Below are 1,031,448 nucleotides of genomic sequence, written 5' to 3'. Positions count from 1 at the left end.
CACTGTCGTACACAGTGTTATGATGGCTGGCATCGAGCTAGAATGCTATCGCGCACGGATGCGCTTATACCTTTCCATTCTGCTGTGATGTTTATTTTTTTGTTTACCTTTTTTGTTTGCGTTTTTGCGATTTTTTTCCGATCTTTTTTATCATTTCCGCAAAAAGCGCTACTCTTATGTGATCGAGATGTGATTGCCGAAAGTGAGTCTTGAGTCTCGCAGCCACGCAGTACATACGGGCTATGACATAATTATGGCAGGCTTTTTCGCTGGCAGCACACTCTCGCTGGAGCAATAGTGTAGGCACTGGGCACCTTCATGTTGTGTTTCCAGTGTGGTCATGGTCAGTCTGGGCTCTGGAGCATTCCCATATGCTCTCTTCTTACTTTGCGTTTTAGTGCTTTGCAAATTGCTCTGACTTTCATCTTAGTCTTTTAGCGAAATAATACGCTTAGGTCGGGCGAATTTATTGTTAAATTTGAGCACCTATTGTTCCATACGAATGATACGACCAATCTGCGCAGGGTACAACCCGTATTACACCACTCCGTTTTGGGTAGCCAGAGGCTAGATAGTATTTTAACACTAAACTGGTTAAAAGTTGTAAATCCTACCTTTGACAATGCTGAATGTCTCAGACAAGCGTTGGTCCAAAAAACTCTGGGGCAATCTAACAATAAGTGTAAGTCGAGTTTTTGTGCGCACGGGCACGCATTTTGATTGTGCCTAGGCACAATTCAACAACAGCCCTTTTGCTTGTTTTTTTTTGTGCATTCGGGGTATCACAAAATATCCATGAACTGATTATTCCAGTAGCGCCCGTTTGGAGATCACGATTCACTGGGTACTGAATTTTTCAGTTCATAACCACCTGTTGCTCCTTATCACTTACAGCATCGAATGGCATCGGATTCGGACGTCCAGGTGACGTACGCAGTGGGAGATTACAATGTAGAAGGATCACAGAACACTCCTGCTCGGCTGCGCGTATCGCGAGCCGTATATGATCAGCCCAAGTAAGTCAGCAGTGCAGACCAGCACAACGCACTGGCAACATGGTGACCACTGGTCGCCCTTTGCAGTTTCGACACTACATATGGACTTTGTGCACCGGGTCCACCTCTGACGCCCTGGGATGATATCAAGCGTATCGCCCGCAAGAAATGGCGACGGAAGAAAGCTACTTCGGGACGGTGCGATAGAGTGTGCATGTACAATGTAATGGTGAAGTGGTTCCCGATAATCGACTGGCTTGGCAAATATAAGTGGCGGGAATACTTGGTTACCGATGTTATCGCTGGTGAGGGTGCATTCATTTGCCGATACTAAAAAGTTAATTATGAATCGTGATTTCCAAATCTCATAAAAATATTAATTAGTGTGTCAGTTGTTTGTTAAAATGTATTAGAGAATTGTATTAGAATTTTAAAATCAAAACTGGCTGTTTCAGACTTTCAGAAATCACGGTATTAGCAGTAGTATATCAATCTGAAATTTGTTAGCCGTAGAGATTAACAATTTAATGTATGCGGGAGGAAAATTTGCGTAGCACAAATACACTAATGATTATGTGCTTCTCAAGTTTAAATTTCTGTCATTTTAATAGTGTCGGTTTGCGTAGGCTTATTAATTACAACGCGAAATGGCTGTTGCCAAACTCACAGTTCTTGCCATAGAAGTATTACGATAACAATCAATAACACCCTAGAACAACCTAGTCATCATTAACATACCCACTCCAGGATGTTAATTCATTTATTATTCGCATTCGCTTCCAAACGCTTCGTTTTTCGTCATTTGTATTTATTTTTCTTGCGATTTTTGTTATTTGTAATATTTCGTGTTTTCTAGGTTTGACCGTTGGAGTGCTAAATGTTCCACAAGGTAAGTTATGAGGACGTTAATGGTCCCAACCGCGGTGTTGATTTTAACGAATTCGCAGAAAATAAGAAACTTTCTCGTGTTGGTATCATAATTGAACATCGTGAATTTAATTTCGTCTTTTTTCCAGGAATGGCGTACGCTCTCCTTGCACACTGGTAAGATACATAATATATTTATTATGCTTGCTTAATTCGATCATTTTGACCAACATATTGACCATTGGGCAGTAGATAAAACAGACAGTGACACAACAAAACATAATCCGTATTTTTTTCAGCCCTCCGGTGACGGGATTGTATACGTCGTTTTTCCCGATTATAGTTTATCTTCTGATGGGGACCTCTCGGCAGTGTTCTATGGGTCAGTAAATTTAGCATTAACTCCACTGTTTTCATACGCTTTGACTATAACAGTTAACTGATATCTTGTTTTTGCAGGCACTTTTTCCATTATCAGCATGATGACCAGTAAAAGTGTGAATGAGTTTGCTCCAGAGTTGATGAAAGTGTATAATGAAACTGGATTCAATGACACATCCAGCTTGAAATTCCACAATGACCAGTTTAGCCAAATTCAAGTTGCCTCGACCCTTGCCTTGATTGCTGGTGTCTGGCAGGTAAACCGTAAAAGTGATATGACACTTCCTGCTTTAAATTGTCTTTTGCAGATTTGCATCGTACTGTAATTTTATCTTTAATATTGAACGTTTTGACGGTTCCACAGTATTACATTCTTTATCTTCGGTAGATTTCGGTAAACAAATCTACGGCAACGACAATATTTTTTCCGTTTCAGTTATTATTTGGATTACTGGGATTTGGCGGATTATGTGTGTATCTATCTGACCAGCTTGTTCAAGGGTAAACATAAAACTTTTACCGAAATTCGATTTCAGGTTCAGTTTTTAACTGATACACTCGTTCTCTAACAGTCTTTCTTGAGAAAGATGCTCATGAATTGCTGTAGCAGTTATGCTCCTCAAAATTTAGTAAGCAGTCTAAGCGTTTAGCGCGACCTGCAACCCCTAATTTTCTTGAATGTCCATGAATGGTGGTAACGTTAACTGCTTACCTTTTTTTCTTTAAACAGATTTACATGTGGTGCAGCATTCCATGTGTTTACCTCGCAGCTAAAGAATGTATTTGCAATACCGGGACTGGAAGAACAGTATGGAATCTTCAAAATTGGCAAAGTATGGGATGACAGAGTTCCGACCATGTGCACATGATATTAAGTGTGACAGTGGATTAAAAAAGAGACAACTTGATTGTGACTGTTCTGGTGACCTTTTTTCAGACTTACAAGGAATTTTTCCAAAGGATCGGTGGTACGCACCCTGCAACGGTTATAGTTGCACTGCTGTGTATGGTAGTGCTTGTTGTTATCAAAATTGGTATCAACGACAATCGGAGACTCATGAAAAAACTCCGTGGAATACCTATCCCGGCCGAACTGCTTATCGTCATCGGTTCCACTGTGGCTTCTTACTTAATGAATTTGGGCGGCACTTACAACGTTGAGACAGTTAAAGTGATCCCCCAAGGCCTGCCCCCCTTTACGTCGCCCGATTTCAGTTTGGTGTGGAAACTACTCCCGGACTCGATATCGAATGCTATTGTGGGGTTAGCGATAACTGTTACGCTGGGAATGTTGTTCGCCTCCAAACATGGTACTAGTAATTATTTCATTACAATAAAAATGGTCTACGTACACCTTTTTATTACGGCATTGGCTCCAGTGGAATGATACAATAGGGTTTTGGTTTGCAAGTTTTTAGTAGCGACAGCCGACATATATTCCTAGTTACTGTTCGTTAGACATGCGAGTACAATATGTACATGTGTACAATACTAGCGGTTTGTACAAAATGTTTACAGGGTACACCATTGATCCCAACCAAGAATTTAAGGCGCAGGGCATCGGTAATATATTTAGCTGCTGGTTCCGGTGCTTTCCGCAAGGCGCTTCCGTTGCGCGCAGTGCCGTGCAAAATGATGTCGGCGGGAAGACTCAAATCGTCAGTGTTGTCCAGTGCATCATTGTTTTGATCGTGATGCTCTTTTTGGGGAGATATTTGCAGCCGTTGCCTAAACCGGCACTTGGAGCGATTGTCATGGTGTCTGTATTTCATTTGTTGGCTCAAGTTGTGCAGTTGCGCAGATTATGGAAGCTTTCACTTGTTGACTGGGTGAGGACATCCTAAATTTCTATACTACGGTACTTACAATCGTTAGCTGAAAAATTGCCCGTTTCTTTCGTACTGGGAATAGCACAGACTGACCGGTTACAACTTGACCAGTAAAATTATACCGGTAATGAATTCCGACGACCGAGTGCTACACGTAATAAAAAGCTCTGCCATGAGCCATAGTTAAAACTTAAAAGCTCGTGTTATATCTTACAAACCTGGAAATTTGCGTAGTTAATTAGTAAAGTATCAGTTAGTTTGGAAATTACTTGATTGTTGTGATTATGTTGCTGCTGTAGTAAAACGCTTTTTTTTGCAGTCCATCTTCCTTGTGGTGTTTTTGGGTGTTCTGATTTTGGATGTGGATGTGGGCCTGGGGATCGGTGTGGGCTGGGCGATTATGACTATTATGTTACGACTACAGAAACCAAAAGTCGGTCCTCTTGGACGTCTTCCTGGTACCGATATATACCGCCGTACTGACGTTTACAGAACCGTAAGCATCCAAATCAATTGTACAGTGTGCTTTCTCGTGCAACTCCATTAATCTGCAGCGCTCGCTTTTATAGTGCAAAATTACGTCTTGGACAGTTTATTGTTGCTTGCAGGCTACAGAAGTTCCAGGTGTAAAAATCGTTCGAGTCGATGCACCAATATATTTCGCCAATGTGGCGTACATTAAGCAGCGTTTGTATGCTTTGGCCGACATTCAGAACCTTATTCAGAAGCACCAGGAAGACCATCCAAAAGCGCCGGATGGAGTTCCTGGAATTCCGGACGACGCTACGAATTATGCCTATTCATTGCATTTACAACTTGGCGAAGATAGAAATGCTAGGGAAGAAGCACTGGAATTCGGTAGCAGATTTGGCGGATCAACCATCAGTATGGAAGAATTGTTTACAAGTTCCAAAGGACTGGTGGTCCGGACTCAGTCGAATGATCGCGAAGACGACGAGGAGAATCTTCCAGTGAGACACCTGATAATTGATTGTTCGGAGATCTGCTTTATCGATGTGACAGGGGTCGGTTTCTTAAAAGTCTGCAAAGCCGAATGTGAGAGTGTGGGAGTGGAGCTACTACTAGCCTGTACAAACAGTAAGCAAATTATAAAAAAAATTATAAACTTGGAACGGTATAAAAACCTTTTGCTGGGAAGTTGAAAGGTCAGTTTTAATGAGAATATATGGCAAGATTTTTTCCAACAGAACCTGTACGGGACATACTGGCCCTTTGCGGCGCAATGGAGCATATCAAAGATTACCAACTGTTCGTCACTGTGCACGATGCCGTCCTCTACGCTGTGAACGCGCAAAAGTTTAAGAATGCCCTGGCCGATCGCGATCGGAAGGTGTGTATTAATAATGTGTATTTATATTATTACATAGGTCAAGCTTACTGCACAAGAATCAGCGTACAGCAAAATGATGATAGCGATTTCAAATTTTGGACGAAGTTATGCATGGAGTAAACAGAATTTGTTCAAGGACGCAATCGGAATGTGTTCGAGACCGAAATGACTGAGCGTCCAGAAGGGACAAATGTTACAAAATATTAGATTGATGTGGTTTGGACTCTTAATACATTACGATCGTGTCCGACCATTTCGACAGAAGGGCATTTGTACAACACGTATTATCAGATAGCTGTAGCGCTTAATCCTGTAAATTGTGATAATTCGTATGTTATTCCTTGTGTCCTTACCGTAGCATTATTGTTTTCGCACAGACAAATCCGACAGTTGATGAAGAAAACGGAATAATGAACCAGGGTTTTGGTGGGCGCCGCCTGGACAATCTGGTCGAGGAAGACGAGGAGACCGCTTCTGTAAAGTTTGGCAAATCAGATAGCAGCGATGACATTCTTCGCAGTCCATAATGACGTACGAAGTACTGGCTTCTACGACTCCACTAAAATTAATGAAGCTGAAAAAAAGAATGTAAACTACTGCATTGTTGTTAATGGCGTGGGTAACTGTTCACCCATACGGACATAACCATGACGGCAGCGTCATTGTGCTTTAAAATATTGAACAGTCTGTGTGGTCCAGTTGTCAGTGTACTTATGGCTTTCGTTGATTTGAATTTTAACTGATCTGAAAAGATTATTTGGTATTAGTGTACTGTATAAGTTTACCGATGCTGAAGCCAGCAGATAGAATAATGGTGTGGCTCTTGCAATGGTATCAGGTACATACCGGTATGCACCAAAAATGAAGTACGGCACTATAAATTCACACTACAAAGCGTTATGTTAAGCGAATCTGTGAATAAAATCCGTACTGCACTGCTTGTAAAGCGAAGTTTGAAATGATCTTGTTCTACGTTCCAGTTCAAACTGTACATTGTTTTGCCGCGACCGTCGGAGACCGGCTCCTGTCGGTGGATTGGTAGTATAGAAATGATTAAAAACCTGCCGTCCATCCAGGAAACGTCATCTCGCTGTAAACGAAAACAATTTCAATTGTACAGATGAAAACGTTGCTACCCGTAAAGTCATAATATACCTATGGCTGAGCGTTTAAGTAACACAGTACCAGATTGAGTGGATTTGAGGCGCTCAATCTCAATAATTTGAGGCGCTCAATCTCAATTTCATTTCACTCAATAATTATTAATATGTAATGTGAACAAAGTACTTACTTGTAGCCATTCGACGATAAACATCACAGCCACATCAAACTTCGTATCGTTTAGTTACGTATTTAGGAAAGCTAATAATTTTAGTGAAGAAAGCACAATCTTCAACAACGGCATGTTCTTTCTCGATCGTTGGTTGCAGTTATTAATAATAACGATTGTATTTGTGGGAGCAGACGTCATTCTACACTTTGCTTTAATTATTGCGTTGTTACTGACGTTTAGTGCGTAAGTACTTAACTGGAATTCACTCACCAGTCAGTGCAGGCTTATGCAGCTAACGACCACGAGCGGCTCATTACTCCAACGGTTAATTAACGGTGAACCCATGCATGTAAATTGTACCATGTACACCTTTAAAATACTGAAATGCATGAGTGTTGCCGCACTGGGAGAATACGTATACACTATATCTATACATATATCCTAATTCAGATCTATATTGCCACGAATGGGATACACTAGAGCAGGCAAACCAGAAAAGACTGACCAAAACCAATACTATATTCTAAAAGCCCGTAGTCGAAAACCCGGCCAGATAGTAATCATTTTTTTGAAAACCTCTCCCGCTTCGAACGTCGAAGCCGAAGAGTTTTGACTACCTTCGCCAAATGCAACTAAATTATTGTAATAATAATAATAATTATCATCGTGGTATTGTTAACCAGGGAATGTTGTCACGTAAACCAACCAAAAATAGCTAAAAAATGAAAGTCATTTCTACTGTTTAAACTATCAGAATGAATTTAATTAGCAGACCGTCATTACGACAAGAACAACTACATATATAACGTTGTCATCGAAGACAAATTTCTGCACGAGTGCCGGCCGACCAAGTGATCAGGCAACCGCTATTGTCCAGCGTACGGGACCCGTTAGGTGAGCAAGTTTAAGTGACCAAGCTACCGGTACTGTCCAGTGCACAGAACCCGTTAGGCGAACGAGTGACCAAGCTACCGGTACTGCTGTCCAGCGCAAATAGCCCGGGAGGGAAACGGCCTATCAGGTGGCTGACCTACCGGTAGTGCCCAGTGCACAGAATCCACAGATCCCGTAGGTGAAGGAGTGACCAAGCTACCGGTACTGTCCAGTGTGTGGAGACCGTTAGGTGAACGGGAGACCCAGCTGGTACTACTGTCCAATGCACAGATCCCGTAAAATGAATAAGTGACCGAGCTTCCACTAGCCAGATTCACCAAGTTGAGGTCCACAGAATCATGAATTCAGTTGTAAGAATTTATGGTGATTTGAGAGAATCATGATCTGATTAAAAAAATCATGTAAAATTAAAATCCGTGTTTTTATATATTAAATCCGTTTTTTTGCGTCAATACGATGTCATATTCGTTTACTCATATTATGTACACAACAATATAATGGTGCAGTTTACTCAATAAAGCGTTTCATACGATGTACCGATTATGTTTCGACGAAATGTTATTCTAATAAATACTTATTGAAAACTAAATAAAGTGGCCGTTGACCACAAGAAACGCGGAGGCGAAGCCGAGGCTGTTTCTTGTGTAATCCTATCTGTGCCGGCCGATGATCAGTTAGGGTTCCCCTTCCCCAAGTACGCTTCTTCAGAAAAGTCATCGCTTTGGAAAAACAAATAGAACCCCCTTGGACGGTTTTCAAAAACAAACTATTGTCCCACGGACACCATTTGGTAAAATACGGTAATTAATGTTATCATTCAGTCAGATGTGGATCTCTTATGAACCATACACCGTCTATGTGTATTGTAATAGCCTATTGATAGGTATTTGTATAATATTAATAGACCAAAAGGACTGACAAATGGCAAAATTTTTGATCAGAATTTTGGATTTCAGAAGCGAAACGCTCACAATAATATTAAGAACCGCTAACAAGTTAGCCAACGCCGGCAAGCCGATTCCAATAGAGTACGTACTCTAGAATAGGTACGAGTACGATTACGAGTACGAGCATTAAACGCGAGCACCACAAGCCTGTAACACAAAACGACACTGCACGCGCGCAGCGCTCGGTAGTGCAATGCAAACTTTCCTCCACCCGTTTTTCTCTCTTTGTCGACCGATACCCTTGTTTTCTGCATCGTTATTAAATTTATGTAACAGCAGTCATCGCACGTCGCCATGGATACTGCCGTACAGCACATGGGCGGTCACACACGTAGCCGACCTTTCCTTTGACATTCAGTTACGTGATCCGGCTTGTTTTGCAGGTTTTTTGCTTTATCTTTTATTTTTCTCCAGTGCGGCACGCCATCAGCTGAATCTGATCGTGATGTCACTTTTTGGCAGACTACTTGCCACTGCGTTGTACGTGCCGGTCTCTTGACCGCTTAAAGGTTGCTATAGGAACCGTTTTCCAACAACAAAATGTAATAATGTTAATGTAATAATGTCATGTAATGTAAATGTAATAATGTAATGTAAATTTTCCATAACCATCGAACTGTAAAACCTACATAATTATGCAATATTATACATTTAACCAAAATACTCTAATTTTGAGTTTCTAGACGTACATTTTTGCCCCAACAGTGGTTTAGCCAACTATGTCACTACTGTAAGGGCAGTTATTGATTTGAATTTTGAAACGTCGCGTGGATTAAGCTGGACACCAACCAGTACCGCCACTATAAGCTATTTATCGTTTCAGTAAGTTTTTACCACTAGCATGTGCTGAATATATATTGTCTTCTTCATGCTTTGTGTCGCTGAATATCTTTGTATACATTCAGAAACAAGTTAAAAAGATGCAAATGTTAAATGTTAAAGAGTATAAGTTTGCTTTACCGTAATAAATGTAACAAAACTAAAAAAGTAAATGCTTGCTAATTAAGGTGCAGAAACTGGAATATACAGAAATATTATACACGTATATCTGCATATCTTATTGCCGGAGGTATGGATTATGCAAGTGCGCTTCGGCTTAAATCAATACATCCACACTGCCATAACACCTCCATGCATTCATCAACGTTAAAACGCGGTATTTGCAAAGGCATACTGGAGTGTTTTGGTTATCATTTGACCTGACCTAAAAATCGACCAAACCCTTGTCGGTCATAAATAGGAACGCGCGTTCCATTAACTATTGAACGGCTGCTTCAGCTGATAAAGTTGGTAACTAGGACGATTACGAAACATATTGCCAAATCCGATAACTACGAGCACCCTAGAAGTAAGTGTACGGACTACGGATACGTAGATAATCAGTAAAGTAGTAAACTTCAGTTTTCAATATTAAATTTAACATTTAAGTGAAGTACGAGTACTTCTATGCGTATCGTATATGGATTTTACCAAAAACTAAGTTCCGGTCCAAATTTATTTTATGGCTATCATGTATTTTACTACCGTACTCAGTAGTTTACTAGCTAAAAATTCTGGCTAATATTCTACACAAGTCCAGACAATTCCAGACAGCAACTAAACTCAAAAGAAAAAATCTTCAATATTTAGATTTAATTCTTGGACTTAGAATCAGTAGTTGGATCGACTTTGAAATGTCTGAGACAGATTTAAACCGCAAAAACATATAAAAATTGTTCAAAGGGCTTAATATTATCAAAGTTTTAAGTACAGCGAGAGTGCGACTACGAACGGAAGATCCAAACACTATAGTAATGGAATTTGATACGTACTGTTAGCTGGGGAAAAGCTCTCGGCGACTGGGGTTGTTCACCTTTGATTAAGAATCATCCTTGAAAAGGATTAGCACGAGCAGCATTTGGACTTGCCGGCATATTTGCGCGGGCGGTGCCTTGTGCAGGAAGCTGCTGCTATGTGAGTACGATCATGAACCGCTACCGTGTTCAACTGTATCGGCTGCGGATGGCGCTTTCGCAAGGGTCTTCCGTGGTGGGTACTGTATTATGTATTATTTTTATCCATTGCATTCTGGTTACGCACTCCCGGGATAGGATATTAAGCGCGCTCTGCCATTGAGTGTGTCCTTGATTTATGCAACTGCAGCCGCTGCTGGTGAATGTCCGCCGCATCAGCAGTCACCCAACAATGCACGTTTCCATGGTTTCGTGGTATCATTGATTACGGTCGGTTACGCGTCTGTACCCAATTTGCCGGCTGATCGCAAAGCTGCAACTGCGCTGCGCTATGTAAATTTTGTTTCATGTCAGTACCTACTTGCTTTAATATTATTGTGCTAGCAGACTTATTACTAGCGAGTACTAGTGCACGTACTCAGCAAAGAATCGTAAAAATTAATATACGAGGTACATAGCGCTGCAATAGAATCCGCGCCCTTCTTACGTTAAAACTGTTGCATTTGGAATAAGTAACTAACGTAAGTAAGCTTTATTCAGGTTTGTACTTCATTGTTCACAGGAAAAGGGTGCGCTGATACGCCTTCGTTGCATTTTTATACATAAATTCACAGGCCGGTTAGCTGTCCACAAATTGTTATCCACTGTTTCCTGCTTGCTTGTTAATGCAATAGAAGAAATAATCACTAATTGAAATTAATAAAGTATAGTACGGAGTACTACAGACAACAGCTTTTTTTCAGCTCAGTCAGAACATGAGATCTGAAGACAGTTAATTTGCGTATCGTACGCAGTGTTTTCAGGAGGAAACACTGACCAGGTACAGTAGACAAATAATGAATAAAACAATGACATAACTTGCATAACAGCACCAAAATTTATGAAAAACTAGTACAGTACAGTACAAAAAATTTATGAAATTCGTTACGGTTATGAAATTGCTGTATAAAACCACTGGCTGTAGTTATTTCTATGCAAATCATGAGGTAAAGCAGTGCAGTTGCACCCCTATCCTACTCGTAGTATTCCAGGCTTCCAGCCTTGCCGCAATATGTACCCACGGGCCCGTACAATACAGTACTTATTGTTCGCCCACCGTCACACCACGGTCCCTCTAATATATACTTTCTATGGTACCACTATACAGGACTGAAAATCCTGCAAGGCAAAGGACCTAGTGACCTTAGTGGCCTTTGATTGCTAACTGCATGCTACCGGTAGTAACTCCGTGATTGCGTCCTAATCTGCTGCAGTCGTATTTAATCTTATTAATTTTACAAATTAAGTCAGTATAAAGGTATCATATGCGCCACGCAATTTCGCCACCTTAAGTATGTTAGTACTTATTTTTTTATCAATATCCGCACATGCAAATTCAGGGATCATAATAATACTATACTTCGAGCGCGGTAGTACTGGCTGATTACGTAAGCGTGCACGCAAAATGATATTTATATGATGATGCCGGTTGTCTATCATGAGTCTAGTTCTTCGGTGGTCTTGAATATGTACACGTTTTAGACAACGAAAGACCCATCGGCCAATAACCCCGGCGTTGCTCGTACAAGGTCTGTGTTCGTAGCATGTGGGAACTAGTGACGAACTACCTAATAATATTACATCGTTCAGTACTACTGCAGCACCAAATGTACGTACGTCATTTCGTACAGAGAAATATCGATTTAGCAACTTGTCGCAGCAGTTGTTCAAATTACATATGAAAGCCGCTGCCTGTCATATGTTCTGATCCAGTCGTAAATTAAAGATTTCCAGAACTTTGTAAAGTTAAAACTTACCATTAGGACAAAATTTTGAATTAGGAGTGCATATTACGTTGCAACGACCGGAAATCGTGTCAACATCCAGACGCTCCGCTTGCAGGAATGCGATAAGGTATGCTTTTACTTATTTATGTTCGCGACATTTAACCGTAAAGCACTAGTACACAAGATGTTTATGAATAACTAGACGCGTCTTCTTATTGCATCTACTATGAATTTTGCTTTTAATTTTAATGTTGCCATAACGTTGAATACGAAATCATCAGTATTTAAATACAGGCATTCGATCAGACATCACATGCTTTTTTAATTACTATTTTGTCGGATCTCGTTTACTATTTTGTAATACTTATTTACAGTTAGTGTTATTAATGTGACTTTTGTATACAGTAACTGTAGTAATGTTACAGTCTTACTGCTTACAGATACTGTACAAAGTATTATAGTTCATGTAAGTTGAATTGCTACTGCAATTTGAGTATTAAAGGACCGACTGCGCTGTTGTTTGTTTGCTGTAACGGTCTAACCTGAACTCACAATTACCGCAAAACCCTTTATGCCAACTAACATCGTGTTGTAAATATGGATAAGAAACACTGAAAAGATGTATTTATATCGATAAATTCTCGAGCTCTAATTTTATTTTAACCAGCTACGAGTTGAATATAAAATTTCTTACTGAATATTTGTGCCGCAACATCCATATATACTGTGTACAGTATGCGGCAGTCTATTCAAGGCCTACGTAGTCACTGTTGGTACTGTTCAATAAGAAGTTCTTAAAAATTTTTAAAAATTACTGTAGTAAAGTATTACGATGCGAGGCATCGACGGATTGTAGTTTTATGATTTAAAAAAGCAGATAGTATTATAAAAATATTTATCCACACGACTGCAATTACAAGCTATTTCTCCGTGAAACAAGCTGCAGTGATGATGATTTGTAACTGTAATTACGTAACCTTTGCAAATCATCTTCCTGCCTCTTTTTAATTTTTCCTCTTTAGTACGTGATTGCTTAGATACATGCGCAGGTGGACTTCTACAGCAGGCACACCATGAATCAGTGATCCAGATCTAGGTAGCTCACATTACACAAGAGAGATGGGACAAATTATCCCCAACGATATTTTCGATTTGATCTGAAAGGACATTTTTTATGTAGTCTACGTGCGTCAGTTGCTAATCTGCCAGACGACTGCTGTCCCGATGTGTCCTCATTCGATTACAACGCATCAATAGCGGCATATCTTCTCGTACCTTAAAAACAAAGAATTACGGAGATTATGCAATGCAGCGAATGCATTTTAATGCGGCTGCAGAGGCCATATGTAGCTGATTATAAATGAATTCTGATACTTGCTTACTTTAACGGTCACAGCAATTAGTAATTAGTGTACTTGTATCTTGAGAAAATTCGGTAACACGTTAGGAACTACAGATCCGTAACAGACCGCATATTGCACTGCAGTTATTTATTACGTGTTATTATGGTCTTTGGTCTTGTACGGAGACCAAGAGCACCTAATTTAAAAAAAACTCCTTATTATACGAAAAACTTGGAAGGTCACCCAATATGAAAGGGTTTGGAAACGCTGCATTGCAGCATGGCGATATCTAAAGAAATATTAGTACAGTACAGTGCTTGTCCTACTGGGTACAAACTATCCGAAACAATACAGAAATCAGTTACTCAAATGTGCAGTGTTTATGTATTCGTAAATCGGCAGACACAGATGTCACATATTGCCTATGGGAAAGGCATTACATAATGGGTAATTAAATGCACAAAACACCAACTACAATACATTCACATCAGCAGGCATTATCCGCGCCTCTACTGCACATTTAATTTTTTTAAATTTATAATGATGTCGAACCCAACTAATTTTGCCTATTGCTACTTATAAGCGATTCTACAGGTTTTTGGAAACGTCGAAAACTGTCCTCCCTCTACCTATGATAAACCCTCAACAAAACAATTAAAATATAAGCGAATTACCGCATGGAGTTTTATAGTAAACCATTTAAAACGGCGCTATGCATATTTTTTGTACAACAGTTACGTTTATGATAATATTAATGCGATAAGGTTTAACACTTTAACTGGTTTAACTTTTGACAGTAGTGAGATTCAGGTTTGCGGCATCACTTAACAATTGCATGTGCAAACTGCAAACGAAGCAGTGCTTGTGCTGTTTGCTGACAGTTATGCTGTCGAAGTCATCGCCGTAACCATGGCAACGTTTGAACTCGTTTGAACTTTCACATTGAACTGTATTGCAAAGGAGATTGAAGTTAGCGCATTTGGCCGCTTGGAATTGTTATGTCGGCTGTTTTGTAACAGGAAAGATAAGCGAGCGATCAGTTTAAACTGATACGTATGTATAATCATACAGGTAATATTGCATCTTTCAAATCCTAATATATAGCCTACATGTTCGTGTAACTTCGCACAAAGACAAAGATCAAGAAATTCCCTCAAAATGTGGTTAGGTATCTGGAAATTCATTATTTTCGGTTTACCGTACCGATACTATTGTAAATTTGAATGTATAACAATACAACTATTTTGCCGGTCAATGAAGTTGATACACTGATGCTTGGCGATCGTGATGCTATAATATAGCGTTTAGAATGTTGATATACAGCATTATTTTTAATGACGCAATACTTCATACACCTTTACCGTCATCATCATCATGACAGAATAAACGTTAAATTGCAAAGATCGGTAAAGGTTTTCCTGCGTGAATATACTATGCAATAAGCATATGCAAGTTGTTAAATTTTGGATGCACGTAACAATTCTAAGCTACCTTTACATAAATTGGTAACATATATTATGTTCGACATTGTCTTTTGCTGGTATAACCCCAGGAGTTCATGATTGGTTTTCTGATACCATAACGTTTCTTTTTGTAACGTTGCATCCTTTGTGAATTTTTATTTCTGATAATATTTAATTATTTGCTATACTTAACATACTTAAATATTGCTATACTTAAGTATAGAATTAATTTTGTTTTTAGAGTATGTGTTCGTTATCAGCAGACGTCTTCGCGCTTGGGCCTTTCTTTTTTGTCCAAAGGGCTGCATCTGTAGAAACAGCAAAGTACTGCACTTAAAAAAATTAATGATAAAACATCCGTTAGCTACAGTATGAGCCAAGCATTCCACGAAATACTGTTTTGTCATTTGTGTACTATCTTTAAACTGGGACACGGTCGAGTTCTGCGCATAACATGGTACGAGGAAATGTAGCTATAGACCGACGAGAGTTTAGTTACTCACATACTGTAGAGCACGGGCATGTGCATCAATTGGAACTGTTATGGTACAGTCCACGCCTTATTTCGCAATCCACACCAAGTGGCCTTCTTGCTGCGTCAGATTACTTAACATATTATTCGTGGCGGCATTCCACTACGGTTAGTGTTCCTACACAATACACATACAGTGGTACAAAAATCCGTTTTGTATGTAGTACAGCAGTAACGGACCACGGCCGAAGCACGGCTCACGTGTTGCGCTGGTGACAGAAGTGTGAAAGATTTCGAGAGAGTAACGTATGTCCAGTTGATTATTTAAAACCGGTTTTCCTCTGGATAGATTTAAGCAGCTGGCGGTTGCGCAGAATCCTTATATGCCTCTTTCTCAGAAAACTGAGTTGTTGTGAGATTCTCTTGACTAAACTGGGCAATGAACTGTGTTGACCTACATTTACTCATACCCTTAAAACGCTTTTTAAAACTGCATAGAACGAAAACGGTGGTATAACTTACCGTTTCACTACTTACTGTCAGCATGCGCTGTGTGAAAGTATTGCGTTAGTATTCGGTAATCGATAGAAAAAGCGAAGCGATTTCCCTTTCGGTATGATGGTTGGTACCACCTTCCGATGGTCTGATTGGTCGATAGTGACCTACTGGTGGTCAGTGACCGAGTGGCCGTCAGTGCGGTTGTTATTCATTGATGTGACATGGATTGCTCACTGGACTGAATGAACATGTAGAGCGGTATCCAGCAGTCAGTTCATTTGAGGACACACACGTACAGACATTACGATTCTTTGGTACGATTACGTGTATCGGAGGAGAAGGAAGCCTTTATCCGCATGCAGAGTTATACTTCTGCTCTAATCACGTTTTGTTGTACTTAATTATGTATTTAAAACTATAAAGTTTCTTGTATTATGGTTAGCTATACTGACGGCATTTAAGTTTTGCAGTCAGCGCTTAGTTTTCCCCCTCCGCTTACGGGATGCTATTCGTAAGTGCTGAACGTAGTCGTACATAATTCTTACTTATTGGCAAGTGGTATACCTATTGCCTATTCATAACTTTTATATTTATATTTATAAGTTTTTATTATTCGAATGAACCATAAAATCCTAGAATATGCCACAATTGTCAGAGCTTGCATTAAGTTGCACTACTGTACACAATCTATTCGAATGAGTCTAACTCGCACGTCAAATGGCACCTCGAAAGTTTAAGTTTTTTCTTTGCGATTTATAACTGCAGCGAAACTAAGTGGTAACTAGTTACTAAGTTTTAGTTATATAGAAAATATATTGAATTTGGTTTATTCTCAACCCGGTACTTGCATCCCGGTACGCGTCTCGCGTTGCTTGCCCCTGTGCGAGAGGGTCGTCGACCGGTTCTAGTGTCTAGATGTATTTGGACACGATTCTCGTCGACCCTTTCATTTTACTACGTACTGCTTCCGGTTCTACCAGCTATGAATTTCTGTTAAGGATTAGATCGATTTGCTATAATGAAGGCTACCTCAGTTGTCATAAGCAGAAATGTGAATACCTGAATTAGTATTATGTATCTGGGCGCAAGTATAGCATGACAGTATAGCATGAAAATAGAAACTGGCATTCGGTATCGCGGTAACTTTTTTTGATAGTTTTTTTATTTTTAAGTAAGAAGTAGTTATGCCGTAGTGGTTCTAAAGCAGCTTGCTGAGTTGCAATGTGCAATGCTACTGCCTGACCAACAGAACGTGATTTTTGTCGCTTGTACAACACCTTGAATAGTGGTTTCTGCTATAAACCGGCATCAGCTCGAAATACAGGTAGATATATACAACCACAATTAGTGTAAATAGGCACTGTGCTCATTTTCAGTTCAGATTGCTGTAATATAGATATGCTATCCAGTATCCACTATGTACTCGTACAGGAAGATGGGCAACAAGGGCAGTGACCGATCTGAGAACGATGAGAAACATCTTTACCTACTACGTAGCATTCCTATTGTACAGATACGTGATCGATAAATATGTAACATCGCGTCGGGATTGAAAAATTGCATAAGCGTGCAAGAAACGTGCGCTCCCAATCAGTGCCGCTGCTACAGCCTTTTGCTGCAAGTGTCTCGAGAAACGAAAAGATTATTAACTACTTACTCTAGGAAAACTGAGCGTTGTATGGCTGTATTGCAAAACGGCATTAAAACTGGAATTGTGAAACGCTACTACCAAAACATATGAATATCGCAAAATAACCGTACGATACACTAGTTACTTGAGATATCGTGTTCATTAAATCTAGTTACGGTCTAAAAAATAATTTAGTCAAGTGATGGTATGTGCGATATGAGATAACTTCGATTGTCCAATACATCCAAAACATGATCTTCATTTTTCAGGTATTACCTAGTTGGATGCCATCCCGTCTACTGTGAACCTTTCCGAAGTTGCACTAGAGTTCCTTTCACACAATAATGGCATCGTCGACATGTGTCTCACCCGAGCCCGCTGCTTTCGCTATCCCACCCGATTGCATGTCAACATCGTCGCAGTCCGGCAGTCGGAAACGCGAAATCATTCCTCAGCGTAAACAACGAGAATTCACGCCCGACACACGCAAAGACGACACATATTGGGACCGTCGTCGTCGCAATAACGAAGCGGCAAAACGCTCCCGCGAGAAGCGCCGCCTCAATGACATGGTCCTTGAGGCTCGCGTCATGGAATTGACCGCCGAGAACAACTGGTTAAAAGCCGAGCTGGGTGCTATCCGCGATAAATTCGGCATCGCTAAAGATGCCCCGCCTATGATTCCACCCACAGCCGGCGGCAGCGCAGCGCCGGCAATGCCGGCATTCAGCCAGAAGGACTACAACATGCCGATCGCCCCCAATTCCCTGCTGCCGCACGTACGCACATCGCCGGTACAGGTGATTCCCCACTTTCTCAGTCAACCGCCCAATCTCAACCGCGGCCTGCCGATGATTCGCGCACTGCCCTCGGTGCACGCCTCCATGCTGAACGGCGCCCATCCAGCCGCCATGGGGCACATGTTCAGTGGAATTCCCAATCAGCACATGTACGCCGTCCATCCCAATATGGGTCCGTATGGGCGGATGGCCTGTCAGTCCGTGTCACCCCTCCCACGCTCGTCCTCCAGCGGGAGTCGCAGTCCGTGCGGCTCAGAGAGCGATCTGCGCGATAACGGTCCGCCCAGTCCTTCGATCGCTGCGGTTAGTTCTCTGTTGAAACTGGCCAACAGTCACTTCAATGGATTCCCGCATATGCCGCGCGAAGAAGACTCCGACGCCTCGGGACCCCACTGCAAGTATCCCAAGCAGGATGAGGAGGTGTTCCATGGCGACAACGAAGCGGTCAATCATCTGCCGCTGAAACTCCGTCACAAAGCGCGCATTGAGTCCAGTTGCAGTCCGCCGTTGCCGCAGAGTGCGCCAATAAGCTCCAATAACTCGACGCACGAAGAGGACCACGACGGATCCGGATTCAGTGGGGAGGACTCGGCCGTAGATGTGACCGAGGGTGATGAAGAAATGGTCACCCGCAAGCGGAAAGCATCGGATATTGAAAACATACCTAACCGAAAGAGCAACGGCAGTCTGCAGACGGAAAACGTCCAGTTGCGCGGTGAACTGCAGCGCCTGGCATCGGAAGTAGCCAACCTAAAGGTCATGATGAAGAAAACAGAACCGCCCGCCAAAAAACAACGTAAATCCCGCAAATCACGCGCGTAATCACGCGTTTAGAAGGGGGACGCGACGGCGCGCGGCTGTTGCATGTATATAGTTGCGCACATTTCATTATGTATTTCAAATTAAGTGAAATGTTACATGGTTTGTGAATTGTTTTCTCGGTGCCCATAATCCGGTTATCGAATCTTTTCTAGATTTGGGAAATGCTTTGAAAACTCTAAAATTAACTTTGGTTGACGTATTCCGGTGTGTACGCTGATTTCCACTTTTATCCATTTTTAATTTTTATTGGTTTGTTCTTTGCTTTGAATTGTGCTAGCACTGAGCACTTCAAATCAAGGTTTGATATCGGTTTTATTTTTATTCGTTGGTTAAACGTTGCTTCTTGAGATTTTGTTGCACAAGCTTTTTGGACCTGTTTGGTTGTTGACTAATAGTCGTAACGTTAATGGTTATTGTTAAATGTTTCCCAGCTGGTGAGAAATACGTAATAAAAAGTTTACACTGCCTACTTTGTACATTCTTAAGTGAGCATCGACATGGTAACTTGCGTTTAATTAATTTGGGATCAACCAAATAAAAAATTCATGCACTTTCACCCCAAAAATTTTTGACTGCCTAACCAAAAAGTAAAGAGTTATTTTATTTACATTTCGATTTCGAGTTTTACACCACACCTTTGTTGCGTAGTGCCTTGCAGAACCTTAATATTTAATAATATGCCGCGCCGCTCATTGTACACGCACCGGTTACAACCCATTTCCAGCTTCTATTTCCATTTTTCTTTTATTACTGAGTAGTCCCCAATCCCATTTGTACGATATTGGATATACGTACTGTACTCGTATAACCTTACCGGTTAGTGTCATGGTGCATACTTCGGTACCTAACGATCTTTATTGTTTTTACCACCGTAACCGTTTGTAGTTACGCGTCGACAAAGTCGATACCAGAAAAACCAAAAACTAGGTATGTACTTGTAGCTGTCTTCAAGTCGTGTTTACGTTAAATTTGTTGCATAATCATTAATAAATCCGAATCGCTAGCGCTCATGACTGGCCAAATAACAGCTATCGTTGTCACCATAAAACCATTTTCCACGTAATACCTTGTCCAACGAGTAGTTTTACAGTCAGGCGAAGGTTTATTGTTAACAAAGCCCTTGTAAGTGATCGACAATTAAATGCTCTAAAACCGCTCATCCTAGACGCCGTATGCGTAACGGAAAGAACGGACAGAATGTTGTTAGTCCGGGCGCAAAAAAATATACATCAAATCACTTTCTTGAGACCTTCAACTATTTTGCCGGCACTCGTACTGCAAGCCGCGCCGCAACGAGTATGTTGGATAGTAATTTTGCGTAAAATTATTCGCTCCACCAGTCACCTATAAAGCTCTTAAACACTATCCATAAAAACCTTGCACAGCAGGATCATCTATCCTAAAGGTGCTATCTAACACTAACTTTTAAGCATTTTTAATTGGCGATCGCTTGCTCAGGTGTTTATTGTAAAACCATGCAAGGCTCACACCGCTACCCAGTTGTATGTCACTGCAAACAAGAATTTAGTTTTTCTAAATATATACCGTTTTCGTAATAAACGAGTTGTTTTGTAGCAGCTACCATCATAATATTGTGAAGTTCCAGAATTGTCGGTAGATCAGTAATTTATTTTCTTAAATTGTACGAACGCTTTGATTTCGTGCCCTTTGAAATTTACCTGTTGTAGTTTATTTTGTCAAAGACAACGTAGAGGTCAATTTAGCACAGGAGTGACAATAACAAACTACATATAGCGAGAATCATGAAGACCGACACTGCAGAAGAATCCGGCAGGAAATCCAAGAGAAGATCAAGTCAAAATTCAACTGTGCGGCACATTCTACGGAAGTCAGGATTCGGTGCCGGTAAAACTGCAGAAGATACAGTCGCTCCCTCTACATACCCACCTGTGGTTCACTGCAAACTGCTTGATGAACTGGATGGGAATTCTTCTGACACTGGCAGCTCCGAAAACCAGGATGGCAGCTTGGGGTACAAAAATGAAGGTACGAGTGTCGTGCTGCATACATATTAGATTTTGCAGTGCTTACTTAACTAAAGCCACCGAAGAATCTTTACAACACCGAGTTTGTGGGAACTCGACATTTCAGATTTGTCGATTTTTGTCGAAAATCACTATGCAGGCTGCTAAACTTGGTAAAACGTCCGTGTTGTTCCTGAAAATTCATATTTGCATACTTGGAATGGTATAAACTGCGGTTTCTTAAATGGTGGCGGGCGACAGCCGCAAAATCTACATACGGTACAGACCCTCTCTGTATGAAAACACTACTAATTAGTAGTGTTAACATCAAATATTATATATGTTTCGTCATACGTGAGCATCTGTAACGTTCAGGATGGAATCGGTCTCGTAAATATAAATATATAACGTTTTCGTGGTGTCATAGTTTCGAAAAAAGTAAGGGAAACGATGCCGCTTTTCAGATGAGGGGAATCCTTAATCTTCGCAGACCAGAACTCTGCAAGCAGTTAAATTTTATCTAACTCTGTTCTCGAAGCCTTTGGTGACAAGGACAATATATGGAAACTTTTGTTGCGGTAATACTTGTAGTCAACTCTTATTTTAATAATACCGTTGTACGTAATCCTATCAACACTACCCAAATGCTACCAAAATCGATCCGTTTACTAGCAATTTGCGCTTTATGCGGAGTACGAGTAATCTAAATACAAACGAGTAAGTACGAGTAATCTAATGTTTATGGTATTGTTGGGATCTGGGCTTTTTCAAAATAATTTTCAAAACAATGTGCTCCAGATATTTATTGTATGAACAGTTGAACACACAATGTTAATGCAGTACGAGTAGTGATTCTGGTTCTGCACAAAATGGAAAGCTAACTTCATGTAGTTCATTATCAGTCACCTAAAGGTGTTTTGAAAGATAATTTTGTATTCTTATTGTAGTAGCAGTTTTGCAAAGTTCGACACATCTACTGAGTATCGGACAATACAGTAAGTACTCTGTAGATGCGCAGTAATACAGTAGCATGTGGTGTTGTCTAACAGTAAGGTGAAGACGTGCGTAAAGAAACGCTATTTAACGGTGCCTGTTTTCTGCGACATTGATTATGCATCACTTTCACTTTTTATGGTTTCTTGATACTTCGCGCATTACGGTTTGGCAGACGACTTGCGCAAGCAGAACCTGACGCTGAGTATTGTTTGTTATGCTGTCCTATTCTGTGATGCGTAGAAATTTGGAAGGTCGTCCAGTTTTTTTGTAGCAGATCGTGTGGAACATCGCGTCACGTTAGCTTTCTTTCCGGACAGTTTTATCTTGAGATTAGTAAACACATTTTCAGTAGAAGTAAATTTGGCAGTAAATATTCAGGATCCCGCAATATCTATAATATTTGACGCGATATGTGACATTAGCGTATTACCTGTAGAAGTATTAATTGGTGCAAAAGTCAGCCATATTTATAATTAATTACTTAATATAAGATATATTGTACTCTGCCTATACTTTTAGGCTTTAGCTATTAAATGCAGCAGGACCCTTGTTTACCTTAAAGCATTATGAAATAAAAATGCTGAACATATAATTTTAGCATTTTCGTGTTATACAGTAGAATTACATATATGTATAATGAAATTCATATATAAGCGACATGAAATTGTCGCTGTTAAATTTACCCGTGTGCATGTTGCAGAAGTCTTAACACCGGTGACCTTTTATCGACCCTGGGATAACGAGCCCACATTGGGAGATCACATCAACCAGATAATCGAGAAACAACTCAAACAGGCGCTGCTACGCAAAGTTCCTGCAGACCAGCCAAATTACAAGCTGTGTTCCCCAAAAACTATTGTCAAAGGGGGGCATTCGTCAAAAGGATTTCGGAAAGGGTCTGTACGCACAAACAATCAAAGACAACACGGCAAGACGAAAAAATAAACGAAACCATAGCTCTTCCATGTGCATTCGGTGCCAATTACGCCATACCGCAAGTGCCAGAATATCAGTTTTCGGTAAATGCGCAGAATGTTCCGTATGCGCCTTGCGCAGATAATTCCTTCACTAGTTCGGTATGGAGAAGTTACTATCCCCTTTCGTGGAGTGCGTTGTATCCCATGCAGTCATCATGGCTAGCATCCATGTCGACCGCGTTACCGCTGCAAATTCAACGCACCTATAACATTTTCGCGCCACCGGCATCGGCGCATCCACACAATCCCTTGAGTCAGTTGAGTGCGTATCCGGTGGCGGGTGCAGTTAATTATGTCTGCGGCCACGAAAGCGATACTTCTAATTCAAAGGACTTGCGATTAGAAAAAAGTGCCGGTTGTGTTGAATTTATAAACAATGGGTACGGTATAAAAAATCCTCTGGCCGAGCGATTGGCGGAATCCGAAAACAATCTGCTATCCTATCCTGAATGGACGTCTGGCAAACTGGCGCGAGATAGTGCTAAAGTTAGTTAAAACTAATACTGACTTAGAAATAGATAAAAATGAATCTCCAATTACGTAAACATTCTTGTTAAGTCCAATACAGGTCTTATCATATGGTTGAATGAGCAGTGAGCTACGTATCATTTATTAATTTTGTCATTTGCTTTTTCTTTTACAGAACGCTAACTTAAGCAAGAAAAAGCACAGTGGAGGAGCACTAAAACGCTTTTTATGTTCCTTTTGTGGGAAAGGATTCAACGATACTTTCGACTTAAAGCGCCATACGAGAACTCATACAGGTAGCAACGTTATAGCTATACGTATCTCACAAGATGTTAAAGGTCATCCATGGCAAGAGCTTCGTTACAACTGCACGAAGAGCTTTCGATCGTTACTGTAATTTTGTCATTTCAACCGAAACGAAAATACTATACAGTATTTTAATTTAAAAGTAAAAACTGTACATAAAACTTTCGCAGCTACCGTAAACCTGCATCGGATCAATGAGGATTTCACGCTTTACGGCCTGCGTTATAATGTTTTGACCAAAAATTATTAAAGTAAAATTTGTATTCTATATAGGTAAACACCATACACTCTAGATCTGTAAAATAAATTACTGTTATAAGCTTACAATGTTCGACCACAATCTGTGTAAACATTCTTTTGGCTATACTGGTATGCATGCTGCACAGATTCTTTTTTCATAACTCTTACCTTTACCGGACGCTGCCATTTAAATGTCACTGTAATTGAAGGTGTGCGACCATACAAATGTGATAACTGCGAGAAAAGTTTCACGCAAAGATGTTCGCTGGAGACACATGCTAAGAAGATACATGGAGTCAAATTCCATTTTGGCTACAAGGAGCGTCGTGACAAGCTATACATTTGCGAAGCGTGCGGAGATGCCACACCTGTTGTAAGAACGACTGCATAAACCAGCCTTCCAGATGTACTCGTATTTCTGTACAGTATTCAAGAACCTGATAATAAATTAGTTATCCGAACGTATAATATTATGAGGTGCCGATTACGAAATACTGGTTACTAACTGTAAATTCTCTGCGACGAATACGTGCACGTTGACGCAAGCAGTCTTTTCCTTTTCACTAACTTTTTCCTTAGCTGATTGTGTTGTTATTATACTCATAGTAACGGTTTTTCACTAATACGTTTACCTTTTTGCTAGATGGAGCAACATTTTCTCCATATGCAACGCGACCACTCCCGATCGGATAAGACTGTGGGATCCGGTAATTTATTAGGAAGTGATAATTTGCAGTGACCGTTTTCCACACCAGTCCCAAGGAAAGTGTGGTTAGATTCAACCTAAATCTACTCTAGAAATCGTAGCGCAATGTTGCTGATCGCCAAGTCGAACTAACTAGTTGACTAATCGGCAATCTGTTCTGGTGGCATGACACCTTACAATTACTGAATCTGCTTTAAAAAAGACTATTAACATTGGTCACCATACATTAATCTATTCATTTTCCGTATTATTGTGTTAGGGCATGGAAATGGTATGGGAAGCATTACTTATATAGATACGAGGTACATTAACATAGGTGATTCATACACGACCAAGACTCCGACAGAAGTAAGCATCGCAAAATTTTCATCGCTTAAAAATTTCTAAGATTGGCGTCTTCTATGTACCACAGTTACGTGCCTGCAAATTTAAAACTATTTCTGCGTTTTGTATCGGCAGTGATTCGGCATACTTAGCACTCAAATTCGGAATTTCTGTTTATAAAACTTGCAGTTTACTCTACTCATATTGGTAGCAAAGTGTGAACGATAATGCACACTGTTTAATATCGCTCAGGCTTTGCTACTTTGCTTTGCTATTAAATACTACGGTGCAAAACTTAAAACAAATAACGCACGTTCGCTTGATTAATCATTAAACTAAAAACTTTTTTACTGCTTCTATCGATCAGACGATTACTAATGTACTGTTTTCAAAATTATTGTGTGCTTTCCATTTTTTCAAACTGTAATTTATCATTTAAGAACTCGGCAGTTTTAAAACTGTTGCAGACGGGCACAATAAAACCAAAATTCGCTAACAGAAACACCAAAAAAATTATAGAACGAAATGATGCCTCGCCTTCTTCCAATCAAACGCAGGCGGATTCACAAGCAACACCCTTTTGTACAACACAGTAATACAAAACGAATTTTGCAATCTGGAAGACCATTCTTTAGAACACAACCAAATAATAAGGTCAATCCACGAGATTCTCTTTACGAACATGCATTTCTCTGGCATGGCTTTGTAAATACGTACACGTTGCGTTTGAAACCTAAAAATAATTCGACATAAGACCTCCGTAGACATGCGAACCATACAAATAGCTTCCAACACTAACCGTCTAACACTAATGATAAGTAATTCACCTCTAACAAGACCGGCATCGCCCGGGGTATCAATTTTTACACAAGATTCATATCCCACTTCCGAGGATAAAAGATATTCCTGAAAGTTTTCTGGTTTGAGACGAATGTCCCGAAGTATGGCACGCATATCCACCTGCGCGATATTACAAAAATTAGCACAAAAGGTAAGGTAATAAATCGTCACCACGTGAAATACAACACTATGCATGAACTACCGTCAGTTTGCCTTTGGATTTCCCCGAGCAATACGAGAACCACTCTTGTGGTTCCACAATGAACAGTCCACCTGGGCGCAGGTGGTGGAAGGTGCGCTGGAAGAACCTCTTCAACCCTTCATCTCCCCAGTTAAGGTGAATCCATTTTGTAACACTTAAAGCTAAAATGGTGTCAAATTCTCCCGCTTCGGAGGCAGGGTCAACTCCGGACGCCACATAGTCGCACTACATGAAAAACTATTAATAACCTTGCTTATTTGTAATAAAACTTTCTTCCTTACATGAAGAAACGCAATGTTATACGGAAATTCTTGTGCTTCGTCAGAAAGCCCACTATTAACAGCGGGCGCGGCTATCGGTCCGAAAAGAATGGGAAGTGACTTGGGGAAGCCTTCTCTTTCGCACAAATCATCCGTGATATAATGGCGTATGTTGCGTTTGGCTATTTTTATCAGTTCTTTATCGATATCAATCCCAACCATCATTCGCGGTGTGAAAGATTTTGTGAGCGCCAATGTGAACTGTCCAGTATTGCAGCCAATATCTAAACAGTCTTTCCCTCTGAACCATTCGCCCTGCATTAAGCGATAACGGGGATCTTGGTCAACAATACGGTAACCATAATACCGGTTGTAATTTCCGTAGCGAAATCTATTGGCTAGCATTTCACGTTTGGATGCGTAGATAGTACCATCCGGACCGGTAAAGGAATGGGAATTGCGATTGTAAGCCTGAATTTGCTCGTTTAACTGCAGAGGATCATGGCGATCAACGTTTTTCGGCAGCCCAATGAAACGATCTTTACGCGTTCTGTGGGGGAAGGCTGGTCGACGGCTGAATGGGGACACTTCTTCGTTGACGCCGGGTGATATCGCAACGTTAGGAAATGCCGGATCCAGGCTCAGTGGATCGCGTGGGCAGACCAGTGCGTGGCGGCGCTCCGACATACGGCGCTTCCAGCGCTCTTTTTCCATTTCTTCCTGTTCTGTTTTGATTTCGGAGTCCACTAAACAATACACATCGCACTTACAATTAGTCGTTAGAACAGCACGCACAGCAATGCAAAATGCTTCCTACAACCACAATTGTAATTACCTATTTATGCTGCGAAAACCACAGCAAAATTCGAAGTTAAAAACCTTCGAAAGCTTGACAAATTATAATTATGACGTCGTATAATAACAAAACTAGCGTTATATAACGCCCATTGGTGACCATTGTGACTGCCTGTTATGTATACGGGTATCACAGCCAAGCTTACTCATGAATTTACAAAACGGATATTAATAAACCTAGAAAAGTAAAATGATGTCTAATTGACTAAATGGCTAGTGGCTACCAAACTATTGCAGGATTTCCGGTATACATGTGTGCCCATACAATTAATTTCTGTATAAGTAAATAGTAATAAGTCGGCAAAATATACTTCCACAACGCTCGGTTAAACTCAACTGACCGCAAGCATGCCGCCACGCAAGTAAACGGATATAAGTAATGTTATGTCAAAATAAAAAGCTGGTATCAAAACTGTCTAGGTAAAGTCGAAATTACTTCTAGTACTTAATAACAGCCTCGACTAAACTGTCAAAGAACATATGCCGCACATTCGGACATCGTAAGTATTAGGTAAATTCAAATCGTTTTGCAGATACCGGGAAGTCAGCCCCTCGCATAATCTGGACATGCTACTCAACTATTACCCTCGAACAAACAAAACCTTAAAAACGTTTCCTTCATTATACTGAGCAATTGGACAGTAAAATAAAACACAAATTAAAACACGTAGAATGGCCAAAGTAACTGAAAAAGTTAGTGCAATAATAACGAAACTGACATGATCTTACTTATTACACCGGCAGCAGTCGACGAAGTTGAGGCGTGTCGAAGTCGGGCTCGCTTCCGTCGGCCCACTGGAACTTTATCAAGCTCATGGTCGCTGGAGCCCTCTTCTTTCTTACGTTTGGCTGCTCCCATACGGGAAGATTCGTCAACAGAAAGTGTGGAGGCTTCTGGTTTTGCAGGGGAGTAACGTAGAGGGGACTCTACGGAGCAGGACATGCTGGAACAACGCGGGATCCCAACAAACTTTGAAAATATTTTCATATCAGCATTTACGCTTCTTCGACTAACACTGCGTTGAAATATGTTTGGCGTACTCCGTAAACGAAAATGAAAGCAAATCGATCAGTTCGACTCAGTTTTCGGTTCGGTTTTGGTAACCGTTTGCAGGCTGACCTGTTCGCTCAAGTCGATAGTTGTTATTATTTTGTTAATTTGTTATTGTTTCACTCTGCCTTGCGTGCCAATAGAGACTAAGAGAATCTATGACAAATTCACACGTTGATGCATTATGTCGATTAATCGTTTATATTAAGAAAACAAGTTACGTTTTGTTTGGATCGTTGATGTTTTCCCACGTTAGTACATCGTACTTTAAAACTTTTATTAAGTATGTACTACTCAGTACTAGTATTCCGTGTTGCCAACTTGCCGCAACTATAAAGCGGGCGGTTCGGAACCATAGGCTCCATTGATAGCATCGCTCTTGTCATACACGGCCTAACTTGGCCACTGTTGTCACTTGTCAGTATGCTGTGTAGTGATCCAGATTTTACGTTTTGTATCTTGCGGTAATGCATAAAACCGATAAAAGTGAGAAATCCTACGTATTTACTTTGGCGACTTAATTTAAACCAAAAGGGTTGCATGGACTTGTGAATGAAAACGCACGTTTGCGGCATCTTAAAGTTTGACATGGCACATCTGCTGCTGGACGGCCGGCAACCTGTATAGAAGATGGACCGTTTTTCGACACCTGGAACATTGGATCCAAGTCACTCGTCTACAATGCAGCAGCCTTCTCAGGTATTTCGGTGGCTAGGGCGTTTCGCTCCAGCTTTTTGTTTAAATGGAAACCAGGTCTCCATTATAACGGAGCCTGCGGCCTATTATGAATTTCTGGAATCTTCTATGAAAACCTTCACACGACGAGCCGTATTGTCAGCGCTTTATTTGGGAACGGGACGACTGGAACAAAACCTGGTCTCTGCACTTCAGAATCGTTGCTCAGAATTGAAAAAGAGCGCAACTCCGTTTAATGTCCATTTTCTCCTGGATTATCAGCGTGGATCTCGGGGCTCGAAGAATTCGCGGACGATATTGCTGCCGTTACTGCAAGAGAATGCTGAGCGCGTCAAACTCTCCCTTTTTCACACTCCAAATCTGCGTGGAATTTGGAAAACACATGTTCCGGAGAGATGGAACGAAATAGTCGGACTCTTGCATATGAAAGTGTGCGTTTTCGATGATAATGTTCTCATTACGGGAGCGAATTTAAGCGATCAGTATTTTACGAACCGACAAGATCGTTATGTGCTCATTAAAAATGTTCCCGAATTAGCCAATTTTTTCGAAGAACTCGTCCAAGGGGTGGCAGGCGCATCATTCACTGTCAATGCTCAAGATGAAGTGGGGTTGTCATCCGATACTGCTGCTCATCCATATTTAGGCAGGTTTGGCGTTTTTGTCTTATGTCGCGTTTACTATTTAATTTCGGCATTATTTGTAAATTTTAATTGCTTTTACGCGTTTTCTTACGATTAATACCGTATGGTTTGCGTAGTTTGTTCGTATTGCATTAATTTTGTTTTTCTCACCTAAGGCATATTATATAATTTCAACAACTGGTGTAGATGGAGCTGCTTGGTTTATGAAAGGCCGAAGGAACGGAAACATATTTAATTTTAAATTTTGAAATAATGGTTTTAAAAGTTTTCATCATGGTGCAGGTAGCCTATAATCTCTTATCAAATACAAATGTTCGATTTTTTCTTCTCGTATCAGTAACTCTAACACAGTTCTTAAATTTCTTACACTTCGGTATTTGTTCCGGTGATGCTTGCGTTACGTTTTCTCTTTCTATCGTTAGGATCGAAGGAAGATTTTATCGAGCATGCCAAAGACAGCGTGCGCCGTGCATATTCCATGTACCCTCCCACGCAACGATTCGCTGCGGGACCGGATGTTAGTATAGACAATGCCGACACGTGGATTTATCCGCTAGTGCAAATGAAACACTTTGACGTGCTGAAAGATGAGAAGGCGACGGAAGAAATCCTGTCTTCAGTACCGGAAGACACGCATATTCACCTGGCGTCGGGTTATTTCAATTTAACCAGATCCTACAGGAGATTAATTCTGACGCAGCCACAGGCACATTACAGCATTCTTATGGCATCGCCGCAAGTATGAATGCAAATACCAAACATGAACATTCAACTTCTAACGATTTTCGCTAGGATGTGGATGATGAATTCACGGGCAGCAGGGTGCTTTTCTGCTACATCGTTTTGCATTTTTTTCGTAGACTAACGGGTTTTTCGGTGCCGAAGGCGCATCGAGCGCAGTTCCGGCTATGTATGTCCAGATTGCAAAAACCTTCTTCAAACATATTCAGCGGCATGCCCAGCAACATAGAGTGAAGCTGTACGAATACTACAGAGATGGCTGGACATACCACGTTAAAGGCCTTTGGGCAACTCTCCCAGGTCAACAGAATCCGGCTCTTACTCTCGTGGGATCGCCAAACTTTGGTAAGGCGATCAGCTGGTTTGATCGGCTGCTGTAGGTGTTAGTCGCATACCCGGTTGATGATTAATGCCGGGATTCGTATCGGTACATTTCAAATATGTTGGATTGATTTTCACAGTTTACTGCATTTTATTTTGAATAAATTTTTGTGCAGGGTATCGGTCAGTCAATCGCGATATTGAGGCTCAGATAGCTGTTGTGACGGAGAATGCGGACCTTCAGAAGCGGCTGGCTGAAGAAAGAGATCGGTTATTTCATGATGGACGGTATATAACAGATGAAACTTTTGAAAGCGAGCATCATCAGGTACCATGGAGTGTACGATTAAGTTGGAGATGGATTAAAAATTTTTTTTGACTGCGGTCGTGTGGCAAATGTTTTTTTAGAAATGCGTTGTGATCACTTCTCGGTGGTTTTTTACGTTGAACGATTAAAGTTCCGTTTTACCATTGTTACCATGAGGTTTTATAGTTTAAACCTTTTACCTGCGTGCTTTAAAAACTAAATTCAAGAATTGAATGAACTGTTTGCTGGAATGGCATTTGTTTCGATGATTTGTGTAAATTTGCGTATTGACCCTGTAGGTTTTATTGGAGCTTTCTTTTACTATGGCATCATTTGACGTTTAATTTTCTTCAACTAAACCACAACATTTGATAGGCTAATCGACTCTGGTTAGACTGCTCTTTGTCGCTGACAGAGCATTACTACATTAAATGGTGTTTCTGACACATCCTCGCTTGATAATCTTGTTTAAAGGGTTGTATTTGGACAGTTTGTTTAAACTGCGTCCTTACCGCCAATCGCCAATGATTTGGCGTGCATTTCTAGCCATAATGCAGAAAATGGGATGGGTGTCCGACCCATATTTGTGTTATGCCGACGGCATGGCTAAGTCTGCATGTCGAGCGCAGTGCCGCGCGAGACGGAGTCTGTCGTAAATTTGCCTCTCGTGTGCGAGGATTCGAACGTGAAGTGCTGATGTGGAAACATTGTACATATTGCTTGCGGATTAATCCAAAATGATCTAGATTCCAGTAAAAACCGCACAGGTTTAGCTCTAAGAATTAAATTCAATTGTTTTGAAAGAGACCAGTCGGGCAGTATCGATTGAATATGTGCCCTGCACAAATGAACGAGAAATTGACCATTGGCTAATTGGATTTCTCGCATTGTTTTTATGGATTTGCCTGTTGAATATCCCCTCCTCTTCTGCCTTGGTTTTGTGGGTTTTCGGGCCAGATAATTATTTGACTTCTCATAACCTCTTTCGCCCATATTCAGTTCAATCTGGAAAGAAACGCAGCCGAGCGATATACCGTCGTATATATATACGGAGACGTCTCTTACTACGGCGTGATATACCAGCGAAAAGTTTTTGGGCTACATAGCTGTATATCCTAATTTGGCTAGTGGATTGTCGTTTTGGCCTCTTAATGGTCGGTCTTTAGATAAAAATGCCACCCAGATGATTTTGTACTGTAGAAACTGATCTGCATAGCTGATTGTTATACGTTTTGGTGGGAAGCCATTTCTTAATTAGAAAATACGAAATCCACTATGGCAGCATTCATTGATTCCGTTACGAATCGAAAGTTGATTTACTTTGGACTGTTTATTTTACTTATCCAAATCGGATTCTTCGTTATTGGCGGAATTATAGGTAATTAAACGTCTGGAACGTTTCTGTAGTTCAGTAAACCCGTCAAATTGATATGTTGGCAATGTTGCAGCGCAGCATCATGCATGACGATAAAGGATAGCTTTACTTTATTGCTGTATGTATTTACCGTTACAGTACTAATCGTAAAAGACTGTATTTGTTATTATATGTGTTAGAAAAGCGCATAGAATATAAATATTATGGAATAAGACTGTGGAGACAACAAATTGTAAGTACAAGGAAAACGGTTGAGCTGGTATGGCGCCGGTTTTAGAATCCGTGAAAATAGTTAATAGAAAAATTATTATGTACAGACTGTATAACTCCAGTTACTAACCATAAATATAATACCTTTCAATGGCTGGTACCTTTTTAGTCCTTTACCACAGCTTACACTGCGCCTACGGACTACGTACATATGTGAAAAATAGTATATTATAAAAATATGTATGTGTTGTAAGTACACTATGTGTAGTTTGAACACGGGCTATTGGTGGTCAAACTTGGTAACTGCATAATATTCCTCTTGTTGATTAGTAAATCAGAATCACTACTTGTATTGTTGATTTGCAATTTATATAATTTCGCTTATTGATAATTTCATAGAATTATTTTTCGCAGCGCCGTCACCGTCAAACGTTTCGCCGATGCTCAGCGTAAAATGCTTGGATGACCAGAAGGGACCGAGAGACCGTTGGTTTTATCCACGCGGCAAAGATCGGTCCAAAACATGCCAGCAGATCCACGATTTCGGAGAAGAAACTGTTCAGAAAATGAAACTGAATGCGTCGAATATAGTTTTTGCCGTTCAGTTTCCTATCCCTCGCGATGGCCAAGAACTGACCATGTCCCGTTGGTTTCAAGGTTTGCTCGGCGTTCTGCATCCGGAAATCGTTTATCAAGGCGACGATAAGACAAGTGCGTTTGTAATATTATGGTGTACAATATTTATTGAAGTGCAATTTAGGATTATCAATACGGGCTTAAAAAAGCAGCATTTATGTGCAATATCTGTAGGTGCTGTACGTTCGTGTTCTTACTACGGTACACTTAATACACGAGTCCGTACTAGGCTTCAAACTGGATATCGAAATCCACGCACGTATTGGTTACCGCAACAAGGAAGATCCGGAAGATGCTTGGAAGGAAATTGATCGGTCGGTGGAAACACGACAGCTTGAATGCAGCATCGAAGAAGTATGTTAGACCGAAGCGGCAACTATAGATATCATTAATTTCAACCTTTAATGCGTTTTTGTGTACCGTATAGATACATACGGATGTTCGGCCATCGTTGCGCTGTTAAAAAATAATATATATAAGCTGAAGCGATGGACTCGGATGTTATTTTGCAGTATAAAATGATAAGACCTACGTACTCTCGTAATGAGGATTTATTTATGTAGAAAGGGAACATTCAGTAGGGAGAAAATTTACTAAAGGCGCGCTAAATACGTTGTTAAGTAAATCACTGTTTACTGTTTAGCCAAAATGGTGATTTTTATGTTTACATTTGCTTGAGCATAGTTTTTGTGGTGTAGCGTCACAAGGATTATTTGTACAACTGTACTCCCGTTGCCCTTTTTGAACTGGGAAGTTCCTATCACGACTTTTATCTGTTAAATCTTCGCCTGCCCGTGCATAACTCCAATGGGACGTTATCGGGGAAAAATACAGGGCTGGGACAACTGCAAGATTTATGGGTGGTGGAAATCCATCAAAACGGCGGTTTCACGCGAGTTTGGTTTTCGGTGAAGACCGTCCTGTTTCCGTTCGTCTTTGTAGCTGTTTGCTGGTTTTGGACGAAAATACGAAACTTACCCAAGGCTCCGCGGTTACTGGAGAAAATGCTGTTTACCTTGGGACTGGCTATGTTGTTACTGGATCTGCCTTTGGAGTTTCTGTCATTGCTATTCGACATACCGGCAATTCTCTTGATTTCCGACATCCGGCAGGGCATCTTTTATTCCATCTTGCTGGCGTTCTGGATAATTTTTGCCGGGAGAATATCAAATGGTATGATCAATCACAAACAAACTGGTATAAATTTAATAAAGCATTTCTATGACCAAATTTTAACAGTCTTATGCTTGCTTTCCATTAGCATAACGAGGTTGACAGGTTGTCTAACGTTTTCCCCGTTAACCACCGAGTGTGATAAGTATTTAATTAGTCTGCTGTGTGGAGTATCCATTGACTTCATTCTGGGATTGCTCATTGCCGAATCCCAATCTAAAACACTCCGTTGATTTTGCAGGACGACGTGTTGAGAGACAGCATTTTTTTCTACTGGAAACACTTGGGCGCCGTTGGTTTTGGATGCATCTGCTTGTTTGTATTTGATATGTGTGAGAGGTGAGTCGGGATTTCACAGCGCAAATACTTGCCTGTTCAACACATCTGATTGTCAAATGCACTTTCCGCTGTGTTGTTCATGTGCTTGCTCACCAGTCACCACGCATTTCCTATTTATTGCAGAGGAGTGCAGCTGACGAATGCCTTCTACTCAATATGGGCTACTCCCACTGGAACGAATCTTGCCGTAAGCACTGTGGGCCCGATGGGTCACATATATCTGACAGACATAAAATTCTGAGCAATAAATTTTAATGATTCCAGATGGCGTTTATCATAGTGGCCGGCATTTGTGCTTGCATCTACTTTGTTTATTTGACGGTCATGATCAGTTTTGCGCTGAGGAATATGTGGGACAAACGCAAGAAACTGCTTCAACTCGACGAGAAACGGAGAAAACATTATCAGGCATGGATAAAAAGATAGTTGACTTTGAAGACGTTGAACTAATAAATTATCTATAGGTATTTGGCGTATTGTTGTTTCCTTATTACAAGAAGTTATTCGTAGTTATGATGTCGCTAATCGTTGGCCCATTGGCATCTGTAGCCTAATTAGTGATCTCGCACATAATTTGTCTGTGCTTATTATTATAGTAAATTAAATATCATATCACTAAAGTAAAGTAAAAGTGTGACTTACTATACCTGTAGGCAAGCCGAAACAATTCAAAACACATGTCGTTTTATTATTGATTTTGGCGTGATATTTTGGCGTTAGTTTTGGCGTTTTACAGTGTTAGTTCAAGGTTGCGCAAGCGACGGAACGTTTTCTTAATTAGGTATTTCTGCAGATGATGATATTCCGCTTCCAGTTCCTGTTGCTTATTTCGCTGCTGTGTGCCGCATTAACTGTGATATCGTTCATTATTGGGCAGGTGAGCATTAACACTGCACGGAACTTTTTTTCAGCGCTACTGAAGTTAATGATGATTTAATATTTTTAGGTAAGCGAAAGCAGTTGGAAATGGGGCGATGAGGAAAGAGCTGGTCTGGAATATACCAGCGCGTTTTTTGTGGGCATATTTGCCATGTGGAATTTGTACGTAATTACGTTGTTGATCCTGTACTCGCCAGTGTCCACTCATGAAGCACGTAAGTCATGGCTCTTGTGTTTCCGTTTAATAGCAGACTTGATTCGTTTTCGTTAGCTGCGGCTCCCGTGTGTTGAATGTGTTTTTATCCCTTTGCTTCGGCTTAATTACATGATATTTTACAGTGGAGAATCCGACAGAGAATTCCGAAGTCATAGCACTGAACGCTGTTTCTGGAACATCAAACGACTCAATATTGATGACGGATTTTGCTACTTCCGCAACCAGTTTCTTGCGTAAAGTAGCGGAAGATTAGGAACCAACGTTGACGCTGATTATCAGTTTCTCTTCGTGGAAAATCGGGCGGTATACTGTACTGCTAACGGTTTCATAGTATGAAACTAGCATATGTATGAAATTCATACAGTCTTACTTGCCGCATGTATTTAAGCCATGTAATGTTTAAGTTCACCTCAAATTTCTGCTAGCTTCTTATTTCTAACTTTGAAGGCCTTTTAAGAAACCGGAATGATTTGCAGCTCATACTGTTGTGCTTTCTTAAAAATAATCTCATTGTTTTGTTAAAACTGTTGTTAAACTTATCGTCAACTGTTGCGTTTTGACCGTTTCGAATGATAAAAGCTGTTGACCGTAGGTACTTTATATTGCTATACGCTTGTGACGGCTTGTCTATAAATGTGTAAGTGTTCAGTACTTAACTCCGGACAACATCCGAATAATTTTTATCTTGACTGGCTGGATTACATAACACTGTTGGATAAATACTGTACAGATCTGTTAATAAAACTCATTATACGTTGTGTAAATCCATCACATGTGATGCTCACAAAAGGCCTGTGAAAGGAAAGTTTTCAAATTCGAAGACTAATTTCACATGGCGAGACTGTTTTGTGCATTTTAAGTTGCTTTGAACTTGTGAATTCAACCGTGCACTGCGCGTATATGTGTGCGGAAAATTCATTCTCATTAACATTGTTTGTTCACAAGTGTTGAGCAACGGGCATACACAATTATTTATTAATCTCAGCTATTAATAACATACGATTCAAAAAATCGCGGAAGCGGTTTCATAAGTTTTAGTCCGTAAGTTATAACACAGTGTACTTGATGGAAGCAAATAGCGCAAAATAATATGTATTGTATGCATGGAGTACCAGCACAATAACTCTTTGATGGTGTCTTGCAGAATTATAATTATGGGCATGGAAAGTGACAATTTAATAGAAAGTTTTTGTTTTTAGAACTTTTTTACTACTTAATAATCATGGCTTTGAAATTTTACAATGTGTGCAGCATGCCCTTGGTACTACAGCTTGTGGTATTAAACATTTTAGTAAGGGGTCAGAATTTAGGTTTGGAAAAACCAGGCCGATGTGCTTCCGTTAGCGGAAAATGCAGTGCCGGTCCAAGTCCTAGTAGCCGCTGTTTCTTTCATTTTGAATGCCCAGGGAAACAATTGTGTTGTTCTATCGATGGATGCATTAATGCTTGTGTCGATCCTGTTCTGAATTTTAATGATTCTCGTATAAGTGACCTTTTGTCTAGATCTGATATGCTGCTGTCTGCTGCTGATAATGCGTATGTTCTGAACCCAAATGTGGTCCAAAAGGGTAAGTTTAGTTTGCAATTAAAGCGCGTGAAACTACAATTTCCGTTGGGGTTTCAGCTGGCATTAAGAGTTTGATCTACTCGTAAGATGTCCTTAAAATGTATCGGTGCAGTTAAGTTAGCCCAATTAACTAATGGCGACGATTTATGGCTTAAAGCAACACAGTATCCACTATGCCGCAACTGAAATAAAACTTTTATGAAAAGTGTTTGAGTAATTTCTGCAGGTCCATATTTAAAATGCAAAGCCGGGTTGCTGATCAAAACTTCTTACCGGTGTAACGGGAAGAACGATTGTCCGGACGGTGACAATTCAGATGAAATGGATTGTCCATGTTCTGCGGATGAGGTTTTGTGTACCAACGGATTATGCGTCAATTTGGCAGCAGTCTGTTTACCAACCGGAACACGAAATGGTCTATGTTCCGTGCCGAGCTTAAACTGCTCTAGTATAAACTGTTCCAGCTCTGACCATTTCCGGTGCAACAATGGACAATGTGTTCCGCTGAACAATCGCTGCGGTAAAATGAATACGAACCCAGAGTTTTTAAACATTATCATTGCTTTCCCGTAGTTGCCTCACAGTTTCTGATCCTCTCGTTTATATTATTTATACAGATGGGATCTTTTCCTGTCTGGATGGAAGCGACGAACAGGACTGCGGTTTGTGGTTACACAGATGTTTACCTTTTAAATATAATCATTCGGAATTTGATCACAGCATAAGGATCAGCTTTTCTTTTTTGTCAAACAAATTTCTTGAATCTGTTTCAAAAAGCTGTGCGACATCGACACTTTGTGTAACTATATTCTACGTAATCAAATTCAACTGTTCGCAACTGTGCTTTTGTTATGGTTCGTAGCTTGCAGCAGTGGAAATTTTAACTGCGATGATGGTTTATGTAAATCGCTACTGAATGTTTGGTAAGGAACCTGTTTTGAGTTGCTTATACAGTGCGACAAATATGGTTTTAGCATCATACCGTGACCAGCCTGACGACATCATAATATGCAATAATTAATTTGTAAATTTTCTTGCAGGTGCAATGGCGCAGCTGATTGCTCCGACCGTTCCGATGAATCTGCAAACTGCTCCTGTATACCGGGGCAGTTTACATGCACGAACGGTCGATGTATACCGCAATACAAAAAATGCGATTTTATAGACGACTGCTTGTAGGTAGCATTCAAATTTTATGGATTAGCCTCACTTCATAAGCTGTGACCGTGCAGTTTCACAAAAATTCGAAAGATTCTGCTGAATTAGAGACGGATCGGACGAAACCGACTGCACAGTGAAATGCACGGCGTCCAATAAACTGTTTCAGTGTGGCAGCGGTCAGTGCATCCCCGTTTATTCCCAGTGCGATGGGTTTCCTGATTGTCAAGATGCATCGGATGAGAGCAACTGCGTGGACAATAAACCAAACAACTGCCATCGTGCCGGGTATTTTTCCTGTGGAAATTCGTCTTCCACTGTCGAAAAGTGTGTGCCGTTGTCGGCTTGGTGTGACGGTGTCACGGATTGTCCTGATCACGTAATTTTAACATGTGCTTCGTGCAAGGTTTTTGCAGTGTTATTTTCAAACGTTAATGTGCACCTGTAGACCGATGAGCCGCTGTTTTGTTCGACAACATGTCCAAACGCTTCGATGTCCTGTGATGGAGGCCGATGCATATCACTGGCTAGCAAATGCGATGGCAAAGTGGACTGCACAGATAAAACTGACGAGAGCGGATGTCAGTGTCAGGAAAACGAGCTGCCGCTTCCAAACAGCGCTTGCCTGGCTAGGGACAAATTCTGCAACGGCGTGCGGGATGCCGCTAATGGTTTGGATGAAGAACAGTGCAGAGGTGAGGAGAATATTAAGAAAAAGTTGTTTTTTTTATTGTGAACAATCTATTTACAATCTATTCGTGCTTCGAATGAAAATATTTCAAATTCTGGAACACACGCTGGTATTAATTTTTTGGACCACACGGTCAGAAATTTTTACGTTTTGTTATTTATACTGATGCACGGATGGTTTATAATTTTTTATGTAAAAACTTTTAGCGTGTAAAGAGCGATTAGCACAAAATTTCCCGGGGAAATTATGTGACGGGATAATCGACTGTCCGGACGCATCGGACGAACTGTTCTGCGGACACTGCACGACAGCGCAGTTCTTTTGTCAGAAATCCCACCAATGTATTTTTCGTAATCAGACCTGCGACGGCTATCCCGACTGCAATCCCTACGGCGAAGATGAAGAGACATGTCTGGGCGTTACTCCAGCGCCGTGTCACATTGATGCCGATATGACCAGCATTCAGTCGGAACGTGCCGGCTGTTTGACTGTGCGCAATCGCGGCGAATGGATGCCGGTGTGTGCGGAGCGCTGGCTAAGCTCCTTATCCGATGCCATCTGCGAAATTATGGGCTACGATAAATCTCTATCGACCAACCTTGTTCCTATGGAGCCGGGTGAAATCCCGGAAAGACCGCTGAAGATGCCCCGGCAATTTGACGGAGCGCAGCTGGTCATTAGCGCTGCCTTTAGTTGTCCATCGCGGAAGAAGGTCTACTTGGAATGCGGTTCACTGCTGTGTGGGCAGAGTTTACCTGATAATGGCTTACCCAAATATATAACCGGTTACAACAAAGTTGCCGCTGGAGAACATCCCTGGAGTGCGCTCTTATATCAGGATGGGAAATATATCTGTTCGGCGGTGATAGTGGACGCCGAATGGGTGTTGACCTCGGCCAAATGTGTCGCGACCATCGATTTGGCTTCCAGTTTTGTTGTAGTCCGCGTCGGCATGATACGTCGCTTTTCGCGCAATGCTAATGAGCAATTTCTTCCGGTGGATTTTATCGCTATGCATCCAAATTTTACTGTCAGTATTAATCCGGAAATCGCAACGGCTGATGCGGATTTAGCGCTCCTGCACCTCGCGGTTCCGGTCCACTGGAATGCCTTCGCGAAGCCGGTGTGTTTACCACGCAGTTCGGATCCCCAGAAAGTATTACTCTTACCGGATGGGGAGTAGTTATGGGGCAAAGCGTTTTTTCCAACGGTAAACTGAAACCACATTCAAATAACATTATTAAAAACTTTTGTCTGCTTAGCTGTCTTCTTCATAAATAGCCATCATAACGCGAAAACATACATACATATATTTTATAGGAAAGCTACTCGTACGACTAGCGAATTCTATTACTTTTATACGTAATACGTATGTCCGATAAGCAGCGTCCACGTTCAGTCGCCGTGTGTGGGTTCATAATTGTACCAACGTGTTTGTTGATTGCCCGAAAGAATTCAAGTATGGATTGTTGTTGTAGAAGATGCCATGCAACAGGTGACTGTCAATGCCATAAACTCGACATTCTGCCAAAAAAATCCGTTTCTTGGAAAAAAGCTTGACTGTTAATTCATTTTGTGCAAATTTTTCCGGAATCAGTCCAGGGAACTGCACAACAGACCACGGCGGGCCGGCATTGAACAAGGACTATTATGGACGGTGGAGCGTGGTGGGTGTGGCGAGCTTCATGTTAGGCTGCAACCAAACGGGAGCTGTTGTTGGTCTGGTCAATGTTGCAAAGCACCGAACATGGATAACCGATGTTATGACTAAAAGTAAGTCAGACCGGCCTTCACTTCAGCGCTGCTTGTATGCATCAGTATGTTTTGTTCGGAAAAAGGTCACCTAATTTGTAATGTCATTGTAGGTGCTCCAACGAAGACATTAAGCGACAAATTATGCATGAACGGATACAGATGCGAAGTCGGAAGCTGTATAAATCCCAGTCAACGGTAATAATTTCAACCACAAAATATGGGCACCTTTAATCTTTCTGATAATTATAAAATTACAGGTGCGACGGCACGACTGATTGTCCACTGGGCTCAGATGAATACAACTGTCTGCACACCGCTTTTCAGCAAAATCAAACAGGCAGCTGCAATTTTTCGGATGCGTCTCTTTGCGGATACCGGCAGGACATAAGCGATACGCTCGACTTCTATCGTGGAAACGTTGGGGATTCCAGTTTTCCCATTAACCGCGAGAAATGGCTGTTGAGTTTCAGCGGAAGTTTTCTATACATCAGCAGCTTAATGAATAACGGCGGGAAAGGAGCCACGGCCAGGCTGATATCGCCACGAATCAATCCTATCGCGTCGGCTCGATGTCTGAAAGTAAATTTTCTAGCTGGGAACGGGAGTTTGACTGTCTACGATTACGCCGATCCCACTCGGATGTACACGATACCTAAGATAGGTGACGATGCTACACCGTCATCGACACAGTGGGTACTGCCACAAAATACTTCCTTGTTTGTGTTGGAGGCGAAACTCACCGCGGATAAAGACGCTTTCGTAGCGATGGGAGATATCGTACTGGACGCCGGTAGTTGTCCAAGTTAACTATTCAGCAGCCAATAGTCACGGAAATTATAGCCTTAGAAACATTCTTAAATTTTTATTCACTGTTGTATGATAAGTCCACAACAGACGTTGGTGAAGGTGCTGACACGTAGTTTCCCAATGGTTTTTTATAGTTTGCATTATTTACATGACGATGATGAAATGATACCAGATCTGTCTTGTACCATGCCATGCGTGTACTACTGTATCTTGTTTTAAACTCTGTGCCATCGTAATGGCAAGAGCAGAATCGCAGCTGAGATATGCCATACTCGGGCTCTTAACTCTTAAGTGACAAATCAATGATAACAATGAATTCAATGTCTTCGTGCGACGGGCAGCGCCCGTTTTACAGCAGTAGACAATAGAATCAGTGATGGAAAAAACTAGTTAGTGGTGCACAATATGAAAATGAAGTCGCTTAATTCAAACAGTACGTACCACGGTACCAGTAACAAAACTGTTAAATTTCGCAGGACAGGTAGAAACAAAATTAAAACAAACCGACACATCAGGTGAATATCAGTTTCTTAGTAAACCCATTCTCGTACGAACACATTTGACGGCCAGATCTTAGGGTCCAAAATCTTTTCAGATGCCTTCTTGAATGTGCCCACACGGGCAAACGTTGATGTTCTCTTGTCCCCAGAAGCGGGGACAAACACGCTAACAAATCTTGTAGCAACCCCGGCTGCATTCACCTGGCTAGCTATGAAAGCGTTTATACCTTTGATGTTCGGAAACTTCAGAATTTCCAGGAACACCTCTTGCACAGAAATCAGCGTGCGGCGTACGATCGCATTACCGGCTATACCGTACATTCTGCTGACTTCCGGAACGGCGAAGCGCGAACGCCAACAAGTGGTTGAACTGCAAATCCCTGTACACAATTCACCACGCATCCCTGTACGCGATGAGTCACATTGTGTATTTTACTTACTTACTACTCTAGTAAAACCGGTGGTGCCTCATGGCAATTTGACAAACACAAACTGAAAAAGTTCCGTAGCGATTTCGGTTCGCATTTTGTAATGTGACTTATAACTTGTTACATATTTTTGGTGATTCATTATGATTTTCATAAAATTCTTATCATGAGACACTGCGAGATGGCGTAGTATTAAACCAATAACTCATCTACGATTAGCGCAGGTCTGTGAATATGATTGTTGGGTCCCTTGCGCAGAACAGCATGACCCATGTCGATTATCAGTGCGTCGTATCAGAATGTTGATAAGCTACGAGGGCAGCTGAAATTCAGTTGCTCATTCGTAGTTTTGCTGGATTTCAGTCTAACTCTAGCCTGCAGTAAAGGCTCTGCTAATTGCATTCAGTATGGAGCCTTTCATGCTAAATATCGCTGCTTCTCCGGAAGTGAAACCCAAGAAAAGGAATGGGTTTTACCCTAGCTGTGGACGAATCGGATTTTGGATGAGTGCGAAAAAGCAGAAGAAAATGGATATGTCCAAGTTCGCCTTAATTTGCCGGTAAATGGAAATTTCCGCTGTTTTATTTCAGCCGTTTGGTGTACCACGCTGTAGTTTGCTCTTCTTCCGTCTTGTAGGAAGACTGGATATGAGTTGGTTGAGGTAAGTTTATGATCTTCCTGCATTTGTGTTTCATTTCGCTGCCGTGCACTATGAGAGGCTCTTAGTACTCGAATTGATATGCCTTGATAAGATAGATTTTTGCGTAATCTCCGATCGAATTGTTACATCAGATTTATGTTAATTGCATGGTGTTTGCCGTTTACTAAAACACAGACATAAGAATTGCGGGTGAACCGTGAATACAATTACTGTATATGCCGTGGTGCGCGACTGCGCGTGCGAGCGATCTGCATGCTAAGACAAACAAATTGCTGTGTTGTAGCCTGTTGTTGTAATGTAACGAGTGTATTTTCGTGAAATCTGGCTTTCATCGTAAAAAATGAATGAAAATTTTTAATTAATTTGTATTTAAGCAAATTGTTTCCGTTTGAAGTGGGGGCTCGGCTCAGGTTGCGGTATCGTGGTGTTTAATGAAACTGTTTTGCAAAACTTTGAATTAGTCAATAATTTCCGTAAACAGGGAACCGTTTCATTCGTAATTCCCTCATCGCTAAGGCTATCCATCTAACATAACACTTTTTCAAAATTTCTCTGCGAGGCGTACTCATCTTGAAAGTTGTGTATTGCACAATGTACTTCCGCACAACACGGTGTTAGGGTTTGCGGAAATTCATAATACATATTACATAGTAAGCAACTAACGTGGAAGTGCGTGTGCGCACTCAATCAGCTTTTTATGTTTACGCTAAAATTTCCAATTTTTGCTGATTGCAGCTTATCGGCAGTGCGTGTACACAATTGGAATTGTTTGCGGTTGTTGAATATTTTTATCGACTTTTAGGTTGATTTTGGACGCCCTTTGGAACAGCAAGGACCATTTGATATCTTTCTTCATAAATTGACGGATATGATTGTTAGAGCTGAGCAAACCAATAGCACCGATCATGCTGTTAGAGCGGAAGCGGAGAAAGCAGCTGAGTTTTTCCATGATTTGCAGGTAAAAAAATAACGTTCAGACTACGTGCAAATGGCAGTTTTCAATGTATGACAATACCATACTTGATTAGTGATTGGTTTTTTTCTGGACAGGAATACCAGCAAAGTCATCCAGAACTGATTGTCATTGATCCAGTTGACAATTTGAAGAAGCTATTACTGCGCCAGCGTCAGTATCACCTGACCGCTTCCAGCCCGGCTTGTAGACACGGTAAACAGTACTAATTGTGAATATTATGATAATGTTAATTGTAAAGCGTTAATAGGAAATTACCTTTTCGTCTTCTTGAAAACGTGCTGAGTACGCCAAAAACTTGGGAAAAATGCGTTTAATTTTGATGGACATGAGTGGTAAAATTCGATCGAATTCCAGTAGTGTCTTGTTAAGATTTACGAATACGTCAGGGAGTAATCACGGAATAATACTTATTTATGACAAATATATCGCACGGAAAGTCTCCGCGGTATGCTTGTTCTCTGGGTGGAGTTATTTCGTTTTCGATTTGATCTTACGGTTTAATAAGCTAAGGATAACAAGAACTGATTTCGTTTTGGTTGGAGGCTTTGAATGTTCAGTTTGCACGTTTCTTCAATATACTCGTACGAGTACACAAAAAAAACTGGAATGTCAGCGAATTTTTCATGTACCCATATACATTTCATACCCGGGGCAGGGCATGTTTGATGTTTGATTCATATTCATCCGACTGTTGATTATGAATCAACCATGCACACTTCCGTATATTTTATTGCCTGGTCCATACAGGCCTGTTAACTCTGTTTGTATTGTTGTAGAAATGGTATTTTCGCCTGCCTTCATCGAACTGAGTGCCACCGCACCCGAGGAAATGCTTCAACAGCTGCAGCGCGGACATGTGCAATTTCCGATTGTATGCAAACCGCAAGAAGCCCACGGCTCGTCAGATGCGCACCATATGATGATTATTTTCAATGCTACGGGCCTGGAAAGCATCAAGGTCCCCTGTGTTGCCCAGTCTTTCGTTAATCATGATGCTATTCTGTATAAAGTATTTGTTATTGGAGACAAGCACCATGTTGTGCGCCGACCTTCTTTTGAGAACTTTTATTTGAACGGTAAGTGCCACCGAAAATTAACTGTTAGACACTTGATATTTTTGTTCGTTGGAAGTACGTTTCGGTTGTTCAGACAGTCCAGTTAACAGCTACTCACGTCGGCTTAGATTTGGAGTTGGGGACCGTACGTTTGCTTGTGGCTGAAAGTGTTTTTTACTCTTTCTAGACCTTCCGCCGATCGTTTTTGATAGCCAGGATATATCCAAAGCCCAATGGCTTTGTAGTGATCCGTCGAAGCTTCCCCTGTTTCGTATTGCGGCCAACAGTATTAACGCAGCAACCGCTGAGGTTGAACTTGATCCGGCAGTAGTATCGTTCATTGTCCAAGGAATAAGGCAGCAATTCGGGCTGTCCTTAATTGGAATTGATTTAATTCGCGAAGTTGACACCGGAAGGCTGGCGATAATTGATGTGAATGCCTTTCCCAGTACGTTAACCTGCATACCCGTGTGAAATTTAAATTCGAATGTCGGCAAATTACTTTTTCGGTTGACGTCTGAATTGCATTGCAATATTAGTTTTGATTTGCGCTTCGTCCTGTTAAGTCGTACAGACTCATACTTTGATTTTATTTACAGGCTATGATGGAGTGCCGGATTTTTTTGGTACGTTGTCCGATTTTCTGCATTCCACTGTCAAGCACCGCAGTGCTATTCTTTCGCGGGAAAAGAATGGATTAAACACAAAAACGAAGAATATCCCACGCTCATTCCAGTCTGTCACGAGCGCTACTGTAATCAGACAGTAGTCCGGAAAACCGACTTTCCGCCATTGCGCGTGGAATAGCATTCCTTTACCACAGTTTTTCTACCTTATCGCCATGTTGCCTTGTTGGTTTCATTATGTTGTTTGTTATAAGGATTTTACGTTCCCCGGTTTATACAGAGAGTTGTCAAAGATTTTAGCATTTGTGATATAGAACTTTTTAATGCCATTTTACGGACATACGAATGTTGAGTATAATTTTTACAACCATGTTGCTAAAATAAAACAGTTTAAACATCCTAAACAGTGACAATTTAATCAAGAAAATATCAGTGGAAGAGGAACTAAAAAAACATTAAGTTTAGTGTAATCCTTAACTCAGCTTTTCATGAAAGTTTTTAACGGACTTAAAGCAGACCAAATCTGCATGGGATCCATAGGCGAAACCGATTTCTGAAATGAAAATTAGCCGTTACGAATTACGAAGGGATGAATTCTGGAAGATAGTCCAAGATTCGTACCGGAAGGTCAGGTATTTTACTTTCTCGTACGGCATATTCTCGGAGCATGAAATTCTCGCCTTTCTGCCAAAATGTATATTTTTAAAATTTTTTACAACAGAGCATGTAGAACCTTCCAAGTAAAAAAAATTAACTGTAGTATACAGATAGACTATTCGAATAAGCCAAATAAGGACCTATTACAATGTTTTGTAATTGTAGTAGGAATAATAATATAATACTCGTACGGTACATGAATTAAATCAGTCTGACCTAACTGAAGTCGCTTCAGATTTGTAAATTACAAAGACAGATATAAAGCACTGCGATTTACCCTTTTAGTTCTTACCTTTAGCAGTAACCGCGTGTCGTAAAGACGTACGAACACGTGGTCAACCCGTAAATAAAATCGCATCAGGACAAACACATACGAGTCAACAATCCGCTAAAACAACCCCGAAAAGCCATCAGTAAGTGACAGAAATAACCGTAGTGGGCACATTTGAAGAGGATAAGCACTGCAAGCCGCAGCCTGGTTATACGCACGATTTTCAAATCCATTTCTGAACATCCATTATCATCTAATTCATCCCCATAAAGTTGAATTTCATCAAACAGCAAAACAGCATCTCTGCGTTTTAGTAGCTCCAGATCCAACTCCTCCACAGTTGGCTAAGTCATGAAAAACAACTGCAGTAATATGTGATCTATGACAGCGAGGATTCAACGAGTACTGTAAACATTACTATCTATCAGTATTTACAAACCTGGGAATGCATGGTGCCAAATACGCTTCCTCGGTAATCGGGCGTGTATGTCCAATCGTACTGCACCGTCTTCGACCCGTACGTTTTGAGAGCTTCGGTCCTAAAAAGGCAGATAAAAGCGATATGTTATCATATGTACTAGTAACTCGCGCAAAGCCTATTCAAGTACAACAACTGCTGGCTACTGTAGTGAATAAAATTTAAAATATATAAGACTGGTGTATGCTCACTTTGTAATGCTGCATATCAAAATACTAACAAGAAACTATGCTGCCCACTTTAAATATTCGGACCCATACGAACTATTAAACAATTAAAAGTCAGACGGAGTCCATCACGGTGAATTCGGTGGAAAATTGCAGGACATACGAGTAGTTCAACAAGACTTTTTGTTACAAAAGTTATACGAAAAACAGTTTAAGAAATCGCTGACAAGCAGATTAAAGGTGATCATTTTACGAAATTGCGCAAAATTCTCTGTTTTCTTACGCTCACCTGGATTCCTGCCATACACTAGCGGACGCCACCTGAATATCACCCGAAGGCTGCTCTCCGATTGAATTCACAGCATCCACAGCGTTAAATTCAATTCCTGACTGCGTTTTGGCATTCTCGATACGCAAAGAGTTCTCCACAAAGACCATATCGGGAAGATATTTCAGCGTAAAGCGCGCTTCATTCCTAATATTATTGCAAAGGGAAAATTATCCAGGGTCCGTTGCACGATTACTAAATTGTAACTCACAATCAGTATGCTGTTCACATTTACCTACAAAAGACGCATCTGCCACCGCTACCGGGAACGCAGTTCCCACTTTGATGGCTCGCAATGCTGGCAATGGAGCTTTCCTTTGCGCACAGACACTGGGAGCTCATAATTGGAGCTTTCGTGATTGTTATGATCCAATCTCCGAAATGGAAGACTTGGGTGTTTGGGACAGCAGCCGACGTGGTTTGTGTCACCAGTGGCTTACCGGAAGCAGACAGGCCATTCCTTGACTCTGGCTTGCTATCCATACTATAAGGAGTAATAATGATAATGAAACTTTCAGAATGCAACGAAACTCGATTCGCTATGAGCATAAATAAGTAATCACAAAATAGTTCGCGGAATCTGACGAGTGCAAATGTTACTTACTTTATAGTTTATTACGATTATATCATTATTAGTGCACAACACAGTTTACAAAATCAAAATTAAAGTTGTGTTTTCTCGAAGCTGATCATGGTCGAATGACTCACCTGGCTTTGGAGCCGTAGACGAATCAGAAGTGCGTGTTTTGATTCATTGTTCGCCGACTTCAATACGGTGTGCCATATTTGCCTGAATGAACCACCTGAGTTACTGACGTCATAATAGGCTTCCGGACGCGCATCCTGTACGGGAAAGCACGAATTTTGTTCGGCCTCCAGTTGGTTCTGGTCAAGTATTTTGGGCTTTTCTGAGTGATAAAATGATTAGTTAAATTTAAATCTTCCCCGATAATTTTTAAGTATTTGATTCTACAGAGTGTATTTCGATTTACTATTGCTGACAGATGATCAGCATACAACAAGTATCGGATTTGAGCCATTTGATCAACCGATGAGATTTGCAAAACATGTCAAATTTGTCCATGCAGTACTATGCAGCGGTTTCTGATGTCGGTGCTCCAACTTCCAGCAAAACAGAAGCAACATCATTCATTAGTCCCCAGCTGCAGTATCAACAATGGTATGTATAAACTATAGTTAGTTCCGTTGCTGCGAATGGTAGAAACCCTGCAAGTCTGGAACCATGCTGTTAACAGTTAACTGGCCGTTTAAGATGTCGCGAATCCACTGCGAATCTTGTTCGTTACCAAGTGGCTGTTTCAGTTTGAGTAGTTTCACTAAAGAAATTTTATGCGATTCTGTGCTAAGTAATTTTTGCAGCTTCTGTTGATAAGCAGAGACACTAATTATTCGTCTAATGGAATTGCGCTTTGGCGTTGCAGGTTTCAGCAGCAAATCCAGCAGCAGGCTGCACAACAAAGCCAGCAACAGCAGAATGGTATATCCTTCCCAGCCTTGACTGGAGACGGGAGTCAGGCGATTTTCACAGCTGGTTACCTCGATCCGCACAGTTTGGACTTCCATGCCCTGAACGCCGGCGGCCTTAACGCCAACATCAACGGCCAGATTGTACCAACGGATGCTGGTTTGTCCCTGTCAGCGTTACAATCGATTGCTGGTTTCCAGCTGCATACCAGCCAAGGCAAGTTCACAACTTTGAATTAGAGTTTGACGTACATAGCTTCTCGGAAGTTTGAATGCAGTATTCTGGGAATGTAGGTCAGACTTTCATGGTGCCTTCGGGTGCCAATCTGACGGTCAGTAGTGGACCGTTTGCCAACAACGAGCAGCATATGCAAGGTCTGCACCACCAGCACCAGCAGGCAGCTCAACAACAAACCCCTGTTGCCGCTCCAAAGAAGAAGGGCCCGAAAACCAAGGCAGCCCCAGCACCGAGCACACCCACGAATGTCACCAAAGCTGCAAAACCACCAAAGCCCAAAGGGACTCCCAACGCGTATGCCATCTTCTACAAGGAAACCTATGCCAAGTTGCGTCAGGAAAATCCAGAATGGAAAGCCAGTCAGATTATGGCAGAGGCTGGCAAGATCTGGAAAGACTTGAATGGCGCCGTTCAGGATCACTATCGATCTCAGGTACATCATGAAAAATTCTGTTATGTTTCAATTTCATTTCACTATTATGAATCAGTTATGTTTCATTATTTGCATACTTTTTTTGGTGTTATCATCACTAGCTTCAGAATGCTTTCGATCTACTTTCTGTTGAAGTTAACGCACACTTACCAACATTATTGCAGGCTTGCAGCTAACTTTTATTAAAACAGTGATCTTTGTTAGGCTGAATCGTTGGTACAGGCTCACAATCTTGCATATCCGAAAACTTCCGGAAAGAAGCAAAAAAACGGGCAGAAACGCCCCATGACAGCTTATCAGTTGTTTATTCGCGAGCAGTTCAGTCAGCGGCCTTCCGAAAGCAGTACCATGCACGCCAAAGATATTCTTATGCAGCTGTCCGGTCAGTGGAAAAATTTACCGGATGAGGTAAAAAAAGTCTATCAGGACCGAGCTCAGCTAGAGAAGGCTCGCTCCCAGGCAGAGCAGCATGCGAGCAACGGGGAACGCCGGAATGGTGATGATCAGATGCAGATGAATGATGTCCAGGCTCAGGAGTTGCATTCCCTGCAGCAGCAAGCGAACATGATGATCGATGTGCCTTATGACCAGAAGCCAAGATTGGACGATACCCGATAGTAAGATTGGTATGTTCAATATATGGTACACGCTACTGTGACGCAAGCAATAATGTTTTTCTTAACTTCTCCACCTTCCGAAAAGCGTGGTCAGTGATGCTTTTTCGGCTGTTTGCAGATTATTTTTCCTTCCTCATGGTGGTAATAGCAGTGAGTTATTGGCCTCCAGTAATTTGATTGTGACATGAATGACACGGAATATTTAGGATAGGACCGCGAATTGTTCCTGTTTTCTTCTGCCCGATTGGAATCTGTTTGGCCCTTTGTTTACAATCTCCCTACTGGATAAGAGAGACCAGTACTAGTGCGATGATTAAGTCGCTATCTCTTTGTTCCGCAGTATTACCTTCCTTTGTTTTATTCTTTTAAATACCGAAACGAAAATCTGTATTTTGAAGTCGGAGTGGCTTTTGGTCTTTATTGCTCGTTTAGTTTGTGGATTGGGAAAAGGGCTTGAATTTTATTGCTTTATTGACTGTTAGACTTTACTGGATTGCCTGTAGAAAGCGTATCGGCGTTTAGCGGATCTCAGGTCTGGAAACGCTGAAAACACCGTACGTTGAAAGGCGACTGTTTGTTCCTGCTTAATCAACTTGTTTGTTAACGTTATTTTGTACGATCTCGAACCTGATTTTTTTTGGTTTTTTGAGTTCGATATAGCGTATCCAGCTAATGTTTTGTTTTCATCGTTTTAGTCTTTTATGAAAATCAAACTCAACCGGGTCCACCTGTTATTCTTCTCGAAGTACTGAACTATTTTGTCATCGTTCATTATTGTTTGTTATTAGGGGTTTCACTGGCAGCTCGCAGTATTGGTCTACATTTACGCTTACATTTACATTATTTTAGGAAATTATTTTCACTGTTCAGAATGGTTGTTAACGTATTACTCATAGACTATTTACACCAGCTGTGCGAATGTGTTTCCTAATATCACGCGCTATTAAAGAAACATTACGTACGACTGATGATTAGTAATGAGTAATTATTCTTTAGTAAGTCAAAATTTTCCACGACCAATTAAGTGAGAAAATGCCACATGGTTTGAAAATTTGGACTGCTTCTGCTCGTACTGTACCTTCTGAGCCTTTCCCGTAATATACAGTGTCAGTACCTACTTTTATCGAGAACGTCTTGCAACCAGAGTACTAAGAACAGTAATAATAAAATAATTGCCTTATGTGCAATTGTCGTGTCTAATAGTACTGTAATTACAACTTTTACAAGTACATAATAACATACAAAAGTATGTGTATCTAGATAGTAAGATACCCGTAAGTACTGTACTGTACTTGTATAAAAAAATAATACGGACCTTTCGCATACTGTACAAACACTAGCGGTGCAGTCGCGTAGTGAAGTGCTGGAACTGCTAATGTCGATGCACTGCACAGCAAAACCACCTTTCGCAAACCTTCGTTCTGCTACGGTGCAGTACACAAAACTGAAATTATTGACTTTTTATTTTTTCGATTCTGAAATCAATGTATTCGTCAAATGCCTTCAAATTTTTGAGTGAAAATGAATGCAGAATTACGTAAACTTTTAATCTTGCGAGTTCGCGGTCATATATCTCAGAGACGACTGGTTTTGCTTCATTTGTGCGCGAAACGTCGTCCAACGACTGGCCCGCGAAGAAACCGAGGATAATTGGGATATCGTGGAAACGTTTTCTTTGGATCGATTTACGAAGCGGGAGTTTTATTGCTTTTTTCGAATTCGAAAAATTGATTTTCCTCGCCTCTTAGCTGCACTTCGCATACCTGAAATCATCCGGACGGCAGCGAGAGATGCAGTTAGAGGCGATGAAGGACTGTGTATTTTGTTACGCCGTTTGGCGTTCCGAACCGATGGATAGAGCTACGAAGACTATTTGGCCGCTCAGAAGCTTGTCTGTCCCGCAATTTTCATACCGTTCTGAACCACATCGATTCCTCTTTTAAATGATTGTTGCGATCTTGGAATCAAAACTGGCTCAACGAAGAAGGCTTCATCGATTTCGTGGACGCTATCTCTCGTAAAGGAGGAACCAAGCAGGGATGTTTTGGGTTCATCGACGGGACAGCTAGAGCCATTTGTCGCCCCAAATTCCACCAAAGAGCTTGTTTTAGCGGACTCAAGCGCTTTCACTGTTTGAAGTGGCAGTCTATCGTTACTCCAAATGGTAAGCCGCTTCTTAAATTAGGCAGATGAAAAATTAGTAGAAATAAGAATAATAATTCCATTTTTCGATTTCGATCTTTCAGGGTTAATTTGTAATTTGTTTGGTGGAGTCAGAGGAAGTATGCACAATGCCAGACTGCTTCGCGAAAGCAAGGTGTTGGATGAATTACGCCAGAAATTCCTTCAGTTTGATACAGATCAATACTGTATGTACGGAGACAGCGGATACAGAAAGAATCGTTTTCTAGAAACGCCACGTTCAAACGCTCGCTGTCTGGCAGATCCTGCAAAGGAATTGGAAAACTATGCGAATTCGAGCGTCCGCCAAGCAGTAGAATGGAATTTCAAGGACATTGTTAACTGGTGGGCCTATGTGGATTTTAAAAAACGAATGCCCTTGTTTTTGATTCCTGTTAGCAAAATCTATCGCGTTGCGGTTATTTTATCGAATTGTAAAACATGTCTAAAGCCGAATCAAACTAGTTTATACGTTTCCTGGAAGAGTGCATCCTCTGGGCGGTTAGCTACTGTTTTAGGAGGAGCTATAGGCGACATCGTCTATTTACCCCTTTCATTAAAAAATTCACTGCCAATTCATTTTCCAATATTTTCAAAAATTTTTTTGTTTTCGGTAGAAAAATGATTTTTCTGCATTCTAGTACCAGAAAGACACTCCATATCATCCAGGAAAACATAGCGCAAGCTCCGGAAAAGTACGCAACTAGAAGGGGCCTTCTACTGCGCGCAGTAGCGATTCAGTACACTAGCGGTAGCAGTAGTGACGTCAGGACCTAGTAGTGACTGTTTTTTTGACACTGCAGACGTTTGCGAAAGGTCCGTAATGATACTACCACGGTACCACCACAGCTAGCACGGTACCCGTAATAATGTCGGGTTATTGTGCCAGCCGCCCAGGGTGGCATATACGGTTGAGGCAATTGCGGCTGTGGCATGCGCCATGCTGCTACAGTGCTACCCCAACTACTTACCTAACTTACAATATTATACTGCTCATCTAAATCCTAATACCATTCTTGTCAGTCCAAAGTTCCTAACACTACAGTAACTAGTAAACTAACAGTAACTAACACTACAGTAACTAGTTCCTAACACTACAGTAACTAGAAGCTTTCGGCAAACGCTCCGCTTAACCATACCCATACACTAACCATACGGTATGGTTAAGTGCGAGCGTATGGCAAATTGCCATTGGCAAGTGCGGATACCATACAAACGCGTCGTATGGTGGTCGACTTCCAACGACTCCCCTTAACATTTGTACAATCAAATTGCACTAGATGTGCTTTTTTATAATACAGAAAACATTATTGAATATAAATATAATTTTTTCGGTTGATGTCGTGCCATGTAGTGCGAGAGAAAAAATAAAATCTGAAGGCACCTAGAAGTCAGCTGCGCGATTTTGCTAGTATCTCATACCTCCATGGCGGCCACCTCCATGGCGGTCTACCACGACTCGATAAGAGATGGTTAAGGGATGGATACGGTGTCTTTTGCCGAAAGCCTCTATTAAATATTAGCGTGAACAAACTTCTATAATTTTCCTGAAGCAAGGAAAAAGAAGGGAATGCTTGAAAAGAGTTTTCTTCATGCTTCTTCTGCCAGAGAAGAAGCGTTGTCTTATTGTTAGAAATTAGAATATGTAGCGTTAAGTACGAGTACGTAATCTTAATTACTGTACATATTAGTATAAGAACGAGGATCCAGCTTATTTTTCGCTGCGTTTCCTTGCCCGCGCTTGGGTTTTTTTGGCAAAGAGGGGGCGACCACCTACTGGGTGACTGATTAAATTGTAGTGGAAAGAAATTAAAACACGCTGTTAAAAAGCGTACAGAATGCAAAAAATTTCATTTAAAGTTTTAAACAGACGGGAAATCGAAAAAAAGCATAAATTTTTTTATAAAATTCAAGAAAAACCATAATAAAAATTGTAAAAGAAAATAAAACGGTGGTCAAAAAAGAGAAACGGGGGCAACCGCCCTCTCCCCTTCGGCCACTTCGTAATATTTTTAATTTTTGACGCTCTTTTAAATAACTCGACTCACGATGTCTCAGTTTTGTATGGTCTTTCCATGCAACACTATACTGACGTCACGGAATTCATTAGGTTCGGTCTTTTAGGCGTAATGAACCGTCTGAACAGCTCGAACCATTCTTTGGGCACTCCAGTAAGCGAAATCAGACGGTTCTTTGGAAAGCCAAACTTATTCTTTCACTGAAAATCCCAAATTTGACTTTTGTTTTGATTTAAATTTTAAATTATTTCTCGGAACCCTTTTCGACATTGCGAAAATAAAATTCATTATTGTCGCCCTGGAAAGAAGTTTAAGGAACTGAAAGTTTAAGCTGCGAAATCTGACGGAAAAAACTGAACCGTTAAGCATGTGGTATACTCCGTCGGGAGACGACTCCCGATCCAGATAAATCTGAAACCGATACAGAGACTCGCAAACGCAGTTGGCGGCAGCTAGTGATGGAAAAACTAAACCAGACTAAATTCGGTTAAACCAAAAACTTGGTTAAAAGCTTTAGCCGCCTAAATCGGCTTAGTTAAAACTTATAGTCAACCAAATTCTCTTGGCTAAAACCTTTAGCGACTAAAAGTGGCTTGGTTAAAATTCTTAATCAGTTAACCAAAGTTAACTGAAACTAATCACTAAAATCCTTATAATTAAAAGTTTTTTTCATATATGATTTTATTTTCATGCGGTTTTAGGTACCCAGATCACGATACTAATGTTGTTCCTACTCAAGTATCGGCGTTTACCAACCTTCCGTAAAACACAAGCTAGAGCTTAAAGTCTGAAGTCAAGTCACTAAAGTTACAATTACAAATTTTACAGCATTACCCGTAAAATTACCCGTTAATGTTATGGAAATAAATTGCGACAGTAAAATAAAAACAGGCCGTAACGACGGTGGTTAATGGTAGCTTGCGAAGGCCGGTTAGGCAAAATGCCGCACTGTCAACCGCCCCGGCCCGTATACGCATACAGCCGCTTGCTACATGCGCTCTGCAACTGCGAAAGACCCGACCGGCCGGGTGGAGGTTAAATACAGTTCCGTACTTGAGCTAAATACGGTAATTTTGCCATAGTTTCACTGGAAAAAAAAAGACCAATAAATAAAATTGGTTAACCTCGGTTTAACCTTCAAGTTTTGGTAGCTAAAATCGACTCGGTTAAAACTTTTAGTCAGCTAAAAGTTCTTCACTAATTTTTTTACCTACCTAAAATTGTTAAATTAATTGTTTTAGTTTTAGCCAGGTTAACCGTAGTTAACCGACTAATTAGTCGGCTAATTTTAGTTTTTCCATCACTAGCGGCAGCCAGCGACGTATGGCAGATTCAGAAATCGAAACAGACTGCCTGAAGCGCAAACTGACAAAGCAGTATAAACACATATGCCAGTACGCGCACATTTCTCAATTATGATAAAAAATGAATAGCGATTCCCGTTTTCAAAAATTATACTGCGCTGTGCTCTGTTATTAGTGTTATACTTTGTGTTTATTACACGATTGAAATTGTTAGTTTGTTTCCTTTGTTAGTCTGTGTTACCAACTGTGTTACACGAAACCTGAATTGATTTTAAAACTATGCGTTTATACTGTGATCATTTCGTTTTGTAACGACTAACGTCACTTCAAACATGCGCAAAGCGAAGCTCGCTTTGCTTCTGCATCTGGTTCGCGTGCGTCACAGTCTTCTTCGTACTTCTCGTCTGCGCCAAAAAATTCATTTGCTAATTGCGAGCAAAAGAATCCGTCAACGTCGCTGGTATGTCCGTGAACATAATCGTGATCGCGATCGATGGGGTGAATTTTCGAATATTGTGAAACGGATGCGCGAGTTAGACGATGAGCTACATTTTCAGTACTTTCGGATGGCCAAGGAAACCTTCGACGAAATTCTTGCATTGATTACTCCACGCATCAGCCACGCCATCACCCATGAGTATCCGGTGTCTCCCATGGAGCGACTTGCCGTAACTTTAAGGTTAGTAAAATAAAACGTCGTGTACTACTCTAGCAGTTAAATGGTATAAAATTAGAATTTACATATTCAAACAAATTCATTTTAAATTTACCTGCACTTGTTACCTTAATTTTCTTTGATTTTTAAACTACTCACAGCTGCTGTTTCTGCTCATTATAGCTGTTATAATATGTGTTTACAGAATCTTGGCTTCGGGCATGAGTCAAACTACAGCAGCCCATAGTTTCTGTCTTGGTCGAGCCACGGTAAATCGCATTTACCGCGAAACAACAAGGGCAATTTGGGATGTTATGGGGCCTGTTTACGTTGGTCCACCGAGCGAATCACGCTGGAAATCTAATGCGGAAAGGTTCAACGCGTCCTGGCAATTTCCTAACTGCATTGGTGCGGCCGACGGGAAGCACGTGGTTATCAAGGTAAGGGAGCGGTGACTGTTGATAAGTAGAAAGTTTTGAAAATTAAATTATTATCTGCTTTACTGCTCACAGTATAATTATTCTTGATTAATGTATTGCAGAAACCAAAGAATGGCGGTAGTCAGTATATCAACTACAAAGGGACACATTCAATCGTACTCATGGCTGTAGCGGGTCCCGATTATGAATTTTCATACGTGGATATAGGCGGCTATGGTCGGCAGAGTGACGGTGGGACATGGAGCAAGTGCGCTTTGGGAAAAGCGGTGGAAGATGGGACGCTAATAATGCCCAAGCCCGAGCGCCCATTATTATGCGAGCACCTGTTGCCACATGTATTTGTCGCGGACGCTGCGTTCCCCATATCGGTCCACCTGATGCGTCCCTACCCCGATCGAAATCTATCCAGAGCCGCACGAATTTTTAATTATAGACTGTCCCGGGCGCGGCGCGTCGTAGAAAACGCGTTCGGCATTCTCGCTTCCAGATGGCGTATTTTCCAACGGCCAATGGATTTCCAGCCAGCACAAATCGTTCTTACCGTCAAGGCATGCGTGGTGTTACATAATTTTCTACTTCGCAAAAATATCGCAAACAGCAAGTCTGCCTATGTAATGCCTACTCTTATTGATCGGGAAAACGAAGACGGCCCAGGAATAATTGAAGGGGAATGGCGGCGAATAACTGCGCGCGATACGGGGTTGTGCAGAATGGGAAAAAGCAGAGGCACTGCCGAAGCTATGCTTATTAGAGACAGGTTTCGTGACTATTTTAACTCCACCGGCAGCGTTTCCTGGCAGGAAGCTCGCACATTTGGTGTTTTTCAGGAGCAAGAAAATTTTTCTTCCGACGATAGCAGTTTGTAATTAATTGTGTTCGAGTGCTAGGAATTTTGTACTCTATTTTTGTGGCAACATTAAATTGTAATACGGCATATTTCGATTTCGATTGTATAGCAATAATTCCGGCAATAAGCACAATGGCGGAGAACAAACAAGTGAAAAGGATGCAACATAACAACGAACAATTTCCTTAGTCTTTCCAATCCGCTTTACAAATGCTTTATTTTACTAAAAAAATATGCAAAATATTGTAAATACACATAGATCGCATCACATGTTATCGCGGTTCAGTTACGTTCCAACACAATTTCTTTCTGTTTCTCAAGATTCTTGTGCAGATTCTTCGTCGTAGCATTTACTCGATTTCTGTGAAATGCATGTGCAGGTATTCAATAAAAAACTAATAACAAGAATATGTTACTGTACACCACTTATAAAATATTTTTACCTGTGCGTTCAATACTGCTCTCGTTGTTGAGTAGCTCTCTCGCAATAACGTTCTGAATGCCTTTTTTGATGCGCTCCTTCTGCTCGGCAGTAGTAGAATTCAAAGTACTTAAGACGAAGTCACCTGTCAAAAATCAAATAAAGTAAATCCTGCCTTTTGCATATTATCTTCAGTGGTGGGCTAGAATTTTTAATGCCTTTGTGGGCATTCAGCAGTTTATGTGCACCAGCATCTGTTCAACCGTAAGCGTATTTAATTTTATTGTACGAGATTATACTGTACTTAACAACTAGAGTTGTTTGCAATATAACCATATAATACGTACAAAACAGTTCCTCCGTAGTAAGAAACTTTTTCCCGTGCGTGCCTTGTTCTGCGAAGAAACTTTTCAGGACGTTCGACGTTTCGGCCGCTAGTTCGTCGTCTCTGCGCTGCGATTCGCTGAGCTGTTTGATGAGCTGATCGTAACCTTCGCGCTTTCTCTTTTTCCCAGGAGTACAATGATCTGAAACGAAAATCATTTATAGTCAATACAAATTCAAAGTGCCTGGCGCTCGATTAATATATGCGTCAACTGCGCTTTTTAATTTTGTTTCAAGGAAAATACCTATAATGATCTAATCACCACACACTTAATTTAAATTAACAATATTAATTAGTTAGAAATGCTTTTAATTTGTCTCACACGCTGTCTTTGTTGCGGATCCTGAGCTCGAAGTACTCGGTGTATTTGGTGATTCGCTGATATCTCCGGGGTCACAAGGAACGGTTGCGTCTGCACTTTCCAGCATCAGTCCAGCGTCTTCTTCTTCCTCTTCGGCGATCCGTTGATCCCCCTCGATATCCGGCACATCTTGAGGACATGGCTCAATTCCCGCACTGTCTGATGTTCTAAAATTCAGAATATTGCACATGTAGACATATGACTAAATACAAATATCTAATTGTAATAAAGCGGCTACGAGTGCTTAGTTAATTTAAATATTTTGTTGTTCCAATCATTTTATTTGCCAAAATTCATTATATCACAAAGTCACAAACTGATTATTTTTAAAAAACTGAACTGGCATAAAGCTTTTTTATTTGTGATTCTTTATTTGTGATTTTATAATCAAATAATTGTGCTTACTCAGCCATCGTGAAAACGTCGCCTAAAAACTGCATCTGGTCCCAAAAGTGCCATTTCTTTGCTTTATCGGCCTCGCTTCCGCTGGGTTTTGTCTTCACAATTTTCCATTTTTTTTGGAAGGTACTGCGCAGGTTGTTGTACTGGTTTTTACAGTCGTCTCCTAAACAAGCATTTACGAATAAACAACCATCATGATTTAACAGCCATCTTTTAACATAAAATATTTGCATTAATTTTATTAGGCACAATTACGCACCAGTATTTTATTAGCATGTCTCCCTTTTTTAAAACAATATTTAGTGCTGCTAAGGTTAAACGAAACATCCATCGAAAGCGTCCGAAAAAAAGGTGTGGCAAGTGGTTCACGAGAAACAAACGAAAAACGAAAACTACCATTATGTTCACCGCCGGGAAAAAAACAATAAAAGTACCTGTTTTGGATTCTCCGATCAACTGAGCGATTGCATTCCATATATCCACCTTGCTCTTCGTATCAATGTACTCTTTCGACTTTGTATCCCAGAGCGATCGATTCACTTTCACAAAAGCAAGAAGGTTTTCCGATTCGGCATCAGTGAATTTGTTCAAAACGGCGCGTTTGGAGTAGGCCTGCGCAGGCATTCGAGGCATTTCGTACACGTACTAATGAAAACGACAAAAAGAAAACGTACGCAGCGCAAACTACAAGATGCTGATAGCGTGGAAAAAGCCAAATCCACAAAACGGAATAAATTGAAAAAAGTATGATTCCAGAGATCAGGAATAATCAGAAACGTTTTCACAAAAGAAATTTGATATAGAACTACGCGCAATCAAAATTATTATCAAGTGCTACAAAAAGAAATTCAGCGCGGGCTCCAGTACACAATAAAAATTGAACACGTTCATTTCATCAGTATTGATGTCAGTTTCGAACCGGAGCACGTGCAGTCGCCCTCGGTTGCAGACAAGCTGAGGGTTGTTTATACTGCAACCGAAGCTGGAAGACAACTGAAGCTCGAAAGTATAAACAACCTTCAGCTAACTGGTGCCAGTTAGCAAACTGGAAGCGCTCCAGATGGAGTATACCACATGCTTTATTACTGTTCAACGGGCCAGGGTCAAAAAGAGGGAGGGGAAATTAAAGGGAGGAATTTTCTTTGGTCAAAAAGAGGGAGGGAAAACTAAAGGTAGGGATTTTGAGCGGTCGAAAAGAGGGAGGGAATTTGTTTGGTCAAAACGAAAAGTCGAGTTCACTTGTTTCAAAAAAAGTGTAACAGGAATTCTAACACCAGCGCCCCCCCCCCCGCTCCCCGGAAAAAAGTGTCAAAATTCCCATATAAAATTTACAAAATTCGGGGCTGGCGCATTTGGCGCCATACTTTGCCCTCGAGGAGAACAATAGCCCAGTTCTACCAAAACATACTACCATTCTCCAGCTATTAGATAATAATGATAATTATTACCATAAAAAGGACGAAGTACGCCGCTCCGCTATGTTTCGATATCGATTATAGAGGTAAGTACTATTCCCACTCCTCGATCAGGATAGCGTAAAGGAAGTGCTTTTGTTATGAGTGGCATTTTGTTATGATACTTGTTAAAGGTATTGTACTCGTTCATACTTGATTATTTTGGGACATATCTGATGCTGTAAGTCTTAAACAATTAATAGCAATGTGGCTACTGGCATGAGTTACAGTACATAAAAACATTTTTGATTTTTGTACATCGCTGTATACAAATGTGTACAGTACATACTCATGCGCTGCCTTCTTTAAGACTTTGACCCAGACTATTTCACTGCCTTAACTGGTGTCCGTTCATTTCGGGAACCGCACATTTCGGCAATATTTTTTTCGGTTTTCTTATGCTTTATTATGTTATCATTCAAATAACCCTTAGGATTCTTAGGCTTTCTTCAGTTCTTAATTAGGGCACTTAATTAGAGTTCTTAATAAGGTGGTTTTTTTAATGAGGTGGTATTATTCAAATGTTTTCTTAAGTTTCTTAGGTTTCCTTAAGTTCTTAATCAGGTTTCTTAATTAGGTTTCTTAATTAAGTTTCTTAATTGAACGGCTTTCTTAGGTTCCTTATGTTATTCTTGTTTTTTATCAGGTTTCTTAGCTTTTCTTATTTTTGTTATTCGTTCCAAGTTTTCTTATGTTTTTATGATTATGTTTTTATGACGTTACTCTTTTTTGTGTTCTTATGTACTGTCATCTTTTTTTTGGTTTTATTAATGGTTTCCGAAATGAACGGTTTCCGAAATGAATGGTTTCCGGAATAAACGGTTTCCAAAATGAATGATTTCCGAAATGATAGGGTGTCATTTCACTGACATTTCCTGTTATTAAGATTCAGTAAAAAAACAGGCGCCTCGCTCTAGCTGATAAGTCACGTCCTGCCGTACCGGCACGGTACATAGGTCAGAGCTCTCACTAGAACGGTGTCGAACTCCTTTTTGTAATTTTGATGAGAATTGTCTGATTAGCAAGATTTGAAAACTGCGTAGTATAGATGCCGGCGGAGGCCGGCCTAGTATAGATCTTTTTCTTGGTAATTAAGTTCTGTTTTTATTTGTGGGGTTTTGCTGGTGACCCCGTCGGGACTCAGACAGCAGCCGATCTTTTATTCAGAAACTTGGACTTCCCTACAAATGTTGATTTTTGATTACATTCTAGTCAATCTTTGCGAGTTAAACAAATAACTATGAATAAAAAAACTTTAAATTAAAAATTTAGAAATTAAATTACTGAATAAATTACTAAATTTGATGTAGGGTCTCCACAACCAGTACGCACATGTACTGTACTTCTTTTGGATTATTGCATGTTTTCATAAGACCTGACGTTTATAATAACAAATCGTAACACTACCATTCAAAGTGGGCCGTGAGAGACGATGCTGAAAAAAATTGTTGCCCTGACCTGCGCATAACGCTTGGTTCCATACTGGCATACTCTAAGCGTTGGCTGTTTTCTTTTAACAACAATACTTGTATGAACCGTCGTGTGTAGTTGCCAAATTCCTGTTACAGCTTTTTTTAACATCTCGCGCCGCAAAGACGTGCTTTTCGTTTTGACCGAAAAAATTTCCTTTTTCTTTTGAAAATTTTGCCAAAAGGAAAATTTTCTTCTTTTTTTTGACAAAACAAATTCCCTCCCTCTTTTCGACCACCCAAAATCCCTGCCTTTAGTCTTCCCTCCCTCTTTTTGACCAAAGAAAATCCCTCCCTTTAATTTTCCCTCCCTCTTTTTGACCCTGGCCGTTCAACGCGCTCGAAAACCGATCGTTAGCCGTTATTTTGACGGGCATTACAGCCAATCACGTTCATTGGTGGATTTCTGTTCATCTGATCCAGCGAGTGTTTTGAACCGCGTACAGTGCATGACTGGCTATACTTTACAAAACCGGGACATATTGAGCCGAGAGTAAATATTAAAAATATTAAATATTAACGTAACTCGTACAGTGTTGTACTTCCGTACTTTATTAGTGCGCACGGCTGTAATAGTGCTTATACTATTTTGCTATCGAAATAGTAAATACATAGTCTGAACTCTGAAGTGCTGCTCTACTAGACTACTACTTCGCAGTACGTACTAACACGAGCGCACGAGGTATGATAAATGATTAGGCGGCATCCATAAATTACGTAACGCAGAAATTCGACATTTTGATACCCCCCTCCCCCTATGTCACGACTCACCAGTGCTGACAAACTCAGATCCCCTCCCCTGAGCGCTGCGTAACAAATTTAGAACCCCTCCATAGATTAGCATGGTGACGTCAGAATCGTAACAAAGTTTTTAATACCCTCCTCCCCCTTTGTAACAACAGTAACGCTTTCAGGACCCTCCCCTCCCCCAACTTGCGTGACGTAATTTATGGATTCCGCCTTACAGTACTTACGTACTGTACTTTTTTGCACTAACGCTCGATCGGCGAATTGGATACGGCGCTTTGATCGCCTTATTTGTTTGTGGCGCAGGTAACGCAGGTCCTGGATGACCGAGTCAGTTTTGTGTGAGACTCCTTTAAATGTCCTTTTCCGGTTCTGTAATTTTCCTTGCCACACTGATTGTATGTACAGTAATACGCCATCCCAGGTGGAACTGTAGTATGCACTCTGCAGTTTGATCCTATGTACTGGCTGCTGGCGGTTTCTTTTTCCAGTTAGCTGTTAGCTGGTACTGTAGTAAGTAAGTAGCAGTCTGTCGGATACGTACAGTACCATATTACACTATTTCTGATCCCGATTCTAGCGATACCGTTTTTGTATTAAACGAATTTGGGGTTTTGTAACTTTTGTTTGAATGATACTCTGACCTGTAAATCTGGAGACCCTTCCAGAGCACCACTGGTCATTATTAGAGCACAATTTTGCAGTTGCTCAACTTCCAGTTCGAGTACAGAACTTGTACTGTTGCAGCAATTTGATGATGGCAGCTTTATTCCAGTGGATAATGGTTCCGCTTTGCTTCGGTATCCCCTAATTTCCTTGCTCATTTGCAGCTCAGTGGCATTCAGCTACTTTTCATTTCTTGAATCAGTTCGCCGTCGCTGTTCTGTGGATCTGTTTAATCGTCTGTTTCCTGTGGTTTTAATTTTTAAAGTCAAGTTTGCGTGCTGTAAGTGATACTTGAGTGACTGCAGTATTCGGAAATCTAGAGTAGTAATTTACTAATACTCATTACATTTACAGTAGTCTAATGGTTGTTAGTTTGTGACAAAATTATAAACGGTTGCAAACCAAACTAGTAATAACAATGTTCGTACATGTTTGTGAAGGAGGTATTTGATTTAACGATTGTAAGTTTATTTTTTTCTGTTTTCAGAGCGAGTTGAGCTTTCGAATTCCGAAATCATTAAGTATCTATGGAGGATAATTTCAGTGAATCCGTATCGGGTGATTATCATTTAGCCACAATAGGTGAGTGCGTTTAATGCTACTGTGCGATGGTAAATTTCGCGCACAGAAATAATGACCTGGTAACTGGAGTTGGATTTAATGCGGTCGAGGGTTCTCCTAAACACATAAAGTAACCAAAACGACTTTCGGCAGCCCCTGGCAGATCTATCTGTCAGTCAAGGCTAGTCGCAATGTATAAAATACTCATGACAAACCTGGATGCATATTCTATTGTGTTCCTGGCTGTTCGATAATTATACTGCAGTACTTGCTCACTTTGGTGCTGCTGTACAGCGTGTGCAGTTGCCTAAGTGTTGCAGTATGCGACTGCATCGATCTCGTGACAAGGAACAGGAATTCTGATGCACATGGCTGGCAGCCAGACGGCGCGCTGCCATAATTAGTCAATGCGATACATGTCCTGGCTGATTTACTGAGCTGAATATGGCTTGAGTTCGCTGGCGCGGAAAAGTGGTTAATGACTGAATGTTCTCGTTTTTCATTTTTAATTATCGGCAAGTCAGAGTGGTCCAGGAAAGGCTAGGGGCATTCGGGGATTCTGTGAAGCTGGCAGCGCGAGAATTAAGCTCGATTACGCTGCTGTTTCATCTGCATGGTCTTTCGGCGAAATCATTGATGAGCTTTTACCGGAAACCGGTTATGTCTTGTTGGTGAATGGTGCTTGATGCACCAGCCGTGCATGGTCAGTAAAAATCTTGCAATCAATGTAGATTTAACTGCGTTTGAAGCGGGAGCGTATTTTTCTGCTTGTTTTATTTTTTTAAATTCGAAGTTTATACGGTTACCTATACGAAGTACCGCTTTAGTAAAATCCTATTTCAGGCAAATTATTTGTCCTTATTACTTTATTGAACTGAAGCATTATTTTTTGCAAACTAGGTTTAAGATAAATTTATTGGATCGCTACTGCATTGCTTCGTGTTTCCTGGTTGGCTTATTGTTAGTAAGAACACTCCTTTTAGTTTTTGTCTCTGTTTGAAGGACAAATGCCTGGCGGCAATAAAGTGCGTAGATAGCAATTCGGTGCGTGCAGTACTGTACGTATTTCGCGAATGATTAATGGATATCTATAATCGCTGCTAATTAATCCTTGGAGGTGACTTTGCTGAAAGTGCAATAATCGCGTTTGAGTATAATTATTACTTCCAACTATAGTCTGTAGAATGGTGGAAAGCGTGTAGTATAGCATTTTGCAGTTTACAGAACATAGCGGCAGGCTTGTACTAATTTTACGAACTTATGGTCATTTTTCAAGATACTAGAAATTGTTAAATATCCAAAATTGTATGGCGGGCAGCAAAATTAAAGATGGCTGGAAGTTTGCCGTGGGTTTGCAGTGCATCAGAAGAGGTTTCACTGTTGCTTTTCTTTTCTTTCAGTTGCCATTACAAATTTTCCGTGTGGTTTGTGCGCTTTAGTTTTCATTATTTTGAAGAAGGAAAAGTGCACTTGCAATATGAAACAATAATCCAAGCTAGAAACAATCAAAATTTTGCGTAGGAGTAAGACGAATTTGCCACAGAGATTAAAGTTATCTTTTGGTCAGAGTAAAGCGGCGGCTAAATGTTTAGATATCAAATTGGGGTCATGGCACTGATTTTGATAGCGAGTGTGATTTCCGACACCACTTACGGCGAGATCGAGATTAATATCAATTAGCAGAAACCGTACTATCGGTAAATGGCTGAGAATTAGCAAAGGCAAAGTCTGAAAAGCCCGGGAAGCATAGGTACTCGTATACGTGATAAGATAGTAAAGGCAAATTTCTTAATTTTTTGTTGTCCGTCTATCGGGAGCTTGTTAGTGCTTATGTGTATGTATCCCTTAAAAAAATGGTAAACCCAGAGATCGCACCATTTGTTTTGCTTCCAGACCGTCTCAAGACGGAGAATTATTTGGGCACTTTAGCCAGTGGCAGCCTGTGTGACAGTTGCAAGCATTTAATGCATGGCTCCCTTATCTGCGGCAGCTGCCCGTGTCAACGTAAGTCCAGGACGCTTTTTGATTTTTTTTGGAGTTTATTCCATTTTCCCAGTGGCACATTGTTGGTTAATTGTGATCGTCGAACAATCTTGATTGTAGTCGGTGTTGGTCATTCCTGTCAGCGGAGCTGTTCGACTCGGCTGGAAAAGCGATGTACAGCGTGCGCACTGGCGGAGAGCTGCTTGGCACGAAGAGGTAAGGAAACATCAAAATTTAATAGGCAGATAATCGCTTAAATTATGATATGGCAATGACATGATTTTTCTTCTCATAGTTTTTGGTGTAGAACTTAGTCAGCAGCTGCTATCAGATGAACCGGTGCCGGCACTGGTTGCTCGATGTGTGGAAGAAATCGAAAAGCGCGCGTCGGCTGCAACTCACGATCTCAATAGGATATTTTCCCTTACCGTTCCGGCGGATGTGGTTCGGATAGTCTGTGAACAGATCTCATTATCAGGAGGTGCGAAATTTTGCGATCGTGTAGTGGCAAACTTTGCCTGTGCCGTATTGTTGTTATAATATTCTTTTGTAGATTTGAACTTATTGTCGGCCTGTGAAATCGCCTGTATTGTTGAAGTATTAAAGCGGTATTTATTGGAACTGCCTACTCCTGTGATACCTACCTCCATGTACGACATGTTCATAGAGGCCACAAGTGAGTTCAGATACGACGGAAAACAGTATTTGGCGCAATCCCTTTGATTAAATTTTTAATTTAAAATGATCAAGTCTTTTGGTTATTTTTTTAGTAAAAAATAATTAAAATCGTTTATGTTCGTGGCGCGTGAAGTAATCCGCCACTTGCTTTGATTTCCGATTAAATATTGTTCGTGGATAGGTTTACCTTGATCTCAACATTTTTCATGATATTTTTCTCGTTAGGTTTATGTGAAACCGAGGATCAGCGCGCTAGTATTATTCTGGATTTGGCAAAAAAATTGCCTGACGCCCATGCGAAAACCCTGCGATATTTGATGGGCCATTTTTGTCGCTTGTGCTCAATGATAAAACAGTCAGAGAAGAAGTGTAATCCCACATTATTGCTGCAACCATTAGCGGTGGGGCTTATCCGGCCATCTTGGCTCAAAACAGAGTAAATGATAATTGAGGAAGAGAATAATCTGGGACATTCAGAAATGGGATAATGGGATATGTACGTGCATTTGTGCTCGTAGACTGATTTCGCGGCATATAAACTGGTACAATGTCATCTTGGAAACTCTTCTACTGAAGGGAACCTGGGGTATCGATCTATGTATTGCGGATTTAGATTTCGGTGAGAGAGTTAGGGGAATTATTACTGGTTGTTCGTACCGTTATGGCTTTATCGTGTGTGCAGTACATGTAATGTGAAACGGCCGCATTATCATGCTTTAAATTGTAAAAGTACCTCGACCGCATTAAACAACGCAGAATGTTCTAGTTGGCACCTTGTAAGGTTACAAATATGTATAGGTTTTGTGAAATGCCTGGAAACATTTCCGTTTTTGTTGACGCTTGCAGTTTATGCACTCACATGTTTCTCAGAGTATTCTGGAATAGACTCATACAGTATGTAGTTATTCATAGTCGTTTTTGCTAAATCGACTGTTAGCATTTTCGAGTACAGGCATAACTGTTTGGATTGCTGTTAGGTGTGCCCTCGGGACTGCCGGAAATAGCCTCATTAACATCGGAATTTGCACGTCGGAATTCCATCGGTGCACGAGGTTTAGCGTCGTCACCGAAAAATTTGGAAGATTGCGATTGGTATTGGGGTAGTGTGTCGCGTGATGATGCTGCTGCCGCCATGAAGGATCAGCCCGATGGAAGTTTCCTGGTGCGCGCTTCATCCACTAAAGTGCAAGGAGAATATACGCTGACGTTGCGGTAAGCAAGTTTTATAAGCAGAACGTCGACTGCATTTCCGAAATTTATATATCAGTTCAACTAAGTGAATGATTTAAACGACCTAACAGTGAATGGCACAGTCGGCGAAAACAGCTTTAAGTTAAGTACAACCGGTACAATTGTACAGAACATGTCTCTGAAGACCACAGAGCATGTAAATTGTGTGAAATTCTGTGATTTTTTTCATCAAATCTGTTTTTGATTAAGTTGGTAACATCCTAAAAAACTAGGATAGACTTCCAGAAAGTAAAGTTTCACGTTGAGTCTGATATGCCATCTGTATTGCTGTTGAAACCTTAACTACTTACTTGTGATTCCGATGATTCTTATTTTATCGTTCCTGAAAATTTGCAGTTTTGTCTTTATTTAGATGGGTCCATGCTGTGTACGCATTAACGAACACGTTTGAAAATCGGAAATGGGAAATCTGAAATTTGTTTTATTGTTACAGAAAAGAAGGAGCGAATAAGCTCATCCGCATTATTGGACGGGATGGCAAATATGGATTTGCCGAGCCCTTGGAATTCGATAGCGTCCAGGCTGTCATTGATTATCACCGCACTAATTCCCTGGCGCCCTATAATCGCATGCTTGACATCTGTCTCATCAGTCCCTTGTCCAAGAATCAGGTAGGAATAGCGTGACGTCAACCGGAACCTCTTTATTTCGCTTTGATTAAGTTAAACATTATCCAGTCACCGAAATGTGAAGATCGTGATTCAATTTTTCTAATACCACTGATAGTCGACATCAGAAGGTCTTGGACGTAGGTGGTGGCACACGTGGGCTATGCGTGGGGGCAGTAATTACACGGGCACAGTTGATTATAGTTATGAAATACTGAAGCTAATTACGAAATGAAGAGTTGCTGCTACTGAGTGCCGACGGAGCGACGCTCCCTGGGTAATTATTAGGAAACTGGTTGCGTGATTTATTGTGCATGCCTTGTTGGGAAAGCGTTATGCTCAAGAGAAAACTCTTCCTTATCCATTATGTAACATTTTCTGTGACGTCTCTTGGAATACCATTCCTTGTTATTATGTAATTCATAGCACAAAGGATTCTATTTTGACGCGTGAACTACGATTAAAAATCCCTTCTGGTCGCATCTACCTGGACTTAATTAGTTGTTGTCTGGAAGAAAGGTTGTGTTACCTTCTATTATGAACTTCCACCTTTAGGAATAGGTTCAGTATTCTCCGACTGATTAATGCACCAAAATCAAGTTCGACATTTAATTAGTTTACTGTTATGGTAAAACTGTAGTTGCCTGATTAAACATTTTTTGGATTTTCTTAAATATAAGGGTATTTTCTTCAGGGTGTTATTGATTCTTCCGATCGGGATAAGATTTTGCAGCAATTGAAGGAAAACAACATGGAATATAACATGTGGAGTGAGATTTATGACCGCCTGACGGAGGAGACTACACGTACGGCCCAGGAAGTCAACATGAAAACCCAGGCCATGGCGGCATTCGACGCGGCAGTATTAATGTTCGAAGAGCAGATCAAAATCCACGAACGCTACCAGCGTGATGCAAAGCCCAATGAGATTGACGCCGTTAAAGCCAACTATGCCCTATTGAAAGCCCGTCTGGACGGGATATTGAGTAATCGAGCCAAACTGCAAGTTGACCTCAATCTCCAGACACAGTGGCTGAAGACGAAGGAGAACGATCTGGCTAACATCAAACCACGCATCACCCATTTGAACATTGTTCGTGGCGATATGATCAAGTACGTTAACGAGTAGCGTCTATCTATAACCTAGATTTCCGGTCGGCACAACTATTTAATTTGCGTAAATGGGATCGGTGATGTTGTTGCGGTATTCGCTGATGGGATCGTTTTTGTGTTCAGGTTGTTGACCAGGAGTGGGGTTAATCAAGGTGAGCTGGATGAGATCCTGCAGGAATCAGCGAAGTTGGGAGAAAAGAAAGGCTCGGAGAGGTATTTTTCATGACCTGGCTGTTAATTTCTGTAACGTAATAAACGCTGTCAGGAAAGGATCTATAAATTTGTAATCGTAATAAATCGACATTTTTTTATTGTCTATATACTGACAGTAGAACTGGTAACGCATTTGATAGTTCCGCTGTTCGGACAATTCACATAACCATTCACATAGCCATTTTTCACACTTTCTTGTGTATTGTAGATTGAAATCGTCTCCGGTCAGTGAAACGATTCTTGAAGTACCCGCAACGTCCGAGATGGTGCAGAATGATGAGAAGATGTGGTACATACCAGATGCTACCCGGGAACAAGCAGAGAAACTACTTATTAACAAACCATCCGGGACATTTCTTATTCGCCGGCGAATGGAGGGCTCGTCTGGTCAGACGCATGCGCTTTCTGTTATGGTGTAAGTAAAATTATATGGTCACTGGTAGAATTTGAAATATGTTAACTGCAGACTTCCAAACTCTAAAGTTTGGAAGACTGCAGTTAACTTGAATGATAGTGGGTTTTACGTGTGTAGCTTTGTAAGGCTCGAGAGTTGAGGCGAGATCGTACAAGCGACTTGCCCAGACATTAAATTTTTCTTTTCACGGTCATTGGGTCCATGTATTGATTTCGCCTTTTGGCATTGTTGTAGGAATGGCAAAGTAGGTCATTGCCTGATCAATCAGAATGAGAACGCATTCGGTTTCGCGGCACCCACAGGAGAATTTGTCACATTAAGGGATCTGGTGTCGCATTACGCCAAGAAATCCCTCAAAGAGCATAACCCCCAATTGAATGTGACATTGGCTTATCCAGTGAATGCGCCCGGTACCAGTTCGTAATTATGGTGTTCGTAATGGCGAACAACATGTTCGTTGGCACCGTTAGCGGTCGTTTCCTACCCTACCAGTGTTCACTGTACGGAAAGACGTCATTTTCGGAATGAAACTGCCAAAAGCGCCCTGTTGTTGCTGTTTCATCTTGCCATGCATTCCAGTGGTACTGTTTGGAGTTGTATCCTACTTCCGGCAGTATGCTTCGTTGTATTGGATTTTTGTAGGAATTTCATTTTTTACTTTTATGTATGCTGACAGAATGTTGTTTTGTTTCTGTATAAAGATTGTAATTTTTTTGCTGTACATTTAAGAGGTTTAATTTTTCTTTGATAACTTGATCCGTCATTTCCGATTGAATCGTTGACTGTTGTTACGGAATACAGTGAGGACAGAAAATGTGATAAGGAGGAAATTGTGCACAGAAAAACTTCTGTTTATTGTTCAAAGTTTTAAAGGCATATAAAAAAAGTATACGAATACACTTTGATTCACTGAATATTTTTCGTCGTACTCAGCCGGCCGTAGCCATGTGCATCCCATAAATAACCACTCTATACCACCGTGATATTAAGTGGTACCATTTTGCTCTCAGGTGCTCCTTCCAGGAAATCTCGTATGAAAGACACCCGATCACAACGTTTTCGGTCAGCCGGGTGAGAAAATAATAACTGATGATGGACTCGAAAACAGCAAAAGCAATAAAGTAAAGGCATTTTCGGTCTTTAAGATTGATATCCAACAAAAAGTGGCAAAAACGAAGTAGTTTATTAACTGGATACGAGGTTATTTGCTTCTCCCAGGCGCAGGTATATCGCATCCAAATCGGCCATGAGATCCCTTTTGGAGTCCGCATCCAGTTTGGATGAAAAAACATAAAATCTTATTACGTTGACACTTTTGTGGACGTCTGCTATGGACGGAGGAGTACCGGATGGAGAGGCTGATACGTAATCCGCAAACGACGCTTTACGTGCCACACTTGATGAACCTAAATGTACATGTTACTTACGATTACTGTCTACTGATGTTGCATTGTTTCTCTGTACATAAGCTTCTTACATGTCAACTGCACAAAATACTATAGTACGAGTATGTTCGTAAAACTGCGCAGCACTTGGCATGGCGCAGCATGGCCTTGCACAAAGATTGCACGTTTACCAGCTTGTTTACTTGAATTTCCTGCACTGGAAAGGCGACTCCAAAAGCCTTTTTTCCATTCCGTTGTTAACAAACACCGGTCCGTTTCCGTTCCGTTCGCGGCTAATACTTCGATGGCTTTCTTCCACAGTTTCCATTCCGGTACATGTTTCTGTAAAATGAAACTGGTCAGTAAAGCTGACCACCTGTCTGCCGGTGAACTATTAAAATGTCTGAAGCCCATCATGGATTCATGATTCAGAACTCCAAAACTTCAACACGATCATTCCAATAAGCGAGACTAGTAGTCTACGTTAGCAAAAGGCACCAGGAAACCCAACCTTGGAATTTGGGTTAAACGAACCCAGAAGGGTAAATTCGTAAGCTTGAACAACGTTTATTTTGCAGGTTTAAGATCATATTAAAATACCTTACAGAACAATGCTAAAATATCTCATACCCCGTTAGATTTTTCTGAGGTGTAGTATTCGGTCAGCGCATCCTCTACATATTGCACTCTGTTGGTACCGTCAGCGTCTTGCCAGATTTTCGGTCGCTTTTTAGCAGGTGCCTCCTCGTCCTCGCAGTCGGAAACAGGCAACATGTCTTCCTCATCGCTTCTTACCACTCCATTTACAGCCAGCTTTTTAATATTGCGACCTATCGTGGCGCGATGAACATTGACATGAAAATTGTCTTTTAGCCAATCTGCTAACTGCGTCTGGCTCCAGTCCGGGCATTCTTCGTGCTTTTCCAGCAAAGCTTTGCGCGTAACATCCGTTAAATAATTGTTTCCCCGGCCGCGACCGAATTTTTTTGAATATCGACAAGTCTGAGGCACGGCAACTATCTAGAACAGATAAAAGCACAAAATATCAAAACCGCACCGAAAGAGCCCAAAGCTAAAACGCCAAGAGAAGAGAAAAAGCAATTCCCCTGCAGTGCTGTAAGTAATCTCTCTCACAGACGTCGCTCCAAGTTGTCGCACTCTTGCAGGCTGTTTATAATTGTTTAGAAAGTTTACCGTTTTCTGGCCTTATCGAGAAAAATGCGCACCTTGGTTGCAGCCGGCACGACAAATCCCTGTTCTTCATGGACTTCATGCACCTGCCCGGCATCCTCGACGTCGATTTCCTCCATTCGCTTGACCGGTGCCAAGTACGGCAGCAGATCGTTGGGCCAATCAGTCTTGTCGCTAACATCCGGCGCAATTTCGCTGGTAACGCTGTCCTGTGAAATGGCTGTCACTTCCAAACCATACTTCTTCAAAAATTCTTGCAGCCATTTATCAGACAGACTGAAATTTGTCGGCACATCGAATTCTCCCGTCAGTAATAGTTCCGCAGCTTTCTCCTTAAAGGAGCTGAGGCTCATGGCCATAATTGTGATATTCTGCAAGAAAAAAACAAAAGAAATTACTGCACTAAATTATTAGCAAGCCGACGACTCAACCGCTTGCGTAACTCTGAAGAAATTCCCAAAAAAATCAGTTTGGTTTTTATTAGTGAATAATGTGGCATAACTGTTCCGTGTTGCATGGTCACTTTGCGCCGGAAACAGACGTTACCTGATCTCCATCGGCAGACGGCTCCACACTAACTTCCGCTGATTTAGTCCGGGCTGAATACCATTCGAACAGTGTCGCTTCCAGTACATCGGCGCCTGTTGGGTCTCTCTCTTCTTTGACTGCATACTTCTGAATGGTCCGACCGACGGTGGTACGGTCCACCAGAATGCCGTGCACTCTGTCCAGCCATTCCACAATCTGCTGCTGACTGAGTAAGGGCTCGCTCATATGCTTGTCGATGATCGCTTTCCGGGCTTCGTCCGTCAGATGGTGGCGCTTGACTGTCGAGGGGCGTTTTAAGGATTTTTTTGGCACCAAGGCTACAGGTTCTGCTAGAATGATGTCTGATTTAACCGAGATTTCGGTTGGCTCGGGAATGACTTCCACGGGAAGCTGTGACGACGCGGGCACGGTCTCCAGAACAGGCGCAGCCGCGTTTTGAGCATGCAACGTTGAGGATGCTCTGGTGCGCCGTTCCATATTGCACCTATGCTCGGTCTGGATCCTACTGCTGCTGCAATATGGTCTTTCCAGTCGACTTTCTGGCCAAATCGACGCCAGTTACACTCCCATAAAAAAAAGAATATTTCTTATTTCCCGATATTTATTTTATACATTTATTTATATAGAAATTAATCAATGTACTGTTTAACAAAAGGTGAGAAAAAATGCTTTCGAGTGTTGCGAACAATTACAGTAATATGATCCCGTCTATGATGCGTGCGACAGCGAACGGCGTGCCCAGAGCGAGCACGCACACGCTGCACGCAGCAGCCATGCACCTTCACCGAAGGCGTGTCCCGGCACTCAGCATTGGCCATTCCAATAAGTCTGAAATGGAATCCTTTAGATTCCTGCTGGAAGCCTGGAATTAAAGGCTTTAATTTTCGAGTAACTGGCGACTTCCACTGAATGCTTTTTCCATTTTTTAACTGGAAGTGTGAATAAATTCAGGCTGTCTCCTGCATCGCATCCGACTGCATTCGGCGAACTTCTGGTACTCCGTCACCGTGGATTTTTAGCGAGAGTTCGCGATCATCTTTACGGATTTTTGTTATTAATTACTGAGATTCCTGATTTCAAGATTATAAAATGGGTGTAAGTGAAGCAGGGGTGGTTTTGTTAGATTGACTTTAAGATTTGTTGTTGCAGACCCTTATCATTCCGGAAAAGTTCCAGCATATCCTCCGTATAATGAACACCAACATTGACGGACAGCGGAAAATCATGTACGCTCTGACGGCTGTAAAGGTACGTGAGAGTTCATCATCTGATTTCCTGCGAAGCATACATTGAAACTGATGTTTCAGGGTGTGGGGCGAAGGTTTTCGAACGTAGTGTGCAAAAAAGCCGATATTGACTTACGCAAACGTGCTGGAGAACTGACAGAAGAAGAGGTGAGGTTCTCAAGTTCCATTCGTTAATTTCACAACCTCAAAGCATCGTTTTCTGGCAGAAAGAATTAAACATACACACAATTAAACCGTAGTTTTGTTTTCTGGACTCATTGTATATGGCATGTTGAAATACTAGTAGTTGTTTATACCTGTTGGCACAGAAAGCTTGCTGTTAAAGACGCTTATATACGGTATATCGTAATTATTTTCTCTGATAGAGTCATGTTTTTATTTGTTTTTGTTGATTGCAGGTTGAAAAGGTTATCACGGTTCTGAACAACCCCAGACAGTACAAGATCCCCGACTGGTTTCTGAACAGGCAGCGTGATATTAAGGACGGTAAATACACGCACGCCATGGCCAACAATCTGGAATCGAAGTTACGTGATGATCTGGAACGTCTGAAGAAGATCCGCAATCATCGTGGTCTGCGCCACTACTGGGGCCTGCGTGTGCGTGGCCAGCATACAAAAACCACTGGCCGTCGTGGACGAACTGTCGGTGTGTCCAAAAAAAAGGGAGGTTAAAGTTATTTCGATTTTTGTTACTTTTGGAGACCTAAACTAATCAGGCTGTCTATCGTAAAATTCCATCATGTCATCTCAGAAGGAAGAGCAAATAAATACTTACCGACAAGCCTTGGAATAAATACGAAGTTTTGCATCAGTTAAATAGTAATTCGTAGGAACACTTAAGGTACTGATACTAACCAGTAACCACTGGTTAGTATCGGTACACTGACCACGATTGTACTGTGCACTTTTCTATAGTATTTTCTGAAAAATTGCCCAAATTCCGAGTTTCGACTTGAGTTTAAATCGTTAATTTCATGGTTTCACACGCTACTGTTGAGTTTTGTTTTGAATTTGCGAAAATTCCATTCATGAAAATTTTGCGTTTCTTTCTTTCGTAATGCATTTACTCGACGGACTACGGATATTATTATGTATTTAGATTTAATCACCACTTGGGAGATGCACAAAAACTCAAAACTGAATTCGGTGTGTTTTTTATCACAATGCCAATTGCAGGCTGCGCTCATTCTACCAACTTGGGCAAAATTTGCAAAGAGGAAACCCAATCTCTCTTGTAGCAGAAACGTATACAAAAATATATTACAAGAACATTTTGCCCGATAACATCCGAACAGATACACTAAAACCTTTCAAAAATCTGAACATTATAAAAGTTCAAAGCAAAACCACTAAGAAGAAGGCTCCAAATTATCACAACAATAACATCCCAAAAATCTGGCAGGATTCATTAGCCAGCCGTTCCCGTTTGTGCATGGCGTCATTTCTTCTTGGCGTGGCCATTCATTTTGATTTTGCTCACCTCATGTCTGTTAATGGTCTGTCCCTGCAAAAAAAGGCAGTTTCGAACCATTTCAATGTAATATTTTTATTTACCATTCATAACTACTAAAACTGAGTAAATTCTAATATGCAATAAACACTGCATACCGGGGCCAATGCGAATGGTGTGACCACAGTCAAAATCAGTTCTTCTGGATGTTGGCGCATCTTCTCCACCAATTTTTCGTGGATCTCCCAGGTAACGTTTTCATCATGAAGTTTCGTTATTATATCGCCTTTCTTCAAACCATTTTCCTTAAAACAAACGATGTAGGAAACAATTTTCTCATTCAATCTCACAGTCGCATTACTAACGTAATATGCCAGTGAAAAACAACACTCGTGTAACCTTGAAATAATCGATTGTTCTGCCGATGATATCCTTACCTCAGCAATGCTTCCCGATTCAACTTCCGTTACCGAGACGGGTGAACTACCCCGCACGCTGAATCCGTAGGAATCCACCGCACCAGATTTAATCATGTGGATCAGTTTTGGCTTAGACCATTCGTTGGAAGCGTTAAATACGTGAAGAGGACCCTAAATAATGCACTTCAAGCACACCTTTCATTGTCATCGACAGAGGCACAACAGTGTCGTTTGGAGATTGTTACCAGATCACGGAAGGGATCCTTCACCCTGACTTGAGTGAAATTTGGAGCGATCGGTTCAGAAATCTTCTGTGCTTTAGCTAGAAAAGCACAAGGAGTTAACCGAGAACAGTCAATATTCACATATGCTCAAAGTATACCTAAAATTCCTGGTGGAGTGCTAGCTGGTGCGAAGTTCTCTTCATCTTCCAGCCTTTGGTACAGTTCCAGACTTCTAAAGGATGCACAGGATCAACTTTTGCCCGGCATTAGCAGCCACATTATTTCATACTGATAAGTTAGTAACTAATCACAAGCAATTAGGTATAACACGCTAATAATTATTGTCAACAGAGGCAAAGAAGCATCACAGTAACAATTGGCGGAATACCGGCACGAATGTGCCAAAGATGACCGGTAACATATTCAAAAAGATTGCCAAAATTCACAATTTTCACAAACGACAAAACTGCGTAAAGTACTAACCTATCATGTGCATTTCTCAACACGGAGAGCAGCATGTCCACCTTTCTCAACAGCCGGCACATCCTGTGAATTCGTATACACTCCTCAAACAACAGGGTGGCTTGTCGAACGTGATTACGTGCTACAATTAAAAATGTCGTCAAAATTACGAGCATGCACTAGAAGTATGCATTATAAACTGATATTAAATTAAGCCACATTTTGGGCAGTGCAACATCGCATCGCATACGTGCTGTGTATAGATACACTTACATCGACAGTCAACTAAGCAGGCTTTTATCACTTATCAGTCAACAAAATCTATATAGGCAAAACGTCTGTTCACTGCTTACCCAGATTTTTCCGATTTTCTTTCCCAAACGATTCAGCCAAAACCCCAACTTCCAGAATATCCGCAATTTTGGCTAGAGATACTAGAAACAACAAGCAAAAACTATGTCAGTCTCTCATCGATTCGTACTATTTTCCCCAATGACCCACGCACTATTGTAATCGGCCAGTGCCAGACCCGTATGAAAATGGGATTTGGCTTTGTAGAATTCCACTTTAACCAGCACCATAGAAATCCAGGAATATGGTACATACTGTTTAACAGGGGCGGCAGAGATGGCATCGTGCACGACTGTGAAACCTTTCGAAACCTATACCAATTCAATAACATATCGTTAAAGTGCGAAAGGCGACCGTTCTACATGAGACAAATGCACTTATTTTAATATGTAATAAGGCTATCACATTACCTGTGCGGCTTCTTGAGCGTGGATTAAGTGTCCATTTCGGTCCGACAACAACGACAAATCATACAGACACTCTTGACTCTGAACCTGTAAGGGAAAAAATAACTTTCATTGCAGATCCTCACATGGTTACTTCTTCGAACACATCCCACATCTGTAACTTCTACACCCAACCATCATTTGTATAACTTGTATAACTGTTCAGTCAATCTTTTACACCCTCAACTCCGAGCCATTACAAATGAAAAATTCTGAACGAAAAAAGTGCTAGTACCACTGTTTAACTGGATTATTAATTTAATAATCCTTGAGAAAGTAACCTTACAGACATTTTACGAATGTGGTCGCTGTGAAATAAGCGCGTATTAGCTTCCAACCATTCTCTTACCAGCATTAAGCTGACCAGCATGCGCAGTGTTTCCGGTTTGAGATCCATGCTGGGAGCATTATTAAAACTGTTGGCAATAAACTGGAAGATCCCAGCCGCTTTCTGAAAGGCTGCCGATGCGGAAGAGAGACCTTCCATTGATTTCGCGCGCTGAAAATATGCCACAACGCCAACGCGGTTAATGAAAGTCAACACAGCGGATATGTCATCAACGCAAGAGCGACACCACAAAAAATTAATCACCATAATGAAATTTTGACACTTACTTGTCGAGCACCGATTTGTGTATACAACGAGCCCATGTTGAAAAGTGTGCTGGCTTTTTCAAAAGCCACCGACTTTTGTATGCAGGGAATTCCAATTAGCGAATCATACCTGTAACAAGGCTGATATAAAGTACACACCACTTTCACCCAGCAGTATCTTCCAATCGGCAGCCTTGCACGGTATCTATATGCAATTCTCTACATAACTCGCAAGTCTGAATGGTCAAAATTTCTAAACAACATAATACCGCACTTTGTAAGGATACTCTTTTCGGATTTCCCCATGACCTTTTGACAGAAAGAAGTGCTACATCACCTCGCAGCAGCCAGAAGAGCTACCAGATCAAATTCCTTACTAGTTATTAGTCAGTGCGGGGTAACACAACATCCTCTTCTCATATAAACATTAAATGAAATTATTAGCGGAAACCGTGCACCCACACCCACAAATACAATCAGCAATAGCCTGAGCAAAGCCATAAAATCCCCAGATGACTTCACACATCACAGAAAAACACATCCACCGAGAATAAACTACCGGTCGATGGAAAATCATTTGGAGGCACTTTAATATTCCCAAACATTCTAATATCCCTGCTGCTGCGTAGTCAAACCCATCGATCTTGCTAACAACTATACCAAACAGGAAGTAGCATTTACGGTAGTGTCTGCAGCTTGTAATTCCCACGATGGTACGATACATGTGACTTATAAGTCCGTGCTCAACACTGTACTTACCACTGGAATTTAATGCCCGTGACAGGTGTGAAGAAACGCCGCTCAATTAAACTTAAGGTATGTACATATTCCAGAAGAAGGGAGATTCCATTCTCATCTCGGGATGGACTGCGACAAGCCTGACAAAACAGCAAAAATTATATCACTCCAGAATGTCACATGTAAGTAGTATTATCCCACTTAATGGTGTTGAATACGTGCATTAAGCGAGTGTTATTGCCAAAAGGGAGAATAAAATACTAGCTGTCAACTTTATTCTCACATTGCGAAGGGACATAAATATTCCAATGGCTCGGTCATATTCCTCCAAATCGGTCACATGATAATGACTAACCAAAAATTCCTGTAAAACAATTCACTTGAGTCAAACTGCCTTCAGTTTATTGCTAAAGCCCAGAATTCTGAAGAGATTTAAAAATTCAGAATTTCGGTACAGTACTACTTTACCTCCTGTACCTACGGCACAAACAGTATTATTCAGTCCGGCTGAATAGCATAATTAACTGGAAAAACCGCATAAAAGTTTTCTAAAATTTTATTCGTTATACGTTAATTTGACAAAATTCTATTGCGGAATCTAGATGGATTTTCCGTGCTCGAAAACATTACCCATAAGCCTATGGATTACGACTTCCGGGAAACAGTGGCGTTCGCTAATCCGACACAAAGCAGCTGTTTACTTTCTCATTCGCCTTATCGACAGCCGACGTTCAAACAGAAAAATTTGACAAAAATGCTGTGAAAACAATAACCTCAATATCTGTCGCAAAATACTACGAAAATATTCAGAAAATGATGCCGGTACGTGACAAAATCTATCGTGCATCGTGAGTCAAATTTCCATATTATATTATCGATCCGAGCAAGGTAGTCAGCGAAGATGCCATTTAGCCAGAAATCACCCTACCATAGAGTAATCAATAAAGCATGACAGCATTAACTTACAGTCAGAGAATCGGAAAAGTCAAGATCAACTGTTTCTTTCAAGCCCAGTGGAATCAATGGCACCAAGTCGCCTCTGCAAGAAGCCGAAACAAGCCATGAAAAATCATCAGTTGATGTTTTTTGCATACAGCAGGTAAACAATACACTCACGTCTCTTCTTGATAGACATGCACTGAAGTGTTGAGTTCGGCCATCTCCTCGCTGAGCAGCTGCAAATTGGCATTGACCACCGATAGTTCAGCGGCGATCTTTTCATGTTGTTTACGGTTGTTCGTCGCACTACAAATACGGCTCGTATATAAATTAGAACAACTGACCAATATCAACATGTCAATGGTACACATTGTAAGCATTTTTCCCTTTTTCTATTGATTGGCTAACGAACCGGAATAAACGCTCGGCGCCGGCGCGAATTTGAATTTCTTTGTTAATTTGATGGTTTATTCGCTGGCGCTCCTTTTGCAGTTTTGTACGACCAGTTTCCGCCCAGTTGCGATTGCTCTGCAATGATAGAACCGTAGCACGTTGAGAAAGCATCAAAGAACTCACATAATCAAGGCCAATTTTCCAGAAGTGCATTTAAACAATCTGCACGTAAAATTAATGGCAACACGACGGAACGATAGTTTATGACCTTACTGATCTAGAGCTTGCTAGGTTGATCTTCTTTACAGAAACGATGCTCCAAATCTGGAGTCGATACTCCGAAATCAGTGAAAATGCAAACGCTGCTGCTTTCATTCCACAAAATTGAACAGTTACAAATTCCATATAATGTCTAGGATCGGTGCACCAACTTCGTGAGCACTGCGCACCATTCCACAACAGATGCTTCCCATTTCATTCATCAGCAGAAGCGGAAGGAGTTTTGTGTTGAAATAAATTACTATATCCAGTACCTACAGCGCTTCATTTACATCAAGATAGATTTTCACGCTATTGCTGTTTTTCTTATCGTATACGAAGCCGAATCAGATAATTGAGGAGTACTGTGACACAAAGCAATAATCAGCAAGTAAGCACATGAGTATACAGATATACAAATTTTATACAGCATGCTTCCGAAACTCGGTTAGAGATTCACTGCGGTAATCAGGAAAGTGTATGTAGAGTTATAGGAGCAAGTTCAACATGTCAATTGTTGTAATTTCCATGAAGCAAATTTTCACAACGCTCAAAGACGCAAACAAAAATTAATGCATGGTAAATCTATTCATTAAGACTGGCTTTACTAGTCAACACCGCAACAAACAACAAAAGGCTATGGTGCGTGCCAACACTGCTAAAAAAAACACAAGAGTACTGCACTTTGCACAAAATTTAAAATAATGCAATCTCACTTCAAATTTTCCGTAACAATTTTCACTGTACATATTCCTATTAAAAATCAAAATCAATTCAGGTGACTTGTAAAAGTATTTTTCAGTATTCTTATAAGAAGAAAGTAACCTCCAGTCTTATAACACTCTGCAGATGATTATTTTCACATCAATTTTCACTGCCAAAAGGTGTTTAAACTGCTATAAATCAGTCTAATCGGCAAACCAGCAGATTTATTAGTTCACACACATTTCCCAGCCTGCAGATAAATTCAAATTGCTAGTCAGCCTTCCCAGTGTGCGCTCGAAATAAGTATAAACAAATCTCAATGAAAAATCTGCGTATGTCGTGAACTTTTGCTCCAAACTGCAAATCTTCAGCCGGTTGATTTTAAGAGGAAAAATAATACAAGTATTTACATTCAGCTATTAATATAATTTTCGATTATTTTGCCACTTACTCCTCTTCGGGAAAACGAGTCACGGCTGCCGGGACTGTGGAATCCCGTACTGCTGCCTTCTTCGTCGGAATGGGAATGCTGCTCTCCATTATGGCTAATTCCATTGACAGCCATGATTAGCGATGATAAGCACAGTCAGTGCAGGCCAGACCACTTAATCCCGCAATTGCAACATACAGCGCGCGGCTAATGTAATTACGGATCAGCCTCTCTGATTCAAGACACCCAACTCACACAACAGTAGCCCGCGGGGCTTGCGGATCACAATCCCGGCTATTCAGGCAGCGGATGTTGATACGGTCATGATCGGATCGGGAGCATATCTGCAGGGGCAGTGATAAATCATAATAATTGTCGCTTGGCGGATATACGCAGCCTAGTACAGTACAGTCTGTGGATGCATACGGTACTATCAGCAGCAATCACTTTCCACTCAAGCATAAACAAATCTCGGCCGTCTTGTGTGTTGTGTTGCAACCGAATGAGCGATAATTAGACAACGTCTGCAGTTCAGTCTCTCTCTTCGTGATCAGCAACCACTTGTTTGCTGTTGTGTGTTAATTCGCAGTTTGGTTGGATTGTTGCTCGTACTCGCTACTGCCACAGGCTAGACGAGCACGCGTTCACGGAGAGAAAAACGAAGACAACTCGATTTCGTCATGTGCAATCTATCACGCTCATGAAATTGTCCGACACATCTGCCACTCGATGTCTATGATGATTATCGAAAGCTGATCGCTCGAAAAACCAATTCAGCAGAATTCTGAAGAAGGATTTAATCGGAAAGTCTTTCCATGTGTAAAAAAACTTACGACACCCGTGCAAACCTTTTCCAATCTAAACCACCACCGCTACCCCTTTTCCAGAAAACTAATTAAGCGCTTCTAAGGTTTCTTTTAAGAAAGGTAACACCACAGTTAACAGTAACTAGCGACTAGTCATTTTTTCTGAAGTTTCACAGGCCGTGCGGATGGCTATAAAATAAATTACGGGACACGTGCACCATCATTACTGTGTTAATCAGACTCAGCTAGAACTTACTCTAGTAGGTAAACTGTCACAAAATACAAACTTACTACTGTCGCTCGAATGACTAGCTGTTATTTTTATCATATTCTTATCGTAAAATTATCTGATTATCACTTCGGAAGTAGAACGTCCTTACAAGTTAGTTCTTACATCTTACCCATCTCACGCTCACATCCGAATGGGTAACAGTCACGTTCTAGGAATTAATTAATCCTTGTGACTTGTCACTTGTGAAAAATGTTGAAATCTTTCCAGAACCTTAACAACCGGCGCTGTGTTTGGCAGGAATCCTCAGTTTTGATAATAATTCATGACTATTACTGATAAAATGATAGGTAATTACTACAAAAATAACAAAACAAGTAAAGCTATATTATGACAGCGGCGTAATGCTATCTGGTTCCTGGTTCCAGATGCAATTATTATTACTGGCGTTTTGGCAAAACATGCACGCACGCAGGTGGTGCAGTTGGTGTTGGCTTGGATGGCTTCGTGCAACATTACGGCATTAATATACCAGTACGATGGTACGACCCTACCGTCAAGGTGCCGTGTGGCGTGCACATCTGCAGCCACAATACACAGGTGCGCAACCACCTATTCCTCAAATAAATAACAGCCGCACTTACAATTACTGCCGTACTGTTTTAGTTAATTATTCCAAAATAACACCATAAACGTATTTTTTTTCAGCAAATGATTTTCGGCACATACGAACACCAAAAGTACCGACATTCAAATAAACAAGAAAAAGTCAAAAATTGAAGGAGTGAACTATGAAAAGCTAATTTCTTGGCAAGATAAGCACAATGCAGCAGCGAAAAATGGAACAAAATGGCGTTAAATGCGTATCGCAACAGGTATTAGTACCAGCAGTAAAAAACGTGCCGACAACTGAATCAAAGAATTTAAACTAATGCACCATAAATGTAACGGAAATAATAACAAAAAAAGAAACGCAAGTAACTAACGCTATAGGTATAACTACAATATAAATCACCAAGATATATCCTGATATCACTATAAACAACGCAAATCGACGCTGATCGTCAAAATTCAAATCATTTCCGCAACTCCGCTTGCACAGCGCTTGGACTATCATCTGCTAATTTTGGATACCTAAAAAGTACAAAATTTGCACTCTACAGAAAACAAGAAAACAAACAACACATTAAGTTTTAACAACTACTGTAGCTCAAATTACTCGGAAGGTCCAAGAATTTCTTTAGCCCTTTCCGCTGCCAGGTGGGCATAATACACAGGTGTCGGCAATGACACACTTCGTGTAGTGCGTTGAAAAGCATGAGCCAAAGCGTATGACAGCTCTTGCAGCTGGTCAGCAGTTGAGCAGTTTTGATCAATCATTACGATATAATGCGCAGGACGTGTTGTTCCCTAAAACCAAAATCACCGGTAGGGCCTTTGGTGACGTATCATATATATACAAGTAATCCCCGCATTAGCATACACATACAGTAGTACTTACTTTACTGTATTTTCAGTACTCGTATTGCTTTTTATCTAATTTAACTAAAACGCAGATCGGTAAAACACAATTTAAATACCTGAATTCCGTGCTGAGAAGCCATGTACCAATCAAAAGTCAAATTGGAACATAAATCCTTATCCGCAACCGTACCTACGAGTAAAAGCCCTCGAAGTCGGCGTAATCATAACTGAAAGCGCTCCGGAAAATTCATACCGGCTGGGACATTAACACCTTTTCCTTTAGGAGCATCTCTATCATTTTGACAAGCCAGACGAGTCTGGTGACGCTTGGTTACAACGATGAATGTAATCTTGGCTTCTTTTCCGTACTTTTTCTTATAAGCATCCACCAAAGCCGCATACTCGTAAGCCAACACCTAATGGCCACAATAAGTGGTATGTAATCAGAATTTTTTATGCAAACATAAAAAAATGCAATTCGTACACAAAACAGCGAAAACACTATTTTCATTGCGAACGCTTTGAACCATAAATCTAAGTATGTACCTTCTTGTACTGTCCTTCGCTGACCCCATCTCTATAATAATAAATTCGCTCTGGAGGAACTTCACCATACGCCGCAAACAGTGTCAACATGATGTCCCCAAAATTTTCAATTAGCTCCTAAATCAGTGCAGGAACCAATGTTAAAAATTCTTACAGCGAACAGCTAACTGTAACTCTGCAAGTGAAAGTTCAGTTATTCAAAACTTCATAAGTGGACAATTGCACCTTTAATTTTCCATGGTCGCCCACTTGAGGATCCAGCACAGCTTTGTACTGCAGGAATGCATCATCGGTGTTCGCTACCACGGCAGCCACCGAAGGTCGCTTACGCAGTCCTGCACCTGTATTTGAGCCGAATTTGATAAGCTACCATATCCCGGAAGCACAATAACTATGCTTGTATAACAACGCTAATGATTGACCTTTAGGATGGGTTACATCCGCTCCGATTACCATTGTCTGCAATGAGTAAACTAATTAAATGCACATTCAGAGAAGGATCAAAAACAGTGCTGTAATGGTCACTAATTCTCAGCTGCTTAGAACTCACAAGTCCGACGTAACATCTTATTAACAATATTACTTTAATATTAGCTAAAAATCGGGGACGCTCAAATCTGAAGTTGATGCCGCCCAGTTTCACGTTGATCTTTCGCAAAATGTTGGCTATATTCCCCGGCCGACTGGCAGTACTGCGGCTGATGAACTGGGTCCTCAGTTTTTGAACTGCAGATCCGCTTTCACATACGCGTTTGATTTCATCATGCAAATCCGATTTTCTTCCCTGACGATCTTCAATAAATACAGCCAAATCCAAGCTTTTGGCGTCTAGTTTCGATACAGCCGTTTTCAGTTCATTTCGTCGAATTTTCGTTCCGTCACCATTCTGCGGATCGCTAACACCGATACCCATTTGCTGACCCGTCTTCTTGAAAGTAACAACCAGATCGCGAATGGGATAACAATCCAGGTAGAACAAAACCCATTTATTCAGTGATTTAGCGTTTTCCACTTTTTCGAAGTCGCACTTCCAGGAGCCATCATTCACTGGGATTCTTAATCCTTTCTGCGAAAGCACCGGTGGCGGAAGGACGCGCCCATTAAAGGTCATCATGTTCGGACTCAGTTCCAACGAAAAACTTTGCATGACGGGATTGTTTGTTGTAATGGATGCTTCCCGATTTTGCTGGATATGTCGCATACGCTCCGGAGCTGCCATCAGCAAACTTGTTATTCTCTGTTACCACTTTCTCACTATGTACACGATTACAAAGCAAATGTTTCACGATTACGAAGCAAATGTTTCAACGGAAGTGAACGCCGTGCAGCTTGGTCAAGCTTATTACTATCTTTTTTTAAATCTAGCTACAGCTTTTATGGTACGAGTACGTTGAGTATTAACCCACAAACAAACTATAATTATATCTCCTTTACAAACCTGGCCGCGAATACAGCGTAACCATTTCCTCCGCTACCATCGGTGCCACGCGATCCAGCAGCTGTTGGTGTTTTTTAATCTTGCATAGTTCCATGGGAATAAAGGATCCGTTCATCATCTGCGAATACAGTACGTACTTCCGTAAGTAAAGGTCTTACACAGGTGGCACAGGATGGTTATACCTCAACAACTTGCAATCGTGGAAATAAAATCGCTCTACCCAAATTACGGTGATAATCCAGGACAGAAATCTTCTTATTGTCCAAGTCAAACTTTTTGGCAGCCACACTCTCCCGACAGATCTGCTTTATTGCATATGTTTTCTGATATTCTTTCCGAGTCTGAGCATCAACAGTCGGCACTTCCACTTTCAATCCTCTAACTTCATTAGCATTCAACCACTCCACGAAACCTTCTTCCAAAACGAAATTAGGATCCGCTCTTTGAGGGACTACCAAACTGGGATTGTTGTCTTTTAAAAACCATAGTAGGGGCTGTTCTTTGTAGAATGCGCTTCCCGATGTGAGAAACAAAGTGATCAGGCCATTCATCGCCGTTGATGGGCGAACGCTCTGTAATAATGCAAGCGTAATAGGGCACCATGCAACTCGAAAGCAACAGGTTGAATCTACCGTCACATACCACAAATAGTTTGGATATAGCCAATCTCCCGTGTTGTAAAATTTCTGTCTCCTTAGGGATATACAGGCTTCGTCCAATTTCCACTGCTCTCTGTGTAACCAGCATAGCCTGCCGTAGAATAGTATCCACGGGGCGGATATAATCCTCTGCTTTTCGACCATTCAGATTGCCTGTTTTGAAAACTTGCAGGTAATTATCCATGCGCTCTTGCCGGATCAACTTCAGCGAAACTTTGCAATCATACGTGCGCGGATCCCCTAGTTGTTCCATCGTGGAAGCAAACTCAAAAGCCACCTCTTCCTGGTCAGTAATGTCGGCAAGCAGGAATCCTGCAAAAATCTCATCGGCTTTGTTAAAAGCGATCTCTCCACCCTGTCCTTTGCCTAGCACTTGACGCGGATTTTGCCGACGGAATTCGTTCATGATGTGTCGTTTCATGGCTGGCTTCAGCGGCTCCGGCATCACGTGTGCCACACCGCGCTGCAATGGCCAAACTGTAACAGTAGATCATCTGATCCTTCTTGGAGACGCGCAGGACATAGTGATTGGCCTTCAGAGCAATAGGAAATCCGCGGGTTCCGAAACCGATTTTAGCATCGCCAGGACGTGTCACAGGATCCCGTTCTTCCAGCGCACTCGCATCGCCCGCTGGTTTCTTTTCCGCTGATTTTGCACTGGCTGATGTAGATTTACTCGACGAAGGTTTGGATGAGCCAGCATCCCCTTGGCCACGCGCGGAGACAGGTTTCGCGCCATCGCCGACAGTCAGTGCAGACACACTCTTCTCCAGAGAAACTGTATGGCTGGCCGAAGCACGGCTGGTCGACGGTTCCTATCATGCCAATATAAATAAATACCGCAACTGGATACTGCCTATTGAACTCACTTGTACACCAGTAAAATGGTGTAAATGGTGAACACTCAATAGTTTAAACACCACGAAACGAAGTCGTTACAGGTCTGCAAATTTGTAGCGCAGAGCGCCACTACACTAACAGTTGTCAGTTATCATTTTCATTACGTGTTTAAACGTCACACTACGTCTTTCGATAAAATAAGTAATAAAATAATCATATGATACAGTTATGCACCGAAACCTAAGGATGCTGTGCAACGTGGAAGTGTCTACTGTCTACGGCATATTTTCGGAACCACAGTCTAGAAACGTACCGAGCTTTTTGGCACACCGCTTGTCACAGGCAACTGAGCGCTGGTTGCAGCGGCTGCCACAACCGTCTCAGTGCGCCCCCATGCAGCCCCTCGTGGTGCGCTGGGTGTAGGCCGCGGGGCAGCCTGTGGGGCCCCAAGAGCGGGAAAATCGGATTGCTCGATGCGCCTGGCCGGTGGTTCGGGGTCGGGAGGTAAACCTAAAGGAACAGCGCCGCGAGCGCCGCCAGTCCCACCTCGTCCGCGTCCGCCACGGTTCTGCGTACTACCACGGCCTCGTTGTTTATCTGCCATGAATCCGATTATCCGCTGGTGCTGCAATGAATTCTGAACTGAGAACGTTGCAGTTCCTGACTGTAACGATTACACGAGAGGTCAAGATAATAAAAAAAATAATTATTTCATAGCCCATTTGAAAATCTGAAGACAATTTAAACTAACGAGAATCACGGGGCTTCAAATAGTCTTGATCCCTCACTTTTCCACGTACCGAAGTGAGAAACTTGGGTTAGTTTTGCCACAGGGATGAAAAATTCCGAAAACGTAGTGGCAGATGCTCTAACCATAAATAGAATTATGCAAGATGTGGAAATTAGAAAGACTCCAGCAGCTCGATCACTCCGCCTCGATGCAACAGCTTTCAGGTCAAATCGTCGAGGCTTTAAATGTTTGTTGTAATGTTGTTATTCAACTTTGTAGTTGGCTACATGATATGTATCACTGGTATGCGATGATGTCATGATGACGTAATAGTACAGTATAGTAATAAGATTTTATTAAAAATAAAAACACAAACCACTCCAAAGGGAAATCCAGATAACGATCTATATAAATCGTTTTATTGTCTAGACTTTGGAGTGGATAACAATAAAAACGTTCCGCGGCTTCCGCGTTGCTCTCGCCCAACGGTATGTACAACCACCTACAATTATCTTACAGAGACAATGAAAATTCTGCCGTTCTCGTTCGTGAGAGCAACCGGCTTATTGATTCTTTGTTGAACCAAGAAACCCAAAACTGGCAGAACATGCAGACGAAACAGTGCCTTCGGGCTTCGTGCTTCGGGCCCTAAAAACATCGTTCAAATATTACATATTTGGGTCGTTCGGTTAACCGCAGCCGGAAGATGATTCATTTTATCAGTGACGTGCAGTATGAATCATGTCAAGCTCAGACAAAGCCGTGTCGCCAAAATCGATCGAAATTGTTAACATTCTGGAACTGCTTGAGAATTATTTTGCCATCGCAGATTCGAAATGTTGTTTGGAATTTTGGATGCTTTACTTCTGGTGAAGTACTCTCTAGATTTAAATTTTTTGATTGTCCCGTTTAATCACTTTCTACAAAAATTTTGATACTTTGTGGAGAAGTTGCGGTAGACGATTTGAATTAAGATCATCGGGGTGCTTCGTATACACAAACGGATCGAAACTTTTTGGAATTTTTGACTCATCATGAACATTTGACGTCCTTCGCTTCTTTTGATCTGTTTCCCGGGATCAGAGATCAGTTCCGGGACACTTACTTGAGGTGGTCATCAATCTGCATTGTTCGGCTTCCTGTATTGTTGTGCCATGAGTACCAAACGAGATCGCCCTTATCTCCTCGTGGTTACTGTTCGCACTGGTATGTGGTTTGCTCCTTACTGGCAGAGACTGTATTTCGTTATCCGAGAAATGTCCAGGAGGGTTGTCCTAATTTTTTAGGGCGAAAGTTTCCACACCGCCCGACAGAATCGGTGCGTATCGACGTCCGCTTTGATGGCCAGCTGCTGAGCTCGTTGCCCGTTCCGCTCAGTGAAGAGCCGGTCTTCGATACAGACATGGCATTTCGATTGACGGGCAAGGAGCTGAAAGATCACAAGTACAGCTCCTCGTTATTATTTTTTAGTTGAAAAAAAGCTTTTCCCATTAAGCGTTATCGGGCTGAATTTTTCGCAGAGTGCAGAGAACACCCATTAAGATCGAAGTGAACCGCGTGAGCAGACGCGGCGATAGTGTGGAGCGAATTGGTTATCAAACTCTGGATTTACGCTCATATGCCGTGGAAGTGGGAAGTCCGCGGTTCGCGTGGTTTCCATTGTTAGGAGCGCAGGCTATGCGCGGCAAACCCGAGATCAATATTGGTGTGCAGGTCGACGAGGACGAAGAACTGCAGAACCTGCAAAATGAAGAGCGTGCTCAGGCCAGAATTTACTCGAAGTGCCAGTAGGTTCTCAGTATGCAGTTGCTTTTTCTGAGCGTGTTTGTTGACTCGGCTCCGGTGTGTCAAGAAATCCTCAATTTGATAGGTTTTCTATGTATTTAGTATTACGATTTGTATTGCGTTGTTAGACCATGCCATACTGTTATGCGTAATTTATTTAAGTACCTATAAATTGTAAATTTAAAACATAATTTAACACTTTATGAAAACTGAATGTGGTAATGCATTTTTTTATATTTTTTTGCATTTAATGATTTTGAATTTTTGCCTAGGGAACAAAAACTACTGGATCACTAATCATCCTATATTGGTGGAGAATCCTGACGGTTTAAGCCATTATCAAATTGGCCCTTCTAAAGATAGCACACATTTGTTTTCGCTGCGCATCACGATAGCATATGTTTCCCATCTGGATCAGTTTTTTGAGCCGTCGATTTCATCGGAAGGTTCGCAATTTTTTCTCCATTATCAGCTCTTTGATAACCACCTTACAACACAGCCGTTCGATGATTTTAATTCGGCTGATTTGGTGACCGAGCACGTGGCTTTCCGGTTACGCGCGAATTTCGATTTGTTACGGGAATATTTTCTGCATCAAAAGCACACTAAAGTAAGCATTGTGAAATATTTGGAACTTTCTAATTTAGTTAGCCGTTAGCAAAAATTGATGTTTTCCAGATAAGATTATGTCAAGGGGATGGCAATATTATTGCTCAATCGGAGCTGTCTTTCACCGACTTATTCCCGCCAGATCTCCAAGTTTCATCGTTGCCTTTTACTTTTGAAAAGGAGATCGGACTGCATCCTGTTCCTGATAATAAATTTGGAATCCCTGAAAGTTTGACTTTTCCAGAAGGTCAGACACCGATCGTGGGAGTTCACGTCGAAATCGGCATTTTGCAAAAAATCGGTTAGTCTGCCCTTTTGCGACCTGCTCTCACAAACGAGGGTGCATTACGCTACTCTAGCTGTAATTTGCAAAAATCTCGGATAGCTCCACTAGCAAAAAATAAGAGCACTCGTGCGCGAAGATGTTTGCACAGGAATAAACGTAACTTTAACCAATGTTTATCGTTCAAAATTGTATACGTAGAATCTTCGGGATTTTCTCGAACGCTGACACTCGGCGAAGCAAAACCATTCATGGAAGAAATCAACAAGATGTCGCAATCACTGCGGCCAAAATCAGCGAAAACAGTATCCAGTGCCAACAGCAAAGCACCGCCTCGATCGAAGAGCACGCACGGTTTTAGTCAACTCACGGAAGACGAAATGCGAAGCTTTTCTTCGCTTTCGTATCCCGCTGCTGAATTACCGGAAGACAGCACGAAACACCGGCACGAACCTAATCGTGAAACGCCTAAATATGTCGAACAACAAGATCAAAATAACGAAGCCACCCGGAAAACGGCGGAAATAACCCGAAATGATGATCAGCGTCACACCTCGCATAAATCGTCTTCAACTCAGATATCTCCGCCGCCAGTGATAATTACTCGGAAAACAGTCGATGAGCAAGTCGAAACTCGTAAGCATGCATAAAAGGCAACTTCGATACTGGAAAATATTTCCGGCACGTTCGATGTTGAATTTTGCAGATCCTGAGGTGAAGATTGTCGGAACACAAACAGCATTCACGGATCAAGATAGTTCTGATAATTCAGCCTATCCTAGCCGGAGATATGTCTGCACAATTTTTCTGTATAAAATCCGAGTGATTTCCCCCAGTTTCCGGTATTCGTCTCCCGTTTATTTACGCTATCAGTATCCTTTTTTTGGAAGTGCAATCCCTATTGTCACTCGACCTCCAGTTGAGATACACCCTAATCAGGATGCCATCCTAAATAATGCGCTAACGCAGTTCACGTTTGCCTGTTCGGAAGCACAGCTGCTCAAAGCGTTTCGAACGTTAGTAATTACTTAGTCACAGAATGTTTGACTGCATTAAACAGAGCGTCTTCGCGGCTGTAGAAAATTAAGAAAACACTTTTCGCGATTTTATTTTTTAAATAAACTTCTGTAATTTTGTATTTGTATTTGGTCAAAACATCTGTGATTTCTTTCATCCGTAAGATATTTTTAGGGCTCCTGTGTGCATTGAGGTCTGGAGAAGTGGCGTTGGAGTGCTACAGGATGAAATCATTGGCCAAGCCAAACTGCGGCTGGATTGGCTGTACAGAGCAGAAACAACAACGTTATATGAGAATGAAAAACCTTATCTACGGCGCTCATACGAGACTACGCTGGAAGTGATAGATTTGCAATCGTATGTTATTGTGCACTTGTAAATTCGGGTTTTCCTTCATATTATTGAGTATGATACCACCCAAAAATCTTCGGTTTGTGCAGCATTTATCTTAGTCTGCATTGATTTTTAGGGAGCGTTACCCAAAACTCGCAGATATTACGGTATGCGCGACACTAGACGACTATGGCGATCTGCAGCGACAGCTTGTCAATGCCATGCCGACACCTGTTGAATCGCGTAACGATGGTTATCGACCGGAAGTGAATATTCGGTCTCAGCCTGGTTACGGCAATCGCGCAAATGTAGTCGATCTTGAAAAACAGGCGGCAGTGGAATTGGAAATTTGGAAAGACAGAGAAGAGAGAAAGTTTAAAGCTCAGGTAATAATTGTTTTTTTTTTAGTTTTTTAGGACCTAATTTTGTAGCAGTAGTGTCTGGTTAATACTGTCATACCTATGAATCGAAATAAAGAAAAAATTGTTTTTCGCATATGTGATATCGTATATTGAATTATCGCAGTTTGATAATTTGGTAGTTAAAAAAACGCGAAGACGAAACACTGCAAAACCTTACTCAAGAGTGGGAGCGTAAAACAAAACAACAAAAAGTTTTTGTCGAGGATAACCTTCAGATGAACAAAGCGCTGGAAGACGACTTGAAACGAATGATCATGGAAAACCGAAAAAAGGAAGACGATTTGAAAGAACGTGAACGCCGGGTTCGTTTTAATCGTCGTTAGCGTTGTAAAATATGTTGATGAACTTGTTTTGCAGATTGCCGAAGCCGAGCAGTACCTGAAATCGGAAAAGACAAGATTGACTAGAGATATCGAAGAAATGCAGCGGACTGTCCTACAGGAATATTCTAAACGACTGGAATTAGAACGGTCAGCACAGACATTGCTAAAGGCGGAAATTAAACAGCAGTCTTCACAAATTGATGAGTTGAAGAAGCGTCTGGCCGAGCGTGAGGAAGAGGTTGTTAAACTGAGGGATGCAGATCGACAAAAACCATTGCAGCAACAGGAACTGCAGCAGGAAGTGAACCGGTTAACTCTCGAAAAGGTGTGCACTTTACCTGGTTTGTTACGATGGTCTGTTGTATTTCAGTCGTTTTGCTTACCGTTTTTATTCAATTGTTCAGAATGACCTTGAGCGGCGTGTTCAGAGCGAGATGGAAGCCAAAACTCATTACAAGCAAGAATGGGGTAAAGCTTCGAAAGAAGTTGCAAAAATGCGCGTGCGGTTGGAGTCCGAACACGAAAAACGTCTGGCAGAGAAGGACCGCGAACTCGAACTACTTCGGGCTGAGCTGGCAAAGAAAAAGCAAGCCGGAGGTCGAGAACGAACCACAGATTTTTCTAGAGATTATCAAGTGGACAACGGCAGTGTTGATTCGGGCCGGAGAAAGGATAGGTGGGATGCGCTCGACTCGTAATTTTTTCCTGTTATTGTCGGTATATCCACAGTTTGTTTATATTATTATGCGTAGATATTTTTAGAGTTAATTTCAGCTGCGGTTTGAATTTACTACGATCGGTTTAAGTATGCATGCCGTGTGTTATTGTTTTGTTTTTGTTTCTTTAGATTGGCAATTCAGTTTGGCGGTGGAGAGCGCAAGCCACGTTATGATTATGCGGATGATGTTTCCGATGCCGAAAACGATGAGAACACTCAGTTCGACATGAAACGTTTGGGTCTTTCGGAGAGCGATTCGGAAAGCGATGACGAGACCACTTCGAATCCCGAGAAACGGCTTTTGGAAGCCATGAACCAAAGAAATATGCTTCTCAGCATGCGCATTTACAAGTTGACCGACGATATCATTGTGGATATCGACAAAAAGATTGAACGGTTGAGGCGTTTGTGCGACAAAAATGCGTAAAGGACAAGGATAACTACTGTAGTTGTGGCGGTAAGGTTGTTATTTGCTGTTGCTGCATTTAATTTATTCTTGCAAACTTGTGAAGGACTGTTATGATAGGTTTGTTTCTCTGATTGATCTCAATTGTTTATAAATATGTTAAAACAATCGATCAACGCTCGATAAACAAAATTCTCCAGATTAACAGTATTGTTTGTTGCAACGGTATAAAGTCAGAAAAAATCATCTGGGAAAAGCAGGGATTTAGGTAGAATTATAGAAGCACTAAACCTTTATATGCGATTGTAACGACCTATGAAACGCTGGCAGTTTGGGCACGTGTGGATCACATCCTGGCACGAAGGAGTACTGTGAACAAAAAACAGCTTCGTGTAACTTACATCAGTTAAATACACTTAGGCTGCTAGGAAATGAGAAAGTTTCTTTGCTTGTTGGTCGGCGGTTTTCATTTGAATCTATATACCATATTTTTTTGTTTAAGCCTTACCAACAGGGAATCAAACAACAACCCAACCAGCAACCTGTAAAGAAATCAAATTTTCGGCTAAGTTACGGCACCTCTGTACATGAAATACAGAAGAAATGAGTTTCGTGCTTTTATTGATACTTCAAGAAGTGTAGAAGTTCTTACCAAAGACTAAACATCCTCCAACAAGAATATAGGTTAGCAGACCATTTTCATAATGCACCGTAGTAACGATATTCTGATGGCAATTTGGGCATCTGAAAAACCACAATACCAAAACCACAATACCAGACGTGCATTACATTGATCTGTCGGAATAATAACAATAATAATTTCGTGATTTACTTTTAGTTATAGGTGGGCGAATAAAAAGAAACTTTATCAATTGATATTTTAATGCACTTTTAAGAAGTAAGCGGTATGCAAAGTAAATATGCTTACACCATTGGCATTGGGTTGGGAGATACGATAGTCACAGCGGTCACCTAAGCGAAAATAACAGCATGCAGGGTCACGAGTAAATCCATTTTACGTGTTCACCTAATACATTTCCAGGATAATCGGTTTAGGATTCAATGTTAAACAATGTTACAGCTCGGAAAGATGCGATTCCGTGGATGTTAGTGACGTTATAGAACCCCAATTCTACTCGTAATTCTCACCACAACTGCCGACGGCTGCTGGACCACAACTCCGCTGCCGGGTGGAGAGGCCATCACGACGGTATGGGGATACGCGGCTCCGGATGGAGGAGCGGTGGCAGTTACCTTGCTGGTGGTGGGAAGAGGCGCGGCAGCGCTGGCCACAGGACCCGGAGGAGGAGGAGCGCTGGCGGAAGCAGGTGACTGGGACGCTAAGATATTCCGCTTAATTAAGATGTGCTTTGGATAGACGTCATAAAATTAAGTTTTGATTAGTTGTTTACCACCGGATTTAGCAGGAGTGGCGGAGGCACTAGGTTTCAAATCGACCATTATCAGCGTACACCACCGTTACATGCTAATGACCGTACATTTTTCCCCGTCCAGATCGTGAATTATATTACGTCTAGAACGAACACGTGGAACAAAAATGAAAGTCAAATTTAATTGTTAAAATAGTTGTATTATGTATTATGACGACATGAACTGTTAAAAAAACTTTTCGTTGCCATGCAACTCCTCGAATGCTTTGTTCAACTAATCAGCAGTAGCCATCCGCCCATAAACAAAACCATTCCCGCCAGTCAACAAACAAAAGAATTTGTTGTCCGTTTTTCGAAAATTAATCTCTTTGGTTGCATTGTGGTATTACAACCAGCCAAAGCAGTTTTTAACTGCGGATTTTCCAGTGCCCAGAAAATTTTCACAATCTCATTTTAGAATTTTCCCCGTTGCAGCAACTGTCAGGCTCAAAAATTCTTTTTGTAATTATCTGCATGGCCTATAGTGGCATTACGTATGCGGACCGTATGTGCTATATTTTTGTGTCACATCTAGAATTTTAAATACTTACGAGTTTATGCACTCAAATTAAATATAACTGCCGTATTATTCTGGGCCGGGCCTGTTCTGTTTCCTGATAATCATAATACTTGCTGCCAATCACATTGGCTGCTTAAGGCACAATATACTAAAGCTAATTGTAAAGCTACAATATAAATTACTGTACTAGTAATTAAACTCGTTAATTAAGAGAAGCTATGCAGAATTTGTATTCCAGAAGTCCATGACTGGTATCGCAACGTCCTGGTCAAGTGCTGCCATTACAGTTGCGCTGCAGCGCGATACACAGTACAGGAAATTACGTATGTAAGGTCACCAAGTACGTGCTAACCATAAGTAGATCTTGCGCTGAAGTTAAAGTTAAACCGACTTCGACACATCTCGAAGGTATCACGTCATCTGAATTTACTGCTGGATACAGCAGCAACAACAAAAATTATGAACAATAAAAAGTAAATCAGCAGTGTGACGCTGCGGACAGCACAAAGGCTTTTAAGTCCAGTTTTGGCATTGCTGTAAATCAGGCCCGCCATCAATGGCGCACCAAAGTTTAGGACATTAAGTACAACTAAAACAAAGCACACTATAGCACTAATACTGCTAAGAACTAAAAAGGCAGTGTAATAATTGCTGGACACTTCCGCTGATTCCTCCAGATACGCAAATATCCCAATCGTGCCGGTTACGATGAATAAGGCTCCCGCAAACACTCCCGTAACCACGTGTCCCATAAAGTCATAGTCATTGGTGCCGGCACAACTGTCTAAGGAATAGTACATTACTTAGAAATGCAGTTAATCGGTAACCGAAGCTCTTGGAAGGCAATGGAAGCATCCATATTCCGTATGTTGGTGTGTTGTACAAACCCAAAAAAGGGCACAACGTACGGTACATGTACAACTACAGTTGATTAATAAATATAGTTCACCCCTCACCAGGTGTAAAATAGCAATTTTCATTTGCGCAGTTACATAAAAACGTAATAGCAATACGAGTATCTAGTTTCTTCTACTTTAGTCTTAGGTATTTCCCGATATGACAACCATTAATGAAATTTTTTAATCCACTGCGCTGTTATGATAGGAACGTTTATTACTTACTGACACCATCGATAACAGCAAGCAGTGCTCCCAGAAAAACAATGGAGATGGCAACACCATACAAAGGGCTTCCATTCCTTACAGGAACAGCGCTTGTTGATGCAAACTCGTATATCATGACATTGTGCCATGCAACACATTCACTGCGGTACAACAGTTATTTATGTGAGATGACGTATACGTATTAGTAATCGTAGCAGCGGATTTTTTTGTTAGTTGAACTGCAGAGTCATATGAACAGAAAAGGTTACCGTAACGTAAATGCTAAGTATTTAAATACTTATCTTATTTATACAAATAGATTTTTTGCGCTGATAGTGAAGCAAGAACCAAATGCATCTGGAAAGTTGGAAATGATGCCCTGGTCAGTAAAAAGTTAAGTAAAATATGCCAAACCGATAACAAGTGCTGGCTTTTTGTTCCTTCCTTGACGTGTGTGTTGTAGTATTTTACTTAGGTTGCCAAGTAAAAGAAGCCTTGTTAAAACAGCAGCTGTATTACGGCCACAAGAAGAAGCAGTATAACAAATTCACAAGCATTTTTCTGCATTTGTTAGTTTATCAATATTCTGTTACGGCAACTGTCTAAGAGCGGAAAGCGTTTCAACAGTCTGCGTTACACAGTACAACACAAAAATATGTAAAACTAATAGGGTACGTTTGCTATGCCATAATCGTAATTTTACTTATTATCTGAGGCCCACGCCAGCGCTATACCTGCCGAAAATAAGTACGATGTGATCTACTTTATTTTAATCATTACCGGCATGCACCGACAATCTTACCAGTTCAGTGTTCTCCACAATTTCTTCATTGAACACGTTGAGAAAAACACGCGGGAAGAGTCAGTCCAATAATTACGGGGCAGGAATTTGGAATTTACCCAAAACAACAACTTGCATCGGTATCTGCAAAATATCTGATTTCTTATCTTGTGTCCGATAAAAATACTTTTGGCTATAGGTTTCAGTACTTCTAGAACTACGCGGACCGCACATACCAGAACGCAAATAATACTTATTTTCTAGCGGAAACGGCCATTACAAATTATCTCCGCTGATAAGATAAATTAAATTGTGCTGCGCATCTCAAGCAGCTTTTGTAAACAAACAAAATTTTTGGCTATTTAATGGTCCCAGAGCACTTAACAATTTTAGTTATTCCAGGCTAAACATAAAATAAAGGTCATATACAAGTATCTCTAGAGTAAGACTTCCTTCTAGTTACCGTATTACAGCCTTTCTGTTTTGAAGTATTTATTTGCTTACCGCTGTTTCTTTGTTTTCCAGTTTAAGATGGCCGATCAGAAACCAAGCACCCAACCCGGACAGTGCAGCGAAAAGTGCGATCCCAACTGCAAAGACGCTAATAAACAAGGATGCTGCGCAACCGGCACCTGCACCAAGGATCAGCATCAGTGCACCGACAAGTGCGCATCATCGGGAAACTGCACCCGCAACCCGCATCAGTGCAGCGATAAATGTGCCACGGATAAGGCAGCCTGCGAGCAGAAAAAGAATCTTCCTGGACGTACTCGCATGAGTCCGGAGGAGTTGGAAGAGGCCCGCAAGCGCGAAGAAGCACGCAAAGCCGGCAATCAACAATAAATCAGCAACCATCCGGCGCTGTTTAAAATTAAGTGATTAGGTACACCGATATGGCATTTGCGCTAACTACAATTAATTTTTGCTGGCACAGCCAGCTTATTACTCGTTAGGCAACTTTCCAAACTATAATTGCACATTTGGTTTTTTGCGGAATTGTTATAGTATGAAAGACGATGGTCAATATCGACTGACTTCTGCAGTCAATATGTCGGGTATTCCTTTGTTGGAATTTGGAAAAATATGCATACTGCATATAGCGTTCTGATGAATGAGTAAAATTTACTTGGAATAATAGTTATACGGTGTATACTACGTACTTGTATCTGACGATGAATATGTAATGTAGTGTTTACTTAACTACCAAGCAGAACACCACGTTTAAACGCGGTCGGCCAGGCATTCCACAAAAGCCAAAATAATAAGATTTCCTAGACAATTTTCCCATTTTATCTATTTTTCCCTAAAAGTAAAGGCTTCTTGTCTGTCCGTCGTCATGCGCCCATGCAACCTGCACTACCATTTTCAGGGCTTCCACACATGGTTCAGGAAGTATATCAATATTTTGACCGAATCAAAAGTTTAAAAATAAAAACCAGCGAGGTTTGGTTTGCTTCAGGACATCGTCTTGCTTCGTTTACCACGCATTGCATAGCACTCGAATAAATATGGAACTGGAAACCAACCGAAAGTGCCACCCGGTGCGAGCTCTTTTTATTTTTCGAACCGTTTGGAACCATATGCACCAGAGAAGTTTCAAACTACATACGTATTTTAGGTTTTTGTATAATTTTGTGAAAGCAAGCTCTTGAATCACTCTGGATAAGATAATATTGTTATTCGCAAGACACAGGCTCACATAATGCGGAAGCATAAAATACAGTATCCAAGTGTGAAGTGAATAAAAGTGCAATTCTAACAGTGAGCCACGGCTGTTTACAGTGCGACATGACACTTAATATGAACTCGAAACTCCAAACCGATCGATCGATCAAAATACTGTGAGCTCAGAAAATCATCAGAAAACAAAAACTTATTATGATTCTACACCTGCATCTGGTCGTCCAAGAATCGCAAGTACACCGCCATAAATTTTGCTACGAATGCTTCCAAATGGTACACTGCTTTTTGGCCCAGTTGCATCCTGTGCTCGTACTCAGCAGCCAGGTGGATGACTTCGCATTTTAATACGTTATCGCAATTTTTGATGAGTTCTTTGGCCAACCCCTGGTAAAAAAAGAAGTTCAAGGATAAACGCGGTTTTTGCGGGCATGCACTCGTATGTGCCCGCTGCTCACCGATAGGATCGTCGTAGGAGGAATACAGTGGACAAGCAGCTCGTACAATCTGCCACGAATTTCCATTAGCTGAGCAGTATCCTGTTTCTTAACGATCAAATCGGCAGTTTTCGTTAGATAAACTTCCCAGTCTGGCAAAACGGGAGCAGCTCCCGACTGGAACGGATACCTGAATAGTTTCGTCATAATTAATCAAATGATTCCACACGCAGCGAGATCCGTTATAATAAAACTGTTTCGACTATATAAAGGTATGTCTGTTGTCGACTACAGAAGTATGCATCTTTCTATCGAAATTCGTTTTAGGCTATAATATCAAACTCACACAAAATCAAAGCAACTAAAATTTGCCAGTGTTTTCATTATAATCTTCCATTTTTTATAATTTTGTCTGTGGTTACTAATGAGCACGAAAAAGAGAAAATGCACCGCTATCCGAATGACAGGATTACTCAAGACAAGTAAACTTACTGTTTTATTTTGGTCGCTTCAGTTGTCAGAAGAGCCCTCCGGAGATTTCGATTACTCTGCTGCACAATTCTTTTGACCAACTCGTTCGGTATGTTGACCTTTTCTTCCTTGCACACTTTCTGGATTATGCGCAGAATCTGCAATATACTTATCTATTCGCTAATGAACTCTTAATGCAGCAGAGATCTTATCGAATGATCGGTGCTTGTCATCAAGTCATGAAATACAGTTGTTATAAATTGTGCTTGTACAGTACCTCATCTTCAGTTGGAGCAGCAACACGAATGTTAAGACAGCGGCTGCGGATAGCAGGAATCACTTTGCTGATGGAATTGCAACACAAGATCAACCGACATGTGGCCGAATACTTTTCCATAGTTCTGCGCAACGCCTGCTGAGCATCCTTCGTTAATCGATCCACTTCCATTAGCACGACAACTATAAACAACAGGACTCCGTTTTTAGCAAAAAACTAAATTCGTTTTAGACCATTTTTGGCGGAAACAAACTAAATTCTAACATACACATGCTTTTTAAAAAATTAGGTCAAACTGTCATATTCCCGCACATACTATCACCGTTTCTTGTCGTGGCAGTAAGTTTAAATTCAGAACCAGTTTAATGAAAAGGCCCTATCGCTGTTTGCACCACATTTCACTCTACCTTTAAAAGGCCTTCTTGTCTGTCCGTCGTCAGGCGGCCCAAACTGCGCTATCGTCTTCAGGGCTTCCATAACAATTAGACGATCATATATACCCGCATCACTACAGCCAAACACTTTTATTAGTAGGTTAAAAGTACAAGCACGCTCAACAATTGTAACTGATTCCAAGTGCCCACAGGCGCAATCTTCAGAACACGAGATTTAAATCGCCAAATCTAATTTCAACTGCGACACGAAAACCAGACCTTGGATTAACTTCGATGTGATACGCGCTAGCCACCGTGGTCACATCGATTTTCTTGTTGGATGGAGTTGTGACGGAAATGGTATGGAAGCGCATTCGGTGCACTCCGGGACCAAAAATGTCCGCCAACAAACAAGTAATACGAGTCTGCTTTCCAGCACCCGGAGGACCGAACACCAGCAAATGAGGAAAATCATCCGAAGCTGCCTGCAACCGGAGTCATTAAGACTCAAAAATGTCATTTCGGTGGAAATACCCGCCAACACGTCCAACAATGTTCACTAACAAAAAAAGTTAGCAAAGACGAAAACCTTTAGCTCCTTACAAGGTTTCGCAAGCTGGCAGCCTCGTTGGTGTGATAATCCAGCTTCGATGACTCCGTAGGACGGTACTTGTCAACCCACAGAGACATCTTTGGAGAGTTTCGGAGTTTCCCAATAATTTGACAGACGCACTAAGAATTTCTTTTTGCTAAAAAAACAAATTATGATGTTAATTATCTTCTTATAGCTTTTGGTTAGCCACTATAACCCGAAGCATTTCGACTGCAACTCACAAGATACGATATTTTGCTGCGAAGAACACAGCCCGCGAAAACGATGAAAAATGAATGCTGGTTCACTGGTGATGCAGAAAATTCCAAAACATCACCGAACTGCAAAATGCGAGCAAGATGGCAGAACGGGCGGTGCCCTTGATTATCGAGGATATTAGGTCAGCCTCCATTAGGAACGTATTTCACGAAACAAAAAACTTCCTGCGATCAAAATGCGGCTATGACTATGAGTCGAAAGCGAAATGGAAGTGGTAGACCACTACCAGTGGTAGTAGCGCGAAAATTAATACAAAAAATTCGAAAAGGCAGCGCCAAAAAAATACTGTAGCAGGTACAACGACTGCACTCGTACAACCGTGTTCCCGGAAGGGCCAGAACCATTAACCATATGATCATATTATTCTCGTTTGAACTGCGAACAGTATTTTTTGATTTCCTTAATCCCTCTTCACTTCTCCTTCACTACACTGCGGTATCGTGACACTAAATAATGCAGAGCCAAGCACTCGTTGATCACGGTCAGTTTATTTACAGTATTTTTAGAACAACCGGGTGGTAAACCGTAAGTGGCCACATTTCAAATTTTCGAGGATGAATAAGTGAATGAATACCTTCATACAAGTTTGGAGCAGAACCCAACAGTAAATCAGCAAGTACTGTACTGTAAAATAGTTATTACTGTTCATCGACCAACCGAAAGAGTAAGGCAACCATTCACCAACAATAAAAGTGTGGAAACCTGCATGTGTTGGAGATTGCGAAGTAGAAAACGAAAAATGTAACACATTTTTCAATACATCATTATGCACCAGTCAAACCGAAAGAGTACTTATAAAATTTCCAAAGTCACAGATAAGCCTAACCGTACCAATCACAGCAATTAACCACAGCTGGCAAAGCCACAACCCCAGCGAAGTCACGGTCGACATCCAAGATCGTCTGTCAGACATGACCGGCGTTTGCCACTTCAGCATTGCTACATCCCTTAATACTGTTTCCATCCTTCGCCTTCCCTTTTCCCCTTCTTTAACCTCACCCTGCTCGCTAATCACATGCAGCAAATTCCATGCTGCGTCCTTTATGGCTAATTCGGCATTTGGTCCAGATCCACATCCAATACTGCTGACAGGCTCTCCCACGGTTAAAACCGTAGAGTACACGGAATGGGGCCCTTGTCGGGAAAACGTCTCATGACTCAGAGTCATGTTAACCACCCGACATAAATACTCCAGCAAGGATAACGGTTCAGAGCAGAGCTCGTCCGGCACATCCATATCACGACTACATTTCGAAATCAGTTCTTGTGCAATTGACGACTGACTGTGCGCCAGTAATTCTTTGGCAATAGCCGATATGGTATTAACCGGAATACCAGTGCTGACCGGTGTTCGGCTGCGAGGTAAGCTGATCAGACCAGGCGCTAGAGAACGACCTAAAATCGCAAAATGATTAGCTCAAGGTTAAATTTGTACCTCACAACGCAAGTATCCAGAAAAAAAGAACCAGTATATCCAGCAACTGTTCGCAACATCTACGCATAAGGACAGCGTATAACAAAAAGTTTGTTTTGATATTTAACGTATTAGCTTCGCATTAAACAAATACATATATATGCAAGTTCCTAACCTTGCTGCAAGTTGGATGTTGCTTCATACAACACTTCGGATACGCTCTCTTTGGGATACAAATACTCTGGCTGCGGGTATTTCGAGAAACGTTTCCTGTACATTTCCCCATTGTGCTTGTCTTCTGATTCGGGATTTTGTAAATCAAACGTCACCTTTCTGTCACCCTCAACTTGCTCCGGCAGTGAAAGTTTAGCCGTCTTCAACAACGATTTCTGTGGAAGGGGACAATGTAAATGGTGTCCCAAAGCCTTCAGCATATTTTCAGCAGCAAAACGCTTGGCTAGCTTCTTACTGGAACCTGATCCCAGCACGGTAATACCACCAGGAATTTTCACACTGACCGTAAATTCTTTTGTTTTATTGTCCGGACTGATAGTCTCGTCCATATCTTCAAAGATCGGATTCGGTTGATCATGGGCCTGCTGCACTTGATACAAACGACAGACAGGATTGATATGCTTGCCATATTCAGGCTTAGCCTTGGCACTCTTCACTAAGTTCGTCTTGCGCTTTCTCTCCACGGTACCTGAATTGGTGGTACACCCATCCGCACTAATCTCCAGATTTTCCAGCATTTTCTGTGCAGCCTCATGTTTCGCAACACGCTTACTTGTCCCTTTCCCAATTGTTTCCACTAAACCCACGATACATTTGAAAGCATGTGTTTGGTTATGTCCAGCTCCATCACAGCCAGTGTAAGTAAACTCAACGTCTTTCTGTCGTCGTGCTGCCTCTTCATACAAACGGGTGACGGCGGATTTCTCATTGTCAGCTACCTGTGGCGGAGTATCGGTCGTGCCACTTGGCGGCTCGCGATTATCTTTCTGGCGGTCAAAATACTCCAGAGCAGCCTGAGCTGCCAAGTTCCGGGACACTATTCTATTCATTCCCCAACCAACAAAACTTTTTCCGCACACAGCGACAGTGGTACTCCATAACAGTTCTCCAGTCTGCCAGTAGGAAGGCGACGGGATCTGGGCATCTCGGTAATTAGCCCAGGATCGCAATTTAACGGCCAGTGCATTCAGTCGGGCTACTGGTGGTGCATCAACCGATTTTAACTGATCCGCCCGATGCTGACTTTTTCTCCGGAACCGCTCGCAATCGTGGACACTGGGTAGCACGGAGAGCGGCAGCATGCTGGGCCTTTTTAATGCTTTTCCCTTCTCCGAAAAACTCCAATGTGCCGTCAGGAAAAGTTAATGCAACTTTTGCTATGAAAAGCTTGTCATGGGCAGGTCCCTTTTCATCAACTAAACTGTATAACAATGTCACCTACGAAAAAAGCTACCTTGCAATTCATTTTTAATCGAGGTACAGTCCTTGTTTATTACAGTACTGCACCTACAATAAAGTACTTCACCTGCAATAACATATTGGTAGTATAGCCGACAAAATAATTATAAATACTTAATCGAAAAATCCACCTGAAATTCTATAAAATCTTTTGATTTTTACAGCAGAAGTAAAAAAAGTCCTCTTACTTTGTTAAATCGAGCAATCCGCGATAATTTATTAATGGGAGTGTCGTTATCTGGATTGTCATGCTCTGGTGTGAGTGGCAGTGTTGGTTGAGTCAGAAGAGCCTACAAGATTGACACGATATCCGCGCAGTTAAGTTATTGGGATTAAATCAACATTAGCGTCTTCGACATTATACGTTTTGTATGTCTTCATAACGCACCGTAGCAGACAAACCGCTGGTTTTTGCGCGCACCATTGGAAAATGAGCTCTATTCTGTGGCGGTAAATTAGCACCAAGCGGGAAAATGGGAATCCGCTCTGGCATGAATGAAACTACCGGCGGATATTGCGCTGAATTCGTTGTCAGAAAACCACATGGACCGATATTCAGTGGTCGCGCAACACAGAACGTGCCATTCCGGTGACCTAAAAATAATATCTCAATCAGTCCAGTGGTGTCTGTTAAAACGTAATCGAAAAAAATTAGTAACAATGTAAAACTGAGGACGCACATTGTAAACATAAAACAGAAATTCTTTTTCATTTATATAGCGTACGCAGAAAGTACCTGAAATAAAGACAGACACTTTCAGGTGTTGCCGGAAAGGGGATACACTTCGATATGAGCATTCGCAATAATCACCGTAGCAGACGTACCTGAATCACAGGGAGGCTTCGGGGGCAACTGGAATCTATCCATTACACTGATCACAGGCATCCGCAGAATCGGAATTTGGGTTCTAACGGGCAGATGTGCGGACGGAATACCATTGGCGGTATAACAATCACTGAACCCGTAAGGCTTACTTAAGCCCATGGGTAATCGTGGTATCTGGGTTCCATGAGTTGTTGGCACAGAAACAGGAGACGAAACTGCGGGATTGCCAAGCCCTTGCTCACCAGGGAACCTGCACATTCCGCGAACAGTTTGATACTGATATGGTTTCGTATCCGGATAGGCTGGCACGAACTGCAAGGGTCCTTTCTCACACTCCATTGGACAGGTTTAGTTCGAGAAGAGACAAATGATAATCGGCCACCTGGTTAAACGGAAAAATCATAATCAATGTGACAATGGTAGCACAGATACAACACTAACAACAGGAAGTGGTTTCTTATAGTCATTTACTTCAAACTAGTTACTAGCAACGTGAAGTCAAATTTTACCGAAGTTCGGATCCGAAATCGAACCAGCAGGCCAGTAAATTATTAACCACAAAATTATTTAAGCATTGTTAAATATAAGTTTTATTCTTATTTGGCTTTACACCTATTCGACTTTCGTGAAATTAAGGAAGAAGGAAAGAAGGAAGACATGGAAGAACAGAACTGGAAGAAAGCAAAATAAAACTGTCGTTCTTCGTAGTTCGTACTTCGTAGCGCAAGATTTTCAAAATTCATTCATAAATAATTGGGCAATACAGAGAAGAAATAAATAACGACTGTGTTTACAGGATTTGCCTTCAAGTTAAAATGATTGCCGAATAGGAAGGATTAAGCGCGATGAGATAGATCCCTGTATCTCTTAATAATCAGGCGCGCACAATTTCACTTTCAAAATTTTGTGATGACTGTGGGAATCTCACTCGTCAGCGCGTCACCATAGTAAAATATCACAAATCTGAGTGGAATTTGGAGTTTCAAAATTAATACATTTATTACTACGTTAGTTTTAGCCGCTCTTTCGAAGCCAGATTCGGTACATGTTGTCGTAAACCTGAATCGTTTTGTCCATGGAAAAACTGGAAGTGAGATGATTTCTTACACCGTTATCGGTTGTGTCGGAGATTTATATCACGAGCGAGGAGCTAACGAATTCTAACTCCCAACATCTGCGACTGCTGGGATTCTCTGCAGTAGAATTATTCAAAGCCAGAATGGGTATTTTCACTGGTTTGGGATTTTTTTTCGCCTCCGGAACACCAGAAAAGGTACAACTACCGAAAGAGAACATGATTTCTTTCGAATTCCACTGCACTCACAAATTATTTAGCATTATTAGTGATTAGTGCATTATTAACCATGCAGTGTGCTTTGTGTTTACAATAACTTTACATAGCGTTACAGATACATATGTACAAGTAACAAATCGCATAAGATTTTATTTAAAACTGACGGACAATGAGTAATTAATTTTCTGTCTGTGGTGAAGTGTTTTGAAGCGAGATGTATTTTACAGTACATACAGATACTTAAGTTAATTTTATGATTTTAGTATGCTTTTGTAAGAGTTAAGATGTGCCGTGATTGCCTCTGCCAATTTAATATTAATGTGTTTGCTAACCGCTTAAAGGCTGATGTTAATGGTATTGCACAGTGAAGTCCGAGACGTTACCTGAGCTTGTGAAATACTTCGCCGCGAGGCTGGCTCTGAAACCAAACAGCGCACTTCCTCGCGCCTTCAGGGTTTTCGTAGCACGCCCTGGTTCTCGGTGCAGTGTAGACAATGCTGTTTGTCTCCACAGGCGAAGTTAGTGGCTATGGCCGAGGGTGCACGCGTCGTTTCCTCCGTTCTCGACGATCCGACGCACGTTGTCGCGGATTCTTGCGAAGCCCCGGAAGTCACTGAAGCTAAAGACTGCCTTTGCAATGTTATCATCGTCAAGGTAAGCGGTGGCTAAATTGACGTTACGAAACCATATCTCTGCGCTTATCGGCTTAACCAGATCGAGAAAAGCCGATACACTGAGTGAGGAACTTTAACTGATTTTTTACTCTGATTTCTGTCCGCACCAAGCTGGAAAGCAAGGTGCTGCTTTCAAGCTGGAGCAGACAGAGAATATTTTACGTTATTTTATCGTTTAATATCGACACTGTTGTTAATGTAATTTTGATCAATATTTTTCTTACGATTTTTCCAACATGGCTTTTTGCAGAGTACGTGGATCGAATTGTCCGCAAAGACATCCCGTGTACTCCCGTGAGTACGGATTGCCTGCCCGCATAACAGCGCAGACTAATTCTTTTTACGGGATTTTTTAGTACAAAAGCATTTTCGCCTGAACCCAAGCAACTATTCAACGCACTGCGGATTTGCGTTTCACAGGTATGGTGCTTATTTTGAAGGAGGTTTCCTAAATTAACTCTTTTGTAAAACCTTCTTCTACAGATCGCGCCAAATGATTCGGTGGTTTTATGGGCAGCTATCGAATGTTACGGTGGAATTTGTGTATCTCAGTTGGATAGCAGTGTTACACATCTGGTAACTGGTCGGGCCGCTGGGGTAAGATGCTGTTACTGCATTCCAGATACTTCTGAAATGAAATCCGTTTATTTGTTTGTCTGCTGTTTTTTTGCCTGGTTTTTATCTGTTTCTGTAGTTACATTCCGAATTTCTTGACTTTCTTGCAGAAAAAATACACAAAAGCAATGGAGGAAAAGAGAATCGGCATTGTTACTCCGGACTGGATTACTGATTGTATTCGGGATCAGATTCTCCATCCACTTGAGAGTTATCATCCTCAGTGGTTGATCGAACCCGATCCTCCGCAGTTGTCCCTTCATCCTGGCGACGAAATGATTGCGTCTCTTTTACCTCCCGATTTGGCTGATTTGCTGGATTCGGATTTTGTTACTCCGATGACTACAACTACACAAGCTCAAATGATCGATCCGCAGTCCGTTCCTATGAACCATATTTCTGCTCCTTCCATGGATATGGATCCCAGTAAATTGATGGGGCAGAATATGGGGAACATGACCGGTAGCAGACCTCAGTTTATCCCCAGTGATATGATGAACCAAAATCGCATGATGGCACAGCAAGTCCAAGGAAATGCTTCGTTAGTGCGTCCACAGACTAAGACCGCTTTGGCAAGATTTCTAAACACTCGTCATAGTTCCCAGAGCCAGGATCAAGTGAGCCATTTTATCCAGTCTCAGCGGTGTTATTTCTTTGACTAGATTCTTCCTTGTTTCATGATTGCGTTTCGTTTGTTTATTAAACTGTTCGAAACAGATTCCGCATTGGTATTGTTATTCCGCATTGTTGTTATTCAGCATTTATCATTCACAGGTAACAAATAATAACAATCCAGGAATGGCTATGAACCATGCCTTGGTGCCTATGCCTCCGCAAATGCCCGAGCCGGGGCAAATTCAGGCTGCACAACAACAGCAGCAACAACAACAACAGCAGCAACAGCAACACTGGCAATGGAAACAGGCTCAGTCTCCGACACACCAGCAGCTGCAGTATGCTCCTCCGACTATGACACCGATGCCGAATCAGATGGTCGGCGTCACCGTCTCGCAACATCAGCAGCCTATGCAACATCAAGCAAGTTATCAGCAAATGCAAATGGGGCAACTTCAACCAAATCCACAACAGCAAATGCATCAGCAGGTCTATCAGGTTAGACACACAGAAGCAGCTGCGCCTCGTTTTTTTTACTGATTTTTGAGACGGAGATTTTGATTTGTACCCACGCTTTTTCGTTCTGTATCTTTTACGTCGTGTTGATAACTTTATCTAAATAAACTGCCAAAGCGAAATTTGTTTACCGTTCTGTTTTTCTAATGGATAGATGCAGCAGACGCATCAAATGCAGTACGCACCCAACATGGCGGTGCGTCCAGTACTACAGACCCAGATGTCAGTGGAAAGGCCTCAAGTGCCTAGCCGGCCGGTGCCACTTGCAGATCCGGTTTATGTGGGATTTGATTTTCCTCACGGTAGGAATCAGCGGACATTTGCGGAATGTTTTGCGTATGTTCGTACGACATGTGAACAATGATCTGATTTAGTTCCTCCAATGAAATTTCTTATCGGATGCAAGATTGTGCTGCCAGCTCTCAAAGATATCCATAATCCAGATGGACGGGTGTTAAGGAATATGGAAACAGTGTGTACTTCACTTTGTTAACCATAAATGGACTATGGAACATGATGGGTTCACTGTCGCAGGTCATAAAGAAGTATGGGGGACAGATTGTTCCGCTGGATGCAATGCAGACGGCTACTCATGTGATATGTGACACGCAATTAAGCCCAATAGCGCAAACGGTAGGAATGAATGGTTGTTTGGTACACAGTATTTGCTTTTGAGAGATACTAATTTTTTAAACTTATGTTACAGGCACTGAAAGCGCAGAAACGTGTTGTGACGATGTACTGGTTGAATGACTGCTATCGTAAGGGTGAAATGCGGCCTCCATGGCGGTTTTCTCATCTTCCCTGTCCGTTTACTGATGACAATAAGCCGCTCCATGATAAGGTATACATCTCAGGTTTTAAGATTTGGTTGTTTGCTTTGGATAAAATCTGAGACGGTTTCACGAGCCTATTTTTTTCAGATTATCACGGTAACTGGCTTCCACGATGAGGAACGTGAGGATGTCATTGCTCTGCTTCTCACTCTTGGAGCCCGATATCAGCCGTTTTTGGATAGGAACGCTTTTGCTATGATTTGCAGAGTGTATGTGTGTGTCTTTTCCTTTGTGTATGTGTGTGGATAAACAGCTCATCCTTTTAATAACTAGAGCTAGTGGGAAAAAGTATTCGAAAGCCGCGGAGTGGAGCATCCCTGTGGTCAATGTTGATTGGCTGCACGATTTGTGGAATAGAGACCCCAAACCCCTGACGATGATGAGCAAGGATCCGCGATATGTGCTTTCTAATGAAAAGGACCCCCCTTCCCTGGACCTGACGGGAGCCAACGTGAAACGTCTGCCGCAACTTTTGATGGCGGCTTGGATCCATCCAGTCCCGGTTCCACCAGACGCACAGGCGGTAAACCATTGAATTCAAATCTTGTAACTTGTGTACAGAGTACACCGTTAAAATGTGGTTTTGAATTACTTTTCGAAATTTACAGAAATTCAGTAGTACGGCAAAGGGGCGTCCAATCAATCCCCAAAATCCTAAGAAAAGGATCAAGAAGCAAATGATGGACAATGAATGCAAAAAGAAACGGAAACTTGGCCCGGTTGTTATATTGTTTGATGGAGTTGAGAAATCGGAAGAAAACAAGTTGATAAAGGTAACAATATACAGAGTACGACTTACGAGCTATAATTATGAGCTACACACTTGTACTCTTGTATAAATGCGAGATGTGATAGAAAATTTCAGGTAATGGTTTAGCAGTAGTGAAGCAGCAAAAACTGAATAAGAGCACGTTGTCAGCGTTAGTAAAAATGTGTTTATTTATGTTCACAAAATTGCTTGGTTGTGAGGTTAGACTGAGCGCACGTTTATCAACTCATACCAAAAAATGCTTAAGTTAGGTTATGCTTCATGTGGAGTTTTCTTTAGAGTCTAAAAGGACTGGGACCAGCAACAGCCTCGATTACGGAAAAGTTCCATGTTTGCACTCATTTGGTTGCGCCAAGGATTTCCCGAACACCAAGGTTTTTGATCGCATTCAGTGTCTGTCGATGCGTGGTCACGCCGAAATGGATAAACGATTCGGTGGAAGGTGGAAAATTACTGGAAACCGATGAGTATATTTTACAAGATCAGGAAATGGAGAATAGAGAATCGTTTACATTACGCGAAGCCCTTGAAAGGAAAAGCATTTTGAGCCAGAATGGGATCCAGGTGTTCACCAACGTGAATTTTTATATTACTCCTCGAGTGTATCCTCAAGTGGATACGCTGTCGGAGATCATCGAGGCTTTTGGGGGAAAGGCTGTAAAGCATCGCATGCCGAAGTTGGAAGATTTGAAAATGGTAAAGCATGAAAGCAGTTGCTTTGCTGGAGCTCTTAATTTTTGCTGATGGTCTTTAGCAGACGTCTAGCTAATTATGTCTTATTATTATTCAGCATGGGAAGAACGGCGTCTATTACGTGGTGATAGCAACTGTGGCTGATTTTAAGGACTTGGCTGGGTTGATCAACACAGGACATCGTAAGTGTACACAGCTGTGGTGCGATCGCTCAGTACGTTATGTGTCACGAAGTTTGACACTCATATTACTGCATATTATACATTATACAGTATGTCTCCTTATGAGCCTTAGGTAGAGCTATGAAAATATTTATATATGCAATAATGGAACAACATAGTTAGAAGTTGACAATCCTTGATGAGCTGCATGCGAGTATTTCGACTCATCATGAACCTTTTTCATTGTATTTACGTGACTGACTTAATTATTTATATAGTAACGTAAATGAGAAATCTGGGACCCGTGGTGAAGCGCAGCATTGCAAGCATTTGTTTTTGTTATAACATACGGCATCTTGCAGCTATTTATTCTGCGGAACTGATCATATCATCTGTTATAAAGCAGCGGATTGACTGGAATGCTCATAGACTGGATTTCTCTAAAGCACCCGTATGACCTTATGAAACAGGAATTGAGTGTCCATAACCAAAGAAGTGTTTTCTCCCGAATCTCTTAACTGTGATAGAAACTTTTTTGTTTTGTGCAGGTATGCAATCTTTTTGGTCTTGATGGCATGTACGTAGAATAGTTTTTTGGTGCAGTTTCCAAAACGCATATCCGTATTGGAGTGCTAATTTATTAGTTTTGCTGAGACTTTTGTCGGAGGTTTAAGTCACTATATACGAGTAAAAATTGACAATTCGTACGTATACATTGCACACACACAATCTGGATATTCGTGGTTCTACTGTCTACAGACGTGAGATAGTTAAAAAATATGTCCTTAGCAAATTTGTATCAGGAAAGTGCCCGGAGTGCGCTGGCCATTGATCAGCTCCATAAAATTTTTTAGTAAATATGTTTCTTACAATTATAATAGATATCTTGCTATTTATTCAAGTATTTACTTATGTTTCTGTGTCATAAGTATTCGTATAAACTGCATATAAAGCAGTAATTGTTCGTTAACTGGTACCGTTCGTATTACCAGTTAATACAAAATTACTGCTGTACTTATGCAGTTTATGTAGATATTGTGAACTTATGAAATGCCTGTCATTAAGGGCTAGGTAAATGACCCGGTACAACATTACCATACATACATAATAGTGATAATATCAAATTTGGGCATATGCAGGAGAACTTTCACATTCGCGCACCCCGAACACTGTTTACATTGTTTTAGGACATTCTGTAGCCAGAATACCAGATGATATTTACAGTATATGAGCGTGAAAAGTGAAAATCATTTGTGCGCGCAAAATTCCAGTAGTTTAAACGCATTCAGGTGTGCCAAAAATCTCATTATTCACTAGTACTTAACAATAAAAAATTACTGTAAACAATTAAAACAGGACATAAAATTCAATATTCATTTTTAAAATATGTGAAGAAATGGTGATGCAACACTGGTACGGTGTGAAAGCGGTCTTCATACTTTTACTAATTCTGTATACAATCGTGAAAGAATTACTGTACTTACCATTAATGTGCTTTGCTGCACGGTTGCAGGTCAGCAGGTGTCAGAAAAGTCACTCGCTGAGTACGTCTGGAGTACTTATACGAGACTGTACTTGTGTACGAGACTACCGCCACGAAGAGTTTGTGCGGTAGTTTCATTCTCACTAGAAAGGAAACTGCATAAACTATAAAGGATTCACAAACCATAAACTGCATAAACTACGGTATAAACTAATTATCTATTGTTTACGAAGAACTGTCGCAAATAATTCCTGTTGCTTACTTTCCTGTTTCTTACTATGTTTATCAGTAAAATAACTTAAATTATACCTCATTATTGCTTGCTACTTCTGTGATAGATTGTGTTCAGTATGCTGTTATCGGCATGAATTCAAGGAAGATCCTGCAGTACTGGAATCTTGGTCGCTGTGATTACAAGACTGCACTGGCACTACAAGAAACATTGGTTTCTAGACATTTAAAGGCTACTGCGGAGCATGCCCCGCAATCTGCAACCCAGGATATCCTTCTCCTTGTTGAGCACGATCCCGTGTATACGGTCGGGATTCGTCGCAACGAGTACACTCAAGTGGATGAAGAGCTCCTACGCCAGAAAGGCGCTCAGCTGTTCCATACCAATCGCGGGGGATTGATCACTTTCCATGGACCTGGCCAGCTCGTAGCCTACCCGATCCTGAACCTGCAGCACCTCCGTCCCAGCGTGCGCTGGTATGTTTGCCAGCTGGAGGAAGTGCTGATTCGGACTTGTAAAGACTTCGGAGTTGTGGCGGGACGCACTGAGCATACGGGTATTTGGGTGAAACGGGCGAAAATTGCAGCCATCGGGATAAATTGCCGAAGGTATATTGTTTCCCACGGAATCGGATTAAACTGCAGTACGGATCTGAAATGGTTTGATCACATTGTGCCGTGTGGTTTGGAAGGGTACTCAGTCACGTCGCTGTCACAAGAAACGGGAAAATTGTTGACTATTCCCGATGTCGTACCTGTGTTTGTGAAAAACTTTGCCGAAACATTTGGTGTAACAACCGAAGAAATTACCAAAACCGATTCTGCTAATCTGATGCGTATTAGCAACATGAATTTCGATAAAAATAAGACAAATTTAACAAACAAATATTGACAAATGATAGTGATTTTAGTTCGATGTTTTTTATTTGAAGATTAAAACGAGCGAGCATGAAGTGTTTGAGCCCTGCATCACGAATTTATTAAGTAACAGTTGCCCGAATTCAGTAAGTAACAGAAGGGCAACTACCACACGATCTTCTTTCACACGATCAGAAGGCCAAAGCAGCTTTGTACCTCAAAATTTGTATAACACATGTATTTTATTTAGTGCCTAAGGACAAAGCTATAATCAAATAAACAAAAAATGAATCGATACATTTTAGCAGGTGATCAACTGCATTTACGGTTACGTACGGCGGCATTTCTTTATAAAATCAGCTAAATGGCGGGGATTAATACCGCACTCCAGCAGCTCAACGCAAATTTGTATTTGCTCTTGGTTCAGTCCGGTTTGAAGTAGGTCTGACAGCTCCTTCACCACTAAAAACAGTTCTGGTAGTAATTTCGGGCAAACTTACTGCTATATGACTAATAATTTTATCGATAAAGTATTTTCATGATGTTAGTAGTATTTCAAAATCCGCTAGTTTTCGTGATTATGACAAAATCCTCTAAATGCATCGGATGCAAATTCATGCAATGCTAAAGTGCTTATGAGTACCGAATGCTAAAAGAAGTATGTAAAGCATAAAATAAATACAGATATAAAGATACTTATTTATATAATAGAGAAGTACTCGTACTGAAAGTACACAAAAATGTGCTGTACTAAAACAAAATTATTATCCAAAATATTTTCTTACCGCTGATACTCGTCCGTTGTGGAACCGGAGCACTGCCAGATGGATTTGTCAATGAGTGCTGATTGTGAATACTTGTACTGGTGCCATTTGCATGACCTGTACCCAGCTGAGCGGAAGCAGTTGCTCCATTAGCTGTTTTCGAGATTCCACTCACTGGATTAGGAACAACCATTTTCTGTAAATCACAAAAGCGAAGTTAGTGTCATCTGAGATTCGGAAACGGATTCTGGAATCTGGATTAAGAAAGATACATACACAAAGTTTATTAGCGACCCAACGGTAAACACAAATGCGGCCTGTATAATATGTAATTTTAATAGTTTATGAAGAAGAGGATAATAATAACATCATCAAAGGCTTTGATTCAAAGAGGAACGAACAATACCGCATCGCGTTGCTCCGCTTTGTTATCGGCGAAGCGGTATTGTTCGTCCCTCTAAGATATCATACTGTAATAACTTAAAAGTGCATGTATTATATTCTTCCGCATGACCATTCTTTTAAATGACCAGCAGATATGAGATTCGTCTTCTTACTTTTAATTTCAATCCTATTTATTTCGGACCTGGCCAAACGTATTCGGGAGCAAACTGGAGAAATACGTGCGAAACAGTTTTTGTTGCAGCGTTGCAGTTTAGAAATTCAGCGGGGCAATGCTGCTTGTGTTCTTGGTACAGTTGAGTTCAGTCGCTCCCTTGATGAACTGTTTTTGGTTTTCTAAATGATGTGCTTTCGTTTCTGTATCCAACGCAGACAAGAGAAATAATGCAAAATAGTAAGTAGTTTTACGGTTTTACCTATTTTATACAACGTGAACCCAGCTGCAGTCTGCAGTCTTCTTGCACCCGTAGTCGTACTAATGCGAGCAATTCTTTAACTGGACTAAACACGAAAATGATTTCAATCCTACTACGATGAAGATGAGCCCTGCAATTTATTATTTATGACGTATCTTACGGTCTTACCACGACAGTCCTATAGGCTATAGGGGAACTTTATTCGCAGTCCTCCCCGGGGATTGTTCGACGGTTCAAGCTCCACGCTGGTTAGAAATCGACAGCTGTAGACCAAATGGCAGGAAAAGGACAGAGCTCAGACTTGAATTCTACTCTAAATTTATCAATTTTCGAATGGAAAACAAATTCTGGAATGACTGTACCAACTTCTGCCTAATACTCTTTTGTTGTGGTTTTACATTACATTATTACAAGGAATGCTGGACAACAAACTTTCATTTAAAGTGAAAACTCGCTGTAGCAAGAAGTTTTGGATCGCTAAAATTGTGTTCCCTGTTACAGTTCAAATCACAATAACCGCGCCAATTTTGTTCCGTGCTTCGCAAATTTGCAGCGCTATTGCGGATATTCGTGCATCTTTATTGGCTTCTTCAATGTTTTTGTGTTTTGAACCTGACGTTTCTGTGCTTTGTAAAGAAATTTATTGTCAGATTCTGACTGTGAAGGTATAATGGACTCTCTGCAGGAGGTAATTCGACTGATAGAAAGAGACAATGCGGTAGTAACGTACAAATCCCTGTCCCGCAAACTGCAAATACCCATCGATGATGCTAAGGAGGTCCTCGCGAAGTATGTTCAAGCTCGTAGTTCGAAACTGGGGAAGGAGATCCATATAATTTACATGGTGACGTACAGTCTTGAACTGCCGGAGGGTAACGTCGAAACCCGGATGGTGTTTCTCCAAGAAGAAGCTGCAAGCGACATGGAACGTAAAATGCATGGATGCAGTAAGCACGTGTTTTCCGTGCATGGCATCGCGGTGGATGATCCCGTTTCTATGTACACCGTCCATAATTCTCTCAGCTCCATGGGATTTCCTATTGAGAACCCCAAAATTGTAGACAGAACTGCCATGCAGTCATCTGGAGATGGATTCCCAGCCACCTTTACAATGGATACGAAGGTTTTAAAGAAGATGGAAAACACAGAAAAGAAAATTTTTGCAGGTACTGGTAAACTGTAAACAAACAGTAAACACCGTAAACTGTACATAAAAAAACGCGCTACCGCCCCTGCTTATGCCCGTTATTGGTTATGGAGAACGAAATAGCGCATCTATATTATAGTATTTTATTCAGACGAGTCTGGTAAAGTCTTCCGCCTTCTTAAAATAATAAAGCTGTTAATTTTTTTATTGTAGATATGAGCAAGTCCATAGAAGCGTTGCGGGTAAAGTCAGTTGCAACAGAGCCCGCGGTGACAGCCTCGCCACCATCAGCAAAACCTGCAATTTGGGTGAAGGCTGGCGGTCTGGACACCAGAAAGCCGGCATCGGATAATATGAAGGACATTTTGCATGTCAAACGGAAAGACGCCGCCCCGTCTCCCTCGAAGAATTCTGGGCAGAACAGCGATTCCGACGATGATGTTATTATTCCGCGTAAAAAAGTCAAAGCCACAGCTGTTTTTCGAGAAAGTGATTCGGAAGCAGAAATGATAGTGGATTCTTCTGAACTGAATGTTTTTGAAGACGATCTCAAAATTACGGCTCAGCCTGGAAACGGAGGCCCGACAAAGGACCAGCGCATTAGTCGTACCCCTTCTCCAGACGCACCAACAGTGATACGTCGAAAGCGCGGAGAAAAGGCTTCTGAAAATCGGAAAGAAATCCCTTCCATAAAAACCGAAGACAAACGTATTAGTTTTGGGGCATTAACCAATGTTTCAGATGAGGAGAACAGTGAATGTGAAAAAGAGTCAGAAATTCCGGAAGCGAAATCCAAGACTGAAGTGAAAAATACCAGCAGCACAAAAAAACGCGGACCTAAAAACACTCCTAGTTCGCAAGCGGATTCCAGAACTGATAATAACGAAATTGATAGTGGGGAGGAGTTTGTTGCGAAGTCAAAATCGTCGTCCAGCAGAGGTAGCGGAGCCCGAAGAAAACGTGTGCGTAGTAAGAAGGACGAAAACGAACCAGTTTCCGATACGGAAGGAAAACAACAGAAATCACCCAGTGTCGAACGGGCAGAGCCTTTGCGGGCTTTTATGTCGGCTGCAAGTGAAGGCGCCAGTCAGCAACGAAAAAAGCGCCAGATACAAGTCGTTGAGAAAGACGACGAAGGGTACACCGTACATAAAACGGTATGGAAGGACATGTCGGATGAGGAAACGCCGGCAACTACATCGCAACCGGAAGTCGTCAAACCTGCTCCAAAAGAGAACAGTGCCGCTATCACCAAAACTAAATCCAGGCCTGCTGCAAAAGCTTTGGCAAAGAGTAATGATGATTCGAAGGATAAGCGAGTTCAGCAATCGATTATGAGCTTTTTCAAAAAGAACTGAGAGTACGCTCTCGTTTTGCTGTACTTCTTGAATATCGCTTTTTCTGATAATTTTTTCCGATTTTGTACTTGTACGCATATTATTACTAATTTGTTAGCGTTCAAGTACTTATAGATGATGGAATATGTTGAAATAACGTATCCATAGCACAATAATAATACAGTAGATGCTGTGAATAGTTGAAAAGCGTAATTTTCTTTGGCCAAATTGCAAATATTGCTGGCAGGTACAGGGATTTTTATTAAATAAATTATAACGATCCTATGGAAATTCGAAAATAGTAGAGACAAATCTTGCTCTACCGATGTAGGATTAGGACCGTTCGGATTCTGAACTTTCCAGTTTCCGGATCTTCATAATTACTGTAAAAAGACCGCCAAGGCGCCAGCTTCGTTCAGGCTGACAAACTGCAAGTCTCGCAGTCGAACTCGAACTCCACTGTTCCATTCGGTTCGGAGTGTTTCGGTCTTTTTGAGCTTGACCCGACTCCGACTGCAGAGTGGGGCACCCTTAGGCAATCTCACAGGGGGTTTTTACTCTTTATTGGTGTCCGACAATCGAGAGACGTGCTCTTTTCAAGCCTCGCCTCGCTACTGTACAACCCTTCCGAGTATCACGTTGTGCCTTGAGGCTTGAGCTGCATGCGCTTACCACATAGCATGCCGATGAGTCGGTCGCCATTTTGCAGCCCAGTTGCAGCTTGGGTTTTCGTCAGTTTTGTAGTTTTTAGGTTTAGGATACCGCTGGCTGCCCGAACTATCGTTTAATGATTTCGCCCGCGTCCGGGCCATTTGATCTCTTCAAAACAGTTTTGTTCGCAACGGACCGTCAAACCGTCATCAAAGTAAGGATTTTAAATTTTGTAGCGGTGATTGTTAAAATTAGAAACAAAACCGTAGGTTATAGCCGTTACTAACCTAATTTTGGTAAAAGTTAATATCGCAGTTTTAATTACAATGTAATTTGATCACATTTGAAGGATGAGGTTGTGTTCGAGCATACTATACTGCATTTGTTTAAAGGACCACAGTGTGACCATAGCTAACCAGAAGCAATGCCGCATTTCATACATCGTCTTTTTGAGCCAACATTTACTACACCCTATTAGTTTTTATGCAAACTTCGAGGATCGGTGCGCTAATATATGCCGATAAATCTCGAGGAAAATAGTGATAATTTGCATTCATGCAGATGCTTTAGCTAGTTAGGATGCTAATTGTTAATAAATAATATCAGATCGTACAGGTTTAATCTTGAAATTTCACTTTCAAGTTGTTGCCGTGTAAATATTATTGATAACAATACTTCTAGTGATAGTTTAAATTGCCGTAAAAGTTAAAACCTTACACACATTACAATTAATTTTAAGCCTTCCCCGCCGAATACCGTAAGCACGCCTGCAACTGCAGCCCCTCTCTGAGATCTGATGATTCTCCTGTAGGCTGTCGCACGATGAGTATAAACATCTTTAAAAATGAAAAAGTCTATGGTGGTTCAGTTTAATAATGATTTAATGCTTTTGTAAAATTTTTATGGAACATTCTAGGAGTTCTTGAACACCGCAAAACAGAAAGACTTACGTATAATATTGTTCATTTTTAAGATTTTAGTCTACCTAGGCAATGGGCATGTATGATTATGCCGGAAGATTTTATGCGGTATCCGTCGTGATATGATGCATGAAATTTTACTACGTACAGCATTACAGTTGGACTGGGCAGAACCCTGCTAAAAGTAATTTTTTTATATTTGACTTTTATATTTATTTTATTTAGATGGCTCGACATAATCTGGATTTAGAAGAATACAGCGAAGAAGTGAGCGAAGGCGCAAGCGAAGGCAATGGCGACGCCACTGATGCCCTCCTCCCGCCAACTGAGGCGGTCGCCAGTCGGAACCGGCGAGGCCCCAAGGCCGCCGCAGGTGATATTTCCGGGAGTTCCCAGCCGCGCATGCATCGACGTCAGAGTGAAGTCTGGCGCTTCTACGAGCGCCATTCCGATCATTCAAAAACTTGCAAAGTCTGTCAGAAGATCTTTTCCACGAATACGGCCACCGGCGCACTGCGTAAACACCTGGAGAAACACTTTGGCGAACAGACGGATCAGGTGCTGAGCACAGCACAGTCGGCCATGGAAGTGACCATCAATCCCCTCAGCAACACGGTCACCGTCACCGGATTGGCACCGGCTATTAGCACAGCTATTGCCGCGCAACAGGCCCAACAAAGCCAAGTTAGTCCGACTCCGAAGCGCGTCAAGCGTTCGACGGTTGGACTGGAGTCGCCGCCGGTGGCTACCCTCCAGGTGGGCACCACCACTGCCACCGTAACCGGAACGGCGGTGCCCAGTAGAACGCGGTATAAGAGTGCGGTATGGGGACAGTTTCATCGGTTGGATGACGGGCGGCCGCAGTGCCGGGTCTGTGGCAAGGTAAGCAATAGCATTTCTCTCGTATGATACGAGTACTTCCACTCTTCCAGTATGCGTAGGACAAAAAGACCTTTACTCACGTGACCGTAATTGCACGCTGACCATTTTTCAGTGCCCGAAATTTGGTACGGTATTTCGATTTTTCCACTTTTTCGAAGCTGCTTGATGTCATCGAAAGTGAAAATTGTTTTTTACTTAAGTAGAAAAGGTAATTACTAGCTCGAATTTTTGCTGGCCTTGTATTTTTCTTAGTTCGTATAACTATAAAACTAGCATTTTCCTTAATCGTATAACTATAAAGCTGCTACAGTCAAATTGATGCATCAACAGACTAACCATTCATCCGCAGGCGGACTGAGTGTTTGTTGGGCTGCCACATGGAAATCATTTTTTAAGGTTTCTTTTTTCACTTCACGTAATATGGCTCGAAACACCGGTTAGTTATGAATTGGAGCCTTATTATGCTTAGGTATATACCACTAGCTCACTAACGTAACCACTAATTTGTAACTTGTAAATCAATGGCAGTAATTCTAAAAGATAATTTTTGGTGAGGACAGGTGTACGCGACAACGGCTTCGACCAGCGGTCTACAGCGCCATTTGGACACCCATGATGCCGTCGATGCTTCCCCTCCGCTGCCTCCAGCTGCGCAGAACGGCATCAAATTGGAGCAAATGCAGTTAGCGAATTCTCTGCCGCCCAACCTTCTTGCCTCTGCGTCTCCGGCGGTGGGATTACCTATGTTACCACCGGCAACGCCCAGACTAAAATCTGCTGGAAAATCCTATATACCGCCCGCTAATGCTGATGAGATCTTCCTGAAAACAGTTGTCCGGGAGCATATTCCAGTGGCCGAGGTCATAGATGCGTTTAGTGGCATTTACCGGACTTATACAGGGAAACCGGCTGACACCACGGTTCTGACTGGTCGTATTCGAGCCTTGTTTGCGAAAAAGCGGGAGGAAGTTAAGAGATATCTGGCGGAAACACTGAACCGGGTGTCGATCAGCCTGGAATTGTGGACATCCGCCATTGATCAGGTGTACCTAATTGTTACGGCGCACGTTATGTCAGAAAAATGGGAACCACTACGCTTTATTCTGGATTGTTTGTTGATGACGCCGGATAACAGCGCGGACAGTATCCGGGATTCACTGGTGGCGGTGTTAGATGACTACGGTATTGCACATAGGGTGTTGGCCGTAACGACGGCAAATGAGCGAGCTATGGAAGCTTTTAATTTGTGCAACAAAACGGCAGTCATAACCAAGCCGGGCTTGCCCGCATCGCACGTCCGATGTATTGGTTGGGGCTTGACCGCATGCGTGCAGCCGGCACTGGATCACGTGCAGGACCATCTGAACAATGTTCGACGATTCCTGAAAACCCTGATTAACCAGCGGAGAATGGGAGATTTGGCGCACACCGCAGCACTGCTCATTCATGATTATACGGAAATAAAACTAGACATTCCAGGTACGTCGATACTGTAACATTGGAATTTGTTGTGACTAGGAACACAAATATTAGGGGCATAAGCAACGGAATTAGTTTTTAGCATTTTATGATGTTTCTACCAGGTTCTTGGACTTCGACGGTAGCCATGCTGGATGCGACTGTGAAAATGCGACCTGTAATTGACGAATTCATAGCGCACTCACAGGCTGCTTATACGGAGTTTTCGGAAGATGACTGGCGAGTACTGGAACTATCACTGGATTTGGTCAGTAATTTCCATCTGGCTGCAACGGATATCGGAAAGACAGACTATCCCGCTCTGTCCAACGTGCTGCCATTAATGGAATACTTAACGAATTGCCTTGTCCAGCAAAAGGACAGTGCTGACCATCCTACGTGGTGGAAGAAATTAGCGACAGAGATGTTAGAACGTACAAGGAAGGTTATGCAAAATCTGTTTTCGGATGTGTATTTCTTTGGTACGGTGCTGGATCCGCGGCATAAACTACACACCATTCCTCACCAGGTCAACCGACAGGGCGTGGAAGACAGTCTGCGTAATGTTTTCTCTCGCTATCTCCAACCAGCTGGACCGACCGATGCTGCGGCCATAACTTCCGGTTCGAACACTGTAGTGATGATGTTTTTATATCTTTTTGCACCGGATTTGGTCATCTTTATAGTTTATTCTTTGCTGCTCAGAATCATCAATACATTCTCATTATTAATGATTTATTTCACTCACCTTCGTATAGTACGAATTTCGTAATTTGTGAATTTTTTTGCAGTTGGCTCGTCGAATTACAAAGCCGGATCGTTGATGTCAGCAATTCTCAAAAAGAATCGAGAAAGTTTGGCTCAGCCACAGATTGATGAATTGAATCAGTATTTAAATACAGCTGTCGAGCAGGCCGAAGTGGATCCTCTGGAATGGTGGGAAAGTCACAAAAAGGTTTATCCTCATTTGGCTCAAATGGCCATGGATTACGTTTGCATTCCAGCCACTTCTGCAACAAGTGATCAGCTTTTCGTTAAGGAGCTGCGCTCAGGACGGTTGCGCAATCGTTTGGACGAAGAAGAGCTGATACTCTACGTATGTCTTAACTCATGGATTGCTGCTGACCTTGGAAATCGCGCAGCCAGTAATATTGCAGCAAAACGGGAGCCATTGTAGCAAACTGATATTTATGTTTTAAAGTTATTTAGTGATTGATTGCGCTTGTTTTGTTGTTCATATTGATCTGATTTTTTATTTCGATGTTGAAAACAACTTTCATGAAGTTTTTTTTTGTGTTAAAAAAATTGCACAGGAACGATTTACCGCATATCACACTTCACATGACGAAATACAAGTATATATGAAAAAAGTCTTTATTATCCCAGATTTAACGGACAATTCGGCACAAACCAGTAGGTACTTAATATTATTATAGCAAATTGAACGCACTGGAAACATAATCACTTGATGCACATAGTACGGCATACACAAAAAGTGAGAAACCAAATACTCAAGATCCGTTCTCAAACCTGCAAGATCTAAAAAAACGGTCCATCAGACACCAGATGAAAACTTAGAAAATGTATAGATAAAAGTACGCAATACCCACACGAAATAAACAGGCATCACATAGAAATTTCCGAAAATAAATAACGACTAGCTCGCTCAGACTTCTGGATTAAGGACAAACAGATGCCAAAAGCAGGGAATGCAAAAAATTTACGGAAACTTGTCAAACGCAGGGAATCTTAAGGAAACATCACAGAAACTCTCAACAAGCGACGCGCGAGTATAAAAGAATTTAATCCACATCTTCGATGCATTTACAAATTCGCTTATTTATGGGTCAATGATTTGCTGAATTCTTCTTCCTTGGCCAGTTCTTCTCGAAGACGCTTAAACTTACGACGAAATTCGGCCATTAGTGGGGCAAAAATCTCATCGTAGTCTGCCAATGTCTGCTCCATATGATCAGCATATTCATCAACATTGTAATCCACTTCACTCGTGATGTTATTGAAATCCTTAAATTTTTTCGTAAATTCATCCAGCGTATCCAGTACAATCTTCTGACCTTCCAACACGTCATCTTCCGCTTCCCGCAAGGCATTGATGGTCTGTAGTTGTTCGTTGTTCTCTTCCAGTTCGGGCTCTTCATAGTGCAGGCTACCAACATCACTGGCCATAGAGGACATCGTGTCTAACAAGCCGGGTTCTTCTCCACTGCCGGATCCAGTCAACGGACGTCCAGAATCCTCCTTTCCATTGCCGCTATCTAATTCCTTGACACGATAGGCATAGCGCAGCGTATTCAAAGTATGTTCTGCAAGATCACTCACATTTCAAAACAATTTTTGTCAGATCTAAACATTTACACTTTCAGTACAGTGATCACGCCTACTTTACAACTGCTTAATTTTAAATTCTAAACAGCGGCTACGGAATACATTCACGCAATTCTGGCTACACACATACCAATCTAAAATCTCACTTGCAGAAACAGATGCACATAAGATATGCATTTCAGTCACTAGACTCACTACTGTCAGCGCATAAAAGTCTCGAACACAAAAATTGGCGCCTAACAGCAACAACGAATCGGCGAATCGGCGCCTAACAGCAAGAATACGAATACTACTGCATCCGTAATAAAGTTGCCATAATACCATTCTCAGCGAACACTCAAGAGTCAGTGCAATTTTCAAGCCACTCGAGACTTTTGAAATAATTCATCATTATCTGACTGACGCAACTGAAAAATCATCTATGATAATATTTCTTAAATCGGAAATCGATTCGTAAGAACGATAAAGGAAACAGTGTTTCAATACTAAACAATTAACATTTCTGGATTGGCTAATGTTTTCGTATTAATATAATCCACAATTTCGTAAAACATACAAAATGCCGGCGCTCTTGCGCAACGAACGTCATTTGCGCACTTGGTTATGAAATCTGCAAATACGATCTTCGCCTACCTGAACAAGAAATTCCAGGCGAAATCATAGCAATCATGCATGTTCGTGAGTTCTGCCCAATGAACGAATCACGAAGCACCTTGGTTAACTGGCTGCCACGGAAAGGCAAATGGGCGCCCTTGCGGGCCAACGCACGGATGCACTCCTTCAAGGCCAACAGACTCTTATTAATCTCCGCGCCCTCCAATCGTGTCTGGCGATCAGTGCTCATCGTGTCAACACCCCGCTCGTTGCCGGCAAGATCAATAAAAGAGAATTTCCCGTGCAGAACTCCTGTTTTCTGGCGTAAAATAATCTGAAACACCGCATGCGAACGGGATGAATGCTGATTTGCTGCCGTTTGGCCCGAGGTGCGTACACCATTTCCCAGTTGGATCAGATGCAGCACATCTTCCACCGCTTTCACTTCCCGTTCCTGTAGATCGCAAACCTGCACTTGATTCTGGTTGTCCTCCAAAATGCGAAGCTTTTTCTTTTTGTTCAGCAGATCAAACACCTTCCCACTGTATATTTCAAAGAAGCTAGCCCGAACGGAAAAATTGTCCTTCTTATATTTCGGCTTTTGCAAATGCTTGAAAATATCGCGCGCTGCAAATGCATAGATCCCAGTTGAACAGTCCTGATTTTTGCCGGAAAAATTGCCTCCCATTGTATGAGTCTTTCCACTTCCTGTCTGTCCGTAGGCGAAACAAGTGGCCATTCCTCCCTCGAAAATGGTCTGAATCAATGGTTGAGCTGTAAACTTATAGACCATCTCGTTAGTTGCATCGTCATCGAAGGCGTAATCAAATCGGAAAGACTGGTTGTCGAGATATTTGGTCAGATCCACTTTCTGTTTGCAGTCATGCATAATCATCGTGTCCTTAGACGGCACTGTGATAACATCCACCTCCTTTCTCTGCTCCTCTGCAAGTAACAAACCACTGGTTTCATAAACATTTCATAAAACATTATAACTGTCTTGTTTGACTGTCAACTCATTCCATATTCTTTGCGAGTTCAGCTGCAAAAGACAGCGTTATAACATCACATACAGACTACAGAACAACACTTTATTTAAATACTGAAAAGCCTTAATTTAGCTCAGAAATGTAAGAAATGGTCTCCAGCCAGCCTACAGAACAACACATATTTTTATGTACTGAAAAGCTCAGAAATGTAAGAAACCGACAAAAATTCCCCTACAACAATTACCAACACCCAGCACGCAAACAAGTACTTCAAAGAGCGTAAACTGCCGTAAAAACCGCGGCATATCGATTTCACATCGACCAGTTTGCATTCTTATTTTTAACTATGCACTGTCGATCCGCATGACCCTTTGATGCCAAGTCAGTTAATCCAGGCCGACGGGGAAAAGTGCGTTGTGCCAGAATTACCACATGTAACAACAAACACTAACCGCCTGCTACATACCTTTCTTGCTCAACGGGCGCTTACGAACGCAGACATTGATTAGTTTATCGTGGGCCACGTCACTTATCACCAGCGGATTGATATCCAGCGTTGCGCGGAAGTCACGAATCATGGCCAGAAACTGCCAGTTAGGGTTGCCCGGATCCGCATTCATCTGCTTCTGTTTTTCTTGCTTGGCCTCCTCAAGACGCAAACGTCGTTCGTTACGGTTCTGCTCTAGTTTCTTGATTTGCCTTGCACAATTAGACATGCGAGCTGTAACCAACAAAAACACTGTATTAAACTGCACGGCTACGGACATCTTCAAACACACACCACATACTACACAGCCCACACCCTCCTCGTTATGGGATTTATGCGACCGTAACCGCGATAACAGCATGTCTAACATGTTAAATATATCAACTTTTTCAAGCGCCGTAGATAACACGTAAACCGAACGAATGAGGTTTGAAAGCATACTGAAGCGTTTAAATACTCATAAAGTTTCGAGTGTATGATTTCGTATACTGTAATATTTCCTACTGTTTCGAACAGACTGCACAAAGACTGAAGAAAAAAATTAACAAGGAAATTTCCGGATACAGATTAACATCAATCATTTCGTATCATAACTTTATTAATTTTCGATTACCATTGCAAGCACAACTTTTTACTACAACTTTTTTCTAAATATCTAATTTTAAGAAAATTTAAATTCGTCATTAGTAAAAGACGATGACCTGAACCTGAGACTGCATTTAGCTCACCTTGATTCCCTGGCAGACTGGGTCGTGGACTGACTTCCGTCTTGCGATCGCGCGCCGACTGCTGCGCTGTGCTACCTCCAGCCAAACTCTTGGAGGCTGCCCCCACACCAGCACGTGTTGACCTTTTCATCTCCGTCACCGGAGCCCCCGTCTGCCGTGCATCGCCGCCGTTCTCACTGACCGAATTCAACTGTCGACGCGGCGCCGCGGCCGTATTAGTCACACGGGGATTCTTGGCGCTGGTGGGGCGACGCAGCCCGGTGCTGGGCGCCCCGGGCAAATGCATCATCATCCCTTTGCTGCTCTCCCGGTCCTCACGCTGCACGGGAGCAGTAACAGGCTCTTCCGACTCTTCGTACAGCACATCGTTGGATGCGGGCACATTGACCATCAGCACATCGTCATCATCGGAGATCTCATCGTCTAGGTCTTCCTCGTCATCTCCGTCAGGCGAAACTTCATTCCCGTTGGTCGTCTCGCGATCCACATAATGACTCTTCCGACTGGGCAGCAGGTTAGCGTTCAGCTCGAAGACGGCGGGGAATTCCACGCTCTTTCCTTTGGTCTCGCCGTTCTCGATCCATTCCACGATGACGCATTCCTTCTCATAGTCGATATCGCTGACCGAGGCTTGATGGACACGACCGTCGCTGCGCTGGATATAAATGTTGATGCGTTTGCGCAGACGCGGACCCGGATCACTGACTGCTTCGCGAGTGTTTACAGACATTATCAGGGATTCAGGTACTGTGGTGCTGTTTCCACTTTAACGCCAGCCACGATATGCGCGATCCCAGCTGTACAAAAATATCGCTTAATAAATACTTGTAATAACTTCCATTCACTGAAAAGACAGCAAACAGCCACCAGGTGATGGGTCTATGGAAATCAGAAAAATGAAGTGCTGAATCAGCTACTCCAGGAAACTTGCCATGTTGGCGCGAAGTTCAGCATTTGGCACAGTGTGACTGTGAAGCAGAACAGCTCTAATCGACGCGTCAAAATGCTATAAACCAGGCGGTTACATACCACTTCAACCTTCTGGCTGGTGAAGTAAGTAAACGATCACGAACTGTCGTTGCCTCTGATTAGTCACACATAAACCAGACAGGCTAATAATTAGTACAGCGCAGTTGCTATCGAAATATCAGTTATTTACTCTTATGACCGTGCAATACGCATCCACATGCGTTCGGCACATTTAAAGTAAACAAGAAACTAATTTAATTACGTATTTATTCAGGACAAGAGTAAATTCAGTACCTACTTGCATTAAAAAGCTGCTAAAATATAAAAGTATCTCATAATCATAGTGTAAAAAAACAGAACTTACGTTTTAAATACCTTCGTTATCGCGTGGTTGAAAACGGCAAATTTGTACTTACGTACATGTTAAGAGCAGAAAAACACAGACGTGATGCCACAAAATCTTCGAGAAAAAAACCTTAAAACATTTAAATTCTGACACTGTATAATTTTACTGTACCACGATCCCCATCACACTACTGACTCACCAAAACCCAAAGCGCACTAGATCATCGATCCCGTTTGGATCACTGCTAGCTCATCCAACCCAAATCTTCCCATGCAGATTAGTACAGTTTCGGTATTCTTTGGCCACGCCCGGTTTTCATGCGATGTCCTACGGGAATAAATAATATTATCCCGTTTGCAATATACCGGACTGTTTGTAATGAGTCAACGCCATTTACCAAGTAAGTGTGGAAATACAATCAAAATCCTGTAAGATTACCGGAAGTTTTCACAATTGCGTGCAACAAAGTATAATAATTGGTACAAATATTATTAATATAAGATCCTTCTGTGTTATTTATATTTATACTTGAAATCTTGAACCGGTAGCAAAATCAACAAATAAAAATAGTTAATAACTTAGAACAAAGACAAACGCATTTTATTTTAGAACCATACGCTAAAATTTCAGGATAAAAACATTATCGACTTAGTAGACATTCCCAAATCACCTATTCGTATAGCCGTATTCGATCTGCCGCGCTTTTTGAATGCTATTTTATCGATTTCTGCCACATTCAGCCGAATTACAGTCACAGATACGAGTACTTACTTGTGTTCTCGCTATTTACCTAAACCATGACCGTCTAGTAGCAAAAGCGTATCTTGGGAAGAGCAAAGCTGGGACATTTCCAGGCAGCTGAGCCTGAGTTCATGAATCATGTCTTTCGATATCCCACCTCACTTAATACCGGCTCTCCGGGATAACATGCAAAGGCGTGTACAGCACCACTGCCGGCAAAAACTGGAGTAAGTACGTACTGTAATAACGCACCTACGTATACCGCGTGTTCATCGTGCACAAGTTTCGATTGATGAGAATAGGTTGGCATTAGCAGTACTGCGTATTATACGTACTGTAGTGCATGCACAGTGTACACTATACGAGGATGAATTATCCGCGAGACTCGGGATTACTACGAGTACGTCGAGTAGTACACTTTTACCTCTTCAAAATTGTGCCAGAATTTACTACAGAGATGGTAATTGTTCGTATTACTATGTCGACGTTTGCTTGAGTTCAGTGCGACGTAGAGAAATTTCAAAACCGATCTCACCGTTGCGGATTATTATAGCAATTATCCAGCGATGCAGCAAGGAAGACCCGAATCCGCTGGTAAACTGATGTTTAATGCTGCTACAATATGCTGCTACTTTGCAAATGTTTGTTGCAAATAGCTTTAGATCTTAAGATCTGAATCTATGGCTTATGCATGACAACAATTGGGCACTGTGTAGTGTTCTAGTACCAATGAAGAAAACGATGGAAAACTTTCTTTGCAGCAGTTGGTCGGCCGGGAACTGCGTCTCGTTTGGCAGCTCAAGCCGGGGTAAAATTTTTTTGTTGTTTAAAATAACGATCATCGTCAGTAACCCCATGGCCAGTGGATCATTCAATGATGGCTAAACAGTATATGCATTGGGGAAACGAAATAAAGGATTGAAAATCTCATTGTAGAATGCGGTGAGACCTGGAACAGCAGCAAGGCCGGGCACAGCGCGATCAAGTGCCGGGAATGGTAATACTGTAACAATATATTTTGTAATACTGTTCATACTAATTTTGTACACCTGATTTCACTAATATAATAATATTTAAGCTGGAAACATTCTTCAAGGCCATGGAATCACTGATTATGTTAATGCTACGAGTAGTGCTTGTGCTTGCAGAAGTTCGAGTCCAGACTGGTCGGCTCCAATCAGCGAAAGGTCAAGCAAAGTTATCTATATAAATAAAAGGATAAGCCTTAACGAAATTCGGTGTGTGTCATCGATGCGTTAGCGCTGCTCTCAACCAAACTCCGACGTCGATAGGTCGTTTGATAGCCCTTAACGTACAGATTTGCCAGCAAAAGCCAGTTTTTAAAGAAAATCAAACATTTGAAAAAAAACTTCAGAAAACATTAACATAGAAAGCTAATGGGAAAAGTCAAGAATCCACCACTGCCAAACCGACCACCACTGTTTCGATAGCCCTCACGCGTTGGCCAATTTTGCTAGGACTGCGGAAAACGTTGAAGTTTTTGAATCATGACTATGTATTATTCCATAGTCTTGAATAAATTTATAAATTTTTCATGGATAGTTAGCTTCAAGAAAAAAGAAGAACTGAGAAAAAAGACCTATAAAGTCTTCGAGTATGAAGCCGCCGTGCAACTGCTCAAAACTTTTTTCAAGGAACTGTCGTTTGCGGTGGTTTAACCCGTTTATAGTAGCCACGCTTCCACGGGTGGTTGCCATTGGTACTGATTTGCTGTTGAAGTTAAAAATTTACAGACACATTTAAAAAAAAACTTTTAATTTTTTTTCTGTGGACAATTATGTTCCAGAAGGGCGGAATTGCGTGTCTGGGGCTGATTTAAAGGGCAGCAAGCTGGCAGCTGCACATTTTAGCGACTGCTTGGCAGTCATCAGACGAGAATTGCAGTTAAAGTATTTGGCCCGGTACATAGTACTAAATTCGTGAATTTTAAGTTCATTTTAAAATGTGAAAACAGTGCCAGAACTGTGCCTCCGTGTAAAAACCATATTCATGCATATGTGCGTTTACATGCAGAATTTGAAGAAGATCGGTTGCTAACGAGACTTTTGAAAGACCTGGATGCATTTAAACTTTTGGAATTTTCATACAGCCATAACTCCCGAACCAGGTGCTGCGCGCTCAAACGGTTTTCACGCCAATGTATACAAATCCTCTGGCTGCAGTATGTCATAAAACAAAGCAAAATGGGTTTGGGAGTGCGCCAAAGTGGAAGTTTTCGCACAGATACACGAATTTGGTGCTATGTACCGGGCCAAATCCCTTGAGCAAGGTAGCTGCATGCTTCACTACTGACCAGCGACTATTGAGAACAAGAGAATGTTTGGGAAATTTAAAAACTTCCGTTAGTTTGTCACAGAAGGCGAGCTCCGCTCGCGATGCAGCAAATATGCAAGAAATTTTGCACAAGTCCTCGATTTTAGAAAGAGCTATCAGCGGAGAAGGGAATACAGCGAAATGCTTCTGTCCTCATTTAATTAAAGTGGTTTAACTTTGTTTTGTGGTCAAAGTAATAGTGAAAAAGGTGACTATTACTGTTTTAATTTATCACCTGTTAGTGTACTGATTGTTGAAGGGCAGGTGCAGTGGTGCATTAGGGGTCAATCTGGGATGTAAAGTGCTTAAGTAAATTGTTATCGGATACGTTGAAAAAGCTCAGAATGGTAAGAAAAAGAGGGGAGAATAAGTTTTAATACTGTAAATTACAGGGTCCCTATGTAGCAGCCGCACGAAATTTAACTGATGGCGACTGATCTGGAAATAAACAGATCGGAAACAAAAAAAGTCACCCGTTTTTGGGAGAAAAATAACTTTAAAAATTTTGCATTTCAGGTTTTAGACCATTCTGCAGTCAATTAAACAGTCAGACAAATTTTCCAGTAGTTATTATCATCACGTGACATCAACTGTGCACTGCACAGTGTGCAGTGTGCAGGGACATAATTGTGTATTTTGTGCATATAGAATGCTACGCTTCGTTCATGAAACCTGCAGTTATGAGTTTACATATATTTACATACCTGCAGTTATGAGATTTAATTTTGCGCTGAGTTGTGATTTATCCAATGCATTATTTACTCCGCGCAATTTGCGCGGGGTCTACTAGTACGAACAATAATAGAACAGCATTATGGTCGCTAATCAGCTTTTAAGCAGAAGCGTATAGGCATAGGTTTGCTGATATTTTACAGGCCGCAACAAACCACGAAATAATCGAGACAGGCCGTACTTCCTTGCCGTTCTCCGGTAGGCGTCCGACATGTCATCCTCTTTGTGCTTGGCAGTAAATCGGTTTAAATTAATACTTGTATGTTTACTCAGTAAACATACAAGTATTAATTTAAACCGAGATAACCGCTTTGTGTTTTTGCTGAACATAGATCCAAAATAACGGAAATCACTAACGAAATTAATAAACTTAACAACGCATGCAAAGAGTTTTCCACACTGGAAGATTTCTACGCGACTTACCGAAGTGAACATGCAGCCTTATCAAAATCTGTTGGGGAACTGAGGACTACGCAATATAATTACGAATCGGTATCTACAAATGTTACGTAATCATGAATGCTAAAAGCTGCGCTTGTAAAGCACTTGCAAATTGTTGCATTCATCCTAAAGACTAAACCCTCCGAAACTTCATTATTAAACTGAAAGCGCACGTTTGACGTTTGTCCGTATACTTATATTTTTAAAACTGTATTATTGCAAACGTTTTGTTCTAATACAACAATAATTACGTATGTAAATAGTACAGAAATCGTCAAATGCTACTTGTTAATTTCTTGCTTCTTGCAATTCTTTTTCAATGCTTCTTGTTAATTTACCTTTCTGTTGTTTACCATAGATGTTAGAAGCCGTTGCAAAAGGAATATCGGACGAAGAAATTAGAGCAGAAATAGATAGCCACAAACAACAAAACGCGGCTTTAACGGGCGATGTTGAGGATCTCCTTAATCAACGCCAAAGGTCAGTTCCAGTCAAATCAGGCTTTGTTTCGATTCCACCACTGGAAACTTTATTTGGAATTTTCAGAAGGGAATCTGAACTTAAAAAACTGCAGGACAAAGCGCACAAATATGAATCTGCTGGAGAAACATTACTGAAAGAAATGGTAACTGGAATTCAATACCTGGCGATTTTACCATGCGAATTCAGTCGATTACATTTTGCGAATTCTGCAGAATTTCGGAGATCAGGCCAAGTATCGCGAAATGCAAGAGGAACTGGCAACCCTGGATGAAATGGAAGAGAAACTGGTCAACCAGTTTGAGCAGCTTAAAAATGGCGACCGCGCAAAAATCGAAGAGGTACGATTTGCGAAAGAGCTTATTTACCTGTATATTATGAGTTAACCACTGTCCTGTGTTATTCCGGTACCAAATGGGCTGGGCTATTTGTTGATTATGTACAATTACTTACCTAATACCGAACCGTACCCGTGCTGCAGACAGCAGATGTTTTTTCGAGTACAGTATTGTAGGATTATTTTTTACGCTTATAATTTTGCTCAGCGCGCATAATTTTTAGGAACTGGTATTTTCCCCACTGAAAAAAGACGCCAGCCAAGCACTGTCACGTATCCGGGAGCTTCAGAAAACTCTGGATGACGTGAAGATCCAGATCAGCCGCACTCCGGAAGAAGAACAGAGCCAGTTGACGGAAAAATTAAAAGTTGATAATTCGGAGATAGCCTCACTGCAGCATCAGTATGTACTACGTAGCACCGTACCGCCCCGTTGCCGACTGCCACTATTTGTTTTCCTTTTACATGGAACGTTAACTACATATATAGGCATTTGACTTTCGAGTACATAACTACGTACCCTCGATTTTTTTCGTAAAGCGTACGGCACCTTTGAGAGCCTAAAGCAAGCTTGCCTAAAGCATCAAAATGTTTTCTGTGTATGTTGGCAGAGCAGAAACACTGCAAACACTACTCGCATCTCTAAAACAACAACTAGGGCATGAGATCCCTTCGATAACATCTCAAAAGGTCACCGATAACGAACTGAAAGGAACAGACCGCCAACGTAAGTACAACCGTTGTTGTTTTGCGTGTTGACGTCTGTGCCCGTGCATCAGGGTTCATACATGATGATTGCCTATTGAAATTACTATTTCATATTTCGCATGTAAGCGTGAATTTTGCAACTTTTCCCGGCAGGTTTCCTAACTTCATTTAACGAACAATTCCAAGCAGAGGAGGTAATTTTCAAGCCTAATTAAGTTTTAAGGACAAAAACCTACTCTAGGCTTAGAAATTGGGTTACCTACCCTAGATGTTTTGCTTTAGTTACCCTTAGCGTAACTACATATGTAAGTAGAGTATTTCTAAAAGTTGTAAAAGCATTCTAATCATACAGGATTAGCCATTTGATTCATAATTTTGTGCCGGTTTGCACAGAATGCGCTAAAGGAAAACGAGGCGGATGTGCAGTCCTTACTTGGTCGGCTAAGCAGAGTACGTAAGTCCGTTTATTTCCCGGCCGGCGGTGCTTATGGCTAGCCATGCTTGCTTAAAAACTAAGTATATTTTACCTGTACCGTAATATGCGCAATCATGTACGGTATTGTTTTCCGCGAAGTCACGATCCCTATTGGAGAGCTTCCGGTATTCGCATATGTATAACTGCAAGAACACCTACCCGTACTACCCACAGTATAGATTTCGTGGCTTATACTCGTACTCGTAGTGATCGAAGCATTGTTATCTTCCAAATTACTTAAACTTCCCGATTTACAGAATGTTGCCGCCTTAAACGATTTGCCTATAGCAAGGGAGACAGATATTTTGAAATCTGACAAGCAATTTCGTTCTATGGTCGGTCAAAGGCGGCGCGAGCAACAACTGCGAGAAGATCTTTTGCAAATGACCTTTGACGAAAATTTCCGGGAACTAAAAAAGCTGCAAATGGTACGATCTTTACGATATTTCAAGCAGAAGTTAACATCTTTTAGGAAATGGGGCAATATGTTTTCATAACCGTTCACTTTACATCTGTAGCTATTCGAATCGTTGGCTACCGAAAAAGAGCAGTCCAGGAACTTGGCCAAAAAAAATAAGGAAAGTGAGTTTTCAACCAACGTGAGCGACATGAAAGAAATGATTTCTAAACGTGAATCTGTAAGTGCAGCTTGGCAGTATTGTAAGTAATATGGCTTTCGTCAGCGCAGTGCGCATAGTATGATGCACCTTCCGCTTTAAAAGATGCGTTAGTTGTTACAGTACTTGCGCGTTTCTTCAGGAATTAGCCGACGAAATTCGAACGCTGACCCAGCGCAAAAATTTACTGTCAACAGAATTATCTGTTACCGAAAAGGACCTCTCTAACAAATCGGCGGAGTTGCAAAAAAGCTCGGAGCACAGTAAAGTAAGGAATAACTGTTTGGGTGTGCGCTGCTTCAGGAGGCACACTGTAATATTTACAAACTTCGATAGATTTCCGGTTTGGAAACTCAACTTCAGAAGATCGAAGCAAAATCTTTTGATTTACAAGAAGGTACAAGCAGTAATGCGTTCTATGCTCCAAATTTAGTCATCAGTTTAGTGATTCAGTTATAAACTGCTGTATTAAAAACGATACCTCTCGGTTGCACGAATCCTATTTGTTTTAATTAAGTAAATTACTCTGTCAAAACTGTACTCAAGGAGTTTTGACTCTGCACAACATGACATTGAACTGATTGTGTGCTGTAGCATATTTACACATTTTGTTTCGTACTGCTAACAGGGCCCCGTCACCGGCTATAATTTCAGAAAAATTTGATCTTTTGCAGAAAGATAAAGGAACACTGGAATAAACAAAAAAAATTATTTTCAGCTGCTGTGATGAATGGGCGTGGCCATAACAAAATTTGAAACTAAATTTTTCACTGTGCTGTAGTCCATGGAAACTATCAGCTATGCTGACAATGAATGCAGTGTTATACCGCTAATACCGACAATCTGTAGGAGGTCAGTTTAACTTTTAAATACTCGTTTACTTTTCTGGAAATGATACAGTTTACACTTACGTTTTCCAGCAGAAATGGATGTGATTTGTTTAGCAATTTTTTAACCATTACGAGATCGAAGTTGCACGCGCGCACCGATCTGCAAATCCGTTTCACAAGCGGCTGGATTGTGAAATTTATGTATGTGCAAGTCTTTAACAAAATGCATAAAAATTTTGAGAGAATAACATTTAAAGAGTTAAACTGGCTTCGCACAGGTTCTTCAGTTAAAACGTATGATGCGGTACATACATTGCCCATAGGCTACAGCACAGTGTAGAATTTACTTTCAATTTTTGTCCTGGCGACGCCCATTCATCACAGCAGCTGAAAATAATTTTTTTTGCTTATTCCAATGTTCTTCTATCTTTCTACAAAAGATCAAATTCTGAATTTATAGCCGGTGACGGGGAACTGTAAGTGCTAACTCTCACTGTACAGATACGTTGAGGTAGCAAAGCACAGCGCTTGTAGTAAAAGAATGTTCGAATGTAAAAGAACTGAAGAATGTTGTTGTAATATTTGATGAAAATTTGTCAGTATAATTTGTTGAAATGTTATTTGTAGTCATCGCGGACTTGGCGACGACAGCTTCATATGGAGACCTCAAAAAGCTTGTGCTTTCTAAGGTCAAAGATTTGAACAGCGTGCTAATTCGGCTTGCCACGATGGAAAATTCTTTGCGTGGAGAGGAAGAGTAAAAGCCAGAAAATTTAGACGTAATAATGTAATATCGGTATGATAATTTTACTAAATGTATGTATTGTGCTATGGACTGGAGAAATTACTGTACTCGGAATTAAAATGCTCTTGTATGCAGATGGTTTGTCATATTAAACTGTATATGTTGGGTTGTATCGTCTAGAATTGGTTACTTACCAAAAAATAATTTACTCAGTTTAAGTACTTACCTTCTTACTACAAGTACACAACGTTGTTATCTATATATAATCGTAGAGTTTATGATGTTGCAGCTGTAGTTCTCCGATTCGGCTAATTTTTGCACCTGCAAAACCATGACTCATCACGCATCCTGATTTTTTTAGCACGGTTTACATTTTTTCCAGTTTTAGAAAGTGTTTGATTATCTATTTTTTAACAGGGAATTACAAGCTAGTACGTGTTACATGATAATTATTATTTCACATGAAATGAGTAACTGCAATGCAAATGCGAGCGAATCGCGCACCACCATCCGATCCCAGATATCAGCGGAACACCACGCCCACACACATGATGGCAGGGTAGTCACTGTCCAGTTTCGATCCTAACGTACTGTAGGCTCATTCGTGCTTGTTCGACTTCAAAAAATTTCAAAGTGAAATAATTGCAGAAGACCGGTGAAATCAGCTTTTGAAGTGCATCGTTTTAATTTGAGGACTTTTGGTACCTATGAAAAACTGATTTTGTACTAGTATGTATTTCTTATTGGAATAGTGCAATTTAGATCCGTTTCCTGTGTTTTTTCTTCGGAAATGCTGCAGTTTTTGGACATCTTCGCCGGATCACGTTCATTTTAATTCCGGCATTATTCGTGCGTTTTCAACTAATAAGTTACCTGAACAATCGACTTTCAACTCCATGGATCGTATTACGCACAGATATTCTGGCACACAACAAATTCTGCATAAACATGATGATTGCATGACTGCTCCGTTTTAAGACGAACGATAATCAGCGATGTTTAGCTTACGGCGAGTTGATACATTAGCAGCATTCTTTTGGATATTTCTTGTTACCCTTCTGGGATCGCTGCAGAATGGCAGTTGCTTCCGTTGGCTGTGAGTATTAGCGCATGATCAGAAGTGATATCATGGTTACAGTATTAGGTTGGTTTAATGATCAGAGGGCATTCTGCGGTGTCAATTTTAGAAACAAATTTTATGTTTTCTGGATATATATATGTAGCAAAATTACGCGAAGCTTCTGTAAATCAGTGTGCCCGTGCACCACAAACATGTAAAGTAATGTAGATATGCGATACAAGTAAGTGAAGTAACATGAATACAACACAAAAATTAATGTTCCCTGAATCCTCAATAGAATTATGTTGATAAATAATAATAGTCAGTCACAATAATCGTCAGTCTTACCGCTCCGTAGTGGTCTGCTTTTCGAATCATTTTTATAAATATTTTTTTCAAAAACGGGACCGTTTCGAATTTTGCGTTTTTTTTTGTTTAAGTACAATACATTTCTGATCCTTGTGTAAAATTGCAATCAAACGTTATTTGCTTATATTTTATACGCGGCAGAAATTATTCTTTATCTATCTGGCAGCATTTTGTAAGTAAGCTTAAGTACTGCAACAGAAAAAACATGGAGAAACGATTAAGGAAATAACGAAGCGGAATGCCAGAGAGCAAATGGTGCATATTTGACAAACTGTCATGTTTACCAGTTGTCCTCTCTGTGACACTTGCTCTGTGCTTGGTCAGTGCTTGGACAATGGTCAGTGGCTAATTGGCAAGGGAAAATAGCGATTAAGTGTCATATAACACAGCGGCGTGACTGAGCCCTCATTGTCCTGCCAAGTAGCTACAAGACAACTGCACAGTTATCCATTGTTCCAGTTCCCTGATTCGAGCTGTATCGATGTCGATCGATCCCCTCTGCTGCACCGTTTGACTACCCAGTGGCAACTGTGCGTAATGACCATGTTTGCGTAATAAATCACAACACAGCCGACATCAAAATAGCCGCAGCAGCGCATGCGGCAACCAGCTCAATTTAATTATTTAAGCTAAATAGTTTCACTTTTACGGCGTTTACGTCACCTATAAACGTCGTAGAGGGTCCATAAATTACTCTGCTGCAGAAATTTCATCCACATAATGGTTTGACTTCTGATTTCAGTTCACTGGGACGTATAGCGTCACTGGCCAGTGCTCCCGTGCCGGACAAGAAGCAGTTCTACTGCAACAACGTTACGGGTTTAGCCCGCGCACAAGTCCACGTTTGCCAACATAATGTGGACGTCATGGACAATGTCAGGAAAGCGGCTATTTTGGCCATGGAGGAATGTCAGTTCCAGTTCCGTAGTCGACTCTGGAACTGCTCGGCTGTGGATACAATTAAACTATACGGTTAGCTTAAGTAATATATATGAAAACGCCGGTTTACACCGACTTCATACTATTTAGTAAGTGTAATGTAAACGAAACACTCCACTTAGCTGTTTGGTTCACAAATTGTAACTTGTCATAACATTCTTTACTTCCGAGATGATTAGGAAGCGTGAGGCGAGTGCCCATGTTTTATATGGCATTAACAGCCGGGAAACATATCATGTAGCTCTATTTCCGCACGACGGTTGACTGATAGGTGTCGACCACCGGTCAATCACCTAATAACTTGCACCTAATTTCTTGGCACCATCCTACGAAAGTTACAAGCGAGGAACGCTTTCTGTCTTTTCATCATATTTTTCGAAGATTACAATTAACAACCAAGTGCCGCGTCCTTAATTACATGGAGGCGGTACAATATACATTCATAAACTATATATGTTAGGGTCCATTTTACGATGACCTTTCGCATGCTACGTATCCCGTGGTATTTTTGTTGCAGTCTTAAAATTAAATTTTCTGAAAAGCGTCGTCTAGAAAAGGAAAGCTGTTGTCTAACCAAATGTTTTTCGCAGTATCACCTGATCCTTGGCAAAACAGTAAATCTTTTTAACATTTTGTAAGAGGACGATTACGCTTTGCAAGTCGGCCCACAAAATGCTACCAAACAAAAAAAGTAAACAATTGCAAATCCCATTGACTATGCATACGTCTATATCTTTGAAACAGGCACACGGGAAGCAGCATTCGTTCACGCCATTTCTTCGGCATCTGTAGCCTACGCAGTGACCCGTGCCTGCAGCACCGGTGAGCTGAGCAAGTGCAGCTGCGACAACAGCATTCGCGGTCGCAGTCCGGACGGTCACCAGTGGTCTGGCTGCTCAGACAACATTGCTTTTGGATCTCAGTTTTCCAAGAGTTTTGTCGATTCCCGCGAGCGGGTCAAACGATCCGGACTGAAAGCCAGTCGGGCCCTTATGAATCTCCACAATAACCAAGCCGGCAGAAAGGTCAGTTTTCGTGTACAGTAATTACGGCAATTACCACTAGACTCATGGCCAGTAAAGATTTCTTGGGAAAACTAACTAAAGTCGCTAAATTTGGCAAACGGGTAAACAAGCGTCGAGTTAATGAGCGCTAGAGCGCGGAATTCACAGATTTTGATTTATGTGCAGACTGCAGACGGACAGATAGTGTTGGGCGTTAATGAGCTCCTATTAATTGCTAGCTTGGTCAGTAGTGCACCCGTACGAATTGTGAACGCGCTGGCGTTTTCCTGTGGCATTCGTGTATTGGACATGTGTGGGCCATTTACCGTACAATGGCAGACTGTGTTGCTCTAGATATCCCCTTTCCGTACGCAGTAATTGAGGCTCAGTATCTTCAAGGGAAGTCTGGAACGCACAGCCCATTCTGCTACAACTTAAGCGGCGACAGGAGTTAAACGATTCTGACATGAAGTCATAGATACCGTTAATGATTCGGCATCAATGAGATGGATGGCACTCGATTAGTCTACAATTTGCAATTGCGCTGATTTCTGTAAACCCGTTAGACCTATTTCGCACAAGCACTCATCTTATGAAATATAAGCACTTACGTACGCATTAATTAATGCAGGCGATTGAATTCAACATGCGAGTGGACTGCAAATGCCACGGTGTTTCCGGATCCTGCCAGGTCAAATCCTGCTGGCGCAGTATGCCCACCTTCCGGCACATTGGCAATATTCTCAAGGAGAAATTCGACGGTGCCACCCTCATGCGGATGAGCTCCAAATCCAAACGTGGCCGAACGAAGAAGACACGACGACTACTGGAACCGGTGAATCGGCAGTTTCTGTTCCATGGCGAGACCGACCTGATCTACCTGGATTCATCGCCGGATTTCTGTGTGGCCAATTATGCAATCGGCTCGATGGGGACGCGGGGTCGGCAGTGTAACAAGACATCTCCGTATCCCGACGGATGCGACATTATGTGCTGCGGACGGGGATATGCCACGCAGACGTTCAGTAAACGGGAACGCTGCAATTGTCGATTCCATTGGTGTTGCGAAGTGCGCTGCAAAGAATGTATAGCCCATGAAGAGATCCACACGTGCTTGTGAAATCACCACGCGAAAATTTCGCTTCTGAAGCTTCCTCGAACCTGTAAACTTTGTACGCAGTTTCGACAACAACTTCACGAACGTGTGTGTCGATAATTTGCCTAGTTAAATGCGTGTTAACCATATAAGCTGCACAGGTTGCTCTGCCGATTTTGTGTGTTGTTGTTTGTAAAACAATATCATATTAATCGTGATGCAAATTTATGAGTTGCTGTCTTACCACACTCTCAGTCGTCAATGTCGAATTGTTTTTATGCGAAATGTCTACTTTAGGCAAAAAATTTGATTGTATCTTGTGCATTAACGATACCATTTATTTTGTAAATGTAGTAAATTTAAACGTTTCTTTTGCATTTATCTAGTGTGTCGCGCCAATATCAGTGCGTTTCTTTTGCATTTATCTAGTGTGTCGCGCCAATATCAGTGCGTAGCAGATGGCATATTAAAAAAGGGCACACACCTCATATATTATGTTGGACATTTTCTCCGAAAAATTCTACTGTACAATACATACATCGCAGCCCTAAATGAGTTTACCATTATTTTCGTTTTGGTTTTACGCATACATAGTTTGTAGTATCTTGTTTGTCATCTTTGCTGTTGTAGTTTCCGGCGACATGTATACGAGTATAAGCTTGTATGGTAAGAAGTATTTCCTTTGTTACAAGTGCTAACTTTTGTCGCGCACCCATCCCCAGTATTATGGCTTTTACGTTGGTTTTCAATTTTTATAACAACTTTTGGGACTATGTAGGGTAATGACTGTACCCTACGGTCACCCTAGTAGAGTAGCTGATCAGGACAAAGTCACAAAAACGTTTTGATGATACCGTATTTCTCAAGTAAATTCTGGTTACTGGTACGAGTACTCTAGTTTTCGAAATTTTGTCATTCTACGTTATTTTAATGTTCCTTGAATCTTCCGGTGTAGATGTGTAGTGGTCATGGTATTGTGATATCACAATGGCTCACTACGACTATGTTATTGTGGGTGGTGGGATAGCTGGAGTGTCCTGCGCAGAAACAGTGAGTTTGCAAGAGTGTCCAGATACTCAAGTATCTGTCGACGTGTGTCGCTGTCTTCATGACATAATATGCCCATGCCGTTCAAGGAAGATCTTCTCTGTAAGCCCTGTTTATTCTGTTTTTCGCAGTTGTCGTACTGTGCTCATGATTCAAGATCGGTTTTGGTCTCTGCATCGCCAGTTGTTAAAGTTGCGACAAGATTCAAACAGGTAACACTAAGAAGTTCTGGGTTCTTTTGTGATAATACTATTCGGTATTCACATGGACCAAGATTTCACCACATATTTCGCTGCAGGTAACAAAAGTGCTTGAGGAATTCGACGTCGAGGAGCAGTCGCTGGACGATATTGCGAAGCGCATAGGCAGCGTCGGGGTTCTTCTGGATCAAGCAGTTTCGATTTCTCACACTGAGCGTGTAAGTGCGTTGGCGACTGAAAGTAATCAGATTTTGTCCCGTGTTTTTCATCCGCTGCTATGTTAGTACCTTTGCCGACCAGAAAATTAGACGTAAATCTTTTAATGTTGCAGATTGTTCGGCTGGCTTCGGGTGTTGCTTTAAATTATGGGAAACTTTGCCTTTGCACTGGAGGAAAACCAAAGGTGATTTTTTCACGCAAGGATTTACATAAAATTGATTTTTTTGATTTTTGTTTGTAAATTAGTCAGTGCAATTGTTTTTTCCAAAAATTTTGCATTGGTTTGTTTAGACTGTAAAGGTTTGTCATTAAAATTGGTTCAAGCATGACTGATCGAACAGTTTTGCAATATCAAAGTACGTACCACAGAATTATATAAGTAATTTCGAAGTTATTCGTACGCACTCTGTACCTTGCGGCACGGTGCATGTGCCCTGATAACCAGAGATACTGCTGATAGCAAGAAAAATGCTAGAGCTTAGGTTTTTAGCCGTGCACGTTGTAGTATAAACAGTTTTGAAATCCAGAACCCAGTTAAATTGTCTGTTATTTTTTTAGTTAATCGCCAGAAATAATCCTTACGTGATTGGGATTCGTGATACCGAAACAGTACAGGCACGTAAGTCGATAAAAAAGCTGTTTCTCTCCATCTGCTGTGCTGCTGTTTCATGAATTTTTGTTTCCAGGAATTCCAGAAACGCTTACAGGATGCCACGCGCGTTATTATTGTGGGCAATGGTGGCATCGCCACAGAAATGGTGTCGGAGCTGGAAAATGTGGATGTGGTATGGGTTGTTAAACACAAATCCATCAGCGCAACGTTTGTTGATGCCGGAGCAGCAGAATTCTTCTTGAAGTCATGGAGTGAAAAGCGTCAACAAAGAAACGATGAGATCCAGCTTAATAAACCGTCGGCGCGATTGAAATATACCGAATCCTCTAACTCTTCCTTACCTTCTACCACGGCAGGCAGTGCACTGGGGCCTGATTGGGCTGGCAATATTTTGATGAGTGGAAAATTTTATACTGCAGGATCATTGCAGATTGAATATGAATGCGAAATCGCCGGCATTCTTACTCCGGATGAGTGTCTAGTAAAAAACCTGCCGGCATGGGAGAACGGAAAGTATCCAGTGTATGCCGAACTAACGAACGGCAAAATCATAGGATGCGACTTTATTGTGAGCGCAACAGGCGTAATTCCCAATGTTGACTTGGTGATTGGATGTATGCCTGCTGACGGAATTGCCGTTGATGGAGGGATAAAAGTGAACGAGAATATGGAGTCCATACTGGAAGATGTGTTTGTTGCGGGTGATGCATGCACGTGTGCATGGGAAACAGCTCCACATTGGATACAGGTTAGAAAGTTGTCTACAGTGTGTTGAATCTTAGTAAGTAGCTGTAGCGCGAATATCTTTTGCAGATGCGCTTGTGGACGCAAGCAAGACAAATGGGTGCCTATGCAGCTAGAAGTATGATTGCCAAAACCACCCACCAGTCCGTGCATTTGGATTTTGCCTTTGAATTATTTGCTCATATTACAAAGTTTTTTGGTTTTAAGGTATGTGATTTATTTCTAACGGTAACAACATGAGTGCGGAATTGCTGGCGTCTCTGCCGCAGTTTGTCCTGTGTTATGCTATCTTTTTTTCTGTGTTAATTAATCGTTGTGAAATCTGATTATGCTGTTACAGGTCGTTCTGTTAGGATTATTTAATGGTCAGGGGTTAGAAAAAGAATACGAAATACTACTGCGAATGACAGTCGGGGTGGAATACATCAAAATAATTGTCAAAAATGGAAAAGTGCAAGGAGCGATTCTCATAGGGGACAGTGATCTGGAGGAGACTTTTGAAAATCTAATTCTTAATGGTACGGATGTGGCGCGTTATGGAGAAGATTTGCTAAACCCTGATATTGACATCGAAGATTATTTCGATTAAACGGAATGCTTTCCGTTCGATATGCTGTGATAATGTGTGATTCATTGGCATTTTTATTTTGATAAAATTTTGCAGCGGATGTTGTGACTGTGCCATGGTTTAGTTGCTGATATGAGATTTCTCTCCCGATGAAATGATGTGCGATATATTGAAAACATCCATGTGCCTGCAAAAGTTTTTGATCGTAGTGTTACTAATATTTAAAGACATTATTATTAAACGCTATTTAAAGGCACTATTTTGATCGTAGTAGTTTTAAGCACTAGGGTAGTTTTTAAAGGCGTTACTCTCTTAAGCCTTACTAGTAATGCGTTAGTAACAACAAGTCATTACTTACCTTTTTTTACAAACTATCATATAATTCGCAATTGTCGATCGTTTTCAAAAGATCATGATAATACGAAAATAATGTGAACCTAGACTTTTATGAATACAGTTACGTCATTGATACACGACCAGACATCAGGTCACAACCACAGATGTCGGAGGGTGTGTACTGTGTGGGTATTATTGGGCTGTGGTCTGGGCGTGACTACGTCAGTCTGGCATTAATGGCGTTTCCCAACAATGTCAGGTGACTACATGCCATTGTCCCAGAAAATAATAAGTACTCATGGTAGCGTAACGTGTGAACCACTTCGGAGTTTCACTTGCTTGACCTACGCACAAATTTATTTGTACCTGCTTTTAAGTTTTACCGTTTACGGTTTTACCTTTTGGTTCATTTGCAGCGACTTCCTACTAAAAATAAATCTACTGTAATTGTAAAATTAATAAGTTGTGCTGTTTGCGGCACCATTGTTAAAATAATTTTGTAAGTTGGAAGTTGCTAAGGGGCTTAGCGGAATCCTGGCCTTCGCTGCTCCGGCGTGTCGATGACGATCTTCCTAAACTCCACCTCGAATTAACAGTGCTTTTAAGTCTTTTTCGTGGAAGTTTTTATTGTATCATTTACTCGTATTGTAGCTGATCAAAACATTGACGGTATTGTAGACCTTGCACAAATTTCCGCCTGCAGTAAACCCGGATGGCAACAGGCGAAGTTGCGGATGTCGAACCCGAACTGAAGTCCCGCACGGGCGGTACAGCAAGCTGACGGACGTCTTGCGGAACATTAGATATTAGTAATATGACCTTCGAATTTTGCAGATTATCCTAATCTGCCGTCCGGTGACGAACCGCGCAGCGCATCGTTTCTCATTCGAACTTATGAGGAGCGCTACGGGCCTAAAAAGGCGGAACTGTCTCCAGGTACCGGTACTCATGTATGGTTGTTGTGAATGTTATCGACCTTCCCATAAACTACCCTTTTGTTTTACGATTTTCCTATTAATCAGCAGACTGTAAAAATTATGACAATATCACTTTTGCAAGTCGTTAATTTTTAGATTTTTTGTCATGTGCATAGCAAGCGCCATGTGCTTTTCTTAAGATAAGCAGTTCTTATTTTCGTTCGAAAACGTTTCCCTAGATTGCATCACAACCGGAGCATGCCTTTAAGCCGAAGCTGCTGCTGTGTATTTAACTGATACGTTTTCCGGTATCGGTAAAACTCCCGACATCTGGATTTTTCAAGATAGCAAAAGTAATAAAATTTCCGTGTGAAATGATCTCCAGTTGGGAATTTTTGTGACAGAACGGGCATGGAATCGAAAACCAGGTGGAACCCAGTCGGTTCCCAGTTATGGACTGCATCAGTTCGCGGTCACGGCGGAAGAGCCGCTCAAACTGGACCAATTAGCCGCTCAGGATCTGCAGTCCATCATTGACTCGGTCAGCAACTTACCTGAAGCTCCTGCAAGTACTCCGGAACCGGAATACATGGTCACCACGCACACTGTTACCGATTACGGGGAAGAGACGATTTATTCGGAGTGTTGTGTGTATTCGCCGGATGGCCACAATACATGCACGGTGGTCACTCGTCATGTGACATCGGGTGACCATGAGAGTGACCAGGCAGTCCATAATCAGACGGTGGAAAAGGTTTGTTTTGTCCGAGTCTTGATTACGGGGGTTTTTCTATGGTGAAGTGCGACATTTTTTTGTGCTGTAGCATCTGATCAGTTACGAAGAGAAAGAAGCAGTGGTGGATGATGTAATCGGTCATATCGTGCGAGAATCCGCTGGTGATGCTCAGGAAGTATTGCCATGCGTGACCGGTAAAACCTCCAACAGCTCAAATATCATGGGAAAGAGCTGTGGTGATGCCGCTGGACAGGAAAAGGCGATCGAAGTCACTGCAGTTGGCGGAATTCCGAACACTGGGAGCAAGCCATTTTCAGGATCCGGCAATTTCAAACCACAGGTACAGCTAGCACTGCATTCCGTGGTTGTTAATCGCCACATCATGAAGATTGGTTTGCCGGTCTATGTAATTGTAAATTCGGCCCACAAACTTTTTTAAGTCTTCATTGAAACTTAAACACGGTATTATTATCGGTATATTATTAACTGTCACGGACACAGGAAGTACATGCAACTCCAATACAGTACTGTATGTGAAACATGCATTTGCAGCTGCAGGAGGTACAGTCCAAAGAATCCGCCACATTGAACGCAGGTATAGCGAGTTGCACTGACCAGTTTGCTGGGCTGGGAATTGGGTATTATTATATACACCTGTTTTCCAGCTATTCCCAGTTTAGTGCTTCTTCCGGTCGATCCCGAAGCCGAAGTGCTTGATTGGTGGTACGTGAATGACGCTGATTTGATTAGTGTGATCATGCTGTAGATGGATTTAAGTTTGATTGAGATTCGTGCAACTGGATTTCCACTACAGGTGGTTGGTTTCGTCCACGGAACCGCATACACGAAACCGTGTTATTCTGCATTTCGAGCCTGGATTTCTGAAGATTTCTTATAAATTTCTGAATATGGTATGCGTGACCTTTCCTCTTTTCATGACTGAGGAAGGAACTTAAAAGCTATCAGTATAGTTATTGTATTCGTAGCCACCAATCAGAATTCCGATTAATGAAGTTGTGGTGGAAATTCCGAAGTCGCGTCGACTATGGCGAAGATTATCGCAGCGACGGATGTATCTGCGCCAAGGATTGGCGAAGCTGGAATTGATTGCTGCTTTAAAATGCGATCGGGACCGATTTGTGTCGCGACTGGCTAATGTTGCGCCGGATGTCTCTCCCTTCCTGAAACAGTAGCAGCTTTGTGAATAGTAATGAATGCGATTGACGCAAAAGGGTTTGCTGCAAATGTAAAGTGATCTGCGACATTTGCAATGGTTTAACTGAACGGTTTATTGGTGTTGGTACGTACACTCAACAATTTATGCGACTAGATTTTCCCTAATTCGGCGACCGATTTACGGTTCGGCAGTTCGATCGAGGAGGATGGAATGGTCACCGGTTCCCTGTGACCCTTCTGTCCTTATACTTCGTTACCTGTTGGTGTTGTTAACATTTCCTTGTCCATATAATTCGTTACCTGTTGATGTTGTTTGTTTGCATGTTTTTGTAAATGCTTGTAAAACGAGTCGAATTGTACGACAAAAACTGTCAAGAAGCTTCATGTTAGAAAGGATTCGTTTCGGAACAAAACAGTTGCTGGATTAAAACGAGCGAATTATTCGTTTTACCAGTGATGTCATCCACCCCGTCCCATTCTTGGTGCAGTGTATTTTTAAATACAAAAATATTAGTTCAAAGAGTGTAGCTTCCGGAGCCCGGCCGATGATTTACATATAATCACATATAAAAACAAAGATGTTTCCGTATTCAGTAAAGCAGCTGGGCAAAAAATACACACAGAATTAACAGGTCATGAAATGTATTGCGCATTGCGAGTACTTCTATACGTTTCAACAACATCTTGCGAGCACAGTTTTATTTGCCAAGGTGCAACCACTGTCCACGAGGCCCTGCAATAGTAACCATAAAACACACAAAATACAAGACGAATAGTTCTTGCTGTCTGCATACGTACTCGTATTCATTTTTCAATGCCTCACAATTTTTCAGATTTTGTAATTGCCAGCGGTTTTGTTTTATTAAACTGAGACTGTGGAGTGAAATTTTACTCGCACCAGGTCATCGAGAAATTTTCGATGAGACGAGATATCGATTACGGACTATCTAAACAACGTGCAATCAACAAAAGAACTAAGTGAATAATTAAAATAAAAAATGCAGCATAATATTGTAGTTTTGTCAAAACATAAGCAGTTAAACCGCTAGTGCTAGTATGAAATATGAATACACTTCTGGTATTAAACAACAATAAAATAATGCGGCCCGATTGCCGTGACTGCGTATACAGAGTACATAGTAGACTCGGTAGTTCACACCTACGGACGTAGTATATTGCCACATATCCACCCATTCAAACAGATGAGTAATCCATTTTGTTAGGTTGAATCAGCATTCACAAGGTTGCGGTGCCTACGCCGACTGTGTGCCATTGAGACTCATTGAGCACTTGTCAGTTATTTGCTTTGGATTTTATTGCGAACGTATGGTTTGCTTGTCGGATACTCCATCTTGTTTCAGACTTTCCTACCGTAAAGGAGCAAGAATCACTTTTCTGTTTACTTTTTCAGTTTTATGCCGTATAGCGACACAGATTTCCCTAGGTTGTGATTGCATAGACTATATTTGTGGTGGCAAATACGCGACTCTTTTGCGGACACGAAGAAAGTCAAGAAACATGGTTGCACAGCAGACTTTTACGGAACAACAGATCGGAGATTTCCAGGAGGCGTTTTCTCTGTTCGACAACAAAGGAGATGGCAAGATCTTTGCGGGACAGTTGGGAGAGGTCCTGAGAGCTCTCGGTCAGAATCCAACCGAGGCTGAAGTACGGAAATATCAGCAGCAATATAAATCTGACCAGAGGATTAGCTTCGATGTGTTTCTCCCGATTTTACATGAGTTCTCCCGTTCGAAGGAGCCCTACAGCTACGACTCGTTCATTGAAGGTATGTCATACTCATGACAGCGTGCGCAAGTTTCGAGAGTTTGAAATTAATTGAACGACCATTTACGACCTTCATAGATTTAATCAACACATACTATATAGTGTGTGTGCCATGCACAAGTTAGCGTATCGCCAGTCTTTATTAATCTCCAAGTAAGCAGGATGATGTGGCTTATCGTAATCGTAGTTATCGTAATGCACTGCGCAGTATGATGGTGAATTCTGTTTTCTCAACAAATGCTATTTTGCGATGAGGTAAAACACTTTGGTTGTGTCAAATCTCTAAAGCATTTGATTTACGGTGAATAAAATAAAACAAAATAGTCATGTTATACCAACTAATTGCAGATACAAGATTCAAGATGCAGACATTATTCACGATTAGTTTTATTATTTATTGTGATTATAGGTCTGCGTCATTTTGATACGGAAGGGAATGGTCTGATCAAGACATCGGAATTGCGCCACTTGCTGACTACGCTTGGAGATAAGCTGAGTGAAGATGAGTTTAAAGATCTTATTACTGGTCACGAAGACAGCAATGGGAACATCAATTATGAGGACTTCATCAAAAACTTGATGAGCGCCTAAAGGCTGTGTTGCGGCCGACCTTTGTTCTGTATATTTATCCCCTGTTATTCTTTCTTCCAGTTTTTTTGTTTCTGTTTCCTTCTAACCATACACCTAAAGCTTTAAACATTTCGAAGTAATTTGCGTTTTTTGGATCGTTCATGTTTGCGTTGTTCTAATTGTGGTTGGCAGTATCACATGGCTGGTATTTGAACATTCCTCACGTCGGCATGCAAAAGCTTTAATACAATAAGATCTGTCTGCTTTTTTATGCAAACAAGTTTTTTTGCGTGACATTTCGGTAGTTGGGCGTTGTGGCTCGTTAATATCCGTCTTCGCTCTTCAGTAATATTGCTGTGCCATAAAATCAAAGAGCATTTAGAGGGCGAACGTGAGGACATTTGTATTAAATTGGTGGGTGCAATTTTTTTACATGTAAAGTTGTAGACTTAAAAGTCTAACATAGGCAGCACACAGTTTCATCCTTCAAATTGTTTCGTTGTTTTGAAGTGTTCAGTTAAAACGGAAAAGTCAGTTAAAACGGAAAATGAAAAATTATCGGGTCAAGGTTTTAGTGTTCTACATCGTTCATGAAATTCCAAAAATCACAGCTAATTGTGCGACCAAATTGCGTTCCAAAACCTGCAATTTAAATTATTAAATTTTTTCGAAGGACGGGTACAGAGTAAGGTCATCTCGCTAACTAATGAATCGATTGATGGATATAATAATGTATGCATATTATTGTTAGTCGGGACTGTTATGTTCTCCAGTACTCGTAATGTTATTTCTTGTTCCAGATTTCGACGTCAGCCGTTCGGATAAAGCAGTTCCTGATTCTAGCGGACATAATCCAAAATCAGATGGTGTTGTATTGCGAGTGCATAACTGCAGTAGAAACTGACCTTTGAAATGTTAATTCACCAAACAACGCTCCCAAACAGGAACCGACAAACGATGCACATTTTTCTTCTGCAGTTATCCCACAGGCTGAAAATTTACTATGTACCTATTAATATCTATAAATCTTAGTTCCTGTCAATGGAAGACTACGACAAAATTGAAAAATTTCTTTTCTACACAGAATGGTCCATTGCTCACTCCTGTCAATGGAGGCAATACCCAGGCAGCAGGCAACAGACGATCAGCTGTTTGGCAGCAGCAAGTTAGTAACCAGCATAAAGATTTACTTATCGTTACTGTAATGCTATTCGTAAATGCGCCAGTTTATCTCTGCGTATATTACGATTTTCAGAATTTTTAAGCTGGAACCACTGGTTCTGTTTTCTTCCCACAGTCCTTTTTTATTGACTACACTCAATATTGTCGCTTTGCTCTTAGCGGTAGAATGAGATCGCTTATGAATGGGATTATGGGATGGTACTTCATGACGTTCCTGAGTATTTGTTGTGTTCGCACCGGTGATATTTCTAAAACGGGAAACTGGTACACCAAAACCTTCTTTTCAGCTGTGACTCCAATCGCGGACAGCTTCAGGTATAACTTCGAAACATAAGATAATTATGTTGCAGGAAAACATTTTCTTAACATTTTTGCAACGCTTGTGTTTTGCGCGATCTGTGATGGAACTGCAAGCTTATTGAACGTTCTACAACTTCTACTTCATAGGTGCAATGCCCGAAAGAAGTCCTTTGACGAATGGAGTTTTAATTCGTTCATGTTGTTAAATCTTCCAATTGATTCCATAATAAAAAGCCAGGCATTTATTCCGCGGACTGTGTTCTCCAAAGTGTCTCCAACTTCGCTGAAAACTCGCTCCAAACTTGCTGCCGTATCGACCGATGCCTTATCCAGAATTCTGGACTTGGATGCGGAATCAGTGGCGGACTCGGAACTTTTCGTCGATTTTGTCAGCGGGAATGCTGTCCTGTCGGGCAGTGTGCCGTTGGCGCATCGCTACGGCGGCCATCAGTTTGGTTCATGGGCGAATCAGTTGGGCGACGGCCGCGCTGTTCTGTTGGGCGAGTATATTAACAGTCACGGTGAATATTGGGAATTGCAGCTGAAAGGCAGTGGAAAGACGCCGTACAGTCGCGCAGGCGATGGCCGTGCCGTGATCCGCAGTTCGGTGCGGGAGTTTCTGGCCAGTGAAGCCATGTTCCATCTCGGCATACCGACATCCCGGGCGGCTGCCCTCGTGGTCAGCGATGATCCTGTGTACCGCGACCAGTTTTACGACGGACACATGAAGACCGAACGAGCGGCGGTGGTGCTCCGCTTGGCGCCGTCCTGGTTCCGCATTGGCTCGCTGGAGATTTTAGCCCGCAATGGTGAACACGACGAGCTGAAGCAGTTGGTGGAATTTGTGCTGCAGCATTATTTCCACGCGTATATTACCCCCAAAGAATACGGGCAAGATGATTACATTCAGCTGTATGGAATCATCGTGAATCAAACTGCGGATTTGATGGCCAAGTGGCAGTCCGTGGGATTCGCGCATGGTGTGTGCAACACCGATAATTTTAGCCTCTTGTCGATTACCATCGACTATGGACCGTTTGGATTTCTGGATGCGTACGATCCGAATTTTATTCCGAATTCTTCCGATGATGAAGGACGGTATGCTTACAAAAAACAGCCAGAAGTGGGCTTTTTCAATTTAAACAAGCTGCGTGAGGCGATGCTGCCTCTGATTCAGTCGCCCGCACAACTGGACGCTGCCCTGGAGAAATACTGGAACAGATTTTACAGAGCATACAACCGGGAGTTTATGAAAAAATTTGGTGTTATTCGTGAGCACCAGGACAGTCAAAAGCTGATTGCGGTCTTCCTGGATATTTTGACTGCGACTGGAGCCGATTTTACCGCTTCTTTTCGTCAGCTGAATTTACTGTTATTAGCAGAAGACGTTGTTCAAATTCCCACAGACGCCTGGGCACTGCACAAAGCATCGCGGCATAAGAAGTGGAATTATTTTACGTCCTTATACCGGAATATTGCACTAGACATACGTTTGTCTGATTCGGAAAGGATTAATGTAATTAATTCTACAAATCCAGTGTATATATTACGGAATTGGATGGCTCAGCAAGCAATTATGACTGCCGAACAAGATGACTTTAGCGAAGTAAACGATCTCTGGCAAATCTTACGCACACCGTACACCGAGCAAGCTTATGCGGAAAAACGCGGATTCTCTCGTGAATCACCAAAGTGGGCGAAATATTTGAAAGTGAGCTGCTCGTCGTGAAAGTGTTTCTCGCTTTTCGAGAAGGGTGGCGCTTTGTCCATTAGATCGTCTGATGATTCTTATAATCAAATGGCCGTTCGGGTGTATTAAAAGATTGTGTAACTGGTTGCTCATGACCTGTATCGGTGGCACCGGAATTGTCTAAGCATTTACGCTGCTGACCCACTTACTGCCAACAGGTACAACAGGTGTTCTCTTCTATGTGTACAACGGTCTTTTGTCTTTAAGAATTTACTAATTGCAATTGGAGCTTGCTTTAATCGACTTTACTTTCTGCTGTTTCAGTGTGACGGCGTCATACGTTGCCGGCTTGTATATCGTATTGGATTTTCTTGTTATGCAAGGTACCTGACGCATTTTCCATAAAGTAATTATTAACCGGCAGACAATGCACTTGTTGTTACGGTTTATTGGGGAACACGAATTCACTTCATGCCGCAGTTCCGAGTTTTGGCTCCAGTATGTCCCGCGGCTATTTCGTTCAGTTGTCTGAGAACGATCGCATAGCGCAAGCTTGAACAGAGAGAAAGTGTGCCATTTATCGTGCAGGTGCATTACGCGGCATTTCATTTTTTCTCCTCGTGCATATGTTCACAGATGGCTTGACATCGCACACCACCGCTTTCGATTTCAACAACCGTTTCCGCTCAGATTCTATCGGAAGTGTTTGTGGAATCGTGTGAAATGTTGAAAGGAGCCTCGTTCTTTAAGACGGGCTCATTGCCCCGGCCCGCTGCCAATCCTTCGCATATCCGAGAAGGTCCGAATACCGTGGAGGGCATCGCTGTGCCGGAAGAGCAAGTGGAATCATTGCCACCTGTTCACGGGCACGAAGGAGAAGATCACCGTGACGCCAACCAGCTGGAGACTGAGCATGCCGGTGAGGACGATGAAGATCCGTACAATGTTATTCCCTCGATGGGAGACGGCATGATGGAAGTGCCGCTGGATGGACCACCGGAGAGTGCCGCGCTACTGGACCCCGACCGAAAATCGGTTAATAGAAGCAGGTTAGCGTGGCGTAGTTGATTGTTAGCGTTTGTTTTTTCTTGAGCTGCTTTTCGCTTGTAATTAGTTTCGAATGACTAGCCGTCCGCTGCACTGTGAACTGAGAGGAGAGAACTTGTGCATTCTGATCGTGATGTGGGCTGATCAGTGGCTGGTCAACAGAAGTGCGGAACTTTGATCTGGGTTATTAGAAAATATGAAAGCGCTTCCGAAAGTTTTCCCTTGCTTGTAACCTTTTATTACTCGTTGAGAGAGATGATAGGATTCTCTTTTCTGCGTTGCACATTTTTGATATGTTTGTGAAACATAAAGCTTGCAGAGGATGTGTCAAATGAAAAAATTTGGATTTCTCATTTCTGGCTAATACCTTAAGATCATAATTGTTTTTGGCATCACTACGGCATAATTTATTACTAACTTTCGCCCGTGGAAAGTGTTACAGTGATAACACGCTACTTTAGATGTGCCCTCGTTTAGCGGAAGCATTCACAGCTGGTATTTTACCCTTGAGCAGTTTGGTTGTGACTACGGTTACATAATCACTACCGGTGAAAACTAGCATGGCGAGAAATGTTATTCAGTTAAAAATAGAAGACTATTTTATACGAAACACCGACATACGAGACATCGATGGTAGCATATAAAAAGAACGGTTTTGCGGGCAAAATCAACAAATAACAAAATGAAAATAATAAAATAGAAATCGTGAATGGATAACAACGCTTTGTAGCTGAATATTGTTGCATATTTATGAATGTGGAGGCAACAACTGAACCTGCTGCTGAACCTGGTTTTATTATAGCAAAGAAGGAATATATTCCGAAACCCAAGGATGGGATGTTTTTCAAGTTCTCGAGCCGGAAGAAGACAACCACGGCAACGAGAAGCTGATAAAAATTGTCGTCCAAGTTATCAAACTTTTCGTCTACATTCTGATCTTTCTGCTTGTATTAACATGTGCAGTCGTTGCCAAAGGATGTCTCTTGTTCATTGCCGGAAACATGATTCCTGGGAAAAACGTGCAGCTCTGTGGCGACGTCGATGGTATGCACTTTTGGTAGACTGATTTAATTCCTGCTCCAAATTGACGTAGTTTTTTCTTTATAGTGAAGGGTGGTTTCACCATAACACGGTCCACCGTCATCACAGAAAATGTGACCGTCACATGGGTTTGGGCCATGTACTTGGCATACTGTGTTCCCGAATTGTTTTCCTTTCTGTACAGTTTGCGGAAAACTACATTTCGCAGCTTAAAACCACCGCCCATTTCCATGATCCTGTTGGTCATTTTCCTGGAAATCGTACACACTGTTGGACTGGGAATTTTATTGTTTGTTGTACTGCCATATTTGGACGCCGTTCGAGGCGCCATGATCACCAACTGCTTGTGCTTTGTTCCGGCAATACTGCAATGGTTGTCGCGTAACAGCTCAGAAAAGCTTCGCTGGGTTAAGATGGGAGTGGACACGTTTGCTATTATATGTCAGATTTCCGGTACTTATTTTCAAGATAACTTTCAAAAAGACACTTATGTTGTGAATATTTTTTTTTATCTTTTTCTAGGATTCGTCATTTGGCCACTGCTCCATCCAACCGATAATTTATGGAGCATTCCCGTCGCGTTAATTATGACCAGTGTTGTTTGGTGGGAAAACTTCTTGGACAAAAAATCCCCTTTTGCGGTTATCTCTAAACTGGCCGCCAAAAGCGAATACTTGTACAAAACTCGCTATCGTATCTATGTCTTTCTTTCTCCTATCAAATGCTTGGTAATGTTGGGAACGATGATCGGCTTCATGTCGATGAGCATCCATGTGGATGCGCTAATGGACTCACGAAACATTTTCCGAGCTCGCAATTTGTCGGTTCTGGTTACTCGCACACCGATGCGGACCACGGATGAAATTAGCGATGCTAACTCCGGGCTGAACATCTTTGATTTCAAGCATACTCCCGTTTCCGACAATGAATTGTGGGAAATAGCTGGAACAACATCCTTGGTAGTGTGGCTCATTCAGATTGCGGCGGCAGTTCTGTGCTATTTAACCGGAAAATTCGCGTGCCGCATCGTAATTCAACAGTTCAGTTTTGCTTTCCCGATCAGTATTTCTATGCCTGTCCTGGTGTCGGGTTTAGTGGCCGTTTGTGGATTACGACTACAGGATAATTGTTTCGGAACTAATATCTTGCCAAAGTATGATCTGAACACAGTTTTATGACTGCCAGTGTAATCTGGAATACGTCTAGCATACTTGTATAGTAACTGTGCTAAGCTTGTGGTACGATAAAACCATATCCAAAACGAACATTTTACAGCCTACATTTATACTTTGAGTTTATTTAAGCTTACAATTAGTTTATTGGCGTTATTTATATTTAGCGTGTTTATAGGCATTTATTCTTCAATATGTTTCCGGGAAATGGCATCGAAGATCTGATCTTAAATGAACATGTGTGGATTTGGCTATTATGGCTGTTTTCGCAAGTATGGGTGACCTTCCATATTTGGAATCCTAAATGCGAACGTTTAGCGAAAGCAGAAAAGTGAGTTATCAATTAATCAATCATTGCTCTTGGTAATGTTTTCTTTTCGTTGCAGGTTGTTCGTTTTGCCGATGTACCATGGCCTAATTATTGATCAAGATTTGGCACTCAACCGTCGTCGCGATGATCAGGCGGAAGTGCTCAGCGAAGACCTGAAAAACGGCTCCCAAACAGCGGAAGATCCCTCACCACATTACGAAACGCTGTCCATCAAATCTGTCGATTCCTCTAAAGAAAAGCCTTCCCACCGCACCGCTGATACGGTGACCAAAATTATAGCATGCGCTACAATGTGGCACGAGACACGCGACGAAATGAAACAGATCCTCAAATCGATCACACGGTAAGGTGTTAAGAAGTACCTGCTTACGAAATCAATCAGCATACACACTGACATTCACGACACGTCTGATAACATAATTGTCATGTTAGGATGGATGAAGATCAGGCCGCACGCCGCAATGCACAAGAGTTCCTACAAGTGGTCGACCCGGATTATTACGAATATCAAAGTAAGTCTACGGACGCATTTGTTAGATGTCAGTATAAGACAATCGTAATGTAAATGCGGAAGAATCAAACACACGCAAAACTCATTACCATAGATCACAATTGTTTTTATGAAATTTTTGCAGCACACATCTTCTTTGATGATGCATTCGAAATCAGCGATGAAAATGAAAACGAGAACGTTGTCAATCATTTCGTCCGACTGCTGTGCGGCGTCATTGACGAAGCGGCCAGTGCTGTCCACCAGACGAATATCAAACTGCGTCCGCCGGTGTTGATCAGCACACCCTATGGCGGCCGGCTGGTATGGACGTTTCCCGGTGGGACGAAAATGTATGTCCACCTGAAGGACAAATCCAAAATCCGACATCGAAAACGCTGGAGCCAAGTGATGTACATGTATTATTTACTGGGCTACAATCTCATGGATTTACCGATCGATGTCACTCGCAAGGAGACTATCGCGGAGAATACGTATCTGCTGACACTCGATGGGGACATTGATTTCAAACCACACGCTGTGCAGCTGCTAGTGGATTTGATGAAAAAGAACAAAGGTCTGGGAGCTACTTGCGGGCGCATTCATCCGGTCGGAAGTGGTCAGTACCGGGTTTTCTCCCTCCATACTGCTTTCTGTATCAGCTCAAATTATTCTCTGTTTTGTTGTTTTTTAGGTATGATGGTGTGGTATCAGCGTTTCGAATACGCTATCGGCCATTGGCTGCAAAAGGCCACGGAACATATGATCGGGTGTGTCATGTGTTGTCCAGGATGTTTCAGTCTATTCCGCGCCAAAACTCTGATGGACGATAACGTCATGCGGCGTTACGCAGTGAAAGCCGAAGAAGCTCTGCATTATGTTCAGTTCGATCAAGGAGAGGATCGTTGGCTGTGCACGCTGATCCTGCAACGAGGTTATCGTGTGGAGTATTGTGCTGCTTCCGACGCCTGGACACATGCGCCTGAAGGTAGTGCACTTGGAAAGAGATTGGTGGTACCACACGTTTCATTACTAACTATTCGCTTTTAGGCTTTAACGAGTTCTTCAATCAACGACGTCGCTGGGTGCCCTCGACCATAGCCAACATTTTGGATTTGTTGCTGGACGCTAAGAATGTCGTGAATTCGAATGATAACATCTCCTGGGGATACATTCTGTACCAGTTGGCTTTGATGATCGGTACGATTCTGGGTCCGGCTACCATTTTCATGATGATTATCGGTGCTTGCGTGGCGGCATTCCGTGTGGACAACTGGACTGCTTTCTGGTTCAATATCGTTCCCATTATGCTTTACATTGTTGTCTGTTTGACAATGAAAGCAAACTGGCAGGTAATTAAAACTTATAAATGCTTATCGTCTTAGACAAATAGTCTAATTATTTTGATTTTTTTTCAGCTGTTGCTGGCGCAGATTATGAGCACACTTTACGCATTGCTGATGATGGCCGTGATCGTTGGTACTGCTATCCAGATCAATGACGACGGGTATGGCGAGTCAAATTGCATCGCCTACTTTTCATGGCTGTAGATTAAAAATGTCGTCATTTCTGAAGTTCGAACGCGAAGTTAACCTTCCGCCTCTTAGTCAGAATTATGTATATTTTGTCCTTTGATCTGCCGTATTATTGTGCTAATTTATGTAAACTGCACCTAAAAACGCACTATTCAAATGTTCGCGTTGCAGATGGGGATCGCCGTCGGCCATTTTCTTGATCGCACTAGTCGGTTCGTTCTTCAGTGCCGCCATACTTCACCCCCAAGAATTTTTCTGTATCGGTCACGGGTTTTTGTATTTCCTATCAATTCCGGCCATGTATCTCCTGCTGATGATCTATTCACTGTGCAATTTGAACGTCGTCTCGTGGGGCACACGCGAAACCGCAACGAAGAAGACCCAAGCGGAGGTGGCGCGCGAGAAAGCGGAAGCCGAAAAGGCGGCCAAAGCCAAACAACAGGAAGGCTTCATGGGTTTCATGCGGAAAATACGCGGTGATACCGCCAACGATAATGGCATGTTGCTCAACTGTTGTACCGTCAACTCTCGGGATGATTCGGAAAAAGAGGAGTTGATCAAGATCGGCAAGACGCTGGACATGCTGACGCAGAAGGTTGACCTTTTGAGTAAGAGCCAGTATCCGGAAGGCTTACCGCCGCCTCCGGAATGGCCATTGCTGCCACCAGATCATCCTCAGTTTTACAACAATTTGCATCAACCCGTGCACGCACCGGTCAATCTGCACATGCCGGTACCGTTCCCGCCCACACTGGTCGCCATGAACGAAGATTTCGAGAACGGTTCACTGGGAACACATGTCTATGGCGAAGTAGAGGAAGAAGAAGAGATTATCAAGTATTGGATGAAGGACAAATGTTTCGGAGAAGTCAATGAGGACCGCGTGGTGGTGTTGGAGGAGAAGGAAGTGCAGTTCTGGAAAGATTTAATTAAAAAATATCTGTATCCGTTGGACGAAGATAAAGCTGCGCAACAGAGAATTGCCAACGACTTGAAAGAATTACGCAACAAATCGGTGTTCATGTATTTTATGTTTAACGCACTGTTTATCCTGATTGTATTTTTGCTGCAACTGAACAAATACCATCTTCATGTTGACTGGCCGTTAGGCGTGAAAACCAATGTGACGATCATCAATAATCAGCCCGTGGTGACTAAAGAATATCTGCAACTGGAGCCCATTGGTATCGTTTTTGTGGTGTTTTTCTTCTCCATCCTGGTGATTCAGTTTGTGGCCATGGTATTTCATCGCTTCGGCACGTTATCCCACATTTTAGCCGCCACGGACATTGATTGGTTCAAGCGACGAGCAAAGAAGGATCAACAGGAGCTCATTAAAGAAAACGCTATAGAAATAGCTAGAAACTTACAGGTAAGTTGTGTATTGTCAGTGCAAAGTGCGAACGGTCACCAATTAACCCAACTTAAAAATGCAGGCACTGCGCGGCATTAACGACCCTACGGATAATTACCGCGACGACGATGACCCACGCGGACCTGGCTTCCGCAAAACCATTCAGCATCTCGAGAAACAGCGTCGGCGGAAGCAGAAAGTGGGAACACTGGATGTGGCTTTTAAGAAGCGTTTCCAGGAACTGAAATCGCAGGCTGTACGGAAGCGGTATCCCATGCGGACCATCGATCCGGAGACCGAGAAGGCCATGCATCAGCTTGTCGAAGAGCAGAAGCGCGTGGATAATCCCGATGTCGTGCGATCGCCCACATTAGTAGGCTTTGCTGTGGATCCTAATGGGAAGGATGTGGAGAAGGGTGATATGTTCGACACGGCCGAAAACAGACAGGGCCCGCGCATGGGTATGCGCAGCCGGCGCCGCTTGGAAGATATCTTCCACAATCTCACCGGCCACGAAGATCCCCACGATGGCTTCGCCAACGATGGATTCGACCCCTATGACCTCGGAGACGACACGGTCGGCGGGGATTTCGATCGGGACCGGCGCAGTTCATCGCACATCGTACAAGAGAATTCCGACAGTCCTTGGTTCGGAAAAGTGAGACACACACCGCGAGGAACCCCGAAAATGCCGAGAAGGTCACCTAGTTTGCATACCCTCGATCGCGCTTGATAGTCAGTTCCGGGTTGCTTTTTTTGTAAATGTGAGCGCTTTCCATAACGCATTGCATGTGTTAATCGTCCTAAGCCAGTGATATTTCATGAACTATGAAAAAACAATTCCCATTATGCTTTAATTCAGAGTCGCAAATAAAAACAAATCAATACTAGAAACCGAGGATAAAATTATTAACGATAAGTGATATGAAGAACGAAAACCCGAGGGAAATGTTTGTCGGTGAGATATTCCGCCGGCGAGCGAGATCGGACGATGGGATGAAATTTAATATCCTCCTACAAAGAATCAGCGACTCAAGAGGGAGTATGTAGGCAAATTGCCCAAAACACGTAGAAAATCAGGGATATCGCAAATAATACTACCGGTCATACTCAGTAAAATCGAATAAAACTTGTAAAAACTGAATTCTAAAGCAATTTCATTGTATTATAATATAAAGCATCTGACAACACAAAGTTAGTCTACCGATACACGAATACAGTAATACGTACGGTCGTATGTACCTTCCATGCGCGGTACAGCGATTCGCTCCAAGGCTTCGATGAGAACGATCGAGTTGCCTCTAACGACAACCATTCCCAAAGCATGCTTCTCGCCCTTTGTTCCCTCTTCCACAACCTGATCCACTACGAGATTCATGAAAGGGTCATATCCGCGCAAAATACCCTGCACGGCGCGTCCTCCATTCAGTCGAACTAAAAATATAGCAAAATTGCCGTCATCATACTGTAATGAGTGTAATCTTACGCCGGCATACACAACTCGCTATTACACAGCCATGCGCAAATGCAGCACAAACTGACTGAAGGCAAAATCTTGAACGTTTTAAAAAATTTCAATATCAATTAGATAACCCACTCGCAATTCGAGCCACTACTGACTGATCAGTGACTGGATGCTTACAGCGCAAAACTAATGCATATCACACCTCATTTATGAAATTTTATACCTTTGATTAATTTTAATTTTTAAGCAATAATTATCTGGCCTGAAATTTTATTCGATCTGTATAGTCAGTATAGTTCTCCTTTTCTGAAGAGTACTCAGCACTCAGCAGCAACGCTGACCACACTTACGGAGAACTTTCTTGTCCATGTACCTGAAAAATGAAAGGATCATCATTAAACAGTTGAACAAGTGACACTGGTCATTGTGTGAGTGTGCTGAAAACAAAGGCATGCAGAAAATGGGGGCGCAACAACAATTGTAATTCGATAAATACAACTAGGACTAGAGGAAGATACTGCTACACTATTTCTGTTTGGTGGTTTCTCTGCCTGTGTATACATTACTAACTTTTTTAGTTCCGGACGGCGAGCGCGATTCATTTTGTAGGTGATCCGGACTGCGATTCCACAACGCTTTATTCCACAACCAGGCTTTGCAATTGATGAAGATCCTTACAAACGGAAGCACCGCAGCACCCACACTTCAGAATTCAAATCCAGAATCCGCTGCAGGAAAATTCGAGATCCCACTTTAACCGAAAACCTTAGAAAAAAATGAAGCCAAAAACAGTTCCTGATTAAGATTTGACTATCAAGCAATTAAAGCAACCATAAACCATAAAAAACAAAGTTTTTGCTAAAAACGGAAAATGCGAGAAAACTCCGAAAACTCGCAAGCAGTAGCAAGGGGTTACGAGGACAGAACCGACGAAACACTCGATTACCCAAAGCTGCCTAAGCAGCACCCGCAGGAGAGTGGCAGCTGAAATTTTTTGATTCGTAATAAGATGCCTTTTCAAAAAAGTTTTCTGTATTTGAATTTTTAATTTTTCGATATTCATAGTTCATACATATGTATACCATTAACTGTGAGCGTTTGTAGTTATATGGCATGAAAGCTTTGTTCCCGGACGTGCGGAGCAGAAAATCGAAACTCTGTTTCAATAATCTCGATCATCCTGGAATTTGAAAATTGAGGGTGACTGATCTGGTTTCAGTTTCTTCCGGTGCGTCTCGCAATTATTGCTTTAAACATGTTAACTATCCTTGAGCCATCGAATGTTTATTCATCATCGTTATGATTGACTGAATCTCGTAATCGGATATAACACTGTACGGAGTGTATTCATCGTTTTATCCGACAAATTCGCGCCAACTTCGCGGTCGGTGATCTGATGCGACCCAGCTAGCGGTCGAAAAGGAGCCGTTTGCCTTTGCGGTGAAATAAAGTCTACGTCCCGTATCTATCATGATGTCGGAAAGTGCCCGAGAAGCAACACGGAATTTTAAAGATTTTATGCGGATGTACAATGAACTGACCGAAACCTGTTTCAGTGTCTGTGTCGCTGAACTTGGACAGCGCAACTTGTCCGCCGTAGAAGAGGACTGTGTTTCCAAGTGTGCAGATAAGACAGTTAAGCTTAACCATAAAACGATGGAGATATTTATGGAAATGCAGCCATTGATGCTGGAAAAACGCCGTCAAGAAGCCGAAGCAGCTCTAGCAGAAGCGGAGAAAAGCAGTAATAATGCATCAAACGACAGCACGCTTCCAGAACTAGCAGCCACGCAGCCACAACCGGAAGAAGCCATCATTGCAGCTGCTGCAACTTCGTAGCCGCAAAAGCGTACCTGTTTTCTTCTCTTGTTCTGAGCATTTCTGGAAGTGCCTGAAATGGCTGCGGAATGCTTTTGTTAAAATAAGTGTCTGTGAGGGGTGTTTTTTTATCATTTTTACTTGTGTTTTTAATGCAGTTTGGCCTCAAAGCGTACCAAAAAGAAATGAAAGTGACAGGATTTGAAAATTGTGCGTCATATATATTTTGATAACATACTAGCATGCAAACTATACTTATCATACGGTCGCGTCGGTGTACAGGAAATAAAAAATGTTGTATGATAAACAAATGAAGCTATTCCTAACGCTTACAGAAATAGTTTTCATTATGTTCTTGATTTAAACAAATTTTATTTTGAAAATATGAATGAAAGGAACACCGGAAGACTTCGAAATGCAGTTCTTTCAGCCTGTTTAGCTCAAATTTTATCCGAGTTTAGGATTTAGCCTCTGTAGCATAGTGGTTAATGCGCCGTACTTATAAGCAGTATTGGCCCATGAAACTGCTAAGTCATGCGGATATCGCGAGTTCAAACCTCGCCAGAGGCAACTTTTTAGTCCAGCTTCGCAGTCCCGATAATAGTTTTTGATGGATTTTGAATTTAATGACTTGTTCTGAGTCTGGTATAAGCAACAGAATGCAAAGAAAGCTAGTGAATTAATTTTTCTCAGCACAGGTGGGAATTACGCCATACATCACGCACATACATTTACCGAAGCGGCATAGGAGATCTAGATGCAGAGGGTGCATCTGGAAGCCGAAGCTAACAATTTGAACGGTCAACGCTGACCACAATGCATGAAGTTATACATATAGTAATAATTAATGTTTGATAATCATAAATTTTCCGATTTGCGAAAGCTATCGTGTACTGTAACATACTGTACTACTGCCTCCCTCTGATATGGGATGTGACAGTTTGTGACACGTTCGCTACTTCGTATATAGCTGGTTGTTCAGAAGCAGCGGGATCGGCTGCTGAAGACGCGGAACTGCGGAAGCGAACCCTTTATTCCGAACTCACTGATCGGTATTTTTTTCAGCCAGTGGCTCTCGAAACTATGGGAAGTTGTGAAGAAAGTACCCACCAGTTCATCAAAGAAGTCCGCCGGCGTATCAAAGAACAAACCCGAGAAGCGCGCGCTACTCAGTATTTGTGGCAACGTATAAGTGTGGAAATTCAGCGCTGAAACGCGGCTTCTGTCCTAGGGACGGTCGGGTGTTCTCGAGAGTTAGAAGAGTTATTGTACTTGTTCTAATTATTGGATTTTTAAAGTTTGAATGTAAATGGCACTGGCTTGTACAAGTTGATAATAAAGATACGGACTGCGGAAGCAGCGTATATTACACAATACACGTTCCAGTATAACAGCTAAGAAACAAGTAGGACCGCAAACAGATAAAAATCGTTATGATGGATTTATATTTTATAACAACATTAAATCACTCACATGCAAAAGTAAATGTAAAAGTACACTAGGAAATATTGTGTATCGATAAAAGACTAGATGAAGTTTGCTAGATATATGTCGAGATGATAATTATTATAATTAGACACCACTAGTGCAATGTGCATTATGAATAAATCATTCTATAAGTTCGAAATTTGTGAATGTACTTAAAGATGTTGTAAATATCGCTGTACAGGTTGGTCATTAAAACTTTAAAAGGATGCCCCACTATAACGATCGATGGTATTAAGTTCTGAAATGAACGCAAGTAGAATATCCGTATTTTATAAATGAGTTTAACGATATTTGCGTAGCTTCTATCTTATTTTGAATATAGGGCACCAGATAAGTCCTGGGTGCATGCAGTAATCCAGTCGTTTAACGTTTGTTTTACAACTGTTTTATCGGTGTATATGTTTATGGCTAGCCAGGTAAGTCACGGCAAAAACATATCCACCATCAATGGACGCAATACAAATGGTATTACGATGTGGAAAATGCATATACAGTAAATATTATCAGAGTGGTCAATGGATCGGTATTTTTTGCTGTTGCAGTCTTACTGTTGTACGTTCGTGTTCGCAACATATATTTTGCCGCTGTTAGGAATATGGCAAGCTAACATCATTTTTCTTTTCGTATTGTTGCACTGCATTATAGAGAAATTTCGTCTCCATCTAACGATCAGTGTTAACATATATTTTAACTTTCTTGCTTCTGTCTCAGTTAAAACTGCAACTTTATATCATGGTTTCCACACAGTGGTAAAACAGAAATGTGCAGCAAATTTTACCAACAATTTCTGCGGTGGAATGGCAGTGAAAGTTCTCTTGCAAAATGCTTTCGTGCAACTGCGTGCATGCAGATCGTATCTGGACTGGCATTGATGATTTTTGGTATTGCAGGTACGTAATGGCCACACAAAAGTCACAATTAGGTAGACGATGACGCAGCTCTTGTTTGAACGCGACTGCGTATGTAATATTCTTACAATAACTTCACAAAAATATTGAACATAATGTTCTTTGTCCCATGCAGACTGCTTTAAAAATTAACACCCACTTTGCTGAATCGTTATCCAGACGCTGCAGTCCAGCCGGAAGAAAATCACATCGAACGGATTGTGGCAACATCCGTGTTCAGCGTGCTGACGTCGACCGGCGCCGGATGTGGTCTAGTGTCGTTGTGCATCGCTCAAGTTTCTAGTTACCGACTCCTTCAGCTATTCCACTTGTCGCTGAACCTGTTACTCCTTCCGGGATGTGGTTTTTATATGCTGCTCTTGCGTCGTATAATAGAGGACACCAATGCTAAGCTGCTGCAGCCTTCCTGGACGTATGAGGAAAAACAGGAAGAAATTGGCGTACAGCGCATTCGTTATGTGCTGCTAGCGTTGCACGGGCTAATTATTTCTCTTCAAATGGCTGCCGGCTTTCTCAACTGCATAATTTTATGGAGATTTCCCGAATCAATGCGGCATGTGAGGCTGAGCAAAATAACTGGAAAGGGAAGCATGGAAGCCGAGATTGATCCAGATATCAAGCAACTTTACGCAACTATCTAACAGAGCAAAATTCGACCATGATTAAAGCACTGCTGTGGTTAAACGTTGGTGTCACTACATATTTGTGTAAATTGTACTACGATAATAATGAGCAGTCAGCTGCACGGACTTTTTTGACGTGTCTTCCTCTTTTTGATGCTAAATAAAAGCACAATTTATATCGCTGTTATGTTAAATTAAGTAATGCAATTCTGTAATACACCCGGTTTTTCTGCTTGAATGTGCATAATACGTCCTAAGAGGAGAAGCAATTTCCTTTCCGTGTCGTCGAAGATACACATCAGTTTTTCAAAACAGTTACCAAAATATTATACGATTCTTATACAGACTCTGTACATGCTGCCAACAATAATAAATTTATGATTGGTCGAAAAATCAGCTGTAAATGTGTAGTATACATACAAAATTTTGTCAAGACTGCGCATGCAAAAAATGCATGCACGTTTTTTTAAAAAAATGAAGAATTTTATTTTTTTCGACTGTCATGCATGTTTGTATGTAGGAATCTTGTACAATAGCAAAGGTGAACATTCACAACCATTAACAGGGGAAAGTGTGTAATGGTATCGAATTCTATCGATGCCGTCGCCAAATGTAATCAATCTCGAAATCGAAAAACAGTCAGGAAACTCGATCAGAACAGATTGTAACAGTAGGAATGCTATATAGAATGCAGGTGATGTTGAAGCCTGACATTTTGCAGTAATAAATCCCGCGCACGCTACAAAAACTCAATTCAATAATATGAGTCCAATATGCGCTGCTTCGAATTCTATCGACTATCGATCTCTTCGAGAAAAAACTACCGTTGACGTCGAAGTGGCATTCATGGGGCTGATAACTACAAAGTTTTGTTTAAAAATAGAAACGGTCGGTTTCTTAAATTGTTTTTGTGTGGTCCAGCCTGTTGCCATTCTGCCATTTTGCGCTGCTGTTTCCGTATTACGTCGTTGGCAAGTACAAAATGAAATCCTACAAGGCACATGCAAAGCTGCGAGCGCACGTCTGGCCGAAGTCAACAATATGCCATAATTACCGGCACAATTCAATTTACTCAACCATCAACTGCGCTGAATGTAGACCGGCATCTAATCGATAAAACCAGCCAGGAAATCTTGACCCGACAAAATGGGATATTGTGATAGGTAAGGATTTCACGAGCAGGAACGTTACACGCGCCGGCGCAGCTGCATTTCCATACTTGTACGTATGTATACAGATCGTATGGGAAAGCGATAGGACTACTTTGTCCCGGTTGACTTGTAAGGCACACCCTATAGCTTTTAAGAGCGGCGGCTTTGTAAACTACAAGGAACATTTACGTAGTTTTGAAAATCAATGGCTAGTGCAGCCGACACGATGGATTTATTACTCAATATGCATATCTAAAGCATTAAAGTGCACGACAACGACAACATGCAATCATGCATCCTCTCTTCCTGTGAGCAGGTTGTTTTATGAGCTCGTAACTGTTTTATTCGCGCAAACTGCAGATTTTGGACGGAAACAATATTGGAGATTTTTGCATAAAACAAGAGAAGTATTGGAAACGCCGTTTTCATGGGTTTACCGTCATCCAGTAATCAGGCACACATAACCGGCAATATTGACGAGCGGCAATTGTCCCACAGTGCTTTCCAAAGAATGACTATTGTGTGAATGCGTTACTCCTGTGATCACACAAATTACTAGCTTACCCAACAGTTTTTGTGTAAAGCGGTTTGGCAAAGCGATGGGAAATCGAGAAGGAAAACTATCCAGCCGCGTTGGAGATTCCGATATACCAGGAGCATGCAAACTGAAAAAGTCGGATATGGACTTTCTGAAGGCAAACACCACATTTGATGAAGCAACAATATCGGAGTGGTATATAGAATTTATGGTAAGTACAGCAAACTGCCTTGCAATCTGACGTTGTTTGCCTAAAAATTTGTGTGCATGTACTGTGTGAGTACGAACACATCAACAAGTGGGCACAAAATCCTGAGTTTTCTTTTAACAGCTGACACAGGTATATTGTGATTAATGCTGCAGCAGGCCGGTAACATGGGCGATTCACAGTTTCACACAACTGCTAAGTGCAAACTATTACCACAGGAAGAATGTATATTTGTATACATTCTTATATTTTGTATACATTTTTTGTATACATAACCTAGGGATAACTTTTTATACAGGTGTCCGTAAAATAAAATACGTAGATATAAGCTTTCGATTTCATATTGTTGTACTTATTAGAATACACTCTGGCTTGGAGCATGATTATATTTATTTATCATACTCTTATGATTTTATTAACAAATATTATAACAATAATATTTTCTACAATTTCTAAAAGTTTTAGTGCTATGGTTCATTCGGTCATGAAAGTGGCTGCGATTAAATTATCAGGAGAAAGCACAGCTATTTGCAAACCATGCTGCCATTTGCATTCAAAAGTTCTGAATATTCTAAAATTCTATTAAAGTAAATACTGATCGCTGATTCGTCTGTAAATGTAAGCGTTGACATCGTAGAGTGCTTTCGTTGTCGCTTATATATCGGTTTTAACTTATATTAGGCATGCAAAGCAATTTTAGTGCAACAAATATCGGTTTCTTGCACAAGTGCATTGAATATTTATACTAATAAGCAATTAAGGAGGAAATATAGCTTTCATGCTATAAGTGCAACATCTTTACCAAGAGGACGATATATTTTGCCTCCTATATACTTATAATTGCTAGTGTTTGTTTGTGAAAGATAATTATATCATAATCATGCCATACTATATTCCTTATAATATATGCATATGCCATAAAGAGGCTTGCTTGCTGTATGTTTATGTTTCATGATCAGCACAATAATTACATCACGAATCAGCAACGCACAGGTCGTTAGCGGTGGTTATTTACGATCATGAGCAACAACTGATTACCTTCCATTGGTATTTTTTTGTTGGAAAATCTTTGCAGCGCACAAATGTGACAAGTGACAAGCGCTTTAAATTTGTTTGTGCTATCCCTCGCAAATCATCATAACGATTATAACCGTGATCGTAGCGTAGCGATCATTTATAGTAAAGGAAACAAGGAACTAAACTGATTACAACGGTTGCATGTCGGCTGGTGCTTTTTAAGATGGTTAAGTTTTTGCATTTACAAGTGTAACCACAATTGTTTACAGAGAGACTGCAAAAACGGAAAATTATCCCCTCAGAAATTTATGGAAGTCTACGAAGTTCTGTGTCCGGGTGGAGAAGCGAAAGCCTTTGCGAAGCATGCCTTCCGCACGTTTGACAAAGACCGCAACGGTTTTATTGATTTCAAAGTAAATTTAAATAAGAGCTTGTATTAGCAAAATTATTTCGTATATATCAGAATTTGCTAGTTAGTTTCTGTTTCAAGTTAGAAGGGTTTGTCGGAACTCAGGCAGTTATGGTGTAAGGTACAAAGACCGCACCGGATACTGCGAAATCGCAGTCAGATCCTACATGTAACATGAATTATTAATACAACTTTCACTATGAAACCAAAAAACCTGTACCAGTGTCACCGGTCCCATCAAAAGCGAAAATTAATCAGGTTTATTTTACAGGAGTTCTTGATGGCCGTAAACGTAACATCATCGGGAACAGTCGAACAGAAGCTGAAGTGGGCCTTCAATATGGTAATAGCTCTTTAAAAATCCCAAATTTATTCATCAACTGTCAGCAAAATACCATAATTTCATTGATACGCTGGCATATAGCTCTTTGAAGTGCTAGTGCCGCGGGCAAAATTTCATTAGGAATGACCTTTCTGTTGCAGGTCGACATTGATGGAAATGGAACCATTGAACTGAATGAGATGGTCAAAGTCATAGCGGTAATGACTGCAATTTATCTATTTCAGGCACCTATAAGTAATGCGTTATTACATGTTCATATCACTGTGCCGTCCTGTTTAATATCGCTATGACGTGCTATATCTTCAAATCAAAGTTATAAGTCTCATAAGCTTTTTTTCACATTTTAATATCTCAGAACTCTATATATAGTACCTCAATCTGAAAAAGTTACATAGTTAAGTACTATACTTCGCATATTTTTAATCACACCGATTCACACGGTATAAACCAAAGGGCTGATGGTTTGCATACTTACAGTAAATAAAATTGAAAAAACTGACAGTTGATAATTTCGATACAACTATACTTTTTTAGTTTTTCCATATAAGTACAGTAATTCCGATAAAAAAACAAGGGTTTTCTTATAATTTTATTAAATCGGAACATTTCCTTTTGAAACTCGAGATCTTCAATGTACACCTGCGTTCATATTTTCAGTTGTGCACTAATACTACTTCTGTTCTACTATCTACAGCATAGTTGTGTACAGCAGGTAATTTTACTGTAGAACACATTGCTTTTTACTGTATGCTTTTTTCCGTAGAATGTATATTTTAGCATAATCAAAATTAGTTCAATGGACCTGATGGTTTAGCATGCGCAGTACTGCATAACGAAAGCTACGGAAAGAATTCATGTTGATATGCGTGCCGGATGGTGCTAATCGTTTTAAACGTCTTTATTTACAGGCGATACAAGAAATGTCAGTAGCTTTAGCAGCTTCTCGTACCCATTCCTCCTCCACAACCAATCCTGTCATCCAAGCAGCCTCGACGCTTAATCCTACCGAACGTGCCAAGCAGATTTTCTCCCAAATGGATGCCAATCACGACGGCATCCTGGATGAAAAAGAGTTCATGAGCGGATGTATGAACGACCAATCTCTTGTGCAAATGCTGCTCATGAGCGGCAGTTTCACCTGAAAGTGATTTTTCTCTTTCCGACAAATTTATTTAAGCATAATATGAAAACTTAATGCACAAAATAAATGCCAGTAGCCATATACACGTATGTAGTAAATGTCGAGCTGCATGCCGATATACCGCAGATGCTGCATAAAGATATAAAATATATTATCGACACGTACCGTCACGTATATATAAAAGTTATACAAAGCTCTGATGTTCAAAACAAAGGTCATCAGAATGAAATTTTATCACAGGTGAGCAAAGCTTTCATACGTATTGTTTATTTGCACATAGTTTGCGCATCGGTTGTCTTAATAAAATACTTGAATAAACGAAAAAAGCAAGCACTGTACAAAATTACATTACGGCTGAAAAACGTCGTGAACTAGCGTAAATAATTTGGCAAATTGGATAATAAATTGTTTGCTTATAAAAAAATGTGATCACTTAACCAAAATTTTAAACTTGCCATAAACCTTAAATTACTCAATATGTTTTCAAACCGACTGCAATTATTGTTTTCTGATTCTGTATACACACTACGATGTGATGTTAATTGTTTTCTGTAATATATATTTGGGGAAGGCTCCGCACACCACGTTTCACCACCAAAGTCTTCGCACACCACGAAACACCACCGCCAGGCTCCGCACACCACTTTTTATCATTTTTTAATTTTTTTACAAAAACCACCGAAATCTTCGGACACCACCAAGGGCAGAGTGCACACCACCACAGTCTCTGCACACGACTATTTAAAACAAAATCAATTAATTGTTGTTACGGGGGGAGAAAAAGACAGCTCTTTCGTCTCACGGTCTGGCTTCTCTTTTTTGATACCACTCGTTTGCCTCCGCTTCCGTTATAGTAGCAAATTTTTCGGTTTACAAACTTGCCGAACGCAAGTTGTTTTTGTTTGCGGATGGTTGCTTGCCGCAACCACATGTTTTCTGCTGTGCTTACCTACTTAAGAAGCGCTTATGTACTTACTTTTTGCTGTGCTTACTTAAGAACTTTCTGTGCTTACTTACTTGCATTACGCATGCTGTACTGTATAGTAAAGATTTGCGTTGCGCTATATTGAAACCCAAAACATTGTAATTTAGATACAACGTATTTTAAGCAAAGTACTACCTGCTGTACACACACGAAAAATACAACATTGCTCATATTAGTCATATATACGACCGAGCGCTGTATGTTTCCGAAACTACGAGTATAAGGTGGTGTCCCGAGACTGGCGATATTTTTAAATATATATGGTGGTGCTCAAAAATGGTGGCCCGAGACAAAACGTGGTGCGAACAGTGGTGTGCGCAGCCTGGTGGTGGTGAAAGGTGGTGCGCGGAGACTTTGGTAGTACTAAAACGTGGTGTGCGCAGCTTTCTCCTGTATATTTTGTCTTGCAGTAGCTAGTGAACGAAGAAATACCAGTATGACATATCCGAGTATGAAAAACTTACTCACAATAAGAAAAATATAAAATGTAAATAAAAAATACTAAGCATCTATATACTTATATATATATATATATATATATATATATATATATATATGCTATATATATATATATATATATATATATATATATATATATATATATATATATATATATATATATATATATATATATATATATATATATATATATATATATATATATATATATATATATATATATATATATAAATAAATATATATATACTAATGAACTATACTCGTATATAACGACATGATGAGACCACTCGACAGAAAACTGCAATTGCAATTACATTATATACTCATAATAACTTATTATATCATGAAAGTCATTATATCATTCTTTATAACGTTCGTTTTCTTCAGAAGAATCCTAGAGAATGGAAGCAGCACTGCAGAATAAAATAACTTTATACAAATCTTGTCTTTTACGAAAATAAATTGCTGTGACGCTAGCGGAGTGGTCCATTTTTCACCAGCATAAGCCTTGTTTTTGAATTTGTTACTGATTTCTCAAACGCGTATTGAAAGCTATGAGTAGGATAAAAAGTACTGGGTACTTTTTTTCGGGTAAACTCGGACGCTACTTCAGGCTCTTGCGTTTTGTCCAACTTTAAATTTGTCAAGCAAGGATAAAGAAGTAGTTTGATTTTCATAGGAAACCCAACCAAGATCTCGCCAGTTTGCCGTGTATTATAAAGTAACAGTAACTTACTACTGTAGTAACTACAGTAGTAAGTAATTGACGTATGATTGTGCAACTTATAGTGTTTCTCAACACAGCGCCACAGACATCGATGGTATTCCATGCTATGTGAACAAGTACGGAAATTGATAACTGATCAAGTTGTAACACTGTTTAATGAAGACCGTAGCAAATTTTCAGGTATCTTGTCACACATTTCTCGGTGAGCAAAATCCCTTAAATTTTAGCAGCTGTTGGGTCGAACAAATACGTCGAGAAAAGATACTTGTAGTGTCTATACGAGTAGGCATGGTTGCCACTTGCCGGTTTGGAAACGCATTTATGCTTTGCGGATAATTGCAATATAATGCCTTATAATAAAAATTCATTAATCTTTTCAACAAAGGCGATAAATGGAAGCAGTGACTGTATGTCAGTGTTTAATATTGTATAATATTGTAGCCTATAGTCGTAGTACAAAACTTGAAATCTTGGGCAAAGGTCACTTATAAAATCCTGGGCATCCGATAGACTAAAAAAACTGCAAAAATCTGAAAACAATAACAGCCAAAAGTTAGCACTAATCGAATAAAAGCAATTTCATAGGTACAAATGTGTATAGAAATCGCTCATATAATATTATCTTTAAGTCTTTAACTATAGAAGTACATCAATCTTGTTTCGAATTGCCACCTGTTTTAGGTTATGGCCTGCATCTATTGATGTAAATACCTACTTTGTCTAGAACTAACACTTTTTCTGGACCTGAAAACTGTGCCGGCCGAAGAAATTATTTAGTTAAGCATAAAATTTAGTTTAATTAGCCTCATGTTTTCATAACGTTAACCCCTCTGCAAAGTAGGGGATGTCTTTATAATTTCGAGTTGCGGAACCACAGGAGTAATTTAATTTGAAGCAGCTGGCTGTGTTGCAGTTTTTGTCGCATTTGAAATTTGTAGTCTATAACAAAACCTGCGAATTTCCTGCTAACAAATAAGTGCCGTTAAGTCCTGTATGGTGGAGTCTGGGTGCGCTGAAAACACACACAAGTTTCAAAGTCCATTTATACAAGTTAACGAAGCTGTTAAGAAATGCAAGATCGGCTAGAGTAGTTATAATATTATCATTACGCCAGCTTTGTTTTATGCAGATACTTGCAGGTCTTTAATACATATTTTGCTTGCAGGTACTTACGGAAAATCATTGACCACCATATTTGTGGACCACGGTTTATTGCTACTCTAATGATCTTTACCGTATTTGCCCTTGTCAAGTGCATTTGTATTGACATCAGTAGTAGTTAATAATGTGTTAAAATTTTAACACATTACTGAAGTGCATGTTTGTGCTGACCCTGATTTTTTCTGTTCGCCGGTCTCCTTAATTACGTCACAACAAGAGTACGATGGGCCTACAAATGCCCAGGCAGCAAATTATAATACTACTGTACAAGCCGCTCGTACTAAGCAGTCAGTCATGCTTGAATGTGTACCGTGAAATGTTTTTGCAGCGGATATTGCCGTTGGTTAAACTTCATGGAAAATCTGCTAATTAAACTTCATGTGCGCGGCGCGGTCATTTCAGTTTATGTACGCACCAGTAACCGGCAAACTTGCACTCGTTTCATTACAGAACGCTACACGGAAGCTGTGCAGTCTGTGGTGTAACATGATATTTATACAATACACACAGAATCTTCACAGTATGCGACTCATGATTCATGAAGGATGAGAGCCAGCCGCGTTATCGACTGTTTTTTTTGCTGTTGAAATCAATTGAAAAACATCATGAAAAGAGCTGATGTCTATTGCCTACCACCCACTTTGACCAGGACTATAATATATATGTATACTCAGTTCTATTGCAAAATGCGCGCGCGGCACATTTTCCAGTAACGAGCGGAAATGCGCTTGATGAACTGAACAAAGGGTTGCCAACACTTCGTCGTATTGCCCGTAACCCTGGTTCTTGTTTGATCGAGCAACATAATCAAATGTTTCACAGTTATTCAACAGCGGAAAAAAGTCTGTTTTCCATAGGTTGCTTATGGTGCAAATTCGGGGAAGTCTTCATGGTCAGATATTGCATCCGAACCATAAGAATAACCTATATAGATTTGCGATTGACCCCGGATTAGATTGCATTGGTTCGGCGGGCACATGACATATGTATGCATATTAACATGTCGTAAATCTGTCTAGTGATTACTATTTAATTATTTACACACGCAGAGTGTTTAAAACAAACTCAAACATTTTTGACTACTTAAACTGCATCTTTCCATGCTGTCTGGATTTTCTTTTTATATTTGGAAAAAATTTCTAATTAGATATCAGCGTGTCTCTGTCTCACGAACTTTCAGCTCACAGTCAATAGAATGGCTCAATTGTCATAAGCTCGATAAGTTGATAACCCGATCTTTGTTACCAGTTTAGAACAGTTGACACGTGCACAATTCCGAAATAAACGTTAATGTAAAATACAAAACTAATTCTACTCATAATGACTATTGTTCGGAATGGTCGCTACTAAGAAGGTGACAGCAAAACGTTACACAAATTAATGTGCTCCACGCAAAGCAAGTGTCGGTGCGTGAAGAACGTTAACGAGGGAAAAGACTGCGCACCGGAAATGGAATCATTAAATTACCAGTTCAGTTACCTATTGCACAATAATATTTCGAAAACGCATGCGGACTTGTAAAGCTGTCGCGTCATAGTGCGGCCCACAAGGGCGTGCCCAAGAGAAAATGTTGGCAAGCATGATGCGCGCGCCGCAATCTGTCACTCGTTGAGATCCTAAACGAATGTTGAAAAGAGCAACAACAGACCATGTGAGCTGAGTTTTTGCAGGATATATAAAGCCTGGATGCTGCAGCTGTAAGTGTAGTTGCCAGTTTTGCTCATGTCGATCGAAATTTGATCAACGCTTAAAAGATTTGTTCGTATGTTCCTAATGAGTTATCAGCGAGATACAGCGGTGTATTATGCGCTTATCCTTACAGTTACGTGTACCGATATGCCTTATTAGCGTTTGATGCAACAGTGCAATAGTCGGCAAACGAGGTTTCTAGTGCACAAACCCGGTGCCATACAGGCTACAGTAATTGCTACTTGCTGCTACTGCGTACTTTTATTGCGATCAGATTCATTGCCATCTGAATCCAGATTGCGTGCGGTTTTGCGAGGAATGGTACTTGAAGAAAATTGTTTTCTGTCGCCAGTGTTTATACATCGGTGTACCAGTGCTTGTCATCTAACGCACGCACGGACCGCATTTACAAGCGGCAGCTTGGGAAAAGTTTAACAGTTCAACCAACCCGTCAATACAATCTTTACTATTTCCATTGGTTTACTTCACTATAGAATACATTCTGTACTCTTTATATACAGAATCGATTTTTATATGATCTGAGCTTCGGCGGTGGCGGCGGCTAAACTATGGTTTTGTTTGAGATGTGTGATTACGCGGATCTGAGGGGAAGTGATGTAGTAGTGGAAAAGTATGCCGTGATGGATACCGTGCTTCCCTCGCTGGAAACGAAACCCGCGACACTACCGCGTGCTAATGAGGAATTTGGCGCTCTGGAATTAGACCACATTGTCAGTCCTATTGAAATCACCGTGCTGCAGCTACTCCCGGATTTCGATGGGACATTCGCGGATATTACGTCCGAGAATGGAATGCAGGATGATATCGTTTCCTATACGTCAGAGGAGTTGTTTGATCTGCAGAAGGATATTATTATGGATGAGGAGAATGCCGAGCTGACAGAGGAATTTCTACAGGAGCCCTGTTTATTACCGGCGCTGGGCATTTCGCCGGCGGTCGTGCAGCGGATCCGTTCCGATTCCCTTGGCAAGTCGGATTTTTTAAAGAAGAAAAAAGAGGATGACGACACAGACACGGATAGCTTATGGGAATCCTGTGTCCCCACCCTACTCGGTCGGCGCTCCCCGCGGTAAGCACAGTTGTGGGCTCATGTTCGTGTTTGTATTTATGACCGCGTTTGCCGTAGAAGTAAATATACTCGCGATTAATTGCACTACACCAGCCGCTGTGTTACGTCATGCTTTAAACATACAAATACGCCTGCGCTTGCTCATATCCAGCATACGACATGAATCTATTTTTGGTGATCCCGCCATCTGGGAGCAGACGTTAAACGATAAAATCGTACGCAGAAACCGCAAGCCGCAATAAATAGCTTTGTAAATTAAATATCTACAAAAATTGATATTTCTTGATATTTCTTCTCATTGATATTTCTTCTCATACTTCGCATTGACATTAACAACCTTAATAAGCAAGTAAGCACAAGGAGCCAAAGAGGTAGACCTTGTAAATCAAATAGATATTGCCAATAAAATATATTGTACACGTATTATTAAAACAGGAACACCTAAACAGTGATGCAAACAATAACTACAATTCTTTGCATTTTTCTGGGTGCACGCTCGCTATAAATTACTTTAATTGTCATCTGCAAATTAATAAATTGCTGACGCCAATGTCGTATATATAATTAATGGCTTAAGCCGTTTAGTTAACAAGATGTTTTTTCACAGTACACATTTCCGATTTCATAAAGCTATGAGAATGGCTCTCACTAATGCGGTTATTCAGATTTTGTCATGCACAGTGTATTGTGCACCCGGCAATGGAAAATGTAATTTTCTCCATAATTCAATTGCTTTGTAGGGTGTTGTCGAGTATGTGTGTGTTAATTTGAGTTTCGCTGACCTCTGAGTGCCATTGAAAACTAATGTTATTTTCTCCGTCGGCAACAGACTCTCCCTTTCGCTGGATGGATTCATCGTGCTCCGGGACTATAAAATCTCTCCCGATACATTAGGTAATTCAGATTTTAGAAGTTTTTGCAATCTTTTACCTACAAAATTAAACCAGGATTCGATGCAGAAATTCTGTTAATTCCTGTGCAGTATGTACTCACGAAAAACAGTTTAGTCAGGTTTGCTAATTGCTAATAAAGATCCAAAAATACCCTTTACACCAAAATACCAACACTGCCGTATCAATTAAACAGTGCGATCTCTCCCTTAGGCGGCGGAAAGCTTAGCGAAGTGCGTCTCGCCTACTGTGAGAAGGACCGCACCCAGTATGCCGTTAAGATCCATTCCAAAATGAAACTGCAGAATTACAATTTGCTATTACGGTATGCGCACATATTCATGTTGACCTTCTGCTGTGAAAAATCCTTCCGCTCGCGTCGTTACGCCGCATTTCATGCGCATTGTCTCTGCAGGACTTCGCGAAACCCCTTGGAGGAAGTCTATAGAGAAATTGACATCCTGAAAAAGCTGGATCATCCAAATATCATTCGGCTTATTGAAGTTGTTGACGAGGCTGACGATGATAATATTTACATGGTCTTCGAACGGTTGGACCACGAGCTTATGAACATTCCCTCAGGTAAAGGGCGCAGCCCACTTTGCCTTTGCTAATATTTACATTTGGTGACATTTTGCTACTTTACTCATTTGTGGCATAAGTATTGAATTAGAAAAAACAAAGTTTGATATGACCGGAGTAATTTTTCTCTGCATTACAATAGCTGTCCTGAAGAAAGCAGTATTAAAAATGTGCAAGCAGTTACTTGATAATTAAAAGCGTAAAGGGTCGGTTAATAATTCGTGGTGTTACTAGCGTATTAATAGTGCCGGATTCTTAGTGTTGATCATACAGATTATTGAGATTGTTTTGTACGGTTGAAAACTTCCTATAAAAATGGCAAGTTACGGGTATTTTTATCTGAAAGGTCACCGTCGCTTCCCTGTGGTATACGGCACTATACAGTATACACAGTGTACGGCTTGTACTAATGAAGAAGTTTTGGCAGCCATATTAAATAGACAAACTCAAGCAGTTTATGAGAATTGGAGTTAATTTGCAGAGCTCCATCAGTGCTACTTAAGAAGCGTAAACAGTAACTTAATGGGCGTTAAATTTGGCTGCCGACAATGAAACCTCGTTGCCTGAAGTATGTCAGTGAGTAATGCATTTTCACCACACGCTGTAATCAGCATGGTCCTGTTATGGTTTTTCGATATGTGCCGGTTGAGACCCTCGACTGACTGAACAAATACAGAATTTACCATTTACGAGGTACTTGTTTGTACAAGTTCAGGCGGTTTCCGATGTATATTTCCGCGAATGCAAACCCCAGAAAGTATGCCACGGTGATGCTCACGCTCGTTTTTCATTTCTGCGCTGCGCTATCAGAATGCCAAATCAACGTTGTGGAATATAACTTCCGGCGATTGCGGCTTTACATAAATTCCATTGTGCACATACATTATCATGGAAATTAAATTGGTGCGCTTACAACAGCATTTATCACTTTTGCTAATCAGAGAACGGAAAATTTCTGGGCGCAGAAAAAGGTTAATACAAGGACAATTCCCTACTCATTTCTATAATTGATATCACCCATGTGGCAAAGACGATTGTGCGCACATGACAGATGATAATAATAGTTTGATATAATTTTCAGCGGTGATTTTTAGCTCGTTTTATTATAACCAGGATGCTTAAGCGTTAGCGTATCGTTGTTGCGCAGTATGACTATCTACAACGGTAATTCACAATACGGTAGATGCTGCTCGAGTTGTCACCAGTAACATTAACTAAAGCTGAAAGTATATTTACATATATATTGTGACAATATGTATTTAAATTTCCAAATGGTGGCTGTGTTTTGTGGTGAATTTATTCACAGCCGTCTTTGTTTTTTAGATACCCCGTTTGGTGAATCTGAAGCACGAAAATATTTTAAAGATATTTTATTTGGTGTGGAATGTATGCACCAGCAAAACATTGTTCACCGGGATCTAAAACCAGAAAACATGCTGGTTTCCCGTGACGGTCAAATAAAGATTGCTGATTTTGGCTTTTGCGAATATCTTTGTCCCGATCCGAATGGAAGCGATGAGATGATGGCGTTATGCATTTCGGGTACACCGGCATTCACCCCACCGGAATGTTTAAATAACCAAAAAACCCTTGTGCCTGGACGTGGACTAGATATGTGGTCACTAGGAGTGACCTTATATGCACTGTTAACTGGGAGTGTCCCATTCAAAGGCGAGACCATGGTGCTACTGCACGATACTATTAAAACCTCTGCAGTGGAATTTCCACCGGGTTTGCATCTTTCGGAATCCGTGAAGGATTTAATTTGCAATCTACTCAACAAGAGTCCATTAAAAAGATACCGAATGGACGACGTTAAGCGCCACCCATGGCTGGATGAAAATACTAGTCGACCCGTAAAGCTGTTACTGTCTGTGGGATCATTTAATGAATCGGTGGATGAGGTTTAAGGCAGATATGTTTTTGGATGAAGATTCGTATGTTTTCTCCTTTGCAATTTGCACACAGTAATAATTTCTCAATTTCCTAGTCACATCTATTTTTAAATGTTTTTGCTTACTGTTTTACGCTGTAAAAAGCTGCAGTTTTTGCGCAGAATATTTTTACATGTTAGGCGTGTGCTCAGTGAAGAACGTTGATGCTGTATTAATCCCTTTGCGCTTTCGCATTTATCTGAATGTGAACCGGTGTAGATGGTTGTGTTAAATATCTTTAATTCTGCTGCACAGTGCACAGTCTGAATAAGTGACTTCACAGTTTGTGATAATATGGAATAAAAAAGCGCTACTGTTGAACCTTTTTTGGTGACAATTGCGATGCTTAAGCGAATAGAATCAAAAGCGCGCGACGCTTCATCTCCACCATAAGAAATTTTCTCCTTTCCCTTGAAATTTTGCCACGAAATTTTTCAAGCATATTAATTATTAATAAATTTCGGGCAGTAGTTATACGCTCTTGCAATATAGCAGACTAAATGTAAACTTACTGTTAATATATGAAAATGGTGCTTGTCACGTCTACTGGGCTCAGCCGGAAGAGTGGCATGAAAAATGGCCCTGATTTCCATATGAAGTGAATTATACATACTAATTATTAACGAATACTCGGAAGCGTGGCCGCAATAGCATTTTTGGCACTAACGTCCAGCGCAAAAGCGCTACCCGTATAAATAATGGGTCGATGATAAGCTAGTTCAAGCGTTTTATTTACAAAGACCTGTCTGGCGCGTTACTACGTACGCACAATTCTACGTCGTACCATGTGCCGCTCGACAATAGACTTGGCGAACAGGGCCAGGGCCGCACAGATTTTTCCTACGAGTATGTTGAGAAACTTTACGAGACACAACGGACCGTGTGTGTGTGATGTCATAATATCGATCAAAACATTACTATGAAACGTTGACACAGGCGGGTACGTTTGCCGGTTACATGCAGCCGGCGTTACCGTTCTTTTAACCACAGCGTAGTAAACCGTCGTCCGTTGTTGCGACATCGTCAGATTCAGACGGGTTTATGAACCCATTTCATTATGTAAAGATGTGACTTACATCATCACAAAGCAGACGTACCATCGTGGAAAATCGAAAAACAATTACAGGAAAAGATTACTAACACTTCAGAGATGTGTATTGTTTGGTTGACGATGTCATAGCTGTAAGCTAGCGCGCGCTTATCTACGAATATCATGCGCCACATACTTCTGTTAATTATTAACAGTACAGTACTGCTGATAAACTATCAGATTATCGTAATTTTGACCGAATCTTCAACATCGAACTATTCGCCCGGCCAGTGCAGAACTACAACAGATAACCTGTGATAAATAAACATATTGCAGAAGAGAACTGAAATCCCAAGTCCCAAGACAACTAAAAAAAATCGAGACATGCTCAGAAAACTTTTCCTTCATCTTCACCAGAAAGGAGTTTTAATTTAACGCTCATCTGGGATTTCTTAAATCAAATTAAATACAAACAAAATTCCCAACGTTTTCCAGCAAGTGGTATGCCTTTGGGAAATTTATTTCTTTGTGTAAGTAAAGGAGAGAAACATACGAAGTTATTAATTACGACATCTGATTTATTAAAAAAACGTAACCGTCTCATGCTTGCGTTTGTTGGTACATCACTGGAAATGATTTTATGATTAAATCTGCACAACAGTTCGTTACACATCAATTCTGGAATCTTCTCTAACCTGATATAAAACTCTTAATCAGTTTTCTCTAAGGAGCGGCAGAACTCAAAGCCCAGATTTTTGTTTGGCCGACTTTAGACGATTACGTAGTGCAGATTATTTCCAGATTTTAATTTGCGTTGCTTAATGAGTTAGTAGGGCTGCAATACGACATCGCTGACCTTTATGCATCCAGACGCGACTACTTACTAATCCCTAAAGGGTCTAGGGAGCGTCAATATTTTCTAAACCATGTTGCATCCATTTTCTCGCACATACATTGTAGTAGCAGCTGGAGAGAAGCTGTGGGCGCCGGAAATCAGCTTCCGGTCCTGTTCTGGACCATGACCACGTAAAACCGCTTACCGCCATATTAAAAATTTCGGTTATATTAGTCTGCTGAAACTAATAAAAGCATTTAACTTTTTACCGACTGTGATAAAAGCACTGTACTTACGCGCCTGCGCCTTCGTGAGTGCGCAGTCGTGCACCGTCAACCACTTCCGGTGCTGCGGTGTACCTTACACGTCATCAAAAGATCTGTTGGTGCACTGGACTTATTGTACACGTTTTTTCCCCCTCATACAGTATTCTGGAGTTTCATAAGTCCATGCTTCTGTGGAATTATTTTGTTTAGTAGCAATCGGCCTTAATTTTATTTTCAAAAGTATCTGAATGATAAAATCTGGAGAATTTCCGTAGCAGTTTTTGTATAGCCTAGCCAGCTGTGAAATCGACCACGCAGCTTTTGCTGTCAACAAGCGCACATTGTTGTGCGAGATTATTTCTTGGATCCGTAATCTGTATCATTGTTTCATTATGACAGAATGGAATGATTGGAATACCGAGTGGGAAGAGCCTGTCACAGTGGTCCCTGGGAAATCCCAGCAGCCCTCGCGCTCGTCGAGTCGCGTGGAAGTCGTCGCGTCTCCTGGCGCAGAGGAACCCAGCTGGGGCGACGAATGGAGTAGCAACTGGGATACTTCCAACAGTTCTCGACCCAGTCCGAAGACCAAGCCATCCGGAAGCTCAAAGAGCGCGCCGCGACTAGCCAAAAAAGGCCCTGCCAATGTTCGTTCTGCGCGAACTGCCACAGGCAGTGCCACTCCACAGGTGCGGTCTCCACTGCAGTACTACAGTGGATAGAGTAAATCTCTCCGTGTTTGCTGCAGTTTGCAGTTTTATGTTGTTGCAGAACGGTGTAAATGTGACTCCTTCCATATCCAGGGAAAGTGTTGCTCCGTCCGCATCCGACACAGAAGTAAGCATGTTTTTCTCCGATTTTCTTGTTTTGTATCAGTAATTGAGTGTTTGGTGTTAGACTGTTAGTGTCAGTCACTGTAAATGTAGCCACGTTTAAAGTTTTAGCTCATACTGCAACTGTGTGTGAGAAATTTAATATTTGGTGGAAAATCTTAAATAGCCGTGCAGAATAATTTTACACCTTGTTTCGTACGAATATTTATTGGTTTTCAGCTTCCCGGTTTTTCGTCTGTTTCTGTTTATGCACTGCCTTCCATTTATTTTTGATTGATGTTTTAGTGGATTCATATCCGTCACAGTGATGCTCCCACTGTTGTGCATTCCGCGCCGGAAATACTCAAAGACGAAACAAATAACGACCACCACAGCCGTTCGCAACAGTTCGAATTTGATACTCCCGATGTTTGGAGTGATCTTGGATTGGCTGAGCATGCGCCAGTTCGGGAAATCCAAAATCAAAATGCCCATGAAACCACCACTGCTGTTGTGGTGGATTCTGAACCGGACGATCACGAAATGTTGCAACAGCAGCATGCAGCACTGGAATTACAACGCCGGCAGGACGAAGAAAAATTACAGCGCCAGCTAGCTTCCGAAGAACAAAGGCGACAGATGGAGCTAGAACGTGCAGCTGCCGAAGAAGCCGAACGGCTCGCTGTGGAAGCTGCCGAGAACGAACGTCGGCGAAAAAAGGAAGAAGAAAAATTGCGTCAACAAGCACTGCACAAACAGCAGGAAAGGTTGCGACAAGAGCATGAGGAAAGAATGGCGGTGGAACAACAACGAATTGAGCAAGAGCACCTTGCTGAACAGGAAAGATTGCGCCAGGAGGAACAGGAAAGGTTACGGCAAGAGCAGCTCCGTATGGAATGGGAACGGGCTGAACAGGAACGACTCCGTCAAGAACGGCTCCTCGCTGAGCAGGATCGCTTGCGGAAGGAAGCGGAAAGAGAACGGTTGCATCAGGAGCAGTTGCGGGTCGAGCTGGAGCAGCGCCGTCAAGCAGAAGAACGGGAGCGGTTGCATATCGAAGAGGAACGACGTATTGCGGAGCGGATGCGCGAGGAGCAGCGGCGGCAGGCTGAAGAAGAAGAGAAGCGTCATGTGGAAGAGCTGGCCCAGCTGGAGCGAGAAAGAAAAGCAGCCGAAGAAGTGTACCGGGAAGAGCAGAAACGGAAACAGGAGGAGGAAGAGCGAAAGCGGTTGGAAGAAGAACAAGAGCGTACCCAACGCGAAGAGCAAGAAGAACGAGAGCGGGCCGAACAGCGCGCGCTTATCAAACTGGAAGAGGAGCGGCAGCGGAGACTGCAGCAGGCGGAAGCGGATCGCCTGGAACAGGAGCGGCAGGCAGAATTGTTTCGTCGGGCAGAGCGAAGACGCCAGTCAGAAGAAGCACGGATAGAACGGGATCGACTGGAATTAATGGCGGAAAATACTTTCCAAGAATCGAAAAAACACATATCCGGTTTTTTAATGACAGAATCGACCAGTCAAGATTTGATGAATTCTTTGGAGAGAGACTTGGGAGAAGAACAGGAAAGTAATTTAAGGTATAAAGAGAATGTGGCACATGTTGATGATAATGTGTTGGCGCCGCCCGTTTCTGTTCTGAGTGCTCCGGCGTGGGATGCCATTCCAACTGCTGATGATTTCGATGGAAACTGGGATAGTGAACTGATGAATGTGGGCAGCCCTGAAGGTAGCCAACAGCAGGGTCTTGATATGGATGGCTGGGATGAAAACTATGGCAGTGAGGGAACGATTTTGAATGCCGAACCTGTTGATGTGGACAAAACACCAAACACGCTGGCAGCAGTTGAAAATAGGGTACCTAATTTTGATGGTGTTTTATGATTTCGTTTGTCTTAAGGGTAGCCACTTTGGTAACAATGAGAGTGCATTTTCGTATCAGAAAATGATTGTAGTTTTTGCTTAAAAGTTCATGCATCAGACTACATTATCTTGCACTTGTTTAACTTTTGCAGGAAGACAACGTTCTGCTGAACACTGAAGAAGAAGTTTTACTGTCGGAGTCTGTTGCTCAGATGGTTGATGGAATAGTTGACGGAACTCAGTCTGAGCCGCAATCTTCGCAAGAGGTGAGTGACACCCATAGTGCTAAATAAGTTCTGCATCGATCGCTAAAGAAAACCGCTAGAAAGATTATCGGGTACTATGTGCATGGAGCGTAGTACAATTCCAGGCCTATATGATTAAAAACCAGTCTGACTCTCCTCTTGCTGTTTTTTTGCAGCCTTCAATGACATCCTCCCGTCAGAGTGGCCGGTTGTCGATTGGTTCTCTGAGCGCCGAGCCGGCTCTGTCGACTGATCCGCGATCGTCCACATTCATTCATTCCCACATTATACCTTCGACTAGTTCTCCGAAATCTAAACGCAGCCACGATTTGTCGTTATCCTTATCCCCGCTGTATTCAGACAGGGCTTCGGACGATGAACACCCAAACGGCCGCTTAGCTGCGGATCACCGAGACGCAGATGTTAGTGGAAGTTCTCTGTACGACGGATCGGACAGTTTTTCGAAGGATCCAGTGTATGTGGGCTTACGCGTAGGATAGTGCTTGTTCTAAAAAGTTTTTTTGATTGTTACAGAGACAACCGAAAGAGATATTTGTCTGGGGATTATTCAGACTATTCCGAAAACGACCATCACAATGATCGATACTCCAGTCGTACCTCCGAGTCGGAATACGACGACCCTGATCACGGTGGACGTCGTTATTCCCCATCTGACAACCGCTCCTCCTCATATCGCGATGAAATTCGCAGTGACGTATCGGGAGAGACTGTTAACAGTGCGGGTACCAGTTGGACAGTCACTGATCCTTCGGAACGCATCCTGCGCGCGTTCGGTGTCGTGCCGCCGCCGCAGTCATCGTTTTCCACGTCGATGTATTCCACAATGATGTATCCATACAATTATGGTGCTCAGGCCAATATGTTCCATTCCATTCCACCATCACAGCCAACTTTTTATCCTGCTGTCACTCCGACTGCCCACATGACTGTCGCTGGTGCATTTGATGTGCGCAAACACCTTTATCCACACAGTGTCGGGACAACCAGCTATTCCGATGTCGTGCAAGTAAATAATCTGGATAATACGAAATACTTGGAAACAGTTGGCGCCAGGAGAGATCGAATGCGACCTGATGTAATTAAATTCCCTCACAACCTGTCCGTTAACGCAGTAACCGATGATAGACTGGTTATTTTCTGCCGTTACATGGGCGACACTGTGAACGAAGCAGGATATTTGGACGTGAATAAACGCGAAGAAGGTTTACTATGGAGTTTGTTGTCCCTCCTCATTCGACACGGAAACAGCGTGCGAAACTTTGCGATATCAGAAATCTTAATGACGTCTTCGAGAGATCCGAGTTTAACGCTGAGCTCTGCGTCATTAATGAATGGATCCCTAATTGAAAATTACCCAGGCGAGAAGCGATTGATAACAGTAAGAAAGAGTCTGGCAGCAGGGCTTATCCCACGAGCATGTAAGGCGGCGGAGGAATTGGGACGGACACCTTTAGCGTTTATGCTTTTGTCTTTGCCGTCCGTGATCAAAACGAATAATAAAGTGGCCTTGGCTGGATTTTTGCGGTATATTGAGCACACTTTATCTCCGATGGATCCGATCTATTCTGCGTGCGCGCTTATGTGCGGGGGAGGTCCAAAATTGGCAGAATGTGTTAAGAATTGGACTTCCCACGTGGCTTTGGTTATTGGTTGTGGCGCATTCATAGCTAGTACCGTGAAGACGAAGTTTCTGTTAAATCTAGCAGAAACGATGGGCGCGGGTGGTCGTCCGGTTGCACGGGATGTGTTGTATTTGCTTTCTCGTCCGGGTAGCAGAATTCGAACGGGCAAGGAACTGAAACTGATCGGAACGGACATTGACGGCACACAGTTTGACGGTAGAATTGATGCTTTTATCGATAAGCTTCACATGACGGAAGCATTCATATACGTGGCCAATAAGTTGCAGTCTGGTGGAGTTCATGCGCTGGCTACCGGGTTTCAGCTAAGTTATCTGCAGTTTTTGTTGGACCGACAACTTGACACTGTAGCGGCAGAGTACATGGTGTACATCGGAAAAAATTATTTGAACACGACTAATCCGGAGTGTGAACTCACCCTAACTTTATTTGCCACTGTTCTTTCCAATCGGCACCTGCTCGGATCCGACCCACAGGGGATTGTCGCCAGCATTCGTGCCATGGCAGACCAAACCATAACCACGATGCAGGAGCAGCTTCGGCTTCAGCGCGAAGAGGAAGAAAAACGTTTGCGGGCTGAGCGGCTAAAAACAGAGGAAGCTGCTAGACTGCAAAACGACCGGATTATGCGCGAAATTGATCAGCGTGCAAGGGATGAGGAAGACGCCAGAATTGCGGCTTACGAAGAAGCCCAGCGTATTCAGGTACACCTACTCTTATAGATATTTTTTGATACATATGCGTGGTTTTAATCTGTCGTGTTTAGTTTTTACCGAAAAATTCAAGAATTTCTGTGAACTTCGAACGCATATCAGTGCATATAATGTACTCGTATTTTTAAAGCTTACTCATCTACGCTGGGTTCAACTTAAAAAGCTTTGTTTAACAATAGGACGTACTGTTAACACGTAGGTGGATGTAAGTAATCATTTGGTGCCACCTAAGAAATGGAAGGTTACCAAAATCTTCTTTAGATCGAAGAACAGCGGTTAGCAGAACAGCAGGAATTTTTGATGGCGGAAGCTGAACGTCTGGAAGAGTTGCGGCTGGAGGAAGAATTTTGTGCAGAGATCAGTGAGCGGGAGCGAGCAAAGTCATCCAGAAGGGACGAAGCTGAACGAATTATGTTCACAACTGATTCGCCTGTTGCAGAGTTGCATGTACTAGAACCGGCCTCCGAAGTCCAGCCGCAAACCGCTCCACCTCTGTTTTTCTCTACTGAATCTACACCTCATGTTGCCCCTGGATTACCGTTTTTTGGTTTTACGGATAGGGTTGTGCGAGATTCAGCTCATGACAGCGAGACGTCCGCTCGCACAGATCAAAAGCAGGTTATAGAGGATGATGAAGAGCACCTTAGTTTTTTCCACCTACCCCAGAAGAAGCTTGTCGATGAGGAAGAAACTGCTCGTAATCTAGAAGCCTCTTCACATCAGCCGGCTTTCATACCCACAGTAGTGGAATCTCCTGGGACGCCTGTTAAGTTTGATAGTTCTTATTCTGAGAGCGATGCAACTGGCGGCGCCCCTTTTATTCCCTTATATTCCATGGAACAAAATGGCGGTACCGGAACGACACAATTTGACAACTACCTGATCATGAATGACACATCGGTACCCCGTACGGAAAATGCAAAACTTTCTGAAGTTGAGGAGAAAATTGTGGACGACCAGCAGCCAACTCTGCCCACTGGTGATCCATCACAGTATTACCACTTAAACTTTGCGGTAAAAATTAACTGATTCTTTAAACTATTTTCTGCAGTTTTGTTTATGTTAACCATTGTAATTCGTGATTATGAACTATAGGGCGATGTTGAAGGCGCTTCGGTAGAAAGCGATTTCGCCAGAGGGGAGAATGCCGAGCAGGAGTCAGCAGCCCATGCGGACCAGAACATCCTCTACGATCAAACAACGTCACAGTATTATAACTATGCAACAGGATATCCTCCCGGTGAACTGTCCGCTTCCGACTATCAGGCGTACTGGAATCCGGAGTATTATGCCTCACAAGAAGGAGCTGTAGTGTCAACGGATGCGTACCAGCCGGTCAGTTACAATGTCGATCAAACCAATTATCGTCATAGCCCCGTTCAGTCAGCTGACATAAATTCCGGTTGGACAACTGAGCAAGGAATCGCACAAGCGACTGAAACTTTAACCACAAATAAAATCGCTCAGGCTGAACACGATAAATCTGTCGTGGAGAACTCTTCGAACTACTGGGGAGCGAATGTTTCCCACAGTGCACAGTCTTATTCTAACCAGCCATGGGCAGCACCGCCGTCTTCGATACCGCCACCATTCTTTGGCAGCGCACCGGAAGTGCCTTCTGAAAGCGATGAAGAAGCAACAACGCAGCAACAGACGGCGCCGTACGGTTATCCGCCTTATTCCGCACCGTTTCCTTCATCTCTGCCGTCCCAGCCACCGTCAGCTTTGCAAAGACCGCCGCAACCAGTAGTACAAGGACCTCCGCCAGCTACTGCTCCGCCTGCGCCACCTGAAAGCAAGAAAACTGGGATGTTGGGGCGGTTTACGGGGTTGTTCAGGAAGTCGCAAGATGCCGGGACACCGCCAGCTGCGACGCCCGCTGTGGGTGGGGCAGTTTCGGGACCTGGGTCTGTGCCGATGTTTTCACCGACCGCATCGTTCGGGACGCCTTTTAATGCACCGACTGGACCGGGAAACGCCCCAGCCGGATACCCCGGTTTACACCGACGTCGGCTGGCGGATCGGGGCTAACAGGACAAAATGGATGGTCTGATATATCGCTGAATAATTCCCACACATCGACACCGCCCATGTACAGTGTGGCACCGAATTCCCAAGCTCCTGCTCCCTATTGGCATGCAAGCTATCCTACAACTATGAATTCACAAGGTCTGACGCAGAGCTTTTGAGAGACTACAGTTTTTATTGCTAGGGTTAACATTCTTTTGAAAACAGCTTGTCGTGGCGAATATCGTACGTAGTGAGCAGTACAATTAAGTGAATTCTTTTCGGTACTTAACAGCAGTATTTCCTGTCGGTACTTACGGAGTTACGGACTGAAAGTGACCTTCATGTTTTTTTTTCAGCATCGCAATTTGCTCACCTTACTGGCCCTGCATCCTCAACCGGCATACCGAATTCGCATCCGGTTATGTCGACTGGAATGCCCGTTTATGGAATCTCTAATCAGCAGGCGGGAAAAGAAATGTATCCGGCCCAAATGGCCCAACTATCAGCTGATATTGCGCCTGGACATCAGCTACCACCGTTATACTGAAGATTTGTAGTGTTTACTTTGTGATTTAAGATTCCGTTCCTGTCTTTCCTTAAAATATTTTGCCCTTTTGGATTCTGTAGTGCAGTAGCTTCGCGTGGGGAGATAGAGGTTTTATAGAACAAAGTTGCGCCGTTATTGAAGATCACTTAGTACTTACGCGATTTGATTAAAAAAAACTCTGTTATTCTGCAGACGCCCGTGGCTGCAATACAAGCTGTTCAGTAATTTTAAAATGGGTAAACGGTTGAAATGATATTTATTAGCATAGCCATGGAACAACATAAAAATATAAGTAATTTTTTTAAATGACATACTGTTTGATGTTGATATTTTGATATTACGTAATTAATCCTTTCCACACAGTAATTAACCACGTACTTGTTTCCTGTCAAAGTAAGTATTGTACAGTACGTACTTTATATAATTATTATGTAATCGTATGTAGGGGCTAGAAGTTTAGTATGTATTAATATTAAAGCTGAATTTATGGCAGTACGAATACAGAGTACGTACTACTGTAGAATGATAGGCATTTTTACAGGCACTTTCCAGTTCGCTTTACACTGGATGAACGAACGGCTTTGTGTGCTTAAGCGGCAGAGCAAAAAATTCGCATGCCGCAGCAGTGTTGTCAGCCTGTCACTTACCATCTACGGAATGGAATTTCGAATTTTTGCAATTAATGTGTTTGTCAGGCTCAGCTGAGAGTAGGATTTTTAGTTTTACCATACTTTATCTTTCATTTCTAAAATATTGAATGTTCCTTTATGCACAGTAGTTGAATTTTTTACAAAGAAGGACTTGTAATAATTCATTATGATTGACTATGGCGTGATAGACTTGCCAGCTGATTGTTTGCGTGTGGTTGTGCATTCGAAACATTCCGTCCTTATGCCAGTCTGCTGAAAGCTTATTTTGTTACATTTGATATCGCCGCCATGGAATCGGAAGACGATCCTAGGGACGCCCAGCCGAAACGCCGCCGAAGAAATGTTGACGAGGATGATGTAGACGAAGGTGCGGGCATGATACCGAAATTCAGTCGTTTGTGACAAATTGGAATTGCAAATTCACACCCAGGCTCCGCTGTGCTGAGCTTGATGTTATTTCTAAATTGTAGCTGATTTTTGCTGGTTCTGCAGGCTGGGCATGGGTCGTTCTGGTGGCATCCTTCATCGTCAATATCATTTCCCTTGGCACGAATTTCTCCTTAGGCGTGTATTTTGCTGAATTCGTTGATTATTTCAAAGAAAGCAAAACACAGACCGCTTTCCTCATATCTCTTAGCTGCGCACTTGTCCTTGCAGCGGGTGAGTTTATTTATATTAACACTGAGGTGTTAATTACGAATTCTCCATGAGTAACGCCTGCAACGGGATATCTTAATGCTACAAGTGCGATATTAAGAATTAACTTAAAAATGCAGAAATTTGGTTTCTAAAATTTTGATAGCTGTGTATTTACTAACTTTATCCCCTTTTTATGACTCTGGAATATTGTTATGAGAATTTTTCGGTGCTAAATTCATTAGTTTTGTCTATCTGTAATTTGGGTGTTGAAATCAGTCTTTGCTAAATAGGTTTTGCGCTGCAGTTTAGAAATTTTTGCTTACACACTGCTGCTGTTGCAGCTTCGAGTGCACTTTATAATTGTTTGCATTAATGTGTGAGGTGGATCAGGTGGGAAAACTACGAGTACTTATTGCTTATGCTAATAACACTGTACTGTATGTCGAATGTGTTTGCATCGTCATTCCGGCATGCTATATGTTCGCAGGTCCTTTTGCCAGCGTTCTGGCCAACCGGTTTGGAACGAGAATTCTGATTATCTGTGGCGGTCTTGTGACAGCGACAGGATTCATCCTCAGTGCCTTTGTCCAGCAGTTCTGGGTTATGTTTATTACTTTTGGATTTATGACAGGTGAGAAGAGGATTCTTCCGGAAAATGCGTGTTATGTGGCTGCGCTTAAGTACTTCTTGAATATTATGGCTTGTTGGAAGATTTCGGCTTGCCACTTTTTGCTTTGAATTAACGCTGTATGTTGTTTGACACGACAGATGGTAATCGCTTCGATCGGTTTTATCATGAAAGCCTTGCCAAAAACTATAAAAGTGTTTAACACGTGAATAGAGCGTGAAAATAATTTGCAGAAGATCATTTATGTCGTTTCATCTCTCAAAACATCTGAGATTTCTTGGACTGTCTATTGTGAATTTCGTTTTGAACGTTTTTATGTTCAGCGTATTTTTTGCGTAACTTGTTTCAGCCATGGAAATTTTGATGGCAGCTTTTTATTTCAGGATTCGGAGGCGGTTTGAGTTATTCACCGTCCTTTGGAGTTTTGCCGTTGTATTTTCGACGCCGGCGGAATTTCGCCACAGCTATCGTAACGGCGGGGAACGGTGTGGGAATTTTTATATTTCCTTTTCTTTTCCGGTATTTAATTGCCACATACTCGTGGCGCGGCGCGATGTTTATTAATGCTGGCATCGCTCTCAATGTCATTCCCTGCGGTGCTGTGATTTTCAAAAGACAAAAGCGCATTCCCGGTGGCGGATTAGCCCAGTTTTTGGATTTATCGTTATTCCGTGAAGCCTCTTTCTATTATCATTTGCTGCATTTTTATTTAATGGGATCGAATTTTATATTTACGGTGCTATGTATCCGGTACGCTTTGGATGTGACGGATGCAACAAAAGATCAGGCCCCCTTATTGCTCACGATCAACGGTATTTGGACAGTTTTTATAATGATAGAGCCTGAACGCTTAAAAAAACTTAATCGAAACGGTTTTTCAGTCACTGATATATAATGAATGTCAATGGGCTTTTTCGAAAATACTTCCATCTAATCTGTTTATAGTTCACGGGTTCTTGCACATTGTAATTTGTTGATATCGTTTATTTCCGTTGAAATATGGACGTATTTTTGTAATGCTGATATAGGACCTTATTTTTGTAGGTGCAATGAATATCGTTGGACGAACACTGAGCGCTGTTGTCAGCACTAACCCGAAGATCGCTACCTCTCGCAATCGTTTCATCTTGCTGCATATCTTTTCGATCTCGGTTGCCGTTTCCATTGCTTCATATGGGTGGTGCACGAGTTTTCCAGCTGTGTGCGTTGTCGCAGGCTGGGTGGGATTGTCCTGGGGCACAAAGTTCGCCTTGGTGCCGGGTGTTACCATTGATATTGTGGGTGCTGACAGATTTAATGCCGCGTGGGGATATTCTGTTTTTATTCTGGGATTAGCATTTCTCAGCTTCCCACCTCTTGGAAGTAAGCTCAATTCACCAAAAATTGCTTGACGTAAATTGTTATTATTTTGTTTATTAAATTATCACGGTTTTATTGAGAGGAAACTAAATTTTATTTGTTTTGTGGGATGTTTTTCAAATTTGAAACGTTACAGTGATTAATTTTAGATGTGGTGTTTGCCGGCAAAGCGAACTTACCCTGCGATAACCACTAACCACAAAGTTGTTTGCGATTTCCTGTAGTGCTTTCATAATATACAACAGCCCCACTTCCAGGCTTTTTGATTCGGTTGTTTTTTGTAGTGCTTTACACTTCTTTAAATTGATTAGCACATTTGCTGGTGCTGAGTGATTTAAGCTTGAATGTGCAGTGGTTATAATGGGAAAGAAAATCTAGGTAGCTTACGTCTTGCGGCCTGGAATTGTAGCGATTTATTACTGCTTTGCAGAATTTGCTGGTTTATCGGGTGGCCGCTAGGCTTACGAGTTACGACTAACGCTTTGTTGCAAATCGTTTGTGGTAAAACATGTTTTGTCATATTGTGATAACTTTTTCGAAGTCCGACGTTTTGTGTTTATGCTCATCACAGTACTACTTCGAGTATTCTAGTTCAGTGTGGGGCAAATGTTGACTAATGTTCACAAGTATTGTAAAGTGATAAATACAAATTTAGATAAGTGCGCATACTACTTAGTACCAAGTTTGCTGGAACAGTACTGCGTGCCGTATCTCTAGAAAATTCGATGTAACGGCAATTTTAATTGAGCAATTTTTGTTTCGTTTCAGGTTATATTGCGGACAGCACACTCAGTTTTAGTAACGCCTTTTATTTTTCTGGAATTGTGTCCGGTGTGGCGGCGCTCTTTTGCTTCTTGCTGCACTTCATTATGTGGCGAAAAATGCAGAAGGTGCGTCGGGAGACCGCTGAGGTGGATCATACAGTGAGAATTGTCCGGTACAAAGCCAACAACAATGGCGAAGCGTAAAATCAGCCAAAGAAATCTCTTCCAGCCTGGTTTTTCTCTACCTGTGTTTTGAAAAAGTATTTATTTTCGTGATTCCTATTCGAGTTACCAGTTTGTTGCGTTCCGTTTAAGCAATTCCGTTTTTATTTGTTTTTTGAATATTTATGAATGGGAAATCTCGTGGGTTTATTGCAGAAGTAGTTCTGCCTTCCAGCTCAGTTTGGGGTTGTTGCTGTCCTCTCAGAATCTTTCGGGTTTTCATTTGTTTTTCTGTATGATTTCGAAAACAAATAAGCTCTAATAAAATATGGAAACGAAACAGCAACAATCAACAAATTGAAACAAAAAATACAAAATGTGCATTCCAGATCTCGCGTTAAGATTGCCAGTTTATTTTACGGTGGCGTATACGGAATTGCGTTAATTGGCTGTTTGAGAATCTCGGTGCCGCGTTGCAGTAGCAAGTAGCGCTGGACCGGAATGTCGGGAATATTTGGCACCGATACGGTGAAACCAAAGGTGTCTTCCGCGATGCATCGGCAGATTGCGTAAATACCGTAGGCAAATTTGATTTTTGGCAGTGCTTCCCGTTTCAAAAAGAGCAGGCAGGCTTCCAGCGGCAGTGTATCGCCGGGAATACAGCGGAATCGCTGCGATTTGTAGGGAGGAAATGGCACTGGACGGTCCAGTTGGATTGTGCCGAACGGTGCGTTGATATTGGGTACTGCTCACAGTTTTACACACTTAGTAGTACTGAAATCTTAGATACATATTATTTTGACGCCAGCTTTCTCTATTACTTAATCCATTTACAAATTTATGCGCATCAGTGATTGCCATGCTATCTATTTTTCCGTTTGTAGAATTTTCTTGCGCTCTAAGTAAGTTCTCGAAAGGTCACATATATGTATCTGATATCATCGAAAATTGGAACATACTGCAACTGGAATAACTCGGACAGCATCCATCCGATGACGTTCCGTTAACGAAACACTTCTGTCCAACTGGTGGCATTCGGCAGGTATTATAGCAGTCGCCAATTTGATAGCGTCCTGTGATGGTTCGCGTGCAATAGCATTGTAAGGAACACGGCTTCTTCAGTGTTAAGCTTCCGCCGGGAAATTTACAGTTTCCCGACCGAATTTCATCACCTACACGATCACAAACATTTGAAAACTGATCAATACTGCTTTTTCCTTTTCAAATTAAAGAGCTACGCACACTTGCCGACTTGTGCCTTTGAATATGAGCAAAAAGTGAAAGGTACACAACTTTGTATAAACTTAATGCTTACACCCATAAACGTAAGTGAACTGTCCAGTCTCTTCTTGTAGAACCGGGATCTTTATAAGCTCTTGTCTGAGACCAGCGCAACTTATTGGAACAACGGAAAACTCGCTTCCCGGAGCAACGGTAGTGGTCTGCAGATGTACGACACGTACCAACGGAACAAACAGGATGCAGTATATCCACAGCCGGCAGCGCACAGTTGAAGTTGTCATTGTTAAAGGTCGCAGTTGCAAAATGCAGTGCAGTTTAAAAATGCTTACAGTACGTAACGTCGAGGGGCTTATAACGTGACGCAACAAGTTAGATGTGGTATCGTAAGTAATAGAGTTTCACATTTTATTATCACTCACGTTTATTTTCTAATTTCTACCACTTAATACGGTAACGGAAAAGAGAATGCGCCGGGCGGAAAGTTTCACAAACCAAATGAAAGATGTCAAGCGAAGATGTTTCAAGGCACAGTTTTATTCATAATGCATTACATAAAATTCGTAAAGTGTGATGCAACGGAACACATTAATTCAAGGTCGATAACCGGTAACATTTAATATTTGTTCATACCGCGTGTTGTGTGATGTGCAGCTGTCAGGCAAACGATTGCAAAGTCATTAATTTTATTTGTCACACATTCTCGCGAATCTGTATACAAAACATGACATCAAACATCAACACCTTCTAGTTACGATCAACACTGGCGATCATTCTACTTAGGACCATTATTGCAGGCTCACATTATTTTTAGGTAGAAAGTACGCGTGGACTGTCGTAATTTCCTGATGGTTCGCTTTCGGTTGCTGTTCTATTTTTTGGACTTGTTTTTATGCAAAATTGCATCTGTGAGCAACAAGCCTCGAAAAGATAGTAAATAATTAACACAAGGGCAGCTTGATTTGTGAATGCGTAGTCAAAAAATCAAGTAGTAAGTCCAGTGTACAGCGGAGCCGAGTATAACCTCACATTACAAAAATTAATAAAATTATCCGCACACCTGTTGAATGTCTAAAGTGTTATGCACCTTATGCTCTACAAAACACGGGTAAATTCACAACATTCAACGTTGTGGCAAGTACTGACAACAATCAAATTCAAGGAAAATCGACGCGTATTACCAGAAAACAAAGCAGGCACAAATTAATGCAACTACAAAACTGTAAACCTTTACAACAAGGCTGAAAAAGCTATCCGTTGTACAGTTCTATACCTCTGCCGAAAATGTAAATATACCCGATTAGTAGAAAACATATCACTGAGACGGCACATCAGCCAGAGAACATTCGAATTCAAAACTAGAAAACAGCACTGGACGGTAGTGTTCATGTTCATTCAGCAGACACTTATTGTAACCACAAAGATGCCATTAAAAACTTCCAACACAAGTGTTTATTGATCCCAGGCATCAAAACAATCGTCCTCGATACTCTGCCGCAAGTCATTGAAGAATTTCAGATATTCATTCAAATTATGGCTACAAAGAGAGGCATCTGATTCAAAAGCAGAATCAGGTGAACGTAAGAAGAGATATGCCAAGAACAGCTAAAAGTATGAGAAACGCCACAAAGAATATCGTTCTACACTTGCAGTATTTTTCCTTTACACTTACATCATTAATAGGACACCTGCGTTGATTTCCCTACATCTGACCAGATGATGGACGTAAGCTTTGGTATACTTGCTACAAGTGTAGCATCCACACAGTGTGCTCAGAGGAGTCAAATCATCGAAATATCTAGACGGCCAGAAATGCTCCATAATGCAAATCACAAAGTAACTCCACATCAAACGAAAAACGCACTTTTTATCTGTCATATTCCAGACATCGAATGTTCTATCCGATATCCTCACGAGTGCTTCTGATCGATCGGCTAACACAGATGGATACGAAGTATCGAAGACGTCAACGCCCATGCGGATTAACTGGATGACTGCCTTTGGTGAAACCGGCGCATGGAAAAACCGAGGTTTGTTTGACGGCAACAAATTCTGCAACGAGCATATCAAATTACAGAATATATTATTCATGTTTCGAGAACTTTGTTATACCAGTGATACACATACAGGTACAAAATTCTCCAGAACGTGAAAACAAATACACCAACAGTTACGCGGACTGCGGAGACCGAAAGTCCTCACACATGCTTTCACGTTAAGCTACCCAGTAGGTTATATACCAATGATTTGTGTATGACTTCCACATTTTCATCGAAGATATTATCTGCATACTCCCATTTCTTCCAGCTGTTCATCCAGGTGCTCCCAAAACCATCAATAACGAAACCATCAACAGCCCGCTGTCCGATTTCGGAGGCAAATTGTGGCCGCTTGAAAGTATTCCCTCCACCGCCGACGGTGGCAACTACAGGCATCGTACTGCCGGTGGATTTTTTTAAACCCTCTAAACAGGTATCCAGCCATCGTACTGAATTGTCAAAGGATTTTGCCAGACGCTGATTCGTAGCTGTTCCCAAATCCGTATCCATGTCGCACATGATTTGAAACATATCAGGATTTAAATTTTTCTGCATTTCCAGGAAAGCATCGCAAGTGATCTGTAAACCAATTACAATAAATGACCAAACAAAATTATCTAGTTATCGTTATCGAAATAAGCTACCAAACGTAAAAATTTCAAAAAACCAATCAATATATCTGTAGAACAAAAAATGATCGAAACAATTTTGCGCAAAGACCAAAACAAACCAAATGGAGTACGTACTGAAAAACACAGTTGAACTCCATAATATTATAAAAATAAAAAATGCACCGTAAAATTAGTTCACACATTATGAGACACAGTAAAACTGCAAATCTGCAACCGTACCTTTATGCGCCCTTTTTTTCTCCATAGTCCCATAGCATTTTTTTCGTTCGAATTAGGTTTAGCAGGGAATAGAACGTCCTGAATGCTAACATAAACAAACGCATCCCGGTAACCGATGTATTCGCTGAGCGATCGTCCGGACGCTTTCACGCACTCGCCATATCAGCAACAGAAGCAAGGCTGACATTCAATGGCAGCGGTCGCGAGAGGTTGCGAATGTACTGAAGATCGTCAGGTGTCAAATGCGGAATACTGCCTCGCTGCGTGTATATGAAACAACCCGGCGTTTCAAATTCAAATTTACTTTCGTCGCGTTTATAAATATTTAAAGTCCCTCGTCGCAGGCCGTTCGCGTCCGCACCGTCTCGTTTGGCCAGGAAGATATTCATACTTTTTACATACGTTCGGAAGAATCTACAAACGCTAACTTCAGAATAGTAGCGGCATATTCTGTAGAGAAGTTAGCGATAAATTCATTAAATTGGTAATTGTAAAATAAGTAAAATTAGTAGGTAACTAAAACTGCATACGCACCTGAGACTCCCAAAACAGACGGGCACAATAGTTCCCAAGGCAAAGTGCATTAAAATTTTTCCAATATAGGTTAAGAAATTACGATACAAACAGCCACAAGCTATAGTCCTGCAAGTTGCAACACGCGTCAAATGCTAACATGTACGTAAAAAAATTCGTATTTTTAGAAATTCTATATTTGAAAAAATTAAAGTGCTACACTACTACTGTTTTACGTGATTTTTTTGCATTCAGATGTTTGAAAGGCTCAGAGGTGCCGTACGATAGAGCGTGGCGCTACTGCAAGTGGTGAACGTTGTAGTCGCCCCAGCTGGCAGTTAACATCTGGCGTGATGATGGACGAATATTACTGTACCTATAATAGTGTGTGTTTTTTTTCTTACTGTGTTTTGTTATACTGTATTTTGTAACTTTTGTTATTAAATTTTGCTCGTGATTTTTATTAGACTTTTCACTTTTGATTTTCCAGTGGATCTTTTTGTCCGAAACATGTTCACGATAGCAGAGATCAAACCGTGGTCTTTTAGTTAATCAGTATACTAGTGTCTCCGAACGTGAAACAGTTCTGATAGGCTTGAGACTTTGAACGATCTCGCAACCGGGAATCTCGACAAGCTTCGATGGCGAAAGCTGTTGATACAGTACCACTTTAGCGAACCATGAATAAGATGCTGTTTGGGAGTACAGCAGAGCTAGCTTGGAGTTCGCTCAAAATATGGGACTGTCATCGTCGCCAGAGATTTCTGCATGGTTCAGCATGCATGTTAGTCAGTGTGTTGAGCAACAAGTCGCGAAAGAAGATGGACGAGAAGCACAGGGTATTGATGGCCAAATTGGAAAGAAAGATTCTTCAGCGGTAATAAGAATTTATGTTCGGATTGATTTACATTTTACAGTTGCGTGTTCGTTTTCAGAAGGTGAACTCAATACCAGAAATGTGTTTCCCAATTGATATGAGATCTCTTAATCCAACCTCTTTTTATGTCGCTTGCGGCTTGTATCCAAATCAGTGGCACATGTTACAATACTGTCATCCATGACTTGTCGCCCGTTGTCGGATCTTAAAATTTAATATGGACATGCACATATCTGTTGTTAAAATTCTTGGGCCATATTTGATAGTTATTATGAAATATTGGGTGGTAAATGCTGTTTCGTTTTACAGGGACGCTGCTCGAAAGCCGCACACGCATACTGTTGGGTATTTAAGCAAGGTAAGGCATAATTTATTTTTCCGCACTACTGTACCGGTCGACATTCAACAAATTCTGATTTTGTTCGGTGTAGGGCAAAACAGATTCTACACCGTGGAGCGCTGCATATCTTCGCGAACACGAGCCACGCCATGTGAAAATGGTGGAGAGTGTTCTTTTGGATAGGATAACCGAACTGTTGGCGGATGCTCGCTTTTCGGAATTACTTATGGAAATCAGCATTGAGATTACAGGAGTACGTTGGCGCAATTTTATGCAGTTGATTTTGAATGCTGCTAACATTAAAAAAACATGGCTGTGCACTTTTCGGAGCAACATGATTTAATGCTTTGTAAATTACGATAGGTTCAAATAAACCGCAACCGTGGACAGCTCAACATTTTATGGGCTCCTACCGGCGATCCCTTAGCAGACAAAAAAATCCACCAGATCTTGCAAAGTATGACGCCGGATTTACGGTAGGCACACGGATGGAAGAACTGTTTATTTTGCGCAAAAAATTCGTAGCTTGATATGGTTGTATTTATTTCGGCGCCGTTGCAGAGAGCACTTATGCAGTCAGCATATCCTTGGTTTCGTTCCAAGAATTGAATTTGTGCGTGATAAAACTATCAGATGCCTGAAAGAACTGCAGGATCGAATGGCTCTTCTTGATACGGGACCACCGGATGAACCGTTGGATACGGTTGACCGTGAGGTGTTGGAGGTGACAGTTCAAGGTGGTCCTTCCTCTGGCCTGGAGACAACGTTGTCGGGACCGATGATGGACCCGCTGGGCCTGGATCGAGTACCACCGATGAGAACAGATATCGGCGGTATTGATAGAACTAAACTTCTGGAGCAAATGCAGCAGGGATTTTATAGAGCGGGGCCAAGAATCAATAGGAAAGATAAAGCCGAAAATTTGTCGGACGACAGAGCGGAAACTGCAGCTTCTTGATACTTTTTTCATTGCTGGTAGAACTGGTGGATGTTGCGTAATGTTTTGTGATAACTGCTTGGATAATGGATAAGTCAGTACATACTTATATTTACGTTAACTTGAATCTTACTACAGCACTGTATCGCACTTAAACCGTCGCAGCGTTTAAAGTACTTTTATTCACCTTATTAAACTTTTATCGCAGCGGTACGAAAGTTAACGGCGCCTGATTTAAAACCGACTGTATGAAGTTTGCGTTTGTGTACCAACAACGAATATTGCAAGTGTTACAGTGTTACAGTTTTACCGAACTACATGTATAAGTAAGTACATGTATCTTGCAAGTTTTAAGAAATCCAGCAATAGTTTTGCGCTTTTGCATAGTTGTGAGCTCTTTATTGTTAAGGGCACTAACCCGGCAAAGTTTCGCGTGTCATCTTGGATCACGTATAAAACCTTTGATGTTAATAACCTTAATAGTTCAATAAATTATTAAAAAATGTGAGTACGTGCACCTTATGTTTCTGGCACATTCTGTCGTATTGAGCTGTCTGTTTTATTTATTTGAGCATCATATTCATTCCAAACGAAAATCTGTTACACTGTACATCACCGAAGGGAGAATGGGACGATGACTGGTACTTGATAGTAATTATGTAAATGCAAGTTGTTCAAAAGCAAAGCATGATATAACTAGAATGGACTTGGTAGTATGGTTATCGTGGTACTCAGTAACGTGTAATATTTATTACCTAACCCAATAAGAACAACACACGCAAATTAAAACAATTAAACAAAACCGGCGTAAAGGTTTAGACCGGGTACGGATGAAATGGTGAGACAGGATCAAATCAACAAAAATGCGTTAAGACCAAACATCCAAAGCATTATGAAAACCATTACAGCTTCACAATAATAACAAAGAAAACATCAAGTATTTTTGGAAGATTAAATCGATTGGGAAGTCTTGCAGTTCCATCACAGCTGTAATCCAACACAACCGGCACAGATCAGCGGAACACACGCTCGATCAAATTCCTTATTACGGTACCACTTTCTTGTATTTGCGCACACTAGTAACGTCTCCGGCGCGCAAAGTCTGCAAATAATAATCAGGAAGTCAGCAAAATTTCGAGAAAGTTCGCAAACAGACCCTCTAGCAACTTATCGTCAGATTTATTACCGTAATCAGTTCATCTCCAGTGAATTCACGTTCAGCAGTAGTTTCCAAGTTAGTTTTCGGGTCACGTTGCACCTGGTGCAGCTTATTGCCATCCAAACTAAATGTGCACTACAAAAGTTCAAAATCCCATTATTTGAGCAATTCATCTCACAAAGTCAGAACTGAAGCAACGAAGCAAGCAAATAAGCACAGGTGACTACTCCGGCACTCGATGCTTCGACAATTTTTCCCACAGTGACTTGCAAAGTAAAACTAAAATTCCTGCAAAAATTCAGTAATCCACTAATGATTAAATTGACTACTCCGTATGAGCAAATCGCAAAGTAACAGTTAAATTGCCTTGTCAAAAATATAAATCCAATGCTGAATTAACGAATAAAAGCAACGGATTCAAATATATTTTAGCATTATGCATTTCAAAGATTGGATTTGCCTTTTTATTCCAGATTTAATCCGAATAGTTCTGCGTCCGCTTTATGTGAGGTACCAAAATTCACGCTATAATATATCTTCATCACCCTCTAACTGTTTAATCTACATAATTCCTGCTTACCGCAACATCACGCCCATCCATTGTATGTTCCGTGAACTGCTCGCCCAGCTTGAACTTGACCTCGTGGTTCTTGACCGTAGTTGTCGTTTTCATCGTGTAGACATCGTTATCTTTGGTGATATCGATGGTCGCTGACTCCACCAGGGTAGCAAGTTTTCGCAGGGCAAAGCCAACACCTTACAGAGCAAGAAAGGCTTAACAAGGCATTTAAGACTGCAAATGCGCCAATTTTAAAAATAACTGAAAAATGTTTCAAATCCATTTTTTCTGCAATGCGGTAAACTGCTTTCATGGAATACATGTAAAGCAGCTCAGCAGCAGTGGAGGAATCGTCAGGGATTTAGTTGGAACTTAGCCTTCAGTTTTACAGCTAGCCGAATTCTGCATGCGGCATCGGCACTAACGATTTAAGAAGTAACTTTGAATTCAGAAACAGCTGTTTCTTATAAAAATTAATACCAGAGCACAAAAAATATACATCGGTATCAACGTCCCAAGCAAACAAAAAGCACTGGGAGAATGGAAGTTCAAGCAACTGTAAGCGTTTTCGGTTCTCTGATGTCTGAAGTCAACATATGCATGGCATACTGGCGATGATACTGCCAGGCGCGCACTTACCGACAGCTTTCAGGTAATCATCAAACTTTTCACTGGAGGTTAGCTGATATTTTCCCGTAATATCCGTCATTTTAGTGGAGTCAGTTAAAAGTAAATTTGACAATTTCAGACCAAAACTCCTGTAAGGACAGTCCAAGCGGCAAACTGTTCAATCCTTTGAATGTTTCGTTTATTTGATGTTTGCCGTTTGCGACCACTCTGCCGGCCGAACTAATAACGAAAGAGTTGCAGTAGCATAGAAAAGTCTTCATGATTACAGCCCCACAAAATTACCTAATAAGTACTCGTCCAGGCATTAGTGCCCGTGCAGTTGAACTTGTGAAGCGTTTAACTCAATAAATGCAAAATATCAAAATGAAAAAAACATATTTATTTTAAATTGTACAGAGTGCAAAAAAGAAAAGTAAATGCTAAAATCAGTAAAATGTCATATTCGTTGGATGTCGTGATCCTTCTAATTATTAGTGCAGTGTGTTAAACTTGTCGCACTTCGGCTCGCCAATCGCCACTAGTGTGATGATTTAAAGATTTTCTTCGGGAAACTTAATAGGTACGACGTACGAGTAAGGCCTCGTCCCAAATTCAAAGCGAATCTCGTTATAGTACGGTTGCTCAACCACACGAGGTGGCTGTTTGCAGTGGCCACGCCTACAGATACGGTACGCGAAGCCACCTCGCGAGGTGGAGTTGCTGTATCGCAACGAGATTCGCTTCGAATTCGGGACGAGGCCTAAGTATGTATAGTTAGAAGTGGAGTCTTCAACAAAAAAAATCTTATTGGAGTCCATAATCCATATGTTCTCTCTCCTCAAAGTTTATCGCCGTCGAATGCATCGAGTGATTGGCTGTTGCTGCTTTAATTTCTCTCATTTATCGGCTGATATTTGCAAGCACAATCTTGCTGTACCCAGTCACTGCCAGTTTTAAAACATTTTTGTCATTTGTGATTAAATCATTAACTACGCTCTGCGTGCGATTTTAGGGATACTTCCAGTTTCCCATAGTGGTTCAGTGGTTTCATTAGCCTTTACAGCTTACGAAAAGAAACAGAATTTCTTTGCGAAAATCATCTAGTGATTCCTGTTGCGATGGGTTTGCCAAAGTTTGTATTTCTTCTAACTGTAATCGTGTATGCATACTTTGTACCTACAATGTACAAGTACGATTAACGATTTTGTTTTCGTAGGGTTGCTCGTGGACTCAAAGCTGTCTACACCATACCGTTTGTGAGTGTAGTATTCGTTGTTTGTGGTGTTCGTTTGGAGGCTTGCAAAACAATGCAAATTTGTAACAAAATTGCGTCTGTTGTACAGGCATCCGGCACGCAAAAAAACTACTCAAGATCTTTTGCGACCGGTACGGTAGACGCATCGGAAGTGGAGTTCTCAAAAGTGGATGACTGCGGAGTCATTCAGCTCAATAAGCCGAAATCCCTGAATTCTCTATCCCTAAATATGGTGCGATTGATGCATGAAAAATTAAAGGTGAGTGCTAAAAGTGCTTTACGTCTTATATGATTCGGCAGAGCCGCAGAGGTCAAACTTTGAGACCAACGGGGCGCTTTGTAATACTGATGCAAAGCATACGAGTACAATTTGCCAGATATAAAATTAGCGTAGCTTTATTATGTACGAGTATTATAGAGTACCGAACGCGCTTATCCGTATTTTTTTCGATAGTGTGATAAAGTTTCGTCTTTTCTTGCAGCAATGGAAAGATGAGCATGTGAAACTGGTCATTTGTAAGGGAGGGGAGAAAGCTTTTTGTGCTGGCGGCGATATCGTAGGTGCGATTTTGACATTTCTTTGAAAGTCGAATTTCATCACAAATCACAGTTAGCAGCGTATTTTAATTCTTATTCTTAGCAATATATAAGAATGCCAAAAATCCTGAAAGTACGTTTGAAGATGATTTTTTTCGCGGTGAATATACCCTTGATTATCAAATTGGGACGCTTGGAATTCCTTATATTGCTCTTATTCATGGAATAACAATGGGTGGAGTAAGTAGTCCGAAAAAATAAAGCTGGAAGAAATGAATACTGACAATTTTTAATGTTACTACATAGTTGCAAAATTACGATCACCGTGTCCGAAATTTATCTTTTACAGTGTAACACGTAAAGGAATATTCGTGCGTTACAGTGTGTTTATAGAAAAGAGAATCTGTTTGCTTATATAAATTTTGTTTGTATGTTGCTGACTTGTAGGGCGTTGGGATATCGGTTCATGGAAAATATCGTGTGGCAACCGAGAAGACCATGTTTGCCATGCCGGAAACAGCAATCGGTTTCTTTGTTGATGTTGGCGGCTCGTACTTCCTCCCCAGACTACCTGGGCAAATTGGGACGTATCTCGCTCTGACGGGTACTAGATTAACTGGGAAGGATGTAAAGTTGGGTGGAGTGGCTACTCACTTTGTCGACTCAGAACTGGTAATACGATTACATTCCTAACGTTAAATTTCTTGGTTAAGTCTGCGCTGTTACGGTTGTTGTAGCTCCCTGCTTTGGAGAAAGACCTCTTAGCAATCAAAAATCCAACGTCAGAGAATGTTAACGATATGCTGTGTAATTACGAAAAGAAGGTGAGGATATTTTTTCAGTTTCCCTTACGATTATCTGCTGGCTAGAGTTGATGAGTGAATTCTGATGATGCAATAAGAGATTGTACCGCCTGTTCATTCGTTAAACGTGACGTTCTCGATGAGATTTTTTATTATGAACTTTAACTGCTGAAAATTTGTAGATTTGAAAACGTGCGTATCATATTCATATTGTAACGATAGAAAATCTTAGTACCGCCAGTTTGGATTGTTAATTGCTTTTCTACATCAGTTATTGGTTCATTCGTTCCTTGTCTTCCTCATTAAGATCATGTGAATCAGCATCTCATTGTCTTACCGCTTTACCGCTACAATCTCGATGCTCTTAACTTTTACTTTGGCGCACTGGAATCATTCTTGGATTTGCTTCTTGCCAGCTAGCTAACCTTGCTTTTTGCCTTCTTGCCCTGTGTACTTGCTAATAAGAATCTTGCCGTGACTGCCATGTCTTGCGTTGTTGTTTGTAAACACTTCGAGATGAATCGTCTCATCTCCCACACAGTAGTTGTGTAATTGCCACCTTACTTCCGGTCAGCATCGCTGCTGACCGTGCCAGCCTTTTGATTGTCAGTTAGCCTTAACAGCCGCTACATCGTGGTACGGTGGATTAACCATCCCACTAGAACAGCAGTTTAACCGCCTGCTGTTGCAATATGCTGTTTCTGTATTCATTCAGGGTGTGGCGCAAAAAGGACATGAATTCTCGCTAAGCAGGGAACTGGATTCTATCAATAATATTTTTAAAGCGAATACGATGGAAGAAATTATCCGGCGACTGGAAAAGAGAATTCGGAATGGTCGAGAAAAACACTAAGCACGATAAGGACTATGGTAATATAATTTTTTTGTCTAAATTCTTGAATTATTTTGTTTTTATAATTTTGTTCATCGAATTTTCTTTTAATTTTTTAAGAAATGAAGCTGCAAAACTTTTGAAAAGGTAGTATGTAGAACCAATATTTATATAATTGTTACTAGTATCTGTCTGTTTCTGATGTCACATTTTGTTCGTGACATGCAATCTAGCCGGTCGATTCGTACGCATGCTTGCTTATGGTTCAGAATTTCAGAGTACCGGTACCAACTTTCATCCTTTCCGGTGTTTTTCTTTTGACATATAATTTAATTTTATAAAGGGTAAACCGATTTATTGCATATGAATTTGCCAAAATATATTTTACACTAACCGTTTATCTTGGTGGATCTAGCCACCTACTCAGTACATAATATTCATAATGTTTATAACTTGTTGTTAGCTTCTCTTCGTTATTTTTTAGTTTTTTCTGCCTATTGGCTGTTTTGATAATATTTTACTTTATTTAGAGTCCGACGTCATTGAAAATCGCATTGCGTCAGATGCAGGAGGGACGGAGCAAAAGCCTTTCTGACTGTTTTAAAATGGAATTTCGGGTTTCGCAGAGGATTCTGCAAGGAAATGACTTTTACGAAGGAGTGAGAGCGAGTGAGTTACTGTTACCCAAACTTTTGAATAGAATCGAGCAGAATTTGCGTTAACATTTGCGTATTATGTAATAAGTGATTAAAAATTTATCTGTTTACTCACAATCAGTAACGGACTTACATTTTTGATTTTTGTGTACAGAACTGTTAGACAAGGACAATCAACCGCGATGGAAGCCACCGACAGTAGAAGAGGTGAATGATGCAGACGTGGATGCTCACTTCGTTCCCTTTACCAATCCCTCAAAGGAGCTTGCAATTTGAACTGGTGATAGAGAATCTTTTACAGATCTGATTTTGTTTGATAGCTTTGTGGTTGTTAAATGCGTGTTGTTTTGAGCGTTTTAAACAGTAGAATATGGCGAAAGCAGACCGGTCGTACATTAAAGTTTAACCGAACTAACGAGACAGGAATCGTACTGAGTGTTATTTCAATAAATAATTATTAAATACTTTAATAGTGTGTATTTATATTTAACGCTTGACTTCTAAAAAATATTATCCATGCATACTTTACAGCTCATCAATCAGAACTAACATAAAAGGCGGTCATCTTTGCCACGCGGTTTTTGAAAATACTGCCGATCACCCAGAGTTATCGTTCTTATTGAACCGAAAAATCATTTCCAAAATCCAAATACTCATCAAAAGTCTAGTGTACATGATCACTGAATTCTAGCAAAAACGACCATCTTGGAGCTCGGCAATCAGTATTACAAAAAAAGTAATTATGGTTTCGCATCAGTGGGCGAGAACAGTATGCCGCTCGATTACAGCACGCTCAAGAAATGGCAGATCACAAATTCAGTGAAGAACAATCAGAATATCAAATCATTTCACCCGAAAATTAGAGAAAGTGGCATAAAACAAATCCTGCTATCTCTTTTGCGCATCGAGAAGATCCTTTGCTTCGTTTATTTTAGCAGCTAGATAAGGCGAACCACCTGAAAAACACAGATGTTCAAGTATTTAAACTTCATTATAATTATAATTTAAACGAAACGATATGCGTACATTTACTACCCGTAATAACTGTTAAACGTTTGCACTTTATCTTAAACCATCAAAGACAATAAATAGTTCAAAATAACGTAGGGTAAGACTTTTGTAAAATAATCATAATATACCCGTGCATAATACATCTGTACTTCTATCCAGACTCTGCAGTCTGTAGACTATAAATACTTGCATTTTAAATTTTTGGTTACCTTTGTCAGGATGGTTTAACACCATTATCCGCTTATGCGCATCTTTGATTTTCACTTTGCTCGCAGATGGACTGCATAACAAACAGAACGATTTCAGCAGCAGCTTCAACAACTTTATTAGTAATTAATTTTATACTTTCTAAAGTTGCTGATCATAATTTTTCCGAACACCAATCCCCAACTTGAAACCTCGTCCTTCTCGAAGTTGTCGATAATATAATATCGAAAAACGCTTGCCGTTTTGGGCTTTACATAATTACTGCGCAAATACCTGACGCCAAGGATTAGTGATGCTTCTCTCTTATCCATTTTCGGTTCAAATCCTCCTTTGTAGTATCTGGAAGTAGCTCCAAATGCAGATACCGAAGATGGGAGTTCCAGTTTCTGCATGATAGGCTTTCCATAACGCATCAGGTAACGACCTAAAGAATATCACTCCAATGATACAAATTCAGGGGACCAGGATCACGGCAAAACCATCAAAAGGCCCCAAAACAACAGCAAACCGGCAGAAATCACAACTCAAGCGATCAAAGGCGCATCTCATACCTGCAAGTCCTACGCCCGCCATGGCCAATCCTGCCAGAATAAATCCAGATGACATCTTGGAACTGCAAAATATAATCACTCCAAAAAACCGTTCAGGCGTCAACGCGTTTTGAAAGAAAGTGATAATGAGCGTAGTGTTTATCCCACAGACGGGACACTACTGTACGATAAAATCATAAGGGCTTTCTGATGGACAACCAAGAAAAATATTTTCGAATTTATCAAAATGTAATGACAGCAGCTCTCATATCTCACGGGAGTATAACACTAGCACAGTCGCATTAGGAGTACAAAAACAAAAACGCTCATAAAACTACAAAAGTGAAAACTGGGAATTTTACCTAATATTTTAATTCAAAGGTAACACCGTAACCCTCAAAAGTCAACAAGCATGTCATTTTCAGAACTGGAAGTAACCAGCTGTGTGGATTGCACCATCGCTGTTGGCCTAACGAGCTGAGGCTTGTGGTAGTGCCCTGCAACGGAGTAGAAAACTTCGTCCAGTCCGACCCAAACTTAAAAAATTTTATCCGGACCCAGTCCGACTCCGAATTCTAGAAACCTGACTCCGACAAATCCGATCCGTAAATATTTTTGGCCAATCCGAACCCACTCCGGTCCGCTCCGAAAATATTTTCAAAATACTGTTCATTAAGTATTTTTACTATTGTGTTTCTTTTAAGGCCGTTTTTTTCGGTAGCAAAAGCTTCAGTAATCAGAGGTCACAGTCACAGTCTTTTCCAGGGCGTAAAAAATGTTACATTGGAATATATTCATAAAAAAAGCTTCTTGTGGTACAGTTAAAGTCTTCCTTTACCGCTACAGTGTAGCATAGAGGAGCTATTCTCACTGCCAGAAATCTGCATCAGATTTAGTCGGTGTGAAAGGTTCGGGTCACGGGTCACTGAAGTATTTATATTTCTAAACTTCCAGAACATCAAAAAATATAGTTTCACGCATATTTTCTTTAGCTATAGTTAAACATATAGTACCCATATTAATATTATTACTATTTGATTTTCTCGAAGTTTAAACTGTTTTCAGATACCTACTGTGTGCGTCTAGTATTAACGAGAAAATGATATTGTATCATCCTATCACCAATACCAGAATGATTACTCGTGCTACAAATATAAAAAATGGGAAACCGGTGCCCTATTGTCTGAGCCGTACAATACTAGCAATCCGTCAGATACTGTAACGTATTAATCAAAGTAGTAACTCGTAGTTAGGTATACGATATATTTCGTAGTTAGGTATACGATATATTTCGGTAGAACAATGACAACTGACAGCATCACAACAATCGTTTTAAGAAACGCTTTAATACTGAAAAGTGTCAAGAGAGTTGCTGTCATAAAAGAAAGTAAGAGAGCTAACAACAGTGAACTAATGAAAACCAAATACTACCTTAGTGGTAAATAATTTAAGGCAGATGGAAGCCTCGCGCGAAGCTGACGAAGCTTTTTGTTTCGAAAATGCGTGATATTCAACAAAAATTGAACAATATTATTTATTTATTTACGGTTAATTTGGAGCCTTGATTGCATCCGAATCCGATCCGGTCAGATGCACGTAAACTCCGAAACCACTCCGAATCCGAATTTTCTACACCGGAATCCGTCCAATCCGATCCGAAATTCGGAGTGGGTTCGGAGCAGTCCATTGCAGGGCTCTAGCTTGTGGAGCTACAGACTACAGCGTAGTAACGGGTATGCTTACGAATCTTAATCGTAACTTACGATTAATAAAAGTCAAAAGCGCGTTTTGGGGTATTCGTGATTCTCGCCGAGACTGCAGACTGGCAGTGTGTCATTTTGACGTCCCTAACAAACAGGGATATTACAGTGCGCCAACAGGAGAATTATGCATTCACTCTGTTTCTGTTCGTGTGCTGCCATATGGGCGGTGGTGTAATACCGTGGCCATAGCACTAGCGCTTGATTTAAGAATACTGTAAACATTTTTATCACACGTTTTTTGCTCGTTCCAAAGGATGGTTTTTTGTGAATTTTCAAGTATCTGCCCAATTACCAAACAGCATAGTTTGCAAACGCGCGGTATTTAAAAGTGCCGGGCTCAGCACTTGTTGTTATGGGCCTACGATGACTTCCCGGCGCACCTTAGGCGCACGGCTGCCAACCGCCACAGGGTACCATCCCGGCGAGAATCATCAATTGGCTGTGTCGGTAGTAGGTATCATGTGCTACTTACGCGCCAAAGAAACTGGCCAGCGATGTGAAATGCTGCAACAGTGAACGATAATTTATGGAAATTTCGATTTTGTTTTGAGTTCAAAGTTGTTATAATTTTTAAAACTTGTTGAATATCTGGCACAAAGACAGACATTTGCACGGTACACGGCAAGCGCCAAGCATCACTGCTTTGCATTCGAAATGAAAACGGCTAATTTGTAGTTTACAACTTTAAACTCCGTGTGGGCACTGGGCATATAAATTAAATTTGTATAATAATATAAATTTTTATAATTATAATAAGTAGTTAAGTATGTACTGTGAAAACTTGTGAGAACTACTTGTATTACTAGTAACAATAGAAGCAGAATTAGATGTTGAGATTACGTATTTATAATTATAAGAATCATACGCCAGGATTACCGCGAGAAATACATACTTACTGTAGTTGTGTTGTTTGCATAAGCGCTGACAAATTATGATGGCGTAGCACTTCCTTGTAAAGCATTATACTCATATTTATTTGTTTATGCATATCTATAGTCTATAGGTATGGGTATTGTACATTCTTGCAGCGCGTTATGGCTTTCGCTTTTGAACCGTCCGGACCGTGACGCCGACGCCGGTTACCGTGCCGCAGGGTTTCGGGCCGACCTATGGGCGTTGACTTCATTTCAGAGCTGGTTGTCGGCAGGAAGTTTTGCGACACTACATGTACAGGTGCGACTTCGTTAAAAGCACACGCAACGCAGTGGCTTATGTTCTGCAACCTTGAACAAACAACCACCTACTTCTCGAAATCCTTGCTAAATTTACCAGTTGTGTTTGTGTTGATTTTCTCTCTACGAAATTTGTATCCGTAATGTCCATTTTTCTTTGGGTTGTGGAAGTAAGAAGTTTCTGCAGTTGATGTTGCTGGCTGTTAGTGTTCTGCGTCGTTGTGTGGAGGGCATTTGATTACACCTATTACTTTTATTACAATAAATTATTTCATTATTTGGCAAAGAAGTTCGACAGAAAATAACTACTCCAGATTTTGACCCGCAATCAGTGGACTACAAAAGCCACCGGACGATACACCTCACAGAAAGGACGGTAAGTGGTTCACCGTTATAGTCTGTTAGTCAACAGTTGCTGTTTTAATGTACCATAGAGAATCTATATTCTGTTTCTGTTTGATTTTATTTATTCAGTTTTTTATTGTTAATTATAAAAGGAAAAAACACTCTATGGATGTCTGATACTGCCATAATTCTTGTGGGAAAAGTAAACGTAGTGAAGTATAATTATGTTACTGGCCTACATTTTGTGACCTGATTTAAACCGTGATATCAACGGCGTTGGTCTTGAGAACTCTGAACCGGTGCATCGTAGAACTTGATAATTGTGTTATTAACTTATTGTAAATACGTACACACGTACCCACATGCCGTAAGTACTGTGTTTGAATACTTTTGAAGTTTTAATCAGTTTGTAATTCCCTAGTTCCATGTAGGTATGTTGTAATAGAAGAAAATATGACTATGTAATATGCTGGACAATTAATTTTGTTGACATGCTAATTTTGTTTTTTGGGTAACAGTCAATGTCAGTTGTGGCACAAAATTAAAACTGTTTTTGTGAAGCATAAAATAAAATAAGTTCTTTTGAATACATTTTTCATGTCGTAATCTCATTAATTTTCGGAAATTAGCTTGTTACTTCTGTGCAGAGAAAATCTCATTCACTGTCGGTGTTCCCACGTAAGGAAGTTATACTATGAGTATTGTTGGAATTATGACCAGGAAGCACTTATTGTACGCAGTACATACCTTGTACAGTAGAAGTATATCACTTCCACTTACCATTAACTAGATGGGTATGTATTTTAAACCGAAACAAAAATCGATGCACCCTAGATGGATCATGGAGTTAAACGTGACATTATAGCGGAAGTTGTTCCGGCTCGTGCCTCCTCAGGTACAGAGAAATGAGAGAATAGACCGCAGTTTTCTTAATAGACGGCAGGTCCTCAAAAGTGATGTGATGATATAACACTGCTTAATTTACTGATAAGTATTAATTACCAAATTTGTAACAAGCTAGTTTAACAGCCTTCACAATCTTGAAGTTATTCAGGAATTAAAATATTGTCAATGATTTTATGAAGTCGCACACAGTGTTGAATCTTGATTCGTCATCTTTGTACATAGTATACGAAAAACGCAAATTTTTTCTCACTACACTGTGATTACAGTATGTTGTGTGATCGTGTAGCTAATTATGATTTTTGCATTTTGACGTAAAATTTGGTCTCTCAGCGTAGTAATTCTTCTGTTATGTACGTTATTGTGAATATCTGGCGGATGCTTCCGGAAATGCTTGATGATTCACTCTTATCATGAGTTCGTCGTCGTCCGATCACTTCAGAGTTCCGTCGCATAAGCTTTCAGAAATTGTTGAGTGTGGATGCCCTAATTAATTCAAATTTTTTTAAACGTTTTTAGGCCTTCAACACTACCGGTGACTACGAGTACAAAAAGTAAAGATTATTCCAACAATACAGACAATTTTTACATGCTAATTACGTGTTACGCTGTTCACCGCATGTGCCTGTACAACTGCATTTCACCTGGTAATGAAAAGGGGTACGAGTACAATTGTACTGTACACAGCACCAATACTGCACCATGATAAGTAACTACATTTGTACTGGAATTCGAAGTTTTCCTTTATTTCGATTTTTTGGCTTCCGGAGATTTTTTTGTTCCTTAAATGAGCTGGGTGTTTATTCTCACAGAATATTATGTAATAACAAAATCGGAACTGCAATGCCAGATACTACTTACATAGAAGAGAAGTACCGTAGACACAGTAAAATTACTAGTAATATGTTACAGTACTCACCGCCAGAGCCGTACTGCGGTACAGGTTACTCAGTTTGAAAATAAAAAATAACTAATGCGATAATTATGTACAGTAATTTTTTCGAAGTTCTGTTTTCGAATTCACCTTCCAGTGAGAGTGCGTGAGTGTCCACTGTCACCTTTAAAAGGCTGCGGCTGAAAGGTCCGAATATGGTGTTTCATGACTAAAATTAAGACTTTTCAGTGTGTATCGCTTATCGGCCTTGCTTACATCAGTACTTAACAGTAATAGCGGATATTATGTTTTATCAGTGATTTATTAACAAAGCCATATAAGCGTTAACTCAATCATACCATGAGATTGTTCGTGGGAAGGCTTTCTGACGAAAAACTAATCACATATTGGGCCCTGCTTTTCAATGATAACGACCTGTACTGTGTTGTCGGCTGAACAGTGAACAGTACGTACTGTAGCAGCGTAAAACCGGTCCTCGTAAAATCTGTGCAACTGATAAGGGAGTAGTATGCGGAACTCCTTTTTCCTTCCTCGTTGCAAAGCGTGTGATCCATACTGAATCACTGATAAAAATTCGAGTATTTTGATAAGTTTTTAGGCGGTCACCTGCAGACGCAAAGTTCAATAAATTTCGTCCGGACCAATAAAAAGTCATAAAACCTGCATGAATCGAGCTTGTTCTGTATGTTTACTCGTGAAACGACTTTCATTGCTGCGTTTATCGCGGGACGCTTTTGAACGCGTGCGCTGTGCAGATACTGTAGAGGTATTTCTATTGCACACACAATAGATTATTATATTTGCTTCACGCATACTGTAATGTTTGATTTCGCCATCGGAGACAGTCATAGTTTATCCTGATTTAGTATAATATACAACGGTCCTGAAGGTAGTACTTAAATAGTGACTAAATACCCTAAATTATCTGCAGCAGATATTTGCACTGTTATAGTGCAGTACTTAAAATTTAACGCGGTTCCCCTGTTTAAACGTTAAACGAGTGTTACTGTGATATCAGGTACACTGCATTAGCAGCTACGGGAAACGGACCTTGTTGTTTTTCCCTGCTAAAATCAGCAGCGTCAATAGCCTTTTTGTCGTTTTCGTGCATTTGTATCTCCTTATTAATGCACTTCAAAGAAAGAATATTTTATGTACCTGGTGTCTGATTACTGAGCAGGATACGGAATACGAGGACGACGGAAGAAACTGTGTAGAGTGTCTGAGATCCACTGACCACCTTTGAATTTAGAAGACGGCAAAATGGGACTGAACTGCGGGGCCTCTTGTGCAAAGTACGTTCATCATCACACCGGCTATTTTCGGATTGCTCAGATACTAAAACGGATTCTTGTAGATACATACTGTTCGCCTTCAACCTTATATTCTTTTTGGGAGGAGGTGCCGTTCTTGGTATTGGGATATGGATTTTGGTAAGTTTTACCAGCGGGTCACTGTCTCAATTAGTTTTTGTATCATGGCCAGAAATTTGCTTGGTTTTGGTGGAATAATGATTCTGTGCGATGTTCTCGGCACTCGAATTAATCCATATCTGCACTTTAAAGACTGCAACTAAACGGTATAAATTGTGGTAGCGTAAAATCTTAATTAGATAAATTGACAGTGATAAATTGTTTATGGTCATTGGTCAGTGAAACACTGGTTGCATCCATACCAGATACCGAGACATTTACTCTAATAATTGACAATGTTTCAGTGGTTCTGTTAATTCACTGCTTATTTTTATGCGTATTTACAGGTGAATGCTGCCAGTTTTCAGAGTGTGGTTGACCAGATTTCTCCTGACAGCGCAACTGTGATGCAAAACAGCATTCTGGCAACGAGTTCAACGACGGTGCACACTGTGGGGGGAATTTTGGTTGGCGTTGGTGCGTTTGTCTTCCTGGTTGGTTTCATGGGTTGTTGCGGAGCTTGTAAGGAATGGCGACCACTTCTCGTCGGTGTAAGTCAGCTTGAATCGACATATTTATTGCGTTTTTATGCATCATGTGGCCTTGACGTATGCATATTTGTGAATTGTAGTATGCCATTTGTTTAATAATCATTATGCTGGTGGAAGTGGGAGTCGGCATCGCAGTTGGCGTGTACAAGGACAAAGTGAAGGATGCCGTTACGACGGAACTGGTAAAAATTGCGGATCTTTACGATTATGTCCCTACGCATTTGGTGAGCGGATCGAACAGCCAGTTCGCCGTCAACAAGACAACCGGTGGAAACCCCGATATTGTTCAGGCAACCGCAGCATTTAACGCCTTGCAATCTTGGGTAAGGAAATACTTTTCCGAAACTAGGAGCACACAATACATTTCTCCAAAAATAACTATTGTGTGGCAACACGTCTGAGCAAAGCTGCTGATTTAGACATTCCAATCAGAAATAGATGTTTGTGCATAATGCTCAGTGTGCTGTTTCGATTTATGACAGATTGGCTGCTGTGGCGTTACGAAAGGATATTTGGATTTTAGCAATTCTCCTTACAGCAGGAATCCTTTTGGTAATATTCCGCCGGTTTTCTGTTGTAAATTTTATGACGCGGCCTCTTTGCGATTGGCGTCTGATGGAAAATGTTATGCCATTCATGAGCGTACCAATCTCGAAGTCTCAAATTTTAATACGGTAAGTCTGGAATGATCACTGAGCATAACAAATTGTGATTTCTTAAGGTTAGTTTATTACTTCATCAAATTCGTCTTGCATGGTGTTTCAACTCACTTTCAATAGAGTTTCAGTGAATTGTTATTCGTCGTAACGGTTAGCTCTGTACAGTAAGCAACTGTCTGAAATGTTTAGGGATGCGTGAATCGGATTGAGAATTTCGTTAATGACAATGCGCCGATTATTATTGGGGTGGCTGTCGGTATCGGCCTGATTGAGGTACGGTGACCGATGCCCGCATTTGCGAGGCTGTAACCTGTGATTTGCAGTAATGATATAATGGTAAATTTCAGTGATCCCTTTTTTTGCAGTTGGTTGGAGTGTTCTTCGCCTTCTGTTTGTGTTGCGCTATTGGCGACAAACACCGATACGACTAACCTTTGATCTTTTTACGTAGTGCTATCTGGATGTTATTTTTTTACCGCAAGTTTATGCAAGACGTTTTTCTGGTCTCGAGAAGGTTTTTCTTTCAAAGTGCGGGCTAGTTCCCATGGCACGACCAAATTTTGTGAAGTTTTTAGTGATCCTTTCGGTTTGTTAGGCTTTCTGTTTGGATGATGTCAGTTCGGAGTTTATTTGTGATTTTTACCATGATGTAAAATATACGGTGTCTGTAGTACTAGTATTTCTGCAGTTCTACTCGTTACGTCTGGTCGTTACGAACGTTTCCCCGTCAATCCTGGTGGTTTTATGGTCTGCACCGATAAATAAAACCCAGTTGAAAATCGGCTGAATTATGTTCGTGTAGTTGCTATTAGTAGCGTAGGATAATTGGTACACGGGTATGTGCAAATTTAAAAAATTGGCTTGCAACGAATGAAATCTAAATGCTTGAGAGCTTGGAGCTGTGAGAAATTTACAGTATAACATTGACATCGCACATTTCTGATACTTCGTATACCATCTATGCCATACACACAATAGGAAATTAGGAATACATAGAAACGAACTGTAAGGTCTACAATTTAAAGACGGTTTCCATTGACCTTTTCTGATGGTGTTGGGCTGGTGTTGTTCAACGATTGCTACTAAATAGTCGCCAGTGGATTTTTGAACCCCCGGATCACCGGCACCGTAAAAAAACTGAAATCATAATTTGTGCACTTTCCTTCTCAGTTTCCGAAAACTTGCAACAACCGGCCATATAAAATACGGTTTCATTAAAGTCATTTCCTTTATGTTCACTTCCCCTTCTAACTTTAGCGCACACTTCCGTTTGTCGACACTGTAACAACATAATTTTGATAACTTTATCAGCGTGTATTAGTTCGTGAACTGCAGGTCTGATTACTAATCCGCGAGGTCTTCGGTTCTCACAATCAGCTGACATCTTTTGTACATTTTTAACCCGGAAGCAGCACGGCCGTAGTTAGCGTATGTCGTTAGCGCATTGGATAGTACAGGACGACGGTATGAGTAAATAATACAATAGACATGTACAGGATACGTAAGTGTACAATATACAACCGCATTGTGGATTCGGTTTCCCGTCACGGTTTTGCGATAACTGCGCGCATAGGAAAGCATCAGCGACTACAGTTCCTGATACTGGTGAAAACAGGTAATCATTGTTCGGGAAAACGTTAAGAAAGAACTAAACATCATTTGCATGCATATGTTCGGTTTCGTTAATGAAGTAGGACACATAATCAGGTAGCCGCTTATGCTCTCCAGAACGAATCTCTCTCACTCCACACCTTATATGTAAATGGCTTTATACATCGTGATCCACGCTCAAAAATTCAGATCTCGATTCTCGAAGTACTGAGGTACCTGTACTTACTAGTTATCATCAAAATGGGATTCAAGCGCATCGAAGCCGGTTCGCTGTAAGCATACGAGTATCAGTAATTTTATTCCAGCGCGGATAGACTGGTCATTGGGCTGCATAACAAATTCGCACATTGCTTGTAGATGCTTTCTTTCCTTCCTGATAATATTGGTTTTGGGGGTATTGCTTTAACTGGAATGGGAATATGGATTCTGGTTAGTGGACGAATAAAAATAACGATTAATACAAAATTTCTAGCGTGTGCTATAGAAGTAATATACACATTCTGTAATAATACATATCTACGCATGGAAGTACAATTAGTACACTGTAAGAATATTATTTCGTTTGCAAGTCTTAAATGAAAATACACACCCGTAATTGTGTAAAATTACAGAGCAGTGAGCACATAGTTGCAGATAAACATCATCAATTTCCAAAGTGTGGTAAACATTGTTGTTTTCGGCTATGCGGAGAGTATCTCTGCCTCGAACAGTGTCCTGCCTTCTGTTCTCGCTACTCTAAAGGTCATAAGCGGTATTATGATCTGCCTTGGCCCTTGTGCCATTCTGGCGTTATGCTTACTAGCGCGTTCCGTGACGTACGAGGAAGATCGCACTTTTTGGGCCGTAAGTCGGAATGTCGGCAGGAACCATTCTCTGCAAACTGGACTCCAGCGTTTTCGATGTTTTTGCAGATTTTTTTCAGTACAGATATTTCTTAATCGTTTAATTTTTAGTATGTTGGTTGCGCTGTTCTGATTATGTTACTGGAGGCTTCTATAGGCGTTGCGATGGGAGCCGGTAAAGGTTATGTAAAGGAAACTATCGTGCAGGAGCTAAATGCAACCGTGGGTTATTATGATTACGTCTCCACTTATTTGCTGCCGAAATCAGACGACCTGCTGATCGTGGACGCAATGAATAACTCGGATGGAAAGTTCGTCCATGCCACGCTGGTATTCAATGCTTTGCAAACCTGGGTACACTCTAATAAAATTGTGAAATCTTTTTTCCATAATTGCGCAATTCTTTTATTTTTGCTGGCAATTGGTAGTTCGGTTGCTGTGGTGTCACAAATGGATACTGTGACTTCATGTCCGCTCCGTACAGCAGAAATTCTCCGTACGGTTTGATTGCGCCTGTATTTTGCTGTAAAATGTATGATCCCAAATTGCTCCAGCTGGCATCCGGTGGCAAATGCTCCGATATAGCGTTTCGACATTCGGAATACGTTTCGAATTATCGTGTGGTACGTGCATTGTGCAACAAGGGTTCCTGAATTTTCTGGGATAATCGGGCAATCTTTATACTTCTATCCATATTCTACTGTGACACGTACCGGTAGTTATAAATTTAGATATTTGGGTACCTTTACCGGACCACCTCCCAAATATTATAATTATGTAATGTAACAAAAAATATACAAAGGTATTTACACGTCCTAAATTTGTCGCAAATTAGCACCAGTCAGATATTTGTGGTATCCATATGAAAGGGCCAATTCGATGGAGCATATTAGGTTTCCTTGTTTTAACATTTAATATGAGAAATGCTAATCTTCTGTCAAAAATATTTACATACTGTATAAACTGTTTTACTAGGGTTGCAAATCGGAAATCGACAACTTCGTTGACTATAACGCGTCTGCAATTATGGGCGTAACAATGGGAACTGCCATAGTAGAGGTGACGGGAATATTTGCGTTTTCTGCTGCGATTAGATAATATATCCTTCAATAGTAAAGCTAATTACGAATGTTTTTGTTTATGCTTGCAGCTTCTCACGGCATTATTTGCAGTCATTTTATGTCGCCAAGGAAAAACTGATTATGATTAAGTGAGGACGACATCTGCAGCTGTGGAAACTGCAAACGATTTGCACATTGCAGATACGTTTACACAGTTTGACTTGTTAAGTTGGCCATATGGATCATTCACTGCCTTGATTGTGATTTTCCGTGAACGTTGCCGTTAGGATTGGAAAAGCGGATTTTGATGCAGCCCTTGCTTATGCGATTTATTTTCTACATGCAAAGAAGTATCTCGATTTATTTGTTTTAATACTCACGGATTTCCGAATCTTTATGAAACGGCGTTCACTGAAATGCAACATATACGGAGTACTACATCTCTGATACGTGAAACGAACTATTAAGTACTGTACTTCAATGTAGCATATTTAATTATATTATACTGTATAATACAGTGAATGTACTTGGTTGATCATCGAATCCAAATCTTAACTTATAACTACAGCCAAAATTTGCTCGAAGCACTCTGAGAACACCCCGGGGTTACTTAAAAACGGTAAACCTTTATTGCAAAAACATGTTTAATTAATGTGCTGGAAGCGTAACAGTGTCTAACAACAAGAAGAATGCGAAATGGTTTGCTCTTGGGGCAGATGCTTTATGTTGCAGAGACTTCGAACCGGCGACATCGGCGCTAGTGTAGTCTAAAACAGTAGCTGCATATAATTCTCTGTTAGGTGTAGCATATATTTGTGGAGGGCGACTATGTCCTCGCAGCTCTAGATTCTTTGAAATATAACTGCATTTTTTAAAAAAACTGCGCAAAGATGGCGATGGATCTCGGTGGACCACGATGCGCCAAGTCAGTGGGATGATTGTACAGTTAATAAGTTTCATAAAAACTCTCATTTTTGTTTGTAGGTACACGTTGTACGTGGTCAACGTGGTAATTATCATCTTGGCCTGTGTGACACTGGGTGTCGGAATATGGCTCAGCGTAAGTAAGGGATTTCCCTCGATTAAAAGCAGCGACAGCTAGCCGCATTTACTGAGCTTCGATTTCTGGATCATTGCAACTTTCAAATCGACACATTTACGTTCCAGCCGCTAGGATTATTGCAAAAAAATAACCATTCGTACCAATGAAATAGTTATTTGTGTAGCCAGACTGTATAACTGTGGCACAGACTTGTTTAAGATACTTTCTTAAGTACCTATACTTCGTATCTCGCGCGAGGTATAACTAAGCCACTGTATGCGACATTCTGAAATCAACAATCGTTTATACAAAAATTGTTTGCAGACTAACGTTTCCAGCTTTGTTACCGCCTTGAATCCTCAGCTGGATCCTACGCATGGTTTGGCGACAGAGTCATTCCGCAACCATGTCGGCGGCGGTGTCAGCGTAAGTTTGTACACGTATACAATACATACCCTACACACAACAAATAAATAAACTAACAATAAGAAAAAAGTCGTCATCAACCTGCAGTAAAAAGGAAATTATAGAGTATTTTCAATTCCGAAAATGGAGAGAGACCTTACAAGCAGGCTTTGCTATGTAGAGACTTCAGACTGTCGCCAATGTTCTCATCACAGCCGGTGTATTTGCCCTTTTGATCGGAATCCTGGGATTCTGGGCGGCTTACAAAGAATCGAAGTCGCTTTTGATTACGGTAAGAGAATCTCGATGCGCGGAGTTTTGCAGCCGGAACTCCCATGTCAAATTCTGAAATTTGTTGTCAGATTAAGTACGATATTTTCTTGTAGTATGGAGTCATATTGATTCTGGTAGTTCTGCTGGAACTCGGTGCCGGTATTGCGTTTGCTGTGGATAAGCCGACAATTATCCACAATGTGGCTCGCGATTTTGCTATGTCTGTCGATAATTACGATTACGTTAAAACCGGTCTGGATTCCAATGATCGCATAGTCATCCTCCAGGATCGCACCAACAACAACATTACGGAGCAGGCAACACTCATGCTTAATGTGCTGCAGACCTGGGTAAGCGAAAATGGCTTATGATCAGTAGAATGTGTATGATTGACTACGCTCAGTTATTCTGACCCGGTTACACTTTTTGGCGTCGTGACATGTTATAATAAAACTATGGCACAACTATGATCTACCGAAGTTCGAAATACCGTAATTAATTTTAAAACTTTAAAATCATTATTTGCATATTTAAATATTCAACACCGGTTTCAGCTCGAGCAAAAAAGAACTACACAGTATTATAATTGTAATATCAGTACATACAGCTTTTCTGATGCACGTATCTAGGTGGGATGTTGCGGTGGTCTGCATGGATACAGGGACTTCGGGAACGCGCCATCGCCGTACTGGAAGAAATCGGGAGGTGTCCCTCCTGTATTCTGTTGTAAACTGGTCAGCACCAAAACCTTGCAACTGGAAGATCCGGGATGCATCAAAGTCCGAACGGAAGAGAATTCATGGATGAACACGGTGCGTAGTATATGTATATTTGGTACTACTTAGTGCTTACTTAATTTGTGGTCAGGTCGAAGAGCGTTGTAAATTCAAGCTTTCTTGTCATCCATCTAAATAGGGTTGTGCTGACAAAACCGCCGACATAATGCGGAAAAATATGCCTTCCGTCATTGGAGTTTCCGTCGGCGTTGGAATCGTTGATGTACGTTATGTAGCGTCATTTAATTTCAATCCCTGCTCGATATGTAGTATGTACCAATACTCCTGTACTAGTAATAATTACAGCTTGCATCGGCTTAAGACATGCACTTCCATTTTATGGTCATATTGAAGTATCGTTTGCTTGCAGATTATTGGTGTCGTCGCGGCGTTTTACTTTTACTACACGTTATCTCACGGATATCGGGAATTTTGATCAAACCACGCTAAGAACCAGGCGGAAGATATTTTATGGACGATCTTGTGGATTTCTATTCCATGTGTTGGCGTCTGTAGTTGCCATTCTGAAATCAAAGTTTTTTCGCATTTATAAAACGTTCATCTCAGAAATGTTCTTTTCCAATGCTGTATGTTCGTTTTTCTCTACCAGAACGTACAGTGCTGCGAATTTCCACGATTTCTGTTAAAAATTCGTTATACACTCACGAACAATAATTCTGCTACTGAGTTCAGAGTGACCTTTTGATGGCTCTGGGCTCTCTACATTATTATTTCGACATCGGCTTGGGTTTTTCTTATTAAATGTAGTTCTAGGCTGGGGAAGTACAATTTAGGTTTTAAGACTGTTTATGAATTCGCAGGTGCTCACCGTACAAAACCGGCCGTCCTTTGCAGTTACAATTCATTACACTTTTAGTGACCCCAGGGCATTTTCGCTGACAACAGCCTGCAGACACGAAAGCATTCAATAACCAACCGCAAGAACTTTTGCGACAAATTTATTATTTCTATGTTTTGCCAGTATGATCGTTTGGATGATGGAAACACTAGCTAGTGTACGGCTAATATTAGCACAAAAAATGAGCAAAGTTTTTGCCGATGATCTACAGCAGCTTTAATACTGTTGGCTTGACAGCAGTATCCCAATCGTGTGACTTTATCAAGCTTTCTGGTTTGCTTTAAGACCTTAGACCCTAAATTTGAATTCAAGTAGAATCGGCTACGATTCGATGCTTGCAAAACATCGTATACTTATTATAATCTATCCTTACAATTACGAAAACTTAGTTAGAATAAATTTCGGGTATCTGTAAAATTAATTACAGCAAACGTTTGCCGGTTACTCGAACCTTAACGTGAGCATTTGTGTTTCAAGCACTTGCCGTTCTTGCAGTTGTTGTGTCACAAATGGCTCTTGCATTCTGTGATAGCTGACAAGCTACCACTTCTTTTTTTCCTTTGCAGGTTGCTAATGCCTTGCTAATGCTGTTCCAATATTCTCCATTAACATTCAATCTTCCGGCTAGCCACATGGAGTTGTCCGGGTACACATTCAGAACTGCGCCATCATTTTCCTAAGATTGAAACGTTAATTATAATAATGATACTTTGTGGAGCTACCGATATCAAGTGCGTAAGTAATAAGTATTAATTAAGAGTCTGTTTGGAGAAGTATTGATGCTGCTTGAAACTACTGCTTTAGGAATGCTGCTTTTCGAACCTTCCTGCTAATTCTGAACGAAAATAACCTTTTGCAGATATAAATTTTGTAGCGAGATACATATGCGTGCGTTCCGCATTTTCTTTAAGTTATGTTTCGCCAAAATTGTCGCTATCCTACTTCGAGTACCTGGGGTAGTTTTCGCACCATCTGATTGCACTGATTATATATATGTTAGCTTTTGCACGAAAAAGAGCGATTCGCTAACTGCCGTTCTGCTAACATTTTGCTAACACGCCGTTCTGTTGCCGTTTTGCTGCCGTTCTGCTAACACGCCGACGTCCTGTACCATGAGGACAGTTATTATAAGTGTATGTATCCAAATTTTCAGGCATTTGCAAGCGTACAACATAGTAATTGTCCTTTGCGGATTAGCTGTGCTCGGTGTTGGAGTATGGATGGCGGTGAGTGTAAAGACTCGATGGACAATTAGACATGCATAATCGGTCTTGCCAATCCATTAGTTGTAATTAAATTACTATGCGTAATACAACGAGCATGAACTTTGAGCAAATGATTTTCAGCGCGATTAAAAATTATTTCAGTTACAGGTGGACTCTATGAGCTTTCGCACTGCTTTAGAAAATTTGGATTTATGGGGTCCAGCAGCACAGGCAGTCGAAACTCTGTTCAAAAATGCGTTACGCCGGGTGAAGGATTCTGCTGTAGTCCTCATAGCTGCAGGAGGCCTTGCCGTTGTAATAGGAGCGGCGGGAATTCTCACAACCTACACTAAATTTCTATTAATCCTGGTAAATTTACTTCCTGCGGTTAATATACACAATTATGTATTCTTCTAGTTTTTATGCCACTTTTATATCATTTTTTATACTGGTGCAATAACCGGCCTGACCATGTGATTGACCTTTATTTACAGTATGCCGTCATGCTTCTTATAGTGGTCATCATGGAGGTGGGAGCGGCAACCACTTTCGCCCAAAGTGCTCCCCAGGTCGTGGAAGCGGTGGAGGTGGAAATGAAAAAGTTAATCCCGGCGTACGATTTCACTCCAACTGTCATGGGAAGGCGTAATCGGATCATTCCCATTCACCACAAAAGAGTCGACAATGCCACTGCAGTGTCCACGCTGATGGTCAACGTTATTCAAGCCTGGGTATGATGATACCGTATTAAAAAGATTTATCCCCTGGCATAAACGAATTATCCATTGCAACTCATTCAGTTTTGCTAATTACTAATACCTTGCTAACTTGATGCATGTTTGTATTGTCGTACGTGTAAGCAGATCTGCAGATGCGATTTACTGTTATAAAGCGTACAGAATATGTGTTTAAAGTATCATGTAGTTGTTTTGATTTTAATCATGCCAATTATGTTAAACGTACGTATTGTTGCAGGTTGGCTGTTGTGGAGCAGAGTCGGGATTTTTGGATTACAATCAGACAAGGTTTTGGAAGAAGAGTTGGAATATTAGCTCGCAAGTTGTGCCGATTTATTGCTGCAAGTTTTCCAACTGGCAAAAATTGGAACTTGTTGATCCTAACTGCTTTTTTGTCCGTACTCCGCTCAACTCATGGATGAACACGGTAGGATTAAGTGCTTTAAAAGAAAGTCAGTCATGAACGATGCTTCACTCTATCAGACTCTGTATTTGCATTTTGCTTTCTATTCTATACGTGAGTATTAATTAACATTACAGTCAACTTATTTTTGTATTTGCACATAAAGTGCAGATTTGCTTTCGCCGGATTATAACATCTTACAGATTTAAGTACAAAATTCTGATCGGAAAAAATTTTGTATTATTCGTAAAAGCCAGAAAAATTCCCATTCTAACGTAAGAATTAACAGCGTGCAACCGTTTCTAGGGTTGCATTAATAAAACGGAAGCCCTGGTTCGTAATAAATTTCCCATTGTGACAGCCGTTTCCGTAATCGCAGGACTTGTTGAGGTAAGCGTAGACGTTCTGCGGATTGTTTTACGTAGCTGGAAGCTAGAATGGTTGTCCGTTCTTTGCAGACTGGAGCGGTCATTTTTGCGTTCGGCTTGAGTTACTCCATTGGAAAGCCGGGATATTATGAACTTTGATCCTTTTGAATTTTGTTGTACTCCTCTCGCACGAGTGCTTTTGTATCAAGTAAATGCAGAATTTCAACCGGTACCAATTTAACCAGAATCTGGTAAAGAATCAGAATCACACGATATCAAGTTTGACCTTTCCGATGTTCGAATTTCCAAATTAAATGATGCATTCCAGATGTTGACTTCCTGACTGTTATTACCCCATTAGAGCCCATTTCAAACTCCGAAATGAATAAAAACATCTGACCTCAAAAACCATACAATAATAGGTAAACTACAATAAATAATTTGTGGCTACGTACGCATACAACAAAAATCTTAACATGCAGCAACCCATTACACCGAAAATGTACCGGTAGGTAATTTACCTGCCGAAAATAATGCATGTATATCAAAACTATAGAAGTATATGTAATTGGATCTGTGAGCTAGTTTACACTGACCAGATAAAAGCCAACAAACACGCACAAAAAGATGAACAACAAAAAAAGCGACATATTGCGCTGCACAAAATTAAAGGCATTTTTTTATTCCTCATCGAGCTCTTCATTCAATATCACTTCGCCGCCCTCATCATCGGATTCCGATGAAGAGTATTCCGCTTCGATCAGCACCGGCTCCGCCATTGCTTCTCCGGCCAAGTGCAGACTGGACTCCGATGGATCCAGGCTGGCATCGGATGCCAGATGCAGGGCGGCGCTGCCGGATAAATCCATGATTTCCGAGAAGCCCGGACGATCGAACTGCCCTTGCTTTCCATGGGTTATTAGATGAGTCTTCAGATTAGTCGACTGGGTGAATGCCTTTGTGCAGCCGTCGTAAGGGCACACGAAGGGACGGATTCCATTGTGAATGCGCATGCTACAACGTAAACAAATATCGAAATAAAAATTTGTGATAGTACTGGTATTAAAACAAACTGGAAAAGACATACTTGCTTTATACAAAAAACAAGCCGGTACCGATCAAACAAGAAATCTGAACGATGTTCAAATATACATAAACTCAACTATGCAATGGTTTGCTACGGCATTATAAAACACGAAAACAATACTGAAATAAATTAAAGTAATTTGGAAACGAAAGGAGAACAGACAGTATAATTAACGCCAACTATACAAAACTACACAAACCAACGAAAAGACAGGCACACAGCACACCCCGGAATGCATAAATGAAAATTTATTTACGTAACACAACCAAACAGACGGCTTTAACATCGGGTAAAATAACAATTCCGTAAAACAAAAGACACCAACAAAAACAGGTTGAAGGAGATCAACACTCACTGCGTTCGGAGATTATGATCCAGAGAAAACCGTTTCCCACACCCTTCAAACGAGCACTAGAAAGGAAAAACACTATTAAAATTTTAAAAAAAAGTGTACAAAAGAGTCTCTCGGGAAACCACATTCGGAGATTATCAAAAACAATCCATCATCGTGCTTCAGTCAGTCTGGGCCACCTGATAGGGTTTTTCTCCCGTGTGCACGACGTAATGCCGGCGCAGTTTGCTGTTCTCAGTGAAACTCCGCCCACACACTTCACAGGTATGGCACTTGGGCGCATGCGATTTGCGATGCTTCCGGAAGGAAGAAATGTTGGCGAATTTCTTGTTGCACCCGGGATACACGCACACCGCGGAGCCGTCGTCCAGGATCTGTCCGTAGCGCTGCAGATCCGTCATGGCCGCCATCATCTCCGGTGGATCGGGCGTGGACTTTTTCTTCTTTTTTTTCTTCTTGGCGGCATTGTCGTCGTGCTCGGCGATGCGCTTCCGCGGCATACTATGCTCCTCGTCGTAGACGTAGCGCGGAGCTGCCGCCGCCTGGCGGAAGACATCCTCTGTCCAGACGAATCCCCGCAGCCGCTCCTGCTTCTTCTCCTCCGACCACTCATCACAGATCCACACTTTCTTCTTGAAAGTGGTCCCGAAGAGCGTCTCCTGATCGGTCTCCACCAGAGTCCACTTTTTCGCGGGCTGTGTCGTGATTTGGAAATTTCGACGGACGAAAGTTTTCAGTGCAGCGGATTCCTTGGTGGAAGCGCTTTTCTTCTTCTTAGATTTCCCCGCTGACTCTCCCGCCGCATGGGCACGGGGAAGGGAGTCGCAGAGCTTCTTCACCGAGTTCAGCAACTGCTGGTTAGAAGTGTGCTGCGCCGCTGCGTCGGCCGGATTTTCAGTGGATGCGGGGATTTTCACGTCATCCGCATCCAGCAGCGACGAAGACTGACTGGTGTCCATGCTCAGCGGATAAAGCAGTGCTGAATTATCTCGGTTATGATCCGATAGTAAAGCATCTGCAAATCAGTTATGGATGGCTGATGTCAAATTGAATCGTTAAACCATGAAACCTCCTAAAGTGAACTAGTCAGCTTCAGCATCCAATGCGTGCCAGCCATAATACTGTTCTCGCTTAGTTGCAAAACTCTTACCATTATTGTCCGGTATCCACGAAACATCAAGAACAGCCGTCATTCCACAAGAGTTAACAAAGCTACAGGGTTAAACCGTACAACAGAGCTGAAAACGGCTTTAACTTTAAATCATAGATCTTGCAACTTGGTGACAACATTCAAACAACGTATCCTGCTCATTCAAGTGACCGATAGTAGCAATATGGTATACAGTATGTTATATTTTGTATCAACTGATATGGTAAGTTGCTAACACGCACGGGAAACCATGAGAAAACAAAATCTATTCTATTTTGAACATTTCTTAACCGCATCTACCAAAACAAAAAACTACTGTTATCAAAGCGCTCCGTTTTCGCCTTTTCGAAATTTGCGAAAGTGAAAATTTTTTGCAGTTTGCTGTTCAAGTCTCGACAATGAAAAGTCTCAGTCTCATCAGGGGCGTAGCCGTTAAGCTATTCCTTCTCTACTGCCGGAAATTTACAAAATGAAATTGTTGACCAAGTATCCTGACGAAAAATGACACGTTGGCCCAAACTTGTGAGTATGACAACACAATAATTTTAACGACACTGCTGGCGAGCCACTTTATCTGGAATTTTGATTAGAAGCGCGAGAAATAGTCGGGATCTGTTGATTCTTAATTTATTCCAATTCAAGCAGCTTTGATAATGTATCCAGTTGGGGCTGGCGGTCAGCAACAACAGCAGCAGCGCGCTTCCTTTGGCCACGACTCATCCAGTTGGGATGACGGACATTCCGATCGTCATTCGCACAGTGCCCATTCAGCAACTGCTTCGGTCCCGTTAACCAACATGCAGCACAACAACCTGGGAGTGGAAAGCGGTCGGGTCGTTTTTAAAGTGCGATTGGGCAATGACATCCGCAGGATTCCTCTCAACAATGAGGACCTTACTTATGTACGTAAACAATTGGCTCAGTCAACTTTCCTTGCCTGGAAACTGGCGAATAACGGTATTACACTTCCAGTTTGTAATTTGATCCCTCTTTCTTTCTCTTTCCAGAACGAGTTTATCCTGATGATGCAGCGAATTTTTCGGGGGAAATTGAGTAATTCGGACGAGATTGTGGTGAAGTACAAAGATGAAGGTGAGTGAAATAGACTGAAATGTGACTTTTTCGGCATAGCGTACTGCTGATGTTCATTTTGTGATTAATACGACTACCTTCACGTTACTGTATAGTGTTAAGTGTATTAGGAGAATTTTATAATCTGTAATTTGTTGCAGATGGGGATCTGATCACGATTGTGGACGATCCTGATTTGGCTTTTGCTATGCAGACTCATAAAACATTGAAGTTGGTTCTGCTAGGTAAATACAAGTTTTTTGACAAACGAGAAATGGACAGAACTGGCCGAAAAAAATATTGGCCTAAGAAATTTTCACAAAATAATTGTAAACGGCGGCGATAGTTTTTGAGACTTTTTAATTTTGTGAATTCATATAATTTCGTTCAGTTTAACTGAGCTAAGAATATTTCTAATTATGATATTTGTATTTAGAATTTAATATATTTATTGTATTGTCTTTCATTTTCCAGTGCTAGCTTTTGCCTTTCTGTTATCATCGAAAAGTTGTTAATGCTCGTTAACGATGTCGTAGTGAATGGTGATACTGGCGTGTCGAGCCAACCCAAGGGAAGCGACGCCAGTCATAACACGATAGATCTTATGGAGACAGTGCGAGAGCTTCAAGGCAAGCTGGCGGAGATTCCGGCTAGCTTGGAGAGCGGCTTCCAGCGTGTTATGGAGAAGATTTTGGGTGCTGAAAAGAGTGATAAGGCAGAGAAGCAGACCCTGGAATCCCATCGTACGGAAACGATTCCGGTGGGTAAAGCTGAAAAATTTCCTGCAGCTGTCGATGGCCTGTCGAATGGTTTCGATGAACTGAGTCTGCGTGACAGTGGGCGACAGAACCAAGGTATGTTTGACAATCGGTGATCTGGAGAATTTGAGGAATAAAATAATTGCGTATGACTATGAACATCTGTGAAATATCGTGAAAGTGATGTTGAATCACTGTTATTATAGAAATTCCATAGCAGCTTTCGTGGTAAGAATGAAGTCTAGTTTACTTTTGTATTTTGTAGAGCACATGCGCGCGGAAGGCGAACTGGAAGGCGGTGCCCCCCGCACTGGGGAACAAAAAGAAATTCCTCTAACAGGACAGATGCCGCATCAGCATTCCGCGCCACCCGGATCGAATGCCCCGCCGCAGGCGTTTCATCCTCAGTCGCATGGGCATCCTCAAGCTTTTGGACAGCCGCAGGCCCAGCAACAGCCACAACTCATTCAGCAGCCATCCCAGCAGCAGCTGCAACAGTCGCATATGATGCAGCAGGCTGCGCACCAACAGCAACAACATCAGCTTATGCAGCAGCAGCTTCAGCAACAGCAGCAGCAACAATTACAGCAACAACAACTGCAACAACAGCAGTCGCCTCACCAACAGCAAGTTATGGGTGCGCATTTGAAAGCCCAGGTATGAGACACAGAAATAAAAAAATTTGCTTTTTTATTATCGCAGTTTCTTTTTCCGCTTAGTACTCATTCCCACCCCCGACTGGCGCTCCGCCTCAGTCGATGGGTCAGGGAGTTCCTCCTCCACCAACCGGGATGCCGGGGATGGCACGACCACCGGGACCCAACATGCAGCAGCAAAATCCGGCACAGGGAGTCCCGCCGCCGCCGAACGTCGGAATGGCCGGCGGTCCGTTTCCCCCGGGGGCTAATTTCTATGCTCGTCCGCAGGGCCCGCCCATGGGACCGCCCCAGGGATACCAGCCCGGGATGTATCAGGGACCGCCGCAACAATTCGGTGGTCAGTACCCACCGCCGCCAAAGTAACCTTTATGCAGATATTTTTTATTCGTTATCGCTAAGGAAGCATGATTTGTTTTATATAATTTATGAAAATAATTTTGATTGTGTTTTACATACAACATTTTTTATTTAGCTGTCTACTTTGTGTTTTTGATTGCTGGTTCGATAGAAAGTTGAGTTGCCCTTTGTGGTGTTATGTTAACTTTCCTGGGCTGTGTAATTGGTGGTTTCTGTAGAAGCCACTAGACAGAAACGTTTTGGCTTCCTTTAAATATCCTAATCACAACCTGCCCGGACAGCTTCTAATATTCTAGTACATTCGCGGTCGGCACTTTGTGTGGATTATGCAAAGTTATTTACTTCGATATCAATAAAATAAGGAGGCTGCTGATGGATTGATTAGGACTTAGGAGCAAGTCAGCTGTCGGTGTTTCATTATGTTGGGGAGTTATTTGGGTAATTCAAGTAATATTAAAGCAGTATTAATACTTACATCAACCTTGCTTACATAAACACTGTAACACTGCGAGCGCTCGGCACTGAACAACTTTCCCACTCTAGAACTCTAGGAAGTGCAGCCTAGTGCTTACGGAACCGTTGCAAAATATTACTGAGCGTTGATTTTACTTGGTTTGGCGGAGCTGCCCTGGAAATCATTTAAATTATTCGCACACGTTTTTTAAAATACAAAAAAATGGGGACAGCCGGGAATTGAACCCGGGACCACCCGCAACTTAGAGAAAACCCTAAGCGGATATCATACCCCTAGACTACTGTCCCTTTTCTCGATAGCAGAAAATTTTAAATTCGTAGAATATTATACGAGAATGTGTTGCACTCGTGAATTTTATCTTCATCAGCATTTTGGTCACTTTTTTTCGAAAGTCTAAAGAACACTTCAAAGATCAGTGAACCACTTGAAGTTCACGCAAATTTTTCGTCGAAAATGAAACATTCAGTAATTATTAGCTGATAGCTGTTGCGAAATATCGCCGTCATTCACCGGCAACATGTGCTATACGTACTCAAGTTGGATGAGTGATAGTAATTAACTACTAAAATCAATTTCCTTCCTAGATTCCTGGGAAACGCTTTTCATTAAGGTTACTGTCCTACTAACTGGCCCGCGTCATCTGTTTTTGTTATCAATTAAAACTGAATGGTGACAGTGGTGAGTGGTTTAAATAAGTAACGAAGCACTCTGGTAATTCATCAAAGCATTTAATCCCACCTATCGACCTACAAGATAGTTTACACTTAGTTATATTTATAGAATAATTAAGCAATACCGCTAATCAATCGTAAACGAACGCATGCGGTATCGACATGGCTAATTTTAGCGCCGTCGTGCTATCAACACATCACAAGCTATTATTTTCGACTCTTTAATTTCAGTTGCAGGTAGGCAAAACCAATTGACCCCTTTGTAAAAAGCACACAACACTAAAATTAACACAGCGCTATCAAAGCCTTTACACATTATGTAGACATCGCGTCTATTTTATCTCCATATGCGTTCGAACTTATGGTCATTTCTCCAGGGATGCTTATGCATATGCCGATACACTTTGTAGGTGTCCATATATTTTGGCCAATCCGCTTGAAACTGAAAGCCTTTGTACATTTTCTTAGCCTTTAATCCAACAATAACCGAGGATCGGCCGGGAAACGCCGTAACACCTCCGTAATAGGGGTCGTTATCCGGATCAAAGCGTATCGGATTGTAGCTAACGTGCATATTCGGAGGAAGATCGGTGCGGCGTTGGAATTGCGTCAGGCCGTTCAATCCCGTGACTGGTGTGCGATAGAATTCCGCCGCTTTATCCACTGATGTGATGTCGTGAAGTTGTGGACTGGGAATGGCATGCGAAAACATTTCTTCGCACGCCGTTAAAAACTGCAAACAAGTTGAAACAACCGCGATTACTATGTGTACATATGTGTTCTGCTGCGTACAGAGGCTACACATCACATTCAAAATTTCATGCACATCGCACAAGAAATATTTTCTTATCTAGAATCAAATCGCTGGCCTTTGTAAACCTGAAAGGAATGCCGGGGTACCTTAATAACACACAAACGTGAGCTAAAACAGCCAACAAAGAAGTCTGCACAAAGCGCACAGGCTACGGAAATATCTTGCAAAAATGAAAAATGGTAAACCTTATGTCAGAAATAACCAATCGGTATCGCTGTTCACTAGCGCATAAGCGGACGCGTAACGAAAATGAACAGCTACAGTAAACAGTTTCTTTAAATTTCTTACCTTAAATTTAGACAATCTATTCGGAAAAGAAGCACTGGCAATTTCGGCTGTTAATGGCTGCCCAAATGTTTCCGAAAATATTCCACTGATTCGCCGTTCGACATCCTCCGGAGGCTCGTATGGAAGAATCGTTTTCCCAAGTCTAGAATTATAAGAAAAGAAATTCGAATCAACTTCTCTTATGCATAACGAACACCGAATCTTCTAATTTTAAGAAGAACGTCTTTAGTAGGCGTAACGGCGGTAACGCTGGTCTGTCGTATGACCAGAAGTCAAAGCTATCTTAACAGTCAAACTCTGCTGCACTATTCTTAGTTTTCTATATCTAATATCAGACTTCCAAATTGAAACATTACACCGAATCACCGAAACAGACGCATCCTTACCCTTTATCAATTACGCTATTCAAAGCAGCTTTTTCGTATTGGCCCAAAAAACCGCTTTTCAGCACGTCTGCTTGCAGTTCCGGCCTGAAAGTCCCAGTGGCAGCTGATTCTTCGGGTTCCTCTTGCACTTTTTTCCGTCGAAAGAACGCGAAGGCAGGAGAAGAAGCATGCAAATACCGCGCAGCACCGCCGTTGGACGGCAAGGAATTCGACAAAAGCGTCGTTACGTTGATCCGTGCCATTGCCAACATCCCAGACTTGAGATTAACGGAGCTGATCAAGCCGAAGACAAAGCGAGCAGCAAGATTGCTGCAAGAACTCAGAAGTGCGCTATATAGTTTGCAGATCCAGGAGTACCAAATGCCAAATGGTGTCTCTTATTAATATTATTATTCCATGGTAGTGTACAGTTCCCTACTTCGCAGTGGTGCAGTAGTGGGGAATCGGAATCTCAAATTTATCGGATACGAATCATACGACTACGACTACGAGTATCGAGAAAGCTTTTTATTATTAAAAAAGCTTTAAAGCTTTTTATTATTATTTTTATTATTATTTCGTAAGTAATTAATTACAGTATTTTAAGTACATACTGTAGGACCGTAGGTAACTTGTCAAACCGCAGTGCCGCCGCCGCGTGCGTCTGTTTTTATTTTAACGCATGTTCTAAGAGCAACCGCCCAGAGGAGTTGAATTAATTGATAATTTTTCGCAGAGGTTACCACTTACCACAGTTGTAGACTTTTTGCTTCCATGCTTTATCAGAAGCATTGTATATTTTTGATGATTTTTTCGCGCGATATATTCATTTGTAGTTTATGAAGGAGCTTTTCGATTATGATGCAATGCGGTGCTAAGGAAAACTGAATGCTTGAAGTTCCATATGTAGTGGAGCGCTTCATTTCACCCTTGAACTGAATTTTTAATGTGATCATTTTGTACAGGCATGGCGGCCCAGGTCTGACCTGTTCCTTAAACTTTGCTTGCTTGTGTTAACACTTGACGCTTACTAACCGCAATGCCTCGGTTAAATCTTGTAACTGCTGTGTGCCGCCTTTGTAAGCAAATCATCCCCGTCACGACATCTGTTTTACAGCGAAGAACGCTGAGCACCGGTTCTTCACGCTACGTATTGGGAATAGAAACTTCCTGTGATGACACAGGAGCTGCTATTGTTGATGAGAATGGCAGAGTGCTTTCGGAGTCACTGTTCTCGCAATTGCCCATTCATATCCGCAATGGTGGTATCATCCCGCCGGTTGCACGTGATCTGCACCGTGCTAAAATCCAAGGAGTCGTAAACGAATGTGTACAGGCTTCGGGCTTGGATCCTGAACAACTGGATGCTGTAGCCGTCAGTGTTAAACCCGGAATGGCCATGGCACTTTTAGTTGGCATGAACCATGCCAAGGAGATCGCTAGGAAATGGAACAAGCCACTGATACCCATCCACCACATGGAAGCCCACTGCTTGACAATTCGCATGGTGGAGCCCGTAGATTTTCCTTTTTTGTATCTGTTGGTCTCAGGTACGTTTTTCAAAAAGGTGCACGGATTTATTGATGAGAAATGTTTAATTAACGGAACCGTGAAGTGATCGCACTCGCATTCTTTCGGATCCAATCACCCGGTGCTCACCGAATTTTTGTATTCTTTACTGGCAAGCCGGCAGCGTGAAAAATTATGGCTCAATTTAAAGTTTCCTATAATTTTCAATTGATATTTTATAATAACGTTAAAAATCTCTCATTTGTAAGTGGCTTGTGTATAAACAGCAAAATCAATTTTAAATCCTTGTAGATTTGTTTGCACTTTGCAGTGGTTCTTTGTTCTTAGAAAGCACAAGTCCAGCTGAGTAATTTATTGGCATTGTACATACTAAATTTAATACGCAGATAAAATTACCGCACTTAGCCATTAGTGTGGTACATACATAAATTTGTTTTTTTGTCGAAGCGAATTGTATTGACCAGCACGGTGATTTGGGCAAGCTGTAGATATTGTATTCTGTATTCCAGGTGGCCACGCACTGATCGGAGTGGCTGACGACATTAACAAGTACCAGTTATTTGGATCCACCACTGATGATGCCCCAGGCGAAGCGCTGGATAAAACCTGTCGGGAAATGCGGTTACCACTACTCCCGCAGTATGAAAAAATGAGTGGCGGCGCTGTGATGGATGATCTGGCACGGTTTGGGGATCGGGACTTTTTTGACTTTCCGGTAGCCATGTCGCGTCGGCGTGATTGCGAGTTTTCGTTTGGTGGCCTGAAGTGGGCAGCGAAAAAAATTATCATGGTATATACCTAATAACAGTTACTGTGTACAGAAATCCTATTAATTTTAACCATTCAGTTAATTTGTTCCGACTGTTGTATTGTATTCATACTTCGTAGGTTTTTTGTATATGGATATAGTACTGTGACAGTGTATCTAGGCACTGTCGGTGTATTAAAATTTGATGGTATTCAGCGGCGTATTAAAGTTTGTTTTATATGCAGCAGTTAGGTTTTCACGTCTTTCTACGCAGGATGGCTTGTGTTAGTCTGACGTTCATGATATTCTTTTCTTCGTTCAGGCGGAAGAAAAAAAACATGACTTTGGTCCACACGGAGTTATACCAACTGCTCACCATCTTTGCGCGTCGTTCTTGCATGCCGTTATCAGGACTATTGCAAAACGAGTGGAACGGGCCATGCGGTACATAGAAATGTACGACCTTCTCCCTCCGGAAAGGCGAAAACTCGTCTTGTCGGGTGGTGTAGCCTGCAGCAGCTACCTTAGAGAGATGCTGGCGTTCCTTTGCGAGAAGAACGGCTATACATTGCATGTTCCGCCTCCCAGACTGTGCACGGATAATGGAATCATGATCGCCTGGAATGGCATGGAAAAACTAAAGAGAAATATGGATTTAGTACCAATAGAGAATCTGCATACTGTTGATATCGATGCCAAAGCACCGTTTGGAGAGGATATTTCTAGTAAAGTGACCACAGCCGGAATACGAATCGGCACCGTGAAGTTTCCCGAATGGTCCAAGAAAATCAAAATGGATCCGAATGACGGCCGAAGTGCTCTGGATATAATTAATGATCGTGATTGTGATCTAAAAGTGTCTGTTGCGAATTGATTTTTTGGATGTTTTGAACTGTGATCCGGAAATTAATAAGGCTCGCGCAGTCGTACCGACAATGCAATCGGTTTTACAAAGTAAATGTACGTTACAGAACGTGTGTGCGTGAAATATTGAAGCCTATTAAAGTCAGCCGGTTATACCGTTATGGTACTTGTTCGTTAGCTTGATTTCGCTTTACGGAAGCATAAGCTAGCGAAGCGAAGCGTTACGCATATTTTTTCAGGTGCAATCGTAGACCTGCTGTTGGCGAGACCGCTTATTAAAATATTGCTTTTCCTTTTTTGTCATTACAGAAGGAGGTTGAGAGACATCTTTTGCTTATCGAAGCTTGTCCGTACGAACAATGGGAAAAACTAGTTGCCGTAAAACGTTGACGGTATGATGGTCTTATTATCAGTGGTCATCCTACCAATGCACTACCAAATTTTGCGCTGGTCATAACTACACAATCAGGAATGTCTCAAGTTTATTGTAATTTATGACTATCATATCTCTTTCGTTATATTAGCCGGTGTGTGAAGATTTGTAATATCGTTTTAGTTGATGAACCAGTTGTTTTTAGAAAATATTCGAAATGAAACCCGTGGATCATGTATTATCCAATAATACAAACCGTTGTCATCCTTTTCTGTTTTATTGTTAAAATTACTGAATGTTTCAAGATTCCTGCCACAGGTGGATTACTGTCGCAGCTGACCGGCGCGTCACAACTCTCAGGATTGATCGATACCCTGCTCAAGATACCGAATAGATTCTACGATGACCGCACAGTGTACGCGGCTACAACGGCTGCATCGTATCCGGATGTCAGCGCCTATACCATTGGACCGGGAGTGTCGTATCCCGTGGTAGTCGGCATCCCGAATCCCAACTATACCAAAGGTACGTCAACCACAGACACGGTTGTAGAAAAGTACATTCCACAAACCGATAAAGCCTACGCGGCACTTCCGCCGCTGACCGTCATTGTCCACACGGACAACCGTCCATTGAATGTGATCTCTGCTCCGCCAAATATCAACCACATCTCCATCCGCCCACCGCTCGGATCAGCGTATCCGGCAGGGAATTACGGCCCAGTGTACACCAATTCGGCGCCGGTGGCAGTTGATGCTTCATATGTTCCAAATCCTGGATATGTCTCATCGTCCACCGCCGTGTCGGCAGTGGATGCATTTAACCCAGGTGTGACGGTTATTAATTCAGCACCGCCTTGCAAGGCCGATGGTTTCATCCCGGGACCGGGTGTGACTGTTAACTGCGGAGATCAGCCGATTGTCTACCCGGATATCGATACGGACAATTACATTTACAACGGGATTTCGTATCCGAATTCTGCAGGTTGCGCATATAATTCTTGATCGTATTCGGGCATGCGCAATACCGGTTGCTGTTGCTCGGTGTGGTGACCCGTTCTCTCGAATGTGCATGCTGCATGCTGAGTGCATGGTTGGACCAATTAACCTTTTTTTCGTATCTTACCATGCAAGAACAACTTGGTTCTTGATGTTTTTTTATTCTCGCATGAAATATTCTGGCCGTGCTTCCCAGCATCCAGTCAGTTTACTTACGTACACTTACGTAACCTAAACGCAATCAAATTTTTGCAGTCTAACATCGCGCAGTGTTGCTGTGGGACAAAGATCAACGGTGTAATTTTGTAAAGATGCAACTAAAGATTTAATTAATGTTTCAGGGTCCGATTATCTGAACCCACCTGTTGCTTATCCAGCTGTCAACCATGTCAATACTTATTCATCGCCCAGCATCCCGGTTGTGCAGGCTAACGTGATACCAGTGCTACCATCTTCTGGCTACGGGAATAATAATGGAAATTTGGGATCATATGGATCTAACGCTCCGGCCTACAACGCTCCTAGCGTTTCTAGTTACGGGGCTTCCGGTCAGCCAACTGCAGTTGCTGTGGGTGAACCTTTGACTCCAATTTTCGCCAGTGGCGTATATGCTTCAGCTGGTAGTGATCCGCCGGATGGTTACAACAGCAAACCCGCCACTTACCCAACTTCCCAGACGTATGTGCCGCCGGTCGTGGACTCAGTCGTGGATGTTATTGGTAATGTAGCGGGACAGATTTATTCTGCTACGGATAAATTAGCTAGCGCGTACAATTCCCAAGGAAAGCCGTCGTATGGAAAAGGTCAAACTTATGCGGGCTCCTACGGCGATTCCGGGAATTCGTACGGTAATCCATCAAAATCGCGACCACCATATTACAGTGGGGAAGGTGAATATCCGCCGTATCCTAATCAGAACCATATAAACGACTATGAGAATCAGTACAAAGAGAACACCGATGATTACGGAAACCAGTACGGTGGTAGACCAAATAAGCGGCCCAGTGATTACGATTTTGAAATTGACCACAATGTGGACAACGTAGCGAATTCCTTGTTTTTCAACCCGAATAACCAGTATCCAGGCGGAAGTCCTCAGTTTCCCAGTGGACCGTATGGTTATGGTGCTTATGGAATTTCCGGAATTCCCCGGTGCCGGTACCGCCGATGCCATTCTATGGAGGATATTCCGGGTCATTCCTTACCGGCGCGCCGCCCCTGGGTGCATTTGGCTACCAAAATGGTTATTTTAGTACTCCTTTTGTGCCTGGTGGAAGTTTCGGATATGGTGGAAGTTCTTACGGTGAGTAAAAAAAATTTGCCAAGGACTCACTGGTTGGTACAAAACGAGATGCACGTTTTAACCACATTACCATCGATATTATGACTTATTCCTTGGTGTTGTTGTTACGTTCTGTTTCTTCCCGCTGTCTGAAGCCTAGAGGGGGCAACCGCTCCGTTGCAAGGACAATAAACTTCCATTATTATATTATTATAGCAGAAAGCGTAATACTGTGGTGCCAAGTCGAGTAGACAGCTTTTCATACAGTGAATTGTATGCTAGCCGGATACGCTTTGTGAAGATTCGGCATTTCAAAAATTGTTACGATGACTGACTAATAATTTTATAAAATCATACCTGATCTTATCTTGGTTAGTGACAGACTAGCAGTCTGCTTTAATCATTTCCATCGTAATCATTTCCATCGCCAACTTAGCGTTCGCTGTTCTTAGTATTTTGATATTTATTTTGGATAACTAATTTGTTAGATACGTATGGAGGAAACGTTGGCGCATACCCGCCTACCAACCGCCGCCGTAGTCCCAGCGATATTGGGATATTTGCCAAACTCTTAAATCCTTACCAGTCTCTAGGATATTTCCGAGGAAATCCCTTCCGACAAGGTTATTCGCCGTTTTACGCCAGTGATCAGCCGTTGCCGGCACGGATCGGTGGGTCTCGACCACCGGTCGCAGGTAATGCTCAGGGGATACTGCCGGATTCTCTGCATGCTGGTTTCCAAGAGCCTCTGTCCGAATCGGACGTGGTAACTTGTCCCTTTTCTGTGCATGTCTGATTTGCGGAATGCTAGTGCTACTTGTCAGAAAATCATACACAGTCGTCGAATCCTGTTTGGTGTGCTTGCAGCTCATGGGTTTGGTCATAGCCGATTTGTTGGATGATGACGACGATGATCGTCAGCAAGTATGTCGCAGTTTGTCAATTATTTGAAGCAATACCGAAAAGACATCCATATTTACCAAAGTCGGTGTAATTATTGTGTTATGATTCGCTCTTCCGTATCCGATGTGTAAGCCGGTTCCCTTTGAATGCGCAGAGGCAATGGTATCATTCGTGTGCCACTAATATCTGGTGTTTCACAATTTTTATTTGTATTTCAGGAAAGCAACGATGCTGAAGGAGTAATAAACCACAGAAGTGCAGGTTGGTCGGTGTTCGCTATTAACAATCCGGTAGTTTATTAGTTACTGGTCGAACATTTTTAAATATCCGAATGTTTCATCTGAACATTTAAAAAACATGCACATCATTCCGGACACGTAAAAAAGCTGTGTGAATCCATGAAGAATGAGTTGAATAACAGTGCATTGTCTTTTTCAGTGACTACAGGCTCCAGTATGTGGGAACAATTTATTGCGGTAAGGAGTGTGTATTGTAGACTGTAGAGCACTTAATAAAACCACTCTAGCCTGTAAAGTGCTGCAGCAAAACATTATGTTGCAGGCAACTGCCAGCTACATTTCTCAGCGATTGCGAGCCTCCGGATGAACGAGTTGCACGAAACTCTTTTTGTTTTTCAGTTGTTTTTTGATATGTGCCTTTGCATGAACAGTGTAATTTGTAAAGACTGTAACAATTTTATGAAGACCGGACAGTACTTACTTATATCCTGCATAGTGCATACGATGGCGGACGTTTACTTGTCCGAGCCCTAAATTCGGGGCTGAATCAGTATGAGCAAAGGACCAGCGAATCAGCAAAAATTCACATTACTTTTTATGTTCACATTACTTTTTTTTTCACATTACTTTTTTTTCACATTGTTCACATTACTTTTTACGTTCACAAAAATTCACATTACTTTTTTTAAAATGTTATTGAAAAGCCGCACAGAAATGGACAATTTCAGTGAAACGTTGGGAATACGGGATTTTGGAAGGAATAATTAAAATTTCTACAATAACTCTGAAAAGAATCCGAGATACGAAAAAGGCGCAACACTGGAAGAATGCGGCAAACTTTAATAACTGAACTATTACGCAACGTGAACCATAGCACAGACTTCATTTGGAAAACGTGGAGAATATCATCCGGCAACGAGATATGGCTGAGTGGCTTTATTTGGCATACGGTGGCGGAGGTACCGCAGTGTCTTCGCTGTACCGTCGCGTAGGGTCGTATGCCGGTCCGTGCAGTGTCCAGGTGTATTCCAGCACGTTGTTGGCATCGTGTCGCATGCTTACACAGGCGGACGCCATGCATACTACCCGATAACCAATAGCTTCCAGTTTATCCATGACTTCGCGTGGTCCACTATTGACAAAGTAAAAGGCGTAACGCTGGTAATTCTCCGTTTTGTAATCTATCCGCGCGTCCAGATAGGTCATCAAGGAGCGACTGGAGGTGGCGTTGCCCACGATGGTACACGAAGCGCTCGACCAGTCAACGAGCGACTGACAGCTGATGACGATATGCGGCATAGTTTTGTTTGCGAATGCTTGATTAGTTGGTTCTGGAGCTGCCGATGGAAAAATTGATAGATCTGTGCAGTGCTGTTATAACACAAGCATACAGAGCGGATGTAAATTAATGGCGAGCCGCGGATTCTTTCGCGATTTGTGGGCACGTTTTAGGGTTTTAGTTTCTTTAAGGTTAACAGAGTGCCTGTTGTGAAAATCAGAACTTAGCTGAATTCATAATCTGCGCACAGAAAATGACAACCGTAAAATCAAGATATTTTCTTGTACACATGCAATGATCACGTAGCACCGGCATTAGGGAAACAGATCCAGTGGCATTCAACTAGCGTGCGTGCGACTACTGCGCTCGCTTTGAGTCTCTGACAGAGCGCTCAGAATATGCGGATACGAATTCGTGTACACGAACCGATCGATAAGTTGCGCGGTTGTGATCTACCGTTCACGACCCGCCTAAATAGATTGGAAGTGTATATTTACGGCAGTCTCATAGTCTTATGCATAATTCCATAAAGATTTGACTTATCCCAACTTCCCGGTAACCGATTGCAGGGACGGCAGTAATCTCGGAGAAAAAGGCGTCGCCGCTGTGCCGTAGCTGCCGCCTTAGGGTGTGCACCTGCTGTTCGCATTGAACGCTGTAATGCAACTAGGACCATGGTTACTTTCGTAACAACACTGCATTTCTTATTTTAAAATTTCTCTGAAAACTTGGCCCTTGGGAAAACTCGAAAACTTTTAGTTTTATAATAAAAGTTCGATGTTTAACTTTTTTGGTTTCGCGTTGTCTTTCGAAACGGGTTCTAGTTTACTCTTGCTCCCGATGCTTAAGGATTTAATCAGCGTGCTGCTTATTTTGTGCATAGGATGAGTGCCTGAGATTTGCGAAATGCGTTCATGATTTCGGCAAGCAACATTAGTAAGGAACCAAACCGGATCCAGTGCGCGAGTCTTCGTAGTGCGCGTTTATATTCGCGTCGGCATACCACGTAGTACTTACGATGGTGCTTACGCTATTCCGCAAAATATTGTTTAATGGTCGGCTTCTGGATCAAGTTCGCCATGTGAGGAACAACAAGGGGTCTTGGAACTTTTTACGAATGTTTCCAACAAATCACAGGAGACTGTACGGGCTTGTGGCTTCACATGGACGCTTCTACGCTAGCTCATCTGCAGTATTGGCGACATCCCCGAAAACTGCTGGACAGAATGAGTACGGTGATATATTCAGCTTCGACATAGTACAAGTTCAGTATGCGGCTTTCGTTGTGATCATATAATGTCTACGTGCATTTCTTTTTTGACTTGACGTATTGACGCAGAATAAAAGTGGTGTTCAAGAAAGACGGGAAGATTTACGAGGTTTATGGAAAAGAAGGCGACACATTATTGGATGTTATCATCAATAACGAGCTAGATTTTGACGGATTCGGTGAGAGATGCTGTGAATTTGGAATTTCAGTATCATTAATGATTAATATTAAAATCTGTGCTATGAAATTTAAAGCATAAACCGTAAATCGGATAAACGGTAAATCTGCATAGTTTAAAATAAGTTGCTTTCTGGTGGAATTTGGTCATTTCATTTGATTTTAATGCGCTTCAATACACTGGGAATGTTTGGTGTGTGATTTCGATTGTCTTAATTTCAGGTGCATGCGAAGGAACGCTAGCATGCTCCACATGTCATGTTGTCCTGAAGAAGGAAGATTACGACAGGATACCGAATAAACCATGTGACGAAGAACTGGATATGTTGGACCTCGCCTACGATCTCACTGATACGTACGTGACATTATTACCAGCTGTCGAGACTTTGCATAACTGATTTACGTTTGCGAATAATGGTTTTGGCGAATGATGATTGCGAATACTGGTTTTGGCGTCAGAATCTCTGTTTAGTTGCTTATTTTTTTGTTTTTATAGTTCACAAATATTTACACAGGTTTGCCAGATTTTGTTTTTATAATTCATGAATATTTACGCATCTTTACATGTCCAAATCTAAATTTTTGCGCTACCATTATGTTACCAATTTCGTGTTTTTGTTTAATGCTCATCGCATACTCTTTTTCTTACCCGTAGCGTTTACAATTGACAAGCGCGAGATAGTGCGTATTAAATAATTACACTACTGTAGTAACAATACAGTCTATACAGAATATTTTACTGACAAGGAAACACAAACTCTTGTGCCTCTAGTCGACAATTAATTTACCGGCGCCACATTCTGCAGTGATAAATATGATTATTTGCAATTGCCTGTTCACATAGCAAAACTTGCGCTGGGCAACACTAGCACTGAAATGGTGTAAGCTTAAACAATGAAAGAATGCCGGAAGAATTCTTGAACTCAATACGAAGATTTTTTTAATATGGAAGCGCGTTGTAACTGATCCGTACATTTACTTTAATGTTAATTGCCGACTCGTGCGCTAATACGACACTACAATCAAAATTGTTTGTAGATCCCGTCTTGGCTGCCAGATACAAATTTCCAAGAGTCTTGAAGGTCTGGAAGTGCTGATACCAGATACACGGCACGATGCAAGAAGTTAGATGCTATATATTTTTGTTTTGTCGTTGAGCGCTTCATTCTGTTGCAGTTAGTATCCTGACTCCTGATTGTTCAGAGTTCGGGTTGATTGATTTTCCGGTTATTGTTAACAGATCTGTGAAAGTATACTATGATGCGAACTAACGGAACGTGCCTTAAAAAATCAAGCTGTTTTTAAAACTTTGAGGCTTTTGATGTCGGTATTTGTTGTAGATATACAACACTTAATAAAATGTGAGGAGGAGATCGCTGTAAATTGTCAGAGATCTGTCGTTCGAAGGAAGAATTGATTAGTTTTAATTTCCGCCTAAGTGACCAACATCATGAACTTCTAGACAACAGAGATATCGTTTGATGACCTGATAAATGTCAAACTAGAAAAGAAATTGGGGCATAATAAATTTCTTCTTGTTCGATATGTGCGATGCATACTCGTTCATTACTGCATCAGACTCAGCGAAAATTTATATGATGTGGTCAGTATTTTTTTTTCTGTTTACGACGGACGAGTAGAGCTAAACAAAAACTGGCTGTTGGATTATTTTCACATTTATTTTGAGACAAACGCTTTTACATTTTTGACTTTTTAATAAGGATGATCACCTTCGGCTGCATGTATCTTTTTCTTTGCTCCCTGGCTGTGGTAATTTGTATATTGCTTCCTGGTGCTCAACCGCAAAAAATTCCCAGACCTCCGAAAAAAATTAAGCCGGCAAAATTTATTTCCCGTTTGGCACTGCGAAAGTTGACTTTAAACAAGGATGCTGATAACTCAGCGGTTTTAATGCCACCTTGGAAAGTTTGCCCTTCCGGTCAAGAAGGGGCACAAGTTCCCATCCAATCGGTTGATGTCAAAGATACGATTTCCATGCCGTCGGATTTGACCAAAGACAATTACATGGCGATTTGTGAGTAACACAATCAAGAACAAGAATCAGCTTTAGTACTTTTTTAATTATTTTTCTATGCAACATATTAATTATCTCCTCATAGCGGCAAGCAGTAACCATAAAACTGTAGCTGGTAAAGAATGCAACACTTCTGCAATTGTGTTAATTATTTAAAATACTTGATAGTGGATACCTACCTGCTGTTCAAAATAAGTAAAGATACATATAAAATACTCGTACAGCATAAGTAACGTTTTGAAATTTGTTTCGAAAGGCTGATGGTGAATATCGTACTGTAGTTTTTACATTGCGCATTTCACCGGCATTTACAAAGTATTTTACAGAGTGAAGTAGTACGTACTCGTACTTACTTATTAAAAGCCAAATTAATTAGGCAAACACGGTACTACTGTACTTAAAATTTCCATTAGAAAATAATGCTTTATATCTGTAGTTCGCACTTTGAGCAGTTGTGAACTTGTGATGCAAATTCATGCAGTGCAGTGTATAAGTTACAATATACCCTTGAAATTAGATCCCAGATACTGATTATTATATAAGTACTTATTATGTTATAATTATGAAAGTCCTTCCGTTTCTGCTTCTAGCTAGAAAAGTTATAGGTCTACTTTTGGTAGTCGTCTAGCTTTAAGTTGTAATCATTGGATGTCCAGAGTTCGACTTCCATCTCATAAAATCAAACCAAAAAAAAAGTATAAAATTTTCTAAATTAACAAAGAAAATTTTCCATTAGCCTCGTATGATACCTTAATGGAGTTTATCTGCTGTAGTGCGATGATAATAATAGTAATATTAAGTACGGTGTTTTAACTGCTTACCGGTTAGCTTGTCTAACAGTAAAATGTTTCATTGAAACTGATCCTCGAAGGTGTTGAACCATATGGACCATCGTGCACATATCCCGGATCATTTGTGGCCTTCAGTGACTTATGTTCTCTGCAATGCCAATGTATGAACGAGCAGAAATCACTCAACCTTATCTCAAGTGATTTCCATTATGCTAACTGCCGCTCAATATGCTCCACGCCTCCAAACGGCCTTCGTTGTTTTTCCAAAAAAGAAAACGGAAGCTGCTGCCCTACCTACGAAGACTGCGGTAATGATGGCTTAAATGCACGAACGCTTATTCTGTGCCTATGCCAAGAAGTATCATGTAACACAACCCGCGAAACATTTTGTGACTCGAAAAGTCTGGCCTTTATAATTTATCAAGTTTCCAAAAACGGGAGCAACATCGCTCCGGGATACAGAAGTATTTGTACTATAAAACTCAAAAGACAGCTTTGCAGTGAATTCCCCTTTCGATGGTCAGTGGACTAAAGACCGATCAGCCTTCATTTCCAGTCGATTTCGATGCTCTCCCGGTGACCAACTGGATTCGGCAACCTGTTTAATGGTCGTCAAAGAAGCCATTCCAGAACAATCCTTCAGTCCAAAATTTCGAGCCAAATGCCAATGCGTAGCCGAAGATATGTATAAAATCTCCATTACATCTTTCATTTCGCAAGCCCAACCAAACGCTGGCAAAACCAAATTCGCGCTGATCCGTGACCGTGGACAAATTCGCAACCAACGACTCTGACACGTGATCAAAATAATTCCTATAAAAAACTGTCATCAATTCACCGATCTCCAATACAACTAGTTCTGATGCTAAACACCATTAAAATTCAGACTGACTTATCAGTCGTCAATATAATTCCGCTAGCGATTCTGATTGTCATCCTTTAAATTCCCAAGATGGTAATATCTGATTGTAAAATCTTACCTAACCCCATGAAAGAAGGCGCTCCGAATAGTACGGTATCGCAATACCACCTACACACGCATCATTCGATTGAGAGATCTCAAAAAATTGGCATTAACGAGAAAGTTCGCGGATTTTTGTTTTATCAGATTAGGTAAGGAAAAATTCTTCAGCATCATCGCGTAAGTGATAGCTATATGTCATCATCTACAGTACATCGAAACCTCTAAAGAATAAGAAAGCCAAAACTCACCCTCCAATATGAATCCAACAGGGAAGTGCAATTATGTAGTCTTTCTGAAACAAAAACGATAACGCTAAAACGGGAAACATTTCCGGTTTGTCATCTATGCAAACTAATGCTCATCAGACATCCAAGGAAGTTCTGCCAACAACATAAGGATTCACGCTCCTTCTGTACGAAACCGCGAAGTTCAGGCAAGATTTTCATCACAGAATAGGTTTTTACACTCATTAACACAATCGTATTGCTTAATATTCTTACCGGTTTTTTTGGTTGATATGATGAAATGGGTGGTCTTGAATCAAAACTACAAGAAAACAACCGATGGTTTAATAAGGAAACATATCAAACTGACATATACTATTAAGACCAAACTTCAGAATTTTAGAACTCAATCACATATCTCATAACGAGTAGGAGTTAAATTGTCATCATAAGGTGAGCAAAATCCGCAAGGCTATCTATTTAGGGCAGAACACTCACCAAACCGAAGTCAAAAGCCGTGGCGCGAATTATTCAGGAGCTATTTGTTTTGTCCAAAAACGAGACAGGTCTTACTAAAAACAAAATACTTCGTCAGTGATTAATTAAAAAAATATAAAGAGATAATTTTCCGACTGGAATCAGCGAGAGAGCGAAACAGAACTTCTTCATTTATTCAGAGAAGTTTCAATCATCATTTGTGTTTGGAAAGCATTATTGATAACGCATACTGTACCTCCAGTGTCGGCGTCTCATCGGACCGGAATCGGGTAGCTTGCAAAATTAAGGCCGGCACCGAATGGAAAAGGTCTGCAAACAATCAAGTATGTATCAAACTGGATTGAGGTATTACCGCACGTTTCATGCAAGCCACCTCACCCGTTCAGTCAGATCTACTTCGCTCTACTTCTCTCGACGACCCTCCTTTAATATGTAACAAAAAAGCAGTCAACGGAAAACTCACTTTTTCGTTCTTATGCCAAGTTCCAACGCGGTAACACCTTAAGTATCTCCTCGTTTACGAATCTGCAACATTGTAATATGTAATGTAGTACGATGAAATACAAGTATATTTTGATAACCAGGTTATTTAGAATATAAGCGATTCAAGTTTCAGACATCCAAGGAAGATCTGCCACCATCATTAGAATTCGCTAGCTCCTTCTGTACGAAACCGCGAAGTTTAGGCATTTTTATCATCAGTTTACGCTAACAGATCAGCTACGTGCGTGGGGGTATCGCCGTATCAGGAGAAAACTTAACATGCAAGCCTACCTGATGCTTTTGTTAGGCCTTGTCATTCGAAGAATCCGCTAAGTACAACCACGGCTGAAGACGCTAAGATACGGTACGCGAAGCCACCTTGCGAGGTGGAGTTGCTGTATCGCAACGAGATTCGCTTTGAATTCGGGACGAGGCCTTACTCCAAAACCGAAAGACCTAAAAAGGAAGGTTTCTGTGAAAAGATGGATATGTAAGTTTTAACAAAACAAGTCGATTGCCAACAAGCGGCTGTTCAAGTACAACAGAATCAGACATTTTCGTAGAGTTCTTCTATCCTCACAACAATCAGACTGGGGCGGAACGTTCTGTCATCATTTAAACGGGCTACAAAGTCTTTACTAAAAGTTAAAACTCACCACTGAGGTCCCGTAGAAATTATTCACCTCCATAAAAGAAAGTTGTATATCTGTAAAACGTTCAAATGCATCAACCCTATAGTGCAAACTGCAAATCAGTTCGTACTGTGTAACCGAAACACATTCAAAAATCAGCTAAAAAACGACAAACATCAGTATGGTCAGACCGCCCGTCGTTTTTTTATCATCACTGAATGGTGCAAAAAGTCTATTAAAGCCGATCAAGCTTACTATTAAAATGGTTAAATCGAGTAACATGGGGCAGGACGAATGACTTCTTGGTTACAGCATGAAATCTACAAAAAAACTATAATTATTATTTGCTCGTTGCTGCTTCTGATCAACAAGAACATTAGCCATAATGTAACTGAATTTAACAGTCAGAAACACGAACCAAGTGACAAATCGACACACCCAATTCAGAGAAATGTACGTTCATCATGAAAAAGGCAACAGAAACGATTTGAGTAAGATTTCCTTAGGAACTTCACATACCTGACTGCAGGTTTTCATCTAGCGTAAGCCCTAAAACAAAAAAAAAACCGTTTGAATTTCTACCCGTAACGTCTGAATAAATGGGCCTGCAGAAATAAGCAAAACTATCAGATTAAGCCAGTCGTCACGATGCTTCCGCTTGAAAAGCACTTTACCCTACTGAATCATCCTCCGTTCTCAGGTTGCAATATTCAATACAAAACGCAACGTTATTTCGCTTACCGCGTTCTAGATCAAGTGCTTTTCCTGCGCTGCGGCAATCATCGTTGTGTGTTGATTCCGTGCCACTATGGATACACAAAATGTGGATATTCTGACCCAAAAACTATTAAAATAAGTATTTATATAATTTTTAGTACGTGCAAAGCTTCAGTAGTTGGAACAGAATGTTTGACACAGCACAAAATATCAGATGGGGACATTCTTTATCATCACATGCTAAGGATGTTATACCGGGCATTGGCGGCTACTTCTCGTTCATATCTCACTTACATTATCGGGTTCTCGACGAGCAATCCACTGAGAATCTACACAATTAAACAAATGTAAAAACGAATCCTATTAGCATTAGAGCTTCCGGCTGTTTTCAAAAATAAAAATCAGCGTTGGTGGAGTGACATCAATAGTATTCAGTCCATCTAGTAGCTTTTAACATCATGAAGTACTTGTTGAATTAGTAGCATCGCAAAAACCTTACAAGCTTAGCTTACCCGGCAAAATCCGGTGGCAGGTCGCCGGATTTCGATATTCCATACCGGTCTGCGGTTTCTACGACAGCCTGATTGCCGAACATTTTTCCCAGGTGTGCTTCCTACAAAACTACGCGGTTATATAATGGTGTCCGTACTGCGGCGAAATTAATTTGTCTGCATGAAGACGTTGCACGAATCTCTGATTTTTCAGACATAAAGAATCATCAAACACTCAGACGAACGAGACAATATTCATCAATGTTGCGCAATGCGGTGCGGTACGTACAGCCGGGAACCTTCAAACTGGTGAGTAACCGGTACGGTTCTTACTTTTTCCAAATTACTAAGAGCCAAAACTACTTCCTGGAGATTCATTGGAATGTTTCTCCTGAAACAACAAATAAATACTCTTGTTACATCAGGTACGTCAGGATTACCGTAAAGCAGACACGAAGACTTTTCGGCTAATAAGACGAACAATCGCGAACCTAAAACGCCGCGAAGTTCGCTTGCCAGTTTCATGCTGTCTTCCAGCATAAACCATTAATACTCACGCAATCAAGTTCTCGCAATGCTTCGTCTTCAATGGCATCTGATCTGGACATTAGCTAATAAAAAATAACACATCTGGCTTGTGAACAAAACTAAAAAGTACAGCAACCACTCCGCCAACAGCAACCAGTAGCTATGCCTTCTGATTTCGGAGGATAAAATCGTAAAATTTCGCTCTTTTATACCTGAAAGCAATAACGAGTCAACGACTATCTCAAGCTACCTGGAAGTAGCCAAGGGTTGGGCGCGTCTTCACTAGCTGGCGACGGCACCAGGTAGGTTGCACTAGCGACGGGTAGGCGATAGCTGCGGCTGCTACGCTCAGTACCCTGCTAGCGCTTTCATCCGTAAGCGCTACCGTAGCGCTTTCATCAGCCAAACACCGCCCGTTAGGGATGCCCATACTTGTGTTAAAAACCGCAACATTTGTTAGGGGTGTGGCACTAGTACCGTACTTACTACTAACGCTCGGGAAGTGGGAATTTAGGTGGAAAGCAGCAGTGCAGCACATCCCATATGAAGGCCTGCAAAGGTAGCAAAACTCCAAAAACAAAAACATTAAATGATTATTTTCAGTTTTCTGCAGCTCACAAGTCAACTCGAAGCTTTACAATCTAAATGCAGTCGAGATTCTGTTGAACCTTCCATTGGTGTTTTATTTTGGCATTGATTTAATTCTGATAATGGCAAACAGATACACTTATTTAACCACACGTGCAGTTTCTCATCGCGAGAGAGTCTGCTCGCTTTACAAAAAGGCTCTTCGCACCATTGAAAGTTTCATTGTCGAGAGGTACGAGTACTGCAGTAAAGGCGTTTGTCCATCGTCTGCCATAATTTATCGATTCTTGTTCAATAATAAATTAGCATGTACAATTGCGCATTTAATGGGGAATGGGGAAAGCTGATGTTCTAGTTTATGTTTATAAGTAAGCTCTTACTATACGATATAGTATATGCAATTTATTTTCAATATGCACAAAGCGAGCTTCGCTCAACAATTATATAGTATTCAAATGAAGAATAGTATATTGTGAATAGGTTAATTTTAAATCGTTACAGTAATGGTAATTGGTAGACCCTAGACGATAATTCATAATAAATGACAATTTGTAGGAATTTCCTTTTGTCGTGACAGTTAATATCGCTTTGCTTTTAAGGACTGGATATAGATACCGAGCAGTTCTGCTGCGACAGCGATTTGATCAAAGAAAAGATGAAAAAGACATGAGGAAAGCGCAGAAATGGGTCGAAGACGGAGAAGAAGAGCTGTTCCGTAACCAGCATCCGATACCGTTTCAGTGTGCGTGATCATATCGATATTGAGAGAGATCTCTGAAATTTTCAAATGATTGGTTTTTGCAGTTCAATATTCTCCAGGAGGTAATGCATACCAACGGTACAGCCCGAAAATGGACAGTGTAAGTCATTAATTACCTACTCAGTACTGCCAGTACATTACTACGTATTTTACGTACTGTTGTTATTAACTTAACTGTAGAGTACGAACTTGCAGTGATGTCCCGTTTGCAGTTTTTCATGTCCCGACCGCACTTTCACGATCAAAAACTTTCCCGCACCCGCTCCCGCACCCGAGCGCTCGGACCGTCCCGCAACCCGCTCCGATTCCCGATTTTCAATGAATCAATAATTTTAATAATTGTTACAAATCTATTACAAAATTTTTGTGACAAAGTTTCGTCGAAAAGTTTAATGGATACGCATTTTCTAGAAGACTAGACCTGCATGATAAATCTTACTTTTACTTTTCAAAAACTGAACTTGTCCGTAATTATAACTTATACAATTGCCGTAAATATATTTTCTTTCGAAACCGACGTTTGCGTCACAGGGCAGACTATGCCGCTTATCAAATCGCTGTATCGCAACTGGTTCGCTTTGAATCAGAGACCCACCCTAGACACCAACTTTCGCGCGAAGCACAAGCTGACACACTTTGGCTGCGAAAATTGCTAGAAATTCTATAAAAATTTTTTAATTCAAAGAAATCCGTGTTTTCCCGAGTAGCGGGCGGGCGTATAATCAGGCTATATTGACCGCGATCCGAGCAGCCTCCGCATTTCCGAGCAAAGCGGGTGCGGGATGCGAAATTCCGTGATTACCAGGCCCGTGAAAAAAACGGGACATCACTGAGTCTACGAAGTTTCAAATAGTATGATCGATTTTTGACCTAAACCGGTTTAGAATCTTTTATCTGAAACATGTCCATGTGACCATGTCTTAATGTTTTTTTATTTGTAGTGTGGACAATTCATTAAACCAGAATCGCTGCTGTCATAAATAGGCCTAGTTATAACACAATACCTACGTTGTAATAAAGCTTGTAACTGAATTTTTAATGCGATAAGCTCTTAAATGAAATTTTTAATATAGACGTCAGTAAGTAATTCATAATTTTCATTTTTGGTACCAAGTACAGTGGTTTTTCTATTGTAGTTGATTGATATGTGGCATCCGATGGAGAAAGCGCAATTTCCGCACTACTTCAAACGCCGCGAGCAGAGCAAAGATGAATTTATTAAATTCTGGGAGAAGCACCACAACCGTGGCAAACCATACGATTCACACGAAGAAGAGTGGAAAGGAAACTGGGATGAAAAACCACCGGCTGAGTATCCGAATCCGGATCATAAAAAAGCCAAAATTGATGAGGTCTATAATCCGACTGTCGCGCCAGGGAGCAGATACACCTAGCTTCCTGTAGATGGGATTGAGCATGCGTGATGCTTTGCTTAACTGCAGAAGTGTTGATTATAGTTCGTAGTTGTAAAAATTTTATTGCGTAGCGGATAACTTCTTTTGAATTTGGCATTTTCTACGAGTTGAGTCGTCACTATCATTTAGAGTAGACCCGTACAGATTGTATAAAATTTATTCTGCTTGAGTCTGGTACTTGTACAATACTGTACTGCATTTGCTTTGCAGATAGGTAAAAACGACAATGGTTCAGTTCATTAGTCCATATGTTATTCAGCTTAGCGCATGGAAATAGATGAATTTGTACGGTAAGCAGCTCTTTCCCTCGAGTCTAGCACAAGAAGATTAACAAGCAAAACCGCAGACAGAAGCACCATAGATTTCACTAACTGAAAAACAAAGGAGCTATCACAGTCACAATTATCCAAGAGAAGAAGCCTCATGATTCATTCACTGTCAGAATCACTGCCGTAAGCAACCAAGAGTGCGATGCTGGAGCTGTTTCTGGAAGAAACAGGGTCTGAGGTGGATGCGGGTGATTGTTCCGGCAGCTCTTCTGCCACCTGTGCTGGGGATTTCAAGGGTTCATCAGAGCTTCCGCTATTTAACCTGAACGTAAAAAATTACAGGTCATAATCCAGACAGTCCCGACCCACGCCCATTCTCAGTTACCGTCTGATTTTTACGACTCCAGCTAAGAGGTCGTTTTGCCGCTTCTTAGGGGGCTCAGTACTAGACTGTCTTGCCAAAGTACGATCCTCTTTGCGCTTGTTAATCACTAAGCTAGGAGCGATTCCAGCGATCGGGGCAGCTTCTGTTTGGACAGCCGCTAGTTTATCCCGAAATTCCATTATTGCTTTTTTCTCTTCCTGCTGTTTTTCGCGCTCCATTCTTACGTAAATATCATCTAGCTATGGAATTATTTTATAAAAATTATACTGTAACTAACATCATCAAATATCGGTCTTGCCAGAATTTCAATGTGAATCTTGCCAGAAGCCGTGAAAGCTAGATCTTATGATGATGATCAATCTTATCCCTACACTATACCTGATCCAAGAACTCGACTTCATCATGTTCCAAACCACGCACGAAGTTTTCTGAAATAAACGAAACAATAAATCAAGCTGCTATCGGTTAATAAAGGAAAAAGCATTCGGATGACACAAGTCAGAGGAAGTCGGTACTACGGTAGTGATGCAGGTGTCTCACTGAGTTTTCGAGCCTCTTCTTTCTCTTCTTGCTCTTTCAGTTTCTGCTCTTTCAAACGATCGTAAAGCGTCCGATTATCGACAGGTTCATCTGGAGCTTCTGCAGAAAAATACTATGCGTATTACCGTCAAAGCAGCTATCAATAATTTCGTCAGTCATACAAACAGTACCAGGCTACCAGCCAACAGTAAATCAGTACGTAATTAGTAATTACTTACTGATGTTTGAGAATCGCGATACGTAAAACATCCCTATTTCGAAGTATATACTAGTAGTATATAGATAATATCTATATATATGTAATTTATCAGTACTGTACAAGCACTTAACTCCACTTACAATATTACTTTTAATTTGTGGTACTGCTTTATCCCGTACGAGTACTTATTGTAGTAGGTAATTATCGTACTTCTACTGTCTTCTAGATTTTTAAATACAAATTACTATAAATTTAATATGTACTCATTTTAAAACGACAAATTTGTGCATTCTTTAGGTTTCATTTCCAAATGATAAAAAAATCTAATATTTGTATACTTACATAAATTATAACCAAAATTATTGTACGTAATACGTATTAGAGTTACATACAGTATTGTAAAACACAAAATTAAAAATGTTCATGCGGACAACAACATAAGCGATAATCATAAACTTACGCAGCGGCTGATCAGGCTTCCGAACTTTTTCCCATTCAGCCTGTCGGACTTTTTTCTTTTCCTCAATTTCTTTTTCAGTCACAAACGATTTGAATGTTTCTTTTGGTGCGGCGAAACTCATGATTATTGGATGCAATGAATGTGATCAATATGATTAATGAGCCTCCGGAGTCCAGAATGCCGCACTTGCCTTTATAACTGCCTATATTCATTTATAATTTATTTATGTCACTAGTCAGTGATGCAGACAGCAGACCTACAATAACAGCAAATCCAGATCCAATGGCGCGAAAATCAATGAATATATACTCCACCACTTCACCACCACTACTTCACAGTCTGAAGTTTAGAAAATACTATAATACAAAGTACCTTCTGCAAGCTCGATGCAACGATCATACAAAACGTCCTCAGTTCTTCTCTTACGGTCTTAACTCTTACGGTGTCTTACCGCAAAAATTCTCGAGCCAGCGAACCACGGAACTCGTCAGCCAAGGTAATCCTACATGATGGTCAGTGGCCACTTTTGTGCCCTTATGATGGCCTTATCCGAATAAAAATAAAGAAACAATCATTCGAGTATTTTTCCAAAACAAATATATAAAAACAGTCGAAGCAAGCAGATTCGCATTCACTGCATTGCACTCTCCAATTTTCATTTTCAAAAGTTGTTAGCGTGCTTCGCATTTTTTTGAAAACAGTACCCGTAGCGTAACGAGCCTTCTAGTTGAAATGCGTGGCGTACTGGGCAACCCCTGCAGGTTCGGTGTTGCACGAAAGTTTTGCAGCATTCATTTATTGTAAAAGTAATTTAAAAGTTAAAAGTTCACAAAAAGATTTTACTTTACTAGTAAGTAACACAAGTGACAAGTACAATATGTTACTATCATACTTCTGTTGTTTTCATATCCGGTATAATTGTTGTAGTACAGATTTTAATTGTCTTTTCGAAATTGCGACAGGCTTATTGGTTTCGCATTTTTTGGCCCTCGCTTCTTAGACCCTTAATCCCGTGGCATTATTTTCGGTAATATCGGATATCCTTACTTTGCTTGGAATCGCTCTGTCTGCTTACCGGTTAGCTTTGTTCTGTATCTTAAGTCTTGACAGCGGCTCGGACTAGATTATTTTGACTGTAAAAGCAGCATACCAGAATGGCGGAAAGTCGTCTGAAAACTTTAGGAACCGTGTATACAAGGTAAGGGCCTTACCGTAAGACATCAATCAGCGACTTCAGTTGTTTATCATCGGTTTATGTTGTTTATTATTTTGGGATGTAAGTATGGTAGAATTCAAAGCCGAATGGTGAACGACTGAACGCTATTACAAACTTCACTAGAAGTCTTTATTTTGGTCGTATATGCAGAATAAAAGGGTTAATGCGCGGCGGTGCGCTCAAATGGGAAGATCGGCCGCTGTGGTATGACGTTTACGAAGCATTTCCCCCGAAACTGGAGCCTGTGATGGATCGACCGCCAGTGATGAAAGAGATTCCTGATATAATGTATCCGGAAGATATCATAAGAGCGTGAGTTGCTACAGACTCAAAAACTGCAATGGCATTTGATCCAAGAAAATCTTCTGCAGACAATTTTACAAGCGTTACACTAGCCCCGGATTAATCAATTTAGCGAGTCCGGTTGGACAAACAATCGCACAGAAGTAAGTTATAAGATAATAAGTACTGTAATGTATGGCGTGATTGATTAAGCATCCGTTTTTACTTTTTTCGTTTCCGACAAATTTATTTTCAGATATTTTCTTTGAACCAGGTTCACCGACACGTTTTTGAACTTGAGCAAAGATGCATCGATTCGCAAGGAAGATTTATTCCAAGCGTCTGTATCTGCATTGGCTTCTCAAGGGACGGTATTTCAAGATAAAGCCGTACGGAGTCCACCCTTGGCGTTTCGGCGCCGAGAGATGCCGCCAGGCTCCCCTCCCTCCGAAGATGCCCCTTTCGCACCTAAACCGCATGTTCCTTCAGAGGGCCCTGATCGACAGCGGTCGTGAAAATCATTTTATGGTATCCGTCGCTATCCGAATCTGTGTTTACTGTAACCAGGTCACGCGTCTGAGTGGTTTGTGTTTGCACCAAGCCTGGAAACAGTACTTGAATGTACCTGTGCACTATTCCCATGCAAGTCTGTGTGCTACTGCTAATGTGTAATTACTTATTGAACTGGAGTATGGCCTGGTGCGTGCCGCTGGTATTACAGTAATGAAAACATTCATGCGATGTGGTTCACGAAGTACATACATGAAAGATATTGAGTGAACACTGAAGTTTCGAAATAAGTTGGCGGTAGAATGAAAGCGTGGGATGAGAATCCGAAAATCGTTCATCAAATTTTACCAACCAGAGAAGTTTCATTTTTTACTAAGCCGAAGTGGATGGCGACAAACGTTAACGAATGAGAGCAAGACAAATCCAAAACTTTATTTTCCCAAATTGAATATAGGGTAGAAATTTAGATTATTCCGATCTTGTTAGCCACATCCAATGCGTCGAAGTCAGGTAAAAGGCGGACATAAGCCTTCTTGAACCCATCCGGCCTGAAAACATCAAATCACTTAAGACTTCCATGCTAAGCACATATCATCTGCAGCAAACAACAATTAAGTCGAACATTCACCGATTTACCAATTAGTCATAAACACAAGAAAACTGTCAAGTAACTTTCAAGCCACCGAAAATTCGTTCCTACTTCCTAATATTCCCGAAGTACGATACCGGTACATGTATTGCTTTACAATCTCGCTAGGCAGAAATAAAATTACCGGATCAGGGTGTTAACTTTCGCAACATCCACATCATACATGGCCTTCACCGCCTGCTTAATCTGGGGTTTCGAGGCTTTCAAATGTACCAGAAAAACAAGCGTATTATTCTCTTCAATCTTCTTCATTGCGGATTCTGTTGTGATTGGATGGTCGATCACTGCGAATTTGTCCATCCTAAATACATAACAATTTTACAGTATTTCGTGCAATCCTAGTTCTTCCCATTCCAACACCAGTACCCTTATTCGTGTGGAAATTTGAGTCGATGGAAATTTATATCAAGCAATATATTTCCAAAATCCACAACTTATTTAAAAAAATTCAAAAAATAACAGCTAAACAATCTAAAGAGCAATAAGTCTTGGAAATTACTGTAACCTCAATTTTGTAAAGTTCGCGTGTGCGTCCAGCGCTAAGATTTAAAATTCACCTTAATTTTGTTTGTATTCACACTGTGCATGCGAGAGCAATAACTTTAACCATTACAATTTGAAATATACACGTCATAATGTCACAGCGTAGTTCTACATACCTTGGACGATGCGGAACGCTCTTTCGCGGGAACTTTGGCTTCCTCGCTGTCTTGAGGGTGCGGGGCAATTTGAAGGTAATGTTAGTTCGAATCTTACGCTTCCGTGTAGTGATTGTTCCCTTCTTGATAGCCTGCTTGGTCTTCAGTGCCTTCGTTACCGCGGCCGAGGCTGGCTTCTTGGCAGGAGCCTGCGAGGTCTTTCCTCCTGCGGCTTTGACTGGAGCTGCCTTGGCAGCGCCTTTCGGGGCTGTTTCATTTGAAACCTTTGTAGCTGTGGCGGCCTTGGGTTTCTTGACTCCTTCGAGTTTTTTTCCCTGGGTTTTACCTGCAAAATTAGATATCATGCACGTAGTCTTCCCAAGAACCATACAGCTTAATTCTACCGCACAGTCGACTTACCTCCCGGGCCCTTAGCTTTTTTGTAAGTCCGTTTAGGCATCTTTGCGTAAATTTACTCCAATCTCAAAAACTCGAGTTCTCCAGATTGATAAAATGAGGAACCGTCAAAAACACCGGAATTCCAAAGTGTCAGATTCCTAATTTTTGGCCAGCATCAGTCTACCGCAAAGCGAAAAGTACTGTACGACGAAAACCAGTGACAGTCAGAGGCTAACCATGTGCGACTCCGTGGGACCCAGCCGATGGTTAACTGAGTAACTGCCTCACGGGGCGGGGTTTGACTTAGAATTTACGCCTTCATTTGCGCGCACTTTTGGCTTTCCACTTTGCTTCTAATTTATATAAGTAGTACCTTTAATTTGCTTCCTCGTACATATCATATCGTATTTCTTCAACTGTAATCATAACTCTTATAATTAAAAAATGTTAATGTATAGCAGCACAGAGCCATAGGATTAATAGCATCTACACGCGTAAGTACTAATTGTAAATCACAAGCCTGATGTTATTAAATTTTTTTATTTATTAAAACTGCATGTACACTGTACAGAGGATATTTATGTTTACGGGGTGCGCGAGTGGTTGTTCGCCCCCAAGGATGTTCAGTAGTACGTGCTGTGTACTGTAATTTGATTCTTCCATGATATTAAATATTATCATGGAAGAATCAAATTGTGGGATGGAAGAATGGAGATGTTGAGTACAGTATATATACGTACGTCCTTACTAACAATAAAGTAGTTTTTACTGCAGTAAGTAGACATACAATGATTGTGAATGATATACATTCAAATATTCAATTATTATTATCATTATTGTTATATTTATCAGGCGACACGGCCCGAACGTATGCGTCAAGCAGCACCCTGATTAAAATCATGCAAAGGTCACTCTTACTTTCATGTGATCTGCTTTCTACGATAAGGGCAGTATGAACGAAAAAGGAACCCAGAAAAACATGATTAGTTTAGCAGTGAAGTAGTTAACCAATAAGGGGAATTTCGAAGCCGATGCGTTAAAGTGGCACAATTTGTCATCCACTCTCATGCGATATAATAATAACACAACTTTACGGTACCGCACCAACAAGCAGCACAACCCAACAACTGTCGCTTGTGCACTAACGTGCGCACGCGTATGAAGAAACCTAATCTTTCTCTGATCTAAATTCATGAGTGCAGAACATAATAAAACAATTTTATAAATTTTTGCAGATTCTGAGTACAGTTCGTTGTAAAATACGTGAAGAATTCTTTGTGTGTCACCTTTTGAGCACAATTTCCAGAGACAGGATTATTCCGCGGAACAGACCGATTCATTGATCGGATTTGTATACGCCAAAAATAATTATGCCGTATTGAAAAACCTATATTTTTTTGGGAAAACCAGAGGGCTTGAACGTTTCCTGTGAAGTTTATCTATTGGACAAATTTATTTAGTCATGGAATATCTTTGGAGATGCTTCCAGATACGTTTCTTTCTGTATTGCGCACTAGTGTGCGGATATCAGTCACCTACGACCTTCGCCGGTGATGTAGGTGCAGTATAAACATTATTCCAAAGCTAAAACTGTTGTGCAGTACAACTGAAGAACAAAATTAGCGACGTGAAGAAACAAAGATGGATTTACAGTACTTTTTCCGGCAACTAGAAATTGTGGCGTAGCTTGCCCAAGTACTTATTCCAACTGAGTCTTGGTTGATGTGCAGATATCTCTACTATAATTTACTATCCTTACGGCAGTTTGTACTATACAGTACAATACGGTACTTTTTTGCTTGATTTAAGTAACGCTCTATTCAGTTTATTGAATTATAAATTTAAGTCTATTAATTTTAAGTAGGTATGTGCACGTATGTGTAGTGGACAACGAGCAAATTATAACACTACTGGATCATTATTTACAACTCGTTGTTGTTAACAACGGGAGAATTTTCAAATTTTATAACAATATTAAGCAGGGTTTTTGAAATTGTAGGTTCCGGTGAATCCGATAGACGCTTTGAAAGAACTCGCGCTGATGTCGTTTGACGAAGTTGTGCAGAAGTATGGAACAAACGCAGCAATCGCACCAAACGAGCCGCAGCCGCTGGCCGTATCGCTTCAGATTGGTTCAGGGCGGCATTACAGTAAGATTGTGTTGGTACATAAGTGAAACCGGGCCGGTATAAGTGTGCGTGCTTTATACAAAAACATTGTGTATACTGTATACGGTAACTTTATAAATTATACGATATGATATCGATTGTACTCGAGTCATCGACGTTGAATCATGGTTTTTAGGATAATTATGTTTGTATATATACAATACTGTAAATCAAATTGATCGGTGTACTTGCAGCGCGACGTCCAAATGATCCTGGTTCAGGATTGTTCCGGATGGCAGGTACTCCATCCCTAACTGAGTAAACTATATCTGCTTTCTATCATTCGAAAAATTTAATCTTGTTTACGGCCAACGAAGTGCAGGCGCAACGTACTTACGTACATATATAGATATTTAAGAAATGTTGCCATTGCCGTGTTTTTCTTGAATACGTTTACAGAGGCGATTTCATATTATCCCGGTTCGCAGCCAGTTGAGGAGGTGCCGGTAGCAGAAAATCCAGGTTGCATGCCACGAGAAAGTAAGCGGCGCTTGGTGTACGGTACTCTCTGACCTTAATAATGCGTAATTAATCGTCCAAGTATTTCAGCAATTAACTAGATTATCAATGCTAGCAAAATTGCAGGTTTATTAGAAGCAATCAGTGTAATACTTAAGATATTATCCATGTATCCATGTAGATGCTGGCTGGCTGATGAATTGACAGAATGCGGGTAATCCGTGTTGAAAATACTTACAGAACTCATTTTAAGCTGCAATTTTCTATGCATAATGCATTAGGAATTTAGCCAGTTTTAACTGAACTGTAGAAACGAAACAGATTGGTGAACTTAAATTATGAATCTTCTATAACAATAGCATTTTTACGAATATTCTAAATCTAGTACAATATTAGTAGCACACAGAAACACTCACCGTTTGTTAGCTTTGTTGCTTTTATCACCGGATATTTAAACACACTTTTATTGTAGCTGTCATTGAAATGCCGAATCAAAATTCGGCGCAAGTAGTTTATCCTGCTGGGACTAAAGTGAAGCGTTGCACAGGAGTTTGTGGACATTCCAATTTGTTGTGCCAGTCCACATCTTCCCGTACGGTACAAAGAAAGGTAAGACATACAATTACAGTGTATATGTCGGCCCATGCTCAGATGCGCTTCGCATTAACAGCTTAATGCGCTAGGGATTGATTCTGGTCTACAAGAGCGGAAAACTATCTCCATCTGGATATCAAACCTTTAATTTGACGGAAGATCTGAGCTGTGGTTGCCGGTGTTCGCAAAGTCCAGATGAATGCAAACCGAATCAAAAATACGAGCCGTCAAACTGCAAATGCATGTGCAGAAATCATGATGACAGCGTCATGTGCGGTCCACACAGGTAAAAAAGATTTATAATTCACTCTTTTATCAGAGGTTAATCTTAAGGCTTAGTATTTTTTTATAGCCCTACTGTTAAGTACCTTACCGTTATATTTGTATGTGACTTCCCGCTTATGCTGCCAAGACATACTGCATAATGCATATCGTGTTGTTGCAATAAGTAACTGCCATAATTAAATCGCAAACTACATGGTTGTAATTGTTAGCTCTTTCGATGTATAGATGGTACTTTTGTATGGCACTTACAGTTAGTACACAGTGCCAATCCGTGACCTTTACTATATTCCGTTGTGGGTAAATGTTACCGCAGTTACCTTAAGGTTCCTTCGAAATTTATATGTTCAAAGAAAAACAAAGGAATTATTTTCGTTAATGCCCGATAAATTTTAAACCTGCCTATTTGCAGAGTGTGGGATCACGTGGAGTGCAAATGCAAATGTCCGAAAACGTGCAGAGCATGTGTTTCAGGGACGCAGTTCGACGATTATCTTTGTTCGTAAGTATATGTATTGCTAGTGAAGGCTAGTGAAGGCACCACTGTAAAAATATGGCACCACTATAAATTTTTAAATCATAATTCTACAAATTTGCAATTCAGTTCAACCCTTAATCGACTCATAACCAGTGAGATATAGCACAGGCTATAATTTCTATATAATGTATTGCCTACGATATTAACTAGGGTATTTCTACCCCCGTATATTATACAGGCACCACTTTTTATTAATTTAAGATTATGGTAAAGTTTTATCGGAATCGTTTATTCGCAAAATGATCTACGAGTCCATCCGGCATCCTGCGTGGTGTATTTACATATGGCGATGTCGCCTGGACCTACAGAACCGGTAAATTTTCTTGGGCGTGTTTTTGACACTCGCAAGAAACTATACCGGTACGAAAACTACACTACTACAGATAGTCAGTTAGTTTTAACAGGCTAACAATTGTAAAATTAATGGTTATTTTTGTTAGTTTTACCTGTGCCGTTACTGTCAACAGTGTCGGTTGGTGAGACCGACCGAAAACAAATGCTGGATGATTTTACTTGCCTTTAAGCGTGACTTTAGCCAGTACATAACAAATTTGCCTTTCTGTAAGTTTTGAGCAGTGTTGGAGATGTTGTTAGAAAGCTTTTTTGGCACCGGTGCTTGCCCGAGATCACCCTATGGTGTGTTTCTTTTAGTTGACTGGTGGGAAGGAAGTATACACTTCTCGCTTCCACTTTAACAATTATTACCTTTCTTTCGTTTACCTTTCCTTCCATGTTTCCAAGCTTTGACCTTATCGCCGCTTTCAGAAGCTTTGTCATCGTTTGTGATAGATATCATCGGCTTTTAGGTTTTGTGATTAGAAGTTCACAATAGTTGAAGAATTCGATAAAACTGGCATGAAAATCCATAATTATAGCTCGTAAGTAATACGCTCACATACAGATATTAATATATCAGAGTATTATTAAAACGGGTTTCTGTCTATAATAAACAGGGTGCGAAAAGGGGTGTCTATAATAACGTGGGTGGGAGGGGGGTGCCTGTAACGGTTTCTTAATATCTATATATTCGTTTCACTCTTACATGGCACAGGCGCATCCAAGTACAAGATCATGTAAAAATTGTAACATCTATGCTTCTATTATCCGCATCATAAAACAATTTTAATAATGCCATTGTCAAGTGTAACCGGCTGCTTTGTTTCTTTATTAGATGCGTTCCCACCGGATCGCGAGCGGTGAGACCAGGAAGGAGAAACTGATCCTTTCTTGCACAGCACGTGTAAAAGTATTTCTTCGCCACTGCATTAGCAGATGCAGATAGGAACTGTAATTACATTGTGGGTCCAGTACCTGGGGCCTACAGCTAGTACAGCAGCAATGAACGTACTGTACAATACACTAGTCGGTAGTTGTACTGTACGCATTAGTGCAATAATAAATTGCAGACGAACAACCTTTTATTGGTTTGCCGCAATCGCGATTTCGTGAAATATCAGCTGGTTTTTTGTTTTTTATGCTCGTGCCTACATAAATGAAATTTTTAATTTGTGGTATACTTGCGAATTCTCTAACCTGTACAAGTAGAATATGGCATCGTAAAATGGTCACGATTTCGAAGTCCAGACTTCACAGGAAGAGCGAAACTGACGCAGACACTTTTTATTTCTTAATCATATAAATATTTTGTGCTGCTGCAGATTTGTGGTTTAGCTGATGTCCTCAGTTGTAATAAATTTTTCATTCACCCGAACCTATAGAAACGATGTTTTCGTGAGAATTCCATAATAGTTTGCCAAAAAATTTTGATGTCCCATTGCGATATAATTTCGTTTTATCATTTGTTCGCTGGTAATAAAATTCGTTGAAACCCCCGCCGTCCCCGTGTGTGGGAACACCTGCATGGGCCAAGCAGGCCATGGACATTGATTGTTGTTAAAAATCGCGCATACCATGCGTGCAAGAGAAATTGCCTGATTTTGCAATAAGTATTCCGAATATCGCTTTTGGTTTCTAAACACAATGCCGCACAGAACCATAAACCGGTTTGTAATAAGCAATCTGCAAAAAATGGAAGCCTGGAGTTACTTGCGGGCACCATAGTAAGTAAGGAGTTACTTACGCAATTCTTCTGTTCCTTTGAATTTCGCGCTTCGTTACCGGTTGTGAATTTTCGCTTATTACCGGAAGTTGATAAGCAGCGAACATGAGCATATATTACGAATATGTAAATAATGACAAAATCTTAGTGCAAGTATACTGATGATGGAAAACTTCTAAGGACTTTTCCGTTCCCAGCATTTCCATCAATCATTTCCGGTGTGCGGGCACTACATTCATTATTGCGCATTCCTTCTTTATGGACAATGAGCCTTTGATATATAATACGCATGTCACATAGTACACCAGTCAATAGTCAGCTGATTTCCGTCCGCACGGTTCTGATTGGCTTGCATGTTTGTTATCGCAGTCGGTCGATCGTTTTGCCTGTCAGATCGGTTTCTCCGACCACCAAACATCCAACTTGTAGATGTAATAAATCGTTTTCGAGCTAGTTGTGTGACGTTTGCTCGCTCCAGCTTGGGAACGCGATATCCCGCCATCTAGAATATCACAGAAACCGAGAAAATGGCTCAACCCGATGTGGTATGCAATGGTCATGGGTCCGCATTGCCCAATGTTGTTATCATCTCCGCCTGTCGGACTCCCATCGGAAAATTGAACGGAGCCCTTTCCTCTTTACCTGGCCATAAGCTGGGGTCGCTCGTTATCACGGAATCATTAAAACGCGCCAGTATTCGTCCCGAAGAAGTCAGTGAAGTGATACTGGGCCAGGTGCTGACAGGCGGCCAGGGCCAGAATCCCGCGCGGCAGGCAGCGGTCGCGGCGGGCATTCCGATATCCGTCCCCGCATGGAGCGTGCAGATGGTGTGTGGCTCGGGCATGAAGGCCCTCGTGTCAGCCTACCAGTCTATCCGTAATGGGGACGCCAAGATTGTTGTGGCCGGTGGCCAGGAGAGTATGAGCCAAGCACCCCATGTCATCAGTCTGAGGAAAGCCGTCGTTATGGGCGACACGGTGATGCGCGACACCTGCACGACCGACGGCTTGACGGATGCGTTTAATCGCCTACCCGATGGGCATCCATTTCTAATGGGGAATACTGCGGAGAAGGTGGCGGAGCGGTGGAAAGTGACAAGGCAGGAGCAGGACGAATACGCTGCGCAGTCGCAGCAGCGTGCGGGAGCCGCTCAGAAAGCGGGGTATTTCCGAAAAGAAATTATCCCGGTATGCGTGCAGAGTGGGAAAGGTAAGGATTCCATGTCTCAAGCAAGATCTCAAGACTTCTTTATGCGCAAGCAGTGTTTTGTTTTAAAGAAACCGTAGAAGTGAGTGCCGATGAGTTTGTCAAACCAGATACCACCGTTGAAGCTTTGGCCAGATTAAGGACAGTTTTTCAAGCTAACGGCACGGTAACTCCAGGAAATTCTTCAGGTAAATCAATTTTTACTGTATGTTATAAAGGAGGAGGAGCACATGTGTTTCTCAGATTGTTTTACTGGCTTTTTATATACTACAGTATCAAGTATCAGCATAAATTGCAGAACCTTCCTAAGTTTTTAAGGAATAAGGACTCGCTGTTGAAACACGATTTTTATATAGGTACTATGTATTTGTTGTTATTACTCTTCCGCTTTCATGTCCACCTTGGAACCACATGAAGTCTTCGTGACATCTAACTGTTTTAGCATCAGTGAATGGCATGGGGAACCTGAGAAAAACTTTGGGCGATTTTTATATAGACAAGTGCATACTAACCATAAATACGGCAGATGGGTATGACATTTGTTAATAATATAACTACTTTTGATTTTTCTTGGTCTCCTCAGATGCATGGTTAATCTTTTGTGTTCCGTTGATATGCTCTCGGGCATGATTTAAGCTTATAACTGAAACTTCGAAAAATTTGTTTCCTTAAAAACTTTTGTGAGCTATCCGGTGAAGCTCCAGGCACGAAGAATGTCAGGCACTTATTTCCGGTTGAAAGTTAGGCTTTTGTTGAATTGATAGATCAGGATCCGGTTTCGGCTTTGTGCAACTGTAAAATGTTGTTAGTTACTTTTGCTTAATAGGTGTACGTAAAAAGCACTGTACAGTTTAAAATGGTAATGCACGGGAACTCTACGGTTCTCTTTACTTTTTTAAAGTATTCCTGCGTAGAATATACAGCCCTGGGCAGCCAAGTTGGGGCAGTTTTGTAAAATAAATTACAAATATTCCCATATACGGTTTTGCTTTTATTTTTACACTTTTTTAGTAAAACTTTTTATCGCGCATTCAGCAGTATTAAAACTGAAATCTTTCGGCATGCCTGTAAGGAGCCAAGGGGCAATTAAGGAGTTGGGGTAGTGGCAATTTTTAGGGGGCTTATAAATGCACCTCCCATAAAATCACCAGCCGCTATTTTTCTCTGGACCCTTTTGGGAACTGTTGAGTGGTCCAGAAGGTCTCTGTTACGGGTAAACAGAGCATCCTTGCGCGATCAGTGGGAGAGTGGCACTTGAAACTAATCTTTCTCCCATAGGCTTGTATGTTAAACAGCCGGGATAGGAGAACAGGGTTGCTTAGCGCACTGGACGCTTTAGGCACGATTTGAGTGATAAAACGGAAGCAAGAAGGAGACCATTAGTAAACCGCCATACTGCTTTTGCCGGTCTCAACCTTAAACTATTTTAAAAGTATTATCGAATGGACGTGATTATTTTTTAATAAGCAACGCGGATTTTGTGAAAAAATGAAATTAAAAGTTTAGCTCTCACTTCTTGACCTTTAATTTTTTGCATAGAAACATGGTTACAAAAGATACTTTAGACCAAGAGGTATCACGCAAAAGTAGAACAAATATATTCGATTGCAATGGTGAAAGCTGGGGAAGTTTTATTACTGCCCCAACTTGGCTGCCCAGGGCTGTAGTATAACATTTTTACCACATAGGTACCACATAGGTACCTCGTTTGCTTTTTATATAGTACTTATTTCAATTTTCAGACTACTCTGCTCTTATAGATACAAGTTGTACACATATATAGCAGCGCTCTTCGACAACATCGGTAGCACGCAAAATAGCTTACTGCTATAGAGTAGATAACTGATTTATTTTGTACGTAGGAGACAATAATAATATTTTGTTTTATAAGCGTATGCGTATGGCATCCATAATAGGTCAAGGTATGTACGTAAGCGTGTATGACATCCATTACACTGATAGATCACGGAAACCCTACGTATTTTGTTCAAATTTGAATGTATGTAGGTGTGAACGATGGTGCAGCCGCTGTCGTGATGATGTCTGAAGCGGAAGCAGTATCCCGCAAATTGACTCCGATGGCACGAATAGTTTCGTGGGCGCAAGCTGGAATCGATCCCATAATTATGGGTGTTGGTCCAGTCGAGGCCGTTAAAAAAGCAGTAAGCTGAAAAACCGATTTTTCTTTTTCTTTAAAGTGTTTTAAATTGTCGCTTGCATTTCGAATTCGTGACATAACAAATCGCACCGTAGAATCATAAATTTTTCATCCCTGGGGCAGCGGCACATCTATGGCTTATTGCATCGGTAGCGGTACAGCTCTGGCATGGCATCTATCCTCACTATGCTGAAAGATTTATTACGCGTATTACTAGTCACGCAAGCAAGCTTACATTTTTAAAGAAAATCTTAATTGTTGTACTCAGCGAGTTGTACTGTATTTTCCCACTTATGAAGTTGTCAAGATCCTTGTTTTTCAGCTTTCTAAAGCTTCTTGGAACATTTCCGATGTGGATGTTTTTGAATTAAACGAGGCTTTTGCTGTATCATCCATTGTATGCGCACGGGAATTAGGTGTGGATGCAGCGAAGGTGAACATTTCCGGAGGATCCATCGCTCTGGGGCATCCCATTGGAGCATCAGGTGCACGGGTGGTGGTGTCGCTGCTGCATGGTTTAGAAAGGACCGGTGGTCATAAAGGTGTCGCGGCTCTGTGCATCGGTGGAGGAATGGGGATCGCACTGTGCGTGGAAAGAACGTGAACGTTCTAGTGAAAAATGGTTTGGAAATACGTCCAGTGATATCTGTACCGTCAAAAGAATGAATTGTTACATCTCCCTCAAGTTACTATTTCCTGGTGATTACTCTTTTAATCCGTGTCAGTTTATATGGTTTTAGAATTTAATTAGTTTAATAGTTCATGGGTTCGCACTCGCAGTTCATGGTATGCAAGTGAGTTATGAGACATACCGTTTTGACCATGTTCAAACATTCGGTTTTCTTTTTAATGTTTATTGTATTGAAAAAATTAAAGATGACATACTACGGACATTCTTTTACGAAAATCGAAAATTGTATATTGTGCCATATAAACTTGCTTAACGCAGAATATTAATTATGCTATTCGTATATCTATTAGGTATTTAGGTATAGAAATATCGATTTCGTTGTTGCATTATATGCGTTTCTGTTAAAATTTGGTTTTATCTGCAGTAAATGTGAGAACAAGAATGGCCAAATCATTATTTTGATACTTGCTCCTATTCTTATTCATGATTTTATTTCTGGCTTAACACTTCTAATCGGATTTATCCGTTTTTTCGGCACAGACTCTTCCTTGATCAAGAATGACCCGCTTTGAACTTCCTGCTGGGCGCATACGTTTGACATCTGTTGAATAACTTCAGAATTCACATCGAACTCTCTCTCTCTGGTTCACATTCTGAAATAGGTCTTATCTTGAAGAAGTTATTGGATATATGTTTACATATGCCCTCAGCTGTCATCTTTTTGATTTCTTCTACAGCAGTGCAAACAGATAAGAATGAAACTATTTCACTTTACAAGCCTAATAAGAACCCGTAAATCCGTAAATTAATTTCAGCTTGAATGCTTTCTGTCTGCGCTCCTTATCAACGGAATTAAGGCAGGGCATTCATATTCGTGCATAGACGGGTGATACAGTTACTGACCAGCAGCTTATGCTTGGTAATATAGCCACTCCTTCTGGCTACCGCTACTTGTGTGGACGGCTGCCGAGAGTCTATTAACTCTCACCATTAGTTGTTGTAATGTCGCTGCCACATACACATCAAATCGAAGAATTAATCTAGAAATATATTTCATTTTTTGATTGATCTGCTGGCAAAGTCATCAAAAACTCATCGCTTAATTTGGAAGTGTATGTAATCAATGGATGAACTGTTTTATATGTCATAACTATTCTTTTGAGAATGTTGCCGTCTTTAACGTTGCATTGTTAAGAGGTTGGTAGTTTTGATGAGAATCTATCATCGACACGATATCCCACCGGGCAATTCGTCACTTATTAGGCACACGGCGACATACGCGAATCCATCAGTATCGACCACTGGCTATTAACGGAAAGACGCGGATGTAGCTTTTTTACTCACCATCAGTTCTACATCAAATTCCATTAGCCGATCGAAATCATTGGCATTTTAATGTGATTCTCGCGCGATAGCTACTCTAGTTTGGCTGATTTTTTTAGCCATTAACTTACTGCTCCATAGCAGAATGCAGTCACCATCTGACCCGCACCATCAAGAATCAACGGTGGCGCACGCCGCTCGTCCCGCTGAGCCACCGCCATATCCCGGACGGAGTGTTATTATTAATTATGATTTAGATGATCCCGAACACTGGAAAAATAAACTCGATAAGCTGCACATACCGGCTGCCGCAGCCAGGAGAAGCGTTGCCAATGGCCATTGTCCACCTGCCACACCTGTGACGGACAATCAGCGTGTCCGCTCATCATCACCTTCACCTGTAGCGACCGGTGCTGTCTTAACCTTAGCCGAACTTAAACGGAAACAGATGCATAAACGCCGTGCCAGATTGCAACTGCAGACCGGCACAGCTACAGCAGCTTCCGGGAATGGTCAGCGTAATGAGGATGATAATTCGTCATGGTGCAGTGAAGAAGATGTGGATAGCGCTGAAGCATCACTGGAGTTGCGTTTGCGTCGGATTTTAGCCAAGGTGTGTTCTATAAAGCAACCATTCTGGTTACATCAATGGTAATCCGTGTAATTGTACTGATATGTAATGAAATACACAATGGCAATTAATGACTGCCACAATCAATAATTTATCTATATGTATAGATGTTGTGTTAACTGATAGATTTTTGATAATTTGATATTATTTTTTACCGGGGATGCAGCAACTGCATGTGAAAAACCAAAACGTAATATCACATTTTAACTGCATATATATACAGTTTTGCAGTAAATGTGGTATCGTATAATATACTATTCGTACAGGTTTAGCACTTCATGAGTATTTTTTTACACAATCCATAAGGAAAAATTATTGATAGAAGAGGATATATTTCCCGAATACATACAGTATCCGTACAGACTGTAGATCATATAAATATCTGAACGAATATGCGAGTTACGTATCGCCCCGGCAAACTTTTGAAGTTTACAGTTAAAAACATTTAAATTAGCTTGTAGCTGATAATACAGACCACATTAATTAGTGTTTCTTTATCGACATGATAAGTAACTGAATAAAGTCGCAACCTATGACAATCCGCGTTGTAGGTGAGAGTGTACAATGCAGTGAATCAGTGTCGTGTGAGTGCTCCTTTTTTGTACTGTCATTATCGGCCTACAAGTTTTAAAGTGCTACGTACTCACCATTCAGAGCAATTTTCATCCAGTACAGTACCATCTTGCTTTACTACTTTTTACTAGGCTTAAGTTGACATATATAATGGTTATATGCGGATTACTGATTATATTAAGTCAATTAAGATAGTATGGTAACTGTAAACTGCGTAGCCGAATACCGGTCAAGACAAAATTTCAATGTTACTGGTATGATTTACCACCCACTGTTTGCATCTGTGACAAGAAGATCATAACTACCCTCACATTCATATGAAATAAAATCCGAACCAACATAATTGCATATATAATGCCCTTAGCAATTCGTCAGTTGTTTTGACTTATGCTTTATAAATTATTTTCTGTTAAAAGTTTAACAGGCGATAATCGTAGCTTGAGGTTAGAAGATAATGGTTTAATGTTATATGAAACCATTTTCGCTTCCCATGTGACTTATATTTTTTTAGAAGCTTCAGACTTTTTTATACAGGAAAATATTTCGATGGAGGATTACTATAACATGAATACCGGTCTACTAAACGTGCGTGCCGTACCGGCATCGCCGTCGCCGGATATGCAACAGCTGGAGCCGAATGTTTTGTACCACCGCCTTAGTGATTTATGCTCATATGATGGACCTTATTTACCGAAACGTCATGCTACGCTTGATACCGGTCAGCGGGACGGAAAGCCACCTCTACGGTTGAGGAGTCCTAACCGTAACAAATGTCAGTTTTACGATCTGAAAACATCTCCAGCGGTGCCCACCCGTAGTGGACATAACAGAAGAATACTGACCGACGTCGAGTTTAGGGAGACCTTTGACAACTCTAGCAGAGCGCCAATGTCCAAAGAAAGCAAACAAAGTGAAGTTCACCGGTAAATCTTTTGATAGACCATGTTTGCGTACGTAAATTAAAGAGCCTGAGAGTCACAAAAAAGTGTTAGTCACGAAATAATGTTAGAAACATGCTTGTTTAGGTTTTTAGGTTCAAATTAATTATACGATAAACAAATTTGTTATAACGCGGTGTGATTACGTAGTAAGAAACGCGTTGTGGTTTTTGCACGTACTCTGGAATGTTAGCGATGACATTGTTTATCCATGACCATTTGATCAAGTCGCCGAAAAGCATAATTGGTATTATAGCATTGTGCATATTAACTGAAGACCTTTATGAATAATTGATTTGTCAGAACCTTGTTTATTTAATCTATGCATATAAAGTACTAGAAGTAGTTTATTGTTACATGCTGACTACTCTGTATGTTACTGATCGTGAATAGTCCTCTGTGCGATACCTTTATCTATACACATACAATTTACAAAGCTGCATGGGTATCTTTAGGAATTTTGCCGGAAGCCGTAAACCTACGGTGCCATCATCGACACCTCCCTCTACACCCTTTTCCCCTGTGAACTGCCCTAGTGAATCACATTCTCCGGCTGATGAAGCCGGTTTCTGGGATCAGCCGGCATTATCAAGCCATGAGAAGCATTCTAGCCATAATGATTATGCCGGCAGCAACAGTACCGACGGTGATCTGGATTCTACCGGCGGTGATCACAGGGCGTCTTCCGATGAAGGATTTTCTGGGAATCTGCAAGAAGATGACGCAAATCTTTACGAATATCTTGCCAAAAAGCAAGTTCTCGCATTATGCGATATGCAGATGAAATTGTTACAAGCCATGAGTTCCCATAAGCCGACTCCTCTTATACGCTCATCACCCTCGACAGAGAATATTGCAATTTCACCACAGCATGCTCATGTGCATACACAAGCCCAAACATCACTGGAGGCTGTTGCTCGATCAAGAAACGAAAGGTATTAAATTGTACTATTAAATTCACTACGGCATTGCGGATGGTCTAGTCAAATTAATGTAATTTAAAAGTTGCCATCCAAAACAATATAATTATCAATTTTTATTATACCGAGTATCAGGTCCTGGTAGTATGTAAATAATGTAATAGTAGTAGTAGAGTCAGAGCATGCGTGACAGAGGTGCTGTCATGCTTACTGTAGTCGTCTCGCTAGTACACAGATAGTTATGTACTCGTATACCATCTGTACATTGCGTCTCTTTGTAAAATGTAGCCCTCATGACGTGGACATGCAACGACGTTGTGAAATGCTGGAAGGACATATTAGTAAACTGACACAAAACATCGAATATCTAACAAACGAAATAGAAGCGCAACAGGCATCTCTTCGCCATCTGGAGCTTAACCAACGGCCAAGAGTGCGATTCGCCGATGAAAAGCCGCCGACTCATTCCCTGCAGCCAAGCGTACAGCCGTTGCCGGTTGTGTACAGGTCAACTACGGATCTCAGCCAGAACGGAAATTCGGATTCACTGCCCACACCTGTTGCATTGTCATCCCGGCCAGCAAACATTGGTGCGGTTATCACCGTTCCACAATCCAAGGGCGCATCTGATAATACACACATGCTATCCAATCCTGAACGAGTTAATAAATTAACAAAGTAAGCGCACTGTGTTGTAATGTTATTTAGCCAAGAAATGTTCGCAGCAAACCAAAATAGAATGGGATTATGGAACTAACCAGGCCGGAAATCTGCACTTATTAATCCAAGAACTTTTTTCACTTGAATACAAACTAGTTACCTACTCGCATCTGGACTATTTAAGAGAATTCTTTCGTTCGTAATGATAAAGTAGGCCCGGTCAACTACCAAATCAGTGAGAAAGATCTTAGTGCTTACCACAAGAGACTGTTCAGGAAATTATGAATAATATCTATTCCAAGAAATCTGGGAACATAACGTAACCGCTTCTTATATATTTCATATTTTCCCTGTTAAAACAGTATGGTAATACAGTACAGTGTTTACAGTGATGTCGGAAGAGAACATTTTGCGAATTATCCTTACTGTTATTGCTATCCTTGCAGTAGGATCTATTTCCTTACTTTTATTTTTTAATAAACGGCTTCAGTAAAGTGTACCCGAAATCCTGCTAGTATAGACTGACATGCAGCCCGGTTATTGACTTATTGCTAAACGTTTCCTGGCGCATTGCTTTAATCATTAATGCATCACTGAATTATTTTGTTTTCGAGTTTACTGTTTATTACTACTGTACCTGTAAGTCGGTGATTCGATGTAACTTACCATTAGTTATTTTTATTTCGTTAATCAGATACTCGTACACTGAAAGTCGATATATCGATGTAACCAAACTTGGAACCTCAAAGGCTTCGAACCGCAAACGGATGAACAGAATTTCAGTAAACGTTGGTTGTAAATGCACGTATTGTACCGTAGCACCCTAATGTAATCAGCTATCGTGAGAGGAATGAAAACGGTACTTTAATAATTGTTGACTGCTAACAGAAAAATGTTTATTTAGGTTTTTTGGCTCTGAACCGCCGTTGGTGCGTATATTCCTGAAAAAGCTGGGCTATGAGGTAGGGATATCGGGTCACATGTTTTTATCCTACCTAATTCAGGATTGAACATAGGTCCGACAATAAATTTTTTTTATAGAAATACGCCCGCCTCTTTGAAATTGAGAGAATCGGTCTGAATGAATTGCCTTACATGACTGAAGACAAACTACGACGCCTGGGAGTTCCCATGGGACCGCGTACACGCATTCTCCATGAGGCCCAGTTGATTATGAAATCGGAGCGCAATCCACATACCGGCTTCGTGTAATCGAAGCGGTAAATTGTAGGCAGGAAATGAAGAGGTGGATTTCGTGTGAGCTATTGTCAAGGTGCTAATTTCATGCACTGATGACATCTTCAACTTCTGCCGAAGGAAATCAATGTGAAACAAGGTTTCAACGGTGGCGAATGATTACAGCTGAAGCGCATCCGGCATAATATTACCGCGATACCGTACAGCGCGTTATGCGCGCAGCTGAGGAAGATCATAGCACACATAAATCACAAGTGAACTATCTAATCGTTATGCTTGTGTTGTCATGCATACCACTAGATGTTCGCTATTGTTGCACGCTATTGTTCGTTGAATAGACACGTGTACAATGTATTGTTCGTGGACGTTCACATTATTAATTTATGGCTCTTTCTTGATTGTAACTTGTAAACGAAAGCAATGTTGAAGCTTATAATTACTATATAAACTATTGGCTGTACAATATATGTGTATTAGATATTGAAGATATTAAAGTTTATGGAGTACAACTCGTACCAGCATCCGATGAAGTAAAACTATCAAAAATTATATAATCTGGTTATTCTTACAGAACAGTAAGTACGGTAATTTTGCCAGAATAAACAAAAAAGAAAACTGGAAAATGTTAACGACGTAATAATTTATTAAGTCTCCTTTATTCATATCTAAGGCACCAGAACAATATATTCTGCGATAGAACTGCAACACATCTTCCAGCTCTGAGAGCTCGTACGCTTTCCAATTGAAGTCCAACTACAATAAAAGGAGTTGTACGCAGTTATTACTACAACAATAATTATTGTACATAAGGAGTACAGTACTTACGAATAGTTCAAAACCGTACGCTGAGCGGCACCGTTATTTTCCGCCTCTTCTGATCACATACATAGACAGTGCGCGTATATAATTATAATTTTTTGCTTAAACATTATCTAAATTCTGTAAATTGTTACCTAATATAGTAACATTGCTGATTGTTTTTGATTTTCGTTATATGAATACTGATTACCTGTGCCAGGACTTCGGCCCTGTCCTTTGAGGCAAAGGATCTCGGCTTCTACTTCACCAATTTTGTTGCTTTAAAGTACATCAAAATTCTCTAGGTGTAGCGGTGGATCCAAGATTGTTGACGTTTTGCCCAAATCATTTGTCTAGGTCCAGTGGTCAATCATAAGCTTGTTACCATGGACGCGATAAGAAATGCACACTGTTCTAACACAACTTGACCCAGAACAGTAGCAATATCTGAGCTGCTACTTAACAATAAGTACGAGTACAATACAAAGTAAAAAATTTATGTAAGTAACTTAACACGTCAGTCATCATTGCGTTAGTCATCATTGGAAGTTATGTACTGTATGTACAAGAAGGCAGTCCGTGTTTCGATTAACTTATGTAAAGTGTATCATAATATAGACATACGTACATACATACGTACATACGTACATACATACGTACATACGTACGTACATACATACGTACATACATACGTACATACGTACATACGTACATACGTACATACGTACGACATACGTACATACGTACGTTTATATTACTAAACATACGTACGGGTTCATTAATATTATGACAGTCTGTAAGCGACCGCAAAGCAACACATCCTTAGAATTACTTATTTTTCCGTCAGGCCTGCACACTGTTGCAGGACCTATACACTATAATAAAAACAGAAAGTGAGACTTTCTGTATAAGAGTGTATACGGCTTGTTTCTTGCACGGTCTATGGGGAAATCTGTAACCAAAATGTTACACCCCTGTGATTGGCACAAGTTAGGGGTGTGGTTTACGGTATGCCAGTTAATACGGGCATACTGCATAGTCAGCATAGCTGTCGCTAGAATGTGGTTGGGCTAATAGCCTAATAATTATAGAAGTATTCCATGTGGTTTGTATCCAGTTCCCGTTTATCCCGATTATTTCCCTTTCCCATCCAGGCCTGACGGAGCTATTTCCGTAGGAAATGTCACTTTAGTGTTTTTAATAGTCATCGGCCAATATTCATCCGTGCTGGGCTTGTTTCTTTAATATTTATGTCTCATGTCAGAACGCCTGCTGTAGTATATATACATTTTCATTTAACTAATAAATTATCACTTACCAAAAAATAATGTGTTAAGTACAGCATAGTGCCATAGCATCGATCCACTAATGCTGTGTCGTAAGACGTAAAGTGCGGTACAGTACATCTATGATTCGCCATCGAACAGCTGATTGCATCCCGCATCGAAATCTGTACTGTAATAACTTCAGCTCGTACGCAAATCCAAATTTGTACGCAGAACTGAGTGCTTTGCGGTTTCTTCTCTTGTTGTTCTCTAATTGTCTGCCATTTTCTGTGTGTGAAATGAGTCTCAGATTATTCTCTTCGTCCTTTTCCTTGCTCCGTCATCGCGCTGTCCTCTGTGCCGCTCCAACACGCAACGTGTCTGCGCGTTTCACGTATGCACCAGAAGTTGCCAATCCCGAATATGGAGAAACAACCAAACTCAACCTCTTCCAGTCTATTAACAGCGCTATGGATGTCGCCCTCGCCACAGATAAGACTGCCGTGATATTTGGAGAAGATGTGGCATTTGGCGGAGTATTTCGAGCTACCATTAACTTGCAGGAACGCCACGGCAAAGACCGTGTTTTCAACACTCCGCTGTGCGAACAGGGTATCGTGGGTTTTGGTATCGGTGTGGCCGTGGCAGGAGCCACTTCCATCGCCGAGGTGCAGTTCGCTGACTATATCTTTCCGGCCTTTGATCAGCTGGTCAACGAAGCCGCAAAATTCCGTTATCGCTCGGGGAACCAGTTCAACTGTGGGAAGCTGACGGTGCGTGCTCCATACGGCGCCGTCGGACACGGCGCACTGTACCATTCACAAAGTCCTGAAGCGTATTTTGCCCACACTCCTGGTCTGAAAGTGGTTATCCCTCGTGGTCCTATTCAGGCCAAGGGATTGCTCTTATCCTGCATTCGTGATGATAATCCGTGTGTTTTCTTTGAGCCGAAAATTATGTACAGGTACGGTTTGACGCGCTACGCTGAGGCTAAAAACAATTGTAAGCAACATCGTAGGTGAATAACGAACTTTAACTCTATCACTTGTTAATTTTTCCTTGAAAGCATTATCGGAGATCTTTGTAACATCTGGCATGTGTCGTATGCATTGTTACGGCAGTTTCTGTAGGTTTTTGACATCGTTTCACAGTTGTGAGAGAGAGCATTGAGCAGGCAGATAGGAATTTGGGTAAAATAAAGGCTTTACTTCTCTGTTTTACTTTCCTCATTTCCCTTCTCGTTTTACGGAATTTTATTTTAATAGCAAGATGTTTCTTGCCTTTCGAGATTCTACAGGTTTAAACGACGTATTAAGTATTTAGATCAAAGTGAATTGCTACGTCTGCTCGAATCTGTGTTTCTGTGCAGAGTTGCAGTTCCGGCGGCATTGAATTATTTTTCTTGTTTTGCAGGTCAGCGGTAGAAAATGTTCCAACCGGTGATTATACGATCCCCTTGGGGAAGGCCGAAATATTGGAAGGAGGTAACGATGTTACGTTGGTGGGATACGGTACGCAGATCCATGTGCTCAAAGAGGTGGCGGCTATCGCCAAAGACACTTTGGGAGTCAGCTGTGAAGTTATCGATCTGTAAGTGTACCGGCAGTTACGCTCAACAACCTTGAAATTTCGTCCCCGACGCGTAGTCAGCTGTTCAATGGTTATGTTATGCTTGTGTCATGTCTGATTGTGTACGTATTCTTTTTAGGAGAACAATTCTGCCGTGGGATGCTGAAACTGTCTGCCAGTCAGTGGCGAAAACTGGTCGATTGTTGATATCTCATGAAGCACCGGTCACGAACGGGTTCGCTTCGGAAATTGCTTCCTATGTGCAGAAAGAGTGCTTTCTTAATTTGGAAGCACCCATTGAGCGGGTTTGTGGTTGGGATACTCCGTTCCCGCATACACTGGAACCGTATTACATTCCTGACAAGTGGCGGTGTGTTGAAACGATCAAGAAAATGGTTAAATTCTAAAGTTTAATTGTGAAATATTGTTTTGCCGTAGGCACCGATTTTAAGTTTTTAGCCGCTTCGTGATAGAAAGCAAATTCATAGAGTTTAAAGAAATTATGTTATGGCTGGTCCTTGTTTCGGCCCTTGTTTCGGTTGACAAACTCGGAATTCACGTATTGCTCAGATGAAGGTTAAGCATTTGAATTTCATATAATTACTGCAACTGCTGCAAAGAAGTAGTTAAACAAGAAAATGATGCGAAATTGATGTTGCCGGTATTCATGCATTTTGGAGAAACGTCGTTTATAAGTCCGAGTGTGCGCTTCGCTTCCGACCGGTGAAATTGTCCATGCACCTTTGTAGCCCAAAAATATCGTCTTTGCTCTCCACGATCTTTGTAGGAAGTATTCTATAGATAATACAAAAACGCGCTGGGTAGCAAAGTGGTTCTACTAAGCAACGTTATGCATAAATTTATGGAAAAACATAGTTTTAATGGCAAGTTCATGGCTAATCCATGAGTTAGCTTTTCCTGCGGGGGTGGATGAGATGGCGTGTTCATTTGGTCGCAGATACGAGTAATATGTAATCTTGTAGGAGTGGATCAGTGATTAAAAGATATGTTCACACCTGTAAATTGGAATTAAAAATCTCATGATGGCTGGAAGAGTGACCTTTGCTTCCTTATACAAGATGGCTTGGATGACTTTCTCAGCTACGACGGCTGGTCCCAGAATGGGCGTAATCCAAGGGAATCTAAAAATGCAACAAAGAATATTGTACGCGAAATATTAGCCACGCTAAATGGCTGTAAAACGTGGCGTAGTGCGGTGAAGTCGCCACATGGCCCACATCCACTGTAGTGTGATGTGGCGGCTTCTGTGTTGTTGAAAAAGCCATTACGGCATTTTTTGATTTTTACTCAATAGACTAATTCAAGCGGCGTACCTGCTTGTGGCACCGGCAAACATTCCCGTGTCCACTAGGTAAGGTGCTACAAGGGTCGCATGTATCCCTTTATATCCCGCTACCCGAACTTCCGTAGCGACAGTTTCATGCAGTATGGTAGCTGCTGCTTTTGATGCACAATAGTCACCAAGCTTGCGAATACCGGCGACGGCTGCTACGCTCGAGATGGTCACTATGTGGCCGCGGTTCTGCGACATCATGTCGGGAAGAAACGCCCTGACCATCTGCAAATTTATTAGCGGCAATTTTCAATAATTCTTATTTTTAATGCTGCGGTTCTGCCCTTTTCTTCATTAGTTTAATAAGAATTGGCATGCACAATTAATATTTTGCTGCCAATATGCCCGACCTGCTTGACCAGACAATAGACATTGAAGTCCCGTTAACCGAGTTGTCTGCTCTTGATGAATGAATGAATGTGTCGAATGTGTTGACCACTTACCCAAAAATGTGCCATTACATTCACCGCAAAACTGTTCTCGATTTCCTCATCGCATAAATCGAGAATTGTTTTGCCATTCACCACTCCGGCATTGTTAATTAAAATAGTTACTTCCCCAATAGTGGATCGAATCGACGCTGCCGTCTCGTAAATCTGTTTGCGCGAAGAAAGGTCACAAATAAAAATATGCGCCTGGCCACCTCGACTGCGTATCTCTTGGTGAACCGATGTGACCGCTTGAACATCCCGATCCAACAGCGCCACACGGACGCCCTTGGCTGCCAGCTACAATTAACGTAGTCAGAGGCAACCGTAATTAAATTTATTAGGGAGTAAATTTTGGTTGCTCTGAATTTAAAAAGATATTTGTACATGCGCACTAACTCAAACCCTTTTAATAAAAAACTACTCGTACAAACTGACCAATTCACTTACGCCAAGTGCAACATGCCGACCGATACCGTTTCCCGCACCGGTAACCAAAGCCGTATCCCCTTCAATACATTGCTTCCGTCGTAATGACAATGGAACCATCCACAGAATAGCAGACTCACACATATAATACAGTATTTTAAATGGTAAACTCAGTAAAATTGCAATATCTGAACAGCGCGCCATTTTGATAACCTGACAATGCCGAAATGAAAGTTGCGGTGAGGAACACCGGTTTTACTTTTAAGCAGCTGTAAATCAGTACGCTCAGTATTTGAAAAACACACGTGCAAAAGATTATTAGCATCGAAAATTTTTGGTTTCTTCGTTTCGAGGTTTATTTCATTTGTCACGAATGTGAGATAAAAAGGATTGGAAAATCCCTTGCCGCTCCTTTCCTGCGAGTTTAATATCCAACGTAGTTGTGCAAGGGAATTAATACGCTCGGTTTCTCCTGTGTACAACGTACGTGACCGATTGAAACGGATCAACAGATTGATCATCATCTAATGGTTTTATAGCTTCCGATCCGGAAGGATTCTAATAGGAACAACAACGACCTCTGCGTATTAAATTTCATTCCGGGATGGACATGTCGCCCGGTGTATCTCCATACATTTCGCAACATGCTGAATGTGTTCGTCTTTCGAAGCAAAACGTTAATGTTTAAATCTTAATCGTAACCTTGGAAAAGGTGTTCTGGAATCCATCAAGAGTTTTAATAAAATGTTCATTATACAACGAAAAACCGAAACCGGATTAACACAGCAGATCACAATTTGGTCCATGAGTAAGACATAACACATAATAACCTGTCTGCTAATAAAACATAAACTGAACAAGTTCTTGGCAAGGCAACGTTGTGATCCAGGAACAACCGCAGTCACTGTACAGGCACAAAACGCTACGCCAATGAGAAACATGGCTATAACTGATTCACGATGGCGTTCCAGCAGATGCCCGATCCCGCGACCAGTCTTGAGTAACTTTCCTTCTTTCGCGCCCAACAAAAGATGCCATGAAATCCTGAACTCCCAAAAAGTCTTCGATAGCTATGATCGCTTTACGTGGGAGCAGCCTGCAGAACATAAAAAAATTAGATGCCTATCTGTGTTAGGACTACAATTCTCTACGATAGTTTTAAAGTAAAATATCATAATGTGGAAAACTGGGATCAAGTGAACGGATCAAGTGTTGATCACTTACGCTCGTAAGGGCATGAGGAAATATAAGCTTCGGGGAATGTACACCTGGTGTTGGTTAAGCAGAATAGCTCTAACCACTCGCTCAGCGACATAATCGGGCTCCGTTAACGGTAACAAAAATGGCAGCCTAAAAAAAATGGAGAATAGAAGAGAAAACGAAGAACTTGAAAACAGGAAACCGGTCCATCTTGGTCCGTGGACAGTAAGAATTATCTAATCAGTAATACCATTTTTTACAAGCCGCTATTAAAACAAATTTCCCATTATACAAATACCACGTTCTTTCCACATACCTGGCTTTAGCCCCTTCGAACATTCCAGTATTAATAAAGAACGGACAAATATTGGTCATCTGAATGCCATCCTTGCCCAAAGCGCGCAGTTCCAAAGCCACTGACTGCAAACAAAAAGGAAAAATTTCAATCACGAACGCAATCATGAAACCGAGTGAGGATCAAAACGGAGAGTGCGTAAATTATAATTCCTATCTTTTGTACGGCGTAACGGAGGCTACAACATATGACATTTTAGGCAGTACAACGTAATTACCTCATGTAAACCCAATGCCCCATGTTTACTGGCACAATAATCAACAAGGCGGGCAGTGGGATTTCGACCGGCAATGCTGGAAATTGTTACTACATGTCCATGATTCAATGTCATCATATGAGGCAGGAATGCCTTCAAAGTCTGTAAATCAAATTATAAAGTTCAGGAGTTTATACCGGAAACATCACAAACGTACACAGCACAGCGGTCACTAATCAACATTCATCCTTCCAAAGTACAAATTCCAAAACTGGGCATTTATTAAAGAAAAGTAGCACATTTCTATCATCATTTCAAAAATATGGTAACAATAGCGTAGTTGTTTGAATAATATGAAAATTCGCCAACACGCGCCGATCTTTGTTGGAAATCAAAAGTGAAAGATTACAAAACGAAGCGACTAGAAAATGATCATATCAATGAGAAATCGAGCATAACCACGTGAATCGCTGGCACCACTGCAGAGGCTGTTTCCACTAACTCAACGATAAAATGCTTAAACATAGTCAAAAGCGAAATTTTTCCATTGCCTTGCTGCCAATTTTTCAGAAAAGACTCTTTCCGCGTACAGCTTTTAAATCTTAAAGAAAACTTATTTTAATCAGCAAGACCGGCAAATTTAATAACGACGGGGCAGCAACAGCGAAGAAGCAATATTAATTTCTGCAGTATTTCCAGAGTTTTGGATTACGTGTAACTGCGCATTGTGTAGTTTTTAATTTCATACAACCCGACGCGCTTACCTTGTACAAGCGAATTCTGAACAGAAAAAGCATCTGTATTTAAAAAGCGCTGCTACACACAAACTTCTTAGATCTTATCGAGAGTATCACAACACAAACTCAAAAAATAAATTATGTAAACTCAACTAGAACCGACTTGTACTGTTTTAACAACGCTCGATCAAAGTCCAAAAAGTGAAACAGCTGACGAACTACAAAAAGTGGATCATGCACTAAATATCGCTGATTTTAAAAAAAATCGTCATAGACCCAAACTACAAGCTGTAAAATGCACGTACAAGAGTTAAAAAAATTTCGAACAAGACAGTAGTTATGCAGATAAAACTACAAAGCAGCCTGTAATCACATTATTTCCCAAAGTCTTTGCATATTTGCAGCTTTGCTGCTCTGCAAAGCATTTCTTTGTACTGATGAAAAACAGCAGTTTTTAAAAAAAATGAATGAAATAACTAAGCAAATTTGAGAATTATCATAATTATTTCAAGAATGTGTTTTAAGAATTATTCGCACTCCGTATCAGCTGTACACTTCCCTTGGCAGATAATAATGGAAAATTCCGAAATTATAGTTCTCAAGACTTCAAGTATTAGCTACACATACCCAAAAATGAGCAATCACATTAACTTCCATGACTTTCTCGATTTTCTCATCGGGAATATCCATGAACCATCGTCCGTTAACAATTCCCGCATTGTTGACCAACAAGGAAACATCCCCGACTTCCTGACGAACCCGTTCAGCCGTTTCGTACACCTGAAACGATCTGTGACGTCGCAGAAGTACATTGTCGCTTCTCCGCCGTCCTTTTCGATCATGGCTTTCGTTTGTTCCAGGCCAGCGGTATTAACATCCCACAGGACAATTTTCGCACCCAGTTTCGCTAAGCGAACGGCAATCAGGCGCCCGATGCCGCTTCCCGCTCCCGTAATCAGAGCAATTTCGCCATAGATGCTTTTCGTTGTCCGAAAAGATTTCGGTATGAACAGTGTAATGAAACCTTCTGCGCAGTAATACAACACGCTCATAATACAGTACGCGAACTGAAAAACACTATTCATGGCAGATTTCGAAAGGGAAAAAAATTTCAAGCGCGACTGAAAAAACATAGTCATGGATTTAAATCGTGAATTATGAAAATCATAATCAGAGTATGCGATATGGACGGGCATTTCAGAATAATAATTAGTCATCTCTCAAACTGCCGTACGGCAAATGAATGGTAAAGCGAAAATTTCGCGAAATTGGGAAGCATTCGCTTGTTCATTGCTCGTGCAGCGTTCCATTAGTACTAGTATACATGAGTAATTGAGCACTAACCATAAGTACACTCTGGGACTGAGTGAGTGTTACAGGGAACGAACGGATCACGTTGAGGTTGATATTTAGGTAACCAATACCAGTAAGAAAGCAAAAATAAAAGAATGGCTACTAATAAATTCCGATGAGAAAACAAGTCAGAAATGTAAAAGAAAGTATAAGTAAAAAATAAATATCCATTCAGATTTCTCAAAATAGTCTTGCTTGACTAGCGTGCAACACCACAGGACGCCGCATTGCCGGAAAACTATGTAGAAAGCAAGAGTGTTAAGCCTAGCTACTGTACACTGCCTGCTGCATGTACAATAGTAGCACTGTACAGGCTATGTGCTGTTTTCTTCAGAATTTTATTTCGTTTGAAACTGCGAGCAGTATTAGCATTATAATCTCGTGGGATCATTTTTTTTCAAGATGCTTAATAGCTGTTACCTGCAGCCGCACGGAGCATGCTAAGATTGTTAAATTCTGGTTTTTCAATTCTACAGACAGTTGGTAAACGAGGGCGGACACAGCCGTTTCCAGGCATATTTATTACGGTGACCCGTATTGATCACAACAAGACAGGCCTATGCTGCGTGCGCTCCAGCGGAGCAGCCGCACTTGCATTCCGCGTTCGCGTATTTCTTACAACTTTACTCCTATCGATTTTTTCAGAATCTTTTTATATTCCACTCAACACTTGCATAACTTCAAACTTTAGCCACGAAAGAGCGATCTGCACCTCATTTCAGTCACTTTGTGGGCTTGTGCTGTGTTCGCTAGTCGAAAAAGAGGAAAGCTGCTCCCACCAAAAATCGACGCAACACTATATTAATGCTTATACCTAAAGCGGTACCTAAAGCGACATTTGTTCTGTTTACGCTTGAATATTGCGATTCTTAATTTTTCCTGTATTTCTGTTGCTGGATATCTTCTTATTTATTTGAGAAGATTGCCATTTGATAACTCGCTAGTGTCGTTTTCCGGTACGTCCCATGTGGTTCTGTAATATTGTACATACTGAGACGGCGACTGCAGAGGCTGTACGGTTCGATTAATGTTTTTCGTGTTGTTGACAACATTTGTAGAAATGAATCCTCTTTCTGAGTCAAACAGCTGGGATAGTGGTAATGGAAGTATGGACAGTCCAAGTTGGCCCCCGCATGGCAGAGCGGATAGTCTGAGGTCCGGTGTTCTCACGCCCTTTGGCACCGTGGAAAAGAGTCATGGCAAGTTTGTTTGGGGACAGAAAAAGCAAGATCTCACACATCGGTTTCCACAGCTGGGCAAAAGCGAAGATTTTGCATTTTCCAGAGGAACCTCGAATAAGGTATGGTATACGGCATTTGAGTGTGTAACGGGGGATTTCCTCCTCTGGTATTGGTGCTGTACGAGTATGATCTGGGTTGTACCGCCTTTCGTGTTTCCTGTTCCTGTACGAGTGGTTTAGTATATATAGTTCTGCTGGTGCTGTATTTCTTCGGTCGATTGGGTGAACAATATTTCCGTATGAGCCAGTTTCCGTTGCCCGTTATACTTGGAGTCGCATACCGAGAATCGAAATTTTTCAACTTCTCAAATCGACGCGTTCGGAGTGACCTTTGTCCACCGCTACCCCACCACCGCCCTGCCTGTCCAACAGGTAAGTCACTAATTGACCCATCCAATTTCCTTTCAATTGACAATTACTAAGTCGTAATTTAAAATCTACCGAATTCTTTTTCAACCTGGAAACTCGTAACGCAGCTAAAGTACAGCACGCTAATTCCCAGTTGCGAAAACAGCTTTCTGTTAGACCGCTTATGGTTGATAATCAACAGCAAGTCGATGTCATGGCTTTAACTCCCCAGGATTTGCAAAACATTCTTAATACCGCTACCGCAGCCGCTAATCAGCAGAATGCCGCATTACAGCAGAGCCTTCAGAATAACGCGACAGCTCATCAGAATTTGCTTAATTTTTTGAACAATCAAAACGGCGCTGTGGTTGTGAATAATCAGAATGGTGCTGCAGTTGCTGGTGTAACATCTCTTCAGCTGCGTGATCTGCCGAAGTTTGGCGGGTTGTCGTATGAAGATGCGCATGACTTTTTGACGCAGTTTGAGACAATGGCAGTTGCTAACAATTTCACACCGGCAGACAGAACCAAGCACTTCGCGCTCTGTTTGAGAAATAACGCACTCCGATGGTTTACTACCGAACCTGCAGGAGTTGACTGGACAGATTTACGAACTCATTTTTTAGCCGCTTTTGGGAAAACTCGTTTCGAGCTTGACCTTATGAACGAAGGCTGTCGTACGTTGGCCTTTACCGATCCGCGCACCTATGTCCACCGTATTTTGGATTACGTCGAAACCGTGAATCCGGCCGCTACCGAACGAGAAAAAACGATTCGTCTCTTTGAGTCACTTCCCATTGAATTCAAACCGGCATTCGTGACCAACACCCCCCTGCAACCGTCGCTGATTTCGTTGAACGCCTACGTGATGTCGCTGTCAAACAACAGTATAAGCTGACTATGCAAAACAGTGCACGGTTTGGACAGCCCACTTCCTCTCAGTTTCTCAGTCTCGCAGCTCAATTGAACCCTTTGTCGCTCAATACAGAATTGGCTTCACCTGTTTTCACTCAAGTCACTCAGCAGCTGACCGAAACAACTACGAAGGTTCAGGCAATAGAAGATCAGATTAAGCAACTTAAGGATCAGAACAGATCGCGGAACAATATCAACTTTCGGGCACGGAATGACTATCAGCAGAACAACAATCGAAGTAACTGGCGCTCATCCTTTCGACCCAATTATAATTCCGGTCAGGACACGAATCGCATCTGTTTCACCTGTGGACGTCGAGGGCATATGGCTCGATTCTGTAGGTCAGGAGGTGGCCACTCCCACCCTTCAGCTTCGAGTTACTACCGCATGCCTAGTCAGCATTACAATCGCTCTGAGCCACCGCCCAACACTGCACAGCATTTTCAGCCGGTCGTTCAGGCAGTGCAGCCATTGGCTTTAACCGGTCCTGGCAAAACAACAACGCGGGCACAGTTTTTTCTTCCGATCGAGATGGTCGACCCCCAAGCGGCTGGCAGCGCGCAAACGGCTGTTTTGGGAAATTCGGTAAACTAAAACCTGTCGCGTTTTGTTGGGCAAACGTGGCAGAAGTCGACCCGCCCAGCATGCAATCTTTTGTTTCTGGTGCTCTTGTATGTAATGTGTACGTTAATTCTGTACCTGCTATAGCCATATTAGATACTGGAAGTGCACTGTCGTTGATTTCTCGAGAGTTTGTTGAAAAGAATGATTTGCCAGTTTGTGAGTGGGATCCCCCCCGTTTACGTGTGGTAACGGGTGACACATTTTGTGTTGAGAATGCTGCAGCTGTTGTTATTGGACTGGCTAAGTTGAATATGAAAGCAATATGTGGAATTGTGCCTAACTTTGCATATGACTTGCTAATTGGTATGGATGTCTTGTCGCATGCGCCGCTCGTGATAGATTTTGCTCGCCTGTTGCTCATTAATGTAGCTCAGCCATCACGCATATATCCTGCTGTCAAATTTAATAAGTATTTCTCGAGTACGCCGCCATTACTAATGTCCGCACGGGTGACCTCGCCGCCAGTTATAACCGAAATTTCCGACGAAGATCAAAACAAGTTTGACCTAATTCGGTCTCCAGCGCATGAAAATTTAGTCGTTTCTCATAATTTAAGCGTCCCAGATGTTTCTAATTTCTCTAAACCAGATGTTTTGCATCAGTCTGAAGGTCAATTAAATTTTAACGACGATCTTGATGATGAACATGTCTGGCTGCCGTCTGTTTCAAAACTTGATCAACACAGCTTTCCAGTGGCTGTTGATGATAATTTTCTGGATAAGCTGAATATTAATCCGCAGCTGTCGGAGGATGAAAGGCAACAACTTCGCCAATTGCTAGCAGAATTCCGTAATATTTTTCCATTACCCGGTCAGGAACTCGGGTATTGTCCCCTTCTGACACACAAAATAGACACAGGGAACGCCTCTCCAGTTAAAATGCCAATGCGACGTTTTTCAAAATGGCAGGCGGAGGAAATCCATCGACAAGTTGAAAATTTATTAAAACTGGGAGTTATCTCACCATGTGAAAGTGACTGGGCAACGAATGTCCATTTAATATTAAAGAAATGTGGTGATAGCCGTATGGTCGTTGACAGCAGACCATTAAACGCTGTTACGGTAAAAGACAATTACCCAATGGGCAGTATCGACAACATGCTTGACTCCCTTAATGGAGCTTCCATCTTTTCCTCGCTTGACTGTTTTTCGGGGTATTATAACATACCAATCGCCGTCGAGGATAGGCACAAGACTGCCTTCATTGTACCCCCTGCGCCAGGTTTTCCGGGCGGGCTTTTCCAATTTGACCGCATGGCTTTCGGCCTTTGCAACGCCCCGGCGACGTTCTGCCGTCTCGTTGATAAACTTCTCGGACATCTAAAGTTACAGTTTTTGCTGATATGGGTAGACGATTTTTTTGTGTACTCCAAAGATTTTTTGCAACATTTAAGACACCTTCGCATCGTTTTTGAAATTCTTTTAAACGCTGGCCTTAAGCTTAAGCCTGAAAAATGTTTTTTTGGCCAATTTTCGGTAACCTTTCTCGGCCACCAGGTATCAGCAGCCGGCATATCGGTAGATCCCAGTAAAATTGCTGCCGTCCAAAATTTCCCGATTCCTACTTCAATAAAAAAATTACGCGCCTGGCTAGGCTTTACGAACTATTTTCGACGCTTTATTCCTAATTATTCCGATATCGCCGCTCCACTCACGCTGCTCACAAAGAAAGACACACCGTTCATTTGGACAGTCAAACAACAAACTGCTTTTGAGATCCTTAAAGACCGCCTCTTACACGCTCCGATATTGGTCCACTTCGATCCTGAGCAGCCAGTACAACTGCACACAGATGCTTCGCACGCTGGCGTTGGCGCTGTCCTCATTCAAGAGAAAGACGGTACGGAACACGCAGTAGCATACGCATCTAAGACACTGAATGCCGCACAACGAAAATACCCTGCTACAGAATTGGAACTTTACGCCGTCGTTTTTGCTGTCAACAAATTTAAATTCTATTTGTCGCACGAAAAGCCGTTCAAGATCTTTACTGACCATTCCGCCATAAAATCGCTTCTTAAAGTGAAGAATCCGCCTGATCGACTTTTTCGGTGGATGCTACAACTTGCGCCTTACAAATACGAGATCATCTATCGGCCAGGGAAACTTAATGTGCTCGCAGATGCACTTTCTAGGTATCCTATTGCCGACCAATGTGAGCCAGTTTTCAATGTATTTGCACAGCCTCTGCTAATCAAACCGACGCTTAATATCGCAGAAATGCAACGAAATGACGCCTTTTGTATCAACGTGCGTAAAATCATCTCCGACCCACAACACAAGCAGCATAAGTCTCGCATCCTTTACTATGTCGTAATTAACGACATCCTTCATCGTAAGGTTATTCGTGATGGTAATCGTCATCTACTCCTTGTCCTTCCGAAACAGCTGATAAACGACGTCCTATTCGAAGCTCACGATTCAGTGACATCAGGCCATGTGGGAATAGCACGAACGTATGCACGCCTGCAAGAGCGATACTATTTTCCCGGCGCTATCGAAGCAGTAACTAAATACGTGCGTAGCTGTCCGTCTTGTCAACACCGTAATCACCCAAATTGCAAGCCACCTGGATTTCTTCAACCACTACAAATTGTAGGACCATTTCACCGCTTGCACATAGACTTTTGTGGTCCTTTTACGCTGTCCAAACGTCGAAATAAATACATTCTGCTAGCCATATGTCCTTTCACTAAATACGTAATAACAAAGGCGACCCGTCATGCTGACGCAATCACAGCTGCCGAATTTGTCGTTGAAAATGTTATATTGGTACACGGTATGGTGAAAGAGATTTTAACTGACCGCGGCACTCACTTCACCAGCGCTGTTTTAAATGAAGTCCTGAAACACCTGAAAATCAAACACTTGCTAACCTCAGCCTACCATCCGCAATGCGATGGTCAGGCCGAGCGTTCGTTTCGCACCTTGGTCAACATAATGTCCCATTTTGTCAATTCGCAACAATCGAACTGGGACAGAATTTTACCGTTCGCTGTGTTCGTAATGAATACGGCTCAGTCAGAAACCACCGGGTTTTCCGCGTTTCAATTGGTTTATGGCCGCCAGCCACAGCTACCGCTCGACTTGATAACAGCACAGCCACAAAATGATGCAGCAATAGATCAGGCCGAATACGCTGCTGCCGTACAGAACTGGATGAATGAAGCGCGTGAAATTGCGTTAGTAAAGGTCAATCAGCTATACGATCAGCAAGCACCGCGCTTCAATGAGAACCGTAGCCCAGCTCATGAATTTCAGAAAGGAGATCTTGTTTTAGAATGGCGTCCTGTTAGCGCTGAAAGTCTCACCACGAAGTTGCTCTCACAATGGTTAGGCCCTTTTAAAATTCTCGAAAAAACTAGTGCAGTGAATTATAAAATCGCGTTACCTGACGATTCGGATGATCCTCGCATTGTGCACGTAGAACGGCTAAAGCCATTTTACTTACGGGAAAATGATGCAGCAGATCAGCGCTTCAGCCGCAGTGATTCGCCAGAACAGAGTAGCAGCAGCTCATCAACATCCGATTCAGATTTAGACTACGAGCCCGTTAAACCGGTAGCCGCAGCCGCTGACGTCAGACAATCTAAGCGCTTAAGACGCGTCCCAGACCGATACCTTGCCTCACTGCCTGCATTACTTAAATAATAATCTTTTTGTGAAAGCCATATTTTCAGCATAATGAATCTCCTACTCCTCGTCTACGTTTTCGTCGTGCACTACGTGCTCCCGTCGCTTCCGCTCACTGCTACCCTGTGTGATTGCCGTTCTCCTGTTGTCCACGGCACCGTCTCCCTTACCCGTTTCTCAACTTGTAATTTACCACCGCTGAAAGCCACCGGCACCACTGTCGCCTATCAGCTATATCAGGACGCAACAAAACGCATCGTCGAAGGTTACAGCTGCCGTGCGTGGGATGAAGGAGTCCAAGTTGACACCTTTTGGACCGGGTCCACCGATACCACGCCGTACCGGGAAACCATCATTTTACAGCCGTCCACCTGCTGGCAAATGACAAAAACTATGTCCTGCTTTGGTTCCACTATGGTCAAGGAAGGTAACGCATGGCAGTTCAGTGCAAAACCTGAGCCGAAGTGGGCTTACTTAAGAACAGTAAAAACAAAAATTACAAATTGCTTTCTCGAGTCTGTCAAACTGCATGTGTATAATTCTACTGTGCTCGGTCCTCTTGGTAAACTATCGGATAACGTAAACGCGGGTGAAGCAATTTTTCATGATTCAACGTTTGTCTGGGAAAAGCCGTCAGATAAGTCAGCTTGCGAATTTACGAACGTTTATAACGGTACAGCTCGGCTATCACATTTCTTTGATGAGAAGAATAACTCAAATTACCGGCTCGCTGATGCCGAACGTCAGATCGATTTTGTTATCTCGAAGCAGAAAGTAGATCAGTGTTCTCTCAGTTTACATCCAGTTCAGTCAGAACCGCACCTCTTTGCAAATTTTACGATTGCAAAATCTAACAAAGTTGTAAGTGCAGTCAGGGAGACAGAAGAGAGTATTGCCGTATTTTTATCGGCTCACTTCCAACATTACGAGGATAGAAATACCGCTCGTTTAAATCGCCTTTCGCAAGACTTACAGCAAACGGACTGTCTTGCCGACCAACAGAAAATCCTCTTACTGAATTTACTTTCATCGTACAGTCCAGTCTTAGCAGCTAAAGCCATTAATTTTACGAAATGCATGCACCTTGTAATGTATGGAAAGAACGCGTTGTTATCCCGCTGTAAGGTAATCACAGCATCAGTGTCAGCTAAGCATACAGAATGCGGTGTTCATCCCACCGTCGAGTTGAACGGACAGTCGTTTTACATCGGTCACGACGGAATCTCTCTGTCATCTGTCGCAGCCTGCCGATACCCTCCTGCTGCAGCTAATATTAATGAACAGTTTCACTACTTTAATGGCACCGATTGGGCGCCTTGGTCCAGTGTGATTAATGCTAGGGAGCATCATGATAACGCGATTTTTCGAGCTGAAACGGATAATTCCGAAAGTTTATTTGAACAAATCTTGGACACATCCTCCCAGCAAATTTTAAATAATATGCAATTTTTTAATGATGTTAACGGCGGTACATTAATGCAAAGTGTGGGTCAATATGCGCAGGAAACAGTTTCGACAAATTCTTTCTTTGGATATTTGCGGCAAATCTTTCTGTGGATACTTGCTACTTTATCGGTTTGTGTAATGGTATTTATCGCAGTTCGCTTCAAAATTTTGGAAAAAATAATCCTGTACATGCGTCAGTATAATGTACGGCACCTTGCAACGCAGCCTGAGCACGAGCACCCAACGGCACCAACTGAGACAACGATCCAGTTATATCCACTTCTCAACGCCGATAAAGCTACCGAAACTCAGATGTCAGAAAAAAATCAATTACAGTAATTATACTCTATGCATGAGCATTGCTATCATATTTCGCGCAATAGACGGGATGGCTATAGACGCCTGCCCTTGTTTCGTCCTCTATTCTGTTGTGGTGAATACAGGTATGTCCTACGGGTGCCTGTATGTAATGTGAAAGTAAAACTGAAATCTGACTTAAAATAACAAAAAAAAGGGGTAGCACTACGGAAGTATCTGGATTACCAAGATGGAGATCATCAGTAAAGCTATGCTCTGCTCGCTGCACCGTGGGCCTTTTGGTAAGTATTTTGAATAATCTAACATAAATTAAACAAAAATAAACTGCTGCTCGCGCAAATTTGTCCATACTAGAAACGTGAACTATCCTTCCTCTAACTGTGTCTCCTCTTAATTATCAGAATTATCGATCAGCAGTTCGGTAGTCGAAGCGGTTATCAGTTGCTCTTGTACATCAATATTCTTTTCTCAAATTATTACGGAATGTCTTAACCAGTTCATATGTAAAATACAAACTTTCCGCAAAAATTACAGAAATAAACTACTTATACCTTACTAAATTTTTTCCAAAATCCCAAAAACAGAATACTTATGTTTGTTGTTTTGTAAATAATAATTTGACTTTTGTATAGGAAATCAGTACTAGTTCAGCGCTCTGTTAGCCAACTCGCCAGTTAGGTAGTATAAGTTAGTCAGGACCGGCCGCTCACGGCACTGCTTGCGAAACTTTTGAACACGTACAGTATGGCGCAGATAGTGAAAATATTCACTTTTTTCCTACGATAATATTAAACAATCATCATAGATAATTATCATTGTTTCTTTTGGTCTGTAATGTAATTGTTTTTTGTTTATAAAACTTATGTTTCCCTTTTGCTATGTATTACTGACTATATTATCTACCGTATACCGTACATCATAGCGTTAACGGACAGACAAAGGCTGTTGAAAGCTTCCGTCGCGTACAGAAATTCGCACAGGGAGATCAACCAACTTCGCCATAATTCGCCTGACCATTTGGCCCGATGAAGCACCTCTTGATTTTATTAGGCCAGCAACTTTGGCCCGATCCTCTCCCCTTCCTATCGTTCTTTCTAAGCCCTGCCTCCTGGCTTGGCCGATCTTAAAATAGCCACCGGCCAGTCATCACTGTCTCAGTTAAGCTGCATGCTCACCGCAACTTCATCTTCTAAATCCACCAGAATCATCTGCATTTGCATTCTTTTACATTGTTCAGTTACATTGTCAGTAAATCTTTTTTTCGAATAACTGCATACAAATGCCTCGTGCACAGCATGCCCGCGTACAGAACCAGCTTGTGGCGTGGCTCCGCGCCAATTGCCAAACGATTACCTTTGAACGCTCTAACAGGCATCGTTACATCAACGCTAAAATTCTTGTTGAGTATTTGTACAGAATCTCTCCCATCGTAACGGAACGAAGAATCGGATTTGCCATACGTCGGGCCTTCCCAGCCACCCATGGCAAACTGGACAAACTGACACGACCAAGCAGCAACGGAAGTCGCCATTACCTGGGCCTCCAAATGATTCCTACGTCGGAACGCACACCATCACCGGAAATCCCAGCACCGGAACCGGAAGTCCCGATGATTCCTACTCCACCAACCCCACCGGACGTCACCGCACAAGAACACAAAGCGACCCCAACGTTCACCTTGATGCGTTATACAATGGACTCCATTGCAATCGGACGGGAAGATCTCGTGGATCCCACTCTTCCACGCCGCTTTCCCGAGCTAGCCACGGAAGTATTTAAAGCCAAAGCTCGCGAACTCGCCGCTCTCCGTAATCCGCCACCATGCCCCATCCCAACATCTAAGTACGACAAATGGGGACGACCTATTCAGCATAATCGCGTTACCACAACCACCCGCCGCGCCCGCCGTGACACTGCTGAGGAACCCGTAATCTACGGATTCCCGCTCCACGAAATACTGGGGGACCCATGGCCTATGGAGGAGGAAGATGTCGACGACCTGACAGATGAATCCGACGACTCCGACTACCATCCCAACGCCTAACGGTCGTATATGTACTAATCTTATACTTATTACTATACATACTTTTCGCTTGTTTGGTCTGTTTATGTCTAGCTTTTAGTGTATTTTCTTGTATACGAGTCTGCTTTTCTTGTTAACCAATCAATTGTTTGTTTTTGTTTTGTTTTCCTGAAAACATGCTGTTTTCAGTCTGGTAAGAGGGGAGTGTAACGGGGGATTTCCTCCTCTGGTATTGGTGCTGTACGAGTATGATCTGGGTTGTACCGCCTTTCGTGTTTCCTGTTCCTGTACGAGTGGTTTAGTATATATAGTTCTGCTGGTGCTGTATTTCTTCGGTCGATTGGGTGAACAATATTTCCGTATGAGCCAGTTTCCGTTGCCCGTTATAAGTGTTAGCCAGTTAGATGGCTTGATTATATAAATGGAAGACGGTTGTTTGGCGAATGGCTCAGAACTATAAGAAATCCGCATGGTAAGGTCAAGCCAACAAGTTATGTACTACTCCACCAGTAAACAAATGATTGCGTACTTTCTATTTGCCATCAGCGAATCAGTTTAATGTGGTGCAGTGGCTGCATCGCATAAAGCGCAATTTTTATTTCAGACTATGAGATCCTGCTTGTCTGTTTCGTTAGCGATTTATCCATTAATATGAATTAATTATAATTACTACGCTGCCTTGTGGGGTTATACTTTAAAGTTTGCTTTTGTGAATGTTGAAAAAGCGTTGTTGGCTAATTCGGTATGTTGGTATAAATCGTAACTGAACGTTGAATTCTGCAGAATGGTTCGGTTTCGAGTGGAGATCACAGTATTAGCTCGCCTGCAAAATCCAGCGAAGGAGCACATTCCAGTCGATCATCTGGATCGCCAAAAATCATTTCCTTCAGCAGTTTTGACCGTGATACGCCACCACCTCCAAAGAGCTGGGCTTCCATTGTCAGTGGACCAAAAAGTGGCCGCAACAGCACGGTGATCCGGCCGAAAGCGGCACCGGTCCTGGTTATTCCGAAGGCCACCGCCCCGCCTCCGCATTCTCGCAGCACAGTGCTCGGACCGCAGCCGCTGAGCGCAGGCTACGCAGACACTGCTCCATCTTACCCCGGTCGCATCCGTATCTTGCAGCGGAGTGAGTCGGACACTTTTGGACATTCTCAGCCGGAAATTGACCGCAAGAGCTTTATACCGGCTTATATACAAATGCAGCAAAGCCATAATCAGGAGCGGTTTTTCCACAGTAAGATAGCGCCCACTAATTTTCTGGATTATTTTGACCTTTGTAGGTTATTTTCGCTGCTTTCACAGGTGAACGACAGGGTGATTTTTCGGAAGATCGTTTCCAGTACCAGTGTAAGCCGGTGCAACGGGGAAAGACATCCATGGCTAAACTGCTGGGATTTTCCTTGCCGGACCGCTACGAACAGTTGCCACCACAAGAGTTCGTCGAACAGTTGCGAATCGATAACAAATACAATCCCGGTGTACTGGTTCTGAACTTCAAAAATGCCCGGTTTTTCTTGGCGCGCGGTCATACCGAAGACGATCTGCTGTATTCGGTGGCACACAATGCATGGTCCACTACGGATGCCGGAAATCAACGCTTAGACGCGGTCTTCAGCGAGCAGGCGAATCTTGGCCCGGTGTACTTGTTTTTTGCTTTCAGCGGTAGCGACCAAATATGTGGAATGGCGGAACTGTTGTCCGGATTGGAATGTCCCGACAGAACAGACTTATCGTCGTGGGATCGATGGAAGGCTCAGTTTAGGGTCAAATGGATATTTCTGAAAGGTGCGATTATATTTTGCATACTTCTTGGAGTATTCCTTTTTCAGTTATAATAAAATGAAGCCAGTAAAATGCTTAAGTACTGTTAATATGGCCAGTGTGCTATATATTTGCTTTAATTATATCGTATAAGCACTGTATTTGTGTCACCCATCAACTCGCAACGCAGAAACCACAAATTTTGGATAATACTTGTATATAAATTTTGTTGGTATATCATTTTCCATTTCCGAACATTCGACACATTTCGCAATTTTTCGTGCAGCTAATGGTCTTGGTTAAGCAGATCCTTTTTGTTATAGATGTTCCAGTGCATTTATTCGAACAGATCTCCGTCGGTCTGGGAAACAATAAACGGTCCGTTGTCAGTGCGCGGGATTGTTCTGAAGTGCCAAGCCAGGACGCTAAACAAATGGCCAAAATAATTCAAACATACGCGCATCGAACTAGTCTGTTGGATAGCTTTGTGGAGCGCTGTAATTCAACAACAAAGCAAAGCAATCCGTCATACCAAAGAAAAAACTGACCCGGCTACAAAAAGCAGATTAATCCGCTGCTAAGAATTTGTATGACAGTACCTTACTTTCGTGGTTGTATGTTGAATTATTCATTTATATTACACATTTCAAAAGTTTTTGTAGTTTGATCTAATTCGAAAGCTGATTTGTTATATTTCGCGATTTCTTTTGTTTGTTCCGTTTCGTTTTCGTAACGGTCTCGAGTTTTCCAGACTTACGCACTCCCATTATGTAGTACTGCATGCGTGATGTGGCCAACGCCGGTCATCCATTTTCCTACATTCGTTTGATGCAAGTAGTACGAGATACAATACATTAGATATCAATACAAAGAGATTTTAATTAATAGGAGCAGCATAAAATTTTACCGTTACCTCCTGGCAAAATGCATTATAGGCTATACTTACTGTACTTCACTTCACTGTATAGGCTATTCTTACTGTACAATCAGTACTACTTCTATAGGTAAATTTACAATGCATGTCGCCACCGGTATTCGTATGTATTGTCGCCCATTCGAAAATACGAGTAAGTAATAATTATTACATAGGTATTTGCAAGTACTAATTTCAAAAAATACAATTACCCAATTTTGAAGTTTAATATTGGAATATATTTGACTAGTCCCGAAAAACTAAAACAGCACGGAAGCCGCGTCGTGAGGTTTAGAATTTGGCAAAAATCATCGAACTCGAGAGAATTGTATGTGTGTTGAATATCGTGGACTTATACCGGTAATTCAGATCCGGCGGTATAAAACAGTCCGGCGGCGGCGGTATAAGTTTTCTGTAAAAGTAAAGTACCTCTGTAAATGCTTTTTACTGGTAATACACAGCCTCGGTGGACCGCGGGAATAAGGGCATAATTGTACACAACATTTCGACTTAATTAGCTGACAAAGAAGATGGTGCTGTTCCCATGTCAGAAGAAGCCTTCCTGCGTTGGATCCGCTGACGCAGCTACTCCGTCTTACGTATCTGGCATGCTTCCCTTCGTATCTTCTTCGCGAGTTTGGTGACCAAGCGGGACATGTCGAGTTGTCGACTATGGAGTAAACGACTTCTGTTAAGTAATAATATATTATAGGATGGAATATACATATAGATGTGTGCACTATGATGCATGTAGAGCAGATACGTATTTTATAATACAGTAACACGAAATAATTCATTGCGAGCGAGTTAGCACTACCCAGTAGATAAGAAAGAACAGTACGAGTACTTACTGAAACTGAAAACAAAACAGAAAATTAAAGCACCATTTATTAATTACTAGAAACTGCGTACGGTACTAACTTTTACTCGATCAGTTCATTAATGTGATAAAATTATTATGATAATATCTATATATCTATATTTTATACTTTGTAGTTCGTACAGTATTAATGTCAAATTCCCATACGTACTGTACGTAATATGAAACCAATTATTGATATTTTTGCTTTCCGTTGATAATTTTTCCCCGCTTGTACTCTTTTTAACTACTGACTGAGTAAGTACTTAATTGTACTGTACCTACTCCTTCTTAAAAGTACTTATTAATTATCCACAATCTTCACAAAAAGTTCTTAAAATTAATAAAATGTTTGGATGCAATCGTGAAGTGCAAAATCATGCAAAACGTTTACGGCTCCCAGTCAGTCGGACAGTCTTAATCGGTATCGGGCGGCTCGCTTGCCGCTACAAGGCTACAAGCGGTACCGTTGCCGGTGGTAGGAGGATGTGGTTAACTCAAACTGGTTAAGCAAGTATTTCAAAATGAAAGTTGCAGCATTTTGAGTGCCGTAGTTTTGAATGCGATATGACATGGTATTATATATGCCTATGGAACGGATCTCAAACGTCTGAATGTCCTTTTATCACCGTAATATTTTTATGGTTCTTATTTGGTGTGGTGTTTTCAGTGGAATTCTACGGGCTCGTTATCAGACTCTACAACTATTACGCATGGTACAATGTGCGAGAATGTGGATATGTGTGAGGGTCAATACTGTGGCAAGAGGATGGATAAGTTAGCGATATACAGTACGTCGATTTGATTGGGCCAATACCAGAGATTGTGCGTTAGTTTTCCGGTTTCCCTATCTTCCTATCCCCATCCACTTAAGCGCTGTATTGACCTGTGAAGCAATAAATCCCTGATTATTTGATGACATCAGGTTTCCCGTCCACTGACACTCTTCATGATCCGATTTTGTAGATTTTACGCTCTGGATCGTTGACTTAGTGCCCAAAGCGTGCTGGTGCATTTCATTTGAATTCATAATATTCTCAGTCAGGAGAACTGCATGTCATCGGGATGAACAATTAACATTATTTTGTCGCCTATTACTTTCTGGATACCATCAAGACCGTCGAAATGTTTAAGTGTTTGCCAATCATTGGATGTTCCACAAATCGGCAGGTGGAAAAACTGGATAAACGCCATTGCAGCTTGGGCGAAATCCCCGACGAAGTGCTGCGGCATGGAAAAACTCTTGAAGAGTGTTTCCTCGACGCTAATCATTTGCAGACTCTGCCAAAGGTAAAGTGGAGCTATTTTTAGCGCATTAGTTCCGCCTCGTACATTGCATCTATCCCGTTTGTAGTTCTACTTTGCAGTTTTTTTGAAAATTAGCGATTACGCGGTGTGACTAATATTTAAGATCCATTTTGCCTTAATTTTTTTTTTGTTTCATTTATTTTGTATGTTGATAGGAATACCTAATTATTTTGCAAGGTACTAGTAACTTTAATGTCCAGACAGAGTTTATAGTAGGCTGGTCCATGCGTGCCGAGTGATTGATTATTAATGTTTCATCAAATATCCAGATATGTGTTGTTTGAGATGCGTGGTTACACCTTCCATCTTTCTGAATAGATTCATGAATGAACAGTGTCCTTGATAAATGTTTGTTAACAGAATTATGTTACCAAACATTCGATCAAAGCCGTGATTCAACTACCTGTAAATTCCGTTGTAAAACCTGCATCTGATTTTAATTTTTCGTGGTGTCGTACTATCGTGCACCGAATAATTTAACTTTATTAATTTTTTAAAGAGGGGAAAGCTTTTAAAATTGATGCTTACCTGAAATAATTACCGGGATGGTATGAATGATTTTCTGGATTGATGCGTGTGCTGTTGAAAATTATTGGCACTGCTGGTTTAATTAAACAAGAAAAGACAAATTAGATATCATTGTGAAAAATTTACTGCTTGGCATTCGTTTCAAATTGTTGTAATTTAATACTAAGTTGGATTTGCTTTGGAATTGAGTTACACGTTTTGTGAAGTTTTTGCGCTCATATAGGCATGCTGGTAACATTCGATTCCTGTAAAGCAGTGTGCAGTTTTCCAGAATGACTCTTTATTTTCCTGCAGTGTAGCATAATTTTTTTGCTTCGATTTTTTAATGATGAGACGGCTTTGTGCAGTTATTACTGTGATGGGCGGTGAGATTGAATTTGTTTATTAGATTATGGCGAACAATAACTGTATATGACCTTCACATTCCGTCGTTTAATTAGATTGGCAGGCATTACATCATCAGAGCCACTTGGTTTTTTATAAGATCTATGTAGTATGACTTGACATATGCACGGTTATGTCCCGCTGTGATTTGTACGTCATCATGTCTGTTGTATGTTTAGGCCTTCTTCCGATTGAGTCGATTACGTAAATTGGGACTGAGCGATAACGAAATCGAACATCTTCCTTCGGACATTTCCAATTTTCTCAGCCTTCAGGAACTGGACCTGAGCAAAAATGGTAAGAAATTTGGCATTTGAGTTATAATTTCTGGATTCGGCTGATTTGAAATAGTTTTACTTGCTGACATGTTAACTTTGAAGTAAGTGATATGCGTATTGTTAGAGGATTCGTAATTGACTTGGGGATACACTACAAACAGCTTGCTGTGCAGATGTTGTTTTGGGCTTATGTGGTTTCTGTTGCGTTTTTCGCGGCCAAGAAGTGTCTCAGACGTGAAGCACTTTGTTAAATTTATACCACATTAGAGACCTAAGTTGCACTTATCAAGTCAGCAAAGCATAGGGAATTTGATTTGGAATCCTGTGTGTTAACGAAGACACGATAGGGAAAGCGGGGAATCGATTTGTATACTGCCCGGCACGTATAACAGCGGCTGCCCTTGGGCTGCTACGTGTCTGCCGGGAATAATGAAGGGAATGCGTTAACTGCAGACGAATATTTTCCATCTAGTTTCCTGCTCGTATTCTTGTGTTCGTTCAGGATGAATGCTTCGCTGAACAATAATGCGGCTTCCGTCCAAATATGTTAGCCTAGCTCCCCAGGATAAGTACGTTAGGACGTATTGCCTCGTAGGCATCTGTTCTGAATTTGATATGAAAGGATTTGAGACTTCAGTGGGTTTAATCAGTATAATTAAATAACAAAAGATGAGAAGCGTACCAGCTCGGCGGTTAGTGTTTTGACGGAGTTTTTAAGTCAAACTTAATTCTATGGGCATTTTTATGATTTTTTTTTCATAGTATTAGTTAGGTTATTATACATGTGTGCTGTTCGTTGTTGTTCCGCTTCGGTTGCTATTTTAGTACTTGTTTGTATCTGTTTTGTCGTTTTTTTATAATCGGTTATGTAGATTTGTATTTTCTGAAAAGTAAAATGCCTTAACTTTTTAAACTTAAGTCTATCTTCTCCAGATTGCAATTTTACCCGGCTGTTCTTCTGCGGCAGCTGCAGAAAGAAAGAAACTCTGCATTTTCTCTAACTGCTTTTCAAGGACAACCCTGTCCTAAGTTTGTTTGGCCGCCACAGCCAATTTTTCGAGATGTTGAGAAAGTTCGAATGATGTGTAATTAAAAATTGGTCAGAAAGAGAGCGCTTTGATGAATGAATTCTGATTTATTACTTGTCAAACTGAGACGACAAGCAATTTCGGGACATTTGTACGAAGTGCTAAGTAGATCACATCACGTGAACTGAAATCTATGCATAAACCATAGCGTCTGCCGTCTACCATGATCCACCCGAGCGACTTCTTTACGGTAGCTGTTGTAAACCATTGTTGACAAATTGGAAACTGTCATTGCACGCTTGTCTGGACTTTCATTCGCGAAAACTGTTATGAATGTGGTTAGTGGTATGAATATTGCTGCTGTTAATAATGAAGCAGTGGATGCATGTTTTAATTTACAAGTATTTCTGTGCGAAGTGTTTAAAATTTGATAGTTCTATGTCCTGACAATCCTCCCAGGGCATTATCATCTTTATTATCTATCATATGCGTAGTGCATGCTCAGGTGGTTTAATATTTTATCGGTTTCACCTTGTTTTTTAGATATACAAGAGATTCCCGACGAAATTCGTCACTGCCGTGCGTTGCAGTTCTTGGATTGCAGTAGTAATCCTTTGCAGAGGTAGCGTTAGCTCACCATTACCGATGTGCGATATTCCGGGTAAAAGGTATTGTTTGTAGTATTCCTGATGGATTATCGCAGTTATCCAACCTGACAACGTTGCTCTTGAACGATGTTTCCCTAACGAGTTTGCCGTCAGATTTTGGAAAGTACGTAAATGCACACTTGTTGGGCGCTGTCTTGTTTGACCATTGCAGATGGACTGATATGTTATACAAGTATGTGTATCATTACAGTTTGTCCAGTCTGCAAACCCTCGAATTGCGTGATAATGTCATTAAAATTCTTCCGTCCTCTTTTGGTCGTCTGCATAATCTGCAGTCCTTGGATCTTGGAAACAACGAAATGGAAGACTTTGTAAGGCTTCTATCGATGAGATTTGATGGTGATTCAGTGCAGTAATCGTTTTCTGAAGAAATAATCTTGACTATTTTAGCCGAACGTGATATGTGAATTGCCGAATCTGAAGGAACTGCTAATGGACTGTAATGGCATATCCCGAGTACCAACGGTAAATGTGTTTTTTCTTCATTTTCAAACCAAATGATCAGTGTGTCATTTGTAACCTAACATTTGACTTTTGGCCGCAGCAACTCGGTCGGTTACGCGCCCTGGTATGTATTGATTTTTCTGAAAACAACATCGAAGTGCTTCCTGATGAGATCGGAAGTTTGGTCAGTTTGACGGATTTGCTGGTCTCGCAAAACTGCCTGGAACATCTTCCCGAGAACATCGGTTATATGAGTAATTTGTCAATATTAAAAGCCGATCGGAATCGACTGTTGGACGTACCAGAAACAATTGGCGGGTGTGTATGATGTTTTTCTTTTGTCGTGCTTTGGTACGGTACGCCACATTGATGTAAAGGGGGTATGGTAATGTAGCCGTAGTATGTAGACTAACGTCGTCCAGAGAAATTGTATAACTACTTGATGGCTCTGTAATTAATGACGTTCGGTACTTTAGCCGACCGGATGTTGAGGGTTTCATTTAACTGATTTGGCCTTGTGTATATGTATAGATGCGAAAAGCTAACGGAGTTGATCTTAGTGGATAATTTGCTGGCTGAGCTACCCGACACCATTGGCAATCTATCGAATTTAATCATCTTGAATGTCGATAAGAACAGCTTAACGGAACTTCCGCAGACGGTAAGGGATCAAGAGGATACTTAGTCTGGGGACCATGTAGTGACGTAATGAATCATATGGATGCTTCCCGGAATTGTTTGAGCAGCGCTAACATAGGTTGCATGATAATTTCATTAGGTGTCCAGTTAGAATCATTTGCGCTGTTCCCACCCATGTGAGAAAATGTTGCAGTACTCTGTTTTCTCTCGCTTCTGATTCAGTGAACTAATTAATGCGCACCATGGAGACAATATTTAATAATTAAAGCAGTTAAACTAGCTTTTTTTAAATATTGTGATGTGCTTATGGTGTGTCTGCCGGCTGCCACTTGACTGCTTCAGCGTTTTTCTTTCTTTACGCTTTTTTCTTTGTATTTTGGTTTTTTCATTATCTTAACTTCAACAGATTTTTAAGTTTTTATTGAAATTGTTTGTTGGATAGATAATAGCTAATAAAAATACGTGTGTGGTAATTCTTACAAGTTAATAATTTTAAGGAATTTGTTGTTTGGTGTAGGCCTGCAACTGTACAAAATTATCCATTTTGTCGTTACGGAAAAACCGTATCCAGCATTTGCCCAATGAAATCGGTCAGCTGGAACGGTTGACGGTCCTTGATGTTTCCGGCAACCTGATCCCCCATCTCCCCATTTCCGTTAGTCAGCTGGAGCACCTGAAAGCCATTTGGATTTCCGAAAATCAAGTAAGTATATGTTGACCATCCGTATCCGGATATGATGTAGTATTACTACACTCTTTGAAACATAATGGTGGCATTATATTAACGGTGTAGCGTAGTTTACATTTTAAACTTTATGTCTTCAGTCCCAAGCGATGCCGAAATTCCAAACAGATTTTGATGAGGACACAAAGGCAGAAGTTCTGACGTGCTTTTTACTACCGCAACAAGACACGGATGCTAGTTTTCAGCCAACGCTAGGTATGAATTTACTTCTTATTTTGGCCTTTATAAATGGAGTGGTGTGAAATAAAAGCATAATTATTTTTCTGTGCTTTTGCATGTTGTTGACGAATGTGTATTGGATTTCAATATCTTTGTTGCAGAGCATTTGCGTAGTGAAAATTCAGAAAGATTAGCTAGCCTGCAGGATGTGTCGTTCAATACCCGTCCGACAAGTCGTGTGGTATTTGCTGGAGTGGAAACTGAATCGGAAGGCGAAGAAGTCGACAGTAATCCGGTAAGTCCCTATGGCAAAGGCTGTGCACATTGATACAGTCGTCTGTTCGCTACGATGAATGTTACTCGGAGGGATTGAATTACCTTATCTGTGACACTTGGCACGCGGTGCGCCTTGGCTGCTGAGCTTATCCGGGATTGCTTGTTAAAGCTTGGATGACGTAGGGACGTTGGTTCAACTTTCCATTATGATGAGCTAATGATTTTCCCACCCGGTCAAAGTGAACAGCATTTGTATGGAACAAAGCTGTTGGCATTTCCGCTGGAAGAGAGACTTGGATCGAGTAGAATAGCTTAATTTACCACGAAAAATACTAGCTGGAGACAATGATGTACCCGTAATCGATTTGGGATTTGAGATGCACTCTTAACACGGGAATTACCTTAACTATAGAATCACGTTTTACCGGTCCCTCGAGGGCATAGAAAGCTCAGTGTCCCTGATTTGTTCGTCTTTGACCTTTTGGTGCTGACGACCAAAACCCTTCTTCTTATTGAACTTACCTACCCGGTGTAACGGGTTTGCACTGTTGCAATCTGTAAAAACATGGCTTATGACGTTAAATATAGACATTGACGTCTGTCTTATCTTTTTTTTGCTATGTAAGATGACTGCGGACCTGTACACCTACTATATAAATGTTACATATGCATGTGTAAGTTAGATTTTGATGTTGCTGCTGTTTTAGGGTCAGTTTACAAGACACGATACACCGCATCCAAAAGAATTTAAATCTCGGCATGCCCAGCTATTCAAGAACAAAAAACCCCATGGTGATGGCACGAGACCGCTGGATGATATTGCCATACATCAGGAGGTGTGTTTAGTTGTTGATGTTATCAGAACTGGTTTTAACCTGATGTGACTAACTGTTGACATAAGATAGTTCTCGTGCTGATTTCATACATTAGGTGCATAAAGCATATTTACATTCGGTAGTACATTTTCGTATGACACTGTCGTTGCAGAAGGAGCACTCCTCTAAACCAGGCACACCTGAACCACCGGCACTTAATACTTATTCCGATTTGGCCCAGCTGCGTGTCGTTGATGAAAGCGATCGTTCTTATCGCAGTAGTTCTCCCAGTAACATGCGCCGTGTCTCGGAATTGGTTATTCATAATTTAATGGAGGAACCTGTGAGACAGTACAGTGGATTTTCTCATGCATCGCCACAACAAGAGGATGTCAAGCTGAAACCCTTGCAGCCCCGGTCGCCCACAATTGAGTGGCCTGTGAAGAAGCCTGATCTGCCACCTCCTTTGCCACCTAGAAGTGAGTTTATGTCTAAATTTTTTATTCTTCGATTTAATCGACACTTTGATACTTGCCGAACGCACACGGTAGATAGAAATGTTATTGTTGTTTTTACTAACAATAAGAGCTGCTGTTGAGGCGTATGTTGTTTAGTTCTGATTGATGGTAAGACCGACCGACTAGGTAGATCCATAATATGTATGTTAATGTGACGTATTTACGATTATTAAAAGTTACCTATAAGGGTGCTCCACTGTATGTAGAGGTACATATTTACTTAACACAGTTACTGCAAAGGTTGATTTTGTCATTGGGAGGCAATCACAGCTTATCGTGGGTTAAAATATACCAGAGATGTTTTCTCTGTTACTGGAAGCAGTAAAGATTTCGTATTATCTGCAACCAAGTAAGAATGTAACAGGATTTTGAAAATGTTCGCACGTCCGGAATTAAGCAGTGCTTTATTGTAGACTTTTGTAGTATTGACTTGTTTTCACGTGAGCAGCGCGTGATCTTCCATAAGAAAAATTTTGATTGTAATGGAATCATTCAGGTGAGTTATGTAATTTCCTCGAACTGACTACCATGTATTTTTACAGCCGTGAATCTGGACCAGACTCGCGGTGGCCAGGAAGCAAGATTAGCACATAATGCGCCGGTTATCGATTACAAACTACCTCGAATATCCAAGAGGCGCAACTCGAGTAGTTCGTCGGCTAGTATTGACAGCACCTCATCGGATGAATACGCCGTGGGATCGGATGGAGAAGAGCAGGTACAACGAATAGTATTACTATGTGGGGAGGCATAGGTTAGACGTCGTATTCATACGATACTCGTACACTGCTTGGAATGCCTGACGTTCTAACAGATTATGTATTTCAGACGCGGAAGCGAGTGGAATTCGCTGAAGATAGCGAAGAAAAACTTGAATGCCGCCTTAGAAGACGAGATACACCGCATTACAATAAAGGACGTCGAGTTGTAAATGAGGGTAAGGCGTGACATTTGTATGGATGGTCGTTTCAGTGTATAGATCATTATTGGGAGTGTCAGTAATCAAACTTTTTGTGGTTCTAGCGTCTCCTTTTGCTTGTTTTTATTTTATTAGATGGCAAAATGATTTTATTTGCAATTTTACCTACAGTATTGTATGTGTTGTAATGTGCTGTTGTACACATTTCTGCATTAAAATTAAATCAATGTAATTATTAGGTGAAACGGCGGAGGAGGCAAAGAAGCGGGTTTCAGATATATTAGCTAAGAGACGTGATCCGGGAACTGATGGCTCTGATGTTGAAGGTGGTCACTCTCGTCCTGGTAGTGCGTCTGCCTTGAATACCATTGAACGTTTTTCTTACACCAATGCCCCTACAATAACTCCCGATCGATCACCTTCTATGGGAGATGGACCGGTGATTGTGCGCCAGACAAATTTCATTGTGCAGGACTCCGATCGATCTGAGGTGAACTCCGACACTGGCAGTGGACCTGTGGAAAAGATCGTCGAAAAAGTCAAGACAGTCGAAAGAACAGTGGAAAAGATGGTCCCTAAGCCGGTCAAGGATAAGGGCAGTAGCGAACAGCTGAGCGAAATGGTGACAGAAGCGTACAGAACTAACAATCGACCAATTGGGTTGCTCCCCGCTTTCATGGGCGAGCGCTCAATTTCTATGGTGGCAGATCCTATGCTGCTATCTTCGCAGGTAATGATGAGTTTACTGTAATAATCGAGGTCAAGTCAATAGTTTTATAACTGATACAAAATGTAGCTTACTTTATTTCAATGCTTTTTGGGATATTTTAAGCGTGTGATGTCGTAATATGCGAATATTTTGATTTTATATTGTAAGTTAGCAATCGGCATGTATGTAGTCTTCGTTTTTACTAGCGCCTGCAGTAAGTTATACCTTGTGGTACACAGTTTAACTTTTCAGGTATTTAATTGCTTTAGTTTCCTGCTTGATGATAATACGCCTTATAAGTCGTTATGTGCTAATGATGAAAAAATGGTACGGTTCTCGGTAGCTATGAAGCAGAGATAAGTAATGAGGTTGGCGATTTCTTTACGTTCTCAGTTCGGGAGATCGCTTGTGAGTATGTTTTTCATGAATGGTTTTCCAGGGTCTGGTCCCAGCTAGCTCCGAAGTAGTACGAGCAACATTGACGATTCATCGGCATAATGGATTAGGCTTATCCATAGCTGGAGGAAGAGGTTCGCCACCATATCGTGGTGATGATGAGGTTAGCCAGTAGATTTTCTGAATAAGCTAGAATGTTCCCCGATTGGTTTCTGGGAAGATGAAACTGTTCTTATCATAATGCGCGTTAATCTGCTTTCATTTTACACGGATTTGTTTTAAAGGCAATTTTCGTGTCTAAAGTGACACCCAATGGGCCAGCCTACTTGGCTGGGGTTCGAGTAGGCGACAAAGTGTTGGCCGTGAACGGTGTGAGTGTTATTGACACGGATCATTATGAAGCTGTGAATTTATTGAAAAATGCCGGAACCACACTCAGCCTGTATGTCGAACGCGATAATCGCGAGGTATGTTTGCTTTAAGAGCAGTTGTATGCGTGCGGTGTTTATGCTCTCTCGAAAGTAAGTTGGTAATGGGGTGAAATTATAGTTGCTCCGCCAAGGCGGAGATCAGCGGTTCACTGCGGAGCCGCGTCGGGAGTTATCTGTACCGGAAATATCGACCATGATGAAAAAACAGGTATGTACGATGGATTAGGTGGTCTTGTTTTTATTTTGATGTCCACGAGTGTTTATGGAACTGTTAGTATTTAATTGACAGATGTTTGATGTGACTTTGCCAAAAGGATCAACGGGACTGGGTTTTAGTATCGCAGGAGGACGCGGCACTGCTCCTTATAAAGAAAATGACAAGGTTTGTCGGTAACTGTCTTGCATTCTCATTGCAGGGCTTTGAGAGCAAAAATTTCAGAAAGCAGTATAAGATAAGGTCCGTTTGTGTTTACTTTGTATTTGAGTTTAGCGAAAGTGATATTCTGTGGTTTTATAGGTTTTTCGTATTACTGGCTTGTTTGTTACTCTAGGTAAAATCTAAAAATTTGAATCTAAATTCTTGATTAGAATGTATTGTTTCTGAATAATATTTTACGAATTTGGCTAATCAGTTTGCATTGCAGTCAGCATGTAACTAACAAGAACTTGTTAATTGATTTTGTGGCTCTTATCACTTTAACTATTTCCGACCTCCATAGTTATTCGCTGGTGTATAGCAAATTGGACGTAATGGTAGCCTTTCATATCGAGACTGCTAACTACTTTCACATATAACGCTGCTAATTGACTAGTTGAAAAACAATGGCGAGCCCACTGTGTTTGTGAGTAGGAAGCAGAAACGTGAGAATTTGTTCAGCGGTCACTCATTACTGCATATCTTTGCCCGGTTACGTTAAGTACTCGTTGTGAATTTCGAGCTGAAATGTTGCCCTGCGGAAAGTATTTTTGTAGTACAATGTTTATGAAGCGGAATGATAGTGCATCTCACTGACAAGACGAAAGTTACATGTACAGTACTATAGTGTTAGTACTTTTAGATGAACAGTTACATGCAATGCAGTTACTTTTAGTCGTGATGTGTTTAACTGCTCGTGCTGATTATTTTCCCAAGTTCTTACATTTAATGTCTATGCTCTCTGCATACTTTAAAAGGAGAAGGAAATAAAATTTCTGATTTGTTTTAGTCGATCTTTATTTCCCGTATCGCTCCCGGTGGGATTGCCGAAAGATCCGGAAATCTCGAAGTGGGAGATCGAATTGTTGCGGTATGTAACTGATGATTTCATCCCCAGTTCTCGTTGACATTTTTACTTGGCTAACGTAGTATAACGGAAATGGTTTCGTGGTTCGCGGTAATTTTGCTTGTCGTAACATAATTGATTTTTTTGCCTTTTACCTCGATTGTCGTTAGTTAAGCCCGATTGGTTTTGCAGATCGACGGACAGAATATTGAGAACGCTCGTCACAGCGAGGCCGTCAAACTCCTGACCGGCCCCGAAAGGGAAGTGACGTTGACCATCGAACGTGAGATCCCAACCAGTGCTATTGCACCATCAGTAGATCCCCGTACGGGAAAACGCTTTTCCTATTTCGTGGAGCCAAGCGACACGAAAATCAGTGCCACATTACGACCTTCCCAGTCAGCTGATTTTCTGTCCCAAGTGGGACGACCTACCACTACCCTGCCGTCCACTTGGCGTCTACGGAATGGAACTGGAGAGAAGGGAGGAAATGTGACTGAAAAAGTGGTGGAGAGCGAAAAGATTGACCGCGGTTCAAATCACGAATTATATTCTGTTACCACCAGCACTTCTGAATCTCTGACCCCCAAACATCGGGCAAGAAGTGTCGATGCCTCGGCCATGGCTAATCTGAAGCCAAAGTCGCTGATTTCAACGGGAATGTTAACAGAAAGGGAGATTTCGCCGACGAAAGTCAGTAAAAAACTGCAGGTATGGAATACATATATCAGTTGTTTTTGTTTTAATAAGTACAAGAAACAGCCTCGGCTTCGCCTCCGCGTTTCTTGTGGTCCACGGACCACGGCCACTTTATTTAATTTTGAATGAATATTTATTGGTATACATCTATATTTCGTCGAAAAATGATCGATAGGAACATCACAATAGGGCAAGCACGGATTTGAAAACTCGAAAAATCCAAAATCTCACTGTCTATCAGGTACTAAATCTGAAATAGTGGAAGTGCACTGGACACTATCACTAGCTCGGTAACTCGGTCACTTCGCAGGCTCTTGTCACTGGCGAATGGCTTGTACCCGCTGGTATATGTCCGATCAGTAGTGATACCTTGCTTATCTAACAGGATCTGTGCACTGGACAGTAGTGGTAGCTCGGTCACCCGCTCAACTAACGGGCTCTGTGAACGGGACATTAATGGTAGCTCGGTCACCCGCTCAACTAACGGGCTCTGTAAACTGGACATTAGTGGTAGCTCGGTCACCCGCTCAACTAATGGGCTCTATGAACTGGACATTAGTTGTAGCGCGGTCATCCGCTCAACTAACGGGCTCCGTGAACGGGATATTAGTAGTAGCGTAGCGCGGTCACCCGCTTAACTAACTGGCTCTGTGAACTGGACATTAGTGGTAGCTCGGTCACCCGTTCACCTAACGGACTCTGTGAACGGGATATTAGTAGTAGCGTAGCGCGGTCACCCGCTTAACTAACTGGCTCTGTGAACGGGACTGTAGTTGTAGCTCGGTCACCCGTTCACCTAACCGGCACCGTGCAATGTATAGTACCTAACGGCATTGTTGACCTAACGGGCTCTGTGCACGGGACAGTACCGGTAGGCGGTAGCTCGGTCATTCGTAGACCTAACGGGCTCTGTGAACTGGACGGTAGTGTCGGCTCGGTCATTCGTTCAGTTGACGGGTTCTGTGCTCTGGGCAGTACCGGTAGCTTCAAGAAACAGCTTCTGCTTTGCCTCTGCGTTTCTTGTGGTCCACGGCCGGTCTATTCCAATAATTTCATAGGTTTATTTTTAAAATCTTATGCCGCCAAACAGCAGGAAAACGCAGATTTGGTTGAAAATTCGGTTTATCGTTTTTGAGTACTGGAAGACATTCATTCTGGCTTTTAGATCTACGAATAATTTATTCTGAATCCGCGAAACGAACTTACCCCTGTCTGCCACGTACTAATCTACAAACTCCCAGAACGTTTGCACTGGATATAGTTCAGTCACTCACTGGCCTAGTCTTGTTACTGGAGGGTTAAGACAATTCGGTTACTTCCTAACCTAGCGGGCTCTGGTAACCGGATATCCGTGGTAGTTCGGTCGCTCGTTCACCAAAGGGTCTTGTTGACCGTGGTTCGGTCTTGTTAACCGTGTTAACCGGGTCTTGTTAACCGCCCTTTGCAGCGGACAGTAGTGGTAGCTCGGTCTCTTGTTCCCTAATGGGCTTTGTGCACTGTACGGTAGCGACAGCTCGTTTACTCGTTCCCTAACGGGCTTTGCACACTGGACAGTAGTGACCGCTCTGTCACCCGTTCACCTAACGATTTCTTTGCACCGGACAGTAGTGGTGGCTCGGTCACCGGTTCTCTAACGGGCTCTGTGCACTGGACAGTAGTGACAGCTCAGTTAAGCGCTCGCCTAACGGGTTCTTTGCACGGGACAGCAGTGACCGCTCGGTCACCCGCACACTTACCGAACTATAGTGGTAGTTTGGTCACTTACTGGCCTAGCGGGCTTTGTCAATTAGACTATAGTGGTACTTCGGTCACTCGCTGAACTAACGGGTGTGTGCACCGAAACTGTAACGGGTGTGTGCACCGAACAGTGGCGGTGCACACAACCGTTATGCATACACAATGGTCTTGACTAGTGATAGTGTAGCGATAGCTGCTCGGCCGGCACTCGTGCAGAATTGTCCTTGATGACAACGTTGCATACGTAGATATTCTTGCCGTAATAATGGTCTGCTAATTAAATTCATTTGATAATTTAATCAGTAGAGCAGACTTTCATTTTTTTAACTATATTTTAGTTGGTTTACGTGGCAACATTGCCTGGTTAAAAATACCACGATGACAATTATAAAAAAATAATTAAGTTGCAATGGGTGAAGGTAGTCAAAACTCTTCCGCTTTGGCGTTCGAAGCGGGAGAGGTTTAGAAAGAAATGAATACTATCTGGCCGGGTTTTCGACTACGGGCTTTCAGAATATAATATTGGTTTGGGTCGGTCTTTTCTGGTTTACCGGCTCTGGTGTATCCCATTCGTGGCAATATAGATCTGAATCTGGATACTCGTTTGTTACTTTAACTTTCTCATAATGGGTGAGATTTTTACTTCATGGGGTATTTATCCCAGTGGTGTCGCAACCTAGTCTGCAGTTTTTTCCTTGTCAGAATGCGGCTAGACATTTGGTTAGCTTTTGGGGTCGCTGTTTTAAGCGGCATATGAACGGAAAGCGGAATTACCATAAATTGCGGAATGTTCGCTTGTCAGTTATTGCATGGGTAGGTAATAAAACAATGATGGCTAGTTTGAGGGCATTTACGCCACATGTTTTCGCTGGCGGTGCGAAATGGTTAAGCTGCCTTTGCATGACCATTGTTGCGGCGAAAGACTACTGCAGCATCTGCGGAGTGCTGACAATGAGATGAGCATCACTTACTTCATTATTACTGGTTTGGAAAGTATTTGCTTTGCACGGAATCTTCATTGACTTTATCATATCACCTTATTTGTTGTCTTCGTTTTATCATTGGTTTCGTTTATACAGAATGACGCAAGTCGGAGTAATTTGAAATAACTGGATTGCGAAAATTATACATTTGTTCTGCTTGGTTAGGTTAATACAATGGAACCGAAGCGACCTGTTCCGACTCCTCCACAGCCCCGTTTAGTTACGCGATCGTCGCAGTCAGATCTGGTGGAATTAGTTATGAAAGAGCAGGAACCAGCCAGTTTCCCTGAATCGATTTCCTTCACGACGAAAACCGTCACCCACACCCTGGATTCTGCAGGCATGAACGGTCGACCCGAGCGCAGTCCTCAAGTGGAAAGGATTTATCAAACAACGACGTATTCAGCCGGCAGCGATGTGCAAAACAAAGGCCAGCGGCCTGTTTACGAGCCGGAAGTGATTGACAGTAAGAGTCCTCCGACATTACGTTCCTCCCTTAGCAAACCCAAAACGACCGAGGAAAGGACATACTCAGAGGAAATGGTCACCATCTATAAGACGTATGGCCCTCTTGGTTTATCGATTGTTGGTGGGAAAGACCATTCGTGTCGACCGTTTGGGGATAATCCCGACGATACCGGAATTTTTATATCAAAAGTAAGCTTGTGGATTGCGGAGTTGTGTCCGAGTGCCCCTGATGATCGCCAGTTTTTTATGATCAGTAATGCTTTACACATTGTTAGATTTTCACTAAATTCGAGATCGTTCTCGTTTGTTGTTGAGAAGCTAAGCCTGTTGCTCAACATGAGTTGGCTCTATCTATTTTATTTTGTAGATCGTTCCGAATGGCGCGGCCGCCAGCACTGGACGTTTATTCGTCGGCGATCGCATCGTTAGCGTGAACGGTCAAGATATGGCGCGCGTGGCTCATGCGGAGGCAGTGCGCGCTTTAACGTATCCTTCAGAGCGCATTGATCTCCTTATTCGACATGATCCACCACCGGAAGGCCTTCAGGAACTCATTATTCGCAAAAATCCTGGTGAAACTTTAGGGATGAATATCCGTGGTGGCGATAAAGCTGAAGTTCCAGGCAATCCATTGGATCCCACCGATGACGGAATTTTCATATCGAGAGTATGCAAATATTTGAGACTTACAATAATTTGGCGGTACAGTGCGCCTTGTTTTGCTGTTGCCGTTGGTATTGGTTTATTCCGATAGACAAACTTTATGCGTTACACCAGATTCTTCCGGACGGAGCGGTTGCTCGTGATGGTCGTTTAAAGGCAGGAATGAGAATCCTCGAAGTCAACGGAGAAAGCCTGTTGGGCTGTTCGCATGAAGATGCGGTCAAGGTCTTAAGGCACACTACGGAGCGGGCCAGTGATAAACTGTATATCATGGTGTGCCGCGGTTACGATCCGGCTCAGAGCGAAGCTCTACTGGCCACGAAATTGGCTATTCAGCATTTGTCGGAAGTGTCCCCGGCTAATGCTGAAATTCTCAAGAAAAAGGCTCAAGTAAGTCACTTTTAATGGGCATTTATTCCATAAAAAGACCAGCTAACATAAGGTGATGCCGCATTGTGCGTACCAAGTATTAACTCGTATAATTATTTTGTTTTATAACGCAACTAACCCCATTGACTGTGGCTTTATTTGTTTATAGACGGTGACGGTTAACGTTAATTCTAAGCGCAGCGTGAGTGTTTGCTTTCACTGTTAGCGTCGTTATGAATGTTGGGTTTTGGGGATGTGCTGTATGTTATGGTGGCTGTCTGTTTAATCCGTAGGCGCCCACGGTCGTTACGTCGGCCACGGAAAAAACAACAGAACAGCTTCATGAAGAAATGGTACGACGGCATCTGGCTAAGGCGCTCGAAGCCACACAATCTACCGCGGAAAGCCAGATCTTGCGCCTGCAGAGTGACCAAAAGGCACGCGACGAAGAACGAGCCGCTCAAGCTCGGCGTCGGCAAGATGAACTGCGAAGTTGGTCGAAAACCTCTGAATTACCCCGGCAGGATTCCATGCAAGAATATATACTGCGCGAAGAGAAGCGTTTAGCCGATGAACAGCGTCGCCGCGAAGAGGAATGGCAAAAACGGGAAAAGACGGCCTGGGAAGCGGAAATGACGCGTCGACGCCAGGAACGACAGCGGGAAGAGGAGCGAATAGCTCAACGACGAGCGGAAGAAGAGCGAAAGATCAAGGCCGAAATACAAGAAAAACTAGAGGCCGACCGCCGGAAACGGGAAGAAATCTTGAGCCGCAAACGTACACCGTCCGCCCACTCAACGGAAAATCGCACCAGTGTGCCACCCAGTCCCCCACCGCCGCTTGGCGGAGTGTGGACTGCGTCGACTACTCAGAGGGTCCGTAGTCGAACACAGCGGATACAATGGAATAAAGATAGCAAATAAAGAGAATATTTGTAGTGTATATGTATGTGTTATTCTCTGGTGTGTGAACGCGTATTGTTTGGTGTAGAGCGTCTCGTACAGCAATGTCCTACAGTCGCGAGAGCCCGTCTCGCCGGACTTGCGTCCTCCGTCTCCGTTGCTGAACGGTAGTCGTCCACAGCCTTATTCGTCCAGTATTCTCAACAAAGCAGTCAGCTTAAGCACGGTAACTACCGACAAGCCCCCCGTTAAACCCCGGCTCAGTGTGGTGCGTGGTGTGTCCTTTCTTTGTTGGCGCTGGTGCTTTTCTTGTTGGCGTGAGATTGTTCTGTGCCGATGTACGATACGTGTTGTTTGGTTTTGGGCAGACGCGTCCGGGTGCACGTGGTCCTCTTGCTGCCGCCAGTGGCAGTGATGCCAGTCCCGTAACCAAATCCCCCAGTGCCTTCACGTTCAAGGAGAAGCAGCTGTACTTTGCTAAAGATGGTGATAGTCAGCCGGAGGAGCGCTTATCCCGACGCGATCCCTCGCCGGCTCAACGAGAATCTGTGCCTTATACGCAGTCGCGGGACGATCCCCGTATTCCTAACGGATGGACCACGGTGAGGGACGATGTGGAGTCGCGGCCTCTGGAATCATATTATCAGCAACGAACTTTCACGCTGCACGAATATGAACCGGACAATTTGGAAGAACGGTATCGGTACGTTGGACTGCGATGCTACATGAAACAAATTCTATTGAATTCCGGATGTTTGTAGGTCGGCAACATCGGAAACGACTCCTCCGAGTTCCAGCGGATCCCGTCCGGTCCGAACAGCCACGGCTGAACGACGTTCCCTTGAGCGGCAGATGCGGGAATCCACGGGCGAGTCGGATAGTCCCAAATCGGGCGGCTCAGCAAAAAACTGGGCTCAGGAAGCCGAGAAGCGGGCTGCATGGAGAGCAGATCGGTATGATAAATTTAAAGTCAGTGGTTTGTTGAGGGCGGTAAATATCACAGTAATTAGGTATACGTTTATGTCGGGTGCAGCGTTACTTTGGTGGAGAGGTTTTGTTTACATGATCAAAAATATTTGCACCATTGGTAGAGTACGGTCGTTTTCAAATTTGTATCGGAATTAGAAATATCGGTAAAGTTTTCACTTTCAACGAATCAGTTTAATGTTCGCCCCAATTTCAGTCTGAAATCCATGGAGGCCCATACGATAACGGCTGCACAAATGGTGAACAAGATACGAGAACTGGAGCGACGTGCTGAGCACCGCGGTAAGGGTTGCCCTGGTGCTGATCAACAGCATTTGTAGGTAATTTCATTGGGTGTAGATTCCGGTTTCTCAGCTCCGTCATCAGAACAAACACCGACCTCCGAGCATAGCGGATTTTCTAAAGTGTCGGTTAGTGAAGAAGTCGGAGAACCGCGCACCAAAGAGCGCTCGCGTGTGGTTGATGAGAAAGTTCACCGCAAACTGGAGGAACATGTTGATCCCAACTCGGGAAAGAAGTTCCTCACAACAACCGAAACTGTCGAGCAGACAGTGGAGCATGAAGTATTAAACCTTATCTGTGGAACTAAATGCATGGTTGTGCCGAAACTGAAAAAAATTGAACATGGAACAACATGAAATTTTGATAACAGACGATAATGCAATTTGTACAGTACTTGAAGTAGATAGGCACGCTATAATCTTGATTTAAACACGTACAAATTGGACGTCTCACTTATCGACCGTTAATTTGTCTCAATTTGCAGACTGAAACCAGCAGAAAGAAGTTAATCCGATTGTCGGTGGACGATAACTTATCATCAAAGAAACCTGGAGGAAGTGATTTCTAGTTTAACATACCCTAAAACTGGCGGCGAAAGAATGTTGGTGTGGAATGAATTATTATTGAGTCGTTGGGACAAGCATTCCGGATTGTGATTGAGAAAGTTTCCATCCATAAAGAACTGTTGTTCTACGAAGAGGATTTAGCTCGTCGGAGTGAATTACGCGGGCGCATGTGCACGTTTTATTGTTTTTATTTTGTGTATATTAAATCGGCAACAGTGGCGGGGTGGTTCATTAAGATTGTTGAATCTGGATTTCTGGATATAAGTGCAGTTGAATACGATTTGACTTCCGTATTTGTTGAGCTAATATATAGGTTGTGTTCGTTTTACGCTTTGTTAGTTATCCTTCTAGTGCAGCTATTGATGTGTTTAATTGGTCTTTTTTATTACTGCTCAGAATGTTCTCTATTATTGCAGCTTTTGACCATTTTTCTGGGAATTTGATTTTGGATGTTTTAAAGGTTTTAGCGATTTGTTTCATGTTGGTTGTTCATATTTGTTACCCGTGTTAAGGAATTACTACGCTTACTTCCGAATAAACCACGATGCTTAGGCGATGCGGTGTGTGAAAAAATCTTTGAAGATAGCGTTACATGACTGATGTGACTCTGTATGCTACTCGTATTGAAGGTAGCGCAATTCTTGCGTGCATGAGCCCGTCGTTTATTTGAATGCTATTGTAGGACGTCGTTAAAATGGCGCGCCAAAGCAATTCCAGATTACGAACGGAAACATCATGCAGCATAGGTTCATTTTTATCGGGGTGCATGCGCGTAGAACAACTTCACGAAAATGCTATGAGCCTTGCGATGTCAAATATAATTGTTCCAATATTTTTAGCTTTTTCTTTAAAACGTGTGTGTGTTTCGAGTTTTTTATAATATCATTCCATTCTTGAGACATTGCTGTAACGCGTAATCTATGCTCTAAAAACACTACATGCAGTGTGTTGGTTGGGCAATCCATGCCAGTTTTGACTGTTCATACATAGTATATTGCGAGATAAGGCCGAAATACTGCGATTTTGCAAATTCTGTGCAGTTCTGTCTGTTGTGTAGTTGGAATAATGGCAGAGGACCAGTCTACAGCACCCGTAACCGGCAATGGTCAGCATGTTGACCGTTTCCACCGACCGGCAACAGTGAGATTATCCCGTCCGTCCCGCACCGTGCAAGACGAACCGATCCAGCTAATCAGCATCGAATACCAGTACCATAATTCACTGAAAGCGCGACGTGCGGTGGACATGGAGAAGTTCTTGTACCAGTTGGGTCGTCCGGGCCGTTGGCAAGTCGGCCTCTGCCTCCTGCTCTCCATGTCCTACTTTATAATGGCCACCAGCACACTGGCGGCCATGTTTTTCACCATGTCGCCGGCGCAGTATATCTGTGACAAGGAAGTGTTTATTCATGCCACCACTCTCATGGAGACCGATTTCAGTATGACCAATGTAACCACCATGGCGCCGCGCTCTACTACTCGCTGGACGCGAAAACCAGTGGCGCGGACAGGTGAACGTCAGTCCAGTTACAGTTATACGATGTACCCCGACGACAGGCAGCAGTGTGTCTTGTACGCCAACAGCACAGCTGGAGGGAAAGGTCAAGTGCAGAAATATGAATGTGATAGCTGGGCGATTCCCGATGATCCCTTCGAAACACGGAGCATTGTCAATCAGGTAAGTGCTACTTGGTATTTCTCTCAAATAACGAGACTCAAAGTGCTTGTACATTATAAAATACAAAATATGCGTGTACGCTTTACCGGTCGAGACAAAGTGTTGGTGATCGGTGTTATTCGATGTTGAACTGCAGTTTCAGCTTCTCTGTGGAAAACACTGGATGGGACCATTATCGACATTTTTTTATTTTATCGGTACTGTATACAGTGTACCTTTTAAATTTTTTCATACAAATTGCAGTACCCGGTTATTAGACATTTGTTTTGAATAATGCTTTAACATGTAGCCATGCGTTGGCTTTGCAGGATGTGCTGTCGGTGGTCCGCTTAGTGGCTGGCTGAGCGACCGCTACGGGCGGCGTATCGTCTTTTTGCTGTCGGTAGCCATCGCCATCATTCTTGGCGTGGGAGCGTCGTTCTCTCCCAATTACGTCGCTTTCTGTTTGCTCCGTTTCTTTCTCGGTACTGCCATCCAGGCAAGTAAAAACTGTATCAGCATCAAAATGTTTTTACAAAATATATTTCCTCTGATGCACATTATTGAAATCAAGAGAAAAGGCCATTAATATTTTTTAAACGCCCTTTTCATTTGCAGGGTATCCAAGTGTTTTTCTGTCTCCTGACTGAATGGCTATCGTGCGAACACCGCGCAATCTTTTCCACTGCTGCTCAATGCTTTTGGAGTACTGGAATGATGTTTCTGTCGTTGTTGGCTCATCTGCTATCAGAATGGAAAATTCTACAGCTGGTTATAGCACTGGGTGGCTTGCTGCTAATTTTTCCTTACTTTTTGTAAGCCTACGACAAAAAACACATATAATTATGTATACGCATGAACGTAGCGTTCACGCTTATATTCTGAAAGAGTACTTTTGTAAGCCAAAACAATACACAAAATGTCAATATTGTTATTTTTAGTATAGTAGAAGAATCACTGCGTTGGTTGCTAGTAAAAAACCGCACGCGTGAAAGCGCGGAAGCAGCCGCGCGTGTTCTGCGATGGAACAGAATTGCCCATGACCTTTCCTGGGAGATGGAACATGAACTGCTGCTGATCGGCGCGAGTTTCCTGAATAAAGAGGGAAATGCCAAAATGTTTGGCCGTCCATACAGTTTATTCAATTGCTTTTGTATGGGATTGTTGCGCAAAACCTTTGCTTGCCTTCTTTGTGTGTGGTTTGCTCTGGGATTTGTTTATTACGGACTATCTCTGCCTATCAATGGAGCCTTTCCGCAGATGCCGCTAAATCTCATAATATGCGCTGCAGCGGAATTGGTGTTAAACAGTATCAGTATTTTCTTGTGTTTTAGGTAAGTCATACTGCGCAGTGTAGCGAAATACATACATAATTATGATGTTGACGTGTTCAGCTTTTATAAATCCTCAAGTGCAGTGTCCCCAGTTAAATGCATGTGCCGCTGTTAATAGTTTCTGTATAGCCGTTAATTAATCTTTCTGTACCGTTTTCTGAAGTGTCAGTTTTGCACATTTTTAAAGGATTGTTTGATTTACGCACTTAAGTTCACAGGTTAGGCCGCAAAAAGCCGTTGATGGTGATGATGTTTTTCGGGGGACTGATCTGTATTTTGAGTCTGATCATCCGCGGAAATGACCAGCAGTCGCACGTTGGCAAAGTCGTGATGACCTTAGTGGGGCGTGCCTGCATTTCCGGCAGTATCGGCATCGCCATGGTCTGGACTTGCGAACTCTTTCCCACGGTTATTCGCTGTTGTGCTCTCGGTGTGTCCATGGCCGCCTTCCGTTTAGCCGGTGCACTGGCAGCCTTGCTGATAATTTTTGTAAGTTACGGCTCGTGACATTCTCGTGTTATAACTGCCATCCTGTGTAAGTACGTATGCACAACCTGGGCGGATATAAATCATGACGGCATACTACGAAGAAATAAATATAAACCAGCAATCTTATATATAATTAGGCACATCATAGGAGATGGTTTGTTAGAACTTAGAAGCATTAAATTTATTCTGCTATAGGTATACAAATGGTTTCATGCTCGCTGTAACTTTTAGGAAGAAAATGGTTTCGAAGATCTGCCGATAATACTTATCAGTCTATCCGTTATGGCCGGCACATTTGCAGCTTATCCGTTGCCGGATTTACTGCACCACCGGTTACCCGACACGTTGCAGGACATGGAGAATTTAGCGGGATCCAGCGAGCTCAGCAACAGCAGCACGCAAACGAAGGACGAATCGTACATGCCTTCGCGTCGACAGTCGTCTGCTGTTGTTTTACCGTCCAATTAGTAATACCTGTAAAATGTAAACCAATGTTAGACATGTAATTTGCGCACGCGACTGGACTCATACAGTAACTAAACGTTTGTTCCTGGTATATCTTACAAGGTGGCAATGATTTTCTAAATGTGGAAAAATTGGGACTTCTTTGGCAGTGAAGGAATGAATCAAATTGTAACTAATAGCTATGCAGCCAACAATCTCTTCAAAATCATTATTATTCAAAATTTTCTAGTTGTTGATAAACAGGTAAAACCTTCCTAGCCCCTGGAAGGACTGATCTGTTGAGCAGGCAATAAATGGTTCTGTGAGAGAAAAATTGCAACAGTAAATTATTGTGAATTTCTGCAGCGCTCGTCATTTGGGCATGTGTAAATACAGATATGTCGAAAACTGTGCAATTACATGTGTAGGTATATTGTATCGGTTTTAAGCAGGTTGAGCTATGTTTTTCTTCAACATAAAAAGTGCTATTCACTCAGATCGGTGAACGCTATTTATCTGCAATAAAAGCGACAACTGCAAAAAAATGATGGATTATATAAACTGAAATCTGCAATACTAATAATATCTATGACTGTTTCCGGGAAATTTATTGAATACAGTACTTCATATCTTAGGAGCGAAGGAAAGCATAATAGCACACTATTACACTATTTGTACAGTTTTTAAATTTCTGGGAGTACGCTTACGGCTTATCTGCGCAAATGAAATAAATTCAGTTTAACGGTGTACCTGATCGAAAGTAACGTTTGAGATTGTCCTAAACGTCCTGAACACAATACAACTTAAAAAAATTTATGTACGTATGGGGTTGTAATTATAGGGCGGTCGGATGAGGGATACGACATACAGAATGATACAAGTAGATGATAGTTTAATACCCATGGCCAAATTTCGCTCTGTCAGTCTGATGTAGAAGTATCGCATTCATATAATACAACACTTATAAAACTAATTCCTTCGCTAGTTTGATTTTGGAAGAATAAAAGCTTTCTGTGATGTTGTTTTTTACTAAATTTCCTACTGCATCTGCAAAAAATCAACATTAATACTTCTACGGCAAACACCATGCGCCCAAGTGTGAACAACCGTACATGGCGCATCTATGCTGTGTGAGTACATAATATAGGTAATATTTATATTAATTTTTGCCAGCGTTTGCTTGCACCTCGATGCTTAGCGTCACATTCTTACCTATAAGCATAATGCGCCTTTAGGTACGGTTAAATAGTTTGTTTAACAGATTTTACGAGGCAGTCGCGACTTTGGTACGCATTTTTTTATTGTTTGCAAGGTGGCACATTTTATTGACTGTGTGCACTTTTCCACTCGTTTTGTGATAGGGCTGTCACCTGTGTATAGTCCGTGCGTAGTGACCGGCGTTCCTATGGCTCAAGCATGTTATTGGGTAAAATTATTACCACATTTATCAAAAAAATTCTCTGTACTCCGTAATGCATGAAGCGCCAGTATTAATTAGACAACTGACTCGTAATGAATTCAACGGAGCGCCGAAGTTCTGTACTGCCGGCTAACATAAGTGATGGTCGTGACCTTTCGCCATCTTACCTGGCTAACGATGCGCCGGCTAAGGATATTAACAGCAGAAGGCGATCACGTGCCGATTCCAGAGCCTTTTCTCCTACATCGCCACCGGTTCCCCGGAACACAAAGAGGAGACTAATTGTAAAAACCATACTGCAGTGACCGAAGACAAGGATCGCATGCGGCGACGATCACGTGCCGATTCCAAAATACTGGCGTCATCCCCCGTTGTGGCACCGGAACAAGTTCCACACAATCCCGTCATAGACGAAGAGACTGACCAACCGCGAAGACGGTCCCGTGTGGAATCGAAGATATCAGTACCGCCACCGGTCACCGAGTCCGAGACAGTAAAAAATCCCGCTGATGAAATGCACTTTGCGCACGGTCTAGATTCCTTACTTATTCATCTCGGCACACCCGGACGCTATCAGATTATTCTGTATATCATATCCTGCGCATTGTATTTTGTGATTTCACCCAACAATTTGGGGATGGTATTTTTTGCAAGTGTTCCAACGGAATATCTCTGTTCTGACAGCAGTTTTCAAAATATTTTGTCCGTCACCGGCAAAGATGTGATAGACAGCAAAGTTTTTGTGGAGCCGGATGTAAGGCACCAGTGTACCGTGTCGGCAACGTGGAAGGATCGTAAAGGGCAAAAGCATACGGAATATTCAGCATGTTCCAACTGGATTTTTCCCACGGTAGACAACGGAACCGAAGCGTCGACCATTGTTAGCCAGGTACTGAATCAGTGTACGTAGAGTACAATAAGTACAATATTAAGTGCATTTACACTACCCTAGAACTATTTCTACAAAAACATTTAATTTAACTGAATTAAGGTCGTACAAGTGGTGTGTTTGCATTTTGCGAAACGAATTTTTATTTTCGCAATAATTAACTTTATATACATGAAAACAAATACAGTCTGAAATTTTGGCGTTATTTATGTAGTACGGTCTGGTGTGCAGCGAGATATATAAAGGAAATCTTGCGACCACTCTCTATTTCATTGGTAAGTTTTGCTTCTACAATTTTATAAATGCAGGCAGTATTGGTTTACTGTAATTAATCACCTTGAAGGTACCATTATCGGTGCACCCTTGTTCGGATATTTGGGAGATCGATTTGGACGACGGTTAGTTGTCCTGGGATCCGGAATCTGCTGTGTAGTTGTTGGCCTGTCGGTAACTGCGTCGCCCAATTATATCGCATTTGCAATACTGAGATTTCTTTTGGGAATAGTTGTCCAGGTAATATACTATATTTTTCATGTATGCATGATATAAATATAAACTGGTTACGCGCGCTATTATTTTTCTCTGTGATTTTTATTAATTAGGGAATTCAAGTGTTTTATGTGCTGATTATGGAATGGTTGGCCAAGCAGTATCGTGCTCTGTATGGAACGCTGTCCGAATGTTTCTGGGGAGGAGGGGTTATAATTTTAGCGCTGTGGGGATATGTGTTCCCCAGCTGGAAAGCCATTCAAATTGCTATCGCTCTGACCGGTGCTGTAATACTTGTACCACAATTTTTGTGAGTGATGCTTTTCCAAATATAATATACCGCTGAAAATAAGAACCACAATTTTTAAATTCTCATTTCAGCTTGATGAAAGAATCTCTGCGATGGCTCTTGGTGGCGGGAAAAAACGATGACGCATCGAAAGCATGCGTCCAAGTCCTGGCTTTTAACGGGAAAAAACTGGACATACAGGGCCAACTGCATCTGGAAAATCAGCTGCAGCTTATTGGCAATAATTTACTGAAACAGGAAGAAAAACTGCATTATACTTTTGTCGACTGCTTTCGAACAGCAAAAATCCGAAAGGTCACCATTATCTTAATGTATATTTGGTTTTCCTTGGCGCTGGGATACTATGGATTGTCGTTTTCATTGGATCAGATGGCTGGACACACCGCTCTGAATCTGCTTATTGGTGGGCTGCTTGAGATGATACCGTATGCGTTCTGTGCTTTTGCAGTTACAAGGTGAAGCCTTTATACACGCACATAATTTTAAAAACATAAAATACGGATAAAAGATTATGCGCTGGTATACAATTGTGGAGCATATAGAGTCCTTGCATGTTCGTCTAATGGATGGCAAAATGCAACAGTTAAAGCAAATGATAATGCGAACCATATTTGGTATTAAACTGAAATATATGTATTTTAGATACGGCCGCAAGTATCCATTGATGGCTTTGAGCATCGTTTCCGGTATCTGTTGCATTGTAAGCGGGGTCATCCCGGAAGCCGGTGCGGGCGGTATTGCTCGAACTGTGCTGGCCCAGTTGGGCCGCATGGCCGTGGCCGGCAGCTTTTGTTCGGTTATCGTATGGACCAATGAGCTGTTTCCCACAGTGATACGCAGTAACGGGCTGGGAACGGCCATGTTTGGATTGCGGTTGGGTGGTGTTCTGAGTCCTCAGATAGTGTTGTTGGTATGTACATGTAATAAAATCTCCCACATTTATTATATATGACAGCGATTGCGCAGATTGTTGTTAACTTGGAATTAACCTCCAAATAATTGTTAATTATATGGCAATTACACAATATTATAGAAGTGTGAAGTATTCATATCGACAACTGGACTAGACCTTTTAATAGTTCATGGATTCATTCGGGAAAGTTTAACTCAGTTTCGCTAGAATGTGATACTTATTGTTTTAGGGTCATTATACATTTCGGGAATTTCCTGTCGTATGTTTCGGTGTCAGTCTTTTGATTGGAGCTGTATTGGCCTTCTTCTTGGAGGAGACATTGCATAAGAACAACTTACCGGATACGATACAAGACGTGGAACATGCACCCTCGCGGAAATGCTCGTCAGCGTCAGTGTCCAGCATTGAGTTTAAAAAAGACGTCTTCCCGACTCAGACAGTTTCTACTGCAGCCTCAATTAACGACACCTGCATCGGCTAATTATACGCGCAACATCTGTGGCACAATTACACCACCGGAAACCGGAAGGTGTTTGACGACATATTACTACACCTCACAGTCAGCTTATTATCTTGCATCGAGCTGCATCGGACTAATAAGATCGACCTGAAACAACTACTTATTGTATTTTTGGATACTTGCACAGCGTAATCATTGTTGTTATCGCTTTCGACAAGGTGTTTATGAAATTATACATCATCAAATTCGGACTAATCTTGCGCGCAGTCGCATACTAGCGCATATTTTATGCGGATTAATTACCGATATAATAACGCATTCAGTGTGATCACATTCAATTTATAATTCGTGAAATTAAAGTTGAACAATTACAAGACAAGCTGCTGTATTGATACTACAACTGCAATACCACCACTAACCACTATAATATACCACTAGTATCCAATACTACTATAATCCAATACCACTATGTATAATAAATACTGCGCACATACAGGCAATTTAATTAAATTTAATAAAACACTCATACATTATTTTCTCGTGTTCCTGCTGTTTAATTTCGTTATAGTTCAAGAATTCTTGGCTTACAACGAAACGGGAATCGGGTTACTTCCATAAAAGTTGATTTCCTTAGTTAAATTCAAGAATTCTTATTGTTAGTTATAGGACAGCTTCTGGTAATAAAGTTTAGGTTTAGCGTGATTCTCATATGCAGATACTGCACCTGCATGCATTTCGGAAATGAATTTACAGTATGCATACCAACACTGCTGGGGATCACGATGTTATTAACTTAATATACGATCTATCAATGATTTCTTCATTTCAAGCGAATTATGTAAATTCGAACTGACAGGAACGTTGCATATCCAGCGGCAAGCGAATGGCTGAGTCAACGCAGTGAACTGGCAGCCGGCATCAGTTTTCCCGTTGTGCATCCGGTCCAGAATGCAGATTCTGGGGCACACGTATACACGCACATCTGCAGCTGACGCTCATTGCAGCACTAGGCTCTGTAGGTAAGGGCATAAAAGCTCACTAGGATCACTAGGACATAATAATATTTATGTGTTCTCAGCCGCCGCACTTGATACTTCTTCCGCAGGTGTAATATATCGCTGACAGGTATACATGCGAGTAGGCGTACATGCGATTCGGTACATGTAGTAATGTATATATCGTTCATATGTCGGAGTACTTTGTAACTCGATCCATGCTTTTAAGTAATGGTTGCCGTAAGTCAACGGCGATTCGTGGGAAACTCGTTACACTGCCACGCCACGTTTACAGGTGGGTGAACTTTAAACTCGTTTTCCGAAGCCGTCGGTTCAAGTGTTATGCTGCTGCACCATGCTGCAGAACTGCTGCCAACAAGGTTGCTGCAATGTTTTGACAATTTTTTCCCAACAGTGCACACACTCCCAATGTGTGCGAATCGTTTTTAGAAAGCTTTTTACATCCAGCTGAATTGAATACGGTACCGGAAGACAAGATTCTGCAGTATGTTTGGACGAGGCGATCCCAATTATGGGCCAACAGGCGAATCAATGGAGCCGTATGGCAATAATAGCAATCAGCTGCCACCAACAGGATACTACAATCCAGCTGGCGTAGCGCAACCGCCCGGGCAACGCAATGCGCATCCGCAAGTGAGTATGCAGTAAACAGACTGATCATGTCATGCGAATTATCAATAATCCATATGCGTATTATTGATTTCAACACTGCATTATGGATATTTAATTTATCGACGTTCGTCGTCCTGACATTGATTTCCCACCTCCCGTGGTGATTTTTAATTATACAGACCGTAATAAACATATCTGGTTTTTCCTCAAAGGCTGTGGCCAACATCTATCAGCAACACCAACAGCAATTGCAGCACCAACACCAACAGCAGCTGCAACAGCAAGCCCAATTTCGCCAATATCAGCACATCCATCACCAGCAGCAACAGCAACACCAACAGCAGCTGCAACAGCAGCACATCAACCAAATCAGTCCACCGATTCCTGGCACACCATTGGGCCGCGGTCTGCCTCCTTCTGGGTATAATTCGGCTGCCAGTCCTTTTTCTTTCTCGTCCATGCAAAGTCCCCATCCGCTGTTGGTTCACCGGTGCAGCCGTATCAGACTACAGCGCACTATCCCAATCCAGGTGAGCCTAGTCGATCACAGTAGTTTTCTTGGATGAATTTGTGTCGATGAAAATGAAACCACGTTTTCCACTTTCCAGCTGCGTAGATTGTGAATTCTCATTTAATTTCAGCTCTTTCGCCCGGTGGCAACCTGGGCTCACCGTCGGGGTACCCACTGGGATCCCCGTTGATGCGCCAGCACTCTGGCATGTCCCAGCCGTCGTCCGCAATGCACAGCATGGCCCACTCGATCCCCAGTGTCGCCTCGCCCATCCCACCGGTAGCTGCCTCGCCTTCCAGTTATCAGCAGCCTTCCCGTCGCGGCCACCCTCCACCATGACGACGGCGGCCTTATCCCCACCACCTCCGCCGCATCATTTTGATCGGCCGACGCATCCCGTTCGCAGCGCTGTGCTGAATGGGCCCGCGGTCAGCAGTGCGCCCCCGTGCCACCGCCCGTGGCCAAAACCCCGGTGGAGATCCCCGAGGCCCCGATCGTCGAGGAGCCACTCCCGCAGTATCCCACTCCCGAAGAGATGGAGGAGATGGCCGCCACAGTGAAACCTCTGATCCCGGAAGGCCTGCTGAATCGGGTGTTTGCCAAGGCGGGCGTCGCGTTTATGGACCCGAAGATCGGGTCGTTGATTGCACTGGCCGGGCAGAGCATCGTTGCGGATATTATTAAGGATGCGGTGGCGATTAATAAAGACATGCCCAAAGCGAATGATCGTGTGTTAACGCGAGCAGCCTTAGAGAAGGCGCTGCAAGACAGAGGCCTGAAGCATTTACCTCCGGATGTTTCCACGCTTAGATAGACGGAAAGCATTTTGTGATGTGGATTGATCTCAGTTTCCCTTGGTTATGGAATCTTTATCTTTATTGTAGTCTTCTAGTCCTGACTTTACTAAAAGTGGCGTGTGTTAATGCAGGATTTGGCTTGCCGTGTCGGTTTGGAGCAGTGTGTTGTTCTTGAATATTTTACAGAATGCTATTGAATTATTACAAAAACTACTGCAGCGTAGTTTAGTTCGCAGTTGTTACGAGCAAAGGAATACTTTTAGACCACATCGTCCGTTAACAAAACCGTCCGCAAAAAGACAACACAATTTCCGAGCTTGCCTATGCTAAATATGATTTACGAAAATGTTTGCCATCCATGCAAAAACCGCAAAGCACACCAGTCATAAAACAGGGTAATTTCACGAACTTCTGTAGTTGTAACACTAACGAACTTCTCCGATGACGTGTCTGCGAATGTCAGTTCGCTCCATGCGATGACGAAACCGGAGTATTCGTTCCTCAATTCTCTCTAATGCCGCCCTGGTTAGCACTAAGGTCTCATGTTTCAGCATGCTGTACACATTCAATCCTAAAGAAAAGAAATTAAGTTATCAGATCATGATTGCCGAAATAACATAAAGAGATTCGTATCCGGAACAAGTAGTCTTCATACACGGACAAAAAAAGGAAACAAAATTTAAGAACTACTGATCCAGCCGAACTAAGTATTCATCCATCCATCCGAACTAACTGAATCTTTAATCCTGACGCAGTAACAACTTACCATAGACGGGCATCAAAGTGAAGCTAGGAATCTCAGCGCAAGCTAAGGCGATATTCGTAGGCATAATGTCGGTGCTAGAAAAATAACCGCATTAAAACAAACATGTTAAGCATAATCTAAGAATCAACACTTATAGGAAGCTCTTTCTCACCTTTAATACGGCTAAATTATCTCAACGATTCCAGATTTCAAATCAGTTAATTTACAACAGTCAATCACTTAAAAAAAAACTAAACTGCATCGATAGTTTAGTATGACAAACCAGTACTAGTAATCGAAGTACGTAAACGACAACAGCACATAAAAACCAGAAATCTTTTAACCGGTACTTACTCATCAACAAACAAAATAGACAGCCCCCAATTCCGTTTCGTGGCCAACGCTTGAATGTACTGTAAGCAAGAAACGTAACTTTAGCCCAAAGATATTTACATAATATGTGTACATAAAATGTTATGATCGTGTGATTATTGACGTTTCTTTATCAAAACACAAAAGTTCGTTCTCAAATAAGGTTCCCATAAACAGAAACAATTTCCACCGAAATTGTCCGAAAAAAATACGAAACAGAACTGCCACTCCTTTATTTAAGCTATCTTTACCAGTCCAGTGTTACTGTTAGCAGTAGCTTCCACCAAGGGTTAGAATATTCCGCATATTTTAAAGAAAGACGTTTCTCTAATACAACGCTTTTATAGTTCATACTCTTTTCAGCAAAACTTAATAATTTTTTTCACCAAGACCTTAGATACTCACCGTCGGATCCTCCGAAGGAATATCAAAAGATTCGACAACATGAAGATCATTCTGTGGAGAATAATGACACGAAATTAATCCAGTCACTTACTACGATTAAAAGATGCTTTCTAAACCGTCTATTCTAAATCACGCTGCTTACCTGCGCTAATTTTACAGAGAGGGTACACTTCAGTCCTTTTAACTTGGCGTCCTGAGGCAATAAATAGAAAAAACTTTTGGGACCGCGAGGCCCTTTGGATCTACCACCTGAAACATAAACAGATAGCATGGTTTGTGATTTAAAATATTCGAATTCTGAACCTGGCAAAACTGCTCCCTAACTCTTTTGTCCACTATATGTTCAAATTTGAACTATCAAGCGGTGTGCCGGCGCTTGCAATCATTGTTATCTTGGTGGCTTTGCCAATTAAAAAAAAACTTTTTTGTCCACTTAGGTAGTGAAATGAGTTCAAATCAGCAGTAGTACAAAACCCACCATTATGCCAAAGCGGAGACCGAATACTTCCATGACGTGCTCGACCGGTCCCCTTCTGCGGCCATGGCTTCCTTCCTCCGCCGGGCATTTCAGCTCGATTACGAGCGAAAGTGTAGTCCTGTTTACAATCATTAATAATCAGTTAAAAACACAACCCGTACGACACTGCCGTGTTGTACTACAAAACCCCGCAGCTACCTATGTGCACAACATCAAAATCAAACTACAACGACTACAGCCATCATGGTCATCGATAAAAATCATGAAAAAACGATATTGGGCAAACTTACGATTGTGTTGTACAGCGACTGCCATTTCACGTTTTGGTGGATAATATCAATCCTAAAATGAGAACACCATTAGAGAAAAGCCTGTAAAAAAGCGCCGAAAATACACGATAGCTGCGACGAGAGTCAAGTATGCACCTAGGAAATTGCGCAAATATTTCGGGATGCAGCGGGACCAGCCCCGTTTTGTGGTTTTCGATTCTATCCAAACTCTCCAGCCAAATTTCGCGTGGTGTTACATATGGCGGTGGGTAGGCCAGATTTCTTTCGGTTACCGGAATGCCAGGAACCGAAGATCCCGATAGCGAGTCAGACGCATTCGGGGACGCCTCTGTAGCAACTGGTGCAGAGAAGTGAAGCATTCGTGCCGATGTCAGTGATAGAGAACGCGGCACAGTGGAAAATGGCTGGGTACTTCGCACTGCAGCAGGACAAAAAACAGATAATCCTGAATCCATTCCCGCAGTCGCAATCCACTGATACAACCGCGGTATGCATCTGTGGAGTGCCATTCTACATCACCGTTGACGATTCATATACAAAAATATGCTGACTGGACAACCGGACAAAACTATTCCTCAGATAATCCGGCACAACCGAATGGAGCTCGACTCAGCTCGGCGTTCGGGATTAATGTATGTATCCAGGGCTAGAAGTCAAGGTACAAGATTGCAGCATTGATCCAAAACGAATGTTTTCAGTTTTCAAAAATTACCCAATAAGTCGCACACTGAAACTTAGACAGCGGCTGCATACAGCTGGCTGGCTGGTCCTGTGGCCTGTCGCACACCTAACCTCCCATTGGGTGGACAGCTGTGGTAATACAGAACTGTCATTTTTCTTTTCTAATATTTATTTACTTAAATTTAATTTTTGAATTTTCATGTCTTCTTATGGGCACCACATTTTATTAGTAGACCGCGTGCGATGACAAAGTGCCGCTCGTGGCAAAATTCAAAAGGATACGAAAATTCAAATTCCGCCCCGTGCTCGATTGGCATTTTCAATTCATTTTGGTCTGCCGTGTCAGTTTCTTTACACAGCCGTGCGATTTGCAACGCCATAAATGAGCATGATTTGACTGTAAAAAAATTATCCGCTGTCTGAATTGTACTAGTACTCGTACTAGTACAACAGTATTATTCGTGGTTTTTTGAAAACATACCGACAGATACCGTTTGTCGTTGTTGTAACTTTTGTTTAGCCTTTTCTGGCTTTAGTTTTATCTACTTGATTATTATAAAAAAAACTGTATTATTGTACTGAAACAGGCAAGAGCCATAAAATTCGGTCTGCAGGAAATCATGATTTAGAGGCTTAGCAGGAGCTGGTGTAACTTGGTAGCTTGTTAAAGTAATGAAAGATCAAACCAGGCAGTGTCTCCACTGCATTTCAACAACGTCTTTTTATACTAGGCGCTGTTTTGATGTTTGATATTCAAATCTTTTCATCGCATTCGCGGATAACCGCTTCGGGGAGTCCCCTTTTATTCATAACACGAAAATATGAAATTCATCAATTGACCCGGAGAGTGGAGACACCAGACTTACGCATACGTAGTCTAAAATCAACATCTAATTGCCTCCAGAATTTCCCTGCTGATTATAAAAGTCTACAGCACTATGTACTTATAACCTGGGATAACACAAACTTTCTTAAAAGAAATTCAATAGCAACACGCATGGCTTCTCTAGCACGGCTGAACGGTAAACTTTCTTTCGGGATAGGATTCGTGTTCTACACTTCTAGTACACAAGCAAGAACGAAAATAAATGCGGATAAATACGTATATAGTACGTAGCTGGACGTTAAAAGGAGATGGCAATTGCGACTGCATTTTGGTCATGCCAGTCATTCCGCCCTACACTGCCCCAAGCCCCCCAAACGAAAATGCCAAAAATCGAAGTTTTTGGAATCTTCAGAATCGGTCTGCCAGAGCGGAAATTCCGAACGCGACGAAATTCCGAGCGCGACGATAATTACCAGCCAATGGCAGCATTCTCGGGGTGGGCATGAATTTTAATTTCGGCCGTCATTTTCATTTTCGACTGGCATGTTCATCCCGCCCAAGAAGATCGCACTGGGCACAGTGAGCAGCTGTGAGCTGATTTGAGCAAATTGGCAACTATTGGTTGACGTTTTTGAATTTTGATATTGGTTTCGAATAATTTATTAGAAATCGGATATTATTATTAATGTCTTTCACCATTGGTTCAGTGAATTGTGAACTGTTAAACGTCGTGGTTCGTTATGAAATCCTCAAACGATTACGACAAAAACCAGCGATTCAGTGACGATCGTGCGATGGGCGACCGATCATTTGGGAATAACGTGTATGGCGACAATGATCGTTCTGGACTCGCGTACTCGAATCCGATTGATTTGAGCGAAACAAGTCCCCGAAGAGGATTTCCGGGTGCATCTGGAGGACAGTACCAGCAGTACGATAAACAGCAACCCAATGCGCCAAACTGGTCGTATGGCGGCGGTTCTCCGCCTGATCAGGAGCGAACCCAATTTTCCAACTATGGCGCGGAGCCAGATTCCAATTATAAAATGACAGCGGAAGAAAATGCCATTTTGAAAGAATGTGCCCGGGAATCCACCATAAAGCGATCGCTGCCATTTGCTGCGGTATTTTCCGCACTTACCCATCTCGCAGTGAAAAAGGGCTATTTGTCAGCGCATCCGAAATATGGATCAATGTTCAAGGTAGGTTTTGAACGCATTTTTTGTGTGTTTGAGATAGGAAAAAATCTCGGTTGTTCAGTGCCTGCCGTAATTTTGTGTACTATGTGGTTTTTCGGTATTTTACGGAGGCGATGATTTTGTCGTCAGGTGGATTTATGTTTTATTTTAATGGTTTATTTAATATTTCATGCTAAAATCAGTAAAATGAAAAATGTTTATGCATGCTTCTGATTGCGTTTTCTAGGTATTTGCTTCCGGCTTTACTGGGTACCTGCTCGGGAAACTGAGCTATTACAAAGAATGCGAAGATAAATTTTTGAGCCTGCCCAACAGCCGCGTTGCCGATGCCATCCGTCGTCGGCGCCAGGGCAAAACCGGACTTCCACCGCCTCCGCAGCAGCCGTATCCTGGTGGGAGCGGCGGATACCGGCCAGTCCAGCCCACAACACCGCTGTATGGCTACGACAATCAGGGGCCGGCGCGATCGGAACGGAGCAGCATTTACAACGCTGATGACCACGTGAGTAGCCTGGATATTGACTCCGAAAAGAACACCTACCAGGAAGGCAGGGACCCGGAAATGTTATCGGAGCGCTCATTTGATCATGGCCGAGAGGAGGCTTCGCGTCCCAGCGCAAATTACGATGATTTACGACGCCAGCATCGAGATGCCTACTTCCGCCCGCCCCAGCCCCAGCCTCGACCGGATGACCGCAGCCGGCCTAGCGACGCTTAGTGCTTTTGGAAATAATGAAGAACAGAGATGTGTTTCAAATTCAAACTGCATTTGTGCTTTATTCGTAATTTGGTTTTTGTGGTTGCTTTTATACGAGTAACGAAGTAGGTATGCACTCACTATGCAGTATGCTGTGGCTCTAATTCTGTTTAGGTTTTATGTGTTGGTGTATGTCTCGGACGCCTTTACTTATGTTAAAACAGTGCCATTCAAAGTTTCCTTTGACAGTTCAATTATTCCATAGGTTTAGCTGAGCTTTAAATGGCGTAAATGCGCATTTTAAGCAGGCAAGTTAAGAAGGTGAAACCATCCCATTACTACCGAAACGATGCACAGCTTCTGGAATCCAGATGCTGTTTTCCATAATGCATACTAATGTTCCAGACTTCCAGGTTCAGACTGTTCAGCCATGATAGTTCAACATACCAGACAATAGGCAAAACGAAATAACCGTACGCGCTGAGAACAACCACATGCGACGTTCGGGTATCGGCCGAGCGCATCGTTTCCGCTTGGTCCCTTGGAGCTTAACAAAATGCTGCAAACGCCTGAGCATGCGTCGACGTGGTACACTGGTAAACTGATAACACTTAACAGGAAAAGTAAAGATTCAGGAAAAACAAATTTTATCACAAGACAGAATTCCCAAATGCACCTAACCGAAGAGCTATCTCGGTCCAGAGGTACTCTTCTTACTTAGCACACTAATTAAATCATCAGGCGCTTTTCCGGCAGCTTCTTCGTCACTTGAATCGGAGTCTGAGCTATCCAACACATCCAGCTCTTCTTCTGATTCACTGGAAGAATACTCGAACAGCCCCAGGTTCTGCAACACGAACGCACATAAACAAATTCTATTTACAGTATTTTTGACTTCAATAACAAAAATGTATTCAAGGTAACTACGTCAAACCTGAATCATTTAATCAGCAAAGGATTTCTGCAGCATTTTTATTACTGCACTCACGAATTCAACGACGGACTCCTTCCTTCACACTCTCAATGTTAAAGCGATCGGCATTATCGGTGCTTTTCAGGCTTTCTTCCAGCGCTTCAGCAGAGTTCTTCATTTCGGGTAGAAATTTTTTTAACCGATCCATCATAATTTGCCCTGCCGAAATGAGGTGCGATTAGAAAGCAAAGAAAAGTGAAACAAGTCATCTACACTACAGGCGTCCTGTCTATCCTCGTGGGAAAGCGTACAACTGCAAATCGTAAACTAACTCGATACCCTAGCATTCTCATAAGCAGAGTCCAAAAATTCACAATTACTGTACACACCAGTCTAATAATTTTATTAGCCAGAGCACGTCGACATACGCATATCAAGTCGCAAAGAACACAAACCTCGCTTTTGTAGCACAACACTTTCCGCCGCAAGTGCTCTGGGATGTGTTTCGCATGGACGTTTGTTGATCAACAGCATGGATGGAAACGTACTTCTTCCACCAATGTCAAGCTTCTCGGGTTTATTTTCTGGATTACTGGCCATGTCGAAGGAGATCAAGCGAGAATAATGGTTAGGAATAGGAACGAACAGTCCTAACTAAACCCACAGACTCAAAATAGTCACAACTCATACAAAACCAAAAGACCGCAACGAGATATCAGACTTACTGACATACACTTAGTATGGATTCTCGCGAATTTGAGAGACGATCGCTTCGCGAATATATGCCGACGGCTTTTTTAAACAAACCCTTGGACCTTGATGAAGAAGTTTCAGTTTTAACGTTTAACCACAGAAATTAAAAAAAGTTTTGTTAACATTAACTTCTCTACGAGTACTGCAATAATTCATTGTAAAAGTTCAAAATTGTCAAGAAGCAAGCCTGCCAGCAGCCAGCAGTTTTATTAGTTTATTTTGGGGAACCCAGGACTGCACTGGGCCCCCGCGCCCGCTAGCGGTTGACGTACTAGTAGTCGCCACCCGGCAAAGAGTGGCTTGATTTTAACATTACAGTAAGCTTGCGCCTACGGTTGACTACGAAATTACTTGTACAGTATTGGACTCGTTGGGTAAAAAAAAGACCGAAACTTACGGCATACGGTCCCCTTTAAATTTAACATTAATACCGGGCGTTACGGGGCATTTCGGGATCGAGTGAAGAAAGGTAGGTCTCGGGTCTTGTCATCCAGAGAGCCTGCCCATCTCCAGTGCGTTTGTTCCGAGATTCTGGGCGTAGTACTTCTCGAAAAGCTGCGTGCAGTTGCACCTGGTTATCCTACTTCGTAGTGAAATTCTTTACACTAAACTGACTCACGGACTTAAACGAAATAGGTTTGCATGTGTAAACAGTAAAAGAAAGTAGATCGTTAGCTGGTTAGCAGTCGAGTAGTTGTCATAACGTACGTGGTACAGCAGTATTGCACTGCGGCTTCCTGCTCTCCGAAGCTGTTCTAAGATCGGTTGTATGGTGTTCTGCCAATCTGCGAGTCTGCGACATCACATGTTGAATTCTTTTGTAGGAGCTCTCAGTCTACCGTCCGAAGATGGATTTCCCTGTGTTTGAAATTCGTTTCCCTAGCAGACCCAACAGCGTGGTGCGTTTCCTACTTACGCCGAGCTGCGAATACGAACGGCAGTCTTTCCGCGTGTTGCGAATTTTGGTGCAGCGACACATTCCTCGACATGAATTTTCTCTGATTTGGTCAAGTACGGCAAGATAAACTTCGGAGAATCAGATCCCTAGAGACTAGAGATACATGAATGATACTTGGAAGTTAATGTTATCGTGTTGCAGATAATGGCACACTGTCGCTTTGTGATTCTCAGCTGGATCTCAATCGGGCTGTTGATACTGTGCTGGCAACTCGGCGCAAATCCGACGAGGATCCCACTGTGGTGCTGGTGGTCATGGAAATCGCTCGGGCAGAATTATTTCCTATGGCACCTAAATACAGCAAAGCCGTGGTGCATTTCAAGAAAAAAATGGAGAAGCGAAAGGCAACTCCTTTGTCGCCGCCTGCCGTTAGTAGCAGCGCGGATCTCTCTGCGGAAGGTTTGTTAAAAATAGTGCACAGTTCAAAAGTTTTGTATAAAATAATATAAAAAATTATGAAGATTTAAAAATTATAGAAAAATTTCAAATTTGATGATAGGTAATATCTAATTTACGCATTTACATATTTTGTCTTTCACGGGGTCTAATTAATAAGCGATGTCAATAAGTCAGTATTTATCGTTAGTACGAGTACCACGATTGTTAAAGGTTGCTACTGATGCGATTTGTTACGGAAAAGTCATGGCGGTATCACTGAGTATTAACCAGAAATACTTATTGGGGGATATCCAAGATGAGGGCTAACTAATAATCTTTGGCTACCGAACAGTTAATTGTTGGAACATTACCGTTTATCTTATTGATTTTGTCATTCACAGATGTCGTTGTGATTTCTGACTGCGATGCGAACCAGACACAGTCGCCCGGTCGTAGGGCCAAAAACATTATCAGATAATTCTCCCCGCTGTGCTTCCAGTAAAAGATGGTGGCATCGGTATCTGGAAAAGCGGCAAAGAACGGATGCGGTCGTCCTACTGCGGATTCTTCGATGATTTCTGAAGGTTTGTGGCACAGAAATGCGAAGAATTCGAGCTCAGTTAATAGTACGGAATACCAGTTTATGGTAACTGCCAACAGGTTAACAGCTAACAGAAAACAGTGCTAAAGGATGAATTCCACTAGTTGTTTTCTCATGAGAACAGACGTGTTGACTGCTTTCCATCCAGAAAATTTGGGAAAAGCAAATTAGAAAAAAATGATATAAAAGATCTATGTTCAAATTTTACTATTTATAAATCGATGGTTGCTGTTAAGCTGCATTTTATAGTAAACTGAAGAGTGGTTTAACTAACTGTGCAGTATAATAGTATTCTAAGCTTGTGTTGCTTCACCCTAAAGTGCTTTTACCGGCTTCGTAGGTGCACTCAGGTTTTTTGGAAACCGGTAAAAAAAATCTGGCTAAACGAAAGAACAAGGAGACGGAAGATTCGAAAGTTTGTCAGTATTGCGGTCTTGAACTGCACAGCAAGCAGAGCAGAATTCGTCATGAAAGAATCCATACTGGTTGTTTCGATTATAATTATCGTTTCCTTATTTGAGCACCAATGTAACCAAAGGCGTTTCAGGCGAGTGCCCATTCACGTGTGAATTGTGTGGAAAAATTTTCGGTATCCTGAGCAACTTCGTTCACACAAAAAGAAAATCCACGGTTAGTCAACGCGTAGGAAATTATAGGTTTGGAGATTAAGAATTGTATTTTTAGATATCGGTACCAGCATTGCCAGGCGGACTCTGGATCAACCAAAAAACAAAAATCTGAAGGGATTAAATTCTTTTAAGAAACCGCAGGCGGTGTTTTCGTCCAAATTTTCAAGAGTTCCTGGTGTAAAAAAGATCATCAAAAAGAAAAATGGAGGCGGTAAGTGGAAATTGATACATAGTTGATACCGTGTTATTTTATGTGAAATTATGTGTTATGAAATCGGAAAGTGAGAACTAGCACATAACTACGTACAGGCCCGTCTTGAGCTTTTCGGAAGGGGGGGGGCGCACGGCCTCGGGCCAGCTGCGCCAGTTGAAAATGGCCTGAAATTTCCCGAAAATCATAGAAAAGTGGCTCAAAAAAGCCACTTTTCTACAATTTTCTCTTGTAATTTTCGAATTTTTTCGCGCCAGCGCCAGCTGCGCCCGCTCCCGGCACGCCATTTTCCCGTTTCTTCCCTCCGAAAGGGGGCCTGACTACATAGGACTGTATGTACTGAGTTGTTATTTGGAAGCTTGAAGGAAATGCGATTGCGGTTTGTTTGATTTGCAAATTCGTTAAGTTCTGAACCGTAACTTCTGATGCCTTGACTTGATTACAGTGCAGTTTTTGGTGCGGTATTTTGCAGCTCCAGTATGTCCTTTGTGTGGAAAAGGTTTCTATAGTTTCGGAAATATGAAGAAACATCTCAGAGATATTCACGGCAAGGATGTTTTTAAACGTAAGTGATTCTAGTGTGGCTTTGAATTTGGTGAATTAAGTGTTGAACTGGTATGCATTCATACATTGGGCTTTGGTGCTTCATCGCAAAGGTTTTTGGAAAGCTTTGTTTGTTTGCAAAGTTGTTTTCTAAAGTTCAAAGTATTTCGATAAATAAATTTTGATAAATAATCAATTTAAGCAGCAGTTTTCATAGGGTTGTTGCGACCCACGGTTGTGATAATAATGCTTAATTTTATCTTGTTTCAGGCACCTATAATAAGAAAACGAAAGCTTATGATACTGGAGCGACCCATGCGCTTGATAGTTGTTCCAACGATGACAACGTTTCTTACGATCTTCGAAAAACGGTGGGCAGGGTGTCCATGGCGGCTGCTCTGCAGTTTTCCCATGATTCGAATGCCCATGGTAGGTGTGTGTCACTTTGGGAAATACGGTTGTTGACGATTTGTTTTTAGGCAATCAGAACTTTTCGTGGAAGCAGCATGGTAAAGATTTCAGTGCCAGAAACAAAATGCTCCTGCAGATGGACGAGAAACATGGTAAAACCGTAAAAGATAGCACTTATGCTAAAATATTGTCCAGGTTGTAATTGTTCGACTAACATTTAGCAGTCACTGAAGATGATTGGCAGTCGAGTTCTGACTCCGAAGCTGAAGTTCCTCAACCGGCGCAGACGAAGAAGGCGAAGCGTACGAAGAAGGAGAAGCATGAAAAGCCTTCCAGCTGTAATTTTTAGTTTTAATAGGTTATGGATATTTTTGTAAAAGTTGACACCTTGATTGCGTTGACTTTGAGATATCTTGTATTATTTCCATAATAATACAGATTTAGATTCACATTGGTATTATTTTCAGCCAACCGTGCTTCGTATCTGTGGAGACTGATTTGGCGCCTGCTGGATAGTCCGATGTTTTGTCCACGTGCGGTCCGATGGGTTAATAAGAAGAACAAAGAGTTTCAAATCGTAGATAAGGAGATGTTGGCCAGGGTGTGGGCGGTGGAGCGGGGTCATAGTTCGGATACCGTGTCCTTAGGCGTTCTTAATCGGTGTTTTAAGTAAGTTTTTGATAAACTGTCAGCTTTTGTGCCTTTAACTTCATCACCATTGCATAAACCATGTTTTCTGAAGGAACGCTTGCCGCAATAAGCATATGGTGTGCATCAGCGGAACCCGTTATGTTTTTCGTTTTGGACCAAACGCCACAAAACCGGTATGATTTCAGAAAGGGTTCTTAAGATGGTCTCACATAACCCACCTTTGTTGTTTCATAATTTTGCAGCATTATTGCGATTAGCCATTTTTTCAGGCAGTTTTGTTGATAAATTGATCTTTTTTGTACAGTACTGAAAATGACAGTTCGCGGTTTACGATTTTTGCGACGATGTGTTCAATGCTCAAGCTTAAACTGCCTTGTAATTTTGTAGGGAATTGTTTCTTTGCTCACCATGAGAACTTTTTTGTTGTAAATTTAGGTTGTTTAAGCTCAAATTGAATAAAATTTCGTTGTTACCGTATTTCAGTACTTATGGTACTGCTACAGTAGTTTGGTTATCGCCTTTAGATTTAGCTTTTGTGGGATAACTTCGGCGAAATCTCTTCTCGACCGTATTGCATTGGCAGAAGTCGGTTTCGTGTTACTTAACCACTCACATCTTTCTAAATCAAAAATTTTGGTCTTTGTGATTGGATTGTCGACATCATTTCAAATCAGTCTGGAATGATCACGTTAGAAGGTTTTGTCGTTCGCTGTCTGGAAGAGTCAGACAATGCGGATTCGTGCAATCACGAAGGATAACGTACCGATACACCAGAAAAAAGGCACCAAAAAACCCTTCCACTTATTGATAATTTAAACTTGTTTTTTTGCGAACTGATTGTTTATTGGCCGTAGTAAATACGCACACGTAATGCCCTAACTCTGTGCCAATGGCTAATTAAGCAAATATTACCGATGAAATGTTCGTACAAAATTGTACGAACTAGCGTTTATGCAATATAGATTGTGCAAGGTGGCCCAGCTTGTGAAAAAACTAACGGACAAAGTCATAATAATAACGGCCGTGAAAGCGATGTTGAGGTTGCATAAATAACACCCAGACAACAAAAACCGCTCTAGCACAATGCTCAGATCGACTTGACGGCAGATCTATTTCTATCGTTTGTGTTTGCATTCGTGCATCGTCGAGTTTGGAAGTTGGAAATGGCATTCGTTAAGTGGTTATTCGTTCTGCTTTTTGCCGGAAGCCAGGCATTTCCCAATGGAGCACCGTTGCAAGCATGTAGAGGTCAGTTGCTTAATGCTATACCGACATTCATAACTGTAAATTTTGTAAAGGGTTGGCATTGGATCAATCATGCATAAATTGTATAGTTAACTGGTGACCATTAGCTAATGTTATTATACTACTTTTTACTCTAGAAAAACGGACTAGGCCGTAAATTTAAAGTAATCCAGGGTAAAAAAAAAGTAATTTAAAGTAATCAGGTTAAAAGATTCGACCAACTGATGTTGCAGATTTAATTCCACGACATCCGTTTCCGGCGCAGCGTACTGTATCGCCTTTTGCATTGACAGTCACACCTATCACAAATCAAGGAAAAAACACTGGTTGTAAGTTTTTACACCATATCAAACGACCAATGTCCGTTTTTGCACAACATAACCTATATACTCGCATAATTTTTTATACTAATTGTTATTTGCATAACTGCACGGTGTACATAAGTATTAGGTAAGTAAGTGTTCATAAACGCATCGCCTATTTGTAAAGACTTTGTAAAAATGATAAACCTTAACATGCATGCAATTGTTTGCCGCTAGTAAAAATATCTGTTAACGACACGGCGAGTAGTCCGGGATCGATCGCGGGATTCTTAATTCAAGTACGCGATGAGAATTCCGGTCGGTTCATTGGCAAGCTGTCCAACGTGGCTAATGTATCGAAATACGCGTGCAATGCGCGCGCGGCAGTGACCCATATGGACAATCGGAAGAAGGTGGTGTCCTCGCTGCAGTTCACATGGGATCCCGCGGGAGAGGTGGACGGTGTCGTCCAAGTTCGTGTTTAGTAAGTTTTCCGTTAAGCAAACCATACACAGAATTGTACCATCTGTTTCAACTTTTACGGCAAACGATCAACGTCGGGTGCAAACACGTGCACATGATAGATCAATGTGTTACGGCAATCGCATTTACAGCACTCTACGAATTTAGCATGTTCTTTAATTGCAGTGCAACAATCGTGAAAGCCGCTAATCAGGTATGAGCTGACCAAGAACAATACGTCCCCGTAATTTTACTGCGATGTGTGCAAGAAATAATTATTATGTGATAACTTCTTTATCACAAGTCAAATCTGGATGCTAGGAATATGGCATATGCACAGCCTCGCATTTAAAATTAATATCTCCTACCTTTTCTGTTAATTAATCCAATCGTTTCCTTTTTGCAGTACTGGACACCTGTTGCTTCCCAGCTTTCGTCATAAGTGCGTAAGCCGATTTCTTAGCTACGCTGTACTGCGAACAATTATACTGTTTTCTAAAGCTGTGTCAGATTGGTCCTGGTTTTAAATTTGAATAAAACTACATCACCGAGGAAAAATCGTTTTGAGCAACGCAGGCACTACCTCATTCCTCACTGAGAAACAACAAGTTTACAAATCTCTTACATTAGCGCAGCTGAATTTTTACCATGCTAGGTAGGAGCGAGATTGTGGTATTATTTTATGATTTTCATACACAATTCAGATTAGAAATGTCAACACGTAAAGTACTACCTTGATCCTAGTAGAAATCCTTACGGACACTGGACACCGCAGAAACTGTCGGCTGTCGCATGCTTTAGTCTCCATGAAGAAAAACCCCGAAACCAAAACACCTCTACTGGTTTTGCATTTGTTATGCTCACTTTCTGGGATTTTGCACATCAAGATCACACACCTGCATATTATTCTGATGGTCAGACAATGTCGATTTGTCGACTATATCGCAATACATCTGCAGCGTCTTCCTTGAAAACATAGGTCACAAATACATTCATGCTGCACAGTTATCAGCTGAAAAATAAATCCAACAGTCGAAAATATGCATTCGCAATCATATGGAGACACAAAATGTCCATTTTAATTACGCATGAGGGAATGCACGAGATCCGAAAACGCCAATATAAAATTGAAGATTACCTACACTCTTAAATTGGAAAGATAACAACAATGCAAACAGTTAGCGGGCGTCGAACACAATCAATCGTTTGGTCCGTTTCTTGTACATAATGCGATAACCACAGTCCTGACAACGAATCGGATCGCGTCCCTGAATGGGGCTCTCGTGGTGGCACTCCCCGCAAATGTACAAAACAGGCCGTCGTTCATCGTTGACGGCGGCGTCGTCCCTCTTCATAGACGAGGCATCACTTCGCCGCGACGTCCCCGATGTCGCTCCACTGCCAGCCGCCGTCGAGCCGGTATCCATTTCCGACATGCTTCTCGATTCCTGGCTCAAACAAACGATGGATACAATGGGAAATACCTAACCTCTCAAAAAACTTGGTATCATTTGGAAAGCAATGGGCGATGTAGTACGTTACAAACATGATTAGACGGTCGCTGTGATATTATGATACGACGCGTATATTTTATTATACTAGACATAAACCTTAAAGCTCCCAGGAGCTGTTACAGTCTTCCCTTATGAAAGCATCAGCGCAACAAGCTGACAAAAGGCCGAAAAAAGCCTGTTTTTTAACATTTCAAATTCAACATTACAGCAGAAATAAGCGTACTTATTAAAAATTGTAAGCATATTATATGCTTACAATTTTTAATAAGTACGCTGCATATAGAAACAGCTGATAGTAAATAACACCACACCTGGCACACCATAATTTAAGCAGCGTAACTCTTAGCACTAACTGGCAATCACTACGGCAAGTACCAACGTTCTGTCGCAATCGTCAAGAAAAATTTTTCAAATCGAATTTTTCTCTATGTAAGGATTCTGTTTCCAATGGGATTTAACAAAATTGTCTACTTCAGTACTCAGAGTTTCCATCTACGGTTAGGTCAGGAGCCTGCGCAATATTTGCCCACCGATAAAGAGCACAGCGAGGTCTCTTGGCCAATACAGCTTCCGCTTCTGCCAAAGGAATTCTTTGAACGAATGAGTTCCTTTGGATTTTATATAAAACCAATAATCTACAGGCTTAACCCTTTTAGCTTTCCGTTTGCGTACCTTTTCACGGTTCCCTGACAGTAGACAAACCCAGAATACTCTGAAGCAGGAACGATTGTGACTAAGACAAACAGAAGAGCGCCGTACCCGGATTTCGAAACAACGGCTTAAAGGAATTTGTACTTTTGCACAGCTGATGGCATAAGTTCAAAGAAAACAGGCATAAAATGATAAAAAACTTACGATTCAGTGTATTTTGTCAGCAGGGAACTGAAAATCAATCTAGAATGCAGCGAAGCAAACTGCAAAAACTGCAAAACACTGAAAACAGCAAAAGGCCTGGCAAAAGTTGCTGCTACAGAGCTACACGTCGCTGCTAGTGGTTGCTCTTCATTGAACCGCCCAGAGGCAAGGATTAAAAAACATTCCCGTACACGATACAAGTGCTTTTCCCGTAGTACGGCTCCAGATTTTTCCAAGCAGCGAAAACGTTGAAGGCGTAATGTTACTACTGTTTATTACGTACGGATTAGAACGGTTTTTACGTTTTTGTTTCCAGCATTTGTTCGTCTCCTATTCTGCATTCATTTCACTTGTTATGATGTTATCATCTCTTTGATATTTGGAAAATTTTCAAGGAAGCTGGATACTTAAGATTAGTGTGTGAACTGATCGTTTCCTGCTCCAGTTTCCAATTGTCGAGATAATAGTTATTTGCCTGTTCTTTTTTGGGCTTATTGGCGCTCCAGCATTAAATGGCACAAACTTCCTGCAAATTGTGAATCGTGTTCGTGCGCTATTTTATGATTCCAGTGTCTGAAATTCTGAGTAAGGTACAGTGCTTCACAACTTTGGAGAACTGTAATTTGAAAAGATAGTACGTAGTTAGAAGCTTGCGGATACCTACGTCATAATTGTTGCCTTTTTGCGCGCGTTCGTGCGGATAAAACGTTGGTGTTATTTTAAAAAGTAATTATGATCGTTATTAATTTTCTTCCGGTTTTGCTTTGGAACCGGAAATTATTGTATCTCAGTTATTTGTAGTTTTAAACTATGTCCCGTCTGGCAACAAGCCTGGCTGAAAAATTTGGTGTAATGCCGTAATGGAACTCAAAAGAAATGTGTTTTGTAATTTTGTTTAGATTAATTTATATCATTGGAAGAAATGGCAAAAAAGGATTATGACCACTTATTCAAACTTCTGATTATTGGAGACAGCGGTAAGTATAACACTGAAAAAATTACTTGCGTAAGTACTACGTTACGCATTATGACTTGTTTAATTTGGGTAATAATAGCATCTCTCTCTGTTAGTTTTTGCTCGGCAGCTGAACTTAAATTTGCGGCTAACAGATGAAAAACGGGAAAATTTAAGAAACCGCAGCGTAATCAGTGGTTTGAATTTTAAAGTTTGCGGTTTATTACTCCTTAATTTTCGATACTTCTATTTAATTAAGTGGGGTAGGTATTTTAATGAACATAAGCTACACTGAACAATAAAATGGATTCATGGTCAGCAATTTTTGTAGTACCGATATGTAGATGGACCGAAAAGCGTTTTGATTTATTTGCAGTTACTAATCTGGGTGTGTCCCACGCTGATACATGCGCTACCTTGACATTACGACGCAACCGGTGAATGTTAATCATATTGTTAGCGTATTTTTGTAGGTGTTGGCAAAAGTAGTCTGCTGTTGCGGTTTTCCGACAATACATTCACAGGTATGTGTGTGATGACGTTTGTTAATTGTGCGCGAAACCAGATGTTTCTCATTACTTCAGTTTTCGATAAAGGCTGCATGTGTCTTACGAGAATAGCGGTAGTTAATCCCTTCGAAAATTTAATAACGGTGATACGAAAAATAGATTTCTGAATTACATGATGACTAAACTTGAAGATGTAAACGAGACCATAGTAATTTATTCATTAATTAGCTATCTTAGTTACTAATAGCTTGATCACTGTGTTTTTAGTAAGGTTATTATTTACTTTCCGTACTTGTTACTTGTTCATAACCAACCCGTTTTATTAGGATCGTATATAACAACTATTGGGGTGGATTTCAAGATACGAACTCTTGGTAAGTCTTGTAGTAGTATCAGAATGAAATGTGGCTTTATAATTGTGCAAGTACATACTAGTGTTTTATATCCAAATAATATTTTTGCTGTTATGGGTTCTCCGATGACTTACGACTTTATTTGCAGAAATCAATGGAGAGCGAGGTAAAGCAGCCGATGTTGCGAGTTATTGTTACTCGTGAAACTGGTGCTCGTCAAGCTGATTGCTAACATTTTTGAATTTGTGCAGTGAAGCTGCAAATATGGGATACCGCGGGACAGGAACGATTTCGCACTATCACATCCACCTACTACAGGGGAACGCATGGTGTAATTGTGGTCTACGATGTGACGAATGGCGAATCGTTCGGCAATATTAAACGCTGGTTGGAGGAAATCGAGAATAATTGTGAAAACGTCAGTAGTATTCTTGGTATGTGGGAATGCAGAGAATAGTTGATTGTGACTCACCGTAGTATTTGCTAATGCTATTATAATTTATCGCTGACTATTTTTTTACAAAATTAGTGGGAAATAAAGACGATGATCCAGAAAGGAAAGTGGTGACTACTAGTGATGCTCAACGCGTTGCGGTGGCTTCCGGAATACCGTTATTTGAAACTAGTGCCAAAGAAAACCGAAATGTTGAAGAGGTAAAAATTTAATAAAAAATAGTTTACTGTAGTAAAAGAAATCGATAACTATGGGCGAAATATTAGCGCTGTTTACCCAACGGTGGGAAATCTAGAGTACGCTGGCGCTTTTAATCTTGGAATGAATTTTTCTTGTACGGCAAATTTTCCTGGTCTTTCTTTTCCGTAAAAAAGCCCTGATTCCCTTTTTTCCTTTAAATACTTTGCTGCTCCTATATCCTCCCAGACCGTTTTAAATTTCTGGCATATGGACCGTCAAGTTTTTGCATGTGAACTGTTGCATAACCAGAGATACGCATTTATCTATTAATGCCGGTTTCCCGCACACTTTCTTGCAACTGTACCGTCTTTCCAGATGTTCCGTGGAATAACCAAGCTGGTGCTGGACAATAAGAAGCGGAGTCTCATGCAGAATCCTTCTGATGCTGGTGCACTGACGTTAACAGGAAATAATAAATCCGGCCATGATAAAAAGACGAAGTGCTGTAAATAAGGACGACGTGGAAAACGAAATGCACAGCAGTGACTGCACCTACGATTTCGCTGGCATGTGTGCAGAATTTCCGGATAGCTCAGTCAGTCGTTTTTGTTTGTTCAATTAGAAAAATTAAAAATGTGTTTCTGAGTATTTGTTGTCTGATTACTTATTAATACTATATATTCTATCTTGAATGAGCAGCGATATCGGTGATTCCAAATGAGATGCTCGATTTTATTTTGTTAAACTTTTTATTGATTTATTTGGATGTGGACAGTGGTTTGTTATTGCGTAAGAACTTAATACATCGTTACGGAATATAAAAACGCAGTAATATGGGATCAAAATAGGCCTCGTGTTTCCGGGTAGTTCTGTTTTTGACCCTTAAAGGTTTTAATGGAAGGGAATCCTCTAGTTCCGCAGATAATTCACGTCCCGCGCTCAAACTCGGACTTTGACCGTTAAAACCTTGACCACAAAGACTCGAGACTACTAAACTGCGGCCACTAAAACAGATAGGAGGCTAGTGGCTGGTTCTGGATGCTCGGTCCCAAAGAAGCTAAACACTTCGAAATATACGGAGCTTTCCCATTTTCCGTTGGCCGTTTCTCCATAATAACATTCGTATACTAAAATTTTCTTGTTTCTGTGCTGTCACCGTTGCTGCTTATGCTGTAGTGCAGTATTTTAAAATTTGGCTTTAAACTTTTCTATTTGTGCTAAGCTTTTTTTTGGAAGATAAGCAGTAAATCTGACTAAATCATACATATTTGAATTTAATACAGTTAAAAAAAGGCCAATAATAAAAGTAATGAAGTGTACACCAATCAGAATGAGCAATTCATAAAAGGGGCGTAGACTATACTTTTAATATTATTATGTGAAGTAGTGGATGGACGCTCCTATAAAACAGCGTCAGTAGTCTCAGCACCAGTAGTTTTGTTGGCGAACGATCTTGCGAAGAATCAGAAAATACAGCCTCATTTGGGTTCCGAATTTTCACGAAAGTGGAGCGGAGTTTTCCATTTTTTCTCTTTTGGGGAAAGTGTTCTGCGGCATTATTTGTTGGGAGACAAGGTAAGTCGCTGTTTGTACTTAATGAGTATTAAGTAATATCCTTTTAGTATAGTAATTATAGCAATATCCTTTCTTAAGTCTTATTAAAATTTTAATAGTATCGGCGATACTTATCAACAATCAGAATCGTTGATGTTCTAATTGTACTGTAAATCACCAAATTATAATCTTCTTTCTTTGCTTTTGCTGTGCGGCATAACTCCTAAGTTGCGACTACACTAATATATATGTAAAATATTCGTTTTTATGCTTGTGTACCCAGTATAATTCTGCAGTCATAAGTTCGTTACTGTTCGTAACAGATGCAAAATTATCTAGTTTGTGGAAGCAAGCCTGTTAAAATTTCGCAGTGGCTGAATTAATGTGAAATTTTCAAATCGTTGGTGTGACGTGATGGGTCTTCGTCTCTTCGATATATGGAAATAACTTGTGCGCAGCATCGTTGAGGTGCAAGAATACCTTTTCTGTTTTGTTAAAGAGTTAAGGACAGCCCCAACTTGAGATTTCCATAATAGTCGCCTCCAGAGTAGGAACGAAAATTCGTTTGATTTAGGTTTGCAGCTCTTCAGTTGAAACGTTCTTGAATTTGAATTTGAATTAAATTTATTTCGCCTGAAAAACTCGTCAGTAACCTGCAGTTCATATGTAATTTTAGTTAGCATAACTTTGCGAGGACTTCAGTTGGCTCTTGCAAGCTTGTAATTGTAGTTAACGGACTTCGGTGGTTAGTTAATTCACCATTTTCTGTTTGCAGCCAGCATGACAGATAACGTAGAAGTAAGCGAAACGGCTACGGATGCGAAAGAAACTACTCACGAAACGCCGGACAGAACCAGCAAAAGCGAAGAAAAGAACATTGTGGACGAAAGCCGCAAGAGCGACGAAAAGAACGGCGCCGACGAGACCAGCGGAAGCGAGAAAAAGAATAGTGTTGAACGTACCAACGGAGACCGAAATTCACCACATGAGGTAAAAGAAAAGTTTATGCGGTATTTTATGTCTGTGCTTTTGGAAATTGTGGTAACGGTGTGCGGATGTAGCCAAGCGAGGACAATCAGGAAAAGAAGCCCAGCGAGGAACGTGATAACGGTGGAAGCCGATGATGATAAACCGGCGAAGGAAGAGCGAGCACCCGAAGAGAATGTTCCGACAACGGTGTGCCGGCCAAACGCCGTCCTGGACGCCCACCTAAGAATGGCTCTGTGAAAACACATACCGAGCCGAAAGAAGCGCCTAAAGCGACTACGGGCCGTCGTGGCCGGCCACCGAAGAAAACCGCCGCACCCGAACCGGAAATGGATGAGGAAAAGGACGAAAAGGATGCGGAGATGAAGGAGGGTTCCGAAGTAACGGAGCCGTCGGTAGCTAGCGAGGATTTTTCTGATGTCAGCGTTGACAGCACGGAAAAGAAGACAACGAAAACAAAAAGTCCGGCTGCGGGCAAAAGGGGACGTGGGCGTCCACCGGGATCTGGAAACAAGGCTGGAGCAGGTTAGTTGACCATTGCAACGGTGTAGTGAGATGAGATATCATGTGGATGCGTTTGTAGCGAAAAAAAGTCCAGCTCGCGGTAAACGTAAGAATCAAAGCGAGAGCGAAGAGGAGGAAGATTTCGATGAGGATGACGAAGAAGACACTGGCAGACGGCCGCAGCGACGGACGCCTTCCAAGCGCCCAACGCGGGCTGCCACCAGTAAAAAGACCAGTTATGCGGAGAAGGAGGGATCTGACGAGGCGGAAGATGAGGAAGCTGTGGCGGCCAAACCCAAAGCGGCTGCAGCTACTAAAGCTGTTTCTGGCACCGGTCGTGGGCGCGGGCGGCCTCCAAAGAAAGCAAAGGCTGGATCGGCTGACGACGAGTGAGACTGTTGTAACAACTCGATGTGTTGTTTTAATTCCGCAGTACAAGCTACGCTTGGGTTCTTGTAATTTTTCAGAAGCACTTTTAGCGCTACTGTAGCCGAGCGGCTGCAGACATTTTCTCAGGATTTTCCTTGGAATGCATCTCGTTTAATAGTATTTTATCACAACCCGTTAAAAGATGTTTGTTCAACAATTTGTTGGTGTTTGTTTGTGCCTGGAGATTGCGTGCTTTTGAATTTAGCATCTGCTGGGAACCGATTCATGTCATTTGTTTACTTCTTCCATATGCAGTACTGAACTTAATGTCGGTTATGTCATGAAGAAAAGAATGAAAAAACAAACCAAAGACCGCACTACAAACGAGGAGAGTACTCATACAACACAAATATGTATTGGAAAAGATCAAAAACAGAGAAGACAATCTTTCACCAAATCAGAGAAAAGACATGAAAGATTCCAACAAGCCGTTCACAACTCTTCAATTCCGAATTTTAAATCGCGCCACATAGGCTCTATAAAATTAAAATTCTATTTCTAGATAATTATTAAACCGTTTTAACTTCGCACCGGTAGCACCCTGAATGAGGAGTTAGGCGACAGTCACCATGCACTCAGCAGAAGCAACCAAAAATTCCAAACCGGAAGTTTCGGCCTAAGCAAGTAAGCAGCCAAATGGAGTCATGATGCCAAACCGCACTAGGAGGTATCGCCACGTAGGACACTGGAGACCTTTCGGAAATCGTATAGTGAACCGGAGAATTAGCTTACACTGACTGTCAGTTCAACCGCATTAACCGGTTCATTCTGAGGTCCTAAAGCACCTTCTGCCATTTGAACGTGGTTTACTTTCATATGCGACTGCGGTTCCGCAGTGTCTTGCCGGTACAGCAAACTGCACTGCACTTCCACCGGTCCATCGTAACCGTTATCTGGCAGAGCTTTCATATTTTCGATGTATTCAGCAGGAAGACTGCTTTCCCGCGCTCCATGCAACATAACCTTTTTATACACGCACGATGGCAGAGGATTGTCTTCATACGGCAAAGTCATCTGGTACGTCAGGACTGGAAGTGTCATCCCTTCCGGTGTCGTAACATCCACACTGAGTGGTCGGTACAGTCCTTGATGTACTCCCTCTTGTCTAATACCGATAAAATCCAAATTAGACTTTACTTCATATTCCGAATCTACTCGTACTGATGATTATGAATCTGATACATTATACATAATAATAAAAATATTATTATTATTGCATCGTAAAATTTATATTTCGATGTAAAATAAAATTAACAGTATTTGTGAATAGTGATTTTAACACCAGCGTCACGCTTGCGCGCATTACGTACACTTTACGATTGAAGTTAAGTAACTTATGGCTGCAGTAGTTAAGCGATCAGCTGTGCCGCCATTGCACTACATTAACGCGCAGGTTACATTTACAGCCACGATCGTACGTCGGCTAACTTTTCCATCTCTCGCGCATATAGGAATTAATACTTAATTAAGTAATCAAAGGTTTCAAATACCTGTGAAGTGCTTCTAGTTCTTCGTTATCAATGATCCAGATACAACCCCACAGCGAATCATGATCGCCTTCGCGAATAGTGGCGACATGTCCTCGCCATCGGAGACTGTTGTAGTTAAACGTCAAACGATAACCAAACAGTCGGCCAGGACTAAGTCTTGTGGCGCTAGGGCAACTCAAATGCAGACGCTCCCGCAACAGATTACTTCCAAAAGCGAAGTAGAGGAACTTCTTCTCTGGATCGTGTGATGATAACACGGGCATTTTGAACAGGCTCCGTTTAATCAAGTGATTTCCGCAATGACTCCAACGCTCTGGCGGGGGCAGTGCACTGGCTAGTGCACGCAGAATTTTGCGATAAGGCGGAGACGTTATAGCGGAATCACAGGAAACTACGGATCCAGGTTCGACAAATGCTCCACACGCTCCGACATGTGCGGACGGGAGTACCTGGTACCTGATAACGTCTTTCCTACGTAGGAAAGACGTCGACGCTGCCGTATGCAATCGATTTCCGAAGCACCGCAGTGCCACCAGCTGATCGAAGCGCTCTTTCGGTTTTCATTGGTTGTTGACGGCACCGCCTTTGTTTACATAAACCCTACCACATCAGGAGCGCGATTACATAAATCTTGTCACATTTTGTTGCCCACAGTTGAAGATTTTTTTAAACAATAATTTTGACAATGTTTTTAATTTACAGTTTTCGATTGTGTTTTTAATTTGAGACTAACACAGCGGTATTTGATTCTTTTGTGTTTTGGGGATGTCATGCAAGCTTTACCGTGGCGCGAGTCTGCGTCCTTGATTTTGGCGTCCGGAACCAGCGCGTTAAAGCTGTTATGGCTACAGCGCTCCGGTGGACTGTGGGCCAAGAGTCGCGTATTCGCTGGAGGTGTTGTTGATGCGTGCGACTTCTCTCCCCGATGGGAAGATTGTTTCGCAAAGAATGCAGCATCATTTGACAGCCTTATCCTTCCTTCTAATGCAAATCGACCACCAATTCTCCAGAGTCGCCCCGGGGAACTGCCACGCGAAATTGCTCTGCGCATCACAGCCCTCCGAGAAACTTTCGAAGAAAGCGGAATATTAATTGCCGAACCCAAAAGCAAAATCCAACAGTTGACCAGCGAACTGGCCGAGTGGCGGAAGAGTGTGACAAATGACTCGACAAAATTCCTGGACATGTGTGAGCAGCTGCACATTTATCCTGATGTGGAAGCGCTGAAATTGTGGTCCGATTGGCTAACACCCACCGATCTGCCGATCAAACGCTTTGATACAGTTTTCTTCGTAGCAGAAGGCGATGAAGGGGTGGATATCGATGTTAACGAAAAGGAAATGCTCAATTCGCGCTGGATGTCTCCTGGCGAGGCGCTGGTGGCCATGGCCAGCGGGGAAATCACTCTGCCTCCGCCACAAATGTACGAATGTACGCGGCTGATGCGGTTCAAGTCGGCCAAAGAGCTGGTGGAATTCGCAGAGAGACGGCAACACTTTGGAGCGATTCTGTATCTGCCGGTGAGAATTCGTTGTGCGGACGGTATTGTGACCCTTTTCCCAGGTAGGAACAGTGGTACGAGATTTCGCTAAACGTAGATGTGAACAAAAACAGCAAACCAATCACCTTGTTGTCGGTAATTTTAGCCAGTACATTTAGAAGTAAAAAATTAATCTTGAATGATTTAAATGGAACGTTTGAAGTTCTGTAATTGTAAACGTGTGAAGCACGTTATGAGCAGAAAACCATACGAGAACAGTTATTCCATCAGAACTTTAACTTATTCGATAAGAATTCTGAGGGATTTCAATTTAAGTCTACTGTAAGTGACAGTAAATCCGTTGTTTATTTATTTTCCATTTTCCGCTGTTTATGCTTATGAATTCACATTGCTTTCGGTAGGTGACGATGCATATCCATCTAATCCAGATTTGTACAAACCTTTACCGCCTGATGATCGCACAGTGACCGAACTAAGGAAAGATGTGAAGAATCTGCATCGACTAGAAAGTGACCATAAAGACACCGTTGTCGATTTCCACATGAATATATCTTTAGATCCGGAACATTGCGCCCCGGTGAATTTGTTCAGAAAATTGGAAAGCTTGGGTGTCCATGGTTTTTCCGGAACCCCAAGGCTTAAGCCCCAAACGTCTTAACGAAGCCAGTTTTAATTGACCGACAATACTTATTGTTGCGCTCAAACCAGTTTAATCGAATGGCATACTTCTATGCTAATAATTGTAGTACACTAATTTATTTTAAATGTCGCAGTATTAAAAGATTTCCTGGAAAGTGCGAATCTATGTGGCACTTTGAAGCCATTTCTGCCATTGGCTTACCAGCAAGAAAACTTTGAAAAGTTACAAAATTCTGCTGCTGTGTGAGGGATTTCCCGAAAAAAGTGTTCGTAGCCAAAAATACGGGTTTTTTGGATGTTTTGCAATGCTCATAAGATGACTGGGTACGATACTCAAATACTTGCGGTACGTACAGTACCCGTATTGTATTAAATCGACAGAGTCTGGAGACATAACATAAATAATTACAAGTGCAAGTAATTTCAAGTAATTAACAAAGGTTCGCGGAACTATATTCGATGAAACTTTTGTAATGGTTGACCATACAGTAATGTTATTTTCATAATAAAAATTAAATTGCGATTGTGACCACTACGCGACAGTACAAGGAAAGATGGATTGACAGCCATAATCAATCATTCACCACAGGCAACAATGGAATTTCTGTTGACGTGTGATGGCGCCTACCAACTTCCAAGTAGACTAGAAGCCGCTTGGTAGGTGGTGTTTTTTGGTGGTACGATATTTATGATTTTATCACTAACTTCTAAATTATTAGTAATTCTTAACATTAATGCTGATGCGCCAAAACAATTGGAAGTACAGAAATATTATCTGTATCATGTTATTCATGTATGTATTTGTCTTATAAGCCGTACTGATTGTGAGGTTCTGAGTGTTTCGAACTGGACACATTTGTGAGAACGAGTAAGTATTGTGTTTTAGTAGAAGTAGTATTCGTGCACTCTTCCACCATGATTATGGACAGTATGGTAGCAGTCTCCAAACCGTAGCAGTTCCGTCTGCAGTTTATTGTTATCTCTGATATTTGCCTTCGCGCACAGCTGCCGAACGATAAGATCTGTGGCTGATTTTGTTTGAGAATCAGACTTTCCTGATGCTACTACCATGGAGAGAATCGGCTTCTCTGATTTTGGCAACGGGAAATCGTCGTTAAAGATTCTGCTGTTACGTCGTTCTGGATCAGTTGGCAACTGGGCCAAACGCGCGGTATTTCCAGGTGGAGTGGTTGAGGATGGTGATTTTTCTTTAGACTGGAATGACCATTTCAAGCGGTATTCTGTGAATCTGGATGGCCAACTGTTGCCGTCGACTGCCCAGCGGCCAGCAATCTTTCAAACCAAATCCCACGAGCTCGCTCGGGAAATATCGCTCAGAATCACCGCGATTCGCGAAACATTTGAAGAAACTGGTTTCCTTTTATCTTTGAACAAATCCCAGCCTGTGGATCTGCTGGCCACTTGGAGACAGCGTTTGATTGATAGCACAGGAAATTTTTTACAAATGTGCAACGAACTGGATGTATGTCCGGATGTGCCCGCATTAAAACTGTGGTCCAACTGGCGCACGCCGGCCAACGACAGGACGTCCAGCAAACGTTATGACACTGCATTCTTTGTTGCGGAATGTGACGAAGGACTGGAGATCGTCGTGGACAAAACCGAAACAAGCAGCGCACTTTGGTTATCTCCAGCGGAAGGCATTTCGCGAATGTCTTCAGATGATTTATTTATTCCGTCGCCTCAGATTTATGAGTGCGTCAGAATTTTGCCCTTTGCGAATGCCAAAGATCTGATTGATTTTGCTGAAAAGCACCAAAAAGAGGGAACTGAATTGCTGGCGCCTGCACTTGTTTACTGCACTGATGGCATTGTTGTCATTTTTGCCGGTATGTACTGTATGTGTTAAATTGTTTTTAAATAAATTTAATTGCTGATTTAGGCACCTTTGTCGGTACCGAACGACTGTCATAATTATCAGATCTGTGTAGAGTGCAGACTTACCGTTAGCGGATTTTAGAAACGAAATTTTTGAATAGATAAGAAATGTCAAATTTTGGTTAAAGAGCGTAAATGGCAAGCTCCAGAATGATCACAAAGCACTCTGTACAAACCTACGTTATGTTTCGTATTTCCTCTATAATAGAAATTTTTTCAGGGGACGATGCTTATCCGGAAAATTCCGAGCTTGTTGACGGGCGAAATAATCGAAACTGTACAATGGCGGAGTTTCGTACCGAAGCTGCAAGTTTACGGCGGTACGAAACCACTATGAACGATACAATGACAGGATTGTTCCACACAAAGTGTTCAAACTTGGTGAATCCTGATTCCGAATCTGTAAACCCGATTTTGCTGAAGTGTGCTGGTCGCAAATAATTCAGCTCCACTCCATTAATAACGTAATCTCCGGAAGTTCTGAAAAGCCTGCACATAACTGTGACATATTGATACAATACTGTGCAAAATTGTATGTACAGTGTAAATCTCATGAAAGTAATATTGTATAAATAAATATACAGCGATAAAACTAAACTAAACTCGCACTCTCAATCTTTCTGGACGATTTTATTAAAGCCACTGGTAATTTTTTATATTGCCTGTTTGTAAAGAAAGCCAGCATGAGATTCCTTAAATAAAAAGTCTTCCGAATTCACAAAATTTAACAAATAAAATTAAAAAAATCAAAGCGACCCTGTTGTTGACATGCTCGCATGCGACCGCTCAAAATTGTATACATGCCAACCCAGTTTCAACAAACACTGTGCGCACAAAATCCACAAGGGTGTAAAGAGAATGTGCGGCTTAACGTTCCACGTGTTGTCCAACTTCAAGCACAGGAACATTTCAAACGTGAACAAGCAGACAATCCCGAACATATCCCATAGAAAGATGGCACAGTGGCGATCGCCAAAAATCCGTGAACCGCTTCCCACGGCTTTTTTGCAGGCTTTGATTGAGATCGACACAATCATGATTAGTTCGTAGAGCCATAACGGGATGAACACCACGAACCAGCTGACTAACATGCTGTGGTTTAGCCGGAGAGTGATCATTATGACGAAGATCAGCACGGTAAACCAGGTGTACAGAGCGCGCGCTCCCATTCCGGCCATTCCGAGTGATCGGGAAATGTTCCTCTACGCGATGCGATGCCGGATCTATGCCATGCGCTACGTTGCTTCACTTCAGAGGAAGGCTTTCAAACACAATAATCCTGTGTCAGAAGAAGGAAATGAGACAAGGTAAAACTGAAAGACAGCTGGCAGTTCCTTCGGAGCTCCTTCAAACCTGTCGATCATCAAAATGAGTACGAAGTACCCGCATATCGTAGTGAATCTTCGTTTCGCATTTGTACAATATCCCGAGTCAACAAGTCCAAAACAATCAAGATATGAGAATGGAATCACTTAGTCCAACCATATCTAAGATAAATTTCAATCGACAATTGGAAATGTGTTGACTTACAGTAACAAAGCATAAATGATAATCAGCTGCTGCACTAAAAAGCTGTCTCGATGATAAATGATAATGAAATTAATAAATGAACGATGATTGGCGAGCGATGTTTGTTTTGATTTTTACAGCTGAGTCTGTCTCCGAAACGGATACCGCCCCTGTGTCTGATGCAACGAGATGATGCAGCGTCTACTCCGCCTAACGTCATTTTCGTAAAATTCTAACTGTTGCAAATCGTTCTTCTGATAAGTATAAATTAAATCTGTGAACAGAGTTCTGATTACTTTACCGAATTCAGCATTTTCGCATTTTTCTGAGCATTTTCTATTTTTCAATGGCGTCCCTAAAGGAACCTGCCCCGCCGTTGGGGCGCAGTGATTCGCAGCAGCAACAGTACGGGCAAAATCCATACGCGTACGCTAACAATCAACGTCCGTGTGATCATTTTCGATATCACGACCACGGCCCCGGACTGTACGGACTGACTGTGGAGGAGATCAAGACCATCCAGGAGTGCCGCACTGATGCCAACTGGAAGTACGCTATGCCGTCGGCTGCTGTAGCTGGTCTGGCAACCCATTTGGCCGTCAAGGGTGGTTACTTGCGCTCCAACCCGCGCTTTGGATCCTTCTTCAAGGTGACCGCGGCCGCCTTGTTGGGCAATGTTTTGGGTCGGTATCTGTATACGCGTTTCGGTGGCTGCCAGGAAAAATTGGCCAAGTTGAACACTCCGATCGGTGAGACCGCTCGGAAGCTGAACGAGGCCGGTGTTCGTCTGCCGCCGTATATGATCGTGGCCGGGGCCGAAACGCATCCATGGGCTCGCAACCCGTGGGAGTCCTGGCGTGGCGACACTCGGGGATACGGCGCTGGATATCGCTATTTCCCGGGTCAGGCAGATCAGTTTGGGCCGCAGCCGACCGGAGAAACGGCAGCGGAAGATGCCGCCAAAGGACCGAAAAACAAATTCTAAATGCAACTTCGGTGCCGTTCCAGAAATGTGTGCAGCTAAAGGGGCGAATTCAGATTTCAGCCATCGGTGTAGGGATTATTAGAAGTATTCTTCGCTTTTTATGATTTTTGTGCCTCTTATGCTGAGTGTTTTATTGACATTTTTATCGCAGTTTTCGTTTCGGGATGTTCATGATACAACTTCAGTACATGTACATGATTCTGCGTAAGCCAGGATTTGCAGTATCCGATTTCTTTCAATTTGACGGATAATGGTTATTGGTTTCCTAACTTTTAATTTTCTTGCAATTTTACTTCGAAAACAGGGGTCAATGGGTGAAAAACACAAAAAGTTACTCTGAAGTGTTGGTTACCGAAAGTACAACTCCTGCGCAGCATCACTGAACTTTCAAAAAGCACAAAAATTTATAAAATTTCTAATCACTCAAAACCCCACAATTAAAAGGTCTCATCCAACTCTTCCAGTTTGGTTGCACTCTGCATAACGGATTTACTAAGACTTTTTCTAGCATTCTGAAGTGAATCGCGAGCGCCAACATCCATTGCAGCCTTGACATTCTACAAAAATACAACTTCGCATAATGAAGGTCCTCGTACTCGAAATGAAAGAAAACTTATTATTAGAATACAAATATGTATTACCAACTTCAAAAATGTTTAAAATTAACTTCTTTACCAACCTCAAACAAGGTTTCATCTTTGCGCAGCGCCAGAACATCCGCCAAAGCCATCTCACTATCGTAACGTACAGCAGTATTTTTCTCCTTGGTTCCATTAACCAACTGAGGAACGAGAATTTTCAGTTCTGAGATGTCCAGAGGTTGTTCGCAAACCAGCGCTAAATGGCTGCAGATGTGAGCGACGAGCTGCTTAACTTCAATAGCCGGATGATTCAAACTTTTGGCCAAAGTAATCAGTAACTTTTTATTCAGCGGTTGATTATTTTTTCGCTGGTGCAGCAAATAAAGACCCATGCATCGCATACTGGTAATTGCTATTGGGACCTGCGACAGCAGAGCAATCACCATAATAAATTAATAACATCAATACACGCAAAAACATCTTCACATACTCTATCGCTGGTTTGGTGTTTTAGAATGATATCCATAGTTGTGTCAGCATACTGCGGAGACAGCAGTTTTTCTCCCGCTTCTCTCAAGGCGGCACCCAAAGCCAGGCAGTGACCGTGCTGAAGGGTCCATTCACTGCTCGAAACATCTGCAGCAGGAAGAGAATTGCATTATCTAATCAGCGCTTACAGAACTTCTTCACAGGAACCGACGGTGCGAAAAATATCAGACGCCGCTACATCCTTTTCTTACGAAGCATACCCTCACCAACCAACTCACCAAAAATATTATTCTTCAGCAGCGAAGCAAGTTCGTCATCCACGGCAAACCGGCACAATGCACCCAAAACACCAGACGCAGCATTTTTTAAATCGTTGTCGTCGGCATCCAAATAACGCGTCACAACTGCCACAACGTCTGACCGGTACTGTGGAGAAAGTTTGCTACCGGCATTCGCTAAGATCATGCGAAGTGACCGAAGAGTGGTTTCTCTGCAATTACGAGATTACAAGCGCAATTAGAACATGCTATGCACACAAAATCCTCAAACAAAAAGATGATCAATTACGTAGATTTGAAACAAACCCAAAATAATCAGATACTAACCAAGCAACTTTCGACGAAACGATTTATTAAAAAGGAAAACCTTTCGTTATGCATTGGAACGATAGGATAACGTACTTTGTTCCAAGATCAGCATTATTTCTGGCCACTTCCAGGAGATCGTTCGCTAGTGTATCCAGCCGCGGGTGCATCGGAGCAATATTAGACGCCACAATGCCGGCTTTTACTCTCACCGAACGTATCGGATCGGACAGGGCTCTGGACACTGTGGTTTGGATTTGAGGTACAAAAGGTTTGATCAAGAGGGAACACTGTTTAATCAACAGCACAATGATTCAAAATAATTCAAAAACAGCTTCTCCGGAAATTATTGTACCTTTTCAATCAACGCGTTCAAGCTATCCAGCAAAACTGTTCTCACACTAGACGAATAACGGTCACCGAGAATACGGATAATGGGCCCAGTGATTGTCACGACGGATGATTTCAGACCATTCTGACTAGAAAGTCGCACCAAATCACCAATAGTCTGGCCAACCACTTCCTTCTCGTCAGCGCTGGCGCTCAGCAAAGCATCCCGCAATAAGGGTATAAAAACGGCGGCTCCCTATATGAAATACACAGCAGTTCAGTTTTGTTCGCGACAATAAATAAACTTGGAGGTTATCCGCATGATAAAGCTTATCAAAATGGGACGATTAACAAAATCTTACCTCCGGGAGGCATAAACCTGGAATAGATGGCACTCTCAACTCCATGTGCACCGCTCGTATGGCAGTGCGAAGCGACGAAACGTTTTCGTAGATGACATCGGTAGGAGTTTTCTATAACGCAATATGAAATAGAAGTAATGTTTATTAACATCACACAGTTTCCACAGTCCAACTAGAACATGGGCAATTAAAGACTGATTCATCACAATGCTTGCCTTTATCAACGTTCCAATAACGGACGCGACCTTCTTTACCAAAATCGGGTCATCGAACATATACAGGCGCATCAAGGGCCGAATGGACGTCCCGAAGAAAGCCCGCACATCCACTTTTGTGTTAGCGAAGAACACATCCAGCAAAGTAACCGCCGCCATTCTTGTCTTCTCATTTTGCGCTCCATGCATCAGCGACTCAACGAGAGTGGCAACACCCGTTTCGTCTTCCACTGAAAAATCCAGACGACCAGTTGTTGCTGATGATCTTCTACCGTCATATAACGAAAAACATTATAGCAAAGTGATTCGTACCGGACAGAACCACACTACGGCAGTAGCCTAGCTCCTCCTCTTGTTCAGGCGTTCCCATTTTATTCTCCAAACTGTTGAGCAGCGACGGCAGCACTTTGCCCAAATGTTTACTCAACGCTTCTCCGGCTACTGCTGTTAGCAAGGCCAAAGTTTTGGTGTTTATGGGCGGAGTAGTCAGACGGGGAATCAGGTAAGGCAATACCACTCTACTGCGCCGTTGCATAATCTGCTGCAGACCATCCAGCGCACGGTCTCCTTCTACAGGATCCGTCTACAAGGAATCGTAGTTGATTTGATTTATTCATCTGTATTATTTTTCTGGCTCCGTTTACTAAAACCGCACTGAACTTAAAAAACACAATATTAATTAACCATCATGCTGGTGCATAGCGTTCGTACATACCACTTTATCAAACAACACAGGGAGGATATCGTCCAGAATCTTGTGTCCGACGACGTTGTCCAGCATGCAAAAAGCGTCGGCTGCGGCTCGTCGAACACCACCGCTAGGATCCAAAAGTGCCTTACTCAGTGTCGGCTCCAGGATATCACAGTACATAATAACGGTTTCTTTGTTCGAGGAAGAAATAATCTCCATCAAGCCAACACAAACGCCTTCACGGTGCTCGTCTGCTTCCGAATCCAATCCCGCTTGAAGAATGGGAATAACTTCGGGCAAAATACGCTCACCCAGCTTCCGCACCAGCTCTCCTAGAGTTTTTGCAGCAACCTGTCGAGCAAAACGTTTTAATCTAGAAATATTCTCGGCTTACACATTTCAAATTACCGGAAAAAGAATACAAAATTAACCGAAATAGCAATAAATTAACATTAACACCATTAATACATTATAATATATCAAAATTTGTTCATAATATGCGGCAGCCATACCTGACGGCGCTCTTCATTATCGCTAGCCAGGGCATCAAGAAGGATTTCAAACAATTCTGATAAAATTTCCCGCAACGTTTTGGGAGTATTGGTAACAATAACTTTCCACACATGAAGAGCGGCCTGACGAACAACCAAGGCGTTGTCTGAACGACAAATATAGAGACCGGCCAACACGCGATTGCGATGCGTCTCTCCAAGTCTTTGTAAAATAAGCTGAAAATAATTATGAATGATTCAGGCGATTTCAAAAACAAGCGGTTCGCGAAGCAGTCGTAAGCCAAGACAATCAAACCTAAACGTAAACAAAATAAAACAACTTTACCGAATGTGACTGTTCTGTGCCAAAGTTCTCATCCTCCTCCAATCCAGTCGTAGTGTGCTTGCCACTGGCTCCGGCGATTTTGTACAATAAATCTCCCAGTAACTGAACTGATGCGTAACGGATCCGCCAGTTTTCATCGAACATACCCTCTTCCAGTTGCGGAAGCAACAGCTCGATTGCCGAATCGGCAAAATAATTCACAATGCGCTGGCCACATAATAAAGCTGTTTCACGCACATATTCGGTATCATCAGCCAGCCCCAAAAGAATAGCCGGAATAACATCACTGATAAATGGCGAAAAGTCTTGTCCGAACACCACCGGTAAGTACACAAACACCAATAAATAACCATCACGAACGTGCGACGGGGTCCGTTCGTCCAGCACGTACTTAAGAAACTGCGGAAGGACTTCCTGGAGTTTATGCAGACCAAGGACACCCAGCGATTCAGCCAAACCTGTAAGAAACGGCACAATTCATTTCAGCGCAGTTGAGGAAAGTCATAGAATCGATGTCATAGACACTGTATTGCTAGAATTTAGAGTTCGTTTGTAACTATTAAAGAAATCCACGTATTTGAATTCAGAAAAAGCTACTTTGTAAACGGCTAATAACATGTGTCGAAGAAAAAAAGCAGGAGTTTACCTTGAGCTGCGCCCGACCGATCCACGGAATTGTTTTCCGAAACCAGCTTCATAAACAGCCATTCCTTTAGTTGATCAAATCCAGTCTCTCCAGTGCCTTTCACCAAGGCCGCCAACGCTTTGGCAGCACATAACCTCACTTCTGGAGCTGGATCCAGCAGGCAGTTCTTTAACCCTGGTAGGATTCCATCCAAATACGGTAGCAAATCTTTCTGGTCAGCCAAACTGTACAGACTCGCCATTATTTGAGCGGATAATTTTCGGTTTTCACTACCCCGGTCGTATATAGCGCGACGAACGACCGGCATCAGCAGCGCCAGCGACGCAGCATCTACTACATGGATAAACTGGGTCTGCAGAATGGTCTTTAAGCAGGATGTGGTTTTCTTGGCGGGATCTTGTAAGGCGATCAGAATACCTGGCACCAAACCTAAAACAAAACACCAAAGATTTACGGAGCTCCATATAAGTAATGCTCCAACGCTAAGTATTGCTATACCAGCGCTCCAATAGCAAATGCGAACCACATAAATTACAACTCCCTTACCGATGACTTCAGGGTTCTTAATAACGGAAGCTATTTTCTTTAAAGCGTTAACAGCACTTTCTTGGACCTTGGTGTGGGAATCACCAAATGCTTCGATTAACTTCGGCACAACCATGGGCAAGCTCGTGGACAGCTGACGGGGAGCACAGAAAGCCATATCGCCTAACATTTCTATTGAGGCCGCTTTTGCTCGCCAAGCCTCTTCTTCCAAGCCTTTTAGGAGGGCAGGAAGAATTAACTTGACACCTGGTCCAGTCAGCTGGCTCATCACCACTTTAGACGCTTCGTCCGCAGCCTAGAAAATTAAAAACTTTGTGTAACTGACGAGAAAAGTCACAACCATGAAGCGACTAAACTTTAAATTCTTATAGGAATATTTCAGAGTTAATTTCAAAACGGAAACAAATCATTTTTCTCATGCTGAAAAGTAGACTAACTAAAAGTTCAAATTATCTTGTGCCGTAGAATTGTTCTACATCAATCGCAGTACCTGTCTAACATGAATGTTCGGATCGCCAATAGACTGGAGAATGTATGGCACTACTTGCAGAACGAAGGGTTCAAATACTCTTCCAAGCCCCAGTGACAGCATAGCCACAGCAAGCAGGGAACCTAGAAATCAACAGTTTAATAATAAGAAAATTTCGGCGGCGAAATGACTAACTTTCGCGTCGCTGAGCATTTTTCTTTTCTTGCAAGCCATTCATGATTGTTAGCATAATATCGAAATCCTTCAGCGACATAATTCCCAAGCCCTGGAAGACGCCGGCTAATCCGTAGGCTGCCCCGCGTCGATGAGCATAACTCTCCGATTCGTACAGGACATGAAGTAAGTTCGGGATCACCGATCGGATATCATCTTCAATAACATGAACGAGTGGTGCAATGCAGCGCCCTACAGCTTTCTGGACCTGCGATATGATCAGAAATTAAAATTTTAGAACACATATAACTTTATACCAGAACTGGCATTGCTGCACGCAGAGAAAACAACTTCGCACTAGTTACAACGCAATTACTCAACCATCGACTGATGAAAAAACCTCCATCGCTCAAACTAAACATTCGAATTTACCTCTTCGCTGGGTGTGGACAATGCCGCGACCAGCTGATGCACAATGGGTCGTATTTTCGGGTGTGTTTTATCTAAGTGCTTGGCTAAGCTTCCCATGATAACAATAGCATTTTGCCGAACGATGTCATATTCGCCGGTTTTGGGAGCTTTGGCCAAACATTCTTCGAACTTTTCTAGTAGCAAACCAACATACTGCTCTCCGTGAAGTTCCACCACTGTAACGCCCAGTTCCAGCATATCACTTCGCACTGGGGCTTTTTCGTCTTTTAGTGCACAAGGATTCTGGAGCATGAAGTCCATTAGTCGCTCGAGCATTTCCTGCTTGTTCAAATAAGGAGCCACGGCCGTTAAAGCTGATGCAATGCCACGCCTCGCCGGCCACTGATCAGGCTGACTGTCTAGTAACGCACGACCGAATTTGTCTAACTTCACTTTGCAGATCTAAAACAAAACAGGCCACTTCAGACAATCAACAAGGCATCCTATGTTATTATTGACGCTGATAAAAACTGATCTGGAATACCCGAGCTGTTACACACGTTTAATAAGTGCAAACCATGTTTAGACAATACAGCACGCGTATAAAAAGAAAGTCTTACTTCTGCATTTTTGTTATAGCGCTGAATGAGTTGATCCAAGACGTATTCCGCTTTGTCGGGGAACTGGGACAACAAAACACCCAGAGCAGCAGAACTTGAGTTACGCACAAACTCTTGGCCAAATGTCACATCGTCCAAACAATCTTCCACCAACTGTTCGTTAGGGGTCAGACGCAGATCTTGGAACAGCCTACAAAGGGCATCAGAATATTAAGAAATGTTGCATCAGCGGGCATTCGCACAAGCACTCCGCCATTATAAATTACTCTCGTGCAAATTCCACAACTTTCGGGTCTTCACAGTCATGTGCCGCCACAAACAATCTCCTCATCGTCAACTGACGCACAGCGGAATCTTTTACAAAGGGCTCCAAATGATCGCCCAGCACCATCAATGCCTAAAAGTCAAAATGGCTCAAGGTTCAGCACATTTTACCGCCACCTGCTCGAGAAAGTAAAAGCACTAACCTGCAGTGAGGCAATGCGAAAAAACGGTTTCGGTATCAGCAAGATGTGCAATAGCTGTTGGACGATGTCTGGCTGTAACTGCTCACCGGAATCCACCGCTTTCTTCACGGCTTTTGCAAAATTCTGCACCGCTGTACCAATATCGTGCTAGAAAAACATACGCATAAAAAGACTGACCCTACACCGGTCAATGCAATGGCGAGAAACGAGAAACTCACATCGAACAAACCAGTAGTACTTTCGCCGGCTGCAGCTACAGTCCGCAGAATATCCGACAGTGGTAGAAACGCGGGATTGTCCTTCATGTAAAAAGATATCGAACGAAGATAAAGAAACCATTTACTGTAGTAAGTGACGGTATTTCACAGCGGTGCTATACCTCGTTCATTTCCAATCCGGCCATGTCGTCGTTGCTGTAGTTGTTGGTGATTGATTCATCCGCCTTGGAGGACGAAACTTCCAGGACTTTGCTGATAATTTTAAATGCTTCCAAAAGCACTGGTTCCTTCAATCCGAGCTTTTTCGCATGATCCTCGTTGAGAACAATCCGCAACAAAGGGAAAGCAAAGCATCCGTCCGGCACAGTGATCCGTGGCTGTGAATTCAGTTCGCTGGTTTCATTGTGTGCACCATTTTCCGCTTCTTCGCTGCACAACAAGAACAAACCATGGACGATGCGAGAAATGGCTGCTGTCAAATTTTCCTGTGTTAACTGGGGCGGCAACGGGCATACCGGCTCCAAAACACGAAGACTGGTAATGGCTAAGGCAATGGCTGCAAAGCAGAAATTGTAAGGTTGTCTCACACGATATTAAACCACGCAAAGAGCACAAACGGTAAATGTATCGTAAGCCAAATTACCAAATAATATAATCTGAATCAAATTACAAAAGATTCCTTAGGGTGATTTCTACATACAAAGTCCATTCCTCCGCAGTGGATCATCGGCACACTTGCTCAGTAACATCCAGGTATTGCAAGCCGACTGTGCCAGAAGCGGGATGTGAAGTAACGGGCTAACCACATCAATCAACTGACTCTTGAAAACTCGCATATATTCAGGATTCCCCTTAATCATTGAATCCAAAATGAGAAAAATACGCTGAACTTTAGCATAAACGGCTTGGACGGTCAGCCGAATTGTATTTTCCTTAGCGAGTTGCTTCGTCATGGCCTCTTTTTGTTTAGCGTTTAGTGGAGCCTCTTTGCCGCCCGATTCAGCCTTTCTTTTGGCTTCTAGTTCCTTGCGCAGCTCCATTTCTGCCATTTGCTCTTTGAATGAATACGCCTTGCTTTCCCGTTTTACGTTTCCTTTTCCACCATCACTACCTGCAGCCCTATACAGAACCACAGAAATTTTTACACTAAACCGGCATTTTTATGAATTAAATGATAGCCACGAGTCACTAAACAACTGCGCAAAAAACAGCAGTACCACTAACGCAATGTCACCAAAAACCGTGTATAACAAATTTCGCTTTGTAAACTGACAAAATAATACTTACGTCTCAAGCACTGATTTATCGTAGAGAACTCCTGCTGGGGTCTTGAATACCATAAAATCATCAACGGATACTGCGGCAAACTCTGAATTTTGTAGTGACGCTCTAATTCCTGACAATATTTTCTCAACGGTCACCGATGTGGGAAAACCAACCAGCGTTTTTACAGCATTTTCCACTGCTTCATCCGGAAGGCCATGTTCCGTTAGTAGCAGTTGAAAAATTTGGGCAATGTTATCAGCAAACAATTTATCCGGAAAGATATTGTCATCATGAAATCGGCGTAACAGATCAATCCATAGGTTAGGATTCAGGGATCGGATACCAGGTTCTTGAGTAACCAACAGCATTTCCAGAATCAGTCGTCCTTTCGCGGCTGGCGTGCATTTGAGCTCGACAAACAATTCGGTGATGGAAGTTAAGATGTGTACGGCGTGTTTTGCGAAATGACTTTCTTCTGCACCATCGCCGTCCGCTGGATTCTGAGATAATCGCAGTTTCGATAACGCAGTTCCCACACCACGCACTAATTCTTCGGAAAGCTGTTTGTCACTATGCAGCTGCATAATTCGTTTCCAGCTATCTAAGCCTTGTTTGCGTATTTCATGGTGATTTCTTACAAGAACATAGGCGTATGCATAGAGATAGGCCCTGAAATGTCAAAAAGGCAATTTCCATACTTTACATAAATTTACAGGTTTAACTTTACACATAACACATTCAATTTAGTCGCTAATAACGAAATCATAAGCTGAAATGAAAAAATTCGGTAGCTTTTCAGTGTTCTGTGACCACAAAAGCAAGTACCCGTCAAAAACCGATAGCAAACATGTATGATGTATCAAATGGACAGTAGTTGAACTAAGACTAGAAGCAAACATCCCTAGCCCGAACTGCCCAACGCAAGACAAAACACGGCTAAAAATTAACTGGAACGGTCGAGTAACAAATTAAAAATACTCACAATGATAAACTACGATAAACAGTCACATTATCACCCTTTACACCTGCAACAAGCTCACCTGATTGTTTCCGGTTTCAGTTTATCGTAGTTAAGCAATAACAGCTTCTCGACTAACTGGATATAAGAGGTAGATGCTGAAAATAATATCGGTTAGTTGTTAATACACAACACAACACTGATCCACGATATATCAATGAAAAGAACGATGTCATACTCACTTGCTTCCGATAAAGCATTCAAAAATCTATCGGAAATTAAAATTTCCTTTTTCGCATCAGTTATTGCGTTCCAAATATTCTGTCGTTTCTGATCGGTGAAACTGCCACTTTGATAAATGGAAAGAAGGCAACTCAGCGCCGGCAACGCTTCTAAACACATCGCTATGTCGGAAGGTTTTGCTACTGCTGCATCCACGGTCTTCGTAAGAACTGGAATAATTTCCGACAACTGACGTTCCGATTGCGCTGAAAAATACCAGCAAGGTTTCGTGAACACTGTAAAGAATGGTGCGCATGCAGAACCAAGTTCAATCAATCATACATAAATCTGGAAAAAGGGACAAGCATGTTAATAACGCAGATCGGATTGTCGTGGCCTTTTGAGCTTGCAAATTCTGTCAAAGAAACACTAAAATATACAAAGCGGGCTAATCAATACATGTGTGTGCACATAATACACTTGTGCCACGACTTGCAATCTTCGAACTACTTCACCTTAACCGCGCTAACGAGATTTGCAGGGACGGAATTGAATTTCCGTATCCACAAACGAAAGGCGGAAAGAGCATGTAAGCTAATTGCTTCTTGAGCTACAAATTTAGGGAATAAATAGAAAACACCAATAAGCGAAACACCGGTAAGAAAAGAAAACGAAACCTCACCTTCGCTGCCCACAAAAGATAAAAAAAGAGTCGTGATCGGCTCCGCCTGACTCGAGAGATCTTTTTCAGGTTGGTAGCTTAAATTTCCAATGCCAGTCAATAAATCAATCCGCTCATTTGCCACAGTAATTTTTCCTTCCGAACCTAAGTAAAATGGCTTTCTACATGAAGTCTACCGATTAATCAATCACAGTTAACTTATTAATCTACCGATGAATCATAATTAACTTATACAAAAAAAGACGATACAGGTCGCGTTATACGCGGTTGATACAGGTCGAGTTATATGGACGTTATTTGCTAATTACAAAACATGTACTTCGACGCGAATACAACAGAAATTCAAATGCACATTTTCCTTACCATTCAACACAGCAAAAACGTGACGAAGGAGTTCCACTGCATGTCCGGAATTCTGGCATTTCTGAGCTAGACATTTACAAGCTTCTGCGCTAAGCCGACGCGATTCATCCACTTTAGAATGCAGCTGAACTGGAAACAAACGGCACAATCCGTGCTGGACTCAGATCACTAAGTAGTACAAAAACTTACCTGTTAAATGTTTCCCAATTTCCAAACAAAACGGGCTCAAATCAATTTTCAAGCTTCTTAAAATCTTCACAACAGCTACAAATATAAATAATAACAATATTTCTCACTAAGAATTTCGGTAAAACGTCAGATTCATACCAGGGAGTGCACTTTCGGGATTGCGAAGCAATGCTTTTGTCAATGCAGGTAAAATGCTTTCTTTGAATTGTTCGGTCGTAATGTATCGCAAAGGTCGTTCGCACAGATCCTACAAAGGTATGCGAAATACATACCGGTAGCTAAAGATCATGAACCCAGCAACTCATTCACAAAATTCGAAGGAACTTACCACAAACTGTGGCATATTGGGCACTTTCATGTTAAATAGCATTCTGACAATATATTTTATAACCGGCGTCTAAAACCATGCAACAGAAAACGGAAAGGTGTAATGTAGTGTGAATTGTCTTACAGAAAGCTCACCATCAGTTAAATGGTCATACTTACAAAAACAGAATCGTCCGCTAAGTAATCCGATCTCCTGGTTTCGGTGTATAAAACCATTGCGTTAACCAAACCGATCATGTAAACTGAAGCATCTTCCTTGGCAAGCAGTTCGGCAACACAGGCAAAAAATGCATCACCCTAAATTCCGGACTAAATACTTACTCGAAAATTGGAACAGTAAAAATTCTGCACTGTGACAAGTTTATTGTAAACTGTTCACAAGTTTACGTCTCACGCATTATTCTATCATCGTACCTGTTTGAAAATCGGATCAAGAATTCTGCCAATCTGCCTTTCGTCCGCACGTCGACCAGAAGCGAGGATGCAAAATAACAGCTTCGCCAGGACATGCATCTGAAAAAAGAACACATTAGTCCAACAAAGACACTGATAAATTTATTTACTGGTTTAATGGCATCAGATCAAGCATCAACTAATGCAGTAAATCCCAGTTTCAGAAAAACCGATGCTGAAATAATTGGCGCATTCGCAAAATCAAAAGTGCACGTACCAAGGTCTTTCCTTCCTCACTTTTCGGGGATATCTTCGAATACAAGGCAACACTAAGTCGCAACGCTTGCCTAGCAAGTTTCCGGGAATAAGCCCTAGAAAAGCATCAAGCAATTTAAATTCATTAATCATACGAGTCTTCCTCACATGACATCAAGATCAGCAAAAACTCAATACGTAAGATTAGATTCAACGTAAACTAGCTTCATCATATCAGTGTGTGTAAATAATATCGGTACAACTGTCGAAATTATTATCGGCAGCTCTCAGTTGAACATCTTACGTCGATGCAGAAAAAGCCACACAATTTGCTATTCCAGACACGATAGCGACAAAATGTCCATAATTCTCCGGCGATGCCTTTTCCAAAATTCGATTGGCAAAATCATCCAGCAATATCACCGATTTCCGGTCACCGATGTAGCGCGGCATGCATAGTGCGATATTTTGCAGCAGTGATTGCAGCGGATCATTGGCAATACCTAAGCATGCTTTTATTTATCAAAGACGCTTTCTTGTAAACGCGAATGTAACTTTCCGTAACCTAAATGAGATCTGAATTAAGTGATAAGCAAAGCTAATAACGCAATGCAAAACCATGTACTGTGTGCACGTATGTATTGTAAAAATTAATACAACTCTATATTTATAACAAATATTAACTAAATTAACTGAATCACGGCGCTCATTATTTACAACATAGTACCAATTACAACGGCGATCACAACGATTTGCTTCGGATTTTATGCCAGTAGAGATCAGTACTTAATCGTATACTGCCGAAAATACAGTTTGCAACTGTGTCTGCATGAAGTGACACTATAGTAGGTACCATGGTAGTAATTACGTACTACTTACTAGTAAATACTAGCCAGTCAGAACGCCGCTTGATTCAGACTGTTACGTCGCTCCTTCCAGCTAGCGGTGGTTCCATGTTTCATAAACCGCTTCAAAGCTTCCTGGAACTAATAAACCAAAAGGCAAAACGATTTTAATGAACTACTCTTACTATTAATTTTAAGAGGAATTGGTGGCACGAACAGATCCAAGATCACACGAAACTCGCATACTTCACTACTAATAACAGCCTTATCTCTTGGTGTTCCAGGCCTAGAATCATCCTCCTGCGATGCCGACATCTTTCAAAATCGTTTAGATGTGTTTCTTGCCAGCATCTGCCGAAGTTCGAGAACGATGGGATCTGATCACCAATCAGCTGGCACAGCCACACAGCTACAACCCTGTGGTTGCAGAACAGGCATCCACTTGTTAGTCGTACTCTGAAGTCGCTAGAGTAGGAACTAGTAAAAACTAAATACTTCGATTCCAAAACAACAACGCCGAACTGATTTTGTTACAAAATATGATAATCAAAAGTAGACGGAAACTGTCACGTATCCAAAAACCAAAAATTAGTACTTTAGTAGGTACTGTGACTCCGGCGAGAACAGGGTGACGAAGCTACATTTTGCGGGATCTGTACCCCTAACCTTAAGTGCGCTTTGGCGGCTTTGCCACATACTGCCGTCGTGGTATCCGGTACCACTGGGCGGCTGGTAAAAATGTTTTAAACCGGCAGAGTGCGATAGCAGAATCGATACCTTCCGCTTTGCCTTTGTAATGATACGAGGGTATTTTTATTTTGTCTGTTTTTCCGTGTTTTTTTAGTACTTTTGTAGCGTGAAGTCGTCGTTTGCTCGCCTTGCTTAGTGTTTCCCAAATCGAAACTTTTGAACAAAGCTCCGATTGGTCATTTAACACTCCAAGCTCAGTTTGACATGACGCAGACGGGTGACACGGAGAGTGGCGTTCGTGAAGACTTGCTTTGTGATCAAGTGAGCATTTTTCCCGTTCCTTCGCTCGATTACTTTTCCACCCATTTCAGTGACGACGTATTAGCATTGAACTATCCCGTGACGGATACAGGAACCGATCAGCCGAATAAATCTGCAAATTCCACGCGATTTCCCTCTCCTCCTCCGGTTCCTGGTGACGAGTCTTTCGATATTTTTGGCATACCCGTTACTCGCACCGATCATGTACTACGGGATCTGGAGCAGCAGAATATTCAACAATTAGGAATCGGGATAACTAACCGCAAGATTCTGCTCAGACGTCTCCTATGGTCGGCGGTTGCGAAATTTATCGAACTGTTAGACTGCGTTGTAAAGAACCCGTATTCGCCCGTGAGAACCGAAGCTTTCGAAGAACTTCAAACGGTTTTCATCAATTTTCATCACACGGTGAACCAGTACCGACAGCCACAGGCTGAAGAAAGCTTTGTTGAACTGCTGACTTTCCAGAAGGATCGAAATTTGAAGCAAGCTTCTGTTCTTCTGGACAAAATGGATGAAGTGCTTACAGTTTTGAATGTGGACAGTGATGCTGCGACCAATGGACCATCTGAAAATGGTGAATCTTTGGTGTTTGACAAGACCGAATCGACGCAGAAATCACTGGATGACGTACAACGAGAAGTCCGAAGTATTCGACAAGATCTCACTGCTTTACAGAGCGCCGAAGAGAATGGCTTTATTGATCCAGTGCAGTCCGCTTAACTTCGTGCGTGTTGATAATAAAAATGAAATTGTAACTTGTAAGCATCACTTGAAGTAGCGTCCTAGCGTGGCATTTTTTGATACAGATCTGTTTGCTCTTTTATGCAGTCCTAATTCGACATTTATTCCCTTTTTTTGACAGCTTTAGGTTATACCAGATGGTGTTGATACATTTTAAGGCGGTCAGATTCGAAGCAACTACGATAAAATTTATTTCGGTTTATTCGAGAAGAACGAATGACGTACAAGTTTCAGCAGATCATAATCAGAAGTGCAGTAGTGCTGAAATTTTTGATAACAAATTCACTAAGCATCCAACAAACTATCAAAACAGCGCTGTGGTCTAAAAGGTGGAAACTTGAGAAAAGTGAAAATTGTACGTACTCAGGAAGTAAGGAACGATGCATACAGCAAGATAGCAATTACGATAATTTACAGAACCACAAGATTTCCGTGAGCTAGCATAAATGAGAAAAATTACAAAAAACGGGTCAGGTAAGGCCACACCGTAAACGAAGCTTCACAAAGGGTCCGTAAAGGCGGCAGAAAACGTACTCTCCGTATCGCTAAAACAATAGAAGATCAGTGAGATCACGGTGAAAACCGAAAGAGAAAAAGAACACAGCACACTGTAAATTATTTCAGTGCGACCGTGCTTAAATGCATCTAACCGTCAGTGTTTAACGAAACCAGCGCAAGATCATTCGCGGCATATTAAATAAAAAACTTTAAAAAAAGTTACAAGCGTACTTATCAACCGTCGGCATACGGCGACGCTGTTCCACATCATCCTCGGTAATATCAACATCCAGTTGCTGAATATTCATTCGCTCACTGCGAGCATCTTTTGACTTAGAAACCATAACTACGCAGTGTGACAACGAATCTCCAACGACCCACGGATCGTCCAGTTTATAGAAGAAAGGCGGAGAAAGACTAAAAAGCGGTAGCTTAATTACATGAAATTCTCCTACTGTCAACGAGATGTAAACGCAGTAATGTAGGGTAGCCATCATGGCATGCAAAACCATCGTTAATGCAAAAAGTCTCACCTGTAACCGGTGCCACCATCCACAATGCGCCGCACTTGGATGGAATAAGTGTGCAGGACATACACATATGGATATTCATAATCTATGAAAAATTCAGTTTCTGATTCCGTGCAACTGCATTTGCTGTCTACTGACTTACGTATGAGGCGGGGTGTTTGTCCCTTCCAGCCAATATGCTCTGATCCGGTGGGAACACCGTTTCCATTAACAAACAACCATCCATCTACAAACAAACGATCTGCGTATAGGCCATCAAGTTAAGTACAAAGTCGTACAACTTCACGAACCATAAAAGCACAATAGATAAACACGCTCTGCTGGCGAATTTTTCTTGTGCTCAGCAGCACTGGGTATCGGGAAGAAGCCCATAGTGTAGCACGAGTTGAATCCTTCCAACAGATCATCCTGCACGCGCCCTTTGTCCATAAAATAGCAATACTGCGTAGTGGAGTTGCGAACCAGCGGCCGCAAGAATGGTTTCACTACAACGCTGCTTTGTCCTGCAAGATTTCAAATCTTCCGTAACACATTTTTGCTAAACCTTTACGGGTACTGCAGACAGACTCAGTCGAGCAACCTTTGCGAGCGGTAAGTCCTGGAACGTCGCGCTTGAAATCCACAACATCACAGCACCAAAAATCGGTTAACCCAATTATAAGCTGCAGCTTGTTACGCGATTTGATAAAATTCAAAGATCGCGCAGGATGCTCGTTATCCATTGCTGATACTCCTTCCTCTAAAATATCCGCTCCTCGAACAGTCTAGAAACAAAACATAAGCATAAAATATACAGCCGAAATTGCCTCCTAGTAAACCTTTCGCTTACGATCAGCGACCGGCATGTGTTGCGATTTTTATATTCGTAGACAGTAACCCGCCCATTATGCGCTACAGCCAGATACTGTTCGAACGACTCCATGAGATGACATCCGTGGGTTTCAGCGGAGAAGAGCTGCCTTGACAGAAGTGGTACTTCTGAGCAAGTCCATTTCAACAATGAATATAAATCCCCTCGATAAAGCGTCTGATTTTCTCCGGCCAAGACCAGTATCTCCTTGGTCGCTTCGTGGATGGAAAGTTGGTAAATCGGCAATCCATCATATCCCTCAACCGGCACAAGACCACCCATGACCCCGCCTTCAGAAGCCATGACAAACAACCCCTTATCCGTTCCGACAAGCATTCGCTAAAAGTAATAAAACTCTGTAAACGAGCATTCTTCCAAATCACGCGGTTGCCTTTCACTGAAGTACATTTGTAAAAAGATCATCAAATTTCTTACTCCTTGGTCGTAAAATAAGCAGGAAGACACCACCACCATATCCATTTGATAAGACAGCAAATTCTTGACGCGAAAATGTTTGGACGTCGCTTCCACTGTTTCCACTTCGTTTTCTGTCAAGACTGCCTGGACAGTGGCTGTCCAATTGTGTTTCTCAACAATACCCCGTGTTTGGAAATAATATTTCCTGCAACCATTTTATTGTCGTGATATATTCATATACATGTTGTAAACATTATTATACAGGTAAGTAAACGTACAATGGCTCCACGGCTGACTTGGCAAATTTAACTTCGATGGCAAAGCAATGCACTGCATCATACTGCGGTAAACCAACTTCTGTTTCGGGTACTGTTCGATGGCATGTTATCTCCGCTTGTCGCCGGTTTTCATTAAGATCAATTCTTTCCAAGACCGGCGTATAATCTCCCGTATCTGCCGGTTTCCGCTCGTATATGCAAAGCGTGTCCTTCACCAATTCGGCATAGATCTTCGAAAAATCGCTCTCGCCCCTTCTAGAACCCAACAATCGACGTTATACTTCTACGTTTCCTTAAAGTAACTATTAAATGGGGGCTTCCACTTCTTATAAGTACCTTTTTAACAGCAAATAACCCTCCACGTCCGGCACAAGGTCCGTTTCATCCAAACCAGCACTTTGCAAGCTAGGACGCCCTTTCCGTTCTTCTTCGGCCAAAATTTCGGCTGCCGCACATGCGGGTCCTTTGATTTCCTTAGCGCAACGGATATGGTAAACATGTTTGCATTCTAGAAGAAAAGCCATTAAACAAATTAAAAAAAAGCAGCATGAACGAAGTGGGTACCAGTGCATTTTTCCGCGTGACTGAAGTAGGGTATATTTCCTAGGCAAATGTTGCACTTCTGCGCGCGGAAATTCATGAAGATCTTCATAGTATGTGGGTGTCCCGGAGCAACAAAAGGCTCGCGAATAGATACAGCACTGGCTGGTTTGCTAAGTGCCGCCTTTGATGGACCTTTATTCGCTGAGTTCAGTCTGGGAGAGGGAGTCTGGAGCTTAATCACACTCGTTGATGGTAGGGTGACATTCGGCTTCGTATGGTGATGAGCCACCTCAGTCTTCACAATCGAACTACTTTTAACCGGAAGGGTGCCAGCTTTAACACCTGAAAAGTTATTGGTTTATGTCGAGAAAGCAAAAAAAGACTTGAGAGAAGAGTAGTGCTAAACTTCTAATCCACGGAGAAGTTACAAAAGCATGTTCGCTGAGAAAGTTAGTCATACTGCCCAACCAATCCAATGCTAAAGAAATGACAGCTAGCAGTTTTCCAAAGAGACAGCACCATTACTCAGTGGTCAGTAGACTGAAATACCGCAGATCACTTACTACTGACAACCGAGGATTTTTGAATTTTTGAGGTTGTGCGCATTGCTAGCATTTTTTGCTGCGCTTGAGCTTGCTCGCGTAGCGGCGCTTTCCCACCAAAATCATCGGAAATCGTAAGGGTTTGACTGCGTCGAGGAAGCCTTTTAGATTGTGTAGCATGCGGTTTTTTGAATGGAGCCAGGAATTTAGAAAACACACCCTGTAAGGAAAGGTTCTGAGACGCTTTAAAGAAAGGAAGTCCGAATTACACAATAAAAAACCGTTTATATACCTTATTTTCCTTATCAAATGACGTCTGGGCTTCCTGAAGCAAGAACTTCTGGTCTTGGATTTCAGCCATATAATTATTTAACTCTTTGTCCTTCGCATTCTGCAGTTACAAAAACATTATCCAGTCACCAATCAGTCCAATAAACGAAAGCAAAAACTCACCAGCGCTAGCCGTAATGCTGCACATTCTTCCAGGGCAATGCCATGCTGTTGTTCTGTAACCTTGTGTCTTTCCAACTCTTTTTGAAGATACAGGTTTTCCCGCGTAAGCTGGATTCCGGCTTCTTTTAGCGCTTTGCAATCCCGTTTTAGATCGCTGTTTTTCTTCTCGAGATCAAAAAGGTCTCGTTCCCACTCGGAATTGCGCACATCCACAACTGGCACGTGGTAGCTTTCTTGCTTTTCTTCTTGCTGTTTTCGCAGTGAAGTCTGAACGAACTCTTTTTCTTTCTCTGCGATCTGCAGCGCAGTACCCAGCCGCTCCAACTCACTCCGGAGATGCACAACAATCGAATGCTCACTTTCGATTTCGTTGAGCAGATCCTGTCGTTCTTCATCGAACCGGGTGCGCAGTGCAGCGGTTGTGGCGATATCTTTCAGCGCCTGCTCTCGTAACTGTAGATGCTCTTTAATTAACCTATGAGCCTCGTTGCGTTCGGCTGTTAACTTCTCAACTTCCTCCTGCAACTGGCGGCGAACACGTTCCGCAATTTCCAGTTGCCGTTCCAACTTGAGCACTTTGTCATTATGCTGTTCCACGACGTCCGGGTTTTGCCGAGGAAATGCTTTCAACTGTGTGATTTCTTGCGTCAATCGATAACGTTCCTTGTGTAAAGTAGCATTTTCTTGTTGCAAAGCATTCTTCGCGCTCTCTGAAGCTTCATGTTGAAACTCCAATGTCTTTTTCTCACTCAGCAAGCTTTCGGCAATTCTAGCTGTTTCGTTGAAATCGCTCTCAAGCTTGCGGAATTCTTCCAAAAGCACAGGATACGGTATGCCGGTTTGATAGTCCGGAGGTAAAACCATGGACGACTGGACATACGACATGTCCGTCGTTGTGTTGACGGACTCCAGAGATTTCAGTTTTTCGATTTCCTCCTGCAGCTGCTGTAAAAATTAATCGGAAACTATAAGCATCAGAGTAGTTTACACAAGTCATTAAAAGAACGTAACAAGTACCTCGCATGTGCTGTTCATCTCTTCACCGGCACAAAGGAGTTTTTTGTTTTCTTCACGGAGTTTTTTCAATTCCCTGTTAGCCTCATCCAGAGATCTCTCCAATTTTGCAGTCTCCGTAATTTTCCCGTGGTATGGACTCGCATTTTCCGAAACGCCCGACTTTTGAGCTTTCTGAAAAAGCGATCAATCTTCATCGTCATGCATAAGCAAACTGACCACCAAAAGCAACTGGTTTCACATTAAACTGAACAGTAACGCAGTAACTATATAAAGTGTCATCTTTGGCAGCATCTATACGACCAACGCAGTAACTATATAAATTGTCATCTTTGGCAGCTTCGATTTTAGTACTGTTTTTGGTCACTGTATATCAAACAAAAAGCTTACCTCAAGGGAATATTCCAACGCAGAAATCTTGTTCTTCAGCATAGTATTTTCTACTTTCAAGTCCTTTTCTATGGCAGTTTCTAAATCCGTTTGCTCGCCGAACTCTTTTGATTTGTCCAGAATAAATGAAACTGTTTCAGACGCTCGGAATTCGTCGATCAGATCTGGCACGCCCAAAAACAACTTATTCCCTTTAGAAAAATCACCGCAATCGCTTCGATCCGCAACAGGAATTTCCAGATCGGCGGTAAACGCAGGACTTCCATCAAAATTAAGTCGTCGAGTTGCCAAGTCCACTTCACACCGGTCAGGTTCGTCCATCTTTGCGTGCGGTTTGAAGACAGACTTCGATAAACTGGACAGTGTCTGGGACTGGCGTCGTGGAATGCGCTTAGCGTTAGTTATGACGCAGGATAACTGGAAAAATACACATCTTCTCTAGCACCAGACAATTCCAATTTTACCATACAGATACACGATGTTACCCAAATGGTTTCCCACAAAAATCAACGACTATCGAAGTACGTAAGTATAAGTACTGTAACTAAGTAAGCATAATTTCGTAGTGCACCCAGTGCGTAAAGAAGCTCGCATACAGGCCAAATACTAAAGTCAAGATTCCAATAAATCGTAACTCTTTTAAAATTTTAGGAAAGCTAAAAGACTGCCCAAAGCGCCACGAACTTACCTTTTCGATAGTTCGAAGTTGTTCTTGCTGCTTCTGCTTATCGGCTTCTTGAGTCGTGCGAAAGGACCGAAGGAGTGCGCGATATCGTGCACAATCTTTGCAATCAACTTGAGGACTTTCTCCAAGAGCAGAGCCGGATGAAAATCGAGAATGATTTAACCCAGCTTTATCGTCAAATCTGACAGTGGCACGAGCCGAGTCGCGGTTACGTGAGAAACCATGAGACAAACTGCAAACAAAGCCCGTTTAGCGAACCCAGATCGCCGAGCACAAATACACCGTTGATGCCTTTCACAAATGCAGAGAAAGTCCCAACTTTCAATTCAAAACCGAGAACCCTAATAAGTTTTCAACAGATCCAAGCTCACAATCGATGGATTTTGGGCAGCATACTTAAAAAATGCCAGATACCCGTACGTTAACATTCAGAATCAAGTAGAAACTGCTCTTTTCGCCACCGCAAAAGACAGAAGGCACTCAAAAAAAGTTAACGGTCATTCACAGCGAGACGAAATGAGATAACAGTTTTTTATCCCAGATCAGTGACGCGTACCTCCAGCAAAAGCATTTAATCAGCAGTATCGGGAAACCCAAACAAGTTCGATAGTCGTACCATTGCAGAAGCGCTGTAAGAATGGACAGTGCAAAGTCCAAGTTAGTCTCGCAACCAGCACGCTGAGGTTTCAAATCGCAGAGCGTGTTTCATGATAATTTTCATCCTTACAGAAATCATAACAATGGTACTATACTTTCTAAAATTAAAATTTCAACTAAAAACTTAAAAATTGTATAATTCGATTTTCAAGAATCTTTTTTCTGCCACGATTATGATGTCTGCCAAAATAATTAAATCGAATCCGCAACGGCGACAGACCGTTACGTCATCCATGATAATTACTTGCGCAGCGAAGTGAGCCTATCACCGGCTACGAAGGGCGGCACCACATTTTAAAACTGGAAAACTCAAGTAAATGCCGCACAGTGGCCGGTACTGGCCAATGTCACCCAGGAAGAAAAAACGCATTCATAACGCTGCATCCAGTTAAAATTTCAGAATTATACAGTAGGTTTTTCGGAAAACAGCTGATAGAGGAAGTCAGAGCATATAAAACTTAACCATAACTTGCACATGCCACCGCCCAGGCTCCTACTGCACAGTTTTAATAATGTACGACCTACGTACCGCTAACAACGCCCGACCCGACGGTTTTGTCGGCCAATGATGCTAACAAGTAATAACCACTTTAAATTCCGGAAGTGAGGGCGCCCATAGCCAGTTACGATTTGCCGGTTCCCAGTCCAGCAGTACCAGCACGATGGTCAAAGAGAAACTGGGCGTCAGTGTGCGAAGCGAAAGTAATCAGTAGAAAAAACAATTTCTACTGCAACCCGGTATACCGTACGGCATATTATGATTTCCACAAAGCTAGTAAAAACAACCACTTTCGCTAATGCAGGACCATTATGTGATGTAAAAACACTGTCCTGCTACAGTCTAGAAACACTCATCGTCAACAAATGATACTGCTTACTTGTTAGTGTTCACATTGTCTACACTAATTACAATTAAACAGAACAGTTTTGGGGTGTTCACATCCATCCCGCCTCACAGTTCCAAGATCTAACCAAACTTAGGTTACTACACATTATACTTTATGGATACTTCTTCACAACCACATCTTACAGAAATTAAGAATACAATGTCTCGGTAAAAAAAACTCACCGTAAAGCGCTCCGTGAAATATTTTTCACTGGCGACGAGGCAGCCAAAGGTGTCAACTGTGCAGGGGTCTGTGGATTTGCAACATCATAGACTCGTTTAATTTCCTCCAATTCATCGTTAAAGAATTTTCGAAAGGCTTCGAACTCAGCAAGGCCAGCAAAACAAGTATTCACACGTTCGTCAAGGTCATCAAATCCCGACTCCAAGCTCTTTTTCAGGGAATGCCGCTTGTCTCTTGCCTTCGCTATTGAATTCTGCAGCGCTTTCTTATCCTCTGGATCACTAACTGAAAGCTCTTTTGCACGCAACAAGATCTCCATATTTTCTATCAACTGTATCCGGAACGACTCAGAGTTTTGGGCCATATCCAGTATTCTTTCCAAGAGGCTCGTTCGCAGATCGGCATCCGACATTTCCATTTGCTACCAAAGAAAAGATATCAATAAGACACAATTAATCTTAAGCCAACATTCCTGCCACGATTTAAAAATTTCTTAATTTTAGGCTTTCTTCTTTTGAACTAGAGTAGCTGCCGCACGAATGGGGATAGAGAGCAAAACAGATATACTGTATATCTGACCATAAGAAAGCTTGCCTACTAACAATGTTGTATTCCCAATGGCGAATTATTTCCATTTTAAAGTGTGGTACTAAGTTAAAGTACAATAGTGTAAGTTTGCAATTATACTACGCTGAGTCAATAAATCTTCTTTGAGTGACCCACAAACCTCATTGTCAGAAAAACTCCATTCCAGTTGTTTATGACGAATGCTATCCAGATCCTTTTCGGCTACATGTTTCTGGACCATCAACCCGCAGTCAGACGACTCTTCACCGCTGTTATCTGACGCTAGATCACGATACAAAGCAACTGGAGAATTGCGGACAATGTCCACCTTTACATTTTTCGTCGTGACGTGCGAGACGCTTTCCGTTATCAAACGGGATTCGCTGAGCTCTTTCCGCAGTTCGTTCAGTTGAGTTTTCAAGCTGTCGCTCTCTTGTACATGTTGCACAGCTTTGGTTTCGTATGAATCGACAGTCTTTTTCAGTGATTCGACTTCCCGCTCCTTGTCGACTAGACGACGCTTCAACACATCAAATTCGTCCATTTTAGACATTTTTGTACTCGGTTTTCGCACGCATGCACCGCTTCCGCGAGAGCTTGGAGTGTCGGCCATCGCGTTTATCATGCAGAGATCCAGGTAAATTAGTGAAAGGGACACCAAAACCTAAAACAATCCACGTAATTATGTTTGATCTAAATTAAAATACCAACTTCCAGTAAGCCAGATGGCAATAAGCACACAAGTTACAGACCGTATTAGCGTCGCACTGTTCAGGATGTAAAATGTATCCTCACATGAGTCAGATCGGTTTAGACGTGTAACTACTTACAGACTTACTAGTAAAACACTGTAAATGCCGTCCCAATACTTCTAGTGAAACAACCTGCTTATGATTTTTACATCTCGTACTTTACATAGAATGAAGCTAACCCAGTTAATACAACTAAAAAACAATTACAGATCGTCTTCAATTTATTCACGAAGACTTAAAAACTGCGAGACACCCGCCGATATGGCAGAAAAAATTAGACAAAATCTGATTACAGTCTGAATCCTTACCACCAAATTTACGAAAGGAACTAAACAGAGGACTCCCAGAAAAACGAAAGGAAAGTAAAGTCCATCGAAATCAGAAGGCAGTGTGCCAGAGAACAGGATTCAATCAACAATGATTCAAAAGGCAAAGCAACATAATAATTATCATCCACGAGCGGAGGACCAAAATTGATGAATTCCCAGATGCTAACAGTTCTAAATAAATAAAATTTCCAAAGTTAACAAGAAAACGTAGAGTTTCCGCGATCGTGCTCTTCTCGTATTTGTTTACTTGGGAATACCGAGTAAGTAGGTAAATAACTATCGAATCTGATGAATTTTTCATATCTTTGAGAAATGCGAATACTGTGGTCGATGGCGATCCAAGAACCGAGGCATCCAACGTCCGCTTTTATGTTTCAGCTGCGTGCAATGTGGGCACAGTGAGTGTACACCGCTAACACCACTCTGTCTCAGCTGTGTGAGAGGATCGGCATTCTGCACCATACAAAGGAGTAAGGGCCGAGGAAATTTACTATAATGTGAGCCCGGCGGCCGAAAGGTGGACACAAACAGAAAACAGAAATAGAGAAAGAAAACCGAAAATTCTGCAACTCTGCAGGTTTAAATTTTTGAAGGATTAAAACTTTGGCATAATACAAATTTGTGAAAGTTCCACCTCAACGAGAACAGATTCGTATTTATTACATACCATACGAGCATAACCCCTTGTCGTTGTAAATTTTTAACCAGCTGCATGCAAGAGGCAAAAGTATAAAATTAAACAATAAAATATTTCTTTCCTTGGATAATGAATTTGTTTTCGTTCATCTCAACTAAAGTAGAATGCAGGTTAAGCAAATACTGAAATGCAGCAGATTGCTATACAGTATGTGGAGAGCAGTATTAAAAAAAAGCAAATGAAAGTGGAAGGATCGGTGCCAAACGATACTTCTGCTAATAATATTATTATTCGAATACAGTACATAGCGTGATACATATTATAGTCATATATCTTAGATATATCGAGTATTGTACAAGTATCGATGTACTATCATTGAAGTTAACTAATTTTTTAATCAATTTCCTCTCATTGGTCTAAGACTTATAATTTATTACAAGCTGCGCAACATTATGCCAGTGCAATTTTTTAAACACCTCGGGTACAAGTATTTAGGTTATTGTTATACCGCTATATTATGTATTGTACAAAGTACTATACGGCTGATTACAGTGATTATTGGTTTCTCACAAACAATAGTAATGCCGCACTGAGTTGTTATATATGTAATATATGACCATTATCATAATAATTATGAGGCACGAAGCGTTAATTTTAATTCACTTTGAATAGTTTGTGCTGTCTCCAACTAACAAAAGTAGAGATTCCTAAGCTTATTGACCTTTTGATTTTTTTTATGAATGGTACTCAGTTGAAATGTGTTTTACGTATGTTTAGAAACGGCATGGTGTTACAGTAGATTCTACTTCTATAAAAGTCTTTATATGGTATACAAATGCTCATAATGGGCATTTTCGCAAATGTACAGAGTACATCTTGTAGTGTCCTCCTGGTTGCCTTTTTGTTTTATACCGCATTAATTTGCGAAGTTTTCGAGTGCAGAAAAGTGTCGACAATTTTTAATTTTGAGTGCACTGCTTACTGGGTACAAAATCGAAAATTTTGATGATGGCAAAACTGTGAGGCGGACAAGCAGATTATAATGAATATATAAGCAATTTTATGATAGCTCCGAGATGTCAAGTGGAAGTTTGACGTCTTAACCTACAACCACAGTACAATACCACAGAAATTTCCTTTTCTTCAAACTTGCATCTAAAAAAGTACTGTAGTTTTATTTTATGCCGCATTTGTATAGCATTTTAATGCCTCTATAGGGCTGCGTTATTAGGGGATTCGAAAGATAGTACTGACACATAAATTTTTAAAAACATTTGCATGCTTATTTATTTTCATAAAAAATTATACGAGTAGCCTTGTTACCATTACAGAGCCGAACCGATTTTATTTTCAGAGATCCATTCATATATCGCAAGTTATCTCAAGCGACCGTTTTTCTTGATCCGGGCAGCTGATACAATTTGGGACTTAAGATGAATGAATTACAGAATGATAGTTTAATTAAAGACGCGAATAGAAGTGACCTTTGCCACTTACTCTCGTAATACTTTCGCTTGGTACCCTTATCTTTCGGCTTACACGCAATAAAATTTAACATTTGTAGTAGAAGTGCAGAACAACTACTGAACAGTTTACAGTTTTCTTTATATCTAATTTGAAATTTATGGGCTTTTGTCGAGTGAATTATTTGTGGTGCAGAATCGAAATTAAACACTTGCACGTGTAGATCTAAAAAAACCTTTTCGTAATACATATGAACGCATTAGCAGCAGTGTTTTTTCTGCAATATGCGTACTTCGTACTGCAATTGTGCAGACCGGTGTCGAGATGGTGATTACTGAGCATAAAGTATTCTTTTTTTCGTTTTCAAACATTAAATTGATTTGCATTCAGTGACCTGCGCTGACTGTTTTAATTTAGACATATGTACGACTACAGACTAGCGTATTTATTGGAGTGTAGTGCTGCGTATAACTCATTCAGGCTCACTGGAAACAGCATATTAACCGTAAATATTTATACTCGTATAATACAGTAAAATTCTTGATAACACGAACCGGATACCGGAGCGGACCGGCCATTTATTGTTCTGTAACAATAATCAGGTTGAGCAGCTACAAGTATGAACGGTACCATAGTCCGGTTGAGATCAACCGTTAACCGTACTATAATTGTTTATAGTACGGTTTAACAAGTGAACATAAATATAGCGTAAATTATTGCATATTGTATCTGTCTAATATCTAATATAGATATACAATAAGAGTAGAATGTATTATATTATTATTGCACAGCACATATAGAAGTACTGTACTCATAATCAGCACCGCACCGTATAGTCTATGCCGGATATTATTCTAATGAGTCACCAACGAAGCGGCCATTGCGAATACGCAAGGTAAAATCGATTTAAACATTTGAAGTACATATCCGTACACCGTACGACAACACCTGTCATGCGGCTCCAGATCCAAAACGTACGGTACGTACTTGCTTGTTTAGGCTGTGACTAAATTATTGTGCCTGCATGCTGCAGCCAATGGCGAGACTATAACACGATAGACCATTATGCAGTTGCTTTACCGGTACGGTATTACTGCTCCATTGATTTCACGTAATTAAGTTTTTCACGATGAAATTAGAACAGTTTCGCTCTGTCGTTTTTCACAACATCAGTTTAGCATTGTGAGTGTTGTTGTCGTTATTTTGGCAAATTATCAAACGCGCTTGCAAATTGCGAGCGCTGTGCCAGCTCGCACACCTATGCAAGAGTACTGTTCCTGCCTGTAGCCGTGTATATTGCACAACCATCAGCTTCCTACGCGGTTCGTATTTCAGCAATATAATTTTGTGCGCAGCGTGATCCTGCGCCGCTTGTTGAATCGATCTGTGCAGCATCTCTATTTGTGAGCATTTCATTGATCGGTGCCGGTGGGAAAGCCCTTCTGCATCCATTCTATTCTTCGGAAAATATTCCGATCGTATATCCTCATGATGAACACCTAGGCCACAGACATGCAGTGTCGCGCCGCATCCATTTCTCGTTTATTATTGATCCGCGTATTTCATTCTACCTGAGTCATACAATACCTGCCGCGAACCTGCAGAATTTTTCTTTGCTGGAAACACACCTGCTATACTCACTCAGCTGAAAAGCAGAGCTTGTCATTTGGGCTATAATTATGCGTAAATATCCTACTTATTGTTAATCACTTTTTTTGCCGGCTGAGGTCAACGATTAATATCGTTCGCGTTTACCTGTAATCACGCTTGCAGCTATTTTGTCAGATACTTAATTTACTTCGCGTTCGTTTCTGCATTTTTCCGACTTTTCTCTTCGCGACGTGAAAATAATACTGCGACACTTATGCAATTGCACGTTCCAACGGTAACGTGTCATGATCTTGGATGGCTAACATTCTGGGCACTGGATAGTTTGTTTAGCATGTTGCTACCGACCGGTTTCACGGCATAATCCACCTATGCGCTCTTGACCAAAGTAATATTTCGTAATATTGGCGCAACACATCCGTACAAGTCACCCGACTGACGCACTGTAAAAGAGTAACAAAACCGGTCCAAAAAAACATCAGCAGCGCTGTTTCCAGTATGTCGGTGGACGCTCAAAGCGGCGAAGTAGAGTTCTCGACAACTTCACAATATTCTTTGTCAGACTTGTCTAGCGGTTTTGATTTGGATTCGTATTTGGTGGAACTGGAGAAGCGAATGTCCCAAGAAGGCGATGATGGATCGGCTGCCGGTAGCGATCTCTATACACAGCTTCAGCAGAAGGAACGTGACCTTCTCCTGGCCGCCGAATTAGGCAAGGCCCTGCTGGAGCGCAATGAGGAATTAACCAAGCGACAGGATGTATTATCCAAAGACTATGCGGCACGTATTGAGGTAAGACCAATATTGACATGCACTATTCAGACGTGGACTTTGCAAAACAAGTGCGTTTCCGTATGGAAAGCTGAGATAATATTGTGGGTGTTTGTTCTTGAGAATCTGATAACAATGCCCGGCGAGGTGTGGTGTTTGTTGAATTTCAATAATTTTTACTTCCGCCGCATATGTCGACAGCAAAATGTTTAATTATACGGTTCCTGAGTTTCAGACGATCGAATTCAATAATTAAATAGTGCTGTATGGGATTTGTTTCCTATGAAATTTGCTATCCACAGTAGGTATTTTTAAGTAAGCGAATAATCATTAACGTTAACGCTGAAGCTGACACTAATTTTTATGGCATTTAAATTTATCTACTTATTGTCAATCACATAGCTTTCAAACAAAAAGTGCTGAAACAAACATAGACATAGCATTCAAACACAAAGCTGCTGAATTCCTTCCGTCTCCACAAAAGGCAGTTTACATTGTTATGACAACTTCAACTGGCAGGAGCATGGCATATAGCACTAGCTCTCTGAATTTTGCTTTTCTTTGGGTCTGCCAAATACATCCAATTTGAGATTCTTGGCAGTCGGCGATTTCATACTTTTATATTGACAAAACTGAAACCACCGTTGCCCGTTGGTGATGACAAACATTGATTAGTGCATGCGCGTAGTAGAAGTAAGATTTAAAAGTAAATTTCGATTTAAAATAGAGATGATATAACTTATAACAATATATATTGTATACGCACTTATCAATTTGCTCTTCGTAAATTAACTTGATGCTCTAAAAGCAATTTCGCGACATAGCACCTGCAAATGCTCTAAAATTTTGGGAGCCATGATTTTAACAGTGTAGTCTAACAGTATAATAGTATAGTATAGTTACTACAGTATATAGTTTAACAGTATAGTATAGTCAGTATAGTATACTAGTTTAACAGTATATGAAAATTTCATAACTACTGTATTAATTTTAATCTCTCAATATGTATACAACGAGCTTCTCGTTGTATACATATTGAGAGACTGAATAATATTATTATTCAGAATATTATTCTCGATGCTGAATAATAGCTACTGTATTATTCAGTACTCGTATCGTTTCGTTTCTCGTAGTAAAGTACGAACGTCTAGTTATTCTTAAAAAGTGAGCGAAGACTCGCTCTTTACTACAATGCTAGTGCGAACTGTGAGGCTATGAAATTATGGATTATTATATTTTAGATGAACATCCGAATAGGTAAAATATTGAACCATTGTAAGTGTCATTTTGGACTTTTAATCGCATTCATTTACAGTATACGGCACTCATAATTGACTTGTCATTTTTATTTAGCTGTGGAGTGAATTTTTAGATTGAATTTTGTAAAACCAGCAATTTCTTTATTTTCTCATACAGTTATTTTCAAGGTTTATTACCACTTTTCTTGTTGCAGCTGCTTACAAAATACGAATATTATAATACGGACTTGCGTACGTTTTTCGGGTGTGCTCGTGTGTGGTCATGAGCAATAACACATTGTCCGGCTAGTGCATCATCACGAACCTTAAGTGCTAGGAAGCTAAATGTTTAATGCCCATTCAATAATCCTCTAACATATTCGTACCTGGGGCAAAACATGTTTTACGGCTGTATTGTTAAACTATGTCAACAAAGATAAGGTATTCAACGAATCGTTTCGGTTGTTTTCACTGTCCATCTAATGGATTGCTTGTTCCTTAGATTTTCGTGCACCTTGACACTTGCGTGCATTTTCAAACATATACCACGGCATTTTGTTTATTTCCATTTTTGGCTGGTGACAAACTTTCATTACTTGTCTGCATATGCGCAAACCTATTTCGCCAACTGCACCGCAGTGCATGAGTACTTTTTATAGAAGCATGTGTGCACAAATAAAGTGCGAAATATTAGATAGCCGCGGCATAAGCAGACACCGGGCAAAAAACTACATAACTGGTCTCGGTAATAGTGTTTTCTGTATTATTATGGCTTTGCTCGTTAGATTCTGTAAAACTCACTTTTAGTATTTAAATAGAATAATAGTTCCTTTATTTGCACTTACTTTCCTTAATTGTCTTTAATTTTTTATTTTTATTATTTCCAGGTTAATCGGAACTGCATCCCGTAGTCACGGTCATGAAAATTCGTCTTTGTTTTAGCTTGTTAATACCGGGATCTCGGGAAAATTTGCTAGCGAGAAAAGAGAGCAAAGATAGTTCAAATAATCATTTTTCAAGTTTTCAGCTACGTATTCTTTGAGTAAAAAATTCTTACCAAATGCATTTGCATCGTTGCTGCTGTCTGCATCTGACGTTGCAGGGCTACACCTATATACGAGATCATTGAGCATACGACGCCGTTTTCAGAGGTCGTTCTAAATTTAGTCGATAGATCAGCTGCAGAAAATATATTTCTGTTTGCGCAGCATTGCATATATAAGTCATGATAGTCAAATTATATCCAAGTAAAAGAATTACCAAGTTCATAGATCATTTTGATCGAGAACTGTTGATCTTCTAATCAGGACTGGTAAAACACATATAACAGTAATTTAAAAACATAACAGATACTTTATAATAATATTTTCAGAAGAAGTAGTTGATAACATTGATAAAACAATAAGTGAATAAAGTTAATGGTTAATCTACATATAATAGTAATTTAAAAATACCGCGCTCCACCTGTCTTGCAGAAGGAATTACAGTGTTCAAATATTAAACCTAATTGACCAGCTACAGTACTTTATAGTTTATATTGGCATTAGTGATCTGAGTCTTGCCATTCGGCGCTTTTGTGTCCAACTAACAATAAAAATTTACGAGTATTAAAGTAGGTTTAAAAATTTCTAAGTCCATACATTTCAGTAGTCTTATATGGCAATTTGCCTTTTCGTGGCGGTTTCGGTTATGACCTTAGATTTTCGCCCATGCTATACTAACAGCTCTTAAAAGTTGTACAGATGACGCCCGCATTATAATGCAACAATGTTCAGCCAGTTATCAATTATTGTTTATAGGAACTGGAGCATGAGCGGCATGCACTAAAGCGCCGTTTAGATGCTATTGAAGTGGAATATGACGGAAGGATTGCGGAACTCCAGAATGATCTCACCTATGTACAGAAGGAACTACAACAAAAAGAGCATTTATTTCGCGAAGTTGATGAGGACCGCACACGGCTCGTTGCGGAATTATCCGAGCAGAATCAGCGCCTTACTGTGCAGCTCAAAGAGGTGAAGATTGTGATAAAATTAATGATAGCTGAAAGATAGTTATTTCGAGGCAACATACGTATTATCAACGGGGAAGTGGTGTCGTAAAGTGAGTATTGTTGTTTGGTGTGGCTGCGTCGCTAGGATGTGGTTAAAATCAGGTGGTTCTGTTTTGTATCAGCGAAAAACATGAAAAGATGATTGCAGTCAGCAGTTTAGTGTGTAATTAGGGAAGGAACGTGAGACGATTGACTACCTTTTTTCTTAGTACTCTTCGCTGTCCGCATCGTCTAAATATTATGCTTGACAGCGCGGCCACTTAAGAAAACTAGTTTACTGCTTTACTAAATTCTATGACTTTCGTTTTTCTCTCTGCATCCCTCCGTATTGCATAACTTAAACTGAGCTGATACCGAAAGCCACGGTATTAAATTATTCAAATTAAAACACCTGCACTATAAAAAGAGAGAGCGCAATAGGAAAATATTTAAACTTGCACAAGTTTACTTGCGCTGATCTGTAGATACTTAAAAATGCAAGAGAGGTTTTTCTATTTTAAATAGACTGTTTCTGTTGCATTTCAAAAAAGTGAAATAAACAATAAACTTGTCAAACTCTAGCACTGTGTGGAAAACGAGTATTAATAGTACTTAATTATGTCGCATGCACTATAACACCAGCACGTACAGACGGTACAGTATGTACATATGTTGCGCCGGTATACAGTAGGTTAGTTACGCAAGGCCTTGCGCGACCTCCACAGATTCATGTTCACCGCACAATACCGACGACTGACGTTATTAGAAATTGGATCGTTTCCGGTTTGTTATTTGGTTACCAACTTACCAGCTCCTGAATGATGAACGCGGGCGTATAAAGTAACTGTGTTTGACGCGGTGACCAATTTACAAGAGCAACGCGGTATTATTAAATGCCATAATTGTGGAGTGCATTTCGCGAATTGCATTACAAGCATCGTTTTTGAATTTCATGTTTGATACTTCCACTGTTCCACATATGACGTAATTTGTTTTTTTGCGCAGTTCGGAACTCAGATACTAGCTCCCGATTCAGATCTGCGATAACGATAATTATTCTACGTAGTTTGGAAACTGTTTTTTGGAAACTGGAGTTGGGTTATTTCGTGAAATGGGTTGTACACGTACTTGTATGTGCCCAGAAACGAAAAGGTGCTTAAGAAAGCGAACGGCTTAGCAAAGTTAGCGTTTTGAATGTTCGAGCAAATCAACTTTTGCTAGAAACCGGAAGAGAAGCCCACCGCATGATTTAGTTTGTTAAATTTTTACTGAGATTTTTACGCACTTCGGTCATTCTACCGATACGTAATTTATGGTCGTGAGAAAAGTAAGAATCTTTCAAAAACCTCAAAGTGTGTAGCGCTGAGAACGGAAATTACCTTCGGACCATTAACTGCGAAGCTGGTTGGCCGAGCAAGATTGGGGCAGGTATTAATTTTGGATATAGTTCAGTGCATTTCGTACTGCACGAAAAAACTAGCTGGTTTTTCATGGAAAATTGTCACTGGTTTTAAATTATGCTGATGTGACATGGCCCATTAAAGGGACTGCATTGTCGACTTGTTATGCCAACCCATCTTAATGGAATTAGTGATGACTCACTTGCTACTATAGGAAACACCCGGAAAGGTCCGTTACACAAGAGACGCTGAACGTATACGCTGCAGTTATGGTTAACATCTTTTGCAAAATGGCTACAAACATAACTACCAAACAAAACTTATATTATTTTCGAACAGTATTAAAAATGGCAATCATAGACGAGTCCGAGGCAGTAACACCTCAGAAGTAGAAGTTATTAGGTATGACATAGGCGCGTATACCCTCTGTTATATTTTTATGTACTAGAGCAAGGTGTGACAAGAGCCGATATCATAACCGTGGCGGTACTCGTACTTGCTGAATTGCCAACTGGTCGATGGGCATTGGGCATCTTTCTATCTTGTAAAATAGAATTCAAAAGAAAAACTTTGATGCAGCATTACTCTAGATACTGCAGATCACAAAGGTTGTTACGGTGTTTGTTATTTTTTTCAGGCTCAGACCACGGAGAGCTACTTGTCGTCGGAAGTTCAGAAGTTACAGGAGCAATTTAACGCGCGGAAAGGAAGTGCGGGCGATCACGCCAAACAACTTGAGCTCTTAAAAGAAGAGGTATGCATAACAAAAACGATTTCGCACTAGATAAAGGGGTCATATTGTTTTGTCGGCTCAGTTTTCAAGGGGCTGCTGTTGTGCAAAATAGAAATCGCACTTGACTTTTTTCGTTCGGCAGATCAAGGTACTTAGCGACAAAAAAGCCGAACTCGAACGCCGATTACAAAATCTCACTAGCTGAACGTGACGCCCTACTGCACAATCTCGAGGAGGCAAACGAGCAAATTGGCGCGCTGGAACGACGCAATCGCGACCTCGAATACAAAGTGAGATTAAGACCATCGCATGCAAATGTCCGTAATTAATGGGGTAACACAGTGATTCACAACGCATATGGCTCTTCGCTTACGCTCGGATGCGTTAAAATCTTTCGTCATTATTTTGAAAGCACGTGGAGGCCGCTAAATGTTGTACAAACTCGATTTCGAAATTTGTATGCAGATCACGAAAACTTTAATTTACGTGAAGACTGTAACAGTAACTGTTTCACCGTATATTGACATCCTCCAAAAACTACACACGGTTAACAGTACGCATAATTGGTGAACGATGACTCTTGCATAGATTGTCCTTCAAGATCGTGATCTCATCGAACTTCGCCACTCCAATTCCCGATTAGAGGATCAAATTGAAGAGCTGCGCTCAGTCAACGGCAGTTCACCATCGCATGCGACATCCCTCTTAAATGAATTGGAAGCTGCCCAGTCGGTGGGCAGCGGTAGTGAGTATCTCGGTGATCAGCTGGGCTCGAAATCAGCCGGCAATGGCTCCACGATGGACGACGACGATTCACCGGCATCCATCACGCACGAAATTGCGCACGATTACAAGGTGAGCGGTTACATTTGCAACTTTTACTTCTTTATGAAAGTGAAATAAAACGCTAAAGGTTACACTAATTTATTTGACACCTGTACATGCTTGGCTGGATTCCTTTCGTTGATCGACATAAATTGTGTCTACTGCTGCGCTTTCGCTTTCCTCGAGGAAATTGCCAGAGTTCAATACGGTTATTATTGGATTTTACAGCTTCAGCAAGATTTGATGAGCACGTACGAGAAGTTACAGCGTGTCTGCACGGAACTAATTAATCGCCAGAATGATGAATCGACAGACGAGACATCGGAGTCCGCTACAGTGCGACCGATGATTGAAGAGCTCAAAGGATTCATCCAGGATATTAGTCGGCGACAAAATGTACGTAATCAAACCGCAGCAGTGTACTGCTGCAGTAATAACGACTAACGGCATAATAAGGTGTAATATTGGAATAACTACCTAACTGTGAGAATGTTATATTTCCGTAAGGAGGAAGCGGATGAACGAACTTAACGTAGCTACATATGCGAACGAGCAGAAAATATCTTTTTTATCCAATGTATCGTGGATTGCAGCGGTGAAGTAACGGGAATCTGTTTGTTACATGACATTAGTACTCGCACTAGTACTTCTAATCTGCTTGACACTGGTGCAGTTGAAGCAGTTGTAAGAGCGGTGGTGCGTATGACCTTTATTTATTGACTACTTATTGTTTTTCTTTGCAGGAAAGCGAGTTTGCCGCAAAAAGCGAACTAAAAGCCTTGTCTAGAGAGTTGGACATTGAGCAAGAAAAATCTCGGCTGTTGCAAGAACAGCTGGATGCCCAAAACAATAAAGCAAAGACACGAGAAGATGAGATCGAACGCCTGGTGTCCGAGGTAATAATGAGTGTGGAAAGTTATTATGCATGTATATCTATATATTTCTTGTACTCTGTACGAAGCCTACATGAAATTAGGCGTTAGCACAAGGATTTCACTCACTATATATTTATCTTCACATACTTAAATATGTATTTACACCAGCAACTTTTCCTCTTGCAGCTTACTTTGCGTGATACGGAATTAACGGCACTGCGATCGGAAAATGCTCTGCTCAAACAAGAACAAGCGCAACAGGAAATTAATCAGGATGAAATTGTCAAACGAGCGCGCGAAGACCGCGACCAAGCAATTTCCAGGTAAACGGATGTTGCCGGTTTACATTTTTTCTTTGAGAAAAGCTAGATAACTTTGTTACAATGCTAATAACTGGAAATCGCATGCAGGCAAAATACGCTGGAGCTGGAACTAACCAAGTCAAAGATGGACATTCGCAGTCTCAATAATCAGCTCATGGAGGCCATTGCACAGAAAATCGAATTATCACAACAGCTGGAAGCCTGGCAAGTTGATATGCAGTCGATTCTGAACGACCAGCTAAAAGAACAACTGCACCAGGAAGAGCAAAAAAGAAGAAAATACAGAGAAGAACTGGCCGAACAAAAAACCAAGGCGAAAAAATTTGCCTTGTGGCGGTAGCTGTGAAAAGTATTGGCTGACTACGGATTTTTTCCATATGTGATCCTCACTTTCCAAGAGCAAAACCCATTAATCTTTCGACATGAACATAGTAGCCATATAATTCTGCTTTAATAAAATTTCCTTTCGAAAGCCGGCCCATATAGTTGACGCTAATTTTGTATCCTAGCGGAAATCCTAGCTGTTACTCGTTTTCTGTTAAATTGACAGAAAGCTATGCGCAGTGGCAGCCGTGCTGATTGTTTACTAGTTCCTGAATATCAATTTGTAACGATGCAATACGAGTGCAGTTGTGAAATGTTTTATAGCAGTGAAATATTGATATATGAAAAACCGAACGAAAATCTGCTTTTCAGTTGTTGTTTTCGTTGTAAGGCTTTTCCTTAATTATACCCGTAAGTCATCTGCAGACTATATTAAAGCGTGCTAAATGTGGAGATGATAGATTAGATTCTGGACATTATGGACTACGAGTGCCCTCGAGATGAAATCAGCACAAACTTCCAGCGGATCACCGTTCTACGCGAAATTTAAACAGACACAACAGGAACATTCCGGTTACTAGTTAGTAGTTACTAACAATATGTTTCGTCGTCGCATTAACCCGTTCCACACTATGCGTGTTAGACCGACATGTACGGATCGATTCCAAATGAAGTACTGTACAGATCACCGGATTAAAAAATTTCAATTGTTAAGGGGTGCCGGTTCGGCGGTGCTAAATCCGCAACAAGTTACGCAACTTACAGGAATCAGGAAAACGCACAGAAGAACTTCGCCAGCACCGTTATAATTGTCTGTGCTCGGATGCCGAATTGATTAATTATGCGGAGTGGAAACAGTTTGTAGGATCTGTGAGTGTCATCATCCTTTAACACATGCAAAGCGTGTCTGTACAACAATCAGGAGATGAAACAACATGAATAGTTTCCAGTGACCACTAGGCAGAAGCCGGGAAAAATGAATTTTGAATTTGGAGGCATCTGCAGACAGATTGGTTTTTGCGGATCTAAGGCACTACACTAGAGTACATACTGCACTTACCACTTACTAATGTTTTACATATCTGGAGGCCGCCGCCCGTAGGCGGTTAGTCTGGATGCATTCTGCGGGCAGTGTACTGTACTTACAGTCTACAGAAGTCCTGGGCTCCTGATGGGCTCCTGACACCTAACAGACCGTGACAGTCCATAAGATCCTGCCTAACTGGACTTCCTTTGATGTCGCATTTATTTTGATACTTTTTCGTTGTTAAGGTTTTCGCTTTCGTGAGTAGCTTTCTTAAGGAATACGATTAGACAGCTATGGCGACAGCTTCTGGAACTGATGAATGGTCTGTTCTGGATAAATGTGAGAGCGCAGTACCATCAGGCGCAGTTCAGATCAACGGTTACTCAAACTGGAACGACAGTATTATGGATAATCAACTCCAGAAATCGGGACAACTGAGTTATCAGTACCTCGTTATGGAACAGCAGGTGAGTAATGAATATGCTTCTGCATCTGGGCTCGGGCTGGCACTGCTTGCTGAAGTTTACTCATTTTTGTGATTTACGGTAAGAAATAAATTATGTAGTACCATTTTACCGTTTACGGTAAAAAATTTAAATCGATCCCTGTGAACTATTTTTGTTTAATTTTTACGGTTTACCGTTTGAATGTTCAAAATGCGACACGGCAGCACTTATCTGCCACTGTGCTGCGTTCAGCTTTGACAACGGATGTTGCGTTGCAGATCTCTTCGACATTGGAAAATCTTGTAAAAAAAATGCTTCCTGGACACGAACGTTATACAAAATTCATTGTGAGGAAACCTTCGGTGAGCGCTTTAGTGTAATGTGCTTTCTATTGCTCATCGGTTTTGCTGATAAGTACCCACTGATGCGAGGTTCTTCAAGATAACTACCATTAGCGACGTTCTTATATAGTTGGGAGGATTTGTTGAATATGCTTTTACTGCATCACAGAAAAATCAGTTTTTCCTGATGGTTATATGTTATTACTCTGTGCCAGTGCCTATGTACAAATTATTAGGTGAATCCCTAAAAAATAGTTCTACAGCAGGTTTCTGCGACTGAACGTTTTGAGAAGGCATACCAACGATGGCAGGCTACAAAGGAGGCCGCTCGTTTGGCCGAAGAAACCGCAGTGCAACAAGTGGAGGTACCACTTCAACTTGTACCATTTTTTGTATTTGTACTTCTAGTCATAAGTTATAAATATTATGCTGCAAGACTGCAATTTAATCTATTGCAACAGTATTGATATTATACTCGTACCCTTGAAAAACGTAAAGTAAGTAAGTATAGATATACTGTATGTATGTATAGATATTAAAGTCATTGTGGTAACAATGTCAGCGAATATCGTTACTTTTTTGCATCGAATTAATGAAGTGATAATACAGATATACAAAGTACGATATTAACTTGGATGTTAGGTGTTACTATGATTTCTGTACCCCTTGGTCGTAGTCATTCGTGGTCATTTCCAAATAGAAAAACTGCCACAACCTGATTGTAAGACTGCTTACAGAAAGCTGAGGGCCTTTTACGTTCAATCCAGCTGTACCGGAAAATGTTCGATGTACTTATGGAAATTGCGGAGAATGTCTCGGTAAGAATCTCGTTTGTGCACTCAGGAAGAGTTTATTTGTATTAGGTCGTACATTTTATTGCAATGATAATAGTGACTTATGTGGTTGGATGATTTATACCTGATAGAAAAAGTACTGATTTACACAACAGGAGCCCCCGATCCAAGTTGATTTCCGCACCGCCAAGCGCCCCGCGATCGCTGAACATCAATACAGGAAAGAATGGCCTTCTGTCATCACAGGCTACCTCTGCCAGACCTGTGTCATTTTACAAGGGACAACCGCCAACTGGCAAACGCAAAACCATGAAACCGAAGGGTAACACCAATGTGATCTCTCGGAACTACTTCTAAAATTAAAGACCACGTTTTGCAGTTCCTTTGAAACCAGAGTATCGTCCAATTGAGGAGGCGGAGTTCCAAAATGTTTCCGAGATGGTTCGTGGGAAGGTTAAGCTGAGTGACGTAAATATGGTAAGAAGATTTTATACACTTGAATGACTTGGTTAGCTGGCCTGTTAGCACTTCCCGTAGCTCCAGTGTCTGCGGAACCACAATGAACGTATTCATGTTTTATCGTTTTTAGGCCTATCAAGTGCTGTACCAGGCTTTCTGCGACGAAGAACTGTTAGTACATTGCTTATTTACCACCAGTTTCATCGTGCATATTTAAGTTATGAAGATTTGGAAGAGTTATTCCCTTACAAGATGTTGCTTTTTACAGCCCTCAAATTAAATTGTCGGAGCTAGCGAAGCGCGGCATTGGTGTGTCTGGCAGAACGGAAATGGCGAAGTTGAAGGTCTTAAGTTCAGAAGAAAACATGACTTTCGAAAACGATGTGAAGCTTTTATGATTTAAAAACCATCATCGTTTTGTCGTATTATACAGGTCCTTCGTCAACTAGGCCGAATCGTGCTGTCCAGTGATCTGCAATTCATCACTCCTGGAAATTTGTGAACTTCAGAATGCCGTTAATTAACGGTGTTTTGGATTTTTTTAAAAACGGGCATGGTCAGCGTGGGAGCTCCGAATCTGCGATTTGGTTGTCCCTCTTAAATTTTAATGTTGTGTCGGCTTTATTTTAATGCTGTTGTCCGCAAGCAAAACAGCCGCGCGTTATGATAGTTGCGCAAGCCGGAAGGAATACTAAGGACACATCATAGCCCGAAAAGTTTTTTGCAAGTTATATATTGGCGTTCTTGATTCATTTAAAATTTAGTGTGCTTTGCAGGATAAATGGCTTGATTTGGCACATTTATGCTACATATAAGCTATTCGCTGACTTCTGATTAAAATCATTAAAGCTGCTGAAAGTTAACTACCGGCTTGACGCTTGAAAGTTCTGTTTCCGACTACAGTAAATTTAAATTTAATCCAAGCTTGGCGAACAAACCAAAAATATTTTTATATGTTGCAAGTATCTACCACGTGGAGACGGTTACGTTCATGACAATTATTGAATGGGCAGAGGCGGCCTTCTATAGCTGCCGAACCAATCACGCGGCGTTGAATGGAAGCTGCCGTCATTGAACCGCCTGTTTCATTGATGGCAGCGCTTCTTCGCGTTAAGTCAGCGCTTGCCAAGTCAGACGATTGATTCATTTCAGTGAGACGAACGTTGGAGCGTTTGCTTGTTGGCATTACAAAGGTGGTTCAAAACTTCAAATCTCAACGGTCACGAATTCCAAAAATTTGCTTCGAGGTTGTGAAATTTATTCTTTACGCAGATCCTTTTTCAGACTCGGAAAATGGTGAGTAAAATGCTAAAACGTGCAGGGATTATGTTTTATGCTCGTCAGGAGCGGATGCCAAACTGCGAACTTCGGTCTAATCCGAGTAATCTTCTTCTGAAAGTTACTGTTTATATCGTTTTCATTGGTTCGATTTTCTGGAACTGCAAGTGCAAGACTGTTTTTTTATAGCGCGAATGTATCTCAGTACACGTCGGACAGGCTGGTGTTCAGATCGGAAATGCTTGCTGGGAGCTGTACTGCTTAGAACACGGGATTCAGCCTGATGGCCAGATGCCGTCGGATAAGACTATCGGAGGCGGTGATGATTCCTTCAACACCTTTTTCAGCGAAACCGGCTCGGGAAAACACGTTCCACGCGCGGTCTTTGTCGATCTGGAACCCACTGTAGTCGGTAAGAAACATGCAGTGAAGGTTCTGTCAACATTTAACAATAATATGAAATTGTTTTTGTCGACGCGTTCAAAATTGCTTCTATGTGTTGATATTTCCAGTAGCGATTTTCTCCAAATGAGTTTTAATGTCTTAAGTAGTTGGAATTTAGTTATATTACATAGTACATCTTTGAATAATTCAGGATGATTGAAAAATACTAAATAAGAATATTTTGGCCCGTTGACCTGTATATTATTTAACTATTAAGTATTCACAAATCAACACGGCTGAGTTTTCTCCGTTTCAAGGTTGTGCTTTTCTGTGAGGCGTTAGCGATATGAGCACTCGCAAGCTTTGAGATCTCTTATTTATCGCGTCGCACCTCCAGTGTACAGATCGCGCGGGTCGATAGCCGAGCAGTGAAGCACCAAGGTGTGAGACAGGCTGCAGTGCTGTAAGCGCTATTATATTCACGTTTTTCTGTTGCTTGGTTGGGTCGTTGAATCATTGCCTTTTTAATGAGTGAAGCAGCGGGTCTGCTTGCAGTCTACGAGTTGCACACTGCCGCATTGTAAATAAACATGGAAATATTACCATAATATCTGTGTTTTGGTAAATAGGGTATGTTAACCGTATCATCCGTTGCGATTTCAGCATATAATCTGCGCATTAAAGCAAAACAAGCGGCTAAAGCATCTTTGTGTTTAGCGGTAATTAAACGATTTTGAGAACTTGTGAAACATTATTATTATTGCCATATGTAAAGCAGGAAGATCTTGAACACGGAGTACCGGGTTCCTGGTGTTATTACAAAACCTTGTCGAGCATTGCAGTAATAATAAGAGTAGAAAGAAGCTGCAGTAATGTAATGTATCATAACTTGAAATAGTTTATAGTTTGAACACATTTTATGACAATGCTTTATTCGTTTTGTAGACGAGGTGCGCACAGGAACTTATCGCCAGTTATTCCACCCGGAGCAACTTATTACCGGCAAAGAAGATGCTGCAAATAACTACGCCCGTGGTCATTACACCGTCGGAAAGGAAATTGTGGATCTGGTCTTGGACCGCGTGCGCAAACTGGCTGATCAGTGTACCGGTCTGCAGGGATTTCTCATATTTCACAGCTTTGGAGGTGGTACTGGATCGGGATTTACGTCTCTTCTAATGGAGCGCCTGTCAGTGGATTACGGCAAAAAGTCCAAACTGGAATTTTCCATCTATCCAGCACCGCAGGTGGGTACTTGAGCGAAAATCTGTGTTTTTTATTAAGATAAACCGGCAAAGAACATACCGACAGTTACAGTAATTTATTAGTTGTTTAGTGTACCTGCTTATTCCTCATCTGTTTCTTTGTGTTTAGAAGTGCTTATAATCTACACCTTTATAGCGGTGTTTCTTGGCAGGTGTCCACCGCCGTGGTTGAGCCGTACAATTCTATTCTGACCACACACACAACACTGGAGCACTCGGACTGTGCGTTCATGGTGGATAATGAGGCCATTTATGACATTTGTCGTCGCAATCTGGATATTGAACGCCCGACCTACACAAACTTGAATCGTCTCATCGGTCAGATTGTTTCGTCCATCACTGCGTCCCTACGTTTCGATGGGGCACTGAATGTCGATCTGACTGAATTCCAAACAAATTTGGTAGGTCACTGTGACAATCAATGAGAACTCAACTTCCTGGTCACTGCTGGCACTTGCCCGCTGTTATGGAAGTTATGTCAGCTTCATTTCGCCTCTAATCTGTCTTTTTGTGTTAATGTTGCTCCTTTGTTTTTGCGGAGTCGCGGACCTTTTGCGTGTATATATCTTTTTTATATTCCGAAAATTGTCATTGCGACACTTTCTTGTGCTGATCGTAGTCTTTCGTTGTCCTAGATAATCCAGATTTGACGAGCACTCAATGGATAATTCTGTTTACAGGTTCCATATCCGCGCATTCATTTCCCTCTAGTCACTTACGCGCCCATCATCTCCGCTGAAAAGGCTTATCACGAACAACTGACGGTAAAATTGGTTGCTTGAGTGCATATCGATTTTTAATACGTTTCATATGTGGAATGACATGGTTCTCCAGGTGTCTGAAATTACCAACGCCTGTTTCGAGCCGGCCAACCAAATGGTGAAATGCGATCCCCGACATGGAAAGTATATGGCTTGCTGTATGCTTTACCGCGGTGATGTGGTCCCAAAAGATGTCAATGCCGCCATCGCTGCTATTAAAACCAAGCGCTCCATCCAATTTGTTGACTGGTGCCCTACTGGTTTTAAGGTCAGTTGATCAAGCTTAATAATTAAATTTATTAGGCTGGTTTCGTTTCGGCGGTTTCGTAATTAATGCTAGCTAAAATGCTTTCCAATACCTTATTCCAGAATGCCTTCACATTCTATCCGTACGATTAAAGTTATTTTTAATCAATAGGTCGGTATCAATTATCAGCCACCAACGGTGGTTCCCGGTGGTGATTTGGCAAAGGTCCAGCGAGCCGTCTGTATGCTGAGCAACACCACTGCCATCGCTGAAGCATGGGCGCGCTTGGACCACAAATTCGATCTGATGTACGCCAAGAGGGCTTTTGTCCACTGGTACGTTGGTGAAGGTATGGAGGAAGGAGAATTCAGCGAGGCACGGGAGGATCTGGCGGCGCTGGAAAAGGATTACGAAGAGGTTGGCATTGATTCGGTTGACAATGCAGGAGAGGAAGGTGAGGAATACTGAATGTAACCGTAATCTGAGACCATAATGGACGCTGTTGGCCTCTTTTATATTTATGTTAATACCATATTATGCGTTTCCTGTTGCGCTTTTTCGCGGTTGTAATCTCATTTAAAACGGAATTTCATCTGTGTCATTATTGGAGACGTACGTCCACCTTTATAGAATTTCGATTGCCCTTTCTCATTTGTGTGTCCTTAATTTTTACGCGGAGAATTAGTATGCTGAATGAATGCACATTAGACAAACCTGACAAAAAAACCTTGGATCTTGCTTCTGTTCCGTGAAAACTGACGTAGTATTTGAATTTAGTAGTAGTACGAGTGGCAGCATTCCGGGCAAGCTGCAGTATGTTTGCATCCATTTTATCAAACATTTGCTTAGTTCTGTTTTACATCTAAGCTAACTTCAGTCGTTAATATTGATTAGGGTAATATCTGTAGTTTATTAGGCGCTAATTATCAGCTCGATGACCTTTAAAAATGTCGAATTATATATAAAACAAATGAAATTAAAGCTATACGAAATAGACAGGAAATTACTGATTACTTGTAGAGAAACAATTAACTTTTAAACCTTTATTAACGGCATTTGCAATTTTTTATGTAATTTATGCTAATCATGTAAGTGCACGAAGTAGCTGTAGCCTGTTGATCATACAATCATGTACATAGCAGAATGATAGCAGCCGGTAAAGGACCATGACCTCCCGCAGCGAACTAAGTGCAAAGAGTTATTGCTCCAACTAGTACGGCACTCGCTCACAGCACGGCAGTGTACTGGTACAGTAACATTTGCGCTGATGTGACGACAAATTTCTCTGCGCTGGCCGCAACATCAAACAAGTACAAGTGTACGAAACGCGGGTCTGCAACAACTGCGCTTGACTTCGGCGAGTTAAAAATAATCTTATCTTGGAACCTGCTGGAAGGCGTTGAGTAAATCACGCTCGCGACGAAAATTCGCAAACTTGCGCGTATTTGTTGATCTAGACATCCGTTCAGCGGGTTAATCGAGTTTCCATTCGTAAAACCGCCTTTAATAATAGCTGTAAATCGTCGTACGTTCTTTCTGGCACCAACGGACTATTTTATAGTTCAAGGAATTTTTATATTATTCGAGTTGTCTGGCACTGGATAGTAAACTCCATCATCAAACATGGTAAGCAAGTTTTATCAAGTTGCGGAAATTATGCTGAGAAACCTGGTTAGGTTCATCAATGACGTGGCGTGCGTGAATGAAGTGGGGTTTTTTCTGTGGTTGTCGCGCAGCGTGAATGTATCTCCATCCATGTCGGCCAAGCCGGAGTACAGATCGGGAATGCTTGTTGGGAATTATACTGTTTGGAGCACGGTATCAGTCCAGACGGGCGGATGAACAAGAAAGAGGCCGGAGACGGAAGTGATTCGTTTACGACGTTCTTCAGTGAAACTGGGGCAGGAAAGTATGTTCCGCGTGCTGTTTTCGTCGACTTGGAACCTACCGTAGTTGGTGAGTGTGACGAATATTACTCATGGTATCTGACTCACAGTCTGTTCTTTGAAAATCTGACCAAAACTGCAGCAAATGCACTTTTTGTATCTCTTTAATTATTCACTGTTAATAACGAAGATACGAAGCTCAACCTTTGCAATCGGGTATTAATCTGGTAACCTGTAACATAAGTTACGCAACAAGGAAGTGAAATAATGTGTAGTGTTACTAACGTACTGATTGCTTTCGCAGTTTTACTAAATGACGATTAAATGTTGAAATACCTATACTTCTATATGTTTTAAAGGACAACTTTGTGCACCGTCACACAATTGTAAATTTTTTGTAGAAGGGAAAACTTGTGAGCCATTACATTTAAAAATACATACATTAAGCTGCGTACACAACTGCTGTAATTTTTTCGGTTCTGTTGTGACTTACTGTAAAGACTCGCTAAAGAGTAACGAGTTTGCAATCGTTTAACGACTTATTGCGTGCGTATATCTACAGTATATAACTGTTTTGCTTGGTCGTGATTCATTTGCTGACGCACAACATTCACTGTATCACAGGGTTCAAATTACATGCTGAGTGTCTTCGATTAGATGAAGTGCGTACGGGCGCATACAAGCAGCTCTTCCATCCCGAACAGCTCATCACCGGCAAGGAGGATGCGGCTAACAACTACGCTCGCGGCCATTACACTGTGGGAAAGGAAATTGTGGACGTGACCATTGATCGCATACGCAAATTGGCCGATCAGTGCACGGGACTGCAGGGCTTCCTCGTCTTCCACAGCTTCGGCGGCGGCACAGGATCCGGCTTCACTTCGCTGTTGATGGAACGCCTGTCGGTGGAATTCGGCAAGAAATCTAAACTGGAATTCTGCGTCTACCCGGCACCGGAAGTATGTTTGGTCGATTCAGAGCTGTAGTATCACTAATAGTGTTTGTTTTTCCAATGAAGAGAGACCCATATTTACAGGAAATGAAAAAAGATGCCACCACATCTTTTGCAGTATCATAATTAGTAAAGTTGCCAATACAGTTCAGCTATGAACTGCGCTAGCGGCGACGTAGTTGGCGACTTGATAAAACTATGTTAATAAGGTAATAGTTTGGTTGGGAGGCGTAATTGTGGTTTGCAGTATTTATAAAAAATTGAATACTGGCTTTAAAAGTTTTTTTCTGAAGGTCAATGAAAATTTTGTGTTTTTTCTCGATTAGGTGTCTACCGCCGTGGTTGAACCCTACAATTCCATTCTGACCACGCACACCACCCTGGAACATTCAGACTGTGCCTTCATGGTTGATAACGAAGCAATCTTTGATATTTGCCGAAAAAAATTGGACGTTGAGCGACCGACGTACACCAATCTTAACCGACTGATCAGCCAGATTGTTTCTTCCATCACCGCATCCCTTCGTTTTGATGGCGCTCTCAATGTCGATCTGACTGAATTTCAAACTAACTTGGTAAGTTTGTTTTTCGTACGCAGAATGCAGCTGCGTGCATTTAGTTAATGGTAAAGGTAGAGCGACATGGTAGTCAGCTTGTGCTGAATGGTTGCGCACTGTATTGATGCATCAGTGTCTGGTCTTTGCTGGACTTTCCACCGCATCGTTTTTATAATGAAGCGGTAAGTTTCTAGCACAAATTGGATTAAAGGGCGGTAAACTCGTAAACTTACCGGTTTTCGAAATATATTTCACTTCCACCGTCGTACATCATTGCTGGTTGTTTCTGATACTAATAATAGTAAGTTCTAGTATGTACGTTTTTCAAATTAACTATTAGTTTTTGAACGTTGTAGGTGCCTTACCCACGCATTCACTTCCCATTAGTGTCGTACTCTCCGGTTATTTCCGCGGAAAAAGCGTACCACGAGCAGCTTTCGGTAAATTTTCGGCTTGTGCTTTCGTAATTTTTGCTCCCATTGGTGAAATTTGGCACTTAACGCTGCGTGTGTGTCTGTGTGATATCTAGGTAAAGGAAATCACTAACGCCTGCTTTGAACCAGCTAATCAAATGGTCAAATGTGATCCGCGCAACGGGAAATACATGGCTTGCTGTATGCTTTATCGCGGCGATGTGGTCCCTAAAGATGTTACAGGTACTTTTTACCAAATATACCCTACAGTAACTTATGCAGTGGTGAGTGATTAGACGCTGGATGTTGTGTTACAATCATGTGTAAATTCTTGAACTTTGCAGAGGCTATCGCTGCCATTAAAAGCAAATCCAGTATCCGATTTGTTGACTGGTGTCCAACTGGATTTAAGGTAAGCCGCAGTATACCAGTTTACAAAAATTGTGGCAGCGGCTGATTAGATAATTTGAATAAGATCTGCAAATTGAATCGGATGACTTTGCGGGATATGTTTGGTGTTTATTTCGCTTTAAATATTTTCCAAACATGCTGAGGTTAAATAGGAAATATCAAGATTTCAACTTTTTTAATTAGTGTATTTATTATCATTCATTTTCGGTTGCGAGAGTAAATATCCTTTTAGCAGTTTTAGGTTATATTTCTCGCGACGGCGTAGACTATGCTTAAATTATATGACAAGGTGCAGTTCGTTATGCTGTACTCCTTAGGTTGGCCTGAATTTCCAACCTCCAGCCGTTGTTCCCGGTGGCGACCAGGCTGCGGTGCCACGCGCAGTTTGCATGTTGAGCAACACCACCGCTATCGTGGAAGCATGGGCCCGGCTTAATCATAAGTTCGATTTGATGTTTGCAAAACGCGCTTTCGTTCACTGGTACGTGGGTGAGGGCATGGAGGAGGGTGAATTTAGTGAAGCACGCGAAGATTTGGCAGCACTGGAGAAGGATTACGAAGAGGCTGGTGCCGATTCCACTGAAGGCGGGGAAGAAGAAAATGGAGAATATTAAAATTGGGAGTTTATACCAGTGATATTAAACCGTTTTCGCATCTTGTGGACTATTTGCTTTTAATTGTAATTTTCTCTTTTCTGGCCCTTAACGGGATTATCTTGCAGTCTGGGTCGTTTTACCGTTTTATATAATTATGGCAACATTCAGTGTTCAGTCTACTGCTATAAATGATGAAATGTTGAAAATACTTAGGCAACTAACAATAAAATGAACGCTGGTTAGACTAGCCGATAAAAACCACGCCACTGATCCGTTTTTCCCGATTATATATCACAGCAACAGGAACAAAAAGCAGAACTGTTATTGACACGGCATCTTGGAAGCACCAAGATCGCAGAATGCAATGAGCTGGACTGTTGAATTTCGCAGTCATCAAACTTCTGCGATGGTAAACTACAACAGTTAAGAATTATTGAAATGGATATATCATATTTCACTAGTTTTTAATACATAAATATAAAATATTTAAATACATAAATATCAATGAAGTCAGCAACGGATGATACTTTTTTTTAAATAAAAAACAGCTTACCGAGACATCGCGTCCTGATCCTTTGGAACGCGTCCGGTTCAGCCGAGCGCGTTTGGCCTCTTCTTGCCAGTTTTGCAACCTCGTAATTTGAGTGAAGTCAGCAACGGATGAGATTTTTCTTCCTACAGTTACAACCAATATTAACGCAAACAGTCATTGTAAGAATAACACCGAATTAATTATTCCAACATGAAAATGCACTATTATGAATCTATATTAAAATTGACGAAACACAAAAACTGGCCGAACATCCAGTACAAGTACAATTAAACAATACATGTCACAGATATTCACTTTCAGACATCTTTTTAACAGCTGTGGACAGTTTATAAAATATAGTGTTATGCTTACATGTATGGATGTACCTACGCTTCTGTAGTACGTCCTCTGGTGTTGTTGTGCACAGCTGCACATTTCGATTCAACACGATTTCTTATAGCTTCAAAATACTTGCACAATTTTATAATATTATCGGAATTTCAGATTTTTTAGTGCAAGTGAGTTGTTGATAACCGTATCAGCCAAATGGGGGAACACAACTGCCAGCTTATGGAGTTTTATTACGAAGGTATTACCGGGTGTGTTTTCGGTGACCTTTACCACAAAGCGATACATAAATGGACTCATGCATCCTGAAAACAGTTGACCAAAACAGTCTTGACAATTTACACAAAGACGTCAGATCACGAATACCGAATGTCAATTTGGGCCAAAGCATGAGTGCACTTGAACTGGAAGCAGCGTTTCTCAGCGAGTTAAATTTTAGCATGAACAAAACGCCAGTTTTGATTTTCTAAAACAAGATATAACAAACTTTTCGAGCAGTTCTCATATACTTATGCAGATGCAAAATTTTAAACGTTCCTAATTTTTTTACAATGTTCTTAACCAGTTGCTTGCACTTTTTCTATCACCAGGAAAACCGACATAGCAACAAATGCTAACTGACAGTACTCACTCCATTTCCGATTTTTGTGTTTTCGCGCAATTAATTGCATTTAATAACCCAGGTTGTATCCCTTTATGGTTAGACATCTTGCTTGTGAATGTAATAGCAAGTCGACACTGCTTCCCGTAATTATAGAAAATGTCATCAATCATTTCAATACAGATACGTATACGTACTCGTAGCTCCTGTTTCTCATGTTCTAGTCATTTATAAATACTGCCGTAAATATTATCTCGAAACGTTTAACGACGTATGAAAATTACTGTTAAGATTGCGAACTGGCTTCCAAAGTTCCATGTAGTAAATTTCGTGTCGTTGCACTGATTAACTGTGAAGCAGCGATTAATTACTTACTGTAACGCGGTTAGTATGCTAGCACGAGAGCGGTTTTCAGGAGCATAGAAAAACGCTTGGTCTTTTGGGATTTGAATGATTTCTTACCAGGAACAATAGAAGTGCGCCGAAATCGCTGCGCCAGTGGAGTCATTTCAAAAGGTACGTTCTGTACCGGATCAGATGGTGTGTGCATAGGAACTTCATGATCATCGACGATTAGTGCCGGAGATCCCACATCGTGATCGGGGTTACTTTTTTTGGACTGAGATCGGGGACGATCAAATAATTTTGGTTTGCTTATCAGACTATCCTTTTGTGATCGTTGTGATTCTGATCGAGTCCGATAGTCGGAATAAGGCTCTTCGCTACAAATGGATAGTAATATTATGTATAAAGTAGTGTCATCTATTTAGATTAAAAATATCCTGCTATACTTAATTTTCGACAGACGTATATAATTAACCCATAGATAACGTTTTTAGCTAAATATTTTATTAACTCATACGAAATACTTAGATATTTTAAAAAGATAATCACGAGTATGCCATATCCCAAATGAAAGTTTATACTGCTGTCAGTGCTGTGTAACACAGCTGCATCTATCTGTACTTCAAGACATTAAAATACTGCAAATAATTCTTGCAATCAAATTACATACGGTATTTCTTTGCCGGTTAGCATTTTCTTCCAGCGATTTATGTTAGCAATATTCCAGGTCCACGTGCTAATCGTTATCCCATTAGCGAAATACGACAGGATCAAACAATAGTAAACAGCCAAATAGGAATTCTTCACGGATTCCACTATGGACAAGCATTGTTTAGGATCCGTAAGGTTTGCTGGCCAGAGCTGACACCTGGCAAAAAAATTATGCGTTTCCACACTTTTTGCTGTGTTGAGATGGCGAAAATTTTTTTACTGAAAATGCTAACATTGCTAGTGATAGCTGCATGGGTAATCCTTACTCGATATATTCTTTCTGTTTTGCTCTCCAGAATGGCTCGTTATGTACGACGCCCCAGAATCCTCCAAATTGGAATACGTGGAACGCCGTTATAAGCACACACAAGCTACCTGCCAACGTGAATTTGTGATGTCAAGTCCGTAAAGTCAGTTTTTGAACAAATACATACATATACGTTTACACCTATGCCGATTAGAATAAAATAATGTTAAAGCTAAGAAGCTTACAGAAATATTTATTGTTTCCGGTATCAGTATTAATTTATCCGTTGCGGACTTTTGTACTTTTTTTTACTTAAACTATTAGTACTTACAAGCAAATTAATGACAATGACAAAATAAACATATCTGTATAACAGTTTATGTTAAGTAATCCATAATTTATAACATTGAAATGAATTGCAGTACGAAATTCTTACCGACTAGTCGTAGCCGACGCAGGACATTACGCTGCGTTTTTAGTGTGCCGAACTGACTCAGCTGCGATTGTCGAAGATTTAGCCAATCTAAGCAAACAATTGTTGTCGGTGATACCATAACGAAAACGTGTGGCATAAGGGATCATGAAATAAAATTATTCTTACATAGTACAATAAAAACACAGGCTACGATGAGGACCACAGCGAAGGGTGCCAAAACAAATAGCGCCTTGATCTTGTGTTTCAGCGGCGAAATCCAGCATACGCCCAACATAGAATTGCCTTCCACCTTTTTAAATGGAAAACTCCATGTAATGCTGCCGCATTTACACTTCAAATTGTCATTCATACCATACCGCGTGTAAGAAAACAACAGCAATGGCCACGATGATTGGAAGGACAAAACCGGTTCCATGGAAGAAAACCCAGCTGGACTGGCTTAGAGTGAATAGCACAGCTTTGCTTTTTCTGTAGGAGTTGATAATTTTTTGGAAATCCAGGTAACAAGCAAACATCAAGTGGCCGAACCACACAAAACTGGACAGTGTAAATACGTATGTCAGGAAAAAGGTCAGTAAGCATAACCCAACGCGATCCGTTCCGCTGAAAAATTCATTGGTTTTGTTAAACACGTATGTATCTGTAGTTCTGATAACGTTTAGACTAGTTAAATTTATTAAAACCCTTTTAGTTACCGTACTGCTTATTCCCTGGATTTGTTAATTTTTTGGATTTTGATTTGTCTTTCATGCTCCGTCCGTACAGCAAAAGACAGTTAAAAACGCATAAAAACTATATTCCCGCTTACTCGGCATAACGGTCAAGCACCAGTCGTAGCCCATCATTAGAGCACGTAGTGATATTCCGTATACCGGGGAAAAACTGGAGTAAGTATCCCAGAGAGGACAGTACAAATGAGATGTTCATCATTAAGGCACACGTATCCGGATTGAAACCGATTGCTTTGGCCACACGAAGTTTAAGTATGAGAGAAACCTGTTGAAATTAAAGCGAAGCAACATTGCAACGGCAAATTAGGAAAAAGGAGCATCTCAACGACCCTATATATTTCTATTTTGTGGAATCATAAAAATTTTACTTACCATTCCAAACGTATTCAGCGTCAGGCACAACATCACAAAGAACAGCATCACCATTCTAAAAGAATTCTGCTCGTTGTAACTTAAAAATGGATCCTCACATCGGATTCCGCATTCGTTAATGTCAGTGTAGAATCTGTGAGCATCGTCCGTACGAACAAGAGAATCGGGGCATATTCCAATTGAAAAATTCTGTAGACTGGTCATCTCCAGCGTGTATTCCTAAATATTAAAAATACGCGCATTTGGTAAGCCAATACAGGTATTTACATTAAGCACTTACACAGTTTTTTGTCAAATTAAGTACTGTTTAAAGGGCATAATGATATGATGGATGACTTTTTTATTAGCTCTACATATAGATATATGCATAGACTATATTCAGACTATTGATCCAAATTATATCCAAAACCGCGCTGCAAATAACCATTTGAAATGTTTACACAATTTAACTATTGACTATTTTAGCTTACAGTATTACTGTATTGCATTTTCATCCTAGGCCCCTACCATGTCCAAGGTGTTGTTATCCTGCGCATACAGATAGGGATCCGAGCAGTTCCCAAAGAAATTCGGCAGTCTATCCACAAACGGTGCACAAGCCGCTCGCATTTGCTGGCATACATGGCGTAATAAATAATATCTGCGGCTTGCATGACATTTTGGGGTTGTTAATCCACAATAGATCGGTTGAAACAGTCTCCAGCATTCAGGAAGATATCGCAAACTGTTCACTACACTGTCCGTGAGCGGTAACGGAACACCGGTCGCACCGGTACCGGCTACTCGGCTCGTGTAAGGAAGTGTCACATTCAGACAAGAGCCATCCTCCACCGCTGCACACTGTGTCCTTGTCTGAGCGATGACCGAAAAGTTAAGCAGATTATTGACAAACAATCCAACAACCAAGAAACTAAATAACGTCGCCGCCATTGTCCTACACATGCACGCATGGACCGCACGTCGCCGTAGATAAATTCGGACCAGAAGGAAGCTGTATCAAGGCTGCAAACGATACGAATTGCGCATTGACGACATGGTGTAGTGGTAACATAACACGGTAGTGATAGCACGCGTGCGGCGCATCAGGGTTGGAGGAAATTTCGAAATTTACTGGAAAACATTTATGAGCATGGCCGGAATTTTATGGATTCCATCCGGATATTATCAGACTATACGGGGATGCGGCAACGGAAAGCACTATTTGCTGATAAGATGGGCAATGGCATCTTCTGTGGTTCAGCAATTTATGGATGGTAATTAAATTTTGATAAAACATTTAGAATACAACAGTTGTCGGCGCTTACGCTACTGTACGCATGCTGCCGCAAATGGTGCAAATATGCCCAGTGGTAAATGCTGTCATTTCCCGGAAAGCAAGAGTAATTTGCGCGAAATTTCACAAGTAATATGCACTGGAGTTGCAGCTGAAATTATCAGTTTTGCCAAAAAATTGCTAAAATATATTATGCCTGCAGTAATGTGGCTGCGGGGCATATACGTATGCAAGTTAACAGGGCACGTTAACGTTAACGTTAACGTTTGCGCGTGTGTTAGCATTTTGTTGTATGTACTGTACCACAGAACATAATGCCGATGAAGGTACTGGCATGGCACTGCATGGTACTGGTATTGTACATTACCTGGTAAACTCAAGCGTTCGGACAGTAATTACAGCTGTACATGTAGCGCACTGCGGTCACAAACATAGCCAGATAAAACATGGCACTTTAAAAGCGGTTCTCAAGTGGGTGATAAAAAGTATGTACATTTAAATTAAAGGACTTGCAAATTGGCAGAAGCCCACATGAAAAGTGTGTTTGCAGCGTGCTGTAGCAACCTTTGCTTATCGGCAATTTTCTGTGCATTATCAGCTACTGAGACGATCCTTTTCACTGCGTTCTATAGTTACGCGTGTTTTGTATCTATGTATGCATACCGGCTTTGGAACCGTCTAATATGTGCTCGTATTAGATGTAATTATACGTATTTTTATTTATTTGGCTTCTGTTGCTTATACAGTAATTTATACACCGGCTTGTTGCCTTGTTTGCCTTTATGCCTTGTTTTCTATGTTTTCTGTATACTCTTTCTGTTTCTGTTTCTGTTGTTTTCTATGTTTTCTGATTGGCTTGTTGCGCAAGCAGGTATACTACGGTCGGTCTTTGCACTTTTATCTGACGCAGTTATCTTATGTCGAAACACATACCGTAGATATGTAGTCAAAACCACATGAGTTAATGATCAAAATACAATAGCTTACTACCCTAGCGATCATTGCTATTTGTACGTGTGTTGTAATAATTAGGTATACAGTTACACTACTATACAGAATACTTACAATTGCATCGTAGATCGTACGAAATACAGAAGCCAAGCAAAGCGCGTTCAAGGTGGATTTTACACCGGTTGAACCCACACAGCTCCTGAAAATCCAGTGTCGGTACATTGTCAGCTATGTCGGAATGAGAAAGGTCACAATCAATATTAACTGCTCGGAAATTCTGAACTTCTGCGGCTTATTCGATTTCGTGCAATTTAGTTTAAGTTTTAGACGGATAAAGGACGGTTGCTTTTGTTGGTTTTTTCAAGCGCGCCCTTTCGTGATCCACAAAAAAACGGACCGATTAAGCTTAAGCAATATACACTCGAGTTTATCTTAATGAAAATGAGTTCCGTTATTCTTCATAAGTCGTATACAGCGCCTCTTCCTGTACAGCATAATTTTCTGTGTGTACGTTTTCTCGTGTGCTAAAATTTGATATGGTGTGGTTCAAAACAAATACAGAATGTAGAACAGCAAAAGCAGGAACCACAATCGCTGCTGACCAAAAACACGACTTCGAACATTCGGATTTGAGCTGCCATATTGCGTTGACAATACTGTCTTCTATAGGCGATTGCCTTGTGGCCTATCGTCATAACGGATTGTCGCGTTAATGACTATCCAGGCAGTATTTATCCGGTCTGGAGGAACACCGGATTACAATTTAATTCTCTCTCAACAAACATGGCAATTAACCAATCATCAAGCCAATAATAATATTAATACTGCCATCATCTAGGTGTGTACTCACTGTACTGTACATGCTCAGAATTTATAAACCTTTCATTATATTGGTGTATTAAGTTATGTATAGAGTATGCGCAATATACTCGTAAAATAATTACAAAGATTCAAGCAGGCGTTAACAAATCTATCTGTACATGATTGGAGCTTGGTAATGGCACGTTGTTGCTCTAGAAAGTTGGCTAACGATTTGAGGGGACTTTTTCCCCGTTGTTACTGTCTGTTCGTGAGCCTGGGTCATTTTACAAATTAGTAGCTGCTATATTTGCTTATACATATATCAGTTATGATCATATACCTGTCGCACAATATTTTTATACAATGGCTGTTGTTTATTAGTTTTCCTTTTCGTATAAAGCGTGCATTCATTTAAATTAATATGATTTTCCATCGAAATTAAGCAAATTATTTGGATTAATAATCAAGGAAAACATAGCAAAAAGCGAAAATAACAAATGTGGTGCACTTGCAGTAGTCAATCAATGTCATCTGACTGCGTAATAGGTGACACATCAACTATATCCATGACCCATAATATTTGCTGGAACCTTTGCATTCATGGCAACTTTTCTGTAATAACATTTTGGCAGTCCATTTTTGTTTTATTGCAGTCGGATGCGCAAACTGACTTTTTCAGTATTTGCCAAGACCATCCGCGTGGCTGGCCGGAAGGGTCAAGATCGGCTTAAAGGTCAAGGTTTGCGGCAGCGGCTGCCAACGTATCGTAGCATCCCGCGTCCAAACACGTAGGTAAAATCGGCGACACACTTGCAAATTTATTGTTCAAATTAAATCCAAATAATTAATAACAATACCACTTAGCATGGACAATAGTCATGGCGTAATTAGGATTAATTCTGTCTGGCACAACGCGCTTTATATTTCCGTTACTTTCGGCGAGGCAAAGCAACAGGGAAAGCACCAGTACCAGCAGCTGGGTTTTTTGTTATCACGGGATATATCGAGTAGATCTAGGCTAGCGCTGCGATCTATGGCCGGAAGTTGACGGGGACTTTTTTCGCGTCGTTCAAGCACAACGCTGACGCTTCGCGCTGAATGCAGATGATGCTGCTGTGCGGCAGTTGCATGTTGTTGATGGGAATGGGAATGGGTGCCCGTTGTGGTGGCGTTGTGCTCCCGATCGCTTCTTCTTCTGCGTTGGCGCATAAAAAACCACATTGTGACGAATCGGATGAATTGTAATTTATTATACAGACGCAGCAATCTGGAAATCAAGATGATCAGTGGGAGAATCGAACCGTGGTTACAGGGCTATCGCCGGCATTTGTTTCGTCGGAGAAAGAAGATCAGATTGAGATAATCGCGCGCATTAATTATTCAGCAGACCACACTTCAGACAATTATGCGCATTAACGAAAGACACATAAATACAGCACGAGGAATAGGCAGCCTAATGTCGCTCCACGTAAGAAAGGTTATGTCTGTAATTCCGGCTGTAATTGTAAAATGACATATATTGATATGATACAGTTAGAAGCTCTTTATTAAACTGGGTGAGTAAATGACAAACCTACTACAGTACATATAGCTCGAAATATACCATAATTATGTCTAATACAGTCTATTAATAAAATCATTGATAGACAACCTAACAGGTTATAACAAACTGCGTATATATAGATTACAGCAAAATTTCATTTAATGTACCGTACTTGTACTGCTCTGAAGTTCTCAACTAAAATTATACAATCATAATATTACAGTCTTACGCGTTATCATTCCGTAACCAAAAAAGTGTAGCATCGTGTACAATATTTTCTATAGTACGACCAGTCCTATCTGCAGTATTTTCTGCAGTACACAAAATAATCATTTTTCACTTCACGTACAATTTGGGCAAAAAAACTTGCCCATATTGTACATTAAGTGCAACATTATTATTTTGGGTCCAAATTTTTTCTCTCTATATGCACCTTATTAGGAAAGAAACCTGCACTTGCAGTAATGGCTTCAAATATTTTTAGAATTATTCGTGAATTGAAATTTGCGGGGTACACATTTTGCCATGCCGGCGGTCAACTTACACAGCATTGAGCACCAAGCTACTCTGTAGAATGACATGATGTAAACGCACTTTTTAATTATCAACCACTTTACGCTGTTGTTCCCCGCCGTAATTAATTATGATTATTTTCTCAGTAATAAGGGAGCATAAGTTTTCTTAAGAGGTTTCTTCCGTCACAGGAAGCGAATTTCAAATGTTGATATGGTTTACCACAACGACACGCTTTGCAGAAAATGTGTTGGAGAAAATTTGTTGTGCGACAGACTGTGAATAACGAGGCTAACGATTCAAACCATTAAGTATGCGTCACCACAAATTAAGGGGAGTGTTGCCGTTAACACAGCACGAACATTCAGCGGAAATTAATTTGGCGTACGCCTGATAAAGTAGACAGAACTGTTCATTTTTAATGCTTTATACGTCTGCAAATTTGCTTTATCCAGTTTCAGTCAATTTCGTTAGGCGAATACCTTGTAACGTTTTTGACTGGACAAAAATAAAATGTTCAGCTGCTTATTTAGATATTTTACCTATTTTTTAATCCCTCGGCAGATTTTCTAAATAGGAAAATTAATTTTTAATTACATTGTATCTCATGAATATTTGTAGAAAACCATTTAAGACTGATGTTTCAAAATCTTTGTTCAGTAAAACAAGCAAAAGCACTTCTTTTGGATTCAGAGTTTTACGAATCTGCCGTATGGAGACTATATTTTCGCCGGTAACGGTAAAACTGGAGTTTTAGTATGTGTCTCACTTTCAAAAGATTACCCGAGGGAAGCAGGTGATGACTTGTAGTCGCGTAAATCCTACGACCATATGGTTATACTTGAAACCCTGAACCAGTTCATAAAGAAACACCCAGTGACCTTAGAGGCAGCCAGATATAATGCAATTACCTATATATGTCCATCTCATAAATATGAAATGTAAGAAAATAAATGATCGACAAATTGAACACAAGACTGACCTTTTGTCAAAATTCTCGATTTGGCCCCATTTTAATGCACGTAGGTATAGTAATAAATGCGTGAAGTTACAAATATTCCAGACACACCGTATTTCTTCCAAAAGTGCTAAACGACAATAAAAATAATGGAAAAGTATTTGGTCGCCGATAACTGCGTTGATATGGAAAAAATAATATCCGTGTTTAATCTGCCAGCTGCATGAGCCGGTTTTTGATTCGTTAGGGATATCGGAAAATGCGGGATCTCAACTGACTGGACTAAATCTGATGAGAGCGTAAAACAACCCCGACTGGTAACGTCCAAATCTGCTGGGATCAAAAGATTTCATTTGCTTGACGTCGATAGCATGGCCAACATTGTCAACTGCCGTACATATAATATAGCGCGTTTATAGCTGACAAAACTTTCAGCAGTGTCCGGCTGAATTATACTGGGAGAGATTTCGGCTAGGGAGAGCAAATGGGTCTGTTATTTCAAGGAGGATGGATAATGATGACGGAAAAGAAAACGCTGCGACCGGCGCGCGCGTTAGGAATATATTTTCTCAACCACCCGTTGTGCCGACTGTTTTACAATGCAGATGTCCCGCGAATAAATTGCGCAGGATAAAATGCCTGGATATATGCCGCAACGTTAGTATCGTCGTCCATTAATGGCCATTATGTTGCTGTGTGGCCACAACAGATGGGAACAACAGGAGTTTTCTTATATGCCAGCAACGCTAGTTAAACACGTACAATCCGTTCCTTCATGATGCAGCAACACGTCAGCGTCAGTTACAATTATGCGGTTACAATATATTTCGTACTGCGGGTCACTGTAAAAAATTACTTGTACAAAATTTGTATTGTACAGCGATAATCTTAATCGGCGTTGGCAGGTAATGTCAATGCAACAAACTGGATGCTGGTTTCCACATAACTTGTCTGTCATAGTGATGAGACGATTCCATTAAGTTCATTCCCCGGCCAATACGACCAAGCAGCGAATGTACCGGAAGTGACAACCACATTTCTTTCCTGGGCCGGTTTCACAGGCGATCATTGCCAAGCGCCGGCTGCCACTTGTGTGGCCGTACGCAGGGTCATAGAATACATTGTGCTAGTCAGAAAATATGAGCCCACGATATTTACCCACTCATCGTCAAGCTGTACTCTTCGCGGTCCGGGCAATGTGTAGAAATATTTGTGGAGTTAACAGACAAACAATTAATGCTTTGCAATATTCGTACGGTTATGTGTATCCCGTTAAAATTCTACTCTAGATCAGTCATATATATCGTATTTAGGTAGCTGCGGCTGATGAGAATTGCGTTTAAAAAAACTGCTGCACGCGCATAATAAAAAAAACTGTCTTCTGTTTTGACAAACTACAGACAAAGTGTTTTGATTCCCGCAAGCTCCAACATAAGATCTCAAAATTTTGTTACAAGGAGGCATTTCCAAAGTTTGAAGCTAATTTATGGCCAGCATATGTATAACACACACATCTTTTGGCCAGCATATGTAACCTCTTTATATATACATTTAAAAATGATTAAAGGGGAAAAATGTAATTTATTCATGTTCCAAACAATAGTTCGGGTTCCACACAATGGAAAACGTGTATCACTGCATAAGAGATTAAATCGATGTCACTTTACTGTATCTGCCGAACGCACACAATTGCCATTTTGTTTTGTCGGGTGTGCATTAGATCTGGCATCAGTAAAAACAACAATCGTTTTTCGATAATTCTTATCAGACTGGTTGGGTTTACACCCTGACCACAATGCACTGATTATGGAGTAACGAATTAGAAGAAATATGCAAAATTTGGGAAACGCGTTCAAAACGTGTTAGTTGATCTCAATTCGAATTCGTAAAAATGTTAATGAGGCGCAGTGATTCGTGCAAATGCCGGTTAGTAGCGGAAATACGTTCAATACTCTATATCACAGTAGCGAGAGTGTTTATACACAGTGTAGTCCCGCTCAAGATGTTTATTGCATATTGGCAATATAAACCGTAACCCAACCACAACGACTGTTAAATTCACATTTCCGGTCAAACCCAAAAGACACTTGAGTCGGCCCGAGAGCCGGCAGTCAGTTTCCGTGTGTTTATTGACACTAGAAGGAAAAGGAAGATTTACTTTGTTACAGCATAACGTTTGCTTTAGCATTTTTTCTCTCCCTTCGAAGGTCGATGTATCCGTGTTCTTGAACGAATTCGAAGAAACGTTCTTCATGCGCGGGATAATGCAACGACCAGCAAGGAATTTCAAGTGCACTCCAAACGGCGCATAATACCATGATATCGATATCAGCTATGTTGCATAAACTATACACCCTTTCCGTACTAATGTATTAAAGTATTGGTGGTATTTCGTTTCCTAAATTAGCCAGAGTTTTTATTTCTAAAAAAAACTTCACAATATTTTGCAGATAAAGTGAGCGCACATTTGGTCGAACTGTTAAAATCTGCAAAAAACACTGATTTTGTATACTGGCATACATACTCTTATACCCAAAGCAGCAGTCGACATACTGTTATACTTATGCAGTAACTAGCTGTATGTAAGTACAGATACTTATGTATTGCCCAAACTTTGCGTGAGAACCTAAAAACGTAATAACTGCGTTTAGCGATGTTTTGCTCAGTATAGCCGTACTGTTTCAGTTCTGAGAAACAACTTATAAACGCCCTTTGCTCATCTTAATTATCATTAATTTTCGCATTCGAGATAACGCGTACAGAGTCTTGTTATCAGTTAAGCAACTGTTTACCACAGATAACAAATGTGCTCGTTTCAGACAGCGCAGGCGACAGGTGCATATCACACGACAGAGAAACCGTTGAAGATGAGCAAATCCAAAGGAAAACCTTCAAGTTTCTATTTCTGATAATTAATATACAACTTCGAAAATTAAAGTGGAAAACACTATCAATACAACATTAAACGTTCAGTGGGATCTAACATCTTTTTTGAATCGGTACATTCGTACGCGGAAAAGCCATAACTGCCGTTGTTAAACATTTTGGACTTACAAATTACGTTTACGACTACGACGTAATAAAATCTGTGATTATACGAGCGAGGAATCGGAAGAAATATAAAGCCTGCTGCACATCATGTCGGAAGTCTTGGAAGAATTCCGGTCACGGCTAGAGGTAATTCGAGGCAGTGATGTTACTGCATGCTGTCCCAGTCCCACAGCTGAGAAAATGCTTCGTTTCGTTTCGACGAAAACACGAAAGCAGCAAGTGCTGTAGCTTCTGCAGAAGACAGTATCTCATCAATAATTCTTACAAAAATGAGCTAAGTCTATGCTGAACTCTGTCACTTGGATCCATTAATTAAGATACTTTAGCACTTTATTTCATAATGCGGTTAATTGTCGAAATTATAATTAAATTAAGCTTGAACAAATGCACCTCAGATTAATATTATATCGATAATCGATTTACCTGTCCATGTTAGTCTTTTAATTAGCCCATGCACTTATGATCAAAAGTTTTTGCACAGATTACCATTTTAAAATTTGGACACATCTCTCGGATGGAATATATCATATATAGAAATCTGTAATTGTGCTTTACAGATTTCTAAAAATTTTTGCTGCTTTCTAAAAATTCTAAATGGGTTTTGTTTTCTTATGATCCTTCCATTTAAAGTTAAAACTAGAGTTCTAAGCCTGCTTATGTTTAGGAGATAAAAAGTCCGGTGCTTGTCACTGAACCAGGAATTTCGGAGCAAAAAGTCACGATATCCACAGTCGAGCCAGTTATTCCAGCTATCCATTCTGTACCGGCAGTCGCACCAACAGTTAACGCGAATGTCAGTAAAACAATTAAAGATCCAGGAATCGCTCCGCAAACTCAGTCTGCTCTACCCCCTGCCATTCCGTCGACATCCAGAGGCCTAACAAATGGTTTCCTGCCGAACATCGAAATACCTGCACATTCCTCATCCGCTGCGCGGAACGATGCCAAACGGAAAGAAAAGCTGTACAAAGTTCTCATCATTGGAGACGTGGGAGTGGGAAAAACCAGCATCGTCAAACGTTATGTTCATCGTTTCTTTTCGCAGCAATACCGGGCCACGGTAAACAAAAGCAACCATAACGGTTTTTCAATGATTATTACGGATAAATCCTACCATGCACGGTGTCCGTCGAAGTACAGTAATTTAATTAATGAGGATGTGAAAGTTAATGAGGATGTCTGTCTTGTACACAGTATTTGCATTTTGCAGTGGGTCAGTTTATATATACAAAATATGCATTAATGCATACATGATACATGTAAGGTGTCACTTCCTAACGATACTGTAAGTTCCTGTGCATTGACCGTCAGCAGCGAAAATATGCGTTTACAACGGCATCCATTTTTATTGGGCTTGTGACCTTTGTGGTTACACAGTTACACCAGTACACAAGCAATTTTGTCATTAATCGTTTCATGCATATGTCATTTTCAGATTGGAGTGGATTTTGCGTTAAAGATTATAAACTGGGATCAGAATACGATTATTCGTCTGCAGCTGTGGGATATTGGTAAATTAGTAATGCAAAGAAAATCCTATGGTTGTATTGCTCTGACAGATTGCGTGCGTTGTGCAAGTGTGACGTTAATGTATCAATAGCACACAAAGCAATTACCCGAATGTCTTTCCTGAATGGTGGCCTATTGATCAAAAGCGAGTTACATATAATTATGATTTATGACCGTCAGATTGCAAGTGACAATTGACATGACTGTTAATTCCCGTTTTCCTTCCCTGCAGCCGGTCAGGAGCGATTCGGGCATATGACCAGAGTGTATTATAAGGACGCAGTTGGAGCCTTTATTGTCTATGACATGAGTCGCTTAGCGTCCTTCGATGCGGTTTCCAAATGGAAGAAGGATCTCGACATAAAGGTACCCACAGATTCCAAGAAAACGCGATGTTCACGCGCCATATTACAACAACTGCTAATTTGTATCAATTTTCAGGTAGAAACACCTGACGGAAATCCAGTCCCATGTGTTCTTTTAGGAAACAAGGTACCATAATCAATAATGCGTCGTCGTTTAGTCGCTAACTAATAATAATGCCTACAGCGGTAAATGTGTGCACTGTGCAGTATGCATTACATGGCTACGTGATTTCCACTACTTGTCAACTCAATGAAATGGAAATAAGCAGTGCAGCTTCTATCTGAACAATGTGGAAATAGGACGGAATTAATCGTAATTAATCAGAATCATTATAGTAAACGTTCGTTTTACAAATTAATATAAAACTATTTTCGTAAATACATATATCAATGTTTTCCAAAATTTCTCCGAAACAGTGCGACCAAGCGAAAGACAGCCAGATTCCCGAGGGAGCTAAAATGGATCATTTTCTACGCGAATCTAATTTCAGTGGGTATTTTGAAACGTCAGCAAAGGAAAACGTCGGGATCGATGAAGCCGTGCGCTTTCTCCTTACAAAGGTAAGGAAACTGCCGCCATGAAAGACCAGCTAAAAATATGCTTGTGTCTATCAGATTTCTCCAAGCGATCATTATGTCTTTTTCCAGATAATTGAAAATGACCGGCCAATGGTGCTGGAGCACGATGCGGAGCGGTTTAAACTGGAGACAACAACGACCGTTACCCCACCGCCTCATCAAAAGAAATCCTGCTGTTAGATTAATTCTTCTTCAGAACTGCACTGTTTTGTCAAACAAGTATTCTCTTTTGATTTCAACACTACTTCCGAGTTCAGACGATATCCAAACTCAAACCATGCAAGATCTGTACTTATCGTAAGTACGAAACAAATCTGGACGATTCAAAGAAAATCCGAATGAAATAAGTGTCATCGACTAAACATTTTCGTATTACCTCCCGAAGTCCCAACTAATAACGAATTTCCAACAGCGAAACTGTATACATAGCTGCTTGCAACAGCCGGAACAATAAACACAACCATTAAGACTTAGTTTGTTCGTGGATTGTAAAGGGTGGATTTTTTCGTTACCAACGTTTTCCCTATAGCTGGTGCAGCATCCTTCGTCATTGGTTTCCCACTAATTCCACATGTACCCACTCCAACGCGTCCTTGCGCCTGCTCAGAGGTGGCGAAAATGCTCTTCTTTGTCACACCGGCGTACTGCTTTCTGGTAGTCTACAAAAACAGTTACGTTTTGATTCAGCATATATATATACAGAAATTATCCTACAAATTAACTTAATTAACATTAAAAACTGTACGTGGAGGCCTTTTTTACAAAAAAATGCGTACATTGCCGCAAACCTTGGCCATTCGTACGAAGTAACACAAATAATTAATACTGGCAGGCCACTACATTTTTCTTCGATACTCCTACAGTATCTACGAAACTTTTGCTAAAAATCGCTATGTTAAAAACGAAAACAATTTGTCACCGCTTCTCAGCAAGAATATGGTCTTTATCATTAGTTATTAATATTAACTGTATGCAGACCAACATACAAAACTGGATTTATGATCAAGAAATTAACTAGTCATTGCTACACACGTAAAGGATTGGTTTGGTTTGGTTATACATTTACCAATAAGCATGTTACGTACAGTACATACATGGATAGTACTGGATACTCGTACGATTAGTAATGCGTTCTTGTGCGTTACCTTAGTCTGAAAGTTTTTCCATTTGCTGGCTTCTTTTTCTCTAACTTCTTCGATCTCTTTCATTTTGTCGTTATACTTTTGACGCTTTTTCTTTTTGGCTTCAATCTGCGCTTTCAGCTGATCGCGTCTAGGATAAAAAAATAAATAAAAACAATAAAGCAGATTCCTCCCATCAGCACAAGCGTAACAAATTACAGATCCACCCACTTGTTTTTGGAGGCCAACCGCTGTTCCATGGCGACACTAGTGGAAGGAACATCTTCATACTGAAATTCTGTGGGACGACTTGGCTTTTTAGTCTGTACAGCTCCGGGCTTCTGGAGCGTCGATATCTGTGCCCAAAACCCAAGTTTCTCATAACAGCTCTCTTTTCGTTACACCAAACCATGTCACGTGAATATACAACTGAAGTTATTCCACTCAGTTAAATTTTTATCACAAACTGCACAATTAATAAAAAAATCAGATAGTACGCAAACATACACAGACAAAAATGATTTATTTTTAATTTTTAACACTATCACGCGGAAAAATTGGGGATATTTTTACTGGCAATCATACCGGAGTGTTATCTGTCGTATTGAGATCCCTAAACTCCACCACACAGTGTCCATCATCCGAAATCTGTTTGATAACTGCATCGTAGAACCTGGGGAAAACAGTAACCGTGCTTTGCACAACAGCGAAACTCATCTGCTGAAACTGTTTTCAGCTGACTTACTCGCCATCCTCCGACCATAAAGCCACGCAGGCATCGCCTTCGTTCCAATCAGAAAGAGTTTCTTTACTATCATCAGCATTAGCGGGAGCATTAGTGCGAACCTGAGCTATCAATTCCAGCGTCAGATCAATGACTTCGCGTAGATTTTGCTGAAGAGCCAGGAACTCGGGATTGTCTGGTTGCTGCGTGAGCGCTGCTTCCACCTGCAGAGAAACCACATGTTCGGGAAAATGGATTGCTATTCAATTTTAAGCCGTCGTACAGCGCTAGGATCTCTGCTTCTTTCTCATTTTTTCGGGATTTCAACTTACCTGACGCAGCTGGAGTTTGTAACTCGACAGAGTTGTAGGCAAGTCTTGTTCAGCGCCTGCCATATTGATGGACGATTTGATTAGGCTATGTATCAGGAAACGATCTTGTCCTGGTCGGAAATCAGAAACTGAGGGCTGGAACTGTAGCTTCCTTAAATTAACCAAAAACGTTATAAGTTTATCAATTCTTCACGCAGATTTTTAAAAAATGAGCATGTACTGTACACCGTGTGAGAACACAAACTTCAAAGTGAATAATATTTAAAGTGTCGAGGGAAAATCGAATTTACTAAAAATCAAGCGTAACTGGCATTCGACTGGGTGATCGGGGAGACGATACGCTGCTGCATACGCTACGTTGCGTACACTTTACGGAACGCACTTCACACACGCAACTTTCCGTATCATGTCTGACAATTTTATTAGCAGTTTCGATTAAAATTTAAACCAAAAAATAGCAATCCAAAACATTGTAAACGCTTGCATAATATTATTCATTCACCCTTGAGAATTTTCAACTTTCGCTTCTTAGAATCGTCACTTTTTGACCATTTTTTACCAACCTTATCGTTCATCAACTTGACATAAAAATGAATCCGTATTTGGAAATAATAAGTTGCACTTTTACGAAAAATTTCGGTCCAAGAGCAATCAGCAAGGCATGGGGACCGTAAATTACATTTTCTGGTAACGAAATCCTCCATGGCGTATTTTTCAGCGAAAGCAAGAAGTAATTGGCGCGGAGAAAGGTAAAGGACTTCGTCAATCTGTTTCTGGAATATCCGCTCAAGACTGCACATCATGTCATAAAAGACACCCCCAACAAAGTTCAAACCTCCGTCGTCTTTCATTTCTGTCAGTTGGGCAAAATCAGGAGTCCCTTTCGAAGAATCTAACCAAAATAGCTCCAACCGACAAGAATCACACACTTCGGCCTCCAGCTCTTTTCTTTTATTTGTGAATCCGCTCAAATAATAAACGACATTTTTGACAATGTTATCTAGCTGGAACCCTTCCGGTAAAGGTTCTAGTTCTGGAATAACTGGATCTGATTGTGACAGCAGCGCCAGGGTCTTAGCCGCATCGAGCTTTTTCGAGTACTCTTCGGACAAGTCGAAAATGTTCATTGAACCAATAACATTCTCATCGTCGATTTGCTCGATATTCGTTTTCAATTGCTCGCAAGCTTTCTGGATATTATGGAACGACAGAATTCGAAAAATAACCAGCATGTTCTCAACTGTTGGATTGATACAGGATCCTCCCAGTTGTCGACACCGTGCGAAGTATCTCTAGAAAACAAAGAATCATGGAAAAGCTATAAAGAGTTTGCCTAGTATGGTAGAGTATTACCTCGTGCATATCGTTGTTTAAATTCTTCGTTTGAACGTAAAGCATGCCTTCAGCGAGAAGTTCGGTAGAAAGCCTCTTTATGCTATCCAGGGTCACAACGAGGTGGTTAATTGTACGGTTGCAAAGCCTGTCTTTCTGGTGAACAGTTTTCTTCCAACGCACCAATCGATCAATATCCGCTTGGATCTTGTCAAGTACATCATTCTCGAAGCGAATGGGAGTGCGCCCAGGATGAGGATCGGCCAAAGATGAGTTCATGTGATCGATGCAGCCGTTAAAAAACTCACAATACCGCCGCGTGCAAAGGGTTTTACTCATACGCCCGGCATCCTCAAGCATTTCCAGTGTGCGTGCGCTTGATGCTGACAGCAGTACAGCCGCATAGTTTACCCTCTGTTGATTGAAGCCATCGGGATAAACCATGGGCTTTTTCAGTTTGGGATGCATTCTAATTCCTTTGCGATCAGTGTGAGTATCGATGTCGTACATTTGCCGAAAATGACCGAAATCGACATGGAGAACATTTCCGTCTTCGTCAGTATAGAAGTTTCCGCTCTCATCGATGAACTATTAATAATTAATAACAACATTAAATGGTTGGAAAATATCGAGAGGTGTAACCTGCGTTATTACCTTAAGCTGTCGGCTACAAATTCCACCCATTTCACTGTTGCGTTTAAACATTCCATTCCGGACGTTTTTCCAGTCGTGTGGTGGGTCAATAATGATGTATCTCGGCTTTCCGTTAACTGTGACAGTTGGAGTATCATATTTTTCGAAATCAAATCCGAATTTTGTAATGGCTTGAATGTTGCTTGTACCGGCATCCACGATAAACCCGCGCGTTTGTATTCCAGTCTGATCCAAAAGTTCAATTCCTTCCTCTATAATCTTTTTCAGAATGAAGCCAGGAGTCTGAGAATTAGACAGAAAAATGCCAATCGGTTGAAATAGCTTTCGCTTTATACTTCGCACACCAACAACCAGGGCGTGATCGGCAGGCTTCATGAGTTGTTCTTCCGTGAGTTCTGCGTTATGTTTACCAAAGTCCACCGTACCCAAAACACGATCTTCAGAATGCACGTATCGATAGTTTTTCCTGCTGAGCTGCAGTTCATCGAGGGTCATCATGAAATCCCGCTCGCCTTTAGGTCGCTTTTCAGCCCATTTTTCTACACAATGGAGCACTAGCTTATCGAAACCGGTGTCTTTGGAGAAACGGGCTACACGCAATCGTATTGTTTCCGGATGCGGCAACGGAATTCCACGATCGCGCAGAAATGCGTAAGCTCTCGGGCTATAAAAGTGCAAGCGCACAGCGAAATCCATATAATCAGATTTATACTTGGTTCTGTCGAATTTATTTTTGCGAGAAATGTCCATAAATTCGGTCAAAAGGTTACGCGACTCTGCAGGCACTAGCTTGGATTCTTCCAACTCTTTAGCCATTACCCGCAATCGTTCCAGTTCGTCGTCTTGCTTGCGTATTTTTGATTCCCGTCGACTGACGCGTGCTCTCAGCGCGTTCTGGGTTTTAGATGCGGACTCGGAGCGACTTCGCAGGGTTTTCACGTAATTCGCAGTTGACAGGTACTGCTTCCGGTATTCCTTGCATGATAAACAACATGACCTTTTTCCCAGGTAAGCTAGTTCGCAACCAGCATTCGCTTCGTACGACGGACATAAATTGCTGGATTCCAGAGTTGATGCCAGATCCACGACTGTTTGAAAGCTGGAAATCTGAGTCACAGTGATCTCGTTAGCGGTATACAACTTGTTGCGAATGCGCAGTGTGATATGCAGCGTGCTTTGGATTCCAATCGTGAAAATGTTCTCAAAGGTCACCGGATTAACACGAAGAACGACAACAGCATTCTCGCTTTCCACTACAAATGCGACCCAAAACGGAGGAAGGCGCAGTAAGTCCAGATTATTTTCCAGCATTTTAAAGCTGAACACGACATTTTCAAGGTCGATTTCAACTGGCTCACACGTGGACAATCCTCCAAAGCTAGCGTTAAGTTCACTTATGCTGTCGTTCAAATTCTTCTTCTTATCTACACGTGAGAGCTCACCAGATGAATTCATTTGCCGCTTGCCGCGCCCTACAAGCAGCGGTTCCGGAGCGCCCAATTTTGGTGATTCAGCTGCTTTCCGCTGACAAATTTCAAGGGGGAAGCTCTGATTTTCTTCCGCCGGGATATGCCCAAGAAGGATCGACGGTACTGCTGTTGATCTTAGTCGGACACCTCCTTTCGCCGTAGTTTCGTAGCAATCATTGTGGAAATGATCTGAGCACAGATAAGAATGACGTGTAGGCTTCCATGATGGGCCCTGTCGTGCAAAAGCTATCCAAAGGGCAGACCGCACACCGTCAGCGCTCGCATCAGGAAATTTGTGGAATGTTTGCAAGCATTCAGCCGCTGCCAGACTTGCTGACTTGAAATTCGGGCAGGCAATACATTTGCGTCCGCCCATTATCTCTGCAATCATGCAAAATATTTTTTCTTTCGAGTGCCCAGATGCGTTTATTTATGAGCATATCGAATTACCCCAATACTGCTTGCAGAACATGATCTTTGGAATTTGTGGTTTATTGGGGATAGGGCACAATATTTCTGTAAGGCCTATGTCTTTTAATGCATCAAATCTGATTGTAGCATATGTTTACTGAACGCAACCATAACTTACTAGAAAACAAGAAACTTTATTTCAAGCAAGAAGCAAAAATTCAGGCCAACAAGCAACGACAACTCAAGATAACAGTTTTACTGCAGCTGCTGAAATTTTGCAAGCGCCGGCTTATCATGCGCTCGCGCATCGGCTAATTCAAGACAGCGAACTTTCAGCTTCACCACGTTCTCAAAACCCATATTCTTAATGGCAAAATCAGTGTTGCTTTCCTCTTCTTCGTCAAACTTTTTACGTGCAACATCAATGTTTGTGCAGCGATCATCGAGTACGCTCAACAAAAATCCCCAGCGCACGTCTTGCTGGCGCTGCAACTCTTCCTGACTCACATATTCCGGGAAAAGCACCCCTGGGGCGTTCACCTGGGAACGAAAATCTGATGGCAGATTTTCCGGAATGGTGCCGGTGGCCACTTGCTTTCGCCAGCACACGTGAGCCTTTGCGATTGGCGTAAGTCTGATGCGCTTTTCGAATAGAACAATAAAACGTTCAGACCAATATTCAATCCAGCCATCACACGTAGCCTGATTTGCAATTGTTGCCAGAACTTCATCGGGAGTAACTTTGCTTTTGGTCAACTGATGTTGATACAAGATGTTCTGATGGGTCAAATCTCTGTTATGCTTCGAAATTTCGGCGATCTTAGCCGCATCTCGCTGTTGGTCTTTTTTCAGCGTAATAATTTCCGCTTCCATCTCATCTTTCGTCTTTTCAGGGATTCTCGGGATTCGGTAAGACATTCTACAGAATTACAGAAATTAAGACCATTAATACCGTGTCCTAGGCAATGTCGGTCGCGGACTAAACATAACAAAATTTTGATGTCCACTGTATTTGAAATTAGCACACTACTCATTTGCTTTTTCTTATGTACTGCTCACTTTAAGTGTATTGTTTCATATTCCGGTCACCGGTCACTGGTGCGACCGCACATGTGGCGCACTACATGAACAAGTGCTAATCGGATTGCCTTTAGCTACCCGTCAAATGTGCAGTTCGTTGAGCAGGTCCACTCCAACTTCACATTCTCAGGGGTCAATTAAATTTCATTTGCATAAGATAATAAACGAAAAGGCCCGGTGTTTTGCGTCTCACCCGATTCAGAGTTTCTGGTATCTATTATGTTTTCCATAGAAATTCATTGATGTTTACGGTTAGATTTCATGAAAAAAATCGTTTTTATAAAAATTAATAATCACTGTGAACTTCATTTTGTCAGAAAATTTAACTACTTGGTGATCGGATATGAAACCATACGCTAAAAGTGACCGGAATATGAGGAAAAGCGAAGTACCAAAATAAACACAAATCAAAAAAACTGAGTGTTTAAAGCGCATAAAAAATAATTGTATTGGTGGCCACGTTGCTACCGCCCATAGTAACGGTAGGATGTCAGGGGAGCCGGCAGTCCGAAATTTTCTCCGCAGTAGGAATCTGCCCCGGGCAAGATTTACTGGACGCCTATCGGAAAGTATCGGCCATCACAAAAGTTGCACCTTATCGCTTCACTGTGCATTGTGTATTGGTGCGGATGACGTAATTTTGGTCTCGTGGTTTTTTGGTCACGTGTTTTTTAAAAAAAATTGAAAATGCCACTTTCCTCTCAGTGTACTCATATTATAAAAACACAAAATGCATGCACTTTGTGTTTTTACATACTGACACTGGTGTACAGTGCGGTTATGCGTGCATGCACGAAGTGAAAGGACGGAAAAGAACGGATACAAGTTCAAGAACCTCTGGAGTACCTGTTGCGCAGTCACGTACTTGCCGTATGACGAAGAGAAGAGATGAGTACGATGTCAATGTGGCAAAACAGAATAGATACGCGAAGACACAATCCAAGGACAACACGTCTATTGACACGGCTTTATTTATTTCTTTAATATTGCGTTTTCCAACATCCGCTACGTTAATTTCGAAAAAAGTCAGATCTTCAAGAAAGATAAGATCTACCGATCGAAAAGACGCAATCAATTCGGAAAACGTCATGGGGCACTGCGTCACACACCAGAGCATGTATACAAACTTACAATACCGCAGAGTGTATATTATCTATTTTTGTGCTCCCCGATCACCGAGTCGAATGCCAGTTACGCTTGATTTTCAGTAAATTCGATTTTCCCTCGACACTTTAAATATTAGTCACTTTGCAAACTTCGAAATGCAAACAGCAGCAAACTGTAAAATTAATGCAGAACGAGAGTCGGAGTGAGAGAACGACTGTACCACTACGAGCACCAATTGTAGGCACCAATGATTGTACCATTTCCAGTTTTACAATACGAATGCCATTGGAAGCCGTAGGTAAATCAGATCAGTTATACTAATAACTATAAGGGTTGGGAGCGAATTTTAAACAGAAGAACTCGTACCGTATGTAAACAAATTTAATCAGAGAAAAGGCCGCGATCAGAAGGTGAACTTTCAGAAAAACAACATGTAAATTTTAAGTAAAAAAACATACCTAACTTGTAAGTAAAAAACATAAGCTTATTAAGTAATTAATGTACATTACTGTGCACATACTAGCATAATATTATTATTTAATGGTATTAATTATATCTATATAGATATATTAATACCTATGTACGACCGGGTAAATATTGTACTCGTACAGGTCACAAAATGCGAGAGTAAGTAATACATTGTTTTCTTTGCTGTTTGAAGTTTTTATTAAAGAGTTTCACTTTTTATTTAATGTCGTGAGCATCTAGAAGTGATAAAAAGACTTGGTAGCTTGTTACAATCATTTGATTAATGTTACATTTTACAATATTGTCCTTAAGCTACTAACGTAAGATGTAATTTGAATATAACAACTACAGGACGTGATAACAATTGCACGATGTGGGGTGTAACAACTCAAGTTTTCAGATGGAGGTATAAAACCATCTTGGTACAATCATGCTCGCACAGGCGTATTCATTTAAGTTTAATGAACATGATGTTGATGTTGTTGTAAACGATACTTACTACTGTATAATTTATACTTGCATACCTGTTGCTGACCTTCCTGTGATTGGAACTTAACAGTCGCAAGCCCAATCGACATCCTGCTGATCATTTAATTGCTGCCGGATCGTATAAGTGATATACAACATTCGTGCAAACATTTCAGCTTCCACTTGAATGACTTGATCGAAATGACGTTAACGCTGCTACACACTTTGGTTGTCCCGTTATCACAGCATCCGCCATCCGGTATATTTTTATTTTTCACAAAGCAAGTTTATTTTGAAATGCACGTGTAAACCGCGCTAATCCAGTAATGAAAGCAAACGCTAAATATTTCGGTCGGTTAAAGTTACGGTACGAGTATCAATTGCAGAAACTAATGTTAGTAGTGATACAATATTAATATATTAATATGGTATTTTTATTAACATTAGTTTTTGAAATTATAGTTTCTGCAATTAATATTAATAGTGTGACGTACCGCACCATTAATAGTGCGGTACGTCATAGGACCATAGGTTATTGGCACTTGTCGTCGTACTGAAACAGCGAAAAGTTTAATTTAGCGTCGGCTCAACACGCGTCGCCTGTTATTCGTGACCTTTCATGGAGATACGTACGAGTATAAAGTTACTGGGACAGAGTAACGAATTAAGACAGCTTAATCACTATGGCTCAATTGTTCTTCGCAAACACTATGGGCGTAAGATAGGCAAAACATCTCTGCGCATATCTGGAACCCGTGGTTTCTGAATTAATATTATAGGAGCAAAGTTAACTTGCTAATAACTTAAAACACCTTCTTATCACCAGTTTTTACATATGGCTGCATGCCCCTACCCGGTAGGAAATACCTGGTAACTGCCGTTAAAAAATGTGTTTATTCGAATTCATGATGGCTGGCATTGGCTGCAAAGCGAGCAGTTACCGAAATTAAAACACAAGCACTGCGTAGGGCTAAACACGTTATGAAGTAACACATCATTCTATTCACAGATTTTTTGCATTACTGTATTGTTGTGCATCTTAAAATATGCATATCTATCCACATGGTACATGTATAACTTGATAACCAGATGGTCTTTATGTGTCTGTTTCGCTATATACATGTTAAGGTATGAAAGACCCCGAATCGGGGTCATTTTAGTCGCTAGCGGAAATTAGTCTTGCCAACCAAAACCTAAATGCCACCAACGCCGGGCGGTTAAGAAGCTTCGGCATAAAAACAATTTTCGTGCCATTATATTACTGCTGCTTTTTGTGTACGCAACTGGTGCAGGATTATCGAATGCGTGTAGGTGGATGTTAAGAAAATTATCCTGCAGTCCAACTTGAACATCGTTATTTCTGCCTATGGACATTTTCTGGCGATGCTTTTGGTGTTTAAATTATTAAAAGAGACGCGTGACGCCGCGGAGATTTGCCGGTGAGCGTAAATATTTGTGAAGACTCACCAAGTCAGCATATCTGTATGACGGAAATTAATGGTCACACAACAGCGGTTGCTGTTTGTATTAACATAATTGTTCACAATTATTACAGCTCAAGTGAGGATGTGCATCGTGCAACGGGAAGGAAAGAGGAAACTGACAGATTTCAAGCACTTTGTGTGATCGTATATGGACGTTAAAACTTTGAAATAATGGGCAGAAACAAGCATTTTAATAAAAATCTGTTGTATACGCCGGGGGGCTCTTTGTTTTTGGCCAAAAATTTGTCCGGCTCCGAGTAAGCTCTGTAAGCAAGTGCACCGCCAAGAATATTTGTAAACAGTAGACCTTCATTTTGGTTTATAAGTTTAAGTCGAGATCGGCATAACGGACATCGCGTCGATGGTGAATTCGAAACAGCTGATAATTTATAAATACCACCAGGTATTTGAAACCTGACTATTGGGGAATAGTTCATCCTCCTAAGATTCCTCATACATGCAGACTGAAGTTGTTTTTGCGTTTTACCCTTACGATATTCGGCCAAAATGTTGTTGTACTGGAATATTCGACGAAGGTTCATATTTTGTGTTATCCCATTAATGTTAAAGTTTGCATTTGCAAACGGAACTGGACGCGGAGAGAAAAGTTTGATAAGCAAACGGGAAAGAGCAAAGGTAACAACTATCGCCAAATATATTAAACTTTTACGTAAGACCCTTCTGTTGACGCAAACTACTCTAATGAATAAAATTTATGCAGGATTAAACACGCATTTATTCATAATTATATAAAACAAGCTAATCGTACCCGTAGGTGTTTGTCGGATACAACTGTCAAATATTATCTGCAGAACTTCTTGTAATTCACACACAATTAAGAATGCCGAGTGTACAAAGGAAGATTTGATCAGCAGTTGACCTAACCATGAACGCTTATTACTCCAGATTTTTTATCATGGTATTGGAATTTTGGTACTATCGTTGCTGTATCAGAAGGTGTTAAGACTCATTGCAAGCAGCCATCTAAAAGCAGCTTAATCCAAACTTTTCCTACGTAAAATAGTAAGATTAGAGCAACAACAGCAGCCCGCCTAGCTCAGTCGGTAGAGCGTGAGACTCTTAATCTCAATGTCGGGGGTTCGAGCCCCCCGGTGGGCGACTTTTTTGTTCCTGGTTACAATGAGATAATTTTTCCAAACTATAAAAAGTGTTGCTAAACTGTAATTACTTAATTTAATCAACTTGCGTGCCGAAGTGAGCTTGGATTGCAAACATTTGCGCCTGATACTGTAATTAAAGCCGAATCCTCTGCTCCGGCTACCTTTTTACCAGTGTACGAGGTACATCGTAGGTTGTTACCAGTCTTATAAAATTAGTAATTTGATTTTTTGGTTCTCACTTCACCAGGTCAGCTGTAGACTCCTGCCTCTTATTCAAAGCTGAACGTCTCCAGTATATTTATATGCCAAAGTTTAAAAGACTGCCTAACGTTCCGAATAACGCTCATTATTTTGGTACAATGCCGCTTTGTACTACGTATGCCGTTCTCGAAAAGCCCGTAATCATTTCATTGTAGAACTGTACGTATAAACAGCATATCGTGCATTGGCCTTAAACAGCTACCGAGCTGTAGCGATGTTACGAGCAAAATTAAAATGGACTATGTATAGATATTCGGAACTCACCATCAGGTGAGTTGCGGTACCGTTTGTACAATATGTATTTGCTTTCTATACGACAAGATCTGCTGCCTTGCAGCAGTGCAGGTCAGTACGTACGGTACTTATCATTAGCTTGGTGCCACAGATTTTTTTGTAATGAACCGATGTACCAGCCGGCAAGCGTATGAGTACGAGAAAAAAGAAAGGTGTGAGCTAAATATAAAACTACCGCCTGCATAATCGCTGCTATTATCAGTGTTCTAGAACTAGAGAGATTTCCACCTTATGGTTAGCACAGATCGCGCACTTTTACGATTATAGCTTCACTGGCTACCTGCACGTATACTCTGTGCAAGCGTTGCTTACTAGTATATGCCGGTATAATTCGCTCACCAGTTTATCAGTAATTTTCTTATTAGTGATTATTACTTTCTAGCTTGCAATATAATCAGGATCAATCTGTTCCGCTATTAACGCATATCAGTCGTAATTCATCTGCTACTGATTACTTGACTGGAAACGTTATTATCCACAATTTTGACTTGCACATTCCAACTGAAATAATGAAATCGTCCGATTGTTAATTGCAACAAAAATGTGTGCCGCTCCACTATTATATCCTTGAGAATTCGCATAACCTCGTTTACCGCAAAGTGTTGACCGGGGTTACGTATACATATGTCTCACACCTATCTAATAAGCTGTCGACGGTCAAGATTTGGCATTACGAGAGAAAAACACTTGAAATCGAGAGACATTACTTGTAATTGTGATGAAAATGAAGAAAATATGTTTATGGATTACGTTATGCAGCCTGTATTTACAGAATACTTCATCATCCTTTGTGTTTAATAATAATGATCTTCGCGATGACGATGTGCCGCAGTGGCAGCGGATTAATGAGACAAAAATCCCAAAAATTCCCAACCGCCTTCAGACATATCTGGTACTGGATCGGCCACGGGAATGTACGAAATTTGTGCAGATGTGTGTGCCGATTCCGCGGAATGTTACGGAATACCTGAGTTCCATAAATGTGCGATTACGTTACGATAGTACTACAGAAAGCAATGACTGGGAAGTGCTGGAATTCATTGAAAAAGCGCAAAGGCTGAAATATCATTCCCGCTGTTGGGATTACGTTCAACCGCTAATTTTTGCTGTGGCTATACCCAAATGTATACAGCGCCAAAAGCGATTAATTCCCAGGAAGGAGTGTCAGGAAATACATCAAATGTGCGGAGATAAAGTTATGCGTGCACTTCCGGAATCCCTGAGTCCACTAAAGACCTGCCAGGATGATAATGTATTCACTAATAACATTAACTGCGAGGTATGCACGTTTTATCGGTATCATAATAAACGGTATTATGCAATTCTTTTTGGCATACATGGAAAACGTTTGTACATACTTCTATGCATATCACAGCCTCAAATGCGATACACTGTTTGTTAGCTGCTTAGGAAGGTGTGTGAATTTAATGCTGATAATTTATTTTGGCCGCAGCCTGAGTGCGCTTATGCTAATATTAAATCATTTCTAAATATAGTGCGAGTACGGAAGTAAGCTGATTACTGCGGAGTCTGTGACATAAGAGAGGTGTTTTGCACTGGACTGTATGTATAGCCTGTAGTGTTATATTTTTCCCGGCTATAGCTGAGTTTTGAAATCCCAGGTCATGTCATTTAATCTGCTACTGCGGCCAAGGTGAACCCTAATAATCACATATTTTAAGAAAAGCAAACTGTTAAGTAATAGCAATTATTTTTTGTCCATCGTACAGTACAATCAGTAACAAAAAAAGCCAAATGAAAACTGATGGTGATAATATTAAAAAGTCATACAGACCGGAGTTAAATTTAGATATCAGGAAAGAAATGTATATAAATATGTAGCATGTTGAGTATTCTCATACAAAGTCAGTCAATTAATTAACGTCGTAAGTACTATACCAGCTTACTTAGTTATTAAAGAGACGGGTGACGAAAGGGAACAATTGTAGTGATGTGGCCATTGCATGGTTACACTTATCACACTTTATTGTATGTAATACAATACAGCCCCTAGAGAACCGCAATGGCTGACCAAAACCTCAAATTCTAACGGAAAAACGTGTAATTCATATCATAATAATGCTTTATGCATAATTAAGCTCGCAAAAGTTAAAATAGATCTTTATACTATCGACATTTTACAGGAACAAGTAGAATGGTTTGAAATGCTGGAGAGCAACATAACCTTTACCTGTCCACATCCTATGACAGCCACCAACGACACAATTAAAATTACCCAAGACGATTGGAACACTAATGGCAATTGTGCTGTCCGGTGTCACAATCCATTTTTGTCGGAATCCATGCAACAATCCCTGCATGTTTATATTGCCGTATTAGTCGTCATGGGTTTTATTTTCAACGGCACGGCATTCGTAAGTATCCTTCGGTCAGCCACTAAGAAAACGAAATGCAATTAAACTGAAACCCTTTTTTGAATTGTACTTTGTAGTTTGTACCTATTTTTGTAATCTGTCAATCTTTAAAAACGCATATATTTGCATTGCTGTGGTGAAACCCAGGCACCTGCTTCTTTCAAGAATTACTGCTGATGATGAGATGACCCGCTGCGGTTGCAGCATTTATTAGTAGTGTCCGTGTGGCGCACGACTTTATTTTGCTGTGCGTTAAATATATTGGGCATAACCAATATTGAAACCTATAGCTACAGTACTTTCAGTTCGATGTGGTCTGCGTTCCTTTGTTTATACTGACGTTCGTAGTTTTTCGCCAAATAAGTCGGGCACTAGCCGTAAGTATAGGTTGGCATAATACATTTATTTGGATTAGAAGATTAATGAGAGGTTTTGCTTGGTCAGATATCCCTGGCTTTACGGTGGCGCAAACTAACGAAATATCCGGATACATGTTTGTTGTTTATCAATATTTGTTTCATCATGGCGGGAATTGGATGGGCTATTCAGTTTATACCAGGAGCACGTGACAAAATTACTTGTTCAGAAGATCAAACTGAACGAAGCCATGAACCCAAGTAAGACTTATGTTAGGTGCAATCTGCTTCTCGCGTCATGCTGTTTTTTAATCGTTTTAACTCAGCAACTTGTAGTACATAATAACAAGACATCTTTTGTTCAGACTGATTTAAATAAGAATAATAACGCTCTTTTTTATTGCATAGTTGCCTAATAAACAATTGCTTTGTACTTTATATAATGTGCATGGTGAGGTGACCCTATGATTACGTGTGATGATGCCGGCTGCCGTGTAAAAATCGTTTTTCTCATGTATACTGTGGAATGCATTGATCACCGTATAGTTTTATCACTGAATTAAGTCAGTGTCATAATACTGTACATAATAGAACTGTAATTTAGTATTCTGATCACGGTATAGTAATTTCATGCAGTGTATATACAGTATACACCACAAGGAAACTATCTCTATACGGAAAAGAACCTAGGGTAGAATTTTCTTTTGCACATCAATTAATTTTTGTCCCCTTTATACATAAAATAATTTTCCTTGCACTGCATGTATGATTAAAAACTTAAGCTGTAAATTAAATTTGTAAAGCTTTAAAAAAATTTTCTCGGTATTATTTATGATAAGTACTGTATTAATTTTACCTACATGGATGTGGCAGCTGCGTGGTTTACAGTTGCAAAATTTTAAAATTATGCTTAAGATTTAATTTCAATCGGACATATATCATTTCGAACCGTATATACTAATGAGATGAAAGCCAGCGGAATTTTGCGAAACTATTCGTTACGATTTCATGTAGCGGCGTGGGTAACGCCCTTGCTGCTCTGCCTGATCGTAATAGCTACAAGCGGGGTAAGTAAAGCATTTTTTTCATAATTTGCTGTAACTGCTTCCGACGCTTCGTATCAGAATTACAACCGGTAGGCAGGATGTACAGTGAAAATCTCGTCATCGATATTCTCATATTTGCTGAACTGTATATAATGCACCTTGATGACTTATCGTGTATGTGCACATGCATGACAGCAGAACGTTTCTCAAGAAAACTGGTAATTTGGAAGTCAGAATAAACATTTCTAATTGTCTCTCGGTAACGTTAACCCATATTTTATCACGTTTAATTCAAAAACAACATGGCGGAATTATTTATTTCCTGTAATTGTTTGGAAGTATTAGAATTGCGAATAAACCTGCAGGCTGCTAAGATCCGGCCATCTGAAAGTTCTCAGACAGACTTTCTCAACCGTGTACTGTCACTTGTACCGCTTTAAGAAAATATAACTGGTTTATTTGAATGTAACTGATGACTAAACTGTTAATTACACCTATAAAATGCGTCTAGTGCAAACATAGCCAACATAAAAACCCGTGAATGGGGCTCGATTTGTTAGTGTCAACCTAAGCAATGTCAATGACAAAGATCAAGGATGCTCCACGGAACTCATGTAAATAATTCTGTTCGAACAATATTTCCTTTTCATTGGGCCAGATGAAACTTGCTGTTGCTGACTATTTACAGAAATCATTAAAACAGTTTTGTTTCTGTATGGTTGCCGCAGCTATGTACGAGTACAATAGTATCTGTATTGTACTCGTATAACTAGTGCTATTTTTGCACAATTCGCATAATTACTTAGTGTAAGCCAGCGCCAGGTGTACAATACTGGATAGGCTGGCTCATAAAATTGTACCAGTTCTATTTTTACGAATACAAAGCCATAATAAATATTTACCTATGACCATTCATATTATGTTTTAGATTTGTAACAGAAATTCGGGAAATAAAATTTTATAATAGCATACTTACTATTGTTATACAAACAAGGAATAAAAAACCGGAGTCAGCTGTTTTTCCGTTTTCACACAATCGTATTAAGAGGGTCCGATATACAGATTATTATGTGTGTGTCGGTACAAGTAAACTTTAACCATCTTCATCCTCAATTTTTTTTGCAGATAGACGGCAATCATATTAGTGGAATTTGTTTTATTGGGTTAGAATGGGGCTTCGTTAGAGGTTTCCTGTTGGTGTTACCGCTGATGTTGGTTGCCATCACCTCCGGATTTTTCATGATTCGGGGTAAGTAATTGGTAAATAAGAATGCACCTCGGAAAACTGAAAATGCTAAGGCGTGGTGTTGAAGACATTAATTTATAAACCGGTGTATAATGGCAGAAATGAAGCAAACTTGCCACTGGACACCTCTAAATAATATTGTTATGCATGTTTTTATATTAAATAAATTAAGTACTTACGATTAAAACTCTAAAGTACAATACAACATTGTTATTCATTTCCGCCCATATAAGCTGTGCAGTTCGAAATTGTCATACCAACTCTGACCTGTACAGTGTACATACATTAATTGCCAATAGCAATATATAGATATCTATACTTCAGGTCTTCAGATTATTGGACTACTGTACTCAAATTTTTTAAAAGCCCGGTCCATGGTACGCGACTTTTATTTGCTTGTCAGAATGATAGTTTTTTTTAGTACACATTTCATAGACGTAAATCGAGTGACACCAACGAAGTAATGGAACTGCACGAGTATATACCCTATTCTGCATCGCTTAGTATTTTTCATGTTTTCAAACTTTTCAGTTTCGTTTTTGCAGGGTTAATGGTTCTTTACCGGATAAAAAAGTCAAAAAATGAAACACTCAGTGCCGATGACAAGAAAAATATTCGGTCCACTATGCTACATATTGGTAAGAATGATGGAACTGGAGATATGAGTCTGATAGTTAAAATCCTGACTTGCAAAACACAAGCGCTACATGGAATTTTTGTTTTACAGGAGCGATTGCCGTGCTTGTGTGTATATGTATCCTTATATCTATCTTCATTCACGCACATTATTACATAAATGCGGCTTATTATACCTCATTGCGCGCAAACTTCATCAAGTAAGGAACTTTGTACCGTTTTTGTAGCGTACTCTGATGAACAACGTTGCAAATGTATTATTTTAATGATACATATGTTGGTTATTTTGATTCATTGCGGTAAAATACGTAGAAGTACTGTTGCACTGTCGATATGGACTTCAATTCTAATGAGGGCCATTTGCAGTTGTCATCTTCATAATCTAATAGCCGGAAACAACGATGCCGCTACCGTATGTACACAGGCACAAAGTTTGGACTTCGAAACCGTGGAACTGGGTGTACATCTAGCGCTTCAGTTTGTCGCCGGTATCATATTTAGTTCTTGGGTCTGGAGGAAAAACCAAATTACCAAATGGGCAAAAACAGTCAAACGGTTTGTGACAGTTGTAATTTTTGCGCTTTAAGGCACTAAATTACGTGCTTTGCAGTCTTTGCTAGCAGCCATCTGATATTACCTACTACAGTATATAAAGACTCAATAGAAAATTTTCAAAGAAAGTTTCGTATTTATTTTTTTTATCACACCGTACTATAATTTTCAGGCGGATGACAACCAAACGCGTGGATGGAACTTCCCAGCGCTCATCGACCATCTCAGTGCGTCCACTGGAGCAGACAGCAAACAGGGATAACCGAGCCGGAGTGGACAACGTGACCTTTGTCCCCGATACGCCCGTGGTGCCCGCATCACCGCGCATCGAAATAATATTAGCCTCACCGGATGGAAGCAATTCACCAGTGGTAATATACGGCCGCGTTGTCGATGCTGTTGATTCCATACAACCATCTGATTCCGCCACCAGTCCAGGATATAATTCACTACCCGGTACACCGGTTCCCGTCAGTCCCACGGCCATGGAAGTAGAAATAGAGGACCGTCTGCAGAATTGGCAGGAACGTGCCCGCGAAGTCCGTCTGGAGAAGCGTAAAATCTCGGCCACGAAGCCGCCCACATCCATACAACAGTTGCCGGTTAAGCGGGATTCGCTACAGTTTCTACCCAGCACCCCGCTTCCTGATAATACTGTGATAGTGAAAATGGACCCCAACGGCAGTAGTGCGTCGCGGTTAAAACAGCGGCGTTTAGGGCGGGTGGAACATTTCAAGCAGGGACAACTACCGAAACACCTCATGCAACGGATGATCTCAGCGGAGAATTCCGATACGAGTCAATCCGTGGAAATGAGCGAATTGTCCAGTTCCTCCAGTAATAATCTGGTACAGCCTCCAGTGCCCATAAAGAGTATTCTGAAAAACGCAAAAAATCAGGAGGAAACTGATGATAAGAGAAGAGAGAGTCCCGATGAGGGAATTGATATTGGCAGGCCGGAAACCGGCTCACGTGAATCTGTGCTTTCAGCGGAACCCGAATTCGACAGTGACGATCGCATTCACTTCCGCCGTGGAACGATTGATGCTTCTGATGCATGACAAAGTTTTTATCGTTATACAGAATCTTTTACTATTGCTCCCGTTCGGCGATTTGACGGATTTGTTATAGATGTTGTCTGATGTTCTAATGTTTCGAGTTATTTTTGTAAATATTTATGGATGGGTCAACTTCGACATTTGTGCCTGTTTGACTGCGGCAGCAAGATATATGCATATGTAAACTGTGATCACAGTCAGATCGATGGGCTGAAGCCCGGAAGCTTCCTAAATTAATTAAGTAAAGGCAATCTACAGCATGTACAGTACCTGTGCCTGTATTTGCACTAGTACAGCATGTTGCATCACGATGTCTGGGACAGTTGAAAATTAATGTGGACGCGTTAACATTTACGCGCGCATAATTTATTATTTTGTGAATGTGTAAAACAAATAGTCCTACTCTTATACACTCCGCGTAAGCATAAGCATACATAACACAAAACCAAAAAAAGTTACGGCAGCTCACGCTTTTGACTTGAGTAGGGCTGACGATTTTCGAAATTCAAGCGGCATATTAATGCTATTCTAAAGGTCATCTATGCACTTCTTTAAGTGAATTATACGAGTATCGGCGTATGCATAGAAGAATAGCTATAGCCAGATTGGTAAGAACTCTGTATTAATTACTAAAATATATAAAACAAAATTGTATTAAATAAACAACAGCAACTGTTTCGACTGCTAACGAGTGGGTAATTCTCCTTATTATGGCTTTACACTGATAATTTATCCTCGTAATTTAATACTGTATAGTTAACTCATAAGCAAGGAAAAGGCGGACACGGTCCGCAGCTGCAACTATGCTGACCGGAAGTTGCTACCGTTTACGGCGGTGGCACCGACAGTGAGAACGTTTGCGAATTGTTATGCACGGTCGGCACTGCACGTTCATCCCATTTCAGTTAAACAAGATAGCGAAAGGCCTTCGCAAGCGATCATTAGTAAATTAAATACATACTACAAGAAGCAAAAGCACAAAAAAGCAAGAAGTTTCGGAGCCCGAGCAAAGAAATACGGAATTACTTGTAATTCTGATACAATTATGACCGTGAAATGTGGTCGGTTAAATGTAAAGAATTCTGACGAGTAGACGTTCAATACAACAATAGCCAATAAATTATGAAAGAGCATTCAAAAGATAAAACTTTCACATTTTTTAATGCATAGCGATGCCGTTACATATCAGTTCTTTTCCAGAAACAGTATAGTGTTCACGTTTTCTAATTTTGTTTGTTTAGGACTTATTAAGTAACTGCTAATCTTTCTTCCTTAAGTGAACCCCTTCCTTCCTTCCATCCTCCCTTAAGAATAACACCCGGGAGAGAAAAACGAATGTTTTGTATAAATTGTCTGCTTATTGTTAATTTAGACAAGGTGTATAGGGTTTACACCCTTTACAGTTTACACCCTTTCTACCCTTTGCACCGTGGTTTAGCCTTAAAAATTTAGCGTACAACAACAGACAGAATTGCATTTTCCCAGTTCGATTAAGAAAGTACTTAAGAGAACTGCAAAGAAAATGACAATTACAATTTACAAAGAAAGAAAGAGAAGGTTGTAAGAGAATTACAAAGAAAAAGTTGATAATACCATTTGCAAATCAAATGGCCATAACGGCTTGCCACAGTCGCCATTACTTACCATTAGCTTTATACCAGGCCTAGGCCTCCAACCGTGTCATTGTTACGTAAATACGGTATGTCATCGTATCGTATAACTATGCTACTCTACGAAGCAAGCTGCAAGCAGCAAGTACCGTAAAACAGTAAAATTAAATTTTTTTGTTTTGTTAACTTACTTCACTTGTTTTCCCCATATCAGGGTAAAAATTTCAAAGAGTATTATGACAAAATAATAATATTATAACTACTTACTCTGAAAGTACTAAAGGACGGATTCTGTTAAGAAGGGAGATTCGGAAAGGGAGAAAAAATCAGCTCGAAACGCTATTTCATATTCATATCTTTATAATAAATTATAATATTACTACAGTACTGATCGCGCAAAAATTGCACGAGGTTCTTATTTTGTTTCCCCTGATGCGAAGCATGATAAAATTATTATTAGTTTATGGTTGATACCATGATCTCAGCCGATGCGGAATCAGCCATCTGATTGTTAGTTGGAAGTCATGGTAAGTACGGGTGCTGTTGACGATTAGGTGAAGACGTCATACTTCATTTTCAAGTGTCAGAATCGGTTCTCAAGCTACGTTTAATTACTTACTTAATGGGAACACTGAGACATCTGGCATTCGCGGTAGAAGGAAACCGTATCAGTATGGTTGTCTTCTGTAGGTGACCAACAAGATAAAGTCGTAGCACTCTCCTCATGGACGGAGTTGCGATGAATGTCTCATTAGACGCAGAATGAACCCGACAAAGACAAATCCCGATTATCCAGCTGATCCGTTTGGAACACTTCCCTTACCGTCCAATCCCGACGCTCAGCGAGCGGATGCCCGATCGCAGCCTGAGAGTGCTGCCAAGGACTGGCCGCAGTGGTTGTCACCCAATGCGGGTTCTCGCGAGCAGATTCCCAGCCCCAATCCTTCGGGCTCTCTACCGCGTCCCTTCCCCTCGATCGGTTCACCCATACCATCATCCGTCGCCCATTATTCTCTGCCGCAGTCTTTTGCCAGCCAAATAGGTCCCACAGCCCCTACTCCATGGCCAGTAGTTTGGCGCGACCCGCTTCATCCTCTCCGTCGGGCATATTGCCCCCTGCATCGCATTTATCCTATCCACGTGCGTGGAACCCGGGCAGTCCAGAATCCGGACAACTGCCCCAAGTCACCTCCCTGGCGATGCCCAATGCGCCCCTGTATTATGCGCCCAATTCGGCGTGGCCCGCGCGCAGCTTTGCCCCGACAAACCGAGCTTTCGCGCCCACCACACATTTCCGTGCGGGTGCGCCCATGATATCGCAGCAGATTATGCGACCGAGTAGCGATCCACTGAGCGCATGGAACGCTCCCACAGCGTACGCTTCTGCTCCATCTTACGAATCACAGGCGCAGTACTCGATGGAGCACCCCTTGGAAGGCGCAGAAGGATGGGCTACGCCACAGATTGTGCGGCCGCGCGCTCTCAATCCGCAGAGTGCGGATGCGTTTCGACCGTATTTCGCTGCCCCTCAACAGGACGGTATAGCGATTCGACCACCGAATCCTGGGACGCCGACCTCCGTAATTGTTGCTCCGAAAACGCCGCGTCCTGTGGGTCGTCCCAAAAAATCCGCCGCCGGAGCAACGCCAGGGCCCCTTCCTGTGGCAGAGCCAGTGGTGGTTACGGTGCAGCCTCCTGCGACGACACCCGCACGATCTCGGCCTCCTAGCACACGGCGGAAGAGCAAATCGGTTTTGCTGCAGGATCTCGATACGGCGGGGGCTGTCACGGCTCCGCAAGATGAAACTGCGACGGCTAAGAAGGCAAGAAAGAAAAAAGAGCAGAAAAGCGACACTGTGGAGCGAGCTGGAGAAGGCGAGACCAGTGGTTCACAGGAGAGCATTCCAGTTGCGGATGGTGAAAAGAAAAAGAAAAAATATTCCGCGAAAACACCGGCGAAAGCCATACCGCCTCCTCCTGATCTAGGAGCAGGTTATGGGCTAAGAAACAAATTGCCAGCTGGAATTCTTTTTGAAGAAGGGGAACGGGTGGAAGCGAGTGACAGTACAAATACATGGTACGTTTACTTATTTTAATTTTACTTATTTTATTTATTCTTATTCTGTTTTATTATATTTATGGTACGTTTTACTTACATTAGACACACGAGGGCTTACATTTTGTGTAAACGGTGGTTTCAACTTTCGGATACTATTAAGTTATAACAAACACCGTACAGCATGTCCTTTATTGTACGTGGTAAAAGCTACTTGAGGAGGTCGTTTCCGCCTTGTTTTTATATGTTATTGAGATACCTTTATGATGTTGTAGTAAGTACTCTTATTTCTTCGCAGGTACAAGGCAAGAATCGTCTCCGTTCGGAAAGACGTCGGGCAGGTGTATGTCCATTTCGAAGGATGGAATGCGCGCTATGATGAATGGATTCCCATTTACGGCAAACGGATCCGACAAGTTACTGATGAGAAGTTCACCGAGCATCAGGACCGGTACAAAATTGGTGACATTGTCGTCGCACGATGGAAGGGCCAGGAGAATAAGCCTAGTGTGATAATTGAAGGTCCGTCGGAACAAGAATCAGACAGTAAGTCTATATTTATTGACTGGTAAGCGAGAAGTATAACTCTTTCTGGGTACAACGGTGAAGGCGTACAACTTTTGCAGATAATTTGTTTAACATTTGAAAAAATGTGCACAGATACTTCCATATTTCCTACAAGTCAAAACGTTAAATTTGTTGTGGGCTGCTTGTTGTTGCACTGTTACAGTTACTAGTAGCCTTCGTCGGATCGTTTTAAAAGTTTTATTTTAAGATAGACTGCTTCGGTGCAAATTTAGCCTTTTTATCCGGATTTTGGTTAATATAATGAAGTTCCAAGAATTTGTACTTCAGTTAATCACATTCCGATCTAATGCTGTTGTACTACTAGTGCCGTTAGAATGTGATGCGGAGTAATTTGCCAGTCCATACAAACTTAGTACTTCTATTCTGTGCGAATGTTTTACTAAAGCCTACATAAAAATCCGCTTGCGTCACATACAGATCCCTGCATGCTTTGTGTAGTTTATGGTAAGGTGTGCATCATTCAAGTGGGGAGTGAGAAATGCGTAACTGAATTGATGGTAGTTGTTTCACTGTCATTAGTGTGTAATTTGCGTTCTCATTCGGGAAAATGCTCTGTATGCTTTTAATGCTAAGCTTATCATACACTGAGATTCCTGTTCGGGCGCATTAGAAGGTTTTGCTAATTGTGAGTAAATAGCGTTATTGTTTACTTGCAAGTGGAAACATTGGGTAACCGTTGCAGAGTGACTCATGTATGCAATGTTGAAGTGTTTTGGTTTACACTTTAGTGACTTTGCTGATTCAAAACTAGTATTTACGATAATCGACGACTTACTCATGTTGGCTTTTTTTGCGTGCCTACCGCGCACAGAATCCGCATCAAGTAGCAGTGAGCGTGTTGTGTGGCTGTATCGGTGCTTAATAAGTACTTACAATACGAATATATGCATGCCTCATGTACGCGTGTGGAGCTCGTTCGGAATCTTTGGAGCGTCTCGCTTTGTATTGTTATATGCCGCTGTGCATCGCTTCACTGGTGGTAGCTTTACCGATTTCGCTCACTTGTAGTTCTGCTTGCAGAGTATGTTGTACTGGCATTTGATGGTTCTAAACGGCTCCTGACAAGCAAAGCACTCCGGCGTATGTCACCTGTTCTTCGTGACCGGTTTCAGGAGGAGTTGAAGGTACGGTATTTATTTATTTTATTAATATTTGTATACATACATTTTAACTTTGTTGAAGTGTTTATTAGCAGTACCGTTTTGGGTTTTCAGATAATTCTGCTCGCACTAATTCGAGCTACGACATAAATTTTAGTAAATTTGTTTCATACAAGTTAACCGGTTGAAATGCCTAAGCGTTGTGACAAATTCTCAGTACGGCGAAAACTAGGATATTTTCTCTGCTGATGACTCCGTGAGAAGTTTGTTCAAACACTGCAACTTTTCTCCCGGTATTCGGAACAAAATTCTTCATTATGCAGAGTATTCTTCATTATGCAGCAGTACGGAATGTGTGCTGGTAATAGTAGCGGGTGTTTAAGCCAGCTGTAGTCTAGTACTGGAGGCCTCGTTAGTCGTTATCATTTTTATTCTCTCAGCTCTCAGTTATGTCTGGTGTTTATTTATAGCAATTAAACGCTGTGTCAGCTAACGAACCATTACTTCACCATCGACGAGACATTGACTCCGAGAGTTGTACGACGACATATTATCAGCAGCCAAGTGAGCTTCCATCTCGTTCGCACCACTTTCCGCCGGCAGCCAACAACGGTGCAGCTGCGTTGTCTCAGTCTGCACCATCGCAACCATCGTTGCCGCTTTCGCCATCGCAGTCCGTTTATCCGGTTCCAGTTATTCACTCTTCACCAGCGGCTGGATTTGTCGTCGGTGCTGAGGCAGCCACAACCGCCGATATGGTGGAATCGCAGTATGTGAAACCCAAACGGGAACCTAAGAAACCGCTAAAGTTCAAGGATTCTGTTGTGGAAATGGGCGCGAAGAAGAAGAAAAAGAAGAAGAGCGAAGAAGAAGGTGTGGATAATACGCGATTGGAGAGCATGGTGGCGCAAACAGAAGGTTTACAAACCGATCATACAGGTGCTGTGGTACCGGAACCATGCGCTAATGTTTCCATCAGTGGTGAGTGTGCGGCCATAGGATTTTCCTAGGTGTTGATTTCTTTACATTCCTTTTTTTGTTTTTGTTGCTTTGTTTTGTTTTTATTATAAATTAGGGTAATCTTTAAACAAACAAATAGCAAACCAAATTGGTTAACAGCCTAGATGAATTATTTTAATGCTTACGATTGTTTACGCACGACTATTGATAAGTGATAACACGTCGTGCTACTGGCACACTTTCTCTTATCGGTTATTTGAATTCGGATTTATTACTTAATAAAATTTTTGTAGTAGCGCCTGCGCAGCCCGTTCTTCCGATTCCCAAAAAGCACTCTCCGAGACTGGATATTTCGGGTGAATCGAAATCACTTGAACCATCCGGAGCATTTCGGCCAATTAGTATGGATACGGTGTTCGAAAATGATACGGTGGTAGCGAGTTCTCGATCTGGTTGGACGAACACTCAACAGTCTTTACCGGTTGGTGCCAGCTCACTGGTGCCTTCATTGTTTACATCAACCGCAAAAACGCCGGCTATTCCGAATTTCGATCAGTTCCAACCGAACTTCCCGTTAACACAGGCAGTAGGCGGTCCACCTAACACTTCGGTGCTGCAGTCTATGTTGAATGATGCGCATCTGGAAAATCAAATGCTGAGTGCCATGTCCGGTTTCGATGCGACTTCTCCAAAAGGTGGTTGCTCCAAATCTGCTCGACCGAAACAGAAGACCGTGGCACCAAAGGAATTAGTTATCCAGATGGATCATAATGAATTTAAGTGCACCGTGGAAGACTGCAATAAATCATTCCGAAAGCAGAAGCTTCTGAAAGATCATATGAAACATTACCACAACATGACCGGTGATCAGCTGAATCTCAAATCACCGCCCAGGAAACGTAAAGCCGAAGGCACCGGAGCGGATTCTTCAGGTAATGCTGCTTTCAGTGATTTTGATCCCATCAACATTCCTGGACCGCTCCCGGAGATCCCATTGGACGATCCGATTTTTGCATCGAATTTGGGTTTATCGGATATTTCTGGAGATGTACCCGTATTTGATGGATATTTTGCTAATTCCACGTATGCAGTTGAACGGAAAAGCCGGAGACGTGATTCATGGGACGAGTTTAGTGTAAATGCATCGGAGGAAAACGATGACAGTGGTCGCAAAACCCGTCGCAAAAAGAAAGAGGAAAGCAGTGATTCCGAAGATGTCTTGCAATATATCCAGCAGGATCATGAATTAGTGCACTGCCGTTGTAATTATGAGCTGGAGAATGGGTTTATGGTGCAATGTGAATTATGTGCTACATGGCAGCATGGTCAGTGTTACGACATGGAAAGCTTGGAAGATGTACCGAAACATTACGTATGCGATTTCTGTCAGACACCGAAGAAGATTCGATTTAGCCAGCGAAAAGTCTGTCACGATCTGCAGTACTTGCGATCGGGACGATTGCCCATCTTCACGCCGTTACCGGATGACGATGATCCCACTGAGTGGAGCGCATTCGTCGGGAGCGGGACAAAGTTCTAATCGGTATTTGTATCGAAAGTTGGTAGCCGACACGGTGCATTGTAGTGAGCAGCTGAAAGCTGTGAAGAGAATTGAAAGGGCCATCTTTGCCGTAGAAGAAGCACAAGTGAAAACCGATATTTTAGTCGACGGCTTGTGCAAGAACCGGACCGAACTCTCTAAACTCAACAATTCGTTGTTGAATATTCCTGAAGATCTGGTAAAAGGGATGAATTTCAAGGATATTTTGGATAAATTTGGTCAGGACATTAGCGATACAGACGACACCAAAATAGAAAAAGATGACAAGATGAATTTGGAAAATATTCCGGAATTATTTCCCATGGTGAAAATCAATGGGGTGCATGAATGCATCGACGATGGGACTAGCGTTAGACGAGGGGGTATAAATCATGACATCGGTGAATACAACGCAGAACAGCTTGGAGAATGATTCTGGTAAGTCGGAAAATGTGCCAAAATAGACTTTCCCAGTAAAGCAGGTTACACGATGGTTTTCATTTGATTGTCCGTTTGCACGATTGTTTGGCTTTAGACTCGCAGAATGCGCTTACTGCTGAAGACCTCGAAGCAGATATTGACGACAAGGATAATACGTTAATGCAGTTGAACGGACCTGCTTCGCCCCTGTTCTTACATTCTCCGGATTTGCGCGCATCGCGCAGTCCGGAAATTCCTGCCATTCCTCCTCGAGTTTTGAGATCGGGCGAAGATGGGAGACGCTTGTCCGTTCCTGATGGACGGAATGGACTGCATATGCCTGGTGACGCATCACAGTCTCCCTCATCGTTCTCCGCACGAGCATTCATGGAGGATCGACCGGACCGCCCTGAACGATCCGATGGTGTGTCGGATGGTGAGGGATTGCCGAGTGTTGGGGCCTCCTCTGATGGCAGTGCCATGGATGATCTAATGGTGTTAGCACCGGAACTGGATCCGGAAGTACTGGCACTTTGCAGCCAGTTCGGTGAATTTGGCACATTGATTAAGGGAGTGCTAAGTCGAGGGGAGGCGACGGGAAAATTGATGGAAAAAATCGCGAGTTCCATTTTAGGTCTGTACAGTTATCGTTGATGTTATTGTATTTTGTTTTTATCCGTAGGTTCGTGAATGTATTTATTCCACTCATACCCAATTTGGCACTGGAGCCCAAGTGCATAGTTTGTTCGTTTATAAAGAGTTCGTATATCAGTTATCAAAGCAAATCGATCTGATTCAGCTATAATGAATTTTACTGATGTATTTCCATTACTTTATTTTTCGTAAACGTTTCAGAATTGGAAAAAGAGTGCGACGCTCGTTATGGTACAAATTTTGCCAATACCCCCCATCTAGCGGAGAAAGAAGCGGAAGAGTACAAACAGAAGCTGATTAGGCAGCAAGGTGATCTGCGCAACATGGAGCGCTTGGCGTATGTTATTGACATTGAAACGCAAGAGCGTGTACCGCAACATCGACAGATGCCTGGACCCCTGCCTATCCCGCCGTATCCGTCCTTGGCTTCGTCGCCGGCCAAACAGAAAGGAAAATCAGCAAGCGGCAAGAGCAGAAAACCGAAAGATCCAAATGCACCAAAAAAACCTAGACCTAATAAGAAAAAATTGAAAACCGAATCCAGCCCCACAGACGTCGAGGGAGTGTCTTCGACATCCTTGCCCACACCAAAAACCCCAGAATCTATGGAGATCATGTAATCATGGTGCTTTTGTGCGTTTTAGTTAATTCGTGGTTATTTTTCCTCTTCAACTGTACCCTTTATTAGCCACCTAACTGATCGAATAAATTACGCTGTTGAGTATTATTAAATTTAAAACAGCACTTTTGTGTACTGCATAGTGATGTACGGTTTCTTGTTTTTTCATTTATTCGAACCAGTTGGTTGTTTTTTTTGTTTGTGACATTTTTTACCAAAAATATCGTAACACTAGAAAAAATTCAGTATCTGACGTGGAATAAATCGTTCCTGCATTTTCTCAGTAAATCATACGGGATAACAAATGATAAACACTAGAGTAAACTGCCAGAACTGAGCAAAGAAAGCGTTACTTTGCCGGAAATAGCTTTTGTAAGATCACATTATCTAGGCCAGATGGCTGGGTTTTCGACGGCTTTGACTTGGATTTTCGATTCCGATCGCGGATCTCTTGATCCGTCAATACTTGGGGTATTGTAAAGGTTTTTAAAGGGGCAAACTCTTGTCCTTCCTTGGCTTTCTGGGCTTTCAGTCTCTGCAACATTTTACTCTGTTCGATATTTTTGGCATAGAAATTGGTCTGGCGTTTCGCTTGAGCCATTTCCTGGCGGAGTCGATGTTTCCGTACTACTCTCTCGTGGGCTAAACGCTCGGTCAAATGATTCCATTTAAATCTGCGAAATTTCACAGATAGTCAGTCACAAGAAACAGTAAACATCTCCCAACTGCAGTATCCACACTCAGCGAAAAGTGCGTAAGTCCATTCAAATTATATTTCACGTAGTGAATTTCGATCGCAGTCGTACAATGACTGCTAACTCACTAACCCACTTTCAACATGAGCAAAATGAATAAATATATAGTTGAATTTCAAAGTTATTATTCTATTATTACTTATCCCATAAACCATAATCCACTCAAACAAGTGCCGAACATGATTTCGTGACTTAAAAACCCTCTGAAACATTTGAAATTGTTGGATGATGCACCGTGCATCAGTTTCTTAGATCTCTACATTTCATGTTTACAAGCTGGCGAAGTTGCAAAGCAGGAAATTGAAGCCGCTTAAATTTTAGCACGACAAACCTGTGCAAATATTTCATATTCCAGAGAGATTCATAGTACGGTGCGCGTCGCTTTCCACCAACAGGCTGATTATTCAAAGATTCCGCAATTGTTCTGGCGATGCGTTTGCTGCTAAACTCTACCCAACCCTCGACGTACTTCTGCCCATACTTCTCGGGAAGCTTTCTCTTCTTTTTTTGGGAAGTACCTGAAAATCACAGACATAAAGCGTGGGAACGTTTCACAGGAAGTTAACTGTCACAATCTGAGCAGTGGAGTATTGGATGGAAAAAAGCCTACCTTTCGAATCAACTTCAAGGTATATGCGTCCAATGTCTCCATACTGACTCAGGATTTCACGGAGTTTAGCCACATTCATCCCAGGGGGAATCGTACTCAAATAAATGACGCCGCTTCTACGCACTTTTCTCTCCAGTTGTCTGGCGGATTCTTTAAGTTCCTCTCTGCTGAGGAGAGAAGCAGGATTTTCCTCCTGTTCCGATAGGGCTGCATCGCTATCTTCCATACCGCCTGATTCAGAAAAGTCCGCGTCCATGAATTCGGGCTCCACGCTATCGCTGTTCGCGAACGAACCAGTCTCAACTATATCATCATCCAGTTCCACTGTGTCGTCCATAGTGCTAGCGGAGATCGGTGATGCAAATTCTAAGTGGCGAGCCCTGACAAATAGGCCACCAGTAATTACTACAACAAGTAACTAAAAAATTTCGGAAGACTGGAAAGTGAACACCTAACGGGCGGCCACCTCGGGGGAGGCGGCCAAGTGGCAGGCGGTTTAAGAGTTAGAAGCGCCACCTGGTGTTTGTATAATTGATTGAATGTTGGTTATTGAAGAAGAATGGTTAATGAAGTTGGAAGTATGGTTGTGCGTAGGACTCTGATAGAGACGCAGCTCAGTTAGTTTATAACATACATAAACTAACTGAGCATATTTATAACATACACCTGACTCTAAATCCCACCTCCTACGAGCTGGCAGTAAGTGTTGGTTGGGCGCAGTTGGGCGCATACTTATAACACACACCTGACTCTAAATGCTACCTCCTACGGCTGGCAGTAACTGTTGGTTGGGCGCAGTTGGGCGCATACTTATAACACACACCTGACTCTAACTGCTACCTCCTACGAGCTGGCAGTAACTGTTGGTTGGGCGCAGTTGGGCGCATATTTATAACACACACCTGACTCTAAGTGCTACCTCCTACGAGCTGGCAGTAAGTGTTGGTTGGGCGCAGTTGGGCGCATACTTATAACACACACCTGACTCTAACTGCTACCTCTTACGAGCTGGCAGTAACTGTTGGTTGGGCGCAGTTGGGCGCATATTTATAACACACACCTGACTCTAAATACTACCTCCTACGAGCTGGCAGTAAATGCTGGTTGGACGCAGTTGGACGCATATTTTAAAATTTACACATCTTAATTTTTTTTTAATTTTATTTTCACTTAGTGTTACCACAGATCAGCTGACTTTCGGTTTGTGTAATCGGTATGATTCCCGATCAGGATAGCATAATACAACTGTTCTTTTTGTTAAGGCCGTTTTGTTCTAATGCATATTTTGTACTCGTACCATGATAATTATTAAAGGTTCTCAGCTACCAGTAAGTTGTTACTTGGACTCAGTAGGTCGCATATTTATAAAATATTATGATCTACTCAAACTTAAAAACAAAGAAATTGCCTTATTTATTTCGTCCTTTAGTCATTGGTAGCTTTAAAAGTTAATTACTACAAAACCAATACAAAATAACAAAATAATAGTGTATTTCAGTATAAGAAAAATACTAAGATACAAACTTTACAAGTATTAAACGAGTAATTCAACATAACTACATCACATAGATAATAATACCGCACCACCACTGTCAGATAATAATACCACAGATAACAATAATGCAATTAGGAAAAATGGTGTAATGGCGGTAATAAATTGATGAATCGCTCAAATAACAACAATAAAAATGAAAACGATTGGTCCATCTCAAAGTAAAACAACGGTTCATGCTATTCCATTCATTTGTTTCGTTTCTTCGGAGTTCCTGTATAAACAAATAAATGATAAATAAATAAATTTAGAAAAAATAAACTTTAAATTAATAATTATATTTAAATTCTTACCAACAGATCGTTTGCTGAATTCAGGCTGCAGTACGGTTGTATTGTCGTCAGTGACAACAATATCCATAGCACTTCCTGGAATTTCGTCTATCAAAATAAAAATTCATTATTAATTTTGAATATTAATAATTAATTTATTCTCGTAAAAAAGGTTATACCTGGCTTTTTTTCTTCCATATACGTTATGCTGATTATTTCTTTGCTCCGACCCTATATGAATATTTTACAAAAATTAAAAATTATAACTTGTGTTATTATCTTGTTATATTTATGAAACGTTTTTATTGCTAACTTCAATATTAGTATAAGCCTGTTTCAGTATGACGCGATATTGCTTATTCATAGCTGAGAAATCGTGAATCCCAATCAATCCGCTTTGATGCGCAGCAGCTGAATGTCCAAATAATTGCTGTTGAATTTGATTATATCCCACAACATCCACAACACCACTGTCGTCAACGATTTGCAACTATAATAACAAAAGAATTTATAATATAAATTATGACCTTATGCTACATGACTATCGTAATTACAGTTATTGGCTTGTAGACAAATGTAACTTCCGATGGTTTCGGCTCAGTCAAGGATAATAATTAACCATAGTTTTATTAAGATATGAACTGCCAAATATTTGTTCTTTTATCTGTTTCTTAGGTTTTTTAGGTTTCTTACTCTTTTCACACTTTCGCTTAACACCTCTTTTTTCCATCTTTGTATAATTTACCCAAATTCTTGTCTCCCATTTTCGTTTCAATACTTAAAAAAACCAGCAAATAAAAATTTTTGCACAATCAAATTAAATTAAAACACTTACCAATAATAACCATACACCTGAAATGGCATGTATACAAAAACAACTCCAACATACAACCAAACAACCGGAACAAAAATCGGAATGAAAATCATGTTCTCCAAATTTTTCCGATTTTGATCTACAATAAAAAACATTTGTAAACCTCTAAACGGAATATTGCACCCACCTGTCTCTCATAACTCCAACTTCACTTGCCAATCTCAAAACGGATCAAAATACCCTAAAACACTGAATGATACGAAACATTACACCCACCTGTTTCTTCAAAATATTTACCAGCTTTAGTAAAATAAAAATCCCTAAATACAACAGACTTCACATCATACGGATCGTTACACCCACCTGTTTCTTCAAAATATCTTATTCCCACACAAATAATCATTCATCCATATTTATATTTACTCCATAATATACCCAGATTCAAACCATAAAACCAGTCAACTTTACAGTACATTATACGCACCATATACTATACAATAAACCATACGGAACACTACATCCACCTGTTTCTTCAATTTGATTTTATCAACTACAATATCTGCACAACATAACTCCATTATGCCAAATAAATTTCCTATAATGCCACTTATTCTTTCTATATTTTACCACAATATCCTTTTCCATATTTTCCGTAATATATTTTCTATTTTCCTTCATATATTCCATATTTTCCTTTTCTTACATAATATCTTTCATCATTTATTAACATAAATATTATTTCTACCACCCTATTAATCAACTCACTATACCTTAAGATAATTTTCATTTTAACTTCCGCCTATCCAAATCACTCATTTCCAACTTTTTTTGACAGTCTAAAACTAAATGATGAAATAACATTTAAATAAATCTTTCGTAGAATCAAATCAATTTCCTTTCTTAAATCGTACCGAAGGTCCTCTAAGTTCAGCGCCAATGCAAAAATGTATCTGTGTTTGTTACGAAAGTTTGTTACCAAAGGTCATTACGAAAATGTTCCTAGCTCGTTATATTTGTAGGTTAAATTATTGATAATGTTAAGTACTAAAAGTGCTACTGGTAGCACGTTGAAAATTATTTATCTTTCACACAAGCGAAAAGCTGCTGCGCTCCGGTCTGCCAATGCACATCTAGTTTTCCTACTTTATAAACGTACTCTCAACAGCATCTACACACCAAACATCCGAATATACAGATATACTGTATAAAATTGCAAGAAAAAATTAACTAACCTCCTTAAAACTCTCCTTTTAAACCACACTGCCATAAAGTCAAAAGCCAACCAATACTCTATTTATTCCTTAATATCTCTTAATCTATTTAACTTAAGAAACCAAATACATTAAAAAATTAACAATAATTAAAAAAAATTTCACTATAAACAAATATTCCTTACTTGTCACAAATCTGCCAAAATCCCTTCAAACACCTCTTCCCAGGCACTCCAAATCACTCTCCACCTTACTACAACAACCTTTACTATCAAACTATCAAATAAGATCTTACAACGCAATCCAGACAACAAACTTCTCACAACTTCCCATAACCAACTAAATTTCCACCGCACTCCGATTTCCTTTTATATACCCACAGCACACTATACTTCACAAAACCACCAATCACCAGCAAATACCTACCTCCCCCATCCGATAACTTCCAATCCAAAATCATTTCGTCAGAGAACTTTAAAAGCGGCCTCATTTATATCGAAACACCCAACCCGAAAATCGTCCTTGACAGGACACATATGGCTAAACTACTGCTTCTACAAAAAAGACTACCCTTACAAATTCTACACAACAGAGCCATATGGTCTCGGGTGCTAAACACCCTCTGTCGCAGTGGCAACCCCACCGCCTGCCGGAAAAAGAACTACGAGTATAATAGATTTCTGCTCGCTATCTTACAATTAAATTACTAGTCTACTAGCCGACCGTACGCAGTGCGCAGTAACATGCACGTTGAACTTTGAAGAGGGTGATTGCGCCATAGCCATACTCGGTTTCAGACCTGGGCAGTTATAACGAGTGCACAATAATATTGTGCAGAAGTGGCGTTTTATTTGATTTTATTCGTGATTTTACAGCCATTGCACCATCTGTGGACCCTCCAGTTGTTAAGTGACAACGTAACAGAAGCATGCGTGCGGGGGCCCATGCCACAGGCTGTTTTAACGTAAATCTTTGAAAATTCATAACTTTGTTCATTTCTGCATTAAATTTTTATGTATAGTCTTGAAAAATGCAGAATAATACACAGTATTAGGCAAAATAAATTTTTTCTTGTTTTTCTTTCAGGGTTATGCCCTGTTAGCCTGTACGGCTACCATAGCCGCCTATGGGGGATTTGTCATAGGCGGCTATGTTAACCGCAGGGGCTCCTAGTGCGTTACCCTGAAGAGGAAACAGAGAAGCATTTATTTTGTCTAATGCTGTGTATTATTCTGCATTTTTCAAGACTATACAAAAATTTAATGAACAAAGTTATGAATTTTCAAAGATTTACGTTAAAACAGCCTGTGGCATGGGCCCCCGCACGCGTGCTTCTGTTACGTTGTCACTTAACAACTGGAGGGTCCACAGATGGTGCAATGGCTGTAAAATCACGAATAAAATCAAATAAGACGCCACTTCTGCACAATATTATTGTGCACTCTTATAACTTAACTCTATAACTTAACGCGAGTTATTTGCGAGTTATCGAGTTTTAACGTAACTCTGTAGCGTAACTCGCTCCCCAAAAACTTAACTCTAACGTAACTCGCCCAAAGTCTGTATATATTGTCTATGGTAGCGTAACTCGCGGTATAACTCGAAAGTCAGTTTTACTTGCATAAATAGCGTAACTCGTAGCGTAACTCGCACGCTACCTGTAACTCGTAACTCTAACGGTGGGTGCATTTTCCATAACTGCCCAGGTCTGCTCGGTTTAATAGTTCTTCGTAAACGTAAACGATAGAAATTTTCTATCCCTACGGGCCGAATATGGCTTAATCAACCTTGTTATCACTAGTTAAGCAATTCGCAAAGGATGATGTGTTTTTGACTTTTAAGTTCATGTATACTAATGTCAAGTACTCACAGTGAGCTTCTGGTCACATTAATTTTTTATGTTTTCCATTTTCCCATGTCTTTATTACTCGTACTGGATCTGTCAACATTCGAGCAATACAGAATACAAGTACAAAATAAGCTAACAACGAAATAGTACCGAAATGAGTGAAATACTCGTACAGGAATATTTACGAGCAACTGCAATCCGGAGCGGCAATACAAATTACGAACTAACCGTAACACATATGCTCAAAGCGTCTAACTTTTACAGAGTGATAAGCAACAAATCTGGAAACTCCACAATCGTTGATCGCAATCACAACGCCGTTGCTAACAATAAGATTGTACAACTACAAGGTGGCGTTCCGAAGTACGGCAAAATTCTTTGAATCTATCGCAGAAACATCAAACACCGTTGCATTATTCCACAATAAGCTGTAAAAAAAGTATCGCTTGTCTTTCCGAATCATCGTTTTAAATTGCCGGATCAGTGAAGTACTGCCGCCTCGGGAATGCGCATGTTGTACGTACTCGTATCTCATCCTGCTAAAGGGTTTGCGTGAATCGTCACTCCCGTAATTTTACACTGTTTGTGCGGGTGGTATTTGGTATCCACTTGCAATTTTTCAATGGCTGATAAAGTATCTTCACCATCCAGCATTCTGTGAAAACATATCAGAATTAAAGCACAACGAAGCCGGCTCCAAATTAGTAAATACGATATTTACCCGCTTTTAAGCTAACAAAACGTACGAGTGCACGCTATAAATCAGCCTTAAACCATAACTACAAGTACTTTTTATTACTGTGGAGTACGTACGGAGTACGTACGATTCTGGAGTACGTACGGTAAGACTGTAACCAACTTACTGTACTGTAATGATCATTCCATACAAATTAGTCTTATTGAAATGAAGCCTCATGCCTAAAGTGCAGAGGATCGCGCACACTGTTTTTGTTGGGTTGAAACTGAAAGCAAAATTTCCCAACAGATAACTGAAAACAGAACAACCATTTTACCTTCCAAAAACGGTGTACTTGAGATCGAGATGTGGCTGGGGAGCACAAGCAATGTAAAACTGCGAGCCGTTAGTGTTAGGTCCATTATTTGCCATGGCTAGTGTGCCGCGCCGGTTGTGGCGCAGATCTTCGCGAATTTCATCTTCGAATTTCTTCCCCCAGATACTGTTGCCTCCTTTGCCTGTTCCGGTCGGATCGCCCGTTTGCACCATAAAGCCTTTGATAACGCGGTGAAATATGCACTCATCGTAATAGCCACTGGCACATAAAGCCAAGAAATTCTGCAACAGGACTAAGTCAGGAAAGTGAATACTGTAAGCTGTAAGCAGTAAGCAAAAGCAAAACAACACCTTCAACAGCTTCATGTAAATTCAATTCCGAAATTAATCGTATACTTGCCTGTGCGGTTTTCGGGCACTCTTCGCAGAATACCTCCAATTTTAAATCACCCAAATCGGTGTGAATGGTCACGGACTAAAACAAAAATCAAGAAGACAAATGAACGGACCGGCCCTAATCGAACATGTAGACTTACAGCTACCGTAGCTATCAAATAATTAATGGAAAATACAGAACCCTGCTATCTTGCTTATTAGTTATTCGTACAATCATTAGAAGAAACAAACGCTGTACACAAGTGATAAAAGCACAAATCGTTAGGGAACGGAAAGTTAATTGTCTGTTATTCACTAAAACTAAAAACTTCAAGATATCAGCTTGTAAATCATAAATGCTTGTTTACCATTATTCCATTTAAATAACAAAACGAAGATAATCCCTGGAACAGGTGCGACAGGGAAGATCTCACTGTCAGTAGAGGTATCCTTCCTTCTGTTCGAAGTTGTATTTCTATTCTGGATTTCCGGCTGTAGTACTGAAGCTGTACACCGTGAAAAAAGATTACCTGTAGTACTTACTAGTGCCCATGGCAAAATTCCTTGCAAAAGAAACAGAAAACCCTGCACTTACTTCCAGCGTGAGTTCAGCCCGTCAAGATGTTGCTTATAAGCAAAACCACTATTATTATTAGTCTATTTCTTAGCATTTCCTGGGCGGTAGGCTGTCGTATGTTTGATTGGCCGCATCTGTACTTGTACCGCCCTGCTAGGTCCATTGACCGCTGGCTCGTTTTTCCGTTTTCGGGCGCCATTTCAGCGGCGCAAAATAAACATAAAATTCATTCTCACTTTTCCAGAAAGCAGCAGAATAATTGCGACTTCATGGTTACCACCACATTTCCAGCGTGAAAGCTACTGTGTTTTGACCTTTTTCAACTGTTGTGACATGCTCAGCTGTGCAGTGTGGTGCCGCCCTAGTCTCCAGGCTTAATTTGAAGCTGACAGCGTCTAGTCTTGCGCTTGAAATTCTTATTGTGGTTCCTTATTATACACCATGGCTAGTCGCAACGCAGGACGAGGCATACCTCCTGGTGTTGGGCGTGGATTACCAGTGCTTACCAGCGAGATGTCCAAGCTGGCCGTAAACGTCCCAGAACAACGTGCACCGACCGGAATGGGACGCGGGCTGATTGGAGTGCGCCCGATTGTGGTTCCCACAACCACGTCATCGGCGTATGGCGCCGTGCGCAGGGAACGCGGAAATTTTGACATGAATCGGCCCACATATCGCGTCCCGCAACGATTTCTTGATTTCTCGCGAACTCTGCCGGAGTCGCATCCAAAAGTCGCTGCCAAGCACGGTAACTTTTTTGAGTTTTGTAAACATGGTATCCAGGTAGAAAATCAAAAGCAGTTGTCCATTACATTGCGCAGTTCGACAGCATTTAATACGTAGTCCTTAATTTAGGAATGACCCGATAATATCATACAGATTCTATTTTTTAGTTAAATGATTTTATACATTATAAACGCAGCGGCTGCAGTACTTTTCTTGTTCGTTTACCTTGCAAAAAAATGACGTGGTTAGGTTGATGGTTTGAAACTTTGAATGAATTGATTTTATCACTATAAAATCTGCGATCATGTCGTGAAAGGTCAATCGACAGCTTCAGGTTAATCCTATAATTAGGAATAAACAAAAATTACTTTCTGCTGATAAGCGCGCCACCTGAATGTTATTAATCATTCATACTAATATTAACATTAAGGCGTTTGTCTTCTAGGATCTTCTGGAACTTCGGTGAAGCTGTTGGCCAACTATTTCTCCATGCTCCCGGCTGTTCAGAACGATGATGACTACACACTGCTGCTGTTCCACGTCAACTTTGAGCCATTCGTCCACAGCAGAGCGGAGCGCAGCGATTTGGTTGCACGCGTTCCTGCACTGCGACGTCTCGGATACTTCTTTGATGGTCAAGCTAACCTTTTCGTTGCCTCGACCAGACTTCCTGCTAAAAAGGTACTGACGCTGCAACTACTTACGTATTTCCACGCCGGTCAATATTACCAAAACATAAATGATTTGGATTTTTGTGGTTGTACTACCATATACATATAGTAGATACGTTATTAATACCATATAATAAGTACTACATAGTTAATAATGGTAGTAACAAAACAGTGAATAATGAGTATTCACTTGTTTTTGGCTAATTTTTACCTGGATTTCCTCGACGTGACTTGAACATCAGTGTACTTTTGCATGCGCAGCTGACTTAACTCTTTAACTTTGATTCAGCTTGCGAAAATCACACTGGATTACGCTGAGAACGACAAACGGGAACTCACTTTCTATCCTCTTGCTGAAATCGGTGGCAAAGAAGAAAAGGACGTGGACTTCGAGAGTGTTGACTTGGTGAATGGTGTTCTGAATCACATAATGACCAAGTAAGTCGCATCAAGTTCCGCACGACGGAGCGCCGGCTTTTCTCTGTAATTTAGTTAATAATAAAGGTGATTATTTTATCCGTTGTAGTTACTATGTACTTATAACGATTATGATATACATTGTTTTTTTGCCGTAAATTTATTACAACAAATGTTCCAGCATTCTCACACAACGAGGTAAAACTCGGATTGGCGACGGATTTTATGACGCAAAGGAAGCGGTAACGATTGAAGGACTGGACAGATTGAGTTACAAGTACGTTAAGCTAACAAAATTATAAAATCAGCAAAATACATATTCAGGGATATTTAACATGGTGATCGAGTTTGTAGTACTCATGATTTAAGTCAACTCCCAGATTTATCGCAACTGCATTGACTGTGATTAACGTTTGCCGGCATTTATATGATATTTTTGTAGATTGAGTGTTTGGCCAGGATATGTCCCTCTGGTAATGCGCTATGATGGTGGTTTGATGGTGAATGTGGATTTGGGGACCAAATTTGTTCGCGACAAAACAGGTGAAATGTTGTAATTAAATTTTGTTTTCAACTCGATTGTGATTGTACGATAAGGTTTCTGTAAGTACAAAATCCATGTTGCGTGGTTCTTCAGCCGAGATTGTGAAATAGACTGTGCAAATTTGTGTAGGATTATTCGTGGATGTACATTTTGTTCACTTTTGTAGCACTGGATTACATTAATATGTATGCTGGATCATCCCAGTACGGAACGAAAGAGATGGCGGAAAAGGTGATGTCCATGCTGAAGGGAAAGGTTGTCGTGACAGATTATAATCGTCGAGCATACAAAATCAAAGAAATTTCATATGAAAAATCGGTTCGTGACGTATTCAGCCGACGCGCTACCAATATTGGCGCCAACAGTAAGGCCTCCGTGCTGGAATCTCAGTGTTCTATTCAAGAATACTTTAAAATGGTAAGCACAAATGAAATGTTAGGTTATGCGCATGTACACTGTACAGCATTATTTTGTGACTTAACGAATCATATCTGGAAACAGTGTACTTACTACCACGGTATGCTAATGTGTGTTAGGTGTACAATAAAACGATTAAGAACGAAAATCAGCCTCTGTTGATGTGTGTGCCACTTGAACCTGATCATAAACCGCGTCGCACTGAGGATGGCAAGGAAGTGTTGACTCCATTAGGTAAATACAAAGTTAAAAACATATGTGGTAGTCTTGAATTTTTTGATTGACTTTTTTAGTGCCGGAACTTTGCCTTTTGTCTGGTTTGACGGATGATATTCGGTCAAATTTTTCTTACATGAGCAAGTGTTTGGATGCTGTGCGAAGGGAGCCGGGTAAACGTGTGGCCATGGTCAAGGAGTTCGCAAATACTTTGTAAGCGATTGTCTGGGAATAATCAATAACAAAATCAAGAAAAATATGTTCTAATGAATTGTTATATTCTTGGTAGCGCTAGCGCCAGTGCTGAGGTGGATAAACCACTTGAAGGTTGGGGCATGGAAATGGGTAGGGATCTTAAGGAAGTGCCAGGGCGTCAGTTGCCACTGGCTGTTCTCGAAACAAACGGGAGAAAGGTGGGTTAACGGTACTGTAACTGAACACAGTGTGTTTTATCGAAACACATTTTCCGCAGGTTACATATTCGCGTGAAGAAGCTGACTGGATGAAAAATATCCGCAATAGCCGCTTGGATAAGCCTTGTGACTTCAAAGAATGGGCCTTAGTTTATCAGAAAACTAACGCAAAAGAAGTCTGGGACTTTCTGAAAATGGTGAATCAAGTTTCGAAGCCATTCGGAATAGTTTTCCAGAATCCGGCTGAGTAAGACAGAAATATCAGTTTTTCAATTACTTCTGGGATGACTTCAGATAGAGTAATCATGAGTAATGTGAAACACTGTAGGTTTGTGCTGCAAAACCCAAATCCAGCTGGTCATAAAACTGAACTCGCGAAAATTACATCAACTTGTGCCATGGTTTTGATTTTTCTGCCGGACAACAACAAACAGCGCTATGATGAAATTAAAAATTTTTTGGTCTGCGATAAAGGAGGTTAGGAAAGCCAATTTTTGCTGAGAGTTTACACACTATTTAGCACCATTGTTTATTTTCCTTTTTTTATTCCATTTGAGTTGTTTAAAGTTGCTTCATAGCGAATTTTCCATTTTAGTTGCTTCTCAGTGTATTCTCATGAAAACTGCGCAGAAGACGAATATGAGCATTGCTACTAAAGTGGTACTGCAGATGAATGCCAAAACCGGAAACCCATTGTGGCATATTCAGAATCCATCCGTTAAGGTAATTTAATCGTTTGAATGAACGTGACACCCTAAATCCAGACAGACTTTGGAATTTTCTGGGAAACGAAAAGAATTGTATTTCCTTTCCCCAGATTCGTGATGCCATGATAATTGGAATCGCAGAGATTCGCGGTTTTATGGGATTTGTAGCTACAGTGGATCGCGGTTATAGTCAGTTCGCGGGAGATGCTACCAACTTGATCAAAGGCGGAATGCGTGGAACGTTAAGCGAAATTTTTAGCAGTTAGTGAATACAAAAAACACGGAAGCTTTTCCTTGTACTGTTCTGCGTTGACTAATAGCGGAAATTGTGTGTAGCGGCTGTTTCCGAATATCGTGATGTCAACAATGTGAATCCTGCGGTCATTATTCTTTACCGCCTTTTGGATGGTGACGATGAGTTGCACAAAATCACTGCAGGCAAAGATCCGGAAATCAAATGTGTGGAAGCTATCCTGCAGGACCTTCGAATTGAAGCGTAAGGCATTTTTTCTGGGTGCTTTGTGATTTCCTTCACGGACGAGATGTCAAAATCGTTGACCTTTTAAATAAAAATATCGCTCCATAATCCATAAGAATGTAATTTATTCTTCATTTCGATTATGTTTTTTAATTGTTTGTGCTTACAGGAAGCTGCTGTATTGTGTTGCTTTTAAGCGCTGCAAGACTCGGTTTTTCTCGGAAAAAGGATCGGGTTGCGGTAATCCAGAACCCGGCACCGTCATCGACACTACAGTTACTATCCCTGGCCGGTAAGCGGACTAAATTTTATAACGACTGTCATATTATCATATCCCAGATATTAATTTTAAGGGGCCACCTTCTGTTTTGCAGATATGATTTCTTCTTGATATCTCATTCGGGACGCAAAGGCACCGTTATGCCGACCTACTATTTCGTCGTGTCGGATCAAACGAAGATTACTGCCGATGAATTTCAGAATTTCACGTTTCAGATGGCACATATGTACTACAACTGGAGTGTAAGCAATACTAACCGCTTGCTTGCTTTCACTACAAATTTCGCTGCTAAAAAAAGTCAAAAGGCTTTTGCCCTTTTTTCTTCTCCTTTTTTTTAGCCTGAAACAAAATTTTGTAAAATATCATACGAAGTGTACGAGTGTACGCTTTTGAACTTTTGGACTTTGTCAAACTCCATGATAATGTTCTTTGCTTTATGGCCAAGATGTTTATTTATAATACTGCGCTACTAAGCTGGTAACAAGTCTACTCATTTTCTTTTATTACAGGGAACAATCAAGGTGCCGGCTGTGTGCCAGTATGCTATGAAAATGGCAACCATGTGTGCTGAAGTAACTAAGAAGCAGCCTAACCAGAATCTTCGTCACAAAATGTGGTACCTGTGAGGTGATTTTTTATGGTGAATGCACAATGTTTTGGTAAGCTTTTTCATGTTTTAAAGCAATATGATTTTTTTGTGGTTTTCTACCATATTACCCGTGATCGTTTCCGGTGGTTTGCTGAAAATGTTTGCAAATGCATTCTATTGTTTTCAAATGATAGTTACTGTAATGGACAGGCAATGTAATACATATATACTGAGGTTTATGAGATTTTTGCTGCTTGTTTTTCTCATTTTAAGTAGTTCCGAATGTTTTGGAGGTTTTTCTCCACCGTTGTCACTGTGAGTTTTGAGGAATAAAAAAATATTTGTAACAATGTTTATGGAGTCGGGAAGAGGATGCATAGCATGAGAAAAATCTTCGGAAACTGCTTGCGCACAACTGGAACGCGCTTTAAAAATGTCTATCTATATTAGTGGTACTGTACTGTTGTTCATGTCCTGCTTCGATTCATCTGCCAGTCAGAAGGAAGAGCGCTATATTTATAGAATTTCGGTTATTTGCTTATCTTTATGTATATTGCACAAGCATATTATTATAGCGATGAGGTCACCCTATCGTTAAACCAGGGGAACTGCGATAAAACCGTTGTGACGAATACTTGCAATTCATACATGATCGAAATAAATGCTAGTTTCAGCTATTACGTATGGCCGGCGTGTGAAATTTATCAGTTTAACATTTCTGTGCTGTTCCGGTATCGTTTTGGTGCTACTATTCCACCAAGATAAAGTGTGGTGTTCGACTGTACGTGAATGGTTAGCCTTTTAATGGTAAGAAGTAGTAATATAGCATTGTAGGCAGTGATGCTGAATCTACATAGAAATACAAAAACAAGCGTTTTCTAGTATCAATTTCACTCGCTCACAGATCGTCGTACACCGAAACTTGCAACTACGTATTATCGGGTTTATTTTACATGGCTTTAATTCTTAAACAAGATTATACGAGTAATTTACTGGTTTTGCGCGACAGCAGCAAATATATCTATATCATGTGCTTCCACACGCGCTTATGATCGTGCATATTTGGCATTCGTGTTTCTGTCATAATTCATGGATTCCATATTTCCGAAATGGCAACTAAGAAATCTGAAAAAAAATTTAATACAACTATAATTCTGAGCATCAGCGGCATTCTTAGCGGGATAACTTGTATCTGCCTCGAGACTGCCAGTAAGAAATTTAGATTAAATATTACACTGGTTTTAGATTTGCGTTTCACTGATCTGCACTTAACACTGTAATATTGTTTTCAGCCATGAATTTGCATTGCATAAATTATGTTGTACTCGGCGTGTACGCAGCATTTTGGGAAAATTTAGATGGTGTTATCAGATTACAAGTAACAAGTTCGTGATTTGTAACAATCTCCGTTTCTGACTGCAGTTACAGTTCTCTGTGCCCGTTTTAAGGATCATTTCGAGGGTTTTGCAGAAGAACAGGTTTTATGCTCTGTTTCAAGTGGTATCTGGATTGGTGCGGTTTTTATAATTACGGGATGCATCGGGCTCACCGGAGAGACCAGAAGAAAGCGTCCGCCGGTCGGCAGTATTCCGGCCAGGAAGTCATACTGGGGACTGAACACCGCATTTCTTATGACCAGTATCATTTCCTGCATCCTTAGTGTCGCGCTAATTGGTCTGTCTTCCGCTGTTGCAGCAGACTGGCTAACAGTTGCAGCACCGGTAAGAAATTTAAAATAATAAATTACATTTCTTTACCCAGTATTTATATAGACCTGTTAAGAGCAGGCGGTTTTTGCATAAGATTGTACAAAGTAGTAACATGATTATCGTCAGTCGACACTGGACAACATTATGTAGTATCACCGCGCAGTGACAAAAATTCTACAGAAATACAACCTAAAGATATCATTTATGTTTCGGCAAAAACAACAATTAACCGTTAACTTCGATAAACAAAAGCAAATATGATTAATTTTGCGTTTTTAATGGCTTTCCTTGTTTCCTATTTTCAGTCATCCCTGTTCCGGTTAGGCTGGCAACTGCCATCATCCAAACTACCGGTTTTAATCGCGTCGCTTGCGTTTGTCCTGTTGGCAGCAGGAATTATCAGCCTGCCTGTGCACATCACTGCCATTTACGTAACATGGAAAAATCTCAGACAATCGCAGATTATGGAAAACATTGTTTTCTACAGCGGATCTCCTTCGGCTATTAATCTGCATCGCTCCAACAGCTCGCGCCAGATTGAAGTGATAACTCGACCTGCCAGCGAGGTGTTCAGTCCTGTGATCATCCATTCGCTTTCGGATGGAGCACAATTCGCCAAGTCAGATCGAGTGATTCCGGCCATAGACCATACAATTTCCACTGAAGATTTATCTTCTTACTTCTAGATAACAATTCCTATCTAATCAGCAAAATGTCTGTAACAATTAAAATCTGCAATGTGGTTTTATGTAACACAACCTATATATTCTGAGGTCAGATTGTACATAAAGAGTATATTGACTAATAATTACTTCTAATGCAAAGCTTCGATATTAAAATAATGCGGCTTTATGGTATACTTGTACCCGTACGATGAAAACGAATCCGTAAACCTGTACATATATATCATGTACAGTGGACCGAATCATCGCCCGAATAATATTGAACTTACGAGTACCTCAACGCGACACAAGAGTGTTCGCTTTTTCACATATCTAGAAAGTCTAGAATCACGAATCATCTAGAATCACGAACAGTAATCAAATTGCTGTTGCTGAACATTGTGTACAATTGATCTAATTGCAGTGAAAGGTCAGCAATAAATTTATGGCTGCATGGGTATCACGATGAGGTAGATTGTAAAGACATCATACGAGTATGTACAGAACAGTACGTGAACGGTTTCCGTTGCACGTTAAAATAATCTAGGAATGTACACCATTTAAATTATACAGTTAGTTACACAATTGCAACAATTGCAACCTTCCTATTGTTGTTGTTGCAGATTCTACCCAATATCTGCTCCCGGTGGAGCCCCGCCGCCACCGGTCGGCGTGCCACCCGTGCCTCCACACGAAGGAGTAATGGTCACGGTAGTCGTCGCTGTTCTGGCCCCATTAGTGTCCGTTGCTCGTATGATCATGGTCTGAGGAGTCGTGACCACGGTGGTAATATCCACCTGCGCTGTGACGGCCCCGGTGGTCGGGTCGACGGCGAAGGCCGGAATGCCGGTCTGAATCTGGTACGTAATGGGTGACCCCGTGTTACTCGTCGCCGTCACCGTCCCGATGGTAGCGCTGCTGGTGCACTGCGTGCCCGTGGCCGTAAACGAGTACGAACTGCTGCTGAAGGCCAGTCCCGCGGCGCAGTTCAGGACGACGGTGACAGTGGTGGTGGAGGTGCGGGAGGCGGAGTCGGTGGCGGCCACCACTACGGTCTGTGTGGTGGGTGTGACGGTGTTGAGGGCCACTTGGGCGGTGAGGGCGCCGGTGACTGTGTTCATGGCGAAGATGGCACTGCCGCCTTGGATGGAGTATTGAATGGGATCACTGCCGCTGGGACTGGTGGCGAAGATCTGGGCCACTTGCGAGCCGGTAACACAGGTGGCGGTTGTGAAAGTGCAGCTTTGCGCACCGAATACAGGGGCCGTACCGCTTGCCACGCAGCTGCCCCGGCTGATGGTCACTGGAACGGTGGTGGTCACGGTACCGGAGCGGGCGCGCACCGTGAGGGTGCCGGCTACGACTGTGCCCACCTAGATAAATGTGGTAAAAGAACGTAAAAACAAATTCATTTTATTGAATGTACTAACAATTAAAAATCGTTTGGCGGGTACATTGATGAATCGCTTTTAGTTCGTCATCTTTAATGGTTTCACCATTGATTTTAGAAAAGTTCACGGTATGTCTTACCGTAAAAATAGCACCGGTATTGGCATCAATTCTGTATGCGCCCGTTGGATTGTCAATGGAATACGTGATGGCCCCCGTCGAATTAGCGCTGACCTGTCCAATGAAAGCGCCAGCCGAGCAGTTTGTCGGAACAAAAGAATACAAACTGGCATAGAATTGTATAGTGCATGTCGGCGTTCGGACAGTCACCGGCACCCTGGACGACGCTCCGGAAGCGGAATATGCGCGCACGTATATTGTGGTAGAACCGCATGTTAACGTGCTGATGGAACGCAGCTGACCGGTGTTGGGGTCAATCGCAAACGTCGTACTGCCTCCATCAATGGTATATAATGTCCCGCCAACAGCGGGCGTTATTCCTAAATGCAAAAAGGAAAAGGTTCGCGTTGATATGGTATTAACATTAAACAACAGCATCCCATTTAATTTTATACCACCCTATATAGCTAGCATGTTGTCTTCTGAGTTTTACCTATAATTGTGTTGGCAGCTGTGCTGGCGGTGGTAAAAGTGTACCCCGTTTGTTGAGTGAAGACCGGTGCCGCCGAACACGAGCTGCTGACCGTTGCATTGGCGCGGCCTGTATTGGTGCCGCACGTGGCGGTGATGGCGATCGTTTGTACACCCGTAAATTCCCCGATAAGGTACAACTGACCGGTGGACGGTACAACGTATACGGCAGAACTTCCGCTGGAGTTGTACGTGCAGGCTGACGAACTGACGGCCGTAACTGCGCCGATTGATGAGCCAATGGTGCAATTGACCACGGTGAAAGTGTAGGTAGACTGGCTGAAGACGCCACCCGTGGTGCAGCCACTTCCGCAGCTGTAGTACACCGTTGCATTTGAGCTCCCTTAAAATTAAAACAACACATCCAGTTTTCTAATCGAAATTTTCAACCAGATCACGCAGAAATCACTACTACTTACTTCCTAGCAAACGATGGTCGATGATTATCTTTAGAACTTCAGACTCAATACAACATTTGGGACACTGTGACTTTAAATTTGAATCTCTCTCTTTACGCATGATAATTGCAAATCATATTATGCAGCACCGGTATGTATACGAAAGTGATATATAGATATTTTAAGTTTACAGAGCGAAGTTTAATTTGCTCTTCCAGTGACATTGAACTCGCCATTTTAACCGTTAAAGGGAATATGAGTTGCATTTCCTGATTCTTATTTTGTTAAAAGTTCTGGAAGCTTACCCGAGAAACTGGTTGCACGGATGACCACTGTTTTGAGATTGCAGGAACGGAGATAGTCTATCAGATAGAGTTGTCCGGTTCGCATGTTGGTGGCGATGTCGTTGTTAGGCTGGTCTATCAAGTAATAAATTGGGCGTGACAGTGTATCACGAGCGATTACCTACACAATAAACAAACAATAAGAGTCCAATGCGCATAGAAAGTTGAATATAGTTGAAATGTTGAATGTAAGGTTTTCTATATACCAGTACAATAATATGATACAATGAAACCTCTCTTTTACGTAATACCGAGGTTTTACTGTACAGTGACCGCCGTAGTAACATCGAATTAAGTCGTAGACAAATTGCACCTAAATTGCCTACTGATCATCTTCTTTTATTGCAAAAGTTTAAAAAAATTAGAAGATCGAAGCAAATTTAATCTTGACTTGCCTGTCCAACTGATGTTCCAGGTATGCAGCTGGTTACGCTGAAAGTATACGTAGACGACTGCATGGAAATCGCTGTGCTGCTTTGCCGCTTCATTCTCTGCACGAAATGAATACACGTATTACGAATTAGTATTGCCGCAGTTACGACAGTAGCACGGTATTTTAACACTCTGAAGTTGAAACCGGCAACGAATGCTGCCTTTTAATACGTCTGGACATTAGTACCCACGTACGGTCGAGCGGATCACCTTTACAGTTAATAACATCCCTGCAATTCCCGGCGACAGAGTTTGTTCGACAACGAATCAACATTTTGTGGGATTATTTTGATTATCCAGGTTACTGTGTATCCACTCAGAAATTTACAACCGCTGAGTCTTTACGTGCGGACATGTAGCTGCGATAATCACAAAATTTTGCCGCATACAGATATGTGCGATTTGCAAGTACCTGCTTGTTTTCTGTGGATCCATTGTCGTCATGCCCAGTATTTCCGGCTACAGAAAGTATACACGTTCCAAGAAATAAGCAATAAGAAAAACTGTTTTTGAAAAGCTCCATATTCAAACCGCTATTCCACATGTGTTTGCTATTAAGGAAAGGTCATGTTGCCGACCAGTATCAGAGTATAAAATGCGAAACCCGGCGAAATGATGCAACGATACAGCGCAGTTTACGGCGAGTTGGCTGAATTCAAAAATAAAGCAGATTCGTTTGGTGTTATCAGAAAATGCTACTGTGGATTTAAACTCAAAATACACGTCACATCAGAGCCAAATTTTGTTCATTGATGTGATAAGAAATTCAACGATCTGCCGAGATGCGGAAGAAGTAATTCCAACAATTTACAAAACACTTTATAAAAAGTTGCTTGAACTTGGTCTGCGGATTCGATACCTTCGAGTCCATCACTGGTGGTGCTTATTTGACCGATGGAGTACAAATGACATGATTGTGAAAATAATGTATGTTTTTATAATGCGCTAACTCATACCTACTTTGTACGTACGTTTCATTTAGTGGTCGCTATTATAATGCCACATTTTATTCCTCAGCAGATGCACCAAACACTGCTCCTGTAGTATATAAAAAATATTGCTGCTGAAAATATTGCTGTAATATCTGTACTTCCGCCAATCGTTACTACAGTGATACCCGTACAGGAAAATGCAGATCTACCAGAATAATTCCTTAATATGCTGGCTTAGGCCTCATCCTTCACATTATCACAACCAGAAAACTTTTTCGCCGTTAGCTGACGGTCTACAGTATTACAGACAATCGTATGCACCGGAGGTGCATAACGAGGCCTGCCCTTACGAGGCCCCGCGTCGGGCTGTCGGCCGCAGTCTGTTTGTTAATGTAATAGTCGACAGTGATTACGTATTTTCGAATGAATCGAATCGATTATGACGATCATATATATAGGTGTGATTTTGACCTAACCAAGATCGTGATCGGCTTTGCCGCTACCTATAAATTATAATACGTTTATAAAGGCAGTACTTTATCTTGTATCGTTGCAACGGGCTTAATTTTCAAAATTATTTAATGGCCTTACTAGGAAGCTTCGATTAATATAACGCGGTATTTGGTTTTGATGCTACGCTACGCTTATGGTGCTACGCTTAATACGTCATGATAATTCCGTGAATGTATTTAATGCAGACTTAAGCAACGATTTTCAGTTACTGCGCACCGCCGACTGGACGAAGCTACGTCACGTTGAGGTCACCTAATCACAGCTTTACAGAATAAACTTTAGCATTTTTATTGTGCGCTTTGATATGCCGGTGACACAGTGTCGCCTGGCACTGATTACGACAACACATTGCGTACAATCGGCGATTGCATACGAGCAAGAAGTCACTGCTTGACCAGGAATAGATCACGCAGTCCATCGCTGTAAATTAACGGAATTTTTCAAGGTGCTAAGTGAAAACGGTTGATAACCACATTATCATTTTTAACCAAAAGTGATTGTTTAAGCAGTCCTATCAGCATAACTTTGTAAAAGAGACAAGACAATGCCAGCACTAAAATGCATTGCGATAATACAGATCTTCATATCGATGCATACAACAAGGGCAAAATTAACACCGTAATGTTTAATCGGATATAAAAAGCTCCCGGTAGTTGTGATAGCAAAGTTTGGAGTCAAATATTGTACGAGTAAATGTACAAAATATTTTGTGATCGAAGAAGGCTACCGAAACTCAAACCGTAAACTACCCACAACGGTACACCAGTCAGCATGAAAATGTTCCGGCCATTGGTCGGTACCGTTTTCCTGGCTTTGCTGGGTTTAACATACGGGCAGTTCGAGCCTCATGTCATCGGTGGCCGATCGGCCTATGTCCATTTGGTAAGTAGAGTAATATTATACAACGCTTGCGCATAAGTTTACAGTAACTGACGATAAGCTAAAGGTTAAGCTAAAAGCATTAATTTTTGTTTATAGTTCGAATGGAAATGGACCGACATCGCGGCGGAATGCGAACGCTTTCTTGGTCCCAAAGGTTTCGGTGGCGTCCAGATCAGTCCACCCAACGAACACCGCGTCGTCACCAGTCCGCATCGCCCATGGTGGGAACGGTATCAGCCAGTCAGTTATCAGCTGATTTCTCGCTCGGGAAACGAAGCGGAATTCATCGATATGGTCAAACGGTGCAACAATGCTGGAGTCCGGTATGTCATTACGTCTTCAAAATATATTCTTTTAACTAGAATTCGAAATTCGAATATGGCAAATTTGCCCATTGCTCGAAAAACTTGCATTTAACAAATTTTGTTAAGTAAATGCAAGTTTTTCGAGCGCCGGTACCGGCGCTACTCATCTCTGTATTAGTCTATAGTACTACAGAATGCAGATACAGTCAACTTTCTTTATCACTAAAATCGTTTTATAAATTATTTTGGATGCTCTGTATTCTGCTTAAATATACATTTGTGTAATAGAATTTACGTGGATGCCGTGATCAATCATATGGCACGAGATAGCGGCCTTGGTACAGCAGGGAACACTTTCGATGGCAATACTCTGCAGTTTCCTGGTGTTCCGTACGGCCCAGGCGATTTTACTGGAAGGTATGACCAATCTTTACCTGTTTCGGATAATGCGCTAAAACATCGCATCAATAAACCCACACCAAAAAGTTTTAAATTCCTGCTGACACTTCATGTTGATTAGAGAAGAGTGCAAAACCTGGAACGGACTTATCAATCCTCAAGACGGTGATTACGCGGATGCCGAAATAGGTAAACACACGTCAAGCAGAAAGTTTGATATACGAGTATGTTCGATTCTTGTCAACCGCTGCGCTTTTTACCTTTCGAGCAGAAAACAATTCAAGTTTTCGGTACAGCAGCGGTCGCATTATGATACATGCTGTCTATTTACTCTGCAGTGCGTAATTGTCGCCTGGAAAACTTGCCTGATCTTGGTGTTTATAAGGCGTATACCAAAGGGAAAATTCAAGAGTATATGAATAAGCTGATTAATATTGGAGTCGCTGGATTTCGAGTGGATGCGGTAAGTTCATCAAGCAACTAAACACTGTGGTTTAATCATCTGTGATCTTTCTAGTATCTATTTTTTGTTTAAATAATGTGATATTGTACTGCATTGTACAAACAGTGTACTTCGAATGTTGCATAATTTAAACATTACTTTAAATAATCTTTTGCACTGCAAAAACTCACTAATTAAAACACCATCTCCACACCAATTTTTATTTTTTTTAAACCCCATCTCCACGTCGTCAATTGTAGCATTGTAACTTGAACCCGGTGATGTAATCATACAGTAGTCCCATAATTAATCCTGTTTTGAAGTTCGGTTTCAGTTCTGTATTTTGTTGCAGGCAAAACACATGTGGCCGGCTCATATAGAAATACTGTTAGGGGAACTGAACAACCTGAACACCACTTATTTCCCCGCCGGAACTAGACCCTACAGTATGCCAGAACAATGTTTCAAAATTTTAGAACCAAAGATTTTATGCTTATTTCATCTGCTATAACCAGTACTGATTTTGTTGCAGTATATCAAGAAGTTATTGATTTGGGTGGCGAACCGCTCGGCCAATTCGCATATCTCACTACGGGCCGCGTAACGGAGTTTAAGTACGGCAAATTCCTCAGTGAAGCCGTTCGAAAGGAAAACGGTTCGTACCGCGCTTACTTTCTAGAAAGATTCTCTCTGAAAAAAATTTGCGTCTGTTATCGCAGGCCAGATGCTAAAAAACCTTCGAGACATTGGACCCAGCTGGCCGGGTTTTTTGCCAGGAATGCAGGCTGTGACCTTTCTAGACAACCACGACAATCAACGCGGGTAGGTTCACTAAATGGTCATATAACGACAATATGTGCGCCATACGCGCATCACCATTTTGCGCTGGTCAATGCTTACCATCAAGTAAACAGTAAAATTATAGGTAATTACAAGTCGCACGATTATTTAGTTGCCGGTTTACATTTTCATAGACACGGAGCCGGCGGCAGAATTCTGACATTCCGGGAATCAAGAATGTACAAAATAGCCAATGCATTCATGTTAGCGCATCCCTACGGATTCCCGCAAGTGATGAGCAGCTATCTCTGGACACAGAGTATTAACCCACAAACCGGCAAAGACGAAAACGATTGGGTAAATTTAATGCAATTAATAATTATTAGTTCACGTTTTCGGTAGTTTAAGCAAAAAATGGCTCCTCTTAGGGCTTTTTCAGTTCACCGCGATAATTACAGATGTGTGACAGCTTGTGGAAACATTGTTACGAGTCCCATTGCAAGTTTTAAGGAATTCAGCTAAAATTTTTCTCAGATTGGGCCTCCCAGTGATGCGGACGGCAATACTCAGAGCGTATCGATAGCTGCTAGCGGAGCATGTGATATCGCTAGTGGTTGGATTTGCGAACATCGCTGGAGGTACGAAGCAACTTACGCGCGCTTGAGCAGAATCGCCCGTAAATCTGTATCTGTCCTTATGCAAAAAGGTCGTTTACAAAAACTGCACGAGTTAATCACCTTAAATGATTAGAGCTACTTAAGCGGTAAAACTAAGCTTTTTTTGGTATGACTATATGTTTATGCAAGCCGCGTGATATGATTACAGACAAATTACGAATATGGTGGGCTTCCGTAATGCCGCCGGGATGGGTGGATTAGTGCACTGGTATGATAACTGGGCAAACCAGATCGCCTTTGGACGTGGTGTGGAGGGGAACACAACCGCTTTCATTGTGATCAACAACGATGCTTACCACTTCGCCTTGACGTTGCAAACTGGTCTACCGCCGGGAACCTACTGCGATATCATCTCGGGCGGTCTCGAAAATGGCCAGTGCACCGGGAAATCTGTCGCAGTGAATGCCGATCGAACTGCACATTTTTCTATCAGTAATTACGATGAAGACCCGATTGTTGCACTGCACATTTACGCCAGATTGTAAACGCAAAACTTGGCGATCAGTCTTTTAAATTGCCGGATGTGATTGTATATATCGTGTTAATTGCATACCACCATTTCTCTGTTTGCAGTGTTTAAATTTCCGACCTTTCAGATACTTAATGTGATCTGCTTGCGTTTTGTCATTTGGGTTATTTTAGGATGTTGAACTCGTATAAAATTGTTGTTTTTCACCCATCTATCTCAAGTAACCTGTGAACAATCTCACTGATTTGAATGTGAATGAGCAAAATGATTTCACTGCTGCTTGCAACATAAAGAGGGAATGGTAACATAATTACGCCGCTTACTAAGGTAAGTAATATTCCTCTTCACAATAACGATTAAACCATTGCTGCACGATGTGACGATGCAGCAGTGTATTCAATATTACATTACATGCAATAAAAACTGTTAGCGCAAGTACTAACTGCTTAAAACCCAAATGTTTTTTTTATTGCAGCCGATTTTTCATCCCTAACCAAAACCTCATGTACTCAGAAAGGCTGCTCTGGCATCACGATACAAAAAATGTAAAACTCACAAAGCGCTGGCAGTGAACTTCATAAAAATCGTAACAAAAATCATGACATACTAAGGAACCGCGCTTCACGTTGAGTGATGCAGACTCGTTGAGTTACCGGCACGCTAATTCAGCTTCGCATTTATATGGATAGCGATCATGGGATCTTCGTCTCGATTGCTGATTTCAAAGCGAGCCGATCGCGTGGGACCAACTACAATGGACTTGCCGGAACATCTGCCGTTTTCCAGATTGCCGGAAATCACATCGCAGTACGTTCCAGGCGGTAATCCCGTCATCAAATCGCGGCCGAAATGATAACCGTCATTGTTGATTGCAATAAAGGCCTTAGTGTTGCCTTCTGTTCCACGGCCGAAAGCGATTTGGTTGGCAGAGTTGTCGTACCTGAAATATTTGTTTTGAAAAAAAAAAGTTTACAATTAATTCATAATTAATTCAATTATTAATTTCATTACTAACAGATATACTAATAAGTCATCATAAGTGAACTGATAAGCCATCATTGCTTTACAAAGCAAGAGTTGCAAGACGTGGTCAGTGCCGACAGGCCAAACCTTAACACTCGCACTCGTCTATGGTTTAATTACACGGAGTTTTGTTGTGTGCCGCGCAGGCGCAGCCCATGGATTTGTCCTGATCTGGTGTAGAACGGTCTGATATTCATCCAAAATGTTTTCCACACTTTGTTCTTCGTTTTTATTAAGCACGCAAGCAGAAAGAGTTACTTTCAATTCGGTAAACTGAATTTGAAAGAAGTGAGGACTTCGCAGCAAAGCCAAATCACGCTGCCACACTGGGAGGCTGCCATTTGTTCACCAACCGGAAGCGGTTGGAATTTGCAGTTTTTAAGTTTTCAGTTAATTTATTTTTTAGTAAATGTTTGAATAAGTAAAAAACAAACTAATTTTCTGAGGAATTCAGGCTAAGGAGGAAGAAGTCAACTGCCAGTGTAACGTTCCATGAATTTCTAAATGATTAAATGTGCCTCTCAGGCACATGGACGAGGGCGAGTGTTAATCAACAATAACTGCACAACAATTTTATCGTGCAAGCCTACCACTACGGTTAAAAAGAGGCACATCTTAAAGTTTCAAGGTAATACTTGTTCAGACTTCATCTACGAGTACTCATACATACCAGTGCACTAATCCACTGCTACCCGCTGCGTTTCGGAAGCCAACCATGTTTGTGATTTGTCTAAAAATAAAACCCTGCCACTTATAACTCTATAGCGATAAGAAAATCAGTTTGCTATTTAATAAATATGACATACCTCCATCGATGTTCACATTTCCAGCCGCCATCACAGGCTCCGTTGGCAGCGAGCGGGACGGTATTGGTATTCCCAGACGAATCGCTTGGTGGCCCAATCTAGAAATTGTTAAACTCCTCTCATCGTTATGAACATCGAACAAGCTTTCATGGTTACACGCACCAAAAAATCATTTTCCATTGCGGTTTCTTAAATTTTAATAATTTCATCCGCATCCAGTGTTCATTTTACGGTGTTGTTACAAGTGCACGCAATCATTATTTAAATCAGCGACGTTTAACTATTTGTACTGGCACATTAAGATGTTAAATTTGAGCAATTAAATCGAAATATAATAAGCAATCTTACCCAATCGTTTTGATCTTTTCCGTTTTGAATGTTTTGCGGCCAGTCATAGCTACTCATGACTTGAGGAAAACCATACGGATGCGCCAACATGAAAGCGTTAGCCAGCTTATAAGCCCGAGGTTGCCGGAAGTTCAAAATACTTCCCCCTGCTCCATGCCTAACACGCAATAAATTAATGAAACAATAGGGTAGAGACAGTATAAATCGAGTAGGAAAACATCAAGATAAAACCGCCTGTGCTATTATTATATGCCAAATGCAATGGAGCATAGCGTTACGTGTTAAGTACGTAGTTACCCTCTCTGATTGTCGTGGTTATCGATAAAGGTCACCGCTTGCATGCCCGGTAGGAAGCCCCATTCTTCACCGAAATTGCGGTAGTATTTCAACATCTGGCCTATTTTTCACGCTACTGTCAACAATAAAAATGCAAGAAATTATCTTCGTAATTCTTACCATTTTCTTTACGAATGCCGTCGCTGAGGTATTTGCCATATTTGAACTCCGTCACACGACCCGATCCCAAATACTCTCGTCCCGTAATTGGTTCACCACCAAGATCAATAACTTCATGGAATACTGAAGTTCAAACATCAGTGGATTTTTAAAGCTCATTTTCGAAGAAAAGCGACCAAAAAACAATTTTTTACATTCCTGTGTAACGAAGTAAGAAATGTACACACCATACGGTCGACTTCCGGCAGGAAAGTATGTAGTGTTCAGATTGTTCAGTCCACCAAAAAGAGCCTCTAGATGTGCTGGCCACATGTGTTTGGACTGGGAACAATAAAACGATGCAAAGTAACAATCAAAGGAGCACCAATTTATCAGTCGATACAATAAACAGCTATTTCACATAAACCCAGTTATTTATGTGTTTTCAGCTTTATTAGTGCAAAATAGTCTGTTAAAAATAACGAATCACGTACAGCGTCCACACGAAATCCAGCGACTCCAATCCTGATCAAGTTGTTCAAATACCCTTGCAGCTTGCTTTTGGTAGAGGCTTTGTAGATTCCCAGATCAGGCATACCGAGTAATCGACAATTACGAACTGCAAAAGCAAACCAGAAATCATTTCGCGCGGGCGCATAACTCTTCAGATTCCAGTTTCAGTGATATAAAACAATCATGAATTGCATTAACATGCTTAATGGTGGTTCTCTGTTTATGCTTAAATCCATTTCAAAAATCAAGCAGACAGTGTATCTGTAGTACCTTCATTTGCGTTTTGATAATTATTGATATCCCCGTTCCCGGAAGAACATTCGGATCTACGTGAACGAAAAATGTGCATTTTACAATTTCATGTAGAAAATACTTATTGGAAGTGCCATTCCAAAGGTCATCCCCAAATGACGAAATGAAGGTTGTAGTGCTCACCTTCCCGTGAAGTCATCCTGTGCATACGGCACGCCGGGATACTGTTGTGAGCCAGCATTATACGAACTTCCCGCAACTCCCGTTCCACTTCCTCCGGCCATGTGATTAATCACCGCATCCACGTATATCCTGATCATTTTTGTTACAGGTTATTTTATCGCCAATAAAGGCAGGAAAGGTTATTATCCGCAATTTTCAGCTCATTTCATTAAACTAACCCTACATCACGACATTACAAGCAGCCGCATCTACATAATAGCCGGATTTCTCAAAGAATTAATTAATCTTGAGAAGTGTGTTGAGCAGATCCGTCACATACCGAACACCGGCGTTATTGCAGCGTTTGACCATGTCGGCGAACTGGACTTCATTTCCAGATCGGGATTGCAGCTTGTAGCTGACAGGTTGATACCGTTCATACCATGGACGGAATGGCTCGGTAATTGTTCGGTGTTCATTAGGCGGACTTACTTGAATTCCTCCAAAACCCTTCGGCCCCAAAAACCGTTCGCATTCTGCTGCTATATCGGTCCATTTCCATTCGAACTACACAAAACAAATCCAACTGCACAGCTTGTATCATTTATCCTTACCTTAGTTAAGCTTATAAAGGAACAGGCACATTGCTGGATATGATTAACCCTGTACAAACTACTGTACAGATACACTACAAATTTATTTCAACATGAAGTCAACTCAACAACGAACATAGTTGTGCAGGCGAACGTTAAAGTAAATATTTCTTTTGTTGTGGATAATATTTCTTTTCCTCTTAACTGCTTCTAAAAGATCGTTCCCAACACAGCGAGCTTGCAAAACATACCAAATGGACATAGACCGAGCGGCCACTGGCGAGATGAGGATCATACTGTCCGAAAGCCACACTTGACAACGATATTATTAACGCTGACGCAAAGAATAAGGGAGCCTCCATGGTTCTGCAGACAAGGCCACTTTTAAAATCGAGAGCTGCGATATCTCGATTTAAAAATAATACTGACAGGATAGATGTTTTCCCTTGTAATTACTCTTTTTGCCTGTAATCAAACACGGTAATCATGTAGGAGGTGCGTATGCACAGATAGCATAACTTATGCTGCGTAGATAAGAATGTCAAGTTTTGCGAAGCGCTTGATGTAGGCTTGGGCAAAATCTTATCATCAGACTAGTACAATCATATCACCGCTGTTTTGCATTGTCCCGGCAAAACTGCGGTAATTAATCCTGAAAGCGAGCTATCCCAAGACAAGGCACCAGTTCAAGACGGCGTTACTTGTACGGAGATATTGTCGAAACTTGAAAGATAGTACACAATAATATCCACAGATCAGAACGTCATTGCATCGCAGTTACAGTTTGTGTACTATACTCATATAAAAACAAACAGTAGCGCAAAAACTGGATGTGTTGTCTCGAGGCTACAGTAGAGCCCGCGAATTCGCAGATCTATAACGAGTAACTATAGTATTCGTTTATCTGACGGCGCACTATGTGCCCATACAAAAGATGCACTGACTGAAAAATAAACGGAATACTGAATTTTGTTCATACAAGCAAGAACAGCTCCGAAGAAGATATAGCATAATTACTGTACTCAAGTAAACATTAAAATCAATAAAAATTCAAAAATAAAACCATTTCCAGTTTAAGTCAAACAGAACTAATCAAAGCCCATCCCAAATTAAACATCTTCTACTATAAGAACATGCTAATAAAACGTTCCATAAAATTATAAAAACATTTGTCACTGTCGGCAGCAGTATTCTCCTTGTTAGGACCTGAACAGCTGCTCTCAGTAAATCACCGATATGGCAAAGCCAGTCGCGCCGTTGCAAACAAATATACCAAAAATCACGACTGCGCGATACTGTGTGCACTAACCGACACCGAAAAATGACGACGCGCATTAAGAGAGTGACTTCCCACTGTACATGCCAGAGCGGGAGGAAGACTGGGATCCTCGTGTACAACGGTAATCAGGACATCGCGAAATTTATCCAAAATGGTCATAAGCTGAGATCGTTTAATGTTGGCATTGAACATCATTTCCTCTAAGTGGGCATTTCCGCGAAAATACGGCAACAGCTTTATAAAAACTGCCAGATCCTGGTTGTGATGGTTCTCATTTCCCGCCACCGGGATAGCCGTGACCTTTTTCTTTACATCATGGGGCATAGTTAACCAATTCAGCCCTTCCATCTGAAGATGTCGCAAATTGTCTACCGAGTTGGGGATCAAATAAACGTATGTGTGCAGCTGTATCAACAGATTTCGCTTCAAGCACCAGATGACAATCTGCGTCAGCTTTCCAGTATCCATATTCTCCGTGAAAGGATTGATCATATCCCTTAACGGCAATGGCAAAGAAAAATCCGAAAGTATTTCAATCAAATTCATACCGGGAAATTTCTGTGCGAATTCATCACAAGTGTCCGAGATGACTTTAGTTGATGCGTCGGGAGCGAGCGCATAGACATTATTCTCGCACACCGGAAAAATCAAACGCGCTTTCGCCCAGTAAATCAAGTGACCGGCCATGGCATACACCTGCGACAATGTGACACCGGCTTCCATTGCAAGCAACTGGAAATTGCTTAAAGGTGAAATAATCCGGATAAAACGCACAAGGCTCGGAGATGCATCAATGGGCAGGTCAGCAAAAATATCCTGTTCCGATTCCAAAAGCAACAATCCATGATATGGACGCATTTTTGTAATCTGTAATGTTCAGCAAGGTGTTAGCAGGGAACACCAAATTTCAGAAATCAGAATGATGCCCGAACGCAACTGCAGAAATCAATACCGATTTCAAGCAAGAATGCTAAATCTCTGCTCGAAATTTTTTATCTTGAAAAGTGCTTTACTTTAACCAATTTGTGATAAAAGATTCATGTGTATTGTGTACCACAGTACAGTTAATTCCAAAAGTATCTCATCTGCCAGGCAAGCAAAAAATTCCCACCTGTTCTCGGATAGCCTCATCCGTCAATTCCAAATTGCGATGGATTTTTGGCAGCAAACAAAAGCTGACTTGGACCCAGTCATTTATTCGCACATTAATAGTCCCTCTTCGCACAATCTCGTCAAATACCTGCTTCAATGTCTTGGCCAGAAGATTTTTCTCCAGGACGATCACAAAAGGATTGGTCTTATCCGTTTTCTGCGAATCGGAGTCGATGCTCTGGTGCATGTCCAGCAGCGCGATCATCTGTTTCACCATCTTGTTGAGGTATCCTTCGCGGCTCTCTTCATGATTGATGGCAATGGCTAATTTCTGCGCTAAACGATGATAGCTGTCGACCACGAACTGGGTAATTTGTTCACCAGAGAGGGCAAACAAAATGTGGAACATATGGAGGGAAGACGAAGGAACCGCTGAAAGAGCAGTGCGGGGCGGCGCGTATTCATTCTGGCATTTGTCGGAGGAAGGTGTCTGCAAATAATCTTAACTTTAATTTTTACAGAACATCAGCTAATTGGTGCTAACGAGACAATTTGCAGTCAACTACAACAATACGGCAAAACATCACCTTGTTTTATAATTTGAAGTTATTTTGAACTGGGCACTGTATAGCGGCAAAAAGAGGCTTAATAATTCAACACAGAGTTCAAATTTAAAAAAATTTTACTTAACAAATGACAGAAGCAGCTCTTGACCACAGCTCGACCAAATCATGCACTATATCTGTACAGACTGCAGCGTAAATTTCTGCATGATTACTCACTCATTACTGTAATAAAAAGCCCAAAACAAGAGTCAACATAATGATTGTACTTGCTTCCGGCGTACTTCCAGTAATATTACGTGAAATGCTTTGCAATTCGGGTTGTATCTGAAAATAAGCTCCCTACCTTTTTCACCACATGAGCAGTCTGGACAAGTTGAGGATGTCCGACAAAAGTTACATCATCGATTTTGCATTCGAACTTCCGGTTGCACATCGTATTGCGGACACTGAAGACATTGCCTAAGATCTTGTCCTCGAACAGTTTCAAGCGCTGTCTTCCACTAGAGGTGCCTGAAGCACCAATGCTCAGCTCATCAATCAGCGAGGAGGATCGGTGTGATTTCCTGTTAGCATCATCCGCCTCGGCTTGCGAGGGACGATTTTGAGCATCTTCGGTTATTATCAGCGAGTACGGATTAGTTCCACGAGGCACCTTCCGCTTCTCCGTAAGCTCAAACGGGTAGCGAAAAAGTAGTTTTTCTCCTTTGGCTCCTGAAATGGCCAAAAAAATCCCTATCGGGTCCAGCGAGCTGACATCCATCTTTGAATCAATGGGTTTTCGAGAAAACGAAAATGACAGCAGCTTGTCTTATGGCAGCTGCTGATGGCTCAGCAAAGTCGTAAAATAAAACCTGCTGAATATGCAGTAAGTAAATTGTAAACACATCGCCTTCCTGCTGTGCGGACTGACAGATGGTCCAGCATGCAGCAGGTCTGAACATCGGAAAAGAAAGGTTCTTCTAAAATCTAACACAAATAAAATATTTAAAAAAAATTCCTTTACAAAAAATTACTTTGCGCCCAATGCGAACTGCGAGAAAACAGCCTGGAAGCAGGAAAATCAGAAAAATACGAATTTAACGATAAAAAATCTAGGCACCTACTGAACACCCATGAGGAGACAGTCAGTTGCATTTTGACTAGGAGGCCTGTGAGTCTGCGACACACAGCCTTAGCACAAGTCAGATGAAACTTTTTCCGTTTTTCGGAATAGTTTTGTGATTTTCAGTAAACGAAGCTTCACTTCGAAGGGAACGCTGTTCATTATATTTCGTTTCTTTTACTCGAATTTAACAAAAACGTTTTGCGTGAAAATGGGTAAAATTAAGAGGCTGAAGTTGTCTAAGCAGCAGCGCACGAAGGATCAGTCCCTGACCCATCAGATTATCCAAGATGAAACTGCGAAACCAACAACTCGCACCAAAGAACGCAAGCGCCATGATGTTCACGAGAAGGTTGATTCATCTTGCATCATTTTGTTTCATTATACCCATGGCATCTTTCTTCGTAGTATGTTGAAAGTAATCTGTCGGAAAAGATCCTTCGTCAGGCTCGTGAGCAACAGGAAGAGCTGGAAGAGACTGTCGGACTGGAACCTGCCCCGAAAACCTCTTCAGCCATGTAAGAAAAACGCTGTTGGCTTTGAAACATTGATCGATTTAGGGAGAGTGGGTTCCGATGTAACCTGCAGGATGATTGTAGTTTTAAGCCGTCAACAGCGGGCAAAGCTGGCTCTGATGCTGAGGGAGATATATACGAGGACCAGGAGGAACCCGGCGAGGATGCCAATGAATTCTACGAGCCCATTGTACGGATTCTGCTTCTTTCGTGCGACACTGCGCGTTACCCTGAGTTACTCGTATTTGATAGAATATCTCAGAGGAGGATGAGCAGGCTTTGGAGATGTTCATGACCAAAGATGCGCCTGCGCGGAAATCCCTCCAGGAGATCTTGCGCGGGAGGCTATCCGAGAAAAAAACTGAACTGGAAACAGCCGTATCAGAACCAGCCAGCTTGATTGTGCAGAAACTGCATCCGGAACTGATCGAACTGTACCAAGGAGTGCGAGATGTTCTCAAGAAGTATCGCAGCGGAAAATTGCCTAAAGCATTTAAAGTTATTCCGAAAATGCCGAATTGGGAACAGGTTTGTTACTTACGGTTGCACAACATCTCATTTCAGGAGCAGCGAGTTCAAGTTAATATAGACTAAAAGGATAATGCAACTTTGTGTTTTGTTATTAAGGAAGATCTTCTGATTAAGCAACATTAAATATTAAATTTTGCGATTAAGCATCATGAGATGTTAAATATCGAAGTGACTGCTTCGGTTGGGAAGTCACGCATTGCTTTCTGCTGACAACTGAATACTGACGCGCTTGTTTTTAGGTTCTATACGTGACAGAACCTGAAAATTGGTCAGCTGCTGCTATGTTTCAAGCCACTCGATTATTCGCTTCGAATTTGAAAGATCGACTCGCCCAGAGGTAGGTGAAAAAGTTACGCACAGCGAAAATGGGGAAATAATTAGCACTACCTTTAGTGATCATAATTATAGTGTTTTGCATTTGCTGTATTTGCACTGTTTATAATTGTTTTTAGGTTTTATTTTTTGGTTTTGCTTCCTCGGATACGGGATGATATCGCTGAGTACAAACGCTTAAATTTCCATCTGTATCAAGCACTTCGAAAGTCTTTATTCAAACCGGGAGCATTTTTCAAAGGATTTTTGTTACCACTCTGTGAGGTAGCGATTACAGTACCTAAATTGCTTGCTTGATACTTTTTGGTTATCTGGGTGACAAACGTTTGTTGTCCAGAGTGGGACCTGCACTCTTCGAGAAGCCGTGATTGTTAGCAGCGTGATGGCGAAAAATTCCATTCCCATGTTACACTCTGCTGCTGCAATAATGAAAATCGCCGAAATGAATTATACCGGTGCCAACAGCGTTTTCCTCCGGACTTTACTGGATAAAAAATATGCACTTCCTTGCCCAGTTATTGATGCTACGGTGTACCACTTTATCAGGCAATTGCATACATGCTTTCAAAAGCACAAATTGTCTTGCAAACGAATTTAATCGTTTCATCGAGCTTATTTCACTTCCAGATTCATGAGTGAGAAACGAAAGTTGCCTGTCCTTTGGCACCAAAGCCTTCTGACTTTTGTGCAGCGCTATAAAGAAGATTTGGCCAGTGAGCAGAAGGAAGGACTAATAGAATTGACCAGCCATCAGTACCATTATCAGCTCTCACCGGAAATTCGCCGCGAATTGATTAACGCAAAAAGTCGAGATATTGAGCAAGCTATCCCAATGGAAGAATGAACTGTTGTGCGGACATACTTACGACTGATTGTCCAGCGGTCCACTAATGTATTGACTACAGTACTGAAAATTAAAAGAACCGATCGCTATTATTGCGATGATCCACTTGTAAATTTACATGACTTGTAAAAGCCAGCTGGGTGCACGGCAGCACGTTGAAACATCCGCTTGCTTCTTGTTGTTGTCACCACTTCAACCACGGCTGTTTTGCAAACGACAAATATCAAGGATTCAAGAGATAGCTTTTGTAATTTTGTTTCGCTTGGCTCTTTAAAAATCACCCGGACCCGGTACAACATTTCATGGTTGTGCTTTAGTACATTTAAGCCATAAAACATCATAAAGAAAATATATTTAATTTCTGGAAAACAAAGACACAGGCACAATGCTACAGCAGTTTCGCTGTTCACATTTTAAGAAGGCAATTATCAAGTAGGCGGTAGGCCTGCGATTTGTCGAACGCCATCCATTTCTTCCTTCGTGAGGGGTTGCAAATCAAATCCCTTCATCTCGGGTTTACCAAGTGACCTGCTTATTTCAAATACTTTCGGCTTCAGTTTCGTTCGAATCGTACTAATTTCAGAGTCCAGATATTTCTGATCTACAAAGACCCAATATATGTTAACTTATCAGTCTCCAATTGAAAATTTGTGCTCGTATCCATGCAGTATAATTCTCTTGCTGTTATTAAGCGCTTACAAAATATTGTTGCTAATAAAATTACAAATACTTCTATTAATAAAGTTAAGTACTTAACAGTAACTACTTTATGTAATAAATACTATCAACTTCTGCATCGATTAGTAAACCGTAGACGAACGGAATGAAAAACGCATGATTGTTATTATGGGATCTTTAAAAACAAGCTCTGCTTTCTTTAGGCTTTCAGTAAGTACCTTCTTCGAGGATTGTCACCAGGTTTGTTTTGCTGGTCCTGATGAACATATCTCCAATATTCATCCACACATGTTGCTCTCTAGATGTCAGTTCACTGGGGCGCTTTAACTGCCTTCAATAATCAGCCACACGATCACTACACAGATTCAAATAACTGAATCCAGCAACTGCAGTCAGTGCAGTGACACGCGTTTAAAGCGGGGCCACGACGCATCGGCATCACTCACCCAAGAGCTTCTCGGTTCTTATTCCGAATACGGTCCATGTCCACGATGCGGTGGCGATCTGCGATGATTTCATCTCCTAGCTTTTCCACATCAAACAAACTCTTCAGCAGTTCATCCGTCGTTAGTTTATCCATTGCTGATTGCAAATTTCACTCCGAGAGATATCCAAACAGGCCGGAGATACTCGTACCAACAATGAATAATAATAATACTTTAAAATAATAATAATCACTTCAACTGTCTTGGTGTCGTCGAGTTAGTTCTCCGCTTTTGATCGTTCTAGCCGCTTATCAATCTCAGCAAGCAGCTGGGCTGGAAGTTCTGTTTGGTGTAATTTGGCGCAGGGAAAGCAGAAACGTTTGCCGTAATAAATGCTGCAATCAGGATCGAGGCAGATGTCGCGTCCACAAAAACTGCAAACACCACCCAAAATCAAAAAAGGCTGGCTAGCATCCTGGAGCCGTAAGTTGGGCGGAAGGAAAGGATTTCTCAAGAAATACAGGTCTTCTTTGTATTCAAGAGTGCCCCACTTTGGGTTAGGATCTTTGCCAAAAGTTTCAAATTTCTCCTGAAGATGGCAATTGGAACATTCAAACAGCTCTTTGCTGTTCATGCCAAAGCTTCCTTCCGTGTTGCCGCGTGCTGCTGATTTTCCTGGTGGCGGCCGTGAAAAACGAACAAGTCACTGCCAAGTTGCCAACCCAAAAGTGATATCAATTCTGTTAAATTCAAATCGGAAAACTTTTCGAAAAAAAAGCAAATACGAAAAGGAAAGTGGATCTACGAACTGGTTACAGGACTCAATCTGCGAAACAATTGGTTGTGTGACTTGTGTCATTTGACTCATTTCACCACACTACCGACAACAGTGAGCATGAAGCCTGCGATATGTATCATATTACGTCACTGCGGAAAGCGGGAAGGACAAAAGAATTCCTCAAATCCAGTCAGCACTGCTAACCAGCAGGCAGCTTTTCCTAAACATAGATTGATTCTTAGTACGCTTAAGTACCTTCGTTGTTCTTTGGTAAAAAAATGTTTTTACACAAAAGGGGTGTCGGTAGTGTTTTTGTCTGAATACAATCATTGCTCTTCCTCGCTGTTGGTGTACGCTGTCGTTTTAAGTACGAGTACAATCGCTTGCCTCCTCTGGTTGTCTAATTTTTTATTCAAGTCACGGAATTTCAGAAACCTTGAGTGAAATTTTTCGTTGTTAAAAGTACTCATACGTCGACGGTCGAATGCTCCCTTCACTAAGTATCCGCACCATCAGTCGTTAAATTAATGATTTATTATACGAATACTTACTGAGTATATCGTGTATATGTATCGCGGCCATTAGAAGCAACAATCATTATGCAGCAACAAGTCGCTTTTCAAATACTGTTAAATAAAGACAAAGAGATACGGTAAAATGAACCCAAAAAGTACTGTATATGCGATATGATAGGCAAAACCAATGAGCTGGCCATTACACAATAAAACGTAAAAATCGGCAGTGGTGGTGGACAATGGAAAAGTGATTACATCCAAACTGCAAGACGACAAAATAAAACCATGCAAAATGCGAAGTCGGAAAGTAGCTAGAGTTAAAACGGCAAACATTCCACAACAGCTGACAAACGCTGCAGGAGTGCAGCAAAACCTGGACGGCATTTCGGGTCAACATTCCAGCAGGCGAGCATGATCTCGTACCTGCAAAACAAACTCCGCTAAAATGCAGCTGTATTACGTGAAATGTTGTGATGCCTACGTGCCGTGGTTTTCCTACCAATGATTAAGTAATCTTAAAATACAAGTGGTTATTGTTAGGTCCAAATTTGGAAGTTATACAGCTGTACAGTGTACGCCCCAGAAGTCAGTACCTAACATCAGAATTTAAAAGGCTTAAATGTGAATCAGGCAGTACATATAATAACAACGGCGGATATTTATGTAGAACATAGTACAAGCCAGCGCGAAGCGTTTAGAGAAACATCAAGTGAGTTACTGAGTTTAAGTACTTTAACTTACACATTTTCCGGACAAATCTGCGGTTTCGCCATAACGTAACGCTCGTTCTTCAAACGATGAAACAGGATATCGATGCTACTGATGTCACGATACGGAGCGTCTCCGAAAGAAAACAGTTCCCACATGGTTATACCAAACGCCCACACATCAGACCACGTCGAGTAACACCAGCTTTCCAGTGATTCTGGAGCCAACCATTTCCAAGGAACTTTACCATGGGAAATTTGGCGGTAATAATCCCGGTTCTGCATCGTCCGTGACAGACCAAAGTCCGATATCTTGGCCACACCATCCGCCGTCACCAGAATATTACGCGCAGCCAAATCCCGGTGAATTATTTTGTAGCGGTACAAATGGTCCATGCCTTCCGCCGCACCAATCGCATAGCCAAGAAATTCGCGATGCACAGCAAATTCATTGTCGTAAGTGAATCGGCGCCTTTTAGCTAGCGTGCGCAGATCGTAACAACACAATTCCATCAATAGATACACCTGCTGATTGTTTATCAAGCTGGCAACCACTGCCACGACGTTCTTGTGGGTGGGAACGGATCTCAAGGTCTGAATTTCCTGGACGAGGGAGTTTCGTTCAGATTCCACCATTGAATCTAAAAATTATCAAATACAAGTACTCGATAAGAATTAAGATAGGAGTTGATCATGTACAACTTATACAAGAAGCTGTCATCTACTATGGCTTTTGTTCTCGCAAAGTAAATACTTCTGTATACAACTCCGCTTTAACAATTTTGTGCTTTTTGGGCATAGTTATTACAGCATATCCGTATTTAAAGAAGTTTTAAAATGACAAATTTTTAACCTTTCAACAAAGGCTAAAATTCACAGCACATACCAACCATACCAAAAGAAATACTCAGGTTGTTAACCAAATGTTTCCTAAAAGAAATGCGTGACCTTTGCAGGCCTACCATCGTGTACCCGTGCATTCTTACATTCGTGACAGGATTTGCCAATGTTGCTTAGTTTGTTAATACAAACATAATATGATTTATTTCTGTTTATTAATTATTTCTTTTTAAAAAGCCGATATCAAGCAAACGGAATTGGCAAAACGCCAGCGGTGCTTACTTCTCATGGTTTTAAGAGCCACATGCGTTTCCTTGTCGGATGACGGCAGTCGAATGGAGATTTCTTGGACAACGCCAAATTCTCCAGTTCCAATTTCGCGAATCATTCTGGGCTGAAGGCTTTCAAGGGGAATGTCTTCTTTGGAAGTATGGAGATAGATGTCATTCTGCACGCCGAACGTATTCTGTGCGTTCTCCAGATACAGCAAATTATCGAATCCCCGACACAGTGGTAGCAGTTGACCAGCGGCCTGTCAAACGATAGTTCACAGCTCATTTTTGCAGAATATGCTGAAGATAAATACCGCCTTTTTACAATATTTTCATGCTAGCAGAATTTTACCTTGTTGGTGCGGCATTTGGCAAGGTGCTTCTTGGCGCACACAAACGGTTTACGTCGATAGATAACCATATAAAGCACAACAAACGCAATCAGCAGTGCTCCCACGAGTCCCCCAAATATCCCATAAAAACCGCTGTATGTCGAGACAGACTGTGGAAGAGCTGCACTTGTTGTGGACAGCATAGTAGTGTTCACAGATGGGAGAACGAAATTATTGTTGTCCGAATGATGCGTCGCATTATGACAGCCTATCAACAAAACAGAGTTATCGTATCCGTGCCGGTATTCTTAATTTACTGATCGGTACATCGAGCACTAACCGGAAACTGTAATCCAACTCTCTGCGGATCGGCTGCATCCAGCTGGACCGCGTGCACAGATTTTGATGTCATAAGTGCCACTTGTCAAAGCATCCACATCAGTCTGCTCCTAAAACGAAATTCCACAAAATCCGTAAACGAATATTAAAAGGATGATTTCAAGCTACAGTACTTGGGTGACATTCAACAAGCTGCCCTCCAGTGGAGAGTAATCACTGAGCGACATATCGAACATAAACTTCTTGCTCCAAGTGACGTCATAACGGAAGTTGGGCAAATGCGGCGAATTGTCGTGCTCAGTATTATTCAAGACTGCCGGTCGATCCCACTGAATAGCCGCAGAAGATAAACAGCGGACATCATCCAGTAAAGTTAAATTCCATCTGATATTTGTTGGAGCCGGCGGAACTAGAACCCGAAACCGTATCATACACCGGTGCAAAGATACTCAAGTGGACAACAGACAGTTTCATTGACGCAAGAGTGCCGGCATGTCGGAGAAGTTTTATCATATTGCAAAATATTCCTAATATTTAAATGAGTTACCTATAACAATCAATCAAGCACCTAACCAGTAACAGAATTGTAATATGTATGACCAAAAATAAGCCAAAACTAACGCAAGGAAGGAAGAAAGACAAGATCGAGGGCAGCAAGTGCAAACTGCAAAGTTGGAACTTGTCCAAATCCGGCTCATACCGCAAAGCATCAAGTTATTGTTCGTGGTCTGCAAGCAGGTGGGGATGGTGATCAGATAGCTGCTGCCGAGAGGGATCCGCTCCCAGTTGAAATTACAGTCCTGACCTTCCACAGCTACTTCGTAGGTTTCACCCAATAGTAATTCCGATTTACTGAACGTTATCACCATGGGTTTCTTAATGGTGTTCGTTTCCTGCCAACAAAAAGAATCCAATAATCCGTCGAAGCCACACAGATATCGCATAAATTATGCAGCCTGGCATTGCGCGTTACATGCTGCGTTTTTCTTACAAATGCAAAATTTCAAATACTACAGTAAAAAAACCGGTACTGCGGAACTACTCGAATAAATACTAATGTACTCGTAACACTCTGCTTGATAGATTTTTGCACTCTGCATGCATTAAAATGAGTTGTGCTCACCATCGCGCGCTCTTATCCACACCACACCATACTTAATCAATTCACGAAAACTAACAATAAAAGTTTTTGTAAAAACGATTTTATGGGATCGGATTGTTCGAGAAGAAGCTGACGCTACAAATGGCCACAAATATTAAAGAATAATTACAAGAATTCATATTAGGAAAAATTCACGTCTGACAATCAGCCGCAACATTTTTTAGCCGATGTTTCGGTTTAAAAAGATGAATATGAGAAACATTTTTAGTGCTTACCGTTCGTGGCATGACAATGAAATACTGCAGAATTTATTGTTATAATTATACTACTCCTTAAATCTACAGTAAATATGCGGAAGGACACTTCCGGTTGGCATCGACTGTCTGCAGTAGCCGTCTGTATCCTCATCTGATCTGAAGTCTGCTCTATTACGTTCATATCATTATACAGTATAGTATTCGCGCTGTACTTACAACCGCGACATCGTGAAGTTCAACGGAATATTGCACTGAACCGGACCGCTGCCCACTGGATGTCGGACGCAACGAAATAATTAAGGTGCAAAGGTTGTCTAGAAAATTTCGCAAATTGTCAGTGTAGAGATACGCCCCGTAAAACTGTAGCAACGGTTTGCGTTCAGCCATTTTTAAATAATGTATCATTTATATATGTACAGATATATGGATGTCGCTCGATCATAAAGCGAACACTAAAATAGGGTTAACTGTTAACTATAACGATCTATCGCTTTAAGGAAGTATAAGTACCAACCTGGAACTCCTTGATTGCTGTAGGAAAACGTAACGGTCCCAGTCTCTGCATCCTTTGCCGTGGCGGAAACTAGCGTCAGGTGTCCAGGATTGTTGAACACCGAGATGGAAGAGGCATCTGTCGTAACGGGAATCGGCGCCATTGCACCGGACAGATGTACTTACGTTAATTTCAGTACAATTTCATGCACATCGGCGCACTAGCATATTGAATGGTGTGAAACTAATACAACACTGAACCAGGAAACATTTCAATTGAAAATTAAAAACTGCAAGCGGTTTCGTTTGGTACTGCAAATGAAGGTTAATTCCGTGTCTGGCAAATTTAATGTTCAGACACTTCGATAAGCACTGGCTAGGCATCGCAAAAGAATACTGACTTCGACGACGGAGATTAAGCTACGGCCTACAGTACTACCGGCAAGTTGCCGGCAACAAGTTTGCGGTATTGAACTGCACCTGCGTCTAATCTCTTATTGGCTTCCAGATCCGTCTGCCATTTGGGATAGGATACGCCCATGCATTTCGCAAGATTTTTTAACTTTTGTTTTCTTCGGAATAGGGTAATCGCGTGCGTTGTCTGACTTTAAAGTGAAAAGCTTTGAAGAACTTCAACAATAAATGTTGGCAACAAAGGCAAAATGCATATTACGTAAGTTTATTAGTTTGCTTTGGTCAGTCATCATGGCTCATAATGGACATCGATCTTACAGCATGTGCACTGTGGCATTTCCATTGCTGTACAGTATTCTTTGATGCACAACAAGTTCTTCACGTTTTGCATCCTGTATCAAGACAGGCTAAACTACCGTCGGAATAGATCATTGGAGATAAGACACTGAAAAACGAATCGAATTCACCTGTATTATCTCACACAAGATTTTTTTTCGCATGCGGTGTCTCATTTTTTGGATGGTGGAAGATGGAATCCACAAACTAAGAGAAAGTAACTGATCAGCAATTATTCTGTCTTCTTCACGAATCAAAGAATTCGATACTGATTTAGTCAAGTTTACAAACATCACTGTATTTCACGGCAACTGCATGGCATACCAGCTGGGTTTTGCTACATAACAACCACTGCATATTTTAGTAAACATGTAAATGCAAAAATGCTACAATTTACATTAACGCAATATTTCATTAACTGCCCGGTAATATTATTATTCGCAACGAAATTTAAGCTGTTCGATGGCCTTCCGACTGCGAAACTTCGTCATCGTCCACGCCTCTTAACAGACGCTGTCGCTTCATTTCAAACGCCAACACTGCGACGGCTGACGCGGCATTGAGACTCTCTATCTTGTTCCCCATCGGAATAACTAACCGGACACCCTCTCGTGCTTGCATCAGGGCACGAGCTTCTTGGCTTATTCCGTGCGTTTCTCCTCCGATTATTAATACGACACTGCCACCGGCCATATCCACCTGATGGTACGCTGCTGTGTCCAAATCAACCTCAACATCCTTACGCCGGGATGTTCGTGAGCCGTCAGTCGCACCAAATGAATCCGAAGAAGCGCTTTCCACGTTGTCGGCGAGGAAGACTGTTGCGTTATCTTCCAGGTAATTGGCAACCATGTTCCATGGTACATTATACTGGATAGGCATATGAAAATGTCCACCGCTGCCGGCTCTTAGAACTTTTGAATCCCATGGATCCGTACAGTTTTCCGTCGCGATCAGCTGTTCACAACCGGCGCCTGTGGAAAGACGAGTTACTTATATATTGTTCTCACATTTTCTTAATCTGGAAGCTGCTAACGATGAATCCACAAATTAAGTATTAATTGACCTTTCGCGTTATTATAGGCCATACCTACAGTACAGCTGCACAGCTAACTGTGTATTGCATAATTATTACAGAACACTTAAGAAGACAAACAACACTTCTGCTTAAACAAAATAATCACTCACCCTACTAAGTCTCTACAGTAATTCAAAAACACAAATTCGTAGTACGAAAAACGTTGTTCTTACTGCTCCGAACCATGAACTGTTTTTCGTTAATCTTAATATACCTGCCAATACACGGATAACCGCTCCCATATTCCCGGGATCGCGAATGTTATCCAGCACAACTGTCAAGGGCATTGAATCGATGCGCTCCATATTGTCGGTATCCGGCATGTCAGCAATGGCCATGATACCCGGCGGTGTGACCATTTCCGACCACAACGACATCTGTTTCTGACTGACCTGCAGCTGCTCTGGCTGTGACATCTTCAGTGCATCCTTCGAGAGTCGGCGCACCAGTTCCGGGCTGCACGCAAAGACCGTGTGCACCTTCAGACCCGCGTCCAGAGCGTCGTTAATGAGACGCACGCCTTCCAAGAGGATTTTGCGATTCTTCATCCTGTTCTTGCGATTTCTCGTTTGAATAACTGCGTTTTTAAACACTTTATCGTTGTCCTTCACCCCCCGCAGTGCAGGCATCGGTCGATCAGAACCTGCAGCCTTCTCCGCATTGGGATCTTGACTGAAACGCGCACCATCATCTGTTCCATCTTCCCGCTCAGCTGCAGGCGTTCTTGGTCCAGATGATCCATGGCGTTTCTTTTTCTGCTGAGATTTGTCATACTCCAATTCATTTTCCATGTGTTCATCCCTACTTGGCTGATAATCGTTGAACTGTTTATTGCGCTTAGTGAAGAGATATTCTTCCTTGGTCATGCCTATGGTATCGGAGCGCTCACGTGGAGAACTGCGCTGCGTAACTTCACCATACTCCACCCGATTATTAAACTTCCTGTGATTCGCTGATTTGCCTTTATAGTGCAGATTATCATTCTCATCAAACGCATCATTTTCCTCTGCCCTGCCTCTACTCATCTGCTTCCTGTTGAAATTTCTGTCCAATTCCGGAGGCGGTTTCACGTTGTCATTCCATTCCGAAGTTTTGAACGGCCTGGTTACTTGTCTCATGGAACCGCCTGAAAAACCACTTTGCATTCTCGCTGTTGTTCCGTCTTCTTCTTCTTCTTCAACATCTTCGCGGGGTCGATAAACAGCTTTATGGATCTTTTTCTTGCGCTCTTCTTTAAGTGGCTTGTCAACTAGTTTTCCCTTTCTGGGATCCTCTGGCCAATCAATTTCGGGTTCGTCCTCCATATCCACTGGTTCTTGTCTGCGCCGATCATTCGTTTGCTGCGCTTTTAACCAGATCGGCTTCTGTTCCTTAAAATGTCTTTGCTCCTCGTCCGTACGCAAGTCCCCACGCACTGCATCGGTGAATCTGCCCATATCAAAGGCTCGCTGGGGACGGGTTTCGGCGAAACTGCTTCGGGACGGTTGCGAGAATTCTGGGACGAAGTCACCTTCGTCGAACTGATTCGTATTTCGTGGGCGCATTCCTCGAGCGGACAAGACAGTTGATGTCCTGAGTGAGCGCGATGTACAGAAAAAACACAGTCTTACAAGGTTTTGGCGAAGTACCGGCATGATGCAGCCTGCACCGTAGCCAATATTTCCAAAGATATCCCACAGGAATGTTCGGTTCCCACTAACAGTGACAGATCAACCTTTACGTACGAACGCAATATGCGGTACTACTGTTAGACGAATTGTAAAATCACCCGTACACACTTAAACGAAACATTTAAACAATAAAGCTAATAACCAAGAAAAACAACTGTCCATTACAACTTAACAACAGAATGATGCAAGCAAAGAATTTGTTGGCAAATGTTCCTTTCGTGGAGTGGCGAGGCATATTCTTCTACTCGTGCAACCCTAGCATCATGGGCCCGCTACTGGAAAGCCCCAAAGGTGCGTCCGTGACTCTGCGTACACTGTACAGTATTAAAGCACTGTCAGGACCTACTGTATACAGTAGGTCCTGGTACTGTGATCAAGATCCAAGACTTCAAAAGCTTTTCCTTTCCTATTAAACTCATTTACTCACAGTTTTAATTTTCATCAGCTTTTACGGCTATACGAGTATCCAAACAATTTAGTTTTTATTAATTTTTACGTGCTTCTGAAATACATTGAACGTTTTAAGAACCTAGAAAGTTGAGCTGACTGTTTTTACGTTTTCGCCCCCTGCTCAGAGTGCTCGCATACATCATGTCTGCTAAAAGCGGAAAAGTTTTGGTTAGCGTGGTTTACTGGTAAGTGGTATGAGCAGAATTTTTCAAATTATAAGCATATTTGATAACTTGACATAATTATGGAGTAAGTGTTGCCAATCCAAATGATACGGCTGTAGAACTGTCACATTATTTGGAGTTGATGATTTCTTCTTAAGTTGGAAACTGGAGAGAATAAGTTATTATTTCTTCATTTGTGCTAAACATGGCCACATGGGGATTGCCCGGTCCGACTTACAGCTGTATTGTTTTGATTCTGAGAAACAGTGACCATGATTATTGGTTTTTTTCAGCGGTGCGTGAGGGTATGGATCCAGGGTACGTATTTCCGTTATTTGTGGAGCCTTATTACTTCAGTGCTGTAGCAGCGTAGCGATAACTACTGCTGATTAACTTTCATACCGAGCATCGCCTGTGATGACTTGTGACTTGTGATGGATCATATCATCATATGCATTGTATAATTTAAGAAAACTGTAGAAGCATGTAATTGGATAACTATACCTCTCCCTTTTTCTGATGTGTATTACAGTTCCGTGCATTCGAAGCGGAACTTCGGAAACGGTACAAGGATGAAATTGAAGTGGTAAGCCGTAAATTAGGAGCATTATACAGTAATTGCATTAACTTTTAAATAAATTGTGGATATGTTAATCGTGTACAACGGACATGGCACGTTTAAAATTTTACATCCTCTGTTGATTATGATGACGATTTGTCAGAATTGTTATTCTGGAAATGCACACAACTACCCGCGAAATCCTTCTTTCTTTTTGTGTTTTGGTATACGTAGAGAGGCTCCGCGACGCCAACCCGGACCGGCAAATTCGAAGTCGAAGTGAACGGACGCTTATGCCATTCCAAAATTGTAAGCGATACGTATTTTTCTTCTTGCCGTTGCTTATAAAGGGGAAGCAGCAACTAGGACATGTGAAACGACATTCGCTCAGTCAGCCTCGATGCATCGGAAGAATAACACAAATGACATGCATAAATAGTTGCTGACTAACACTTGCTTGCTGAATGAACGATGAGGCTGCATTTTGTGGGGAGTGGTTTATCTGTTTCGCACATCATTTTTTCCAAATTACAGAACGGCGATGGGTTTTGCGACTCCACCGACAAACTTCACAAGGTCATGAAGGCCATAGAAGAAGCACTGGAAGATGCCGATAATGAAGTGGACACCAAGCAGTCCGGCGACCGTCGAATTCCGCCTCGCTAATCCTGCGTTTGAAATTTTGGAGGTTGCTGTCTCGATTGACTGGTAAAGAGAAAACATTTGAAGCTTCACCTTGACGGGGAGTTTTCCATCTTTGAAAATTGGTTCGTTGTAGGTAAATAAAATCAGCGCAAACTGGAGAAGTCCTATGAAAGTGCTAGGATAAAGTTTCCTCTTAGCACTGGATGTTTGCCTTTCCTTTTTGCATGATTTTACACGCCAGTCTTTTGGTTCAGCAATATTCCGTCATTAATTGTCATCAACTCGAATACATTCTGATGCAGCTATGCGGTAGTTTAATACGTTGCTTGCTTGATTTGATGATGCAGTAGCATTGCAGAAGTGTATTGTAGTAATGTTGGCATCGAGCCATGGTCGTGAACTTCTCGGTTCATCTAGTTGCTGAATTCATTTATTTACTGCGGATTTACAGATTTCGATAGCAATTAACAGCTTTTAGTATATTTGTTGACTGCTTCGCTGCGCTATTTACCAGAAAGTGTTATTCCTTTGTATCGTTCATTGTATCAAAGTAAAGCACCCAATACTCCGCGCACCAACAGTCAAGACTCAAAACTAATAATATTCATTCTACGTAGTGCATAACAGTTTCAAAACAAATTTCGTAGAACAAAAACATGATCCTCTTCATAACTCACAACACGTCACCATGCGCTAAAATCTTTAAACTTGATACCTTCTGCGGGAAGTTTCGATTTTTTATTAAGCGTTTCCGTACTGGTAGATGGAGTGTCATCATCCTGAGGTAACCTGTGATGCAAATTGGCAGAATGAACAACATGCAATAAAACGAGATAATCACATCAAAAGAACTTCATGACAAAAATTTTTTTATAAGTTTTTGCTCTCATCAACACAGCAAAAATTTGTACACGGCACATGCTGGCTGCAAGTGTAAGACCACGTCCTACGGCAGAAAACACCGCCCAAAGATTGTTCAGCAAAGTTAGCTTTACCTTTTTCTTGCATTAGCCAAATACTTCCCAACTTGCCCGCTTGACCTGGGCAAAGCGCTTTCGTCAAGAGCCTCAGTTTTCTGCCTGGGTTTTCTTTAAGAAACGAAGTCTCAGCAGCGACAGCATCCGCTTTGCGTTTTCGTTCTTCGGCAATCTCTTTTTCTACATCCGCAAAAGGATCTTGAAAGACTTCGATGTTGATGATTTTTATAGGCTGCAATTTTCAGATAGTTACGCATAAAAAAGAAATCTGAAAATCGAGGTGCAACAGGTTCGGCACTCACATGAGTAGGCTTGTCAGTATCATCAACTGGAATCTGCTCCAATTTGGCCAAAACGTCCAAACCGCCAACGACACGACCAAATACCGAATGCTTGCCATCTAAATGTTTCTGCGGCCTGTAAATATATGCTCATGAGAGGAAGTAAGACCATAAAAAATGTTTAAATCTATGAATAATACAATGCCCAACCTGAAGATGATGAAAAACTGTGATTTATTCGTATTCGGTCCAGAATTAGCCATACTGACAATGCCCCTGACGTCGTGCTTGAGCCCTGTTTTCAATTCATCCTCGAACTCCTTTCCCCCTTCAAAAGCAGACGCACCACCCTTTCCCGTACCAGTGGGATCCCCACCTTGTATCATGAAATTTTTTATCAGACGATGGAAGATGGTTTCTGTATAGTAACCCGCTCTGCAATGCCGAAGGAAATTATCGCTGGTCTTAGTGGCCTGCAATTCACAATTATACATCTTATTCATTCCGATAAAATATTCTGCGGACAAAGTTTTGTACCATATCAGCATGAATTTCGAGGTTCAGCGCTCCAAAATTGGTTATCAAACGGACATACGCCTTCTTCTGCCTCTTTTTCACGCGATCATAACGAATGGCGTCTTCATCGAGCATGGCTGAAATTTTACAGAGGTCAAGGAATGGAAGTTCCAAAGCCCATTTTATGCGTTTTACAACTAGTAAAATTCCCCCGACCGGTAACTGCTAAAAGACCGTTCGTTTCAGTCTATATTTTGGCTAGAGTCATTTTTTTATCGTTTACCTACTGTACACGGCCTACACGTGAGCAGAATGTTTTGGAATTTAAATTCCCTTACCAGCAGTTTGTACCGTCACCGGTTCCATAACAGTCGACGTAAATCCAGCCGCTACCAGTCCAGTAGAATAATGGGCGGCGTTCACACTGTCGGTGGCAGCTGGCCGGAAAGGTGTTTTACTGTCACTAAAAAGCTGTAACAAAAAGCCACCAGTTAGATAAAAACGACCAAGTATAAAATTCCATACTATCAGTTACAGAAAGGTCTTGCGGCTTCTTGTAGTCTTTCTCCAGCTCGGCCAGAGCGGCTTTTGCTTCGACACTGATGGATTTAAGATTTGCTCCGGACCCTTGACCGGCCTCTGACAAAAAATGCAAAACACAATACAAAAATAAAATTCATAATCTCATCGTGAAACATTACAACGCAATGTGACTCTTCTGTCGACAACTCATAGTCGTGATTTCCACCAAATACCACATCCATCGCGGCCACATTATCATTACAGTTTATCACTGCACAAGCACACACACAGTGATGTAGCCAAGATTACCTAATGGTTTGGCCTTCAAACTGTTCTTTATATGGTGAAAGCTTTCCATGTTCAACCTTTCCAAGTTGCTGGGATCCTGAAGCGAAATAATATCGCTTTTCTGAAAGGCTGCGTCTGTGATCAGATCGCGGAAATTCTTGGCTTTGATATTGAGATTCTCCACGGCCTGCAAAAGCATATTTCATCACGCGAAAATTAAGTAATGTGTTGCAATAGTAAAGTAAAATATATCTAGGCAGTGGGCAGCGGTGCAGCGCTAATTACCTCGTAAGAAAATACATTTCCGGTCGGCTTGATGCAGACAATATGGGTATTTTCGTTGAACGGTTTATAAGTAGCCGGACAATAATACTTTCCTGTTTAAAAATCACAATAATTAATTCAATTACAAAAATTCACATTCATTATTCATAGTTTTATTCTGTCCATGTGTATCAAATCTCTATTTGCAGAAGTGCAACCTCAAAACTTAATTTCTAACAACAATTATAAATTATTTGATTTATTTGACAAACAACAGTCTAACAACGTTTGATCTCGAAGAACAAATAATACAAGCAGTAATTTGCCCATGCACATTGCGACAAGCAGCTGCTGTGTAGTTTGAAATGGTTCGTTACCTTCGGAATTTTTGAAATAATTCGCTTTGATCAAAGCCTTGGCTTGCAGAGGCTCACCAGTGCAAGGGTGCGTTCCGTATTTCTTCAAATATGGCAAAATATTTCTATCAAAGAATAACAAACACTTTATTTCCTGACTGTTCCAGTAAGGATGCCTTCTTCAAATTTTGTAATACTTCAAAGACCACTCACACAAGGTCGAATACGAATCCATCGGGAGACACGTAAGGGTTTTCGAAGGGCTGAAGAGATATGGCACACGCGTAAAACGGCAACCTCCGAAACCTGCCAACGAAGCTCGAACCAGGACGCGCTGCCAAAGCTGCGGCTTTTCCTCCGTAAATGCCACTCCATTCCGTTGTGGTTAAATACAGTTTATCTTTTTGATGTTGACGTTTTCCCATTTCAGATTCTGATTATGGCAATAAAACCAAAGAATTCGAAGTCAATTCAAACATAAACAGCATTTGCGTCCACACTCAAGATCTAAATCCAGGAGAGGTAGCAATCATCACTCCATATTTCGATGGCCGAAAACAATAAAGAATCAGATCATACGTACTTCCTAGTTGCTACTACAGCAATGAGAAATCTGAAAAGTTTTAAGGTTTTAAGTGGTTTAGAATCCACTCTCCACCTAAACCGATAAAGGAATGGCAAAAGTAGAGACTCTATCAGCGAAAAACCACTTTTTCTGTATGGCCTCAGTCGTATTTCACATAGGCTTGTTTTGTAGAGAAAAAAATCTAAAACTTTTTAGTGTTTTTGAATAAACTGAAAGAAAAAGATTTCTTTTCCAAAAAGCAGGAATGATGGGAATATACGTCCCACAATAGCGTCTACGAGGAACCGCATTTTTAGCCGTGCCAGCCCGAATATGAGCCGATCTCCACTGCATACTTAAAGCATGGGGCCAGCCACAGAAACTCGTGTGCGGTAGCCCTAATGTCTTAATCATCGTGAGAGACGATTTTAGCTCATGTTCTGTGGCTTCCCAAAATTCTAAAAGATGTAACAAGCTAGACAACTCAAAATTTTTGAATGTATGTATCAAGTTTTATCAGTTTCAGCAAAGCAGACATGCTGAATGCAAGTTTATCAGTATGCCGTTTGCCAGGGAACCTAACGTACAAAACACCAGATTTCACAGTTCGCACTTATTCCAACACCCGGAGTTTCCCGGGGAGATTTTCATCCCAAAACTGAATGAAATCGAAAGATGATAGAGTTTACAAATTTGTGGATTTGGTAAAGTTGTGGTAAATCGTCCTAGTTCAAAAGATAAATGCAACAGAACAGCAACTTCTGTATAGTGCGACTGGGTCTACAACGTTTATAGTGGCTCAATGTAGTGGTACTCTGGATAAGCCATACACCATTCGATAGAGAATTAAATTCTCTTTCTGATTGGTGCATTTTAAAATGAGACCAATGAGAAAGGCCTGGGGCAGGGCTACGACAAGCCGAGGCATGCATTTTCTCGGTACGAAGCACGGGATTCGAGCCGAAATAGTGCACAGTGTGGTGTATATACCTACGCTGTCGTTGAGTCTCTAGGCAAAAGAGATCATTCCAATTGATTTTTTTGAGTTTGTCGTCCTGCGATGATCAGTCTTCACAGTGCCATGCAAGGGGGTTGCAACGTCGACTAACATAAGATCTACCAAACCGAATGACCAAATAAACTGACATGAGCGATCACCGGAAGTCCGGGATCAGAGACACAACAGCGCTAACAAGTTACTTACAATAATGAAGAAGGTTCTTGAAGCACGTAAACGACAAAATTATTTTAGACAAACAAAAACTACCTGTTACCTATTTGCAGTATCGATAGTACAGTGCAGTACTTATTGCGTGTACATGTGCAGTATCGAAGCCAGATTATTTTAAGGTGGTGAAGAAGTACAGGTGATAAGCTGATATCGATAACATACAATACATGAACACAATAATTATAGATATTTATATTTCGTACTCGTACGTAAAGTTGCACTAAAGTTGATAAATTGTAGATGAGATTGCTTATAGTTATGACTATGTTGTGAGTCTGTGACTGTCATTTTGCTATGTATTTCTTTGTCCTTAAAGTCCCTTCATCACAGAAACTTCCAAATCACCATCTCCACGTGTATTTTAGAGCACGACCAGTGATGTCAACTGTGATGTGGAAGAGCCACATTGCTCGACTGCTGTCAGGCTGCGCATATATAAGTCAGCAACAACATAAGTTATCTATACCATAGTTATCAAGTTTTATTACGCTATTATTTCTAGATCAGGTTGTACACTGTGGGCGATTTATTTAAGTAGATGGTATACTTACTAGCTAATAATACGTAATGCATAAGGAATTATCACTTCTGCCCCGTTCTTGAAATCTTGTACGCTGTAGACGCCGGCAAAATTCATAGTTTTTATATTCCTTAATCCAAGTTTGGCTCTTGCTGCCACTAACATTTCTATTTACTTTGTAACTGATATATAAGAAATTGCCAAAATGGGTATGCTCTTTTCTCGTGTTTGGAATTCGCTGTTCAGGATGGATCCAGTCAGCATACTAATGGGTAAAGAAGAGAGGTCATTTCGTTGACATTACTAATCAGTAACCTCTAATTTTTTTCATAGTTGGTCTGGACAATGCCGGCAAAACCACTGTTCTTTTCAAACTTCGCTTGGGAGAAGTAGTTTGCACGATTCCCACAATCGGTAATTACATATTAAAGAGTCTTAGAGGATTATAATGTCTGAAACCTCTGGTGTCATTTTTTCTCACAGCGCAAACATATTCTTGAAGTGCTGACACCTTTCGGAAATATTGTAATACTGGTGAATATGGCTGTACATGTTCAAGGTTGCAATTATTTTGTAGGATTCAATGTGGAAACTGTTTCTTACAAGAATCTCAATTTCACCGTGTGGGATGTCGGTGGCCAGGAGAGGTAAATCGGGGGCAGCAGCTATGTGGCAGATAATCACAAAAATCTTCGTAGTTGTATTCCGCTTTTTATCTACCAAAACAGAAGAATACGTCAATAAACCAAAAATAATATAAACATATGCAGTGGCCGCGAGCGACTATCTAATTATGCTTATTAGTCAATCGAGTACTGTATAGTATACTATCCATTTTGACTCGCTGACCTTTATGGCAAGTTTACAAACGGACTGGTGGAATCATCACGTCGGGGTTTTTAGGTTGCGTCCGTTATGGCATCACTACTTCCACAGTGCGAAAGCAGTAATTTACGTTGTGGATTCAAATGATCCGCAGCGTATGGCCGAAGCGCAGGAAGAACTATACAGACTGGTATGCGTAATACATGCATTAACTGTTATTACAACATCACAATGAAAAATTTACTTATCAGATAGTTATAAATCATTTTTATATACTCGTACTTAGCACATCTGCACCACGTAATCACGCACATTTCAACACATGTAAGCATATGTAAGCGAATTTATGCGAATGTGGAAGCATTTTGTTCAGCGGTAGTCGGATCAATCAAAACACTTTTAGGTCACTGCAGACGAACTTCGGGATGCTCCGTTTCTGATTTTGGCAAACAAACAAGATCTTCCTCATGCATTATCGGCTGGGGAAATCGCAAAAGGTCTTGGACTGAGTGACCTTCGAAGCCACCGGGTATGTCTAAAACTTTTCATACTTCTAGCTTTGATAATATGGAAATCCATTTTCACATATACTGCAACATGAAGCATTCTTCGCTTTTTATTGCAGTGGCATATACAGTCTTGCTGTGCAACTAGTGGAGATGGGCTTTATGAAGGCCTGGACTGGCTTGCCCGGGATTTGACAAACAAACGCAACTAATTAAGTTTTTAGCACTCTCGATTTTATAAAAAAAGCTACAAACATGCATGCAGGTCTGTTTAACTATGCGCTATTCATTAATCTGCGCTTTGATTAGCTGGAAACACTGCGGTTAATTTCTGATATGCTTACGCGTGATAAAATAATGGCCGGTTGGTTTAATTACCTGGAGGTGCAGTTCTTATACGAATTGCCATCCTGGTCACGCTTAACTACAATACCTGTTTTGGCCGTTATGTCGTGACTGAAATTAAAAACTATATGTACAATTATACATCTGACAGTGTACTTATTGTATTTGTTTCTTGATCTTTAATCTTGTATTTAATGGCGCTTGTAAATTGCAGCACCAAAAGCTTGGCACATGGATGAGCCATATACTCTGTATATGGTCTCATCCAGCGAGTGATGCGGGTGCGTGTAATATGCACAGTAATATATGTATTTACTTCATCGTTTATAACCCGAATCGACTGAAAGTGTGGAAATGTCGCAAATATTCTTGTCAAAAACATTAAAATCGACATTAATGGAAACATTTCACAACAGCCAATTAAAAACGTTAAATTTTTATATGGAATGTTTCTGGGACAGGCTTTTTAAACCATTTGTTCGCTAGTCGTTGCAAACGAAGAAGATCGACACGTGAACCTGTCTGCTTATGAATCGGAATCGTATGTTTTTAATTCGTAAACATGCGCGCCGGCGTCAACTCGAGATCGGTGAGTTTCATGGAACCATGCTGTCGCAAGATAATAAACATTCTTATTTTAAAAACTTGAAACAATTTATCCATTCACGAGCAATTGTTTATATAAGAAGAGTGCGCCTTTGAGTTGACACTTTCTTCTATGTAAGCGTGATTATTACGAAAACGAAACTGGATGCATAAGGATATAAACGACCTTCCCGTGCCTACATTTTACATTAGAACCATTGGAACCGCATTATGAAGTTCTACCGTTAAACGATTTAAAATTTCAAACCACTTCTGTTTTAAAATAAACTAGTATCTGCAGGACAGAAAGTGAGATTTTCATACTTATTCTATGGTGCAGAATTGTGGATAATAAATAGGTTTACCCTATGGTAAATAATCTGCGTAAAACGCGCGCTTAAGCGGCAAAATACGCGGCTGCTCAGTTGTTTTCCTGTCTTCTATCGATCCTAGAGTATGTGTTAATAAGCGGTAATCCACGTCAGACGCGCGTGAGAGGACACAAGTATATCATACCGTATTGCACTGCTTTAAGATCATACGAGTACATTAATTTTTATACAACGGTGTCGCATTCTGCTCTGTTACGATTTACCGACGTGGATGGGACAGGTTGGATCTTGTTTTGCTTCGAAAGGATCTTTGGATAGCTACAAGCTCGCTGGGTGTTTTAAAATGACGAACCGGATGAAACAAACGAAAGCTGCGGCATGTGTGGATCTATCAGAAAAACAGATTGCCGAATTCAGAGAATCGTTTGATCACTTCGATCGCAATGGTAACTACTAAAATCATAACACAAAACATTTCGGCGGTGAACAACAGCTGACGAACAAATGTGTTATACTGTTGGTACAGTACACTACTCGCAATGCTGGTACTGGTACCGGCATGATCGATGACTTTGGATTTTACTCTGTAGACTAAAATATTAATGACGTTCTTTGAATTTTATAGAAAACACTGGATACAATTCTTGATACCTGATAATAAAACTTGAAGCCTGATACTAAAGCTTGGTACTTTAAAAATTGTTTAATTTAAACTGGGCAATAAGTACTATTGCATTTACATGCTGAACCACCATATTTATGTACAAATATACCTGTATTGTATACGATATATTGTACATAATTGCAAGAATTTTATTTCTGTATTCGTATTCAGGCAATACTGCATACTGCCTGTTAAGGACTTCATTTTTGAAAATACGATGGCTTACTAATTCTTTTGCTTTTCGGTATACCTAAATTTATCATACGAATATGGATATGTGGATTAGCGTTTGTAGTGATTAACTGATTATATAGATGGGGTCGTTTTGTACGAGATCGCCAAATCTTTACCTGTATCATCGCTGTATGCAATCGTTTGGGTACGATTATTAGGAGATCGCTACATCACCATTCGGGAGTTGAAAGAAGTCGTGGAAAAACTTGGATTCCGACCAACAATAGAACAACTAAAAATATTTATGGCCGAAGCCGATGCAGACAGTATGGCTACAAATTAAATGACAAAATTTTGGAAATGATAATTCTTTGATTATTCAATTTGCTTTCTACATGCATTAAATCCATTGTAATCTTCATAATTCGGTTATACAGAGAACGGCAAAATTGACTTTGGCGAATTTTTGGGCGTCATGAGGAGCAAGATGGGAGAAATGTTGCACATGACGGAACTGGAGAGGGCATTCAAGGTGTTCGACTACAATGACGATGGTCGGATAAGTCGAGCTGAACTGCGAGGTGTTTTCAAAAGCCTGGAGCAGCATTTCACCGAGGAGCAAATTACAGAGATGATCAAAGTTGCCGACAAGAATGCCGATGGATATATTGACTTTGATGAATTTTCAGGGCTCGTTGATTCTTTTAGTTAAATATCGAATACATTATGGTAGAGATTTTAAAATACGAAATGAATATAAATTACGAAATGAAATCTCATTTCTCGTACAACTGCTATAGAAGCGAGCTGCTGCTGATTCGGCAGGTGGAAATAGTCATCGGTGATGCTGAAGACTTACTGTATTTGCCGAAAAGTTTTAATTCTTTTGCACGCCATGCTTCCGGTTGGAACTTAACAATAATTCAATAAATGCCGTAGCCTGCATACACGTATACAGAGTATATTGTGCTGCACCCGACAAAGAAGTCAACACTTTATTACATAGCTGGTACTTATTGCTGCTGTTCGCGGTTATTTGTGCACTGATTACATTCAAGCGGCAAAAAACGCATTCTAGATCTACCAAAAAAACATTCATTTTTTTCAACTTTAAATTCAACCCGGAACAGGGATACCTGTCGGCCGTTTATCAGGCTCATTGACCTTTCACACCGTACCGGCATCTTGTTCGTTTTTTTTACCATCAATAACAAGTTAAGCAGCGTTAGTGTGAATAATTGTTATTAATTTTGTAATCACGAGTACCAGTACTGCACTTTTGTATGCAACTAGTGCCCTTTAATAACGAAACTGCCATTAACTGCAACTCTGCCAGTAGGAGCACTATAGCGCAGTCTGTCATCTGCGAAAAATGATATCTTCAACGGGTGTTAGCGTAATATTTGCACGGATGTTGAAATACAATTTTCAGTTAAAATTGCCACTCATGATTTGCTTAATTATCGTCGGTGTTGCATCTCAAACTCCATCAACACCACCATTAACAACTGGGAGACCTTTATTGTTTCCCTTTTGCGATTTCACCACACAATCACCGGCTGATCAAGAAAACTGCAACCGGACAAACAGTTACACGCTTCCTAACGGACGTTTTGTGGATCAGTTCCGGAGATTCTGCCAGTGTGCGCTGGATAATACTGCCTTGCTGCAACTGATTTGCTCAGGAGGTAACGTTCATTCCCTGATATGAACGTTACCTGATATGAACGTTACCTAATTCTGTGATAACAGAAAACTGTTACCTGTCTTTATTGCGCTTTGCAACTGGTAATTTTTTATAGCACAAGATGTTTTCCAGCGGGCATGCAATGCCGATGGAACGTATAGATGTAACCAGTCTGTTTGGGTGCCCGGTGGTCGTATATGCTTAAATAGCGAAGGAATCTCCGGTCCCTTCAACTTTTCGTTACCAGAACAGCCGCCTTGTATTTACGGATTTTGCGGTCCAGCTTGCATTCGCTATTCCAAAGACACCAAGCAGTTTCAGAATATCGGCCAGTGTTCGTGTGAAGTGGCCAGAAAACAGGTCGTTGTATTGGATTCGAACTGTGAGTTTGATGATGATTTACCAATGTGTAATTTTACTAACAGGGTGTAATATAATTAAAATGCGTTGTACTTTTTTATATTCAATACAGCTGTTCCTGTGCGAAACGATAACTACGTGCCACAGTGCAAAGACGACGGCTCATGGCAGTCAAAGCAGACTGGTTATGGCGGGACATGGTGCGTTAATTCTGCCACTGGCGCTCCAACTGGACCGATTTCCTTTGACATGAATTATCCGCCTCCGTACTGTTAAGAAATCAGCACCGTACTATAAATACATGCTGTAACGTAATATAACTTGCCGATTCTGATCAAAATTTTTTTCCGATAGTGAATAAGGAGGCAAGATGACTAATGTTAACTCTTGGGTACGAGTACAGATATCACATGTACCTAAACCTGTTCTGTCACTTTCTACTTATACACGGCCTTAAAAGAAAAAATTCTTGTAAGTAGTACTTTGGAAAGGTCATAGTCTTTTAGAAGCGCATTATAAAATTTGGAAAGTTTTGAGGGCGTCGGTTATTTACATCTGTGAGCTTGACTACGCACTACTTTAATACTACACTTCGAACGACATTCAGTGGGAACTAATTTTCAATCCTACTCGTAACAATAAATATAAATAAATATTGCATCCATTCACGTATAACGAAGCTTTTAATGCAGGGACACTTTTGTAGTTGCAAAGCCAAATTAGTCAACTGCATCTCATTACGTTAAGTCCCACACCAGGTTCGGCAACCGCCGTTTCTAGTCAAACGCAAACGAAAATAAAGGTCATCATCGACTTCTGTTGCGTTGATGGTACTTATGATGGATGGTCGTAAATTATTAGTTCCTGAATAACCGTTATCTCACTCTTTTATGATTCGTCATGTTGATTTTTTTGGAAGTTTCTTTTTGAATCCAGAAATCTCCAGTGGCGGCTCATTAGCCGACGGCGGCTTCTGTGTGACATCCGGTGTGTCGGGATAATCTTCAGTCGGGCCAGCCGGAATATCCGGTTCGGGCTCTGTAGGAAACGCCTCCTCTGTTGTGGTTGGCACCGTCGGTTTGGCCGTGGTTGGGGCTTCCGTCGCAACTTCTGCTGTCGTTGCTTCCGTTGCTTCCGTTTCTTCGCTGGGAATTCGGCTAACTCCATCCAGATCTTCGCAATTCACTGAAAACTACCACTTTTAGCCTTTCTGTTATTTTGCCCTCAATATATAGGCAAACTAAGCCGGCAGTTGGTTCTTACTCGCTTCGCATTTGTTGGGATCGCAGTCATACATTTCGCTAATTTCTTTACAGTCGATTTCGCTCAAATGGTTTAATTTGGGAATGTACTTTGGCTCGTGCTTCACGATAAACGCCTCGGTTTTGGGTTTAGCGAACTCTTCCGGTTGGTTGTGCGTAATGGAGCAGTAATCATATGGATAAAAATTAACTTCACTTGTGCTTTCGTGAATGCGGTACGCTTCTTCGGGATCTGCAAATCATTGACGTTGACCATGCAGTATCGAATGATGATTTATACAAAAATTTAAAAATCTTTTATAAAATTAGGAGCTTGTAACTAAATGTCGATTTTAAGAGGTTCTGATTCAGTGAAGATATGATGTAACGTTACTGTTTGAGTGCTGATGAGGCGCACAACAGCGCGCGTAATGCAGTACGAAGTATGTTCGAAGAGTTTAGTCTTACAAGGAAAGCCTCGCGCATTCGCGCTCGGCACGTGTGTATTGGAAAGGTCAGGTTTGATTTTGGAAAGGTCAGGTTTGATTTATGGACTATTATTGCATTCGTCCGGCAGTTCAAAAATTGAATTACTAAAAAATCAACCCTTACCTAATTACTGTACTGACCAAAGTGTACTTAATTACAGGTCCATATCCATGGTTACAGTACCGTATGTACTTTTTACATACTGTGCTTCAGAATACTAAAATATTACACTAGCGTACTACACTAGCGTTTCGCCATACTTAAGACCAACTCCTAAAATTTTCTGACCAGAACGTTTTAAAAAAAATTAAAATTCAGGATAAGTTGGTCAGGAAAATATGGATTTTTTTCAGACTAAGCTTGACTAAAACTGACCACGCGTTGACGAATCCATAAAAACCAAAATTAATTACGTTTTGGACGGTAAGATTGTGTGAATATAAAGATAAGAGTTATATAAATTACATAGATAGGTATTCTCAGTCTTAACGTACCTTGAAGCATATTAGCGTGATTCACTTTAATATATTCATCCCGATCGGCCCGTTGGTGTTCATTCAATTTGCCCAAGGTGATCGCGAAAAACTTCATGATGGAATGTTTTGAACCGTCCTGGCAACCGGTGGGGCCATCTGTGACGAAGACTCGCTGTTCCTTAAGGCCTCGCTTCCGAGCGTCGGCGTAAAGACCAGGCCACGCGGAACACCGCGTAGCACGAGTTCTACAATGGTCAGAATTCCCCGATTCAGCGCAATATGCAAGATGCTCTGAATCATCGCTAATATAATCTAGGGCTGCAATTTACTTGTCTGCTGTCTTTTGTACATATGCGGAGTATGATGAAATATTATCTGGATAGTGAGATTATATATTATACGGTGTAGTACAACATGCAATTACAACAAACCCTTTTCCCTTCTAATCTTTAGTAATCTATTAAGAACCCAGAGCAGCAGTTTTAAATATGCTTTTCTGACTGTTTTTATAATGTACATCTATGATCTGTTTTAATGGCAGTACATATCAACTGAATTTTTATGTACCCATCTGGTTTTCTGTTCGTTATAAAGACTTTGTATTCTTTGACCGTTGATGGTACTTCCACAAAGGTCACACATCCTTTAACATCCGCGCTAACTTGTTTGGCTGAATCCCGAATCAGTTGCTTTACACTGGCAGCTGTTCAAACAGAAATATGCCACAGACAGTTCCAAAAGACATAAGTTTAGTAAAAACTCATGGTACGTAAAACAGGCACAGTACTCCTGGCGCACCTTATATTAATTCCAGAACTGGATGCTATTTAAATTAAACGAGAAGCTGCGATTGCGCCGTTTAAAAATCAGAATGCATTGACCGGTGTAATGGGGCATATGCTGATGTGTAATCCGAATGCTTACGTAATGAATTTGTTTGTTATGTAAGACTAGGCTTTTGCTAGAGTAACAACCTTCGCATTTGCGAGTTTTATGTTACGCTCGTTCGAAATTTGAATATCTGTTTTCGTCTTACGATAGCTCGCATCGATGTAATAAGGCACTCTTTTCCCCGGCCATTTCACCAGTTGTGGGTTGACATTCACAGATCGGCTTGCCATGGGAGGTAAGCCTACAAGACCGTTTATCAGAAATAACGTTTCTTAATCCGAAAATAAAACAGGCACTGTACTAACAGGCACTGGTTCTTAACAAAACAGAAACTATTTAAGAAAACTCAGCAAAAACGCAATTAAGTATTCTAGAAGAATTCTCTTGGTGAGATTTTAAGCACCAACCCATGAATAACTTTTGGCAGAAATCGATATGGTAAATAAATTTAATTCGTCTGCAGCATGTGAAAATACGTGGATCCATACCTGCACTACAACAGAATTTCAGGAAATTTAACAGGAAGATTATTACAGCTGGGATCAAAATATTTAATGAGAGTTCCATCCTCAATTATGTAAGTGGAATTTCCCTGGCTGTCCAAAATACCCTTTCAGACCGCACGGCAACCAGTATCAAACCTAAGCTTTTAGGCGCGGCTCATTAGCGGCAAAATTTTTGTATGACAGCCGGTTAGTCCAGATAAACTTCTGTCTGGCCAGCAGGAATACGTATTTCCGGTATTTCAGCTAAAATGCCCCTTATATGTATCTCATATATCAGCTGGGAAAGTCGTTTATGTTAAAATCAAATCTAAGGATATACTCGTAAGTGCGTGTGCTAATGTGCACAGTTAAGTACGGTGCTAAAGGTTGTATGTCACTATTTGAGTCAGATTTGTGTGGTTGGGGACTTGCAGTGCGGAGTTTAATTTTAAATACAGTAGAATAAAATTATGATCAGCCAGCGCTTCATGTCAGCGATTTTTTGGGCTATCGCCGATTTTCGATTTTGAAACAGCTTACGCATTCTGCAGTATAAAGGTGGAATTAACGACTGTCCTCTCGCCACGTGCACAGTAATACTAATACTTGTTCAGTAGTCGGAGACTCGGATTTCACTTGTCAGTCAAAAATCTTACTGCGGCGAAACTGCTTTAAATGGTCTTGGGTGTGGGCATTTTACAAGTGCCGGAATTTTACATTTCTCAGTCTGTAAGAAAAATTTGCGTAACCATGTTTTGTTCTGAAGCTGGCTAATTAGTGGCTATTCAGAAACGATGCAGGACATTGGCACATTACGCTTGTGGTGGTTACTATGTTTACAAAATCTGAATAAAAAACCGGAGATTTAGTAAAAATAAATACTCCTACATATTTTCCTTTGTAACGTAGTGAAATGTTTATATGATAAGATAATCACGTAGTTGTTCATACTTCAGCTAGTCTTTTTTTGCCAGGTACCGTATTCACGTAAATATGGTCGTAAAGCGTACAGATACATACACTCATTCCGGGTGCTGTTTTTTATTTCCAAAATTTCTAAGACCAGATAAAACTCACACACGTACCGACATACCATAACAAAAGCGAGCACAAGTAATCTAACAGAAAAAACGAGGAATTAAACACTAAAGCGCAAGCAAAAAAGTAAATAACCGAATCTAGGTTCAAGAGTACAAAGACAAGTCTTAGCTAAGACGAATATAACGTAAACATTCCAACAAAAGCCACAACCAATCACGACAGATTGAGTTTTTTCAGCCGTTTTCCTTGTTTTGGCAGTATGGAATACAACATCTGCAAATAAAATGAAATAAAATGCTAACATTTAGTAATTTGCTCGCCAAGGTACTTGTTACAACAAATTTGCCCAAATGCCATGCACCCAACCCACCTGCATAAGTTCACTTATACCGCGAAAGGCCTCCCACCAATCGTCAGTTGACCCAGCAATTTTTTTACCCGGTTGTTTTTCCTGATTAACTAATTGTCCTTTGGCTCGAAGACGTCGTTGAGACATTTTATACAATGTACGTGGATTCAAGCGAACAAACAGTCTGGAGAAGAAACTTTGATCAGCAACTTGATTCTTACACTCTGTAACGAGAAAAACATGCCCCGTCACCCACAGCACGCGAATTACTTACCAAGAAGGTTCTGTACACAAACAGTAAACAGTGATCAATCAATCGAAGCAGGTGATACATTTCCCAGATCACCTGCTTCAGCCGATGCGCTCTCCACTTCAATCGCATCCTTTTTGTCTCTTTTCCTGCGCTTCTTATGCTTCTTTCGTGGATCCCTTTCCTCTATATTTTCGCCATCACGGGGGCGCTTTTCTCTGGAGGACTTCTCCCTTTTCTTTGAGGATTTATGTCGCTCCCGTTTCTCACTGGATCGCTCTTTCTTTTCGCTTTCACCACTAATGCGGTCCAACTTCCGCCCAGAAAAATCGCCACTTGCACTCTTGATCTCCGTTTCCTCGTCGTCCAGTCGCGAGTACGAAGACACGGGTATATCTGAATCACGATCTTTCACTTTTCCCCTTTCGTCCGCTCGTCGGGAGGATCTGCTTTTATCCTTCTTGGACCTTGAGGGCTTCCGCGATTTTTCTTCATCCCCCTCCCGTCGATGGGAACGCCGTTCCCTGCTTTTCCCCTCGTCAAATTCCGAAGTCTTCGAATCCAGCCGTTTAAAAGCTCTCTCCTCTTTGTGATCCATCGATGGACTGCGTAGTCTCTTTTCGCGCGAAGACCGCATTGATTCGTCGCGTCTGGACCGCGAAGTCTTCTGCTTTCGATAATCACCGGCTTTATCTTTCCGCTCATCACCGTCGCGCGACTCTTGTAAACCATCTTCATCCTGGCGATTTCTTTCCCGTTTCACCCGCTCTCTCTCCACACCATCGCCTTCCCGGTGCTTCCGCCGAGCTTTCTTTTCTCCAACTTCACCACTCGGCCCCTCAATTCTTTCCTTCGATGCCTTGGCAGCCTTTTTCTCCTTTTTCGAACGAGATTTATGCGATCTCCTGTCTTCGGGGTAGCCTTTCGATGATTCTTCAACGCTTTCCCCATGACTTATACCCTCTCCTGCAGGTCTGATGGGACCACCTGTTCTCTCATCTTCCGGATCGTTCTCCCATTTCCCGAAGGCCTTCTTCTGGAGCTCTGCCATATCGACTGCTTCTTTGACAACCACAGGTGTGGCAGCTGTAGTCATCTGCCCTTTCATATTCTGCATTTCCTGTTGTTGTCGTTCCAGCTCCTTGGCCAACTGCTCCAACTGTTTTGCTCTCTGCTCCAGATCGCGTTCCCGCTTATCCTGTGCGCGTCGTTTTTCCTCTTCCTCCCGTTTTTCCCGACGACGACGTTGTTCCTCTTTTTTAAGCCGTTTCTCCTGCTCGCGAACCTCTTTTTCCTTTTTCTCGCGTTCTTCGCGATCTTTGCGAATAGCCTCCTCATCTGGAACCTTTTCCACAGTTTTTATAACGTCGGGTATTTTTGGTTCCTCCATGGTTGGCAGCTTCTCGCTCTTGACAGGGACTATTTCTATGTCCTTCTCCTTCGGCTCGGATACAACAGGTGACGGCTCTATCCGTTCATACCTTGGTTTCGATGGCGGGCTGACAGTTTTTTCTGACTTCGGCGTCTCGGTGTTGCGCTTATCCCGACGTGCTTCCTTTTCGGCCAAGCGATCATACTTGACGTCATCCGATCTATGTGAGAAAGAAAACTTCGGTTAAACAGCAGTGTCTTTGCAAAACCGTTGATCTTTCCATAATGAATCCCCACCTTTTTATTCGAATATCCTTTCGCATGCGCAAATCCTTCCGATCCGGTGACCGTGAATCGTTGCGGAAACGTTTTTCTCTAGAATGACGGCGTTCGGAACTTCGCCGATCCTCGGCATCGGACTTATAACTACCCTCCCGCTTCTTTCTATCATCTCGGCGATCTTTCCGGTCGTCGTACTTAGAATCATACGGCTTAATGTCACGGCGACGATCTTCTTCTTTATCCCTGCGATAATCATCCTTGTCTTTGTCACGCAGTTTATCGGTGCGAGTAGGTGAGTCGGAATCGTACGGCGACTGCACCGGAGCTTTCTGGTTCATGATTCTAATACAACAAAATTTCGGTCGTCAGAAAACCCTTTGTGCCAGAAATTATTATTATTACGCTTTTTCATAACGTAAATTTATAGTAATTCGATACAAAACAAAACCATTTTTTTACGTCACGTTTCTCATTATTCGTTACTAAACACGAGCATGATGCAAAAAGACTAACAATCAGATGACAAAGCCACCTGCAACTGAGTTGAGCCAGCGCTAACATTCCGTAAACAAATCCACTAACCTCGTAATACGCAGTGTCTGCCCAGAGGGAAGAATATTCGAAGGCGCAGTATTTCCAAATCGTAGCGATCGTTCATACATCTCCGCTGCAAAAACCATACCACAGTCAAAATATGTCGTCCTAACCGGCACACTCAGAAGTGAACAAATTCACGTCAACACATCGTTGTATAACGACAGCAATGCATTTCCGATCGTGATCCTTAAGTTTCTTATAGAAAGTTACTAAAGAAACGGCAGAGAACCACCACAATATGGTTGCCACAACGTACCAGTCTGTTGACCCGGAAACATAGGAAAACGATTCATATCCGGTGTTAATCCATATGGCATCCGATTACCCATTCCTCCACGCATTCCAAAGGCCGCTGAAGCAGCTGCAGACATTGGGTTACGAAACGCAGGGTTTAGGTAACCGAAACCTGCCCCATCGACAAACCTAAAAATTATTCAAATGCTTAATACATTCAAACAGACATGTTAAAAGTATTTTGAAACCAATGCCGAAATTTTTATGCTGTACATTCAATCAGTAACCATAATAGCCAATAATTTAAAAATAGCGTTGTGCCTGCTTTAAATACCATCATCAGAAGATCGCATCCGGAACGTGACTTACTGATTCATCCCCGGGAAGAAGTTCATCGGCGGCTGCCTACCAGCCATACGAGCATTAGCCGCTAAATAAGGTGCGAGACTGGCAGCAGCCTGAGGGTTAGCCGGGAAACTGCCTCTTCTGGCTTCCGTCGATGCCATCGCCTGCTGATTCTGAGGCTGCGCCGTTGTCTGTTGCGACTGCTGCTGCTGGTGGAACACGTTCGTAGGAATGTGTGGAGGGATTTTATGGGTAGTTGTAGAGATCAATGACCCAATGGGTTTGGCTTCTGAATGATTATCCGACGCAGCATTCTGAAATTAATCAAATATTAAAACGGCTGCAAGTACGGCATTGCTGAAACGTCCAAACAGAAAGAAAAGGTTTGCGTAAACGTCAGATACTGTCTATGCGAAGAGTTTTGCTGTCATGCCTCTATCCAGAACTTCGGTATCATCATCATTTCGGTTAGTCAAAGATGTCGTAACCAAGTTTCATCTTACAAAATACCTCCTACCCTAACAAAAATGCAGTCAACAACATACCCTCGAGGCAGCACTATGCATTTCCGGTTTCACGTTGACCGTTCGTCCCGGCTGATTTGTTCGAACAGGCGGCGGTGCGGTACTAACGGAATTTGTCAAAGGAGACTCTTTTGGAGTCGGTACAGGCTTTTCTTCCTTGGTGGTATTTCTACACAAAACAAAACACAAAGTCAATTTTTAAATCTCTTCCGTACTTCTTTAATCGTAATCCTAAACGAAAAAATGCAAAGTAACCATGACCAATGCAAGGTTTTGCACAATGCACATACATTTTATTTCCAACTGACTGTGGTGAGCCCTCCTTTTTCTTCTGTTGTCGCTTAATCTGCATTTCCCGTTCCCATTTTTCGACACGACTGCGCAGATAACCATTAGGTGAACACGCATCGGGCGCTAACTGAGCTCCACAACTCGGGCAGACACTTTCTCCTCCTTCGTCCATCAACGTAGTTCGGATGCCTGAAACATCACACGATGATGCTACACGACACTTTCCGAAATTTACATATTAAACCGATTTTGTCGAAACCGTTTCATCCGCATGACATTCATTCATCAAACGGACATCAAACATTTTCGAAAATTTGTTATATGCAGTTTAAAACGCCTACAGAATCAATTCCGATCATGTAGGAGCTGGACCGCAACAGTTTCCTATCTAATCAACCCAAACCGGACACATTCTCAGAAGATATTTCAAACAATGTTAAACGCCGAACAAAATCCCGACAGCTGAGGAAATATTAACGATAGCTACCTAATGGTGAAACTTTCGAAACTTACATGCATCGCAATAGTTGACACCGCAACAGGGCGCAATCACGGCATCCCGGAGAAGGTTTTTACAAATATTGCAACACAGATCCGGATCTATGTCTTCCCTTTCGTAACTACAGAAATTCAAACACCAATAGTTGAAACATGTATCGCAACGTTTGCTCAAACGCTTAAAGCGGTAATAATTTTCGCGAATGATAACCGTCCACTTGTTTTACCTGTCGTCCGGCACACTAGCATACGCCGTCGGATTCGTAGTGACAGTCGTGGGCGCCACGGTAGGGGCTCTCTGAGCATTCCGGCGTCCACCAGCTATAATTCCCACATCCTGAGTATTCGGACAAAACTTCGTATTGTGACTGCCAGCGATCTTGCAGTGCGAACAATAAACACTCTGTCGAGGTTTGGAAACATATCTGGAAAGGCAAACATTTCATAAAAAATACCAAAATCTGCGCTATTCCATTCAAATGCAGGATGTGACGTATATTTTAAAATATTAGCCCTATGAAATATTAGTGATCTCAAGTTCTCATCAAAAACATCGTGGGACCTTGAGTAAACCTGCGCTAGTACCACGAATCAAGCTATAAAAGAAAACGGTACACTATATCCCAAAAACAAAAAATATACTCGTAAATGACTGGGTGCTGATGATTCATATTTACAAACTTATATAGCAAGCGTTTCATGAGCCATAAAATAAACAGCGACAGCACTCCGTCATGCACTTACGCAGTGTGATCATAAAATAATAAACACTGATACATCATCGCGAATATCTTCTGCTCCTCTGTATATTCATCCATTTCCGAAATATCCGTACTCTACAAGAAGCAATGCCGTGTCAACTGTATGGCTGGAGGGAATGAACGAGGCACGGCACAAACATGCTGCGTCACATCACCCACCTCAGTAATCACACCAGGAAAACCCATTTTTTCAAATGTAGGGTCCTGTTGACCTTGATACTGATTATATGCACTATTACCTGTAATAAACCACAGAAAAATTATTACCGAAAATTCACTGAACATCCTTGTCAACTTACTATGATAATATGGTACATCACCAGGAGCAGTGACTGGTTTCTCGGCCACTTGCTTCTCCACAGGCGCTGCTTCTGCTGGCGCGGCCGCAGCGGGCTGTTTGGGTTCCTCAGGTCCTTCCGCTTCTGCACCAGCCAGTTTCCTGGCCACAGTTATCACAGTATCTTTGGGAATCTCTGCATCGTCCGATACATACACTACAAATGGCCGAAACGGTGAAAAAACCGTAAAATTCGAAACATGCTTTATTATCATATTATGTAACACGGCGAACCCAGCAGCAACACAGTTCAATATTGCTTGTCGTACCTTCCCCTGTAGCAGCGTTCTCCAGCGAGAGTTCCGACGGAGTCTGACTTTTATCGGGCCTTGAACTCTTCTGATCCAGCTTGTGTTTCTGGCTGATAAACTGCTTCAGTTCCCTGACACTGGTCGATGCTCCAGAAAAAGGGAATTTCTCGGTTTCCAGCGCATTTTTAAACTTAAAGTGTATGACCGCGTCCGTAGGTACCATTCTTTGCGATATTAACATGAGAGCGGAATATAACAAAACTTCCCGATATAACAAATTAATTACAGATGATCTTCCAATTACCAAGATCTCCACATGACAAGGAAGTACCCAACCTGAAAGACTATCGTAACGTATAAATCTAGAAAACAGTTCGTTCGTACGAAATGATAATCGTCACAGCAGACGGCAGCGCAGTGCACGCAAGTGCAGAAGGACGATGAGATCAGACGAGTCACTGAATCGAATGAACTGAACCACCTATGTGTTGAAATCCAACCAATCGCCATCACTTCGCACATATTTTGTCGTAATCGGTATTCATTTTCTTGTCCGCAAAATTACTGAGCGACCTTCCTTTCTAATCATCATTCATCAAGAAATGAAATATGAAACTACCAGCAAATTACAACTTTTATTAGTACACACGTAACACAAACAATCCGCAAAATGCATAGCAAAAAGCTTCGAAAACGTATAACCATAAAAGAATCAAAGTGGAGCAAGCCCAAGGCGGAACCATCACAGTCTGGTACGTAATTTACACATTTCAAAATACAGCATTTGAGAATGTACGAAACTACTGACAGCAAAACTTGTGCTCCCAGCGTTATCCCCATTAAGCCATTAAACACAATTAATGCGAACTTCAGTCAGGTTCGTAATCGACATGATTACCAACTTCATATACCACATCGTCATCATCGTTGTCATCGTCATTGTTACCCGCCTCCTCATCAGTTGTCCATTCATCCTCTTCGTTCTCAGGTGATGGCGCAGCATCATCGTCCTCCACCTCTTCCCAGTCCATTTCGTCTGCATTATATGTGAATTATAACGATTAAAAACGGAAACAATAAATATATAGTTAATAATCAAAATGGCCATTTCACTACCATAATTATAAAAACTATCGTTGTGTTTACCTCCATAGTCATCATCGAAGATGGCCGTCATATCTTCCTCATCATCATCATCGTCATCGTCATCGCCGAAATGATCGTCATCTTCATCGTCGGTTTTCTCCAGATCTTCCTCCTCATCCCCTTTGTCCACACCGATCTGAAATAATCTTCCATACGCACCGAGGCTTTCGCTGTAAGATTCACCCAAGAAGATATGGTTGTCCAGTGTATCCAGAGTTAAACACTGGAACTTTCGTTTGAGATCAATACCAGCTGCAAACAACCAATTCACAGTAAAGATAACAAGAAATCATGCTAAGTTACTGTACTTCTTCAAACAAAGGCATATCACGCATGAAATGATGCTTCTTCTGACCTGAGCAAATTTCAATGCAACAAAATTAATTTAAAACAGATTTTTCGGGTTTGAAAGATATATACGAAGATATGAACAGGCCCTTTAAACAGTAGTTAAATATTGACAGAAAGCTCTTACCAATAGTTGAATAATCCTTTGAGTCAACCGTTGTGAAACCACCAGGGAATTCGTAAACTGTTGGCTCCAAATCATCAACTTGTTTCTCGTAATGGACGGCGTACAATACGTCACCCGTTGCGTTGAATTTTAACAGGCTCTGCCGCAACTGCATCACACTTTTGCGCAGTTTAAAAGTCCTTAAATCCCACTATAAAGTTCAAACATTCAACCATTAGAACATCAGCGTCGTTCTGATTTATACATCTTATCGCTACTAACATTCACAGCAACAAAAAGACATTTGATTAACGCAATAATTTTATTGCTAGCCAAGCCCGGACTTACGACTTGTTCATCAATTATAATGACGTTCCCATCTGGATGAAAAACCCCGTTCGATGTGTGCCGCTCGAACTGATCAAACTGGTGGATAAGTTTGCCTGAACGGGCATCAAAGAGCAGTCCATCATGCGTCACCATATCATCACTAGGATGAAAACTCGGGCGATTCTTGACGTATCGGCCTTGTAACTTCGGTTCGGAAAACGTCAAAATTTTATTGCCGGTTTCCAGATCTATTGTCTATAAAAATAAATCAGAATGAATATCACCCCAAAAAAACCAGCAGGATTTCTTGTCTCACATAAGCCGGTGACAACTGCTCCATTTCGCAGCCCAAAGCAATATTATCATGGAAATGAGGAAACGTCATATATTCCACGGAAGGATACTGCTTAATAACGTCACATCCACCCGGTCGCAATTTCCACAATGTCGACGATATAGACGAACAGCAGCTGACAAAAACATCACAAGCAGGAAACGTGGGAACCATTGCGAGATGATGAGTTTCGCATTCGAACTCGTGGCAAGCTCGATAGAACGTGGGCTGTGGTAAAAAAACGCTTCGGTTATTCAAAAACTCTGTATGAGAAACTTAAGAAATCAGAGCAATGTTTGTTGTGTCTGGCTTCACAAACTGCACCATCTGCACATCAAGAAAAGTTTGTAGAAAACCGTGAACATTCAAGCTCACATAAATAAACCAGTCATCGAACTCAAAATCGTTCAAAGACTATTCGCACCTTAGATGGTTCAGAAATGTTATATCCAACCACGTATCCATCCATCGTTCCCGTAACAATTTTATTCTGCTGTACACCCATGAACGCCGCCGATAGAAGTCCGCCTTCCGGGTCAAAAACGCCTGCATCCGCTGGCAACCCAAAGTTGCAAACCGGTCTCAACTTTCCAAATATATATCGACGATCCAGCGATCGTCCCCACTGAGTTTCATCTCCACGACCGCCTCGCATGCTTAACCTCTGACTAATGTTATACGGAGCGTTCAGAATTCCTACCGGATTTGGACACCGGTGCCGTTTTTTCAGAGAAAAAGGCGGACATACAGCGATGGGATATTCACATTGGGCATGCTCACTGCGGAAATTATTCGCTACAATTCCAACTAAATCAGGATATCCTGGCACAACCATGGTCGAGGCATCCGTCGCATCTAATATAAAATTTCGCTGTCCCAGTATATTTCCACCGTTCGAATCTTCCCCGGTAACGTTGATGGACCGAGTTCCCACTCGAATCAAACTCGGATAAATGGACCGGCGAGACTTCGCTTTAGTCGGCTGTGCAACCACCGAACTTGGCTCATTCAAACCCGCTTCGCTTTTTAAACAGTTTGCCGTCGTGTTCAAGCCACGATTTTCCAAATGATCCAACAATAACAAATCGATTTCTTGAGAGCTAAACGTAATGCGAGTTCGTCTAAGAATGTCTTGTCTTAAAACCGCTTCCGGGAGGCTGGGTGGAATTGGCGTCCTCAGTTTTGTCTCGAAAACCGCTTCCAGCATTTCTTTCGCGGCTTTTTCAAAGTTGGCGAATTCCTTGCTCCCATCAATGGTTAAAGGCTCGCGCATGAGAACTATAACAAAAGTTCAAGCCACATCAGATCACATGTTTAAGGAAAAATGCCGGCATAAAATGCGGAACATACCTTGTATTTCTCCAGATCGGAAAAACGACAACTCTCTCATAACCTGTCGACATGAAGGCGATGCTGCCATACCGGTAAGAATTTTACAAGCTAATGTACGAAGCAGTTCCTCTTCAGGATCTTCGGCTTCATGGATGACTCGCCGCATCATTTCCACACATTTATGTCGTCGAAATATGTTCACCATCTGCTTAAAATGTTCCGGATCGTTATAGAACGGTCGACTTTTCCCTTGACTCTCCGTCAGCTCACTCTCCTCTGGATCTTTCTGAAAAAAATAGCCCTGAACATTAACTTTGCAGAGCTGAGCGTTATCGAAGCCCGATTATGAAGCAGAACGGACGCCGGTCACAATATACTTTTCCATTGCAAACTGCAGTTAATAAAATAATATCTATATACAGTACGTAGTGTCCATGATAAAGGGCAGCAAAACACTGCCTTTTGGATGCAAAGCCTAAGATTCACCCCAGTTCGCATTCCGAAGATACAATTGCATAAAACATCCAACGCAGACTTTTTAACTGCGGTATCGGCACTTTTTTTCACATCGCTCGTATCACTGGACGAATACTTCACCGACATGTCGATCAACATCCTGCCAAACCAAGAATAACCAAATGTCAGGCGTATTCATACCGAAATCAACGGAAGATTACCCAAATCCAGTATACGGAAACGACTGATCCGAAGTCGTGTAGCTGATGATCGCATCCTGAGCACATTTTGACAGGACGCATTTTTCCAGAATCTCTAATCCAATCTTGTGAAACGGAACAACAGTGAACTCTCTGTTGGTTATCATCGTAAACTTGTCGAGTTCCAGCAGCCTCAGAAGACGCGTAACACCATCAAACTGTACAAAGCGCAGTATACGATCCCGCCGTGTTCGAATTCGGCACAAAGGGACGTGAGCCAAGAGGAAATCTCGAAGATCATCCATTTCCTCTTTTTCCAAAAAGAAAACCTACAAAAATAAATCAGACCATTTCACCGCTGATGCTCGCTATCCGTTCGACTGTATTTTAAAGTGTCATCGTCATATCAGCATCTGATTAGGAACGCTTTGGTTACACAAATTTCTTTCATGTGCAGCACAAATGAATTAAGTACCTTATTTGGTGCAATGCGGGGAAATTTGCTTTCCAGAGCTATTTCCTTTTTATTCTCACGAGCCCGACGCAGAAGATCTTGGCGAAACCATTCAGCCTTGATAATCATATCAGTTGTAAAATAGCAGTTTAACACTTGATAGAGCAGATGCAACGCATCCGATGCGGACATCAGCTGTTCCTCGTCCGATAACTGCCGTTCTAATTCATTTTGCCATAAATAATCATAGCGACCAATCTGCAAAAATTAAATAACGGACATGTTTTAGAATACATAATAAAAGGCTACGGCCCTTTTTTGCAAATATAAAAGTATTTGGCTTCTAAAATAGCGTAAACAGTTGACTATTAACAAAAGTCAGAGAGCAGTCCATGGCCTACCATGTTTAACAAAGTGCGGAGACCGTCCACTTTCGGCTCGTCGAAGGTATCGATAAAAGCACGAAACTTCAGGGCATAAATAAAAAATTTTGCTGCCCATTTTCGAGCTGACTCATGTCCAGATTGCAGTCCATATTCGACCATGAAAGCTGTCGTATTCTGGACAAGGTCAGGATATTTTACCATCTATCACAAACGGAAAAGAAATTAGGACAACTGGTAGCTGTGAAAAGTAACCGGACAAAAATCATACACGCTAAGGCGTGGAAAACGCTAAAATAAATATTCGGAAGATCATTAATTTTTACGATGAAAAAATGCAAACATACTGTTTCCAGCGCGTATTCAGAAGAAGAGACAACGTGAGCGAACAACTTCACAACAAAGACGGAAGGAATGGATGGCTTGGGGATTTTCATCATCTGAATAAAGCGTAATGGTGTTTCCAACAGCCTGGTACCAAAGCGAGAATTCCGTACAAGATTGGCGAGCAACTAAACAGAAGAAGTATCATTAAACGCGCTCAGGCAGAAGGGAGTGCTCCATAACTGGTATTGCTTATTCTACTAAGCGACTGTTCATTTCAAGCGACTCACATGTATCGCCTGGCCCATAACTCGAATAGTTAATTTTTTTCGGGCGTCCAAGAAATCAAAGCATAATCCCAAAACATCCACTTCCTGGAAAGTGGTATCAAAATCACGAACAGACGCCAGACCGACCAGCAAATCCAAAGTCAATCGAATTTCAAGTTTTTCGTCCATGGTGGGTAAGATTCGGAAGTTTTGGGATAGTTCACCGATCTGATGCCTTTCATATTCAGCCCAGGAAGAAGAAGAAGACGTTTCATCAATATTTAATCTAACAACATCAGTCGAAGTCGTGAGCTTGGCCTTTTTCCGGCGACTTGACGAGGGTGTCGAACTGCCAGAATCCAAAACACTCTTTGTCCGGTCTAATCGCCGCTTAGTACCGGATCGCTGGGACGTTGTCGGAACATTAGGCGTACTGAAAACTGGCGGCGGTTCCGGGCGCGCATCGGATGGTTCAGAAGGTTTCAAAGTCGCTATATAACTGCGGAGTTGTGAAAGGTGTCCCGGTAACTACATTACAAAAATCATAATGAAACACGAACGACAGACCAAACAATGATTTATTACAGCATTTACTATGGATAAACAGAAAACTATTAAGTTGATAGATATATTTAGTGTACGAGTAACTTATGTCCCAAGAAAAATTAAATAAAATCCGCGCTAAAAGGAAGCCGAAACGCCCACAACATTTATGCGCAAGTTAGACATACCAATTTTCGAATGACGCCAAAATTCACAGTGAAATCTTCCAGGGTAGCTCGCTCAAACAGCGTTCCGTATAATCCGCATAATATGGCTCGAATTTCCGTTTGATGTCGAGCAGGTAAGCGGAGCACGGGATCACCTGGTGGATTGGTATGCATGAAGTGCATAAATGGGAAAAATATTTCATTTTCAAAAAATATCTTTGCGTATTCGGGTGAACTGGCCCAAAAACCTTGCATCACAGAGTACAATATAACGCAGCCATAATACTGCATATCGGCATCGTCAGCGACGACGACAAAGTGCTTGGCAAGCTATCAAACAAAAAATCGAATTAACGTATAACAGAATAATATATTCAGCAAAAATCTGAATACCGTTTTGTAAAATTCGCTAATCTCCTCATCGCTATCGTGGTCACCGTGGATTGTACCAAATTTTTCCAACAGGAAATGCAGCTTTGGACACTCCACGACCGACACCGAATTAATATCTTCTGTTGGGTCTCGATGCAGTCCCAGATATTCTTCAAAAGATTCCTGAATAAGCTCGCAGAGCCTGTAAGAAAAAAATGTACAGCAAGTGCTAATCCATAAACAGAAGTTTCACACCGGTGGTTCAGTCGTTGAAAATGACTAGAGCAGCAACCTGTTGATAACACATTAAGTACTATTGGCCAGGAAATCATACATATTACGGAAATTAATAAGTTATCAGTATCCGTGCACAACTATATTCCACTCAGTCAAGCAACAGAAAAAAGGTAAACTTTTAAACTGACACGGCTAATTCAAAATGTTATAGTAACACTGTACTAAGTCTGTAACAGTTACCGTTTAACAATAATTGGTCCACTTGTAAACATAATCGAAGCAAAAATATGAAACTGGTTGAATTGAATCAAAGTTGGCTGGCAAACATCATCATCACGTTGCGCCGATTACCGACGCAGGAAGATATTATTCGAAATCATCTACCTACTTTTTCATATTTTCCGTAACCAGTGGACTGCGAACTTTCTGCCGCACGTTCTCAACAAACTGCTCCATGCAAGCGGTAGCGCCATTCCGGAAGTTTTCTGGAACCTGCGCTCGGGTTCTCTTGGAAGCTCTCGTCTCCTTGTAACCGTTGGGGTGATCATCGAAATAATTAATTTCCAGATCTTGCAGTTCCTGGTCCTGGACGCCGAAATCGATGTCGACCGGGAAGCCAGGTTCGCCGTTCTGTTCGGGATTGAACGGATATATTAAGGGATCCTCGTCGGCGTCCAGCTGATAGTTATGGTCATTGTCCATGTTAAAGTCAATTTATTCCTAACGAATCGCGGATTTTACAGGAGGGATGGCAAACATAAAGTGGAGCAAAACAGAACAACGATAACGGTCACTTCGGAATTTCGAGAAGCCACAACGACAGTCAAAGCCAAAATCAGCTCCAACTTCGTTCTTACGCGCAAATCTCAGAATCCCGTTTCCCAATCAGTAGTTAGGACCCACCACCACGATAACGAACATAAATTTCCAAATTCCTACGATTCCAGGTTTTCAGTAAATCAGTTAAAAAACGATTAATACCTCCCAGATTCTCTCGCAAAAGTTATTAGAACTAAAAAATAAAAATACAACGCCGTGACAACGGTTCCGTTTAATCAAGCCATCTGTCCGACAACAGCCACAGCACTATGCATATGGCTTCGTACGGTAGTCAGCTGTTAGCCAAACGCATTTGTTAGCCCTATTTATACCAGGCTTACCAGCTGAGTTTGGCTATCTTATCGATTTCCTTTTATTTTCTCTCAAACTCTGTAAAGTTTGTTAAATCTTCTCTTTTAGAATTTTTCTATCCGTTGGATCATGGTTAGTTTGACACTTTGACACACTGACCGTATGATGTAGAAGGAGACCCATAGGATAACTAGGTCTGATCATAAGCAGTTTTTGTCTCGTCTTTCGACAAAACTGCTTTCATCATGGGGAATCAGTATTCCGTTTCGGGTGCGGATCAGATCTATCCGATCGAGCATTACCTTATGGACCTTCCTGGATTCCAGTTGTCTGCAAAGTAAGAGCCTTGCTTGTTATTTTTGTGCATCTCTCCTCACCGTCTTCGGGGTTTTTAGGCTGGGGAGTACTCGATTCATGAAAGTGGCACGGACAAATCACAAGTGTGTTCAGCTGTTCATTCGCGTCGTGCGTATTCCGCTTGCTGATCACGAAATCTGTGATGTTTGTTGTGGTTTCAGGAAGGATCCTGTGTTGTTAAAGTCTTTGTGATTCACGATAGAAGTCTCAGTTTGGAACCGTATGACAAAGCACTACAGTGTATGATAAAATTTGTATTTTGATTTGGCAGTCAGCTCGGAATTACATCTTGTTCGTTTGCAGTTCAACGGGAAAATATGCAAAGCTTTTTGCATTGTTTGCCGTTCTCCTTTTTCACGGTAAAAAAAGTTTTGGTTTTCTGTTAGACAATACTGCATGCTTTCCATGCAAGAAGCGACATTTGGGTGTGGTGTGTAGCGAATGAATTATTTGTTTTTTAAACTGTTTTAAATTTTGTTCGCAACTTGAGTAATCGTTACTAAATATGCTCTTGTTTTCAGAAATCGGATAAGTTTGCAGCACTTTGTCGCACTTACATTAAGGATACCCTATACGATCGAATGAGTGCGCGACCCTACCTAGTGGATATCGAAAAGCGGTGGATTGCGTTCCAGATTTTGAATGGATTACAAGAGTGTCACGCAAAAAATGTTAGTTATTAATTTATTGCCGCTTCTTTAAGTTGTCTGTTATCGTGATAAATCAAATAATCCTTTGTTTTTGCAGATTTATCACGGCGACATTAAATCGGCCAATATAGCAATAACGAGCTGGAACTGGGTGTATTTGGTGGATTTCGCAAGTTATAAACCGACTTATCTCCCCGATGTAAGTATTTGCTTTGGTGTCATTGTGTGAAGTATTAAATGATATTAATATTATACTAAAATTCAGTTTATGTTGATTTGTGCATGAATTTGCCGCTACAATTTTGACAATGTGTATTGAATACATTTTGTACACGATGATTGGGATTGCCCTATCATCCATAATTCTCTGCATACTGCCGCTGATTATTAATACGAAATGCAATTTTTGAGGAGGTTACCTAATTTTTTCTTATGCATTTTTCCATGATTGGATATCATTTCTGCGTTCGTTTGCGCTGAAGAGCTGCAAACGTTGATTCTTTTATAGGGAGACCCAGCGGATTTCAATTACTTCTTTGATACAAGTCGGAGACGGACGTGTTACATTGCTCCTGAACGGTTTTTGCGAGGCGTTGCTGAATCCGTAGATGTTATAAGCTCTAAGATCAATCTTCCTGACCAGCAACAAGAAGTACGCATGGGCGCGCTAGACTGGTCCATGGACATTTTTTCTGTGGGGTAAGTTTTGTGCAGCATCTTTGAATCTAGGTACTTAAAATTTTGTTTGAAAATCTGTAGGGTTATGAGTGGCTCAGTTATCTTCGTTTCATATACAGTTGATGTTAAAATTTTGTTTTACTTACAGATGTGTGTTTTTGGAATTTTTTGGAGATGGAGAGGCACCATTTGATTTGTCGAAGTTGCTGGCGTATCGCAACGGGGAGTTTTATCCTTCTGATGCCATAAAAAAGGTTGAATCGGAAGATTTGAGGGTAATTTTTGGCTCCATTATTTATGAAATGATGTGTTAGAATATGTGACTTTTTTTATAGTAGCGTTTTTTTCCATACCATTAAACTTTTTACAGCGGCAAACGCTAGTAGGGGAATTCTTGAAACCTTTACTTTCTTTTTCAGGTTCTTATTCAGAATATGATTGAGAAAGATCCCTCGGTGCGGCATCGGGCTATCTACTACCTGAATGCTTTGCGTGAAACAGTTTTCCCGGAATGTTTCTACTTGTTTCTGAACAGTTACATCTTTTCATATTGCACTCCTGATATTCCAGATAATAAGATAATGAGGTATGGTACTGTCCGGGGTGTAGCTGCTCGGTTATGCGTTTTAAGAACCACTTTTTAGATTGCGGAACGATCTTTCTGGAGTGATTGAAAAGCTGGGAGGATCCTCAGAATGTATTGTACTGATTTTACCACTGCTGTTATCGCACTGGAGAAATTTAAGCCACAGCGATGCCAAGTTAGCCGCTTTAGAAATTGCCGAAATACTGGCACCCTTGTTACCCGTAGAGATCGTCTTGGATCGACTTCTGCCTTACTTGGTAAACCAGCATAAGGAAATCGTGTGTACTCTCGCACTGACGAAAAGTTATTGAAAAGTTTTTTGGATGGTCAGTTTTGTGTAGCATTGTATTTATCTGACATGTGTTAATTTCAATGCGCTTTAAGGTTTTCAGTTAACCGTACGAAAATTCATGGCTTTTTTCTAATTATGATTTCCGCTCTAGCTTACGTGTGTGGAGGATCGCCTAGCCATAGTGCGGGCGAGTTTTATAAAAACCTTTGTAAAGGTTTTGCAAGCGGTTCCCTGTGTTCGCCGTAACGAAGGTCACATCTTCCGCGCATACATCTTGCCGGACATGGAAAAATTAGTGGATGACAATAATCAGCACGTACGAATTACTTTCGCCATGCATATCGCCCAAATTGCGGAGATCGCCATGACGTTTCTGGAGCGGTCTTATCTGTGCCAGACCAATGGCTCAACGGCTAACCAAGATTCCCTGTATTCATTACACGATGAAGATCGGTATCCTTTTGATGTGGAACGTATCCTTTTACTAAAATATCTGCAGTCTCTATTGGAGAAACTCATATTGAAGCAGAGCAATGCGGTCAAACGAGCGCTGCTGGAATATGGCATGGGGAAGTTATGTCAAGTTTTCGGGCGGAAACTTACTCGGGAAAGTATTCTGCCTCATTTGGTCACCTTTCTTAACGAAAAGGTTAGCCTAGTAAACCCATATGTTAATTGTTAATATTACTGTTCATCGGATTAATTATATGTATAACTACTATTTATAGAGTACTTTTATATGTGAGGAATTATGTAGATACTTATACAAGATCGATAATATGCAGCGGAATAGATATATTTGTTACCGATGTGGTGACCAGATAGTAATGCCTTTTATTTTATCGCAGCCTGACTGGCAGTTGCGTGCAGCGTTCTTTCGATCCATTGTTGGGCTGGCATCGTTTGTTGGATTAGAAGGTGCTGGTGTTTTTCGGGCACTCCTGGAGCAGGTATGGCGCTGATTTGTAAAACATGGTATTCATATGCAACTATTCCGATCCGGATAGGAATCTGTATTTATCTTCACAGGGGCTTACCGATCCGGAGGAGTTCGTGGTGTTTCACGCCCTGACTTCGTTTTTGGATCTTGTCAAACTTCAGTTGATACCAAAGAAATCCATCATGGAATTGCTGGCGTTTTGTTCTGCGCTTCTGGTTCACCCGGTTAGCCGGAGTAGAGTGATTAAGCTTTTTAACTTGTGCAGATTGAACGTTTTTGTTATGTCGTTCTAGAACAGTTGGATTCGCCGTACAGCTGTCGCGTTATTTGCCGTTGCCGCTAAGAAAACTGATTATGCGGATCAACAAATACGAATACGTCCAATGGTTCTGCCATTTTTGGATCATCAGATCGTCTTCATAGACAATGAGGTAAGGATTTGAAACTGGGTTGATTCACTAGGCAGAAAAGAACTGCTTTGTATTTCAGCAGAAAAGTGTGTAGTCCATAAATATTTCATTTTGCATTTACTTCCGTTCTTATTCTTTGGTGGCATAGGAATCGTTATCCGGAGCGTTAATGCCACCACTCAATCGTCGGATTTATAGTATATTTTCTGGAGATCGAGCTGGTCGGAAGCTTTTGGAGTTTCTGGAAGGAAACAGTGATGAGCGGTTGAGGATAGTAAACGATAATGACGGCTTTCGAAGCATGCGTGCCTCCACTATTGCCGAAAATCAGCTGTATCAGAAACTCCATGCCCATGAAATAGTACCGACAGATAAAGCCAAAGTGCTGGTTAGTTCATTATCCAAGTTTAATTAAGCGGGCGATCAGAAGATATTGATTATTCACTTCGCTGTTTACAGACCGTGGTAATGTTCCCAGTTGTAAGTTTTAACTAACGGTTTATTGTGCAGCTGATGAAAGACTTCATAATGCGACTGCGACTTCCTTCACCGACGATGGAGCAAGAACTGGCTATACAAGCTGAAGATCAGGCGGAAAGAACTAAGAACACAGTGAAAATCGGACCGTCCGTGCCGATTCGGAGCATTCCAGAACCACCTGGTCTCGAAGCTGTTGATTCCATGAGCTCGTCGGCAACTTTGACGAAAGGAAGTAAACAATTAGTGAATGATGTGGCATTACGAACGGCTATGGTAAGCACTACTCGCAACCACGCATGTAATACAGCCACTTTAAGTTTAACTGCTGGAACTTGATAGAACGAAGAATGGGACACTGTTTTCAAGCCGTCGAACGTGTCGTTGACACCAGTGCCTGTGGCGCACGAATCTGTTGGCGAAACTGTGGGAGAAAGTCGTGATGCTAGCCTCGTAGGCGGCGCTTCCGCCATTCGAGGTACGGTTTCATTTTTCTCGTAGTTGGTACGTAAAATTGATCTGTCGTTAGATAGTCCTCACTGTTTGTTTTTTCTTCCGTGAAATCTGTTTTGTACGCAGTGAGAATTCCAACCTGTGAACGCGAACTGCAGAGTTTCATTCAGAATCGCCAGCAAGAACGAGGGGTAGTGCTTAGTAACGAAGTGTCACTGAGTGATCTCGAACCACCGCCGATGTATGCAGATTTGCTGAAAGAATGGCGGCCTAGCGGCACTCTCGTAGCACATCTGCATGAACATCCTCATGGAATTGTTAGGTAAAAAATACTTTTTGGAGCCTCCATTTGTTGCTTGATTAGGAAAATGAAATACATCTGCTGAATGCTTACAGGTTGCGTTCGAATAAAAACAATGGGGATATTTTAAGCTGTTCGTTGGATGGAGCGGTCAAGCTATGGGACTGTGCGAAAATGGAGGGACGCGGTCTGTCTAATCGTGCCAAATATACGTATAAGAGCCTTGGCAGCCCTGTTCGGGCTATGACATATTGCGAGGAGTGGAAATCGTTTGCCTGCGCAGGGGAAAATGGAGCGATTCATGTAGTTCGGTAATTTCTGCCATCTGGTTCAATATTTGCATTTTGCAGCTGTGGTCTCAAATACCATAAAAGTGATGTGGTTTTGTGTTTCTTAGGATGGATGCCGATCACTCTAAAGGTCAAGTCAAGCTGGAAAAATTTATTGATCCTAAACGGGATGGAATTGTCGTTGAAATGGGATATTGCGACCCAGGTACAGATAGTTGGTTGGAAGTAAAGTGGTGCGTTATGTAGCGTTTTCTTGGTTAAAATAAACTTGAATTGCAAAATAACACCACACAATTTTGTTGACTACATCATGCATGTGGCAGATGTACCGAAATTCTTATCATATGGTGTTGAATATAATGACTGATATATCACAGCCGTAAATTCTTTCGATTTAGGATCGCAGAACATCATAACGTTTTGTACATCAATGGGTGCAGTTTGCGGATGGGATCTGCGTACTCCTAACTTCGTATGGAAACTGGACAGTGATTTGCGCCACGGTAAGCTTTCTTTCCCAAAAGCATTTTCATATGAGATTCTGTTTTTCATTATTCACTACTTCGTCGTAAATGTTTCTTTGATTTTTGCAATTGCTGTGTGTTCTACGTAGATTGGTCGTATTTCTAGTTTGACTGTGTTCTTAAACATTACTGACAAACATTCAGGCATGCTGAAGACATTCTGCGTCAGCTCGGAACAGAGCTGGATTACAACTGGAAGTATGGATGGCTACATGATAACATGGGACCTAAGGTTTCGCCTGGCCATTTCGTCTCTCCACCACCCCATGGGAAGTGCGATCGGCCGTTTATACACGCATCCCAAGCTGGATAATGCAGTTATTGCCTGCGTTAAAGGGAATAATGAAGTCTCAGTATGGGATACAGAAACCGGATTACGGTTAACTGGTCTTTGGAGTGGCCTTTCGCAACCTCTATGACACAACCTTTATCGGTAAGCACTTGCCGTAGTCTTCCAAATGGGCGTCGGATAGTGTTTGACAGAATTTCATCGAATGTATCTTCTGGTTGTTTGTTTCTTTGGGTTTGTAAACTGAGATAGTTTTTTTATCACAGGTGAATCAGGATAGTATTCGCGGCTTACAAGTGGTGATGTCGGATGCACGATCATTTAGCTGCATAACCGGTGGTACGGATCGGCGAATTCGATATTGGGATGGCGTGGCTCCAGAAATGTCATACATGATCTCATCGGCAGCCGGTGAAACACTTCCTGATCGGAAACTGTTCTGCAGGTATGATGGTTAGAAACTTGAGGTCGCATTTAACATAAATATCGCTTCATATGGCTGCTATATTTTAGAAATTATCATGTGGATGGGACAGATATCATTCATGAATACCAGTCATCTATACGATCAATGTCCACTTCTGCGAGTATCTCTGCTTCGATGATGAAGGAAGCGGATACCACCTCACGTTCTCTTGTGGATTCTCCGTTTACCGGTCATTCCGACATTATCACAGATTTGGTTATTTGTTCAACTGCAAATCAGCTGTTTATTGTTTCTGGATCTCGGGATGGTATTATCAAAGTGTGGAAGTGATTGTCTTTCATTTTCATATGCTCTTGTTCTGGTGATTGCTTGTTAGCAGCAAAATTTATGGCTTCTAAATTTGATTTTACATATTTCAACAAGTGTTTTCGATATATGCGTAATCATACTGCAGCAAATAAAGGATCGAAATTAACATCATGCTGTTGGAAATTTACGAGAAGCATGGTAGTCTTGAAATAATAAGAAATTTTAACATGGACTTGTGAAGTTCTGACTGAAAAGATACTCATTGACATTTTGTGTGGGCAAGGGAGCGTTTTTAGAAAACATTTTGCTTTAGCTAACTTGAAATTCCAATGCACTACCGTTAATCATAACAATACCTATGTGACAGAGTATGTGTTTTCCGTTTTTGTTCTAAGAACAATCCAAGATTTTAGGATAATTTTGCTCGAGATTAGTATTTGTAGTGATGTTTCCGTCGGAAACATCAACAGCACGAGCAGTATGCAGCTTTGGTACAGCTTTGCCGACTTTCAATTCCTTTGCTACACTTTGTCAATTCCAAATTTACTTACTGTACTTACTCGTACTGGTGTGCCGTGCAGCCACTGCATGCACGTCTACTAAATTCTGTTAAAGTTTTCAGTTTTGCTAGTTTTTAGGCTGTCTGGTGAAGTTAATTCTGCGTTTTTGCCTTTGAGCTGAAGCTGCTGAACTAAACACAATCCGACATTACATGTAACTTTATGTGGAATCTGGACAACCATTACCAATTCGTAATTTGTCCTGATTCTGCTGCACCATGGTTGTTTATTCTCTGTACATTGTCAATAAGGCCGGAGGGCTGATCTATCACTACGACCACAATGTTCAACGGAATGAAGTGGAGAAAACCTTCAGTTATCCCTTGGAATTCTCGCTGGAGTTCATGGACGAACGTTTGGTGGTCCGTTTCGGAGAAGCTGATAATATCCGCGTAGGTTACAGCGTTCTCTCCGTAAATGGTATCCCAGTTGTCGGCCGAAACATCCAAGGCGATCCAGCACAGAAACGAGCCGAGCAAGAAGTGCTGGAATTCCTGAACAACCCGGCCAATTATCCTGTTAGTATTAAATTCGGTCGAGCCCCTCTGAAGACCAACGAGCGACTCATGCTAACCAGCACATTCCATTCATTGTATGCCATCAGCGCGCAGCTCTCTCCCGAACCTAATTCGTCGGGAATGCGAACCCTGGATACTGATGCATTCCGATTGCACTGTTTCCAGACCATCACGGGAACCAAATTCCTGATTCTGACGGATTTGAAGCAGGAAGGGGCCGATGCATTACTGCGGAAGCTGTATCAAATTTATGCGGATTATGCACTGAAAAATCCATTTTATATTTTGGAGATGCCAGTACGCTTTGAATTATTTGACGAGAATGTTAAAGCCGCTGTGGAATTCACTGATAAAAGTGGCATTAGCGTGATCTAGTCATTCTTGTGTATTTTTACGGTTTTCAGTGTTTGTGATCATCGTGACGATTACTCCTTGTTTGCCTTCATTTTGTGACATATTTTACGGAACGCCAATCAGAAGAAATTAACAAAACAGACCACATGGTTGTTCTTATTATTGTTGGCACAGGCTTGTTAAAAGCTATGTTCTTATTTTTTATGAAGTAGCAAAGCTGATAAGCATACAAACAGACCAATGTAGAATTTACATAAATTAATGAGGACGTTAAAAGTAGGAGCCGAAAATGAATAACACCGCGTAGAATAAAACTTAAAAAATTTGTAAAAAAAACACGTAGAAATAGAATATGAAAGGTTGAGGGAAACGGAAAACCGCAGGAAAATTTTACATCAGGATCGCTTTTGCTTTCAAGATATGCTCATCATCCGTAAAAATATAGTCCCTAATAGATGTGTAGCGGAGTAAGTACTGTCCTCCAGCTTGCAAATCTTCGTGTTCAACTCTTCCGGGCAGCACGCGATCATCCAGGCGCACCTGTGCCAACTCTTCCCTGGGCTTAGCAATGATAAACATATCCATTTTCGGCCGTGTCGGAGTTTTATACCATCCCGATCTGTCGTCCAGTACACCGATACCCGGAGGCAGAAATAGGCCTATCGACGACTTCAAGTGCTCCTCGATTTTTTCCACCAGACCGTACAAGTACACCATTTCAGGGCGACTGAGTCGTACACTTTGCTCGTTTGCAGGTAACTGTTTGAGGTACATGCAAAAATCTTCAATTTTCGCTAATCGACAGCGGAGATAATTGGAGATCATAAACCGAATGCGACTGCATTCCAGTCTGATCAATGTACATGCATCACGGTCCACCGTTCCAGCAGCTCCTTGCTGCAGAGCAGAGGCGTCCGCTTCCTTCTGTTTGATCTGATCCAAAAGGCAGTCAACAACATACATTTTTTCTGGCAGCAACTCTGGGGCATATCGTTCATTTCGCCAAATGTCTTTGAACGAGTTCACTAAATCCGACATACTCACAGCCGTCGAATCATTTACTCCACCTTGGGCTGCGCCTGCAAGCACATCTTCCAAAGTTGCGTCGAAGTCAGCCATCCCATCCGTAAGGAAACCACGATGAACGTTTGTACTTTGTAGGAGATTTGCTGAGGTGTTATTCTGACATAATAGAAAACAATATCTCCGATATCACCAGTGGGATCCACATACTTCTGAAAACAACCGAAAGCAAATTAATAACTAGCGTAGCTTTCTAATCTTTTTAGTTTTTACAGTGAAATGCAGTTCTGAAAATATGTCAGTGAAATGCAGTTCTACTACTTCACAAAGCAATGCGCGCACCTTACATACCACGAACAGGATTCTGATCCAGTCAGCTCATTTGGCGGAAATGGATTATCTACTGTAACGAGTATGTTAGTTGAGCTTAGCTCGAGCTTCGTCGCTTTATCCAGTCTGTGCTCTGTCTATCAGAGCGCAGACTGGATACGACGTAACGTCACTATTATAACCGATAACGTTAGCACTTAGCACACATGTTGAATTCGTACTTGAAGTTGAGAAGAAGCCTTTTTTTACGGCTAACGTAAAGATAAAAAAATTAAGATATCCCAGGAAACGTTTTGTCAACAGTAGTAAATGTCACTAAATAATAAGACGTACTGCAGTAGGCTACTACGAGTAGGCTCATAAAATTTTATACTGTATGTGTTCGAGTACATGGCACACAGCAGATAACTGCGGATATTAAATTTTAATTATTACACATAGTGTCAGAAATATATATACTATGCGGTGTCCTCATCGCCGACAGTCCTTCTATACTCCTACTGTTTTTATCTGCGCCCATCACAAAATCAGGATAAAAATAAAATCTCATGTTACTTGCTTCACCAGTTCAATTCGCAATAGCGGATTTCCTGTTCCCAGGGGCCAGATACATAATTTTTTCAAAAACACAAACAAAGCTAGCGTTACAGCTTTTTCTGGTATTCAAAGTTCAAAACATCCCGAGACTCAAATATTGTACCATTAATGCATATCTTAATGCTTTCTTATTACCCACTTCTTCGGAACAAATAAGACAATAAAACCAAGTCCGCAAAATCAAAATTAAACTTCAGAAACAGAAACACAAAGGAAGCACTGCGGAACTGCCAGACAGAAGAAGCGAACGATATTCATCCGAACGACATGGATGGTTTGCTAACTTTGGATTCCAGCTGTACTCCGCTGCCGGCATAACTTGAACCGCCACGCTGGAGATAAATGATATCCCTTTCCGTTAATTTCTTGCCGTTAATAGGATCGATCATATCTTTTTTGATTAAATTCTCCAAACACTCTACTGTGACGACATTGCCCCGACGTTCGCAACACGACACATGGAACGGAATTGGTCAGGGCATCACGCGTTACCGCACACATATAGCGCACTTTCTTGGAAGCCAATGGTGTTTTGTCATCATCCACCATCGGAGTGAAATTGATGGGAATCAGATCTGAGGCTTTAATTGGCTTGCCGCTAAGGGGATTGCTGATGGTGGTGTCTGGCTTCTCGAGGGGTACTTCTAATGACTGATCAGCGGCAGCTGAGCCCCAAAAATTATTAGGTTTCGTTGGATCGGTGGCTGTACTGGATCCTGAAAATCAACTGTAATTCAATATTGTTGCATAAATTACATACTTACGTCATAAATATAATAAATGCCACAAGTTAGTGTCATACCCATCACCTCCCACTACTATCCCGCTCAAACTCATTTACGTATTTATTTATTCAATATTCTAATTCAATTCAGTAAAAGACAGCAGCAATGAAAACATCTAGATTCTAGACACACATATGAGCCTGCACTATCGATTCTGTCTCAAGATTGATAACATTTTTATGCTAGTGCTCCCGTTTTGTGGCTCGATTTAAGAAGTATTTGTCCCCGCTCGCTCCCCAGTAATTCAAAACGTCAACATCTCTTGCAGCATCAGTTTCTGTCGCAAACATTTAAATTTCAAAAACTCAACTAGACGCATTAGCAGTTTCCGATTAAACTTAACGTAAATTTTACCTCCCAGTGTTTACAATAAGAAACAATTACGTGCCAACTGAAGTGCAAAACATCCTGCTTTGCAGAGAAACGCTAAAAAAGTAGCGAAAGAAAAAAGCTGAAGATTGCTTTTCGCCACCGGTAACACTGCGATCACTGCAGAGATTAAACTCGTTAAACGGTTAAAGGGTTAAACTAACCAGGAGTCGTGACTGTGGAAGTTGCCTTGCGAAACCTGTCCACATTCGCCTTGTTGCAGACATCCAGAGTTGCTTTCTTTTCTTCATCCTTTTTTTGTCTCCACTTTTCGTAAGCCTTTTGTTTTTTGGCAATCTCCAACTTTTTCTGGACAATGTATTCTAAAATAGCTTCTTTATCGAACAGATACCCGTCTGGTGTTACAACAGGATTTCGGCAAGGCTGCAGTGTCAAGGAGCAGCAGTCAAAATCTTTGATAGAGTCTTTACCCAGTCTAGCCTGGACCAGTCCGTATCCCGAATGTCTATTGTCTTTTTTCAGTTCGGCATAACTGTAGACAGGGTTTGCAGTGGCATTTTTGCCGTGACGTTTACCCATTCTCCGCAGACGCGATGATTATTGCTGCAAGTCAACAAGTAGACGACAATGTCGCAATCAGATTATCAGAGCAATAAATAAACAGCTACAAAGGTTTGCCGTCCACCGAACTGGCCTCTGGCGGTGATAAGGAATTATGTATTTAGTACAACGTAACAAACTGAAAACTCCGAAGCCAGTATAGGATCCACATATCAAGGATAAGAGTGAAGTACCTCTTAAAGTCTAGCTCTCAGAACACAAAGCTTCAGAAAGATGAAAGACTTGACTAAAGCCAAAAACACCAAGTTTTTCGAATACTAGTACCCGTATCACTCCGAAGCAGGCATCACGCTGTACTCACGGCGTCAGCGCAGTTTGTTCAAACTCGAGGGCGGTTGCGGCGTGCGCACAGGTCCAGAGTATCCGACCCCAAAGGCGTGGCACGAAACGACACTTTCCTGACAAAATTTTTTTCATTTTTTTGCTTCGGTCTTTCGGAAGCAAGATCTGCATTCTGCATCGGAGTTTCCTTTGCTAATTGCTCGCCTTCCAGTTTGAAGAAGAATTGTTTACTTGTCTTTTCCTAATAAGTCAATTGATCTTCTTTTACCCGGTTGAGGGTTGATGCTACTGTTTTATTCGAGTTTGTTTAGTGGTTTAGTACCATACTTGGCCATACGTTCATCCTTTGTTTCGCTACCGCAGCCTGCATTTCGCGGAACAGGGCGCTATCTTAGGTTTTACAGCTCTGGAAAGGGAAACAAACAGATACAGCATCAGAATGGCAGATTATAGTAATCTTACGGTCGGATTCATAGGTGCTGGCAAGATGGCAACAGCAATGGCAACGGGCTTCTTTAATGCAGGTAAAAGTGTCCCAGGGCCTCATGATCTCTCTGTAAATGGATTTCGTTTTCGGATCAGTTCGGATATGGTATCGGTTTCATCTTCCAGGTTTGTTTAAACCTTCACGGATGTTTGCTAGCTGTCCATCCGAATGGGACTCGAGTGAATTACAGGTACTAAGAGTGAATTTTTAATTGATTGTGTTGTCAGCATGATTGTTATGCCTTCGCTTCCTGCAGCGAATGTTGTGGTTTGCTTGAGTTTGGTGCATTTACGTTGTAGAATATGGGAGTGCAGGTATTTGAGGCCAATTTGGACGTGACTGAGCGTAGCGATGTCATTATTTTAGCAGTCAAACCCGATACTGTCGCACCAGTCTTGAGAGAAGTTTCTCAGTCTCTCTCCAAGAAACAACCACTGATAATTTCCATCGCCGCCGGCATCACAATTGCCGCACTGGAGAAGGTGAATTACCGTACTACTTACATGCTGCGTTATAAAGTTTGTAAAATGTTTTTCTGTGCTTGCTGTTCAGTGTATCCGCTCGAGAGAGGATGCACTGACTTGTGAGTAGCAAACATAGCAGCAGTGAACACTTTTAAATTTCCTCGCCTGTTTTTATTGTTTAAAGTTAAGTACTTTAGGCGTTTGCTTTGTACTGGGTAAATTATTAAGTTATTTACAATTCGGTAATTTTATTTTTTGGTTGGAAATTTAATTAAATTAATGCGTTTGTCATAGTTCTTTTAAAAGTAATTACATAGAATCACAGGAAATACAGTTTTTGAATTTTGTTTTTCAGGCTCATTCTGGTCGATATGTTCGTGTTATGCCCAATACACCGGCCGTGAATCCAGGTTACGGGGCGTCCGTATTTTGTCCGGATTTTAAATGTTCCCCGGACGACGCTAAACTTGTGGAGAGGATGTTTTCCTGTTTGGGATTTTGTTCGCCAATTCCTGAATATTTGATGGATGCCGTTACCGGTTTAAGTGGAAGTGGACCGGCCTACGTAAGTTTTTGTGCTGAAAGGTTTTATGATTCCGTTAGAACACATTGAAGCATATCGTGTTGACCATCTTGTACTGCACACTGATTTAACACTTTGATTGCGCGTGCTCCTTATCGTTCAGTTTTTATTTTATTGAGTCGTTTTAGCCAGAGAAGGGTTCAGTCACCTTCAGTGGTCGTGGTCTGTGCACTTTCCAGACTCAAATAGCAACTATTGTAGGTCGTTAATAATTTCGCTGATGTCGCTACGGTAACAAGGCATTCATTCTGAAATGCTGCAATAGCTGCACCCGACGTTTTTAAAGATTTATTAAGTCAGTTATTGGGATGTGCTACTTAAGGTCCGATGTTCACAATTTTTAATATCTTTTCGGGAGAACTTCACAGTATGGTGATTGCAAAAACAAAAACAATAGCCGAACATTAAGGTGTTCTCCTTATCTGTGCCGGTCAAAAAGCATGCAGAGTAAAACGCTTTGCCACAAGTTGCGATAATCCATAATACAGAAAGGATGTTAACATGTTAGACTTTAAACAAAATTGTCTGATGTCTGACCTACCATTATAGTCTCTTTACAGGATGTCTGCAAATGCAGTTTAGAAGCGGGGGTTCGGAGCTTACTGTTAGTTCTCGTGTCTGCCTGCGTGTAGTTCAAGACGACTTTAGCCTCGCGAAATTGGATATTTTGGTCGTAATAAAAGACTCGACTACAGAAAAATCGCTGCGAAAATTTACAGATATGTTTCTCTAATTGTTGTTAGCCACAACTGCTGCTTTATTTTTAGGTTTTCACAGTAATTGAAGCGTTGTCGGATGGTGGTGTCAAGATGGGTTTACCTCGGGATTTATCAACAAAATTAGCCGCTCAGACAGTATTGGTAAACGGCTGCGGTTTAGTTTTGTTACACAAACTAATAGTTTTTTGCATTTGATCCACATCTACTTTAGGGTGCTGCAAAAATGGTGGTGGAATCCGGTCAGCATCCAGCAGTTCTGCGTGACAATGTAGCCAGCGCCGGAGGCACGACAATACACGGTCTGCATGCTTTGGAACAAGGTGGAATCCGGAATGCCTTGATCACTGCCGTGGAAGCGGCAACGAAACGATCGATCGAAATGGGACAATCCAGTCAGAAAAAGTAATTTATTTATGGTGATTTGTTCTGGTTTTCGCTGTTCTGATGACTTTTACTTTTGGTGCATACTTCTTTTTTAAAGCAAAGCCTGTCTATACATTCAGATTTTGACGAAAACATTCCTACATGACAAGTAAATTAATTTATAAATCCTGCTGTCTGTGACAGTCTGTAGCTCTGTAATTATATGTACTCGTATATTTTATTCAATGTGGTGTGTCTGCATAGTGGCTTACCACTCTGTATTTGGTGCTATTTTGCTGTTAGCAGCCCGCATTCAGCACGACCTACAAAATTAAATTAATCGTGAACAGGATTCGGAATCAAAGTCACAAACCTGCTCAAAACTGCAACCAATTTCAGCAAGGAATTTTTTACGTACGGTAATTAATCGACTGGCCTCCGCGTAATTGGTCCCACTTGTGCTATCGATGGCGGTGAAATTGTACACTTGAACTTCCGTTGCCGGCACTGCTGGAGCTGTGGCTACCAACTGATAAGTGCCACCTTGTGCCGCCATGAGATAGGAAAACGTGTCTCCGTTGGAGCTGCTAACTAAAACCGGGTCGTTCCATACGATTGTTGTACCGGTTGTGCTTGTTGCCGGTCCAGGTGGAGCAGGTGTTATCTGGAAAAATTGTGTTAGTGCTCGCCCAGAATCTTCCAGACTACTCTTACAAAATCATCCGGCGTCATTGTCTCAGATTGGCCATGAGCTTACCGAATACTGTGCGTTGGGTATTGTTGTCAGCTGATTCAGACTATTGCAAACTTGAAAGGAAGACGGTCCAACGATCCGCAGCTGGCATGTTTTAAGGACAAACTACGAAATAATCTTTATGGATTAGAATTTCTGGATCCGTGCTTTGATTATTTAACACTCGCCTTAAAGTAGTGATACAAATTTATAGGCGGTTCGTCGAAGCGACAGGAAATGCATGACATTAAACGCATTGTCAAACCGTACACGGCCGGTGGTTTTAACTAAACTGATTATCTATGCGCACTTGAAATTATGGGTAAAGTATAAGTGATTTTCTGCAAATTTGCTCACTGTTATATTGATTGGGTTAGAGACGAAAGCCGTGTACTGGTCCTGGACCATGACGGTGATTATCTGCACCGTGTCCAGCGACGGTCGAGTACTCGTCGTTAAGAAGCCGCCTTCGTTGTCGGGTGCTATATAATATGGACTGAAATCGCCATTGCTGCTCGCTCCCACCACCAGCTGGTACTGATACTGTGTCAGTTGTAAAATACTGGAGAAGCTTGGTTCCGCCTGTAGCAGCGCGCAAGGATTGATAGGATAGTGTGAAATTGAAATGCGGTTACACAAAACGGTTTGACCGTGTTTGAAATCCGTACTAGATTAAACCCATTTAACTGTTTTTAGGATATTTCGCGAATATATTAACTCGTTCACAATTACAGAATATGTAGTTGGTATTTGTTCTCACCGCTAACAACGGTCCACTGATCGGCGCATTGGCTGCATTGCTGCACAAGACGGTGACCTCATCGATTCCCGACACGTCAACCAGCGTGGGAACCTCCGCAACGCCCGTGAATGTATAGGGATTACACTGCCCATATGTGTTTAGTCCGAATGCGTACGGCGGGTCACCGGGTACACACAGATAAGTGCCCACGTTATCCACTTGTTCCTGATAGATTTCCACATTAGAATTACCGTTGCAGAACGCCGTCCAGTATACGCACTTAGTCAAATCCCAGCTGGTTTGGCGGTCGGTGCGGGGCCCTTGCCGACGGAGGAAAAATTTGGCGTAAACCGGTCTTGTGGTGGTAGTTGCGGGTACCGTAATGGCCAGCTCCGATTCGCGAATGTGTACGATCAAGATTACCGATTTAAGGATGACAAATGAATATGTAATTCTTAAAACTTTTTAATTAGTCTAAGTTTGTCTGCTAGTGGAAAAGCATTTGTACCGGTAATAGAGCGCGGAATTGCGCTATTAATTAAACGTTTGCTGATAATATGATTATGTCATGACAGCAAAAACGATTGTAAATCCGTATAAGCGACTTCCATCTCACTTGTCAAGGTTCGCATTGTTATACCGTTCGCATTGGTATAGATGCACCTATTCGGCTGCTTTGCTTACTGGGGCCTATGCTACATTAATGGTAAGATTAACAGTACAGCCTACTATTTTGTTTCGAGAACTTATAATGACGATTTTACCATTTCAGCACCATCCACAACAAAATCTGATGCGTATTGCTTGCCGGCTTACGGTTACATAAGTTAACGCGGTCAAGTTCAAGAAATGGCTTGAAGCTTGCGCGCACTATGTTTACTTCTGGCAAAACTATATATACAACTTCTGGCGGAAAAGCTATTACGTTCGTGCAAGACAAATAGATGCTTCAGAACTGCGATATGTAAGCAAATGGTAAGACGTACCTACATTGCACTGTAATAATCCATGTTTTATGAATATTATACTCGTACTGGCCGAGCTACCTGCTAAATCTTCTTGATCTGGGTGTCAAAAAAGTGAGATGGTAGTAGTACTGGAAGTATTCCGCTGTGGACAATATTATTATATGTACTGTACAAGTTGCAATTTCGATCTTGATTCTACATTTCACAAATTTTTATAAACTTAGGCTGTATTTTATGCAATGCTCAGCAGCTAACCAGATCAGTTGATACACATATCATGGTCGGCAGCTAACAAACGTAGAAGTTTGTTAAGCGGACATGGAGAAATATAAACCTTATGTTGTACAAAGTATTGCGTATTCAACACCTAGGGTTCGGTGTACAACTATAGTATGTGCAACGTACTTATTCATAATTATTACTCGACCGGTAGGGTATTGGTCATATGCATACGATTAATATTATCAAGCGGATGTTAATTGCCACCATTATTCACGTTTCCGGCAATAATTAATCAGACATTTGCACACAGGTCAAACTACGAAACATGAGTGTTTTAAATGCCTACCACCCAAACAATTTGCGAATCTCGTCGGCATTCATGGAAATGCCGACATTAGATTGACCAATACTAGCAACATTTGGAGCAGTAAGACCGCCGGCTTTTGGTGAACCGGAAGCCAGAGGAGCAGCAGTAGTTGTGGTGGTGGAAGGAAGTGCCAGATTCGGTAAGAGTGGGATTCTGTTGTTCTGCCTCTCAACCACCACAGTATATAAAGGGCGCCGCATGGACAACGAGTATTGCTGGAATCTAGGGTTCGTATTCGGAGGAGCTCTTGTGCCTGGCGCAGGGCCCTGGGTTGTCGCTTTTGCAAAATAAGTTATAAGAATAATATTCGGTAAACCATGATACACGAAATTTTTACATGCATGGTTAATCTGGTTGCTGTCGTTACAGAACTTACATGCACGTACATATACCGTAGCTGACATAAACAATTTCTTATCCTTGAAAAACCGCCTATTGCGGCGTAATTTTCCAATAATTAACAAGCCAAAATCTGTGCATGAATCGAAAGTTTGCTAATGTGCATCTACGATACCTTCCATTTTTAGCATTTTGTTGATTGATAATCGATCAAGTCTGCTAGAAGATCCAGATGCTGGAGCTGGCACGCTGTAAAGATGGGGAAGACGTTGTGCGTGGGTTTGGTAAACATTTTGATCATCATTTCTCGGGCGCTGCTCAACTAAAATCAAAACTGTATATATCAAAAACTACTGCAGTGTAGCACTAATTGTGCCACGAGTGGCGAACAAGCTGTTGAACTAACTGAATTAGTACGGACGCTAGGTTAAAATCTGCAATATTCACTACCTGTACATTCTTTTAGATTTGTGCATGCAAAAAATTAACCTAGCGGGTAGTGGAATTAGCGATGATGTCAATAACACAATATATTCTGTTCAGTGTTATAGGGTAATAAATCTTATAATTACCACTACGGTATCAAGTTTTGCCGTTATGTTTATTATGCCCACCGACAAAGATTATAAATCGCACATATTGAACGTCTAAGCACATTCGTCGGATATCTAGCTGTGCGCGAAATTAATTTACAAATTAAGTCGCCTGCGAACATTTTTACGACCATGACGACCACTGATCAAAGTTCAGGAAGCGGAAAAATAAACAAAAAGTTAACGCGATCCGCATTGTAAATAAAACAATTCATTTAAACACTTTGTAGGAAAAATCCGCGTATTGGACAAAGTATTACTCTACTATTGCAGCGCGCAAAACACAAATACCGGTAACTCTCTACGTATAAATGTCATGGATTTTTGTTTTCCACCTGTTACAGTTTCCACCTGTTTTCGACCTTTCCACCTGCCTTCATACCGATATGATGCTTAATTGTTGTGAAATTTTTCGCTGTGAAATTTTTTGCTTATCGAGCCAGTAAACAGTCGAAGATTTTACCTGTTGGCTCCTTGATTGTTCTCCGGTAATAATTCTCTGCAGCCAATCGAAGATTTCGAAATCCATTACAACGATTGTATAGATATCACATAGATATTGTACTATTTATTATACAAAACTGCATAATGACGTATTCGATCAACCATGTACCTACTAGGATAGTAAGGACTTGGTGATGTCTTGGCGCGAACTGCCGCAGTTGCTCTTGCAAACAACAGTAACGTTAACTGAAATCGTAGAAGCATGTCAATACTGCAAACAACTAACAAGCCGTGAGCCGCAGCGACGTACTGTACTAAACTAAAACTAAACTTTTTGCTGCAAAAACTATCCGTAGATGCGCCACTCCTGCTCTGGATATTTTCGCAATATTTAAAGACTCGCTTACAAAAAATACCCATTGTGTTAATCGTAAAATGTTTTGAACCGGAAGACATATAGACTTATTCGTCACACTATGTGACGTTTTACTCATTTTCAGTCTGGTGGCGTGTGGTTTACCGGAAGTTAATGGATTGTTTTGCTTCGAGGTATATGCTCCAACCTTGGTGATTACAATTTACAAGTACTACCTAATAAGCCTCATACCTATATCCTGCTGCTGGCACCGCGGGACTTCAACAAGCTTTACTGTAAGTGTTACCATGTACGCTTACAATATTCAGACTGGCTATACAGTATCTGTACTTAATTACATTTTTTTCAGTCGGTGTTCTACTTTAAAATGCTGTTACTTCCCATTTTCGAAGAAAAATGCTGCGATTATTTTGTTGTGATAGGCAGATCGGTGTTAATTATACTTATGTTGTAACTTGCAACTGTCACCACAGAACTGTATTCTGAATTCTAGAATCGGTCCTTTTTATTGAATACAATGACCGTCTGTATAATTTGTCAACTTTATTTTTTACAGCAGCACGAATCTAAATAATAACTTATTACTGGAAAGTGGAGTGGTCAGTTAACATTCACCATCCAAAAAGATTTCGTAGATCACTCTGGGTCAAGTTTACGGACGCAAAGTTTGCAGGTACTAAACTGTGATTGTCGTTATCTGCAGGAAGACTCAAGGCGGATGTTGGTGCTGCATGGTCACGCTGCGCCGAGTTACCAGCTGACGCATTAATGAACGGCTGGGGTGACCTCTGGTCATGGTTTGGCAGCATCGGGATCTTCTTGGATATGGTTAGAGAAATAACTCTTACTGCACCCTGCCGATCCGAGGGCGAAAACTGTTCAAAACGCGGATTGACAACGTTTGTTGGTGATCGCGTGCCAGGTGGCTGTGTAACTGGGGAACCGGTGGAGTCTCCGTTGGTATTCACTGCGACCGCAATTACAAAGACTTTTATTTACCGGTTTTATCCATAAATATGTATTTCTGATTAATGACTTTAAATACGAACACAAAAGTAGTTGCTAAAAACAAGCAAGCAACAGCACATGCACATAGCTGACTGCAACTCATTATCAGTCATAAACTTACTCATAACAGTGAACTAATTATACTCGTACAGTCGTACTATTAGATCAAATTAGAGACACTCAAATCAAAAAGACAGCTAGACCCAAGCTAAATTAAACTTACAATGAGCCCGTTCTCATTATATGTGAGTTTAACCATTTTGACTAAGACCATAAATTTTCAACAGACAACAGCTAATATAAGCTTTACCTTTCAGTGAGGATGCCGGTGCAGGTGCGGTTCGAATATACGGTGCTCCTTTTCGCTTATCCCCGTAAACTTTTGGACCTGCAGTGTGTGTCGACCGTGACAAATATCATAATAATACACTTCAACGAAACGATAAAATTTTGTTTCATTGGTTTAATTCTAATAAGTGTACTTCAAAGTTGCTTAGAACATCCATATCAACCTGGTGCATACCTACATGATGCTGATGCTATCTTCCGATGCAATATGTGCATATTAGTACTAATAACTTCTTTCAAAATAACGGTATGGATCGATGATCGAGTGGTTATTGTTAGAGGCTTACCTGCATTGTCAACAAGTGTCCGATAGAAGCTTCCTGCAAAATTAAATCTTACAGACTTACAGTTTTTGAAATACCACTATACGTACATTAAAATACATGTGGAGAATAGCTTAGTTTATAGAGACCGAAAGATGCAGCATCCGTTCCAGGCTCCAGCTTATGAGCATTCGATTTTGTCGCATATACTGTAGTACATACTGGGATAGTAAGCTACGTTGTGCGGCATACGTGACCGGCCATTCCTTGTGGGAGTTATGTTGCGAAAGAATATTACGAGTACTAGCAACAACTGCAGGTTTCCAATTTGCATATCCGCGGTGAAAACTTCCATAAACCGTGCATATTTTACTATCATCTCAGCGATTAACAAATTCCATTAGGGAGATACTGAAATTAGCAAGCTTGCTGCATTAAAACATTACTTATTGTTAGGTAGCAATGGCACTAGTACAGACTCACTTTTCTGTGCATATTTATCTTACTGCAAATCATTATTAAAATATAGGTCCTGTATGCCAAAGAATACGTAGTTTAGAGTATTGTGCTTCTTGAAGTACAGTGCAGAAACATTGTCCACAGAAAATGCACATCGGTCAGCAGCAATTTTTATTACTGGTTGTAGTTATTATTATAATTATGTACTTGTGCAACCTGTAATATTGCACTGTTCGGCTGCACGGCTCCGTGTGCTATGCACTAGGTATAGAACAGTTTTACAAGACTTTGATCCATCTGTCTCTTCAACATCATGCTGTTCATGATTTGGCCATTTTGGCTGGATTCTGCGGAAAAAAAGCTAGGACGGTGCTCTTCTCGAATCTGCGCTTTCTTAAATGCCGCGCGGCTTCGGAAATATGTACGAGTATGTATCGTATAATGGGTACCTACGGGCCAAAAAATAACATTGAATGAAAAGCATGCGCGCAGCGCGTAAGCTGGCAACTGTGTCGACCTATACAAAAAGTTTTCGACGCGGCGACTATAGACGGTTGCATGAATGGACATTGTGTTTTTGCTTATATCTGCAAGTACAAGTAATCATTACAATCCAATAAAATCAATAACTGAACGCGTACACTAACCTAAATTTTGTAATTGGTTTGCATCATAATGCAAGGAGGTGAACGTCTTCTGTTGAGGTACTGGTTTTGTTGGAGCCTGTCCATCGCGGTTAACCACGTCCAGTCTTTCTTCGCACCGGGCCCACTGCCGGGAAACTATTACAGCATCCCTCCGGCGCCAGCAAATCCTTATTTAACTTGGCCAATGTCTTTTTTCAACAGACCGCAATGTACGTGTCATTTTTTGGGGGATTTTATTAAAAAGGCGGCTAACTAAGTACACCATAGCTACTAGTCTACTACTCCATATTTGGCTTCCGTAAGTATAGCAAAAAATTATGCATAAACTTATTATGCTAAACTAATAAAATTTGCAAGTATTCATATACTACAGAGTACAATACTGAAGTAATGTAAGCACTTGCAGACTTTTGTCCATAGAGTCAGTGTTTTCAGGCTCTTTACAGCCAAACTGAATAAGTTAACAAGTCGAAATCAATTTAAAAAGCCTCAAGAAAGCGCTAAAACTGTATAATTATTTTAAAATTCCCTCAGTTTACATAATATTAAAAATATGAAAAACTGCAGAATTCATCGTACTTGTGCAACTAAACGCATCATTAACGCAATGTGTTTTCCTTTAATTGTTCAGATTTGCCTAACCCTCCCGTGTACGCATCCAATCCCAGTTTAATAGGCATTCTGAACTATGATGACTACAGATGGGAACGTTTTTACAATTACTCGACAACACCAGCTCCGTACAGTTATTCTACACCGCCCAACCGGCGCGAAGCTTTCGACTCATTGGACATATTTCCGGCTCCAGCATTAAGTGGCTCGGTGCCGCTCTCTTCTGCTCCAGAAACGGCACACAATCTCTTCGGGCGCAGAAGACCCAGTAATGCACGGGCTCCCGCAACTCCCTCTCCACCTTCACCTCCATCCCCGCCACCATTTACAAGTACGATTAGAACAACAACAAGAGCCAGCACAGGCGTACCAAATCCGCCATATAACTCTCTGGGTGCCGGTTCTTCAAAAGAAAACCCGAACATTTTCGCGACTTCCATGTCAAACACCAGCTCTGTAAGTTTAACAGTCAGTTCTAGTGCTTTAAGCTAGCTTTGCACATGAACATGCATAATTTCATTTCCACAGTAGCGAACATTTTAATACACACTGCAACTAGTTACGCTACGTGGAGTGTATTTTATTTTCCTTTCCTGTAATCTGTCTGTTAATAGGACAGTGAAACTGAGAATGCCGGAGACGATATTTCCAGTTCTAAGCAATGCTCTTGCTGGCCGTTCTGCATTGTCGAAGAAGAATGTAAGGAGCAACGCGTTGTCTCCATACAAGTGGGAAACAATCCTGATGGCAAGTCCTGTTTTGCAACGGAAGGCCAAATGCCGATAGGGTCAAGAAGAGGCGTTTGTGTGTATACCGATGATGTTCGGACTCGCTGTCTGGGATCGGACCAGGAGAAAAAATGTTTGACCTTTCATCGGTGTTGCGTCGACCAGCAGTCCGCGTAATCATCTGACTGCCGTGCAATCGGCGTAAATGTTTGTTTTGCGTGCTCTGCAACTCGGTAGTGTACTCGTCAACATCCATATCATACACTGTACGTGCCTCTTTTGTTCACTAAATTTAAGTAGTAGAACTTTTACGGGGCAGCGCTTGACCACCAAGATGTTGTTTTTTGTTGTTCAGCTTGTGCAGTACTTTTGTTTCTTTAATTTGAAGGTTTGCAAAGCGTGCCAAACTGTACGCGCACATATAGGCATGTAATTATTACACATGCTTTCATTATGAGTTAGATGTACTCAAAAGTTGTAAAACCATAAGGTTTCACATTTATTATGGATAAAAAATTACAACGATCTGCTTTAAGCGAGCCGTTCGTTTACAGCATACCAAACAAAATGAAGACGATTTCCTCCAGTGCACGTACATCGCTTACCCTAGTAAATGCTCCTTTTGTCAGCTACAGTGCTTGCAGTATCAAGAGTTTTATTTAAAGCCGGTGCAAATTTCAGGCGCTGTGCAATTAATAATTAAATTGTTATACCGAGAAGATCGCGAAATATCTGGCGGACCTTGGTTTCCTCCATAATCACAGTATGATCATTTTGTACACTGGTCAAGTTAAAATTAATCATATCCAGTGGCTGGGAGCTATTTGCTAGGGATATCAACTTTTGTAATCCGCTCAGCACTGCTTGAGCATCACGATCATGGTGCTGTGGATCGTGCCCTGTTGCGTTCGGCACTGTTGATGTAAAGGCCGGCGAGCTGGTCACGTTATTAAGTACGGTGGTCCCCGATTGAGGTTTCTTTCCGGCATCTTTAGTGTTTAGATTCGTCCCAAGTTCCAACTGTGGCGTATGCGCAGTGGTCGCGACGACATCGACCGAGCCAGGGCTCCTTTCCACTCCATTTCCATTGAGGTTCTGAACACGTTGAGGCTGCGGCGTGGTAGTGGTCACTGCAATCTGATTCTCGGCATGTATGCGTTGTTTGGTCTGGTTGAACGCGGTGATACCATGGCGTTGAGGCACCACATTCGGCGCAGCCGTAGGGTCGGCCCTTCTCAGTTGCTGGCGATATTTGGAAGAAGGTATTGGCTTACTGATGTGCATTTGGTTTAGTCGCTGATAGTGTGGCGTGTCAATGATGGATTCGACTATTTTAATCTGGTGAGTCGCCTCTCGCGGTCCGTTTATGTCCACAGATAACGTCTCGTAGGTCTCGTGGCGTTCATTCGCGCCGCTGGATGGTGCTCGGTGGCCAGGTTTCGCAAATTCTGGAATAGCTGACAACATGCTAGCCAGGGAGGATGGGACGCCGTTGTTTAGTGACCAAGACTGTGCTCTCGTTGCGTCTGAATTTACCACAGCCGCCGGGGCACTCATATCGGGGTTGCTGGCGGTGTATATGTTTGATGCCAGCAGGCTTTGGAGAGATCCTGCATTTGTGAATGATTGTAGACTTACTGTGAATGATTTTACTTACTACATAAAACTTTAGTACATTTTTTGTACGATGAAAAATTATTCGTGACTTATGGTAAAGAATATACGGCGTTTGTATACTCCCGCTGTATGGAACATGGAATTTAAAGCCGTAACACAATTATAAGTGCTGATGTTTTAATCCCAACCGAATTAATAGGTGTTTTCCAAACTGCGCGTTCGGAGCACGGTATGTGCTTGATAAGTTGCGTACCGCGCTTAAACGTAAATATTGTAAACTTAATATTCTACCAAAAGGGCGTAAAAAATAAAGAAATGTGTACTCGTATGCACTCGACTGACTCGATTGTATGCAGAGAATCCCATAATTGCCGCTGTGTAGCTTTTACAATTTAGAAACTAATAGTCATAATGAGTATACGGATATTTGTACTGCACCGGTATCAAACGACAATCCTGGTCTAAAGGGAATAACAATCAACATCACTCCAGTCAAGGCAGTGCGGCGAATACTCTCGATTGACCACTCAAAAATCCTCATTCTCGATGGATACGAAAGAGCAGTGTTCAGGAACAAAGCTACTGCGCTGTAAAAAGTTTCACCTTCTATTACTTACAGTAAGAGCAGCTTCGGAAAGATATAAATTTATTGTACAATTTGTACATAAGTGCGAACTGCGATGATATAAAAATAATTTTTTTAGAAATTAATCGTTTTAGCTGTATCGTAATTGTGATCTGGCTTCTTTTATGCTCATACAATAAACGTTATTGCTTTCACGATGTTTTAACTTTTAATGGAGCCAGTCGGCATTTCCCCTGCAGGCTCCAAGGATGTGGATCTATTGTAGTCTTTGTAGATACGCACTACAGTTTTGTGCTTGAGGCATAATTATTGACGTTATTACTTGCCTAAATTTTCACAATTTGCCTAAATTTACACGTTAGTCAATGACCTTCAAACCACAAATGTTTTTACTAACGGTACTATAATCGTTACCCCTTCCGCGCTCCAGTTTCAAATCAAAGCAACCAATGATTAAGTTAAAATAACTTAAAATTTTAATATTTGTAGTAAATACGACTATTAATAGCCGTCGACTATGTAAGAATTAATGGAACCCTCGATCCAACAGTAATCGTTTAAGAATAACGCAATACTTGCAGCAAGAATAAATGTTTTGGTGCAGCTTGTAACGTACATTCACAAAATACATAATTAGCAGCATAGACCGACACTGTGTTGCCGGCAAAGACCACAGTTTGTCATATAGTACTCACTGTATAACGAATGTATATAGTTTATATTTTCAAAAGTCTTCCTGATAAACGTTTTCCTTTATTGCCACGTATAATTAGGTATTTTTGCAATATAGACAATGGACAGAAGTCACAGAACACCCCCGTTACTAGCTGTTAATCTTGTTCATAATACGAGTACCTTTGTTTTCTGCTAATAGTGCGCGTACAGCTTGTAAGACTTCTTTGCCATTATCGGATTATCCCAAAAATATATATCAACGTCACAGTTATACTATATTATGTTTTTGATAAATCAATTAAATCATTCCAGAAATAATTCCATTCTGAATGTCAAAAGCAAGTTCTGCTGTTAACTCTAAGTACTAGTTAACATACGTACTTATGAATTATTATGATTGTACAAAATTTAATAATATTAAATTTTGTACAATCATAATAATTCGTAAGTACGTATGTTAACTAGTAGTTACAGTTAATTAACAGCAAAACTGGCTTTTGACATTCAGAATGGAATTATTTCTGGAATGATTTAATTGATTTATCAAAAACATAATATAACTGTGACGTTGATATATTTTGGGATAATCCGATAATGGATTTCCACATATTACGATAATGGTTTTCCACATAATATTATGTGGAAGTACAGGTATGTGTATTGTACTTGTACATCTGTGGTGTTGCGTTCACTCGTTTTATAGTGCTGCACACTCATCAGTATTTTTGCACGTTATACAATTATTACAATACAAGTAGCTATAGCAAAAGTCCTAATACTGTAAAAAGTTTCTGCTGCAGAGTATCTCCAAGAGAGTTACTGTATTTAACTGTTTATTAAACTGTGTATTTTTATTATTCTGAAGAATCCCTCCTCTTTTGATATACTAATCTTGATAGTTGCGGTTCGTTTCTTCCACGATGAAAGTGTATCGAAACTTTATATACTAGTGCCTGGACCCGTAGTAAGGCTAACCATTTGTTGAAAGTGGTCGAAAATTGAAAGTGTCAGTTCCTGCCGCCCTACGGTATACAGAAGGCTTTTGTCATATTGTCCTTGGGTCTGAATTCGAGTTTATATTCCTTGAATCCTGGGCACCTCTTTAGCGAAAGCGGATGTGAGCAGTGAGCGCATGTAGAGTGTTATTTAGAATGGATGCTATTCATTCCTGTAATTCCAGAAAGAAGTCAACTAGATACTTGGTTTCATCAGAACTCAATTTGCTCCGTTCATAAACAAAACTTTTGACAACAGCACTCTGGATAGCGAAAGATGAAGTTGGAAAACTCCTCCGTGCACAGCACGGCACGGCGGTCCTTTTATGTTTTTATACTTTTATCAGTTTTATGTATTAATTTGGCATCTGCGTCCCTGCATGCAGCAACATATGCGGAGGAAGCTGAACTGACTATTACTAAAGAACCAAGGAGTCACGATGTGAGAAAGAAGCCATTACCGAAGACAGAACTTCCAACTTCGTGGATGTACGAGCTATTGCTCAACCTTGCTTGTTATGCTACGATATTTATTCCCGGGTATTATTTGAGACAGCGCTATCTAGCTCGTGGTGGACCTGGACAAGAGGATCGCAGTTAGTATTTTCTTGTTCGCAGATAATCTAACTGGAAATAAATTTTGTTTGCATTTTCAGCGCTTTCGGCCTTTTTATCGTTAGTAATGTCCTTGACACTAATTATTAGCTCCGCTGAGGAATATTATCGTTGCAGAACGTTTCTGTTCTGTAAACGCACTACACAATTTGCTGATTATTAATATTCTTATCTTATAATCTTTTCCGTTAGTTTTCCTTGGTTTTCCTTTCCTTTAATTACAGAATTTATAGATTTCCTTGGTTTACATTCCATATTTACATTGCTGTTCCCTTTTGATTTACATTCTTTGAGAGCCTTTTAGTTTGCGGTGCTTACGCATTAGTTCCTTCTATACCAAGTACAGTTTTGATAATTTTTAGTGTAAGCATGAACACTTACGACTACCGTAATTAATAACAAATTTAAGACGTATTGCCTTCAAATAAAATCGACTTTCTATTGTTCTGCGTAAGTTAGCATGGATTTGAAAATGTTTTTATTTCTCGTTATTTTCCTGTTGGCCGTTTCTGACAATTAATTTTTTTATGTTATTTCAACAAGAATGAGTATGCTGTTTACAATTATCATGTCAAGTACACCAAAATACAATGTGTTATTTTGTGCATATTAATAGGAGCGTCCGTTATTGTAGGTCAATGGAGTGCCCTGCAGCGGTTGTGTTTTATTGGCCAACCGGATATCAGTGAAGTACTGCAGGACCCGGAGCGTCAAGTGTCTGCTCGCAAAATGCAAGATCCTTTGGCCAAACTGCCGCGCTGGATGATTTTGTTGTTATGCTTTGTGGGATTGCAGTTAACATTTCTAACATGGGGCGTTCTCCAGGAGAAAATCCTTACCCGCTCGTACAATGGCGAGCACTTTACGGACGCGCAGTTTTTAGTGTTCACAAATCGGATAATTGCGTTTCTGTTGAGTGGAACCTACTTGTTGATCATGCACCACCGTCAGCCGCCACATCGAGCACCGTTTTATAAGTACTCGTTTGCGTCCTTTTCTAACACCATGAGCTCGTGGTTTCAGTACGAGGCGCTCAAGTATGTCAGTTTCCCCACTCAGATCTTGGCAAAAGCTTCAAAAATTATACCAGGTATGCGTATTATGGTAATTTGATACGTTTTCAGTATACGAGATACAGTTATTTGACTCCTTTTTTATTCTTTTGCACCCTTTTCTCTTATTCTTTCCCCTGGCTTGTTGTTGCTTTTTTAAAAGTATTAATGTAATTAGGAATTTTTATCTCGGCTTTTCCCAGTATTGATCCTCTGCAAAATGTCTGATATTATTATTTATTTTAATTTTATTTTGTTATATTATGTGTGATTTTAAATTTTATTTCAAAATATTGTTTTTAGTTATGCTCATGGGAAAACTCGTGAATAACAAGACATATCCGATGTACGAATACATCACCGCCGGTATGATCTCCTTTGGAATGTCCATCTTTTTATATTCGCGCTGGAAAGCTCCGGAAAATTCAGTGACTCTGATTTCGAGTGCGGCTGGTGCATCAGTTCTCCTAGGTTATATGATTCTGGACAGTTTCACATCCAACTGGCAGGACAAACTCTTCCAGGAATATCGCATGACCAAAATGCAAATGATGTTTGGAATCTCAACCTGCTCGATGATCTTGACCATCGTCAGCCTCATTGAACAGGGCGGTTTTGTCACCGGGTTTGGCTTTGCTGTTCGCCATCCGGATTTTTTTGTAGACATTTTAATGCTCTCCTTCTCGGCAGCTTTGGGAAATATATTTATTTATATGACTATACAACAGTTTGGTGCTGTGATATTTGCTGTTATTATGACGGTGCGACAGGCTATCGCTGTCCTGTTGTCCTGTCTAATTTACGGCCATTCCTTGTCGGCATTAGGAATTTTTGGAGTCTCTTTAGTTTTTATCGCGCTGGGCTGTCAAGCCTATGCCAAACAACGTCGAAATCAACTTTCAAAACCCAGTGGCATACAACCAAGTAAATGAAAGTGTTACTGACTGTGAGGCCGGTTCTGATACCTGCGATTTTTAGTGATGAAGTTGGTACATAGTACATACGTGTGTAATACACACATAACAATACACCACAACTTTCTGTATGAGTGCAAAATGGAAGACAAAAGAAAGTAATCAAATAGGAAATTAATTATGGCCAGTGATGGTCACGTTGTCGTTTAAAATTCTTTAAAATTTCGTACTTACCAAATTCACCTAACAAGGAGCAGTGAGCACATTAGGACAACAAAAAAACGGGAAATCAGAATTAATTAGTAAATTTATAGTGGAAGAATTTTGTGCTGTAAGTTTGTAAAACTCGATAATCACAATGTTGCTTTCGTTTTCCCTTTCGCTGTACCGTACCGCTTGCCAGATATGGTCAGCTGATTTTCGCTTTGGCAGTTTTGCATGTTTTCGTTTAGCAGTTAGTCCGTGGGTGATTAAACGAGTACAAAGTCTCGGTGATATCGTGACACCAGATCCATACATACTACTCGTTGCATTTGTCTCCGCTTGGTTTGCTGTGTACACTGCTGATTACTCTAGAAAATTATACAAAATGCCATCGTCCTTTGCGATGGTAGAGCGCCGTCAGATATATAGAGATTTTAGTCACATTGGCATTGTTTCCGTGGACTAACTGCCAGTGTGCTGCTGCACAGTAATTATTGGGTACCATCATCAAGCTGGGAATCTGCGAACTCTGATCTCCATCATCATGATTCTGCGTGGGGGTATTGTGCTCGTTGCACTCCTGATTTGTACACCAGTCCCTCAAATTTCTGGTAACATTCTGGGCAATCTGATCCCTCTGAGTTTGGATACATATCAGGTGTTCGAATCACTGGGCCGTCTAAAGACCAACTACGGCTTTGCCAAGTGGAACATCAATCAGCAGCTAACATGTACATCCTGTAAGTTTGGCTTCTCCACACTGCAGACTCTGCTGAAACTCCATCTGCCTCCGGATCGCATTGCTGCGGTGATTGAGGATCTGTGTGTGCAGTTGAAGATTGAGCCGCGCATCGTGTGTCGCGGTCTGCTGGAGGAATTCCGTCCCGAGACGTTCTACGTGCTGACGAAAGTACCGTATTCACCAGCGGAGATCTGTAATTTTGTGACGAATGTGGACTGTGCACCTGATCCACCGGGCACGGCGTGGAGTGTACCGCTGCCCGATATTCCCAAACCGCCCGTCCAAGTTATTTCGCCACCCAGTCCAGGCGCGAAAACACTGCGTGTGCTGCAGCTGAGTGATCTGCATTTTGATATGTACTATCAGGAAGGAACCAACGCGGAGTGCGAAGATCCGCTGTGCTGCAGGAAGGAAGGCGGGAAACCAGGTATAGTTTTTTTTAGTTTGGATAGTTTGTCACGGATTTGAAAGAAGCATTTATGCAGTAATCAAAACTCTGAGGTAGCCTTCGACGTTCGAAGTAGTGAGACATACCTGACAGATTTGCCACTGCTTTGTAGGCTTGGCGTCTGAAGCTTTTTATCTTGCTCACAATTAATTCAGTCATAAAACAGAATTAACATATTCGGTTTAATTTTTATTTCCACACTTTCTCTGTTCATGGTCAGTATTTTTATTTCCACACTTTCTCTGTTCATTTGTGATAACAAATATCGCTTCTTTGTAAAGTGAGCCTAAAGTGAAAGTTTTTGCTTACGCTTGCTTGTTAATTTTGATCTCCATAGTTTTCTTCCGTTTAATCGTTTTCATTAACCTTCTCAAATTCCGGATCGTGATCCTGATTTAATTTTTACTTGAGAAAGTTTTAGGAGTTGCTTTGGAAAATTTTTTACTGCCGCACATGCAACTGGTGAAATTACAGCCAGTGTGGCTTGCCCTGTTCACATGACCTGGACTAGCATTCGTGGTTGTCGTATTTTTTTTGTACGGGTTGCTTGTTGTAGTCGGTCCTCCTGCTGGACGATGGGGAGACCCTCGCAACTGTGATTCCCCAATTCGGTTGATCGAAAACATGTTGACCTGGATTTCCAAAAATGAGAAGGTTGGTGTGGCGAGTGAGTTGTGATTTCGGATTAAGGTTCATAGAGGTGCATGGATTTCATGCGCAGAAAACGTTGTTAAGGCAAATGCTTCCGTGCATCTGCATTGTGTGAAGCCGAACTGGGTTATTTTTTCTGTGGGTGCATGTTCGTTTGACTGCACAATCGAGACACTTTACCACTGATTTCATAACCGTAATTGTATGCTGTTAATTTGCTGCCCTTGATATTTTCTACGCTAGAATTATGTCATTAGTCGATTATTTATGTGGCTGCCGGTGTTAAGTTTTGTAAAAAAAGTATTTACGAAATCTGAAAGAATACGGTGGGCGGTTGTTACTGCTCGTTTATTTTGACAGCCTGTAAAGTGTAAATTATTTAAGTCCAATTACGGTTTACGTTTTTATGGTCTTGTCACAGCAAATACTGAGTACCTACGGATTTAACGAGCGTCAAGATTTCGAAAAGTAATATTGCTACTTGTTATGCAAGGAAATTCTCAGCGGTTGATCCGTCAAAGGATCCTTTTGTTTAGATTGACTACATTTTATGGACGGGAGATCTGCCAGCCCACGATATCTGGAACCAGACAAAGCAAATGCAGTTGATTATTTTGAAATTGACGACGAAATATCTCCGGAGTTTTTTCCCCAATACACCGGTTTTCCCAGCATTAGGCAACCATGAGAGTTCTCCCGTCGACAGCTTTCCACCCAGATTCATTAATGATTCTAACTCGATAAAGTGGTTGTATGATGCACTGGCTACAACCTGGAATCAGTGGCTGCCTCCCGATGCAATTAGTACGGTTTCTGGGTATGATTCGAAAGCCTCGTTTGGAAGCACGTTAATGTCTTTCGGTTCCAGTTACATATACGTATTTTTTCGTTTTTAGAGGAGGCTATTATCGCGTGAAGCCCTTCCCTGGATTGCGCATTATTTCATTAAACACCAACGCCTGCAACACTATGAACTGGTGGCTGCTCCTCAATATGACCGATCCCGATAACGAGTTGCAGTGGCTGATTAATGAGTTGCAAGAAGCGGAAAATGCTGGCGACAAAGTGCACCTCATCGGCCACATACCCCCCGGAAGTGGTGACTGTATGAAGATGTGGAGCTACAATTTTTATCGTATAATCGAGAGGTATAATTTGTTCTGAATTTTTCATAAAAGCGCGAAGATACTGACAATGTACGCAACAACGCATCGTATAGGATAGGATATCTGTTGCCATAATATTGACATTATTTTTGTTATACCACGCTATTACGGTAAGAAATATCAAATTTGCGTTTTAGATACGAAAGCACGATTGCTGCACAGTTTTACGGTCATGAACATTCGGATTCCATGCATATCTATTACGATCCGGCTGACGAATCACATGTTACTGGTTTGGGTTATCTGGGCCCGAGTGTTACTCCGTATGTTGGCTTTAACCCCAGTTATCGAATCTACACTATCGATGGAAATTATGCCAACAGTTCATGGGTATGTAACAAAACTGACATTCGTAATAATTTTGATAACAGTTTTCCTGACATTATTCTCGTTAAGTGGTAACGCTGGTCCGTCGTGATGTCGGTTTAAGTTATTTTAGAATTTCATCTGCTACGACCGAATGATTATGTTCACTGGTTTTTTATGTTTTGCTGTTTATGTTTGTAATAATTTATTTAAAATTATTAGCACTACGCGTTTAATGTCAGAGCGCAGTACGCTTTTCGGTCAAAACTGTGGCTGTCTTTAATAGATCGTGCTGGACCATGAGACATACATTGTTAATTTAACGGAAGCCAACTTGCCGAATGGAACTCCTAAATGGGTAAAGGAGTACTCTGCTAAGGAAGCATATGGCCTGAATCAGCTTTTGCCTGGCGACTGGAATGATCTCATGGATGAGTTTCTTGTCGATGATGCAAAATTCCAAAAATTTTGGCAGTAAGGGCTACATGACGTACATCGTACATCAGTTTTCTTTCCACACCCCAAAGTTGCACCGTACTCTAGGTATTACTGAAAATTACTTTTTAGGTATTATTGGAAATCCCAAGACACGTCGGTAGCTAAAGGCTGCAATGATGCTTGCCGGAAGTACTTGTTGTGTCGCATTCGAACGCGTAACAAAAACTGCATCAAAGTGAAAGAAGGAAGGATTGGATACAAGGACTAGGACCAGAATTCTGCTTGTCTGATTTGCTCAGTAGGATTTGTTGTTCCTACGTAATTATGGTGATTTCCCGTGAAATACTCCCTGTGTAGTAAAGGACTCTTATACGTTCCAGCGCTCAGGATTGTTTTGTCTTTATATTTTGCATTGTTAACCGATATAGTCATTAGTTTTGTGTTAAGTAGAGATTAGCGCAAATGATGGGAGTCTAGGTTATTGCCGCTTCCTGATAGTTCTATGTGATCTGTTCCCGGGCTTCCGCTTTTATTTATGGATTATTTTTTACCACTGTTTTTTTACGTGAGTCAAATTGGAATGCAACTTTTGCCAACGTTCTCAGAATCAAAGTCTGCACAATCACATGCAAATTTAATGTGTATGGTGGGCAAAGATTTCGTATAAGCTGCGCAAATAGCAGAACAAAATTAACATAAAACACTATTAGCTTTCATTTCATGGCTTCGAAACACCTGCACATTGCTGTTCAAGCAGAACGGTTGAAATAACAAACTGCACAAAATTATCTCTTCACATAAACAACGTAAATATTATCTGCCGCTTGCTGCGGTTTGCACTTGCATTTACTGACAAGACAAAATAGTATTCACTTTTACCACCGACTGACCCACCAGGAACGCCAAATCACTTGTTAAATGCCACAATACCGCAGACAACAGAGTTTACGGTTTGGATTCCGAACTGAGAAGATTAAAAAATTTTCCGGTTGCAATTATCCTTTCTGCATGTTCAACAGGAATCACCTGACCAGTGCAGGCAATATAAACGCCAGGACGCGTCAAACACTGCAGAGCTCCAATAGCCATTCCCACATTGAAGTCTGCATCCGTATCTTTGAAACGTTCTAGAAAGCAAGCAGTTTTGCAAATGCGCAATGCAAGTCAGAAATTTTGACGGATCGCAATATTATGTAACAGGTATTATTCGCTTTTCGTATTTTCTGTTAGAATTCAATCCGATTTTACAGACATGGATTCGTATTGTACCAATACTGAATACTGAGAAATTTTAATTGTCGAAAGAATGCATGTCATTCGTACAAAACCAAAGAACGCAAAGCGAACCAGGACTGGTTTATGCAGAATGCTTACCTGGCAGAAGAGCACCCGTAAGCACAATTACTGGTGGTGATGGCATACGCAGTATCCGCTCGGAAATATACCGTCCAGTCTCAATCATCGTGTCAGTTCCATGCGTTACTAAAATACGGGTACTAGCCGCGGAATCTTGTGAGTGCGAGCATAAATCCATTATACGCATTAGAATCTTATCACGATGTGCATCGGTAATATCGAGGCTGTCCTCTCGTAGAACTTCTTCAATAACAAAAGGTGCAGTGGCTGCCGAGACAGGCGACTCGGGTGTTCCATCTTGAAAATCCAGGAATGCTTTCGTCAGAATCCGTTTGGCAGCGGGTTCGCAGATCTCGAAAGCGTAACCTCGCGCTTTGCGAGGATAATCCTTGTCGATGGTGCCTCCGCACTGCAAAATGTAAATAACTCGAACAGGTACGGACATTTCGTTCTCAAGCTTTCAGCTGCACAACCCCTTACGCATTTGCAGTTGCATCAAAATAAATGATGACGAGAAATAATCGAAAAGCACCAAACGGAAATCATAAGTTGTACACCAACAGCTGATTGGAAGGAACAGTGGTCCAACCCCACGCGCTGCAATTTATGACTTAATGCGACGGATAAAGTGTAACCGATGCGGGGAACATCACAACTAATAAATGAAAATTTTCAGAAAAAATTTTGCAAGGAGTTCTTTAAAAAATTATTTAAAAAAAACAGTATTCAGAAAATCGTAAAAAGTTTTTTTCGTTGCTCAGTTGCTGCTGATAGTAACCTAAAACGAATCTAAAGTTTCAACGTCGTTTCCCTGTTCGGCGCAAATTCAAGGTCAACAGCTGATTTTCCCACTAACCGAATATCGATCGTACCACGTGATTGCTGTACATGGGACGCTAAGTCCTTTGCGCACGTGATCGCTATTTAGGGATGCGCTAAAGTCATGACGTTTTACAACGCTACAGGCCTTGATACCGTCCCGCCGGGTTTATCCGATACATCTCTTTGGCAAGAACAGCAGCAGTGGTATCTAGAAAATCGGAAGCCTCATTTGGCATCGTCCGTAACATCCGTTTTTAACCATTTAAAGCGGTGCTTGAGGACCACTTCCACATCTCGCCCGTCTTCCGCAGGTAAGCCTCATAGCTGATGCCCGGGAAATGTGAATTGCAAATAAATACGGCTTTTTGACAGCTTCGAACGTGTATCTTGCTCACATTGAACGACAGACGCGTATTAATAAAACACGCAGTATGGCGACCGCCGGAAAATTCTTCGTTGGAGGCAACTGGAAGATGAACTGTTCGAAGAAGCAGGCAGAAGAGATTGTCGGGTTTCTTAAGAGTGGAAATCTCTCCGGGAATACCGGTATGTGCACGTGCTTTGTGGGCTGACAGCGTTGAACGCTTGATACACAATGCTTGGTCTCTGCAGAAGTGGTCGTCGCCCCTCCAGCACTGTACCTGGATTATGTCAAATCTCGTCTTCCCGCCAATGTTCTGGTGGCGGCGCAGAACTGTTACAAGGAGGCCAGTGGAGCATTCACCGGAGAGATTAGGTGAGCCGCATCTTCCCACTGTTCTGGGACAAAGTGTTGACGTCTTCACTTCAGTAACTTAACATGTTATTTTTGTAATGTTGGACAATTTTGGCTTGGTCCTGTCACTGTGCGTTTGCTTGTACGATTTAAAAGTTGGTTTCCTTTATAATGTTTTTCCGTTTTAATAGAATGTGAACAATTATTGCGGGACTGATCGATTTGTTTTCAGAAGAATGGTTGTTAAAATTAGAATAATTTTATTGTAGGACCGATCCATTTCAGAACAATAGTTCTTAGAATAATTTTATGCATCCACCACTGATTTAAGGTTATAACCCTGTTTCTACAGTCCGGCGATGATAAAGGATCTCGGAATTGAATGGGTGATCATTGGTCATTCGGAGCGTCGGCAGATATTCAAAGAGGACGACTCTGTAAGTTCTGGCTGTTTCTGGCGTTAGCTGGAATCGTGTTTTTGTTGTTTTGTTATGTTGAATTTTCTTTTTCTGGGCAGTTAATTGGCCAAAAAGTTAAGCATGCTCTGTCGGCTGGAATCAAGGTGATCGCCTGCGTCGGCGAAACTCTGGAAGAGCGGGAAGCCAACAAAACCGAAGAAGTCGTCTTTCGTCAGACCAAGGCTATTTGTGGTACTTAAACTTACTTAAAATACCTGAGTTCTGCAAGAACTGTTGTCAAAATTTGGCAACTAATCTACAAGACATGAAACGCTTGCTGCACATTTATAATTGTATATGGCCCTTACATACTCGTACGTTACGACAACTGTATTTTAACTGACAACTCGCTATGCAGAACAGCATAATATTCTTAATGTGCGCACTCTGCGCAGTGATTTACATGCATGGCCATACCTTTGTTCAAATTTACAATGAGTTATTTCAGCTTCATAACAAGACATTAAGAAATGATAGCTTCCATTGATGTTTTTCAGAAAATATCACGGACTGGAACAATGTCGTCCTAGCCTACGAGCCGGTGTGGGCGATCGGCACAGGGAAAACTGCCACACCGGAACAGGTATACAGGAAAGGCCTGCCCTGATAACGAGCATTCTTTTCTCTGTTGAACACTTTGCCTGATTTTACGCCAAATTGTTTTATTCAAGGCTCAGGAAGTCCACGCCAAACTGCGAGAATGGCTGAAGAGCAATTTCAAGCAAAACCTTCGAATCATCTATGGAGGTAAAGTGCTTGCATTAGTTTTCCTTTTTAAAATCTATTGGGGAAAAACGTAAGCTTCCAGTTAGGGTGAGAAGATTATAAAGGCATTTTTTTTAAAATTTTGCTCAAGCGGCACTGTGATTGATGATTGATCCATCGCTTTATTATGCATTTGGTGATATTCCAATGTTGGCAGTATACAGTAGAAACACACAGAACATGGTCATCTGCATAGATGACCATAGCATAGGTACCCAGGTCATCTGAATAGATGACCTGGGTACCTGGTAATATAATGCGTTGTATCTGTAATTCTAAAGTGTCATCGGAGCTGGTTTTGTATTCTCCTTTACGAGTGGGTGGGTAGGCGAAATTTATCCGATAATGGAGATACAAACACATCATAGGTTCTCGAGTGTTCGCGGATCCAGGTACGGACTGTAGCCAGGGATTAGGGATGCGTTATTGACGTCAGGGATCGAAACGATTCACAATAATAATTATTGATTGTCCATATAGGCGAGATGCTCTACTTCTGCTTGCCAAGATCCTTCTGTTGAGGGCTATATTTACTTTAATCTGTTTATTATTATCCGTTACAACGCATAATCTGCATTATTAAAATGATAATGACAAGACCTTTTGCAAAATTTGCCCTTTAATTGAAGCCTTATGTTCGGTAAATAGTTTAATAGTAAATAGTTTTATTTGTGCTTAACAGTTGTGTTCTTTCCGGCTTCAGATTTCTCATATCAGCACTTAAGCATGGTATTGTATTTACGGTATAATTAACAGCTGTAATCAGAATTGGCCAGTGTAGTGTATGGAACTTTGCTGCATTTTTATATATGTTTGAAATATAATGTTTTTGGATTTCTGGCGCGTGCCGTTCGTTTTGTAAACGAGTTTTGTATAGCGTATAATATTTCCCGGAACCAGTCTTACGATGTCGAATCATATTTCTGCAATTAAATGTCCACATCCAACCAAAAGTGCAGACACTTACGATTCACTCAACTCGTCAGTTCACGCCACAAGGCAAAGGTGATTGACATGACGGTTAAAAGATGCAGATCGTCCTCAGTTGAACTTCCGACGAAAGCTTCATCTAGAAGGAGGCGCTGTCAAATTTTCTTGCTTTGTCTTGTTCCAATTTTTCATTCTTACGTAAATATATGTACGTACATCAAACAATACAATGAGCACAAGCACATAGTGGCTAGTGCTAACAATTATGAAAATAACCGGTGCTAACAATTATGAAATAAGCGGCTTTTGCAAGAATTGTGTTTGATGCAGGATCAGTGACCGGCAAAAACTGTAAAGATTTGGCCGGACAAAAAGACGTCGATGGCTTCCTAGTTGGTAATACTCATCTTTCAGTGATTGGGTGAAAAGCTAGCAGATTAAACCTCGTGTCGTTTTAAAGGTGGTGCTAGTCTCAAGCCGGAGTTTGTGGAAATTATCAACGCACGGGGTTAACTACTGGCGCTGAGCGATGTGTTCAAATCAATTTGGATACAGAGCTGTGTTCGCTTTTCCCGCGGTTTTGCATTTCGACTATGATCGTTTAAGCATGAAGCTCCGTATCGATGCTGGCGTTTACTTCTCTTTTAACAAACTCACACTGTTCCCGTTGGGCGACGAACTAGGCCAAGGACCCGATTGGCCGCTGATGAGCTGTGTGTTGCCTGATTCAGGCATGATTGAATAAGCGCATCACATGTGCGCTACGAGCGTAGTTTGAAATCAAAATATCAAGTCTTTTCTCGCGTTGCCTGCCTGTGTTCCACTTTCCCGTGTGACAAGTGTTGTGATGTATGTGTTGATATAAATCCTAACCCGGGTGGTTCCGTTTATGTAAGATTTGTTTGGTAATAATATACAAGCACATTTTCGGCACGAACGCTATCAGTTGATCTTACTTCCGGCAACATACTGTATCTGTGAAAGAGATTACGGGAAACATGTGCCGAAAAATCGGCTGCTTTGTACATCGAATTTTACTAGCTTTCTTGATAAGCGGTTGAATAACGGTAGGTACACATGCAACAAAATTCCGAATGTATTCTGTAAATTGTAAACATTCAGTCGCTGCGCCAGCACGTAATGACTAGGTAAAAATCAAAAGAAACAAAACTCAAGCTACTATACAAACATTGGCAAATTTAAGACAAAGTAGGCTGTACAGTCCAAGCAATCAGCTAATACATTCCTTCACCATGTCATCGCACAAGCACGACAGCAGCATCAAATTGCGCACTGACAATGCTATTATAGGTATATCATATATGTACTGTACACAGACTGAAAAAATCACCGAAACTTAAAACTGGAACAAAATGGACAAATATGGACGAAAGCGAGAATATCTTAACAACTTGTCCCCACCGGGTTAGAAATTCCACTCCTTCAATTTTCGTCCAAACAACACAACGCCAGGCAAAATAATTATCACAAAACGCCATTGCAACTCATATAACAAATATGCAGCGCCAAAGCAGCAGCAATGAAATCCAATGGTGCAATTCCTCTATATATACATGTTGCAGCCGTTTATACATGTCCAATTCCGGCAGCTGGGCGGCAGCGAAGAAAAGGTCAGAAACACAAGAAAGAGATCTCCGTGAATTCGAAACATCGGCCAAATGATAATAAAAAAACCGAAAATACGTTGAAGATGATGGTTTCGTGGTCAATTACGAGTGCACCACATGGATGGATGTGTGCGAAGTGGCTGCTCATAACTCCGGCACGGTTTTACGCGCCAATTACGTCCCATCCATTATCCTTGATCATATGCGTTAACTCGATCACGTATTTGCCTTCCTTGTATTTTTGGCTCGATTCATAGGCATGCTCCTGTGTAAAAAAAGACATAACCTCAGCAGCCGAAACAACTATGCCGTGGGCGGGAATTTTTGAAGCGCTACAAACAAACACGCTGGAAACACAACTATCGAACGTATACTTCTATGCCAAAAAGAAACATCCAGCATGCTGTTTATTTCACGGCTAATTCTACCGATAAGGCTAAGGCATTACCGGAAAAGAATACCTTCGTAAACGTAAGTTCGGTTTCCTTAGTCAAAAAAGGATGACTTACGTATTTCCATCCCAAGGTTTTTTTACAGCAGCCACAGTAAATATCTGCTACAGCATGAAGGCCAGTTAGGAGAACACGCTCTTCCGCAGGACCGCATGCCACGTTAACACTGTAACAAATTTAAAATCCAGAAATGTTGCAAGCCTAAACTAAACAGCCTAAACATAATCCTTGTCGGTAATCAAGGAACAGCGTTTTTGCTTGCATATCAAGATGTCTCGTAGAAGTACGGAACAATTATTTATACATTAGAAAAGCCGAACAAAATAAAACCAACTGATTCAAAGTGATGAGTTACCGTTCAAAAACACCTACAGACTACACATTACATTGCTGTCCATAGCATTGTAAAATGTAAATTGCGTACAAGTACCAACTTTTTGCCGGCTTCCTGAATTTCCCAATGCTAAGCACTGGGAAGCCTAGAAAAAGTTGGCATCAGTGATCCTTCGCTGCAGGCCTATACCATAGCGCAAAACTTTGCATTTTAACTGTAATGATAGGAAAAATTTTAAAATGGCCAAAAAGCCAAAAAAACTCAAATGTTTCCGTAGCTAGCAGCAACATAATCACAACAAGTTGATAATCATCCGCCCGTTTATCTACACCAGAATAGTTGATACTGCTCCGAAATGCTGATGACAGGTGCTTGCTTTATACAATTTCAGTGTCGCTAATTTGTGTATACATGTGGTGACTTAAATACACATAATGATAACGTGTGCGACATGCTGTCAGGAGACTCAATGGTCAAGAATTTAAGATCACATGTTTTTCACAAAATATAGAGTAGAAGTAACCTGGTATTTGGTAAGTACGTCTAATAACATGCGTTTACGGTTTCAACTTTCAACTAACCGCGCGCTACAGCAAATCAACTGTCATCGGCTTTCTCACAAACTGATTGCATAATTCCGTAAAAGCGGTGCTATACTTACACGTTATTGAACAAGTAGGCCCGTCCTTGACTGCCTTGAAAGGACTGCAAGAAGAAAAACAGCCTTGAATTATAAATTAGCACAACACATTAACAGTGCCCGCATACTGGTGGTGGAACGTTTTCTAACAAACGATGTTCTACGAGACATAATTATCGATAACATGTGCTCATGGGCGATTGACTGCCATAGCCTTGGCGACGGATCTAGCCGCTCCAAAATTGACTCCCAGGTTTAAATTAGGAAGCACCCCGAAAAAAAAAGCAGAAATGGCACTGCACATTTTACCCATTTTGCCGTTTATAAACGCTGTAAAATGATTCTGCTCACGCCGAATGAATACATTCAATTTTTTTACATGAAAACATTCAATTTTTTTACTAATTTTAAACTTGTTTTGAAAAAAAATAAAAAAATTGCAAAACCGAAAGCAGTCACTATCCTAGCTCACAGTTCACACCGCGCGGCTAAACTACAGAATGTAGACAAAAGACACGAACGCGGTCCCGCATCTCACAAGTCAAATCCGCGACCGCATATTGCCCCATGCCGATCAGACTTGTAAATATAACATGTTTATTCAATTTTATTGTTATATATACAACTTTCATTTACACAAAACCAGTTTGCTCGGCAGTCGCCACTGCCCGTAGTAGGAACTAGGAAGTGAGCGCGCTGTCACTAACCAGTAAGAACTGATTCTTTCAGGGCCCGCACCTTTTACATAACTCGGCAACGTTTACCACACAGCTGCAAACCCTCCCGAATCCCATGTAGGCCAACCAAACCCCTTTCTTTGATTAAATGTGCTCCCGAAGGAGCTCCAAAAATTTAATACGGCTCATAGCGGCTCCTCCACACGGTTTTCTTTAGTAAAAGGCGAAAGAAAATCACGATATGTGGAGAAGCCAGAGCATAAACAGTGTGAGGACACCCGATTCAGGTAGGACTGGTCTAACAGTTATGAAGAAGGCACTGAAACGTGATTGTTTAAACACTTTTACCAACCTATAAACAGTTTTTTAAATTTTATGAAATTACTATCGCCACTGCAGTATTATGGTCAACATTATCAAATCGCTGGAAAGTGATTTAAAACCAAAATCAGCCAGGAAGAGCAATTTTGTTACAGTATTGTTAACACAGGCAAGCCTGCTAACGATGCCTTCTGCAGGGTCTCTGCAGTCTAAAAGATAAACAATAATATGATTTCTGGCAGGCTCGTTACGCCTGTACGGAACATTCAATTCTGTACTTCGATTTTTTCCTTTCGCTTTTTTCTTTGCACCCACCAAATAGGCAAACCACTTAATACCATTAAACTTGCAATACAATTTTTATGACCACACTGGTATACAATAATACAACAGCTGTATTTTTTTACAATAAACTTATTTTATTCTTGCTTCTTTCAAAGATTTTCCAAACCGTCACTGGACTAAACTTTAAAGGCCGTCGTTTATGTTATCGTCAGTGTTAATAAAACTCAGTACTGATGGGCCAGAATCCATCTCATTTGTTTAAAATGACGAACGGCAGCAGTAAGTAATCGCAAATTGTAGGTCATGAGAAAAAAGCCGCGCGAACGTCCTGCGAGTATCCACACACATGCAGCGGCGTTTAGCCCCATGGAAAGATGAAGCTAATTTGGTTTTATCATCGCACACTGGCACACAGAAAAAAATCGATAAACCCAAGCCGATGTGTGCGATCTCGCAAAACACTTCTGACAAAGTTACGGAAAACATGTAATACAGCGCGTGACTAGCGGACGTTCTTGGTTCATTCGTAGCAAGCACAGCAGCCTTGTGCCGGTATTGGAGCTTCACGTGACTGCGGAGGTTCTAATGAACTTTTTAGGGCATGTACACACACACTGCAACGTAAAAAGCCGCCCGATTGAATCGTTAACAATAAAATCACCTGCTTTATCGCGATGGCTGCGTATGTGAAATATATCTAATGCATTTGAGGCCAAGTGACTTTACAACTCCAGGCCAAACGAATGAATCAACGCACGGCTTATCACCAAAACATACGACTGTCAACTTTGCCAGTAAATATCGGTTTCTTCCAAAATATACCATGGAAAAAACTACAGAGTACCCTTACTGCGTAGAATACAAAAATTACCTGCGAAATAAGCCCACAAGAGGTTTCAATAAAAAAAAAGAAGTTATAGCAATACGAAATACTAATTCTGCATGTTGTCGACCTGTGATGGAATCGAATAAACGATGCCGTATTCGTACTATCTTTTACCTTGGAAATGAGATCATCATGCGCGGCCAGGTGTGCGCGGCAGTGTATACAGGCGTACATGCGATTGCATTTGGGCAAATATGCTTGAAATGTCTTCATTGTGCCGTTGCCAGTTCCAAAGCAATCCAGATCGCGAAGTGAAACGATCGAAGATGCTCTCACCGGAAATCCTCCTTGCAGGGCAATTTTTCGTGTAAAACCAACGAATTCGCAGGTTTCGCAAAGAGACTAAAGTAACTTTGTCTGTTTTCTCACTTTTCTGCAACCAAAAAGCCCGTTAAACTGGATGAGATGAAAACGAAAAAAGCTATAAACATTATGCTAAATTGGCCGTTAATATCATTGCACGCTGTGACACTTAGAATGACTTATTGTCGAGTTTATTAAAGATAAAAAATAGTAAGTGCTCAACCTCATTATGAAAATAATAAGTATTTAAACTTGCTGAAAATTTCAACAGCCCAGATACATATTTCACTGGCCACGAGAAATTCTGCACTGTAATCTTGTTTGTCCGCTGCCATTCCGAAAATTAATTTAAAATCCCTGGTTCAAGCGGAACCACTGGCTTAGACAGGAAATAAACGACAAGAAAAATCTAAATATGATTGTTTGTCAGTTTGTTACAATATTTGTTACAATATATCTATAATTAAGTATATGCACAGGCAGCACAGTAAGTTGTAAGTACTTACGGCTTACCTTTATCTCACAATCAGCTGGAGAAGATAAAATCCCACGGCAGTTGCTCACTATGCAAATGGTAGAATTCCACATTAACAAATCATTGATTGGAAAACTGTTGAAGCAACCAAACTTCAGATTATACTGTAGCAGATATCTGAAACTACAAAAGTACAATATGACGAAGTCACAAAAACGACAACAAAAGTTTTGGGACGCAGTCGAAACAAATGTGCAGTGCGATCTACAACTTCGTCCGTCGATTCGTTTCACCACTTGAAATCTTGATATAATATGGAGTACAGACCGTACATGCATATGTACGGTACATGACGTCGTGATAAAACCAATACAGTAGTTGTTGGATTGGCTGATCCGTGCCTGTTAGCCAATAAATGTGGTCAAAATTAATGACGTCAGTGGTTAGTCGTACGTGTTTTCGATGCGCGCACTGCGCCGCGCAGTTCAGCCAGCCAAATCGAAAGTTGACGGCATCCTTTTGTGTCAGATGTACAGTTACTTCCATAATAATTATTAAAGGGATAAACGCATCCAGCCGAGAGCAAAGCCAGCAACCTTGCTGCGAGTTTTGACCAGCGTAAAAATAAAAGAAGCTACTGTACATAATCTGACTCGATATGGAAATGGAAAGATGGATTTCGATGCGTAGAATGATTAGTTGTGAAACCCAGTCAGTCATAAGTATTTCATTTTTTAAGTATGTATAGTTTACCTGAATTACTCTTGCGTATTTAGCGCAGTGTGACAATTATTACGAAACGAAAGTTTATAGATAATTATTATTTTTTAATCAAACTTGTACACAGTACAGTGATCCACTGAATTACGTACGCACTTGCGAGTGTGTACAGTACATTATAGTGATTACACTAGTATTATGCGTTTTATAGCCTATTCACCGTAATTATTTTTTTGTCGCTCAAACAAAAAAATGAAGGCCACACTATCCCCTGATCGCTACTGAAAAATAGGAAATAACTGTAATAAAAACTTATTTTCTATTCAAAGGTGCATCTGTATAAGTGCGAAGTGAATGAAATTCAACAGTACAAACAAAACCATCGAACGAAAAGGATAGTAACCTTAAAGTAGAGCAATCGTGAATACCGGCTGCAAGGCGGAAGCAATTCGACCGCACTGATTCATTTATCCACTACTCGTACAAGCCCATCCAACAATTCTTTGACCGCTGTAAGCGCAGCGCATATAAATCACGCACAGTAATGCAAATACGCATCGTAGTGTAGTGGCAGATATATTTATAAATATTCAACCAATAATAATATAATAGATCACAATTAATAGACCATTATTATACCAACGTGGATTCAACAATTTAAATTGGGCATGTTGCAATCAGTAATTTGAAAGTAATATGGATATTAAGTACCACCGCGATATTGTATTGCAAAGCAAAGATGATACTGTTACAAAAGCATAAAATTAATATAAATTATGATGGCAATAAATAATGCTTAACATATTACATTGTATATCACAGAGACAGTAACTGCAACACATGCAGATTTGTTGCTTATTTACGCTGAATACGCGGACCCATGTGGCGTGACGTGTCGAAGCACATTAAATGGCTCAAGCCCACGTTTCTTTAAATTCCCGCTTACAGCGGTCAAAGAATTGTTGGATGGGCTTGTACATACGTGATACGAATATATCGGTACTGAAAAAATACAAAAAAAGGAAGCATCAGCGCAAAGGCAACACAGATGGCGAATTATCAGCAAAAATAAAAACTCGAAATCAGTGAGGGTAATACCTGCAAGCGTTGAGTACTATTCAACATGAGGAAGGCAAAGCTAAGAAAATACAGTATCACGAAATCAATAATTTGTTTGAAGCAATACCATAAGGAGTACCCAGAACAGAAAATCACAGATCGGATAATACAAAACGAAAGGAACTGTCAGCTGTCTTCTTATCAGTTTCGATTTAGAAGTCAAAGCGTTCCACGGTTTTTTACAGGATACATGGTGGTGCCGTGAAGGGTCTGGCCATTCTGGGCATCAATAAAACGAAAAGTCATGGCGTCACTGTTCAACTGAAATACTCCGAAGCCTCCAAGTTTCAGCAAGTCAGCCCAGTAGTACTTTAGCGATCCCTCTACAATAATCGGTATTCAGCCATTATCTAATCGAATCTATTCTGTATATAATTTTTTATGGCAAAGTGTACAACTCACCAGGAATAGTGCTCTCATGCTGATGGCTGTCTTCGATGAAGTTTGCAGCACCAATGACGAAATACTCCGTCGTCCAGTTCTTAGCATTCACTTCGATATGTTGCAGATTGTGGTCATGCCCACAGATGTACGCCTGAACTCGGTATTTGTGGAGCAAAGGATATAACTTATCCACTAAACACTTGGTTGATCCGTGTTCAGCAACACTGTACACTGGAAAGTGTCCTCCAACGATAAGATAGTTTGCGCTGGAAGAATAAAGCACATTAAATAATATTACTGCTAAAAAGTTCCATCGAAACCTCAACGTCCCATAATAAAAAAAACTGCACTATCTCCTAACGCGACAGATGGAGGGTAGGTTGAACCGGCGATGCAGAAAGAAATGTGCATGCAAGGTTGCAAACAGAGTAACGGGCACAGCTATAACTGTTGAAGTAGCATAACTGCACACAATGAAAAAGTTAAGGCTCACTAACAAAAAGTATTTAAAAGTTCAAAAGCACGAAATAAATCAGCTGTTGTACTTTTACCTAACTACACAGCCACACTTACGTAGATTTCGCAAGCGTTTCTTCAATCCAAGCCCACTGGTCATCAGCAATTTTTCTCGCTTTCGGATTCATCTGCATTTCCGGCTGCTTGTGAAGAAAATCGCTGTCGCTGTTTCCACAGAGCAATACCGTATCGATAAGAACAATCTCGAGGCTCGCTCCTTCTCCAGCATCAAATTTCAGATTGTAATAGTAATCGGGGAAATTCCTGTGAATTCAGGCAAATAAAATAAGCATAATATTCCTTCTTTCAAACGACATCGATATTCATCGGAATGAATAGAGCGCATCGGATAGGTTGCTGATTAAAAATCTCATACATCTGCCCAATACTTCTAACACTTCGCTAAAAAAGTGACAATTTCAAAGCAACGGAATACCAACTTATCGTTCACGAGTTACGAGTATCAATGCCAACAGGCATCAGGTAACACTGAAAGCAGCGATTTGATAAATAAAAAATTATCTGTACACAGCTACAAACTATTACATACAAATTTTGTATGTACGACAGTACGATTTAATCGAAGAAAATTAAAACTATCACATGAGACTTACCATCTCTTTTTCACATCCGTATAATGGATCTGGGCTGAAACATTACCGTTGTGGTCGTGATTTCCGGCGATAAAATACCACGGTGTATCGAGGGATGTTGCTTGAAATACGGTTTCATATGTCTCCTCAAATCGTTTATCGTTCACATCCTTAACTCCGTCGAAGTAAAAATTATCGCCCAAACCGATAGTGAAACGAGAACGGACAGCATCCGACGTAGATCCCATTTGATTAGCCACAGTGCTTTCGATAGCAGTGCTGGAAACCAAAGAGGAAAATTAACACTGAACTTCCTGACAAGAAATTAAATTTATTATTTATGAAAAAAACTGCATCTGAATTGTTGATCTCGGATTACTTCTCATGTCAATTGCCAAGTGCATTTACTTTCAGATGTTAGAATTATTCACGATCAACTATAAAATCTGATGATATGGTATTGATATCGTATGTTTAACTTTGTTGTGTTTTTAAACTTTAACCACTACGACGACTACGTACATATTCTGTATGGCGTTGGGTAATGGGTACTGTGATTTTTAATTCTGCTGTCTAATGTCTATGCTATCAGACGGCGAAAACCAATTACTGCGGTTTGTAACAGCGAAATATCTGCTACAACTTACTGGTATGGAATTATTGGAAGTCCTCCCCAGTCTCCAAGGGCTAGAAAACTAAACATGTCAGCATTTTGGTGTAAACTGTGATGGTGGATCTTGTTCTTTATGCCAGACGTTGGGAGCAACACCCCCAAAACACCAGGAACGATTAAGAAAAGTGTCAATGAAGCAAAGACTTCCTTTCCTTTCATCCTCCCTTGGCTTTATCGTCCACAAAACTTCAAAAATAACGAAAGATATCAAAATAAATCCACCACCGAAAAAGACAACACGTGAAGTCTGCCGCAAAGAGACAGGATGCGATCAGCTGACAAGTTTGGAAATGCTCAACTGAAAAGAAAAGTGATAACTCACGATCAAAATCAACATCCATAAGCTGAATGCGCCGAGACGTGTTCAACAGTTTGACCCCTCATTACAGTAGTTTCGTACCACAGAGCTGTTAGGGTGGCTTGTGTAGACTTTCCCCCTGCTGCATGGCACGCCTCATCACGTCCTATCTGTTGGGCCAATGATAAATGACTGCCGCATTTTTCGGATTTTGATAAGTATTTTTTGGGCAGAAACTTTATAAAAATGTAGTTTTGTGATTTGACTCCGATCTATCTATTATTTGTAGATACCTGATATATTGAACGAGTAGTTTTTGAAGTTTTTTTGCAAAGGCATTATTGTTTCCTGGAGTTGGATTTTATATTTGTTGTTCAAAACTTTTAGCGTTTTTTTTATGTCAGCGGGATGCTATGAGTAGGCAATTAGAGTGCGACCTGCAACTAGCAAAACATTTTGCGTTGAATATCTTTTTCCCCCCAGTTGAGTTCCACTTTGTAGTTAAATTTTATTTCATAATTTCCTGGCGGTGTTCATCTTCGTGAGCGTCCCTCGGATCCTTGACGCACAACTGCGTTATATACAGTACCATGCTGCGGAGAGTTGCTCCTGCGAGTTTGGTTTACAGAAGCACCTACCATTTTTCGCGTCGTTGTGTTGCAACATGGACACCACTAGCCGCCACTTTCAACAGAAAACCCCAGAAGAAGCTTTCGTTTGCGTTTAATAAAGAACGGAAGGTGCGAATAGCGAGGTCTATTACAATTTTCCACAGTTTTATACAGCCACAAATGGTGGCTGTGTTAATTTCAGCAGCGGTCTTGCTAATTTAATCGATTTTGCTGATGCTTTTTATAAGAGGAAAGTATATATTTTCAGGGTATTTTTGGATATCCACAATTGTCACATGCGCAAGGTTTTTATCTCCTTAAAGAGCAGGCGGAAATCGATACAGAACGATTAGTGCGCGAAGTTACGGATACGAAGCGCAGCAGGAATGTTGTGGAAATATTTGATGAATTGTCGGATGTGCTGTGCCGGGTTGCCGATATGGTGCGACATTAAATTATTTTGGATTCCTGATTCCAGAACAAATTGATGATTTTTTGGGTGTGTCTTTATCTCGCAGGCTGAATGCGTGCGAGTACTGCATACAGATTCCGAATTTACAAGTGCAGCGGAGTCAGCGAATTCCGATATGAACGGTCTCGTTGAAGAGTAAGAAAAATACATACGAATTGACCGAAAAAATTTTGTACCGAGTAATTAAACAAAATTCGTACGAATTTGCTTAGAGAAAGTTTAAAAGGTATTTTAAAAAATTGGCAGCTTTTTGTACAACTTATTGGCACATTTCTTGCTTGGAGGTTTGTTATAATTTAAGTTTTTTATCTATCTGACTCAGGATCGTGCAAATGCTGACTTAAAATTTGATTTTGTACTTATTGTTAGCTTGTGTGTTATGAATTTCAGATTGAACACTAATCGGCCGATTTTCGATGCACTCAAGAATGCCGTCGAAAAGGGCGATATTAAACCAATGGATGCCGTTGATCTTCACGTTGCGAAACTGTTTTTACTCGATTTCGAACAATGCGGAATACATCTGGAGGAAGACAAAGTATGCAGTTTTCTATAGCGTCGAAATAGTAACAAATTTTCAAGTTTTCTGAGTTTCGCAGAGGCGGAAAGTTGTTGAGCTTAATGCGAGAATTCTCGCGGCAGGGACAACTTTTATGAAGAGATGTCAAGAACCACGTTATATTAAGTCGAATTTGGTACCGGAATCAATACACAACTAGTAAGTGGCCCAGTACCGACGATGGCCAGTTGTACTATGTTGTGGGTAGGTTTATGACTTATGGGTTGTTAATCTTGCAGTTTCCACAAAGATCATGACAGTTTGATTGTACACAATTTGATGTCGGACTCTTCTAATGACATGGTAAAACCGCTGGACATCATACCGCTCCGCATATTTCATGGTTCGGATTGTTATTAGGTTCGAGAAGCGGCTTATAAAGTGTATCTCGCACCGGATAAATATCAAAGTGAGCCTTTGCAAGAAATGATCTATCGTCGCTACCAGCTAGCCCGGCTTGTAGGATTCGATTCCTATTCTGCTCGCGCAAACCGCGGTTCCATTTTCGAAAATACCGGTATTGCTTAAAATGAGCTTACTCAAACAATTTCTGGGTTTTCAGTCGTTATTTAAAGTTTTACGTCCTCGGTGGCATTGGCTGTAATTCTTCGTAACGTTTAGATTTTGATAAGGAATTGTAGTTAATCTTACAGTTTCCCATGACGCTTTGTTTCAGCGAAAATATCAACATTTCTTGAGGACTTATCGAAAAAACTAGCGCCCTTGGCTAAGGATGATCTCAGTTTAATGCTAGACATTAAACGGATCGAAGAGCCTGGAGCAACTTCGGTGTATGCCTGGGATACGGCTTATTTAATGTCGCAAGCCAGGCAAAGAAGGTGGATGCTTATTAATATCACCAGAATTGCTAAAACAAATTCCTTGATTTTACTCTTTGATTTATTATTTCATTTTATGCAGTGATATTGATTTTTTTATTTTATAGAGCTGAAATCAATCTCAGTGAATTATCGCCTTACTTCCCCCTTGGTGCTTGCGTGGAAGGACTGAATCAGCTGTTTGATTCGATATTCGATGTACATTTTGTCATCGAAGATCCAGCATCTGAAGATCTGTGGTCTAGTGATGTTTACAAACTGGTACACGTGAAAATACGTCTTCATTATGGGTTGCGCTTGCTAATTTTGTTCATAAATAGAGATAAAAATTTAAGTAAGTATTTTGCCGCTCTAGTTTACAGTATGCTGCTTTATAGTCTGTGCGAAATCGCGAAGAGGAAGTTCTCGGATTTATATACTGTGATTTTTATGAAAGACCAGAGAAACCCCACCAAGACTGCCATTTCACTATTCGTTGTGGGCGACAACTGCCTGATGGGTCTTATCAGGTAGGAACAAGAAGATAACTTATTACTGTCTAACTTGACGGAGCTGATTGTAAATCGAAAACGGGTGCGCGTTACCTTTGTTTGTTGAAGGATCGAGTCGGGCATCATATCGATCTAAAAATATTAATTATGATGCGTAATTGATTGTGAAATTTGGAATTCTTGTAGCTTCCTGTTGTGGTGCTGTCTTTGAACTTCACTCCCCCGACAGCAAGTGGACCGTGTCTATTACAGTTCTGGCAGATCGACAATTTATTTCACGAAATGGGTCATGCTATGCATTCGATGCTTGGGAGGACACGCTATCAACATGTAACAGGTGCGTGTCTCACGATATCTTGAAAGTTGAATATAATTTTCCATTGAACCTGATTTTGTCCTCATGTAGGTACACGTTGTTCCACTGACTTCGCCGAGATTCCTTCCTCATTAATGGAGCAATTTGCGGCTGATGGGAGGGTAAAGCAGTTGTTTTGAGAGGTGTGCTTCATAAACAGCAACAATTTTGAAACAGGTTTTGTCTCGGATAAGTCGTCATTATCAGACCGGCGCTTCCCTGTCAGAATCGGCTTTGAATAAGCTAAGTGCCTCCCGCCGAGTCTGCTCAGCTACGGAGCATCAACTGCAAACCTTTTACGCCATACTAGATCAGAAATACCACGGATCGAGTGGGAACCTGGACACAACTGAAGTTTATGCACGTCTCCACGATGACCACGTGGCGGTTAAATATGTTCCTAATACGGTAACTTGCATACCTTGTGTTTAAAATTGCGTAAATCTGTGACGAAGAAAATTCAAGAAATACCTTTTTGGGTTGGACAACCGTGGCGTTTACAGTTATTTACCAGCTTTTTTCGTAGGCTTGGCAGTTACGGTTTGGCCATTTGTTTGGGTATGGAGCTCGTTATTATTCATATCTTCTGGCTCGTTCTGTGGCCTCTGATATCTGGCAGAAAGTATTCAAAACGATCCATATAGTCGGTAAGATTTTGTTAAGGCAGTAGTGTAATTATCTGTTGCACGGACACATTGAATGCGAATATTTTACTCGTAGAACTGCTGGTCATCGTTTGCGCGATAAATTGTTGTGTCATGGTGGCGGTCAGCCTCCCTTAACACTCATTTCCGGTAAGGCCACTGGCTGCCTCTGGCTGTTTGCGGCATTCTTTACTTTTTTGTGGTTGTTTTGCAGATCTGTTGGACCATAAACCAAGTACCAATGAATTAGTGGACGCTTTAATAGACATGGCAAAATCTTGACGTTTTTGTTTAATTGTTGTGAATTTAATGTACTAGGTGCGTTATGTAGAAATGAGTTTTATTTGCACTCCTGGTGAATATTTTCTATTATAGGATGGAAATTTATAATTATCTCGCACGTTGTTGTAGTTGACGTGAAAATATTACAATCAGGGATTTGATGTATGTGTATAGTCCACTTGCGAAATTGCTTGTTGTAACCAGTAATGGGATAATTTTTATACGTTGAAGAACCGTGGTACGTGGATGATTTCTGTTCTCCGGCGATGGCAAAAGCAGCCAGATTAAAATTGATAGGATTTCAAACTAAAAATGAACAGATACGAATCATGCAAGGTTCCGCATGACCTTTTTAACCAGCAACAAGTGCTTGTTGCTGTTTAATTACCGCAACAAGTAATTGAAATTTGAGTTAATTAAATGTAGTTACCAAGCTGTTGCAAAATTATTTAGAATAAAGGTTAAAGGTCATCTGCATGGACGCTAGAAGATAAGCAGCCGGCATTTCGCGACCGCAAGGCCGATAGTGGTTTAGGCCAGCAATGTAGTTACAGTTGCAGATTTTGTTTTACAAAACTTCACGTACTCCTTAAGTGAGAAAATTATTGGAGGGCTTCTGAGAAATGGCTGCAGGAAATCAACCGGAACTTTTTCGGAACAACGCGGATCTCAACATGAACCGCTACCAGATGCCGGGGTATGTTCTAACGGTAAGCAAAAATATTCAGAATGCGTGTAAGTATATTGGACCCGGACAAAAACTGCTTTGGCGTGTCGTGCACAAAATGAGAGCTACCAGGCTTGCATCCTTTCTAATTAGGTACACGGGATATTTTCCCGGGAAGAACACATATCTCGGTGTGTCCCGAGGGCGGGCAACGCAGGCCGCTCTGGAACGTGGAGGCTATTTCAGTCATGGCGGTGCACATAGTCTTATCGAACCTAACCAGCGAGATCCGCGCCTGGTACACCTGGCTAATGTGGAGGCGGTCGACCGGAAGGAGCATTTCGACCTGAAAGACCACCTACAAGGAGGACAGCCGGTGTATCGCGATCAAATGATACCTGGTTACACGGGTACTGCAAAAATATAATTAATTTTTCGAGCGTTTTAAAAACCAATATACGTTCAAACGGTACAAGAAGGCACAACAGCGATTATACGCGTCTCTGTAAAGGTCACAACCCATGTATCGTGGACAAAGTTGGTCGGAGGTTTGCGCAGCGTTGTCTGGATGGGACGTTGGAGTTTGAGCGGATCCGTGCCGGAATTCCCCGCTACCGTCTCCGCTTGCATGATCCCAACGCTACCGGCATGCAGCTGATCGGTGGCCGTGACCACCAGTACACCGAGGTCATCAATCGTGACCTGGTTCCCATCGATGCCACCACACCGGAATTCACTCCGCGCTTCTTGGGGCATAATCATGAGCAGATAATCGCGCAGTATGGACTGGGATTGCTGGAAAAAACATTCTCCCAGTTCGATAAAGCTAAGCAAGTTCAGAAAGAAATAAGAGTGCGCCCCAGCGCACATAGTGACTATGGCGGGCTTCCATTTTCCGCACCCACCGCTATCAGTTATATGGAAGGAGCCCTTACTCCTAACAGCCACCATACTATACTGCAGTACGAGCCGGTAATTCTTCCACCTGTCAAGCATCCTCATCTCGTCCCTCAGCTGGTGCAGATCGAACAACCGAAAACAATGGATATCATGGTGCCGGCACCGCGCTGGCATCCAACGTTACAGTATAAACTGGATCATTTTAAATCGCAGCATGCAATGAGCGGGTTTGCTGGGTTTGTGCCAGAAGCGAGGGATGTGTTGGGCGAATCCGTGAACAAAGCTGTTACGGAGACTAGTAGCCATAAGTATTCCCCGAGATAATAATTCGAAGTGAAACAATAACTGTATATCGTATATCATTGAAAGCAAGTGATCGACCTAAGCATTTGCAATTTTATCGAAACTTCAACAGGGGGAACAAGCGTGCCCAAGCAAAAACAGCTCCAAAAATAATGAAACAACAACCGGGAACACATCCCTCTGTAATTGTAACCGAAATTCGCACCCGAAAAAGAAAAAATTCTCCAAATCTTCACAAAATCTACAAGCTTTGAGATATACCGTGATTAACAAAATAAAAGGCATAAACAACAATCGAAAAAAACTGCTAAACACAGGACTAGTACAAATAAAAATAAACTCCGTACAAAACCAGTAACCAATCTCGAGTTGAGTACGCTTTAAATTAGAGCAATTTCACATCGCGCTCAGATCTCTAACGGCGTTTCCTTGAGCCCCGTTCAGATTCCGTTTTACTTAGGCGCTTAACATTATTCTGAAGGGAGGTTAAAGGCACGTTATGGCTTTGAATAAGAGAAAACATCCTTAGAGCATATAAATAGGCGAGGGTAAGGGCAAGGCACGTAACAACGAAGGATCCGCCTTCGAAAATGAATCGCGGTGCAAAAATCTTCCACACCATTAAATGCCGGCGATTAATGGACGCATTCAACATCACGAAAAATAACTGCAAAAATAACCAGAACCAGAATGAACGCCTAGAACGAATAAACTGTCATCTCGGTACAATAATTAAAAATAGCTTAAAATTAAAAGCTGCAAAATCAGACTTTGTGAAATATGGTACCTTTCCACTAATTTAATATTTACGATCAGAGCTGCCTTCGTTTCAAGAAGGGCTATCACGAAGATAACAAAAAAGAAGCACTCAGAAGAAAAAATTTCGCGAATCATCATTGGTCATTAAAAGGGTAAGCTTCATATAACCGGAAAAAGCACGGGCTTTTCAGATTTTATCAAATTTGCCAAACAAATAAAACCAAATTCTTTAGAAACAAAAATACCGATAAACACTGCGCCAAATACTAATATGCTTCGTAACAAACAACTTACCTTTGTAGTATGGAAAAGAAAATATCCCAAGAAAGCTTTCCACAATTCCAGATAATACTCCATCTTGTTAGCTAACCAAAATGCATCGGTGCCCTCTGCCGTCAATAAACTGGGCACGGCTAGGGCTACGAGTATCTGTCCAGCATAAGTCTCCATAGTGACTAGTACAGCCGGCAAAATAGGACTGCCCGCACCTGCCTTGACACCCATAAAAGCCGCTTCCCAATGCAATGTCGGGAACGCTGTCTGATGGCCAGTTGCAAAAAATGTTTGCCAAGAGAGGAAACTCCAGGCCACCAGCGTGCCCACCTTGCTGCTGCTTCGGCAACTTAGGAAATGATCACGGGATAAAAATAACAGAAAAACCAATTGAAATGCCCAGGAGGCATTCAGCAGAACCGTGAAAACGCAGATGAATGGCACCAGAAGCAACAAACAGGCGTTCTGAAAGAATGTGTCACTTTCCGAGACATCCACCTCTAAATGATCATCATCCCCAGGGGAGGCATTTTCGAGTCCTGTTTGAAACATTACGGGGATCAATACTGATTTGCAATGATGAAATGTAATATCGTAGGCGGAGTATTTACCCGGTAAGAAAACGGGAAACAGGAACAAAAACATCACGAGCACTGCTGCCATAGTGTAAACCATACGTGGTCCCAAAATCAGTCGAACATACTGATCATGCTCCAAAAACTGCGACGCGACCAGCAGGAACACCATCACTGCTAAAAGGAGGATGGCAATGGACACTCTTTTGTTCTTCACCAATCCACGATGCCACAAGCTGCGTGTACACCAGATTATTGTGGCAATAATCAGTGTTATAACCAGGCACAGTCTTATGGTATGGATCTGGAACGAGAACTAAGGATTATTTACAATGTACAAGCATTCAGATCATGCCGGATTATTATAATGGCATTCAGTCCTAAATCGTTCCGTTTATCAAATTACGGAACATGCTTATCTCAATTTTCAACTACAAGAAAACATACGTAAAAACAAAAGTCAAACAAAATTCACCGACTAACCTGAGAAGTCTTCTCCAACGAGTCGAAATTTAGAGCCAAAACTTTAACGGAACAGTCTGCCTGCTCCTCTCGGCATCTTCGTACAAACTCAACGCTTCTAACCAAAACGACTAAAGATATCCAACGCAACCAAGAAAGCCATGATTTTGCTCTCGGATTTGAGCGTACAAAATGCACCAGAATCAAGGCCTGCAGAATGGTCACAACGGAGAAATCTTCCCGAACTTGAAAACTGTTGGAAAACATGGACAGCATATGGAACAGGGCTACGGTAATGGCAAACAATCCGAAACCATTTTTCAACCACAACAAACGTGCTGTCAGCAGCAAAATCAGGACGGTACCGAAAGCCGCTACCCCGACAAACATAATGCCGAACCAGATATTTCGATCGTCGAATCGCGCCCATACAGAACGGCAGTACGATAAAGACAGATGAAAAAACCGCTTCCAGTCAGTCACAGATTTGTTAGCTGTTGCAGCTTGAAGGGCTTCTTCCAGTTCGGTAATCACGGCAGGCGACAACTCCGGGCTGATGTGGGAATAATTCCGTAAAAAATTCACCACCTGGTCGGCGTTCATTTTTAAGGCTTGGCTTTGTGAGAGGTGTGGTTTCGGAGCGGCAGTCGGTGAGGCTGGAAAAAAGGATGGAATAACGCTTCCCAAATTCGAAAAGGGGATCGGATGACCGAGCAACAAGGAAATCGTTGGCACGAAATCCACTTGAGAGATTGTGTCACCCATGTCTGCAACCGCGTCTACAAACAGAAGGATGAATGACATTAGACAAATCATAAAAAAGAGATCTACGAGAAAAAGTAAAAACGACAGCTGCTGGGTGGTACGTTTAAATAGTATAGATATTAAATGTTAAATCAAACAAGCATCTGTAGCTAAAAAACGTAACAGATGCTAAAAAAATATGGTGAAGGATTATGATTTTTTAAAACTAAAGCTACAAATGCAAAATTCTGCGAACTCCGATCAGGAGATGGTATTTAAGAGTGCTCTAAAGAACCCCACAAACAACAACTTACGCATAAAGGATTGTGAGCTGTAAACAAACAAGCCCGCTTCCACTTCATCGACACTGTCGCCTCCATGATCACCCGTCTTGGTCATACCGTGATCTCCCATAACAAACAATACGGTATGCTCATCCATCTCCCTGATTATGTTCTTAATGTGACCATTTAATTCGGATAATTTGCGTGCCATTTCTGGATGATCCCGGCCGTAACGGTGTCCGCAGTGGTCGACGCCCAGTGTGTGAGCGATAATCAAGGCGGCCTGATGAGCGCGAATTTCCGGCAATAGATGCTGCCATACTCCTGCGTCCACAACATCCAGGTCTTTGACATCAAACGACGGAAAGGGTATTGTTTTGGTGAAGCTGTTGGGATACAGATTAATCCACGTATCATCACCGATAAAGGAGACATTCTTCCCCGCGCGACGGGTCTGATCGACGATGTTGTCTTCTCCAACGGACGACGCAGCGAAATTCAGACTGACATCCACAAAAGTCGGTAAAGAACCTGCAAAATGAATATCAGAAATTTCAAATTTGATCTAAAAAACGATCTCACGCTGCAAGTTAGGGCTGTCATTTGAAAGCCCGAAGTTTTACGGCTTTCCGGGCTGGCAGCTGCGGAAAAAATTGGAAATTCGAAAAGCTTATTGAAGAAAATTTGGATATGAATAATGGTTTCCTCTAGAGAGGAAACAAGATGTGCGTGAAGGACATAATCGACGACCTAAAGGACATAATTTCTATTAAAATTTTAAGCAATTTCTTTTCTAGCATGAAATGGAACTTCGTGGAATATTTACAGCCTCTGTAATGTATTGTAGGTGTTATTATTGATTAAAAACATTGCCTAATCGCTCTGCGAGTATTTGTAAATGCACGAAACGATGCAGCTCTTAGTGTTAATTTTGAGAAATTAAATTTAATGCAAACTTGAAATTAGTGTTTTTACCAGTTGTCAGCCCTTTGATACGCTGCATCGTGGTTGTCGGGGGATCGGCGATGAATTTGAAGAGCGCCGCATTTTGTGGATGGTTCCTAATTAATCGATCGATAATTGGCACCTTATTCTGGTAGGCGCGCGTGGTTTCCGGTGTCAAATTGCCGTTGTAAGCCAAAAACTCGTGCTTCAGTGCGTCAACAATCAGAATAATGGCCCGCCGAAATCGCGGCTGATAATCAACAGAACACGGCGGTCCATCTAAAAGGTACACAATCGTTTAATAACCTGTAACCATACGGTATACAGTAATAGCAGCGACATATGAGTGACTAGCAAAGAGCTGCGTACCGTGCGGAGACGAACCTGAGCAACTGCGAAATGGCAGCTCGACGCGCTTCAGAAGGAAACCGCGTGTAAAACAGTACAATCCCAGCCACGATAAAAGTATCACGAAGAGCAACGAGCCCAAATGCCACAAATATCGTCCCTGCATACTGTCATGATCAGACTGCGAACCCGAGTTCCTCCGAAAGGAGAACGATATCTGCATGGCCACAAATTGGCCTTGATGAGCACGACGTCGATGCAGCAACTGGTTTCACGGCGGTACACATCGGCGCGCAGGCCACCAGTGTCGCTGGTTCCGATGACAATAATAACAAAGCAGGTTTTACCGTCTAGATTCTAGACGCACGTGTTTAATTACTTACCAAATTGCAACACGGATTGTACTGAGTCCGACTGACACAGTTTACTCTGCATAAGGCCGAAAGAATGTAAACTGCTTGTTATTGCTTGTGTGCTGTAGCAGTGTAGCTAATCTTCGACAGATGCAATACAAAGACATGTATCAAGAAAAGATATTACCAAAAGAAAAATCAATACGAAGATTTAAGGTTTTACGATATCACTGCAAAATGTGTGTAATAATATCATTATCATTAATTATTAGTTTATTACTGACTCCACAAAATAAGTACGAGTAGATAAGATTTAAAAAAATTATTTAAAAATGAAAGGATTGATTAACTAGTAACTCAATGCATACAGTATCATTTTAATGTTTAATATACGGGCGCGTCGGGCGGTAGGTGCGAGTACGGAGAGGGCACAAATCCCTTCCTGCTACTGCTACAGAGACCCAGATACATAATTTCACTCGAATAAAATTAGTAACGTTTTGATATTTGCCAGCAATTTAAAGTTTTAGCCAATAACCGTTTTTTGCTCTCGTTTCATAATAATTTACATTTTACACTTTGCACCATCAAACTGTTCTGTCCATATTGGTTATGCCAGGGACGTCATAGGGGGGTGTCAACCGGCAAATTTTAGGGATTTTACGGTCATTTACCTCCCCCTATTTTTTGAAAACCGGTTGCCCCCTGTCAAAATTTGGAAGGGAGCAGACAGAGTAGTAGTTTTCGAAAACGATTGCCCCCCGTCAAATTTTGCCCCACCCCCCTGTCAAAATTTGACACCCCCTTTTGCCGAACCTGTGACGCCCCTGGCTTATGCTGTCCGTATGTATGCTATACTGGTACTTACGTGTGTCTTCTGACAAGTGAGTCGGCTGAGGCTGTGTATTCAGTACAAATCTTTTACTTTTATAGAAAACTTGTGACTGTACTGTATCGCCAAATTGAAATTTAAAAAAAATTAAAAGTGAGTGAAAACATACCTTAAAACATGCAAATTGCAAACGTTTAAAAAGAGTTTATACCGCGGTAGCAAGATCAAGAAAAAATTTTCGAAATTCTGCAGTTGTGTTGAGAAGGGTCACATCTATTACTAGACGAAAACTGAGGCAAACTGGGCGGCTTTGAAAAAAAGTGACTATTCTCATTTTCAAGAAAATTACTGTCACTTTAGTTACGATCAAAATATGTACTTACCGGTTAGTTGCATAAACACCCACACAGATCTTACATAACATAACGCATTCGACATATTCATTTTCCTGGTCTACGTAATTTTCGCATTGCTTCGACATCGAAATAAATAGATTCATTCGAAACTTTTACTGGCCGAAAGCTAGCTTCAAGTGTTAACTTAAAAACATGTCCAGACAACTCGGCCGTATAAAACTAACAGTTTTCAGACTGATGAACTTCGCAGGCCAAAACGGACTGGAATAAATAAGATCAGAGCAAATCGTCAATTGGATCGTAATCATTCCCGTAATCATCCAGCATGTCATCCTTTTTGCCAGCGATCAAAGATTTTCCTGTTTTGCCTTTCGTTTTGGCTTTTCCTTTTCCAGCCTGAGACGTTTATCGGGTTAAAAATGGGTCAGGAATAACAATAAAACTAACAAGCCAAATATTTACCGTTTCCTTTTCTTTCTTCGCTTTTTCGCCGGCCAAAGTCGTCAACAACGATCCGCACTTCCGAACATCCTCAGAATTCACTACCAAGCAGGCAACTTTAATTCTCAAACGTAGAAAATAAAACGCACTGTTGCTATCGGCTCCGTTTAAAACCTTTAGCCGAAGAAATTCAAAGGTTTAAAACACACAACTGCAAAGTTTGCCGAGAGTGGTAACAAAAGTCAAAAGGTACTCACAGCACTTTTCAAAACATTTGAGGCTCATCATATCGGTCTTATAAAAAAATAATTTTTTTGGGGTTGTATATAAAAAAAACAGAAAACGACTATTAACCACTGTTAATAAGTAATTATTTTGGTATACTATAATATGGAAGTTTGAGTCTGATACATTTAGACAACATAACAGAAATGGAAAATGTTAATGCGCGAACCCCAGAGCCATATGGAGCTCATTTTGGCCCACAGTTCAATGTTCATTTTGTAAGTTTTACTTACAATTAAGAGACAAGTCTTGGAACAGTCCTTGGAGGAATAAAGGGTAAAATTGGGATTTCTGTAGACATAAAAGTTGGAATTTTCAGCAGTCACTGACAAATAACACAATTTTACAGAATTTTACATTCTAAATTAGATAACTATAAAGAATTCTACATTCTAGAAATAATCTCTAACGTACCTGGTATTTCTGAATTTTGTCAACGAGAAGTTTACGAAATTGCTCGAACGTTTCCGCTGTGCTGGGGTCAAATGCATCAATAACTCCAGCTCCAATGGACGGCAGAGGTCCGGAATCAACTAAAACCCCACAAATGAAAGAATGGTAATGCAACTGCTAGCTTTCATTAAGAAAAATTTAATGTTTAAAAGAATAATATTAACTTACTACACCATATCACTAACCAAAAGTATCCTTGGCCAAATCAAAATCTGAATCTTCTTGCTCTTTCCGAATTCTAGCTTTTTCGGCAGCAATTTCTTGAGGAGTACGGTTCATAACTTCTTCCAATTTGAGTCGCGCCATTTCCGCCTGCCGCTGTTTATCTGCATCCTTCTCAGCAATTTTTTCTTTAAGTGATTTCTTCTTGATGGAAGGTTTTGAAGCTTCTAGAAAAATAAGATAATTTTAAATTGTTTAAACTGATGAGTTGTTCGAAAGCGCTGCTCGACACCGTTACACCAGTAACAGTGGCCATAAGTACATAACTCGTGAATGATATTAACCGCACTATCTTTCTGAAATTTAGCACACACCAGCGTTAAATTTTAGTTTTAGCACCATCAGTGTTAAATTTTAAAACAAGTCATTATAAGCGTAAACATTTATTCAAGACGAATATAATTTTCTTTCGAATCTGATCATTAAATTATGGTTTATATGTGTTCTGATGTACAAGTAGCTAACTAGTGAAATATGAATTATTTTTAAGGGTCACGGGTGTAAATCTACCACAATCATATAAAATTTCAGCACTCCGATCTTGGTTTATATATTACCGTCTTGAGCAACAAGCGCTTGGGGAGGTTTCTTGGCTTCTTCGTCTTCGGACTCATCATCCCAGTTGTCCTTAACATTATCATCATCGTCTTCGTCGTTTCGATTTCGCAGATCTAAATTTTCTGTATCATCTGCAAAAGTACACACATTACCATGAGCACAAGAAGTCGAAGAAAAGCCGTTAAAAATGCAGCGTCCTTAAATCCAATATTTCGTAAAAGCGTCAGAAGTACGGGCCACAAATACAATTGCACAATCAGAAGGCCATCCTGATAAACATTTTTCGATAACAAATTCACATACCAAATTCAATTTCGACTTTATTCGCCATTTTCGTGGTCTGATAAACATCACAAATCTGTGGATCACAGGTTTCGTACTTCGTTCGTAAACGAAATTTTGGAAATGACTGTCAATTTGAACTGTGAGAGCTTGACACGGCTTTTTGGTCGCCGAAATGCAGTGTGATGATGTAATGACACCGTTTGGTGTACGGACGCGAAATGCGTGCGAAAGGTGCTGCGACGAATAATAAAACGCTAAATCTAATTGGCCGACCTGTTATGTTTAAAAATATGTTCATTGGATTACAGCGACCGTAAGCCTGCCTTTCCGCGATGACGTATTACAAGTTCACGTCGCTGCCACTTTTGGAAGGTCAGCCTGAGTGCACGCCAGTTTGCATAGTTGCAAAAACTTCGAAAACGGCGATTGATGATTACGAGATTCAAGAATCCAGAAAGCCTTGCTGATTGCGCTTTTATCATTTTATATTTTTGCTGCGACAGTTTTGGATATTTCGATTCATATTAAAAGCAGTTTCATCGGCAATACTCCTTGGCCTCCAGCAACCTTGTTTATTTTTAGAAGCCTTGAAACTTTGTGAACGATGTGGTAAGTTTACCGTTAATCGTCGCTACCGTTGACGATCTTTCCTTACAAGGTGAATATTACGGTTCATGGGAGATATTCTTCGTGTTAATTCTCGCAATGGCTAGCAAGTAGCAATTAATAACAATAATATTGCAATTGTAAATTGCGTTTATAATTCCTGTGCAGCGCCTCGAGCTCGGCTTTGCAGAGCAGGGCAGTGCAGAAGCCGAGCGGCGAGCGCAATTTTTTACACTTTTACAGGCTAACTAAGCGGTGTTTTTGTTGACAGCTGCGCCGCTGCCGTTTGGATTTACATACCTTGACGTGGCGATCCGTTTCTATCTGTCGTTTTATGCAATTCCTGTGTCTGCAACCGGAAAATGTCGACCATAGACAGTGATGGAACCGCGCAGCTGCTTAAGCGGGTTCGGCATCAGATTACAACCCTGCAGAATGTGTTGAGTGTTTTGAAATGGAGCGAAAAATCAGTTACCGTAAGTGGAACGTTGGCATGCAGTCGTCCATCGGATATCAATTAGCCAGCTGTTATCAGACCGGACGAAAACATTTGATACAGTAATTTCGGATGCATCGGTTATCAGACTTCATCCTCAGAATTATGCTAATACGTGCCTCTTTTGCTTGCAGCGGTTTGGTTAGTACGGTACAATACATGATGCATTGTTGGCAGTCAGTAATTTTTTTTTGTAAAGCGCAGAGCATTGAGTATAGTACGAGTAATGTAATTCTTTTACGCATGCGGCATGTACGTATGTTTTTGATATTGTTACTTTACTTTTACGTTGTTTTTTTCTACCGTATAATAATTCCGCAAACAATGTTTGTTTGGAGTAGCTGGGTCTCAAATTCTGTTGACTTCCTAGGAACGTGCGGAGTACAGAACCTGCTCCATTGACCCTAACCACAGAATACCGACAGTGCATTATCGACTGCATCTAAAGATGTGCGAAGTTCGTCATCTGGGCTACAGTGACGAAGAAATCCTTGAAATCCAGAATCGAAACAACTCTTCCCAATTTTTTTACGATCATGCTACCAATGTCGTTACAGTGACGATAGGTGCGTGGAGTAATTGCAATGCTAGCCAGCTTGGCTTTTATTTATCAATTTTTTCTGCTTGTAGAATCTGTACATGCGGATATGGGCTTTTAAAATACAGTATATCTTTTAAACTTTTATGCGAGCGGCTTATTTTCTGTAGATGAGAAGTTGTTGAACAAAATCCTTGGTCGACACTGCGAATATTTTGGTGAGTGCAAGCCGGAGTGTAATACGTTTCAGTTAGCTAATGTTTTTGCATTTAGAATTTGTTCTGGTGTTCTACATTTGGCACACTTGTAGTGTTTATACCGGCATTCACATTATGTTGGTCTGATTTCAGCTAATTTCTGCATGTGGTAAGCATTGGCAGCGTTGCTTATCATATTGCCTGTATGAGCTATTCCGCTGGAAAATCATATCCTTTTTCGTTGCAAATTCGCACCCATATAGATCTGTAGACTAGCAATAGTTTCAGCAGGTCTCGTAATCTTTGCGTGATGATGTTTGTACACATTGTTTGTGCATGTGCCAGTCAGCCAATTCAGAATATCGTTTAGGATACTGAGCTTAGGACTGAGCGGAAATGGATAGTTATAATACAGAGTTTATTAATTTTTGTGTTAGTTAAATATTTATAGGTATTCTATCAGACAACGGTACTAGGTATTTCTGACTATGGGCTCATAATTATTACGAATTTGCTAGCGTAAATATTATTTGCGGTCATCTGAGATGTTGAAGCTTCCTTACGCAGGAGCAGGTAAATCTTTGCCTTTAACACCAAGCCGCTGGAATTCTGATCTGACGGCTGATGAACGGTCCAAAATATATGACTATGTTGTGGCAACGGCGGAAGAAGAAAGAACGTTGAGGAATATTCGTGCAGGCTGCTGGGCAGCGGACGAAAAAGCTCGATCAAGGCCTGACAGTGTTCAAAAGCAACCGGGTACATTAGTGTTTTGATCTTTGTTGCAGACATGGCAGTTCACCGATCATCTTTGGTCTCTGCCGGCTTGTGATTGTGCTTTTTGTAACGATGTACACATATTGATTTTACAACAAATACTTCCTGCGCTGAAAATTTTACTAGTGTATGCAGGAATGGGTTTGTGTTAGGCGATAGTGGATGCGGAAGTCTTGTGAATGAGATGATCCCTCAAAGAAAGCGACGCCGGATATCTTACAAGGAGAAGAGCATCCATACGAACCGGAAATCATACACTGAAGTAAGACCTGAACTCTGGCTGCTCTTTGTAGATTGGTTTGCCACAGGCTTTCATTATTGGATTAAAGGAATTGCGAGATGTTATTGCAAAGCACATGTCTATAATTCAAGGTTAGTTTCGACGCACACTGCTTACTGCATTCTACTACGCAATACAGTGCTACTGAGATGCAGATTCAATCTACTGGCGACATTAGCCATGATGTTCGTAATTGCGTTTCATTTTAGACTCGAATGGTTCACAGGCTTCTGTTAAATCACCAGAGTATTGCCGTGAAAATTCAAATTATAACGAGCTTCAAAATTTGTAGCAAAACACAGGCATATAAGCATTTTAAAGTTGCATTTGGCTGCATGCAGATGTATTAAAGCGCATTTTCTTTGGTGGTTATAAGTTAAACGCACTGAATAGCTCATTCGACATGGTCTCCATAGTCAGAATCAAGTGTTATTGTTTTTGGTAGAAAATTGCGAGCATCAAAAAGGCGAAATACATATACAGAGATCTGGCTGAGGATCACCCATTGGGTGGCTGCTGGGATGTCTGCGAGCCAGAAGTGGAAGGCTGTGAAGAATCGCATGGCTTTCCGGCATCCATGGGATCGTCTGAAAAGCACGCAACACTTCAAGTTCAACCTTCTGACAATTGTTTAATTGTTACGCACTGCATTTCTGCTCAGTAATTTTAATTCCTTTAATTTATGTGGTAAAAGCGATTGCTGGGCAAGGTGTCATGATACTTTTTTTGACATACACAGGGTAAATATTTTTATATCTGAAACACCTTTTTGAATTTTGGCGAAATCAAGTAATTTTAAATTTTTGTTATGCTTGGATGCTTCGAAAATGAACATTTTCATAATAGAGACACGAAATCGAAAATCAATCTCTCGAGAGATTACAAGGCTGGATCTGAGCCGGCCTTGTCAGTGGTTGCTATTGTTCGACCAAGTAGCAGCACAGTGGGAATCAAGCTGGTCAGATTTCTCTGGATCTGTTGCCGTCTCGGCGGGATTACATTTGTTTGCCGAAGATCAGTATCCCAGTGAACAAATTTGACGGGGATATTCCACACGATTTCCGACAAAAGCCAATAAACTAATACGGAAACCACACCGTTCATGATGATTTAAAATTAGTGTTATTTCTGATTTGAAATGCAGTTAAAAGTTGGAGCTTGGCGCACAATCGTTATATCGTTTTCGATTTGAGCTCAATTAATGCGATAACGATGGAATATTCTCAAGCATCTTGTTTACGACACATCGTCAGCCAGTCAGGCACGTTTGAAGGAAACCAACACAGTCTGACTGCGGCAGTTTTTCTTGATAGACGTACCGTACTTAACGTGCGAATGTGTATATGACAAAGAATCTGGTAGTGTTTAATGATTAATTTGCGCGACGCTGTACACCTTCGTTGTTTAACTGCGCCCTTGAAAGGTATGCACAGCGTATGCAGAATGCAGTTACCGGGAGTCTTCTCATTAAATCACCTATCGAAAACTTCAATAATTACGGTCATGCATGAAACCGTGCTTGGATAGTTCTCTAACACCTAGAACACGACGAAGATTAGAGAAAGTCTGAATTATGTCGATAGGAAATCTGGATAAATATAAGTATTCCATTTTCGAATTAATAAACAGCTTTACACAATAAACACATTACTTATCAAATAGGTAATATTTAAATATTTACAACGTAAAAAATTCCTTGCAATTTGGCGGGAATATTTAAATACCTGATCAGAAGCACAGCAAATTATTCTTCAAATATTACTGATATCTCACTGTCGGTTTACTCGGCTATACAACGGCTGGGAACGATAATTAATCTGTTGTATCGTATCGTATTATTATGACTGAAAAGTTTCGGGCAATAGGACAATAGCTGTATACACCCTACACGAGTATCAAGATTCAGATCTATATTGCCACGAATGGGATACACCAGAGCCGGCAAACTAGAAAAGACTGACCAAAACCAATATTATATTCTGAAAGCCCGTAGTCGAAAACCCGGCCAGATAGTATTCATTTCGTTCAAAACCTCTCCCGCTTCGAGCGCCAAAGCGGAAGGGTTGATTACCCTCACCAAAATGTAAATAAATTATTATAATAATAATTATCATCGTGGTATTTTTAACCAGTCAATGTTGCCACGTAAACCAAATAAAATATAGTTAAAAATGAAAGTATTTTCCACTAATTAAAATATCAGAATGAATAGCAGACCGTTATTACTTACGACAAGAACGCCTACATATGTATATATCTAAAGTTGTCTATCGTTAGACATATGTATATATCTAACGTTGTCATCGAGGACAATTTCTAAACAAGTGCCGGCCGAGCAGCAATCGCTACACTATCACTACTTGTGGTTGTCTGTTCAATCAGTGATAGACCCGACTCCCGCCACTGTTCAGTGCACAAACCCGTTATTAGTTCAGCGAGTGACCAAAATACCACTATATTCTAGTTAAAATAGCCAGCAAAGTCAGTGAGTGACCGAACTACCACTACGGATAGTTATGTGAGCGGTTGACCGAGCTGTCATCACTGTCCGATGAACAGAGCCCGGTAGGTGAGCGGGTGACCGAGCTGTCACTACTGTCCGGCGCAGAAAGTCCGTTAGGTGAGCGGGTGACCGAGCTACCACTGCTGTCCGGCGCAGAAAGCCCGTTAGGTGTCGGGTGACCGAGCTACCACTGCTGTCCGGCGCAGAAAGCCCGTTAGGCGAGCGAGTGACCGAGCTGTCACTACTGTCCAGTCTACAAAGCCCGTTAGGGAACAAGTTACCGAGCTACCACTACTGTCCGTGCACAGAGCCCGGTGAGTGAGCGGGTGACCGAGCTGTACTATTGTCTAATGTACAAAGCCCGTTAGGGAGCGAGTAACTGAGCTACCACTACTGTCCGGTGCAGAGAGCCCGGTAGATGAGCGAATGACCGAGCTGTCACTACTTTTCAGTGTAAAAAGCCTGTTCGGTGAACAAGCGACTGAGCTACCTCTACAGTCCGTGCACGGAACCGGGGAGGTGAGCGGGTGACCGCGCTACCACTGCTGTCCGGCGCAGAAAGCCCGTTAGGTGACACGAGTGACCGGGCTTTCACTACTATCCGGCGCAGAAAGCCCGTTAAGGAACGAGTGTCTGAGCAACCACCACCGTCCGTGCACAGAGCCCGGTAGGTGAGCGGGTGACCGAGCTGTCACTACTGCCAGTGTAGAAAGCCCGTTAGGGAACGAGTGACTGAGTTACCACTACTGTGCGTGCGCAGAGCCCGGTAGGTGAGCGTGTGACCAAGCTGTCACTACTGTCCAGTGCACAAAGCCCGTTAGGGAGCGAGTGACTGAGCTACCGCTATTGTCCGGTGCAGAGAGCCGGGTAGGTGAGCGAGTGACCAAGCTGTCATTATTGTACGGTGTAAATGAGTGACCGAACTACCATGCTACTGTCGCCCTTTAGGTTTACGAGTGACCGAGCTACCATGCTACTGTCGAGTGCACAGAGTCCGTTAGGTGAGCAGGCGACCGAGCTACCACTACTGTCCGGCGAATTGAACCGGTTAGAAAAGCAAGTAATCGAGCAACCACTACTGACCGGACATATACCACCGGGCACACACCACTTTCCAGTGAAAAGAGGAGCCAGCGAAGTGACGAGTCACCGAACTAGTGATCCAGTGCACTATCACTGTTTCAAATTTCATATCTTACAGATTGATATTTCGGCTTTCTTTTTGGGTAGGGGATATCGTAAAATTATCTGTATGTACAGCCAAAGGGAATGCTTTCAAGCTTGAGAGAATCATGAACTGATTTTCATAGAAAATTCGTGTTTGCCCTATTGCATGTACCGATCATGTTTCGACGAAATATAGATGTTATTCTAATAAACATTTAATATTCATTTAAATTCAAATAAAATGGCTGTGGACCACAAGAAACGCGGAGGCGAAGCCGAGGCTGTTTCTTGTATTCAATATTGTACGAGTAGTGATCACGGTTGTGAAAAAGCAGATGCAGCAAAAAATTAATATCATAGTTGTCGAGAAATAACTTCGCAACATACCTGTCAGCGACAATTGCTTCGCTAGATCAGGTAGGAGATCCTGGGAGATCTGTGTAAGGGCATGGCTCAGCTCCTGAGAGGGCACTGCATTGCGGCGGCCAGTGCGCTTTGTGGCGGTAAAGGCTTCAGCTTCATCCGCCGCTACATCCACATTCATACCACCCTCGCTCATGCACGAAATCCCGCTTTTTTCTTCGGCCACTTCTACAAATCCATGATCGATGTAAAAACTGGCCACCATTTTATTTGTTCAGTTGATACGTCGAGTATGTAAATTACTGTGGCAGCGATCAGAGAAAACTAAATATAAATACACGAATTCATTAACATCGAAAAACAGCGGTAGACTGAATTGATCCCGGTTTGCAGTTTTACATGTAGAGAATCTGACAATTTAGTTAGTCACAGATTTATCGAAGGAGATTCATACTGCACAGCAAGTAAGAATGTCTCATAACCATTTAACCCAAATCAGTATGAATAACTTAATGTGCAATATGCTAAAGCAGCTAGACCGAATTCTTCGGGATGAAAAGTGTCGTTCATGCCGAAACGTGTCTGGTGATTCCAGTGTGTAAATGCCGCGACATATTTCGCAATGCAGCGTACCATGCACCCGTAAATGTAGGCTATTGTTTGCTTCCTGGGCTACTTTTACGATCGTCAGCTTCCGTTGACAATATGTCAGCAGTTTCGCACTGCTGACGTTCTGTTTTGCTGCCGGCTGGTTATTTGTAATCGTAAAAAATAGAATACAATCATGTGATCATCGTGTAGTGCTGACTTTGTAATCTGAACTCGTCTGACCGGAAACTACGTACTGGAAAGTCAGCCTAGTAATGGGGTTTTTCAGTTGAATATGTAGAGTAATTTGCACCTTTCCGACACTTGTTATATTAGCTGCCGGTTGCCGATTCACAGCCAAGAATTATGCCGAGTCGCCGACTCTGACTGCATTAACCTGCCGGGTTAAAATTACGGAAATAATAAAAACTACGAGGTAATTGTGGTATATATGACGCACTTCACAACATAATAACAATTTACCCCTGCTACGTTGTGTACATATAAATGAGGAGGTATGAAATATTATATCGTATAAGGCGTTGATACCGTAACTGCAGACAATTCGGTTAAAATACCAGACTTACAAGTTAGAAGATACGAAAATAGAATATCGTAGCTGAGCGCAGCAGTTCTCGCAAAACAGAGACAAACTATTTACTCTGAAAATGATTACACATCATTTCTCTTTTGCGATGTAATCGGTTTCAATCAACGATTAAATAAGTAGGCTAATATGCACATATTTTTACAAGCTTTTTTACTAGTGCGAAAGGTTAGGGAAAACGAGACGACATTTATAGTATCACAGCACTTAATTAATTAATTAATTTCATAACAAAAACCCATACGAAAATAATTTACTTCTCCAACTATATATAATTCTAGAGTCGCTTTATAACCAACCTATCGAAATAAATGTTTCAACATTAAAATATTTTCGAAAACATACGTACTCCTAGTCTTAACACAACTAGTGCAGTCCTGTTACTAGCTCATAAATTACGGATTTTCTCACCTTCTAATAAATTTGACTGCTTCTTTCAGTTCCAAAACAGAAAACGGTTTACGTGAATAAAGGCATCAACAGCATATTGTATAACTGGTGATTATTGATACCCTTTCTGAAAGCAATATCTTATGCGCGCTTACTTACGGGTGACTGGAAGAACAAAATTAAATTACGATTTGAAAGTATTCAGATTATCCAAAATCGGTACAAATGTATGAATGCACAAATTTTATCTGCAACCATACGAAGCGCACGTGCAGACGATGGAACATGTACGGTTATAGGATATAAAAGGTTAATTCGTTAACGGTAGCCGACCCTTTCCAGCAATATTTCATGATTAAAGATGCTGACAAAATGTGTTGACTTAATCCGCATTACTGTAGAATGATGACACTGGAAAACCAGTGAATAATTTATATGTTTTCAACGCCCAAACCGGAACAACTGCCCACAGACTGCATATGCGCAATTTCGTAGATGGATGCACAATTTTGTGCAGATAATTGTGCCCTGTTCGTATACGGTACATTTGTACTCGTACTTACCGAAGGCTGCCTAATCGCTTCTGGCCAATAATCTGGCAAAAATCATGTTATTACAATTTCATCCCAATGCACAGTACCACGCTGATCTTTTTTCCTTCTATTTGGATGATTATAACCAGTTTCCGTCACCTTTCTCTGAATTACAGACAATTGAGCATAAGCATAATCGCAAACAGAACGCAATTAGTAACAAAAAGCAAAACCTGGTGCGTACAATTCACACATGTATTGTTAGAGTAAAAACGGTGGGTTTCCCCTTCTGGTAGATTATCGGGATTGGCGTGACTGTTCTTGACAACAAACAGGCCAGCAACACAACAGTCGGGAGTCCTAACTGTCACAATCGGCTGCTGATGCGGCGGCAGCAGCGCTGGATAGCTGCACACAGCGATGTTGAGCAAAGTTTGTGAAATTAAACAGACCACGCAAGCCCCATTACTCACATATCCCGGTCCCAGTATTGGCCGCGTACACGTACGGCAGAGGGATGTCTCTGTGGAATAGATTGCTAACGGAAAATCGATCAAAGGGAAGAAAAGGATGTGGTTCAGCTGCAGTTCCTGTTCTATAACACCGGCTGCGCGTCATGTAATTTGTACGGAAACAAAGTCGATAGAATTTACATGCCTATGTATGTACGCGCGAAGAGAACATTCAATAAGGTTTTTACAACTGGTACAGCTTGGACAGACATTACGCCATTACATTGCTGTTCAAAAGAAGACTGTAACAACAACATAAAATGTTACGGTTACGGCTTATACTTAGTATATAAGAATTGATATACCGCGTCTTATAAGAACTGTTTTTTCTGTCATCAGTATCTGATACGAAATTTGAGTGTGAACTTCCTTTTCCCGTTTCTCCTTTTTCGATTCACTTCTCAGGGTTTATGGATATCTTAACGTTCCCGCCGTATGCAATATAAAATTACGTACGTTGCTTATTCGGGATATACTAGTCGGGATATTCGGGATAAACAGATGTGTTGTTGTTAGAGCATGAACGCTACCGTTGTGGGGAGATCGTTGTCGGACACACAATTATAAGAACATATACATTTGTACATAATTATGCTGTGCTTGTTAAGTGATCTGCAGTTTCCGGTTACGTTAACAAATTATTATTATTTTTAATGATTTGCGGTACTATAACCGAAGTACTATTATTCTGATTTATGAATTATATGATTCTGATTAAGTAATAGTAACTAGTAAATAGTGACTAATCGTAAATACTATCACTATTGTACAATATATGCAAATTCAAACTTTCATAAGGCAGCGTCGGGATGCAAAACGGCCGGCAAATGTGCGAGACCACTAATACATATATTCGCAAATGTATGCCCTGCGCGAATTATCTATACGAGTACTCGTACTCACTGTAAAAACCAACGAGCAGCAACCTGAACAAAATGCTGGAGTGTTGTATTGTATTGCGAATGTATTGCGAATTTGTGATTCCTGATTCCCCAGTTGACAGTACAATTTCTGTAGCCCGCCGGCTTGCACAATGGGCCGGATTAGTGTTTTCCCCATGCGCACATCCGAACTGAGCGAGTTAAGGCAACTAGCGGCAAAAACATTTCGATTGGTGGAACGATAATAAGCGTTCTAAACAATTTTTTCTTCTTGTTATTTTATCAATAAAGCTAATCGATTTCCGCCTGGGCCCAGTAGCCAGTACGATACTTTGGCTGAGTATCTGGCCATGGCGGATCATCACATTCACGTTGCCAACATTCGCGAGAGCGTAAGTCAGTCAGCCCGTGGAATAATCTGAGATACCGTATTAACAATTGTAAGTTGTATTAACAATTGTAAGTTGTATTAACAATTAATAATTGTATTAACAATTGTAAGTTGTATTAACAATTGTACCTATTGAGAAATAAAAAAACACATATTGTAAGTAATCATACAATGTACTGTACATGTATATAATAGTGTCTCCTTTTAACTCCATTGCTTATCACCCGGCAAAAATAAGGTCAATCCAACATCCCCCAAGCGTTTTTTATGATACCGTATCCACCTCCGATTATAAGATACATGTTTTTTTCGGGGATAATTCTGCTTCTGCTCGCATGCTTCCACCCAAGTACAAATAACTTATTTGAAAACAGAAAAGTTGGACAAGAACTACAGTACTAGTAGAGCCGTAGATATGCTGTTAAACTAGGTAGTATTATTAGTATATGTCCGAGATCTGGCAGCACAACATCGCCGACTATTATATTTAAGCTTTGATAAAGGTCGAACCAGAGATTCAATGGTTAAGAATTAATAGTTTAAATAAATGTATCTTCAAAGCATTTCCAGTCTGCAGCATTTCATAGATATATACAAACCGAAAATTTTGTCTTTAATGTATTGTACCAGCATACGTCCACGGTCCACCATATTACTGTACGATTTCAAATCGAAGTCTAATACAGCCACAATTGCGTTACAAAAATCTTTTGCTAAACGAGTAAACAAGCTGGAAATAACGAAAAAATAGAATGAATTAAATATAATTCAAAGAACTTCATACAACCAGTCTTCAGTACTCTTTACCGGTCTTTTGTCAAGCAGTGGTGATGGTATCGGCCAGCGTTCTGGCGTCAGTTGCGAGGCAGGTCAAAGTGTATTGGACAGTGCGGTTAATTGTCTTCGGGATATCTTCATAAATTCTATCGATCTGATTAACACATCGCGATCGGCTAACCTATGGATGAGACCGATAACCAATCCATATTACTGTTCCGTTACTGATTACAATTTAATCACGTAAAGGTTGCCACCACACACAGAAACTGGTCGGACTGGGAAATATCGATTGCCGGCATATCGAAACCGGTACGACTAAGGCCAGGGTGTGTTCTTATTCTTTGTCTTATGGCTACGAGTACTGTAGCTCTTGCAAAACCTGCATAACATCCATGAGACCATGCATGAACCTGGAAAAAAGACTCTTGATGTTGCCCTTTCTTTCACTGGCAATATATGCGCCGCGTCACTGCAGGAAAAACAAGTAACTATTAAAAAATAACCAACTATGTTTCAGTTACCTTTTCGGCTCCATTCCAGAAGCTTACACCGAAATGTTTCGTCATGATAACTATTTTTTTACCGTGCAGTTAAAGAACACCATTAAAATGTTTCCTACAATCAATTTCGAATTGTGTAAATTAGAATCAAATAACTGTGACTTACTTAAATAAACACAAATCTACAGTACGCAGTCCAAGGGAGGCTTGCCCACTGGAAGGTAATTAATGTGACTGTGTATATACGAGTACACACAGTAACATTAATTACCTTCTCGTATAATAAATAATATGGCTCCTGAATTTCAAATGCAGTGGTTCACTTGGTCTTGAACATCATTACGACTTGCGACGAGAACACTCAAACTGAGTCCTCTGAGCGAGTCTCCTCGTAACGTAAGGTCGCATACGGTACCTCTATTGCACAGTGGGTTAAGACGTCAAGTCATTGAAGTCAACCGACTGGGTCTATTGTAACAATACTGTGTCTGATGATCAGTGTCCCAAATCTCACAATCAATACAGGTACCGTATGCGACGCTGCGGTATGCCTCATGAACGAAATCTTACCACGAGTCCATGACATAATTCAGCACAGCCCAAAGGATCGCGCAAACAGCGAGAACAGGCTTCCACCGAACAGTCAACCGTCAGCACCCCTTCAGAAAGGGCAGCTAGCACTCATTGCTGGCTTAGGCAGCCCCTCCGAAGGATGCCAACAGAAGACATTGAAAACAGGATCTAAAGGATTACTTGAGCCACAAGTCCTTCACGACACTCCCGGTTCCATGCAAGCACGTACATTCGAAGCATTGTCTTTTCATAAATCTCCATCCACAGGCCATACATAATAAGCAGCGATACAGAACAAACAATTTTAATGCATGTCGCCTACCCGGAGATATTTCCGTTTTCAACTGCCGCTGGTGACAAAGGCAGAAGTGGATGACCGCTCCGGTCCGCTCGCGTAAAAATACATGCTTCGACATATCTTAACGGCAGGGCTGTCAGCTCTCGAAATGCAGACTGCGGCATCAGTACGCGGGCTACGGAATATGGAATAAGCAGCGCACTTTGTTTCACACAAATCGTCAAATGCATCGAAAGACTTCACAAGGTCGAAGTTTTAATGTGGGTAAGATACTAAGACAGCAGAGCGTATTAAACAAGCCGAAATCGCACAGTAATCGCTCCGGAATCCGCGATTACCATCAGACCACGACAAAGGTTCAGTTTGGCGTCGAGGTTCCCTATCTGCACAAAGTCACAAACCACGGCGACAGTAGGTACTGAAATATACAGCAGTGATACAGTGATTAGTCTCTAGAAGTCTCTAGATGCTTGTAAGAACGTTATGATAATAATACGAGGAGTGCCGTCTGTAATTAGGAATTTACTGCATTATTATTTAAGTCGATACTATCAACACCGTGCAGATGTGGACTTCGATGTTATCGAAACTAACCAAACTGGAGCAATCAGATCGTACGATTTTCTAGCTGAAACAAGAATGTGCCGAAGAAGCTAACAACAACTTCGCATTCCACAAGTACTGTAACAATACATACAGTCCATATTTCGCGCATCTGAACATCGAACGGGAAACCAGAGTTATTAGGGTACACTTTAAAAAAGTTTAGTCCTACAAAAAATATCAAATGAACACGTTTACGAGCAAGATTCAAAAATATGGCATTTAGCCGATTTGGCGCAATATATAGGTTTGCAGCCGCTACTCGTCCGTAAACTTTCTTTCTCAAGACTAGCGGCGTTGCGGCTTAAACTTAAACATGGAACAATACGTCACGCTGTCGTCCTGTTCACGGCGACAGTGCTGACCTCGGCTCAGAGTTCGGCTCACTCCATGACCTGACAACTAAAAAATCTGACTAATCGTTATTGTTTGCTGCATTTGTTTCTCTTGTTCTTTCTTTGTTGGTTCTAAATTCTAACGGATACATTGTAACTAGACTGATCATTTATAAAAAAAATTATAATGCAGAATTGCAGCTAATAATAGGTAACTCAGCCGACTTAACGAAAATCTGGCCCTCAATACGTTGGACCATTGGTTATGAGTCTTATGACTTATGAGTTATGACTTTAATATGGCTCGCCAATATGGAAGCAGTTCTGATGACCCTGGTTTCGCGGTGCGATAGAAGTACGTACGTACTAAACGCTAATTTCAGTCACTGTAAATTCACAATCTGTAAATTCACAAACATAATAAGGTTGACGGTGTGTTAATTATTTTCAGGATGCCGGAATACTCTTAAATTAAGAGTCTTAATTACTCACTATTTCAGAATTGATAAATTTTTTTCTGACACTTCTTTCGCAGAAAAAGACTAGTCACTAGCGACTACACTACTGATTCTGGAAAGGAGGAAAAGCGTAAACATGCAGTCAGTGTCTGCCTTGATGGTCTTTCGTCCTGTTTTGATAAATTCCGGGAAAAAGCTGAAGTGCGTGCGAATCAATCCACCGTTGCGATGCCAGTTTTCGACATCTTCTTCGCTAAGGTTTGAGAAATGTTTTATTACGAAGTACGAACAGTTATTATGAGTTATTTTAGTGAGCACTGAGCTCACACGCACAAGTTGCTTACTGGTTCTGTGCTTGCTAGTGCAGTTCGACTTTCCTACGCGAAATACAAACCGCAGCGCGCTGCAAGTGCGGATCATCCTGTTTTTGTTCTACATGGCTTATTCGGAAGCAAGCAGAATTGGCATAGCCTTGCCAAATCCTTCAGCAGCAAACTGAATCAGACCATCATTACCGTCGACGCACGGAACCATGGGGAAAGCGGGCACGACAGCGACCATTCGTACGAGGCAATGTGTGAAGATGTGGAAGAACTCATGCAAGAACTGCAGATATCTAAGGGAATATTCATCGGACACAGCATGGTAAGATGGGCCGATTTTCTTGTATTCTGTGGAGTTCAGAATTGGCCACGAGCCGTGCGTACTTAATGAAGACCGAAATTGCAAGCTGCTGTTTCTGAATGGTGATATTCTATTTTATGGCGATTCGCGTATTACGACACTCTGCGGCACTTTAAATTTAACTTGTCACATCGAAGTCTAGATAACAACATCATGCGAGCCCGGAATCTTGCAGAAGAATACGCTAAGCATTTATTAAAGTGATTCAGAGCGCGATACTCACCTTGCCGTGTAACAGTGTTCAAAACTTTCCGATTTTCTGTCCGTTAATCGAACAAAATTTTGTGTTTCTTTTTATTTATTGATTTTTATCCAACGAAATCTAATTGCATTGCTGAAGGTTTTCAATGGTTCAACTTGTATCTTTTTTAGAGCACTCTGTTGGTGATGTTCAAAAAATGTCGTTTCATGATTTTGTTGTAGGGTGGAAAAATCGCAATGTGCTTCTCTCTACGGAAGGTATGTAAGTACCTATGTGGTTGTATTGAATTACTAGTGGATTACAGTTACCTGTCGGCTGTAATTGAGAATGCTTCGTTGTGGTTACTTCGTGCGTTTGCTTTGGAATATCTGAAAATTTTAGGACTTTCATCAGTTGTTATGCTAACTACAACACTTTTTTGCGGTTATAGGACTTGTTACATTTATTTTGCGGCTGTGTAAATCTCTGTTTAAATCTCTACTTACAAGTCAGTTGGCTTCCGTTCGACCCAGCCGTCTCCTTGCAAACTCCTCGAAATTGTAAGACCATTGAGAAATCCTTTTCACTTTTTTCCAGCCGGATTTGGTTGATAGCCTGATTGTCGTGGACTCAGCTCCCGCGACCAGTCCTGGACGATCGACATTTGAGAGATTCTTTGCTGCTATGAAGAAAATCCATTCTAAGCCGGGCGAGAACTTACCAACTCTGAGGAAACGGGCATTGGCTGAACTTGAACCGGCAATTCCCGTAAGAAATTACGATTGTTGTTTTGTATGTTTTGCAGTAGTTTTTGTGAAAGTCTGATGTTACTGCAGCTTTATTTGTTATACTAGATAAGTGTGCAACGACTTTGGTATACGAAAATTCGCTTCTGGTTGGCTAACACCGATTTAATATTGCTTGTACTGATATCGATAATTATTATATTACAGTACCTGTTTATACTATTCTAGTGTGTCACATAATTTCTTTCGTTTGACCGATTTGATATATTGCAGGACTTGATTACTCGACAATTTATTGTGACCAACCTCGCTGATCACAATGGAAAGATTGGTTGGCGGATAAATTTGAAGGCACTAAGCGATAACACGGAAAATATCATGGAATTTCCCGTGTTCCATAATTTTTACGGAGGTCCGGTATTATTCATTGGCGGGGGGAATTCTAACTACATAACTGAAGTTGAAATGCCGGAAATCAAGCGTTTGTTTCCGAAAGCCCAAGTAGAAACGATTCCTGATGCAGGACACTGGGTACACTCGGAAAAGCCTCATGAGCTTACGGAAGTCATCGTAAACTTTTTGAAAAATAAAGAAGACCACCACTGATGAAATTTTCGCTGATGTTAAGGTTTGGAAAGATTATGATACGAATAAGGGAGAATTAGAATTTTCACGATAAATGGATTTCGATTATTTTTTGGAAGTGCCATTATATTAATGTTGCATCAATTATAATCTCCTTTCATGTTTTTCTCGTGGATCAGTCGCGGCGCAAGCGGTGTGGCGATGAACTTGAGAAATAAACTGTGCCTTTCGTCATGGGCAGTAATACACATTAGGAAGTGCCCGTTTCCCTCGTAGTCTTATGTTTATTAACCGGTAGTCAGTCAGAAATGGAATACGTACTGTTATAAGTTCTATTACATCATACTGCTACGAAACGTATTCAGCTCCCACAGTCCCACTCACAAAAGCCTGATAGGGCTTATTAAGTTACTGGTTAACGTTAACTGCAAATAAGCATTTGTTGTTTATTGCGCTGTTCTGTACAGTATATCTTTTATACCTCCCCACAGGATACATCGGCTCCCAACTTCCGGCAGTTGCAATGTTAGCGAGGTTGACGTGCGTAATTTCCTTCGAAAACAATGGCAGTGGGCCCTGTATCCTCACTATCCTGTATGTGCTATGCCGACTCACGGGACTCTGAATATTCCCATGCAATATCTGTTGCGCTATGTTGAGCAGTATACTGAAGCACAGCACGAGAAGTCAGTGCAAGTTTAAATTACGCACTCCCAGTGCCGGTAGTTACGATGTACCAGTACAATACCATGAGAGTAATACTACAGTTTTGCTCACAATACCACACTACTGACAATTCTGCCGAAACAAGCCTGTGACGTTGTGATGTGAACATCCAGGTTAATCTATAAATTGTGTATCACTAATCATACTCGTATCCCACTTTTTATGGTCTAGTTTTCTGTTATACCATAATGATATATCTGTAGTTTTTGTATTACATTACGTATATGTACTTTAGATTCCACATGTACTGTATATCTGTGTCAAGTTATTAGCATACGCATTCCGTTGTAGCGCACAGATATAAGCATTTATTACTTATCTGTATGGACTATGGAGCCACAATTATTTAATTTTTCTTCCTTTGTTCGGTAGCTCAATACGATGTCGGCAGGTGATGTAGTGAGCAGTTGCACATCACTCTTGGTGGTGCTGCTAGTTGGTCTGCTAGTTGGTCTCCTACAGTGGACTCACTGCCGGGACGTAGATGTTGTCCCCATACAGGTGGTCAGCGTGATTATTGGCGATAATCCTGTGTATGGCTACGCTATCTCCCGCGCAGCGCATGAGACGGCTGTAGAGGATGTCCGCGGTGATTATCCTCGAGTTTTCGCCAACTTTTCCTGGATTTACTTCAATCATACCGGAAACTATTCATGTGTGGAAGCATCAGAAGAAATTATTGTGAAAATCAGCGAAGTGTATAATGAGAGCGTACAATTCCCACCTAGTGGTCCTCGCATACTTATGGCTCCAGGTCAGAGCATTATTACGGTATTCACCGTATACAGTAGAAGCGGTACTCGTATGTACAAAAGCGCTGCTGAATATTTTATACTATATAGTGTGCAGTGAATGCAACACATAATTCTGTAGTTTCTAAAATTTAATGATGTTCCCAGTACTTTGGCCATATAAAAGTGTTGGGGAAATTACTTACGGCTAATTAGGTAATTCTGCTTTGAAAATTTAATGTGAAATCGATCATGAGCAGTGTAATGGTGAGTTTTTATGTGTTGGTGCTGATGAGAATATATACAGTCTTAATTGTCGTCATGTACAGGATGCAGTTTGGAGATCCTCTCTCTGGGAGATTTTGCTCGTGGTAAGAATTTATAATATCACTTAGTTAACAAGTTGCTCTGCGAGCTATGCTCTACTAGTACTGGCTCTTGGGTAACACTCTCTATCCCCGTGATGATCACGATTCACCATTACTGTCCTGTTTTCCTGGATTTCAGAAATCGGTTACCCATTACTAGCAAGGTAACTTGTCAAGATGCATTGTGCAACACAGAATACGAGTTTACAATTGCCTCATTAAGTATACTTCTATGCATGTGCGGCAGAAAGGTCGGGTGGTAGAGGTTAGTGCAAAGCACGAGTAAGCTTTTGATATTTATGGGTCTCCGATGTTCGTGTAGTATATACATATCAGGCTGTGATTTTACAACTTCGGAAAAACACCAAGTTTACATGGTAATGTACGATTGTTAAAAAGTTTTTGACTTGGCACCGGTGAACCTTTAGTAATTATGTAATTGCGCGTGGAGTTTAATAAAGTGAGTACTGTAGGCAAGTGATGCAGCAAACGCTTTCTGATTAATAGCAATAATTTGTTTTGTTTCCAAAAAACTTGAAATAATATATTATATCAGATTATACTTGATACTATAATATATTATATCACTTGAAATACTATAATATATTATACCAAATATTCACAGTGTTGGTTTTTCTCGGTGAATACTTCATGATCAGTTACATGCGTGCGAATTTGTGCTGCTGCAGTACAGCGACGGATCAGATGTTGTCGGATAAGATGCGATTCCCCACTGTTGCTGTGTTCGGCTCCGCCGGTTACTCTGCCATCTCCCAGGCACTACATAAATTCTTCCAGCAAACAACTTGGAAGAGTGCCAGTGCAATTTGTGATACCAATCCCGTGGGAGAGGCCACCGTATCCGTTGTCCTCCTGTGTAAAATTATTGCGGAATATTTCGGCCAGTTTCGTTCCCAGGTTGACCTGGAAGTAATCTATACTGATTCCAGTGCTAATAAGGCCGGCACTAAAGAAATGGAGGTGGCAAAAGAGCACAGTACAGGTTATACTATTTTTGACCACACTGGAAATGCCGGTTGTATTGGTTGCAAGATTTTTTTGTAGTGATTCTGCTTATCTGTTTGAGTGACTTTCGCAACAAGCTCTTGGTGCGTAAATTCTCGGCTTTGCTGAATGCTGCATACCTTTCTTTGGCAGTACTGGCAGCGTCTCGAAGTGCATCAGTTTTTCTAGGCTGTGGCGGTTGACCAGGGTCTAGCGGATGGAAACCATGTAAGTATGTTTTGTCAAAAGTATCCTGATTTACATATGTACAGATAAAGTATTTCCGCTAGTGCAAACATTTGTACCGACTGTTTTGAGTACTTATATGAAAGGCCAAAAGCATATTGTGGTGTCTGGAAGTGTGTTTTCTGTTTTCAGGTATTCATTACACCGAGACTAATCTTTGGAGATGCAGTTACTGCTGACTGGGTGGACTCCAATCCGATTATTAATCAGGTGTGAAATTAACTGATGTATATCTGTAAACATATCACTTTATTTGCTACTCGTAATTGATTAAATATGTTCTCGTTTGCAGAGACTACCCCAAGTGCTTCCATACACATTTGAAATTTCGATTATTCCCCCGAATGGCTCCGAACTTCACAACAAGTGGAAATCCATTGTGTCGAGAGCTTTAATGGAATTCGGACAGTCGATTCCTTTGGCTCTGGAGGTACAATTTCGACCAAATACCGATGTCAAAATAGAAATCGGAAATTTATTTTTGCGATTTATTAAAATGCCGAGAACTTGATATGCATAATATGAAAGGAATGTGTATATTTAGTTCTCGGCAACATATGATATTCTGGAGTAGATAATAACTTCAATGAATGAACACTTCTTGCTGGGTACATTTATCCATCCCTGATTATAATACAGCTTGTAAGAAAAACGTTAGCTGTACCTGTAACTGCCGCTACGTGAACTGACGTGTCCCAATTTTTGCCGTTAACTAATGTTTAACGGACGTTTTTTTGCAAGTTATTGTGCTCGGGTCATTCATATGTCGAATGCTTAGCTTTTCTGAACAGAAGTGTTTATTGTAGGATACTGGAATGCCGATGACGGCCTATGAAACAACTTTAATTTTGATGCAGGTACTGCGAACGTCTATAATCGAACAGTAGAGCAGTAGAGCAGTTGTGTTCTATTTTAATTTAGAAATGATAATTATTACCTTTGCCACTTTGCCGCGTGTTAAACAGTTGAATAACGCTAATGATGGTATGGGATGTTTCGGTAGTACTAATTTTGTAGCAGTAGTATCTGGTTAATACTGTCATCATTATGAATCGAAACAAAACGAAAAGGACACAAGTATTACCTAGAGGCTAGAATCAAATTGGCATAAATCGTGACGCATGATGTATAAGATACAAGTTGCAATCATATTTTCTTCACGCAGGTCCTTCATGAACAATACGATCGTCTGAATGACCTTCGAGGCGAAAAGTTTTCTCGGTTGTTTTTCGACCGAACCTTTCGAGTTCCCGGCGAAGACGTGAGGATGTCTCACAATGGCATGCGAATGCGTGATATCCTGCTCCAGCATTATAACGTTCGAAAACATCGTTTCCAGGTGAAATCTTGATCAAATTCAGCCATGGGCCAGCATCTGACCATACTAATGTAGACGACTCTGAAGCAGATAAAGTGCCCGGTGGTTGGTATAACCAAAGTGCAATAATATATGTACATGTACATAGCCCATTTTATACTGGCCAGTGCACTTGAATGCAAGAATGTATGCGTTTTGTACTTGACCCGGAAGGTAGTTGTTCTCTACGTGAAAACAGAAATATTCACGAACTGTAACTTTTTAGGTGCTTTTGATTTACAATGCTAGCACCGGAAATTTTACCAGCGACTTAAATACAACAAGGATCGAGTGGAATGGGAAGAGTTTCCCCAGTACCAGCGCTCCCAGAAGGAACACTGATGGTTCCATCCATAGCGAAGGTGGGTCATCGCATGCATTTATATGCACCAGCAGATCCGTTGGTGACGTTGCAGTAACGGATGTTTTTTAGTTTTTGTTGTGCGGTATTAATTAACTGCATTGGTGATAGGATTCTATTTGTAAAAATCTCAAATATTTGTATCAGTATTTGTATTTATTGTTCTCTGTGTGCTTGCAGGGAGCTATATGTATCTTTTCATAATCGTCATAATGCCAGTATTTGGATGGATAACCGCTCGCAAAACATATAAGTATATTAGGTGAGACTGTGGGACATTTAAAGAAATTGTGTTATAACAGAATATTAGTTCAGTGCAACTAATTATGACTAACTAACCGTGCAGTAATTATGAGGGGACAGTGTTTTGGAGTGATCAGTTTTATAGACTTTTGGTTTCTTCTTGCAGTATAACTGCTAATGTAACAGATTGTTTTGTAATGTTTGATGTAATTATTTTGCTGACTGGATTGCCTTTAGACGAAAGAATGCACGCGAAGGTTTAAAATGGCTTCTGGACTACAAAGATTTTTTTAACTGGAGACCGGTGCCGGATTCCCGCATTGCCGGTCAGTTGGTGTCGGTTAAGACGGCCGGCGGGCTCAACTGGGCATCCGAAGAGGCCACATACCATGGTGCCACCATCAGAGTACTGCATTTATCGCTAAATAATTATGGTTTGTGGGAGCTGGTACGGGACCAAGATTTTCGAGCCCGCATCACTTTAGTGAGTTGACAAAAGCTGTACATCACTTATGTGCCGTTGCGGCGTTGACGGTATCGTTGAGTCGGTGACATGTAGCTTGACCTTTCTGCGCCTACATAGCAATTATACGTCGACAGAAAATCTTATTTGTTTGGTGTTTTAGATGAGCAGTTTGGATCATCCCAATGTAGCAAAATTTTACGGAATTGTTCTACCATCGCCATACGACCACGGACACGTGTTAGTGGTTTCTGGAACGGGTGAAAAAGGTGTTCTTCGGCATTTTATCGATCAGGATGACTTGAATTTCAACTGGGAACTCCGTTTTTCGCTTATGTGGGATCTCATAAATGTGCGTTATTTCCGAATTAATAGAGTAGAAGTACTGATGACTGCAGAATGCATGATCTGTTTGATGGTTAACAACTTAATGTATATTTGAATCCATGGGTGGCAATTTTTTTAACTTGCAAAAGAAATGCGGAACATTGCTGTTTTCTTATTTGAAGGGCTTAGTGTATGTCCATAAAATGCCCATTCGATATCATGGAGGTCTGAATTTCTTCAATCTGGTGTTGGATCAGCACTTCACCCTGCAAATCGCCCGAACTGGATTAGTCCAGCTTTTACGTTATTTAAGTCGATTCAATGGTTTGGCGACATATCGCAACAGTATTCCAGTCGTCTGTTGGTTGTGGATGGCACCGGAAGTGCTACGAGAAGAATGGCAACCCGGTCAACCGACAAGTTGTCGGGCGGATGTTTATAGCCTTGGGGTCATTCTGTACGAAATGGCTACAAGGAATCCTCCGTTCTGCGCTGACGTATCGGATCCCATGAAAATAGAAGGTAATTCTCGGCGCGCCAAATGTTTTTATGCTCTAATAGGCAAAACAATAAACTCGCAATTGAATTTCGCTAGCAAAGTTTTGGTATTACGCTCATGTGTTACGCCCATACTCCTCCGATATACTTTTTTATTTGCGCACTTTGTTCTACAATTCAAAACAATAAACTCGCAATTAAATTTCGCTAGCAAAGTTTTGGTATTACGCTCATGTGTTATGCTCATACTCCTCTGATATACTTTTTTATTTGCGCACTTTGTTCTACAATTCAGAGCTTGTAACTGCATTGAATGATGGAACAATCGACGTGTCAAAGTATCCGATTCCCGACGTTGATCCCCGACTGGCCGCTACCATTCGTCAATGTTGGTCACACGACCCTGCCCAGCGACCGACACTTGACGACATCACTCATGTGCTGAAAGCCGTGTATCCACGGTCATCTGCTTCCTTTACTGACCACTTAATTAAGAGACTGCAGCAGTATAATGTGGAGTTGGAGAGTTTAGTGGATTCCAGAACCAGGGCGTTGAAAGAAGAAATGGATAAAGTGGAGAGTTTACTGTGCAACGTCTTGCCCGCGTAAGAAACCGTAGATTTTTTGCAGATCTGGTATGCATAAATGCAGTACAGCGGTATATGAGCAAAGGTCATGCTGCGTTGTTAACAGCAATTAGATTATGTAAAGTAGGCCAAGAAATATTGAGCTACAAACAAGATCAGTGATCACAATATGTAATTCGGAGTTCACTAATTCCGCTATCGCAGTATATAAGTGCTAAGACCTTGTAGCATAATGACACATGTGTTTTTACCCTGAACATGTCAGAAGTGGTAGCAATCAGACTGAGCTAGTAGAGGATTGGTATTTTATTGGTACTTTTATCTCATAAAATCAAACCAAAAAAAGTATAAAATTTTCTAAACTAACCAAAAAAATTTTCCAGTAGCCTTGTAAGATATCTCCATTGAAAAGAGCTGGCTACTGTAGAGTGATAATAATAATAATAATAATAATAATAATAATAGAGCGGAACTGTGCTACAAATGCCCGATTTTGAATTTCAAAATGTATCTGGAAAAATTGCAGATCTTGGGATTGTCTTTTGTAGATCCGTTGCTCATCAGCTGCGAAACAAGGAAACGGTTCAGCCGGAATTTTTCGAATCGGTTTCGGTGTTATTTAGCGATATTCCAGCCTTTCGCAAGATTGTCACGCTGGTATCACCCTTCGACATTGTTTTGTTGCTGCACGGGGTGTATTCGGCCATCGATGGACTGATTGCTAATTACGATGCATACAAAGTGGAAACCATCTCTGATTCATACATGGTACTCCTAAAATTTTATTACAGATATTACGCGGGGGGTTTGCGATTTTGGGGAAGATTGACGTAAACACAATCGTGTATAGGTCGCTTGACCTACTCTGTGGCTACCTTGTGCCGTAGTTTACTAAGCATAGGTACATATATAGGAACTGAACGCTGGATTATTGTCACCGGGATTGTTAGTTTGACTAGATTGCTCTAAACAGATACATCTGCTTTTCACGGGCTGGGGCTTTTCACGCCTTTTACTGAAGATAAAGGGCTTACTGTAGTACTGTTATTATGAAAAGGTCGCCAGCGGTCTTCCGGTGCGGAATGGTTATGTTCACGCCAGCGAGGTTGCTGACCTGGCTTTATCTATGGTCCGGGCGACGGATTCCCTTCGGACCGAGACAGAAAATATCTGCACAGTGCCGCTGAAATTACGGATCGGGATCAATTCCGGTATCATTGACATCATTAAGCGTACACTGTCGTAATTATTGTATCTTTGCGTATACATTTTTCACGTGCGCTGTATTGTGTAGGGTCGTGTGTGGGAATGGTTATCGGGAAAAAACTGCCACATTACTGCTTGTTAGTAATGCCGCTAAATCCTGTTTAATGCCGGTGTAAAAAGGATTATCTGCGCGATTTTGTAGGGTCGGTGACACTGTTAATACTGCCAGTAGGATGGAGACAAACGGAGAAGGTGCGTTTAGTGATGGAATCGGGCAACTACAATGCTACACCATTATGATAATAGTAGAAGAGTTTAATTTCATCGATGTCCCAATTGCAGAATCGAAAATACACATAACGGAAGCTACAAAATGCTTGATCATGCTAAATGGAAAGTTCAGAATTGAATGCCGAGGATTGATACCCATTAAGGTATTGGGAAGCATTAATGGAATTAAGTCGAAAGTTCCTAATTCGAAGACAGCTCTTGTTAAAAATTTCTGTAAAGTTTGATATAAAATCAGTGAATAGGTATGCCGCTCAAAAATCGCTTTCTTCTTGCTCAGGGAAAGGGAGAGGTCACAACCTACTGGTTGGTGGGTAGGACGAAGGAGAGAGGATATCCCGATTTGCTCGATATGGTTCTTCATGACAAATGAAAATAATTATGACTAGCATGCACATAAAAATTTATGAAATGGAGAACTCTTATAGCGATTCGCAAACGGTACCCTACTCGGATGTGTTGAACTGAGTACTTAATAATTTAGGCCGAATTCTCGCTGACTTCTAACTATCAGTTTTTCTATTGTAAAAGTCTTAAGATGAGCACAAAATAGGAACCTCAAGTGGTTCCTATACGTCTTAACCATTGTGTCTACGGAGCCGACCAAAAGGTACCTTTTGATAGCAAAGCACTGTTCAGGCCGTACATTGCTATCTACCAATTAAGAGCTAGGTAATTAACGTTAGCATAGGTGTACTGCGTGAACGCAATTTTGGGACCTAATGCAATTAGGCGGTTGTCCCCGGTTGAACTCAAATCTCGCTAAGCAATTAAGATAGATAGATGTACGCCAGAACGGGCCCTTATACATAGTTAATCAGTTACTTCTTTAGTTCTCCCGTTATTACCCTCCTTTCACCACAACCCAGCTGCAGTAATAAATTTTATTAACTTTTCAGTATTCACATACGTTCGTATCAGGCCGTGTGGCTGTATGACACATTGTTGCAATTCTGGGCGTTTAATGGCACAAGTGTTTTCATATAATTTTTTATCATTATTAGATAATAGTGGCAGTATTAAGTTTAGTACACCAGGTTATTCCTCTATTTACAGCATGTGAAACACCATTACAGTGTGGGATGCTTTACCATGAAAGTTCTTTCTGTTACATTATACTGGTTTTATATAAAGGTTTCTGAAACTGATGCCGGATTTTTGAGTCGTTTCCGTGAACGAAATGTTATGTCCAGACCTCCTGTATCTATTTTATTACTAGCTACCATCTAGCTGTAGTGAATTTTCTAAAGTAGTCGGTCTAAGGAAAAATAAATTTAAATTAATCTAGAATATTACTGTCAAAGAAATGTGTTTGCCTTGAAGAAATATTGGACAAAATGATCAAACAAGCATTTCCTTTAATAAACTCCGAAAGGTCACACATACGCACTCTAGATTCCATTTAACAATCGAAAGTTTGGAGCCGCGACATAGCGGTACAGCTGCGAAAAAAGAGACGTGATAAATAATTCGTTAAATATTTGTACAAGCTTAAAGGATCCCGAATTTACCGCACGTGTTCTCCAGTGTTGTCACTTGCCACCTAGCACCGCCCAAACTGACATTAATTAAGTTAGTAATTAGGTATTAATTAAATACATTTAATTAAATACATCTGTTCACAGTTTACCTGCAAATTCAAGGAATTCTTGGATGCTCACGAAATACAATTTTCTTGAACGTTTGTCTTTCGAAACAAATCGTAAAGGTACTTAAAATATGATGCTTTCTGGATTTAACATTATGCGTAGAAGTAGTCATTAATGCACGTACGAAGTACAGGAACCAGCCGACAACTCAAAACAAGCCAGGTACAGATACAGCTAGGATGGGATGTAGGCGCATGCATTGTTACAGTATACATTTGTGCTGTTACAGTATACATCTGTTACAGTATACATCTGTGCATTGTTACAGTATACATCTGTGCTGTCCAGATTAAACAAAGATGCAGAATATAGAATTTATACCGGCGTGTGTTGTACGGTATTGCTCCTGCCAGCAGATATTAAACGCAAGTAACCGGAAGTTCGTGCAATTAACCTGTGCGCGGTCGGCAGTGCTCGGTGGCCTCGTACGTACAGGAGAGTCCCTTTTGGGCTTTTGATCCTACCATTTGTAATCCAGCTCATGGGCCTTCCCAAAAGATTTTGCGAGCAGGGAAGTCTCACGTGCCTGTATGTATGTATACAACTGCACACTGCCAAAACATCAATCTTTAAACTGGTTTATTGTGAATGATATTGTTTCTTTCCTTTAATGATGTTATAAAACAACATAAATGTTCTACGATAGAAATGACCTCACATGTTTTAAAATCCCAAGCTTGGTGGGCATTACTTATAATAATTATTTCACCGTATCAAAATGTTGTTATTCTGGCGGTTCATGATCATGTTGTTCCTATCCGGATTGTTGAAATTTTCGTGGGAGATAATCCGCTTTACGGTTATTCCACCACGAAGCCGGCATATGATGTGGCCTTCCGGGAAGTTCTACCAACGTATCCGCGTGTTAGTCAGAATCTGACAACCGTGGTTAAATATCGTCCAGGTAACTTCACTTGTGGGGAGGCAGCTGGGGAAATGGTCGTTCTGATGAGCGAAATGTGGAATATGACTGTGGACAGACAGACGTCCGGACCAGTCATTCTGTTGGCCCCAGGTAAAGCCAGTAGGAAGATGTTTTTAAGGAAATGCTGTACGTATTGCTCGCGTTAGTTAAACTTACGATTAATTACAGTTTTCGCCATGCTTGCATTTGTTCGAGTGCATCAAATAGAAAAAATCAGCTAACTGGATTTTTACGTAACTTTTTTTAGAATTGTCACGGTATGCAAATATAAGTATTAGGTGCATTAATTTAATACAGAACACTTTAATTAACAACTTCTAATAATTATAGTATCACATTTATTGTGAAATTTGGATGTTTGGAACATTCAGAGCTTTACAAAATCTGAAGAGTATGTGGTTCGCACTCTGCGCTTACAATTTATTTTTAAGTCTTCGTGTATGTTATTATTATTGTATACCACTTATATGGCTGATCTAGCATACGCAAAGGGATTTTAAAATGCCCTATTCAAATACGACTAGCGAAGAACATTCAATAGAAGAAACTTGCAAATTTAACTGTTTTACCGCAGGATGCAGCACCGAAGTCATTCCAGTCGGCGACTTTGCTCGAGGTACGTCCACGCGTGCGGTATCTCACAACTCACGCTAGCGCTCTTTTACGTGAAAGTGCGTCCCTTTTTGTAGTTGATCATTTTGTCTGTCTGTCTGGATAAAGTATACTTGTCTGGATATGTCTGTCTTGTATCTTGTACGTACCATTTCAAGTCTAGCTACGCATTAAGTTATTCCCACTTTTATTTCAGAATTCCAGTTCCCAGTTCTTGCTAGGTAAAACATCTTGCTTGTTAATGTTTTTGGATTTAATCGTCGTTTGTGCCGTATGTAAATTGTGGATGATTCCTTATCCCCGATTGTAGTTCGGCTTCGATGGACATATTTAGTGACAAACGGCGTTTTCCAACAGTCATGGCACTGGGAGCAGCAGCCGTTGCGGCGGTGTCGCAATCGTTGCAGCTGCTGCTGGAGCAGCGAAACTGGACAACTTTGAGCATTCTCTGTCACCGGGATTCCGACGATCCCCTTCTGCCTGAGCGATGCCTGTTCATAAGCCGTTTTCTTGCTAAATATCAGTCGACAATCAATCCTTTAATTATTAATATTGTATCCAGTACAAGTACCGAGATCAGCGATGCGCTGGCACAAGCGAAATCCTACAGTTCCGGTGCGCGCAGTCACTGTATAGCCTGTCCTTACCGCTTACCGGTAACATAATACGGTAGTCATATGGCGTAAGTAGTGTATAGTCTTTTGTAAAAATGCGTGAAACTGGTAATTGTATTATTTTGGTTTTAATACATTCTGTAAGTACAGGACTGAGGTTTCATCTTTTAGCTTTTCATACGACACCCATAACCTGGAAAAAGTTACAGTAAAAGACTGACGTGGGTGTTTTGTTGTTGCTTGTAGTCATCCTGATTCTGGCGCTTCTTGACTACTGGAAACTTTTCATGGTAACACACCACCGTGTAACTGAAAAAATTATGATTATTTTAGTGATGATGGGTTGCGTTTTAATTTATTAAATACGTTAATAATTAGTATAACTACGAAAAAAATTATTATAATATTATTATACTCTGTTCTTTCTGCAGGCGTCGGCTGTTGATCTGAAAATGGATACAGGAAAGTTTGTAAGTCTGACTGACTGTCAGCATTCGTATTGTATCTTACAGGTATCCAAGCGTTCAAAACAAAGGAAAATAACTTTTGTTGCTTAATTTGGAACTAACATTGCATCCAAATAAATATGTGCTTGCGACACGTTATCATCGCTGTCATTTTTCCCGCAGGTCTTTCTGGCTATCCACTTTCCGGATATGTCCGTCGTTCAAAAACAGCAGATTGGCTGGGATACCGACGACGAAATAACCAGGGTTAATATAGTGTGCTTATTACGCTAACTATGTAAGAATGTACAAACATTTGGATTTGAACAAATACGTATTTGTAATTATAACTTCCTCTATGCAGGTGTCGCGACGACTACTTCCATTTTGGTTTGAAATAACTGCCATGAACCCTCCTACTGCTCGGCTGATCCAGGAATGGAGAAAAGTGACGAGCGAAGCTCGTTCAAATTACGGAACGGACATACCAACCACTGCTCAAGTAAACAGGCTCAACGCGTTATTACAAATACTTGCTTACTGAGAAATATAGAATAAGCGCAAGGGACATGAGCTTGATGACAGGATGACGACGCTGGCTATAAACCTAGTGACCTTTTGTTTTGCAGTTGAACCTGATGCAAATGTCTGCGTACGCTTCTGTTTATATGGCTTTACAGGTAACTTTGCTTGCTTATTGCGCTCTTTTACGCTTTGACAGCAGCTCTGAAAACGTTATGTTTATGCGTATAACGTGAAACGAGAACAACACAACCAGAGCTTACAAGTAGCCTTATTCTCAAAAATAGATTCTTAATGACCATTACGATGATTTACACGATATGGATGGGATGGACCTGACCAAATTATTTCTGAACAACACGTTTCATACACCAGGGCAAATAATAACCGTTGGCCCTGATGGAATGCGTTTAACCGATGTGTTCATCAAGCAGTATGACAACCAGACCTTTGTTCCGACAGTAAGTGCGCAACACAAGCTTACACAGCAGAGAGTTCATTCCGCTGTGCAAGTAAAGTACAGATACCTTATATCTCGCACTCTTATGTTTCAAAACCGAAATGAATTGCATTAAAACGTTAACCTTTTGAATTCTTCATTAATTAAAGGTCACACTTATTGGTTGTTGTGCAACAGCTAACCTGGGTTTATTCTGCGGAAACGGAAAGCCTAAGTTTTGTGGTGAATGGAAATTTTTCGTGGCCAGGGTCTAATGGCTTTCTGCCGGCCAACAGCTTTCCTCCATGTGTTGATCGCATCTGCGTGGATGCATCAACAGGTACAATGCTTACGATGGTAATGGTAATTTATGGTAATGGTACAAAGTAATTTATGCAAAGCGGTAAATAGCGTACGATACATGCAGATGTGTATGTGTTAAGTGTTCCCAATCGTTTTTAAAGGTTTTTTTTAAACGTTTATTGCTTTTTGTATGCCACATTTTAAAAATCTGTATCTCATCAGAATGCGCAGATGAGTTATATTATCAGATTTTTGCATTTTGTTATAGACAACAAGCGTTTCTTCCTGTTTTCATTCATACATATACATGCTTATATCTATATTTTAGTTACGCCGGGAACTTATGCTTTGGATACGTTTCTTGGAATTTTGGGAATTAGCATAATCATCATCATATGTTTGTATTGCAGGTATCAGAGCAAAAACTTCAACAATAACTGCTGATGGTTAAATAGTTACATTGTAGTGAAATTGGTTATGATTTCTTTGAAGGCGAAAAACCGAGCTAGTGGAAAACAGTTGGTGGATGGTAGAAAATGCTGACATTGTGGATTTGACTACGAATCCAACAGTGTTTAGGTTTGCCGGCTTGGCAGTACCTTTTGTGGACAACTACGATGGAACTCCTAAATTTCAAAACGCTCTCTACAAAACATTTCGTGTACAAGCGGCTCATGTTGCAAATATTAAAAGAATTGACGATGTCCTGCAAAATCGAGCCGCGATAGCTGTGCTGAAACAGGTATCCCTAAAAACTGTCTTACCAATGTCTACGTTTTTACTAAAAAATTTTATTTTAACGCACTGCTTTGAACTGCTTTTTTCTATTGGTTTAGAAAGGTCGCCGGTTGGTTAAATTTTACATTGGATTTTGATTTCCTAAATTGCTAACCGCTTTACACAAATTGACTCAACTAAAAATAAACCGCAGTAAACTAAGTTATTTTTCATATTCAGTTACAGCATGCCAACTGCGCTCATAGTCATTACTTTACCGTATGTTTGGTAGATTCGAGAATGTAACCATCCCAATTTGGGCAAATTTTTCGGACTGCTGTTCCCGTCGCAGTGGACACCAACGTCCAAAAGACTGCTGGCAATTGTTGAATGCGGCCAGAAGGGACTTCTGAGAAACTACATTGATCAAGATGACCTTGCCTTCAGCTGGGACCTGCGCTTCTCACTTATCTGGGACCTGTTTCGCGTAAACTATTTATTTCAACAAGTTTTCGGTTCTAATGACTTTAACACTAAAAACGATCCCTACGTGAATACTGAATTGGTCCGCCGTAATATTTGTAGGCATTAGAGTACATCGGTCGAATTTCGCTGCGTATTCATGGGGCCCTGGATTTTTCTTGCCTTATCATCGACGAACATTTCAGTCTTAAGATTGTTAGACTCGGAATGCACCAATTACAACAGTCTCTACAAAGCTCTCAAAAATCCGCTGAATCCTTTCCACGAATTTGCCGTCTCTGGATGGCGCCGGAAGTATTACGGAATGCTAATCATGCCTATACACCAGCCGCAGACATATTTAGCTTGGGCGTAATTCTGTATGAAATTGCTACCCGGAAAACTCCATTCAATGTCGATGTGTTCGACCCAGTTGCAGTTGAAGGTACGTAAATGATAGTCGCAATTATGTGAAAATTTCCGCAGCCGTTGTTTGATTTTTGAAAGTAGGATGTTTTTAACTTGTGCTTGTGTTGACCGTTAATTACAGCAATGGTGGAACGTGTTAAGAACGGTTTCCTAAAGCCTTCTACATATGAAATCAAAAGCACACACCCGACGATAGTTGACCTTATATACCGATCATGGGCGTTCAACCCCGAAACTCGCCCTTCAATCGGAGATTTTATGCACGGCTTAAATATTGTCCATCCCCATACGAATATATCCTTTACTGACAGTCTCCTTATACGCTTGCAAAAATATAATCTGGAATTAGAAGGCATCGTGGCTGATCGCACTATTGCTCTGCGTGAAGAAGCAGATAAAGTGGACAAGCTTCTGGGGAATATGCTTCCTAAGTACTACTCCCTATTACGTCCCTTTATTTTGTGCAACACGCATGAAATCATTTTTGCATCGTAGATCCATAGCTAAAGAGCTGAGAGACAAGAAGTACGTCCAACCCGAGTTTTTTGAATCGGTATCCGTGATGTTTAGCGAAATTCCGGCTTTTAAACTGGTTGTGACATGCTGTTCACCGCTAATGATTGTGGAGTTGCTGCATAATCTATATTCCATTTTGGATACATTAATTCCATCCTACGATGTATACAAGGTGGAAGCGATTACAGATTTGTACATGGTATGGTACGAGTAGTAATTAAACAAACTCACAGGAAAAAATTATGACTGCGTTGTAACTGTCGATGGTCGGTCGAAAGTGAGAAGTTTGGGGTTGTAAGACAATAAACCGGCACCCAGTCACACTCCCATGACATAAAGTACTCAAGATATTTTAATTAGGCACCGTTTTCCAGATCGCAAGTGGGCTTCCCGCAAGAAATGGAATTATGCATGCGCAAGAAATTGGGCGATTAAGTTTGCAGATGTTACGATCAACGCATCATCTGACTTGCCTCACGGATGGCCGCGACGCTCGGCTTATATTGCGTATCGGAATTAACTCGGGTATAAGGTCACCGCGGTGAAGTTGCATCATCGTGATTACCCTACAAACTTTGCGGGTCGCGGCCCTGTAGGACCCGCGGTAGAAGAAACATAGTAGTATTGACTTATGCCCGCATACCGGAATTGTCAGAAATTGATATATGTGTAAGAATGTTGGTGTGTGTATTTGTACGATATATATACGGCGGTGTGTATATTTGTACGAGTGTTGTATTGTATATACAAAGTACTATGTGTACGAATCTTGTGTATGCAAAATGTTTATTCCACCTGGAAGCTCCTGTTTTATTGCTCTTTTATTTAGGGCCTTGTGTTGGGGTTGTCATCGGCAAACGGCTTCCACATTACGTTCTGTAGGTCTTCAAATGCTAAACTAAATGGTCTAACGTATAAAAAAATCCCGAAAGAAAGTAAATTCTTTATCCGGAGCTATGAGATCCAGAATCTTAAAGTCTTTGAATCACAATCGCTGTACAGTATTTTAGCTTCACGCTACATTATAATAATCTATTAACCACGCTACATTAGTATCATTCTTGCTAATTATTGAATTGATTCTATTTGGTTTCTCGTAATTATTTACTACTTTTTATGTTGCTGTAGAGTTGGAGATACCGTCAACACAGCCAGTCGCATCGAAACAAATGGCGAAGGTACACAAGCGCAAAGCGAGTTCTTGCATGGCATTAATAACGGTATTTGTTGAAATACTTTGTGTAGAACAATATGATCAGCATAACGTTATGCAATATTGGACATGAATCTGTACACTAATGAATGGGAAATAGGAAAAATACGCGCTTTAAGAATATGTTTTGTTTAATATTTTGACATTGTCTGACGTGAATCTGCACACAAAAGCACATATTTTGAAACTACTAATATACCTAACGCTAATATACCAATGTTTTACGCTTGATAACCTTTACAGAATCCAAAGTTCATATTTCGGAAGTCACAAAGTGCTTGCTGGATGTCACCGGAAATTTCATCACTGAGCCAAGAGGACAAGTTTGTATTAAGGTACAGACTAACTTTGATATCAGTACCGCGAACCTTAGAAGATCTGGCATTTCAGGGGAAAGGAAGTATGACGACCTATTGGTTACTCGACACTGTGGATGGTTTGTACAAGTCGCCGAAAGAATTTTCGCAGCGAGAAAAAGAAAGATGGCACCAAAATGGAGAAAATCAATAATTATCGATTAAGATAAAATAACGACGAAGTCTTTTGTGCAGTCCGAATAGATGTGATACTTAAGAGTTTAACAAAATTAAAAGTTTCTCCTTTAGTCAGTTATGTACGTGATACAAATTTGTAGTATAACACATGTATTGGGTGTACGATGTCGTTGGTGGTGTACAGAATAAACAAATCGCTTTCTAGTCCAAATGCAAATTAATCTTCCAAAATAAAGTTGTAACCTCTTGTACTCCTACGTACGTAGTCTGTAGATACCCGACAAAACAATCCACTTTGGTCTTCCGCCGAATTTAGTCATCCTGAAAGCGGCTTTAGTTACACCACAAGAACCACGGTCACCAAGCTGCTGATCGCGTCGTATCAATTAGAGGCCCTTCTGTGTGTTGAATTTGTTCATTAATTAGTCGTAGAATTATTGCACTGTGGCACATTATACGTCTGCAAAATCATAATAGATGACTGTCTGGATTAGCATAACCGTATCGTCATACAAAATCCGTTGAATACGTTATATATATGTACTATCATACAAAATCTAATAAAATACCAAGGTATAACAATCGTTTAAACCGAAGATAATCAAAACCGATCTTCACCCACAGGTAAAAAAATCCAGGTTCCAGATCATACATATCTGAGTTTGTTTTAACATGACTTGAATAACATATTTAAGCGAAATGGGCGGCGATGTCTCAATGCGTACGTAATCATACCGTCGGAAAAATTGGAAGTTTGAAGTCGCAGTTGGAGGTGTAGTCGGAAACATAACGTGCTGGACAAGATTCCAATTTTAATCTGGCTACCGTCAAGGCTAACCACGTTTGCGCCGGTGGTAACGTTATTTGGAACACGAACGTTCTCCAAATTCGTCAGACAGTCTCTAGAAGGGAAACAATTCTGACGAAACAGAAAGCAAACCGACATAAGCTTACCGTAATTTCGGAAATGCAATAATATGAATCGTGCCACCATACCAGGTGTTCTTGCACAAGAGTAATCAGACACTGGAGATCAGTTTCAAATATAAAGCCGAATACTTAGTCTCTTCGTTGTATTTGAATGTATAAGCATTTCTCATCGGAATCCATCTCCCAGTTTGTACGACCACCTTTTCTCCTGCAAAAATGAACCGATTCTTGGCAGTTGTTTCTTGTTTTTGCCATGGTTGGCAGCTTCTACTTTGCCGATGCCCAGTTCAACTTTTCGCCCAATTGGGGGAAAAGGTCAGGCGTCTCGCTTATTGGTGGTGACAGCGCCAGTTGCGAGGCCGCTCAGGCGCTAAGAGTGGTTGCGGTTTACCATGCTTGCAAGGTATGATTGCTGTAGATATATCTGTGTTAACTGTCCTCTAAGTTGCAACCAAATTATGAATTAATTAACTTATAAAAGACGGCTAATTTAAAAGGCCATCAAGATTTTGTTTTATTTACATAAACCGTAGCAACAGTTCAAACAGCGAACGTAAAAATTAAATAATTAATTTTAGTACCACCAGGGCATGCAGCATGAATTATGACTAAGGTCACTATTATAGTTCTAACTTTAATCCACTGCGCTTTTAAAACTCATGTATGTACTACTCATGTTTTTGCGATCAATGTGGTAGCGGCGTTTTGGATGAAACCATTTGCAAGTTGAATAATACCTGTATTTTTTTCACTCAAGCTCTTCATAGTTATTTTTATTTATTATTAGTTATTAATGCTGTACAGATCCATAGTAAACGTCCTTCATTGCAGCGAGAACTGGATACCATGCACGAATGTTTTGCAAAGAACACGCCTTCCTAATAGCAACAATGGATTGGCTCCCTAACAAGTTCCCAAAATGCATGCATGCGCAGGTGGAAAGGATGATTCGCAAAAAGAAAATTTCTAAATACCGAAGCCTGAAACTATAACGGCACCTAAAGGTTAACCTTATTTAACATGCTTCTTGGCTTCATTATGTACCACGACTATCTCGCAGTATCTACGTACTAGCTACCGCAACCATGTTTATGTATTGGCTATTCGTTTTTGTGTTTTTCGGCAGTCAGTAAGACTGGCTGGTTTATTGCACAGTGTAGAACCTTTTCGTACGATGTACGATATGTCAGCCGTCACAGGTTTTAAGTTTTTATTGTGTGCTAGTTAACATGTATCACATTTTTACTTCTGTCTGTTCCGCAAAAAAAACTGGAGGCATGGTGGCAGTTCTTTATAGGCGCTTGTGAACCGGAAGATGAATTAAATAAAATTTAGAGCGTGCGACGAAAGACTCTAAACTTTCCGTATAAAGTTGTACAGAAAGTAGTTCTACATATTTGCAAAAGAGCACAAGAGCGTGACCCTTTTGCTGTATATTCTAAATTTTGTAGTAGACTTGTAGATATGTACAGTACATATTTGGGATGTTGACAGATTTGTTTGCATGCGCTAAAATCCTTTTTCTAGTGACGAAAACACAGTGCAAATTAGAAAAATTATCAGATAAAGCACTGGTTCACAATTTATAAATTGACGTTTAAAAGAGCGTTGGTACATTAGTTATTGAATTTTTGTTTGTACGAAGACAGCCATACCTGGAACAGCATGGGATGCGTTGTGTGCTAAACACACCTGGGATATGGTTGACGTGATTTGCGTGCATTTTTATATGCTTTTGAAATCTCTTCTTATATATCTCTATAATTATAGAAGTTCGTTTATTATGGAACACTCGTAGTAAAATGCGTAGTGAATAAACAATAATAAGAAAACCTATTGCCAAAACAGTTTCGTATTTCGGCCTCTCCCAAAATTTCCGGTGTGAATCGAAAAATAAAATACAACCGTGTTAGGAAGGTTTCTGCTGATGTCACAGCAATTAAAGTTATTAGTTCGTTCTCGCGCGTGCTGCACTTAGTGCCAGAGTGCGAAATTGGACATGTAGCACGAATAGGGCTGCAGCAATAATATAGTGCCGTCATCAATCGCGATAAAGACCACGGGCATTTTGGGTATGATTATCCCAAATGAGTAACAGCTTTCCCGTGATGGGATCGCGCTCGCCGGCGCTCTGGTTGGGTACAATCTTGTAAGGTAAGCTGGAAGCCGGTAAACATCTTAACATGTGGGTTGGCTATGAATAATGGAGCCAATCAGTGTCGTGGTAAGTCCATTAGCACAATCGGGCTTTAGCGTTTAACGGGCCTGTTTTTAATCCCCGGAAAACCGCTTGTTGCGTGATGCTGGCTGCCAAACCTGGATTATTATAGGGGAAATGGATTGTGCCGTGTGTATGTGTGTGTGATGTGTTATTGCAGCATGTCAACCACGTTAATAATTTAGATTGATGCGGTGTGGCGGTGCTTATGTGCAGTGCCGGCATTTCTGTTGTGCCATCGTGCCAAGTGTAAAAACGCGTGTACTGCCACTGTATACAGCGGGTTAACATGAGTGATTTGCTAACAGAATTACAGTGCACCCAGCCACCACCTTGTAATTGTTACAGATTAATCATTTTAGGTAAGCTGTAATTAATACCAACATCAGCTTGTGTTGTAAAACCACCGCTGCACATTGTCCAGTTTTCGTGACCTTACTGATTGTTGCAGGCTCAGCAAAAGTCGGCAAAACCGCTATCGTCAAAAGATTTCTACATAATGAATATACGGACATTTATACACCCACAATCGAGGATTTCCATCGGAAAATCTATAAAATTCGAGGGGAGGCGTTCCAACTGGACATTCTGGACACGTCCGGTATCCATCCTTTTCCCGCCATGAGGCGCCTGTCATTTTTAACCGGTAGGCGTACATATTTCTCTTTCAAAGGCATCATTGCTGCCAGTCCCTGCACCCAGGTACATTTTTATTGTTCAGTGCAGTTTAAAACGTACCGTAGTTAACATGCTTCTCAATGGAACTGGTAAACTGTTTTACAAGGTAAATAATTTGTACACGCTACAACTGACAAATTTTGTAGCAGAAGATAGTGGCTCAACATGAAATGCTATTTTAAAATATCATAGAAATGCTATTACAGAACAGGTGCTGCATCTCTGATATTTGGAGAATGTACGTAGTTACGTTTGAGATAGTGTAGTAGCACGGTAGCACCGTGCTGCCGTATAATGCTTCCAGTTTACACGCTGACCGCATTCCATCACATTAATTACTAATTTATTTTGACGATTGTTGATTTATGCATGGTCTTGTCTTCTTGAACTTTATAGGATAAATACCAAAAGAACGAATACAAATGCTAAAAAAACAATTATGTAGTAGTACAACCAAACTCCACATGTGCTTCAGCTGAACGCTGTGGAATTTCATGTACCGTAAACGGATTCTATACCTTCCATAGATAGTCAATATATATAACTTGTGATTCCCGTGCCAAACCTAACGCAAAATAAGTTTCGAACCGCATTAGATCCACTGGGTACTTGACATGGTTGCGAAATATTAAGACGTTGCCGTTTTGTAAAAAGATTTATGCATCCATCATAGTGATTAATGAGCATTCGGGAGTTAGGAGCCTAAGAACACTAAACCGCAAACAACTGTATGGGTGGTCTGGTTGATGTTTTTGCTTTAACTCTATGTTGTCTTATTTTGACGCCTGCTCCCGCCCGGCTGCGGCACTTTTAATCCCGTCAAGTGCATCCCGCGGACACTAGCGAGAGGTCATCAGGTCTATTCATTGCCAACATAATGCAAGCGGATATTTATTCACATCAGGCAAGCTGGGGCGGAAATCAAAAGTGTCCTGCTGGAGAAGGCAGGGCATAATAGGTTGAATAGAAAAAGGCCAATCTGTCAACAACATCTGAGGAGGGTAGAGTTTCGTGCATTTTTAACATGTACGCAACCCACTGCTGTGTCCATGTCTATAATAGACGGACGACGCACAGAGTGCGTGTACGGATATGGCGATAGGAAGCAGTAGATCCTAGCGCCAACTTGTTCGCAAATTAACATCCGGTCTTTATATTGTGCGCCGGTTTTCCTGGACTTATAGGTGATGCCTTCATTTTGGTATACAGCGTGGATTCCCGGGAGTCATTTGAAGAGGTCCTCAGATTGCGCGAGCAGATTGTCGAATCGATCCGCAGCGCGGCCAGCACTAACAGTAAAATCAAGCCCAAGCATCTGCCCATTCCCATGATTATTGCAGGTGAGAACGCTTGTCTTTTCCGATATGGCCAGTTGTCTACCTTTACAAATTACTCAGTACTAATAACATTCAATTTACAAATAGTAGTGCAATTACGGCACACGTAACACTATCTACCGTATCCACATAAATATAGTAAAGATATTCTGTCCGTATTATGTCTGTATAGTATTCTGTCGTATTTGAGCAAACAAAATGCTCCGATTAATAGTAGTAAGTGAAAGGTGTTTTCACTCGTCAATCTCACTATATGATTATCAAAGAATGAGCATTCATTGCATTTTTCTACAGGTTTTGTCCTTAGTTATGCAAATAAAGTTTTCGATCTTGGGTTTGCATCAGCGAAACCAGATTTCATATTTCCAGAGCCTTGAACAGTGCTTCCTGCCACATATACATCAATAAAAAGCACTAATTTTTATTCAGTATTTTTGATTTATTAGTATTTGCGTTAATTCACGGAAGGTCATGTTGCGTTGGCATATGTTCTCCAAAAGATTTTCTGAGAATTAGCCGATAGGTAATCACGTCAGCTTGTGTAATAGTCGGTGTAAATAATATTAAGGGATCCCTTCGGGCTCATATAAGGATGAGGTCTTACAGGAGAAGTCTCTCCGGGTGAATATGTAAGAGTCACGATGGCAATTACGGTGCAACATAAGCTTTGGTCAATCGCAGATCGCTAGGGTAGCTGTTGCTTGGCTAAGCATGATATTCACCGGAACGGGAGAGAAATCTGACTTTGCGTTATGCAATCTAAACACCGTATCTAAGGTTTTGATGCACATAATTGCATACGTGAAACCGACATACGAGAACACTATTAGATCGTAAGTGCTAGTTCAGACACATTATTTCCAGTCGTCTCACATACATTTCAATTTCGTCTGAAGGTCAAGACTGTTTCTGTTGTCGAGTACCCTAAGAATACATAATTATTCGTGTCAAGAGGGATCGCATCTTGCGTTCTGATTTATGCATATCCAGATTTACAACCGTGAAACTCTAATGAGGGCTAATCAGCTTTTTACACCGCTATATGGACAAATGACAATTAGAGGAGAGCTAGTGTCTAGTTTTTTACTCTATTTATGCCCTGTATGTATATTCGTACATAGGTTAACCTGTGTAGTGTGTACACATAATTTGAGTCGATCGATAAATTAAATAATTATATATAACACAGTATGCCTGATGAATAACAATGAATTAGCGGAATAAAGTAGAGGCAGGCATATCCTAACCATGGATAAGTAATGGTTTCTGAAGTCGCATCTTCATGTTTAACTGTTGCACATCCGGCTAAGAGGGTTGTGAACAACGTACAGACTACAGAGATCACGTTAATCCACACCCTGATACACCGCACCCATTCTGGCACGCCTTCATGCCTCGATTTCCCCTTCGTTCGCACAGTCTCGATTGTACAACTATTTGTCGTATTAATATTGTTGACACCACATTTAAAAAATTATACAATTAGAATTTTAACCTACAACGTACTTGCGTTCTTGCGTATTAACATTATACTCTTCAAGCTGCGGAGGTCATATTACCCGATAACTTATCGCACACTACATATATGTCATAATGCGGAAATGCTTTTGGTTATATTGCTTCATCATTATTAAATAATGATGGAAATTTAATGTAAATAAAGCTAAATGTAAACGATGAAAATGTAAGCATGTAAATTGTGTGTTGTAACTTGTAAATTTTACAAGTAGATATCGCTTGATTGTAAATACTACAAAGTATGTACATCATTTGCACTCCAGTCTTCCGGTTTTCAAAATCATGCAGAAAAAGGGTTAGAAGTTGACTTGGAACGGTTTGCGAAATTGTGCAACTACATCTACTATTTGCACGTAAACGCGTATATGTCAACATCTGACTAATCCGCATACTGTGGCGGTGTAACGAAGTGTAAAAGTGTGAAGGATGCGCAAGATATATAATTATGGTCAGACCTATTATATACATAGAGAACAGCGACAACATGCCACCAAGAAAATTCTGTTACACAAATCTTCAATAGATGCACTGATTGGAATTTATAGTTATTAGCATTCAACGGCGTACATTAGTTTATTGTGTGTTGAACAGGGAATAAAAGCGACCGTGAACGCGAGCGCGTTGTGCCGGCCGGCGAGGTCGCTCACGCTCTGCAGCGCATTAAGGACCATGTGCCGTGTATGGAGTGCAGCGCCAAGGAGAATAGCAACATCAGTGACGTTTTCTCCACATTGTTCGCCTTGGCAGACTTTCCCGAGGAGATGATTCCTAATGCCGCACGGCGTATCTCACTGACACACGGCGGTAATGTCCTGCCGCGCCGTACCTACGCCGGAAAGGGCAGCGCGCGCCGCCGGCATGGATTATCCCTGCGACGACGTCTCAGTGATGCATACAGTGCCCTCATCCTCAATGTCAGACGACCCTCCATCGCCACCGACCTGGTAATGGTCCGGACAAAGACGGAGCAAAACGGACTGCAAAGGTCAAAAAGGTAGACAGAAATTATCAAACAAAGAATATACAGTGACGGCAAGTTGTCTGCCTGACAGCTTTGAGTTTGTGCAGTAATTCGTGCGGCATAATCACATCTGCGTTTTGGAACAATAACGAAATAAAGATGCATTCAAATTTTATATTTTTTAAAATTGCATCTTTTGCTAGGTTATGGTTGCCCTGCATCGTTCTAAAAATTTCAACAAAATGTAGTGTCAGAGGATTTAATTTCGTTGTTTTGTTTCACAGCCGAAGACGAGGGCGGTCCTCCGTAAAGAAAACCGACTCGCAGCGATCAGCTAATGTTGTACCCAAAGATAAAACAAATGTGGAACAGCTGGCAGGAACACGAAATCCGAAGTATCCCAAAAAAGAGAAGGCATCGTGTTGCATATTGTGAACTATGCCAGTGCACTTTTATACAATTGGATCGTTCAAGTATTTTGATACCCTTATGGCTTATAATTATCTACTTTACCACTTTACTCTGATCAAAAGATGGAAAACTAGCTGTTGAAACGCTGAATGATTTCTGCCTCGCTTTTCATTTTAGAAATCGGCAGGACAAAGGGTAGCGAGCATCAGATTTGCTCGCATAGCATCGATGCATACCAAATTTCCCAAAAAATAAAATATAATTGTCGCATCTAAAACAATTTTATTTTCATTTGCAATCGATATCTGATAAGCACAGATGCTGATTAACTGGAAAAAATCATTAGAAAGATTTTTAATAATTGCCATTTCATTAAAACCGGCAGATAGATTTAATTGGTATGGGTTACAAAGTCGTTCACTGAAATCGTATTAAGCGATCATCGATGTTAAACGACGCCTATTATGCGCGTTTATGGTTAGAAAGCGCGTATTCTACTCGTGATATTGTGCGCGCATAAAACACAATGCGAAGCTAAATTAAAACCTAATCGGAAAAAACAAGAGAACAGCGTTTAAGTGGCTTAGTAATTTAAAAGCCTGTTTGTGAATTTCACGCTAGTTTTTTTCCATAGACGATAAAACATGAAAGACTACACAGTTAATTATATATATGATACATACACCATGCCAGTGCATAGTTTCAAGTCTAGAAAGGGGTTCATTTACGTGACCTTTCGCTTCCTGGATGTCGTTGCTCGGGTTCGACTCGGTCTGCGTTTACGTATAGCCTGCTCACAAGTGAGACTGATGCTTCTTGCAGGTCTGTCAAAAGAATTAGACTCTGTACACTGAGATTTTTTCCTTGTTTTATTCTGGGATTGATTGTTGGAGGATCGGGTTGAAACTACAGTCTGCACGGATCGTCGATCCGGCGAAGGGGATCGCTTATCATCCGAACAGGATCCGGAGCATCTGCTGGGCGATCTTGTGCGACCGGATGTTGATGTGCGTGTACAACGGTCAGGTGTCGCATCACAGCTGCCTGGTGAACACCGGCAGACGGATGTCACAGGGCTGCGCGGATTATCTGCCGGAGTAGGAGGGGATGTCCGACAGGCTCCCGACTTCCGGTGGGCAGCTGCGTAATAATGTACGGCTTTTTCATGGAACTGCTCATAATTACTATCACGCTGTTGCAATCATAATATCATTTTCCACTAATGAGCTGGTCAGGTCTGTTGAACGCTTCTGTTAGTTCTATACGAATATCTTCACCACAAAAAGAATTATAAGCTATTAATATTAGCGCTGTTTATTAAACTTGTTAGATATACCGTGAGGAAAAAAAAGTATGGTATACCTGTATACTGCTATACTCTTTATTTAAGCTTTACATAAAAATATAATGTAGCCCTATGTACTTAGGTGTGAGCGCGAACTACGCGAAATACTCCACTCGTGAAAACTGAAATACATCCGTTACATTTCAACGACAACTGAACTGAAAGCCAATAGTATGATGCAAAAGATGTGCGATCTGCATCATGCAGCCTGCACACATATTGTATTGATTACGTGGAGAATGATTTCTTTCAGTGGTGTGACGGCAACACAACTTGTTTGATGTTACCTTGAGTCTGATTTCCGGGAGCGCCATATTCACACTGATTGCATGTCTGACCTTTAGTATGCCTCCTGGCGCATCTGATCAGGATGTGTGCAACCTTGCGCTGAGTAAGCTGGCGCAGCGCGTTAGGGTTTTCCTATGGGGATGCAGATTGACCGTAAATACGAAATAGTTTGTAAAATAAAAAAATTATATGCAAAGCTGTACCATTTCGTACTGTCTGGCTTTGCGCATGCAGCCTTGCAGTTCACATTCCAGCTGGGACATATTGTGACCTTTCCGTTCTGCTATCCTGGACGCAGATAACTTTTACTCGCGACTTCAAAATTTGTGTTTCAGAATTATCGAAAACAGGAAACACAGTACTACACAGGTGTATTGCATAGTAACGCAAACAAATATTCCAAACCTAAATAGTGATACAAAGCAAAATACATACATATAAACCGTGTCCGGAAGTACTGTATCAACTGTAGTGCGTACACTCATTGTTGAATATTGGAGACATACAGTATTTGGAGTATTCTTTGCAAATGGCTTAGCAATTCTTTCGTGATGTGAATGCCATGAAATCCAAGACTTAACCTGCGATGATCAAACTCCCATATGTATACTACTCTAGTGCCCGTTGTCGTATCCGGTTGTAAAGGGAGCCAGATAGTCGGGTGCTTGTTTGAACAATCAAGAACTTCGCAGAACTCGGTACTATTAAAAGTTCTCAGTACTGTAAAATTGTACGAGCGCATCTGGAAAACTGCGAAAGACTGAACAGAAAATTATACAGTACTTAAACTGACGCCGTGTCCCCATGAGATGACATTTTCAAAACATGTCAAAAACAACATTTCACAGTACTTACATTTAATTCAATAAAATAGAGTAATAAAATAATATACGATAATTATACCGTACATATTACGATGGCATTATGGCGGTGTCAGCCGACAGCGGTATTTTTAAATTAATAAGAGATAATATAAATTTTTTCACCCAGTCCCCGTCAGCAACAGATCGATCATCCATCGCCGCAAGACCCAAACCGGCGATAATCCGTGAATTAATAATTACAGTAGGAGTACAGATAAAATTCCGGGAAAACTGACAAAAGCCATCCAAAAGCGTGCACACACAATGATCACTCTGCACTGTACGCATAAAGGGAAGCGTGTGTCCCGTCACACCAGTCGCATCAGAATCATCCCCTTTCCTGCCTCTTCATCTGCTCCATGTGCTCCCTCATTTTGCGAATGGTGTCTTCAAGGCCGCGCTGGACCTCATGGTCTTTAGGGGGAGGCGGAGCGTCCTTGAAGGAAGAACGATTACCCTGCAGAAGATCGTCGCCTTTTGCGGAGAAATCCATCGGTCGGGATTCCGCAGCCTGCTGCTCATTCCAGCTTTTCCGGGCAGCACTGTCCGTAGAATTGTCACGCTTCAACTGCTGCGGCAACCTCTGGTTAGCCGTACGATACAGATAATGCATAAAATCATCGCCTAATGCAAAAAATCACCTAAACTGCACGAAACCGTGAACGGTGCTGTTAAAACTGATGTTGAAATACTGGTGACGTACTGGCTCCTTTGAACTTCAAAAACGATCCCGCTGACATACGCGCTGCACTCCTTATAATTCTGGACTGGGCCAACTAAAAGTAAAAGACATCGATTATCTAATAGCATACTATTAACGACTCGGGTCTCCTACTTACAACCTCGCGAAAACCTTGTCGCCACAATAACTTCGCATAATTAATTCGTTTAATTTACACAATTATCGAAACAATTAAGTCTTCACAGCGAATGCGGAATAAGAAACCACTGGCGGGCCTTCAATATTCCGACGACACAAGTCACACAACACTATCTGATCTGTACTTCGTAGTCGTGAAAATAATTTCAATTATAAAAATCACGTACCCTTTCCACTAATTCTGGATGGTTCATCATATACCTGCAACATCTCTGGATGTATAATGTATGTCAATACTTTCGAGAATTACAAACCAGTGGAAAGCTTTGAAGCAAGTCAAATAGTCGTAAACATAATTGATAATAAATCGACTAAATTTTGCCAACATCCGAATCAGATGCAGCATCCTTTCAAGTGGGGAATTCCTAACAATACGATCCGCTGGCTAATTATGGTTTCCTCACCTGACTATATACCGCAAAAACATCTTAATGGTTTCTGGAAGGCAATTCACAAAAATTCATCAAAATTTGCCGAGTAAGAAAACTTACTGAGTACGTCCGCAAGTAAAAACTAAACTGTAAATACTAAAATCGCAACTCCTTTCTTTAAAAATTTTGAAAATTATTCCACTTCGTGACTTCGACGCTTCAGTCTTCGGGGTTTGCTCACTTTGCTCTTCCAGAACGTTTGTAGTGCCGACACGCTTTTTCTAGCGGGTGGCAGCTGGCTGATGAATCCTGGCGCTGGAACTCTGTAAGTCTATTTTTTGCTTTTGCAGTTTTGCAGTTTTATTTGTTTTCCGGTTAAAATTTCCAATTTTTCTTCGGTCTTTGGAAAAGTAGCTCTTCCCCTTTCTTTTTGCGTAGACTGTTTAAGTTGGTAATTTAGTGAGGGTTTGGGCCTTAGCCTTAACGCTTAATAAACTGTTCCGTTGCAGTTGTATGAGTTTGCACAAGGCGCGTACTGCTTTCCATACAGTACTCGTACTTATGTTTGGTGTTTTTCAGAAACTTCAAAGTTTAATCCCGTAATAACTGTTTACAAGATTTGGAAGGTTTTGCAGTTTGCTATCGAATCATCGGCTTTTTGAACTGTCAGCTGTCCATCTTTCGTCTTCGATCTCGTGAGAATGAGGCTAACAATGGTTTTAAATTTGAAATTCCCACGGGGAAACATGTGGATAGGGTAAGCAATGGAATCCTGAACGACACACTCGTTGTAGCGCATGTCGTTTGTGCATCGATTGTGATTGCGAATTTTTGGTTCTGGAAGTTATGGATTGTTATTTTTCAAGTCAAATTTCGGCCGTATCTTGCCTATGTTTTGAGTTATAAGACTCCTTCTTGTATTATAACTTAAATTTCGATATTCGAGCAGTTTTAGCGTTGTGATCGTTTTGAATTTTTGATTGCAGGAAATAACATTTCTGGTTTCTGAACAACTTAAGTACGCGTATGCTTTTTGTTATGTACAAGTGCTGATCGGAATTTATTTCTCTTTGCTTCCGTAACTTTCTAGCGCACCAAAGCAGCAGTAGAAAGCCATTGCGTATATTCATTAGGACTTCGTAGTATGGAATAGTTTACTTATGGTTTTTCGTTTGCAGTAAATATCGTTTGGTTCCTCCCATGGGCGAAGGCGTCCGCTCGAGTGCGCTCAAGCGGTTAACGTGGGAATATGAGTGCATGAAACTGCTGTCCAAACCTTATCTCACAGAGGTACATCAATTCTGCCCAGGTTTCTTTATGCCGGGCTGACAATTCATAATTACATGGCACTTGTTGCCGTATTAGCTCGCTCGTACCGTAAGCTTAAGGTGAGAAACCAAAATTTTCAATCTGTAATCTAAACGGGTTTTCTTTTTTTGGGAATTTTAGTAATGTTAACTTGACAGTGATTTAATTATTATATTTTACGGTAGTAGTGATCTGACGGCAGGACTGACGGATTAAAGAATTTTCTGTTGTAATTATTCAATAGGCACAAGAAGCGTGTCAGCCGGACTGGGACGCCGCCTTGGCGAATCGCGAGAAGTATCAGCGCATCAAGTTGGATATGTTTGGATTTGACCATGTGAAGATGGATGACCATCTTAAGCATTTAAACAATGAGAAAAAGTGGGAATAGTTGAATAAGGTTCCTGTGCCTTTTGTTTGCAAACAGTAGTATATCCCGGCTAAAGTGAAATGTGTGAAACTAAGGCATATGTTGCATGGTACAGATTTTGGCGGAATTTTGCGGAGTTTGTATTTTTGCAGTTTAATTCATCTGTTGAAGTTTGAACTGATCAAATTTCTGGAATTACGAAGGTTACAAATGGCACGCTTTTCTTTCCGCGATAACAAAGTGAAATTATTATTGTACTAAAATACGATATTAACAACAACCGAATAAACTGTTGCGGCAAACGAGCAAACCATCCTGTACCGTAGCATTAGCCCGAGTTTCTTATAAATTTGCGGAAAACAATACATTGCGCACTTGTTAAGAGAACCACAGTGGCACTATAAACACAGCAAGCAGAAATACAACAACCATTTCCAGAATAAATAAAATCTTTAGCTCACCGACGAACATTAAAACAACACGCCCAACTCGTGGACGGTAAATATAAGGAAAATCCAAGGGATTACAGACGTTAATAATAAAATTTCATTCCCATCTCGTTCAATAAAATCAACCTAACTTCTGTGACTCACAATTGTTTCGCTACGTTATTACATCAAGCGGCTGCCGTAAATGTGGCATCGACTAACTTCGTTAATTCCGGATCATCCCTGAAAATCACACACTTCGCAGTTCTTATCATTTTCGCGCCATACGCAAATCGATCTTACTCTATTATGCTTTTCGTTATCTTCTTCCCATGCGAAACCAGTTCCGCAAAGCGTGACACAACGGGATCGTACATTAAACTGGCTGCGGCAACCACTTCCCCTCCTCTGCAGAGCACAGATAAATAAAATAAAGTATACGTTTGTATATTAATATTCCCAAAACGCTCACTTTAGGTAATACGCGACGAACTTCATCCCAGCCAAAGTTCCATGGATGAAAATATCATCGAATCGATATCCATATCCTACAATTTAATCCATGATGAAAAGCCGAAACTGAGGAATCGTATACAATAATGGCAAAACACTTTTCTTAAAATTAAGAATACCTGCATAGCGTACGCTTTTCCCAAAAACTTGAGTCCAAAAGTATGGGACGGTGTGGATGGGAGTTTTATTTCCCACAATGCTCAAAGCGGCTGTTCTACCTAAAGATATTTGGCGCTTTATAAATGTTACAAGAAGCATGTTGGTGTTGCTGGTCAAGATGTTGCTGCTGACGCAGATCGAAAATGATTAATGCTCAAATATTATACTTATACCGAGAGAATGGGCGATATTCCAGTGCCCAATAGTCGCTCGCACACTACTGAACACTTTCAATGGGAACTCCACAACATCACCGGCTCCGTAAACGTCTGGAATATTGGTTGCCATAAACTACAAAATTATCAGTTCAGAGTATTTTAAACCGACAAAGCGTTGATGTTCCAATCAACAACTAAGAACTGCTTGTCAGGTAACAGTAGTGCAGCAGGAAATCCTCTTCAAACACAATGTGTACCTCATCTACTTTTAACGAACGCGATCGTGGGTTTAACTCCAGACCAGAATCAGCTAAGAAATCGGTATTAGGTATCGTACCTGAAACAAAAACACAAATTGTAGCAGCCGAAACCTGTTAAAAGCATTTAAAGGCATTTCGAGACTTACCAATACCAACTATCAAAATGTCAAGGTCAAGTTTGGTTCCGTCAGAAAGCTTCAAGTGCTGGAGTTGTCGCTCATGTTCATCGCCTATGTACTCCTCAATTCCTTCGATACTTGATAAAAACTTCACACCTTTCTTGTCGAAAAGTTCCTGAAATTGAAAGAGCAACAGAATAAAAAACAAGAAAATTATTTTTTAAAAGATTGCAAAGGAGGGTACAACACATAATTAATTCAGTACCGTTTTGATAACTTCACCAACTTCCGGGCCGAAAGCATGCTGAAATGGAACTCGAGTGCGGCTGATAACTGTTACACTGGTGGCTTTGTCTGAAAAGTATGCGGCACACTCCATGCCGATAAAAGACGATCCCAGGATAACAACATGCTTCTTTTTTCCCGCTTCACCGATAGCGTTGGCATCCTGTATTGTTCGTAAATAATGAATATTCTTCCAGTCAACTTTCGTTTCGGTGATCGGCAAAGTGCGGACGTGCTGACCAGTGGCTATCACAAGGTAATCGTATTTCATTCCTTCGATAGAATCGTCGGTAGAAGAAACAAACTTGTTTGCAGTATCTATGGAGGTGACCTGAAATACAAACCCAGTTTCAAAGTTTTGCGATTCTTTACCATAATGTAACAACTATACACTACACAGCAGTCAACGACTGAACACATTAATATATACTACTACCCAACGGCAGTTATGTAGTGCTGTACTCCAATCGTAAAAGTGAAAAAAACAACGAAATGTATCAACTTCAGATGATTTAAGTATACGGCAAATTTACGAGTTATGGAAAAACGTTATTTAACGAGTTACGGAAAAACGGGAATAAATCGTGAGATCAACGCATCCATGTAGGACAAGCCTTAAGTCAATACCTTAGCATTCCGCCTCACATCGATGTCGTATCTTGCTAAAAAGTCGTCCTTTCGCAACTGTATTTTTTCAATGGAGGCATCTAACGTCTGCATTAACATTAGCACTAAACACGCTGATGCAACAGTATTGCTCATGTTATCCGCTTACTTTGGACAATTTAGGCCTAAAAATAGTTTGGTTAAGGCGTCATTTATCAATACCAGCACTGAACGAGAACATACCGGTCGTAGGGAATACTGGGTTCCTCGGTCAACATAATAATTTGGCCTTGAAATTGCTCCTTCCGTAACGTTTCGGCACATATTAAAGCAGCTGGACCTGTCGAAAATATTATTACTCATCAGCCCTGTTCGAACACCTTTGCAGTTAAAAACGTTACGGACAAACAGTCCTCGTAAATCATAAAGACTGGCAAAACGTCAATCAGAAACGCTTACCAAAATGAATTGTAGCAATTACAATTTACAAGACATTTCACATACCTCCGCCAATTATCACAACTCGTTTACCATCGGGATCACGATTCCATTTAGCCATGGGGAAGGCGCGCTTTTGATCGTCAACATTTTTCGCACTGCCTTTAACCACAACATCGTTTCCAACAGTGTTCACCTACGAAACCGTCAACAGTAAGTACAGCAACTCCCGAAACTGCAAGAATTCGCAAAGCGATCAAACGACAAGGCATAAAAAAATTTCACCTGGAAAATATGAACACCATCGTTGCAGGGGAATTCTTCGATATCGCCAGTTTTAGTGCTGAAGCATGCACCGTGCCACGGACAACGAATTCTTCCATTTGACAACACTCCTAAACACAGCTAAAATTTAAACGCATTGTTTTGCTGCATTCGTGGAATTAGACTTCAGAAACCACGCGATTTACAGGTTGTGAAGGGATAACAGCAGTACACAGCCACATCTACAAATGGGCTATCGTACCATTTTTTAAAAAAGCATTGTAATGCGTGCAGGCAGACGTCATGGCAAAATGTTGTCCATCGTATCCTTTCCCCACTAACAACTGCTGTTTGGCGCCGGGAACGGCTACATGCCGCATCCTAAAATAATTAGTTCGTTTTTTACGTCAGGTCGGTAAATTCGAATCCGCATGTAGGTAATCGCCACCGAAACATTGATGCAAACGAAACCGACAAAAGAATACTATTTTATCATAAACGAAAATAAATTCGAGGATTTATGAAAGCAACTTAAGAAATAATAATTACGTTTCTCAAACATCTTAATTAAATTTTTCCTACCTGCGTAAAATTTTACCTGTTGAACGTTTTAAGTTAAGGAGAATTACCGATTACCGGCTATAACTGCCAAAATTGAACCTGCCCACAAAAATCATCTTCAGATATTTTCTCGATTATTTTCTACTAAATATCTTATTAAGCCGGTACTTGACGGCAGTACATGCATTCCAAAAATAAAAAAATTTCAGCACCGCATAAGCCATTAATTTTTTTTTGTTTTGATATAGCAGTGTATTATTGCAACGAAATTATGAAGTATCGGACAAAAAAGGCTAATAGTACCGTACGACAAAACACCTTAAACGACCAACTTACTCGCCAATCTTCATCTCGTCAGTTTTGCAAGCCACCACTTCAAAATTTTCTGATTCCGTAGGGAGCTGGCCATTTTTCGCGCCGTTCACCGATTTAGTAACAGGGGTAGTTTTTGGTTCGTCTTTGGTTTCAAAACGCACAGTCTCTGCAATGGGAACAGTAATGCATTACTATGGATGCCAACTGCGACCCGCAACTCAGGACGGTAGCTGGTGGTATGCCAAGGCGAGCAGTGATTTACGGTGTCGGTACAGCCACAGGAGTAAGCGTTCAGCAAGGAGACCATACCTGGAGGACCACCGCGATGAATTGCATCTGTCCGAGGCTGTTCATCGCGACTGTGCCCGTTACCCATTTTGTGCGATCCAGTTGTTTCCGAAGATATTTCCACTACAAAATCATCGATCAGCAACGATAATGCACATACCACCGGAAAATATTAACCCAGACATTTTTGTCTCGAGCATATAAGATTCGAAGGCAATGTTGCAAGAAGAAACACAAACAACAAAAGGACGGAACAAACAAAAATGCCTACAGTTGCAATCTGCAACAAATAGACCTCTTAATTTTTTTAAAACCGGATAAACTTGCTTATATGAACAGCTGAACACCCAACAAGAGAAATGGGTGTAGAGCCGCTGTAGACTGCATGTACTGTAGAATCAGCTGAATCGCAAAAAATTAAAAGCGCGCTTCCGCCTTTGGCTTACTGCTTCGATACACTTTTTAGCACGATGAGGTGCAACCGCGAATTGTAATTGTACATCCATCCGCAGGCAGTGACTATACTCGTATCAGAGAGAGACAAACCGTTACGTGAGAATTAATTTCAATTTTAAACTACTTACTCGTAGCATGCAAACTGCAGTCGCGTCTGTCAACTGTGCGAAAATTAAAAAAATTAATAAATGTTCAAATATGGAAAATTTTGACTGAAACTTGATATGCTAGGCACGGTAGAAAGACGCTGTAATGTAAGAATCAACTTTGTGAATGCCTATAATGTTTCCGGTGTTGCTTTTACTCTTCCAGTATCTTGTGATATTAATTTTGATTGACCTTAACAAAAGATCCTTCATGCCGCTGTATAAAAGAGCAACTAAAGTCTGTTATTAATTACGACTCGACCGAACTGCATTCCTTATTGTACGTAATTTTATCGTTATCGATTCATATTTTATCGTAATGCAGTTCGATTAGCAGTCAAGCAGTACGTATCAAAAGTGAACGTCTGTGACATCGGTTACACAGCTGGTATAATTAGTAAGTCATATCGGCGTTGGAATATTATATTTAACAAGGAAGTCATAATACCGATCAGCTGATAGTACGTAGCACCTGTGGTTTTGTCTGGTCCATTACGTACTCTCTAGTTCTGTAAATTATTGTTGTCTCGGTCATCGGTGTACACCGGATGGCCCTGGATACAGACGGTAATTAACCGACCGATCTTGGTGCGTCGAGGTGTTTCGGTGCTAGCGAAATTTATGCAAGTATTCCACTGATTTAAGCACAAATACAGTTTCTTAAACCATTTTATAATTTGTGCGGCTTTTTTCTGATTGACACCGGGCTTCGAAAATTATAAACCAAAACGGCAAAATTAACAATAAGTACAACTTAGAATGATGGCACTGCACTATGGTAGTGAGCATCAGAAATAACACTGTAATTACGCAGTCTGTAAATTCCACCATCTGTATGGGCATCAGATCGTGGCAATTTTTAATGAAAAATTGGCATACTCATACCGAGTCGTACGCTATATACAACAGGTTTCAGTAAAATATTGTGCTTTGTTAAGTACCATTTTGTACGCATACGGATTTCTCGGTTGACGGAGTTACGACAAACGTTGCGTTTGCTTACCGGTTTTTGACTGTCTGCATCCCATTTTCCCGCGCAGATCAAAAGGAGATCCAAAAATATGACCGTTTCACCCAAAAACAACTGGGCAGGTTACAACCAAATGCCAGGACCGATGCAAAACGACTGCGGCATGCATTTGCAAATGGAAAAGATACTTAACTTATAAGCAACAAGACGAGACTGCAATTAACAATAAGTGCAAAATTCTTCAAGTTTTGGCCGTGGTCAATTTTGTAATCATTCGAAGACAACGATAAGGATGATTACACGATGTAAAGCACGCGCTATCAACCGTAAAAAAGAAGTGCAAATCGCCAGGGCAAGGATAAAAATTATTGACAGTAATGAGCGGGGTCTAACAATAAAAACTGATGTATCTAGAGTATAAACCACCTACACCGTAAAGGTATAAAAATTTGAGAAATCTCCCCGGTAGGCTGCAGGCGAGCACTGTATAAAATCAGGAGTTCTGAAAGGGCAGCACAGAAGTGTGGATGGCTATCGTGCGACGTGCGTTACCCGCGTACAATACGGCATCCAGATTTTTGCACAAAAATTTTTGGGGAAAATAAAAAATTTAAATTAATTCTCATCGCGCTTGTAATGTGGCATGTCATTACAAATCATCTTGAATAGCATTGCATCACGCGAACGATAAATTCGTGGCTTCTTGCACGCTTAGCTATTCAAATACTGCGTAACAAACTTGCTGCATGATGGATAACGAAACAGCTGCGTATGCTGTAGATAAAACGTCTTAATGCAATCCTGCCCAAAATGCTTATTCACCGCAGCATTTGATGTGTACAATGTACGAACGTGTACTTTAAATTACTACTCTAGTGAGTCTACGAGAACTTTGAAGAACCCCATGAAATTATTAAGAAATCCTAAAGCCTACTGTACCCCCACGCATAAGGCACAACTACAACATGTAGGGTAGATATACAATGCACCGTTACCGTTACTTGTACATTTCTACTACGAGTATACATGCGATGAATATGATGCACCAGCAACCAAAATAATCAGTGTACCTGGTCAAAATGACAGCGTGCGAATTATTTTTATCTACCGACAGCCGATATCAATCATGCAGAAATTTCTTGATCCACATAAAGGACTTGACAACAATTGCGCTAGTTTGCTTTCTACCTCGTTTAACATTCGACCAAATAAAACCGGAAATTGCAAACGTTTAAGTTTACATTTTGAGACACTAGCTGTTCCATACACCTGATGCCAGCAGAAAAACGCATTCCGTTAATGCGGTGATAAAATTGCCTACTCCTAGCGCTGAAACGGTGTGTGTACAACAAATATAGATATAGTGTAGCACAGCGCTTGATCCTTTTACATGTGTCCCGGCAAAAAATATTCGGACAGGTGCAGTCATCGTCAGATCAAAAGAAAAACCATTCAACTAACACTAACAACCAAGAATCTAATCGTCATTATTATTCTCAACAGCGCAAAGCAATCACAAGCGCAAGATCACAATATACAGCTTTTAAATTTTTGAATCGCGATGTTTTTGGAACTGTTGCTTATGAAGGCAACCCTGTCGTCAACAACAAAGACAGGCAACATAAAAGACTTGTCGTTCTTTCTGGCAAATTTGGATCCAGATACAAAGGTTCGAATGAAATCTTCATCTCGCATCGTACCCTATAAATTATCATGACAGCGTAATTACACGTAGAAAGCGCACCACTGAGAAAGGTCGTCTATAAACAAAAAATTTTATTCCAAGCAAAATTTACACGGGCGACGTATCAGGAAAAATAAATAATCCATCATACGCCGACAAGAGTGCTCGCCTCGCGGGAAAGACACTGATAAATCCCATGGCTACCTCGGCCGGCGGAGCAGCACGAACGGCGTTGAGATAACCAGCCTTTTCCAGCGCATTGGCCGGCGGCACTCTTGGTCCGGACAGTTTATCCTCCACGTTCAGCAGATCCACATCGCGCGCCCGGAACCATTCCACTTCTGAAGCGGATAACAGCGGCGGCGGTTCTTGAATTACTGGTCGCACTGCAGATATTGACCGTAAGGGAGTGACTTCCTGTCCGGTGGTGTCTGGTATGCCTTGCTTGCGTTTGTGAATGGCCACTACAGCGGCAGCCGACATCTCCGAATCCTGCAGCTCATCCAGTAAACGGTCTTTAATTTTTGCACGCTCTCTTTCTGCCATCACCTAAACACACAAATAAAAATTAAGCGTTCACCGCAAAATAAACCAGAGGGGAGAAAGCACATTATATGAATTCACAACATGTCAGTAAACGACGCCTAACTATCATACGAGAGCACCTAGAATGGAATATAGACATATTCCAAAGTTGGAACTTCATTAAATTCCAAAACCTTTTCCGAACGCAACGCTAAGCATGACCAATTAATTATCTTCTAAAACCTGCTAGAGAGCTTTAGTATTTGTATTTCACTTTATTCGCAAAACTTCGGTTATTATCGGGATATTTTACTAATAACACGTTTTAATTAACCGTTTTATCTGCTTAGGAATTGCGCTCAAATGAATCGCCAGAGGTACTCGGCAAGCGGCAGCCGATAAAAACGCAGATAAACAGTGTTTAAAAAACTCACCTGCTCCTGCATGTAGCGTTTGTTCACATCATCGCCCAAAGATTTTTCTTCCGCAACGACTTTATCCAATAATTCCTGATCTTTGCTTTTTCGATTCTTACTTTTACCCAATTCTTTCTTGAATCTATCTTTTATTCCATCCATCTTCTTGCGGGTTCCATCCACGTCAACTCCGTTGATGAGATTGAATACTACACTCTCAATTTCTTCCAGATAGTCGTTGAAGTCTCTCAAGCTCGGAAAGTCTTCTTGACGCAGGGTTAATTCTTTGGCCACCTTACGCCGCACATCGACTTCTTTGTCCATCTCCGCATCCTCGAAGAATTGTGCGCGAAATCCGCTGCGCTTTAATGGCTTCTGGCACTGCGGACAGGCTCCACTGCCTCGCACGAAGAGTTGTTCGACGCATGATTCGCACAGTTGATGGCCACAAACATTGACCATCAAGACAAGGCTCGGATTCCGGTATTTGCTTGACTTACAGCGCGGACACGTTTGCCAGTCCATATTGGAGTTTCAGGTAATAATTAAGGAAGACTTCAAGACGATCACCGAGTACTGGAAGTTGCACAGGGCACTATGAAAAACTCAAAGGTAAGAATTGCTACTCACTGCTCCCAGCGGCCTGTTTCTCTCATCATTGTATCCCATTAAAAGATTTTCCCAAACACAAACTTTAGAAAACTGTAACGAAACTCTATCCTTATGGATCGTTCAGCAACCTGACAAATTTATTAATTCTTTATTAATTTTATGGTTTTTCAGATTGGATATGAGCATTATGCCATTATCCAATAATCCATTTTGCTACACTCTGTACTGTTGCAGCCTGCAGGGAGGTTGAAACAGTTGCTATCAACGTAAGCTGCTTTCCGCCGACGTTCGGCGGTTGAGTTGTGATTGAACGTTAACAGCTGTGACGTGCCGATTTATACAGTGGATTATATCGTTTTAATCGTAAAAATCAAAAACTTATCAGTTATCATCAATAGTTTGCTGTTTGTTGCAAGAAAGTGTAATCTTTAATATTTTTGGATTTCCATGCTGAATCGCCTGTGTAGTTCGACTTTTCTTGGAAAGTACACAAACCACAGCGACTAGGAGTGAAGCAGCAATGGCTGCAATGCCATAATGAATTATGGCAGTGCACTAATAAGTTACTTTTTAATAACTGTACCCTTAAGTTTCTAACTGATACTACGGGATTCTTTTCTATGCTACGGGAGTACTGTCATCTCATATCTGGCATCTGTACTTCTAATCGTAAGTAGCGCCAGACATCATGTTGTCCGTTGTCGAAATTGTGAATCCGATTGCAAAAGGATTGCGAAAGGATTCTAACGGCGTTACCGTCCATACCCTATACTTTTCACCAGATTTTTGTGTGGTTACCTCGTGGAAAACTTCAACGCGCGCACCACTCGTTGATGAGAGCAAGGAAAGCATCGCCTCCGCTCCTCTGGAAAGTTCGGAGTTTGCATTTGGTTGCTTTTTTCCATCTGTGAGCGACGACAAAAGCTTATTAAGCAGTTCCTCCTGCAAACATAAAATACAGCACCTCGGTATCTCCAAAGAGCAACGCGCAATAAAAGAAGGGACCACGAGAAGCCTGAATTTGGACCCGCATTTGATCAGCTGTGTTGTGTTTGCTTTGTGCAGTTACAAACGTTTCCGCCGCTCTTTCATCCTGTTCCTCCGAAGGACTTTCGGGCACAAGAAAAGTGATGTGGTACATCTTAAGCTTAATTTGGTTTGGCCATGCGCGATCAAAATTGATTATGCTTGGTAAGTGCGGGTCTTTATGGGAACTGGAGCGTCACGATTCCGTTACCAGATTGCTGGTTTGAAAGCATTAAGCTGACTACACTCATGCCAGAATAACAATGTTTGCGTTACTTTTATAAATGTGGATACTAGTGGCGCTTATGGTAATCCTTAAAAACGGAGCTAGCACACTTCACTGTCCTTATGTAGGATGTTTTTAATACAACCTAATAAGTTGGCTTATCAGTTGGCTGCGACTCGCTGTCATGAGTGTGCAGTAGCATCTTTTTCGACTGATTTGTTAATTTGCAGGGAAAGACGGGTCTGGATAGTATGCATGTGGAACGAGGTCCTGAAAGAGCACTTCGCGTGGTTGTCAACGCTGGGCGGAGCCTTCTCCGCCTTGGGCAAGATCGGGTTTCGAGCCTTTGCGCAGAAAGCGCAGAAGATATCTGTTGCGCAACTCCGATTATCCTGCTTTCTTGGCGATCCGATTCTGTGCTGCCGATCACGGATTTATGTTGCACTTAGCCTAATTCAGCAACGAAACTTCCGCTTAGCGAAAAAGATTTTGCGACGAGAATTCGTATTCGTTCGAACGGAATTTGTGGCATCCGAAGCAGAAAGGCTGGAGTCTATCCTGCAAAGTGTATGGTTGTATTTATTAAGCGAAAAGGAGGACCACAAAACGGAAGAGGAACAGCGATTGTTGCAAATACGATCCGATAAACTGGAATTCCATGAAGAGACTATCCGGTCCAAAAAGTCTTTGGTCGATACGATTTTCACCATTAGTGCTGTGCCGGCACCGTCCATTTAGCACCGTCTCCGGAAGCTGTGAAATCAGGTGAATTGTGAAGCACTCAGAGCTAGTTTTAACTGGGACTAATGTTTTCATTTTTTCGGGACCGAGTGATACTGTTTTTGCTTGTCAGAAATGTAGTTTATTTCTCAGGCATCTTATACATTTATTATCGTCTGTTAATGAATTTTCTGTAAAGAAGAATAATTAAACAGTAAACAGTGGTTTATTTTGAAAATATATCCTTAGTCATTTCCTTATGTGCAAAAGCGTGGCAGGGTGCTGATGGTTGCATAGTGTTTATTTTGCACTGTCACATTTTAACAGTATTTTCCGGTCGGAAACTGCATACTGGCATGTTGGACCGCATCAGCAATCATTACATTACACATTCACAAAACAATCCTCGCGTCACACAATTACATACATACATGTGGAGTGCGAAAAACATTTAGTCCATTAGCCGTGAAACGAAATTAATCGCCGACTTGTTAAGTGCCATAACAATCGTAACTCGTAAGGAAGCCGCAAATACCGTAATAGTGCTGAACGGATACCGCGAAATACTGCCGGCGGAAGCTATGCCCAGTTCCCATTGAGGAAGTTTTACAGCTTATTTGCAGTCCGATCATGGCCACATAACATTTTCGCTTAATGTTATCAGTTTTGCATCGCGAATAATTGGGAAAGAACGCCTCAAAAAGCAAACGATAAATTTGTACGAGAAAACCAGTACCACACACTCTTATGCTAATTAGAGTCTCACTTGTCAGGCTAACTTTCTTATTCATTGAAAGGCGTCAGTATAGTCCGGCCGCTTTACAAATTGTGAAAGGCCGCTTTACAAATTGTGCGCCATTGTGTATTTAGGAAAGAAGTGAGGAAGGTGACATTCAAAAAACAAATAACGACAATTTTTTGAAAAAATTGGCTTTAAAAACTAAACTTTAAAACTTTAAAATTGGCTTTCATTATGTTCAGCAGCTTTGAGAATTTCGAACTAGATTTTCATGGGTGAATAAACATGTGTACAACATTTGACACAGTTCTGCAGTGGAAGCATAACTGGAATACGAAGATATATTCTGGCGGCGTTACTACATATTTCAAGGTATGCCACAAAGTTAAATGATACTCGTAATATTACAAAGTAATTCAGAGCGACGACACTTTGCTCTTTTTCCACCAGTGACTGCCACCGAGTAGACCCTTGAGTACTGATTTCTTTAAGGGAAACACGATTCATCGGGACATAATATGCTTTGCATACTTACAACAAAAGCGGTATTGTGGGGATTCCCTTTGGTAAACTTGTTGCAGCCTTTTTGAAAAACTTTACGATTACCTCGTGGTAGTTAATTTGAATTTTCTCACGCTACACACCTCGAATGTGACCTGCCTGGCTGGCGGCGTTTTGGCCATTGGTTTGCTGTGAAGTGAGACGCTTACCTGCCATTTGGTACTGTAAACTTGTCAGTGTTGTTCGACTTTTATCCTTCCTCACGCGCCCCGGTTTTTAACATTATGGCACACATAGAAAATTATTGAGCGTTCTTGTTATACCGGCAAATGTTTAGATAAAGTTCTCGCGAAGTTCCTGTTTCCGCTTATGGTTCTACGGTAGACAGCGGTGCAATGTCAGTCGTTATTCCGACCATATTATGTACACATACGTACAACATTCTCCAAGTTAGCCAAACACGGTTTTCGTCGTATAGCCGCTGCATATAAATGAACTTGAGCGGTAGTATTTAATTTTGGATGCGTGTGATTTCTTCACAATGATTGCTTTATGTTCGGAGTTATAAAAATTTCTCAACGATCGTTCGAAGCTGCTCACTTGTTATGCAGATAGTGTTATGAATGAGCTGAGAATAATATTTCATTACGGATTGGTAACCTCTTTGGCAGATTTATTAAGAGAGATTCCGGAGCATTTGTCACTGCCAGATGTCCGTTGTTTCCGAACAGCCCACCCAATAATCGCTGTATAGGATCATTGATATATTTGGCATTAATTTTTGTAGTTTTAATTTTTTTATTTTGTGGAACTGATCTGAAGTGATGGCTACCGACAAGGCACAGGAAGCCTTTGGAGCAACGGGTACCGGAAACGATGTTCGAAAGGCGAAAAAGTACAAGAAATGGCGGATTCCCAATCCGCTTGCTATTCCAGAAGACGATGATTATCAATGTGGCATGTTCGGATGTAAGCCGCAGTGGTTGCAGTTATGCAACAACATAAAGGTATAAGAAGCTGTTTTATAAAGACCGCAGTAAAACCGAAAAAGATGCAAATATGAAATTTCGCCTTTTTGATGTATTGCAGATATTTCTCCTAGCTTACGTGTGTTTGGGAATTTTTAAAGGTGAGATATGCATGTTTGTACGATTTCACAGGATGTTCGGTTAACTGTATTCAAATTTTTTTGCTTAATCGTGTTCATTTTCGGTAATGCAATCTATGCGCTTGCAAAAACGGGTTATAGCATATTTGCTCCACAGGAATGATGCACTCGTACTTCGGGGCTGTCCTTCCTTCGATAGAAAAACGATTTGGATTTTCTTCCCAATCAATCGGCACAGTAAAATCCATGAACGATATTAGGTAAGGTTTTCACGGGTGCAGTTTTATTATCATTACTTTATTAAACAAACGGTTATCATAGATGCTCTGTAAAACATTTAGGTTTACGTTTACTGAATTACCTATATTGCGGCATCATGATAAGTTGCGCCGGTATTTGATGCTTGATAATTGACCTCTAAATTCACATTTTGATTAGGCAATACCGTTTCTGACAATTAAGCATCAACGTTTGCAATTTCAATACACCGTTTTCAGTTTACTCTTTAAATTAATCGGTACTCTTAAAAGTACTGTGTGAATCTTTTTTTTGAAATTAAATTTGTGATCGTGACGGTATGTCTGTCTTTAGCCATATCCTTACGGCACTCATAATCGGTCACTTCGGCGGTGCTGGACATCGCCCGCGCTGGATCGCGATGGGATCGTTTGTCGTTGGTTTGGGATTTCTCGTGATGGCGGCACCAGAGATACTCTTCCCGGTCACACAACATTCTCTGGTTTCTGCGACGATCCTGCGTCCGAGTGATGAGGACAAGTACTGTGCCGTCGACAGCGGTAACGCATCAAGTGGACGAAATAGAACGTATAACTGCGGAAAAGGCGAACAGCACTCGCAGTCAACCAGCGACCACAATGGAGCCTTGATTGTGCTGGGCGTGGCAGAGTTCCTCATTGGATTGGGATCGACAACTACGATGGTACTCGGGATGCCGTTTGTTGACGATAACGTTAAAGCGTCTAATGCCCCACTTTATTACGGTAAAGGAAATAAGGACTTTAACAGAAGTATCTGTTAACAGTTCCAATCTATATCATATAAATCGCTGCTTCCTAACATCCGAGGATGCACTGGTGCTGCGAACTGAATGTACAAAGCTTGATTTAAGTGGGAAGAAATTTCAGGCGAAAATCGCTCGCTATATTAACTTTCCAGTACCAGTGCACGCTCGTGCTGTGGACGTATTATTATGAGCTGAGGCAAATGAGTCTCGGAAACATCAACATTAAATAACAATTTATTCCATGACTGTAGTGTGCAATAAGTTTTGATTCTTCGATAAACGAGGGGAAAGTTTATTACGTCTATCACATAAAAGAACCATTTGCGTCTTTGTGGCAATAACAGTTTGAGTGTTTGTTTTACGATCTACAGCCATTTCCTTTTGTGGACACATTTTTGGCCCTTTGTTGGGACTTGGATTTGGTGCCATATTCAACAGTATTTTCTTCAATTTTTCAAGTAAGCTCTCGGATGTCCAGCTATGTCCTTTCGTTGGCTATTTGAGGTAACAAGCGGACTACTTTCACAGCACTGCAGGGTGACGGCATTACAAAGCCTGTCACTAGAGTGGCATTCTAAGTGATCTCACGATAAACACAAACAACGAGAAAATAGGCGCGATGACGCAGATAATTATAAGGTTACTCCTATGCGAAGTATGACAATTAGCGGTTTTATAAAAACTGATGCAGCGCTGTATATATGTATGCACAGTGCATGAGGATACATAAAGTAAATTTAATGTGGTGCACTCGTGAAATCAGTCAGCAAAAAAATATTGTATTATGCTTTTGCATCTTGACATTTTCATGCCAGAAGTCCGCAGACAGTAACGTTGCTTTTCGTGTACATCTTGGAAAAACCCGTCCATATTAAATTATTGTAATGCATGGTTATACGATCATTAATGACAAATTTGATACCGAAAAATTCAGAATGTGAGATGTGAGGTAAACACATATGTAGCTTTGAACGTATCCGGCCTCACACAGTAATATTGTTTTCTGCTAAAAAGGTCAACATTTTATGTCATCAAACTCGAACTCCGTATATATAAATTAGTAATTGTTTTCTGTATGACATAGCTAGTTGTTTAGCGTAGTCTGTGATACAGAAAACATTACCAAAAACTAATCAATGGCGGTGATATTATTAAGTCTCACGTTATCAACAACTTGCCACACTTATTAATCAGCTTTCTGACAAGTTCCTTCTTTTTGCATTAATTAGAATTTTATTAGCCGCTTCGTATACAATGTTGTTTTTTTTGTTTGATCAGAACCGGACTTTCGAAGCACGGATCCGCGTTGGATTTCTGCTTGGTATTTGGGATTTATAATAAGCGGACTTGGCACGTGCACGTTCGCTTTAATGATCGGGGTGAGTACATCACTATAACCGATCTTTTGGCACAGACTTACAGCGTTGGTTACAAAAACCCGTTTCGAGTGCAAAAAACATTACTGAAACTTTCAACTGAAAATTTTTAAGCTGTTTTTTTTCAGTTACTAATGCATTACTCAGAAATTTTAAGTAAAAAGGCAATGCATATAAATTAATTACCCGATTCCGAACTGGTACGCGCGATACGACTTGTTCGTGAAAAATTATGTAATATGTATTGTTTTTGCCCGTCTTTTCAGTGCTTCCCGTCAGCAATCCCAGAGAAACAGAAGAAAGGTGATTACTCTAAACCCGGACGAGATCTTAAAGCAGTGAAGTCAGAAGAGCCTTCTGCGAGGCGCCGTCAGCAGACCCCGGTGACGATTGCAGGTATCCAGTGTGTTAACACATTTCAAGCTAATGCCACTGAAACGTTTCAAGCACGTTTTTGCAGACATAAAAGTTTTAATGACTCTTCAAACTTTGTTGTTGTCGTTTTAGATTTGCCAAAAAACCTGTTGCGACTGGCGAAAAACACCACGTACATAATCAAGCTGTGTAGTCAGTTAATTAGTGGATTCGTGCTTTCCGGTACGAAATCTGCATTACAGCAGTGCGCCAATTTTGTTTGTTACCTAACATAGCGCATGTTACTTATTTCCAGGATTTATGCAGTTCGCTCAAAAGTTTATGAAGGAACAATATCAGTTACCACAGGCTACCGTTAACCTGCAAGGAGGTATGTGTGGATACCAACAGCTTCCCACAAAATCTTTTGAAAACCTTGATAAACGAAAAAATTTAATGAAATGCTGTCGAATGGTTAAACCTTTAAAAAATGAAAATTAGGCGCGATATGCGTGAATACCAATGCAAACTAGAATTAATTTATGCAAACAGTTTGCTGCTGTTTCGATGGCACTATTGTACACACTGCGAGCAACTGTTTATACCAAAAAGCAGTTAAGAAAGATTAGAAAAACGTGTAGCTATTTTAATTACCGCCTCGGATTTACACAGGCATGCCGCCAATTTTCGCTGGCTTTGTTGGCACATTACTGGGCGGGTTCATTGTTAAGCGATTTAACCTGCAACCGCGCCATGTCTGCTACATGATGGCAGCCACTGCCGTTATTGGGTCTTCCTGTTACTTTGCGGCTCTCGCACTGGGCTGCGACCGCGCGCCAATTATGGGAATCGATGATGTACCGAATCCTTACAACCTGTAAGTGCATGTAAATTCGAGAGATGTATGCTCTGGATGGTTGCATTACAGATAGAATGCTTCAATGCGTGATTTTTTTTTGTTAGAACGAACACTAACCTTTGCGCCGTCGACCAGGAATGTAACTGCGGTGCTTTCAAATTCGACCCAGTGTGCGATTGGTCCACTCGGACCACTATCGTTAATTCTTGTGTGGCTGGGTGCAAAGCTTCCCAGAAAGCAAATATGGTGAGCGTCAAAATTCAAGAACTGCAGAATGTGTTGTGCAGTCTCCGGATATTATATATAATCAACTTTGATGTGTTTTGCAGACCAAGTATTATTTCGAATGCTCTTGCGTCGGGAACACTAGTAATTTCTATGTGAATACAACAAACCACTTGCATAATTCAAAATACCGACAAGGGAAAGGTCATCATTTATCGCCCGTCCGATCGGGAGTCTGCCCGGTGAAATGTCCGAATTTCGTTATTTACGTGGTTCTTATGAGCATCGCTAAGCTGGCTATGGGTATCCCGATGGCAGGAATGCTGGCACTGCAATTCAGGTACTATATAGTTTTGGAATACGAATCATGACCTATTGCAGAACGGAGGCTAGTTGTGAGTTGTTAAAAACCGAGGGAACTTTTATATCAGTACTCGCTTGTTGTTCCATGGAATATACTTAGTTGTTGTGCTTGTGGTTGACCTATCAACTTTTTGGTACGGTGAACCGAATTTATCTGGGTAACTTAGGGAAAATTCGGAAATGGAATAGTAGACACTATATAGCTACATATATCGCCTGTGCTTGCAGAATTGTTGACTACGATTTGAAGAGTTTAGCCAATGCTGTTTCGTCGCTGTTGATGGCGCTGTTCGGTTTTCTACCGGCTCCCATTATTGTGGGAAGGCTGATCGATTCTGCGTGCCGCCTGTGGCAGGTGGATTCTTGTGGCAATCGAGGAGCCTGCTGGATATATAAAGCCGATGAATTCCGCTGGAAACTCCATGTCGCTGTTGGAACATGCCGCCTGATCAACATGATTTTTGATCTTATTGTAAGCATCGAACTGTATCAGCTTTTATTGGTTATCTAACTACTGATTTTAGAACAAACGTTTGCTTCAATGAAAGCATCCACGCTCCTAATATCATAGTATTTTCTGCAAGAATAACCGATGACACTTACAATCGTATTTTGGCACAGGTGGCCTATCGGGTTCGGAATATGACCTTTGACCGCGATAAGGACGAACTGCAAGATTCGGAAGATGCGGCAAAGACACAGTCGACGCTAGAACTCGTTGCCAGTAGCATGGATCAAGACGGGGGTCCAGAACTGGAAGAACCTAGAATCTCGCCTTTACCATCGTACAAAGAAACTGAAACTACCAGAACATAGCAGAAAAGTTAAGGACGTCGTCTATTGCTTTGTTGGTTGAACCTTCGTATTTTTTAAGTGTGATAATTTGCATCTTTCACATTATACATAGAGTATCTGTACAATAAATTATTTATTTTTCACTATCTCGTTTTGACTTTCAATTGTTTTAAGAATTCGGCAGTTCTGTAGTGCGAAAACGCTTTCAGCGCAATGTCCACTCCTTGATACCAATTTAGTTGTCAGAATTTTATTTTACAGATTAATAAACGATCATACATCAAGGCTAACTATGCAGTATCCGCAAAAAAACGGGTAAAGCCTGTTCGATCAATAAATTCTCCGAAACTTAATTAAATTTAGTCATGCACATTATATTAGTCTCTAATTGGAAAACATTATGTTGAACGCTTGGCGCGTCAACTCAATCGCCTGTCAAAAATAAATGTCTGTTATTAAGGGAGCGGCTAGCGTAAATAAAAAACCGATCAACACGCTACAATAATGCCGTTATAATTGATTAAAGCGGTGCTTTCGGTTAAAATTCTATGGTTATGTCGGAACAAGTTTTGTATTGTAGGTATCTAAAAGATCAGAAGTACAGTAAGCACAGTGTTGAAATGCGAACGTGCTCTTAGCTAAATCTTTTTTAGCAAATCATTTCTGATAACCTGTTGATGATTTTCTCCGCATACGGTACGGTACTGTACTCATCTCAAAAGACATTTCTGTATAACACGTACAAGCAACAAACAACGAAGTCTGCTAATTTACGTTCAGCAGAGTATTTAGCCGTCACAGTCACATTTCCGGCACAATAGGACCAGTTACTGTCGGTGTACAATACCTTTCATGCATATTTGCACCCCGAAGCAAACGATATTATGCAGCATTGTAATTCCATCCTTGATAAACGTTAACTGCTATTTTTTTACGCGAATCCTACGTGAACGAACGATGAAAGCGGCCGTGCATTAATTATACAATTATGTTATATTACTCGGTATATAATGTACTATCAAACGTGAATATGTTAACGACATGATTGACACGTAAAGTCAAGCCTGAAAAAGTTTTTTGCTTTGTCAGTTTTGTTGGTAATATACGCAAGGATAATTATTGGAATTCTTCAATACCGCCGTGTGAACTTGTCTTGTGCTGATTAAGAATTCTTTTGATATTCGTGTTCGGCTGGATTCATCAAAAAGATCCATTATGCACTTTAAAACCTTTTAACAAGTACACGAATAGGATGCGATAGGTAATAAACCAAAATCAAAAGCATCTTTAAAACAATTTATATTTTATGATATGAGTTAATGTTGATTAACACATTATATACGGTCTTTGTTGCGATTTCCGTGGTGTGAGTTATTATTCCGAATGAATTGATCTCTTTACCGTGATAAAATGGGCAAATCGGAAGCGGTGTCTTCCGAATCATCCCGCGGGACTAAATGGTCGGTTAAAGACTGGACAGACAGGATCCATGTTCCTGATGCTTTACACTTTCGAAATCCCTTCAAGCATTCACTGGCAGATGACGTTTTCTGTGGCATTTGCGGATGGACTCCCCAGTGGCTACAGCGTTTTCGTACCATGAAGGTCAGTTATGATTAATGCTTGTCATAAACTGCAACTGCGTCTCCAGCTGATATCTGGATATTTGAGAGTTAATAATTTTTCATATTGGGGTATATGCTTCTAACACTGTTATCAAAATTCACCTCTCCAGATTTTTCTCGCATATCTATTAGCGGGAAAGTATCCCGGAATTAAAGTGGCGCTTAATTAACTCATGCGCAAAATTTACCCATTTTTTAAACTGAATACGGAAGCGTAAACTACTTGTTATCCGTCACATTTTCCTCAGAAGTTTATAGAACGCTTTGCAGGGCAATCCGCTGAATTTGCAAGCGCATCAGAGTAAATTCACCCATATTTAAAAATGCGTTTGGTGATAGATCACATTAATGAACTGAGTTCTAAATCATTATAATGTCTGTACGCTGTTTAGGCTGTTCGTGTTAGAGGTACGAGTACTGTACATGCGCATGTGTGGTTATCGTTTTTCTGTTAGTTAATTTGAAATATTTCGAAAATGTTATAGCATAAGGATAGGTGGTAAAGTTGCACCTGGGGGCGAAGTTTCGCCATTTTTACCAGCTTGCAGCACATCTCATCCTTAGAGTTGTTTTGTTATTTTTGTTATCTCTGTGCGATGCCTTAAATTAACACACTTTTGATTTTTAGGTATTCATGCTGATCTATATTGTCATGGGAGTTTTTCATGGTACGTTACGATATGGTTTGATAGTGGCTTAATGCAGGTGTGTATGCCGATCACAAGTGCCACCAGAGTGTGCCGCGGTTCATCCTAAATTTCGAGTCACCAATGCCAGTAATTAATGTATCTACAACAAACCTGTAAACTTAATCATGGTTTCCATTGTTCGATTGCATTTAAAGGTGCAATTTCCCACAACATATGTCACCCGTTTTAACTTTAGCTGTAAGCTGTAGATCATCAATCTTCAAAAATCTTTAGCTAGCTGCTGTGCAATGGTTGATCTTGGTCTACCTCATGACAGTAATTAAAAATCAATTTATTATTAACAGCTGAATAGTCTAGACCCTAGACCTATGCAGTACTGATTTACTGCAGGCATGTATGGATCATACATGAGCACCGTTGTGCCGTCCATCGAACGTCGCTTCGGGTTCTCTTCCAAGCAGACCGGTATCTACCGGGCCATGGCCGACGTCAGCCGCATTTCCGTATCACTTATCGTGGCCCATTACGCCGGTGCTGGACACCGTCCACGATGGATCGGGGGCGGCGCGGTCCTGTTAGCCGCCGGTATGTTCCTGATGGCGGCCACGGAGATTGCCTTTCCCGTTACGGAACGATCCATTGTGTCGTTTGTCATATCCAGCGCTGCCGATAAAAAAGAAAAGTTCTGTCAGGCCAGTGCTTTCCTGAACGCTACCAGGGCTCCGCTGCCCGCGCAATGTGGTGTTGGCGCCGCCAAACCGGAGAGCAATGTGTACCCGCTGATCATGCTCGGTGTTTCGGAGTTTATCATGGGTTTGGGAGCGACGACTATTGTTATCTTGGCGTTACCCTTTATCGATGATAACGTGACCTATCGCAATTCTCCATTATATTTCGGTACAAAAATTTCATGGGCTCAAGTTTTAGCTGTCCGCCAATTGTTTTGTTTGCAGCGATGTCCTTCATTGGGCGCCTATTCGGTCCTTTATTTGGATTCGGCTTGGGTGCCATTTGCAGCAGCATTTTTTTCGATTTCACGCGTACGTACTGGCTTGCTACAGCAGCGGAATAGTAACCTTGTGGTTGAAAACCCCCTTGCATACTCAATATCGGAGCAATTAGAGGAAGTCAGGAAACAACTCGATAATGCGATAGCTACCGCAAAAATTCAGCGAAGCATATGCGAATCATTTAAAATCAGTTTTGCCTGTAAAATGGCTTTGGAATTTTAAATTTTCATAGATCCAAATTTTGCCCAGACGGATCCCCGCTGGATTGCTGCATGGTATTTGGGATTGCTGGTATGCGCTGTCGGAATAGCAATTTCCGGAATTTTCATAACGGTAAGTATGTTTTCAAAAGTTACACCGACTTGAAACGCTGCCTTCAACGCTCTCGAATAGTTTTTTTAGTTTTGCATGGAAAAATTATGAATAAGTTATCGGTAACTGTCATCTCCAGCTCTTAAAGCACTACTTCTACTGGTACTACAGAAATAGTATGCAGCACATTTACAAGGTACATCGAGAAATTTGTAAAGCGCGATCGGCATATTCTGTCGGTTCCGGATATACTTACTGCAATGAAATACACAGATCTTCCTATTTCTGTTCGGACAGATGTTTCCATCCGTTGTTCGAGATCCCAGCGAGGCATGCAAGGATTTTTCCGAATTCGAAGCAAAACGAAGAGCGAGCATCATGCGCAAGTGTGTGACATTCAAAGGTGACGCAACGCAAAAATGTTACTATGCAAAACTGAAAACTTAGTATTGTCTTGTACCTTTCAGATTTTCTGCCGAATCTGAAGAGACTGTTCACGAATTTACCGTTCATGATTAAACTGCTCAGTCAGCTTTTGGAAGGACTGGTCATTTCCGGTAATCTGCATTACATAATTCTACTTCCCGTGTACATATTGAGAATGTATTATGATGGTTCGATGCATGGAGTATCTTTTGATGACATTTCTGCCTATGTAGGTTACATGAGCTTTTTGATGAAGTTCATCAAAGAACAGGTAAATAACAAAAAATATTATGTTTTTCTTGTGTGTATCGCATTCACTGACATATATGAAACCTTAAACCTACAACATACGCTTTTTGCAGTATCGGGTTTCTCAGTCGACTGCTAGTTTGGCGACGGGTACGTAAATTTTTATTCTGGACGTTTGGGTGCTCCGGAGTCCCGAGAGCGCTAAACAATACCAAAACAATTGAATTAATACGCTGAATTCGGTAGGGATTCCTGGAGTGTTTGCGGCCGCCATTGGAATATTTGTGGGAAGTTGGCTGATAAAGTTCTTTAAAATGGAACCGCGGCATGTGCAGATTATGACAGCTATAGCGGCCGTTATTGGCGCAGCGTCCTACTTCATCGTCATAGCATTTGGCTGTGAAAACCAGATTATTGTGGGAATTGATGATGTTGATGACCCTTACAATCTGTACGTTTCAAAAGCGGGCAGACGACTAGCAGTTACTAGTAATTATTTCACGATTTCAGCACCAATGCACCATACTGCTTCAATAATCAATCGTGCGGCTGCATTTCCGGCCAATTCAACCCGGTCTGCGATCAAAGAACGGGACAAACCTATGCCACAGCGTGCATTGCGGGCTGTCGCGCAGCCAAATTTAAAAACAACAAAGTAATGGCCTGAAGTCAGTTATAAGAAGGGATGAACGTGAACAAGCTGTAATTGCAGACGAAGTATTACGACAGTTGTACGTGTCTGTCGGATACCATGACGGACTTTGCTGACCCTTCCAAATTCAATGCTACCGATAGCGTCGTTCCTGGACTGTGCCAGGCCAGCTGTTCGTCATTTGCGCCTTACGTCGTGGTCATGTGTCTAGCCAAACTGTTCTTAGGCGTCCCCATCGCTGGGATAGTCATGATGCAGTTCAGGTAAAGACCGTCACGTAATAAACACAAATTAAATAAGCCGCAGCAATTCCAGTGACAGGCGACAGTAGCAATAGCTACAGTATCTCGTGGACACACTACGGGACTGCCATTGCCATTGCTACCGAGTACCGCCGCAACTTATTCAGATTGTCCGATAATATATTAGGGTGTCACATTAATAAATTTATGCAGTTCAAAGGGTAATAATATGCTCAGTCAAACATTAAAAAAACTATCTTGCAGGCTTGTAGACTATGATTTGAAGAGCTTGGCCAATGGTCTGTCGTCTGTGGTAATGTCGTTGTTCGGATTTCTACCTGCGCCAATCATAGCCGGCGCTATCATTGACACTACATGCCGCTACTGGCAAAAATCTCCATGCGGCGACACTGGGTCCTGTTTATTCTACAACACACAAAGTTTCCGTTGGAAACTCCATTTAATCGTTGCATGCTTCAAGATTGTCACCTGCGTTTTCGACTTAATAGTAAGGTGGTCCGAATTTTGTTGTTAAACATGTAAAAGTTGTTAGTACCCGGTCATTCTGCAATCTCTAAAAGGTTAAGGTTGACCTTAGTGCAGCTGACATCTCGCGTGGCTGCTTGATTTTCGGTTTTTCGTTCACTATTATTCGTTATGAAGCCTTAACCCTGACACTTTACATATTGCAAGTGCTTTTTATCGATATTTAGATTCTTTGGTTTGTGTGGGATATGAAGTTTAATCGCGATACTCCAGCGGAGTCTCTTCCTCCCAAAGAAGAAATCTCGGACGAGATTTCTAGTGATCATGAAGCAAAGGAAAGAGAGAGCAAGCCGCCGCTGACCCCTAAAGTTTCGTTCCCCTTAGACGTAATGGCTCGGAGTGGCTTTGCCACTATTCGCGAGGAAGATTCTGACGAGAGTCCGCCGTCTGAAGACCATCTGGAAACCGTGTCCACCATATCCGCTGTCAGCCAACCGCCCCCGATCTCCCCGACCGCGCCCAAGCGCGTTCGCACCATGACCATGCCGGCACGTTCCGAGACGCCTGACCGGGACGAGTTCCAGAGAAACAGACCGGATATGAGACGGAAGAGCCTGGCAATGACGATGGTAGATGCCATGAATGCCAAGGCTATCGCGGAAAATCACGAAGATACGGAATTCCTGGCCCCCCAGATTATCGATGCCAGAAGAGGGTCGCTGTTGTTCTGGTAGTTAAGTGGAAGAATTTTGAATTCCATCTTCAGTTTTGTTAGTCGATGAAACTATAGTTTTGTGATTGTTAACTGAATACTACGTAAAGTAGTACTTACGTGCCGGACTGTGCAATTACTTTGCAATTCTAAATTATAAATATCACTATTATATCAGTACTTCTGTATTTTAACTTTTAACAGTGTTCCCAGTTTTGGCGCTGTGCCTGAAGTTGGCCCAGAATATCAAATTATGTGAAATATACGGAAAGCGGATTGCGGTGTATAATAATTATTATAATATTAATTGTTAAATGTTGTATCTGCTGTAGTCTGATGCTGCCAGTTAGGGTCTATCCATTTTGCGGTGTACGTACCAGCTGTAGGAGCATTGGCAGACTTTACATAGTACACGGTTATCCGAACGATAAAGTTTTAATGCGATGCGATCTAGCTTCATCGATATCTTTTGATAAATGTATTCGCTAGCCCAAAATTCATCTATCCACGATTGAATAAAAATTATGGTTAGTAATTTGCGTTGGCTAAACGGCAAAAATAGGTATCACTTTCATTTTTTTTCGATTTGTTCTCGTGTCATGAATTTTAAATAATGCAAAATCACGTCCCGGAAATGCGAATTGAATTTTGCTATGGCTTAACGGGTTTTTTCACGTACTTGCATTATTAAACCGCAATGCATGTTTAAAACTACCCAACTACAGAGTCTGTATAACATTACAAACCTTCGGCTTTTCTCTAGCTGGAATATTAAACACACTATCGCAGACTGCATCAAAATGTGCATCAGGTACAATAAGCAATGTAATTGTGTATGAGATAAAACATGTTTTGTTCAATTCCTACTGGTCGAACACTTGCTGGATGGCAAAAGGTGCATACGGTACTTTGGTAATCGAGTGTGTGGGCCGCATGTAAGATTTGCGGTAGCTGGAAATTCGGGGTTTCTACCGGCACTCAAAAATTTTGCAAACATCAGCACAATTTAACAGTATAAGCAAAGTGTCGTACATCCGGTAGGAATCATGTAATATGCATAAGAAATATCTTACATAGAACCGGTTATTTTGGGTTCTGCGAGCGTCACCGATTTGTGCGCTAGCTGCTGTGCGACCAGTTTTTCCCATTGAATGACTCACAATGACAAGTGCGTAAAATGCAGCTTACGGCATTTGTTTTAGCCACAAACGTTTGCATGGAAATGAACAACGAGCAAAAACGGTAGACAAGGAACATTGTTACAATACACTTCAGTCTAAACACGCTACCGCTCTTTTGTTCGGCGCACCGTGAATTACAGCTGCGAGAAGTCTCGAGATTTATCGTTCTACCAACGGAGTTATGATTATTGGCGGCTGGTTTGTGGATCAACGTACTTCCTGTGGGGAAAATCAATAAGCGGGAATCATGGGGATAACAAACAGGAGAGCCAACGCAACAGATCAGTCGGTTGCTCAGTCTTCAAGTGCCGACGTTGGATCGGCAAGCTGTCATACTGCACCATACCTGAGAACCATGAATACCATGCACAGTTTTATGGGATTTTTTACGGCTTTGTTGGTAGTTTACGGTAAGTTTCATGCCGCTTTCATCACATTTACGATAATTTTTATCCGCTATTTTTATTTACCATATCCCGTCATATTTTAATATATAATCCTGTAATATTATTTTGCAGTTAAAATTTTAATATACTCGAATTCGCAGTTAAGTTTCGATTTGATCGAACACAAAATATTTTGTGATAAAAATACGATTTATTAATAACGATACGGCGAATATTATTATTTAAACTGGAAAATATTCAACATTCCTTGCTCGATCTCAGAATTTAAGTTTAATTGAGCCAAATGTTAATTAGTACGTTTCTGTAGTATTATGTAGAGAAGCAAAAGCGGTATATTTCTGAGCATAGATATTTTGGTCCAAAAGCTTTGGAAAAAACATTAATTGGGTTTGGTGACGCTCGCTATGACATTGTAGGAATGGCTCATTCCTATATGTCTTCCGTGTTGCCATCCATCGAAAAACGCTTCGGCTTTTCATCAGCCACAATGGGCATAATACTGGCCATTAACGACATTGGAATAGTCCTGACTTCACTGGTCACCGCGCATTTTGGAGGCAAGGGACACCGGCCGCGGGGGATATTTATTGGCGGGTGTTGTTGTGGGTTGGCGCTGCTGCTTTTTGCCGCACCGGAGATATTTTTCCCCGTTGATCCCAATTCCTTTCTTGGCAACCTGATAGCGGACACCAGTAAGGACGTCTTGTGCGACCCCGGCCAAAGCAGCCCTGTGACGCATAACGAAACACTGTGCCGGCTAGAAGCCACCGAACGGCTGGGAGCTGTCGTGGTCTTTGGAGTGGCGCAGTTTATTCTGGGTGCTGCATCAACAAGTCTTATTATTCTTGGCTTACCTTTTATACACGACAACGTCTCAGCAGACGATGCTCCCATTTATTTTGGTAAATGCAGCTTAAACTATGACAGTATACTTTTAAAATTTGATAATCGCATCGTATGCGGTATGCCGACACTCTTCCGTTTTTTTGCCGGAATCGTGCCGGAATACTTTCCCATAAATATTCTAAATCTATTTCAGTGACATTTATTATTATCAGAATTTCATGGAATTGTAGATGAGATCGAATTACATATGAAAGTGCTTTAAATCAAGATTTTTTAAAAATTTCCTGATTATTGTACACCACAGTTCCGCAAGGCGAAGCGGGGATATTTTATGCAATTGAAAAGCAAGTGGTTACAAACTTACAACTATTCTGCACTTGATATTTTTGTTAATTTTGAAGGCTACAATACGCAATCGAGCAAGTATGTTTACAGTGTCTAAAATTCCCGTTTTGTTGCGGTTTGTTTCCTGTCATTTGTAACGGTTATGTGCAGTACTTTGTATTCCATTCAAGACAAGGCTGTTGTCTGTTTGTCTGTGTCGAGTACGATGCTCCGATTCATTAGTATGTAATATAGCCCAATGTGTAAAAAACTTACATTTCTCATGCTAGCATCCACTTATAATGTTTGTTCGTTGACAAGAACGATGCTTAATATTGAACATGACTAGAGCGACAAAGTTATAATTAATATACTTGATGGATGGTTTTGCTGTAGCTATCTCGTTTTTCGGAAGGATATTTGGACCGATGCTTGGCTTCGGACTGGGAGCCATATGCAACAGCATCTTTCTGGATGGATCAAGTACGCCTATGTAGAAGAGAATAATGTCATAAAAAATTGCCATTGCTTACTGCTTTATATGATCTGTTTTTGAAAGTTATGTCTTCCATCTTTTACTTACTTTAAAAGAATTATATTTATTTATAACTAGGCTGTTCTTTGTACAAACGAATTCAGCGTGCGTAAAATGTATTCTCGATGCACTTGGCATAATTCCCTCTGTGTTTGACTTGCATGCATCGCATTTATTGTCTAGAATTTGAAGTGCATTTTTGTCACAGAGCCGAATTTTGCTCCCACGGATCCTAGATGGATTTCCGCGTGGTATTTGGGCATTTTGATCACTGGAGGTGCGATGATCATTTTCTCCTTTTTCATCGGTGTAAGTCCAAGTATGCAGGCATTGTCCTGTAATGTATCGTTCTGCATTAGTGTCTGCAAAATTGCTAGTAATAATTTCACGTACCGCGTGTACTGTAGGTAGTGATATACAGTAGCCTTACTTGATATTAGCCGGCATGGCTCATTATAGCTGTAGCAAATTATAAAACGTGTTTGTTAAGTTTTGCTTCTTCCATCTAATCCAAAAGTCAGCTTAGAAGATTGCTTATGATAAATTCTCCTGAGGCGATTTTTTGGCAGTACGTGCCTTCCACGAAAACCTATGTATAATTGTAAAAAGTTACTACACGCTTATGCAAGTCTACCATCATACTTGCGAATGGGGCGTGGGCCCGTGTACTGACAGGCTACCTAAAATGAAGCTATCAAAAAAGTTGGTGTGACGTAGTGTGTAAACAGTTACTATTACAACTTACTGTCTGCACAATGCGCAAAAGTTTGAATATCGTATGCGAGAGAAATTTCAACTTGGCATAACCTTGGCCGCTGTAATACTACTTCGTGCTTACCGCAACTCCGATAATTACTATCTGATAATGAGTGGTGTATTGTAATTAAAGCTGCATGCAGAACCGGTTTATTTTTATGAAAAAGTAGCCTGCCGACGCACAGGTTTTGGACAACAACCAAATTAGTTTTCCATATTAAGAAGATTACAATACAGTGCCAATTCATAAATTAACTGCGTTTCTTTGCGCTAGTGTATCGCCACAAACAGTTAGTATGAAAATGCATAAACTGCACGTGTTGTTATGCTTGCGCACACTTTCTGCTGTAGTAAAGACTGCTATAAATTGGTTTCTGAAAGTATCCGATTAGGTTTTTAGTAGTAACCGGTAAAAAAAGTTATTAGTTTTTATCGGTAGGATTTGTAAGTACAAAATCCATAGAATCCTGACTTAAAAATTATTTGCCGATGAATTTTTTGTAAACGTATTTAAAGAAAGGGCAGGGAGATATCCAGCGCCAACTAAATCTGTGGGAAATAACACCACCTGCTCTCACATCTGCATTGATGACATCTGCGTGCTTTTGAAATATTGCATCGACGTTTTTTCTGTGTGCAGTATTTTCCGCCTCGCATATCACAAAAGGATTGTGATGATGTTAAGGATGCCGAAACTGGATCAACATCAACAGGAATTTCCCACACAGCTTGCGATGCCAACGCTTCGTGGAAATGTAACGCGCATGAATACGTTGTTGGTGTAATATCAGTTTTCATGCACCGCATATTGAATTGCTGCATGGGGTCAGCACTTTGTACTCACCTGCTCATCGATTTCCTTTACAATACGCAGTAACGCAACGCGTACTATATATTTGGCAATCGAGTTGATAGTAGTGTTTTGCCAACGAAATCACTAAACGTAGCGAGAATATTGTAAAAACCAATAATTTGCGCATACTGTAAAACGTATTCTGTATAAATGCAGATACGCCGAACGCGATCAGCACCTACGTACGTACCTGTACACTATTGATATTATCGATATTAGATGTGGATTGCTATAGGAAGCAAGAAAATGAAATTCTATATCTTTACGATGTACTCACAGATGGTAAACGCATTGGTAACTTACGTAATTTTTTTATTTTTAGATTTTTTCGGTGACCTTCACCGGCTAGTTATCAATATTCCGTTTATGTGCCGAGCATTTAGTAACGTGCTGGATGGAATGATAATAACAGGTCGGTCTACTTTGAAGCCGGAAGATAGCCATTGGCAGAACTAGTTTCAGCCTAATTTGTATTGCATAAGTGCATTGCATTTGTATTCACTGGCATGCATGTGTTAGATGCATATTCGATGTACTTTTTGTATTCAGATCATTTCTATGTGCAGGTGTATCAGCTCACGTTTTGTGTGATTGTTGTCAGGTTTCCTAAGCTTTTTCTTCAAGTTTATTGCGCAACAGTATCAGCTTACACCTTCCGTTGCCAGCCTAGCAGGAGGTAGGTGACTGCCAAGCAAATTAATTCGAACACGAAGTATTTGGATTGTCAGTATTCAACTTCATCTTGTTCGAAAGGATTATCAAATATGCGTATCACAAAAAATATTTGTCGACATACTAAATTTACTTCCCTACTGAAAAAAATATCAAGTACTGAAAACGCGTATTTGCAATAGGAACTCAAAGGGGAACTATGAATATGTTAATTTATAACCGCTGAGCTTTGGCGGTTGCAGGTTTTTAAAATATACTTGAATTTTAATCATAAAGTAGGTTTCGCTGGCATTTGTCTTTTTGTTTTAGTGACTATCTTCTTAAACACTAATAGGCTTTCAGCAAAAGTTAAGTTAAAATATTACTCTTAGCAGAGATGAATTTCATCGACTAACGCTATATGGTGGTAAATGGATTTATATTATTTTTTTAATATGTGTGCAAATGGTTTTGTGCTAAATTTTCGCGGCCGCCTGATGAGCAGCTCTATGACCAGATAATGAGAGTGCACAATATAATGATGCTGTTCGACATGATATAATGATCCAGTGCAACGCTGCAGCGAACGGACTGCATACTGACGTAGTATGAATGAAAGCTCTGTTATATAGTATAGTATATTTATATTAATACATACATGCAAGTAGATTTTGGCGACGATATAAAAGATCTGATATTGTATTGTAACAACTCCGTGGAAATTTCTAAATTTTCCCTGTGTTGCAGAAGTACTTTTGCGCTTTCTGACTCTGTTTACAGATGGTTACCGAGATTCATAAGGCAAATAGTATTTACGATGAAGATTTTTGTAATTTACAGGGGTACCAACTATATTTGGAATTGCACTTGGTGTAGTGTTGGGGGGATTGTGGATAAAAAAATTTCATCTACAGCCGCGGCATGTCTGCTTAATGCTGGTGTTGTCAGCTCTCCTGCTATGTGTTGTGGTGCTGGTTAATGTTGCACTGGGCTGCGAACGAACGGAAGTACTGGGATTAACCGGCTCCGAGACACTCTATTCTTCGTACAAAGGATACAATGTGCACTTCAATGGCACATATTGCGATTTATCCAGCCAGTGTGATTGCCTTGATAGCCAGTTTATTCCCGTGTGTGACACCAAAAGTGGCGTCAACTTCTTCTCTCCGTGTCATGCCGGATGTAGTTCCAGAAAGATCGTCGGAGAGGTAAAAGAAGCTGCCATGCCTTATTAAACTTAAATGTGAAGAGTTTTATTAGTTTTTTATCATTAGAATCACTAAAGCGTATAGTAAAATCTGACGATACAAGAAATTATTTCAGAAAGTTTATTACGACAATTGTACCTGTGTGGAAAACTCCATGTGGTTCTACGATGACATCGAAAACGATATGTTAAACGGCCGTTTGGTTGGAGGATTTTGTGAAAAACACTGCCCACTGGTATATGTGTTCGTTGTGACATTTTTCATCGCCATGTTCTGCCTGGGACTTCCTTTATCCGGCAGCATTATGATTCAGTATCGGTGAGCTCGTAACATTAATAGCGATGCATTCTTGAAGTCCTTAAACTTTTGTAGTGCCTCCAAATACCAGCTGGATATATACACTGATTAATCAGAAACTGTTAATACGGCACTGCCATTATGAAGATTACACCATAAGCAAATAATTCTTTCAGACTGGTCTCATCGGACCTGAAAGCCATGTCCACCGGCTTAATATCTCTTCTTACATCTGCTTTTGGATATTTACCAGCTCCGATTTTCGTCGGAGCGGTTGTAGACTCCACTTGTCGTTTGTGGGAAAAAACAAGCTGCGGCGAGCATAAATTTTGTCAACTGTACGACACGGACCAATTTCGATGGCGGTTTTTGCTAACTGCTGCGTGCATAAAAGCCGTCGGTGCAATACTGGACAGCATTGTGAGTATTTTACATCTGCGTTAGAATAAATGCCACGATTTACCAAAATTTAATTAAATGGCACGCTGATGCCGATTCTTTTTGATTGTTCGAGATTAACTTAACGGTATGACGTTAAAGGTCACCTGGAAAATGTGGGATGTAGAGTTTTTGGACTGCAGCCGGCCAGAAACAGTATCAGTAACATCCAGTCCGGCAACGTCCGTGTCATCCCTTGGGTCGCTGACAAGTTCTCCTTCCAAGCCGGATCTTGCTCAGAGTATGTCGGAATCGCCGGGGCCTTCCCTCCATTTCGAATATGCGATTAACAGAAATGAAGTAGTGGAAAGCAGAATCTAACTGCTGATGAGGCTATGCGTCCTTTTAAGCTCACTGTGATAATTTTTGTCTTTCGTTTCTTGTCAATTGGTTGGAATGGAATTTGTTTATCGTCTTCTAAAAGTAATACATTTATATGTGCTATACGTATTGCTAGAAGATGAATGATACCGAGGTAGATGCAATGATCGTCATTGCTCATTTTATATTATTGTTGTTTGCTGCTTGGGCATAGACATTTTCTGCGAATTTTTGCAGGAGGTAATTAATTACCTATATCATGTTATTCTAACTTTGTTATCCATTTTTGTTGTATTAAACTAGTACAGACTGTACGTTGAATCAAGATAACGAAAAACCTGGTTTGGTTAGCTGTAAGTGCTACCCGTTCTTTCTATGGCAGTGTTAGCCAAATTGTAAATACTCAATTAAATGATATCTTATGACGTTACTTCTGTATTGCTTCAAGTACAGTACAGTTGTACAGATAAGTACAGAGTACTGACGGTGAGAAGCAACGAATGCGAACCGGTACCCACTGCCGCGTTTCACAAAATACAGTCGGCAACAGTGGCGAACCTTAAAGTCCGGAGGAGACATATCGTATCCATCTTACCTACCTATTTTGAAAATGTTACTGGGTTCGGCGTTCTGCGTATGTACGGTGTAGCTATTTAAGAGTTTAATGGAATGTTTATTATTATTATTAGTAAAATTGCGCATTGCAGAAAATGCTTTGTTACCAATCTGCTGCTAACTTAATAATTCAATTGTAATAATAAGCATTTTATAATATCAAACGATATTTTGCCTCTATGCGAATACTAACAGTAACTGCCAGCACCAGATACAAGTAATCCGAAAGAGAAAACAAAAGAATTTCAGCTACTGTAGTTCTTGCACACCGGCAAACCGTCTCTGAATGAGCTCTAATGCAATTGTGTAAACATAACGACAGTGTTTGTTTTAGTGTTTTCCGACCATCCAGGCATGCACGTAAACTTTTATTTAGCCTAAAAAGCGGTATGTGATGCGCTTTAATACCTGCGATACCGTAGAATCCGAATTGTACTACGAATACCATCCGGAATGGTATGGTACCTATACCATTTTGGAATGGTAAATTTTGTACAATAGTTTGCAATGTTCGAGTAGAGTATGTGTCGGGCAGGGGCTGAAATTACCTTTCGTCATTGACTTATCTGCGTACATACTGCACACAAGCAAAACGTTATGGCCATTAAAAAATTTGCAGTTTATGTCTGTGCTTTATCGAAAGCGTAAAGAGGTAATGTAGCGTAAAATCTTTTCACCAAAGGTACTCGCCGGAAGCAAACAGTGAATTGACACCGCTTCCTTTGTGATGGCAATATTGTTCCACACAATATTACTTATAGCAAACTTGATTTCTTCCCGAGAGCGTGACTGTCTCGGACAAAGAAAGCAGTACAATAAAAGGTTTTAAAAATCAGGCCAATAACAGCTCTCGTACGCTCGGTTGTTGTCACAGCCAGCGAACTTCTTTCGATGATACTGCACGCTCGCTAGGATAAATTTTGAGTACGTACTACATATAAATACGTCACGTGATCATAACCATCTGACTTCAGGAGAACGAAATTTGTTATTATTTTTGTTATGCAGCTATGTATGTGGAAGTAATTTTACCTTGGTGAGAACGGATCGAACAAAACCGTAAAGACATTCTCCGATTCCCGACAGATGTGAATACGAACATGAACTTCTTACACATTTTTTTGAAAAGTTCACGTAATAATCAACGGTAATGGAAACTGCTTGCATTATTGGTCTTATTAGTTAGGTTAATCGTTTTAGTTAACTCACATGCTCTGTACTTGCACTTAATATTGTTTTCTAAGACGATTCCCGCACGGGTGTATCAAAGTCTTCCAAGAAAACCGATATAAACTCTACTTAACCTGCATCCGTTAAACTGCAACACCTTGTACTGCTGGATACAGTAGCAATGTTTTCCATCTATAAAAATTAGCAATTGCACAACTGCAATTTTTTTCGCGGAATGCGACGATCGGCTGTGTCAGGTAGTGAGCTGTTGCTGGAGGATGTGTGTTGCTAACACCGACCACGTACGTATTGTTGTATTCGTACACCGCCTGCAGCGCTTGTTCCGGTTGTACCGCAGGCAGTAAGTTTACTGGACATCCACAATAAGTAAACGTGTTGTACAGTATATGAAAAACCAAATTGCAAAGGCCACTTATTTGATTGATGCATTTTATTTTGTACACTAAATTAAAGAACCACTGTGTTAACATTGATAAGTTTTGTTCCGGTGCCGTTTTATTGTTTAAGCTGTCCGTCAAATAATGATAAATTTTATGTGAATCGTCACTTCTGCGCACCTTGCAGGAAATGCAAAGAAACGAGCGGATTACCATTTTATTACTGCCATACTTATGCCGGCCTTGTGCGGAAAGTTCTTCGGTTGCCGCTACGAACTGTTGAGTGCACTAGCGAAACACGCTAGACGTCACCAAGACAGAAGTGCACACACACACTTGATATTTTTCGTGAAAGCGAATGTGTTTATGTGTAAACGCTAATATTAATATTGTGCTTAATTTCACTATTATGCACCTTGTCGCGTTAAAAGACACAATGCATCGCGCTAAATTTGGCAGTACTGCTGGCAAATCTGTGCAGGTGTTTACAACAGGTTTCCGATCATGTTGAAGCGTCATACGAAGTACTTGTCTGATGCAGTTTTTGTTGTGATCATTATCTGAAGCTATGAATATTTTGTTGCATCATTTTGACTTATCCGGAAACCTGGCTTAAGTATGGATAATCCGGCATTTATGCGCGAAGATGACCAGGTCGTTGCTGCGCCACACGACAGGAAGCGATCAAAGAAATGGAAAGAAAAAGTCCAGCGAATTCCAGACTTGAGCTTAAAAGGATGTCAGAATCTACGTGTGCAGTTTGTCATAGTGTACGCCGGCGTTTTGCTTTTCTACGGTGAGTATATGTTATTTTATAAGTAAAGTTTACATGCTCCAGTAATACAATTTAGCATGTACAGATAAATATTATAAGCAGCGCATAAAACGATAAATACTGACAAAAGTTGTTTGCATCGCTTAGTTTGATTTTAAATGCATCAGTATTTTTCGAAATCCAGTGATCAGCTTACTTCTGTTGGAATTAGGTTTATTTTTCTTTTGCTGCGCAGTATCAGTATCAACAAAAGTTGATAATCATGTGTTGCACTAGCGCGTGCCATAAAAAGCGTAGCTCAAGTACGGTATAATATGTACTTTCACGAAAATGTTTCGCGGTGTTGTTTAGTTTGATTGCCTTATATGGTGAACATTATCCGTTTAATTAAAGGAATGTCCGTGAGTTATACGAACTCGTCCCTGGTATCCATTGAACGGCGTTTTGATCTCAACACTAAACAAATGGGTGGCATTTTGGCGGCAACGGAACTCGGCCATATCGCTATGGCGATTTTCACGGCCCACTTTTTCGGCAATCGCCACCGTCCGCGCTGGATCTGTTTCGGCACAATACTCATGGGATTCGCGCTCATACTGTTCGCTCTCCCGGAGTGGTTTTTTCCCAGACATCCGCTACCACCGCGAAACGATTGGTGTGAAAAGATTGACGAAAACGGTATCACCAAAGAAAACACGAATAGCAGCAATATAAAATTTTCTAACGGGACGGAGACATCGGCATGCAGTGGTCACTCGTATGGAAGTTCGGCCGGCGCGATCGCGGTTCTGTGTGTGGCTCATATTCTACTCGGGTTTGGCAGTACGTAAATAACTAAGTAATATTTATTAATATTGTCTCGCTGAAGCTGTTATACAATATTGTGCAAGTATTTTATTCCGTATCTAAATATAATTCGTAATTTTGTCTTTAGGTACAACACCATTAGTTTTAGGATTACCCTATTTGGATGACAATATGGCAGCTAAAAACACGCCATTATATTATGGTACCGCCATTGCAAAACTACTGAAAATTTCTGCTGGTAACACCAGTGATTTTAATTAGGCTATGCCTTGTTCGGACGGCTTCTAGGACCGTTGATAGGTTTCGGTCTCGGATCGGTTTGCCTAACTGTATACTATGATTTTTCTCGTAAGTGCAGGTACAACTTTCACATAAATTCTTATGAAATTGTAGTTATTTAATTTTTAAATATAATGTTGATTAAGCGCGCAAATTTCGTGTATACGTAGCAATAATAGCATAGTTGCCGTTTTCTACAGAGAAACCAAGATTCCCTCCGAATGATCCTAGATGGATTTCGGCTTGGTATATCGGTTTTTTTGTGATCGGTATTGGACTTATCGTTTTCGGGGCACTTATGGGGGTGAGTAATTGTTATGCTTCTGACACTGAATACAAAGGACAATTGGAAGGAGTCACGCAGGAATGGTTTCTACTTTACACGTTATGTGTTTTTACTTAATGCTTCTCGTATGGGTGTACTGTAACATATCTCTTCCCGGTAAACGGCATGCCGTTTTAAATCTGTACCTAGTGTCTGTTTCTAGCTATTTCCTGCTGAAATTCCCCCATCTGGACGCAGAAAAAGTCAACAAAAAATATCGGACAACGCTGAGCTTTCAGATATGTCTAAATCCACAACGCATTCCAGCGCCGATCTGGTTGCGGGGGCAGCTGTGACAGAGACGAAAAGCGTCCGACCGCCGGCGCACCAACTGACATCTTTGCATTCGTGGAAAGGTAATTTTATCATATTCAAGGCAGTTTATTACGCTTTGAAATGAATAGCATTACTTTTTAGTTCTGCTGGTTGATTTAAAGCGTCTGTTTACTAATGTGGCCTTCGTCTGTCGCACAAGCAGTATGTTCGTGGACGGAATGACCATTGCAGGTAGATCTGTACATAAAAATTAATGTTTGCGCTTACACACTACGACCAGTAATACTCTGGCAGGTTCTGGTACGGGTTTTTAGTTACTGGTTGGCCACACACGTAGTTGCCGTGTACACATAAGCTGCCACCACATGCATTGAATTCGCTACATTTTTTACCGAGGTATTATGTTAACTCACTTTGTTTACTGTCAAGTTACAATAAATGCGTTTGTTATCCGCCGGTGGATGATCATTGTACTCGTATGTACTATATACAACTTATAATGAGACCACCTCAGGGTACTTAAAACTTTGCTCCCAGGTTTTAGTGACCATTCACGCGCGTTCTATTTAGGCATTTTCAACTACTTCCCGAAGTATTACGCCCAACAATTCCAAATCTCCCAAGCGAGAGCTGCCATTTTTGGAGGTAAATCTTTATGTTGGGATCTGCTTGCTGGTGTTTATTTAATTTGCATCGTATAGAAATACGAGTACAACTTACCTAACAATTGTAAGGCCGGTCGATAACCAAGAAATTTATTAACGCATTTTTTTGCAGAAATTACGCGTACAACCACATCTACTCGTATTAATAAAATATCTACTTAAGTGGAACTGTAGTAAAATGTTTTTGTAACCAATTTAGGATTAGTTCTCGTTATCGCTGTCATTTCCGGAATTATACTGGGAAGTATCATCATCAAAAAGTTTACGCTGCGTCCGCGCACCGTAGCGTTGTCCTTGGTCGTACCTTCCATGATTTTGTGCATTGGGCTATTTATTTCTATCGGCATCGGCTGTGGAATCGGAGAGATGTATGGTCTCCCTTCAATCGAAGAATTCCGCAACGGACATGGAGATTTTGATGTGAATGCTTGTGCAGCTAGCCGGGACTGCGGCTGCAGCAAGATGGATTTCAATGTCCTTTGCGAACCGCAAACAGCAACAATGTTCTTCTCGCCATGTTTCGCTGGATGCATGGGGCCGCCTAACAATAAGGTTCGTATTTCTTTATGATGGCAGCTTATGATTCATGCCTTTTCTTAATAAATGTTAGACTAAAGCACTACTTAAGTGCAAACATTTAGCAGTGTTGCAGTGATAGCACAAAAAATGGCTGCATTGTCCATCACAGTCTTGTTACAGATTACGCTAGGATAATTTATAAACCATTTTTCTAATAATTTAATAATAATAATTCTAATAATTTATAAACCATAAACCAGTTAATTGTTTGCTAACAGATGTGACCTTCGTTTAGACAAAATCCTATGCGAACTGTGGTTGTGCCAAAATCGATTATATTGCCTTGTCCAAAGCTTCGCAGAACTTACCACCAATCAGTCCATCTGCAAGTACGAAAATCCCCGATGTCATGCCAGGGATGTGTATGAAAAACTGCAATGCTCAGCTGATTGGTCTCACCGTGCTCCTGTTCATAGCCGTGTTCTTCGAAGGAATGCCCATGCCTGGGCAGATTATGATACAGTTCCGGTAAGTACGGCATAAGTTGTACTACCTGGAGTATTTGCATATTAAAGTAGCCGACTCTGAGATATGTGTTTTCGCGAGTAAATAGTTAGGTGCGCAAACTGGTCACACTGCAACCGGAACAATCAACGATAACTTTTTTGTATGTAGAGTTGTGGATGTGGACTTGAAAAATCTCTGCGCCGGCGTGACATCGTTATTAGTAGCAGCATTCGGACTGCTTCCCGCTCCGATCTTTGTGGGTGCAATAGTAGATTCCACCTGTCGGCTTTGGAAGACAACTGAATGCGGAGGCCAAGGAGCATGCGTATTTTACGACACAGATCAGTTTCGATGGAAGTTCTTTTTGACTGGTGGATTTCTAAAATTAATTACAGTTATCCTTGACAGCATAGTAAGTTACACCTGTTGCGCAATTACTGTAGAAGTATCTGTAATTATTGCATTCATAGAATACGGACAAATAAAATCCTAAATTAAGTTATTATTAAAATGTACATATACAGACAGCAAATCCAATACATACCATTTACGCGCCAAATTATTGTCACCCGTGATCTTTGAAAATTTTTAGGTGGCGTGGAAGGTATGGGATCTAGAATTTGAACGTTCTGACACTGAGATTGCCAAAGTAACGGAAAGGATTACTCAAGATGTTCATCGACGCTCCTTAGAGAAGGAAGATTTAAAATAAGCACTTCTTGGTTAAACTTGTAAAATATGACATAGGTACGCATCATGCATTCTGCGATTTCTTACCTAAAGAGATGATATTATCTTAATTTTATATGGGGATAGCTAGTTGTAAAATTAGACTAGAGAGTGTATTTTATAAATGTAATATAAATCATCGCGCGATTTGCAGAAGTCTGCATTGCTTTAAATGCAGCTCATAAATAATTTTGATTCCAAAATCGTTTTTCATTACTGTTGACTGAGCTACTGTCTGAAATAAACTTAACGAATGCAATTCGTCAGATATTAGCGCTTAGCCATTTTTTTTTGATTTGCCGTTATAGGGCTGATTGTCCATTCGCCATAACTTATGGCCCATAAGCATACCGTATGCTTGTGGCTAATGGGCGATGAGCAATAGCTAGTATGCTGCACATTTGATAAGTTCATTCTGTGTACGTAATTAATATGGTTGATGAAACTGATTGTGATGCTTCCAATATGATTCATATGATTGATATGATAATCTGCTTTAAGGAACTGAATACAGTAACTTCCACTATCACTGCATGTCGGTTAACTGACCGCCCGGCATTGTATGAAGAACCGTGCCGGAGGTTATACAGCCCTATTGTGCCGGAGGTCCATTGCTTGCCGACGCAGATTTTTCGCACAGACTTTACAGTAGCCGGTGGGCTATTTCTAAATTAAAGATGTATCGGACAAAATTGGCACTTCCGTCTTCTTGTTATATTTTAAATTTATCGGCATGCACAATGTCTTATAGTCTGTCATGCACTGGGACACATGTGCGCAGCGTTCGTACATACTACGTACGTAGGATACAATAATAATATTATGTGTTCCTATGCCCTAGCTTCCAGGGGTAACATGTGAACCGCCAGCGAAGACTAGAATGCTTTCAACTTTATGCGACTGTATATCGACACCTGAGTAATCAAAACACGAAGATGTGGAAATCATAAAAGTACGGTACATGAAGTACCGCCACAAGGCACTAGAATCTGTCAAGGTTCATGATGGAACTAACCAACTTGGGCTACTGTAAACAGACTAACATGATCACCTTCCAGTTCTTGGTTTGTTTTGGCATGCGTGCGAGTATAATACAATCTGGCCAGACTTTATTACCGCCCGCCGGGTCTTGCATTTTTTTGAAAGAGATTACTTGGATCGATCGTGATGGAACTGTTATATTACAATTAGAATAACAATTGAAATAAATGTGGCCGGTTTTTGTATCGTTTTCGTTGCACTGTTTTGTCTTCATTTTTAACTCAGATTTTTACCCTAGTCACCTGTACTTTGTCGAGAATGTATGATGTGTCAGTGTATTGTACATCAGACATTGTATTTCGTCGGCCTCTTTCCTTTTTGTCAATGACAATTTTGCATTAGCGGCGCCACACATATAGTGCATAGCTATCACCTTTCTGTTGCAAAACAAAGGCGCAATTGTTATAATAATAAAGTCGGAAATCATGGAAAGAAATCTATCAACATTGACAGAATCCAGTGTATCGGTAGATACGCGCAAAACATCTCTTGGACAACTCCCATTCAACGGTATCGCTCTCTCAGCTTGCTGTCCGAGTACAATGGAAAAATTAAGAAGCGGAAAAAATGCGCAAGTGGGATTTACGGTTGTATTTGCGGCCATCTTGTTTTCGTATGGTAAGCAGAAACTCATAAATTTACAAAGGTTTTTTCGAGTTTTCTTCAACAAGTATAAATAACCAAAATAAAAAATGACGCTTGTGCAAGAATCAGAGCTCCGACAGCTACGACAACGCCCTCAATGATTATCTGATCTATGAATGCTTATGCACGTCTGAACTTTTTGTCTATGCCTGTCTGAACTTTTCTTCAAACTGCTCAAAGTCGCTTTATAATTAAATAATTTCTGAAAATTACGATGTAGAATGGTTTGATGTTTTTTATACGTTTATCTCTGGCGTTTTTTTTTGCACCACGATAAAATTATTAATATTGTCTTGCGTACAGGCATGTCACTCAGCTACACGAATTCCGTAATAATATCAGTGGAGCGCCGTTTTGGATTAAGCACCAAGGAAATCGGATATATACTTGCTGCTACAGAGATTGGTCATTTGGCAATTGCGGTCTTTGTGGCGCATTTCTTCGGTAACCGGCATCGTCCGCGCTGGATCGCACTGGGCACGGTCACCATGGGATTGTCATTTTTTCTCTTTGCCGCGGTTGAAATAATTTTTCCCAGAGTACCTCATTTATCCATAAACCAGCCGCACAAACTATGTAATCCTTTATCCCAGTCCGGCAATGTAACCGCACAGCCCGCAAGTGCAATGACGTCAGTTGCAGCGCTGTTGAATTCTCAATGCGGTCATTCCAGTAACGACGAAGCTATCGGACCGGTGGCAGTGCTTGCCCTTTCCCATGTTTTAATCGGTTTCGGAAGTAGGGTTGAGTATTTACCATACACTTCCCTGGATATCGTTTTTTTAAACAGTCTTATAATAGATTAAGAGTACATTAGACTGATTAGAGTGATTACGGGTCCTTTTCTACACGTCAGGTGCAACTCCAATGATTTTGGGCTTTCCCTACCTGGATGATAATATTCCTGCAGCAGATCTGCCTGTTTATTACGGTACGCTCACAGTGTTTGAGAATCTTATGCTTAGCGCTCGATATATTGCATGGTGTTCGCTAAAACTGGACGAAAAGATGTGCAGCTTTATCAAAGGATTTACTTGTGCAGGAATCGCATTGTTTGGGAAACTGATCGGACCAGCGACTGGTTACGGCATTGGATCCATTTGTACCACCATTTATTACGATTTTACAAGTAAGAATTACTCAAGCCGCAAAAAAATATCAAAAGAGTTTATAAAAAGATATAAACACCATTGCCGTAACCGCCTTGAAAAAACTGAAAGGTCAAGTCATAAACACCTGCAGTATTTTGCCTGCAGTATTTTTGGGTATAACTTTCAGAGCCACATTTCAGTCCGGCTGATCCCCGGTGGATTTCCGCTTGGTATATCGGCTTTATCGTTGCTGCAGTTGCTCTCATTATCCCTGGAATACTCATTGCGGTATTATTTTGTCTTTTCCATACGAATATCATTAAACTGTTTATGTTGATTGTGGATATATACTGGATACGATCGTCTTGCGGCATTCATACCTAAATCATTATTATTCGCCCATCCAGATCTTCCCAAAGACCATTAGTACCACCAAGAGAAGAAGGCGCTCGCTGAAGCGCTCGAAGACAGAGAACATAACACTCTGGGAAATCGCCAACGTCGAAGCTGTCGAGCATAATGGAAACTTATATAAAGCTGATAACGGCGCAACACCGGTGTTTGCTCTAAGCTCGTGGAAAAGTACAAAAATTTCGCGCCAAATTTGAAATTTCATTATAAAATAAGCGTTTATTTCCTGTAACACTTGAATAACTTGTGCAACCTGTTTCCTTAAAGAGTTACTAGCGGATCTCCGGCGGTTGGTTTCAAACTTGGCCTTCGTGTGCAGAACAAGCAGTATGTTTATCGATGGAATGATCATTGGAGGTGAAACGAAAGCGTATACGATTGCAAAAAGTTGCAAATTAATTTTTTGTATGTGACCTTTGACGACCATGTTTGTTGTAGGATTTCTGCATTACATCCCAAAATATTTTGCTCAACAGTTTAATGCTACACAGTCGCAGGCAGCATTAAATGGAGGTGCGCTTATTCTGTCTCTAAAAGAGTGGTTCGAGAACTCCGTAACATACGTTGCGACAAAGAACGTTTTGATTCAATTTGCAGGTCTGCCCATTGTCATAGCAGTCAGCTGTGGAATATTGGCTGGCAGCGCTCTAACGAAGCGCTTCAGCTTTCTGCCGCGACATGTTGCCCTATCTCTCGTCATTCCTAATTTGATTCTGTCAATTGGATTATTTGTTGCCATCGGAATCCAGTGTGCACCAATGGAAATTTATACTGGGGATAGCGTTACTAAAAATATATATGACGGAGACTTCCAGCTAACATGCCCGGCGAATAACGAGTGCAACTGTGATATTCGACAGTTTAGTCCTGTGTGTCATCCGTCCAGTGGGGTCAGCTTCTATTCGCCGTGTTTCGCTGGATGTCGTGAAAACGGCACACTCAGTCCAATAGAAAAGGTTCGGAATGTCTTGACTTCAGCATTACTTATATGTACGGCTATATTCAGTGTGGATGCAGCCGTTTCAATGTGGTCAAAATTTTAGAAAATGCGGTATCGAAATTGCAAGTGTCTGAATGCGTTCAATCTCAATCACGGACAAGGCCCCGATTCGACTACGCATCAGAATGTTGTTAACCATTCTAATGTGTCACCTTTGTCGGAACTTAAGGATGGCCTATGCAGCAAAAACTGCCAGAAACAAATGAACGGGCTTACCGCACTTCTGGTTATATCAGTATTTTGCTACGGCATTGCCATGCCTGGACAAGTTATTCTACAATTCCGGTAATACACAGGATACTCATGGTGATTACGTAACGTTTATACATAGTCTCATAGTCTGGTAAAGCTGCATGCCAGTCACATCACAGTAATCACACTTCATCGCTTTAATGTGCGCTTGACAGTAAACAAGTGACCTTTTGACTTTCTGTAGAGTAGCTGATCGAATGTTTCGAACGATTAAAACATGGTATTTTGCGTGCTCTTCTCCACAATGCAGCAATTTGTTTCAGAGTTGTAGATTTGGATCTCAAGAATTTATGCGCCGGGGTAACCTCGCTAACCGTCGCGGCTTTTGGACTACTCCCGTCTCCCATATTCGTTGGCGCCATAGTGGATTCCACGTGCAGCTTGTGGCAGACCACGGCCTGTGGCAACAAAGGAGCGTGTCTATTGTATGACACGGATCAATTTCGGTGGAAATTCTTCTTGGCAGCTGGTTGTTTAAAATTCTTGACGGTGGTCTTAGATAGCATGGTAAGTGAAAGAGAGTTATAATACTAAAACATCTTGAAATTTAAATCGTTATGTAATTCTGCACATTCAACAGGTTGCATGGAAAGTGTGGAAGTACGCTTCTGATCGCTCGAGTAATAAAACGGATAACAACATCAGCAGCACGCAGACCAAAACAGCCAACAGAAGCATTCGCATCGATCAGGATGGAAATACAACAACAACAAGTGTACAATGAAAATGATAAATTCGTGTAAATTTAATAGACGATGGTAAAACATCAAATACTGCACACGGCTGTGTCTTTTTTGTTTTTTCTGACTAAATCAACCAGCAAGTGGGTGTAAAATGAATACAGCATGATGCAGGGCATACAGAAAACCGTAACAAACAATACTGTCAAAAAGGGTCCAAGACGACCGATTACGAACTGCTGTCACCATTGAGACACTTCCAGAATGATGAAAAGGTAAGTCCCAAGAACGCCAAGAACCTGCAAAATATTTCAAAGTGTCTCAGACTTATTCAGTTGCCAGTATCTGAAGGCGGACGGCATACCACTAAGAAAATATTTTTGTCCAAAACAGCAATGCTCCATAAAGTAAGAGCTGGCGGGAAGTCTTTTATTAAGTTTGCCCTCTTTTTCAGCATTCTTTTAAATTTGCTTTCGGTGTCTTCACAGCCAATAAAAAACGATATTTCTTTCACCGCTTTTTCAGCCTGAAACAGATGTTCATAAAGGTCAATTTTTGTCGACCGGAGCGCAGCATGAGCGCAGTATGGGTAGACTACGTAGTACGTAGAGCTCTGTATGTAAAAGTTATGGAAACATTATTATGGATATATGATAGGTACTTCATTACTCCGATTTATGAAGGTTGGTAAGTTCAATGAGTCAACGGTGACAGGGCACTCTGTTCGCTCCGTTCGACCAGTGCGCGCAAACATGGATTTTCTTACAATTGTTAGTTGGTGGTGTTTTTACTTGATGTCGTAATGTTTGTGTTGTTTACCTGTTGCTTCAAATAGGCAGAAGTCACAATTGGGCCAAAGAGAACAATAACCATCCACACGAGGTCAAAGCCGCAAACAAGATTAGATAACAGTGATGATCTGATTGTATTGTAGGCTAGAATGTCCGCAGCGTCCGAGCCATTGAACAAATGGGCAAAAATAAAAACGGTCATAGCCAAGTCAAACGGCACGGTGACCAAAAGTAACGGCGATAAAATTTTATCGGCTTTGGCGACCGCTGTCGAGAGCGTAAAATGATTGGACAAAATCAGTCGTATTTCAACTTCCTTTTGGTCACTTTGTTCACTTGCGTACAGGCAACTTCTTGCACGAAATGCTCTTTTCAATCGGGTGTAGTAGATGGAAAACTGCAGTCCCGCTGTGGATGTCAGCAAAATGACCATTATGAAGAATATTAGTCTTATATGCATCGCCGAAACTCGCGCAAACAATAAAAAGAAAGAGTATGCTGCTTCGGTGCTCCAGTAGTATGTCGGCGTTGAATTTGAAATACCACGGGGATCAGTGATTACGTGAACGAGGACAAAAACCCCGCTCGATAGAAAGTACCCCGCAAAAAATACCGTTAATATGGCTAACATTGATGTCACCACCATCAGACGATTTTTCCATGGCTGTTCGACAAAGACGTCTTTACATAACAGCGACAGCAATCGAAACACTTTGTCGAGTTTTCGTGTTTTGTGGCACGCTAACGGAATCAGCACAGCCACGGATGACCGAAAACAGACCATGGTGGCTAAGCGTAATTCCGCGGCTAAACCGGTTGGGTTTTCCCAGTCGAATCGATGGATTAACATAATCGTCAGACGATCCAATGCGGCTAAAATCATCAAGATGAACAGTGTAGCGGCAGGAATCCACGATACAGCACTTCTTATTTTGGAGCACAGAGTTGTGGCGGTCTGTGGGCTGCCACCCGTGGCAGACCACGGATACAGTCCGGCCAGTGTTAACCAAATGGAATAACGCTTAAATTGTTTATACAACGAATTGCGGTGTGGCTGCGAAGTGGACGTAGCGACCAAAGATCCATCGCTCCGCGAAATCACATCGTAACTCATTTTCAGAATTGTTTAAATTTGTGTACGAGTACAGGCAATTTCCGTTTAGAGCATGTACGTAAGTATATTGTTCCGATCAAATTTAGGGTGATGGATTCGCAATCCAAACACAAAGACCCTTTACCTTTTCGCATACTAAATAAGCATATTCTGTGTGCAATGCATATAATTATGGAGAACAGTAGTTTTTAGCGGTCTTTACCCTTTTAACGTGAACAATGTAATCTAGTTTGTAAAACACATGTTATCTCTAATTATGTTTGACCAGTCGAAATGCCGGTAAACATAGCTGCAGTCTCATCGTCGGCAGTAATCTTTGCACTGCAGGTCGACCTATGAAGTTATAATTATTGTACAGGTAAATGTACTCTATCGCAGATCGAAGGCAAATACTGAAATTTCTGCTGGAATTTTACGATCATAAGTAACTCACAATCAGCAAAAGGCTGTTACCCCAAACTCCAATACAAGCAGGCGGCAAACTTATAAGCAAGCGCTGCGTGATTGAGAACTCTAGTGATACACATTGAGTTGTTAAGTCTGCTATTACTCGTATTATACGAGTATGATGATGTATCCTTATGTTGCATGAATAGCGGTAGAAGCACAATTATATCCAGTACAGGTGGGAACCGGGATACTATAGCTATACGAACTGCGAAGTATCCCGGTGTCGATCTGGAATTTTCTGGCGAAGTGCGACACAACTATTAAACTGAGAGTGCGCAGTAATGGTAGCGAAGTTACCGTCCGATCTAAAATTATTCACCGTATGTCAGTACGACGCGTATTAAGATCGCGATTTTTAAAAATTATACACGATAACCTTTATACATGGTTATGCTAATGCAGGACGCTTCTTTCGCCACTGCCAAGTGGATTTGCGATATATCCATTTTGCGCATTTAAATATTGTTTTGCATGCCGCCTACAGAGTGACCTTTTTAATCAGAAAAGTTGTGTAATCACTGTGGCTTAGGCAAGCTTAAAGTAATGTTTTCGAATACCATGCACCTATTCCAAGCTGCAGAAACTCAGTATTTTTATTAATTAAATTAAAAATAAGTATGAGACTGAATTAGTATTTTCAAGGTGTTCATTTCAGCTTTCAGAAACTTATTGCAGATATGTACAGAGTACGTAAGTAACAAAACAACAAGACCGACTAATATTATTAAAATTAATGGAAAGTTTATCCAGTAGAACGCAATTTCTTGTATGGAACTCCCACCCGGTATGCGCCTGGTGGACTCAGTTACGTTATCACAAGAAATACGTTGCATGTTGACGGATACGAATACCTGATAAGTACGAGTACTTAACTTCAAATTCATCATCCTGGATTGTCCGGACGTTTTCAAAATCATCGGAAAACATGTGTCGAAGTTCCAGAATATTGTTTTGATAATATTCCTTTACGCCTTTATGAATAAACTGAAGTTCCAGAAATGTTTCTATCTTCTGCACGTGGTTTGTTTGCTATTTCCGTAGAAGACAAGGTGTTAGTTTGCTTTGCTTCCAGCAAACTTGACAGGTGTTTACAGTAAATTCTTCCTTTTATTCTCCCAGTATTTTCGCATTTGTAGCGCGCTGTTTAATGGACTTACGGTATATACTTTGTATATTATAGGTTTCTAATCATCCAAAACAATGGAAGTAATCGGGATGAGGTGAACGCAGTTTCCCAGGGACCAAAATCCGACTCCTTTCACCCAGCCGCTCACAACATCGGTCTCGCCAGCCGGTACATTGCATGGGGGTTGTTTTCTTGCTGAATGAGAATGATATTAATTTGTTTTCCATAATTTTAGCCTCGATCTGGTTGACGGAAAATGGCTTTCGGCAGTTTGCCTCTCGAAAGATGGCCACTTTTTAGCCACTGCGGACAACAGCAAAGTTTTACGCGTCTACCGTCTTCCTTCTGCGCCTGCGCTTACCGATGGCGATGCACAAATGGTTCATTCGTGGTACGGTTCGCAGCCATTTTTTGAGAACAAAATACCCAAAGTAGTCATATAAGTACATTAAATGAACTGAAATTTTGTAGAATTTTTGGTCTGGAAACTTTTTGCTGTCAGAATTTTATCTTGTCGAAGTTAAAATTTCGATGAAACGCTGAACATTATTGCACTACAATAATTACAATACAATAACACTACTTAGTATTACAGTACAATTTTTATAATTATTAAATTTTAGTTTCCGGAAAATGATAAAAGAGCTGTAGGATATGGTAAATCAGAACACGCTCTCCCCAGTTTATTTTATTTGCCTCTGCTGATTTTTTCCATTTTTTAAGTAATCAGTGAACATCCAAACTGCTCGTTTTTTCACTGCTGCTTCGTTTTATTTAATTTATTCAAGATCCATAATTTGGTTACTGTATGCCGACGCATCTCATAGCAGAAACATTTTATAACCGCAATCAGATGTCCCCAATCTTTTAAAAGAGCCTTCTTACCATTGCTGTTTGTTTGTTCCAGGCATCTTGCAAAGCGAACTATGGCGATGACGTTTGTCGCCGATAATTCCGGTATCGTTGTGGCCGATAAATTGGGCGATGCCTACTATTATCCCTTTGATCAAGATGTAGCGAAGCATCAAACTCCCATTCTGGGACATATATCGGTTTTGACGGATGTGGTGAGCTGCTCGTATGAATTGGATAAACACTTACTGAGTCTGCAAAAAGCCTTCTTAGTGTTGGAAAGCTTCGACAATTTAATTGTGACTGTGATTTAGGTTGTTACCAGAGATAAACGCTTTATTCTCACCGCGGACCGTGACGAAAAGATTCGTGTTTCTCATTTTCCGTTGGCTGATGATATTCAGGCTTTCTGTCTAGGACATACGGAGTGAGTAAATTTTTAGAGTAGTTATATTCTGACGAAAACCTTGTTAAATGATAGGAAGGTGCGGTTTGCTGGAATTTTTTTGCGGGAATAGGTTCGTCAGCAAGATAACCGTGCCTTGGCAGGATCGCCCGATTGTGATTTCGGGATCTGGGGTACGTAACGTATTGTTAAAATCGAAATATGATGAAACATTATTTCTTGCGGCTTGCTTTGCTATCGAGATGACATTTTATGTGTCAATCTTATCTTTCAAGCTGGTGCAGCGCGAGGTGAATGGCTCATAATTATACGAATTTTTATCTTGTATATGATCTACCATAATCAACGATGAATTCACTGGCCGTTGTTTGTAGGACAGATCCGTGCGCGCCTTCAACTTTCTTACGGGTGCGGATCTGGGGAATATTTCTCTTTTGGAAGACTCTGATACCACTCCTACTTATGTGACGTCGTTGGAATATTCTAACGACCATGAAGTATTCTTTGTTTCTTTTTTTGGGTATGAAGTTTTAATTAATTGTGAAGTGTGTGTTTTCATAACTTACGTACGTTTGGGATAATTTATGGTTGAAATTAATTGGAATGTTTTGGTTTGGTAAATAATGAAGGAGTTGGCTTTTCAATTATGTTCCGTATTGACATTTTCTTTTTTTTTATATAGCATGAACAGGATATTTGGGATTCGTGTGGATATTGACACAGAAGCCTCCAGCGTCGCTTTTCGGAAGGCAGTGGACATTCCTATAACGCATGGAAATAATCCGCTGCCAATTCGCAGTTTGTGCATAGTGGGAACCATCTTGGTCGTAATATGCAATGATGCAGAAATACCATTGCGGATATATCCAGATGTTTTTGCTTTGATCTCTTCGAACCAAGAATCGGGTGATGATTTGAAATCAGCAGTAAGTTATTGCTTCGAAAAATCTACACAAGTTTCTTTCGTTCAGTCCTATACTGTAATTAAAAACAATCGCGTTGATTTATAGTGCACGGGGGTTACAGAAGAGCTTAAATCACTGATTCGGACAGCAGGAGACGAAAAACGACTAGACAGTGTGTTTTTTGACTCACTTGGACAGTTTTTTAATGAGGCGCAAGCCGAACCGTTTGTTGATGGTGACGATGTTAGCAGTAAGAAATTACGGACGACTGAAAGCGTATAACGTGTTTATAATGATAATGCCATTAAACTGTGAAGAAATGGAAATGAGCCACGGAGTTCGCGTTACAGTACTGATTTTTCGCACTTCTCTTAATAGCAGATACCGTGTATCACAGGGTGTGCCGATTATTTAGTTTGGACACGATTTATAATCAATGCATAACGCGCTCAGTTTATGCTGAAACTGATTTTGATTGAGGTTGATCGTCATCGTACTGGTAGCGTTTTTCCAGTTTGCTTACTTGTTAGTGGCAAGTTTGGCATTAGAATGGTGTGGTAGACACTAGGGTTGAGGGCAGTAATTCGCGTGTAGTTTACGTAATGCTACTTTGATAGGGTTAAATAATCAAAATATGAAGCTCATCATTTTGCCAACTTAGCGTTTAATTTGAGTATTGTAATCATGTACAAAACATAGTGCTGGGTTTTTTCAACATGTTGACAGGCTGTTTCCTAAAAACACACTATATATCTGTATGTATGAATGCGCTGGATATTATGCGCCGCGTAACTTTAACCTGTGTTTGACTTACAGGAATGTGGTTGTAATTTGTAAACACCGGCAATATTGCCAGTGAGGCTGCATTTTTTTGTATTTGGTTTATTGTTCTGTTAGGTTTGTCTAAATATTTTGTGCATTTACTGTGTCAACACAAAAATAATGCGGCATCGAATACGGAAATTACCATATTACTGCATCTTGCTCACGTTTTCGTTAATGGTTGTTGCAACACTTCTGATGTTGCGCTCTTTTGAATTTGAAGTTCTTATTCTTCTTGAATTTGAAGTTCTTATGACTAAGCACTTTACTCATCGTTTCTGCAGCAGTTGTTTTTATTTTTCCAAATTTGGCGATTTATTCAGTTAACGTTAGTAATGCCAGTTGGTTTCACCGGAACAATGCTGAATTCCGGATCTCAATGCGGTGCATGCCGTTGGAAGCCGGCTTTTTTGCAGCGATGCAACAACATGATGTGTTTTGTTGCATTTTACGCAATGTTATTGTTAATTTACGGTATGTTTATGTGCAATGCCTGCGCTGAAAAGGGAAACCTAATTTTTTTGTAACTTTTTTTGTATAGGAATGGCCAATGCGTACAGCAGTTCGGTCATCCAGTCCATGGAAAGACGATTTGGTTTTTCCAGTAAACTAATTGGGTTAATCCTCTCCGTCAACGATATCTCGCAGATTGTGGTAGCTCTACTAACCGCATATTTTGGCGGAAGTGGTCATCGACCGCGGTTGATCATGATTGGTGGCTTGCTTCTGGGAATAGCTGTAATGCTGCATGCAGCACCGGAAGTGCTGTTTCCCTCCAGAAGGACAATTGGCCGTTCCAAAACTGCGGAGACTGTGGTGCCAGAAAAGTTATGCCGGGATGGATCTGACAACATTTATAACAACAGTTATTCTGTTTCTAATAGATCTGCAGAATTCGCACATTCCGACGGCGAAAGCATTAACCTGGGTGGTCCAGTGGCTGTCTTTATTGTTGCGCAGTTGATCCAAGGTGTAGGATCCACAATGGTCATGATACTGGCTCTTCCCTTCATCGACGATAGTGTGGACAAAAAGAATTCGTCAGTTTATTTTGGTGTGCTCAGTTTACTAAGTTAAATTCCAGTTAGCAGTGAGTCATGGCGAATTTATGTACTTCTACAGCAATTTCCCTATCGGCAAGAATTTTCGGCCCGGTTCTGGGTTTTCTCCTGGGAGCTTTGTGTAATTCGATCTATCTGGACTGGTCAAGTACGGGGAGTGTTCTTGCAGGTATCAGTAAACAGTAAATACAGCTTGACCCTAATTTTGATTTTCACAGATCCCGGTTTCAACCAGACTGACCCGCGGTGGATTTCAGCGTGGTATTTGGGCTTTCTTTGGACTGGAGCATCGATGTGTTTAGTTGCGGCGCTGATTGGAGTACGCTTGGCATTTTACTAAGCATACCCGTATCGTTAACAAGTGTATCTGCTTTGACTGCTCACCTAGTCTCCGTGTCTTTTAGTGTTTCCCGGCGTTCGTTCCCGCGAGATCTGGCAAGGCTCAGACCAATGGATTGAAGCATTCCGGCCCCAATGATGCCGGAAAAGCTCCTGTTTCATCGCAGCCGTTTTGGAAAGGTGCAGGAAATGCGAGTTACAACGACGTCTTTCGAAAATACACACTTACACTTACAGTAATTATTGTCAGATAATAATACAGTACTTACAGCGTATAATAGAACGGATTGTTTAAGAGATAATTACAGTAGTTGCACAGTATACGGGGGTTCGGTTGCAAGGGTGATTAAATTCATTTGTCTTGGAACTTTGACTTCTTGCGCGTTTGTAGACCTCCCTCGCAATGTCAGAAGACTGGTGTGTAACGGAACTTACATGCTGCGTGTTGGTACGAATATACTGGATGGATTTTGCATATCCGGTTGGTATTACGTGCTGCCTGTGATAAACTAGTTGGTTCATGATTGACTTTTTCTATTTAAAAAGGATATTTTAGTTTTCTACCGAAATTCTTGGGTCAACAATTTCACATCTCTCAGTCGGGGGCTTCAATCGCTGGAGGTAAATATGCCCGTATAATTAAGCTCAAGGTTAACACTGGCGTGCTGTAATCCAGTTATATTAATTATACAGAAGAACGTTATTGGGAATTACATGTAACTTACTTACTCATGAGTCGTGTCACATACTTATTACCATAATATTACTAAACCTTTAAGGTTTAGTAATATTATGTTATTACTTATCTTTAATTTTTAGAAGCATTAATTTTAAAACTGCGCAATTTTGTACAAAACCGCTTTTCGCCTAAACCTGACCTAAACTATGCCGATCGAAGCTTCTCAGGCAATATACGTACGAGTAATTCATTTTGAAGGAGTTCCGGGCATACTGGCAACCGGTGTGGGAGTCGTATTAGGCGGGCTCTTGATACGCCGATGCAGTCTGCAGCCACGTCAAGTGGGAGCTTTGTTGGCAACATCTGCATTTATAATTGGTGGTGCGCTGCTTGTCATGATTGCGCTCGGCTGCCCAGACGCAGTCGTTATGGATCCCGCTGGACGTTCGAATGTGGAATACGAAAAGTTTGTTTGAAAATTCCCGCATCTACTAAGTTTTGAATAATTGTTTTCTTTACCATTGTTTTAGCCAGGCAGAGTGTGGTGCAATGGAGAATTCGTGTCGTTGCCAGCCGGATGATTATGATCCGATATGCGATACTGCGCGACAGATGACATATTATTCACCTTGTCACGCCGGATGCCAATCAGTAATCCACCATAACAATACGGTAATTAAAGTGAACTGTTGACTGCTGTATTCGATTTTTTATCGGGATACATTTATATCCATTTTGAACGATAAGCTGGCGTGATGTTGCGAAAGGTATTAGTTGTTGGTAAGGAACAAACTGCAATATCATTCTATCCCATTAACCATCAAAGGATGTGATGTTTCAGAAACCACTTTATCAAAAGTGCATGTGTGTTGAAAACTCTAAACAATTCGCAACAAATTCCACGACGCCTCCGTTATTGACCAAAGGTCACTGTTATGTATCTTGTCAGAATTTGTATTACTTCGTCACGATCTTGGCCATCGCGAAATTCATTGCGGGGCTGCCTGTGTCAGGAGGGATAATGATACAGTTTCGGTGCGTGCACTGACTGCAGTGTTTTCTTGCAAGCAGAAACGAAATGGTAAACTCTGCAGAGTGGTGGATCCCGATCTGAAAACGTTATCTCATGGTCTAAGCGCATTACTGACGGCTGCATTTGGCTCTTTACCGGCGCCGGTGTTGGTTGGCACCGTAATTGATTCGACGTGCCTGCTATGGCAGTTGGATGTCAATGGAAATCGCGGATCGTGTCGACTATATAATATCGACGGGCTGCGTTGGAAATTCCATTTATTCATAGGGTTGATGAAAATTGCTGCAGCATTTTTGGAATTAATGGTAAGAGCGGTCAGATCGGAAGACTGGATGCGTAGTTGCAAAAATTTACATTGGTTCGCTAGGCGTAGAACGACGTGGTTACATATGCATGTTGTTTTAAGTGGAATTTATGGACTAAGTTAAATATGTGGCTGTTGCAGTGTAATCGCAGTATGTGTAAATTTTGCGGAGGTGCTGTACTGATTGTTACGAACATGGACCATTCGAATTAACAAGGAATTGAGAATTTCCCAATTTGATTACAGGTCACATGGCGAGTGTGGAACTTGACCTTTGAACGAAAAAAAGAAAATCCACCGGAAGTGTCTTCTGCTACAACAGCCTCTTCTGTCAGTGTACCAAGCACAGTACAAAATCTTCAGATCGATAACGGCAGGGAAGCAGTCGGTACTGCACAGAATTCAAGAAGGGTGTGTCCCTAAACTGGTCAGACACGTGTAAAATAGCTGCTGTTAATGGTTAAAATTATCATATTTGGCATAAAAAGCGATATAACGCGTCCGGTGACTTCGGTGATTTTTAAATTTTACGGTTACGTCCTGCCTGCTTCAACCTGTTCATAAATTTCTGTGCGTCAACATGATTGATTTCGCTTTAATTTGTTCTTAAGGATACTTTGCGCAGTATTATGGAAATTCATTTCACACTAGTGCTGCAATTTGAGCCTCTAATTTATACGATACTGCCAGGAAAACCAAACTTTGACGGCTGTAAATTGTCGCTGTTTGTTCATATCCGTAGACTGTCGGTATTTTTGATCGTGTTTTCGTTCGTCCCCGGTAAACAGTGGTGTTTTCGACTGCATATTTAATACAGTGGTACTATTTAGTATTTTAGCACATCCACTTGATAATTCTCCGCATGCCCGATAAATGGAAGAAGCTGTTTTTAACAGAACTGGAGCGGTTTATTAACTTTGTAGCTACGTACGATGTTCACCAGGTTAAATTTGAACTGTGTTGTGAACAGATTACTGGATTTTCCCCGTGTTCTTGTACGAGTATGTTCGGTCAAGATTAAATGCCGCGTTTTTATATTTGCTCGCTTCTTTTCGTTGGTAAATACTTTTCTTCTCACATTAATCACTTTAAATTATTTGCCCCATGTCACGTTTACTGTTTACTTGGAATGCGTGTAAAAGTACGAAGATATGAATGTAGTGTAACAATGTTTTGGATGTGTTTAGTTTTGCAACAAGACTTATACATACAGTATGAATGAATATTGATATTGGAGACATCAAACGTGCATTGCGATTTAATATAGCGCAACAAAAATTCGGCTTTGTTAAAATTATTGTATTAGCAATTTTTGGCGCCTGTGACCCAGTGCCCAGAAAACAAGCAGTAATTATGGTATATATATATATACTATTTAAAATTAATATGATACCGGTTTTGCCACTAACATGACTGAAAACTCTGAAACCTTGCAACATGTACAGGCAGTAAAGCTGTTCTTCAGCCTTCAGTCCGACCATTTTATAATATCATTTAATAGACAATTACAAAAGGAAATAGTCTGATTCCCATAACTGCTAAACTAAAGTTCTTCAAGTGAAGAGTTGTAGGTACAGCTTTGATAACAAGAATTCGCACTACATGCCGATTGCGTTTCATGTCGGAATTTTTTACCACCTTGCTTGTCTGGGTTTACCGATCAGTCTATACTGAGAATACTGTTTAAGCAAGTTTTTTTAGCGTTTCAGCAAATAATGCCATCCACTGGATTGAAATATTTTTTCAACAGTGTGTACGTTGTACCTACAACATTGACTACATAAATAAGGTATACTGTATCTGTATTGTATACAGTATGGTAAGATATAGCAGAATAATTTCCAGTTGAGGCAAATGTCCAATAATTTTTAACCTACAGTACGAGTGTGCTGTGCATCTACCGATGCAAATTTTTTGGATTAGTCATCTGTGCAGCGTATCCCTTACGATCGGATAATGGTGGAATATAGAAAAGCTGTGTTTTTTAAACATTTGCATCTCTACTCGCTCTGTACAACGGCCGTAAGGCAGTGTTTGTTAATTAACTTCTTAAGCTGAATCACATTAATGTTTTTCTGTTAATGACCAATGGTGGCTGCGCTGGTTTTTCTCAGCATACGCGATAGAACTGACAGCAAATAATGATTTATGAGTACGTTACTTGCCAGCGTTCCTAGTTCTGACCTGCGCACAGTTTTCAGTGTCACTTAATACTGAAGTTGTGATTGGTTGCTTTTCGGCATTATGTCATACAAATCTTCGAAAACCAATACGAGACTTAGGAAAGCGAGGAAGTAGGAACCCTTAGACGTCATACTCTCCATTTCGCCGGCCGCGGGCAACTGTTGTTTACGTATCCGTATTAAGTGTTTGCAAATGTCTGACACTTGCAAATAATATGCATCAATTATTAGTATATATGTAGCGGAATCCTGCGAATATCAATCAGTGAATTCATTTCGTCATGGTGCGGCACTTCGATGAAGTGGCGCATTAGATAGTCTGTTTTCGTGTTACTGTCGTATGTTACTACTTACTATTATGATTTTATATGCGAACGATTTGTTATCCAATCACTACTTCTATATATATGCGTTGGCAATGAAAAAACGTTAGTGTGATATTACGATTCATGCTTTGTTAGCAAACAAGGATGATGAAGCCTAGCTGAAGGGCCAACAGAATCTTATGCAAACGTGATTGTACAGTTGCATATCGCCGTGGAATAATATGTGGTTATGGTGCATGAAAAGCATTGTGCCGGCAAAAGTTGACAGCGACCTGTTGCATCCTATATACAGTGGCCGATAAATCTTTTAGTTGTGGTAGACGTATAACATTTCTAGTTTAGAACAAATTTTATCGACGAAAGATGTTATTTAAAAAACCTGAAACAACGAAAGTGGCCAATGCACCGAATGTGCATCGTTGTGGCCTTTTTTGCTGGCAACCGGACTTCCTGCAGAGATGCAATAATATGACATTATTTGTATTCTGCTACGTGCTGCTGTGCTTAATCTACGGTAAGTCAGAACAACAGATACTGTTACTTGCCTACAAATGCCTTTTAAATTCGTTTTGGTAAACTTCAATTAGAGACCTTAAGTTGGGAATAGATTTTCATGCTATGGTTGGTCAGTAAGTAAAATGTGTAAATATTAGCTGCTGTATATTTGCTACCGTCCCCCGTTGGTTTCTGATACTACTCGTAGCTAATGGTTTCTGAGTCAGTGTATCTGTATGTATACGCTCATTTGAATCTTATATACCGTACTATTTTTTGATTTCTGATTATTAATTTGCTTTTGTTTGTGCAAATAGGAATGGCTGCGTCGTATACGAGTTCAATGATTCCGTCCATCGAGAAACGTTTCGGTTTTTCGAGTCGAACAGTGGGAATAATTATGGCGATGAACGATGTCTCGCATGTGTCGACGGCATTGTTAACGGCGCATTTCGGTGGGCGCGGCCATCGTCCACGCTGGATCATGTGTGGCTGCATTATACTGGGCATCGCACTGCTGCTGCACGCGGCACCGGAAGTCTTGTTTCCTTTCCGAAATCTGGATGTTTGGAAGGGGGCTTCTATGATGCAGAATGAAGAGCACTTGTGTGCAGCAAACAGCAGGCAGCGCGCTCTGCGTCTTGGTGGTGACAATCACACCGCGGCGGTACCGGTTGTTAATGCTAGCGAGTCGAATATTGGACCGGTTGTGGTTCTGGTGGTGGCACAATTACTGCAAGGAGTTGGTTCCACTGCTCTTATCATCCTAGGATTGCCATTTATTGACGACAATGTACAGAAGAAAAATACGCCTTTATATTTTTGTAAGTGCATATACAGCGCGTGTGTACGACTAATGCTTAATTTTCAATAATCCGCTATAAACCGCCATATGTATGGCGCCGGCATTTTGCTAACGCTCAATGCAAATCCTCGCAAATTGTTTTTTATCAGCATATAAGCATATGTGTATTCACGAGTGTTTAGTTTGGTATCTGTATAAATTTTTTGATTTGCAGCAATTTCGTTTTCAAGCAGAATATTTGGACCTGTACTGGGTTACGCGCTGGGTGGATTTTGTAATTCTATTTTCCTGGACTGGACAAGTAAGCTTGCTAACAATGTTAATGGGTCATACATTTATAATTAATACTGGATTGTTTTTGAATAAATTACTGTTCTTAGCGTTGTTGATATTTTCCCCCTCGTACTTAGTGGAATTGCATTTATTATTTTTCCGCTTCTCAATTTACATGATTTGTCCGTGTATGTATTTGCAGATCCCGGATTTAAATCTACAGATCCGCGCTGGATTTCAGCGTGGTATTTGGGGTATTTGTTCTTCGGAATGGGGCTATGTTTGTTCGCTATTACTATCGGGGTAACGGACTGTTGATGCACAAAAGTGCGTGTTTCGCAAGGTGCCGAGCATAATTGTTTTCTCTGTAGTGTTTTCCGGCATCGATTTCTTCTGACTGCTCAAAGTCCGAGGATGAATCAACAAAGAAGGAAGCAAATGCGTCTGCACAAAAAATACCGGCATCCGTTTCCACTGCATCTTGGAAAGGTGCGGTATCACCTTTTATAGCGCGTTGTAGGACTTTTTTTCCAAGCGCTTTTCGACTGTTGGGTATGAAACCTCTTAACAATTGCTTGTTTTCTATTATTCAGATCTTCCTAGGAATATTAAACGCCTGGTCACTAATGGAGCCTACGTCTGCCGGGCATGCAGCAGTATGTTCGATGGAGTATTCATTGCCGGTACTAAAGCATCTTTTGGTGAACAAAGCTCGCGCCTTCCTGTAAATTTTCTGTTTGTTTTCTGTTTAGGTTACTTCAGTTTTTTACCAAAGTTCCTCGGGCAACAATTCCAGATTACGCAGTCGGCTGCAGCTATTGCTGGTGGTCAGTATAACCAAGCTGAACAAGAACTGATCACGAAAAATATGCACAACCATAATTATTCAGTACAACTTTTTGTAGGTGTTCCTAATGTGTTAGCCACTGCTACGGGTGTGGTCGTTGGCGGCTTCATTTTAAGACGATGGAAACCTCAGCCACGATATATAGGCTTGTTCCTTGCAGCCGGAGGACTCATAATGGCCACCACGTTGTATGGCCTTATTGGCTTAGAATGTCCACAAGCGAAGATTACCGGTATGCCCACTACGGTCAACGATTCGTTTTTGAGGTATGGTGGAACAAAACGGTTAGGACTTGCAAAACGAAACTGGAAATTGTGTGCTTCCTGTGAAAAATATAGATTGAAATGGGATTTTTCTCTAATTGTTTGTTGGATTTCCTGTAAATTTCTAGCTATGGCGTCCTAGTACTATTTGTAATGGATTAAATATTTGTGTCTGTATGCGCCTTTACTAATTATATACAGAATGCTGATATTTTTGCAGTTTGATTACAGTAGAGTGTGTTGTTTTGACAAACTGTTTTAACGTGTCTTTCAGGTTTTTATTACTAATTGTATTTTAAAATCTTTCAGTAGGTCCGATGGAAATGCCACCTGTCATCAGCCTTGTCAGTGCAAAAACGATTTCATTCCTGTATGTGACGTCTCCAACCATGAAACGTTTTACTCCCCGTGCCATGCTGGTTGTACAAAACTAGGATTATCTAAAAATCAGGTAAACAATTGGATAACATACGTCTCGATCTACTATGTACATGCAGTTACACTATAAGAGTGTAGCAGTTACTGTTACAATTTTACAGTTACAATTTACTGTTGCTGCAGTTACAATTTAGTTAGTTTGCCGTTAGTTTTATAGCTACAAACTATCAAAATGGTTTAGAAACATAAAATTAAGCGAATAGTCAAGCTATATAATCTCAAATTTTTTACGCGAGTAGGCTGGTTGTATACCCGTGTTTTGGTAGGAGAAGATTTACGAAAATTGCATGTGTGTCCGAACTAATGGAACCAAATTGGACGAGAGTTCCGACCAGACACCCGTAGCCAGCGTTGTGAATGGTCAATGTCAGAAGCACTGCCAAACTTTGTACTATTATGTGGCAATATTAACCGCAGCAATGTTCCTGGGAGGACTGCCTCTTTCCGGTGGAATTATGCTACAATTTCGGTAAAAAGATTTGCATAGTAAATTCTGTTTCCGGTGATAATAGTTTACTTTCTTTCCACTTCCTCTCTTTCCTTGTAATGTTTTCATGGCAGTGTTGGGCATTTGGCGTTAATTTTATTAATAATTTTTATTGGTGCCGGGTGGTAGTTAAAAACTTTGGCTTGTGTACATTATATTGACCATTTGACCATATCGAGAGCAGTTTTCATGGTTTGAATATTAGTTTTCGGTTCTTGATTTTGCCACCCAAAACAAAAACGCATGAATTATGACCGTCTTTGTATGATTCAGTTGTATAAATATTTTATGTGTGATCTTGCAGCATTGTCGATATTGATTTGAAAAGCATGGCCAACGGGATGACCGCACTGTTGATGGCCGGCTTGGGATTTCTCCCGGGACCGATTATTGCCGGTGCCCTTTTCGATTCAACGTGCACTTTATGGCAGATGCGAGATAACGGTGAAACTGGCTATTGCTTACTGTACAATACAGACGCTATGCGGTGGAAATTCCATCTGTTTTTTGCATCGGTCAGAGGTATAGCCGTTTTAATGGATTTACTGGTGAGCTATTACGAAGGTTTTCTTCCGCTCGCACATTACTTATACTTTACTCATTCAGTCTATGCCAGTCTTTTTTCTTCGTATAGCTCACCTCCAGAATCTGGAAACTGAAATCAGAGCGAGAAACTCCAGCTGGTGTACCTACCTTGTCCGGAGAAGATAACTGGGCTTTTGAGCCGGAAGTGAGTGAGGCAGTGAATGAGAACATTTATCCGCCACTGAAGAACCTGCATCTCGACTCAGCTGACCATGACACAGCCCATACTCGAGTTTGATGACTATGTACATACATTTGTATTTTGTTGATTTTTAAAGATTGTTACTTACTTAAATTCATCGCCTTTGCATTTTTGCATGATGACAGAAAATGTATAGATTAATTACGATTTCAGCTTCCTGCCCACAGTCGGCTAAAATCCAGACTGACTTCGTACAGAGGTGATATTGATGCATGGCTTTTAATTACCATGACTTATGTTCCTAAAGACACAAATTCTTTAAATGATTAAATGAAGCATGTGATTAAAACAGCCAGTCTTCGTATTAACTTTTTTATGTTTGTAAGTTTAAGTGGTAAAGATAATAATATTATTTGCATCGTGGTAGTGTATTTAACTTTGTCCAGGCGGCATGAAACCGATTATGTTAGATTTTTTCTATGAAGATCTGGTTTGATTGCCGGATGCTGAGCCTGCCAGAGCGTCGATAGGTGCAGGTTACTGTCTGAACTACAGATATGCAGTATATAAAGCTGTCGCTCATACATTAAATCAGTAATATTAATATGAACTGTGGCCCATTAAGCTTTTTAGTTATTTATACACCGATTACCGAACAAAAGACGGCGCTTTCTGAGGTTTCTGTTCACAGTGATGTAACTATGGTAAGGATCCATTCGAAACTGCATTCGGGAAAAATGTGTAGTAACTTCACCATGATGGTATATATAAGATTACTTGGATTTTGAGTCGCTCTACAGAGAACAACCGCGAATGTCATCAACAACATCCTGCGACACGTGCTGGATCTGACTAGTCAGCTGCATCATTTGGTTCCATTTGGCAACTTGCTCCTGTTTGTATTTAAATTTTTCCGCTTCCAATTCTTCTAGTTTTCGTTCAAGTTCAACTGTGTGGTTGCGTAGCTGAGCTATCAGTTCGTCCTTTTCCTGGATCTATAATAAAGAAAACTGCATTCTCATGACTGACCACTGCACGAATATGTTAGGGCGCGTACGACACGAAAGTGTTTAGAAATATACATTCTACTGCATAATATTATCTCAAAAATGTTGCAGTAAAATGCGGTGCACACAGCAACATCGATTTTAAAGAATATAAAGGTTTTCAGGAACGGCTTGTTATTTTTATGGGCATGCAGCTTTTGCGTGACCTTTTTCCGGGAGACTTCATAATCCTTTTCGGCGGCCGCTTTCTGCTTTTCCACTTCTTGCATTTCATCTTCCAAAAGTTTAGTAAATTCTAAAATGTTTCGGTTATCTTCTGCATGCGCATCACAAGTATTTTGCATTTCTCGAGTCAGTTGTTCCATGGCGTCGAGCTGCAGCAATCGCAAACGTTCACTTTAACCGATACAAAATTTGCTATAATTAAAATATGGTGCACACTGCACATTAGAGAGAGTTGTAATAAAAAATTCTCCAATAGTTTTTTTCTCTCCTGGCCTGGGTGACATACTTCCGCCTGAAGTTTAGACACAGCCGCTTCCTTTTCCAATAACAATTTCTCATTACTTTCCAGCTTTGTCATAGCATCTTTTTCCCTGTTCTGCCGACGGGATAACTCGTCGACCATGTCCGCTCCGACCTTATCGAGTGTTGTTCGGCGCTGTTGTATCTGTGTCACTTGTGCCTCCAGTTGGCTGGTTTTTGCCACAAAATCCGCAGTTTCGGCCAAGACGGTGTTTAGTTGCTCACTTAGCTACAAATTTAAATGAATTACTCTTTTCTTCGTCTAGAGGAAAACTAGACATATACTGCATAATCAATAACATTAAGTCATTTGATTAACTGTTATTACCTTTTATTAAATTAAGGTAGATACATAAATTACTGGACTCCATAAATATCACCTTTTGCTTAGCAGCTTCCTCTTGTTCCACTCGCACTTTCATCTGAGCAGTGTCTGCCAGTGCGTCGGCTAACTGATTCTGCACAAAAAAGCATTTAAGAATTTAAATCCTGGGACTTAGCTGACAAGTCAAATCCACCTTTAACTCCATGTTGGCTTGTAAAGCCATGCAGAAATCAGATTTCTCCAGCTGTTCTCTGGCCGAGAAAAGTTCTTTGTTGACTTTTACAAGTTCTTCCTCTTTTTCACTGGTGTAGTGGTTGAGTTGAGCGTATTTTTCCTTTAAGGCTATTATCTCCTCTTCCATCAGCTCAGTCTTGCTTTTAAAGGATACAATGTCTTCTTTGTAGCGCGCAATCTCACTCCGCTTCATTTCGGCTTCGAAGTCCAGTTTTTTCCGTTCCAATCGCAAACGGTCGACATCGCGTTTAACATGGAGCATATTTTCCAGTAGTTCAGCTTTTTGGCACGTAAACTGATCTAAAAAAGAAAGCGCACTGTGGTTCTAAATTTTTCATTACAGAATGCATTTAATCCGCAGAAAGATCCAGATTAGCACTTTCATAATTGTACCATTGATACTGTTCAGCTTCTCCTGCAGCTCATCGCGGTGCGCTGCCACAACTTTCAGACCATTCTGCTTTTGACTTAATTCTTCTTTCAGCTCCAGTATTTCTTTATTGGTTGTCTAATTGGCAAGACAGTACTTTTTGTAAACTGATTGCGCAAACATAAGTAATTAATGTTAATATTTCACAAATGTGCCACATCGCAACATGTCGAATTTAAATTCGTATAGCAGCGTGACCTTTAGTTTATCGTTCAGTTCATCCTCTGGAGCTTTGAAGGAGCCGGATCCACAAATTCCCGCTTTGTCTGAATTTCGGCTAGCGTGAATTAAATTGTCCTACTGCTTTGATTGCTGTCGTTGTTACGTAGTACGTATAATTAATTTCCTTTCGTTTCAACATGAATAATGTAAATATCTACAGGCTGCAGATATGCTATGTGATACATATACCATGCATCTGAAGAAAGCTCCAAAACACTTATTTTATGTATGTACCGATAATCGTTCTCCAGCTTCAGGTAACGTATCTGTTTTTCCAAATGTTTGGCGTAATCATCCTCATAACTTTTTGACCTGAAATGGCCTTACACACTGTAAATCAAGTACATGCGCAGTTTATCATTTGTACGATTATCGAGTCAATGTTCAACAACATTTATTCTTGGACGCTTTTCGTTTGTATGACGATGATATCTTAGACAGTTGAGGCTTCTTGTACTTCAAATATTTAATCTGAGCACCTGGCGTATGAAGAGAACAGCAACGCTAATTGTAAACCAAATTAACTCATATAATCACCCCACTGCACCAGCGCAAACTGCAGATGGGTCGTTCTGGACTGTTTGGCGTGCATGATGAACAAAAGGTCGTGGTGGCACTTTCCGCGGAGTAGCAGACGGTGTACTGCACGCTGATTTGTGATTTTGACGGCAGGAAGGTTTTTTCGGACCAATTTTTGGTCCAATCTTGCATCGTCCACCTATATTAAAATAGAATTTTGGCTCGTTTCGTTTAACTGGATATGTGCAACCATGAAGCAGAGCTGAACCATCAATCAGACGAAACCCGTGAAAAGAATAAATATTTTTGCACCTGCAGTCGGTTTACTTCCAGGAATATTTAAAACTAACCCATTAACAAAACGAAAATCTGATAATTTAACTGTCAACCCGTAGATCCCGTAACGGCGTAACCTGTAATTTGTAACCTGAGATCATGCGAAGCATATTGTATGTAGTTACACTTACAGCTCATTGCGTTTGTGGTTTAGTTGGATCAGTTTGCTGATCACAAGAACAATATTGCATTAATAATGCAGAATACAAATTATACAATTTTGAGAACGTCAGCCAAAGATGCCGTCGAATCTCGACCGTAATTGAGAGGTGCAACAAATAATCCCAACTGTTTAGAATGAAAGGTGTGGATTTTTGTATTTAATTTGGGTTGCTTGCATAAAAATAAAATACTTCCAACTTCCTGTCCATAAAGCGCAAGCGTGTAACATTGGTAACGATGCGTACCCATTTATTAGATTTGTAATATTTTGCTCTTTTAACTCCGGATCAGAACTCATTCATTGAATTATTCTTTAATTTCTTGTCTAATTTAGTGCCATAAAAATACTTTTTAATTTTGTTAACTATTGCTGCTTTTCCCGACGGGATACATTCTTGTGGCACCCGGTGGTTGTTGCGCCATTAGTCAACTGCTAAGTGTGCCCCCGGACTGGTGTGGTCGTTTGAATCTCAAATGGTGGCATGTTCATACCGTCTTTACCGTCTTTACTAAACTTGCAAACTTGCATATCTATATCACACTCACACAAGTTTGATTTCTCTTTTGTTTTGTATTTTTTTGTCACTGTTGTGCTTCTTGGCTGTCACGGCCTGTCAGTAGTAATCCTTGGCCTTATGTTCGGTCAGTACTCGTAGAACGTAGGATACCTTCAGCTACGTCGATATCTGCTTGTTTTTTCCCGATTGCTGCAAAACCTTGTGGAAATGGTGAATGTATCGAAAGGTATCCTTGTCAAATGGTAAGCCGAGTCCCTAAATTTTTTTGGCAGTGCACTCAATACCGAGTACAGAATCAGAAAGTGAATTTTTATGGAATCTTGCTTTATTATCTTTATTTTAAATTTTTAGCGATCCAGCCATGAAGCAGTTCCTGCTCTTCTTGGATGAGAAGAAAGAACTTGGAAGTCGTTTTATTATCCAGGTGTGGTTTGTGGCTCGTACTGCGAAGTGCAAGTGCTGCCAGTGCCACTACAGTGTGCAACTACAAGACTGCAAGACGCTGCGGACCAGCGAATCTTCTACCAAGTGCAGTCTGATGACTGGGTCTTAATCTTACTTTTCTGCTGTAGGACTTGGACGAGGAGCACCTGTTTATAAGTAAAGATGTAATGAATACCTTGAAAGAGCGTCTGGACAGCCTGATGGACAAGATCAGTATAAGTGCTGCCACCAAGGATGACAATTAGCATTCCCGTAGAATCAGTTCAGCCGAGGACTTTTGTGCTTGTGAGTAGATTCCTTTTGGGAACTTTTTGCTGATTTTTGTCGAAGCTTGTGCGATAGGTAGGATTAAAAGGGGTAGACTGTTGTGGCAGTGTTGTTGCCGTGAATGTGTGGTTGACGCGTTTCATATGTAGCAGTTGTTTCGTGTCTCTTGCAGATGCAGTCTTGCTTAGAGCATTATTTTTGGGATGTTTGATAATGTTCCTGCTTTTTCTGATATGGAGCTGTGATATCAAGGAAATAGTATATATATATAGATCTATATTATGATCGGCCGCCCCGTGGAACTTGGCTAGAAAAAACCGCCAAGCAAATTAAAAAACCGATTTCACCATTAAACTCAGCATGTCCCAAAAGGGTCCCACATGCATTTTGTTTTCAAAAATATCTGCTCTGGACCGTCGCTCGGATGCCGGTACCGGTACAGGCATCAGTTCAAGGTGACCTTGAAAGACATTTTACATAAAACACTTGCGTGGAGCAGCTAACATTCAAATGCAGAGCATGTAGTGTAATAAAAAAAACTGTAATTTTTCCGAATACAATCCGAAAAATTTTTCAGCTTTGTCACGCTTCAACAAAATGCTCTAAAGCGAACGGGAAAGCGCTTTTGCACTGGAACTGTTTAGCTTTTCCGCGTTCTTATACATTGTTCTCTGTGCAATGTGTGCATTACAAAACACTTAAAAATTAACTTAAAAACCAAAGAAGTTGTCGGGTTCGGTGTAAAACGATCTTAGTACTCATATTACGGTATGCTCACGCGTCTATATGCAAATTTGGGATAAGATATCGAATCATAATAAGACTTTTGAATGCCACCTGATGCATTTATTTTAAACATTTTAAAATTTTATTCTCCTTGTATCTCATAAACAATTTCATATAAAGTACAAATCCTTTGGCTAGAGGGTGAAATTATGAAAGCTATGAAACTAAAAAAGCGTTTGAGGGTGCGAGAGCGAAAGTTTGCGAACGTATTGCTACTTACCTGCATAGTTCCTTTACATATTAGGTATAGAAAGCGAAATCGCACTTCGTCCACTCGGTGGTAGAAAACAGGCAATGTCTAACCATAGTTTGCGAAAACTAAAATTTGCGAGTTAAGTTTTAGACTAAAGTTTGCGAAAACTTTCGCTTTCTAAACTTAGAAAGCGAAAGTTTACTGACCGTGAGTTTTCCTATGCAGTGAAAAACTCACGAGTCACTGACCGGACCGGCATATGAGAACAAAGTTCTTCAGCTTTCGAATGAACAGAACCGCACAAGGGTTACACTATCCACTAACCAGACCTACTGAGTTACAGGAAATATACTGACCGTCGATCAGGCCTGTAGAGTGAACGGAAGCTAAAGTTTTAGGGAAGGGATATTATCTTAGTGTTAGTGGCGTAGACCAGAAAAGAGCAGAACCGTTATCAGTGTTCAGCACAACGCTAATATTAATGCACCAGCTGTCAAACGGACAGAACTGTGCAGAAGCTGCCATGTCTAAATAAAGGGAACGGTCGCCATTGTCCGAGATCCTCAATTTACCACCGGCCTTACCTCCCCTTACCACAAACAGTGTGACCGCGAGGGCTGGTTTTATTTTGTTGGTGGCTATTGCCAATACACAAAAAATGTTAACTACCTAGTACCGGGTAGAACGACATCCCGTGTAAATGCAATCGCCATTAGATGCTTAAAATCTCTGTCAAAAAATTTTTTTGGGAACAGTTATCCGGAAACAATCGAAATTGAGAAAGAGCCAACCCAAAGGCCATATATATCAGTGCTTAGGTATCACTAATTAGGGCTGCTGCGTAAACGGAAATTACAGGACCCTCTATTGCTGTTACTAATGTTCAGTGAGTAGGACAACGTAATCTCTGTTGCTCGTTATCACTACATACTTCTTGCTGCCGACTGAATCCAGAATAAAAAATTATCAAAAAATCAAAAAATCACACTACTAGAGAACGAGTACTGTATCTACCGACCAAACCTACTGATTACTGAACAAAGGATATTATTGTCCTCGATCAAAATTGGTTTCCACGTACCAGTTATTAAAAAGTAGCGAAGCAGAATTATTAGAAACTTAGCACCGCTGACCGCTCTCCGATTATTAGTCGTGCTATCTAACTATTTTGTTTCACATAAAACGAACCGCTCAGCTATATAATGCTGTTTCCTGATTAAAGCAAGGTAACTGAAGCTACGAACAGCGCCTAATCATACAAAATGTAAAAATATACACACAAACCAGGCTTCAGAAATAAATGAACAAGGATTATTTTTCAAGGAATTGAATGCAGACCACAAGAGCATCTGAGGCGAAGCCGAAGATGACTCTTGTATATAAATATTACGGATGGTGTTCTCATTTGGAATAATTTATACGACTGTGTACTGTCACTGCAGTTTCAAGCGCGTAATAAGGTTGTGTAATCAGATCTGTACTTCTATCTGACGAAGTAAATTAATGGGTGTGGAAATGTTTCGGCATTAAATGTTTTCGCGTTGAAGGAGTCGTACGACTACATTTTACACCATCGCAGAATCCTTTCTTTACAAAACATACTCCGACTGTAAAAACATCACCTTTGAGAATAAAAACACGAAAACACAGTCTTATCATGCGAACACTAGGAAAAATGAACTGAAATGACAAACCGGTGGAAAATGCGCTCCAATTGCCACTTCTTGTGATCGAAACGAACATTAATAGGAAATCGATCATGATCAAATACTGACTTGTTACATTGCAAAGGACAACAACATGGATAAGGAATAAAATAGAAAATAATTACCCGGTTTCTGCTAAAACGTCTTTGTCGAACTTTAAATTACCGCATCACCCAGTTTTCATGAATTAAAGCTTCGGATATCTCAAAGTGATTTTCGCAGTAGGTACGCTTTGATCGCAGGGAAAATTCTGACGCCAGGAAAAGAAAATGAGGAAATGTCAGTTTAGACAGGAAAAAGTGCCGATCCAGCCGCCACCGTTTTGTTATCCATATTGATTTGTGCCGGTTATTATTGATATTCAGCTCGTGTCAAAGTCAAAATGGAAAATATGGGTAATAAATAAAGGTGCCGGGTATATATTTGGCCGCGGAAAGGAATGCATCGGCCGCGGCCTTCACACGAACGATTTCTATTGATCGGGATCGTCACTTCCGGTGTTCATGGCCTATGGATCAATGCCAGGAATTCTTCCCGTGTCCGCGGATCCTCACGAAAAACCCCCAGCATGGTGCTGGTTATCGTTTTGGCATTTAACTTTTGCACTCCACGCATTACCATGCACATATGTCTGCAAGTATTCAGCAATAAATTCGAAAACTGAACGATAAAACAGAGTAATATCGAATTTAAATAAATACGAAGTTAAAGTTTTGCACATGTATATAGAAATAACGAATTGATGGTGACTAAGAACAGCAGGTGTAGAGTTTTCGGTAACGCGACAAAGATGTTATCGCTAACAGATTTCATGCGGTAAGCCTATCAGTTATGCTGCACAATTTCAGTCCGGTTTTATTGGTTTTTCTAATATTTTACATGGACCTCAAATCATATGCGTGAGCCTAAAAACATTCTTCCTTCCAAAGGGTAATTTTTGCTCTACATTACAAATTCGAGTTTCGGTTTGCCATTCTTGCATACCGCAATAGTGAAACAAATTTCATCATACTATTTTTAAAAACAACGGTGCCATTCAGATTTTATCAAAAAATTCCGAATGATGAGGAAAAAATGCAGTGCCGAGGTGGACTGAAGTAAGTATTGCCGCACGAAATATGTATTACACTTTTCATTCAAAATCTACAAAGTTATTTTTAGCAGTTAGTGGTAAATTATAAGTAGCAGTTAGTATACCTCACGATAATTGTATCGATTGAATGTGCCAGTGTACTTCAAGGTTTAACTTTAAAAGTGAACTTTGTTTACTCACGTCGCTTCTATAACGATGGCGACTCCCGCCGGTTGGACAGCTTCCGTAATCGCAATGGCAATTTGCTTTGTCAGCCGTTCCTGTACTGCATTCAAAAACAGGAAGCACCCATAACTATTTCATTACGATAAGTGTTCTCATCACAACAAATAAAAGAGCCTGGAAACACATCAGCATTAACCGCAAGGCGCAAAGACACAAGCGCCTACCTTGCAACCGTCGACTGTATATTTCCACGATTCTCGCAATTTTGCTAAGGCCGAGCACACGCGAATTCGGCAGATATCCAACAGATACTTTCCCAATAAATGGAACTAAATGGTGTTCACACATGGAAAACATTTCGATATCCTTTACTATCACCATCTGATCGTGATTTTCATCAAAAATTGCATCATTCAAAATTCCTGGAAAACATGACAAATGTAAACACAAGAATATACAGATACGCGTAATTTCTTCCATACGTACAACTGAGGTACGTAAATATTATTACTGTAATTTGTCATAGAATTACAAGTATAAGTTCAAACTTCTGTACTAATACGGCTTTGTTACTGTACATAGCTATGGAACAATATGTGAGCAAGATTTTCGTACATGCCGGAAATTAATTTTACTAATACATATAACAATGCCACTGTAACATTGCTAGATCGCAATGTGGAAAGTAAGTTCTGCGGCTTGGATTAATGGAGTAACTGCATAATGCTACAGTCTCATAAACTTAAAATTAACTGATCAACCCGTTTGCTGATATATACAAATTTAATTGGCCAACCTTGAATGGTCTCGTCGTATCCCTTCGTGAAAAACATCATGGCCTTTGCTGCTCGTTCGGGCGTATTAATCAGTCCATGCCGGTCGGGATCCTCGCCCAAATACTTGAGTATAGACCTGTAATTATCTTTCAACTGCGGCAGCAGAGATTCGCGCGGCGATGTGCCCACCGGAAGCTGCACTTCCACGTCTTCCTCATAAGCCGCCAAATTGGACACCGCGGCAACCGTCTCATCAATTGAGGCGGTATGCGAGCGGGAGCGCGAATAGGAGTTGGCACGCGATGTCCGAAACTCGCGAATGGCCGCCGCATCGGAGCCACGGCGCCCGGCGGTGGCTGCCGCCGGATACGTCGCCGGATAACTGGCACTGGGCACGAGCGGACATTTCGCCGCAATGTCACCGTTGTCCATTCTTCGCTGGACGATGGTCAGAAAGGGAACGTTGTGCGAATAAAATGATCGTAGGCCTTCAATATATTTCAGCACTCCTAATGTTCTGCAAAAACAACGCAAAAGTTACATTATGTACATAAATGTTTATTTCAGTGATATCAAGCAGTCACATTGTCATCAGCTTTAACAGTAAGTACTTCCTTATATTTCACAATTTTTTAAATTTTTTTAGTTTCCTGCACATAACCACCTTGCTGCGCGCACTATACACTAACCCAATCAAAAGTGCACATTATTATCTCGTACCACATTATGCACGTGTATACTATCGATCATTATAATTATCAGTCGATCTGGTCGACACTAACTGTCATTCGGATTATGCATATTAATTTTATCGCGCAAAAAAATAATTTGCTTTCTTGGCAAGAGCACATCCGTCAGAATATCTTCTTCAGATTGAAATTTTGTTACGTATTTATGCGGTCATCGTTAGCAAGATCAATACTAATAAATTTTAGCTTAACGCTTAACAGTACTGTTTTCGATCAGAATGTCTGATTAATTAAGGCAAAGATGCGTACCTTCTGTAAAGAATATGTTGCAGATCGTTTCCAGCATCCCAGAAATAATGATTCAATACAGTATGCGGAAGCTCAAGCGATGCCAGTTCTAAAATTCGCTCTGCGTGGTAATATTTTGTTCATGCTCACAAGTCAGTTTAAAATCAGTAGTTGTGCGCTGGCTGAGCGTCAGGTGAATCCAAAATCACAAATACAATACGAAATGGAGGTTTTCACGCAGCACTCAACGGGTCGGTAGCAACAATAATCTGCGCAAGACGTTGAGCCGGCAGAAAGAAAGAAAAATTGAGTATGTTCATCCAGCATTACACATGGAGTCCTGATGACAACAAGAAACGTTTACATTGAAATTCCCAAGTTGAAATGTCGATTTCTTTTTACAGCAGGACGGCGTCATAATCGTAATGTACCGCTATAGCTACACACGGCTATATCCACACTCCATGACCAAGTAGATTGATCGTATCGGCGCAATGGTTGGACAGCAGTTGATTTTGCAGTCGATAAGCGCTCCCGTGTGCCGTACCGCATGCCGAGATAACGGATCAGGTTACATTTGTGGGGAACGATGTCAACAAATGTTGTAAGTGTTAATCAAGCAATTACGATACCGTGTAATTAGGACCAGTTTTTAATAACTCTCTGCAACCAGCAGAAAGCGCCCCTAGTTAATGTGAATTAAATTTTATCATGTAAATACCGATTTCTACGGCTTATATATAGCTCTGCGCAGCCTTTAACTCTCATTACCATTACCATACCCCTGCACTGTGGCTCCCATTACCATTTTTGAAATATATGAATCAAACTTTTTGTTGAAAGAATTTACAGTTCTGAAAGTAAATAACTGTAGCACGCATGTAAGACAAAATATGCTAGTTCATAAATATTTGACTGTAGCAAGTTCTCTGTGACTGTCTTACAGCGCATTCAGGCATTTGTATACCACATCATTCATCCTACTCGTATTCAGGACTACACATAGAACTGTAAATGTGAGATGATGGCCGGCATGGAGTGACCTTTTCAGTAAAATAGAAAACAGTGGCGTGAAAGCTATATATAGAAGTATGCATATTCTTCGTTATCAGTTTAATCTGATAGAACACGTGTGCACAGTTAAGGACATGTAAGAAGATGAATTCATATATTTTAAGGTTAATCGGTACCGGTGTTTTTAATGGACAATATATAGGCAACCAGAATCAGCCAGATAACAAAAATGGCGCAGGCGCGGTGACACTACTTCAAAATAATTTCAAAAATTTCAAAATTGAAAAATAACCAAAATTGCTATCTTCCGTTTGGTAGGTTAATTGTTGGGACTTGAACAGCTGCTTGATTGTACAATAGTCTTATAGTTCTACCACGGTATAAAAGAGATAAATCTCTTTTATTTTATCTCTTTATCTCTTTTATACCGTGGTTCTACTGTTTTATTCCTATCGGACAGTGAGATGTATACATACTTGAATACCGGCAGTACAATCCGTGTGCCTTCATATGCACAATGTTAACACAAACGTAATGAAAGAAGATGTAGAAATGACACAGAAATATTTCTTTTTTCCGCTGTACGTTGAGATTCAGACAACATTGCCCATCGCTTGAATGATGACTGATTGCTGGTCATGAGCTGATCCCGGTAATCTACAGGATGCAGGTTCCGGAAGAGCGCACCAAATTATATCGTTCTATTGCGCTAATGTACGTGGGTTGTGAGCGTTAGTGAATGCATGATAACAATCTGTACTAATGTTAAACTTTCTGGAATTTATATTTTTTCTTCTGATAGTAAGTACCGAGAAGTCCTTTCTGAATTTGCATATGTCTAGTGTAAAACATCAAAACTAAAATTAATAACAGTATACCTAGCCATAAGGTGCAATACAGCAATAAGGTGCAATACAGTGCTAAATGTCGGCTGCGGTCATATCAATACTGTAACCATGTAGCAAGGATGTAAGTAATTTATTTTATTTTTTTTTGTAATTTATAATACTGGATTAACTGGAAGAAATAATGTTTTATAGAAAAACTCATTGCCGATATGATTAAATGAACCGGCAAAGATAGTTTTGTGATTATGATAACGTATGGTACGAACATATTTGTATATTTTTGCAATATGATATACACAGAAGTACAGAGTTGCTTATAAAAAAAACAGTTTAAACTTTAAACGTGGAACAAGACCGCAATCACAAGGTTGGAACTGCAACAACATTATAACCCACCTACGTACATTTGGCAGTTGCCATTTACTTCATATTACAACGAAGAAATTTAAATAAGTTAACGTTCACTGCTATTATGAAATGTTGCTTGTCAACCAGCACCGTGCCTTAAGAATTCACAAAAACTGATTTAATGTTACTTTTGTAATGTAACATTACTTCTGTAATGTTCATTATTTGTTTCTGTTCATTCTTCCTTCTATTTTGGTATACGCAGCTACACACTACATAGTGCTGTGTCAGCAATAACAACTGCCTGTTTAATTCTGAGCTGTACCGATGTAAAACCGTTACTGTTTAACCCGACACGGGAATATCGATCCAGATATGACGGTACGCTTTAACTTCATTCGGCGATTCTGAAACCAGACTTTAACCTGCAAAACGAATAGAATTCTATAGCAGTAACCTTTTTGCGTATGTATTGCAATCGGATGCATCTTGCCGGTCTCACGTGTCACAGAGTTTATACAAGCCACGGTGATTACACTTCTATACCATCAGCATATAGAAGACATTTTTTGTACAATAAAAATTGAGGATTTTGTACAGTAAAAATTAAGGATTTTGTACAGCTGTACCATAACTTGTATATGCTGTTAACTGTATGAATAATTTATCGCGTGTTGTACTTTGCGCCCTGTATACACTTACACAGAAAATTACATAGGTTTTTGTACCCTCGCACATTCGACAAAATGTTTTCTTTGCCCTCTGGAATCTGGAGTAACTATTACCATGTACACTGTACAGATAGTACGTTTTACTTCAATACAGTAAACTAATTTAGTTACTTACCTGTCGCTCAGAAAGGGCGAGCGTTGTCGCAATTTCGTATCGTCGCAACCGAGTCAGGTAATTTTGACACCGAAATTCCTGTTCAAGTTGATTCAGTTGCACTTTGGAGAATGCAGTTCGTTCTTTTCTTTGAGCTAAATTTGTAAACTCTTGTACACTTTTGTCTCTCAAGCCTAAAAATGCATTGTGCACGGTTTTAAGCAATTTTCCTGCAACTAATATCTAATTAATTTTGAGAACGAGGTATTAATTGCTCCGAAATGCTCTATTGCGGCAAGGTACTTTGGTTGCGGTCCGTATCACAAACATTTGCGTCACAATCTCTTCGCATTTTTGTAGCCTTTATATTTAGGGCCCAGTGTCGTCATCATAAAAAATTGTTTACAAGCAAGTTTTCGCACATCATTAACAGCTGGCAAAATAAATTAATTTTTCATGATATACAACTTGGTTTATTATATTACGCAACCAAAAATCCACCAGAACTATTATGCGGTACACAATTTTACCGGCGTCCAGTAAAGCGCTTTCGGATGCTTGCTTTGACAAAACACGTACGGAGTCGGCCTTCGGCATCGGAACTCCGGCTAACAAAAAACTGTTGTGAAGGGGATCGGTGTATGTGATCGAAACCGATTCAGTTTTTGGAACTCTGTAAAACAACGATCCCATTAACCATATTATCGTTTGCCATCCAAACACCGAATTCCGGAGGAGATTTTCAAAAATTTAGAATACGTACTTGGCAGTAGTTGATGGTAAAACTTCTGTCGAACGAGCTACAAGGTACTGGTGCGACCAACTGCGATCATATTTAATGGCAGCGTCGGTTTCTTCTCTGATTCTGTGAGAGGTCATCGCTGTAGGCACATCTTGGCGTACGGCGTAGCTTGCTGAATACTGAGAAACCTTTACTCCCTGTGTCTGAGACGTCATGTCCAACTTTGCCACATTAAAATTCATTTCAAAATGTGTTCATGCCCCAATCCGAAGATAAAACTAGAAAATAAAAATTAAACACGTGCAGCTGCAGGATCTTATGGATAGTAAGTCCTGGCGCCGCGATATTATACTGTCGGCAGACTGTAGTCAGTACGAGGTTAGTGCTATGTAGAAAGCTGTAAATTTAGCCTAACAATCAACAACTTTCGGTCGGGCACGCTAACTGATCTGCAAACAAGGCAGAAATACATAATATGATTGTATATAAAAAGGTTTTTGACACACAAATTTTTACTACAGCCGTCGTAGGCCTCGCTGTGTTGTGTTTGGTATATGCCCAGTGTCCGTATATGCCCATTGTCCGTATATGCCCAGTGTCCGCCCATGGCCGGGCGTATCTGGCTACTCACCCATTCGCACCACGTATTTGATGCATTTTCGATTTTCGTAATTTTTGGGTTGTGGATGGATTCATTGGATTGGAAGCCATCTGCAGGACTTATAACTGGTACTCAGATCGAATATTTAATACTGCAAAGCGAGTGCACAGATCATACTATGGAAGAGGGAAAGAAACAACATTCATTAAGGATTAGAAAACATTCCTTCATTGTTTACACACGTGTACCAAAGATGTTGGCCAATGGGTAGTGGTTGACCGATACGGACCACCGTACGGTAGTAGCACAGAGAAGAGAATCGGTGCCGGTAACTGCTTTCCGGCCCATTTGGCAGTAACAAGTCAACACCAACAACAACAACACCGAATTACCGTCTGCAGATGAACGAAACGAAAATAACCAATGATGTGGCTGCTGCAGTGGAGCACAAGACGATGATAAGTCATCAACCATAAGTACAATACTTTTTGAACTATGTAGTCAATAAAAATAAGACTGTTTGAATAAAGCTTTTTCTTGTGAAGTGTATGCAAAAGGTTTAAAGTATTGTACGTAAAGAAGTAATCATAGTACGTAATTATAACAGTTTACCTGTTTGGGTTTACAACTTTACAATTTCGAATGATATTTTTTATCTTTACACTCCAGTACAAAGTTTTGTCAAGTTCACAGAAAAATTTCACAATAACTATATTACTGTACAGTGGATTCTACGACTACATACTCGTACTTTCTCTATCGTACCGTAACCGGACTAAGGGACTAGTGCGCTAAGCATCTTCGGAAGCGAGAAATAAATGGAAAAAAGAGGAAAAAATATCTACATACTTTTTCAGTTAGCCGTCTACGGGTGGCATTCATCCGAACCCATGTAACATGCGTTGGTATTTGGTAATGGTCTGCTTTCGAAAGATTCAGGGCTTTCGGCTTTGTATTATAATTAATATTTTTGATTTTTATATGGTTTGCTATTGTTTTTTAGCTGCGAGGTTTCTAGCAATGCAAGTCGCAGTAGTCTTAGTTTGAATTTGTTATTTTGTGTATGAGCACTGAAGCAGTATGCCGCAGCTTACGCGAATTCTGCTGGAGTCTGTCCGACCTAGATATCATTTCAAACGTAACTGGTTTCGCTATGGTCAGAAACAAGAACTGCCACCACCTGAAATCCCTCGAGCCTACGTCGAACAAGGTATACCGTTGATAAACGCCGCTGCAGAACAGAAGCAGCACGAGAAGTTCGTGGAGGACTACTGCGAATGGGAGCCCGACCATCCCATCTTCATCGGGCCGCCTGGTAATACACCCAGGAACCCGCGCTGGAAAGACCAGTCTGTGCGCCTGTACGATGGGTCCAATCAGCTTCTGGAAGGTAAATTTTTCCGGCGAAAAAGGCAATCCCTATAGCAAAAACTTGCATTTGCATTTTGACTCATGTTTAGGTTCTTAGAGCGAGACTGACTTAGAGCTATTAATTCGGATGTCTCTTGTGAATTTAAGTATAGTAAGCTAATAAGGCTTCCTTGGTGCATTCGTTTAGCACGATGTTGAATTTGCTTCGTTGTGCATGCGTATTGCAGGCATCGAGCAGATGCAGATTATCACCAAAACCGTGGTCACGCGCGGTGTGCCGTCAGTATGGAAGCAGCTGGAACCCTTGGTGCGTCCGTATCATCTTCCCGACGAAGACGAGCGGATGAGGCGATATGTGATGCAGTCTGTGCGGTGGGATCCCAGTATTGATAGATTGCCTACGCGTGCTCTCGTATATACTCCTTTCCGCCCGATTTATTATGGGATTACACTGGAACGATCCAGGTTGGTTTGCAAGGCATAATCAACTTACTGCTAAGAGTAGCAACTTACAAGCTAGGTTTGTACGAGATGCAAAACGTATCGCTCTGTGCAGGTATTCATTTAGTTTATTCCAGTGTGTTGTGCGGTGAGCAGTTCGGCTGAGGCATCGGGTTGCACTGCAGTGTGGTGGTTCAGGGATTTGATATTTATTTATTTTGGTGTCCCGTGTATGTGTTGAAGTATAAAGCCTTATATCAGGATGAAACTTGCGAAATGCGAATTAAGTAACAATTACACTACCCGTAGACGTCGAGCCAGATTCTGGTGAAAGTTAAATGCTTTATGAGACACTTACGTGATTTATTTCCATTGCAGCCGACTGCTAGCGAACAATATGCTTCGCTTGACAGAGATGTCATTTGGTGGAAAGCACGATCTGCGACGGCGACAAGTCATAAGGAATGCACTGTCGCAGGTTACATGGGCACGAGGTACATAAGCGTATAGATTCTTCTGACTGATTTTGCATTATTCGATTGTTGCAGGAGAGGATCGCATTGCTTTTGATTGCAATAATGACTTGTTGATCTCTTCGGAAAAACCACTGCACCCATTCGCCACAACGGAAGAAGTGGGTAAAACCTCCAACATCGCTCTACCTTCGATTTTCCCCCTCAAGTTCAACATATCTCTGGATGAAGTGAATGTGTACGACTGGGAAAACAGACACCGTACGTCTTCCAGTTTTAAGCTGTGGATATACAAGTTTCTGTAAAACACAGTCAGCTGCGGTTAATATATGTCCCATACTCTGATAATTTGTTTATAGCGTAACAAATCAATGCGTGGCACTACTGTGAGAATTTAGTCAAGCCCTTTAGCCAAGCGATTAGTTTAATTTGTATTAAATTTGCAGCGTTTACCGATGATTGCCCATTTGGCGTGCCACATACCATCTTTGTTCTGCATAATGACACAACGCTGGTTGAAGTTGACGCGTGGACTCATTCTCAGATGCATGCCAAAGCGTTGGGACACTGCTATGCCACATTGGCTGCCTACGCTAAACGACTTTATGGAGTAGGTCTCCTCAAAATTATCTATTTATTTATTCACAGAAGTGTGGTTTGCGGTGAAGAAGCTAGTGTTGCTTCAGATTGATAGTTAATATACGCTCATCAGAATTCGATATTCGTGCTTTGATAACGGATTGATTTTTCTTACCGCATTATTTGCAGTGCTTTAGTTGTAAAAGAGTGCATTAGTATTTGTGTCTTAAATTTTGCGTTTTGTGACAGGAAAATGTCAAGGAGCTGCCGCAGCCTTTATCTGTTCAGTGTGTGTACGCCTTCCGGGGGCGACGGTACTTTTTCTATGCTTTCCAGCTGAATACACTGGCCATCGACCATCTGGATGGCATCAAGAATCAGTTGTGGATTGATGCCAGCGAACGTGTTGAGCAGAAAGACGATGAAGTAATTCGCGAAGAGATGCCGTATGCGATGTTTAGGCTGGCTGACCAGATGCAGGGATTGATGGGATACCAAATTTACAAAGAGAAAAAGCAGGAGCCCAGGTATCCCATACGATTGCTAGATGTCTACCACCCGGAAGTGGTTAACAAATTCTTTGTTTTATATGCTAATCAGCTACATTTAACTGATCAGATTGCGTCGTCTTCCGAGTCCTTGAATGCGACCGCGTGAAAAGTTTTTTGTTGTTTATAATGACGTGTTAATTGAACGTTTTTATGACGCTTGTCGATAACGCAACTCGCGTGGCGTCCCTGACCGGGAATGTATCTCCCCTGGGCATGAAATGTTCAAATATAAATTTAAAAAGAATGACTGTTATAAAATTATTTTCGATCAGATTTCCATTTTTCTACTCACCATGCAAGCTGAAATTACAGTAACTTAACCCTCCGTCATCAGAGGCACATTGCCGGTCTGCTTATGAGAATCTTTCGGTTCGCGACCCAAAAGAGTAATCTGAGTTTTGTGCTGAAGCATTAGATTTTTTACTCTTTTCCGAATTAGAGAGGAATTTGAAAAATGATTTTGGTTTGGGATGTTTGGGCTTGGATATTGAGCCCTTGCTGGAAGCACTTTTCGATATCGTCAGTGCGGCGTTTTCCCCGGGAACAATTAGACCTTTTTCCTCTAAAACGCTTCGTAGTTCATCGCGTTGTTTGGTCAGTTGCTCGATCAGTAGTTTTTCTGTCGCCAGCTGATCCCTTATGCTGTTTTCATCGGTCTGAATTTTGGAGATATGGGATAGAAGGTCACTGATTATGCTCTGCTGTGTGGTCAGTTCTTCCTCCAGTTTTTGTCCGTCTTCGCGTAGTTTGTCCAGTTCCAGTCTATTTGCTGACGGAACAAGGGGTGGAACGGCCGGGCTTTGCAACTTTTCCTTCTGATCGAGAGCTATCAGCTGAAGAATCACATCTGTAGATGCGAGACAGTTTTGGCCCTAACATTGAATATCTCGTTCGTTAGCTAACAACACTGGCGAAATCGCTCGAAACTTGCACCTTATGTACAAGAAGCATGGTAATGGTAGCATTACTCGTTAAGTGTTTAGTAGTACTGTTTACTCGTTCGGGTTGGTTTACTCGTTTCGGTCGCAGTGAACCACTGCGCGTAGCAAGGAATTTACATTATATAAGTTCTCGTACCGTGAATTCAGTTGTCAGTTATCTTTTCTTTGGAGTCCTACCTCGATTTATCGTCCGCAAATTTTGTACGTCGCCATTTAAAGTATTCACAAGATCGTGATACTTCGGATTATCTTCCGTTGCGGTTTCCATAATTGTTGTTATAATTTGTGTTTTTGGTCACTTTGTAAATTCTTGCACTAACAGTTAGAAGATGCACAAAAAGCTGTCGTTGTGAAAAATGGAAGAAACGTTATAGGGAATAGTTTTGTGTACTCGAAAGTCTGCTTTCGCTCATCTACAGTGCTAGGCAACGTCTCCTTACAGACAAGAAAACATCACCGCCAACTTTTACTCCTATTTACGACAATTCGAGCAGTTCCAGTGAACCGCTAAAGTCACAGCGCCAGTATAAAACTTTATCACTCACCGAGGAACATCAAAAGAGGCAAATTTTCTACATACTGTACATCCCGTTTGGTCAATAAATTAAGTAAATTACAGTAGCATTGACTAACTAGGCTTTCACAGTAATATAATGGGGATTTTCATCCAAGAATTCCCGCAGTCGAGTTGGAAAGTCTGTCATGACACCGTCAGCGCCCAGAGCGAAAGCCCGTCGAAATTCGTCTTCAGTGTTCAATACCCAAATGTACACCTACAAGCGAAATCATTTTACTGAAATGTTTAAATGCACTGTTCATAATAACCAACTAACATTGAGTGCGCATCTAGACACGCATGACCTTGTGATAATAATTATCTGCCAAATGCACCGAATAACCAAACACTTATATTTTTTTGCCATCCATCCGGACTTGTAGTAGCGCACGTAAGATAAACTAAAATATCATTATTTCAAAAAGCTTAAAGTCTGTGAAGTGCAAACATATACCAGTAGTTAACAAACGTACGCCTCTATTTTCAGTTTACCACCCGGTTAGGATATTTCCATTTAAACCGCGGTCTACACTCATATATTTCACGATCACGTTTTAATATCCCCAGTAATGCGGCCTTAAACGGAAAACTTACACTTACACGTGGCCAAAACAGAACACAGCTTCGTCGGCAGAATCTACGCAGCACTCACCTGGATGCCCCGCTTTCTCAAATGGTCGAACAGCGATTTCCGCATTAGAATCCTGTAAAATCGTGCATCAGCATTGAATATCAGCATAAAGAAATCTGAATACCATCCACTATCACATACTTGTCAATAAACCACACATAGAATCGTGTCGATCGCTTTGCTATTTCGAAATTCGTGTCCTGACTGAAAGTACCAAATCACAAAATAAACATTAATACAAATAAAAGATGCGCCGCTACGCATGTGAAGTGAGCTTCAGTGGTATTTCAAACTGGCGCGACGACAACGGGCAGTAAGCAAATAAGTAGGAGTACATTCACGAAAACTACCTGCAAGATATGCATTTGGGCATTCTGCAAGATTACTTACTCCAAAAAAATGGAAGGCATGCACACTTCAAAGAACTGTTCTTTGATGGGCAGAAATGGCAGTAAGCCAGTGTAGAACAGAGCTACAGTTGCCACAACGCGTTTGATGGAAAACAGGAGAGGTATGTGCGGATTCTGGCGAGAGAGAATATTAAAGCAACTGAATACAAGCAAATTAAAAAAGAAAGATCCACTCACTTCATGATAACATTTCTGCGTAATGAGATCGCGGAAATTGCCCCAAACGGTCAAATGCTCCCGCTTGAATTCCTTAACCAGATCTGATACCTGCAAGTTCACATTTCTTAACATCATCGCGTAAACTCAATAATATAACAGACTTTGTATTGCACACATAAAAAAGAACGCAAACAAGGTAAAGCCTAGAGTCGAAGACCGGATTGAATTTTTTAATCATAAGCATCACTAGTCCTATTTTGATCGATCACCGCTGCTCATCTGATGGTGGTGTGCACAGCCAGATTTCTTTTCATAGGAAACAGGCAAACCTCACCCACAAAAACCCATACCTTGCTGATGAGTTCGTCATTGTTTTCTTTAATATCAACATTTACTACCACGTCAGGAAATTCTTGAAACACTTCTCGTAGTAACGGCATCTTCCTGTCGCCATTTTGGGCCATACAAGTGAATTCTGCAAAAAGTCGTAAAATACAGTATTGCGACAAACAAATCACATGACACACTGAACCAAAGATTTCTAAACCGGTAATGGCCAGCCATTCTGCAGGCTGGTACAACTACTTACCAACATCTACCGAAAACAATGCACGAGAAATTATAAAGCCTACAGACCACGTAGCAGTTATACTGTTCACAAAGAAAAACATGCTAAAAGGCGAAAACGTACACTGATTTATAGCGACGTTATGTGATTCTCCCAATAAATTATGCTGCTGATAAATCGCGAGCGACAATCAGAATACATAAGACGGCAACACCCAACAGTTACGTATCCAACACCCAACGTCACCGACAGGAAACGCACGACATTATACCCGTCCGTACGCAACATATTCTTATCATTTGTTAAGGGTAAAACTGCGAAAATAATGTTGTGCATTCAACCATATCAATAAATCCATTAATACGTTAATAATTAATAAATCCCTTACAACCAATTCTAATGTTAATTTTGTAATCCCCAAGACTATACTAATTAATCACAAGAATTTAAAGAGAGTTTCGAAGTTTCAGATTAAATTAAATTCACAGAGATCGACCGGAATGGCTTACTTTTTTTGAAATCCAAAGTCAGCGCTTTTTTTAACGGCGGCAGATCACAGTAGTCTGTTTCGGCGATGCGCACAGAACGACCGCACGGCCGCAGCAGCAAACCATCGTGTGCGACCACGACTTGCCCATCCTTGGATAAATGGCAATCTACAACACAACGAGTGTCCAATCCAGCTGAATTAAACAAGTCTGTCGTTGTTAATCCGGTCTTACCCAACTCCAGCATATGGGTACCGGTCGACAATGCACTAAAAACACAACGCAAATAAGTAATTTTGCTGATTCATGGGTAGGCAGGCGCAGTCCACCTACTGGCGAAATGCCGTCATCGTATTCTCCAGGTTCTCTCCCGCCCCTGCATATCATCATTAATATTAAATACCTAGTTATTTCGCCTTCAAATACGATCTCGAAGCTGCATGCGGAGATTCACACGCTACACAGAAAAAGCGAGTATCGCTACGACCGTGATCAAGTTACCTCCGCGATGGCTAATATGAACACATCGGAAAGCCTGTTGTTTCTTTCGATAAAGGATGGGAAACTTGAGGAAAAACACTGAGGACAATACATAACCAGAGATGACAGCTAGAGCGATCATTCCCGGACACAGCCAGCAGGTACTGTTCAGATTGTCCGAGTCAGGATCTCCCGTCGTTGAGTTCAGAAGGGAATTGTTGTTTACTCCATCTACTTCCATTCACAAGAATTAAGAATTCACACTCGAAATGCCTGGAGTATCACAATCACGGTAGTAAGTACGACGAAAGACAAAGTTACCAGAAACTAATAAACAGCTCTTTCTCCATAATTTATAATGACTTCGCAAAATATTACGTTCTGCAGCAACAAGCCTATAAGGTTTGTCAGTAGTAAGTACGACTTTTTTAGCGAGACACATCAAATAAGTAAGTATAGTATTTTAAAGAAAACTTTACAATTAAAACTTGCTAGTTGCTCGCACCAATTTTATTAGACTGGTTTACGCCGCGGAACAACATTGCGATGATAGTCCGAAAACGATTCATCGATTGACTGAGTTGACTCATACTGTAGTCATGACACTTCAAAATACACACTTACCAGCGGAACGGGCGGTTGGCGGCGCACCGGAAATACGTCACAGATTTACTCACGGCAAAAGGCTACCCTAGAATCATGGTCTGTGTATATAACTACATACACAGACCATGCTAGAATTTACTTAAAAACCTAATATATAAACAAATTCGGAAACATGGTCTGAATTAATGATATCTTGAGCCATACTTTCCCTCGCGAAGCATTTTGCATAGGCAGATCTGGAAAAAAATATTCACGCGCTATCGTTAAACGACCACGGTTAATTAAGAGCTTAAGCAAATTATCGTTGAATTTTAATATGACGACTTTTCTAAGGTCGTAAAAAACATAAAAAATTTGGGATCTTAGTATTTAATTGTGTCTTGCTGGAGCTGTGACGCAGAACCGGATATCGGTGACCTTTGCACAAACAGTCGAGAATTAACCGAATTATATACAGAGTCTGTATGTGCACTTGTACATGGGCCGATAAAAATTAATAAGTCGATGCTACTTCCACTTTGAACTTTTAGTCACAGTCCATATTTACAGTGCACCACAACAATGGACACACACCTGAACCGCTTCCGTATAGTAGCCAATTAATTGTGATGAGCATTCGTATTAGCGGTGCTCACTGTGTGGTAAAAGTCGTATCAGCCTTATCAGACGCAGTAACAATGGCAGTGCAGGGTGACAATATTATGGCGATCTGCCAGAATTTATATAAATTTACGCTAAAGGTTTAGCATCCACAGGATTCAACTCTAGTTCTTCGTTTTTAACTGCAGCAGCTGTTGTTCAGTGCTAATCGGTTGCATCAGCCTCCTTCATCATGAAACGCGAAGCGATTTTGGTTGGTACCCTATTAGGGTCAATGTTAGCTGGTATTTGTTATGCAGCGCCGGAAGTCTGTTGTGCGGATTTAGGCTGTTTCAACAACGACGGATGGTTTCATGTAATTAACAGGTAAATCATGTTATTCCACGTTGTTTACTGCGGTTTAAAGTAAGAAAAAACTACCACGGCCATGCATGATATACAGATGAATTTTTCTACTCTACGTAGGCCAATAAGTTCCTTACCTAACTGTGACCACCTGAGCCGATTCCGACTGCATCTCAACACCCGCAGTAATCCTGATACCACAACAATCATCGATCCTTACCGGCAGCCCAGCATAACCGAATCTGGATTTCAGTTTGATAAGGACACAAAAATTATTGTTCATGGTTTCACGGATAACTACGCTTGGAGCTGGTGGGCTGTAAGATTTCCAACCATACAAGATCTGTCAAAATAATAACAACGTTAATAAGCAAGCTGCTATCTATCTATTTCCTAATACTGAACTGATGTTTTTTTTTCTCCAGGACGTGAAGACAGCATATCTGGAAGATGCCGATGTTAACGTTATTCGCGTGTACTGGTGTAAGTTTAATTTAATATTTTATCGTCAGATCTAGATGTTACCCACTCCTTACAGTAAACTGTTAGCCCAAAGTCTTACTCAAGGGACTTTTTGTATTCGTTAGCCTTATGGCTTATAGGTAAAAGAAACCACAAACAATACCGGAACTATAGCGTGCCTTAGGTATAGAGCGATATATAAAATATATATTCATAAAAAGCGATATATTCATAAATTCAGAGCGATATATATTCATAAAAAGTTAATTTTCAGCGACCGCGAATACTCCGCCACTGGTGCAGGCTGCCGCAAATGCTCGCTTATTGGGAGCATATGTGGCCAAATTTGTCAAGCTGCTTCGAAGTGATTACAACTACAGTCCATCCAGAGTTCACTTGATCGGACACAGGTACTGTAATTACCGCACTCTTTTGCACTGCAAATTTTTCTCTTCTTTTTTTTTGCATAAATATAAATATTTCTTTTGAAATATTATAAATCCGTTGACACGACCCTTTCTTAGCATGCAGGCTAAACGTAATGCCTGATTGCACTGTGAACACCATGCATACTGTAACACTACCCGCTGTTTCTGAACAGGTTTACGCTTTATTTGCTTTAAATTTTTTAACTGTGCATAGTTTGGGAGCCCAAGTCGTTGGCTATATCGGGGCAGATGTCGGGAAAAACGGAACTAAGGTCGCCAGGATCACCGGCATCGATCCAGCCGGTAATGTAGTAAACTGAAGACAGATTGCAATCACAGTAAACCGCTAGGTTTTATGCAGAGAGTGTGCTTAAAACCGGTGGATGTTGTTGCAGGAATGTATTTCCAAAATATGCCTAATTTTGTTCGTTTGGATCCGTCGGATGCCGAAGTGGTGGACACAATCGTTACGGACGCTGGAGTGGGTGTTGTGCAATAATGCATTACCTTTTCGAGCAGGATTATTTGAATGCAGTACCGAGTACTGACTGTTTCGATTTGTTTGCAGTCAATTCTACAAATGGCCTTCGGAAGCACGCAAAACATGGGACATTTAAGTTAGTCATAAACAAGTTCTAGACAATTTAGTTTTATAGCAGCACTTTCGTTTTGGTTTACAGACTTTCATGTTAACGGAGGCTCGGACCAGCCTGGATGTGATCAGAGGTATGTACGTTAATAATTCTTAAAATATTTATACAAAACAAAGTTATTTCATGAATAAGACGTAAATTGTTAGCTTCAGACAGTACAAAGTATACACAATTGCAAATAGGCGTGTAATACAAATAGTACTACAGTTTGTTTCATAGGTGATCTTTACCTTTAACGTAATAACGAATACCTAGGCTTGTGATATTCAAATTATTTGCCACCAGAAACACTCAGAGTTGAATTTTGTCATTATAGGTAAATTGTTTATTTTATTGATTACAGTTTGATTAGCACGATAATTAGTGGACCAACCTCATTCAACACTTCCTCCTTCGGTACGACGTAATACGTATAGCCAGGATATTTGCGGCTCTTTTCATCGCTATACTTTGTCCAATCTTTTAAGAAATTGAAAAAGAATTATGTACGTTCTTTTTAGTTAATATTATATACTATTAATTTTACTAATAATAGTTACATCAAAACATAGCACAAATTATTCTGATTGTTGATGTTTCATATGCACTTTATATTCAGACACTGCGGCGACAGTTACTCAGACCGGGTACCAGGCTGTCATGTGCAACCATTATCGAGCATTGGCCGTTTTTACAGGTGCCTTTTTTGCCTATCTATTGCTGATATTTTAGCTTTGTAAATTAGCCACTTTTCGAGCTAATCATTGCCCGGGTACATGTTAAAAGAATTTTATTTTAGAAACCATCAACCGTCGCAAGTGCCCACTGACCGCTTACCACTGTAGCAGCTATGCAGAAGTATGTTTTGCAGCTGCGTATGCAGATATTCCTGTGCCACAGAAATAATAACTTTAACAAAATGGTTGTTTGTTCTTTATACAGTTCCTTCAGGGAAAATGCTTCACTTGTAAGAACGGAGGATGCTCCAAATTAGGCGAACATCAGAATTCATCTCTTGCTGAAAACGTCCAGCAAAAAACATTTTACACTTTCACGACGGATCGACCATCCTACTGCAGTGAGTTCGATATTCTTACTGTGTACTTCAGAAAGTAGTGTTTCCCACACAGCCGGCGTTGTCGGCATCTCGGAAACTGGGACGAATCCATTATACCTTTTTTTGCAGCCAATGCCTACCGCTTAAAATTCAAGTTACAAGGAAAGAACGTGGCAAGCGACTCTAGAGAAGTACTTTACTTTTGAGAACATCCCAGGCCTGTCTACATGTATTGCACATCTTGCAAATAATACCTTTTTAACCTGATATATAGGAAGAAGGGCATGTATACCTGACACTTCAAGGATCGCAAGGATTCAGCAGTCGTTTCCAGCTAACTGCTGAGTAAGAATATATACCTATTGCATAACAGTTTAGACGCCGCAGCCTGCATTCTTAAATTTACTGAATAAAGTCACAGCTTTCGTATTTGACTGTCTTTTTCGTCAACACTACAAGAACATTTAATACTTCTACTGCATGATTTTCTTCTTTAGATCTGCCTTTTTTATTTCGTTTAATCCACTTTGATAGCGGAGATTCGTGTTGACTATAAACGTTAACGTTTCCACTGGTGTCACTCTAGGGAAACTGAGTTCAAACCCGGCCAGGAATACGGTTTCTTGTTCCATACTCCACAGCAGTTCGGCAGCGTAGTCGCATTGACCTTCGAGTGGGATGCCCGGTTCAATATTCTCAATCCCACGGAATGGATACGACGGCATTATCTGTTTATCGACGGCAATCTGGAGCTGACAACACAGGATGAGGTCACCACATACTTCCGCCTGCCGTCCAACCGAGTCGAAGAGGAGAAACCCGTGCGAGCAAATTTGGTGTCACGCTTTTAATTGCACAGTACTGGTCAGCACAGTACATTTGTAATATTGTGCTCAACTGTACCTTAATTTAAGAATGTCTTGTAATTTTGTAAAAAAGTCAGATTCTTTTATAGTGACTATTGTTGCGAGTACTTGATAACAATTTTCCGCAGCAACTCTTTACACTGTACAGATAGGCTCTGCACCCCATCTCCTTCCAAGCCTGGTACAATTTCGAACAAAACGTTGGCGGTAAATAACTTGAAAAACAAAAATTATCATATTCTGTTACAATCACGGCATCGAAAAATGAGTAAAATTCGCGCGTTACATGGTGAATCCGAGCGGACACGTAAAGCATAACAACTCGGAAGCATTAAAGCCGAACATAAAACAGGAAATCACTATTTCCAAAAATTGGGATCGGCAGCGAATTTCCTTTTGAATGTTTCGTACCAGTTGGTAACAACCTTCAGCGGAACATAAGATTCGTTGGGATTGGCAGGATTAGACACGGAAAAGGAAACAGCATAATTGCAAAAATTCTCCAACATTTTTGTACAAAACTCTTCATTGGAACTTCGGTTGGAAGCTTCGGTAGATGGATTACCCATGGCGGACAGACCGGCGAGGCTTTCTACGGAAATCCCCAGCTGAGCCACACTCGAAAAGGGAACACCTCCGAACAGCGTCAAAGCGGTTGTTTGTCCAGGAACACCTTTAAAAATGTGATTATGAATGTTAAAGTATCGTCACAAGATACTTTCATAAAGTTTTGTTGATAAGCACACAGGCACACTATGCTCAAAGCGCTATTATGATAAGTTCATGTTGTTAGCTGTTTACAGCACTCCTTTTAACCTCACCTGCAGTGCTGTCGTCTTTCTTGGGCTTGACTATCTTGTAAATAGCACTCGGCTTCTGATTCGATAAAAATCCCAAAAAAATCCACTGCTGCCCGCCGCCGTCTGCAGCGGCATCGGGCCACGAGAAATAAACTGTAAGAAAATACAACATTGCAAATTTCAGCTCCTTACCAAATTCATTTCATTGTCACTACTATTGTCAATCAAACTCAATTTGTATAAAAGCAAGCGAAAAAACGACTACACAATCAACAACTATTATTCTTACAAGTTAGTGTGAGCGACATGTAGCAACCTACCTCCTGCACCAAATCCTTCCGGGATTGGCTGAGACAAGAAGACAACGATGTGATTAACTGATTCTGCTTGCGGTATGGCGGTGATAAATTTGCCTTGGCTGGGATCGTTCCCCACCGGCTCCAGCATTTGAATCTGTCGACCATGTCATCGAAATTAGCGTGAACTCTGTTTGAATTACTTACTAATCCGAACTGCGCAGATTTAAAGTAAATACACGGTCACGCTTTTTCCTTTACCAGCATCATTATGCCAGAATCATTACATAACAGAAACGATACCTACATTAAAAAATCAATGTTAAAGAACTTACGGGTCTTCCAGATATGATCAGTCCAAATAATGGCTGGGCCATGTCAATCCTGCTCCCGCTACTGCTAGCATATACATACAAGGTAATCACCTTCCACAGCTCTATTGTGCACGGTGTCAAAAACTACTCGTCGCGGTTACGTTACGCTCAATAACTGTGCGAATAATCATAGTCCATAAACGCGCACGAACCTAAACCAATAATTACGAAGCAAATTAGATAAAAAAGGAAAATCAGATTACCAGAACCGAAGTAAAAAATTCAAAATAATTTCAAAACTGCCTGCTAGACTACATTCTTAGCAGCCGCCACGGGGGCGGTTACAAGTCATCAAGATGCAGGCAGTCTGCTTGCTATCCGCCCGGGTTGTTGACGATAATAATGTTTTGAATTTTCAGTAACACCAGAACCCGTTTATGCATAACTCTACTTTAATTTCTATTATTTTTACTTATATTGCTAATTTACATACAGTGTACACAGTCACTTAATAATTCTATTAGTGCTATGGTCCTACCGCTTTGATCCTTCTCAGTTTCGATTAACTTTACGATTAAAGTCCACAGTGCATGCAAAAGTGCTTGTAAAATTGAAAGTTGTATATTATAAAATAACGTTTACCCTTGACTTTAATTTGTTCAAGTTATTGTCTTTTGTAAAATAAGTGGAAGTATTTCATCAGCTGCTAGTGTACGGAGGTGGCTCTCCCTCTCCAGTACGCGCGGGCACGAGACCGCGCAAGGCGGAAGCAGGAAGAACAGAATATTAATGCGAAACACATGACAATTTTGTGCCTTTCGAACCCCTTGCGGTGCATCTCCAGTATTCAGTCTTGCTGGGCGCGCCGGTGCTCCATAAAATTGTTTAGCTGCGTCAAACACAACGATGTTATGGCTTAGTAGGTACCACGGTATACATTGCCATTAAGTAAGCATAAAGCGTGGTATCACATTGTAATTTGTGCAGACAAATTTCCGAACCGTAATCTTATCGGAAAGCCGGTTGCAGCATATCGCAACAATAGCGTGTACAGGTATGAAGGGTTCAGAGGTTAACAACGCTCTTTAAAATTAGTTTGCAACATTTCTGGAAAGTCAGCAAACTGTGCAGTGACAATAGCAGATACATATTCGCTGCAACTGTTTTACCGTGTTACTGAAGCCATTTCTATAATCATGCAGGATGCTGTTTTCATGCTGTAAAAACAACGTCTACAAAAACAAAAGGACTACATACTGTGATATGTGGTATGCAAGCGACGCCTAATTATGATAGTTATAGACGAAGTACGGATAGAATATTCTGCAGAACTATAGAAACTTTATTTGTTGGTAGCAGAAATCCCATTCCGATTGCTATCAGTGGCAGTACTTTTTTACACAAAAAATTAGCGCGCTCAGCAATTTGGCCGACGTGGACAATCATTGCGCAACGCCCATGAACATGATGCGTGCATAATGGAGTAACCTCGTTTTTGCCGGTGTATAATTGCGATCAGCCGAAGATCGAACAGGCTGTTTCCGGGACAACAAATTGTTGACCTATTAGAGATGGAATACTAGCTTGCAAGTGAGTACTGCGCACATGCCAATTGTCACGCAGCACCAGAACCAAATCTCCATAATTCCTTTCCGATCGAATTCCGGTTTTGTAGTTCACAGACTTGCTGTACGTGCAATGCGATTTAAATTTCAATGCCGCGTTATCTTTTTGTAATTCGTCAAAACATATGACATTTGTTTTAAGCTCTATTCAGTAGAATTCGTATGTGCTGATAAATTTGTGTAGCCACAAGAGCGTAATGATGAGATCCTAGTTGTGGCATTGTAGTAAACTTGCCATTTATAGGCTTTTTGTCAGCAGATATTTTTTTTGTCTGGAAAGGTAGCTGCCACGTTTTATCGCTAGCTATAAGCCTATATGTAAACACAAAAGTACTGTATATGCCTTTCGTCTACATAGTAAACGTATTTGATTAGGTATATGTCAATTAAAATGCATGCAGCGTTTTAACGTAGATAGTGATCCCTGCAGAAGACAAACAGCGTAAGGTTGTTTTCAGCGGTTGCTTGATTTTCAGGAAAATTCCCAGTCATGTCGGCAGACGATCCAAGGGACATGGTTGTTGACGCTGAGGAAAGTATTCAAGTAAAGTATAAAGTATCTGACGGCAATCATCTCCTGCTGGACATTCCGCCGGTCAAGACTAAAATTTGCGAAGAGCACACATCTGCAACATGGGATGGTCAGGTGGACTATAACACTCAAGAGCATTCCACGTTTTGGGACACATGCAAAGATTACGGCATCCGGCTGTATCATTCCTCTCTGCTCTGCTTCCTGTTTATAACGTCTGCATATGGATTGTTGTCGTTCTCGATACATATCTATGTAAGTGATCTCCCTGTTCGTATTAAAAGCGTATGTACGAATTACGCCGTGGTACGGAACAAATTTTCCTTGCTATCATAGATTTAATACCGCTACAAACGCTATCCACATATTTTGCGGAGGTACTTTCAGTTTTATTATAATCATAATCTGCTGCAGCACCTGCAAAGCATAATATGCGCATTTCTTTTAAACTTTTTATGATTTAAATTTACCCATAACTCCACAACCGGTTGTTACTCCCACAAACGGTTGTACAATAATGTTTGCAAATCATTCGGCTTCACAATAAAGCAATGGAGAAAAGAGTTTGATTGGAAGTGCGCGAAAGCGATTGTTCCCGTGCATGTACAGGAATTTGATACCCTTATTAATATACCGGGCAGTTCCCTTAACAAAACTACGTGCCGCTCGTAAAAATAAAACAAGCTGCAAAAAAACATAGAACCGGCTTTGGTATGGTGTAAAATGAAGAAATCTACAGTTTTAGTATATAATAATTTCTTAACCAGAAAACAATGACCCTTTAACTGTTGGCAGCTGTTGATGAACTTTCACTTGTATTCAGTGGTGTTGTGGTTTAGAGCCTCCGGGTACCCAGAAACGATCTGGGAGTGGCGTGGATTGAGAACTCCCAACAGGGCCAAAACGTCTTAGCATTTACTGCTGAATTCAGCTTGGCCAATGATAGTGACCGCATTCTTCGCTTGTTTAAATCTAATACGAAAGGAATGGGATTAGGATTTATTAAGAACACTTCCGGCACGCCCACCATGCGTATTGTTCTGAAGTTGTACCCTAACGCCGATGACAGTAAAGATCGGCCAGCTCACCAGAACGACACTGCCATCAAAGACGACAACCGCACCAAAAGAAGCATCCGCGACAACGACCTGCCTTTATCGCTAGACTGGGAACAATTTGCAGCCTATGAAGACGATTATCCGGTTCGTTTGGATGTTCATCTTGAAAACTACACCACGTCGGATTCAGACAATACGACAGGTGCACAGTAAAATCTGTAGGTCTAGAAGCACTAATTTTAATTACTGAAGGTAAAAGACGTTTCTTTCTAGAATCAACACATTACTTGCGTGATATGTATAAGTCATATAATATTTACTGTGGCCTCATATAAGTGCATCATACATACTTAACCTTACCGGTAAACATTATGTTTTGTGTTCGTTTATTTTTTAATAGAACAACAAGATTTCTTAAGGAGTAGCCTGCTCATACATCCTCTTCCTTTTTCCGGCTACGAATTTATGCTTTGCAGATTTGGTAGAAGAACAGGAGCTTGAAACGGTTAAAAATGAAAATATTGATATCCCAAGTACATTTGATCCGTACGCTGAAAAATGTCGGCAGTATTGGAATGATTTCCAACAGACCCAGATATTCGCGGCTGCTAATCGAGAACTGCAAAAAATTCAAAAAGGACTGGAAGCTGTTTTGTCAGGAGCTGAAAACGCAGAACTGGATATGAAAGATGATCCACCGATAGATCAAACAAAGCGGGATCAAATAGTCGTACGACAAGCGATATATGAGCTTTTGAAAAGATTTGGCGGAAAAACTGAAAGGTCAGATATATCTACAAAACTAATGCAGTAACTGCAGTCTTTCTGACATAATGACATTCTATCGTTTTAACTCTGACAGCAAACATAAGTGATTCAGCAATCGTTATCGCTTTTTGCAGTGCTTTCCACAAAATACGTCAGCGCAATAACCATTAAACGGCCACAATTTAAGCTACCTACAAGATCTCAAGATTCCTCTTTACTGTGACCCGTTAAAGGAATTCTTATAAATTTTGGTAGAGTATATATTTTATTGTTATTGTTGTTTGTTGATCATTCTTAAATTTGCCTTCTGCATAATTATTGTATAACTATCTCGTACGTCTTGTTCGTACCGCTACTTCAATGAAGTAAACTCGCTTGCGTCCGTAATGCGTAATAATTAGATTTAGAGGTATTGCCGAATTGCTGATTGCCGAATTGCTGATTATCAAAAAAGTAACATGTATTCGCCCTCAGATCCAACATGGGACGGAAAATCTGATCACATGTACATCCGCATGTTGTTTATGCAAAAGTTGAAAAACTGTACCAACTAACAATACAATTAATGCAACTACAATATTGTAACAACAGCCTATCTGGCTGCTGTTCCAGTGGGTTGGCGATCAGCCTTTACCACGATTAAGCGGGCGCTGTTAGGATGCAAGGTGGCACGGGCGGCAACGATGCTGGCCGAGGACGCTCTTACTGATGTAACGCAATTACACAGGTGGCTCCGATTGGGATGACGCTATAGTTCATCCTAAGCGGTCAAACGCAACAACGTACGTATCTCAAGGCATGTTTAATGATAACGCAATGCAAGAAACGGAGCAAGGTTTAGGAGCAAGAGTTTAGGACAAGGTTGATCAAGTAGATGCAAGCTGAGTATAAGACTGAATTATAGAAATTCATGAGAAGGGAAACTAGCCGGTAAAGTGGACACAAATTTATAACGCGATGGAACGGTGAATCATAACTGGGTGGTCTTATCGGGTGTACAAGTATTATCGCTACAATATCCATAGAAGTACGAGTATATCTACATAAGTAGAATTACACTCTGCCAGGTGTTAAAGCGTTTGATGATTCTAAAGACAGCATCGGATGTTTTGGCAATATAACTTAGGCAATTTAAAGCAGTAGTGTCGGGTTTTAGCCGTGACAGTTATGAATCGAAATAAAGTTTTCCCAAGTAGAATTTATGAATACCCACTCTGTGCGTGTTCCACTGCTGACACTACGCAGCTAGATAAGGCGCATTAAACAGTGATTTGGAAGTACGAGCCTTTTACCGCTGAACTGCTGTTAATTTAATTATCAGTTAGGGTAGAAAGTTTGTTGGGAAAAAATCTGAAGATCTTTTATGAACGAGTAATTAGCCTTCAGTTGATAAGATAACTGTCGCCAAGAAAACTACTGTTTACCTTGTGTATGTCCAGTTTGCCGACCCCATTTTAAGACTAATTGCAACAATCACAAAATGTTTCAAATGCAGGTGTATAACCGTGCTTTCATGACAGTTTCGTAGGTAGTTATAATTAGCCAAAACTTTGCGCAGATAATAATATTTTACTTATTTGGAAACGCTATATCATAATGCAGCTGGAAAATAAATTTACATGGGCGGATTACACGATCTTCGTCATATCGTTGTTGGTATCCCTTGTAATTGGTATATACATGACGTTCTCGGGAAAAAAGAAAAAGACTGTCAAAGATTTCTACCTTGGGGATCAAAAGCTTAACTACGTTGCCGTTGCGCTCTCGACCGCTGCAACTTATTTGTCGGCTATCGGGATTTTAGGTAAATTAGTATTTGGGCAGTAAAAATGCTGCTTTGTTCTCAAGATTTTGTACGCAGTGCGTAATTATGTACTTGTATACTTGTACAAATAATATATCCCAGTGTCGCTTTGTATGCCAGCATTAAACCAGAAGATGTGACACTAACCTGCCGCAGGCTTCAAAATATTTTTTTGATATCAAGATTCAGATGTGCTAAGAGTAATAATATTAAGAAAGTAAGTTTGACGATTCCCCAAATGAATAACACATAATTATATCATGGTGTACAACAGAACTGTTAACTGACAACACTATTTTTTACTAATAAAACTAACAATACTACAGAGTATATTTTTGTTTAACTTATCTCATTGTGTTAGGTTTATTTATCTGTATATTGTTTAATTTTACTACACTAGGGATTCCGGGTGAGGTATACACATTTGGATTCAGTTATGGATTCAACACGATCTACAAACTTTTCATGCATCTCACATGTTTGTTTGTGATAATTCCCTTTTTTTATAACCTTCAACTGCCCAGCGTGTACGAAGTAAGTAACGCTAGTGATACGATCTTTTATTTGTTTTTGGATCACTTAGAACTAGTGAATTTAGCAACAAGTGCATATCATTCCAGCCTATACGCATCCATCTTTTTTATTCTTGATTGTATATTTCCAGTCGCCTGCTGGACTTGAAAACTTCTTTGTTTTGCATTTCAGTATTTCGAGCATCGGTTTCATCGCTCTTTGCGCTTGCTTGCATGTGGTTTATTCATTATGAACATGGTAATTATATAATGTAACTTAAACTGCATGTTATTATTCTCTGCACAGTGCTGCACAATGCTGCACAGTGCACATGTGAAGTAAAACATATAAATATTAAATTTTGTGTTTGCAGATGTCATATATGGCAGTTGTCCTTTATGCTCCAGCGTAAGCAAAATAATTTTCTTTACTGCGTGGGAGGTAAATAAAATGTGCCGCAACACCAATAATACATACCAAAATATGTGAAACGGTTTTGTTCTGCATCTGTAGCTTACTTACTCGTAATTGCCCCTTCTTTTCTCATTTCTTCGTTTTTCAGATTATCGTTAAGTCAAGGTATGCAACTGCAGCTCTGCAAACAGGACTTTACAACAAGTCGGCACTCAAGCAACTGCAAAGCTGTGATTATACGAGTATTACCGCATGATAGCCCGCATCTACAGAAGCTTATGCCACGATTTTTTGCAGTCTCCGGTTTACCAATCTGGTCAGCCATTTTAGTCAGCGGGCTTATATGCACAATATACACCGCACTAGGTGGAATTAAGGCCGTAATCTGGACAGGTAGCTAAAAACATCCATGCATGACTGAAGGGATAAAATTGGTAATGGGAAGGAAATGCTTCAGATGCATTTCAGATGAGCGTAATGGCGGTTGGAAACATTGCGGTGTTTGTCTTCGGTATTGTATCAGCCGGTGGCGTCAACAAAGTGTGGAGCACTAACTACGATGAAGGAAGATTAGGCATAAGGTGCTTTTTGTTTAGAAACAATTTTAAAGCAAGTGTTTTTACAAATGTACATACTTCTGTAGATGATCTGACGTTCGTCTTCTTTGAACTAGTTATAATTTCGATCCCACAATTCGTCACACATTTTGGTCTGTCGTTATTGGAGGTTATTTCACCGGTGGATTACCCTACATATTGAATCAATCTCTCGTGCAACGATTTCTTTCCGTCAAGTCACAACGAACGGCGCAGAAGTATGCGCTTATAATAATTGTTGCTTTACCACAAAACGTTCTGTAATTTTCTTTACGATCCAGGATGTATGCAATTAATATCCCCGTTGTGTGGATTTGGGAATGGATACTCCTGATAATGGGTTTAGTCATGTATGCATACTACAAAGGCTGCGATCCGCAAAAAGCCGGCAGGATCGAAAGGCCTGATCAGATGATGGCCATATTTGTCCAGGATACGTTATCGCGTTTTATGGGGTTCCCGGGACTGTTTCTAGCTGTGGTATACAGTGCTACATTAAGGTAAAATAAATAATTACCTGAGTTAGCATGGAACTATAGCAGTATAGGAAAGTGATCTATACTACTAACAGTATGCGTAGCAAATTTAGCAGAAAACTGTATAATCCTACAGGTACAAGACTACAAGTATATCAGGTTAAATACATTAATTTTAAACTGCTTTTCATAACAATATTTTCTTGTGCAAATCAATAATATAAAGGCTTATGTTGTGCGTTTTTGCATTTCGATGCATATTTCATTCCTCACTTCAGCACCGTTTCATCAGGAGTCAATAGCGTGGTAATGGTGCTGAATGAAGACTTCATCATGCCAGTACTTCGCCGTAGAACCAAACTTCGAGACGAAACAACGGTTCGAATTTCAAAATTTCTCTGTAAGTTTTTCTTCTTTTAATATGATTATTGCAATGCGCTAACCAACAAAAAACTAGAGCTAATCTTTTGTACCGGCATTCTATAGCATTTTGTGTCGGATTTTTGGCGATCGGTATGGCTTTCGGCGCCTCGGCTATGGGAAAACGATTAATGCAACTATGCTTAACCATAACCGGACTCTGCAGTGGGCCCATTGTGGGTCTTTATATATGTGGCACTTTACTTCGATTTTGCAATACAAAGGTAGCGCCGTTCATTTAGGTACTAGCGATGTTTGTTCATTAAAGCAGTGTAAATCAAATGGACTGTGATTGGCTACACCCGGCACACGATTGATATTTGCAGGGCGCATTGACTGGTGTACTTATTGGAATCGCTTTGAGCTTCTGGATTGGTCTTGGAGCTTTCGTAGCACAGTTACCGCAGGTGACCTTTCCGGTTAATGCCGACTCGTGCAATTTCGATCTTTCCGGGCCATTCCAGAACCAAACGTCTAATCTGACCCAAAGGATTGCTTTGGGTGCGATTGAAACTGCACGCAATTGTAACTATACGGATAGTCCGCCCAAATACTCACTTGAATGCCTTGCGTAAGTTTTGAAAAAGTTCCAAAAAGACGAAACACGTGAACCAAATGCCATAATCAATAATATTATATAGTTTAATAACTACAATTTGAAAGGTGTGTTTTATTACAGGACTCCAACAAGTACTCCTGAATTATCCGGTTTAGATGTTTTGTACAGTATAAGCTATCAATATTACGGGTTCATTGGCGCATTCACCACCATAATTATTGCCACATTAGTCAGCTGCCTTACAGGTTGGTACACAACAGGCATGTCACACTGCAGTTCGATGCTTAGCTGTGTAATGCACGTCTCGCAGATTCTTTAAGATTTTGCAAGTTCTGCATATATCATACATGCATGTGTAGGATGGGATTATACAACTGTTTTACATGCAAGCAAGTATACTTCTATTGTTACGGTGCATGCTAATTCTTGCTTTCTTGTTTTTGTTTTAGGCGGCATGGGTTCCCAGATTATCCCAGAGAAATTTTTTTTGTATAGCATATTTACCTGCTCTAATAGGGAACGAAGGGTTGCCACCGTCAACAACACGGAATATATTACTATTTCGCAATTTGAAAGCGGTAATACACCGCTGGGAAACCTTGTCGACGCTGATATAAAATGATCCCTTATATTTGTAATTTTACGAGTATGATCTGATGCAAAGTGCTACAGTAGTAAATAAAATACTCTGACAAGCGACTAATGGTGGTCGGTGGATGGACCCGGCCAGATAGATCTGCTGCAAGCCTGTAACAAACCGTAGCAGGACTTCGCTCCTACACCGAAAAACCAGAACCATTTAACTAGAAGATTATTAAATTACCTGATTTCAGCTAAATTAGCGAAAGCTGACGTACAAAGATATATTATTTCAACGTGTGCACCTCAATGTAGAAACAAATAACAATCTTTTCTTTGATCCTGTTGTGATCCATCCGAGCAACCGTATGATAAGATAATGCCAACTAAACCCTCGGTATCTACATTGTTCGCAATTTCTGCCAGAAAATAACGTACGTATAACTAGAGACGTACAACTTTCAATAACCTTTTTTCGGGAAAACGAGGAAGTGTACCGAGTATAACAATTATCAAAAGAGCTAGTAATTAATATCGGTGTTTTATCTCGTGCGATAGGATTGTCGTGCTTTTATGAAAATGATAATGCAGATTAGTTTAACGGCATGCGATGCGGCAGTGCTCGGACTAATCGAAATGCGTAGCGAGCGTTTGGTAACAGGGTGCACTCCTTTGCCGGTTACCGTCGACTTAAATTTTGCTGTTTCCGTAAATACTGCATAACTGGATGCGGTAGCGATTATGGAGATACAGGTGTAGATTGGACTTTTCTAGCTGTTTAGTCTAAATATTTTTGTGAGCTCCGGACTACTGCGAGTTTAACTTCTGCTGTGTTTCTACGGCGGCTGCTCCACATTTTGTTTTAGTAAGCAATGTCAGCAAACATGGAGGACGCAACAAGTCCGGCCAGGTTTTCCATAGCGGATTATGCTGTGTTTGCTGCATCTCTCCTAGCATCACTCGGTATTGGGCTGTACAGCTCTTGTACCGGTGACAAAGCCAATACTGCAGATGATTTTTATTTCGGAAACCATCAAATGAATGTGGTCGCCGTGGCCTTGTCACTGGCGGCTACTTTTCTATCCGCGATAGGGATTTTAGGTGAGCTAAAGATTTTTTGCTACATCAGTGCATGCAGCGATAACTGATAAGTTGAAACATGTTTAAACGTTTACAAATGTGCATGTTCAACCGCATCCGATTAACGGGAAGATAATATGTACATCCGCTGCATGTCTTATATATAACAGGCGTTCCCTCGGAAGTCTATCATTACGGAATCGGTTACATCCTGCTGATGATCGGAGAGTTTATTTGCTCCTCAATTGCGATAATCTTTTTCGTTCCATTTTTCTACAGGTTGGAAATGAAAAGTGTATACGAGGCGAGTGGTTTTATTGTTAACACAGCAACAAGGACTGTTTTCTATATTCTGCAATAATAATTTCGCTTGTTTTGATGTTTTGCAGTATTTCGAGCACAGATTTAACTGGACCTTAAGAAGATGTGCATGTCTAATTTTCATGATCAACATGGTAAGTATTATTACTCATTTATTTTTTAGCAGTAATCGTGCAATAAGCATAAAAAAAGATTGCGCTCGACATTGCTTGTTGCATATATATATGTTTTTTATTCGGCTGTTAAACGTCCGTAATCAATGTAATAGCAAAATACAACATATTAATTTGCAGTTCCTCTACATGGCACTTGTGCTTTATGCTCCAGCGTAAGTTCATCTAAATTTCTCTTATTGTGGTCAAGTGTATCAAACGCATGTTGCTTGTTTCAGATTGGCCTTAAGTCAAGGTACAAAGGCCAGCCAAAATTCCATAAATAATCATAACAACTCGGTCTTTTTTAAAATTTCGTGTTTTTTAAGTTTATTCAAATTTCCCCGAGTGACACCGGTTTCGCATTTTATAGTGTCCGCACTTCCATTATGGGCTTCTATTGTTACTACCGGTCTTATCTGCACTATATACACCGCAATCGGAGGAATGAAAGCCGTGGTGTGGACCGGTACGCTAAATAATGAGTTCCGGTAGACCTGCATGTTATGTACATTACTAAACCATAAACAACTTACATGTTATGAAAATAGTTATTTGTGTGCGCTTTTTTAAACAAGATAAGTGACCGTAAATTTTTGCTTATATTAGTATTTTTTTAATTTTTTTTAAATATACGATTTTATTTTAATCCATCAGTTAAACACGTGTTAGAAAAACAGTTACAAAAACAACAGCTCGTTGTATCGATATTACAGCCCTGCCGGGCCAAGTTGGGGCAGTTTTTTAAAAAAATTACTGCATGTCTGCCGTCAATAAATAAATATTTATTTAATTTTTAATTGGTTGCGGAAGGTGTTAGGCATCTTTTGAGCTAAAGGTCTTTATGTTTAGAACGTGCTTCAAGCCACAGTGAAGTGAAAACTAAAGTAGACCAGCTTAAAAATACCGGTAAACCCGTATGGAGAGACAGCTTACCTCACATTCAGTATTTTATTAAAAATTCTGTCGAGGCCTTAATCTAAAGGTGATAAACCAGAATTGTTTATCATTCAGTTCTTCTGTGAAAAGTGCCTGACAACAGTCGATTCCATTCAAGCCTCTATGACCTTTGCAGTGCGTCGGCGAGCACTGTCCCAGTGAAGGGTGACCTTATTCGCGAGCTCGCCGCGCAGCCGCAAAATGCCGGAGTAAGCCGGTTTTGATGAAATCTCGTTCCCAAAGCGCTAAGCGTCATCTTCAGGCTTTTAATCCATGTAACAAGCCGAAGACACTCTGCTCCAGCAAACTTCAACAGCAACCATAACGTTTTGCTGCTGCCGCTTCGCTGGCTTTTTCTTCCACTCTTCTAGCACTTTCATCTCCCCGTCTTTGAGACAGTTAATTCTCGGCACACCGAAATTGACTAACAGGACCTATGACTTACTCATGGAAAGTATTAGTTTTAGGTCATCTCAATATATGTGCTAGGCAACCACATTTCTCGGTAGGCCAATATTAACATGCAAGTCTATGGGAGATGCCCCTTGTTGCAATGCTAAGTCAACTACTGACTGCACAAGATTTGTTCTGCCCCGTAACAAGCACCTTTTTGGTCACTTAACACTTTGCAGAAAAGCTCAAACAAAAATATCGATCGGTAAATTTACTGGAGGGGCTGATGTAAGCATCCCACAACGTACTACTACCTGTCCCCCTAAATTAATGCTCGACACCCTACTGGCTAATCAAAAGACTCGGATTTTAGTATTTCTGGATTGGCGATAAAAAGTTACACGGAAAAAGTCTAAACATAAATATAGACCAACGAACAGAAATATTTGCCAATTATTTTACAAAAGTGCCCCAACTTGGCCCGGCAGGGCTGTAGTATCGATAGTAGTATCGATACAAAGACACGTATTAAGTACCTATGTGTTGCTAACCGGAGCTAAAATTTTGCAGACGCTTTTCAAATGAGCGTTATGTTGTGTGGAATTATGACTATATTCATCCATGGATTAGTTATCAGTGGCGGCCCAACCAAAATCTATCAAGAGAATTTAGCAACCGGAAGACTGAGTGTTAGGTTTGCTCACATATTTTTTCCGCCGTGACACTTGCATAAACAACAGCCAGCTACAAAATACCTACACCATTTTCATGATAATATTGCCGCATATTAGCGCAATACTTATTTTTGGAGATTCGAAAACGCTTTATGTTGGCCACTTACATAACGTACGTAAAGCTGTATTTAATTACAAACACATTTTATTTGTGAATTATTTTCAGCTTTGATCCAGATCCGTTTCAACGCCAGTCGTTTTGGTCGTTGCTTATTGGTGGATTTTTTACCATCTTACCGTTCGGGATGAACCAAGCGACTGTCCAAAGATATCTTTCAGTACGCTCCAAAAATGCTGCCCAAAAGTAAATTATTCTCTGGTACTGCAGTTGTACTAACTACTAAGTAATTTGTACCTACATACTCTTATATGGCTCCATTTATTAGCTGCATACGGCGTTTGTGGTGGTGCGCTAAGGGTCCTAATGAGCAAGCTTTGTTTTGGCTTTGTTGCAGAGTCATTGCCATTCAGTGTCCCACAACGATTTTCTGGTGGTTGTTGTTAATTTTCACCGGGGCAACCATGTACACTTACTATCAGGGATGTGACCCCGGATTAAGCGGGAGAACTGAAAGGAAAGACCAGACCATGGCGCTGTACGTCTTGGACACTGTCGGTTATCTGCAAGGATTGCCAGGACTTTTTACGGCAGTCGTTTATAGTGCCACATTAAGGTGAATAACAAGTATTAATGATAAATTCCGGTGGAAACCACTCTTTTACTGAAGTATAAACTTATAGTGCGTACGTACAATTATGGTATGACATTTACGTCACCGACTCATCATGAGACAAATGAACTGAAGCTGTGTTTGTATTATGTATAGTACCGTATCCTCTGGAGTCAACAGCATTGTGATTGTACTTATGGAAGACTTCATAAAGCCATTGAGCCCGTCGTTGGCCAACGCAGAAAGAGCCGTGATGCGGTGGTCAAAAGGGTTATGTAAGTGCTGCCAGGTACCAACACTTTCGAATGCGCTAAAGGTCATGCCCGTTTACGTCTATTTGTTCTCGTTCACAATAAGATATGTAGTATTTCGTAGATTTTCAAAGTATAAACTGATTTTAGAATGTTTTTAGCATTTCTTGTGGGGTTTCTGGCTATCGGTATGGCTTTGCTGGCATCAGTAGTGGGACAAGGTTTAACTCAGTTTTGCATGAGTATCGAGGGAATGTGCGGCGGTCCTTTGCTGGGATTGTTCTTCTGTGGGATGATGCTGCCATTCTGTAATTCAAAGGTAAGCGTTTTGTCCTTGAAACGTGACAAAAAGCACCTTTTGAAAAATATTTGACGACACTACCTAAAACATGCCGTACCCATTTATATGCCGGTTTAACTAATCTAACTAAGCTTTGCATTGAGTACCTAGACCTTTTTAGGGGGCCACCGTAGGTATTATCGCGGGATTAGCGATGACCTTTTGGATTGGAATCGGTTCCATAGTGACCACGGCTCCGGAACCGCATTTGCCGTTAAGTGCCGATAAGTGCGATGAAATGTGGATGAGAAATACAACTTTGCTGAGCAACTTAACAACTGCCTTTCCAACGACAACACCGGCACTGCTGTCGGAAGCGTTTAGTTATTCGGGCACAACGCCAGCACCCGATCTGAATATTTTGAGCTCTACTACAGCGCCGCCTTTAAGGTACCAGGTAATTATTTGCTAATTTATAATTTCTTTGTGATACATATTAAAAATTAAAGCACGAATTTAAGGTTAAATTGTTACTGCTACATACTGAACGACTTTTATCGTTTTAAAATTCTGCCAACTTATTAAGTTTTTAAAAAAGACACTAAGTTGATTGGCAATGGAATACTTTTTGAAATTAAGAAGCATCATTGCAGTATGCAATCGTATGCGTTTCTTAATTGCAGTTTCAGCGGCGGGATCAGTAAAATGTACAAACTGTCCTTCCAGTACTATGGTTTTATCGGATTTTGGGTTACTATCATTGTAGCATCCATCGTGAGCCTTGTTACCGGTAAGCATGCAATCGCAACCACAATTACTCCCTGTACTTCAATAATTATAATCTATTTTGTTACGCCAGTACAGCTTAAGAATTTCGCAACAGGTGGCGAGGATACCAGCAGGATTCCAGACAGATTTTTTCTGTATAAAGTGTTCAGCGATCACAGCAAAGACGTCGAGGAGGTCGGCTATGAGTGGACTGGAAAGAATAACAAAACGTATCACTCTCTACCAATGGAAGAGGAAAATGGCGCGCATAGTCATAAGGGCACTTCTAAAGTGACAACTTTTAATCTGCCGGAAACGAGCGTCGGACCTAGCAAGGTTTACGCAGAAGACGAATAAATCGTAAAGCCCTAAGCAGTTAAAGCCGTTGATGCTTGAAACAGTACTGTAAATCCAGACAAGTTGACGGTTGTCATCACTGTTGGGCAATCGCTCGTGATGCGCACAGGTTATAAATTACCGAGTACCCAGTCTGTGTATGTCTCGCCGTTCATCACTGCATATTTATTACAAGCTTACGTTCCTCACGAGCACGGCGTTTTGGTTTCTTCATGCTCAAGTTGTTTCCTGCGGATGCCGTAGTTGTGGTCTGTTGCGGAACTGCGAAAAGCTAAGTGTGCAGCACGAAAAATGTGAAATAAATGCGTCACGACTCATGACTGTAACTGCCTCACTACAAGTACAAACCAAATAACCGTAAAAAATCAAAATTAAACGCTTTCAGTACGTTTAAAAGTACGGTCAGTGATAATGCGCAATACTGTATGATCATGACTAATAATCGAGGTTTAAGCATTGTGTTTCTATCCCAAAACAGCGGCACACGCGCGTGACGAACCGGTATGGCCGGGAGCTAAATATGCATAAAAATATACGCGGGATTGCCAAAACTCAATATTCATAGACGAAACAGAAGCTGTAAAAAAACATGAACTAAGCAATGCATTGGTTTGCGCTTCAAAAGCGTACGTGCAGTAAACATTAAATTCCTATCCTTAAAATTATATATTCAAGAGCATGCTGATGCGCCGCTCTTCTTTAGACGCCAAGCAAACAGTTGCTTGCTTGTACTGCTAATTTCTTTTGTTATTTCATCCAGAAAGGTCTAACGGCTCTTTACCTTTAATTTAAAAATGAGAGCCTTCCATTTATTGTCAGTGTCGTGCCTATGGATTTTTGCGCCAGCTGCATTTGGAGGTATGTATTTAAAATGCAAGGATTTATGAATGATACCTCAGTGGTCTTTGTTATGCATTTACATTTGTGCGGCCGAAACAAAACTATTTTAATTTAATCCTATTATGTACATCAGACATGCTGGACAGTAACATATGAACGGTTTAGAATTAACTATTCTGTAGAGTTTTACAATCGTTTTGTTCTGATTCCGAAGAATACACACACCTATTTTATGTAAATGGAAAAGCATGATTTTTATCTGGTCGTATTGGGTTTTTTTACAAGAAAACATCAATCCATTAATACCGGGGCAAAGAAACAGCAGCGACTGTGGTGGTACCCGGCCCTGCCCAAATCCAGATGCGAATTTGGTAGATCCGGACACCGTAACAGATGAACCTCCAGCACCGCCCACAAAAGACCAGATCGACAAGGACACCATCCAGGTACAACAGTTAGATCCTTACCCGATAACGCACCCGATCCTTACCCATCATACATTATTTCACTGCACAGTTACTAATAACACTCGCAGGAAATTTAATTATCCGAACCCTCTAAAAGTATATTCAGCGTTGTTATATAATTTATGAATAAATTCTGCTCCTGCTTGTATCGATCAATCTCGTGCGTCAAACTCTGGAGCACCACATAATAAAGGAAAGAGGATCATTCAAAATGTCTGACATATATTCGAGTACTTGTATTTGCAGTGCACCTATTACCAGGACTATCAAACTGAGTGTCAGACCCAGTGCAGCGAGGATCCGGTCGTTTGGGAAATAGATCCCTCCAAGAATATGAAAATTATGCATCGCGAATGTTACAGCAAGAAAGTCTGGCACTTCAAATGGGAAGAAAGTGACGGTAAAATTTTTTCCTTTACATAGTATTGCTAAAACTTTTACCATTTCGCTTGTATTTCTAATGAGTAGGTGTGATCGACTCCACGGTTTTTCCGAAAGCCAAATTTCGCCCGGACAATGAAGTGGTAGCAATTTGTACGTTTTCCAAAACCAAAAAATATTTTGACTGCGCGGGTGTCGCCGTGTGTGATCCAAAACGAAGCGGCATTGACCAGTGCAGCGGTGGTCTACCATGGCGCGGACTGAAATGGAGCGGCGATCCACTGAAAGGTCAGGGCAATTTTACGCGTCTTCACCTGTCTGTATTAAATACTTAGTTACTGTGATACAATTTTTTCCCGGTCTGCATAATGATGGTTCATAATAAAAGCAGTAAAGCAGGTTTGATTGAACTGAAATGACGTCACGGTTTCGGGCTGCAGAGAAAAGCCCGAAGGGGAACATAACATCCTATGCGCAAAATGCACCGAGCAGCGATACTGAAGAACCGGAACCAGACACAACGACGACAACCCGTAAGTCGCGACGAACACCACGTCACCCTCTCCCTACAACGACGGAATCCGATACTGGCAATGCTGATTCCCAAACGGATAAGCCTTCCATTATATATGTGATTTTCGTGTCTCCAGTTCAGAGCTTCTTCTCTCGTCTTTTCCAACCCGTGAGATCGTGGTTCAGCCGTGGGATTTTTGACAGCTTTTACGACCGTTGAATATTTCATATAAAAACGATTCGCTCAAATGGATGAAGATTCTAGCTGGTCTAAATGGCCTGAGCTTATAATTCTAATGTGCAACTAATCCGGATACGATGTTACAGATTTAAATCCGCTGTATAATTTTTTCGCACCGGAACTTCGCACGAACATGTTCCCACGCACAGTTAAATGGTTCGATTGTTGCTTTTGACAGTGCTTGTGCTTAGTTCTGGAAAAGTTTTGCTATGTGACCTGCATGTTGAATTTGTTTTACTAAATATCGGTAGAGTGCAGAAGCCTGGAAATTTCAAATTTGCTACAGCAAAATCCATTACCGATGGATGTTTGACCACATGTCAATCCAACAATCAGGATTATTTTCAGCAGATTCAACAATCTCAAATCCGCAAAATTCACAAATTTTAGCAAGAATATAGCAGTTCAACTCATATTATGCATTTACCAACTCTCTACATGTGATAAAAGAATAAAGTACAGAGCATACAAGACCGTACATCTTCTCTTTAAAGTTTTACAGATAACAAAGAATTAAACAGAGTTTCAAGCTACAACAAGTGGCAATTAAACGTGAGCACACGCACATCACAGTGACCCACCGTCTGACAGATATAGGATAATTTTCAGTTCCCGGCTCTCGGTAAACTCACGTAAAATGCATTGATGATTTAGCCTCCATGAAGGGTGGAAATGAACACCACCTTATCACCGGCTTCCAAAGCATAATTCAAGCCACCCTAAAAAAGAAAACGGCTGTCCTAAGTGTTTCTTCTTTAACAATTTTTTCTTCTCTATTGACGAACGTTTACTTGCGAGCTACAGTTGCCAACTGGGTACAAACAGAATGCGAGAGCGTGAATAATTAAAAATAAGTATTTATATAATTTTGCCAGATATTAAGGCACCTTTAAAGCTGCGAAAGTCAACCACCTTGAGAAAGTCTCAATCAATATGCAAGCTAGCAAAAGAGCATAGAGCCTTACATTATCTACGAATGTAGACAAATAATTATGACGCACAGTAACACATACCATCAATTCCCAATCACAGTCGTTAATCACAACTAAAATTCCAGGGCGTCTGCAAAAACACCATTTACATGATGTTAATATTAAATGAATATTAAGCATAATAAAATATTATGTTAAACAGTAACTATACAAACTATAATATTATTCTGTGCTCCCAATCTGTCAAAACTATCGGACAAGAAATATAAGCAACTGGCAAATTTAATGGAAACTCACATGCTATCGCCTTGCATGAATAGTTCCGGACGCTGCTTGATGTATGATTTCTTCAAGGTCTGAAGGAGATCCCCCAACGTTTCTGCATACAACAACCATAGAAAAGGATATGCAACATGCCTTTTCTATGCAACATGCCAACAACTATGTACGGTACAGACGCCCAGAACGATCCAACATTTCAGGTATGTCGCATCCTGCACATATGCAAAGCGTTTCGACTGGCACTTACTAAGAGCGTTGCCGGAGTTGTCTGTCGAATTCAGGGATACTTTGAGTTTCTTCGCATTATCAAAAAGAAGCTCCACGCCACCACTGCAACTAATAAATTTTAAACCACCTTCGCAAACAAATCCTGTTATTACCCATACGCTTCGCATTTACACACACAAAATTCCAATGACATAAGCTTCAAACATGTTATCCCAGTTTTTGTTCGCATTTAGTTCCAACTTCCAGACCAAAATCCAAAATTTCACAAAATGCACTTACGCGAACTCCACGTTAATCTGCGGCGAAGGCATAGTACGGATTCGCAAATCTATCTATTGATGCTGCGTTTTAAAATATAATATTCCTGGTTTTTTCCTAAAACCATGCTCAACGTATACGCTCAAACGGTGAAAATTCGGAAGAACCTTCTAAAGAATGAATAAGAACTCGGACAAAAAAATGCAAAGGAAAAAATCAAAAAATCTCCGAAAATCAAAAGTGCACACTGCCAGTTTCGCTTTTACCATCCACCCGAGGTAGTACAGCCCTTACTAAGTCTCTGCTGGTTGTCTACCCCTTTGGCGGTTGCACTAACTTTTAGCGCTGTACGTATTCGGTAATAAAGTGCGATGCGCTGGAGATTCTGACGTGGAAGTTGTTGGGTCTGCTAGTGGCTCAGCCGCTCACCTTTCGCAAAAATCGATCGATTGTCGGCGTTTGGCAGACAACTCAAGCGAGGAGATAATCATGAAACCAATAAGCTTTCAGAAATATAATTAATATACTCTAGGAGATTCCACGATACACATTCCGCACCCGATAAGCCATCCAACAATGTAGGTTGGAAGGATATCCCTTCCTCACAATCGGTGCCTTATTTTCCCAGGCCTAGCATTATCATCGCGCAAGTGCTGTAAAAATGTTTCAAGGAACTGAAACTGCATCCAGCGTCACTTCGGAATATGCATATTCACCGTCCCAGCACGAAAGTGTTCAGCCATCGTCGCTCATGCATTCCGTCCGGGATCAAGAACGCATTGACGGCGTCCGTTTTGTATGGAACTGCTGGCCGTTTGACAAGGAGGACATGGCCAAACTGATCCTTCCACTGGGCGTGTTCCACACTCCTATAAAACCGCGTTTCGACATTCCGCCGTTCCGCTATGAACCCGTATATTGTGCGAAATGCCGCGCAGTGTTGAATCCATTCTGGTAAGACTAGCAAACCGTCCTTGTACACATGTGATTTGCTTAATTGTTTCATAATAACCTTAAACCATGTGTGCAGTCAGGCTGATTTTCGGTCCAAAGGATGGATTTGCTGTTTCTGCGCTAACCGAAATACGGTAAGCGCACAGTATTATTCAGTAATCAAATTTACACCAGATGTTCATTTCGGTGAATAAACGATAATATTAAGATTGCAATTATTTTTAGTTTCCTCCACAATATGCAGGAGCAAGCGAACAGCAACGGCCAGCCGAATTAATGGGAAATTTTACTACCATGGAATACATTTCATCAGTAAGTGGAAGCACAAATTCATTTTGCAGATTTAATCGAAGAGTTTTAGAAGCAAACTTTTGTTTGGTAACGAGGCACAGCAGTTTAATCGAGTAAGTTATCTCTGTACTTTATGCAGCGCCCAGTGATGCCGCCCATTTATCTGTTCGTACTGGACACTTGCTTGGACAACGAAGAACTGTTCGCTCTCAAGGTATAATTTTTGAAAGCATGAGTTCACTTTAGATTTGAATGTGCTCGTGTGCAGGACGCAGTGGTGCAAGCCCTGTTGTCTCTACCAAAAAGCACTCTCGTGGGACTGATTACGTTCGGCCGCACCGTCGCAATACACGATCTCAGCATGGACATCATCAAGCACAGCTTCATTTTTAAGGGCACTAAAGATATCTCCGCAAAAGTCTTGCAGGTGCGATTTTTGCATAAATACCTTTGGAAAAAATTTTTACCGGCGTAAACAGTTAAGAAATTATTTATAGGATCAGCTTGGAATTGGTCGATACTCCGGTGTGCTGCAGCCGCTCCAGCAAATTCCCAAAAATCAATCCAACGAAAAATTCCCCAATCGGTAAGTCTGTGAATGCGTTACATGTGCATCCGTACGTTATGTTTAACTGACATAAAATCCATAGATTTCTTCAACCGCTTGAGATCTGCGAAAAGTTCATCGCGGACATCATCACAAACATAACGTCTGACCCGTGGCCGACAGCGATCGGCAAGCGGCCGTTGCGATCCACGGGAGCGGCGCTGAACACGGCGGTGGGGCTGGTGGAGAACTCCTTCCCCGGAACCGGAGCGCGGATTCTACTGTTTGTCGGCGGACCGTGCACGCAAGGTCCCGGCATGGTGGTCGGGGATGAATTTAAAATACCTATTCGCTCGCACCACGATCTCATTATGGGCAACGCTCCATTTGTTGTGCGCGCCACGCAGGTGAGAAGTACTTGTACACGCAGTGTATTATTTATCGACAGTATACAGACAGTACTGTACAGTACAGTATAAAATCGTACACCATTAATGACCATCATTTTAAATACGTACTACATAATATTTCGTACTCTTTTATTTTTGACAGTATTATGAAACCCTTGCTCAGCGAGCAGTATCGAACTCACACACAATCGACATATTTTCCTGTGCTTTGGATCAAACCGGACTTCACGAAATGAAAAGTTGCTGTAATTTGACCGGGTAGGAAGTCTCGATTTTCCGATGTATTGTGCTTTGTATAAGCAAGGAGTTTTACAATCTAACCTGACATTTACTTTAAATTTTACACATAACTTGCAGTGGTCAGATGTTTCTGGGCGATAATTTTAATTCCCAGTTGTTTTCGCAAAACATGCAAGTCCTTTTCAATCCTGACCAGCATGGCGATCTCCCGGTTGCGCTCAATGCCTCTGTCGAAGTCAAGGTAGACGTACTGGGTCACAATTCGTAAAACACTTTTTTCTACTTTTGGAGTTAAAGTATTCTCGTGTTATTTGTTTACGCAATTTACAAAGATCTTCGCTTATCAGGATGATCTAAAATTTTTCTAGGCATCGAAAAACGTCAAAATATGTGGATGTTTAGGGCCGGCTGTGCCACAGGCCAACGTACGATCTTCATCGGTTTCCGACAATAATTTCATGGGCACGGGTGGTACTTCCGAATGGCGATGCTGCTGTTTACTTAACAACACCACTCTGTGCTTTGTGTTCGAGACGTCGGGACAGGTTTGTCCAAATTTGTAGGATTTGTAGAATGCTGATTGGAATAATTTCAGTTTGCCAATTTTTAGGAAACTATGGTAAACCCTCAAGAGAACCAATTTTTTATTCAGTTTATGACGACCTATCAGCACGCAACTGGGCAAAAGCGGATAAGAGTCACAACAGTCAATCGGCGGTAATTAATGGACTTTTTGTATCCCTAGAATAAAGCGATACGTATTGATAGTTTTCAGGAAGTAACTTCAATAAGTAGCATTATGCCAGTACAAACTATGTATTGTACCAAAGAAAAGTACTGTATTGATATATGTTTTTTCCGACATGTAGCTGGTGCGAACCAAATAGTCCCGATATCGCTGCTGGATTCGATCAAGAAGCAGCAGCAGTTTTGATGTCAAGGATGGCGGTTACCCGCCTGGAGACCGAACCATTGGGGACCGAAGTGCGGCGCTGGATCGATCGAACTTTAGTCAGAACGGTAATATCTGATACCTAAATATTTCAATTTTAGGGAAGAAAATTTCCTACTCGTATGATATCGAGATGTATCCAATTACGCATATACAGAAGTATAGAACAATAGGTTGAACTTCTAATCAAGGTGTTGTCACTGTAGTGCAATAGATTTGGGAAATACACTACGGACGATCCGAACACTTTTGGTTTGCCGGAAAATTTCGCGCATTTGCCAACCACAATTTTTCATCTTCGCCGATCGCAGCTTCTGCAAACGTCCAACACTAGTTTGGATGAAAGCGCATTTTACCGCCATTGCGTGCTGAAGCAGGATGTGGTGTCAGCCAATATCATAATCCAACCAGTGCTGTACGCTTATTCATTGCAGGGACCACCTCTTGTAAGAACGTCCTTAATATTCTACGGCCTGATTGCTGTGGAGCTGGTTTGTGCATAAATCAATCGATTTTTGTAGTCTGTAATGCTGGATTCCACTAGCCTGCAGCCAGATAGGATACTGTTGCTGGATACGTTCTTTCATATAGTAATTTATCGAGGGGAGGTTAGTACTGCATGTAGATTGCTTATTGCAGTATAATCAAAACCACAGTAACATTAAATGTGGATTTCCGGGTAATCATAATAACATTTGTTGGCACCACAGTTTGCTGTTACTGAATTGGATTATCTCTTTAATTTAAGAGAGTAACCTTTGCTTCTTATGGTCTTGTGGTGAGTTCCTTAAACATAAATTGTTTTCGTTTCAGACAATAATGCACTGGATAAACGCAGGTTATGACAAAATGCCGGAATATGCTAATTTTGCTAGCCTGTTAAAAGCTCCCGTAGAGGATGCCGAAGTGGTGCTTTCTCACCGTTTCCCAATGCCGCGATACGTCGTAACGGAGCAGGGTGGATCTCAGGCGCGGTTTTTACTGTCAAAGGTCAATCCTTCGCAAGCGCAGACTATGGCTCCTTTCGGCTGGCAGCAGCCGCAGGTACGCATAAAAGCGCTCTCGTACTGCTTCAGATGTTCAGAACTTCAGATCATCATGTTCTAGACCGCTAAATTTCATACTTTTTTTCTCGCGAATATTGAAAGAAAATTTTTTTTCAGGAGGGTGTAACTTCGGTGTTGACAGAAGATGTCAATCTACAAGTCTTTATGGAACATTTAAGGAAACTGGCGGTTTCTAGCAGTCTTAACCACTAATCACAACTTTAGACTGTATAGCTATGATGATTTAACTTGTTAAGTGGACAATCGACATTGTAGTTCGTAAATCAAAACTGAATGAATCTTTTAAGCTGCTACTTAAGCATATAAAAAACTGTGTCAGAGTTATGCTATGAACGTTTTGTCCAGTAACCCGATTTGGTTTTACCACTCTTCCCGAAGCTTTGGCCATTGACTTGTTACCGAGTGAAAGTGTTATTTATGTTGTAATAAATTTTTGATTCTATTTTCAGCTTTTTGTCAAGCAGTTCCCGCGTTTAGAATTTTCGAACCGGCTTGAATACCGTGTAATACGGAATAAACCTCAAAACTTGACGACAATTAAGTCATTCAGTGCGATTTTCTGTCGGTGCAGAACTGCAACACATTTACACAGCAACAGTGCATGTGCAAATCTGTGCAGCGCGTTTTTTATGGTTATTGAATACAACTGAAAAATGCTCGCCTGAAGCTGCCCATTTTCGTAGTTGTACATGTTGCATAATTTTTTCCGATGTCTTTCCTCTGCAGTGTTGTCATTACGTCATGGAATAATCTACCATAATTTGGTGTAAAAGTGTAAAAACACCGGAAAATTACATGTCAAAAATTTGCACTTTCCGAAGCCTTCGGCAGTAAACGTATTAGAGTAGTATTACCTAGTCATCAGGACTCGTGATTACTTGCGATAATCCACAAGACATGACATCATGCATCGAACCGGAACATTTTACTATCAAGAAGTGGGTAAAAACTTTGAGTAGCTTTCACTGCTTGCATATTAATTTTGCAGGCGTCTGCGTAATTGGCACCTTACCCGTACCGCATCCGGAAACAAAACATCTGGAGCGGAAGCTTCGTTGCATGTGCGTAGTCGTACTTACCTGGATAATCTACCTCTTAAATGCATAGAAGTATTAATTTTTGCTCAAGCTTCCTATGGCTGTACCTTCAAGGAAACTAATACTTTTTCGGGTACAAATCTGAAATCGTATATAACACGGTCTCGGTTCATGTTCATAAACTGCACGTACTAATTAATTGGCGCGTAATTTTTGTCTTTGTACATATTTAGCAATATGCGGCATCTGTTTTCATTCAGTTAGACTGAATATCCTGTGTATCTGTACCGGTGGGGGTTATTTATGTGTGAATGGTGTTATTTTGTGGTAATGACATTGTTCCTATATTTTTCTTTATGTTTTCACCATGTCGTTGAACGTCGCCAGTGCCATTTTGATACTGCAACTGCAAGTTATTGCTTGCTGCGGAGTACGGACATACTTATCCCCATCGTTCTTTCTATAATATTTTGCTAAATATTTAACTAAGCATAAGTAAAAGCGGCCACTCGAAAGACGGTTATATTGCATTTCGTTTACGGCTTTATGTAAATTCATTAGGTCAGTACCAATCAAGTTTTGATGGCAAGCTGCACGGCCTCGGTTTCAGGTATTTTGTTAGTATTAACAATAATTGTGTACGCAATCGAATGCGCTTTCAAAAATGCAAAACTTTGCCAGTCCGGCGTAAACTTTGGAAACTTGGAGCACGGTTTAGCAGGCAGAGGTAAGAAAATCAACGTTCGACTTTAAACAGACAAACTGAAAAAATTTATTGGATCGGAGTGAAGAATTATACTATAGCACATTTTATAGTACAAATTCGATTCGCTCTTGGATGCTGTCGAGATGTTGGTGTTCAGTTAATTCTGTTTTTGCGGTAGTTATGCAGTCCTACAAACTTACAAAATTCTTACTGCAATACAGTATACATGTGCAGTACATAGTACAAAAGTCAGTTACTAATTTATAAAGTAGTATTGTTGGTAATATCGCAACACAAAAAGTTCTGGGGTGGAGAAATCAGCAGAATTACATATTAAAGCAACAAAAATTATTTGGTCCAGCAGTGTCAGTGTAATTGTCACCATCGCTTTGTCTGCAAAAGTGTACATATTGCAGACAAACGGCAAGTGGCGCGAAATCCCTTTGGCGCATCAGCAGCAAATTTACGACATGGGGAAATTGCACCGCCGGCAAATCCACGCTACGTAGGAAATCCAGGTCGCGGACTGACGTATCAGAAACCCTTCGCCCAGGTCAACGTAGCCAATCCGCACCGGTTCCCGAGAATTATGTGAAGAGCGGTCCGGACGCTAGTCCAGACAAACTTGGCTCCTCACCAGGTAAATATAGATATTAAGGCTAATGTACAGTACTACGTATACATGTGCAATGATATACACAGTTATTAATTACTGCCTACTCGCGAGTTCATATTAGCACTAGTAAGTTTCGTTGATTATACGTACCCATTCATGGAAATTTAATATAGTAAACAGTCAAAATGTGACATTGGTTTAAATGCGTTATGTCGAAAAATCCAGCAGACAACCGGGACAAAGTTTCTGGAGCTCCTGGTCCCGGTCCAAGAGGCCCAGAATTCACGGTTGACGCTAGTCCCCGGTATACTCAGCGCGGACAAAGTTTGTTATACAACGGGAAGCCATCATTGTCTGTACTCGTAAGAAGACCAATCCACACGCGAATTATCCAATCGCCAATTGTTCAGATCAGCGACAATTCAAGTGAAGCAACAACCACGCAGTTGTTTCCAAAAATCGACAATGCTTATATGAAATATCCCAGTTCGTTCGTGGATCTATCGAAATCTGAACCGCAAACGGCTGCATCGCTAAGAGCGTTGTTTGGGTGGTAACCAAGGTCCAACACAATTTTTATTGTAGGTTGTATCTCGTATTATTTGTTCGGTTCTTTATAATTATATAATTATATTGATAACACTTGTCACGGCTGCATCGTTTTTGTATACAACTACCTTGTTCTACATACAGAATAGAATCGCGGCTTTTTAAAACTTTGACTATACTGTGCAGTAATGTATGCTGTGCACACGAGGAATTGGGGATCAAAACGTTTGCGTCAGGAAGTCTCCTGGTTCATAATAATGACCATTCATTATACAATTTAAAAATTAGTGCTATTCTATTAAAGATGTCTCTACTATTCAGTAATCGAATAAGCCTGTGCTGCAATAACCGGTAATTGTTTCCGCATATGAAATCTGATCAGTGCTTTACTGTACCAACCATAATAAATTATATTCATGCACATATTCAATAGTAAAAATCAATCTTCTGATGTAATAGCTGCTACTGATATATAATATGCTTACAATATTCAGTTTCGCTCTGACCGTGACCCTTGACTCGTCTCCTGATAATTTATCAGATAAGTTTGCTACATCGCCACGTGTTCGTCATTCAGCAATGTTTTCCGACCAAGAATTAAACAAAGATAACCGTCAGAAACCTTCACCGTCAAAATTCAGTGCGCCGGAAATGCTAGTTCGTTACTCAAAAGTCATAACTAATTATGACTGCCCGCTGCACGCATCAGGATTGTGTCTAGCTGCTACAACTGACTTTCCAGATTTTTGGTCTTAATTAATTCTTGCGGGAAATAAAGATCCCAGCCCAAGAATGCAGGCCAATGGATTTGCCAAACTAGCAAACGGCCATGATGTTGGATGCAATGGAGCGGGTGGAAAAAAATTGCTTACCTTGGATGATGTCAACCCAAGCGTCCGGGCTATTGCTTATGCGATTCGCGGACCGATAAATGATCGCGCAAACCAGCTGGATAGTGATTTACGAAATGTATGAACATGCACGTGCTAATAATGTTTGCTGTATATTATGTCCTGGTACAACTGCGTTAAAATAGTTTCATTTAGAAACGGCAATCACATTATATATATACACTCTTAGTCATTATTTATGGTGATATGATCAGGAATTTTTAACACATACAGGGAAAGAAACTCCCTTTTGATAAGCTTATACGATGCAACGTGGGGGATGCTCCGGCGATGGGCCAAAAGCCAATGACCTTTTACCGGCAGGTTGGCAGTATATAGTTTTAGTGCCTTGTCTATTATTCAGAATCCTATATATACAAGTTTTAGCGTATCTGCAGAAGCACGAATGGTATCCGTTGACTTCTCTTCAACACTGTAATCATTTGCAAAGAACCTGCAAATTGGCATTACCATTAATTATCACTTATACGTGTAATTGGCAAAGATGCATAGAAATTTAGATCTTAAGATGTTGTGTGCAAACTCTGATAAATTCAATACTCGCATTTTCGACAGCTGCTGGCTTGTTGTGCATATCCTGATGCAAGCACACAATATCCGGCCGATGTCCAGGCGTTGAGCAAGCGATTCCTTGACGCTTGTCATGGCAGAACTATTGGTTCATACATAAGCAATCCTCAAGGATTAGAGGTTGTGCGTCAAGATATTGCCAAGTTTATTCAAGAACGGGACGGTGGCATACCGGCTTATGCTAACGAAATCTTCCTTTTTACTGGAGCCGGGGATGGAATTGTGGTATAAAATAGCTATGTAGCATAAATTACAGAGTCCTGCTGCAGGTACTGCACCTGTATTATTTTTTAGCACGCTGCATGACAACCACAAATTCAAAATATGTCATTACCAAATCAGTTTCATTTTAGATGCATCACTAATTTAATTATATGTCATCTAAAAATTAAAATTGGATTTACAGTGCATTCTTAACATTTTAAACACCACATCTGCCGGAAAGAAGCCAATTGGATTAATGGTACCCATTCCGACATTTGCATATTACACAAGCTGCATTGATGAGATAGGACTGAAAGAGGTAAAGTGCTACGTTTCGGCAGTGTTTGGCTGCAGCTGACACAAGATAAAGCTGACAAAATGACACTGAAATTATTGTGCCATTTTTTCCAGATCCCTTATTACCTGGATGAAGAAAACAGCTGGCAGTTAAATGTAGATGAGCTTAACAGAGCAATAAGTATGCACCAAGCGAAAAAAGATAAATTTATCCTGGCGTGTAATTGCATATTTTCTGTAATGTCAAACCTGGTTTAATACAATTTTACAACCAGGTATTAGGCTGGTTTTAGAAAGACTACTACAATTATTTAACCGCTGTTATCTTTTTTCCCCTTCTCGAAGACAACCGTGACGACTGTGACCCCAAAATTCTCGTCGTTATTAATCCTGGGAACCCGACAGGACAAGTACTGACCAAAGACAACATTCAACAAATTATCCGGTTTGCAGCCGAGAAAAATTTGATAATTATGGCTGACGAAGTAAGCGTTCGTTAAATATTTAATGTTCTGCTTTCCTACTTTTCCAGCTAAAGCATATTTCTTTGCCAGGTTTATCAAGACAACATCCATGATTCATCTCAGAAATTCCATTCTTTCAAAAAAACTATAGCAGACATGGGCCACCCTTATTGTGATATGGAACTGATTTCTCTTCACTCGGCGTCCAAAGGCTTAATGAACGAGTAAGAACATTCTTGCATGTATTTACGATTAACAAATCAAGTGGACAGTAAATTGAACGCTTCCAGATGCGGAGCGAGAGGAGGCTATGTGGAATTCCACAACTTTGACCAAGAAGTCCTAGATCAACTCAGAAAGCTGCTATCGATAAGGTCATCTCCATCCACTGGTCAAGTAGGTTTTATAGTGTAACATATTAATAAATAAGCAGCGACATTTCTATGATACTTAATCATATTAATTTTAACCTTACGCTGAAAGTTTTAGACCACATTTTGTGCCTGTGCTACAGTATAAAATAATCGCTTTATTCATTTTTAGTTAGCCACATTTGCCATGGTTAACCTGCCGAAACCAGGTGATCCATCGTATGATCTCTTTATCAAAGAGCGGGAATCAACGCGGTCTTCCTTGGTCCAGAGAGCCCGAATGACCACCGAGCTGCTGAACAATATTCCCGGCATGCACTGCAATGCTGTGCAGGGAGCTATGTACGCCTTTCCTCGGCTGGATTTGCCAGAAAAGTTCATCCAAGAAGCAAAGGTAAAATCATATAACAGATGAGCTAGATGTTTTTTCAGAGAGTCGTGCAGCCCACTGAACAGCGATTCAATTATTAATCGACTTTGTTACGTTCGTAGACCAAAGGACGAGCGGCAGACCTTCATTACGTAATGCAGCTAATGGACAGTAAAGGAGTGGTTATTGTTCCGGGTTCCGGCTTTCGCCAACAGCCAGGAACTTATCATTTCCGGTAAAAACAAGACCAAACCTTGAATGCTTATATGCGTTTCGATGTGCTTAATATGTGTTCATTTTCAGAACAACTATTTTGCCTCCTGTAGACCTGCTGCACGAAATGCTGGAAAAATTAGCGGATTTCCATACAAATCTGATGAAGAAATATGCCTAAAGTGGCTTGTTTTATTTCATTAACAAATGGTAACCGATGACGCAGTGAAATATTTGGTACAATTATGGAGACTAAAACGCGACATTTGTCACCGGTCTGCACGTTAACTTATTGTGTCGGCAAGAATAAAAACAACTGAATAAATTTTTGTCAACATTTTGAGGCAGAAACAAAGCTGTAAGACGGACAAACTGAAGTACTTAGTTTCTGGTAATGATTAATCCCACTTTATCATAATACTGTGGACGATTAAGGTACCGGCACATTTGTTAATCGTTGGGTAGGATGTACGGTAACTTGCAAATTACATATGCGGTATCATGACATTCGCATTCACAGTGGTTTACATAAACCGGCATTAACGCAATCGTGCCCATCATGGCATGTCTGAGACAGTGGAATTTAATTCTATTCGCTTTATCATACATTTTGTAAACTTTGCACTTGGTGCTTGGAAATATTATGCGAGTGCCGTCTTACGATATTCTCATTCTCGTCAAATCTTTGATAAGTTACATCAAAGTGTGGCCAAGCAGGTCAACTGATAAGAGCGTTCTTACCAAAATTTCATCTGACTAAATTTTCAAGTGCCATGAGCCAATTAAAAATCCACGCTACTCTAGCGTCGACAATTGCGCGGTGAAATACAAAACTGACATGATCGTTTTATTTCTAAACAGTATTCGAGACATCGTCAACATAAACAGTGGTCGTCACAATGCCGACCGAGCGTTCTCCCCTTTTACACAGTAAATTATCCCCCATTATCGAGCAGTCCGCCACCAGTTTCAGCACCGATGGACGATCATCTCCGCCAGCACCGTCGAAACGATTCGAAACGCCCGACGATGCACTGCACATGATCGGCAATCCCGGCCGTTTTCACTATATACAGTTTTTTGCCCTGTGTCTGCAGTTCACTCCTCTGCTCATGTCGGATCTGATTCCCATCTTTTACAATCTTCCCCCACAGGAAATCTACTGCAGCCACATTGTGGCCGCTAATGCGACGGGTGCGAATTTCAAACCCGATATACCACATCACATCGGATATCCGGGGCGAAATGTGACCACGGACTACTGCGACTGCAATGGAACGTTAACCTTTGTTTACAAAGACCGGCAAACTTCTATTATTGGAGATGTGCGTGATACATTATATTACGCATTTTGATCGTATTGTAGCAATAGAAACGTGATGGGTAAACGAAATTCATTATGAAAATATTTAAATTGCGATTCGATTTAGAAATGTTTTACTTTTTGTGTTCCATAGATGCAACTAGTGTGCTCGAAAAAATCACTGCCGGATTTTACTACAACGCTTTATTATGTTGGTAAAGTTTGCATCGGATTAGGTGCTTTTGTACTATGTAACTAGAAAAACAATATGATTGTATTGAACAGGATCGGCGGTTGCTGGGCCACTTGTAGGATGGATATCCGATCACTTTGGACGTCGTCCAGTTCTGCTTGTGGCCAGTATAGTCTTCGTTGGTATTCATGTATCGCTGGTGTTCGTGCGTAACTTCGTGCTGTTCACAATACTGAGATTTTTGGCAGGAGTTGGCAGAGTGGTAATGCATTTGACAACTTGAATTTAAACGATAAATGCAAATCATTTTGTTTGAAGGGGATGTTTAGCACCGCATATGTGCTGCTTATGGAATGGAGTCCACCGAATCGGCGGACACTGGTGGCGGCCGCCAGTGAATTTTTCTTCCCGTTGGGAGTTATGACTCTGGCTGTCTGCTCGTCCTTCATACAGCGATGGGATCTGATTCAGGCGTTTTTGGCAGCTTTTACCTGCATCGCCTTATTGAATGTCTGGTAAATAGCCGCATTATTTACGTATTTGCGTTTAGGTAAACATCCCGCTGGGCATTCTCCTGATCGCGGAGTGTGCTGTTGCAGGTTTGCTCCCGAATCGCTTCAGTGGCTAATCGTCAATGGTCAGATAAACAGAGCAGAGGAAACAATCCGAAAAATTGGATATCTGAACGGTCATGACGTTTCCGAGAACGATGTTTCCGGTCTGGCTGTTATCGCACAGAATACTCTAAGGGAACAAGAAACGTCCCACAAATACACCGTGGCCGATTGCTTTAGAATTCCTAAAATCAGAAAATTTACCTTTCTTATCTCATTCGTCTGGTATGATTCTTCGGTTCACATTGGCACTGTCTTGACAATTTGGCCAATAATTAAGCATGCTTTAATGGTGCTTGTACAATACGGACTAGACTGCTTAACCATTTACTTTAATTTACTGTTTTCAGGTTTGCCACTAATTTTGGTTACTCTGGATTATCTTTCCTTATCGACAATTTTTCTGACAACATCTATACAGATTTATTGGTTGGTGGAGCTCTGGAATTGATTCCTTGCCTTTTAGCTACGGTTGTCGCTTTAAGGTAAAACAAGCTTTAAGGTCGCGTTGGCGTAAAACACGCAGATTTATAGTTTGAGCGCTAGAAAAAAGAACGATTTAGTACTGTATAAATGCAAAAGAATGCTAGAAAATTATCTCATGCCTAATTGTTTAGAACTCCGATTCGTGAGCGTATCATTTAGGGCAGTTTAAACTGTTTATTTTCCATACTATTAAACAATTGTTGCGATTCAGATCTGGGAAAAGATATCCAATGACCGCATTCTTTGTCGCTGCCGGTGTTCTAGCCATTTCCGGAGGACTGATAACTGCTAGTCGGCTGAAAGTAATCTTGGCCCTGTTAGCCAGGATGTCGCTTGTCGGCAGTTACTGCTTGATGTTTTTATACGCTGCTGAACTCTTTCCCACGCAAATACGCAACAGTGGATTTGGTGTTGGATTTTTATTTTTTATGGCTGGAGGAATGTTATCTCCCAGTTGTCCTTGCTTGTAAGTATTCTAAGAGGTGGCACTTAAAACTAATATATTCGGTAGTTTTTTTTTATTTTGGCATGGCTACTATGAGTACCAGTTAACTAACAAGTAAGTACTATTTCTGATGCAGACACGCTACGCCTTCTCGGGACTTCCTATTGTTATCATTGGAGGAGTATCGATTCTGGGTGCCGCAGCGGTGATGTTTTTGCCGGAACACACTGATCCCAGTGTGCTACATGTCTTTTAATAAAAGGACATCTACTGGTAGAATTCTCATGGATTACGCCCGCAGTTTAACTAGCATGGTTTCACATTAATACGAGTATAGCTCCGGTATGAAGTTCTCAGTTTTGCTTTTTTAAGTGCTTTTCGATAATAACTGCACTGAACAAACTTGTGGAGACTCTGTTCTGTGATTTTGGCTGACAGCCTGATAATGATACACTGACACAACTCATCTTAATAATTGCTTTCTAACAAGTATTCTTAAAATATGACCTTACCGGAAGGCAGAAGCCATGAAATTAGGCATGTGCATATACGCGGAATTCTATAGATATTTTGTTGTTTTAGGTACCCGATAATATGTATGGGCCTATAACTATATTACGAGTACTTGAATATCGTATAACTGTAATGGCTCGTATCTGTCTGGAGCCACTTGTCGACCAGCGACAGGGTTTATAGAACAAAATTTTTTACACAATACAGTGCACATTACAGGACATTTTTATCCTCATTGAGGAATAAATATGTAATTCATAACAATTAAACCGAAACAACACCATACATACATCGACGACACGGTTGACTGAATACGAAACGGAACATAATAAAAGTAGCGGCAGAAAACCCTCAGACATTTCCCTACCCCCGGAATGGACTATATTTCAACAGGAAACCGCTTCTTGTCCAAAGAATTCTGAATAGGAGCAGGAGCATTAATTCTTTTGAACTGTTCAGGGCTGACCGGTTTTAACAATGGTACGTTCTCCGGTGCTTTATTAGAAAACAGCTTCAAATGTAGTGACGTATCCGTGCTGTTTCCCGTCGGACTCTTCTGTTCGTTTGATCGCAGTTCGAGTTTTTGAGAAGGGCCCAGATTAATGTTTAATTTAACGGGTATAGATCGTGAGCCCATGGAGGAGGTTTGCTTGACGAAACCCACTCTCGTTATCCAGTCAATGTACTTGCCCACATCAACAAACATGCCGGGTGCCTGCGTACCAAACTGACAGTTGTCCAAACCCAGCGCCGTCAAACCATGCAACACCCATCGGCCGTCATCCGCTTGGCACACCAAAGGACCTCCTCCGTCTCTCTAATAAGCGAAAAGCAAGTAGTTCAAAGTTAAAATCGGTGACTGACGCTGCATATTATAAGGTGCTAAAGGTCATGGTATCATTTACTGGCTTAAAGAAACCATGAAAGTATTCATTTGATGGCTTCCAAAACGTTTTTAGTATGATTTAAGTTTTCGGGTTTTTTTCTTAGTATAATGAATCCGAAAATTAAAAATCATACAGAAAAAGATTTCGAAGACTGCTTTCTGGAACTATCCATGCAAGCTAGAAGTCCCCACGAGAATTACAATTGATTACTAAGTCCAGAGTACCAGTTGGCAATGTCTCACTACTGTCTGACACTGTTTGTTTTCGTATACTCCGTAAGTAAGACATCGCGTAAAAATAAATAGCTGTACACGATGTCTCGCCATAAGCAAATACTAACCAGAAACCTTCATCAACGTTGTCAGCTATTCGACCTACATCACAAGTTCCGGAATCATCATTATTCGCTCTGGCGCAGAACATCGATCTGTTGACGGTGAAGTTCCTCACGCCCACCGCCTTCAGTCGCGCTTCGCAGTCTCTGTTGTTGATCACAGCCATTTTCGTTTCTTGCAGAACTGTGGCAATTTCTGTAATACACAATTCCAACATAAGCATCTGGTATAGTTATTGTTTCGCAATCGCAATTAAACTGTGGCACTTACCTTGGTCGCGTGTCGTGCCCCATCCGCTGACGGTGCAACGCTTGTCGCAAACCGATCCGATTGGTCCGCTGCGCAGTTGCGGTTGGTCACTGCGCATCTCCAACTGTCGCTTCTCACTGGCATCCAAATAATCATCCCGATGCTTGAGCAACTGCTCGGCTGCCTGCTTTAGCGGTTTTTTGTTATCCTGAACAAAATTCTTCGGCATCGCCCGCACTGAGCACGCATTGGCATCGACTGGTGCGTCGGGCAGACAGACCGTGCAGATATTGGGTTTATCGCAACCGACCGGTGGAATCTTCAGAATAGCGATGTCGTTCTCGTATGTGACTGGATCGTACTGCGGATGGAGAATGATCTCCAAGGGATACGTGTAGAAAGTCTGTGTGAACAGATCATCCGACGCGAAATCGTAAGCACCCAGGATGGCGATGAACTGGGTGCGTTTGAAGTTGGCCACTTTGTGGGCGACGGTTAAAATGGTGTGATGGTCCAGTAAAACACCTGATCCGAAAACGCCGCTGGCATTGGATAAAGCCACCTGCCAGCAGTTGGCGTTCTTGTTGGCGTTGCGACCGTTAATAATACGAGCCATTTTCGAGTAGTCGAAGGCGTAGGTGTAGTCGAAAATTCTGGGGATAACTTTTCGTGGCGGCAGTGGTTTGGCGGTGGTTGTCGTTGTCGTTGTGGTTGTGGTGGTTGTTGTCGTGGTCGTCGTGGTGGGTTGTGTTGGAATGGGATTAACTTGGGAACCGCCTTCTGCTACTTGGAACAGATCTCCCTGCCTGGACTAGAAACAGAAAATCCGATTTATAATTTTTTTATTTACATATGCCGTATTATCCGACTTTGCTGAGCATTGATTCGGCAACTGCCGCAAATTAAACCGTAGCCGTAGATAACTGTACAAGTAAAAGCCAACTGACACATAAACAGAAAAAAGTAAACTGACTGGTGAAGCAGATTTTAAGAACATAATTATTTAATTTCTCTTAGCGTTGCTGCTTGCAGAATCATAGTGATCATCACACCCAACTACAGAAACCTTTTGCACATATTTTAATTATTAAAATTATAAGTTTTAATTACTAAAACAGTTCAGTACCTGTCGCGCAATGCTTTGTTAATGTGACACGTGATCCTTACCGGTATTTCAATATCGTTTACATTTCCAGTGACAATCTGATTGTCACCGTCTCCGCGGGCACCACACACACTGCACGCTGATGCTTCGCGTTCCGATGACGCAACCGGCTGCAGATAGCAGCAGACTTCGGTATCTTCGCACCCGATGACATTGGCCCTTGGGAAGATGTGACCGGGCGAATTATCATCGTCCATGTCGTCATTGTCGGCCGCCACGAAGCTTTTCGGGGCATTAATACCGGCTATCCGGTACTGTATGAGTTCCTTCTTGGGTGTCTGCACTCCGTCGCTGGTGAATATTATTCCACCGAAATCCTGGCAGCACTTCCGGTCGGCCACACATCTGCCGGTACCAAAGGGCGTCTCACATGGGGTCACTGCAAACTTGACATTCTGTCAGTCGCACTTGACATTTTGTAAAATTTATTCAAGTATTACTTTAACTTCATGTACGATTAAAATAACAGCTCTTGCCGTAACTGTGCCACCTGCTGTGCCACTATGCATTGTCGTACAGCATCACTTCCGGTTGGTCAGCGGTGAACAATGTGATTGATAGAGTGTTTTGTTGTATTATGCAAGAGACGCTACACCTAACAGCACTGAGCCTCAATTTTAATAATAACGATGTCGGCTTTCAGCCTGAGGTTATTGAATTATCTTCGCTGCAAAAGATCGATTTACTTCGGATGTTATGACTGTGTCTATCATTAGGCGGTGCATCGCGGTAGGCATCACTTATTTAGCATATGAAAGCGCAGCAATTCACCGCATCAAATAAAAAATCCAAATAGTATATGCATGAGTTTCAAACACTTGTGATCGATTACTGAGGGCAGGAAGCCTATTATACTGTAATATGATTGTCGATACATTAAACCATATGCGGAATATATATTTTTTAGCCAAAAGTTTAGCCAAAAATTTTAGCAAAAAAACAGATATGCTTTGTTAATTTGATTGCCACAGTCAATAAATGACAATTTTTTCTATGGTGCATGGTAAAATTTAACTGTAAAGCCAAACCGGTCAAAATTCGGAATTCGCTTTCGGAAGGCCACGTGTTGTTATGGTTAGAATTAGTGTTGCACTATCTGTACTATTTAGGTTTTAACTTTACAAAACCCCGTAGCGAGTGGCATATAAAACGTTACCGGTTCTCCCAGCTGTTACTGTACACAATAAATTTACAACGCCCTGTTGCTAAAATACTAAGTTTTCCAAATGACCTCGCGGTCAGTCGTGCGCTATGCAATATGAATGTCCACATAATCACTCGCGATCATTCATATAAAAAACAAGTGACCACTTCAAAATTAGTTTCAAGCAAGACATTATTATAATACTTGTGCATAATTCGGCATTACAGTACAAAGCCGCTTACCAAGCCGCGAAAATGTGGATTCGGAAAACTGAATATTCCATAATATGACAAGCGTAGCATAGAATCCGTTATAGTACGACCTTATTCTCTCGCACCGCATGGTGTCCTTTGGTATAAGTTGCCTGTTACGGAATCGCCAGGCAAACGTTTTACAGCCACACCAGCGAGAATGAACAACAGCCACCCCAGAACTGTCGAACAGTGCCGCCACAAGACTGGTGCGTTTACGGCTTCTTCGGATGGTGAAGAACAGGTGAGATCTTGCAGCAACCGACGTACGTGAGGTTGCGCAAAGGTCGATCAGATGCAAGCAACGAGAGAAGAAATGGAACACCCGCATGAGAGAGATGCACGAATCGGTCAGCTTTTTATCATACTGGCTCGCCATCAGCGTTTTCTGCTCGAGTTTTTCTCTGTTAGTGCGTCGTACGGACAGTACACATGTCCTCTGTGTACGCGAAAAGGCATTATTTACTACATGAATCAAAAGTATCCTTGACAATAATTAGCACCAACACATTAGCCTGCCGTTGTAGGATTACTAAACTGACCTACTCTGCGTTGAATAAATCGGCTAGAACCGCTTATACAGTGCGCCGGTGTGGTTTTAATCAACGCGGTCACTAATTATTTTTCAGTAATATGGCGCCCGGTAGAAAACCGTCTGCTAATGGCTGGAAACACCACAGTTGGCTCATGGTCAGACCTGTGATTTATGTTGACAAATAGTAGCCGACATTACGGTATTACCTGTTAGGATATTTATATAAATACTTTATACTTATACGCATGACTGGACTTAATTGCGATAAATTATGAAATTCAAAAGAATTTACTAAAACAATGAATTTAAAAGAGTCACGATACAGCTAAATGAAGAGCCACAATATAGAGAACCACGATATGCGTATAAGAGTCACGATATAGCTAGCTAAATGAAGTTGGTCTTATGGTTAACGATGGCCCCACGAGACACAAAAAAATAAATTGATGTGGTATTGGAAAATATGCTCTCAGTACTTATGCACTGACGCATGCCATGTGAATGTCTAGCTTTAGCTAACCCTCTTTTGATTTCTGTATTTTATATATGTACGAGTATCTCGTCTACATTTATTACCCCTGTTATTGTAGGCTATCCATCCTGAATTACATAACCTTTTTATAGTGAATGTATGCAGTAATCTCTTGGGAACACCCTTTTTCACTGCGCAGACTCTGTATTTATCTGTATTTAGACACTGTATTTAGCTTTTAACCGACTGTGGTATTACGCAGGGTATATGTATTCCTTTGACCACACTGTCCAGTGTCCACACATATCATGGGCAGATAATGCGCGATGCTGGCTGATGTGTACACTACACAGCATTCGGGAATGCTTATGGAAGTGCATAGAATAATCTTCTTTTTACATGGAATTAGCTAAGTCTGTTACGAAAATTTTTTAAAGACGGAAGAATATTTGGCGCAAGGTGATGAATGGTACCGTGATATTAATACAATACCCAGCCTCCGAATTTCCGCTCTCCGTTAAGAATAACTTTGCCGGAGATAACTAAGATTACAAATTCATTTCCAATAATTTCACTTCGATTTTGCAAGTATGCCGTCGAACAGTCGCCACCAACAGCATGTACCGGAAGTGAAAGTGATTAGCGATTTGAATCACCGTTACAATGACCTCAAACTTGAAATGAAGAGCAGCACAAACGAAAATAATGCTGCATGCGAATCCGAGATACAATTACACTTCTTTTGTATTATGTCATAGTGAAGCAATGTTGTGCCATATCGCAAATCAAAATTAGGCAGGCACAGGTAAATATTTAAATTCCCACGGCCCACACGTCTAGTTGATATCTCGTCCTATTCCACGTGCGCGATCACACGCCACACAGTCTTTTCGGTTAAATCACACATGCAGTTTATTTAAATATTTGTATGATTACAACAATTAATAAAATAACAACAAATTAAGGACAACCTCTATAAACCCATGGCAGGTTACCGCGAGGACAGGCAGAAAATACAGCCGGCAATTGGTCCCAACGCCCCAATAAACGAATAAGAGCAGTAAAAATTAAGAATGTAAGAAGTGCAGCCATCTGTACGCAACCATGATCAATCAAACCTGATCAGCCAAAACGAAAGTATGAGATTCACTTATAAAAAACATAAAAAAATGACAATACTTATTACAAAATAGTTACACCAAAGCCAAGCAGCTGCACGTCAGAATCACTTCCAGCCGACGTTCATCTGCTTCGAAAGCCGCGCCGTTTACACATCAGAGTCCTTCCAGCTGACATTATCTGTTGGCAGTGCCTGGAATTCCATACTATGCTGCGGCGTGGCCAGGCTGTACTGCGGCTGCGGTTGGGCGGCTGCGTACTGATCCCACACTTGGGCGCTGGGAGTGTAGGGTGCCATATCCATGCCCGACATGCTTTCCGGGTCGTACACTGCAACGAAAAGAAGTCAACATGACGAAGCATATGACAATAAAAGTACTCTTAATTGCATCAGTTTAACAGTAATAGATACATTTAATTTAACATTTTCTCTGCGTAAAAAGGATAGAATTTCGTTCAAGTAATAACGTCACTGCATTACAAGAGGGGTTTTCTTACCGGACAAATTTGTGCCGTGGACGCTACCATGGACACTACCATGGACGCTGGGGGGTCCACTGGAGTGGTAGTGATGGTACGAATCAGTGAGCATGTAGTCGTAGTCCGCTCCGCTCTCATTCTGCAATACAGCAAAACAATAACCACACCGGAGCCATGGAACGACAAAGCCGAAAGTGGAATGAAAGAGCGCACAGACGCACAGATACTCGTATCAAACAAAAAACGCCAAACCACATTAACGAGATAATTGTGCAGTCAGTCGATCAAATTATGATGTTATAAGGATAACAACGTACCGATCCGTAGTATCCCATACTGTTGGGTTGACCAACGACTTCGTACAGCGCTTTCTGAAGGTGCGCTTGAAATTCCGGTGTCTGAGTCTCCCCAATCCGGTGCAGCGTGTTGGCCGCATAAGTAGCTAGATCAACGTGCGAACATTAGCCATAAATACAGGGGATTACCGAGAGAGACAATTTTAAAAGAAATTTTATAGTGCAGCATAAGGTGCGCCCGGATTATATATCTGGAAATACCGATTGCTTCTGCGGCAGATGGGTTGTTCGGATTGTGCCGATAGCGCTGCGCCACTGCAATCAGGGCTTGGACAGCGCCAGGTTGATGGATGATGGCTTCTGCGCCTTCCCGATCAGCACTGAGCTCCGCCAACAGAGCTGATGAAAACCGAATAACATTCTCGGCCAGAAACGCCAACAACTACAACCAAAATCATGCAGCAACAGTGTCCCGAAACTGCGAATAATGGTTTACCTGAACCAGCGTAGGAATAATGAATCCTTGGCTGCGAATGTACAGTCGATTCTTAGGATCCTTTGCCATCTGACTCAGTGTCCCGATGGTACATTCCAGCATTTCATGCATTCGGACGTTCTGAACGACCACGTTCGTCAAGGGCAAATTGCGTCCCGAGGCCTGATACTGTACATAGAATATCATTCATAAAAAATGCTATAGCAAAAACAACACATAGCCGCATTCCGAGCAATCAGGCGAAAAAAAATCAAAACAATCATCCACAGACACGACCTAATACCTCTTGGAGTATATGGACAGCACTCTGGAAGTAGTCCACAACCTGCTTCATGATCCCTAAGTCCCGAATTTGATCGCGATTAGATTCAGCACTCGCCAGATTCTGCAGCAAAGTAACGATGGCCTTAATCAGCGTCCACTGAATGTTCGGCTGTTTCAGCATGGCGTTGATCAGGCGGAGCCCTCCTCTCTCTCGCACATGGACTTTAGCATAGGCGCTTTGATCATGGCGATTCGTGATGTGCCGTAGTGTGCACATGGCGGGCTCGGTTACTTCTTCCTTCTTTGGAAAACGCTGACAAACGTTGAGTAAACGGGCGATTCCATCCAGCTGGCATACTACACCCTTATTTATCTCGCTGTTACAAGTCAAATTGCTCAAAATTCCTACGGAGCACAGCACCAAAGGATCCAGTGCGTCAGGATTAGAAGACGACTGATATTCCAGCAATGGCACCAGCAGCTGCAAGAGGGCCTCATATCCATTTCGTGAAAGTCACGGTCATTGATCAGCATATCGGACAGATTACGAAGCAAGTACAAGATGGAGGTCTGCATCACTCGGCTTGACTGCCATCCGCGGCAACGGTTAGCCAAGTTCACCAGAATCGCCACACCATCTGCAGAAAGAAAACGTGTTACATACATGCAACTGTTTCAAGCAGCATCATAGTTCAAGACCAGTAATTAGAGGAAACATAACATACTATTCTGCAGAATCATTTTCTTGTTATGCTCATCGACGGATATTGCCTTCAACACTGATAACGCCGCATTTATCAGTTTTTCGTATAAATTGATGTCAATGATGCGCAAGAGTCGGATCGGTCCTCTTTCAGCAAGAATGATTACCTGTGAACGGAATAATTGGCAGCAGCGTTCAGCCTCAACGTACATTTAAAAGATGCCGTACCTTGGCTTCTTGATTGCCAATAGTTAGATGTTTCAAGCAATCACACACCACACTGACAAATTTATCATCCTCAATATCCAGCAGTGGCACCATCGCTTTAACTCCGCCATGCTTAAACACTTCCGTCTTGGCCTGTGGGAAGTGCTCCATGACGATCATATTATGCAAAGTAGTCATGGCGTAGCGAACGATGGGGCCATATCGATACCTGAACAATTTAAAAAATTAATACAAGTGCTGCAGCTGACAGGAAAATAGGCGTATAAACTATAGGAACGTTGCAGACTCGGCTTATAGTATAAAAAATCTACCGCAAAGAAAAGCCTGTACCCTAGAAGCTTTATGAGGAACGGAATTCCAAAGGAACGGAAGATGACCTCATGGCCTGCGCGTATTCCGGACAGCTGGTACAAGATTTTGGCAGCCGAATTGGCTATTTCTTCGTTATCCTTTCCCGCACCAGCATGCATGGTTTGGATCAACGCTGTAACAACCTGTGCATCAGCCATCAGAGCTTGTCGGCTGGCATCATCCTTTGACAACTGATGGATGAAGCGGGCCGTGTTTGACACTATTTCCTGAAAACGATAAACACACCCAGATCTAAAAAAGAACTCCGGTGCCGGTGCATGTACCGCGACGTGTAGTATAAAAAATACAGTACTCAGCATTAATATGTATAGATTACAGAATACTGCAAAGTGCATTATAGAAAATATTTATCGTTACCTCCAGTTGTAAGTAAGTACCCAGTACTTATAATGATCAGACCCATACGATTCCGAAAATACGTTTCAACCAGTTTAAGGCTATTAAAATGCTTTTACAAAGATCGAGCCCTGACGACGAGCAGTACGGTAATTCGCTCATTTCATATAGTCCGGTGATAAAAGCCGAAAGGTAAATTACGATAACCAGACCGCAGCAAAGTGGCTATATCCGCATCAGTGAAATATGGTGCGTGAAAGGTGATTTTGCGCCTAGATCGGATGCAAAATCGGAAACCCCGTATTCGGTACAATCAGAATTTCTGTGCATGAAAACGAATAAAACTGAATTCTAAAGCTCAAGATGTGACACCGAAATACTTTTTAAATGATCACAAAAACGCCTCCCGTTACAAATGGACGCCGCCGCAACATTGATCAAATAAAGCAACAATCACATTCCCGTACGTTTACTCTTTTCAGCTGCAAACGATCAGCTAGAAAACGCCAGTCAGATCATACGAGGCGAACAAATTTAATTTCCGGGGAGAGATGCATTCAGCAATTGAATAGAGACGACAGATCCCTATTCGTTCAATTTAAACAGTTTGCATCAGTCAAGTTTTATTAGTGCGGTCTGTTCATCCAAAACTCGCTACTGTCGCTACTCTTTAATCAAATACATTCTGACTAATGATACACGGCCGTGTCAGCATCGAGAGCGCAGCGCTCGACCATATAATTATGATAATTTCTCATCAATAACTGCGCTAACTCGCAGATGGTTTTCGGCCTGCTATAAACGACCCAATCTCGTAAAACGTTTTTTTCCCTTGCAGTTCTCATGAACCACTCGTACAAACAGACTTCGGCTCATAACACTAAAGCAGTTTTTGCCTGCAGATGCACTGCAAGGCTGATACTAACAACATATGACGTTGTTGTCTCAACTTAAATAGTTACTCTGTTTACAATTATTAATGTCTATTTTGAGCCATTTACTATTATGTAGTCTTCTTACCGGGTCCTCATCTTGTAGGAGCTTGACCAAATCAGGAATAATGCTGACCGTCGTGTCCGCATTAGTCTGGTACTGGACCAGTTCATGAACACCCTTTTTCAACAACTGTGCTGGCTCAGCCAAATGTTCCACGGCTGTCGGTTCCGTAGTGAACTGTGTAGTTGGATATTCAGTTCCCTCTGGCAAGGTTTCTGGAAACATGGCAGCTCGGATGCGCTGCGAACGGGTTGTTGTAGAGTAGTACTGTTCCGTGATATCTAAGGAACAGAAAACCTGTCAATCACCGGACACAAACTTTAACGTAAAAATAACGTAAAGCTGCAATGCGGTTACCGGCGTAACGAAAAACAGACAGCGCCGGCTTCAAATGTGGACGCACTGCTTTGTTAACGCTCAAAGTCGGAAAGATGTTAATTTTAAAAATGATGAATATTTAATGAGCTGTTGTTTTTTTGTTTCTTAACACGTGTTCAAGTCATGGTTTGAAAAAAATAATTATATAATTTTTTAAAAAAAAACTAATTATTTATGACTACACACAAACCCAACAGGAAAGGAAAAAGATAAATGCTTAATAAACCAAAGTAGAACCACAAAATGCATAAAGAAAAAACGCTGAAGCGAAGACGATAATTAGTTTTGCTAGATGCAACTAAGTAGCAATTTACCTTCCAACTGATGAGGAGTATGCTCTTGATTAAAAAACTGCTGATGCGATTCATAAGCTGGTGGGGCCGGTGGAAGCGGCTGATGATCAGCATCCATTTCATCATATGCTCCCCCACTGTTAACGCTATATACTGAATGCGCCTGAAACGAAAAAAATATGATCTAAGTTCTGCGTAGCTTCCTTCCTTTAAGTACTGAATATCCAGCCAATTCATTGGGTTTTAAGCGTTTAAAACACCGTTTTCTACCAAGTCGGTTAATTTAATTAGCAAGCACTCATGTCCTCAATGGCCGAAGTCCCGGAGAGTAATGTCACGCAATGCCAGCATCCCCAGCGGAAGTTATACGATAATGATATATCATCTGCCCAGCTTTTCCAGTCAACAACGGACACCACCACGATCAGAGTATCTCCATTTATCGTCATAATTCATAGCTATTATTTGTCATACAGAATGCGAATCTTTTACAAGTGGAACGGAAATGGACAAATTTTATGCGACTATTAAGGTTCCCAAACCCAACACAATGTCACGATCATGTCCTGGTATTTCGGATCAATTCAAACAACAATAAGTATTTTTGTTCACCTCTTAACAAGAGGCAAACTCAGGTTGCTCGGTGCACTAAAACACTATTAAAAAAAGCTGCATCGAATGATTAATCCAACAAATTCATAATATGTTGTAGTCTTGTTGAGATTTGGTTTTCAAATGGTTTAAACACCAGTAGCAGCGGCAAACGGTGTATTGAACAATACGAGCCACTGGTCAGCATTACATTATGACTGAGTGCTAACCCAACACTGCTACTATCCTGTGCTTCGCATAGACACTTAGAAAGATGCAAACTTTGATGTTTCGGCGCAAAATGATACTGTACCGTATTTATATAGTGGATTAATAACCTGCTACCAAAAGTCGATCCGTTTTTTAGAGGATTTGACCATTGGCAACCCCCATTACGAAACGACTACGATTTCGAAACCAGAGGTTCGTTCATCGGTAGCGAGAGCCATTCGAAGTTTCTAAACGTCTTGTTAAATATTGCTTTTGCCCAACGAAATCCATTGCAATTTCAAGTGTTATGAGACTGATTTCCTTATCCTAAACTTAATACATAAAGTAGGTGAACTGCCGCCTGGTTTTGTGCCGTGCTAAATTTTAATGTACCATAACGACTATTTTATCCCAACACTCGCGTCTTACAAAAGGGATAACATTCATGAAAACCACAGAAAGTCAGGACTCAAGGAGTCTGGACGATTTTAAATCGACTGTACCGGCATACGGAAAACTGGACATCGCAAGTATCTTACCATTAGGTGTGGTCCGTGTGGATTACGGATTAGTTAGTATATGACTGGTATTAAGCCTGTTAGCTGGTATTAAAGCCTGTTATACAAATATGTCCAGCCGGCCAAGTATCTGTAAGTAAGCTTCGATTATTGGTGCCAAAAATTACGCGATCTGCCAAGAATTTCCAGACGTCTTCTCACTCTTCTGTGGCATCAGACTGGCAACGTTTACAGAATGTTTACTCCTGCATGTAAGTAGACACTACAGTACTACACAGATGCACTACTCGTAAACCGTACACAGAATCCCAGACTTTGAGAAGCGTCTGGAACGAAGTGACGCCACCAACAGTAGGAAACTAGCAACCGGTCCCGACCGGTGGTACGACGCATTAAAACTAACAACGACAAACGAGATACTAGTACTCTCTCGTGTTTACAGCTTTAGGCTTTTCAGTACAGACTGCAGAAGTCCGGTCTTCCCGCTATTTTTTACCAATAAACCAACAAATAACACGCAATCGTTCCTGTTGAGTGTGCTGACTTCTTCAGTACATGTGGAATGGTCTGCTTCGATTATGGACTACACGGCGACTTTAACACTTACATGCGTGGTCACTCCCGAGACTATGCCGGAATCCACGAAGTAGTTGTTCTGCTGCCACTGTCGTACATCGTCCTGGCGCGAAGCGTTGCCTCCTTGTGTCATTCCCGCGGGACTTTGTGGCAGTCCGCGCCCGTGATCCGCTTTGCCATGCGGCGCTCCGGCATTGTTCCCGAAGTGCATTGGAGTCTGTGACACTGAAAAAACAGTCAGTGCATAAGTGTGATCCGATGCCTCAGCGGCATCACGACAGAGCTCGTCCGGAAAATCTGGGAAATAATCTACATCCACTTCGCATTCGGGCGTCCCCGTATCACCACTCAACATAGGATCATCCTGTGCATTATCACACTTGCTAAAGTCAAAATTAACGGCTGCTGCGTCAAAAAACATTTTCAGAGAGAATCCCTCGAGCGAGGGAGATAACAGATTTCACGAGTCGGAACACTAGTGAACAGTGTACTCTGTACTGCACGCGAACGCTTCACGGAAAGTCAGAAAGAACGAAAGGTTAACAATCGAGTCAACTAGAACTGTTGCAAACTGCAATGACGAAGTGACTGGATTTTGCGAAAATACTGATGGTAACAAACTAACAATATACTAGTAGTACGAATAATCTCAAAAAATACTGTATCAACAGACGGCAGCAGCTGGATGGAAAACGAAAAACAAGAGATGGAAAAAAATAGGAAAAATCTGCAGGCGTTAAAATTTAATGCAGCAGCCAGCTGTCAGCAGGCTAAAATATTTTAGTTCCACAACTCAAACTGCTTCTCGTATTTTCGACCGCCTGCGCCAGCATGAGCAACAACCAACAATCATCGAAATGTGTAACTGTAACACGAAAATTTAACATTCGCTAATCTGGTCCTAAAGTTGCCCTAACGACTCGAACTCATTGTTCTCACGGCGGAGCCACTTTCGAGATCGAAATCAGATGACGACGATGAGGATTCACTACTGCGGCTTCTAAAATTGCAGTTCATCTGATCTGGATACACCACGAGCTTGTTTTTGTTTGCGCGAACAAAAGCTTGAACAAAGGCGTTCAATTCAGGCGTTCCTGGGATGGGCTTGGATTGCTAAACACCACCGCGTAATAAACCGAGATTTCTCATGAGAATCCATGAGAAATCTCGGACTGCTGCAGCACTGACTTGTGAGCTGCATCCGTAGTTTGCACAGAAATATTCTGCAAGTTCATGGTTATTACTTATTAGTATTACTTAAATTAGCTTGAAGCCTCGAACGTAATACTTTGTAGGCACGTTAACTACAAAGTATAAAATTTTTTAATACTGATCTCATCAAAGTGATCAAAGCAAGTCTATTCTGATTAATTTGGGAAGTGGTAGCAGACTTTGGGAAGTGGTAACAACTTATTTTGCAGGTAAATACATCGTGTAATCGTTGTATCGTACGGTAAGGCGAACCGGATAGTCCGGATCTATTGTAAGTACACAATATCACTCTGTAGTTTAATAAATACTTAAAAAATTGGATGTACGTTGTACTAAAAATTGTGATAATTGTACTCCTTATAAGTCCTACACGTCTGGTTTACTTGTTAGCATAAAGTATACTTCCATACTGAAAATTTCAAAATAATAATTACGTATTACTGTTTTTAACCTCAGAAATGGTCAGATTTCAGGCGATATAAATACACACTACGCTGCAAGGTCGAGGTTGTCTTGATTTGTAATGTTCTGAAACAACCGTTTTTTTCAACAAAATCAATTTTCTTTCAGATAATTTTATAGACTGCTTAGTGCTTTAATACCACATAAGTACTCGTACTGTATTTTCTACCGTACCAAGGTCCGTATGTGATACGGCGAAGTGTTGCAGTTTGCAGTGATCGTGCTTCGTATTATTACCCATTTCAATTTACGGAGCCAATTACTAACCCAATTTATCCAAGTGATATGTGACACTGCCAGCGGCTCTAGCGTCCAGAAACTGACATATGTACCATATAAACCTAACACGGGAGAAATAGGTAAGTAGTAGTACTAATCGTAAATAAATTTTTAAAAATATTTTTGAACGCTTTAGAAGGCTTTACTACTTTCGAAGTCCACTATGCGCACTAATAAACTAGTGTAGCCTTTAGGTTCACGGATCAGAATTTGGCCATTTCGAATTCGAAACAAACGTGTTTTTCAAAGAATTAGTTTTGCAGCAAATGTATAAGGACCGGTGAATCAGTGATAGAAATGCGTACTTAGGATTACTAGAAGTAATGTATTTAAAATTTTTAACGCAAAATCTTCGCTTTTTTACGGCTTTACCTTTAATTTACGAAAGGTTTGCACTCAATAAGTGCTGCACTCCCTTTTCTCCTTTTTGGCTCTCCGTTCTAATCAAATTCAACTGCAGTCATGCATGTCGCAGGTGAATACAGCAATTATGGTACAGTGCCGAGAAGGATGATAATTTTCTGCTACTCAGTCGTTAATAACTATCTGTCCTTTATCGACGTCCTCGACCTATTTCGTCTGGCTGCAAATTAAATGATGGCATTTCATCACATGCAAGTCAGCAAGTGGATGCAACCGATGCAGAATTGCAAAGTTTACGGCTCTGCACTTGTATCAATGAACTGATTACATCCAAATGCACATAAGCAGCAAAGGCGAAAAAATATTGGCCAGAATTAATATAAAATGCACAATCAAAAATAAGTTCGGAATCGGTGGTGCTTAATCCGCATGGAAACAAATCCGTACTTCCAAGTACAAGTTAAATCAGTTCACAAACCAGAGAGATAATAAATTTCGTCAACAGATTTCGCGTGTAAATGTGTATTAAATGATGTGTGCTAATTTGGAGATACGCGGACAAAGCCTGCTTTGAGAGAGTACACTCGGTTCCAGCACTCTTTAATCAAAACAGTACAAGTAATTTTCTCCTCAAAGTCGATAGGGGGATAAAACTTACTTGTCTGTCTCAACTATAGCCGTTCGCGGCTGTCAATGGATGCAATCAAAGAACCGCCAGTGCAGCGTCGTAGACAGGCCAATCGATTGGGATGTGGAACTAAATCTGTGGATGAAAGCGGATGGGATGATGTTCCGGAAGGAATTTACTGCTGGCTGGGCTATTCATGCGCTGCCAGCGTGCGCAGGCGACCACAAAGATCCCTTTGCACAGTTACAACTGCTCCATGCCCATTACGACAGAAAAGAAGAAAGGCTAACGGACAGCTAATAATCGTTGAATAACAACATGCAGGAATGCACAGCAATGCAAAATACCGTGAATATATATCGTAATATTTGGCTGATATTAGATGCAAACACAATTCAAAACGTAGGTCGCAGGTACTTCCTCCGTCTCCATCTATTTGGAACTGCTTGCATTATGCGCATGCTTCCAAATTGTACTAGAGCGAGTGGCGAAAAGCCATTTCACTTGTGTGTGACCATTAGTCACCACACACACCAGCGTGCGTAAGGTTGGTATCTCTCTGTCTGCTAAGTTTATCCGGCAGTACATGGCGACTCATAACTGATAAGAAGCGCAATCATATAATCCGAGAGAGAAAGAGAGATTGTAAACTCAGAGAGAATTAAGCAAGCCTGCAGTAAACCTGCTCTGCAACGCGCAAAGGTAAGTAACTTAAAGTATGCCATCACGATCAGTGATTGTAAATCTCTTCCACTTCAAGGTCTCCATTTCCGGCGGCATAAACAGTACATCGGTATAATTCGGTATGTCCACACTCATAAAAGATCTGTTGGGCAGTTTGAGTTGGGGACACACTGACAAAGCTGCCGGCACGGCGGCTTCTGTACTGTACCAGTACGCGTGGTTTTTGCATAAGTGTTGTAATTAATCGCAGATGTTGTTGGCAACTTGGCATATGCGCAGACTCAGAGGAACTTTATTTAACAATAAGTTAAATTATTTGAAATTTTCAGAATTCATATCCAGCGTTGCAGAGTTTGATACGTAAGTATTTGGTTATAGTAGTACGGCTGTAGATTCAAAAACGATGATTTAATTCGAAATGCAGTGAATGAAATCGAAAAATTTAATGAGATTGCGGTTTTTGCCACTTTTTTACTCAGACACTTCAGTGAGACAAAGGTGCAGCACACGGAAGTGACGGAACCATCTTTCTTTCATAGTTCACCCAGACTTCAGTCTATGGAATTCCGAATGGCCGCGAGTTTTGTTGATTTTAAACTTTGATTTCAAATTCTTTGTCTTGAAATCAACGATTACAAATCGATGATTTTCAAACACCATGATTTGAAATCAATGATTTTTACATCAATGATTGCGAATCACTGATTTCCAAGTCATGATTTTTCGACACCGTGATTTCCAACCATTGATTTAAGTTCAGTGATTTTCATTCAACGATTTTCAGTAGCGTGAACTGACATCAATGATTTTCTATCATTGATTTAGAATCAATGATTATCAATCGTTGATTTTGTACCACTGATTTTGCTTCAGCAAAGACTGCACTTTACTGATTTTCAATCACTTGATTTAAGTTCAGTGTTTAAAAATCAACGATCGACAATCAATGATTTCCAATATGTAACCGCCGCCCCGTGCACCGAAAGGAGTGACTCTGATCGCCACCGCGTGCACCGGAAACCTGTTATTCGGACTTTAAATTTTTTTCCGGTTCCAATTCCATTTCCACCGGACCAGTTGCGGTGGTTTAATGGAATTTGTGTTGTATTGCTGGAGTTTTCCCAAACTACTGGAATATAGTTTCAGTCTGGCTGGAAATAGCAATGTTGACAGTCTTTTATCTTTTCTGTTTTCTAGAAGATTTATTTGGTTTTTCGTAGTGAACCTTGAGAGAACAAAAATGGATCAATTTTATATCTTTGCGGATTCGGTCGTAAGACGAGCTCAGCGGTTTCTTTCAGCTGAGGATGGGGACCACGATCAAGATGGTGTTGACGGAGCGTTGACACAAGTTGATTATTTACTCGGGTAAGTTCTGAACAGCAACGCCGCAACGGTTTCACAATATTTTTGTTTGTACTTGAATGTTTCGTCTAGCAGATATACGCGTGATATTTGCGACAATTTACCGGAGGAGCGGAGGGCTCAGGAGCTGTTCGATACACTTATTGATTGCTCGAGTGCTTTACGACTTCGACTGCAGGAAGACGAAGATGGGACGAAATCTGTTTTGCCTTAACTGAGTGCACTAATTCGTATGGAAGACTTTTTATTCCCGAGGATGATTTGGCTGGTTTGCGATCTGAAGGATTTACAGTGAAGGACATAGCTCGGTTTTATGGAGTTGGAGTTACGACAGTTAAGCAGCGATTGGCAGAAGCTGGTTTAAATAAAAAGGTAAGCTTGCACTGGTGCATAGTTTGACAGGCTGTTTACTGGCCGAACAAGCTATTAAAGAACTACTTGATTGTGAACTGCTGTAACTGTTTTCAGTTGCCCTCGGTTGTAATATCTTTCGTTTTAATTGTAGTTTTCAACGATTAGTGATGCTGATTTGGATTTATTGATTGCGGGAATTTTGGAATCATTTCCAAATGTCGGATACCGTTATATTTTTGGACAGCTTAAGACTGGAGGATTGTACATCCAGCGCAGGAGAATACTTTCATCGTTGCGAAGAATTGATCCGTACGGAGTTGCTAACAGATATCTCACTTTTGTTCCCCGAAGAGTATATTCTAATCCTGGTCCGAACGCTTTATGGCACATGGATGGGAATCACAAGTTGGTTCGCTGGGGATTCGTTATACATGGAATTATAGACGGATATTCCAGGACGATTATTTCTCTCATTGTTGCAACGAACAATCGAGCTAGTACAGTGCTGGAAGCGTTCCTGTCTGGTGCGGAAGAGTGGGGTGCGCCTTCTAGAGTGAGAAGCGATTGCGGAGGTGAAAATGCGTTTAAAGTAAAATTTTGATTTTTGTCATAATTTTCACCCTTTTGGTTTTTGCTACAGCGCTTTTTTGGTACAATACGATTTCACGTTTTAAGTTTGCCGGTTATATAACTGCTCTCTAAAATATATTTCAATTAGGGGAAAATTTTGGAGTTGCACGCTGGATGGAACACTATATGGGACCAAATCGCGCGAGTATTATAATGGGACCATCGGTTCACAATCAACGGATAGAACGGCTGTGGAGAGACCTTGGCCGCGTTGTTATCAAGTTATTTCGGTCTGTATTCATCCATATGGAAAATATGGGGATTTTGGATTATACAAATCCTCGGGACATGATGATTCTGCATTTAGTCTACTTGGACAGGATTCAAGATCAGCTGAATCAGTTTACTGAGTTTTTTAATAATCACAAACTCCGGACGGAGCATGAGCGTTCTCCAAGACAACTTTTTATACTCGGCTGCCATGAAAAAGGGTTAAAAGGTTTTCCGCTGCAGCAACTATTAACGGCAGGTGACGAGCTGCCTGAAACAGATGTGGATGCGCCTCAAGATTTTCCGGACTTTATAAGGAATCAAGTGGCTCATTCTAGAGATGCTGTTCCGGTAATGGACATCATCAGTAGCTTTCCTGCTGAAGCTGATTTCATAAGGGCGAATATGGATGTGCGAGCGAGTGATGGATTTTATGGAATTAATGTTTTTCAAGCAGCGAAAGAACTTTTAGAAGAACATTTCCACTGAAAGAAATCGCGTCGGTAAGTAGACTGGCAAGTAGTACATCAACTCGTGCATAATGTGACTTGCTGCATGGGCCTTTTTAAGTTTTGTTTGTAATGTTGTTGACTTTCAAGTAGCCTACTCCATACGAACATTTTAAATGTTTGGCGTTTTAGTTTTCTCTCAAACTTGTTAACTCTAGTGAGTGTACTTGTGTTGAAAACGTACACAAATAAATAATAATCATTAAAAGTTTAAAACAGTGAATTATCTCTGCTCAGCTAATTCTGTGCGTCATCAGCTATGCGGACGGTTATTCTTGAAAGAACACTTACTGTTAGTACGTTAGTACTTACTGTTAGTGTTAGTTGTCGGGCACACTCGTTGTGGCTAGATGGATGAACCTTCGGGTTTTGAAAGATAGCCTACAACGAGCGCGGTTTGGACTTAGATGGGTGACCACTCTGAGTTCAGGCTGCGAGTGCACGGCCTACCTGTGTGCGAAGTGCTTGGCTGAGGCAGCAATACCACCACGGAGACGGGAGATGGAGGATCACAACCACCCTGGCTACTCAGTAACGGCCGGACTGAAAAGCCTGTGATGTCCGCAGCACCAATCGTGCCAAATGGAAGGAGACAGGGAGATCAGTCGAAGCAGAGGATTGGCGCCTTCCCTAGAGATGCTTGCTACCTGTTTAGAATTCTCTTAGTCTGGTTCTGTTGAACGTCTTGCTCGCCCGAGCCGGTTAGCGCCATTGCGCGTTAAAATAGTTGGCGCTCGCGTTTGCGAGCTGCTGCATACGATCTGTCTGTTGCAGTGTTATAGCCTCCATTGTAACTCTGCGTGAATGAATTACCGTACTTTGCACAAAATGTTCTGTCTGTCACCTGATTAATAATGCATTGCTGAACATGTAAACCGAGCCGTTTTCGAAACAACTAGCCGCATAAAGCAATCGCAAAGTACCGGCTGTGTTTTTTTTACGATTACTAAGTGCTTTGTAAAAAATTACAACATTTGTATCGTAAAGCTTAGTTACGTAATCCTGCGCTGTAAAGTGTGGAAGGTATACCAGATTATACGTATCATATCTCAGTATCCGAAAGATAATGTTTATTTTCTTCAGGTTTCTTTCCAGCAGTGTAAACCGCAGGCGATATCATGGGTTGAGCCCTACGATTGTATGGCAGAAAAGCGCCTATCGTTGTGAGTTTCGTTCTAAATTTTGTTTCATGTTATGTCGGTGTAAATTGGATGTCCCAACACGCATTTGTATTATATTGCGCGCTCCGGTTACAGATTCTTCAGTTTCATTAACACGGAGTTTCGACAGGCAGCTCTGCCAACCGCAACCAATATTGCTATTCGGCAATCATATTTCTCGCGAGTCGCGACATTTTGCGGAACCTGTGGCCTGTGTCTCTCGGTCAGGCGAGGGACATGTGGACGGGATACTATTCCGTAAGTGCGGTGCAGTACGTTTCGGCTTCGCGTAGGAGAAAGCCGTGTAATACCGTCATCCTCATTTGAGAGTCAGATGGCCTGGGCATTGACTCATTTATTTTCTATTCACAATTAGAGAATTTAATTTGTCAACCGTCGTAATAGGCTGCAGTATCTTATGAGTTGCCATAACCTGCTCTGTAGAATAAGGCTGGATAGTTGATCTGAGACAGGTTAAAGTGGCACGGTGGCGTGCTTTATTAAAGACATTTCTTTCTTGTTCATTCTTTAGGTTTTCAAATGCACAACCAAAGCCGTTCTCCCTCGAATACAAAAGCCTGCTTGTTAGAACTAATTGTTCCGCTTTTTTTGTAGAGTGCCCGACCCACACAGTGGAAACTGGAAAGTGATGCTAAACTTAGATAAACCACACACGGTTTTCTTGTGGCCGTCAAGATTTGTTGGGATTCTTATTTTAAATTAGCCTGAAGATAAGCCTCTCGCCTTGGGAAAACATGATATCGTGTCCACCAGCAGTAAGCCCATATAGGCAGCGCATCTATGCCTGTGGTGATGTTTTGTTGTGAATATTAAGTAATGGAACGGGCTGTTGCAGTGGCGACTGTTCCTGTGGAGAAGAAAATGCGCAATATCCCGCAATTTGGGCCCGCAACATCCCGCAGCGCACGGTGTATTACGTTTGGTTTTGGAGTTAGACGGAAAGGCGGGTTAATTCTTTTGCGTTATGCTTCGTATCTGCCTTAGCACAATGTCTTTTTGCTGTCGTCCAGACATGCTGTACAGGAAATACCCGATTTGCTGGCTATGCAAGCATTTTTGGACAGCGTGAATTTTTAAAATTTGTATGGATGTTTTTCTTGCAGACGGTGGTGCGGGCTGATCCCCATATTGGGTTGCTGCATCGCGCCACGGAGAAGTTAATCAAGTGTAAAACCTACATGCAGGCCCTGACGTACATGGACCGTCTGGATTACGTGTCCATGTTGTGCAATGAGCAGTGCTTCTCCCTGGCTATTGAGAAATTATTAAATATCGATATTCCGGTATTCCCATATCGGTATTCGGTATTCCCATCCGTGCGGAATGGATTATAGGTGGGTTTTTGTTAATTTCTTTCGCTTTCCAAAAGTGAATAGAGCATTTTTTGTTACTTTCTAACAGATCTTTCAACGTACATTACTGGTTACTGTAACACCGTTCTCCATAAGTGTTAAAATGTGCTGGGTTTTTCTGCAGTTTTATTCGGAGAACTTACTCGTATTTTAAATTACAATACGCATGCCCTGAATATCAGAGCAATGACGCCTTTTTCTGGTTGTTTGAGGAATGCGAAAAGGTACTTACATATTATTCTGCAATAAGTCGACGTCGCTGATTTAATAACAACAGCAAGTGAGGAACTGCAGTGTACTGTAATTTTATTGTAATTAATATGAATCTAATTAGTTTTCTTATGAGTACTGTAACAGGTGGAAAAAGCAAAGCAAGAATGGCACTGATAAATGTTTGCACCCTTTTAGTTGTGTGAATTTTTGAACGATTATCCGGCGCCCGGATGCACGCGAATTATGCTTGTCCCGGTGGAGTGCAGTACGATTTGCCGTTGGGATTGACGGATGACATCTACGACTGGGCTATTAAGTATAACCAACGCCTGGATGAACTGGAAGATTTCCTTACTGGTAATCGTATCTGGAAAGCCCGAACTGTCGGCACTGGAACGGTGTCGGCGGAGGACGCGCTTGCTTATGAGATGAGGTGTGTCTCGTTGATTTTGATGTTTTGCTGGCATTGCATGTTTCAGTTTCTTTAGAGCTACGAGAAGAATTGACAATGTTGGAAAGATTGGTATAGTTTTGCACCTTAATTTAACTCATACGTAGTGCATACACATTTAAGTCGTACGCACACATTCCTTGAAATCATACTGTTTCATTCCGAATTAAATACTCGCAAGAATTATGCTGACATGAAAACTTGTGAATTCGTTCTTACAGTGGTGCGATGTACGAGGATCCGGCATCAAAAGAAATTTGCGTAAAGTGCAGCCGTACGATGCATACAATCAAGTGGAGTTTGATGTTCCCATCGGTTCACACTGGGATTGCTACGATCGCTACCTGGTGCGCGTGGAGGAAATGCGCCAGTCGCTGCGGATCATCCATCAGTGCCTGAATAAAATGCCACCTGGCGAGATCAAAGTGGACGATACAAGGTGGTGCATCCCTCTCGAAAGGTAATGAAGGTATGCTTACGACCGTGTCGTACGGTGCATGGTGGTTTCTTGTAAAATGGGTAAATTGGTCAAATTAGTGCACAAATAATTTTATGAAGTAGAAAGGCATATAATTAAAACAATTATTTAGATGCGCAACGTTAGTGGTAATGTAAGTATTCGGCAGCATATTACGATAGTATGTGGATGTTCTGACAGCACGTATCGAAGCCGATAGGTTATTTCTCATGAGCTTGTTCGGTCAAAACGGTGCTAAGAGAATCCCATTTTGAGGAGGCTTTCACTTGGTCACCGAATGTGATCTCATTAGCATGTCCGTATTACCCAGTGAAAGCACATCTGCACACTGTTTGAGTGTGTAATGGTATGTGAAGTTTTTCGATTCACGATTTTAATTTCCGTGAAATTCTGTGAATACTGCAGCTTACTTAACGGTCGCTATTTTCGTCGCCTCCTCTCTTATTTTCGCTATGTTTAAGTATTCCGCACGTACGTTCACAGAACAGCGCCAGTATGGCTTTCACATTTTCATACTTTTGCATAATACTTATGCCATGATAACCCGGTTCACTGGAAAAAATCTGCTGTTTGCAGGAATCGGTGGAGGCCTTAATCCATCATTTCAAGGTTGTACACCGAAGGCGTCCAAGCCCCGCCCGGCTTCACCTACACCGCCGTGGAGGCGCCCAAAGGAGAGTTCGGGATCTACCTGGTGTCGGACGGCACCAGCCGCCCCATGCCGCTGTAAAATCAAGGCGCCCGGCTTCACGCATCTCGCGGCCATCAATCATATCGGCAAGCAGCACAGATGTTGGCCGACATTGTGGCCATCATCGGGGCACTGGATATCGTCTTCGGGGAAGTGGATCGTTAGATGTGTCGAAGCAGACTGTGTACAGGTTTAAACTAACGCAATGTCAGTGTGTTGTACTCCTGTATGATTTAGTGTGTTTTTCACCTGTGTCGTTTACACAATGACAAATGCTAGAGGAGATACCATGTAGTTGATGTTGACAGTTATGGTGGCTTAATTGGTTGTAATTCCTAAAGACGTTTATTAAAAGAACGGTTGTGTTTAGTATGGTTGTTGCTGGTTGTTAAGTTCCTTCACTTCCATTTTATACCGTGTGAGGTAATATTTAGTGTCTGAGCGACAGTGCCGCATTTTTTTGTAGCAGGAATTGTGGAATGATGCGGGCGATCTCTGGCTTGGTCTGCGTTGCCGTGCTAGTGCGGTCGGGATGTTTTCTTTCCGGTCAGACTCAGAACGTTGCACATAATAAATGTTGCACATAATGAAACGGTAATGTTGTGCATAATTATGTCAGGCCTCGATAACGGATATGGACTTCTGCTACCGGCAAACACTGAATCTCTTCCGCAGTGAACTCTCCAATCCAACCGCTGAACTGTCCGACAGCATACCCGGCTACCGCACCACGCAAATGAAAGTGCGGAATGCCTTACTCGATCTGGGCGTGCCGGGACCCACGAGCCTCATCACGGACCGCGGGCACACTACGCTACGCACTACAATCGTTCTTTCCGCTCTTCCAGAATACCGGCATCACGGAGCAGGGCGATCCGATCTGGCCAGGTGGGCGATTACTCCTAGAAACCGGCATACAATAGAAACAATGAATTTTTAGCGGCACGTTAGTTTCAAAGCTGCCGCCGGTGGGCTGTTCTCTGCATTCCCACGAACAGACCGCTAAATTTTGCGAGTAGCCATTGGTTAACATTGCGTGAACTGGATTTCATTGGACACTTCCAAATGAACACGCCTGCAGAAGGAGCGATCATTACTGCGATTGCTAGTGTAGGCGGCTAAAGTTTGGGCAAAATTTAATTGCAGTTTTTTAACTGATGAGTTAATTTGAACCTTTAATTGTCAATGCAACATTTTTCCAGTTAGCCGAAAACATGGCGGATCCTGCGATGTGGAAATACAAGTGTATGGCTTCTGCTTGCGGATGTATAATCTCTACTCCAGAAGAAGTGGATTTTTCGTACCGAGCCCAAGGAAGCACCAAATGTGAGGAAGAGACATGTAAGCATTATTTGGGGAATCATAGGTTGATCAACTATATGGACATTCTGGGCCGTCAAGTGGACATCCAACGCAGTGCACCTGCCAGCGGTTCGATTGAAGGCGTCAATACCACGCAAGCCCCTGTTACGATCAATAACAGCGCAGCCGCCAACAGCTATACGCCGCATTCGCGTGGAGCAGTTCAACATGACGGTAGATCATTTGGACAAAGCATAACTGGCGCTCCAGAAGTCCGAGGCAACACTGGAAATGGTATGCAGGTAGCGCGAATTCAGCAGCCGGGAATGCAGCTAGCCCGCATGCAGCAGCCTGGAGTACAGCATGGACTGAATCCTCAGAATGCTGGATTTAGTGGCGGACGCCAGAGTATTGGACTTCAAGGGTCACGGTCGCGTCCATCTGCACCATATGGTTATCCACCAGGCGGATCGTTCGGACAGTCTCCGTTGCAAGGCGCCCGTGGCGGGGACGTGGAGCAAGACGCCAAAGTCTCGAATGTTCCGTTCACCTGCTAGTTCAACGCCCGCGCAGCGAAATGTCTTGAAGTTCCCCAGGTCGCTTTCGAATATCCCATGGATGTCTATTTGTTCCGCTACCGAGACAAGAATGCTATTCCAACACAACGAGCGCGGTAAGTTTACCAGCTATGCGCATACGGCTTGCAATTTAAGAACACGTGTGCGTTAAACGGTTATCACAAGCTGTAATGTTTCTGGCATGTTTTATACAGTGAGGGCAAAACCGAATTGGAATTAATGCGATTTTGTGGATTGATTAAACGCGTCAATTTTCAAGAGCTCAGTGGACAGCACATTCGAATGAAAATCAACGAAGAGTTCGCCAATTTCTTGCAAGGCAGGGAATGGATTCTGCTTAGTCGTATTGTGGTGGATCCCAATAACCCGGATCGCGTTTACCTCTCCGGGAAGCACATCTTCCCAGCAAATTTGCCGACAGAGTCTCCATCATGGGCGTTCCAGCAGATGTAAGCGAATAACGTATCATTTATTTACAGCCATTAGATGAGAAAATTAGTTTGAATTAATTTGGCGATAAATGCAGGTATTCGGAAAATCCAAATCGCGAAACTGTAAATCGCATGTACATTGCGGCCGACAGCGGAATCATCAACATTTCACGAGAACTTGTCGAGAGATTTGCTGAGGTAAACAGAATTCGGGAATGAAGATGTATCCGGTTGATTAAGTTCATATGTTTTCCAGTCCGAAGGGAAGACTGTTGAAGAGCTGGGACTGCGTGGTTTTACCGGTGAGTATGAGTGTGTGCAACTTGGAGGTTTCGACATGAAGCTGTCAAAAGCTACAAGTTTTGTTATATTTTAGATGAATTAAACGGTAACAGTGGGATGAGCAACATTTTACGATCCTTCGGCGCCAGTACGTCGCGATTAAGCGGCGCCAGTACATCGGGATTGTCAAGCCAGCGTACTTCTGATTTGGCTGCTCGTAATAACTCTATATTTGACGTTTCACCCTCCTCGTCGCCTCAACCAGTGCGCCGTGGCACTGTTGCGGCCCAGCTAAACCAAGATGTCAGTGGTATTCATCGAAGTCTCCGATCCACTGTGCCTATCATCTACGTTCCTTCAGATGAAAGTGATGCGGAAGATGTTGCACTTGAAAACAGCGGCGCCAGTGAAATCGCAAACCACCAGTTGCCTGCTAAAGTGAGTGAGCTAATTTAAAATTTAAATTTAATTACAATTAATTAATTTAAAATAATTCGAATGTTCAAAGTGAGCGAATTAAAAATAATTCAAACGCTTTTCTTCGTAGTTTTGATATTTTTTTGTTTTCTTCGATTAACTCGATAAATTGTCTATGATCCAAAATTGGTGTATATTGTCGTAACTTTCTAGCGAATGCGCGTGGGAAACTTTCCTGACCAGGAAGAAAACGCTGTGGAAGCATCGGTGGAGCAGTTGCGTAAGCAATTGTGTGTAAAGGTCACCGGACGAGAACCCATGTTCAAGTCGAATTACGTGTTTGAATGGATTCCCGGGAACGATAACGTCCAGAACTGGATCGACTTCCACTATGCGCATGGTCCTAATTTGGCTGATGGGGGAAGGCCATGTATTCAAATCGAAGAGTAAGCAAACTGTTCAGAAATTCTTGCAAATGTTTTAGCAAGTGAAAAGGGCGCTGCAAGACATTTATTATGCTAGCCGCTAAAACTGCTGTCAGAAAGGCTTATACTGGTACACACCGTGTTTGTTAAAAATGCATTTGTCTCTATGGTGAATGATTTGCTGTAGTGCAACTGACTTGGACGGCCCGTATAAGGAGGTCATGACGAAGCTTGGTCAAGCATTTCTTCACTACCGCATCCCGGATTTAGGCATTACGTTGTTCGAACAATGTGCAACAGTTGTATTAATATCGTCGGATGCCATTGTCACCGAAGCGGGACATTCTGCACTTCGAGCATTCGGACACTTATTGCGAGATTCAGTTTTACATGGAGCGCCCTTCGTTACTTGGTTGAACTCTTCAGTGTTCCGCTACTTGTTGAATCTTCCCATTGAGGTCAATGATATTTTCTCGTTCAGTCCCGGTATCGGCAGTATGATCGATGGCATTATGTCTGGTGTGGGACCTGTCGTGCTGGAGAACGAGGAAGCGCTGAGGAGTGGGCTGATTTGAATCTGAAATTCCCGGTAAGATAACGAGATAACCATGTTAAAACAGCGGTATGATTGATTAGTTGTATTGCAGTGTGCTGTCCTTCTGGAACACGGACGTGAGCAACTGTGCAGACTAATTGCGGAATTTGAACTGGTCCACAAACGTGCCGGGAATTTGAAGTATGTCTACGAGGGACTGGTAGCCGGAAAAATGTACAAGGTAAAATGTGACACTTTTTGCGGTTTTGAAAAGTTTTCAATACTGTAGTCTTATACAGGAACTGATGGCGTTTCGCTCCGACTGGAAACGCTTTGAGCCGCAGCTGTACCGCGCTGTGATGGAGGGCAAAGATCTGCTGGAGCAGTTCAAAACGTTGAACGAAGATACTGCGGATGACGAAGAAATCCAGACAATGGCATGGCTTGATGACATAATTTTGGAAGAGTTTAGCCAGCACGAACGCAAGCAACTGTTACGATTTATCACCGGATCGTACATGGTACCTGCAACGCCAAAGATTGAAGTTTCATTCACATTCGCACGGGACGGAAACCGACGTCCAACCGCTACGACCTGTACTAACAAGCTGACTCTTCCGAGCGGATGCATGAGCAAAGAGCAACTACTGGAAGGTTTGCGGGACTGTATTGCGTCAGTGGATAATGAAATGCAGGGGCATTTCCAGTTTAACTGAATCGTAAGCAACAACTTTTCTCCATTTGCAGTTCTTTACCAGCGTAATTCATGTAGCTTTACAAGCGGTACTGATACGGTGATGTTTTTTCACAGGTACTGGTACATGGTATGCAGTTTATTGTGGAAAACTGGAATTGCAGATTAAACGGAACTGCGGAATTGCGGATTAAGCGGCATCACTATGACGCTGGAATGAGCTATACCTGAACGAAATGAGTCGTGTTCATGTCAATATTGAGATTTTTTAGCTTTTTGTGATTTTGCTTTGTCGGCATTCTCCTACAATTATGTCGATTTGAATTAGAACGTCATTAAGATATAATAATAAGCTTCGATTTATTAATTTTAGCTTTTGAGATTTGCTTGCTTGGCAGCGACTGACTTCAGAATAATGATGTGCATTTATGGAATGCCTTTTGCTGTGCTGGTTATCAGTGTTCCAGTAACTAATTGTGAAACTGAAACGATTTTGATTAAATGCGCCGTTCGTCAGCCAAAAAAACTGATACCGACTACTCAGAGACAAGTAGAAATTCGCCAGGTAACTGTTTTGAAATTGGACACTAGACTATAGAATTTGGTGTTGAAAACAGTGCCTTAAAATTAACTGATTCGTTGAGATACACCTTTGACCTGGATGGTTTCTAAACATTTTTGCTAAAAAGACTTACTAAAATTTAATTTCTTTCTACAGCCATTGTAAAAATATTCGTTACAGGTTTACGTCTTCTGAAAATATAAATTCAATATATCTCAATAAAAGACTTCCGTTACCAGCATTTTGTGCCTTATCTTACTACATTAAATATCTGACTAAACATTTCGTTTCCGTCGACCAGCATCTGACTGAACAAATATCATATGCCTTGTTTTACAAGCACTGGTTCGAAAAAACGATGCGAAATTCTTACTAATTGCCTTTTTGTAGGACATGCGCTGTTGACTGTACCTGCTAGCATGCGCACAAACGGCAAAGACAAAGAGAAAGAATCCCGTGTTCCCTCTCCGCCCTACAAACGCGTCAAACTGGACAGCGGTGAGATGGCCTTTCCCGCCAAGCCGAAGGTGCGGTCCGCCAATGGCCGGCTACCATTTCCCGATGCACCGGAGGATTTCTTCTACCATCTCTCACCGCATACGAAGAAAGAACGCCGCAAAGCCATCACCACCGCCGAACTGAAGAAGGCAGGTCGTGCCCAGCGGTTAATGTTCACCTTCCTGCCCAACCCGGCCGGCTGCATCACTTCCTCTCCATCGTCCCGACACAGGCGGTGAATGACGACGTGGTGGTGATGCCTTGAAAGAGGGAAACAGAGCGAAATACTTCGTTCTCTTGGGCTTGAAGAACAGTTTGTGTCATTTGCTTTTTTTACGGTTAATGTCGGATGAGCTCTGTGTTTTATTGTTATTTTGTGAATTTTTTGTTAGGTGCGGCTTTTTTTATTGGTTATACCATTCTCTACCTTAGTACCCGTATTAGCACAAAATTAGATTTTTGTTAGCTGCACTGACTGTACTGTGCATTGGTGAATGCATACTTTGTTGTTTTTATTGTCTGCATGCCGTGTTTTTCTTTGATGTTAGTACATAACAAAATTTGTGACATTTGATCTTAATGGATAACGGAAAAGTACCATAAATTATTGTGTAATACCAACGACATTTTGTGGAATCTTAAGGTGCGTGGAAAACACGAAATGCGCCTTTATTTTGCAAATAAATTGAACCTTGGTGTGAATTTCTATGTCGTTCTTAATTAGATGTATAGTAAGCATGAAGAGTGCGGTCGTACTATTTGTTTTGATTTTGATGCCGGACAGTAGATTTTCGATTTATCGTCAAACACACCCAGAAAAAACCATACAAGAAGTGGAATGTGAATGCATGATAAAAAGTGCACACCATGCACAAACCACTCACAGCGATGTTGTTTTATGTTAACTGCATAGCATATGCCCTTACTTTATCGTATTACACTGATATTATTTGGTTTATTAAATATTTAAAATGTCAACTTTGGTAAAATGTCGCGCATTTCAGCACGACTGACTAGCACAAAGCTGCACACCACATACACATTATAAATTCGCCGTTTTTCCTGCGCACTGCACTGAAGGACAGTTTCGAAAGGTCAAGTGCGCGCGCACATCTTTTATATCAGCCGGCACACGTTATTTCTGCTGTTGGGCTGATCGGCTTCCGTTTCATCCAGGGAATCGGTTTCTATCACGACGACATTGTCGTGTGCACCACTGAACAGCAAACGGACCAGTGTACTGCCGCAGAATCCCAAATGTCTCTTCTACAACAATATACATCATTCACTTTTGATATTGCTAATAGCAATATTAAAAGTGCTACGGTATATAGCAATTTGCTATATACCGTACATAGTCGTGTGACCTTTTAAGGGGAAATATTTTCCCTTTTTCTCCGCACACATATATATATGTCCGCCTAACTTCGCCCGCGCTGGCGCCGCATAACTATTTGAAGGTGATCATATTGTTGACAGAGATGTTGCTTCCGCCTTTAATCTCCATGTAATCCCCTTTCCCGTATGGATTACAAACCTATGGATGCGCAACAAATAACATAACGTGATCAGAGATTTGACGAGGAAGGACATATAATAAAATTTAATAAGTCCTGTTATATAAATAAAATAAGGCTTCCGACGCAAAAAAGAAAACTGCGTGCCAAGAGAGATGTCTCGGATCCATATGTTAATGACGTAAAGTTATGTGAAAGTACAGCATCCTTACACACTTCGTTCTGTTTGTTGCGACCGAATCGAAAATATTTTCAAAATGCCGAAAAATACTCTAATGTATATGCTTTATTTTGCTTCTGACAATTAAAAGACCGTTTGTTATTAAATCAGATGATATTTTGAAATTTCCGTACAGCGCACTCAGCGCAGATACATAAACATACACTTTTTCGTGTGATGCATTCTGCCCGGTTTATAAAATTTTAACTAATGTTGAGTAATATTGAACCTGCTGTGAAACTGATTATTGTTCACGCGTGCAGAAAATTGTACACAAACTTCCCCGCATTCCCGGCAAACAAACAGCTGGAGAGATCACATACTCAAGTATTGATTCCGAGCATGCGCGTCACTAGCAGGTAGCATTGCCGCCAATTTCGCAAAATAACCGATAATTAGCGCATAATGCAGTAGTAATGCACATGTAAATTAACACTGGTGCTGGTCAGCGTGACAGCCCAAGTGGTCGCGGGACATTTCGTCGTGGGACATATCGCCACAGGTTTTTCGTTGCAGCGGCTAATTTGTTTTGGGACAACTCGTTATGCAGCCGTTTTGTTGGATGATATTTGGTCGTCCGACATTTGGGGAGCCAAAAAATTATCGACTGGTTTATGACAACGAACAGTCATATGACTATTTGCCACAAAAACGGGTTGTCCTTAGACGAAATGTCCGTACAACCAAATGTCCCGCGACGACCTGTCGCGTAGCCCTGGTCAGCAGTAAAAGGTCAACGTAGGTTGCCATATGTGGCGGCATGAGGTGTAGTTATTGGGCGGTTACAATACTTACATCTAAGCGCTTTTTTATTACGCAGGCCTTACGATTACAACGTACACATTTACAGATTTAAGGCACAATATTTCTGAGAATCGCGGCCAGAACCTCTCGATGAGAGAATTCAATGCGGCAGGGATTGCCTAATATTCGGAATGCCTGGCATCATCATCCAAAACCAAATGCGTAGTATAATGTATCGTGCTGTCTTCATAATTTGTTATAAAATCAGTGTTGTCCAAGCATTAATTCTATAACTGCACTTTTACGTACTGTACTCTGAAAGTTTTATACAAAAAATTAAACTTGACTAAACTACTTTTCTGCTTCCACAATACAGAATAATTTGTGGCTGGAATAAAGTTTAATTTTCTTACATTGTATTTAGTGAGTGGCTGTCTTTGTGCAATCACGCAAAATTTCCTATTTATGTAAATTGCTGCTCATTCTTCTTTACTCGTCTCCTGACCTTTACTGCGGATTTAAACCAGCTGCGTTAGGATCTGCATCTATCCAGTTATTAAACCATAAAGAATCGCACAAGTGCAATTAATTGATCTTATTGTCCACATTAGCATTTTCCGATAAACACCGGGTTTATACATCTGCAGGCTGCAAAGTGACATCCTGTGGTAGAGACATAACATCAACGGTACCCACACCAGCCTGTTCCTTCTTTTCTGCCAGTTGTGTGAGTTTCTTCTCTTTTCTCTCGGCGATTTTTGAACCAAGTCCCAACTCGTTTTTGCCCGTGCCCTGTGGCTTCCAGGTTGACCGATCTTTTCAGCGATATGCGTGCGGGCCACGGAATGAGGAATTTTCAGCCCAGCATTATAATAAGCCAACATAATATCGATCTGAAACTGCTGAAAATGCTCTTTAGTGGCGTGCTGGCGGATGTCAGGGTTCTCCAGAACTTCTCCATGGACTTCCATTTTCCAAATGAAAAATCAAATAACTGCCACTGCAATAAAAAAATTCCTAGGAAACCTAAGGAACGGGAAGAACGGACAGAACCGAGTTTTTACAAGGTGGACGCATATTCGCAAGTACAGTACTGTAAAACTGGCAACACTGAATAAATCTGGCCAGTGAATATTGACAGATTATCGTGAAAACCGCTGAGTTATCATTGTCGTGAGTCGAACGTGTTGAACGCAAGACCGTTGCCTTTAGTCGCTCTTCCGGTGCACGGTGCGGCGGTTACATATTGGAAATCATTGATTGTCGATCGTTGATTTTTAAACACTGAACTTAAATCAAGTGATTGAAAATCAGTAAAGCGCAATCTTTGATGAAGCAAAATCAGTGGTACAAAATCAACGATTGATAATCATTGATTCTAAATCAATGATAGAAAATCATTGATGTCAGTTCACACTACTGAAAATCGTTGAATGAAAATCACTGAACTTAAATCAATGGTTAGAAATCACGGAGTCGAAAAATCATGACTTGGAAATCAGTGATTCGCAATCATTGATGTAAAAATCATTGATTTCAGATCATGGTGTTTGAAAATCATCGATTTGTAATCGTTGATTTTAAGACAAAGAATTTGAAATCAAAGTTTAAAATCAACAAAACTCGCGGCCATTCGGAATTCCATATCAGTCACCCAGTTACTGAAAATTTTCTAGAAGGTTAAAAGTTGAAATAATTTTCATTTGGTTTATGTTCAAGAACTTGAGACAATCGATTGAATACAAGCGATCAGAAAACTGAAGACGGAAGCGGGCGGCAGTTGAAGACTTGAAGGCCGATTTTCAGTCCGCAAGAACACTCACAAGCGGCAATAGCAAAAGTCAAAATTCAAACTGCAATGCGCATGCAATCGGTCATTCGCAGTTTGTTTTGAACATTTTAAATGCATGTGACAGTAATTTTGAATGATTTGTCTTTTCTTACTTAAAAGTTTTGTCATTGTCTCCGGCGGTTTTAGTCTGCGTCATTAACCATTTTCTGCAAACTTGAAGCTCGGATATTACCAATGTGGTTCAATAAGTGTCGTCTGATATCCGGAACTTGCCGGAATGTTATCAGAAGATCTGTTTCTACCTGGGAATCCTCCTTTCTTCGATACGCTGAGCATGGCGATCCTGCTAAAGTTCTGCGTTTGGAAACTGAACAGCTGTCGCAGAACCTCTTTCCAAGCCATGTGGCCGTGAAGTTTCTGGCCTCCCCCATCAACCCCGCGGATATCAACACTGTTCAGGGTGTGTATGCTATCAAACCTCCGCTACCGTCTGTCGGAGGGAGCGAAGGAGTCGCCGAAGTGATTGCAGTGGGAGCTGGAGTCGCAGACATCAAAGTGGGTGATCGTGTCATTCCTGCCAATCCCGCAACAGGAACATGGCGCACCTATTCTGTTGTGCCACAAGAGAATCTGCTCAAAATCCCTGCAGATTTACCAATTGCCCAGGCTGCGACTTTAGCCGTCAATCCTTGCACGGCGTACCGAATGCTGCATGATTTTGCGGTAGGTGAATTTTGTTAAAAGCTCAGTCCGAAATTGTAAGGCTTTCTCTAAGGCTTTCTTGACTGATCCTTGTTAATTCGTGAGCACTGCCATAAATACATAATAAATATAGATTATTTTATTTGCAAATTACTAATTTACCATTATTCATTACTTGAAAAATAATCATCTGACAGGTTACGATTAGCGCTACCTTGAATTTTGCGTAGCATCAATTGTCCACTCGGTTAACTTTCTCTTGACGTCCCTTCCTGTAGTGTTTTGGTTAATTTGATTGTTTTGTTAATTATTTTCAACAGTAGAGCCTCCGGCCAGGAGATGTGGTGGTACAGAACGGAGCCAACAGCGCAGTTGGACAAGCTGTGATTCAGATTGCGGCGCACAATAAATGGAAAACAATCAACATCATTCGGGATCGGCCAAATAAAGCAGATGTTGCGCAACAACTGGCGTCCTTAGGAGCGACATATGTGATAACGGATGCTGATTTTAAACGGTATGAGTATGCTCCTATTCGCATCGGCATTTCTGATTTTGCTGCTTTTTTTGTGCGAGAACGTTTTTTAACTGATTCTGTACGGTTTCTGTTTTGAAATGATTTTTCATGTAGACCAGAATTTTATGGATTCGTGTACTGAAACAGATAGGATCAAAGACTCTTTAATAACTCCTAAACCGGAATAATTTCAGATCTCAGCTGATTGAAGATCTGCCCAAAGCCCGCGTTGGATTCAACTGCGTAGGTGGGAAAGCGGTGTCTGATTTGATCAAAATCCTGGAACCGGGTGCCACACTGGTTACATACGGCGGCATGTCAAAGCAGCCAATGATTGTGCCGACCACGGCAATGATTTTCAAGGATATCATCTTGTGCGGATTTTGGATGACACGTTATAACTCAGAGGTCTCACTGGAGGCACGCAGTGAAATGCTTGACAGTGTCGTTGCGATCATGAAGGCCGGAAAGTTGCAACCGCCATTGCTGGAGCCGGTTCTGCTCAAAGATTTTCGAGGAGCTATGGAAAGATCACAAGAAGGTTTTGTTGGTCGAAAGCAACTGCTCGTAATGGACGACAGTGTATTTTCTCAGGTGAAAAAAGATATGGGCGATTTACAAGATCGTTGTACGTGAACCTGAAGCCAAAACGTAGTTGATGTGGCGGTGACGGGATGCATGTTTGCAGCAATGCACATTCTTGAAGTGGGAATAAATGTTGCGCTGTAAAATTGTATTATATACTGTATTGAAATGATTGTAAGTGAGCTCCCTACTCGAATTATTCCATATGAACATCCAGAACGATCGGGTAGCGACCGTAGCGTGTAAAATGATACTGCATTTAAAGCTTGCAACTTTCTTAAAAAAACTCGCAAGGAAAAACACTGCAATGCAACAGTAGAGATTTGCATGCGTTGACTCCAATACCTAGATTTTTTGGATTTACAGAAGATATATTGGAAGCTCTACGCATATAAGAATACTAACTTAAGTAGTGACAGATCATTATTTTAAGAGTTTGTTGCAACGCCGACAGGATGAACAAACATAAACTGGTGCTCATAATGCCGTGTCAAGGATTTCGGCACACCCGAATTGCTATCACTACAATTATTAACCGTAATTAACCGCACTCAAAAGCCAAAATTCTAAAATTTAAATGAACAATAACTGTTTTAATGATTTGAGTATTCTTTCTACAAGTACAGTAAAAAATTTAGGAAATACGCACCGGTAGTAGCTTCGTACGAAGTTACGAACTACGCGAAGTGGCGGTGTGCCTATTAAACCGCTGCCAGACTCTGATCAGCTGTTGCTTGTTAGTTCTTGGTACTCACTTTACTGTCCTATCCAGTACATATACTGTACAAAACATTCGGTGGAAGAAATCAGCTGTTTCTTTCCGCAGTATCGTGGAGTTTCAACTCACTAACTGGTAAGTAGTTTAATTTAACTTTAATACTGTTAGTGATCATAACTTTGCTGATATTAATGTGATTTGCAGGTGTTTTCATTTCTAATCAAACATGATCCTTTCGAAATTTAATCCGTTCCGCGGTAGCCTTTTGCATATTCGTCGGGCCTCTTCATGGCAGTCGACGGGCTTACGCTACAAGGAATTCGGCGATCCGGACAAAGTGCTTGCCATTGAAACCGAGTCCATTCCGCAGACGCTGAGCGAAGGAGATGTTGCGCTAAAGTTCCTGGCAGCGCCCATCAATCCCGCGGATATCAATACCGTCCAAGGAGTGTACGGAGTGAAGCCAAAACTGCCCTGGGTGGCTGGCAATGAAGGCACCGCCGAAGTACTTTCCGTGGGATCCGCTGTGAAGAACGTCAAATGTGGCGACCGCGTTATTATGTCTACCGATACTCCGGGTACGTGGCAGACGCATGCTGTTGTACCGGCCACGCAAGTGCTCAAGATCCCCAACGACGTGCCTTTTTGGGCCGCGGCCACGTTGGCCATCAATCCCTGCACGGCATTCCGTATGTTGTATGATTACGCTGTAAGCTGCGTTTTCGGTGATCCTCTGATTACTTAAGAATTAAGATTACCGTCTCTTCTCTCGAGACTAATGCCACACTAACTCTCTGTAGTAATTATTTTGGTTAGTAAATTTGTTTGAACTTGATAACTCTGTTTCTTGTATAGGACTAGCCAGTAGTGGTGTTTTGCTCTTCTGCTTATAATTTATTTTGAAAGTTTTGTTACGATAGTGACTATTGTTGTAATAATTGTAAGTATATCCAGTTTACTGTGTAATGCTTACGGCCGCGTTTAGACCTGCTGCACAAATGTTTTCGGAAGTTGTTTAATTTCTTTTAAATTCATCGGACTTGTGCGGTTGTGTAATATGTACGGCATCCAAACATTCCGAAATTCAAAAGCTCTTTTTTTAGGCCCTTCGAAAGGGAGACGTGATTATTCAGAACGGCGCGAACAGTGCCGTCGGTCAGCTGGTGATTCAGTTCGCCGCAGCCAACGACTGGCAGACGATCAATATCATCCGTGACCGTCCGGATAAGGAAGCCACACTGTCCCATTTGAAATCGCTGGGCGGCACTCACAATATCACCGACGCCGACCTCCAGGATCGCAAACTCCTCGGTAGTCTGCCTAAAGCCAAATTGGGCTTGAACTGCGTGGGCGGCAAAGCCGTCAGCGATATGACCAAACTGCTGACGAATCAAGCCCAACTGGTCACGTACGGTGGCATGTCCAAGCAACCCCTTCTCGTGCCGACAACAGCCTTGATTTTCAAGGACATTGTACTGCGCGGCTTCTGGATTGGAGCCTGGTGCCGGGATAGTTCGACGGAGGAGAGAATTGAGATGCTGAACAACGTGGTGCAGTTGATGAAGGATGCTAAAGTCCGTCCGCCCAAGATGGAGGCTATCGGCATGAAGGATTATAAAGAGGCTATCAAGAAGACACAAGAGGGATTCTGTGGGAAGAAGTACCTGCTGGTTTTGGATGAGCAGATTATGGATCAGGTACGGAAGGAACTGCAGTAATTGTTGGAAGTCAGCCGCCTTGCCGTTCGTTCAAGGTCCTCTAGAAGTTTTTTAAAATGCACGCTGTGTTACGTTGCAGAGATGGGTTTGGTGGTGGAATAATTACTGATGTTTTATCTTGTTATTCCGGGTTGCCATTGCACTTCACAGTATTTTGTAAAATTTAAGCATAATTATGTCTGATTTGATTCGGTGGTTTTTTGGAGGCGTTAACGCGGCAGGGTTTTTTACGGTTTCTTAGAATTGGAAGCTAATATATAAATGGTGGGAATTACAAAATCTTGAAACTTTGAAAGTAAAAGATTTGTGCGCTTCTGGGGAGAAAATGTACTTTGCTTTATCGCTCTTATATCGTATGTCGTAAAGCTCATTAATCGCAGTGCTGGTTCCAATGGTGAGCTACCGCACTAAAATTAACGAGTTTGGTTTGGAAAATGATTAATATATTCTATCGTCACTGCGGTTTAACTATGATTCCGACAACGATGCAGTCAAAAAGCAATAAGGATTGCATTTTTGTTGTAATGTATGTAAGGCTCCGGTATGCTAACGTTACCTCTTATTGATGTATGGAGAGTGAGAAAACTGGGAAAAGATTCTGCCCAAATCTCAGTATTACTGCTTATCAAACATTTGTTTTGTTAATTTAGAAAACAAAAGTGCTTCAAACCAGTGCTGTGCGATTTCGATAACTGAGAACGAAGGCCAGGTGCATTAGACTACTATTTTTATGCTGGTTTCTAACGTAAAAACCATAATACCGGTAATGGTAGCTTTGCATGTCATATCATTGTCGACTTTAATACTTGTGCGGACTTGCATAACTATTTGTAACTGTTGGTAGGATTAGGTTTGCTGATTACAGAAGTAAAGTGCAGCATGATGATTATGCAAGAGTTTCCGGAGGAATGGAAATGTCATGCTTGTTGTTCCTGAAAATGTTGAGGTACCAGTGTAAGTACTAATACAGATAGCGCATTATTTATTTGGCAACAAACGTTTTTGAGAATCAGCTCTGGTTAACTGGCGGTTTCGCCCATCAGATAAATTAAATGATCTCATTGTTATCGTCTCTGTTGCGAACGCCGCCACCAGCCTCGTGATTATTATTCACGTGAGAGATAACGATAAATTAGAAACAATCTGTCAATAAATTTTTTGTTTATTTATAAGTTAATGAAATGTTCTTACTGAGCCGTCAAAAAAGCGAGACTCGTATTAAAATTTAACAAAGTGACAGTATCTGTATATTTCTTGGACAAGTATGGCGTTCATCATGACCTGAAAGCCATCTGGTCGTAAGTAAAATATAATGTACGCCGAAACACTGAATATGGGCAATATTTCACTTCAAAAGCGTTGAAAAATTCAATAAGAACTTGTTCAAGCTTTGCTAAACTGCTATAAAGGTCATACTTACCAGATACGATAGGGAAAGAGAGAAGACGGTCTATGAGTAAGTATAAAAAATAATAGTTCTAGTAGGTGCATCCGGAAACCATGACCCATTGGAGTTTAGTACTAGTCTCGCATATTTTTAATCAGGTCGGTATCCTAATAACATACACTCCGTAATCTAGGAAGTTATAATAAGAATTCTGATACTTATCACTCTGCTTCTCATGACCAGTTGAAGACACACTTCCGAGTTCCAGATACTTGAATCTTCAGAAATTTCTCAATAGTAGAGTAATATTGACAATACTCATGGAATTTCCCAGGTGACGGTACGTACGTGATTGCGACAATTGAAGATGACCACTCGAATTTGTTACGGAACTTTTGGCTAAAACATGCCAAATTCTGTAAAATGCTTAATTGGTCTACTAGCACGTGGAAGTTTGAAGTGAAAACAAGCCAGACTGAAATATAAGTAGCTATTTGCGTGCAGTTTTTGGTAATTGCAAAATTTCTTGTTTTGTGTGTATGGACTATGACACTTCCTGTTTTCGCTTATCCAGGGTTAATAACATTCCTATCAGATCCAGTGCCCACATATCGCTCGTTGTGATCACTTCCTGTACTTCGTCTGCCGTATAAAGCCGGCGTGCAGTGTTGGAAAACGGTTTTTTAATTGCTACTTTAAAAACTGTCGCGATAAAGCGTTCGTTTTACATTCTGCAGTTGAAAATGCTTTCAGTATTAATATTATGCGTGGCGCTGATATGTGGAGTTCCACAAGGTGTGATATGATTGTGACCTTTGCATATGTTCCGATAAAGTTACAGTTTCTGCTGTAAAGTCTACTACGAGTAATATTTAGATATTCACGTAGTGTAGACTGAAATGTTTAATTTGCAAATATATTAACCAGTTGTCCATTAATGTATACAAAAGCTAACGTACTAACCGTATGCACACTTAAAATATACGATTTAGGTGTACTGTTTTTCAGTGGCGTCACAATTTGACTCGACAACCTCCTCGTCGACGGGCTTCACAGCGCATGTGGAATTCAACCCGCAAGGCGGAAACCAGTCCGGATCCGCTGCCGGCAGCACTAACACCAGCAACTATGCTCCCATTACACAGTTTTTCGGACAAGTACTGCGAAATCAGGTGTGGGGAATCCACAAATGCAAAAAGCCTAAGGACTGCGGACTGGGTCTGCGCTGTGACCTTTTGCTGAATCTCTGCGTGCCATTCAACACTCCGATATTTACTGATATCGGTAAGTACGCCCAGTGGTGTGCTATATTATGGTAGCAAGGTTTTAAATACGAGTACAAGCCATTGTTGGCATTTTGTTATGGTTTATGGAAATATGGAAGTTAGTAGTTACATGCACAATATTTTTGTGATAACTATATACATGACCTGACATTCTAAAACCCTCAAGATTTCAAGGGACTGTCGGTTCTGTAATATAGACGGGTTCGGCTGCCCTGATTAAATTCCCGGGTTTTTTTGGCAGAAAAGCCTTGCCTGAACCAGAGTGACTGCTCTCCCATGCACGCTTGCCAGGCTGGTTTCTGCCGCTTCTGCGGACCGAAGAGCTGCCGCAACAGCATGGATTGTTGTGCCGGCAGTTTCGCTACGGCGGAACACCACGGTACTTTCTTCGAATGCCTCAACATCGAAGACAACGAGAAGCTGGCGTTGGCTAAGCAGCTCGGCCGTGTTCCGGCCAACTACCAGCCGTTGCCCAAATCCGCTGGCGGAAAGAGCGAAGAGTTCGGCATCGAATCGGAGGAACTGCTGCAGCTCGGCTCCACCGCACAGGGTGACGCGGCTATGTATGGAAAGCGATGCTGGCAAAGTAAGATAAATGCAAAAATACGATGTTCATAATTATTATACATAATTATTATATTACAATTATAAAAGCAGTTTATAATTACATCCTGCGTACGAAATACAACAAAAATTAATGTGTTTTTAAATCTTATAAACAAATTTGACAGTGAGAAATTCGTGTTAAAAAATCGGCGAGAAAGCAGGACATCGGAAATGCATATTAATTTTGTGTTTTAGGGTGCAATGTCGACAACGACTGCTACTTTAAATCGACACCGGCAGATATTAAGCAGTCCCTGGGATGCTGTAACGGTGTGTGCACTCGTCGTCAATCCTGCGTGAAAGCCTCGCAGCAAGCCATCCAACAGATGCAAATCCTCCAACAGCAGCAACAGCAACAATTACTCCTCCACCAACAACAGCAACAAGTGCTCCAGCAACAGCAGCACCAGTTGCACGGCCAGCAACATGCCGGCCACGCCCACGGTCAGCAGCAACAGCAGGGCGGCTGGGGAGCGCACGGACACGGTCAGATTCAGCAGCCCACTCTCAACGTGCAGGTGCAGTTCCAGCCGCGTCCCAATTCTTGGCAGGAAGCGCAGCAACAGCAGCCGAATTTACAGGGTTAATTTGCTCAGGAGATCTGTGGGGATTTGGTATGCCAGTAACCGATAAGCTTTGCATGTACCATGCTTTGAACTGCAATGTATAAAATATATAATTAAGGACTGGAGTAGTTACATTCAAACGCACGTAAACACTTTTGGACACTTGCATTTACTCTGCCAAAAATGATATTGTTCTATGTGTTCAAAGTCCAAAAGAAAAACACTGATAAAGAATGATCGAAAAAGCTGAGACATGAAAGACTGGGAAAGTTTCAATTTATTAACCTTTAACACACAATTTCAAGCTGAACGGAAGTGTATGCCTGTAAAAAAATATAGAAGTATTCTTCCTTTTATTTGCAATTTTGAACACACATAGAAGTTTATTGTAGCGAACATTGCGATCACCATATGGCATTACCGCGTAAATCTATCTTCCCTGGATGAGTTCTGCTTTTGGTTGTAAGACTTGAATCTGTAAGAAGGTCGTGTTTCTGTGCGTCCTTCTTACAGTGGCTTTGTAATAAAATTATCTAGTAATCTGCAGGATGGCCCATGACTAATCGTCTAATCCAGCAACCGTAAAAAGCGAGTCATGGGAATTCCAGCAGGTGCATGTGTTTATGTTATGCATAAACAACCTTGCTCCGATCAATCAGCACAAAAGATCCATCAATCCATCAGCAGTACTTGGTTAAAGGTCGTCGGCAAATAATCCACATCCGGTTAAGAAAGCAGTCTCCATAAATCACCCAGCAGGCAATTTCTCTAATTGGCAAAGCAAATGCAAACACACGGCGCTGAAAAAATTGGATACGGCGCCCGTGAATCATTCGGCTTTTGTGCGGAACAAATGGAGCAGCGCAATCAGTGTAATTCGTAGTGACAGTTGTTCGGTTAAGATATGAGTAACACAATCCCTATGGGAATCGACCGGAAATGAAAGCATCTCAAGTGCACCGCACACAACGATCATTTGTGGAAGCAGATTGTGGAAGCAGGCCTATTGCAAGGTCACAACTCATAGGACATCTAGAGTAGAGTACTGCATCAAAGTGTCAATGAAAGTACGTAGTATAAGCTTTTATAGTGTATTTAATCACAATTTAAACCCTGCTGCTTCTAGATTCCCCTGCACTTTCTTAACGGAAAACTTAATTTTTTCTTACATGCCTTAAATATGAATAAGTCAAGCGAAGTCTTGTAAGCTCTTGTGCATTTGTTTCTCTAGTCAAAATCATTTATATATACTCGTACTAATGCAGATTATGCAGTGCATAACAACAGGTAATGCTGATACTGAGTTGACGTTCATGGATTGCAAATTAAACGTTCGGTGCGAATTACTGCATTACGATTCGAGAATTTGGCATGATGATAAAAGCGGTTCAAAATTTGTGCATTTGGTTTACCGTTAGATACTCCTTGTTTTATTTACTAATCGTACCATTTCATTGCATGTCATTTATACTGCTGGTAGTCAGCGCAGGAGAAGTAATGGCATTTCTGTCCGACATTAAATCATATAAATAACTTGAAGAAGTAACTCAAACAGGCTTGGAATAAAGCACAACCTCACGTAGAAAACAATTTTTAATCACTTTTTTTCCGGAACCATTTCTAAAAACCAAATAGGTCTTTATAACGTCAACCATTCACCCATAACCATAAAATAATTGTCAACTCTCGTTGCGACGGCCCGCCAACCGCAAATTAATAACGTACAAAACCCACTGCTAAAAGTAAACTCGTGTTCGCCGGGACCAGATACCGGTAAAAACTTCACACCAATCGAAAAGCATTTGTATTTTGTACATAAAACCACAGAACTGTGAAACCGGAATCAACCGGGTATGAAGGGAAAGGGAAGTCCAAAGGGGCAAACTCGGGAGAATGTGAAATGTATATCCGAAGCCGAACGGAAGCCGACGATCTCTCAATACGGAACCTCTGTCAATCACTCCACAAAGAGAACTCTCCGGTCTTTCCAACTGCCAGTCACCAGATCATTCGCGATCCCAGCAATCTCTTTGCGCTATACATGGATCCGCCCATCACAATGTGTCTGAGATTATCTATCATACTTCCTCCACATAGCACGCAGGGAAGGCGCCCATTTTGCCACGCAGCTCGCCACGCCACCTGTTGGAGGAAAGAAATATTCAGAATACCACAGCACACCCCGCTACTTATCGATCCACCGGATGAATCATCACACTTACCATCCATCAGACTGTTTGGCATGGATCAAGATGATATCGCCTAGAGGGCAGACAAAAACAAGGAATACATCAGCAACCGACCGAATCTCCCATTTGGCACGACCGGAAGCGCTTAGTCATACACAAGCAAGTAAGTCTAATGAGTAAGTAATATGGAAAGATTGTGGATAGCCTAGTACACCACCCGCGCCACCCAACCTGGCGCATTGTGCTTCTGAATCACTCCCGTGTCTTATGAATAATGTAGCATACAAACGAGACCGATCCTATCGAAACAACTACACATTTCTCGCACAAAAACCACACCACAGCTAAAGCGTCGTAAATCGTCTACGACTCAATCCATGATAGCCAGAATTTATTAATCATCACAACTTACCAACTTTTAACGTCAGTTCGTCCGGCATCCTCGCCTGATAGTCATACAGTGCCCGACAGCGCCCTTTACAGGCCTCTGAATAGCTGGGCGGTGCCTCCGGCATCCCCGAGCCGTGATCCACCTGATCGAAGCTCTGGTGTGTCGGACTCTGTGGATAGATGTGGCTCTGCACCATAACACTCTGCCGGAAGCCTTCCTTCCGTCCCACCGAGCCGTGTCCCGATCCCGCGGAACTGGCACGTGATCCGCGCTCCTGTAGCGCCTGATTGATGGGACTGCCGGGTGCGGCGGTGTTCTGGATGTCGCCGTTTTGGTCGGGTTTCAGATCGCGTGCTACCCACTCGGGAATACGGAGAATGGTCACGTTGAGACCTTTTGAGCGATCGCGTTCCATGAAACGCTGTAGTGGATGGCGCGGTTTCTCCAGGCCGTCCACATCAGCCATTGTTGCGTGCACTTTATGCAGACAGGCTTGCAGGAAGCGGAGCATTGTGTCGGAGTGCTGCAGCTTTTCTCCCACTTCCATTTGGCCCTCTTCTGTGGCAAAGTTTGGTGTATCACGGTACACTTGAGCTAAATGACCCATTCCTAGGACAAACCATGCATTACGCACTTTCTCCGTAACTAAAAATTGAAAGCAAAATAAAATTAAATCAGGATAAACCAAAGAATTTGCAAGCAAATTATGGAGTTCACGCTGCCACAACACAAACCATAAGCAAACAAAGATCGCCACATATTCTGACACCACAACAAACAAAGAAACCAAAAATATGCGGCTTACCTTCACGGCTTTTCAGTTCCTTCTGAATATCTTCCGTAAAGATGGCAGCATATCTGTGAAGAAATTCCAAGCGCCTATCCTTATTCATCAAATTCACCATATCCTCAGCCTATAAATAAATAAATCAATTCAGCACATGCCCAGACTTAATGGCTCAATAAAGCGCCTGTAAGTGAATACATAAAAGTATTGATCGACGTACATAAAAGTCGCATAAAATCTGCTCCTGGATATTGGGAGAAGTGCCCCGTTCCGATATAATACTCTGGATATCCAAGTTGAGATCCACTCGATTCATATTATCCCGCATCTTATCGCAGATCTGTACGTATTTCGGGGCCATCGAGGACATGACGTTGACGTATTTGACACCGGTCTCCTGAAGGAATTTCCGGCGCTCTTCCTCCACATTCTGCAGATGGTTAGCCGATTTAAACATGACACTGTCCCAGTCTTGTCGAGCCCGCTCGGCGCGAACAGCCGCATCGTGATATTCTTTCTCCTCCAGCCGGACACTGTCCGCCAACTTGTGCCGTTTGGCCTGCAGTTTGCCGACTTCTTTTTCACTGGACGACTTCACTTTGCCCAGTTTGACAGCGTAGATTTGTTCCTGCAGTTTCTCGAGTTCCTTGGACAATGTGTGACTATCGCGCTTAACCTATGAGATCATCATAACAACCCCATGATGGTACTTATCGCGATGCCGGAAAAGTCAACAAAAAAGCGAATAGTTCGATGATCAGATAAAAATGTTCCAATTTAGAGAGCTGTAAATGTGCAGCACAATTACTGTAAATGTGCAGTACCTTGAACTCATCGGCACGGCGTTCTTTTAGCGCTTTATCAGCCCGCTCCACCTGTGCTTCAATCTAGCCAAACAAAAGCCAACCGCTGTTGATTTAGTTCCACTTGGATTCAGTTTAATAAACGCTTTCATGATTCTATTCGCCCGACATGACAAAAACTCATCCAACCGTGGTGCTTAACTCACTTTTTCAGGTTTAACGCAATGTCGTGCATTTATACCCGAAAAATGATGAATGTATTAAATATATAAACAAACATCAATGACATTTTACTTGCACATTTATACGTTAGCATTTGAGATTTAATATCACAGATCATTACACGGAAACCTTATTTGCATACGTCGGACAATAAATTCCCATCATTCATTCGTTTTGTTCAACACCGTATATGGTGCATTGTATGGTCCATATACATCATAATATTTTTAACATTCCAAGTGTAACTGCCACTTTACTGCTAAAATAACTCAAACCAATACAGCGCAACCAAATGTTGCGCTTCGAAAATTACACAAATTTCTCGTTACAAATAACCAGAATTAACGAAAATGCTAGGCGGCTCTTGAGAAAATTATGTCAAGACGAGCAGCATTAGCGGCTTACCTGTTTGCGTGATTTAGTGTGTGTTTCGTTCAGCGTTCGAAGTGGTTGAGCAACTTCTTGCTGCATGAAGTCCGCAACATACCTATAATTAATGCAAACTAATCAACTTTTTCATTGCTGGAACCCCACTGCGATAATTACCGGTGCAATTCAGCCTCTTGTTCCATCTCCGTTGCGATACCAATCCAAGCATTGGCCAGGGTACTACAAAAAAGGATTAACTGTCATAAAAACCAGCGAACCACCTCCCACGCTAAGGAAGGTTGCATTCAATTTTCGATGCTATATAATTATCATCACTTCAGTAAATCCAGCCCGGCATTTAATTGCACAATTACGAACATAATAACCTAACAAAGGTTGAAGGAGCAGTGAGCATATAAACTGACAGCATTTTATTCGAATGCGATTAAAATAAAACAATACATATGATCACATAAAATAAGTCACATAAAACAGCCGCAAACAATGCCCCGCTTAAGCTTGGTAAAATAAGAGAAAAACCAAAACATACCGCCACTGAGCAGTGTTTTGCAAAACATAAACATCGCACCGACTGACAATCTTCGCGAAACGCGCATGCGATGTAACTTTCCACCCAGATGCTATTGATTTTGGCGGCTTTCGTTTAATTGCAGAAACGCTCAGCACGTAATAGATATAACGGGAGTTTCTTTGACGCAAATCGACACGCAAGAAATACTAAGGTGACACTACACACCGTGGTTTTTGTATCATTTGTGTTAATTTCCTTACGAATCTGGGATAACAGAGTATGACCATCTTCCGAATCGGTATAACGATAAACGTGACTTAAAGCGAACTTCCGTGCAGATTGTCATGCGACACCCTGGTTCGACGTGGTTATCATGCATTTTTTATCTGGACGACCACTGTTTTGGCTACTGCTTCGGCTTTGTTGTAACATGGCGTCTTGTTTACAAGAACTGCCCAACTCAGTTAAAACATCAAGCGCAAACTGGCGTCGAACGAAATTAAGCCGAACTCAACCAAGGAACCAACAAAAACAACTCAGGCTCAGCCAAAATGTCTTATTGAAGTCCTAACGGCCTAAACCAACTTGTCTCCACTGAACTTACATCTTCGACAATCCAATTGCAGAAAAAAGCGAAACTTCCCTGGTATTAAGAAAAACCCACGTGTTTGACAACGTGACGGTAGATAACGGGACAAACTTTTACAAGCGTGAGCGTATCAGGCTAAGTGAGGACTACTGTTTCGGTCTTAGAATAAACAATCAAAAAAGCCGGGTTTAAAAAAACCCCAGTGAGATAGCTTTTCAAGTATCACTTTAAAATTATCACGGTCAGAAGACAATTTACATTAAGCGTGGGCGATTATCAGCGGCAAGAGATTATGGCGGTAATACAATACTTTTTTCGATTATTTTCTCCAGTTCGATGGCACTTACCCCACAGCATCCTTGGAGGCTTTGGCGAGACGTGCGGATATCTTGGACAGACCTTTTGCATAGGTCGTCTCCAATTCTGACCTACAGGAAATGGCACTATTATAATAACTGTGTTATCCTAACTCGGACATGCGCTCGTCGAATCTGCGGTAAAATCAGGTCGTTTGATCAATACGTAACATACGTGAACAGAAATAACCACTAAAATCCAAAAGTAAACGCGGATTTCTAATCTCATGTCTAAATAACTATTGTGCTAAAATTATACAGAAATCCATGGCGGCTCATCCATCAATTTTCAAGTGCTCAGTTGTTTATTGACCGTGACTGTACATCAAATCACCAGCAAATGTAGATACTGCAGCTTTAACTTATGGAAAATGTTATAAATAAATATTTAATTTTACAGTGTTTCATGCGCTAGGTCCATCAGAATAGCTTTCCAAAATTGTTCCCATTCCTATGTATTGCCACAAAAATTATGCAATGCAGCACTATCCGAAGAATTTATAATTTCTGTGATTATTCTAAACTATGTGCCTAAATTTCAAATAAAGCTTTGCATAGCGCGTTCAGTGTTTTTCTACCAATTCACAGTAATTATCCTCGCTATATTTCCAGAAGCAAGACGATGAAATCATGAACCAGTATGCAACTATGCATTCAATCTCGAAAATATATTTCCATAATTCTACCGCAGCGGTTAAGAATACCCAATCAATACAAGCATGCGACAGGGCCGCAAGCTACGAGCAGTGATTAAACAAGTCTGCTTCGGAGTACGGCGAATTATGAGCCACTTAATTGCTGATCCTACACTCATAAAGTCCAAAATATCTGATAAAACCTGATAAAGAGCTTAAAGTCTAAACAGTAAACCCGCCGTCCACTGACACTGTTGCGAGGAGCGAGCGCGTTCCGGCAAATGTAATCTTACACTTTGACCAGCACAACAAGGCTCAATTATCTGTCTATGTTGTCAAATAAACCCGATATGCCTTCGCTATCGAATACAAACAAACAAACACACTGCACTACTGCTTACCTTTCCTGCAGAATGGATGTTAATTCTTTGGCGAATTCCGCGCTCTGCTTAATGTACTTGCGCAATTCCTGAAAGCCATTGGTGCCCTAAAAACGAGAGTGTGTTTATAAGAAAACCGCGGAATAATTGTTGATATCAGACCAAAAGCGCCACCCGCATATTGTAGAGTTATGAGCCGCTTTAATCGTCTGAAGCTGTCAATAAATGCTAGCAGACGACACCATTCAATGACCATACCAAACAGATTATACGCCACATTATCTCCCCATAACCACTGCTTAACCAAAGAGAAAAAGATGTAAAAACCCGTTTTTAGTGGCTTTTTACACCGAATACCCCATCATTTCCGTCAACAATGCCAGCGCCGGATATCGTCATTACTATGTGGATATTGGCTTGCCGCTGTGGCATACTGTATAACGATATTAATAATTTTAACCATTATTATGTCTACGGCAAATGGTCACAATACTTAATATTATTACAGTATCAGAGTTACAGCCTGCATACACATTAATTTTCGGATTTCACAACATAAACAAATGTTTTGCAGCGATGACGCCGGGTCAGTTATACATAATCTAGTGAATTATTGAGCACAAACGATCACTTTATCTGCCAAGTTTACTTAATAACCAAGTACATACACTTAAAATTTTATCAAGCACTTTTTCAAAAAAATTTTAGGAAATTCACTAACCGAATCGTCCTTGGTTTCGCCAGGAACGGGACTCTTATGTCCCCGGCTGAAACTCAATCGAAGACTGAGTCCCGACTTGGATTTGGAGCGTCGCAGTGTGCCTCCTTGAGACATGTCGACAGGCCGTACAGCACAAGACAAACCACAAACAACTTATGGTTAGCGCACAACAGCCGAATGACAGGACAATCTCGGACTAAAGAGGGACTGATAGCATGATCAAATGACCCAACACAATTCCCTTTATAGGCTGCAGGTGAGGATAGGAAACAAATGGTGCGTCGCGTACGAGCTCAGCACTGCTACTGATCACGATCTAATACGCTGCTGCATCGTCCTCGTCCTCCAAAAATACATAATTGAAGTACGGTGCTGTACCGTACTATACAACACACGGCACAATGACAGTTTTGGACGACCGCGATAATCCGCAGATGTGCCCCGCGGGCAGAAACTGTCAAAAAGTCTCAATGGCACAAAAATTATCCAACCTATGGGCCCCGTGAATCAGCGAGAAACCTGAGACGCTTCAATAAACAGGCCTCTGCTCTTGTGCTCTTGAAAGTACTGCGTACCAACAACCATTTAAACCAAAGCTGCTGCGTCTGCGGGAAATATGCATTCAGCAGTTTAATAACATTTGCTCCAATACCATTGGGGTTCAAACCAGGATACCGTAGAGGCGACAGCCAATGCTAAAATGCATTTGTTCGAGGAGCAATTGTTACACACACAGACCAAACGTGCTCACTTTCCGTTTGTACCGCTCGATGCTTGTACCGCTGTACTGTACGTCTCTCTCGCTGTTCTCAATGGAATTTATTTATTTTTTCTGCGATAAAATGCCGCTGCGCGTCGATGCGTCATCCGGCTGGCCTGCAAAGAACACCACCCCACGTGATCAATACTGTGATGATGAGTCACTCGGCTCAATCGATCGGTTTTTGTGGCCGCACTATTAGGAGGGGGGATCCATAAATTACGTACGCAGCGAACCAGGGAGGGACGGGTCCAAAAAACGTGACAAGCTGTGACGACCCCGACGAACCCGGGGGGGAGGGGGGTGGTCATCTCCATGTATTGCGATTGAGCGAACCAGGGGGGAGGGGTCAAGCAAACGTGACGGACCGCTACGAAGGGGAGGGAGGGGTGAAAAAACCGTGGTTTTCTGCGTACGTAATTTATGGATGCTCCCTTAGGAGAGCTATCCTGACGTAACAATGCGTCATACGGACAGAGCCGGTCGCGTCCTGGTCCGACCGCCTAAGTTCCTCACGTAACCTTTTCCCGTGCGTTTTGAGGATACCACACAACATTGCGGCGCGCCGCACAATAGAACTGAGAATCTTCGCCAGTTCGCCCATGGTTTTTCACAAATATGCATGCAAAGTTGCAAACAGCAAACAACAAAGATCCTCGCTCTATGACTTCTGTCGCGCCTTCTACCTGTTAGATCTTATCATCTGCCAGACTTCAAACAAAAGATCCCACCACGAAAACACAAGCTGCGCTCGTTATTTTTGCAAATTCTGTGCAGAAATCGTAGGTTAATGATTATTATTCGTATACACTATTTAATCGATTAAGTATCGACGTCAACTTATTGTCAATACGTACGTCGTCGTGAATACGTCAACTTATTGTACAGTGCTGCTAAAACTGATTCTTATGCGGTGCGTATTATGTACTCCGCATATAAAGCTTAAATTTTATTCAACAATAAAAATTACTTCATGCGCCGGGTGGTAAAGTATGCACGTACGGATGCGTTACTAGTTTTGAAATCACGATTCAAATAATATTATAATGATTTTGTTGTTTACTAAAGTCTAAAAGTACCTGCGTTGGCTGGTATTACTTTTTTATCAGTATTATTTACGTAGCTGTACTTGATACAGCATAATATATATTACTTATCATGATCACAATCTTAGTAATCGTAATCATCGTCACTCTTAGCGACGATTCATTGATACTGTAAGTACGAGTACAGATAAAAGTAGTTGGTTTGCGTAAGGTCACAATGATAAAACCTGAAATTTATGCAAAACGATTGCATAATCACTGCATATGGTTGTTACCTTTGGCATAGGTCACCATCGAATCTCTAGAGTGACCACTGGTCAGCGCTACGAAATGCTTAATCTTCCAGAATTCCGCAATTCCCAGAAGGCATGGGATTTGCCATTGTGTAATGTATCTCTGGCTGCCCTGCTAGAAATATACCGGGATGATGAAATTAATAAGGCGCGTCTGCTTGCCCAGTCGAGACCAGAAGCCGGCATTTGGCTCAACGCGTTGCCTTCCGCCCATATAGGTAACCTCCTCGATGACGACACTCTGAAAATCTCAGTAGGCCTTAGACTCGGCGCCAGGATTTGTGAACCTCACAACTGCACGAAATGTTTAAAGCCGGTCGACGGATACGCTCATCATGGTCTTTCCTGTACCTTCTCCGCCGGCAGACACCCAAGACATGGTGGCCTTAACAGTATCGTATGTCGGGCTTTTGTATCAGCCGGAATCCCAGCTAAACTTGAACCCCGAGGCACTTCCCACACCAACGAACGACGCCCCGATGGCTGCACAACGTTCGCCTGGCAGCGAGGAATGTGCTTGGCATGGGATGTCACCTGCGTGGATACTGTCGCCGCTTCCCACATCAAATCTACTTCGGCAATTGCGGGATCGGCCGCGTTGCAGGCTGAAGAGAAGAAGTCTAGGTTCTATTCTTATTTAAACGGCCGCTATATATTCACACCTATCGCTTTTGAAACTATGGGCCCGTGGGGACCAGCGGCCATTGCCATCATAAAAGAACTGGGGAAAAGATTACGTTCTCATTCAGGAGAAGCCCGCTCGCACGAATTTCTCAGACAACGTTTATCCATAGAGATACAGCGTGGTAATGCGGTTTCTGTTTTGGGAACGGTGGAGAAAGCCGAAATGTTTAACGAGCTGTTGTTTTTGTAACTGTTTCTCTAACACGTGTTTAAATGATGGTTTGAAATAAACTGCAGATCTTGGGTTATTTCTTATAAGCGAAACAGTACAAAGATCAGGGGAAAAAATTCTGAATAATTAAATCAATAAAAACAGAAGAAAGGTAACGCATATATCTGTACAGTACGTATACCAAGATTCCAAGCGCATTTGGATATGTGATGCACAACAGATGTGTTTGCAAGAATTATCTAACAAATTTGTATTCTCCCAAGGAAATGCAACGCAACCACTATGAAACAGCAGCGGTAAGAATATTAGAAGACCGGAGGCAGCGCTGACTACGAGCAATGGTTCTACCAGCAATGGTTTGTTGTTAATCTGACTTTCTAATACATTCAGCTTTTCCCATCACTAATCCAAGTCGTGAGAAATTGCTCGTCCTCACGTTAAAGCGAAAACAATCGGCACATTTCCAGTGTTTTCGCTGTAACCTTTGAATAGATTAAAGATAGAGCGTCGCAATGGTAATTGTATCACAAAACATAGGCTGTAATCTGCTTCGGAGTTGCTGTACGTAAAGCGGCAGCTGTCGAACAGTTCAAAGCCAGACTAATTTTCGCGCACAATAATTAATAAATTTATGATTCAAAAATAAAAGGACGTTTTCAGTGTCTGTACAAGTATGTAAACACTACATTTTGAAGGAGTTAACAATATATCGTACTGAATAAATTATGTGAGAGTTTGTACAAAAGTTGATAGTTTTCTGGTGTGTCTAGCGGACAAAGTAGTTGCATCAACAGCTAAAAATGCTTGTTCCCGTATAGCCAATCATAAAATTAATATATTAATACATAACTGCAGTTTCTGTTCTGCCAGCACACAGCATTTCACCGAATAGCAGGCGCATCGCACATCACAATAATATTATCAAGATATTGTTTCTTTTCCGTCCATAATCAGGGTATTGCATTTGCCACGATGTTAATCTACGGAATGCATTTATTGAAACTTGAATAACCGTTTTCGTTGCAACCTAATTTTACTCAACTTCCGCCCAGTAATAGATGTAAGTCCACTTATTACATCTGCAGAATTTCAAAAATCTTGTTTCGGATCTTGCGACCATGGTATAAATTCTCCTTAAGGAGCTGAAATACTGCATGCAATAATTTGTTAGTTAAGTGCAGTAGGATTAGTACAGTACTTTAAATTTTAATTCCTATGCGCTGAACACGAAAGACTGCGAAGTGCGCGTGCATAATTTGTAAATAACATCACCCCATATCCGTAAACCGCATCGCGACATTTATATCTTTTTGTTCAATGGTCTTCCCGTATGCGTTTGCAGTTTCCATATGCTTACGCCTTGCATTACTGGGATAAAACAGGCACGCTACCGCACAATCAGCGCTGCCACACGTAACAACTGCAAGGTTGTTTCGCTAACCTATAAACCTGTCAAGCAGGCGCCGATAGATGTGCATTAGCGGAAGAGATATCGGGTTACACCGACACTGCAGATCTATCATTAACAGATGATTCAACCACTCATATTAAGAAAGAAAGTGTTTTTCTTCTGGCTCCATGGAATTTTTAATGAGCCAAAAGTGCTTAGATAGTCATAGTCCTTTAATCGACTGCTTGCGTACATGCCCTTACAAATATGCCGTCTTTGCACGCCATGTTGTGCAGTACAATGTCATCAATCGGAAAAAATGTTAGTTTAACATTTTAAATTGACAACAATAGACACAAGGAAGCGATCAATACTTATTGACATCGGCGGCGGCATTGCAGCGCAAAATAATTCCCACAAAATTGCAGACTAATGTACCTAGCTGCTACCGACAATAACGACAGACTTAACCAGATAAAAGCCGAAACTTACCCAAAAACAGTCATGAAATTCCACAGCCAAGGAATTTGGTGATTGAATTTTCATTATGGATGCAGACTAAGCAGCGTGTCCTTGCATGGTAGATGCACTCTTGCAGCGAAACATTCCACCACCGTGGAGACAATAATTATCATCGGTGTAGTGCATGTTTCTAGCGCAAATATGAAATCTTCAAGCGGAGCCTTTGTCAACTTACAGCATTCGACACGTTTCCGGTTTACACTAGTTACACAGTTACCTACCGGCTGCTCGCTAACGGTAGATCATGTTTACGTCCACTGAGATGTTCGATTCACAAAGTTGGGCTGCGGCAACAGGTTTTTTTCTTTATCATCCTGCACTATGTCCAATCGGACGTCTGCATTATTTTGACAAAATGCAGTAAAGCGGGTTTTACAGAGTTGATCGGGTGTAAAAGAGTGGCTTATACGCTCGCCGCAAAAGTTTACCTGTCACACTGGAAAATACTTTGTAAAATTCTTTTACATGCATATGACTTGCTAGGCTGCGTAAGTAAGCTGTAAACTACAGAAATTTAAGAGCACTATTTACTTGAATCAGCGGATGTCGACATTCCCATTCTGTGAAATGTGTGTGGTAAACAGTAAATCGTACGTATGTGTTCGCACGAATGTACGGAGCAGTGTCAATTTACAGTTATTATGTACAATATATTATTAATTTATCGCATTCTCTCGCAGAGTTATTCGCTGTGCAAAAATGGCTGCATGGTATTCCTGTATTACACCATGACGGAACAATGCGGATTTATGTACTAATATTACTGTATTACTTGAAGCTTAAGAATTATCGCCGTAGCGATTTAGAGAAAGCTATGCAACAGTTGCACTTACAGTTAGATAAAATTTCCCAGACCAAGCAAATGTTAATAGCAATTTATACGATTATGTACGGTTCATGCACGTTCAACTACCAGAAGGAGTTAAGCGTTAATGAGGATGGAAACATATAAAACTTCCCAAGAACGTTCTCACTTCTCATTTTCAAAAACATAATGCAAATAGGAGCGCTGTGCAATGTTTAACCCACCGTTTTCTCTCTACCGTAGACTACTAAACCGGGAAGAATATAATTTTTACTGTATTGCGATCATTGTGACCTGCGAGTTTAATGTTTATCGAATTATGAATACCTACGCAGTGCGAAACACCATTCTCAACGCATACTCTGGACTTTAGATAGAGGCATAGGGTTATGCCATGTCCACGCAAAGTTCAAAACCTTCTGACCCTGTTTGCCTAAAAAGAATTAATTTTAAAATTAAACACTGTTGAGTGCGATTGTTGCCATTTCCGCTTCCGTTGACCGTGAGCTTGCATTTTGCAAACACTGCATGGCTTAATATTGCCAGCCCCACGAATTTGGCCATTGAACGCTTCCGACGGGCTCTGGGGTGACAGTCGCATGAATTTTTGTTGCTGCACCGGTGTTCGTAACTAGCCTGCCAACCTTTTAAAAGTTTGGATTTATTTTTTCACCCTATTGAAAGCTGAAAGCTAAAAACTTGTATGTTTCATGTAGAGTAAATTATTTTCCGTGAATTGTATGGAGGTTTATTTGCTGTCACTTTTATAATTTTTGTACGGGCTAGTCAGTATCAGAATGAAGTTAGTTCATAAAAACATCGATAAAGATGGGAAAGGGTATGTGGATGATTATGAATGATGATGCAAGTGCTGTCGTAGCCAGTTCTTCACTGAAAGGCTTTTTCCACAAATGCATTGCAGGAGTGTCGCAGTCATCCCGGAAGAAACGGAGGACATGTGGCACGCGTACAATCTCATATCGGAAGGCGATCTGATTCGTGCATCAACCATTAGGCAAGCTCTTCGTGCAGTCTCTTAGGTTTTTTCTCCCATCTTGGGGATCCCTGTTTTTGCAGGAAAGTCAACACGGAGTCCGCGACAGGCAGCACTTCGGCTAACCGAGTTCGCACTACACTAACCCTGGCCGTGGAGAATGTTGATTTTGATACCCAAGCGGGTATGCTGCGAGTTAAGGGGAGGAACACTGAGGAGAACGAGTACGTGAAGGTAAGAGAGCCACTGCCAGTCTTGTTACTGTTTGTAGTTGTTGTGTCTGAATTTTTCGTGTTTTTGGATTTACGCTCTGCCTTCCAGATGGGGGCCTATCATACCATCGATTTGGAGATGAACCGCAAGTTCACCATAATAAAACCAAACTGGGATAGTATTGCTTTAGAGATACTAGGTGAGTCTATCGTACCGTTTGACTGCATTTTCCGATTTTCGTCCTTACGGAAACTACGTTCTTGCGGGCTGAATATTGAGAAATGTGCATAGAGTTAATGGATCCGTGGTATGGAATGGCATTATTACCGTTGGTGTTGTTTTTCGTTTGGTTTACTTTCTGCCGCAAAGATGTCGCTTAACGGGACGGTTGGGCTATGACACCCGCTCGTTTTTAAAATTATCAGTCCATTGGCATTTGCAGACAATGCGTGCGATGTGGCACAGCATGCCGATTTGGCGGTGGTTGTGATGCAAGAAGGTCTCGCACACGTATGCCTGATTACTCCTAGTATGACAACTGTTCGGGCCAAGGTGGACGTTACGATCCCCAGGAAAAGGAAAGGCAATATACAACAGCACGAAAAGGTACCCACTTTGCCCGTTTGATACGATCATGGTACTTTAATTTCCTTAAAAGGGCGAATATCTGACGTTTAACGTGCACCGATGAGAGCTGTTTGCAATATGTATATATATTGTTCTGCTGTTTTTGTCACAAATTCGAATACAGGGGTGAAATTTTGATAAGCACAATTTCTTATGTTTAATTTGTGATATATTTACCTTTACAATGCAACTTAGATTGTACCCCAAGAGCGAAGATTGACTCGTCTTTAGGGAATGCAAAAATTCTTCGACGCCATCGTTCAAGCAATCCTTCGGCATTTGAATTTCGATGTCTTGAAATGCATCTTGTTGGCAAGTCCCGGCTTTATAAAGGACCAACTGTATGATTACATGCTGCAGTGGGCTACTAAGATAGACGAAAAGAAGATCCTGGACAACAAAAGTAAATTTATCCTTGCTCATTCCTCGTCCGGATTCAAGCATTCTGTCAAAGGTACTCAAGTAGGAATAACTGGGATCCTAAGCCGCAAAACTTCAGGGACAAGGTGCAGTTGGCCGAGAACATGATCGTTTATATTGCAAACCGTTATCGCCAAAGCACCGCTTTTGGGTTCTGGATTTGGGATACTAAGCATTTAGATTATGATCTGCAGTATTTTTATAAATTTTAATAAAAAACGTGTCAGAATTTAGTCGTCGGTACTAAAACTTTGTCTGTTTAGAACTCCTTGCTGATCCTAATTTAACCATGAGACTTACGGAAACGAGAGCTGCCGGTGAAGTGAAGGCTTTGGATTCTTTCTATCAGATGATGCATAACGAGCCAACCAGGGCGTATTATGGGTATTTATTACTATATTGCTTTTGGTGTTTTAGCATTGGCCAAATTTGGATTTTCATCTAACAGAAATAAATTCTGTTACGCTTTGCAAATATATGACAGAATCAAAAAGCTTATTTGAGAGCATCACATACGGTGTGACTTTGACCGATTTTGTTCGTTTTGATTGATATTGTAGAGTGCTTTTTCTTTACATCACAACTTTATTGAGTATGTGGATTTTTCCTTTTAGAATAAATCATGTTGAAAAGGCCAACGAAAGTCAAGCGGTGGAACTGCTAATGATTTCCGATGCACTCTTCAGGTGATACAATGGAGTATTCTGAATAGCTAGTGGGCGTAATGGGTGTAATGATGAAATACACGCAGACTGATGAGACTGATAATGTGCCGTTATGGTTTACAGATCTTCGAATATTAATCAGCGGAAACGTTTCGTCAAGTTGGTGGAAAGTGTGAAAGAGAGTGGTGGACAGGCGCGAATATTTTCGTCCATGCATGTATCCGGTGAACAGTTGGGACAGCTTTCGGGTATTGCAGCTGTTTTGAGGTTTCCTATGCCAGAAATTGAAGATGAAGAAGAAGACGAGGTACCTAATACTGTCGAACAGGAAGGATAGACTGACTGTTGCATAATTTATTGTCGTTGGGTTTGGGATTCTTTGGGTTTTATGTGTAGCTTGTTATAGATAGTAATATATTAACTTTGTGATATATGGCATTTGATTTGTTATGTTTCCTCAGACAGAACATTATAGTTATGCCATGCAGATGCCATACTTTTTTGTGTGCTTGTTGCTTTTCTGGAATAAAAAGGAAGTCATGGAGACGTTAGAAATGATGTACAATTGTACAGTATCACTGCAAATTGCAGTATTGCAGTCTGCAATACTACACTGAAGTCTTTTTTTAATTACGAAGTTACTAGATACTCTTCCGGCGCTAAGGCAATTTTAGAAAAAGCGCTTCACTGAAATGCAACGAGCAGTCTTTGGACTTTTGGACAATGCTACCACATTCGTCGTTGATTCATCAACCGCAGTCTCGTACGGAAAAGAAAAACAAATCAGTTTTCAGAAAATTGTCATACATCTGTTGCGGAGCCGTGCCGCACCGGTTCCGGCGATCCGTTTGCCGGAACATCAATATAACGGACATACGTTGAATAGGTCCCATTAGGTGCGATTATCATTTTACCATTGTTTTCTTCACTAACCGCGCTGCTCCGCCTCCGGGGCAGTGGTCGTTCTATGGAGAAGAAGCCATCTCCCGGCGAGAGATCGCGCAGTTCCCGAAACAATCTGTACAGTCGGTGCAAGAATACTGCTTCAACCAGGATTCCCAGGACGCCCAGGGCAAGGCTGCCCGATCCCAGCCAGATGAACATGTAGGTGACTGTGCGTTGATAGACAAAGGGGTCGATGAACGGAAGAAAAGGTACATTCATCGTGCCGGCGTTGCCCAGTAGGACCGCTCCCTGGATGGTGGACGCCACCGCCAAGATCATGGTGACGGCGATGGCCAGCAGGAGACTGCGGATGACCTCGAAGGTCTTGGATAAGGAAAATTCATCCAGTAGCTTTTTCTTAACGGACTGCTTACGGGCGTAGCGAAACAGGGAGTACGTGACCAGCGTGGCAATGGCCAGAAAACAAGCTGCTCCAATAAGAATTCCGCCGGCTATTGTGTATCCTATTACACACAACACAAACCAACCATTAAGAGCCGCTTCATGATTTCTTGGTAAAAAGGTGACAAGCGGTTCCCACTGTCGCGCTTCTCATTCAGAACCAGCCCATACCACCAACCATTTATTTTTTTAATATTTTTTTGTAGATAATAATAATTAGTTGCTTAATATACAGTATTAATTATTTTTCTTAAAAGATGCCATGGATTATTTTAGATAATTATTTAAGTTCTGCTACAGTGAATACATCATATGCAAGTATGCTACAGTATGTAGTATGTACTGTAGTTGTACGTAGTACGTACTTACTGGTTAGTAACTCACCTAAAACGGACAATAAAGCAATGCCAGCGGCGGCCACAAAAAGCTGTCCTATTCCGACGGCCAAGAGCAGCTTCTGCACCACATCCTGCGTTTCCGCTGGCAATATGTCATCTGGTTCGGAAACCGTTTTCTGCTCTGTTAACGTTGCCGGTGTGCTGCCCGGTGTAACAGCCAGTGGTCCACCGGCATCCGCTGCAGCTACTGGATTCGGGTCAAAAACCGATCGCAGAACTGGAGCATTTTGACTGAAATTCTCGTTGATCAGTAGACTTCCGGAATCCGAAGAGGACATTTTAGAGTGAGCTCTTCTGCACAGGACACGGGAAGAATTTGAGCATTGCAACCGCCTGCCGTTCCAGTCATACACCAACTAAAATTTTTATAAGAACGAGAATCTGTAGCTATGATTAAACAAGTATTAACTATTAACTGAGTGGGTAAGGAACAAATTTTTCGTATTGCTGTTAATTGTTATTGTTCTTTAAAAGCATCGGAAATCACGTAAAAGAAGATACAGATGGTTATTATAGCTACAAACACGAGTATTGTAGTCGTACGTATCGATCAGTAGAATCAAGTACTTACTATAGTGTTTACTTACTATTACTACCTATAGTAAGTTCTTGGTAGAATATATGCGGCTGATTAAGTATATGTAGTAATATAAGTTGCTTTCGTAGTTTATTACTTATTTTATGTAACTGACGTTACAAAAATCACTTAGCATCGTACAAACAAAATTATTTTTCATACTGGGGAAGTGTTATACGCTACGTGTGCATAATAAACAAAGCAGATTATTAAAGATAAAAAGATGATCCAATGAACACATTATATAACAGAAATTGCAATATAATTACTCACGCTGGCATCGAATGCTTGTTTCCCATCAGTTTGTTTTTTCGTCTTTCGATGAGCAGCTTATTTAGTTTTGGGAAGAAAAAACAAAACTCCCGTTTCTTAGCTCTTCTTTTCAGAACGGTAAAATATGAATGACGGAAACTTCAGTAACAACAAGAATGGCGATAACAAAATATACGCTGCTCGAAGTAAGACTTTATTGTAAGCACAAAAATGCTGAGATTGATGCGCATGAACACACAGCAAAATGGGATGAATTTGCGTTCGGTATTATACCAAAGCACTGCATCAGACAGTTACGACCATATACATACTGTATAATGCGTTATTGCAGCAGTGCATATTAGTAAATGTTTGAACGGTACGGCGAAATTTCAGCCCATTACATATTACATGACCACCGCATAATGTTAGCAAATCGTAGTACGACTATTATTGACGTTGACCACGCTCTGGTAGCAGCTTATGGTCCGTGAGACACTCTCAAATTTTTCTGTTTGTGTTTTAAAAACCGGTTTTCAAATACAGCAACGTCAAAACATCATGCTTGGCGAAACTTACATATTCCACGCTATTGCTGGGTATGTTAGAAGAAAATATCCGATCCTTCGACTCTCACGTCACAACATCGCTTCGCAGTTAACCGGTCTATTTTAACACACAGGTCACGTCAACGAGTCGCACGTTTATCATCACAATGCCTATAATTACTGCTATCATTGTACTTTCCCCATCCGTAAAAAAGCCGCCGATTTCAAACGAAAAAATATGCAGCATTCAGCGAAAGAATCGGTGATTGCGTAGAAATTCAATACAACCAATTCTTTTCACTCGATGCAGACATACTGCCAGTCTGCCTCACTGTATGTATTGTACGTAGGATTACAATTTGATAAGTACAACAGAAGTATCATTGTGTGCATACACATTTCTTGTTCAATATAGTATTGACTTTCTTTTCCATCATTCAGACACACATATCACTGCATTATTTCCCTGCTCTGTAGCAAATATTAAAAAAATCATTTCGCTCTGCACAGGAAGCCACGGAGATATAATGAACGCATTATCACACATTCGAAAGTGCGACGATAAGCAGGCGTAAAAGGTTTACTGATCTGTAAAAGATATCACCCAGTTATTTTGAAGTAAAATTCCTGCGAATATCCAGCAAGTTATCGGTAATGGAGGGTGTCGACGGAGTACCAGGAGTTGATTGTAACTGACTTCGCTGCGAGCGGTCTGACAAGAGAGCGGGCGTGTTGGAGGCACTTCGACGTGGACTGGGCGAATAGCTGGCGGCTAACGCTTTATCGGTTCCTAAACGTATTCCAAGACGCTTCGTCGCCAGACGTTGAGCTGCTGGCGACATGTTGGCCAATCGCTCTGAAGACAATGCAGATCCAAAACTAGGACTTCTGCAATTAAGTGATACAGTTATTAAGTACTGTTACAGACATGCGCAAATAAAAAGATTCGAAGATAATCGATTCTTACGCTATGATAATAAACAAAACCTTATCTTATCATGACGTAACACTATGTAAAAATAAGGCTACACAAAAACTTCATGTACAAAGACGTACTGTGCTAATGAGCGCACTTGTTTCAGTGCTTCTTCCCGTTTTGCCCGGTGTCGCTTGGTGACGTTATCCACCAGTTCCAAATGCAGCTTATCACGATCAGGAACTTCTGGAATTTTAAACTGAGGCCCGGCAGCAGACCCGACAACCGGTGTGTCGCTAGCATCAAGTGCAAATGGAGTGCCTTCAATTTCTCCCCACGTCATCATGGGAGACTCACCCACCCCTACAACAAGAGATGACAAAATACAGTAATATTTGATTAGGACTACAATAATACGTATAGGATAAAAAATATACGTATTTCATTAAAAGAACTAATTCAGTAACGAATCCAAATGACTGAGCTATTTGAGCATAACCGATCCATTTTGCGGAGACATTACCATTATAAGGCACAAACGAAAACACAATTCCCACCTGGTGCAGGAGAGGGTGTGGCAAGATATCGATATCCATTCACTTGTGGCGTAGCGGAAACTGTAATTTCCACCCCATCTGGGCCGATCTTGCCCTGATTACCGCTGTCAATACCATCACGCGGCACGATAACATCCTTCCACGGATCATGCTGAAATCGAGTGTTCTGGTGATGCACAACAATCCTCTGCTTCTCTCGTTCTGCCAATTCGTCTGATGTAAAGGGAACACCTAATAAAGAAAGGAGTAAAGCGGAGTGCCACGAACCTGCTACAACATTTTGGTAAACTTAATCCTTGTGAATTTCGGAGAAAAGATTATTTTAAGTATTCATCTATATCTTACCACAAAGCCGTGACAGTTAATACTGTTAAAATAACATATGAAACAAAAACTACTCACTACAAAAAACGCCACTAAATAAACGAGCAGTGTACCACATAAATTACAATCGAGGTATCCGGAACTGAATTTTCGTAAAATTTTTAGCTTCACTAACATTAATTTATGTCTCCATAACGAAGAAAATTTCGTAAACTTATGTAAAGCTACTCGTAATTTACTAAAATACCAGTTGAAATAACATTTAACACAGCTACACAAAAAATGTTATTGAATTAACCGATTCGTGAGAATCACTCGATGCACAGCGATAAATTATCCGTACCTTCAGGGACTTGCATAACAGCGTTTTTAGCTTTGTAATCCCACGTATCAATAGTATTTGGTCGATCGTACGCAATAGCCAGCACACTGGATGACGTTCCGCCCTGAATCGCCAGAGCTTTCACTTTATCTTCCAATGCTTTCCTTTTCACCGGATCATTCTCATACAGCCATGGATACTTCACGCGGTGCTTCTTATCACTCTCGTCCATAATCTCTTCAAAAGAGGCATTATCTTCGCTGGTGATACGCTGCAGAAAGTCATCCAGGCCCAAAGCGTTTTTCGCCGTCAGCTGTTCGTCTTCCTGTGAATTCACTGTAGTGGCTGTGCGCCTCGGCGTATCCGTGGCATCACTGGACGGTCTGGTCAGCGGGGAGGCGGGCGTTTCAAACGTGGCTGGAGACTGCACAGGCAGGGGCGACTGAGCGGAAATGTCGGTGCTGGAGGTGTCCGGACGGCGTCGCGGTGTGGGACGATACTGCATCTGCAGTTCCCGACATTTCACGAGATCATTGCGGGATTCAGCTTCCAGATACTCGTTCTGGGCTTTCAACTTCGGCACATCCGGGAAGAAATCTCTCTGAATAATCCTTTCCAACTCCTGCAACATATTTCTGATAACCGAAACTAATGGTAAATTTAATACCGATGCACCCTGAAAAACGTCATGCAGTGACAGACTAACAGTATTATCCATTCTACGTTATACTCAAAGATGAAACGTCCTTAACTAAATATCCATATTATCCACAACTGAGTATTCATTCATTTTGCCACTGACACAGACAGTCATTACCGGACTTGGATCAGTTAAATGGATTTACGAAGATTTTTACGTCATTTCAGATATAGAAGCAATGCACTCAGTGAAGAGAACGACTTTTCATAATTACAGTATTAAATTTTCACGAACCTTTGTGTACACCTCTTCCTCTAAGACTTTCTTCCGTTTCTTGGGAATCGTTGGCGTTTTAAATAAAACGTCATCCGTTTTTGCCACAGCATGGTCTTTTAATGGAATCAGCGCCATTTTCGACTCTCAAGATTCCAGGAATGATCAAATTCGCGAAACCAGCCACATAATATACTAATTGTTAGTCCGGATCTACACTTACCATCAAAAGTGAAAAGTCGAAACGGAAATGAAATTCAAGGCTAAACTGCGCAGACCCCCAGCTTATGCTGCTGCATAAAAGCAAATTTCTATGGTTCGAAAACTTAGAACAGCAGAAGAGTCCAGCTCGCGCGTTAATTCTAATCGTAAATTACAGTTTGATAACAGTAACACTGTTAAATAGTAACAGATTAACAATCAGATTATCCGGGCAGTGTTGTCTTTTTTATAATTGTCCAAAGGATGCTCAGGAATCAGAATGGAGATTGAAAACGAAAAAACGAGAAATCGCGATGCGTTTAGTGTACTGTATTGGAATCGTTTCTCACACGAAAATCATGGGCAAATGTGGCTGCCAATGGTAGCCGTGGGCAGTTCGGGTTGGTTGCATTGAGTAATTTGAGTTAGCCAACCACTTTTGTACACTGAAGTACAGTTTTGGGATAGCTAATTTAATTTTCATGGCAGGGTTTATTTAGCGCTATGAGCAACAAAATTTTTCACACATTCTACATAAGTTCATGAGAAGCTGAAACACAAGCGAGTTACACAGCAACATCTACAAACACAGGCGGGCGAATAGCAAAAAAGATTTCGTCTAAAATCGCCGCCGGTGGTGATGTTCCCAACTTCCCATTATACAACAGATGCTGCGTTTCCTCGCTGAATTTCGATGCTGATACTCTAGTGGTCGCGGCTCGCCTGATTGCTGCTGGAATCAGCTGGATCATCTTTCCTAGCACGTTAGGCAGCCGGGTGGTTTCTGATCCGCATCATAAATTTAAATTATATTGAGTCAGAGCCAGAAAATCAGTATTGAGATACAACAGTGAACAGGGAAACGCTGTCTCTGTACTTGGAACGTTTAACGACATGGTTGACAACGAGGATGTGTTTTTTGCTTTTAAGCTAGCTAAACGGGAGTAATGGTTCTGTTATTAATTATTAATGTACTGTTATGAATACCATTAAAACTACTAAAATTTAAATTCGTATCATACCACGAATTACATCCCGCAGTATGTCCTGCAGTTAGTGCAGTACACCCCGGAGTACATCCCGCAGTCTATCCCAACCACTTGTGACGTTGCGCAAACACGCTTCTCGTGGCGGTTGCTACTTCTCGTCGCTTTTAAGTGTGTTTCTTCGCGCCTCTCGAAACTGTAAAAAACACTTGGCGTCGTTTATCGAATCTCATCTTGTAGCTGCAATTTTGGCTCGTGAATTTTTTATTCCCGAAACGCCGCATTTGTTTGTTCATGCTTGTATCTTTGCTCACATAGCCACCGATGGCATTGCCCATCCTGTAAATACTGGGATATTTGGAGCTACATCCCATCAGTGTTCCATATTAGGGAGGTTAGTGCAATACTGGATAAACTTCAGGAAAGGTAGACTTGTGAGAGTCCGTAGTAGTGCGCGTTTAAACGTGCGAACCTTCGCGGGTTCGACGGCACTTTGCCCCGAGAATTTTGTGTAAACACTCGATAAACAAAACAATTAATTTCTTAATTTGACTTAAATTATAACCTGCCAAAGTGGATGATAAAAGGAGAGAAGATTGTGTAGATTTATTATTACTCTTGTGTAAACGGTATGTATGGCAGATGACAACTGTTTTCTATACGGTCTGATGAGCAGGTGAAGTGCTTATCACAAACACTTACAGCTACTGAGCTGCTCGATGAAAAGACCTTTATTGTGCTTTTCGCCAATTGTTTAGTGTTTAGAATGAGGTCAAAAATGAGTTATCAATATTATCTGCTTATTGTACAGTACAATGGATAATTTATTCGTATGAACGAGTTGCATTGGTTTTTATTTGGCAGGGTAAAAATTGTGGATTTCTCTCTGTCGGCTGTCTTCACGTCGTCATCGTTGCGGAAAGCAAATCACGGTAAGCGAAGCTCTGCAAAGCCAGTAAATGAATCGCAGTTTTTGAAGGGTTTACTTAAATATTTTTTAAATTTGTGAGGTAATATAAAAGGTTGCGTGCAGGCTGCTGGATTTCTCTGGAGCGTTTCGGTTTTGGACATCGTGTGAAACCTACAACTGTTACCATGTGGGATGTCGACGATGCAGGTTCTGGTTGGGATGCCACCGATGTAGCTTCTGGTTGGGATGCAGTGGATGAGGCCGACGGAGCGCAGACTTGTCTTTCTTCCGTTACTTTAGGTACATTTCCAACTTGACGAACAGATTCTATTGGCGCTCGCAATAGAAACTATACTTGTAGTTTTTTTAATGAAATTTTTTTAACATTTCAGATCCCCCTGCTAAGAAACGACAGAAGCGTAAACGATCGGTTAAACAGCAAGAATGCGATCTCGAGCTGATACGGGCTGTAGCGGACTCGCTGGTTTACTCAATGCCATTAGTTGAAAGGGAAGCCGTTTGGAAGAAGATTGCAGAGAAAATCAGCAAGCCTGAGCAGATAAGAAGCACCAAGTACTGTAGAGACAGAACGCGAAAACTGTTGTTGGAATACAAGGCGCTGAAAAAACCTAACGTTGACCCCACTGGTGACGAACAGCAACCAGAGCCTTCAGAGTTTGAGCAGTTTTTGGAAACTGTTTATGCAGCTGAAGAAGAGTCTAAATCAATGACGGAAGTGCAGAAAGTGAAAGAGTCAGAAAACAAGAAGCTGGTAGAAAAACTGGAGGAGAAAGCCAAACAAAGAATGGCCCTTAAAGCAGCGACTAATGGAGATTCGAGCGATCTTGACTGGGAGATGGATGAAGGTAATTTTTTAGCGGTGTAGAGTTAATGTCTGTACGCGATCGAAATTGCTTCTTGGTCAACTTATTGCTAATGATTGGTTGCAAATATATCTCTTGTGTAATTTTGTTAATTATTTGTAATTTTGTTAATTATTTGTAATTTTGTTAATTATTTAACTTATCTGCGTTGTGAATAACTGTAATCAAAATTGATTAATGCACGACTGGCCACAACAAAATGCGAATATTTTGTGTGATTTTATTTAATGTATTGTTTAACAAACCAGTAACGGTCACTCCGTTTTCTTTAATTTACAGAAGCCCGAGTGCGTCATGAAGAGGAAAATCCGGAGATGTATTCAGCAACTGGCACACCGCGCAAGAAAAAGAGTCGAATGTTTTTTACCCCAGTTAAAAATACGTCTCCGTTTAAAAAGTGTGTGGGATCTGGCAGAAGAAATCGCGATCAGTTATTCAAGGAAAAATTCCGCAGCGAGGCGCAAGTGCGTAAAGAAGAATTACAAGATAAACGAGAGGCCAGAGAATTCGATCGAGAGGAAAGAGAAAAGGATCGACAGTTAGAACGACAAAGGCTGGACGTTGAACGAAAAAAGAACGAAAGTGATGCTACAGCTAGAAATGCGCAGTTAACTCTTTTACAACAAAGTCAGGAGACTATGCGAGATATGATGATGCTAGTGCTGAAAAAGAATTAAGTTTTTTGGTGTTTTATGTTCAGTTTCAATCTAGAGAGGTCACAATTGCAGCAAAATTAGTGAATAGAAAAAATCTTGACATACTCTGAAAATCATAAGCAAGTGTGTTTGATCACGAGGACCAGTGCGCACTTCCACTGTCAGGTAATTTATGGATTTCAAGATCACGAAACTTCTATACAGAAAAATACTCTTCCAGGGTTGGCGGATGACTGTCAAAATAGTCGCCGGTCTGACTGCCGTATAAACAAGTATGGGCATTCGCTAGAATTACTGCAACGGGAACATATTTACCTGGCTGCGTAAGAAAAACTTTCATATTATCTCTGTCTGTTATAAACCGAAAAAGCTGTTTAACTTTTTTAAATCCCCATTCAACACAGATCCGAAGAGGTTTCATTTCGTCGTTCATTTTTGCTTGCCATGAGCCGACTGTTGTGTTTTTGTAAACCGGCATGACGTACAGGCTTTTCGCATAGGCACTGTCAGCGTACACCATAAAGCGATTATCCGCAGCAATATCATATTTGTTGTTCAAGTCCTGGATACGATCAGCAAGGAGACTTCTTCGAAATACCGTACTGTCGTGTAATTTTCCGACACACGGGCCATCAAACTGTAGAATCAAACCATTCGGAGCTTGCAAGGATTGAAACTTCAGGGCATGATATTTCTTGTATGAAAAGAACTGTCTCTGAATTTCATCTGGTCCTTGAGGGCGACAAACTTCAATCAGGGTTCCGTCCAGATATCCAATACAGTTATCGAATAGACATCCTTTTTCAACATTTTTCTGGCACAAATCTTTGAAAAACGCTTCAGTTTGATAAGGAGACACAAAAGTATGCAGCAACCGGGCCACAAAAGTATCGTATATATGATTAACACACCACGTAAAAATTCTGCTGATTGCGCTTTCTGGTTTTCCAAATATATTGCACACTTCAATCAGGCGTCCCTTAATGGCCAGTCGTCGCAGTAGAACACATAAACATTCGATCCCGCTTACAACAGACCTGTTATCCAGATAAACAATATCTGGTACGGAAAGAGCTGTCTTTAAACGATAAATATCCAGAAAGCTGAATCGGAAATTCGCAATACATTCATCATCAGTGAAAGAATTAAGGCGAAAATTAGTTTTTCGCTCGATATTCCACACCGGCCGATTCGGTTCAGAAAGAAAGAGAAATTCTTCATCGTCGATCGCATCACATAGGTATAAATCTTCTAAATGTCTATTCATTTTTGCAATATTCTAAGATGAATATTTTTGCAATATTCAATAGCTTCGCAAATGTAGTGTACTGATACAGCAGAAAATTCAAAGCCTACCAGCTACAGCATTTGCTTTGCGCAAGCTCAAATGTGACCGGTGTTTGCTTCCCGTCGCATCTAGTGCTAAAAGCGACGAGAAGTAGCAACCGCCACGAGAAGCGTGTTTGCGCAACGTCACTACTATTGCGCACTGGAGTACTTACTCCAGTGCGCAATAGTGGTTGGCTAACTCAATGCAGCCAATCTGAATTGCCAAAGACTACCATTGGGAGCATATCTGCTCATGATTTTCGTGCGTGCAGATCACTCAGATGATACACTGCGTGCGTTAGAAGTACGTAGTCCGTACGAGTGACAGTCAAAATCTAAATTTTGATTTTACTGTGGCGGCTGTCGAGTCTGTGGAGATTTTCAACCGTGCTTTTGATATTATTGTTGTTATTACTTATAATAATTAGTTATTATCACTTGCCATTGAGTTCACAGTACGAATAGTGAAGTACAGTAGTTAAAAAATCTAGCTTTGATCAGGAGTCAGGACAGTTGGCACGATGCCGAAGATTCGTCGTAACAAAAATCCTCCACCTGAAGGATGGGAGCTCATCGAAACTACCTTGGAAGAACTGGATAAGAAGATGCGAGAAGCAGAAGCGGAGCCTCACGAAGGAAAACGCAAAGTAGAGGCTCTGTGGCCCATATTCAAACTGCACCACCAAAAGTCTCGCTACATTTATGATCTCTACTATAAACGGAAAGCCATCAGCAAGGAGCTGTACGATTTCTGCTTGAAGGAAGGTATTGCGGACAAGAATTTGGTTGCCAAGTGGAAGAAACCTGGATACGAAAATCTCTGTTGCCTTCGCTGCGTCCAGACACGTGATACCAACTTTGGGACTAACTGCATTTGCCGCGTCCCCAAAACCAAAATGCAGGAGGAACGCGTGATACAGTGCGTGCACTGCGGATGCAAAGGATGTTCGGGCTGAGTTTTGGCAGTACCCGTCTGTTGGCTTTATCATTGCTTTTGTTCCCTTTTGTTAATGTATGATAACCGTAAATGGGAAGGATTTACGTTGTCCTCACTGTTAAAATCGTATCCGTTAACTGTTTAGTACGTATTCCGCCTCCAGACGAACAAATTTGCTGTATTAGTGCTTACAGCTTACAGTAAGATGCTTACTCGTTTCTTTTATCGACAGTCTTAAAGTACTTTTTTACATATAGTAGCAATAATTACTATCCGATTCCATGTGCTTGGTTGCTTTGTAAATAAATAAGAAGAAGTAAAGCTGAAGAAAGCCAAGTTTTATTATCGTTCTGACGTTCTAATTTTATGATACTGAAGTCATTAGCCAATAATATTAAAAATATCCGGTATACGAGTATGTGAAATTTAACAGCGTACTTACCTAATAATGATACGATGAGTACTTACTACTTAATTAGTACTTAGTACTGTTAATATTGTGATGTTAATGTTAATTAGTAATAAATACATAGTATCGTACTCTTAGTATTGTATATTATTATTTTTAGCCTCTTTTTCAAATATTATGGATACTGAATGAACTTTTGAGGTAGCACTTTGAACACATAAATCTCAAACCATACAACTGATACAAGGAAAAACAGTGCAGTATTCTAAAATCTAAAGTAAAAACAAATCCTTTATGTAGATGATAGATCTGAGGTTAAATTGGTTAATTATTTAAATTTTTCTTTTTATTCGACAGCAGCCAGTGCACACTGCACAGATCAATACGCTTGCGGCTTGCCCAAGTTTATACGTACTTTGTAGTTCACTTATTAGAATTTTTAGAATTTTTAATTGAAAGGAATATTTTGGTATCCGGGATGATGGTAAATTGGTAATCATGGTATCCCCTCTAACCGCCCAGAGAAGGCATTGCTAGTAAGCATGCACCGCCTACGAACTTGCGAAATATTAAAGCCATCAGTTCAAGTTGTAAAAGTAAAAGCTGCATGCCCACTCAAGGTTATCACTGATGTACCTCGATCATTTTAAGAGCAACGGCACCAGCAGCGAACGATAATTATCATTTCTTAATTTCCCTTCGGATCTTCGTTAATTCCTTTGATTTTTCTCGCTGTTCCAGACTGTCCCATAAGAGGATTTGGGCTGCTATCGTTGTCCTAAACAAGGAGCTGTTGGGGTTTTTTAAATCTTCCGATTCTTCCCCGTTGTTTGGTACGTCCAACTGTACAACGTCAGCAGGCTCAGCACTTGCGATACCTTACAAAAGCTCAAAAACCGAGAACGCTGCAAGCCTGCAACAGTTGGGAAGTGAATTCGTGAACATTGACTGCGGATGATAAACCCATTTTCCAGCCGTTTTCCGAGACGTTTGGCACCAACCTCAAGCTTTGCAGCCTTTGGCTTTGCTGTCTTGATTTTTAGTTGATCAGCGATTCAGCATTCAGCAGCAATCTTGATATGCCGAGGATATTTCTCCAAATCAAACAGCATCTTTCCTTTGGCTTGTGATATCTCTGTCAAAGCGTAAACTGCTTGGTTTTATCATTTATGGCTTTGAGTATCGTAAAACCGTTGGTTGTCAGTTGCGTCTGTTATGGACATAGGTAATGGTGCACAGTGAGAGTTACGGTGTTACCTAACGATTGTTAGCGACCATCGAATAATAACTGACAGTGTTGGACCATGGATTTTCATGATGGATACGAGCGCCCTAAAAGTAGTTTTATTTTGAACGGAAATGGTCCTGGCGTGTTACCTGATGATGATCCCGCAGTGAAGGTGCGTTTCAATTTGTGTAGTTACATTTTCTCGCTGGCGGTTTATGTTTGCAAGTAATACGTTCCCTGTATTATGTCACACTACAGTTCTGTTGGACTACAGCGTTAAGGGAAACGGCGTAACGCCGTATTGACTATCGTATCGTACGGGTTTTTTTTCGAAATACAGAACAGGAAAATCTGATCGTTAATTTAGATGAACAAGCGTCATGTTGCTTGTCGTTAAAATAATGAAATACAGTACGTAGCACTTTGTAGTTAAATTACTAAATCTCGTACCGTAGTGGAGTCGATAAAATCTGAGTAATAAGAGTACTAGTAATACTACAGTTCTGTACTTAAGCAGCAGTGCTACCAGCACTCTTGCATTCCTTAAACTGATTTCATTTTCGTTCAACCGGGTAAAACTTAAAACAGTAAATAATAGTAAATTATTACAAACGGGAAGTAAGTACTGAAGGCCGTAGTAAACAATTTTTCAAACGGTATGCTACTATGCAGTAATAGGCGGTATTGGCATAACATAATTTGCACTACTTTCTCTGGGATAATTCGCGAAACGAACATCTGACGTTAAATTGGGAGTGGTTATCAGTTGCTTCTTATTAAATGTTAATCTGATTTTGGTTTTTCGGCCTTTGTTAATTTTTTAGTTACGTATTCACAGTTTGGTTCAAAGCAACCACTAATATGTAAGAGGGTGCCTAGCTGCCTTAAGTGTGCTATACCAGCGATATACGAACAATCGATTTATGGTATTGTTTTGAAATTTTGGTTTTAAGGTGCGCTGTGAGTCTCAACCATCAGACCTTGTCTGTACAATTATGATCATGAGTTTGTAATTTTTCCACATGGACATCACGGAGTTCTGTAATTTCGTCTTTCGGCACGCTTGTTTGTTCAGCTAAAACATACGTGTTTCTGTTATTCTCGTTAAAAATTTAGAGAGGATGTAAGATGTTAGATCTTCAAGCAGTGCGTTAATTATTGTTGGTAAATTAGAACATCGTTTCGTTAAATTTGGACATGATTTTGAGATGCTTTGGATGAGTAACAATGAGAAGTGAATGAGTCAGTCATGGTGATGACGGGGTAGCGCAGCAGCAGCTGCACGGTATTACGAGTACATAAGAAAAGCCTCACGCCACGCATCCAGGTGTTTGTTTTGGTTTTAATATTTAGGTGCCACCACACAAAATGATGATGGTGTTGGTTAATATGATTAGCCTACTCAAGAAAGCAGCTAAACTTTGATATTCTGTTGGCATTCTAAATTGAAGCTCTCTAGGACGCTGTAGGTTGGTTTACCTCCATTGTTTTACCTCTTTTGCCCCTATACTTGAGGAAGTCAATGATTGTACGAGGTAATACGCCTGTTACTGAAATGTAAAAGCAAATTACTTCTCATGAACGGCAAAATATACGAAACAAATCAATCCTTCAGCCTTCGAGGTCAGAAGGAACTGCCAAGTGCCAGCAAAACGAACTTGCGCAGTGACATCGATAGCTCAGAACTGTCACAGTATTTCATTATGAAATCCGAGAATTGTAATAAGGATTAATCATTGTAAGCTTGGTAAGTCAATTAGCACCCACAGAATCCTGATCCTAATTTATCATCTGCTTGGCCATCCGTGGCTGTTGTAAGTAATCGAATGTGAAAACGGAAATACTTTAAATGATGGTGACCTTGGGCCTCGCAGCACAGTTAAAACAGACAAGTACGTACTTATTGTAAACGCTAAATATAGATATAATGCTTATTAAACCTTAAAAATTGTCTTGAATGGCAGTAGACTGCGATTTGTTTACTAACTAATTTTGTGACTGGCGGTTGCCAGTTTTTTTGGTACGTATACTGAATTGGTTTAGCATAGGCAAATTATCTACTGATTCCTACTCGTAATAGGCCAACAGAAACGGTCGCATTGCACATAATTGCAATCTGTACTTACTTCTGTTCTAAATATTGTTCTTCTATGAAATTTATATCGTTATATAACGCGGAGTCAGTTCAATTTTATTTTGCATCATCTGTGTCCTACGAGTTTGTAACTGTTTTATCGGCAGTCGGCAGTGTGATGGTGCTGGATCTTGCTGTTACTCGTAAAAGGCGCTGCAGTCTGTAATGTAACTGTCTGTACTTATCACAGCCCGTGCGAGTGCGTAGCACATGTAGTCGTATTGTGCAATTATAAAACTGCGTTATATCAGTTTTGTTACTATACTTTTATAATTCACAGTATTTGTCGTTGGTCAGCGGTGAATGGAGTTGGACTATTCATGTTGATCGATTGGAGAGTAATTTAAGTGGTTTGACGGCTGCGAATATCTACTTCGGCTTGGCATGGCTTATGTTGAAACTGTTAATGGATTCAAACAGAAGGTTCTTAACACTAGAAAGGTAGAGAATGGAGATCGTCTGGTTTTTGTAGTGGAGGAGGGTCGTCGACTCGGCAGCGCTGATTTCTGCGGAGGAGTTTCTGTTGAAGATGAAGCTACTTGGCTGTCATCTCGTCCCTATTCAGTGCGCTTTTCACAGAATTAGACAACTTCTTATAACTTATGTAATTTTGATCGTACAGGCGAAAATTAAAATTTTCAATGAATATCAAAGATGAACGAAAAATGTCTTGGGTAGGTTGACCATTGGCGCAGTACTCATATAATTTAACGATTACTCTGTTTTCAAGGTATTTGAACGTGGTATAAACGTACAGTATTTGCCACGCTGTTTTGGTCAACACAGACAGTTGCCCAATACACAGTACTCCTGTGACTTGACATACGAAACGCCTGAAATTTCTTTAATAGCATTTAATTTTTTAAATAAGCTGAAACCAGTTCTGCATACGGTCTCGACTTTCGGACTTGTTTACCGTTCTAATTACGGTGTAAATTTACAGCAATCCTAGACGTGTCTGGGTTGGAATCAAAAGTGAGAGGAAGACGCTGAAGAGCCTATTGTTTGTAACTTACAGCTGGTACTAAAGCTTTATTTCAGGGTAGTGCTCTGTCGAGATAAACAGTAATGCTTAACAATGGCGGTACCCCTGAAAACGTCAACTCTTGGAAGGTTTTTACTTATTACTGTAAATCACATTTTTGTCGCTTTAGCAATAAGATGCATTTATTGATGCTCTCACGGTACATGTTATAACATGTACGTGTTGCTGCACAGTACTTGAGAATTAGTCTGTATGTTGGGTTTTTAGCAGCATTATTGTTTTGCTGCTTACGGAAGATTTGATACTGCGCTGTTAGAACGCGACTGCCTAATTGGCGACGTTTCATTCCAGTCACACAGAAGAGCATGAACGTGTAGGACTATTTAATGGAAATAAAAACAACCCATCTGCGTAATGCATACTCGTACTGCTTTCCAGCCGTGCCTGCAACCCACATAGGTGATGCAGATACGAATATTTTCAGATATTCAGATATATGCGAAAAATGCGTAATTACCTACTCTAGTGGGCAGCATTACTGCTTAAAACAAGACTTTGACGCTTGTGAGCCATTTCATCACCAGCTGGTTGCCGGCAAAGCAGTTTCGCAGTTTTTCGAGCGTGGACAATGTTATTGCTTTCATCAACAAAAACTTTTAGTTTTTGATGAATCTGGCTAATTATATCGTTTATATTCGTGAATGCACTAAATTTTTGTCCAGTGCAACACCCAGCATCTTATGTAGTGTACTAACCAGTAAGTAGTGAGTATACCTTCATCAAACGAGTACTTTCAAGTTGCAGGCCAAACAGTGTCGTGCACGGATTGCTACCGGCAGACGTAATGATTTTTTGACACTTTAACGTGTTTTGTTGATTGTTTCGCTTATACGGAAGTGTGTGCATGCACGCATTTGGGTATGAGTGGGTTTGCGGAATTCATTAATCATTATCTTTGTTGAGTTCGCCAGCATTTAGTGTAGTATACAGAACAGTATGCGAGACGAACTACGTATTAGAAATGGTGGTGGACTGGATTAGCGTTTTTGTCTGATATTCTTGTTTAAGCGGCCAGTCGGAAACCCATTTTAGGAACACTGAATTCCAATCAGCGCTATATTTTGAAGGAGGCGATATATTTCATTATGCATTCCACGATATATAAAATTTTATATGGTAATAGTATTGGATATCGTTCGCACTGTATCTTGGGACAAATTTTTTAAGATTTCGGCGCTGTATCTGTACTCGCATATTGTTAGACCAATAGGATCTATTCCGTCGTTGCTGACGATGGCATTGTTCCGGTTAAACGCGCACCATTCATCAGTATTTAAAGCTCGAGGTTGATGTATAGGTTATTTACCGCATGCTCATAAATGCGGTAATTTGGGCCTTTTGTCTGTTTGTTTTTAAAACAAGAGAGTGGAATTTATGTGTCAGCTTGTTAATGTTGCAGGCCAGAGAACGTGAAATGCTGTTATGGTTGATGCACATGGCGCATGGGACAGTTCGCGATGATCTCAAGGAACCATATTATCCGGATGGTCAGGTATGAATTGTTACAGTAGGCGGCTTCCGAGTGCTGAAAACAAACCAGTATTCCAGTACTGGTATGTACCGACCACTGCTTTGTTAGCTTATGTGACTTATGTCAGTTATGTGTTCGGTATTGGTTGTTTTGCGGCTGCCGACGGTAGTTTCGGAATTGCGCGAGTCAAAATTGATACTTCCAATAGAAATTTACGCAGTTGTAGTGACCATCCCGAAAGATTCGATATATGAGCCTGAGAAATAGCATGAAAATGGGATAAAGTAATAAAGCATTCTTTTGATTTTTGACTTTATCCGAGTGACGGCGACTTTATGTGGCTGATGAACTTTTGAAAGGGTGACTACCATATTGCTTATTCTTTGGCGAGCACTTTGTTAGCGGTGCGTTGGCTTTTGCAGGGTCAGAAGTTGATAAAGCCTGATTACGTTCTCGGCTTGACGAGTGGAGAACTTTATGCGGCGGCGTTGGGAAATATTTACCGGACTCCAAACTACAGAAACTATACGCACGATGAAATTCTACAGCTTCTAAGCAAGAAAGGCTATCAGTTGGTATATTCTAATGGCAATCCCATAACGGAAACTGATCTTTCATTTAACCGACCAATTCGCATGGTGAGTGTTGTAAAGTTTCCGCCGATAGTTGTTACTTAACTGAAGCCGAAATAACTGGAGACGGAAGGATTGTTTTACAAGCGGCAGTTGCCATTTGAATAAATTACTCTTCTGTTTTTTTATTACAGATAGTAATCGTTAATTTTCAACATCTGCGAATGTGTTTGCTCACTTTTTTCTCTGTTTATATTTTTTCTATTTTACTGACATAATAGTTTTACTTTTTGATTTCCATTTTGTTGGGCATTCTTAAAATCTGCTGATCGCCGACGGGGATGACTGTTTGACTTATGCGTATTCATTAAGTTTAAGCATGGTTATATGATTATTTACGATACAAAGAATCGCAATAAAAATGTAGTGCATTTCTTCACGTAAACCATGCTCTGTACAGTACTTCGATGTATATCAGAAAATAATCCGGTGGCGTTTGTGGTGGTGAACAGATTATTCTGGTAGCAAATAATTTCGATTTTAGTCACACTTAACTTTCTTCCTTTTTCCAGCGTGCACACTTGCCAGTAATCGATGCCATTAGCCAGCTTGCAAAACGGGAAATGGGCGTGCCAAACGGTGTGTTGAAGGATTCGGCCAGGACGCAGACTTCTCCTTTTAAGAAAACTGGTTTCGCTCCTTTGCCAAACAGCACATCGTGGTTAGAGTTATCCTCTCCGGCGGACAAATCCCGACTATCCAGAGCTGCCACGAATGAAGAATTACCGGAAAATAACTTTCAACCAGGTCAACCGCAGGTTATCAATTTGAAACTAGCACTGGAAGAAAAACAACGGAAACTTCGGGGACAAAGCGCAAAGAAAGGCCACGAATGGATCCAGCAGGTGGGGCAGCTGGGCGACAATGCGTTTATCAAATCCGGACCAAATGCACCGGCTTCATCCGCATCGTCACAATCATCACAGAAATCGGAAGAAGAGCACTTATACGAAGAAATCAGCGAGAATAAGGATGAAGATATCGGTGAAACTAGTGTAGGTTTTTTGTCTCTTCCTTTTTTTCTTTTTTGGCGTTCTTGATGGTTGATGAATTTCAGAATTTTCCTTATCGGCGTGCCAAGTGGACAGAACAAACGGATATCGGTGCCGGCGATGCGGCTAATGTTTATTCTACCAGACAGCCTCCCAAACCTCTTCCTCGTCGGAATGTGAGCGTTTCAGACCACGCCAGTCCCTCGTCTTTCCCTGCGTTCTCCATGCACAACACTTCCCAGAGTAATGCAAGTGATTTTGATTCGGTTGATGATGCTAGTGGATCTCATACATTTTCCTCAGTTTCGGAACCTCTGGATGAAGCCTTACAACAGTTTATCCCCACGGGTGCAGCTCCCAAACCGGTCAAGTTCAAGCCAAAAGTAATACGAAATCCACAACTGACCAACGGGACTGGCACGGTAACTTTGGGGCCTGCCATTGGGGGTGGGCGGGGCCATGTCGGCGGACATCGTGATTTTGTCAATTCGATTGATGTGCTCAATCCGACCGCAGCTGAGCCACGGAAACTGTGGAACGACAATGCGAACGACGATGATGGAAATGCCAGTTTTAACGTGATTGAAGAGGTACGTTTTGGTTAGCGGGCAGTGTCGGTTCTTCTGGTCACGTTGGACTGCTTTTGGTGTATAAAATATGATTCTGGAAGCTGCTGCTTTGTTCATTACAATTATTCTATTACGTACTATGCTTGTCTTGTTAAGATGCTTGTCAGTAGCTCTTATACATTGGATAATTAGTAGTTAAAGAAAATTTTACGATAATTTGCACGCAGTGCGTTAGTTACGGATAAGAATAACATTTATATTTCCATAAAACAGAACAACGGATCGGAGATGGAACGTAGGAAACAGAAAATTCTGGAATCTCAGATAAAACGTCGCGCTGAGCAGGAATTGGCGCGGCAAGCAAAAGAGTTTGAGAATGCTGAAAAGGCCGAGTTGCAGCGTCAGCGTCAAGCAGAATCAGCTAAGAAGAAGGAAGAAGATCGTATTCGCCGTCAGATCGTCTTCGAAGAGTACCAGCGTCGGAAAGCAGCTGCAGCAGCGGAGGAAGCGGGACTGGGGCCACCGGTGACCATGAGGGAAAATAAATCTCGGAAACCGCGTCCTCTTTCAGTGCATGCCAATAGTGTGACGACACCAGTGCAAGCTCCTCCTGTGACCGATTTCGCGACTAGCAAAATAAAGCGGTGTCCTAGCCAAGGTGATATAATGAAAGTCAGTCAAGGTAAGAGTTGTAAACTTGCAGTGTATCCATTTCTTAGCAGCTTTATTATTGCATAATTTTGGTCTGATTTTAGAATTTTCAATCCTTTCACTCCATAATTCTCGTGTGGCTGCTGCGTCGGCAAGACATGGCCCAACCGTTCCGGAGAGACGGCAATTGTCACCTCCGGGAGGTTTTCGGACCCGAGCTGTGACGACGGATTCAATTAGTGATGCTAGTTCTTCCAATTCAAACCAGGACGTGCAGGTTTACAATGGTGAGATATGATGTTTCCTGTGACAGCATTTGGTACAAAGTACAAAAAGGCAGATGAATTATGTTAGTTCATAACCGTTTGGGCCCAGTCTTTGTTGCTCTTTAGTCGGATTCAGTGGTTTGTAACTTATTTGTTATACTTTACTCATAAGTGTAATATTTTTTCTCACAGGACCGAAGCTTTTCAAGAAGCCCAGCGCCAAATCCAATCGGTTAATTATTCATAATGCTATTCGTGATTGCTGCTTGCCTGGAATCGTCAATGAAGATGTTCAGAAAAAGGTGCTTGAAGCACTGGCCAGATATAACGGAAGCCATTTTTTGGTTCTGTTTCGTGATGCAAATTGCCAATTCAGAGGATTGTACGCGTATGATGCTGACGTAAATGAAGCGGTGAAGGTGTACGGTACTGGTCCAACCAAGATCGACGACAGCATGACGGAAAAGCTCTACAAGTAAGTCAGAATCGAATATCTATATGCCCGTATCGCTAGACCTGTGCCTTTTCACTTTTGCGTTTATGATGTTGCAGATATAATTCTGGCAGTAAGAAGTTCTCGATAGTTCCTACGACTCACCACATGTCCGTGCAAATTGATGGCATCACAATACAGTCGGCACTGTGGTACGGGAAAAAGACTACCGGTTTGAAGCCTCCTTTGGAAATTTTTTAAATGCCCAATCTCTTGATTAGAAACAGTTGTGTGGTTTGAAGTTTTTCTTTCTTATAAATTTTTTTACGTAAGAAGTTTTCCTTTTTTCTTGTCAGATGCGCTTTTTAACGTTTTTGTGTATTGTGTGTACAAATGATTTGTGACGAAACGGTCAGCTACGTTGTGAATTTGAGTCGTTCTCGCATAATGAACGCTTATTTTGATTAAATTATTAATTTTATGATGTTTTGAAATATGCAGTTACATTATTATAAAGAAAGATTGTATGATAATATGACAACCAATTTCAAACAAACGTTTTGCGGCCATATCTTTGATATATGGTACTGAACAAAGTTTTATTGCGTTGAACTTCAGATGTTCGCTAAACACACTTGGATGCGCCCCCTCGTCCGGGACTTCCCGGCAGTCCTCGCATGCTTTATAAACCTAACCTGTAAATACATGCAAATTATGAATGCGAAAAGTTTGTCGAATTGTCAGTTGCAATAATTGCATAAAAGGCTTTTTGCGAATGTTATAAAATCAAAAATCATGCTATTTGTGGTCTGAAAGATGCCCATGTAAAAAAAAGAAATCTACAGTATCTACTATCTAGTGTAAGAAGAAATAAAATATTGCAAGTGGAAAGTGGAACGTATTGTACTCCGTAATCCTTTAGGCCAGGAACACATGGAGTCCCGTAAAACAAACATTCAGAAAAGTTCATAATTATTTTCATACGAGTACGAGATCAGATATCTGGGGCCCTAGAGCTGGGTGTGGCCGTATCGGGAGTCAGCGACTCAAGGAAATGCTGAAATAATGCGTTCTTCTGAATAGTTGCGATGGCGGCTTGACGCCGGTATCTTCGTCACACTGCATCGAGATTTACAATACTTACAGATTGCAAGTAAGCAATAGTATTGAATAATAATTAGAAAATAATTTTAACAGATGATTAACAGATCAGTACCGACTTTTACTGTATGCAGTTTACCTTCCAGGAATTAAACTTTCAGAGCCTTCAACACGCCTACCGTAAAGGCGTAAACACTGCTACACTGGTGAAACTCCTCGAAGCCGGCGTGACGTCATACTCTGCAGTCTGCACAGACTGCACTTGCCCTCTTTGTTGGTTGCGTTTTCGGAAGTGATTCGCAAGCAACAAGTCCAGCCGCCGAAATCTGATACTGTGACATTGTATCACAAATAAGTGAAACAATTGCTTACCGATGTTATTACGTTTATGAAAGTGTATGTTTCAAATGCTTTATTCAATTTGGCTTGTTTCTAACGTTGTTGCGATCATGCCATGATGGCATGATATTAAATGGTGATTCTGTGAGGTTTGATGCAGGAAACTTTTCTTCTCTGTTCTGCACGCAGTACGTAGCAACGTAAAGCGTTCATAGAACAACGGGATAAATTTGGGTCGCAGGCAGCATGCTGCATGCAGTCTTATTGTTTATACTGTAGTTCGACCGAAGTAGTGGATCGCCAGTCCCCGACTCGCCACTGATGATTTGCACCTTTTTGAAGATTTTTCCTTTGATCCGAAACGGTGCATTGTGTGGCCGATTAGTATTTTCCTTGTTTCTCTTATGGTCAGGCGGCCAGGAGAAGAAATCAGTCGATAGTTTCCAATGGTTTCAGTATTGTTGGCAATGGATAATTTCAAGATGAAGTTTTCCAGAGCATTCAACGGTGGTTATGCTGTGGTCGATTCCAAAATGTTTGCGCAGCGCAGTGATCACGACGCGAATACTGATCGGTCTTCGTACAGTTATCATGCCTATCTTCCTAGCCATCCCGCCGCTCCTCCGACGGATACTTTCGTTTCCGCAACAGCAGCATTTGTAGCACATGAGAACGGGAATTTGTCCGATGATCCACACTGCACTCTGCAGTTTATGGAACACGCAGTCGGTTTGATGCCGTGGTCGACGTCCGGTGAATGTGAATCGTTCACAAGTAAGTACGTTCGTGGTTTAGAGAACTTTAGAGTTTACGATCTCAAATTATTACATTCGGTAATATATATTTGTACCAATTAACGAATTACATTCTGTATCAAAGCCTGCATTTCCCTTTGCCACTAGTACTAGTACGATACTACCGTGCAAAAACTGCAAATTAATTCATAATGTCATTATAGGATGCCGGGCCGGCTTAAATTGAAGCTTGTAACCGCATAACGCCATTACGGCTTTGTGTACAGTTTGTACTCATCTGTATTTTTAATAAATAAGGCATATTATTGATCACCAGTTACTGATAATATGTAACCTATTAGACAATTAAGAGTTCCGGTGTTAGTGAATAGGTTATTCATCGTACATTCAGCTTCTTTGGACCTGTTGCGTAATGCGTACCATGTATGTATCCGACTAGCCGTATCGCTACGGTCTCCAGTTCGAGAGGACTCATAAGGGAGACCGATCGGCAGTCTGTGACTGACCTCTCATAGAAAACAAATTGTGTATCCAGATGAGCACAGCCACAGCCGAGAATTTTGGTAAAAGCGACTGCTGGGTCCGCTAATTTGAGTTGGAAATGTTTGTGCTAACAGTTGTAAATTGCTGGTGCCTTCAGTTATGGATTTCAATTTATTTTGCGGTTTCCGTTGTTGGAAATTCTCTCTGCATAGGTCATGGGCCATAATCTTGATAGACGAATGTTCGTTTCGTATCAGACTGATTTCCGATTTTTGGAGTAAAAATAACTTGTAAAATAAAAGTAATAAAATGATTTAGTCGTCTCCACAGTGGTTTTTTATTTTACTGCTGCTTTTTTTTATTTTACTGCTGCTTTAGTTGCCGTACTGAATTTGTTCTTCTATTAATTTAACAGCCTGAATGCAGAATTCTGTACTTTTTATCAGGTTTCTCCAAGTGCCAGTTTTCAACGAAATATTATTGGTATTTGGTACTATAGCAACAACGGTCAACAACAAATGAGTTCGTGCTATGGTAATTCGTGTTATCGTTTTCTTACTTTCGTTTCGAACTTTCGATCGTATTATCGACTGATATGTGAAATTTTGACGGGCAACGAGATGTTGCAAATGCACACAGTCAAGGTCAGGACTCAGTACTCACCATCAGTAGTGCCTCTTGTACGCGATTTGGTGCAGCTTTTCCCGTGGGAGAAAATGCCGGGAACGGGAATACAGTACTTATTACTGTAATGGAACGACACAGTATGTCTATATTTCAAACTGGATGCGCAACAGCGTAGATAGTACTCATTATAGTAGACATATAACTTTTATTTCTTTTTCTCAAAATAATTCTGATTGTTGTAAAATGTGTTCAGCAATATATTTTGTGGTAATTGGGAAATGATAGACACCGGTAATTTAATTACAGCAACCGAAGCTTGGAGCATAGCGAGGAACGCCGAGGATACTGTACGACATTATTAATTTCATTATGTCGTGGCGAAATGTATAAACGTGACCGGTGTCGGTGAATTCTCTGTTGAATTATTCGGTACCGAGGCCCCGTATCGTTCTGTAGGTGCTTTATGATGCTTACTTTCATGGCCTTTTGTGTTCTCCGTCCAGAAACATAAAGCACTATTTGGCAGCTGCATTCAGAAGGTTTTTTTCGTATGCCGTTGAGTTTTATGGGTATACTGCATCATGTATGTATTTGCAATACATGTGTATTACTTATACTTAATTTTACTTATGTGTATACTCCTATACTTTGGGGCAGTGGAAATAATGTTTTTTTAGCTGCTGGCTGTTTTATTTTTAAAGCCGGATGTTGATTGAATAGCATTTTCGTTTTCTTGCTGTTATGGCTATATATATTAAAATTACGTTAGTCAAATTGTACTTGAGAAGTTTGCTTGAAGTGGCAGTGTATTCTATATTTGCACTAAATGTTTTGTAAAAAACGAGAAATATAGATATGTGATACCAAAAATCTCGTCATATCAGGTTGCCTCATTGTCAGTTTCAACAGTCACTATCTTTCTCTTGCGAATTATTCGAGATGCAAAATCCGGCGCGCATAGGTGTTATTTCTATGAAAAGCATATTTTTTGACAAGAAAAAAATATTAAAACTATCTGAAGTTGCAGTAATTACGATGGAGCTCTTAGCACGTACATACATGGCTTCATTTATGTTGGCATCATTTGTTTGTCAGCCTTGTTTTTTATTCTATATTTTACTAAGTAGTAATTGCGTACTTACTTTCTTATTACTAAACTCATCTTGTTTCTAGGTTGAATTGTAAATTAGTATTATAACCTGCTTACGAGTACCACTCAATTACATAATTGAACTTTCTGTTTTAACTTCCATCGCAATTGTAAAACGAATTAATTGAAATTGTTATGTATTATGAAAGCACATTTATTTCCAAAATTTCTGTCAATTATTTTCTAGTTAAGCGCATAATATAATTTCTGTGAAGTATAACGTCCATAGACCATAATGAACGTCCATGACTGTTGCAATGTACTGTACCTTGCGAAAGGCATGCATGTATTTTTAACTAAACAAATCTGCTCGCGATCGGTCTCTTTTGCTTTGTAGTTTGTGCGCGGTAGCTAACTGCGGCTGTGGCATGGCTGGTAGCATGCAGAATATTTTTACTATCAGCATCGAGCACAGATTTGTCTGAAAGAAAATTTTATTTATTTAGCAAGCGCGTGGAGATCTGTATGGTGCAGCCAGCGCAGTTGCATATGTTGCCGTTGCATTCGCGGCCTTTCTCTCTCACGAATATGCATTAATTTAATGTCGGTCTCCCTGGTAAATAGAGAAATTTTGGCAGAGTTATCGATTTTCGCTAGCTTGGTCGCGCTTGGTATAAAACATATCAACCTGCCGGGTGGAACTAGTGTGAACCGCGTTGCAAGAGGGCATAAACGCAATATACATACATACTTAGTACATTTGCCCTTGCCCAGTGTTATCAACTTCTTTTACTTATGTTATTTTTTGCGTACCATACACAAATTTTAATCGAATTTTTCAAGCAGTATAATTGTAAACGGCTGTGTACCGGCGTCCGCTGTTTGAATGCGTGGTGCGATTCGATTGAAACCGGTTTACTTGCAAATCACCAAGACGCATTAATATTGAGGTCCGCCCTACAGCCAATGAGGGTTTTGTTGTATTTTACTGGTCGGCCATTTTCACATACATACAATACTACCGTTAAGCTATAGTTGATTTCATACAACTTTATATCTATGTACATACATACAAAGTATTTTCGCTTTCTCTCTCTCTCGTCAAATTTATATATTACTTGCACACGCAGTTCAGCATTTTGATGCCCTATTTTATCATTGGAAAGTTTTATTGCTATTTCAACCACCGCGCATTTATATAAGTGTCAGTGGCCATATTTTCCGCTATTGCTGCGTTGCGCTTAGTTAAAGGTGGAATAAAATTTTTAGAGACATTGTAGTAGCGTTGTATAGTGTCCAAATAGTTTATAATTTTGTGTCAGGGACGTTTTACTTTTTGATATTTAGTAGATCTATTATTTTCATGTCCTATAAAGCGCTTTTGAACGCGAAGGCCGCATCATCGATGTATAATAATTCGGGTTATAATTCTGCAGCCATGGCTGTTGCGGATGCGCCGTCTTATGGGCATGACGACGAGCGGGACGATGAAAATGAGGATGAGGATGACGATTATGTTAACGGGGATCACGATAGTCACGGATCCCCACCAAACCAGCGCCAAGGCTCAGATTCAACTGAGCAGCCGAATCGTTTTGCCAATTTCAATTTGAAACGCTGTCGTTTTGCGCCACGACAAGATATAGAACTTCTGAAGGAGATTATCAAGTGAGTGGAAATTATACTATTTCCGCCTGTACATAGAGACCTGGATGATTTGATGAACCGTAGCAACAATAAGATTGGATTTTGTCCTTACAGTCAGGACGATAAGCCATACAATGCGTCGGGCAAGTCATCATGGGAAGTGTGGGGGAAGATTGCACACAATCTTAACAACAAACAGGTAAATGCACTACTAAAGCTTGGCCTCGGTCTGGCTGCGAGAATAATCCGTTTTTTGTGGACGGAACGAAAAGTGCGATGGCTGGAAGCAAAACCGATAGTCGGAGTGTCTCTGACGCTGCCGTATAGGCTACGGGTTGTTTAATGAAATGCGCCACGTTGTCTGGTATGGCGTACAATACGGCACGCTGAACAGGGAATTTGGCTGGGCTGTAGCGCGTACGGATGCATCATGCTTCGTAGCATTGGCCATAAATAAAAATGTTTTTGCCGATACATTTTTACGCTTTTGCTGAATCCGCTACCCGTACCGGTATGGTCAAAGGTACAGGAAATTTATTGTGCATCAGAAATTTAACCGTTTGAATTCCATTTTCCGGTAAAGCCGTCGCTTTAGATGCACATTTAAAATTTTATTGATTTCTTACTTACACTGTAATCTTGCTGCTTTTAAATTTTATTGAATCGCAGCGCCGGTGCCAGCTATGCGAGGTTTAATACGAGAGCTGTAACGTGGTACCGCGCTCTCACATTTAAAGATTGCATACGTACAGTACTTGTGTAACTTCGTTAAAACTTTCAGTATGGGACTGTACCGTACGATAGCTGGATAGCATGCAGTTGAAAATAAGCAAGGGTGTTACGATATTCGCCCGTCTTTAGTTTTATTCATTTGCTCGCTTAGCGCGGATCCATATAATATTCTTTATTCAGTTTATTCAAGTTAGACAAAGAAGCGGTTTACACGGAAAACTGTGGTCATTATTAAATGAGAAATGAAATAATAAGATTTCGTAATTATGCTTTCCTTTTCCGTGAACATAATGCTTTGTTTAAACTTTTAAACTCTACTCGTACTCCGGTACTCGTATGTTCTCACAAAAACAGCGCTGATGAAAACCACGCATTTGATTTCCAAATACAAACATGTCTGATTTTTTAAAAAATTTGTTAGGGTTTGGTTCTTATGGTTTTCTGTACCTGGTAATTACTTAAAAATTAGTTATTTTGTTTGAATGTGTGTTTACTTGTGTGTGTGTTTACTGCATACCTGTACTAGAATTGTTTTTTGTTGCGTGTCGTTATGATAAAATACGACGTAGTATTGCTTACAAGTTACACCACCGTTATTACTGCCGACAGTTACCGAAGTTTGATAGGATTGCTTTTTGTAGATTTTCGGTCCGGTTTTAAGTTTGTCGGCCCTAACATGCAAACTGCGCTTCGACTTCCTTTTGAAAAACTTTGGTGGTCATGCCATGAAGTACAATCCCAAGCGCGGCACTTTGGACGAGTTCCAGAAGCGCGATGAACTACTGGCGCAAATCATTCCCGACGTACCCGCGCGGGACGACGAGATGTCATTTGGCAGCGGGAAACGACGTCGTGGACGGCCGCGTAAATTGCGCGACCACTTCAGTCCACAGAACGACGACGACGACGGGGATATGATGGACGACGAGCATCCACTGCGGCATTCCATGCGGCATGCCGCCCATTTGGCAGCGGCCATGCAGGCGCAGCACGCACCGTCAGGATCAGGTACGAAGCGCAAACCAGGCCGCCCCCGGAAGATCTCGGACGCCGCTGGCAGTAGTAATGGGGCGGCGTTTCTTGACGGTGCACAGTTGGCGGAGTATATGAATCAAGCGTCCAGCCGGCCCAGGACTCGGGCTAAGGGAAGGGATGAGTCGGCGGGGGCTGAGCCGGCGGACAGTACTCCAGCGCCGACTATGCGTAAGTGCCGAGCTATGCGTAGTATAGTGGGTATTTAGATCTACATGTGCAAAGCATTATAAATTTTTTCTTCATAACGAATATGAAGAAATTTTTTAATCTGCACACCAATTGTAGCGTCCAGTTGGACTTGATTGTTCCCTTGCACTGACCACACTGAGTTGACCTTACACGTATTGCAGTGCCGCGATATCACAGCAATTCGGCCTTATTTTCACACGCCCCTCTTCAGTTCTGTAACGTCTCTGATTGAGTTCGTAGTGGGTGGGAAACCAAAAAGCGACCCTTCCTTGCTTGCTTTCCACTTCATCGTTGTTGGTGTTTGGAAATAACTTGTGTACATTGTAAATGGTTTTTGTTTTCAGCGCAACTTCCATTAGCACAAAATCCCTTCCTGCACCATTACATGGCCGCTCAAGCTGCCTCCCAGCAGCAAGCAGCTGGAATTCCCGAGGGCTCCATGGTCTCCATGCTGACGGAATACTTTAAGCGTCATCACGAATCGGATCTGCAGTTCAAGCGCGAAGAACTGGAAGCACGACAGCGTGAGAAGTCTGAAGAGCGCCGACTGGAACGCGAACAGATGGAAATGAAAAAGGCCGAAATGGATCTCCGTCGCGCTGAATTGGCTCTGCAGCAGCAGAAGTGGCAGGTGGAGCGGGAGGAGCGTCAAATGAATCTCGAATTGATGAAGAAGAAGATTCTGAAGCTTTAAAGGGGGGTGGGGTGTGGAAACCGGGTGCCGCGGTTCCGTTTCCATTAGGAATGGGCGCATTGATAGCAGAGGTAGCTAGACTGTTGCTAGTTTTTTTCCCCGCAATTTTGAGCCGTTCAACGTATCTTCCAAAGGTACTGTTTACCTAAAGAAGGGTCAAGGTTCCTTGAGTGTAAATCTAGTACGGTTTGTTATGTTAATTTTCGATGTGGTATGCACTATGCAGTGGACGCTGGTGTGTCTGTGTGTGCGTATAAGGATGCACAGCAGCCGCCGATATGTTCCATAGTTTGGTGGTACTTTTTGTTATTTTTTAATTCAGCTTGTTTCTGTTTCGCTCGGATTTATCTGGCCAAGAGAACTGTGTGTTTGATGTATTTATCTTTTTAGAGATTGCTTGTCTTCGGTCAGTTGTGTGGCAGGTTATAACCTGGTTTTAGAGATGAATTTTATCGCCTCGCCCGTCGGGACGGGCAGGCTGTTTGATACGTCTTCTGTTTGTCTCCTGTTGGGTTGTGTGTTACGACGCTGGAATTAAACACTCAATGTTACAGTACATAACTACTCGGGTAGATGAAATCATCGAAATTGTACACGGTAACACGATTGGAGTACGAGGAAACTGGATAAACCAATTCAGGAACCAGTTCACCCTGATATGAGTGCGGACGCTTATGAAATAATTGGCTCATTTCTGCAAAGGATCTGTCTAAAACTACAAGAAGAAAACAATCAACCAGCCTGCACAGTGAAACTTATTTATGAAAGCTTTTATACATTATCATCGCTTCAAAGCGTGCATTTCAGGATAGCAGAATATAAGCAGATACAGAACAACGGAATCAGATGGAATTCGATAACACATTTCGTCTAACAGTTGCCACTTTCAAAATGTTTAGCACCAACAATCCACAATAACAACTCCCGCAGCTTTAAAAACTGAAAACGATGGCTTACTATCGGCGGTACAAGAAGACGTACGCGACTTAATGTAAAGAAAATGACAGGTTGTTCGAGTGCACTATATGGAGAAGCTTACGATTAATACTAAAAAATAGGAGAAAAAGAACCAAGGAAAATTCAGGATAGCTGGGTAAACGTGTGCTCCAGGAAATCCGCGACGAAGACATTCTTTTTACTTGTTGGCGCTGGTGTACTTGGTGACAGCTTTGGTTCCTTCAGACACAGCGTGTTTGGCCAGTTCTCCCGGCAACAGCAGACGAACCGCGGTCTGGATTTCGCGCGAGGTGATGGTGGACTTCTTGTTGTAGTGGGACAGACGCGACGCCTCCGATGCGATACGTTCGAAGATGTCGTTGACGAAGGAATTCATGATGGACATGGCTTTGGAGGAGACGCCAGTGTCGGGATGGACCTGCTTCAGCACTTTGTAGATGTAGACGGAGTAGGACTCCTTTCTGTTGATGGAAATCACATATATTGAACTAACTGCTACGAATATCACCGTAATAATTATGAACACTCCAAGAACCCCAGATCCGCTCGGAAATCCCAGGTTCAATTATTATAGTTCAACGGCAAGCAAAGACTGAGTAACATTCCACATTAATGGAGCAAATGGACTGCACTATTCTTTCTCAGACTATAGTTTACTTAGGGTTCACACAACCAACGTATGTCAGCGATCGAATCGAGGTCAGGTTCTAGTTCTTACCGCTTCTTCTTTCTCTTTTCTTGAGGATTGCGGATTGCCTTTTGGGCCTTCCCCGACTTCTTCACAGCCTTTCCACTTGGTTTCGGCGGCATGGCTGGAGCAGGATTTGGAATAGAAAATTTGAAGTCTTACACAAAAGGTCAAAAGTGTACTGTAAAACACGATCAGAATCTAGAACACCTATAAAACGCGTTGCCTCAACTGACGGTGAATCTTGTAGAAGTCGAAGGCGGGAAGAAAAAGCAAAAAATTTCGAGCGATCTCGAGCGACAGACGTACGTAAAGGCTAAAGCGACGTCGTTTATGGCCGTTTAGCCGTCGTTTACGTACGTAGTAGTATGCTTTGCAGTAGTACAGTCCGCGTACCTTTATCCCAAAAAGAACCCCCTACCAGGAAACTGCCGCACGATAGCGGGTCGATAGTCGATACCAAAGGCAAAAAGTCAAAAACTGAATATAAATTTCTAATTCGGTAATAGCGTTGGAGCGGTTGGACTACCGGAAGTAAATACGGTACGGCGCAGAGGTCACTGCCGTTAACCGGTGGTCAGGACGCTGCGTCTCATAATGCAGAAACACCACTAACTACGATCAGGGCGAGATAGAGTCGTCGTTAAGAACATACCAAAGAATTATTAAATGAAATAACTCTTCGTCGTCAAGCAAAGAAATACACTGATCAGAACGCGAATAACGTAACAAAATCAAAGTCTCAACAAGTTCAATCGCTGATTGCCGCCGACTTCTGCGCCGTCTTGCAGGCATTTTCAGAAAACCATTTGCAACGGGGAAAGATGGAATTTACAATTTAGTACAGTTGCAGCTTGCAGGCTTGCAGCTGATTTCAGAAATACAGAAGTGCTAATCTGAAGATTAAAGATAGGGGCAGACTGTCTGCTGTCATGATCGTGCGCAAGCCGCATTTCTGCACGTTCAGATATCCGAGATGAGAGTGATTCAATATATCCATGAAAAATAGTAAGCCATGAAAAATGCCACATTAATTTTTTTACAACGGTTTAAAACTGCGACGGTTGTGAATCACATTTTTTAAATGTCTATATATCATGTTTGCACCGTTAAGACGTTGAAATTTCTTGTTGTTCGAGCACCACCGCATGTGTGGTAACTGGTTTAGTGGTGCAGATACTTCTGATTAATAAATATATATATGTATCGCCTTATCATGTTTCTGGAGAGCTTCATGGAAAGTCACTGAAATCACTGCTAGTCCGAGCTTCAAATTAAATTTTTATTGCTACAGATAACGCAAGCAGTAACATTATTACGTGGACGACATAACTGCAGCACAATGCCGACACACTGTCAGCGTACTCCACAATCGGAGTGGGACAAGGGTCATTAAAGCAACCATTGTAATTCTTCAGGTACGGGAACGTAAAAGGGCAACGTTTACACGTAGAGAAGTAAATTTCTTCTCCTTCCAGAAATGTCCGACAAGTCTTGCCGGTATCACACGGTTGGGCGGTTCGCGGACGGTCGCATTTGAATGCCGGGAAGTCCTTGATGGACGACAACGGCGTTGGGCGTTGCATCCAACTGAAACATCAAGCGATATTATGCGTTGCATGCCGTACAGTACGTCAGCTTGTTTATATCTGATTTCACGTAATATCCAAAATTAAGCAACAAATCGATGCAATTTTGATAACCATACAGTATAACAATTGCGCGATCGTAATTCTGTTAGTAATTAGGAATCAGTTGTTAGTCTTTATTATTCGGACCTGATTAGTTGCGATGCTGTTACTATCCATACATCCGGTAAGCGCAAAAGTTGCTCCAAAAACAACTCAAAGCCTAACCGGTACTCCGCTGTTCCGAACCAATAGGAAAGCCCGTTCAGTGTAAAGGGAGCCCGATTTCCCTCGTAATGTGCTTTGAAAAACTGCAAGCAAGGGTAACATTGGTGCTCAAATGTTCAGCCCTTGATTATATTCACTGACCGGTGCCTCACCTTCATCAAAACTTCCGCCACTTCGATAGGATTTTTCGGAAACTCGTAAGCACTATAGAATCCATACGGAATTCCCGTTGGTCCAACCTGTCATTCGCAGTTATTTTAGAAACGCGGGAAAATTTGTTCGGCGCGAAATTTACCATCCTTGTTGCTGGTATTTCCCATAAGCCTGGATACGACAAGAGCGGACACGGCGGATACCATTCGGGACACTGAAAGGGCGTGGCATAATCCAAAGTAAAAGGCCACACCGGCGTTGTATTGGGATTCAGAATGGAGGCATCGTACAAGAGTTTCGCATCGAATGCCGCCAGGAACTGGTCATCACCGGCAGTCTTCAGATAGGGCGCTCGCTGTCCCACCATGTCTTGTGGATCCACGTCGGCGAAATTCTTGGCGATTTGCTGGAATGCCACAATGTCTTCCGTGAAATTCTCGTAGGTCGCGTTCAACTGGTCGCCGGTTAAACTACACAAAACATTTAATTAGTCAGTTTTATATTCATGCTTATCTTGATGTCCCATGCCCACATACATAAATAATTTTGGGATATGCTGATGTACGGATATATATAGTTACGTTGCAAATAAAAATGACACTACTGTCCGTGCTGCTTACGCTACACCGCGAAGAGCGATTTCATGGCCGGTGGCATACAAATTCTGCACATTGCTGTAATCTGTCCATCGGTGCGAAACGAAAAAAGTGGCTCGTACCGGACATCCTAATGAAAATAGCACTCACTATCTGCATGTTGAACTTTAAATTATGATGTTCGTAACGAAGAAACTGAAAAATTCACAGTCGTATTTCATATGTAAATATTGGTCGGCTTGAAGTTTAAAATAAAGTATTGGATAAACTAATAATCACCAGTAAGTACCATTCGGGTTGACTCGCTCATTGTGGTACATTTGCGTGTACAGCGGATAATTGTGCATATTGATGGCGCCATCGAATGTGGTCAGCACCATTTGTGGAGTGTCATTGGCGGACAAACCACCGGGGATCTGGTAGCCCTGACAATAACAAAAAGGCAGCCGGCATGCCATTTGGTCGCACGGTCTGGCCATTTCCGGCAGGGGCGGATCTGTAGGTGCGGTGTCTGGAAACGGCGTGGTTGGCGCGGGCGGCAAACTGCCTTCTTCGAATTCTTTGGTACTTTCAGTTCCTGTACTCGCAGATGTTATTGTCGAGGCTGTTGTAGAAATTCCTTCGTCGGAAGTGAGAAAATCGCTTGGCAATCCTAATCAGAATAAATACTTACCAATAACCTTAATCTCATACCGTACACACCTAGCATTTCTGGAATTATTTAGCTGTGTATGTATTTTGGCTTTCAATATGCGTGGTGCGTTTTTTGTTTCTGGCGCCGGACGCTGTAAAAATATTGTATTACGCGAAAAATTGCTGCACTGACAATATGTTATTGTACCTTAATGTTAACTAGTTTAATATATAATGTAAAGCACGATATCTAGATAATGCATACGCATTCGAGTAAGTATTCTGTCACAAAAATTAATAACCGGATTTATTAAAGATGAATAGGTCCAGTAAGCAATTGAAAATGATATAGAAAATCTATATATAGTGATGTTATAATTATTACTTTTTGGCTTTTTAAATACAATAAACTGTATTGTTTACATCCTAAAACATAGGTAAATTTATTTTATTTTACAACGAACAGATACAAATTTATTAACATTCCATTGAACAGAATGTAAATAAATTATATACCGTATGTTGGCACTGTTGTATGGTGAGTGTATAATGTAAGTTCATACCATTGGTAATTTCCGGCCATGGGGTTAGGGTGGAATTACTGGAATGAGAACTCGAATCAAGCACTGCGGCCGAGAAAGATTCTACAGTTGATGCTTCTGTTGATAACAGCAGTTCTGAATTCGGCTCCGCACCGTGCGCAACGCTGAAGTACAAGATGGACGAGATCGTGATAATCAAAATATCCATGTTCCCTCTACCGGGAACGAGGCATCCGTCTAAACGCTAGACTCTTCCAGGCAGCATAAGTTACAATGTTCGATCATACGTCCGCATTCTAACTCAAAAAAACCATATTTCTGTACAATAGGCATGTGTAATGTTTTGTTTGTTGAGGGTACTTCCTGTTGCACTGATCAAACATGTGCTGCTACTGCAAGATTCACCGCACATTGGGCTGCACTGGCCATATATGCTGGCGTGTTGCATTTCTGGTTTCGCGCGGAGCCTTGGCCATGTTGTGTCACAATTGAGATGCGACTGTGACGGCTGTTGGACGGGTACTTGAGAAAAGGTCTTACTTGATGCAGTGAATACCTGGCAGAGTGCTCGGGCGAAGTGAATCAGCATCTGACAACTCATTGATAGGTTTAGGGACGTTTTTTAGGTATGATTGTCACGCAAAACATCAAACTTCAAGTATTTTTCACTTATGCAAACGAAGATCCAGAAGGAACAGACGACTTTATAGCCAACTGTTTGATATCGAGTTATAGGATTAATCGCAAGTAGGCGCAATTGGTGCGTCCAAACACAATGTACGTTCGAAATTGATGAAAATATTTCCATTTATTTTGTCATCGCCACGGGATGGCTTGCGCAATATAGCTTCATGTCCAAAGGTCACGCTATGTTCGCTACGCTGCTATATAGATTTAATTAAGCGCCGTTTATACTTAAAATAAGTATTATGCAAAACAGCTCAGAGATGTACTAGAAAGTAGAAATCATCGTGCCAAATAATGTAAAGGTACAAATTTCTGTTGCTAACAAAATTTGGCGCAATCTTCTTGGTGAAATTCATAATAAAAGCTTGGGTCGGTAGATGTCAAGGACAAGATTACATAAACTTTTTTAAGGATTTACTACAATTGTACTGAATTATGAACCTCTAATGCAACGACCTTTTTACGCCTTGCAAAAGCTGCACGGGTTTCAGTTGGCGCTGGAGCCGGCAGATCTTCACCCGGCCCATGTGCAGTGAACGAGAATATAGGCGTTGCAGCGGTCAGTTTGAATTGAACCCTTACTAACACCGTAGATACCCAATACCCAACACACAGTGGGATTTCTATGAATCTCTTGCATCTGCTAATTTGAGTAGGCATTTTTTAAGGTAGTGGAACTTAAGCCGACAACTGCCGCTTAATCGTTTACAATACTTGTTGTGGGCTTAAAAACTGCCAAAAGTCTTCATTGTACACAAACCGCTTAAACTTGTCGTGCACGACACGAGGATGGCTATTTTTACCAGACTGACATGTACAGACAATCTTAATACGGCACTTACACCAACCGTTGCTTTTTTAATTGCATCATTACAAATTTGGGCGGTCACCGTTGTTGAGCTGAGCAGATGCCTTGAAGAGAGAGCGTGTACGGATGATCATTATTTGCCGACTATGCAAATTGCCGGTGGTAATCAGCAAAGTATTGTACAAGTAAGCCTGTAGGATCCACATGTGAAAGACGGAAAGGCCGCTTCCGGTCGTTCATTCTTGAACCGCCTATGTTATGGCAAGCAAACAACCACTGCCAAACCGTATTGGTCCGGCTGCGGCCCGCACGGACCCAGGCTACATCTCTCTTGCTTATGAAATGCTGATTAATTTTATGCGCGTGTTTTTATTCACGATCATATTGCGCTGTACCTAGTAATAACATCCAAGAAAATTGCTCGTCAAATCAAAGTTTATCGACACGAGACCGAAAGATTTAGCCGACAATCACGCATTGTCGCGCAACAATGAAATTGCGGCTTCTGTATTACGACTAATGTTTAGCTTGTAGGTAAATTATGAGCCGTAAAAGTTTTTGCTTCCCGTTGTGTTGAGACCATTTATCGTTCGCCTCATACCATATGCCGGTGTAATGTACTAGCTCGACAATTTCGGTGATTTTGTTTTAATTCTGGAACCGGCTAAAATGACCCTTGGATCGTCTTCGACCACTAATTCGTTAGAGCTGGATGTGGATCTTTTGAGACCGTTAAAGGTATGAATTATTTACTAGTATTAGATAGCTGCTGTAACTAGGAACTACACAAATATGATTTTAAAATGTTATTGATATTATTTTTATGTTTTTCTGCTCTGGAGAAAATTTGCAACAGTTTTGTGCCTAAATATGTGAGATGTAGGAGTACTTGGACTTTAGTAACCAACTAATGCCATAACAGTATCAAATAATTAGCAATACATATTTGACAAAATTGAAGATAACATTTTATTAGGCAGTCCATAAATGTCAAGCTGCTTTCTAATTTAATAAAATATGCCGCCGAGTAAGCAATTTATTGAGCATTTGCATTGTTTAAAAAAACGTCTGTTTCAAAATAATTCAGATGCTCTGGTTACTACTCACAATATTTTCTTACAATATTTTCTTGCAGACAGCAGAATGGCACGATATTCTACGCCAGTGCCTGGACAGTCTGCTGCCGGCCAGCCTTTTCGATCACATACGGTATGGCCAACGTTTAGTACCTACATAAAATGCAAATTAATACTTTACTTTAATAGTAACCGGGAAATCTATTATTCCCGAACTCAGTGTTTACAGAGTATACCGTACGTCGTTAAACATTAAACAGTTGTCGTTATGCCGCGCACAGAATAAGTCAACAAATTTTATTTTTAGAATTTTTGACTTACTGTTGTTCGTAGGTCTAGGGAGGTCTTTCTTAATGATTGTTTCTACCAGTAGCAAAATTTACGTTTCGGACGTAAAATGACATACGCGTACATTTTAATAATACGCCATTTATTTTGGCACTTTGTCGATGCATGTTGCTGTTAATTTAGATAGTTATGATTTCTGTAATCGTACCGATTCGTACGCATTCTATCGAATAACAATTCAGGTGAGTTTTGATAAAGACAATCAACGGTTCTCGGGTTTATTGCCATAGACTTCCAGCACTATCCATAATCCAGCGGAAAATCATGACTTCCGCTCAAGACCATACTCTCCGCGTAGTTGTTAAGGCCAAGACCGGCGCTAGCACAATAGCAGCCGGCCTTCACCAGCAAATACTGGCCCCGACAGCTGCCAGCGGCACCATTGGTGCCGGCTTGGCTTCCGGTATCTCCGGTGAGCAGTCATTGTCCCCTGAATGGTTTCCCCCGCGACTGCTTAATGCGGACGAACCCGCCTACGGTGCCGCGCAGTTTCTGCTGCCGGGCATGATCGATCCGACTGACGCGGTGGGAAAGCACTCCAGTACCGTGCCACAGGAGTCCAATATTTCTGCCCACGGAGTGCGAATGCTGCACCATCTCCGGTCAACCATGGAAAGCGAAGGAAGAATACGCTGCAATGAATCTGTTGAAGTAAAAAATAAATTATAATACTGTCAACAATGAGAACTTGCTTACCAATTGTTTATGCGGTAGCAAGAAGAATTATTAAGTAATTTCAGAAATAAATTATACAATTTTATAGGTATATTTGCCGCCAGAGTACATCGGTCTTGGCTCAGGAGGCGATGCAGATATGCTGACCACTGTCCATTCTGCACATACTGACCAAAATTGGTTGGTTGCATCAGTGTGCATTTTGGCATTTTTCTTAATCACATTCTCGGCTGTGCTGTTCATGCATTGCAAACACCGGTAGGTTATTGTTTTCCGCTGCCGCTACACCAAATGATTACGAGAGTACTGTACTTGTACAGTGTTATTTAAGATTAGGTAATGTAATTATTTGCGCATGGCTTTTTTTGTCTGCAAGGTTAATCGTAATAAATTATTTTCATCGCTACTGGTTTCATTGAATCAATACTTCCGATCTAGTATTCGTAACTTCTGACTTGCAGGAGGATTATTGTGCGGAAAGTGCAGTATCCTGCGTGCAATTCAGTGACGGTGAGCACGGTACACAGCTGCGCCAGTTCGGCACAGTTGATTTCCACATGCAGCAGCGCTGCTCCGTCTGCTGGCGTGGTATGGACCAACACCCATCCCAGCAGCCGAAACCCACCCGGCACGGTGTCCGGCTTCGACGGCCCGCCATTATACCGCTCCGCACCCGTGTGCAACTGCGCCTGCAGTCATCCGCTTCCACCCGACCGGACCGCCAGTCGCGGTCGCCCCAGCAGCGCAATCCATTACAAAAAATATCCCTGCTCAAATCCTACGGGTTGGGAACCCTTTGCCAACTCCTCGTATACCCGGAGTAATCGCTGCGGACGCAGTACGCAACTGTCGGAATCGGCTTACCGCACAACCAGCCGCCAGCAAAGCCACTTGAGCGTGGTCATCGAACCGGCGGTCCAACGTAATCCCCTGTACCAGGTAGAACGCAACCGGCCACCGGTCGCACTGCACTGTAAACCGGCGGCAAAGGGCGTGACCAACCATCCGGCAAACGCTCGAGCGGCCGCCAATGCGACCAAGGATATGGTGATAAAAAATGTACGACCGCCCTGCGTCGCCGATCAGACCTGTCAGACCGGTTCCATTGCCGGATCGGATATCGGCTCGGATGCGGATTTGGATTTTATGATGGATGATCCGTCCGGCGGGGATGCGGCGCAACCCAGCACGCCGGATCCAACGCGCTGCACCATTGGAATGGAGATGACGATGGACGACAACTGGGACTGTGGTGGAGATAAAGACGATGAGCCGCCTTCGTACAATGCGGCTGTGTCGGAGCAGAAGAACTGCGGCAGGTGCACGTGCAGTAAGCCGCGCACCGTTAATACAAGCGCTGATTCTTCGGCTAGCGGCAGTGTGAATGCGGAAGTTTTCAATGCCTGCAGTGGCATACCCACTCCGCACTGCTCGAGTGGAACGCACAAATCCCTCAAGCCAAATTTTCATATGACTTCCGCCCAACCAAACCAGAAAAACAATCCAAATAACGACAAGCTGATACCGCTACGGATACAGAAAAATAAAGGCGTGTCGGGTCACTTTGGCAGTATTAGCCAGCGACTGCCCAGCTTGACGCAAGGGTATAACCGGAAGCTGGAGATAATTGTGGATCCGAATGCGGTTGCATCCAATAAGAAAAAAGAGCCGGGTTGTACGGATGACAATGCATCCATCTTCAGCTGCAGCAGCGACAGTGAAACGTCAGAATGCCAATTGTCGGACTACGACTGCCAGATGGAGGTTAAGAAAATTAAAAACAAAAAACAGTATAGCAAATCTAAAACATACATAAAAGCAATAGAATGGTGGTTCCTCTCGGCTTCTCAAGGATAATTTTAATTTGTTAGGCGTACGCATAGCCCAGTACAACGGTTTTGTACTAGACTGTCATAATTTATTTTTTATTTATGCTAATTTGTCGTAGGCGGAGCACGATGAAATCGTCGAAGTTAGTCCTGAATCTGTCCTGCACACTTCCGGCTATGACGTCGCTAGCAAAACGGCGCAAGTGAGCCTGAATCCCGTTGGTAATGGTACCGACAAGACCAAATCCAGCCAAAAACAACCACTGGTTACTGGTAATTCATTTTCCAAAGGAGAATTATCAGTGGACGGCGACGTCGATGCATCGACTCAAAAGTCGGGTGGTGAATCCACATTGACGGCTTTTTTCCATGCACTGACCAGTGAATGGCGCAATGGACGGCCGATGACGGTGCGGGCATTAAAACAGAAAAGTCATGTCAAAAAACAGATACGCGATGGAACTACCACTAGCGACATTACGCTGCAAACGTCTAACGAAAATGGATCGGAATAATAATTATATATCGTAAACCATGGCTGAGGTATCCAGCTTCATTAACATCTTCGAAGCTGGAACCTCGATTAATTAATTACATTTGCGGCGGTTCTTGCAAATCGCTTGCATGCTGGGGTGATATTATTATAAGCAAATGCAAGCTATTAAAATTATGAAATTTTAGTTTTGTACATGATAGACATTGTGTGTCCAACTATTTTTGCACGTTTTTACTTTTAAGGTTCTAGGGAAGTCATGGTAGCTTTTGGATGACCAGGGAGATGTTACAAAGCCACAACCGCGTTTTTGCTGTATTTGTATACCTGTTTGTGCTGTACTTGTATTCACGCGGTGGTCTATGACTTCAGAATATATAATATAAAGAATAAATTTACTGTACAGCTGCTGTTTACGTCGTTGTGCAGTATTAAATTACTGTAACTATAGTTAAGAAAAACTGACATATCAGCTGTGCGCGTTTACGTAACAAGGACAACGATCAGTAAGTACATAAAAATTTTGGCAACGCTGCATCTCTCCAGGGCTCAAACAAGAAAATTAATGTGCAATTATGGTATACTTAATATGTTCTACAAAACACAGCAATATTCAGTGCTGTTCCTCAATGCATGCCACGCCTTTGAAGCACTTCAGGAGAAACTAGACAGCAATTTCCATGTCGGCGCATGCTAACAAGTACGAGTAGGGTCCATGATTAATAGCTATATATAGCCGGTCAAATTCAGGGTGGTGGCAATTAGGAACCTCGCAATAATTATGACCAGAGGATGCACTTTGAAGTAGACGGGCTCGTACCAGACTTTACATAAGGTCTATACCGGTTGAACAAGATCTTTCGGTAAAATAGACGAATAACAGGCACCGTATTGTACTTACAATTTAATGTGCTGTACACCGTAAATGACAAGGTAGCTAACAAATACAAGAATATAAGGGCGAGGATTCTTGCCTTTGCAGCGGAGTGTCGAACTGAAAATCGCGACGGCAGCTACAGTTTTAGGTTTTTTATTTTGACCTTTTCGATAACTCACAATGGATTCGAAAATCGCGGCAATCGTAGTCGCACTGGTGGTTTATGCATTCACTTGCGGTAAGAAAAGCTTTAATCTATGCTAGCTGTTTTTACATTACACGCATGACGGCTATAACTGCATTCATACTTTTATTCTCCATGTGCATCTGCATTAGATTGTGGTTATACAGCATTGACCATAGTTTATGCAGCATATGCATGATTTATAAAAACTTGATTTCTGTTTTGCTGAGCCCGTGACGGTTTAATTGGCCAGCTTTTCTTCCAGATGTCGTGAACGCTGCCGAGCAGTTCAAAGGTGAAGCCACCTACACAACTCCCGGAATGGGCGCCTGCGAAATAAATGCACGGGAAGGACAGATGGTGGCCAATATTAACCAGGAGCAGTTCGGTCAATTCAGTCGTGCTCGCGATAGCCCCTGGTGCAAGAAGTGTGTTCTGGTGAAAGCCACCAAATTCAAGACTAGCGTTACGGTGAAAATCGTTGACCGTTCCCTGGGCAAGAAGGGCAAACTGGTGTTGTCTGCAGCGGCATTCAAGAAGCTGGCATCCACTGACGAAGGCCGCATCGATATCACCTGGAGCGAAGTGCCGTGCCCCAAAGGAATTTAATTTGTTTCTGTAATGCGATTGTCACGGCCAGAATCTCTACCAATGATTTACCAACAGAAATTATGTACTCTTGGATAAAGACCACTTTTATTAATTTTTGATGTATTCCATTTCCCAGCTGATTTTATTTCCCTGACACAAGTGCAATACATGTGATGCGTTAGGAATACCTGATGTACTACGTATAGTAGTGTTTAATTTCTTAGCGTTAATAACCTTAAAACCTGCAGCGGCAACGCGGTTAAAAACTGAAACATTTGGTAAACTAATTTTGATTCAATAGCTTACATTAGGCTGTCCTCAAGGTCATGTACTTTGTTAAAAGTATGTAAAATACGGTAGAGACCGTAAAGGGAATTGCTCGAATGTGGTAAAATGCAGCGAGCGTCACTTTCTAGTCCATTCCAGAAAATAGATGACCAAGCATTTTGAACATTTTTCCCCCTAAAAACTGCATCTAGCAAATGTAAATATTTCGATGGCACCACCGGAAATAAACGAAAGGCGTACTTAGGAAGTTACCAAATTGCATAATCGCTTTTAGTAAAACGCTGTGTATGAAGGGGCTGTGAAATTTGAAAACCGGTGAGGGAAGTGAAAACGGGATTTCTCAATATTTTGTATTGTCCGAAGCAACGTCACGGTGCGGTTGGAGCCACCGGAAGTGACTCAGACACCGGTTCATAGCATTTTGTATGCTATATTGGGCCAATCAGCACAATGCTTTCCACCGCAAGGCTTGGCCACGTTCCATATTGCCAAAAGTAAAATATTTTAGTTTTTCATTTTTCTGATTAATTTTCCCGGCTAACTTTATGATGTTGCAACAGAAAGCTGCGACCTGAACAGCGTGATATTAACGTTCTTTGAATACAATCTTGACCGTCGGTGATAAATCCCTTCTTTTGCAGGCTTGACCACCAAGACTTTAATGTCCTTGGTCTGCTGGAGAGGGAATGCACCGCGGGTGCCTGCACGAAGGGTCTTCGTTGGTCGGTGACGAAATCAGTGATTTCTGCTGACCGGCAGCAAAAATATCCGTTATCGGTGGATGATCTTATCAGCCTGATCTTGTTCATACACGTGTGCGTGATTGCATGAGAGTGTTCCTGCAGATTATAATGCAGTATTAATTTGCGCGGTTCTTCGTTCATCTTGATTCATCATGGCTCTTCGTCAAATTGGTTCCGATCCGAAAGCTCGCAATCCCGATGTCGGTGTAAAATCCGCTCATGCGCCAACTGTTGTTGAGAAGCCACCAGCGGAAAAGCGAGGCATTAATGCCATTCTCGTGGGTCCTCCGGGTTCTGGCAAAGGAACTCAAGTGGGTTTTCGTCTTGCTTTATTACTACATTAACTGCAAACGGCAAGCTGTCAGAAATCCCAGTACAATTGTGACGCTTTCGTTTTAGGCACCCCGATTGGCAGAACGGTATGGAATTTGTCATTTAGCAACAGGTGAGAACAGATTATTAGTGCATTATACTTCGTCGGATTTTCTGTTGACAGAACATTGAACAATTGCACTTTGCATTTTTTTGCTCGGAGCCTTGAACAGTTGAGCCGTTCAGATAGTTCCACCGATACTGTCGTAAAGATATAAAAAATGGTTTATTAATTAATTTATCTTTTCTGGGCCATGTTTCATGTTGGTAATGCAAATTTTTTAACATAAAACGCATACTCAGATTTTAATGCTATTTTCAAGTTTCTTAATGCTTAATGTAATAACTTTTACTTACTGTAGTAGTAGTAGTGCGTTCATAAGTTCCATTAAAATGGATTCTGTTCTCGGAAAGGTGCTCGGCTGATTATTATAAGATCGTCACTGATTGCAGGAGACCTGCTGCGGGCAGAGATTGATTCTGGGTCAGAAATGGGATTATCCGCTAAGAAGGTTATGGATGAAGGGAAACTGGTCAGTGACGACGTTGTTGTGCATCTCATCGACCGAAAACTGGATACGCCGGACTGTCGTCAAGGGTTTCTCCTAGATGGATTTCCTCGCACACTCGGTCAAGCTCAGAAGGTTAGCTGTTACGTCGCACTTTATATGTCGACATTTGAGCAGTACGCATACTAGTAGCACTATAAAAAATATACATGTGCAGCAGGGAATACAGTACGAGGATATATTCTCTAGAACTTCATTAGGAAGCGTAATCTTTAGAACATATTCGCTCCAACTCGAGCGGCTGTTCGACGGATGAAGGTGAAATTAACTCTGCTTAAAAAGATTGACGGCTGTTTGTTGGGTAGTTGGATGCTTTATTGGCTGAACGGAAGCGGCAGCTGGACACGGTGATAGAATTTGATATCGAGGATCAGCTACTGGTAAAAAGAATCACAGGACGCTGGATACATCGTACAAGTGGACGCACGTATCACGAGATCTTCAATCCACCTCGCATACCGGGCGTGGATGATGTGAGTTTGTCTTTCGGAGCACTTTTCCTGCTCTTGTTGATTACCATTCTTTTGCGTAAGAAGTTCTGGACATAGATCTCAGATACAGAAATGTAAAATGGGATTTAGCATTTTTTTTGCAACCTGCCTCGCAGTATTGCCATATTAAGTATACAATTTCTAGCGCTGTTTTTTAGGTAACCGGTGAACCGCTGGAACGAAGATCAGATGACAATGTCCAGACGCTGAACAAGCGTTTAACAGCCTACCACGATCAGACGGCACCTTTAATAAATTATTATCAAAAGCGTTATCTGCATCACCGCATCGATGCATCCAAGCCTCCTGATGCCGTAGAAACGGACATCGAAAATATTGTTACAACTGTGAAATCGAAAGATAAGGTGATAATGGCGTTATCTATTACTGTTAGTGTGAAATGTGAATACGTTATGATAAGTAATTTAGGTTAAGCTTTTGTGGTTCATTATGCTTCCGCTCATACAAGCCATACAGCCCTACTTCTTTGTGGAATATGTCGAATTGTCGAATACAGTGTTGTTGTTTTGTAGGTTACTTGGTGTCCAGTGCAGTGATCCCCGGAAAGAAAAATTTTAGAATATGTGTATTGCCATTTTGCTGCCGTTATTGTCTTCAGTGGTTCCATTGTTGTTCTTTTTGTGGAAATCATCGTTTTCCAGGTCGTTCATGCGCTCTTGAAGAGACTGTGCGAGGCTGCAACTAGTGGACATGCAGGTTGTTTGTGTAATCTAGCTTGTCTTTCACCTCTTGAATTCGATGCTGCAAGCCAGGTATTTCTGCGGACTACATTTGTTGGTTCTTACTTGCTTTAACTGTTAAGCGGAACTGTGGGTACGAGGTGGTAGTTTTCTTTTCCGTTCTCAAGTTTTTTTTCTGCACGTTTTGTACGCCTGAATAAAATTATCGAAATAATTTTTGTTTGAGTGCGGAATTCATATTGTATCTCGGCCTAAATACTACTGAAGAACCTAAATACATACTGTAGCCGTACAAATGAGATCTGTAGTGAAGATGTACATCTTATTGGTGCTAGTTCAACCGAAAACATCTCAATGTGTACTTGTACGAGATGACCAGTTCTAACGTGGATTTTCTAGACTTCTGAGATTGTCTGAATGTTCTGAAATCATTCTTGCTCTTGCCCTTGCCCTTGCTCTTCACCAATGACTTTTCAGCTGATTAAAAATGTTTGTGCACTTTGACAATCGCGCCGGTATCGGTTAACCTGTTCGCAATTGCATAACTGATTTTTGGGTAATTCGCTAACTCGCAACATCACCGACGGTCACCGACGAACCATCAAACCTCGTTTTATCGTGGTACGGGTGAATTAACCCACTCCACTAGTGGCAGCTTAGAAGTTGCCGTTGCAATACTATAGAAAAATAATTCAATAAGTACAAAAAACTTGCAGTCAGCTCAATTATTACAAAAAAGCTACAGTCGGTTGCAGGCTTGTAGTGTTTGTATCATCCAGAATTTTATTTGTTTGGCTTGACACCTTTTCCTTGCTTTTTCTTGGCACCATCCAACGTAGGTGGTTCTTCCTTGCTGTCTTTTGGATCTGGATGTGTTAAACTATGATGCTTCTTCGTTTGGCTATTGGTAGTTGATGCTGGATTTTGGGCTAAACTTTCTGATCCACCCTCCGAGGCTTGCGATTTTCTGAACGCATCGTTCGGAAGCGCACCGTCTGCACTGAAAGAGCCGGCTTTGTCACCGCTTTGGACTGGATCAGCTGGTTTCCCGTTGATGACCGGAAGTGGCTCGCAGGCGTCATCACTTTCGGAAGAGATGTCACTGTTCCGTGCGATTGATGATTCCAACACATTCTCGTGCTTCTGCGATGCCTCGAGGATTTTTCTTTCAATGTGCGCTTTCATTTGTTGCAAATATGGCGGTAGTTTAGGTGGTGTGGGCGGAGGAGGATACTTCTTTGGGCACGGACATGGTGTTTCGGGATGTTTAAGGTTCTCTGCGCGCTGAAACTCTTTGTCCCAGAGTTCAGTGACCAGTTTATGTGGATCGCCGTACTGAACCTTTGCGGCTGCCATGTGGCGGCGTAGAGCGCGAATTTCTGGGCGTCGGCGGGTCTGTCGGCAAAATAGTGATTAACTATTTGGGCATGTACTGTAACTAAATTCGACATTGTTTATGCAGATAAAATGACATATTACCAGTGTTCCTTTCCACCGCTTTTGGATAATTTTAGCTGCTTCATCAATGGTTAATCGCAAGCTGAGCGGTGGTTGTATTCGCGGACTGAAAAGCACCGTTAGACGAAATATGCCATATGCGGAAATATTTTTTGAAAAGATTACCTCTTCGAGAAGTAATTTTTGAATAAAGGAATACTGAACTGTTGTTTAACTTCCAGGCTGCGCCGCTCAAGGTGTTCTGTATTATTCCTACAATCACAGGAAATGCAGTAATTTTGTTAATAAAGATACGTTTTAAAGTATACAAGTCCAAACAATCAGTCAAGGTAGAACACTTACATCCATAGATGTTCAGCAATGAAGTCTAAAGGACAGAACAACTTGAAGGCACGCTGTAAATTATAGAGGTAGTTGCAATCTTGCAGTGCATCAAGGGATCCCTTATTGAGACATACGGTATATAATAATATACCAGGGTACATACATGGTCTTCGATTATATTTTGCTTTTCAGCCTCGCCTAGACAGTAGTCAACAGCAGAGATTACACTGTTCGTCAAGTAAGCATCCAGAAAATGTTCTGCTGGGCACGTCTGGTAGTTCCACATTGATGCCTCGGTTTTCTCTGCATCCTCAAAGGTCATAGCTGCAAGATGAGCTGGTCCTTCTCTTGAGAACCTTTTTTGACGCTTTTCCATATCTTTTTGATTCAGCTCGGCTTCCCAGATGGGCTGAGAAAATTTATGCATGAGATGACTATATGGATCGATTCCGAAGGCCTTTTGAAATGCCGTAGGCTCTCGTGGCTTTGAATAAGCCTCGAAATCTCTTCGAATACGACTTTCGGACTCCATCTCGGAATCGGCTTGTGTGAAATATCTTGCTTTGTCTGTATCCATCTCTTCACGCATATAATATGAAGAAAAATACTCAAATAACTAAACACATCTTTCTAATTATTCTTTTCATAACTTGAGTTGAACGCTTCGTAAAAACGGAAATCTAGCAAATGCACACGATTGCAGTTATAGTTTTCGTACAGCAGTACCGCCAGTACAAGTGCATCCCTATGCAGTATGCAGACAGCTGCCATAATGCTGAAAATGATATAAATAATTATGTACTGCAGTGCTGCACAGTGCACAGTGGCACTACATTAATTTTGTGAAGTGAACCAGATTACAGTAGAGCACTATAAACAATTATTGCGAAAGCAAGAGCTCCACCGCAACGTAATCTTGGTGAAATCGTAGATACTAATTTTCGAAGTGAAATTTTGGTCATTTTTTTGCTAAATTTTTGTGTTACAGTGAGTACTATTGTACCAGAAATCACCGCTTCGCTGTTTTGATGGTGATCGCTGTTTCGTTTTCTGTACGGCGCCGCTCCTGTAGGCTCGCGCTACGAGCACTCCTGAGAGCTCCGTCTTCCGCCTGCGCAAAAGTGCATGCATTCTTTTATCTCTGAATTCGTGAATCATGGTTTGTATGCGCTGTTTGTGCATAAAAACATTAAATTTCGATCTACTCGTAAGTCGTAGGTGCTGTTGTTAGTTGTGTACGGCCATAGTATTGCGTTTACTCACTCTAGGGCCGTGTTGGCCAGGGAATGCATGCATGTCGTCCAGGGTAGTGGACATCCGGTAGGCGGTGGCTAATGAGATCCGTGCTGGTGAGTCTGTACGGTAACTTCGTACACGCTATGAAGCAACACAACCCGCCTGTGGGAGGTGGTTGCCGTACTTGCTCGGCAGGACAAGAAATTCTGATTGCCTTGTATAATTTCCCTGTCTGTGGAGTGTAAATGATGTACTTCAGCGAACAGGCAATACGTAAAGTCGAGCTACGAAACATGTAACCACATTGATGGCCACGCTGTATGTGAACGATGAATCAGCTTCTGGTTCCCAAACTCATTCCATCGTATCTAAACACGCATAAGTTGTCCATATACTAGGTGTCAGTCCGCGGTGCCTTTTTATTCGATCAGTCTCCTTTTTATTGTCTCGAAATGAACATGATGGAAAGTGTTGATGCTGCAGATCATAGTGAAGAAGCTTTATCCGAGCAAGGCGTCGAGAGCGAGGAAGTGGAACTGGACGTTTCCAAAGACCAGCAGGTTATCCCCATGCAGAGTGCATATGAAGGGTAAGAACCAGCTCGGATCTCTGGGCCCCATACTAAGGCGAGTTTTCGCCGATTGCATTTGTGCTGCTCATGCCCATTCTGGATGACCTTACATTTCTGTTTCTATTTGAGAATAAGTTGTCATTATTAATTGCGATCTTGTAATAGATTTTCTCGCGAAATAGACTATCGAAATTGAATAGCTGGATTGCAAAACACGAAACAAATATTTCAGTACGCGATGCGCACTCAAGAATTCACGTTCGCGTAGCATGATGCAAATTGTTTCAGTTTGTTGGAAAATGGCGCAGGAGAAGAAGTGGAAGGTTATGTGGCCGTATCAGTGGGCATTAATCGATTTATTCAACCGAAAATGTTTGCTGCTTTGCTGTTTGAAGCCGCGGATGGCAGAATGCCCTGGATCAGTAACACCGTCCCGCAGAAGATTATGGTCAACAGCTTGTTTGTGGTGAACCTGCGGGCTTTGGATTCGGATTCGGCGATTCTCAAGGATGGACTGGGTGCGTGGATTCAGAATTGCGGAAAAGTGACGAACTACTTCACATGGGACAGCGCCACGGAAGAGCCTAAGGTAGGGCAGCTATTTGCATGTATTCACGTCAAATGCACGTAAGGTACTCTGCAGATTGCGATAGTTTTCTGTTGCGGTTCAGTTAGTGAGCTGTTTTACTCTGTGAACATAAGGTTCGGGCTAAATGTTCATGCAAAAAGGCACGAAACAGTAAGAATCGCCTTGTTCGAATGCACTTTTGTTTTGCTGCGAGTTTTTCTGTCGAAAACTCAAATGTGTGCCTCCTGCATGAGTGGGTCATCTTATCGATCTACCGGTAGTTTTGCAACTTGTAGTGGTGAGATCCAGGGATTGCGGCGCTGACGATGCGTGTTACCATTTCTCTACTCCGTTTTCGAAGGATTAGATGAGTAAGCGCATTAGTCAGTGTTGGCCATTTTTCCGTTATTCAGTGAGTCATGCACCGTTTTGCAGCACCTTTTGTCTGCATTTTGTTTGTCGACGATGGTGATGTTGCACTGCACTGCCGATGAGACATCTCTGCCGGGTTTACTACCCTAGGGTATTGCTTCAGAAGATCTCGAGGGATTTTATTTAAATGAGTGTAATGAGTCAACATTCGCTGTAGTCAATGATGGATTCTGCTCAAATATTGCTCCCTGCTCCGAGAGCAATTTCGGTGTCTTCCTTTTAGCGGTTTAGGAATAAAAAAGGAATGAATGGATGATTCATTGAGTGACTCATCAAATGATTTTGAAACAACTGTTAGTTGAGGTCGTAAGGAGTACCTCTTTCACTGGTCAGTTTCGCGGAGAAATGCCCTCGCGGTGAGGCCACAAAACCGAAATATTTTCAGATTTTGCACGAAGGTCCGTAAATGGCAGTCAAACCCGGTTTCATGTATGTAGTTATAAAGTGGGTGTGGACAGAGAGTTTAATTTGGCAGTGTTTTTAGCATGAATTCATAATCTGGTATTTAGTTTCGCTTTGGTTGTTACAGGAAGTTAAAGGTGGCTCGGACTCCGGTTCCGACTGCTACGAATTTGTCCGCCGGATTGATAAGAACGGCAGTAATCTCAACTTCACCCGGGTAATCGTCATCTGTCCACAACTTGGACTGGCCGCTCTGCAGTATTTTTTCAAGGGCGTGCCAGAGCAACCTTTCGAGATCTCATATCAACGACCAAAGAAGAACCTCAACGTAAATGCGCACCCTCCTCGAATTCTGGCTACCATACCACGCGACAGGAAACGTAAGATCGGTCAACTGGACATTTTGCCTGGTCAAGTGGGTGGCGCGGCAGTTGCATCGGGGACCGACGTTGTTGATCATCCCGGCCCGAAGCGCATCTTTCGACCTTTTCTTCCCCGTTCATCACCGCATCTCGATGAAAACGGCTCGCCACCGACAGATATTAATCCGGAGACGCTGATCACTGTGTTTCGATCGCATCTCGCGGCGGAAAGGCAGGACAAAGCAGAGGAGCGAAAGTTGAGGAGGGAGGAGCTGGAGGCAAGGCGTAAAGAAAGGCTGGAAGATCGAGAAATGCAAAAGCAGGAGATGGAATTAAGAAGACAAGAGCTGCGCATGCAGGAAACCAAGATGGCTTTGGAACAACAAAAATGGGAAATCGAGAGGAAGGAAAAAGAATTATTTTTTGAGCTGTTGAAGCGAAAATTGACGGATGGAATATGATATTTGTTCATTCGGCAGGCGCTGGTTTGCGCCGTAAATCGCCAGCAATTGTTTTCCAAAATTCATCATGCCTGACTTTCATTCTTGATCTGTCGGAAGAACCCTATATTTTAGATTCCAGTCGGCGCAATGCCGACCGTGATGGTTGATTAGAGGAGAGAAATTTTGTTTCCCGGATCTAATGCACATTTACTTTGGTTTTAATGTTTTATGTACATAATTAAATATGCAGTATCAAGATTCATAATGGTTCAAGATTGGTACATTTTATTAACTTTAGTAAATAATCAAAAATATAAAAATTATCTACTTAATACGTATTCATCGGCAGTTGTTTGTCCGTATCTGTACGAGTACTGAGTGTCGATATTTAAATCTGTGAAGTAGAACTGCAGCGAAATCGTGAACGTTCACATTTGCGTAACCTCATAAATAACAGTAGTCCGGTCGTGATAATTCTTCGTGTTTGCATTATGCAGACTTAAACCTCTTATGAACCTTTTCTTACGGTTGTTTACGCACCGGTGGCTCCGGCATCCAGGGGCAAAAAACGTATGTCTCCAGACTACAAATTTCGCTTATTCCACAAGAAAGAAGCGATTACTTTTCCGAAGATTCCAAGTGTTTTAGTGTTTTCAATAAACATCAAGAAAAGTAAGCAATAGTACATGAATGATGAATGCATGTTCTTATTAAACGACAAAAGCCAAAACACTGCAGTAGGACCCGACAAATTTACAATTCTCTGCAGTTTGCACAGTAGTTCATAGACTATTCTCTAAGCAATCTATACAGCATAGTAACTTCAACATCTTTAGTACAAAAAGCCAACATTTTTCACTGGTAGAAGATCAAACGCACTACGAGTAGTTAAAGCGCTAGAAACGTTCAGCACCATCCAAGCCTTCTTCGGCAAAATCATCCACTTTCATGATAAACTTGGGCGGCGGCACTGGCAAATCCTCCGCCTGACGCAGAGCCAGCTGATAGCACACACGTTCAATCTTGATAACGCTCTGGAACATCACTCTAATTTTGGTCCCGAAGTCTTTCCCGCACAATCCGTAGGGGATGCGCAGGAAGTCCACATACACTGCCCGCACAAAATCACATAGCCGAAATATGGCGACTTGCGCGGATGGATTGGCTGCGTGGGTAATACAGTATCGCATTAATTCTCCAGTGAGATCACTGATGCCCAAAACGTAATCAGACGGCGTCACTAACAGGGCGAATTCTCTACCGTCGACGGTAAACCTAAACGACGACGAAACCAAGAAATTCTGAGCCATGAATCCCCCAGAATTACCTTAAAAAATGAAGGTAAAAATTACATACTAACGAAATTACGAACCGTAGATCTTTCTGAACTCCATCCAGTCCTATTAATGTTTCGTGCTCAAGATAGTGCCATAAACTCAAGCATTCGATATATTCCTGCAAACCGGGCGAGTAGGCCCGATTGAAAAGATATGCATCCTGATCATAAAGGTCCATGGCGATCTTTTGCAAAGCAGTATTCTGTAGTTCCTTTATACGTGTGCGCGCTTCGGTGAGGATCTGGTGGACTTCCAGGGAACCTTTTTGGTGTCCCGCGCAACGCAGGAGAAGAAAAATAATCCGCTTGGACTCGATAGTGGTATCACGGCTGTTTTTCACCAAGATTTCGTACAGATCATTCTTCGCATCTAGCTTTGCGGCATAATCACGAAACATCAGCATCACTGGGCTGTCCAGAAAACCCGATTCTGTATGAACCTTCTTCGAATACGGATCTTCATCGTTGTCCCTTCGCTGTTGCCACCACGAAAACCACCTCGTCGAAAGGTTCTGCCTCGATATGGACGCGACCCAGTACGCTGATACTTCGCTTGGTCCATTCTTCTGACGGTGCTAAAATGATTACTTATACTGTATACAAATCAAGTCATTATGAAACATACGATAAACCCAGAGTTCACAAAATTCGAAAAATCTGCAGATGCTTGAGTCAGTTCGTATTAAAAGGCGGTCTTTTTTAACGCAGTTCTGCCAAAAATCACGATTCCATTGATTTTCACCGATTCGTAGGTGATTCCATTCCAGTTTTAATTCTATATTCGAATTAACTGGCAAATACCTTCCTATTATTTCGCAGAACTCCGAAAGCGTGGCATCACTGGCATCTACGACTCACACAAATATTATCTGAATTTTTTATAAAACTGGCCACAAGTTATGCGGTAAGCTTTTTTGATCTATTTCTCTGTTGTTTTACTTTTAAGTTTTAATTGTACCACAAGTGGTTTGGGCCAGTAAAATCTTCCAATGCCAAAAGCAATGGAATCACATGGTACAGTTTCCACGTGAGAAAGACAGGTTGCATGGGGATGCCAGTCGCGATGCCACGCCATTTGCAGAACACCAATCTTGCGATGGAACTATCACAGTTGGAATTAAAAGCGACTGAACCAAATTCCGTAGATCGTACAATTTTGGAAGTTGTCGTTGCTAGTTAGCTGACAGTTATTAATATTGGCTAGATTCCCATAAAACATTAAAAATGGCAGAAGAAACAGCTGATGAAAACGGAATGGAAGAAGAGGAAGCCGAAGACAGGCTCGAAGAGCAGGACGTTGAAGATCCAGATGCACTGGAAATGTCGCCCACTAAAGAAGCGAAATACCAACAAGTGGTATACGGAACGTAAGTACTAAAATCCCTGTTATGAAAGCGTTATGAGGCGGTAACAGCTTAACTGGGAACTGCTGGCTTGTCTGGTTTAATAACACGCTGTAAAAGCTATGAGTGGATTTTCCATAAACTTTTGATTACACTACTAAATTACATCAAATAAACTACAAAATGTTCCTGCTGCAGGAAAGTGGATTACATTTCCGGTTACGATGTTGATGGTTATGAGGCAGTATCGCGTGGAGTGTCCAGAACTATCCCGACACAATGTTTGGCCACATTACTATTTCGCGCCGCCAAAGGCGCAGTTCCCCACATTTTATTCGCTGTTCCTCAGCGGATAATGTGCAACTGCCTCTTTGTTATCGACTTGAAGAAATTGCCTAGGGAAACGGACTTATATTTTGACGGATTGGGTACATGGGATCAGAACTGCGGGAAGATAACCAGCTACTTCAGATATGTCAATGGAGAAGCTGTGGTGAGTCCTACGCAGTGACTGGTAGTCATATAGAAACCAATGAGGAGAACGTACGAGTGTATTTATGGCTTTTGAAATTTTCCATCTTCAGTCTTTCTTTTTCGCTTCGCTTTGCCAAATCCTTTTTGTTTTACACTCTTAAAATGCTAAATCTAGAATTTTCTTTCAAACCCCGTAGAACGGTTTTCGGAGAACTATCCCGACGTGTTCGTATGTAATGGCAGTAATGCAGACTTATCACTTATGTTATGCGACCCATTTCGCTGCATTCTGGCTGTCTAGCGGATCTGCTTTTAAAATCTGAGTCTTTAGATTTTAAAATTAGCAGTTTAATTTTAATTAATATATATATTGTGTTTTTATTTTCTGGAACTTGCATAATGGAGCGTAGTATCGGTGGTATAGCATTGAGAAGTGTTTCTGTTATAAATGTTGTCTAGTACTAAGTTTGTACTTGTGACATGATACTTATTAAAGGTAAATGTTTATATAGTATCGGTGATCGATGGGTCTGGATTGTGTGAATAAAAAAGTTTAAATGTGTTGTGTGTTTTGGATCGTTATTATTTATTAATATATATTAGGATGCCAAAGGCGAGAAGGATGCGGTTATGTTTTTGCGTCGAACGGACCGCAATACCAACTGCAAAGCGTACACTCGCGTTGTGGTCATTTGCAAAGACTTCGGTTTGGCCGCGGTGCAGTATTACTTCAAGAATGCGGAAGAGCAGAGCTTCGAAATCACGAATGCAAACCAGCGCGGAGTGCGCGTATCGGCCATGTACACCACCACTCGCGGAATGAAAAGAAGGGCCGACGAAGAGCTGGACGAAGACGGCAAATCCAACCCGCCTGCGGATGAACCGGACACCGGGAATCACTCCATCGTTTCGCTGCCGAAGGAAGACGCTCCGCGGCGGACCAGAAGTGGAATAGTGCATTACGCCAGCCAGACTTCTGACATCAATGTGCCGGCGCATTCGAGTAAATTATTAAAGTTGCCTTTTTTGTTTTATGACTTGCTTAAAAATAATTTTTTGTTTTATTTTTAAAGACCACCTCAATCATCAGCTGCACAATCACAGTATATGCTGGGGTATTTCCTTTATGGCTGCTTATCTCATGTTTTGATTTTTATAGCCCGTAGCGCATCAAAGCGAGCATCCTCGGTGAACCGAACACTTTTGTACGGAAATTCGAACCTTTCTGCTGATATCCCCGATACATTAACCCCTTCAGCATTGCTGGCGTACTTAAAGACGCACGTGACCATCGACCGGCAAGAGCGCGCTGAAGATCGTGTTTTGCGACGTGCAGAGTTGGAGGCGCGTAAACAAGAGCGTGTGGACGAAATGCGTATCCGTCGAGAAGAAATGGAGAGTTTACGCAAGGAGAAACATGAGGAAATAGAAATGCGCAAACAGGAGTTGTCCCTGGAGAAGGCCAAACTGCAGCTGGAACAGCAGCGTTGGGAATTGGATCGGAAGGAGAAGGAAATGTTTTTGGAGTTGTTAAAGAAGAAATTATTGGATTGATTTGGTTGGGCAGTTGAACCCGAAGCAGGTTTACCCGTGGGTTTTTCAGTATTTTATTTTTCTTCTGACAAGATCTTCGTTACACAGCGTGGAGATTGGTTTCAGCGTTTTTGTGCTCGTGTGTGCGATGGTATGTACGAAATTGTTATTCTGTGTGTCCGAAGTTATTTTGAATTTGGAATAGGGCTTTTATTTGTTAGTTGTTGTCTGCTGGCTTCGTCTTTGGCTTCCTTGAAATAAACTTTGGTGATTACGGTATCGGAATCCAGATTTTGAAATCGCGTATTTTTATCCATTTTCTTGTGATGAATAACATTGTATAATACATTAAATGTACATATAAAACTTCTGTCATGTAACATCGAGATCAACAATATTCGTGTTTGTTTCCTCATTGTCCAGCTGCTCCGGTTCGTTCCGGCAGAGATAGGTTTGTACATCTGGAACCTTTTCGCATTTGCTTCGTATCCCTTGAACCGGAAATACTGTCTCTTCTTCATTCTCATAAATGCCGGTAGCCAGTAGGAACGGTTCGGTTTTCGGTATGACCAGCGGTGAGATTTCCACAATCTCCGATTCCAGCATGCGTTCGAACTGCTGAGCATAGACGCACCGCAATGCGAACACCGTTTCCGCCGCCGATAAACCGAAAGATAGCACGTAGAACGTGATGGTGGTGTTTTTCAGGGCTTGTAGGTTGTCGGTCCGATCGTCAAGGATAAGCGGAAAAAAGATGGCTGATCCAATCAGCATCGCGCAGCTGAACACGATGGACAAGCCGGAGAAGGCCAGGAAGGTGTTAGATATGAAGCCGTGGCGATAGTCGAGCGAAATCAGTTGGTATGTGGCGAAAGTACCGCATAATCCGGAGCACATCAACAAAACTCCCAAACACATGCCGGGATACCATACGCTGACCAGTTCCGGAAACTTTAAGGCACCTATTGCAACATAACTGCGTTGTTCGATTAACGCCCTTGTAAATCAAGTTTACGTATTAAGGGTGCATTCACACAAAAAATACGGTGATACAGCATTAACGTAAATGTAAGACGTTCGTACATACGCGCAGTATTTTGTATCATTACTATCTGCATAAAATTAATTATTAAAACACATAAATTGTGTTTTAGGTATTTTTGCATAATTACTAACCGTATAAATCTACTGAAACAACAAGGAATCCAAACATCAGTGTCCCTATACTGGTCCAGCGTATAATTTCTTGGCAGGTCACGCTTGTGGATTGGCGCTGGAAATCGGCAATCATCGACTGAAATTCGGCCACAGGTTATTCCAGAACGCGTTTTGTCGTCAATAAAGAAAATTAACAGTCAAAAGTAAAACGCTACAATTTGTAATTTATGTAAGGATATACATATGTATTCCGTTTTGGTTTTATTTTTTTGTGCCTCTGCATCTTTCGAAATACCTGTACATAATTAATTCTTCTTAGGTACAATTTTGTACACAACTAATTACTAGTAACTAACTGCATTAATTTTCAGTAACATTTATTTTCCTTTACCTACTGAATATTGGCACTCAAAGTTTTTGGATTCGGGTCCACCGTGGATATCAGTCAGTTGTCCCATTTTGCCAGAAGAGGTTTAAATCCGGGGCACAACCAAAATGCTGGCTGCAGGTTCGGAAAATCGACCTAAATTGGCTGGTGGTATCAAGTTTGATGTCTGGGCGCGATAAGGTGTACGGAAGCACGGGATGGTTATTATATTATGGGATGGTTAATTTAGTCGTGACTCGTGACCATATCTTATTGAAGGTAGCAGTACTTAAATTGTACAAAGATGTATCGTATTTGCGTATCAGGTTATTTTTAACGGTTGAATGTTCTCGCGCATCGGGTAAAGTTATTTTGCAAGTTTTGCTTAAAGCGCGTGGGCAAAATTAATCATAAACGTTCATAACTTCAGTACGTACGCGTACAATTTATTGCTTTAACTTAGGTGTTCGTAAAAAGGATCAGGTAAAATTAAGCAGTGCTCCTGTTATACAAGGCAGAGTAACTAAAGTTAGCATGGTTGTGATGACAACTTCCAAATCTAGAGTAGATCTTAAGGCAAAAACAAACTTTAGAGTATTTTCGGGCGCGAACTTTAATTTACCGTACTAAACTTCTGGTAACAAGACAGTGGTAATACGTACGTACAATCATACAGTTTTTTACAGGCTGAGTCATAGGTACAAGAACATACATAACAGAATGATAGAATACTAAAGAGCTATAATATTGTAGCTAACATTCTGTTATTACTGCAATTGTATCAACGATCGACATGCCCGTTAAAACTCCATCCGCGGTCAGCCATCCCAATTTTCAACTCTTTCTGAAAAGAAAGCCGCATTATACCTTATGTAACGAAACGAAAATTCTAAATGCAGGCATTCTACCTCCGTAAAAGAGCGCGACAATCCATGGAACGAGTGAGGCATTTCGTAGGCAGTTGGTAAAAACCGTCCGTACGATGCTTGACTAGTGGTCTCATATCGCAGATTTCGCGGCTTAGTTTTATAACCTTGCCAAAGGCTACCTTCAAGGAAACCGATAAAGTTATAGGACTCCGTAAACTTGCGTTTAAACTTTAAACTTTACGCAGTATCAATGTGACTAAACTGGGACAATTGATCCGATCAGGAAGTGGAGCTGTGCTCGTGTTCTCCTGAGAGGGGCCTTTCGGGCATAGATCGGTGACCTTTAGCTCCTTAAGCTCGTTATAAAGTTTTTCTTCTTCCTCCGGTCTGACGACCCATTCTGGCTGATGTAAAATACGGATTGTAAATATGTGTCTGCTGATTTAATTGGTACTGACTTTAGACAGTCTGCATTTGGCTAAAGATTACACTAATTCGAGCGAGGGCTCCACTAACATGCTGTTTGAACTCCAAGAGCTCGTATTCCCGCACATGTGCCGTGGCAAACGCTGTTGATTTTGTTCGGATTTCGGACATCCAATAATTATACTTAAGTACTGCTAATCAAATAAAACAGAGCTAAAACGCACTTTATTGTATTTCAGCTGGAAAACTAAACTCTGCGACGTAGATGCATTAGACTTCCTATCTTCAATACACGATTTAACACTTAGAGTAGACAATAGCCTTAAAATTAAGGCACAACAAAATTCGAGAGTAAAACATTTAAGCGGCTATAAAATTTAGCAGGGAAACATTAGTTGGTAATATCAGCGTAGTAATGAAAACATCATAAGGTCTTTTTCGAGCTGCATCTCTTCCATACAGTATTTTAGAATTAAAGAAAAATTAACTCCTACCGGAAAGCAACTCTGTAAGTAGTGCAATCCTGCTCACTATAAGAAATTTCAAAGAAATATTAGGGTAACGACTGCATGGTGCACCTGGACGAAATTCAAATTGTGACACCCGGTTTTATTAATCTGTTTGATACCAATGAATTGTGACAATCACAATGGATGAATGCATTTGTATTGTGCATTAGATAGCGCCTTCTCTAAAGATAGCATCAAAACGCATTGGCTTTTTTTCGATAACCAATCAATGCTTCATTTTCATTTTTCAGCTACGGTGCAAGTGTTTCACAAAGCTCAAGGAGCAACTCAATAATCGAGCTTTAATCAACCAAATGGATGGTGCACACGAAATGCCACAATTAACTCGAAAGTATGCAACTAAATGGTTTACTGAAAGTCTGAAACCGATTGTGAGAAATTCACAACAATGATTTAATCCATAGAAAAATCATTAAATCAATGAAAGTTAAATACGAAGTAGCAAATGTAGGAAAATGAGCAATCTTTGTGCATTTACTGACCGCCAAAGCCGTGCAATGGACAGGTACGTAGTGTCGCCATAAGTTCCAAAATGATAATAAATTTATGACGATGTTAGCTATTATACTAGTTTCGCTAGTCGTAGGCAGCTGGAGCGATTATGTCTCCAGGTTCCACGAGATGTTTCACCTCGTTGAGGACAAAGTTTTTGACGGTGTATTTCGGCTCGCCGGCAAAACTGAACGATCCTTCCACGCGTTTTCCGTCCAAGACTTTCGCGTACCAGATTAAATCGTCGGCCGGCATCTGCGCGTAGGGTATTTTATCCAGATCGAACCATTCGCAGATGAACGTGGCGTTCTGGGTGAACGGATTGACGCTGCTCACTTTGCCGGTCGGGGTCAGTGGCGAGTCAGAATCGGAATTGTGTCGTGATCCCGGCGTATTCAGAGCGCTCGGGCCCAACTCAGTCACCTACACCATCACAAACTGAAAATTAAAAGAAAAATTTACGCTGCTCTCTCTGCAGCATTAAAATCTCTGCAGCATTAATCTCTGCAGCATTAAAATCTCTGCTGTATTAATCGCAATCACTGTACGAGTATCCAAGCACAAGTTCTGAGCGCTAGGTACCTGTACAATATTTATTAATGGTGCAAAAATCGCCGTATTTGTTTGTGGATTTCTGAATTTTATGGAAAAATGGCACTGTAGACATTTTATACTCTGCGATTTTTTTACGTACGTAAATGTATTCCAGATTGTCCACAGGTACATCGAAACGCAGCACGGCCATCAGCTCAAGTTTGTCCGATTGGATTTTAGGATAGGAAGACGTTCCATTGGCCGTTGCTGCGAGTCGGACAAGCGCCTGTCGCAAACTGTGATCATCATTCGTCGGTGCTGGTCCCCATAATCCGGTGTAGCGGTCCTTAAAATCTCCCGTCAACCATTTGCACAACAAGATTTTGCCGTTGGGACACAGCGGATTCGGTCGAATGACGGACAGCAGCTGCTCGTAATACACATTCGGTTCATCAATCATCTTAATGTGCCGGCAAAATATGCTGAATATATTCAGAAACAAAATTCCACGATAATTTGCAAGCGCGACAATAACTAACGCTGATTACGGGTTTCTGGTTCTGTCATGCAGCGCACGTTAACTTCTACAAAACGTTTTGCGACAAAATGCGTTTGATCACTGCGCTGATAACTTGTACGAAGATAGACAAGGCTCGTGTGATTGCCTGCCACTTTTAATGTCCAGTGACCTACTGTGTACAACATGCTTCTGCAACCACCGCACAATAGTGCAAAGTTCAAAATTACCGGAAAGTCTCTTGCGCGTATTCTCGATCCATATCATTTATGCGTTATTACGGAAACTTTCGGAGCTAATTGCATGAATGCTGCATTTAATGCACAGAACGCGGCAATCAATCTTCATATTTCAAGGACCACCGTCATTAGTCCAAAACATAAAAATCATACTGCACCTAACTCCTAAGTAAAAAGCACTGAAACGAAGCAGGAAATACTTGGAATGAAGAAACCCGATACATGTTCATACTTACATGTATAATAAATCCGGTACGATTAGACATACAATATCAAAATACAACAGACCAGTAGCAAATCAGACTATGACACAAAATAAATGCTCAACAAAGAAGACTTAAAAGTAAATTACCGATAATTATGCTGCTTATCACAGCAATATAAAGATAAAATATGGAAGTGCGTAGGACAGCATCACACCCGAATCCAATCATAAATCAACGCTTCTGAAGACCGGAAACACATCTTTGTTGTCGACCATATCGTTATATTACTAACATTATTAACTGTTTAATTCTCAGGCACCTGGTGTGCATGCGTTTGTAACCAAACGCTCACTATTATCCGGGCAAGCAAATAAAGCCTGCTACAAAATCGCCAGTGCTCGACGTCGTTGTTCTAACTCCATACTTTTCGCAAAGCGTTTCTTTATCTGTATCTTCTTCCGCCGAAAATGTTCTTCTCGTTCTTCCTCGTCTAATTCCGAGATGATATGATTAATAGTGCGCTGCAGTCGCGGCACAACGACATTTTTCAGCCCGTTTATGCGGCAGTTAGTAGCCGATAGAGTTTTATCGATGACCTTTAGGGAATACCTCAGCGTCGCCTGCTGAATTATCAATGTGACAAGGTTACGGAACACAATACGGCACCGATTCAAGCGCTCAGCACCTCGTCCCAGTCCGATAAGTCTACTGCGGTCTGTGCCTGTAGTATCGAGAATTTCTTCGAAATCCAGTAATTTCACGCCCGCGATATTCTTAATATTGATCTTTAGCTGCAAACGAGCGCTTGGGCCGACACATTCCAGAATCTGATGATTTTGGTTACCTTAAAAGAACAACAAAATAACAAAGATAACATACACCAGAGTCGTATGTTTTGGCTAACGGAAACTGCTAGCACCTAATGAGAAACATGTCCACTACAAAGGCACGGTGACACTGCACATAACTATAATGCGAATTTGACATATTGTAGGGGTACTCCGTATTTAACAAATGCACCTGCGATAAAATTTACTTCTGCCATGCTGATACGCGCTTTCTTAACTGCCAGCTGCATTTCCAAAATGTTTCGAAGGGCTTTGTTGGATTTGGCTCGGTAATGGAAGGCCAGGGCATCCGCGCGTTTCTGGAGAAGATTGGCGCCCTTCTCCGAAAGCGTCAACCGATTGCGCATTCCTGTAAGCGCCACACGAGATGGATAAACATTGATGCGGTCTTTCCCTCCACTTTCCATTTAAAATGGCTAATTTGCTATTCTCCCTTTCATATAAAAAGCTCTTCTCCTTAAAAAAATTATCATCCAGCCGTGATCTTTGCGCATGTTTGCACCAAAGTAATGTCGGTTGCAAAATCTGATTTTTTTATGAGTTTTTTTTATTGTTTATGCCGTTTATCCTGGATTGTCCTGTGCGCTGCTTGTCTTGCGCAAATTTTAGCACCATCGCTTGTCTGCTGTTTATCAGTCTGCATACAGCGCATGAATGCAACCTTAACTTCGTACTTGACAATTCCTGTGTTCACCTGAGCTCGAGGCAAGGATCGAACCTTGACCTTGACAACAACATCTCGTCAGAACTTATTATTACTAATGTAATTATGTACGTAATTCTTCTATTAGTTTGTCAACTGGTACCATGTTGTGCATTCTTTATGACAAAAAATTCTTATTCAAATTTTTTTGCTTCACAAGGAAACTGAAAGTATACAAAACTATTGCGTGTTCGATTCCAGCACGAGCGAGGGGCTCCCATTTTTCGTCGCCATAACTTAAATAATTAATTCTCTCTTCTCGGTAGCTAATTAGAAAACTGCTTTCATAAATTAGTATAAAAAATCAGATCATGGTAAGACACTGCACGACCGGTGACTGTTAAGGAACGGCTTTCGCCAGGTAGAATACTTCCGGTAGTCCTCCAGGCTTACTTGACACGAATACGATGGATGCGTTTGGCTGCCGAGGCAACATTAGCACTGCCACCGACGGACACCTTGTCCCCAGATGCCATCTTGTTAGCCGATGCATATGCAGCGTAGGTGGTGGTGGCTCCCGGAGTCATGGTCACCGTCGGGGTCGTTGTGGTTACCGGCATGGGTGTTACGGTTACGGTTATGGGGCTAGCAGTGGCATACGTCGTTACGACGACCTTTGGCGTGGTGGTGGTGGTTTGGGCGTAGGTGGTAGTTGTCGGTGTCATGGTTGTGGTGGTCATCGGCGTAGTGGTAGTATAGCTGTCGTTGATATCGTCATGGTGGTACTGGCGCAGTGGTAGTGGTATGGTCGCCGGCGCGGTCCCGCTTGTGGTGGTCATTGGCGGTGGTGGCATGTTGTCGCTAGGCCCACCAACGTCAGGTGGTCATCAGCGAAAGAGCAGTGTAGGTAGTCGCCGGCGGTCCGCATCAACGTGTGGTATCACCGGCAGTGGCGGCATAGGGTGCAGAAGTATATACCTTTATATCCAGCCAGTTCCGCAGCGTACGTCAGGCGGCGGGCATGGCGGCGGTAGAAAGTGGTGCAAGCACAGTAAAGAAAACGCGGCAGCATGGCGCCCACCGTTCGGTCATCATGGCAGCATATATCAGAACGTCAATCGCGGTGGCGGCGGATCAACGAATAGCAGTGCAGGCAGTAGTCTGGCGTCATTGTAGTAGTGGTCATCGTCGTGGTGGTGGCATAGGTGGTGGTGGGTGGCGGGGGCGCCGGGGTAGTCGTGCTAGCGGCGTAGCTGGAGCATGCTAAGCAGCGGTGGAGGAGGCGGGTCATGGGGTAGTGGTGGTGGGTGGCGGGGGCGCCGGGGTGGTCGTGCTCGCTGGCGGTGCTGGAGTATAAGCGGTGGTTGGGGGAGGAGGTGGCGGTGGCACAGTCACCACAGAGGTGGTGCCATAATTGTATGAGCCAGCCGACGGGGCCATGGCCTGCTTGACATTGACTTTCATGGCCGAGTTGGCTTTTGGTAAGGGCACTATGTAGGAACCGCAAAAATTGTTAGGTAATCTTCGCATTGTATCGCTTTCACGTTAACATCTTAACATTCAGTGTTTTAATCGACAGTTCAAAGAATCCGCCGGTGGGTAAATTAAGGACGTCTGTAGATGATAGCCGATAGGATTACAGTACAGTAATTATACACCGACATTGTGACTAGTGAATATGTTAGTCTAGCTGCAAAAAATAATGTCTTTTGACACTAAGGTATTACAACACCGCAAATTACTAAAGAACAACTCAGAAGTCTGCACTTCTAACGTAACGGAATTTAATAGGGCTTACCGTAACAGCACCATGCGCCATCGAAACCCATACAATCCACTCGGGATGCACTGACTTCCTTGTCGGAACATTTGGCGTCAAGGTCATCTGTGCTCACGCACATACCGTTTTTACCAATCGCTCTCCATCCATCCGGGGTGCACTTTACGTCGTTTTGTGCTGAAGAATTGCGTACACGTAAGGTTGACATAGAATTACAGTCCAAAAATGTAGCTGCCAATCAGTTCTCGTAAACATGGTCGGGTGTATTGCGCATCCTACATAACTACAATGACTACCTATCTGGACCTTGCTGGTGTGTGTTCAATAGCGCACCTTCCCACGGCATACTACCCGTGGGAACGCATTACCGCTGTGTATGTCACACTTGGTTATTACGGAATCAGACACAAAGTATTACATGTACACCGAAACTATGCCCTTTTGGTGCACGAATAAAACTAGAGAGGTAAGTCAAGTACGTAAAGTACGTAGTCTGTATGTAAGGTACGTAAAGTTCCGATAAAATCAAAGCTGACAGCGGATGATAATAAGTAATTATAGCAAATAAAAAATATGTATGTGTTGAAATGCGAGAAAATTTTAATTTTTGCGTTTACAATATTTTAAAATGCATGCTACAATAGTAAATTATCGCACAATTTAGCTATCCGAACTTGCAAATTATGTAGATGGAAAGTAAACAAAAATTTCCTACCGACAGCAAATCTGGCGATCAGCAACAACGCGATAACTTTCCCGGAAATCATGGCAGATTGAAATGCTTTTCTTTTATGAGTGAATATAGAAGATTGGATGTAATATATATGGGTGCTTACTCCCTACACTTAATGATAAGTTGCGATAATGGAAACAGCCACAGCTTTCTAAAAAATGTGTGAGCGGGTTTATATACGGTTCAAGGGAATCCTATCAAATTAGACAAATCGCTCGCTATGCACCTGTCAATCGACGAACGAGCGATTGCTCTTGTTGCCATTACTGTCTGTATATTCACATTATTTTCTAATAGCTGATGATATTACGGTAAGATTACGTTTTCATCATTACCGCTGATTATGTTCAAGCGTGCATTTCCTTTGTCTACCTGCTTATGGAGCTGTTTTGCGTTTGCGGTAACAAAATTGGATCGACGGAAAAGTATAGCTTTCAATAATTGATGGCAGCTTTTTAACTCTTCGTAACAATCTTCTCCGTCAAGATGGTGTAATGCGAGAACTACTGCAACAATTACGCTAGCATAAGAGCAGCTCTTTTGAATTTTGAATTGAAAGTTTTTGATTGGTGGTAGCAACTCAGTCGGCGTCAATCACATACATCAGATATTAATTTTTATTGTGTGCAACGGATATGTAAGTATACTTAGCTAGTATACCTACTTGATTTCCATGCAAAGGTTGGTACTGCAGCAGTTTGTAAGGTAGCTTGGTGTTACAGTACCATAATTTAAAATCGACTGAAAATTTTCTTGTTGGTGTTGGTGGCGCGAGATAAAAGGAGTCTATATGCTTTCCCAATTCGCTTTCAATCACCGTTTCCGTAGATTTTTTATGTCAACGTTTTTTTTATTCTTTTTCTGTAAACCGGGATTTTTTTCTAAAAAATCTTTTATAATTTTAATGGCGCAGGTATTGTGATCCTGTACAACACAGCATGATGTACCCGTGCCGTAGATATTAGTATAAGTGCTGTAATTAGTAGATAACAATAACACAGAATAATAATAATAACACAGAATTATAATAATAACACAGAACTCAGTGACAGAAGCAACAATCGACATAAAGATCACAACAGTTTTTAAAATCGCCTGCTGGTTTCAGCATGTCCACAAGGCTTCTCCAAGTCAACGGTTAGCAGGCTTTCTGCCTACAGCGTACGAGTGTACAGTTTTGGTCAACTGGAAAACACGCACTGTAAATGCTTCGCCTTGTTTGTTTGTTTATAGCTAAATAATAACCGATTTACTTCGATTGAAATTAATAAGGGTTACCTCAACCAGCTATGTACTGTAGCATAACTTTTAGACCGTTTTGCATACCATTACCAATGCGATGGAATGCATTTAGCTATGTTGTTGATACGGATATGTTCTGATTCTGAAAAGTTTTATTTTGTAAAATATGCAAATGAAATCTGTCACCGGCTAATTACTGGCTAAGTATATCTTACAGTTTATTTTAGAATGATCTTCCATGCGCTGTCAACCAAACGAGAGTTGTCTTTTCGAGGTAAAATTTGTACAAAAGGGCGCCTCCTTTTCAATTTTGTAAGTAAAACCTTTGTGTTACATATTTAAATACTTGATACACGATATACATTTTTATTTGGGCTCGGTTTAAGCGGCAAAGGTCGGACAAAAGACCAAATCAGTAATCGCTGTTTAGGTTGTGCTTTGTGCATAATTAATGCTGTTACCAACGCACCACACACCTCTCTACGCTTCAAAAATTAAAATTTTTAAAACTGCCCTCAAACGTCAAAAACAATCGCGATATGAGCACATTTGTCATTACTGATTATGAAAAACGCAGTTTGTGCGCACTGTTCTTACTGTACATTTTTACCGTATGGTCAACAAACTAAGAGCAATTTGATTAATTGTGTTTCCCACATAACTGTTGTGCATTGTCTTCGACCTTGCATAATATGTGCTGATTCGCAACGTTTCCCAACAATTATAAGTTTTCGGACTTCGCAAACACGTTATACGTGCATAGATCTACCGTACAGTATTTGTTTCACCGTATGCACGACGATGCTTGTCATTTCGATTGCGCGCGTCTTATGGAGGTGTTGACAAACATAAAAAGTGGCACACTGCCCTTGAAACTTTATAATTAATTGGTGAGCCACTGGAAGTGATAACAATTGTGCATTTCGCATATTTTTTAACTTAAGCATTACGGTAAACCCTACGGTAAACGGTACACCCCGTTAGATGAGTGCAAGACGCAAGTACAAATTTTAAGACGATATTTAAAATGCATGGAAATACTGTATGAATTACGGTGCGTATTGTATTTGTATATTTGGCTCGCATGTGTGGTCGCGACTGATATGTGCAAGTCTCTTTAGTTTCCCGGTTTTAAATTTCTCAGTTATTGTAAAGATTATCACGATCATGATGTGCTCGACGCTGTTTACAAATTTTCTAGCATTTGCTTTACGGTGCATTGGTTTGGATTCTGAAAAACCTGTACAGGTTTGTTTCTGTACAAAATAATATACTTCATGTACATCATTTTTCAGAATTGTACATATGAACAGAAACATGTTTCTGTAGCGTCTACACTTTTTGCGGCAACTAGCCGTCAATGAATTGTCAAGGATGAATCACGATCCAAAATACCGGATAATCACCGGCATGTGCGCGTTTCGTTTAATATTGATTCTCTTCCTTCGGTCCCGCCTGACGCATACTAGGTACGTTGGTACTTTGAGCTAACAGTCAACACTTGTTTAAGAAAAAATGCGGAATCACACACAGAAAGCGTTTGCAAGGTGTGTCTTCTCTTTCAAACAAGTTAAGTGCATCGCTATTAATGGCATAACGTGTGATATTATAATTAAGTGCGCAAATGGGGGTATTCTAAGGGCAACCTGGATTAATCAAAACGAAACTTCAATTTAAACTGTGCAAATGTTTTGTAAACTTCCTCGGCCGACCGTAACGGAATTCTTTTTGCGAACGTCCAGTGTTGTTATTTTGACCCTTCAGGCGGTGATTTTAGATTGGTACCTGGTTCATTACGGCGGAAATATACATGCATTCGGATGGATAGCGGCTGATATTGTGGTCATTGGCATTTTTTTATTATCTTATGTCTACGCGGATTTATATTTTAAGCAAAATCAAATCAAACAAAATAGCGGAAACAAAGCGCCCAGGAGACATCGAAGAAGACGGAAGAAAGAAGAAACCCGAACTGATGATCCGAACGAGCCAAAATCAGAGATAAGCGACGATCATGACAGTACCAGAATATCTCTACATCCGTTCACAGACGCGGAATTTGATGATCGCGAGAACGGTAAACGAACTAGGTGCATGTACAAAATCTGTTCTACAGAACCAAAAAATTTACTGGTAAAAATAATTTTCCACTCTCGTCAAAAGCGAATAAAAGATGCGTTAACGCTGCCGGAAAACGATTTATTTAGGTACCGGTATTGCGGCGCACTGCAATGCAAGTACAATACTTGTAATCGTGCGCAGGCGTATGCGTTTTTTGGTATTTTCCTTCTGACCGAAATCTTCGCTCATTCAGCGCACTTGTGAGTTATTTTATGATTAATTAACAATGACTTAATATTTTTCACTCATTTTAGATATTGCAGGCGTGTTGTTCGCAGTAAATTTTGAAAGTGTCTAACAGACAATGTGCAGTTGACAATATAAAGCACGTTCGCACTGAGTGCTAAAAGCGTGCCGCCGTTATATTGACTATTAATCTTCCGTATTATGATACCGTACTTTTTTGTGATGTCAAGGTTTGTTAACTATTTGAAAAACGCGACGCCCAAAACTTTGTAATCATCGCATAATCCGCGACAGAAAGGAAAACAGAGGCAAAGAACTGTCTGCTTCTGGCGGAATCAGACAGACTCTTTTGTTTATTTTCCATGGTGCGTGAGACCAGCTTGGAGAAAGATTTAAACAATTAGGGATCTAGCAAAATTACGTACTTTTGTGCATGTACATTTTATGATGCACTGTCTCCACCATTCAACCGTTAATTAAATTTTAGAATATTGGAAATACTTACATATAGCGATACTAATAAGTAATTTTTTAAAGATTGCGTTATTTACAATTAGACAGCCGTAATACCTGATACGCACATCAAGTTTTCCCCAAGATAATAGTCGTATTATCTGAGAAATTACCGTGATTTAATTAAAATACAGAACACAAAGTACCAAATGGTTAGCATCAGATTAACTACTAGTAGCCCCAACAATGACAGCATGCGCAACTTCTTCAAGCGTCTGCTCAAAATCAAAAAACCGCTTGCCGCAGTTAATTAAGTAGCTGCAACATATGTATAAAATAATAACCAATAATAATACGAGTGCACGTGCACTGATATTTACACCTCAAAAATTACTAACGATATCAAGGGGAAGCTTCTTGGTAACGCAAAAACAGGTGGTATAGTAAGCTAGCATGAGCACGGTATCATCATCACTGCTTTAAGTTGTGATAAGTACACTTTGTACTCTGTATGATTTGCAAATAATAATAATACTCTAGCAGTTTGGTGCACGCTTAGTTTTATCTAAGCAGAGAATAACTGTTTAATTCTACTACATTATTGTATCGCGTACGCAGAAGCAACAAACAACACGACGGTTTTTTCTCTCGTTCGGCATTTAATTCTGAGCATATGAAATACCATACAAAAAACAACAAAACAGGGCGGTTGTACCGAGGGTGCAACCGGAAACCTCCACACCAGTGGACATTGGTAAGGGAGGGATGGCGGGAAGATCAAAAACTAGCACTCTACGCTGCGGTATCAATGTCTCTAGGACTATAACTTGGCAGCGCAAAACCAAACTAAAAGATCGTTGAGAGGGAAACTTCCCGAGCGGATATTTATATGGTCTTCCTGGGGCGGAGCATAATCCTGCACTCCCAGATGACCAATGGCTACACGCTGCCAATAATTGCACAGGTTACGCAGTAACCTTTGGCTATTATTGTATCGCGTACGCAGAAGCAACAAACAACACGACGGTTTTTCTCTCGTTCGGCATTTAATTCTGAGCATATGAAATACCATACAAAAACAACAAAACAGGGCGGTTGTACCGAGGGTGCAACCGGAAACCTCAAAACGCCCAGAGAACAAAGAAAAACACAAACCAAACCAGTTCAGGAGAGATGAGACGATATGATGGTGGAGAACTGTAGCCGTAAGTCGAAATCCCGTGATACATAGCGTTCAAAGCAGCGGCTTCTCCAGTTGCCTTGCGCCTTCAGTACATCTGCGGGTACATCCAGTGAATGGGCACAGGTTGCTGCGCCCCGCCGAAAGGAGTGTGCAGATACATTTGTTGTTGGTAGGCCGGCATGGCGTAAGGCTGTCCGTAAAAGTGAGTTGAACCTACTGGCGGACAAAGCAACAACGGAATTATGACGAATATAAGACAATAATGCGCGGTCTGGGGAGAAAGGCAGCTTAGTAACCGCAGTATTAATCGCATTAGTTGGACACAACGGATGTGATGCGGGCAATTTTGGAATCGGAATGCGTACCGTGCAGCTTTTAAACTTATTAGTTTTAAGCTGTTTTACCGTGAGCTCTGTCACGTTTTTGCCGAAATTTACATCACCCATTGTTAAGTGCAACCCACGATCATTAAAAAATAAATTGGACGATCGTAACAGGGAAAAGAATGCAATTAAGCAAGCTGCCCAAAAGCAATAGCGAACACGTCGGGGCAATTTAGTCAGCTGGTTATGTATTGCATAGAGATCGTCTACTGTTATTGTGCGCCGCCGTAGTGGGAGTTCACAGCGCTGCCGCTGAACTCCACGTAACGCGCGTTTGATTGTAAAATGCGTTAAATTCGGCGAATCATAGCCGTGGAAATTATGATAAGCAGCTACACTGTTAATGTAATTAATTATGGAAGTATACTGTAGCATGCGAGAAAGGTACGATATATATAAGCATACGGTGTGGACCGAAGACGGTAATGCCCGTAAGTTATGAACGCGGCAAAAATTTTCAAAACGGCGCCACTGAGAAAAACGGGTGCGCTGCGTGGTGCTCGCCATCCCATGCATCTGCAAATCCTTCAATCGTTGTTCCAGATACTGGGTTTGGGTAGCTACGAAGAACATTTTGCGGTAAGCTCGGACCAGGGAATGGCTTCAAAAAACTTTGCAAAAACCGGTTTACGTGAATAGAGGATTCACTTAACCGACTTAGCGCGTCTGCTAATACATTTGTGACACCCGCTGAATGTACAGCCGCGACGCGAAAATTAAATTTTAAACTGGCGTAGTAAACTGCTTTTAACCAGAGTAAAGCTTCAGCATTTTTTGTGCTACCTCTATTTATAAAGGCGACAGTCTGGGTGTTATCGCTGAGAATCAGAACTTTGGAGCCAGAGAAATACTGTGCCCATACCAGCACCGGAAGACATGCTGCGATTAGCTCTAAAAAGTTTATATTTTTGCGCAACGCAGGGCTAATTTTTGGTGAAAGCATCCAATTGCTCTTAAAGCCAGTTGGAATAGCTGACTCCATAATATCTGCCCAACAACCTGCTAACCAGCGGCCGTTAAACACTGCGCCGAAGCCGGAAAACGATGCGTCGGTGGAGATCGTCATAATAGGCCAAATTTTTCCCAACGTAATTGGGCATAAACCATTGACCGTAGATGAAAACTTGTACCACCAAATTAACTCTTTACGAAGAAGTTTTGTTAACCTTAGGTGGTCACAAGGACGTTGAAGCTTAGCGATGCAGTCATAAAACATACGCGCAAACGTTCTGGCGCCATAGATAGCTTTACTTGCAAAAGCCATGTGGCCGGCAATAATCTGTAGCTCTTTTTTTGTCAGCTTCTGCTTTAAAGAGTACGATTTTGCCAAATCTGTTAAAGCTGCTATTTTATCAGCCGGTAACTCTAGACGCTCATTGATCGAATCAATGATGTAGCCCAAGAATTGTACACGGTGAGTAGCGGTTACAATTTTTTCTGCTTTAACTTCAAAACCTAGCGACAATAGCAGGTTTATCAAATCCCGCTGGGCTGCTTGGCAAGCTTCAAGTGTGAAAGCTATTATTAAAAAATCATCTAAATACGCAATAACGAAATGCCCACGTCGTTGCATCATGCGTACAATCGATTTCGAGATACGATTGAATATGTGTGGAGCATTGGAAAGACCAAAACAAAGGAAATTGTCAACGAAATAACTTTCCTCTTCGCCTTCAAACTGCCACTTAAACCCTTGTAACTGCCGATGTGCCGGATACACGGCACCCAGCGGTATGCTGACTTAATATCAGTAACCGCAAAATAACAGCCCGGCTTAGCCATTTCAAGTACGAGATCGATAGAATCAAATGAGAAAGATTCTACCTCAATGTACGAGTTTAATGAGCAATCAAATGGCCGGCTGCAATCAGTGATCGGCCTGGGAATTAATGATCCCTTCTTGGGAACGGCGCCAATAGCATGCACGCGAATTGGTTTATGAGCTTGTTTTGATAAACGTCCCATATTCATCTCTTCGCGAAAAGTTTGTCAAGCAGAGGCTTAGTGCTATCATTCAAGGCGCTCACATAATTAGCACAAGAAGCCGGTACAATAACATCAATATCAGACACCAGCTTGAAGCCTTCTGCAATACCCATTAAGATAAAGACATCATCTTCGTCGCAGTGCAGTTCTCTCTCCCAGACACTAAGTGAACGGGTTAGAGAACACCTGTGAAGGAGATCTCTGTCAACAGCCACAGCCTTGCCGCCAATTAACAAAGATGGTGCGTTAATTTCGGCGGCAAGGGGTAAATCTTTACATGTGACTGGGACCGGCGTTGCGATTGTTTGCGCTTCTACCACAGTTAACGGCTTGGTGGTTGGCGCCACAATGGCCACACACGTGTGGGAAGCCGGAACACGTGTTTGCTGTGCAGCGGTTATCTTGCCACAAAAAGCAACATGCATGCCGGTACCGCTTTGGTGGTTTATAGGGACGAAAAAGCTGCTTTTTAATAATTTTGGTATTTTCTTCGTTCCTACGTGTTTTTGCGTGAAAAAATTTGTCACACAACATAGCACGTTCCTGCACGTTAGAAAGGTCAAACTTTTCAAAATCTGCCTGACGGCGAAATTCATCGTCAAATTTTAAAACTGATTCATCGTTGTAGTCGCGATAGCGCACCGTCAGAAATTCAAGATATTCGAGATATTCTTCGAGAGATTTCTGGTACACGCCCGACACTGTTCTGGCTAATCGTAATGCGGTCCGCATACTGTACACCAGAAACTCAGAAAAAGACAAATCAGTAGGCGTCGGTCGACGCTTTTTGCCATTAGCGTTTACCTTGTACGGCGCCTGATGGTGCGGCCGTGGTAGGTTACGCGCATGCGAAGAAAGCTTTGTGTATCTACTCCGCGACTCGGAACGAGTATGTGAACGTGATACAGAGCGGCTAACGGAAGACTCACCCGATGAAGACTGGTCCGAGTGGTGACGGTGGTTTTCATTGTGGTGACGTGGCTGGCCGTTGTGGTGACGATGCTGCTCGCTGTGACGGCTTGGTTGAGAGCTCTGATGACGGCTACGCCCGCGATGACCACCGCGTCCGGATCCACGAGAGGTAGCAGAGTGATGGCTGGAGCGATGCCCTTGTTGGCGGCTTTTATTGATCACGTCCCGCGCATCCCGTACCGGAAGGGAAAAAAACTAGCACTCTACGCTGCGGTATCAATGTCTCTAGGACTATAACTTGGCAGCGCAAAACCAAACTAAAAGATCGTTGAGAGGGAAACTTCCCCGAGCGGATATTTATATGGTCTTCCCTGGGGCGGAGCATAATCCTGCACTCCCAGATGACCAATGGCTACACGCTGCCAATAATTGCACAGGTTACGCAGTAACCTTTGGCTATAATATTAGGTTCTGCCTTTATGGGCTTACATTTTATACATAGTGCTAGTTTTTTCACACCTTCTAGGAGACGCGTCAACAGATGAACTGGATGGATCAGCTCCACCGGATGCTGTTGATTGGGAGTACAAATATGAACCCACCATGGCCGAGTTGTTCGAAGAAGCCGAAAAGAGCGACGAAGAGGATGCTGACAATCAGAAGCGGACAGCCGTTGCAGAAGTCAACCGGCTGGATGCGGACAACCACTCAAAAACCTCTACCGCCTCATCCATTAGCATTTTCCCCGATGTGGCGGAAGCCTATCACACCCTGCAAGGCCAACTTAAAGTCCGGGATGACAAGATTATTAGCGGTTTAAGCGTCGGCCGTATCCGACGCAAGTACAAACTGGGTGCGCTGCCATTAGCTTACATAAGCTGGGCGGTGTATGCCGGTGTACTCATCGCCAAGATGCAGGTCATTCTGGTGACCTTCGGTAGCACTTTAAACCCCAACATGCTCTTCGGATCCAACATGCTGGAGCTGGCTTTTGTCAGCACGGCGGGAGTGTTTGCATTTGTCGTCTCCGGACACAAGCGGATACCTCGCCATCAGAAAGGTCAGAAAACTGTGATTGACTATATGAAAGGCCGGGTGCTGATGGACATCATCGATTCGGTGGAATTGCTGGAATACGTTTATGAAGCCGGCAGTAAAGAAGCTGCGCACAATAATATTGGACCTGCTTTGAAGATCACGATACTGGTGCTCATCTCCATTCAAATTTTTCTGCCAAGTGTCGGCTTGTATCAATTGAGTGCCACCAATTTTGCTCATAAAAATCCGCCCATGATCTGGACCATGATTCATCAGATGCTGAATTTGTTTCTGGAAAATGCTCCGTATTTGATTATTCGCATTTATATGTGGGCAAATAATTTGTTTACAGAAAGTACATTTGTTTTTATAGCGAAAAATATTTTTGAGATTACTATGAATGACTGGGATTTTATTGTATGGTTAAGGATTTGGATATATTCCAAATTCTTCCGCAAAAACTAATGTGTGCAATAAAAAGGAAAGCAACGTAAACTGAATCAAACTGGAATGTTTACAATTGACTTTTAAAATTTTTATCACGATATCTGAATGCAAAATTTACAAAAAAAAACAGAAATAACAGAAACAGTTAAGAATATTACATCCCGTGGCTGTGTTACAGTATAGCTACAGAATTCGTATGTCAATCCAACTCAAAAACCTGTACAGTACTGGCGGATGAGTGGTGGCTAATGATAATTATTGTTGTGACATACTTATACGTCCATATTTTATACTAACTATCCTCTATAGAACTGTAAAAATTACCGCAGACTATAGGCTAGAAAATTACGATACTGCAGTGTTTTGAAAATTTTTTTAATGCGGACCTCTGATAATTATTAACATTAATTGTAATGAGTACTCGTACGGTTTTTAATGAATTTAATAGCTAACACAGTTCGAAGAAATACAAAACATCTGACAATAAGCTACCATCCACCAAAGTGCCGGTGCGACGTTTTTTGTATTATTTCATTGTATCATATACATGCTATTATTATGATACAATGAAATAATTTACAGAATTTACGGATGCAGTAAGTAAGTACTGTACTGTATTAATTTTGCCTTTAATATTAGCAATGCACTGTACATTTGCAGTATGCGTACCGGTGCATACACTACACAACGGTGCATCCAACAAAACGCATCATGATCACAGATTCACGGTCAATAACATCACTTTTGTCCTCCAGGCCTTTTGGATTTGCGCGTTTGTGAACTGATGCTTTCACTGAATTTCGCCGTAAAAGTAAATTGTCGTTAACATACAATACTTTGAGATCAGCGTTCTGGACTTGTTCTTATTGTTGAAGAATTACGCTTGTATTTCGCAGATTTGATTCAGAAATCTAACTGCTCTGTTTGTATACACACCTATATAACTGTATGCGAGATATTGAGTTGTATAAGCTTAAATCGTTTTGCCAACAACTGCGGTTACATCCGAAATTTGGTAACCATGAACTGGAAAAATAAGCATTTTTACTGGATTGTCTTATTTGGTTGCCTTCTTTGCTATTCTCAAGCCGAAGAAACCGCCGACGAGGATGCGGTAGTTGAAGAATTCTTTCGCACCGACTCCATTAAGAACGAGCCGGGAAACGCCAAGCACACTACGGAAAGCAGTGATTACTGCGACGCCAAAAGCAGTAAATGCGAAGCAGGAAAAACAACAACCGTACTGGATAGCGTAATTAAGGATGCGACAAAATTTATCAAGGACAATGCTCACAAACACGACTCCGTGCCGAAAATGATGGACGCAACCGGGGAGTTTCTGGTTGACCTGGGCGCGAAGTATTTCAAGGAGTATTCGGAGGGAAAGCTCAGTCTGGCAAGACTCGCGAATTTAGACAATTTATCGCAGTTGGTCAATATGGCGATGCGTAGTACTCTTCCTGGTGGCAATCCGCTTGCGGCTAATGCAGTCAAGTTTTTTCAGAAGGTACAAAATGTCTTCACTTCGATTTAACATTGAACTTAAACATTGAACCTATACATAATGTGCAACAATACTTGTTATTAATTATATTATTACGAATTGTGGTACCGATCAGCAATTAGCAATAAATGGCCAAGATAAACCGTTGGGTATTATAGCTAATTAATCACTTTGTACGAGTTAAATCTGCACTATTAATCGTAAATAAACAAGATTCATTACGAGTACACTTACATATTGTACAATACATACTGTACAGTACTTCATCAAGTGCAGGGTTTGTTTGACCCTACACGATTACACGACAATATCCGCGGCTTGTATTCAAAGCAAATTTTATCTTTTCCAACAGTATATCAAACAAAAGTCCAAACAGTACTTAAAAAAGTACACGTAAACTGCATCTCATCTACAGAGCATGTGAAAATCGAATAACATATTAAAAAAACGACAACGATACTTTGTCAACATGTACAACAGAAATATATTCCGATGTATTTATCTGAGATTTGTTGTACAATAATTAAAACGCCAAATACTATAATATTTTTGCCTTGTCATAACATTAATGCCTGGATGCACTATCCGCCATTTCATGTTCATATGTTGATAATGGGTAATTTATTTATACTCGTTGCTGTTAGATGCCGTAAAGGACAAAAATGTTGCCAATCATTGTGCAAATTCTGGGAGTAATTTTTAATTAGTACTTATCTACAATCTACATCCGGCCAACTTGATTTACTGAAAAGACTCTTTTTTAATTTATTATTATTTAAAAGTTAATAAATAAGTTTGCATGGCAAAATACTACGGTAGTCAGACATCGTTAATTATTTTTTGATAGTAACCAATGATCAGAAAAATGCAACACGTAATGTAATCAGAAGTACAGCCTAAATTAACTGCCGACGTGCATCGCAATGTAAATTCGACAAATGATTGCAGTTGATAACTTCGCTGATGGAATATGGCCAGAGAACGGTTCAAATTGGCGGGCTAGACCTGAAACCGTTTGTGGACGAATCGCACTCCTTGTTAAAAAGCGTAAGTACGGTACCTGAGTTCCGATGTCCAAGATTCGCACAGTTTCGTAATGAAGGAAAGATCAATGCCGCTGTCTGGTAAAGCAGCTCTTTTTTAATTAGTTTATAATTAATGATAAAAGTTTCAACGTGATATTAAGCACTAAACGAATTATAGATTGTCCCAGGCCTTGTGATCGCATTGCAACACTCTGACAACAACTGCAAGAAGCCGGCGCTATGCAGAGTAGCGCGGTCTGCATCACAGTTTCCTTCCGAAACTACGAAATCGCTTGGCGATCTCCTTACGTAAGTTACTCGCAAACGAATAAATTAATTCATATTTTACTGGATTTTATTTATTGTTTTCTTTGACATTCGGAATAATATTGAACTTACAAAATATAATAATCTTTTAAATGCGTTCAATACTGTACACTTGCTACTGTTCAGTTTGTATGGCTATGTAAGTACTCTATCTGTACTTTTCTGGTAGAATATTCAGTACAACCAGTTCCACTTGCTATTTGTATCTTATATATTTCGAAGTTTAATTATTTTGTCAAAGGCGTCCCCGGCGAAGAGGGTGAGCGGGAGGAAAGAACGACTTGCTATTTAGTTATTAAGAATAAAATACAACTCCGCATCAAACTTAAATATATTAAACACAAACGCACAAACGCTGTGCTAGATCGAATCGAAAACACTCTGTTTCTACAGTACCGGGGTTGCGCACATCTCATCGACACTCCCCATTGGCTTTTCTAGGCTGGACACTGATCAACCAAATAGTCAAACTTCGCAATCACCTCCGCTGCTGTAACCGAAATTAGCTTTACTAACTCTGTTTTATGCGCTTACAAAGGTCTCGACACCATGTGCGATTATTGCGATGTACCGGACATTCGATCGAGGCAGCCGTGATGTCCATCACCATCAGCATTCAGCAACCAGTACGCACAGCGCCTCGTCGGCTTCTTTTTTAAACAAAACCGCTCCCCATGCGTAGCCGGAGACAGCAGTCACTAGTGAGCCAGCAAATTCTTCCCGACATCGATCCAGTCGATAACCGTCTCGTCGCCGGTACACAATTACAAAACGTGGAACCTTCAACAAGTGGTTTGCGGAGCACTGTGCTGATTGAAAGAAGCCGGTTGATGATGTTGCCAGTGGACACTCGCCCAGCGCTCATCACGCTGGGCAGACTGCCGGCAACCAGTCCGACGCGTTTTTACCCTGTAGCAGCACCCTTCTTAATAAACAGCGAACAGTGTATTGCATGTTGGGCATCATGCACTTCACAGCTGCAGAGACCATCGGCGTAGATGGCGGTATAGCTGTGGACTCAACGGAAATCGGCAGTTGTGATGTACGAGTATAAAAGCTGCTGCAGTGGAGCACGCCTGGAGGTGTCCACGCGTGGTATGTTGGGTTCGGTACGTCCTCACACACAGACCTACGAGCAACTGGGCACATTAGGCGTTGGATGAATGCAGCCTTGACCAGTGCTGCAGCTGCTGTCAGCGGCCCGCCGGGGCATACCGTGCCGTCTGTCACTGCTGAACTGCAAACCCAAATAACACCATTACAATGGGATAAACTAAAATACGGTACTTACATACTGGCAGGCTAAATTCTGACAAATCGCACACGGAGTAGTGATGGCTCGGTCGAAACATTTGCCGTCGTTCATTCACTAGGGTAGGGTATTTTGAATTCATAGTGCTTACCGCTCAGCCAGTTTCGTTGCTGCTGTGCAGAAGTCGCCTTAATCAAGACAACATTCGGTGGTCAACGATAACAGGTGCGCCTTCACTTAGTGGCGTTAGTGGCGAAGATCCAGCGCGTGGTGCCAGAAAATTCGGGCCAAAGGTGAGGGGTCAGGCATCACATTCTCTGCAAAAAGCATAGTGTATAATCGTATTATATACAGTGCGAAGCAAAAACACACAATACATGGGAAAGGCACAGCATCGGAACTGAACGGCTTCTGAGCAGTTCGATTTCGCGTGTCCAAAGGTCACAAAAGAATTAAGCCAGTCAGGTTACATATGCAAGTGAGATGCGGGATCGCCATATAAATAAATACTTCGTAGTTCGTACGTAATCAAACTATATATATTGTAAATTGTGATAAGTAGCTCTGCTTAAGATTACATGTATGTAAAATTTAATGTGACCACTTTGCATTACTCCTCTTCAGGATGGCTGTGGCAACGTTTATTGATGCAACATCGGACAAACCGTCAAAAAAAGATAACTATGTCAAAGTGTACGAATGCTGCAGCGTACAGGATAAAGCAATCTTCGATAAATGTGAGGCTACTACCTACAAATACTTTGCAGTTGTACAGTAGTTGTGCACTTGTGCACACAGTAATTTAAGTTTCTAAGCGTGTTGCAGGTGCCACATATAATATAATATAAACCGAAGTCGCTAATGCAGTTTTTCCGTTATAAGGATATTTTTAACTAATGCTAGTTACGTTCTAAAAAAATTTGAAAGTCTGACCTTATTTATAGCTGTTTATGCATCTGTTTTAATGGGTCGGGCAGGTGTGAATTATTTTTATCAAGTGCGTGTTTAACCATTTGGGAAGTTTGATTATGAGTACACACCGAGCGCGCCACATTTTATTATTTTCAGTGGCACTACAGTATATTGCCCGTGTATTGTAATTCTGTGCGATCGACTGCGATTGCGGTGTATTGCATGTGTTGTACGTAGGATTGCAGTTCTAACAATCAGACTGTTAACTTTCTTCTATGCTTTAGGTTCAAAGAAGTATTTCAGCGATGACGAATGCACTGGACACAAAATGTAAGCTAGAATGTACAACTGTACAATTTTTTTCAAGAATTGGCCTTCCTGGAGCTAAATTGTCTCCTACGAGTATTAAAATTTTTCAATTCCAGGTCTAATCCAAACCTTCTCAAACCCATACCGCTAAATCAACTGATGAAAATTCTAAAGCAACTTCCGGTGCCGGCGCTTTAAGTTTTTAAATTTAGAATTCATATTCCAGTGAATTTGCCTTCATGATCTCTGATGATTTCTGCCGTGACGCTTCGCGGTGTTCAGAATTCCATGAATATTGCAAGCCGCAGGATAAGATGGTACATAAAGGTCATGAGTGTTCAAAGTAAATACTGTTATTAACTGTTTGCGACTGTTGATATTGCTAACTGACGCAGGCCTAGGATTGATAATGATATTTTGGTTTCGAGTTTCGTACGTTCTAGAAGTTCGTGAGAAGTGAATTAATTACTTTAATTTTATTGTGGTGAAGAGACTATTCAGTAAATCTAAGAACGGCAGCGCCAGCTCAGACAACATCTCAAAGAAAAAATCCGTTCCAGTTAACAGAAGAAGGAGCGGTACCCAACACATTCTGAGCATTTCCACGCTGAATCTTGAGACTTACCGGTGAAAACAAGTGGAGCGGCCTTATATCCCATTCTAATGTACAATTTTGGGCCGATCTCCTTTAACAAATTAGCGGACAGGCCGCACCACACACACCATCCCCATCAAATTAGCGGAATTTCTCGATTAAAAATGATAATAAAGTAAAGTAAGCCGCAACCGTACTGATAAAGTAAACCGTAAAAATAAAGTAATGTAAACCGTTCTAATAACGTAAAAAGGCCTCGTCATAGACTCTTTATCTGTTTTATTACAGTTACTTAACTTTAAATAGCCTACTGTATCTATCAACTTTAAAACGGCACGCACGGCATATGTACGAGTACCACAGTTCGCTAACGCGTTAACTAAAACTCGTACCCGCAGTGGTTTTGCTAGAATTATCGAGAAAAGGCGCAGATCTGAATTCATACTGGCAGTCTGCAATTGGAAGAGAAGTTTTGGCGTTGCTTCTTCGGCTTCTGGCACCAGAAAAAATGCATTTTGTAACGAAATGGATACTTCATCTACTCGTAGACCAGGAAAGTGCACCGCTACAGACTAGCACTAAAAGACCGATCGAAGCGAAGCCAGACAATAAAATAACCAAATAAAATGTACGAGATTATATTAATCAAATAAATTTTTTTAATTTGTGCGTGACCGACAAAAACCCCGTTTTCCTGAACACAGAGGACCTTCGCTGCGCTTTGGTCGAGCATGTGGACGCTAGGCGCTGCCTTTTGTAAAACATGCTGACTAAAGTTACTGATAATTTTGCAATCACCCAATTTACGTACTGGACAATCTATGTGTATCGCAGTAGTTCAAGATGAAGGCTAATGTTTATTGTACTTGTTACACTTTCGAAATCTTACGGTTTCAACTGTTCCGCTCAAATGTTCCGGCCATGTTTATTACTTCAGCAAGGAGAACCATCGTAATAATCTCAGCAATACCAGATTCAAAAAACACAATTAGCAACGTAAGTACAGAGCCACAGATCTAAAGCGAACAAGTAAAAGGGTACTGAAAATTTGATCCGTATACCAAATGCAGAGAAACCAAGGTGCTAAGGTTAAACAGTCTACAGCTAAACGAAAAAAACTTTAACAAGAGTACAAAAATACACGGCAAGGGATTCTAAATGCCAAATGCAAATGCATCGCTGGAATTCCGTATGCGTTCATGCGAAGTTATCTCAACCATCAAGGACTACCTCGATGTTTTCCAATTCTGGGTCCGAGGCATCGACGCCACACTCCTCTACGTTTTCATACAGAAACGGATCGCGGCTAGGAGAATATGCGTCAAAAACAGGATCGGCAAGGCCTGCTTCCACCGATAGCGGTGACGGGGTCGCTGAATACGGATCCGGTGCGTCTTCCTGGTTAATCTCAATAAGAGCCAATCGGGCCAGTTCACGTTCAAGATCAATTCCAAGTTCCGCTCGACGCTTCTGGCAGCGGGCTGATCTCAAGTGACGAAATCCGGCTCGCCTGAAAGCAAAACCCATCTCGATCAGTTTTACCGGTAAAAACTCAAATTAAATAAGAAGTTTAGTGCTATCGATACGTACCATATTTTAAAGCGATTTTTAAATCATTTTACAAGAACTGAAAAGCAATCTGTTCCTATATACGCGAGCGGTCACTTACTTGAGCACAGTCCTTCGGCAAAAAAGGCATCTGACCTTGTTCCTTTTTTCGTGGTGTTCTTTGATGTGTCGATCCCTATCATCTCGCCTAAATTCCAAACAACTTAAATCAATCAACAAATTTAAACTAAATCGAGCTATTTAACTTATTTATTATTTATATTACTGCACGTCAAGCAGCAATACCCACGTGTTTTAAAACTTTAATTAATTCACAAACACGAGCTTCCCCAAATATGGATTTCCGTTACCATGGACCGGCGAACCCGGCGCGTTCTTTGGAGTAGAGGTTCATTAAAAAACTTATATTAAATAGGACTGCCGGGACCCTGTTCTCATAGTAACTAATACTACTACTACATTACAATTAGCTGGTAGTTTAATTCAATACTAGCGGAGGTTGTTAACCACATTATTGCACGAGCGGCAGTACCACTGAGTAGTGGTGCTGTGTTTGTGGAACTGGAAAAGTGAGCCGTGACGCTCTTCGTGGCGCCAGACAAATTTTTGCTCTTGACGATCAGTTACTAGTAATTGCAGCACCTCGCGCTTCGCGCTCGGTGCAAACAAGTTGAACAAACTCTACTACACAATATTACTTTACAATATCTTGCTCACCAGGTGTTAAAATTTTTTAACAAAGTTAAATTACGGAGATGACTAAGTACTTTTCATAGTAAAATCTTCCCCTATCACTTTCGAAGGCCAAACATCAATAAATTTTCCTAAAAATACAAAAAAACAAGAAGTAGACGAGGTGCAAGGAAAGAACGAATCTTGATAATCTTCCACGCATTCATACTCCATTTTTAACAATTCTAGTTTTCAACAAACGACTAGTTCTAAGACTACAGAGCAGCAAAAAAACAAGGCGAAAGGCAACTAAGTCGTGCGATCAGCATATATTTATACAGCACGCCGCACGGGGTGACCGGCAAGCAAAATAAGAAATCACAAACTTACTTAAGAGGGCAAACCACGAGAAAAATCAAAGTAAAGCTAATAAACACGTAAACAGCAGCCCATACAGGAACGCAGTGTGTGCTGACCAGGATTCAGTTCCGCACTTCCGCTCATGACCGTCCAAAATAAGTACTAGTACGAGTATTATTACGCGTCCTCAATCACCTCTGGCTTTCTTATCTCCAGTCTGGTTTTGTTTTGACCAGGATTATAATTATAACATTCCGAACCGATCTGTTTTTTAACTGGTCGAAGAAAAGATACGGCACGTTTAACAAATACCCGAGTGAACAGCTCCGTTTTGCAAATACGCATCACGGCATCAGGCAGCAAGTCATGAAAACATTAGTCTTCTTCTACGCACATACACTTTAATACATATATATAAGCGTCTAAATGAGCAATTAAAATTAATCTATTATCAGACTATTAGGTAATTTATCTAAGTACGCTAATTACAATTACAGTTTGCACTGCGCTAGTTAATTCATGCTGCGATGTCGGCTAACAGCGGTAAACATTTCCAGTTTAATTCAGCGCCACAAAATGAACTGACACCTAATTAACAACTGATCTGCTTAAATAGTTAACTGATCTGCTTAATTAATTAATTTTTGTCTTGACAAAGGCGAAACCTTGTTTGCGAAAAATATCCCAGCACATTCTTTAGAAGAGCGGTGCAAAACATTCTGATCCATCGCGCTAATTGTTTCCATCTTATACGTGCAATTAGCAACTTCTCTGTAGAAAATTTAAAGCAACAATTATTCTGTAAGGACATCATGAATTATGAGGTTCTTTTAGTCAAAATTCTTGAATATTATTTCCTTTTATTTCTCATTCCTTATCCCTTCGCTGCTCTCCGAGTCTCCGGTGCCACTCATGCAAGTCGTCTTACGATAAATGCATTTTACCGGTGATGCGTGACTAGTAAGCGTAGCATTCAAACATCGCTCGCATAAGTCCATCGGTATGTGTTGTTATTGGTTATTGCTTATCTCTTTGGACTTCGAACCCAAAAAATTGTTAAAGCAGTACCAGGCTGGGAATGATAAAGCTGGATATGCTTGAGGTCTGCTATTGTAAGGAATTTGATTAAGCCACTGCCCGCAGCCAGTTTTACGTAGGCGCTGCACGGTTGCAACGGGCAAGCCTAATACGAGTATAACATATGGCAGACGTAGTCTGTCTATATATTATATTAGTATAGGATCCAGCGTGTAACTGAAAAGTCAGAACTCTCTAAGTGAAAGGTCAGAATGATTCTGTCTGTTCTGAGCCTTTGCGTCTGTCTATCCTCTAACGGGGAAAAGATGGAAAGCAAAGGACACTAAAGGTCAGCCTCAATCCTGTCTGTTCAGTTGCCGATTCTCTGTCGGATTCCCATTTGAGTAGTGAAAAGATGCTGTACAGCAGTACATGTATCGCAAAGCTAGACTGTCGGTATTCCAACAACAATCATACACGAAGGGTAGCAGGCTTGCATTCGTATTGTCCTGCGACTGGATTAGCGGATGACTCACCACACTCTCCATACTATCTGCGCTCAGAAAAAAATTATTGAACTGGAACACTTAACTGCTCGTTTCCCAGGACCAGAATGCTGTGTCCAGGATGAACAGTGCATGTCAAAATAACGTATTGCTATACATCAGAATAGTTCAGGCATTCCGAAATTCTACCCTAGAAAATCCACGTTGGCCCTAGACAACTCGTACGCAGATGAACGCATGGTTCCGATTTAACTGGCATCAGTGAGATGGTATTTTCCTCTTCAGTATCCACACCGAATTTCTTTTGCACGACTGCAGTGTTTTACAAAGGAAGCCCAAATAGATCGGAAAACTGCACCCATGTCACCGGTGTAGCCCTAATGAAAGGGAACACTGGAAGCGATGGCCGGTGGTATGGATGCACTTTTTCGATCTACTTAAACTCCTTTGTAAAACTCTACAGTCGTCTCAAAATCATTTTAAATTTGAACAAAATTAAGCTTTTTTTCAAATTTTCACTGCATATTTTTTTATTATGTAATAATGATATAACCACCGCCTACGTATTCAATTCCTCTACAGGAATTGTCACGACGTTTTTTTACCTAAACACGTCTTGAAGTGGGTGAATCATGGTCAGCCGGTTATATCAGGCAAATAAGTCGATCAGCGTTTGCTTTGTCTGCGTTTTTAAATTAAGGCTTAAAAACGGTTTAAACTACAGTTCTGTGCAATACAAATTCAGAAAGAGGAAAGCAGTTTCTATTGGATATGTAAATCTTAACAATACGAGGATGCGCGCAGTCTAACCGACAGCACTAGTACAGCAATTTTTTCAGCGAGACCAACCCACAACCACAGCCAACAAGGAAATTATTTTTTCACATAACGGCCACCCGTGGAAGGGAGGTACAATATCGTTTCGAGAAAACACTTTTCAAAGTTGAAAAAGAAAAAACGAAATTCTGACTGCCGGCCCCCAACCACCCCAATGTTACCTTGGGTGGTGGCAGTGGAGTCACAGGCAAAAATATTTGTTTTCGCAATCTGGACGCTTATTGTAGTTAGACCAATAACGCTGATTCCGAATATGCTGACAGAAAATTTTTTGGATCGCCTGCAAGAGCATTCGGTCGAAGATTTGGTTCGCGTGTGAACGGCATATTAAAATCTGTCAAAGAAATGATCTCTTTTTCTGGGAAAATACATATTTGTTAAGGAATTTCTTCGTAAGAGTGGTGCTGGTCACCTGTTTTCATTCAGGCCTGCACACCGTTGCAGGACCTATATATTGTACTCCAAAAAGTGTAGAAAGTAGACTTTCTACAGTATAGTATATAGTTACAAGAAACAGCTGCGGCTTCGCCTCCGCGTTTCTTGTGATCCACGGCCAATAGCTCAGTCACTTATTCACGTTACGATTTTGATCACTTGATAGTGGTGGTAGCTCGGTCGGTGGTAGCTCGGTAGCACAGTTACTGAATTAGCGATTTTGCTCACTGGACAGTAGTGGTAGCTCGGTCACTCACTCAATTTAAAATACTGTTATAAATGCGGCTCCTCGCTTTTAGCAATTGTTTAGAACAGTGGTTCTACCAAAATCGAACAGCCCGATTAACAAACTTACAGACTACAGCACTTACAGACTACAGTACTTGCTTGTAACGCATTGTCCGTATGGTTAAAACCTACCATTATTATTTTTACAAATGTGCCGACAACGAAAATCAATAGGTTAACTTGTGGTTACTAAATTTTTTTGGTTGGTTTTATACGAAAAAAAGTTCAGTCTATTCCGTTTAATTTGCGTCTTTAATGATGTATACTGCGTACTGTTTCCAAGCAAAATTTTTCTAAGTTCAAGGTCACCTTGAAACTGGGTTGGACCTTGAAACTCGGTTGGATCGTCTGCGGCATCGTGCGGGCACGATTCTGACCGGACGTATTCAAAAACAAAAGTCATGTGACGCAGTTCTAGACCACGGCCGATCTAACTGTGGTATCACATTTTTTTCAAAAGTTTTTGGTTGAAGAGATCTCCAGACTGTGGAGAGGCCGCGCGTATTATTGATCAATTTCTTAATACGGCTGGTTTCCGAACGGTCTATGGGAAACCTGTAATCAAAATGATACACGCCTGTGATTGACACCATTTAGGGGTGTGGTTTACGGTATGCCTGTTAATACGGGCATACTTCATAGCTGTTGGCATGTTGCTATTGTAGAATACTGGTCGGGCTAACCGCTAATAGCCTAATATAGATATAGTATAGTGGTATCTCAAGTGGTTTGTATCCCCTTCCTGTTTATCCAGATTATTTCCCTTTCCCATCCACGCCTGACGGAGCTATTTCCGTAGAAAATGTCAGGTAGTGTTTTAATGGCAGAGATGTTGATAGAGCCGGCCGGTACTCATGGGACGTTACTGGAATTTATGTTCGAATTTTTAACTGTTTTTGTTATACTGTATTTCTGATGAATATTCTCAGGAATTGCAATATCTGTATATGTAAATCCAAAAAAAATTTTTTTTTGTAAAATCCAACACGTCAAAAGCTAAGCCTTTGGGTCATTAACAAATTGGTTCGTATAAGGAACTGACTGAAGTAATGGGCCAAGCGAAGTATAACTAGTTATGAGAAAACGGCAAATAAGCAATTCTCCCTACTCAAATAGCCACGCCCAGCTTGCAATCAACCTGCTGACATCACCAGTCGCCCCTTGCACATTTAACAAAACCTACCAACCGATATTCAAACGAATGCAAACAAAGGCAAGAAATTTGACGTTTAACCGGTTGTTTTGGTTCTTCATAAGATCTGGAGGTAAAATCAAAGCAACAAAGTTTTTGTATGTAGCAAAGGATTCGTAAGGATAACATTATCTGGAAGCGATTCCTTTTTAAAGCAACGAAATTCAAGCTGGATAAAGGGGAAAACCGTTTTCGACCTCGAAACCTGAGCGACCTCGAAATCGATAACCCATTTTCGTTAACAACTCGAATTGGTGATTTGAGTAAATTTAGATTTAAGGCCTCGTCCCGGATTCAAAGCGAATCTCGTTATGGTACGGTTGCTCAACCACACGAGGTGGCTGTTTGCGGTGGCCACGCCTACAGATACGGTACGCGAAGCCACCTCGCGAGGTGGAGTTGCTGTATCGCAACGAAAGTTCTGGACTGCTTTGGACTGACCGTTGACCGTAATAAAACTTATTTTACCGCCGAAATGAGTTAGTATAGGGAACGACCCTCAGATTCACATAATACAACAACTTCCTCTATTCTTTATTCTGACCGGGGGTTAGCAGATTCCCGTTCCCGTTAAATTTTACTGGAAATTTATGGCGATTAAGAAAAAGACTCAATTTCCTTTCTCGTAGGTAGACCATAGGACCTCTGCGTCTAGCCCGGCGGTGGACCGGTGGTCGGAACGTAAAGAGATTAAGTTAAGTTATTTTGAATTAAGTTAAATTTTGAATTAAGTTAACTTTTGAATTAAGTTAACAAAAGATTAAACAATGCGTAGCTAGACACGACCCTGCCGTTTTTGAGACGAAGTTGCGCACCCGTATGGTAGGTCAAATACGACAAAACATAATTCTGTTCAGTAAAAAATGGAACAAGAGAACTTAATGCGATCAAAACAAATCAGTTTTCTCAACCACGTCTGCTTACAGACCCAAAATATGTCCATTTTTATAGGTATGGCCTAATTGATACGCTTTGCTACATCGAGAAACCAAGCGCGCAATTACTAAAAAAAATTTTTAAAATAAGCCAGTAACGAAAAAAGCTACACGATCTTACCTGGATATGCACAGGTTATTTTGCCGGATAAGCTCTTAATAGCAGAATTCGCCTTTGCAAGGTAGTTAGTAGGGTAATAGGGTGCAATCGTTTCAAAGTGAACTCGCATGCCTCGGTTTTTGTCATTATTTGCGCACGGTATTAGTTTTCAGATTTTGTTTACCAGTTGCTGCCCACGGTTGAATTCGAAATTGCCTACCGATCATCAGACCATTTTCAAAAGACTGTTAGTTACGGGTGAAACACACTAATTGGAGGCGAACTCAAATTGGCAATCGCAGATTTCTGACTATGGAAATTATATCACTGGAAATTATCTCACTATGAAGATTTCTTAAGTGTAGCGCTATTTCAAGAGTTGGGCATTCTGTTATCAGTATAGAACGGCACATCGTACACGGTGAGATAAAATCAAACCCTGCATGACAATCGTGTGACACTACTCAACACTGGACCAGCTGGCGGTGTTTGCCAAAAGTATACTTTTACGATGAATTAGCTTCACAGTGCAAGGACGGCGGAAGCATTTAAACTATAGCATGCGTACAGCAACGTGTTTGTCGTAAAATATAAACGTTACCAGTACCATGAAATAAGGAACGCCACACCCAGTTGGTACAGTAATGAAGGTGGAACTTGCTTACCGGCGAAATGGGAAACCGCAGTGAACGCAGCTGGAGTTAGACGAAGACATGGCTAGATTGAGCAACAGGGAAGGGTTGCTATAAAAGAAATTTGCCTTGGCGTGTAGGATAGGAAAGGAATTTTGCCAACGCGTCTGAAAAAATGCAAATCATTTTTTAAATAAGGCACCCATTGAACCATGCTTCTTGGACAAGGCTCCCTGAAATCAAGCAGTTCTGCTTAGTAAATGTAGAAGCAACTCGAATTATTACATTAGAAGAGGCTCCCGTAGCACGATTTTTATGTATGGAGCTTTATCTGTATGCAAACTGGTACGTCAGATAAGCAGTATGCTTCATCGCTGGAAACTAGTTCAGATAGGGGACCATCCACAAATTACGTACGTAAGAAACTAGCAATTTATACCCCTCCCTCACCCCTCCTCCCCTGGTAAGTTACGTACGCAATTCATGGATTGCCCTGAAGCACTCGCACGGTGCACACTGCAGTCACATACAGTGATACACAATTCAATCGAATCGAATGCGACAATAAAGAAGTTTTTGGGTCCACCAATCAACAGAAATGCCTAGTAAGAAGCAACGTTAGGCAAGTGGTGGCGGGGCTCGACGTCTAGTCACGACAGACCAGTGCAGTACAGTAACTCCACGGTCAACCAAATAAAATGTAAGGCCTTGTCCCGAATACGAAGCGAATCTCGCTATGATACGGTTGCTTAACCGCACGAGGTGGCTGTATGCAGTGACCAAGCCTCAGGTACGGTACGTGAAGCCACCTCGCGAGGTGGATTTGCTGTATCGCAACGAGTTTCGCTTCGGATCTGGGACGAGCCCTTATTACTATCGATTCACAAGCTACGTTAAATGCTATGTTAAACCATGCACAAGCATAAAAACGCGGCCTGAAACGACAGTTTTCTAGTGTCACTATACCTCCTGCCGAGCGTAAAAGGAAAGCAAACTAAAAAAATTGAGGCGACAACAAAGTTATGCAGAGGCTCCCTCTGTACAGTATACTGTATAGTGCTTCCGACACCTTCCGTATCAGCTATGCTCCGCACCATGTAGCATAATCGTAGGCGGGGATATTGTACTCCAAAATGCGAGAATAGCACACCCCGCACATGATTTTCTGTGGCACGTTGGCGCACACACGGGTACGCACGATTACGTCATCATACGACCCGCATGGCGTATGGGTTTTTTGGCGCCGCTTTAGATTTTAGTTGCACGGGTACAGACTCATAATTAGATACTCAATGGAGCCGACGCCTAGTGCGGGCGGTCCTGGGGAGTTCTCTGTCCCTTAATATCGTGTAAATACAGTAATTAAAAACTCTCAACTACTGTAGCCGCTAGATGAAGTGGCCACTGGCTCCACTTTTAGATCCGGCCGCTGCCTGCCTCTGGCCGGGCATTGAACACGAGCCTTCCTCCCACCGGGAGGCGCACACTTTGCTTTTCGATATTAGTACTGTACTAACTGTTGCCTGCCCCTGCCAGGGGCACCACAAAAACCACAACAAACCAGGTTTATAAACTGAAAACTATCAGAGCTCTGACATTATGCTCTAACAATAATTATTGTACGTTGCTAAAAATAAGAAAACTCGGTAAAACATGTAGAACGTCAGCATCAGAGTCAAAATTGTTTGAAATCAAAAACAATTCTGCACGGAGCAATGTGTGCATATTGGGCTTGCATTTTCCCGTATACCAGACTCTGTGGAGCCACTTCATCTAGCCGCTACAGTATTGCTGCACGGACGAGATGAGCAGGAGTGCATCGTTCACGAACACAGCGAAAGATCGATCAATCAACACTACTTATTGATTAGGGAGTAACGCCAGGCCAACCAATGTTGACTGCAGTAATATTGTTAGACCCAGCTGCGTAAGATGTATGCGAAACCTGAAGCATACAAGTAGCAACGCAATCTAGGTAACACAGTTAATCTGAGTAACACCGTCCAGCGCCCAGTACTTGTATTAGTTTTCTATGCTGCATACTATGTAGTATGTACTCAGCTAACACCAATGGGCGTCAACGGGTTAAATCGATATGCGAAATGGTTTCTCAATCTGTTTAGTGCGTGCTCGCTGCATGAGCCTGCATCTTAGATTCTTAACATATTAAACACTGTACGAGTAGTATTCGTAGAATAGTACAGTATAGCAGCGTGACACACAGCTGCCGACGCAAAATGAAAAGCGACTGTCGCTATAAGCGTATAACGTAGCCGCTGCACACGGCACTTTTCGCAGCTGCCGACTGTTGGCCGAATGGGTAACAACAATTACTGCTATCTTATGTAGACTTGGGTACCGCGATGGGTTACGAAGCTAGCTTATTGATACAGATAAACCTGTTTAACTCAGAAGAAACATGAATAACTTCATGGAATTCCACAAAGCCCAGATAGGTGTGCAGCGCACATTGTGAAGTACTTACTACGTAAGTTTATTAATAATATTCCAGACCACAACAACTAACTGAATGACAAACAACAACAACACAAAACAGACTCAGCCAGACAACCGATCTTGTACCGTTGCTATGCGTTTACGCAGAATCTCGAGAAATGTGAATATCAATATTAATAATAATGATAATTATTATTCATGCAATCGCGTACATACGTCACACCCTCACACCAGATTTAAACACGTAAATCGAATATATAAATAAATAAGAAAAAAAAAAATTTACGCGTTCTTCTGTGGGGCGTTTCCTTCCGGTCCATCCGCTGGCAATTCCGGTTCAGCCTCGAAATTGTCATCGTACGCTGGATCCTCGTTGGCTTCCTTGGCGGGCTGACGCTCCCAGGTCGGATCCTTCTTCTCGGTACGTTTCATGTGGCAGTACCGCTCCACGTGTCCAGGTTTTCCGCAGTGATAGCACGTCCGATTGGTGACGCGACGCGGGTTATCGTAAATGAAAACTAATTTCTTAACCAACTTAGGCATGATTAAATAACTGTTTAGCAACCCGTTAATATAAATATATGACAATAACGTAAGTAAAGCTTAAAAATAATAATGATACTTCCAACTGAATCAGACACAACTGAATAATTCTTACGATATTTTTCGACTACAGTACTTCGCAGCAATATGTTGCTAAGCGTATAAATTTTTTCTTAATTCAGTCGTAAATCTCGCGAAAGTTAATGCTTTACATAATCGCCAAACCTGACCGGCTCCTTTCGCTCACGTTCGCCACGGCGCACTGGCTGCTCAGCAACACGTATAGGAGCTGGCTTAATCGCTTTCCGCGGTTTTTCCATGGAACGAGCAGGAGGAACAGTACTCGTACTTGGGATAGTGCTTGTCGTTGGCAATACTGGTACAGTAGGAACTGCTGGCTCGCTTTTCACGCTGTCCTGGGCAGCTACTAAGCTTCGCCCTTGTACTACGGCTGGCGCAGCTACCAAGCTTCGCGCCTCTTCCTGCACACTTGCCGGTGCACTGGTCTCACTGACCACTGGTGTGCCATTAACACTAACAGGCACTAGCACTGACATTTCATGCGCTTTAGCCGCTAGTTGCGCTTCTACATGCTCTTCCGCCGTTAGCCATTTACGAGCTAAAATCTGATTATTATGGCGTCTTTGTATTACACCATCTACCTCAACTTCCCACATTGTATTGCCAATCGGTTTTATTAGCTTTCCTGCTGCCCAGTCACGCAATCTATTTTTCCGAAAATCTTTCACTTGCACGTGCTGACCAACCGTAAATATTCGTATTTTGGCTTTTCTGTCAAAATTCTTTTTCTGTCTCGCACGCGCATCTACGTAATTAGCACTTTCCGGATGCACTAAATCTAACACCGATTTGGTCTTACGATTCAGAAACAATTCACACGGCGATTTTCCTGTCGTACTATTCGGAACATTGCGAATACGACTTAGAAATTCTCGTAATGCGACTGCAAAACTTTTTCCTGACTGCATTCCTTTTTCGATTCCCTTTTTCACCACGTCAACATAACGCTCAGCCTGCCCATTAGACTGAGGATGACCAGGTGCACTGGTCAGATGCTTAATTCCATACTGTTGACAGAATTTCTGAAATTCTTCTGACGTAAACTGACTTCCATTATCGCTAACAATTGTATCACACAATCCGTATCGAGCAAATAGATTTTCAAATATTAACACCACGTTCTCAGTATCTGCTTTACGAACGTCAAACACTTCGAGCCATTTCGTATATGCGTCTACGATGATAAGTAGCATTCGCGTTTTGAAAGGTCCCGCAAAGTCAATATGCAGCCGCTGCCACGGGCCCTGCGGCACCGGCCACTGCTGTAACGGAACTTTGGCTGGCTCTTTCGCTAGTTTCGTGCAAATCTCACACGCAGCTGACACTTCTTCTAACGTTTCATCAATATTCGGCCACCATACGTGACTTCTCGCTTCAGCCTTCATCTTAACAATGCCGGAATGTGTAGCATGCAAATAATTTGTAATGCTCTTACGCAAGACACGTGGTATAACAACACGGTTATTCCATAGTAAGCAGCCCTTACATACTGAGTATGCTTCGCGCCTTCGCGAGTACGGTAACAACCTTTCAGCGACGTTTTTCGGCCAACCGTTTAAGTGATACGTCATTACCTGTTTCAGCTCATCATCCTTGGCTGTTTCTGTGCGTACAATGTCCGCAGATACAGGTAAACCTAATAGTAACTCGGTCTCCACTAAATTCACCGTTTCAGACATTCCGAAGTCTTCTTTATCAAACAAATCGACTGAACGTAGCGGCAGCCTACTTAACCCATCGGCTTGACCAAAGTCTTGAGTACGTCTGTACTCAATGCTGAACGTATATCCCATCAGTATGATTGCCCATCGCTGCAACCGATTTGCTGACACTACGGGGATACCTTTCTTACTCCCGAAAATCGTCACCAGCGGCTTATGGTCTGTTAATAACAGAAATTCTCTGCCGTACAAATACTGATGAAACCGCTTAACCCCAAAAACCAAAGCAAGTGCTTCCTTTTCAATTTGCCCATAATTTTTCTCGGCTGGCGATAACGACTTAGACACATGCGCAATCGGTTTCTCTGATCCGTCAGCTAACCTGTGGCTCAAAACTGCGCCTATACCATACTTAGACGCGTCGGCCGCCAACACAAGCGGCAACTGTGGATCAAAGTGCACTAATTTAGTCGCATTTGTTAGGTCATTTTTCAATAACTCAAATTCTTTCTGACACTCGTTATCCCATTTCCAGACAGTTGTCTGCTTTAACAAATTATAAAAACAACTGCAACGGCCAGATAAATTTGGCAAAAACTTTGCATAGTGATTTACCATGCCCAGAAATGACCTTAACTGACTCACATCTTGGGGCGGTGGCATTTCAACAATAGCACGGGTTTTGTCCTGAGAAATATGCCGCCCCGTGCTATCAATTATAAAACCAAGATACTCGACCGATGGCATCATAAACTCACACTTTTCTTTCTTTACAGTAAGTCCAAACTTTTCCAACCGCTCAAGCACTGCCTCTAGGTTTCTCATATGCTCTTCATCATCTTTACCAGTGATAATTATATCGTCAAGATATACTGCTACACCTTCACAACCTTGCAGTATATTTTCGATCAACTGCTGAAAAATACTAGGCGCACTTGCTACGCCAAAAGGCAATCGATTGTACCGAAACAATCCTTTATGCGTATTTATGACAACCAAATTTGCACTTTCTTCATCTAACGGTATTTGTGCGTATGCTTCTCGTAAATCGATTTTACTGAACTTTTTACCACCATTTAATTTCGCAAATAATTCGTCAGGATGTGGTAAAGGATACTGGTGTACATCCAGCGACGCATTCAAGCCAGTACTTAAGTCAGAACAGATACGCACTTTTTTCTTAGGCTTTTTAATAGATGTAATTGGTGCAGCCCACTCTGCATAATCAACTGGTGTGAGAACACCCAGTTTTACTAACCGTTCTAAATCTTCCTCGACTTCTTCTTTCAAAGCAAACGGTACTGGCCTTGCTTTACAAAACACGGGACGAGCGCCTTCTTTCAAGTACAAATGTGCTTTGAAGTTTCTACAGCAACCAAGCTCGTCCTTAAACACTGCCTTATACTTCTGAAGTATCTTTGCAAGGCTAAACTCTTCAATTCTACTTACAGTACCTTGCTGTAGTTGCTTTAAACTGAGCGCGCTTAACTGTAACTCTGATATCCAATCGCGCCCAATTATGCAACCTTGCTCAGTAACCAACGCTTTAAGTGACTTCGTTACGCCACCATGTAACTGTCACATCTACCATTCCATTAACGGAATGACATGGCCAGTAAAACTACGCAAACAGTAGTCAACTTTCTCCAACTTCGGTGCACCAACTTTCCGCCATGTTAACTTGCTCATTATCGTGACTGACGATCCCGTATCTAACTCCATATTCACAGTCTTGCCGTCAATATTTAACGGGACAAAAATTGACGACGGGGTTACTGGCCCTGTACGTAAAACGTCGTACGGCATCCTTTCTACATAATTTGTTCTCCTCTGCCCTCTCTGACCACGCCCTCTTCTTGGCGCTCTGCATACTTTTGCCAGGTGACCTCGGCGGCCGCAGTTATTACACTGTGTACTCTTATGGGGACAATCCGGTTTCATGTGTTCGGTTGAACCACACCCATAACAAGCTGCTTTACTGGACCGCTGTCCAAAACGGCCTGATCCTCGGAACCTACCGCCTCGGCCTCTACCGCGACCACCGTATCCACCGCGCCTTATCGCTGCTACGTCCGGGGACGACGATCTACCACCGACCGTCTGTAGCGTCTGCTTTACTCGTCTCATACTTATCCGCTTCCTCGTATAATTTATCGAATTTTTCAACAGACGATACAGGCAACGTATACAAATAACGGCGCGTAGTTTCACTGGCTACACCTGACATAAATGCAGCACACAGCTGGTCATCTACAAACGCGTCTGGAAAATCACACTTGACGCACTGATTCCTTAAATCGTTCGAAAAATCCAACAAAGTCTGACCTGACTTCTGTAATCGAAAAGAAGGTAGCATCCTACTCTTATATTTGTCCGTTTGCTGTATACCAGCTTTAACTTCTCATACAGTTCCTCGAACGTGAACTGACCTGGATCCTTCGGGCGGCACATGGAGGCTAGCATCTCCATGGCCTTCGGATTCAGGGATCCCAAGAGTAGTGGCTTCTTCTTGTCATCGGTCATCTTGAACGATTCCACGTGGCTATTAAACTGTACACGCCACGTTTCCAGCTTCATCGTGTCTGGGTCAAATTTACTTAATTTGGGCAACCCGGTGGAGTCATCATCACCCGACACCGCAGTATTCGGCGTGCGTGTCTGAGTGCCTGTTACTCCCACGGGTGACGTGCCTCCCGTAGACATGGTCAATTACCACTTTTGACCAGTCAATTACCTCTTAAACAGAAAGGGCAATTACCATCCTTCACGCCAATGTGAAGTACTTACTACGTAAGTTTATTAATAATATTCCAGACCACAACAACTAACTGAATGACAAACAACAACAACACAAAACAGACTCAGCCAGACAACCGATCTTGTACCGTTGCTATGCGTTTACGCAGAATCTCGAGAAATGTGAATATCAATATTAATAATAATGATAATTATTATTCATGCAATCGCGTACATACGTCACACACATATAACGAGTACTCTGCTGAATATAAGTTGCAAGTGCAAAAACTGCTCACATTCAAAAACCTTTACCTAATTTGACCTACTACGTAGTACGTTCGCAAGCCCACAGAGCACACACGGGGATGTGAAAAACTGACCTGGAAATACGTTCTACAACTTGAGTTACGGCTTATCACTGTCTTAATCCCCTAACGCTTGCATCTAAATGGTCAGAAATATTATACTATATTACTTAATTTATTAGAAAACATTTCCATTATAACCTTATTCTTGGTCCCAGAAGAGGATAACACACCGTCAAGGGGACCTAACAAGCTAATGGAGTCAAATGCGAACACCATTAACATTCTCCGATTACAATTAGGAGATACGACAACGACAACAACAATACTACAATAATATCGAAATGGATATCTGAAACAATTTATCACTGTGGTTTTGTTTGTCTCAGTACCTTTAATCAAAACTGCTGCTTACCGCATTAATATAGTCCCCTAGGCTCAGTTACCCTAGCACGTATTCGTATTTTTACTTACTAATTATTCAGGATAACTAACAACAATGCTCACATCTTCTCACATAATAATACTTACAGTAATTAACATAATAATTATAACTTAAAACTGTACTTTAACACAAAGCTCTGTATATGAGAGTAGCAGCGCTAAGTGTTTACCTTTAATAACAAGGCTTGGATAGCACGAACTGATCCACACAATCTAAAAAAACGCAAAATTAAAATGAAGCGATAGGATACGATGCGACGTTCGACTGGCAGAACGGTGTGCCCCAGACGATGAAGATGCAAGCTGCAACACTTTTATAGCGCTCTTTAAAACTCGTACACTGCAAGCCGAGAATATTCTAGAAATGTCTCGCCATATGAGTATGCAGTATCGAATCTATCGACTGTATTGAAGTACGTCTGACGTGGACGGTGAAACTATGCCATATGTTCTACAACATGTCAAACCAGATCAAGCGCAGCACAGCGCGCGAGGAAGACCCAAAAATGGCAACGAATACGGTAATACCCTTCTCAAAAGCTATCCCAAGGGTAACGTTAACAGAAAAACATCAATACCTTGAGTACTCGTACTGTACTGCACGTATGTACAGCAGGAGCTAGACTTCTGCTGCAAGTCAAAGTGAGCCCATTTGCGGCTTTGCCCATTAAATTTTACGTAAAACCTACCCACTTATTGACTTTCTGACTTAAGCCTGGAGATATCGAAAGAAGCCAGTAAAATGCTTTAATGCTTGCTCACACAACAAGTAACGAATACTTATACTCTAGAGTCACGAAACTCAAGACCATGTGTAAGAGACGCACTGCACCTGTGTAGACAGATAGGCATTTTTATTTTCAATTATAACAAAATCACAGCCGAGCTGAGAAGAAAAACAACATCGGGCACTAATCATAGGCACAACAGTGACAACAACAAACTAGGTAGCTACTCAAGTAAACTTAACGTAAGTTACTTAACACGTTAAGTAACAGTAAAGCAAAAAATACTTTACAGTTTACGGTTTATGCGTACGGTTGCTAACGGATATAATATTACGTAAGAACAGTTCAAACTCTGCATTGCTGCAATAAGCAGCAATTATCTACTTACCGTAAGAAAAGAATCAACGAGCAAACCAAAATTTCGGACAATTTATGGTGGAGCAAGTGCAAATAAATGAAGTTTAAAATGGACAGATACAGTTGTATCAGTTTACTACTCTATTAACAGCGTTAGATGAATAATTGCACCCTCAAGTCATTACCCACTAGATCGATAAATATTAAAAACACTAATAATTAAAAATTATGGGTAAACTCAAAGTGGGTAACTAGGTATAAAAAGGTTGGGTAGGCCGTAGGCACTTCAAGTTCACTTTTCTTACGAGTACGGCGGTTTGTGCTTTAGGTCGAATTATCAACTTTGCCAGCCCATATTTTGCATTTTGGATCGGAAATCTGTAGTACAAGTAAGTAGTAGGTACCAGGCGTAGTTGGGTGCCTGCGCAACGTTGGGCCCCTGAGGGTATCTGCTCACAATTCGCATACGAGTACTGTACAGATACTTACATTAGTTAAAAATACATGCAAAAAAATTTCGAAGGTTGTAGTTGATGCAAAGTTCCCAAGTAAAAGGATCCGAAATTTTGATAAGTTCGCTTGTTGCTAACTGATGCCTTATGGTCTACAAGTTCAGGGAAAACTGTCCCAAAACTCATAGCTGAGTACTCTCAATTAACGATAAATAAAATACATAATAATTAATAAACCAGGAGGCAACCAAACCACTCTTGCGAACATCACACGAAGAAGACATTGCAAAGCAAACAATCTGCAGCAATTGTCATACATACAGTACCTGAAGCACGATACCATCGATACAGATGCATGCATGCAGCTACTGTACACTAACGAACAATCGCTCGCATAGGTACTGTAAGTAATTATGCAAGATCCGAAGTAGACTGCCGCAGAATGCATAATCTGACCTTAAAAGACACGGCCAATGTCCATAGCTTTCGTCTTTGGAAATTGTTAAATGTTAGCGGACAATGACCAGCCATCGTTCGGAACGATAAGAAACACCGCAAAAATAATTCTAATAATATGTACGCATCCTACCAGCACAACAAAATCAATCGCGCTGTTTACTTATCAGTATTTGAAAACAGGTTGATAAGACTTTTGCGAATGCTCGTGTAAATATTTTAATCCAGCACAGGTACATAACCCAGCTAATAAAAAGAAAAACAACGAAAGCCGGAACATCTTACTGTAGTCAGAGAAGTAGTGATCCAAGACAACGACTCCGATAACGTTTAGGAACAAAGAAGGTAATCAACAACAAATCCCGATGACCTCCAAAAGCAAAAGCTCAAGTGAATGGTATTAAAAATTCTGGCACTCAAACGGAAGAGAGCAGAGCAGAGGCGGCCAAAATAAAGCAAAAGTTCTCACTTCTTGGCTGACTTGCCGAGACCAAAATTTGTTCCCTTCCCAGCCATATCATCACGTCCACTCTTTTCGTCGCTGCTACTGCTGGCGCGTGATGCCCGATCACTATCGTTTCCATCCGGTCCACTGAACTCTCTCACGCGCTGAAAAAGTGAAATTAGATCATGTGAATCGTATACGGCAAGCGAGCAGAGGCTAAACCTTCCACAACACCAAATTCAAATCAAGAAGCAACAGGCTGTTTTTTAAACGCCGACTTTTTACTTTGCTTATTCATTTTTGTTATTCCGTGGAAAAATACAGCACTGAAATACTAGAAACTTTTGTTCAAAGTTAGATAATTATATGCCATAGTGGCGAACCTGTGAAGTGATCAGTGCAACAACTGGCTACCTTTCAAGTCCATACCACACCACTATAAATCCCAACCAAACTCTGAATGTTCATCGACAACGAACACGTGAATCTGCGACACTTCCGTCAGGTTTGGCTCAGGAAAACGAAGTAAGTACGCGTAGTTCGGTCAGGTTACATTACAAGCACTTTCAAGTTACCAGCCAAGATTAGAAGCAATGATTATCCTCAAAGTAAGTGTTTTTACAAAAAAATTTAATTTATCGTTTTGGGCAGAGTCATATACCTAAAATTTAATACACAGCAAAGCCTTGCACTTCGTACCAGATTATGTGCGAGAATTTATTTTTAATAACAAAGTGTTAAGACGTTCAGATGTTCTACAACTTGCAACTCTGCTTGCTCATTTAATAAGTACAGATCCTTCGCAAAAGAGGATTTCTATTTAATACGTAGTTCGTTAAAATAGGCATCACTGCCAAACGAAGTTCATTTGACAATGATGCCTATACGACGATAACTGATAGAGTGGTGTGCAGTATTTCAATTACGGCTGCTAATGTTAGAGCACTATCTTACGTCAAAAAAATCTGCCTTGTGGGGATCGTTCCGGCCCTGCCAAATGGCCCTTGACAAAATCTGATGCTTTGATAGAAGATCATCGATTTTTGGCAACTCCGAACTTAAATAACCAGCGAGTTTCGCTCGCTTCCTTTTCAACTGTCCATTGAGTATTCCGTTTCCGCTCCGCTCAGGCGCACCATTCTACAATTAAACCGTTAGCATAGATTATATGGACAGGTGTCTGAAAATACGTGCAGGTGTTTCCACAGACAGACTGCAAATTACCGAAATGCCATTATCAGAGTCGTGCAGCGAATCGAATAAATCCGAAAAAAATTCTTTCAACTGGTCAAGATTAGGCTGGTTCACCCGGAACTGCAATGAAGTGTCACCAAAGATCTCCCGCATCTGAAAGAACAACATTCCATGGAATCAATAATATGCATTTCAAAATACCAGCTACAAGCTATAAGAAAATAAAAACAATAGCTTCGATGGAAAATATACATATAATATTCGTACTTTTCCTCTAGTTTCATACTGATTGGATTAGTCACCTTCTCTGCATATTCATCAGGAGGGCGGCTGCTGGTGACAACCAGAAGTGGTGCTCGGTATCCGTTCCGTTTAGATAAAGCTTTTACCAACCAAGTTGGCAAAGTAAGTATGTCATTCTTCGGCATACTGCACGCTTCGTCCAGGTGGAACAAACCCGCAATGCATGAGCGTTCACTGAGCAATGTCTGGCAGTCCACCTATTAGCACAAGTACAGCGAATGCACGACCAGTCATGACAGAATCATTTTTGGTAATTCCTGGCTCACCGTAACCGTTACTGTATACTGCGTAGAACGGAAGTCAATGCTTCGCACTTGGTTCTTCATGGAAAGTTGGTGGAAAAGTGCTGAGGTCACAAGATCAAGCAGCAAAGGATCCCGTTCGGTGTACACGAACAACACTGGGTGGTAGTCCAACATCAACGATCCGTTCCTACGAATAGAAGAGTACACAGTTACCGTCATGGTATAGTCGACCCATCCAGGGGCAAAACAAATGTACACTTAAGGTCCAGAAAACATATAACAAGAGATATCAAACCATAATGCAGCCCATAAGTGGTACGTATGACAAGGACAACCAATATTTCTTTGCACCAGAAAAATGCAGAATAGTAAACTTAGGAGCATGATACTGCACTAACTTAAAAAGAAAGAGTAGCAGGCTATCGTGGTAAGTTATGGCATCAAGCTAGTTCTGATTTCTGAACTGTCAACTTTCGCAGATGCTGTTTAACATACATAATTAATCGTTATGTTATATGTACCTAATAGTTTCTACGGTGTAAAATATAAGAACAGAAACCTGGTATACGCTTCTGGTATACAAAGCGCTTCGCTAACGTTCCGCGGATTTTTCTTCAACAGATGCTTATACGAGTACAAGCCTTATAACAACGGAAATGTTCGGAACGAGAAAATAAGGAGCGTTAAGTGGAGCTTAAGCGATACATCTTGCTTGTGAATGATACACATGTTAATAAGCGCCCAAAACATTTTTACTGCAGAGTTTCCCATTAACGATCTCGTGAACTTACTTGAAAGTACCCCACATGGCACTACTGTGCAGAGCCATGGACTCTCCGGGCATTCGAACTGGGTAATAAGCGGTCAGTTCTTCAATAAGTTTCTGCAACTGCTTCTCCACCAATGGTCGTACACGACCGTCCAAAGGGGCAGATACGGTGCCACCACTAGTAGGTGCTGCCAGTGCGGAAGGCTCCACTTCCAAAAGTGCTTTGAAAAAAATATGCAGAGTATCCTGCCAAAAGAAACTGTTAGAGCAAGTTATCAGCCCTGTTATCAATAATACAAGAAATATACCGGCAGTTCATTGTTGTTATAGTTGTTGTTGTCAGATTCTTTCTGTTGTTCAACCGCTAGTTCAGAAATATTTTGAGCTTTCTTGCACAATAGATCCAAATCAGCGCCAGTAAAACCTAAAAGTCCATTAAAATTAATGCTTTCACCATAATACGAGTAAGTATGCTGTATGTACAATATGTGTATACTAACGACAAATGCAAGCTGCGGCAAAAGTTAAGTAGGTATCCGGTACTTGTACATTAGCTTATAAAACGATCAGCTGTTGCCACTGAACAGCTGATTGTCTGCTGCCAGACTATTACAAAACAATACCTTCTGTGTTGACGGCGACAGCGGCACGATCAGTATCCGTCAACGGTACCTTCCAGTCTTTGGTTAAAGTCTCCAAGATAAGAGTCCGCTCTTCCGTGTTCGGGGCAGGGAACAGAATCTTCAGATCAAAGCGACCCGAGCGCATCAAAGCGGGATCAAGCACATCTTTATAATTGGTTGTGGCTATGACAATCACAGATCCTGCAACATACTCATAGGTAACACCGATTCTTCCGAGCCACCTTGTACCTGCCAGGTAACGTAGTCACATAATGCAGTGCATACAAATTATATGGTGCTATCTGCAGCTGATTCAAGAGAACCGCTATTTTCCTAATGTGCGCTTCTACCTACAGATACATCACTACAAGCATATAGATATTACACAAATACAATTTTTTTTTAAAAAAAGCATAAAAGAACAATTACAGTTAATAAGCACTCCGCCTTACCACGGTCGATCACACCATTGAGCAGTGTCAGCATTGTGCTGACCATATTGAAATTCACATGATCGCTTTCTGACGTCGTTCTACAATCAGAAACCGACACATCTGCACAACACAGATATGATAAGCTACAGTATAAAGTTAATCAAGAACGCAATGGCTCAAATAACAGCTGCAAGTTAAGCGTTTACCGTCGCCGAACCAAACCATCTAATTCGTCAATAAATATAATGGAGGGACTGTTCAACTGCGCCTAAAACACAGATAAAGCACGATGACAATATGTTTTGTTCCACAGGAATTAACATGAATTCTATGCATTCACCGGTTTGCCGTTGAAAAATTTGGCAGCAGAAATAAGACTGCAATCTAATTCAGTCTATACTAGTAAGTACTTAAATTTCAGTGATAGAATATCGTCTTTTAAAATTGCACCCGCATCAGTGTGAGGCATAAGAAACCAAAAAAAAGTTACCATTACGAAAATTTAAAATCGTCACCTCTCCCCTACCTGTTGGAAGATAAGCCTCAAGTGATTCTCACTTTCGCCAACCCATTTTGTTAGCAATTCAGCCCCCGAAATAACATAAACGGGAACCGAAGTTATATCTTTGCCACACTCATACGCCACCGCCTTAGCCATAAAAGTTTTGCCCGTTCCTACAAAAGAACAATCACACAACAGATACCGGAAAAGTCAAATGTAGCAGTCGAATTCTGCAGGTATTACCAGGAGGCCCCCAAAATAATACTCCTCTGCAAAAATAGCTCGCTCCTCCAGTTTGTTCTGGTAAAGCGACGCTTTCCGGGTTCGCTTCATCGGGAACTGCCTGTTGTTGCTGCTGTCTTTTCAGCAAATGTTTACGAAATGGCAGCAGCAGCTCCCGCGTTAACTGCTCCTTGATAGCCGCACAGCCACCGATTGTATCAAAACTAATCTACATAAAAAAACAAAAATTACACAGAAAATCAATTAAACAATGTCAACAACTTCATATTCAGGAATTTAAAGTGCCGATGGGTGTCAAAAAATCGCTCATTTTTAACGTTCCAATTATACAAAAATTATCCAAATGTTGGTACAAAGGAAAGCACAGGGGAAAACATTTCGCACAATCGCGTCTTCTATTAACCTTTCACTTTTACTGCTATAAAGAAAATGCAATGAATTATGTCCCTATTAATAGAAAATACGATTCTTAAGTGTCAACCGAACCATGGTCGGAAAAGACACCATGGTACTAGACAAAAGGTACACCTCTTTGGTTGGCCAATACAGAGTGGGTTCGAAAGAAGAATATTCGTCCGATGTATCCTTGTTTCTGTTGGCAATCCTTTTCTTCCGGGGTGGTTCATCGGCGGAAATTTCGCTTTCCAGGTGAAGTATCGCAGATAAATCCGGCATAACCAACGCTCCTTCCGGGGGACGGTTAGCGCGCAGACCATAACGCTTCCTGGGTCTGAAAGATGTATGAACTTATAGAATTACTATTACAGCAAAAACAGATCTTAGCAAAACGTATGCAGTATATACTCTGGTTTAGGTGTCGATTCCTTTTCCTTCGATCCCCGACTGCGTAAGTTGTATTCGCCAAAACGATGTCGAACTCCAGCCTTTTCGGCATCCCGCAGTAACTTGCGGTCTCTTCCCATTTTTTCAACCTTGCGTGTGCCTTTTTCTTTTAAAGCCGGATCATCGTCAACTGGGAACAAACCAGGGCTACGTCGACGGTGCCGCATATTTTCACGTTTCAATACTTTGCCCGCATTATATTTCTGCTTATCGCCCGACTGCGAACTGCTGGAAGAGCTCGCTTTTCGTGGTCGTAGTCGCCGGGTCTCAATACCACTGGAGGAAATACCGTATCTACGAACGTTGCCGCAGGTGAAAATCATACACTGCTGATCATTGAAAAAATATGTAGCCATTCTTTACCGCTCTGGTTTCTTTCTCTTCCGCATAGAACGTTTGTCCGTTCTCGACTTATCGAATCTAAAAAATGCACATCGCTGAATGTACTTGCAGATATCACAAAATCGAATTTCTGGCCGTCCGTTACTTTATTATCTAGACTACACAGTACAAAACTATCGATAAGGTCAAACCAAAAATCGAGCATGCAGAACGAAGTATTGAATTACATAAATTTTACATTTCACTTAAATTCAAAGTTGATTTTTTTCCTTACGCTTCGTCAGATGATTCAACAAGATCCCCTTCGGATGTTGAGGCGGAACCATCCTCCTCGACGTATTCCGAATCATCCGACAATATCCGCTTAAAAATATATCCTGTCTGTCGCGCACTAGTTTCGAAAACGGACAAATCATGGGCGGTCTGGTTCTCATCCAAGATAGATTTTGAAGCAGTGGATTTCTTTTTCTCCTTCTCGTCATCATCAGCCAGTATCACATCACAGTCCTCCACTGGTTTAACGGAAGCACAATCATCCATGGCGCTCTCCATGATGCTACTGGTAAAGCTCTGATTGTGCTCGGATTCGGATTTTCTGATGAAAACATTTATTGCGTATTATGCAACTGACAATTAGTACTCGTAGTCTCGTACAATACTGCACTTCTATAATTATTACAACATGCGTTTATTGCGTTAGACATGCTACCGCGGTTTGAACACGCGAATTTTACGAAAACATGGAACATGAAAAATTAGGATGCAAGTAACTAATCGCAAAAATAACATAAAACAGCAAATGTGCTCCCAAACTTGCATGTACAAGAAAAAACCACTTAGCATTTTAGTTCATTATTACTTGTACGATTTACCATTTACCCATCATTTAGGTACAATTTTTAGGGGCTTCTGTGAGTTTTGCAAAACGGAAACCGTCAGAGACAGCAAAATGCAAATAAAGAAATACACATCAATCCCCTATAAACCACCGGACTTTTCAAAACAAAAAAACACAAACATTTCGAAAGGAAAATACCTAAGCAAGAAAGCAATTCAAGCAGCATCAATCATCATGTAAGTAATTCCTGTTTATGCCTGTATTATATAGAACTACACATTATGCTTACTTACAAATGTCCATGCAAACTCGAGGTTGTCGTAAGTTATTACACAACACGGGCAACCCAAAACTTACTGTTCGCTGTTTTCCCGTGTTCGCGTAGCTCCTCGTGAACCACTAGAAGACTTGGAGCAAGACGCCTCCTCGCCGTTATCCACAGTCCCAGTTTTCGAGCGCTGCTTCGGAGCAAGCGTCCGCACGACAACTGCAGCAGGTCCGTCGCTTTTCTTCCGCTTCATGCTGGGAGATTCAATTTCCTCACTGCCGCTCTCGGGAAACTGGCACGGGCGAGACTTTTTCTTTGCAGAACGGCTCAACTTCTGCCTCAAAGGAACGGCTGCATCTTCGATGTCTCTGCCTGCCTCTTCTCCAAACGTGTACACTTCGGATTCTTTGCGCACAGGTTCAGGTTTGGCGCGGGTTTCGGGCTTACCACTACGACCAGCAATCCTTTTTGAACGAAGGGGAATGATCACCGCCTCAAGAGGATCCCGCTGGGAATTGGGCCGACTGGTCGCGACATCGACAGCGATCGGATTGAGACTGGGTTTGCTTGATTTGCTTCTTGTCCGCGGAATTATGGTATCCAGTTTATCCGACATGATTCCACGACTCAGGAACTGGGCGATATCGGACTACTCACTGAGACACCATTGCAGATTAAAGACACCCCCAGACAGGCACAAACTGACAGCGCGATTATACAAACTTGAGAAGAATCTGATTGAGAACAATGATGCGATGGATCCACAGTGTCGCCTGAAATCCAGCTCGCACAAGCTTGTTTTAGTCAGCTAGTGCTAATATTCAAAGAGTGGTAAGCCATTAAACATGTAAACCACACCACAAATCGCAAATATCAATGGACACCATGAAAGTTTATGGAGATTCGAGAACTGAACATTCTCGTTCCTCTGCAAATTGGTTCGAAAAGGTCCTTGTGATAAAAAGCAAAAACGGAAAAACTGTTAAAATCGCAAAGCTGACAACTGCCAACGCGCTAAAATTAGAACATTTGTCCTGTCTTTCCGTAGTTGGAAACTCAGTCGTAACCGCCCAGGGTTGGCGCAGTGTTTACTACAGCGATTGAGCGGGAAGAACTAACAATTATGGCTAATTTAATTTAGGTAAGTGCTTATGAGAGCTTATCTGGATGATCCAGGTCGCGATTCGCGAGGTATCGCCGCAGTAACTGGAACGGTTCAGTATGATTTTCTGAAACGGTTCATTATGCTTTATTTCATATCTGTGTCTGTAATATGTATGTATTAAATTTCCAATTATATAACGTAAGACAAACAATACGAGTATTTCGTTTTTCCAATAATTGGTATCTTTTATTGCCATTATTGGTAAAGTACCAATCGCTAGACCGAAACTTCGCTTTGCAGAACTACTCGTAGTACAGACAGGTGACCTGCTGATGCATTTACGTTTGTGTATAAGTAGATGCGCCCTTCCCTACAATACTTACTTCTATGTAGAACTATTTTATATATTTATATATTTATTTGCATTCTGAATTAATTATTCTGTATAAATTTTGTTTGCCTCCCTTGTCAGCTACGAGACGAGTCCTACCCGATTAAGCATGAGTACAAAAAATGCATGATATACCGTAGATATAGCGTTTATCAACATTTGTAGGAGGTAGGACTCGTCTCGTAGCTGACAAGGGAGGCAAACAAAATTTATACAGAATAATTAATTCTATGATAACCGACACAGCTGTCCAAGTGTAATATTCAAAAAGTACCCCTCTACTTTTAGGGAGGCATGTAGAGGGGCAATTATTCAGACACCGGAAAAAAAGTATCAGATATTAAAGCCTTAGCAGAAAATTGTGCGTGTATTGTAATATGTATTGCAATTGTACTGTGCATATTACAGTATTACTGTAATACTTACGCAAGCAATGAACTGTATTGCAGATTGCAGTAGTAATATTATGAGATTCCAATACATACTCAACTCTGTTCCATTTTTGTAGGCGGCACCGCGATGCAGAAATAGATCAGAATCAATTTTTTAAATTAATTGTAAAGTGACCTATGACCCTCACCGGTTTCCCTGAAACCGGTTCCAGATCTATACCTTCACAGCATTAATTAAGCAGAGATCGATCAGAGCGTTACGCGCGGCGGCGGGCCAAGCTGCTTCGATCTGCGTAGCAAGTAGCAACTTAAAAAGTTCTATAACGATGCTTCGGCTTAAAGAAACTGCGTCAAACTGGTTTTGCTCTACTCTGCACAAGTAGGAGTAGTACGTTTGACAACAGAAGTTCGAATTCTGGCAAAACTGGTTTAAGAAATAACATATTAAGGATATTGTAAGTACTCGCATATCTAGAGAAAACTGGTTTCAGGGATGGTAAGCAAGTACAGAACAGTGCATCCCCATTTATAAGTAGTGTTTTTAAAAGTAATGTCTGTGTGCAATGTACACAGGGCGCGCCGCGCAACCAGTATTTTTTAGTCTTTTGACTGCACTTAACTTGTAAGGCAGCGTTAACTTTAAGCTCGATTTAAATTTATTCTTTGTATTTTTAATAGAACAATTCTGTTCGCCGGTACTTCAAGGTACGATCGGGTTTCTTTCTTTTGATTTTTAACTTCGTGGAGGAACATGCTTGTGTCGTTGTGCGTTACAGAAGTACATTTCTACGTACCATTAGTTCTGCTTACATTAGAAACAAAGAACGTTAATGTCAACAGCTCCATGGTTCCATCTGCACAGAACTGTGATCTGTGATTATTGCTCAGCAAAGAATTTTGTTTACGGCTTACACATTTTCCTATTGTTCCAGCGGCAGCTACTAAATAATCAGCATTTTATGTGTACTCGGTAGGGTTTGCAAGATCTGTTTTGATCTAGCGCGGGACAATTCCATTAGCCATTACGATGAGTACTGGAGGAGAATTCATGAATCCCGGTATGCGTATGATATTTACTTCCCGGTCTATTGATCGTTAATAACAGATATGCCACGTAACTGCTCAATTAAAATTATTAACGGGCACCTCTTTTGTACTTACTTAAAAATTGTACTGCGTGCACAGTAAAAATAAAAAAAACTCACCTACCAGATACGTACTATATAAGCTATAACCTATATCTATATTATGATAAACAGACTTGTACAATATTTCTATTGTATTAAATCTTTGAGTGTGTACTACGTATATTCTTATCCATAATTCGTAAACTTTGGGGCATTATATTTTATTTTATGTGCAATTCTCAGTCGCGCGAATCTTCCGGCTTTGTATAAGTGCTTATTACATTACTTCGAGTTCGAAGTACACTTAAAATTGCAAGAATAATATAATATTGGTAGTAATATTTATACAATGTTTTTGCATTTTAGTTCTGGCTTAAAAGTAAGGAGTATGGTTCAGTTTTAATGGAAATGAAAATCGTACCCGTGTGGCTGATGTGCTTAATTTTGATTACCCTACGTCGTTTTGACACCAGAATTAATTTATTTTATGATTTCACTATTTTCATACGTAGATGAGCAAGCAGCTGCACAGGGCGGTGACGCTGGAGAAGTTCCGGAAGCACCGGCACCGGCGGGATCAAGCGGAGGTTCGTCGTCCGAATGGGCGGTTGGGAAGACATTTAATGTGGGCGACCTCTGCACGTTCGAAGGTCAGACGTTCAAATGCCGCCAAGGGCATCGTGTCGATGCTCCCAACTGGACCCCGCCCAATACACTGAACCTGTGGCTGCCGGTGGAAGACAACGAGTGGAAACAAAACACGGCTTACAACGTTGGGGACTGCTGCACGTATGGCGGGCAATGCTACCAGTGTTTGCAAGCACACACGGCATACGCGGCCAACTGGACCCCTCCTAACACACCCAATCTGTGGACACCAAAATAAGGAAACGCTCAAAATCCATGACCCATGCATACACCTGCATGCACATGACTACCGGTTTCTTCCTGTTTTTTTAATTCTGACAATTCTTAATGTCATGACAATTCACGGGCATGGTTGTGAAAAGCAGTGCGCTCTACGTCGCTGCAACTAAATAATTCTAAAACTCAATAATTTACATACGTACTCGTCATCCTATACTCAAATTAAAGTTATAATTTATCAGTATACGGAGATAGCTTACTTACAAATTACAACTGTACAATGCAAGAACATGAAGTATCGATCTGCACTCGTATTGCACAAAGGTTTCATCGAACGTACTGCAAACCCGAGCCCACATCTTGGCACTGACAGGACTGACAGGCATCGGGTACAATGGTTTCCGGCTCACATAATTTTGAATAACCTACGGTTACCCACGACGACCATAACAGCTCATAATAATAACGACGACCACGACGACCATTTGAATGACCCACGGTTACCCGCATGTACGACCTTTATAAATTTAAAACGTTTTGTTGCTGTTTGCTTGCAGAAGTCGAGTGCCGAATTATCTGCCAATATAAGTTTTTCTATTTAAGATTAATAAGCACAGGATTTTCGTATCAGGCTTTAAAAAAACTGAATAACTGTCGATACGAAAAACCAAAAGCGGGCCAATGCAGGTTTAATTATGTAACTTCAGTAATTTAACGCAGCGACTGAAATTTTGCAAACCCATTCTGTGAACTTCCGGTCTTTCACTAATCGTAAGTACTTACTTACGTGAAGGTACGTCCATTCCTTCTGCATCTCTGCTAATTAATGCTCAACTGAATTCTGGATCATAATGATCAGATAATTTTATTTAAAGAATTGCTTTAAAAACGCTAAAAATTGTGGTGCTTGAGCTAATAGATTGCGTCCTGGGAAATGTTCTTGCAAAAGAAAAAAAATTCGCCGCGGACAGGATTCGAACCTGTGCGGGGAGACCCCATCTGATTTCGAGTCAGACTCCTTAACCACTCGGACACCACGGCACGTTATGATCTTAATTAAACTTTGTCATACGGCAGCAAATATTCTGCGTGTCCAATTTGAAAACAGCGAAAACACCAAAACAACAGTTCAATGTGCAGACTGTAGCCTTTTTCTGCGTCCTGTACAGTAATTTGGTTTTTGACAACTTGTTGAAATTATGTTTTGAAAATTTACCGTAGATTTGCTGTATTAACGAAGCTATTTCTGGAATAACATCGTAAACATCCTGCTCCTATTACCGTTACGAGCGTAGTCGTGATCGAGTGCATTCCCCATCCGCACACAACAGAACTGGTTTGTGGTTGTGATAGAAAACGACAATAACATGGAACAGCTGATATCCAGTAGGACAGTTATCCCCCTCGTGCGCCTGGTTGCTCGCAAGCTTCTCCGCACAAATCCCGCTGCTGTTCAGCATTGTGTCTATGCGACCACGCAAGCAGACACTCCGATCCCGCCATCCAGCAGCACGGCTAAGCATGGCGCTCCCGAAACTCCCGTCTTCCCCAGCAGAATGCCCGACGTCGCTCCAGGAACATCCAGCTCAGAAGGGCCTCGCATGACCACTGCGGGTATCCTGTTTCCCAAAGACACTGGGGAAAAGATAGCTGATCTGAAGAAAGAGGAGAAGCAGGGCAAAGACAAGAGGCAGGAGCAGCGCCAGCAAACGGAGCGGAATACGAAATGCGACACTGCATCGTCTGCAGGCACCATGAAGGCTTGGCAGATCTCCAAGTTCAACGATGTTGGTGGGATGAAACTGGAGCAAGATGTCAAGGTCCCCTCACTGAGCGATCCTTTTGGTGAGTTACGGATGCGTAGGGTTTTTGCTGATTGCTGGCTTCGGGTTTTAATCGGTAAACATTAGCATTAGAAATGTAATTTTTTAGCCATTTTTATTTTCGCTATGGCCCTTATTGGGTTTTATTTTTGGTTACACATTTCGCTTTTTAAATAATTACGGAAAACTGCTTTATTAAAATTTAATATTTTAATAAAAAAAAAATGAAAATTTTTGTCAGCTTCATTTCCTTGTAGTTTACATTATGATACTGTGATTTGTTACTGGCAAGAACTACTTCAGTGGTGGTATTCACGTTGTGATAATATCATAGAAGGGTAGACGTAAAACCATTTTTAATGTGTGACAGATATGTTGGTGGAAATCCATGCTGCAAGTGTGAACCCCTTCGATATTGAGCGTACGCGCGGCTATGGAGAAAATCTTATCCAGTATATTCGGACCGCATCGAAGTTTTCGTGGATGCCTCAGACGGTCTTTACCCGCAAAGAGCAACCGTTTCCGCTGACGCTTGGCCGAGATTTTTCTGGAGTTGTAGTGGATGCGGGCTCTCTTGTACACGGCGTTAAAACTGGTATGTTGAAATCCACGTTCTGGTACCGTAGTTATCAGCAGAATATCAGATTGTAGATTCTCTCTGTCAGAATATCTCGTAGATCCGTTATTTACCCTTGCATTCGATGTGTTTAACTTGTAATTATAAGATTAGTGTTCAACTGACTTTCATCTTTGGGTAAGCACAATGGTACTTTTCATCTCTCAAAATTGTAGTAATATTTTATGAGACCTTACATCCAAAGAAAAACTTCTTAGAATCGCCTCTTGAAAAATGAAGTGACTTTCCTTAATGAAATGGAAGGGAAAATGAAAAAAATTTCCCTAATGAAAGACGTTAGAAAAAATAATGGCCCCGGAGCACTAGTCGCAGTACGGGATAAAACTTAGAACGATGGTTTTACGGATCTTTTGGGCTGAACTGATGTCTTTTATTGTCTCAGGTGATGAAATTTTCGGTGTAATCGGTCCTCATCGTCAAGGCACATTTGCTCAGTATGCTACGACTTCCACCTGGTGTGTAGCCAAGAAACCGGCAACCATTAGTCATGCGGAAGCGGCTAGTTTGCCATACATTGCCTGCACGGCGTGGTCGGTGCTGAAGCTCATCGAGAACCTACCAGCCATGTCCGAAAAGCGGGTGCTGGTCATTGGTGGCTCCGGTGGTGTGGGTTCATTCTCCATTCAGTACCTGAAAGCGCTGCGCAACGTTCATGTGACGGCAGTGTGTGGAACTGCGGCCATTGATATGGTGGCCTCTTTGGGAGCGGACGATATTATCGACTACCAGGCCAGCGATGTGGAATCTGAATTGCAGAGGCGGGAGAAATTTGATTTTATCTTCCAGGTAAGAGTTGTATTTTAACACGGAAAAGCAGTACAGACCAAGCGTGCGTACACAAAATTACATAAATGGTTTGTTATCATGCTGATTTTGGATTAGACGGAAACAGTGAACGACAAACAGAGTGCGGTAATTTAATGTCAGGCGACTAGTCTTACATACTTAATCGTGGTGTGCTGTACCAGTGAATGGTTACTTATGCAGTTGTTTCGACAGAATTTACGTGCAGGTATCATAAAATTGTAAAAAAAATGTTATCTGTTTGTTAAGAATAAGCCAGAGCGTTTTCGAGTGTATTTACAAACGTTTGCTTTCTTCTCGTTCTTTATCCTTGCTTCGCATTGATTTATTATCTTTAAGTTTTCTTTGTAGGCTACACGAGGTGATTATGATTTCTCGAAGAAGTATTTGAAAGGCATGCTGAAATCCTTCTTCGTTACTCTTAACTACCCACTGCTGAAAAACATTGATGAGCGTGGAAGCGTGGCTGGTTTAGCGAAATCGGCAGCGGACTATTCGATTGAATACGCCAAGGGATTATCACAAGGCTATCATACCGTTTGGGCGTTTTTTGCACCCAATGGACCATTTTTACAGGATGTTGCGAAACGGGTGGAAAAGGGACAGATCCGACCAATCGTCGATAAAGTTTATCCTTTCGAGGAGCTGCCGGCGGCGTTTCAACAGGTGGAGGCTGGCGACACGAAAGGCAAAGTGATTATTGAGATGAAAAAGTAGCCGCCTGTGTGCGTGATTTATGCTTTTATGGTCGTGAGTCAAGGAGGTATGTCTTCTTATGTAAATTTGTGGATACAATAGTTCGTGATCGTGATTTTGCTGGTATTTTGCTGTTGTACTTGTGAGCAAAGAGTTCTTTATCTTTTTAGTCATTTGTGAAAACGCAGTACTGATCGGTATTAATTCTGGTTGTTATGTCAAGTACTTTAGTAACTGCATCTGCCTAATTCAACGATAATAAACTTCTGCGTCAGTTGCTTTGTTTAAACGTCTAGCAGATCGAAATTTGACACACTGGATCCGTCAAGCACAATGGGCACATTTTCAGCAGAGACTAAAATATCTTTTAATAATTTTTCAGTGTATTATAATAAGTAAAACGGGCTGTAAATATGTTTTTACCGATTTTTCCAGTTTGTATTCTAACCAGCTCTGACAATCTGTCGTATGAAGCCGCATCGTATAGTATGATATTCAGCGTTTTGTTTGGATCGTTAATTCCGCTCTGTTTCTCGCAAACGAAGAGAGAGTGACGCGCCTGCCCTTTGATCAATTTACAGCCATTGTGAAACACCGCCGGTATGTGATTTTTCGGTTAATCGCATTTGGAATGCAACAATCACGTAACAAAATACACTGTTCACCTTAAAATTGTTACGGAGTGGTCAATAAAGTTTTTATATACAGAGTCTGTACGTACCATACAAAGCGATATTAGCAAACGGTTGCAGCAGAGATGTGAATCACCAGGTTGATTTATCCTCGCTGATTGAAAGGACAGAACTCCTGCAATACTCTACCATTTGGACAAATTTTATCATCTTCTTTTTGTACCTCCGATTATTCATACTTTCACTATCCAAAAAAAGACAGGGATGTGCTTTTGTGCGTAAGTGATGGACACTATACTTGCTAATCTAGCAACTGTGGGACTGGGAATTCTTTTCTTCGCCGGTAAGATTCTGCGACTTGCAAAAGTGCATGCAGTTTCTGCATCTCTACTGAGTACGGTTTTATTTTTCTCGAGTGCTGCGCTCACTGGATAACGTAGTTTGCGTTCCAATAAAATTCCCTTGTGTCAGCATCATTTACTGCAACATTTCCAGCTCTGTTTAAATTTTCCTTTACAGCATACCGTTTTACCCGCTTATGCTTTTTTGCAAGCGCAAAAAAAAATTCGAAGTGAGATAATGATATGATGAAAACGTTCGAAAGATGTTCTGTTATTTTTAATATTTAATTCTGATCGTTCAATAACGGAAGTCACTTCCAGCAATGCTAAAGAGGCTTTTCGCGTGTGCGGTATTATTTAATGATTAGTGATAAATGTGCTCTCTTCGATTTTTTTGGGTTGTTCCAAAAATATTGACAATGTTAATAATGCTTTTAAATGGCACCATTGGCGAATAATTGGTTATAATTTTAGGAGCCGGAGCTCAGCTGTGCAATCCTGGACGTTGTTTATCGGCAATACCAAATATATTTCTTCGACCGCAATCGGCATATCTCCTCAGACCAGAACAAGTGGATGAATTTTGCGGGTTCGCTTGTTACACAGTAGACAAAAAAGTCATTACAGCTTCATATTTTTGGATGTTTGCGACAAGAATTGAGATAAACGATACAGTCCATGTGCCTTGACGGCAATGAAAAGCCTTTCCAGTATTTCCATGTACTGTACATATATTCCATGTGTTACTCGTCTATACATATTTGCGTGTGGGGTTGTTGTAAGACATGAGTCTTACCTTATAAAATTTAACTTGTTTCACAATTATCTTAGACCTACAATCTACGGCAAACTCCTGAACTGTTGGACAACGGAATGCCGAAATGCTGTACAAGTGGACCGAGGCATACGTGACCTTATCGAACAGTCCACATTCGTGCTCACACAGCTGTGTACATCCATTGAAGCCCGAACAAGTCAGTAACTGTACACAAACAAAGCAAAATAACAGTCAACTCTTCGATGAAATTATGAACCGTTGGCTTATTTCAACATAACAGGGCTAACCGCTGCAACCGGCCAATGTCGCATATATTATCCTCACGATCTGGCCCCGAAATGGCCGGAAGTCTTCAGCCAGTGCCCCATTAATCCGCTGAGAGGGAAACGAGCCGCTCCAACAGTAACGGAAGCCGACTCCGGATGGAAATGGCCGAGCACTCACGAGCACAACAATCCGTATGCTCTCTCGGGACCACCCGTCGTCAACGTCAACTACCGGCCTCCCAACGCGCGTCCGGTGACCACCTTTAACGAGAACCTCATGACGGGCGAGGCGGCTAGTGTGGCCGTGGTGCATGTGGGCAATCCGGTGGGTTTGGGATTCACCCAACAGGATACGGATTGGCAGTTCTGGCCGGTGAATGTCGGCTTGATGGGCGTCGGCGATCGACCACTCACAACGCCGGTATTGCCCGGAAATCTGGCGGCGCCACCCTCGTGGCCGCTGCTGTTTTCCGGTATGACGTCCAGTGGCGGGGGTGTTCTGCCGGCGGTGGGAGCGTGCTTGGAAGTCAGTCGAACGATGGATTGTACGCTCAGTCGCTCTTGTCTGCCGCAGCTTGGTAAGTTGAGAAAATAAAAATCATTAGTTTGTACGGGAACTTAAAGGTCACTGGTTATCCAAGATTTTCAACTCGTGGGGAATGTTGCAGCTCAAGTCATAAAGCCTTTAGCCATGATGTACCTTGGATGCGCTTCGGCAGGTGAGGCGATCTTAAGCTTATTATGTTTGGTAAACTTCTGCCAGTTGTGGTGTGTTACAGTGCCGGCGTCCGTTGTATGTGATGGAAGGCGTGTGCATTATTGCATGTGGTTGTCCGGCGGATCACCTTTTGAAGTGTTCGAACCCACTCGATACATTCACTACTGCCAGTAAATATCATTTGGAAGCTTACTTCGTCGGCGGTTGCAATCGTGACAGAAATTCTGTGTAGGAGTTCGGACGCCGTAATCGAATGCATTGAGCGCGACTGCCCGGAAGCTCGTTCTGACGGGCCGGTTAACTTGGACCTGCAGTTTTTGGCCAGTTTCAAGAAGTTTCTTCGAAATTACTGCCAGAATTTGGTGTATCAGAATGGTAACAATAACAACATCCTTTCAACTACTATTCATTAGGTCTGTATTAGGTTATTTATTTTTCTTTCAATTACTTTCCTTAGCGGTTGCTCTGGCATCGACAAACTGTCCGATTTTTCGCAATGTTTCACGATTCCCAGCCACCGATGATTCCGTGCGCTGTGCCAATCAACTTTTACAATCTCAAGGAAAAGAAACGAATCCTTGCAATATTTATGAGGCTCAAACGCATTGTTTAGCGCTGAACAGGCGATGTGGTACGTACTGTATACCGCGGTATATTTGTATACAGAATACAGGTTGCAGCGACGATCCGAAAACCTGCGTTAATCATATTGAATTAAGGGATTAATGCACTGCTTATGTAGATTTCGCGCATGTTAATCCACAAAAGTCGGTCCTGCTTGAAATGATGGGCTGTCCCGGAAGCGGAGTTTTACAGTACAGTACTGGTACGTGAATCCGAAAAGTGAAAAATTGTACTTGCGCAGCGTAGTTTCAGCAACGATGTGAAACGATTTTGTGTTTGATGCTGCGAGTCAGCGATTTCATTACAATGTCATCTGTGATCTACTTTATTCCGTTGTTGCAGGCGGTCCCATGGCTCTGACTTCAGGTCATCCGGAAAGACCATCCGCCACACTTCGGGTTATAATTATTGTGACTGTATGGTCCAGCATGCTCTTAGTCACGAGATCAATAATATGTTGAAAGAGTTGTCCTTTTTGGAAACAAAATGAACTTCCAACTTTCTTGACTTCAACGAAAACCGAACTTTCCAACTCACATATATTTTATGCTAAATAACTGTTTTGCGCAACGATTCCTTGCAGAAGTAGACAAATCTTCTGGCATACAAAAACATTCTGCAAATAAAACAGATAAAAGACCTATAAGCAAACGCCCCCATTTTTTCTTACAGAACATCCTTTTTTTCCAAAACTGACTCGAACAAGAGAATGGAGTAGTTTGACAGACAGCAATAACTAGCTTAACCCGAAACCATTTCGGATATACACAAACTAGCATTAGTGCCGCCAAAACCGAACGAGTTCTTCAGAGCTATCCTCCGTTTTCCCGTTCTTTCCCATGCACATCCTTTCCCCGCGATCAGCCGCAATCCCACCGTTTCTTCATCAACCGCCTGCAGATTAGCCGTTCCTGGAATAACGCCATCCTGACAAGCCAAGACTGTGAAAATTGCCTCCACGGCACCCGCTGCTCCTAATAAATGCCCAATGGCTCCTTTACACGACGATATCGCCATATGTCCATCTTCCGCATGCTTTCCAAATAGTCGACGCACCGCGCGCATCTCCGCTTTATCGCCAAGCGGCGTCGATGTGGCGTGACAGTTAACGTAGGATATGGAAGACGGTTCTAGCTGGGCTTCCTTTAGAGCGCGCTCCATACACAGAAAAGCGCCTTGACCAGATTCCGCGGGACTAGTAATATGGTTGGCATCGGCTGATAAACCGTAACCGAGAATTTCAGCGTATATTTTGGCATTACGGGACTGAGCGTGGGATAATTCTTCCAGAACAAGTATTCCAGCGCCTTCACCCATTACGAAACCATCCCTGAAAACCACTTGAATAACCATCATGATTGCCAAGGTGTCATCGAATAACCATTTGCATCCCTCTTACTTGTGAAAAATGCCATATTGAAAACCCAAAAGAGTGCAAAGTACGTAACGATTTACCTCTGTTTATCGAATGGACGTGAAGCAGATGCCGGGTCATCGTTGAATGCAGTGGATAGAGCGCGCATCCGAGCAAATCCAACAATGCTCAGGGGATTTATTGCAGCTTCCGTGCCGCCACACACCATCACGTCGGCATCTCCATGCCGGATAAATCGGAAAGCGTCGCCGATTCCGTGGAGGCCGGTTGTGCAAGCTGTGCTTGCGCAATGATTGGGGCCCTAAAAATTGGGTAAACAAAAGTGCCCAATCACATTACTGACAATCGCATCGTGGTGCACATCGCAGCAATGACGGCACGATCCAATTACCTGAAACCCATATCGCATACTAATGTGACCGGCAGCAAGATTAGGCAATATGCGAGGAATAAAAAACGGTGATACGCGGGAATAGCCACGCTTCAGCTGTTCGCCTGTGTCGTACACTTCCTGGAGATCAATCATTCCTAAAAAAATTTAAACGCATTAACCACAACACCACGAGGCGGTGCTATAACTCCATTTTAAGTACTCGTAAATCCGCCGCTAATAAAAATTTAGAAAAATCATCAGAAAAAAATTGACTAAGGCATAATTTACAAAAATAAAGTTCTATTTCAAAACCATAAAACAAGGACGATTTTCGAAGGCTGAGTCACGTTATACGCGCCTGGAGAGCATTTCAATTTCAGCTCGCGATCGATCCCGGAAAGTCGTGAAAGTGAAACTATGCAAACAGCCGTACTCGTATTAAAGCAGCGACGCGATCGTTTGAGCAAAGTGCAATAGAAACTCTTTAAACGCGACAATATCCAGACCATCACCGTCAGGTAATTATTTTTAATGAACGCGTTTAAGGATACTTCCTGCCAGGGATACTGTGTTAACGATCAGCATGTGACAATAAGCAATCGATTGACTGATCATCGATGTTTACAGTTTACTTGGCTAACACATGGAGAAAGCACACAAGCTGCAATGCATACCATCTCTCTTCCTGTTTCATTATTGACAACACAAGCGCGTTCACGCAATGAAAACCAAACGTTTTGGATGAAACTCACCACGTTCACGCTGCAGACGTACCCATTCCCACACAAACACCAGTTCGCTCCTTCTCCGCATCCTGCGCGGGCTGCCATCGCGCATCTTCTACTGCATCTTTGGCCGCGTGCAGTGCGTACACCATCGCATGCGACAGATATCGCAGTTCGGATTTCGACGCAACAGATTCCGGATTGAGCGTATCGGGTGTTGATCCCCGCGGAACGGGAGCGGCCACTTTGCAGGGAACATTAGCGTACTCGGGACTGGATAAGCGCTGTATACCCACACAGCCATTAAGCAGTTTCCTCCACGCAGATTCCACAGAGCATCCCAAAGGTGAGACGATGCCCAATCCCGTAACAACTACTCGTCGCATGCTGTGTTTCGTGCTAATGTAAAGTAACTAAAATTGCTAAAAAATAAAACCGAGAAATATCCTGTGTCGCACAGCTTGTCATAAACCGTAAAGGCTTTTCATATTTTTGTGTATTTGTTTGAAATTCTAAACTGACTCCATCATGCTATACGAGTATTCGTAGCAGAGTGCTCGTAGGCTTATAGACTACTGAGTACCATTTCCAAACCCGCTTGGAAATGGTACAAAAGGATATATGGTACGAGTACTGCGGCTACTGCCCACCGGCAGGTTTACCGAGTCTGGACGTCGGAGCTGTCATAGATGCAAATCAATGAAATCATGCAATTAAAAATTTTATTATATTTAATTATTTAATGTGCATTTGCAAGGAGTTTTAAGTATTTATACAGTTACTTATGTGAACCGTTAACACGCATGCACCACCTGCTGAATTTGGTAAAGAACCATACCATACAGTGGCATACACAGTCATAAGTTATTCCATAAAAAACGTTAACAGCTTCGATTGAATTATAGATTTCCGGTTATAGTCACCGATTTACAATACAATGGCTCCGAAGCACAAAATGCGAAAAATTCCATGGTCGGAAATACTGAACCATCAGAAAGAAGATGATTTGTGGCTAGTAATCGACAATAAAGTGTACGATGTGTCTCGATTTGTACAGAACCATCCTGGAGGAACAAAAGCAATGATGGATGTTGCCGGAAAAGATGCAACGGAAGCATTCAAGAAAGTCGACCATACCCGATTTGCAATATTGAAAATGACAGACTTTCTTATCGGTGAAATTTCGCGAGAAAAAGAATAATTGAGCTGTTTTAATTACATAATAATCCAAGTGGGGTTTTAAAAGGTCAAAATTTATTTGTAGTCGCAAATTAAATTCATAATAAGTGACAGTAAGTGCGTAGTGCGTACCGGGAGAACAACTAATCATGAACTGTTGATCTACGTACCATGTTGGCGGTGTTGCAACTTGCAAGTGCTTACATTATTATAATAATAACCAATAAAATGCGTTGTAAAACTGGCACCTTACTCATAAGTGTTTGTTTTAGTTTGAATAAGTAAATACTTCTACATAATGTATATTGTTTACTGTAGGTCATGAAATAAAACACCAAAAAAACCGAGCGCTGTCGTGAGCAACAGCATGCATGACCATAAATTCCAATTTTCGTGGACAGTGGTAAATGGTAATGGAATCGTTACTCTGAAGGCTGCCTTTTTGAAAGTCTACCCTAGTCAAAAATTTGCACGAGTATAATTAATTAATTACCGTATAGGCGTAAGCTGTAAATTGTAAAGTCTACAATTAGTTAGTTTTGTGACTTTTGGTCAGTTTTGGAATCTATAATTCATAAACTCTTCCATGTTTTGCTCGTTCATCATCCCGTTTTCTGCACCAGATTTGAATACTACACTATTAATACATCCAGTGCCAGTCTACAGTACCAGACTCCTGTTAATGGCAAGGACGTGAAACGGAAAACATCAACTTAACTTTGCTCGTATCTGCTTTGAGTTCATTCTGCAGCTTGTCTCTGAGGATTGTTTTATCGGTTTCCGTTACGTATTTTGATTATCGACACTCCATTTTTTAGTTTGCCTTTTTATTCAATCTGCACGATCGATTCCAAATGGATACCTCGTTAGAAGGAGGCTCTGAGTTTTCCCACTCGGGGGAGGAAGGTGGTTCGCGCAATGGAAACCAGAAATCGCAGTTGCTGCGCGAGCAGGACCGTTTTCTCCCCATTGCCAACATTGGGAAGATCATGCGCGGCGTTGTGCCTGACTCGGGGAAGATTTCTAAAGAGGCCAAGGAGTGCATTCAGGAATGTGTGAGCGAATTCATAAGCTTCATTACCAGCGAAGCCAGTGATCGGTGCCATTTAGAAAAGAGAAAGACGATCAACGGCGAAGATTTGTTGTTTGCCATGAGCACACTGGGTTTGGATCAGTATGTGGAGCCGCTGAAACTGCATTTGCAGCGCTATCGCGAAAGCGATAAATCCCATGGTGATTCAGGAGCTGCTTCGTCATGAAAGACAGGGATTCTGGAATGATTTCATGGATTTTACCTCGAGATCTCCGATTTTTCTTCTGTACCATATATTGCCTGTTTGGACCATTTGCTGTTTTTGCATGCTGGTGCTCTCCTAGCTTGACGTAAGTCGAAGCAGAATGGTTAGCGATCATAGTATGTTTTGGTGTTTTTCCTTTGATCATTCTTTGGAATCTTCGATATGTTGGCTTTTATGTGCTTATTTTATTGTGTCCTAGTGTTAATTTTCCGTATTCGTATCCCATGAGTTCTTGGTGGCTCTTAACATGAAGCCCGAAAGTTTTTTACTGTTACATGTGTCTGGTACGAGTACTAGTACTTCGATGTTTTCCGTATTCGCAGCCTGCTGTTTGAAGCATAGTAGTCGGCGACTAATCGCGCTAACGGCAGTTGCAGCCTTTTAATTTTTGCGACGACTCAGATGGAATTGCTTATATGAACTTTTTATTTCTTTACTTGTTCTGTTATGATGGTGGGATTTGTGTAAAGCAGCGAAGATAAAAAAATTTGCACAAACGGTTTCATGTCTTTGCAGTAAGCGCTGAGCAGCCTTTAGATTCCGAACAGCGCGATCACACATTGTGACATATAGATATTAGATATCTATAAGTATATCCGGAACAGGTATACAGATATTACGAATATAATATCAAGACCTACCTGTATTCAGTAGATCCGGATTATATCTGTGGACTGCATCTATCCTGTGAATGCATAGTCATAACGTACTCACAAAAATTCTGGAATTACTCAGCAGTGGTCACAGTTTTCTATATATCAAGTAAGAAACGGCGAATATCAAATCTCTTGCCTTTTTGCCCTTTTGTCGGCAATTCCAATTTCCAAGTACACTTCAGCTTCCCATTAATTTATAATGCAAGTCTACAACTACCTACTATTAAGTGTGAAGAAAGTACTGTAGTAGGCCAAAGTACTCTTATCTAATTCCATGATAATCTCATAAGTGATGAAAATTAAGAAAGCCTAATTAGAAATCGCACCGCGATAATGTGTGGAATGTGGCCTGTAGGTAATGATAAACTAAAATAAATGTACTTTAATACGAGTCACGACTCTACAGGCAGCAGGGATAACAAAAACATGATATCAAAAATGCAGATAAGCAAATAACGCAATCAGACTGAATAATTATAGTATATAGATATTGATATTACAAGATTAAAGCGGCTCGTATTAGACAAGGCTTCCCTGATTCTCCTTGCAGTTCCGGAATTCGAAGATGGGACGGTTGTCACGGTTTGTGCTTACAATTTGGCACACAACGTTTACATAAAAATTAAAATGCAAGCGGTCGATTACAGTAACAAACTAATTCTTTCCAAAAGAGGCGTTACAAAAAACATCCGAATACACCCTAAGCGCATAGCTAAGTTAACTACTCGTGCACAGTCATAAACAGAAGAGTATTAACGTATTTAAATTGCTAAAAACTCCAAAATCACTAGATGATTACTTACTTCATTGCCCCCATACGAAAGGGGAAACATTTCGCTAATGGTGTTTAACTTGTTAAAATAACATGTGAGATCCAGTGAATTCTACGCCGAAACGATTCGCAGCAGCAGTATGTAATTGCGAGAATTTACGGTGCGCACGACGTGATATGTGAACGACCGTCAAAAAATTAAATTTATTTATCGTTAGTTGTTTCAATCGTAAATCGCATATTTACTGTACTACTGTAGTACTAGTGTAGTACCGATTGCATCCGGTTTTCTAACTGGAAGAAATGGATTTCATTCACATTTGCCGCTCTTTAATGGTATCACGATAAATTTGTCGAAAAGCAACGCCAAACGAGGTTACAGTATTTTGATATTTCTACATCAGCATGGTTCAAAACTTACACTTAAATTACCTGGCATCTTCCTCATTTCATTCGGCATCAACAATAAGAAAGTTAAAATTCTGCAAAGACCGCATTAATAAAATCAAAGATGTGCCAAAAATATGTCAAATACATCATTCGAAAGCTTCACTTCTGGAAAAAGCCTGTAGGGTCAGCTTGAGAATTGAGGTATGGTAAAAGCTCGAGCTAATAGGTAGTCGTGGAATCGGTTTGAAGGATTGTCTTACAGCCGAAACCTATAAAGAAAAAACTGAAACATTCATGTCATTTATCGAAGAAACAACGAGATCTGCAATTTCAACTAGTGCTTCCTGGATTTCTCACAATGCCACTGACATGGACTCACCGCATTATTACTCTTACGGTTAGAAAGATATTTATTCAACATTTTCAGTAAACTGGATTGGGCTTAACCTAATAAAATTTTTGTTCAGCAAATGACTGAAACTGTAGAAATATACTTGTAGCAATATAAATCTGAATTTTTAAAATCGCAAATTCTTAAAGCAAACACCTCCACATATAGTACAGTATTTATTTATACATAAGTGATGACCCGGAAAAGTGCAAACTATGCACATTTGTTACACCCAAACAAGATACGTATACATACAGAGTAGTATTAGAGGTAACAAAAAATGCTGGAAATAAAACCTACTCTTCAAAAATTTTGAAGCACTGTTACAAGTGGTATTTCTCTGACGGAGAAGGCAAACACTATACTAAACTACTCGTAACAAATATTAACTGATGGGGAATGACTGAAAATCCAAATGAGAAGAGCGCGCATTTCTGGCAGCGACGCAGCGCTGCTTTTATACTAGAATATTTGGGACAGCAGTTTGCATTAGCAAAATTCAGCAATTCTAATAAGCGTAGAACAATATCATATTAACCAGAGCGTACATTAACAATAGGGCGTGCCATAGGTGTGACAATAGAAATTAATCATATAATGATGAATCAGTGCAATGCTCCTTATTGTATGATGGTAACCATTAAGGTGTAGTTATTAATAAGTTTGCTGGCCTAATTATGACGCTTCGATGATCATATATTTATGCAGCAATATTTTCACCTTTAACAGCACATTTCACATCTGCAGTTGCATACGGCATTAGAGATAATTTGCAAAAAAGTAACATTTCTTTTGTGCCAAACCCTTAGCAGTCTTAGGGTTAAAGTAAAAGGTAAACGAAAAGGTATCGAAAACCAATTGTTATAAAATGTCAAAAGAAAAAAATGTAGGCCATTTGACTTGTTACAGCTATGAACTTAAACCTTCAGCTTTCCAACACCTACCTCTTATACATGGTCATGCGCGGCTTTGGAAGCAACAAAAAGTCTATAAGCCACGGCCGCAGCAATCGCAAATCCAGCAGGTACCAGCCAGGCAACCCAGGAATTATTGTTGGCTTTGGCAGCTTCCGCCCTTGCGTCGACTTTCTTATTCTCCACTTTTACATTCTTCTTAACGTCTTCGATCTTCCCTATCAAGTACTCCTTCATCATCTCCCGGGCATCCGAACTATGCCCCACATCTTCAAAGTTCTCCGTGCCATCCTTGCCTGAATTTTCCAGCAAAACCTCCTCGCCACCGGGGTGCTCCTCCAGGAATTTCGTCACATCGTACACCTTGCCATTGATCACCAGCCACGTGCTGTCTTTAGACTTGTGCGCCTCCACTTCGCTCCAGCTGACAGTTCTCAAGGTATCCGTCATTTTTTTGTTACCGGGAACAGGTAGCAAAAAGATAATTAACGGAAGGATCACACGAGAGAGAAAGATGCGTATGGCAGAAAATCAATGGCACGAAGACGAAGTTACAAAGGCAGCAGGTGCTGACGACAGCGTTCTCGCCGGAACCAGACCAGAGCAGATTAACAGCTACGCTTATCACTTATGTAACCGGAAATATATCGACGCGTTGCCATTAGCCCGCTGGCGTCCGCCTGTGGGCGGGTTCATCATTCGCCGATATACAGACACGAACGATAGCAGTAGGCCAGTGCGATCACAGAAAAACTGATATTTAAATAAGGAAGTACTGTAATAATGATAAATGAATATAAAATTTAATTTCCGCGGGGTGATAAATAATTAAAGATACAAGATCAACATACTAACATAATTATATGACCTTTCTAGACCAACATATGCCTTTTAGGCGTATCTAGAGCAGTCGGTACCCGGTGCCGTACTCACCGTCAGCTTTATATTGTCAATATAGTTAATTTTTAGAAAATACTACAGATATTTAGACTACGAGTACAATTTTTGCTTTACGACAAATATAGATAAAACTTCCATTATCGTACTTGATGTTACTCCGGCCTAAAAGTCGCCATATTCTTTTGCAAAGAAGCCGAGATCTACATTTTGTAATTATAGAGTGTTTACAGACAGTTACCAACGTACGGCAATGATCCTTTAATAATAAGATTAACGAGAAGGACTGCGCTCTGTATCTAATAGTTAATACGGCACTGCAGAATATGCTTACAGTACTTCTAAACGAGATACAATAATTCGTAGATACAATAAATACGACACGACGATAAATTTAATACGATACGACTTCTCGTAGATACAATAATTATCTATTACTTACTAATACCTGTAAAACTTTACAAAATCATCACTTATTTTTACGGAGCTCCATGAGTACCCACAATGCGATAGAATTATTATTATTTTTATATCATAAACGCGTATCGTACTGTACTACTCTGAGCGGACAAAAGTTATCACTAACCAAAGTGATCACTAACCAAAAGTACTTACTGTACATACTATGCACCCGACAATAAGTAGCAGTGTACTTATAATACTCGTGTAAATGCACTTGAAGTAGCGTAATTGTCAAATCCCAAACGCAAACGGTTGTTGTTGTTGTTAAGTAGCCGAAGCACGCTTGTAAAATTGTTTATTTTGGTTACAAAGACTGGCGACCCTCTAGACTCTAGATCTAATGTAATTAATGGCATTTCAAATCATATCAGCCTGATTAACACGTTTAACTGATCACAGTATCAAAACTGCAGTAATTCCTAGTATTTATTACCTGATAAGCCACATGATGGTCACAAAATTTACCTTTCAAATTTTTTGACGTAAACTAGTAATTAGCTGTTAGCAGGAATTAGATTCCATCGGCGAGATAAACGTCGGTTCGGCCAATATGGGTGACCCTCCGAATGCTATTGTCCTCTCCGGCGGTCGAATAAACCCATATTCAGAAAAAGCGCGAGCCCGACAGCTGCCTGAGCACCAGTCATCCCACAATCATTTCGAACTGCTGGGCGATCATGGAGGCAATAGCGAACTCGATTTTCTGCCCAGCTATGAGCGCCTGCTGCAGGATAAACAGAAGCTCTTCCTTCTGCATCAGCGCGAAAGCCGCTCGTTTTCCGTCTCGCAGCAGATCCTGGCTGCTGCGCCCTCATCGGAGATGATCAGTACGCATTCCCTGGAAGATCAGACGGCCGAAGACCACGAAGGTGACTGCGAATTCTACTGGAATGCTCTGAATGCAGCGCGAGCGGGTGGCGCAGCGCTGCAGGGGCTATCAAGTACGATACGGTAATTACCGTAATTCTAGCACATTCGTTGGTGTTTTAATTTGTCAGTCTTGTTAATGAATAATACTGTCACTACATACCGCAAGCAAATGCGCAGCTTGTTCCGTACAATAAGTTAATTACCCTGGTCTTGACTTTAGGGTTGGACATGGAAGTCGCATCCGACATCCTTGATCTCGAGCTGGCCAGACCAAGAAAACTGAAATCCGGCCACTGGATGTGGTCAGACAGAATGGAAATACGTGCAGCTGGAACGTCGACCTGGATAATGGTGGATGTGCACATTGACAGCCGAAAGGTCATGTTCTTAACCATCACTCTACCGGTGAGCGCTTTTTCCTTACTTATGTTTTATCGCTTGTGCGAATCGTAAGCGGAGTTATTGAAGTAATTGTGCCTGTACTGTGATTGGCAGAAAGAAGTTATGGGTATCATCTGCATCAACGATGCGAAAGCCAAAACACCATGGAAGATCTGGGTTAGCGAAGCTAATCGTCGCATTGACTTGCGCGTCAAAGAGCGTGAATACCTTTCGCCTCGGGTGATGGTAATCGAATTGCGCTCCTCCACTCATCAAAAACGTGAGGAGTTTCTGAGAATTTTTAACGATTTCAGACGGATTAATGCTCTGTGATCTGTGCTATCACCGTTAACGTTAACGAACAATAACACTAGTTAGGCTAACCGCTGCTTCATTTTAATTGTTGATCATTTCGACGAGGGATGAGTGCAACTGTCACCATCCAAGAATTCTATAAATTCCGCATTATAAATATATTTTAAGCTTTAAAAACAAACCACGCAAGTTTTCACAGAGCATTACATACTGCTGCAAGTTTATTCTTTTTCCTACTCGTAACGGCAAAAACTGCCCAAACTATTAAATATCGTCGAAGATTAAGATCAACAAGTAAAAGAACAAACGTTCAAAAAAACATATTATGCTAGTGCCGACTTACAATGGAAACAGTTAATGGTTCTTTTTGTATGAGCGTCAGGAAGCAATGTGGTTTAGTTCACCTTATGCCATTCTGGCGTTTGAAACTACACCTTGCTGCCGCGTCTTTCCGGACTGTTTAGCAAACCGCTTTTGCTCAGCATGAATCGCAGCAGTTCGGGCTTTTTCAAAACTTTTGGTAGCTTAAGCTGTGCGGAGGCAGTCGTAGAATTCTGGAGCATGAATGTCCGAAACTCGAAGAATGTGCCGATTGGTAAGAATATGACCTTTAGGCAGTCCAGACCTCCTTTTTCTCGTTGATATTTATATCTTCCATGAGCTTCACATAGCTTTTCATCGAGCTAATTGCAAGACGATAGTTAGCACTTTTATGCATTCCGTTAAGCGATCCAATATGAATGGTCAATATAAACTCATGATCATTAAACTGGATCAAAAGCATATAATTCTAGGCGTACGATTAATTATATTGTAGTAATGCATTCTTTACGATTGTAACTCACAAGCAGAACGCTTTCTTACAGTTTTCGAACAAATTGTCTCCATTTCAGAGCGGCTTGTGTTTTCCAACGATAAATCAGCTTCGATGAATATGACATAAAACGCTGAATCTTGGGCTAAATAAATTAAAACGGTGATAATTACAACAAACGGTTTTAACAACATATGACGTTATGTATGAAGTTGTCTGTCGCTTGCATTATTATTCGAGCGTACCTGTTGTCTCGAGAACGTATTCCATAAACATGCTTTCGCACGATGTATAGTCCACAATTTTCTTTACTTTATTGTGGACGGCTGCCATGTTGTTGATCGCTGTGTAGATGGCCGTTTCGGAAACCTTTTCGCCTTTCATGTTAATCAGCTGACCAGTTCGTGTCAAGATTTCAATGACCGGAAATTTATTGTAACGATCCACTACCCGGATCAAATCGCCGAAGCGATAACGGTAGAAGATTTTCGTTGTTATCACCAGTTCATATTCGTGGCCGATTTGAACCTACAAGAAAAAATTTGCTTTGATGGAAGTTATATTTGGGTGTTCTAACTCCTGATACTCATAAGTTACCTGATCAGCAAAAACAGTTTCCGGGTTTTCATCGGTTATCTGCTCGAATGGAATGAACTCATAGAACACATTGCAAGGCCATAACAAGTGCACAGTGGACTCTTTTTCTGGCCACAAACTTATTCCCAGCATGGCTTCAGTGCACCCGTACATATGCTGGAATATGGGAACATCTGCACAAAATAAAGGAAATGTGGGCTTTTACTTTGTTGCATTGTACAGCACATGTCCTCATGCACAGAAATGCCAGGTTACGACTTGTACTCACTTTTGATGTACTTATCGCGCAACAACATTTTGTAGTGTGCAAATGGTCCAGATGTGACCCCCAGGAGCAGCTTTAGCTTTGGCCACACTCTCTCGACAATATTGTCAAAACCTGCAATTGCGACACGAAATCAAATCAACTAAAATTAATAAAATTTCACGAACATCGAAGATTAGGTGTATGCGATAACGTGTTTCCGCCATTTCCAATACAATATTTTGTTCTCCAACACCGACCTTTTTGAAACTCTCTCTCCAGTTCGGCAGCTCTAATTGGATCCGGCGTCAAATGTTGCTGTAGTGCTGCTCTTTCTTCCACAGATAGCTGAAGGTCACTTTTCAGCTTCCCTTCGCGGATGTCGACCACTAATTCTTTCCAGTGCAACTCCATTTCATGAAATACGATGAATGCAATCGATGAAAACATGGATTCAATTTCCTCAAGATCTCGATATTTTAGTCCAAAAACCAGGTAAACATATCGGGCTGTGCGCTCGTCTATAATATCCTTGGCGCAGTTGGGATAGGAAAACACTTCGTCCTGTTCCAGATACATTGCGGTTCCCGGTCCCATCTTGATTCCCAACGGTGTCGTTTTAAGAAGTTTTCCTGGACTGAAGAGCAGGGCTAACCGCTGAAATTAAAATACTTTGAGAATTGTCTCGTCACCAGGATTTAACGATTTTATTCGGAAAAATGCCGGCTGCAAGCCGTCCTGAATCACTGACAACGAAAAAGTTATACAGAACGACCGAATTCGACTTCATGGAACATTGTATACGAGTCTTCCAGGAAGAAGTAAAGAAACTGATATGCTTATTTTTTGAGTAATGAATACACAGACCGATAACATTATACAGTATATTTATGTATACCGATGCATACGTACTATTTGTATGCATTCACATGTCGCCGGCTTTTCATACACTTATTACGACACTTTTTATACACTCGTATAAGGACATACTTTTAATTTTATGTGCACACATCATGACATTCATAAAATACGATACACAGCAGTGACAGCACCAAAAAAACCTTAGGTAACTCATAATTATTACGTACGTATTAAACTTTTCTAATTTTTGTAAACATTTTTGTGTAGTGAAACTGTACCCGTTTAGGACAGAGTCCGCCAGGGAAAGGAAATCCTTTGAATTTGAAGGCATACGAGTAAATAACAAACGGCATATAATAAATCATCATTTGTACAAGTATATCGCTGGTGCAGGGAATTCGACTAGGTTTTCCCGTGGTTCCGGAAGTTAATCCATAAAAATTAACCGCTTTTGTAGAAAGCACATCTGCTTCGCCGCTAATCATCCGCTCGACGTAAGGTTCATAATGCACGTATTTTGTCAGCGGATGCAGATTTCGGAAGTCTTCTCGGTCCTTCATTCGATTTAATCCGTGTTCCTTTCCGTATTTGGTCTTAACTCCAGAATTTATTGCTGACCGTAGAATACGTTCTTGTGATTCTCGAGGATTTCGGGTTGCCCACTGGATGTGGGGCTCAGCGTAAAATATCCCGATCAACAGCATCGCCCGAGAAAACACATATCTTTTGGCGGCAACCCAAAGGGTAAATGACCAGTCCCGTGTACGGAGGAAATCCAGTACACCGATGACAATTAGAATGCAGACAAGCCCTACAGAGTAGAAGTTTGTATAATATACAGCAGTCGTGAACGCACAAATAGATCGAAAATATCTGTTGGCTTATGACAAGTTAATTTACATGAAACACAAATCACAAAATTTATAATTAGGTATGTTGGTATAGTAGATTGTTGTACTCGTATCAGCCAGGTGCTTCTTAACAAACGTAACATAAGCTAAGGAACAGTGCGCTTGCATATATAGCTACACTATAGCTAGTAGTTTTTTATGAGCTCCATTAATAATTAATCTGTGCTTCGTAGTTACATACTACTTGCCTAAAAGTCCACAAATAAGCTTTGAAATTCCGAACTGGGTTCCAATGACAATCAGGCTGGACAGGACTCCTATCGTTAAACTGCCGCTCTGGAACATTTTTGGCAGGATATTATATTTTCGATATGTTTGCCCACTACAAGATCAGTTTCTGGAAAACCCTAGTTCTCGGCACAACTTTCACAAGCAAAAGTTAGCTTTGAAAATTTTTACGGTGCACAAAGTGCATACATAGCGGATTCACATTAATCCTTCTACTCGCTTCCAGTTTAGTTTTAGACCCTTGACATTGATTTGTATTTGTAGAGGCAGGCATTTGCACAGCTGTATGTGTAGTACAACAATAATAACAGCCGTTTGCGTAATTTCGGTACTCATACAGTTGGTGAACAATGCATTGCAGTTGTAGTGTAGTATCGGCATAAAATTGTGATAACAACTGATTTGATAACAATGTCATGTCATGAACTTCCGATATAAGCTCTGTTCGATAGATCAAGACATCCTTGTAGGTCGCTATGCTGAGGATACAATTTTTTTACACTTATTTAGTTAGTACAGCTAGAACAGCGGAGACTAAACAGGAATGAATGCACTCTAAAAATGTGAGTGGTTCTAAAAAACAGCTAATAAGTACATCTCAAAAAGCTACAAAAAAACGCTTCTTCAATACTTTTTTGGTCTGATAGAGCCCCCATAACACAAACAGCGTTTCCTCGTTGGGCCTGGATAAAGAGCCGATGGTGAAAGAGCTTTTTTGTGCGCCTTTGGCCGGTTGCGGCCTTTAATGCCTGGATTGACATAATTGACCCGCCTTCGGCCGGGAGCCGGAAACGGTGCCTGGTGCCAATAAAAGATTTAGCGGTACCTTAGGAACACTACTCAGCGGGCAAGAACTTATCCACGCTGCCGAGCGGGAGTGTGGGAAAATGTTAAATGGGACGATCTGGCATCCCTAGGACGGAGGATCGACCCGCACGAAGACGGAAATTTCACCCGCTCGATACAATAGCACAAGAAGAACGGCGGAAGAGGATCTCAGGAACACTGACCGAAATTACGTACCTCCCCGGTCCCCGTCCAGTTGAGAGTCGCATCGACAGATTCGCAGCTGTTGCATACGGTGTGACCCGCACAATAATTGTACCGACGCATCGGGCGATGCATACGAATGGCGGAGTGACCTTTGGCGGCATGGAAGAACGGCTGCAAAACGACTCGCTGCGCCGATGGATGACCTCGAACGGCAAAAGCAATATTGCCACTCATCGCGACAAATCGACGGGAACCATTCGGATGGTCCACCGGATGTAAATCACGATTGACTAGGTGATTCCAAAGATCAACAGAAAGGTTGAATCGACATCTCGACCAAGCTGCCGACAGATTCAACTGGTCAGTTGGTCATTTGCCGATTCGAAAGGTCATCCGCCGAGACGGCAGAATCACTCGTCAACGAAGACAGATGCGCCTCCCGGGGTCACCCGACCGGTCGATCGCAATGGCAGCATTCCTTGACATACGGGTGTGTGTCAACATTGGATTACCCCGGATCGACCGATATCCCTAGCGATTACATCAATCCCACACTTCAACATATCTTAACAACCGCTCTTTCAAGCATACCGGTACCAAAGTACACAGCATGCGCACTTAACGGTTCGGATAGTTATTTCGAAAATGTCCGCCAAGCACCGTGCGCTATTCACATAAAATGCGCCACTATGGGGAGCCCGCACATTACAAGAGAACTGCTGGTCGCAATAGCTGGCATAAAGTGGTAAGCGGTTGTTGAGAAATGCCGAAGTGCAGATCATTGTGCACATTCTTAATGACTTATCCTATATCAGGAGGTAAAAATTCGGTAGTAGAAAGAATTACGGTGTTGCTAGGAGAACTGCCGGTCAAGGTAAAAGTAAAATAATAAGTACTCTTACGCCTAGAAGTGGTAGTAGGGCAAATACGCTTTGGATCTGCAATGCACGTATGTATATACACCAAAATTAATATGGATATTAATTCTATTATAAAAAGTTAAGTACGATAAGTAAGTATTTACTTTTTTAAATTTGCCGACAATCATATTATCAGAATGATGTATTCTACGGTAAGCACAGCATAAGCGTTTTTAGTAAAATGCTGTTTTGTGCGTAAGCAATCAGCTCGACAACTGCGGATAATTATTAAAGCACTCTATACAACGGTTGTTGTTGTTGTTGATAGGATTTTACAGCGTAGTCCTTGAATGGACCATTGCTCCAACAAATCTTGTTTGAGGTCATTTCTTCATGGCAGCAATGTTATTGCAGTCTTCATGATGGTTGCCAGGATGAGATGTAAATGTCAGTTTTCAGGGTAGAATATTGGACCGGTCAAGGTGGTTTCAGATATTCAGCGTAGTAATTGTCATATATTTAGGGCTGAGAGAAGAGTGGTCAAAATTTAGTACGGTACTTCTCTACAGCCCGCTGTTGCGAACGACAGTTGGTTGATCCAGCAGCGTGATTCACCGAACAGTTTGAACATTTATAGTTCGAGGAATCTTTGTGGCATTCACGAGTAAAATGCGCTTCACTGCATCTTCCACACACAGGAATAGGTGATTGGCATGCGCTCGCTTTGTGACCATACTTGTTACATTTATAACATCGTAAAACCGCTGAGTCGATGCTAACCGCTTCAGTCCAACCGCAGGTGGCGAATACATATAAACGCTTGGCTGCAAGAACATGCTGTTGCGCGTCAGCATTGGTAAAATAGATCTGAATATGTCCTGTTCCGGTGTACGAAGTGTTACTATTATTGCTTCTCTTGCGGAATATAACGGTAAACAGCAACCATTGTTGGTAACGGGTCAGGATACACGTGGCCGTGGTAACTTACTGGTAAGTTTACATGCTCGTACCGCAAATTATTGGCTTACATTTTGTTGCGTTAACATGTTCTTATCCGTTTCTCCACGCCTCAGCCTTAGCAAGTACAGTTTTGGAGAGCGAATTTACGAAAACCGACCAACAGTCACTACTCAATAGGGTTTCACCCGATGTATACCGCATTTCGGCTTCTGGAAGGTGCTGTTCCCGTTAGTGACTATCCGGTACCCTGTATCTACCAATGGCAACCGTCAACGAAAATGACAGGATATTTGCTTACAGTAGATTACCGTGACCGAAGGAGAAAAGGGTTCCATTTTTTAACTTGGCACAGATGGGCAGTCCATTCCGCCTATAAGAATACTTACGACAAGGTCATAAGTACAGTTCTCATGCAGGTTCTGCATGCAGTTTCACAGACCGGCTAGCTTTAGTTCGCCACCGTACAGGACCAAAAGCTCGATGCGCATCTTGTGACTCTCGTCGTTCACGACACTTGTCCCTTCGTTTTCCACTGACCTCACGACATTGGACGAATCAGTGCAGTTCGGCCACTCATTAACCTAACAGGAACTGCTCACTGGACAGTAGTGGTAGTTCGGGCATTCTCTGACTTTGCGGGCTGTGTTAACTGGACAGTAGTGGTAGTTCGGGCATTCTCTCACCTACTCTAGCGGACTGTGCTTCACTGGACAACGTTAGTTTTGACGTTGTTAAAATAATTTTCGCTTTGGCGTTCGAAGAGCTAGCGGTCTTGAACAAAATGGATACTATTTGACCGGGTTTTCGATTATCGCTTTCGGATTGCACGCAGTACAGTATATTTGGTTTTGCTCGATCTTTCTGGTTTCGTGGTTATGGTGTAATCTTTCTGTGGCAATGTAGATCTTAATCTGGATTAGTTAGTTGAGTAATCTGAAGAACTGGCTATGTCAGAGGCACATGACTGCGCCTGGTGCATACGGCCCACCATGGACGTACTGCACTCATGCTTGCCATATCGCCTCTCTCGCTGTACGTACGTGTGTTGCTGCACTGCACTCATATCCGCTGAAGCGGATATACGCGGCGCACACACTGAGCATACTTGCTCTCTCGTCCCTCTCTCGCTGTATGACTCAGCGTACGCTCGCGTTGGATTGAGTCCAGTCTGCGCATCATCACACAGCTGATGGCACACAGCACGTGCTTGCCGCCAGTTGCTTCTTTCACGCCTTGACGAACGCTCAAGAGCTTTTCTAGCATTCGCTTGCTTGCTTAGCCATCAGTGCTTTGTTTTGCTTTCCCTGCTATTACGCAGCATTGTTCCCTTTATTTGTCAATAAAGCACACTCGTGATCTCCTCGCGCTTGCCTGTTACATGGTAAGCAGATCGTCTGGTTTTCTTTCCCACGGAATCTTTGAGGAGACGGTGAAGGCTCAAATTACGGAGAACTCGTGAAGAACCCGAAAGTCACTGTCAGATAGATTGCTGAAGCAATCTCTGCCTTGACTTCGATCAGAACGGTCGCATCGTCTTACAGCTGAGGAACAACGAGGATCACTGAAGTGATTCTCACCCAGCTGGTGAGCACAGTTTTCTCGGCCTCTTCCACATCGAAGAGCACACTCCCAACTGACGGACCAGACTCGAACGAGAGTCTGCAGCGCGAACGGATTAATCCTATAATACGGGGACCTTCGCTTTGAACAGCGACCCGCAACTTTAACGGCGATTTTCAACTCGGAAACGACGGATTTCCGACCTCGGACGGAGGAAATCGACCGGAACCGACACCGACACCGACACTGGTAAAGTCACGGTTATAGGTCGATTTTAGCCGCAACTGGGTCGGCTTTTTACTTTCTAACGGTAGAAAACTATTTCTAGCCGTAAGTTTAAAATTTTCATCGGTTAAAAAGTAATTTCTGACGGAGAAACCGACTCGGAATTTTGCTTTTGGTCGAGAACCGACCTGCTAGGTCAACGAACCTGTCTAGACAGTTAGACAAAGGCTAACCGGCAACAGGTCGGAAATTCTCTTCATTTTAATTTCTAACGGTGTTTTGACCACCAGAAAATTTTCTTAATTAATAAAACTAATTCCTAACGGTTAAAAACTTCAAAATCCGACTAGATAAACTTTCTAGCCGACCTAAAATAATTTGTTTTTCTAACGGGAAATAGCGCGAAAATTCTCGAACTTCCTTGTGACGTCATAACGACCGTTTATCAGTACTTAAGAGGCAGCCAATCAGCGTGCAGGGGAAAGTTCCCATAGCTTAACATAGGCGTGATTCATCGTTTTTTGCAAATTTTGCACGCGGCTCGCATTCTGTGACGTAGGCAGAAGTGCAAGACCACTTAACCTGTTACGTCACACTGGTCAGCACAGTAATATAGGACGCACTATACTGTACTACTATAACGTACTGTACTGTACCATTGTACTGTATACTAATACCCTGTGTACTGAGTCACCAACAGACACATCAACAACAACAACAACATCTCACCGGACGTTCCTGACCCTCGGAAGTTCCTGAACAAAAAGACGATCCTGACTTCACCGAACATCTTCACACAGAAGATTGTTCGACTTTTCCTTTTCTAACCAATAAAATTCGTAAGGCTCCACCAGAGCCGACCTGACTTGACAACAATGTCGAATCCTCGAGAAGATCAGTACGCGAGAAAGTTCAACACCGACTATTCTCGGCGTGCGAACATGACCGGGAAGTACTCACTCCGGTACGCCGGTCAGGACAAAAGTCAACCGTCCTCAACCGACTCGACTAAGTCGGCCGAGGCAAAGGAGAGACGCAACGAACGCATCCTCCTTGCCGACTCGAATCCAACTTCGGATGACAGTTTTGAGGACGCCAGGGATAAAACATTCCTGGAAGCCCCAGCTGACGTAGCAGCCCCGTCCCACCCGACCGGGGGGATGTGGAACAGCTGCAGGCAGAGACCACATTGTCTCATGCCGACCAACAGTCGAGCTCACACGGAGCTCCAGACTCGGTAACGGCTACAAAAGCCACCGAGCTCGGACGGCAATCACCCAACAGGACGGAAGAAGCGCCGAAGCCGACCTCGTCCAACATGGACATACCGACTAACCAAGTCGGACGGAAATCGCCGACCACACAGGTCGAGCGAAAATCTCCGATCAAAGAAGTCGGTAAACAATCACCGACTAGGGAAGCCGACCAACAAATGGTCGACCAGCCCTCAGTAAACGAAGTCGACCAACCGAAGGTCGACCTACCACTAACGAAAGAGGTCGGACAACCGACCTCGAACGGAATGGAGAAACCGACAACAGAAGTCGGCAACATCCAACCGATCACACAGGTCGGAAGGATTTCGCCAAACTCCAAGGTCGGTCAACAGACGCCGACCACAGAGGTCGGAGAAAAGGAAGTCGGTAACAAGCAACCGACTAGCCTGGAACGGCAACCAACCGACACAAAGTCGGATGCGGCCGTCCAGCCAACTAAATCACCGGCAGGAACCAAAGATTCCGAGGCACCGCCACGAAGCGGTCCTCATCCAGCCGGATCGCCGACTAACATGCCGGCACCCAACGAACGGATAATTTCACCGTTGAGCCGACCTTCGCCAACCGGAAGCGACTCGACTCGAGCAACCGAAGCTCAACAAACGGTGAAGTCGACTAAGGCGACACAAAGTCGACCTGTCGACCAGACACTTAGATCGTCACCACCGATGTTCGAAACGGGCGAACTCGGCAGTACTCCGTCACCGACGAACGAAGTCTTTGAGGCGACAAATGCATCAAGACCGAGTAGTGCGGACGGATTCTTCACAACACCACCTAAGTCCGATAAGGAGAGCCTTGGCTACCAGGCCAGCGCACTCGAATACACGGCTAAGAAGTGGATCGCGGCAACACCGCCCGAAAAGATCAACGATCTCGACCTACTCCGAGCGAGATGCCATAAACTGATCACACAGATCGTTTTGGCGGACAAAATCGTCGACTCGGCAGAAGGATCCCTCCGAAACTCGGAGGACACCCATAAACTCGAACGGAGGAAATGGGAACGAGATATGGCTGATGCCAACAAGGGCATCGCCACCCAACAACGGGAAATCGACCGGCTCAACGCCATATTGAAGCGTACCGACCAACCGTGTCGGCACGACATCGATGAAACCACTACACTCAAGGGCATGTTGGATCGATCTATGGAAGCGGTCCACGAGTTAAACCGAGAACTCACCGGAGCGAACAAAGCGCTCGAAGAAGCACAGAAAGACCTGGCCGATGTTCAGACCGCACTGGTCGAGTCGGAACAAGCAGCCGGAGCGTTCCACCAGCAACTCAACACGGCCAATGAAGAAGCCGAGGTCTACCGAAACGAAGTCGATAGATACGTGGTGGAGCTAAAGAAGGCCGATAACGAGATCGACCGACTGACACAACGAGTCGACGAACTCGAGTCGGAGATAGAACTCCTTTTCGTCAGAATGGGACGTCGGTTCATTGACGAGAATGCTCGGGACATGGGCTTTCCTAACCAAAGGACAGCCGATGTCGACCTGGTGGAAGCAAACGCCCAGCTAGCCGACCAGGTCCACGGACTGAACAAGGTCCTCAAGGAGGAACAGAAACTCCGAGCACAACTGGAGCACAACCTGAACGAGGCCCACAAGGTAAACGAGGCGCAACACAGCCGCATCCTTTACCTTGAGGCTCGTGAAACCGAGCTGTACGAATTCGGCGAACAGGCCGCCCGCAACCTCACAGACATGATGCGGCAAATGGACGAGATGGACACGGAAACACGGTGTCTGAGGGAGGAAAAGAAACACCTGGAACAAAGCCAGGTCGAACTTTCCTCACACCTGGAACAAAGCCAGGTTGAGCTTCCTCCATACCAGGAGCAAAGTCGGGCTGAACCTCCTTCATACCGGACGTCCATAGCACAGGATCAACAGCCGTCACGAACAATCAGTGACATCCTGTGGGGAATCAACCCGACCCAAGAAATGGCGAAGAAGGAGAACAACACCTCCTACTTCGTCGGAGTCGTAACAACCGACCCGAGCGTGGGAACAATCCCACAGCCTCCAACAATACCGAGTGCTCCGGAACCGGAACACAACACGTCGACCGCGGCACCACGAGTGCCAACGACGAACGTGGCGACAACAATGTCGGCCGGTGCATACACTAGCACCTCGTACGCGACGCGCACAACAACGTACGCGCCGGTACCCAATACCAGAGGAGATCGGACAACGGATGCTGAACGTCTCCCAATCCAGCCACCACGACCTGGCATGGAGGCATATCGCCCACCACGGACGAATTCCAATCCGAACCTGCTCCGTCAAAACCCGCAGTTCGACTCCGAGCGCGGGCGAGCTCGGTCATTCAACACGGCTGACCAGCAGCAGGACGGAAGAAATGGAGAAGATAGCTCCGACCAGCAAGGTCGGAGACCTCCATACCGACCTACACAAAGTCGGATGCCGGCTCAGGGGACACAGCCCGACCGGTACGGAAGAGTCTACGATCAGCCAAGTGGATTCTATCCGTCGGCGCCGAGACAAAATCGAGCGCCACCTCCACCGCAGAATCAGTACGGAGGACAGCCCCAACAGCCTCGTCACACAGACCAGGCTCAGGCTCGGTATCCGCAACAGGACGGATACAACGGCCATTACGATGAAGCCTACCAACAGGAGGCGTACGAAGACCAACAAGGTCACATGCCAAATGCTAACCCACCACCCGCCCCGGCTGCACAACAAGTTGCGCCGGCGGCAAATCCGATTCCTCTGGCACAGGATCCGGCGCACGTTGCCTTGATCCGCGCAATGACCCACGGACGTCGACAACCTTTACCGCCGTTCGACGGGGACCACACCAAACTTCATGGGTGGCTTAAGCAGATTCGAAGCCTGTATCGTCAAGCCCAACAATGGTACGAAGACGACCAGACCTTCATGGCCGACTTGGTGGCCCAACTAGATGGCCAAGCGGAGCATTGGCATACCCTCGAAGCCGCTGGAGAACCAATTGGCGGCTGGCCAGTCAACTTATGGCTGACCAAATTTGAACAGCGATTTGCGGACAAGAACAAGGAAGTGAACATGATATCCCGAATAAACAAGCGGATATTCCGTTTCGGCGAAGAAACGCCGGAACAATACTACGACGCGATGATGTTCATGAAGTCCCAAGTCCCCACCGTCACCGACCAGATGATACTATATCATCTTCGGGAGAACATCCATGAACCCAAACTGCGGGAGGCCCTGGAAATCAGGATGCCGGCGACGCCGATCGAGTTCCGTGACTATCTGCGGGACTTCGTTAACGGCAAGGAAATGTATGAGGTGCGGAAATCGCGTGACAGCGACTACGCCAGAGTTCGGGCAGCAACACCCGCACCTGTCCCGACTCCACCTCCGGCGATACCGCAACAGACCGGATATCAGCCCCACATGATGCCGGGATACCAGACTCCAACGGCACAGTACGGACAACTAAATCCGGCTCCGACGCCACCGGTGCAACAAGCACCAGTCCAGCAGCCGACTTGGGCAGGAGTGGCAGCAGCGAATCTGAACCCCCCAGCGCCTGGAACAGGAGCCCCCGTTAACAACTACGGCGGCCCAGGTTATAGCTCGGGCGGTAACCAAAACAACACAGGTTTTGGTTACGGACAGAACTCGAACCAGGGGTACTCCGCATACGGACAGTATCCTCCACAAGGATACGGCGGCGGAGGTTATGGTCGCGGAAAAGGACGCGGCGGCGGGAATCGCGGCCGTGGGAACTTCCCCTAACCGCGGCGGAGGCGGCGGCCCACAAGGCAACCGACCCCCAGGCACAACAAAGTGCTCGGCAAGGAACATCATACGTCGACAAGATGGAGGCAGCCTTCTTCCAGTGGACGAAGGACAAGACCTTCCGATGCAGGCACTGCATGTTCAACAACCATGACGAGTCGCGCTGCATCTATGGCTCGGATAACAATCCGAACCTTCGGTGGTACGACGACTGGTACCGCCGATACTCGACAAATGGCCCGGTAGGCTCGGCGAATCCCTTCTGGAAGGACGTCGTACCACCGCCGCGCCAACGCCAACAGGCAGGAGGCTCGGGTAGCCCCGGTAACAGAAACCGGTCGCCCGGCCAGGGGAATGGCGGAAACCGCAACAATGGCGGTGGGAACCAACAAGGTTCCCCGGCATACAGAGAACCGTTGCCGCCCCGCCAGTCGCTAAACTCGACGCCACCCAACAATGGGCCGGCTCGGAGTAACTCCCCGGGAAACGTCCAAGGTCGATGAGCTCCGGTGACTCATTCGACCTCCAACATCCGACCGAACCACCGGACAAGGATAACCCCACTAACCAGCCGCTTACTTCCCGGAACGAACTGAACTTTCCCACGACGATGGAGGAAGGTTACCAACAGATAGCCACCATCCTCCAACTACTCGGACTGAACGAAAACAGCTCCGAGGAGGAATTCACAAAAGCAATATCGACCTCCACAAAGGAGGCGGAGATGGCTCGGAAGTTAGCCGCTCAGCTCGGCGTGTACGCCAACAATGGCACCGTCGAAGCGTGGCCCGGGATGCAACAGGCACTCGAGGCGACCGACCCAGCCCCTCGACTCGAAGCTGGAACGTCGGAGGTCGGAACGCAGAAATTGCCCGACCTAAGCAGCGCGAACAAAGCGACTGCGCCGTCCGTCATACAAAGTGACGTAGAACGGCCCGGCCACGGAAGTTGGACCGGATTGTCGGTGAGGATAAACTCAACCGAGCAGGCCAGACGATGCCCAAGACGCGGAGGACCGGGACGCCGATTCACGCACCGGGGCAACAGAAACTTCCCCAATGTATCATCCGGACGCGCAACGGATAGATACGCTGCGACAATGGCAGCCATCGACCTCACCGAAGAATCGGAAGGAGAAGTCGAAGAATGGGAAACGGTCCCATTGGGAGCACAGGTACCCGTTTACTCTCGGCCAGGAGAAGCGGACCTCTTCCAGCCAAAAGAGCGACCAGTTAGAACGATAGCCAGTTCTCGAACATTCCTGAACCTCGACTATATGTGGTCAAAATTGAGGCCAACAGACACCTCAATAGAAGAACGGATACTGGCTCAGGCACAACGGTTCCGAACCGCCGAATTACCGGAGGACGGAGTAGCTAACCGACCTGAGGTACAGGAAGCGGGTGAAGTCGGAGTCGAACTTACACAAAGTTCAACTCAACAGCCAGCCGACCACGGACCGGTGTCACTAATTCCCATCAAACCAACGATACGGGAAGTAACCTTTGAGAAGGGAACGCATAAGAAACCGAAAACAGTTCGAGCTTGGACACACGAAATCCAAGTCGGATCCACGCCCACAATGGCGATGTTGGATACCGGAGCGGAGACTTCACTCATCGAACAACGGTTTTGCGAGAGGAACGGTTTAACAATGGAACCCCTCGGACATTACACCAAAATACTTGGTGTAGGCGGACAAGTCGCCTTTATGGTGTCTCATTGCTGTACTGCACCTGTGACGATGCAGGGCTTTACTAGCCACCATACATTCCACGTCCAGCCGACTGAAGCGGACATCCCAGTACTGCTCGGATGCGACTACCTGCATTCAAAATTCACCTTCGTTTTAACACCGATCCCTACAACGGAACAACCGGTAGGAACGACGGTAGTGCAGTCTATCCCGATACCAGAGGCATCGGGCGAGTTACCAAGTGAAGCAAGGATAAGTCGGATTGATCACCCGTCGGACCCTGGCCCGGTAGGCTCGGCGAATCCCTTCTGGAAGGACGTCGTACCACCGCCGCGCCAACGCCAACAGGCAGGAGGCTCGGGTAGCCCCGGTAACAGAAACCGGTCGCCCGGCCAGGGGAATGGCGGAAACCGCAACAATGGCGGTGGGAACCAACAAGGTTCCCCGGCATACAGAGAACCGTTGCCGCCCCGCCAGTCGCTAAACTCGACGCCACCCAACAATGGGCCGGCTCGGAGTAACTCCCCGGGAAACGTCCAAGGTCGATGAGCTCCGGTGACTCATTCGACCTCCAACATCCGACCGAACCACCGGACAAGGATAACCCCACTAACCAGCCGCTTACTTCCCGGAACGAACTGAACTTTCCCACGACGATGGAGGAAGGTTACCAACAGATAGCCACCATCCTCCAACTACTCGGACTGAACGAAAACAGCTCCGAGGAGGAATTCACAAAGCAATATCGACCTCCACAAAGGAGGCGGAGATGGCTCGGAAGTTAGCCGCTCAGCTCGGCGTGTACGCCAACAATGGCACCGTCGAAGCGTGGCCCGGGATGCAACAGGCACTCGAGGCGACCGACCCAGCCCCTCGACTCGAAGCTGGAACGTCGGAGGTCGGAACGCAGAAATTGCCCGACCTAAGCAGCGCGAACAAAGCGACTGCGCCGTCCGTCATACAAAGTGACGTAGAACGGCCCGGCCACGGAAGTTGGACCGGATTGTCGGTGAGGATAAACTCAACCGAGCAGGCCAGACGATGCCCAAGACGCGGAGGACCGGGACGCCGATTCACGCACCGGGGCAACAGAAACTTCCCCAATGTATCATCCGGACGCGCAACGGATAGATACGCTGCGACAATGGCAGCCATCGACCTCACCGAAGAATCGGAAGGAGAAGTCGAAGAATGGGAAACGGTCCCATTGGGAGCACAGGTACCCGTTTACTCTCGGCCAGGAGAAGCGGACCTCTTCCAGCCAAAAGAGCGACCAGTTAGAACGATAGCCAGTTCTCGAACATTCCTGAACCTCGACTATATGTGGTCAAAATTGAGGCCAACAGACACCTCAATAGAAGAACGGATACTGGCTCAGGCACAACGGTTCCGAACCGCCGAATTACCGGAGGACGGAGTAGCTAACCGACCTGAGGTACAGGAAGCGGGTGAAGTCGGAGTCGAACTTACACAAAGTTCAACTCAACAGCCAGCCGACCACGGACCGGTGTCACTAATTCCCATCAAACCAACGATACGGGAAGTAACCTTTGAGAAGGGAACGCATAAGAAACCGAAAACAGTTCGAGCTTGGACACACGAAATCCAAGTCGGATCCACGCCCACAATGGCGATGTTGGATACCGGAGCGGAGACTTCACTCATCGAACAACGGTTTTGCGAGAGGAACGGTTTAACAATGGAACCCCTCGGACATTACACCAAAATACTTGGTGTAGGCGGACAAGTCGCCTTTATGGTGTCTCATTGCTGTACTGCACCTGTGACGATGCAGGGCTTTACTAGCCACCATACATTCCATGTCCAGCCGACTGAAGCGGACATCCCAGTGCTGCTCGGATGCGACTACCTGCATTCAAAATTCACCTTCGTTTTAACACCGATTCCAATTCCGGAACAATCGGAAGGAACGACGGTAGTGCAGTCTATCCCGATACCAGAGGCATCGGACACGGTAGAAACGAAGCTCGGATTAGTCGGCTTGATCACCCGGCGAACTCCACGTAACATCTGCCGCGATTGCCGGGATACGAACCGCACTCTGCTGGAGGAACTAGCACTCCACAACGTGATAGAGCACTATCAGAAACGGATACGCGACGGTACACTACGACCGGCAAGACAGTACTAAAGTCTATCCCGATACCAGAGGCATCCGCTGAAGCGGATGCCCAGAACCTAGAAGAGTACGACAAAGTACCGAACTTGGTTCTCGGGAGCTCGACACTTTCTCGACCAACGGACGTTAGAGATGGTGACCACTCTGCGACAGAACGGAGCGGTAACCCCCGAGCAAATACGGGACGCACAACAAATGTGTGAACCTGTAATCGCCCTCATGAATGACATAGAGGACGAAGCATGGGAATGGGAAGATGAACGAATTCCGATCCATCGACAGTACATGGAATACGGACTCCCCGTCCCACGACCTTTAGAAATGCCCTGCCAGGAACTAGGCTCGCAACTCTTTGCCTACATGCAGCGAGTTCAGTTGCACGGAGAATCGTCAACGACCGCATTCTGGCAACGGTATGGCGAGGACACCGCTATAACGCGACAAATCCCCGCACCGCTACCACCACTTATGCCGCACTCCAACCACGTGACGTTTGTGAGTAGCCCGGCGAAACCCCAGGAAAATGTAATCCTGGAAGAAACTGATAAACCTTATCAGTGTACCATCTGTCAAGGACAACATTGACGGAGTGGTACGGGCCATAAAGGCTCATCACGACCTGACTTGGTCGGACGACAGACCGTCGTCACCGTCGCCTCCGCAACAGGAACGGAAGGTAGACCGCTTTCGGAAGCCCCAACAGACGAGCATCCGATGGCTGAGCGACATAGGCTCACAGCCAACCGACCTTGAGAATCAGGATGAAGCAAATCGACCTACCCAACCGACGGAGCAAGTCGACCAAGCTGAAACGACCACAGGTCGAAGTCGGCAATATGCCAGAAGTCGAATCCTGAAAACGGATCGGAAGTCGAATTCGAAGATTACCAGTCGGACGACTCGGATATACAGAGTACGAGTGATTCGGCGGACACAGACTCCGATAACCGACCTTCGGAAGAATCCGAGGAAGAAGACGACGAAGAATTCGATCTGTCAGTCCGACACTGTAAGACGGATAAACCGAGCATAAACGACTCGGATGATTCGTCATCGGAGGATGAAGAACCGACCTACGATGTCCGACTAACTACGGCATTGCGGACTATAGTTCACACAGAATTTATAGTCGAGCAACCGGAACAAACCGAACAACCGAAGCCAGTCGACTCCGAACAACAGGAGGAACTTGACCAACTTAAGGCTTTGTGGGAATTCGGAGGAGGTAAACCGGAGGAAGACGATTACCGACCTCCAACTTTAGTCGTCCAGCAGCTGTCAACCGAACAACCGACCTTGGCCAACTTAACCGACCAACAGAAGTCGGAGCACTTCAACACATGGAAGGCACGAGTTGCCAAAGTAACGACGATCGAGGAGTTGGACTTGGACAACAAATGCCCAGAAGTCCACCACCTAAGGCTGGATCCCCACATAGAGACAAAAGCGCTAGACCGACAAGTTGTCTTCAACAGCGAACGAGTCTCTCTCCCAGCATGGTCAACATGTTCGATAAAGGTACGGACGGCCAAACCAATGGATCCGAGAAGACCAATTTACTTCTCTACCCTACAACGGGTAGTCCGACCTATTCGGCCAATCGAAGCCAAGATCGACATCCGACCGACAAACGATACGGCCTGGATAAACATTCAGAACACGACTCACCAAACAAAGGTGCTGAAGAAAGGTGTTCGACTCGGACATATGCAATACGCCGATGTCTATGAACCGGAAATTAACAATGCATTCGTCGAATGGGAACTCCCACACAGAGTGGCGAAGACTTGGCCCCCGACTCGGGAAGTGAAGCCAAAACCCCAATTCGAAGTTTTCGAGGCAACAGGAGTTCGAGCCCAACGGAAGGTCAAACTCATCCCTCGAGCCGTAACCATGGTAGAAGTCGTCCTGGACGTACCGGTATCTAAGGACCAAAAGTTGATGTACCTCGGTGAATCCGACCCCAAACGAGAAGGAGTCGAATTCATGGACGGCGTAACCAAGCACGACGGGAAACGATTCACCGTCATGGTGGCAAACCACACTCATCGCGAGGTGACCTTACGCAAAGGTGCCCCGATGGGTCGAGCCGAAGCATTCACAATGATGACGGACGACCAGAAGGTCGAAGAAGCACGAGTCAACACGGCTGAAGTCGAGCAGGAAGACGCGGAATCCCAAGAGGAGCGACGAAGAATCATCGACTCCATGAACTTCGGTAAAAACTTAACCGACGAGCAACTAGCCAAACTGAAGGCAGTTGCATGGGATTACCGGACCGTATTTCCGACCTCGAAGAAACCTTACGGAGACGTCAAAGGGGTAACACATACCATTGATGTCCAAGGGGCGCAGCCGATTAAGATGAACCCCACCAGGACAAGCTGGAAGGGACGTGAATTCATCCAAAAACACGTGCAAGAGATGCTCGACCAAGGAGTCATCGAACCGTCATCGGCTGCATGGAGCTTCCCCGTCGTCTTAGCCGCGAAACGGAACGGAGACGGCACGGTAGGAACACGCTTCTGCATCAACTATATTAAGTTGAATGCCGTCACGAAAAAGAACAACTACCCACTACCGAACCCGGACGAGCTACTGGACCGATGCGCCGGAATGGAGTATTACGGCAAGGTAGACTGTCAGTCCGGCTTTTGGCAAATCCCCATGGATGAACAGTCCAAGGACTACACGACCTTCGTAACACCCGAAGGCATGTGGCGATTTAACCGTATGCCGTTTGGAGTCTGCAACGGACCAGCAACTTTCCAAATGCATATGGACAAGATTACGGCATCAGCTCGGAAGAAGGGTGTGTTCGCCTACATTGACGATATCATCTTCTTCGGCAAAACGTTCGAAGACTTCCTTGAGGCTTTCCGAGCAACCCTCGAATGCCTCCGTGATGCCGGATTTACGGTCAAACCCTCCAAATGCGAGGTCGGAACGGACAGACTGCTGTTCCTGGGACATGTTCTTAGTAAAAACGGAGTCCAGACCGACGATGAGAAAGTGGCCTGTATCGCAGAACAGAGCTGCCCGAGAACTGAACGGCAACTTAGGTCGTTCCTCGGACTGGCCAACTACTATCGCAAGTTTATCCGAGGATACGCTCAGAAGACATCGAAAATGTACGAGCTCCTACGGAAGGACAAAAATATCAAGCTCGATTGGACGGAAGCCCACACGGCCGAGTTCAACGACATCAAGAAGGCGCTAACGGAAGCACCTGTGCTGGCAAAGTTCGACCCGACTAAGAAGACCGTCATCGAATGTGACGCAAGCGGAGCCGGACTTGGCGCGGTGATCTCACAAGACGATCACCCAATCGCCTACGCCAGTAGAGTCCTACGCGGACCGGAACTCAACTATGGAGTTACCGAATGGGAATGTTTGGCCGTGGTATGGGCGGTGCAGAAATTTAAACACTTCATCGACCACGGACCATTCACCGTAAGAACGGATCACCGAGCACTGCAGAACCTGCTCCGATGCGAGTCAGAACCGACCTGGCATCAACCCTCGACTAACGAGATGGGCACTGGCTTTACAAGGACGGGACATAACCATCGAGTATAAGCCAGGAGTTTTCTGCGACAATGCGGACGCCCTGTCGAGATGGCCACTCGAACGTAGTGACGACAAAGATCCACACGAAGAGTTGGACCAAGTCCCCAACTTCGAGGACTTCAAGGACGAAATCAAGGTCTGCACAATACGGACTCTTAGACGTCTGAAGGCAAATGCCTCAAAGAAAAGGAAGAAGGATCTGAAGGAACCACCGAAAATCCCCTTCCACCGGTTCTACCCGGATGCAATGTCATAACCGACTGGGACGACTTGAGTACCACAGAGGTCCGAGTCATTAACATCCCAGCATCGGAGACACCTGAACCGACCATTCGGACCGTCAACACGGCGGAAGATGACGAGTTGGAAGTCGAAAAGACACTCCCACCTCCACCCGAACCGAACGTAGAACTTCGGAAAGCGCAGTTGCGAGACCCACAACTACGCAAAATCATTGATGAACTGGAACACCCAGAGAACCTTGACCATAAGTCGCAACATCTGGAACATTACCAGATGGCGCAAGGAGTCTTGTACAGACTGAAGACCATCAACACAAAGTTGGAACGGTGCTTCGTCGTACCACTCTTTATGCGTAATCAAATCATCCGATCACTCCACGATGGAAAAACCGGAAACCATTTCGGACGGGAGAAGACGATCGAAGCGCTGAAGCTGCGTTACTATTGGCCACGGATGAACACCGATGCCATTGCCTACATTGAGAAATGCCGACAGTGCATCATGACTAATAAGCAACGACGCCCACCACCTGGTAAACTCCAGAAGATGGAAGTCGGTGAAGCCTGGTATCGCATTTATGCGGACTTCAAAGGTCCTCTTCCTCGAACGGAGACGAAGGGATACCAGTATATCGCAGTGGTAACCGACCAGCTGACGAAGTTCACCGTAGCTCGGGCAACAAAGACGAATACCGCGAGGGAATTCGAACGGTTCTTCGTCAAAGACGTCCTCTTGAAATACGGAATGCCGACCTTCATCCACTCGGACAGAGGGACACATTTCACAGCGAAGACGTTCGCTAAGGTCGCACGGATCTTCGGCATCCAACATACGCTCGGAACCGCCCATCATCCGGAAGGACAAGGACAAGTCGAACGGCAAATGCAAACGATTTGGGACGGAATCAGGAAGTTCTGTGACGTAAAAGACGGACACCGATGGCACAGAGCCTTGGATTATGTCGTCTGCGGAATGAACCGAGCCGTCCACGCCGCGACTAAGTTCTCACCGTTCTACATGTTGTATGGTCGACAAATGACCATGCCACAGGACATAGTGGCCGGAACGAATACACCGGAAACCTTTACGGATAAGGAACAATATATCCGACGGATTAAAGAACGACTTCAACGCTCGCACGAGATTGCTCGCATCAACATTGATGAAGCGTTCGAACGGAACGCCGAGCACTACAACAAGAAGAAGTCGAATCCGACCTTCAAACCGAGGGACAAGGTAACGGTGGAATTCCCGACCAAGGACCCAGCTCGGAAGGAACGCTATGATGGAGTTTGGACGGTCATCAACTATGTTGGCCCAAACAACTTGCTCCTCCGATGCGAAGACGGACGTGAAGATACGGTAGCCGTCGACCGAGTTAAACATTGCCGAGTCGAGACAAGTCGACCAGCAACTCGGTCAACTGGCCCGGTAGCCGACCCGACAGAAGGGAAAGCTACTCGGAAGCCGAAAGAAAAACGGAAGAAACCGTCGAAAATCCTTCGAATCCGACCAACGATGCGGATAAAACCGAACCGAAGGTGAAGAACAAGCGAGGTCGACCTCGGAAGAAACCTCCGACCGACTTCGAGACACCGGCACTGAAGGAACTTCAGAAGCAAGATGTGATAGCTGCCGACCCAGCACCGACCTCGGAGGAAGTCGACGAGCACAAAGCTCAGCCGACCACCGAGCAACCGAAGAAGTCGGATGATAAGTCGGAAACGCCGGTCCAGCCAGCCAACCAACTAACAGAGGAACCGAAGTCGGCAACAAAGCCAGCTCGGAAAAAGAGGACGGTAAAGCAAACCGACTCGTCGGCACCGACCACAGAGGCCGTTGTAGCCGACTCGGCAGTCCAACCGACCAAGCCAAAGCGCAAGTACACGAAGCGGAAGGTCGACTTACCTAGTACATCGGCGCCGACCACGGAAGTCGTAGCAGCCGACCAGGCAGTCGAACCGACTAAGCCGAAGCGGAAGTACGGTACAGTCAAGAAACCGAAGCTAACGGCACAACAGATGCTGGAGGAAACAGAAGTCGCTGAAGATGAAGCCCATAAGGAAATCCTCGAACGAATTACCGAAGGACGGGCGGACTCGGAGAAACCAGTCAAAACAGCAAAACCTAAGACACCCAAAACAGCAGTCACAACAGAACAGACTCAGTCATAGGGCCATAGGCGTAAAACTTAGAATAAGTTTTAAGTAGCTCAACAGTAGCTAGGTATAGATGGACCTTTGGTGTCGAAATGGAACCTCTTCAGTTGACCGGAACATCTTCAGTTGAATGTACGGGAGTTGGTAGAATTCTAACGCGCCGTATTTCCTTTCCTTGACAGCAAGCGACAATGTCAGGCCGTCACCGACACGACCCACCTTCCAGCGGATCAAATAGCGGACGTAGTGGCAGCGGATCGAACCGATCACAGCCCTACCCGACTTCTTACACGAGTCATCGCTCGACATCGCGATCGGATAATTCGCGGTCGGCCACACAGACGCCTTTACCGCAGGTAGATAATCCAAGTGCTAACTTAACAGCTAATGTGTTAGCAGGTCTTACGGTCGGGCCCCAACGTGGAGCGATACCGCCGCAGGTTTTGCCGCCGAACACAGCAGTCGACACCACAGGCTGTCTGTGGAACCTCGGTACTGGAACGAGTCAAACGACTCCGGTAACGGCAGCAGACCCACATGGTCAAATGCCACCATACCAGTGGTCGGTACCGACAACAATAGTCGGACCGACCAGCTCGGCATCAACAATGATCACCGGAGCAGCTTACCCGTCACCGACAATGGTGTCAGGGATGGCGAACACGCCAGCAACGATTTACATGGTGCCCACAATGGCGCCAGGGATGGCCAACATACCCGGTCCGATCTACACGACGCCCACATTGGCGCCGAGTAGTTTTCCATACACCCCACCGGCGATGCGATTTGCATCAATTCCGCCAACGTCGGGAATGCCACCCCCACAAATCGCAACGATCAGTATGATCAAACCGGATGGCACACTTTCGCCACCAAGGCCGATATTGCTCACGCCACCGACTTCGCCGACTCATCTCCGACCACCTGGACAACAAAGTTCCTGGATGGATCCGAATGCGACGACCCACTTAATGAACCGACTAAATCAGCACAGAGGTCAGGTCGGAGGACAGAGCCAACAAGTGCCTGTTTCGACGACGGCCACACAGGTCGTAACGTCGATGCCTCCACCTTTGGTGGTCGTCCAAGAAATTAACACCAACGGAAGGACGGACGAAGAACTCCGCCAACAAGCGAAATTGGCTCGTGCTCACATAGACACGATTAGCCACGCGTTGACGCAGACTTCGCAGATGGATCCAAGCCACGCCGACTATCGAGCGGCACTATTAAATCAGCTCTCTTATAATGAGACACGGCTGAACGAGGCTACCAAGACGCTCTATCAAAGGGAACAGCAATCCCTCCGAATCTGCCAGCAGGCAGTAGCCCGGAATGTGGCCCAGAGACTGGGAGACCCAGAACCAGACCCTTTCTCGATAACCACACAGGTTGTCGTACCGACGTCCCAGCCAACTCCGTCGACTTCGGAAGGCCAACAAGTGCCTGGCCGAACACCGTCGTTGGAGATCGGAAAACTCCGCGTCCAGAAGGAGGAGGCTATGAAGGAGGCAGTGAAACTCAGAATGAGTTACACAAGAATCCCCCATACATCGGAGAACTACTCGGCCGAGATGGGAAGGATAGGCCGAGAGGAACAACAATGTACCGATCAGGCCGCTCACCTGGAAAGGAAGATACGAGCCGAGGAACAGAACTTGCGCTCGTCCGGAGTCTCAGCACCGACCACACAGGCGGTGATTGATGAGGAAATCCGGTTAGCTCGGCTGGACGCTTTAGCGCAAAAACGCAACGAATACCTCCACAGGATCGACGAGGCGAAGCGACGCCTGCCCACACTCGATCCGACCAAGGAACATCATCATCGAATTTTCCAGAGCAATCTCGAACTGATTGACCACTGGACAAAGAAATACATGGAGCAGGAGAATGAAATCCGAGCTCTCCAGCCGACGACGACCCAACAAGCGGCCGTCCCAACGAGTCAACCCCAACCAATAGTAGCGTTGAATGTAGGCTCGGATATGCCACCTATCATGGTCCCATTCCCATCGCTGAATCCGGTACAGCAAGTCCAACAAGGACCACCTGTAGAACCTCTCCCAACACTGCAGGAGCTAAGGGATCTTCTCCGGATGACTAACATAGTCATCGGACGAATTGACGCGGTACTAGAAGACACTCCCAAAGGAACTCCGGAAGCCATTAACCTTAACGGCGACCGAGCAGTTATCGCAGCGCTGACGGAATTGGCCTTGCTGACAGCAATTAGTAACAGGATGAGGAATGCTCGCAACAGAGCCGAGCGACACCCCCAGTTGATTCAGAATCTGGAAGCGGCCGAACGGAGGTCGGATGCAGTGAGAGTACTTACACCGGAGCAGATCCAACCAATCCTCGTTAGGGGAGAACGACTCCTCGACCACTGGAGGATGACACCACAGACCCAGACGACTGTGGACGGGACAGCCACTAGAATCAGCGCCCTTCACACAAGTCTCCGGATAGCTGGACGACTCACAGCACCAGGATACCCGGCCACAGACGACCAGGCCGTACGGCTGAACCAACACGTTCGACGGATACAACAGATGATCCAGAGCGACCCACAAGGTGCCGAACAACAGGTTCCGTCCTATCACGTAATGACAGCTCAAATCGCAGCGGATGGCCAGCCGACAGAAGCTTGGAAGGCGATTCTCATAGGCAAACAGACCATTCAACACATCTACGACCACGCCTGGCCGGGAAGCCTCGACTTCAAGTTTAATAAGATTAACGATCTCATAACCGACATAAAGTCGGTTGAGGATCTGATGAAGTCTGGTACGCCTACCACAAAGGAGGATAAGAACCGACTTCGAGCAGCCATAGGCCGTATAGACAGGGCTGGTTGGTCAGAGAAATTCCCGACCTCCAACACGGAAGGATCTACGACGATTCCAGAAGACATCAGAACTTCACCGATATCGTCACCACCGCCGCCGACCACACAGGTCGCCAGGGGGACACACTCACTGGATCCCCAAGTGTCTAACTCGGAACGCATCCGAAGATTGGCCGAATTAAAAAAGGAACGGGAGGATGTCATCGCCCAGTCGAACGAAACTAGGCAACGGATGGCTACTCTTCCAACAGGGGACGATAGCCACCCTCAAGAATTCCAAGCCTTACTCGACCAGTACAAACAACTGTACAATTGGCACACCGACTTGGACAGACGTATCCAGTCAGAGGAACAGCAAGTTCACCTTGCCTCAGTTTTAACGCCAACAACGACCACACAGGCCGTAACGTTGACAACCTTGGCAAGTGACACAGTCATCGCCCAGGGCAGAATGGCCATACAAGAGGCAGAAGATGTCCTGAAACGGATTCAGCAGCGCGCTGAGAAGAGATTCGAGCCGAACGCTCAGAAGACAATCTCCGAATTCACCACTCACATACAACTTGTGAGAAACCTGATACAACCAGGCGTGATTGAACCGGGAGTCCATTCCCAACTTGTCCAGAACGGCATAAACCAGCTGCGGGACTATAGCCGAAGCCAACGCCGACCAGCCGACTCCGACACGGAGACTTCGGATGCATTACCGTCGACCTCATCGGCCATGGAAATGCACTCGGCAATGCGGAAAAGCCGCAGGGAAAAGATGGCTGGAATAATAACTGACGGGTGGAATCTACTGGAACACCTCCAGCGATCCTTTGTCAACGAGACACCGTCCGATCCTGAAACTCTTAAAGTGGCGAGACAGAAGATGAACGATCTGATGGCCTACCTGAAAAAGGCGGACATCCTCATGGGTAAAAGTGAACCAACCGAGGCCGACGAACGGCAACTCAGGTCGGTAGTCGAACGGATCACAGAGATCCTCGACGCGGAACCGGCATATTCTAAGCGGATTCCGACCCCATCGCCACCTCGTCGAGCAGCACCGACTACGACAGCGGTGATGACTCTAGTCGGCACGACACCGATGGAAAACCCAATCGCCAACATGGATATAATCACCCAAGCTGGACAGGACCTAGCCGATATTTTCTTCCACCGACTTAGCGGAACCCTAACGGAACAAGAGGAAACCGACCTCACCCGAATCGACCGAGCACTACGACTCGAGTTGGATTGGGCCGATACTCTAGGCTCATGGGAAATTCCACCGCCAGGTCTGAACCGAGACCGGCTAATCGAAGCACTCCAGTCGGTGATCGATTACGTCAAACAGTACTTGGCAAACCCGAACAAAGCGGGAGCGCCAGTACCAGCTCGGGAGAAAATACCTTCTCCAGTCCCATCAGTTGGACTCGACGTCGAACTCCCATTCACCGAAGTAGTTGAACAAAAAGAAGTCAACATCGGCGAAGTCGAAGAACAATATCGAGAAGCGGTCGAAGTTATGGAAAAACTCGGAAAACAACTCCGGGAGCTCGATCCTAACAACGCTACGGAGAGACAGATGCGTGACGCCTTGGACCAGCAGTATACTATCTGCTCAAGGCGGGTCGAAGATTTGTGGAAAATCCTAGAAACTAACCCACAAAGGGTTCAGCCGCCTTCCACTCAGTCACAGCCGACCACTTCACAGCAACCGCCCGAGCCCACAATGGCCGAACAGCGGGAAGAACTTGATCGGAGGTTGGCGCGTGCTAAGAAGATTGCTGCCGACTTACAAAGACAAGTCGATAGTATGGACGGAACAGATCCGACCATCCGCAACATACGGACGGCAATCGGAGATCAACTCAGGATTTCCCAGATGCACGTCCAGGATATAGAAGCAGAGATCGACATGCTACGACGCGATTCGATGGCAGAAAGAACCCGCCGAGAAAAACGTGGTCCGCAACAGCCGACTACTTCGAGCAAACCGACTTCGACAACAGCTCGGATTCAGCTCCAGCCGACCTCAACAACGAGTTTGGCTCAATCGAAACCGATGGAAATGGCCGACCGGCCCATGTCTCCGGCTACAGAAGCTCGGATTATGGAAGCCATACCGGACACGGACGAGTTGCCGAGTACGGTCGCGCCACATATAGTCAAACTGTTGACCCGAGTAGCGGAACTCATCACAGAGATGAGAGCCCGCCGAAATTTCTGTGTCGATAACAGTCAGGAAGCAAACGACTTAGATCGAGACATCCTGGCCTGGGGAAATAACGCTCGGTTCATACGACGACTTTGTCATCCGGACGCCCCCCAAACGACCAGGACTCGACAACACCTGATTCGTACTACATCATGGTTGGAAACTAGGGTGAACGAGTACGAGGAGGAAAAGCAACGGGACGACGAAGAGAAGTCGACCAGCGTGGCAACAAACGCCATGGCTGAAGGTCGGTCGTCTCGGATCACAAAGATCCAGACGGCTCGGAAACCGAGTTTCGACTCAGTCCGACTTCCACCTCCAGCCCCACCAGCCAAACCCGACCTTGAATGGATAAAAGCAGTTAACACACAGTTACTGCGAGCGGACGCTGTTATACTCGAACTCCGAAAAATGATGGACGAAACCGACCAACGGAGTCCACAGTATTGTCAGATCGACATCAACCTCGGACACTTGGAGAACAACACCAAGGAAGCCCGATTTATCCTTCGACCAACAACAGTGTGGTCAGCTAAGAATCAGGAACGGCTACAAACATTGGTAGCCATGATCCAGTCTTTCGTAGACGACTTCTACAAACGGAAAGAAGCGGAAGAACAGAAGAAATCGAGGAGACCGCCATCCGCGAAAAAGCCAAAGGTACAACCTGTCAAACCGACACAGGTAGTTCCACCGGTGAGTCACCAAGACGAGCCGATGGACGAAGTACCAGTACCACCACTTGAAGGCGACGATGAACCGATGGATACTTCGGAGGAAGTCGGAACAACAGAAGTAATCCGACCTAAGCCCCTGGAACGACCTACAACGTTACCTGGGCTCTCACAAAGAGAACCACAGAGTGAACGAACACCCGATGGGCGACTTACCCTCCAACCAGGTGGATCGAACTCACCAAAATTTGCACGGAAGCCGAAAACGACGGATAACGTCGAAGAGCATGGACCACGCAGGCGGCTCTTCCCGTCGAAGTCGCCATCACCAGTCCCAGTCAGGACCAAGGAACAACTCTTGAAATCCTGAAGGCGACTCCGTCTTCCCTACCACCGGCCGAAGAGAAGCCGAGCCCGTCGCGGAAAGTGATGGGAGCAAAAGCCTTGTTTACTCCGGCCGTCCATAAGAAGCTAGTCGGCCAAGCCAAAACGCTGGACCTTCAACGGATACTCTACGAAGCACAACTTCAAGGAGGTATCCGAGATCGGACCATGACAGAAGAGCAACAGACTCAAATGGCCCAGAAGATCCATGCTACCATCCAGGATAGAGACAAAGTCCTGAGAAGGTTGGTTACTCTGCGATGCGGAAAGCAGGAGTTACGACAACTCCCGCTGGATACGAACATGATCCAGACGATTCAGCGGCTCCGCAACCCGAGCATCAACCCGGGCGCCTACACATTGGAGATTCAACCTCGGCCTGGAGAAGAGGTTACCGAGAAGATTCCGATAACAATGTCGGATAGCAGCGAAGAAGAGGAGAACGCGGACAACATCGACTCCGACGACTCCATGCACCAAAAGGCAGCGGCACCAACGAAGGGATCTATACCGAAACGAGGTAGATCGCCGGTGAAGCAGATTTCGCCGACTCGATCAGCATCCCAGCCGACTAAGCTGCCAAGTCAACCGACGACTGAGAAACCACCTAGGTTCTCACCTCGGAACACCCCAACGAAACCAAAGAAAACCGAAGAAGCGATGGATACAACATCCCCTTCGGAAGCGCGAGTCGGAACCACGGTCGAAACGTCACCACAAAGGGACGAACCGACCTCCGTTCACTCTGGTCCACGTCTAACAATAGACGAGTCTCGAACGAACGAGTCGACGACCAAGTCGGATAACATACCGACCAAACGGAGTACGGCCACGGAGAAACCACCTCAAGACTCGTCGCGAGAATTCCATGACGACCTAGCCTTACAACATGTAAAGGACTTGACGAGGCTGGAACAGGACGTCTGCATCGACATGGCGTACCCAGAGGATAAGGAACTCTGGCATTCGCTGAGAATCCGACGTGCCAGTATAGTTGGAAACACCACGGAAGCTCGGCGTGATCACGACCGACTTACCGAGAAGATGGCCGACGTGATGAAACGAATGGGAGAACATTACCGAGCGGAAAGGAGCCGACCTAAAGCCTTACAAGCGGCTACACCGACTCCACGCAAAACCACCGCTCCGGAACCCAAGTCGACCAAAAAGACGGTACAACAACCCGTCGTTAAGATGAAAGTTCCCCCTCCGACCAGACAACCTTCTGTCCAGATCGACGACGATCAGGGCACCAAGGTCATCAACTCGGCTAATTCCGCAAAATCCCACAAGGATAAACGGAAGGCCAAGAAGGAAGCAGCGAAACAGCCTCCTAAACCGCAACCGACAGAAGTTCTGAAGAAACCAGTCAAGCCGGAGGCTAAGGAGCCGACCAAACCGAAGTCGGACTCAACGGTCAAAACGCCTAAACCTAACCCGGCTAAACGACATAAGTCGTCCGATGACCTGGATATTTCGGATGCCGGCCCACAAAGGACCGCGCAGAAGGAGAAGGCACAGGAACCGCACGACAAGGAAGCGGTAGAACGGAAGTTCCAAGAAGTCATGCAACGAGCAGGCACAAAGCCAGCTAAGACTTCAGGAGGTCGGCTACGAAATCCACCAAAACCACCGACTCCGCCCGAACAACATCAGCCTTCCACATCGAAGCAACAGTCCGATGTGGAATCCGATCAGGTCTCGGACATTGAAGATAAGGACTCGATCTCCGACCATGGAGACGGCGATCCCTACGAAGGGTACAAAGGCGACCTAAAGGAAATGTTTGATCACGGAGCGGACACGGATGAATCACAGTGGCCAGCCCCGGACGATGTACGCGAACGCCTCCCGGATGAACAGCCGGACGATCCGGTCGACACATTAATCCGCAAAGTTCGAGTACACGTCGAAGTTACCCGTAGTATACGGAGCGCCAAGGAAAACGGCAAGGACATCTACCAGTCCTTGGTACAGGACTTGTCAAACAATGTACAGGTCGAAGGCGAAACCGGAAAATGGCTGACGCATCAACTCATGATGCAGATTGTCGCCTGGACTTTGGATTACGGATTAGCAGTCGCCGTTCACCGACAATGGGGACGGATGGCTGAGCTGATCCAACCGGACCTTATAAAGTCACTTAAAAGTGCAGCGGCAAGAAACGCGGACGATACACCGACTAGAATTGCACGGTGCATCGGATACATTCGGAACCCCCGCGGATCGACTTTGGTCCAAATTGCCCGTGTTTATAACGTGATGTACATGGACAAGAAGGGCAACATCGATGACATCATCGACCATATAGAAGGTCGAATCGAAGCCCTGGTCGCGGAACATACCCTTCAGACGACAAATGCGGAACGCGATGTACCGGTACGATACACCGTGCCCAACTTCATACCGGAACAACATCGGCGTGAATTTAACCTCCGGATGTCTTACGTCAACACGGACAAGCCTCCGGCTGGTACGGAACCTACCGAAGAGTATAGCGACTCCAACGAACAACCGTCGGACGAAGCAGCCAACCTGCTGCACATAGCTCGCACGGCAGGACAGTCGTCACAAAGACGAGTCCAAGTCTTATCCCGACCTCGAGCACCCCATGAACCGACAACATATGTCGGCACGGCATCAGCTCCAGCGGGACGAGCAAGCACGGCGAAGCCGACTCGGAGCGCTAAAGGACGGTTCATACCGAAGGATGTACAGTCACTTCCACCGTCCTCGCCTATGGAAATTTCGCCGGAACCAGAAGACTTGACCCAACAGAAGGGAAAGTCAAAGTCGACTAAGACGAAGTCGACTAAGCCGCCTAAGAAGAAAGAACCGAAGTCATCCGAACTAATCTCGTCTTCCGAGGAAGAAACCGATGACGATGACGACGACGATTTCCAAACACCTGGGAACGGGTCGCCAAAGGATGATGACGGGGACGACGACGAGAACGGTAAACCCCCACCACCGTCGAACTCGGCACCTCAACAGCAGGCCGAACCGGAGATACCGGATAGGCAACCCGAAGAAAAGGATAACGGTGACAAAGCCGATGATCCTAAGGGCGAAGGGGCAGATGGCGGAGTATACGTCCCTCGCAAGTACGGTCAACGGATATCATTGACTCCCGACACTGACCAACAGCCTCTTCTCTCGGAATGGAATGAAGATACGATGGAAGTCCTACCAGACGACATTCCTCCATTGGTCAATGTTAGGGTGAAGTATACCGGCATTAAATCAGCTTCAAAACCGAAGCCGAGCGTCTCGGAATATGACGCAGGATGGATGTACACGTTCGCCGCTCTAAAGGCCCTTGCGACAAAAGGACCAAAGTTCGCCACACCAAGGATCGCCTTCAAACTCCTCCAACACTGGAAGGTAGACGAGAAGGGCGACTGGCGACAACTGAGCCAGAATAACGTACGACATTACTGTGACCTGGGATACCATGCACGGAAGTTGATACGAACATACACCAGCGGAAAACGGATGTACTATGAGTTCCCACCGGCCCAAAGAGACCCGGCTCCTTCAACATATGAAGGATGGATACACGCTATTGAAGCGTGTATGGGAATGTCATGGCATCCGGAAGGATTGACCCGTGGAGAAATACTCCACCAACTCACGGCACGGTTCGAGTTCGAATGGAAAACTGAGAAACCCCAGCTAACCGATCCAAAGTATAAGCCGAAACCGGACCCGACGGAACGACGAACGAAGTATTCCCTGGAGGACGATCTGGAATTCGTCTTGTCGAAGGCGCTTAACCAACAGCGGTTCGCCTCGAATACGGATAAAATCCAGGGCGGTCAACGGTTTCTGGCCTTAAACCCATCGACTCACCGGCACGGACACTTACCGACTACACGACCGACCTCGGCACAACTGACCGAGTCGGCCGACTCGCACACAGCAAGTCGGCCGGAGTCGACAGAAGCACCTACTCGGGAATGAGGTAACGCAGAATGCGTTGGAGGAGTGGCATAACCGACCTTCCTCCAGTGACACCACACAGGCGTCACCGACCAACAGAAGTCGACCTACCTCACTAGACGACCACAAAGGCGTCTTGGACCAGATCGAGAACCGACCTGGCCCGACCGTAGTGATCACAGGGTGTAAAAGTATAGGATGCAACCGAGCAACGGGTCGCTTACTTTTGTTTTGACAGACTCGTACGGAAGCTTATACGGCGGACTGCCAACAGTGCAGGAATAACGCGACGAGGGACAACAACAGATTGCCCTGCGCACAATGTATCGTTTCCTTTACAAACGAACGGGTTACCGGCACTGGACCGCAACATCGAGCTCAGGCAGCGGCACTTTACATTAATGTTGTCGCTGGTAACATGAGCGCATATCGGTACCTGGCCGGCAGGGAATACCTAGTCGACCAATTAGAGTCGCATGAACAGGACAATCTAGCCACCATCCAGCGACAACGTACTCGTGACCCGACATGGCAAGGAACTCGACCACCAGTCTTAACAGATAGACTGTGGGAGTACCGTCAGCTGCAAGACGCTAACCGCCAATTGGAGGATCAAAAGAGGATCAAGGAGGTCGACGAACGAATCGCCTCGATGAAACCCCATCCCCCACCGACCGACTATGCACCAGAAATAAAAATTCGGTTACCGGCACCCACGCAGGGTCGCTCGGATAGCGAACAGCTGATTCACGATGTACGCGACGTCTTCATCGGAGATCCACACCGACCATTGACGGGTACATCGGTGACGATGATGATGAACATGCCGGACGGAACCCAACAGCCGGTTACCCTTGTCCCGGCGTCTCAGGAACAGTTGATGGCAATCCCACGCAGGGCAATGCCAGTGGTCACACAGGCCCGTCCAACTGTTTCTCAGCAGATCCCCCAACATGGAACTCGGACCCAATCGGCGGCTCAACAGCAGCAGCGCCGACCTAGCAAAAACCTAGCGGGACACGACCTCCGACATAGAATCGGTCCAGTTGATCTTCGAGACAGAATCGAAGAGCAACGAGCTGTCATCCGCCAGGTCGGAAAAGAGCCGACCAGACCTCCACCAGGAAAACGCACTGGATCTGGAGAAACAGGAATCGGACTTACGGCCGACTTAACAAATAAGTCGAAACGTAACTTCGTCCCATCTGAACAGCAGCCGGAAGCCCATCAGGCAGAACCGGCAGCGGCAGTCCAAGTCGAACCAGCAGCTCAACAAGAGCAAATGGACGTCGATGTGGCCGACCAGATGGCACAACTGCCACAAGTGGAAGTGCCGGCCCGAGAAGATCCTCGGTACGACCATGCCCGACGACAGGGAACTGAAGTCGTAATGCCACATCCGACCGAACGAACAAACCACATCATGAACGTTATGAACTACGAGGAACGGAACCGACCACAAGTCTGGCGGATGGTAGAAAACCTTCGTCAATTCCTCGTCCGATCTGGATATCAGATGCTGCTGGAACAACATCAGTGGCAACCCGAGTTCAACATGAATGCGCACACAGCACAGAATGTCGAACACCCGTATACCAGATCGAATGCGTTACCGTCGATGACTGACCCGGTCTTACTGAACGTACCGCTATACAGCCCGGATGGAACGCGTGCGAGCCAACTAGGAGCTCGGGAATACTCCCATGACGAGTTAGAAAGTATTGCCCAGTTCGTCATCACGGACGCCCACCCAGCCTTCATAATTACCGCGGCCCGGGCAGCACTGGACTTAACCCAGCATCTTCCCGAAGGGGAAGTCGACATGGCCCAAGACGGAGTCACGGCATTCCTGCGATTCATTTTCGCAGCTCGGCTTGGCAATTACTTTTGCCATTACACCCTGTACGGACTGTACCAGAACGAAATGATACCAGCGGCCTTGGAAACCCTCGTAGCCCAACTTGGCACACCAATGAGAAGTGTAATCCTCGCCGTCTGGATGCGCGACTTGCTGTATACCCACGAACGGTATGCGACAAAGTATGCCTTTCGTGAGGATCACGTAGATCCCAGCGACGATGCAACTCGATTCATCAGCTGGTACCGCCAAAAGAAGACTTTGCCTAGCGGATTCAACTCATCGCTCTACGAACCTTGGATGTCGGACGACCTAGCACCCTGCGCACGACCGTATGCGCTGCGGCTCCGGAAACAGGCGGCCAGGGAATCGAAGAAGGGCAGAGCGGATCGCCCCGGCCAGGAGACGGATGAGACCGACGAGATGTCTCAACGGAGTGGCCCGGCGACTTGTAAACCCAAGGACTCGAACATTCGGCCACACCACCGACCCCGCTTGGACGACGAAGACGAAGAAGATTACTTCGGCGGCGACAAACCCGTCGAAGTCCTACTCAGTTAAGATCGAGTTCCCACATCGGAACTCGATCATCCCCCCACTTCGAACAACTAAGGGGACTCAACGCCGAGAACCGGCACGGTCGAGAATCGACCTGACGGAGAAACAGCATCGCCGAAAAACGACTTCGGAATGGACATTTTTCTTTAGTTCTTTTTACAGAAACCGACTAACCATGTATACGGCGGACGTCAACGTGACTTTTGCCAGAGTGCCGACTACACAAGTTGGCCGGATTCTTCGGTTTGACCCGGACACGAGTGGTTAGACCTGACAAGCCGGCCTTTTCCACCGTTCCGGTACGTCTTCCGAGGAATCCCCTGGATAGAACTGAGCAACCGACCTCAGTTCCCCAGCATGGCACTGGCAGATCGTCAACCACGTTCTGCGACCATCGGAGCCAACAGAAGCCCCAATCCGCGTTACATGGAGCCGACCGAGAGTTACATGGTACACACCACGCCATTAACCGCGACCGGCTATGAAGATTACTCCGGCCAACCGACTCCGGAGCATAGACCGAGAGGATTACGCTAACGTGGCGCTGAATACGTCGCTGCGTGCTCAGCACCATGTTTGCCAAGCACCCGTGGCCAACCTCGGAACCGGGTAGCCGAGCAGCTTTCACCATTGTAAATAGCGGAAATCCCTCGGCCGAGCCGCCAACAGCACAGGAAGACTCGGATCTGACTATAAGTATTCGAGCCGACCACAAAGGTCGACTTCGTACTTTCCCTTGATTCATAGACGTAAAAGATATTGTCGCACTAACCGACCACAAAGGTCGGTTGTGCAAGCCGATCACAAAGTCGGAACTGCAACGAAGCAGATCGTCGAACCACGTTTAGCCACCCTAGCCGATCACATAGATCGACTAGGTACATGGCAGCCGACCACAGAGGTCGACTATAACGGCCAACAGAAGTCGCCCATGAAGAATGGACGGAAGCCAGCAGTATTTATGTGGCAGTCTAACCGGATTCTCCGTTGAACCCAGACCTACAGGCTCTGTACCTGGCATCCAATCGAGTCTCCCCCGGACGACATCGGGTAAACCAGCCGATTCACCGGTGACCACGACTACGCGCGTCTTTGAACGTGCTGCCATTCCCTGAAGAGGAACAGCGACGGTGATTTGGATACTGGTGTACCAACGACTCCGCCGCGACCTGCTTCCCTTTGTCCTCAATGGAACTCTCCGACGAGAGCTCCATTGAGGACCTCAGCTTCCCCATGTCTCAAATGGAACATCCTAGGCAGACCGGATTAGAACATCCGACCTGCACCCCCAACGGACCCCGATGACGACGACCGCCTGCCCGCAACAGTAACGGTCAGTCGGCCTTCGTCACCGGCATACCGAACTCCCCCGGTAGCGATGACCATCTGCCCGCAACAGTAACGGCCAGTTGGCCAGCGTTACCGGCAAAGAAAAATTTTCCCGTGGACATGAGTCGTCTACCCCCAACAGAAGCGGCTAGGCGTCACAGGTTCGCGACAAAACAAAATGGAAGAATCGGATCTGACGACCCCAGGGACTTGCATGTGCATGAAGTTTAAACCAAAGAGCTCGGCTCGGCAACCGGGGCCACAAAGACCCTTAGTGTTGAGAGCGAGCGCAGTGCATGATGAAACGCCAGTCAACCGGCCAACGGATGCCAAGGAACCCCTACCTCGCAAGGCTCGGCGACTCAGTAGCAAGTTATACGGATTGACCGACCTCAACAGTAGCTCGGATTCGACCTGGAGTTCACGTCAGAGATTACAGAAGGAACGGAGTTGTGCTGCTGAACATCCCTCTGCCAGTTAAAACTGACCGAAGGATGTCCAAACAACGAAGACCCGGCCAACTGTAGCCGAACGCACAGAGCTCCCAAAAATGAAGTTGACAACCACCAGATGGAGGTCGGAAGTAAGCGACAACAAGTCGGAAAATCAACCAGAAGTATGAAATCGACCTCCTAGTGGAAGAATTTAGCCTCTCGTCGGATAAAACACAAAGTTTTTCCGACTTGAGGAAGTCGGAAAATAGCCGACCTCCGAACTTGGATATGGATATCCGACCTTAAGCCGAAGTCGGAAGTGACCGTACACAAGTCGGTAGGGTACGACAACAAGTCGGCAAAGACATTCAGAAGTCGAGAACCGACCTCCTAACGGAAAAATCCGACCTTCGGACGGATGGAAACATAGTTCATCCGACCTTCCGAAGTCGATTATAACCGACCACATGTCGGAAGTCGGCAACTCAGTCAACATGACGGAAGAGGAACGACAGATACCTGCGGGGGACGAATTCGACTTGAAGGAACTTGTTTAGCCCCACATGGGCATGTTATTGCAGGTTAACCCTAGTCGACCACTGACGGATAGGATAACCGACCTCGACAGAAGGTCGGATAACAAAGGAACAGATTGGATGGAAGTCGACTGGACACTTCCATCGATGAAACTCACGAATTCCGACCGGACCTTCGAGCCAGTTCGACTCGGATTACTACAAACCAGGCTCGTGGTAGCAGATTGAACGGTTGTAACCGACCACTTTTGAACGGAACTGCTGTACATGACGACCACGCAGGCCGCATAACTCACTTACAGCTTTCTCCGACCTGGACTTTAGCAATTCGGAACATAGCCGAATTCCCTTAGCCGCCGGTCGACTTACCGGTAGGCCGACCTTGGTCAAACCGACCTCGGTTCTATTCCCCATTCAGAGAGGATGCCTCGGCATTTGCAACCGCAACAGTGCCTCTCTATCCCGAACGGACGGATACGAGTCGGAAGGAAGTGTTTAACCGTGCTTATCCGACCTCGGTGAATTTAACCGGTTACGACGGGTAACCCGGGAACCGATGCCCCGGACCCAACTTACCGGATGAAAGTGGACAGGAGACCCCGTGGACGTCATCCTAGTCGGAATAGGACCCCCGGACAGATTTTTGCATTTTTTTAGCATTTTTCCTAACAAACGGAATTGCACCTTTCTAGTTCGATCTCTTTGACAGATCTGTTTTGTAACCCCTTTTTGCTCACTGGAATTGTGATTAAACTTTATTTCATACTTTCTTTCGCGCTGTATACAACTTTCATTACACTTTTTTCACATTGTTCTCCGTCGCCAACAGAAGCAAGAAGCCTGCCAACAGAAGCACTACCGGTCCAACGAAACACCCGAGCGGCTTCCGGATTTTTCGGCCGTGAGTGGCTTCCACTCATGGGTTCGGAAGTGAAGAAGGGACGGTCGACCAGACACCGGACTCCCACTGCCAGAGGACGCGTACCAGCGACCCCACATTGGGTCCGACTGGAGAGTTGTGCGGTACTGGTGCGGTACCGAGTCGGAGCATCCTTCGCAGGAGCTCGGACTCCCGCCCAGAGGCATGTCAGAGGCACATGACTGCGCCTGGTGCATACGGCCCACCATGGACGTACTGCACTCATGCTTGCCATATCGCCTCTCTCGCTGTACGTACGTGTGCTGCTGCACTGCACTCATATCCGCTGAAGCGGATATATGCGGCGCACACACTGAGCATACTTGCTCTCTCGTCCCTCTCTCGCTGTATGACTCAGCGTACGCTCGCGTTGGATTGAGTCCAGTCTGCGCATCATCACACAGCTGATGGCACACAGCACGTGCTTGCCGCCAGTTGCTTCTTTCACGCCTTGACGAACGCTCAAGAGCTCTTCTAGCATCCACTTGCTTGTTTAGCCATCAGTGCTTTGTTCTTGCTTTCCTGCTATTACGCAGCATTGCTCCCTTTATTTGTCAATAAAGCATCACTCGTGATCTCCTCGCGCTTGCCTGTTACAAAACAATTTCTTCATTTCTTTTTGTATGACCTATTTCTGCCTCTGCATACTGCACGGAATTCGAAGTCCCAAACGCAAAATTTAATCAAAATAACATTGAGAAAAAAGGTCATCGCGCCCGATTTGTTGATGGAAGAAAAAGCGCGCACCGCTGCGCGTATTGAATCTGAGCACTAGCATTCCCACAAACATGTTACAGTTTATCAAATTTCTGTTAGCGTTCACTGCAACCTTTGTGTGCGGTATCACTGTTGTCGCTGTACCATTACGTCAACGAGCAAGTAGATAATTATGAGAACCTGCCGTCAAGACACCAACAGGTTTCGGAACATCTAAATTTTTATTACGGACATGGAAAAGTTAAGTTGCAAATCCATGCAAAGTAATAGTGGCCATGGAATGCATTCGTAGTTGCAATTAGCAAATTGTGACTGGTATGTACATACTTTGTGACGGTCGGTAGGTTGAACACATTGTTTAAAACCCGACTACTGAACACAGAATGGCACAAAAAACAAACTGTTATTCGATTACACTTGTGTATGACTTTTGCGAAAAATAGCTTCTTTTAATCCATCCGAAACCATATGGGGATCACATGGGCCAAGGCATAACTGCAAACATGACGAACATTTCTGATTTGCACATGCAAGCGACAGACGGGTCACTTTTATGAAAAGTTATCGCATCTTCTTCACCTGTTTGGGATCTTTGAAAGTACCGCCTTGAACCGAGAACTTGGCCTTTGCTTTCACAGCTCGTTTTATTGGCACCTGGTTTGAAACAAAGGTAAAGGTCATGAGACATGATACAGGTTCTGGCCCGTGGATTTCCGGCTTACAGCGTGTTTACGAGCATCTTTTTGGGCTTTGTATAAGAACTCAAGAACCGCTGATATCATTGAAAGAATCAGTCCGATAATAAGAATGTAAAAGCATCCCGCCACGTTGTTTAACTGAAGCTCATTGGTATCCTAAAAATTTGATTCGTTAGAATAGAATTAGTGAACTCTTGTGAAATTACGACTCTAATAAGTGTTTAGCACGGCGATTACCTGGCTTTCGGCTTCGGCCTGGCACCGATCACGCTTTAATTCCCACCACTCTTTCTGCATGTTCGCTAAAGTTCCATCTTCCTTTAAATATAGAATGGCTTGCGATAAGCGTTCGGTCAACAATGATCCAGTCGGGGTTGCGATGCCATAACCTAACGAGCAAAACTATATTTGTAGTAGTATGTATATAGTCTGCAAATTTTTACGGTAGCAGATTGCGACACATGCACAAATGAATACAAGTTGCATATGCATAAATTTAGCTAAGCGTTGTTGCGAACATGGGAATAGCGAATGGATATACGAAAAGTGTTGTCGCGCCAGAATACCTTTCGAATCTAAATCTTCGCCGACCTTCATTGTATCACATGGTTTTCGGTTGTTTTCCTAAATGTATGCAATAGAAAAAGACATGGTATTTTTACACAGTATTTTTGTATATCCATGGTACATACGCAGTAACTATGCGAACCAGCTTACATATTCAATTACGGGAGTTTCGGCCAGGAAAGCATATTTGCCTTTCATTCTGCGCACTCGTATAAAACCTTCTTGATTGGAAGGCATAAATACATGTTCTCTTTTGGACATGAAGTCCCACATTTTTTTGTAAATTTCCACCTGACTCTGATTAAAAAATGAATAGGTAGATCCTCCCTTATACATTCCATATTCAATTTGCTGCTGTTTGGAAAGGTCATCAGCACTCTTGATGGGCGTTGATAATCGTTCAACCGTCAAAAAGGCAGCTGTAGAATAAATTATAAAAAATTAAGCGTTTCGTATATAATCGAAAATCGAAAAAGTTATTAAACTCAGACATGCACTAGTTGTGTGTGCTGAACGTTACCCAAATTGGCGGTGTATGAGGAAATGATAATCAGTGTAAAAAACCACCATACGCTGCCTGCTAACCGGCCACTAATGGATCTAAAAGCATAGTTCCTGAAAGTTAGAAAGTCTCATTTGGCGTACTCTGGCGAAAGGATTAGCAAGTAGCAGCATGAAAACATGGAAACCCTAACGGATTTACCTAGGATAGATATGTCCTCCTTGCTGCATAAATGCGCCCAGGGAAAACCACTGAAAGTACAATTCATAAAAGTATATATCTTTATCTTTTCTTTATATTCATACAATCTTACCGACCAAAACGTATTTATGCGCCGTTTTTATAGGCTCGTCAACGCGTGGTCAGTTTTAGTCCAGCTTGGTCTTAAAAAATTCCATATTTTCCATAGATTTGCCAATAGATTTTTGTTTTTTTTTATTAACCAATGGTCAGAAGATGGTTTCACCAGGTCTTAAGTATAGGAACGTAAAGAGTACTCGAAGAAGTATTCACTGCACAGCAATAAAAAGTACTTACGATTAACATAATGACTGTAACCACGGAGATTATAGCAGATGCACAAAAATACTTGCTCTTTAGGTAAAATATGTACTTATATTACGTCATGTAAAAGTTCATATGTATTTCAGAGCGTCGAAACGTCAGAAATTCAAAACGTTAGAACGTTAGAACGTTAAAACGTTAAAACGTTAGAACGTCAAACGTTAGGACGTTAGAACGTCAGACCGTCAGACCGTCAGACCGTCAGACCGCCAGAACGTCAGAACGTCAGAGCGTCAGGACGTGAACAAGTAAAATTGTCAGAACGTGAGAAAGTCCGAACGTCAGCCTTTATATATTTATAATGACCCTTTGCAAAACAAAGCCAATACTATCCAGTACTTAAGTGCCGAGCGCGGATGCGCGAGGCTACCTTGTATAGTATAAAGTTTAACTTAACCCTTTATCGGCCGGCTTTGTGCCATACTTGTAGTCAACATTGCATTAGGACAACATGCATTTTAAGAGAATTATTCCTATACCATGTGTACTTCTGAAAGCACACTTACCAATGTGTTGTACATTGAGAACTCGTTAACCACGACTGGTCCATTGAATGTTTCTTTAAGAACAAAACAAATATCCAGTGTTAGCGTAAAATCGAAAAGAAAAAGCGTGTACGTGAACTGTCTATTTTTCTACCTTCAATATGCCATTCATAAGGGCTAAATCTGCTGACAAGGAAGAGAACAACGCTCACTCCAATATAGGCAAAAATAACACAAATCCAGATGTCATAACTTAAAGGTTCCATAAAGCTGAAGACACCTAATAATAAAATTTTAATTCTATTAGAGTTTCTAATAGCAGAGCGTTGTGCTTACTGTATCAGAAAAATGTATATAGACCATATACAAAATACTGAGCCCGTGAAGTAATGAATTAATGATCACTTACCAGGCTTGGTTTTTAGTGGTTTTTTTATCATGATGCCAATCCCAACCGTCATAAAAGGTTTTGTAAAATCAACGTATTTTTCTCGCTGGGAAGTTATGGTAAGCGGTGCAACGACTAAATCGGCCTCCTACAGTACATTGAAATTAAAATGTAATCATCTTGAATTTTAGACATAAATAATCTAAGACTGCTTCATAGAACGCTAATATAAATTATGTGTTACTACTGTAGTAAAACTGCAGCGTCTGCATGCCCACATACTTTTCGGATAAGTTCACCAATCATCCCGTTCCAGTTTCCTGCATGCGAACGAACATATGAAGTTTGATGATACGGATGCCATCATTCCGTAGTATAAATTCTTACCTTGGGAGTCGATCTGCAAAATAAAAATACTTATAATTCACACCACTTTTTTGTCGTAAAGTGTAGTGTTGGGTCGGCCCGCAGCCCGGGCTGCGGCCCGACATGTCCCCGGGCCGTCTTGCAACACAGTAATAGCAATATTTCATTCCCGGATGTCATTATGCAAGCGGCTACAGCAGGTATTGTCAATGAAAAATAGACGGATATTCATTCGCCTAGAAACGTTTAACGCTGCGAAAATTAAGAAAAACTCTTCGAAAAATACTAAATTTCAGTAAATCCCACCGAAATTTTATGTTCTTCTACGTCTTTTTCCATATTTACCGTCCACAGCGGGCCATGGCCCTTCTCCCCGGGCCGAGGGCCGCGGCCCGGCGCGGCCCTCCCAAAAGGGCCGGGCCGGCCCAACACTAGTAAAGTGCTGTTATTTAGAGACTTAAATACATAACTAACTAAGCATCGAAGCTTTTAATATCTTACTCACAATAAGTAATATTCATAAAAAAAACTGACTGGTACAAAGCTGCCTGCACGTACTCTTCCGTATAAGGAATCATTGACCAGTTTGATTTCATAGGTGAAATTAGCCAGACGCGCAATTTTCTCGAGAAGGTCCACACAGAAACCTTCGAATCGGGCGTTTCCCTTCAGTTCTTCGCCATCCTTCGGTTTCTTCCACATTAAATACGGTTCTTCCTGTATTGCAATAAATATACTTCTTCTTAATCATTGTACCATAAGTGTTCACAAAGATTATAAATACTATAATTGTTGGAATTACGTATAATAGTTTGTTTTGATCTATGTACAAGACGTGCGTATTGTACTAATCGTTGTACTAATTACTTAATCGTTGTACGGTAAATGCGACACGGTACGGTAATGTACGGTAATTGTACGGTAAATGCAACAATTAGGTAATTTTTTAAATGGCATAAAACTACTATCTTATATCAAAATATTGCATTATGACAATTCGTACAATAATGCTGGTCACGGTTAAAAGGACATCTCCTTTTGGAGGCAGTATCACGTCGACCGTTTGGAATCTCCTTGTAACCAACAGACCTTCTTGTTCACTCCATGTCCCAATCTATTAATATTGTGCATGAAAACCAATCTACTACAAACTGCTAAAAAGTGTCTCGGATCAAAAATAATTACACTTTTTACCAAGACTTTTCTGTTAAAGGTCATTTCCACCAAGTTGAGAGTGTAATTCCGCCGGTCGCCGCTGGCGTCAAATATTAAATCCCCAGTCAAACCGCGATACTTGGTCTACAAATACACTGCAGTCGTATTCGCAGCGTAATTTGAGTCGGCACATTTTCAACTATTAAAGACTTCTGTCTTGTGCTATTTGTATTTTAACCTTTGCAGGCTTTGGGTGCTCGAAATATTGAATCGAACGTGTAAGAAATAACAATATATGATTGTACGAATACTTCTACTCCTGAGCAAGAGAATTCAGCATAGCCTGTATTAATGATGCAATCAAACCGCCACGCACACTCTTCAACGTCTGCATCAGAAGTCTGCCATGTTCCCAATGCTCCGAAGGGTACTTCGTGCAATCAAGTCCTCTTGAACCATTATTAAACAGCTCGCCACGACGGAAGTTATTCTGGAAGATGTTGGGTTTTTCTCTGAACAACCTATTCAGCATAGTGACCCAAAGGGCCATGGCATCCAGCTGCAACGCAGCGTCTGTCTACAATTGGAAATCACGTCTTGTAGAAAATAATACACGGCATAAAACTATGAGCTATAACACATATAATATAATATGTATTTTGCAAATAATATTTTGACCAGTATATTTAATCAGCTCTTTGTCAGTAAATACGCTCTCTATGTTTGCTTGTTTGCTGACAAGGGTCACGGTGGAGTGGTTTGGTAGCTATAGACGCCGGTCAACTGTTGATAACCCCCTTTTTGGAAGGGTTTATTAGTACCCTTTTCGGAAGATATTCGGTAAATTATGGTATCAAATTGTCGTAAGCCATTTCTTCGACGAACCATTTTGTTTTTTAATACTTCTATACTCCTGCTGCTACACTTCGTCACAGACTCGCGTCTACCGTATAAGAGGGGAATCAAGGAAGGGAACTGCCAAAGCAAAAGATTTTTTCAACGTGTGCTACGTTCAAAATATGTTAACATCTGTATTTTATTTTTTTCCACGACAGCATTTCCATATTATGCATGATGCATGCCCAGAGGTAGGTTTACGCTACAGTTAACAGTGTAGGTTTTGCGTTAGATGGCATCTGAGAGCACACTGGTTGAGTGCATATAGGATTTACGGCAGCAAACGGGACGCTTGTGTAAATTATACTGAATTAAGGTATACCGCTTTCCTTATTTAATGTCTTATTGTTAATTCGCGAATCCGTCAGATAGATTCTGACATCCGGCGGGTATGAAAACACACTACATAGGCATTCCTTATTATTTTCCGAACTGACCGTTAACGGTCCTCCAGCACCTAGCCATCCGGCGTCCGGATCAAGTTGCGCCCATTCCAGAGCTATTTGTTTGTACTTGTCATTCTCCAAATCCATAAGTGTGAAAGCTGTTAAGTTGACACCGGTAAACTTCAGGTGCTCGAAATTATATTCTTCAACTCCCTATTCGACGCAAACAACATTATCAAGGGTATGGAAATTACTTCATTTTTTAGCGTGTAATGATGAGATCGGTTTACCAATTGAGCCATTACGTAGTGGTACTGCTTCCTCATCATAGCCTTGTCTTCCAGGTTGAGGGTGATGAGTGCCTGAGCTTTACTTACGGACATGTCAAGAATAACATGTTTCTTCATTGTATGCACCAAAAAGTCCACCGATTTTAAATAAAAATGACCTTCCTCGGCACTGGCAATTCGCTGCACCCGTACATCAATTTTTGATTGAGTGAAGGTGTGAATCACAGACTGCATTAAATAGGATCCTGTAGAACCATAAAAATTTCGAATTTCTAGGCAGTCACACAAACACTTGCTCTTTCGAGATATTTGATTTTACTAGAAGTAAGTGCTCTAATTCAGTTACGGGTAGAGTTTGGTTGCTGTTGCAGTTTTTCTTTTCCACGTACGACTACAGGAGTGCGTATAAAGTTCAGTACAAGAATAGATCCTTATTGAAGTAAAGTGCCATAGCCAATTTATTATTAGTGACCTTATTTTTTTTACCTTCGTCTTCATCGTACAAATAAATGAGATCCTTCCAATCGTAATGACGAATAAGATCAACCAAAGCTGCCGCATGGAACGGGCGAAGATTAAGATGGAAATTGCTGTTTGATGGGGCAATTGATGCGGCTTTCATCAAAGATGTTTGGTTGGGCATGAAATTTAAATTGATATACGGCATGTGGAAGGACTGGCTGTAGCTGTTCAGTGTGGAATATAGAGTGGTCTGTGTTAATCCCATCATGGCGAATATTCCCTTCTTCATTTGTTGGCATACTAAAAAGCAAATAACCTCTTAAATAAAAGAAAATAGACTTATATCCCTTGGGAGTGGGATATATATCTATGGCAAATCAGGGGTTTTACGAGCAACTGAACAGTCGATGCTCGAATAGTCTCGCTTAAAATTTAACAGTAAAGTAACGTCAAGGAAACCAATACATTTTATACACCACTTGCCTATGAATACAAAACTTATATGCAGAGTAAATCAAGAGTACATTTTCAACGTTTTTCATGTTATTTTCAGAAATAATATTCCAGAAAACACAATAAGCAATATATTGAATACCAAATGCCGTTTTTTGGACTCCACACTCGCCAATAAATACATTTGTAAGTATTATGTTGCACGCGTTACGATGGTATTGTATATATCAGTACAAACTATACAACAAAGATTATAATATGGTATCACATCGCTAAACACTTTTGGGTTGCACAGTCAGTGAATTCTATCAAAAAAATTGTATGCAGTAAAAATTTATATGCAGTAATACTATATCTACGTTATCCTTACACCCGAGTAAAACAGTTTGTATAAAATACGTTAGCTAAACGTTAGTTAAAGGCCAAAATTCGAACATGTTCGAATTTTGGCCTTTAACTAACGTTTAGCTAACGTATTTTTTACAAACTGTTTTACTCGGGTACATATACAGATCTGACCACAGCCCTTTCCTTTTTTGTCAACTCTTAGCTGTGACTTTAATACTGTCAAAGTCGGCGTATAAACTATGTGATTACTTACGCGTTTGGCTGGTGCTAATCTCGCATTACCCAGTCAAAATGACGGAATCGTACCGGCTTATCCGGATAATCAAGTAGCAAATGTTCATTAAAAAAACAAGATGTGACATTATTGATCTCGCTTCTTACCAACACGTCCAACGCTTAGTACATCGTCGGTGTCCAAAATGTCGATTCTGGGATCCAGCTTGAATCCCATAGGATTTTGGTTACTATTGTGTTGGCTTATTGCATAACGAAAAGCCGTTAAAATGGATTGTGCCGGTTGTTTAACGACAAATCCTGCCAAAAGAATGCGTAATAACTAATACTTAACGATTGGCATTGTTTAGTGCAAATGCGGTGGCTTTATATCAGTTGTGTGTGTGCGAAAACAGACGCACACGTACTCAGTTTTAAGCTTGTGGTGACTACACTTCTGACGATTTTTCAAAATTCATTTTATGTAGTATTTCGCGGATGCATTTTTTGTTATACTGATGGCTTTGCCCAATAATGTAAACCTTTTGATCTATTAGTACAAGTACATTTACAGCATGCAGGATGCAGCGCAACCGATAAGGTTTTACTGTAAACTATGAAATGAAGTGTCTAACAACAAAAAAGTGAATCTAAATGTTGAGCACACACTCTAACAATAGTAAGGATCATACGAATTAACGATAAAACTACTTTAGTCCATCGTTTAAGTGATTGTTAATCATAGCGGATGCATTTGCTGTGTATGTACAAAAAAAGTTACGTTAATAAGCTGTTAAAGTCTTCCTAAGAAATTCAGAAAAATTTCTCATTATGATGCTTATTGTTTTTTGTAATGATTCGACAATACTCAAGGAGTAGTAAGTACACAAGCTTGCAGAACTGTAAATTACTGCCACTCTAATCGGGGGTGTAGTACACACGTAAGCGTAGCTGCAGTCAGATGCCGGCATGTGGCTTGCAGTCTGTATAGCGTCACACGAGAGACTGGGACAAACAGGAAGTGACTCTTTTGTACGGCGAAGATTGCTTGTGCTTTTACTAACCCGTTAATGTTTTCAACCCTAATCGACAACATTACCACAAAAACCGACAAACACAGAGTAAGACTGATGGTTTTTTCTAGCTTTTCAAATTCATATCTGGAGCAATAAGAATGAGGATGTACTTTATCGACTGTTAGATAGGATTTGCTGAAATTAAGTTATGTGTATTTAACCGGCGTAGGTGATTACTTCATGCAGAAAAAATAAGGTATGGCATCAGAAAAAATCGTAAGTATTTAAAATGTTAAAAAATAAAAAAGGAAGAAGACAATATTACGAAAAGCCATTTTTGAAGTAGTCACAATGTTAATTTTTATCCTTTTATTTTTCCATCGAATATAATTTTCTTAGCCCGATGCATTTTGATTCTGACCCCACAAATCACCTAATGATTTTGTAAACTTATGGTGTACTAGCTTGATTTGAGTCCGAATAAATAAGAAAGTTAATTACTGATGATTTATTAATAAGCAAAAGTATAAAACTGTACGCAGCACGCGCTGAATTTCTTAGTGAAAGAGTCAAAATAATAGACATTTTTAGTTTTTGTTGTTGTAAGGCTACTGTTAAGTAGCATGTAACATATATATATATATATATATATATATATATACATATATATGTATCATAATATTATACAGCTACAACAGACGACTAACCTATCGGAATCCTTTCAGGTGCCGTGCATCCAAACGGAACAGACAATAAAAAAAGGAACAAAGGTGCTTGCAAATACTTGTGCTTGTGCATATTTGAGATAAAAATCCACAATAGGTTTATTTATAAAAATCGTATGTACATCGTAGTGCTAGCGTTGATCTGACAAAAGGAATCGTAAAAGTACAATTTTGCATTATAAAGGCGGTTGGACAGTCACTTCTACGGGTGGCATGGAGATTTTGAAAGGTCAACTGCAAAACAGATAGATAGGTATAGCCGCAAAAGGCAGTTCACCGCGCTATTATAAAACAGTTAACATTTAATCGGCAATTCGGCACAGTTCGATGTATTATCGAAATATAATGCAGCATTTTCTGTATAAGACCGAAAAGCATTATAACTTTTGTGGACGTTTGGCAGGAATATTTTGCCATCTGCTTGCATTCCAGTTGCAAGGAAACAGGCACATTATTATTCCCCTTAACGAATACAACGATAAATGTACAATGCACCGGAAGGATGGTTGAAAACGGAAATCAAATGTCTGCAAATACGAAACGGATATCGAAACTTCAACAACGTTGACAATTAATTATCAGTCACTGCTGGTAATGCCGAATTTCGGGATCAACATAAAAGACCCACTGATATCCCAGTCGGCAGCTAAAAGACGTCAGCGCGGCATGCAGCCCACTCGCCACGGCAACTCCGTTCCCAAGAATGCCGGCTGGTTGCAACTCGGACAAACGGAAATGCGTCATATAAAAAACCAGTAAAACGGTATTCTCCCGTTTTACGGCATGTGATCCCGCCCTTTTAATCGCCCACAAACCAGGAATGAAAATAATCGTCGTCGGTCAGAAAAAATCCACCCGACCATAAAAAGGATGAACGCAGATCTATATACAATACAATATATATACGTACACAGCATGCGGTATATGTGTATATTTGTAGCTGCCGCGACACATGCAGTTCTGATCAATAACTTAACAAATCACCCGAGGATAAGAGGAAACTCGAGAAATGTGTCGGGAATCGGGAGGAGAGGGGCGCCGGTCCGTGTAATTGTAATTTATCCGCTCTACAACAATTTTTTGGGCTTGTTTTATTGTGCCGGTTATGGCGGTTATATGAGTGTGGAGCACTCTACTGGGGATCTTAAAGCACAAATGATATGGCTGGCAAAAAGTCATTTTCCCGGCTCTTTCTCTGGTGTCACGCTGCCGGTAGGGAACGAGAGGAGTCCTTTTGGAAGTCACTATTGATATTCGAACTCGGGGTTTACCATTTTTATTGCTATACTTAATTCAATTGAGGCTGAATTATAAACTAGTGATCAAGCAATTCATTTGCATGAAGCATCTGGTTACACGATCTCTGGAAATGACTTTCTTTCAGCTGCACTTTCTCCCGGTTTAAGCGCTTGAACAACAGCAGCAAGCAATCTTATCGAATTACCTAAATAGGATGCTTTTACGGGTTTTATTTCTGCTCCCTTAACGTCACATAGTCATTGTCACACTATCAATCTTCCTGTGCCATATTCATAATTCACGGTTTTCTTTAGCCAGGCAATTTGATACAGATTTGCTCGCATGACTGAGTCGCATTTTAGGCTTGCCGCATCTTTGCATTACAGTTATTATTCTCGCATACAGTTAAACTTGAAAAAATTGTTGAATCAAAACGTTGGCTTGCCATGTTGATGTGACCAACACAATTTTATAAACTGCTAACTTTTAGCTATGCTAACATAACAGAAAAGCAGAAAAGCTTAATAACAGAAAAGCAGAAAAAGTTTCAGTTTACTTGCAACAAGTTCCTCACATGAAAGTGTAGTTATAAAATCACTCTTAAGTCTGCAAATGATTATATCTATATACTGGTACATTCTACGAATGTTTACAACAACCCTTAATTTAACGTTATCATAACAGCACTAAGAATTAATTGCACCCCTATTTTAGCGCACTAAACTGCTACGTATGAAATAATTAAATCTGGCATAAGGCACAGAACAGATACAACAACCGCAGGTGAAACATTTTTTAATTTCAGAATACTACGATCTGCCAAGCATGGGAAGTTGTCACAGTGGAAAATTCATCTGATTTGGTCAAACATTTTTACGTTGAGCGTTACATCATGGACTAATGCACACGTTGATGCGCACTTCGCACAATAAACACAATATTTACATTAAGAACCGTCCATAGATAAATGCTTTCCTAGCCAGATTAACTTTGCCGAATATGTGCCGGATTCCATTTAACAAAAAACCAACCAACAGAACGGAAACGAGCCCAAGAGAATAATTGGTGGTATATACCGTTACTACGCAGAAAAGCAGCGCTTCGAAGATCAGCAGATCAAATGTGCGCCCTATGTAGAAATAGTCAGTGTAATTCCCTTTCGGATCATAATACATTACTCCGACTTTTCGCACCGGTCCCAGTTCAATGTCCAGAAAACTCTCCAGAATATTTCGCCATTTGAAAACATAATCAGCTTCGTGGAATTTATGATCGAGAAAATCCCGCAAAAATCGATTGACCCGGTCGTGAATATTGGCTCTTTGTTTCAATTTGCCTAACGACGGCGAGGCCGCGCCGTCCTTTCGGTTACGTAATACCGACTCAGTGGGTATTCGTAGTGGGACGTTGGTTGATGCGGTGATCACGGCGGCTGCGCCGTTGACTTCCGGCTCCTTTTTAGCATCAGTATCTGATCGTGCAGCTGTGTGCGAATCGGACTGTGCCTCCTCCAACATCTGGTCATACAGGGTAGCGAACATGTCCGGCAGCGCCAGGGAAAACGTTTGGGGATCACCGTCAGCCTGAAATCCGCGACGGCTGACCAGATTTGTCTGAAACAAAAATTCTTCAGCATTAAAATATGAAGTATACATTAAGTAAATATATATACTGCGATGCAGATAATGGGTATACTTAGTATTTGTGCACTGGCGGTACCTAAAGGACATATGTGTGTACAATGCAGCGTTAAACTTTTCCATTGTAATAATAAGGTCATGATGACGACGAGTTAAATCGTAGCTCAGTTGTAGCCGTAATTTTTTCCCTTTGCACCATGACATACACTATCATGAAAAAATGTACAAACCAAACGGTAAACACGATAAACGATTAATAAGACGAGGAAAACGGATAAGAACAACTAAAATATTATCGATTTACATTACTTCGGACGCTTCAACAGTTTAGCCATAGTAAATTACAGAGACGTAAACGTTTTTGTAAATCATTATGCGCTTTTTGAGTAACAGTTAATGCAAAGTAGCCAACAGTTACGAAACAGCACATCCTAACAACCAGCTTATTGCCGACAATTTCGTTATACGACTAATACGAGTATTATCCGGCTGAATACAATGAAGTTGCTCCCATTTGCTTCATGGACTTCAACATAGAAAACGTTTTAGACATTTTCGGGTTTTGTTAGAAAACATGCTGAAAATGTTCATTTGATCATTTTGTTCAGCAATACCCACCGGTCCGTTAAGTAAACTAACACAGAATTTTCTGTTAATTTAATATGCCGGATTGCCGGTATTACAGATAATGGACAACCAATGCGTTCGTTTAACATGAGTCAGCAAATTTTTATCCTTTTAGTATCCTTTTTTCTGCCAATACCGCCTGACTATTCCTCTTTGAAATACAACTAAGGATGCTGCTCGTCGTTCGTCGTTCATCAATGCCAGACAATTGCATTAGCTGAACAGCGCATTTCCCCAGCACTAGTGGGACAGAAAATAACGCTGGCCGCGTCCTTTTCCCGTACCTCTTCATTATGCACCATATCGACCAACTGCCGGAAGCCAAATTCGGCAGTAGGATGAACAGAGCGTCCATGGATGTAGTAGGCAAAGTACCTATGTGTGCGGATAAAGATACTACAATTCAGCCAAGTGCAAACATCCACCAGCTCACCAATGGGACTGCCAAAGAATCTCTCGCGCAGAATGACCACAAAGTACACAAGACCCGCCGTCACCATAATCGTTAGCGCTGATACGGTAAAAAAGTAATACGGTCCCGTGTGCGGAAGCACTGTCGAGGCGGAAGACACATTAATGGACGGCAGATCAGTAACCCCATTCGGAGTGTTTATGGAAGGCAATCCCGGCAGCAATGCCAAGAACAAATATGCACACGTAAACACAACAATCGCCGGCAGTTTCCGTGCGCTCTGAAGTTTTACTAGTTCATTCGCGACGAAATACGTTCGCCAAATACATCCCGTAAAGCCGGCCGCATTATCTGTTGGCCGATTTATCTTAGGATGTAAACTGCGGCCCTCTTCTTGGTCAACAATAAAGATATCCATTACGCATTGTAAATATGTCAACCACACCATGTGGACAGCTTTCAGACTGAACGCCACAATGAACCACACGGAGAATTCGCGATCGGCTCGCTCGCCGTACACGGACAAATCAAAGCCGAACCCCGATAAAAGTACAATATTTTCCAGGAAGCCCATCAACAGCAGTGTGCAAAAAATCCCCACGGCTACGGCGCCGGAGACCGTCGCTAATGAATTAATCAGAAAACGCCCGTTGAACTGCTTCCTGCAGTCACGTTTGATCCAGTTGAGACTGTTCAGCAGTCCAACTAGACCTGTACCGCCCACAAATAGTCCCATAAATATCACCGGGATCAGTTCCATGCTCCACCGTCACCAACGGCTAAACACGTCGAGGATACGTAGCGGCGTAATAACTTGATTAGCCGGGATGGTATGTCTTGTGTAAGCGTGGCAGAAAAAGCCAAAACAAAGGTTTTATCCGGATTGTATTGAATTTCTCTACGCGGCTGATCGCGCTTCACTTCCGAAACGTAATTATGCCCATCATCAAGCGTAGCGTAAAACATGCCTGTAAATTCCACGAAGGAAAATCGATGCTGGCGTAGCTCTACCTGGTCCGAAAACACTATAGCCAGGCAGAAGCGATATACGAGTCTAACTGTCTCTTCGCCTAATCAATTCGGCCAACAGGATGAAATTATGGATCACCGCCATATTACCAATCGACCCAATTGCGATCTATTTTTAGCGTTCATTCATCCAGATTCAGTAGGAAGCTCGCCTCAGAAGCTCAGACTACATTCCTTTCCTTGCGGAATTTGTACAAAAGCTGCAGTATGTGACAGTGGTTCCCTGTATTGCAAATTACCGCTGTTTTGTAAGTCACTGGTGTATGTACCGTGAGTATCATAAAATACTGCCAGTGCCGGATGTTGTAATCAGAGACGGAACCACGTGATTTGTCATAAAACACAAATGTTGGTTACCGTATTTATTTTTTTCACGAATAAAAAATTTCAATCCGCAATTATTCGAAGGCCAGTATAAGTTCGCCGTGATTGTAACGCCTATCAGCCGACTAAAAGGAACACCGTAATTTACATTACGGTGCGATTCCGTGGCGCGATTTCAGAATGTTGTTTTACTTCAGAAATCGTGGTACAACATTTACAGAACGCTATACTGTCCGTTACAAACGAAGACAGTCAGATTAAAATCATATAAAAAACGTAAGTGTTTTGAACTCACACTTATTTACATGTATAAAACGATAAAATTCCGAAGAACTCAAAAACTCGCATTAAACACTAAAACACCCGGTACAGCAAAATCGAATAAAATTCCATCCGGACCGCAATATTACCGGTTTGCATACGTGCACACAAGTCCAGTGGTCTAATATACGAAAAGACCATCCCGTTCGCGGGTCCCGCATCAACGATATTCCACCGTGCGAATTCGTCGCCACATTGTCCGGCGCAGACTGACGCCCAGGAGAATGACACTAATCACGATCCACGCACTGATAACGATGGAGATGCCCATGGTGGCCAGGATGCTCACAACCACATGCAAGTATACGTTCGAATCAAAGCGCTGGGCGGACAGAGCTCGGCCATCAGCCAGGTACACAATCTCAAAGGTCACAGGCTACGAAACAATAATAATAAATATAATATAATATCTATAATAACATGCATTTAAGCGTCTTCTGAGCAGGTCACAGGTAGTACAAAACTGTTGGGAAATTACAAAGGGTTATTACGTGTGCACAGATTAAGCTTATCGTAAACGATGGAACTGCATCATGACACCATGAGTAAATCATAAATGTACTTCTACTTCGTTAAATTATATAGTAATCACCGGATTCTGCTTCCTTCCGCAGATTACTTTGCTCACCTTGTCGTTAGCATGCTGAACATAAGCAGTTACGATAAATCCAAGAAATATCAGGCGGATGAGAATGAAGATGATATAGAAAGGAACCCATGTGAAGAGAACGGCGGCGGATTCCCGGAATATTCCAGCCAACAGCACCCAGGCCAGGCAAAACACAACCACGAAGTAACAGGTCGCGGCAATGGCCAGAACTGAAAGAACACCTGTAGTGAATGAAACCCACCCACTTGCGAATCATATTTGCAGCGCTTCAGGGAGAGACAACACCTTGTTTTGCAACATCAGATTAAATTTCAAATATTAAGTTTTTTTCGGTAAACGTACAAGGAAGACCATTAAATTACAAGAGCAATAATAATTCAGCAGCAATACAAGGTCACCTACTATTTCCATGCGCGATAAGATCGGATGCTACCAACAAACCAATTCCGACTATTGTCTCGATCTGCAAAAACGGACAACATCAACAGGATATTCCAGACATCAAAAGTCAGCTTATCCATGTAATCGCACCATGGTCCACAATGCGCCGAAACGGCATCCTGACTTGAGAGTGCAACATCCACAATGCCAAGCCATTTTCTGGTTGTGATTACAAAACAGGAGCTACTAAAAGTTAGTGTGGCTGATCATGAACTGAATGAGGTTCTTCGTTATTCTCGAAGCTCCCAAAATTTTTCCGACCTTTAAATATAAAACAAAAACTGCAAAAATTCCAAAATGGGGTGTCTTTGACGGCCAGACGGTGGGTGTCCAAGTCAGCGAAAATCAGACGTGCCCCCGTAATTTTGATTTCGAGATCTGTGAGGTGCAGCAGGTTCGATGACCAAGAAGTTCTGCAGTCTGGCTTCCTCTTCTGCCAATCCGGGTTAACCTGCCTGTAAGGCGTACGTACGTACTGGGCACAGCCCATTCACACGAGCACACAGCCACCAGGCATACGTATGTACAATACTCAGTGTACCTGGGTGCTGAACGTGTGTGTGTGCCCGAGGTGCGCAATTGAAGTAATACGAGTACAAAAATGCTGCATATAGATATATTTTATAAGTAATAATTTGTCGATATATATATTACGTACGCAATTCCCATAATTATTATAATATTAATCAGCATCTTTTATCATGATTACAGAACTTACTTATGTTTGTACGTGCTCATGTTTTAAATTTCTCCGGTATTTTTTATCACTGAAAGGCCGGGAGCCTCGGTGTTTCTGAATACTGTATTCACCGTCCAAAAATTTATGTACTAGTACTTACTCGACTGTCCAGAAAAAAATATTTAAAGGTTTTATTTCGTTGAACTATTTCGAAACATTCACGATTCACCCAGTCAACATCATCTGCTCTTGGTCGGGTACCGTTTGCAGTTTCCTATGCGGTTTTTTTTTAAAGCTGGCAACTAGTTAGCACCAGCTAGTAAGTAAGTACCTATCTTACCTAAAGGTCTGCCATGCAAAAGGCAATTCTGATTTTTGTTCCTTCACTTTGCATTGTTGTACAATTTTAGAAGCAAATGTCAAGAAATTATCATACAAAAGCGCATGTTCGCAGTACAGCAAGAAAAAGATCACAACAAATTTTAGGCAGAACGAAGTTTTAAAAAGAAGCCATCCACTGTGGCCACGATACTGCCCCCATTTTATGCACACTACAGCAACATGCTTCACCATTTTGGCATAAAACTTTAAACTGGATATATGATACAAAAAATAAAATTTAGCTAGGCACCGTGCACGAAACGGCATTCAGGATCGGAGATTGACGCCATCAACACATCATAACTGACTCAACTGTAAACCTATAACAGTCCACAAATTACTTATAAAGTTATAACAGATAAAAGAAGACAGAACAATAAATCACAAATACTGTACCGCCAAACTGGGATAGAAACGACTCACCTTCTTCGTCACTGTAGCACAGTGCACAGTGCAATTTCGTGTTGCGCACACGCACATCCGTTCCTTCCCGACCACTGCCCAGCATTTGACCACAAACGTAGCATTTAAAGCAGGCTACATGATAATAAAGTTGCAAATTTTCCACAATCATTGCGGCTCCACGACCTTCAAAATGAAAACAAACTCATCAGAGAACAAAAAATTAGGGACAAGTCGTGGTATAGTAACATCCATAAAATTACTGGGCTCATTACAAGCCATCAATATCAATAAATCATGGTGATATAATTTAGCTAGGCAATTAAGCGATCTCCTATAATTGGCCAAATGAAGCGCAGTAATAAATAACAGAGGAGAACGAGTGTATTTTTTGTTAATTGTTGGCCTCTGCACCGTAATGCACTGTATAATCGTATTTCCTACACAACTTTTAAGCCGTAAAATGCAAAACTTTCATTAAAACTGTTCTCGATGATGCGATTGACAAATCACCTACCCAATGCTTCGCCACAATGTGCGCATCGCCGTTTTGATGAAACACCGACAGCGTTGATATTTGCCGAATAATCCCGACTGCTGCCGGGGACATAGTTATCTTTTGGTTGTGATAAAGATAGCTGCGAACCAGCCACTGAAGGAGGGTAGAAGGGATGACTGATATACTGCTGCTTAGTTGGCGATGGCTGCTTGTGCATCAAACCGGCAGCCTGAGGCGATATGCTGCCATTTTTTGGATAATGCACTTCGGGATAACGCGGCGGCACTGTGGCGCTAATACCTATCGCCACACTAGGTTGAGGATGAGATCGGGGCGGCATTCGTTTAGACTCCACTGCCACAGGGATCATAGTCGACGTCCTCGTGGGGAGCTGCTGGACGTACTGTTGTTGTGAACCTGCAACAACCAGAGCATGAAAGCGCACTTCCGATCGATTTCAACAAAACAATGACTTTGCTGTGGATTTCTCAAATTACTTTATACGTAGATACATGTTCAAATTAAATTTCCATTTACCATCGTGTTTAGCGCCTAACTCCACCACGCGCCGCTGATAATTTGTCGGCACTTCTCGCAAGGGAACTCTCGGATGCGCGGCATCGATGTGGGTAACCGGAGCCGCGGGAGGCGGTCTATGGATCTGCATCGGCACCGGCTGCGGATTGACGGCCTGTCGCATCCTGGCCTCCTGTTCTGATATCCTCCGCATTTCGGCTTCCTGCACAACCCAGTGTTGCTGCACATTTCCATTGACAGCCGGTCTCCGTTGAACAGCCTCAGCTTTTGGCTGCATTCGGGCGGGCGGTGAAACGGACGGAGCCTTCGGGATGTACTGTGGTGTATAGCCCGCAGCCGGAACATTTTCTTCGAAATATCCAGCGAACGGCGGTGGTTTGAATTCGGATGGGAGGGGCGGTCGAGGTGGATGAAATTCCGAACTTCTCGGGCTGATAGATTCAACCTCTGCGTAACTGCGCAAAGGAGCGTTCGGCTTCGACAGTTTGACCGCATTACCAGGATCGCTCCGTCCACTTGAATAACCTCCATCGCTGTAATCACGATAATGATGAAGTGGGATAATACCGTTCAAAACTGGTTCGGGATGATGAATCGGTGTGGGGATAACCGCCTGAACCGGTGCACGACCACTAACTGTCATGTAATCCAGAGAGCGCATTTCTTCTCGTGAGGTAGTCTACAAACAAGAATCATTTTAGCAAATATTCCCTTCAATGTACCCTTGATCATTACCTCGAAACTTCCTGTAATTCGCGTTTCCTCCGTCACCTTTTCCACTTTATCAAGTATGATGACCTTATCGGAGAGTTTTGCTCCAGAGGGCACAAGCGTTTCAGGAATCAACTCTATTGGTATATTGTGCTCTTTTAAACTATTTTCCGTGGATAATGTTGTTTGCATGACCTACAAACCAAGATTCCCTTTAAATTTCGAAACGCATCACTTCGAAGTTGTCGTCTAACCTTTAGTGCTACGTACAAGCAAATTTAACCGCACGAACCGAAAAATCACCGAAAATACGAAATCACCGAAATACGAAATCACCGAAAATAACTTTGTAAAACAATTGCAAAAAAGCGCATACCGGTTTGCTGGTCTTTAGAATACCAACTGGTTCCTTTCTAACCAGACTTTCATATTCTTCTTTTTGGATTTCTTGGTGGTACTCGCTAACGATTTTGAAATCAAAGCTTCGTTGCTTGGTATAGAAACCGGCGTACTTTCAGTATCAATGCAGCGGCCAGGACTACTCGGTTCAGATGTCACATTTGAAGAAACAAATTTGACCGTTTTAGAGATATTTTCATCTGGTGGCGCTGGCTTTGATTGGAACATTTCATGTACGCTCTTAGGTCGGACATTTTCAGTTTCAAATACATCGATGCCGTTCGCGTCGCTCTTGATTCCAAAAAAGTCGGACCGACGTTTCGAAATCTCGCTTTTGATCCGTCTAGTAGAATCCATACGGCGCAGTGGAACTTCCTACACAACGATGCAAATTATAAATCTTTCAAAAAAATTAGCTGAACAGGTCGATAACTCTAGTGTTGTGAGTATTTTGTACTAGGAATAACATACAAATATGCAACGTAATTTCTTCTCTAATATCAAACATGCAGCATTTTTTGCACAATGATATCGACAGGCGTTTTCCAATGTCCAACATAATTAACTGACCTCAGAAACCGAATTGCCGTCGATGGTTTTAGGTTCCGTTTCCTGTTCCAAAGGTGGTGGTGGAGAAGGAAATTCCAATTCTCCCTCATGCTCTTTCGCGGGATTCGACGGGTCCGGCAACGACGGAGAGATGGCCGGCAGCGGAGGTGGCGGAAATTCACCATCATCCACAATATTCTCCGGCGACTTCACAACACTAGTTCCATTTCGCCCCAGAATTCCATCGATCTCCTGCAGATACTGTTCCGGTAAACTGGTATCGAATTCCGGCGGCGGCGGTACACTAGATACGCTTGACGGGTGCTGAATATTCTGAAGATCTTTGGACAGTAAGCGGCTCAAACCGCCACTGCCGCCGCCACTTGACGGTATGGGTTTTGGCGGTGGTGATGGAACGCTCGTGGTTACAATGGTCGGTGGCACAGCGGATGCCGTCTCGAAGACATTGCGCATGGTTTTCACTTTGACAGCTTGTGGCTGTGCACCTATTCTTGTACTGGCAGCCTGACCATCAAGTGGTCGTTCAAACACTGACAACTTGTCTTTCAACGATAGCTCCGGCTTGACCAGTTCTTTATAACTGCGCGAAAAAAGCCACGGTGAACATTTTTTATTCACTTTACCCGGACCGGCAAGATGATGTTTTACAATTATGCGTGACAAAGGAATACGACAAATTAGAAATTAATATACGACCCGATGGCATGTTGAGACGACTAAATAAAACTCTGGCCCATGCTGCGCAGACATCTTCGTCTACGAGCACTGAAAATTACATGTAACATTCCGCGACGTATTAAAACAAGACACAGTTATCCGGTATTTGACGTATCATTTGCCGCTACACTAAAAATTTCATAAACAGTCATGATAATTCGATAAATATTTACAAGACATGTTTACATGTTTGGTATGTTTTTGAGTTCGTAACGGTAAAAGCAGCCATGCAGAAAAACTGATTCTTAAGAACTCGAGTTAAAAATTAAAAACTCAATCAAAAATATAAGGTTACTCCAATTAAAAAGATTGTTTACGTGATTCGTATAGTTTAACAAGACATGCCAAAATGATGACCGGAGAGCACTGCCCGATGCAAATTTCGTTGTTGTCTTCGGTTCACTAGAATTCGCTGTTTGTAATTCATGTCTAAAGTTTTTAAAGCATTGACATAATACCTGCATTTTTCGGGATCAATTTGCAGTGGAGTGTCTTCAACCTGCGCACTGCGAAACATGGCCAGTTTCTCACCAAATGGTTTATATGTCGTTTCGATATTTGGGTTTTTTGGTGAATTATCCAGCTGTGACGATTTATCTTGATCCATAACATTATTTATGCTCTTCAAACCTATTCCGGGCGCTTGACTGTTGGCGGCGTCAACAGGTTTAAGATAAACTACCCGTTTCGAGGTTAATTCCGTAACAGTTTCCGGCTGAGCAGATAGTTTGGCTGGGCTAGAAGATTGATATGCACTGGCGGCGTTTAAGCTGGACACCAGTTGTTTAACGGCCAACGATGGCGGAGGGGACGTGCTGGTCAGCGATCGCGAAGACTGCATTAAAAAACACCGGGAAATCAAAAACACAATTTACAACAAGAACGTACTATCGCTAACGAAATACAAGATTATCTGAATATTCAGATAAAATGATTAAACCCACGAAAATTATCCAGAATCAGCAACCCTGAATTCGACACTGTGTATTAAGAAAAGTGTTACTCACGAACCCGAGGTGAACTGATGCCGGAAGAGGAGTCTTTTTCACTGTTATCGCTGATATGCGATGTGAACTGCTCATCGGATGGCGGCATATTTTGCTTGTCGTGAAGCGAAACGGATAAATCTTCTATAACCACAAAATGTCTTGATTTTAACGTCGAAAGTTACTTATGATGGCGTTAATAAGAAAACATTCGCCATGCCAAATTCTTCCTTGACAAACTGAAATGTTCGTTCACTGATTAATGCAGCGACTGGAGATTTTTTCATACGGCAATCATGCTTAAAGACCGTACGAACATCTGACCAACTACAATTCTCAGTGAACTGCAAAATCAGCCCTAAGGGTAGATCTGTGATCCGATGCGGCGGGTTTTTGTATCGATTAGCACACTATAGGCGCTTGCACAAGAAATTGAAAGTACAAAGCCTATTTCGTCAGAAGAATGCAATTTCTTTTCCGCACCATAACGCTTCACTGCCTGCCAACCAGCTGTGCAGACAAAAACCGATAATGAACAACAAATTCACATGGCGCGAACAAAATCCCATTAGCTATCGTATTCCCAGCCGCCAAATCAGCTGGTATGTTTTTTCCTGATTACAGAATTAAAATCCCTTTGAAAGGAGCGGGATCGTCCTACTTGTGCGTTGACTTACCATTGATCGAATCATCCAAGTAACTAGCCAGGATCCCACCCTGCCGTTTCAGGCGCTCAATCATCTCGGGGAACGTCTTCACATCGCGCTTGTTGTTCTCCTTTGGTTCACTATTGTCATCACTATCATGGCTAAGCAGATTGCTCTTCCGCTTACTTTTCCAGCTGTCCAGATTCTGCCAACAGAAAAGACGGACCGGTGCGAATGACCTTTCCATACAGACAGGCAGCTATAAACAGTCGTCCTACCAGCTGCCATTCGGCTTCGTCTTCCTTTAATCGTTGCTTCATTTTATCCACTTCCATGTAGCTGTCAATGACAGAGACCGCTGTGTGTCCACTGGGATGCTTTATCTTGACGAACTGTAATGGATCATTGATACAACACGGCGCTGAATGCTGCTTGGGCAAGCGTGTAGCACCACCGGTCAGGAGCTGGTCAAATAACATTTCGACCGTGAAATGCATGTCGAATTACCCAATACAGAGTTAGTGCATACACACAGAGCAGTGCCGTATCGGACGCACACCACAAAAAACCAGATCTCTTAACCAGATCACCACATTAGCATTGCATAACAATTGACGGAAGGTTATTGAAATGTGTTTCTGTTCTATTCATCCGGAGCCCGCAAAGTATAATATCATGACAATACAATAATATACCGCGCAAGCACAGTATTTTCACACTCGTCTTGCTAGCTACGGGACAATACTTTTCTTTGTTGTGCAAAGTATCCGTAAAAATAACAGCAGCACACAAAAGAACCAGTTCAAACGCTACAACGAGCAACTGGTCAAATAAAGGTTGGCAGTTTGGCACACATTTGACTATACGCTATTAACGATCAATACCAATTTCAATTAACTCAAACCAACACAATTAAGTATAATGATTCAAAACGTTCAACCAAAACGAAGGAAATTTTGCGCTGCTGACGTAATACATAAAAGACTTTTGTAAAATTACAAAATAATCATTTGAACATATGGTGATCAGATCAATTAATTTTACAAAATTTTTAAAAATTCTGCAGTATGAATGTCAGTGCTCATGCGTGTAGAATCAATACAAATTAATTTCGGGCTCAATTTTCGCTCCAGAATTTACTAACCGGCACAAAGCAAAGACATGAGATACAAATCACTCAATGCACAAAGGACATTCGGTAAATGCGCACACTGCATAACTGAAACACTGTGGACAAACACATATACGGATAAGCCAAGCACAATTCGTTTATAATGGCTCACCTCATCAGAATTCTGGTTCATATCCCGAAGTCCTCGAATCGGTTCGGCCATGGACGGCGAGGATGAGCCACACGCACTATCACACGATCCTACACTATCAGCGTAATATCTCCGATATAATTCCGTGTCATGCATATTTTTCGTTGAATCCAAATGCAGCGGATCATCCATCTCATTGCGACGATCAAGCGTCGACTGTCCCGGCATATCCTCGCTTACTCCTTGACTACCAAGCGACCGCTCATCATGTGCCGGTGCTCTATTTTCATCCGTATGTGCCGCTGTGGTTTCCTCAAAGGTTTTATTAACCTGATTGCATAAAGTGTCCGCGTTGTTGTGCAGTCGATATAAATAATGCTGATAGAGCTGTGTAAAGGCCGAGAGATCAAGTTGTGGTCCGGTATAGGTGGGTGTCTCTTTAGCACGCCAGCCGAGAAGGTAAATGGTTACGGTTACCTGGGCCAAATCAACACACGAGTAAACGCATCCATTGAATATAAATGCCAGTTAGGAAAAAAAACTTCAACGCACTTGTCACAACACTCGGCAGGACAGGCGAACGTAGTGGCCGTCTGCCACTGTGATTTTACATGTAATATCACAAGCCTACCGCCGTGCAACACCAGGTAACACGTGTCAGCAACTTACTCTGATTAGTGCTTCTTGAATGGCATCTTGCGCATCAGCGGAGCTAAAACAATGAGGAAGAAGTCATTTCTAATAGCATCTGAGAGTTTATGCACATGCATTCTGCTTCCGGCAAGCCTATTTTTTTCAAGTAAAAGTCCAAAATGGGAAAGAGATTTCTTGCTAACTAACGACAGTTCCGCCGGAAAATAAACCACAACCATCAATCCCTATCCGCTGCATTTACGTCCAAAAATATGCTTTCCGTGATTGATAACCGCATCATAAAGCAAAATCTCAAAAGTGTTTTGTAAAGGAAAATAAATAAATATTCCCGAAATATCTTTTCAGCCACAATAAAACAATCGTAAAAACGCTGGTCCGAACATAAACATGAGCGCACTACTACTCTACGATATCAGCCTATTTTTCCGGTTCAGTTTCGTCAGCTGATGCAACGTTCGTTTCCGGTTTACGCATAGCTTTGAAGAGAAGATGTACTCAACCGGCCTCTTGTCCGTTGTCCATCAAAATACCCAATGTTTATTATTCCGATCGCAACCGAGACCAACAATATTAATAGCCTCTGCCTAATGAGACGATGGGGCTGTAATGACCATCAAGAGTCAGTAGTCAGAATTAAAATTCCAGCCGCGAAATACGATCCGCAACCGATTTCAACTATGATGAGCAAGTGAATATAATATAAGCCTTAATATCTGTGGCCCGGCTACAATATAAGCGTTAACGCTGCCTGGCCTTCCGGTTGTTCGCGCTGTCTGATTTTAACTGACCACAACCTTCCCGCGAACCGCGCAATGTGTAGTATAGCGAATGCATGGAAACTTGTGGTCACAGTGTGCGCACTGCGCAGTACGTTTACATTCGCCCAACTGATTAAAACGTAATGATTGCAAATTATCCTGCTTGCTGTCAATAATATGACTCTCAGAATGTTAACCTAAATCCCTGCGACGTTGCTCCATTTTACGGTTTATGCCCTGTTTGTTTAAAATAACACAATACCGGGATAAACATAGAAAACGAATGTAGTCGAGCAATTTGCTCGATAATTCGATAATGGCAGATAAGAAGCAATCAAACTTTTCCACATAGCAAACACAGCCTGATGCGAGTTATTGTCCTTTTTCTATGTTGTAACAATTACACATAAGCACAGTAAATGTTGCAGTCGTAAAAAATGAAGTCTTTAGAAATGCTATTCCACCTCGGATACGGAAACCAAAGTAATGCTTACTGATCAGTGGTCATGTTTATATTTTGATAGGGCTCTACATAGTTAGCGATCTCTTCAGAACGAATACAGACTAATTTACGCAAACAAAATGAAATTTATGTATATAACATTTATTCGCAATATTTATTCCCGTGTAATATCAGTAACACATACCAGATGTATCGTTCCGGTGCGTGGATATGTATAGGCAAAAAAATTGAGTCGCGATCAATTCCAATCTTTTCTGCAGCCGCTCGAAAGGCCTCGAGGTTGTACTGAAGAAAACAAAATAAATATTCAATCTCATTATTCAAAGTGAAAAGCCGTAGAGGTGATCCTATGCAAACATTTAAAGCATCCTCACACAACATATTACGAAAACGTAATAGCAAATTATATTCTCATACACCGCTCAACGCATCCGATAGACAAACTGTGTCATAACTGAAGGATACCACTACATCATTCTGGACTGTACTTGATAGTAATTAAACTGCGACCTTATCACTCCTGAGTGCTACAACAGACATTATCAGTGTAGCAGCACCCTTGAGACAAGCCATATTTATTAACAAGTGCGAAAAGTGCTACCCACACAGATGTATAATGTACACGGTGAGAAGAAGCAGCCATAAAAAAATACGGCATCCTATAATTAAGTTCTGAGACGAAACGTATGAAAACGCATAGTACAAACTGCCCGCGGCGAAATCTAGCGTCTAATAAGAGAAATCAACATTTCGCGATTACAACTTTTATGACGATATCAACTGAAACAAATTAGCTATGACACCAGACTTGCGCCCTAAGTTTTTCTCTGGTTCTCAAGATATCGCAAGGTCGAACTGGACAAACATGGCTTCGCACCTAACAATCGCCGATGGCTGCCAAGTACCAAGGTACAGATATTCCTAAATCCTACTGCAGGTATTCACTGCGTTCTACCAAAATGTCGACGCCGTGCACTGATTGTCCCCAAAAAAGATCCAACAACATACCGCTCAAAATTCTGGATGGCGATATAAATCCGATGACGAGAGTAACGACAACTCAGGCATCAAAACTGGATTACGTTTTAAAGATGGTAGGGAATAAAATCCACGCTGGTACAAGGGTAAATATGGAACCGCTTTCAACTACTTATTAGACTGCATAAAGGATAGGCATGCATTTTTCATTGTAAATACCAAACTAGCTCAGGCTGACTTGCATTGTTCACGTTAAAGGAACGCTGCTGCAGAAAGCTATTTATCATCGACGTTATACGAGAAAGTCGTCCGTCCAGTTTACGGATGGCAGAGAGAGGAAGTTCAGTCGAAAGGTAAATCAGGTGGAGAAGTAGACCTTGCAGACACCTTGCCAGAAATCGGCGATTCACATCCACTGCAATACGGTTTATGCCAGCCCACACCACTGACCACATTCCGAGTCCGCCCCTTACGATCATTTTGCTTTGCATTGTGTACAAACAGCTAGCAAAATATCATATAAAGGCAAATATTACAGAAAAGGAAACATTCTTATCTTAACCGGCTTTGGCTTAACAGGTACGGTAGTACCGCCTGTGCAGTTTTATCGATCTGATAGAATGCGCTTAAAAAGCGAATTCACCCCAGAAATTCTTCAAAAAGCCAAGGTCAACTTTGCTTTTCAACAACAATCCCTCATGCGAGGCTGACGTAAAAGCAGACAGAAAGTGAATTATGCCTTTTGAATCGAACTTAGGCGAGAAATATTAAGAAATCAATGCATCAGTTTGCAGCGGAACTGCTCAAAAGATAACTCACCCGAAACAGAATGTTCTGAAATTTAAAAAAGTGATCAGATATAGTTTTAAAAAGTTGGGAAAAATATAAGGAAGCTCGCACTTCTAAGTGCTAAGTATTTATCAGTTCGTCGGCTATTTGTTCATGTCGGCGTTATGAACGCCTTAGCCTTGTCACTTGATTACTATTAAAACCGCTACGATTAAAACCCAACTGCATTTAAGTCGCCAAAATCTATTCCACGCCGCTAATCATTATGTACATTGAGATATAAGCCGACTCGGATATTTAATCGTACTGCCAAGAAAAACACTCCGAGGACCAAGTCTGTTTATTAATTGTCTACCGTCGTACCTGCCCATATAATCTGGTGTATAAGACGTCACTTCCGTCGTCCAGCCGAAGATAACACGGCCAAATCGTCTCCAACAACCTGCGGACGCCCATGGGGAGGCAAAATTACTTCATGTTAACTTTTAAGGATGAGCATATACCATAATGTCCGCTTTAATTAATATTAATAACCACATTACTTTAAGAACAAGCAAGCCAATATGAATCTTTGTTTTATCGCTTTATGTACAATAAATACTATATAGTATTTACTCGACATAATGTCGAGTGAGCCGTGGTTTTACGTGTCCGGCTGTGCCTCTTTGCATAACCATGCTTTGTATTGTAGTACAGATGCTTACTCGCACAGAAGAGCACCATCCTCTAAGGATTCCAGGAAGTCAGGAGACCGAAATTTATTTCTTGTCACGGCCTGCAAAGAATCGGGCGTCAATTGTTTATAACTGGTTACCTATTCAGTGGTCTTTGTTCATATCATACAAGTACATTTTTTAAAATAAGTAGCAATATTTACCTATAATGGCAATTACGCACATACGATTAATAGCGCATCTACAGGCTCTGTACTCTACTGTAGGCTGTAGCTAATAGTAATCTGATATTATATACAGTCTCGAATTATGGGATTACTGACGCTTTATTTAAGCTTTGTACTTTGAGCATAAGGAATACTGTGGCCAGGGAACTCCTAAATTCGGTTCGGTACTTCTACATTGATTTCCAAGTATTTTGATTTCGCAGCTTTTGCAAAATTTTACCCTTGTTTTCAGGTCTTACAACCACTAAACAGTGCACTAAACATACTGCATAGTCAATTTTTCCACAACATGCACAGTAAGCGCCAATATACTTCTGACCAACGCTACCATGTTGGCACATAGAAGAGTCAACGCGGTGTACGCCCAGCATCTTTTACTGCACCAGCATCACCTACTTTAATTTTTTAAATAATATGCAGGAACGTGAGTTTACATATATACTCGTATAAACCCTGTGGGGACACTTGCCACTTGCATCTGGTATGATGGCATCATCATGTTTTCTTGTTTACAAGTCATAAACTAACAACCGGAAGTTGCTTATTCAGATTCCACCCTCCGTGTTGTTTCCACTATTAACTACCAGCAGAAAACGTCAAAGGACTGTCCTTGAACCGCAGTCCGTTTAGTTTAGTAGTCAATTTGGCGAGTTATACACGATCGCAGTACAGCTGGCAGGTGACTGTTTGCGATAGACATGTAGCCCGCAATTAGTGTTGGTGAAAAAACTGCCAACATATCTGGCGAGTGAGAATTTTTTGTTCTTAATTACAGGATATCTGTCAGATTACAACTGGTACGAGTACACGGCGTATCCACGAAACTAGACAATTGCGTAGTGACAAGCGCGGTGGCCATTGTAGCATCACAGCTGACTCCGTCCGCAAGAATCTTCAGACGCCGGTAACAAATCAATGCAAACCGCAACTCGAGATCAACGCTTTACATTTCTTCAGATCATGTCTTCGACCAAGCGCAACCGTTCTTTTTTGTTGATTGATCATGCACGATGGGTAAAACACATATTATTACAACTTGATCAGATATTACATGTCAAAGGAATGAGCGGTAAGCGGAGGTTAAGAATTCCTTAAGACTACATTGAGCAATTCGATATTTGCTGGTAACAAAATTGTTCAGCAGTGTCAATCATAGGGCTGGACCGGTTTACACACCGCTGACCTGTCGAGATTTATTGCCACTTTCATTTTACAAAATCAAGCACGCAATGGCACTTCCAGGTTAACTTTGGCGGTCCGGACAGCGCTACTGATACCAGGACCCGTTAGCAGTGCTATAATTGTACGTTACAGATACAATAACCATGCAAAAAAATTTGAAAAATCAATGCTAAAATCTTTTATAAGACCATAGTGCGATAGAGTGCAAAGGTTTAAATGCTAGCTTACAGTATATGGTTCACATTTTTAAAAGTACAGTAATACCGTAATACCTTCATCTGCTCCACAACCTCAAAAAACGATCTTTCCCAGAAAAAAATGAGACAGTAAATCTGTACGAAATTCCTACATTTAGCAATTTTTAAACGCCATTCTTAACAATCGGTGCGGCGCCAAGCTTGTCATACAAGGATATAATCGTCTGCACTTGATGTTCCGATGAAATAAAAAATAATGAGGTCAAAAACCATCTTACATCGAACAGCATTATTACCACACCTATGCGCGGTAGTATCGGGGTTAACAAGATGACTACCCATTAACCATAATTTTTAGTGATTCCTAAGCGGTTTATAATTATGCAATCCCCCGAGGTAATCGGTCAAGATTCGGATCAAACCAAATACAGCTCACGTGACTAACCGAAACCATAAACCTGGAAAATCTAAAACCTAACTTTGGAAATTTGAATAGTCCCTTACTTGCTGGATGACGAAGCGAACGCAAGATGCAACTACCGATGTCATAAAGTGATGCTAATTTTCTATTGATTAAAAATGTCAGGAGAATGTTTATAACGCTATAAAAACACTTAATGAATTTTCATATTTTTTTATGCAGCCAACCAAAAATTACGCTCCGCAGGGAGCGAATGTACATTTCAAAAATACTACCCGTCGAAATTACACACCGTTAGTACTATGTATTGCTGACGGCATATTTCACTTTAGAATGCTTAACAGCCAACCGTACCGTGCAACACACAATTATCTTATCAGACGCTCTTACCAGACAATTGTGCCTCTGTCTGGTGCAAATTTCCAGCGTAGCCATAATTTTTCGCTGACAGATTTTTGAAAGTTTTATGTAATCGTAGCTTTAACTATGCCACAGGCTCAGGCTATCATGTACTGAGGAAAAATAATTGGTACATATAAACAGAATAGTGTAAACATGTAAGTAAATACCAAATATGCTTGAACATTTCCAAAGTAAGTATGCATACGCGTGCGAGCTCGGATTATTTTATACTTGAACACCTCCAATGTCCTCATAGACAATAAATATACTGCTCTCACCTCAATCCACCGCTGCGACTCATTCACAGCCAGGTCAACGAAAAATTCCAGTTCCTCTTCGTGCAACGGCACGAACTGGGGATCCTTCGTCAATTCCATGAAGTCCATCGAATATGCGATTTCAAATAGAGTAATTATCAACAAGCGCTCGTTATTGAGATATCCACTCGTAGTTAGTGACCCATCTCCGCTAGTTTATTCATCCATGTCCGCATTATACGGCTCCAGAACCACTGTAACATTTTTCCCATAAAGTATTGGAAAGTTTCAAACTAACAAAATGTGAAGAGCCCAACGGAATACCCGATAACGTTAAGCAAATAACACTGATCGCGGACCAAACGAACAAAACTTGTTATCGCAGGAAAGCACAAAGTGTTTGCTGTCCAGAAGCAATTCGGAATATGGTATCGTAAAGTACGGAAAAACAGATTAGCAGAAAAGCCTACAAATCTTTAAACGTGTGAATAACGTTAGTCTGTAAATGGATGAAAGTACAATACACTTACAGTCAGTGGTCGCTCTGCATATGATGCCTGGTAAAGTGAACTGTAAAGGTAGTTGGCCAGCAATATTCCGCTTTACAACAATGGAGCAGAATGGCTGCAGAGAGAGCAAAACTGGAAACAATGCAAATTCATATGTGCATATCGTATCCGTATGTATTGATAGATAAATACATCAGGCATACTTGTCGTAGTTGGAATTTGTTCGAGCAGCTAAAGAGTTCGCATACCGGTCGATGAGGAATTGAGGATAAATGAACAAAGCAGGTTTCAAATTTTGGACTGCGCCAAAAATATATCGCACCATAGGTGAAAGGTGTGGTGTATACGATGATTGGTATTTTCGGTGCAAATGCCGCATTGCATGAGTAGCGCAGTTACAGATAGACACTGGTACGGTTTGTCAAGCGTATCCGATGAGTCAGCTAGCAAAATCAATAGACTAGTAAACAGAAACAATTATTGTGAGTAACGAGTAAAAACACTGAAAAAGAGAGCTCGGTTTTAACGGTGTAAAATGACGCCGTCGCCATTAATTCGACTTGGTCAT

The 1,031,448-nt window shown here is 41.7% G+C and overlaps 212 protein-coding genes, 8 long non-coding RNA genes, 5 other non-coding genes and 1 pseudogene across 392 annotated transcripts; 134 read left to right on the top strand and 92 right to left on the bottom strand.

Moving 5' to 3' along the window:
* The first annotated feature begins 608 nt into the window (after window positions 1-608).
* LOC129586719 (sulfate transporter-like) lies at window positions 609-6,358 on the top strand. The gene is made up of 14 exons (XM_055480081.1): window positions 609-1,016; window positions 1,083-1,300; window positions 1,852-1,884; window positions 2,012-2,039; window positions 2,162-2,244; window positions 2,322-2,500; window positions 2,680-2,744; window positions 2,974-3,076; window positions 3,181-3,553; window positions 3,762-4,072; window positions 4,392-4,568; window positions 4,681-5,170; window positions 5,281-5,423; window positions 5,801-6,358. The coding sequence occupies exons 1-14, from the start codon at window positions 901-903 to the stop codon at window positions 5,948-5,950; spliced, it is 2,469 nt and encodes an 822-aa protein (XP_055336056.1). The 5' UTR covers window positions 609-900; the 3' UTR covers window positions 5,951-6,358.
* LOC129586846 (uncharacterized) lies at window positions 3,594-10,863 on the bottom strand. Its single transcript, XR_008690225.1, has 3 exons — window positions 10,349-10,863; window positions 6,416-6,513; window positions 3,594-5,897 (listed from the first exon to the last, which is right to left on the bottom strand). It is a non-coding gene; the product is annotated as an uncharacterized LOC129586846 (long non-coding RNA).
* Window positions 8,963-19,748, top strand: LOC129586772 (nuclear factor interleukin-3-regulated protein-like). Of its 3 annotated transcripts, none has more exons than XM_055480189.1 (2): window positions 8,963-9,359; window positions 17,931-19,748. In XM_055480189.1, the coding sequence occupies exon 2, from the start codon at window positions 18,006-18,008 to the stop codon at window positions 19,281-19,283; it is 1,278 nt and encodes a 425-aa protein (XP_055336164.1). In that variant the 5' UTR covers window positions 8,963-9,359; window positions 17,931-18,005; the 3' UTR covers window positions 19,284-19,748. The 3 variants fall into 3 exon arrangements, with proteins under 3 accessions (XP_055336164.1, XP_055336156.1, XP_055336174.1); XM_055480181.1 differs by lacking the exon at window positions 8,963-9,359 and adding an exon at window positions 12,197-12,382; XM_055480199.1 differs by lacking the exon at window positions 8,963-9,359 and adding an exon at window positions 16,330-16,542.
* Window positions 19,749-20,029: 281 nt separating this feature from the next.
* On the top strand, window positions 20,030-25,159 carry LOC129586555 (transcription factor ovo-like homolog lin-48). Of its 9 annotated transcripts, XM_055479867.1 has the most exons (7): window positions 20,030-20,099; window positions 20,169-20,210; window positions 21,066-21,290; window positions 22,965-23,727; window positions 23,885-24,005; window positions 24,465-24,628; window positions 24,899-25,159. In XM_055479867.1, exons 4-7 carry the CDS (start codon window positions 23,386-23,388, stop codon window positions 24,992-24,994), a joined length of 723 nt encoding a protein of 240 aa, XP_055335842.1. In that variant the 5' UTR covers window positions 20,030-20,099; window positions 20,169-20,210; window positions 21,066-21,290; window positions 22,965-23,385; the 3' UTR covers window positions 24,995-25,159. The 9 variants fall into 9 exon arrangements, with proteins under 9 accessions (XP_055335842.1, XP_055335849.1, XP_055335833.1 ...); XM_055479874.1 differs by lacking the exons at window positions 20,030-20,099; window positions 20,169-20,210 and adding an exon at window positions 20,652-20,688; XM_055479858.1 differs by lacking the exons at window positions 20,030-20,099; window positions 20,169-20,210 and having other exon boundaries at window positions 20,708-21,290.
* A 533-nt stretch (window positions 25,160-25,692) lies between these two features.
* On the bottom strand, window positions 25,693-28,471 carry LOC129584128 (probable RNA methyltransferase Y17G7B.18). The gene is made up of 5 exons (XM_055476244.1): window positions 28,172-28,471; window positions 26,609-27,333; window positions 26,328-26,552; window positions 26,113-26,245; window positions 25,693-26,018 (listed from the first exon to the last, which is right to left on the bottom strand). Exons 1-5 carry the CDS (start codon window positions 28,428-28,430, stop codon window positions 25,960-25,962), a joined length of 1,401 nt encoding a protein of 466 aa, XP_055332219.1. The 5' UTR covers window positions 28,431-28,471; the 3' UTR covers window positions 25,693-25,959.
* Window positions 28,472-28,924: 453 nt separating this feature from the next.
* LOC129584119 (CDP-diacylglycerol--glycerol-3-phosphate 3-phosphatidyltransferase, mitochondrial-like) lies at window positions 28,925-31,600 on the top strand. The gene is made up of 4 exons (XM_055476232.1): window positions 28,925-29,835; window positions 30,256-30,572; window positions 30,694-30,919; window positions 31,072-31,600. Exons 1-4 carry the CDS (start codon window positions 29,124-29,126, stop codon window positions 31,272-31,274), a joined length of 1,458 nt encoding a protein of 485 aa, XP_055332207.1. The 5' UTR covers window positions 28,925-29,123; the 3' UTR covers window positions 31,275-31,600.
* Window positions 31,601-31,850: 250 nt separating this feature from the next.
* LOC129584112 (protein wntless homolog) lies at window positions 31,851-36,811 on the top strand. Its single transcript, XM_055476219.1, is given in 11 exon segments — window positions 31,851-32,580; window positions 33,202-33,498; window positions 33,653-33,777; window positions 34,122-34,580; window positions 34,582-34,596; window positions 34,838-34,935; window positions 35,059-35,122; window positions 35,200-35,343; window positions 35,729-35,812; window positions 35,882-36,029; window positions 36,154-36,811. Coding segments are annotated over 11 exon segments (1,668 nt in total). The 5' UTR covers window positions 31,851-32,477; the 3' UTR covers window positions 36,285-36,811.
* A 134-nt stretch (window positions 36,812-36,945) lies between these two features.
* On the top strand, window positions 36,946-42,260 carry LOC129583273 (sortilin-related receptor-like). Its single transcript, XM_055475023.1, has 11 exons — window positions 36,946-37,599; window positions 37,825-38,118; window positions 38,216-38,260; window positions 38,461-38,521; window positions 38,639-38,773; window positions 38,865-39,135; window positions 39,205-39,451; window positions 39,654-40,657; window positions 40,926-41,220; window positions 41,313-41,397; window positions 41,460-42,260. Exons 1-8 carry the CDS (start codon window positions 37,254-37,256, stop codon window positions 40,628-40,630), a joined length of 2,376 nt encoding a protein of 791 aa, XP_055330998.1. The 5' UTR covers window positions 36,946-37,253; the 3' UTR covers window positions 40,631-40,657; window positions 40,926-41,220; window positions 41,313-41,397; window positions 41,460-42,260.
* A 736-nt stretch (window positions 42,261-42,996) lies between these two features.
* Window positions 42,997-46,652, top strand: LOC129583283 (inositol-tetrakisphosphate 1-kinase-like). The gene is made up of 7 exons (XM_055475035.1): window positions 42,997-43,496; window positions 43,574-43,598; window positions 44,401-44,556; window positions 44,649-44,766; window positions 45,351-45,650; window positions 45,817-46,077; window positions 46,229-46,652. The coding sequence occupies exons 1-7, from the start codon at window positions 43,345-43,347 to the stop codon at window positions 46,396-46,398; spliced, it is 1,182 nt and encodes a 393-aa protein (XP_055331010.1). The 5' UTR covers window positions 42,997-43,344; the 3' UTR covers window positions 46,399-46,652.
* Window positions 46,269-48,841, bottom strand: LOC129583290 (TIP41-like protein). 2 transcript variants are annotated; one of them, XM_055475057.1, is made up of 8 exons: window positions 48,761-48,841; window positions 48,392-48,640; window positions 48,118-48,303; window positions 47,623-47,722; window positions 47,402-47,527; window positions 47,205-47,300; window positions 46,877-46,939; window positions 46,269-46,808 (listed from the first exon to the last, which is right to left on the bottom strand). In XM_055475057.1, the coding sequence occupies exons 2-8, from the start codon at window positions 48,637-48,639 to the stop codon at window positions 46,734-46,736; spliced, it is 894 nt and encodes a 297-aa protein (XP_055331032.1). In that variant the 5' UTR covers window position 48,640; window positions 48,761-48,841; the 3' UTR covers window positions 46,269-46,733. The 2 variants fall into 2 exon arrangements, with proteins under 2 accessions (XP_055331032.1, XP_055331024.1); XM_055475049.1 differs by lacking the exon at window positions 48,761-48,841 and having other exon boundaries at window positions 48,392-48,752.
* Window positions 48,842-49,003: 162 nt separating this feature from the next.
* On the top strand, window positions 49,004-51,818 carry LOC129586037 (uncharacterized). 2 transcript variants are annotated; one of them, XM_055479029.1, is made up of 5 exons: window positions 49,004-49,336; window positions 49,599-49,858; window positions 49,936-50,312; window positions 50,517-50,929; window positions 51,048-51,818. In XM_055479029.1, coding segments are annotated over exons 1-5 (1,164 nt in total). In that variant the 5' UTR covers window positions 49,004-49,223; the 3' UTR covers window positions 51,049-51,818. The 2 variants fall into 2 exon arrangements, with proteins under 2 accessions (XP_055335004.1, XP_055334998.1); XM_055479023.1 differs by having other exon boundaries at window positions 49,011-49,336; window positions 50,517-50,938.
* A 4,694-nt stretch (window positions 51,819-56,512) lies between these two features.
* Window positions 56,513-58,543, top strand: LOC129585241 (uncharacterized). Its single transcript, XM_055477853.1, has 3 exons — window positions 56,513-57,111; window positions 57,293-57,527; window positions 57,629-58,543. The coding sequence occupies exons 1-3, from the start codon at window positions 56,765-56,767 to the stop codon at window positions 58,391-58,393; spliced, it is 1,347 nt and encodes a 448-aa protein (XP_055333828.1). The 5' UTR covers window positions 56,513-56,764; the 3' UTR covers window positions 58,394-58,543.
* Window positions 58,463-61,574, bottom strand: LOC129585248 (uncharacterized). Of its 3 annotated transcripts, none has more exons than XM_055477883.1 (7): window positions 61,392-61,574; window positions 60,378-60,777; window positions 59,947-60,106; window positions 59,503-59,708; window positions 59,143-59,322; window positions 58,818-58,940; window positions 58,463-58,735 (listed from the first exon to the last, which is right to left on the bottom strand). In XM_055477883.1, exons 2-7 carry the CDS (start codon window positions 60,574-60,576, stop codon window positions 58,725-58,727), a joined length of 879 nt encoding a protein of 292 aa, XP_055333858.1. In that variant the 5' UTR covers window positions 60,577-60,777; window positions 61,392-61,574; the 3' UTR covers window positions 58,463-58,724. The 3 variants fall into 3 exon arrangements, with proteins under 3 accessions (XP_055333858.1, XP_055333843.1, XP_055333851.1); XM_055477868.1 differs by having other exon boundaries at window positions 60,378-60,588; XM_055477876.1 differs by lacking the exon at window positions 61,392-61,574 and having other exon boundaries at window positions 60,378-61,267.
* A 2,334-nt stretch (window positions 61,575-63,908) lies between these two features.
* LOC129591294 (phosphatidylinositol 3-kinase regulatory subunit gamma-like) lies at window positions 63,909-71,889 on the top strand. Of its 5 annotated transcripts, none has more exons than XM_055486916.1 (15): window positions 63,909-64,130; window positions 64,444-64,559; window positions 64,767-64,861; window positions 66,734-66,844; window positions 66,944-67,039; window positions 67,119-67,304; window positions 67,377-67,499; window positions 67,727-67,937; window positions 68,020-68,120; window positions 68,479-68,713; window positions 69,186-69,363; window positions 70,055-70,473; window positions 70,597-70,686; window positions 70,895-71,101; window positions 71,336-71,889. In XM_055486916.1, exons 3-15 carry the CDS (start codon window positions 64,807-64,809, stop codon window positions 71,523-71,525), a joined length of 2,202 nt encoding a protein of 733 aa, XP_055342891.1. In that variant the 5' UTR covers window positions 63,909-64,130; window positions 64,444-64,559; window positions 64,767-64,806; the 3' UTR covers window positions 71,526-71,889. The 5 variants fall into 5 exon arrangements, with proteins under 5 accessions (XP_055342891.1, XP_055342875.1, XP_055342882.1 ...); XM_055486900.1 differs by having other exon boundaries at window positions 64,361-64,559; XM_055486907.1 differs by having other exon boundaries at window positions 64,318-64,559.
* Window positions 71,890-71,963: 74 nt separating this feature from the next.
* LOC129591323 (uncharacterized) lies at window positions 71,964-74,954 on the bottom strand. Of its 2 annotated transcripts, none has more exons than XM_055486945.1 (5): window positions 74,224-74,954; window positions 73,713-74,048; window positions 73,117-73,506; window positions 72,678-72,828; window positions 71,964-72,507 (listed from the first exon to the last, which is right to left on the bottom strand). In XM_055486945.1, exons 1-5 carry the CDS (start codon window positions 74,701-74,703, stop codon window positions 72,287-72,289), a joined length of 1,578 nt encoding a protein of 525 aa, XP_055342920.1. In that variant the 5' UTR covers window positions 74,704-74,954; the 3' UTR covers window positions 71,964-72,286. The 2 variants fall into 2 exon arrangements, with proteins under 2 accessions (XP_055342920.1, XP_055342928.1); XM_055486953.1 differs by having other exon boundaries at window positions 72,690-72,828.
* Window positions 74,955-75,177: 223 nt separating this feature from the next.
* LOC129591337 (40S ribosomal protein S18) lies at window positions 75,178-76,258 on the top strand. Its single transcript, XM_055486966.1, has 4 exons — window positions 75,178-75,321; window positions 75,376-75,474; window positions 75,534-75,620; window positions 75,872-76,258. Exons 1-4 carry the CDS (start codon window positions 75,316-75,318, stop codon window positions 76,145-76,147), a joined length of 468 nt encoding a protein of 155 aa, XP_055342941.1. The 5' UTR covers window positions 75,178-75,315; the 3' UTR covers window positions 76,148-76,258.
* A 331-nt stretch (window positions 76,259-76,589) lies between these two features.
* On the bottom strand, window positions 76,590-84,413 carry LOC129590215 (rhophilin-2-like). Its single transcript, XM_055485324.1, has 18 exons — window positions 84,092-84,413; window positions 82,906-83,228; window positions 81,511-81,626; window positions 81,276-81,404; window positions 81,126-81,198; window positions 80,443-80,523; window positions 80,181-80,299; window positions 79,443-79,551; window positions 79,177-79,326; window positions 78,792-78,875; window positions 78,536-78,692; window positions 78,384-78,464; window positions 78,052-78,172; window positions 77,727-77,800; window positions 77,590-77,666; window positions 77,363-77,515; window positions 77,084-77,230; window positions 76,590-76,979 (listed from the first exon to the last, which is right to left on the bottom strand). The coding sequence occupies exons 2-18, from the start codon at window positions 83,017-83,019 to the stop codon at window positions 76,914-76,916; spliced, it is 1,851 nt and encodes a 616-aa protein (XP_055341299.1). The 5' UTR covers window positions 83,020-83,228; window positions 84,092-84,413; the 3' UTR covers window positions 76,590-76,913.
* A 556-nt stretch (window positions 84,414-84,969) lies between these two features.
* LOC129590197 (protein argonaute-3-like) lies at window positions 84,970-90,115 on the bottom strand. Of its 2 annotated transcripts, none has more exons than XM_055485298.1 (13): window positions 89,667-90,115; window positions 89,180-89,530; window positions 88,010-88,841; window positions 87,550-87,939; window positions 87,368-87,485; window positions 86,513-87,141; window positions 86,352-86,388; window positions 86,155-86,270; window positions 85,930-86,046; window positions 85,637-85,799; window positions 85,500-85,573; window positions 85,139-85,329; window positions 84,970-85,053 (listed from the first exon to the last, which is right to left on the bottom strand). In XM_055485298.1, exons 3-13 carry the CDS (start codon window positions 88,469-88,471, stop codon window positions 84,996-84,998), a joined length of 2,355 nt encoding a protein of 784 aa, XP_055341273.1. In that variant the 5' UTR covers window positions 88,472-88,841; window positions 89,180-89,530; window positions 89,667-90,115; the 3' UTR covers window positions 84,970-84,995. The 2 variants fall into 2 exon arrangements, with proteins under 2 accessions (XP_055341273.1, XP_055341264.1); XM_055485289.1 differs by having other exon boundaries at window positions 89,180-89,491.
* LOC129589359 (potassium/sodium hyperpolarization-activated cyclic nucleotide-gated channel 2-like) lies at window positions 88,471-89,470 on the bottom strand. Its single transcript, XM_055484085.1, has 3 exons — window positions 89,180-89,470; window positions 88,543-88,841; window positions 88,471-88,489 (listed from the first exon to the last, which is right to left on the bottom strand). The coding sequence occupies exons 1-3, from the start codon at window positions 89,468-89,470 to the stop codon at window positions 88,471-88,473; spliced, it is 609 nt and encodes a 202-aa protein (XP_055340060.1).
* Window positions 90,056-97,042, top strand: LOC129590188 (centrosomal protein of 120 kDa-like). The gene is given in 15 exon segments (XM_055485278.1): window positions 90,056-90,802; window positions 90,883-91,039; window positions 91,117-91,362; window positions 91,364-91,383; window positions 91,654-91,991; window positions 92,060-92,291; window positions 92,475-92,909; window positions 92,980-93,289; window positions 93,465-93,647; window positions 93,760-94,009; window positions 94,165-94,347; window positions 94,403-94,693; window positions 94,773-95,044; window positions 95,216-95,543; window positions 96,574-97,042. Coding segments are annotated over 14 exon segments (3,267 nt in total). The 5' UTR covers window positions 90,056-90,750; the 3' UTR covers window positions 95,514-95,543; window positions 96,574-97,042.
* Window positions 95,550-97,083, bottom strand: LOC129590206 (lipopolysaccharide-induced tumor necrosis factor-alpha factor homolog). Its single transcript, XM_055485312.1, has 6 exons — window positions 96,905-97,083; window positions 96,642-96,832; window positions 96,421-96,464; window positions 96,145-96,236; window positions 96,001-96,034; window positions 95,550-95,861 (listed from the first exon to the last, which is right to left on the bottom strand). The coding sequence occupies exons 1-6, from the start codon at window positions 96,951-96,953 to the stop codon at window positions 95,786-95,788; spliced, it is 486 nt and encodes a 161-aa protein (XP_055341287.1). The 5' UTR covers window positions 96,954-97,083; the 3' UTR covers window positions 95,550-95,785.
* Window positions 97,084-97,849: 766 nt separating this feature from the next.
* Window positions 97,850-99,691, bottom strand: LOC129585236 (uncharacterized). Its single transcript, XR_008689996.1, has 3 exons — window positions 99,563-99,691; window positions 98,564-99,470; window positions 97,850-98,226 (listed from the first exon to the last, which is right to left on the bottom strand). It is a non-coding gene; the product is annotated as an uncharacterized LOC129585236 (long non-coding RNA).
* Window positions 99,477-100,485, top strand: LOC129585228 (uncharacterized). Its single transcript, XR_008689994.1, has 2 exons — window positions 99,477-99,768; window positions 99,852-100,485. It is a non-coding gene; the product is annotated as an uncharacterized LOC129585228 (long non-coding RNA).
* A 498-nt stretch (window positions 100,486-100,983) lies between these two features.
* On the bottom strand, window positions 100,984-103,499 carry LOC129585985 (replication factor C subunit 3-like). Of its 2 annotated transcripts, XM_055478971.1 has the most exons (8): window positions 103,400-103,499; window positions 103,169-103,314; window positions 102,845-103,050; window positions 102,599-102,699; window positions 102,192-102,373; window positions 101,936-102,072; window positions 101,465-101,633; window positions 100,984-101,393 (listed from the first exon to the last, which is right to left on the bottom strand). In XM_055478971.1, the coding sequence occupies exons 2-8, from the start codon at window positions 103,253-103,255 to the stop codon at window positions 101,211-101,213; spliced, it is 1,065 nt and encodes a 354-aa protein (XP_055334946.1). In that variant the 5' UTR covers window positions 103,256-103,314; window positions 103,400-103,499; the 3' UTR covers window positions 100,984-101,210. The 2 variants fall into 2 exon arrangements, with proteins under 2 accessions (XP_055334946.1, XP_055334938.1); XM_055478963.1 differs by having other exon boundaries at window positions 103,169-103,443.
* A 686-nt stretch (window positions 103,500-104,185) lies between these two features.
* On the bottom strand, window positions 104,186-107,893 carry LOC129583321 (double-stranded RNA-binding protein Staufen homolog 2-like). The gene is given in 7 exon segments (XM_055475093.1): window positions 104,186-104,831; window positions 105,026-106,088; window positions 106,090-106,302; window positions 106,512-106,613; window positions 106,712-106,917; window positions 107,149-107,531; window positions 107,659-107,893. Coding segments are annotated over 6 exon segments (2,544 nt in total). The 5' UTR covers window positions 107,489-107,531; window positions 107,659-107,893; the 3' UTR covers window positions 104,186-104,211.
* A 164-nt stretch (window positions 107,894-108,057) lies between these two features.
* LOC129583955 (PAX-interacting protein 1-like) lies at window positions 108,058-114,029 on the top strand. The gene is made up of 17 exons (XM_055476020.1): window positions 108,058-108,422; window positions 108,957-109,097; window positions 109,368-109,411; window positions 109,474-109,537; window positions 109,601-109,714; window positions 109,843-110,349; window positions 110,507-110,845; window positions 111,018-111,165; window positions 111,238-111,335; window positions 111,398-111,496; window positions 111,570-111,707; window positions 111,787-111,908; window positions 111,973-112,222; window positions 112,308-112,472; window positions 112,748-113,164; window positions 113,259-113,343; window positions 113,685-114,029. Exons 1-17 carry the CDS (start codon window positions 108,369-108,371, stop codon window positions 113,777-113,779), a joined length of 2,880 nt encoding a protein of 959 aa, XP_055331995.1. The 5' UTR covers window positions 108,058-108,368; the 3' UTR covers window positions 113,780-114,029.
* Window positions 114,030-114,943: 914 nt separating this feature from the next.
* LOC129587994 (putative lipoyltransferase 2, mitochondrial) lies at window positions 114,944-115,983 on the top strand. Its single transcript, XM_055481988.1, has one exon. It carries the CDS (start codon window positions 115,170-115,172, stop codon window positions 115,926-115,928), a length of 759 nt encoding a protein of 252 aa, XP_055337963.1. The 5' UTR covers window positions 114,944-115,169; the 3' UTR covers window positions 115,929-115,983.
* A 1,511-nt stretch (window positions 115,984-117,494) lies between these two features.
* On the top strand, window positions 117,495-120,241 carry LOC129587985 (nucleolar and coiled-body phosphoprotein 1-like). Its single transcript, XM_055481979.1, has 2 exons — window positions 117,495-118,642; window positions 118,837-120,241. Exons 1-2 carry the CDS (start codon window positions 118,147-118,149, stop codon window positions 119,979-119,981), a joined length of 1,641 nt encoding a protein of 546 aa, XP_055337954.1. The 5' UTR covers window positions 117,495-118,146; the 3' UTR covers window positions 119,982-120,241.
* Window positions 120,242-120,656: 415 nt separating this feature from the next.
* On the top strand, window positions 120,657-125,219 carry LOC129587924 (uncharacterized). The gene is made up of 5 exons (XM_055481897.1): window positions 120,657-120,825; window positions 121,757-122,413; window positions 122,974-123,892; window positions 123,997-124,494; window positions 124,663-125,219. The coding sequence occupies exons 1-5, from the start codon at window positions 120,748-120,750 to the stop codon at window positions 125,046-125,048; spliced, it is 2,538 nt and encodes an 845-aa protein (XP_055337872.1). The 5' UTR covers window positions 120,657-120,747; the 3' UTR covers window positions 125,049-125,219.
* A 12-nt stretch (window positions 125,220-125,231) lies between these two features.
* LOC129587930 (kinesin-like protein KIF2A) lies at window positions 125,232-131,241 on the bottom strand. Of its 5 annotated transcripts, XM_055481909.1 has the most exons (6): window positions 131,102-131,241; window positions 130,530-130,657; window positions 129,016-129,812; window positions 128,267-128,521; window positions 126,851-127,756; window positions 125,232-126,195 (listed from the first exon to the last, which is right to left on the bottom strand). In XM_055481909.1, the coding sequence occupies exons 3-6, from the start codon at window positions 129,743-129,745 to the stop codon at window positions 125,708-125,710; spliced, it is 2,379 nt and encodes a 792-aa protein (XP_055337884.1). In that variant the 5' UTR covers window positions 129,746-129,812; window positions 130,530-130,657; window positions 131,102-131,241; the 3' UTR covers window positions 125,232-125,707. The 5 variants fall into 5 exon arrangements, with proteins under 5 accessions (XP_055337884.1, XP_055337899.1, XP_055337891.1 ...); XM_055481924.1 differs by lacking the exon at window positions 131,102-131,241 and having other exon boundaries at window positions 130,530-130,665; XM_055481916.1 differs by lacking the exons at window positions 130,530-130,657; window positions 131,102-131,241 and adding an exon at window positions 130,349-130,429.
* Window positions 130,404-138,958, top strand: LOC129587967 (intraflagellar transport protein 74 homolog). 3 transcript variants are annotated; one of them, XM_055481950.1, is made up of 20 exons: window positions 130,404-130,730; window positions 131,140-131,298; window positions 131,625-131,665; window positions 131,833-131,879; window positions 132,008-132,068; window positions 132,220-132,258; window positions 134,281-134,335; window positions 134,470-134,629; window positions 134,937-135,058; window positions 135,125-135,203; window positions 135,274-135,399; window positions 135,620-135,798; window positions 136,007-136,122; window positions 136,257-136,297; window positions 136,497-136,553; window positions 136,836-137,006; window positions 137,097-137,216; window positions 137,338-137,463; window positions 137,532-137,592; window positions 138,653-138,958. In XM_055481950.1, the coding sequence occupies exons 2-20, from the start codon at window positions 131,210-131,212 to the stop codon at window positions 138,784-138,786; spliced, it is 1,824 nt and encodes a 607-aa protein (XP_055337925.1). In that variant the 5' UTR covers window positions 130,404-130,730; window positions 131,140-131,209; the 3' UTR covers window positions 138,787-138,958. The 3 variants fall into 3 exon arrangements, with proteins under 3 accessions (XP_055337925.1, XP_055337933.1, XP_055337941.1); XM_055481958.1 differs by lacking the exon at window positions 130,404-130,730 and having other exon boundaries at window positions 131,117-131,298; XM_055481966.1 differs by lacking the exons at window positions 130,404-130,730; window positions 131,140-131,298 and adding an exon at window positions 131,379-131,531 and having other exon boundaries at window positions 138,653-138,956.
* A 2,050-nt stretch (window positions 138,959-141,008) lies between these two features.
* On the top strand, window positions 141,009-143,316 carry LOC129588698 (protein Wnt-4-like). The gene is made up of 3 exons (XM_055483045.1): window positions 141,009-141,171; window positions 141,883-142,163; window positions 142,774-143,316. Exons 1-3 carry the CDS (start codon window positions 141,066-141,068, stop codon window positions 143,260-143,262), a joined length of 876 nt encoding a protein of 291 aa, XP_055339020.1. The 5' UTR covers window positions 141,009-141,065; the 3' UTR covers window positions 143,263-143,316.
* Window positions 143,317-143,866: 550 nt separating this feature from the next.
* Window positions 143,867-146,831, top strand: LOC129588954 (pyridine nucleotide-disulfide oxidoreductase domain-containing protein 1-like). The gene is made up of 8 exons (XM_055483389.1): window positions 143,867-144,288; window positions 144,417-144,497; window positions 144,584-144,703; window positions 144,817-144,888; window positions 145,263-145,319; window positions 145,391-146,065; window positions 146,131-146,268; window positions 146,402-146,831. The coding sequence occupies exons 1-8, from the start codon at window positions 144,226-144,228 to the stop codon at window positions 146,648-146,650; spliced, it is 1,455 nt and encodes a 484-aa protein (XP_055339364.1). The 5' UTR covers window positions 143,867-144,225; the 3' UTR covers window positions 146,651-146,831.
* Window positions 146,832-146,971: 140 nt separating this feature from the next.
* LOC129588972 (uncharacterized) lies at window positions 146,972-150,224 on the top strand. Of its 5 annotated transcripts, none has more exons than XM_055483427.1 (9): window positions 146,972-147,224; window positions 147,644-147,732; window positions 147,800-147,901; window positions 148,287-148,636; window positions 148,707-148,958; window positions 149,171-149,213; window positions 149,284-149,341; window positions 149,433-149,529; window positions 149,605-150,223. In XM_055483427.1, exons 2-9 carry the CDS (start codon window positions 147,678-147,680, stop codon window positions 149,809-149,811), a joined length of 1,164 nt encoding a protein of 387 aa, XP_055339402.1. In that variant the 5' UTR covers window positions 146,972-147,224; window positions 147,644-147,677; the 3' UTR covers window positions 149,812-150,223. The 5 variants fall into 5 exon arrangements, with proteins under 5 accessions (XP_055339402.1, XP_055339419.1, XP_055339394.1 ...); XM_055483419.1 differs by lacking the exon at window positions 146,972-147,224 and adding an exon at window positions 147,285-147,464; XM_055483435.1 differs by lacking the exon at window positions 146,972-147,224 and adding an exon at window positions 147,390-147,408.
* An 810-nt stretch (window positions 150,225-151,034) lies between these two features.
* On the top strand, window positions 151,035-152,415 carry LOC129589010 (myosin-2 essential light chain-like). The gene is made up of 2 exons (XM_055483469.1): window positions 151,035-151,583; window positions 151,992-152,415. Exons 1-2 carry the CDS (start codon window positions 151,121-151,123, stop codon window positions 152,171-152,173), a joined length of 645 nt encoding a protein of 214 aa, XP_055339444.1. The 5' UTR covers window positions 151,035-151,120; the 3' UTR covers window positions 152,174-152,415.
* A 1,415-nt stretch (window positions 152,416-153,830) lies between these two features.
* LOC129589353 (protein adenylyltransferase SelO, mitochondrial-like) lies at window positions 153,831-155,363 on the top strand. Its single transcript, XM_055484073.1, has one exon. It carries the CDS (start codon window positions 153,831-153,833, stop codon window positions 155,361-155,363), a length of 1,533 nt encoding a protein of 510 aa, XP_055340048.1.
* A 19-nt stretch (window positions 155,364-155,382) lies between these two features.
* Window positions 155,383-163,177, top strand: LOC129588946 (chitin synthase chs-2-like). The gene is made up of 14 exons (XM_055483380.1): window positions 155,383-155,542; window positions 155,649-156,373; window positions 157,174-157,415; window positions 157,479-157,865; window positions 157,935-158,565; window positions 158,763-158,915; window positions 158,971-159,258; window positions 159,348-159,427; window positions 159,551-160,024; window positions 160,100-160,393; window positions 160,456-160,757; window positions 160,824-160,912; window positions 161,112-162,312; window positions 162,377-163,177. The coding sequence occupies exons 2-14, from the start codon at window positions 156,048-156,050 to the stop codon at window positions 163,025-163,027; spliced, it is 5,118 nt and encodes a 1,705-aa protein (XP_055339355.1). The 5' UTR covers window positions 155,383-155,542; window positions 155,649-156,047; the 3' UTR covers window positions 163,028-163,177.
* On the bottom strand, window positions 163,135-164,644 carry LOC129589026 (small nuclear ribonucleoprotein G-like). 2 transcript variants are annotated; one of them, XM_055483493.1, is made up of 4 exons: window positions 164,330-164,644; window positions 164,110-164,132; window positions 163,525-163,728; window positions 163,135-163,308 (listed from the first exon to the last, which is right to left on the bottom strand). In XM_055483493.1, the coding sequence occupies exons 1-4, from the start codon at window positions 164,359-164,361 to the stop codon at window positions 163,298-163,300; spliced, it is 270 nt and encodes an 89-aa protein (XP_055339468.1). In that variant the 5' UTR covers window positions 164,362-164,644; the 3' UTR covers window positions 163,135-163,297. The 2 variants fall into 2 exon arrangements, with proteins under 2 accessions (XP_055339468.1, XP_055339477.1); XM_055483502.1 differs by having other exon boundaries at window positions 163,537-163,728.
* Window positions 164,645-166,044: 1,400 nt separating this feature from the next.
* On the top strand, window positions 166,045-166,147 carry Trnai-uau (transfer RNA isoleucine (anticodon UAU)). The gene is made up of 2 exons: window positions 166,045-166,081; window positions 166,112-166,147. It is a non-coding gene; the product is annotated as a tRNA-Ile (tRNA).
* Window positions 166,148-167,429: 1,282 nt separating this feature from the next.
* Window positions 167,430-168,779, top strand: LOC129589018 (uncharacterized). Its single transcript, XM_055483481.1, has 3 exons — window positions 167,430-167,481; window positions 167,813-167,955; window positions 168,133-168,779. Exons 2-3 carry the CDS (start codon window positions 167,826-167,828, stop codon window positions 168,612-168,614), a joined length of 612 nt encoding a protein of 203 aa, XP_055339456.1. The 5' UTR covers window positions 167,430-167,481; window positions 167,813-167,825; the 3' UTR covers window positions 168,615-168,779.
* Window positions 168,780-169,952: 1,173 nt separating this feature from the next.
* LOC129589003 (neuronal calcium sensor 2-like) lies at window positions 169,953-173,561 on the top strand. Its single transcript, XM_055483456.1, has 5 exons — window positions 169,953-170,496; window positions 171,780-171,923; window positions 172,191-172,262; window positions 172,403-172,459; window positions 173,171-173,561. The coding sequence occupies exons 1-5, from the start codon at window positions 170,347-170,349 to the stop codon at window positions 173,402-173,404; spliced, it is 657 nt and encodes a 218-aa protein (XP_055339431.1). The 5' UTR covers window positions 169,953-170,346; the 3' UTR covers window positions 173,405-173,561.
* Window positions 173,562-178,364: 4,803 nt separating this feature from the next.
* LOC129588962 (calcium/calmodulin-dependent protein kinase kinase 2-like) lies at window positions 178,365-183,241 on the top strand. Its single transcript, XM_055483401.1, has 5 exons — window positions 178,365-179,514; window positions 180,344-180,408; window positions 180,618-180,729; window positions 180,820-180,986; window positions 182,310-183,241. Exons 1-5 carry the CDS (start codon window positions 178,994-178,996, stop codon window positions 182,894-182,896), a joined length of 1,452 nt encoding a protein of 483 aa, XP_055339376.1. The 5' UTR covers window positions 178,365-178,993; the 3' UTR covers window positions 182,897-183,241.
* A 1,942-nt stretch (window positions 183,242-185,183) lies between these two features.
* Window positions 185,184-192,502, top strand: LOC129588941 (uncharacterized). Its single transcript, XM_055483366.1, has 8 exons — window positions 185,184-185,737; window positions 185,820-185,885; window positions 186,167-187,714; window positions 187,873-187,986; window positions 188,142-188,440; window positions 188,500-190,330; window positions 190,601-191,353; window positions 191,435-192,502. The coding sequence occupies exons 1-8, from the start codon at window positions 185,444-185,446 to the stop codon at window positions 192,368-192,370; spliced, it is 5,841 nt and encodes a 1,946-aa protein (XP_055339341.1). The 5' UTR covers window positions 185,184-185,443; the 3' UTR covers window positions 192,371-192,502.
* A 980-nt stretch (window positions 192,503-193,482) lies between these two features.
* Window positions 193,483-197,475, top strand: LOC129584090 (monocarboxylate transporter 6-like). Its single transcript, XM_055476197.1, has 6 exons — window positions 193,483-193,913; window positions 194,039-194,206; window positions 194,673-194,816; window positions 195,197-195,625; window positions 195,858-196,175; window positions 196,941-197,475. Exons 1-6 carry the CDS (start codon window positions 193,835-193,837, stop codon window positions 197,138-197,140), a joined length of 1,338 nt encoding a protein of 445 aa, XP_055332172.1. The 5' UTR covers window positions 193,483-193,834; the 3' UTR covers window positions 197,141-197,475.
* LOC129584101 (uncharacterized) lies at window positions 197,308-198,822 on the bottom strand. Its single transcript, XM_055476208.1, has 3 exons — window positions 198,414-198,822; window positions 198,058-198,270; window positions 197,308-197,843 (listed from the first exon to the last, which is right to left on the bottom strand). Exons 1-3 carry the CDS (start codon window positions 198,619-198,621, stop codon window positions 197,515-197,517), a joined length of 750 nt encoding a protein of 249 aa, XP_055332183.1. The 5' UTR covers window positions 198,622-198,822; the 3' UTR covers window positions 197,308-197,514.
* A 399-nt stretch (window positions 198,823-199,221) lies between these two features.
* Window positions 199,222-201,943, bottom strand: LOC129586674 (queuine tRNA-ribosyltransferase accessory subunit 2-like). The gene is given in 7 exon segments (XM_055480000.1): window positions 199,222-199,874; window positions 200,010-200,135; window positions 200,202-200,389; window positions 200,578-200,955; window positions 201,228-201,382; window positions 201,385-201,641; window positions 201,762-201,943. Coding segments are annotated over 7 exon segments (1,239 nt in total). The 5' UTR covers window positions 201,812-201,943; the 3' UTR covers window positions 199,222-199,789.
* A 219-nt stretch (window positions 201,944-202,162) lies between these two features.
* On the top strand, window positions 202,163-204,346 carry LOC129586543 (uncharacterized). The gene is made up of 5 exons (XM_055479834.1): window positions 202,163-202,617; window positions 202,927-202,975; window positions 203,049-203,210; window positions 203,321-203,433; window positions 203,519-204,346. The coding sequence occupies exons 1-5, from the start codon at window positions 202,421-202,423 to the stop codon at window positions 203,913-203,915; spliced, it is 918 nt and encodes a 305-aa protein (XP_055335809.1). The 5' UTR covers window positions 202,163-202,420; the 3' UTR covers window positions 203,916-204,346.
* Window positions 204,347-204,629: 283 nt separating this feature from the next.
* On the bottom strand, window positions 204,630-206,451 carry LOC129586548 (fatty acid-binding protein, liver-like). Its single transcript, XM_055479847.1, has 4 exons — window positions 206,252-206,451; window positions 205,634-205,809; window positions 205,081-205,188; window positions 204,630-204,996 (listed from the first exon to the last, which is right to left on the bottom strand). Exons 1-4 carry the CDS (start codon window positions 206,319-206,321, stop codon window positions 204,940-204,942), a joined length of 411 nt encoding a protein of 136 aa, XP_055335822.1. The 5' UTR covers window positions 206,322-206,451; the 3' UTR covers window positions 204,630-204,939.
* A 556-nt stretch (window positions 206,452-207,007) lies between these two features.
* LOC129590567 (3-hydroxyisobutyryl-CoA hydrolase, mitochondrial-like) lies at window positions 207,008-210,719 on the top strand. Its single transcript, XM_055485871.1, is given in 11 exon segments — window positions 207,008-207,353; window positions 207,438-207,477; window positions 207,565-207,735; window positions 207,959-208,037; window positions 208,117-208,253; window positions 208,461-208,685; window positions 208,751-208,837; window positions 209,532-209,634; window positions 209,637-209,686; window positions 210,179-210,317; window positions 210,459-210,719. Coding segments are annotated over 11 exon segments (1,167 nt in total). The 5' UTR covers window positions 207,008-207,339; the 3' UTR covers window positions 210,581-210,719.
* A 187-nt stretch (window positions 210,720-210,906) lies between these two features.
* Window positions 210,907-212,486, bottom strand: LOC129590711 (mitochondrial import inner membrane translocase subunit TIM14-like). Its single transcript, XM_055486068.1, has 4 exons — window positions 212,074-212,486; window positions 211,796-211,946; window positions 211,525-211,595; window positions 210,907-211,260 (listed from the first exon to the last, which is right to left on the bottom strand). The coding sequence occupies exons 1-4, from the start codon at window positions 212,126-212,128 to the stop codon at window positions 211,193-211,195; spliced, it is 345 nt and encodes a 114-aa protein (XP_055342043.1). The 5' UTR covers window positions 212,129-212,486; the 3' UTR covers window positions 210,907-211,192.
* A 2,487-nt stretch (window positions 212,487-214,973) lies between these two features.
* Window positions 214,974-220,535, top strand: LOC129590577 (tetraspanin-8-like). Of its 4 annotated transcripts, none has more exons than XM_055485882.1 (8): window positions 214,974-215,363; window positions 218,311-218,425; window positions 218,488-218,563; window positions 218,890-219,093; window positions 219,174-219,416; window positions 219,576-219,767; window positions 219,942-220,025; window positions 220,118-220,535. In XM_055485882.1, the coding sequence occupies exons 2-8, from the start codon at window positions 218,394-218,396 to the stop codon at window positions 220,181-220,183; spliced, it is 897 nt and encodes a 298-aa protein (XP_055341857.1). In that variant the 5' UTR covers window positions 214,974-215,363; window positions 218,311-218,393; the 3' UTR covers window positions 220,184-220,535. The 4 variants fall into 4 exon arrangements, with proteins under 4 accessions (XP_055341857.1, XP_055341881.1, XP_055341872.1 ...); XM_055485906.1 differs by lacking the exon at window positions 214,974-215,363 and adding an exon at window positions 217,762-217,896; XM_055485897.1 differs by lacking the exon at window positions 214,974-215,363 and adding an exon at window positions 217,881-218,019.
* An 838-nt stretch (window positions 220,536-221,373) lies between these two features.
* LOC129590598 (tetraspanin-1-like) lies at window positions 221,374-226,537 on the top strand. 7 transcript variants are annotated; one of them, XM_055485919.1, is made up of 13 exons: window positions 221,384-221,792; window positions 221,997-222,206; window positions 222,363-222,559; window positions 222,634-222,828; window positions 223,181-223,264; window positions 223,356-224,191; window positions 224,251-224,326; window positions 224,633-224,734; window positions 224,895-225,005; window positions 225,100-225,336; window positions 225,616-225,798; window positions 225,902-225,985; window positions 226,133-226,537. In XM_055485919.1, the coding sequence occupies exons 6-13, from the start codon at window positions 224,157-224,159 to the stop codon at window positions 226,196-226,198; spliced, it is 894 nt and encodes a 297-aa protein (XP_055341894.1). In that variant the 5' UTR covers window positions 221,384-221,792; window positions 221,997-222,206; window positions 222,363-222,559; window positions 222,634-222,828; window positions 223,181-223,264; window positions 223,356-224,156; the 3' UTR covers window positions 226,199-226,537. The 7 variants fall into 7 exon arrangements, with proteins under 7 accessions (XP_055341902.1, XP_055341923.1, XP_055341911.1 ...); XM_055485927.1 differs by lacking the exons at window positions 224,251-224,326; window positions 224,633-224,734; window positions 224,895-225,005; ... (2 more) ...; window positions 225,902-225,985; window positions 226,133-226,537 and having other exon boundaries at window positions 221,374-221,635; window positions 221,721-221,792; window positions 221,991-222,206; window positions 222,413-222,559; window positions 223,356-224,160; XM_055485948.1 differs by lacking the exons at window positions 224,251-224,326; window positions 224,633-224,734; window positions 224,895-225,005; ... (2 more) ...; window positions 225,902-225,985; window positions 226,133-226,537 and having other exon boundaries at window positions 221,374-221,635; window positions 221,721-221,792; window positions 221,991-222,206; window positions 223,356-224,160.
* Window positions 226,538-226,751: 214 nt separating this feature from the next.
* LOC129590640 (tetraspanin-1-like) lies at window positions 226,752-229,728 on the top strand. 7 transcript variants are annotated; one of them, XM_055485993.1, is made up of 8 exons: window positions 226,752-226,932; window positions 227,188-227,352; window positions 227,775-227,847; window positions 227,989-228,195; window positions 228,321-228,557; window positions 228,802-228,990; window positions 229,273-229,356; window positions 229,425-229,728. In XM_055485993.1, exons 2-8 carry the CDS (start codon window positions 227,324-227,326, stop codon window positions 229,491-229,493), a joined length of 888 nt encoding a protein of 295 aa, XP_055341968.1. In that variant the 5' UTR covers window positions 226,752-226,932; window positions 227,188-227,323; the 3' UTR covers window positions 229,494-229,728. The 7 variants fall into 7 exon arrangements, with proteins under 7 accessions (XP_055341968.1, XP_055341961.1, XP_055341975.1 ...); XM_055485986.1 differs by having other exon boundaries at window positions 226,752-227,078; XM_055486000.1 differs by having other exon boundaries at window positions 226,754-226,778.
* Window positions 229,729-229,730: 2 nt separating this feature from the next.
* Window positions 229,731-232,307, bottom strand: LOC129590560 (transcription factor YY2-like). The gene is made up of 4 exons (XM_055485859.1): window positions 231,924-232,307; window positions 230,953-231,788; window positions 230,777-230,832; window positions 229,731-230,348 (listed from the first exon to the last, which is right to left on the bottom strand). The coding sequence occupies exons 1-4, from the start codon at window positions 231,964-231,966 to the stop codon at window positions 230,015-230,017; spliced, it is 1,269 nt and encodes a 422-aa protein (XP_055341834.1). The 5' UTR covers window positions 231,967-232,307; the 3' UTR covers window positions 229,731-230,014.
* Window positions 232,308-232,417: 110 nt separating this feature from the next.
* Window positions 232,418-235,137, top strand: LOC129590546 (protein TFG-like). Its single transcript, XM_055485833.1, has 6 exons — window positions 232,418-232,825; window positions 232,931-233,015; window positions 233,156-233,239; window positions 233,531-233,848; window positions 234,018-234,409; window positions 234,472-235,137. The coding sequence occupies exons 1-6, from the start codon at window positions 232,577-232,579 to the stop codon at window positions 234,772-234,774; spliced, it is 1,431 nt and encodes a 476-aa protein (XP_055341808.1). The 5' UTR covers window positions 232,418-232,576; the 3' UTR covers window positions 234,775-235,137.
* A 309-nt stretch (window positions 235,138-235,446) lies between these two features.
* Trnap-agg (transfer RNA proline (anticodon AGG)) lies at window positions 235,447-235,530 on the bottom strand. The gene is given in 2 exon segments: window positions 235,447-235,482; window positions 235,495-235,530. It is a non-coding gene; the product is annotated as a tRNA-Pro (tRNA).
* A 591-nt stretch (window positions 235,531-236,121) lies between these two features.
* Window positions 236,122-237,979, bottom strand: LOC129590693 (uncharacterized). The gene is made up of 3 exons (XM_055486046.1): window positions 237,403-237,979; window positions 237,017-237,158; window positions 236,122-236,647 (listed from the first exon to the last, which is right to left on the bottom strand). The coding sequence occupies exons 1-3, from the start codon at window positions 237,651-237,653 to the stop codon at window positions 236,252-236,254; spliced, it is 789 nt and encodes a 262-aa protein (XP_055342021.1). The 5' UTR covers window positions 237,654-237,979; the 3' UTR covers window positions 236,122-236,251.
* Window positions 237,980-238,149: 170 nt separating this feature from the next.
* Window positions 238,150-240,667, top strand: LOC129590553 (tRNA N6-adenosine threonylcarbamoyltransferase, mitochondrial-like). The gene is made up of 3 exons (XM_055485847.1): window positions 238,150-238,931; window positions 239,421-239,701; window positions 239,982-240,667. Exons 1-3 carry the CDS (start codon window positions 238,421-238,423, stop codon window positions 240,531-240,533), a joined length of 1,344 nt encoding a protein of 447 aa, XP_055341822.1. The 5' UTR covers window positions 238,150-238,420; the 3' UTR covers window positions 240,534-240,667.
* A 175-nt stretch (window positions 240,668-240,842) lies between these two features.
* LOC129590526 (uncharacterized) lies at window positions 240,843-244,788 on the top strand. Of its 4 annotated transcripts, none has more exons than XR_008690748.1 (6): window positions 240,843-241,421; window positions 242,236-243,197; window positions 243,665-243,871; window positions 244,044-244,100; window positions 244,298-244,340; window positions 244,518-244,544. XR_008690748.1 is itself a non-coding variant. In XM_055485820.1 (6 exons), the coding sequence occupies exons 1-6, from the start codon at window positions 243,062-243,064 to the stop codon at window positions 244,683-244,685; spliced, it is 597 nt and encodes a 198-aa protein (XP_055341795.1). In that variant the 5' UTR covers window positions 242,937-243,061; the 3' UTR covers window positions 244,686-244,788. The 4 variants fall into 4 exon arrangements, 2 of the variants coding, with proteins under 2 accessions (XP_055341784.1, XP_055341795.1); XR_008690746.1 differs by having other exon boundaries at window positions 240,843-241,880; XM_055485820.1 differs by lacking the exon at window positions 240,843-241,421 and adding an exon at window positions 244,641-244,788 and having other exon boundaries at window positions 242,937-243,197; window positions 243,665-243,942; window positions 244,518-244,555.
* A 1,522-nt stretch (window positions 244,789-246,310) lies between these two features.
* Window positions 246,311-248,423, top strand: LOC129590702 (adrenodoxin-like protein 2, mitochondrial). The gene is made up of 4 exons (XM_055486057.1): window positions 246,311-246,827; window positions 246,937-247,046; window positions 247,267-247,399; window positions 248,083-248,423. Exons 1-4 carry the CDS (start codon window positions 246,616-246,618, stop codon window positions 248,171-248,173), a joined length of 546 nt encoding a protein of 181 aa, XP_055342032.1. The 5' UTR covers window positions 246,311-246,615; the 3' UTR covers window positions 248,174-248,423.
* Window positions 248,424-248,634: 211 nt separating this feature from the next.
* On the top strand, window positions 248,635-250,936 carry LOC129590684 (uncharacterized). The gene is made up of 3 exons (XM_055486037.1): window positions 248,635-249,079; window positions 249,951-250,178; window positions 250,372-250,936. Exons 1-3 carry the CDS (start codon window positions 248,767-248,769, stop codon window positions 250,662-250,664), a joined length of 834 nt encoding a protein of 277 aa, XP_055342012.1. The 5' UTR covers window positions 248,635-248,766; the 3' UTR covers window positions 250,665-250,936.
* Window positions 250,246-254,609, bottom strand: LOC129590719 (uncharacterized). 5 transcript variants are annotated; one of them, XR_008690775.1, is made up of 17 exons: window positions 254,371-254,609; window positions 254,213-254,270; window positions 253,901-254,001; window positions 253,683-253,717; window positions 253,413-253,477; window positions 253,191-253,220; window positions 252,927-252,991; window positions 252,696-252,745; window positions 252,480-252,495; window positions 252,331-252,348; window positions 252,020-252,081; window positions 251,792-251,865; window positions 251,557-251,630; window positions 251,335-251,380; window positions 251,083-251,126; window positions 250,851-250,900; window positions 250,246-250,683 (listed from the first exon to the last, which is right to left on the bottom strand). It is a non-coding gene; the product is annotated as an uncharacterized LOC129590719 (long non-coding RNA). The 5 variants fall into 5 exon arrangements; XR_008690776.1 differs by having other exon boundaries at window positions 253,901-254,009; window positions 254,437-254,609; XR_008690767.1 differs by having other exon boundaries at window positions 250,248-250,683; window positions 254,437-254,609.
* A 350-nt stretch (window positions 254,610-254,959) lies between these two features.
* LOC129584324 (NADH dehydrogenase [ubiquinone] 1 beta subcomplex subunit 9-like) lies at window positions 254,960-257,339 on the top strand. The gene is made up of 4 exons (XM_055476475.1): window positions 254,960-255,227; window positions 255,595-255,737; window positions 255,800-255,855; window positions 256,892-257,339. The coding sequence occupies exons 1-4, from the start codon at window positions 255,118-255,120 to the stop codon at window positions 257,147-257,149; spliced, it is 567 nt and encodes a 188-aa protein (XP_055332450.1). The 5' UTR covers window positions 254,960-255,117; the 3' UTR covers window positions 257,150-257,339.
* On the bottom strand, window positions 257,324-259,694 carry LOC129584258 (PSME3-interacting protein-like). Of its 10 annotated transcripts, none has more exons than XM_055476397.1 (7): window positions 259,465-259,694; window positions 259,284-259,379; window positions 259,024-259,225; window positions 258,365-258,463; window positions 258,203-258,252; window positions 257,825-258,063; window positions 257,324-257,761 (listed from the first exon to the last, which is right to left on the bottom strand). In XM_055476397.1, exons 3-7 carry the CDS (start codon window positions 259,142-259,144, stop codon window positions 257,599-257,601), a joined length of 672 nt encoding a protein of 223 aa, XP_055332372.1. In that variant the 5' UTR covers window positions 259,145-259,225; window positions 259,284-259,379; window positions 259,465-259,694; the 3' UTR covers window positions 257,324-257,598. The 10 variants fall into 10 exon arrangements, with proteins under 10 accessions (XP_055332372.1, XP_055332418.1, XP_055332365.1 ...); XM_055476443.1 differs by having other exon boundaries at window positions 259,024-259,213; XM_055476390.1 differs by having other exon boundaries at window positions 259,284-259,362.
* Window positions 259,695-259,865: 171 nt separating this feature from the next.
* On the top strand, window positions 259,866-261,246 carry LOC129584334 (28S ribosomal protein S23, mitochondrial-like). Its single transcript, XM_055476486.1, has 4 exons — window positions 259,866-260,221; window positions 260,390-260,551; window positions 260,611-260,685; window positions 260,796-261,246. Exons 1-4 carry the CDS (start codon window positions 260,178-260,180, stop codon window positions 261,034-261,036), a joined length of 522 nt encoding a protein of 173 aa, XP_055332461.1. The 5' UTR covers window positions 259,866-260,177; the 3' UTR covers window positions 261,037-261,246.
* A 198-nt stretch (window positions 261,247-261,444) lies between these two features.
* Window positions 261,445-262,918, bottom strand: LOC129584314 (60S ribosomal protein L23a-like). Its single transcript, XM_055476463.1, has 4 exons — window positions 262,739-262,918; window positions 262,340-262,664; window positions 261,805-261,981; window positions 261,445-261,579 (listed from the first exon to the last, which is right to left on the bottom strand). The coding sequence occupies exons 1-4, from the start codon at window positions 262,776-262,778 to the stop codon at window positions 261,495-261,497; spliced, it is 627 nt and encodes a 208-aa protein (XP_055332438.1). The 5' UTR covers window positions 262,779-262,918; the 3' UTR covers window positions 261,445-261,494.
* Window positions 262,919-263,783: 865 nt separating this feature from the next.
* Window positions 263,784-268,598, top strand: LOC129584799 (balbiani ring protein 3-like). Its single transcript, XM_055477122.1, has 8 exons — window positions 263,784-264,272; window positions 264,717-264,867; window positions 265,080-265,124; window positions 265,285-265,365; window positions 265,817-265,953; window positions 266,028-266,224; window positions 266,633-266,722; window positions 267,930-268,598. Exons 1-8 carry the CDS (start codon window positions 264,180-264,182, stop codon window positions 267,976-267,978), a joined length of 843 nt encoding a protein of 280 aa, XP_055333097.1. The 5' UTR covers window positions 263,784-264,179; the 3' UTR covers window positions 267,979-268,598.
* Window positions 268,599-268,990: 392 nt separating this feature from the next.
* Window positions 268,991-273,068, top strand: LOC129584785 (acetyl-CoA acetyltransferase, cytosolic-like). 2 transcript variants are annotated; one of them, XM_055477103.1, is made up of 4 exons: window positions 268,991-270,026; window positions 270,080-270,211; window positions 272,031-272,185; window positions 272,504-273,068. In XM_055477103.1, the coding sequence occupies exons 1-4, from the start codon at window positions 269,345-269,347 to the stop codon at window positions 272,783-272,785; spliced, it is 1,251 nt and encodes a 416-aa protein (XP_055333078.1). In that variant the 5' UTR covers window positions 268,991-269,344; the 3' UTR covers window positions 272,786-273,068. The 2 variants fall into 2 exon arrangements, with proteins under 2 accessions (XP_055333078.1, XP_055333087.1); XM_055477112.1 differs by having other exon boundaries at window positions 269,007-270,026; window positions 270,095-270,211.
* Window positions 273,069-274,280: 1,212 nt separating this feature from the next.
* LOC129589344 (uncharacterized) lies at window positions 274,281-279,464 on the top strand. Its single transcript, XM_055484059.1, has 6 exons — window positions 274,281-274,748; window positions 275,874-276,262; window positions 276,733-277,212; window positions 277,486-277,875; window positions 278,762-278,819; window positions 278,899-279,464. Exons 1-6 carry the CDS (start codon window positions 274,281-274,283, stop codon window positions 279,067-279,069), a joined length of 1,956 nt encoding a protein of 651 aa, XP_055340034.1. The 3' UTR covers window positions 279,070-279,464.
* A 1,239-nt stretch (window positions 279,465-280,703) lies between these two features.
* On the top strand, window positions 280,704-283,334 carry LOC129583873 (2-oxoisovalerate dehydrogenase subunit beta, mitochondrial-like). The gene is made up of 3 exons (XM_055475883.1): window positions 280,704-282,081; window positions 282,531-282,707; window positions 282,826-283,334. The coding sequence occupies exons 1-3, from the start codon at window positions 281,261-281,263 to the stop codon at window positions 283,091-283,093; spliced, it is 1,266 nt and encodes a 421-aa protein (XP_055331858.1). The 5' UTR covers window positions 280,704-281,260; the 3' UTR covers window positions 283,094-283,334.
* On the bottom strand, window positions 283,067-285,101 carry LOC129589333 (short-chain dehydrogenase/reductase family 16C member 6-like). The gene is made up of 5 exons (XM_055484048.1): window positions 284,919-285,101; window positions 284,484-284,768; window positions 284,021-284,265; window positions 283,703-283,828; window positions 283,067-283,481 (listed from the first exon to the last, which is right to left on the bottom strand). Exons 1-5 carry the CDS (start codon window positions 285,099-285,101, stop codon window positions 283,376-283,378), a joined length of 945 nt encoding a protein of 314 aa, XP_055340023.1. The 3' UTR covers window positions 283,067-283,375.
* Window positions 285,102-285,559: 458 nt separating this feature from the next.
* Window positions 285,560-288,703, bottom strand: LOC129590314 (epidermal retinol dehydrogenase 2-like). The gene is given in 6 exon segments (XM_055485476.1): window positions 285,560-285,993; window positions 286,122-286,247; window positions 286,414-286,517; window positions 286,670-286,810; window positions 288,013-288,170; window positions 288,173-288,703. Coding segments are annotated over 6 exon segments (1,101 nt in total). The 5' UTR covers window positions 288,603-288,703; the 3' UTR covers window positions 285,560-285,851.
* A 13,583-nt stretch (window positions 288,704-302,286) lies between these two features.
* Window positions 302,287-322,534, top strand: LOC129585010 (protein scribble homolog). 6 transcript variants are annotated; one of them, XM_055477509.1, is made up of 34 exons: window positions 302,287-302,651; window positions 303,491-304,110; window positions 305,220-305,337; window positions 306,890-306,968; window positions 307,028-307,117; window positions 307,205-307,325; window positions 307,405-307,479; window positions 307,559-307,776; window positions 307,990-308,119; window positions 308,615-308,800; window positions 308,923-309,037; window positions 309,163-309,296; window positions 309,985-310,113; window positions 310,265-310,571; window positions 311,153-311,328; window positions 311,439-311,547; window positions 311,769-312,259; window positions 312,678-312,797; window positions 312,919-313,101; window positions 313,184-313,273; window positions 313,355-313,447; window positions 314,271-314,351; window positions 314,520-315,038; window positions 317,912-318,403; window positions 318,582-318,881; window positions 318,992-319,267; window positions 319,416-319,448; window positions 319,540-320,121; window positions 320,237-320,416; window positions 320,517-320,851; window positions 320,910-321,101; window positions 321,332-321,417; window positions 321,475-321,698; window positions 321,902-322,534. In XM_055477509.1, the coding sequence occupies exons 2-34, from the start codon at window positions 303,946-303,948 to the stop codon at window positions 321,983-321,985; spliced, it is 6,513 nt and encodes a 2,170-aa protein (XP_055333484.1). In that variant the 5' UTR covers window positions 302,287-302,651; window positions 303,491-303,945; the 3' UTR covers window positions 321,986-322,534. The 6 variants fall into 6 exon arrangements, with proteins under 6 accessions (XP_055333484.1, XP_055333493.1, XP_055333509.1 ...); XM_055477518.1 differs by lacking the exon at window positions 302,287-302,651 and having other exon boundaries at window positions 303,341-303,611; window positions 303,787-304,110; XM_055477534.1 differs by lacking the exon at window positions 302,287-302,651 and having other exon boundaries at window positions 303,341-304,110; window positions 320,237-320,374.
* Window positions 322,535-322,733: 199 nt separating this feature from the next.
* Window positions 322,734-330,746, top strand: LOC129589327 (uncharacterized). The gene is made up of 14 exons (XM_055484036.1): window positions 322,734-323,660; window positions 323,797-323,857; window positions 323,969-324,138; window positions 324,258-324,454; window positions 324,581-324,973; window positions 325,192-325,462; window positions 325,694-325,909; window positions 327,529-328,215; window positions 328,430-328,490; window positions 328,559-328,728; window positions 328,818-329,014; window positions 329,086-329,469; window positions 329,657-329,924; window positions 330,157-330,746. Exons 1-14 carry the CDS (start codon window positions 323,049-323,051, stop codon window positions 330,406-330,408), a joined length of 3,939 nt encoding a protein of 1,312 aa, XP_055340011.1. The 5' UTR covers window positions 322,734-323,048; the 3' UTR covers window positions 330,409-330,746.
* A 958-nt stretch (window positions 330,747-331,704) lies between these two features.
* On the top strand, window positions 331,705-333,590 carry LOC129589318 (myb-like protein Q). The gene is given in 5 exon segments (XM_055484024.1): window positions 331,705-332,036; window positions 332,228-332,489; window positions 332,492-332,545; window positions 332,657-332,848; window positions 332,907-333,590. Coding segments are annotated over 5 exon segments (1,089 nt in total). The 5' UTR covers window positions 331,705-331,889; the 3' UTR covers window positions 333,341-333,590.
* On the bottom strand, window positions 333,507-336,327 carry LOC129585039 (39S ribosomal protein L4, mitochondrial-like). The gene is made up of 8 exons (XM_055477554.1): window positions 335,749-336,327; window positions 335,614-335,665; window positions 335,324-335,441; window positions 334,988-335,094; window positions 334,846-334,896; window positions 334,423-334,481; window positions 334,090-334,163; window positions 333,507-333,894 (listed from the first exon to the last, which is right to left on the bottom strand). The coding sequence occupies exons 1-8, from the start codon at window positions 336,120-336,122 to the stop codon at window positions 333,749-333,751; spliced, it is 981 nt and encodes a 326-aa protein (XP_055333529.1). The 5' UTR covers window positions 336,123-336,327; the 3' UTR covers window positions 333,507-333,748.
* Window positions 336,328-337,472: 1,145 nt separating this feature from the next.
* Window positions 337,473-339,265, top strand: LOC129584742 (OCIA domain-containing protein 1-like). The gene is made up of 2 exons (XM_055477057.1): window positions 337,473-338,322; window positions 338,546-339,265. The coding sequence occupies exons 1-2, from the start codon at window positions 337,861-337,863 to the stop codon at window positions 339,035-339,037; spliced, it is 954 nt and encodes a 317-aa protein (XP_055333032.1). The 5' UTR covers window positions 337,473-337,860; the 3' UTR covers window positions 339,038-339,265.
* Window positions 339,266-339,278: 13 nt separating this feature from the next.
* LOC129584752 (uncharacterized) lies at window positions 339,279-340,868 on the bottom strand. Its single transcript, XR_008689915.1, has 4 exons — window positions 340,655-340,868; window positions 340,385-340,583; window positions 340,005-340,148; window positions 339,279-339,863 (listed from the first exon to the last, which is right to left on the bottom strand). It is a non-coding gene; the product is annotated as an uncharacterized LOC129584752 (long non-coding RNA).
* A 178-nt stretch (window positions 340,869-341,046) lies between these two features.
* On the top strand, window positions 341,047-345,541 carry LOC129588747 (ETS-related transcription factor Elf-1-like). 5 transcript variants are annotated; one of them, XM_055483122.1, is made up of 13 exons: window positions 341,047-341,151; window positions 341,507-341,693; window positions 341,782-342,039; window positions 342,420-342,602; window positions 342,970-343,104; window positions 343,167-343,249; window positions 343,304-343,459; window positions 343,932-344,024; window positions 344,273-344,431; window positions 344,482-344,565; window positions 344,635-344,751; window positions 344,881-345,082; window positions 345,156-345,541. In XM_055483122.1, the coding sequence occupies exons 8-13, from the start codon at window positions 343,979-343,981 to the stop codon at window positions 345,241-345,243; spliced, it is 696 nt and encodes a 231-aa protein (XP_055339097.1). In that variant the 5' UTR covers window positions 341,047-341,151; window positions 341,507-341,693; window positions 341,782-342,039; window positions 342,420-342,602; window positions 342,970-343,104; window positions 343,167-343,249; window positions 343,304-343,459; window positions 343,932-343,978; the 3' UTR covers window positions 345,244-345,541. The 5 variants fall into 5 exon arrangements, with proteins under 5 accessions (XP_055339097.1, XP_055339120.1, XP_055339089.1 ...); XM_055483145.1 differs by having other exon boundaries at window positions 342,960-343,104; window positions 344,638-344,751; XM_055483114.1 differs by having other exon boundaries at window positions 342,960-343,104.
* A 126-nt stretch (window positions 345,542-345,667) lies between these two features.
* LOC129588801 (putative defense protein Hdd11-like) lies at window positions 345,668-347,617 on the top strand. The gene is made up of 5 exons (XM_055483188.1): window positions 345,668-346,312; window positions 346,543-346,638; window positions 346,849-347,095; window positions 347,260-347,287; window positions 347,480-347,617. The coding sequence occupies exons 1-5, from the start codon at window positions 346,228-346,230 to the stop codon at window positions 347,513-347,515; spliced, it is 492 nt and encodes a 163-aa protein (XP_055339163.1). The 5' UTR covers window positions 345,668-346,227; the 3' UTR covers window positions 347,516-347,617.
* A 2,029-nt stretch (window positions 347,618-349,646) lies between these two features.
* Window positions 349,647-352,712, top strand: LOC129588787 (ras-related protein Rab-35-like). Of its 2 annotated transcripts, none has more exons than XM_055483178.1 (8): window positions 349,647-350,027; window positions 350,342-350,419; window positions 350,871-350,921; window positions 351,233-351,280; window positions 351,408-351,425; window positions 351,511-351,693; window positions 351,789-351,913; window positions 352,269-352,712. In XM_055483178.1, the coding sequence occupies exons 2-8, from the start codon at window positions 350,365-350,367 to the stop codon at window positions 352,404-352,406; spliced, it is 618 nt and encodes a 205-aa protein (XP_055339153.1). In that variant the 5' UTR covers window positions 349,647-350,027; window positions 350,342-350,364; the 3' UTR covers window positions 352,407-352,712. The 2 variants fall into 2 exon arrangements, with proteins under 2 accessions (XP_055339153.1, XP_055339144.1); XM_055483169.1 differs by having other exon boundaries at window positions 349,647-350,032.
* Window positions 352,713-354,595: 1,883 nt separating this feature from the next.
* On the top strand, window positions 354,596-355,670 carry LOC129588808 (nucleolin-like). The gene is made up of 2 exons (XM_055483200.1): window positions 354,596-354,959; window positions 355,018-355,670. Exons 1-2 carry the CDS (start codon window positions 354,764-354,766, stop codon window positions 355,329-355,331), a joined length of 510 nt encoding a protein of 169 aa, XP_055339175.1. The 5' UTR covers window positions 354,596-354,763; the 3' UTR covers window positions 355,332-355,670.
* LOC129588779 (gamma-glutamylcyclotransferase-like) lies at window positions 355,586-357,363 on the bottom strand. Its single transcript, XM_055483158.1, has 2 exons — window positions 356,858-357,363; window positions 355,586-356,472 (listed from the first exon to the last, which is right to left on the bottom strand). The coding sequence occupies exons 1-2, from the start codon at window positions 357,118-357,120 to the stop codon at window positions 356,091-356,093; spliced, it is 645 nt and encodes a 214-aa protein (XP_055339133.1). The 5' UTR covers window positions 357,121-357,363; the 3' UTR covers window positions 355,586-356,090.
* Window positions 356,798-359,290, top strand: LOC129588736 (acyl-coenzyme A diphosphatase NUDT19-like). The gene is made up of 2 exons (XM_055483104.1): window positions 356,798-358,420; window positions 358,760-359,290. The coding sequence occupies exons 1-2, from the start codon at window positions 357,628-357,630 to the stop codon at window positions 359,014-359,016; spliced, it is 1,050 nt and encodes a 349-aa protein (XP_055339079.1). The 5' UTR covers window positions 356,798-357,627; the 3' UTR covers window positions 359,017-359,290.
* A 165-nt stretch (window positions 359,291-359,455) lies between these two features.
* Window positions 359,456-361,640, top strand: LOC129589899 (acyl-coenzyme A diphosphatase NUDT19-like). Of its 3 annotated transcripts, none has more exons than XM_055484823.1 (3): window positions 359,456-359,654; window positions 360,003-360,847; window positions 361,117-361,640. In XM_055484823.1, the coding sequence occupies exons 2-3, from the start codon at window positions 360,067-360,069 to the stop codon at window positions 361,335-361,337; spliced, it is 1,002 nt and encodes a 333-aa protein (XP_055340798.1). In that variant the 5' UTR covers window positions 359,456-359,654; window positions 360,003-360,066; the 3' UTR covers window positions 361,338-361,640. The 3 variants fall into 3 exon arrangements, with proteins under 3 accessions (XP_055340798.1, XP_055340789.1, XP_055340782.1); XM_055484814.1 differs by lacking the exon at window positions 359,456-359,654 and adding an exon at window positions 359,670-359,865; XM_055484807.1 differs by lacking the exon at window positions 359,456-359,654 and having other exon boundaries at window positions 359,670-360,847; window positions 361,117-361,639.
* Window positions 361,641-362,540: 900 nt separating this feature from the next.
* On the top strand, window positions 362,541-363,731 carry LOC129589911 (uncharacterized). Its single transcript, XM_055484839.1, has one exon. It carries the CDS (start codon window positions 362,752-362,754, stop codon window positions 363,388-363,390), a length of 639 nt encoding a protein of 212 aa, XP_055340814.1. The 5' UTR covers window positions 362,541-362,751; the 3' UTR covers window positions 363,391-363,731.
* On the bottom strand, window positions 363,645-376,184 carry LOC129589883 (eIF-2-alpha kinase activator GCN1-like). 2 transcript variants are annotated; one of them, XM_055484787.1, is made up of 37 exons: window positions 375,990-376,184; window positions 375,708-375,801; window positions 375,452-375,550; window positions 375,197-375,334; window positions 375,039-375,107; window positions 374,849-374,957; window positions 374,711-374,785; window positions 374,522-374,650; window positions 374,159-374,302; window positions 373,992-374,086; window positions 373,819-373,891; window positions 373,497-373,742; window positions 373,337-373,412; window positions 372,318-372,965; window positions 371,731-372,149; window positions 371,192-371,586; window positions 371,031-371,111; window positions 370,813-370,959; window positions 370,612-370,742; window positions 370,346-370,535; window positions 369,747-370,187; window positions 369,336-369,582; window positions 369,162-369,283; window positions 368,672-368,966; window positions 368,126-368,554; window positions 367,480-367,937; window positions 367,155-367,370; window positions 366,667-366,993; window positions 366,264-366,534; window positions 365,952-366,181; window positions 365,737-365,847; window positions 365,400-365,630; window positions 365,141-365,334; window positions 364,739-364,950; window positions 364,462-364,607; window positions 364,070-364,393; window positions 363,645-363,947 (listed from the first exon to the last, which is right to left on the bottom strand). In XM_055484787.1, the coding sequence occupies exons 1-37, from the start codon at window positions 376,136-376,138 to the stop codon at window positions 363,828-363,830; spliced, it is 7,881 nt and encodes a 2,626-aa protein (XP_055340762.1). In that variant the 5' UTR covers window positions 376,139-376,184; the 3' UTR covers window positions 363,645-363,827. The 2 variants fall into 2 exon arrangements, with proteins under 2 accessions (XP_055340762.1, XP_055340770.1); XM_055484795.1 differs by lacking the exon at window positions 375,039-375,107.
* A 1,123-nt stretch (window positions 376,185-377,307) lies between these two features.
* On the top strand, window positions 377,308-378,457 carry LOC129585473 (mediator of RNA polymerase II transcription subunit 7-like). Its single transcript, XM_055478165.1, has one exon. The coding sequence runs from the start codon at window positions 377,485-377,487 to the stop codon at window positions 378,262-378,264; it is 780 nt and encodes a 259-aa protein (XP_055334140.1). The 5' UTR covers window positions 377,308-377,484; the 3' UTR covers window positions 378,265-378,457.
* A 2-nt stretch (window positions 378,458-378,459) lies between these two features.
* On the bottom strand, window positions 378,460-388,231 carry LOC129585451 (early endosome antigen 1-like). 4 transcript variants are annotated; one of them, XM_055478137.1, is made up of 21 exons: window positions 388,118-388,231; window positions 387,840-388,031; window positions 386,940-387,443; window positions 386,212-386,633; window positions 384,489-384,717; window positions 383,801-384,217; window positions 383,414-383,584; window positions 382,397-383,341; window positions 382,236-382,334; window positions 381,965-382,163; window positions 381,423-381,743; window positions 381,195-381,366; window positions 380,859-381,113; window positions 380,599-380,785; window positions 380,143-380,502; window positions 379,894-380,077; window positions 379,604-379,816; window positions 379,456-379,539; window positions 379,317-379,398; window positions 379,015-379,200; window positions 378,460-378,830 (listed from the first exon to the last, which is right to left on the bottom strand). In XM_055478137.1, exons 3-21 carry the CDS (start codon window positions 387,402-387,404, stop codon window positions 378,785-378,787), a joined length of 5,037 nt encoding a protein of 1,678 aa, XP_055334112.1. In that variant the 5' UTR covers window positions 387,405-387,443; window positions 387,840-388,031; window positions 388,118-388,231; the 3' UTR covers window positions 378,460-378,784. The 4 variants fall into 4 exon arrangements, with proteins under 4 accessions (XP_055334112.1, XP_055334102.1, XP_055334119.1 ...); XM_055478127.1 differs by having other exon boundaries at window positions 387,840-388,195; XM_055478144.1 differs by having other exon boundaries at window positions 382,397-383,338; window positions 387,840-388,195.
* Window positions 388,232-391,015: 2,784 nt separating this feature from the next.
* On the top strand, window positions 391,016-400,519 carry LOC129583605 (BICD family-like cargo adapter 1). The gene is given in 10 exon segments (XM_055475472.1): window positions 391,016-392,361; window positions 395,378-395,593; window positions 397,648-397,764; window positions 397,886-397,939; window positions 397,941-398,033; window positions 398,332-398,598; window positions 398,797-398,964; window positions 399,312-399,464; window positions 399,630-399,766; window positions 399,854-400,519. Coding segments are annotated over 10 exon segments (1,752 nt in total). The 5' UTR covers window positions 391,016-392,067; the 3' UTR covers window positions 400,107-400,519.
* Window positions 400,520-401,258: 739 nt separating this feature from the next.
* Window positions 401,259-404,005, top strand: LOC129583618 (uncharacterized). Of its 2 annotated transcripts, none has more exons than XM_055475507.1 (9): window positions 401,259-401,584; window positions 401,842-401,925; window positions 402,171-402,269; window positions 402,642-402,737; window positions 402,870-403,020; window positions 403,078-403,175; window positions 403,288-403,328; window positions 403,426-403,501; window positions 403,591-404,005. In XM_055475507.1, exons 1-9 carry the CDS (start codon window positions 401,411-401,413, stop codon window positions 403,657-403,659), a joined length of 888 nt encoding a protein of 295 aa, XP_055331482.1. In that variant the 5' UTR covers window positions 401,259-401,410; the 3' UTR covers window positions 403,660-404,005. The 2 variants fall into 2 exon arrangements, with proteins under 2 accessions (XP_055331482.1, XP_055331474.1); XM_055475499.1 differs by having other exon boundaries at window positions 402,168-402,269.
* A 276-nt stretch (window positions 404,006-404,281) lies between these two features.
* LOC129583612 (tubulin alpha chain, testis-specific) lies at window positions 404,282-407,830 on the top strand. Its single transcript, XM_055475485.1, has 7 exons — window positions 404,282-404,453; window positions 404,625-404,847; window positions 405,765-406,066; window positions 406,237-406,485; window positions 406,765-406,848; window positions 406,919-407,113; window positions 407,264-407,830. Exons 1-7 carry the CDS (start codon window positions 404,451-404,453, stop codon window positions 407,558-407,560), a joined length of 1,353 nt encoding a protein of 450 aa, XP_055331460.1. The 5' UTR covers window positions 404,282-404,450; the 3' UTR covers window positions 407,561-407,830.
* Window positions 407,831-408,412: 582 nt separating this feature from the next.
* On the top strand, window positions 408,413-412,177 carry LOC129583209 (tubulin alpha chain-like). Its single transcript, XM_055474908.1, has 8 exons — window positions 408,413-408,718; window positions 408,829-409,048; window positions 409,636-409,937; window positions 410,257-410,505; window positions 410,844-410,927; window positions 411,017-411,143; window positions 411,245-411,312; window positions 411,629-412,177. Exons 1-8 carry the CDS (start codon window positions 408,716-408,718, stop codon window positions 411,923-411,925), a joined length of 1,350 nt encoding a protein of 449 aa, XP_055330883.1. The 5' UTR covers window positions 408,413-408,715; the 3' UTR covers window positions 411,926-412,177.
* Window positions 411,408-418,032, bottom strand: LOC129583185 (smoothened homolog). Of its 4 annotated transcripts, none has more exons than XM_055474879.1 (13): window positions 417,871-418,032; window positions 416,738-417,459; window positions 416,231-416,449; window positions 415,936-416,123; window positions 415,484-415,730; window positions 415,293-415,416; window positions 415,128-415,214; window positions 414,711-414,819; window positions 414,404-414,601; window positions 413,851-414,110; window positions 413,036-413,092; window positions 412,461-412,582; window positions 411,408-412,321 (listed from the first exon to the last, which is right to left on the bottom strand). In XM_055474879.1, the coding sequence occupies exons 2-13, from the start codon at window positions 417,170-417,172 to the stop codon at window positions 412,301-412,303; spliced, it is 2,067 nt and encodes a 688-aa protein (XP_055330854.1). In that variant the 5' UTR covers window positions 417,173-417,459; window positions 417,871-418,032; the 3' UTR covers window positions 411,408-412,300. The 4 variants fall into 4 exon arrangements, with proteins under 4 accessions (XP_055330854.1, XP_055330863.1, XP_055330844.1 ...); XM_055474888.1 differs by having other exon boundaries at window positions 416,738-417,232; XM_055474869.1 differs by lacking the exon at window positions 417,871-418,032 and having other exon boundaries at window positions 416,738-417,814.
* Window positions 418,033-425,130: 7,098 nt separating this feature from the next.
* On the top strand, window positions 425,131-428,120 carry LOC129582417 (ras-related protein Rab-38-like). The gene is made up of 7 exons (XM_055473933.1): window positions 425,131-425,446; window positions 425,985-426,380; window positions 426,756-426,831; window positions 427,062-427,195; window positions 427,271-427,321; window positions 427,612-427,755; window positions 427,843-428,120. The coding sequence occupies exons 1-7, from the start codon at window positions 425,408-425,410 to the stop codon at window positions 427,951-427,953; spliced, it is 951 nt and encodes a 316-aa protein (XP_055329908.1). The 5' UTR covers window positions 425,131-425,407; the 3' UTR covers window positions 427,954-428,120.
* Window positions 427,980-430,197, bottom strand: LOC129582428 (survival of motor neuron-related-splicing factor 30-like). The gene is made up of 6 exons (XM_055473944.1): window positions 429,951-430,197; window positions 429,640-429,842; window positions 429,480-429,567; window positions 429,126-429,250; window positions 428,919-429,045; window positions 427,980-428,432 (listed from the first exon to the last, which is right to left on the bottom strand). The coding sequence occupies exons 1-6, from the start codon at window positions 430,011-430,013 to the stop codon at window positions 428,244-428,246; spliced, it is 795 nt and encodes a 264-aa protein (XP_055329919.1). The 5' UTR covers window positions 430,014-430,197; the 3' UTR covers window positions 427,980-428,243.
* An 8,558-nt stretch (window positions 430,198-438,755) lies between these two features.
* On the top strand, window positions 438,756-447,628 carry LOC129589218 (smoothened homolog). The gene is made up of 10 exons (XM_055483818.1): window positions 438,756-439,059; window positions 440,872-441,378; window positions 442,244-442,474; window positions 442,919-443,093; window positions 443,746-443,897; window positions 445,002-445,125; window positions 445,668-445,760; window positions 445,850-445,958; window positions 446,125-446,313; window positions 446,483-447,628. The coding sequence occupies exons 1-10, from the start codon at window positions 438,931-438,933 to the stop codon at window positions 447,369-447,371; spliced, it is 2,598 nt and encodes an 865-aa protein (XP_055339793.1). The 5' UTR covers window positions 438,756-438,930; the 3' UTR covers window positions 447,372-447,628.
* On the top strand, window positions 439,470-439,542 carry Trnak-cuu (transfer RNA lysine (anticodon CUU)). Its single transcript has one exon. It is a non-coding gene; the product is annotated as a tRNA-Lys (tRNA).
* A 1,494-nt stretch (window positions 447,629-449,122) lies between the features above and the next one.
* On the top strand, window positions 449,123-457,194 carry LOC129582224 (uncharacterized). Its single transcript, XM_055473689.1, is given in 9 exon segments — window positions 449,123-449,505; window positions 449,669-451,055; window positions 451,333-451,580; window positions 452,643-452,746; window positions 453,193-453,703; window positions 453,976-455,197; window positions 455,199-455,643; window positions 455,742-456,276; window positions 456,498-457,194. Coding segments are annotated over 8 exon segments (4,500 nt in total). The 5' UTR covers window positions 449,123-449,505; window positions 449,669-450,039; the 3' UTR covers window positions 456,917-457,194.
* On the bottom strand, window positions 457,092-458,728 carry LOC129582231 (activator of basal transcription 1-like). Its single transcript, XM_055473701.1, has 3 exons — window positions 458,281-458,728; window positions 458,002-458,188; window positions 457,092-457,589 (listed from the first exon to the last, which is right to left on the bottom strand). Exons 1-3 carry the CDS (start codon window positions 458,615-458,617, stop codon window positions 457,265-457,267), a joined length of 849 nt encoding a protein of 282 aa, XP_055329676.1. The 5' UTR covers window positions 458,618-458,728; the 3' UTR covers window positions 457,092-457,264.
* Window positions 458,729-459,838: 1,110 nt separating this feature from the next.
* Window positions 459,839-462,873, bottom strand: LOC129582239 (uncharacterized). Of its 2 annotated transcripts, XR_008689608.1 has the most exons (7): window positions 462,556-462,873; window positions 462,315-462,382; window positions 460,940-461,057; window positions 460,418-460,594; window positions 460,284-460,335; window positions 460,126-460,212; window positions 459,839-460,046 (listed from the first exon to the last, which is right to left on the bottom strand). It is a non-coding gene; the product is annotated as an uncharacterized LOC129582239 (long non-coding RNA). The 2 variants fall into 2 exon arrangements; XR_008689607.1 differs by having other exon boundaries at window positions 462,315-462,873.
* A 1,165-nt stretch (window positions 462,874-464,038) lies between these two features.
* LOC129585798 (peptidyl-prolyl cis-trans isomerase-like 3) lies at window positions 464,039-466,069 on the bottom strand. Of its 2 annotated transcripts, none has more exons than XM_055478656.1 (5): window positions 465,961-466,069; window positions 465,734-465,871; window positions 465,391-465,465; window positions 464,992-465,272; window positions 464,039-464,633 (listed from the first exon to the last, which is right to left on the bottom strand). In XM_055478656.1, the coding sequence occupies exons 2-5, from the start codon at window positions 465,734-465,736 to the stop codon at window positions 464,510-464,512; spliced, it is 483 nt and encodes a 160-aa protein (XP_055334631.1). In that variant the 5' UTR covers window positions 465,737-465,871; window positions 465,961-466,069; the 3' UTR covers window positions 464,039-464,509. The 2 variants fall into 2 exon arrangements, with proteins under 2 accessions (XP_055334631.1, XP_055334641.1); XM_055478666.1 differs by lacking the exon at window positions 465,961-466,069 and having other exon boundaries at window positions 464,039-464,362; window positions 464,503-464,633; window positions 465,734-465,954.
* An 83-nt stretch (window positions 466,070-466,152) lies between these two features.
* On the top strand, window positions 466,153-471,633 carry LOC129585790 (piwi-like protein 1). Its single transcript, XM_055478641.1, has 17 exons — window positions 466,153-466,690; window positions 467,114-467,349; window positions 467,629-467,777; window positions 467,938-468,033; window positions 468,199-468,299; window positions 468,467-468,717; window positions 468,837-468,951; window positions 469,011-469,146; window positions 469,223-469,346; window positions 469,406-469,593; window positions 469,675-469,823; window positions 469,942-470,069; window positions 470,164-470,314; window positions 470,390-470,549; window positions 470,701-470,823; window positions 470,906-471,053; window positions 471,321-471,633. The coding sequence occupies exons 1-17, from the start codon at window positions 466,384-466,386 to the stop codon at window positions 471,435-471,437; spliced, it is 2,679 nt and encodes an 892-aa protein (XP_055334616.1). The 5' UTR covers window positions 466,153-466,383; the 3' UTR covers window positions 471,438-471,633.
* A 580-nt stretch (window positions 471,634-472,213) lies between these two features.
* On the top strand, window positions 472,214-473,980 carry LOC129587165 (uncharacterized). The gene is made up of 3 exons (XM_055480781.1): window positions 472,214-472,609; window positions 472,823-473,121; window positions 473,415-473,980. The coding sequence occupies exons 1-3, from the start codon at window positions 472,510-472,512 to the stop codon at window positions 473,793-473,795; spliced, it is 780 nt and encodes a 259-aa protein (XP_055336756.1). The 5' UTR covers window positions 472,214-472,509; the 3' UTR covers window positions 473,796-473,980.
* Window positions 473,981-474,397: 417 nt separating this feature from the next.
* LOC129588434 (mucin-2-like) lies at window positions 474,398-477,757 on the bottom strand. Its single transcript, XM_055482639.1, has 6 exons — window positions 477,398-477,757; window positions 476,949-477,044; window positions 476,515-476,674; window positions 475,774-476,154; window positions 475,302-475,660; window positions 474,398-475,144 (listed from the first exon to the last, which is right to left on the bottom strand). The coding sequence occupies exons 1-6, from the start codon at window positions 477,527-477,529 to the stop codon at window positions 474,398-474,400; spliced, it is 1,875 nt and encodes a 624-aa protein (XP_055338614.1). The 5' UTR covers window positions 477,530-477,757.
* A 1,312-nt stretch (window positions 477,758-479,069) lies between these two features.
* Window positions 479,070-482,590, top strand: LOC129583990 (alpha-amylase-like). Its single transcript, XM_055476067.1, has 11 exons — window positions 479,070-479,312; window positions 479,409-479,635; window positions 479,906-480,034; window positions 480,138-480,205; window positions 480,355-480,479; window positions 480,811-480,904; window positions 480,991-481,113; window positions 481,178-481,280; window positions 481,433-481,595; window positions 481,773-481,876; window positions 482,064-482,590. The coding sequence occupies exons 1-11, from the start codon at window positions 479,202-479,204 to the stop codon at window positions 482,398-482,400; spliced, it is 1,584 nt and encodes a 527-aa protein (XP_055332042.1). The 5' UTR covers window positions 479,070-479,201; the 3' UTR covers window positions 482,401-482,590.
* Window positions 482,591-482,837: 247 nt separating this feature from the next.
* LOC129583999 (pancreatic alpha-amylase-like) lies at window positions 482,838-487,076 on the bottom strand. Its single transcript, XM_055476079.1, has 12 exons — window positions 486,768-487,076; window positions 486,264-486,490; window positions 485,945-486,073; window positions 485,780-485,835; window positions 485,491-485,615; window positions 485,245-485,338; window positions 485,018-485,140; window positions 484,859-484,958; window positions 484,562-484,718; window positions 484,214-484,311; window positions 484,078-484,137; window positions 482,838-483,324 (listed from the first exon to the last, which is right to left on the bottom strand). The coding sequence occupies exons 1-12, from the start codon at window positions 486,876-486,878 to the stop codon at window positions 483,045-483,047; spliced, it is 1,560 nt and encodes a 519-aa protein (XP_055332054.1). The 5' UTR covers window positions 486,879-487,076; the 3' UTR covers window positions 482,838-483,044.
* A 391-nt stretch (window positions 487,077-487,467) lies between these two features.
* Window positions 487,468-490,534, bottom strand: LOC129583980 (GATOR complex protein NPRL3-like). Its single transcript, XM_055476055.1, has 3 exons — window positions 489,797-490,534; window positions 488,907-489,377; window positions 487,468-488,662 (listed from the first exon to the last, which is right to left on the bottom strand). The coding sequence occupies exons 1-3, from the start codon at window positions 490,211-490,213 to the stop codon at window positions 487,796-487,798; spliced, it is 1,755 nt and encodes a 584-aa protein (XP_055332030.1). The 5' UTR covers window positions 490,214-490,534; the 3' UTR covers window positions 487,468-487,795.
* Window positions 490,535-490,543: 9 nt separating this feature from the next.
* Window positions 490,544-493,058, top strand: LOC129584008 (bystin-like). The gene is made up of 8 exons (XM_055476091.1): window positions 490,544-490,907; window positions 490,964-491,073; window positions 491,155-491,260; window positions 491,323-491,598; window positions 491,841-491,938; window positions 492,054-492,198; window positions 492,272-492,480; window positions 492,562-493,058. The coding sequence occupies exons 1-8, from the start codon at window positions 490,767-490,769 to the stop codon at window positions 492,776-492,778; spliced, it is 1,302 nt and encodes a 433-aa protein (XP_055332066.1). The 5' UTR covers window positions 490,544-490,766; the 3' UTR covers window positions 492,779-493,058.
* On the bottom strand, window positions 492,953-494,177 carry LOC129584017 (p53 and DNA damage-regulated protein 1-like). The gene is made up of 3 exons (XM_055476102.1): window positions 493,903-494,177; window positions 493,675-493,787; window positions 492,953-493,379 (listed from the first exon to the last, which is right to left on the bottom strand). The coding sequence occupies exons 1-3, from the start codon at window positions 494,034-494,036 to the stop codon at window positions 493,207-493,209; spliced, it is 420 nt and encodes a 139-aa protein (XP_055332077.1). The 5' UTR covers window positions 494,037-494,177; the 3' UTR covers window positions 492,953-493,206.
* A 1,039-nt stretch (window positions 494,178-495,216) lies between these two features.
* On the bottom strand, window positions 495,217-499,896 carry LOC129586464 (ephrin type-B receptor 3-like). Its single transcript, XM_055479729.1, has 9 exons — window positions 499,538-499,896; window positions 499,240-499,337; window positions 498,365-498,557; window positions 497,838-498,073; window positions 497,666-497,774; window positions 497,346-497,593; window positions 497,004-497,253; window positions 495,916-496,522; window positions 495,217-495,597 (listed from the first exon to the last, which is right to left on the bottom strand). The coding sequence occupies exons 1-9, from the start codon at window positions 499,677-499,679 to the stop codon at window positions 495,492-495,494; spliced, it is 1,989 nt and encodes a 662-aa protein (XP_055335704.1). The 5' UTR covers window positions 499,680-499,896; the 3' UTR covers window positions 495,217-495,491.
* A 549-nt stretch (window positions 499,897-500,445) lies between these two features.
* LOC129584204 (rRNA methyltransferase 3, mitochondrial-like) lies at window positions 500,446-503,183 on the bottom strand. The gene is made up of 2 exons (XM_055476326.1): window positions 501,558-503,183; window positions 500,446-501,239 (listed from the first exon to the last, which is right to left on the bottom strand). The coding sequence occupies exons 1-2, from the start codon at window positions 502,975-502,977 to the stop codon at window positions 500,716-500,718; spliced, it is 1,944 nt and encodes a 647-aa protein (XP_055332301.1). The 5' UTR covers window positions 502,978-503,183; the 3' UTR covers window positions 500,446-500,715.
* A 165-nt stretch (window positions 503,184-503,348) lies between these two features.
* LOC129589415 (uncharacterized) lies at window positions 503,349-505,398 on the top strand. Its single transcript, XR_008690596.1, has 6 exons — window positions 503,349-503,648; window positions 503,921-503,945; window positions 504,160-504,213; window positions 504,421-504,495; window positions 504,721-504,894; window positions 504,965-505,398. It is a non-coding gene; the product is annotated as an uncharacterized LOC129589415 (long non-coding RNA).
* On the bottom strand, window positions 505,252-508,955 carry LOC129589393 (RING-type E3 ubiquitin-protein ligase PPIL2-like). Of its 2 annotated transcripts, none has more exons than XM_055484157.1 (11): window positions 508,249-508,955; window positions 508,114-508,160; window positions 507,701-507,792; window positions 507,437-507,602; window positions 507,141-507,244; window positions 506,944-507,076; window positions 506,627-506,742; window positions 506,300-506,562; window positions 506,111-506,225; window positions 505,827-506,040; window positions 505,252-505,620 (listed from the first exon to the last, which is right to left on the bottom strand). In XM_055484157.1, the coding sequence occupies exons 1-11, from the start codon at window positions 508,458-508,460 to the stop codon at window positions 505,505-505,507; spliced, it is 1,578 nt and encodes a 525-aa protein (XP_055340132.1). In that variant the 5' UTR covers window positions 508,461-508,955; the 3' UTR covers window positions 505,252-505,504. The 2 variants fall into 2 exon arrangements, with proteins under 2 accessions (XP_055340132.1, XP_055340124.1); XM_055484149.1 differs by having other exon boundaries at window positions 508,057-508,160; window positions 508,249-508,951.
* Window positions 508,956-510,065: 1,110 nt separating this feature from the next.
* LOC129589407 (uncharacterized) lies at window positions 510,066-512,157 on the top strand. Its single transcript, XM_055484167.1, has 6 exons — window positions 510,066-510,623; window positions 510,685-510,765; window positions 510,929-510,998; window positions 511,255-511,366; window positions 511,580-511,705; window positions 511,802-512,157. Exons 1-6 carry the CDS (start codon window positions 510,557-510,559, stop codon window positions 511,892-511,894), a joined length of 549 nt encoding a protein of 182 aa, XP_055340142.1. The 5' UTR covers window positions 510,066-510,556; the 3' UTR covers window positions 511,895-512,157.
* A 572-nt stretch (window positions 512,158-512,729) lies between these two features.
* On the top strand, window positions 512,730-514,664 carry LOC129583507 (uncharacterized). 3 transcript variants are annotated; one of them, XM_055475320.1, is made up of 4 exons: window positions 512,730-512,983; window positions 513,225-513,390; window positions 513,923-514,108; window positions 514,220-514,664. In XM_055475320.1, the coding sequence occupies exons 1-4, from the start codon at window positions 512,981-512,983 to the stop codon at window positions 514,492-514,494; spliced, it is 630 nt and encodes a 209-aa protein (XP_055331295.1). In that variant the 5' UTR covers window positions 512,730-512,980; the 3' UTR covers window positions 514,495-514,664. The 3 variants fall into 3 exon arrangements, with proteins under 3 accessions (XP_055331295.1, XP_055331286.1, XP_055331304.1); XM_055475311.1 differs by having other exon boundaries at window positions 512,730-513,390; XM_055475329.1 differs by having other exon boundaries at window positions 512,731-513,390; window positions 514,001-514,108.
* Window positions 514,665-515,036: 372 nt separating this feature from the next.
* LOC129583501 (uncharacterized) lies at window positions 515,037-516,506 on the top strand. Its single transcript, XM_055475296.1, has 3 exons — window positions 515,037-515,470; window positions 515,585-515,851; window positions 515,942-516,506. Exons 1-3 carry the CDS (start codon window positions 515,155-515,157, stop codon window positions 516,103-516,105), a joined length of 747 nt encoding a protein of 248 aa, XP_055331271.1. The 5' UTR covers window positions 515,037-515,154; the 3' UTR covers window positions 516,106-516,506.
* Window positions 516,494-519,836, bottom strand: LOC129583490 (low choriolytic enzyme-like). Its single transcript, XM_055475286.1, has 6 exons — window positions 519,415-519,836; window positions 519,072-519,167; window positions 518,603-518,738; window positions 518,054-518,280; window positions 517,093-517,323; window positions 516,494-517,014 (listed from the first exon to the last, which is right to left on the bottom strand). Exons 1-6 carry the CDS (start codon window positions 519,491-519,493, stop codon window positions 516,728-516,730), a joined length of 1,056 nt encoding a protein of 351 aa, XP_055331261.1. The 5' UTR covers window positions 519,494-519,836; the 3' UTR covers window positions 516,494-516,727.
* A 600-nt stretch (window positions 519,837-520,436) lies between these two features.
* LOC129585046 (trichohyalin-like) lies at window positions 520,437-526,916 on the bottom strand. 2 transcript variants are annotated; one of them, XM_055477565.1, is made up of 15 exons: window positions 526,561-526,916; window positions 526,254-526,448; window positions 526,114-526,193; window positions 525,938-526,029; window positions 525,421-525,618; window positions 525,209-525,315; window positions 524,695-524,884; window positions 524,426-524,573; window positions 523,905-524,194; window positions 523,558-523,724; window positions 523,287-523,371; window positions 522,720-523,046; window positions 521,148-522,643; window positions 520,823-521,025; window positions 520,437-520,725 (listed from the first exon to the last, which is right to left on the bottom strand). In XM_055477565.1, exons 1-15 carry the CDS (start codon window positions 526,781-526,783, stop codon window positions 520,666-520,668), a joined length of 3,861 nt encoding a protein of 1,286 aa, XP_055333540.1. In that variant the 5' UTR covers window positions 526,784-526,916; the 3' UTR covers window positions 520,437-520,665. The 2 variants fall into 2 exon arrangements, with proteins under 2 accessions (XP_055333540.1, XP_055333548.1); XM_055477573.1 differs by lacking the exon at window positions 520,437-520,725 and having other exon boundaries at window positions 520,844-520,985; window positions 521,076-522,643.
* A 232-nt stretch (window positions 526,917-527,148) lies between these two features.
* On the bottom strand, window positions 527,149-534,707 carry LOC129582461 (DDB1- and CUL4-associated factor 1-like). Its single transcript, XM_055473978.1, has 16 exons — window positions 533,932-534,707; window positions 533,328-533,508; window positions 532,956-533,264; window positions 532,246-532,752; window positions 531,979-532,143; window positions 531,650-531,835; window positions 531,270-531,506; window positions 530,816-531,123; window positions 530,625-530,754; window positions 530,157-530,424; window positions 529,231-530,084; window positions 528,789-529,034; window positions 528,491-528,727; window positions 528,164-528,353; window positions 527,689-527,940; window positions 527,149-527,578 (listed from the first exon to the last, which is right to left on the bottom strand). The coding sequence occupies exons 1-16, from the start codon at window positions 534,243-534,245 to the stop codon at window positions 527,412-527,414; spliced, it is 4,551 nt and encodes a 1,516-aa protein (XP_055329953.1). The 5' UTR covers window positions 534,246-534,707; the 3' UTR covers window positions 527,149-527,411.
* LOC129582472 (phosphoinositide 3-kinase regulatory subunit 4-like) lies at window positions 534,658-541,328 on the top strand. Of its 2 annotated transcripts, none has more exons than XM_055473995.1 (23): window positions 534,658-535,011; window positions 535,070-535,115; window positions 535,193-535,271; window positions 535,335-535,390; window positions 535,553-535,702; window positions 535,779-535,880; window positions 536,190-536,380; window positions 536,508-536,634; window positions 536,779-536,945; window positions 537,004-537,202; window positions 537,389-537,886; window positions 538,086-538,187; window positions 538,267-538,401; window positions 538,471-538,608; window positions 538,736-538,975; window positions 539,098-539,340; window positions 539,407-539,542; window positions 539,644-539,839; window positions 539,950-540,129; window positions 540,216-540,313; window positions 540,507-540,611; window positions 540,777-541,065; window positions 541,188-541,328. In XM_055473995.1, the coding sequence occupies exons 1-22, from the start codon at window positions 534,920-534,922 to the stop codon at window positions 541,049-541,051; spliced, it is 3,555 nt and encodes a 1,184-aa protein (XP_055329970.1). In that variant the 5' UTR covers window positions 534,658-534,919; the 3' UTR covers window positions 541,052-541,065; window positions 541,188-541,328. The 2 variants fall into 2 exon arrangements, with proteins under 2 accessions (XP_055329970.1, XP_055329963.1); XM_055473988.1 differs by having other exon boundaries at window positions 539,914-540,129.
* On the top strand, window positions 541,193-541,813 carry LOC129582490 (phosphoinositide 3-kinase regulatory subunit 4-like). Its single transcript, XM_055474004.1, has 2 exons — window positions 541,193-541,366; window positions 541,435-541,813. Exons 1-2 carry the CDS (start codon window positions 541,224-541,226, stop codon window positions 541,676-541,678), a joined length of 387 nt encoding a protein of 128 aa, XP_055329979.1. The 5' UTR covers window positions 541,193-541,223; the 3' UTR covers window positions 541,679-541,813.
* Window positions 541,814-542,177: 364 nt separating this feature from the next.
* Window positions 542,178-543,251, top strand: LOC129583539 (trafficking protein particle complex subunit 4-like). The gene has a single exon (XM_055475360.1). The coding sequence runs from the start codon at window positions 542,436-542,438 to the stop codon at window positions 543,108-543,110; it is 675 nt and encodes a 224-aa protein (XP_055331335.1). The 5' UTR covers window positions 542,178-542,435; the 3' UTR covers window positions 543,111-543,251.
* LOC129583524 (DNA replication complex GINS protein SLD5-like) lies at window positions 543,191-544,547 on the bottom strand. 2 transcript variants are annotated; one of them, XM_055475340.1, is made up of 2 exons: window positions 544,455-544,547; window positions 543,191-544,324 (listed from the first exon to the last, which is right to left on the bottom strand). In XM_055475340.1, exon 2 carries the CDS (start codon window positions 544,206-544,208, stop codon window positions 543,480-543,482), a length of 729 nt encoding a protein of 242 aa, XP_055331315.1. In that variant the 5' UTR covers window positions 544,209-544,324; window positions 544,455-544,547; the 3' UTR covers window positions 543,191-543,479. The 2 variants fall into 2 exon arrangements, with proteins under 2 accessions (XP_055331315.1, XP_055331323.1); XM_055475348.1 differs by having other exon boundaries at window positions 544,464-544,547.
* A 428-nt stretch (window positions 544,548-544,975) lies between these two features.
* Window positions 544,976-547,020, bottom strand: LOC129585575 (nitric oxide synthase-interacting protein-like). The gene is given in 3 exon segments (XM_055478302.1): window positions 544,976-545,476; window positions 545,478-545,755; window positions 546,358-547,020. Coding segments are annotated over 3 exon segments (837 nt in total). The 5' UTR covers window positions 546,734-547,020; the 3' UTR covers window positions 544,976-545,293.
* Window positions 547,021-547,185: 165 nt separating this feature from the next.
* On the top strand, window positions 547,186-550,015 carry LOC129586299 (uncharacterized). Its single transcript, XM_055479439.1, has 6 exons — window positions 547,186-547,581; window positions 547,670-547,734; window positions 547,844-548,026; window positions 548,364-548,573; window positions 549,359-549,451; window positions 549,522-550,015. The coding sequence occupies exons 1-6, from the start codon at window positions 547,497-547,499 to the stop codon at window positions 549,714-549,716; spliced, it is 831 nt and encodes a 276-aa protein (XP_055335414.1). The 5' UTR covers window positions 547,186-547,496; the 3' UTR covers window positions 549,717-550,015.
* Window positions 548,949-551,780, bottom strand: LOC129589202 (uncharacterized). The gene is made up of 6 exons (XM_055483792.1): window positions 551,765-551,780; window positions 551,167-551,609; window positions 550,764-550,988; window positions 550,431-550,532; window positions 550,092-550,337; window positions 548,949-549,996 (listed from the first exon to the last, which is right to left on the bottom strand). Exons 1-6 carry the CDS (start codon window positions 551,778-551,780, stop codon window positions 549,973-549,975), a joined length of 1,056 nt encoding a protein of 351 aa, XP_055339767.1. The 3' UTR covers window positions 548,949-549,972.
* Window positions 551,781-552,467: 687 nt separating this feature from the next.
* Window positions 552,468-554,493, bottom strand: LOC129586306 (uncharacterized). Of its 2 annotated transcripts, none has more exons than XM_055479452.1 (4): window positions 554,255-554,493; window positions 554,101-554,136; window positions 553,220-553,366; window positions 552,468-552,982 (listed from the first exon to the last, which is right to left on the bottom strand). In XM_055479452.1, the coding sequence occupies exons 1-4, from the start codon at window positions 554,343-554,345 to the stop codon at window positions 552,681-552,683; spliced, it is 576 nt and encodes a 191-aa protein (XP_055335427.1). In that variant the 5' UTR covers window positions 554,346-554,493; the 3' UTR covers window positions 552,468-552,680. The 2 variants fall into 2 exon arrangements, with proteins under 2 accessions (XP_055335427.1, XP_055335436.1); XM_055479461.1 differs by having other exon boundaries at window positions 552,468-552,971.
* Window positions 554,494-555,791: 1,298 nt separating this feature from the next.
* LOC129589851 (uncharacterized) lies at window positions 555,792-556,603 on the bottom strand. The gene is made up of 3 exons (XR_008690663.1): window positions 556,299-556,603; window positions 556,101-556,133; window positions 555,792-555,853 (listed from the first exon to the last, which is right to left on the bottom strand). It is a non-coding gene; the product is annotated as an uncharacterized LOC129589851 (long non-coding RNA).
* Window positions 556,604-557,099: 496 nt separating this feature from the next.
* On the top strand, window positions 557,100-559,186 carry LOC129587671 (uncharacterized). The gene is made up of 3 exons (XM_055481518.1): window positions 557,100-557,391; window positions 557,814-558,250; window positions 558,409-559,186. The coding sequence occupies exons 1-3, from the start codon at window positions 557,211-557,213 to the stop codon at window positions 558,697-558,699; spliced, it is 909 nt and encodes a 302-aa protein (XP_055337493.1). The 5' UTR covers window positions 557,100-557,210; the 3' UTR covers window positions 558,700-559,186.
* Window positions 558,897-560,877, bottom strand: LOC129587666 (uncharacterized). The gene is made up of 2 exons (XM_055481504.1): window positions 560,578-560,877; window positions 558,897-560,132 (listed from the first exon to the last, which is right to left on the bottom strand). The coding sequence occupies exons 1-2, from the start codon at window positions 560,678-560,680 to the stop codon at window positions 559,222-559,224; spliced, it is 1,014 nt and encodes a 337-aa protein (XP_055337479.1). The 5' UTR covers window positions 560,681-560,877; the 3' UTR covers window positions 558,897-559,221.
* A 1,269-nt stretch (window positions 560,878-562,146) lies between these two features.
* Window positions 562,147-565,006, top strand: LOC129585098 (adenosine 3'-phospho 5'-phosphosulfate transporter 1-like). Its single transcript, XM_055477638.1, has 3 exons — window positions 562,147-562,991; window positions 563,645-564,100; window positions 564,366-565,006. Exons 1-3 carry the CDS (start codon window positions 562,673-562,675, stop codon window positions 564,992-564,994), a joined length of 1,404 nt encoding a protein of 467 aa, XP_055333613.1. The 5' UTR covers window positions 562,147-562,672; the 3' UTR covers window positions 564,995-565,006.
* Window positions 565,007-565,457: 451 nt separating this feature from the next.
* On the top strand, window positions 565,458-569,556 carry LOC129586978 (sphingomyelin phosphodiesterase-like). Its single transcript, XM_055480557.1, has 7 exons — window positions 565,458-566,349; window positions 566,927-567,024; window positions 567,558-567,838; window positions 567,918-568,169; window positions 568,325-568,517; window positions 568,780-568,967; window positions 569,061-569,556. The coding sequence occupies exons 1-7, from the start codon at window positions 565,725-565,727 to the stop codon at window positions 569,197-569,199; spliced, it is 1,776 nt and encodes a 591-aa protein (XP_055336532.1). The 5' UTR covers window positions 565,458-565,724; the 3' UTR covers window positions 569,200-569,556.
* LOC129587017 (uncharacterized) lies at window positions 569,551-570,948 on the bottom strand. Its single transcript, XM_055480596.1, has 3 exons — window positions 570,849-570,948; window positions 570,306-570,696; window positions 569,551-570,058 (listed from the first exon to the last, which is right to left on the bottom strand). Exons 2-3 carry the CDS (start codon window positions 570,472-570,474, stop codon window positions 569,877-569,879), a joined length of 351 nt encoding a protein of 116 aa, XP_055336571.1. The 5' UTR covers window positions 570,475-570,696; window positions 570,849-570,948; the 3' UTR covers window positions 569,551-569,876.
* A 203-nt stretch (window positions 570,949-571,151) lies between these two features.
* On the top strand, window positions 571,152-574,867 carry LOC129586989 (triosephosphate isomerase-like). Its single transcript, XM_055480568.1, has 9 exons — window positions 571,152-571,420; window positions 571,482-571,655; window positions 571,722-571,845; window positions 572,177-572,261; window positions 572,342-572,474; window positions 572,780-572,865; window positions 572,954-573,029; window positions 574,308-574,373; window positions 574,438-574,867. Exons 1-9 carry the CDS (start codon window positions 571,231-571,233, stop codon window positions 574,488-574,490), a joined length of 987 nt encoding a protein of 328 aa, XP_055336543.1. The 5' UTR covers window positions 571,152-571,230; the 3' UTR covers window positions 574,491-574,867.
* A 129-nt stretch (window positions 574,868-574,996) lies between these two features.
* Window positions 574,997-580,271, bottom strand: LOC129587000 (protein yippee-like). Of its 2 annotated transcripts, none has more exons than XM_055480585.1 (5): window positions 580,017-580,271; window positions 579,315-579,564; window positions 577,053-577,096; window positions 576,115-576,223; window positions 574,997-575,870 (listed from the first exon to the last, which is right to left on the bottom strand). In XM_055480585.1, exons 2-5 carry the CDS (start codon window positions 579,411-579,413, stop codon window positions 575,769-575,771), a joined length of 354 nt encoding a protein of 117 aa, XP_055336560.1. In that variant the 5' UTR covers window positions 579,414-579,564; window positions 580,017-580,271; the 3' UTR covers window positions 574,997-575,768. The 2 variants fall into 2 exon arrangements, with proteins under 2 accessions (XP_055336560.1, XP_055336554.1); XM_055480579.1 differs by having other exon boundaries at window positions 579,315-579,573; window positions 580,017-580,270.
* Window positions 577,859-577,969, bottom strand: LOC129591345 (U5 spliceosomal RNA). The gene has a single exon (XR_008690831.1). It is a non-coding gene; the product is annotated as a U5 spliceosomal RNA (small nuclear RNA).
* Window positions 580,272-581,612: 1,341 nt separating the features above from the next.
* LOC129590764 (tartrate-resistant acid phosphatase type 5-like) lies at window positions 581,613-584,299 on the bottom strand. Its single transcript, XM_055486138.1, has 5 exons — window positions 583,958-584,299; window positions 583,332-583,589; window positions 582,775-582,981; window positions 582,220-582,467; window positions 581,613-582,140 (listed from the first exon to the last, which is right to left on the bottom strand). The coding sequence occupies exons 1-5, from the start codon at window positions 584,140-584,142 to the stop codon at window positions 581,977-581,979; spliced, it is 1,062 nt and encodes a 353-aa protein (XP_055342113.1). The 5' UTR covers window positions 584,143-584,299; the 3' UTR covers window positions 581,613-581,976.
* A 1-nt stretch (window position 584,300) lies between these two features.
* LOC129590754 (mitochondrial intermediate peptidase-like) lies at window positions 584,301-588,819 on the top strand. Its single transcript, XM_055486127.1, is given in 17 exon segments — window positions 584,301-585,021; window positions 585,161-585,334; window positions 585,411-585,499; window positions 585,755-585,902; window positions 585,964-586,082; window positions 586,163-586,226; window positions 586,284-586,440; window positions 586,600-586,762; window positions 586,870-587,023; window positions 587,140-587,271; window positions 587,440-587,590; window positions 587,660-587,730; window positions 587,786-588,016; window positions 588,135-588,237; window positions 588,240-588,255; window positions 588,329-588,402; window positions 588,467-588,819. Coding segments are annotated over 17 exon segments (2,064 nt in total). The 5' UTR covers window positions 584,301-584,871; the 3' UTR covers window positions 588,535-588,819.
* Window positions 588,820-588,984: 165 nt separating this feature from the next.
* Window positions 588,985-590,594, top strand: LOC129590773 (uncharacterized). The gene is made up of 3 exons (XM_055486148.1): window positions 588,985-589,231; window positions 589,355-589,611; window positions 589,713-590,594. Exons 1-3 carry the CDS (start codon window positions 589,158-589,160, stop codon window positions 590,423-590,425), a joined length of 1,044 nt encoding a protein of 347 aa, XP_055342123.1. The 5' UTR covers window positions 588,985-589,157; the 3' UTR covers window positions 590,426-590,594.
* Window positions 590,478-595,488, bottom strand: LOC129590740 (GPI ethanolamine phosphate transferase 3-like). Of its 3 annotated transcripts, XM_055486108.1 has the most exons (8): window positions 595,178-595,488; window positions 594,816-595,104; window positions 594,477-594,725; window positions 593,532-594,032; window positions 592,495-593,252; window positions 592,048-592,315; window positions 591,458-591,975; window positions 590,478-591,071 (listed from the first exon to the last, which is right to left on the bottom strand). In XM_055486108.1, the coding sequence occupies exons 2-8, from the start codon at window positions 595,015-595,017 to the stop codon at window positions 590,820-590,822; spliced, it is 2,748 nt and encodes a 915-aa protein (XP_055342083.1). In that variant the 5' UTR covers window positions 595,018-595,104; window positions 595,178-595,488; the 3' UTR covers window positions 590,478-590,819. The 3 variants fall into 3 exon arrangements, with proteins under 3 accessions (XP_055342083.1, XP_055342072.1, XP_055342091.1); XM_055486097.1 differs by having other exon boundaries at window positions 594,816-595,488; XM_055486116.1 differs by having other exon boundaries at window positions 594,831-595,487.
* Window positions 595,489-596,456: 968 nt separating this feature from the next.
* LOC129587626 (eukaryotic translation initiation factor 3 subunit J-like) lies at window positions 596,457-598,743 on the bottom strand. Its single transcript, XM_055481459.1, has 7 exons — window positions 598,598-598,743; window positions 598,294-598,425; window positions 597,700-597,903; window positions 597,476-597,594; window positions 597,295-597,352; window positions 596,798-596,877; window positions 596,457-596,731 (listed from the first exon to the last, which is right to left on the bottom strand). The coding sequence occupies exons 1-7, from the start codon at window positions 598,623-598,625 to the stop codon at window positions 596,612-596,614; spliced, it is 741 nt and encodes a 246-aa protein (XP_055337434.1). The 5' UTR covers window positions 598,626-598,743; the 3' UTR covers window positions 596,457-596,611.
* Window positions 598,744-599,005: 262 nt separating this feature from the next.
* On the top strand, window positions 599,006-602,875 carry LOC129586147 (U11/U12 small nuclear ribonucleoprotein 48 kDa protein-like). Of its 5 annotated transcripts, none has more exons than XR_008690109.1 (8): window positions 599,006-599,188; window positions 599,457-599,822; window positions 600,052-600,247; window positions 600,390-600,437; window positions 600,570-600,585; window positions 600,984-601,175; window positions 601,346-601,565; window positions 601,919-602,871. XR_008690109.1 is itself a non-coding variant. In XM_055479182.1 (8 exons), exons 2-8 carry the CDS (start codon window positions 599,548-599,550, stop codon window positions 601,966-601,968), a joined length of 753 nt encoding a protein of 250 aa, XP_055335157.1. In that variant the 5' UTR covers window positions 599,006-599,188; window positions 599,457-599,547; the 3' UTR covers window positions 601,969-602,875. The 5 variants fall into 5 exon arrangements, 1 of the variants encoding a protein (XP_055335157.1); XM_055479182.1 differs by lacking the exon at window positions 600,570-600,585 and having other exon boundaries at window positions 599,457-599,661; window positions 601,346-601,455; window positions 601,523-601,565; window positions 601,919-602,875; XR_008690107.1 differs by having other exon boundaries at window positions 600,570-601,175; window positions 601,919-602,872.
* Window positions 601,650-608,246, bottom strand: LOC129586160 (uncharacterized). 5 transcript variants are annotated; one of them, XM_055479235.1, is made up of 3 exons: window positions 608,098-608,246; window positions 605,531-605,734; window positions 601,650-602,060 (listed from the first exon to the last, which is right to left on the bottom strand). In XM_055479235.1, exons 2-3 carry the CDS (start codon window positions 605,700-605,702, stop codon window positions 601,972-601,974), a joined length of 261 nt encoding a protein of 86 aa, XP_055335210.1. In that variant the 5' UTR covers window positions 605,703-605,734; window positions 608,098-608,246; the 3' UTR covers window positions 601,650-601,971. The 5 variants fall into 5 exon arrangements, with proteins under 5 accessions (XP_055335210.1, XP_055335219.1, XP_055335203.1 ...); XM_055479244.1 differs by lacking the exon at window positions 608,098-608,246 and adding an exon at window positions 607,251-607,502; XM_055479228.1 differs by lacking the exon at window positions 608,098-608,246 and adding an exon at window positions 607,113-607,252.
* Window positions 608,247-612,442: 4,196 nt separating this feature from the next.
* On the top strand, window positions 612,443-615,386 carry LOC129584875 (protein ABHD11-like). The gene is made up of 6 exons (XM_055477272.1): window positions 612,443-612,852; window positions 613,033-613,213; window positions 613,318-613,600; window positions 614,063-614,098; window positions 614,418-614,588; window positions 614,840-615,386. Exons 2-6 carry the CDS (start codon window positions 613,092-613,094, stop codon window positions 615,170-615,172), a joined length of 945 nt encoding a protein of 314 aa, XP_055333247.1. The 5' UTR covers window positions 612,443-612,852; window positions 613,033-613,091; the 3' UTR covers window positions 615,173-615,386.
* A 457-nt stretch (window positions 615,387-615,843) lies between these two features.
* LOC129586663 (atrial natriuretic peptide receptor 2-like) lies at window positions 615,844-624,565 on the top strand. Its single transcript, XM_055479992.1, has 23 exons — window positions 615,844-615,990; window positions 616,250-616,631; window positions 616,938-616,979; window positions 617,116-617,140; window positions 617,666-617,979; window positions 618,042-618,085; window positions 618,171-618,209; window positions 618,360-618,437; window positions 618,520-618,657; window positions 619,034-619,084; window positions 619,393-619,566; window positions 619,811-619,946; window positions 620,126-620,207; window positions 620,426-620,672; window positions 620,815-621,003; window positions 621,161-621,500; window positions 621,772-622,081; window positions 622,612-622,831; window positions 623,121-623,274; window positions 623,358-623,406; window positions 623,472-623,521; window positions 623,612-623,703; window positions 623,838-624,565. The coding sequence occupies exons 2-23, from the start codon at window positions 616,259-616,261 to the stop codon at window positions 623,928-623,930; spliced, it is 3,240 nt and encodes a 1,079-aa protein (XP_055335967.1). The 5' UTR covers window positions 615,844-615,990; window positions 616,250-616,258; the 3' UTR covers window positions 623,931-624,565.
* Window positions 624,566-625,626: 1,061 nt separating this feature from the next.
* Window positions 625,627-627,719, top strand: LOC129589195 (uncharacterized). Its single transcript, XM_055483780.1, has 5 exons — window positions 625,627-626,221; window positions 626,706-626,747; window positions 626,940-626,964; window positions 627,054-627,358; window positions 627,604-627,719. Exons 1-5 carry the CDS (start codon window positions 625,795-625,797, stop codon window positions 627,717-627,719), a joined length of 915 nt encoding a protein of 304 aa, XP_055339755.1. The 5' UTR covers window positions 625,627-625,794.
* A 31-nt stretch (window positions 627,720-627,750) lies between these two features.
* Window positions 627,751-633,143, top strand: LOC129584406 (atrial natriuretic peptide receptor 2-like). Of its 3 annotated transcripts, none has more exons than XM_055476576.1 (17): window positions 627,751-627,827; window positions 627,987-628,070; window positions 628,168-628,305; window positions 628,433-628,483; window positions 628,613-628,786; window positions 628,963-629,104; window positions 629,396-629,477; window positions 629,560-629,809; window positions 630,077-630,271; window positions 630,370-630,691; window positions 630,797-631,106; window positions 631,171-631,390; window positions 631,566-631,716; window positions 632,021-632,069; window positions 632,320-632,369; window positions 632,648-632,739; window positions 632,795-633,143. In XM_055476576.1, exons 1-17 carry the CDS (start codon window positions 627,810-627,812, stop codon window positions 632,912-632,914), a joined length of 2,448 nt encoding a protein of 815 aa, XP_055332551.1. In that variant the 5' UTR covers window positions 627,751-627,809; the 3' UTR covers window positions 632,915-633,143. The 3 variants fall into 3 exon arrangements, with proteins under 3 accessions (XP_055332551.1, XP_055332544.1, XP_055332558.1); XM_055476569.1 differs by having other exon boundaries at window positions 632,320-632,411; XM_055476583.1 differs by lacking the exon at window positions 627,751-627,827 and having other exon boundaries at window positions 627,975-628,070; window positions 632,320-632,411.
* Window positions 633,144-636,121: 2,978 nt separating this feature from the next.
* LOC129586365 (dexamethasone-induced Ras-related protein 1-like) lies at window positions 636,122-641,505 on the top strand. The gene is made up of 5 exons (XM_055479558.1): window positions 636,122-636,408; window positions 636,498-636,692; window positions 637,909-638,064; window positions 640,171-640,573; window positions 640,825-641,505. Exons 1-5 carry the CDS (start codon window positions 636,336-636,338, stop codon window positions 640,973-640,975), a joined length of 978 nt encoding a protein of 325 aa, XP_055335533.1. The 5' UTR covers window positions 636,122-636,335; the 3' UTR covers window positions 640,976-641,505.
* LOC129586372 (uncharacterized) lies at window positions 641,160-643,100 on the bottom strand. The gene is made up of 3 exons (XM_055479572.1): window positions 642,788-643,100; window positions 642,584-642,716; window positions 641,160-642,091 (listed from the first exon to the last, which is right to left on the bottom strand). Exons 1-3 carry the CDS (start codon window positions 642,845-642,847, stop codon window positions 641,676-641,678), a joined length of 609 nt encoding a protein of 202 aa, XP_055335547.1. The 5' UTR covers window positions 642,848-643,100; the 3' UTR covers window positions 641,160-641,675.
* Window positions 643,101-643,279: 179 nt separating this feature from the next.
* On the bottom strand, window positions 643,280-644,922 carry LOC129586377 (uncharacterized). The gene is made up of 4 exons (XM_055479585.1): window positions 644,732-644,922; window positions 644,495-644,528; window positions 644,151-644,223; window positions 643,280-644,071 (listed from the first exon to the last, which is right to left on the bottom strand). The coding sequence occupies exons 1-4, from the start codon at window positions 644,752-644,754 to the stop codon at window positions 643,776-643,778; spliced, it is 426 nt and encodes a 141-aa protein (XP_055335560.1). The 5' UTR covers window positions 644,755-644,922; the 3' UTR covers window positions 643,280-643,775.
* Window positions 644,923-645,061: 139 nt separating this feature from the next.
* Window positions 645,062-646,678, top strand: LOC129583599 (ribosomal protein 63, mitochondrial-like). The gene is made up of 3 exons (XM_055475460.1): window positions 645,062-645,455; window positions 645,877-645,988; window positions 646,251-646,678. The coding sequence occupies exons 1-3, from the start codon at window positions 645,400-645,402 to the stop codon at window positions 646,395-646,397; spliced, it is 315 nt and encodes a 104-aa protein (XP_055331435.1). The 5' UTR covers window positions 645,062-645,399; the 3' UTR covers window positions 646,398-646,678.
* Window positions 646,679-646,702: 24 nt separating this feature from the next.
* On the bottom strand, window positions 646,703-653,342 carry LOC129583571 (apoptosis-inducing factor 3-like). 3 transcript variants are annotated; one of them, XM_055475436.1, is made up of 18 exons: window positions 651,355-651,481; window positions 651,217-651,289; window positions 650,792-650,893; window positions 650,504-650,648; window positions 649,869-649,987; window positions 649,628-649,737; window positions 649,409-649,538; window positions 649,148-649,244; window positions 649,074-649,089; window positions 648,926-649,012; window positions 648,279-648,629; window positions 648,041-648,188; window positions 647,892-647,971; window positions 647,650-647,767; window positions 647,437-647,535; window positions 647,277-647,352; window positions 647,108-647,212; window positions 646,703-647,047 (listed from the first exon to the last, which is right to left on the bottom strand). In XM_055475436.1, coding segments are annotated over exons 2-18 (1,839 nt in total). In that variant the 5' UTR covers window positions 651,218-651,289; window positions 651,355-651,481; the 3' UTR covers window positions 646,703-646,992. The 3 variants fall into 3 exon arrangements, with proteins under 3 accessions (XP_055331411.1, XP_055331394.1, XP_055331403.1); XM_055475419.1 differs by lacking the exons at window positions 651,217-651,289; window positions 651,355-651,481 and adding an exon at window positions 652,376-653,342; XM_055475428.1 differs by lacking the exon at window positions 651,217-651,289 and having other exon boundaries at window positions 651,355-651,504.
* Window positions 653,343-653,964: 622 nt separating this feature from the next.
* LOC129583590 (CDK-activating kinase assembly factor MAT1-like) lies at window positions 653,965-655,743 on the bottom strand. Its single transcript, XM_055475447.1, has 2 exons — window positions 654,986-655,743; window positions 653,965-654,575 (listed from the first exon to the last, which is right to left on the bottom strand). The coding sequence occupies exons 1-2, from the start codon at window positions 655,490-655,492 to the stop codon at window positions 654,135-654,137; spliced, it is 948 nt and encodes a 315-aa protein (XP_055331422.1). The 5' UTR covers window positions 655,493-655,743; the 3' UTR covers window positions 653,965-654,134.
* A 213-nt stretch (window positions 655,744-655,956) lies between these two features.
* Window positions 655,957-657,766, top strand: LOC129586643 (uncharacterized). Its single transcript, XM_055479971.1, has 2 exons — window positions 655,957-656,770; window positions 657,062-657,766. Exons 1-2 carry the CDS (start codon window positions 656,268-656,270, stop codon window positions 657,567-657,569), a joined length of 1,011 nt encoding a protein of 336 aa, XP_055335946.1. The 5' UTR covers window positions 655,957-656,267; the 3' UTR covers window positions 657,570-657,766.
* A 1,280-nt stretch (window positions 657,767-659,046) lies between these two features.
* LOC129588310 (solute carrier organic anion transporter family member 2A1-like) lies at window positions 659,047-665,210 on the top strand. Its single transcript, XM_055482477.1, has 14 exons — window positions 659,047-659,798; window positions 659,881-659,920; window positions 660,057-660,159; window positions 660,491-660,900; window positions 661,295-661,381; window positions 662,202-662,302; window positions 662,566-662,695; window positions 662,807-662,896; window positions 662,970-663,044; window positions 663,326-663,530; window positions 663,617-663,758; window positions 663,842-664,077; window positions 664,329-664,572; window positions 664,722-665,210. The coding sequence occupies exons 1-14, from the start codon at window positions 659,616-659,618 to the stop codon at window positions 664,914-664,916; spliced, it is 2,241 nt and encodes a 746-aa protein (XP_055338452.1). The 5' UTR covers window positions 659,047-659,615; the 3' UTR covers window positions 664,917-665,210.
* A 643-nt stretch (window positions 665,211-665,853) lies between these two features.
* Window positions 665,854-671,669, top strand: LOC129588299 (solute carrier organic anion transporter family member 3A1-like). Its single transcript, XM_055482468.1, has 14 exons — window positions 665,854-666,500; window positions 667,149-667,188; window positions 667,561-668,067; window positions 668,124-668,210; window positions 668,413-668,513; window positions 668,790-668,895; window positions 668,960-669,049; window positions 669,152-669,189; window positions 669,281-669,317; window positions 669,414-669,618; window positions 669,678-669,822; window positions 669,880-670,082; window positions 670,326-670,569; window positions 670,775-671,669. The coding sequence occupies exons 1-14, from the start codon at window positions 666,306-666,308 to the stop codon at window positions 671,279-671,281; spliced, it is 2,505 nt and encodes an 834-aa protein (XP_055338443.1). The 5' UTR covers window positions 665,854-666,305; the 3' UTR covers window positions 671,282-671,669.
* Window positions 671,670-672,425: 756 nt separating this feature from the next.
* Window positions 672,426-679,431, top strand: LOC129588334 (solute carrier organic anion transporter family member 74D-like). Its single transcript, XM_055482515.1, has 11 exons — window positions 672,426-672,850; window positions 673,264-673,749; window positions 674,414-674,500; window positions 674,761-674,861; window positions 675,949-676,063; window positions 676,484-676,573; window positions 676,763-676,837; window positions 677,653-678,020; window positions 678,136-678,338; window positions 678,494-678,737; window positions 678,858-679,431. The coding sequence occupies exons 1-11, from the start codon at window positions 672,688-672,690 to the stop codon at window positions 679,074-679,076; spliced, it is 2,151 nt and encodes a 716-aa protein (XP_055338490.1). The 5' UTR covers window positions 672,426-672,687; the 3' UTR covers window positions 679,077-679,431.
* A 1,858-nt stretch (window positions 679,432-681,289) lies between these two features.
* LOC129588327 (solute carrier organic anion transporter family member 5A1-like) lies at window positions 681,290-686,394 on the top strand. Its single transcript, XM_055482503.1, has 12 exons — window positions 681,290-682,055; window positions 682,428-682,856; window positions 682,969-683,043; window positions 683,103-683,189; window positions 683,321-683,424; window positions 683,609-683,801; window positions 683,863-683,952; window positions 684,292-684,366; window positions 684,586-684,938; window positions 685,201-685,433; window positions 685,581-685,824; window positions 686,005-686,394. Exons 1-12 carry the CDS (start codon window positions 681,878-681,880, stop codon window positions 686,122-686,124), a joined length of 2,181 nt encoding a protein of 726 aa, XP_055338478.1. The 5' UTR covers window positions 681,290-681,877; the 3' UTR covers window positions 686,125-686,394.
* An 876-nt stretch (window positions 686,395-687,270) lies between these two features.
* Window positions 687,271-691,677, top strand: LOC129588321 (solute carrier organic anion transporter family member 74D-like). Its single transcript, XM_055482489.1, has 12 exons — window positions 687,271-687,800; window positions 688,131-688,565; window positions 688,684-688,758; window positions 688,870-688,956; window positions 689,106-689,206; window positions 689,326-689,500; window positions 689,597-689,686; window positions 689,768-689,842; window positions 689,927-690,285; window positions 690,373-690,614; window positions 690,845-691,088; window positions 691,162-691,677. The coding sequence occupies exons 1-12, from the start codon at window positions 687,608-687,610 to the stop codon at window positions 691,303-691,305; spliced, it is 2,220 nt and encodes a 739-aa protein (XP_055338464.1). The 5' UTR covers window positions 687,271-687,607; the 3' UTR covers window positions 691,306-691,677.
* On the bottom strand, window positions 691,176-693,306 carry LOC129588344 (uncharacterized). The gene is made up of 3 exons (XM_055482526.1): window positions 692,081-693,306; window positions 691,626-691,787; window positions 691,176-691,560 (listed from the first exon to the last, which is right to left on the bottom strand). Exons 1-3 carry the CDS (start codon window positions 693,164-693,166, stop codon window positions 691,504-691,506), a joined length of 1,305 nt encoding a protein of 434 aa, XP_055338501.1. The 5' UTR covers window positions 693,167-693,306; the 3' UTR covers window positions 691,176-691,503.
* A 2,362-nt stretch (window positions 693,307-695,668) lies between these two features.
* LOC129589190 (uncharacterized) lies at window positions 695,669-697,187 on the top strand. The gene is made up of 6 exons (XM_055483765.1): window positions 695,669-695,809; window positions 695,909-696,021; window positions 696,113-696,173; window positions 696,375-696,520; window positions 696,683-696,926; window positions 697,011-697,187. Exons 1-6 carry the CDS (start codon window positions 695,669-695,671, stop codon window positions 697,185-697,187), a joined length of 882 nt encoding a protein of 293 aa, XP_055339740.1.
* Window positions 697,188-697,210: 23 nt separating this feature from the next.
* Window positions 697,211-702,393, top strand: LOC129583931 (solute carrier organic anion transporter family member 74D-like). The gene is made up of 12 exons (XM_055475988.1): window positions 697,211-698,201; window positions 698,269-698,781; window positions 698,850-698,936; window positions 699,007-699,107; window positions 699,193-699,307; window positions 699,519-699,608; window positions 699,674-699,748; window positions 700,065-700,272; window positions 700,337-700,478; window positions 700,648-700,841; window positions 700,901-701,144; window positions 701,390-702,393. Exons 1-12 carry the CDS (start codon window positions 698,063-698,065, stop codon window positions 701,564-701,566), a joined length of 2,085 nt encoding a protein of 694 aa, XP_055331963.1. The 5' UTR covers window positions 697,211-698,062; the 3' UTR covers window positions 701,567-702,393.
* Window positions 702,394-702,763: 370 nt separating this feature from the next.
* On the top strand, window positions 702,764-708,335 carry LOC129583941 (solute carrier organic anion transporter family member 74D-like). Of its 2 annotated transcripts, none has more exons than XM_055476009.1 (12): window positions 702,764-704,166; window positions 704,465-704,971; window positions 705,167-705,253; window positions 705,428-705,528; window positions 705,597-705,714; window positions 705,819-705,908; window positions 705,978-706,052; window positions 706,131-706,338; window positions 706,648-706,786; window positions 707,040-707,242; window positions 707,565-707,808; window positions 707,895-708,335. In XM_055476009.1, the coding sequence occupies exons 1-12, from the start codon at window positions 704,016-704,018 to the stop codon at window positions 708,081-708,083; spliced, it is 2,112 nt and encodes a 703-aa protein (XP_055331984.1). In that variant the 5' UTR covers window positions 702,764-704,015; the 3' UTR covers window positions 708,084-708,335. The 2 variants fall into 2 exon arrangements, with proteins under 2 accessions (XP_055331984.1, XP_055331974.1); XM_055475999.1 differs by having other exon boundaries at window positions 702,769-704,166; window positions 706,645-706,786.
* Window positions 708,336-708,617: 282 nt separating this feature from the next.
* LOC129585681 (cingulin-like protein 1) lies at window positions 708,618-712,104 on the bottom strand. Of its 2 annotated transcripts, none has more exons than XM_055478464.1 (10): window positions 711,717-712,104; window positions 711,268-711,448; window positions 710,965-711,042; window positions 710,707-710,785; window positions 710,472-710,586; window positions 710,038-710,378; window positions 709,900-709,977; window positions 709,506-709,748; window positions 709,201-709,368; window positions 708,618-708,982 (listed from the first exon to the last, which is right to left on the bottom strand). In XM_055478464.1, the coding sequence occupies exons 1-10, from the start codon at window positions 711,721-711,723 to the stop codon at window positions 708,782-708,784; spliced, it is 1,491 nt and encodes a 496-aa protein (XP_055334439.1). In that variant the 5' UTR covers window positions 711,724-712,104; the 3' UTR covers window positions 708,618-708,781. The 2 variants fall into 2 exon arrangements, with proteins under 2 accessions (XP_055334439.1, XP_055334448.1); XM_055478473.1 differs by having other exon boundaries at window positions 711,278-711,448.
* Window positions 712,105-712,113: 9 nt separating this feature from the next.
* Window positions 712,114-713,349, top strand: LOC129585692 (general transcription factor IIH subunit 5-like). The gene is made up of 3 exons (XM_055478485.1): window positions 712,114-712,507; window positions 712,617-712,689; window positions 712,838-713,349. Exons 1-3 carry the CDS (start codon window positions 712,473-712,475, stop codon window positions 712,952-712,954), a joined length of 225 nt encoding a protein of 74 aa, XP_055334460.1. The 5' UTR covers window positions 712,114-712,472; the 3' UTR covers window positions 712,955-713,349.
* A 2,156-nt stretch (window positions 713,350-715,505) lies between these two features.
* LOC129582753 (GTP cyclohydrolase 1-like) lies at window positions 715,506-719,108 on the bottom strand. Its single transcript, XM_055474365.1, has 5 exons — window positions 718,694-719,108; window positions 717,716-718,212; window positions 717,144-717,341; window positions 716,935-717,019; window positions 715,506-716,292 (listed from the first exon to the last, which is right to left on the bottom strand). Exons 2-5 carry the CDS (start codon window positions 718,125-718,127, stop codon window positions 716,163-716,165), a joined length of 825 nt encoding a protein of 274 aa, XP_055330340.1. The 5' UTR covers window positions 718,128-718,212; window positions 718,694-719,108; the 3' UTR covers window positions 715,506-716,162.
* A 4,819-nt stretch (window positions 719,109-723,927) lies between these two features.
* On the top strand, window positions 723,928-726,712 carry LOC129585921 (39S ribosomal protein L37, mitochondrial-like). Its single transcript, XM_055478844.1, has 6 exons — window positions 723,928-724,440; window positions 724,649-724,886; window positions 725,241-725,356; window positions 725,411-725,596; window positions 725,782-725,945; window positions 726,164-726,712. Exons 1-6 carry the CDS (start codon window positions 724,131-724,133, stop codon window positions 726,569-726,571), a joined length of 1,422 nt encoding a protein of 473 aa, XP_055334819.1. The 5' UTR covers window positions 723,928-724,130; the 3' UTR covers window positions 726,572-726,712.
* LOC129585943 (uncharacterized) lies at window positions 726,238-727,781 on the bottom strand. Its single transcript, XM_055478874.1, has 2 exons — window positions 727,584-727,781; window positions 726,238-727,312 (listed from the first exon to the last, which is right to left on the bottom strand). The coding sequence occupies exons 1-2, from the start codon at window positions 727,672-727,674 to the stop codon at window positions 726,819-726,821; spliced, it is 585 nt and encodes a 194-aa protein (XP_055334849.1). The 5' UTR covers window positions 727,675-727,781; the 3' UTR covers window positions 726,238-726,818.
* Window positions 727,782-727,856: 75 nt separating this feature from the next.
* LOC129585930 (lysophospholipase D GDPD1-like) lies at window positions 727,857-731,260 on the bottom strand. 2 transcript variants are annotated; one of them, XM_055478862.1, is made up of 11 exons: window positions 731,204-731,260; window positions 730,720-730,929; window positions 730,552-730,594; window positions 730,453-730,487; window positions 730,240-730,386; window positions 729,513-729,637; window positions 729,181-729,270; window positions 728,984-729,117; window positions 728,735-728,797; window positions 728,615-728,666; window positions 727,857-728,179 (listed from the first exon to the last, which is right to left on the bottom strand). In XM_055478862.1, the coding sequence occupies exons 1-11, from the start codon at window positions 731,238-731,240 to the stop codon at window positions 728,039-728,041; spliced, it is 1,077 nt and encodes a 358-aa protein (XP_055334837.1). In that variant the 5' UTR covers window positions 731,241-731,260; the 3' UTR covers window positions 727,857-728,038. The 2 variants fall into 2 exon arrangements, with proteins under 2 accessions (XP_055334837.1, XP_055334829.1); XM_055478854.1 differs by lacking the exon at window positions 731,204-731,260 and adding an exon at window positions 731,020-731,197.
* Window positions 731,261-731,883: 623 nt separating this feature from the next.
* Window positions 731,884-735,928, top strand: LOC129585190 (pancreatic triacylglycerol lipase-like). Its single transcript, XM_055477784.1, has 15 exons — window positions 731,884-732,270; window positions 732,370-732,568; window positions 732,675-732,732; window positions 732,986-733,121; window positions 733,354-733,442; window positions 733,535-733,620; window positions 733,708-733,756; window positions 733,820-733,865; window positions 734,136-734,188; window positions 734,391-734,468; window positions 734,571-734,629; window positions 734,714-734,849; window positions 734,958-735,019; window positions 735,103-735,173; window positions 735,415-735,928. Exons 1-15 carry the CDS (start codon window positions 732,137-732,139, stop codon window positions 735,677-735,679), a joined length of 1,521 nt encoding a protein of 506 aa, XP_055333759.1. The 5' UTR covers window positions 731,884-732,136; the 3' UTR covers window positions 735,680-735,928.
* Window positions 735,773-737,405, bottom strand: LOC129585222 (protein OPI10 homolog). The gene is made up of 4 exons (XM_055477832.1): window positions 737,126-737,405; window positions 736,815-736,947; window positions 736,516-736,647; window positions 735,773-736,367 (listed from the first exon to the last, which is right to left on the bottom strand). Exons 1-4 carry the CDS (start codon window positions 737,165-737,167, stop codon window positions 736,054-736,056), a joined length of 621 nt encoding a protein of 206 aa, XP_055333807.1. The 5' UTR covers window positions 737,168-737,405; the 3' UTR covers window positions 735,773-736,053.
* An 814-nt stretch (window positions 737,406-738,219) lies between these two features.
* Window positions 738,220-741,474, top strand: LOC129585199 (uncharacterized). Of its 4 annotated transcripts, XM_055477802.1 has the most exons (6): window positions 738,220-738,372; window positions 738,464-738,793; window positions 739,206-739,516; window positions 740,101-740,521; window positions 740,796-741,102; window positions 741,222-741,474. In XM_055477802.1, exons 3-6 carry the CDS (start codon window positions 739,220-739,222, stop codon window positions 741,256-741,258), a joined length of 1,062 nt encoding a protein of 353 aa, XP_055333777.1. In that variant the 5' UTR covers window positions 738,220-738,372; window positions 738,464-738,793; window positions 739,206-739,219; the 3' UTR covers window positions 741,259-741,474. The 4 variants fall into 4 exon arrangements, with proteins under 4 accessions (XP_055333777.1, XP_055333784.1, XP_055333772.1 ...); XM_055477809.1 differs by having other exon boundaries at window positions 738,225-738,694; XM_055477797.1 differs by having other exon boundaries at window positions 738,225-738,793.
* A 1,095-nt stretch (window positions 741,475-742,569) lies between these two features.
* On the top strand, window positions 742,570-746,568 carry LOC129581984 (sodium-coupled monocarboxylate transporter 1-like). Of its 4 annotated transcripts, XM_055473345.1 has the most exons (14): window positions 742,570-742,891; window positions 743,292-743,425; window positions 743,597-743,662; window positions 743,778-743,812; window positions 743,967-743,983; window positions 744,116-744,211; window positions 744,276-744,399; window positions 744,492-744,632; window positions 744,696-744,914; window positions 745,169-745,290; window positions 745,377-745,534; window positions 745,637-745,881; window positions 745,990-746,114; window positions 746,319-746,568. In XM_055473345.1, exons 1-14 carry the CDS (start codon window positions 742,684-742,686, stop codon window positions 746,489-746,491), a joined length of 1,863 nt encoding a protein of 620 aa, XP_055329320.1. In that variant the 5' UTR covers window positions 742,570-742,683; the 3' UTR covers window positions 746,492-746,568. The 4 variants fall into 4 exon arrangements, with proteins under 4 accessions (XP_055329320.1, XP_055329310.1, XP_055329301.1 ...); XM_055473335.1 differs by having other exon boundaries at window positions 743,967-744,211; window positions 745,377-745,486; XM_055473326.1 differs by having other exon boundaries at window positions 743,967-744,211.
* Window positions 746,569-747,086: 518 nt separating this feature from the next.
* LOC129582003 (sodium-coupled monocarboxylate transporter 1-like) lies at window positions 747,087-752,725 on the top strand. Of its 4 annotated transcripts, XM_055473375.1 has the most exons (15): window positions 747,087-747,201; window positions 747,315-747,549; window positions 747,699-747,832; window positions 747,918-747,983; window positions 748,143-748,177; window positions 748,241-748,257; window positions 748,375-748,470; window positions 749,904-750,027; window positions 750,234-750,371; window positions 750,523-750,741; window positions 750,895-751,013; window positions 751,151-751,308; window positions 751,451-751,719; window positions 751,953-752,059; window positions 752,153-752,725. In XM_055473375.1, the coding sequence occupies exons 2-15, from the start codon at window positions 747,321-747,323 to the stop codon at window positions 752,392-752,394; spliced, it is 1,953 nt and encodes a 650-aa protein (XP_055329350.1). In that variant the 5' UTR covers window positions 747,087-747,201; window positions 747,315-747,320; the 3' UTR covers window positions 752,395-752,725. The 4 variants fall into 4 exon arrangements, 3 of the variants coding, with proteins under 3 accessions (XP_055329350.1, XP_055329361.1, XP_055329341.1); XR_008689573.1 differs by having other exon boundaries at window positions 747,104-747,549; window positions 751,451-751,726; window positions 752,153-752,292; XM_055473386.1 differs by having other exon boundaries at window positions 747,104-747,549; window positions 747,808-747,832.
* A 232-nt stretch (window positions 752,726-752,957) lies between these two features.
* LOC129582025 (uncharacterized) lies at window positions 752,958-755,127 on the top strand. Its single transcript, XM_055473399.1, has 5 exons — window positions 752,958-753,252; window positions 753,520-753,680; window positions 753,948-754,101; window positions 754,170-754,370; window positions 754,523-755,127. The coding sequence occupies exons 1-5, from the start codon at window positions 753,189-753,191 to the stop codon at window positions 754,813-754,815; spliced, it is 873 nt and encodes a 290-aa protein (XP_055329374.1). The 5' UTR covers window positions 752,958-753,188; the 3' UTR covers window positions 754,816-755,127.
* A 35-nt stretch (window positions 755,128-755,162) lies between these two features.
* Window positions 755,163-756,770, bottom strand: LOC129582036 (uncharacterized). Its single transcript, XM_055473409.1, has 5 exons — window positions 756,558-756,770; window positions 756,298-756,380; window positions 756,066-756,147; window positions 755,850-755,898; window positions 755,163-755,555 (listed from the first exon to the last, which is right to left on the bottom strand). Exons 1-5 carry the CDS (start codon window positions 756,587-756,589, stop codon window positions 755,487-755,489), a joined length of 315 nt encoding a protein of 104 aa, XP_055329384.1. The 5' UTR covers window positions 756,590-756,770; the 3' UTR covers window positions 755,163-755,486.
* A 185-nt stretch (window positions 756,771-756,955) lies between these two features.
* On the top strand, window positions 756,956-761,528 carry LOC129585269 (protein transport protein Sec23A-like). Its single transcript, XM_055477895.1, has 16 exons — window positions 756,956-757,490; window positions 757,567-757,624; window positions 757,716-757,802; window positions 757,921-757,995; window positions 758,050-758,208; window positions 758,279-758,367; window positions 758,432-758,735; window positions 758,881-758,996; window positions 759,096-759,219; window positions 759,347-759,523; window positions 759,589-759,695; window positions 759,848-759,998; window positions 760,137-760,376; window positions 760,452-760,538; window positions 760,744-760,974; window positions 761,094-761,528. The coding sequence occupies exons 1-16, from the start codon at window positions 757,198-757,200 to the stop codon at window positions 761,187-761,189; spliced, it is 2,394 nt and encodes a 797-aa protein (XP_055333870.1). The 5' UTR covers window positions 756,956-757,197; the 3' UTR covers window positions 761,190-761,528.
* A 589-nt stretch (window positions 761,529-762,117) lies between these two features.
* Window positions 762,118-764,380, top strand: LOC129589606 (uncharacterized). Of its 2 annotated transcripts, none has more exons than XM_055484429.1 (3): window positions 762,118-762,761; window positions 763,157-763,380; window positions 763,585-764,380. In XM_055484429.1, exons 1-3 carry the CDS (start codon window positions 762,685-762,687, stop codon window positions 763,911-763,913), a joined length of 630 nt encoding a protein of 209 aa, XP_055340404.1. In that variant the 5' UTR covers window positions 762,118-762,684; the 3' UTR covers window positions 763,914-764,380. The 2 variants fall into 2 exon arrangements, with proteins under 2 accessions (XP_055340404.1, XP_055340397.1); XM_055484422.1 differs by having other exon boundaries at window positions 762,123-762,761; window positions 763,582-764,380.
* Window positions 764,381-764,531: 151 nt separating this feature from the next.
* LOC129589598 (alanine aminotransferase 2-like) lies at window positions 764,532-767,628 on the top strand. Its single transcript, XM_055484411.1, has 11 exons — window positions 764,532-764,874; window positions 765,030-765,119; window positions 765,372-765,611; window positions 765,793-765,909; window positions 766,002-766,068; window positions 766,233-766,372; window positions 766,442-766,575; window positions 766,642-766,747; window positions 766,895-767,116; window positions 767,215-767,327; window positions 767,396-767,628. The coding sequence occupies exons 1-11, from the start codon at window positions 764,698-764,700 to the stop codon at window positions 767,484-767,486; spliced, it is 1,497 nt and encodes a 498-aa protein (XP_055340386.1). The 5' UTR covers window positions 764,532-764,697; the 3' UTR covers window positions 767,487-767,628.
* A 422-nt stretch (window positions 767,629-768,050) lies between these two features.
* LOC129589590 (organic anion transporter 3-like) lies at window positions 768,051-770,905 on the top strand. The gene is made up of 8 exons (XM_055484397.1): window positions 768,051-768,630; window positions 768,763-768,823; window positions 768,894-769,063; window positions 769,120-769,316; window positions 769,401-769,640; window positions 769,766-769,900; window positions 770,113-770,367; window positions 770,483-770,905. The coding sequence occupies exons 1-8, from the start codon at window positions 768,205-768,207 to the stop codon at window positions 770,553-770,555; spliced, it is 1,557 nt and encodes a 518-aa protein (XP_055340372.1). The 5' UTR covers window positions 768,051-768,204; the 3' UTR covers window positions 770,556-770,905.
* Window positions 770,906-771,042: 137 nt separating this feature from the next.
* Window positions 771,043-775,236, bottom strand: LOC129589583 (uncharacterized). The gene is made up of 5 exons (XM_055484385.1): window positions 774,882-775,236; window positions 773,498-773,874; window positions 772,352-773,141; window positions 772,125-772,276; window positions 771,043-771,676 (listed from the first exon to the last, which is right to left on the bottom strand). Exons 1-5 carry the CDS (start codon window positions 775,219-775,221, stop codon window positions 771,239-771,241), a joined length of 2,097 nt encoding a protein of 698 aa, XP_055340360.1. The 5' UTR covers window positions 775,222-775,236; the 3' UTR covers window positions 771,043-771,238.
* Window positions 775,237-776,784: 1,548 nt separating this feature from the next.
* Window positions 776,785-787,379, bottom strand: LOC129589571 (armadillo segment polarity protein-like). Its single transcript, XM_055484374.1, is given in 14 exon segments — window positions 776,785-777,346; window positions 777,515-777,635; window positions 777,814-777,938; window positions 778,054-778,234; window positions 778,289-778,456; window positions 778,572-779,056; window positions 779,059-779,190; window positions 779,278-779,422; window positions 779,484-779,691; window positions 779,814-780,061; window positions 781,212-781,468; window positions 781,880-782,021; window positions 783,785-783,978; window positions 786,728-787,379. Coding segments are annotated over 14 exon segments (2,589 nt in total). The 5' UTR covers window positions 786,729-787,379; the 3' UTR covers window positions 776,785-777,164.
* A 1,607-nt stretch (window positions 787,380-788,986) lies between these two features.
* Window positions 788,987-790,618, top strand: LOC129582973 (uncharacterized). The gene is made up of 3 exons (XM_055474615.1): window positions 788,987-789,118; window positions 789,252-789,672; window positions 789,819-790,618. Exons 2-3 carry the CDS (start codon window positions 789,489-789,491, stop codon window positions 790,427-790,429), a joined length of 795 nt encoding a protein of 264 aa, XP_055330590.1. The 5' UTR covers window positions 788,987-789,118; window positions 789,252-789,488; the 3' UTR covers window positions 790,430-790,618.
* Window positions 790,619-792,446: 1,828 nt separating this feature from the next.
* On the top strand, window positions 792,447-796,618 carry LOC129589180 (NADH dehydrogenase [ubiquinone] iron-sulfur protein 2, mitochondrial-like; annotated as a pseudogene).
* A 92-nt stretch (window positions 796,619-796,710) lies between these two features.
* LOC129589172 (uncharacterized) lies at window positions 796,711-800,778 on the top strand. The gene is made up of 10 exons (XM_055483742.1): window positions 796,711-796,790; window positions 796,890-797,144; window positions 797,222-797,324; window positions 797,383-797,428; window positions 797,503-797,846; window positions 798,039-798,271; window positions 798,438-798,811; window positions 798,887-799,026; window positions 799,085-799,439; window positions 800,432-800,778. The coding sequence occupies exons 1-10, from the start codon at window positions 796,732-796,734 to the stop codon at window positions 800,776-800,778; spliced, it is 2,256 nt and encodes a 751-aa protein (XP_055339717.1). The 5' UTR covers window positions 796,711-796,731.
* A 3,996-nt stretch (window positions 800,779-804,774) lies between these two features.
* Window positions 804,775-806,788, top strand: LOC129586268 (enoyl-[acyl-carrier-protein] reductase, mitochondrial-like). Its single transcript, XM_055479387.1, has 3 exons — window positions 804,775-805,535; window positions 805,838-806,031; window positions 806,226-806,788. Exons 1-3 carry the CDS (start codon window positions 805,047-805,049, stop codon window positions 806,665-806,667), a joined length of 1,125 nt encoding a protein of 374 aa, XP_055335362.1. The 5' UTR covers window positions 804,775-805,046; the 3' UTR covers window positions 806,668-806,788.
* A 424-nt stretch (window positions 806,789-807,212) lies between these two features.
* On the top strand, window positions 807,213-809,368 carry LOC129583877 (enoyl-[acyl-carrier-protein] reductase, mitochondrial-like). Its single transcript, XM_055475897.1, has 3 exons — window positions 807,213-807,469; window positions 807,539-808,043; window positions 808,438-809,368. Exons 2-3 carry the CDS (start codon window positions 807,561-807,563, stop codon window positions 809,050-809,052), a joined length of 1,098 nt encoding a protein of 365 aa, XP_055331872.1. The 5' UTR covers window positions 807,213-807,469; window positions 807,539-807,560; the 3' UTR covers window positions 809,053-809,368.
* A 1,705-nt stretch (window positions 809,369-811,073) lies between these two features.
* Window positions 811,074-813,142, top strand: LOC129583885 (uncharacterized). Its single transcript, XM_055475910.1, has 4 exons — window positions 811,074-811,234; window positions 811,448-811,723; window positions 811,967-812,311; window positions 812,527-813,142. Exons 1-4 carry the CDS (start codon window positions 811,183-811,185, stop codon window positions 812,916-812,918), a joined length of 1,065 nt encoding a protein of 354 aa, XP_055331885.1. The 5' UTR covers window positions 811,074-811,182; the 3' UTR covers window positions 812,919-813,142.
* Window positions 813,143-814,477: 1,335 nt separating this feature from the next.
* On the bottom strand, window positions 814,478-826,136 carry LOC129590894 (nostrin-like). 5 transcript variants are annotated; one of them, XM_055486361.1, is made up of 12 exons: window positions 825,960-826,136; window positions 825,709-825,868; window positions 820,172-820,257; window positions 819,127-819,207; window positions 817,836-817,898; window positions 817,695-817,776; window positions 817,089-817,151; window positions 816,485-816,940; window positions 816,283-816,391; window positions 815,499-816,122; window positions 815,120-815,159; window positions 814,478-815,039 (listed from the first exon to the last, which is right to left on the bottom strand). In XM_055486361.1, the coding sequence occupies exons 2-12, from the start codon at window positions 825,760-825,762 to the stop codon at window positions 814,976-814,978; spliced, it is 1,722 nt and encodes a 573-aa protein (XP_055342336.1). In that variant the 5' UTR covers window positions 825,763-825,868; window positions 825,960-826,136; the 3' UTR covers window positions 814,478-814,975. The 5 variants fall into 5 exon arrangements, with proteins under 5 accessions (XP_055342336.1, XP_055342328.1, XP_055342344.1 ...); XM_055486353.1 differs by lacking the exon at window positions 825,960-826,136 and having other exon boundaries at window positions 825,709-825,944; XM_055486369.1 differs by lacking the exon at window positions 825,960-826,136 and having other exon boundaries at window positions 815,499-816,086; window positions 825,709-825,943.
* LOC129590930 (protein pelota-like) lies at window positions 820,853-830,006 on the top strand. Of its 3 annotated transcripts, none has more exons than XM_055486388.1 (9): window positions 820,853-821,127; window positions 827,466-827,558; window positions 827,621-827,771; window positions 827,859-827,949; window positions 828,193-828,356; window positions 828,609-828,831; window positions 829,061-829,181; window positions 829,412-829,483; window positions 829,586-830,006. In XM_055486388.1, the coding sequence occupies exons 2-9, from the start codon at window positions 827,500-827,502 to the stop codon at window positions 829,797-829,799; spliced, it is 1,095 nt and encodes a 364-aa protein (XP_055342363.1). In that variant the 5' UTR covers window positions 820,853-821,127; window positions 827,466-827,499; the 3' UTR covers window positions 829,800-830,006. The 3 variants fall into 3 exon arrangements, with proteins under 3 accessions (XP_055342363.1, XP_055342372.1, XP_055342355.1); XM_055486397.1 differs by lacking the exon at window positions 820,853-821,127 and adding an exon at window positions 826,947-827,244; XM_055486380.1 differs by lacking the exon at window positions 820,853-821,127 and adding an exon at window positions 826,948-827,381.
* Window positions 830,007-830,081: 75 nt separating this feature from the next.
* Window positions 830,082-832,486, bottom strand: LOC129588401 (uncharacterized). Of its 2 annotated transcripts, none has more exons than XM_055482608.1 (3): window positions 832,058-832,486; window positions 831,194-831,563; window positions 830,082-830,871 (listed from the first exon to the last, which is right to left on the bottom strand). In XM_055482608.1, exons 2-3 carry the CDS (start codon window positions 831,483-831,485, stop codon window positions 830,264-830,266), a joined length of 900 nt encoding a protein of 299 aa, XP_055338583.1. In that variant the 5' UTR covers window positions 831,486-831,563; window positions 832,058-832,486; the 3' UTR covers window positions 830,082-830,263. The 2 variants fall into 2 exon arrangements, with proteins under 2 accessions (XP_055338583.1, XP_055338576.1); XM_055482601.1 differs by having other exon boundaries at window positions 831,194-831,501.
* A 476-nt stretch (window positions 832,487-832,962) lies between these two features.
* Window positions 832,963-836,424, bottom strand: LOC129584872 (splicing factor ESS-2 homolog). Its single transcript, XM_055477258.1, has 5 exons — window positions 835,638-836,424; window positions 834,725-835,325; window positions 834,058-834,288; window positions 833,641-833,863; window positions 832,963-833,472 (listed from the first exon to the last, which is right to left on the bottom strand). The coding sequence occupies exons 1-5, from the start codon at window positions 835,752-835,754 to the stop codon at window positions 833,193-833,195; spliced, it is 1,452 nt and encodes a 483-aa protein (XP_055333233.1). The 5' UTR covers window positions 835,755-836,424; the 3' UTR covers window positions 832,963-833,192.
* Window positions 836,425-837,000: 576 nt separating this feature from the next.
* LOC129586317 (uncharacterized) lies at window positions 837,001-839,379 on the top strand. Its single transcript, XM_055479474.1, has 5 exons — window positions 837,001-837,197; window positions 837,668-837,735; window positions 837,837-838,013; window positions 838,106-838,579; window positions 838,877-839,379. Exons 3-5 carry the CDS (start codon window positions 837,899-837,901, stop codon window positions 839,272-839,274), a joined length of 987 nt encoding a protein of 328 aa, XP_055335449.1. The 5' UTR covers window positions 837,001-837,197; window positions 837,668-837,735; window positions 837,837-837,898; the 3' UTR covers window positions 839,275-839,379.
* Window positions 839,380-840,892: 1,513 nt separating this feature from the next.
* Window positions 840,893-841,855, top strand: LOC129587038 (protein BUD31 homolog). Its single transcript, XM_055480616.1, has one exon. The coding sequence runs from the start codon at window positions 841,104-841,106 to the stop codon at window positions 841,536-841,538; it is 435 nt and encodes a 144-aa protein (XP_055336591.1). The 5' UTR covers window positions 840,893-841,103; the 3' UTR covers window positions 841,539-841,855.
* A 675-nt stretch (window positions 841,856-842,530) lies between these two features.
* LOC129587067 (patronin-like) lies at window positions 842,531-851,889 on the top strand. 3 transcript variants are annotated; one of them, XM_055480651.1, is made up of 9 exons: window positions 842,531-843,328; window positions 847,735-847,827; window positions 848,229-848,444; window positions 848,951-849,433; window positions 849,496-850,020; window positions 850,273-850,681; window positions 850,755-850,937; window positions 851,109-851,391; window positions 851,469-851,886. In XM_055480651.1, the coding sequence occupies exons 1-9, from the start codon at window positions 843,233-843,235 to the stop codon at window positions 851,608-851,610; spliced, it is 2,430 nt and encodes an 809-aa protein (XP_055336626.1). In that variant the 5' UTR covers window positions 842,531-843,232; the 3' UTR covers window positions 851,611-851,886. The 3 variants fall into 3 exon arrangements, with proteins under 3 accessions (XP_055336626.1, XP_055336634.1, XP_055336644.1); XM_055480659.1 differs by lacking the exon at window positions 842,531-843,328 and adding an exon at window positions 845,536-845,731 and having other exon boundaries at window positions 851,469-851,889; XM_055480669.1 differs by lacking the exon at window positions 842,531-843,328 and adding an exon at window positions 847,261-847,451 and having other exon boundaries at window positions 851,469-851,887.
* An 863-nt stretch (window positions 851,890-852,752) lies between these two features.
* Window positions 852,753-860,588, top strand: LOC129587089 (uncharacterized). 7 transcript variants are annotated; one of them, XM_055480689.1, is made up of 6 exons: window positions 852,753-852,977; window positions 853,069-853,563; window positions 857,181-857,412; window positions 857,506-857,590; window positions 858,765-859,326; window positions 859,692-860,588. In XM_055480689.1, exons 2-6 carry the CDS (start codon window positions 853,236-853,238, stop codon window positions 860,039-860,041), a joined length of 1,557 nt encoding a protein of 518 aa, XP_055336664.1. In that variant the 5' UTR covers window positions 852,753-852,977; window positions 853,069-853,235; the 3' UTR covers window positions 860,042-860,588. The 7 variants fall into 7 exon arrangements, with proteins under 7 accessions (XP_055336664.1, XP_055336671.1, XP_055336656.1 ...); XM_055480696.1 differs by having other exon boundaries at window positions 852,753-853,563; window positions 858,765-859,131; XM_055480681.1 differs by having other exon boundaries at window positions 852,753-853,563.
* A 208-nt stretch (window positions 860,589-860,796) lies between these two features.
* LOC129587132 (histone H2B-like) lies at window positions 860,797-861,995 on the bottom strand. Its single transcript, XM_055480739.1, has 2 exons — window positions 861,717-861,995; window positions 860,797-861,459 (listed from the first exon to the last, which is right to left on the bottom strand). Exons 1-2 carry the CDS (start codon window positions 861,806-861,808, stop codon window positions 861,177-861,179), a joined length of 375 nt encoding a protein of 124 aa, XP_055336714.1. The 5' UTR covers window positions 861,809-861,995; the 3' UTR covers window positions 860,797-861,176.
* A 965-nt stretch (window positions 861,996-862,960) lies between these two features.
* Window positions 862,961-866,389, bottom strand: LOC129589162 (chitin deacetylase 8-like). The gene is made up of 7 exons (XM_055483730.1): window positions 865,488-866,389; window positions 864,581-864,943; window positions 864,316-864,421; window positions 863,838-864,165; window positions 863,695-863,781; window positions 863,465-863,625; window positions 862,961-863,276 (listed from the first exon to the last, which is right to left on the bottom strand). Exons 1-7 carry the CDS (start codon window positions 865,672-865,674, stop codon window positions 862,961-862,963), a joined length of 1,548 nt encoding a protein of 515 aa, XP_055339705.1. The 5' UTR covers window positions 865,675-866,389.
* Window positions 866,390-867,286: 897 nt separating this feature from the next.
* LOC129587057 (uncharacterized) lies at window positions 867,287-871,720 on the top strand. Its single transcript, XM_055480640.1, has 6 exons — window positions 867,287-867,699; window positions 868,097-868,170; window positions 868,616-869,036; window positions 869,149-869,318; window positions 869,522-870,824; window positions 871,009-871,720. Exons 1-6 carry the CDS (start codon window positions 867,631-867,633, stop codon window positions 871,402-871,404), a joined length of 2,433 nt encoding a protein of 810 aa, XP_055336615.1. The 5' UTR covers window positions 867,287-867,630; the 3' UTR covers window positions 871,405-871,720.
* A 584-nt stretch (window positions 871,721-872,304) lies between these two features.
* Window positions 872,305-873,215, top strand: LOC129588452 (uncharacterized). The gene is made up of 2 exons (XM_055482659.1): window positions 872,305-872,497; window positions 872,709-873,215. The coding sequence occupies exons 1-2, from the start codon at window positions 872,440-872,442 to the stop codon at window positions 873,050-873,052; spliced, it is 402 nt and encodes a 133-aa protein (XP_055338634.1). The 5' UTR covers window positions 872,305-872,439; the 3' UTR covers window positions 873,053-873,215.
* A 592-nt stretch (window positions 873,216-873,807) lies between these two features.
* LOC129587296 (adenylate kinase-like) lies at window positions 873,808-876,590 on the top strand. The gene is made up of 6 exons (XM_055480977.1): window positions 873,808-874,376; window positions 874,465-874,510; window positions 874,891-875,081; window positions 875,312-875,479; window positions 875,656-875,862; window positions 876,031-876,590. Exons 1-6 carry the CDS (start codon window positions 874,218-874,220, stop codon window positions 876,052-876,054), a joined length of 795 nt encoding a protein of 264 aa, XP_055336952.1. The 5' UTR covers window positions 873,808-874,217; the 3' UTR covers window positions 876,055-876,590.
* A 215-nt stretch (window positions 876,591-876,805) lies between these two features.
* On the bottom strand, window positions 876,806-878,954 carry LOC129587262 (uncharacterized). 3 transcript variants are annotated; one of them, XM_055480904.1, is made up of 5 exons: window positions 878,144-878,954; window positions 877,999-878,051; window positions 877,822-877,908; window positions 877,678-877,762; window positions 876,806-877,593 (listed from the first exon to the last, which is right to left on the bottom strand). In XM_055480904.1, the coding sequence occupies exons 1-5, from the start codon at window positions 878,567-878,569 to the stop codon at window positions 876,982-876,984; spliced, it is 1,263 nt and encodes a 420-aa protein (XP_055336879.1). In that variant the 5' UTR covers window positions 878,570-878,954; the 3' UTR covers window positions 876,806-876,981. The 3 variants fall into 3 exon arrangements, with proteins under 3 accessions (XP_055336879.1, XP_055336887.1, XP_055336895.1); XM_055480912.1 differs by having other exon boundaries at window positions 877,861-877,908; XM_055480920.1 differs by having other exon boundaries at window positions 878,207-878,954.
* Window positions 878,955-879,178: 224 nt separating this feature from the next.
* LOC129587365 (streptogrisin-C-like) lies at window positions 879,179-941,803 on the top strand. 8 transcript variants are annotated; one of them, XM_055481131.1, is made up of 4 exons: window positions 931,500-931,637; window positions 936,891-937,168; window positions 940,601-940,658; window positions 941,240-941,803. In XM_055481131.1, exons 2-4 carry the CDS (start codon window positions 937,145-937,147, stop codon window positions 941,611-941,613), a joined length of 456 nt encoding a protein of 151 aa, XP_055337106.1. In that variant the 5' UTR covers window positions 931,500-931,637; window positions 936,891-937,144; the 3' UTR covers window positions 941,614-941,803. The 8 variants fall into 8 exon arrangements, with proteins under 8 accessions (XP_055337098.1, XP_055337090.1, XP_055337081.1 ...); XM_055481081.1 differs by lacking the exon at window positions 931,500-931,637 and adding an exon at window positions 934,118-934,498; XM_055481123.1 differs by lacking the exons at window positions 931,500-931,637; window positions 936,891-937,168 and adding an exon at window positions 879,179-879,191.
* On the top strand, window positions 879,589-882,236 carry LOC129587276 (uncharacterized). The gene is made up of 3 exons (XM_055480940.1): window positions 879,589-879,805; window positions 880,076-880,376; window positions 881,317-882,236. The coding sequence occupies exons 1-3, from the start codon at window positions 879,669-879,671 to the stop codon at window positions 882,010-882,012; spliced, it is 1,134 nt and encodes a 377-aa protein (XP_055336915.1). The 5' UTR covers window positions 879,589-879,668; the 3' UTR covers window positions 882,013-882,236.
* LOC129587291 (translin-associated protein X-like) lies at window positions 882,643-884,035 on the bottom strand. Its single transcript, XM_055480965.1, is given in 3 exon segments — window positions 882,643-883,269; window positions 883,367-883,809; window positions 883,812-884,035. Coding segments are annotated over 3 exon segments (903 nt in total). The 5' UTR covers window positions 883,893-884,035; the 3' UTR covers window positions 882,643-882,890.
* On the top strand, window positions 884,414-886,980 carry LOC129587271 (uncharacterized). The gene is made up of 4 exons (XM_055480931.1): window positions 884,414-884,697; window positions 884,872-885,166; window positions 885,751-886,150; window positions 886,307-886,980. The coding sequence occupies exons 1-4, from the start codon at window positions 884,555-884,557 to the stop codon at window positions 886,699-886,701; spliced, it is 1,233 nt and encodes a 410-aa protein (XP_055336906.1). The 5' UTR covers window positions 884,414-884,554; the 3' UTR covers window positions 886,702-886,980.
* LOC129587300 (uncharacterized) lies at window positions 886,945-889,972 on the bottom strand. Of its 7 annotated transcripts, none has more exons than XM_055481031.1 (6): window positions 889,591-889,972; window positions 889,337-889,478; window positions 889,114-889,253; window positions 888,230-889,049; window positions 887,857-887,974; window positions 886,945-887,642 (listed from the first exon to the last, which is right to left on the bottom strand). In XM_055481031.1, the coding sequence occupies exons 5-6, from the start codon at window positions 887,969-887,971 to the stop codon at window positions 887,053-887,055; spliced, it is 705 nt and encodes a 234-aa protein (XP_055337006.1). In that variant the 5' UTR covers window positions 887,972-887,974; window positions 888,230-889,049; window positions 889,114-889,253; window positions 889,337-889,478; window positions 889,591-889,972; the 3' UTR covers window positions 886,945-887,052. The 7 variants fall into 7 exon arrangements, with proteins under 7 accessions (XP_055337006.1, XP_055336965.1, XP_055336981.1 ...); XM_055480990.1 differs by having other exon boundaries at window positions 886,946-887,642; window positions 888,234-889,049; window positions 889,564-889,972; XM_055481006.1 differs by having other exon boundaries at window positions 886,946-887,642; window positions 888,234-889,049; window positions 889,114-889,249; window positions 889,316-889,478.
* On the bottom strand, window positions 890,298-891,649 carry LOC129587356 (uncharacterized). Its single transcript, XM_055481069.1, has 2 exons — window positions 891,217-891,649; window positions 890,298-890,945 (listed from the first exon to the last, which is right to left on the bottom strand). Exons 1-2 carry the CDS (start codon window positions 891,514-891,516, stop codon window positions 890,607-890,609), a joined length of 639 nt encoding a protein of 212 aa, XP_055337044.1. The 5' UTR covers window positions 891,517-891,649; the 3' UTR covers window positions 890,298-890,606.
* Window positions 891,815-893,547, bottom strand: LOC129587337 (V-type proton ATPase subunit D-like). 3 transcript variants are annotated; one of them, XM_055481059.1, is made up of 3 exons: window positions 893,039-893,547; window positions 892,704-892,862; window positions 892,499-892,638 (listed from the first exon to the last, which is right to left on the bottom strand). In XM_055481059.1, the coding sequence occupies exons 1-3, from the start codon at window positions 893,271-893,273 to the stop codon at window positions 892,604-892,606; spliced, it is 429 nt and encodes a 142-aa protein (XP_055337034.1). In that variant the 5' UTR covers window positions 893,274-893,547; the 3' UTR covers window positions 892,499-892,603. The 3 variants fall into 3 exon arrangements, with proteins under 3 accessions (XP_055337018.1, XP_055337034.1, XP_055337026.1); XM_055481051.1 differs by having other exon boundaries at window positions 892,504-892,641; XM_055481043.1 differs by having other exon boundaries at window positions 891,815-892,862.
* LOC129587408 (uncharacterized) lies at window positions 894,791-896,165 on the bottom strand. Its single transcript, XM_055481150.1, has 3 exons — window positions 896,005-896,165; window positions 895,308-895,466; window positions 894,791-894,999 (listed from the first exon to the last, which is right to left on the bottom strand). The coding sequence occupies exons 1-3, from the start codon at window positions 896,054-896,056 to the stop codon at window positions 894,797-894,799; spliced, it is 414 nt and encodes a 137-aa protein (XP_055337125.1). The 5' UTR covers window positions 896,057-896,165; the 3' UTR covers window positions 894,791-894,796.
* Window positions 898,771-906,008, top strand: LOC129587252 (uncharacterized). Its single transcript, XM_055480895.1, has 2 exons — window positions 898,771-899,341; window positions 905,015-906,008. The coding sequence occupies exons 1-2, from the start codon at window positions 898,951-898,953 to the stop codon at window positions 905,989-905,991; spliced, it is 1,368 nt and encodes a 455-aa protein (XP_055336870.1). The 5' UTR covers window positions 898,771-898,950; the 3' UTR covers window positions 905,992-906,008.
* On the top strand, window positions 906,711-911,830 carry LOC129587284 (uncharacterized). The gene is made up of 6 exons (XM_055480951.1): window positions 906,711-907,480; window positions 908,426-908,524; window positions 908,681-908,811; window positions 910,706-910,818; window positions 911,278-911,323; window positions 911,419-911,830. The coding sequence occupies exons 1-6, from the start codon at window positions 906,995-906,997 to the stop codon at window positions 911,498-911,500; spliced, it is 957 nt and encodes a 318-aa protein (XP_055336926.1). The 5' UTR covers window positions 906,711-906,994; the 3' UTR covers window positions 911,501-911,830.
* Window positions 909,383-938,918, bottom strand: LOC129587175 (uncharacterized). 12 transcript variants are annotated; one of them, XM_055480792.1, is made up of 22 exons: window positions 937,802-938,918; window positions 936,881-937,201; window positions 936,628-936,684; window positions 936,226-936,558; window positions 935,950-936,151; window positions 935,422-935,629; window positions 935,203-935,351; window positions 934,883-934,944; window positions 934,695-934,774; window positions 934,243-934,443; window positions 933,928-934,043; window positions 933,642-933,865; window positions 932,872-933,037; window positions 932,605-932,802; window positions 932,333-932,455; window positions 932,063-932,248; window positions 931,133-931,272; window positions 930,245-931,033; window positions 927,612-928,883; window positions 920,474-920,607; window positions 913,567-913,653; window positions 912,804-913,407 (listed from the first exon to the last, which is right to left on the bottom strand). In XM_055480792.1, exons 1-18 carry the CDS (start codon window positions 938,326-938,328, stop codon window positions 930,994-930,996), a joined length of 3,333 nt encoding a protein of 1,110 aa, XP_055336767.1. In that variant the 5' UTR covers window positions 938,329-938,918; the 3' UTR covers window positions 912,804-913,407; window positions 913,567-913,653; window positions 920,474-920,607; window positions 927,612-928,883; window positions 930,245-930,993. The 12 variants fall into 12 exon arrangements, with proteins under 12 accessions (XP_055336839.1, XP_055336767.1, XP_055336775.1 ...); XM_055480800.1 differs by having other exon boundaries at window positions 928,841-928,883; XM_055480814.1 differs by having other exon boundaries at window positions 930,949-931,033.
* A 750-nt stretch (window positions 941,804-942,553) lies between the features above and the next one.
* Window positions 942,554-942,635, bottom strand: Trnas-cga (transfer RNA serine (anticodon CGA)). The gene has a single exon. It is a non-coding gene; the product is annotated as a tRNA-Ser (tRNA).
* A 101-nt stretch (window positions 942,636-942,736) lies between these two features.
* On the top strand, window positions 942,737-945,832 carry LOC129587242 (reticulon-4-interacting protein 1, mitochondrial-like). Its single transcript, XM_055480884.1, has 4 exons — window positions 942,737-943,439; window positions 943,788-944,012; window positions 944,437-944,840; window positions 945,210-945,832. Exons 1-4 carry the CDS (start codon window positions 942,962-942,964, stop codon window positions 945,573-945,575), a joined length of 1,473 nt encoding a protein of 490 aa, XP_055336859.1. The 5' UTR covers window positions 942,737-942,961; the 3' UTR covers window positions 945,576-945,832.
* A 308-nt stretch (window positions 945,833-946,140) lies between these two features.
* LOC129583803 (uncharacterized) lies at window positions 946,141-949,536 on the top strand. The gene is made up of 11 exons (XM_055475776.1): window positions 946,141-946,154; window positions 946,263-946,529; window positions 947,002-947,116; window positions 947,359-947,501; window positions 947,586-948,149; window positions 948,240-948,290; window positions 948,351-948,459; window positions 948,522-948,664; window positions 948,747-948,920; window positions 949,032-949,115; window positions 949,256-949,536. Exons 2-11 carry the CDS (start codon window positions 946,472-946,474, stop codon window positions 949,372-949,374), a joined length of 1,560 nt encoding a protein of 519 aa, XP_055331751.1. The 5' UTR covers window positions 946,141-946,154; window positions 946,263-946,471; the 3' UTR covers window positions 949,375-949,536.
* LOC129583813 (3-oxoacyl-[acyl-carrier-protein] synthase, mitochondrial-like) lies at window positions 949,461-951,871 on the bottom strand. Of its 2 annotated transcripts, XM_055475789.1 has the most exons (5): window positions 951,436-951,871; window positions 951,020-951,076; window positions 950,680-950,816; window positions 950,369-950,589; window positions 949,461-950,243 (listed from the first exon to the last, which is right to left on the bottom strand). In XM_055475789.1, the coding sequence occupies exons 1-5, from the start codon at window positions 951,770-951,772 to the stop codon at window positions 949,655-949,657; spliced, it is 1,341 nt and encodes a 446-aa protein (XP_055331764.1). In that variant the 5' UTR covers window positions 951,773-951,871; the 3' UTR covers window positions 949,461-949,654. The 2 variants fall into 2 exon arrangements, with proteins under 2 accessions (XP_055331764.1, XP_055331772.1); XM_055475797.1 differs by lacking the exon at window positions 951,020-951,076.
* A 1,185-nt stretch (window positions 951,872-953,056) lies between these two features.
* Window positions 953,057-954,351, top strand: LOC129585981 (nuclear transcription factor Y subunit beta-like). Its single transcript, XM_055478949.1, has one exon. It carries the CDS (start codon window positions 953,420-953,422, stop codon window positions 953,822-953,824), a length of 405 nt encoding a protein of 134 aa, XP_055334924.1. The 5' UTR covers window positions 953,057-953,419; the 3' UTR covers window positions 953,825-954,351.
* A 1,235-nt stretch (window positions 954,352-955,586) lies between these two features.
* LOC129584902 (cytochrome b5-like) lies at window positions 955,587-957,585 on the bottom strand. Its single transcript, XM_055477324.1, has 2 exons — window positions 957,017-957,585; window positions 955,587-955,950 (listed from the first exon to the last, which is right to left on the bottom strand). The coding sequence occupies exon 1, from the start codon at window positions 957,434-957,436 to the stop codon at window positions 957,020-957,022; it is 417 nt and encodes a 138-aa protein (XP_055333299.1). The 5' UTR covers window positions 957,437-957,585; the 3' UTR covers window positions 955,587-955,950; window positions 957,017-957,019.
* Window positions 957,586-958,565: 980 nt separating this feature from the next.
* LOC129584897 (uncharacterized) lies at window positions 958,566-960,175 on the top strand. The gene is made up of 3 exons (XM_055477311.1): window positions 958,566-959,286; window positions 959,436-959,620; window positions 959,711-960,175. The coding sequence occupies exons 1-3, from the start codon at window positions 958,896-958,898 to the stop codon at window positions 959,927-959,929; spliced, it is 795 nt and encodes a 264-aa protein (XP_055333286.1). The 5' UTR covers window positions 958,566-958,895; the 3' UTR covers window positions 959,930-960,175.
* On the bottom strand, window positions 960,120-963,836 carry LOC129584890 (uncharacterized). The gene is made up of 8 exons (XM_055477297.1): window positions 963,527-963,836; window positions 962,706-963,238; window positions 961,827-962,223; window positions 961,591-961,701; window positions 961,323-961,495; window positions 960,971-961,253; window positions 960,776-960,870; window positions 960,120-960,594 (listed from the first exon to the last, which is right to left on the bottom strand). Exons 1-8 carry the CDS (start codon window positions 963,621-963,623, stop codon window positions 960,340-960,342), a joined length of 1,944 nt encoding a protein of 647 aa, XP_055333272.1. The 5' UTR covers window positions 963,624-963,836; the 3' UTR covers window positions 960,120-960,339.
* A 35,925-nt stretch (window positions 963,837-999,761) lies between these two features.
* LOC129591237 (glutamate receptor-like) lies at window positions 999,762-1,010,045 on the bottom strand. Of its 2 annotated transcripts, none has more exons than XM_055486823.1 (22): window positions 1,008,919-1,010,045; window positions 1,007,364-1,007,516; window positions 1,006,206-1,006,481; window positions 1,005,720-1,005,964; window positions 1,005,481-1,005,642; window positions 1,004,523-1,004,723; window positions 1,004,186-1,004,290; window positions 1,003,995-1,004,105; window positions 1,003,550-1,003,708; window positions 1,003,013-1,003,025; window positions 1,002,908-1,002,945; window positions 1,002,647-1,002,773; window positions 1,002,392-1,002,517; window positions 1,002,259-1,002,311; window positions 1,001,390-1,001,439; window positions 1,001,207-1,001,301; window positions 1,000,837-1,001,105; window positions 1,000,686-1,000,743; window positions 1,000,357-1,000,508; window positions 1,000,144-1,000,275; window positions 1,000,001-1,000,075; window positions 999,762-999,916 (listed from the first exon to the last, which is right to left on the bottom strand). In XM_055486823.1, exons 1-22 carry the CDS (start codon window positions 1,009,007-1,009,009, stop codon window positions 999,833-999,835), a joined length of 2,775 nt encoding a protein of 924 aa, XP_055342798.1. In that variant the 5' UTR covers window positions 1,009,010-1,010,045; the 3' UTR covers window positions 999,762-999,832. The 2 variants fall into 2 exon arrangements, with proteins under 2 accessions (XP_055342798.1, XP_055342806.1); XM_055486831.1 differs by having other exon boundaries at window positions 1,001,207-1,001,286; window positions 1,008,919-1,010,044.
* Window positions 1,010,046-1,011,024: 979 nt separating this feature from the next.
* On the bottom strand, window positions 1,011,025-1,014,062 carry LOC129588352 (meckelin-like). The gene is made up of 2 exons (XM_055482538.1): window positions 1,012,727-1,014,062; window positions 1,011,025-1,011,788 (listed from the first exon to the last, which is right to left on the bottom strand). The coding sequence occupies exons 1-2, from the start codon at window positions 1,013,612-1,013,614 to the stop codon at window positions 1,011,117-1,011,119; spliced, it is 1,560 nt and encodes a 519-aa protein (XP_055338513.1). The 5' UTR covers window positions 1,013,615-1,014,062; the 3' UTR covers window positions 1,011,025-1,011,116.
* A 299-nt stretch (window positions 1,014,063-1,014,361) lies between these two features.
* LOC129583216 (uncharacterized) lies at window positions 1,014,362-1,015,945 on the bottom strand. 2 transcript variants are annotated; one of them, XM_055474921.1, is made up of 4 exons: window positions 1,015,670-1,015,945; window positions 1,015,541-1,015,601; window positions 1,015,157-1,015,359; window positions 1,014,362-1,014,904 (listed from the first exon to the last, which is right to left on the bottom strand). In XM_055474921.1, the coding sequence occupies exons 1-4, from the start codon at window positions 1,015,733-1,015,735 to the stop codon at window positions 1,014,689-1,014,691; spliced, it is 546 nt and encodes a 181-aa protein (XP_055330896.1). In that variant the 5' UTR covers window positions 1,015,736-1,015,945; the 3' UTR covers window positions 1,014,362-1,014,688. The 2 variants fall into 2 exon arrangements, with proteins under 2 accessions (XP_055330896.1, XP_055330904.1); XM_055474929.1 differs by having other exon boundaries at window positions 1,014,365-1,014,904; window positions 1,015,157-1,015,347.
* A 676-nt stretch (window positions 1,015,946-1,016,621) lies between these two features.
* On the bottom strand, window positions 1,016,622-1,031,133 carry LOC129589153 (LIM and calponin homology domains-containing protein 1-like). Its single transcript, XM_055483718.1, has 18 exons — window positions 1,030,902-1,031,133; window positions 1,030,393-1,030,625; window positions 1,027,716-1,027,786; window positions 1,027,375-1,027,453; window positions 1,025,429-1,025,529; window positions 1,024,039-1,024,081; window positions 1,023,391-1,023,846; window positions 1,022,386-1,022,571; window positions 1,022,138-1,022,312; window positions 1,021,486-1,021,604; window positions 1,020,933-1,021,309; window positions 1,019,758-1,020,337; window positions 1,019,188-1,019,562; window positions 1,018,813-1,018,983; window positions 1,018,078-1,018,756; window positions 1,017,559-1,017,957; window positions 1,017,063-1,017,227; window positions 1,016,622-1,016,959 (listed from the first exon to the last, which is right to left on the bottom strand). Exons 2-18 carry the CDS (start codon window positions 1,030,498-1,030,500, stop codon window positions 1,016,937-1,016,939), a joined length of 4,107 nt encoding a protein of 1,368 aa, XP_055339693.1. The 5' UTR covers window positions 1,030,501-1,030,625; window positions 1,030,902-1,031,133; the 3' UTR covers window positions 1,016,622-1,016,936.
* Window positions 1,031,134-1,031,448: the final 315 nt, after the last annotated feature.

Source organism: Paramacrobiotus metropolitanus, unplaced genomic scaffold (genome assembly GCF_019649055.1).
Source record: "Paramacrobiotus metropolitanus isolate TYO unplaced genomic scaffold, Prichtersi_v1.0 Parri_scaffold0000002, whole genome shotgun sequence".
Taxonomy (NCBI): domain Eukaryota; kingdom Metazoa; phylum Tardigrada; class Eutardigrada; order Parachela; family Macrobiotidae; genus Paramacrobiotus; species Paramacrobiotus metropolitanus.
This window is presented reverse-complemented; position numbering and strand designations above follow the sequence as displayed.

Excerpts from the sequence above, each read along its gene's own strand:
- LOC129586719 (XM_055480081.1), top strand. The coding sequence starts at position 901 with ATGGCATCGGATTCGGACGTCCAGGTGACGTACGCAGTGGGAGATTAC. Across the intron at positions 2,745-2,973 it reads TCTGACCAGCTTGTTCAAGG|ATTTACATGTGGTGCAGCAT; the intron begins GTAAACATAAAA and ends TTCTTTAAACAG. Across the intron at positions 3,077-3,180 it reads GAATCTTCAAAATTGGCAAA|ACTTACAAGGAATTTTTCCA; the intron begins GTATGGGATGAC and ends ACCTTTTTTCAG.
- LOC129586772 (XM_055480189.1), top strand. The coding sequence starts at position 18,006 with ATGGCATCGTCGACATGTGTCTCACCCGAGCCCGCTGCTTTCGCTATC.
- LOC129586555 (XM_055479867.1), top strand. The coding sequence starts at position 23,386 with ATGCAGTCATCATGGCTAGCATCCATGTCGACCGCGTTACCGCTGCAA. Across the intron at positions 24,006-24,464 it reads CCATACGAGAACTCATACAG|GTGTGCGACCATACAAATGT; the intron begins GTAGCAACGTTA and ends CTGTAATTGAAG. Across the intron at positions 24,629-24,898 it reads GCGGAGATGCCACACCTGTT|ATGGAGCAACATTTTCTCCA; the intron begins GTAAGAACGACT and ends CCTTTTTGCTAG.
- LOC129584128 (XM_055476244.1), bottom strand. The coding sequence starts at position 28,430 with ATGAAAATATTTTCAAAGTTTGTTGGGATCCCGCGTTGTTCCAGCATG. Across the intron at positions 26,553-26,608 it reads ATAACATTGCGTTTCTTCAT|TGCGACTATGTGGCGTCCGG; the intron begins GTAAGGAAGAAA and ends TTTTTCATGTAG. Across the intron at positions 26,019-26,112 it reads CGATGCCGGTCTTGTTAGAG|GTTTCAAACGCAACGTGTAC; the intron begins GTGAATTACTTA and ends AATTATTTTTAG.
- LOC129584119 (XM_055476232.1), top strand. The coding sequence starts at position 29,124 with ATGGACCGTTTTTCGACACCTGGAACATTGGATCCAAGTCACTCGTCT. Across the intron at positions 29,836-30,255 it reads TGCTGCTCATCCATATTTAG|GATCGAAGGAAGATTTTATC; the intron begins GCAGGTTTGGCG and ends TTCTATCGTTAG. Across the intron at positions 30,920-31,071 it reads CGTGGGATCGCCAAACTTTG|GGTATCGGTCAGTCAATCGC; the intron begins GTAAGGCGATCA and ends ATTTTTGTGCAG.
- LOC129583273 (XM_055475023.1), top strand. The coding sequence starts at position 37,254 with ATGGCTTTGAAATTTTACAATGTGTGCAGCATGCCCTTGGTACTACAG. Across the intron at positions 38,119-38,215 it reads TCCGCTGAACAATCGCTGCG|ATGGGATCTTTTCCTGTCTG; the intron begins GTAAAATGAATA and ends TTATTTATACAG. Across the intron at positions 39,452-39,653 it reads GGATGAAGAACAGTGCAGAG|CGTGTAAAGAGCGATTAGCA; the intron begins GTGAGGAGAATA and ends AAAAACTTTTAG.
- LOC129583283 (XM_055475035.1), top strand. The coding sequence starts at position 43,345 with ATGGAGCCTTTCATGCTAAATATCGCTGCTTCTCCGGAAGTGAAACCC. Across the intron at positions 43,599-44,400 it reads CTGGATATGAGTTGGTTGAG|GTTGATTTTGGACGCCCTTT; the intron begins GTAAGTTTATGA and ends ATCGACTTTTAG. Across the intron at positions 44,767-45,350 it reads CAGCCCGGCTTGTAGACACG|AAATGGTATTTTCGCCTGCC; the intron begins GTAAACAGTACT and ends GTATTGTTGTAG.
- LOC129583290 (XM_055475049.1), bottom strand. The coding sequence starts at position 48,705 with ATGCTCATAGCGAATCGAGTTTCGTTGCATTCTGAAAGTTTCATTATC. Across the intron at positions 47,528-47,622 it reads TTGGCACCATGCATTCCCAG|CCAACTGTGGAGGAGTTGGA; the intron begins GTTTGTAAATAC and ends TTCATGACTTAG. Across the intron at positions 46,940-47,204 it reads ACACGCGGTTACTGCTAAAG|AAAGGCGAGAATTTCATGCT; the intron begins GTAAGAACTAAA and ends ACATTTTGGCAG.
- LOC129586037 (XM_055479029.1), top strand. The coding sequence starts at position 49,224 with ATGTCAAATTTGTCCATGCAGTACTATGCAGCGGTTTCTGATGTCGGT. Across the intron at positions 49,859-49,935 it reads CCAGCTGCATACCAGCCAAG|GTCAGACTTTCATGGTGCCT; the intron begins GCAAGTTCACAA and ends CTGGGAATGTAG. Across the intron at positions 50,313-50,516 it reads AGGATCACTATCGATCTCAG|GCTGAATCGTTGGTACAGGC; the intron begins GTACATCATGAA and ends GATCTTTGTTAG.
- LOC129585241 (XM_055477853.1), top strand. The coding sequence starts at position 56,765 with ATGCGCAAAGCGAAGCTCGCTTTGCTTCTGCATCTGGTTCGCGTGCGT. Across the intron at positions 57,112-57,292 it reads CGACTTGCCGTAACTTTAAG|AATCTTGGCTTCGGGCATGA; the intron begins GTTAGTAAAATA and ends ATGTGTTTACAG. Across the intron at positions 57,528-57,628 it reads GGAAGCACGTGGTTATCAAG|AAACCAAAGAATGGCGGTAG; the intron begins GTAAGGGAGCGG and ends AATGTATTGCAG.
- LOC129585248 (XM_055477868.1), bottom strand. Across the intron at positions 59,709-59,946 it reads GACGTTTTCACGATGGCTGA|AACATCAGACAGTGCGGGAA; the intron begins GTAAGCACAATT and ends TCTGAATTTTAG. Across the intron at positions 58,941-59,142 it reads TACTACGGAGGAACTGTTTT|GTGACTTCGTCTTAAGTACT; the intron begins GTACGTATTATA and ends GATTTTTGACAG.
- LOC129591294 (XM_055486916.1), top strand. The coding sequence starts at position 64,807 with ATGGAGGATAATTTCAGTGAATCCGTATCGGGTGATTATCATTTAGCC. Across the intron at positions 64,862-66,733 it reads TTATCATTTAGCCACAATAG|ACCGTCTCAAGACGGAGAAT; the intron begins GTGAGTGCGTTT and ends TTTTGCTTCCAG. Across the intron at positions 67,305-67,376 it reads ACAGATCTCATTATCAGGAG|ATTTGAACTTATTGTCGGCC; the intron begins GTGCGAAATTTT and ends ATTCTTTTGTAG.
- LOC129591323 (XM_055486945.1), bottom strand. The coding sequence starts at position 74,703 with ATGGAACGGCGCACCAGAGCATCCTCAACGTTGCATGCTCAAAACGCG. Across the intron at positions 72,829-73,116 it reads CCTCAGAAAAATCTAACGGG|AAACATGTACCGGAATGGAA; the intron begins GTATGAGATATT and ends TTCATTTTACAG. Across the intron at positions 72,508-72,677 it reads AAATTCAAGTAAACAAGCTG|GTTCATCAAGTGTGGCACGT; the intron begins GTAAACGTGCAA and ends ATGTACATTTAG.
- LOC129591337 (XM_055486966.1), top strand. Across the intron at positions 75,475-75,533 it reads ACGCTCTGACGGCTGTAAAG|GGTGTGGGGCGAAGGTTTTC; the intron begins GTACGTGAGAGT and ends CTGATGTTTCAG. Across the intron at positions 75,621-75,871 it reads GAGAACTGACAGAAGAAGAG|GTTGAAAAGGTTATCACGGT; the intron begins GTGAGGTTCTCA and ends TGTTGATTGCAG.
- LOC129590215 (XM_055485324.1), bottom strand. The coding sequence starts at position 83,019 with ATGGCTGTCAATGGAATTAGCCATAATGGAGAGCAGCATTCCCATTCC. Across the intron at positions 79,552-80,180 it reads ACGGGCATTAAATTCCAGTG|GTATGATTCGCTAATTGGAA; the intron begins GTAAGTACAGTG and ends GCCTTGTTACAG. Across the intron at positions 78,876-79,176 it reads TGCTGGTCAGCTTAATGCTG|GTTCAGAGTCAAGAGTGTCT; the intron begins GTAAGAGAATGG and ends TTTCCCTTACAG.
- LOC129590197 (XM_055485298.1), bottom strand. The coding sequence starts at position 88,471 with ATGCCGGAGCCGCTGAAGCCAGCCATGAAACGACACATCATGAACGAA. Across the intron at positions 87,940-88,009 it reads CTATATCCAAACTATTTGTG|AGCGTTCGCCCATCAACGGC; the intron begins GTATGTGACGGT and ends GCATTATTACAG. Across the intron at positions 85,574-85,636 it reads AGGTGTTAATGTCCCAGCCG|GTACGGTTGCGGATAAGGAT; the intron begins GTATGAATTTTC and ends TTTTACTCGTAG.
- LOC129589359 (XM_055484085.1), bottom strand. The coding sequence starts at position 89,470 with ATGGCAGATAAACAACGAGGCCGTGGTAGTACGCAGAACCGTGGCGGA. Across the intron at positions 88,842-89,179 it reads GCGGTGTGCCAAAAAGCTCG|GAACCGTCGACCAGCCGTGC; the intron begins GTACGTTTCTAG and ends TTGGCATGATAG.
- LOC129590206 (XM_055485312.1), bottom strand. The coding sequence starts at position 96,953 with ATGGTCGATTTGAAACCTAGTGCCTCCGCCACTCCTGCTAAATCCGGT. Across the intron at positions 96,465-96,641 it reads AGCAGCCGTCGGCAGTTGTG|GTGACCGCTGTGACTATCGT; the intron begins GTGAGAATTACG and ends ATTTTCGCTTAG. Across the intron at positions 95,862-96,000 it reads TGTTGTTTGATTCCCTGTTG|TACTCCTTCGTGCCAGGATG; the intron begins GTAAGGCTTAAA and ends TTTTGTTCACAG.
- LOC129585985 (XM_055478971.1), bottom strand. The coding sequence starts at position 103,255 with ATGTCTCTGTGGGTTGACAAGTACCGTCCTACGGAGTCATCGAAGCTG. Across the intron at positions 102,700-102,844 it reads CACATCGAAGTTAATCCAAG|TGATGCGGGTATATATGATC; the intron begins GTCTGGTTTTCG and ends GTTTGGCTGTAG. Across the intron at positions 101,634-101,935 it reads GAAGCGACCAAAATAAAACA|GTATCCGTTCCAGTCGGGAG; the intron begins GTAAGTTTACTT and ends GAAACTATTCAG.
- LOC129583955 (XM_055476020.1), top strand. The coding sequence starts at position 108,369 with ATGGGTATTTTCACTGGTTTGGGATTTTTTTTCGCCTCCGGAACACCA. Across the intron at positions 110,846-111,017 it reads TGCATCAGCAGGTCTATCAG|ATGCAGCAGACGCATCAAAT; the intron begins GTTAGACACACA and ends TCTAATGGATAG. Across the intron at positions 112,473-112,747 it reads AAGAAAACAAGTTGATAAAG|AGTCTAAAAGGACTGGGACC; the intron begins GTAACAATATAC and ends AGTTTTCTTTAG.
- LOC129587994 (XM_055481988.1), top strand. The coding sequence starts at position 115,170 with ATGAATTCAAGGAAGATCCTGCAGTACTGGAATCTTGGTCGCTGTGAT.
- LOC129587985 (XM_055481979.1), top strand. The coding sequence starts at position 118,147 with ATGGACTCTCTGCAGGAGGTAATTCGACTGATAGAAAGAGACAATGCG. Across the intron at positions 118,643-118,836 it reads AGAAAAGAAAATTTTTGCAG|ATATGAGCAAGTCCATAGAA; the intron begins GTACTGGTAAAC and ends TTTTTATTGTAG.
- LOC129587924 (XM_055481897.1), top strand. The coding sequence starts at position 120,748 with ATGATTTCGCCCGCGTCCGGGCCATTTGATCTCTTCAAAACAGTTTTG. Across the intron at positions 120,826-121,756 it reads ACCGTCAAACCGTCATCAAA|ATGGCTCGACATAATCTGGA; the intron begins GTAAGGATTTTA and ends TATTTTATTTAG. Across the intron at positions 124,495-124,662 it reads TGCTGCGGCCATAACTTCCG|TTGGCTCGTCGAATTACAAA; the intron begins GTTCGAACACTG and ends ATTTTTTTGCAG.
- LOC129587930 (XM_055481909.1), bottom strand. The coding sequence starts at position 129,745 with ATGTCTGTAAACACTCGCGAAGCAGTCAGTGATCCGGGTCCGCGTCTG. Across the intron at positions 128,522-129,015 it reads CAGTCTGCCAGGGAATCAAG|CTCGCATGTCTAATTGTGCA; the intron begins GTGAGCTAAATG and ends TGTTGGTTACAG. Across the intron at positions 126,196-126,850 it reads GCCTGGAATTTCTTGTTCAG|AACATACTTTGAATACGCTG; the intron begins GTAGGCGAAGAT and ends GTGATCTTGCAG.
- LOC129587967 (XM_055481950.1), top strand. The coding sequence starts at position 131,210 with ATGTCTTTCGATATCCCACCTCACTTAATACCGGCTCTCCGGGATAAC. Across the intron at positions 135,799-136,006 it reads ATAGCCTCACTGCAGCATCA|AGCAGAAACACTGCAAACAC; the intron begins GTATGTACTACG and ends GTATGTTGGCAG. Across the intron at positions 137,593-138,652 it reads ATCTTTTGATTTACAAGAAG|TCATCGCGGACTTGGCGACG; the intron begins GTACAAGCAGTA and ends TGTTATTTGTAG.
- LOC129588698 (XM_055483045.1), top strand. The coding sequence starts at position 141,066 with ATGGACAATGTCAGGAAAGCGGCTATTTTGGCCATGGAGGAATGTCAG. Across the intron at positions 141,172-141,882 it reads GGATACAATTAAACTATACG|GCACACGGGAAGCAGCATTC; the intron begins GTTAGCTTAAGT and ends TCTTTGAAACAG. Across the intron at positions 142,164-142,773 it reads ATAACCAAGCCGGCAGAAAG|GCGATTGAATTCAACATGCG; the intron begins GTCAGTTTTCGT and ends TAATTAATGCAG.
- LOC129588954 (XM_055483389.1), top strand. The coding sequence starts at position 144,226 with ATGGCTCACTACGACTATGTTATTGTGGGTGGTGGGATAGCTGGAGTG. Across the intron at positions 146,066-146,130 it reads CAGCTCCACATTGGATACAG|ATGCGCTTGTGGACGCAAGC; the intron begins GTTAGAAAGTTG and ends TATCTTTTGCAG. Across the intron at positions 146,269-146,401 it reads CAAAGTTTTTTGGTTTTAAG|GTCGTTCTGTTAGGATTATT; the intron begins GTATGTGATTTA and ends ATGCTGTTACAG.
- LOC129588972 (XM_055483427.1), top strand. The coding sequence starts at position 147,678 with ATGGCAACAGGCGAAGTTGCGGATGTCGAACCCGAACTGAAGTCCCGC. Across the intron at positions 149,214-149,283 it reads ATCCGCCACATTGAACGCAG|CTATTCCCAGTTTAGTGCTT; the intron begins GTATAGCGAGTT and ends CCTGTTTTCCAG. Across the intron at positions 149,530-149,604 it reads CTTATAAATTTCTGAATATG|CCACCAATCAGAATTCCGAT; the intron begins GTATGCGTGACC and ends TTGTATTCGTAG.
- LOC129589010 (XM_055483469.1), top strand. The coding sequence starts at position 151,121 with ATGGTTTGCTTGTCGGATACTCCATCTTGTTTCAGACTTTCCTACCGT. Across the intron at positions 151,584-151,991 it reads CTACGACTCGTTCATTGAAG|GTCTGCGTCATTTTGATACG; the intron begins GTATGTCATACT and ends TTGTGATTATAG.
- LOC129589353 (XM_055484073.1), top strand. The coding sequence starts at position 153,831 with ATGTTGTTAAATCTTCCAATTGATTCCATAATAAAAAGCCAGGCATTT.
- LOC129588946 (XM_055483380.1), top strand. The coding sequence starts at position 156,048 with ATGTTGAAAGGAGCCTCGTTCTTTAAGACGGGCTCATTGCCCCGGCCC. Across the intron at positions 158,916-158,970 it reads CGTTTAGCGAAAGCAGAAAA|GTTGTTCGTTTTGCCGATGT; the intron begins GTGAGTTATCAA and ends TTTTCGTTGCAG. Across the intron at positions 160,025-160,099 it reads CATTCATCCGGTCGGAAGTG|GTATGATGGTGTGGTATCAG; the intron begins GTCAGTACCGGG and ends GTTGTTTTTTAG.
- LOC129589026 (XM_055483493.1), bottom strand. The coding sequence starts at position 164,361 with ATGAATCGCGCTCGCCGTCCGGAACTAAAAAA. Across the intron at positions 164,133-164,329 it reads CGCCGTCCGGAACTAAAAAA|GTACATGGACAAGAAAGTTC; the intron begins GTTAGTAATGTA and ends TTCATTTTTCAG. Across the intron at positions 163,729-164,109 it reads CATGGACAAGAAAGTTCTCC|TTCGACTGAATGGAGGACGC; the intron begins GTAAGTGTGGTC and ends CTATATTTTTAG.
- LOC129589018 (XM_055483481.1), top strand. The coding sequence starts at position 167,826 with ATGTGCAGCAAATTTTACCAACAATTTCTGCGGTGGAATGGCAGTGAA. Across the intron at positions 167,956-168,132 it reads GATGATTTTTGGTATTGCAG|ACGCTGCAGTCCAGCCGGAA; the intron begins GTACGTAATGGC and ends ATCGTTATCCAG.
- LOC129589003 (XM_055483456.1), top strand. The coding sequence starts at position 170,347 with ATGGGAAATCGAGAAGGAAAACTATCCAGCCGCGTTGGAGATTCCGAT. Across the intron at positions 172,263-172,402 it reads TGAAGTGGGCCTTCAATATG|GTCGACATTGATGGAAATGG; the intron begins GTAATAGCTCTT and ends TTTCTGTTGCAG. Across the intron at positions 172,460-173,170 it reads AGATGGTCAAAGTCATAGCG|GCGATACAAGAAATGTCAGT; the intron begins GTAATGACTGCA and ends CTTTATTTACAG.
- LOC129588962 (XM_055483401.1), top strand. The coding sequence starts at position 178,994 with ATGGTTTTGTTTGAGATGTGTGATTACGCGGATCTGAGGGGAAGTGAT. Across the intron at positions 179,515-180,343 it reads CTCGGTCGGCGCTCCCCGCG|ACTCTCCCTTTCGCTGGATG; the intron begins GTAAGCACAGTT and ends CGTCGGCAACAG. Across the intron at positions 180,987-182,309 it reads GCTTATGAACATTCCCTCAG|ATACCCCGTTTGGTGAATCT; the intron begins GTAAAGGGCGCA and ends TTTGTTTTTTAG.
- LOC129588941 (XM_055483366.1), top strand. The coding sequence starts at position 185,444 with ATGACAGAATGGAATGATTGGAATACCGAGTGGGAAGAGCCTGTCACA. Across the intron at positions 187,987-188,141 it reads AGCCGCAATCTTCGCAAGAG|CCTTCAATGACATCCTCCCG; the intron begins GTGAGTGACACC and ends GTTTTTTTGCAG. Across the intron at positions 191,354-191,434 it reads ATTACCACTTAAACTTTGCG|GGCGATGTTGAAGGCGCTTC; the intron begins GTAAAAATTAAC and ends TATGAACTATAG.
- LOC129584090 (XM_055476197.1), top strand. The coding sequence starts at position 193,835 with ATGGAATCGGAAGACGATCCTAGGGACGCCCAGCCGAAACGCCGCCGA. Across the intron at positions 193,914-194,038 it reads CGAGGATGATGTAGACGAAG|GCTGGGCATGGGTCGTTCTG; the intron begins GTGCGGGCATGA and ends CTGGTTCTGCAG. Across the intron at positions 195,626-195,857 it reads CTTATTGCTCACGATCAACG|GTGCAATGAATATCGTTGGA; the intron begins GTATTTGGACAG and ends TTATTTTTGTAG.
- LOC129584101 (XM_055476208.1), bottom strand. The coding sequence starts at position 198,621 with ATGACAACTTCAACTGTGCGCTGCCGGCTGTGGATATACTGCATCCTG. Across the intron at positions 198,271-198,413 it reads GTTCACTTACGTTTATGGGT|GTGATGAAATTCGGTCGGGA; the intron begins GTAAGCATTAAG and ends GTGATCGTGTAG. Across the intron at positions 197,844-198,057 it reads TCCGAGTTATTCCAGTTGCA|TACCCAATATCAACGCACCG; the intron begins GTATGTTCCAAT and ends AACTGTGAGCAG.
- LOC129586543 (XM_055479834.1), top strand. The coding sequence starts at position 202,421 with ATGAATAAGATGCTGTTTGGGAGTACAGCAGAGCTAGCTTGGAGTTCG. Across the intron at positions 202,976-203,048 it reads CTGTTGGGTATTTAAGCAAG|GGCAAAACAGATTCTACACC; the intron begins GTAAGGCATAAT and ends TGTTCGGTGTAG. Across the intron at positions 203,211-203,320 it reads TCAGCATTGAGATTACAGGA|GTTCAAATAAACCGCAACCG; the intron begins GTACGTTGGCGC and ends AAATTACGATAG.
- LOC129586548 (XM_055479847.1), bottom strand. The coding sequence starts at position 206,321 with ATGACGGATATTACGGGAAAATATCAGCTAACCTCCAGTGAAAAGTTT. Across the intron at positions 205,810-206,251 it reads TGATTACCTGAAAGCTGTCG|GTGTTGGCTTTGCCCTGCGA; the intron begins GTAAGTGCGCGC and ends TTGCTCTGTAAG. Across the intron at positions 205,189-205,633 it reads TGGATGGGCGTGATGTTGCG|TGCACATTTAGTTTGGATGG; the intron begins GTAAGCAGGAAT and ends GAACTTTTGTAG.
- LOC129590711 (XM_055486068.1), bottom strand. The coding sequence starts at position 212,128 with ATGTCATCTGGATTTATTCTGGCAGGATTGGCCATGGCGGGCGTAGGA. Across the intron at positions 211,596-211,795 it reads TCACTAATCCTTGGCGTCAG|TCCATCTGCGAGCAAAGTGA; the intron begins GTATTTGCGCAG and ends TTTGTTATGCAG. Across the intron at positions 211,261-211,524 it reads GTTAAACCATCCTGACAAAG|GTGGTTCGCCTTATCTAGCT; the intron begins GTAACCAAAAAT and ends TGTGTTTTTCAG.
- LOC129590577 (XM_055485882.1), top strand. The coding sequence starts at position 218,394 with ATGGGACTGAACTGCGGGGCCTCTTGTGCAAA. Across the intron at positions 219,094-219,173 it reads GGCGACCACTTCTCGTCGGT|TATGCCATTTGTTTAATAAT; the intron begins GTAAGTCAGCTT and ends TGTGAATTGTAG. Across the intron at positions 220,026-220,117 it reads TCGGTATCGGCCTGATTGAG|TTGGTTGGAGTGTTCTTCGC; the intron begins GTACGGTGACCG and ends CTTTTTTTGCAG.
- LOC129590598 (XM_055485919.1), top strand. The coding sequence starts at position 224,157 with ATGGCGATGGATCTCGGTGGACCACGATGCGCCAA. Across the intron at positions 224,327-224,632 it reads GTGTCGGAATATGGCTCAGC|ACTAACGTTTCCAGCTTTGT; the intron begins GTAAGTAAGGGA and ends AATTGTTTGCAG. Across the intron at positions 224,735-224,894 it reads ATGTCGGCGGCGGTGTCAGC|AGACTTCAGACTGTCGCCAA; the intron begins GTAAGTTTGTAC and ends TTTGCTATGTAG.
- LOC129590640 (XM_055485993.1), top strand. The coding sequence starts at position 227,324 with ATGATACTTTGTGGAGCTACCGATATCAA. Across the intron at positions 227,353-227,774 it reads TGTGGAGCTACCGATATCAA|GCATTTGCAAGCGTACAACA; the intron begins GTGCGTAAGTAA and ends CCAAATTTTCAG. Across the intron at positions 228,558-228,801 it reads TCAACGTTATTCAAGCCTGG|GTTGGCTGTTGTGGAGCAGA; the intron begins GTATGATGATAC and ends GTATTGTTGCAG.
- LOC129590560 (XM_055485859.1), bottom strand. The coding sequence starts at position 231,966 with ATGACGGCTGTTCTTGATGTTTCGTGGATACCGGACAATAATG. Across the intron at positions 230,833-230,952 it reads CGGGAGAAAAACCCTATCAG|TGCTCGTTTGAAGGGTGTGG; the intron begins GTGGCCCAGACT and ends TTTCCTTTCTAG. Across the intron at positions 230,349-230,776 it reads GATCATAATCTCCGAACGCA|CATGCGCATTCACAATGGAA; the intron begins GTGAGTGTTGAT and ends TTTACGTTGTAG.
- LOC129590546 (XM_055485833.1), top strand. The coding sequence starts at position 232,577 with ATGTATCCAGTTGGGGCTGGCGGTCAGCAACAACAGCAGCAGCGCGCT. Across the intron at positions 233,016-233,155 it reads GGTGAAGTACAAAGATGAAG|ATGGGGATCTGATCACGATT; the intron begins GTGAGTGAAATA and ends AATTTGTTGCAG. Across the intron at positions 233,849-234,017 it reads CAGTGGGCGACAGAACCAAG|AGCACATGCGCGCGGAAGGC; the intron begins GTATGTTTGACA and ends TGTATTTTGTAG.
- LOC129590693 (XM_055486046.1), bottom strand. The coding sequence starts at position 237,653 with ATGTTGGCAATGGCACGGATCAACGTAACGACGCTTTTGTCGAATTCC. Across the intron at positions 237,159-237,402 it reads AATAGCGTAATTGATAAAGG|ACTTGGGAAAACGATTCTTC; the intron begins GTAAGGATGCGT and ends TTATAATTCTAG. Across the intron at positions 236,648-237,016 it reads ATAGATTGTCTAAATTTAAG|TTTTTAACGGCGTGCGAAGA; the intron begins GTAAGAAATTTA and ends ACTTGTTTGCAG.
- LOC129590553 (XM_055485847.1), top strand. The coding sequence starts at position 238,421 with ATGCCTCGGTTAAATCTTGTAACTGCTGTGTGCCGCCTTTGTAAGCAA. Across the intron at positions 238,932-239,420 it reads TTTGTATCTGTTGGTCTCAG|GTGGCCACGCACTGATCGGA; the intron begins GTACGTTTTTCA and ends TCTGTATTCCAG. Across the intron at positions 239,702-239,981 it reads CAGCGAAAAAAATTATCATG|GCGGAAGAAAAAAAACATGA; the intron begins GTATATACCTAA and ends TTCTTCGTTCAG.
- LOC129590526 (XM_055485809.1), top strand. The coding sequence starts at position 241,130 with ATGTATTATCCAATAATACAAACCGTTGTCATCCTTTTCTGTTTTATT. Across the intron at positions 241,881-242,235 it reads TTCGTATCCGAATTCTGCAG|GGTCCGATTATCTGAACCCA; the intron begins GTTGCGCATATA and ends TTAATGTTTCAG. Across the intron at positions 243,198-243,664 it reads ATATGGTGGAAGTTCTTACG|ATACGTATGGAGGAAACGTT; the intron begins GTGAGTAAAAAA and ends CTAATTTGTTAG.
- LOC129590702 (XM_055486057.1), top strand. The coding sequence starts at position 246,616 with ATGGTGCTTACGCTATTCCGCAAAATATTGTTTAATGGTCGGCTTCTG. Across the intron at positions 246,828-246,936 it reads AAAACTGCTGGACAGAATGA|AATAAAAGTGGTGTTCAAGA; the intron begins GTACGGTGATAT and ends GTATTGACGCAG. Across the intron at positions 247,400-248,082 it reads GCCTACGATCTCACTGATAC|ATCCCGTCTTGGCTGCCAGA; the intron begins GTACGTGACATT and ends AATTGTTTGTAG.
- LOC129590684 (XM_055486037.1), top strand. The coding sequence starts at position 248,767 with ATGATCACCTTCGGCTGCATGTATCTTTTTCTTTGCTCCCTGGCTGTG. Across the intron at positions 249,080-249,950 it reads AGACAATTACATGGCGATTT|GTGTTGAACCATATGGACCA; the intron begins GTGAGTAACACA and ends TGATCCTCGAAG. Across the intron at positions 250,179-250,371 it reads CCCTACCTACGAAGACTGCG|TGAATTCCCCTTTCGATGGT; the intron begins GTAATGATGGCT and ends ACAGCTTTGCAG.
- LOC129584324 (XM_055476475.1), top strand. The coding sequence starts at position 255,118 with ATGGCAAACAGATACACTTATTTAACCACACGTGCAGTTTCTCATCGC. Across the intron at positions 255,228-255,594 it reads GAAAGTTTCATTGTCGAGAG|GACTGGATATAGATACCGAG; the intron begins GTACGAGTACTG and ends TTTGCTTTTAAG. Across the intron at positions 255,856-256,891 it reads ACAGCCCGAAAATGGACAGT|TTGATTGATATGTGGCATCC; the intron begins GTAAGTCATTAA and ends TTTCTATTGTAG.
- LOC129584258 (XM_055476397.1), bottom strand. The coding sequence starts at position 259,144 with ATGAGTTTCGCCGCACCAAAAGAAACATTCAAATCGTTTGTGACTGAA. Across the intron at positions 258,253-258,364 it reads AGAAGAGGCTCGAAAACTCA|AAAACTTCGTGCGTGGTTTG; the intron begins GTGAGACACCTG and ends CGTTTATTTCAG. Across the intron at positions 258,064-258,202 it reads AAGTCGAGTTCTTGGATCAG|CTAGATGATATTTACGTAAG; the intron begins GTATAGTGTAGG and ends ATAATTCCATAG.
- LOC129584334 (XM_055476486.1), top strand. The coding sequence starts at position 260,178 with ATGGCGGAAAGTCGTCTGAAAACTTTAGGAACCGTGTATACAAG. Across the intron at positions 260,222-260,389 it reads TTAGGAACCGTGTATACAAG|AATAAAAGGGTTAATGCGCG; the intron begins GTAAGGGCCTTA and ends TCGTATATGCAG. Across the intron at positions 260,686-260,795 it reads GGACAAACAATCGCACAGAA|GTTCACCGACACGTTTTTGA; the intron begins GTAAGTTATAAG and ends TCTTTGAACCAG.
- LOC129584314 (XM_055476463.1), bottom strand. The coding sequence starts at position 262,778 with ATGCCTAAACGGACTTACAAAAAAGCTAAGGGCCCGGGAG. Across the intron at positions 262,665-262,738 it reads AAAAGCTAAGGGCCCGGGAG|GTAAAACCCAGGGAAAAAAA; the intron begins GTAAGTCGACTG and ends CTAATTTTGCAG. Across the intron at positions 261,580-261,804 it reads AAAGTTAACACCCTGATCCG|GCCGGATGGGTTCAAGAAGG; the intron begins GTAATTTTATTT and ends TGATGTTTTCAG.
- LOC129584799 (XM_055477122.1), top strand. The coding sequence starts at position 264,180 with ATGGAATATCTTTGGAGATGCTTCCAGATACGTTTCTTTCTGTATTGC. Across the intron at positions 264,273-264,716 it reads CTACGACCTTCGCCGGTGAT|GTTCCGGTGAATCCGATAGA; the intron begins GTAGGTGCAGTA and ends TTGAAATTGTAG. Across the intron at positions 265,954-266,027 it reads CCCGTACGGTACAAAGAAAG|GGATTGATTCTGGTCTACAA; the intron begins GTAAGACATACA and ends TTAATGCGCTAG.
- LOC129584785 (XM_055477103.1), top strand. The coding sequence starts at position 269,345 with ATGGCTCAACCCGATGTGGTATGCAATGGTCATGGGTCCGCATTGCCC. Across the intron at positions 270,212-272,030 it reads AACTCCAGGAAATTCTTCAG|GTGTGAACGATGGTGCAGCC; the intron begins GTAAATCAATTT and ends GAATGTATGTAG. Across the intron at positions 272,186-272,503 it reads TCGAGGCCGTTAAAAAAGCA|CTTTCTAAAGCTTCTTGGAA; the intron begins GTAAGCTGAAAA and ends CTTGTTTTTCAG.
- LOC129589344 (XM_055484059.1), top strand. The coding sequence starts at position 274,281 with ATGCAGTCACCATCTGACCCGCACCATCAAGAATCAACGGTGGCGCAC. Across the intron at positions 277,213-277,485 it reads GCTCGATCAAGAAACGAAAG|CCCTCATGACGTGGACATGC; the intron begins GTATTAAATTGT and ends TGTAAAATGTAG. Across the intron at positions 277,876-278,761 it reads CGAGTTAATAAATTAACAAA|GTTTTTTGGCTCTGAACCGC; the intron begins GTAAGCGCACTG and ends ATGTTTATTTAG.
- LOC129583873 (XM_055475883.1), top strand. The coding sequence starts at position 281,261 with ATGATTCGCCATCGAACAGCTGATTGCATCCCGCATCGAAATCTGTAC. Across the intron at positions 282,082-282,530 it reads GAGCCGAAAATTATGTACAG|GTCAGCGGTAGAAAATGTTC; the intron begins GTACGGTTTGAC and ends CTTGTTTTGCAG. Across the intron at positions 282,708-282,825 it reads AGCTGTGAAGTTATCGATCT|GAGAACAATTCTGCCGTGGG; the intron begins GTAAGTGTACCG and ends TATTCTTTTTAG.
- LOC129589333 (XM_055484048.1), bottom strand. The coding sequence starts at position 285,101 with ATGGCGCGCTGTTCAGATATTGCAATTTTACTGAGTTTACCATTTAAA. Across the intron at positions 284,769-284,918 it reads GTCGGCATGTTGCACTTGGC|CTGGCAGCCAAGGGCGTCCG; the intron begins GTAAGTGAATTG and ends CGTTAATTGTAG. Across the intron at positions 284,266-284,483 it reads ATGTAATGGCACATTTTTGG|ATGGTCAGGGCGTTTCTTCC; the intron begins GTAAGTGGTCAA and ends ATAAATTTGCAG.
- LOC129585010 (XM_055477509.1), top strand. The coding sequence starts at position 303,946 with ATGTTTAAGTGTTTGCCAATCATTGGATGTTCCACAAATCGGCAGGTG. Across the intron at positions 306,969-307,027 it reads AGTAGTAATCCTTTGCAGAG|TATTCCTGATGGATTATCGC; the intron begins GTAGCGTTAGCT and ends TATTGTTTGTAG. Across the intron at positions 320,122-320,236 it reads CTGCGTCGACTACTCAGAGG|AGCGTCTCGTACAGCAATGT; the intron begins GTCCGTAGTCGA and ends TGTTTGGTGTAG.
- LOC129589327 (XM_055484036.1), top strand. The coding sequence starts at position 323,049 with ATGGCAGAGGACCAGTCTACAGCACCCGTAACCGGCAATGGTCAGCAT. Across the intron at positions 324,139-324,257 it reads TTCTCGGTACTGCCATCCAG|GGTATCCAAGTGTTTTTCTG; the intron begins GCAAGTAAAAAC and ends TTTCATTTGCAG. Across the intron at positions 324,455-324,580 it reads CTAATTTTTCCTTACTTTTT|TATAGTAGAAGAATCACTGC; the intron begins GTAAGCCTACGA and ends TGTTATTTTTAG.
- LOC129585039 (XM_055477554.1), bottom strand. The coding sequence starts at position 336,122 with ATGGCACTCCACAGATGCATACCGCGGTTGTATCAGTGGATTGCGACT. Across the intron at positions 334,897-334,987 it reads TCTCTGTAAAATTAGCGCAG|AATGATCTTCATGTTGTCGA; the intron begins GTAAGCAGCGTG and ends TATTCTCCACAG. Across the intron at positions 334,482-334,845 it reads TTCCTTCGGAGGATCCGACG|TACATTCAAGCGTTGGCCAC; the intron begins GTGAGTATCTAA and ends TCTTGCTTACAG.
- LOC129584742 (XM_055477057.1), top strand. The coding sequence starts at position 337,861 with ATGAAATCCTCAAACGATTACGACAAAAACCAGCGATTCAGTGACGAT. Across the intron at positions 338,323-338,545 it reads AATATGGATCAATGTTCAAG|GTATTTGCTTCCGGCTTTAC; the intron begins GTAGGTTTTGAA and ends TGCGTTTTCTAG.
- LOC129588747 (XM_055483122.1), top strand. The coding sequence starts at position 343,979 with ATGAAGAAACATCTCAGAGATATTCACGGCAAGGATGTTTTTAAAC. Across the intron at positions 344,432-344,481 it reads CCATGATTCGAATGCCCATG|GCAATCAGAACTTTTCGTGG; the intron begins GTAGGTGTGTGT and ends ATTTGTTTTTAG. Across the intron at positions 344,566-344,634 it reads GCAGATGGACGAGAAACATG|CAGTCACTGAAGATGATTGG; the intron begins GTAAAACCGTAA and ends ACTAACATTTAG.
- LOC129588801 (XM_055483188.1), top strand. The coding sequence starts at position 346,228 with ATGGCATTCGTTAAGTGGTTATTCGTTCTGCTTTTTGCCGGAAGCCAG. Across the intron at positions 346,639-346,848 it reads TCAAGGAAAAAACACTGGTT|TAAAAATATCTGTTAACGAC; the intron begins GTAAGTTTTTAC and ends GTTTGCCGCTAG. Across the intron at positions 347,288-347,479 it reads TCGTGAAAGCCGCTAATCAG|TACTGGACACCTGTTGCTTC; the intron begins GTATGAGCTGAC and ends TCCTTTTTGCAG.
- LOC129588787 (XM_055483178.1), top strand. The coding sequence starts at position 350,365 with ATGGCAAAAAAGGATTATGACCACTTATTCAAACTTCTGATTATTGGA. Across the intron at positions 350,922-351,232 it reads TTCCGACAATACATTCACAG|GATCGTATATAACAACTATT; the intron begins GTATGTGTGTGA and ends CCGTTTTATTAG. Across the intron at positions 351,694-351,788 it reads AAACGTCAGTAGTATTCTTG|TGGGAAATAAAGACGATGAT; the intron begins GTATGTGGGAAT and ends TTACAAAATTAG.
- LOC129588808 (XM_055483200.1), top strand. The coding sequence starts at position 354,764 with ATGGATGAGGAAAAGGACGAAAAGGATGCGGAGATGAAGGAGGGTTCC. Across the intron at positions 354,960-355,017 it reads TGGAAACAAGGCTGGAGCAG|CGAAAAAAAGTCCAGCTCGC; the intron begins GTTAGTTGACCA and ends ATGCGTTTGTAG.
- LOC129588779 (XM_055483158.1), bottom strand. The coding sequence starts at position 357,120 with ATGCCCGTGTTATCATCACACGATCCAGAGAAGAAGTTCCTCTACTTC. Across the intron at positions 356,473-356,857 it reads GAACTAGAAGCACTTCACAG|ACAAGAGGGAGTACATCAAG; the intron begins GTATTTGAAACC and ends TATCGGTATTAG.
- LOC129588736 (XM_055483104.1), top strand. The coding sequence starts at position 357,628 with ATGCAAGCTTTACCGTGGCGCGAGTCTGCGTCCTTGATTTTGGCGTCC. Across the intron at positions 358,421-358,759 it reads TATTGTGACCCTTTTCCCAG|GTGACGATGCATATCCATCT; the intron begins GTAGGAACAGTG and ends TGCTTTCGGTAG.
- LOC129589899 (XM_055484823.1), top strand. The coding sequence starts at position 360,067 with ATGGAGAGAATCGGCTTCTCTGATTTTGGCAACGGGAAATCGTCGTTA. Across the intron at positions 360,848-361,116 it reads CATTGTTGTCATTTTTGCCG|GGGACGATGCTTATCCGGAA; the intron begins GTATGTACTGTA and ends AAATTTTTTCAG.
- LOC129589911 (XM_055484839.1), top strand. The coding sequence starts at position 362,752 with ATGGCGTCCCTAAAGGAACCTGCCCCGCCGTTGGGGCGCAGTGATTCG.
- LOC129589883 (XM_055484787.1), bottom strand. The coding sequence starts at position 376,138 with ATGCCGCGCTACATCGGTGACCGGAAATCGGTGATATTGCTGGATGAT. Across the intron at positions 374,958-375,038 it reads CCAATATGCCACAGTTTGTG|GATCTGTGCGAACGACCTTT; the intron begins GTAAGTTCCTTC and ends ATACCTTTGTAG. Across the intron at positions 365,631-365,736 it reads CAGGTTTATGCCTCCCGGAG|GGAGCCGCCGTTTTTATACC; the intron begins GTAAGATTTTGT and ends TATTTCATATAG.
- LOC129585473 (XM_055478165.1), top strand. The coding sequence starts at position 377,485 with ATGACGCAGACGGGTGACACGGAGAGTGGCGTTCGTGAAGACTTGCTT.
- LOC129585451 (XM_055478137.1), bottom strand. The coding sequence starts at position 387,404 with ATGATAAACGCGATGGCCGACACTCCAAGCTCTCGCGGAAGCGGTGCA. Across the intron at positions 384,718-386,211 it reads ATTTCACGGAGCGCTTTACG|TTTGTCTCATGGTTTCTCAC; the intron begins GTGAGTTTTTTT and ends CTTTGTTTGCAG. Across the intron at positions 383,585-383,800 it reads CGTTGGAATATTCCCTTGAG|AAAGCTCAAAAGTCGGGCGT; the intron begins GTAAGCTTTTTG and ends TCGCTTTTTCAG.
- LOC129583618 (XM_055475499.1), top strand. The coding sequence starts at position 401,411 with ATGGCGACAGCTTCTGGAACTGATGAATGGTCTGTTCTGGATAAATGT. Across the intron at positions 401,926-402,167 it reads TCATTGTGAGGAAACCTTCG|CAGGTTTCTGCGACTGAACG; the intron begins GTGAGCGCTTTA and ends ATAGTTCTACAG. Across the intron at positions 403,021-403,077 it reads CAAAACCATGAAACCGAAGG|TTCCTTTGAAACCAGAGTAT; the intron begins GTAACACCAATG and ends CACGTTTTGCAG.
- LOC129583612 (XM_055475485.1), top strand. Across the intron at positions 404,848-405,764 it reads TCTGGAACCCACTGTAGTCG|ACGAGGTGCGCACAGGAACT; the intron begins GTAAGAAACATG and ends TTCGTTTTGTAG. Across the intron at positions 407,114-407,263 it reads GGTGCCCTACTGGTTTTAAG|GTCGGTATCAATTATCAGCC; the intron begins GTCAGTTGATCA and ends TTTAATCAATAG.
- LOC129583209 (XM_055474908.1), top strand. Across the intron at positions 410,928-411,016 it reads CGTACCACGAGCAGCTTTCG|GTAAAGGAAATCACTAACGC; the intron begins GTAAATTTTCGG and ends TGTGATATCTAG. Across the intron at positions 411,144-411,244 it reads GGTCCCTAAAGATGTTACAG|AGGCTATCGCTGCCATTAAA; the intron begins GTACTTTTTACC and ends TGAACTTTGCAG.
- LOC129583185 (XM_055474879.1), bottom strand. The coding sequence starts at position 417,172 with ATGTGTAGGACAATGGCGGCGACGTTATTTAGTTTCTTGGTTGTTGGA. Across the intron at positions 414,111-414,403 it reads CTAACCGGCAAAGAAATACC|CGAAGAGCCTTATTCCGACT; the intron begins GTATGTAATTTG and ends ATCCATTTGTAG. Across the intron at positions 412,583-413,035 it reads GGTCACCGAAAACACACCCG|GAAGAAAAATCTCATCCGTT; the intron begins GTAATACCTTCG and ends TTGTAACTGTAG.
- LOC129582417 (XM_055473933.1), top strand. The coding sequence starts at position 425,408 with ATGTCGGAAGTCTTGGAAGAATTCCGGTCACGGCTAGAG. Across the intron at positions 427,196-427,270 it reads AGAAGGATCTCGACATAAAG|GTAGAAACACCTGACGGAAA; the intron begins GTACCCACAGAT and ends ATCAATTTTCAG. Across the intron at positions 427,322-427,611 it reads GTGTTCTTTTAGGAAACAAG|TGCGACCAAGCGAAAGACAG; the intron begins GTACCATAATCA and ends TCTCCGAAACAG.
- LOC129582428 (XM_055473944.1), bottom strand. The coding sequence starts at position 430,013 with ATGGCAGGCGCTGAACAAGACTTGCCTACAACTCTGTCGAGTTACAAA. Across the intron at positions 429,251-429,479 it reads ATACGACAGATAACACTCCG|ATATCGACGCTCCAGAAGCC; the intron begins GTATGATTGCCA and ends TTTTGGGCACAG. Across the intron at positions 429,046-429,125 it reads CGGTTGGCCTCCAAAAACAA|ACGCGATCAGCTGAAAGCGC; the intron begins GTGGGTGGATCT and ends TTTTTATCCTAG.
- LOC129589218 (XM_055483818.1), top strand. The coding sequence starts at position 438,931 with ATGTTGTTGTACTGGAATATTCGACGAAGGTTCATATTTTGTGTTATC. Across the intron at positions 441,379-442,243 it reads CTAATAACATTAACTGCGAG|GAACAAGTAGAATGGTTTGA; the intron begins GTATGCACGTTT and ends GACATTTTACAG. Across the intron at positions 443,898-445,001 it reads TCGTAATAGCTACAAGCGGG|ATAGACGGCAATCATATTAG; the intron begins GTAAGTAAAGCA and ends TTTTTTTTGCAG.
- LOC129582231 (XM_055473701.1), bottom strand. The coding sequence starts at position 458,617 with ATGGACGACACAGTGGAACTGGATGATGATATAGTTGAGACTGGTTCG. Across the intron at positions 458,189-458,280 it reads CCTTGAAGTTGATTCGAAAG|GTACTTCCCAAAAAAAGAAG; the intron begins GTAGGCTTTTTT and ends TGTGATTTTCAG. Across the intron at positions 457,590-458,001 it reads AATATGAAATATTTGCACAG|ATTTAAATGGAATCATTTGA; the intron begins GTTTGTCGTGCT and ends GAAATTTCGCAG.
- LOC129585798 (XM_055478656.1), bottom strand. Across the intron at positions 465,273-465,390 it reads AGTGCCCGAAAACCGCACAG|AATTTCTTGGCTTTATGTGC; the intron begins GCAAGTATACGA and ends GTCCTGTTGCAG. Across the intron at positions 464,634-464,991 it reads AAGTACACCGTTTTTGGAAG|AATGCTGGATGGTGAAGATA; the intron begins GTAAAATGGTTG and ends ATGTTTTCACAG.
- LOC129585790 (XM_055478641.1), top strand. The coding sequence starts at position 466,384 with ATGGCTAGTCGCAACGCAGGACGAGGCATACCTCCTGGTGTTGGGCGT. Across the intron at positions 468,718-468,836 it reads TTCAAGAATACTTTAAAATG|GTGTACAATAAAACGATTAA; the intron begins GTAAGCACAAAT and ends AATGTGTGTTAG. Across the intron at positions 470,550-470,700 it reads CAGGACCTTCGAATTGAAGC|GAAGCTGCTGTATTGTGTTG; the intron begins GTAAGGCATTTT and ends TTGTGCTTACAG.
- LOC129587165 (XM_055480781.1), top strand. The coding sequence starts at position 472,510 with ATGGCAACTAAGAAATCTGAAAAAAAATTTAATACAACTATAATTCTG. Across the intron at positions 472,610-472,822 it reads TATCTGCCTCGAGACTGCCA|TTACAGTTCTCTGTGCCCGT; the intron begins GTAAGAAATTTA and ends TTCTGACTGCAG. Across the intron at positions 473,122-473,414 it reads GGCTAACAGTTGCAGCACCG|TCATCCCTGTTCCGGTTAGG; the intron begins GTAAGAAATTTA and ends TCCTATTTTCAG.
- LOC129588434 (XM_055482639.1), bottom strand. The coding sequence starts at position 477,529 with ATGTGGAATAGCGGTTTGAATATGGAGCTTTTCAAAAACAGTTTTTCT. Across the intron at positions 477,045-477,397 it reads GATCCACAGAAAACAAGCAG|AGAATGAAGCGGCAAAGCAG; the intron begins GTACTTGCAAAT and ends CATTTCGTGCAG. Across the intron at positions 475,145-475,301 it reads ATACCGGTGCTATTTTTACG|GTGGGCACAGTCGTAGCCGG; the intron begins GTAAGACATACC and ends ACATTTATCTAG.
- LOC129583990 (XM_055476067.1), top strand. The coding sequence starts at position 479,202 with ATGAAAATGTTCCGGCCATTGGTCGGTACCGTTTTCCTGGCTTTGCTG. Across the intron at positions 479,313-479,408 it reads GATCGGCCTATGTCCATTTG|TTCGAATGGAAATGGACCGA; the intron begins GTAAGTAGAGTA and ends TTTTGTTTATAG. Across the intron at positions 480,905-480,990 it reads CGCCGGAACTAGACCCTACA|TATATCAAGAAGTTATTGAT; the intron begins GTATGCCAGAAC and ends ATTTTGTTGCAG.
- LOC129583999 (XM_055476079.1), bottom strand. The coding sequence starts at position 486,878 with ATGGAGGCTCCCTTATTCTTTGCGTCAGCGTTAATAATATCGTTGTCA. Across the intron at positions 485,836-485,944 it reads CAGGATGACTTCACGGGAAG|ATCCGAATGTTCTTCCGGGA; the intron begins GTGAGCACTACA and ends TCGTTCACGTAG. Across the intron at positions 485,339-485,490 it reads CTGGATTTCGTGTGGACGCT|TCCAAACACATGTGGCCAGC; the intron begins GTACGTGATTCG and ends TATTGTTCCCAG.
- LOC129583980 (XM_055476055.1), bottom strand. The coding sequence starts at position 490,213 with ATGGATGTCAGCTCGCTGGACCCGATAGGGATTTTTTTGGCCATTTCA. Across the intron at positions 489,378-489,796 it reads CTGCTCATGTGGTGAAAAAG|ACACCTTCCTCCGACAAATG; the intron begins GTAGGGAGCTTA and ends GATTATTTGCAG. Across the intron at positions 488,663-488,906 it reads ATGAGGCTATCCGAGAACAG|ATTACAAAAATGCGTCCATA; the intron begins GTGGGAATTTTT and ends TGAACATTACAG.
- LOC129584008 (XM_055476091.1), top strand. The coding sequence starts at position 490,767 with ATGGGTAAAATTAAGAGGCTGAAGTTGTCTAAGCAGCAGCGCACGAAG. Across the intron at positions 491,261-491,322 it reads ATGAATTCTACGAGCCCATT|AATATCTCAGAGGAGGATGA; the intron begins GTACGGATTCTG and ends CGTATTTGATAG. Across the intron at positions 492,199-492,271 it reads TTTTGTTACCACTCTGTGAG|AGTGGGACCTGCACTCTTCG; the intron begins GTAGCGATTACA and ends TTTGTTGTCCAG.
- LOC129584017 (XM_055476102.1), bottom strand. The coding sequence starts at position 494,036 with ATGGATAAACTAACGACGGATGAACTGCTGAAGAGTTTGTTTGATGTG. Across the intron at positions 493,788-493,902 it reads AAGAACCGAGAAGCTCTTGG|GCAGTTAAAGCGCCCCAGTG; the intron begins GTGAGTGATGCC and ends TGATTATTGAAG. Across the intron at positions 493,380-493,674 it reads GGTGACAATCCTCGAAGAAG|ATCAGAAATATCTGGACTCT; the intron begins GTACTTACTGAA and ends GGGTCTTTGTAG.
- LOC129586464 (XM_055479729.1), bottom strand. The coding sequence starts at position 499,679 with ATGGCGCCGATTCCCGTTACGACAGATGCCTCTTCCATCTCGGTGTTC. Across the intron at positions 498,074-498,364 it reads CAATAACTTGATGCTTTGCG|TTCCGCCGGCTCCAACAAAT; the intron begins GTATGAGCCGGA and ends TTCGGGTTCTAG. Across the intron at positions 497,775-497,837 it reads GCTTGTTGAATGTCACCCAA|GAGCAGACTGATGTGGATGC; the intron begins GTACTGTAGCTT and ends ATTTCGTTTTAG.
- LOC129584204 (XM_055476326.1), bottom strand. The coding sequence starts at position 502,977 with ATGCCGGTACTTCGCCAAAACCTTGTAAGACTGTGTTTTTTCTGTACA. Across the intron at positions 501,240-501,557 it reads GGTTATCCGTGTATTGGCAG|GCGCCGGTTGTGAACAGCTG; the intron begins GTATATTAAGAT and ends GTCTTTCCACAG.
- LOC129589393 (XM_055484149.1), bottom strand. The coding sequence starts at position 508,460 with ATGGGAAAACGTCAACATCAAAAAGATAAACTGTATTTAACCACAACG. Across the intron at positions 507,077-507,140 it reads AGAAGCCGCAAGACCTTTCT|CTTTTTAGTGACAGTAAAAC; the intron begins GTAACTGATAGT and ends TTTTTGTTACAG. Across the intron at positions 506,743-506,943 it reads GGTGACGGTACAAACTGCTG|CCATGCTCGATGAAGACGCC; the intron begins GTAAGGGAATTT and ends GTAAAATTTCAG.
- LOC129589407 (XM_055484167.1), top strand. The coding sequence starts at position 510,557 with ATGGGTATGCTCTTTTCTCGTGTTTGGAATTCGCTGTTCAGGATGGAT. Across the intron at positions 510,999-511,254 it reads GATGTCGGTGGCCAGGAGAG|GTTGCGTCCGTTATGGCATC; the intron begins GTAAATCGGGGG and ends CGGGGTTTTTAG. Across the intron at positions 511,706-511,801 it reads GTGACCTTCGAAGCCACCGG|TGGCATATACAGTCTTGCTG; the intron begins GTATGTCTAAAA and ends TTTTTATTGCAG.
- LOC129583507 (XM_055475311.1), top strand. The coding sequence starts at position 513,216 with ATGGGACAGGTTGGATCTTGTTTTGCTTCGAAAGGATCTTTGGATAGC. Across the intron at positions 513,391-513,922 it reads TGATCACTTCGATCGCAATG|ATGGGGTCGTTTTGTACGAG; the intron begins GTAACTACTAAA and ends CTGATTATATAG. Across the intron at positions 514,109-514,219 it reads GGCCGAAGCCGATGCAGACA|AGAACGGCAAAATTGACTTT; the intron begins GTATGGCTACAA and ends TCGGTTATACAG.
- LOC129583501 (XM_055475296.1), top strand. The coding sequence starts at position 515,155 with ATGATATCTTCAACGGGTGTTAGCGTAATATTTGCACGGATGTTGAAA. Across the intron at positions 515,471-515,584 it reads GCAACTGATTTGCTCAGGAG|CACAAGATGTTTTCCAGCGG; the intron begins GTAACGTTCATT and ends AATTTTTTATAG. Across the intron at positions 515,852-515,941 it reads CGTTGTATTGGATTCGAACT|CTGTTCCTGTGCGAAACGAT; the intron begins GTGAGTTTGATG and ends TATTCAATACAG.
- LOC129583490 (XM_055475286.1), bottom strand. The coding sequence starts at position 519,493 with ATGGAACTCTCATTAAATATTTTGATCCCAGCTGTAATAATCTTCCTG. Across the intron at positions 518,739-519,071 it reads TTACATCGATGCGAGCTATC|CTGCCAGTGTAAAGCAACTG; the intron begins GTAAGACGAAAA and ends CTGTTTGAACAG. Across the intron at positions 517,324-518,053 it reads TCACGCTAATATGCTTCAAG|ATCCCGAAGAAGCGTACCGC; the intron begins GTACGTTAAGAC and ends AATGATTTGCAG.
- LOC129585046 (XM_055477565.1), bottom strand. The coding sequence starts at position 526,783 with ATGTTAATATCGCAAAGAATGGTACCTACGGACGCGGTCATACACTTT. Across the intron at positions 526,030-526,113 it reads TTCCTGGTGTGATTACTGAG|AGTACGGATATTTCGGAAAT; the intron begins GTGGGTGATGTG and ends TGCTTCTTGTAG. Across the intron at positions 522,644-522,719 it reads AAGGATATTCGAATAAAAAG|ATCGGATGACGTCAAGTATG; the intron begins GTGGGGATTCAT and ends TTTCTCACATAG.
- LOC129582461 (XM_055473978.1), bottom strand. The coding sequence starts at position 534,245 with ATGGACAATGACCATAACTATCAGCTGGACGCCGACGAGGATCCCTTA. Across the intron at positions 532,753-532,955 it reads TTGGCGTCATTCGAAAATTG|TTACCGGGACACCTTTCACA; the intron begins GTATGTCTAACT and ends TTTGTAATGTAG. Across the intron at positions 529,035-529,230 it reads ACATTTCTGAACCATCTAAG|CCCACGTTCTATCGAGCTTG; the intron begins GTGCGAATAGTC and ends TTTTTACCACAG.
- LOC129582472 (XM_055473988.1), top strand. The coding sequence starts at position 534,920 with ATGGGGAATCAGTATTCCGTTTCGGGTGCGGATCAGATCTATCCGATC. Across the intron at positions 535,881-536,189 it reads AACCGACTTATCTCCCCGAT|GGAGACCCAGCGGATTTCAA; the intron begins GTAAGTATTTGC and ends ATTCTTTTATAG. Across the intron at positions 540,612-540,776 it reads GGACAGTGATTTGCGCCACG|GCATGCTGAAGACATTCTGC; the intron begins GTAAGCTTTCTT and ends ACAAACATTCAG.
- LOC129582490 (XM_055474004.1), top strand. The coding sequence starts at position 541,224 with ATGTCGGATGCACGATCATTTAGCTGCATAACCGGTGGTACGGATCGG. Across the intron at positions 541,367-541,434 it reads GATCGGAAACTGTTCTGCAG|AAATTATCATGTGGATGGGA; the intron begins GTATGATGGTTA and ends GCTATATTTTAG.
- LOC129583539 (XM_055475360.1), top strand. The coding sequence starts at position 542,436 with ATGGTTGTTTATTCTCTGTACATTGTCAATAAGGCCGGAGGGCTGATC.
- LOC129583524 (XM_055475340.1), bottom strand. The coding sequence starts at position 544,208 with ATGGCTGACTTCGACGCAACTTTGGAAGATGTGCTTGCAGGCGCAGCC.
- LOC129586299 (XM_055479439.1), top strand. The coding sequence starts at position 547,497 with ATGGCAGATTATAGTAATCTTACGGTCGGATTCATAGGTGCTGGCAAG. Across the intron at positions 547,735-547,843 it reads GGGACTCGAGTGAATTACAG|AATATGGGAGTGCAGGTATT; the intron begins GTACTAAGAGTG and ends TTTACGTTGTAG. Across the intron at positions 549,452-549,521 it reads TAGCCGCTCAGACAGTATTG|GGTGCTGCAAAAATGGTGGT; the intron begins GTAAACGGCTGC and ends CATCTACTTTAG.
- LOC129589202 (XM_055483792.1), bottom strand. Across the intron at positions 550,533-550,763 it reads CTAACCCAATCAATATAACA|TTTGTCCTTAAAACATGCCA; the intron begins GTGAGCAAATTT and ends ATTATTTCGTAG. Across the intron at positions 550,338-550,430 it reads TACCCAACGCACAGTATTCG|ATAACACCTGCTCCACCTGG; the intron begins GTAAGCTCATGG and ends CAATTTTTCCAG.
- LOC129586306 (XM_055479452.1), bottom strand. The coding sequence starts at position 554,345 with ATGCTTCTACGATTTCAGTTAACGTTACTGTTGTTTGCAAGAGCAACT. Across the intron at positions 553,367-554,100 it reads AACAATCAAGGAGCCAACAG|TTGAGCAGCGCCCGAGAAAT; the intron begins GTAAAATCTTCG and ends TTTTGATTTTAG. Across the intron at positions 552,983-553,219 it reads CAAAATGCTAAAAATGGAAG|CGACAACCCAGGGCCCTGCG; the intron begins GTATCGTAGATG and ends ATTTTGCAAAAG.
- LOC129587671 (XM_055481518.1), top strand. The coding sequence starts at position 557,211 with ATGCAAGGAGGTGAACGTCTTCTGTTGAGGTACTGGTTTTGTTGGAGC. Across the intron at positions 557,392-557,813 it reads TTTTTTCAACAGACCGCAAT|ATTTGCCTAACCCTCCCGTG; the intron begins GTACGTGTCATT and ends TTAATTGTTCAG. Across the intron at positions 558,251-558,408 it reads CCATGTCAAACACCAGCTCT|GACAGTGAAACTGAGAATGC; the intron begins GTAAGTTTAACA and ends GTCTGTTAATAG.
- LOC129587666 (XM_055481504.1), bottom strand. The coding sequence starts at position 560,680 with ATGAGGATTTTTGAGTGGTCAATCGAGAGTATTCGCCGCACTGCCTTG. Across the intron at positions 560,133-560,577 it reads AGGATTGTCGTTTGATACCG|GATCTCTCCAAAGCCTGCTG; the intron begins GTGCAGTACAAA and ends TCACAAATGCAG.
- LOC129585098 (XM_055477638.1), top strand. The coding sequence starts at position 562,673 with ATGAAGTTGGAAAACTCCTCCGTGCACAGCACGGCACGGCGGTCCTTT. Across the intron at positions 562,992-563,644 it reads ACCTGGACAAGAGGATCGCA|GTCAATGGAGTGCCCTGCAG; the intron begins GTTAGTATTTTC and ends CCGTTATTGTAG. Across the intron at positions 564,101-564,365 it reads AGCTTCAAAAATTATACCAG|TTATGCTCATGGGAAAACTC; the intron begins GTATGCGTATTA and ends TATTGTTTTTAG.
- LOC129586978 (XM_055480557.1), top strand. The coding sequence starts at position 565,725 with ATGATTCTGCGTGGGGGTATTGTGCTCGTTGCACTCCTGATTTGTACA. Across the intron at positions 566,350-566,926 it reads GAAGGAAGGCGGGAAACCAG|TCGGTCCTCCTGCTGGACGA; the intron begins GTATAGTTTTTT and ends TGCTTGTTGTAG. Across the intron at positions 567,839-567,917 it reads GCAATTAGTACGGTTTCTGG|AGGAGGCTATTATCGCGTGA; the intron begins GTATGATTCGAA and ends TTTCGTTTTTAG.
- LOC129587017 (XM_055480596.1), bottom strand. The coding sequence starts at position 570,474 with ATGCGTATAATGGATTTATGCTCGCACTCACAAGATTCCGCGGCTAGT. Across the intron at positions 570,059-570,305 it reads TACGGGTGCTCTTCTGCCAG|AACGTTTCAAAGATACGGAT; the intron begins GTAAGCATTCTG and ends CTTGCTTTCTAG.
- LOC129586989 (XM_055480568.1), top strand. The coding sequence starts at position 571,231 with ATGACGTTTTACAACGCTACAGGCCTTGATACCGTCCCGCCGGGTTTA. Across the intron at positions 573,030-574,307 it reads CCTTCGAATCATCTATGGAG|GATCAGTGACCGGCAAAAAC; the intron begins GTAAAGTGCTTG and ends TGTTTGATGCAG. Across the intron at positions 574,374-574,437 it reads CGTCGATGGCTTCCTAGTTG|GTGGTGCTAGTCTCAAGCCG; the intron begins GTAATACTCATC and ends GTCGTTTTAAAG.
- LOC129587000 (XM_055480585.1), bottom strand. The coding sequence starts at position 579,413 with ATGAAGACATTTCAAGCATATTTGCCCAAATGCAATCGCATGTACGCC. Across the intron at positions 577,097-579,314 it reads ATGATGATCTCATTTCCAAG|TCCTTTCAAGGCAGTCAAGG; the intron begins GTAAAAGATAGT and ends TTCTTCTTGCAG. Across the intron at positions 576,224-577,052 it reads GCCTACTTGTTCAATAACGT|TGTTAACGTGGCATGCGGTC; the intron begins GTAAGTATAGCA and ends AATTTGTTACAG.
- LOC129590764 (XM_055486138.1), bottom strand. The coding sequence starts at position 584,142 with ATGAAAGGAAAGGAAGTCTTTGCTTCATTGACACTTTTCTTAATCGTT. Across the intron at positions 582,468-582,774 it reads GAAACGCTTGCGAAATCTAC|CGCAAACTATCTTATCGTTG; the intron begins GTAAGTGTGGCT and ends TTATTCTTCCAG. Across the intron at positions 582,141-582,219 it reads GCATGAGAGCACTATTCCTG|AGGGATCGCTAAAGTACTAC; the intron begins GTGAGTTGTACA and ends CGATTATTGTAG.
- LOC129590773 (XM_055486148.1), top strand. The coding sequence starts at position 589,158 with ATGGCTGCAGGAAATCAACCGGAACTTTTTCGGAACAACGCGGATCTC. Across the intron at positions 589,232-589,354 it reads AACCGCTACCAGATGCCGGG|GTACACGGGATATTTTCCCG; the intron begins GTATGTTCTAAC and ends CTTTCTAATTAG. Across the intron at positions 589,612-589,712 it reads AATGATACCTGGTTACACGG|GTCACAACCCATGTATCGTG; the intron begins GTACTGCAAAAA and ends GTCTCTGTAAAG.
- LOC129590740 (XM_055486097.1), bottom strand. The coding sequence starts at position 595,017 with ATGCAGATATCGTTCTCCTTTCGGAGGAACTCGGGTTCGCAGTCTGAT. Across the intron at positions 594,726-594,815 it reads CTCAGGTTCGTCTCCGCACG|ATGGACCGCCGTGTTCTGTT; the intron begins GTACGCAGCTCT and ends TGTACCTTTTAG. Across the intron at positions 594,033-594,476 it reads TATCAAAGGGCTGACAACTG|GTTCTTTACCGACTTTTGTG; the intron begins GTAAAAACACTA and ends TTCATTTTGCAG.
- LOC129587626 (XM_055481459.1), bottom strand. The coding sequence starts at position 598,625 with ATGGCGAATAAAGTCGAAATTGAATTTG. Across the intron at positions 598,426-598,597 it reads TAAAGTCGAAATTGAATTTG|ATGATACAGAAAATTTAGAT; the intron begins GTATGTGAATTT and ends GTACTTTTGCAG. Across the intron at positions 596,878-597,294 it reads CCAAGACTTGTCTCTTAATT|TGAATTCTGAGGATGTTCGG; the intron begins GTAAGTAAAACT and ends CCTGCTTGGTAG.
- LOC129586147 (XM_055479182.1), top strand. The coding sequence starts at position 599,548 with ATGTCGACCATAGACAGTGATGGAACCGCGCAGCTGCTTAAGCGGGTT. Across the intron at positions 600,438-600,983 it reads TCGACACTGCGAATATTTTG|GAGCAGGTAAATCTTTGCCT; the intron begins GTGAGTGCAAGC and ends TTCCTTACGCAG. Across the intron at positions 601,176-601,345 it reads CAGTGTTCAAAAGCAACCGG|GCGATAGTGGATGCGGAAGT; the intron begins GTACATTAGTGT and ends GGTTTGTGTTAG.
- LOC129586160 (XM_055479211.1), bottom strand. The coding sequence starts at position 605,771 with ATGGTGGCCAGTTTTTACATCGATCATGGATTTGTAGAAGTGGCCGAA. Across the intron at positions 602,061-605,530 it reads GAAGCAATTGTCGCTGACAG|ACGATCCCATGGATGCCGGA; the intron begins GTATGTTGCGAA and ends CGTGCTTTTCAG.
- LOC129584875 (XM_055477272.1), top strand. The coding sequence starts at position 613,092 with ATGCAGTCAGTGTCTGCCTTGATGGTCTTTCGTCCTGTTTTGATAAAT. Across the intron at positions 613,214-613,317 it reads TCGACATCTTCTTCGCTAAG|TGCAGTTCGACTTTCCTACG; the intron begins GTTTGAGAAATG and ends TGTGCTTGCTAG. Across the intron at positions 613,601-614,062 it reads TATTCATCGGACACAGCATG|GGTGGAAAAATCGCAATGTG; the intron begins GTAAGATGGGCC and ends ATTTTGTTGTAG.
- LOC129586663 (XM_055479992.1), top strand. The coding sequence starts at position 616,259 with ATGTCGGCAGGTGATGTAGTGAGCAGTTGCACATCACTCTTGGTGGTG. Across the intron at positions 619,947-620,125 it reads TGGTTCCATCCATAGCGAAG|GGAGCTATATGTATCTTTTC; the intron begins GTGGGTCATCGC and ends GTGTGCTTGCAG. Across the intron at positions 623,407-623,471 it reads AAACTGCCACATTACTGCTT|GGTCGGTGACACTGTTAATA; the intron begins GTTAGTAATGCC and ends GCGATTTTGTAG.
- LOC129589195 (XM_055483780.1), top strand. The coding sequence starts at position 625,795 with ATGATATTGTTTCTTTCCTTTAATGATGTTATAAAACAACATAAATGT. Across the intron at positions 626,748-626,939 it reads AGTCGGCGACTTTGCTCGAG|AATTCCAGTTCCCAGTTCTT; the intron begins GTACGTCCACGC and ends CTTTTATTTCAG. Across the intron at positions 627,359-627,603 it reads AGCGAAATCCTACAGTTCCG|TCATCCTGATTCTGGCGCTT; the intron begins GTGCGCGCAGTC and ends TGTTGCTTGTAG.
- LOC129584406 (XM_055476569.1), top strand. Across the intron at positions 629,478-629,559 it reads ATCATATGTTTGTATTGCAG|GCGAAAAACCGAGCTAGTGG; the intron begins GTATCAGAGCAA and ends ATTTCTTTGAAG. Across the intron at positions 630,692-630,796 it reads CGACCCAGTTGCAGTTGAAG|CAATGGTGGAACGTGTTAAG; the intron begins GTACGTAAATGA and ends CGTTAATTACAG.
- LOC129586365 (XM_055479558.1), top strand. The coding sequence starts at position 636,336 with ATGAGTGATTTGCTAACAGAATTACAGTGCACCCAGCCACCACCTTGT. Across the intron at positions 636,693-637,908 it reads GCGCCTGTCATTTTTAACCG|GTGATGCCTTCATTTTGGTA; the intron begins GTAGGCGTACAT and ends CTGGACTTATAG. Across the intron at positions 640,574-640,824 it reads GGACTGCAAAGGTCAAAAAG|CCGAAGACGAGGGCGGTCCT; the intron begins GTAGACAGAAAT and ends TTTGTTTCACAG.
- LOC129586372 (XM_055479572.1), bottom strand. The coding sequence starts at position 642,847 with ATGTCCCAGCTGGAATGTGAACTGCAAGGCTGCATGCGCAAAGCCAGA. Across the intron at positions 642,717-642,787 it reads AAGCCAGACAGTACGAAATG|GAAAACCCTAACGCGCTGCG; the intron begins GTACAGCTTTGC and ends GCATCCCCATAG. Across the intron at positions 642,092-642,583 it reads TCCCGGAAATCAGACTCAAG|CTGCCCACCGGAAGTCGGGA; the intron begins GTAACATCAAAC and ends ATTATTACGCAG.
- LOC129586377 (XM_055479585.1), bottom strand. The coding sequence starts at position 644,754 with ATGTTTTTGCGGTATATAGTCAG. Across the intron at positions 644,224-644,494 it reads ATCCAGAATTAGTGGAAAGG|TTGGCCCAGTCCAGAATTAT; the intron begins GTACGTGATTTT and ends TTTTACTTTTAG. Across the intron at positions 644,072-644,150 it reads TTTGAAGTTCAAAGGAGCCA|GCGATGATTTTATGCATTAT; the intron begins GTACGTCACCAG and ends TTTTTGCATTAG.
- LOC129583599 (XM_055475460.1), top strand. The coding sequence starts at position 645,400 with ATGAGGCTAACAATGGTTTTAAATTTGAAATTCCCACGGGGAAACATG. Across the intron at positions 645,456-645,876 it reads CGGGGAAACATGTGGATAGG|TAAATATCGTTTGGTTCCTC; the intron begins GTAAGCAATGGA and ends TTTCGTTTGCAG. Across the intron at positions 645,989-646,250 it reads CCAAACCTTATCTCACAGAG|GCACAAGAAGCGTGTCAGCC; the intron begins GTACATCAATTC and ends ATTATTCAATAG.
- LOC129583571 (XM_055475419.1), bottom strand. The coding sequence starts at position 652,400 with ATGGGATGCAGACAGTCAAAAACCG. Across the intron at positions 650,894-652,375 it reads ATGCAGACAGTCAAAAACCG|TGGAAATATCTTCGGAAACA; the intron begins GTAAGCAAACGC and ends ATGATTTTGTAG. Across the intron at positions 649,245-649,408 it reads AGTTGTGATAATTGGCGGAG|GTCCAGCTGCTTTAATATGT; the intron begins GTATGTGAAATG and ends TATTTTCGACAG.
- LOC129583590 (XM_055475447.1), bottom strand. The coding sequence starts at position 655,492 with ATGGACTGGCAAACGTGTCCGCGCTGTAAGTCAAGCAAATACCGGAAT. Across the intron at positions 654,576-654,985 it reads AACGCTACATGCAGGAGCAG|GTGATGGCAGAAAGAGAGCG; the intron begins GTGAGTTTTTTA and ends TTGTGTGTTTAG.
- LOC129586643 (XM_055479971.1), top strand. The coding sequence starts at position 656,268 with ATGTTGTCCGTTGTCGAAATTGTGAATCCGATTGCAAAAGGATTGCGA. Across the intron at positions 656,771-657,061 it reads ATCAAAATTGATTATGCTTG|GGAAAGACGGGTCTGGATAG; the intron begins GTAAGTGCGGGT and ends GTTAATTTGCAG.
- LOC129588310 (XM_055482477.1), top strand. The coding sequence starts at position 659,616 with ATGGCTACCGACAAGGCACAGGAAGCCTTTGGAGCAACGGGTACCGGA. Across the intron at positions 659,799-659,880 it reads AGTTATGCAACAACATAAAG|ATATTTCTCCTAGCTTACGT; the intron begins GTATAAGAAGCT and ends GATGTATTGCAG. Across the intron at positions 663,759-663,841 it reads CTTCCCAGAAAGCAAATATG|ACCAAGTATTATTTCGAATG; the intron begins GTGAGCGTCAAA and ends TGTGTTTTGCAG.
- LOC129588299 (XM_055482468.1), top strand. The coding sequence starts at position 666,306 with ATGGGCAAATCGGAAGCGGTGTCTTCCGAATCATCCCGCGGGACTAAA. Across the intron at positions 668,068-668,123 it reads CAATTCTCCATTATATTTCG|CGATGTCCTTCATTGGGCGC; the intron begins GTACAAAAATTT and ends TTTTGTTTGCAG. Across the intron at positions 668,514-668,789 it reads TTTCCGGAATTTTCATAACG|ATGTTTCCATCCGTTGTTCG; the intron begins GTAAGTATGTTT and ends CTGTTCGGACAG.
- LOC129588334 (XM_055482515.1), top strand. The coding sequence starts at position 672,688 with ATGGGGATAACAAACAGGAGAGCCAACGCAACAGATCAGTCGGTTGCT. Across the intron at positions 676,574-676,762 it reads GGATGGAATGATAATAACAG|GTTTCCTAAGCTTTTTCTTC; the intron begins GTCGGTCTACTT and ends GATTGTTGTCAG. Across the intron at positions 678,339-678,493 it reads AGCATTATGATTCAGTATCG|ACTGGTCTCATCGGACCTGA; the intron begins GTGAGCTCGTAA and ends TAATTCTTTCAG.
- LOC129588327 (XM_055482503.1), top strand. The coding sequence starts at position 681,878 with ATGGATAATCCGGCATTTATGCGCGAAGATGACCAGGTCGTTGCTGCG. Across the intron at positions 683,044-683,102 it reads AAACACGCCATTATATTATG|GCTATGCCTTGTTCGGACGG; the intron begins GTACCGCCATTG and ends GATTTTAATTAG. Across the intron at positions 685,434-685,580 it reads CAGATTATGATACAGTTCCG|AGTTGTGGATGTGGACTTGA; the intron begins GTAAGTACGGCA and ends TTTTGTATGTAG.
- LOC129588321 (XM_055482489.1), top strand. The coding sequence starts at position 687,608 with ATGGAAAGAAATCTATCAACATTGACAGAATCCAGTGTATCGGTAGAT. Across the intron at positions 688,759-688,869 it reads AGATCTGCCTGTTTATTACG|GAATCGCATTGTTTGGGAAA; the intron begins GTACGCTCACAG and ends TTACTTGTGCAG. Across the intron at positions 690,615-690,844 it reads CAAGTTATTCTACAATTCCG|AGTTGTAGATTTGGATCTCA; the intron begins GTAATACACAGG and ends AATTTGTTTCAG.
- LOC129588344 (XM_055482526.1), bottom strand. The coding sequence starts at position 693,166 with ATGAGTTACGATGTGATTTCGCGGAGCGATGGATCTTTGGTCGCTACG. Across the intron at positions 691,788-692,080 it reads CTGCCTATTTGAAGCAACAG|GCTGAAAAAGCGGTGAAAGA; the intron begins GTAAACAACACA and ends CATCTGTTTCAG. Across the intron at positions 691,561-691,625 it reads ACAAAAATATTTTCTTAGTG|GTTCTTGGCGTTCTTGGGAC; the intron begins GTATGCCGTCCG and ends AATATTTTGCAG.
- LOC129589190 (XM_055483765.1), top strand. The coding sequence starts at position 695,669 with ATGGCGATGACGTTTGTCGCCGATAATTCCGGTATCGTTGTGGCCGAT. Across the intron at positions 696,022-696,112 it reads TTCTGTCTAGGACATACGGA|GTTCGTCAGCAAGATAACCG; the intron begins GTGAGTAAATTT and ends TTGCGGGAATAG. Across the intron at positions 696,521-696,682 it reads TTCTTTGTTTCTTTTTTTGG|CATGAACAGGATATTTGGGA; the intron begins GTATGAAGTTTT and ends TTTTTTATATAG.
- LOC129583931 (XM_055475988.1), top strand. The coding sequence starts at position 698,063 with ATGCCAGTTGGTTTCACCGGAACAATGCTGAATTCCGGATCTCAATGC. Across the intron at positions 700,479-700,647 it reads TAATCCACCATAACAATACG|AAACCACTTTATCAAAAGTG; the intron begins GTAATTAAAGTG and ends GTGATGTTTCAG. Across the intron at positions 700,842-700,900 it reads GGGATAATGATACAGTTTCG|AGTGGTGGATCCCGATCTGA; the intron begins GTGCGTGCACTG and ends TAAACTCTGCAG.
- LOC129583941 (XM_055475999.1), top strand. The coding sequence starts at position 704,016 with ATGTTATTTAAAAAACCTGAAACAACGAAAGTGGCCAATGCACCGAAT. Across the intron at positions 705,529-705,596 it reads TGTTCGCTATTACTATCGGG|TGTTTTCCGGCATCGATTTC; the intron begins GTAACGGACTGT and ends TTTTCTCTGTAG. Across the intron at positions 706,053-706,130 it reads GGCTGCAGCTATTGCTGGTG|GTGTTCCTAATGTGTTAGCC; the intron begins GTCAGTATAACC and ends AACTTTTTGTAG.
- LOC129585681 (XM_055478464.1), bottom strand. Across the intron at positions 711,043-711,267 it reads GTTTGCGCTGGTGCAGTGGG|GTCAAAAAGTTATGAGGATG; the intron begins GTGATTATATGA and ends AGGCCATTTCAG. Across the intron at positions 709,749-709,899 it reads AGGAAGCTGCTAAGCAAAAG|CTAAGTGAGCAACTAAACAC; the intron begins GTGATATTTATG and ends TTAAATTTGTAG.
- LOC129585692 (XM_055478485.1), top strand. The coding sequence starts at position 712,473 with ATGGTGAATGTATCGAAAGGTATCCTTGTCAAATG. Across the intron at positions 712,508-712,616 it reads AAAGGTATCCTTGTCAAATG|CGATCCAGCCATGAAGCAGT; the intron begins GTAAGCCGAGTC and ends TTAAATTTTTAG. Across the intron at positions 712,690-712,837 it reads GAAGTCGTTTTATTATCCAG|GACTTGGACGAGGAGCACCT; the intron begins GTGTGGTTTGTG and ends TTTCTGCTGTAG.
- LOC129582753 (XM_055474365.1), bottom strand. The coding sequence starts at position 718,127 with ATGGACAACGGTGACATTGCGGCGAAATGTCCGCTCGTGCCCAGTGCC. Across the intron at positions 717,342-717,715 it reads ATACGACGAGACCATTCAAG|GAATTTTGAATGATGCAATT; the intron begins GTTGGCCAATTA and ends CATGTTTTCCAG. Across the intron at positions 717,020-717,143 it reads ATACAGTCGACGGTTGCAAG|TACAGGAACGGCTGACAAAG; the intron begins GTAGGCGCTTGT and ends TTTTGAATGCAG.
- LOC129585921 (XM_055478844.1), top strand. The coding sequence starts at position 724,131 with ATGCCGCAGCTTACGCGAATTCTGCTGGAGTCTGTCCGACCTAGATAT. Across the intron at positions 725,597-725,781 it reads CGACTGGGAAAACAGACACC|CGTTTACCGATGATTGCCCA; the intron begins GTACGTCTTCCA and ends TTAAATTTGCAG. Across the intron at positions 725,946-726,163 it reads ACGCTAAACGACTTTATGGA|GAAAATGTCAAGGAGCTGCC; the intron begins GTAGGTCTCCTC and ends GTTTTGTGACAG.
- LOC129585943 (XM_055478874.1), bottom strand. The coding sequence starts at position 727,674 with ATGGAAACCGCAACGGAAGATAATCCGAAGTATCACGATCTTGTGAAT. Across the intron at positions 727,313-727,583 it reads TTTGCGGACGATAAATCGAG|ATGTGATTCTTCAGCTGATA; the intron begins GTAGGACTCCAA and ends TCGCATCTACAG.
- LOC129585930 (XM_055478854.1), bottom strand. The coding sequence starts at position 731,140 with ATGTGTCTCGCTAAAAAAGTCGTACTTACTACTGACAAACCTTATAGG. Across the intron at positions 730,930-731,019 it reads GAGCTGTTTATTAGTTTCTG|ATGGAGTAAACAACAATTCC; the intron begins GTAACTTTGTCT and ends GAATGGAAGTAG. Across the intron at positions 729,271-729,512 it reads ATGACGAACTCATCAGCAAG|GTATCAGATCTGGTTAAGGA; the intron begins GTATGGGTTTTT and ends GTGAACTTGCAG.
- LOC129585190 (XM_055477784.1), top strand. The coding sequence starts at position 732,137 with ATGAAACGCGAAGCGATTTTGGTTGGTACCCTATTAGGGTCAATGTTA. Across the intron at positions 733,866-734,135 it reads CAGCCTGGATGTGATCAGAG|TTTGATTAGCACGATAATTA; the intron begins GTATGTACGTTA and ends TATTGATTACAG. Across the intron at positions 734,630-734,713 it reads ACTGTAGCAGCTATGCAGAA|TTCCTTCAGGGAAAATGCTT; the intron begins GTATGTTTTGCA and ends TTCTTTATACAG.
- LOC129585222 (XM_055477832.1), bottom strand. The coding sequence starts at position 737,167 with ATGGCCCAGCCATTATTTGGACTGATCATATCTGGAAGACCC. Across the intron at positions 736,648-736,814 it reads GGAAGGATTTGGTGCAGGAG|TTTATTTCTCGTGGCCCGAT; the intron begins GTAGGTTGCTAC and ends ATTTTCTTACAG. Across the intron at positions 736,368-736,515 it reads GAAAGACGACAGCACTGCAG|GTGTTCCTGGACAAACAACC; the intron begins GTGAGGTTAAAA and ends ACATTTTTAAAG.
- LOC129585199 (XM_055477802.1), top strand. The coding sequence starts at position 739,220 with ATGTCGGCAGACGATCCAAGGGACATGGTTGTTGACGCTGAGGAAAGT. Across the intron at positions 740,522-740,795 it reads GGATTCAGACAATACGACAG|ATTTGGTAGAAGAACAGGAG; the intron begins GTGCACAGTAAA and ends TATGCTTTGCAG. Across the intron at positions 741,103-741,221 it reads TTTGGCGGAAAAACTGAAAG|TGCTTTCCACAAAATACGTC; the intron begins GTCAGATATATC and ends CGCTTTTTGCAG.
- LOC129581984 (XM_055473326.1), top strand. The coding sequence starts at position 742,684 with ATGCAGCTGGAAAATAAATTTACATGGGCGGATTACACGATCTTCGTC. Across the intron at positions 743,426-743,596 it reads AACTGCCCAGCGTGTACGAA|TATTTCGAGCATCGGTTTCA; the intron begins GTAAGTAACGCT and ends TTTGCATTTCAG. Across the intron at positions 745,291-745,376 it reads TCGAATTTCAAAATTTCTCT|CATTTTGTGTCGGATTTTTG; the intron begins GTAAGTTTTTCT and ends GGCATTCTATAG.
- LOC129582003 (XM_055473375.1), top strand. The coding sequence starts at position 747,321 with ATGTCAGCAAACATGGAGGACGCAACAAGTCCGGCCAGGTTTTCCATA. Across the intron at positions 748,471-749,903 it reads GAAAGCCGTGGTGTGGACCG|ACGCTTTTCAAATGAGCGTT; the intron begins GTACGCTAAATA and ends AAAATTTTGCAG. Across the intron at positions 751,720-751,952 it reads ACTACAGCGCCGCCTTTAAG|TTTCAGCGGCGGGATCAGTA; the intron begins GTACCAGGTAAT and ends TCTTAATTGCAG.
- LOC129582025 (XM_055473399.1), top strand. The coding sequence starts at position 753,189 with ATGAGAGCCTTCCATTTATTGTCAGTGTCGTGCCTATGGATTTTTGCG. Across the intron at positions 753,681-753,947 it reads TCGACAAGGACACCATCCAG|TGCACCTATTACCAGGACTA; the intron begins GTACAACAGTTA and ends TTGTATTTGCAG. Across the intron at positions 754,102-754,169 it reads CAAATGGGAAGAAAGTGACG|GTGTGATCGACTCCACGGTT; the intron begins GTAAAATTTTTT and ends TCTAATGAGTAG.
- LOC129582036 (XM_055473409.1), bottom strand. The coding sequence starts at position 756,589 with ATGCCTTCGCCGCAGATTAACGTGGAGTTCGC. Across the intron at positions 756,381-756,557 it reads CAGATTAACGTGGAGTTCGC|TGGTGGCGTGGAGCTTCTTT; the intron begins GTAAGTGCATTT and ends TATTAGTTGCAG. Across the intron at positions 755,899-756,065 it reads TTCATGCAAGGCGATAGCAT|ACGCCCTGGAATTTTAGTTG; the intron begins GTGAGTTTCCAT and ends GTGTTTTTGCAG.
- LOC129585269 (XM_055477895.1), top strand. The coding sequence starts at position 757,198 with ATGTTTCAAGGAACTGAAACTGCATCCAGCGTCACTTCGGAATATGCA. Across the intron at positions 758,209-758,278 it reads TCTCCGCAAAAGTCTTGCAG|GATCAGCTTGGAATTGGTCG; the intron begins GTGCGATTTTTG and ends AATTATTTATAG. Across the intron at positions 759,524-759,588 it reads TGTTCGAGACGTCGGGACAG|GAAACTATGGTAAACCCTCA; the intron begins GTTTGTCCAAAT and ends GCCAATTTTTAG.
- LOC129589606 (XM_055484422.1), top strand. The coding sequence starts at position 762,685 with ATGCGCTTTCAAAAATGCAAAACTTTGCCAGTCCGGCGTAAACTTTGG. Across the intron at positions 762,762-763,156 it reads GCACGGTTTAGCAGGCAGAG|ACAAACGGCAAGTGGCGCGA; the intron begins GTAAGAAAATCA and ends TACATATTGCAG. Across the intron at positions 763,381-763,581 it reads CAAACTTGGCTCCTCACCAG|CAGACAACCGGGACAAAGTT; the intron begins GTAAATATAGAT and ends CGAAAAATCCAG.
- LOC129589598 (XM_055484411.1), top strand. The coding sequence starts at position 764,698 with ATGCAGGCCAATGGATTTGCCAAACTAGCAAACGGCCATGATGTTGGA. Across the intron at positions 765,120-765,371 it reads CAATGACCTTTTACCGGCAG|CTGCTGGCTTGTTGTGCATA; the intron begins GTTGGCAGTATA and ends CATTTTCGACAG. Across the intron at positions 765,910-766,001 it reads ATGAGATAGGACTGAAAGAG|ATCCCTTATTACCTGGATGA; the intron begins GTAAAGTGCTAC and ends CATTTTTTCCAG.
- LOC129589590 (XM_055484397.1), top strand. The coding sequence starts at position 768,205 with ATGCCGACCGAGCGTTCTCCCCTTTTACACAGTAAATTATCCCCCATT. Across the intron at positions 769,317-769,400 it reads ATCGCCTTATTGAATGTCTG|GTTTGCTCCCGAATCGCTTC; the intron begins GTAAATAGCCGC and ends GTGCTGTTGCAG. Across the intron at positions 770,368-770,482 it reads TCTCCCAGTTGTCCTTGCTT|ACACGCTACGCCTTCTCGGG; the intron begins GTAAGTATTCTA and ends TTTCTGATGCAG.
- LOC129589583 (XM_055484385.1), bottom strand. The coding sequence starts at position 775,221 with ATGCGGGTGTTCCATTTCTTCTCTCGTTGCTTGCATCTGATCGACCTT. Across the intron at positions 773,875-774,881 it reads ATCCACATTTTCGCGGCTTG|TGACCCCATGTGAGACGCCC; the intron begins GTAAGCGGCTTT and ends TCAAGTTTGCAG. Across the intron at positions 772,277-772,351 it reads GGGCACGACACGCGACCAAG|AAATTGCCACAGTTCTGCAA; the intron begins GTAAGTGCCACA and ends TGTGTATTACAG.
- LOC129582973 (XM_055474615.1), top strand. The coding sequence starts at position 789,489 with ATGGATGGGAATCACAAGTTGGTTCGCTGGGGATTCGTTATACATGGA. Across the intron at positions 789,673-789,818 it reads AGTGAGAAGCGATTGCGGAG|GGGAAAATTTTGGAGTTGCA; the intron begins GTGAAAATGCGT and ends TATTTCAATTAG.
- LOC129589172 (XM_055483742.1), top strand. The coding sequence starts at position 796,732 with ATGGATGTCTATTTGTTCCGCTACCGAGACAAGAATGCTATTCCAACA. Across the intron at positions 796,791-796,889 it reads ATTCCAACACAACGAGCGCG|TGAGGGCAAAACCGAATTGG; the intron begins GTAAGTTTACCA and ends TGTTTTATACAG. Across the intron at positions 797,429-797,502 it reads GGGACTGCGTGGTTTTACCG|ATGAATTAAACGGTAACAGT; the intron begins GTGAGTATGAGT and ends GTTATATTTTAG.
- LOC129586268 (XM_055479387.1), top strand. The coding sequence starts at position 805,047 with ATGTGGTTCAATAAGTGTCGTCTGATATCCGGAACTTGCCGGAATGTT. Across the intron at positions 805,536-805,837 it reads GAATGCTGCATGATTTTGCG|AGCCTCCGGCCAGGAGATGT; the intron begins GTAGGTGAATTT and ends TTTCAACAGTAG. Across the intron at positions 806,032-806,225 it reads ACGGATGCTGATTTTAAACG|ATCTCAGCTGATTGAAGATC; the intron begins GTATGAGTATGC and ends GAATAATTTCAG.
- LOC129583877 (XM_055475897.1), top strand. The coding sequence starts at position 807,561 with ATGATCCTTTCGAAATTTAATCCGTTCCGCGGTAGCCTTTTGCATATT. Across the intron at positions 808,044-808,437 it reads GTATGTTGTATGATTACGCT|GCCCTTCGAAAGGGAGACGT; the intron begins GTAAGCTGCGTT and ends CTCTTTTTTTAG.
- LOC129583885 (XM_055475910.1), top strand. The coding sequence starts at position 811,183 with ATGCTTTCAGTATTAATATTATGCGTGGCGCTGATATGTGGAGTTCCA. Across the intron at positions 811,235-811,447 it reads GATATGTGGAGTTCCACAAG|TGGCGTCACAATTTGACTCG; the intron begins GTGTGATATGAT and ends ACTGTTTTTCAG. Across the intron at positions 812,312-812,526 it reads TGGAAAGCGATGCTGGCAAA|GGTGCAATGTCGACAACGAC; the intron begins GTAAGATAAATG and ends TTTGTGTTTTAG.
- LOC129590894 (XM_055486337.1), bottom strand. The coding sequence starts at position 820,985 with ATGTCTCAAGGAGGCACACTGCGACGCTCCAAATCCAAGTCGGGACTC. Across the intron at positions 817,777-817,835 it reads CAAGAGGCTGAATTGCACCG|GTATGTTGCGGACTTCATGC; the intron begins GTAATTATCGCA and ends CATTAATTATAG. Across the intron at positions 817,152-817,694 it reads ACACTAAATCACGCAAACAG|ATTGAAGCACAGGTGGAGCG; the intron begins GTAAGCCGCTAA and ends TTGTTTGGCTAG.
- LOC129590930 (XM_055486380.1), top strand. The coding sequence starts at position 827,341 with ATGAAGTTAGTTCATAAAAACATCGATAAAGATGGGAAAGG. Across the intron at positions 827,382-827,465 it reads ATCGATAAAGATGGGAAAGG|GAGTGTCGCAGTCATCCCGG; the intron begins GTATGTGGATGA and ends AATGCATTGCAG. Across the intron at positions 827,772-827,858 it reads AGGAGAACGAGTACGTGAAG|ATGGGGGCCTATCATACCAT; the intron begins GTAAGAGAGCCA and ends TCTGCCTTCCAG.
- LOC129588401 (XM_055482601.1), bottom strand. The coding sequence starts at position 832,083 with ATGGGAAACAAGCATTCGATGCCAGC. Across the intron at positions 831,502-832,057 it reads AACAAGCATTCGATGCCAGC|AAGAGCTCACTCTAAAATGT; the intron begins GTGAGTAATTAT and ends TGTCCTGTGCAG. Across the intron at positions 830,872-831,193 it reads TGCTTTATTGTCCGTTTTAG|GATACACAATAGCCGGCGGA; the intron begins GTGAGTTACTAA and ends TGTGTGTAATAG.
- LOC129584872 (XM_055477258.1), bottom strand. The coding sequence starts at position 835,754 with ATGGCGCTGATTCCATTAAAAGACCATGCTGTGGCAAAAACGGATGAC. Across the intron at positions 835,326-835,637 it reads AGGAAGAGGTGTACACAAAG|GAGTTGGAAAGGATTATTCA; the intron begins GTTCGTGAAAAT and ends AATATGTTGCAG. Across the intron at positions 834,289-834,724 it reads TGTTATGCAAGTCCCTGAAG|GTGTTCCCTTTACATCAGAC; the intron begins GTACGGATAATT and ends TTTCTTTATTAG.
- LOC129586317 (XM_055479474.1), top strand. The coding sequence starts at position 837,899 with ATGTGGGATGTCGACGATGCAGGTTCTGGTTGGGATGCCACCGATGTA. Across the intron at positions 838,014-838,105 it reads TCTTTCTTCCGTTACTTTAG|ATCCCCCTGCTAAGAAACGA; the intron begins GTACATTTCCAA and ends TTAACATTTCAG. Across the intron at positions 838,580-838,876 it reads TGACTGGGAGATGGATGAAG|AAGCCCGAGTGCGTCATGAA; the intron begins GTAATTTTTTAG and ends TTTAATTTACAG.
- LOC129587038 (XM_055480616.1), top strand. The coding sequence starts at position 841,104 with ATGCCGAAGATTCGTCGTAACAAAAATCCTCCACCTGAAGGATGGGAG.
- LOC129587067 (XM_055480651.1), top strand. The coding sequence starts at position 843,233 with ATGGATTTTCATGATGGATACGAGCGCCCTAAAAGTAGTTTTATTTTG. Across the intron at positions 848,445-848,950 it reads TTAACCGACCAATTCGCATG|CGTGCACACTTGCCAGTAAT; the intron begins GTGAGTGTTGTA and ends TCCTTTTTCCAG. Across the intron at positions 850,938-851,108 it reads GGACGTGCAGGTTTACAATG|GACCGAAGCTTTTCAAGAAG; the intron begins GTGAGATATGAT and ends TTTTTCTCACAG.
- LOC129587089 (XM_055480689.1), top strand. The coding sequence starts at position 853,236 with ATGGTTTCAGTATTGTTGGCAATGGATAATTTCAAGATGAAGTTTTCC. Across the intron at positions 857,591-858,764 it reads ACAATCTTAACAACAAACAG|ATTTTCGGTCCGGTTTTAAG; the intron begins GTAAATGCACTA and ends TGCTTTTTGTAG. Across the intron at positions 859,327-859,691 it reads TACTCCAGCGCCGACTATGC|CGCAACTTCCATTAGCACAA; the intron begins GTAAGTGCCGAG and ends TTTTGTTTTCAG.
- LOC129587132 (XM_055480739.1), bottom strand. The coding sequence starts at position 861,808 with ATGCCGCCGAAACCAAGTGGAAAGGCTGTGAAGAAGTCGGGGAAGGCC. Across the intron at positions 861,460-861,716 it reads GAAAAGAGAAAGAAGAAGCG|AAAGGAGTCCTACTCCGTCT; the intron begins GTAAGAACTAGA and ends TTCCATCAACAG.
- LOC129589162 (XM_055483730.1), bottom strand. The coding sequence starts at position 865,674 with ATGGATATTTTGATTATCACGATCTCGTCCATCTTGTACTTCAGCGTT. Across the intron at positions 864,422-864,580 it reads TGAGCGAGTCAACCCGAATG|GATGTCCGGTACGAGCCACT; the intron begins GTACTTACTGGT and ends TATTTTCATTAG. Across the intron at positions 863,782-863,837 it reads AAATACCAGCAACAAGGATG|GTTGGACCAACGGGAATTCC; the intron begins GTAAATTTCGCG and ends TGCGAATGACAG.
- LOC129587057 (XM_055480640.1), top strand. The coding sequence starts at position 867,631 with ATGACCCTTGGATCGTCTTCGACCACTAATTCGTTAGAGCTGGATGTG. Across the intron at positions 869,319-869,521 it reads TTCATGCATTGCAAACACCG|GAGGATTATTGTGCGGAAAG; the intron begins GTAGGTTATTGT and ends TCTGACTTGCAG. Across the intron at positions 870,825-871,008 it reads ACTACGACTGCCAGATGGAG|GCGGAGCACGATGAAATCGT; the intron begins GTTAAGAAAATT and ends AATTTGTCGTAG.
- LOC129588452 (XM_055482659.1), top strand. The coding sequence starts at position 872,440 with ATGGATTCGAAAATCGCGGCAATCGTAGTCGCACTGGTGGTTTATGCA. Across the intron at positions 872,498-872,708 it reads GGTTTATGCATTCACTTGCG|ATGTCGTGAACGCTGCCGAG; the intron begins GTAAGAAAAGCT and ends CTTTTCTTCCAG.
- LOC129587296 (XM_055480977.1), top strand. The coding sequence starts at position 874,218 with ATGGCTCTTCGTCAAATTGGTTCCGATCCGAAAGCTCGCAATCCCGAT. Across the intron at positions 875,082-875,311 it reads CACTCGGTCAAGCTCAGAAG|TTGGATGCTTTATTGGCTGA; the intron begins GTTAGCTGTTAC and ends TTTGTTGGGTAG. Across the intron at positions 875,863-876,030 it reads CTGTGAAATCGAAAGATAAG|GTTACTTGGTGTCCAGTGCA; the intron begins GTGATAATGGCG and ends GTTGTTTTGTAG.
- LOC129587262 (XM_055480904.1), bottom strand. The coding sequence starts at position 878,569 with ATGCGTGAAGAGATGGATACAGACAAAGCAAGATATTTCACACAAGCC. Across the intron at positions 877,909-877,998 it reads ATTGCTGAACATCTATGGAT|GAATAATACAGAACACCTTG; the intron begins GTAAGTGTTCTA and ends CTGTGATTGTAG. Across the intron at positions 877,763-877,821 it reads AAAAATTACTTCTCGAAGAG|TCCGCGAATACAACCACCGC; the intron begins GTAATCTTTTCA and ends GGTGCTTTTCAG.
- LOC129587276 (XM_055480940.1), top strand. The coding sequence starts at position 879,669 with ATGAACATGATGGAAAGTGTTGATGCTGCAGATCATAGTGAAGAAGCT. Across the intron at positions 879,806-880,075 it reads ATGCAGAGTGCATATGAAGG|TTTGTTGGAAAATGGCGCAG; the intron begins GTAAGAACCAGC and ends AAATTGTTTCAG. Across the intron at positions 880,377-881,316 it reads GCGCCACGGAAGAGCCTAAG|GAAGTTAAAGGTGGCTCGGA; the intron begins GTAGGGCAGCTA and ends TGGTTGTTACAG.
- LOC129587271 (XM_055480931.1), top strand. The coding sequence starts at position 884,555 with ATGGCAGAAGAAACAGCTGATGAAAACGGAATGGAAGAAGAGGAAGCC. Across the intron at positions 884,698-884,871 it reads CAACAAGTGGTATACGGAAC|GAAAGTGGATTACATTTCCG; the intron begins GTAAGTACTAAA and ends TTCCTGCTGCAG. Across the intron at positions 885,167-885,750 it reads ATGTCAATGGAGAAGCTGTG|GATGCCAAAGGCGAGAAGGA; the intron begins GTGAGTCCTACG and ends AATATATATTAG.
- LOC129587300 (XM_055480990.1), bottom strand. The coding sequence starts at position 888,296 with ATGGGACAACTGACTGATATCCACGGTGGACCCGAATCCAAAAACTTT. Across the intron at positions 887,975-888,233 it reads ACTTTGAGTGCCAATATTCA|TCGATGATTGCCGATTTCCA; the intron begins GTAGGTAAAGGA and ends GCCGAATTTCAG. Across the intron at positions 887,643-887,856 it reads TGTTTCAGTAGATTTATACG|GTGCCTTAAAGTTTCCGGAA; the intron begins GTTAGTAATTAT and ends ATGTTGCAATAG.
- LOC129587356 (XM_055481069.1), bottom strand. The coding sequence starts at position 891,516 with ATGATTGATGAACCGAATGTGTATTACGAGCAGCTGCTGTCCGTCATT. Across the intron at positions 890,946-891,216 it reads ACAATCTGGAATACATTTAC|GTGACTGAGTTGGGCCCGAG; the intron begins GTACGTAAAAAA and ends GTGATGGTGTAG.
- LOC129587337 (XM_055481043.1), bottom strand. The coding sequence starts at position 893,273 with ATGGAAAGTGGAGGGAAAGACCGCATCAATGTTTATCCATCTCGTGTG. Across the intron at positions 892,863-893,038 it reads AGAAGTAAATTTTATCGCAG|GTAACCAAAATCATCAGATT; the intron begins GTGCATTTGTTA and ends TGTTCTTTTAAG.
- LOC129587408 (XM_055481150.1), bottom strand. The coding sequence starts at position 896,056 with ATGATTTCCGGGAAAGTTATCGCGTTGTTGCTGATCGCCAGATTTGCT. Across the intron at positions 895,467-896,004 it reads GATCGCCAGATTTGCTGTCG|CACAAAACGACGTAAAGTGC; the intron begins GTAGGAAATTTT and ends GCAATTCTTCAG. Across the intron at positions 895,000-895,307 it reads TGGCGCATGGTGCTGTTACG|TGCCCTTACCAAAAGCCAAC; the intron begins GTAAGCCCTATT and ends GTTCCTACATAG.
- LOC129587252 (XM_055480895.1), top strand. The coding sequence starts at position 898,951 with ATGTTTTGTAAACTTCCTCGGCCGACCGTAACGGAATTCTTTTTGCGA. Across the intron at positions 899,342-905,014 it reads ATTTGATGATCGCGAGAACG|GAGACGCGTCAACAGATGAA; the intron begins GTAAACGAACTA and ends CACACCTTCTAG.
- LOC129587284 (XM_055480951.1), top strand. The coding sequence starts at position 906,995 with ATGAACTGGAAAAATAAGCATTTTTACTGGATTGTCTTATTTGGTTGC. Across the intron at positions 907,481-908,425 it reads CAGTCAAGTTTTTTCAGAAG|TTGATAACTTCGCTGATGGA; the intron begins GTACAAAATGTC and ends AAATGATTGCAG. Across the intron at positions 911,324-911,418 it reads GAATGCACTGGACACAAAAT|GTCTAATCCAAACCTTCTCA; the intron begins GTAAGCTAGAAT and ends TTTCAATTCCAG.
- LOC129587365 (XM_055481131.1), top strand. The coding sequence starts at position 937,145 with ATGGCGCTCTCCATGATGCTACTG. Across the intron at positions 937,169-940,600 it reads CGCTCTCCATGATGCTACTG|CGCGGGACAATTCCATTAGC; the intron begins GTAAAGCTCTGA and ends GTTTTGATCTAG. Across the intron at positions 940,659-941,239 it reads AGGAGAATTCATGAATCCCG|ATGAGCAAGCAGCTGCACAG; the intron begins GTATGCGTATGA and ends TTTCATACGTAG.
- LOC129587175 (XM_055480864.1), bottom strand. The coding sequence starts at position 938,328 with ATGTCGGATAAACTGGATACCATAATTCCGCGGACAAGAAGCAAATCA. Across the intron at positions 936,685-936,880 it reads GTTGAATCATCTGACGAAGC|ATTCGATAAGTCGAGAACGG; the intron begins GTAAGGAAAAAA and ends TGCATTTTTTAG. Across the intron at positions 934,775-934,882 it reads GATGGTTTGGTTCGGCGACG|AACGACGTCAGAAAGCGATC; the intron begins GTAAACGCTTAA and ends TTCTGATTGTAG.
- LOC129587242 (XM_055480884.1), top strand. The coding sequence starts at position 942,962 with ATGGAACAGCTGATATCCAGTAGGACAGTTATCCCCCTCGTGCGCCTG. Across the intron at positions 944,013-944,436 it reads TGTACACGGCGTTAAAACTG|GTGATGAAATTTTCGGTGTA; the intron begins GTATGTTGAAAT and ends TTATTGTCTCAG. Across the intron at positions 944,841-945,209 it reads AATTTGATTTTATCTTCCAG|GCTACACGAGGTGATTATGA; the intron begins GTAAGAGTTGTA and ends TTTTCTTTGTAG.
- LOC129583803 (XM_055475776.1), top strand. The coding sequence starts at position 946,472 with ATGGACACTATACTTGCTAATCTAGCAACTGTGGGACTGGGAATTCTT. Across the intron at positions 947,117-947,358 it reads CAAGTGGATGAATTTTGCGG|ACCTACAATCTACGGCAAAC; the intron begins GTTCGCTTGTTA and ends CAATTATCTTAG. Across the intron at positions 948,665-948,746 it reads GAATTTGGTGTATCAGAATG|CGGTTGCTCTGGCATCGACA; the intron begins GTAACAATAACA and ends TACTTTCCTTAG.
- LOC129583813 (XM_055475789.1), bottom strand. The coding sequence starts at position 951,772 with ATGCGACGAGTAGTTGTTACGGGATTGGGCATCGTCTCACCTTTGGGA. Across the intron at positions 950,817-951,019 it reads GAAATTGAAATGCTCTCCAG|GAATGATTGATCTCCAGGAA; the intron begins GCGCGTATAACG and ends AAATTTTTTTAG. Across the intron at positions 950,244-950,368 it reads CGTCCATTCGATAAACAGAG|GGATGGTTTCGTAATGGGTG; the intron begins GTAAATCGTTAC and ends AGTGGTTTTCAG.
- LOC129585981 (XM_055478949.1), top strand. The coding sequence starts at position 953,420 with ATGGATACCTCGTTAGAAGGAGGCTCTGAGTTTTCCCACTCGGGGGAG.
- LOC129584902 (XM_055477324.1), bottom strand. The coding sequence starts at position 957,436 with ATGACGGATACCTTGAGAACTGTCAGCTGGAGCGAAGTGGAGGCGCAC.
- LOC129584897 (XM_055477311.1), top strand. The coding sequence starts at position 958,896 with ATGGGTGACCCTCCGAATGCTATTGTCCTCTCCGGCGGTCGAATAAAC. Across the intron at positions 959,287-959,435 it reads AGCGCTGCAGGGGCTATCAA|GGTTGGACATGGAAGTCGCA; the intron begins GTACGATACGGT and ends TCTTGACTTTAG. Across the intron at positions 959,621-959,710 it reads TCTTAACCATCACTCTACCG|AAAGAAGTTATGGGTATCAT; the intron begins GTGAGCGCTTTT and ends TGTGATTGGCAG.
- LOC129584890 (XM_055477297.1), bottom strand. The coding sequence starts at position 963,623 with ATGTTCCAGAGCGGCAGTTTAACGATAGGAGTCCTGTCCAGCCTGATT. Across the intron at positions 963,239-963,526 it reads GCTTATTTGTGGACTTTTAG|GGCTTGTCTGCATTCTAATT; the intron begins GCAAGTAGTATG and ends TCTACTCTGTAG. Across the intron at positions 962,224-962,705 it reads GCGGACTCTGTCCTAAACGG|CGGTTAGCCCTGCTCTTCAG; the intron begins GTACAGTTTCAC and ends TTTTAATTTCAG.
- LOC129591237 (XM_055486823.1), bottom strand. The coding sequence starts at position 1,009,009 with ATGCACAAGCACAAGTATTTGCAAGCACCTTTGTTCCTTTTTTTATTG. Across the intron at positions 1,001,440-1,002,258 it reads TCTCAATGTACAACACATTG|TGGTTTTCCCTGGGCGCATT; the intron begins GTAAGTGTGCTT and ends TTGTACTTTCAG. Across the intron at positions 1,000,076-1,000,143 it reads AAGATGCTCGTAAACACGCT|GTGCCAATAAAACGAGCTGT; the intron begins GTAAGCCGGAAA and ends GTTTCAAACCAG.
- LOC129588352 (XM_055482538.1), bottom strand. The coding sequence starts at position 1,013,614 with ATGGAACTGATCCCGGTGATATTTATGGGACTATTTGTGGGCGGTACA. Across the intron at positions 1,011,789-1,012,726 it reads ATATGGTGCATAATGAAGAG|ACAAATCTGGTCAGCCGTCG; the intron begins GTACGGGAAAAG and ends TTTTTGTTTCAG.
- LOC129583216 (XM_055474921.1), bottom strand. The coding sequence starts at position 1,015,735 with ATGGCTTGGCATTGTGGATGTTGCACTCTCAAGTCAGGATGCCGTTTC. Across the intron at positions 1,015,602-1,015,669 it reads TCGGCGCATTGTGGACCATG|ATCGAGACAATAGTCGGAAT; the intron begins GTGCGATTACAT and ends CCGTTTTTGCAG. Across the intron at positions 1,015,360-1,015,540 it reads TCTTATCGCGCATGGAAATA|GTGTTCTTTCAGTTCTGGCC; the intron begins GTAGGTGACCTT and ends CATTCACTACAG.
- LOC129589153 (XM_055483718.1), bottom strand. The coding sequence starts at position 1,030,500 with ATGGACTTCATGGAATTGACGAAGGATCCCCAGTTCGTGCCGTTGCAC. Across the intron at positions 1,023,847-1,024,038 it reads TTCAAGAAGCACTAATCAGA|GTAACCGTAACCATTTACCT; the intron begins GTAAGTTGCTGA and ends GATTTGGCCCAG. Across the intron at positions 1,018,757-1,018,812 it reads GAATTACAGGAAGTTTCGAG|ACTACCTCACGAGAAGAAAT; the intron begins GTAATGATCAAG and ends TCTTGTTTGTAG.